This window comes from Gopherus flavomarginatus, chromosome 2 (genome assembly GCF_025201925.1).
Source record: "Gopherus flavomarginatus isolate rGopFla2 chromosome 2, rGopFla2.mat.asm, whole genome shotgun sequence".
Lineage (NCBI taxonomy): Eukaryota > Metazoa > Chordata > Testudines > Testudinidae > Gopherus > Gopherus flavomarginatus.
In genome coordinates, this window is record NC_066618.1 from 226,557,277 (window position 1) to 227,710,709 (window position 1,153,433).

The 1,153,433-nt window shown below is 41.0% G+C and overlaps 1 protein-coding gene, 1 long non-coding RNA gene and 1 pseudogene across 8 annotated transcripts; all 3 read left to right on the forward strand.

Moving 5' to 3' along the window:
* Positions 1–103,628: 103,628 nt before the first annotated feature.
* LOC127045690 (uncharacterized) lies at positions 103,629–104,313 on the forward strand. Of its 3 annotated transcripts, none has more exons than XR_007772794.1 (3): positions 103,629–103,701; positions 103,808–104,018; positions 104,071–104,313. It is a non-coding gene; the product is annotated as an uncharacterized LOC127045690 (long non-coding RNA). The 3 variants fall into 3 exon arrangements; XR_007772793.1 differs by having other exon boundaries at positions 104,124–104,313; XR_007772795.1 differs by having other exon boundaries at positions 103,808–103,965.
* A 144,656-nt stretch (positions 104,314–248,969) lies between these two features.
* On the forward strand, positions 248,970–792,821 carry SNTG1 (syntrophin gamma 1). Of its 5 annotated transcripts, none has more exons than XM_050942000.1 (18): positions 248,970–249,028; positions 523,697–523,751; positions 533,114–533,248; positions 552,200–552,256; positions 560,033–560,090; positions 563,970–564,013; positions 564,119–564,160; positions 601,260–601,362; positions 602,740–602,822; positions 615,637–615,767; positions 623,289–623,418; positions 662,192–662,230; positions 707,501–707,617; positions 712,977–713,048; positions 733,155–733,307; positions 740,348–740,440; positions 767,778–767,888; positions 786,253–792,821. In XM_050942000.1, exons 2-18 carry the CDS (start codon positions 523,725–523,727, stop codon positions 786,409–786,411), a joined length of 1,554 nt encoding a protein of 517 aa, XP_050797957.1. In that variant the 5' UTR covers positions 248,970–249,028; positions 523,697–523,724; the 3' UTR covers positions 786,412–792,821. The 5 variants fall into 5 exon arrangements, with proteins under 5 accessions (XP_050797957.1, XP_050797956.1, XP_050797959.1 ...); XM_050941999.1 differs by having other exon boundaries at positions 248,976–249,185; XM_050942002.1 differs by lacking the exon at positions 248,970–249,028 and adding an exon at positions 393,878–393,957.
* Positions 792,822–824,322: 31,501 nt separating this feature from the next.
* LOC127044714 (SCAN domain-containing protein 3-like) lies at positions 824,323–826,228 on the forward strand (annotated as a pseudogene).
* The last annotated feature ends 327,205 nt before the right edge of the window (positions 826,229–1,153,433 follow it).

Genomic DNA, 1,153,433 nt, shown 5'->3' on the forward strand with positions numbered 1-1,153,433 from the left:
CTTTTCTAAGATGCTGTTTTCAGTTGCTTTTAATATTGCTAACCTTAAAACTGCTCAGGCTGAAATTTCCCAGGCTAGGTCTCTGCTTCCAGTGGATTCTTCTTGGGAAGTCTCAGCAAAATGAATCCCAGATGTTTCTGAGAACTACATGGGGGGAGGCAGGGAAGAATGTTGTCTTGGCCAGCTATTTCACTGAGAAGCTGTACAGCTCCATTTTCTAGATCAGGGACTTGACATTTGGCAGCAGGGGTTGTCCTAATACCAGAAATGTGCCTTAGCTATTCTTGTGAAAGACTACACACTTGGCCAAATAGTAAGACCCTCTTATAATTTTTTTTTTTAAAGTGCACATGCTCAGAGTTGTTAGAGTTTGGTGACTAAAATCTTTCAAGATTCCCTCTGTACTGAGTGTGTTCCAATCCAGAGAAGCAGGGGTTGAGCGGGACTCTCTTGCAATTGCGGTGATGCTGGGCACAAGATCTGGGAACAAGGCCATTCTCTTATGGGCAATCAGTTCAGCTTTTGCTGGTTCCCAGGCAGATTGGAAGAGAAGGAATCAGCCTAACTACAATGTGGAGGCAGGGGAAAGAGTTGGATGTGGGATGATAAAGTGGGGGTGGGAGGAGAGAGAGTATAGTGTCTTGGTTAAGGCAGTTGGATACTGTTCTAGATAACTGGATGCATCCTTCCCTCTGCCACAAAAAACTTATGTGATGATGGGCTGGTTTCTTATACCAAAACTTTTCACAGGTGGCCACAAGTTGTGTGTTCCTCTCTTTCTGGATGCCTGGTTTTATATCCATCGGTCTGATTTTTTCAGAAGTGCTGAGCACTCATTACTGCAGCTGAAGTCAATAGAAACTGTGCTTTGAACATAGCAAGTGTTGTATAATGGTACATATTCTGAAGAATGGGTCATGAAAATTTCAAATTAGGCACCCAAAACTACTGAATGCTCTGACCTTACTCTTTGTTCCTTGTCTATAAAATGGGGATATCACTCCTTCATCTCACATGATGTCTGAAGCACTCAGATGCTATGCAGGGATCAGCAACCTTTGGCACACAGCCCACTAAGGTAAGCCTCCTGGCAGGCCGGGCTGGTTTGTTTACCTGCTGCATCCTCAGGTTCGGCCAATCACAGCTCCCACTGGCCGTGGTTTGCTGTTCCAGGCCAATGGGGGCTGCGGGATGTGGCGTGGGCCAAGGGATGTGCTGGCCACGGCTTCCTGCAGCCCCCATTGGCCTGGAGCAGTGAACTGTGGCCAGTGGGAGCCGCGATCAGCTAAACCTGAGGAAGCGGCAGGTAAACAGGCCTGGCCTAGCAGGGGGATTACCCTGGTGGGCTGTGCGCCAAAGGTTGTGGATCCCTTTACTATAGTGATAAGTGACATGGAAAAATCCATAAGGAAATCACTGATCTGCCTCCAGAGACGAGTTTGAATAGTGTGCAGTAAATAAGGCCTCTGACCACAAGTTGAATAATGGGGGGCAGGGGCTGACAGAACTGGAATAGCACTTTATTAACTGAGCACTGTGCTGTCCACCCAGTGCACTGAAAGAGGTAGGAAGCCTGTGGAAAAAATAGTGTGTGTGATCATGTAATTAAGTATCACCGTGTATACTTATAAGAGGGACAAATTGCACAAGCAACCTTAATTCTGGCATTTCTTAACTCTTGAGATCTCAGCCTTAATCATCTTTTAATATAGCATTTGTCTGTAATTGTAGAAATAACCTGAGATGAGCTGCAGCAAATCTGATTTAAATGTGTACTTGGATCAAGCTGCTCCCTCAATGTCATCTATAATTTGTTTCTTCCTCCTATCTAAACATGTGAGAAGAGAGAACATTGTCATCTACTGCAGGCAACCCTTCTATTGTAATTCTAGCTGTCCAGAGAACTGAGAACTTAAAATCCTATAAATCCTGGGATGCTTATGTGTGCTACAAGTAATCCCATACAAAAATGAACTACAACTTTCAATTCATTAATTAATGATTGTGCTGTATACTATTAATATGGAAAGCTACTCCTGGCTGATATAAATGAGCTCAGAATCTGGCCTACTGTTTTAGTCTACACAGTGTCATGAATGTAAATCATCCACAAAATTCTTGAAAACGATAAAAGTCAGTATTAGTGTAATGGTTACTTAAAGATGTAGCTTTTCAAACAAGGACACATTACTTGGTGATAACTCACCTACAGTTTGCATTTAGTGATTTGATTTGTAATTCCTTATTTAGTATCTTTGGAAAACACTGAATTTCTACATAATTTTAGCTTATCTCTCAGATTCTGTTGGAGGCAACTATACATCTGTACTGACCATGATTGAAGTATTGTATTTAATCTATCAAGATAATTGGATTGAAAGAATAACATCACTTTTGTTACAGAACAATCTTAAATAAGCATGGTGGTGGTTTCCTCAGTGAACCTCAGAGGCGGGTAAATATTCCCAAAGATCAGAGCCTAATGTAAGGTTCCTAAAGGCCACATTTTTGAAAGAGCTTTGTTCCTGTTTATTCATCTAAATGAAATGGCCTGATCACCAAGTGTGAGCACCCAGCAGTTTCCATTGAGCTTCCACCCTTTTCAGAATCAGGCCACTTATTTGGGTGTGTAAATATGGTTTGGGATCCAAGTTTTTGACACCTGCTTTTGAAAGTATGAGCTGAACTTTTCATAGGCTAGACATCCTGGATTGGGGGGGAGAGAGAGAGAATTAACTCTTTGTCTCCCTGCCCCCACCACTAAATCTAGTCATTATGCCAGCAGATAGATATCTAACCTAATGCATTTCTTGGGTTAGAAACAACTTAAATTCTTCTCTTGTTTGAGGTGAGAAGGGAATGCTGACTCATTACAATATACTACAGTTCCTAACTGAACTCTACTAGAATTTAAATGCCAGACATGGCAACTAATAAAAATATATAAATTGGTACTATCACCAACACACACAAACATGATCACATAACCTTAATTAAGAAAATCACATTGACTTGTGGTTCCTCAGACAGTCAGAGAAGCTTATCCTTGTGCCTCATTAGGTATTTCATTTTCCATTTATCTTCTCTGTCCTATAGAGAGCTCTCTTGTAGATCTTAAACTCAAAGATCAGCTTATCTTGCTCTTGTGAAGGAGACAACCTCTAATCTTAGTTTTCTGACTAGTAAACATGCTCACAAGAAGCATTTGGTGTAGCAAAAGCAACACACTCCTATATATTTTTGGTTCCTTTTTAGCTTTCAAGACTCAGAGTAGAATCTTGTAGAAGGGGGAGTAGCTTATTAAAGGCATTGCTGATTCACATATCATCACAAACAAATTTTAATTGGGTAATAAATGCAAGATTTTTATCTTCATGATATAATTAACATTGTAAAATTAAAATACTTCAAATAAAATTGATTCTGAAAGTGCAGGATGCATAAGTCCGTATCCACAAAGGGACAAAAAGAAATTGCGATACTGAGTGTCACAACATCCAACTTTTAGACACCTAAAACTTCCTGTAACACTAATCCACAAAACCTCAGTTGGAGAGGTAGGCATCTTGGAATAAAATTAACAAAAACCAGCATGCTAGGCAGGGATCTGTCAATGAACGAGCAGGGATTAGGATACAACACTCCAAGTCCAGGCTGCAGGGAGGCACATCTCTGCTAGTAATCCAAAATTGGAACCCCTCCCTGGAGTCAGGTGGCATTAGCATCTAACCTGTTTGTTGCAGAACAAACTAGGTGCCTTCCTTAAAGAGCAAAAGCAATTGGTGCTGGAAGCTGAATACTAACTTGGGCTGTGGGAGACACCAGTTCAATTCCCTACCTCTGCCTGAGTGTGACAGGATTTGAACAGGGGTCTCCCACAATGAGTGCCTTGACCGCTTAGCTATGGCATTCTGATACAGGGCTTCCTCATTTCCTCCTGTTAAACATTTTCCCCATTGTGCATAACTACTTAATCCTCAGAAGAGAGAGTGACTCTATAGCCTAGTGGTTAGGCTATAGAGTCACCCACCATACCTACTGTAATTACTCTAATATTACTCCCCATTGGAACAGCTTCAACATACTGAGGGAGACCCACATGAAAATATCCTGTAACTCAGTCGATAGAGCACATTCCTGAAACAATATGAACAAGAGTCTCCCCCCTCTGCCTGAAGAGAAGAAAGGTGTGGGACTTGAATGTGGGTCTCTCACAGTTGAGTACTTGCCTTATAGCTTGCAGCCCAGTATCTCTTCCCCTGGCAGTCAGATTCTGAATAGGATCTGATCTAGCAGGCAACCTCTGAGCATGCCTACCAGACTGGGGCCCCACAGATAATGCAAGTGCTCCTCTGCCTGTTGTCCACAGTTCATGGATTGCACTGGGGATTAGGCAGGAGGTGGGTACCTGGGTGCTTTGAGTGAGGCAGCAGTGCACATGCCAGGAGGCAAACAATTAGGGATCTTTAATAGCAGAAGCCTAAGCATGGGATGAATTTAGGTGCCTACAGTGAAAGGCCCAACTAAGTGGGGGATTGGGGGATTGCAATGGAGCCTAAAACTGGGACTTAGGTGCCTAATTACCACTATAGATCTGGGTCTAAATCATTCTATTAACATGGGGTTGCTTTGTGTCACTACAGGAGGAGGATGCCTGCTGCTATACTTCATGATGTGTAGCCCCCACCTCACAGGGCACCCAGCAAGTTTTGCTGCCTGGTGTATTGAAGGCTGCACCCTTCTGCCTGGTCCCTCAGAGTTGTAGAGAGAGCATAGCAGGGCTCGAATTTGCATTCTTCTGCTGTGCAGGCTTGTTATGTTCTCCCAGCTACTTGCGTATCTACAGAGCACCAGGATGCAAACTCTTCATAGGACTAGAAGACTGCCACCTGCTTGAGTGAGTTCTAACCTCATCCAGTGGGGAGCAGTGGTACAATTATAACACAAATTATTTAAACTATAACTGCCTAAGAACAGGAAGTTGTTTCTATTATTTCTTATGAATTATTAGTTGCCTCTGTTTTGAGAAGCGTCAGCTTGCTGCGAGAACCAAGAATCCTCCTTGGGTAGCTAAGTGCTGCCTTAGGTAGCGAAGTGCTGCCATGTTAAGAGGGAGCAGTAACGGTGAGGACACAAGGGGAAGGTAGCACAAGAAGTAGGGGAAGTCTCCCCGCATCTTGGCTCACTCTGCAAGAGCCATCCAGTGTGGTTTTCAACTCTTACAGCCTGTCCTCTGGAAGTAATCTTAGCAATACTGCTTTGTGCATTACATCCCACAATCAGCTGAACCAGCTGTAATTTTGTAATACTTCACAATAAGCAACTTTCTTCTATCCATTGATTCCCTTGGAAACTCTTATCTATTCATCTATTTTCCAATATCCAATTAAAATTATGGCTAATTGAAGACTTAATTCCTACTGTCTCTTTATTCAACAGCCTTGGACTTGCAACAAACAAGTAGCAGTGCTTGACTAATTCTTGTATCAACTCTTGACAGATAATCACAAAGGGACACTGAGTCAGTCTCACATCACTCCCATAAATCCCCCACTGCCTTACTGGACCCCCTCTCAAAATAAAATTTAGGGTTCATCAGGAATAGAGAGGTTATTTTATCTCTGTTCTAGGCACTGACGTAACTGCTGCTGGAATACTGTGTCCAGTTCTGGTGCCCACAATTCAAGAAGAATGTTGATAAATTGGAGAGGGTTCAGAGAAGATCAGTCAAGCAAAAGGCCCTGCAGCTGCACCTCCTCAGTCTGACAGCCTAATAAGTACAGCAGAGCTGAATCAACTAGACAGCCTGATGGAATGCTCTGCTCATCTGGCTAAAGAAGTGATCAGGCTTGATCTTATACACCACTGTGGCAGTTCACTGGCTGGTCAAAGTATTCACCTGTTGCTGTGATAGATCCTGAACCTGTCTTATTTCTGCCTTGTTCCAGTCCTTCTCTTGCTTCTAACCTGATCCAGCTCAGGCTTTTCTTGCCTCAGTTCAGGTAACCTGGTTCTGACTCTGGGCTTCAATTCATTGCTACTGAATCCTGGTCTAAGCGTTAGGCACTGCCACATCCCAGTCATCTGAGAAGAGTCATGAGAATGATTAAAGGGTAGGAAACATGCCTTATAATGATAGATTGAGCTTCTTGAGTCTATTTAGCTTAAAAAACCAAAAGTTTAGTCTAGAAGTACCTAACTGGGAATAATATTTAATAAGGGGCTCTTCAAACTAGCAGGGAAAGGTATAACAAAATCCAATGTCTGAAAGTTGAACCTAAACCCTTCAGACTAGAAATGAGGTGTACATTTTTAGCAGTCGGAGTAATTAACACTTGGAACAATTTATCAAGAGTCATGGTGGATTCTATATTAGTGGCAATCTTTAAATCAAGATTGTATTTTTTTTCTCTTGGAGTTATTACAGTGAAATTCTGTGTCATACAGAAGGACAGACTAGATGAGTGCAATGGTTCCTTCTGGCCTTGGAATCTGTGAAGTCTGGCTTCTTGATTTCCAGTAGTGTGTGGTTGGGTTATTTGTGTACCTCCTCCCCCTTACTCCCTATAGACTTCTTAACATTTGCTGTTGCAATGCACAGGATCATACCACCTAAGCCCTTTGTGAATATGGTTGGCAGGGCAGGGGAACAGATCCATATCATGTGAGGCCTGGGTTGAGCCTGTTCTAAATATTGGTGATACCAAGAACCTGAGAAAGAAAAGGGAGGAGGCTTAAGCCACCCTGTGGGGAAGGGGAAAAATACATTCCACATAAAAGCTTAATGTTAACTTCATTTAGGTCTCCATAGGAGATTCTATTGTCCAGCAGTGATCGCCATAACTCTTTCTGATCTGATAGATACATGAGAGCAAACATTTATACACAAACTCTAGCATTTCTTTATCAAAGAAGATCCTGGGTTTACATTATACTGTATGTTTATAAAAAAAATCATGTTTGCTTTTGGATGCAAATTTATTTTTAGAATCATCTGGTCTTCAATTTATTAAAGACATAACTCCATAAAATACATGTCTAAGTATCTTAACCCTAACCCCAATACCCTTTGTACATGGAAGAGAAGAGGTATATTTCTTCTAGCATTATGAGCTCCAGCTGATCAGTGTGTGTGTCAAGGGCTCTTTCTGACAGCAGCAGACCAAAATTCTATCTAATACAAAAATGGATACTTAAATTCTTGTGGCACTAAAAAAAAAAACCTGAATGGGACACTACTCTACAGATACTACTTAAGGTAAAATTAAAAAATGGGCATCTGAATAACAAACTAACTCCCTCTGGGAAATATAGCACCCTGGGCCTAACCTGAGTTAGGGAGGAGTCAGTTACTGTTCTTTACACTTACAGGAGCTGTGAGAAATAGCAGTGAAGCCTGCATCACTTCAGTTGTCTTCGATCTAGCTCACCCGCTCTCAAATTTTAATGCTGTAGAAATTTTCAATGAGAGATTTTTCAGTCTCTTAAATCTTTGTCAGCCCTGAAGAAGAACATCTGTGTTGTTGTAACTTATGTTGAATGCTGGTAGCTTTTTAATGAGACTGGCTTTCCAAGTGTGTTATGCAATCAATCAATCCATTGGTTAGCTGAAATCATAAATCCTGTTCAGGTGGTGATGCTCTCCATATGGGAGAAGCATGAGGAAAGTATGTGTTCTGGCTTCCCTTTCTGCAATGTATCTGAAGAATTAACACTCACTCTCTTATAATCAGGCTCATAATATCAATTATTGAGCTACTGTATATGAACCTGGTGCTGTAAAAACAGCACAACTCCTTTCCCCTTGCTAGTTAATATGTACCAAAAAGCTGCAGGAAAAATTAGCGCTGAGCACAAAATCTTCAAAGAGATGACTGTCAACTTTGCTACTCTGCCATATTTTAATTAATCAAATAATTAAATGGTAACTCAGAGTAGTCATTGCTTCTACATTTTAGTATTAAAAAGACATGGGCTGGGGGAGGGTACAAAACAACAGCATTAATTTTTTGCAACGGAGCCCAAAAGCCAGAAATATATCTTTTTTTCGGCTTCTCTGTAGGTTTGAATCTGATCTTGTTTCTCTAGAGAATCTAGATTAAAATGCCCCTGTTCTTGAGGAAGCAGAGCAGCCTTTTTAGCCAAATTGATTTAATTGTAAAATCATGTGATATGTGCAGCTTAATGGCTCAATGAAAATTTTCAAAAGATGAAATTCTAGAGAGAGACAGGTGAATTGAAACTGGAGAAAACTTCATGGAAAAAATGTGTTTAAATTGTAGACAGCTTTTATCAAATCCTTAAACAGTGTTGGCAGGGATCAACTTTGTTTTTTAATCGTGTGATGGTATACCTAGGATGGCCTACACTCAAAATGCCACACTTTAGGGTGACAGCAAGAATTAGGATAGACAATGCCCCCAAACTGGTGGTTTGCTCCTATAATTGGATTCACCAAGCCAGTAACATGTGCTTCTGCAGTAACCCACTGGTTATCCAGAAGTCAAACACAATCCCCTGTAGGTCATCCAGCCCTCTGTTCCCATCTAGACAAAGAGGTCTGTTATAGTGAGGGGGTGATTGAAAATTGAATTCACCATATGTGTGTTGTTTTTCTAATCCCAAAGGATCAGACACTTACTCCAGGTCAATATGCACTACCCAAATATCACACTGTCACCAACCCTTAGTAAACTAACTAAGGATTTATTAATAGATCACATACATACAAATAATCACAAAGTAGCAGCGATGGAATAAATCACTGGCTTGCAGAAGTCCTTCTGGTAACTTCCAAAAGATTGGAAGGTCCTCAGTCCATAATTCAAGAATCTCCTTTTAGTTGTAAATCCACAGTCCAGAGAATTAGAGCAGAAAAGAGGCAAAATGGAGTTTTCTCCTGTCTCTTTCATAGCCTTTTTCCATGTGCATGGAAACTTTCTGTCCCAAACACAGACCACAGCTCCTCTGTATGGAAAGTTACTGGCCCAAGAAGGAGTTCAGTGTCACCTGGATTCATCAAGGTCAAGTCATGCCTGACCAACCTGCTTGCCTTCTATAATGAGATAACTGGCTCTGTGGATATGGGGAAAGCGGTGGACATGATATTTCTTGACTTTAGCAAAGCTTTTAATACGGTCTCCCACAGTATTCTTGCCAGCAAGTTACAAAAGTATGGATTGGATGAATGGACTATAGCAGGGGTCGGCAACCTTTCAGAAGCAGTGTGCCAAGTCTTCATTTATTCACTCTAATTTAAGGTTTTGCGTGCCAGTAATACATTTTAATGTTTTTAGAAGATCTCTTTCTATAAGTCTATAATATATAACTAAACTATTGTTGCATGTAAAATAAATAAGGTTTTTAAAATGTTTAAGAAGCTTCATTTAAAATTAAATTAAAATGCAGAGCCCCTGGACTGGTGGCCAGAACCCAGGCAGTGTGAGTGCCACTGAAAATCAGCTTGTGTGCCACCTTTGGTACCCGTGTCATAGGTTGCCTGCCCCTGGACTATAGGGTGGATAAAAAGCTGGGTAGATTGTCGGGCTCAAAGGATCAATGACTTGATGTCTAGTTGGCAGCCAGTATCAAGTGGAGTGCCACAGGGGTCAGTCCTGGGGCCGACTTTGTTCAACATCTTCATTAATGATCTGGATGATGGGATGGACTGCACCCTCAGCAGTTTGCAGATGACACTAAGCTGGGGGAGAGGTAGGTAGGGTCCAGAGTGACCTAGACAAATTGGAGGATTGGGCCAAAATAATTCTGATGAGGTTCAGCAAGGACAATTACAGAGTACTGCACTTAAGATGGAAGAATCCTATGCATTGCTTCAGGCTGGGGACCGACTGGCTAAGTGGCAGTTCTGCAGAAAGGGACCTGGGAATTACAGTGGACGAGAAGCTGGATATGAGTCAGCAGTGTGCCCTCGTTGCCAAGAAGGCAAATGGCATATTGGGCTGCATTAGTAGGAAAATTGCCAGCAGATTGAGGGAAGTGATTATTCCCCTCTATTCGGCACTGATGAGGCTACGTTTGGAGTATTGCATCCAGTTTTGAGCCCCTCCACTACAGAAGACAAATTGGAGAGAGTCCAGTGGAGGGCAACGAAAATGATTAGGGGGCTGAGGGAGCTGGGCTTATTTAGTCTGCAGAAGAGAAGGGCGAGGGGGGATTTGATAACAGCCTTCAGCTACCTGAAGGGGGGTTCTAAGGAGGATGGAGCTAGGATGTTCTCAGTGGTGGCAGATGACAGACCAAGAAGCAGTATTGCAGTGAGAGAGGTCTAGGATGGATATTAGGAAACACTATTTCACTAGAAGGTGGTGAAGCATTGCAGAGGGTTACCTAGGGAGGTGGTGGAATCTCCATCTTTGGAGATTTTTAAGGCCTGGTTTGACAAAGCCGTGGCTGGGATAATTTAGTTGGGGTTGGTCATGCTTTGAGCAGGGAGTTGGACTAGATGACCTCCTGAAGTCTCTTCCAACCTTAATCTTCTATGCCTCTATGAGCATATCATATGTTTCTACATGTTTTGCTAAATCATAGGGGATCGCAACTGGCTCCTTGCTGTGTGAGGCATCCCAGGAAAGGCCTACTGGGTGGGATGAAATTCTTCAATTGCCCATTGTAGAGTGGAGTGTCCTTAATGAACCATAAGCACATAGCCGTCTAGTCCTGATGAAAATCTGGGGGATGTCACCCAGGAATACAATACATGTTTAAGATACAAGTAAATAGCCAATATTCATAATTTTATATGCATGTATCATCTTTGTATCTAAACAGGATAATCATACTTAAGAAGTCATTACTTTTGCACTGATACCTTACATGACATATTATGCACAAGATGTATGGAAATTGTATAACAGTGCTAACAGTGATATAAATGGTCACCTTTTGTATAGACAGCATCACAAATAGGAATAAAACTCTGACAAAGCAAGAGTATCCAGGTTGTACCAACTTTGTGTGCAATGAGTAGCATCTTACTTCACAAGTAGCCTTGAGCTAACCAGATCTGAATAATCTTTGTTCTTGCACAGTAAAGGGCACTAAACATGCCAGTCAACAAATGCATGAGCGATTCTGAACTCTCATGTTTTTGGTTATCGATTGCTCTGCACCTCATGCAGCCATGGACCTGGAAAAATAGGTGCAAAATAGCTTTTCAATTAATGTTGGCTTTTTGTGGTGAGAGAATGTTAAATGAGCAGATTGTAAACTCAAATAGCTAAAGGATAGGGCTGTCACGTAATTAAAAAAATCTTGATTAATTTTTTCCATCATGTGATTAATCATGCAATTAATCGTGCTGTTAAACAATAATAGACTACCATTTATTTAAATATTTGGGTTTTTTTCTCTGTTTTGAAATATATTGATTTCAATTACAACACAGAATATAAAGTGCACAGTGCTCACTTTGTATTTTATTACAAATATTCGCACTGTAAAAAAACAAAAGAAATAGTATTTTTCAATTCATCTCAAACAAGTACTGTAGTGCAATCTTTTTATCATGAAAGTTGAACTCACAGATGTAGAATTATGTACAAAAAAAACCTGCACTCCATAATAAAACAAATTTAAAACTTTACAGCCTACAAGTTCGCTCAGTCCTACTTCTTGTTCAGCCAATAATTCAAACAAACAAGTTTGCTTACATTTGCAGGAAATAATGATGCCCACTTCTGGTTTACAGTGTCACCTGAAAGTGATAACAGGTGTCTGCATGAAATTTTTGTAACTGGCACCAAGATATTTACATGCCAGATCTGCTAAAGATTGACATGTTCCTTGATGCTTCAACTACCATTCCAGAGGACGTGTCCATACTGATGATGGGTTCTGCTCAATAACTGTCCAAAGCAGTGTTGGCTGATGCATGTTCATTTTCATCATCTGAGTCAGATGCCACCAGCAGAAGGTTGATTTTCTTTTTTTGGTGGTTCGGGTTCTGTAGTTTCTGTATCAAAGCGTTGCTCTTTTAAGACTTCTGACAGCATGTTTCATTCCCCGTCCCTCTTAAATTTTGAAAGGCACTTTAGATGCTTAAAGCTTGGGTCGAGTATTTTAGCTATCTTTAGAAATCTCACATGGGTTCCTTCTTTGTGTTTTGTCAGATCTGTAGTGAAAGTGTTCTTAAACCAAACAACATGTCATCATCCGAACTGCTATAACACAAAATACATGGCAGAATGTGAGTAAAACCATGGAGCAGGAGATATAAAATTCTCCTCCAAGGAGTTCAGTCACAAATTTAATTAACACTTTTTTAAACAAGCATCATCAGCCTGGAAGCATGTCCTCTGGAATGCTGGTTGAAGAATGAAGGGTCATATGAATTTTTACCATATATCTGGCATGTAAATACCTTGCAATGCTGGCTACAAAAGTGCCATGCAAACACATGTTCTCACTTTCAGGTGACATTGTAAATAAGAAGCGAGTAGCATTATCTTGCACAAATGTAAACAAACTTGTTTGTCTTAGCAATTAGCTGAATAAGAAGTAGGTCTGAGTGGACTTGTAAGTTCTAAAGTTTTACGTTGTTTTGTTATGGCATGCAGTTATGTAACAAAAAAATTCTGCATTTGTAAGTTGCACTTTCATGATAAAGAGATTGCACTACAATACTTATATGAGGTGAACTGAAAAATGCTATTTGTCATTTTTCCAGTGCAAATATTTGTAATCAAAAGTAATATAAAGTGAGCACTGTACACTTTGTATTCTGTGTTGTAATCGAAATCAATATATTTGAAAATGTAGAAAAAATCCACAAATATTTAATTTCAATTGGTATTCTATTGTTTAACAGCACAATAAAAACTGTGATTAATTGTGGTGATTTTTTCATCACAATTAATTTTGAGTTAATTGCATGAGTTAACTGCGATTAACTAACAGCTCTACTAAAGGATACTGGATACATATGATATCTTTAAGGTAGAACTACTGGCTTAACTCTGCTTCGTTTGAAGTCAATGGGAAGCTAAGTGATTCTGAAAATCCTACACTCGTTAAACACAAGCAACACTTCTTATGTGGGTGTGGTATAAGTGAAGCCACCCTGCTGCCTCTTGACTCCAATTTCCTTTATATATGATATATAATACACACGCACACACACACAAAACGCTGCTGGCCAAAGGTTAATGCCACTGTGTTGGTATTCTCCTCCCCAAGGATTGTTTGACCGTAGTAGTTCCCATGATTTAATTAAGGGTCGTATCTGTTTTAATTACCTGCAAAATGAGGGCAGGAGCTCCATTTGTAACCTAATGATACTTCTTTCATAGCAGATGCCTCCCTACACTTGCAGCCAGAGCTCTAGCGTCCAATCCCATAGCAAGCTGCCAAGCGTGACCCAGTCAGAACTTACTCCTGTTACTCTCAGTACACAGAGTTACTGTAGAGTGGAAAAGGTAGTAACCACATGGTAATAACAAAGCATGGAGCCAAACATTTTTTGCCCTCTGTGAAACAGGGCATAAAATATAAGGTGTAAGTTAGAAGTTATACATTTTTCCTCTTAATCAAATAGATAACACTAAAGAGATGAAACAGATGAGCAAGCAAGAGGAAACACCAGACTTGACTTCAACTCAGCCGGTGAACCAGGGCTGTTCATAGGGGAATATTTTTCCTGTTCCAGAAGAAGAAAATACTCACTTGTGTGCTTTTCTTTATAATCCTGCCCCTCCCCCAACCCCCCCAAAATTATAAACTTATTTCTACACCTACAATCTCTCAAGGGTTACTGCAAAAAGTAAAACTCAAAATTGAATCTGAAATAGATATTGAAGGGGTGAGACTTTCTGTGTAGGGCTGCTTGAAAATGGTTTTGAACATTTTTTTCAATGGAAAATTAGGTTTGTTGACTAAATCTTACCTAGAAAGTGTCTGCTTTCAGTGGAGAACTTTAATTGTACCGAAAACCAAACCAAACCAGTCTTCAGCACAATTTTTTGCATAACAAGTAATGGAAAAATCTGACAATTTTTTTCCTTATTATTAAAATGAGGGGGACTTATCTTCTCTCCAGAGCTATTGGAAAGAAATAACTCAAATAAATGGTGTCCTTCCTGTTGTGCTGGTGCTGTAGAAAAATGTGATCCGTATCCCCCTGGGTCAAGCTGTGAGAATAAAGATTTTTCAGTTTGTTGGCAATTCCGGGGTGGGGGGGGGGAGGGGAGGCATAGGTGGGGAAAGACCCAGAACAAACCAGTTTGTTTTGATTTTGAGCATAATTTATTTATATATAAATAAAAATAAAGGAAATTTCAAAACAAGTATCTTGAATTGAAAAATCAAAATGGCAAACATAAAAAAAACCACCAACCCTCCCCCACCCCATCTTGACCTCTTTGTGATTTTTAGGATGTGTTTGGTTTTTGTTTTTGTTTTGTTTTAACCAAAACAAACCAGTGTTGGTTTCACTAAATTGCAAAATATTTGTGTTGCCACATCTGCATTTTTCTTCCTCTCTGAACATAATTTTGGTAGAAAAACTTCGCTCAGCTCTATTGATCTTACTATCGACTCTGAAACAACTCACTTACGTGAGTAATAGATAATGGAGAAGTAGTACAGAAAATGAGGATCACAAGATCAAGCTGCTACATAGGGTAGTTATTGTATAATAGCATCTAGACAAGGCTTAGTGGCTAAATGTTTTAATCTATCCTAAATAACTTAGGGTTACTTTTTAAAATATCAACAACAAAAAACGTACCTTACAGGACTAATAATGACTCAGTTGCTAGAACATACATAATGAAACATTGGACTAAGCAATCTATATCAGTGTCTGCATGGATTCAGGGTATGAATGTGGGTATGCCATTAAGACCATATCACCAGTTCAGATGTTATCCAAGGTCATTATAAAAGGTAAGACCCATATGATATTTAACTTGCAAATGTAGTGTTGAGAGAGCACTTTCTTGAAAACTTTTTTATTAAATTCAACTAATTGTAGATACGTTAAACTTATAAAAGTTTATTTTATTTCATAAGATATTTAAATATAACTTATTAAAATAATTACTACAAATTGATATCCCTTATAAATATGTATGCTGACTACATCCTTCTGCATGCAAAACTTAGAGCAGGGATCAGCAACCTTTCAGAAGTGTTGTGGCCGAGTCTTCATTTATTCACCTCTAATTTAAGGTTTCGAGTGCCAGTAATACATCTAAACATTTCTAGATGGTCTCTCTCTACAAGTCTATAATATATAACTAAACTATTGTTGTATGTAAAGTAAATAAGGTTTTTATAATGTTTAAGAAGCTTCATTTAAATTAAATTAAAATGCAGAGGACCCGGGCAGTGTGAGTGCCAGTGAAAATCAGCTCACGTGCCACCTTTGGCATGCATGCCATAGGTTGCCTACCCCTGTATTAGAGCCTCTCACAGACTTCTGTGGAAAAATTGTTTTTTGAGGGTGTGGGCAGAGGGTATTAATTTAAAAAAATTACAGTGCTCCATCCTCCCAAGGCTGGATCCTACACTTCTTGAAATCAGTGAGAGTCAAATCAGGCCCTGGTAGGGCAAATGAGCAGAATATTATAATTGGGGTGAGGGTTGGAGAAGGGTGCATCACATAATAGCTAAATCCCTAGCACTACTTTAAAATATAAAATTTAAGCATGTTCATAAGTGTCTGCAGATTTGGGGATTGTGACAATTCAACAAACAGCTCAATATCAGTCAGAACTTTTCAATTTCTTGGGCGGAATTCTGGTCCCTCTGAAGTCTGGATTTCACTCTTATCTCTTCTTGGTTGTCATCAAAAACATCCTGTTAACTGCACAAGATACAAAACTGATAGAAACCTATATTATACAATTGTATTCATTCTTAATTACTTTCAGGTTGACTTAATTATAATAGCACTGCTTTCTCTCATCTCAAACTCATGAATGTGAAAAGAACAGGAGTATTTGTGGCAATTTAGAGACTAACAAATTTGTCTGAGCATAAGCTTTCATGGGCTACAGCCCACTTCTTCGGATGCATAGATTGGAACATATATTGAGGATATATATATACACATACAGAGAGCATGAAAAGATGGGAGTTGTCTTACCAACTCTCAGAGGCCAATTAAGTAAGAAGAAAACTTTTGCAGTGATAATCAAGATAGCCCAGTACAGACAGTTTGATAAGAAGTGTGAGAACACTTACAAGGGGAGATAGAGTCAATGTTTGTAATGGCTCAGCCATTCCCAGTCCCTATTCAAATCTAAGTTGATTGTATCTAGTTTGCATATCAATTCCAGCTCAGCAATTTCTCGTTGGAGTCTGATTTTGAAGCTTTTCTGTTGCAAAATTGCCACCTGCAGGTCTGTCATTGAATGACCAGAAAGGTTAAAGTGTTCTCCTATTGGTTTTTGAGTGTTATGATTCCAGATGTCAGATTTATGTCCATTAATTCTTGTGCGTAGAGACTGTCTGGTTTGGCCAATGTACATGGCAGAGGGGCATTACTGGCACATGATGGCATTTATCACATTGGTAGATGTACAGGTGAATGAGCCCCTGATGGTATGGCTGATGTGATTAGGTCCTATGAGGATGTCACTTGAATAGATATGTGGACAGAGTTGGCATCGGGCTTTGTTGCAAGGATAGGTTCCTGGGTTAGTGTTTTTGTTCAGTGATTGTGTGGTTGCTGGTGAGTATTTGCTTCAGGTTGAGGGGGTTGTCTGTAAGCGAGGACAGGTCTGTCCCTCAACATCTGTGAGAGTGAGGGATCATCTTCCAGGATAGGTTGCAGATCTTTGATGATGCGCTGGAGAGGTTTTAGTTGGGGGCTGAAAGTGACAGTTAGTGGTGTTCTTTGTTGGGCCTGTCTTGTAGGAGGTGACTTCTGGGTACTCGTCTGGCTCTGGCAATCTGTTTTTTTTCACTTCAACAGGTGGGTATTGTAGTTTTAATAATGCTTGATAGAGATCTTGTAGGTGCTTGTCTCTTTCTGAGGGATTGGAGCAAATGCGGTTGTATCTTAGAGCTTGGCTGTAGACAGTGGATCGTGTGGTGTGTCCTGGATGGAAGCTGGAGGCATGTAGGTAAGTATAGCGGTCAATAGGTTTCTGGTATGGGGTGGTATTTATGTGACCATTGCTTATTAGCACAGTAATGTCCAGGAAATGGACCGCTTGTGTGGATTGATCTAGGCTGAGGTTGATGGTGGAATGGAAATTATTGAAATCATGGTGGAATTCCTCAAGGGCTTCTTTTCCATGGGTCCAGATGAAGAAGATATCATCAATATAGCTCAAGAAGAGTAGGGTCTTTAGAGGACTCATAGACTCTAGGACTGGAAAGGACCTCAAGAGGTCATCGAGTTCAGTCCCCTGCCCTCATGGCAGGACCAAATACTGTCTAGACCATCCCTAATAGACATTTATCTAACCTACTCTTAAATATCTCCAGAGGTGGAGATTCCACAACTTCCCTAGGCAATCTATTCCAGTGTTTAACTACCCTGACAGTTAGGAACTTTTTCCTAATGTCCAACCTAAATCTCCCTTGCTGCAGTTTAAGCCCATTGCGTCTTGTTCTATCATTGGAGGCTAAGGTGAACAAGTTTTCTCCCTCCTCCTGATGACACCCTTTTAGATACCTGAAAACTGCTATCATGTCCCCTCTCAGTCTTCTCTTTTCCAAACTAAACAAACCCAATTGTTTCAGCCTTCCTTCATAGGTCATGTTCTCTAGACCTTTAATCATTCTTGTTGCTCTTCTCTGGACCCTCTCCAATTTCTCCACATCTTTCTTGAAATGCGGTGCCCAGAACTGGACACAATACTCCAGTTGAGGCCTAACCAGTGCAGAGTAAAACGGAAGAATGACTTCTCATGTATTGTTTACAACACACCTGTTAATGCATCCCAGAATCACGTTTGCTTTTTTTGCAACAGTATCACACTGTTGACTCATATTAAGCTTGTGGTCCACTATGACCCCTAGATCTCTTTCTGCCATACTCCTTCCTAAACAGTCTCTTCCCATTCTGTATGTGTGAAACTGATTATTCCTTCCTAAGTGGAGCACTTTGCATTTATCTTTATTGAACTTCATCCTGTTTACCTCAGACCATTTCTCCAACTTGTCCAGATCCTTTTGAATTTTAACCCTGTCCTCCAAAGCAGTTGCAATCCCTCCCAGTTTGGTATTGTCTGCAAACTTAATAAGCGTACTTTCTATGCCAACTTCTAAATCGTTGATGAAGATATTGAACAGAGCCGGTCCCAAGACAGACCCCTGCGGAACCCCACTTGTTATACCTTTCCAGCAGGATTGGGAGCCATTAATAACTACTCTCTGAGTACGGTTATCCAGCCAGTTATGCACCCACCTTATAGTAGCCCCATCTAAATTGTACTTTCCTAGTTTATCTATAAGAATATCATGCGAGACCGTATCAAATGCCTTACTAAAGTCTAGCTATATCACATCCACCGCTTCTCCCTTATCCACAAGGCTCGTTATCCTATCAAAGAATGCTATCAGATTAGTTTGACACGATTTGTTCTTTACAAATCCATGCTGGCTATTCCCTATCACCTTACCACCTTCCAAGTGTTTGCAGATGAATTCTTTAACTACTTGCTCCATTATCTTCCCTGGCACAGAAGTTAAACTAACTGGTCTGTAGTTTCCTGGGTTGTTTTTATTTCCCTTTTTATAGATGGGCATTATATTTGCCCCCTTCCAGTCTTCTGGAATCTCCCCCGTCTCCCATGATTTCCCAAAGATAATAGCTAGAGGCTCAGATACCTCCTCTATTAACTCCTTGAGTATTCTAGGATGCATTTCATCAGGCCCTGGTGACTTGCAGGCATCTAACTTTTCTAAGTGATTTTTTACTTGCTCTTTTTTTATTTTATCTTCTAAACCTACCCTCTTCCCGTAAGCACTCACTATATTAGACATTCCTTCAGACTTCTCAGTGAAGACCGAAACAAAGAAGTCATTAAGCATCTCTGCCATTTCCAAGTCTCCCGTTACTGTTTCACCCTCCTCACTGAGCAGTGGGCCTACCCTGTCCTTGGTCTTCCTCTTGCTTCTAATGTATTGATAAAAAGTCTTCTTGTTTCCCTTTATTCCCATAGCTAGTTTGAGCTCATTTTGTGCCTTTGCCTTTCTAATCTTGCCTCTGCATTCCTGTGTTATTTGCCTATATTCGTCCTTTGTAATCTGACCTAGTTTCCATTTTTTATATGACGCCTTTTTATTTTGTAGGTCACGCAAGATCTCGTCGTTAAGCCAAGGTGGTCTTTTGCCACATTGTCTATCTTTCCTAACCATCGGAATAGCTTGCTTTTGGGCCCTTAATAGTGTCCCTTTGAAAAACTGCCAACTCTCCTCAGTTGTTTTTCCCCTCAGTCTTGATTCCCATGGGACCTTACCTATCAGCTCTCTGAGCTTACCAAAATCTGCCTTCCTGAAATCCATTGTCTGTGTTTTGCTGTACTCCCTTCTACCCTTCCTTAGAATTGCAAACTCTATGATTTCATGATCACTTTCACCCAAGCTTCCTTCTACTTTCAAATTCTCAATGAGTTCCTCCCTATTTGTTAAAATCAAGTCTAGAACAGCTTCCCCCCCGTAGTTTTTTCAACTTTTTGAAATAAAAAGTTGTCTGCAATGCAGTCCAGGAACTTATTGGATAGTCTGTGCCCCGCGGTGTTATTTTCCCAACATATATCTGGATAGTTGAAGTCCACCATCACCACCAAATCTTGGTCTTTGGATGATTTTGTTAGTTGTTTGAAAAAAGCCTCATCCACCTCTTCCACCTGATTAGGTGGCCTGTAGTAGACTCCCAGCACGACATCACCCGTGTTTTTTACCCCTTTTAGCCTAACCCAGAGACTCTCAACACTTCGATCTCCTATGTCCATCTCCACCTCAGTCCAAGTGTGTACATTTTTAATATATAAGGCAACACCTCCTCCCTTTTTCCCCTGTCTATGCTTCCTGAGCAAACTATACCCATCCATACCAACATTCCAGTCATGGGTATTATCCCACCAAGTTTCAGTAATGCCAACAATGTCATAGTTGTATTTATTTATTAGCACTTCCAGTTCTTCCTGCTTATTACTCATACTTCTTGCATTTGTATATAGGCATCTAAGATACTGGTTTGATCTTGCCTCCCACCTTTGCCCTGACCCTCCTTTCTCTCTGCCATTATAGCCCATGCTCCCTCCTGTTTACGACCCATCTCTCAGGTCTTGTTCCCCACTTACCTGTGGGGTTTGCTCACCTGTCCCTGTCGAACATAGTTTAAAGCCCTCCTTACTAGGTTAGCCAGTCTGTGCGCAAATAAGGCCTTTCCCCTCCTCGAAAGGTGAACGCCATCTCTGCCTAGCAGTCCTTCCTCGAATAGCATCCCCTCGTCGAGGAAGCCAAAGCCCTCCTGGCGACACCATCTTCGCAGCCAGGCATTCACCTCCATGATGCATCTGTCTCTGCCCGGGCCCCTACCTTCGACAGGAAAAATCGAAGAGAATACCACCTGCGCTCCAAACTCCTTAACCCGTACTCCCAGAGCCCTGTAGTCACTCTTGATCTGCTCAGTGTCACACCTCATAGTATCATTTGTGCCCACATGGATGAGTAGGTAGTAGTCAGAAGGCCGGATAATTCTCGACAATGCCTCTGTAACATCTCGGATATGGGCCCCTGGCAGGCAGCATACCTCCCGGGATGAACGGTCAGGGCAACAGATGGGTGTCTCCGTCGCCCTCAGCAGAGAGTCTCCAACCACCACTACCCTACGTTTCTTATTATCAGTGGTGGCTGCAGATCTCCCAGCCTTAGGGGTACGAGGCTTTCCCTCCTTAACTGTTGGGGGTGATTCCTTCTCTCCTGTATCAAGAAGAGCATAACGGTTATCTATTACCACAGCAAGAGGGTTCGCAGCAGGGGTGGAGTACTGCCTGCTGCCAGAAGTAACAAGCTGCCAGTGTCAATCCTGAGCCATCTCCTCCTCCACTGGTGTGTCAGTAGTCCTGTGAACTGTGACAGCTAAGTCAGCTGTCTCCACATGGATGCTGTCCAGGAATTGCTCATGGATATGGATGTTCCTCAGCCTAGCCACCTCCTCCTGTAGCTCTCCCACCTGCTGCCTGAGAGATTCCACCAGTAGGCACCTTTCACATTGGATGCCACCCCCAGCCTGGATATCAGTAAGTGAAAATTGCAAGTTACAGTCTTTGCAAACCCACACCAGAATCTGGGTAAAAGCATCCATGCTTTTGTGCTCTGTCTGGCTACAGGCGCAGGTGGAAGAGACAGAAGCAGTGCTGCCACAGGTGTTGCGGATCCTCCTAACCATCGTAAGCCTCCCTCTGTCAAACTCTCTCAAATTCCCGTCTGCAGCTCCCTGTCCACTCTGCTCTGCTTTAAACAGAAAGGTTTTGGATGTGGCTTGGTTTATAGGTTCAGGGGACCAATGGGTCACGGATGAGACTGACAAGGGACCCCCACTCCCTTCCTACTCCCCTTCCAAACTCCCTTGCTAAACTCCCTGTTAGCTCCTGTTTTCTAAGCTCCCTGGTCGCTTGTGCGCAGCTTTATAAAGCCCTGGCCTGAGTGAATGCCCCGCCCACTGCTTAAGGCTCAGCCAATTACCAGAGACTTCTAGCTTTCAAACCTTCCTTGGTAGCTCAGCCTCCAACTGCCAGCTACAGCACATGGTCCTTCAAACAAACAAACCACCACAACAACCAAACAGACTGACAAACACAAGCTCAGCACACAGCAAGTAACTCCCAAACACAAACACACACACTGCAGACAGTCACTTACCCCACAGATGTTGTATTTGCTCCTCCTTCACCTGGAGAACTCCCTTGCGAAACTCCCTGTTAGCAGCTCCTGTTCGCTCCTGGACGAGAGCTAAGGAAGTGTTGTTTTAAGTCAGACATAAAAATGTTGGCATACTGTGAGACCATGCAGGTACCCATAGCAGTGCCGCTGACTTGAAGGTATATATTGTTCCCAAATGTAAAATAGTTGTGGATGAGGACAAAGTCACAATGTTCAGCCACCAGGTTTTCCATGACATTATCAGGGATACTGTTCCTGATAGCTTGTAGTCCATCTTTGTGTGGAATATTGGTGTAGAGGGCTTCTACATCCATAGTGGCCAGGATGGTGTTTTCTGGAAGATCACCTATGGATTGTAGTTTCCTCAGGAAGTCAGTGGTGTCTCAAATGTGAGTTATAACCCTTTTTGGCCTCTGGTTATATTTAATCTATCTCTTCTCCTCTCAGTACTCCAGTATCTTTCCACTTGCCAAACCTGTTGAAGGACAGAGGACAAACTATGAAACTAGCAAAGTTTATCCTCTAGCTGGTTTTTTAAAGACTCTCTAATGAGAATGGGTAGACATAAGAGCTGGGAAATCTATTCTACCTTTGCATGCATGCATATAACTCCCATTAAAGTTAATGGGAGTTATGTGCATTTTGAGACAAGATTACGTCCCTTGGGTGCTATAGGTGAGAGTACTAGTTCAGTGGAGGGGGAAAGCTTCAATCTTTTTCACTTGAAGGCATTTGTCTGAATTGCTTGTAATAAAAACAAAGTCTGTCACTTCTTAAATCTTTCTGTGCATTGTTGCATTATTTAACAATTTTTTCCCTTCAGCAATAAATTCTTCATACCTCTTTCATTAAAGCTACAGATTGAAGACAGTAACTTCTGTCTGTTTTGACTTCACATCTAAATTCTAGTATCAAGCTGTGAGTTGTTCAGTGGTATTAATCTTATTCATATTATATATGAATGGGGCACTGAGGTACTTTTTTATTTTTTAAGAGGTCATTCCCCATAGTAGTAGTCGTAGCACCTGGTTTTCACTGGAAATTCAACATTTTAACCCCTAGTTTAATTTTCTAAAGTCAGGCCAATTTGATTTTGACTTTGTTTTTAGTGAGCTGTTTCACAATATGCCACAAATGAAGATTGCGTGTAGTTTGCAAGGAAGCCTGGGAAATAATATTTTATTGGCTCTCTGTGCTTGTCTGTGGAATCATATCACTGTTTGTTTTATTTTACCTTATGCTTCTTTGGGGTGGTGTTTTAACCCACTTACCAGATAGTGTTTATATATAGCAAGCATATGGGAAGCACTGCCTTGCAAGTAAACAAGTTTTATTTACCTAGTATACTAGATGGCTATTCACTCTCATAAATGTTAATCATGACATTTTAGTGTGTAACACTGCAGTTCACAAGCTGGCAATTCATGCTTCCCATGTTGTATTGGCTCACAAGGTCTTAAATGGTCACAGTGCCTCAGTCAGTGAAACTCCAAAATGGGAGAGAAATGCTGCACCACACAAATTCCACATCTAACTTGATCTTCCTGGGATAAGCAGGCTACTGAAAAGACAATAAAAAAGCTCTTTTCACTTAAGCATTTTAAGGGCAGTTTTTAACCTGTGGATTCTGGGAAACTTTCACAGGAGAGTGCATCAGCTACTTTGTTAGAAGCTCCTGAAATGTGTTGAATTTCAAATCAAAATCTTGGAGAGCTAAACTCCATCGAAGCAGTTTTTTGTTGATTCCCTTGGCAGTATGAAGCCACTTGAGCGCAGCATGGTCAGTTTGTAGCTGGAATCGCCATCCCCAAACGTATGGGCGTAGCTTTTCCAGGGCGTATGCAATGGCGTAGCATTCCTTGTCACTGACTGACCAGTGACTTTCCCTCTCAGACAGTTTTTTTTTGCTGAGAAACACGACAGGATGGAAGTTGTAATCCGGTCCTTCCTGCATGAGAACTGCTCCTATACCACGCTCAGATGCATCTGTGGTTACTAGGAATGGTTTGTCAAAGTCCGGGGCCCTTAGCACAGGGTCAGACATGAGCATCGCCTTAAGCTGGGTAAAGGCCTTCTAACACTCATCAGTCCACTTAACTGCATTCGGCTGGGTCTTTTTGGTCAGGTCGGTCAGTGGGGCAGCGATTTGGCTGTAGTGTGGTACAAATCGCCTGTAATACCCAGCCAAGCCTAAGAAGGATTGGACCTGTTTCTTTGACTTTGGGACAGGCCATTTTTGGATAGCATCCACCTTGGCCTGTATGAGGTTTATGGTTCCTCGACCCACCTGGTGTCCCAGGTAAGTCACTCTGTTTTGGCCTATTTGACGCTTTTGGCCTTAACTGTTAGTCCTGCCTGCCTGATGCACTCAAAGAATTTTTCCGGGTGTTCTAGGTGTTCAGGCCATGAATCTGAAAAAATGGCCACATCATCGAGGTAGGCAACTGCATATTCTCCCAATCTTGCTAGTAGACCATCTACCAGCCTCTGGAAGGTGGCGGGTGCGTTTTGCAGCCCGAAAGGAAGCATATTAAATTCATACACCCCCGCACTGGTGATGAATGCTGACCTTTCTTTAGCAGGTTCATCTAGCGGTACTTGCCAGTACCCCTTGGTTAAGTCTATTGTAGAGATGAACTGGGCACGTCCCAACTTTTCCAATACCTCATCGGTGCATGGTATTGGATAGTTGTCTGGATGAGTTACCACATTTAGCTTACGGTAGTCCACGCAAAAGCGTATTTCCCCATCGGGTTTGGGTACCAGAACTACTGGAGATGCCCATGCACTGGTAGATGAGCGTATTATACCCATCGTAGCATGTTCTGGATCTCCCGTTCTATAGCAGCTTGGGCATGAGGAGACACCTGGTAGGGTGAAGTTCTAATTGAGTGAGATTACTTGTGTCAATGGAGTGGTATGCCTGTTCAGTCCGTCCTGGGGTGGCTGAGAACAATGGGGCGAAGCTAGTGCACAGCTCCTTGATTTGTTGCCGCTGCAGACATTCCAGGGTTGTGGAGAGGTTCACCTCTTCCATGCCACCGTCTCTTTTTTCTTCGTAGTAGACACCTTCAGGCCACTCAGCATCATCTCCTCCCTGGACTGTAAACTGACAAACCTGTAAGTCTCTGGAATAAAAGGGCTTGAGAGAATTAATGTGGTACTCTCTGGGCTTTAGGGAGGAATTGGGAAATGCTATGAAGTAGTTAACAGCTCCCAGGCACTCTTGGACCGTGAATGGCCCTTTCCATGATGCTTCCATCTTATGGGCCTGTTGCACCTTCAGGACCATAACCTGGTCTCCTACCTTGAAGGAACGCTCTCTGGTATGTTTGTCATACTAGGCCTTTTGCTCTTTTTGAGCATCCTTTAGGTTTTCTTTAGCAAGGGCTAAAGAGTGTCGGAGGGTGCTTTGTAGGTTGCTTACAAAGTCCAGAATGTTAGTTCCTGGAGAAGGCGTAAACCCCTCCCATTGCTGCTTCACTAACTGTAATGGCCCCTCAACCTCGTGACCATACACAAGTTTAAACAGTGAAAACCCTAAACTGGGATGTGGTACAGCCCTGTAGGCAAAAAGCAACTGTTGTAACACTAGGTCCCAATCATTGGAGTGTTCATTGACGAATTTACGTATCATGGCCCCCAAAGTTCCATTAAACCTTTCCACCAGGCCATTGGTTTGATGGTGGTATGGGGTGGCAACCAAGTGGTTCACTCCACGAGTTTCCCACAGTTCTTTCATGGTCCCTGCCAGGAAATTTGTACCCAAATCTGTAAGGATGTCAGAGGGCCAACCTATCCTGGCAAAAATGTCTGTTAGGGTCTGACATGCAGCTTTAGCCCTGATGTTGCCTAGAGCTACTGCTTCTGGCCATCGGGTAGCAAAGTCCACGAAAGTCAGTACGTACTGCTTCCCTCTGGGGGTCTTTTTTGGGAAGGGACACAGAATATCCACAGCTACTTCCTGAAATGGGACCTCAATTATGGGGAGTGGCTGGAGAGGGGCCTTGACCTGGTCTTGGGGCTTTCCCACTGTTTGGCACACCTCACAAGACCGGACATACTTGGCAAAGTCCTTGCCCATCCCCTCCCAGTGGAAGGACTTCCCCAACCTGTCTTTGGTTCTGTTTACCCCAGCATGGCCACTGGGATGATCATGGGCTAAGCTTAAGAGCTTCCCCCGGTACTTAGTTGGAACCACCAACTGTTTTTTGCGGGTGCCAGTCTTCCTGGTGTCCATCAGAAAGAGTCTCCTTATATAAAAGTCCTTGTTCTATAACAAACTGGGATCAGTTAGAAGAGCTGAGAGGCGGTGTGGTGCTCCGTGCCACCGCCCAAGCTTTCTGAAGGCTGTCATCTGCTTCCTGCTCAGTCTGGAACTGTTTCCTTGAAGCTGGAGACACCAGTTCTTCCTTAGACTGTGGTCTTGGGCTTGGTCCCTCTGGAAGCGATGTAGGTGATGGGGTTGTCTCCGTTATTGGTGAACTGCTCTCCGCTGGTGCACCAGGTGGTATTTTAGGCTCTAGCTGAGCCCCTTGGGTGTGATTGTCTGTTCTTTCTGCCAGTTCAGGCTCGCTGGCGCCCTCTGGCTTTGGGGTTGAAGATTGGTTTGCAATTGCTGGCGCTGGTGCTGGTTGCTTTTCCAGTTCCGGGTTTGGGACTGGAGTCAATGTGGCTGTTTCAGTCGTTGGCAGGGGATCCGGGTCCACTACGTCTGTCTGGGTCTCTGGTAACACAGACGTGGTCCCTGTGGACGGCTCAGGAACAGGGATGGGTCTGGAAGCTTGCCTGGTTTGGCTGCATGTAATCATTCCCACTTTCTTGGCCCGCTTCACTTGGTTGGCCAAGTCTTCCCCCAGTAACATAGGGATGGAATAATTGTCATAGACTGCAAAAGTCCACATTCCTGACCAGCCTTTGTACTGGACAGGTAGTTTAGCTGTAGGCAAGTCTACGGCTTGTAACATGAAGAGGTAAATGGTCACTTGGGCCTTTGAGTTGATGAATTTGGGGTCAACGAAGGATTGGTGCATAGCTGACACTTGTGCTCCCGTGTCTCTCCACGCGGTAACCTTCTTTCCACCCACTCTCAAAATTTCCCTTCGCTCCAAAGGTATTTGAGAGGAATCTGGGCCTGGGGGTCTTTGGTGTGATGGTGGTGTAGTGACTTGCACTCGGTTTGGGTTCTTGGGGCAGTTGACCTTTATATGTCCCAGTTCATTACACTTAAAGTATCTTCCAGCTGACTTGTCACTGGGTCGAGGTGGGTTACTGGAGACTGGTGAGGTAGGATAATAGGTAGTCTGGGGTTTTCCTTGGGTTGTATGTGGGGTCTTGGGCTGCCCTTGGTTATAAGGTTTATTGTCGGTGTGCCCTCTGGGGTATTCGCTCCCCTTGACAGTAGCTTTTTTCTTTTCTGCACTTCCATCCATTTGGCTCCAATCTCCCCCGCCTCGGATGTACCTCTCTATTTTCTCAGGAAAACCATCTAAGAACTGCTCCATTTGTATCAGGAGGTGCAGCTCATTCATATTGATAACCTTTGTTCCTGATATCCAGGCTTCATAATTCTTTGCAATGTGGTAGGCGTGTCGGGGGAATGACACATCTGGTTTCCATTTTAGGGTTCTGAACCGCCGACGGACATGTTCAGGTGTTATTCCCATCCTGAATCTGGCCTTGGTTTGAAAGAGTTTATAATCCTTCATGTTCTCCTTAGGCATTTCAGCCGCCACCTCTGCTAAGGGTCCACTGAGCTGTGGCGTCAGTTCTATCATGTACTGGTCTTCAGGGATGCTGTACCCAAGGCAGGCCCTTTCAAAATTTTCTAAGAAGGCCTCAGTGTCATCACCTGCCTTGTAGGTGGGAAATTTCTTGGGATGTGGAACAATCATTGGCGAAGGGTTGTTAGGATTGGCTGGAGCATGCTGCCTGGCCTGCGCCAAGTCCATTTCATGCTTTCTCTCTTTTTCCCTCACTTCACTTTGTTTTTGTTGCTTTTCCATAGCTCGTTGGTGGGCCGCATCTTTTGCTTCTTGTTCTCTTTTGTGGGCTGCCAGTTTGATTTTTTTCTTCTTTTTTTCAGCTCCACCTCTTTCTTTTTTTTTCCAGTTGTCGCTTGTGGTCTGCATCTTTGATTTGTTCTTGTTTCAGTGGGTTCTTGGTAGTCATGGTTCCTGCTTTTTTGTGTTGGGGCGCCCTCTGCTGGTTTACTGCCTGAACTGCTGCTTCTTTGTTGCCTTCTTTGGGTTGCATAGTAACAGAGTCTTTTTTAACTCCTTCTACCTAATCTTTCACATTTAAGTTAAAACAAAAGAAAACCCTTTGATATGCAAATATGTTCTGCTGGTGTAGCTGACTCACAGCTGGAGTCCTATTGTTTAACAAAAGACCCTTGTTAAACCTTAATGTGTGTGCCCTCAGGCAGTCTCTCTGCACAACCAGAAAGGAGCAAGGAAAAAAAAATTATCTGGCTGTAGTTTTAAAACCTTCTCTTCTGCTTACAACCAGCTAGCAAAGAGAAAAGAAGAGAAAAAAAAATCCTATTGGCTTTTTGGGTCCTATACTTTATCCCACCTCTGCCTACCATGTCATGGTATCTTTCCCCAATCTGAACCTTAGAGTCCAAAAGTTGGGGTACCAGCATGAATTCCCCTAAGCTTAATTACCAGCTTAGATCTGATAGCTGCCACCAATCAGGACTTGGAGTGCCTGATACACTCTGGTCCCCCCAAAACCTTGCCCGGGGGAGCCCCCAACACTCAGACCCCCTGGATCTTAACACAAGGAAAGTAAACTCTTTCCCTCACCAGTGCCTCTCCTAGGCTTTCCCTCCTGGGGTTACCCTGGAAGATCACTGGGATTCAAACTCCTTGAATCACAACACAGACAAATCAGGTTTGTTCCCCCACCCTTCTCTTTCCCTCCAGGTGTTCCCTCCCTGGGCTCCTGGAGAGAGAGACAGATTCAAGCTCCGTGAATCTAAAACTCAGAGGAAATTCACCTTTCCTCCCCCACTCCTCCTCCTCCTTTCTCCCCACCAATTCCCTGGTGAGTACAGACTCAGTTCCTTTGAGCCTCAACAAGAGGAAAAAATCAGACCGGTCTTAAAAGCAAAACTTTTAATAAAAAGAAAGAAAAAAAGTAAAAGTTGTCTCTGTAATTTAGATGGTAAAAGTTACAGGATCTTTCAGCTTATAGACACTAGAAAGAAAAACCTCCTCCAGCAGAAATACAATTTAACATACTTCCAGCCAAATGCACATTAGAACTCTACCAGCCAGATACACATTTGCAAATAAAGAAAACCAACTGAAAAGACTAAACCGCCTTTCTACTTGCACTTACTACTTGAATAGAAAATTAGAGCCTGTAGTACTCTCACTCTCAGATCCCAGAGAGAACACACACACAAGCTTCCCTCCACCCAAAGTTGAAAGTATCTTGTCTCCTGATTGGTCCTCTGCTCAGGTGTTGTTTGTTAACCCTTTACAGGTGAAAGAGACATTAACCCTTAGCTATCTGTTTATGACAGCAGGCATATGCTATATAGCATGGAGTGTAACTCTATAGTCTTGAGGAGGGGGGCAGACTCTTTTGTTTCTGAATCAGGACTCTTAGTAACATGCTTTTACTATAGATTTGGATAGCTAATTGTGCATACACAGAGTTGTGGTGTCTTTTTCCTCTGGTAGATTGGATGGATACTGAGGATGGGCTGAGTGAGGAAACAGATCAGCTAATCTGTGAGTTTTAAAGATTCTAAATTGCTTATTATACCCCTGAACTCAGTCAAAATTATGTTCCCATGAAGTGCTTGAAAGGTAGGCTAATGCAGTTTCTCTCTTGTGTCTGTTGAATAAAGCATAGGGTTTTTTTTTTAAGTAGGTGTTGGCTGATCACTGAGAGAACTCTATATTGCAATTTATTATCTCAATTTTCTGTGCTCTATAAAATGTCCTATCATTAAGAGGATTTTCTCTTGTATTTTATAAAATGACTTTTCTTCCTAGTGGGATGTGTCAGTTGAACTTTAGGTAATTAACTTCCACACATCATCATCAGAGACCCAGGCAGGAACTCATGGCAAACAGCTGTAAGTCTCATATAATTCTAATTACAATTTATTGATGGACAAAATACTGTGACCTAAATATTAAGTGAAGAAAATATGCAGGAATAAAAGGTAGTCTGCCTCAGGAGAAACACTGATATAGGATCAGGCTTTCGAAGAAGGCTGTGCAAAGCTTTTAAAGTGCTCTGTTTCTTCAATTCCTCCACAAACTGCAGGGGGAAGCTCTATATGGGTATGTCTACACTACGGGATTATTCCAATTTTACATAAACCGGTTTTATAAAACAGATTGTATAAAGTTGAATGCACGCGGCCACACTAAGCACATTAATTCGGCGGTGTGCGTCCATGGTCCAAGGCTAGTGTCGATTTCCGGAGCATTGCACTGTGGGTAGCTATTCTGTAGCTATCCCATAGTTCCCTCAGTCTCCCTTGCCCCTTGGAATTCTGGGTTGAGATCCCAGTGCCTGATGGGGCAAAAATCATTGTCGCGGGTGGTTCTGGGTAAATGTCATCTCTCATTCCTTCCTCCGGGAAAACAACGGCAGACAATCATTTTGCGCCCTTTTTCCCTGGATTGCCCTGGCAGATGCCATAGCACGGCAACCATGGAGCCCTTTCAGCTTTTTTTTTTTACTGTCACCGTATGTGTACTGGATGCTGCTAACAGAGGCATTACTGTAGCGCTACACAGCAGCATTCGTTTGCTTTTGCATGATAGCAGAGACGGTTATCAGTCGGTCTGTACCATCTGCTGCCATTGTAAATTGGCAGTAAGATGACGGTTATCTGTCGTTCTGTACTGTCTGCTGCTATCATGGGTGCCCCTGGCTGAGGTCGGCCGGGGGCGCAAAGGCAAAACTGGGAATGACTTCCTGAGTCAATCTCTCCTTTATGGTTTCTAAAAATAGAGTCAGTCCTGCCTAGAATATGGGGCAAGTGAGCTAGAGAACCAGTGTATCAGAGAGCACAGCTGCTCCGTGTCAGATCCCGCAGAAATGATGAGCTACATGCCATTCACGGAGGGTGCCCCTGCAACAACCCCACCTGTTGCTTCCCTCCTCCCCCAACCTTCCTGGGCTACCATGGCAGTGTCCCCCACATTTGTGTCATGAAGTAATAAAGAATGCAGGAATAAGAAACAGTGACTTGTTAGTGAGATAAAATGAGGGGGAGGCAGCCTCCTGGTGCTATGACGGTCCAGGCAGGACATTAAGCGGTGTGGAGGAGAGGAGCCCAGCATCCCGCTGCTATGATAGTCCAGGCAGTACAGAATCTTTTCTTTACACAGGAAAGGGAGGGGGCTGATGGAGCTCAGCCCCCAGTTGCTATGATGAGGACGGTTACCAGTCGTTCTGTACCATCTACTGGGAATGACCAGGAATCATTCCTATTTTTACCCAGGCGCCCCCGGCTGACCTCACCTGAGGCAAGCCAGGAGCACTCACGGGCTGATGGTGACGACGGATATCAGTCATATTGTACTGTCTGCCACCAGGGAGGGGAGAGGAGCGGATACTGATCTTCACTGCTGCAGCATCGCGTCTACCACCAGCATTAAGTAGACATAGGGTGACATTGAAAAAAGTCAAGAAACGATTTCTTTCCCTTTTCTTTCATGTGGTGGGGGGAGGGAGTAAATTGACGAGCTATACCCTGAACCACGCTGGACAATGTGTTTGAACCTACAGGCACTGGGAACTCAGCCAAGAATGCAACTAGTTTTTGGAGACTGCTGTGGACTGTGGGATAGCTGGAGTCCTCAGTACCCCCTCCTTCCCTCCATGAGCATCCATTTGATTCTTTGGCTTTCTGTTACACTTGTCAAGCAGCACTGTATAACCTGGAGATTTTTTTCAAACGCTTTGGCATTTCGTCTTCTGTAACGGAGCTCTGATAGAACAGATTTGTCTCCCCATACAGCGATCAGATCCAGTATCTCCTGTACAGTCCATGCTGGAGCTCTTTTTGGATTTGGGACTGCATCGCCACCCATGCTGATCAGAGCTCCACGCTGGGCAAACAGGAAATGTAATTCAAAAGTTCGCGGGGCTTTTCCTGTTTACCTGGCCACTGCATCCGAGTTCAGATTGCTGTCCAGAGCGGTCACAGTGGTGCACTGTGGGATACGACCCGGAGGCCAATACCATCGATTTGCGGCCACACTAACCCTAATCCGATATGGTAATACTGATTTTAGCGCTACTCCTCTCGTCGGGGAGGAGTACAGAAACCGATTTAAAGAGCCCTTTATATCGATATAAAGGGCCTCGTAGTGTGGACGGGTGCACAGTTAAATCGGTTTAGAGCTGCTAAAATCGGTTTAAACGCGTAGTGTAGACCAGGCCTACATCATCCAGAAATACTGGATGAGAGCATCAGATGGGGTAAATCTGCTGCAATCTACACCAAACTAAACCATACAAGAATCTGGCTTATTATTTAAAAGTTGTGGTGCAGACTCTAGCCCTGTTACAACTCCACTCTACCACCTAGTTGGCATGAAGTAGTTGTGATCTAGTTACTAACTGCTAACAGAGAAGTGCCCTGGAACAGAGGGAACTCCCTGTTGATGCATCTAGGCTGCTGGTATGCACTAGCCTGCTGCTAAGTGCCCCTGCCCTTCCCTTTGTGATATAGGGGCTTGATGGCACTTTGTTTTGCCAATCCTCCACTGATGTAGAGGTAGTTATATTATGCTACTGGCATAGTATCCTCAGAGATGGTCAGTAGTAGTTCTATGTGGTGCTGAGGCCAGGCCTCAGAATCAGGGAGGCAGAACCAGCACAAGCTCTCTGACTTTTTCCCCGCTCAATCTCCTGGGCCAAGTACAGCTGGGCACAGGAAAGAATCTGCCCCTACATTATATTTTAACAACAAACTATGAACCCTTCTCTGTAACTTGCCCCTTTCATTTTTAAGTGGCCTCTCAGACCAGGAGTTTGAAGCAAGAAGTCCCAGAGGAGAAGCCCTGTGCCTGAGGGCCCAAAGACTAAACTGCCCTTGAATTGACAGACTGTTTCCCCCACACACACACTACCTGTGCACACAAATTTTCCAATTTAACAAGAAGTGTTTTTCCTGTTGGCAGTAGAAACTCCTACGTGAGGCACCAAAGCTATCTTGTATGTCTCCATCATCCTCCATCAGGAGACAGTATGCCAGAAGGACGAACTTGCATCTGATGCTTGGAAATAGCTTAACTGTCTTAAACTTTTGGGGCAGGGGCGGAGGGGGGAAATCTCTCTGACTGATTGTAAGCCTGCCAGATTTCCACAGAAAGGCAAAACTTGGAGAGAGGTTTATATAATGATCATTTTGATTTCTTAGGACTTGTCTATATCGCATGTTACTACATGGAAAACCAGGTTGTGAATGCACAGCACACCAGCTTGTGGCACAGTAACATCCTTGCTGCTACAGCGCAGTGAAAGTCTGCACCTCTTCTACCGAAATAAATCCCCCTCACACTCTAAAAAGCCAGTCTTGCCAATGCCTTTAGTGGAGCTAAGATTTCACCCAGGGAGGTCAATAAAAAAATACACTAAGGGGACAAAATGAACCACACAGATTACATGTGGTGGTAGGGTTGTGTGGAAGTTGCTGAAACTTGTAATACATGTTTTTATGAAATACTGACCATATCACCTGCCTTCTGCTCTCTTATGTGTGTCTGCCAGTGCTTGTTCTAAACTTCTAAATCGGCTGAAGTTTCAGTTTATTGCTGCTGTTGCTTTATTGTTTCTGACTCTTATGTCTACTTTACTTGTATTCACCACAAACAGTAGGGGAGGCATTGCCTTTAGAGCTTTCAGAAAGGCATTAGCAGAACTTTCAACAGTTTTTGCTAAGCTAACAGACAGAGTACAGGAAAGTCTAATGTTTAATATGTGTAACTTGCTAATCAGAAGCTAGCAATGGGAAAAACTTCCAGAGCTGGGCAGAGGAAGGTATTTCGTTTCACAGAGTTTCACTTTTTTGAATGTTTGGTTTCATTCCAATTCAGAAGGAAAACCAAAAACTTCAAAATGGTCCACAAAAAGGAGTGCAGCCTGGTGGGTTATCCTGGAGCTGCAAACCCAGGAAGCCTAGACTCCCCACAACCCACCAGGTAGCTTCTGGGGGAACTTCATCAAAATAGAACCATTTCTGTCAAATGCTTCATTGTTGCCCAACTGAAAACCCTGTAAACATGTTTGTTAGAATTTTTCCAGCCAGCTGTACTCATAGGCCATTCAGTCAATCCCTGGCACTGCTAGATTCCTTCCTGCTTTATTTTCTAGTTCCTAGTACAGTCTAGTTTGAAACATCCTCACTACTGTGACTTCTATTATGCTATACAGCCTTTGTTGGAAGCTATTCCGCAATCAAATGTCTTTTTCTGTCAGGGAGCTTTTCTTGACATTCAACATTCCTTCCTTTTTAGGTTTTTCCTAGTTATATTTGCATATCTTTAGTTCCATGGTGTTTTACACACTTCAAATATAAGGATGGCCATTAGGTCACAACTTGGTCAATTATGTATAGTGTTTCCTCTTAACCCAAGAAGTCAGCCAATATTTGGGGCCTCGTGGGCTCCTTCCATTAAGGGGAGAAATGGATGATGTAGGAGAAAGAGAGAGCCTGGAACACTGAGCCTGGTGCAAGATCTGAGGCCTGAACCAGAAGCTGTGACCCCATGTTAAGCCATGTATTAAAGCAGATGGTTTACAAGTTCACTATATGATCTTGGCAAAAGTATTGGTAGCGTGGCTAAAACACAGGAACCCCTAAGAAGCAATAGTAACTGGGTATGTGTGAGAAGAAACTCCGGAAGATTAGCCCAGGGACATCCTGGCCTAACACCAGATAAGAGGGTCTGCTAGAAGTAATGAATAAAGATTTGTACCCAAGACACCTGGAGCATGATACAAAGGGAAGTAACAAGCAGATGTCATGAAACATGTAAGATGGTATGAGAGTTGTTTCTCTCAGTCTATAAATATTGGGGTGCCTTGTCTTAGGCCTTTGTGTGGCCCTGGGGACAGCAGTAATTCCCTCTGCTAACTGAGCCATTCCTTGCCCCTGGACACTCATGTTAGTGTACCTGAAACCATGGAGCCAGGGTGCTAGTACCATGTCTTGAGGGCAATAAACCTGGCTGAGTGTCTTTGTCACTGAACCATGCCAGTGGTCCTTCTTTCTGAATAATAGTTGGTTCAGCAGACCTGAATAATATCTCTGCAGGGCTAGGACAGCATCTGGAGAGAGCATAGACACACTTAACTGATAACAGATGATAGTCCAGTATTTCTTTGCTGCAATCCTGTTTAATTAGAATGTTGGTGCACAAAGTCTAGTTTCCCTGAATACAGCAAGAAAGTTTCTCATTCACAAGTCCAAGCCTGCCTTTTCAGCCAATGAAAAATCTTCTAGCTTTCTCTTCAGCCTGTACTACCAGTCTTCCTTTTGCTGCCTCTATGGACACATACATTTCTACCAATCAGTACTCGGCCACTGCATTTGCCTTCAATCCCTCAGGAAAAAAACCACAGATATGGCTCACCTTCTAATCCGTCTTTGCTATGCAGGTTTGTGACTTGGGTCATGGCTTCTATAGGTTTCAGCTCTTGCTAAACAAAGCAGCATTTAACTGCTTCCTAACTTAATCTGAGTGAAAGGACTCTATCCTGACTGTTGGCTTCAACAGATCGGTCTCTGACGATGGATCAAAAGCGTAGCTGCTGGGAGCCACCTAACTTCCAGCATAGCATTATTTAGCTTATTTTTTCCTCACATAATTCTGTGTGGCCCCTTAATCCTTTTTAATGTTCCCAGTAATGAGAATAAAACTGTAGTGCTTCGGTACCTCCTAGTCAGTGCATAGTTTATTATGACAAAATACTGTCTAAATAGGCATGGATGCATCAGTGTGACAGATACAGGCGTGTTGACCATTTTAGGGCTTTAGCCAATGCTCATTTAAGTCAGTGGAAATACGTCAGATAGGGCCTGATCCAATGCTTTCTGTAGAACCCATTGTTTTAAGAACAGCTAGTAATGGCCAACACTTTTGGTTGGCTAACTCAGGCAATACAGATTAGACTGCTAGCAATAGCCAACCAATTTTGCCATCCTTTGGGGGGATGGGGGGATGGGGGCTCTTCTGGCAGGTAGCTAGTAGTTCCAGTAGCAGCTTTCTCTGAGCTCAGCTATGCAGGAGATGTGCTATGGTATGTTGTACCACATAAAAGACTGCCACTAGAACTCACTAAAATGGATCTCTTAACATGGAAAACTGTCTACTACAGTATTCTCTCTTGCTTGAAAAATCACATCATTCGGAGTCTTTCAGCATACGCAGACTCCAGGTTTCAATCTTAATGAGTGACTGTATTTTGGGAACAAGCAGTCACTTGAATTAAGATTCATATTCCAAATGAAAGCTGGAGACAGAGCTGTGAAACAAAGCTGAACAGTGCTGACATTTGTACTGTGAGCTAAATGTGTTTATAAGAAAAGCAGAGCTGCTAGCACTTTACTATGTGTTTAAATAATATTGTAAATCATTAACAGGGAGACATTTAATAGAAAATGATACTTTCATTAGGCTCTTTTAAAGTGTTCTGTAAAACTAAACAGAAAACATATGCCTGGGTAATACAGAAATCTGTAACTAGCTAAAAAAATCATAGAAAGTATTTTATTTTCTAATTATGATGGGACTTGTCTTCTGAAGTATTCCATGAAGAAATAAACAATTTTATACTTATATAGTGCTATGCAACTTCAAAATGCATACCAACATTGACGAATCATCAGCCAAAACAATGGGGTCCTAACTTTAATTGAAAGTCTTTGTGCTGTACTACAATCTACAGGGGTTTGGGGACTGGGAAGGGAAAGATATGCAGTCACCACTTAAAAAACTCTGGGGACCAGATTCCATCAGTGAAAACAATGAGGTTGCATTAGTGTACCTAAAGGAAGAATACGGGTCTGAAAATAGAGCTTGCTTAACTTGTATTACGATACCTCAGTTTGAAAAGTGGGGACTCCACTTAATTGGGGGCAGCAGAATACTGTCTATTGGTTGCTGAGTGAAAGGGACAAAACTGAAAAATAGCTCTAATTGTCAAGTAAAATGGCCAAGTCATGAAATATAGGCCTCCTTATGCACATGCATTATGATAGCCTTCATTGCATGAACACGTATTGTCCTTTTCTACCTGCTTTGTGCCGTCCACTGCCTCATTCAGTGCTCAGGCTAGCTGGTGCTCATGGAATAGAACATTGTTCAATATTTCTTCATCCTTCAGTGTGTGGTCCTGTTCATTATTTATCACACACCTTCAAACTTTGTATTGAACACAGAACTATTTATTTCCTCTTGGGATTTTTTATGGTGGACTCACCACAGGGTCTTTGTGATTTCATGATCACTCACTAATCTCTCTTCACGGCACCCCTTTAAGGTAAAATGTTATCTTCATTTCCCAGATGAGAAACTGAGGCATAGAGAATATGGCCAAAAATTGAGCACCCAGTGTTAATGGATACAACAATTAAAGATATTAAGACTTTTTAAGGGTGCTCAGCATTATGTAATAGTTCATATGTTCAGAGGTCAATGGGATCTGTGCACAGTAGCAGCTGGAAGTGCAAATCAGACTCCAGCTTCCTCAGACTGCGCACACAATTAGTAAGTGTGGCTCACTTGACTTGCCTAACATCATGCAGGGACTCTGTAGCAGAGGCAGGCATATAATCCAGTTCTTCAGAGAATCCTTTAGCTGCCTTAACCATGAAACTATCATCTCCCTAATTCATTGGCCACACGCCTTTCAACTTTGTCAACAAATGAGGCTGCGCTCCTCCAAGCAAGTCTACTTCACAGAACACAGTTTGTCCTGTGCACTGACTAAGCAGGGATCCTGTGGGGAAAAAATTGGATATGGTCATAAAATTAAAGATTATCATAAAGCATAAACTCAAGGAGGCTGAATTAAGGTTGCGCAGACAGGAAATGCCAGAACTAACTAACTTCTTGAGTGCTTGTCTCTGCAACCTGAACATTCCTTTAAAAGAGATGGCTTTGGCTTTTCTATGGCTGCTTTAAAAAAAAATAACTAGGAAAACAAATTCTCTTATGTGGAACCACAATAACCCTTGTCTTTGTCATCTCAAAGTCTGGGAGTTAGGTCCACAAAACAGCTCAAGAGCTGGAGGACTTAAGGAATAACAGGCAGCAGTAGAAGGCAGTTGAATTCTATTCACTAGAGAAGAAGATGCACACTATGCTAGGGGTTTTGCAGCTATTTGTTAGACAAGACTATGGAGGAATGTAAATACTCAGGAATCCTGCAGTAAATTCCAAGTTCCGAAAGGGAGCGTATCCAATTAGTTTGGTACCCTTAGGCAACCTTAATCATAAGCATCACAACCAGCTCTGTCTCCTCTGATTTTTCTGATAAATGTATGGATAGTATGGTCATAGCCTTCCAACTCATTTAGTTAAAATAAGGCCCCAGTAATTTAGAGTTTTGTGCTGGGGCCCAAGTCCCATTTAAAAAAAAAAGTTTGAGTCCTATTTCACTCAGGTACTCTTTAGATCATATTATGGATTTAGTTTACTCTCAGTGTAACTTGTTTTGGCACTAAATCCTCAGTTCTCCTAAAGAAAGGAAGATAGAAAATTATTTCTTTGCACTTCTCCACTAGTTCCCTTTCTCTATCACATCCAGTATAACTATTTGTCTTCACTTCCAAGGCCACTGAGGTCTTGTCCCCATCCTACCTATCATCTCATTCACTATCACGATGTTGACTCCAACCTCCCATGATTCCAGCTTCAATCACCCATTTGTTAAATTTTCAGTCAATCACCTTTATGCTTTCTCCTGTGCTGTCCCTTGAGTGCAAACCCCCCTGTCCCCACACACACAGACACCACCCCATGCAAAGCTTCATTTTCATAGATAGTGGGTGAAATTCCCCCTGGGGGGGAGGGGCTAGCTCCTTGCCACACCTTTTCTGCCCACATGCCTACCCACACTCCACCTCTCAGGCCCCGCCCCCTCTCCCATCTGCCATTGACTCGCTGCTCACCTCTTTACCCCCCTGCAAGTTCCCCCCTCTTCTCACCTCCACACCCCCCTCACCTGCCATGCTGCTGTCTCACCTCTCGCATCCTCAGCCTGCCGCTGCACCCTTCTCCTCAAGACCCTCCCACCCTTTTCACCTTAAAGCAGTAATAACATTCCCCTATGGGAACTGAACAGCTATATATATCAATTGCCAGATGGATTCTTCTCTGCACGGCATGGAATTTGGTGTTCACTGTACAGAGAGACATGTGGCTTTTCAGGCTACCTGTGCCAAACTGAAGCCTAATCTCTCCTTTTTCAAAAGTGTTTGTCATTGACACCCTGCATGAAGCAGTGGTTTAATAACCTTTCTTACACAAAATTCCCTTCCAGACTTGTTTACTTAAACTGGGGTTGAATAAAACCACTAGATCAAGAAATAAATTCACGGGCTATGTAAGCTCCTCTTTCAGTGAGGCTAGTCAAAAATACTTTTACTGGGTTCAGAGAATAACTCACATAGCATGGGAATTACTGATTGGTTGTTTGGAAATTGTTTATAACCCAAATACCACATATTCCTACCATATAAAAGCCAGCTCAATGTGGCCGAAGGGTTCTTATGCATTGGGAAATACCTGTTAAATGATTTCATTACCTCTTTAATAGCCCCTTTAACAGTTTCAGTGATCTGCTACTAGGGCTCTGAAAGGCTTTTTCACTTGTGTAAAGGTTCTCAGGGATCCCCTCTGCTCGCTTCTTCTCACACACATCCTGGCTCCATGGGAAGAGGGGGTGAGGAGGAGAGATGTGGCCAGCTGCAGGGACCTCTGAAGGGAGGGGGTAGAGTGGAGGAGAGGAGGAAGACTCACCAGGCAGCAGCAGATGGTGAGAGCCTCAGGGAGGGGAAGAGGCGGGTGTGGGGGCACCACAGCATAGGTGTCAGGCAGCAGGGGTGGCTGTGCTAGAGGAGGTACAGCCTAGGGTTGCCAACTTTGACTGAAACTATTCTGGGAGATTTTTTTCCCCAACATGACTTAATGTCACTTTCTTAAAATATCCTATTAAAATCTCCTAGATTGCTTTCAGTAGTCACCGGGAGATCAATGCCAGTTCTGGGAGACTCCAAGCCAATCCTGGAGGGTTGGTAACCCTAGCACAGCCTCCCCTTGCCTGTTATACCCACTGCCCATGATTTTCATGTTGGTTTCAGTTTTGCAGTCAAAACAGTCAGCTAGCTGCTGTGGAAATTTAAATAAGCTCCCTGTGTTTGTATCTCTTCCTCTGCTGTGTCCAGATATAACATTTAGCAACAAAAGATTTATGCTAGGGTTGCCAATTTTGGTTGGCCATATTTCTGGAGGTCTTTAATTTGAAGATTAATCTTTAATTCCTGGAGACTCCAGGACAATCTTGGAGGGTTCGCAACCCTAATTTACGCACATCCAGTGCGCTCATTGCCTGAACAACAAGAAGAAGAAAAATTAAGCAAAATACAATTTAAAAAAAAAAAGTCACGAGGTGACAGTCTGCTGCTGGGACTGCATGCACTACTTAGTTAGAGAGGGGAAATTGGTAATTAAAAACAGAATGAAGGAATAGGGTACTGCAAACAAAGCAGTGAGGGGAAAGCAAGCAGTCGTCTTGCTTGAACTTGTGCAAGTAGGCAAGCAAACCGCTTATCTTGCACCAAAGGCCTACAGCCAGCAGAGGGAGCCCAAGTACAGCCAAAGAAAGATGCAGTGTTGGTGCACAGCCAGAAGGGGCAGATGGAGTGCAGATGGTGCACAGTTTAAAAAAAAATCCCTGTGGCAGAAAATGGGTCCTGGAGGGCATGAAGTCCAACAGGAGAGCTGAGAAATGGCAACTTCTGTGGGGAATGTTGGTGAATTTGATGACAGCGTCAAGACATGGGGGGTGTACCTTAAATGTTTGAGCAACTTGTAACCTTCAATACCATTCCAGATGGACAATGAGTTTCAACCTTGCTGACAGTCACAGGTCTGAAGGTACACAGATTGTGTATAGCCTATTGTCTGCAGCTGTGCCCAGAACTGCCATGTATGCTGCTATTACTCAGCAATACAGGAACATTTTTCTCATATCCCATAGGCTCAATATCACTCTGTCATCTATCAGCAACATCAAGGAAGTGGAGTCAGTAACACAGTTCATCTGCTGCTCTAGGAAGCTGTCTGAGCATTGTCAATTTGGACGAACACAGAGTGATGCCCTGTGTGACCAATTTGTCTCTGGATAGAAAATGACCAGATCTGGAAGAAGTTACCTGATGGTATCAGTGCTTATAATAAAGAAGGTTGTGTGTTGAGGTAGCAGTTGCAATGGAGACCACAGAGGAGAAGTCTCTGGAATCTAGTGTAAATTGAGAAGTTCACCTCCTGTATCGGTGAGACAGAGGACCATGGGGCCGTAAGGAATCGCCATGTTGTTGTTGTTGTTTGTTGTGCACAAACTACACACTCTGAAAAGGATTGCTGGGCAAGCCAGGTTACTTTAAGAAAGTGCCAGAAGAAAGGACCTATCACTGTGACCTATTGCACAGTTCAATGACCAGTAACACAGAGAGGATGGAAGTTCAGAATTGAGAATGTGGCAAAAGACAAGTTCTAATTATACTGATTGACCTAGCAGTATACTTATTAGAAGCTGGAGTCAGAAAACCCATCGTGATTACACCCTTGATCAAAGGATTTCCTACAAGAATGGAGCTTGATACTAGAGTGGCTGTTTCATGGATTTTATTCATCTATCTATCACCAGACTCTGTCACACATTTCTCTGGAAGAAACCTCTATGGGTTTTGAAGACTTAGACTGGAGAAAAGTTAGTCCAAAAAGTGATACTCAATGTGAAAGTTCTACATGGAGAAACAGGGGTGGGTTGGTTGGTTGGTTGTTTAACCCTTTTATGTGATGTGAAGGAAAGTGTCCACCATTATCTGGCAGATCGTGACTTGAGAAAGCCAAGATACATTGGACTGAGATCAAGGCACTCACAAAACCACCTTGAAATATTCCAGAAATACTGAACAGACATTCCAAGGTTTTTGAAAAGAGAGTTTGAGAAGACGAGCAACATAACAGTGAAGCATACCGTTAAGTCTGACAGCTAGTCAAAATATTGCAAACTCAGAGTTGTGAATCATGCTGTAAAGCCTCTGGTAGATGCTATTTTGGACCATTTAGTGAACATTTGAGTCTTGACATTGGTTTCACATATTGGGTTATACCCATTGTACAAGTGATTTGAGAAGGATGGGTTCATCTGAGCTACTGGAGATTTCAAAGTGACATTGAATCCACTTTTTATGTGCAGACAAGTATCCATTACCTCATACTGAAGACTTGTTTGCTATTCTGAATGGGGGACGGTGTTTCAGCCAACTGGATTGTCTCAATGCATACCTACAAATGGTGATTGAGATTTGTGAGATGCCAGATCAATCAATATGTAAAAAGATTATTTTCGTTACAATAAGTTACCTTTTGGTATCTCATCACCACCTGCCATGTTCCAGAAAGCCATGGATGAGATCATGAAGGGACTGAACATTGAATAATGCATTTGGATGACATCTTTGTTAAAGGAAAGGATCAAGAAGATAATTTAATTTTGGATGCTGCCTGTCCATGGTCTTCCAAACATTGCAAATGTATGTCAAGACAAATGTGAGGGTTCTCAAATCTTGATATGAATACCTTGTACATGTAATTGATACCAGGAGCTTAAGGAAAACTCCAAAGAAAGAGAAGGTAGTTCTTCAAAGACCTCTCCCAGAGAATGTGTCACAATTATGTTCATTCCTAGGGCTGCTTAATTACTATGGTAAATTGCTGACAGATTAGGCAGAATTCTTGGCACCTTTATGTGAACTGTTATAAGCAATGAAAAAATGGAAATGGACGAAAGTGTATATGTGTGCGCACTTAAGGAAGCAAAGAAACTGTTGATATCAGTTGATGTTTTGATGCATTTTTATGCTTTCCTACCATTGCAGTTGGCTTGTGATGCTTCAGCATATAGAGTGGGTGTAGTTCTTTCCCATGTTTTTCACATGGAGAAAGTAATTGTCTTCATGAATGCTCACAAATCCTGAGAGGAACTATATGCAAATAGAGCAAGAAGTTCTCAGCATTATCTTTGGGAATCAGAAGTTTCATACCTATCTGTATAATAGACATTTTACCTTGCTCATGGATTGTCACCCATTACTTTCCATTTTTGAACCAAAACATGGAATTCTGTCATTTAGCTGCTGCTCCAGTGCAACAATGGACTATACTATTCAATTCTGTAAAAGGACTCAGCATGACAAGGCTGATGGTTTGTCATGCCTTCCATGCCCCAGCTCTCATCAACCCAAAGTAGCTTTTGGGTGAAGTGTTCTATCTCAATTTGATGGATAGGTTGTCCATAGCTAGCACAGACATCCACACAGAAACTGCTTTCTCTTGTGACGGGAATGGTGCTACAAAGTACAATGTTGGATCATGAGAATCCCCTGTTTACACAATTCTTGTCACATCAGGTGAATTAGCTGTGAATCAAGGTTGCATGTTATGGGAAATGTGAGTGATCATTCAAAAAATCACTTCAATCTCAGGTTTTGGCAGCTCTCCACTAAGGTCATTTTGGTATTGAATGGATGAAAGCTATAGTCCGAAGTCCAGTCAGGTGGTCAGGGATCAACAAAGATACTGAGAGAATGTGAGGTGCTGTTCTACTTGTCAGTCAATTCAGCATGATCCTAGTTCAGATCATCTACACGCTTGGTCATAACCTCAAGCACCATGAGCGTGTATTCATATGTTTTTGGTCAGTTAATAGCCACTCAAAATGGCCAGTGTTCAGAATGACTTCTACTACAGTGACGGAGACCATTGGATATTTTCATACCTGGTTTAGTCAATTTTGCTTTACTGTTACAGTTTGAGTGACAATGGACCTCAATTCTGTTTTAAAGAATTGTGGAGATTTCTAGTTTCAAGTGGAACTCAGCATATACCTTCTGTTCCATAGCATCCTGCTACAAACAGACAAGCTGAATGATTTGTACAGACACTGAGGCATGCCTTAAAAACTAACAAGTCTATTTTGAGCCATCTGCAGAAAGTGGACAACTTTTTGTTTGTCCATAGGCACGCACCATGCGTTACTACCCAGAAATCACTTGCAACTCTTTCCCTGAAGCAATCTTTACATACCTGTTGGGACTTGCTACATCCTGATATTGCCTCATGTGTAGCCAAATCCCAAGCTATACAAATGGATTATGAGACTTGTCATTGTTCTTTTCAAGTAGGAGACTTAGTGTACATTTCATTGTGGAATGAAATGCATACCCAGAGAACTTGTAAAATACCACAAACTAAACAGATCCTATGCAAAACTAGTCGATGGTATTATTGGCACAACATATGAACCGGCTGAAGCCTTGATAAGCGCCAGAGTTTCGGGATGTTACCATAGGACTTTGTTTCTCCTGTCGAACTCTGTTACAAATCATAACTTTGATGACTTGTTAGGAGTATCTTTTGATTCCTTACCACAGACTGTTCCTGTTGTTGAAGACACTCCAAAGCCACTATCACTACATTATCCCAGGAGACTGTGAAAACCAGTTGTGCAGCTGAACTTAGAAATTCATTTAGTGAGTTGCTATTTCAGATCAGAATAATCCATTGCAACTTGAATCTGCAGTAGTCCACCTGCAAGTTTTAGGAGTGTGTGTGTTAAGGTAGGTCCTGTTCCTTTTTTAATGTTTGAGGTTCTCCTACCCCCATTGCAAAGCCTCACTTTCATGTGGGTTTTTGTTGTTCAAATAGAACAATAAAAGCTTTACCAGCAGCTAGTTGTGCTTAAATGAGCTCCTCTGTGTCTGCATCTCTTTCTCTGCTGGGGCCAGATATAACACACAGGTTAGTGACTTGCCCAAGGTCACATAGGAAATGTATGGCAGAAACAAGATTTGAATCCATATCCCTTGAAGCCTAGGGCAGTGCTTTAACTACAAAACCATCCTTCTCCAATACACAAAAAGAGGCAATTACAAGTCCATGAAGCCTCCAATCTAAAAGTATTGTGCTAATTGAACTTTGCGCAGAGATTTGGTTCTAAATAATCCATTCACCAATGTATCTAGGTGCTATGCTAACCCCCCCTGAACTTCACTATATTAGGCATTCCTTCAGAATTCAGATGCCTCTTGAGCTGCACTCCCCTGTACATATAGTATTTCTCATTTTTATTTCCATTTCACTCATTTAACATGACACTGTATTATGTATTGTAAGAAATATGCATCTAATCCTACATTATTAACTTGAATGAGAGTTTTGCCACTGTCCTCAATGGGTGGAGGATCAGGCTTTAAATATGAGCAAAATCGATCTTTTTTTTTTTTCCCAAAATATTATTTTCACTTTGGCCATAGACATGTATTCACTTTGCCTGCCTTCTCTTATCTCTGCTCTTAGCCCTGGAACCCACTTCCATAGCTCCTGCAGCCAAGCCTTCCTCCCTGACAAACCAGCAGCAATCTCAAAAGGAAACAGTGTGGTGTATAACAGTCTTTCTCTAATCTTATTATTGGAGGGTAGAGACAGGGTGAGGCCTTCCAACCCTGGGGAAGAGCTAAAAAATAACAGCTTCATCCCCATGGAAGACAAGCCATTCTGCTGCTCTCACTCCTTCTTGGAAGAATTGCTTCTGACTCTAATGGTTCAGTCTGTTCCTCCCTCCTTAAAAGGGGTGTAGATGGTGAGCCAATCTTAATGCTATGTATAGTAGCATTAGCTTTGGGGTGGGTATCTACAGTCTCTTGAGAGAAGCATTGGGTGATAAAATGTTATGTGAAATCTTAGGGGTGGGAACAAACATCTTTTCAAGGAAGGATGTAGCTGTAATGTTGAAAACTAGCTATCATCAATCTTAACAATAAATAGGTTATCACTGCTCCATAAAGAATTCTTCTGTCAGAATAGCTGACACCAAAAATACCCGAGCTGGAGTTTATTGTTGGTATTAATAACATTCCAAGGGCTTTACATTAAAGTAATGACTTCATAAACCATTTATAACAATGAAACTGTTGTAGAACGGTCATTTACTGTCATTTTCATAGCTAGATTCACATCACTTAATTTGAGCCATAGACCATTTTAAGTCCATTAAATTTATTGTCTGTAATCTTATTTAATTTATAAATTAGAGTTGAGTTATAGGTTAACAGAGTATCTTGGTGTACTCATGCAATATATATATCTACAATATAAAACTACTATTTTTTTTTAAAAAAAAAGCTCCTAAAATCAGACTCTTAAGAGCCATACAGTTCCACCTTGGAACATAATCTTACCACATCTTACGAACTAAGCAGCATTAAACCTGAGCAGTGCTTAGATGGGAAACCTGCTAATAATACCAATCCTGATAGAGAATCAATATCCCAGCATAAAGGCAAGGGACATTGTTGCCAGGAATTCCTCTCTTCAGATGATATCCAGGTCATTACTGATATTCATGGTTATTTTTTCTCTTGTTTGTACCCCCTAGCCACTTGTGATCATTGAAGATAAATCCACACTTTGCAAGAGTTGGGTATGGAGGATGTTAATCCAACTGTTCTGACCAAGTTCAAATTTAGGAAGCTATAGAGAGCGTACCAAACACTCTCCTGCAGCCTCATTTGGAAGCAGTATTTGTCTTTACTTCCTTCCCTTACTAGGGTGTAGCGTGCTGTGTTCCATCCCAGATGTGGCTGAATGCCAATGGTAGGTGAAGTGATTTTTATTATAGATCTAATTAACTACTGACAATTGGTCATTTTATTCTGGTAACACTAAAGTCAATGGGCTCCCTCTGTGTCCACACTGGCACCAGTCTGCAGAACCTTGTAGAGGTGGAGTTCTCTGCCCGCTCGAACATCTTTGTAACCTTAGTCAATGGATTCCTGTCGTCTTTTGCAGCACCCTCTATATTTCCAGGGATGTACAAGCAGCAGCTGCAACTCTCATCCACAGATCAATAATAATTATAGATTTGGTTAAACAACATACTGCTTATCTAAGAGAAGAAAGAGAGACCAATAAAGAGAACCACTAACTTAATTTTGCAGATACACAACTATTCTGGTGGGGGGTTGGCAAACAAATTACAAAGTTTATGGGTGATAACATTGCCCTTTTGCCTGCTAAGCAGTCTGTTAGATGTTCAGAAATGTAATGCTATCCTGTAAGTGCTGTATCTATGGAGAACTATCTCAAATCATATACACCATTACATTCTGTCATGATGCTAAATCACCTTTTTAATCTGAGCAAACAACAGACCTGCAGCACATGGCTCAGGTCATGTGCCCATGTCATGGCACAGGTCTGCAGCACTTGACTCAGTGGGAGTCACATGGCCCAGCCAGACTCAGACACTATCATATGATCTGCCTAAGTAAGTTGCAGAACACCTCACTATTCTAGAAGTCTTATGTTCCCCCATCTCCAAAAAAAAATATGATCTATAAGTCCCTGTTCTGGGTAGGTGTGAAATCTTTGTGCTTTGGTCCCTCTTGGTGACTTAAGTCCCATCCAATCTGAAGAACACTTCCCAAAAGATGACAAACTGCCAGTCATGTCTTTCACTTCCTATGGCAGCTCTATGGAACTTCCAGGAGTAACTTTTATGAGTCTAATGTTCAGGAAAGAGAAGGTCAATATGAAAAGATGATTTACAAAAGTTTCCAGCTTAATCCTGAAGCATGATGCCTTCCAAATACAGAAAGCTGACTTCTTCTGGCACTACCATCATCTTCTCAAGCCTTCAGGATATTTTAGGTCAATACCCTGCTGCAGTATATGGCAGGAGAGAGAGAGAGTGCCCCTTACAGCTTTGTAACCAATGGTCAGGATTTATACCTGTCTAACATAGATTACGATGGCCTCTCCCAGTGTTTTTAAAATGAATTAACTTACATAATTTTTCTTACAACAGAACCTTCATCACCTGTGATTTTTGTCCAACAAAAATCACATTTGAGTTTTTCTGATTGCATTGTTCCACTCTTGTTTGTAATAAAGAATTTGTTATTATCAACACTGTCAGCTTATTATGTAGTATTGCTCTTCTGTCAATGTATAATAAGTTAAATAACCCTTGTCACTATTTAAAACTTCCAAATTTGTTCCAACAGCATTTCATTGAACAGGATGAAATGAAAGGATATCTTTATTTTTGATATCACAATAAACTCAGTACATGATGGGGTGGGAGGAGTACTAAGAAATCCAACTCGGAAATACATTTACAGTTTTGTTTTATTCTTAAATCTTAAACCACCCTTCAATTGAATTCAATCATATTCATACTTCCTAAGCATTTATCATGGCAATCATAATATTGCTATTTTCTGCACACAATTTTTTCTCATGAATGGGAAATGTCCATATCTACTTCCTGTACTGAATAAGACTGTCAGAACTGATTTAAAATTGTAATTGTAACTCTGGTTTTATACAGTACAAAACTGATTTGAAGAAATAGGAAACATTACTGAATTTCCCATGTCACATAGTTTATGGTGGTATTAATATTTTTAAATGTACACATTTCAAACCTTTGATTTTTCTTGAAAACTATAACTACACTTCCCAGCTTGAATACTTAATATTAAATACTTAATTCCATATTTAGATAGCCTTAAGTGATCTGATTTTTTTTGATCACCCTAAGTCCAATGGGCAGACTACAGTAGTGTACCCTAAGTGCAAATGACAGCTGTATTTTACTGTAAGGTACCATATAAACTGACATAGAAAAATGTTTTGGTTCAAAGTGAACTCTTTTATAAGTGATGAGTTGACTCTGATTTGACAGCTACAGCAAATGCTTGGAACTAGAAACCTTCTATGTTCAAATCCTACTCACCCCAACCTCTCCTAGAGAAGAGAGCTAACTCATCGAAGAAATAGGGAAGGAATCTAGCTTAAAGGGAGTTCTTATTTGAAAAGACAAGTCTAGCAAAATACAAAGTGAACATAGAACTTACAACAAGAGCAAGGCTCCTGACTACTTCTGTGTTCCTTCTAGCAGTGTCTCATCTTAACTAGATTGTCTCTTTGCAATCAAGACCCAAACCTTTTAAAATGGTGTAACCAATAATCCTTTGCCTAACCAAAAAAAAAAAAAAAAAGGGCAGAGGGGGACCAGACTTTCGGCGGTACCCAACTTGAAACACCTCAGAAAATTTAACACCTACTAAAAATTTGCTTTAAACTATCTAATAAGGCAGAGTTAACAAACAGTAATGCTGGCAGGCAAAGCATGTCTATTCACCTATCCTTGTCTCTGATGTAAATTAAGCATTGTAGGCCAAACCCAATGGGCGCTATATTTGCATTCCAAAGCAACATAGGGGCCATCACAACAGAGACCAAACAAGGGCAATTCAAAGGTTTACTGTACTGTAACTGCGGGACAAGTAAAATATTTTGTTATCCATTCGAAGAGGAAACCCCTTGAAGGCCAAAGTTTGGATCCTAGTTATGACTGAAAACCAGCAGCTCTGTCAAAGATTGAATCCTTGGGAGAAAATCTACTTCATTAAATAGGAAAGTTCACTATTAAGTGTAGATCTAGGAATACATTTTATGGTTTGTTTTATATGTGTAACCACCACCACCGCCCACTTACTTGCCTTACTTACTCTCTAAGTTTCTTATCAAAGGTTACATTTTATGATTTTCACCATTTATAAATTCCAGTGCTGTAATATTATGAAGGGCTTGGTCATGAGTTGTACCAATCAAGTATATGTTCACTGTTTCTTCAGAGAAAGTTACCTGGCAATTTCTGTGATTGTCCGATGGTGGGCTGGACTCTACACGGAGGAACTATAGCAGAACACGGGAATGGAGCACGCCAAGGGTTAACCATCCGGGGAAAGCTGAGAGCTGCTAAAGCCTTCAGGAGATTGTTTGGGTGGCTAGCAGAGTGGTGGTGTGAGAGAGCTGACACCCAGCCTAGCACCAACAAGTCTCTATATTGCTGAGGCAGGGGGATAACACAGTGACTCACGGTCCTGAGGAAGCGTCACAGGATCACTCTTGTCCTTTCTAAAAACAGTGGGAGATCCCTCTGAGTTACTGACATCAGAATGATAACAATCAAACATTACCATGTTCCTTCCTTGTAAAGCTGTCTGTGAGTAGCTACCAGTCCAAGTGCTGTATGCACCAGAGGCCATTTGCTTGGCTTAAAGTGAGATGAGAGAAAAGGAATTGTAGAAGTTGCTTCTTTTTTTCACCTCATATCTGTGGGTACTAGGGCAGTAGAGGTACTACTACCATTGCTGTGGCAATGGTGCTGATGAGAAACTAATCAAAACCTGACTAATTAGTTTTGGAATTAAACCTTAACTCACCATCTTTTATTTTTTAAGATACTCAGTGGATCAAGTCAGGTTATGTGGGTAGCAGTGGGTGTTTTGGTGGTGGCTGAGGGTATCAAGACAACTCAAATCTTTTTTTCCCCCTAGCATTTTCTCTTTATTATTTATTTGTAGTCCCATAGTGCATAGGAGCCCTAATCAAGGACCAGGACCTTATGGTACTAGGGATTGTACAAAAAGACTGTGTCTGCCCTAAGGAGCTTATAATTGAAGTATAAGACAAGAGCCAACAGACAGAGGCAGATAAACAGATGGAATATTGTTTTATTAGCTTCTGCAGAGAAGATGGAAGAGGTAGGAAACAGCAAATCAGCTGCCAGACTTTTAAGAAATAAAAATTCACAGATCTTCATTTGTATTCTTTTTCATCCAAAAGAGGTTTTTGGTTTGGTTTTGTTTTTAAGTTGAGAGAGCTAAAGGTATCTTATTAGTAACCACTGTATTGGAAACATTTTGCAATGCTGAAGTGTCACAGATTTCTAGTCCTGTGCTTTAATACAAAAGTTGACAAGTAGTAGTCCATTCAAGGCTTCTATGTAATGGCCTATACTGATAAACCACTTATATTATTACAAATACTTATTCTTAGTTTATAGTACAGATTAGCAAAAACATGTGCATCATCTCTAAAAATATATGCTGCCTAGAGGGAAGGGGCCTGGTGTTCTCTCTCAGCCTACCCTCATCCACAGCAGGGGCGGCTCTAGGCGTTTTGCCGCCCCAAGCACGGCAGGCAGGCTGCCTTCGGGGGCCTGCCTGCGGAGGGTCCGCTGGTCCCGCAGCTTCAGGAGGTCCTTCGAAGCCACAGGACCAGCGGACCCTCCACAGGCAAGCCACTGAAGGCAGCCTGCCTGCCGCCTCCACGGCGCTGGCAGAGTGCCCCCCGTGGCTTGCTGCCCCAAGCACGCGCTTGGCGTGCTGGGGCCTGGAGCTGCCCCGATCCACTGCTACTATCTACAAAACCTCATTTGCAAGGACACAATATAAATATCTCACACACACACACACAGTGCAGTATTGTGTAAATAGAATGTCCCCTAATACTTTAGGTGAGCATGTGCAATCCTCAAAAGTACTTGCAAGTCAGGGATTTGTCCCACTGTAGTGCAAGAATTTTACTATGTACGAAGTACCCCTGCTGACCTGCCCACTTTGCCTTTCCCTCACGGCCCTGAGTGAACAGGACTTATATCATACAGGGATGAATGAGCTCAGAGGTTCCTGGGTGTTTACCTCAATCTCTCCATGGGCAACTCTGGGAAGACATAAGGGTCCCCTATTCCAGGATATTCTTAACTTACTCGTTACCCTTTCAACCTGTAATCGCTCCAATTCACTTATATAATTTATTTACACCAAAATTGTTTTTGGATGGAATTAAGGAGCACTTTACAGAGTAAGCATTGTGAGGAAATGGCTTGGGTGAGGTTCAATGCACTAGACTCTAAAGTGCAATAAACTTTACAGTTAACACCACACTCATACATTGGTTGTGTCTTCCTGGACCTAGATGTGCTGCAGTGATACTGCTGCTGTGGCCCTACCCCAGGATGGGTTGGGACTTTATATAGTAGAAGCCATTCTCTACCTTTTGGTTCTGGCACTCTTGACTGTTGATGTTCCCCTCTGTGTCTGGCTCTTAATGCCCTCTGGAGCTGCTTTGGGAAAGGGATCCATCTCTCCATAGATTGGTGCACATGTCCCTGTGCAAGAGCAGGAGACTCACCCCACCACTATGACACCAGTGCTTCTCTGGCTCTGGCTTCTGCTTTGGTTGCTTGGCTGCTGCACTCTTTCTTGTTCTTCACATTGGCCATGGAGCCTCAGCTTACATGGAGCACAGGCTATGAGTTCTTGACTCCCTCATTGGCCTACCCACCCTGTCAATCTGGCTGATTTGAAGTGCTAGCATCTCCTTATTGGCCTTATGGTTAGAGCTCTTCTGATTGCTTAGGGACCTGTCAGTCCAGGATACCAACTTCTCTTTGGCTTTTCCCCTTGTCCTCTCTGGTATGGGGACAGGGCCAACCAAAAAAACCCCACCAAGTTTCATAAGGAGTCAACAGCTCCCTTACATTCTGTGACACAAAAATGGAGGAACAACATGGTTTAAACCCCATATTTGTTTTTAAAATAAAAGTCTGGGTTAAAGGGGGATGGTATGCCTTTCTCACTGGATGGGGGACTTTGGAGAAAACAATTGTCCAGTCTGTCTCCAGTTGATCTGCTTTTTTGTTTTTCAAAATTGTTTGGCACGTCATAAAGTAAATCCAGAGGAAAAGGCCTTTAAAGACTATAGTTTGGGGCATGATTTCCATTTCCAGGGTGGTAAAACTGCCTCCTGGCTTGCAGGACCAGTTGACTTAAACTCCATGTAAACAGCATTTTGGAGAAAGGAGGGGGTACAGAGTTTGAGGAGAGATTATATTCCTCTGTAGAATGATAACCCCAACTATAGTATTGCTGAGCTAGTATAGGAGACCTACAAAGTGAAAGTTATCATAAACAAATGTTAACCATAAATGAGTCTATTTATTAGCCAAACTGGTAGGCATGGCTTACAGAAAGTATACAATTTAGTCAAAGACTTATTATGGTAGAAATTAACTTTTTCAGTTTAAGTATGTTCAGATTTTAGTAACTTTTTTAATGTATTTTCTTGAAAAGGTCCTCTTGAAGGCATATTTGAACACATTTTATTACTATAATAAGATGTATAAAAGCAATATAATTTGACAGGAGAAGATAAACAAGATTTTTGCCAATTAGATGGGCATACAACAATAATTGTGATGTTTCAATCACTTTTCTAAATTTACCATGTGCAAATTGTTAACATCTCTGAAATAATCCATTAAATTTTTCTTTATAGAGCTATTTCTTGGCTACCAACATATAGTTGATGCATATGCTGTACACTGTCACTTGTTTCTAATGACTTTTTTCCCCTGCACTCTTTATTAGCCCAAACAGGAGTCTTTGTAGACTGCTCGCATTATACTTCAAATTCATAGCCTAGCTATTGTGACACCCAAATTGCAGCATGGTTGGGATGATCTAGCGTCTGTTCAAGAAGTTGAGTGCCTTCTAAGGAAAATCAAATGAAGAAGTAAAAGTGACTTACAATCTTTGAATTTATAACTCAGAAAAATTATACTCTGCCCTGAGATCTCATCTTTCATAAACTATCATCTGCCCTCAGAGCTGTCAGTGTTTTATAAGATGCATAAGTGTACCGTGAGAGCAAGTTTAAAGGCTGCCACAAAACTATATATATTTGTGTGTGTGCTATGTTTTTGCACTGCAGAGATTTAAAGCACATTATTACAGCTAAATAATAGCTGCTGAAAACAAAATCGGGGTGGGATGGGTAGAGATCGAGACTGTCTACCTGACAACTACCTAGTGCAATGCACACATATAGACTATCCTGGGTGCAATCCAGGTGTGAGGAAAGGTGATCCAATAATTAGGGCACTAGCATAGAAACTGGGATATGTGGGTTCAAGTTCCTGCTCTACCACAGACTTCTTGTGTGACTACGGGAAAATCTTTTAGATTTTCTGTGCCTCAGTTCCCCTTCTGTAAAATGGGGATATTTGCACTTTCCTACCTCACAGGGGAATTGTGAGAATAAATACAGTAAAGGGTGCGAGGCACTCAGATACTATGGAAATAGGGGTCCTATAAATACCATAGAAGGGTAACCTCACTTGAGAGCTGATCATCAATTTAATGGTCCACCTCTTACTTTAATTTATAATTATGAAGGCTGAGAGAAGAGGGCAATCTCATGTGTTGCCTCGGCTTTACAGAGTTTAGAAAGACACTCCTCTTTAAAATCTAAGTTTGGTCTGTCTTGCTGTACAGAACTCTGTAAACACACCAAATGAAAACTTTTAAACCATGTATGTTTTAGTCAGAGAACGTAAGACGTAGAATCATAGAAGATTAGAGTTGGAAGAGACCTCAGGAGGTCATCTAGTCCAACGCCCTGCTCAAAGCAGGACCAACCTCAACTAAATCATCCCAGCAAGGGCTTTGTCAAGCCAGGCCTTAAAAACCTCTAAGGATGGAGTATCCACCACCTCCCTAGATAACCCATAACAGTGCTTTACCACCCTCCTAGTGAAACAGTTTTTCCTAGCATCCAGCCTAGACCTCACCCACTGTAACTTGAGACCATTGCTTCTTGGTCTGTCATCTGCCACCACTGAGAACAACCTAGCTCCCTCCTCTTTGAAAACCCCCTTCAGGTAGTTGAAGGCTGCTATCAAATCCCCATCCCCTTATTCTTCTCTTCTGCAGACTAAATAAGCCCAGTTCCCTCAGCCTCTCCTCATTAGTCATGTGCCCCAACCCCCTTATCATTTTCGCTGCCCTCCCCTGCTCTCTCTCCAATTTGTCCACATCCTTTCTGTAGTGGGTGGGGGGTCCAAAACTGGATGCAGTACTCCAGATGTGGTCTCACCAGTGCCGAATAGAGGGGAATAATCACTTCCCTCGATCTGTTGGCAATGCTCCTACTAATGCAGCCCAATAGTTAGCCTTCTTGGCAACAAGGGTGCACTGTTGACTCATATCCAGCTTCTCATCCACTGTAATCCTCAGGTCCTTTTCTGCAGAACTGCTGTTTAGCCAGTCGGTCCCCAGCCTCTGGCAATGCATGGGATTCTTTTATCCTAAGTGCAGGACTCTGCATTTATCCTTGTTGAACTTCCATCAGATTTCTTTTGGCCCAATCCTCCGATTTGTCTAGGTCACTCTGGATCCTATCCGTCCCCTCCAGCTTATATACTTCGCCACCCATTTTAGTGTAATCCACAAACTTGCTGAGGGTACAATCCAACCCATCATCCAGATCATTAATGAAGATGTTGAACAAAACCAGTCCCAGGACCAACCCCTGTGGTACTCTGCTTGATACTGGCTGCCAACTAGACATCAAGCCGTTGTTCACTACCCATTGAGCTCGACGATCTAGCCAGCTTTCAATCCATTCATCTAATCCATACTTTTTTAACTTGCTGGCAAGTTAAAAAATCCATCTCTGAGGACAAGTGAGTGACACTCTTATAGACATCAATTTCAATGGAGCATTTTAAAACTCAAGATGCTTCTTACTATTTGTACAGATTCTCACTTGGAGTTAGAACTGCAGCAATGCTTGGTGTTTCAGTAAATTCTGGATCCACCATGTTCCTACAGTAGTTACAGACCCATTGTGGTGGGCGGGGGCAGGAATCTGCTGTGATTAAAATGTGCCAATGAGTTTTAGGAATACATGCATACAAAAGGAGCTAGCATAGCATACTAGTCAGTTTAGTACCTGATATACATCCCCGCTCTGGGTGCTACAACACGCCCTGAGGAAAGTGGGTGCAAACTTGGTGATCTACTATTGGTTCCACCTCTTATTTCTGTGAACCCTGTGGTAACGCATGAAAACCCCACTCTGCCCAGGAAAGGATTAATGATCTATTATGGGCTCAATCAGCCCAGCCCTGCTACACCAGCAGTGGGTGTCAAGCTTAGAGGGAAAGGTTAAAAGGGAGAGCACAGGTTAGTGAGGGAATGACTGGGAAGGGGAGCAGATCTTCAGTTCTTATCTGTGCAGGAGGCCCGGCTGTTTAAGAAATGGCTGCCTGTCAGAGCTTCCTGGAGGGAAGGTAGGCCTTATGAGAGATTATCATTCTTCTGATTTTCTACAAGTGATTTGCCTGCAATTACAGAGGCAGGTGACTGCAAGGGGTGCCCCATCTGAAGGTGGCAAGAGCCAAATAATATCCCTTTTGTTTCTTTACCCCACCCAAGGACTTGGGAGCTGTGTAGCCCAAGCTAAGGTCACAATTTGCCTTCAAATGCTAAACTTGGTTGGACAGTGCCCTGAACTCTTACCTTTTTAAGGGTTAGATTGCAAGAAGTATTCCCTTGTATTTGTAAATAACCAGAGAAATACACTGAGGTCTCAACAGATCCGTCAGTCACTGCTGGACACTGTACTGTCTCCAGATATTGGGTCCCAGAGTTTTCTCATCTGGGGACTGAAGTTTCATGTGGTTCCATGAGAGTGTCTCCTTCTCCCACTTATTCTTAGGTGGTGCTGATTGGAGAATTTTATGTCACTTCCTTCCCTTCCCCATTCTTTTCTTTGCCCCTTACCACCCTCTCCTCCCCCCCCACAAAAAAAAATAACCCTTCAAAATCTTCAAGGGAAAAATTCAGTTTTTAGCAGAAAAGCTCTAAATCTTTCCCTCATGGAAAATCAAGGTGAAATATCTCACTTTGGGTTAATTAGAAACAAAACACACTTTCAGGTCAGTTTGACATTATAGCTAAAGGCCTATGTGAGGGTGGATGTTATGTTTTATAGCATTGGTTATTTTGGAAAAAGTTTAAGGGTATGTGCACACTGCAGCTGGGAGAATGCTTCCCAGCTGCTGTGGTAACTCATGGGACTTGCACTTGAGGTGCTGCATGCCCACCCCCCTTTTCTTTCTTCTCAGGGTTACACTTCTGGGCTGTACCACGTAGATCTTCCATGATGCAGCACAGTTTCCTCTCTTGCTGAGCCACTGTGGTGCATTGTGTGAGATATAGGCCATCTTGGAGCCAAATTGCTATTGGAGGCAATTTAACCCAGTGGACCGGATTAAGGATTAGGGCTGAAATCCAGCCTGCACACAAGTGCAAGGCAAAACTTCAATTGAATTCAGTGGGTTTAGGATGTAGTTCTAGGATTCAGGAAATCTGTGCAACCTTGAATTAGATTTTCTGTCCTTCAGTTTCACCATTCTAAAATGTGAATAATAGCATTACTCCATCCCTGTGGGAAAGTGCTATGAGATTTATCAATGAAAAGCTCTGTCAGTATACTAAATTACAGCTGGAGTAAAGAATTGTTTGAAGTTTTGGCTGCTCTTAGGCTGTACATTTGGTCTCGCCCTCGATCATATAAGTCCAGAGTTAACATTCATGTTCTGTGCCTGTTTCTTAGCATAAACATATTCTATTGAAATTATGACAAGTTATAAACAAACTTGGGCATATATATTTAAGGAAAAATGTATTTTCAGTTCTGTATAAAGTATAATTTTTCACTAAACGTATTTACTTAGTTTTGGCAGCTGTAATTTAATAAGATTCATCTTTGGACAGAAATTAATTTAAAAAATGAGTCACTTTTTTGTTTAATGGTGAAGCGTTGACAATTTATTTTTATGTAACTTCACTGTATGAAATAAAGTTTGCTGGACATTATTAATGTACCAACTAAAAATAGACAGTCTGTCAACCTTTCATTTGATAGAGGAGTAAAGATCTAAGGTTCGTGTGTGTGTACACTGCATCTGGGAGTGTGCTTCCCAGCATCAGTAGAAAAACATGCTCCAGCTCTGTTTGAACTAGTGCACTAAAAACCGCAGGTAGCACAGGAAGCAACTCAGGCTAATCACTCGAGTACAAACACACCCAGAACCTGTGCTCTGGCAGCTAGCCTGGGCTGCCATGCTACCCCTAGCTACATGGCTGTTTTTGTGTGCTAACTCAGGAGAGCTAGCACCTATCTGTCTACTGGGGCTGGGAAGCTCCTTCCCAGCTGCAGCATGCATATACCCTTAAGCTTTTTCCAAAATAAGTGATTCTATACAATACAACAACCTTCCACGCCCCTCCCCACAGATCTTTCGCTACTTGCCTCCTCCCCGGACATACCCTCAATCTTTAAGAGCAGCCACTATCATTTTTATAATATGTTTTGTCAAGAAAGTAGAATGATTAAGGATTTTGTTACATATCTATTAAACTGACTTTGTTTGGTTAGCAACCTTCCCTAAATTTAGCCTCTCTGAAAACTTTGATTTGTTTTTCTAATATGTAACAAGGACTTAGCAAGAGTAGCTTGGTTTTCCATTATCCTTTGTATGCTATACTCTTGTGAAAATTTTAGACCAAATGTATTTGAAAAAGCAGGGTTGGGAGGTCATCTCCTCATGATGCCAGTCCTGTCTTTCAGTGTCTTGGCCTCAAGAGTTTCCAGTCCTCCCCTTTCACAAATGGGTTTTCAGGGCTGGGTCCTCAAATAGCCACAGTCTCTTTTAGCTGGCCTCTCACCCTAGGTTAAGGCTCTTGCGGTTGTATTATCCTCTCAAAGTGAGTGGGGAAGCCCAGGCTCACCCTCTCCACCAGGTTCCAGTCCATGGCCAATGCTGGGCAGCTACACCCAACACCTCAGGGTTCTAAGCTGCTGCCTCCCTTTTGACCACTTCCTAGCCCAGTTTTCTTCAATTTACCAGAGTTGATTACTCCAATCAAATCAGTCACTTGTTTCTCTTTTGTGGGTTTGCACAGGTTTGTGTGGTCAGGTCCCAGGCAACAAGCTCCTATACAGTACTTTTCCCTCAGAGTAGCCTTCCACTGCCTCACTATGAACAACTCTGCTCCTCTTTTTAAAACCCTGCCTCCAGTGTGCACAGGCTTTGCAGGTGTGTCTGCGTGTGAACGCTTGAGCCCAGAGCTGTTCTTTTATCATTTGCTCTCTGGTGTGGGACTTGTATACCCCATCACACCCATAAAGTCAATTAAGGTGTTAATGTGGCCCTGAGAGGCCAGTTAGGCTTCCTGGCCACACCCTGAGTGTGTGCCAGCCTAGATTAAAGATGAGAGAAGAGGTAGGTGGCTAGTTTAAAGGCAGGAAGGAACACCCGGAACAGGAAGGAGCTGAAGGGAAGACAGGAAGTTACTTTGTAGCAACTCTCTTAAAGTAGACCAGTTGTGAGGAGAAAGCTTACAGGGAGAATTGGTCCTGGGGTCCTTTCCTGAATAGGGGAATTTGGCAAGAGGTGAGGAGAGACTTGGAGAGGCAGCAGCAAGAAATCAACCTTGGCTGCTGGTTATATGGTCCCTGCGCTGGGATTTGGTTAGTGGAAGAGCCTGAGTTCCCCTAGCAGCCACTGAAGGTGGTTGAAGGCCAGAGGAGAGGATGACTGAGGGTAGGAAGGACCCCCTACTCTCCCCCCTCCACACACACACAGCCTCTGCTTAAACCAAAACTGATCAGAGGAAAGACTTACAGAAAGCAATGAAAAGGTGGTGGGAGATGCACCTAAACCCATCCTGACAAGGTTGATAGGATAGGGCAACTCCCCTAGCCTCATCTGCATCAAAGATGGGACAGGGAGGCATCTCTATTAGCATACAGAACGGAGAACAGAGATTCCAAGGCAAGAACCACACCAAACTCTGGGATCAGAAAAGCTGAGAAGCACTGCATCCTGGGGGATCTCTGCTCCAGATGTCAATGAACTTCCACCTGCACACACCCAGCTCAGCAGTTATCAGACCAATTCTAGTAATGAATCCTTGACTGATATCCAAAATACTGAAGCAGCCTAGTTGCATTGTAAGCTCCCTGGAAGAAAACACCACCCATAACCAAGAGTGATCAGCTCCTATTGTCTAGCCTAAAGAAAACCCTTGAGTCATCAGTTTACCCATGAACAAATCTAGTGTTCTCTCTTGAGCCCTTGTTATTTCCTTACAAAAAATCCTTACCCATGCTCAAGTAAGTGTTCTGATGCCTGATCCAAACTCTGCATCAGTTCCACTGGGACTTCATCTTCTCTGACTGATTGTGCTGGGGCCTCTGCCTGTCTCCAGCACTCAGGATCCTGAGCTACCACTATCACCTGGGAACCCCAACCAGTTTAAGCTTCATGGAGTGGTGAGACCCCAGCGCATGATCTCTCTTTCTTTTCTATCTCAGGTATAACTTTTTAACCCTGACTTGTTTGATCAGGTATCATTTTCTATATATGACTCTTCTAATCTTTTATAATATAACTGTTTTGCTTGTTTAGGCTCTTCTTGTGTGATTATCACTATTACTCAATAAATAACTTTTATGGTTAAGCTGGATGCTTCCTTTCCCCTTTCTCTGAATTTTACTTTTTTGTGTTTTGGCTTCCCCATTTACTCTGCAGCAACACTCTTCTTACCTAAGCTAAAGATCCCTGTAGCACCCCAAAATACTGTGGGGTTTGAGCCTCAAGTGGGTTACTACCAGAGTAATTGTAATGTGAAAGTGGGGATACATATGTGCTAAACTTGTGACATACGAGGGTGGCAGCTTGGAAGTGCTGCTTGGCCCAGCCTATTGAGCCCAGGGGCATAAAGAGGTGGCAGCTTGAAAGTGCTGATTGATCCGGTCCACCCAGACTTGCTCTGTTAATGTGTATGTGTGTGTTCATCTGGTTCTGGGACTGGAGGAGCCCAGCGCTGGGGAACTTCGGTCCTGCAGGAGAGCTCCATTGGGAGGGGACTTGCAAAAAAGAGAAGTAGAACTCCATATAAAAACACAAGTGATTCAAGCAGTACATTGGTAGAATTACAGACACCCCGCCTCCCCCCCCCCCCGAAGAGTAACCCTAATAAATGAGTGTACCACAAAGTATTGGGCAAATCTGGTAACAATGTCTACACTGCAGTTACACACCCACGACTGGCCGGTGCCAGCTGATTTGGGCTTCCAGGGCTCAGGCCAAGGGACTGTTATATTGAGGTGTAGACATTCAGGCTCTGGCTGGACCCCAGGCTGTAAGACTCTGAGTTGGGAGGGTCCCAGCTTTTGGGCTGAAGCCCAAGCCTGAATGCCTACATATCAGTTAAAGACCCTCCTGGACCAAGCCTGAGTCAGCTGGCAGTGGCCAGCCATGGGTGTCTAATTGTAGTGTAAACATACAGTGAGAGCCCTGAGAGAAGGATGTAAAGACTATGGGGCCCAGAGTTAGGCCTGAAGATATTTTTCTAAGGACATTGGAACTTTTATGTCCAGGACTCAGTCATGACCTGGCTGGAGGGCTGAGTTAGAGAAAGAGAGACCATCATAGGACCAGACCAGGGGTGCCAGGTGGGGAAGAGCCTGCTACATCACACACATCCATGAGGGTGTGTTCTGTAGTAGTGCATGACTTCTTCTATGCATACACACAAGCAAAGCAACCTTTCATAGTTGCACACTTTATAAAATTGACTCTCTCATAATTAAAAATGTACTGCATGTGAAGAAGATGCAATGATGAATGGGTCCTCTGCCAAGTGATGCTACTATTGACTGGAACACTGGCTGGCATATCTTCAAAGTGAAGACTATTTCCCTGCAAAAGCTAAACTTTCTGGGTTAGTCTCAGTTTGTCTAAAATGACATAAGGCTTCAATAGGATTATACCGATTGCCTCACTTATGATTCTGACCTTCTCTCCAGTCATTTTACTACTAGATTTTTGGGGAAACCTCACCCACAATATTTTTGTTATAAGGAGTGAATTCATATTTAATGTTTGAATTAAAGTGTATCTAGGTTTTCCTGTTAACATCACCCATAGCTCATGTGATAATGTATTTGGAAATTGAGTGCTTTTGTTCTCTAGCCAGCAAAGCATTTAATGATAGAATCTAACTTTAAGCATACCAAATATCTGTGCAGTCAAACACAATCTTAACGTTATCCATGCACTTATATGCTTTGTTGGAATAGGACTAGAGTGCTTGACACATGGAAGGGTTACACTGAGTGATCTATTGGTTTGAATGGTGGTTGATAATATAACTTGAGTCTGTTTAGAAACTTCTGTTTCTATTTGATATATCTCTGTTAACTTACAAATGGCTGTTTGAGTTTCATAATGGAAAATGAGAAGGGCTACAACAAAAGGAAAATAATGTATTTGATATGCTGGCATGGAAAGTCAGGTTAATTTAACACTTAAAATAACAATTCTTACTGTCTGTATTGTTAATCAGAACATGAAAAGGAGAAAATTCTTTCTTGGATCCATGCAGCACATATTGTACTAATTCAAAAGCATATTTTTAGCTGTAAGATGAAAGCGATTGGATGCACTATTGCTGTTTATAGTTGCTTCATGGCAAAAGAGCAGGCTGTTATGTATCAATTATAAAAGCATTGCCATATTAAACTAAACTAAACTTTAGAGCTAATAGTGAAGAGTTATAACAGAAATCAAGTAAACTGATATAAAATTCAATCGCTGCCAGGATTCTTATGCTCCCAGACATTAGTGCTCTGTTCATTTGTGCTCTATTGAAAGTGTATACATACATATGTGTACAGACCAGGGGTTGTGCACACGCATATTGTTGATTGAATGCGCACATCTGAAGATCTAGCTGTAAATTTTTTTTTAATGAGGCTGTCAGATATTCTACATGTCTGATATAGATTGGAGTGGCTTTCCAAATCAATATGTTAGATAAATATGGCCCCCCAATTTATAAAGAGTGAAGGTAGTTAGTTTTGTGCTCCAGTTCGGGGTTTGTGGATATGTAGAGTCCTTTATTCGCTAGGAGGAATATTAGAGTCAGAATGATATCTGTCCTCATTTTGACACCCCACTCCAGGCAAGGACACTTAATACCAGTTGCTGGACCACCTGGTTCCATCCCTCTCCTGTGAAAGGAGAAGGGGTGCTGCTGATGGTGGCTAACTTCGATCTCCTTCCATACACTTCTCCATGGTTCTTCTCAGTGGGTATTGACATCCACCCTCCTAAAATTTTTTATTTAAAAATTAAAATAAAAAACAAAACAAAAAACTCCCATAAAACTTAGACTTTGCATTGTCTTTCTTCCTGTTTCTGCTCCACTTCTTGTCAACTGTATTAAACCAGCAGATTGCAAATGTTACATTTTAAATATTTTAATCAACTTTTTTCTTTTTCTGGTTAATCTTTCAGACACACAATTATGGGTAAATCTAATGTAAGCAACATAGTCAGTTTCATCGAATCTGCACACCATTTCATATATGGACTTTCTGAAATAGAATTTGCAATAAGCTTTCTGCTAGACCCATGGGTGTTCTTCATGAGTGATAGATATTGAATGTCGATGCTATTGAAATGTTTATTCTACCCACGATTCAAACTCAGTGCTATTCATATCCATAAGAAATAACCTAAAGTTCATATCAGCCCTCTCTCTCTCGGAGCTCTATCCAATGAAGACTTTTGGGGAGGAGGGTGGTAGTGGGGAGCGGGGGAAATATCCTGAGGACTATTTTTTTGTTTGGTTACATAACTTCCAGTTTATAGTCTCCATGGCTTCTCTAATTTGAAAGACATTAAAAAAGAGCAGGAAGTAATCCTGGAAGTTTGTTTTAAAGGAAGAACAGGAGACAAAATGTTATTAAAAGCAGGTGAAAGAGAGAAGCAGAGAAACAGGGAGGGATGTTCTGAATATGGCTGGGGTGCAAATGTCAAATATTGTTAGCATGTGGAGTTCCCACAGTGCTGCAGTCAGCGTATACACACAACGGATCTGGTACAAACGTATCCTGGGGAGTTGCATTTATAGTTAGTTTAAACAACAGCAAAAGACAGACCTCTGCCTAAGCTTTCTCCTGTGCTTGGCTGGACATTTTTGTGCAGAACTGCTCTCTCTGCATCCCATTCTCTTATGTTCTGGGTTGAAGATAATAGGACCCACATGCCAGCATTAGTCAGCAGAAATACTTCCCCATTATGCATTATTCAATTTCCTCACATTGGGGCAACTCGCTTGTTCATTATCATCTGGAGAACGGAGTTAGTTCCATCCCACTGGCACTGTGAAAATATAAAGACAGCAAAAGAGATTGTAACTATCGTGGCGTTACTCTTCTATCCAGCCTGGGGACAATTTTGTTTCTGTCTAGTTGACTCATTCCCAGCCATTCCATGACAGAGCAAATCTTCATGGTGTGCCAGCTTATTGAGAAGGTACGTGAATTCAAGTGCCCCATTCAGATTGGATTTGTGGATATCAAGTCCACATTTGATACTGACAGGGAATCACTTTGGCTGATTTTGAAATTTGTGGGTCTACTTGACAAATTCTGTAGAATATTCTGTCTTCTATAGGATAACTTCTCAAGCTGTGTTCTTGTAAATGGGGAAAATGCCTTCTTCCAAATTAGGCAGGGCCTTCAACAAGGATGTGTTGCAACACGAGAACCCTTCAGTGCCTTCATATACTATATGCCTGACCTGGCACTGTGTAAATTTAGTTTGGCATAGGTCTTGCTGATAAAACCTCGCTGATGCCAGTTTTGCTGATGACATAGTGCTAGTTGTCGAATCAATGGGGGAGATAGTTGCAGTGCTTAAATCCCTGGAAATCTCAATGGCAAAAGTAATCCTGAAAATTAATTGGGGATAAACCAAAATACTTCCAGTTAGTGATTTGGAGCATACTGTGAGAGTTAGCATCTTAGTGGGTGACCACCCAGTCGAGATTGTTGGGTGACCACCCAATCAGCTCTGTCAATAACATGGATGGTATTGAGAGAACTTAAAGCCTGCATTGCAAAAGCGTCATCAGTAAATGGGGACCCTCATCAAGAACCTCTTTTATAATTAGCCTCTTAGAGTTGGTAACTCCTACCTTTTCATGTTCTCTGTGTGTATATCTATCTCCTTACTATATGCTCCATTCTATGCATCCAATGAAGTGAGCTGTAGCCCACGAAAGCTTATGCTCAGATAAATTTGTTAGTCTCTAAGGTGCCACAAGTACTCCTGTTCTTTTTGTAGATACAGACTGGCACGGCTGCTACTGTGAAACCTTTTAAAACCAAACATCCTGATGATAAAAGAGACGAAGCTGAGGATATATAATGCTTTGGTGGTCAGTACTCTGACCTATGGGACTGAAACAGGACCCTAACTGTCAAGATTGAAGAAAAGCTGGACACCATTCAGCAATTATACCAGGAGTCGGCAACCTTTCAGAAGTGGTGTGCCAAGTCTTCATTTATTCACTCTAATTTAAGGTTTTGTCTGCCGGTGATACATTTTAATGTTTTTAGAAGGTCTGTTTCTATAAGTCTATAATATATAACTAAAATATTGTTGTATGTAAAGTAAATAAGGTTTTTAAAATGTTTAAGAAGCTTCATTTAAAATTAAATTAAAATGCAAAGCTCCCCGGACCGGAGACCAGTACTCGGGCACTGTGAGTGCCGTTGAAAATCAGCTCGTGTGCCGCCTTTGGCACTCATGCCATAGGTTGCCTACCCCTGAATTATACAAATTCAAGATGAATGAAGGATACATTTTTCCCCTAAATGTGTCGTGCACTCTCAAACCATTGCTCAATGTTCATCTGCTCTGAATGCCTCCCATCTTGGCTGTGAGAATAATCTTCATCTCTGACTAAGGAAAGCAGGATGGAAAAGACACCCCCTCACCCCCACTCCCCCCAGAAGACCTAAAACACAATGGCTGGACAGCGTAAATGGACACCTGTCCATCATAGGCATTCTAGCCTGTAACGCATCAGATGTGGCTAAGGGCAGAACACCATGGAGATACATAATGTGTTCAGTGGTATCTTTGCTGGCCAACTGACAGCATGAAAGCTAACCTAGTCTAGATAAACATCAATAAATGTTAATGAGAATTCTGCATATTTTCTCAAATTACTTGCAGGTCATTTGCATTGGGTTCTTCACATCAGACTTGTGTCTAGAAAACAAAGCAGACCCACCAAAACCTAAGAACAACTTGATACTGTATGGTTTAAGGTACTAAACTGTATTGTCTTTATGCAAGACAAAATATTCCAGATTAGACTTTCTGGTAGTGGGGTTATTTTGTCATTCAGCTGTGTAGGGTTGCCACTGGTTGTGATGCTGCAGTCATCCCTTCTCCTACAGGATGATAGCTCATTTAAGAACATCACAGGCAACATCTACGGCATTACTGAAGAATGTACCAATATCCAAAACATGTAAGGCTGCTATATGGGCTTCAATACATATGTTTTTCAAACCATTACGCCCAGATCCAGGTTGTGCATCTCAGAGGGGTAGCGATGTTACTTTGTATCCACAAAAACAATGAGGAGTCCGGTGGCATCTTAAAGACTAACAGATTTATTTGGGCATAAGCTTTTGTGGATAAAAAACCCACTTCTTCAGAGGCATGGAGACTGAAGATGACTCCATGTATCTGAAGAAGTGGTTTTTTTACCCACAAAAGCTTATGCCCAAATAACTCTGTTAGTCTTTAAGCTGCTATCGGACTCCTTGTTGTTTTTGTTGTCACTGCAGAACCAAATGCTGATGTACTATCTTCGGTTCTGGAGTCTATTCTGAAGCTCCCTCCTGCATCTGGGGATACTGCTTGGAAGTCACCAGAGGTGGAGCACCCATCGGACACTACTTGAAGAAGGTTACTTACTTTGTGCTGTAACTGCATTTCTTTGAGATGTGTGTTCCTGTGGGTGCTCCACTATCCACCCTCCTTCTCCTCTACTTTGGATTGTTCCTTAGGGAACATTTGGGAGGAGAAGGAACTGAGGGCAGTTCACCCACATACCTTTATACAGCCTTGTTATCCAGCCTCAGTATATAATACTTTAAATGCTTTTTATTGATTACAAAAAAACCTTACTTACTCCTTATTCAGACCCCAAAAATACTATACCAGAGTCCAAAAAAAGTTTTTCTATACCTTTTTAATTACCATATTTTAAATTTTAAAAGTTGGTGGTGGGTTTTTTTATGTCAGGTTTTGTTTGGTCCTGTTTTTCCCATTTTGTCCCATGAATAGTTGAATGTATTTATTCCTTTTAATTCATACCTTTATTCTAGAGATGCTTTTTTATGTGTATTTATGTATCCCTAAAAATTTTGAAAATATTTAAAAAAAAATAAAAGCCAAAAACCATATTTTTACCCTTTTTGAATTATGAGGATTCTTAATATTGAAGCCATGGCCATTATTCCATAGGAATAATGTCCGATGCTTCTGGACATATTATTTTAAATACTTACACTATCCTCTTTTATCTTTGCTTGAGCGCCAGTATTATTTTTTTTAAATATAACACACAAAATGCCAAGCAAAGCAAAAGCAATAAACCAAGTACAAAAATTGTAGCACCCCATATCCACATTTCAAATCAAAAGTTCATATAGCATAACTTTCAGAGCAATTGGGCATTTCTTTTCCTCTGTAAGAAAAATTAGAAGAAAAACAAAGGAACATTATTTAATTTTTAGGTCATAACTTTAAGTGTGATGTGTGAACCTAACCCCCCCCTTTTTTTTCTTGTTAATTTGCACTACAGTAGGTGAAATTTTATGCATGATGGAAAATGGTCCAACCCATTTTGACTCCGGGACATGACTTTAAATACATTACTTTATCTTTGATTTCTTTTTTTATAATTTACTGTCCTGAGAGACATGAGACTTCAGTTTCTTGCTTTTTTAATGGCATCAGTTAGTTTAAATTTCATTTTTTTAAATTTGATTAGTAACTCCCTTTCCCATTGAGTAACTGATACCTCCTCTTCTTTTTCTTTTTCTTCTGGATACAATAAAGGGTTTCACAATCTTATAGGCCTTCCAAAGTGTCATAAACAGATAGTTAAGGGTTAATGTCTCTTTCACCTGTAAAGGGTTAACAAACAGTGACCTGCAACACCTGACCAGAGGACCAATCAGGAGACAAGATACTTTCAAATCTCGGTGGAGGGAAGCCTTTGTGTGTGATTTTGGGTTTGGCTTTGTTCTCTCTGGACTCTGAGAGTGACCACACATACCTACAGACTCTCTAATCTTCTATTCCCATTTTGTGAGTAAAAAGGTAGAAAGGCGGTATAGTCTTTTTGTTTCTTTTCCTTTATTTGCAGTTGTGTAGGTTGCTGGAAGTATTTTAAATTGTATTAGCTGGGGGGAGGCTTCTTTTTAGTTTCTATAAGCTGACAGACCCTGTAACTTTTTACCATCTAAATTGCAGAAATAGACCTTTTATTTTTTTCTTTCTTTTTATTAAAAGTTTTGCTTTTAAGACCTGTCTGATTTTTTCTCCTTGTTGAGCTCAAGAGAATTGAGTCTGTACTTAACAGGGAGGGAGGGGAGAAGGGGGAATCCCTTTGTTTTAGATTCAAGGAACTTGAATCTGGACTGCCTCTGGGGGAAGGTATCATTCCTCTCTGTGTGGTGATTCAAGGAGTTGAATCACGGTGATCTCCTAGTGTACCCAGGGCAGGAAAGAGCTGGGAGGAAGAAAGGAGGGGGAAGGGAAATGGTTTATTCCCGTTTGTTGTGAGACTCAAGGAATTTGGGTCTTGGGGTCCCCAGGGAAGGTTTTGGGGGAGACCAGATTCTATCAAGCGCTCTACTCTAAGTCCTGATTGGTGGCAGCACTACAGGATCTAAGCTGGTAATTAAGCTTAGGGAAATTCATGCTAGTACCCATATTTTGGACACTAAGGTTCAGATTTGGGAATTATACCATGACACAAAGAGAATTTGATAAGGCTGGTAGCCAGTATCCAATTGATTACTACTTCGGTTGGCCCCAACACCATTGGCAATTTATCAGTCCAATTTTTACCAGTTTTTTTGCACTACTTTGTGTAGATCTTGTTTAATAGTTGATTTACTTTATTTTACTGTTTCTGACGATTGAGGATGATAGGGGATATGTAGTTGTTGCTTTCTTTTTAAAGTTTTTAATGAACTTTTACTTACCTTTTTTTACAAAATGGTGCCCATTATCTGAATCAATTACTTTTGCAGTTTTATATTTACGAAACACTACTTTTTTACAACTTTTTGGCAGTGTTTTTTGTAGCATGATTTCTGGTGCCTTTACACCCATTCAGAAAAGGAATTTACTATTACTAATAATTACTGTTTTTCCCTTTGCGTCTTAGGCAATTTATTAATATAATTAACCAGTATTTTACTTCATGGTCCCACAATTTTTTGTGCAACAAAGGTCCTGAATTCGGTGGTCTATTTCTCTTTTTTTCTGTTTGAAGTTTTTCAGGTACCCATTTTACCTTTCCTGTTTTTTTTACTTACCACATAGCCACTTTGTATATTTTAGTTTCCCCATCTTTCCTTAGGTTTAACCTCTTGTTTTATGGTTTGAGCTTAGTAACTACCATAACTTCCAAAGGTTTATTTGCTGCTAATTTAGCTAAAGGATTTGCTTTATTATTTTAATTTTTTTTAATTTTCTTTTTACTTTTGATTACCTTTAATATGTCTCACTTTTAATTTTCCTGGGTGGTTTTTTTTAACCAGTTATAGATAGATTTTCAATTTGTCTTTTGGACCAAATTTTTCCCCTCAGCTGTTTCTCAGTGATTCTTTTTTTCAAATCCCAATTCAGTATAACAGTCCTTGTACACACAGTTTGAATTCATATAGACATAAAGACAGTCTGCAACATTATTTTTCTGTTTAAGCAGATGACTAAGAGCTCTGTGTGACAATGCAGCACACAAGGCTTTATGGAAATATGCTTATGAATGTGTGTGTGTATATATATATACATATATATATATATATATGACATAACTGGAATACATTTTATTCTACATATGCCATGTAACATATCTCTGTAAAGGTTATGATCTACTGAATCTATTCATTCTATTTGTATGCATGTGTCATTGTTGTATTCGAAGTTATGAATATTGGCTATGTACTTGCTTTATTTCTAAGTAGCCTTAGTAAAGCATTTGGTCAGCTCCTTGAGAAAGGAATGTGCAAATTAAGTGCCCAATCAAGAAACACTTAAAGGACAATGAATCTTGGAAGGCTACAATCCACATAAGAAGTCTACCTGAGGTCATTTAGGGTAGAATGTAAACAAGGGCTGCTGCCTGTAAAAACTGAGACATGCATGGACATGTGACTTGCCCATGTGACTCCAAAACTCCATCTTGGAGTTGGACTTTGCTTAGGATAGAGGAGGGGGTCTCCTCCCACAAGAGAGAGTCTATTTAAACCCTTGGGAGACCCCTCCATTTTGTCTTTAACTTGCTAAAGAGATAGCCTCTCTACTCCCAAAGATACCTGAAAAAAACTGGAACAAAGGACAGTAACTACAGGGGATGTGAGTGACTGCTGGACCCAGACTAGAAGGAGACTAGTCTGTAAAAGGAAGCTTACTGGAATTCATCTGAGGATGAGGTTTTAGCTGTATTCAGTTTTCTTACTGTATTAGGCACAGACTTGCGTGTTCTATTTTATTTTGCTTGATAATTCACTTTGTTCTGTCTGCTATTACTTGGAACCATTTAAATCCTACTTTCTGTATTTAATGAAATCACTTTTTACTTATTAATTAACTCAGAGTATGTATTAATACCTAGGGGCAAACAGCTGTGCATACCTCTCTATCAGTGTTATAGAGGGTGAACAATTTATGAGTTTATGCTGTATACATTTTATACAGGGTAAAACGGATTTATTTGGGGTTTGGACCCCATGGGGAGTTGGGCATCTGAGTGTTAAAGACAGGAAAACTTCTTAAGCTGCTTTTAGTTTAAGCCTACAGCTGTTAGGGGACATGGTTCAGACCTCGATCTTGGTTTGCAGCAGACTAGCGGGTCTGGCTCAAACCAGGCAGGGCACTGAAGTCCCAAGCTGGGAGGGCAGGGAAAGCAGGGGCAGTAGTAGTCTTGGCACATCAGTTGGCAGTTCCCAGTGGGTTTCTGTGATCCAACCCATCACACTCTGACCTCTGCTTCCTGAACTGAAGTTATACTTGTAGAACCAGAAATAGTTTCCCCGTTAATTCGTACAGCAGCATGTCCTGCATATTGCTTAGAGTTATCATGAAACTCTCAGTACCGTTTGTAAACCAAACCTCTTTTTTTTGAGGCTTAACATTTCATCTACCAGGGGTGTTTCTTCTACTAACTTTGGTTTGGTTTTTGGAAGTGGGCATTCATGCTTCTCTTCCATTAGGAAGGCATACAGGAACATTATTGCTTGTTTATTATTTTTATAAGTAACTTGTCTGCTAGTTAACATCAAGGTCCATTGGGCCATTCTGGTATTTGATACTCCTTTCCCCTGCAGTTTTTCTGATAAAATATACTTCCGGGGAGAGTGAGATGTTTGACTACTAGCACAGCCCCTATTATAATACAAAGCAAAAGCTTTAATGGCCCGCGCAGCAACTAAACATATTTATTTATTTATTTTAAAGATCTCAAACTACTACTCCGTATAGGTTAATCTTTTAGACTTGTATGCGACCGGTATTAACTTTCTGTCAATTTTCTGCATTAGTACTGCCGCTAAACTCTGTTGGGTTGCTGCCAACTTAATTACAAATGGCTTGTTCATCTCTGGAAATTTCAATGGTGAGCTAGCATTAAGGCTCGTTTTAAATTACGGAAAGCTTTTTCTTCTTTTGGCCCCCACTCTCATTCTACTTTTTTTCTTTTTAAATAAACGCCACAAGGGTCCTGTTATAATGGCAAAATTCCAGATGTATTTTCCCACTTTTGTTTGAAAACAAATTCTTACAACTTTTACAAATAAGGAGTCACCCTTATTAGTTTTAAATAAGAACTCCCCCAACCCTGTAAGACCCCATTTCGAAATCTAGCACTCCTTAATATCTCTCCCCCTCCGCATTCTCCACCACATGTTAGACCCATAATAGAGGTCTCCCTTACGGGATGGGGAGTAGGTAGATACCGGACACAGTGTTGATATATAATACTCTAAATGCCCTGTACTTGTAATCTTACTGATTGCAAAACAAACCTTACTCACTCCACATTCACATCCCAAACATATTATACCAGAGTCCAAAGGTCAGAATGGTCCCAATAGCCAGTCGAGATTCCGTCCGATCATAAGATGTGGGGAGCCAGCAAAAACTACATCTATATCCACAGAGGACTCTGGATCAATAAACAACTCTGATTTGCAGAAATCATAGGCAACCATTTATAGTCCATTCTGTTATGTCATCGGTTCTTTGCCTTTGTTTACTAGGCCTTCAACCCACACAATTCCAAAGAGACAATCCTGGGCGGACCGCCATGATCCAAGTCATGCCATTTCCTCCAATTCTTATGCAATTTTATATCAGTCCACCTGGTGGTGTTTCCTTTTCTGCTCATTTTCTGCATTTTTCTTGGAACATAGCAAGATTGGTTTTACACAAATAGTTCTAATAGTCCTTGAGCTTAATTTCTTGCTTTGGTTGCTAGATTGCAACACACGTATTCATGTCAAGCACACATCATTCATACCAGGCCTCAATGACCTATAACATGAATCACAATATATAATTGTGTGTGTGTGTGCATGTGTGTGTGTATACACACACCAACAGTGCTACTTGACTGGATAGGCATTCAGAACAAAGTCTTTTTATTTGGGCTTTGCTCCTGTGTTATGTAACTTGGCCCATAGTAGAAATTTCCTAATTTCATTCTGACCTACTTGTAATGAAGCCAACAGCTAGGTCTTTACATGGGCTTCTTTTATAAAAATCAAAGGATACCCTGCAGCCATTAAGATTTGAACTAACCCTTAAATCTGTTTTAATATCATTACTGGAATTGTGGCATATATGTAGCATTTCTGGAGTATTTTGTATAAGAACAAATTGTAACTGGTTGAAACAACCAATATGCATATCATAAATATTAATACAGGAGTAATTCTCCATGGAAGAATATTCACTGAGAACATCAATATAAAATACGTTATAATCTTTCTTTCAAATGCAAAGTTTTAAAATATGTTTTAATAACATGGATTATTTTATTTTTTTTCCTGGTAACCACGACTTTGAGAGTTTTTACAGCACTCTTCTCCTTTATTATCAGGCTGATTAGGTTTTTAATCTAATTTCAGTCTTGTATCTAAGGAAACATAATATGATAATTTGAATGTTGTATATTGTTTTGGGTTTTAGAAAAAATGTTATTTTTAGATGCTAATGACAGAAAAATGCAAAACTTTTTTTTTTTTTTGCCTTAGCCATATGGAATGCTTCTCTGCAGTGTATCCAAGTACATTTTCCACTGCCAGCCATTTTGTAAAGAAAGTTTGTTCACAAACCCCCCAGAAAGAATAAAGGGAAAAAAATTGCATTAGTTTGTAGTGTGATGTGAACATATTCTGCACAAATTGCTTTGGTGTCATGTGTGGCTTCTGCCTTTGATGTGTAGGGGGAGTTGCATGCAGACTGATGGCAGGATGTTTCCTGTAATCAGCAGTGTCCCATTACTTGCTCGGTTTTCATATAATGTGTCATTACAGCTGTTCATTCATATCCATCCTTCCCTCAAATAACAAATTTCCAAAGTTTCAGAATACTTCTCTTCATTAATAACAAGCACGAGAGAAATTTCATTGAAGTCTAGGAACAAAGAATGTAGGCCATACTTACAGGATCGGGACTCTATCCTGGGAAGCAATGCCTCTGAAAAGTATTAGAGGGTCATGGTGGATAATCAGTTGAACATGAGCTCCCAGAGTGAGTCTTTGGCCAAAAGGGCTAATGTGATCTTTGGATACGTAAACAGGGGAATTTGGAGTGGAAGTAGTGAGGTTATTTTACTTCTATATTTGACACTGGTGTGACTGCTACTGGAATACTGTGTCCAGTTCTGGTGCTCACAATTCAAGAAGGATGTTGATAAATGGGAGAGGATTTGGAAAAGGCCACGAGAATAATTGAAAGATAAGGAAACATGTCTTTTAGTGATAAATAGCTTGAGGTCCTTGAATTTAGCTTGATAAAAAGCAGGTGACTTGACCAGTTAAGTACCTGCATGGTGAACAAATATTTTAATGGGCTCTAAGGTATGACATGATCCAGTGGCTAGAAGAAGAAGCTTGATAAATTCAGACTAGAAATAAGGTGTAAACTTTTAATAGTGAGGGTAACTAACTATTGGAACATTTTGCCAAGGTTTGTGGTGGATTCTCCATCATAGGCAACTTTCAAATCAGTATTGGATTTTTTCTAAAAGATCTGCTTTAGGATATGTTTATTTTGGGGAAGCTTTATGGCCTGTGTTAGAAAGGAGGTCAGACTAGATGATCATAATGGTCCTTTCTGGCACTGAAATTTCTGAAGGTCAGAGGAGCGACCCAAGTTACACTGTCTGAGGATCTGAACCTTGGTAATGTGTTGATTTAGCAGCTTTGGTATGTGTAAGTGTGTGTATCCATGTCCATCTGTTGGCTCTCATTTTATACTTTTTGTTCTGTTTGTACAGCACCTATCATAATGGGACTTAGTCCACAACTAGGGTTTCTAAGTGCTATATTAGTAATAACTTTACTAAATAATATAGTGATTTGCTACTTATATAGCACCAAACTTATGGCTATTCCATGAATTTCAGTCAATCAGGAAGGTGCCCAATAGTTTTAAGGCAGGTATGGACCATATTAAAACAAAGTGTAATAATTAAGTCAGACACCACACACCTGGATTGAAAAAGAGAGGGATTTGGGGTTCCAAATGACCAAAGAGAACTGATGATGTATTTCTGATTCTGTGTTTAACATAATCATTGAGATATAGTACACCTCTACTGTGATATAACGCGACCTGATATAAGGCGGGTTTGCATACAAGGCGGTAAAACTCTGACATGCTGCTCTGAGCAGCGTGTTAAGGGTGCTGGGGCTAAGGGGTTCGATAAAGGGCAGAGGGTCTCGGGGGCCGTCAGGGTCTGGGGGGCAGGAGCTGTGGGAGGGCACTTTTGGGGGCCCTGCAGTTCCAGAGTGGCCTAGGGGATTAGCAGGGGACTGGAAGCTACCCACTCTGCTTCCTTCACCCGAGCCCCAGCCCCAGCCGTGTCACTCAGGGGAGAGGTCTTGAGGGAAGAGATCCCTCTTGCATTCACCGGCAGCCCAGCTCCTGCCTACTCCACTCTGCCAGCTCCCAGCAGTGAGTGCAGGAGGAGTGACACAGCTAGGGCCAGGGCAACGAAAACAGAGCGGGCTGGGGCTGGGGCTACTTCCCACCGCAGGTGTCATAGTATAATCCCCACTCTGAACTTTAGCATCCAAAAGATGAGGTACCAGCATGAATTCCTCTAAGCTCAATTACCAGCTTAGTACTTGTAGCACTGCCACCAACCAGGAATTCCAGTGCCTGGTACACTCTGGTCCCCCCAAAACCTTGCCCAGGGACCCCCAAGACCCAGACCCTCTGGATCTTAGCATAAGAAAAGTAAACCCTTTCCCTCACCGTTGCCTCTCCCAGGCTTCCCCTCCCTGGGTTACCCTGGAAGATCACTGTGATTCAAACTCCTTGAATCTTGAAACAGAGAAGAAAATTCACCTTCCCCCCTCCTTCTCTCTCCCCCTCCCAGACTCTCCCTGAGAGAGAAAGTAATCCTAACAGAGAGAGAAAATTAACCTTTCTCTCCCCCTTCCCTCCTTTCTCCCCACCAATTCCCTGGTGGATCCAGACCCAGTCCCCTGGGGTCTCACCAGAATAAAAAACAATCAGGTTCTTAAACAAGAAAAGCTGTTAATTAAAGAAAGAAAAAACAGTAAAAATTATCTTTGTAAATTTAAGATGGAATATGTTACAGGGTCTTTCAGCTACAGACACTGGGAATACCCTCCCAGCCTAAGTATACAAGTACAAATTAAAATCCTTTCAGCAAAATACAAATTTGAATTCCTTTCAGCCGCAGGGGAGTGCGGGAGAGGGGGGAAATCCTTTCCCCAACCTCCCTGCACTCACTGATGGTGAGAAGCAGAGCATTGCGGCTGGGAGCTGGTGGAGTGGAGCAGGCTGGGGCTGAGCTGCTCAGCTTCCCACCGCTGCCGGTGAGTGCCTGTCAGGGGGTCAGGGGGAAGAGGGTGCATAGGGATCAGAGCAGTCAGGGGACGGGGGGTTGGATAGGGGGTGGGTTCCTGGGGGTGATTAGGGATAGGGGTTTCTGGAGGAGGCAGTCAGGGAACAAGGAACAGGGGAGCCAAAGCAAGCTTTTGATATAACGCGGTCTCACCTATAATGCGGTGAGATTTTTTTGTCTCCCGAGGACCACATTATATTGGGGTAGAGGTGTATTAATCAAAAGGACATACAACACAGCATACACCTCCTCCCCCATCCTCGGAAATCTAAAATATTCTTTCCAGTAAACATTCCTGTGCTGGATATGAAAAACCAGATTCTGAATTCCAGTAAACTGGTGTAAATCCATAATTACTGAGATCTGTATCTGGCCTTGTATATAAACTCAAATTTTAACTCAGAATTTCTGGGAGTTTCCTTTCATAGAACAATTTTGGATAAAGATAAAATGATGGAAGATAGAGGTCACTAAATATTTTCTGCTAAGACCTTTTTTATTGGATGGTTGCTCAAGTGAAGAAAGTTCTCTTATAAGGCATTTAAAAAGAAATTAATTGACCTGTGGTATAGCTACAGCAAAGCTTTCATAAATGAGAAATTCATCATCTTCAAAGACCTCTGAACAGATTTAACCAAGTGACACTAAGCAGCATTGTACTGTAAAAATTGAGAGTTCCTTTTCATCAGAGAGATATGGAAAGAGCTACCATGTGAGATACGTAAAATGTGTAGCCAATTAGTTCATTTTGACGTTCATTTATTATTGTTATTGATTGGTTATGGTCAACACGTTATTTCATGTGTAATGTGTGAGAAATAGATTTAAGTTTTAGGTATCAATAGAAGTAAGCTAGGATTATAGAAGTATAAGATTGACAAGTGTTTAGGAGTGATGAATGCGTATTAAATATACAAATAAACAAGGTTATAATGCAAGGTCTATAGGCTGAGGCCTGTAAGATTTCAGCTTAGTCACGCTAGGCTTAAAGAAACTTGACATAAATGGATGACCTAAAACTAACCATATGCGAGTAGAATCACAAGATTACTGAAAAGAATGTGCCAATAGGTAATATTCCAGAAATATATTGTAATGTCCATGTCCAGACCACAAGACACCTGATTATAACATCATAGATAGTTCTGTTCTGACAACTGTGTACTGTGGAAACAGGTTGATGCAAATGTTAATAAGATGCCAATAAGAAAAAGGGGAACTGAGAGACCAACCTATGAAAAGATGGCACCTCATTTATGGGATGTGGAAGTACAGATAAGCAAAAGGAGGGTTAGAACCTTCATGCATATGCATAAGGCATATTAGGTGTGGTCAGATAAGAGGTCCTCTGATTGGGATAGAGTGGGAATACCTCATTGGGAACCACCCCTCTATTGACCACCTGTTGAGAGATCCACTCAAATCTATGAAATCTTTGGGTATGTGAGTATGGATATTGCATTGGCCAAAGCATGGACTCTCTCTCAGGTTTTGTATATGTGTAACACGATACAAACAATATTTTTTACTTCTAACTGTATTTGTGGTTACCTTCCTTATTCTTCATGTATTCCTAGAGCCTCCAAATCGAAGGGTGATTGCCACCCTATTTATCTGTGAACTGTAGCAGCAGGAGCCAGATTCCCCGTAACTTACCATAGAACTATTAATTCATTCAATTTAAGTATGTGGCTACAATGTTTTGTGTTTTAAACCTTAGGTAATTTCCATTGAACCATGAATATGTATCTCTGTCTCTTCTTGCTCTGTGTGTGTGTTATTACAACTGATTTGAGAATATGGGTCCTATCCATGAATCCAGCTAAGTACTGGACCCAAATGAGAAGGGCACAAGGATTACTTAGTCACCATTACAGGTTCCGGAGTAGCAGCCGTGTTAGTCTGTATCAGCAAAAAGAACAAGTACTCCTGTTCTTTTAGTCACCAATATGCTCTCCCCAGTTCAAAGGGAGCATGTAATTTGGTTCTTGGAGTAAATTAGAGCAGTTCAAGGGCTGTTCTAACATACATGGGCTGCAATGGGGCAGTAAGAGCTATTCTGCCAGTCCAAGTTGCTTCAGCCGTACCCCCTTTAGCCCTCAATATGCCTGCTACATTGTTGTGGAGGGCTGATGGGGTTGCTTAGAGACACATATATCTATGGCAGCCAAGGATTCCCATATATCAAGGGAATCCACAGATATCTTCTTAGGACAGCTGTCTACTGGGTGCAAAGGGGGCTGAGAGTCTGTCCTGTTTTGTATTAAAAGACTAGGGAAGCAATAAGCTATGTATTTGATGGTGATATTTTCAAAAACAATTAAAGGGGGTAATAAGAAACCATATTTGCATTATCATGGAAATAACTTAAAAAGAACTTTTAAATGTCAGCCTTTTTCTAACACATTTATCATCTTCTAAGCGTTTTGAAAATAATGGAATATCTCCCTATTTATTGCACCATCTGCTCATAAGAGGAAAGACAAAATTTGAGAAGGTTGAGCTTGTGTTTTAAATATCAACCTAATACTATCTTGGGGGAGAAGTAATTTGGGACTATCCTTGAAATAACCTTGATAGACTGGAATTGTAACAAGGAAAGGTTATATGAGATAGCTGACAGGCTGCTGACCTGCTTAGCTGAAGTAACAGTGATCAGAGAGACTATTTTCACGAGTTAAATTAAGCTTTCTGGCAAGGGAGAAGAACTATAGACTGTGAAAAATCAAAGGTCACATTTGGTAGAAGTTCTCTTGGTGCCGGCTGTGCACATAGATCCTCTAATAATTTTGGGATTTATTGCTGATCTGCTTGACACCTGTCATACACTGGGGAAGTAAATGGAATTACCCTCAAATCACCCTTGATTTGTATTGATGTGCAACTAGAATTGGGCCCTTTGTCTTAAATTTTTATCTTCAAAATGGTAAAATATCTGGACCTAAGGATGACTTCTTTTTATAGCCAGAAATGTGCCTGAGGTAGAAATTCTGTGTGATTTTTAAGAGACAGCTAAAATCCCACTAATGGTCAACCTGTATTTCTCTGGACAGATAGCTGATTTTTATAATGGTGATGATTTTGTCCTGAATTAATATTTTGGAAAGGAGCATGTCCATATGCATATTCTTAATGGTTAAATTGATTTGTTGGAAATACCCACTTGAGATTTCTTTATGGTTTAACAGGATTTTTGTAATGGAGTAAGAGGGAGCTTTTTCACTTTCAAAAATGGCCATGTAAAATTCTTCAGATTGTCAGTTCAAAGTAAGAAGAAATTACACTTTTTTTCAAATATATGCCCTATTAATTTTATACCCTTTAGCATAATATACTTGTAACCAACAGTAACAGAAAGCAGCAACTTGATTCAAGCCCCTGAGGCAATAGCATTCTGCCAGCAGTTATCTACATGTTTCCCCACCTTAAAGTTATAGAACCAAATTCATCCACTTAGTCCACTAAGTTGGTGAATATTTTTCAGAGAAATAATGTACTTTAAAATATAGGAAATACTTGGCTAAGTTCTGATGTTACACTGATGCAGTACCATTGAAGCCGGTGTGGTTGCACTAGTGTAAAAGAAAGAATTGGCCCAGTATTGATGAAGAAATTTCAAAATCCACTAATCTAAAAGCTTTATGAATGTCACTTATCCAACATTTTTCTTGCTTCCTTTTTTCATACATGCATTTCCCCCTATCTATCTGTTTCCTTTTGGTTTTGGTTTTCCCTTCCTTTGCATTTTTTTCACAGGCTAGGCCTTGATCCTTTATTGGGCAGCGCCCATGCAGAATACTGCTGCCTTTGTGCAGGATAAGAACCCTAATGTATGTTTATCTTACATGCTTTCTCTTGCTCCTACACTGCCTTACTCCCCTCTCAGCCCTACCTTTTACTGAGTCCCTACTAGCCCCTTTCTCCAGTGAGGTTGAGAGAGCTCTTCATCTACTGAGAACAAATGCTAAAAGACCTGTATGTTATACCAAGTCTATTCTCCACTTTTCTGCATATGTTGGCTGAATCATTTTTCAGACTCTCAAGAACTGAAGCTGGTTTGGACAACTTGTAAGACAACTTGCTTATTCCCATAGACATAATTGGAGTTATACCAAGGTGGAATTTAGAGCAGCATGTAGTTCTGAGTGTATGACTGAGATTTAGGAATTTGTGTCTGCTCCTCCCTAATATATTGTTTCTGAACAAAATCCTGAGTGGTTTTGTGCACCTGCACGAGGTCCAGATACCACAAAAATTAGACACTTAAGGCTAGTAGGAGAACCAGGCTGGGGAGAGCTTGTACTGGTTTCCACAATGACTCTCCTCACTACCACACAGAGAGGAGAGGGAGCATATGTAGGACATGGTTACCGGGTTCCTGGGCTGTATAAATCCACAAGAGACTATGTGGGGAGGATGGCCAGGCTGTACCACCTGTTACTTATCCCATCCTCCATGCCTGTTATGTCAATATGAATGCCCTGGAGTGCTTATTGGATTTTCTTCCTCAGCATCCAATAGGAAACATATTTCCCATGACTAGACAATGAGGAGGATGTCTAGATCTTAGACATCCTGCATGGTCCCTGGTGGTGGAGCTGGGGAAGAGCACCAGGAAAACCATGTTTCTCCTCTTCACTTGCCAAGGGACTCAGCAAAGAAGACTGAGGATCTGCTGTGCTCCTATTCGCTACCCAGCAAGCAGTCTCATCTCCTGCTGGAGAGGGAGGCAGTGAAAACAATAACAGGTGAAACAATGGAGTGGAGGGGCAGGAGCAGCATTGCCATGGTGGTAATGCACAATCCTAGAGTTTCAGAACGAACACTGTGCAGTGATTATGGATGCAGCTAGTTTACATGAGTGCTTTGTAAGTGGGTGCACAGAAGTCAATGAGCAACAGCACACATGCTTTTATGTCTAGACTTCAGTGTTCCTTTTCCAAAAATGTTACCCGCACTCCTCGTTAATGCATCCCAGCATCTTGACCTCATTTTGAGGAGTGGAAAGAGGGAGAGCATTTTGTTCATACGTGAATAAGACCTATTTTTTCAAGTCCAAGTTTATCAGTAGCATAATTAATTTTGGTTATTCTTGATAAATTTCCCCTATCTAATGCTGACTTAGTGTCTATCTGGGTAGATTTTTTTACATGACAGTTAAAGGGCTTTTAATAATACCACATTGACCCAAGTTCTTGTTCCTTGGCTATAAAGATGGACCAATTTCTATTCAGTTACATCAGGATAAATCTAGAATTAGAGCAGAGAGGAGAATCTGGTCTCACAATCTCTTTTTCTATGGAAACTTTAATTTCAGGAAAAAATATTGATAAAAATGCATTTTTGTTTCAAGTATCTATATTTTTCCTTTTTAAAATAAACTTTCAGTATATATTTTGTCATCTATTTATAAGGTACATATTTACCACAATTCTCAGCAGAAGTTCATGGTGAGGGGAAAAAATCTAAATGTTATAAGAGCTACAGGGTTTTAGTTCACAGAAAAGTTGAAATCCCTGTCTTGCCTTTGGGTTAAATTCTGGTTTAGATTATGTTTATATTCTTCTGTCTTCCATTGTTTTCCACTCTAGCCAATCTAAATTCTTAGCCTCATGTGAATCTTGATAAATCTCCCTTTTTGCTTCTTCCACTATAGGATCAGATCTAGAGCTGCTGAATCCTAGTCTTAAAACAATTATCTTTGTATTCAAGCATTTTGTACTCCAGGTTTTTTCCGTTAGGAAGAGAAATTGATGATAGGTATTTCTTTGATTTAATCCTGTTTATTTATAACACTTACAAAGTCCTATTTCCCTGAATGCAGGAGAAACAGAACAGAAGACCATTTTCTTATTCAGCTTGAAACCTCTCTGAGCCACACGTAACCGAAAAACTTTTTCTTCCCCCCTCAGGGTCACACTAGGGCTTCTCTGGCTGTCTGGACTTTTTTGTTCTTTTTCTCTGACCTTCTGTGCGCTTCTGCCACTTCTTTGTCTCACACATACACGGACTATTCGACTAATCAATACCTTAGCCCCTTCTGTCACTTTTCATCACCACAGAAAATCCTTGGGCCAGATGGTTCAGCTTCTACGCAAGCCTCGTCATTAACTTGTGTTTTGGGAGGTGGTTCTCTGATTCGACTATCTGGTTCCATAAAGGAGCTTGATTTGTTTCTTACATTTATTCCAAATGAAGGCCATGTCTACACAGAGAGTTAGTGCATAGGAAGCATTACAGCTCTCTAGCATGCCAGGCACTAACTGGCCCCGCACTGAAAATTTTGTAGTACATTTTGACTTACTGCTATTCTAAACAGTGACTAATTAAACATCAAGGGAATTAGTGCATCCATTCAGTGCGTTGGCTTCTACTCTTGAAATACAGTTCTGCTTGTATGAAAAAGACTGTTACTGTCTGAGATGGATGTGCCTTCGCTGAAATAATAATGATGTTGAGAAGACAAAAATAAATCTTTTTTTTTCTTCATTTCGGCAATAGTTCATTAAACAGACAACTTAAATGCTTGATTAAAGTACAATAGATTTAACATTAGATTTCAAGACACAGAAGGCTTATGGCTTTTTCACAGATATTTTATAGGTGCTATTTAATTGGAATGAGGAAGAATTGGCTGAATATGTATATAATGTATAGCAGACACTCAGTAACATTATTTAACAAATAACAATGCTAAATTACTGTATAAATAACACCATTAGGTTGGCCAGTGCATATTAGGTTCAAAATTAAAATGGATACTGCTACTCAGGCTAATACCGAGTCTTAGATATTATTGTCATTCTGATTATTAATGGTTCCTGGATTACTTACTATTTTGTCATGTTGCACAGAGGCTCTCCTTTAATATGTAGTGCCTATTAAGTCATAGATTAGGCAAATAGCTCAATTCTGCCAGTATTACTACATTGCAATATACTGTTAGATAAAAATTCTGTCATTCCCACAAGGTTCAGCTGAATTGATACATTACAAATTTCCTTTCAAACTGCTTTTCTTACTGCACCTGACATGTCTAGGCACATTAACTCTTTATTTTGTTCTTTTTTTTTTGGTATACACGTTATATTTTCTTGTAAAATAAAACAAAGTATAAAAACCAAGGTACTATTTATGGGAAATCAACATTTATTACAGTATGTGTAAGACAAGACATCATTCTCGTAAAACAAGTTTATTTTCCACACACATCTTTCTGTTTCAGTCATTTGTCATCTTATATGCATGTAACTGGGCGGACTCACCCCTGCGGCGCCTCCTGCTGGTTACTTCTGGGAATTAGCTCAGTTCCAGCCCCAGAGCACCCTCTGCAGGCTGGTGATCCACGTGTCCTCTGGCCCCATGTCCCTCACTGGACCCGGTGCCCTTTTATGTGGAGTGCTGCCCCCTGGCAGTGACCCCTTGTTCTTAGGGTCTCCCCTCCCTAGGGAACTTCCGCCCTCTATTCCCACCTTGCCTCAGTGTATGGCTACTGCCAGTCATTGTCTAGCCCCACACTCTAGGGCAGACTGCAGTATCAGCCAAGTCATCACTGACAAGGAGGGTTTGGACCTGCTGCCCTGGCCTACCCCTGCGTTGCCTCCTGCAACTCCCAGCACCTCTTGGCCTAAAGCTAAGTTGTAGCCTGGGCTCCAGGTAGGAGCTCCCCAGCTCCTCTGCCTTCCCCAGCCCTGCTCCACTTAGGCACCCAGTCTCTAGCTCCCCACAGCCAGGTCCATCTCCCTCTACAACTAGAGAGAGAGACTGATTGTGCTCCTGGATTCTCTGCCTTACATAAGGGCCTGTTGCTCAGTTTGGGACATGGCCCCAGCTGCTGCCACTTCCCCCAATCAGCCCAGCCTAAAAGGCTGCTTTCTCCAGCCCCAGCCCTTTTCCAGGGCTGTTTTAACCCTTTCAGGGCCGGAGCAGTGGTCCACCCTGCTACAATGCAATTCACATTTCGTGTGTGGAGAAACATACTGAGTGCTCTGTATACCTTATTTCTAAATTTATAAGGAGAAAGCGTAATCATATAAGTAGAAAACCCAAATAATTGCTGACAAAGTTTTAACAGTGAAGATCTGATCATTGCACTAACTTATTATAAAGTATTCCTGGCCTAAATGTAGATCTCTGATATTGTTGTGATGGAGAGTGGATAAAATGTTGAAACTTGTAGGTACGACAGCTGTCATTCAGTCAGGATAAATGTAAGAAGCAGTTAAGCTCTTTTAAAAAAACAATAGCTGAAATCATAGGAGCCATTGTTCAAATCACAGGTCACATACAAAGCCAATCATGAGCTAAGCTGTGGGTGAACGGTGAATGCAAATACAGAGTATTTGCTGGGTATTGTTTGGTGGAGCAGTGTCTGTGTGTGCAGCAGCACCCAGAAAAATAGAGAAGCAACAGGAAGCCAAGGACAAAGTGAGAGAAGCACTTGCAGAGTGACCCTGTGAGAAAGCCAAGAGAGACTGCTCTTCTGGCAGAGTGCTGGCTGGAAAGAGGCTTGGAACTGTGAGCAATAAAGCTACCTCCTGTTTAATTCCTACTGCATTCTGTTTCCAAGAAGTTTGGGTACATTCTTTGATACAGGTATTTCTGTTTATTTGCAAAGAAATAGCTGGTTCCATCACCAATTTCTCTTCCCAATTGCTTTAGGTCAAAGGAGGTGGCAGTATTTCACACTCTTTCCCTCTGCGTTCCTGAGCAATATTTAAGATAACCTACTTTGGAAAGCCAAAGAAATACAAATATACACTTCAAAAGTAATGTTAATGTGTGCCCATGTTGTGATTGTCTGCACCCAAGCATGCAGCTCCACCTCTATATGTGCTGAGGAGCATTGCAAAATGTCTTTCAGGGAACATATGGGGTAATTGCCAAGTCAAGCCACCTCTAAACAGCAGGCCATAAAGCACACTGATGTGGTTCCTGTAATGGAGGTTTGCTGGACAGCTTCTCTGTGAATTTTGAGATGACCTAGGAAAGCTCCTTGCTCAGTGAAGGTTTTCTGGTAGAAATGTATGTGCAGTACCAGTAATAACTAATTTGTAACTATTTTGACACTGAGGCATGAGGTTATGTTTAGTGGTGAATATTTTAGATGACTGCAGTGCATTTATGATTCCCAAGAATTAAGGACTGTAGTCTGTCCTCAGCTGGTAGAAAATGAATATGTATCAGAAGCCCAGGTGATATGATTTAAATTATATTTTAGAAGTGTGGCATTGCACAGCTAAGCCTGAGTCCAGTTAATGCTCCCTTTTGGCAGGAGGGCTCCAATGGCATGGTCCAGCACGTAGGATGTTATCCTGGACTCCGGAAGACCTGCATTCTGTTCCTCACTGTACCACAAGCTTCCTTTGGGGTTCAGAGCAAGTTACCTAGCCTCTCTGTGCTTCTGTAAAATGTGGGGTAATAGCACTTCACAACATCCTGTGAGGTAGCGAGGATAAATACATTGAAGATTGTAAGGGCCTCAGACACGTTAGAGATGGGAGCCAGAGATGTGGTTGAGACACTATGATAGGCCCCCTATCAGTAGTGGGACAGGAGCAGACATCAAGAAATGTTTATTCTTACCTAAAGATATAGTAACGTCAAGATGTTCCCTATCTAGCAAGGCTGTTACCCAGGCCTTACGCTAGACATTATTTTATACCACATAACTTGATCTACTGTGATTTCTCTGTTTCTAACTCAAACAACCCTATTTTTAACTTTAAGATAAAATTGGAATGATTGGACCAGAAGTTCAAATATGCCCAAGGAGGAGCGGGGGGCACAAAGGAGCCATTTACACACTTGATTCTAAGGCTGATCCTAACTTCATAGTTAGGCAAGTTTAGATCAGCCATTAGGGTGGCTGTAAACTATGCAGGTTTCTAATGGCCCTCTAGGACCTTTCTGGGAGCTCAGACTCATTGAGATGGCTGGGCTACACCATTGCCCTCCTGAGGGAGTCCTCCCGGCATTAGGGAGTGGAATAGCAGCTGCTAAGGTGGCCCTACACCATCTGGAGGTTCCCTTTAAACACCTGAACTCCCCATTGAAGTCTGACTTGTGATGGGACAACCAGCACAAAAAGGACTTCTTGGTCTCAGGCCAATTACCTAACCCCGTCACTCTTTTTTTATGTGTGTGTGTGGCTGCTGACTCTTGAATAAAAAGGCACCTGTTCCAGACAGGTGCTGTTGAAATTGCTGGCTATTATGAATTAAGAACAGAGAGCCAACATCAGAGCTTGATGAGCAACAGGACAGGGCCAACATCAGGCTAGATTTTTATTTTTCTTTTTAATTTCCTTAATTTATCCATCTTCAAAGTCAATGGGAAATTTGCCTGAGTAAAGAATATCAAATTACTGCTCTAATCTGAATTTATGGACAGTGGCCCAGACCTCAGCTGAAACAGTTTGACATTGACTTTTCTGGATCTATGCTGATTTATACCAGCTGAGGATTTGACCCAGTATTTTTTGTTCTTTTTTTTAGAAACACCTAAGACAGAGAAATAACTAGTTAGTTTTTAAAAGTTTAAACAAATGATTCTAATAATTATTTTTATTTTTGTCTCTACAGCTTTTCCCCCCCTCCCAAGGTTAAATCAAATAGATTAGTCCATTGCCTGGTTAAATCCTAAACTTGTAGCATGCACAGATGTGTCCTCAGATGCCTTTAAAAGCTTGTTCCATAATTCAGTTACTTTCTGTGTACAGAAATTCAGTCCCAGAATTTGCCTAATGACTAGATTCTCTCTCAGCTTTAATACATCTTTTGTTTCTTCTTCTCTTAGTGAATCTTTTATTATAATTCAAACTCCTGCTGTAATTTTGCTGTGCTGCTTCTCTGAGATGAAGGATGGTTTTGCAACTTCAGCAGCTAATGCGCACCCTGCTGTCTCGCTCTGATGCGGAGGCCTAGCAGGAAAATGTTTAAAGAATTCCATGTCAATATCTGGCTGAAGATTTCTGCAAGGGTTATGCATAGCCACCTTCAGGAATCCTCATCGTTTTAAGCTCCTTGGAAATTACTGTTTCCTCTACAGAACACTTAAATGATCTAAAGAGGTATCTGGGTTTTGCACAGCAAAGAATTCAATAAATGTATAAATCTAAACAGGGCCCAACTTTTCTTCTCGAGATCCACTCTTCTCCCCCTACAATAAATAGAAACACTTTAGTCATAAGTGACCAAAACAAGGATTTAATAAAAATCACATTGAATGTAATAAATAATTATGCCCCACGTATGAGATGCTTTTAAAATACTCTAGCAGAGAATTGAATTCTTTTCAGTAGAATCTACTGGATCTGAATAATTTCTATAAGAGGTAGTAAATTTTACAGGACTCATATTTCTTACAAAATCATAAGTTATTCCATATTTTTTTTTCTGATTTTTTTGTTAATTTTGTTATTTCAAAAAAAGAATATGCAGACTATAAAAAGCCCATCTCTGTAGGGCCACATTTTGAAGTTAGGTATGCAGCACATATGCAAAACCACAGAAACCAGGTATTACATACAACCACAGCCACTTTGTATCAGCTGTTGAATTGGTCTCAACAAACACCAGATTTGTGCACATAGGTGCATCAGATTTGTACATTTAAGTTAGCTGTGCAAAATGTATGGAGTGACTTCTACCTGCCTAACTTTGAACATCTGGACAGCATTGTTTTGTACTATTCTGTTGCACAAAAAAATTGAGGGGCTATAAATTAACAAATAAACCCTTGTCTCAGAACTGGGCAGAGATGCTAATACTGATACACACACATTACACTATGATGTTAGGGCCTGATCCTTTCAACTTCTACTGATGTAAGTAATCCTTTTTCTGAGTAGTCCCTTGATGGTGAACTGGACTACTCCTGTGAGTAAGAATTACGGCGTGACTAAGGGGTTGAAAGCTTAGACTCTTAATTTCTAACTCTAAAACACAGTCAAGAAATCATTTTTTGCCCACTTGGCAAAAAAGGAAATAATTTGCATCTAAAACGTAACTATTAAAGGACTTTCAGTTTTTTAAAGTTCCTCTAAATGAGGGAAATGTTTGGGAATCATGATTCTCAAAGCTTTATTAATAAAACAATTTACAGTAGTCTCTGGCAGTTAAGTGGGACCTATTCATTCTCTAGGGGTATAGATTATTTAGAATTAAAGGAATATTAGATTGTAGTAAATCAGACTGTGGACAGGGTTACCGTATGAATCTTACCTCCATGCACCTATCAAGATGTGAAAAGATCTGCCTAAGAAATCTAACCAAAGGTAATAGTTCTCTTGGAGGCTTGAGCCCAGATCACAATGCCAGTTACACTTGCTTAAATCTGGTGTAACTCTCCTGAAGTTAACTCCCAGCTGATTCCTGTCTCGTTCTGGGTCATGCTGTGTGTCCTTCACATGAGCATGCAGGGTGGGGAAGAGGTGGAGAGGGATAGTATGATGGGCCATCCCATTGCCTTGCAAAGCTTTAGAAGTGCCAAAAACATCAGCATTCTCTTCAAGGCCTGCTCCTTCCAAACTCCCCCCTGGGCACAAGGCCTCCCAAAGAGGACAATTACTGAAATATACAACTGCAGAATTGCGTTCCCTAGCTTAAAATAACCTCTGAATTTTCCCCATAGCATCAATTTCAAATAAGCAGTTGTGCTCAATAACTTTGCATCAGTCTGAAAAGATTTAGTGTTCAATAGCACATACTACCTTTTTGTTACTTATTACCTTTGGTCCTCTGATACTCAACAGGAGGGACATTTCAGACCCCTTAAAGAATACTTTGCAAGAGTGCGTTTTGATTTTGCTTTCATTCTCCACTTATCAGGATATATTTTTGGGTTTCTGCATTTTAAATGAGACAAAGTAAGTTTGAAGGATGCTAAATTATAGAATCCATGTCATGCTCAGGAGGAAAAAACAGTGTAAAATGTAAGAACAAAGATTCACTTTCCTCTATGCAAAAACTGAAAAGCGGGAAGATATAAAAGGTAGTTTGCAGGAAAGAGATGACTAGCTACAACATTTGGGTTTAGAGACAAAGTTCAGTTCCAGCCCAAAGTCTGACTGAAGGGGAATTTAGATCGACGGTTTTTGGCTTTGGCCCACCTCCTGAGTTAGGCCCTTTTAGAATGAGTAATTCTCATTTAATCTTTTTGCATCTGAGGTGTGTATATATTTTGTTCAGAGTGTGTAGAGTCAACTGTGCCTACAGTTTGCGTCAGGAACCCATTTACATGGCAGTTAATCTCAAATATTTCCATTGCCAGCTCTACCATTACATTTTTAGTGCAGAGTTGGAGCTCCTTTGAAGTACACTCATTAGTTTTCACATAGCAGCTCTTCCTTGGGAGAATGAAGCCATGCATGTTGAAAAGTATTAACTTTAGCAGGTACTAGAATTATTCCTCTCCTGCTCCATTATGCTATTTTTAAAAATGTGTTTATGATGCTTCTATTCTGATTAGACATACAGTGGCTCATTAGAGCTGAGAGGAATTGTTATCATAGGGTATTTCCAGTGTTCAGAACAGTGAAGCAATGCTTTTTCTCAGGACTTTTATGCTACTGCTGTTGGTGAAAAGAGACACTGCTCCCTTCCCACTAGGGAACTGGGAGGACGTGGAGAACAGCCCCTTAAGCCTGAGGAAAGTTTGAAAGGCCTATTCAAGCTTTGACGTTTCATTTCTGTCCTTGTTACTTCTAACAGAAGCAGCACGAGAGGAAAGATGCCATCATTTAGAACAACCTCCCTCCCACACACACAGGGCCTCCTTCTGTCCCTTCATTCTCCCCCAGAAACTCCCTCTGTGCCACCCTCCCATCCTCGTTTACTTCAGAGATGCCCCGAAACCTCCCTACTGCTTCCCTCATGCCAGGAGCTCTGCGAATCATTCCCCTTCCTCATGCCAGGGTCTCCCATTTTCTTCCTTCCCTTCCAGGGCTCACTTTGCTTGGCTAGTAACCTTCCTCCACTAGTGAGAAGTACCCAGCATAGGAACTCCACCCTCCCCCACTCTGAATAGGAGGCCTCTGTCAGGGACCAGGGCATTTGAACTTCTTGGATTTGGGGGCTTTGAAGCCCTGAATTTAAGAAGCAATGTTATGAGTGCCCTAGAAGAGAGAGATCTCTGAATATGTAATTAGTCATTTAACAGAGAATGTCATACAGAACCTGTGAATGATAAAAATTGTTGTGCATGTAATAGCTCCCATTGTGGAGCTCTTAACAAGCAGCACCTTATTTTCCCCTACTCTGGAAGAAATAAAAAAGGTACTCCTCCTCTCTGCTAATTACCAGCCACACATCAGAACATAGACTACAGGTCCCCTTCCCATGTCAGGACAGCCCATTGCCTTTAGCTTTAAAAAAATATTGTTTAAAAAAGTGCCTTAGGTCAGATCCTCAAACATATATAGGCAGGCAAGGAAGGATTAGACTTTTATCAGTAAATGTCCATAAACATCAATTTAACAGTACACAGGCACACAGATCCATGAAAAAGTATTTCAGTTGAGATGATTTAAATGTATAAATAGGCAAAATAAGAAAAATGCTGCTTGAGAACGTATTGGAGTTTGATTTAAGGATGTTTACGATTTTTACTTTCTTTATTTTGTTGCTGACAATGTATTTTTAATGGTTGTAAAGTTTTAACTTTTTGAATCTCAAAATCCACTGCAATTAATTATTGTCTGACCCACCTCACCTCCCACATAATTTCTTGCAGCTGTGAGAAATTTAAATAAATAAAAATAGAAAAAAATGCTGAAGAATCAATATATCAAAATTATTAAAAAACAGATGTTGCCAAGCCTCTAATTGCCATTGAAAGTCCAGGGGACTTAGGCCCATATCCTCAAAATGACTTAGATGCCTAACTCCTCTTGACTTTCAAGGAGTTCAGTGGGACTGGGGCACATTTGAAATTGTTACTCAGAATCTGTTGTTTGCAATCCCATTACAAACATTCACCGGCTTTGCTTCTTCTCCAGTCATATTCTTGCTTTTCACTTGTAAGAGTTTAGGAGCAGGGGGAAGAAAGTGGGTGAGAAGACAGCATGCATAAAGTTGTTTTTTCCTTTGGTCATAATGTGATTGTGTTTCCATTTAACATGCCATACAGGTGTAACCTCCATAGGTTTAGTACATTCGATCAAACAGCAGGTGCAGTTACAGCATGAGAAGCATGCTGCTGGAACTCTTATAAAACCTAGTATGGGAATGTTCTTATATGTGCATGCATTTTGATTAACTTTTCTATATTGGGGCTTGCTCCCCAAGGCTTATTATTCAAGCACCATCAAACATTCACCAGGCATTTGGCTCCAAATTAGAGAGACCTCGTGATAAACTCCTTTGGGTTGGATTTCTATATCAGTGTGTTCTACTCAAACTGAGGCAAATAATTCAGTTTTTTTAAAAAAAAGTGTTTATTTAAACATAGTACATTCTTAACCAGGTGTAAGTACAGGTGACCAGAGAAGAGTACCTGTTGTCTTTATTCCAAACAGGGGAGAGAGACAATGGTTTTGTCTAACTTCCAACCCAATATAGATTCTAAAGTTTAACTCCAATTGTATTGTTTGTTCACTCAGGGGAAATGTGAGGGGGAGGAGGGAAAGTTGCCTAGAGACTGCAAAGAGGAAAAATACCATAATCATCATAATAAAAAAAAATAATAAAAAGCTTAAAAGTGAAGCAGTCAAAGTGAAAGGCAACTACAGAGAGTATATGGAAAAAAGAAGTAGAGAGGAGGTAGATAAATTCCAATGGAAAGACTATTCTGTGTAGGGCTCCTGATCATGCAAGCCTGGTGTTTTGAAGGAGTTTTAGCAGCAGAGAAAAAGAATGATCCTGTGGTTAAGACACTTGATGGGAGTTCAGGAATTCTGAGTGAAATTCTTTGCTCTGTCACAGACTGTGCTTGACTTTAAGCAAGTCCCTTATGGGGCTTCACAATGGAACCTAAGCACTGTGATGCAAAGCATCAAAAACCCCACTTTTAGGTATCTAGAAAATTGCAAAACCCGAGCTACATGCCTAGGCTCCCTACAATGAATGGCGTGACAGAGGTGCCTTAGATTGCTGCTCACAAAACCCAGCAGGCTAGGTGGGGAGCCACCTAAGCTAGCCAATGGGAGATGCAGATGACAGGGGTGTGTGCTAAGTCCTCTCCTTCCCAAATAAGGTGCCATTCTCTGGTAGCAATTCCCAGCCCAGAATCCCTCTCCTGGGGTCAGGTGACTTAGGGCATGTCTACATGGTGAAGTAAAGCATGCTGTGGGGGTATAATATCTAAAGCACTACATTAAAGCACACTAGGCAATATTTATGCATGCCACCAAGGTCTACATGGGCCAGTTAAAGTGCAACACATTAGTGTGCTCTAGAAATTATACCCCCATAATGGGTTACCACTCTGTGCAGACAAGCTCTTAGGCCCCTAAGGGTATATCTACCTGGTGAAGGGGGGGAAGAAGCATGCAGCAGCAATCTCAGAGCCTGGGTTAACTGACTCTGGCTTGTGCAGCTTGCACTATGGGCTAAAACTAGCAGCGTAGATGTTTGGGCTGGAGCCCGGACTCCAAGACCGTCCTCCCTTGCCGATTTTCAGATCCTGGGCTTCCAACCCAAGCCGAAACATTTACACTGCTAATTTTAGCCCAATATCACAAGCATGAGTCAGTTGACCTGGGCTCTGAAACTCACTATGTGGGTCTTTTTTGGAGTGTAGAAGTAACCAAAGGTGTTTGTTGTAAGAATGAAAGCAGACAACTAACTCCATACAAATTGGGGTGGAAGGACTTAAACTGTAATTAGCTGAGAGAGGGAATATGATGCTGTAGTCTGGTGGTTAGGACACTCATTTGTGAGGTGAGAGATTAAAGGTCCAGTCCCCCTGCTTTTTATACACAGTGGAACAACTTTAACAGGAAGAGACTGTGAGAGACCCACATCAGACTACCCTATTACTCAGCATTCTCCTGAGGTGGAGGATACCTGTTCAAATCCCTTCTCCTTCTGCCTGAGGGGGGAACTGAACCTGGGTCTCCCACAGCCCAAGTGAGTGCCCTAACCGCTGGGCTAAAAATTATAGAAGGGGCACCACAGTCTCTTCTGGACAGAGTTTTGAATGAGACTGGATCCAGTAGGTGTGTTCAGAGGCCATTTACCCAACTGAGACCTGCATGCAAGGTAGGTAAATGAATTCCTATCTTTCCTGGCTCATGAATTTCTCTGGGGCTTGGCTTAGGAGACAGGCATGCACTCACTTAGAGTGAGGCAGCAGTACACATGCCCAGAGACAGAAATTCAGTGGCCAAGGGGACCTTATCCTGAAAAGTTAGGTGCCAAGTGAATTTAGGTGCCTACCGGGTTCATGGCAGGCCTGTGAGTTGCAGTGGAGCATAAAACTGGGACTTAGTCGCCTATGTATGTGGTGAATCTGGGCCTTAATTTTTCTGTCCCTCCATTCTGCATCAAACTGGCGATAAAACTTCTTTTCTCAGCCTTGTCCATTTAGATTGTCCCTGTCTTGAAGAGCTTAGTCTCTTACTATATTTATGTAGTGTAGAAATCCGCTGTTGGGAGAGGGAGTTCACCCCTCTCTGGGCGGCTAGGAGCCAGGCCACCTCACTACCTGGGGTGACAACAACAGTTCCAGGCCAAAACCCTCAGGCAGGGACTGAGCAAGCAGTTCAGTCTATAGAGCCCAGGCCCTGGATCAGGGCGGGGCAACAAACACTGGTGCAGGGCTCAGAGCCTCAGGCCGGGGCTGAGCAAGCAGTTCAGTTTATACAAGGTAAGAGGCCCAGGCTTCTGGGCCTGAGCGTTGGGTCAAGGGGGAGACTGCCACCCGTGAGTGCGGTGGCAGGGAGGATGCAGGCCCGCCCACTCCTCTGCGTCCCAGCCCGGGGCCCTAACAGCAGCAGGCAACCCGCGGCTGTGTCAGTGGGGATCCTGGCCGCAACTCACTGACATTGGCTCTGGTTCGGCTGCAGCCAGACTAGAGTCGGCTGCCCCCAGGCTATTTCCAGACTCCCCCTCGGGGCTTACCTGGATCCTGGGGTCGTCCTCCGCAGGGTCCAGGTGCATGGCTTCGTCCCAGCCAGGGCTGGAGGGTAGATCTGGCAGCTCCTCGGGGTAGCGAGCACGGGGTACCTCTGGCAGCTCCTCAGGGTAGCGAGCATGGGGGGAGGTTCCAGCAGCTCTTCTGGATAATGAGCATGGGGGGAGGGGGAGGTTCCGGCAGCTCCTCTGGATAACGAGCACAGAGGGGGGTGGTTCCGGCAGCTCCTCTGGATAACGAGCACGGGGGGGGGGGCGCCTCTGGCAGTTCCTCTGGATAATGAGCACGGGGAAGTTCAGGCCACTCTGGGCGGTTACCCTGGGTTGCAGGAGTCTCCCAGTCCCAAGCTCCTGGAGGGACATCCACTCACTCTGGCCACTAGTGCCTCACTGAGCTCAGAGGGCCCGCCTTTATACTTCTGGGTCAGCGCTTGACCCTTTGTGGGGCGGGCTCAGCTCTGTAGCTCCGCCCAGTCCGGCCTCCGTCTGGGCTCTCTGTCCTCCGGGGCGGCTGGGAGCCAGGCCGCCTCACTACAGTAGAGTATTTATCATAATGGGATCTTGATTGTGGTTGGGGCCTGTATGTACCACCATAGTATAAACATCACAGACGTCCATTCAGAGTATGCACTAAATGAGGGGTTGTTTGGTTAATACTAATTCTGTAGGGTGTGGGGGGAGTAGAGACCCAGTTTGCTTTAGAGCAGTGGTTCTCAAACTAGGGCTGCTGCTTGTTCAGGGAAAGCCCCTGGCAGGCCAGGCTGGTTTGTTTACTTGCCGTGTCCGCAGGTTCAGCCGATCGTGGCTCTCACTGGCAGCAGTTCGCCACTCCAGGCCAATGGGGGCTGGCGGAAGGGCAGCCAGCACGTCCCTCAGCCCGCACCGCTTCCTGTAGCCCCCATTTGCCTGGAGCAGCGAACTGCAGCCAATGAGAGCCGTGATCGCCCAGACCTGCAGATGCGGCAGGTAAACAAACTGGCCCTGCTCACTAGGGGTTTTCCCTGAACAAGCGGCGGCCTCAGTTTGAGAACCACTGCTCTAGGGGAAAAGACTCAGTTGTGCACTGGGCCCTCTAACCTTGTGGATGCAATAAACAAAAATAGGGGGACATAAACAAACAATCCATGAGTATTGTTTTTCCCAAGTCCCAGTTCCAACAGTGCTCTTAAAGATACGGTCCTGTTAAGTAAGGATCAGAAGTCCATTACATTTCAGCTATCTGCAGGTACATCAGTAACAGTATCAGTGGCCCAGCTACAACTGAATTATATTTCCAGTATTAAAAAGCATTTTCTGCAGGAAATAAGCTGGGTAAAGTAATGCTTGGTAAGAGGGCTGCCATGAACCTACTTCCCCACAAAAATGCTGTGTCTCTTTTCCTTTTTGCTCCCCACTTTAAATTCTATCTCTATTGGCTCCAGTCTTTGGCATTCCTGCTTTATGTTTTCCTGACTTTCTGATCCATTCAGTGTGTGAGAGAGATTACAAACAGTATGAAATTGACTACAGTCCTTATATTGCTAATTTCAATTTGTTGCTAGTCAACTCCAGACTGAACAGCAGGGGAACAGATGCAGGCAGGTGGAGGTTTGCCTGTTTCTGGAAATGTTGGGGCATATATGCCTTGTTCCAATTACATGGCAACTCTGTTGGGGTGTGTGTAAACCTAAACAAGGAGCAATATTCTGCTTTCACATATGCAAGTAAATAGCGAGAGCATCTCTCTTGCCTTCAGTGCACTTGTGTAATAGCAGAATCTGGTCCAAAGTACTGGTAGGCTCTGTAGTCATTGAAACATGTAAAATGGGAGTAAAGTGGGAGCATAACAGAGTTCATTTATTTATGGACTATTTGGCATACTACAAGAGAGTCTTATATCAACCAATCTACTCTGACTTGAGAATAAAGCAATGAATGTGTGTGAACTGTGAAAGAACAGCAAATCCAAGACATACTGTTCATTCTTCTACTCCCACATTTATAATAGAAGTGACAGTGCATCAGCCTAGTGTTTCTGGAAATGACTATTTAATAGGGGGGCCCAATTGTCCTCTGGGTTACACCAGTGTCAGACAGACACAATTCCATTAAAATGAGTGTTGTAAATCTGCGTTAACTTACAAGAGACTCGAGCCCAGGGAATGCAGCTTCACTAAAGCCTTAGCAACAAGATCTTTTCAACTCAGTAGTCTGTAAAGGCATTTGTATCTAAGAATCCTGATGACTGTCACTGTAGAGGGGAATTTCAGCAACCAGCCAGGTGTCTTAGACACTGCCAATTATTGGAATGGACTATCAATTGGCTGCTTGTTGCATTTATCTATGTAGTAGGCCTTTGTAGGAATTTAGCATAACTAAGGCAATCGGGGTGGGTGGGGGCAGCTATCACATGGAGTGGGCTTGACTCTATGCCCTCTCTGAATATGTTGGGGGAAGTGTCTGTGGGAAAAGTCTGGATATATTTTAGGGCTGTTGTCATGGGGAAATATGACTGCTTGGAAACTGCTCTCTTAACAATTTTTTTTTTAATGATATATTTTTGTAACACCCGCTTTTTGCCCGTTAACTGATTCTGTTTGATTAGCTATGTAAATTTTTCTTGATTGACATGTCTTTGAGGGAAACTGTGGGTTTGGATCAAGCACTTCGCTTCATGAACACATTAAGAAGATATCCAGCCACAGACAGTCACCAGAACTCTGCTGGTTGAGTCACCTAAATACCGCTCCAAACTCCAGAGGGGTAATCCTAAGGGGTAATTATCAAATTGGGGTGTTCTATAACCTATTGTGTGTGTGTGCGCGTACTAGAGACTATATAAAGCAGTGACTTCAAGTAAAGGTATTCCCATTGGAATACCAAAGATTGCTAAAGTACTGGCTTTAAGTAAAAGCATGTGGTTCTGATTTGTTTGTATTAGCCATTGTCATAAACAGAGAGTTAAGAGTTAATATTTCCTTTACCTGTAAGGGGTTAACAAACAGTGAAACCAGGAACACCTGACCAGAGGACCAATCAGGAGACAAGATACTTTCAAATCTCAGTGGAGGGAAGTCTTTGTTTGTGTATTCTTTTTCTTTGTCTGTTGTTCTCTCTGGGTTCTGAGAGTAACCACACGTACCTACAGGCTCTCTAATCTTCTGTTCAAATTTAGTAAGTACAAAGGTAGAAAGGTGGTTTAGTCTTTTTGATTGTTTTTCTTTATTTGCAAATGTGTATCTGGCTGGTAGAAATTTAATGTGTATTTGGCTGGAAGTATTTTTAAATTGTATTTCTGCTGGGGGAGGCTTTTCTCTAGAGTTTATAAGCTGAAAGACCCTGTAATAGTCCATCTTGAATTTACAGTGATTATCTTTACTCTTTCTTTCTTTTATTAAAAGTTTTCTGTTTTAAAGACCTGATTGATTTTTTTCCCCTTGTAAGGCTCAGAGGAACTGAGTCTGCACTCACCAGGGAATTGGTGGGGGAAAGAAGAACGAGGAAGGCAAAGGGGTAGGGGGGAAGGGACATTGCGGGAAGGAACCAGACACAGACAGCTTGTTTGCTCAGGAAGGCGCCCCATCGTCACGCGTGGCAGCCCTTTTATTAGCTTCAGTTACAGCATTAGCATGATCAACAACTCTGTTTATTATTTTCCTATTGGTGGCCTTGGGACTCTCCCCTTTGTTTCCCACACTCCGCGGCATGAGCATAGAACGTGCTGTACTGATCAGAGAAAGGGTTTGTGTAAGGAACAATCATCTGGTGGTTTGCCAGCCAGGACCGATCCCTACAGGACATTCCTATCCGTTTTAAGATTCAAGGGGTTTGAATCACAGTGATCTTCCAGGGTAACCCAGGGAGGGAAAGCCTAGGAGAGGCACTGGTGAGGGAAAGAGTTTACTTTCTTTGTGTTAAGATCCAGGGGGTCTGGGTCTTGGGGGTCCCCAGGGAAGGTTTTGGGGAGACCAGAGTGTATCAGGCACTCCAAGTCCTGATTGGTGGCAGCTATCAGATCTAAGCTGGTAATTAAGCTTAGGGGAATTCATGCTGGTACCCCATCTTTGGGACTCTAAGGTTCAGATTGGGGAATTATACCATGACAGCCATAAAGCAGACCGAAGTGCTGCGTCTCCCTTGGTTTTTCCTGATACCACCTCACATATCTTTGGTAAATGAAATAACCAAACAATCATTCATTTTCTGATATAGCTGTAAAACTCATCTGAAAAGTTTTTTCAAAATAAACCACTGTTTAAAAATGTATAGTGTGTAGCTTCTAAAAATGAAACTACATCTATCTCTGAGTTGTGAAGAATATGTATTAAGGTTATAACAACCAACAAGAATGCACTTTTATATAGAAAACCATGATTAAATCGAGTCTTCCTGACTAGTGATTTAAATTGTGATTTAAATCAAATCCATCCTGCCCACTGTGCTCTTGCCCCTGACCCCTTCATTCCTCGGGGGGGGGGGCCCACAAATACATTAGGCACCGGGCCCACAAAACGTTAATCTGGCTCTGTTAACCATCTGTTTATGACAGGGCATTAAGGGTTAATGCCTCTTTTACCTGTAAAGGGTTAAAAAGTTCACCTAGCCTAGCTAACACCTGACCAGAGGGATCAATGGGGGAACAAGATGCTTCAAAAGGAAGTAAGTTTTTCCTTTGTTTAGAGTTTCAGTTTCAACCGGAGTGAAAAAGATCAAGGTACCAGCCTCTTATCAGAGTAGTAAGTTTTAGAAAGGAATAAATAGGTTTATGTTTATTTCTTTGTAACCTGTCGTGCAATTAGAGGTAGAATCAAATTGGGTATTTGGGTATTTTTTTTGTGTAACTAAATTTGTGCCCAGGGGAACATCCTCTGTGTTTTGAATCTGTTGTCTGTGAGAGTAGCTGGTATGCTAATCTCTCCCAGAGAGTTTTCTTTTACCTTTCTTTTCTTTAATTAAAAACCTTTTTCTTAATACCTGATTGATTTTTCCTTGTTTTTAGATCCAAGGGGATTGGATCTGGACTCACCAGGGATTAGTGGGGGACAGGAGGGGGGATGGTTAATTTCTCCTTGTTTTAAGATCCAAGAGGTTTGGATCTGTGTTCACCAGGGAATTGGTGAAGTCCCTCAAAACTACCCAGGGAAAAAAGTAGTGCTTGGGGGATGGTGGCAGCGATACCAGATCTAAGCTGGTAATTAAGCTTAGAAGTGTCCATGCAGGTCCCAACATCCTGTACTCTAAAGGTCAGAGTGGGAAAGGAACCTTGACATGCACTTACCTAATTCTTTGTTGAACCCACTTATTCTTTTGGCCTTCACAGCATCCCTTGGTAATGAGTTCTATGGGTAGACCATGCATTGTAGGAAAAAATGCTTCCTTTCATTCGTTTTAAATGGGCTGCCTATTAATACCATTGGCTGACTCATGGTTCTTGTGTTATGTGGAGGGGTAAATAAAGCTTCCTAGTCACTTTCTCCACACCATTTTATATACCTGTCATATCAACCTTAGTCATCTATTTTCTAAACTGAACAGGCCCAATCTTTTTAATCTCCCTTCCTATAGAAGCTGGTCCATACCCCTAATCATTTTTGTTGCCCTTCTCTGTACTTTTTCCAACACTAATGTATCCTTTTTGAGATCAGGTGACCAGAATTGCAAGCAGTGTTCAAGGTGTGGTTCTACCATGGATTTATGGTATTATGATATTTTCTGTCTTTTATTACCTCTCTCTTTCCTAATAGTTCCAAACATTTTATTAGCTTTTTTGACTGCTGCTGCACATTGAGTAGATGGTCTCAGAGAAGTGTTTACAGTGACTCCAAGATCTTTCTAGAGTGGTAACAGCTAATTTAAGCTTCCCTCGCTCTGCGTTGCTTCCCGCAGCCCCCATTGCCTGGAATGGCGAACTGCGGCCAGTGGGAGCTGCGATTGGCCGAACCTGTGGATGCTGCAAGTAAACAAACTGTCCCAGCCCACCAGTGGATTTCCCTGGTGGGCTGCGTGCCAAAGGTTGCCAATCCCTGTATAATAGGAGCCTCAACTTTTCACATTTTCTGACTTCAAGAAGATTAAATGCAAAAGCTCCATAAAAGAAACCTTAAGATTGCAGAGCTTGTATTTTCTCAAGTTTGCTTTTTAAAGGAAAAGCAGAAAAAAGGGAAATAATGTGTGCTGGTAACTGTCATGATCTGAGGTACTTATCATGTAACCTTGAGTGCCTTAAAATGTTCTGCTGCTGTAGTTCCCTTGTCCATGGGCTCCCAGCCAGATATTGAGTATCTGCATGATAAGCCACCCTGGACCAGCAGCTCTGACTCCAGAAGTCTGCTTGTTATACCACAGCCATATTCTGGCCCTCACCAGCCTTGGTTATGCTTGAGAAGATGACCCCAACTCCCTCCAGTCCTAAGTTTTCCCAAAAGGTGCGCTCTGCAATGTCCAGTCCTTTCCTGGATTAGTCAGAGGAATTGTAAGATTTGCTCCTCGAACAGGAAAAACTGCAAAACTTGTCATTTTAACTGGCATTAGCTATCACTTTAAATCAAACACAGCACTTGGCTGGTTTTGTTTAAAAGTAAAACAAGTTTATTAACAAAAGAAGATAGAATTTAAAGTGAGTTCAAGTATAAAGATAAAGTTAGAAATGGTTAGTGGCAAAAAAAAGCTTTCTAGTGGCTAAGACTTAACAAGCTACAGCATTTGTTCAAGGTAGTTTCCTTACCAATCAAACTTCCATCAAGATGGTTGACCATCCCTTAGGATCTTTCATCAAGTCTAAGGTGCTCAGTTCCTTTGTCTTCTTAGGTGAAAGATAGTTTGGTGTTCTTTACCCCTCTTTTATAATCCAGTGAACCTTTGAAATAGATTTTTCTGAAGGTTACCACTCAAAGTAAAGTTTATTCAAGTGATGAGGAAGGAAACATGGATTTTACTATTGAAGGAATTTCTGTGCTTCTTCCCCTGCTGGTGTTTGCTAAAATGCAAATGCATGGCTAAGTGTTTGCTAATTGACTCTGGTGACACCTGGCTGGAGGCATCATCCTGTCCTTTGTGTGGAGAAACCTGTTTACCCACTTCCCAGACTTATCTGATAAACACATTTTGGTTCCACATTCCTTCATAGTTGTAAAGTCTCTGGGATATTTTACCATATGTATACCACACAAGAATATTAGTAATCAGTGTGTTCGCTTTCTATTGATATCTTACATGATATCTTTTAGACACAGGTTTCAACATTAGTCAATTGGGGTACACTGAATTGGTCAGACCAGCTGAAAATCACTACTGCATACCAGTGAATCCCTTGTCCTCTTGCACTAGGATGCTGTTAGGACCATAGTAACCTTGCCAGAACTTTCAATACTCCAAAAGTTTATGGCTCCAACTTTCAGAAATCACTAATGATTTTTGGTGCTCAGTTTGTGGCGTCTTTTAAGGATCCAGATTTTCAGAGGGTAGGTGCTCAACATTTTCTAAACGTTTTAAGGAGACTCAGACTGAGCACCCAAAATCATTTGTCACTCTTGACAACCTGGTCCTATTTACAGTACACTAAAAAAATGGTTTTTAATGATTTTATCTGAGCTCAAAGTTGACTTCTGTGATTCCTTACCTCCACTGCCTTGCTGGTGACAGGAGCAGGAGGAGCTGTCCTCATGTCATTTCTAATTGAACACAAGGGAAGTAGTAGATTTTAAGTTTAGGGACTTAGCCTGCATCCTTACAGCCTTCTCCAAAGTTGTATGGGTAATGAGGGATCCGCCTCCCCTGTATCTGACAGATGCAGAACTCAGAGGAGAAACTACAGCAATTTGGGAGAGAGAGCAAGAGAGAGCCTGTGAGATAGACTCAGTGAGGAGTGGGCCTAGTGGGTTGCTGCTATTAAAGGACTGTTCAGGCTGAAATGATAGTTCTTTCCCTTAAAGCTGTTTCTGGCCTTCTGCTCTCTTTGACTCAGCACTGGCACTGCTCAGAAAAATCCAGTTAAATGTCTTACTGTCATGCACACAAGAAGTAGAAAAATGGTTTCTCTGAGAAGAAATAACCACTGGTGGTTCTCACTAGTAACACCTGCTCATCATCTGCTCCTTCTATAGTGGCTACAGCTGCTTTGACTAACTGGCTTCCCTGGAGGAGAAGAGAATTCAACTTTTCCCAGCACTTCCTTACGAAGTTGTTACTAATATAGCTGTGAAGATAAAGAGGAAAGAAGAAGGAGAGATTTTATCTACCTCTGTGTGTATCTATCCCTTTGTTTTTATATAATATATAAAACAAGACAAAGAGGTGCACACATGAAAAAGAAGGTATCATTTGTCCTGCAGAATATTCATCACTACTGGAGGTGGAAAGAAGGTAAAACCAAGTTTAATTTTCAGATCCCAAGGTCAGTTTATAGGGGTGGGATATTAGGATAAATATATTTTAATTTCTAAAATGAGTATATTTGATCTGTAATCTACTGCAACACAATACATATGCAACCTCATGATGTCATTTTAACAGTCACTTTTCAGAGACAAAATGGACTTTGACATCTGCTATCCCAGGGGTGGGCAAACTATGGCCCAGGGGCTGCATCCGGCCCTCCAGACATTTTAATCCAGCCCTCGAGCTTCCTCCGGGGAGCAGGGTCCATGGCTTGCCTTGCTCTGTGCGGTTTCTGGAAGCAGCGGCATGTCCCTCCTCTGGCTCCTACACGTAGGGGCAGCCAAGAGGCTCCGCATGCTGCCCCCGCCCCAAGTGCCACCCCCCACAACTCCCATTGGCCGTGGTTCCCAGCTAATGGGAGATGCAGAGGTGGCACCTGCGGACGGGGCAGCACACAGAGCTGCCTGGCCAACGCCTCCACATAGGAGCTAGATGGGGGATATGCTGCGGCATCTGGGAGCTGCTTGAGGTAAGCAACATTCAGCGCCTGCACCCCGACCCCCTCTTGTTCCCCAACCCCCTGCCCCAGCCCTGATATCCCTCCTGTCCTCAAACCCCTCAATGCTAGCCCAGAGCACCCTTCTGCACCCCGAACACCTCATTTCCAGCCCCACTCCCAGAGCCCATACCCCCAGCTGGAGCCCTCACCCTCTCCAACACCCCAACCCCCAATTTTGTGAGCATTCATGGCCTGTCATACAATTTCCATACCCAGATGTGGCTCATGGTCCAAAAAGTTTGCCCACCCCTGTGCTATGTTACACCAACATAGCACATAAATATATTGTTAGACTATGTGAAGTCCAAAAATAGATGACAGAGGTATAAAGCTTCTCACCAGTCTTAATTCACCATCAGTCAATAATATTATATTATATTTCACATTGATATGGTGCCTTTCAGCCCCAAATAGTTTACAGATCATAGGCTGTACATACACTACCACTGAAATGCACTGCTGAAGCGAAGAGTTCTAGCCAGGGAGGCCATGCACTGCACAAAAACGAGGAAGAAGCACCCCGCAGGACACGGTTCCCGCTTGGAAGGGGGGGTGGGGGACGGACAGAGCACACCGCAGGGCAGGTTTCACGCTTGGAAGGGGGGGGTGGGGGACGGACAGAGCACACCGCAGGGCAGGTTTCACGCTTGGAAGGGGGGATCGGTGAGGAAGAAGCACCCCGCAGGGCAGGTTTCACGCTTGGAAGGGGGGGTGGGGGACAGACAGAGCACACCGCAGGGCAGGTTTCACGCTTGGAAGGGGGGATCGGTGAGGAAGAAGCACCCCGCAGGACACGGTTCCCGCTTGGAAGGGGGGGTGGGGGACGGACAGAGCACACCGCAGGGCAGGTTTCACGCTTGGAAGGGGGGGTGGGGGACGGACAGAGCACACCGCAGGGCAGGTTTCACGCTTGGAAGGGGGGATCGGTGAGGAAGAAGCACCCCGCAGGGCAGGTTTCACGCTTGGAAGGGGGGGTGGGGGACAGACAGAGCACACCGCAGGGCAGGTTTCACGCTTGGAAGGGGGGATCGGTGAGGAAGAAGCACCCCGCAGGACACGGTTCCCGCTTGGAAGGGGGGGTGGGGGACGGACAGAGCACACCGCAGGGCAGGTTTCACGCTTGGAAGGGGGGGTGGGGGACGGACAGAGCACACCGCAGGGCAGGTTTCACGCTTGGAAGGGGGGGTGGGGGACGGACAGAGCATTGCAATCTACTTACCACGAGCACGATCCTCAGCTTCCTCATCAACGTCCGCTTCCAGCTGCTGTGACTGGCTAGTCTCCTCAGGGCTGGAGAAGAGCTCCTGGCTGCCTGTGTCCTGAGACTCTGGGGTGTCCCCCTCAACGCCAGTAGCATCACTGTATTCATCCTCTACACCATCCCCCACTTCTCCCTGCTCTGAACTCTCCATCGTGCTCCTAGGATTCACGGTGGGGTCACACCCAAGTATGGCATCCAGCTCCTTGTAAAACCTGCAGGTTGTGGGGGCTGCTCCTGAGCGTCGGTTTCCCTCACGGGCTTTGCAGTATGCACTCCTCATCTCCTTAATTTTTACTCTGCATTGCAAGGCGTCCCGTTCGTGGCCCCTTCTCAGCATGGACTGCGATATCTGACCATAGGTATCGTAGTTTCTCCTTCTGTAGCGCAGCTGTGTTTGAACAGCCTCATCTCCCCACACACTAATTAGATCCTGCAGCTCTGCATTGGTCCATGCTGGGGCTCGTTTGTTGCGTGGAGGCATGGTCGCTGAATGATTGATTGATTAATTGCACTCCACGCCTGACTGAGCAAACAGGAAGGTGATTTTTTAAATTTCCCGGGGGATTTAAAGGAGGGGTCAGGTGAGCACAGGGCAGAGGAGTTTTCTTGATTACCAGAGAGGTATCCTCAGGTATGCTGGGATACCTGCTTATTCCACGGAGGTCAAGAAAAGCGCTGGTAAGTGTCTACATTGCATTACCAGCGCTGGATCACCAGCGCTGGATCCTCTACACCCGAGACAAAACGGGAGTACGGCCAGCGCTGCAAACAGGGAGTTGCAGCGCTGGTGATGCCCTGCAGATGTGTACACCTTCAAAGTTGCAGCGCTGTAACTCCCTCACCAGCGCTGCAACTTTCTGATGTAGACAAGCCCATAGATCTTAACTCTAGTTGTATGGAAACCAAGAGAGCAACAAGCAAAGACTGTGTGTATGTAGAGAGGGGAAAGGAGATAAAGAGCAAATGAAAAATGTTAAATGAAGGGAAAAAATCTATACAATACATGCTTAATATATATCAAGCATGTGTATCAAGAAGCCGAGACATCCTGGATGAGGGTATGATGCAAGGTAATATTCTGTTGGCAGTGTCAGGGACAGAAAAGCAACATTCATGAACAGTCAATGCCACATAGCAGTTGTCCACACAAGCAGGAGACATCAATATACAGTGACAGAACAGGTGGCATTCTATCAAAATCTGTTTCCCTGTGAGCCTACACAAGATGAAAGGGATTTTTTTGCGGCCTTTCTAAACCAAACAAATTAGGAATTCTTCTTCTGTTAATTTCTTAAAGTATAAACAACACAACTTTGTGAAAAGAATCACATTGTTCAACATCACTGTGATAGAAGTCACAGAGATGTAGGTAAGCAATGAACCATATCTTCAAATGGGCCACTCTTTGCTGAATCAATGGGATTACTTATCTAGCTACCTCAGATACTTATCTGGCTCCCATCACTATAGCGTGTGAGTATCTCACCATCTTTAATATATTTATCCACAACACCCCTATGTGGCAGGGAAGTGCTATTATCCCCATTTTGCACATGGGGGGAATTGCGGCAAAGAGAGACTAAGGGCCAGATATTTAGGCACCTAAAAATGCAAGCCTAATAAGCTTAGCAAAACCACCTCTCTGCATCTCTAGACACCTAAATACCTTTAAAAATTGGCCCTCAGTTATTTGTCCAGCGTCACACAAGGTATCTGTGGTGGAGTAGGGAAACAAACCTGGGTCTCCCAAGTCCTTGAAATTAAATATGTGCCTAAATACTTTACTGAATGAGAATACCCAGTTCACCTTTTTTCCCTGTCCTATAAATTTCTTGTTTACTGAGCATTCATAAGATTTGTTTAAAATGTCAAAAGCATTTAAAATGAAACACTCTGCTGAATTGGGGCTGCTGCTAGAATTTTATATAGAAGCATGATGTCCCTGCGGCCTCTTCCCTTAATTTTATATCAATCCCCTTCTTTCTCACTCCTGCTTGTTGAGGGTCCTTTTCCATTCATTTCCCCTTTTTATGTCCTCTATCTGTCTTTTCTTCCTCTTTGTATTTTTCTTCTCCCTTGGTGCTTTTTTTGCAATGCTCATCTCTAGGTTAGGCTTTGGCTGTCTGGCCAACTTTCCTCCTCCCCATCACACTGGTAAGTGGCGTGGCCCTACTCTGAACTAATTATCTGTTACACGGAGCCTTACAAGAGAAAGTTTGAGTCAGAAGCCAGGGGAAGAACAGTCCAGGTAAAAATAAACATTTAAATAGTCAACATAAATAGTTGTGATATATTATATGGCCCGGATACAAAACCCATTGAAATCAATGGGAGTCTCTCCACTGTCTTCATTGGGTTTTGGATTAGGCCCTTAAAGCTATGGTGGAGTACTTTATTATACAGTTCTTTCTCTTCCTCTAACACTCATATTTAATATAGCAAACTTATCTTACCCTCGACTTTAGATAACATTCTGCAAAATGCCAGCTTGCCTAACGAAATCAGTAAGGAGTGGACTGTACTTGAAATGCCCTCCCAGCCTATATGCAGAACTAGCTGCATGTGAGAAGGTTCCAGCACATTGTATGAGTGTGTTTCTCAGCCTTCTATTTCCATTGGCAACCTTAGTGGAGGCCATAATTTTGTATCACTCTTTAAACATATTTTAAAAATAAACACACAGATATGATAGGATGCTATCAGACCTACGTTTTCCAAGAGGACTAATAATTGCGACACACTTGCCTTTCAAGCTTACAGAAAGTTTCCTTTCATATCCACAAAGCAAATGTATAATCATTGAAATATTTTCCCTGTATGTTGATATTTTAAACTCTCTCTAATTAGGAGCACCAATACCAGAAAAATGACAGGTTTTTAGATATTCCATGCAGCACATAAGCAGAGATTATCAAAGGCACTAGGGTCAGTTGCATACTCAACTCCCTCTGAAAGCCAATGGGTGCCTATCTTGTCCTTTGTGTCTCTAAAAATCTCCCCTGTAACACTGTATTTCTGAACAGAAGAAAATCTCTGCCACATTTAATCTCTGCTAACATGTATGTAACGTGGGAGCCAAACTAAAATCAAAACACTCTCTGCAGTATCTTTCAGAGAGAATTAAGAGTCTCAGATCATGCTGTTAAAATGTCTTAGAATCCAGAACTCCCTGACCCCCAAAAACAGATAAAACTTGTTTTAAATGTTTTAAAACTAAATTTTATTTGATTTAGAATCCACATAGCAAGATTTTAATCTATATCAGCAACTGATTGTGAAACAATATAAGACTAAAGCAATTTAACACTTTGGGCTTGATCATCTTGTGAGCAACCTAGCCCACAGAGGAATCCCTCTCTCAGTCTCCCCACTGCTCTGGGTTCTATTCCTGTTACAGCACGAACACCCCAACGTACTAGCAGAACTATGCCACGCTGATGCACATTGGAAGGGTGGGGCAGAGTCAAGGCTCTGCCTCCTCCTGCACACATGCGTGAGAGAGGAAGCACAGTGGAGCAAGTGACTTAAGGGGTACCTTCTATCTCTTCTGCTCCTTTACATTAGACGTGGAGGATGGGACACAGTACAGCCCTTTGTTGGACAGTCACTGTAAAAGCTTTGTAAACTTCAATATTATTTGGAATACTAATGGTAAATTACAGAACTTTGTTTGATCCTCTAGGCCAGAGGTCCTCAAACTGGCATGGAATGTATTCAGGAGGAGGTCGTGAAATAATTTATAAAAAAAAAATCTTACTGCACACATTTTACCCACAGCACTGAATAGGGGTCTCCTTAAATCATAGAGAAATCACATTTTTTTGCTGGATGGTCAGAGCATACAGAGCAAATTTTGCAGATGTGTTCATCCAGTTGTATATTTCATGCCACCTTCTTCTGTGCAGCTGGTGGTGGTGACACTGCTTTCAGGAGCTGCCGCTCTCCCTCCACACAACTCTGAAGGCAGCACTGCCGCCAGCAGCAGCGCAGGAGGGAGGATGGATTGGAATGGTATTGCCTCCCTTACTTCTCTGCTGGTGCTGGTGGCACCACTGCCTTCAGAGCTGCACATCTGGCACCTAATTCCAGGCACCAGCAGCAGTGAATTAAGGATTACAATACCGTACCATGCCACTCTTACTTCTCTGCTGCTACTCGCAGCGACAGCGCTGCCTTCAGAGCTGGGCAGCCAGAGAGCATGAGAGATTTTTTTTTTAAATCAGTATATGTATGTGTGGCAGGAGGAGGGGCACACAAACTACTACAAACACAAAGAAGGGGTGTGTGTGATCAAATAAGTCTGAGAATTACTGCTTTAGGTACGTAGTATATCAAATACAAAACTAAAAATGTTTTCTTTTCCGAGATGCATACTTCCACCTTTTCATGTTCTCTGTATGTATAAATATCTCCTGTCTGTGTGTTCCATTCTGTGCATCCGAAGAAGTGAGCTGTAGCTCACGAAAGCTTATGCTGAAATAAATGTGTTTGTCTCTAAGATGCCACAAGTACTCCTGTTCTTTTTGCGGATACAGACTAACATGGCTGCTACTCTGAAACCTTCTTTTCCTATGTATTCCTTGGGAGAAGGTCTGCCTCTCAGTGGTTACAGACTCCAAGCATCACTACAGTGTACTGCACATCAGTACACTTCACTCCAGCATGAAGAATTCTGCAGCGGACTTTATGACCAGATCTGTATAAAAGTGCATGACTGCATTTTAGGCCCCCATTCAGCAATGTACTTAAGCTTATGCCTAACTTTAAGTATGTCTCAGTCTCATCAATTCCAGCAGGTCAATTCACATGCTAAAAAGGTCATCATGTATCTTGTTCAATCTAGGTCTTATTAAACAAGTGAACAAACAAAAAAAAAAAGAAGAATTTTGCAGACATAGTTTTGTGCAATTTTCACTAGACGTTATTTTAGGCCCAATCCTGCATTGTGTAGCACATGGGTAGACTGCTGAACCTGCTGAGCCCACTGAGTCACTAGAGAGCCCATATACTACACAGTGCGGGATTGACATTCAAGTTTCTTAAAGTCAACGCTTTCTAAAGAATAGTATCAATTCCCACTTACATGCCATGTCTCTTATACTTTTCCTTAGTTATTATCCCCACCCCTACCCTTTCTTTTACATACATAGGCCCACATTTTTGAGGGTGGCTTCAGATTTTGTCTGCCTCCATTTTTGGATGCGTAATTGACAATAGCTTTGTCCTGATTTTCCTAAGCACTGACCAGCTACAACTTCAGTTCAAGTTAGTCAGAGCTGTGGGTTCTCTGCACTTCTGAATGTTTGTTCTTACACCCTTCTTAAGTTAGGTATCCAAAAACTGAGGCAGCCAAAATCAGAGGCTAGATTGGACAATGTGGGCCTTAACCATGAAATGATTTCTATGAAATACATTTAAAAGTTGAGTCAAACTCCACAAAGTGCCTCAGCAACTCCCTTTACCCATCAATTATTGAAAGCTTCAGGTGAATCAGGGTAATTCATCCTTTCAATGAAGGCATAGGCAACTTTTCAAAGCGTACTTGACATATTTCAATTGTACTAACTGACTATGGTAACATCTAAGGCATCAATAAAAATTCAAGACTACAAGACATTGGTGACACTGCTGAATTCGCTGAATAACAGCTTGAAATGAGCAACACCAGTGAAATTTCAAAATGCAACAGACTTCCAACATTCTTGTGTGTCCATGTCAAAGAAAATTCTTTTTATGATTCAGTAGGTAAATGTATCTTACGTGTTTCCAGGTCTGAATCAAAGACAGGGTACCATCTTTCACCCTTGTGAAATATGCAAGAGAGAACTTGCATGTTCAAAATATCTAAAAGGAAACTATGTTATACTACATCTTCTAGACTACAATGGATACATTAGGTGTGTCCAGAAAGTTTCCTTATACCCAGAAGTCCCCTGCAGTCTTGCTGGGTAGATAGGACTGATTCTCTACTCCATTACAACAGTTTTACATCAGTGTAATTCCACTGAAATCAACTGTTGAAACTAATAATGAAATAGTAATTTATTTTAAACACATCAATTTCCTCTTTCACATGCAGGAAAAACGGGAGGCTACAGTCTTTCTGTTTACCCCTTTTTGGAGAAGCGGTATTCTAGAATTTATGGAAGTGATGGACAAATAACTGATTTTCAGTTTGCTGGCAATTCTGAAAATTTTTTAAAAAATTGTTTAGGGTCAAATCAAATCCAAATATTACAAAAACTTTCAGTAAATGGAAAATATCTGTTTGGGGTTGAATAAAACATGTTTCATTTCACCTGAGAGGGATTTTTTTCAGGCCAGATTCACAAAATGGTCAGAGGAAGGTGATAGCAACCTTCTCTTTCAGCCCAGTAGTGAGGGCACTCATCTAAGCTATAACATATGAAGTTATATCTATCTCATAGAACTGGAAGGGACCCTGAAAGGTCATTGAGTCTAGCCTCTGCTTTCACTAACAGGATGAAGTACAGATTTTGCCCCAGATCCCTAAATGGTCCCCTTAAGGATTGAATTCACAACCCAGGGTTTAGCAGGCCAATGCTCAAACCACTGAGCTATCCCTCCCACAATAGGCAACCCAGACTTCAATTCCACCCTTGCCTGATATGGAGAAGTGATCAAACTACCAGGCTGTAAAGTCATTCTTATGTCACTCTCTGGCCAAATGACTATTTGTTGTCATTCATAGTGGCAATTCATAACAACCATAGATTGGACCAGAGTGATTGGACCAGAGAAAAAAGTGAGAACGACTCTATAGCCCGGTAGTTAGGGCACTTACATAGGATATGGGAAACCCAAGGTCGAGTCCCTGCTTCACTGGCTATTTAATTACTTATAAAAAAAAGTGAAAGAACTCCAGCAGAAGAGACAGAGGCCAACACCACACTAGCCTAAAGCTTCGGGCACACTCCTGCAATGTGGCAGACTAAGTTCAAATCCCTTCTCCACATCAGGGAGAGGAAGAATTGAACTCGGGTCCGTCGCATCTCAGGTGAATGCACTAACCACAAAGTTAAAAGGAGGGCATCACTATCTCCTACCAAAGTCCCTCCTCCCACCCCCAAAACAACTGCTAAAACTATTGGTGAATTGGTGTCAAATTTGCATATAGTTTATGGTTGACCATAATTGCATTTTTCAGTGAATAAACCATTTTTTCTCCAAACTATTTCATCCAGCTTGACTCTGTGGCCAGTATTTTGAAACTGGATGTTGTGGAGATGGACATCTGGATCTCACACCAACATCACAAGAGCAAATAAGATAAAGAAGGAAGATGGGGCAAAATGGGTTTTGTGACTTGCAGCACAATACAAAGTAGGGGAAGGATGTTGTTCGTAGATAGTACACAGCAAGTTAGACTTCCAACAGCAGTGGTCTCTTGGCTATGGTGGGAAGTTGAGATGGTATAAGTCCCTTTTGTCTAATTAAATAATTGAAGGGACGCTTCTGGAAGTTAAGTAGTTATATAGTTGAGCTGGCTTGAAAAATGATGAAGTAGAGAAGAATCAAAATATTAGAGTTTTCTTAATGATCCTTTTATGGTGGTAATTACAGTGGTCCATTACTTCACAGCAAAGATTGCATTTGTATAAGAGAATTTTGTTTTCCATACAGTCTGTTTTTGTGCTGCTTTCAATTTGAGGACAAATGTGGGTGGATTTGGATTTAAAACAATAAATAAAGATCTCCACTAGCTACTCAGTCAGTGATGCTTGATGGAAAATTTTGACAAGCATATTCATCTACAACGTATTTTTTTAAGAGTTGTCCTCCTAGTTTTCAGCTACTACCAGATTTTCAGACGTGCAATTCTATTAAGATAAATGCATTTTTAAATGACTGAATGTTCTACACTGGCTAAATGTTCTACACTGACTTATGAATGATGACACATATTTACCAGAGGAATTTTCATATCTCTAAGACATCCTTGTCGTGTGTGTGTGCTATAATGCCCATTAAGCAGTCAGCCCTAAGATGCAAAGGCCACTGGAGTCATTGGCTGTCTTTTCATGTACTTGAATGGGCTTTGGATCAAACTCTCAGGAACTAATATAAAAGTTGTAGTTTATAACATAATTAAAATGATTTTTAATTCTGACTATAATAAAAGCATATATTTTTGCCCCACACCACCACGATTCAGGAAAACATCTCTATTCAGGACAACACTTAAATATTTAAGTCCCAGATATTTAAATACTGCCATGAATAGGGATGTTCTCCTGAACCAGGTCCCTCTAAAATCAGTGTACTGAGTCAAAAACACCTGGGCTAATCCTATGGTTGACTTAAAAATACAGTCATTCTTGTGGATACTGAAGCCTCTCAGTACAATAAGCCTCAACAGCAATTCCAGCACCAGCACAGACAATTCAGTCTACCCACTCAGGGAATGCAAGCTGTACTAGGGTATTCAATATACATTTTTTTAGTCATATCTTGAGATTCACACACAAGATGGACATACTGATACCAGTCAGCTCTGTGTTCCTAGGGAACCAGGGCACAGTATCCAGTCTGTCTGACTCATGAAGGACACCCCACCCCCAGCCTCTGCTTGAACCAAAACCAATATGAAAAAAGACTTGCAGAGAGCAGTGAAGGGTGGTGGGAGACACACCTAAACCCCTTCTGACAAGGGTGATAGGATTAAGGCAACTCCCCTAGCCTCATCTGCATCAAAGATGGGACAAGGAGGCATCTCTATTAGCATACAGAATGGAGAACAGAGATTCCAAGGCAAGAACCACACAGAACTCTGGGACCAGAAAAGCAGGGAAGCACTACATCCTGGGGGATCTCTGCTCCAGATCTTAATGAACCTCCGCCTGCACACACCCAGCTCAGCAGTTATCAGACCAATTCTAGTAATGAATCCTTGATTGATCGTCAAAATACTGAAGCAGCCTAATTGCATTGTGAGCTCCCTGGAAGGAACACCACCCATAGCTAGGAGTGATCACCTCCTATTGTCTATCCTAAAGAAAACCCTTGAGTCATCAGTTTATCCATAAACAAATCTAGTGTTCCCCATTGAACCATTGTTATTTCCCTACAAAAACCCCTACCCACACTCAAGTAAGTGTTCTGATGCATGGATCCAAACTCTGCATCAGTTCCATTGGGACTCCATCTTCTCCTACTGATCATTCTGAGGGCTCTGCCTGCCGCCAGCACTTAGGACCCTGAGCTACCACCATCAAAGGAGCTTGGCATTGATTTTGATCCTCCAGCCAAACAATTAACAGTTTCTCAACCTGAGTAACGAGCCCAACATGCTGCTTAGTTATCACAGTTGACTGCACACGAGCCAAGCCCTTGACATGTTCCTGAATGCTAACCTTGCCTTTTGGGGGATATCCAAAGCTCTGCTGATTTCAGTTGCTGTCTCCCCGTTTCTGGATCTCTTAATTACGTCCATTTTTGTTTCCATAGTAATTGTTCTGTGCTTCTAAGAAGAAACATCATCTGCACCAGATTTGCACTTTTCTGCCAAAAAAAAAAAAGTGGAACCACAAAGAACAGCAACTTAAGTCAGGCTGGGCAGAATGACAGTAAGGCAGGCGGCTGCTCAGAATGCCAAAATTGGGCTTACTTTTTACAGAGTTGCTTGTAAATAACTTTGTTGTCACATTATAATGAATGAAGCTAGAAGGGGGCCCCTTTCAGTCACTTGTCTGATTGGCTTCCACAGCCAGGGTAGCTTGTTGTTGGGTAGCCTTGCAGCTTTTTTTGATTGGCTCCCAGCCCCAGACTCAGCAAATCAGAAAGCTCGAACAGTGAAATCAATGATAGGCTGAGGCTCTGCACATGATGTGTGCTGTTCTCCCTGCCGGCTTTCATCATAAGGGCGAAACAAGCCTGGGAGGGACGAAATGAGCAATCAGTTGAAAAGTGTTGTAAGTGGCATTTGCCCTAAGTTGGGAATCATAAGTCCGAGGATTCCCTGTATAAAGAGCAGAGTTGTCCTGCATCTCCTTCAGATCATGCATGGAAAGCAGATGACAAACTTCAGTGCATCAGGGAAGGAGGGTGGATCATACAGTAGATATATGTAACCCATCTTGAAGAACATGTTAAAATTAGGTAACCATTTTTTTCTTCTTTGAGTGCTTGCACATGTCCACTATACTGTAAGTGACTCCCAGGCAGTGCAGCTCAGAATATTATCAGAAGAGAGACTGCAGAACTGTTTTTACTACAGTTGGATCATCACTTGATGCAGCAGACAGTACATAATGTCTGATGAATATAGAAACTGAAGACCATGTCTCTGTCCTGCGTAAATTCGCAATAGGAACATGTACCACCAATGCTGCTGAGGCTGACTCTGCTATAGCTAAGCATGCCGTCAGCTGGTCCAGAGGCATTACCCACTTGGCAGACTAGCACACAGAGCTGTAGGTGATCCATTTTGAGAGTATCTGGGTTGTAAATGGTTGTCCTCTCATATGTGCTGCATATGAAATTAATAGCTGGGAAGAAACACAAAAGGACTTTGTCCTGTGCAGGGAAAAAACTGAAGCATGATAACATTTAGGGCGTGAAGCCTTCACTCATCCTTATGGGCATGAGACTTTGGAAAGAAAACTCGTGCGTATTGTCACTTCTGTGATGCAATCCAGACCAATGAGGAGTTGTCACACAATTCTTTTTCCTATTGTAGCTCCCAATCTGGGCTACTCACAAACAGCCTACCAGCATACAGCTCAAACCCTGCATGTCTGTGTATAGCTGCACCCCTGGCTCAGTAGCTCTGATACCAGCAATCTGTCAGCAACACACTGATCACACTCTGGCTTTCACAAGCCTTGGTTACTATTTGCAGGGTGACCCCAATACACTCCCAATCCCGAATTTTCACCAAAACATATGTTCTTCACTCTCCAGCCCTCTTCTGAACAGTTCAGATATTAAGATCCATTACCCCCATAAAGGGTCAATATTGCTACTCTAACTCGAGTTACCAAACAGTTTAGTTTAAACACAACAATAGGTTGGTTTAGATTTAAAAAAAAAAAGTTTATTAACAAAAGAAGATCGGATTTTAAGTGAATTCATGTATAAGAATTAAAGTTAGAAATGGTTACCAGCAAATAAAAGTGAAAATGTACATCTAAACCTTAATCCAGCAAGTTTTAGTTTAAAGCTTTGTTCAAGATGATCTTTCTCACCTACAATCTTCCAGCAAGTACGACTAACCCTCTCCCTGGTCAGGGATCTCTCCCAGAGGCCCAAAGGTGCAGCTGCCTTTGCCTTCTTATGTGAAAGAGAAAACTTGGGGTTTTCTGCCCCTTTCTTTTATAGTCCAGTACACCTTGGAAGTGAATTCTTCTGAAGGTTAGCTCTCCAAGTAAAGTTTATTCAAGCAGTGAAGAAGGCCACAAGGAGTCTGGTGATGAAGGAAGCTCCACGCTCTTTCTCCCACTGCTTGTTTTTTGCTGAAATGCAGATTGTTCTGTTTCCTCCATTTCTTCCCCATGCTGCCTCAAGGATCTTGTTTATGTAAATTAAGTAAACACACATTCCTTTGTTTAGGATAGACCTCTTTAACAATTTTTCCCTGGACAAGGGTGTGTGGTTTTGAACTTGTGCTAACATCATCATACTGGGGGAATTCATAACTTTACATGCAATGTTGTCACATACGTTTCACCATGATATTATTGGCCAGCAATATTTCAATAGACAATTTCAATAGTGTGTATTCAATAGTGAATATAGGGTTCTTTCAGTCATAAGTATATAGACTGGTTCAAGAGAAAATCGGGCACCATTTCTGAAAGGAACTTAGGGTATAACCTGTTAGTAAATATTAACTTTTATAATTTTTGTATGTTAAATTCTTGTAACATACAACCAAAAGCCTTTCTATTGAACCTATATATTTATTTCCCTGCACATGTATTGAAACTAAAAAGTTCTTTGTCCTTCAGTTGAACCTAATTAGCTGAAGGGAAAATGAACTCAGTAATGGAATGTGTGTAATCTTTTACTCTGCTTTTTAGCTTGACTTTACTATTATAGTCCAGGTGTCCAGGGTAGACACCACTCAACTTAATAAAAAATGTCTAGTAGGTTACAAACATAACTGGGTGATTAATAAAGGGTACTTACTATTACATATGGGCTCTGTAATTGATGAAATAATGATTTATTGAAAGATGTTTTTGACACTATAAGAACTGTTGGTTGTCACAGCTGTTTATAATAATGAGTGGATTAAACATTCCTTTTTGCTCAATCAAGTAAACCAAGGACCATAAAAGAAATTGCATCAGTAATAAGGAAAACAGAACACACGGTGAAATTAATCATGGGAAAGTATTTTTCCCTCCAAAAAGACATTTGTTTGTTTCACACCCTATAAGAGGAAAGAGAGTCAGAAAGTTAGTTTGGGAATGAACACCATCAGCATTTCACCACGTACAGAGGAAGGGACCAAACTACTTTCTCTTCACTACCTATAAGGGTGGTAAAGTATGTCTTCCTTCTGTATACTGCTGTATTGACCTTTGATTAATAATTTTTGATTAAATAATTCTGTTTGACAAGCTGTGCGTGGGAAGGCTAGCCATGCGGCCCTGCCCCTTCCTTCTGAAGTCCCACCTCTACCGTCCCCCCATCCACTGGAGCCCAAGGGCCCCCCAGGCGGCTGGAGGAGCCCGGTCCGAACTGCCCTGGACTGCCAGCCAGCTCCAGCAGTGAGGTGCCAGGCCCCTCAATGGCTGGCCCCAGCACCAGCTTATCCACTGGCCCCAGTGCCAGCCCAGGGCACCGGGGCACCCACTGGCTTCTAGCCGGAGCTCAGCTCCCGCTGGCTTGGGGGAGACAGTGGAGCATGGGCGGAATCAGGGCCTGGGTTAGAAGAGGCTTAACCTCCCCTGGCCTGTTATACCCACCTCCCGTGCTGTTTGAGCCTGTTATTTGACATTCTCAAATTATTAAATTCAAACATGCAACTTTAAGCTGAATCTTGTCTTTGTAAAAAATCATATAAGACAGATCTGTGACCTGTGCATTCAGTTCTCCCATTCTCCAAGTGGAGGTGATAGCCACTAAGAAAGCCCCTTTCACCAAGTGATGTATAAACAAGCACTAAATTCAAATCCCAAGTTGGCACTGGATCCCTGATAGACAGAAACAATTTATCTAGGCCTTTCAGGAACCTGATTGTGATAGTGTGAGTGAAAACCATCTTTCCATCATTCTGAAGGTGACATGATGAGATGGTGGCCAGATACACTCTAATGGAGCTGAGGGCTAGACCTGACTCTTTAAGATACAAGAGGTAGTCAAGGGTTGAGTGACTCTTTGAGTAAGTAACACATTATGTGAGGCTGCCCAGATGGACGAACATTTTCACTTACCCAGATTAAGCAGCCTTTGGGAAGGTTTCTTAATTTAAAAGAGGGCATCCTGAACTGCCACTGAGCAGAGAGTCCCCTGTTCTTTAACAACTGACAAACCATGCCAGGAGCTGCAGCACCTGAGGATTTGGGTGTAGTACCTGGCCATGATGCTGTGTGATGAGATCTCTGGCTATCAGTAGAGGGCTGTTAAATTCTTTATAATTTATTTTTGAGAATTTTATATTATTTTGTTTTATCTATTTTATCCCATGGAGGGAGTGGGTTGGGACCTTTCCCCAAGGTGTGTTGGAGGCCTTGGGGTGGGGGGTGCAGAGTCAGCCAATCCTGAACTCACTTCACAGCAGTGACTCCCATCCAGTGGGGCTGGACCCAGCTCCCCAGTCTAGGTATTGTGACCTGGCACAAAGGGTCATAGTGCCACTCATGTTTGGACTGGCAGCCTGTGATGAGGTACACCTAGCCTTTGAGGTGTCAGACAGGAGGCTCCATGGTCCTACAACTCTTTGCTCTAGAAACCAACAACATGTCAGGAAAGCAGTGAAGGTGGATCCTCTAGGCCTGCCTAGAGAAGCCTCAAGGAAGCAGCCAATCACTGCCCAGCAGGCTCAGATAAAAGAAATTGAAGGGCCTTGTTCAAGTTCCAAAGGTCTAGAATGGGTCAGAGACCTCCTCTGACTTTGAATATCATGAAGAGTCGGTAATAAAATCCCCTGCCTTGATGAAGAGGAGGCACCTATTCTACAACTGTCAAAGAACATAGTCTGCACTTCTTGTTTTAGCACAGTCTTGTGAGGGTTTCCCTGAAGAGAGACTGGGCAGGATGATGGGAAGGGGATAGAAAGAAAATTCAGAGTATATCCCAATCTCACCGTGCTTAGCACCTACTTGTTTGAGGTGATGGACTGCTACTCTTGTAGGAAATAGGATAGCCTGTCCCAGAAATGTGTGAGGTGGACGAAGGCCAGTGAGATCCTGGTTGAATTATATGCTGCCCTTGACATAAAGGGACAAATAGATCACTTTGAGGCCTGGGGATGCCTACATAAACAGTCCAAGGAAACAGAAGGGAAAGGTGTCCTTTGCAATCTTTGCTTCCTCTTATACTGGTCAGTCTGATGGAGGGGGTGATGTGCTGCTTAGGCTGATATTGAGAACAATATTTTTGTCCTCTGTAGCCAGAATATAGAAACCAAAGGACTTTAGGACTGCTCTCAAGTCCTTTAGGGTGTGAAAAGCCTCATCAGTTTTAGAACACCATTTACATCTTTCTAAAGGGACAGCAACCAGGAGGAATGGTGCATAGTAACAGCCATCACCTTTGCCTGCCTGCAAAGTTTGCTGCATCCACAGATGCTTTCACAGCCACATGGGAGACCAGCAGACTCTCAGCAACAAGAGAACAACTTTACTCTAGAACCTCCTGGGAGCTGGTTTGTAAACTGAGAGATTGCCTCCCAGTTAAATAATTGTATTTTGGCAACAAAGCCTGGTGATTTACAGCTCCACACTACCACATGCTGTGGAATAAACCTGTCTACCAAAAAAGCCAAGCTTCTTGCCATCTTTTTCTCTATGGAAACTTTAGCCTTGTAATGACAAGCTCTTTCATTCACCATGGTCACTACTAATGAGCTCAGCAGAGAGAGAAATAAAACTGTTGAAATGAAACTTCGTTTATACATTCTGTTTGTTTGACCACAGGTGTGATGGAAAAGGGTGTTTTCCCACAGTGTTTTAGTGGGCTCCATAATGGAATTGGTTATAGGCAGAGCCAACTTTTCTGCTGGGGTAGAATGTAGAATGCCAATCATCTGACCTGCAATTTGATCAAAGTGAAATTCAGACATCAAGTTTATAATTGCTCTAAAAATATCTATATTGTTAGTCCATTTAAAAATTGTACATGCAGTCAAAATTTGACTTACATTGTCTATGGAGTACTCATCATTTGTATATGAAAGCTTATCAAGTGCTTTTAAAAATAGCATTCAGAATAAATCCTTGACAAATGTCTTTCTTTCTTGTTGTACACACCACTTAAACACCCATAATTTTCTTATATTATTACACATGCCATCTGTGATCTATTCTGCTTCTACATAATTAATGTGCTGTTCTCTAATGTAAGGGTTTGAGTAAGAAAAGAATACGAGAAGGGCAAATACGACAGGGACTAAAGCCCATGTTTTTTCTACAGATTTTCCCCATTCCCTGTTAAATATGGGGTGTCCTACCTTAAGAAAGGGGGAACATAACTTCTTTACAAAGAGGACAGGGAGACATATGCATGAGATATTCTGGTGACAAGAGAAAAGAGCTCAGGGCTGAGCTTGATACTAAAACCCATTGGAGTGAATTGAAAGACTCCCATTATCTTCAGTGTAATTGAGATCAACCTCATTGTGAGGCAGAAGCATGAGAGTTGATGGATTTCTCTCCTCCATAATGATCATCAAGGGGAGGCTAAGAAAAGCTTCAGATAAACAGTTAAAATTGTCTTCAGAAATCTACATTGGTGGTGATCTATTGATCTCCTTTCCTGGTGAAACAATGGACATTCAGAAAATGTATGTACAGTCAGAAAGAGGGCACCTACAGTATGCACAGAGTTGCCACGATTGGTAGAAGGTCTGGCTTGTGACTCAAGGTTGTACAAAATTTGACACTGCCTTTGATACTAGGTGAACCTAGACAGGAGTTTAAATAGAATGATCTTCCTCTGAAAATGGCTAGCATAAAGGCCAAAGAGTTAACATTGGCCAGCTGAATACAGTAAGTCAATTTTAGACCTGGTTTAAAAAAAAATTAAAAAGGAGGTGAGGGCATTATTCTACATTGACCAGCTCCAGCAATTTTACAAAATGCTAACTGCTCAAATGGGTCAGTACACAAATGAAGTCAAAGAGACCTAAGACCTAATCCAAAGCTCATGAAGTCAGTTGAAAGACTTCAATGGGCTTTGCACAAAGCCTTAATTGAGATTCTGTAGGACCCACACAGACCACCTTGCTATAGGTGACATTCTGCCAGCCTTCCTTAGGTTGAACGGTACTTTTACACTCCACTGAAGTTCACAGGACTACTCGTGAAAAAGCACTACTCTACTCAGTCTCAGGAAGGGTGGCAGAATCTGCACACGCCCCCCAACCTGCCTGGTAGGCAGGAACTGTGTGTTTGCTTCCTCCTGCATTCACCGACCCAAAGTCCTCCTGATATCCTTTGCAGGGTACAAAGAATGTTCTTACACCTTCTCATTCCCCTGAACAGGCTTGTAGTCCAGGTCCTTGAGGCGTTGTAGCCGTAGGCATGAGGTCTCAGATCAATACATTTCCCAGTACTCACTCTACTGTTGGCATCTGTCAAGCTCAGAAAATAGTTCTAATTAAAAAAGAAATAAAGGATAAGCAGAGAGAAGGTTTTAAGGAAAAGATAAGAACAATGATAACTAGAGCTGAAACGTGGGAAAAGGAAGAACTGCAATAGGGTGTGAGTAAAGGAGGAGACATCCCATGTTACTTCATGGACTTGTCTATACTTGCAGTGGCGTATAGGGTATGTATAGCTACATGGCACAGTGAAAGGCAGGCTGCATCCATGCTCACTGCAGCATGTAGCTACATGGTATAGTGGCAGACTGTGGCAGGGGGAGGCAGCAGGGCATAGCTCTAGCAATGGGGAGGGAGCAGAATCCTGCATTGGTAAATATAGCAGCGTAGATGTGAAAGTGATTGCTTTGGCATGTAGAGAGCCACGTAGGGGATATACCCTAGGTTCTGACATCTCTCTGTCCTACTCACCTGAGTAGTGTCTCGCTGTCTACACTGCTATTTGTATGCATGCTAGTTAGATGTGTAGTTGTAAGTGTAGACCTATCCCATATAAATTCAGTCACAGATATACCTAGTGGGCAAAAAATAAGATATATTCTCATTTTAAAAATTCAGCTTCAAAAATGTTCTTTTCATCTTCCGGACTCACCACTGTAATTAGCATATTTTATGTTGAAGCCTTGATTCTAAAACTTACAGCATGTATTTCACCAAAGAGGAACTCAAGTGCAGCAAAAAGAAATATATGATACTACATGTTACAAGAGGCTTTGAAAGTGTTAAAGCTTCATTTATCTAGCATAAATGAATTATAAGTGCCACTTCTGGAGCTTGTGATGTCAGGAACAGCACCTGAAGATTCATTCTGTATCTGTGAAAACAATCCAGTCAGGGCCTGATCCAATTCCTGTTGACATCAATGGACTTTCAATCAGGCCCTAAATAAATACCAAAACACATTAATAATGATTTGTCATTTATTATACCATTGCCAAGAATATAGTGTCTCTTATTGCATAATCATTAATTAAATCTGTTTTGATCTCACCTTAACATAAATGGATACCTTGGTATCTTTATGACTTTCTTAATTATCTTATTTTCAAGCAGGCGAAGGAATTTTTCCTATTGTTTTTTGAATTGGTAACATTTAGTCTGGCCTTCATCTGAAGAGGAAAGCTTTCTATCAATTTTTAACTACAAACTTCAAAACTAGAGTATCAATGGGAGATTATGGATTTTCAAGGGAATTTTAGAAGACCTATGTTATGTAACACTAAAATAAAGGAAATGTAAAGAAATAAAATAAGAAACAACTGAAAATTATGTGATGGTTTCTTGATGTCTTGTGAAGGAATCTAGGAATTGTCATTTACACATGCTATAAAACTGTCAGGGCTACTCTTGATGGGCCCTAAACCTGTCAAAAAATCAGGATGAATATTTTCTCTGCACTACCTCACCCCAGTGTAATTGTGGTGCAGAAGATGGATTCTGAGGGGAAGAAGATAAAAAGTTTAGCACTTTTTTTTTTTTTAGTGACATCTGTTTTGAAGCTGTTCATGATATTTGGAATATCCAAAATAGTCGTGGGAGGGATGGATTAATGAGCAGCTTGCAAGTGAGGCAATGTAAGGTGTGTGGTGAATGCAGAATAATCTCACTACATGTTGTCAGCACTCAAAATCTTCAGCAGAAAACGTGCAGACCCTTACTGCAGAAGCAAAATTAATAAATCCTTTTAGCTGGCAGCAGTAGTAGGCTTTAAGCCATATGTAGACTATTCACTAGAGGGGAATATGCACACTTAGGCAATCTGTTATAAATTTAATTTGTCATATGGCACTTTAATTTATCACATTAATATTAGTATCTCTCTCTCACACACACAAAGGTGGTGGTGTTGTGTGTATTTATTTTTTAAAAGAAACAAATAAAGGATTATTTGCAGCTGCTCCAAAGCTTGAAATGTCAGAAAGAGTCTTGGGGCAGAAGGAATAGGAAGTAGTTAAAAATTCAAATAAACACTAGAGAGGATACCCTGGCCCCCAGTGAAGTCAATGCCAAATTCTCAATGACTTCAGCAGGCTATGATTTCACCCAAATGTTTTGTGGTAAAAGTGGTAAATTATTTCTCAAAGTCCTATCTAAGCTAGGAAGATATCATCCATTACAATGTTTTTCAGTAACTACACCTCTACCCCGCTATAACGCGACCCAATATTACACGGGTTCGCGTATAGCGCGGTAGCAGTGGGGCTCCAGCGGCGCTTTAAAGAGTCTGGGGTCCGGCTGCTGCAGGGAGCCCCGGGCCCTTTAAATCACCGCTGGAGCCCTGCCACCATTCCCCCGGGACTGCAGCAGCGGGGCTCGCCGGCAATTTAAAGGGCCTGGGCTCCCCGCAGTGGCCGGAGCCCAGAGCTCTTTAAATCACCACCGGAGCCCTGCCGCCCCTACCCCAATAGAACGGGGTTTCAGCTATAACGTGGTAAGGATTTTTGGCTCCCCACGACTGCGTTATAGCGGGGTAGAGGTGTATCACAGAACCAGCAACTTAGCAAGTTGAGTCAATTAAAGACTTTATGAATGAAGATTTTATACCTAAATTCAAATGAACTTTCTATTACATTGCACCTCAGCCATAGACAAGATAGGTCAGTGGTCCCCAACATGGTGCCCGCGGGTGCCATGGCACCCGCTGGGGCCTTTATGTGTGCCCTCCTAGTGCCCAGCAGGGGGAAGAAGCTGGGGCCTCACGCCTGCCGAGGTCAGAGAATTCCGGGACTGCAGGCTGCGGGTGCTGGCGTTCCATTCCTGGCAGGCACGGGGCTGTGGCTTCTCTGTCTTCTCCGGGGCTGCAGGCTGCGGGCTTCGGTGTTCTCTGTCCCCAGCAGGCACGGGGCTGTGGCTTCTCTCTGGCTTCAAAGCTGGAGAGAAGCCACGGCCCTGCCCCTGCTGGGGACAGAGAACTCCAGGGCTGCAGGCTGCGGGTGCCAGTGTTCTCGGTCCCTGGCAGGCATGGGGCTGCAGCTTACGCCAGAGAGAAGCTGGGGTCCCGCACCTTCCGGGGACAAAGAACTCCGGGGCTGCAAGCTTCATTCTATGTTGAAGTAAGAATAACAAATATATTTGGACCAGCAGTTCAACGTTTTACTTTTTTAAAATAAATAAGATAAAAACTGTTTATGATATTTATTTTGTAAAAACTCCTTAATTTTTCTTACAGGTAGATAAAAAAGAGCAAATTCACATGGTAAGGTGAAAGAGTAATTGCCGAATAATTTAATTAACACCTCTTACATGTAAAATTACCCTTTTTATATTATGGATTCATATATTATGTAATATTAAATATGATATTTTTCATATTATTTAATGTACAAATACAAACTAAGACTTGAAAAATTGTTGGCACCTGCCACTCTTCTGAAAATGTGAATGTGCTACTGGCCACAAAAAGGTTGAGGACCACTGAGGTGAACCATCTGCCTAAATCCCAGATGTTTTCTGTTGCTTCAGCTCTACCACAGAAGTGTTGTCACTTTATGTCCAACCATACCTTCGTGGAAGTCCAACACCGAATTATGTTGGATGAACCTGTTGTGGATCCTCTGAAGTAGCACATTCGTGCCATTATCTCATCCCACAAAGCAAACATAGATGCATATAGGGTGACTAAATGAGAGGGAGAAAATATCGGTACACATGGGGGGAAGGAGGTCTGCTGGCAGAGCAAAAGAAAAAGCCGAGTGTTGCCGGCGGAATGAAATATCGGGACAAATTGCGTCCTGACCAAAGATCAGTCGGGATATGGGACAAACACCTAAATATCGGGACGGTCCTGATTTTATTGGGACGTCTGGTCACCCTAGATGCATATCAAGTTTTCTAGGGCTCTTCTATTTTTTGAGTCATTTAGAGACTTGCACATAAAACTAAGCAACTGGAAAAATTAAATGCTAAAAGAAAATGGAGTGGTCACAAGAGAGGGACTTGGCATTTGCACATTAATTTTACGCTGTTGTTGGCTTACTCTTGTTTCAAATCCCCTGTCATATTAAATACAGATGCAAGTGCTTACTGGGAGCACTTTTGTGTAAAGAATGAAACCTGGAAATGATGGTGGCATATTACAACTAAAATCTGAATTCTGCCAGGAGAAATTATTGCGCCTTTTTGGGTAATAATTGAAGCTATTGAACATTTTTTTACAATTATTTGCATGGAGATAATCATGCTCAGAATATATCATACATCCAAACAATGGCTCTTTAGATTAAAAAATGCCAATGTACAATAGTCCAAGTAGTTTAAAAAATGAAGTGAACAAGATTTAAAGATCATACACCACCTTGACAAAAGCAATGTTCATGCTTTGTCAGTTGTCCTTGTGGGGGAGGCATTGCAATAAGCAAACTAACAAAGAATTGATTGTGCAGAGGAAGGGTGTGTGTTAATGGAGCAATAGCTTCTATGCAGATGTCCTGTCACACCTCTCAACGTTCAGACTTGCTAATGAGAAATACAACAATCAAAACATGTTAGAAATGACCATAATGAGGAACACCACTGGTGTGTCACACAAGGACTGAGAGATAATTATTTTAATTATAAAACTTGTTTAAGGATATTTGATCACTGTGTGAATTAAATAAATAATTTTTAAATTAAAAAAACTGTAAGAAAGTTCTGTTGTGTTCCCTCCCCGTAGCTTGTCAACAAGTGTTTGAAACCTGGATCTTCTGTTCTCCAGCACAAAGCACTGCTTGACCTAAGGGAATAACTGTCATCATCTCCATGGTCTAGCCACACTTTGCCAGTGTTGCACAACTATTTGCTAGATAGAAATAAAATGCTGGAGATTAGGAATCCTGGAGTCTATTCTTGGCTTTGGGAAGGAAGGTGGCAGGTGAGCTGAAACAGAAATTCGTGGTCTCTTGGCTCCTAGCCTGGTGCCCCATTCTCTAGGTTAAAAGGCATTTTGTGGAGTCTCTCTCTCCCCACTGCCATCTGGAGCCTAATTCAGCTGAAATGGGTACATCATAATGTCTAATCCATCAAGGTTTCGTGAGCACGGTTTGCTTTCCCAAGGTTTGCAAAGGAAGGATGTGAATCCAATATTTTAAAATTCTAGTTAACTAGAGCAATTATAAGCAAAAGTATCCATGGATATTTATGAGAATGAAATATGTTGATTCACTTATTTAGCCAAGAGTTGAATCCCTTCGTACACACTTATTTGTGAACAATGAGGTGAGTATGGCTTTTCTCCTTCAATAACGTTATAAGAAACTTAAATTCCAATAAATACAAGCTGGTTTTACTTCTAAGAACATTCACACTTGACATGATCTCATGGCCATTTAATAGTTGCACATGTGATGCAGGCTGTTAGGAATGTAACAGAACTAACAGCAATGCAAACAATAATGCAAACAGAAAAGGAGATGCCTTCTGTTTATAATGCTTAGGTCACACAATGAGGAAATGGAGACATATTTCTGGAACAGAAGTAGTCAGAGTACATTTTATTGCTAACATTTGTTTGCAAAAACTACTGAATAAGTGCAACTAGCAAACAAACTTTACAGATAATTTAAAAACAGAAGAGAGGGCTAAATTTGTTGTAAAAATGATTCAGTGTCTTGTTTCTGAGATGTGCCAGGCATTCTTGTTTGTTCAAAAATGATAAATAATAAGTAATTGTAGCAAAAAGAACTGAAAGAGCCAAAGCATCTGAAGAAAAATAGGTTATCAGAGAAATAACGGGATATATTATGCCCTGGAAATAATGGGGAATATTTCAGATTTACATAATGAGTAGACCATTTTTCAACCTGAGCTGATGAAGACCAGCCTGATGCCAAAAAAAGGGTTGCTAAACAGTAATATCAAAAGCAAGGCAAAGCTAATCTTTCCACATCCTTTCTTTTCTGTGATTAAATGCTAATTAATTTTATGTGGCTATTAATCCACATAAAATTAGTGGAATAGTTTTTGTAGATTTATGAAGAAAAATCAACCACAACTAGGAGAACTTGAAACAAATAATCGTATGACCTGTTGATGCCAGCCCTGCTGGTGATACCAGAGAAAATCCCTGGACTCCCTCGGACTCCATTTTCTATCTCTGGCTTCCCTCTTGAATAAGCAGGAGTCACTTCACTAACTGAAAGCTGCAGGTCATTATTGTAGGTCACATGACCAGAGCTGAGTGATTCCTGGGCTGAGCATGCCCCCCACAAAAAGTGGGGTGAAAAATTCAATTAATTGGCAGAAAACCAAGAATTTCTAAGATGGCATCTTGGCAAAAAAGCAGAGTAGGGCAAGGTCATAACTCTGATGTAAACAATGGCAGTGAGCATGTGCAGAATGAAAAAAAAATTGCTCGACAAGGAACATCTGCTGTACAAAATTAGGTGAAAGGGTGCTGGCAGGAAGCCAAGGACATAACAGTGAAACAGTTCCAGTCTGGGCTAGTATGGGGCTGCCTTTTCTGGCAGCAACAAACATGCCCAGACAAAGACCTGACAGCTAGGACAGTATAAAAGGCAGACAATCAGCAGGCAGAGGTCAGTTAGGTGCTGTTGAGAAGAGCTGCTGGAAAGGTGTTAGAAGAGTGGCTGCTGGAGAAAAGAAAAGAACAGATGCAAAGCTGTAACAGTAGCAGAGCAAGAGAAGCTGCTGAGAGTGAGTGGACCAAGAGGCAACAATCGCTAAGTAGCTATATCAGTAGCAGCAATCAGCAGCTACAGTAAACAACACGGCAGAATGAACAGCGTAAGCTTGTTAGTTTTTTTTTTAAACTATAGCATATAGTATTAGGATGCGTATGCTTGAAATATGTGTGTGTCAATTTAAATGTACCTATGTAAAACGTATACTTTAGTTTAAGAATTGCTGTCAGTAATTCATTGCAGACTGGCCATCGGTAGAAAACTGCTTCCACTTGGAATCATTTCAATTGGATGCTATTGTAGTTCAGATGCTCTTTAACTTGCAAGGAGGAATTTGTGTCTAATTTCTATTGTTATCTTCCATTGTAGCAGGGATTATTAGAATACTGCCTGCGTCATTCAATTTATTGGAAGGTTATATCCGTGTCCTTGAAATGTTTCCTTGACTACTTCCTGAGGTGTGGGTCTCCAGGGAGCAGATTAAGAGGGCAATAGGCATGTTATTTTAGGGGTGCCCCAAAGCCTAAATTTCAGGGTAACACTGGGAATGTATAGGGTTTTACAGGGATCCCCAGCTATAGTCATGATTCACCGAAGGAGGGCATGTGAGATCTCTACCGAGAGCTAGTAGCCCACTAGTCATCATAATCATGGGGAAATCTATGTGCACATAATATTTAAGGAGTTATGTATCAGTATGGAAAATTATGTTCTTAACTTCTTAAAGTTAAGGGAAGGTCCCCAGGAGGTGATGTGTCTCAGATATGTTCCTTTTAGGCAAGAGTTAACAGATGTTTATCTTCTGTCTGGTCATGTATGTATTGTCAGTCTCATGGTGTAGGCCTACTTGCATAATGAGCCACAGACAAGAGAAAAGATTGTGAAATCTACAAGAAAGGAAGTTCACAGGCTAACACAAACAGCAGAGGGTGTCCTGTTTATGACTAAAGACAATGAATTGTTAGGGTATATCTGGGGAGTACAACGAAACACAGAATCCTTCACCAAGAAAGCAAGCTAACAGTGTTTGTCTTATAAAAGGAGGATCCCCGTCAGCCTGGCTGTAAAACATTGTAAGGATTTTGGAAGAATAATATTCTACAAGAGATGGGAGAGTCTTGTTAATTATGTCTAGTGTGACAGATTTAGGAAGGGGGTTTTGGGGGTATAACAGTAGGCTCTGGAATGCATCTTATTATTTTGTTTTATATGTAACCATTTGTATCCCATACTTATACTTGCTATTATTTGAATCTCTATGCTTTCTATAATAAATGTATACTTGTTTTCACTGTAAACATATCTAAGTGCTCTGTGTTAAGCGGAGTGGGGATCTGAGGTGGAACAGGTAAGCTGGGATGTACTGTTTCTTTAAAAGCAGCAAATCTGTGAATACTGCCAGTGTCCAGTGGACCAGTGGCTAGACACTCTCGGGAGATGCTCGGGGGGATCAAGAGTTGGAGTGTGCCTATTGCTAACCTAGAGAGAGACAGTGGGGCCTGTGAGGTCTAGAATGGTGTGCTTGTGTTGCCCATGGCCAGTGGACTTGGGGAGCTGACCCCCCAGCATGCACATACAAGCTCCCTCATGCCAAGGGCAGGTGGCTGCAGGTGCCTGACAAGCCTGAATGTCCCCGGAAGCATCCTAACAGGACATTAAGTTTCAACAATATTAATATGAGCTATCAACAAAAAGCTGAGCATTTTCCAGAAAATGACATAAAATAAAGTTTGAATAAAGTTTACAGATCTGATTATATTTTAAACTCTAGAATACTGAATAAAATCTTTTGTCCATATAAAAGAAAGTAATTCAGAAAAGGGAGCAATCTAGGCTTGGCACAGTAAGACTGGGAGTGCATTGCTTTTTACTGTAGCTTATTTCAAAATATGACCCCAGGTCTACAATGACCTGAGGAAATCATAGATTTTTATTAACTTTGGCAAAGAAATCATAAGATTCAAGGCAAGAAGTGCATTGTGCACTTACCAAGCAGCATTATGTTCTGTATTGCTTATTTTAATATATTGGAATCATGGGCCCAGATCCTGAGCTGTGTCTTAGCTACACAGACAATTCTATGCATCCCATCTCCTGCGCCCCCCCACCCCAATCCAGAAACTAGCCACCAGCTCAGTCATGGGGAAGGAGTAGAGAAACCTCAGGCCACCTTCCACAACCTTAAATGCCGTTCTGGAAGTTGTAGTTAGCTTAGCCATCCAGCCAAGACCCTGTTCTTCCAGACATGTCCCTTCAGCAGGGACCAGGAAAGGGGCAGCATATGAGCTACTATGGGGATTGTACAATACCTAAAGATTCCTGAATTTAGAGGGAATCCTAATGGAGCAGGTCTTCTGGCTTGCTGGCTGCTCTGTGCCACTCAAGGGGAGCAAAGTAGCCCACAGAAGAGGCCAGGATCTGGCTCATGGAATTTTTCTGGTTGGGGCTTGGGGTTCCTTTCTACTCCCCACTCTTGCTCTAAGAACAAGAAGCCAGTAGCTCAATCCCCCAGAACACTTGGATCCCCTGTGAACTACACAGAGCTTGGGAACCTGCCAGTCACTGGGTCCACCCAAGAAAATGACCTACCATGCCCTCTGTGGTATGGGATAGGATTGCATGGCAACAGATATCAGCTTTTCCCAATTAAGCCAGCTTGACTGCCACAGCAGAGCAGAGCAAAAGGACCATGCTGGAGGCCAGCATCTAGCCTCAAATGTGTAACAAAGTTTTTTTTTTAAAAAAAGTTTATTTCTGATTCAGTGACATTTCATACTATACCGCAAATTTCATGAGAAACCCCAGCTTAACAGTGTAAAAGATTCCTTTTATTTATTTATTTATTTATTTATTTATTTATTTATTTGTTGCTTGTAAAACAAGGGAATATTTCAAGCGTTAGCTTTCTGCAGAAAGTTAGATTCTGGCACAAGTGAACCATAAGCCTCCTCAGAAATCAGGTCTCATCCCTTTTTTCCACATACAGCAGAAACACATTATTTTGCTAGTCTCCTGTCATTGCACAAGTCTATGAAGCATGTAATAGATGAAAAGCCAGGAGAAGAATAGGACCTATTCAAACATGTCTAACTAGATGATGTTCATGTACATTTTCATAATTTTGACTGACTTGCAAAGTGGCTAAAAAGATTAGACTTTTTGAATGACATCCAACTTTCTCATGCATAAAAGTTGGGTGTTTCCAAAGCCTTCCAGAGATGAGCAAAGAGCCAGGATTTTATTGCAGATACATTTTGCATATCTTATATTATTAGATTTATGTTTGCATCATTGTTCTCTTAGATCACTTTGATCTCTTTGAACTTTAGATATATCCAAACTATAAGGTTTTGAAGGCCATTCTCATCAAGTTGTGAAGCCAGATAAGTGATTTGGTTTTTATGCAAGGATATCTATTAGAATATAAAATTGCCATATTTCATACAAAATATCTACTTCTCCCAGCTCCTCCCTCCTTCTTTGACTACAACAGTTCTCCTTGGACCCAGACTTGTCATTGCTGTCAGTTACCTCTCAAAGTACTACTTTTCCTACCCTTCTCATACCTGATCCAACCTTTGTTGCTTGCTCAGATCATTGGACCTTTAAAGTCAGGCCAAATCTGTACTGAGGTTTCAGCAGATTACTGGAGAGATAGGATCAGCATCATCTTAAGAAGAACATGTTTCTGGGATATATTGTTACACTAAGTGTCATGTAATAAGACCATAAAGAGAAATGTAAGAGGTTCAATACTGTGGGTTACAGAGTATTGAAACCAGCAGGAGTTGGGGGCTTAGCACTTCACATTGTTTTTCCATTAACTTCAGCCACAGCAGGCTTGGACCCTGAATTTTCAAGGGAAATATAAAGGATTCTAATCTGACACAGTATACTGCTACTACCCACCACTCCATATAGGCTTTGTCTACACTACGAGCCTGGGGTATGATTCCCAGCTCGCATTCACACATTCTCTCATTGTGTAGCCGTGGTAGCAGCAATGGCACAAGATTTGTACTCACCATGTCACCACTGCTCATGCTACCATGGCTACACTACTATTTATACTCCACTAGCTCAGTGTGAGCTTGTGCACGTATGTGTACACGAGTGGAGACTCACACCTAGCTTATAGTGTAGCCTTAACCATAGAAGTTTTGATCCTCAAAGTACTGTACAAACTTCTGCTCATTTTCTCAACCCCCAGGGGCCATCACAAAATAAGTATTAACCTCATTTTACAGATGGGGAATGAAAGAAGCAGATATTAAATGATTTATCAAAGATCACACCGCAGGGGTGAGTGGCAGAAAGAGGATTAGAATTTATGGAGTTTCTGATTTAGTTGTCCTGTGCTCATTCCCTTACACCATACTGCCTCATATAAATACTTTTTCTGAAAACAGTCATATATCAATACCCTCAAATCCAAACTTCAATCCTAAGAATGTCATAATTCACAAAGAATAGGACATTAATGCCTCAATGGCACAAGTATTTGCCTGCTTCCTTTAACTGATATTTTAAATTAACATACAAATTAATTTAGCTGTGGTTAAGTTACTAAAAATGTACATCTTGGCACTCATTCCTGAGAACACAACATTTTCTCTTAAACAGGAAGAGTTACTGTATGTTTTCTGGCAGTGATAAAATTTGGAACCCATAAAACTTCTGATTTTCACTTATGAATGTTATTAATGTGCAGCTGTTCATGGACTGAGCTGCCCATAATAACTTATACAGATTCTGAATTGGGGTATCATTTGGAGAATGCTAGTTAAAACTGTAGTCACTTTATACTTTCTCGTGTATGAACCACCTGAGAATCTTTATATATATAAATAAAAGAGAGTCTGTTGTCACACTTTCCTCACAAAAGAACATGCATTTAGGATTCACAGTGCCTGAGGCTTACAATGGATATCCAAAAAAAGGACAGCAGCTCAGCTCTGGACATGCACTCTGTGCTCTGACTACAAGTGGATGACTGAAATAAAAATACACTGTGGACTCCAAAGTTTCAGGAAAATTGTTGGCATCAAAAACATTAAAACCTCCTTGACTTTACAGGCCTTACTCAATGGTTTTAAAGCTTATGAATATCAGGGCATTTTATCCAAGAGCGCATGTGTTGGCTTAAAGGTATTTAGAAACAGAAATGCATCAGAGTATGGTAGCATGTAGACAGCTCTTGTCTGACAATTTACTTTGGTGCGTACTTAATCATGGACAATAATCTTCTTTTTGTCTATTCATGGTTAAAGGGATTAACATTGTGTGAACATGGTATAGTATGGGCAGCAAGTGAATTGAAACCTCCAGCATTGTTTAGGAAGCAAATGGTTAGTTTCATAGTACAGTAGATAACTAACTCAGCCTGTGCTAAATCACTGTTTTGTTACATACATAGAACTGGTTAAACTATTTGTGGCTATGATTCTTTAAAATTACTGTCACCTTTTTTCATTAGTAAACCGGTCCTGATTTTCTTTGAATATATACCTTATTTGTGCTTACTAAATACTTTGGGCAAAGCACCTATGGCTCGCAATTTGACTCACACAGAAAAAAAATGAATGGCAAAACCTAAGTCTTATTGCTATTAAGACCCTAAATACATGTTAGAAAGGGACATGATTAAGCCCGTCACATTTTATTTTCAGCTGCAGCTCACTCTTTAAATAGTTGTGTTTGAGAAAGAATGCTTAGCAGCCAACACTGTATTACCATTACCTCTTATGAGCCTGTCTCCAGGTTTCCTGGTGACTCACAACATAGCCAGGTGACAAAATAATGATGGCTTTCAGAAAAAAAACAACCCACATTTCCTGTTCTTTTTACTTTTAAGCCTGATTAAAAAAACTAACTGCAAGAATCTACATTTTTAGCACAGATACCAGGCCTCTTTAGTTTCAATTTTGAAATCTTCCTCTACATCAGTTTAAGGAAAAAATGGTCAGTTAGTATGTCTATTACTTCTTTCAAAGACTGTATCGTTCCTTCATGCATTCAAAGCTTGCTGCCCTATATGCCCCGTTAGTGCAAAGATGGCTTGGATCCACACAGACTTTAGGGCATGTCAGAGTCATCACTTGAAGGTCCTGTATCTCTGCAGTGCCTCCTGGCTTGCCCTGTTCCTGTGCTTTGAGGAACAACTATATCAGCGACTTCCCCGAGAACTCCCTTGCTGTCAGCGTGTTCATGGCTGAGAGAATAAAGGAGTCAGAAGTGGATTAGTAAGGAAATCCCCTCTTGGGCTGGTGGGAGGAGAATGCCACAAAGAGAACCTGTTACATTGCCATGTACCAGCTCCACCCATAAAGCCCACCCCTACAGAGGCATTCTGTGGAGTTGGAGGGCAATGACACAGAGGCAATTTTGCCCATTGTTTTTTGTATTTACATTCTTGATTGCTTTTAAAACAATACCTTCCTATTTAGTAGTGTTAGCATTTAAATAGACCTGATGTTCATGCCCTATAGATGTGAATGTGCCAGAAAAGGTGAGGGAGGCAGTGGGTAAGAGCTCATCCCTGCACTGCTCGTTTTGGTAGTCTACAACCCATTTTCTATAAACCTGGGTTTACAGAGAAGCAGCACATGAGTTTAAATTGGGATAGCTCTATATATGCAATGGACACCTATATTCGCTAGTTAATCCTAACACAGCTAGTCCTGGTTTCTCCTTTCTCTTGCATCAGTTTTATACCATTTTTATTCTACTGTGCTGGAATTATCCTCTTTACCCAGATATTGACTCCTTCCACCCCTTCCTACATTTGTCTTGCCTCAAATATTCAGCTTCTTTGCCCCCAGCTCCAGCTATCACTAGTCAGCATTTCTGGAAGTCTGGCACTGGATGAATCAAGCCATACATCCAAAAACTTACATTCTTTCCCTCCACCCCATGAGAAAACTCTTCTGAAAACTGTGGCCATCACCTCGTTTTAAATACTGCTAGTTTCCAGGTAATTTTCCATCCTTTGAAATTCATGAATTTCAAAATATATTTCTGGAAACAACTGATGCAAACTTTTGAGTTTCTCCACAGTCTGCATGGACTTAACAAGGCTATTTTTTTCCGCTACAAAATTGGGCACATAATTGTTGTTCATTACATGATAGGCAAACTGCTGATAATATGCCTGCATATGCTTAATATTTAATACTGATTTCTGAGGCAAGAAGCATCCCTTCCTGTGGAAAAACTATTGAAAAGTAGCCTTAGATGTACAGAGGCATGAGATGAGGGATTCAATGAGACCAATTCCTCATGAAATTTCTCTTCCAAACATTGTAAGTGGTAAGTAAGCCAGGGAGCTGCCCTGAGGAACTAGAAGATCCCCACCCAAGATCTGTGCCCTGGACCACGCTATGGGCTTTTGGTCCAATTGATACTCATGGCAATGGCTATTCCCTTATGTCTCCCTGAAAGAGTATGGGTTCGCCCAACATGGAGGAGATTCATAAAAAAGGAGATACTAAGAAAAGGGAATGCCATTCCAGAGAGGGTAAGTTATGTGGAGCTAGTGAGGGAGACAACACATCCTGCACTTGCTGCCAATCCCACAGACTGCCACCTACAAGGGATGGGAGTGGAGGGAGTGAAGAGTATCACTGTGAGAAGGTGTCTGATCCTCTTCAGAGCAGGGGAGATCATATGCAAGCATAATCTGGACACAGTTTTGTAGTTAGGAAGGAATTTTCCTGCAAGGCCTATGGCAGGAAACATGGGAAGTTGGCATCTACCTCTAGAGGATTTGGAAGAAGTGGGTACATCACATCAATTTCTATTTCTCTGATTGGAAAAAATGATATTTGTGATTCTGGTCTTTGTATTTGATGGTTTTATTGTGCACATCTGTGCATTAAAACAGAGGATTTCATGGAAGTTACTTTCCTTCCATATTCTCCTTTTGCATTCAGGATTTGATGACATTTGATGAGATATCAGCATTCTGAATTGCCAGTTTTCCAGCAATGAAGTGCCTCAATTTCTCTTAGCCAACTGCTGGTTCCATGTGGGATTAATATTACAAGCAGGAGAAGTGAGTTAAGACATTTATGTTGTGAATTGATATAGCATCCTGGATGTTCTTCATGCTCTTAAGTGTTCCTTCTGTTCTTACTGGGCATCTGTTATGCCATCCCATTTCAGTGTAAGCATGGGAAGAATGACCTGAGACTGTTCATACCTCTCTTTCTGTGAGAGAAGGAATAACCACTTCTGCTGATTTGGAGCATCACCCAGCACTACTCTTACAAAAATTGTATTACCATCATGATGTGATTCTTTGCGAATCTACCGACTCAAAGTAACAATGATTTACAACAAAGAGTCACAACTGTGGCTAATGCTGTATGACAACTGACTCATGAATTTAGAATAATTAAAAGTAAACCCTTCATTTGATATCTAAGGGTTAGGTTAGTATGCAAATTATTCTAGTAGGGGGAGAAAGCCCAATGAATTTGTACAATTGTCCAGTAGAGGGAGATATCTTAATGTGCAGGTCTGTAACTAACAATCAAAAGGAGAACATATTGGACCACTATGCCCTAATTCTTAGAAATGGTCTTTTTGGAGCTAGGTGGTCAGTACACTGTGTCTGAAACGTGGACCATGTCCACAAAATTTTGGGCAAATCTAAAGAGAGTTGGGGGTTGCTAAGGAAAAAGTATACAGGCCCATGATGTCAAGGTGTGAGGAAGGATATGCTGAATATTAGTGCTGTAAAGTAAGATCATCTGTTAATCAGGCAAATTATGTAACTATGTTAGAACAAATGTATATGGTAACTGCCAACTATATTAAAACCATCTGTTTCTCATGCAAATACTGTAGCTATGTTAGAGCATCTGTATATGGTAACCCTAAAACAAAGTTATATATTTCATGTTTGTGGGATAGAAATGATCTGCATTCATTGCTCTATCTGAAGAACCCTGTAGCAATAGTGCAGTTATTCTAATTCTAGTCCTATGATAGATTAACTGAAGCGTCAGATAATTGGAGAATTAATTGTAGCAAAATTATGTAAACAAAAGAGACAAAACACTTTCACAAATAATGTAATGCAATAATCATCCATCTCATTAGTTACAGGTGTTTGTAGTACAAATGACTCACCTTCCTGCAGATTCAGTTCATGCAAAAATATAAATTCTTCATGTTCATCTCAGCACAAGTTTGAAACAATTAGTGCGAACTGTTCAGAATGAATATTGTGCTCTGTGCTAGTGTTATTAATTAGACAGCTACCAAGAATGAAATGAAATCAGTCTGTCAGGAAAGAAGAAATGTTTTTTGTACTTTGAGTGATTGCATATATACATTCCACTCATGGTGTCTGTGTACTCAGTGCATGGCCATCGGAAACTTTTTCTGTCAGTGATACCCACTGGGCAGCTTAAGCTACCTGCTACCATGTGCCACTGCACGCAGGTGTAAAGGCAGAGCTGTCCCAGCCCCTCTCACTTCCTTCTGACCGCTTGTTGTTTTATAAAAGAGCAGTTCTTCTCTCAGCCTTTGTGTAATGTAGTGTATATACACACGAACATATATATAAATATACACATATACACACACACACACACACAGAGTCTAGTTCTTAGGATAGTTAATAAGTTTTTTTTTTTAAAAACAGAACTAAAAAAAAGGTTTTGGTCTTGTTTCTCCCTTTGGAGTTTTTCTACCAAGGTAAGCCCTGGTCACCACTGCCAGTGATTCAACCTCTGGTACCACACAATTACCCACTTGCCCTCCAAAGGCTTAAAGTATCTCTGTACTCATCCACCAGTGGGCTCATTACTTGTGACAGCAGCTAATGGGAGACAACATAGAATCATAGAACTGGAAGGGACCTCGAGAGGTCATCTAGTCCAGTCCCCTGCACTCGTGGCAGAACTTAGTATTATTTAGACCATTCCTGACAGGTGTTTGTCTAACCTGCTCTTAAAAATCTTCAATGATGAAGATTCCACAACCTCTCTAGGCAATTTATTCCAGTGCATAACCACCCTGACAGGAAGTTCCTATTGTCCTAAATGCAGCAATTTAAACCCATTGCTTCTTGTCCTAGCCTCAGAGGTTAAGGAGAACAATTTTTCTTCCTCCTCCTTGTAACAACCTTTCACATACTTGAAAACTGTTATGTCTCCTCTCAGTCTTCTCTTTTCCCAATTAAATAAACCCAATTTTTTCAATCTTCCCTCATAGGTCATGTTTACTAGACCTTTAATCACTTTTGTTGCTCTTCTCTGGACTCTCTCCAATTTGTCCACATCCTTCCTGAAATGTGGCACTCAGAACTGGACACAATACTCCAGTTGAGGCCTAAACAGCACAGAGTAGAGTGGAACAATTACTTCTAGTGTCTTACTTACAACACTCCTGCTCATACATCCCAGAAGAATGTTTGCTTTTTTGCAACAGTGTTACACTGTTGACTCATACTTAGCTTGTGGTCCACTATGACTCCCACATCCCTTTCCGCAGTATTCCTTCCTAGGCAGTCATTTTCCATTTTTTATGTGTGCAACTGATTGTTCCTTCCTAAATTGAGTACTTTGCATTTGTCCTTTTTGTATTTCGTCCTATTTACTTCAGACCATTCCTTCAGTTTGTCCAGATCATTTTGAATTTTAATCCTATCCTCCAAAGAACTTGCAACTCCTCCCAGTTTGGTATTGTCCACAAACATTATACGTTTACTCTCTATGCCATTATCTAAATCATTGATGAAGATACTGAACAGAACCAGACCCAGAACTGATCCCTGCAGGACCCCACTTATGCCCTTCCAGCATGACTGTGAGCCACTGATAAATAGTCTCTGGGAATGATTTTCCAACTAGTTTTGCACCCACCTTATTGTAGATCCATCCAGATTGCACTTCCCTAGTTTGTTTATGAGAAGGTCATGTTCACCAGGAAGCATCAATGGCATCAAACTGCCACTCCCAAATCAAAGGATGCTAAAAGTCTGGACTTAGTTGGCAGAAAGATTTATTTGACGGGGGATTTGAAGCTGCATATCACTATCCAACAAGGTCTGCTGGGGTGGTTGGATTTTAATTCATGGGGCTCCATGGAAAAGTTCAGAGAGCTGCTTCTGGAGAACACTAGACGGTCCTCTTTCCCCACCCTAGTCAATGGGGGACTAGTCACGAGAACATCACTGCAGGTGGGACTAGACACAGCAGACTCAGCAACTAGAACTAGTGGGAGTTTCCACAAGTAAATCTATTTGTCACAAAGTCCAGCAAAAAGTGTCAGCAGTTCTGCTCCTACAGGGCCACAGACTGAGTTCCATGACAGATGCCTTTTTACGGATGTGGTCCAGCATGCTTGTCAAGCTCTTATTCCCACTTTGAACTTTAGCGTCCAGAAAGTGGGGACCTGCATGTACCCCTCTAAACTTAATTCCTAGCTTAGATCTGATAACGCTGCCACCAATCAAAATATAGTGTTTGGTACATTTTCTGTCCCCCAAAAACCTTCCCTGGGGAACCCAAGACTCAAATCCCTTGGGTCTTAAAACAAAGAGGAATAAACCATTCCCTCTTCTTCCCCCTCCCAGATTTTCCCCTCCCTGGGTTACCCTGAGATATACACTGATCCAAACTCCTTGGATCCTAAAACAGAGAGGAATTAACCTTTCCCTCCCCTCCTTTCCCCCACCTATCCCTGGTGAGTTCAGACCCAATACCCTTGGGTCTTACACAAGGAAAAAAAATCAATCAGGTTCTTAAAAAGAAAAGCTTTTAATTAAAGAAAGAAAAAGTAAAAATTATCTCTGTAAAATCAAGATTGAAAATGTTTACAGGGTCTCAGCTTTACATAGACCAGAGGGACTCCCTCCCCCCCAGCCTAAGTATAAGTTACAGCAAACAGAGGTAAAATCCTTCCAGCAAAATACACATTTGCAAATAAAGAAAACAAACAAAAAGACTATTCCGCCTTCTAACTATTACTTACTATGTTGAACATGAGAGACTGTTTCAGAAAGATTGGAGAAAACTGGTTGCATGTCTGGCTCCTCTTAATCCCAAGAGAGAACAAACAACAACCCAAAAAGCGCAAACACAGACTTCCCTCCACCAAGATTTGAAAGTATCTTGTCTCCCGATTGGTCCTTTGGTCAGGTGTCAGCCAGGTTCACTGAGCTTGTTAACTCTTTACAGGTAAAAGAGACATTAATCCTTAACTATCTGTTTATGACAATGCTCCTCTACACTTTTCCAGGGTATTGCTAAAAATAAGTCAGGACCAGGCTGGAGTCATACTTATAGCCCCAGCAGGGGCCCACCAGCACTGGTTCTCCTCTCCCCTGGCGCTGTCAGTGAAACCTCCAATTTCCTTTGCACTGGATTCAGACCTCATCTCCCAGGGTCATGGTCACCTTTTCCAGATGACCCTATGATCCCTTCACTTAACTGCATGGAAGTGCCATAGCTGGACACCAGAGAGCAGATTAGCTCATTGGTATATCAGCTGATCCACAGATCCTGGATCAGCTGATATACCAACTTCTGGCCCTGAAGTGCCCTATACCACTCTGCTAGCAAAGCCATTGTAACCAAATATCTGGAGATTTTCCTTTGTATAAGGGGAATCTCTAGGTCACACAGAGCAAGGACAAAGCAAAGAGCTGTGAGATAGTGGGGATATGGTCAGGGAAGTAGAGGTGTGACAATAATGTTTTGGGTATCCCCATCTGCCACAATGGCCCTTAGGGCCACAAATAGCCAATGTAAGTTAGAGCAGCCTAATGCTTTTTTCAGTCTTAGTGTTTATAGCATTCTGATGTAGGCAGTTATGTCCCCATTAGCCATTGGTTCATCTGGTTATACATAGGCCTTATAATATTCTCCTACGTAATTTCCTCTAACCACTGATCATTTTTGTTCTGTGCTCAGCACTACCCAATTTGTCTATATCTTTTCAATACTGTTCAATCAGCTCAGGGATCTTCAGTATTCACTCATAAAAATGGAAGGTGTATATTAACAGTGGGGGTTAAAAATATATCATAAATCAGATGCTATGCAGAATAATGAGCTACAGAACATCATGACACATTGTGGCATGTTTCTAAAGATGCGTGGTTTTCTGATCACAGACCTGGTGTCAATGCTTAGCGATGACATCTACCTAATGCCAGATAAAGCTAACAAACCAGAAAGAGACGTTATAATGCCTATAGAATGTCTATAAGGTGCCTATAGAATCTCTGAGCAAACAAGTAGAGACCAGGATAGTTCACTGCCTACCTAAATTATATTTGGAGTATTTCTCACACATTCCTCGTGGTGCTCTGATATTTCTCACCATTGCAAAACCTGATACGGGAATGTTTCATATTACAGTCTGTTTCCCGTTAGACAGATAAGACCTCAACCAGCATAAATAATGCCCATGACTGCCCTGCAGTGACAGTTTATTTGATAGAATGGTGTGATTCACAGTATCAAAAGCCTTTTTAAAAAAATCTATAGCCATTGAGCTACATTTCTCACATTTATCAAATTCAACAAAAGTTTGGTTAGTCAAATTGATCTATGTTGTCTGGGGACTATGGTCTTGGCCTGAAACGAAACTGATTTGTAAGAAAACATCACTTGTAAAGATGTACTATTTGAACTGTATTTTCCTATGCTGTTCAAAATGAGATTGGTAGGACTGATACAGCTCTAGGAATTCTGGCCCAATATTCTGTCTAGAACACAGAACACCTATTTCTGTGTTACTTCTGTGCCAGTTTTTGGCATAAGACTAAAAGCATTTTTGAGTGAATCATAATTTAGGAAACTATTGGTATTTCTAGGCACTGGTAGTAATAATATGCAACTGTCTGCAGTTGCAAGCATGCAGGATTCAGTATTGGCTGCAAAATTCAAGAACCTCTCTTTTTGTGTCTGTCACATTGGGAAAACAAATAACTGGAAGTGGAATTTTGCACCTGCAATTTTATGGGTTCTGATAACATAATTGAGATATCTAAATTATTGCACCAACAAATTAGGTATACAGAAATGCAAATGAGTGACCTTACACCCCAAAATTGTTTGTATACACAATTAGAAGTTGCAAAAACTGAGGTGATGTTTGAAGATTTGACCCATTGTGTTTATTTTTTTTTAAAGAGCATACAAATCCCTTCTCTATCTCATCCAACATAAGCTACTTTTCTTTGGCCTTGTCTACACTTATAAATCAGTGGTGCTTGCACACTACCTTCACTGACAGGAGGGTTTCTCCCATCAGCGAAGGTATTCCATCTCTGCAAGAGACAGCAGCTAGACTGATGGAAAAAAAATCTTCCATCAGGGGTTAGGTTGGAATAGCTACATCTCTCAGGGGTATGAATTTTTCATGCCTGAGAAACATAAATATACCAGTATAAATTCCTACTATAGATGATGCTTCTGCTTTCAAGCCCTTTCACATCCTATCCCCACCCTATCTATCACCTCTCATTCACTATCAAGATGTCGACTACTGCCTTTGATCAGCCCATGATGCAGCCTTTGTTGCCCATGTTAAATTTTCAAACAAGCACCTTCATTCTTTCTCCCATGCTACCCCCTAACACTTGCGAGGAGCTCCCCATGAAAGTCCCCAAAACTACCTCATTATCCTTCAACATGCCCCTTAAAGATCTCTTCTCCCTGATTCCTACAAAAAATTAGACAATAGTTAGGCTGCTGGTGTGCTGAGGCTATGTTGATCAATATAATTTCATTTTTTCCTTGTACTCCTCCATCTATGTTTTATCATCTGTTGTCTCTTATCTTATATGTAGAGTGTAAGTTCTTTGGGACACAGACCATCTTTTTGTTCAGCAGCTGGTGTCCTGGCCTATGACCAGGGCCCCTAGGTACTACAGTGATACAAACAACAGTTCCATTGCATAATCAGGCTCCTTCCCCAAAAAACTCAACCATGTTCACTGCCCAGCTATGAACTAACTCCATCAAAAGAGAGAGAAGGTTGAATTCAAGGTTGTCAAGAAAGAAACTGTAACACATCATACTGTATTATCTGAGAAGTATGACACAATTGTGTAATTAAAGACTGTACAGCAATGCCGACGCATAACAGAATCAGTAAAGGTTGTATATGCACTCTTAAATGTGAATTTTCCTTCTTTTTGAGTATTTTTCCTTGCAACCTTTACCTTCTCTTAACATAAGATGGGAATTTTCTTTGTATTTTTTTTTCAATGGAAAGCAGGTGCAGGGGAGGGGAGAAGAGGATCATCACTTCCCGTGAATTTGAATCACTGCAGATTTGCAATGATTTGATATAATGTGTCAATTCCAAGACCTGGAACTATATGGCCGAATGTAATAAGGAGGTTTTGGAGCGGGGAGCCCAGACTTGGGATTCTTCCTACGAAGTGGGCTGCAGCTCCCACTAACACTTTTGCATCTTATGGAGTCATAGCCTCAGCTCCTGAACTCTCTGATTACATGCGTCAGTGCGTAGTTGGGTTTCCACACATACGGCCTTCCGTAGCTGCACATTTCATAAATGTAGCAGGAAGAAAACAACAATGAAATCCCCAATACTATTTAAAAAGAAAAAAAAAAAAAAAAGAACAATGCACCATGTCTGACACAGAGTACTATTTTCAAGCAGTTCTAACTTGGCCAAATCCAAACTAATGTTCACCTGAATACACAGAGGCATTTCTTCGAAAAGAGGGTCATTTTCATGCCAAAATTGAACTTTTTACCCAAAATTAACTTTTTTGTTGAGGAGCTGTTCAAAAAAGGTTGTAAGACTTACTTTATAGTAGGAAGAGTATATTATATTCACTGTCTTCATACTCAGAATTGCCAACCCATTTCTTTAAAAAAAAACAATCACCTTCTGGCAGATACCCAAAGTCTGACAAATGTCAGCCCCAATGGCAAACATTTCAGAAAGGTATGAGCAATTGAAACCAGAGTGCTAGATGGAAAGTGCTCATGAAATCTGAACTGCACTGGTTGTTGCTATTCCTTCTTAAATATAGCAAACGATTCTACTCCAGTTGTGAATAGCAGGAAAAGTCTCTCTTCACCTGAGCAAGAGGATCAGCTAGGGAGGGACAGGTGTGCTGATCATCTTGGACTTAACAGGGACAAAGGCCTGTCACAAAGGCCTTTTAAAGAACATCCATATTACCTCCCAAAAGAATATCTGGGAAGCTCTTAAAAATTGCTTAAAAAAGTTAAAATTGAAACATGATCTAAAAGATAGTCCCCTCCACCTCCATCGGTTTCAGTGATTTTTCTGCCATCCTGTTTATTTATTGAAATATGCTGTCAGAGGTTAATTGAATTAGAAAGAATGCAGCACCTGGCTATAAAATACTGCCATCTATCATTGTATTTGGAGCAGAAAGAGATTTTTTTGCCTCGTGTTTCTACCGGGAGGATTTTTCAGCAAGCAATTCCATGGCCCACTGCTATTTATTTCATTGTAGTGCCCAGGGAACTCAACCAGAATCAGGGTCTCACTGGGTAAGGATTGCAAGATCTGGGTAACATTTAGGCTTATTTGGAAAAAACAACCTATTTTAATATTGAAATATATGTTGTGTTTTGTGATTTTCACAAGCTCCTACAATCCAGTTTGAAACTTCTCAACTGATGCAAAAAAACAGTCACAAGTCACATTACAAATACAAAATAAAATTCATAAGAACAAGTACAACAAATATAAAAACTTAGAATCATAGATTATTGGGGTTGGAAGGGACCTCAGGAGATCATCCAGTCTAACCCCCTGCTCAAAGCAGGACCAATCCCCAAATGGCCCCCTCAAGGATTAAACTCATAACCCTGGGTTTAGCAGGCCAATGCTCAAACCACTGAGCTATCTGTCTCCCCACTGAGAACTTGACTGATTATTTATGTAACCCATCTGAGTTGGCAGCAACAAGGTCTGGGTTCAGTATCTAGGGGTTCCGTTTCAATAACACAACGCAAAACTGGCTCGAGCTCCCACCCAGTGACCTGGGACAATTACATACCACCCCCCAGGTGCCTCTTGGAGGCATTACTTCTCCTCTGGCAAGCACGGAGTCTGAGAGTAGCAAAATCCTTTTAATAAAGGAGGGAAACAATGTGGCATTATGTTGGGGAAACACCACAAATAGGATTCATAATGCAAACCATGAGTAAAAGACCCCCACCCCCAGTAAGTTTGGCAGTATCCATTTTCCCTCAGGGTCTTAAGTCCAGCAACCCAAAAAAATCACCCAAAGTCCCAAAAGTCCAACACCTCAAAAGTCTCTGTCCCTGGTCAGTGCAGCCCCAGATTTCAAAAGTTTATCTGTACAGTTTTACCTCCCAGCCTGGGGGGGGGGCATGCAGCAGTGTTAAGGGGCACCTTACGTGGTCTGAGGTCAACTGCCCCCCTTTCCATGGGGTTCTGCTGCAGCCTTCACCGCAAGCCACTCCACCAGCTGCTCCGCTCCACCAGCTGTCCTGTGAACCGCTCCGGCCATTCCACGAACTGCTCTGCTCCACCAGCTGCTCAGCCACATATCTTCAGCCCCACTCCACCACCCAGTGATTTCAGCTCTTAGTAATTTTAGCTCTTTAGTGATTTCAGCTTGTAGTAGGGGAGCCTCAGTGCTGGTGCACCATTAGCCCAAAACAGAATTCAGCTCAGCAGCCTGTAACTAGACTCCTAATAGAATTAAAATTAGCTCTGATATTCTACCATAGAGAGAGGAGGAGGAGGTGCAACTGGTATTTCAGGGCCTCAAAAGGGACCCATACCATCAGGTACAAATACCTGTCCACGGCCTCTCTCAATTCACTGGCTTTTGGAACCCATATTCCTTGTCTAGCGAGTGCTACTTAGTTGATGGTGAGTCCCTCTGTCATAAAACCTTTTCATTGTCTTTGATTCACATAATCAGGGTAACAACATTTTATTCTTCCTGCCCCAATAACAGAGAAACTTGAGATCCCACAGCAGCCAAAGTGACTATTTGGGCTCATGCTAAGCAGGGTGGGTGTGCCTATGCAAACAAGATCAGCCCCTGAAGTTCTTTTCCACAACTTACCACAATTCAACAACAGATGTCAGGGTAGAGCTCATCCCGACTCTGCTTACATTTATATCACAGGCATTACATGAATCCTAACAGGACAGCCCTTCCCACAAAGGCTTGTGGGAGCTCATCAAAAGGTGTTTAAAAAAATAGTATTTTGAACACTGAATAATCGACTACATAGCCAGGGAACTGAGAAACCATTGGTGACTTCATGGTGACTTCTGCCAACTACCATTCTACATTAGTGTCACAGACGTTTCTGAATCTGCAGCAGATTTCTCTTACCACAGAAATTGACACATTTCGGATTTCCTGAGGACCTGGTTAGGTTTAATACTCCTGATAACAAATTGATTCTATAATAAAATAGAAGGGTCAGCAAAAGTATAGCATTTTGAAAGAAGCAAAGGAAAGTGGAGAGCAAGCCTCTTCTGCTTTACCTCTGCATGACATTTTAAATAGGTTAAAAGAAATGCCTGAAAGGCCTGCATCACTATTTGGCCAAGAAAGGAAGCAAAGTTCAGTATGGCAAAGAGGTCAACCTGCAGAATGCAGTTTAATTTCACTGATAAGATTCTAGTGACAAACTGTATCCCCAAGGCTGTTTTTTTCCCCTTAGACTTTCATAACACATCACAATTCTTGATCCATTCCACTTCTGAAAAGGTTTGCAAGCTGGAGGGGATGTCAACAATTGAGCTTGGTTTACTACGTTTTTGAAGCATTATTAGCCTGGTACTATATCACTAGACATTTCATTTTATATTCCCATTTCTAGATTATATATAGAATGTTTCAGAAACAAACGCTATCATTGATGTCAGGGAGGCAAATTGATATAAAAAGGAAATCACATCGACCAACCAATTCGCAGAATGATTCAAATGGCAAGTGCTTTAACAGTTCCTCTGCTCCATGCTTTGATCTTCTTGGTTGCACATTAGATCCCACACTTTCAGATAACAGTCATCTAACCCAAATATAGTGTTTTCCTGTGAAGTACTGTGCTATTATGTTGCTTAATATGTACTGAATCAGTACCATGATAGGTTCTAATGCAATATCTAAAGAAAAAACACCTCCATTGCTGATGCAATGCCCACTAACCCCATATGGAAAATGGTTTAAGCGTGGGAGCCGTGTTAGTCTGCATCAGCAAAGGGATGCCCAAATAAATTTGTTAGTCTCTAGGATGCCACAAGTACTCCTCGTTCTTTTTGTATGGAACATGAATTTTATGGGATTAGAATATTGGAGTAGGTTTAATATGATTTGCCAGGAGATGCTGTTTGGAAGCCCATACCGTTTGTTGCAAGTAGAAAGGTGTAGAAAGAATATTAAATAGGGTAGGCGGCCAGCTTGGCTTAACAGGGGAATCCTTGCTGATCTTAAACACAAAAGAAGAAGCTTATGAGAAGTGGAAGATTGGACAAATGACCAGGGAGGAGTATAAACATATTGCTCAAGCATGCAGGAGTGAAATTGGAAGGCCAAATCACACTTGGAGTTGCAGCTAGCAAGGGATGTTAAGAGTAACAAGAAGGGTTTCTTCAGGTATGTTAGCAACAAGAAGGTGGTCAAGGAAAGTGTGGGCCCCTTACTGAATGAAGGAGGCAACCTAGTAACAGAGGATGTGGAAAAAGTTAATGTACTCAGTGCTTTTTTTTGCCTCTGTCTTCATGAACAAGATCAGCTCTCAGACTACTGCACTGGGCAGCACAGCATGGGGAGAGGTGACCAGCCCTCTGTGGAGAAAGAAGTGGTTCAGGACTATTTGAAAAAGCTGGACGAGCACAAGTCCATCAGGCCGGATGTGCTGCACCCGAGAGTGCTAAAAGAATTGGTGGATGTGATTGCAGAGCCATTCGCCATTATCTTTGAAAACTCATGGTGATCGGGGGAGGACCTGGATGACTGGAAAAAGGCTAATGTAGAGCCCATCTTTAAAAAAGGGAAGAAGGAGGATCCAGGGAACTACAAGCCAGTCAGCCTCACCTCAGTCCCTGGAAAAATCCTGGAGCAGGTCCTCAAGGAATCAATTCTGAAGCACTTAGAGGAGAGGAAAGTGATCAGGAACAGTCAGCATGGATTCACCAAGGGCAAGTCATGCCTGACTAACCTAACTGCCTTCTATGACAAGATAACTGGCTCTGTGGATGAGATGAAAGCAGTGGACTTGTTATTCCTTGACTTTAGCAAAGCTTTTGATACGGTCTCCCACAGTATTCTTGCCGACAAGTTAAAGAAGTATAGGCTGGATGAATGGACTATAAGGTGGATAGAAAGCTGGCTAGATCGTTGGGCTCAGCGGATAGTGACCAATGGCTCCATGTCTAGTTCGCAGCCGCTATCGAGGGGAGTGCCCCAAGGGTCAGTCCCAGGGCCAGTTTAGTTCAATATCTTCATAAATGATCTGGAGGATGGCGTGGACTGCAACTTCAGCAAGTTTGCAGATGACACTAAACTGGGAGGAGTGGTAGATATGCTTGAGGGTAGAGATAGGATACAGAGGGACCTAGACAAATTAGAGGATTGGGCCAAAAGAAATCTGATGAGGTTCAACAAGGACAAGTGCAGAGTCCTGCACTTAAGACGTAAGAATCCCATGCATAGCTACAGACTAGGGACTGAATGGCTAGGCAGCAGTTCTGCAGAATAGGACCTAAGGGTTACAGTGGATGAGAAGCTGGATATGAATCAACAGTGTGCCCTTGTTGCCAAGAAGGTTAACAGCATTTTGGGCTGTATAAGTAGAGGCACTGCCAGCAGATTGAGGGATGTGATTGTTCCACTCTATTCGACATTGGTGAGGCCTCATCTGGAGTACTGTGTCCAGTTTTGGGTCCCACACTATAAGAAGGATGTAGAAAAATTGGAAAGAGTCCAGTGAAGGGCAACAAAAATGATTAGGGGGTTGGAGCATGAGACTTATGAGGAGAGGCTGAGGGAACTGAGATTGTTTAGTCTGCAGAAGAGAAGAATGAGGGGGGATTTGATAGCTGCTTTCAACTACCTGAAAGGGGGTTCCAAAGAGGATGGATCTAGACCAGGGGTCGGCAAACTCTGGCACGTGGCTCACCAGGTAAGCACACTGGCAGGCCGGGCCAGTTTGTTTACCTGCTGTGTTGGCGGGTTTGACTGATCGCAGCTCCCACTGGCTGCAGCTCGCCTCTCTGGGCCAATAGGGGTGGCGGGAAGCCGTGGCCAGCACATCCCGCGGCCCCGTCCGCTTCTCACAGCTCCCATTGGCCTGGGACGATGAACCGCAGCCAGTGGGAGCCGCGATCAGCCAAACCCGTTAGCGCGACAGGTAATCAAACTGGCCCGGCCCACTAGGGTGCTAACCCTGGCAAGCCGCATGCCAGAGGTTGCCGACCCCTGATCTAGACGTTCTCAGTGGTAGCAGATGACAGAACAAGGAATAATGGTCTCAAGTTGCAGTGGGGGAGGTGTTAGGTTCGATATTAGGAAAAACTTTTTCACTAAGAGGGTAGTGAAGCACTGGAATGGGTTACCTAGGGAGGTTGTGGAATCTCCTTCCTTAGAGATTTTTAAGGTCAGGCTTGACAAAGCCCTGGCTGGGATGATTTAGTTGGGGATTGGTCCTGCTTTGAGCAGGGGGTTGGAGTAGATGAGCTCCTGAGGTCCCTTCCAAGCCTGATATCTATGATTCTATGATACAAATTGTACAGCTTACGTGTGCAACTAATTAAACAAACCAGAATTAATGTGAAGCAAGAGAATATTTCTTTAGAAATGTATATCTGTGCTCATCCCTGAAGCAGCACTTTAAGATTAATAGATTTTTTTAACTAAATGACAACTTTACTAAACCACTACTTGTTGCAGATCCAGATCTAACTATACATCTTCATTACAGAGTTAACTTGATCTCTTACCTAGGTTTTTCCCCTAATTGTTCTACAACACACACACACACACACCCGTACCTTTGACCTAGGTTTGGAGGTGCTTTAGGTTACAGCCTAAAGTTCTGCTTTAATTTGGGCTTTATCTCTGCCCATTTTGAAGTGAGGGCAGATGTTACTTAAGTGCAGCACCAATATCTTCCAATGCCTTCCCACAATTCCCCTGGCACCGTATTTCCCTGCCTTTTTACGTACTCCCTTCTTCTACACCAGATGAGAACAGTACAAACTATCACATTTCACAAAGCCTGGACCAAATAATTTCTCATGACAAATATTTAGAATTAAAAATACAGCCTATTTTTTATTAACTTGTAGACTACCTCAACTCCCCTTTTTATTATTGTTATCCACATATGCAAGACACATTCTGCTTTGGAAAATACACCAATATATTTGAAGACTTACAGTACAAGAAACTCATCACGGTCATAAGGAAGATGGCATAATTAAGGCAAGTCAACAAGGGTTTATGGAAAATAGATCTTGTCAAACTAACTTGATTTTTTTAATGAGATTACAGGTTTGGCTGATGAAGGTAATAGTGTTGATGTGATATATTTAGACTTCTGTAAGGCATTTCATTCAGTATCACACAACTTTTTAACTAGAAAACCTCAAATGATAATATGTGCAATGTTAATTTTATAAGTGAATTAAGAGCTGGCTAATAGCTCTCAAAATATTATTGTAAATGGCAAATCATTATTGAATAGGTTTGCATCTTGTCAGGTCCAACAAGGATCGGTTCTTGGGCATATGCTATTTAACATTATTATTAATGACCTGGCAGAAAACATAAATCATCACTGATAAGTTTTGCAGATGACTCAAAAATTGGGGGAAGTGGTAAATAAAGAAGAGGACAGGTTACTGAGGCAGAGCAATATAGATTGCTCGGTAAACTGGGCACAAACAATATATGTTTTAATATGGCTAAATGTAAATGTGTACCTTTAAGAACAAAGATTATAGGCCATACTTACAGGATGGGGGCCTCTATGCTGGAAGCTGTGACTTCTGAAAAAGATTTTGGGGTTGTGGTGCATAATCAACTGAACATGAGCTCCCAATGCTATGCTGTGGCCAGAAAGGCCAATGCCATCCTTGGATGCATTAACAGGGGAATCTCGAGCAGGAGTAGAAAGCTTATTTTACCTCTATACTTGGCACTAGTGTGACTGCTGCTCAAACACTGTGTCCATTTCTGGTGCCTGCAATTCAAGAAGGATGTTGATAAAACTGGAGAGGATTCAGACAAGAGCCACGAGAATGATTAAATTATTAGAAAACATGCTTTATATTGATACACTCAAAAGAGCTCAATCTATTTAGCAAAGAGAAGGTTAAGGGGTGACTTTATTACAGCCTGTAAATACCTACACGGACAACAAATCATAGAAATGTCGGGCTAGATGAGTCCTCAATAAGTCATCAAGTTCATCCCCACTGAGGCAGGACCAAGTAAAACTGGACAGGATTTGGACCAAACTGTTATAACAACTTCCTAAAATGAGGATTCCACAACCTCCCTTGGAAACCTGTCCCAGAGCTGAACTATCTTTATAGCTAGAAAGTTTTCTTAATATCAAACTTTAATCTCCCCTGCTGCAGATTAGCCCATTACCTCTCCTCTTACCATCAGTGGACATGGAGAATGTTTGATCACAGTACTCTTTATAACAGCAGATAACATATTTGAAGACTGTTGTTATCAGGTCCCCTTTCAGTCTTCTTTTCTCAAAACTAAAACACAGCCAGTTTTTTTTAACCTTTCCTCATAGGTCAGGTTTTCTAAACCTTTTATCATTTTTGTTGCTGTCCTCTGGATTCTCCAGTTTATCCACATCTTTCCTAAACCGTGCAACACCCAGAACTGGACACTGTACTCCAACTGAGAACTCCCTAGTGCAGAATAAAGCAGGACAATTAGCTCCTGAATCTTACATATGGGACTCCTGTTAATACACACCAGAATTATATTTGCCTTGTTTATAACTGCATCACAGTGTTGACTCATATTCAATTTGTGATCCACTATAATCCCTAGATCCATTACAGAACTACCACTTGGTTAGTTATTCCTCATTTTGTAGTTGTGCATTTGATTTTTCTTTCCTAAGTGAAGCATTTTGCACTTGTCTTTACTGAATTTCATCTTGTTGATTTTAGACCAAGTCTCCAAACTGTTCCCCATCCCTCAGAGTTTGTTGTCATCCACAAGTTTTATAAGCATGCTCTCCACAACTTTATCCAATTATTAATGGAAATATTGACTATTACTGGACCCAGGACTGAACCCTGTGGTGCCCTGCTAGATACGGACATTTCTTTTATGGTATCACTACCAATATTGGATCCTGACATAGCAATATTTAATATATTGGTTACTACTCATTCAGTAGGTTTTCTGGAAAATGGCATCTACAGGAAACAACTGGATCTACCACAACTATTGGTGTTCTACACCGCAACATAACCCTGGAGGGAATCTCACCAAGCTTTTTGTTCCATTAAGTGATATTGATGTGTGTGCTGATGAGATGTTTTTGACATTGCAACTCCAGTATGTGGTCACAGTGGTTTCAGGCCATTATAATGAGACAGAGAACCTAGCTATTCCTATCCCCGTTTCTGCTGAAGCTTACCAGATGGTAACAACCAGCAATAAGGGTAACGTATAACAGAAATGGACAGTACTGTGTAGTAACTAATTTCAAAAAATGTATATATGGAGGCCTCACTTGTAATTTCACTTCTCCAAATTTCTGTTTCACTTCTCAAGTATGTAGCACTGTGGGGCACACTATAATAATGCCTATCCCATTTTTTCAAAATGAATTTATCATTCAGAATGCGTCCCCAAACCAGGATGAAGTTGAAACGTATCTGTTAGTTTTTGTTGTGCATATTAATCACTTCCAATTTTAAAACATTACTAGACAATGATGACACACATTATTCAGATTAGCAATGACATGCACAAGATATAACAAGCCTCAAATGACTTTATCCATGATGAGAATCTTGAAATACTAATTTCTCATACTTGGATAAAAGTTTCATTTAGGGCTTTGCTTGTGTTACAAGGTGTATTAATTTTAGCTGTAATTAATTGTCTTGTGGCTTAAACAGTTTATTAAAACACTTTAATCACATATAAAGGCACTCACCACTCACTGATATGTTAATTTGTGAAAGGTGTTGTCTTGACTATCACAATCAGCAAGGCGACAAGCGGGACCTGATGACTAATACATGCTCGTTAGTGTCTAAACATATTGTATTAATAATATGTATTATCCACACTATTAGTATGCATAGGGCACCAATAATATTAAGCACAAATATTGTAACAGTAATATAACCTGAACTGACCTATACAATAATCCTGTTTCTTATGCTAAGGATTCCATAACACCTTGCATTTGCTGAAGCAGTATTTGGGACAAGATAGGAAACCTGTCAAAATCAAGAATACATTTGTTCTATGTCTTACTACAAGTTAGGGAAGTATCTTTATGGATCAATACCTGGAATGCCAGTATCCAATACAAAGATAAGGAAGAAACAGAATAGCAAATTAGGGAATTGGAACAAATTGATGGGTTGGATTTTAGTAATGTGTAAAGAAATGTGTAACTTATAAAGTCATATAAATAATACCAGCTAAAATGAGTAACTTGGAGAGCACACCTTCTGCATAAGGTGAATACAACATCACTGCATGGGACAGCTCCCTGGAGACTGGTATTGTATAGAACCTTTTTCGTGTTCCATATTAATAAACCTGACTGACACCGGCTATTTGGTCTAGAGTATATTTTATAATGAAATAATGAACCAAAGTGTGGTCAAGCAATTGACTATACAATTTATCAGCATAGTTTGACAGTGAACCATTGATAACTACTCTTTGAATACGCTCTTTCAACCAGTAGTGCACCCACCTTATAATAATTTAATCTAGTTCACATTTCTCCAGTTTGCTTATGAGAATGTCATGTGGACCTGTGTCCAAAGCCTTAATAAAAATCAAGGTATATCACATCTATTGCTTCCCGCCTATCCACTAGGCCTGTATCTCTGTCAAAGAGCCAATAGTGGGCTCTTCAATCTAGGGGAGCAAAGTATAACATGATCCAGTGGCTGGAAGTTGAAGCTAGACAAATTCAGACTGGAAATAATGTGTACATTTTTAATAGTGAAGGGAAGTAATCATTAGATCAATTTACCAAGAGTCATAGTGGATTCTCCATTGCTGGTAATTTTTAAATCAAGATTAGATGTTTTTCCAAAAGATATGCTCAAGGAATAATTTTGTGGAAATTCTATGGCCCATGTTATACTGGAGGTCAGACTAGATTGTCACAATGGTCTCTTCTGGTTTTGGAATCTATGAGTTATTTCTACAAAGTGCGTTAGCTCCAACAGGTGAGATTAAGAGAGACCCACCTCAGAATAGTGCATAGCCTGTGGTCAGTCTCTCTCTCACCAGCAATTCCACCCTGGACCTAAGAAGCCTTCCCAATAGAAGTTTTGTGAAAACAAACTCTTCTCCAAGAAAAGTTTCAGTTTTTATAAATATGCATTTTCTGATTTAAAAAAGTGTTTTGGCAAAAAATTCCTAAACTGCTATAATTCTGGTGCATGTACAGATTCAGATATGCAATTGCACATGCTTATGCACTTTGGGCTTGATATATCTATCTATCTATCTATCTATTTTGGCTCATTGTGTTTGTGACTATGATACGAGATCTCAATCCTCCAATTGATAGCGCACAGGAGGCTTGCTACACCTGCCTAGAGACCCATTGAAACCAGCTGGGCTTGGTAGCGGTGTTGTAGTCAGCCTACAAACTACCAATTGCAGGATCAGGACCCAGGTTATTTTACAAAACCATCTGTAAAGTAATAGAACTTTTTTTGTTTGCCTGTTGAAATAATATAAGAGTTCATTTTCCTAAGCTAATCATTATTTTGGGGCTCTGAAGCAAAGATTCTAACACTTCACTATGGCCCCCATAAATACTGATGGGACTATTTGCTTCATAGTACAGCAACAAAGTTTGAGTGTGCTATTGAACACAAGTATTACAAACAGTACAGATGAACAACTGCGTTTGCATCTTTGGCCTTTTTTTTTCAGCTTGGTTCAAAATGTGCAAGCAAGATTCTCGCATGCAATAGCATTGTCACCATTCAGGGTAACTGCACCTGCCTTTCTCCTCTATGGTCCAGAGGCTATAAACAGGGTAATTTCCCAAGGGTATAAGTTTTTAACACAACCTTTTCTAAGCATGAACATTTATTCCTAAGGTGAAAGCATTACAGAGAAAATATATTAAAGCAATAAAAGAACCTATCTGCACGCTAATAATCTTATCAGAGATCACCCAACTCCAACAATGTCTATGGCAGTTGATCAGTCCTTCAAACCCCACCAAGGGGTTTTTCTGTGTTTACAAACTCATAACAGCTGTTAGCTCAGAATAAGCACACTCCTGAATAAATCAAGTCCTTCCAACACTTCTTAGGAAGGACTGGGGCTCCCTTGGAGGGAAGTTACTATCTGTTTCCTGGATCAGTCAGTTTACATTCAGGCTATTTATCCAAAAGTTCTTTCTTTATCTATTTGTCCTCTAGAGAATTGTCTGAACAAGTTCAATGTCAGTGAATTTGCCTAAGACCGCCACATAGTTCTTAGTTTCTGGAGGGCTGTGGTCCCCCTCCCCCATGGAATTGCATACAATCTCTGGCCCACAATAAGGAACTAAGAACAGTGTGGTGATTTTAGGCAAATTCGTTCGTGTTGTAACAGTGCTCAAGAGGTTCCACCACCTGGAGAGGCTCCCGTGTACTGAATCAGACTGGATTCTCTAGAGGACCAACAGACAAAGAAAGGAATTTTGGATAAATATCCTGAGGAAATACCCACACCAGAATATCCTGTAAACAAGGGTTAGGGTCATCTCTTGTAAGATTATTAGCAGGCATGTAGCTTCTTTTATTGTTTTAAAGAATTTACTCTGTAATGCTTTCGCCTTATGAATAAATGCACCTAAGGAATACATGTAACCCAGTGTTAGGGCATTCTCCTGCTATAGAAGAGACCCAAGTTCAAATCCCTTCTCCATACCAGGCAGAGGGAAAATTAAACCAGCATCTCCTGCAACCCAGGATAGTACCTTAACCGCAGGACTAAAGATTATATAAACAGGTCCCCCTCACCCACCTGCCTTCCCGATGCTTTGTGGATCTAGTCCTTTGTTCTTCTAAAAGTGCCCAAACTGAGAACAAAAAACATATTGGGTCAGGTAGGGAAAGAAAAACAAAAACTAAACAAAGAAAAAAAAGCCTTAATGTTTTGGTAACGCCAAAACAAGAGTTTTTCAGTTCAGTCAAAACCATTCAGCAAACTCTACGGGAATAGTTTTGGGTCAACCAAAACTGCATTTTCAACACATAGTTTATTCACAGAACAAATCTCACCTAACTCTACTTTTAACAAAGGAAATGTAGGAATTGCCGTAGAGGGTCAAACTCAAGACCCATCTAAACCAGTTTCCTGTCTCTCTCAGTGGCCAGCACCAGATGCTTCAGAAGAAGGTTTAAGAACCCTGCATTAGGCAGGTGAGGGTTAATTTGCCCCCTGCTTGGGTCTCATCCTGATCTCTAATAGTTAGGCATTGGCTTAAACCCTGAAGCACAAGGTTGAATAGCCCTGACAACATTTTGGTTGTCATTAGCTATGTTAACTCTGGAGATCCATATAAATATCCAATTCCTGTTCAAAACTTGTTAAGTTGTTGGCCTCAACAACTTCCCATGGTAAGTTTAAATCTCATGTTGAGTGAAAAGGGGTATTTAAACAATAAAAAAAAATACCAAAAAGTAAAACTATATGAAATAAAAGAAAAACTGGAATACACTAGAATCATTTCCATATTGTGGTTAAGCTTGCCATAACATATCATTATTTATGGGGCTCTCTCGGTGTGTCTGTCTTGCTTTGTTTCCCTCCTATGTTTTTTCCTTTTAAGGTGCCTCAGTGATTTAGAGCAGCGAACTAAGAATACCCACCTGAAGCTCATAAATTTTTTTTTTTTTTTTTACTGTAGCTGAACTTGCCACAGTGATTTGCACAAGTCTTTCTTCCTCCTACATCCTACTGGGCTTTCTTGTTAACTCCAATACTATACATGTTGAAAGGCAAAATGTAGTCTGCCTTCCTAGATGCACACAAGCAGCCACTATTTTCTCAACTGGCTACAAAAAGCAAACAGACTGTGATGGAGTCTAAACATATGGTTGTCCCTTTGGTTTCCTTTCTGCTGCCTAAAAAGGTTTTTAAAATAAATAAATAAATAAATAAATTACTATTATATGTTTGATAGGAAAGCAGCAATGAAGAGAGGGTTCTTACATTTCCCCTTGATGCCTGCAAAGTTAGTGGTCATACGTGGTTTTTATGGAAAGTTGTTTTGCAATCACATATCAGTCACTGAAGAGATTCTGACTCTCATGCTTATTAGTCTAACTCTTGGCACAGAAAGATCCATTGTCCTTGAGGAGTGCAGTCAATGCAGAATGTCCTGGACTGAGAGGTGATCATCGGCATAGCCCAGGATAATCCACTCAGAATTTTGATAAACAGGACTAAGATCCATCTTTAAGCAATCCAGTATTCAGCTGGAAGCTAGTGTTCTGATCATAGCACAATACTAATATGCTTAGAAAGTCAGTGACAGCAGGTTACACCAGGTAGAACTTGTATAGCGTCCATGGTACAGTGCACTACAGTGATCAAAACTGGATGCTGTGGTCTCTCAGTGGCCTAATATAAGTTTGTTAGGATGATCTATAGTTTCCTGGCCAGCCATAGGTAGGAAAAGGTGCGTATTTGAAGCTGTTGCCATAAGTGTATAGAGGATAGAAGAGGCTGCATTCTCTTTTAAAAGGAGGAGTGAGAATGGAAATGGAAGCCTTTTACGGAGGGTGATAATATACTTTTGGCTACCTCTAAGTATTTTTCCTCTTCCTACCTGCATCACCCTGGTCTTCTCTGGGTGTTCCAGCCAAGCGGCACTTCACCCAGGTGCTAACGTCTTGCAAGGCATTGGGAGAGCTGGCAAATGGTACTATTTGTATCTGGCATTAAGCAGATATGTACGGCTAAGTGTGTGTGTGTGTGTGTGTGTGTGTGTGTGTGTGTGTGTGCGCGCGCGCATGTACAGCTGGCATTTAAGTCTAGGGTACCTTTCAATCTCCCCCAGTGGTTTGAGATAAAATTTTAACAGAGTGCGGTAAAAAGTGGGGGCTTATAGAACTACAGAAGAGAGCTCTGGAGAAAGAGAGGTGCCATTTCTTTTCACTACTATCTAGAAAATAATCTCTCTCTCAGATGCTGACACTTACCACTTCTTGGTTTCCAAGGGGAACCAGCAGCAGTTCATGACTGATGGCATCAAATGCTGTGAAAGGATCCAGTAATATAAAACGTCTGGCATGAGTTTTTCTGAGGTTTTGAAGGAACGCTCCCAAGACTGTGGCACCATCAAATACAGACCTGAAACCCAGCCTATGGACTACAGTCTGAAACCCAGACCCCTGCCTGATTCTTGTCTAAATCTGTATTGTGCAGGGAAGCTTAAATAGAAAGTGCCTGGCTCTAATCAATGCAAGCAATCTCATATTTACACCAGCACCAACATCACATAAAATGGTCCTTTAGGTGTTTCGCTGTTGACACCTTTTCTACAAGTAGGAGGCAGAACATGCAACCATCTACACAGAAACAACAGAGTATGCTGATTAGCACATTCTCAAGAAGTCTTCAACTGTGAAAAGTGGCAGTGCTCTCTTCTGGTAATTACAAAACAAATCTGCTTTTTGGAAGCAGTGTAATATTTCCCCAATAGATGCATACATTCCCTGGCTCCCATCATCAAATTACAGCATTTGCCTGAGATTAAAGGAGCTAAATATGCATTTTAGTTGCCAGTAAATTAAAAACATCACTGATTGGCCCTACAAGAAAAGGGCAATGCTCAGACATGGTTATTTTGAGCAAATCATCAAGTTTTCAGAACCGTACATTTAAAGATCCTCACCCAGTCTATCTTTGAGAAAAAGTGAGATGAGAACGTAAAAAAGCTCGTTCTCTCTGCCCAGCCACTGCTGGCTTCTTTATCTCCCCTTGTTCCTTCACCTCTTCTCTCACAATTTGATCCTTGTGCTAGTACTTCTGCATCAGCTATACATAACAGTCTCATTCCATCTTACTGGTTGCCCATCCCTATTTTAAAATACAGCTCAAAACCCACATCTTCATTGCTCTTGTGATCCAGGTAGAACAGCTGCCTACAGCTAGCAAGCTATTTACCAGTTCCCCTGAGTGCTTATGGGTAATTTACCAACTGTACCCAGGTCCCAGTTGCAGAGTCCTTCCCACAGAGAAGTCCCCTGTGAGTAAAATGCTAATAACTGGTTTTTGCACAAAAAGCTGTATTAATTTGTTCTGAGTCCTAAAACAAATCAATGTCTTTTTGCAGAGACCCTCAATTCATCCAGGCAGCGTATTCACCACACAACAAACAAAAGAGGGCATACATCACTTGGACTTATAAAGTTCACTCCATTGCCTCTGAAGCCCTCCGGAAATGAAGAACAGCACCTCCTTTAGGAGACTGTCTTTATAATTTCCCTTACTGGTAATCAGGTACAGCTGTCCTGTCTCCTCTCCACTGAGCAACTTAAGAAACACATGGATCCTAATATCTCACTTCACAAGCACATGTTGCTTCCTTTTAATTACGGAAATTGGGGTGTCATGACCACAGCTGAGCACTTTGTTGCCAGGAATCATATGCTCAGTAGGGCCTGCCAGCAGAGGAACTTCCTTCACCAGGGGTCATCTCCCTCTGGGTTAAGGAAAGACCAGAACATCTCCTCCTCCCCCCATCTGCCACTGGTTGATTTACAAGGGCTTTCTCTCTTCCAATTACTGCTCCTCCTGCCATAAGAGAGGGTTCTCTCCCTGGTCATACAAAAAGAAGAGAAGGGCAGCTATCTCTATGTCATTTCACTTTCTTCCCTTGGAACCTACAGAGGGCCCTCCCGGGGGCCTGACATCTACAAGTGGGGAGGATGTGACCATGGACACTCTCAAGTATTGCTAACTCCAACCATAATAAATAAATATAAATAAATAAATGAAAATCAGGAGATTGTCTTAAAATCACGAAATTTTAAAATGTTTTAACTTTAGCACTCTCGTGGCCAAGATGGAGTCTGCTCTGTAGGCAGCTCTGGCCAAGAAAAGGATTTTCATACAACTGAGTCTTCCCTAATGTTTCATATGTTTCAAACAAACATAGAAAGAGCTGTTAATGCAGCCTGAATATAAGCAGCATTCTAATTTCCATTATAAACACCCTTATTTCCTGCATCCACTCATGTTCTCACCCACCTGTTTTTTCTCCGGATCAGTTCATTGTTAATACACATTTTTCAAGTGACTTAATTTCAGTGGCATGAAACTCATTGAAACCATTTCTTAGTTATACTAATAAAAACAAGTTTAAAAAAAGCTTAAAATTAAGTTCACTTAAGGTAAAAGTGGTATAATAATGACTGAGCAATTTGTGACATCAAAAAGTGTGCATTTTATGAAATGGGAAAGTAGAACTGATTAATAGTGCCATTCACATCCATCTTATGCAGTCTTGCTTTGTGCTGTTAATATAAAATTAATTATGAGACGGATTCAGTCTTACGTAAATTGATCAGTACCCTACTCCATGAATAGTCCTATTGAACTCAGTGGGGAATACTCAGGAAGGTTCTACTTAACCTGCGTAGGAGTGGCAAAATCTGGCCCTCTGAAATGGAAGTGTTAATGATTCCCTCTTTTTCTAAGTATCTCAGATATTATAGAATTGTCCAGTTGTCTTGTACATGATGAAGAATAGTCAAGCATGATGTGATAAAACCTTCCCTTATCAAGTGCCATGTGGTATACCATGCACTTCATTTTGGAACTCAAAGAGAACCTGTAAGATGTGCAAATAGAAGCATATTCACTGTACTTCTCTTTTTAATTCAATTTTGTAGCCTTTATGGGCTCAGCATTTAGGGATGAACATAGATTACAATCTTCACTTTACAGGAAGAATTGGCTAAATTAATTTCCTTTCCCATTTCCATTAAAACTGTTGTCATGAGAACAAATTAATTCTGTGCCATTTTCAGTCTGCCTCATTTTCTCTCTCACAAAAAGGAACCTGAGAATTTTATTGCCCTGCAGAATCTCTAAAAGACAGCAGTTTGCTGGACAATCTTAACCTTTTAAATAGTCTATTTTTGTTTCCTGTCCACTCAAATCTGTGTCATACATTGTGGAAGCTGTGCAGATGACACTCAGCTCTACATCTCTGTTTCATTAGAACAGACAGAGTGGTATATCAGCTCACCCAATGCCTTGCTGAGACTGAGACTTGACTGAAAGCTAGTTGGCTGAGTTAAGATGGAGGCAAGGGTGCTGGAATGGGAAATAACATCAGAAGAAATTGGGAAGGCAATAATCAGCTCCTTTAATTGACAAGGTTTGGCTAAATTTTGTAGCTCAGGTTTGATTGTGGGAGGTCTTGTCAAATCTTGGGGTGGAATCCTGGCTCTATTGAAGCTAATTCCCAAACTCCCATTGGCATCTGGATGCAATTCAAGATGTTACTTTTAACCAATAGTTTTTAAACCCTTATTACCAGTGGACCAAATTTGATGATAAATCCTTGTCACATGCCACGTGAGACACATTGCGCATATGCTGAGAAGACGACTCAGACACTGCTTCTCCCCCCAGAGCAACAGTCTACAGCTGAGATAAAGATCGTTGGTTTAAACAGGAGACAACATCTTCCTCCTTCTCATGCCTTCCCCCAAATCCCAGGCTTAGATAGTAGTTGGTTAGTTGGAAGATGGCTGCCAGCTGGGCTCTCTCAATGAGAGGGGTAAAGGGAAGAAATTTAATTCTAGAGTGTGACTGCTAGAGTATAGATGCGCTGACCTTCGGAGGAAATTGTCTAGGCTTTTCCTTGGAGGCTGGGGAAAACGCAGAATGGCAGGAGTAGATGAGAAAATAAAATGTGATAGGCTGATTCTCCATTGCCACATCAGCCACTCTTTATGCCACCTTGGTTTCAAACGGGGTGGAAATCATACTATAGTGTATACAAATATATCATAACAAACTCAAACACTGTAACTCTAAATACATTCAATACAATTAAAACTGTACACTTCTTTTTTATTTGCATAATGATACTTACTCTGCAGGTTTGTAGATTTCTAAAGTCACGAGGGACCACTGTGATCTTCTAGTCTGACCTCCTGCATAATTCAGGTCATAGAAAACTATTTATCAGGGGCTAAATCCTGCTGTCCATACTTAGGGCCTAATTCTGCTCTCGTTTACTCCAGTTTAACTCATAAGTAATACCATTGAAGACAATGGAGCTACATTAGTGTAAAGTAAGAAGAAGAGATTCAGACCTTCAATCCTTACTCAGAAAAAAAAATCTCATTTATTTCAATGGTAATTTTGCCTGGATAAATGTTGATTAAAGTTTGTAGGATTTGGCCTCTAACTAGAGCGACCATATTTCCTTAAAGTGAAAATGGGATGCATGGGGCTGGCCTTAGCTGCCTGTTCTCACCACTGCTTCCCCACAAACGTTCCTCCGCTCCTCCAGGTGAGCCAACTAATAGACATGGGGGCAGAGAGGAAAGAAATGGTTATGGGTTGAGATCTGGGCAGAACAGCAAAGTGAGAGGGTGCGGGTACTTTTGGGCTCGGATGCAGACAGTGAAGATATTGAATTACGATACAGCTAGTGATACGATGCCCCTTTTCAGATAGCAGAGGGCCAGAAAGGAGGCTCCGTTTAGCGGGAGAGACCAAGGACTAGGGTTGCCAGGTGTCCAGTTTTCAACCGAACACCTGGTCGAAAAGGGACCCTCTCCCCAGTCTTCCCCAGGCTGGTGAAAATGAGCAAGCGAGGGTTGGGGAGAGCAAGCGAAGGAGAGAGAGGCGATGGAGTGAGTGGCGGCAGGGCCTCAGAGAAGGAGTGGGGCAAGGGTGTTCGGTCAGAAAGTTGGCAACCTTGGAGAGGTTGGTGGAGGACGGGTTGTGGCAGACGTGGGTGACTGAAAGTGGATGGAGAAGGGAAATAGACCAATTGGGGTGGAGGGGGGACTGGAGAAGGTTCCAGGGACCAGCCCCGAAAAACAGGGGTTGGGGTCTCTGGCAACTGGTCAGGGGCGGTGGGGCCATGCCATGCTTGGTGCCCTGGCACAAGCAGATGCTGAAAGTCCCAGTCAGGCACTTACAAGCCGGATTGCCTACAAGTCAGCCGGGCCAGGTAGCCATGACACCATCTCCACAGAAATGGAAGAGTTTGAATTAGAGGCCCAACAGTGCTGCCCTCTGATTGGGCTTCAGAGTGAACACATGACACTCCATTGCACCCTGATTGGAGGTGCAGGGCATAGCGAAGACACATTGTCCAGGCTTCTGCACAGTCTCCCTGTGGAGGGCGGGGCATAGGCCTTGGGCTGCCCATGGGGCGGTGTGTGTGTGTGGGGACATCCCCCCCAAAAATCACAGCTTGCCCACCTACAGTTCCTCTGTGCCCCCCTACACTTTTTTGGTTTTTGATTTGTTTTTTTGATGATCAGCTGGCAAGAACAAATAGGAAAAATGCTCAGTTTTGCCAAAGAAGTTGGTATGACCAAGATAGGGCTTAAAGGCACTGCCCTCGCCAAAACAGGACATATGGTCACACTTACACCAAATTTTCAGCATCGCTGTGACTTTAAACTAGGATCTTTTCCTTAAAAAACTGCTAGTTCAGAAACAACTTTTATATTCTCCCCTGAAGGGAAAATAATTCTTCCTTCAAAAAGCAAAAAACAAGGAGGCTTAGCCAAACATGAATTCTTCCTGCTTTTTGACTTAATGATGCAAGGATCCTTATATAAATCACATTTTTCTGACCTGATAAATTAGGCATCTTGATGGTGATGGCAGCTGAAATAATTTGACATTAAAGAAAAATCATGATATGAAATATCAGACAGGCTCGGTCACTCACCATTCTGAGTTTTGTGACAGAAATCAAATTCACTCGTGCTTATCTACGTTTTAGAAGCTTACATCTTAATTAGACATGCGTTAGCCTCAAATAAATTAATGTTAGTGTTAATTTTTATATATCCTTTTGCTATAGAAACCAAAATGTTCAATAACTGAACATGAACTTTAAGCGTATACATGTGTGTGCACACGCGCATGTAGAAGGACTTTATTTTTCATCTACATAGCCACTATCAAAGAGAGACTGGATTAGAGGCTTACTTATATTTGTGGTAACCATAGGCAAAAATTGATAAGGGAAGTGAAGGGACATAGGAAAACAATCTATTGCCAGCAGAGATAAGGACATGTTTTCTAGGCATGTTCTAAAGATAAGTTTTTTAAGTATGTTAGGAGCAAAAAAAATCCTAACGATAGTATTAGTCCATTACCAAATGGAAATGGTAGAATTATCAATAATAATGCAGAAAAGTCAATCAATATTTCTGTTCTGTATTTGGGAGGAAAAAAGATGTAGCCATTTCATATGATTCTACTCTTTTGATTGCAATAGTATCTGAGGAGCATGTTAATCAGCAGCTACTAAAGATAGACACTCTAAATTAGCAGGTCTGGAAATTTTGCATCCAAGAGTTTTAAAAGAGCTAGCTGAGGAGCTCTTTGATTTTCAATACATCTTGGAACACTGGGGAAGTTTCAAAAGACTAGAAGAAAGCTAATACGTCAATCTTTTAAAATGATTGATAGATGACCCAGGTAATTATAGGCCTGTCAGTCTGACATTGATCCTGGACAAAATAATAAAATGGGACTTAAAGAATTAAGGAGGGTAATATAATTAATGACAATCCATTATATCAGGATTTATAGAAAACAGAAGCTGTCAAACTATCTTTTTTTTTTAAATGAAATTACAAGTTTGGTTGATAAAGGTAACAGTGTTGATGTAATATACTGAGACATCTGTAAGGCATTTGATTTGGTACCCCTGACATTTTGATTAAAATCTAGGAAATTATAAAGTGAACAGAGACACAGTAAGTAGATTAAGAGCTAGGTCTCAAAATGTAATTGTAAATGGAGAATCATCATCAAGCAGTCGTGTTTCTAGTTGGGTCCCAGAGTGATTGATTCTTGGTCCTCTGCTAGCTAACATTTTTATCAATGACCTAGAAGAAAACCTAAGATTTGCAGATGATATAAAATTTGGGAGAGTGGTAAATAAGGAAGAAGACAGATCATTGATGCAAAGCAACCTGGATTGCTTGGTAAGCTGGACACAAGCAAACACTATGTGTTTTAATACAGCTAAATGTAAATATATACCCCTAGGAACAAAAACTGTAGGCCATATTTACAGGAAGGAGGACTCTGCCCTGGGAAGCAGTGACTCTGAAAAGGATTTTGGGGTTGTGGTGGATAATCAGCTGATGTGTTTTTCATGGCTGTGAATTTGGTAGGATCCTACTTATAGTGATGGACTGAAAGAACTCAATCTATTTAGTTTAGCAAAGAGAAGGTCAAGGGGTGATGATTACTGTCTATACGTACCTACATGGGAGACAGGTATTTGAAAACGATCTCTTCAATCTAGCAAAGAATAGTATAACACGTCCAATGTCTAGAAAGTCGCAGCTAGAAATTTTCAGACTGGAAATAAGGCCCATCTTTTTAGCATAGGAACAATTTACTAACGGTCATGGTGAATTCTCCATCACTGGCAATCCTTAAATCAAAGTTGGATGTTTTTCTGAAAGATCTGCTCTAGGAAATATTTTGGCGAAGTTCTACAGGAGGTCAGACTAAATGATCAAAATGGTGCTTTCTGGTCTTGGAATCTATGACTCTATGAACTTAAGTTACTTAATACTTAAGTATTATTCCTAAAGTGGTAAAAATATTTAACTAGAAACATAAAAGATTATAACCAATGCAGCTATATACTCAAATCTTAGGTTTTGTTACCAGAAAGGAATTCAAAGTTCTCACCTTGAAAGTAACAGAGAAGGACCACAAATTACTTTGGTCTCAATAGTTCCCTGTTTCTCAGAATGCTAAGACATTTGGAGCATAAAATTCTAATGTCAAAATCTGGGAACCTTGATTTAGATTTCTAAGTTGATGTACTTCCTTCCATCTATCTAAGATGTATTTAAATTGACACCCTAATACCTTAATTTAGCAATAAGGATTTATTTCCAAAATGAATTTAGGAGGCTCTAATATTTATGGCCTCATATTCCCAAGTAACTTCCCTTTTATGCCTATTCATAGCCAATAAGGACCTTGTTTAACACAAGACAAGGTACAGCCTTCTGTTGTGAATTTCAAAAGATGGATTAACATATGTGTCTTAATATTGAACATAATAACTGGAGACCTTTGTGGGGTTACATCTTATGTCTAATTAGGTTGCTATCTTAGCTCTGGTATCATAGCTTCAGAGTAAGAGTTTAAGCAAAGTGGCGGTGATGTAGTGGATTTACCTCAGACACTGAAATATGATGAGGTGTCAAAAGGATCTGCTCCCACACTATATTTCTTCTTTGAACATAACTGATCCAATTCCTGGTTATAAAGGTATCTTTAACTCAGGAAAGAGGAAAAAGACAATAGACAGTGTCTGTAATAGCCAAGGTTCATGGAAACGTGGTTTTATGCTTTAGGTTGGTTCAGGGCCAGTTTTCAAGCTAGGTATGCCTTTATACCATTACTTTATAAATTCTGAGCAAAAAAAATAACAACATTGCATATTTAGGATCCTTTAAGCCTCACAATAAGCACTAATAGTTGTATTAAAAGAATATCATTTTCCAAGCATGTGGAATTTCATATCAGACACCAGACAGATCAAAAGAAAAATATGACTCAAAGCATGTATAGTCAAGCCAGGCCTGCTCTAGCTACAGGCAAATTAGGGCCGCAACACTACTCACTGAAATTTGGCCAAGGTGCCCCTCTGCCGTGACAGAGGGGAGGCTGGGACAAACCTTTTCTGACTTCAACATTAAACAGCAGCTACTGATTTCTTTTCTGTGTACCTTACTGAATAGATAAGATTCATTCATCCACCCTCCCTCTTGATTTCCTGTTTTCTCATATTTCATCCCTTTCTGTTCAGTTTCTTTGTGAAGAGTTGACTTGTAGATTATGTTCTGAGACTACTTTTTCTCCTAGATTCATATACTTTTAAACTTCAGTCAGGTCACTAGCTGGGTTCTGTCGCTTCTTGTACTTTCAGAAAAAGCCCAGATTTCTCAGCTTTTCTTTGAATCTACTGTCAATCTATGTTCAGGATAGCTCTAGGAAATAGCTTGTATTTATTTCAAATGTCAAAAGTGTCTGGTGACAGGGAAAGTTTCGAAGGTTTATGGATATATGTGTCTCTGTACTCTGCACACTATTGTCTGAAACACTGTCACACTTGTGTCTGAACAAAATAAAACCAAATATCCTCTCGTAAAGGTGAGGTGGAGTATTCTGAGTGAAATAATCTCTCTGAAAACTATAGACAAGACTGTTGAAAGCAAATTAATTTGGGGCTTAAAAGTATGTTGTTTCTGCCATTGAGAAATTCAAGCACTTAGCACTTGTTTACTCTGAATCAGTGATCACTCAATACAATCCTCTGCTCGAGGCAAAACTTCAGTGTTTCGTTCCCCCCTTCTGCACCCTGGAATAGAGGCTCTCAACAAGGCTTGGGGTGTTGCAAGCCCCACATCTCCCATAACCACTAACCCATTACAAGTCAGAAAAGGACAATAAATTAGAATGAGCCTGATTCCCTAGCTGGTCACATCATTTTTACTTTGAGTTAGTTACTTAGGCATAGATTTTCAAAGGTATGTAGGTGTTGTGGCACCTACATCTCAGACAGTCAATGGGATATTGGCACCTAACTCCCTTTTCACCAGTTTTCCATGGCTGTTTGTAAAACCAGAATTTATCCCTGTATGCCACAGTGTTTACTTTGCATGATTTTTGTCCTGCTGAGTAATACAGATAGTTGGTATCTTAGATCTTTGTCGTGTAATTGGCTCAGTTTCCAAATACCAATCTTTTATCTTCCTTTTATTAATTTCAAAAGCCATTCTTGCCCAGAGCTTTTGTTCTGAAATCAAGTCTCTAATTTGGCCTTTCTTGTTGTGGCACAATGTACAGCTAATGACACTAATGTTTGCAAACCTTTCTATTATCAACCTTGTTTTTAGGTGGATATCAGTTAGCCATGGAATTCACTCTAGGATAAAACTTGCAGACAGGGCAATTTTAAATTTTATTTTAACAAAGGCTAAAACAAATTAATTTGTTCATTTGTAACCAGTTCAGTGGTATACCTTTAAAGCTGCATTCTGTAGGTGATGTGCTAAAATTATATATCTAGTACTTCAACAGGACTGGCAAGAAAGATCATTGGACTACAGGATCAGTGCTTTGAATGAGCCCAACACAGCATTGAGTCAGGGAGAAATCAAGGGTCATGTTCTTCCCAATGCAATTTCAGTTGATTTGAATGGAGATCCTAGGTGTAAATGAGGGCAGAATTCGGCATCAAAAGCCTGTGCGGGACAGGGAGGTGAAGATCACGGAATCCAATGGATGGGGAAAAGAACAGGAAGAATTTATCTAGAAGAAAGTTTGAGGTTTATGGGGGAGGTAAATCAAGGAGTCAGAGAGATGCTGCTATTTTTAGGGCATCTTGGAGTTTTAGTGATATCAGGCCAATCTACTCCTGTGTATTGACCAACATTCTGCTCCTCTCAGCATTCTTCTTTAGACTGTAAGCTCTATATAGAAGGAACTGTCTTACTGAGTGTGTACATTAGCTAGCACAACGAGACCCAGATCCTTCATTGTGGCCGTTAGGTACTACCGCAGTTTAAATAATAAAACAACCACCTACTTGGCTTATTAAATAGCAGCAAAGGGTTAGGCATCTGATTCCCGATAATCGTTAATACATGTGTCATGGTATAATTCCCCACTCAAAAGATGGGGTACCAGCATGAATTCCTCTAAGCTCAATTAACAGCTTAGTACTCGTAGCGCTGCCACCAACCAGGAATTCCAGTGCCTGGTACACTCTGGCCCCCCGAAAACCTTGCCCGGGGACCCCCAAGTCCCAGACCCTCTGGATCTTAACACAAGGAAAGTAAACCCTTTCCCTCACTGTTGCCTCTCCCAGGCTTCCCCTCCCTGGGTCACCCTGGAAGATCACTGTGATTCAAACTCCTTGAATTTAAAACAGAGATGAAAATTCACCTTTCCCCCTACTTCTCTCTCCCCCTCCCAGACTCTCCCTGAGAGAGAAAGTAATCCTAACACAGAGAGAAAATAACCTCTCTTCCCCACTTCCCTTCTTTCTCCCCCCCAATTCCCTGGTGGATCCAGACCCCGTCCCCTGGGGTCTCACACCAGAATAAAGAACAATCAGGATCTTAAACAAGAAAAGCTTTTAATTAAAGAAAGAAAAAACAGTAAAAATATCTTTGCAAATTTAAAAAATGGAATAGGTACAGGGTCTTTCAGCTATAGACACTGGAAATACCCTCCCAGCCTAAGTAAAAAAGTACAAATTAAAATCTTTTCAGCAAAATACCAACTTGAACTCCTTCCAGCCAAATACACATTTGAACTCCTTCCAACCAAATACACATTTGCAAATAAAGAAAACAACCATAAGCCTAACTCACTTTATCTACCTAGTACTTACTATTCTAAACTTATAAGAGCCTGTATCGGAGAGACTGGAGAGAAACCTGGTTGCACGTCTGATCCCTCTGAGCCCTCAGAGTGAACAACAACAACCAAAAACCTAACAGCACACACAAAACATCCCTCCCTCAAGATTTGAAAGTATCCTGTCCTCTGATTGGTCCTCTGGTCAGGTGACAGCCAGGCTCACTGTTCTTGTTAACCCTTTCCAGGCAAAAGAGATATGAAGCACTTTTGTTCTATTAACTCTTACTTATCTGTTTATGACAACATACATTTTGTAAGTGTTAATAAGATATGATGGGCTGTGAACTGATGGTAGCAGTGCACTTTTCAAGCATGTAATTGTTTCTCACCAGCTGTCTAAACATGGCTAAAATGTTCATAGGCTGATGCTCATCACCATAGATTCTGACTATCTCTTGAACATTAACAGATTTTCCCTCCTGAAACTCCAGAGGTAGCAAAAGAATTATTTCCCATCTTCAACATCAGTTATTGAGAGACAGAAATTAAAAAAGTCTTTTTGTTAAGTGGCCAATAATTTTGATTGCCACCATTTTTAGATGCCGAAATTGCTTTCCATCTAATAACTGAGGCACCCCAAACAGTGTTACTTTTGAAAATTGTGGCCTAAGCAGGGTCAGGAAGAGTCTCTAACTTTGCCATACAAATGGTCATACCAATGGTCCATCTAGCTCAGTATCCTGTTTCTCATAGTGACCAGTGGCAGATGCTTCAGAAGGATGAACAGAAAAGGGCAATTTCCAGTCACATTCCACTGCCTTAACCACAAAGACAACACAACAAGCAAATGAGATATCCTAAATTGTTGGCTCCGAATAGGTACAGAGATACAACAGCATCAAAGCACGCAGCTGGAAACTAGTCTGATTTTTGTTTTGGATATAGAGGGTCAGGAGAACCCCAGATCCTGAGTTTCCAAATGACTTCTGAGATATAATGAATTCTGTCAACCCTCACTGACTTCAAAGGCTGAAGGCAACCTAATTGCATTGGACGCTAGGCTTGGCCATTTATATTCTTTTAGCAATACATATTGGTTAACTGAGGTGCAAATTTTTTTGTTGAATTGCATCCAATTCAATTTCAGATGGGATGTGAGCCTGACACCTTCCATTCACTTCTAAATTCAGTTAAAAATTACTGGAAGAAGGTATTACTTTTAATTATTTAACCCAGCATGGCTTTCCCCATTAGGCTGTGCAAAGTACCTCCATCTGTCACTGTCATAAACGGATAGTTAAGAGTTAATGGAACAGAAGTACTTCATATTTCTTTTGCCTGTAAAGGGTTAACAAGATCAGTGAGCCATGCTGTCATCTGACCAGAGGACCAGTCAAGGGATAGGATACTTTCAAATCTTGAGGGAGGGAAGTTTGTGTGTATGCTGTTAGAATTTGGTGGTTGTTCTCTATGGGTTCTGAGAGTGACCAGACGTGCAACCACATTTCTCTCCAATCTCTCTGATACGGTCTCTTATATGTCCAGAATAGTAAGTACTAGGTAGATAAAGTGAGTTAGGCTTGTGTTTGTTTTCTTTATTTGCAAATGTGTATTTGGCTGGAAGGAGTTCAAATTTGTATTTTGCTGAAAGGATTTTAATTTGTACTTGTATATTTGGGCTGGGAGGGTATTCCCAGTGTCTATAGCTGAAAGACCCTGTAACATATTCCATCTTAAATTTACAAAGATAATTTGTACTGTTTTTTCTTTCTTTAATTAAAAGCTTTTCTTGTTTAAGAACCTGATTGTTTTTTTGTTCTGGTGAGACCCCAGGGGACTGGGTCTGGATTCACCGGGGAGTTGGTGGGGAGAAAGGAGGGAAGGGAGAGAGAAAGGTTAATTTTCTCTCTCTGTGTTAGGATTACTTTCTCTCTCAAGGAGAGTCTGGGAGGGGGAGAGAGAAGGAGGGGGAAAGGTGAATTTTCCTCTCTGTTTTTAGATTCAAGGAGTTTGAATCACAGTTATCTTCCAGGGTAACCCAGGGAGGGGAAGCCTGAGAGAGGCAATGGTGAGGGAAAGGGTTTACTTTCCTTGTGTTAAGATCTAGAGGGACTGGGTCTTGGGGGTCCCCAGGCAAGGTTTTGGGGGGACCAGCGTGTACCAGGCACTGGAATTCCTGGTTGGTGGCAGCGCTACGAGTACTAAGCTGGTAATTGAGCTTAGAGGAATTCATGCTGGTACCCCATCTTTTGGACGCTAAGGTTCAGAGTGGGGAATTATACCATGATAGTCACACTCACTACTCGATGCAAGTGCAGGTACATTCATACATAACAGAACTATTGCCAGCTACTTTGCCTAGCATTTTTCCTCTAAAAATGCTCATTCAGAGCATGTTAATTCTGTGGTGTAACATGCATAGATATTAATGCAAACAGCATCTATGAATCTGTATAACCTGTTCACACTGGTTGTTCTGTGTTCCCATGCATTTCTTAATTGCTAATAGACATCACCTTCTCAGTCTATTTTTAACTTCTACTTAGCATACTGAAATCAACGTAGCATGCAGGCAAATAAATTGTCACATTAAGAAAAAAACCCTATGTACTCCTAATGAATATTAGTCATGCTACCTCTTAAACATTGTTTTGTAAATAGATGTAATGTTTAGTGAAAAATTCAGAGATACCAATTTTATAGCTAATGAACCAAAAACTCATTCAGTTTTTAATACACTTCTATTTTTATATTCTTACCAATTATACTGTTATTGTTATGCTAAGGTAGTGACTTTTCTATATGAATGAGTCATTAAGAGACCATAAATATTCATCTGTAATTGTGGAAGTGCATCTGAACAGCCTGGCAATTAGAGTTGACACGACTTTCTGAAAACAGTGCGGAATGTCTGTTTTTCATCAAACGAGAGCAATAGCCACATTATACCAAAACCCAAACACTTTGTTGGCAGTTAATAACAGAGTTTTATAAATTGCATAGGGCTAGATTGTGACTTGGACTGCATGCGTATGTAGGAGTGTAAGAAGAATTTGGCTCACATTAACAGTCCTGTCAGCAGTTGTTTAACAAAACAATCATGAGCAACCTAGACAAAATGTAGAATATCTATAGGTACAGAAGGAGGTAATTGTGAAAATGGGACCTATACATTTGTCTTCTCCTGGGCATACACATTCTGCCAATCTTGTTCATCCCTCCCTTTAATTCTGCTCTTTGTCATTTCTTTCTCTTGGCTTTGGAAGCATTTTCTTCAACTGTGGGTGCCTCTTCTAAGGTTAGCAAAAATATGGGTAAGGGTTGCCTTTATTCTTCATGTAGGTGTTGCTAAACCCTGACATTATGTAAGTGGCAGATTTTCATTTACTAGAGAACGTGATAGCCACTAGTAGATTATGTACTCAAAAAGAGAGCCAATTGTAAGTTATCAAATACTGTCAGCTTATCTGATTGCATGTGTGTGACTGATTTTGATTCCTCACTTCTACAATCAGAAGGCCAAGTTCAGAAGTAATGTAAGATACTCTTACTGTAAGAGGGGCTAACATACACCATGTTGAAGCCCTTGAACCTATTTACATACATTCTATCTATGTGTAAGGAGTCCAAGTTGTTACTTAAGTACCAGAAATATGGTAGGAGTTATTTTAACTTACACTTTTTTCCGCCTCCTCTGCACTATAGTCTCATTAACTTCTATGAGATAGGAATATTTATATCCTTTTGACCAACGTTTATCTCCAATGGTGAATTTCAAAGTGGAAATCTAATAGTTACTTGGGGAGCAAGCTGTAAATAGTATTGCTCCTCGGGTCTTCCTTCAATTCCACTCCTGTTCTAGCACACCTCTTCCAAACTCATAGTAACGCAGCTAAATGCTCTCTTGTGGGGGAGTCATGTCAGAGAACCAGGACTTCTCACTTTTAATTACTTGTGCTGCTCTTTGGACCGAATTGCTACTTCAATTCCTCATGCAAAACAGAGGGGAGCAGGGGGTCTATTTTATTTTGTCAGTTTGATTTTTCTTTCTCCCCTACACTCCTTTTTGTCACGTACTGAGACTTTTACTGTTGGTTTGCATTTTCAAGGAAATTAATTCATCCTATTATTAATCTTTGATTTATGCGGTACATAAAAAATGCTAAGCACTTTACAGAATATGAAAGAGAGACAGACCATGACCCAAAGGATTTTCAATCTAAGGCCCCAGTCCTGCAATGAGCATGGCATGGATGGGCAACCATTCCTATATGGAACTATTTCCAGGATCAGAACTCAAGTTTACAGATAACATTTGCAGTGATAACACACAGGGTGAAGGGAAAACAAGGGCTACTATTAACAACATGTTGATCACTTCAGATCTACATCTGATGAAAGGGTGTAATGAATATGTTTTATTTTATCTGGTTGTGAATTTTGAATAATTTTATATACACACACACACACACACAAAGCAGCTCTCATGAGACAATATGGTAATTGTCATAAACAGATGGTTAAGGGTTAATGCCTCTTTTACCTGTAAAGGGTTAAAAAGTTCACCTAGTCTAGCTAACACCTAACCAGAGGGACCAATGGGGGAACAAGATGTTTCAAAAGGAAGGAGGGAAGTTTTTCCTTCGTTTAGAGTTTCAGTTTCAGCCGGAGTGAAAAAGATCAAGGAACCAGCCTCTTATCAGAGTAGTAAGTTTTAGAAAGGAATAAATAGGTTTATGTTTATTTTCTTTGTAACTTGTCTTGGTACCATTAGGGAATTATCAAAATTGGGTATTTGGGTATTTTTTTTGTGTAACTAAATTTGTGCCCAGGGGAACATCCTCTGTGTTTTAAATCTGTTGTCTGTCAGAGTAGCTGGTATGCTAATCTCTCCCAGAGGGTTTTCTTTTACCTTTCTTTTCTTTAATTAAAAGCCTTTTTCTTAATACCTGATTGATTTTTCCATGTTTTTAGATCCAAGAGGATTGGCTCTGGACTCACTAGAGACTGGTGGGAGAAAGGAGGGGGGATGGTTAATTTCTCCTTGTTTTAAGATCCAAGGGATTGGATCTTGACTCACCAGGGAATTAGTGAAGGAGTCTCTCAAGGCTACCCAGGGAGGGGAAGGTTTTGGGGGGACAGGGAGTGATCCAGACACTGAAATTCTGGATGGTGGCAGATTTAAGCTAGTAATTAAGCTAAGAAGTGTTCATGCAGGTCCCCACATCTGTACCCTAAAGTTCAGAGTGAGGAAGGAACCTTGACAGTAATGAAGCCCTTTTTTGCAGTTTGTCTATTTATGTTGTTACAAGAGGCCTGGACTTGACATGACTCATAGCCATCTTGTGTATGAACTTAGTGTAACCAGCAACCATCTTGTATGCTCACCCACCATAAGCTGGAAACAAAACTATAGAGTCAGGGGAATTCAGCCTTGGCATAGGCAGACAGATAGGAAAGTATCAGCTGCAGCATTACTAATAGGGATAGATATATATTCCCAAAGTCAAGAGAATGGGGAGAGAATGGACAAACTAACCTCGAGTTTCTGCAGCTTTTTCCTGATAATAAAAAAGTATGAGGTTTTGCTGTTGCAAGTGTATCCCACTAAGGAAGCACAAAGATAAGTGGACCTTGAGAAGTTTTTACTAACTTTGAAAAATATAAAAGCTAATGATTAGGTGGTTTTAGGCATGTGAACCCCTGTACATGGTTGGCTAGTGTTTTTTTTTAATTTTGTATAGGTGTTTTAAATAAAATAATTGGTTAAGGCATAGATAAGAGAAATCCTCATTTTAACTATATAACAAGGGTCAGAAAACAGGTTTGTTGGAACTTAACTCTGGAATATAGGTCAAGACCAAAGCTGCAAGGACTTTTTAACCTCTGCATGACCAGACTGTGCAGAAGCCAGAACCCAGATGACACGACTCTGACTGACCATCAGAAGACGTCCATTTGTTTTATTGGGAGTGGTGAGTATAAGATGCTTGGCATGTGTGTTTTGTTGATTTGTTGCTAACTGTTAATAAATACTTGTACATGTCTAAGGATATTCACTGTGTGAAGGCTCTTTCACTGGGAAAAGACCTCACAGACCTGTAGACCTCTGAAACCCCCGGGAATTTGTGTTAACCCTGAGCCCATGAGAAGTAGAGCCCTGAACCCACAGAAGGGTGTAGTTGCATCCATTATGCCCTGATTACCTATAAGGATGGGTAGGAGCGGGTGCCCTATATTACACCCTGAGTATCCACAAGAGAGGGCAGGGTCATAAATTGTGCAGGCAACAACATGTTTGTTATAATGACTTGTCATGGTAAATTATGTGGAAAACAAAACACAGGCTGGTCATGGAAAAGGCAGCTAACGTCATGCATTCACAATACAAAATATCAAATGCCAATGGCCACATTGCCAAGAAGTTCCTTCATCTACAACAAAAACAACATTTGATAATTTAAAGCCACTTTACAATCACTATCCTTGTGCCAACCATTTTAGCCCCACAGCAGCAGGAGTGCAGGAGAGTCATTGCTGTCTGTATATTCTTCAGAGCTGCTATCTTGCTTCAGCCACTCTCAGAGCAGCAGGAGCAACTGCACTTTGCAGACTCCTCACTGCGTGACAAACCACTAGCCCTAATTATGAGAATTCCTGCTTTCTTGGCTTCCCATGTGGTCCAGCTTTTATCTTGGCAGTTCTCAGTGCAATGCGGTCTCCCCAGCTTGCTATCAAATCCACCTACTCAGACACATATAAAATGTCAAACTTTACTGATACTTGTAAAAAAAAATGGCAAGCTCAGAATTTAAGGCTGCATTTTTATTACATCTGTCACTGGAGTCATAATTTTTGGCATAACACTTCTCCATGCACTCCCACAGGCAGCTCTGCATGTTAGGGGTTAAAGAATTGAGCTGTTAGGACTGGCCAGAAAATGATCATTTGAGATCATGAAAAATTGAGGTTTCAAAATTTGCTTAAATACTCACCAGAATGAAAACTAGATCTAAAAAAAAAAAAAAAGTTGTGAAAAACATACCTGCATGTGCATGCCACATAAATACACATTAGCCCAGTGGTCAGGACACATACGTGGGTTGTAGGAGACCCAGGTTTCAAGTCCCTGCTCTGAATCAGGTAGATAAAGGGCTTGAAGCTACTTCTCTCACATCCCAGGTGAGTGTGGCCTAATCAATGAGCTATTGGCTATTCTGTTCTGTCTTTCTCTCTCATTGGTTTTGACTAGAATTCCACCCTGGAGCTGTGAAATCTTCCCAATGAAAGTTTAATCAAAACAGATGTGTTTCCACAAGATGTTTTAGTACTGACACAGGGCTATTTTTGATGAAAAATGTTTTGTTGAAAATGACCAATGAGCTGTAATCTGTATGGATTGAGGAGGAAAGGAAACTAATGCTATATTTCTTGCCTTTTAACTCGCAGATCAGTAAGCTTTCCTTCGAGTGCTCTCACCTTGATCTCTTTAGCCGCACAAGTCTAGAGGGCCACTTGCAGTATGTGGAGAGTCAATATAATGAAGTTTTCTTTCATTCCCAAGTAAACCTTGCTGAGACTAGTTTTGAGTCATCCCTATAGGCCAGCATAGCCCACCTTCTGCTTCAATAAGAATCTTAATGCAGTAGATACATAACACATGTTTTCTTCGATTAGTCTGAGCAACTCTGTATGCCAGCACAGAGTAAGGTAAGCCTTTGTAGTGCTGAGGAAATGTATACAGGACAGAATCAGTGCCCAGCAGAGCAGTGTTGCCATCAACAATGATGAAATGTTCTCCAACTCCACAACTTTTTACTGTTCTGTTATTAGCCATTCAATATGACCAAAGAATACCCAGAAAACCAGCCTGGCCTGCCAGGGGCTTTCCCTGAACAAGCGGCAGACCGGCTTTGAGAACCACTGCTCTATACCATCCAAGACAGCTGGCTTTCCAGCCTCCTCTGAAAACCTCCATTGAAAGAGCTTCCACAACCTCCCTAGGCAGTCTGTTCCATTGTCCTACTGTTCTTACAGTAGGGAAGTTTTTCCTGAGATTTAATCTACATGACAATACAAAACTGCAGCCTTTTTTTGTAACTAGTGAAACCCCACTCCACTACCAGTTTTTACACAGGCATTTTTCAGTGTTACAAAGCACCTGAGTACACAACTATTTTCAATGTGACATATACACAGGCACAGTACTATTCTAAACTACTGCCCTTAAACTCAGATTGAGATTGTTGAAAATTATGCTTCAATTTGGCATAAAGTTATCATAAATTTTAAAAAAATTGAGGGAAATTTGAGTATTTAATGAGGGTAAAAGTTCCTTCATAAAATCAATTTCCATAATTCCAACAATTAATTTTTACAAAGAAAGAGAAAGGTTCATTCATATTTTGGGCAGTTTATAAAGTCATATAGAGCAGAAGAATGTCTTCAGTCTCAAAACATGGATCTTGTAAGAATAGCAAAGGTAATTGAATACTATTTGTTGCATATATTATTAGAAGAAAAATGTTAACTGTTTTTTATTGAATAATCTTTTGACATATACTTTTGGTACCATTTAACCATCTTAGTAGCTAGTTGAGTACTACACATCAAATACATTATTCAGGAAATAATGGTAAAAATTGTCATCTTCTTTTAAGTAAACACTGAACCAATTCAAAAAACTACCAACAAATTAATTTCGCAACAGCAGGCTTTTCCCAAATAAAATTTCATGCTTAACATAAATTTAATATTTCTGGCATGTCCTTTCCAGCAGTTTGGAAAACTCCACTGGTGAGCTAAGAGCATGGATCATCTGTCATAAACAGATAGCTAAGGGTTAATGTCTCTTTCACCTGAAGCACCTGACCAGAGGACCAATCAGAAAACCGGATTTTTTCAACTCTGGGTGGAGGGAAGTTTGTGTCTGAGTCTTTGTTTTCTGTCTGCCTGCTTTCTCTGAGCTTTGGAGAAGTAGTTTCTACTTTCTAGTCTTCTGTTTCTAAGTGTAAGGACAAAGAGATCAGATAGTAAGTTCTATGGTTTCTTTTCTTTGGTATTTGCATGAATATAAGTGCTGGAGTGCTTTGATTTGTATTCTTTTTGAATAAGGCTGTTTATTCAATATTCTTTTAAGCAATCGACCCTGTATTTTATCACCTTAATACAGAGAGACCATTGGTATGTATTTTTCCTTTCTTTTTTTATAAAGCTTTCTTTTAAGACCTTTTGGAGTTTTTCTTTACTTCAGGGAAATTGAGTCTGTACTCACCAGGGAATTGGTGGGAGGAAGAAATCAGGGGGGAGATCTGTGTGTGTTGGATTTGCTAGCCTGATTTTGCATTCCCTCTGGGTGAAGAGGAAAGTACTTTTTGTTTCCAGGACTGGGAACAGAGAGGGGGAGTCACTCTGTGTAGTTTCACAGAGCTTGTGTCTGTGTATCTCTCCAGGAGCACCTGGAGGGGGGAAGGGAAAAAGGATTATTTCCCTTTGTTGTGAGACTCAATGGATTTGGGTCTTGGGGTCCCCAGAGAAGGTTTTTCAGGGGGACCAGAGTGCCCCAAAACACTCTAATTTTTTGGGTGGTGGCAGCAAGTACCAGGTCCAAGCTGGTAGCTAAGCTTGGAGGTTTTCATGCTAACCCCCATATTTTGGACGCTAAGGTCCAAATCTGGGACTAAGGTTATGACATGGTGTAGCAGCGGTTGGGATATAGACAGAATCCAGAAGCCAGTAGGAATATTATATTTTTCTTTTCTCTGCTAAGGGCTTTTTAGCAGAGAGAAACAGTTTGGTCTTAAAAAGGGAACCAGAGAGAATTTTTTTTTCTGCTCTCTCTGGCAGTTTGTGGCTTGCATCTTAAGCAAGAAACCATTAAGGTGCTATTAAGAGTCTTTTGTCACACAATAGCACTCCCATTGAGAGTCATTACCAGCACTATATATATGCAAATAAAGTGGTTTTTCAGGTTTACTTAACATTGAAGATTAGCTAAAGGCACTGTTGCTAGACAGACTCCAGGAGGCAACAGAGCCTGCAGTTCAGAAGATAAACACCGGAGGGCACCCCAACACAAGAAAACAGGAATCATGACTTCTAAGGCAAAAATTGAGGCCGAAGAGCAATTCAAAGAAGCTGAACACAGGCGACAGATGGAGATGAAAGAAAAGGAAGAAAGCATCAAACTGGCAGCCTTCCAAAGAGAACAGGCAGCCAAAGAGGCAGCACACAAAAGAAAACTAGAAGAAGAAGAGGTGGCCTACCGAAGGAAACAAGCAGAAGAAGAGGCAGCCCACCGCCGAGACATGGAAAAACACCAAAAAGAAATGGAAAAACACCAAAAAGAGAATGAAGAGAAGGAAAAACAGAGAAAACATGAACTGGAGTTGGCAAAAGCTGGGCTGCATGTGCCAACCAACCCTAACAACCCGGCGCCAATTATTGCTCCACAGCACAGGAAATTTCCCACCTACAAGGCAGGTGATGACACCGAGGCCTTCTTGGAAAATTTTGAAAGAGCCTGTCTTGGGTACAGCATTCCCGAAGACCAGTACATGGTAGAATTAAGGTCACAGCTCAGTGGACCTTTAGCAGAGGTGGCAGCTGAAATGCCTAAGCAGCAAATGAATGACTATAAACTTTTTCAAACCAAACCAAGGCCAGATACAGAATGAGGATAACCCCAGATCATGCCCGTCGGTGCTTCAGAACCCAAAAGTGGAAACCAGAGGTGTCATTTCCCAAACACGCCTACTACATTGCAAAAAACTATGAGGCCTGGCTAACAGGAAACAACGTTCAAACCTTGGAAGAACTGCACCTCCTCATACAAATGGAGCAGTTCTTGGATGGTGTTCCTGAAGACATCACACGGTACATACAAGATGGAAAACCCAAAGATCTCGCTGAGGCGGGGGAGATTGGAGCCAAATGGATGGAACTGGCAGAAAGCAAGAAAGCTACTGTCAAGGGGAACGATTACCCCAGGGGGCACACGGACCATAAACCCTACAACCGAGGACAGGCAAAGACCCCACATACCACCCAAGTAAAGCCACAGACACCCTACCCTTCCACCTCACCAGTCTCCAGTAACTCACCTCGGCCCAGTGACCCATCAGATGGAAGATGCTTTAAGTGTAATGAACTGGGACATATCAAGGCCAACTGTCCCAAGAACACCATGCGAGTGCAATTCATTACACCACCATCACACCAAAGATCCCCAGGCCCGGATGCCTCTCAAATACCCTTGGAGTGAAGGGAAAATTTGAGAGTGGGCGGAAAGAAGGTTACTGCGTGGAGAGACAAGGGGGCACAAGTGTCAGCTATCCACCAATCCTTCGTTGACCCCAAATTCATCAACCCAAAGGCCAAAGTTACAATTTACCCCTTCATGACACAAGCTGTAGACTTGCCTACAGCTCAACTGCCTGTCCAGTAGAAAGGCTGGTCAGGAATGTGGACTTTTGCAGTCTATGACAATTATCCTATCCCCATGCTACTGGGGGAAGACATGGCCAACCAGGTGAAGCAGGCCAAGAGAGTGGGAATGGTTACACGTAGCCAAACCAGGCAAGCTTCCAGACCCATTCCTGTTCCTGAGCCGTCCACAGACGCCCCGTCTGTGTTACCAGAGACCCAGACAGAGGTAGTGGACCCGGATTCCATGCCTACCACTGAAACAGCCACAGCATCTCCAGTCCCAGGCCCGGAACTGGAACAGCAACCAGCACCAGCAAGTGCAACCACATCTTCAAACTCAACGCCAGAGGGTGCCAGCGAGCCAGAACTGGCAGAAGCAAAAGACAGCCATACCCAAAAGGCTCAGCCAGAGCCTGAAATACCCTCAGGTGCACCAGCGGAGAGCGGTTCACCAGCAACGGAAACAACCCCATCACCTACATCGCTTCCAGAGGGACCAAGCCCAAGTCCACAGTCTGAGGAAGAACTGGTGACCCCAGCCTCAAGGGAACAGTTCCAGACTGAGCAGGAAGCGGATGACAGCCTTCAGAAAGCTTGGGCGGTGGCACGGAGCACCCCACCGCCTCTCAGCTCTTCTAATCGATCCCGGTTTGTTATAGACCAAGGACTTTTATACAAGGAAATTCTTTCTGGTGGACACTGGGAAGAATGGCAGCCGCAAAAACAGTTGGTGGTTCCAACTAAGTACCGGGGGAAGCTCTTAAGCTTAGCCCATGATCATCCCAGTGGCCATGCTGGGGTGAACAGAACCAAGGACCGGTTGGGGAAGTCCTTCCACTGGGAGGGGATGGGCAAGGACGTTGCCAAGTATGTCCGGTCTTGTGAGGTATGCCAAAGAGTGGGAAAGCCTCAAGACCAGGTCAAGGCCCCTCTCCAGCCACTCCCCATAATTGAGGTCCCATTTCAGCGAGTAGCTGTGGATATTCTGGGCCCTTTCCCAAAAAAGACGCCCAGAGGAAAGCAGTACGTACTGACTTTAGTGGACTTTGCTACCCGATGGCCGGAAGCAGTAGCTCTAGGCAACACCAGGGCTAACACTGTGTGCCTGGCCCTAACAGACATCTTTGCCAGGGTACGTTGGCCCTCCGACATCCTTACAGATTCAGGGTCTAATTTCCTGGCAGGGACCATGGAAAAACTGTGGGAAACTCATGGGGTGAATCACTTGGTTGCCACCCCGTACCACCATCAAACCAATGGCCTGGTGGAAAGGTTCAATGGAACTTTGGGGGCCATGATACGAAAATTCATCAACGAATTCTCCAATAATTGGGACCTAGTGTTGCAGCAGTTGCTGTTTGCCTACAGGGCTGTACCACATCCCAGTTTAGGGTTTTCACCATTTGAACTTGTGTATGGTCACGAGGTTAAGGGGCCATTACAGTTGGTGAAGCAGCAATGGGAGGGGTTTACGCCTTCTCCAGGAACTAACATTCTGGACTTTGTAAGCAACCTACAAAGCACCCTCCGACACTCTTTAGCCCTTGCTAGAGAGAACCTAAAGGATGCTCAAGAAGAGCAAAAGGCCTGGTATGACAGACATGCCAGAGAACGTTCCTTCAAGGTAGGAGACCAGGTTATGGTCTTGAAGGCGCAACAGGCCCATAAGATGGAAGCATCATGGGAAGGGCCATTCACGGTCCAAGAGCGCCTGGGAGCTGTAAACTACCTCATAGCATTTCCCAATTCCTCACTAAAGCCTAAAGTGTACCATGTTAATTCTCTCAAGCCTTTCTATTCCAGAGATTTACAGGTTTGTCAGTTTACAGTCCAGGGAGATGATGCTGAGTGGCCTGACGGTGTCTACTACGACGGGAAAAAAGACGGTGGCGTGGAAGAGGTGAACCTCTCAACCACCCTGGAACGTCTGCAGCGGCGACAAATCAAGGAGCTGTGCACTAGCTTTGCCCCATTGTTCTCAGCCACCCCAGGACGGACTGAACGGGCATACCACTCCATTGATACAGGTAATGCTCACCCAATCAGAACCCCACCCTACCGGGTGTCTCCTCATGCCCAAGCTGCTATAGAACGGGAGATCCAGAACATGCTACAGATGGGTATAATCCGCTCATCTACCAGTGCATGGGCATCTCCAGTGGTTCTGGTACCCAAACCAGATGGGGAAATACGCTTTTGCGTGGACTACCGTAAGCTAAATGCTGTAACTCGTCCGGACAACTATCCAATGCCACGTACCGATGAGCTATTGGAGAAGTTGGGATGTGCCCAGTTCATCTCTACAATAGACTTAACCAAGGGGTACTGGCAAGTACCGCTAGATGAGCCTGCCAAGGAGAGGTCAGCATTCGTCACCCATGCGGGGGTGTATGAATTCAATGTCCTTCCTTTCGGCCTTCGAAATGCACCCGCCACCTTCCAGAGGCTGGTAGATGGTCTACTAGCTGGACTGGGAGAATTTGCAGTTGCCTACCTCGATGATGTGGCCATTTTTTCAGACTCCTGGCCCGAACACCTACTACACCTGGAAAAGGTCTTTGAGCGCATCAGGCAGGCAGGACTAACTGTTAAGGCCAAAAAGTGTCAAATAGGCCAAAACAGAGTGACTTACCTGGGGCACCAGGTGGGTCGAGGAACCATAAACCCCCTACAGGCCAAGGTGGATGCTATCCAAAAGTGGCCTGTCCCACGGTCCAAGAAGCAGGTCCAATCCTTCTTAGGCTTGGCCGGATACTACAGGCGATTTGTACCATACTACAGCCAAATCGCTGCCCCATTGACCGACCTGACCAAAAAGACCCAGCCAAATGCCGTTAAGTGGACTGATGAGTGTCAAAAGGCCTTTACCCAGCTTAAGGCGATGCTCATGTCTGACCCTGTGCTCAGGGCCCCGGACTTTGACAAGCCATTCCTAGTAACCACAGATGCATCTGAGCGTGGTATAGGAGCAGTGCTCATGCAGGAAGCAACAGATCACAACTTCCATCCTGTCGTGTTTCTCAGTAAGAAACTGTCTGAGAGGGAAAGTCACTGGTCAGTCAGTGAAAAGGAATGCTATGCCATTGTGTACGCCCTGGAAAAGCTACGCCCATATGTTTGGGGACGGCGGTTCCAACTACAAACTGACCATGCTGCACTAAAGTGGCTTCATACTGCCAAGGGGAACAACAAGAAACTTCTTCGTTGGAGTTTAGCTCTCCAAGATTTTGATTTTGAAATTCAACACATCACAGGGGCTTCTAATAAAGTTGCTGATGATAAGCAAAACACAGAATACCGTAGACCATACTTTCTAGGAGCTTTTGTTGACATGGATGAGTAAGAAAACTTTTTAAAGCTCCGGTATTGGCCAGATTTTGTTTGTTTACTTATTATGAGGTTATAGGCACAGACCATTGTTACTCAAATTTTATAATAAGATTTGAATCAGCACTTCAGTTTTATTGAAGAAAAAGGAACACCAACCAGCAGCATTCTATACAACTAATTTCAGAATACTAATTCCACTAAAATAATTAAGACCTAACATTATAGAAACTCTTGTGTTTTTTGTATCCAAACCATGATTCATTGTCTGCAATGTCTAGGAAGGAGATGGTTTTCTTGAGGTTGGCCTTCCTAGAGGTTATAGCTTGCAGCATATCCTGAGGCAAAAGCAACTAAAGATAGTATAGATACTCAAGTGGGAGAACTAATTTAGTTGCGTATTTCTGCTTCTAGATGTGGTGTTATAACTGCTATTATGAATAGTGCTGAAGCAGTTCCACCTCACACTCTTGCCTACAGGAAGATGTCATGTTGGCACTGAGACTGTGTGTGCGCTTGGCAAAAGGAGGGGAGAAATAAAGAGGGAAGGAGAAGGAAAGAAAAATATGTACAGTGAAAAATACAAACTTGGGCCCTGGTCCCGCAAAGACGTATGCACATATTTAATTTTGCATACTCTGGGTAGTCCTACTCAGTGTTACTGATTTGATTTTATGTGAAGGTGATGAGGGCTCCTGGAAGCAGAAGCAGTAAGGTTCTGCTGCAGAGTTTAGGAAGATTTGTAGCATAAGTGTGTGTACATGGGCCTATGCAGAATCGTGCCTAGATCTACGGGGGCTTCCTGCACAACTTGGGGGCAGATCAAGGGAAAGGACCACAGAATTTGCTGCTATATGGATCTTTCAATACTACCTGTCCTCAGAAAGCCCATCTCAGGGCCAAGTAGGTTATTCACACTAAGTCTTTCATGACTGCCTTTCTGATTCTGACATTGCTAGTCTTGTCCTAATGTCTCCTACCATCCTGGGCTGTCCATATTCTAAAGTTGAGGCACAGGCCAACTCTACCATGGAGTTCAGGAACATTGCTCAGATATGATGTGGGGACTCGCACAGAATTCACCAGTGCAGAAGTCCCTCTTCTCTCTCCCCTATTCCCAGTGGAATTGGCGTCAGAGACAAAACAATAGGACTCACTTCAACTCTGTTCAGGACCCTTCTGTATGTTTTATCTATGGTTGTTCTAGCAAAATATTTTATTGACAAGAACATTTTCTGAAAATACCAAATTTTAAGTGAAACAGAAAATATTCACCAAAAGTTACATTTTATATTTGGGTTCCTTGAGCATTCAGACCAGACACCTGAATCTAGCAGTTAGAGTCATCTAGCAAAGGACAGAGAGTCATACCATGGCACTTAAGCGACCAATCACAACTTGAATTTTGAACATCAAATACAACACATTGCTCATGAATGATCTGCAGAGGGAGTACAATTATCTTTTTTCCTCTCTTTGTTAATATAAGTTTGGACTTTTTAACTTAAGAATGAAGACAGATGAATTGTTCATATCAGCTGACCCTATTTGCTCAACATAGTGATACATCCCCTTCTTGATCACTGTGCTAATTGCTTCCCCTGGCTGCTGTCCAGATGCAGCTCCATTTCAATATATCTAGTTTGAAAAACATTTTGTGACCCTTGATAATGAAAAGAACTATATAAATGTATCAGAGGGGTAGCTGTGTTAGTCTGGATCTGTAAAAGCAGCAAAGAATCCTGTGGCACCTTATAGACTAACAGACGTTTTGGAGCATGAGCTTTCGTGGGTGAATACCCACTTCGTCAGATGCATGTAGTGGAAATTTCCAGGGGCAAATATATATATGCAGGCAAGCTAGAGATAATGAGGTAGTTCAATCAGGGAGAATGAGGCCCTGTTCTAGCAGTTGAGGTGTGAAAGCCAAGGGCGGAGAAACTGGTTTTGTAATTGGCAAGCCATTCACAGTCTTTGTTCAATCCTGAGCTGATGGTGTCAAATTTGCAGATGAACTGAAGCTCAGCAGTTTCTCTTTGAAGTCTGGTCCTGAAGTTTTTTTGCTGCAGGATGGCCACCTTAAGGTCTGCTATAGTGTGGCCAAGGAAGTTGAAGTGTTCTCCTACAGGTTTTTGTATATTGCCATTCCTAATATCTGATTTGTGTCCGTTTATCCTTTTCCGCAGCGACTGTCCACTTTGGCCGATGTATATAGCAGAGGGGCATTGCTGGCACATGATGGCGTATATTACATTGGTGGACGTGCAGGTGAATGAACCGGTGATGGTGTGGCTGATCTGGTTAGGTCCTGTGATGGTGTTGCTTGTGTAGATATGTGGGTGTGCTGTCAACACCAGACCCCTAAGAGTACATCTACATAGAAAAAATAGCCCACGGCAGTGAGTCTCAGAAGCCAGATCAACTATCTCAGGTTTGTGCTACCGGGCAAAAAATACAGTTGGATGGCTGCAAGAACATAACACTTTGCATCCAAAGCATATTACAACATTGATAAAGGCTCACAGAGGCTTCTGGTGACTTAATTAATAGTCACTGCCATTCTAGTCTGTGTTTCTATTAGTGACCATAGGTACAGTGCTCAGATACCAATGAGGTAAATTGCTAAACAGGGCTTGATCCTACAGATGCTCAGCATTCTTTCCTTGGCCCAACTAAGGATAAGTACACGCTTAACTTCAAGTACATGAGTAGGTCCATTTAAATCACAGGTCCATCCAGATCCTGAAAAGGTATATAGGCACCTAGTCGCCCTTCTGTCCAAACACAAATCAGTCTGACTTGGGTCAGCAAGCACACAGGACCTAGAGCCCTAACAGAGGATGAGTCAGAGCCCAAGTTCCTTGTTTGCACATTTTGCGCCGTGGATGCAAATCAAGCTGCAGACCTGAGTCAGAAGGTCTGTGTAATGCAGTATGGACGCTTTAGCATAGTTGTGAGACTCAAGTCCATGTTTACAATGCAGCGTGGACAAGCATGGGCTACCACAAGCCCAGGTCCAACTGTGGAGTGTACTATAGACTCATGCACAATTCACTAGTGCAGAAGTCCCTCTTCTCTGTTCCCTATTCCCAGTGGAGCTGGCATCACGGACAACAATAGATCTCACTTCAACTCTATTCAGGACCCTTCTGTGTGTGTTTTCTATGGATGTTCTAGCAAAACTCTTTATTGGCAAGAACATTTGCAGAAAATACCCAATTTTAAGTGAATCAGAAAACATGCACCAAAAGTTACATTTTATATTTGGGTTCCTTGACCTTTCAGATCAGACATCTGAATCTAGCAGTTAAAGTCATCTAGCCAAGGAACGGAGTCATACCATGGCACTTAAGTGACCAATCACAGCTTGAATTTTGAACATCAACTACAACACATTGCTCATGAATGATCTGCAAAGTACCCTAAGAGATAGAAAGACCTATAGGTGTACAACTTTATATCACATACAGATCTCACAAACGACGTGGTCTCTATAGCACAAGATTTGATAGAAACAAATCATAGGGCTCTGTATTGAGTAGACTTGGTGAAATTTTTTTGCTGGGTTCTTACACCTTCTTTTGAAGCATCTGGTTCTGACTGCTGTTGGAAACTAGATGGGCTGCTGCTTTAATACTCAGTGGCAGTTCCTATGTTGATATTTTCCTGCCAAAATTGGGTTTTATCAAAAATATTTTGAATTTATTTTATGTTATTCTAGGGGAAATTTTGAATTGAAATGAAATACGCATTCTATTTCAAGCTGATATTTTCATTTTTTTTTTGTTTTTTGGAAAGTGAATCATTTTCAAAATTCTGAATATTTGTTTTTCCCCTTTGCCCTATTCCCCACCCACGCACACACACCTTTGTCACTGAATGTAACAGAATTAATGTTGTCTAGAGGTTTTACCACTACTTTTTTCTTTTCTTCCTGTACTCTTTTTTTACCACTCTGTAAACTTTAAAAAGTTAGAGAAGTTCTGAAAATAGCAATGGGGGGGCAAGGAAAAGCAAAAGCCAAAAATAAAATGTTGGAAACGAATCTAGACATTACTCATTCTGTTATATTTACTGGCAAAAACTAAACAAAGCATGGCAAGAGGGAAAAATAAATGTTGAATACTTGAATTTTTTTCAGAAAATTATTTAACAAAACTATTTGGAAAAAAATGAAAAATTGTTCCATTTGATATTGTTTGAAATGGAGGTAACTTCCAAACTAGAACATGTTTAAAAATGGAAAAGCAATCTCTAGTAGCTGTGTGCTATGGTCTTCCTATACAGGGGCCTGATGGATATTGAAACTGAATCTGAGTAAATCAGAATATATCTGCTGATAGCTTCACTTTATAGCAGGGATCAGCAACCTTTGGCATGTGGCCCGCCAGGGTAAACCCCATGGCAGGCTGGGCCGGTTTGTTTACCTGCCGCGTCCGCAGGTTCAGCCGATTGCGGCTTCCACTGGCTGCGGTTCACCGCTCCAGGCCAATGGGGGTTGCAGGAAGTGCCATGGGCCGAGGGACGTGCTTGCCACTTTTCCTGCAGCCCTCATTGGCCTGGAGTGATGAACTGCAGCCAGTGGGAGCTGCGATCAGCCAAACTTGTGGACGTGGCAGGTAAACAAACTGGCCCAGCCAGCCAGGGGTTTTTCCTGAACAAGCAGTGGACTGGCTTTGAGAACCACTGCTTTAAGGCATTCACTGGAGATGTCGGAGACAGGTTTAAAACCCTTTTTTCTTTTATTTGGAGTAGGGATTTGAACCTGGGTGCCCTAGGTGAGTGCCCGAACCACCAGGCTACAGGTTGAGTCTGAATTTTTTACATTTTCATATGTTGTTGCAAAACATTTTTGTTTGGACCAAACAGCATTTTTCAAGGAAATACAGTCACTTTTTCCAACCTGCTCTAATTATATCATATATACACATGCATTGTAGTGTAGAATATTAAATATTTTTAATAGTAAAGTTTAAAGTGAGTCAAAATGATAGTCACAGGAAATATTTTGGCATTAGTGAAAAGAAACGAGAATGTCAATGATACATTTTTACGTTTTCCTGTTTAAAAAAAATTGATATTTCAAAATATTTCATTTTTGACAAAATTGTGTTTTCCAGCAGAAAACTCTTCCAAGTAAATATTTTTGACCCTCTCTAATTCTAGAAATTCAACTACTAATATAATTTTGCACAGTTACTAAAAATAGACCTTTCCTGGGGTCCTTAATCAGTTTTTAGTGTGGATAAAAGTATCTTGATTAGAGTTTTGCTTAAGGACTAGGTAAAATGAGAGGGGATTTCAGGATTTTACCTCTGATTTCAGACTAGCTTCACCAGAATATTTAAAAAATATCGAAACCATAATCATTTAGGACAGCAGCCCGATTATGTCTATTGTTCCAATAAGCTTTCAACCACATGAAATCTTAACTTCCAGGTATTATCTGTCATGTATGACTTACAAACAAAAGCAAAATGCAAAAGCTACTTTGGAGGTTTGGAAACCTGCCAACTTCAATTAATTTAATATATATTTTAAAATAACATGGTATGATTCCAACTGCTACATAACAGCCTAATCTGCTGCAATCAATAGTGCCAAATGCTGCATTCAAGAATAGATGCATAAGTGCTAACAAAATACAGAAGATGAATCATCAGTCATCCACAAAATACTGGTATAGTGTCGCCCTGTGATCAGAATTCTGGTTGAAATGTGACATTTTAAGCCACATTTTGCCTGAAAATACAACCATGAAACTCTAAATATTTGCTAAAAGCAACTTCTCGAACAGTTCTCTGATTAAACCCTATGGATCCGGGGAAGACTTGTCTTTTGAGAATCATTTTACTGTTAGGGTCTGATACCAAGACCATTGAAGTCAATGGAAGCCTTTCTAGTGACTTCAGTGAGCTTTGGATCAGTCCCTAAATGCCAATTTCCCTGTGCTGAAGAAACACAGAAAATGAATAGTGGAGGAGTAGTACCAACTTTCACCAGAAGAAATCAAAACCCTTTATAAATAAACTAATTAAGAAATGAGTGTGGGTTCCAGTCCCCAAGACACTGAAGCACCTCACATAAACAAATGAAAACAGAGTCAACAGAATACAACCGCCCCTATTAAAAACAAACAAACAAACAAAATTAAGATCCTGGCCAAGCAAATAAGTCTTATACTATTCAACGAATTTTCTCCAGTTCTGACTTTGCTTGACCAGAACAGCTTCTTACTTATCCAGCGTTACTGGTAGAGAACATACTACATAGGAATCATTTTATCTGTGCATCAGTGAAACGCAGCTATCTCTGGGGTAGAACACTAAGGAAAAGGATAAATAGGCTAACATACCTAAGCAATTGACGCATTAGCCTTAAATTATCTAGCATATAAACAACAGATTCAGCAATAATAAAATAATGTTGAATTAACTCATACTTTTTTATTAGTACCTTCTGAGTTGTCTGAGAGCAAGGTAACTTACATGGAAGAATTAAGTGATTTGCTCTAGAAAAGAGGATATATCACTGGCTCCATGATCCATCTTGTTGAATTACATACATTCCTTGTGCTAGACTGCATGTACCCCCTGCACAATCACACACCAACAGAGAAGTGAGAAAGAAGCTCCCCCACCTGTTGTGTGCTTGTACGTGGGCTGAACAGCAGTCCCTGAACTCTGGGCAGTGGATCGCTGTTAATTCCCCCTGTGGAATAGGGCTCCAAAATGAGAGGACTGGAGTAGATTTAACTTCTCCCAGGCACAAGTAGGAACATAGGGCCCTGAATCAGGAAAGCACTCAAGCACATGTTTAAGTCCATCTCTAATCAAGAAATCCCTTCAGCACATGCATAAGTCCCTTTAACTTCACTAGGACTTATGCATGTGCTGAGGTGTTTTCCTAGAAAGAGATTGTGACGGGTTCCCCATGATGCAACCTGGATACTTGGGTACCACTGAGCCCGCTGTCATACCAACCTTAGCTTCCTCTTACACTGTGATAAGCTGCAAACTTCTCCAGGTTCTACATGTACACAGCCATCCACAGGCAGGGACACATCCAGCTGAGTTACATGAATGGCTAGGAGAAGCATTCATGAACTAACACTAGAGTGGCTCCAGCCAATTCCCCCAGCTTCCCAGCCTCAGACCCTAGAGCTGCAGGGGTGGCTCCAGACCCCAGCAAGCCAAGTGCGTGCTTGGGACGGCAAACCGCGGGGGGTGCTCTGCCGGTCGCCAGGAGGGCGGCAGGCAGGGTGCCTTCAGCGGCATGCCTGCGGAGGGTCCGCTGGCTTTGGTGGACCTCCTGCAGGTCCATCAGAGCTGCGGGACCAGGGGACCCTCCGTAGGTACACCTGCGGGAGGTCCACCGGAGCCGCGGGACCGGCGACCGGCAGAGCGCCCCCCATGGCATGATGCCGTGCTTGGGGGAGCAAAATGTCTAGAGCCGCCCCTGTAGAGCTGTACCATCTTTCCCTGGGTTAGAAGTCTGACCAGTGTAAGTTTATTACCCAGTCCACCACTTCTACAAAGGAAAGTGGATGTGCACCAGCTTCTGTACACTGAGCAGATTCCCCAAGCACTTCAAGTAATACACTGTTTTAGATAAAATATAAAACAGATTTGTTAACTACAGAAAGACAGAATTTAAGTAATAAGCGTACAGATCAAAGCTGATTACCTAAGAAATAAAAGTAAAAGTGCAATCTGAGCTCTATAAACTAGACAGATTTGAATCAAGCAGTGTCTCACTCTGATAGTATTGTTCCTTAATGCACAGGCTGGGATTCTCCTTTCTAGCCTGGGACCACCTTTCCAGTTCAGTTCTTTTCCTCCAGATGGGTTACCAGGCAAAGGCACCAACTTACCCAATTCCTGGGGGGTGCTTGAACCCTGTTCCATCCCAGGTCTGCCCCCACCCCTTCCTGCCCCTGTTTATCCCCCTCCCCCCACAGCACCTTCTGCACATTGCTGAACAGCTGATTGCAGCAGGTGGGGGGCACTGATCCACAGGGCTGCTGGGGGGTGCTGAACACCCACTATTTTTTTCCCTGGGAGTGCTCCAGCCCTGGAGCACCCAGGGAGTCAGCACCTATGTTTCCAAATGTTGAGTTGTGGAGGGAATGAGGCCAAATGATGATGTCACTTCCTCTCTTTTATAGTTCCTTGCAGCTTGCTGGAAACATCTATGCTTGTGACCAGTCTCCATTGCCTACATGCTCCCTCTGAGAAGCCTTCACTGTATACAAATTCTGTGATAGTCCTTAGTAGTGTGGATTCCCCTTAATGAGCCATCAACACTGTCTGGCTTCTTCACATTGTACCTGAAAGGTTGGTTGTGGGTGTTTTCAACTTTAAAATATATTTCAGGAACACAAACGTAGCAAAACTTCGTAACTTCCCATACAATGATAGCATATACAATCCAACCGGATATTAATATTAAAGACATTTAAAATAATACTTTAGAAGGCATACTTTGTACAAAACACATCATAATTACATCACCATGATGAATATGGGGGTGCCAGGGTGTTGCTTTGGGGTACAGAGTATGATAGGAATGATTTCCTGAAAATTGACACCTGGGTGACAGACTGAACTTGCACTTTTTCAGCACAGGTCTGCATGACCCTCTGTGCAGAACTGCGTCTTAAATATCACAGTGTTGCAACTAATACCATTACTAGATGAATTTTCTTCAACAGTACGCTCCTGTTATGTTCCAGCTGGGTGAAACAGAAGAGTAGCAACCAGCTCTGAAAATATGCATAACCCTTTTATCCTAAGGCAATTAAAGCTAACTAGAGATCTTGGGCAGTCTATTAAAAACCATGTGATGTCTCCTTAATTGATAATATATCTTTTATTCAGAGCTTTTCTGCTTCAGTTATAATAATCAGCTATCATGGGACTTTCATGCTATGAGATGGTCTGAATATCAAGGAGACAAAAATGAGAGAGAGAGAGATCTAGTTAGAGGAGGACAGCCTAATTAAGTGAACTGGGGGAAGAGGAATTGAATTTTAGCTCAACACCTCATTTTTGAAAAGGCACCAAACACCAAATGTGCATTGTGGTTAACCAGAATAACAGAGTCCAAAATCTTATAATCAGCAGGAAACTAAAGGAAGGCAATGAAGAATGAGCTGTCAGAATTCAGATAATGGCAGACTAGAAAGGGTGCAATTTTTTAGAAGAAGGAGTAAGCAGAAATTAGCGAGACAGACCAAAGAAATCCACGGGCCTGTTTCATACTGTTTGTACATCAGCTTGGGTATCTAATTTTCTCCACTTCTTTGGGATTATGGGGATGAGCTGTATTGCAGTTAATGGGGATTACAATGGAACCTCAGAGGCTGGATTGTGTCACAAGCTGTCCCAACTCAACACATCTATTTGCTGAAAAATGCAGTTTGGTAGACCCAAAACTATTTGCAAGTTTGACATAGATTTGTCTGGTAGTTTGTGCCAAACCTTTATTTCTGGCTGGATTCACAGAAGGATGTAGGCACTATTCACAAAACAGCCGGATAAAGAAGTATCTCAGTTGTATATTTCATCCCAGTGGTTACAGCACTCACCTAGGATTGGGGGAGCATCAAATTCAAATCCCTCCTCTGCCTGATTCTTCCACAATGCAGTACAATGCCCTAACCACTGGGATACAGGGTGATAGATCTCTCTCAATCTCGCCTCTTGAAGCTGTTAAAACTATACATAAAGTAATTAAATAGTCATGAAGCAGGGACTTGGGTCTCCCAACTCCCAGAAAAGTCCCCCCATAGAGCTATTCTCACTTGCTTATTCTCTGGCCCAATTACTGTTCACATATTTTGTACAAAGTTGAATAGCTTCAGCAAGGGAGATTGAGACACATCCCAACCCAGACTACCTAATATAGCCTAGTGCAGTGGTTCCAAACCATTTTTTTTCTCGGACCACTTGAAAATTGCTGAGGATCTCGGCAGACCACTTAATGATCTTTCCAAATTTTGTTTGTACCATTAGCTAACTACTGTAAAGCACTTTGGATAAAAGCACTATATATATATAAAAAAACCCTTAATAATTAATGGGTTTTTGTTCTACAAATAAAAGCATACAACTCATATTTTCATATCAATAGTCTTACCTTTCCAATGCGATGGATGAGCCCTCTCTTCCCCGGCGCAGCAGCCCTTGAGCTGGGGCTGGAAAGTATTGGGGGGGGGGGTGTCTCTCCCCCTCCCCAGCAGCCACAGAGCTGAGGCTGGGAAGGAAAGCCATCTTTCCCGGGCAGCCACAGCCCTGGAGCTGGAGAAAGTTGCCTCTTTCTCTGGCTACTGCAGGCCTGCACATCCCAAATTCCCCCCACTCCCTTTTCTCATCCCACTGCCCACTCTCAGCTACCCCCTACTACCCCCAAGGGCATCACCTCACCTCACATGTGCATCTTCTCCAGGGTCCAGGCACCTAATTAGTGGAGTCACGCCTACAAGTCTCCACTAATTAGGTGTGTGGCCCTTCATTCTTTTGTGTGGCTGCCCAGGCATGCACCTTAGAGGGAACTATCTGCAGACCACCTGAATGGAGCTTGCAGACCACTGGTGGACCATGGACCACAGTTTGAGAACCTCTGGCCTAGTGGCTAGGGCACTCACCTGGGAGGCGGGAGATCCAAAGTCCTTATTCCACATCAAGTAGAGGAGGGAACGGAGACCATATCTCTCACATCACAGGAGGGTGCTCCAATCACTGGGATAAAGGATATGAGAGCAGTGGAAACACCACACATTTTGTGAATCTAGCCCTTTGTTTCTTTTGCTTTTTATTTAAGAAATGCCCAGAAACTAAATATTTTGTTCAACTTTTTCTAATTCACTGACATTTTTCAGAATTTTGGGTTTTGACAGGACCCCAAACTTCTCTTCAATTTTGTTATTTGTCCATCTGTAGTCTGGAGCTCCAAGCTCTGAAATTTTTTAAAAAAAACAGGGCTGGAAGATGAGCTCTTGGTAGAGGCTCCAGTGGCACCTTCACAGCAGCAGGGTCTGCAGTAAGATCAGTGTCTGTTCCATAACTGATTACACTGCTTTACAGCCAAAATGCTTCTGAAATAAATGTAGTCCAACTTTACTAATTCTGGGTCACTGAGAATGAAAATGATGCTTAAAATTGTTGATTGGCTCTAGTTTTCAAGATATACTATTGGGTCAATATATACGACCCCTGACTTGGGAATGGCGGAGGATAAGTGAGTTATAAAGGGAAGGGATCTCAATTTAAACCAGAAATGACTAAAATACATCTTTGACTGGATCTATGAATAAATCTATGACTGGGTTTGGACAGTACTTGCTTTTTAGGCAAAACAATGAATGATGCAATCTGAAGCTGGTATTGCATCATACATGATATGAATTGCATCATGTTATTCCTAGAAATCATGGATGATGCAATCATAACGAAGCTTACATCACTCTGCTGTACAAATTGCCCTATATCAGCTCTAGAAATAATACAGTGTGGTGCTCTCTTATTTGTCAGTGTTTGATTTTGCAAAGGGACACATTTCTGTTTAGCCAAAGTGAGCAGAGATGCCTCGTACTTGTGTGAACAGTGCAGATAACTTCTGCTATGTATGTGGTGAAGTGACTTTTGCATCACAAAAGCGCAGTATAACCACTATGGTTAAGAAAGTCTCTCACCTTTATTTTGGCTGCAAAATTGGAGATCAGGACAAGAGGTGGGCCCCACACATCTGCTGCAACACTTGTGCAACAAATCTTCATGAGTGATTGAACAGGAAAAGGAAATCTATGCCTTTTGCAGTGCCAATGATTTGGAGAGAGCCAAAAGATCATACCAGCAATTGTTACTTCTGCATGGTACCTCCAGTTGGGAAAGGTGTGTCAAAGAAGAAAAAGTGGACTGTGCATTATCCAAACATTCCATCAGCTATACGCCCAGTACCCCACGGAGAAGGACTGCCGGTTCCTGATGCACCAGAATCACTCTCACTTGAGTCAGTCGAGGAAGAGGAAGAGGATAAAACTTCTGGTCCTGAACCATCAATGTCACAGGTGTCATAACATTTTTCCCAGATTTGGACCTTAGCGTCCAAAATATGGGTGTTAGCATGAAAACCTCCAAGCTTAGTTACCAGCTTGGACCTGGTAAAGCTGCCACCACCCAAAAAATTAGAGTGTTTTGGGGCACTCTGGTCCCCCCAAAAACCTTCCCTGGGGACCCCAAGACCCAAATTCCTTGAGTCTCACAACAAAGGGGAATAAACCATCCCCCCCCCCCGCTTTTCCCTTCCAGGTATTCCCTCCCTGGGTTCCTGGAGAGATACACAGAAGCAAGCTCCGTGAATCTAAACAGAGGGACGCCACCCTCCCTGTTTCCAGTCCTGGAAACACAAGCACCGAGATAGCTAATTTCTCTTCCACACACCCCCCTTCACCCAGAGGGAATGCAGTCAGGCTCGTAAATCTAACACACAGAGATTTTTCCCCCTGACTTCTTCCTCCCACAAATTCCCTGGTGAGTTGCAGACTCAATTCCCTGGAGCCCTCACTAAAGAAAACTCCAACAGGTCTTAAAAAAAGAAAGCTTTATATAAAAAGAAAGAAAAAATACATAAAAATGGTCTCTCTGTATTAAGGTGACAAATACAGGGTCAATTGCTTAAAAGAAATATGAATAAACAGCCTTATTCAAAAAGAATACAATTTAAAGCACTCCAGCAACTACACACATGTAAATACAAAAGAAAAAAACAATAAACCCCTATTGTTTTATGATCTTTGTATTCACAACTTGGAAACAGAAGATTAGAAAGGCAGGAGACGGAAAGATCACTCTCAGAGCCGAGAGGGTCAGACACAAGAACTCACACCCAAAACTTCCCTCCACCCAGATTTGAAAAAGTCTTGTTTCCTGATTGGTCCTCTGGTCAGGTGTTTCAGGTTACTCCTTTCCAGGTGAAAGAGACATTAACCCTTAGCTATCTGTTTATGACAACCGGACCCACATTTTCTCCCATCCTCCTCCTCTGAACCACACCTCATAACACAAGGTGAACTGAATGACCTTGTCAGGGATTTGGAACTACCTAAGAGTAAGGCAGAGCTGTTGGGCTCCAGACTACAGCAGTGGAATCTCCTGGCAGACTATCAGGGCAAATGGAGCCCATCAATGCTTGCAGACTATTGCTGGACAGTGACAAGAGATGCTCCATTTAAGGAATACAAGAGACAAGCCAAGAAGCGCTGAGTAGACACTGAATAGGACTAAACTATGTACATAATAGTTTTTTGCCTTTTGTTTCATAATAAATTTTATTTATATAACCCTTTTGCTGATTTTCACAGTGTTACATAAACAGGACAGGTGAAATATTATCATGTAAAGCAACCGTAACACATGAAAAGACCTAGGTTTACAATTTATGATTAAATCTCTACTATCTACACAATATACATAGACATAAAATGTAAAAACTTAAATATCTTAGAAACAGTAGCCAATCAGTTGTTTTAATTGTCATATTTGAATTCAGCACATCAAAATACATAATAAATATCACATTTTATCTCTGAAGCAGATGACTTCTCAAAAATTGTAGACCAGTGTTATTGGACCGTCTGTCTTCTTGCACCGACACTGTAGGGACCCACTTAACACCAGCAGAACGGAGAAGCATCAATGCCTCCCAAGTCCTAGATGGGGCTGGGGCAGCGTGGAAAGAGTTAATGGAGAGAAAGGGGGCCCATTGAGTCTAAGGGAATGGTGGGCTAATTTATAGATTAAATAGGAACTAATAATAGGCAAAGGGGCAGTTTCAGACAACCTGTATAGAAGGGGAAAATACAAAACAAATGATCAAATATTAGGTATTTTTGGTCATTTTTCCTCAGAATTTAACAGAGTACTGGAAGTCCTGGGTAAGACAGAAATTCTTCAAGGAGAATATTTTTTAAAAAGTGAAGCAGGGATTTTGGAGCTTGTGACATTGACTTTCCCTGGGACTTGGGTTCCTAACTCCCTTAAGTAGACTTGAAAATCTCCCACTAAAATTATAATTTAAAAAAAATTAGAAAAATTAGAGCAGTCAGGTTGCATAGGGCTAGCCTATGTTACCAAGCCAGCTCTATAACTATGAATCACATTCTCTCTCCTACTGTTTGTCATGCTCTCTTGTTGAGTCTGCTCTTTACTTAGGTTGTAAGCAATTTGGGGTAAGCAGTGCATCTTCTAATGTAGTTGTATAGTGTGGCCCTGATCCTGATTGACAGGGCCGGCTCTAGCCATTTCGCCACCCCAAGCATGGTGGCACGCCGCAGTGGGCGCTCTGCCGCTCGCCGGTCCCACGGCTCTGGTGGACCTCCCACAGGCGTGCCTGCGGATGCTCCACCGGAATCGTGGGACCACTGGATCCTCCGCAGGGACGCCTGCGGGAGGTCCACCGGAGCTGCCTGCTGCCTTCCCGGCAACCGGCAGAGCGCCCCCCGCAGCATGCCGCCCCAAGCACGCACTTGGCGTGCTGGGGCCTGGAGCCGGCCCTGCTGACTGAGGTCTTATTATGACAGCACTCTACACACTGGACTTATCAAAGCAGCATAAAGAGAACTAGGTACCCAACTTTCAATGAATTTCAATTCCTTTTGGGATTTGCAGATCCCAGACACAAATAAAAATATAACATAAATACATCTTAATTTGCCACTGGTTATCCGTTATTCTTCTGTTTTAAAAGCTTCAATCATCCAGACAGGGTGTAAAAAAATACTCTGTGACCAATTATATGTCACAAACAACAATGTGAACAGTGAATCCTCCATGTAAAACACTTTGCAAACATCCCAGAGGCCGCAAGTTGTCTTTATAAACTACTCAGGGAATATTTATGAATATATTCACAGACATCGAGATCAGCTTACTAACAACCTGAAAACAGGAAAAAAAGGCTTCTTCATTCATCAGATCATTGATTTCCAGTGAATACTTTCACCAACTCTGATAAGACATAAAATATTGATGTACCATATCAAAATCTTGAAGACTGACAGGAAGAGAATATTACTAATCAACCAAAAAGATGTTATAAATACAAAATATTGCTCCTAATATCATCTGTCAATATGAACTCAAACCTGCAGCTTGCTCCTCAGGACAAAAGGAATTATAAGGGGTTAGATTCTTGGTTTGTGTAAACACTTGTAGTGCCACTGAACTCAATAGCATGATGACAATTTACTCTAGTTTAAGATCTGACCCTAGGTGTGCAGACCCTGAAAAAAACCATTTGTGGTGTTTGCATTGCACAGATTTCCATGAAACAGAATGCAAAGGCAGGCTGTTTATTTGTGATCCGTATTAAGTTATCAATCATGCAGTTACACTCTTTATAACATTCTTTGCTAGGCTGTCTAGTGAGAGCCTGAAGGCAGCAAGAAAATCAAAACCATCTAAGATAAGTGTAGGATTTAATGGAGGAGATTATAAAGAGCTGTGATGTCCATCAAAATAGATGAGTGAAGATAAGTATTCAAAGGAAGCATAGTCTGTACTGACAGCATTTGGTTCCAGAGGCAGATTATCAGGTAAATAACAGCACTGCAGACTGCATGCTTGAATAATCTAGACTTTATAAAAGAGAAAATCACAGATGCAAGTGAGTGTGTTGAAAAAACAGGATTTGGCTAAGCCCAAAGGCTCTAAATTTCCTATAAATAAAATAAAAAATAAAATTTTAAAAAGGAGGCTTTTTTCTCAAAAAGGGAAGGATGTAAATTAGATTATATCAAAGTAATGAAGGTATCCAGCACTTAAAAGTTAAAACTGTTTCTATTTATATAAACTCTAGAACATCTTTTGCATTTATTGGTTTCTTCAGCTCTCTAGCTTCATTATGATTTTTAATGTCACAGAAAAAAAAATGGGTCAGAGGGAAAAAAAGAGTTCCCTTAAGCCAACATTTTTGAAATGGTTATGATTTTTATTTTTGAGTGTGCCTTTATTAGAAGACAAAACAGCAAGGTAAAAATGTCAATTCAAAAGACGTTAAAATCAGAGGCCCTAATCCTAGATTGCATCTAGCCACTTTGCACCAACCTACTGGTGCAAAATAGCCATCAGTGAAACCAGCCCAGAGCAATCTCTCTTCCTGAGGGCCACCACAGCATGGTTCCAAAATCACCCTGACACCCAGGTTCCAACATAAAGGTGTATCTGGGATTTATCTGTGGTTGGCCATCCCCTGTTGTTGTAATGGCCATTTGAGGGGTTTATATGCAGTGTTGCTATAACCCTGTTGGTCCCAGGATATTAGAGACACAAGGTATTGGACCAGTTTCTGTTGGTGAAAGAGACAAGCTTACACAGAGCTCTTCAGCAAGTCAGGGAAACATACTCAGAGTGTCACAGCTAAGTACAAGAGGGAACAGTATAAATAGCTAAATATTTCAAGGGACCACTCAAGATGACATAGACCAGACAATCACTACATTCTGGAATGAACTAGCACAGGAAATGATAAAAGACAAAAACATTATGTCACCTGCAAAGCAATCGCTCTACATCTGACCTATCAGTCCTCAGCCTCAAAGGAAACCGGTACAACATTTTCAAAAGATAAGCCTGGGAACTTAAATTCATAATTGCTAGACACTAAAAATCATGAGCTGAATAGAGATACTGGATTTATGGCTTGTTACAACAATTTATAATCCACTAATAGACCCCCTCCTTTCTGCTTCCCCACTCTCCACCCCTGCCTTTCTTCCCCCCCATCCCCAATTACTAGAGGGGTGTTAACAGGACACTTCCCCTTGAAATGTGTTAACTACTTATGCTAAACAATCTGTTCCGCCTTGTACTTAGTTGTGAAGCTGGGAGTATCTTTCCCATACCTGAAGAGCTCTGTGTAGCTTGAAAGCTTCTCTCTCTCACCAACAGAAGTTGGTCCAATAAAATATATGACCTCAACCACCTTGTCTCTCTAATTCAAGGTTGTTGGCAGCTTTTAGCCCGCTAACTTATGCTTTGGGGACCACAGAGTTTGCTCAAGATAAAGGAAGCACAGGAAGGCTTACAGTTACAGCTGCGTCTCTTCATGCAAGTTGTGCTATGCCAGCGACTGGCAACCTTTGGCATGTGCTTACCCTGGTGGGCTGGGCTGGGTTGTTTACCTGTCGCATTCGTAGGTTCAGCCGATCACGGCTCCCACTGGCCACGGTTTTTCTGCTCCAGGCTAATGGGGGCGGCGGGAAGCTATGGCCAGAACATCCCTTGGCCTGCGCCACTTCCTGCAGCCCCCTTTGGCCTGGAGCAGTGAACCACGGCCAGTGGGAGCCACAATCGGCCCAACCTGTGGACACGGCAGATAAACAAACCAGCCCGGCCCACCAGGGTGCTTACCCTGTCCGGCTGCATGCCAAAGGTTGCTGATCCCTGCGCTTTGCAGTTCATGGAAACAGCCAAAGATTAGGACTATAACCTCTGTTTAGATTACAGTGTAAATGAAATTGGTGTGGTTGTTTTAGAATGAGGTCCACAAAGCTTTTAAACACAAATTGGCAGAATTGAAAGAGCAAGGGTGTTTCACTGCCTAACTCTAGCTGCCATTGCTGCTGTTCCATTACTCTCATGAACAGCCACCTGCAATGCTAAACTTGTAAATGCTTTCAAACAAATCAGTGGAGGTTTTATTTTCATGATGTTTGAATGAATTATGAAGAAAATGGTGCTGGTGGAGCCTAGGTGGAAAAATAGGAGCAAGCTGTGAAACAGTGAGAAAAGACTAACAGTGGAACAAAGTTGAGGTATCTCTGGCAAAGTCCATAGCAAGGCAGCCAGGCCCTAGCAGTGAATGATGGAGGCCAAATAACAGATTTGAATGCACGGAGAAACTGAAGAGTCTCTTAAGGCAAACAAACTTCCCTGATGAAAACAATCCATTTAAGGCTGAGATTTTCAAAAGAGCCTAAGAGAGTTTGGTGCCCATTCCCATTGAAATTCAGGCTCCATTGAAAACTGCAGCCTTAGTGGTTCCCAGGGGATAGACGGAAGTTAAGGTCTCACTCATGAACCTAAAGAGATAGGAAGGACAAGTATCTACAAAAAAATACTGAAGTAACTGTGAGATTAAGAGGAACCTGAAGCAGGGAAGGAAGAGAACTAATTGAGATAAGCAAAAAGGTAGCCTTGCCCTGAAAAATCCCCTAGTACCAAGTAAAGGTGCCCCAGTGTTCACTGTAACCAACATTTATCAGTGTCCTCAGCCTAATGTAAGGGATCTTCAAGAGACAGAGTTAAAGGAGTGCGTGTCAGTGCAGGTTATTTTTAAGAGGAGATTGAGAAAGGGGGGAATTCTATCCAGATGGAGAAAAGGCTCTTCATCATTATGCTCAAGCTATTACATAACCGGAGAAGACCCCAAGCTCATATTTGTGAGCTGGCAGGATTTTTTCTGAACAGACTGGTAAGGCTGAAACTTTTACTAGAGATGGAACAGAACAAGACTTTAAGCTTTTTGTTAGATCTTGAAATCTGAAAAAACAAAAAACAACAAAAAAAAAAAAAAACCCCAACTCCCCTTCTTCATTCAGCTTCTACTGTTAGGCTGAAGACATTATAAAGTACCTGAATGGTAAGACTGTAAAATTCACTAAAGTAATTGGGTTAGATTCATCCCTGGTGTAACTCGATTGCAGTGAACTGAACAGATTGTTATGAAATAGGGAAGTTGTATATGCAAAGAGATTGTAATAACCTCATTTACTAGAGGTCCTGGGCTAAATTCTAGGGGGAAGAGGGTTAATAACATTGCTATTCATTTCAACTGAGTGGCACAGGTTTACAGTTGGGCAGAATTTGAAACATACTTTCCCTTGGAATACAGCGAGAGAGAGAAAACTCATCTATTTTTGAGCTTTTTTAGATATTACAATCAAAACTTATGCTAGTAAGAAAGATCACCTTAACAATATAAACTTATTACATGCTGACTTTTCTGTAGTGCAATTATAAACACATGTAACTGCAATCTATGCTATCTCTCTCAGTTGAAATGTTTGGTCAAAGATACTAGTCATTCACAATAAAGTGCATCACAGTGAAACATTCAGAATTAATTTCAGAGCACAAGCCTTGAAAGCATATTATTCCATTACACCTATTAAACACATACATACAACATGAGAAGTCTGGCTGAGCCAGTTAGCCAGTCTCCTTAACAATAGGAGTAAATAAATGGTTTGCACAAAAATCTTACACGGGAGCATTATTAGCTCAGCTAACCATGAAAAAAATTGTCACCCGTGACTTCTGCAACAGGACGAAGAAAATAAGCAGCCTGGGTTAAGAAAGCTATTAAACACACCATCCAGCCTACAGATCACAATGCCATTCGTTTCCGTCCTCTTGAATCTTATTCATCTGGTCTACTAAAACAGGTGATTCATTCTGAAGTTCAGATTCATCCATATTGTCTGGCAGTGAAATAGTCTATTTGCCTTATGATATGGACTTAAAGATGTCCTTCCTTCCTGCAGAATCTCTGAGAAAGACCAGAAACAAACCGACTATCCACCCCTTTTCCTCCCAGCTTAACAAAGTATCTCCTTGGCACAGCTTCTGAAGAAGGTGCATGATAGTTTTCACTTCTTTGCCAAGCAAAAGACAGTCTAGCCCTACATATTCAAACAATTACCATCATAAACTAAGTCTAAAGTCCTAATTAGCTCTCTCAGGATATGAAGAAATCTGACCCTTTGAATATAGTAATGTATATAGACATACAAATGCATAAGTAAACTAACTGTCATATTAAATAATGCTATATTAAAGCAGGTCAGAGCTAAACCTTTCTTTTCAGTTCTCACTCTCACTTCTATTTTTATTCATCTTTTATCCCAATGCACTTCACAGATTTAAAATCGTATAGAAACTATATGCAGATATAATCCTTCCACCAGACTATCAGCAGCAACAACAGCCAGGTTCAAATCGCTACAGGTCCCTCTTAAACTAAAGAAGCAATAGTGGCTTGAGTCCCCACCCAGAATTTCGGGGATCACTAAATACCTTCCTAGACATTCTTAATAAGAAATGCTTTCACAGTTGCAAGCACAGAGTCTGTGTATGAAACAAGAAAGAGTATAGTAGGGAGAAAGGGAACACAGCAACAATCTATACTAATGACAAATAAAACACTCCCTCACAGTAACTTTGGTAGTAGTCTGTTAACCCTGCTACCCACCCACTGGCAAGTATTCTTCCCCACATCACTTCCCCTGTTCCCCAACTGCTAAACCCTATTCACACTTTGGTGTCTGTGGATATCACAGTCCAAGTCCTGAGGCACACTAGGGCAGTCCTGCTGTTCTCTGCAAATACATCAAAGAACTGTCTCTGCATCATCTCACTACAGAGTTCTCTCAAACTACAGAACCCTAAGTACAGGAGAACCCTACCATAAGACCCTTGTGCAGAGTTAGAGTTCTTACCACAAAACAGAAGCCCCTTTGCCCTCTTCTTTCCGTTCAATTCCACTACTCAACCAATTTTGAGTTTGTGCCCAGCTATGGTGACTCCTGGAATGTCAGTGGAGGAACTCTGGGTAGAAATCATAGGCAAATGATGCTCTCTAGCTGTGCTTCCTCCTGTTCATGTATAGATGAGGGCCAATTGCTCCTTCTCCTCTGGAGGGTCTGGCTAACTGGAGTTCTGAGTAAATAGCTTATGCGGATGAAGCAACTGTGAAGCCATTCTTCCCCTGTTCATCAACAGATGGGAGCAAAGAGCTCCCTACCCTCTCTTGTTTCAGAACACTAGAATGTAGATACCTCGTCAATGAACTATGGTAATTTTTGACAATGCACAGCAACACTACCCAAGTGGAAAGTAAGCACAAGTATTTTTTTAAAATAAAACAGCCAAAGACGTTTAGGGAGGCAGACTGTAGTTACCTATTAGAATATGGCCAAAATAGTAGAGCTAAAAATCTCTTTATTCTTACACAGAGTACCAAGCGATCCCGCCCTTAGTTTTAAGTCTCATTTATAAGAAATGGCACTGAGCTACAGAGGTGCCATCTAGTAGTACATTAGGGTCCTGGCATTGTTACCATGCTAAACTTGCTCCGAGGGAAGAGCGACACCTACTGAATCAACAACTTTTGTAAAGGGACTGCTCAGTACACAATAAACACATCGTCCTTACAGTACTGCAGGCTGGGAACATGCTGCTTCCTTCACCTACATAACAAAGAGTGTTGGTGGGGGTTGAACACTCTCTGATTGAACAGGAAATAAGGCAGAGCTAACTGATAATATTTTGAGTTACCCAGTTAACCCCTTGATGGCCACTTTATTACACCAAAACTATGTGCAGCAGCACCTAAGAACAACCCCTTGCAGGGTACTAAGTCACTCCCTGCAGTGAGAGCTGACTAGATCGCAGACTGAGGTACTATTATTATTCATCTTACCTTCCTAATTATTCTGTGTCTGTTATTCTTTCTGGATTTCCCGACTCCCCACAAGAGCTCCACCATCCCTCTAAATTTGTTTGATCATTTTTTTAGGCATATAAGGATTCTCAGAGAGGTCCATTTTTTTGACAAGTTCATCTACCTCCAAATAGCTTGAATAATGACACTGAAGAACTGCCAGGAGGAAAACTGTAATGATGTCATAGCAGCAGTTGACATTGATTGGGACAATTCAAAGTCCTGCCTGGAGATACTACTTGTCAAATGAGCAATTAAACAAAATGGCAGCTCTCTCAGTTTGAATACAACCATTAGCAAGTTAAATTTCTGAGGTGTATTCACAAGTATCCATCAGTCTTTAGCCTATTTTTTTTCTGAAAATGCCAAGACAGACATCGGAGAGAAACAGTAAAATAAGACTCTATGTTAAAGATGTTTGGTGACACTGGGAATTCACAGTCTGCTAAAAGACAAAGTGTGCCAATTCTGCAAGGCTTCTCCGGTGTAACAATCTTTGTCATGTGATAACTGACTTCAGGCATCAGCAGCTAGCATCTTGGTTATTACCAGCTTTGTGAGCCGCACTCATGATAACTTATAGCTTTGTTCTTCCTGAGACACAAGAATGCATGTGAATCCCAAGTATTTTGATTCAGTTCTTGCCACAGGCCTATTCTTTTTGGCTTTAACTCTAACCCTAAATCAATGAGAAACCATCATTATATTGATATGTCATCCATTTTTCAGATTTATGAGCTATTGTACAGTTACAGAAAAAAACTGCTTTGGGCTTTCTTCCACTAGAGAAAAATCTTCCAGAACAATACTATCACATTATCTCCTTTGACCTTGAAACTGAATTGTGTTAAATGCACAGATAACTGACACTTAATTTTGCACTAAGCCTACTTTAATCCTATGTAGACCATAGAAGATTAGAGTTGGAAGAGACCTCAGGAGGTCATCTAGTCCAACCCCCTGCTCAAAGCAGGACCAACTCCAACTAAATCATCCTAGCCAGAGCTTTGTCAAGTTGGGCCTTAGAAACCTCTAAGGATGGAGATTCTTAAGAATGGTAACCCATTCCACTTCTTCACCACGCTCCTAGTGAAATAGTTTTTCCGAATATCCAACCTAGATCTCCTCCACTGCAACTTGAGACCATTGCTCCTTGTTCTGTCATCTGCCACCACTGAGAACAGCCTAGATCCATCCTCTTTGGAACCTCCCTTCAGATAGTTGAAGGCTGCTATCAAATCCCCCTCACTCTTCTCTTTTGCAGACTAAATAAGCCTACTTCCCTCAGCCTCTCCTCATAATTCATGTGCCCCAGCCATCTGTAGCTGCCATTGACTTCTTATAACTAACCATGTAGCACAGTGGTATTGCGAGGGGACGACAAGTAGAGCTGCTATGAAAATTAGTAATGCTCCATCAATCACAACTGAAACTCAGACCTTGGAACTTTTAGTTTATAAAACAAATAGAAAATTGTTCCTCCCAAAACACTGACATTTTTACCATTTTTAATACCACATTATATATTTAATGCCTATTGCCTTGAATATGCCATCAGTCTTCATAGTTATCTATTGCCTGACTTCAGTGCATGCAAACATGAAGTCAATCACTTGGCCATCCCATATTATCAGTCACCCAATCAGTGACAATTAAAGCAGTGATGCACATATCCATACAAGTTCACTGTCTCTGCATGTGAAACAAGTGATCTAATAACTTTGCTGAATTTCTTACAATTAAAGCAAACTCAGCTTGCCTTGCTCTAACAAGTATCCTAGTGTAGAACACAGTCCTATCTGTAGGTTCAGGATTTCATTTTGGAGTAAGCTAGATATACCTTCTGTAAATTAAAACCAAAATATCCACGTGAGCAATGCTGCATATGAAGCTTAAATATACAAATTGGTAAATAACTGAAAATGAGAAATCAGTTACAGAATTCCGGATCAAAATACTCCTGATCCCTTTGAATTCACTTGCTTTTGCTCTCATACGGTATGCTCCACTGGTTGGCATGTACGTGGGGCTAGATCCTCAGCTGGTTTAAATTGGAGGACTTTAATTGAAATCAGTGGTGCTATATGGATTTATACCAGCTGAGGGTCTGTCCCCCCTTTCATAATCATCATCATTATTATTATTAGCACCAGAGAAATGGATCCACTCAATCCATTGAAGCTACATCAAAACGCAGCATTTCCCTGCTGTTCCAATTTCCAGCTTTCTCTGTGGCAATTATGGCTCTAACAGCATCACACTCTGTGTCTAGAAACGTCCTAATTGCAGAATCCTCCAATTCTCCCTCACTCCCAAAACACATGTTCTGTAAATCCTGCGCATGTAAATGAAGGAACATTTGTCTGTTATTTTCAACTAGCTGTTAAAGCCTGGGGAAATACATGAATCGGGTTTTCACAGTTTTTGGATTTGCAAAGCTTTGGAGAAATCAAAATAATTTTTAATATAATAAAGAAACAAAACAAACAAGGCTAAGAAGAAATAGTGTGAAATTTCAAGGAGCTACCACTGCCCTTGGAGACACAAAGTTTAGAGCAACGATAGCAGGGCTGAGAGCATAGAACTCCTGTCCCAAGTGCTGTTCCCTAGTCTTTCACTGACTAGCATTAATACTACCATGCTCACAGATCTCAAACCTGCAAGGTGCTGAGTGTCCAACTCTCTCACTGAGCTCAGTGGGAGTTGAGGTTGCTCAACACCTCACAGGATCAGGCACGTGCATATCACTTTGAAAATATTTAGTTAGGACTCACATCACCTATGTTCTTTTTTCATTTTTCTCCCAGGGGAGGGGGGGAAATCTGCTGAGATGCTCTCTGTGCATCTACTTCCAAGCTGTCACTTAACTGCCATTTGAAAAACTCCATCAGAGGACTTTGCAAGTCAAAACAACCATCAAACAGTTCCATGCTCTTTTGAGATTACCTTGAACACCAGCCTTTGCAATAAAGGGAAGTTAAAGAACTAGGAGTCCTTTTTTGTTAATATTGAGAAAGAACCCTCTGTGACATTAAATGTTTCAGACTAACAAAAATATATTCAAGTCATTGCAGCTGGGTAGTGATAATTCAAACTTCAGAAGATTCTGGATAATTACCAACCTTCAGAAATGAGTTACCTTATAAAGTTACCAGGTGTTGGTGTTGGCAACCAATTTTATCTCCTGTATGTGACTGTTACAAGGTCAGTCAAATATTGCAGTTAACATACAGACCTGGTTTAAAATGTACTAAAATATAAAACATTTTGATTCATCTGCTAAATGTCCACTTCGAATATACATATACACACAGACACACACACATGTGTGCGTATAAATATACACATGTGTGGGGGTGGGGGGCTGGTGGGATTAGTTAATGAGGTGAATGTCTAAAAATAAAACCATAGCAGATCTTCAGAGATGTGTGAGAGCATAGAGATTATATGATCTCAACACTTTCCCCTGTTTAAGCTCTCATGCATCTCTGAAGGTCTGCTAATGTTTTTAATTCTAGACATTTAAATCACTCACTAATCCTGCAGGCAACACAGATATGCATGCACTCACCTCCCTAACTGCATTAATTTGTTCAAATGTGCCATATAATCTCAATCAGTTTCCCTTGCGCTCTCTCATGGAATTAAAAACTACATCATACTAGTGTTTTTCTTAGAGGAGCAATCTGCATAGTTTATAAGATTAAAAAAAAGCCCACTATGGGACTGATTCTCCGTTCAGTTACCCTGGTCTGGTGTAAAGTGGTAATAACTCTTGAAGACAATGGAAATACACCAGTGTAGAACTGGTGTTAGTGACAGTAGAATGAAAATCCATTCAGTTTACTGTTTTAGATCAGGCACTAATAGGGGCATTCATCAAAGAAACTGTTAATAGTAGATCTATAAAGAAACCAACATGTTCATTCACTTACAGGGTGATCAGATGTCCCAATTTTATAGGGACAGTCCTGATTTTTGGGTCTTTTTCTTACATAGGCTCCTATTACCCCCCACCCCTGTCCCGATTTTTCACATTTGCTGTCTGGTTGCCCTATTCACTATATTCTTTCTCTCCTTCCTTCCTTCCAAAGCTCCCTATTTCCTTATCATGCATTTTATTTTGCTTCATATAACTTATTTTGCAAGGGAAATGGTTTAAAAAAGCAAAAATATTTAAATCAATCATGTGCTTTCCTCCAAACATTTCAGCTCCCAGTGTTTCCACTGTACATGACAGTCTTATTTTAAAGCAACTTTCAATAGCTCACTGGCAATACAAGGAATGTCCCAAAGACATTATGGTACTTTTTCCCCAACTGAACAGCAAAGTAAATATTTGCATAACAAAAGAACAGGATGTTGACATGAGTTATCTTCAGGATCAATCTTTTTAAATACTGTTTGTGTGCATGTAAGACTAGACCATTTCCCTCTGTTCTTATGCCTACAGGGATTGTATACCACATAACAAAAGTAGTTTTAAATACAATAATAGTAGTAACAATTGAACAATTCTAGCAATTCACTTGTCTAGAAAAAGCAAAAAGCCCATATAAGCATCTAAGCCACTCATCACTGTGGCAGTGAAGTGCCTACAGATACAGATATATAATATAGGAACATGCCATGATATATACAATGCTTTAAAAGTTTCTGGTACACTTCAAACTCTAGATCAGATTCCTCCTTGAGTTTCGCCATGCAGTCATATGGATTCCAAAAATTATGGGATTGTGTGTGTGAAACTGAGGGCATCAATATATCACTGTGATACATTTACTTTTACTATCATCATAGTGAACTGATATTAACAAAACATAGCTGGCTTTACATTTTTAAAAGATATTCCTCAGATGAAACCTCACAAAGTGCAGTTCTATTCTGAAAATTGACTGAAAATGGCACCTTCTTACTCAATAAAATTGCTCTTGGAGGGTACTGAGAGATGTATCTGCTTATTTCAGAGACTAAAAAAAGTTTTACTATCAGGCTGAAATGAGGGCAAGTATACGGTGCAAAGTTGAAGGATGGCTATAATACACACTTGATTCAAGACCTACTCAGTGCAGTCTCCAAACTATTATTATTGCAGTTTGAGGTTCTATAGGGCCAAAAATTTGTCAGGTACTTTACCAAAAACAAAAAAAAACAAATAAACAAAAACACATTTTATGTATAAAAATCAATTAAAAAATCCCCATGGAACTAACAAAATGAACACTTAACTTTCTTGGTCTCTTTCACTGCATTCCATTCTTCTTTACTTGCTTGCTGTTTAGACTTCAGTTCAGTGAAGCACTTAAGCACGTGCTTAAAGGTATGTCTTCCCAGCACAGGTAAAATGACTCACATAAGTTGCACATGAGTTGGTGTGTTAAAAATAGTAGTATGGCTGCTGCAGTATGGGCTAACTACCAGCGTCTCTTGGTACATATCTCAGGTTGCTAGCCTAAGTAACTGCTTGTGTTATGCAGCCAAGCTGTTACTTTCAGTGCCCTAGCTGGATAGCCCTAGCATGTCTGTCCACCCTCACTGGGAAGCAGGGCCAACAAGGGCGGGGGAAGCTGGTACAAATTACCGGGGCCCGGTGGTCTGGAAGGGGGCCCAGGGCCCGGCTTTATTGGCCCTGTTTTGCCGGTCCACCCTTGCTGGGGGGCCCGAAAAATTTTTTTCACCGGGGGCCTGAACCTGCTCTCGGCAGCCCTGCTGGGAAGTGTGTTTCCAGGTGCTGTAGGCATATCCTAAGTCCCACTGATTACACTTGCTTAAAGTTAAGCATGTGACTAAGTGCTTTGACAAATGGTGGACTTAGACCGTAGCAGGGACCTTGTTTTTTCTAGCTGTTTGGAAAAGAACCTGGCCAACCTTTAGCATTTGTCATCAAGAAATAATAATACATTTTTGGGAACCACAAAAATAGGACTTGAACTAAGAGAACTGTCCGCCGATCCCCCCTTCCAAGCGTGAAACCTGCCCTGCGGTGTGCTCTGTCCGTCCCCCACCCCCCCTTCCAAGCGGGAACCGTGTCCTGCGGGGTGCTTCTTCCTCACCGATCCCCCCTTCCAAGCGTGAAACCTGCCCTGCGGTGTGCTCTGTCCGTCCCCCACCCCCCCCTTCCAAGCGTGAAACCTGCCCTGCGGTGTGCTCTGTCCGTCCCCCACCCCCCCTTCCAAGCGGGAACCGTGTCCTGTGGGGTGCTTCTTCCTCACCGATCCCCCCTTCCAAGCGTGAAACCTGCCCTGCGGTGTGCTCTGTCCGTCCCCCACCCCCCCTTCCAAGCGGGAACCGTGTCCTGCGGGGTGCTTCTTCCTCACCGATCCCCCCTTCCAAGCAGGAACCAAGGCATCCCACTAACATGGGAGAATTTTAAGCAAAAGTACTCACCCCATTGCTAGACATGTCTTAGCTTTCTTGAACTCTACAGTGTTATGTGAGGTATGTGAGAGGGATGCTACCTACAGTTTCCAATGTCCTTCAAAAGTTGATAATAAACAATGATGCCCCTGTGTATTACATGTCTCTATCTCTATTTTTTCTAGACAACTCGAGTAATGCGGCTGTGTCACCGGCCTCACGTAGATTGCAGAATTTGAGGCGCAATCCTAGGAAATCAAAAGAGGAGCTGATCAAGACCGTTCTGAACCACTACAACAGGGAAAGTAGGAAGACTGAGGAGTGGAGAAAAAGTGTACAGGAATGGAGGCTGACTGAAAGCAGGAGACAGGAATTGTCTGCCAAAAGAATAGCCAGGCAGATGATGAGACTCCTGTCTCGCCAAACCAAGTCTTTTGAGTCTCTTGTAGCCATGCAGGCAAATATATACCGTGATAACCCACAGGCTTCCAAAAGCAATGTTCCTTGTCCCCCTGTGTATCCTCAAAATAGCTTTATGCAGCACCCAGTTCCTTATTATCATCAGCTGCCCCCAACACCTATAACATCACCTAGTAACCAAGATATGTTTAATTCTTACCCAGTGCACTCCACCCCCATCATTCTGCAGCAAAGTAATGGTGAGTTGCATCAGACGGTTACAATTGAGTAAAATAGGAAATAGTAAAACCTCTGAATGTACTGTGAACCACCCATACCCCCTTACCTGTTTTTTACTGTATGACAAATAAAAGGTTTTGGTTTGTATTTCTTTCCATATGTTTTATTGGTGATAGAAATGGCTAATTATACACAGCAAGGTAAAGCAAAGCACAACACATGCACCAAACATTACTGCTGGCTCTCAGCATCAAATTGCTCCCTTATAGCATCCCTAATCCTTGAAGCCCTTTCCTGTGCCTCCCTATTAGCCCTGCTGTCTGGCTGAGCAAACTCATTCTCCAAACGTATAACCTCGGAGGTCCATTCCTCACTGAACCTTTCACCCTTCCCTTCACAAATATTATGGAGGGTGCAGCACGCGGATATAACTGCGGTAATGCTGCTTTCCATCAAATCTAGCTTCCCGAACAGACTGCGCCAGCGAGCTTTCAAACGGCCAAAAGCACGCTCCACAGTCATTCTACAGCGGCTCAACCTGTAGTTGAAACGTTCCTTGCTCCTGTCAAGCTTCCCAGTATATGGTTTCATGATCCATGGCATTAATGGGTAAGCGGGGTCTCCCAGAATCACGATGGGCATTTCCACGTCCCCTACTGTTATATTGTGATCTGGGAAAAAGGTCCCGGCCCTAAGCCTCCTGAACAGGGCACTGTTCCTAAATATGCGTGCATCGTGCACCTTTCCAGGCCATCCAGAGTAAATGTCAGTGAAATGCCCACGGTGATCCACAAGCGCTTGCAGAACCACAGAGAAGTACCCCTTGCGATTAATATACTCCGATGCCAGGTGGGGTGGAGAGATAATAGGAATATGCGTCCCATCTACTGCCCCTCCACAGTTAGGGAAGCCCATTTCTGCAAAGCCATCTAAAATGTCCTGCACGTTACCAAGAGTCACGGTTCTTCTTGTCAGTGTTCGATTAATGGCCCTGCAAACTTGCATCAGCACCATTCCAACGGTGGACTTTCCCACTCCGAACTGGTTCGCCACAGATCGGAAACAGTCTGGAGTTGCCAGCTTCCAGATTGCAATAGCCACCCGCTTCTCCACAGAAAGGGCATCTCTAAATCTCGTGTTCATGTGCCGCAGGTTGGGGGCGAGATCATCACAAAGTCCCATGAAAGTGGCTTTCCTCATACGAAAGTTCTGCAGCCACTGCTCGTCATCCCATGATTGCAGGACGATGTGATCCCACCACTCAGTGCTGGTTTCCCGAGCCCAAACGCACCGGTCCACGGAGCAGAGCACGTCTGTTATTGCCACTAGCATTGTACTGTCTGCATATTGATGCGATTCAGTACCATCGTCCGACTCCTCAATGTCAGTCACACGCACATTTAGCAGCCTAAGGATTAGATCCACAGTAAGGCGAGATGTGCTGGCAATAGTCATTAGTAAGGTATTCAGTACCTGAGGATCCATTCTTGAAAGATAATGCAGAAAAACCGCTTTAGAGTCACAATGCTGCCACAGTGCTCCGCATGTGTACCAAAGCAACGCTGGCCGTTGGAACAGGAACAGGAAGCAGAAGGACAATCACACTTCCTTCCCCTTCCCACAAGCCCCAGCGCCGCTGTGGGACGAGGTGCCCTGTGGGATAGCCGCCCACAATGCATCACTCCCAACAGCGCTGCAGTGTGGCCACATCTAACAGCACTTACAGCGCTGCTAGCAGTAAGTGTGGACACTCTGCAGCGCTGGCCCTATACAGCTGTCCTAATACAGCTATAACAACCAGCGCTGCAAAGTTTTAGATGTAGACATGGCCTATGACTCAATCTCTTGCATATTTGCTTGCCTGCAGGATCCAACTTTTCTAATCAATCTGTCTGACTAGTTAAGACTATTTCCAGAAAATCTATTATCTTTGTATCTAAATGCTTTTATCTAAGCCCCTATACAGTGCAATAGATCAAATCCATACTTTTATCTGCCTGACTTTTGCCAACAGACATTCAAAATCCTGCTTTGACTCAAGCCAAATGGAGCTGTAGAGAGACAAGTGGAGCTGTGACAAGCATCCTAAATGGTTTTAGGAATAGCCCTGGATTTTCAAAATTTGCACTATTGTACAGCACTATTTATTTAATTGGTATTTTACTGGGAATGCTGGGGCAAGCCCAAGCTGTTTACATGGTTAGCATAAAGTGGCAAGGAATATGACACAGAATGGTCACAATGAAACCTAATTGCCAACATTTACCATATAACTACATCTAAGATTACCATAGAATTTCCTTACAGTTACAATAGGAGACTGTGTGTGGTAACAGCAGGCAAATGTGACATTTTAATGGCTTCTGTATAGTGATTGCCACTATAATGTCATCATTTATCAAGGGTTGTTGCACAGTGGTGGCTACATTACCACAGTTATTTCCTATTCTAGATAAAAGGAAAATCTATGGTATTTCATATGTCACTGCATCCTCACATCTAGAAAATACTGACTTTCTAATAGCATCCACTGTGTCTTGCATAAGGACCCATCTGGACAGGTTATATCTATTTGCAAAATTTCTGAATAATGGAGAGAATATACTGTAATCCAGGCCACATTTGGATACTGTTGTCTTTTGCAACCAATCATTTGTGAAACCCAACACCTGCTCAAGCCACTCATATTCAACAGGAATTTTAATGAATTTATACACTCATCAATACAGATGGCTTCATAAGCAAAAGTGAGATTAGAGCACCTGCTTCCTCTAATGTGGATTGCACAATAGCCATCCATTTCACACAATGTGTATTATCATCAGAGTATAAAGTTCAGACACGTATAGGGAGATACTCTATTATACTTTTTCTAGTCCTGACTGCTGGTTTCTGGGCATAACAGACAAGTTACTTAGAGTTAAACAAATATGTATGGAAGTTCCTTTAGAACTTCATGTGACAGATTGAGTAAAATTCTCTTTCATAGGCTATTGAATATGTCCACAGCTGTTGGTTGTAGTCTTTTCCTTTTTCCATAACAATCACAGTATGGAGTATTTTCATACACTTCACTTCAGTTAGTGACTTTATACTGGTATGTGACCATACACTCACTGACCCTCAGTTTCTGCTCGTGCAATTGGCGGATAATATTTACCCACTTCTGTGGAGTGCTTTGAGTCTATGGATTAAAAGCATAACAACATTGTTAAATCTTGTTTTTTATGCTGTTTATATGTTTTATGCCTTTAGGTAGAGCCCAGGGAAAAGGACAAGGGGACAGCTTCAGGGGTTAACTACCATGTTTGAAATACCTATTTTAGACTCTAGGGAAACACAGCTCCATAACTTGCAGGGAAAACAATGATCCACCCTGCAGAAAGTGATCGAGTTTCTACACTTAAAACATTGGTTGATGTAGCTGTGGTGCTCAGAAGTGTGAAAAATCTGCATCCCTCTGCACCATAGCTATCCTGTCCTTGCTCCCAGTGTAGACACAGCTCTGTTGATGAAAGGAATGCTTCCACTGATCTCTAGTTACTGTAACTAGGGAGGTGGAGTTCCTGCAGAAAAGGAAAAATCCCTTCCATCACCAGACTTTGTCCCCACTGTGGGGTTACAGCATCAAAGCTATGATGGCATAACTATGATGCTGTAGCACCCACAGTGTAGACATGGCCTCAGTCTGGTGCGATGCTGTTTGTTTTCAAAGCTAGGGTATGGCTAGCATGCTCACTGTTGAAAATAGTCAGCCATTATTGCCAAGTAATTCTTAATTACCCAGCCGCAGCACAGCTTTTGAGACACAATATTTCCTATGTTAGTATTGGATGCGTTTTGTCTGTGTGTCCTTTCTCTCCTCCAGCTTTCAAATTCACTTCTCATCTATCTTGATATCTAATTCTATTGTGATATGCTGGCTATGGATATGAGTGGAAATTTAAAAACGTATCCCCCAAGGTAGATTGGTAGAAGGAATTATTTTCCATGCCAGCGCCTGTTTTGTATTTAACATTTCGTTGTCAGTACTTCTTGTTTTATCACTTGTCAGAAATCCAAATGAACGATTCAGGGCCAGAGTCCCTAACTTCATCAATTATATTTCACTTTGACAGTGAGGAACCCCCATGGGGATTCAACCTACAGAAGATTAGCTGTTTTCGCTTTATGTTTCTGCTGGCGGAAGGAGGAAGCAATTTTAGCTGCAAATATGCATGTGTAATACCAACAGATCCCAGTCGTTGATGGGTGAGATTGAACCTGGGACCTCTGGAGCTAAATGCATGAGCCTCTACTGCAGGAGCTAAAAGTCATATGCCTATTAACCAAGGCTGTAGAGCAGACTCATTAATATCTCACTAGATGGGACAGAACACCACACCCAGGAGGTGTGTGGATTACACATGCACTTAGCTTTAAGTGTGTGAGCAGTCCAGTTGACTTCAGTGCAACCACTTAAAGTCAAGCTTGTGTAAATGTTTGCAGAATTATGGCCTTTTATTCTTGCTAGAGCTCCATAGGCATGAGACAATACAAGAAGGCACATACACGGCCGCTCTGACAACAGTTCTTTCCCAGTCAGTGCTGCCCACTTGTTGGACTGGATGGCATCCTGGGTCCCTCTCTCACCTTAGCTCAAGGAAACTTACGTCTGGTTTTGTCCTCTGCCATCTTCTCCCTATTGGGTGCTCACTGGAGGTACAGTCCCTATGGAAAATCTAGGCTCCTCATCTTAAGGTTACTTAGTTAAAAGGTGTCAGACTGGCTATAATGCATATTGATCCCTAGGTTATTATCAGCCACCAACATATTCTGTTTTTTGACATATTGTAACTATTGGCACCCTGTTACAAAAAACATATTGTTCATAGTGTTAATGCCACTGAACATCTTTTTCCTAGAGGCAATGGGCTCAAATCAACCCCCTGAAGCAGAATACTCGCAAACTGTGTGCATATGTGGGGGGGCTGGAATCTGGATCCAGAACTAAATCTGGTGGCTCAGCCCCATCTCTAATTTCTAGCACATCAGTTGTGATAACAAAATTTCCACAGCTGTACTGTATATTTGGAGATTAGATATTTTGTTTTTCATGGGTTACGCCACTAAAACATAAGTCTCTCTAAAAATTAGTAGTCCCCCATATGTAGGCACATACTATTGGTATATAATTTAGGCATGACGTCTATGATCATTGGCAGCTCTGTTGATAAGTACTCTGGGCCTACAGGCTGTTACAAAAGCCTTCCCTTATTAAAATAATACATATTTTGCACTCGTGCAGTCCTATGAGAAAACCAGTTTAAACTTTGGTCCACTAAGCTGAGTTGTCACTGGACAGTTTTTAATCTATTTACTTATATGTATTTGATTTTGAAGTGTTAAGAAACCAAATCTGAAACAGAAGGATCATTAGAAATAGTTTTTTGATCATTAAACATAATCCAGCACCATGTTGTGCTAATATACACTAATATATCTGTTATTCAGAATAAAATCTTCTCTGGGTTTATCAATTACTTTTCTTTCTTTTATTTATTGAACAAAGACAAAATAAAGAAACTTTGGTATAGCTTGAGGTAACTGTACTTACAATACAGCTAACAAATTACTAATACATAATAGAGTAAATATTGCAGTTGTTTGTAAACACTATGGCCCCAACTCTACCATTGACCCTCTGTTGCTGGATCCCTGCACTGTTCAGAAGCTCCATTCTAAATTTTCGGTACTTTTTCTGGCTAAAAAGTAATTACTTTCTTTTTCTCTTTTTTCTGTGGAAAGTCTGAAAAAAATCACTTAACTTGCAGAGCCCAATAACTCCTTATGAAGGTAAAATGCTTTTCTCAACTTTAATAGAAAAAAATGCCACACTCTTTTTGCACACAACTGAACTTTGAAATTTGATATGGTAACGATTCTCATACAAGAATACATCCATAGTCAAGTTTGAATAGATTTGGTTGTACAGTAATAGTCATAAATAACACAGCTTGTTGGAGTTTTCTGTTGGAAAAGTCTGATTCAATGGAATCAAAATGTTCCATGGGAGTACGCTAAGTCCATCAAAAATTTAAATGGAAACTGCCTGCCTGGTTTCCTGCCAGGCCAAGTTGCCTATCTCCCAGGTTGCCTGGAAGCCCACTAGCTGGGCTGCAGAGGACCATGGGACAATGAGTAGCTTAAACTGATTTTTTTAAATCCATTTTTATCCTTCCATAATAGATGTTTTTGACAATGTCCATCCTGTAGAAAATTTCACATTTTATTTTTGTTCTAGTGTGAAACAAAATGTTTAATGGAAATGCAAAATATTCCATGGGACGGAAATATCCATTCTTTCACAGCTCTAATAAAAAAAAGCCTTTAAAATGGCATCTATACCTGCAACAGAAAATGTTGTCTTAATGTTTGCACTTACATGGTGATGCTGTTCATGTGTATGTCTCCCAGAGTTGCCAGCTCTTGTGATTTCATCGCAAGACTTTCTTAAAGCTTCAGTTCCTGGAGTGAGTTTCTAGCCTCAGTGTTGAAGATAAAACTTGACACAAGAATACCCTAAATGTTCAAAAAACAGAAGGTAAACTAATAGAATCCAAAATGTATTATATATTTAAAATCTCAATCTCATTAATTTGGAAGGCCTGACTACTGTGCGTTGAATGCTTGTTGCTGGCAATGTTAATTTTTCATAGATGTACGCTTATCAAAGATCATTGTTACTGCTTTTCCTTCTACCACTTCAAGAACATATTAGAGTTGTTAAAGTGGGTTCTGAGTTTGATCCAGCAACCACTGACTTCAGTGCACTTCGGATCAAACCCTATATGCAGTTGCTACCTTAAATTCTTATAGCATCTTCGTGAAGACTTTCAGCCTTTTGCTTTCTTGAAAGAAAAAACAGGGAAATTTAAATACCAAAAAGTCTCTAATGCAACAGTCATGTCATGAAGTTACACTAAAAGCCAGGAAAAGCAAAAGTCATCAATGTGTTACTCCAGTTCTATTCTGTCACTCGATGTTGACTTAGCCACATTATGCATATAATCCAGTATGGAGTATTTTCTGTTCCTATGTATCTTACTACATTAATAGCATACATATTATATATGTACCAGGTTGCTGTAGGAACCATGATTTTGCAATTACTGACACTTTTTAATAGTGCTACCTTAACATGGCATATAGATGTTTACATTTAATATATATAAGAAACAAATCTTGTCCATATCTGAGGGTAGCAGCAGTGTAAACATTGTCTAAGAAGAAAAATAATTCCTGAGATAGTACATATTTCCTGAAAGCTGAGGGCGTATGCCTGATCAAAAGAATAACTTTCCCCTTGGCATTATATTTTTTTTACTACTATTATTTCTGGAAACAGTAAATTTGTCTCATTATCCTTTTGGATTTTTAATAAACAAAATCCTTATCTACAGAGACTCCATATTAAAATAGATAATTTCCCCATAGAAACATGTTGGAGGGCCAAACCAACATCTTGGCTACTTTTTTCTCTGGTTAGACATCATTAGTGACAGAGGTAGAATGATTTCCTTCTTGGAAGAACAATTGCAGAAATATTTAATTTTAGCAACAAGGTACATTTTAACCAAGCAGATTGAGGGAAGAAAAAAATTATCATCAAGATTCTACAATATATAAAATAATGTGTGTTTCACAGCACTCTGCATTTATAATACATTGTATCTGTATTTGAGGATCTGAAAGTACATTACAACATGGGGATTGTTGTAGTTTTACAGATGATGAAATTGAATCCCAAAGTTCATTTTCTTGTTTACCATTTTACTGTTGGTGACAAATTCAGAAACAGACCCGTTTCTTGCTTTAATCATTAGACCACATTCCCTCTCTGTATGTGGCTAGCTACATACAGCAGACAAATACACATTAGTCACCATGAAAATGTCAACATTTGCCATACTCCTATGTGAGCTATCAGTTACAGACATCCCATTTTAAATATAGGGAACTACTGCAATATCTCTGATAGCACCATGTGATTGAAGTTATTAAATTTCAACTTTGAGGTGTTGATCCCGTTGTGTATGTGTGTGTATATATACAGGAATAAAAATACATGTAAACTGCTTTTAAAATTCTTGAAAATGAAAGATGTTATAAAAATGTTAGATATTTTCAGTGTTTATTGGCATATGTAGCGAGGCGGTGGGATACCCCACAGCCGCGCTGAGGGACGAACCTCCCCTACCACCGCCATGGGCAGAGCCGCTGGGTCCTGCGCCCACCCTTCAGAGGTCACAGCCCAGACCCGGAAGTATAAAAGCTCGCCTCCAGAGCTCAGTGGACGCCCAGCCACCGCAGGGGCAGACGTCTGCGGCCGCTGCCAGGCGGAGCTCACACCCAGCCACCCGAGCCTGCCCCATGCCCGCTACCCCAAGGAGGACTGGCCGAGCCTGCCCCGCACCAGCTACCCCGAGGAGGACTGGCTGAGCCTGCCCCGCACCAGCTACCCCAAGGAGGACTGGCTGAGACTACCCTGCTCCAGCTACCCCGAGGAAGCGCCGAGCCTGCCTCCCACCAGCTACCCCGAGGAGCAGCTGAGCCTACCATTGGCTACCTACCCAGAGGAACTGATGGTGTTTGAGACTGCCGGTGACGCTCCGACGACTCAGGTAACCTACGAGGGGGAATGTGGAAGTAGGCCGGGGATAGCCAACCCCAGTCTGGCTGCAGCACTGCCAGAACCAATGTCAGTGTGTTGCGGCCAGGATCCCCACTGACAGCAGTGAGTCTCTGCCGCTGCTAGGGCCCTGGGCTGGGACGCAGTGGAGTGGGAGGGCCTGCGTGCCCCCTGCCACCTCTCCAGGGGTGGCAGACTCCCTCTTTCTCTGGCCTGAGGAGACTGAAACATACTGTTGCTGCTCAGCCCTGCCTGAGGGCCTGAGCACTCTGACTCAGCGTTTGTTGCCCCGCCCAGCCTTAAGGCCGGGCTTAAGACTACTATTGCTGCTCAGCCCTGCCTGAGGGCCCGAGCATTTTGACTCAGTGTTTGTTGCCCCGCCCTGACCTAGGGCCGGGCTTAAGACTACTGTTACCACTCAGCCCTGCCTGAGGGCCGGTAGCGAGGCGGTGGGATACCCCACAGCCCCGCTGAGGGATGAACTGCGGCCGAGCCGCACTACAGCATGGAAGTCAATGTTTTTGCCCAGTAAATTACACAAACCTTTAGAAGACTTTCATTTGGCAGGGGAATAAAGTCATAGAAATAGAACTACTGACAACTCTGTGGTATTCATATCTTTATAGTATTAATAACTGTACTGATTACTAACCTGACTGCAGCAGATCCAGTATGCTTCCACTATGAAGGAAAAGTAGTATTGCTTCTATTCACAAGGAATCCCCACTAATAGGAGAAAACCAACTGATTAGATTCTAGTTGGAATTTTTTTTATTATTTTAGCATATTTTTGACAAATCATAACAAAAAAATGTGGGAGTTGGAGCTCCTGACAGATCATTGCTTCCTTGAACCCACCTGTAAACAGAGCTTTCTGTGAAATATATTTATCATTTGTCACTTACTTTCCCTTTGCATTCTTTTTTCTAGGTGTTCACTGATAGAATATAGCAAGGCTTATTGGTAGAAAAATAATTTTAACAATAATACTTTTTCTGAATATACCACTATCAATTCAGCAGTCTGATTTATGTCACTGATTCTAAGGGCTGGTCTACACTATACAGTTAGGTCAACATAAGATAACTTACGTCGACCTAATTATGTCAGTGTCTACATTATAGCCTTCCTCCCAGCGATGTCAGGCTGTGTCTACACTACAAAGTTACGTCAATTTTATGTAAGTCAGCATCGAGCCTCTGATTTAAGAAGTGGATCTTGCATGTCTCCACTATGCTCATTATGTCAGTGAGGTGCATCCTCACTAGCAGGGCTTGCATCGATGCATGGAGCGCTGCACTGTGGATAGTTATCTCACAGTGCATATTGCTGAGTGGAATTTTGGTTTGGGCTTGCAATACCTTATGGGATCAAAACGTTTGCATGGGTGGTTATGGGAACATTGCATTAGCCTCCCGTGAAGCGCTTACCTCATTCTCTCCTTCCCTCCCTCCTTGAAATCAACGCAAACAAACCAAGCCTTTTTTGTGCCTTTTTTCATAAGCCTGGATTACCCGTGCAGATGCCATAGCATGATAAGCATGGACCCTGCTCAGCTGTACACTCTTGTTGTGAGCATTACAAACATCTCATGCCTTATCCTGCAGTATTTACACAGCCGAAACAGGAGCCACCTCGTAGAACAATGTGATGCCATGCAAGCAACCCTGCTGGAAGCCATGGAGCAGAGCAATTTGCTGTTGCTGGCGACAGTCACGCATCATCTTGACACCATTGAGCGCCGCTTCTGGGCCCGGGAAACAAGCACCTACTGGTGGGACCGCATTGTTATGCAGCTATAAGATGATGAGCAGTGGCTGTAGAACTTTCGAATGTGTAAGGCCACTTTCCAGGAACTGTGTGAAGCATTTTCCCCAGCCCTGAAGCACAACAATACTAAAATGAAAGCCGCTCTGACAGTGGAGAAGCGAGTGGCGATAGCTCTGTGGAAACTTGCAACACCAGACTGCTACAGGTCAGTAGGGAATCAATTTGGAGTGAGTAAATCTACCAGAGGATCTGTTGTGATCCAAGTTTGCAGGGAAATCAACAGACTTCTGCTAAGGGTAATAACTCTGGGCAACATGCAGGACATAATGGATGGTTTTGCTGCAATGGGGTTCCCTAACTGCAGTGGGGCTATAGATGGAATGCAAATCCTTATCTTGGCACCAGACCACCTTGCCAAAGAGTACATAAACTGAAAGAGGTAATTCTCATGGTGTTGCAAGCGCTGGTGGATCACAGAGGCCATTTCACTAACATCAACGTGGGATGGTCGGGAAAGGTGCTTGTCACATGTATCTTTAGGAATTCTGGTCTGGTCAGAAAGCTGCAAGCGGGGACTTTCTTTCCAGACTGCTGAATAACCATTGGTGATGTTGAAATGCCAATCATGATCCTGGGAGACCCAGCCTACCCCTTGCTCGCATGGCTTCTGGAGCCGTACACAGGCAGCCTGGACAGCAGTGAGGACTGGTTCAACCATAGGCTGAGTAAGTGCAGAATGGTGGCAGAATGTGCCTTTGGATATTTAAAAGGCTGCTGGCATTGTTTGCTTACTAGGTTAGATGTCAGTGAAATAAATATCCTCATTATTATTGCTGCCTGCTGCGTGCTCTATAATATCTGTGAAACAAAGGAAAAGTTTCTCGTGGGGTATGGGGGGGTTGAGGCAGATCACCTGGCAGCCAGTTTTGAGCAGCCAGACACTAGGGCAATGAGAAGAGCACATCGAGGGGCTCTGCGTCTCTGTGAGGCTTTGAAAACCAGTTTCAGCAATGAGCCAGAGTAATGTGACACTTATCTGTGTTGTTCCTTACCAAACTGTCCCCTCCAGTGCATTTTCTCCCCTGTAAACTACACCCCCACTAACCTCAGTGTGCTGAATTAATAAAGAGCCTTTTCTCTTAAATCTGTGAAGTTTCATTATGCACACAAACACACAGAGACAGCAAAGAAAAGTAAGATAACCTGGGGCACAAGGACTGATAAAACTAGGGCAGGGGGAACAAGGACAGCTTGCCTACAATTGAACTGCAATAACAATCAAAGGTGTGGAAATGGACACCTTCTGGTCCTTGTCCTCTGGTGCTGAGTGCAAGGGATCCCAAATTCTACCGTCTCCCGCCTCATCAGACATTTGGGGGAGGAGGATGTAGAACTTGGCGATGATGGCAGCAGGTTCACCATAGGCTGCAGAGGGACTCTAGTCCAGCTGCCTTTCTTGAACCTCAGCCAGACACCTCAACATTGCTCCTTCATATCTCTGAGCATCTTTTCCTGTGTGGCACGCTCTTGTTCTCTGCATGCTCTCCTGTTCTCCCTGTTCATGTCCAGGTTCTCGGACAGTGTAATCCTCCATGCGCTGAGCTGCATCTTGTCACTCTCGGAGGCGCGCATTAATTCACTGAGCATGTCCACCTGAGTCTTCTTTTTCTGACAATCTACAAGCCAGGTTCTGCCTAAGGCTGCTTCTCTTTGCTCAGCCAACATGGTGACCTGAGCAATGGAACTCATGAAGGTCTTCGCAAGGTGGGGAGCCCCAAGGAAATAATAACAGACATGATGATTACTTCATGATGAAGAATTTGTGTGAATATTGAAACTCTGAGAACAACTGCTTACCACCCCAAGTGGATGGGTTAGTCAAACAATACAATGGGACTGTGAAGGGGATGCTGAGGAAGTTTGTGTCTGAAGACCCTCACCACAGAAATTGCTTGTTAACACATTTCCTATTTGCAGTGCATGAGATTCCCCAGACCTCAAAGTGGTTTTCATCCTTTGATTTGTTTTATAGGAGACTATGCTGGGGAATCATAGATCTAGTTCAGGAAACCTGGGAGAAGCAAGAGCCTGGAGGTACTGGGGTAATAGAGTATGTTCTCCAGCTACAAAAGAAGCTGAAGACACTAAGGGATTTTGCAAAGGAAAATCTCTGAAAGGCCCCAGACTGTCAAGAACAAGCCTATAAGAGGGACACCAACCCATGTAAATTCCAACCTGGTGACAAGGTATTGCTGTTATTGCCAACTTAGAGTCAAAGTTAATGGCTAGTAGGCAAGGGCCTTTTGAGATAGTACACCAGGTAAGAGCAATAGATATGAGATATAGCAACTGGGAAAGAAGAAGAGATCCAGATTCACCACATAAACCTTCTGGTGGTCTGGTGAAACTGTAAGAACTTATTCATAACATCCTTCCCCCATCAATCCAGAGCTGGGCCCCCAGGCTCTGTTACCCAAGGACCCAGACACTATTTCCTTTGGAGAAAGGTTCCAGCCATCTCAATGGACTCAGATGTTGCATGTTGGACTCAGATATTACAGAAGGTCTTTCCCTTCCATGTTCTCATCACGGCCCAGACAAAGCAGGCTGATTTGTTACCATGTCATGATGGAGCCTGGATGGAAGGTCCAGAAGAGCCTACATCCCCTACTCAGAAAGATGTGGGACATTGTATAACAGGAGCTGCAGGTGATGTTGAACCTCAGTGAGGAGTTTCACAGCAGGTGGCAGAGCCCTATTGTCTTAGTGCCCATGGTGGATAGGATGTCTCAGTTTTGAATCGACTTTAGGAAAAATGAATGCAATATCTGTTTGATGTGTATCCTGTATCATGAGTGGATGAGTTGTTGGAGTAATTAGATGATGCAAAGTATATCTCAACCTTAGATCTGACTGAGGGTTACCAGCAGATCTCCTTAACAAAGGGATCTCAAGGAAAAAAGCAGCCTTTGCAACACCTTTCGACCGAAACCAGTTCAAGACCATGCCCTTCGGCCTTCATGGGGCTGCAGCTGCCTGCAATGGCTGATGAACATGGGCCTGCGACCACACAGCCAGTATATGACAGCCTATATGGTTGTTTACAGTTATAATTGGGAGAAACATTGCAAGCATGTCTTGGTGGTCCTATGGGCCCTTGAAGAAACCAACCACACGGTGAACCTGGCTAAGTGCTGGTTGGGTTTCATGAGGTAACATAACTTGGATATACCATCAGAAGAGACAAACTTAGGCCTCTAACAGGGAAGGTCCAGGCCTTGACTGATTTCCGTATATTGTCAACAAAGCAACAAGTTAGATGATGTTTGGGTCTGGCAGGTTACTATGACAATTCATACCCAGTTTTGCTATAACACCCCTCACAGAATTAGCCAGGTCTATACTACACACTTACTTCAGTATAACTATGTTGCTCATGGGTGTAAAAAATCCACACCCCAGATACCACTTTTACCATAGAGCTCTAAATACTGATTTTAATGACTTCTATTCCACATGTGTGTGCAACTCCCTGTGACCCAAACAGTCTGCCGTTTAAAAAAGGCGAATTTACTCATAGGTAGCAGGCAGAGCTCTCTAAGATATGGCTGTTATTTCCTTCTATTTACATTAGAAAATAACAATGGTAGTAAATGAGGATAAAAGACAATATTTTAAAAAAGTGGAAGGCTGGAGATGTGGAGAGTGGGAGCCGGATTAAATATGCTCCCACACAAGCAGCGGCAGCGCAGAAGAGGCAGCCACTGCAGAGGATCAAGATTTTGAACTGAGCTGCCTGCACCTCTGCCAAGCCATGGACAAAAGGGAATAGGTAGGATTCTTGCTCCTGCAGTACTTAGAGAGGAAACCAGGAGAATAAGAAGAGCATCCGAGCTGCCACTAACTGAGAACAGTGTGCAGGGAAGCCTATGGCCTGAGAGCAGCCCACACAGTCAGTCTGTCTGTCTGTCAGCTTTCACAGAGGAGTGAAAAGACTATTGGGGCCTGTTAAAACCCAGCTGCTAAGAGCTAGCTACGTTAAGGAGGCTTCATCCAGGTACTCAGTCAGGGCCCGCTCTGACTTTTTTGCCGCCCCAAGCAAAAAAACACCTGTGGGTCGGCTGGAGCAGCGAACAGGTGGGGGGAATGAACAAACAAACCTGCGGGCCAGCCAGAGCAGCAAAGTGTGTGGTGGGAGACAAACAAACCTGCGGGCCGGCCGGAGCAGCAAAGCGGCGGGGGGGACAAACCTGCAGGGTGGCTGGAGCAGTGAAGGGTGAGAGGGGGACAAACAAACCTGCGAGCGGCCGGAGCAGCGAAGTCGGGGAGGGGGACAAACAAACCTGCGAGCAGCTGGAGCAGCGAAGGCTGGGGGGACACAAACAAACCTGCAAGTGGCCGGAGCAGTGAAGCGGGGGGAACAAACAAACCTGCAGGCCGGCTGGAGCAGCGAAGGGGGAAACAAACCTGTGGGCCGGCTGGAGCAGCAAAGTAGGGGGGGCCAAACAAACCTGCAGGCTAGACGGAGCAGCGAAGGAGGGGGACAAACAAACCTGCACGCCAGACGGAGCAGCGAAGGGGGGAGGGGACAAACAAACCTGCAGGGTGGATGGAGCATGGGTGCAGGGGGACTCCCGGCCCTGCAGATGTGCCCCGGGCAGTGGGGAGGGGGGAGAGAGAGAAGTGGGGCAGCCAGGGCTTCCTTCAGCGGGGCGCTCGCCAGGCCGCCTGCCAGGAGGGCTCCGCACCACTCCGGTCGGTGGGCAGGGAAGGACGCGGGCTTCCCTGCCGCGCTTGCTACAGACCTGGCACCGCTCCCAGCAGGGCGCTCCTCTCCTCTGCACTGCTGACCCCTACAGGGTGGCCGGAGCAGCGAACCAAAAAGAAAAAAACCTCTGGGGGTGGCCAAAGCAGCCAATGCCGCCCTTTGGAGTCTGCCACCCCAAGCACGAGCTTGCTCGGCTGCTGCCTGGAGCCGGCCCTGTACTCAGTTTCCCCAGGTTCCAGGATTCTACCCAGAGCAGACTAAAACTATCTAGAGAGGTGGAGCCAAAGCTGAGTTTGGTGAGGGGTGGGGAGTCCAGAAGTGTTTCCCTACAGGCCAACTCCCTAAGAAACCCCACTGTACATCTAAAGTGTCTGAGAGTCAGGTGGGAACTCCATGTTTGTGGAGTAGTTTTCAGTGGACTCTGATGGAGTCTTTCCCAAGTGCCTGTCCCATGTGCTGCTGAAGGGTCTTTGGTGCTCTGAGGAAGACACAAGTGAAGGCTACTGAGACTGTTTAAGACTCTAAAATATTAGATATATAGAGGACAGATGGACATCTCTGTTCGAGGAGGAAGGAATGACAGATTATATGCTATAGTGGATGCTATTTGACTTTGAGATTTGTGGGTTTAATTTCTTTCCTGGGGCCAACCCATAACAGTTGTTTTATCAAATGAAGGTTTTCTACTAGAAGTATATTTCTGTTCCTGTAGTGGCTTCAGGAGACTGGCCTTTGTTCTCAGTAGGGGGAGGCTCAGGGTACTGATCCGGGCACTTCTGGAAAGTAGAAGTGCAGGTGCTGATGGAAAATGTCCTATACCTTCTTTGGTATAGGACACAGTTTGACAGAAAAGTGTAGCTCTTGATAGAGAAGGTTTCACGCATACCCATCCCCTTCAGTCTTGGTTGGGCTTAGCCATTCCCGCCCCGCCCACTATATCCATCTTGCGTACTCAGTGCATAAACTTTCAGCTCTAATTAGAGCTGGTAAGACATGTTTGGATGGAATATTTTTCCATCAGAAAATGCTGATTCATTGAAAACAAAACTTTTTAAAGAAGCATGTCATTTTTGACAAAAAATGTTTTGACATTTTTGGAACATACTTTGAAACAGAAAATCAAAAGTGACTTCATTTCAATTTTCAATTTAATTTTTTTATATACTATGATATCAGAATGACCTGAACAATGAATCTCATTGTTTCCTGGGACACATCAAAAATTTTTGTTTTGCATTTCCTGAAAAATTAAAAAACTGATTCCTACCCAGCTCTAGCGAGAGTGTGAATTAAAGCTGAATATCACCTTAAATCCCACTTTAAAAAAATTTACCTGTTATATAGATCTCTTAGGGTCCAGATATCTAACAAGTTTTATGTAGATGGACAAGGATGTTGTTAAGAGCCTGTCAAGGTTTTTTCCCCACTTTGAACTTTAGCGTCCAAAAAGTGGGGACCTGCATGATCACTTTTCAGCTTAATTACCAGCTTAAATTTGGTACACTGCCACCAGCCAAAAATATAGTGTTTGGCACACTTCCTGTTCCCCCAAAACCTTCCCTGGGGAACCCAAAACGCAAACCCCTTGGATCTGAACACAAGGAGAAATTAGCCTTCCCCCCTCTTTTTCCCTCCAGACTTTCCCCTCCCTGGGTTACTCTGAGAGGCTACACTGATCCAAACTCCATGGATCTTAAAACAAAGAGGAATTAACCTTCCCCCGCTCCACTTCCCCCCACCAATCCCTGGTGACTTCAGACCCAATCCCCTTGGGTCTTAAAACAAGGAAAAAAATCAATTAGGTTCTTAAAAAAGAAAGCTTTTAATTAAAGAAAGAAAAGGTAAAAATTATCTCTGTAAAATCAGTATGGAAAATGTTTTACACAGTATTCAGATTCATATAGCCTAGAGGGACCTCCCTCCTCTTAGTCTGAGATTCAAGGTTACAGCAAACAGAGGTAAAAATCCTTCCAGCAAAAGACACATTTACAAGTTAAGAAAACAAACATAAGACTAATCCGCCTTTCCTGGCTAGTACTTACTATTTTGAAACAAGAGAGACTGATTCAGAAAGATTGGAGAAAACCTGGGTGTATGTGTGGTCCCTCTTAGCCCTAAGAGCAAACAACGAACAAAAAAAACAGCACAAACAAAGACTTCCCTCCACCAAGATTTGAAAGTATCTTGTCCCCCCATTGGTCCTCTAGTCAGGTGTCAGCCAGGTTCACTGAGCTTCTTAACCCTTTACAGGTAAAAGAGACATTAACACTTAACCATCTGTTTATGACAGAGCCATTCATTAACAATGAAAAGTAGGCCTGCCCTGGAAAAAATTAAACCAGATTGAAAATTCAAAGTGTTCTTACTAAAATAATTATGAAGAGAAACCAATCAAAGCTGCACAGAAAATTGCGATGGGAGTGTACGACCTTTGAAAGGCTGGCCAGGAGTTGCAATCAGAATTACCTGCATATAAATAATGAGGTTCCCTGCTCCCCCTCCCACTCTCCCCTCTCTGAGGGCTGACCTGTTTAAAAGTGGAAGAGGAGGCAAGGGAAAGTGTAGTATGGAGACTAGAAGATGCATACTTGGTAAGGGATTGTGTTAGCTAGCCTAGCTCTTAGAGACTTTTTTTGAGTAGCCCAATCCTGGGCTCACAGGTAAGAGCCTTTAAACTGTTGTTCAGGTGCTCCTCTCAGAAGGCTTACTTAAAAGAAAATATGCTTATGTTAATTAGAATGTTTGTTTGGCTTCTCCTTGCCTCAGATGTTAAAATGAATCCATTGCTGCCCCACTGAAGGGGAAACTGAGGCAAGCCTCAGCAGATCCATGTTTTGCCAGACAGGGGTGCTACAGAGCAGGCATAAAAACAGGGGAAATTTCACAGCAATTGAACACTTACTTTTAAAGAGAGACAAGAATTCATGGTCTATTTTAATCCCATTTTATAATGCAACTCTAAATATGCAGTTGCTACAAACTGTGTCCATAATGTTATGATATTTGTTTAGACTCATTTGTACCTAGACTTCTCAAAATCACACTCACTGTGAAAGGACGGGGTGCGCCCACCCTGAGTCCAAAGCTAATTAACCTTAGAAAACAAAACATACATGAACTTTATATTGACACAGCTATTCAATCAATCAGGAGCAAATTCTCTGAAATGTCTGAGGAGCTGGTGTGTGTATGTTTTGTCTATTCTAAGCCACAACTACAAAGAAAAATATCAGGTTGGTAAATGAGATACATTACCAAAGGAAGAAGTAGGTTCAAAGTATGCCTAGGAGTCATTTATCATAATACAGAGCATAAATTAATAAATGTATGCTTCTAAAAAGCAATAAACCTTCTAATTCAGTTTTATTTAAATAGTTACATTGCTGCCCCAGTCAACCTCTCACTGTGATGTGCAATCTACTAAGATAAAAAGTCGACAGAAGAGGATAAGTTTCTTTTCACTAAATATGTATATGCTATTTGTATCAAGAAAAAAGCCTCTTTATTTGTTAATGCATAACCCTTAGTCACAGGTGCAAAGGTGCAAAGATTTACCATTCAAGTTCAACACAAAGTGGAATGTCTCAAGTCAGCTCACTAGCCAACTACAATACAGCATGGAACACATGTTATTTTTAGAGAAAATGGAATTTTAAGTGCATTATACAGTTGTGAGGATAGATTCAGTAAACCTTTCAGTGGGATTTTTTTCCCACAGAAATATCTACTGAGGCCTGTATGCCTTTCCAGATGTCTTGCATATTACTTGAAATGTCAAGACAATACCTCAAGAGAACACTCCAATTTGTTAAATTGATATTTTAAAAATGGTATCAATGCTTATTCTGTATAGTAAGTGCTGTTACATCATGTTACCTGAAATGCCCCTTTTAGTTGCTGTACTTCCAAAAAGAGAGAGGATAATGTAAGAAGGGGGATAGTATTGTTAAGGTTAAGATTTTTGTCATGAGTGTTTTCAGTAAAAGTCACGGAAAGGTTGCAGGGAATAAACAAAAATTCATGGAAGCCTGCAACTTTTACTAAAAATACCCTGGGGGGAGCTACCTGGAACCCTGGGGGGAGCTACCTGGAACCCTGCCAGCAGGTGACCACTGGCTCCTGCTTCAGCCCTGGGGGCACCTTCTTGGCCCAGGGGCCGACTCAGCCTGGCCATGGTGCCTGCTCCTGCTCTGGCCCTACGAGCTGCTGCTCCTGCATCAGGGTCTGAGTGCCAGCCCCTGCCCCAGGGGCTGCTCCTCCTGCTCCAACGGCCCTGGGGGCTGACTGCTGGCTGCTGCTCTGGCCCCGCCACCGCTCCTAGGTGTGGATTGACAGCTGCTCCAGCCCTGCCATTGCAGTGGGCTGAGTCAGCCGAAGAAGTCACAGAGGTCCGTTAAAGTTACAGACTCTGTGACAGAATTGTATCCTTAAATATTGTTAGTGGACTCGACTGGGACTCAAAGTTCAATTCTTGGTTCTGCTACAGACTTCCTGTGTCACCTTAAGCAAGTCATGTAGCTTCTCTGTGCCGCAGTTCTCCATCTGTGTAGTGGGGATAATACTTCCCTACCTCAAAGGCAATGGTGCTAGAACAGTTTTTGGAGTAGGGGTGCTGAGCTGCATCCCTCTTACCCCTGTCCGCGCCCCTCAACACCTCGTGGGGCTGGGAGCAGGGCCGTGACTCCAGAAGAAGGGGATGCGGACAGGAGTAAGGTGGCTGTGACCCTGCATGCGGTGCTGGCAGCTGAGCGGGACTCTAGGCTGGTGGCTGAGTGGGGCCCTGGGGCCAGCAGAGGAGCCCCCAAGGCCGGCAGCTGGGACGCTGGGCAGCAGGGGGCTGGTGGCTGGGATGCTGGGCAAAAAACCTGGGGGTGCTGCAGCACCCCCCACACCTGTACTTCCTATGCTAGTATTTCTAGCTGTATAGTTCCCTGCCTACACTGTGAATTCCACAGTAAATCAGACTGTCTACACAGGCCTTCTTTGCTTTCTCCTATGAGGCTGTGAACGCTGTCATTGTCTGTACCTATAAGCTACCAAACAGCCCTTCCTAAGTAAGCATGTTTATTCTTAGCATATTTTTAAATACAATAAAGGAACCTAAATACATGCTATTAAACTTACCAGAGATCACCTCCCGCTCCAACAACGATGATCAGTCCTTCAAAGTTCACCAAGAGGGTTTTCTGTGGTCATAAATTCATAACAGTTGTTAGCTCAGATCAAGCATTGCCTGGAATCGTTCATTCTTTCCTTTGTACGGTTTTGGCTTTTGATCTTGTCCTCATGTAACAGGTAATCAGCAGACTAAGGTCACCTCCTGCAGGTGAAGCTTCAAAAGGCTGAGTTCTTGCACAACCAGAGGAGCTACACTTGCATAGAACTCCCCATAGAGATATCATGGGAAATCTCCTTCTTTTGTTTGCCTTGAAAATTCATTCTTGTCTCACATTGTTTAATAACATTGGCCATGTCCTCCCCCCACAGAGAAGTTATTTACAATCCCACAATAATACATAAACTTTGCATTTATAATATAATGGACTTCATAGCTGTTTAAATTTAATTCAATAAGATTGCCCAAAGATATTACAGGAAACTACCATACATGTCACTATAAGTACCTAAAACAGACAGATCTCTTTGTAACTTTATAAAAGCCACTTAATTTCTCTGCTTGTTGTGTGAGTGCTTGAGAGGCACTCAGATTATTATTGTGATGAGGGTGTTATAAATAGATAGCATAATACAAACATCATTCTGAAATTGTGCCACAGACTACAACTCAAAAAAAACCAAACAAAAAAACCCCAACCTTCAAAAATACCACGCCGATGCATTTTCACTTCCACAAAATGAGCACATATTTATGTGAGTCTTGCTTTTACCACTAAATTATGAATTTCATGTTTTCTGAATAAATTGCTATGGGTGGTGGGGTTTTTTTTGTTTTGTTTTGTTTTTAATAACTTTAAGCAACCCAGACTGGAGTTGCACAAGGGCTTTGTTTGCCCTGGAGTCTGTAGCTCTTGGGAAATGTGGTATCAGAGCTAGAACTTCAGCTCAGATATTTCATGTTTTTGTAATGAGTGGTAATCTTCTGTTATATATACACACACAGCCCCCCTAAAAAACTTTCCAGCAGGAATATGTTACTATCTGAAGTAAGCCCTACTACTGAATCTAATAGCTCCTCTCTCCAATGATTCCAGTCAGTTAAACTGAAGTGGAGAATATTTCCATGTATACAGTCCTGGAAACTGCAACTCCAAGAGGATCCTATGCCAGCAGTCTCATGAGAAGGCTCTTGAGTCAGTTGGAACAGCTGTTGCCACATGGGGAAGAGCAGGCTCCAAGGGCTGTCTCTTTGAGGAAAAAGGTGAGGAAACACTACTATGGGGTGCTCAGATGCTGCAGTGACAGTGGCCATATAAGTAGCTAGATAACTATAGAGAAGTAGCAGCTTACTGGGATGGGGGCAGAAGACTAGGGGAAAAACTGTTACATCCCTGACTTCGTGGCCAGTTTATCGAAGGAGTTCTCTTGCTCACTGTTCACCTGCTATCCTTCCACCTCCTTTTTGGCCTCTGGCCATAGGAGCAACACCCATGGGAGGATATCTATACTTTCAGGAGGAGTAGCAGATAGTAGCTCTTTTATCAGCCATCAGTCTAAGTGATGAAAAAACAGGGTGGAAGGAGGGCAGTGTTGTAGAGAGAGGAAGAGTCACAGGGACTAGGTGGGAGATGAAACAAGGGGCAGAGCCCACCAGGTTTTGTGGGGTGAGAGTAAAAACACAGGGTGGCATGAGTTAATTAGGAGACCTTTCCAGTGGGTGAGAAAATGAATGGGGCATGAGCATGAGGCAACTCAGAGGTGTATAAGGGGGAGGGATATTTTGCATTTGTGCTGGGAGTCCATCTGAATATTATGCCACTAATTAAAGGGGGAAAAAAGATGATACTTTGGGCCAGATTCTTATCTGGTATAAATCTACATAGCTCAACTGACTTCAGTGCAGCTGCTCTGATTTATACTAGATGGGATCTGACTCAGATTTTATCTGGGTACTTTTCAACTGTAAAGTAAAATGTGAGCGTATACATTCACCTTCTCCAGTACTTCTGAGACACAGGGCACTTTCTTAAAAAAAATACATCAGTACAGTACCTTGGAGATAAATGACACACACATTTTATAAAAGTGAAAAATAAACTCTTTGCCACATTTTATAGCTGCTTTACCCAGCCTACTGGAGTTTTTAACCCTTTTTGGTCTAGACAGTGCTCCAACCTAAACTTTCCCCACTGCAACTTGAGACCATTACTCCTTGTTCTGTCATCTGGTACCACTGAGAAGAGTGTAGATCCATCCGCTTTGGAACCCTCTTTCAGGTAGTTGAAAGCAGCTATCAAATCCCCCCTCATTCTTCTCTCCTGCAGACTAAACAATGCCAGTTCCCTCAGCGTCTCCTCACAAATCATGTGCTCCAGCCCCCTAATCATTTTTGCTGCCCTCCACTGGACTCTTTCCAATTTTTCCACATCTTTCTTGAAGTGTGGGTCCCAAAACTGAACACAGTACTCCAGACAAGGCCTCACCAATGTCAAATAGAGGGGAATGATCATGTCCCTTGATCTGCTGGCAGTGCCCCTACTTATACAGCCCAAAATGCCATTAACCTTCTTGGCAGCAAGGGAACAATGTTGACTTGTATCTAGCTTCTTGTCCACTGTAACCTCTAGGTCCTTTTCTGCAGAACTGCTGCCTAGTCATTCAGTCCCTAGTCTATAGCAGTGCATGGGATTCTTCTGTCTTAAGTGCAGGACTCTGCACTTGTCCTTGTTGAACCTCTTTTCTATGGAAGACATTCTAGGTGGAACCTTGGAATAATGTCAATAGTTCCAAATTTGGGGATATTATCTGCCCTTCCTACATTCAAGATAAACAATACCTAGGACGTGAGACCCATTGACAAAATGGTAAACTGTTTGGTATATATATATATGCCCTATATCAATTGTTGTTTAGGGAGATACATTGGCATCCTGCTTACAGATGATGATACAGATGATGGGGGAAATAAATCAGTGCCATAGGTTTCATTTCACTTTGCATCTTGAATCTTTTGCTTATGGAGATCTTCTTGTCAATAGTGACCGCCCTCTCTCATTGATTACTTACTTGTATTTAACCAAGTAAGACAGACTGACATTTTCTAAGAATTTAAAAACATATGTATTCTAAGGTACAATTAAGATGTTTTATCGCTAAAGGAAAACAGTTATTTGTCAATGAACATCTCCCTTTTCTGACTTCAGCTATAGTCTGTCATGCTCAAAGCAAGCATTTATATTTTTTTTTCTCAGATTGGAGTACATATGATGCCACTGGCTGTTTTAAATTGATGACAAGGGCTTCAATCTGTGAAGTCTCTGTCAGAGAAAGAATAGGGGACACCCATCAAAAAAGACCCTGACACATGTGCTTCTTCTAAATGGGCCTGATCTGAGGCCCTTTGAAGTGAATGAAGAGACTCCCCCATTGTTTTCCATGGGCTTTGGGTCAGGCTATTGTTTTTACTTCCTACAGTGAAGTCATCTAGATACGCGGGAGGAGTGGTAGATACGCTGGAGAGTAGGGATAGGATACAGAGGGACCTAGACAAATTAAAGGATTGGGCCAAAAGAAACCTGATGAGGTTCAACAAAGACAAGTGCAGAGTCCTGCACTTAGGATGGAAAAATCCCATACACTGCTACAGACTAGGGACCGAATGGCTAGGAAGCAGTTCTGCAGAAAAGGACCTAGGGGTTACAGTGGATGAGAAGCTGGATATGAGTCAACAGTGTGCCCTTGTTGCCAAGAAGGCTAATGGCATTTTGGGCTGTATAAGTAGGGGCATTGCCAGCAGATCAAGGGATGTGATCATTCCCCTCTATTTGACATTGGTGAGGCCTCATCTGGAGTACTGTGTCCAGTTTTGGGCCCCACACTACAAGAAGGATGTCAAAAAATTGGAAAGAGTCCAGTGGAGGGCAACAAAAATGATTAGGGGGCTGGAGCAAATGACTTGTGAGGAGAGGGTGAGGGAACTGGCATTCTTTAGTCTGCAGAAGAGAAGAATGAGGAAGGATCTGATAGCTGCTTTCAACTACCTGAAAGAGGGTTCCAAAGCGGATGGATCTAGACTGTTCTCAGTGGTACCAGATGACAGAACAAGGAGTAATGGTCTCAAGTTGCAGTGGGGGAGGTTTAGGTTGGATGTTAGGAAGAACTTTTTCACTAGGAGAGTGGTGAAGCATTGGAATGAGTTACCTAGGGAGGTGGTGGAATCTGCTTCCTTAGAGGTTTTTAAGGTCAGGCTTGACAAAGCCCTGGCTGGTGTAAGCAGAGTCAGGATGAGCACTACCCTGACATCTGGTGGTGAATTTCAGGGAGTGTGGAAAGGAATTTCAAGTGTTTGCATTTGCACACGCCCTCCCCAGCACAGCCCACGGCAGCCTGGGATGGTTATTTTGAGAGCTCTGGGGTCCCCAATTTCTTTGTTATTGGGGCAGGAGGAATAAAGTGTTGTTACCCTGATTATGTGAATGAGGAACTATGAGACTGCTTTATGACTGAGGGTCTCACCATCAATTAAGTAGCACTTGCTAGACAAGGGACATGGGTGCCAAAACCCTGTGAATTGAGAGAGGTTGGGGATTAGTGTGTGTACCTGATGGCATGGGCCCCTTTTGAGGGCCTGGAACACCAATTGCACTGCTTCCTCTCTCCACTGTTGAAGAGCAGAGCTAATTTTGATTCCATTAGGAGTTATCTAGAGGCTGTTGAGCTGAATTAACTTTGGGCCAATGGTGCACCAGCAGTGGGGCTCCCCTACTACAAGCTGAAATCACTCGAAGAGCTAAACTTACTGAGCTGAGATCACTGAGTGCAGTGTTAACTAGTGGGGGAGCCTGAAGCTTTATCGCTAAGCAGCTGGCAGAGCGGAGCAGTTTGTGGGATGACTGGAGTGGCCCATGGAACAGCGAGTGGAGTGGAGAGGTTTGCGGGAAAGGCTGGAGCAGCTCATGGGTCGGCTGGAGGAGCGGCACAGCTGGTGGAGTGGAGCTGGTCATGATGAAGGCTGCAGCAGAACTCCACAGAGAGGTGGACCAGGCGGCTCCGGCCCCCGTAAGGTGCCCCCTTAACACCCAGTGTGCCCCCCCCCCATTTCCACCCAGGCTGGGGGGGGTAAAATTCTGCAGATAAACTTTTGAACTCTGGGGCAGCACTGATCAAGGACAGAGACTTTTGGGTTGTTGGATTTTGGGGTGATTGGACTTAAGACCCTAAGGGGAAAAGGACATTGCCAAAACTTACTTGGTGAGTCTCTTGCTCATGGTTTACGTTATGAATCCTGTTTGTGGTGTTTCCCCAATATGATGCCACATTGTTTCCCTCCTTTATTAAAAGGATTTTGCTACACTCAGACTCTGTGCTTGCGAGAAGGGAAGTATTGCCTCCTAGAGGCACCTGGGGGGGTGGTATGTAATTGTCCCAGGTCACTGGGTGGGGGCTCAAGCCAGTTTTGCATTGCATTATTGAAACTGAATCCAGCCCTTGTTGCTGCCAACTGAGAGGGGCAGAAGGGTTACACTGGGATGATTTAGTTGGGAATTGGTCCTGTTTTGAGCAGGGGGTTGGACTAGATGACCTCCTGAGGTCCCTTCCAACCCTGATATTCTATAAGTCTATGATTCCTGAATGGATTTTGTAATATCTTCCTAATTTGTCCATCTTGAATGTCCAACACTGCAGATAACTTTTTCTCATATGCATTATCTTTATTCCTCCCCCACTCCATACACACACACATACTTTCTGGTTAATAACCCTTACCCTGCAGAATATCCTGCTCAGTCTCACACTGGAATATTCAATAGATTTGTGCACAAATGCCGGACAGTAGGATGTCAAAATCACGTCCCACATTTGAGATGAACAGCTGTTTAGCTAGAATGCAGAATGTATCCTCTGGTAATGGGGTCAGAAAAAAATAGGAATACGTGACTATGGAAAGGCGGTCTATATAATATTATAAAGTGTATCTTAGCATTGATTCTTGAGGTGACATGAGTTCTCAGCAGAGACTGTGAGATAATGCTGAATTTTCTTCCTCTTTATTTTCCATTTCTTATATTTTTAATTCTCCTCCTCAGAGCTTCTGTTGCAGCTGTAGAAAGTGCATTACCAGCTAAACTAACAGTGATTTATCTTTTACATGGTGTCACTAGTTAATGGGAGTGATATGTTTTTACATAAAAAAGATTCTGGTTTATATAATCTGACTTTAAATAGTGGTATACATGCTTCACAACATTCTGATCTTACCTGTAATGTGATTTCATTCTGCTGCACTTACTATTGCTGAAAGCATAAAGAAAGAAAGAAAGAAAGTTAACTGTTAGCCTGGTCATCTTCACATGGAAGAAAACGTTAACCATTGCTATTGGAATCCTCATGAAAGATTTTTAGATCTTCTTGCAGCAGTTGGGAATAAACACATTGATTTGTTTATATCAAAGTTTGTAAAATGTACAGAGAGGTGGCTTCAAAAGGTCAAACAGAGGACAGTCCTTGCTGAATATCTCTCTACAAAGAATCCCTGTCCCTTTTTATTGGGACAGTCTATAACCAAACATTCCACGTTTCATAGATTCTGATTCACCCTCCAAGATAAATCTACTTAGTTTAGAAATTGTGCATTTAAAATTAAATTATGGGGTCGCATGCTTCATAGCTTGTATAGGCTGAGCTTATTGTGCATACCAGGGGCTTCTTGCCTCTCTCAATTCTCCCCCAAGATTCCTGCATGCCATCCTCCCATGCCCCTCTGTTTTAGGGACTCCCTGCAACAACCCCCAGTTTCCCCTGCCGGGGTTCTGTGTGTCCCCCATTACCCCTCCACCCATACTAAATTCCCCCATACCAGCAACTCTGTGTACACCCCCATTTCCCCTCTCATCATGGCAGAGGCTTTGCCTGCAAGTCCATTCCCCTTCTACCCTCAATAGTCGGATCTCCCAACATTTGCCGGTGGCTCTATATGCCCCATTCCCCTCTTTCCCCTCGTAGCAGCTCAGGATGCCCTATTCTCCACACACACACACACACACACACACACACACCCACACACACACACACACACACACCCATTTCCCTCTGGCCTAGTGTTTTCCACCACCATTATTCTTTCTGTCTAGGAGACAAGTCATTGTCAATGTGTTAAACTGTATTGGGAGGATAGGCAGAGATTAGATAGGAGTATTTTTATGCTGGAAGGCAATAATGGGTGTCCATGAACCAATTATTTGATGTGGGTAGACAACTGCAGGAATACTTGAACCTATAGCTGTGCTAAAGAACTGGCAGGAACTTTATGTGTCTCCCATTTTCCACATCTTGGTTTTCCATTTTTCTCACAAATGAATTTCTTTCTGGCCCTGAAAATGTGGAATTGATCAGATGTGGCACTGAAAAGTAATTGCATTAGACAGACAAACAAATACACTCAATTCAACAGCATTTCTGTAAGGGCTTCACACAATCAATCCTTACTGAAAATACTACGAAAATGATTTGAGGAAGGGCATTCATTTTCAAACTCATGGGTCTTTTTCCATATATTGGTTTAGCATATTTGAGTTATAGTTGTAGTGTTGCAATCTCAGGAGATCTATTTAACCTCAACTCAAAGATAAATATATTTAGACTTGGATAGTAGCAGATATAATTGATTATTTTTCCAGTACTTGTGTGGAGTTAAAAAAACCAAATCAACATGACCAGAACTGACCATTTAAATCATTCAAGATTTTTCAGTGGATGAACAGTGGGACAGATATCTATTTGGCTTGCAGATACAAATTGCTCAGTTAATATTTCATTATTAAAAAGGGACTTTGTATCTCCAGATCTGAAATACAAATGTGTTCAACTAGGCATAAAGCCTATCAAACTGCACGTTCTTATGCATTTATTAACTCACCACTTATTTACTCTTTCTAGAGTAACTATTAACTTTGCATTTAATCTGCATAAAGTTGTCTTCTTTAATGTTGCCTGATGGCTCACTACACATTATTGCAGTTAATATTTATAAAAGTAATAAATAATATGAAGAATAGAGCTTCTGTTTGCATCAGCTCCCAATTTACAGCTGAAGATCTTTCAACAATAAAAAGTAGAAATGAAATAATACTGTGTCAAGAATGGTCTAAGTAATAGTATGTAGGCAAAAGTTCAGTGAAACATCAACTAGCATTGGGGTTCTCCCAACATTTTTTGGTGGCCTCAGAGTGTGGCCACTAACTCTAGCTGGTGGCTGCTATGACAATTTTTCCTAAAATACTTAATTAACTTTAGGAAAAACAAATGTGCACATTATACACATCCCAAGCGTAGTAATTTATGTATGTAGGGGTTTTTCACAAACTGAATAATAAAAATAACATACAGTTGTCTCTATTTCTTTACTAGATCTAAACAGGAAAGAAACACAAATAAGAGGCTTTGTATGTTGTTGTATGTTTTTGTTGCTGTTTCTGTTGCCCTTTTTTTGGTAGACTTGCGAGCTAATAAGTCTACTTCCGTGGAAAGTGATATTTGTACATTTCTTAATATCAGTTTTCACAGTAGCAGCTGTGTTAATTAGCTGGGAGGCAGTGAAAAGTGATATTAACAAACATACAAATGTCATATTTCATTACAGACTTACTCAGGCCTGGCAAGCCAGGGACAACTTCAGCTTGGGATGGGGAAGTGGGTAGGGAGGCAGTGGAGCGTCAGGAGAGGCAGCTGGGGCCAGGGCAATGTGGGGGACGGAGCCTAGCTAAAGCCCAGAGCCTGAAGCCCCACAGTGGAAGCCTGCCAGGGCATAGCAAGAGCCTGCTTCCTGCCACCCCAGGGCTGAAGCTGGAAGCCTGAGCCCCACTGTCCTGGGGAAGATAGGAAACTCACACTGCCTGGCTCCAAGGGTGACAGGGCCCAACCCTTGCTGGTGGCCCTGGGGGAGGGGCTGCTGCTTTGCCTCACCCCCATTTCTGCCCAGGAGCCTGTGGCCCCAAGAAAAGCCAGGTGCCGCATTTGAGAAATGCTGAACTAGCAAATCATTTTTAATATGTTCCTAAATAGCCTCCACTTCCTCAACTGTGTGGATTTGCCTCTAAAAAATGGGGTGCACTTGAAGTGCCTGAACTTCTCAATAAAACCCTAACTCCAAAAACCCTTAAGACAGGCCTGCATAACATGCGGCCCGCAGAGGCTCACTATGCGGCTCGCGGCGGCATTCAAAAGGCTCTGAACTGCCCACAGTGGCAGGGAGCTCAGAGCTCTTTAAATCTCAGCTGCGGCGGGGATTCAAAAGGCTCTGAGCTGCACGCAGCAGCGGGGAGCCCAGAGCTCTTTAAATCCCAGCCATGGCCGGGATTCAAAAGGCTCTGAGCTGCACGCAGTGGTGGGGAGCTCAGAGCTCTTTAAATCTCAGCCGCGGCTGGGATTCAAAAGGCTCTGGGCTGCCCGCAGCGACGGGGAGTTCAGAGCTCTTTAAATCTCAGCCCCAGCCAGATTCAAAGGGCTCTGGGCTGCCCGCAGCTGCAGAGAGCCCAGAGCTCTTTAAATCTCAGCCGCAGCCGGGATTCAAAGGGCTCTGGGCTGCCCACAGCCACAGAGAGCCCAGAGCCCTTTAAATCTCAGCCGCCAGGGCCGGCTTTAGGCCAATTCATCCAATTCCCCTGAATCAGCCCGCCCCTAAGAGGGCCACATGCCCAAGCCCCAGTACGGTGTACCAGCAAAAGCCAGTGCGCTGTAGCGGGGTGGCCCAGCTTCCCCAGGGGGCAATTTAAAAGGCCTGTGGCTCCCAGGCCCTTTAAATTGCCACCAGAGCACCACTGCTGGAGCCTGGGGTAGGGCTGTGGGGCTCTGGGGGCTATTTAAAAAGTCTGGGGTTCCAGTCGCTTCTACCGCCCCTGCCCTTTAAATAGCCACCGGAGCCCCACCACTTCCCCAGGGTTCCCGTGGCTATTTAAAGGGCTGGGGCGGTAGAAGAAGGGGAGCCCTGGGCCCTTTAAATACCCCCAGAGCCCTGGGGTAGCGGGGGGCTCTGGGGGCTATTTAAAGGGCCAGGGCTCCAGCTGCCTCTGCCGCCCCAGTCCTTAAATAGCCGCTGAAGCCACACCACTTCCCCAGGGCTCCCTCGGCTATTTAAAGGGCTGGGGAGGTAGAAGCAGGGGAGCCGCGGGCTCTTTAAATAGTCCCCAGAGCCCTGGGGTAGCGGGGGGGAGGGTGTCTCCAGATGCCTTTGGTGCCCTGGTCCTTTAAATATACCCCGGAGCCCCACCACTTCCCCAGGGCTCCTGCAGCTATTTACAGGGCTGGGGCAGTGGAAGCAGGGGAGCCCCAGGCCCTTTAAATAGCTCCTGAGCCACGGGCTGCTACTGCTACCCTGGTGGGGGAGGCAGGAGGAGGGGGCACTCACCATACAGGATGGGCTGTACCCCCTGTACCTGCACCAGTTGCCTGCAGCCAACCCCTGCCGAACCTCCTGCCCTGCCTGCACCAGTTCCTGTCTGCAGCCAGCCCTGCACCTGCTGCCCACAGCCAGCCCATCTCCAGCCAGTCCCTCAGCCCCTGCCTTGCCTTCAGCCCTGCACCAACCCGTCTCCAGCCAGCCCTGCACCCCCTTCCCTGTCTCCAGCCAACCCTGCTGCACCAGCTGCCTGAAGCCAGCCAGTCCTGCACTCCGTTGTCTCCAGCCCTGCCAACCCATGCCGCACCCCCCCGTGGCCCTGCCTGAAGCCAGCCAACCCATCCCACATGCTGTCTCCAGCCTGCCCCACACCTCTTGCCCAGCCTGCAGCAAGGCCCTACCTCCAGCCACCTCCAGCCAGCCCCATGTACACTGGTGCCCTGTAGTTCCCAGGGAAGTAACCCTGCACACCTGCTTCAATGAGATGGGCAGGGAGCAGCTGGGACCCACATGTGCACCCTAGCACACCCTCAGGGAGTGGCGGAGCTCATTTCTAGTTCAGACACATCTTTTTAAAAAAGAACTTTAGGTAGGGTTAACATACATCTGTACTTTCCCAGACACGTCAGGCTTTTTGGAGCTTAAATCGCCATCCAGAAGGAAAATACAGACGTATGGTAACCCTACTGGTACAAAAAATACATACTGTGGCAGAACTTTTTATAGGGAACCGGTTGCTAAGAAATGAAAGGCTTTTTTTTAACATGTTTTTTTTTCAGTCATCCCTGCCGGGGCCCCGCCGAAAATGTTCGAATTGGGCCCCGCACTTCCTAAAGCCGGCCCTGCCAGCTGCGGCCGGGATTCAAAGGGCTCTGAGCTGCCCGCAGAGATTCTCGGCCGCGGCTGAGATTTAAAGGGCTCAAGGCTCCCCGCCGCCACGGCAGCCCAGAGCCCTTTGAATCCCGGCGGCAGCTCCAGCGGATGCGCTGGGGCTGGGATTTAAAGGGCTCAGGCTCCCCTCAGCAGCAGGAGCTCTGGGCCCTTTAAATCCCTGCCCCAGCCCCACAAAGCTCCAGGTTCCCGGAGCCCCGGGCCCTTTAATTTGACCCTGAGGGCTCCCAACTAGCTCTTCAAGTATCACCTCCCCACCCCCAACCTTCCTTTTTGGCTCACAGCTGTTTTGGTGGGGTGGCACTGGGAAAGGAGGGTTTGTTTCTGCAGGGCTGGGCGGTGCTGGGGCGGAGGGTTTCCGCTGGGGCGGGGGGGGGGTGTTTCTGCAGGGCCGGGGGTTTTGGCCCTCAGCTGTTTTCTTTGGAGTAATGTGGCCCTTGCCACTTTACGAGTTGTGCAGGCCTGCCTTAAGACTATCGCCCCAAACCCAGACCAAGAGGAGTGTCCATTAATTCTACACTCTTGCCGCTTTAAGGGGTGAAGTTTTCCTGTCTGTAGCGCCATATAGCGTCAGTGGGTTGAAATGAGTCATCTAAACATGGTCTGGTCCTCCAGCGAGTGGGTTCCACCTAGTGCACGGCTGCCCGTGGCTCTCTTATCTGCTATCCTAAAACCTACGGAGGGGAAAGCAAGGGATCACGGCCAGAGAGAACCAGAGCAGGATTAAGTACGTCTGCAATGCCCAGTATCTGTGTGTCTCTAAACAAGGTGCTTGATCTGTTTCCTCCTGCTTTAAATCTCTCTTCTCTACGCGGTGGAGGGTCTGGGGAATCACCCTGCAGCTGGAGTGCAGCACCGCTCCTGCAGCGCCCTAGCAGCAGGGAGCAAAGGGGCTGAGCAGGACAAACGTGCACTCCTGACACAGGCGGGGGCTCCGGGCCCGACGGCTGGGTAGGTGGCTTCTAACGAGACGGCTTTTCACTGAAGCCGAGAAAGGGAGAGCGGGGAGGATCCGCTTCCCCCTCCCTCTCATAGGCACCCAGCGGGGGCGAGCGGCAGCCTCTCACTGCTCGGGTTTCGCAGCCCCGCCCTGAGGCCGCTCCTGCCGCCGACGCGGGGCTGGGCCCGGGGGTACGAGTCCAATGTATTCCCTGGACCCGGGTACGCCGCCGGGGTGCCAGCCCGGGCGTGAGCGCCTGTTAGTACGGCTGCCTACTTCCCTGAGCAGCCCGGCCGAGCAGAATTAGCCCATCCCTGCTACAGCCGCGTCCCTCCGTGTGGGGTTTGCTCACCAGCACCCCTGGCGGTAGGATCGCTCGCTCTCTCTCAGGCCCTGCTGGGTGAGCCCGCGCCGGAGAGATTTCCTAGCTCGGGCAGGAGAAGCGAGCGATCGGCAATATACGGGGTCCCCAGAGCAGCGTCTTTAAAAGATGCAACATATTACACGCGTCTCAAGCCTTTCCCAGCACGGACCCGGCTTCAGTTATCACTAACCATTGCTTTGTCTATGAATGCGTGGGCGTCTGCTCCATCTCCCCCCCCCCCGGGTCTGTGCACCTCAATTTCCCTCGTCTTTCTGGAAATGCAGCCGCCTACATCCACAGACTAGGAGAGAAAAAGGCAGGTATCTTGGGAAGTGAACGGTGTGTGTCTGATTTAGTCTCACTTTTACTGAGCCGTTAAAGGGCCTCTCGGGAAAGGCAGGATTCTGCCAGATCCTAGCAATTTTGGCTCGTCCAGACCCTCATTTTCCTCTGCATAATTTCTCCTACTTCACACCCGCCTACGCACTCTGAGGCATCCCGTCACAACAGCCCTGCAAAATCCTGGTTCCACGGTCCACCACCTGGATCTTGTTAGATCCAGCAAATGTGCCCCCAGCACTTCTACCACGTAAATACAGAACAAGTGTAGGCACTCTGCCTGTACCAACAACAGTCTCGACAGGGCCGCATCCTGACGCAACAGAGCAGCAAAGACCCAGATGGGGCACTTGGGATCCCGCCACATCATGCCATGTTTTGGCCCTCCAACGTGTAAATTACACACAGGGAACACGTTTAGTTGTTCCTGTTGCACAGAAAGACCCGAGAAGCCAATGCACCACAATGCACCCCTACATTAAAAACCTGGATCTAGATCTTGCCAAATTTTGGCCACGAACCCTAAAATACAGAACAAGCTTGATTCTACTATTCTACGAAGTTCTGCCCCGCACTCCCTAAAACAAATGTCCCCTCCCTACTCCCAACAAATCCTGAGATAGAGCTGTACAAACTCTATTTGGCACCAGTTTACTTCTGGTTGCATCCCCTCTAGTTTTACTACCTAAATTTTAGCACATGTGCAGCTCCCGTAATCTACAGAATCCAGGTCCAAATGTATCATGATGCACCAACACTGCCCTCTATCCCCTCATCCATACCTCACAATTATATAGAAAACTGTAAATAAGTCTAATCAGTGAAATTGCAACGTTAGGAATATGTATTTTAAATGTTAATGATACAAGCTAGAGACAAACCTCAGATCTGCAATGTTCCATAAATGATCAGCCATGCAAATTATGAAATATGGATCTCTGTTTATCTATTTACTGTCAAGAGTCGTAATCAGGGCTTATTTCCTTAGCAGGTGGAACGACAACAAAATCAAAGTACAAGAGTCCAAATTAGAAAATAGTCAAGGGTTTCTAGATGATATGATATAATTGACAAGGAACTGGGTGAGGACTATAATGTTTCCCTTTAATATTAAAAAAGGTCTCTGTAGCTTTAAATGAATCTATTAAAAAAGCCGTACATAACTTTTGCTGAATATAGAACTTGATGTATTATACTTTCCATCTGCCAAGGAATAAATACATGACAAGCTATACAATGGGGAAATGTTGCATTTCATGACGTGTAGTAGGAGTGGGGACGGTAAAACGGCGTATGCAAGCCTAAATTAGCCATTTCTAGCAGGATACAGGTGCCAAAATTAAAATATTTGCCGTGAAAAGGTTTGCTAAGGTCCGGATTTTTGATGAAATAGTAGAAGCAACACCTTTTGCTCTGTTTTCAGGTTACAAGTTCTGAGTTTTTGGTGAAACTTTGGCAAGCTCCAGATGTGGGATCTAAATTTGTGTAGTAATTTTGGCTTTCGGGCACATCCTTGTGGATTTTTAAGGTACAACAGGAGACGCTAAATGAATTCTCTGTTTAGACAATAGAATGTGGAAGTTCCAGGGCAAAACCAGGATCTGTTCATATTCAGTTCCCAGGGTTTATGGTTGATGTGGGAAGCAGTGATGTCCCTGATATAGATGTAGGTAGGGTAGGTCAGGAGGGGGTAGTACATTAGAGAAGCCACATTTATTCCCTATTCCGATGGTAAAGTTTGTACTTCTTCTTTATTTATACAATAAGATTTTAGGACGATAGAACCCCCAGATTGCCTGGGTCTCTTAGCATCCAGTTGCAGGTTGCAAGTTCTTGTGGCGCTGTTGCCCTGGGATAGGTGGGGACCAGGGTTGTTTTGAAATAATAGGAATGGCTGGATTTGGACTCCGATTAGGCAGTGTAACGTGAGTTTCTGGGACCCCAAACTGACAGGGTTTTGCAGGATCCACTTTCTCCCTCTAGGGACCCAACTTTGCCTTTTTTCCCCTTTAAAGCGCTCTCCCCAGCAGCATCAACCTCTCCTAATCACGTGTGATTTCCTTTCGGGGGCTCTAAGGGAACTGAGAAGCCGCCTCTCCGAGCCGGGTCTGAACGTAGGACCGCGAGGCCTGTCCTCAAGCTGCACTCCACCACTGAGGGTGCTGCTCCCCTGTGATACCCCCACAGGTTCCGGACAGAGCCCTGCTTCCTCTCTCCCAAATCACACGCCGGACTTTGCAAAAGGCGCGGGGTAAGTTTCCTGCTACACGCATTGGGTCCGCCTAATCGCCCTCTCGCTCTCTCTGATAGGGGCTGATTAGCAAAGGAGGACTTGGCCGGGGACCTGAGCATGGCTGGATTTTCTCCCGAGCTGCACCAGCGGAGAATGCACTGCACCTAAAACCCAGCGAAACCCCGCGCGGCGAATCCTAGCGGGAGCCGACGGAAGGAGGAAGCGACCGAGGCTAGGCAAGCAGGAAGCAAGCTGGTGGGGTGGGCAGCTCTGGGGGCTGGCAGGGTCTCTGTGTCTCAGCTCAACACCAGCAGGGATGGACAGCGCCTCTGGACTCTGCCGGCGCTGGGACACAGCGCTGCTGCGGCTGCAGGTGCCGGTACACCGGCTGGGCTCTCTCTGCTGCTAAAAGGGCGGTGCTCCCTAATCTCTCGCTCCCCCTCCTCCCCTCTGATTTATTTATTTTATTGTTTTGGGTGAACGGAAAGTAACCCCCCCTCCATGCAACTGCAAACAGGGACGGTGGCGTCATTCCGCTCCGGAGTTTGAGATCTCACCAGCGACTTCAATACGATTTAATTTTTTTTTTTTTTTACACAAATAACAGTGTAACTTTCCGGAGGTTTTGATTTAAATCATGGGCACGGAGATCGCAGGCCAGGTGAGAGATTTTCTGTATTACGCCAAATAACCGCGGAGATGGTCCCGAGTGGGTTGGAAATATTTTGGACAGAGCTCTGAGAGGAGATCCGAAGTGTACAAGCTCTGCAACGTTTCTGCAACTGAGAGCAGATCGCCTAACGCTGGCATATTGGCAAGTAAGTCACTGGTTACAGTCCTGATTGCCGTTGTCACCTTTATCCCTTTGCAGCTGTTGGTTTGAAACTCCTTGGCTGGAGGGAGGACGGGCAGTGGAGTCCTCTGCAGTTTTAGATCTCGAGGTCTCTTTATTTGAGAGGCTTGTGATAGTGAGAAGGGCTTTATTGCAAGCCAGCGCTGGTCCAACTCTGTTGAAGTGCACTGTAAAATCCGTTTTACAGCACCTATATGCCTTAGCTTCGCAAGAACAATGGTAAAGAAAAAGCTTGGGGACCATTTGTGCAACTACAGCAAATGGAAATGACGCCTTGTATGTTATTAACATATTCATTTTTGTTCTCTGTGTTCATGTGTAACTAATATTGAGAGTCTCTTAACAGAGTGCATTTTAGCAGCAGCCCTTGTAGGACAGCCCTGCGTGTTTCTCAGGCATTTATGCAATGCAAGACAGTGATTGACTTTGATTTGCATACCTTTTAACTTTTACCCATGTCATTTGGTAATTTTGTTTTTCTCTGATGCTCCTCTGTGTGGGTTTTGTTTTCCTGGCTTTTTTTAATGTATGTATATTTATTGACCTTCTTCTGGTAACTGACATTTGTCACAAAACAAAAGTTGAGTCCGGCATGGATTTAGGGCATACAAAAAAGATGTAGTAGACAAGGTGGTCAGTCCTGCTCCCATGGAAGACCATGGCAAAATTCCACTTAGGAGGGTGCAGGCCCAGGAGGCTGTAATCTTTTCCTAAAAATTCAGTTGAAGATAGTTTGCTCAGAACTAATCGGCCACACTGCAAAATGCCAGATATCCTGTTCACCTTTCGGCATAGCTAGTGGATAAGCTAGCCAACCTGCCTCACCATATCTACCTCCCATCCATCTCGGAAATTCAGGAGCTAAAGATATGATTCCACATGGCAAACTTCAAAGTATGTTTAATTATGTTTGTTTATTGATTTTCTTAGCATCTTCTCTACCAGACTGAAAACCACAATCTTTTACAGTGACCTTGATGAGCATCCTGCTTTAACATGAAGGTTTTACAGAGAAAAAGCATTTACACAGATTTACAGCCAAGCACTGACATTTTGCTTCGAGCGTGATCAGTTCCAATGAGCATGTGAATTTTAGTAGTGGTAGTGGGGATTGGTAGGGGGGAGGAAGGGGTGGTGGTGGTGTATTTACTTAGAGGAATGAACTTTCTTCAGCATTATAACATAAATAATACAGATACAAGAAATCTCCAACCTTTCCAGGTTAATGCACTTTAATTTGTCAGCACTTGTCAACTCTGAGGGTTTAGAAAAGAGATCATTTTATCTGGAGCTACCTACATTTTTTTTATATGAGGAACATTAACATAGTAGGATAAAAAGGTGGTTATTCAGTGAACATGTGACTAAACCCACCAGTTTATAGCAAAAAGATGAAATAAGTCTTTCGCACGTTGGTGGATAATTTACGTGCAGCATGTCTGAGATAAATAATCTGAGATGAATGTCAGCTGTTTAAATGCACTTTCAGAAGAGCGCTAATATGGTTAAGATCTCTGACATGCCCAAGATACAGTGAAGTGTGCAATAAAACTACTAGAACTATTGTTAGCTACTGTAACTAGCTAGCCTTTCTTTCAATTGAAATAGCCAGATTCCACTCTCTGTGTGTGAATCCAATATATTTCTAGTGAAGTATACCTATGAGGTTACAGTGGTAATTCCTTCCTCTGTTGCAGCGTGGCAGGCTTTCACTAAGCGTGTGCCAGAGAAATTGTAAAACACTGAAGTGTGCATTGAGCTGGAATTCGTTTAGGGTATATTACTGTGGTCCTTTCCACAGTGAACATAAATGACGGCTAATGGCTGGTTATATAAATGAATGATTTTCCAGAAATCACGTCAGCTCTGCCACCTTAGATGCAAGCTACACAGTGCTTTGTTTCTCTTCCTTTAAGTCATGCAATTTAACTTAATGCCATAAAGTGAAGTCATTGACTTCACTTAATCTCTGTTTGCCTGGGGAAGAAGAAAAAAACATAATTTAATGATGGGTCATTTGGCTTTTGCAGTGTGTCGTATGATTGCTATGAGATAATCTAATGAGATGTCCTCTTCACTGAATTAAAGAAACTGTTACTGTTTATGCCTTCACTTTTTCAGCTATACTACTCAGAAGAATTATTCTACTGCATGGCTTAAAACAAATTTTCACTTAGTATGACAGAGAAAATTATTCAGATTTTATGTATTTTACAAAACTGAAAATGAAGGGAAAGGTTAATAATAAGAGTTGAACTATTCAAGCGTGTAACTAGAGTAGTAACCACATAAAAGAAATGTATTAAGGAATTGATCAAAAACCTCCTTTACCTTTGCTCCTTGACTAGCTTGATAGTCACTTGAACATCTTTCCATGTATATGTAATAAACATTTATAATGTTTAATTATGAAGGCTAAATGAAAGTCATACACTTTTCCACATGTTTTATTAGACTGGTACAGTAGCCTAGCTTACTTTATGTCTTTTAAATTACAAGTTTCCAAAATGTAATGCATATTATGCTCAGCTTTAAAGTTAACAGTTTTAATCTTAATACTTCTCGTATAATACAAGTCTCTTTAATGTAGAAGATGGTGATTTGATTCAAGAACCCTGAAGCACAAACAAACATTGCAAGTCCTTCCTAACTTTATTTTGCTTGTTCGACAATACTATTTGCTCATTAGACACTACTTATATGAATAGATATAACGTATAAGTGAAGTTGAACTTATTGCCAAGCAAGAAAGCTTCATATAGTTATCCAACTCATAAACTCTGTCACTCTTTTCTCCTCATGTTTTGACGAACAAAAGATTACATGTTTATGGATTTATTCTCAGTCTTCCTCAGTCATGCAGCACTCAGAATGTACAATTTCCAGAGGGTAATAACTTAGCACTACTCCTAATGTCTCAAGTCCTGGGAAAGCCATTCTTCTTTTAATGCCACTTCCTAGCAGTCATAGCTGGGTTTCCTGCTTGCATGCATTTTTAAGAGGAAGAAATGGTGACGTATATAGTAGAATTCTAAATGAGATAAAATTAGTAAATAGGGGTCTTCACTTCAGATTACAGGGTAGAGGAGTAGGAAGATTGAGTCCCAGTTTACATGCACCTCTTGCACCCATTTTCTAGTCACAGTTTAGTGATAGCATTCATTGGCAGCAAAAACTGGCATCCGAGCCAGCTATTTTTGCTACTCCCCTATCCCTGTTGGAAGAGGAAAGGGGAAAGCTATCATTATCTACAATATTTAAAAAAAATTAAACAAACATAAGTTGCAAGCATGTGAACTATCCAAAATATACAGGAAATACAGTGGAGACTTCTGGTGGTAACAGCCTATTAATATATTGCATGTGTTTGTATGTGAAATGCATATTATATATAATTACTAAAGGGGCAATAGTCCAGGGGCTTTAGTGCTAAATCAGGATTGGACAGCCTCCACACTATTCCTTGCTTTTCATCCTCAGTAACGGGGGTTAAAGGCCCAGCACCAACTCAGCCTACTTATGCATAAGCTGTGCTATAATGTCTGAACAGCTCTGCCTCCTTCTTGGTCTTTAGGAAGTCTGCATTTGAAAGGGTAGTTTGTGGCGAACGATACAGGTCCTTAATTGGTCACTTAGCTCTAGCAGGTGTGTCTCCTTCAACAGTCACCAAGAGAACTGAAAAACACAGTTGCATGTTGAGACTATAGAGACCCCAGGAGCAGGGGTTGTGGGCAGAGCTGGTTTTAAGGGCTTAGGTCCCACAATCTCATTGGTAAGACGGAGAGAAGGTAGGACATAGCCCAGAATCAAGATGATCAGCGTCAATTCCATTGTTGTTGTGTTCCACTGTAATTAGTCCTTAGTGTGTAGATGGTGTGGGGGCAAGAATCTAGTATTCACTGTATGCTGATTAATGCTTGTGTCATAAACAGATAGTTAAGGGTTAATGTCTCTTTTACCTGTAAAGGGTTAAGAAGCTCAGTAAACCTGTCTGACACCTGACCAGAGGACCAATTGGGGGACAAGATACTTGCAAATCTTGGTGGAGGGAAGTCTTTTGTTTGTGCTCTTTGTGTTGTTGTTGTTCGCTCTCGGGACTGCGAGGGACAGGACATCAATCCAGGCTCTCCAAAACTTTCTGAATCAGTCTCTCATGTTTCAAACTTGTAAGTAATTAGCCAGGCAAGGCGTGTTAGTCTTATATGTTTGTTTTCTCAACTTGTAAATGTTTCTTTTTGCTGGAAGGATTTTTACCTCTGTTTGCTATAACTTTGAACCTAAGGTTGCGCGGGGGGGGGGGGTCCCTCTAGTCTATAGGAATCTGATTAGCCTGTAAAGCATTTTCCATCCTGATTTTACAGAGATGATTTTTATCTTTCTTTCTTTAATTGAAATCTTTCTTTTTTTAAGAATCTGATTGATTTTCTCCTTGTTTTAAGATCCAAGGGGATTGGGTCTGGACTCACCAGGGATTGGTGGGGGGAAAGGAGGAGGTATGGTTAATTCCTCCTTGTTTTAAGATCCAAGGGGTTTGAATCTGTGTTCGCCCGGGAAGTGGTGAAGCCTCTCAAGGCAACCCAGAGAGGAGAAAGTTTTGGGGGGACAGAAAGTGCCCAAGACACTGAAATTCTGGGTGGTGGCAGTGTTACGGATCTAAGCTAGTAATTAAGCTTAGAAGGGTCCATGCAGGTCCCCCACATCTATACCCTAAAGTTCAGAGTGGGGAAAAAACCTTGACAGCTTGGATGGTAGTTAGTAATGCGTTCACTTTCCATGACTTGCTCAAAGATGAGAATAACCCAAACCTGGTTAAATGACACTGGTGGACTAGTTTTGTCAGTGCTGATTCCAAACAGGTATTCAGGACACCATGGACAGAAGGATAAACTGATGGGTTGTGTATGGCCGTACTGCTGCTTGCATCTAGCATGATATGCCGGAGCTCTTCCACCCCAAAAGTTAATCAAATACAATATGTCCATTTTATGAGAGTCTTGGTATGGAGCTAACATGTAACTGGTGTTTAGTATACCAATTGCCCCACTGCGTTGTAAAATCCCTACAAGACTGTTGACGTTCCTCGCTGGGATGGTACTATATGGGCAATGGGGCTGATAGTGCTTGATGATTTTTAACGTCTGTCTTGATAGCTCAGGATTTCCTGGTTGACCTAATGACCATGGATTGTTGGCTCAGTTTATACTGCTAGTAACCTTCTTGATTTAATGTTTGGGTCAGGATTAGAGGTGAGGAACTGAAAATTGTACCTGTGTGGTTTAAGTTGAGGTGCTTGTTTTGATGGTGCACTTTTAGAAGCTAATGGTCCCTGATCATTTTGGGAGTGCTCTGAGGAGCCCTGGGAGGAAGAATATTGGTCCTCGGACAGGCCTGTTGATTGATTTTTGTCAGTCACCATCAACATGTTTCGTTTCAAGTAATGGACAGTCTAGTTAATCCAGAATGTCTTCATTTTGTAGCTGACACAAATTCCTTCCATTTGTAAGGAAATTTCCTGTTACATTGTTGATAAAATTTAATTGACTTACATTGAGTTGTATGTAAAGACCACATCAGGGAAAAGTTACTGTTTTCGTAAAAAAATAGAGAGACTGTTCCCTTAATCATTTTTTCCTTCAGCTGTTAAATTTATTTAATAATGCATGGCTGTCTATAACCAGGAGCTACATGACTTTTTAATGTTTGCATCATTTTCCTTACCACAATCAAAGTGATTCTGTTCAGATGACAGAATCCAGGCAAGATAGTAGTAATCCCTTGACTTACATTTTTTCCCTTCTTTGTGGGGGGGTCTTGTCCTGTGTCTTTTGAAGTCAATTGCAGAAACCTGCAGTGATTTCAGTTAGAATAATATTGAGTCCTGTGGGTTTTAGTTTAAGGTTCATATATTTATTGTAAAATTGTTACAACTTTGTTTTTCAATAAAGCATTGCCATTGTGGCCTTCAACTTAAAATACATAATCCTGTTTTTGTTCATTTTCTTCTTTTATATTCTGAAGTAGTTAACACCAAAAAGTTGTGTGCAGCAGCATTACATACCTTAGCAAAAGTCATGCATGTCTCACGATATAGTGATGGACTTTTGTAGCAGCTGTTAATAATAAATCATATGGTTAAAAGCTTCAGCAGCACAAATGGGCATTGATTGTCTTTGGCTTCTTTTTGAACCTAAAGAAGTAACACAATTAGAATTATGCCCATAAGATAATTCACTCCCAAATCTTTGTATGGTTTTGTGTAGTAAAAGAAAGATAGCATTCTTCAGGATATAAGTTAATCAGATGTTCTTCAGGTGAAAGACGATGGGAAAATACCAATTCTCCAGTGCAGAGGGGCTGTAGACTCAGTTTTCATCACATACAGCTGTCTTCCTGTGCCCACTCCTAGTTTTATGTTAGAGCTGTATTTACATGAGTAGACTTCTGCAGAGCACTGCGGTAGCTGGCTATTGGATTTCAACATAAATCTTCACAGTGTTTGACTATAATGCAGATCAGTTGTTGTCCAGTATTAAAATTTACATCAAGCCATGCAGGGAAATCTCCATTGAAATCTAAAGGTATTTCTTCATAAAAATCAGTAGCAGGATGTGTCCCTGTAAAATCCTGTACATCTTAAATACATTTTGGAGTCTCTCTGTAGTCAAAAAACTATGGATTCTACATTTTATTGTTCTTGTATGGCATAACTTTGAAAACACTGGGGTCAGTGTGTGTGTGCGTGGGGGATGGGAAGAGGGTGCATGTATATGTATGCACACACATAGATTCTAAAGAGACATACTCTCTTTAAAGCTACCTTTAGACTTTGAATCATATGGCTCTTAGGAACCAAAGTGTTGATGTACTAAGAATGTGACATGTTCAGCTGCCATAGAGGAGACAATCCGTATCCATACTCCTGCTGGCAAACCAAGGAACAGTGTTGGTTGTTGCTGTGAAAATAAATATTCCCCAAGTTTTTCAGCAGAGGCAAGGTTTTATTAAATATTGTGACATTCACAAATGATCTCAGTGGGGAAAGCTTACTTAAACCCTGCTAGATATTTGTAGACAAGTTGTATGAAAGTCACAATCTTATGTAAATCATTATCACCTCGCATTGTCCATCAAATCACTAGGGTTAGAAAGGACCTAGAGTTCATCCCTCTCCATAAATAGAGGATTGCTTTCTACACCAATGTTTTTAATCTTTTAGCTAGTGTGTTCTTAAACATCTGTAGTGATGTGGCTTCAGCTGTTACCGCATTAGTGCAATTGTTAGTTTTTTTCTCCTAATGGTTAAATTAAATCTTCTCTTGTATTCATTTTGGGCCACTAATCCTTCTTGTGGAATAAATTTCCTCCTTTGCCTCTGTAGCGAGGTGTAAAGCTGGGCCCCTCTGGTTTGTGCCCCTGCTTCCCTCGCAAATCTGTCAGGGACGCCTCAGGTTGATGCTCTTTATTTATAGCTGTTTCCCACCACTGCCACCTTACTATCTGTGTACAGGTTTTTAGCAGCCAAACTTTGTCAGAAACAGACCTGGCCAGACTAGAGGGTTAGGGCAAGGCCTAGGCTTCTCTGTGTCTGGTCTTTCTCTTTCCCTCTCCTCCCCCTAGCTTCCTTCTTCCATACCTTTATAGCCCTTGGCTGATTAGGCTGGCAGCTGTTTCTCCTTGCCAGGCAGGCACAGGGCAGTTCAGCCAGCCCCAATCCATTCCCCTTGATTGGGCCTGGAGTGGCAGGGGGCTGATTAAGCCCTCCTTACTCAGCACCGTCACAGCCACATTAAATAATCCCTTCCCATCTAATGGTGCTTTTCATTTCCTCATAACCAATGATCATAGTCCCTATTTTGTTGTATTTTTTTCAAGCTCTAAATACTACATTTCTTTAGATTCTCGTAATCGCTCTCTAATCTTTCTAACATTTTTGGAGCCTAACTCATTTATTATTGTCTTATTTTTTTTGTTTTTGAACAGCATAAAGCTCAGCTCTTAGTACTATAAGTTTGGTATTCCCTTTTATCTCCCTGTTCCTAAACATCATGCTCTTTCACATACCTATAGCTGTTTAATTTTTTTCCAGTGACATTGTGTTGTGATCTTTATATCTAATTTGCTGCTCACTAACATCACCAAATTCTTCTCTGCATTAATCTTTTCCAAGATACAGTCTCCAGTTTTGTATTTCTGCTTAGTGTTGTATCTCCCTTCATTTGTTATCTGAATTTATATTAAAAAATCATCCCATTGATATCTTTCCCCTATCCGATTCTGTAATGTCTGCCATTGCTAATATGATTAATGTATAACGCTCTGCCTAGAGTGTGAGTATAGATATTAAATAATACTAAGTCCATTATTGATTTCCTTTGAAACTGCACTTAATATTTCTCCTCAGTCTGATTGACATTTGTAATTACTTTTTGTTTATGGTATGTCAATCACATTATGTAGCCATAGCAGTGGCAATTGATTTAGTAACATCTGTAGGCTCGTAGGAAGATGAAAGTCTATTGGAAAATAGGAAGGAATGAAATGAGAGTGAATGGTTTGGGGCAAGACTCCACTAGCATGTTTCAGTGCCCATGAAATGCACAGCAGTCTATCTTGGATGAACTATTAATGAAATGCATGCTGGTTTGTCTTTCTGTTGACTTCCATTGACTTCAGTGAATATTGGATCAGGCCCAAAGTGCCCATACTACTTTGATTTAAATGGAGTTTTGGCCACTTACACTAGCAGTCAATTTGTCCTTTATGTGGTAAAATCATAATTGTGGGAAAAAGCACCTTCCTTACCTATACATAAAAAACACAAACTACTTCTAGCTTTCAAGCATGTTGTGCAGCTTAATCTCAGCTTCAAAAAAAATTACAAATGTTTCAGTAGTTTGTAGTAGGTGGCGTACAGTTAAATGTACATGGCACATGGACAAGTACCATTAGTCACAAAGGCAAATATGGCAGCTGGCCCTAAATCCAGTGCCTATGAATCAGGCCTTCAGGTGGTCCTCCTTACTCATGGACCCAGCATTTTCATGATGAATACAACAAAATATTAATCTAAAGGAAAATCCCATTAAAATGAACTATAGGAAATTGGTGGCTGGTTGAGAATTGGATCAACACAGAGACCTTTTAGTGAAAGATCTGTCTTCACAAAGTGTTCTACATTGTCACATTATGCAGGTTTACTGTGTCGTGGCCTATAATATGTCATACTAGAGCTGGGCAATAAATTATTCAGTGATTTTAAAAATATTTTAAAATTATTGCATGGATACATGAACACAAATATATGTGTAGGACACGCCAAATGGCCCAGTTTTATGATTCAGTAGCTTAAAATGTTCTGCAGCAATACTTTACAATTCATATTACTTCCATTCAAATTTACTAGCTTTGATATTTCAGCCTAATGACTATAAAATTCAATTCTAAGAAACAAGGCAATTCACAAAAGCAGTTAAGCACATGCTTAAGTTCCATTGACATCAGTGAGACTTAAGCGCATGCTTAAGTGCTTTCCTAAATAGGGATGCTTTCCTGAATTGGGGGACAAGGGGTAAATCCTGCTTGCACTTACTACTGGAGGTAGTGCTTACTGCCTACTGCCATGCAATCTAATGAGTTTCCTTATGGTTGTAAGTGTTACACCTACTAATAAGTATTTCCAGGACTGAACCCTAAATTAGCTTTACATTTATGAAGTCCAAAAAACAATAATTTTGTTTAATTTATCTATCAGAAAAAGGAGTACAAGAGAAATTTTGGTAGGCTACAGAAATTAATAAAATGAATACCCAAACTGAACAGACCCTTCTGACGTTAATTTCACCAGTGATGCTATCTCTTTAACAAACTGCTCCTCTAAGGGCTGAATACACTAATCTAGATCCACACCAGAATGCCTTTTGATGGATGTAAGGTTTCTTTCAGGGGTGGTACATATCCTTTAGACGTTAAAGGCCAAATCCTGCCCCTTGGAGAAGATGTCATAGGAAGTCTCCCTTCGAGCAACAGCAGGAAAGGATTGTAACGCTGTACTGAATGCATGCTTGGCAAATGTTCCCAAACCTACTGATGGACTGTGATCCCAATGGGGGCAAGGCCTGATGGCTAGGAAACATGGCAAGGCCCTCACTTGGATAGTGCACATACTCCCATCAGCAGCTGTGCCAGTCGAGGAGTGCATGTTGGTGGCATTGTAGATTGGCAGTCATGTGAGTCCTGCAATGGGGTACAACTGCCCATGTTTTGCCCATAGAAATGCTCCTGTGACTAGCATGTACTTTGCACATCTCCACTCCCTTGCCACCGTAGCAATTGCAGAGTTCCACCTCAACCGTGCATCCTATAGATAATATATCGCATTATCAAAAGGAGAAAAATAATTATGAATCCCTACCATGACCCTCTAGGCTAAACTGATAACATTTTAAACAAAGAGCCCATTTCTAAAAGCTTTCTTTATATTTGGGACATGATTACTAGATGCAGCTACAGCCTTTAATGGCTGCTTATAAAGCATGCTATAAAATGCATTAGTAATGAACATTTAACAGATGACAAGCTGTTAGAAAGTGTTATAAAATATAGATTACTTTTGTTAAACCAACATATGTTTATGCTTAATGCCTGAATATCAGTTATCAAATAGAAAGTGTGTATAAGGTGTTTAAGGTGTTCTAATGAGACAAAGTGCTAAGGGATGAATGCTGCTGTGATATCTGTCTGTTCTTTCATTAACTCTGTCTACTATCAAATAACAGCTTCCCAGCTAACTAGGATTACCTGGAAACATGCAGCTAAACAATACATTCTTCATGGTTCGGTAACGATCACTGTACTCCAAGTCTGTAGCTGCCAACGGGGGTTGGGGTTGAACCGTTTAAGTGGTCTGTGTGGGAGGAGAGGGAGAGCAGAATGAGTTTGCTTTTGTGTTCTTTATGCTGTGATATAGGGAGAGTGTGTGAGTATGGTGGAAAGAATGAGTGAATTGTTGAATATCTGGGGGAGATGGATGGAGAACTATTTGAAGGGCAGGAGCATGCTGTTAAAGAACCATTAGGACTGTTTTTGGTGGGGAGTATGGAGTATATGTTGTTGTGAGGAGGGAGGATTTTAGGTTAATATTAATTCAGTTCCAGTAAACTTGTTAGAGGAAACTGTTTATCAAATGGAGATAAATTTTGGTTTTCAGTTTTCTGAAATATTGTAAACCATTCTCAAATAGTAACTGACTATAGCTCTCAGCATCTTTTTTAATGAATGCAGTGAGCTATAGTTCTAGGAGCTCATCCAAATGCAGCGTTACAGTACAGCATATTTGGTCAGATTGTACCTTCCTTATGAAATCTCTTCAGGTACCCAATGGGACTGAGAGAACTTGGCAGTGGTGTATATACTGAAACAGGTTTGCTACAGCATTTCTAACTGAGTTGTCTAAATGATATACCATAACTACAGAAATTGTGATTTCGGAAACAGTGAACTTCACAGCTGGCTCCCTATTAGCTTGCTTATTTATTTATTTATTTAAAGCCTCACAATTTGAGAGTTCTTGTTGGTCCCATATTCACTATTTACAGGTTTACATAGGAAAATAAATGGAACAGATAGCAACTTTCTTAGATTACTTTTCTTGGTTTTTTCCATTTGTTCATATACTAGTGGCACAGAGTTTGGTTGTCTTTTCATTTTCCCCCCTCTCGATTGTACCCAGGCATCTATTGGACATGAAAATAAGTGCCTTTTCAGTTTTCAATTGGATACAGTTCATCTTTGTACGGGGTCGCTTACGCTGACTCCACTGCTATAAAGATACCATAGGGCTGGTGGATCCAGACTCCAGGAGATTTTACTGACATACGGGACTTCAATGGTTGGCATATAGCTAAGAGCGTTCCAGCCGTGCCCCCAAATATCCCTGGTGTGGGGAATCCTGCAGTGATGCTGCTTCTTACTGATTGTGTAGGGAGCGTAGGCAGCTAGGTATGAGTTAGGGCAGCCAGGTTAGTAGAGATGCAAAGGTTGTATAAAACCACCATGCTCCACCTCTTCCCTCATACATCTACTTCTCTGTCTCTACCCCATGCCAAGCTTCAGCACAGGGATAAATGAGGCCTGATATGCACACCAGTCTTTATAGCATATTCCCTACATTGCTCAGAAAAGTGGATGGAGCTATGACTCCTGCTATGCAATTCTAATATTCCTAGAAAAATTATGGAGGTAGCGTCCTTTCCAGTTGAAAAGCTTGAATGAAAACAACTCCCTCTAAAAACAACTTTATAAAAATGCATAAATTATGATAGGGATGCCTCTAATTACCAATCTTCACTTCTCAGAGCATGGACTGGGAGGACTCTGCTTATGTGACTCAAATACTACAATCACCACAGTTCTAAAGTGATACACAGGAATAGAGTAAGAAATCTTGTTGCTCATTTACGGTAGCTTTTTTTTTTTTACAGTACTCAGGTAAATGTATGTTGGAAAAGCTATTCCAGATTTCTGTTTAGGAATTTGAAGTGTCAAAACAAAAAAAAAACAGTTTTATCTGTAATGGCAAAACTTCTATCATATGTAACCTTAAACATCAGTATGATCTAAAATAAAATAACACAGAGGTACCATTTTAGGAAGAATTAGTCCTTTATTTGTTTTCCTTTTAAAATATACATCTGAAATAGTAAGTCATGTATATATTAAACTATCGTTTTATACATTCAGAGACCTATAGATTTAACCAAAATATGGACCTGTTTCAATCTCCAATGTAACCAACTTCATTCATTAAAAATAAAAATTGTTATTTTAAAATGTCATGCTTTTATTATAGAATGTTTTCTAAAATCAGCCATACAAAGTGTACTGTCATATTTATGAACTGTATGAAGGCAGACAATTTGAAAACATGTTTTGTAAATTCTGCAAAGTAGTTACAGACATCTATATTATTGTGTTTGTACAAGTTGATTTGTTTTCACATTTTGGAGCTTATTCTGGATACAAATTCAGGACAATATTTGACCTTAGAGTTTGTGACTTTGCAAATGAATTTTAGCACAAATGAGCATATGCTGCAAGATGGCATAGCATTGAGTAATATTCTGTCCTAATGATTTTTATCTAAGCAGCATATGATTTATAGCAAAGGTCCCTATCCAGTCGATAAATTAGTCTTCTGAAGTGATGGATCATTTAAAGTTGGCAAAGCAAAGCAAAACACAAATAGTTTTCTGAAGTCATATATAGTGCCCATACAATTTCTGGTTGCATTGCAATGTAAATAATAGAGTCAAAGTCAGATGAACATAAGCCCTGCAACAGAGAGAGAGTCTTCTGGGTCTAGCATTCCGGTCTTATAATAATGGTACTATCTGATAGTCCCAGTATTTCCAAGCCCAAACACTCAAACATCATGAGTACCTTTTAAAATAATATTTTTTAAAAAGGGAAAGCTGAGAGTCTCATGGATGTGCAAGTGTCCTGGAGCTAAGGCTTTAAGAAAATTGCCAAATATCATGAAACTGTTAATGAAGTTATGAGTTGTGTGGCTTAAAGTTAGGCTTGGCAAAATTTTCAGTTTTTATCATTTCAACAGATATCAGTGTTTTAAAATCATTTAATTTTTTTTATCATTTTAAATTTTAGTTTTAAGCATTTTTGTTTTATCATTAAATAGTCACAGTTTTGGAAAATTATTGGAGGGTGGGGTCAGGCAATTAATTATTTCATGACAGTAAACATTGAGATTCAAAAAGTTAAAGCTTTCAAATGATTAAAACACAAATTGTCAACATTACATGTCAAAATATGCATTGTAGATATCCTTAAATCAAACTCTGATTTCTCAAGCAGCAGTTTCTTTCTTTGCCTATCTTATATTTCAGTTGTCATTGACAGAAATATTTTTGTCAATTTGTGTGTGTAATCTAATCCTTTCGAGCCTACTTATAGTAATGTGTTTGTTGGTGGAAGGAAGATTGGTTAAGGAATTGTGATTGGTGATAACAATACTTTCTTATTTCCTCAATCAAAACCCTGCATAAGCCTCCAGCACTTTTTCAGATCATAGCAGGCTTCACATATGACCTGTTTCACTCAGTCATGTATGCAACTTTCTGCCTTTCACCAAGACTAACAGACTCTTCTTCTGCAGTAAACCCAGTTTTCATTAGTCTGGAAAGTAATAGCCCGTTGACTTCTTCTAACTAGAGATCAAACAGATTTAAACAAGGGAATTGTTTCTTTTTCACACTTTCCTCAGAAACATATTATTTTATACTGTTGCACTTTTTGCCCTGAGCAGGTTGCCTGTATTCAGGGCCTTGCGGGATTGTTTCTGTTAGGAAGAGAAACTGATAGTCAGATATGTCTTTGGTGCAATCCTGTTTATTTACAAAGTAAGTACACAAAGTCCTGTTTCCCTGAATACAGTAAAAACAGTAGAAACAAACAACAACTGGCAGCTTCCTTGCTCAGAAGTACAAGTTTGCCTTTCCAGAGAGTACGGTATCTAAAAAGTTATTTTGGCTTCCTCTCAGGGCTACTTTCACCATTGCTTCTCTCCCTTTCTGCTGTTCAGTCTCACTCACTCAATCAGTCCGCTAGCTCCTGCATTTGCAATGAGTCCCTAGAAACCCTTTAGCCCACCTGGCTTAGCTTCTGATTGGTCATGCTGTTCAGTCCCTGGACTTGGGAGGTGGCTCTGACGAATCAGGAAAAAGATCTTCGAGTCATCGTGGATAGTTCTCTGAAGACATCCATGCAGTGTGCAGAGGTGGTCAAGAAAGCAAACAGGATGTTAGGAATCATTAAAAAGGGGATAGAGAATAAGACGGAGAATATATTATTGCCCTTATATAAATCGATGGTACACCCACATCTTGAATACTGCATACAGATGTGATCTCCTAATCTCAAAAAAGATATACTGGCACTAGAAAAGGTTCAGAGAAGGGCAGCTAAAATGATTAGGGATTTGGAACGGGTCCCATATGAGGAGAGATTAAAGAGGCTAGGACTCTTCAGTTTGGAAAAGAGGAGACTAAGGGGCGATATGATAGAGGTATATAAAGTCATGAGTGATGTGGAGAAAGTGGATAAGGAAAAGTTATTTACTTATTCTCATAATACAAGAACTAGAGGCCACTGAATGAAATTAATGGACAGCAGGTTTAAAACAAATAAAAGGAAGTTCTTCTTCACACAGCGCACAGTCAACTTGTGGAACTCCTTGCCTGAGAAGGTTGTGAAGGTTAGGTCTATAACAGCGTTTAAAGAGAACTGGATAAATTCATGGAGGTTAAGTCCATTAATGGCTATTAGCCAGGATGGGTAAGGAATGGTGTCCCTAGCACTGTTGTCAGAGTGTGGAGATGGATGGCAGGAGAGAGATCACTTGATCATTACCTGTCACCCCCTCTGGGGCACCTGGCATTGGCCACTGTCGGTAGACAGATACTGGGCTAGATGGACCTTTGGTCTGACCCAATATGGCTGTTCTTATGTTCCTATCATTTCCAGCTATCACTATATAAAGGGGCATTTAATTGCTCCTTCCACTTAGCCTGTAAGAAAGATGGTCAAAATTCCTATCAGCTGGAATGAGTCTGTAATTGTCTATAAATCAAAGACCAGCATGATGGCTGTCATTAACCTTTCTGCATAACAGCATTGTAACAGTGATAGTGCAATCCCATAGAATTCTGGAACCAGACAAAAGTTTATAAATTCTTTGGAGCGGGGACTGTCTTTTTTGGTATATGTGCATATAGTGCCAAGCACATTGGGTTCTTGATCCTAGATTGGGGTACTAAGTGCTACTACAATACAAATAATAATAATAATCCTGCAAATGTACAGAGAGGAACATCAACCCTTTAATAAAAAGTTGGGCTTGATATGACCTTTATTCTCTTCACTCGTTGCACCTACATTTTATATGGAGATTATGTTTCTCTTAAATCCCCATCATGTTGAACTCTTGCTTCAAGGAAAGACAGAACACATTTGTAACTCCAGACCTGTAGGTCCTTATGGGTTTTTAATGCATGGATTTAATTTTAGCATGAAATTTTTGATGCTCTCATTAAACTTTTGTCAGTGTTTCTATTGCAGCCTCCTGTTACCGGTTTATCACTTGGCCATAAAAATATACTCCCTGCAAAAACATGGTGTGTGGTTTTATATTCAAGTAATCCATTAGTCTTAATAATACATTGCTAGTAACTTAACAGTCTGTATTAGATATATAGTTAACATATGTGCTGAGCATCTTAAGTCAATTTCTTAGTTTAACCTAAGACCAACTGAGGTGATTTCTGTCATGTTCCTTTTTGAAATATTAATTAATGGTTTATGATCTGTTTCTGCCAGTACAGATCTATCATATATAAATGTGATTGATTTTTTTCTTTTTGGCATGGAAAAACCAATGCCAAAGCCTCTTTCTATTTGAACATGCTGACATTCCATTTTTAATGTAGCTCTAGATGCATAAGCAACTGTTTTCCCTAGATCATCATACTTTTGTGTAGAACTGCTCCTAGACCTTGTTTGGATTCATCTGAAAACAATTTTGTAAATCTTTTACTATCAAATAATTTTTAAATTGGAGCTGTTTTTATTAGTTGCTTAACCTGCTTGAATTATTGTTGATGTTGACAGTCCTATGTCCATTGATTGATTATTTTTACACTTAAATGTGTTGGGGGGGGGTTTCCTGCTAAGTTAACTATATATTTGCCTACAAAATTAACTATATCCAAAAATTTCTGTAATGACCCCTTATCTTTTGGGTAAGCAATATTATCAATAGCTTGTATTCATTGTGGATCTATTGGTAATCCCAGATGGGTCAGTTTTTCTCCTTGAAAGGTTAATTCTTACAATCTAATTTTATATTTTTGATTTAGTTTCAATCCTGGTGTTTTAGTTGCTCTTGTATCATTCTCTTTTGTAGTTATTTCCCATATTATTATATCATTTATGTATACTTATGTGCCATCTCTATTTTCAACTATCTTTTGTAATGCTCTATGAAATACCTCTGGAGCCAAACATAATCCAAAAGATAATTTTTTAAAACAGTAACATCCAAATCATGTGTTAAATGGGCATAACAACTGACATTTTTGCTCAAATGGTATTTGTCAAAATCCACTTGATGCAACTAAGGAAGAAAATTATTTTGCTCCTGACATTTATCAAAATATTTTTTCCCTGATAGGCATTTTAAAATGTTCCGTTTTAATATACTTATTTTAATCTTTTAGATCTAAATATAAATATAAGGATCCACCTTTCTTTTCTCCTGTTACTAACAAATTCATCCACTCAGTCGACTCTTCCACTCTTTTCATTGTATCTAAATTAATCAACCTTTCCAATTCCTTTTGTACCATACCTCTTAACACCAAGGGTATCTTTCTAGTTGCATGTATAACTGGTCTCTTGTTTCATTTAACTCTGTTGTGTACACTGTATCCTATTTACCAATGCCAGTGAATAACTCTCTATAACTTGATGTTCTGTTTCCAGCATTTCATAATCCTTAATAGTCTGCATTGCATCAATTAGATTTAGTGCTAAACATGTTTCTAAACCTAAAATAGAGATATGTTATCCCTTAACCACTACAAATCTTATGTTGTCTAAATTATCTTTAATTGTGACCTGTAATTCAAAAATGCCAGTAACAGGACATTTTTCACCACTATAAGATTAGAAATTGATATGCATTTGTTTTCTTACTACAGGTTTTACTTTTAGACATTTTTTTAATTTTAGAAGAAAGTCACTTGTGCACCTGTATCTATTACAAAATAAAATATTCCATTACTAGATAGTGTATGTAACTGTCCAATCCTCCTTGTAGTTCAGAGTGACTCTGTTTCAAAATAGTCAGAAACAAATTTTTGTCATCTGTAATGTCAGCTCTTTATTCAGTAACTTCTCTGAGACTTTTGAATTAAATGTATATTTCTAAGTTTTTGCAGACTTCTCTATTTATAAATTTTTGCAAATGGTTCGGTTTCATGAACATATGACAGGTTTGACCATATGCTGGACATTGTCTAGGCTGGTGCCTCCTTCACATCTAGAACATTCTTTCATATGCTCATATTTTTTAACTTTAATACTTTCACTGTTTCCTTTAATAGACTTGTTTTTTACCTTTTCGTATTAAGTCTCTATTCATGTCAGTTTGTTTTCTTTCTAAAATGTGCAGTTGTTGTTGATGAAGTTCAGCAATTTGGTAAATTCTCACTGCTTTTTCTGGATTTACATCTGGTGTTTCTAACGTTTGACTACACTTACCCATCACAATTTGATATTCTGTCATTGAATCAGATTCTGTAAATTACATGTCTAATTTCTTACCTTAGATCTGTTAAAACAGTCTCTTCCTCCATTTTATTTCTCGAGTGTAACTGAACTCTTTCAATTGTTTTATTTCTTTTTGGTAAACGGTATTCCTCAAAAGTTTTTTTAAGGCAGTCTCACAGATAGCTTATCTAACATTAAGTTCAAATGAACTATATCATGAAATTGCTCCAGTGTCTGCAATATTGAGGAAAAAAGGCAATCTTATGTTCATCTTCCTTATGAGTATATTCTGATGCTCTCAGAAATAAATCAGATTCTTATTTAAATGTTTTCCAATTTTCTGAAGAATTCCTTGAAATTTTTAGAAAAATGGGAACTCTTAATTGATCCAGCTTTTTTCATTCAAACTTATTTTTCACTGCTGAGCAACTTTTACCTCAGGTTGCGGGGTTTTTTTGTTTGTTTTTTAATTTCTTCCATATTTTTTCACCATTACCTTCGCTCCTGGTACCATGTGTTGATTTTCAAGTAATTCACTAGTCTTAATAATAATTCATTGCTAGTAACTTAATAAAAGTCTTTATTAAACACATAGCATACACAGAGTATCTTAACTTGGGTCAATCTATTAGTCTAACCTAAACCCAACTGCCTGATCTCACTGTCAGCTCCCGCATCCTAAAGATTCTACTGATTCTCTTAACACCACAGTAACACCACCCATGGCATGCAAAGTACTATCACTATCAAGTAGGATGTAAAGGACTTTGGAATTTTTTTTACCAAACCCTCTCTAACCTTGATACCAGCCATGTTATTCCCTGTCCCCTCAAGTCCATTCAAAACTCTAGTGATAGGATTGTCATTCTGAGCATATCATTCGCCGCTTTGCATCCCTCTGCTGGCTCCCGCTCCTTCATCTTCTGAAACCTCAACTTCTTGTCTGCATTTAGCTCCACCCTATTTATTTGACTTTCTTTTTATGTTACGTTATATCGGCTTATTGAGGCTTTGCCACGCTGCTCTATCAGTGATGACAGCTTTAATTGCTCAGATGTCTGCATCTCCCTCAAGCCATTACATGCTTTATATTTTGCTGCCTCATATGCAAGGGAAAGACTCCCTATTAAATATTGCAAAGCTGCCACGTTATCTTTTTTTAAATGCCTCCTGAAGCCTTCCTGGGCTATGATGCCTACCAATCACTACTGTCTGGCACTGATTAAGGAAGGGCGAAGCCTAGATTTCAAATTTTCTGCTAAAGTGTTCATTTTTTTTAATTTTTCCTCCAATGCCCCTCAGCCTGTCTGACAGTTTTGTCCACCTGTCTAATCCTGCCAGAGTCCTAGACTGTAGGCTGTCTGGTGCATGGCTTGTCTGCTTTGTTATTTGTCTATAGAGTAGCCCAATGGGACACTGATCCTTGATGATACTCCTTTGCACCAGAATAATATTAATAACAAATCAATTGAGTTATTTTTAATTAGTAATGTTAAAACTGGTATGCAGTTTTCTAATTAGAATACACAACTGACTTATGTACTTAAAAAAACCAAACTGGTTATATAAAATAAATACATATTTGGGCCACAGTCCTGCAACTGGATCTGTGCAGGTGGAGTCACAGCAAAGACTGAAATACAAGATTCTGCCCAGTCATGAAGGCAGATCCTGACAAAACAGTAAATCAGAGCACCTTTTGGTCTACTGTGTCCTACAGTTCCTCAGCACTTTAGGGAAATAATTAGTGGGATGCTTTGTTATTATACAATGTTTTGGAAAACTATGACTATGAATTTTAACCTTTGGTACTTTTGTACTGCTGGAAAACAAAGTACAGAAAAAGGTTCCTAACTGAAACCAAGTGCTAGAAATTTCAGGCAAAAGCAGATTTCCAGGAAAGATTGTGGATTAGTAACTTTGGATAACTTTTAACTTTCAGAAACTGAAATAAATCAAATTTAACTTTTGAGGTACACACTGTGCTATTGTTTTTCCTCCTAATTTTTAACCATCTTTCTATGTGTTTGTAATTGCTAAGAAATAATAGAAATACTTTTTGACCAAATTTATATAACTTAATTAGAGCTTTAGAGCCTGCTTACACCAGGTCTGATTTTGGCCCTTTGCCATTTTAGAACTGGAAATATTTCTCCCCTTTTTACACCAGAATAAAATCTACCTATTCTAAGATGTGGTGTATTAAAAATCCCGTCATGGAGCATGAAATTAAAATTTAATAAATTCAGTGCTATTTAATATATTTAATATTCACTTAATTCAGCAAAACCATTACTATCCTTTGTTTCCTGTCTTTTAACCAGCTACTGAGCCATGAGAGAACCTTCCCTCTGATCCCATTATTGCTTACTTTGCTTAACAGCCTTTGGTGTGGGAACTTGTCAAAGGCTTTCCGAAAGTCCAGCTATGCTATATCCACTAGATCACCCATGTGCATGTGCTTATTGATACCCTCAAATTATTGTAATAGATTGATGAGGCATGATTACCCTTTATAAAAGCCATGTTGAGTCTTCCCCAACATATCGGATTCATCTATGTATCTCATAATTCTGTTCTTTACTATAGTTTCAGCCAATTTGCTTTGTACTGAAGTTGGTCTTATTGTCCTGTAACTGCTAGGATCATCTCTGAAGCCTTCTTCTTAAAATAAATAAATAAATTTAAAAAATTGGTATCACATTAGCTATCCGCCAGTCATCTGGTACAGATGCTGGATTGAAGTGATAGGTTACATACCGATTAGTATTTATGCAATTTCATATTTGAGTTCCTTCAGACCTCTTGGGTGAATACTGTCTGGTTCTGGTGACTCATTACTGTGCAATTTATCAATTTGTTTCCAAACCTCTCCTATTGACACCTCAGATTTGTCACCTAAAAAATATATCTCAGGTATGGAACTCTCCTTCACATTCTCTTCAGTAAAGACCAATGCAAAGAATTGATTTAGCGTCTCTGTAATGGCTTTGTCTTCCTTGAGTGCTCCTTTAGCACTTTGATCATCCAGTGGCAACTTCCTGCTTCTGATGCAGTTAAAGAATTTTTTTTCTGTCTTAGTTTTTATCTCTTTTGCTAGTTGCTCTTTATATTTTTTTTCTGTGCCTAATTATACTTTTACACTTGACTTGCCAGAGTTCATGCTCCTTTCTATTTTCCTCAGTAGGATTTGACTTCCAATTTTTAAAGGAGGCCTTTTTTTCTCTATCTGCCTCTTTTACTCAGTTGGTTGGCCATGGTGGCATTTATGGTCATTTTACTTTTTCTTTCCTTTGAGCCTCTATTATGTTTTTTAAAATAATTTCCATGCAGCTTGCAGTCATTTCTCCCTTGTACCTGTTCCTTTTCATTTCCATATAACTAGCTTCCTCATTTTTGTGTAGTTCCTATTTTTGAAGTTAAACAGTGTGGTGGGTTCCTTTGGTATCTGTCCCCCATAAGGATGTTAAATTTAGTTACATTATGGTTGCTGTTATTGAGCGGTTCAACTATATTCTCCTCTTGGAACAGATCCTGTGCTGCACTTAGAACTAAATGAAGAATTGCCTCTTCCCTGGTGGGTTCTAGAACTAGCTTCTCCAAGAAGTAGAAATGTTATCTTTGGATCCCATAGTGAGGTGACGTATAACCAGTCAATATAGGGATAGAGAAATCCCCCATTATTATTGGTTTGTCTGTGTTAATAGCCTCTCTAATCTCCCTGAGCATTTCACAGTCACCATCACCATCCCTGTCAGGTGGTTAGTAGTATATTTCTACTGCTGTACTTTTATTATTCACACATGAAATCTCTATCCATAGAGATTCTATAGTACAGTTGATTAAGATTTTTACTAAGTTTGATTCTATGCTTTCTTTCACTTATATTCCCACTCCCCAACTAGCACAAACTACTCTGTCATTCTTATATGTTTTGTGCCTTTGTGATGCCTATTGTATCAATATGCTCATTTCATAACAGGCATTCAAGTTCACCCATCTTAATATTTAGATTTCTAGCATTTGTGTACACGCACTGATAAAATTTGTCAATATTTAATTGTCTGCCCTCATGTGAGATACTTGAATGAGACTATTATTTGACTGTTTCTTTTCAGTTCCTACCTTTACCAACTCCTTTGCTATCTTCTTTACTAGGATATAGAGTATCCCTTTAATAAATCATCCCCTAAGGGATGTGCCTGTCTGAATCATGTGCTCCTCTGTACCTGTCTTCTCCCCCCCCACCCACAATCTGGTTTCATTTTGGTTTAGGTGGAGGCCATCCGTCCTGTACAGGCTCCTCCTTTCCTATAGGGTTCCCCAGTTGCCAATAAACCTAAATCCCTCCTCCCTACAACCTCATCTCATCTATGCACTGAGACCCTGTAGTTCTGCCTTTCTAGCTGGTCCTGCTGTGGAACTGGGAGCTTTTCAGAGACTGCTTGCTACCATGGAGGCCCTCAACTTTAATCTCATACTTATGAGCCCAGCTCTTCATGTAAGTCCTCCTAGATGTCTCAAGAGATCAGCAAGCTTTGCACCTGGCAGGTAGTGCACCATGCAGTTCTCCCAGTTATCACAAACCCAATTATTTATATTTCTAATAATCAAATCCCCCATTACTATTACCTTTCTTTGCCTAATAACTGGTGTTCCCTCAGTGTGAGAAGATACCATGACATCATCTGGAAGGAGGGTCCCAAATATGGGATCATTTCCTTCTGCTCCAGCTTGATGTTCTGTTTCCCCGGGACTTTCATCCTCCTCAGCAGCACAGTGGATGTCAGACCGAGGGGTGGGACTGCTCTATTGTGTCCCTGAAAGTGTCAAGTAGTTACTCTTTTTCTTAGCTCCTCTAATTCAGCCACTCTGGTCTCAAGAGCCTGTACTTGGTCTCTGAAGGCCGTGAGTTGCTTGCACCAAATGCACACATCTGTACATGTGGCATTCAGTGCAGTACAATGGATAGCCCCAACTCTGCTGCTGGAAATCTGCATGAATCGTTTTTTTACCTTTGCAGGGTGTTAGTTAGTTAGTTAGTTTGTTCTTGGTGGGGGGGGTTGTGTATGGGGGGGTATGTTTGTTAGAGTTATCTGCCTCTCACATTCCCTCTCTAAACTCTATTGCAAACCTCTGCTGTTTGCTGATCCTGTTCACTATCTCCTCTTATCACTTAGGAGCTGGCTTTTTAAACCCCTGTGCTCCCAGTTAGTATTTGGATCTAGTTGTGATCAATGTGAAGTGTGTGGTACAACTGGGGAATATACTTCATGAGTACAGCAGGGCATAATGGATATACCGTGGTATTCCATCAATTTGGATGGATGTTCTTTAAAAACTGTCGATTGGGATTATTTCCACTATTCAATAAATGGGCTAAGAAAAGCTATAATCAATGACACCAGATGTTTTTCAAAAAAACCCCTCTGGTTGCATGAAAGGATGAAAAAGTTTTTGCCACAAAATTCTGGGCTTCTCAGTTTGTCCTTATCCCATCAAAGAGATTAAAATAATTTAGAGCTTAGAACATTTACACCAAAGCTGTCCAACACAATGTCCAGAGACACTAAGTCTTCAAACCTCATTCAAATGCGTAGCAATAATATTCCAGAACTCCTATATGTACCTAGACATTTAATATCATTTATACTTTTTGCTTCCCTGTAGTTGACATATGTCCCTTGTCCATGCCAGATTTTCAGTCTTTGTAAAGCTGTTAACAAATCTCATATTCATAAACAGTGGCCACACCATTTCATACTATTTAATTGTCACGTCAGTGATGTACAGGATTATATAGTGAAGATGTTTTGCCTTGCTTATTGGAAATATAAAATGTCCCCCTCTTAGCTTCACTGTTTTGTGGATACCCAACACACTAGAATTAGCTTTTACTACTCCTGCATTTTTGGAAAAAAGGAGTTCCTGGCATTGCTATATTGGTCTGGAGTCCTCAAATATTTATGTAGTGCTTTTGAAAGTTAAACATAGTATTAAAATGTTACTTGAATTTTTAAGCCGTGCAAACCTGGCATATTTTGTGGGTTGGCTTCACATGTTCTGCTGGTTCCTGTGCAAATGGAAGGCTGTATATTCTCTGCAGGTGAAAAATTTTCCTTTTGAATTGGAGAGTGTTTGCTAAGAATGGTCAAAATGGTAAAAATTAGAATTATGCTTCTGGCAACATGTTACTACTAGAGCTGGGCAAATAACTGATTGTTTTCAGTTTGCTGACAGTTCAAAAAAATTGGTTTGGGTGAAGCCCAAACTAATTTTTTTTCAGAATTTTCAGTGACTCAGAAGTCAGAAAAAAATTATTTTGCATAGAACTGAAGTTTCATTTTTGTTATTTTGAATATAAGCAAAGGAATTGAAGGGCTAAATTCACAACAGTGGAGGAGGAAATGGTGGTGCTTTCCTTCTGCCCAAGGTTGTGACCAGGGCACTCACCTGGGAGAATATGGGTTCAGGATCCTCTATTAGCTATTCTGGGGTTGATCTCTCTCTGTCTCTAATGTTGAGCCTCTTCTGCTTTGTCCCCCTGCTCTCAACCACTAAGCTATATAGTCATTTTCACCACTGTTTTTCTGTTGCCCAATGACTGTTCAATTATTTTATACAAAGTGGAGCAGCTTCAACAGGAGAGACTGAGACACCCTGCCCTGAATAACCTACAGCAGTGGTGGGCAACCTGCAGCTTGTGGGCCATACGTGGCCTTTCAGGATAATCCGCTGGCAGACTGCAAGACGGTGTTTGCATTGACCATCGAAGGCATGGCCTCCCACAGCTCCCAGTGGCCGTGGTTCACCGTTCCTGGCCACTGGGAGCTGTGGGAAGCGGCATGGGCCACAGGGACATGCTGGCTGCCACTTCCTGTGGCTTCCAGTGGCTGGGAACGGCAAACCGCGGACACTGGGAGCTGCGGGCAGTTAATGTAAAAAAACTGTTTCATGGCCTGCCAGCGGATTACCCTGACGGACCACATGTGGCCCGCGGGCTGCAAGTTGCCCACCACTGGCCTATAGCCTGCAGAGTAGAGCTATGCAGGGGAGACCTGGGTTCAAGCCATTGTTCAAGAGTGAGGATTTGAACCTGTCCTAACCACTGGGTTGTTGCGTTTAAGGGGGAGGAGGGTGCCTACAGTGGGTTTGTGAATGGTGCCTAAATCCCCTTGTGACTGTAGCCCAAGAAAACTACATTCATTTTGAGACAGTTGAAAAATGGTTAATTTTGACGTTTTTGAAAATATTTTGTGTTGTGACTGAAACAACTTGTAGAAATCAGCACACATTCACAAAATGATTCAATCAACCTGAATCTGCATTTTTCAGTGGAAAAAAAAAGTCTCTGAAAAAATTCACCCAGCTCTAGTTACTCCCATGTTATGGACTCATAAGGAAAAGGACATTTTACCCTGAATCAAAGTTGGGAATTATTAAAAACATTTGCACACACAAATGCTCATGAAAGAAAAAAAAAACTCTCAATCTCCGCTCCACAAACTTTTGCCACACACACAGTATTGCACAGCTCAACAATGGGAGCAAAATGGAATCTGGGAGAAACCGCATTGCAGAAATATAAAAGGTGGTGAAAAGATAGTTCTTGATAACTCAGATGTTATTTGTATTGGGGTTCCTCTGAAGTCTTTTCCACTCAGTTCCCCAAGAATTCAGTCCAACTCTAATCTTGTCACTGAGGTTCCTTTATCTTTATACAGCAAAGATACGCTGACTCAAGCATAGGGGATGGGTATAGGGCATACCACACATCCAAAGTTACACAGCAAACCTCTTTCTTTATAAACATTTATGCACTGCATTTACTGCACATTGTATCACACATTTTAGGTTTGACTTGGTCACTTTGTAGGAACCAATCCCTGTACAGCATTCATGACTTATTCTTTACTTTATTTTACCTTCCAGGCTTATCTTGTACATTGTTATCTTGTCCATTGAAAATGGTTCCCTTGGTGTTCTGCCTTGTCATGGGTCGTATATACCCCATGCTGGCCTCACAAAAAAGGTTAATGCGGGAACTGCAGGCCAATGCTGATCGGAGCCTCACAGTAGCTGAGAGAATAAAAGAGCTGATAAGCAGGGGGGCAGAGTAGCTGCCAGAGGAGCAAGCAGGCTGGAGAAGGAAACTCCTACCAGCAGGCTGCTGAGAAGCTGCCCAGAGACAACATCCAGAGATGAGGGACCAATCTACAGCTTGGAGATGCCTATAGAACCAAGGGAAGTAGAAAGGAACTCAGAGCACAGCAGGAGTGGCTACTGAGGCCTGATTCTGCCTTCCTGGTTAAAAAGTCCCTGATCTGGAACCCAGTAGAGTGGATGGGCCTGGGTACCCCTTCCAGTTCCTCTGAGACTTAAGAACTGAAGTGATTTCCAGACCACATGAGTACAAGAGCCAGCATGCACACCCCAGTGAGACTGAGCGTAATACACTTCATAGCCCATAATGGGGCTATCCTAGAGAGACAGGCTATAGGAGCAGACTGATGGCCTAACCAGACTGAGCAAATGTTGTACAACATTCCATCTGACCAAAGGAGGTGCCATTGCATCATCACACCAGCTCGTGCTCCTTATTTTAGCCAGTAGAGACACTGTTTCCAGCCTACAAATCCCAAGAAATGAGATCTTTACCCATATCCAGTTGCTCATGTCAAGCCAGGCCTACAATATGAAGAGAGACTACTAGCAGGAAATGGAGGGAGGGATAGCTCAGTGGTTTGAGCTTTGGCCTTCTAAACCTCAGGTTGTGAGGTCAATCCTTGAGGAGGCTACTTAGGGATTAGGGCAAAATCCATCTATGGTCCTCCCAGTGAAGGCAGGGGGCTAGATGCAATGACCTTTCAGGGTCCATTTGAGTTCTGTGAGATAGGTATATCTCCATATATTTTAAAAAAAGACTTGAAAGGATAAATATGAATAAAAAATTTGTCCTCATGCAATTACTTACACATTAAATGAATGCAGACTCCAAAATAAAAGGTTTAATGCTCTACAAATTAGAGGACTAGTCTTCAAGCCAATCTCATAAGCACATCAATCTAGATAAGAAATAGAAGCCTACTCTTTTCAGGAATGTGGTTATTGTATAAAAACACACAGTGTCCATCCATGTACAGTAAGTGTCACACTCCTGCAGTAAGGTCTTACATAAGGTGACCTAATATTTTCCTTTCTCATGTTTTCCATCCTCTCCCCCTTTGCTAGCCCCTCCCTATGCTTTACGTTCAGCTGGGGAAAATAGGCAGTTGTTTTTTTTCTGGAGACAATGTCAGCAACTTGTCAGGAGAAAATGAACAAATAGGCACTTTTATTTAGTGGCAAAGGATGTTATTTTGTTTATCAGAAGACTCAGCATGCCACCACTGCCTCCATCACCTGAAGCTTGGGAAACAAAGTCCAGCAGCTAAGTTTAAGTCACTCTACAAACAATAGTAGTGAATGGAATAGAGTGGAGTGGACTAAACCCTTAGTTTCTCAGCAAAATACATTGCTTAGAACCCATGAATGCCATTTAGGGAACCATATACTGGTCTATTACATCATTCCTAGCGCTAGTAATCTATTATGTTGTTATATGAACAAGTGGTTAGAACAAATTCATGTAACACCTATTGCTAGGAGCAAATATAATTATAATTGCATTAGCTGTATTTGAAGTTTTGCCCTGTTCTTTCCTCCGCTTCAGTTATAATGAAATGATTTCTTAAACAAACAACAAAAAATACTAAGTAAACATATTATTTACCTCAGAGGATAATGAATGTTTGGAATCTAGTGCTTGAGTGTAGATAATTATCTTTTTGGCAGAAATAGTTCAGTGATACCTGGCCTAGGGCCGAAAACCAGCGAAGGGCAAATTTCTAGTTAAGTAATAATGACATTGATCAATTTAAAAATCCACACCAAAAGAGACTGAAGTCCAAGGTTAAACAAAAGCTGTAATGCCGTTATCTCCTGCACATTTTTTTTTCTCTACTGAAGGAATTTATTCATCTTAAACTGAGATCTTGTCTTTTACAGTGTAGCTGTACATAGTAGTTACTGAACAATAATTGACTGCGAAATAGGGAGCTGACACTTCACAGGCAAGGAAGAATTTTGAGTCTGATTCTCTACTTCTTTGCTCTCTTGTGCAGCCACTCAGTCACTTAAGCAGTGAGCCTCCCGGCTGGGTAGATAGCAGTGTGGATGTTGCAGCACAGCAGAGGCTAAGGCTTGCTACTCAAGCTTGGAACCTGGGTCATGTGGGTGTGGAAGATTACTCAAGGAAAATGGTAGCATTTTATATCCAATTTGTACATTCTTTTGTATGGGTGTAAATAACTTCATAAGGAGAAAGGCAGTGGAGAATTAGGCCCTTTTCATTTTAGTACCCAGCAAAATGTGCTTCAGAACAATGTGAATGCACGCAAACCCCAAAAAGTCAAACCCCATTTTACTCGTGTTGATTTTTTTCTGGCAGATCAATGTAATCCTTATTGGCCCCATGGTTAACACATTGACTTTGATTGAACCTTTGCATCTCTTGGCTCCAGCAGGTAATAAGATCTAGCGGTACTTCTATAATTTAGCTTTTATTTGCATGAAATTTCCAGCACCAATACTGCTGACCCAGGAAGTCCAGAAAAGCTATGAGGCTAAACTGAATTTTTTGAGGCTCACCCATTGTTCTCTAGATTGGCAGTGGTAGACCTCAAACCGGTCTTCACTCATGATCTTTACTTCCTGAATTTGAACCCTGCCTGAGACCTCAATTAATTGTGATGAAAATTTTGAGGAACTGGAATATTTAGCAGTGTAGTAGACAAAATCTGCTAAAAACAATATAATGCTACTTTATTAATGCATAAAAATATTTGTATTAGTCTGTGTAGCAATTTTTTCTGATGGCGGTAACTTAACTTGCTAGATTTGTGTTTGTGTGTTCCCTTTATTATTTAACTCATCACTCCTTTTCTTGCATTCTTTCCTTATTCTGCTTTATCCTGATTTCTGTTTTTCATATTTTTTTTTAAAATGGTGAGCCCTCATTTTTTCCTCCCTCTATTTTTTTTATTTTTCTCCTTTCCCTTAATTGGTTTTCTCCTTTCCTTTCTTTCTCTATTTCTCTGCAACTCATCTTTTCACCTTCATCTAGTTACTTGTTTTGACAATTATTATAAAAGTATCATGGTTAAAAGAAGATCCTTCTGTGTTTTATAGAATGATAATATTTCAAAGTGTATTTTTACTGGTAAAACTGCATTAATGAGTGACAGTCCAAGAACATTAAACAGATGTCACTATTCATTTGACCTTGTGGTACCAGAGATGGAGAACAGAACCAGTCACCCAATACTAATTTAGCTTTAACAAGATGGATATTTAAAAGAACAAAACAAAAACAATTGGTGGTCAATAAGAACTGATGTTAAAATTGTAGATCAAATGTGCTGTTTCGCAACCTTGACAATGTCCCTTTATCTTAGTTCCTGTCTTTGCCGCTGTAATAAACAGATGGGTAAGGGTTAATGTCTCTTTTACCTGTAAAGGGTTAAGAAGCTCAGTAAACCTGGCTGACGCCTGACCAGAGGACCAATCGGGGGACAAGATACTTTCAAATCTTGGTGGAGGGAGGTCTTTGTGCTTTTTGTTTTGTTCATTGTTCTGCTCTTGGGACTAAGAGGGACCAGATGTATATCCAGGCTCTCCAAATCTTTCTAAATCAGTCTTTCATGTGTCAAAATTGTAAGTAATAGCCAGGAAAGGCGGATTAATCTTATTTTTGTTTTCTCAACTTGTAAATGTTTCTTTTGCTGGAAAGATTTTTACCTCTGTTTGCTGTAACTTTGAATCTAGGGGTGGGGGGGTCCTTCTGGTCTATATGAATCTGAGTACCCTGTAAGGCATTTTCCATCTTGATTTTACAGAGATAATTTTTACTTTTTTCTTTCTTTAATTAAAAGCTTTCTTTTTAAGAATCTGATTGATTTTCCTTGTTTTAAGATCCAAGGGGATTGGGTCTGAACTCACCAGGGATTGGCGGGAGGAAAGGAGAGGGGATGGTTAATTCCTCCTTGTTTTAAGACCCAAGGAGTTTAGACTGGTGTGAAGCCTTTCAAGGCAACCCAGAGAGGGGAAAGTCTGGGGGGAAAAGGAGGGGGATGGTTAATTTCTCCTTGTTTTAAGATCCAAGTATCATAAACAGATAGCTAAGGGTTAATGTTCTTTTACCTGTAAAGGGTTAACACAGGGAACCAAACACCTGACCAGAGGACCAATCAGGAAACAAGACTTTTTCAAATTTGGGTGTGAGTCCTTTGTTCTTGGTCTGTTCTTTTCTCGGCTCTGAGAGTGACCACAGGAATCTCCAGGCTTTCTAATCTTCTGTTTCCAAGTTGTAAGTACAAGGATAGTAAGACAATAGGTTTATATTGTTTTTTTGTATTTACATGTGTGTAGTTGCTGGAGTGTATTCTTTTTGGATAAGGCTGTTTATTCATTTTCTCTAAGCAATTGACCCTGTATATTGTCACCTTAATACAGAGACCTTTTATGTCCTTTTTTCATTCTTTTTATATAAAGCTTTCTTTTTAAGACCTGTTGGAGTTTTCTTTAGTGGGGACTCCAGGGAATTGAGTCTGCAGCTCACCAGGGAATTGGTGGGAGGAAGAAGTCGGGGGGAAAAATCTCTTTGTGTTGGATTTACTAAGCCTGACTTTGCATACCCTCTGGGTGAAGGAGAAGAGAGATTAGATCTCTCGGTACTTGTGTTTCCAGGACTGGAAGCAGGGAATCTCCTAGGATCGTCCAGGGAGGGGAGCCTGGGAGGAAGTAACAAGGGAACAAGGGGAAGGGGTTATTTCCCTTTGTTGTAAGACTTAAGGCATCTGAGTCTGGGGGTCCCCCAGGGAAGGTTTTGGGGAGACCACAGTGAGCTAGGCACTGTATAATTCCTAGCTGGTGGCAGCAATTACCAGGTCCAAGCTGGTAACTAAGCTTGGAGGTTTTCATGCTAACACCCATATTTTGGACGCTAAGGTCCAGATCTGGGAAGAAATGTTATGACACCAAGGGGTTTGGATCTGTGTTCCCCAGGGAAGGTTTTGGGGGAACAGAAAGTGTGCCAGACACTAAATTCTGGCTGGTGGCAGTGTACCAGATCTAAGCTAGTAATTAAGCTTAGAAGTGTTCATGCCGGTCCCCACTTTTTGTACCCTAAAGTTCAAAGTGGGGAAAAAACCTTGACAGCTGCTTACTTCTTATGAGCTTCCAATTATCTTTTGGACGTTAGCTAAGATTTCTTTTGGCTTGCTGAAAAATGTTGTCAGCCAGAAAATGCTTTTTTCTTTTTACAGCTTCGGTAAGCTCATCCACATGCTTGTCATTACAGAGATGGATTTCTTTTTATTTCATGATTGGTGAGTCTAGAAAGAACGTGCTTTGTTAATACTTCAGTTGGACCACATTGCTGAGGCAAGGTTACTTACCACTGTTAGGTCAAGGTGGTGTTCTCACAGACCTTATGTTCTCGTAGGTCTTTATGAATCATTTACTCCACAGGGTCCCTGTAAACCTCGACTACTGTTTTTTACTGTACTTTTTTATTCTATTCCTGTTTTTTATTGCAAGATCTCCTTGTATGAGATTTCAATTCCTCTTACTTGCTGTAATTGCACTTTTTCCAGTCTACATTTCCCCTCATGGCATACTTGGGTACAGATTTGCTAACTATACTTAAATATGGAGACAATACAATGACATCAGAGTAAATATTAATCATAGGAAAAGGCATGAGACTTGCAAACTGATATTGGAAAGACAATTTATGAATATTTGTTTTAGTACTTTTTTTCAATGAAACTTGGTTGCATTTCTGCCTCCAGAACCCTGGCTTCAAGGGCAGTAGTCGTGAGTGATAAGGGAGCTCTTGGGATTTGTCTGTTTTTCTATTGTTTGTGCCATATTCTACTTTATATGTGTTCTCTGTATGTATAGCATATATTACGCATGGTGTTAAAACCATATGATAAATTCTATTTATTATGCACCTTTACTAACTCTTTTGCATTTTTCTAAATAGTCCATCTCCTGCAGGATATATTCAATTATTCCAAAGTTCGCAGGAACTTCAGACAGCTGTCATTAAAAGGGTGAAAAAGACAAAATTATTATTAGTTGTTATTTCTATTATGAGAGCACCTAGAGTCCCCAGCTGACATTTGGGGAAGGGGCGTGGGGGGAGGGGTCAGCTGACATGTACAAACACAGTCCTTGCCCTGAAGAGCTTATAATCTAAAGACACGTGACAGATATAAAGGGTGGAATAGGAAAGTGAGGCACAGATAGATGAAGTGACTTAATTGATGTTACACTGAAGATCAGAGGCAGAGCCAAGAATTAACCCCTAGGTCTCAGAGTCCCAGCCTTTATCCATTAGACAACACTGTCTCTCCTCCTTGAAAAAGGAAAATGTTTCCTTTCTCTCAAATGTAGACTTTTTTTTTAACCTCCAAATCACACTAGTCTGATGTACAGTGTGGGCTATACCAAATATTTGTAATTATTGCCAGACAATTATTACTGGGCATATAAGTTTGAAAAGGGAAAACATTTCTGAAAATAACCTTGTTACAGCTAAAAGGCAGTGTCTGTTGAATAGATTCTTACAGATTACCCACTCAGCTGTATCTGGACCGATGGTAGTATGATTGTCTGGCTTTAAGGTAGAAGGAATGAAAACTGCTTCCAATAAATATTTTAACATACTCCACAGCATTTTAAAATATGTTTCTATATCAAACATGGGGTATATGCAAAATGCACGATGGTGTTGTATAAAGGCGTTATTGGTACATGTTTGGAATGACCTCTTATGGCTATCTGTGGTGGCTACCCTCTTGGCTGGCACACTGGCACACACACTGAAAGCACATCCTCCAGAACTAGAAGCATGAAGCAACTACCGAGCTCGGAACAGATTCACAGCCTCTGTGGGTCAGGCAGAGAACACTCACTGACCAGTAGATTGCATTTGTATAGCAGCAAGTGCATTTCAAAAACACAATGTGGGGAACCTTGTACAGCTTCCTGCCATATTTGCCCTCTAAAGTGAGAGGTGTTTTATGGGAGGTAGTGTGGGGAGGAGGCATGACCCTTCCAACTCACAGATGCATGGAGGCAGCCAAAGGAAGGGATGACTGCTGTGTATTGCTTCTTCAGTCAGTCCTTCTTCCTAGGAACATCGTGCTGCTAGGTATGATGACAGTGATTGAGATCCCTGCAGTTGTGCAGCAGCAGCTGTGTAAGGGATGGTGCAGGAGTCAATGCTGCTTAAGCTCTCCATATCCACTTCATCATATGCATGTAGTGGAAATTTCCAGAGGCAGGAATAAATATGCAGGCAAGAATCAGTCTAGAGATAACGAGGTTAGTTCAATCAGGGAGGATAAGGCCCTTCAATCAGCTGAGGTGTGAACACCAAGGGAGAAGAAACTGCTTTTGTGGTTGGCTAGCCATGGAACTTAAACCCCAGGAAGCTACTATGGATTGTGGACAGTTAGGGACACATTTCTATTCTTCCCTCCTCTCTAAACTGTCTAGCTTTCTTTCCTGTAAAGGAGGTGAAGGAGAAGATCTGGCCAAGTATAAGGGCTACATTCTCACGTATACCCTGTTCACTTTATTAACTTCAGTAAATTTGCACACGGGGTAAGTCAGAGAGTTTACCTTTGTCTCTTTCTATAGTAAGTTAATGCACTCTGTAACTAAGAATAAACACCTCACTTTCCCTTTTTTTGCTCCAATCTTATTCTCTCAGTTCTCTCAGAATTCCATAAGTGGTCATCTGAAAAGCTCTTGTCAGCGCTAGTAAAATATATATAGTATCTATATATATTACTAGTATCTTTCTGTGTACCGCTATGACATCCTTTTCACCCAAGTAATTTACCAAGCAGGGAAGATGCAATGAAAGTGTGATTCTGTTGTCCATTCATCTTGGAAATTTATGACATCTTACAAAATGTTTATTTTACTCCCCTAACATACTCAGGGCCAGAAACCAATCTCAGTCACAGCAGTGGAAATCTGGACTAACTCCATTTACTTCAGCAGAGTTACTCCAGATTTATACACGTGTAGGTGACAGCAGATTCTAATCCTAGTCAGATCATGTAAGACGAAATTTTAAAAGTCCTTACATTCTGAATATGTTACAAAACAGTTAAAACATATTCTATTCAGCGCAAAGTAAGCTGTTGCTAAACCTTGCTGGAAACGTATCTTGAAAAATGTTTTTCACAAAAACATTAAAGTCCCTGTTGTGACAGCAATTTTTCACTATTATTTTACCCTGTTGATCAGAAAGTTACAAAGTCCATTTTAAATGCTTCATCATTCTTTCAGTGGCAGTGGAAGTTTTGAGCTTGGTTCTGTTTTATCCTCAAGTAACATTGTTTGATAACATGGTTTTGAGAAAGAAATAGACGGTAATTAAGCTATGGATGTTTTAGTACTCAGTACTCAGTGTTTATAAACCCAAGAATTAATAAAAAGCGACAGAGAGTCCTGTGGCATCTTATAGACTAACAAACGTATTGTAACATGAGCTTTTGTGGATGAATACCCACTTCATCATATGCATGCAGTGGAAATTTCAAGAAGCAGGAATAAATATGCAGGCAAGAATCAGTCTAGAGATAATAAGGTTAGTTCAATCAGGAAGGATAAGGCCCTTCAATCAGTTCAGGTGTGAACACCAAGGGAGGAGAAACTGCTTTTGCAGTTGGCAAGCCATTCACAGTCTTTGTTTAATCCTGAGCTGAGGGTGTCAAATTTGCAAATTTGCTCAGCAGTTTCTATTTGAACTCTGGTCCTGAAGATTATTGCTGCAGGATGGCTACCTCTAAATCTGCTATTGTGTGTCCAGCGAGATTGAAGTGTTCTCCTACAGGTTTTTGTATATTGCCATTCCTAACATCTGACTTGTGTCCATTTATTCTTTTACATAGGGACTATGCAGTTTGGCCGATGTACATAACAGAGAGTATTGCTGGCACATGATGGCGTATATTACATTGGTGGACATGCAGGTGAATGAACTGGTGATGTTGTGGCTGATCTGGTTAGGTCCTTGATAGTGTCGCTGGTGTAGATATGTGGGCAGAGTTGGCATCGAGGTTTGTTGCATGGATTGGTTCCCGAGTTAGAGTTACTATGGTGTGCTGTGTGCTTGCTGGTGAGAATATGCTTAAGGTTGGTGGGTTGTCTGTGGGCTAGGACTGGCCTGCCTCCCAAGGCCTGTGAAAGCGAAGGATCATTGTCCAGGATGGGTTGTAGATTAGAATTAATGTTTCCTGTTTCTGTGCCAATATACATGTTTATGGAGCATACACCAAAACAGTTTTTTATATAAATAGTTACTCAGAAGTTCATTAGATGAGAGGTCCATGAAGCAAAGCTAGTGATTCTGGCACCCAAGTGTCTTGCAAGATGGCATTCCAATAATCATAAGAGACAGGTTCTCCAGGCACATTAATCATTTGTGTTGAGCAAGAAAATAGCTATTCATTTTCAGTTGGAAAAGAGATCTAAACAACAACATGGCGTACTTGTGGTTACTCTGGCATTTTTATACTCATTAAAGGCATCTGTACACTGACAATAAACACTGAAATAATTATATCTTCATTTCTGATGTTAATAAGATGTCTGTGTGGGATGTGATTTATTGTGCACACATTAGCTCCTTTCAATTCATTTCCTCAACTCTGCTCCTTGGGCACAAATGAATAACTTGGGCCTACACCAGACAGCAATCAAGAGGGAGAGAGAAAGAGAATATTCTTTTATTAAGTATCTTGCTGTCCTGGAACCCCTTTCAAAAGCAATTAGAGCAGTTGTTTTTAAAAGAACCCTGTTCACACTAGGCTCTCTAAAACCTATTTATAAATCAAATGGAAATACATTTTATATGCAAAATCTCAGGATGCCTCCCTAACAGCTGCTGAAATTTTCTTTAGAAGAGCCAGGTGTTGCATATTTTATACATAACCAAAAGTTACTTATAAAAAATGAGCAGCAAGTTGATTAAAAGAAATGAGGAATGACTAAGCTATAATTGTTTGTCCTCTAGGCTGGCCAAAGATTTTCTTTAATGGAACCCTCACAGCTACATTGTGGGTGGAATCCTGGTCCTACTGAAGTCAATGGGAGTTGTCACCCTGTCTTTTTCACTTTACATGTCATGACTGCATTGCTTTGACCAATGGAGGCATAATTAACAGCAGTTTAGTTACATGTGAGGTTGGAATAGGCCAACAATTTTTGTATAAAAAAAAAATTCTCCAAAAACCAGCTTCTACCAAAACAAATCTCCATTGGTGAGTGCCTCCCTATTTCCCCCTGCCTGCATCATGCAAAGAAGTCTAGAATGTTATGGTTGGCAATAAAGAGATGGATTTTTCCCCCTTGGTTTCCTTGTACTGTCATTTGGCTGGAATGAGAGCTGCATAGAATCTTCTTTTCTTTTTGTTTTCTTGATGCTTTACATAATGCCTGTGTTCACAAGACCCCTAAAAAAATAGCTGCGAGAGTGATGACATCTTTATCTCATTGTACCTGATGCTAATTATTTAAGAAAGGGTAAAAAAAGATGTTATTAGGTTGCAAAGTCAAGCACTCAAATATTAGAAAATACCCATGCAATCTTAATTTAGCCACCTTGTGGTATGCATTATGATACAATCTTATTACATGATTACATACTATTCTTTTCCAAAAGACCCCTGTCTTATTCAATGCACAGGATGGATGGTGATGAGTGAATAAATCAGTATTCTCCAATGAACAAGACTGTTGTGTTGCATCTAATTTTGCTGCTTTGTAATGGATGAGGCTGTGAACTACAGAAAGAGAATGGATGGTCTTGTGCTTGCTGCAGTTGAATATCATCCAGGAGAACTTGGCTTTGTCTGTGACTATGTTCCACTTTGTATGTGATGCTGATAAAGTCACTTAAACTAAAGTTTTAAGGAAGTGACCATTAACTCCAAGTTTTTCATTTTCCGAGTTTAGTCTGAGATACCTGGCATTCAGAAGGGCTGAGCTCACAAAACTGCAACAGAAGTCAGTAGATACTATGAATGCTTAGCAACTCGAAATAAATCAAGCCCTCTAAATTTTCTCAGTGAGTATCCTTATCACTGAGACCCCCAAAATTAGTAGATATGTTAGTGTTTGCAGTGTTGTTATTAGTCATGTTGGTCCCAGGATATTAGAGTGACAAGCTGAGTGAGGTAATATCTTTTATTGGGCCAACTTCTGTTGGTGAGACAGACAAGCTTTTGAGCAAGCACTCCAAACAGTTGATTAGGAGTGTCGGAGAAAGCAGAAAGCCTACAAGGAATGGAACAGGGTGTGGATCAGCAAAGAGAGTTACCTCTTGGAGGTCAGAAAGTGTACGGATAAAATGAGAACTGCCAAAAGCCAAGCAGAACTGGACCTTGCAAAGGGAAATAGAACCAGTAGTAAATATATATATAGCAGGGGTCCGCAACCTTTCAGAAGTGGTGTGCCGAGTCTTCATTTATTCACTCTGATTTAAGGTTCCGTGTGCCAGTAATATATTTTAACGTTTTTATAAGGTCTGTTTCTCTAAGTCTATAGTATATAACTAAACTATTGTTATATGTAAAGTAAATAAGGTTTTAAAAATGTTTAAGAAGCTTCATTTAAAATTTAAATTAAAATGCAGAGCCCCTCAAACCAGTGGCCAGAACCCAGGCATGGGAGTGCCACTGAAAATCAGCTCGCGTGCCGCCTTCGGCACCTGTGCCATAGGTTGCCTACCCCTGTTCTATAGCCATAACAATAAGAAACAAAGAAGTGGGACCAGTAAGCACTGAGGATGGGGTGGAGATTAAAGATAATCAAGGCATGGCCTAACACCTAAACAAATACTTTGCCTCAGTTTTTAATAAGACTAATGAAGAGCTTTGAGGTAGTGGCCGAGTGGCTAATGGGAATGAGGATATGGAGTTAGAAATTATCGCATCTAAAATGGAACTCAACTCAAACAGCTTAATGGGACTAAATCAAGAGTCCTGGATAATCTCCGTCCACGAATATTAAAGGAACTGGCACATGAAATTGAAAGCCCAATAGCAAGGATTTTTATTGAATCTGTAAACTCAGGTCATACCATATGACTTGATAATTGCTAATATAGTTCCTATTTTTAAGAAAGTGAAAAAAGCGATCTGTGAAATTACAGGCCTTTTAGTTTGACCTCAATTGTATGCAAGGTCTTGGAACAAGTTTTGAAACAGAAAGCAGTTAAGGATATAGAGGTGAACGATAATTGGGATAAAATACAGCATGGTTTTATAAAAGGTAGATCATGCCACACCAACCTAAGCTCCTTCTTTGAGAAGATAACTGATTTTTTAGACAAAGGAAATGCAGTAGATCTAATCTATTTGGATTTCAATAAGGCATTTGATACAGTTCCACATGGAAAATTATTAGTTAAATTGAAAAAGATGGGGATTAATATGAGAATTGAAAAGTGGATTAAAGGGGAAAGGTCAGTCAGGGATCAGTCTTGGGACCAATATTATTTAACATTTTTATTACTGACCATGGCCCAAACTGTAGGAGTGTGCTAATAAAATTTGCCTATGACATGAAGTTGGGAGGTATTGCCAATATGGAAGAGGACTGTAGTATCATACAAGATGATCTTGATGACCTTGTAAAATGGAGTAATAGAAATGGGATGAAATGTAATAGTGCAAAGTGCAAGGTCATGCATTTAGGGACTAACAAGAATTTTTGCTATGAGCTGGGGACTCATCAGAAGAAGTGACAGAGGAGGAGAAAGACCTGGGTGTATTGATTGATCACAGGCTGACTATGAGCAGCCAATGTGATGAGGCTGTGAAAAAGACTAATGAAAAAGACTAGGATGCATCAGGCTGAGGTATTTCCGGTAGAGACAGGTAGTGTTAGGACCATTATACAAGGCACTAGTGAGATCTCAGATGGAATACTGTATGTAGCGCTGGCTTCTCATGTTTAAGAAAGATGAATTCAAACTGGTCAAGGTACAGAGATGGGCATCTGGCATGATCCAAGGAATGGAATGAAATGGAATGGAAAACTGACTTTATGAAAGGAGACTCAAATTGCTTGGCTCGTTTAGCCTAACTAAAAGAAGGTTGAAAGGAGATAGGATTGCTCTCTGTAAATACATCAGAGGGATAAATATCAGGGAGGGAGAGGAGTTATTTAAGTTAAGCATCAATGTGGACAAAAGAACAAATGGATATAAACTGGCATCAACAAGTTTGTTTGAAATTAGACAAAGTTGTGTAATCATCAGAGAAGTGAATCTCTGGAACAGCCTTCAAAGGGGAGAAGTGAGGGCAAAAACCTAACTGGCTCCAAGACTGAGTTTGATAAATATATGAAGGGGATTGTATGATGAGACTGCCTACAATGAGATTTAGCTGATCTGCAACTGCTTGCAGCAAATATCTCCAATGGCTGATGATGGAACACTAGATGGGGAGGGTTCTGTGTTTACTACAGAGTATTCTTTTCCAAGTGTCTGGCTGGTGGGTCTTGCCCACGTGCTCATGGTCTAACTGATCATCATATTTGGGATCAGGAAGGAATTTTCTGCTGGGTCAGACTGGCAGAGACCATGGTTTTTTTTTTGTTTTTTTTTTGCCTTTCTCTAGAGTATGGGCATGGGTCACTTGCAGGTTTAAATGGTGGATTCTCTGTAACTTGAAGTCTTTAAATCATGATTTGAGGACTTCAGTAACTCAGCCAGAAGTTATGAGTCTATTTCAGGAGCGGGCAGGTGAGGTTCTGCAATGTAAAGGAGGTCAGACCAGATGATCACAATGGTCCCTTCTGACCTTAAAATCTATGAGTCTCTCTAGATATATTGACATATTTTGGCCTTCAAACTTTATGTGCCTGAGTTTCTTATATGTAAACTGGGGATAATAACACTTCCTTGTCTTACAGAGGAGTTGTGAACATGTACTAATCAATGTTTCTCAGCTACTTAGATACCGTACAGAATTCATGAGGAAATTAATAATTCTGAATTCAGTGTATGGTTTGGATGGTGTGCATTGAATAAGACATTGTGATCACACACTGAATTGGCTAGCGTAAAAAGAAGTATTGAACAGCTGTCTCATTCTCTGAGCAAAGTTCATCCTCTGCACAGAATGAGAGAACCTGTGGTGACAATTATCAGAGGGGTAGCCATGTTAGTCTTGATCTGTAAAAGCAGCAAAGAGTCCTGTGGCATCTTATAGACTAACAGACATATTGGAGCATGAGCTTTCGTGGGTGAATACCCACTTCATCGGACACATGAGAAAGCTCATGCTCCAATATGTCTGTTAGTCTATAAGGTGCCACAGGACTCTTTGCTGCTTTTGTGGTGACAATATTGTTTTAATTCTGGCATTTCCTAACTTTCAAGTGCTTAACTTTGCAGCCTCAGTGTTCTTTTAACCTAGTTGTTCTTATAATGTGACACACACAGATATAATTTTGTTTGGTTTGGTATAATGCAGAAAATATTGAACTTTCTCGCAATAGCTGGACTGGACTTGGCATTTGTCAACTCCTTGCGCATTATGTTTTGAGAAATTAGGCAATTTCAGATGTACACTTTCACTTTTAAAAAGAGAGTGAAACTGCCCAGATACATATTTTGATATCTTAATCTAAAAATACTGCTCATTATGTATTAACTTGACTAAAAGCAGTAGCATCCTGTTTTAATCCTTTTTTCAACAGTTGGACGATTTTACTAATCTGTCCTCATTTTGCTGGATCCTAGCCAATTCTTTAGGGTGAGAGGAAAGTGCTCTTTTATGCTCATCTTAAATATTTTTAGAAAGTATCTGAGAATTGCCTATAGTGGGAAATTGACTAGAAATGTAATTTAGGGCAAAAGAACCAAAAAATAAATGTGCTGAACATACACACAGTCTACCAAAATGTGAACTATGTGTTCTTGTTACCAAAGATTACTTATTAAATAGTAGAACACTTTTGTATACTAAGCCTTATAATTTGTGCAGATTCCTGAAGCAGATTTAATGTATATTAAATATAGTTTAAAGTGCACATAAATGAAATCAGTATGTTTAATATAGGGAAAAACAAACCGTTATCATAAACAGAAAGAAAGTTAGGAACTGGAGCAGAGTTTAATGTACTATGAAAACTCAAGTATAGCTTAGGATGCCAATGGGATCTGCTTCAATCTCAGCATGTAGAGAGAAGAATTTATATGAATATTTTACCAAAGCAGATGAGGGAGTAAAATGGAAACAAAATAACCCACTCAGAGGAATCTTTTATTACTGTGTAACATCAAATTAATTTTATATAAAGGAATTAGATTCAGAAGGACTTTGATGGAAGTAGGAAGTGCAGTATAACTGTTTACAACATCTGGACATCAGTTACTGCATTTATTATGCTACATTATTCAATGGGTGAAATTCACCGCTGTGCAGAAGATCAGCAGAGGGATTAAGTGGTGCATAAGCGTTGGCTTGGCCCTCTGCATGGGGATGAATTTTACCAAGAAAAAGAACTCCATAGCTGATAGCTAAGCCAACCCTAAAAACATTTTTGCCAAAGGTCAAATATCCCCGCTGTTTCAGATGTATTTTTAAATAAATAATTACAGGAGAGCTGGCAGTGACCCCTATATTTAGGTTGCCTAAGACTTTTCAATATAAAGGACTCTTGTGGTTTTTTTTTTTAAAAAGTATAATTAACACCTTTCATTCAGAGGTGCTTACTTCCCCAGTTCCCGGGAGGTTTTTGACCCTGCTCTGCCCCAGGTCCTGCCCCTACTCCACCCCTTCCCCCAAGACCCCACCGTGCCCAGCTTCTTCCCGCCCTTGCTCCACCCCACCCCCAAGTGCACCCTGTCCTTGCTCCACCCCCTTTGCTCCCTAGCACCTCCTCCTGCATGCTGCTGAAAAGCTGATCGTGGTGGGTGGGAGGCACTGGAAGGGATGTAGAGGAGCTGATCAATGAGGCCCGCTGGAGGGCGGGAGAAGGAGGAGCTGATCTGTGGGGCTGCCGGTGGGTGTTGAGCACCCACTATTTTTTCAGTGGGTGCTCCAGCCCTGGAGCACTCATGGAGTTGGCGCCTGTGCTCCCATTGTTTGCAGCAAGTCTTTGATATTCCCTGGGGAGAAAGCCTGGGGGCTAGATCAGTGGTCCCCAAACTGGGGGCGCAGCTCACTGGGGGGGGTAAACAACATTTGGGGGGGCACAATGGGACCCGGACCAGCTCACAAAGGGGACGGAGAGGAAGTGCCACCCAATCCCGCTCTGCTCCCAGCTTACTGCAGCCTCGGCTCCCGGCTGCAGCTCTGCTCCCAACATCAGCTCTGGCCCCGTCTCCGACCGTGGCCCTGCTCACGGCCCCAGCTCCCGACCACAGCTCCCGGGGGGTGGGGCATGGATGGAGTAAAGGGGGGGTGCAAAATAAAATATTTGGGGACCACTGGGCTGGATAAATGCCTTTTCTTTGTTCCATGAAATTCAGATTTAGTTGAGCTGCGAAGTGTTAAAAATCAGCATTTCCTTTCAAGAAAACTTTGGTATCCTGCCAAAATCAATGAACATTCTAAAAAAAACTGGCCAGTGCTGCTGCCACATACTGGGAATGCTTGGGAGATCGCGGAGCAGCTGTAGCAGGGATGGAGCCAGGTTGGGATTTGCATCTGAATCTATCCCCCTTGGTCCCAGCATGTGACCACATTGTTTTATTTCTTCTCCCCAGGGAATAGGTGGCACTACATGGATAAGTTCTTACAATTGCACCTAGGATGTTCTTTGATCAAACAAAACAAAACAAAAAACTAGACAATTACATATAAAAATATCTTATAAATAGTATTTAGGGTGCAGAGCCAAACAGAAGTTAGAAAATGCCAGCTTTATATTTGCCCATGCAATCTTAATTTGCCACCTGTCTGGATATGTATTGTGATCTTTAGTTACTTTTTCACCCTGTAGACTCAGTCAGTGCATGGGTTGAATTCACAAGAGAGGCTGAATTAAGGTTGCACAGGTAACTGCATATTTGGCATTTCCTAGCTTTAGGGTGACCAGATGTCCCAATTTTATAGGAACAGTCCCGATTTTGGGGTGTTTTTCTTATATAGGCACCTATTACCCACCACCCCCACCCCAATTTTTCACAATTGCTGTCTGGCCACCCTACCTAGCTTTCCAGTGTTTGACTTTGCAATCAAAATAACTATTTTAATTTAGTTATTTGTATGGAATAATAATAATAATTAATAAAAGTTGGAATAGTACTGGGAAGGACTTCAGTTAACTAAGAGGAAAGTCAACAACAAGAACCTCTTTTTACAGTACAGGTAGCATAAAAGCAATATAATATGTTATGAAGGAAAGGCAATATGCAAGTTTTAGAAGGGTCTCCAGTAAGCCAGACTGCCTAAACAGGCCAGGATGTGCACTTTACTTTCTCTCCAGAGGCTATGAATAGTGTAGTGGCCCTCAATTATAAATTACCATGCAGCACTTTCTAGGCAAGCACATGTAATCTTAAGGTAAAAGCTTTCTAGAAAAAAACATAATAAAAAGCAATGAAAGAACCTACATGAACGCTGGAAAGCTTACCAGAAGTCACCCCAACTCCAGATTTGAGCTGAGGTATGTGTCACTCCTTCATTACCCACATCTGGGTTTCCCCGTGCTTACAAGTTAATAACTGTCTTTGATTCAGAACCAGAACAGCCATTTTTACCACCTTTATATAGCTTGGGTCTTTGATCTTGGGCTCATGTAGCAAGTGATCTGCAGCGAATGGCCACTCCTCAGGGTGTAGCTTTAAAGGCTGGGGCTTTGCATAACTGGAGGTGGGGAATTTGCATTCACTTAACACTTGTGTTCCAAAAGTCCTTGTCAGGCCTATTATTCAATATAATCCTCTGAACCCCAGCTCTGATGTCTGTCACATGTCCCCCATCAAGAAATTGCATACAATTGAGGCCCACAATAATACAAAAGCCATTCATTTAGTACAATGGAACCCAAAGCTACTTAAACTTAATTCAGTAAAGTCGCCAATGGATATTGCAGGAAATTATCTTATCTGTCACTACCTTTATCAGCAAAAAAACACTGGTCTTAAAGAGTGAGAATCAGGCCTAGAGATATTTGAATTAATGGTTCCATGCTGCCTATGGATCTCATGTCATGTTCCCCTTCCATGTACACACATACACAATCTCATCCAGTTTATCCTGATTCTTCCCATTACCCATGCATTCCTGGTCAGAATGTTGGCATAGAACTCTGGTCCACAGGATGCAGGGGTGTAGGCTTCCCCGTGTGGGCTCTCAACTGTATGGCCCTTTGCATTGCATTTTGTCCTGTATATGGCTGTTAGGTTGAGGAACACAGAATTTACCCCAAATGCTTGTTTTCATGCTCATTTCTCTCATTTATTTCTGTTTGAATCTTTCTTGTATGTAGTTCCATGTCAAAGCACCACCTGTTAACTTATCCATGTCATGTGTTGCTTTAATGCCATATCACAAATACTTCTGATGTGCAACTGCAAAGGTTAAAGGGGTCAAAGGACATATATAGCAGTAGTTTGGCATTCATTTTTCATTGAAAATATTTAGTGTCCTTTCTACATCATTCATTTTGAACTACTGTAACAGAGATCCAAAAACTGTACATAACCCAACAGTAAAGTTAAGTTTGCTACAAAAGGTAAAATGGTTATAATGTATTGGCAATATCTATACAGTTGAAGGAATGGGATTGGAAGTGTTGTTTAGTAGCTACACTACAGGATGGGCAGCAAGGAATCCTGTATTTTATTCTTGACTCTGTCACTGATTTGCCATTTGGCTTAATATCTTTAGACTCTCTGCTTCAGTTCCCTCAACTGGGGGATAGTTACACTTCATTACTCCTAGTGAGACCTAATTAATGTCTGCAAAATATCTTGAGATCCTAATATGAACTGAGCAGTATAAGTGCAAGATATTACAGATTGGTATTACACAGGCAAGGTGGGTGAAGCAATATCTTTTATTGGACCAACATTTGTTGGTGAAAGAGACAGGCTTTTGAGCCATAAGTTCAAGCTTTTGCAATAAGCCATAAATCCAGTGTCTTTATCAAGACCATGATTCTTAGTGTTAGACCCCCAAGTTGGGCCCCAGGGCCAGACAGCAGGTGCTCCGGCCTCCACCCCCCAACGGAATTTTCCCCCAGCCCCCAGAACTGCCACTGATCACGTAGCTGCTCGGAAAGCAGAACTTGTAACAGGAAAAGCAGCCTTGTGGTCAGCCGGCCTGAAGGGACGAAGATCCCCTCACGACGGTTGCTTCCTGGGTAGGGATGTTGGGGCCCGACTGCCTCCCTTGTATGGGCATTAGCCACTCGCGACCCCGCAATTGGCTTATTACAAATTGTGACGAAAAATTCGCTATATATTGTTGGCCCCCTCCCGGGGACGGGGAGAGAGAACACGAATTCCCGTCGAACCGTATCCAGGCCTGATCAACCTGAAGCTCTCTCTGGCTCACGCGTTTTCCAGAGCCTGACTGCTTGCCGGCCGTAATGAAACTTTTGTGGTTTGTATGTGTAAGTAGAATTAGCTGTTAAGGATATCTGTATATCTGTGCTGTTAGATAAAAGGCAAAGACTGGTTCCAGCCGCCCCAAGGCTCCTGCTAGGGGAAACCCGTTGACCAGGAAACCTTGAACGCAAGGGGGACCAGTTGAGCCTCGCAATTTGTGTTTAGTAAGATTAGTTGCTGCATTTATGATTACTAATAGCACCAATATCACTTTTACTAACCCCTGGGACGACCTGCATAATTACTGGGACTTAGAAAAATATCAGGGCCAGCTTCTATTTGTAGTTGTAGTATTTGTGTTATTTGTCTTAGTATTATATTGCAAGCCCAAGCTGTAACTAATTGTGTTATCCCTTATCCTTATCTGTGACTCATTTAATAAACCCTCAATCTTTAACACTACGACTGATTGCTTGCGTTATCCCCGTCCCTACCTTTGGGCACTTGTCACCCCCCCCCCCCGAGGCATCCAGTGATCGAACCTCCACCCTACCCCAACGCTCATTACCCGGTAGATAACGGGCACCTGGTGGCCATATCGGTGGAGCAAGGGGCGAGAGCAATCTGTAATCAACACTTAGCATCTAGCAAAGTTATAAATTTAAGCTCCCAGGCTCATTGTTTGGAGGTGTTGTTCAGGTTTCCTTCGAGGACAAGGACTGAGAGGTCAGATCATTTTGTGAAAAGTGTTTGCCCCCAGGTGATGTGGTGTTTTTGTCTTTTATCATTTCGAGAGTTCATTCGAGAGTGCAGCGATTTTTGGGGCATTTAGTGCACTGGATGAGGTACCCCACATATTGTGATAGGCATGTGTAGCACACATGGATCCTTGGCGTGTTATTTATTGTCTTAATAAAGACACTGGATTTATGGCTTATTACAACAATCTGTAACCCACTAACTGACCCTTTTTTTGTCCTGTGACTGCAGAGGTGTTAACAGGCAACTTCACTTTGAATGGTCCTTTAGAACATGTGTTAACTACTTATGCTAAACAATCTGTTCCACCTTATATTTAGCTGTGACCTTCTGAGTACCTTTGCCAGATCTGAAGAAGAGCTCTGTTTAGCTCGAAAGCTTGTCTCTATCACCAACAGAAGCTGGTGCAATAAAAGATATTACTTTACCTATCTTGTCTCTCTAATATCCTGGAACTAACATGGCTACAAAAACACTGCAAACAAACATAGATTGATATTGTTAATTAAAATAAATGTATATCACCTATATTGTCTTTATGATTTTCCTAGTTTTGTTTAGTTCAAAATATTTTTATAGTTTTGTGTTTATAAATACATTTAAGAAACTGCTTTAAAAAAATGAACAAGAAGAAACTGAGCAACTGTCTGTAATACAATGTTTTCTCTATATGTTTCTAAAAGGGAAATATTTCATTAACTTAGGTTTAGTCCAGTATTATAGTTACTCAGAAAAAATATCAATGCTATATCCATTTGGAAACATTTTGATTTAGGGAGAATGACTGAAGCTGACACTTCAGTTCAATAATGGAAACCAGTACACTGGATCAAAGCTGAGTGGTGTACTGGATGGTAAAATTCAGTTCAAGAAATAGAAATTCAATCCATATACGAAGTGAAGAATACCGCCACAGTCATGAATTGATTTTAATGTCAGCTTCAATTCTTTGTCTGATAGTGAGTCATTTTCAGACAGACTTTGCCTTATTATCACTGATTTCAGTGATTTATTTTTCCTTCTGGTCTCTTCTTGGCTAACACGTCGTGTTCATCTGTTGCAGACATGTTTCCAGCTGTTTTAAAAGGTTTGTGCGTGGGAGGATTCTGGTTGGAAGCTGAAAGAGAACTTGCCAGAGCTCTGAAAGTACTGCTGTTTCTTTGTTGATTATACTGTTTAATTGTCTCGTTCAAAGCATCCATAAGAGCTGTGAGCATATTGTAAATGAAAAGGAAGACTGGGAGAGGTTCTCATTAGGATTGTGTTTGGTCATTTCACTCCCAACAAAGAATTAATACATTCCAGAAGTCCAGATACTTCTTGACTTCTCAGAAACCAAGACAAATACTTACATTTCTATTGCGCGTTGGGCAACTGGTAAAATTATTGTAATTGGCATTTTCTTAAACATATTTTAACCTTCCCAGATCATAGTTTAACGTATGGTCCTTGACCTTTGAACCTGAGAATTATGCCCCCTTCCCCCATCCTCCATAAAATGATCCTGGATATCCTCACTGTAGGAGTCATAGGCCACTGTGATCAGAACCATGCTAAACCAGCTTAATGTTTAGGAGCTGTATGTCCACTGAGCCACAGACCTGGAGCACTAACCATGGTTATCAAAAGCTCATTCTTCCTAGCCATCCTTAGTTTCCTCTCTTGTAGCTAGATTCCACAGAATAATGACTCACCAAGGACCTGATCCTGCTTCCAGAGGAGGCACCAGCAAAATTAACATCTGCTTCAGTGGCAACAGGAAAGAGCCCTCACCCACTTAAATGATGTTTTGCTTGGTCTATATTCAATTCATTTCATGCAGCTTCCTGCTCTCTTGCTGTTTCTTTAAAGCCACAAAAAGTTGGTTTTAGCATCATATAATTTTATAACCATTTTGGTGCTTCAGACTATGAGAACTTTTAAAACAATCTTAAGACATAAAAGTGAATATCTAAAAGCCCAGTAGAGAGCTCTTTCATAGCAGGGACTTTCTTCCTCTGTGTTGGGATGGGCTTTGAACACTTTTGCAATACAAATAATCATCATCAGCTTTACCAGTCAGGGTTCGATTTATGCACAGCTCCCTGCTGGAGGCAGAGGAAAGCTGTATCACCCCTGTGGGAACCCAGGAAGACTCCCTTCCTGGTACTCTGGGGAAGTGTGCTTGATGCTATACCCTATCATGGGATGCCACTTACTCCCCTTATGCACCAGACCGGCCTGGAAGGGGAAAGATGGAGCTATGTTCATACTTCCCCTTCCTCGTCACCACTTTGCAGAGCCCCTGGGGAAGTAAAAAGAAAACAGTTCCTGCACTCCTGCGTAGGGAGACTGCAGTTCTACCTAGTCCTTAAATGATCTGTGATAGTGAGGGGACCATACAAAATTTCTCCCCATGAATTCACATGAAGGCCAGAGACAATCTAGTCTTGAACTGGCATCTTTGTTTTTTCTGTGTGCCAGTGTACACTGTATTATTTCCATTTAAAAGACTCAGATCCTGTAGAGGTTTGATTCTAAAGTATTAACAAATATGCTGTTGAATAAGTAGGGACTGACTGCAGTATACATAACTCTCCCCCTCCCCCCACCCATTTTCCGCCTACAAATAGCAGGATTATTAAAAGATAAGATAGGCATTGCTTTGAAATCTTAGCTTTAGTGCGTTGGCATACAGCTGTGGTGGAGGTATTTTACACTTCAAAGAAACAAAATGCTATTTTAAATATGCATTGGAAAATAAAGACATGTAATAAAATTAATGTTTCCTCCCTATTTAAGGAGCTTTGGAATGCAATGCTTCGCTGCCAGCAAAACATTCAAAATCTGTTGTAAAGTAGGCAGCCTGAGAAGTCTTCAGGGAGATGTTTTGACTACAACAGAAGGCAAGTAGCATCCATCAGAGAACAAGATTACAGAGGGGCATTTACATTATTCAGCATGTAGCTGGAATACAACTACATTTAGATTCAATGATTATGGAATACTCATGAGGCTGTTGATGAGATTATGATATGAAGGAGATATTCTGTAACGCAATCAGTTTATAACCATGTTATCTCATGGGATCTGATGGCATGTGAATAGGACCCCTTGTAAGAAAGCTGTGTGAAGTTCTTATCTTTTCCAAAAGACAGAGATGATGATGATAAACCCATGTTGGTGCAGGCTAAAACTTGATCTTGTTTTCTTTATGCACAGTTCAATCAGAGAACAGCCAGATCAATATGATTTTAAAACTGATCTGTGTAAATGTCTTTTAATCTGGGGGGGTAGGTTAGGGGAAATTTGCTCCTTATTTCTGCATGGAATTCAGTGCTCTGCTAGGACAACATTTGTGATTACTGAGGGATGCTTAGATATGTACAAACACAGATGATGTGGTGTTGGGTGACTATCAGTTTTTACTTAACATAGTAAACATTCACAAATTTAGTCAAGGTCTAATATTCCCCAATTCTCCTGAATTGTTTTGTTTTTATTTTTATTGTTTGGGGGCAGGGGTAGGGGGGGTTGAAGTAGAGGAGAAGCAAAATTCCACTTTGAAACAAATCACAAATTTTCACTTGTCTACCACACATGAAAATGCCTTCTTGTCATTTTATCATTTTTGTAATAGTAGTATTTTTTTTTGGCCTGCAATACTTACTTCTGTTACTATGGAAGAGTGCAAATGTTTTGAGACAAAAATACTTTTTAATAGATGAAAAGAAGACTTAAAAAAATCCTGCTCATGGAGTGAATTATTTTTCTTCCAGCTTTTTCAGTGAGAATATACATTTGACTGACAATTCAACCTGTAGTTGGGGATCTATTGATGATTTCCTTTGCCATACCTTACTGATGTTCAGAATCAGAAAATTATTCACCACTTTCTGCAACTTAATCAGCAAAGTGTATAAATCTGTCTATTTAGTCAATAAAGAGAGAAATATCCATTGATCATATCTTCTTCAAAGTATAATCTCAACACCACTGATGTAAAGAAGATTTTGTCACTCAAGGAATTCCCACTCATGTTAGAGTTATGATACCTTCAATATTATATAGTAAAATTTTTGTATTAAAGGCTACTTAGGCTGAAGAACCCTTCTAGAAATGTGTTGCATGTTTAATCAGATAAAAAGGATCTCATTTAATAAAAATAGAACCTTCAAGACTGTCCAAAACTTTTATACTGTTAACAATATGGCCCATTTTTGAACATCGCTGTCTGAGTTGCTCCAGGAAAATAAATGAACTGGCCTTGTAATGTAGTGAGTAGTTTGAGTGTATCACTGCCTTCCAATGATGGAATGGTATTCTTCCACAGAGAGTGTCATAAGGCCTATGTAATAGACCCAAGCCAGTTGGGTACAGCAGAATGGCAGAAGGCAGATATTATACTGGCCACTGGATTAACAGTTTTCTGTTCCCTGACTGACCAGAGCAGGGGCTGCTCCAAACTAATGAGAACACATGACTTTAATTAACCTGCAAAGAGTCAGGTGAGGCCATTAAGCTAATGTGACCACCTGACTCTAATTAAGGCCCCACTGATATTATAAAAAGGGCTCACTCCAGTCAGGAAGAGGAGAGCCAGGGAGCCAGAGGAGAGGAAGTGCAGCTGAAGGGCTGGTTAATGAAGACACCCTCAAACCATCGGTGAGGGAGCCCTAAGGTAACGGTGAAGAAAGGAGAAGCAGGAGAGCTGTGGGGAAGTGGCTCAGGGAAATGTAGCAACTCTGGCAGTGAAAGGTTGGCTGCCAACAGCTGCTGCCATTAGGGTCCCTGGACCGGAACCTGGAGTAGAGGGCGGGCCCGGGTTCTCCCCAACCCACCACTACAGGAACATCTCCTGGGAGGGGAAATCAGGCCTCTGTCAGGACAGGAGGCTAAACTGTTCTGAAATAAGCCTCTAAGGACAACAGAGACTGTGGGAGTTCTCTCACCAACCTCCTTGCTGGCCTAAGATGAAAAGGGCTCAGTAGACTGTAACTGTGGCCCTAGAGCGAGAAGGGCTATGTGGAGGGTCACAATGAGCCACTGAGGATAGCATAAACCGCCTACGCAGGACCCACGGGAGCAAGGTCAGAGCTCTGCCACAGCCTAATACTGCTATAGATATCTTAATCTCTGGAAGAAGCCAGTGATTTTTGGGCAGAAGGACCCAAAATTCTATCATTGCTTATATCTGTGAAATCATAGGTTGGTATGGTGTAGTATCAGGAGAACTGGAATGTCGCTAGGTGGCCACACACCTGTTACAATAGGCAAATGGATAGTTACTTATTCAAAATAAATAAATGTGTTGGTCGCTAAGGAGTCACAAGGACTCCTCATTCTTTTTGCTGATACAGATTAACACGTCTACCACTCTGAAACATGCACAATTACTAATTTTGCACACACACCCTAATATCTTGCATGCATGCACAATTACTTGTTTGTGCCTGCACTTGTACAACTGGCATTCCAGCTTTGTCTCTGCTCACCAGAGACCACACTCTGCTCAGTACTCTCCACAGGACTCATATTCATCTAATGGGTTAATAATACCCTGCCAGTAAACATATTACAATAACCAGTGTAATAAGAGCAAGTTATACACGTATGTTGTGTATGCAACTTTAGTCCATTTTGAAAATGTGGGTCTACGAGCCATGTAAGTACCCTTCTATCTGCAGGTTGGGCTGTTATTTATACATTGCCTCTCACTGTTAGTGGTTTGTAAATTCTAAGGCCAGAAGCTCCTGGAATCATCTAGTATGATCTTCTGTAGAACACAGCCATAGAACTGTCCTTAAATAATTCCTGGTTGAACTGGAACATATCTTTTAGAGATAACATCCAAACTTGTTTTAAAAATTGGCAGGGAGGGAAAATCCACCATGACCCTTGCTAAGTTGTTTCAGTGGACGATTACCCTTACTCTTAGATAATTTGATTACTTCTCCTCCTCTGAGGAGGAGGTGGAGGAGTTGTAGTGAATATATATATTATGATAGTGGTCAGAAGAAGGTGTACAATTCTGCCAAAACCTAACCTGGAAGGGTAATCAGTCTAAAGTTCTCTCCACATCAGATAATTCACTCTGTGATTTTATACACTATAACTTCTTGGTATGTTTGGCAGTCATTTTACTTCTTCTCTAACTATTTGACAAACAGCATTATTTTTAGGATGCATTTTTGTGGAGTCAAGTGGAAACAAGCAAACAAATCTGGAAAAGCTCAAGACCTGATGTTCTGATAAAAAGAGCTTAAAGACTTTGCAGGTGTTACGTCTGTCTGTCTAATTGTGTGTGTCTAGTGAATCTCATGCAAAATGAAGAAGTGATAGTGACTCACAGGCAAAGTAGGAAAGGGCAAGTAAAGGTTTGTTCAATGAATATAATGGAAGGAAGCAGTAACAGACATTGGGTATCGGAAAGTACCACTGGTACATATGAGGAGACTACAAGGCCCTAAGAAGAAGAAATACTCATGCCAGGAAATGAGAAACTGCCACTCGTTGTCACTGTTTAAGAAATGATACACATTGGTTCTGTTGTCTTCACCCAGTTATGACAACCCTTAGGCACAGTGGAAAAGAAATCACAGTTTGACCACTTTTCTTTCAGTACACTGGTTATTGTAGTTATATGTTTATGTGCAATATTTACCCACTAGATGAATTTGTGAGCTGTATAGAGTACCAGGTGGGGCATGGTCTCAGGTAAACAACAGAGACAAAGATGGAGCGCAGTTCAGGTGGAAGCCTATTTGTTACCTTGTAGTTTGTAGTTGTGATTCTATAATAAATGCCTCCTGTTTAAGGAGTACTGTGATTCCATGTTCAAACATTTTGTGCTAGCCTGAAATAAGGGTAAATACTGTTGGTGAAATGACATTACAGGGGACAGATTAGCAACAATGACAAACAACTCAAAAAATAATAATGGGGGAACAAGACGACAAGGCTTACAGGGAAGGATGAAGAACTCATCTGTTTTTCCCCCCTCATTTATCTTCAACCTTTCCTCATGCTTATTAGCAATTCTAATATTATAAGGCAGTGTTTCCCAAACTTGGGACGCCACTTGTGTAGGGAAAGCCCCTGGCGGGCTGGGCCAGTTTGTTTACCTGCCGCGTCTGCAGGTCTGGCCGATCGTGGCTCCCACTGGCCGCGGTTCGCCGCTCCAGGCCAACGGGAGCTGCTGGAAGTGGTGCGGGCTGAGGGATATGTTGGCCGCCGCTTCCCACATCTCTCATTGAACAAACCTTTACTTGGGAAACATTGCTATAAGGCATTGTTTAATACACAGTGTCCACAATAGGTATTTTTTCTTTCTGTTTCCCTACCATCTGTACATTTCTTTCAGTGATAAAACTGGAGGAAGTACTACTGCCCATAAGGCCACCAGTGGTCAAACCACCATCCTTTGAGCAGGTTTAGATTATATGGTATAGATCAGCAGTGCTTAGCACAACCAGCAGCCTAGCAGCTCCACCTGGAAATGTGAGGCAGATTGAAAGGAAGTACAGAGATCTTGAGGAGAAGAGGACAAATGTATGTTAACGGGACAAGTGATCAAATACTGGACTAAATCATATCAGTCAAAATGCATAAGGCATTGTTCCAGTCTGTCAATTTCCAAATAGTATTTCAAAAGGAAACATGCAGAGCAATCAACATTTGGGTGAGTCACACCTGCATCAGCCTTCTGCAACAGCAACAACTATGATTTTTCTCAAGTTTGAATGATCAGCTCCTGCATTTGGTTAGGACAACAGTGTTAACATCATCAGTGCAGTAATACTTGGTAGGCTGGACGGTAGAACCACAGAGTTACGAACTGAGTAGTCAACCACCCACCTCATTTGGAACTGGAAGTATACAATCAGACAACAGCAGAGACAAAAAAGGAGATGCAAATACAGTACAGTACTATGTTAAATGTAAACTACTTAAAATAAAGGGAAAGCAGCATTTTTCTTCTACATAGTAAAGTTTCAAAGCTGTATTAAGTCCACATTCAGTTGTAAACTTTTGAAAGAACCATAACATTTTGTTCAGAGTTACGAACATTTCAGAGCTATGAACAACCTTCATTCCGGAGGTGTTTGTAACTCTGACGTTCTAATGTCCTTATTGCTTGAACTTTATTGTTCATAGCCTTAACTAGCAATGTGTTCAGGATGAACTGTGGACTATAGCTTTCCTGTAAATGCTACCCTATCTCCAAATCCCATTCTCCCCACCAATAATAGTAATAATTCTAACCTAATTACAGGAGGAAATTAAATTTTGGAAACAGTTTTAAAGACAGAAGGCCTGACTTTTTGGAACTGCATGTACTAGATGCATACATTTGGCCATATTTCTTGCACCCTAGCTCAAGGGCAGACTGAAATATTTTCATCTTATAGAGCTACAGCTTGCTGAAAGGATGTTCTCATAAATAAAGTGCTGAAGGACGTGCTATTTTCTTCATTTCCCTTTCATGTTCTGCCTCCAGACTAGATGACACAGTATCTTTAGAGACATCTGATAATACAAAATGAGGATGTTAAAAAAGTAACAGTACTAATAGCAGAAAGATTGTGTTGGCTCATACACTATTTCTGACTGCTTTGAACATATGAAGAGTTTGAGCAGATTGGATTTCCTAAACAAATCCAGTCTCAATCTCCCTCTGTTAATGAAAAGATGTTACTCTGGCAAAGTCCATGAGTGTCCAGTTCTTTTACATGTCTTCATTTGAGAACGAATCAAGAATCTGATATATAATGTATCCTTTAATACTGCCAACTCTCATTCAGTTTTGCATGCTAAAACACAGAGGTTCTAAAATGTTTCATATTGTTGACAACACTTTAATGCAGACTGTCCCCCCATTTGCAAATCTGTTCCTGTCGGAAATAGAGCAATTGATTGCATGGGAAAGTATTTAATGTGTTTTAATGTGGGTGGGTGGATGGATGACAGAGTGAAAATAATGCAATTTAGCTGCTGGACATAACGGGGAGGAGACAGCAGAGGGTGACATTACTGCCTCTCTGTGAACCTCAGTGGGTCCACAGATCACAGTTTGGGCACCTTTTATCCTCACACATGATGAAGGTTTGACCTAACCTCAGCATTGGGGTCTCCATCACTGACCATTTTTAATTCAAGATTGGATATTTTTCTAAAAAGATATGCTTTAGGAATTATTTTTAGGTAGTTTTATGATCCATGTCCAATGGGAGGCCAGACTACATGATCATAATGGTTCCTTCTGGGCCTTGGAACCTATGAATCATTGTCATTGCTTAGACCATTCTAAGCAGCAAGCACAAGGGAATGGAAGAAAAGCAGCAGAATATGGATTGGGAACCAGTGCTTTTCTTTCTGTGAGTAGTCCATCTTCTAATGAGTAAAATGATGGGCAGCTTCATGCAGTGTTAGATTAAAAGAATTTTCATAGGGTAATCAGTGAATTTAGTGCCCCTTTATCTGTCATTCAAAAAGATTACATTGAAAATCTTCAAGTTATGTATACCCCTCTTATACCTCAGAGGAGAAGCCTGAGCTGGGCATCTTCTATGCTACAAAGTTAGGCCGACCCATCTTCATCACTCAGGGGTGTGAAAAGTCCACACCTCTGAGCGGCATAGTTAAACTGGTCTAGACAGAAATGCTACAGCAGTGCATGTGCTGCTGTAGCTTTTCAAGTGTAGACAAGCCCTTAGTTAAGTCCTGATTGTTTGGTATTTAAGCATGTGCTTAGCTTTAAGCATGTGAATACTTCCACTGATTCAATTGCTACCTAGTAGAATCAGGGTATTTAGTAAAGATAATTTCTTTATATTGTTGGTTTCAGGGCTCAGCTTGAGTGAGTATAGTATACTGACACCTCTCTCATGCTGTCTTTTTGTTTTCCAGAATTTAAGCCTTCGTTTTTTTAAAAAAGACTGTTATGATTGCTGAGATATACTCAGTTCATGTTTTCAAATCTAACTGCAGTGACATCTGCCTGCATTTACAGAACCTAAAACAATAGCTGTGAAAGGTGTGACCTGCCACCTTCACCTCAGTGGATGCTAACATAAGTGTCACCCTCCCCCCCACAATAGATAATACTTTAAAGGTCAATATTCTTGACTTGATATTCAAAATTAATCAAAGTACATGTAAAAGGAGAGGAGTGTTATATTACAAAGATCTGCACAATCCATTGTGAGAGAGGGCTCATTTTGGCACCACAAGGGAGTGAGTTTAGGAGAGGCACTACCATATTTTCCCCTCAAGTCTAAAAGCCAAGGACAAGGAGCCTAGCAGAGTCCATCAAGTCATACAAGCTTCATCGTGGGAGATCCAAGCCTGTGGAGCCAAGCACAGTTCATTGGTATAATCTGATCCCACTGAGGGGAAGCAAGTCCGAGGAGCCCAGAGATGCCTGAACTTACTTAGTATTCATTATTCTTTTCATTTGCAAACTATACATTGTGATATTTGCATTTTAAAATATGTTCCCCAGATACACTCCCTATTTAGTTATAAGCAGTTCATTGCTTTTAATTATTATATTTAGCATTCTGTTTTCCTGGTGCTTCCTTCTTATGAGTCATCAAACATGCCAGTTTAAGTCCATTGAGCCTTGATCTTTAGAGAAGTGCACACAAGCACTATGAAACAATCTTCCTGTCAGTTTGACATGCTGAATCACACTCTGCTCTTAAATTCAGGTTACATCATTTTGGGCTTTTTCTACTTCTTTTAACAGTATAAAGTCCAAGGATATTGTTTTTTGGTTGGTTCATGAATGATGATAGTGCAAAGAGTATTGTATTGTATTCAGCAGAACAAGACTGCAGGTCCCTTTCCTGTCTCTGGCTTTTCCCTGAACCCCACAAAGTAATTTAGTCCTTCAGCCACTCCTTGAAGGTGAGGACTTCCTGACTCTGCAAGACTCTTGTTCTTGGGTCCACCACAGAGCACCTCCCAGCACTTTCTGCTCCCTGCAGGGGATTACCAGAATCCTGGCAAGCTTCCTGCCGGCCACCAAACTGACTTTACTGCAGAAGAGCCTTCCGACTCTTTCATTGGTCTCTTTCACTCTGTGAACGTGCATCCCACCTTATGGGAGGCATATTTCTGGATTGCTGTCTTATGCCCTAACAGTATCCCAGTACCAAGGGGCTCACTCATATCTGGTAGTGAGTTTCAGCTGGCCTCACCGCTTCATTGTATCCCAACTCACCAATGTCATAACATGTATCTAGAAGATGTCATGTAAGATATCAATAGAAAACCAATAATATCCTGATCATTAATATTATTGTGCGGTGTATGGATGAAGGACAAATTCAACATAACATAATTTCCAATATGTTTGTAATCAAGGTATGTCTGCCTGGCAGGTCTAAAGTTACCTCACCCCAGACAAAGAAATGTGGTTCTACCACCTTGAAAGTGTTTCCAAGGTACATTAAGAGACAATGAGAATGCAATTTACACAGAAGACAAACAGGACCATCATGCCAATAAGGGCAGGACATAACTACTCAGCATCACAGCAGGGTGAGGAGATTGCAGGAAACAGACCAATTTGCATTTTAGGGAACACCAGTGGGGGAAGAAACCAGCATGGAGCTTCCTTTGCCACCAGAACCCTTGTCATTTTCCTCACAGCTAGAGTGTTCTTTGCTTTGAGGGATAACCTTTAGAAGAATCCATTTCAAAGGTGCACAGGGCTATGAAAGAGAGGGGCAAAGAACTCCCATGTTATCTTTCACCTAACCACTTTGGACTTTGTGGGTGATGTAGAGGGGTTGGTCAGCCATTTTGCTGAAAGGTAATGTGGTAAGAAAACTATGTAGCACAAAGGCTGTAGCTTGTTTTGTCTTAGCCTCTAGAAAGCATTTTTCACTTTTATTTGCCTGTAACCATTTCCAACTGTATTCTTGATACCTGAACTCACTCAAAATCCTATCTCCTTTTCTTAACAGATTTATTTTACTTTTAATTTAAACCAAACCAGTGTTGTTTTGATTTAAAGTCAGTGTTAACACCGGTTCATGTGGCAAGCTGCTGGGTATTGTGTCTTTAAAGGAACAAGCAAACTTTAATATTTCTCTGAATGGTGCAGGTGGGGGCTGGACATTGCTTCCCAGAATGTGATACCCATGCACAGAGCAGAGGTTGGGACCTTATCCCCTTTCATACCCAGATCACCTTGTGACACCACCCTTCCTCTGCAGCTAAGTTGCATGAAACAGTTCTGCTGGTTGTAATGAGTCAGTGTCTTGTACACATGTCAAAAGTTTTCATTGGTTACTTAGCCCAACTGTCTGTCGCTGCTCTTTAAAGTTTCCATTGCTGCATGCTGGCTTGGGAATCAGTGCTTAAAAGCCTCCCCGCGGCATGGCTGCCTCTGCTCCATTGCATACTGAAGCAGCACTGCTAGGGAAACTGAGGGAGGGGGGGAAGAGTACAACAATCTGAAGGGCGACATATGAAAAATGTACCTTTGAAAACTCAGTTTAATTTAATCTGGGACCACAAATGCTAAAATTCCATAACTGTAATTATATTGATAGTTTGGTGACAGTACAGGACAGCATTAAATTGTTTGGGTGCCTTAATTGTTAATTTTCATTCCTTAACATGTTGGATTTCTTTAAAACATAACCTTTACTCTGAATTTCCTGGATTTGTACATGGCATTTGGATAACTAGAATATCTCTGTGTAATAGTTTTTACTCTTATGTTATATTGTTAGGTACTTAACTTCATCTTAACATAATGTTTTCTAGGAATCAAGAGGAAAAGTACTGAGCAATAACTGGTCCAACTTGCCACTAAACCTGCTGGTCACTGGTGCTCTAGAGAAATATTGTTTACTTTCCCAGCCATAAGGAAGGCACGCCTTACAAAAGACCATTTGGCATGCTCTGTTTTTATTTCAGCGCTTTCTTTGGTCTTTTATGTTTAATAAGCACTCAGGGGTCTGACTGTCCTGTCAGTTGCATAGTTGTATCTTTCAGTGAAATTCATCCATATTACATGCTTGCCTTTTCCCATTCTCTAACGTAGGAATAATAGTGCTTCCCTACCAAACAGAGGTGTGGTGAGGATAATTCAGTAATGTTTGTGAGGTATTCAGATATTAGACCATTGAAGGCCATATAAGAATGTATAGCGGTGTAATTAGTGGAATGATTGTATTACTGGAGTTAAATTTGTCAGTCTAAAATTAAGATTTTTTTATAACCTGGACAAACATTCAAATCACTCTGAATCTTCTCAGGCTTCAGGAAACATAGAGTTTTCACTAGGTATGGTTGGAGACTTTGCACAGACATTAATATATAGTCGCTCCCATACTAACATGAAGCAGATATTTGCATAATCACTCCCACATTAGGAACCTTTCCTTACAATCTCTCTGCTAGTCTGTCAGCACTATTCTAAAATGTTAAATGGATCTATTTTGAATTCTGTAAAACGGAAACAACTTTGCAGTTATTTTCCAGTTTTTAGACAGCTTTAGTCAATAACCTGTCTTTAACCTAGATTTTACCTTAGTTATGGGAGTGTGGGTGTGCAGGAATAGTTTAAAGTTGTTCCATGGTGATGAGTGGGTTTCATGAATAAATGAGTCACTTAATGGGTTGGAAAAGCATGATGATGTAAGAAGTCCTTTTAGCTATTAATCAGTATCCTCTTACCCAAATAATTCTAAAATATTCTACATTAAAGCAATTTTTAGTAGTGATAAGACAGTGTATTGGGTTATTACTGTAGTCATTTTGGCCTTGATTCAAATGAGTATTTAATATACTTAGCCTTAAACACACAATCTATGCCATCACTATTCAGCAAAGCACCTAAGCAGGTTCTTAGTTTCATACCTGCATTTAAATGTTACTGACTGTACTACCTTATTTTTGTTTCTATTGGCGTTTCAAATAGAATTTGTATTGATTATCCTACCACTGCAGCAACAAATTGCTTTCTCCTGCTGACAGAGATTAAGGACAAAGTTATACCCAAGGCCTGAGAAAATAAACTAAAATGGCTTCTGCTAACTCCTAACTATGCAGAGTAGCTTAGCCCATCAGTGGATCCAACCAATGTCATGTGATGTTTCTGTCCAGCAACAACTACCAAAACCAGCATAATGTAAAAATAAAACTGCAAAACTTTGCAATGCACTTTGTAAAATTATTCTAACAACTAAAATATGTATTAATAACAAAATGTTGGAAAATTTCTGAGTTTAGAAAAATGTATTCTATGTCTAGGACTCCATAAAAGGCAACTTTTGACCAGTGAAAATATACATTATCATTATTTCACCCAGGTGTAAATTTTATGTAAAATTAAGAATTATTTATGCATGCCGCACATTAGTACTTGATTTTAATAGATATATAAAAAGTGTGATGCATTTGAGATGTGAATATTGGGGTATAAATGGAGCAGTCAAATGGACATCATAGGTTGTGGGCCAGTTCCTTACCTGCTATGAATCAGTTCAGCTATATTGACTTCTGGCTGAGAATCTGGCCCCATAGCTCTAAAAGAGTATTATAGTGTACAAAATAGTCAGTGATAAAGAAAGGTTGTCTTTTGTTACAGAAAAAAATAAATTTATTCAAGATTGTTTGTTCTAAAACAAGATGAAGAAACATACTAATGCATACTTACCACAGAGCAGTAAGACTGGAAAACAAAGGTATGCACAGTTTGACAAATACAATAGCAACTATTAGAGGAGCATAACTAACAAAAAATGGATAGTGAAAGAATTACTGAAACAATTCCTAGTAAGTGATTACTTAGTGGATTACGGACAGCCCAGCAAGTGAAGAGCACTGGAGAAATGGTCTGACTCTGAGAATACGTCTAGACTACCCGCTGTACTGGCGGGTTAAAATCGATTGCTCGGGGATCGATATATCGCGTCTCATCTAGACGTGATATATCGATCCCTGAGCATGCTTATATCGATTCCGGAACTCCACCAACCCCAACGGAGTTGCGGAATTGACGGGGAGCCGCGGACATCGATCCCGCGCGGTGAGGACGGGTGAGTAATCCGATCTTAGATATTCGACTTCAGCTACGTTATTCACGTAGCTGAAGTTGCATATCTAAGATCAGGGCCGTAGCAACAAAGAACGTGGTCCCCTCCGAACATATGTCCGGGGCCCCTTACAATGCAGAAACTGGAATGCGGTATTTATTTTATACAATATACAGGGTTCATATTATGTATACATAGGCCTACAGTGTACATGTATTCCATATTTACACAAAGCGCTTCTTTCGAGCCTTGTTCTCCGCAAATTGGTTAATCAATGCATCATAGTCCAGAGATCTGGCAATCTTGTTTTCGATTGAGATAACTGCAAGCGCAGAAAGCCTGTCATCTGTCATGGTTGAGCGCAGGATATTCTTGATCAGTTTCATTCTGCTGAAGCTCCTTTCAGCACCAGCAACAGTAAGTGGTGTGGTCAGAAGAATTCTGATGCAAATGCAAAGATTCGGATATATCTCCTGAAGGCTGTTCTTGTATATGTACGTTAAAAAATTGTTTGCTGTGACAAGTCCTCTCTCTTTCTCGATGACATAAATAAAAACGATTCAATTCCATTATGAGTTCGTTGGCATCAATATCTCCCATTTTTCTTTCAAAATTTTTGCTGTGATTCTCCAGTTCATTTTCTCTGTGACACTGCTTCAGGCTATTAGCGTTGTACAGAAATCCAAACAACTTATACCACGAGTTGGTCAAATCGCGAAGAAACAGAAGATATGGCCTGATCAGTGAGAACAAGAAAGAACTGCGATTTGAATTTTTCTTCGGCAGAAAGACGACTCGAATCATCAGCACATTCATAATCAAACATTCACTTCTTATGTCGCACCCTGGTTTCTGGAAACACCTGCTCAATACCCATGTGCTCTGCTATTTCACGTGCATTTGTGACCACAGAGTTATATCCTGTATTTCGATAGTCTTCCAAAAACTTCATTGTAGCATCGACTTCTGCCTGCAGTATGTCAATTGACACATCTGGTGACTGAATTAATTTGCTAGTTTTATTGACGTGAAATAGTATATCGTACCACGTGTACACAGTCAGAACAAAAGGCCACGTAGTAACATGGTCTAAAAGCGCACCGGCTTCTGTTGCTGTATTGCCATCTTTCTTTTCGAGTGCATATTCTCGCAAAGATGACAAAGCATTGCACAATTCTTCAAGATGATAACGCAATGGCTTCACAGCATCAATTCTCGACTCCCAACAAGTGTCCGATAACCCTTTAACAGATATTGGCATATGTTCTTGAAGTATATCCCAACGTGAAGGTGAAGAAGAAAAGATAATGTATATTCTGTTAATCAGACCGAAAAAGTCAACAGCATATTTCGATGACTTTGCCGCGTCTGAGATCACAAGATTCCAAGTGTGAGCTCCACATGGTACATACAAGGCATGGTCATTTATTTCTAGCATGCTGGCTTGAACTCCTTTATTCTTTCCTCTCATATTTGCGCCGTTATCATAAGCTTGGCCTCTCATGTCAGCAATGTCTATTCCTAAGTTGTTTGCCTTTTCAAGAAACGCTTCCAATAAGCCCTCGCCAGTTGTATCATGAACATTAAGAAAACCAACAAATGCTTCACGAATATTGACACCATCTTCACCGTTGCATTCAACAAAGCGTAACACCACAGACATCTGTTCTTCATGTGACACGTTGGGAGTACAGTCCAAAATAACTGAATAATATTTTGCTTTTTTAAGCTGCGCTGTGTTGGCCTCTTGAATGTTACTGGCAACAAGTTGAATCAGCTCGTTTTGGATCTGTGGACTGAGGTACTAAACATGTGTCTCTGCCTTCTTAATCCTCTGTAAAAGTTCGCTGAGGACAGTATCATACTTTGCAAGCAATTCAAACAGTCCCAAAAAGTTGCCATTCGAAGGATCGCCGAGCTTTTCATTACTTCCTTGAAATGCCAAGTTTCTTTCGGACAAGAAAAGAATGACATCAACCATGCGTTTGACAACATTTCTCCAGAAATCTCTTTCTTTCAGAAAAGCCTGCAATGCAAGTTGGTCAATAGATGTACGGTTTACTATGCCTGACCGAAGGTCAAACCATTTCACCATACAGTCTTGATGACCTTTGCCTGTTTCATGCTGCTGAAGTCTTTTTGACAGTGCTTTCCAAGCAGATGTTCCACTATATAGCGGTATGACGCCAGTGCCAAATAATTTACAACAAAAACAAAAAATGGCATCTTTCTGAACTGAGTACATTAACCATGAATGTCTTATTTTCTCGCCATTTGCCATGGTTCGATAGAAATGAGTACTTATGAACCTCCATCTTTCCTCGTTAAATGGAAATTTGTAACTTTCATTCTGCTGCGGTGGGCCACGTACAACAATGTCACACACTTGCCTGTCCGATATTATAGACGGCCAATCTCCTGGATCATCAGTCAGTGGTTCAGATTCAGATACTTCTTTCCCGGCAGCAGCTGGAATTTCTGTCACAGTTTGTTTGGTAGAACAACTGGCTTCACCTTCGACCTCACTTGAAGCACTTCTGGATACTTCTGGATATGATTCGTTGCTGCTAGCGCTGTCCGTTTCATGTGCCTGTACCTGTACGTTGGATTGCAGCACAAAATACGTTGACAACTTTGGAATGTTCTCAAATTCCTTCTCGGCATCTTTTGCTGCCTTTCGTTTACTAGCTCCGCTCTTATACATTCTCTTAGACATCACAAAGCACACTTCTGCGTTGGAAACAATAAAAAACTAAACAACTAAATTAATAACATTTATCCGCCGACCGCCATTATGAACACAAATACACATTCTTTGAATGGGTCCAACTAAAATTTGAAACTGACCGACAGACAACTGATGTAGCCAATAGCATTATGATGTATCATAATGACTTCACGGTTTTGTCAGTAAAACCAACATGGATTGTGCAATAGCGTCAATAAATGTCACTTACCTAGTTATACCTTACATTTTTTTGCCACTTTTAGGGGCCCCCTTCCTTGCGGGGCCCCCTCCGGTCAGAGGGTACGGAGGGCGCTCGGTACACCTCTGTCTAAGATCGATTTCCCCCCGTAGTGTAGACCAGCCCTGACATAGGGATTTGGTAATTAGTAATAATGTATGTGTAGCAGTGAATGATAATTAGGAAGCCTGTTCAGGAAAAAGAAAACATGGAACATAGTCAAGCACCAGAGAATTCTGATTTTGAGCTATTGCTGAGGTTCTGTGGGCTAAATTTTGCCTCTGGCATAAGATCTTGTATTTTTATGATGGTTTCACTTTGCAGCAGTTCATACAAAACAGGAGCCATCACTGTGAGGTGAGCACAGGGTACATTTGCTGCCTTTGGGGAGAGAGACTCTGGGGGAAGTCTCCCCACTGTAGCCCTGGAGCACCCTCTTGCACTCTAAACCTCTCATCCCCAGCACCACCCCAAAGCCTGTGCCCCCAGCCAGAGCCCTCACCAAACCTCTTCCCCGGCCCTGAGCCTCTCATCCCCAGCCCCACTCCCGAGCCCTCACCCCCAGCCAGAGCCCTCACCCCTGCACCCAACCCTTTGCCCCAGCCCTGAGCCCCCTCCCACACTCCGAACCCATCAGCTCCACCCCCACCACATGGATTCTGTTATGTTTTATGTTATACATAACAAAATTCATTCTGGATGTGTGGAAAAAATTAGAGTGAACACTGCTTGCAGACCTTAAGGAGAGCTCCGTGTAAGCTCAAAAGCCTGTCTCTCTCACTAGGAGAAGCTGGTCCAATAAAAGATATTACCTCACCCACCTTAATTTTCCTATGGAATGCATTGAAATGAGATCCTCATGGCTTATCTACATAAAAGCAAAGCCATACCACTCTCCCAGGAAGGTTGGTGATCTTTCTGTAATTCTGTTTTTTCCTGCACCTCTGCCATGAAATTTCCTAAAAATTTCCATGACAAAGTCAGAGTCTTAGTCATAACTAAAACAGTCTAGCTAATTTTTATATTATAAACCTCTTAGGGAAGAGTCTGTGTCTTATATGATCTAATTCAGTTCTTGTCCAGTCATGGAGAGATTCAAAATAGACATTCATTAATACGCTGTGTTCACACTTTCATGCAAATATTTACCAGAAAATCCTAAGTGGGATATTAATATATGCATGAATTTCTTGCAGTTACATCTTCATTCAGTACTTAGGCCAACATTTTCAAACTTGGGTGTACAAATTTAGGGACTGAAATAAAAGTGACTTGATTTTCTGAAGATGTGAGAATTCAAAATTGTAACTGAAGTCACTGGAAGTAGCAGTTGCGCAACATCTCTGAAAATAAGACCACAATTTTATTTAGGTACCTAAATATGGATTTAGATGTTTGGGTTTAGGAACTCTTAGTTGTAAATGGTGAGCCTAGTCCATTTATTTTTACAGTACAAGTACATTAGTAATACTGTAATATGCAATTACACTGTAATTTTAACCCTTTGAAAAGTGCTAAGGCAAGATTATGGTTTTCCAGTCTGTCTTGTGTAGCTGCACTGCTTCATGAACTGTGCTGAAGCTTGCTCACAGAGTGTAGTATTTTGCTACGGGTCTATACCAGTAGCAGATTGGTGCACTCCTTCCATTGACTAATGAGTTATAGAGGTGGGACTAGGGTTTACACATTCCCCCTCTATCGGTTTAAACTAGGGAAGAATGAGCAGACAATACCCAACTTACCCCTATAACAAGGTCTGTAGAGGCTGCATCAGGGTATGTGGAAGATCTCATCCTCCCTTATGTTCTTGCAGAGTCGCACAGTCCAGACCAGAACCTAGCTCTATGTATTTTTATACAAAGAAGACATGAATAAGAGAGACCATGAATTAGATCCTCTGTATGTTATATTCTTTTCCACTTAACAGAGAGAAGAAATACCTGATGATAAATTGTTAAACTCTAGGTCTCCAAACCCATATTGCAATACCTATGTGGGTAGTTAGGAACTGAACCTTGGTAGACAAGTTTGAAAATATGGCTCCCATGTAACTACCTTAGTCTATAGCAGGGGTCGGCAACCTTTCAGAAGTGGTGTGCCAAGTCTTCATTTATTCACTCTAATTTAACATTGTGCATGCTAGGAATACATTTTAGTGTTTTTAGAAGGTCTCTTTCTATAAGTCTATAATATATAACTAAACTATTGTTGTATGTAAAGTAAATAAGGGTTTTAAAATGTTTAAAAAACTTCATTTAAAATTAAATTAAAATGCAGATCCCTCTGGACCGGTGTCCAGGACCCGCGCAGTGTGTGTGCCACTGAAAATCAGCTTGTGTGCCGCCTTTGGCACGTGTGCCATAGGTTGCTTACCCCTGGTCTATAGAATAAGTCTATGATTTTAAGTCCCATACCTCTCAGTGTAAGATTACATTAAAAAGAAACAAGTAAATAAAAGTATATATGCAAAGGGTACTTTCACTTTGTCAGTAACAGGACTATTTTACAGAGAAACAGAAAGATGCAGATGAAGTGTTTGATGTGGTTTTGCTAATGTTGCCTGTGAATGAGAGGCCACATTAAAATTCATTACGTGTCACAAAGAAGAAGGGACTATATGGTATATGTATTTGAAGAGTAGTTTCTTGCACTGTTCTACTATGTATGTAGATAAATATACAGGTCCATAAACACAAAATGCAAAAGTAGATACCAAATATGCACATACAATGTGAGGACATAACAGAGCTATGAATACCCACATAGACTGTACATGAAAATAATGCTGTATGTATCAAAGTTAAATGACCATCTGTTATAGTAGGAAAAAAACAGAAGAAATGCATTTAGTACAATACCCCGGTAGCTTTTAAGATGCATATTGTAATTATCAAGAGGTCCACATTGTTTGTATCCACATATAATTTGAACAGCTTGCCACATCTCTAAAGAATTTGTTTGCTACCATCATAACTTTCTAATGTCTATTAATGCATTTTTGGATAATGCTATTTAAATACGTAAATTACATTCATTTTGAGATAATACATTTTATATTAAATTCCATTTGATCTTTAAAATTACTTTTTATTTTCATATTCCTTTTTCCTTGTGATAATTAGTAACTAATTCTTTAGCTGCACTTGTAAATCTGTTTCCTCTGTGATTGGTTTTTAAAGAGGCCTGCATGATACCTTCTTCTGGTTTTGTTCCTGCCCTCCGCCCCGAGCTGCAGATGTTGATAACACACAAGAACATCTGGTTTCTTTTCATAGAGGTGTAATATATGTAGAGATAAGATTTGTTAAAGTATACTGAAATGTAGCGATATGGGCTGCAAATCCTATTCCTACGATTGTAAATGGAGTATTTCAAGCACCTGCAATTTAGATTTTTGATATATGCTTAGTGTCTGTATGTAAAAGGAAACTGAGTGTAAGACTTGCTTTTCACTTTGTGTAGCTATGGGCTATATAGGGTTCTTTGGAGCAAAGCAAAGAGATTTCTTTGTGCAAAAGAGAAAATATTATTCATAGCAAATAACATATTGGCTCAAACCATGGGCCAGTTTATCCCAATATGCTGTCTCCATAGAGAACATTTACCAGCTGAGGAAAGCCAGAATGACAGTCCTTATCCCTGCTGAAAGGCTGTCCCCCTAACCTCCCTTCCCCTCCCCACAGCCAGATTCCTAAAACACCCACTGCACAGGGGCCTGAAGGAGGACATAAGAGCCTGCTCCACTGCTGTGCACCCACTGGGACTTCCCCACTGAAGGAGTATCCCCAGCATCTCAAAGGAGATAGAATGGACATCTACTAAGGCTATTATATGGGACATAATGAGTGACATAGATGCAAAATGATGGGTGCCCAGAATTATTTAAAAAATGCTGTGGGATTCCATTAGCATAAACATTTTTTCTGTAACCCCAGTTTTAGGAATTTTTTAATTACTGATATAATTTTCAGTTATTCAAGTGAGACATCACCACACTTGTGTGGAACATTGGGAACTTTTGAACTCAAATGAGAGATGCTCAGGTACTTTCGAGAGCAAAATCTTTTTTCAAAGGAGGATCTAGGGAACCTATTTGCTAGAAAATACATTTTCCTTGGACTTTGTCACCAAGCTTAGTGTGCTTTCAAAGTCAACTAAATGCCAAACTTAAAATTTAAAAAACTTAGAGAAGCCAGAAATAAAAAAGAAACCCAAGTAACAGTAAGGAATATTAACTGTAATGACATGGCACTGAGGATATTGTGGGCCACCCACCTACCAGCTGCTTGACAATGCTGGCAGGCATGCTAAAAATATGGCATTTCCCTTCCAGCAACTGCTACATTTGATATCCCACTGAGGAAAGGTGAGAGAGAAATATTATTGCCTCTTCCAAAGTGCTTTTGTGTAGCAGTCCTGCTGAGCTTTCTTAGATGCCTGCCACAAATAAGTAACCCCCTGTCATACTTCCTGTTCGTATCAAGAAATACACTAAATAAATGCAGAATGACTGGCAGGTTTTTTTTAATTTAGCTTCTCTCTCTCTCTTCTGTATGTATCAGGGTCTCTTTATGTAAACTCCAGCTACTGGAATTCGTGGTATTCTACTACTTAGAGCAACCTATTGAGAGAAGTGCACAAAGTACTATGGGAATGTTTAATATTGGGAAAATGTTCACTGAAAGTTCTGTCCTAATATAGATATTTTATTTAAATTCTGGGATAAATTATTTAAAATATATAAAAAGTAAAGAATATATGTTCAGTATATTGCAATTTAGTCATTATTTGTATTACAATTGTGCTGATATCAGGGCTTCGTGCTAGACACTATACAAAAATGATGAGACATCTGAGGTAATTACCTCAGAGTCCGAAGGGTCCAGCCAATCCACAAGCAAGGATTTAACCAGGTTACCCTGAGGCAAGTTCCTAGTTTCCTTAATTCACAGTCTGCTCAACATCACTGCCTTGTCAGGGATACTGCTAGCTGCTTGGTGGCTCTGGTTCTGAGGTATGGTCCCTCACCCACAAAGTTTCTAGTCTAAACAGGGAAGAAGTTGGAGAACATAAGACAGTGAGACAGAAGTGCACAGACATCAAGAGCCAGATTTTCAAATTTTTAGCATTCAGCAGCTCCCACTGGAAACACTCTATCGTGGGCATTACAAAGAACTTAGCACGCAACATAAGCTCTTTTAAAAATGTGACTTATTTTAGTGCCAAAATGCAAGCTGAGTTTAAAAATCTAGCTTATAAGTGACTTACCTAGTGTCATACAGGAAATCTGTGGCAGAGCTACATATTGAACCCAGCACTCTTGTAGTCCAGGCTAGTGCCTTAAGCACATGGTCATCCCTCCCACAATGCTTTCAAAGGGGTGAAACAGAGCATCCCTAACTTTCTTTCCCCCAAATATTTAAAAAATACTTCACAATAGAAAATCCAGACATCACCTTATGTAGTGTTGGTTTTGTTGTTTTGGTGCAGAACATGTCTGGTGATAACACACGGAGAGGGGTTACTGAATTAAATCTTTTACCTTAAACATGGTCATACTTTAAGAAGAAAGTTCAATGAGTTAATTCTCTGTAGTGCTTTCTGAAGGAGCTATTGGTTTTGAAGGATAGAAAGGAAGGATGAGCCAATAGTCAAAGCACTAGTTTATGTGTTAGAGACCTGGGCTCAATTCCCTGCTCTGTCCCAGGATTACTAGATCGAGTTACTTAGCCTCTCTGTAGCTATGTCTACATTTACTCCAGCATGTAGAGTACATATATAGCTGTACATAGCAATGTAGACAGTGAGGTGCTGTTTAGGTGAGTAAAGACACACCAGAACCTTAAAGTATGTACCTTACCAGTCTCTCTACATGCCCAAGCAGCACCTCTCATGCCTACACTGCTATTTTTAGCAATATAGTATCTCATTGTGTTTCCGCTGGAAAGACTCCAGCAGTGGGGAAAGACTCTGCCAGATCCTTTTACTGCCAAGCGTGGCTACACACTGCAGTGTGGATGTAGCCTGCTTTTCACTGAGGTGTGTAGCTACACACCCCCTACACACTGCTGCCATTGTAGACAAGGCCTGAGGTTCAGCTTCCTTTCTGTACAGGTGAGGATAATAGTACTAGTCCCATCTCACAGGGGTGTTGTGAGGATATATACATTAAAGATTCTGAGGCTCTCAGATACTATGGTGATGAGGATCTTAAATAGAGAGTGGGATGTGCTATGGCGCTGAGAACCAGAAGAGTTTGCTGTCATGGGGGGGACTTAGGGACAGACATGACAAACCTGCAAAAAAAAAATGCAGAAATTGGGCTTGTTTTTGGCTTAATTGGTTTGTGGGTTGCTTGTTGGCTAGTTTTTGGCTTGTTGCTTGTTGCGTGTTTGGCTTGTTGCTTGTTGCTTCTTTATTTTTTATCAGCTCCTGGCACGGGCTGGGGGGAGGGGCAAGTGGGGGCAAGGGGCAAGCAGGGGCAATGTGGGGGAGAGAATCAGGGATGCACAGCGGGCCCACCACAGTCCCAGACTGAACGCTATGGGGATCTACTCACATAGACTGTTGGGGTTCTTAGGGATTGGCTAGTTTTGGCCTTGTTTTGAAGTGGGATTAGCTTGATTTTTGGCTTATTGTGAAAGTCGAGGTGCTTATTTACCACATGAAAGTTGGCAGTTGTGCTTAGGGACCCTTGTAAAATAAACATACTGTGTAAGTAAACACTCTTAACTGGAATTAAATTTGCAAAATAGACGCCATTAAATTAGGCTTGAATAAAGACTGGGAGTGGATGAGTTATTACACAAACTAAACTGTTTCCCCATGCTAATTTTCCCCTTACTGTTACTCACACCTTCTTGTCAACTGTTTGAAATGGGCCATCCTGATTATCACTACAAAAGTTTTTCTCTCCTGCTGATAAAAGCCCATCTTAATCGATTAGTCTCATTAGAGTTGGTATGGCAACACCCATTTTCTCATATTCTCTGTGTATATAATCTTCCTACTGTATTTTCCATTGCATGCATCTGATGAAGTGGGCTTCAAGGACTCCTCACTCTTAAATATAACATTCAATATCTCAGCTGTACAACAGACTGACCTATTAATTAGCACCTAGTAATAGTGTATGCCCCATTGTGTCTTGAACTTAGGCCTGCCAGGCAGCAGGTATCTCCATACTGCCACCCAGAAATGTTATATCCAGCTTGTGAATCACTATCCATGATTCATTGAGGGCACAGCTCACGTGAAGTCCCACCTCAAGGGGTTTGGCAGGCACCTCAAGGGTGTTCCAGGAACTATCCAGGCAACAGTGTGGCTCTCCTGTAGCTGCCATGACCATGCCTTCTCCTGGATCTTGAAATCTGACTGGAACTCTGACGCCATATTGACCCCAGTCTGGAACTTGACTATGAACTCCTCTGGTACTCTGACCCTCAGGTTTGACCCTGCTCTGACTCTTGGTCATGACTTTCCTAGTAAGGATTCTGACAAATGGCGAGTCATGAACAAGGAAAGTGTTTTCAGTGCAAACATTTTTTATAAGTAAAATAAACCATCTTTTTGAAATTATTGGTTGTGGTTTCTCCTGTTGCTCTTTGTATTGCTTTTTATTCCTTCCCACAAACATTTCATCCCTCCACTTCATTGACATCCCACTTCTACTCTCAGGTTAGCAATATCTCAGAATTACCTTACTCATGACCTGAATCTCATCGCTCGGTTTCTGACCTTTTCTGCCCAAATGTTTCTGTTTGTTCATACTGAGAACATGAAATGACTTGTCCTTTCTGCCGTGGAATTTTGCACATGATACTAAAGTCCTGATTTGCTATGTGATCTTTGGTTTTGTTCTGCCTTCACTTAAGGATTCAGGTTAGCAAGACTTTTTTTTTTTGTAATCTTTCCCAAAATCTATATTAGCAAACCCATTTTTAAATAGTAATCTGATGATGTCTTCTGTATGCAGCAGTCAGTCTGACAATGTGACAGTGGTACAATGAATTTACCATAAATTCAATAAAAATATTTAATAGAGATAAGCAGAGCAGCTGGTAATTTAACGTGTTAACCCCCCACCAGTATTATCCAGTCAAACATCACAGCTGCAGACACTGTAGTCTTTGCATTGCAGATTGTATTATATTGCAGATTGCAGTACCTTTGGCTGTCACTTCAGGATTCCAGCTGAACTGAGTTTTTCACCCTTAGAACATATAAGGCTATAGGCAGTTGCACTGCCTGTAACCGCCCCCTTGTCACTGGAGAATAAATAACTTCTGCCAGTTCCTATGTTGGCTTTGCCACATCTACAAGCATAGTGTAAGTCTTAGTTGTGTCTCAGCCATCTATCCTTCATCAAAACCCCAGTATCTTTTCTAGCTCTACCTTCAGTAGGAAAATTAGCAGCTGTCTTTGCTGCAAGGTGTAGCTCTGATAGTATTAAAAAAGTTTATCTGGTCTCATCCACCCTTCTGAAACTCTCTCTCTTTTCCCTCCTCACTCACGTTCCACCTGCATAATTCTCTCTTGGTATGCTCCTTATCTTCCCCGGCTTTTCCCAGCACCCCATAAGAGAGAATATTTCAGGAAAATAGTGTAATACTTTGGTTTCTAACCAAAAATGAAAAGTTTAGTCACTGAACAAAATTGGGTTAATGATAAACTGAATTTTATTAACTTTAGTGATGTTGGCTAGAGCAGGACTTTTAGAGAGATGAAACAAAAAGGATACTTCACAGTATTTCCTGAGCACCATTTACATCATTGGTTGCAGCTGCTGAATGTATTTTAACCTCCTCTGTTCTTGAATATAAATATTCTTTCATTCTTAGTATAAGTGTAAGAATTTCTGTTGTACATACCTTTTTTCATACCTTTGACATATGTGACAGCCATTACAAATACTAAGAGGATCAAAAAAATACCACTATACTAAAAAGAGTAAAAGAGGTGATTAGAGGCAAAAAGACATCTTTAAAAATCGGAAGTCAAATCCTAGAGAGAAAAATAGAAAGGAGCATAAATTCTGGCAAGTCAAGTGTAAAAGTATAATTAGGCAGGCCAAAAAAGAATTTGAAGGAAAATTAACCAAAGCCTGTGGAACTCATTGCCAAAGGATATAGTGAAGACCAAAAGTATACCTGGATTCAAAAAAAGAATTAGATAAATTCAGGGAGGATAGGTCCATCAATGGCTCTTAGCCAAGATGGTCAGGGATGCAATCCCATGCTCTGGGTGTTTCCAGATCGGTGGGTAGTGATTGATCTATCGGGGATCAATTTATTACATCTAGAGTAGACACGATAAAATCGATCCCTGATCGCTCTGCCCTCGACTCCGGAACTCCACTGTGGCAAGATGCAGAAGCGGAGTTGATGGAGGAGCGGCAGTGGTCTACTCACCGCTGTCCTCATGACCAGGTAAATCGACCTAAGATGCACCGACTTCAGCTATGCTATTCACGTAGCTGAAGTTGCATATCTTACATCGACCTCCACCCCGATGTAGACCTAGCCTAACACTCTGACAGCTAGAAGCTGGGACTTGATGACAGGGGATGGATCACTTGATAATTGCCCTGCTCTGCTAATTTCCTCTGAAGCATCTGGCAGTGGCCACTGTCAGAGACAGGATACTAGCTAAATGGACCATTGGTCTGACATAGTATGGCCATTCTTATTTTGTTAGTTATGGAGTGACCTATTTCTCAGTAGTTTGCAAAATATTTCTGGCCTTTAACTCACTTATTATTATTGCACTGGGCATATTGTACAATAGATGAGTGCTGTGTGCTGCTTTTAACCAAAAAAAAAAAAAAAAGTGCTCCTCAAAACAGTGTCTTCAGACTCAGTCCTACAGTCCAGTAGGCTGTCCCACACAGAGGAGTTATACTACTCATATGATCATACAGTCAGCTCGTGCCGGACCAACACTGAGCTCAGTGGGTTTTGGATCATGCTCTTTATTACTCATGTATAAGTGTTTGCAATTTCTGACTTAATAAAATAGATGTCATTGCATACTCATATATCAAAATGATGGACTGAATTCTCTGGCCAAAACGTTCAGACTTTTGTTGGGCACCTAATCCTTTCTTGGCACCTAAATAGAAGTGGCCAGATTTTCAGAGGTGGGGGGTATCTACAACTCCCAATGAACGTAATGGCAGTGGTGGGTGCTGAGCATCTGCAAATCCGGCTGTTTCTATTATAGAGGCTAACTTTATACACTCAGGGTTGGCACTTTCCACCAGTGTATTTTTCTAAAATCAGTCTTTTTTTAATGTGAGGTCCTAAAAAGATTGTAAGCTTGTTAGAGCAGGGACTGTCTCTTGCTGTTTGTTTGAATAGTGCCTGCCCAGGGGGCTTGATGCTGAGTAGAGCCTCTAGTAGCTGCCATAAATACAAATTCTAAATACAATGGTTTTAGTCCATTTTTTGTTTTTGTTTTTTTGCCTGGAGGGCTAAAAAATTATGCAACCAAAGTAGCAGTATTAACTTTACCTTAAACTCCTACAGTTACCAAGTGGGAGTTCTGTTTATGTAGTCATGCAAAAATCAATAAGATCAGGTTGGTTTCAATAAAACAAGTAGATGTGATTATCATGAAGCTTCCTCGTTTACACAGTGGGGGGTCAATTATTACATAACTCTCATTCATTTAAGTGATAGTAACTTCACTCCAGGTTGATTTTCCAATTTTGTTTGTGTGACACTTTGGTTGCACAGCCAGCATATTTATTTTATAGAGTTTGCTAAATTGCCTACAATGTTTTTACAATTGAACATTTTTGACAGTTATTTATTATATTGCAAATAGCAGGGTATGACTGCTGTCTACAGTGTGTAACAGGTTCTTGCTGGGTATAATGGACAACGGCCTCATTCATTTCACCTGAGGCTTATAAACATAGAAAAGGAATGAAGGAATGACTGAGATCAATTATAGAAAATAACCCAGATAGGCTTATAACAGTATGGAATTTTAATATGAGCCACAGGTGATATTTTGAACCAGAAATACATGGTTATTAAAATGCTCGCTTCCTCTGTTTTACAGAGTTTATGTGCACATGCATCCCCTTTTATCTGTATATCCAGCCGGTACATCCTTCCCAGAAATATTACCTCTAGCAAGAGTTACTTTTGGAAATAAAAGTAATAATTCATGCTTACACAAACTCCAGTACTACACCGTTAATCATTTTACACACATACACAGAATATGAAGGATGTTAAGTCATGGGCTCCATCTCGAAACCATGGGGGAAACAAGCAGAATTTTCCCACTAGCTTAGATTTTTAGACCTGCTTCCCAGTAGCTGTTCTCTCCATCGCAGCTCACCAGAAAGCCACAGTAAATATAAATATCATTAGTTACAATAGTGCAGGTTAAAGAATCAGGGCCAGATCCTCAGCCAGTCTAAATCAGTAGGGGCTCATTCAGTGTCAGGAACAGACTACTGGAATAAGAGGTTCACAGGGACAAGACTAGATGAATGGAGCTATGCCAGCTTGAATTATGCTTTTTTGAGCCAGCCAAGTATACATCCTTTATTGTTTCCAGCACTTCTGGGAATGAAGTCCCAGTGTGTCCATGTATAGAAGATGTTGCTCCCAAACATAGGTATTGGTCTGAATTGCAAAAAAAACCAAAAAACAAAAAAAAAAAACCCAAACACTTTATCATGTAACTTAATCAGTGGGCACTACCATAGTTAGAACCTCACAGAATTTTTGAAGGTATGCAGTACCTAGTACAGTTCGGCAGCCTGCTGAGCTGAACCTTATATAATTGATACAGCCTGCAGAAATGAAACAAAGAATGCAGTGAACTTACTCATGATGTCAAGGCATCATAAACCAAAGGTTGAAACTGCAGTTTAATAGATGGTAATAGGTCAAAGGGATAAACAAGTGAAGACTGTTATGGCTGTGTAAAGCCTGGGCCCGTGCATGCATTTCCTTGTGTATGATCAGATCCGTAGTGAAATGGTCACTGAATACACAGACCATTTTAGATGAAAGAACATAAATGTCACTGATCCATCTAGACCAATATCCCATTTCTGGCTGTCACAGATATTCAAGAGGAAAGTGCAAGAAACTCCAGGAGTGATGGAACCTGAGGTGGTGGTGGGGAGGCTAGTGGCTCCACATGGAAATATTGTGGAGGTTCTGCTCCTGTGTAAATTCAAGCTCATGAGGGGGTGTGGCGGGAGGGGTGTGGAAAGGAGGTGAGAGTAGAACCCAGAAGGGCTGGAGTATCTGACACAGTTCCCAGGATCAGGCTGGAGAGCAGAGAGTGGGAACTGCAGGGGCTGAAATGGGCCTGGGAGCAGGTGGGAACCCCTGGAATCCTGCTCCTCAGCCTTGAGCGAGCTGCTCTTTTCTCCTTGAGTAACAGTACCCCCCTTTGTTCTCCCTCCTATCCCTCTGCCAGCCATATGCAGGGAGGTCCCGTCCCTCCCCACGCTTCTTCCGAGAAACTCTGTAGTGGACAATTATGGTATAACCTGCCCATAAGTGGAATTGCTCTTGTCAGTTACAGGTTGGCTTATGCCCAGAAGCAACAGGGATTTAGGTCCCTGCACTATTATTTATTCATTCTATCTGATGTAACTATGACTCTTGGAAAACTGGGAGTCAACCCTTCGAGACCTTTAATTCCATTCTATTACTTTTCTCTAAATTCCTTCCAATATATCACCCTCTTGCTGGTGTTCTGCTGCCCATTATTGTGGTGATGTAATAGACTTTTATTATCCCTAGATATGTCATGTGATGACTGTGTAAACAGCCCCAATTGGTTCCAATGTTGCACTTTAAAAGCCTGTGTAATTTGGTAAACTATTTTCCCTCCCATTGAATGTGTTCTGCATGATCATTCTTTAGATGCATTAGCCTGTATTTTTCTAGGTTGAGGCTATTTTTTTCTTCTGTCTCGACATCTTGGCTTAGAATTTAACAAGGTTTAAGGTATTTAAAATCTCCCCATGCAGGGAGGCAAGCTGTAGAAGTGACAAAAAGCATTCAGTCTGAGTATAACCGGTAAAGAGGAAAGATGTGTTAGAACAGTACAATTTGAAGCAAGTCCATTCCCCACTCTGAGATGGAGTGGGACGAGATGACTAACGTACTTGTCCCTTCTGATCTTTTTATGATGACACTCTTCAGTGGAGAGTGGTGTGATAAAAATTATCTTCCTAAGCTAAATCAGTTAAAGAAACACATGGTGCCATGCAAACTCACCTATGGAGACCAAATAATTTTTTTAACAAGTAGCAGACATTTAGTGCTATCCTTTGTCCACTTCTAGTTACTGTAAGCATCTCTTCATATATTCTTGCTTAACTGGTTCCAAGGCTCATCATTTACCTGAGGTAATAAACCTTAGGGTCTGAGGGACAATAATAATATAAGACCTAACTTTTATATAGGGCTTTTCATCAGCAGATCTCAAAGTGCTTTTAAAAAGATCAGTATCATTGTCCCTAGTTTACAGATAGAGAAACTGAGGCATGATGTGATTTGCCCAGTCATGCAAAAAACCAGTGGTAGAACTGGGAATGGAACCCAGGACTTCTGAGTTCCAGTCCAGTGCTCTGCCCACTCGGTTACACTGCCCTGCTGAAGAAGTGTTTCATGTTATTGTACAACGGTTTTCAGTGACGTAGCCTTTTGCAGATCTTACCTTTCTACAAACCAAAAATAATTGTTTTGAAGGGATCTGCTGTTGGCCTCAGTTTTCTGGTGTTGAATCCAGGATGCACATTCAACCCCTGAGAAGTTGTCTGGCATGTTCAGCCACAAGATCACTGCGAGCCATTTTTTGGGGGGGAAATTATTGGTTTCTTATCCTGGCTTTTCTGTATTGGGAGTTCTCAGTGGCCAGGAGCTTTCCTTTATGTGCTGCTGTTAAAATGTTTCTTTGTGGTAATTTATTTCTATTCTAGTAAACTCTGTAGGGATCTCTGTGGTTTAGGGGCTCTCCAGGACTATGAACCATAGATGTGGGGAGACCCACAGGACCACACAACAGCTCAGGGTACCTCAAAGGCTAATTGAACATTGCTACTTGATTTAGTTAATAGATGGTTATACGTTTTTGAAATTGTGCATTATGTTAATGTTGATTGTTACTGTTACATTTGACTTGGAAAGGAAGATGCAGGGAATTGTACCTTTAAGAGACTCTGGCATGAGCCAGTTGGAACCAGTTCTTATGCTGAGTCACTTTTCTGAGGGTCATACCCCTCTGGAAGGAAAACTAATAGTCTAGCATAGATAAATAGGCATTACTATTTAAGTTTTGAAATGTACATTATGTATATATCAGCTGTACTTCTATTGCCCTTTATGATTAATTTAAATCATACAATCATAGAATATCAGGGCTGGAAGGGACCTCAGGAGGTCATCTAGTTCAGCCCCCTGCTCACAGTAGGACCAATCCCCAACTAAATCATCCTAGCCAGGGCTTTGTCAAGCCTGACCTTACAAACCTCTAAGGATGTAGATTCCACCACCTCCCTAGGTAACCCATTCCAGTGCTTCACCACCCTCCTGGTGAAAAAGATTTTCCTAATATCCAACCTAAACCTCCCCCACTATAACCTGAGACCATTACTCCTTGTTCTGTCATCTGGTACCACTGAGAACAGTCTAGATCCATCTTCTTTGGAACCCTCTTTCAGGTAGTTGAAAGCAGCTATCAAATCCCCACTCATTCTTCTCTTCTGCAGACTAAACAATCCCAGTTCCCTCAGCCTCGCCTCATAAGTCATATGCTCCAACCCTCTAATCATTTTTGTTGCCCTCTGTTGGACTCTTTTTTCAATTTTTCCACAATCCTCCTTCCTTCACGGTGCAAATAAGTGATGGTCATATTAACACCATCCTGTACCGAAAACCTACCGACTGCTATGCCTACCTTCATGCCTCCAGCTTCCATCCTGGGCACACCACACGATCCATTGTCTACAGCCAAGCACTGAGGTACAACCGCATCTGCTCCAACCCCTCAGACAGAGACCAACACCTACAAAATCTTCACCAAGCATTCTCAAAACTACAATACCCGCACGAGGAAATAAGGAAACAGGTCAACAGAGCCAGATGTGTACCCAGAAGCCTCTTACTGCAAGACAAACCCAAGAAAGAAACCAACAGGACTCCACTGGCCATCACATATAGTCCCCAGCTAAAACTCCTCCAGCGCATCATCAGGGATCTACAACCCATCCTGGACAATGATCCCTCACTTTCACAGGCCTTGGGTGGCAGGCCAGTCCTCGCCCACAGACAACCTGCCAACCTGAAACATATTCTCACCAGTAACTGCACACCGCACCATAGTAACTCTAACTCAGGAACCAATCCATGCAACAAACCTCGATGCCAACTCTGCCCACATATCTGCACTAGCGACACCATCACAGGACCTAACCAAATCAGACACACCGTCACCGGTTCATTCACCACGTCCACCAACGTTATATATGGCATCATATGCCAGCAATGCCCCTCTGCTATGTACATTGGCCAAACTGGACAGTCCCTACAGAAAAGGATAAATGGACACAAATCAGATATTAGGAATGGCAATATACAAAAACCTGTAGGAGAACACTTCAGTCTCCCTGGACACACAATAGCAGATATAAAGGTGGCCATCCTGCAGCAAAAAAATTTCAGGACCAGACTTCAAAGGGAAACTGCTGAGCTTCAGTTCATCTGCAAATTTGACACCATCAGCTCAGGATTAAACAAAGACTGTGAATGGCTCACCAACTACAAAAGCAGTTTCTCCTCCCTTGGTGTTCACACCTCAATTGCTAGAAGAGGGCTAGATCCTCCCTGATTGAACTAACCTTATTATCTCTAGCCTGCTGCTTGCTTGCATATATATACCTGCCCCTCGAAATTTCCACTACATGCATCTGATGAAGTGGGTATTCACCCACGAAAGCAAAAAAAAACAACCAAAAACTGTTAGTCTATAAGGTGCCACAGGACTCTTTGCTACTTTTACAGATCCAGACTAACACGGCTACCCCTCTGATACCTTCTTGTAGTGTGGGTCCCAAAACTGGACACAATACTCCAGATGAGGCCTCACCAATGTTGAATAGAGGGGAATGATCACATTGCTCGATCTGCTGGCAATGCTCCTACTTATGCAGCCCCAAATGCCGTTAGCCTTCCTGGCAACAAGGGCACACTGTTGACTTACATCCAGCTTCTTGTCCACTGTAACCCCTAGGTCTTTTTCTGCAGAACTGCTGCCTAGCCATTCAGTTCCTAGTCTGTAGCAGTGCATGGGATTCTTCCATCCTAAGTGCAGGATTCTGCACTTGTCCTTGTTGAACCTCATCAGATTTCTTTTGGCCCAATCCTCTAATTTGTCTAGGTCCCTCTGTATCCTGTCCCTACCCTCCAGCATATCTACCACTCCTCCCAGTTTAGTGTCATCTGCAAACTTGCTGAGGGTGCAATCCACACCATCCTCCAGATCACTAATGAACATATTGAACAAAACTGGCCCCAGGACCGACCCTTGGGCCACTCCGCTTGATACCAGCTGCCAACTAGACATGGAGCCATTGATCACTACCCATTTAGTCCGATGATCTAGCCAACTTTCTATCCAGTTGATAGTCCATTCATCCAGCCCATACTTCTTTAACTTGCCATCAATAATACTGTGGGAGACCACATCAAAAGCTTTGCTAAAGTCAAGGAATAACATGTCCACTGCTTTCCCCTCATCCACAGAGCCATTTATCTCATCATAGAAGGCAGTTAAGTTAGTTAGGCATGACTTTCCCTTGGTCAATCCATGCTGACTCTTCCTGATCATTTTCCTCTCCACTAAGTGCTTCAGAATTGATTCCTTGAGGACCTGCTCCATGATTTTTCCACGGACTGAGGTGAGGCTGATTGGTCTGTAGTTCCGTGGATCCTCCTTCTTCCCTTTTTTAAAGATGGGCACTGCATTAGCCTTTTTCCAGTCATCTGAGACCTCCCCTGATCGCCATGAGTTGGACTGGACTGAACTGAATTGGACTGTTTAAAAATAAATACAAAAACTTCTGGAAATCCCTCATAAGCATACATGTGTCTAGTGGAATATTGCAGAATTGTTTTATGAATCAGTCTTTTATTTTACAGCTGCTTACTATGACCTGGTTTAAGGCTATTATTTTTCTGTCTATCCCTGGCTACCTATGATGATATCTCAAAACTCTAAATCAGAGTTAGGAATGCAGCTTCCTGACAGCTGTAGGGTAAGCTAGTCCATGAAGCATATACAAGAAGCACAAAAACCTGAGACCATAGATTATAGGCTTGACAAGTCTTTCAAATCACATTTTGGCAGTGTATGACTCAGTTCTTGGGATCATAATTAAGGTCTTTAAATCTTCAAAAGTATTGTGTTCCTTTAGGGCGGAATGCTCCCTGTGTAGAGGGGCCACCTTCGGTTCTCTCTCTGTATAGGGATGAATTTCAGTGTTAGTGAATTGGGATTTTTGAAGATTTTAAATGTATTTCAGTTAATCATGTAACTACAGATACACCTTTTGGCTAAATGTTTCTGCCTATTCTATAGTGGATGAAATATACTTTGGGAAATGTCTGCTCTTTCTTTGTCCCCTTTTCTCACCTATATTAACAGTGTGAATGGTGTACACCTCACAGTCTTTCCTCAGTCTGAGCCCTTCTGGGTTTACAGAAATTTCAAAGAAAATCATCTTTATGCTCTGACTAGTCTCTGATTTCTATACCACTTTAACTGTAAAACAGTACAGTTAGTCTTTATGAAGATAAATATGCTTGCTTTGTATCTTTATTATCATACTTTCCTTGGTGTGAATCCACTGTTTTTACTGAGGTGGATGTTCCTCTACCCTGCACATACTCATTTTTTGAGGTTCGGGTAAGATCTGTTTAGCTCTCTCCACCACACTTACTAGGTATTCTATATTCCAGTATGGAGAAACATTAAATTATTATTACATCTTTTGTTGAGACAAACAGAGATTTGTCACAGGAGGTGCTTTCTGGAGTGGGGAGAGGAAGCATAATGGTCATGTCTTAATAAACAGAAGATCAACTAAATCCACTAAATAAAATAAAAAAACAAACAAACTCTATATTCATAGAAAACTTGTCAAGTGACTACTATTGAATCCAGTCACCTAGGAGAGAGACAGCATGAATTCTTCATGATTTTTACATTGTTCCACTCAAACAACTTTTAGAGTTCATAGAAATACTGCTTGCTCTAACATATGCAAGCAAAATTTTGGTTGCAATGGGCTCACTTTTGCTTCATTTTTCAGTAACACTTATAGACAATAAAACTCCTATCTTATTTTGTTGTTATTGTTTTGCTTTTTAGAACATACAATAACTCCAATTCTGCAATTTCAAATCTGCCCCAATTCATTTTCTCTGCTACATTTATCACATTATGCCAAAAGTAAATTTATTAACAAACTCTAAACAAACACTGAATAAAAACAGATGCTGCTGTAGCTATCATTCCGAGCAATGCAGTAAATCTGGTTTTATGGTAGTTAACTTTGTGACCAAAACCATCAGTTAGTATAAGAACTGTCAATTTAAAATGCTTTTTTCTCACTAGGGATATAATCCTACTGTTGACACCATCAGCTCAGGATTAAACAAAGACTATGAATGGCTTGCCAATTACAAAGCCAGTTTCTCCTCCCTTGGTTTTCACACCTCAACTGCTAGAACAGGGCCTCATCCTCCCTGATTAAACTACCTCATTATCTCTAGCTTGCCTGCATATATATACCTGACCCTGGAAATTTCCACCACTTGCATCTAACCAAGTGGGTATTCACCCACAAAAGTGCATGCTCCAAAACGTCTGTTAGTCTATAAGGTGCCACAGGATTCTTTGCTAATCCTACTTCTGGGATTCTGTCTGTGGCCCCGGATTTAAATAAAGGTGACAGAGAGCAAAAGACAGAATGATTAGAATTGAAATGCATGGCACCTTAGTATTTGTTCCTACCTCCAAAACCTTGGTATCCGTGAGGATGCAGGACCATCAAACCATACCACATCACTCCTGGAAGACTGACTTTGAAAGCTTTCAAAAATCATGTCAAAAGCCCTGTAGTTCCAGTTTCTTGAGGCTTTTCTTTACATCTGTACCATTTCCTGTCCTCTCTGTTGGGAATGTTAGAGCATTTGCATTGCCAATTCAGTAATTATTATTAAATAATGCAACTGACAAGGATATGTCAAAGTGGAATGTATCCCTTCATTTTTACTCTCCATATTTGCTCTGATGTAGTTCCAGTTTCACAAAAGGGAAAAACTGTTTGCTGAAAATGTCCTTTACATAATGACAAACAAATGTGATACTTAACTGCATCCGTGAAAAGTGATTTTTTTTGCCCTGTTCAAAATGGTCAGACTTTTTATTTCATTTTGTGTGCAGAATTTTTTTCTGTGCAGTCTATGTATGTTGCAGTGCCTCTTTTTCTTCTTCTATATTATAGGTAGATCACATTTCTCACAGTTACAAGGTTGGTTTATACTAACCAATCATACCATGCCCATATTTGGCCTCCAGCTGTGCGTGTGTGCTGACTCAATGGCCTCAGCTGAGAATATTAACCAGAGATGTACTGACCCAATATTATTCACACTGTCAGCGGTTCTTTCCTCATCACACCTTTGCTTCATGACTATTTGGAGACTGCTATAAAACTTCCTTGCCAACTGAAAATGTGTGTCTCAGAGAGCAGCTTCAGGGGTCTTGTCTTAATGCCATAATTCTCATTAACGTTTCTGGTAACTACTTTCATGCCATACTGAAAGACTGGGCTGGATTGACCCATCACTGGGCCATAGGCAAACATTCACTTGTCTCCCTGCCATGTTGCAGAAGGAAACATTTTCTTTATCTATAGCCTTCTTCTCTCCTGGGGAATTATGTGGAATTCTATAACATGATAGAGGGGTGGTTGGGCTAAATGTGAGTGGCATTGTGACCCTGTGCCACTCACTCAAGAGAGTGAAGTTCTTTCAGTTCATACACAAATCCGCATTGATTTAAAAAATTGCCTCTCCCCGAATTTATTCCCTAGGCACATGCCTAGTTTGCCTATGCGTTAATCTGGCCCTGCTGAGAGAAGGATACACCATTTAGTAAGATGGCAACCTTTCAGTATTTAGGCCTAAAGCCTCAGTTTCATTAGGACCACTTTGCACTTGTCTATTGGAGGAGCACCTCAGTGTAGAGAATCCTCCAGTACTCCACAGCCATTGTAATGGCTCTTTCACCACTTCACCTCCCTATGACAGTATAGAGCTGGAGGGAGTTGGGTGTGGCTGGGATTCCTCTGAACAAGACAGAGCAGTTTGGTGCACGGACAGTCCAGGATCAGAGGACTGGAAAGGTGGCTTAAAGCTACCTCTGCACCCGTCCCTTGACCGCCTCCTAGTATATATTGTGCTCTTCTTTGCTTCCACTAAGAACCATGGCCTTTGAGTCCATATCGGTACTGTGCACTAAGCTATGTAGCATAAAGAGAGAAAACAACCTTTTTCCCTACAGATGTGTTTATAGAAAGAATACATCTAAAAGTAGCTGTGGAAAATTTGTTCTGTATAGAGGGACAAATGCTGCTCAGCTTGTTTGCAAAACAGTCCCACTGTGCTACAGCGTTTTATAGGTCAAATCCTCCCCACCAAATATTTGCAAAGTACTTTAGGCATAGTTGCCAAGTGATGAAATCATTGTCAACACAGCTTATAAGATATAGTCCCAAAGATATAGAGAAAATATTTGTTTATCCCTTGGTGATAGGTAGCCTCTATCCCAGTGGTCCCCAATGCGGTGCCTACGGGTGCCATTGTGCCTGCCGGGGCATCTATGTGCGCCTGCGTACTGGCCAGCGGACAAGCAGCCGCCAAAATGCCACCAAAAAGTGGCATCATCAAGAGGCACTGCCACCGAAATGCTGCTGAAAAGCGGCATCACTAAGAGGCGTTGCCACCAAAATGTCGTTGATTTTCGGCGGCATTTTGGCGGCGATGCGTCTTGACATTGCCACTTCTTGGCAGCATTTTGGCGGATGCTTGTCCACCAGCCACAGTCCTCGGTGGCTTGTTGTCCGGCACCCGCCATCTGGAAAAGGTTGGGGACCACTGCTCTAGCCAATAGACAGACTACTTTAAGTATATTGCATCCATGTTGATGTAACTGATTACATGAATAAGTCATGCAAGATTTGCCCTATGAAATATTCTGTGGTGAAATACAACTTGTAAATGCACATGCAAAGCCTCTGTTGACTTCATTGGGAGCAGTATGCCTTCAATGGCCCAGTCTGCCACTGGGCAAATAATCTAAGTCAATGCAGTATTATTGTTTGGTTAGAGGCTACCCATAAATATAAAAGTAAGCAAATAGTTGTCTTACACTGCATATGTAACAGACAGAAGCCAATGTTTGGACCTGTAATTTCTTATGCGTGAGATTGCGAATGTTTTTAATCACTCTGCAACTACTCCCATCCCTAAAGTGCCTATTACACATTTGGCACTATGGTAACCAGTAAGTACATCTGTCTTTAATCCATTAATCATATTATTGATGCTATATATTGCCTTCAAAATGTTTTCCTAAATTATGTATTGTACACAACTGAAGATTCTACTCAGAGAAAATTTATATTTGGGCTATTTCCAAGAAGTAATTTATGTTTAATCTAGGGTGAGTAAAAAAGCTTGCAATGCCCTTTTACCAGGTACACGTGGCTCACAATTTGTTAAATCTTCTATTCACAAATACATAAGAATCAGCTTTGCCTCCAGACAGCAGCCGTTAAAATAACAACTCATCATATGGGCTTTATGTGATGTATTTACTTTATTGTGGAGGGGCAATTCACACTCTGAATATTCAGTACAAAATCACACACATTGTGCTAATGTAACCCAGTGTTCGGTGTAAGTTATACATCTTTTTCTAGTGGCTGAGCCACCGTGAATCTATAGAGAATGAGTATATTACATTTAGGTGCTAAAGTTACTACCTCTTTAGCTAACATGATAGAAGATCATGCTTTTAGCACTGTAGGTCTCAGGTTCTTTCTGTAGTGATGAGTAGAGCTGGCAGAAAAATGGAATTTCGATATTATGGGAAACACCAAGGTTTCAAATTTTAGTTTTGATATTTCAGAATTTTTCACAAAATGAAATATTCTGAAATATTTTGTTTGTCTTATTGAGATTTTTCATTTCATCTTTGTCATTTCAACTTTTATATTGTATCATAATTTATAACATAAATATGTAATAGTCAAAATGATTAAGTAAAAGTAAAACGTTTCAACCTAATCAAAACTGTTTTGCTAATTTCCCATTGCAAATTTTGACAAAATCAGTACATTCCCATCAACATTTTCATTTGGTTGAATCAGGATTTACAGACAGAAAACTGTTCCATTGAAAACATTTCTATCAGCTCTAGTGACAACCCATAATGTCAGCTATTACAAATAGTGGTTTACCTGGGATTTGAATGGCTGTGGACCTCAGACACTCAGGACAGCCTTACTCTCACCAGGGGAAGTATGTAATTTGCTGTTCAGTGTGTGCTATGAATACATCATAAGAATGATCATACTGGGTCGGACCATGGCTGGGCAATAGATAATGTGAGTCTTTTATGCTGGCAACTAATGGAGTGACTCCTTTAGTTCAGGTAGTAGTTGTTCATGTGTCTGGCACTGAAAGTCCCAGATTCAATCCCAGTGATACTTATACTAGTCCCTGAAGCACATTTTGCTCTGCAACTTCAGAGATAGAAAGTACCCTATTATGAAAGGTTGACTCACAACAATGTTATATGCTTTGGGTCCAGGTAAAAATATGTATTTTGTATTAAGTGGACTTACTTCGGGTTTCCTTTAGACCAATAAGCAGCACTTTCCGAGAATGTATATGTGGGGGGATATTATTTCATTTTAAAGAAATACTCCATCACTAGTTCCCTTGTGAGTATTCATCTAGAAAATCTATTGTACTTATTTATGAAAAATTGAACTATTTATATTTGACAGTTCCTTTTATCCTGTTACACTTTGTTGTAATTTCTAAGGCTGAGGAACTGTGCCAAAACATAAATAAATCAGAGACTGCTTTCGTATGCATTTAAGGCTGTCAAAGTGAACTTGAAACTTACCCTTCAACATATTAAGTTTTGAATGGATGCAGCATAATTTTCCACCAGATTCCTGGCCTTCACTGTAGTCTGTAGTGCAGGCCCTAATATAAATATGTGCTCCTCTTTCTCTGGGTTCTTCAGTGCTCTGTGTGAAGGCTAGCTACACAGGGAGTACTTGATTAGACCCCAGCTGTTGGACACAGATGGCTCTTGGTATGTCTTCAGTGGATACATTTGACACTATAAATTTGATCCTTGTCAGGATCATGCAGTCCAGAATCAATGACTGTGAGAGCTGATCTGGAGCAATGCAAAACTTTGGACTTTGAACCCATCCCTAATTTCTGTTAGACTAATAGCAACTAGTGGATAAAGTAGTCAGGTCTTGAAAGGAGCTGCAGATATGGGTTTTATGTAGGTCTTCCTAGTTCTAGGTCAGTACTTCCCCACTCAGAGAACACTAAAATTGGTATATATGTTACATTCTTTTTTAACTGCCCATGGAGTTCTACTTTGGGTTCTAAACCTTTCCCCACGCCCCAAACTCTTGGCTAAAAATAGTAAAAGGGTAAAACTTTAGTTACAAAACCAGGAATGTCCTATAGTTAGTTACAAAGTCAAACTCAGCAACGGTTTGCAAACACGCTACTATAATAAACTTGTATATGGTTCTAAGGCAAAGTCAGGAGAAATTCAACAATTTTGACTGAATTTTGCTTTGAGATTTGAATGCCAAAATACAGTTAAATTTAGCCTTTATGAGCCAAGATAAATTAAACCCAAAGAAACCACTGAGAATCATAATTGCTGAGCTTTGTACAGCGCTGCCAGTGGGAATCTCATGGGGTTAAATTTTGTTTTATAAAATAACTTCCCATTTCAGTAAATTTTGTATGAAGGACTGTACCAGCCTAAACTCCATCATGTCATACTGGCCATATATCAGTACAAGCCTGTTATAAAACTTTCTTTCCCTTTATGATTCAACGTAAAAATGACATCCTAACTACAGCATGAACTAAATAATTGGAAAGATTCCCTACTTTTTATATTATGCTACTGCTTGAGTTCTTTCCACATTAATAAGCTTTATTTACATAAAACACAATTTAAGAAAACACAGCATAATCTCATTATTTTAAATGTAATTATATTTCAGTATAATTGGTCCCAGATTCTGTTAGAACCTGACTAAATTGAATGGGCTTATTCACATTTGTAAAGTTATTCATAAGTTTATATGCTTATAGGTTTGCATCATAATTATTGGATACAGTAGTGCTAGTATGAAATTATTTGTTGATCTGAGACCAGATTTTCAGCTACATTCCCTTTGAGCAATCAAGTTGCAGTTACAAATAGAAGTAGTTACATATCTATCTGTCTACTGAAAACAAGTAGATGTCTAACTGCTACTATCTGTGCTTGCAATTCATTGTTGGAACAAAAATGTGGATGGAACTATTTCCAGCCTCAAGACAAGGTATCAAAAATTAGACCAGGGCCAGAAATCTGACCCATATAACATTATTCTACCCCACAGTTGATTCTGTTTAGCTTTAATGGGAGTTTCATTTATGGAAGAGCTTGTGGCTGTTAGTTATATTTTTCTGGGCCTGTTCTTCCCACTTCAGTTTTTCAGAGTATCTGGTTTTTTACATAGCTTAATTTAAACTATTTAGGTTTTATTTACAGAAATAAAGATACATATGTACTTAATTATTTATAGGAGGAGGCCCTAGATTTGTAAGCTACTAAGTAATATAAGAAATTTCCATTAAATGATCCTAGATTTTAAGGCCAGAAAGGACCAGGGTGATGATCTAACCTGACCTTCCGCATTACCCAAGCCAGAGAATTTCACTCACTTACTCCTGCATCAAGCCCAGAACTTCTGGTTGAACAAGAGCATGTTTTGTAGAAAGACACCCAGTCTTGACTGAAAGATGAAAAGTGATGGAGAATCCAACCAGAGTGGATTTTCCCTCCAGCCCTGGAAACCCTGGCTGATAAGGCCTCCTGGTGATTAAACAGCACACATACTCCACTGGGTACCTTCATCAAGTGCCTTTATTATTATTTCTTGCCTTATGCTCCAGAGACAATGCATTGCAAATAGAAGGAGCCTGATCTCTGGCTCAGCCTTTTATACTGCTTGCTTTCTTCTCTCAGCTATTCATCTGCTGAGTTAATTACCTCATTAGCTCATTATGCTCCCTAGAGGTGCAAGTGATCCCCTCTAAACTTACAAACTCAGGTTACCTAACTCCCTCCTACCCTAAGTACCCAGTTCCCTGCATGCTCTAAGGCAGAGGTTGGCAACCTCTGGCATGTGACTCCCCAGGGTGAGCACCCTGGCGGTCCAGGCCAGTTTGTTTACTTGCCGCGTTGGCAGGTTCGGTGGACCATGGCTCCCACTGGCGTGGCAGGAAGCAGTGCAGGCCGAGGGATGTGCTGGTCGCGGTTTCCCACCACCCCCATTGGCCTGGGATGGCGAACTGCGGCCAGTGGGGGCTGCGGTCCACCGAACCTGCCGAGGCGGCAGGTAAACAAACTGGCCCGCCTCACCAGGGTGCTTACCTAGGTGAGCCGCGTGCCAGATGTTGCCGACCCCTGTTCTAAGGATATGTCTACACTGCAATTAGACAGCCATGGCTGGCCCATGTCATTTGACTTGACTCATGGGGTTCAGACTAAGGGGCTGATTAATTGCAGTGTAGACTCCAGGCTTGGACTGGAGCCCAGCTTCTAGGACCCTGCAGGGATCCCAGAACTCAGGCTCTAGCCCAAACCCAAACATCAACACTACAATAAAACATCCACTTAGCCCAGGTCAGCTGGCATGGGCCAGCCACAGGTCTTTAATTGCAGTGTAGACATACACTAAGTAACCAGAGTGCTGCCTCCCCAAGGGGCTCTATTTATAGCTGCTAACAGCACCCTGTCACACCCTCATAGTTAAAATATGCAACCTTATTTTCAGTTTGAACTCATCTAGCTCCAGTTTCCAGCCATTGGATCTTGTTATACCTCTATGAGCTATCTGGTGTGATATTTTATATTTAAAATTCTCTTCTACATAAATTTAAATATAACTAATGCTGTCCCTGGATGGTTCAGCATTACTTTGTGAGCTAAAATTTAGTATCCATGAATGACAGTTCTGTAGGTTCTGTGCAGGTCTCAAAATGTACACATTGTGTGACATCTATCTGAGAACAGCTGTTTTTAAGCAATACAATTTCTACAAAGAGAAAAAAAGATTACAAAAACAGCTGGCTATCACATTATTAGGGATAATGTCTAAAAGATGCTGCAATTAAAATAATTATCTAATTGTTTGGTTTTCAGTGACATAAATGTTGCAAAGATTTTAAAGGTTAGTCTAGGCCAAAATCCCTAGAATCACTATTAACATAAAAAAAATAATAAAAAATATACAGTTTAGTTTTCTCATAAAAGAGCACTCATTTTAGCCATTATTGTAAAATCCAGCTTTGCTTCTCCTGAATTTCTGCTCCCACATCAGGTTAGAGCTCACTGATTCTGTGTACTCAGATTTCAGAGTAGCAGCCGTGTTAGTCTGTATCCACAAAAAGAACAGGAGTACTTGTGGCACCTTAGAGACTAACAAATTTATTTGAGCATAAGCTTTCATGGGCTACAGCCCACTTCATCGGATGCATAGAATGGAACATACAGTAAGGAAATATATACACATACAGAGAACATGAAAAGGTGGAAGTTGCCCTGCTAACTCTGAGGCTAATTAATTAAGAGAAAAAAAAAACTTTTGTAGTGATAATCAAGATGGCCCATTGCAGACAGTTTGACAAGAAGGTGTGAGGATACCTAGCATGGGGAAATAGATTCAATGTGTGTAATGGCTCAGTCATTCACAGTCTCTATTCAAGCCTAAATTGATGGTATCTAATTTGCATATTATTATGCTACCTTCTTGCCCCATTGTAGAAGACAATTAATTTATTATTTGCCATACACTGCTGAGAGTGGAGGGAGCCTGTTTTCTTTCCAATGCTATCGATTTTCAGTGTAGCTGAGAAGCAAGCCTCCTCTTAAAACTGATCTTTTACACTGGGAAAAATCCTGGCTGTCCTTGCCTGAGTGAGCTGAGGATGGAGACGGCGAAATGAAAGTGTTTCCTCTGTGGTTACAGATCATGCATAAATGAGACAGATTGTTCCCTTGAGTACTAGGCAGTGAGGCCAGCCAGGGGACCTTAAGCACTCCACAAACTATGGGAGTACAACCAACTGAGTTGGAGGCCAGCCCAAGCCCTGACCCATGTACATATGTTAGCATCTGGCAAGCAGGATTATGATTATTCAGCTCTATCCAGGGAAGGTTCGGGTATTCTCACCAGCTGTCACTGAAGCAATCTAGGGTTCCAGCGCTGCCCAGAGGATTCAGGGGGCCTGGGGCAAAGCAATTTTGGGGGCCCTTCCCATAAAAAAGGTTGCAATACTATAGAATACTTTATTCTCATGGGGGCCCCTGCAGGGCCCAGGGCCTGGGGCAAATTGCCCCACTTCCGCCACCCCCCCCCCACCCGGGTGGCCCTGTAGGGTTCTAACATATTATATATAAACTTCCTCTGATTGACCGAACCCTTGGGTCTTTTGGACTTTTTGTTTTATCATTTTATTCATCTAGCTGTGGGTATCTGTAAAGAGGAAACTGCTGTAACTGAACCTCAAGTCTCCACAGACAGATATTGCCTCTGAGCAGATGAGAAGCTCTATGTTAATTGAGCTGAGTAGGAATAAGAATACAGATCCCTCTGATAGGAACACAGGACACCACTTCAAACACAGCAATAGTGAAAAGTGCTAAAATCCATTTAAGGATTCTTCTTACCAGAATCATTGCTAGGCTGGAAAGGGAGAGAAAAAGGGACAAAAAACCCTTCCTGGGAAGCCTCCAGATGCTTTGCATGGTGGCACAATATGAGCCATAGAAAGTTCCAGTAAGGATTCAGCTTGATTAAATTCAGATCAGGGCTACTCACATGGACAGGATAAAATTACAGGTAAGGAAATTAATTGTATTGCATCAAACTACTTTTCCTCGAATTATAAAAAATCGGTCCTCTCCAAAGTCTTGCATTCTGAGGGGCGAGCACTAGGTGATCATACACTTCTTAGCTATCATTGGAGCCTCTTCGCTGCTGTTAAGTCAGTCAGTCAAAGCTGGAAATTAAGCTGTTGGTAGATGGCAGAGCAGCAAACAAGCAAAGAACAACTTCATTTGAAAACATCAGAAGTGCTGGCACTTGGGTTTTGCCGAAATGCTCAGGGTCCAACTCATTACCATATCTGGGGTCAGATTGACAAGGACCCTGTGTGGGGGTTGCTTTCTTCTGCAGCATGGGGTCTGGGTCACTTCCAGGTTTAAACTAATGTAAATAGTGGTTTCTCTGTAACTTGAAGACTTTATATCAGGATTTGAGGACTTCAGAAACTCAGCCAGATGTTATGGGTCTATTGCAGGAGTGGGTGGGTGAGGTTCTGTGGCCTGCAATGTGCAGGAGGTCAGACTAGATGATCATGAATGGTCCCTTCTGACCTTAAAATCTATGAGTGTAAGATGTACACTTCACCCAAAATAGAGTCTCCTAGACAGCAGTAGTGAACTGGAGGTGTACACCAACAAAAGACATGAGCAGCAGTCCAAAACAGTGTGTCATGTAAAGCTGCACATGGGCTCTATTGCCTACCACAAACATACTTTTCAAGACAGCAAGGGTGGAATAGGTGATAGAATTGAACAGCAGTGACAGCAAGCCAAATACTACTATGATATAACTTCCTGAATCCCAGATGGGACAGCCAGTAAGAGTACAACCAGCACCTAACTACAGAAACAAGGACAGGGTCATGTATACCAAGAGTAGCACCAAGATCATGCATGGTAGAGTTATAAGGACACCTCTTATGCTACATCCGGCATTTCCTAAGTACTAGCCAAGGAACAATTGTAAGACCCAAATGAATCACAAAGGTCTAGTTTCATTGTATTTGATTCTTAAATCTTAATACTGTATTGTGATGGATATGGAGATGCTTTGTAACAACTTAAGAATACTGATATATAGCCTAGTTACTGAGAGAGACTATAACTTATACGAGGGGTAGCGAAATATTTATTATATGTCTAGAATGCTTGAATTCATTGGGCATTATGCAGGAAGGCAACACAATGGCTCCTCCAGTAAGAACAACATGGCTCACATTTGAAGGATAATGGGAGGAAGCTATTGAGTTTGACACTCAGTCCAGTCTCCTGTGAAGATGCAGTCCTTCTGTTTGCCAGTCTGGGTGCTCAGAGAGTAAAAAATTCTGAACAGTTAAAAGTCCTCTGAGGTGAAGAGGAGGCTTTTCTATTATTGGGAGTGTCTAGGGAGTAATCACTGAGCTCTGAAATAGACAAGCTGACGCAGAGGCAGGCTCTTCAGAGGAGTCTATAGGAAGTTGGACTTATCAGGGTCTCTATGTGGAAGATGGTAAAACACCTGGTAAGCTAGACAAGTGTGCAGTCTGTTTATTGTTTTAAAATCTGTTTTCTCTTAAATGCATAAATCATCTAAGTAAATAATACTTTGTTTTAAGGAGGCTGTTTGATCACTGATTACCAGTGTCATTGTTTCCACCGGGAACATTCACTGTGGATGCATAAAAACAGAACAAAAAGAAACAAGAAACTGTTAGGGACACTGTCCTCAGCTGGTGTAAATTGTCAATTCCCAACATTTTGCAGTGGTATTTTGGAACTGCAGTGTGAGTCAGGCACAGGTAGAAGCAGTATGGCTCTGTGATGGAGGGCAGGCATGGCAGGTTATAATGAGTTTGAATGTTTAACTGAAGTTCATCTACCACTCAGCTGCAATTTTTTTTTTGCTCAATACAGTAGTATTGAAGGCTTTCCATTAGTAAGCTACAAAAAGCAACATTTTTGTTAGGATTTAAGCTCCTTTATATCCTTTTTATATTCCCACTAGCTCTGATTTCTAGTTCAGGATGAGCTACTGGTTTGCTTCACTCATTTATGCCTGTGATTGTCAGTTAGTTAATGATCCAGATACTCAGATGTGGTTGAGGAAAGCTTGGTACAGGTCCTGGGAGCACAGGCACAAGGCAGAGTAGCCTAACAGTCCAACTTGCACCTGTTTCCTGTGCATAAGGGGCTGTTAGAAGTTCTGTGACAAGTTTGCTGCTTAGTTTCATCATTGCTTTACTTCTCTTGCTGACCTGGGATTTTTATGTGATATACTAGGAATTTGGAATCTCTCTTTAATCCTAGTTAGTGCTATATTCCATGTTTTCCTCTTAGCTAACAGTTGCCTAAAAGTCTATAATCTCTGACACAAGGTTTGGGTAGCTGTTATTTACATACACTAACTGAAGGGATATAAACATTCTGGAAAAGGCGTGAGAAATTTCACTAAAGCTCAAGTCCCTTGAGAAAAGCCCGAGGTAGTAACCCAAACTGAATTTATTTTCCAGTTGTAATTAAAAAAAAAAATCTTATTTCTAAACAACATATTCTGAAACCTGAAGAGCAAGATATTGAGGAAGTCCTAATGGAAAAACTTTGTTTTTGTTGTTGTGGTTGAACTGCCACCAACTTTGTGGCACTTAATGAAATTAAAATGACTATCCACATTTACACTGGCCTGTTTTCTTATCTCTGTTACTTAGCTATTTCCATTGTTTTTATTAGTCATTATTTTTCCACTGTGTTTTGCCTCCTCTGCTTTCAAATCTGTCGGGGGGGGGGTGTTATACCCAATTTTAGTCAGGGTTGTATCATTCTCTTCTTAATCTTCTGTCTGTAAAAGGACTTGACACTGACACCCATCACCATTTAAATTGTATTTGGAAAACATGGTCCCTGGTAACTTCATGAAGTCTTCTACTCTGCTCTTCTCCCTTCCTTAGTTATGAGAGTGCTGCTTGGAGTAGATTTTTGGGTTGTTATTATTTTTTTTAACCTTCTGTAACAATGTTGCCTCTGGCGGGACACAACTGAGAATATCAATTCAGGACAAATTGCTTAAAAAAGGGCAGTTACAGCCCAAGGCTGGGGTCCTTTGCACACCAAACCAGCCAGAGAGACTGGCTAACCAGAAGTCATACAAGCAATTCCCTTAGATGCTCCCATTTCCCAGTATCACCACCGGCACCACACGTTATGGGGATGAATGGTTATGAAAACAATACCCCAGTAAGAGAAAAAAAGTTCTCCCGATCCCAAAGGACCAAGCCCCAGACCCGTGTCGATATACAAGTCAGATCTTACCCACAAATCATGGTGTTGCCAAAGATGAGAGCTAAAATTGGTTAAATGGAATCAATTACATACAGTAATGGCAAAATTCTTAGTTCAGGCTTGTAGCAGTGATGGAATAAACTGCAGGTTCAAATCAAGTCTCTGGAGTACATCCACAGCTGGGATGGGTCATTCAGTGCTTCTTTCAGAGATTCAGTTTGTAGCAAGGTTCCTCCAGAAATAAGAAGCAGGATTGAAGACAAGATGGAGGAGCTGCAGCAGCCTTTTATAGTCTCTTGCCATGTGGCCTCTCTTTCTTGGCTCCAAAGACAAGCTATCCAGCACGTGGCATGAAAAAACGTTAGAGTTCTGTCCATAGGCATGTTCTCGCATGCCTTGCTGAGTCACAAGGTGTATCTGCCTTCTCTCAATGAGTCAGTAGTATAGCTTTGTATAGCATGTTGTTTGTTTGCCCGTCTGCTCTCCTGAAGGTTATTCATCTTTGAGGCATTACCATGTTTGTCATGTTAATACAAGAAGCAGAATATCTAAGTTTGTTTTTCAAACATTTTATTGTATTGGTTCTGTGGATGGATATGCGTACTTTTATTTTGGCTGTCAGCTTTACAATTCTTCACTGAATTTAAATTAGCATTGGCCTTGAGGAATACAATAGCTGAATGAAGTGAATTGCATTATTATGAAATGTGTGAGATGTGTATTGTTAAAATTTAGCAAAACATAAGAAAAAACATTTGGCAAAACATAAGAAAAATCTGAAATTGTCTTGAGATGAATTACATCTATAATATTTCACCCCTGAGAATTCCTCCCCCCCCACCATTTTATCATTTAACAAAAATGGATGATTAATGGTCTCACAAATGAGGGACAGACAACACTAGGCATATCCCAATATAGCACTAGGAAGTGTTGTGTAAGCTTCCATACCTGGTTTGCCCAGGTACCTCAATTCTTGTCATTCCCAGGGGTAATTCATAGTCATTCATCATGACAATGAATAGTCATTTGGACAGGGAAAGAGAGACTAAGAGAATCTATTGCTTAGTAGTTAGGTTACTCACCTAGGGTGTGGGAAACCCATGTTTCCCACACCCTGCTTCAATGACTATTTAAGTATTTTTATACAGTGGAATAGCTTAAACAGAAAAGGTTGAGAGAAAATGTCAATAGAGTATCCTAGAGTGCAGTGGATAGGAAAATCTGCTGCAATGTGAAAGACTCATGCTCTAATCCAGTGGTGGGCATCTTGCGGCCTCCAGGCAAGACAGTGTTTACGTTGACCGTCCGCAGGCTGCCCACAGCTCCCAGTGGCGACAGTTTGCCATTCCCAGCCATTGGGAAGTTGTGAAAATTCATGGAGTGACAACTGAGAAAACTCAAAATTTTTAACAGTGAGGGTAATTAACCACTGAAAACATTTGCCAGAGGTTGTGGCAGCTTCTTTCACTGACAATTTTTTAAATCAAGATTGGATGTTTTTCTAAAAGATCTGCTCTAGGAACTATTCTGTGGAAGTTCTATTGCCTGTTATAAAGGAGATCAGACAAGATAATCACAATGGTTCCTTCTGGCCTTCCAATTGCCCCTCTGCTTTCTCCATAAAAAAGGTACTGCACTGGCAGCTAGCATTCAAATTACCTTCTAATGCATCTCAGCTCTAGCCTAAAAGGATACTCCTCGCCATGTGAGAAGAGAGTACAGCTGGTCAAAAATGTTCATGTGGAAAATTTCAGTTCTGACAAAAAAAAATGCCTTTGAAAACTTTTGAAATACGTTATTTTGGTTCAAATGTTATTTTGTTTCAGTTTTTGGAAACGAAAACATTTTGCTTCATTTCATAATTTCATGTGGAAAATGAAAAAAAAATTCATTGGGAATTTTTTCTATGAAATCTTTCTTGGGAAATACTTTGCTTTTCTGACCTGCTCTACTGGATAACCCAGCTCTCTTTCTCTGCCTGAACAATCATTGGCATTTTACAGAGCCTGCCAAGAACAGTGTTTATAGTGGTGGTTGTGGTGATTTTGAGGCGCATGCTTGTGCCCTAGACACTGGAGCATGATCACAGCTCATTTCTTGTAGCTCAACAAAGAACTAGCAGAGAATAATGTCTTTTTGTCTCTACTGACCCTGAGTGGGATTTTCATGAATATCCTAGTGATGAAAAGCTTCATATGCTGCTACCAATTCCCTGAGCCATTCTGTCCTGCAGACTCAATTGAAAATTCACTTCACTGGAAGCAAATTATGACTTTTTACCTTTACACAAAGTCAGAAGTTCTGATTTCGCTGCATGTCCTGGATCTTCAGATGTCGTTCAAACGGCAAGGTTCATCTTTATGTATAGTTGGTATCTAGTCTAGAGTTCTCTCTCCAGCCTCTTCTACTGCCATTAGTAGTGTCCCTTTATATTTTTATTTAAATAGGGCAGCAGAACCTTAATTTGGATTTGATTATGAAATTACAAGTAAATATTATCTTTTAAAATGACCCATTGATAAAGGCTTCCCAGATAAAATAAGAGGATGTCTTTTCTTCATAATTGTATACCGTACAATTGAAGTTCATATAATTATGTGCAACATAAATTAATGATCTCATTCAGTCCTGTGCATGTGATCATTACAAAATTGGAAAGAGTCCAGCAGAGGGCAACAAAAATGATTAGGGGGCTGGAGCACATGACTTATGAGGAGAGGCTGAGGGAACTGGGATTGTTTAGTCTGCAGAAGAGAAGAATGAGGGGGGATTTGATAGCTGCTTTCAGCTACCTGAAAGAGGATGGATCTAGACTGTTCTCAGTGGCACCTGATGACAGAACAGGGAGTAATGGTCTCAAGTTGCAGTGGGGGAGGTTTAGGTTGGATATTAGGAAAAACTTTTTCACTCAAGAGTGGTAAAGTACTGGAATGGGTTACCTAGGGAGGTGGTACAATCTTGTTCCTTAGAGGTTAAGGTCAGGCTTGACAAAGCCCTGGCTGGGATGATTTAGTTGGGAATTGGCCCTGCTTTGAGCAGGGGGTTGGAGTAGATGACCTCCTGAGGTCCCTTCCAGCCCTGATATTCTGTGATTCTATGTATTAAAGTTCTTACTATGCTGAAGGGCTCATGAGCATTATATTCGATGCTGAAGTCCTTTATAAGGTGCTAAGAATCCAGAGGTCTCTCTGGTGTGTTTTTTTTTTAATCAAGCATATGAAAAAGACAAATCTTGAAACATAAAGATTTCATTTCAAGCTAAATGAACAAGTAATATATCTATTACACATACAGAGAGCCTGCTTTTAATCTACATATTTTGAATTTCATTATCCAAGGATTCATTTTCTTAGTGGTGGCTTACACATGAAAATATATAACAAATATTGCATTTTTATAAGTCTTATCATCAAAGTACAAACTGTAGACTTATAGATTCATAGACTCTAGGACTGGAAGGGACCTCAAGACGTCATCGAGTCCAGTCCCCTGCCCTCATGGCAGGACCAAATACTGTCTTAAAGTGCAAGAGCCACATTTCATTTTTCATCTTGACAAACTTGTTATCAAACAGCTGCATGAGCTGTGAGAATATATACACTTTTTTGCTTCTCTTTAATAAAAAAGATAAAGAGGTTGCAAGCTTATGTCTTCTTAGACATGTACAAGAAAAGAAGTTTGCTTTTTTGATATTTTGTTTTGACAAATAACTAAATATTCTGTCTTGAAAAATCTACAGTATGAAGAACTAAGGGTGAGATTTTGCAGTTGGTTTTTTACAATGTGTTGCTCTTTTGAGACTGTAAAATGTTGCACTGATATCATGTGGACTTATTCTTCCAGTTATGACTTCTCTCAATTAGAACATAAAAGGTGCAAATTTTCAGGATTTATTACAGTACTTGGGATAAAGAAGAAAAACTAAGTTATTGAATTTTTTTCATGTTTGATTATCTATCTTAGATACTTACATGGGCCTCATCACTGTAATACCTGAGCACCTCACAATCAAAAAATTTACTTCCCCTCATGACACTCCAATGAGGAACTGATGTACTATTATCCCTATTTTACAGAGGCACAGAGAGGCTAAGGGACTTACTCAATGGCACGTGGGAAGTTGGCAGTAGAATAATTATTTTCATAATTATAAATGTCTTTATTGTAACAGAATCATAGTCCTTTGGGTTCACCCATGGCCCAGCATGCTTGTTGCAGAGACCTAGCCTGTTTAAGGCAAGACTTTTAGGTGTTCTGGTTGCCAGAATGAGCATAGTACTGAGGAGTCAGGTGACTGCCTGTGGGGACTGTATAAAAAGTAGTTGGAGCTCAATATGGGAAAGACCAGAGTTGGGGAAGGATTGTGACTGTAGCCCAATTCTTTAATGGTTGATAATTATTGATTTCTAACTAAACGAGATGGGAGTGGTAGGGTTTTAGTCCCAGAATCAGACACATCAAAAATATCAAGGTCAATATCTAATTGGGAACCCTGGTGTGCACAATGAAAACACTTACACTGGGGACAAAGCAAAGCTTTGCCACTTTTATTAGCACAATTAGTAGAGACAGAAAAGCTTCAAACTGCATAAATATATAACAGTAATAAAAAGTTAGTTATCTTTTGTACCATCCCTTGTGTTTACTAATATACTCCCATCCTTCCGTGATCTGGTAGTGAAATACAAAGAACTTGCTCTGTCCCTGGCATGCCAAACGAGTCAGATGGTCCAGACCAAAGTTGAGATCAACCAACCCTATTTACATGGTGGTCTGGCTTATTATAGGGCCTAAGGCCTGTCATGAATATTCATTCAAACTGATTAATAATTTTAGCTTATTATCATATACATCAAATTGTTGTCATGGCAAGTTCATGGTTAAGTATCAGCCAACAATTCTATCCTAAATTATCCATGCCTAATCTGAGTTCAGTGTTCCTGTGGTTATTTGGTTTAGTTATATACAGACTTCTCTCTTAAGCATGCTATTCCCAGTTCTTCAAAACTCAGGGTGATGGTTGGGCCATTTAGTTATGCCAGAGTTCAGAGGCCTCAAGCCTAATGCTAATTGTTTAAGCTGATGTCTTAAAGGATTCTGTAAGTTCCTTGCATTACTGCGAAGTAAAATAAAATGCTAAAGCTAGCTCTATGGGCTCCAGTGACTAAGGCTGTCCCTTAATCAAATTTGCTGCTTAGTTTCACCATTCCTTTACTTCCCTTGCTGACTTGAGATTTTTCTGTGGTACACTAGGAATTTGGAATCTCTTTTTAAACCTATTAAGTGGTATATGCCATGTTTGCCATTTAGCTACCAGTTACCTAGAAGTCTAATGTCTGACACAAGGTTTGGATAGCTGGGATTGACCTACTCTAACTGAACAGATATAAACACTGTTATCTGTCAAACCATTAGCTAGACCGAGGACTGAAATATTGAAATTGGTTAGCATCTTGAGTCTGCTTAATAGCTGCTCCATCTAGTTTATAACTTGTCTCTAGAGTTGGTTGAAACTTAAAATGTCCATTCTTCAGAAAATTCTGGTGTTTTTTTAAATAAATCCTGAATTTGAACAAAAAGTTGCAATTTTCAAATTTCCTCAGAAACAAAATTTCTAGGGGGAGAGGGAAATAGTTTTGTGTCAATCAAAATGTTTTGATTTGGATTTCATTTTTTATAATTATTTGTATGTTTTCATTCTGTGATATTTTTGTTGTATTTTATATTTTAATATGAGGGTTTATTTCATTGTAAAAAAATATACATTTTTATGATTCTTTGTTGTTGTTTATTATTATTGTTAATTATCGTTTGGTATACCTGTTTTGGGTTCATGTAAAAGAGGACTGCTGGTTCCTCAAATGTGACTTTCTCCTATACTATTAATGTCTCCATGGGTTATCTGAGAGAATAAATCCTTGTTCAAATCCCACACCAGTGTTCAAGATAGTAAGAGGGAAGGGTTGGTAACTGCAAACCTAATTAGCATCTTCGGTCATGTTTATACAACACTTATGTCGGCAAAACTTTGTCACTCAGGTGTGTGAAAAAAAACACCCCCCTGAGAAACATTACTGCAAAGTAAAATAAAATGCTAAAGCTAGCTCTGTGGACTACAGTGACTAAGGCTGTCCATGGAGGATAGGTAGGAGGCCTGGTGTACAAGAGTTCACCTCTCTGGGGTGGAAGGGAGCCACGCCAACTCACTGCACACCGAGGGGTCTGGGGAAATAGTCCGGCTGGAGTCTCCCTCGGTAGCCCTTGTGGTAGTCGGCTGCACTGTGGCCCTGCCGGAGCCGGGGCCAGGCGTAACAACAACCACTGGGTCAGGAGGCTCAGGCTCCCAGGCAGGGCTGAGCTGTAACAACAGTTATGAGCCCCGGCCCTAGGTCAGGGGCAGGGCAACACACACTGAGTCAGAATGCTCAGGCCCTCTGGCAGGGCTGAGCGGTAATAGTAGTTTTAAGCCCAGCCCTAAGTCAGGGTGGGGCAACAAACACTGAGTCAGGGGTGCTCAGGCCTTCAGGCAGGGCTGAGCAGTAATAATAGGCTTCGGCCTCCTCAGGCTAGGGAGAGGGGGAGTCTGCCACCCCGGAGTTGGGTGGCAGGGGGGATGCAGGCCCTCCCACTCCACTGCGTCCCAGCCCGGGGCCCTAGCAGCAGCTGAAGATCCGCTGCTCAGTCAGTGGGGATCCTGGCCGCAACACACTGACATAGGCTCCGGTAATGCAGCAGCCAGACTGGGGTCGGCTGCCCCTGGGCTACTTCCATACTTCCCCTCGGGCTCTACCTGGGTCCTGAGTCGGTCTCTGCAGGGTCCAGGAGCATGGGTTCATCGCGGCCGGGGCTGGTTGGCAGGTCTGGCCACTCCTCTGGGTAGCTGGCACAGGGTATCTCCGGCAGCTCCTCCGGGTAGCGGGCGTGGGGTAGCTATGGCAGCTCTTCCGGGCAGTGGGCGCGGGGTAGCTCCGGCAGCTACTCTGGGTAGCGGGCGCGGGGTAGCTCTGGCCAGTCTGGGCAGCTGTCTTGAGCCACAGGAACCTCCCAGTCTCGAGTTCCCCTAGGGACGTCTGCTCTCTCCAGCGGCTCGGGCCCTACTGAGCTCTGAGGGCCGGCCTTTATAGTTCTGGGTCACCGCTTCACCCTTTGAGGGGCGGGCTCAGAGCTCCCTGGCTCCGCCCACTCTGGCCTCCGGCTGGGCTCTTCCTCCTCCGAGGCGGAGGGGAGCCGCACCGCCTCACTACACCTGGGAGTATAGCATAAGAGGCCTTTAGTCTGAAAAGAGCCTTGAAGAACACAAAAGCTCCCAACCAGGGAGAGGCCTTATGAAAAGCCTAGAATGAAACATCATAAATGAAGCAGCCCAGGAGGAAAGTGACACAAGTGTGTCAAGTGGCGTGGACAGACTTTGCATATTTGTGGTCTGTAGGTTGGAACCTGAAGTAGAGAAATAGCCTGGGTTCCTCTACAGTGCTATCTTGAGGTGGTGAAAATAAATTGCTGCATTGAGGGGAAAGGACTGACTGAACCCTAAGAATGGGGACCAGAACATTTGGATTGTGATGGAAAAAGAATTGGCTAGAGTCTCTAGAGAGGGGCCTGAAAGGACCACTGAGTCCAGAGAATGGGCTGTGGCACAGCAAGAGGTAGACTTTTGTTAATCCCCAAGAGGATGGATTCTTATAGAAGTTTGGCCAGAGGACTAAATGTCAAGATACAACCCATGGGTTACTACACTCATAGATTCAGATTCATAGACGTTAAGGTCAGAAGGGACCATTATGATCATCTAGTCTGACCTCCTGCACAAAGCAGGCCACAGAATCTCACCCACCCACTCCTGTAACAAACCCCTAACCTATATCTGAGTTATTGAAGTCCTCCAATCGTGGTTTAAAGATCTCAAGGTGCAGAGAAGTGACCCATGCCCCACGCTGTAAAGGAAGACGAAAAACCTCCAGGACCTCTGCCAATCTGCCCTAGAGGAAAATTCCTTCCCGACCCCAAGTATGGAGATCAGTTAAACCCTGAGCATGTGGGCAAGACTCACCAGCCAGCACCCAGGAAAGAATTCTCTGTAGTAACTCAGATCCCACCCCATCTAACAACCCATCACAGACCACTGGGCATACTTACCTGCTAATAATCAAAGATGAATTCATTGCCAAAATTAGGCTATCCCATCATACCATCCCTTCCATAAACTTATCAAGCTTAGTCTTGAAGCCAGATATGTCTTTTGCCCCCACTACTCCCCTTGGAAGGCTGTTCCAGAATTTCACTCCTCTAATAGTTAGAAACCTTCGCCTGATTTCAAGTCTAAACTTCCTAGTGTCCAGTTTATATCCATTTGTTCTTGTGTCCACATTGGTACTAAGCTTAAATAATTCCTCTCCCTCCCTGATATTTATCCTTCTGATATATCATATCTGCCCTCAGCCTTCTTTTGGGTAGGCGAAACAAGCCAAACTCTTTGAGTCTCCTTTCATAAGGCAGATTTTCCATTCCTCAGTTCATCCTAGTAGCCCTTCTCTGTACCTATTCTAATTTGAATTCATCCTTCTTTAACATGGGAGACCAGAACAGCACACAGTATTCCAGCTGAGGTCTCACCAGTGCCTTGTAGAATGGTACTAACACCTTTACCTTTACTGAAAATACATCACCCAAGACCACGTTAGCTTTTTTAACAGCCATATCACATTGGCAACTCATAGTCACCCTGTGATCAACCAATACTCTGAGGTCCTTCTCCTTCTCTGTTACTTCCAACTGATGTGTCCCCAATTTATAACCAGAATTCTTGTTATTAATCCCTAAATGCATGACCTTGTACTTTTCAATATTAAATTTCATCCTATTATTATTATTACTCCAGTTTACAAGGTCATCCAGATCTTCCTGTATGATATCCCTGTCCTTCTCTGTGTACCTCCCAGCTTTGTGTCATCCACAAACTTTAGTAGCACATTCCCACTTTTTGTGCCAAGGCCAGTAATAAAAAGATTAAATAAGATTGATCCCAAAACCAATCTCTGAGGAACTCCACTTGTAACCTCCTTCCAGCCTGACAGTTCACCTTTCAGTATGACTCGTTGTAGTCTCCCCTTTAACCAGTTCCTTATCCACCTTTCAATTTTCATATTGATCCCCATCTTTTTGCAATTTAGCTAGTAATTCCCAATGTGGAACTGTATCAAATGCCTTACTGAAATTGAGGTAAATTAGATCCACTGCATTTCCTTTGTCTAAAAAATCTGTTATCTTCTCAAAGAAGGAGATCAGGTTGGTTTGGCATGATCTACCTTTTGTAAAACCATGTTGTATTTTGTCCCAATTACCAATGATCTCAATGTCCTTGACTACTTTCGCCTTCAAAAATTTTCCCAAGACCTTACATACTACAGATGTCAAACTAACAGGCCTATAGTTACTCGGATCATATTTTTTCCCTTTCTTAAAAATAGCAACTATGTTAACAATTCTCCAGTCGTACGGTACAACTCCTGAGTTTACCGATTCATTAAAAATTCTTGCTAATGGGCTTGCAATTTCATGTGCCAGTTCCTTTAATATTCTTGGATGAAGATTATGTGGGCCCTCCGATTTAGTCCCATTAAGCTGTTCGAGCTTGGCTTCTACTTCGCATGTGGTAATATCTACCTCCATATCCTAATTCCCATTTGTCATCCTACCATTATCCCTAACTTCCTCATTAGCCTCATTAAAGACTGAGGCAAAGTATTTGTTTAGATATTGGGCCATGCCTAGATTATCCTTAACCTCCACTCCAACCTCAGTGTTTAGCGGTCCCACTTCTTCTTTCTTTGTTTTCTTCTTGTTTATATGGCTATAGAACCTTTTACTATTGGTTTTAATTCCCTTTGCAAGGTCCAAGTCTACAGGGCTTTTGGCCTTTCTCACTTTATCCCTATATCTTCTGACCTCAATAAGGTAGCTTTCCTTGCTAATTCTTCCCATCTTCCACTCCTTGTAGGCTTTCTCCTTTTTCTTAATCACCTCTCTGAGATGCTTGCTCATCAGCTTGGTCTACAACTCCTGCCTATGAATTTCCCCTCCTTTCTTGAGATGCAGGCTTCTGATAGTTTCTGCAACTTTGACTTGAAGTAATTCCAGGCCTCCTCCACCTTTAGATCCACAAGTTCTTCAGTCCAATCCACTTCCCTAACTAATTTCCTTAATTCTTTCAAGTTAGCCCTTTTGAAATAAAAAGCCCTAGTCACAGATCTATTTATATATATCTTTCCATCTAGTTTGAACTGAATTAGCTCATGATCACTCGAACCAAGGTTGTCTCCTACAACCATTTCTTCTATGAGGTCCTTACTACTCACCAAAACCAAATCTAAAATGGCATCCCCCCTTGTTGGTTCTTCAACTACTTGGTGAAGGAATCCATCAGCTATTGCATCCAGGAAAATCTGAGCCCTATTATTATTACTAGCACTTGTCCTCCAGTCTATATCTGGGAAGTTAAAGTCTCCCATGATCGCACAATTCCCATTAGTGTTTACTTCATTAAAAACATTAAAGAGGTCTCTATCCATATGCAAATCGGGTCCTGGCAGTCTGTAGCACACCGCAAGCACTGTCTCAGGGGAGGCTCTAGTAGCTTTCTTTCCCAATATGATTTTTGCCCAGACAGACTCTGTCTTATCCATTCCATCAGTTCTTATTTCTTTACAGTCTACCTCATCATTGATATACAATGCTACTCCGTCACCTTTGCCTTTATTTTTGTCTTTCCTAAACAGCACATAGCCTTCAATACCTGTACTCCAGTCATGACTACTATTCCACCAGGTTTCTGTTATCCCTCTTAATATCTGGTTTCACTTCCTGCACCAGTATCTCTAGTTCCTCCATTTTGTTACCTAGGCTCCTCGCATTAGTGTACAAACATCTTAATTTTTGCCGTTTGGCTTCACTGACATTCTTTACCCAATTAGGCACAGACCTATTAGACTGGTATCTACAATACCCTTCCTCCTTATGTCTATTCTTATACCCAGGGCTGTATCCTTTCTTACTTTTTCTTCCCTCTCAATGTTAAATTCCAGCTTGGAGATTACCTGGACATCTCCTAACCATCTCCCCGAAATTTCTAGTTTAAAGCTCTCTTAATCAGTTGTGCTAGCCTCCATCCTAGAAGTCTATTTCCCTCCTTACTCAGGTGAAGTCCATTCCAAGAGAACAGTCCGCTGTCCATAAATGCTTCCCAGTGGCCATACATTCCAAAGCCCTCCTTATAGCACCACTGCCTGAGCCATCTGTTGATCACCATAATCTTGTCACACCTTTGTTACCTTTCTCTAGGAACAGGCAGAATCCCACTGAAGATCACCTGAGCCTCAATTTCCTTAAGTGTCTTCCCCAGCCTAGCATAGTCTCCCTTGATACATTTCAGCGAGTATCTAGCTGTATCATTTGTTCCCACATGAAGGACAAATCAGTGGATTCTTTCCCACTCCTGTTAGGATCCTTTTCAGCCTCAGGTCCACAGCCCGTATCTTAGCACCCGGCAGACAGCACACCCTTCTGTTCTCTGGATCAGCTCTAGTTACAGGCCTGCCTATTCTTCTCAGTAAGGAGTCCCCAGTCACGTAGACCTGCCTTTTCCTGGTGACAGTGTGATTCTCTGGTCTATCTCCTGTTCCCTCTGGCTGCAAGTCCTCTCGATTTCTATTGTCCCCTGCAATCCTCCGCAACCATTCCCATATCCTCCTGGGGCTCATATTTGGTGTTGTCTCCATTGACTCTTCCCCTCTTCCTATAGGACTAGTTGCTCTTCTCTTTTTCCTTGCCCTCTCTCCTTCAGCAACCACCTGCTGTGCCCCTTCTTCATTTTCTAACTCCGCAAACCTGCTCCTGAGCTCTATTTCTCCTTCACAAGCCTGTCTTTTCTTCTGCCTGGTTCTCTTAGTCCACTTTCCTCACCCAGCAGTCTCTCCTCAGAATTCTTTGGTCCTGCTTCCTTCTGCAAGTCTGAGCTTATCCCTTCAGCCTCCTCATGTCTTTGCTCCATCATCTGCTTGAACCCCCTTCTAAACTCAACCAGAGTTTCCACCTGCATCTCCAGTCCTCGGATCTTTTCTTCCATCAGCTCTATCAGGCGGCAGTTCATGCAGACAACTCTTATCAGGTACCCCCTCAGGATCATGTACATGCCGCAGCTTCCACATCCAGTCATCTTCGTTGTGTCTTCCCACTGCTGCTTCTGTATTGGTCATAGACTTCCCATCTAAAACCTGTTAGTTCAGGAAACACAAACCAAACCGCCACCACCCACAGCAAAACAATCCCCCAATGGGCACCAGAACACCAACAGAACACCACCCACTCCCTTCTCTAGCCTGTCTATTCCTCCACCTAGCTCTCTTAGTCTCCCTCTGTAAACTCCCCCTGCTTACAGCTCTGTTTGCTGGTTCCTGTGCTGCTGCTGACTGGTTGGCTACCTTTATAGGTCTCTTAAGTAGAGAAGCCCCACTCCCTAATCAGGGCTCAGCTTCTCTCCCAGCACACTGCCCCTAGCAGCTGCCACACGTGTAACTACAAAATACAATACACAAAATACAAAAACCTTCTCCTCCGACAGAACTCCCACTGAAACTCCAGTTTACAGCTCTGTTTGCTGGGTCCTGTCCCGCTGCAGCTGTCTATGCCACTGCCTGACTGTCAGGGGAAGACAACGGGTTAACTGGAGAACTAATTTATCAAGGGGAAACTGAGTCACTACATGCAGGAGAAAGGTAAAGCACTGCTACATTTATTTTTATATCACTTTTAAGTTCAGTCACCTGAATTGTCAGTGTAGGTCCATCTGAGAAAACAGTTGTTGCTACCTTCACTGGTAAGTTGACTACTGGAATCTAGGTGAACTGTAATATTTACAGCCTTTAGACTAATGCAGTCAAACTTTTTTATTAAGAGAGAAACATATTCATTTTATATCTACTAACTACAATAGAATATAGCCAGGTTAACATAACATAATATAAGTGTATGCATCAACTTGTTATCATGCTAGATCCTTTCAAGAGAAGGTAAATCCAGTATGCTCTTCTAAACACATGCTTTGGGTATATGTTGAGATATATATCTTTGCAGAAAGAAAAAGAAACAGGTACTTTTTGGTGATAGTGACTTTTAAAAAAAATCTATTGTGTATAAGCAAAATGTATAAACAAAAATAATTAGAGACTAACCATACTGATAATACACAATATTGTAATTCTGTAACACAACCCTCCTCCCCCAAAAACCTAAACAAAAAATAAACACCCTACTACTAAGGTTTAAATTTGGCTTGGCACCAGCATTCACACCCTTGTTAAAAGGCTGTGCAATGATTGAAAGTGATTAAAATCAGGCTTTTGTATCTCAGATTCTCTATAGATTGCACCTTGTGTAGTGAAAAACAATGCAAAGTGGATGTAAGATGCTGCTGTTTTGCTTTTGTAGCATTTCTTGCCTACTTTTCATGGATGTAAATAACTACATAAGGTGCAGGGCAATAGAGAATCAGGCCCTAGAAATAGAGGCTAACCTGTGAAATTTATATAGTTATACATATGAATGGCATAATATAATGTAACTACATTTGTCAGTGGTAATACTGACCACACACATTCTCTAATTTTGAAAGGAAATTTTTGTAACCACATAAAATATACAGACAGACATACTACCAAGAGTCACTGTTGATGTGTCAACACCTATAAGTATTATCAAAAATTTATGATGAAATGTCATTTAAGTAAATTAAGTGATGATTCAAAATATGTTGTTCTTCTCTTTCGGTCATTACTCTCTGAATTAGAATCATAGAAGATCAGGGTTGAAAGAGACCTCAGGAGGTCATCTAGTTCAACCCCCTGCTCAAAGCAGGTTCAACTCCAACTCAATCATGCTAGCCAGGGCTTTGTCAAGCCAGGCCTTGAAAACCTCTAAGGATGGAAATTCCACCACCTCTGTAGGTAACCCATTCCAGTGCTTCACCACACTCCTAATGAAATAGTTTTTCCTAATATCCAACCTAGACCTCCCCCACTGCAACTTGAGACCACTTGTGATAGGGCCCTCAGTGGCTAGGGAGAGCCTAGTGGCTATATTGTTGGTTAGGGGGCCTGTAGGGGGACTTGACCCATCCTTCTCCCTCCAATCCTGGCCCTGGGTCCTGTGTCACTCAACTCCTAAAGAGTGGAAATGGATATTTCTCCCAGCAGTGTAGGGATGGGTCAGGGCCTGTTTTCCTGGCCTGCTCCCTATGCAAGTCCTTTTAGTTTGGGGTGTGGCCCCGCTAGTCCAATTGCCCCACAGTTGAGGCTTATCTGTAGGTTCCACTTGGCAGGGGAAGGTTTACTTGCCTCAAGTGGCTGCATTGGCAGGCAGGTTGTTGGTCTATGCCTTCAAGCAGGCATCCAGAGAGCTCCTGCCTCTTCTCCAGTTGAGCCCGGCTCCCTTCTTTTCTCCCTCCTCCAGGCCTGGCACTGGCTGCAGGTATAGTGAGGCAGGGCTGGCTGAACCCTCATTTGTTCTTGAACCCTCAGGTGTTCTTTAACCCCCTGCTGTTCCCAGCTTCAGTCTCTCTCTGCTCCTTCACACCATTACTTCTTGTTCTGTCATCTGCCACCACTGAGAACAGCCTAGGTAGTTGAAAGCTGCTATCAAATCCCCTCTCACTTTTCTCTTCTGCAGACTAAATAAGCTCAGTTCCCACAGCCTCTCCTCATAAGTCACGTGCCTCAGCCCCCTAATAATTTTCGTTGCCCTCTGCTGGACTCTCTCCAATTTGTCCACATCCCTTCTGTAGTGGGTGGCCCAAAACTGGATGCAATATTCCAGATGTGGCCTCACCAGTGCTGAATAGAGGGGAATAATCATCTGGACCTCATCTGGAATACTGTGTGCAGGTCTGGTCTCCCATGTTTAAGAAGGATGAATTCAAACTGGAACAGGTAGAGAGAAGGCTACTAGGATGATCTGAGGAATGGAAAACCTATCTTATGAAAGGAGACTCAAAGAGCTCAGCTTGTCTAGCCTAACCAAAAGAAGGCTGGGGAGATATGATTGCTCTCTATAAATATATCAGAGGGATAAATACCAGGAAGGGAGAGGAATTATTTAAACTCAGTACCAATATGGACACAAGAACAAATGGATATAAACTGGCCATCGGGAAGTTTAGACTTGAAATTAGACGAAGGTGTCTAACCATCAGAGGAGTGATGTTCTGGAACAGGCTTCCAAGGGAGGCAGAGGAGGCAAGAGACATATCTGGCTTCAAGACTAAGCTTGATAATTTTATGGAAGGGATGGTATGATGGGATAGCCTAATTTTGGCAATTAATTGATCTTTGACTATTAATGGTAAATATTCCCAATGGTCTGTGATGGGATGTTAGGTGGTGTGAGATCTGAGTTATTACAGATAATTCTTTTGTGGGTGTCTGGCTAGTGAGTCTTGTCCACATTCTCAGGGTTTAGCTGATTGCCATATTTGGGGTCAGGAAGGAATTTTTCTCCAGGGCAGACTGGCAGAGGCCCTGGGGTTTTTTTCACCTTCCTCTGCAGCATGGGGCACAGGTCACTTGCTGGACAATTCTTTGCACCTTGAGATCTTTAAATCACGATTTGAGGACTTCAATAGCTCAGACATAGGTTAGGCTACACATTCTTCTTCATTTTCCTTGCAGATCCTCAGTTCCCCTCTGTCTATTTGCTGCCCGTTTGCTCCTGTTACCTGTCCCTCCCTCTCAATTTCACTTTCGAGATCATTTGTTCTTTGCTCATTCCACTTCAGTGTATCCATGGGCTGTTATCACTGAAAAATCAAAAGGAAAACTTCAGCTTTTGTGAAAATTCATGTGATGTAGGGTGCAGGTAGGAATTTCTGCTTTAAGAGAGGGGTTGGCCAGAAACCTGTCCCTCTACCCCACACATATGTGCCTCCCTAATTGGCCACCTAGTTTATCTATGGTAAATGTTGCCCTGGTTTTTATACAGAAATGAAATGAGAACAGTGTCAGGAAAAGAAGAAAATAAAAAAAAAAGAGGAAGGTTGGTCATTTGCACTACATTGATGTAAGTTACATAGCAAAGGTTTGTAGGCTGACCAATTTTTTTCATTAGAATTGTCTCAGACTAGAGCATAAACAGACCTTAAATAGGTCAATAGTTTTGCTGACGTCTGGAGAATTATTAATGGCTGAATTTTGAATAGTTTTATAAATTCCCATTATATGACTATATTATATATACTCATGTCTCTTTGGAATCATCACTGCTTTGTTACATGGAACCTCAAAATACCTTATAGTTGAACTTGAAACCATTGTTTTGAAGTGGTGGCATGCGGGGAACTGACTTTCTACCTTTTTATTTTTTAGGCTTAGCAATAATGTCACAGATCAGAAAGTGACATTAATTTGAAACTAATCCAGCTCCAAGAAGATTGACTTTGTTTGGAAACCCACCCTGTATAAAATGTAAAATGTTTAGCAACCTTTTCTGGCCTGGGATGTTTTCAGGATTGGAGTAGGGTATATTGCATGTCAAAACTGAGTTTCATTAGCAGTTCTACATAGGGAAGCTTACACTGTGGCTCCTCATACTGTAGCAAAAGTTTTCTCTGCCCAGTGGCATCCATTTTTTACTTCAGTGGTCAAGAAAATTCATGCCATTTGTATTTGCAAAATACCTCAAATATATTGAATATAGAAATGTGATCTTTAGAGTAAATTCAGGATTAGTTATTATATATTCACCTGTTTTTCTCTTCCATTAGAGACCAGTAGATTTTTTTGTGCATTTGGCCTTCAGCATTTTTTAACATAATTGTTTCATTTTTGTTTTTTCTTAAATTCCTTTTTCCTATTGTATAAATATGTATTGCAGTTTATAGACAAAACATTTTGACTTTCTGCTTATTGTTCCACGTTCTATTTCCAGACACGCAGAGCCATAAATAAATTATGTTTTGTTTTACTCTTCAAGAAAGGCAAATTGCATTTTAAGAATTTTATAATGTTGCTTGTATACATAATATGTGGCTGTCAACTTGTATAAAGTTATCATAACAAACTGATCACCAGACTAGAAAGACCCATAACATTTATGTTGTGCTACAAATAAATGGAGATAAATTGTATTGGATTATGTTGTACATTAGCATTTCTAATTAGGTCCAGTGTATTAGCTATGTGATGGAGGATTACCAATAATGGACACAGAAAAGGCTATTTTTTCATCATAATTCAATTTTATTTTTAAATGCTGAAACCTTGGGGCTACTTGGTAGATTTCACTAATGCCACACATAAATGGAGATAAATTGCACTGGATTATGTTGCACATTAGCATTTCTAATTAGGTCCAGTGTATTAGCTATGTGATGGAGGATTACCAATAATGGACACAGAAAAGGCTATTTTTTCATCATAATTCAATTTTATTTTTAAATGCTGAAACCTTGGGGCTACTTGGTAGGTTTCACTAATGCCACATCCAGGTTTAATTTCTAACCTTAATCTCCAATTCCCTTAAGTTTTCAGTGGTGTGGAAAAATGGTGGGTAGTATACATTCATAGACTGTAAGAATTAGAGGAATCCTTATGATCATATAGTTTGAACTCTGGCAGAACACAGGCAATAGAATTTCAAACAAGGATTCTTTCATCTAGTCCATTCCTTTTCTGAGTCATAAAAACAGTACTCTAGGGAGCCATCTAGTAATGGATGAGATTATTTCTACAACCAATCAATAATACTTTTTCATTGGGTAGAAGATTCACTATGGAACAGTGCACTGCATTGCACTGTCCAAGGATCAAGTCCAAAATTTTTAAACTTCGCTAATTAAAGTTAGGCACCTACATCTGTATTTAGACAATAAAATAAAAATAACTGTAATTTGAGAACCACACACTTCTTTGAGTACAGTGGGAGCTTCAGGTGATGGGAATTCCATCCATCCATTTCTTTATGGAGTTCTTATAAGAATCCTCAAAATGCCAGGGAAATAAAGAAGTGAAAAATGAAGGAGATCTTCAAGGACTCATTGGGATATAGAAATACCACTACTGAGTCGGGGGAACATCTAAAAGAACAACTTATTTCCAACAGTTCGTATTTTAAATGCTTTGGCCTTTGAAAGTCTATTAGGAGGCAATAAATATTTTCATGAATGCTTCTCCTGAGATTACAATATTTACAATGCTTGAGAAAGTCAGCTGGAAGACAGTATCCTGTTACTGTAGAGTTATTAAAAATTTTATAATGGCTTTGGAAGTGTAGGCCTGAGTTTTATGAAAATAATTTTTGCATTTTCAAGCTACAATATGTATATATTTTTTCATGCTTGTTGCTACTATTGAGTGTTGACATTGAAGTAACAACTTGTAATGCCAGCTGTGGATTGCAAAATATCTAATTTAACTATAAACCTCATTTACAGGTTATTACAATTAATCAGATAAAATTAGTGTAATAATGGCCAAGTAGCCCCTCTGTGAAGCTATAGCTCATTGTACTATAGACTTAAACCAGTGAGTGGATTATTAAAGTAGATGGATTTTTCTTCTTCTCTTTCTGTTCGTTGCCAAGGTAATGATTTTTTACTAAATGTAGCTGAGAGCTGGAGGCTTGTAATCATTGTTGCTAAAAAAAAAAAAAAATAGAACTGCTGAAGTCAACATTAACAAGGCATCAAAAATATTAACCCACTGCTTCACACTGCTACTCTTTTCCCAATTACTTAGCACCAGTGTTATTCAAAGAAAGAGTAAAGACCCTGATAATTAATACAATAGAAAGTTTAGCAAACAAAAGCTTATCCATAAACAGTGCACTATACCAACATTTGATATTAAAAAAAAAATCAAATCCTGACTTCGCCAAAAGGACAGACCAATTCATTAGGGAGTAACATGCTATTCTAATTAAGGGGCTCAAACATGCCTTACCCTTATGTTTTGGCAATGCAGACCTGTAACTCCATAAATAACAAGTCACTTCCAGTGAGGGATATTCGTGACTTGAAAGGATTTTGGCTGTATTTTGGGACTATTTAGCATTTAATGTTTTACTGTTCTTAACTAATCTGTTTCTCAGAAATCTGTAATCTCACATTCATATTTTTAGGAAATGTAAAATACTATCTGAAGAGTTGTAATTTTTCTAGCGATCATCCATATCTTGAAATCCTTCCAGTATAAATCCTTACCCAAATGGGAAAAAATCCAGGCTTGTTTCCTCCCTAGGTCTAGGTGGCCTGTGCAGAGAATAATGCAGCTCTTTAGCAAGCTGAGTGAATAACTGATTTTTCATTTGGTTGCCAAACAGAACATTAAAATTGCCACTCATGTTTGGTTTGAATGAAGGAGAGAGAGAAATATCAGCTCATTCAGAATTTTTTTTAAAGCAAAGTAATGTAAAGCTATATAGATGGGCCAAATGCTGAATTCCTTAATCAACTTTTACCTAATCCTTTTCCAGGCAAACTTCCTATTTAGTGTCATACTCTACCAAGTGGTAGATAATACATGCCAGTAAGACCGCTAACTCTAACCTGTGTGCAGGCATACTTCCCCTCGACTTCCTAATGATATATCAATGCTCTAAAGAACATAAGCAAGGACAGCAGTGAGGTTGGTGGAGAACCGTCTCTGCCACCATTGCACTCACACTTATAGTAGGAGAAAAAACATTTAGCTTTGGCTGACTGTAAGAGCACAATCCAAGGTTATTTATTTAGATTCTGATTATGGCCTCAAGTACATACACGGGGCTGTCACTGAATTATAAGTCACTATTTTTTGCCTCCGAAGTCACTACCTAGTGGTAGAAAATGGTAGTGTCTTTTGAAGGATGACCTTTCTTTGGAAGGCTGGTACTTCAGAGCAGAGATAACTGGAATAGGAGGATAGTGCTAGAGGTGCTTTTGATTTCCAACATACTGCTCCATTAAACTTTACCATAGCTTCTACTCACAGATTTAAAAAGAACATAACTATTGTCACTCTTAAAATTGTTTTTGTTGTTGTTTTGTTTTGATATTTGCTGAATAGTGAAACTGAATGCTAGGCTTGGGTTAGAGAGACATTTTGATGTGCTGTAAGAATAGCTCTCTTTTCTTGGCTACGCAGATGTTTTCACACCAACATATGTGAACAGGTAGACATAGAATATCAGTAATTTATCTTACCTATCCACTTCCCAAATTACCCCAAATTACGACTGATCTTAGAACTTCAGGCCTCAGACTCCAGCCTGCTTAAAAAAATCACATGAAATTAGTCTCAAGATACCAATTTAATGATGTCCTTTTAAAAAAATTAACAAGCCATTGGAAAAGACATGACATGACTCATTAGAGAGCACTACAGAATGGACTGTGGGTGATATCTTATTGTATTCTGAATACGGCCTTTTTAGTTTAAACAGAAAGAGGGCACATTCCTTCCTATTTCAGAGTGGAATTAGCCAAACCAGCTGTAGAATGATGCTAGTGCTTGAGGAAATAACTTAATTATTTTTTGATGCTTTTCATATCTAACTGAGACACTTTAGTGGATTAGAGTGCACCCAGATTAAATTAACTTGCTAAGGTTTAATATAGATGAAAGAAATATTTGTTTGTTTCTCTGTTTTTGGGAAGATTAATATGAATTTTTAATGATGTGAGAACCTCAAAAAGCTCAAAGATTTAGTCTGATTTTTAAATACTTTCAGCTACGTTTTGGGATCCCAGGTCAACTTGTTTGAATGTGTTTGGTCTATTTATATTTCATAGAATAAAAAGCACACATGAAAGTTGTTGGATTGACAGAAAGTGTGGAATGCATGAAGAAGGGGCAAAAATATGACTCAGATCAGAATTGTGTAGGAGAAGAGAAAGGGCACTGAGTGAATATATTCATCTTCATCTATAACTACAACCAATCTAAAGACACCAACAACAGAGGCAGTCACAATAGTCTGCTATACCTCATATTAAAAAGACAATGAATTGACTTGGTAAAGAAAATAAAATGGCAGGTGACAAGTCTGCTTGATGACCCAGAAAGGCATTGTATATAGGAAGAGAGAGGGAGGACTAACTTAAATAAAATTAATGGAGGTATAATCGCTCCTAGAACTGGAAGGGACCTTGAAAGGTCATTGAGTCCAGTCCCCTACCTTCGCTAGCAGGACTAAGTACTGATTTTGCTGCAGATCCCTAAGTAACTCCCTCAAGGATTGAGCTGACAGCCCTGGGTTTAGCAGGCCAATGCTCAAACCACTGAGCTATCCCTTCCCTGGTTTGATAGTTCTAGAGAGAGCTGTGTTACTTTCAGTACAAAATCTGGTTAGTTATAAAAAAAGAAGGTAACTGTGTCCTTGTGATGGGTGTGTACCTCACAGAGGTTAATGTGGGCCTGACAAGCCAGATATCACACCTGGCAGCAGTTGTGAGGGAAAGAAAGCCAGGCTTAATTGATGAAGTCCACCTGGGGAGGGGCTGGGTGGTGATTATAAAACCAGAAAGTTCGTAGCAGAAAGGAGGCTCTGAAAATACTGCCAACCCTTACAACAGTATATGGGGAAAAGATGCGCTACTAATGGAGTGAAAACATACAGTTTTAGTCCTAGTGTGGAAACCAGGTAAGCTGTGAAAAACACTTGATGCACACTGGACAATTGCCCTTACATCATGTGTGGGTACAGTCATAGTTAAACTTTCAGTCACCATTCTTTCTGTCTAGAGAAAAATGGACATAGGGACAATCTGCAAAGTGAGTTTAGGAGGAGGAGGAGGAATACAGTTGAGCATATAGTAGAGACAGAAACACACGTACAAAATGAGAAAAAGGATGTATAAGAGTAGATTTCCTTGATATTGAAAATGCATCTGACACATTATGGAAGGAGGGCTTGTTGAATCCATAGCATTCATGGGCATAAGATGAAGACTGTATAGGTCGATAAAAGATTTGTCATGTAAAAGAACTATGTAGGTCAGAATAGGGAGAGCTTACTGTAACATATACACAAATGGTACTCCACAGAGGAGTGTCATCTTCCCTACCTTATTCAATATAATGATAAATGATCTCCCAAAAAAGACAAGTGCAGGAATAGGCACTTATTTGTTTGCCAACGACTGTGCCATATGGGCTAAAAACAGGAACCAGAAAATAGCTGAGAAGTGAATTAACAAAGCAGTTAGGAAAAGAATGGAATGGGAAAACATAGGGCTTTAAACTTTCAATTCTCAAAACTAAAGGAATGATAGTCATTTAAAAGAAAATTTAAAAAGATTGTAAACTGTCTATGTGGACAGCAAATAGATGTAATTAAAAGCTACAAATTCCTGGGTGTGACATTTGATCGCCAGCTAACATGGAAGGATCACATAAAAAATATTGTAGATACATGTAAAGGTAAAATGTATCTACTTAGAAGTCTTTCTGGAACTACCTGGGACATGGATAAGAAAGCAGTGCTAATATTTTATAGAGCATTAATAAGATCAATCCATTGAGTACAGATGCCAAGCTTTTAGTTCAGCATCAAAAACAAACCTAAAGAAGTTAGACTCAATTCTAGCCCAGGCATTACACATTGCATGTGGTGCCTTCATCATGACTCCTTTGTGTGTAATGCAGATAGCTGCTAGTGAAAAGCCTGTAGCATTAAGAATTAAATTATTGGTTTTAACCATCTGGGCAAAAGTCATAGGAAACAGTGTTTCCATCTTCACTAACAAATATATAAAGAACACAGGGAATTTAGTGGACAGCATAAGCTGGGGAAACCAAAAATGCCTAATGTTACTAAGATTAAAATATAGACAAAGGAACAAAGAGAAAATAATTTAGCATATATAGCCACGGGAAAATGCATTATAGGTGGAAAATGCATATTGTCCATAAGTCCATTATATCAAGGTGGAATCATATAATGAGATGAAGAGGAAGGAGAGCTAAATACTGAAACATAGCAAGTTGCTATGTATATGGTAAATGGGGCAAGCATTGCCAAATATTTATGGATGGGTTGAATGATAAGAAAACTGGGAGAGCATTCTGCGTCCCAATGCCTGGACTAAAGAAATCAATTAGATGATCCAATTTTGTTGCTGTTATGACTGTATATCAGTGTTATATTGGATACTGAATATGAGACCTATTTCTGTTGTCATCTTGTCAGATTCACTATCAGGAATACACAGGAGTAAACATTGAAATAGCATGGATTCTAGTGCATGTTGGGATAGCAGGAAATGAGGTGACAGATAAAGTAACAAAAATGCTGTAACAACCAAAAAAAATGACACAGAGGTCCCTCTAAGTGAACAGATGTTTAAAAACCTAATTAAAAATGAACTAAGAGGAGTGGCAGGAACTATGGACAAAGGAAATAAGGCAGGAAAGTTTTCATGAAATATGCCCTAGAATCTAAAATGCTGACCTATTGCAAGAACCTGAGAGAGAGTGAGATAGCTCTACTACACATACTTACTGTTTAAGCCACGGTGTTTGGTAACTTCTCCTTAAATAATAAATGCAAAGCTGGGCTGTGTGAGATGTGCAAGGTCAAAGAAAGTTGATCACATCTTTTGAGAGTCTAAAGAGTGTAACACTGATAGGGAGATTTTGTATGACAAACTCAGGCACCTAAAATACGATGTTTACACTAAAGTACCTAGTAAGAGCATCAGGAAAATGGGGCAACACTAAAAGAAACATTACAATTAAAAAAAAAATTGCGAAAAGAAAGACTAACTATATTTCATGAAATCAAGCACCTGATGACTATGGCCTCAGAATGTGAGTCTGTCATTAAATACAAGAAGAAATAGAAAGGAGGCTGTAGGGAGAGAATCTGCAGCCATTCTCTGGAGGATAGAGGTAGGAGGTGTTCCTGGGGAATAGACCTTGACTGCCAGCTATGGTATCTCTGGTTGGAGCCTAGGAAAGGCTGGGGTTCTCCTACCACCCACTGGGGAAGGTAGGATGAAGCATCTGAGGTAAAGAGTGTAAGGACCACAGAGCCCAGGGACAGATGGAAGACCCACTGTAAGGTCACTGGACTATAGCATAGTTGGAGTCTGTTACCCCAGAAAAGGTGGACTAACCGTGGAAGGAGGGCCGAGTTGTGGGAAGGGAGACATCTGCGGTGATGGTGCAACCATTGACAGGGGACACCATATGAGGAGATAGCTACTATGCCAGGCCTGGCCAGAGGAGGTGCTCCTGCAGTGAATGAACCCTTTTAACAGTCCTTCAGGTATATTTTACTGTATCACAAAAATTTTGGTTAGATCCAGAACTCTGGGTCTAGTGTAATGCATTCAACTTTAAAGAGAAATATAAAATTAAATCACAATACCACATACAGTGTTAAGAGATTGATCCTGTGAAATTCCTGGGTGCATCTGTATGTTACCAGATCCTGCTCTATTATGAAGTTACTTGCTGAGAGGCTGCAAAATTGTCAGCTGAGTATTTTTTTTAACTCGTATCCCAGAGCTACCAGCATGACATTCATCACCCTTGATGAGAGACATACTCCAGAAGGTGAAATAACAGAACTAACCTTAAAACAAACAAACCCCACAGTTAAGTGACCCAAGAACAGAGATCTACTTGCACGCTGGGATTTTTACATGAGTCTAAACAAATTAGTCACCCAGCTACTACTGAATTTCAATGGGATCTGTGCACCCAATTAGATCTGGGTGAGAAATGGTTTTCTCATCCCATGAAAATTTCAGGAAAAAAAATCAAATTCTGCATTGGAATGAGACTGAGACCTTTCAAAATTCATGAAAAATCAAAGTGAGACCCACCTCAGAAGCCAATAGCCTAATGATTAGGGCACTCTCATGGGCTGTGTGAGATCCAGGTTCAAGTCCTTGCTCTACCTGACTCAGAGCAAGGGTGTGAACCTAGTTCATGTCCCAAGTGAGTGCCCTAAGCACCAGGCTGTTGGTTATTCTGGGTCAGTCTTTCTGTGGCTTTGACCAGAAGTTCTGTCTTAGACTTGAGAAGCATTCCCTATAAAAGGTTCACTGAAACTGACTTTTTCCCACATAATGTTTGGTTTCAGTGAATTGGCATTGTTCACTGAAAATCTGTTTAGTTGAAATATTTCCAACCAGCGCTACACCTGTTCCCTGTGGGCTACTCTAAAAATCCCAGCTGCAGTGTCATAATTTTTTGAAAAAATGTTGCTGACCCAAAAGGAAGGCTTCAGATCAGATATCTTTGTATCCTAATAGCTGCATTTCAGAGCAAGTTACACTCCATAAGAACTTTTGGTTTTTTATTTATGCAACGGCCAAAACTCCGCAAACAAATTTCAAATACCGCTTCCTTAGTGTCAGATGCTTGCAGCCAGGCTTTTTGAACCTTAAAAGCTGTGAAGAGGAAACTTCGTCATAGCTTCTTCATCAGGCTGTTGAAAGGCTTGCTGTAAATTATCCTTCACTAACTGGGTGCAGAGGCAATTTCAAATAATCCTAGTCTATTATTACTATTTTTGGTCATCCATCACTGTCAATGAAATTCTGAAAACTTTGATAAATAGATGTTTGTAAAGTGCTGCAAAACTGACACTCTCTTTGAAATGCTAAATAACTAATAGCTCAGGGTTTCTCAAACTGGGGAAAGCCCCTGGCAGGCTGGGCTTGTATTGGGAAAACCCCTGGCAGGCCGGGCCGGTGTGTTTACCTGCCCTGTCCACAGGTCCCTCCGATTGCGGCTCCCACTGGCAGCAGCTCCCGCTCCAAGCCAATGGGAGCTCCAGCAGCTCCCGCTCCGGGCCAATGGGAGCTCCAGCAGCTCCCATTGGCCAGGAGCAGTGATCCACGGCTAGTGGGAGCTGCAATCGGCCAGACCTGCAGATGGGGCAGGTAAACACACTGGCCCTGCCACCAGGGGCTTTCCCTACACAAGCGGCGACCCCTGTTTGAGAAACTCAGTAATAGTTGTACCCAGAGAATGACTGTCAAACTTGGGGTTCAACCCAGATCACTGAGAGGTTTTATCACCACTTGTCTTATAACCCTGAGTGCCTTATAATGCTCAGCTGGTGTAGCTCCCAGTCAGCAACTCTGACTCTAGCAGCCTGCTTGTTACACTAGAGCCACACACTGGTGGCAGCCAGCCTTGGTTACTATTAGCAAAGTGACCCCAGCACTCTCCCTCCCCGATTCCTGAATTTCTCCAAAATCATCTATCCTGAAAGGTCCAGCCCTTTCCTGGAATATTCAGAGGAGTAATAAGGTCTGTTGCTCCTTTTAAAAGACAAAAACACAGCAGCTTGTGCTGGTTCATGTTCCTCCTGCACTGATGGTTGCTAGTGTGCAGATTCTCTTCCTGCTGCAATGATCAATACAAATGAATAACCAATTGAATTTGGGCCATACCTGGTTTGAGGTATTGGCTTCTTTCCTGTGTCTGGAGAAAATCTGTTTATCAACCCCCCGACATGCCTGGTCTAAACACCTTTTTGTGACAAATTTTAAAGCATAATATTAGGGAGAATCCAAAATATCACATAGCATTTTTACATATATTTTACAATAATATTATTGATCAGTGTGGTGTTAGCTTTCAAATGATACCTCACATGGAATATTTTTTTACAAAGCCATTGCAGTATTGCATGGTGTGAATACAGGGGTGTCTAGGTTCATGGTGGCATGCTTTGCAAAATAAATACATGAACAGCCATAGTTTAGGGTGCTAGTATCCAATTCTGTTAACCCATAACTGCACGTGGTTGTAGCAGATCCATATGATGTCACTAGAATTTGTCAAAAAAAATCTGCTATCCAGCATTTGGGAGTGGGGGAGGGGGTTCACTCTTGGTAAATTATCCAGTTATAAGAATATTTTTGTTTTTATTTTCTTAAAATGTTTTCCCTTGTGTCTGACTGACTGCTTTGATGGTGCCGACGTCGTCGGTGTCGCGGCAAGTGTCGGTGCCGGGCGATCCGACTTAGACGAGCTCTCTGGCTGCGGTGCCGTTGGCACGGAAGCAGCAGGAGCAGTAGCTCAACCACGGCGCGTGCCGGGGAGCCGTCAGGCACCGGATTCTACGGTCCTTGTGGGACCGGGATCGACGGTGCCGACGTCGTCGGTGCCGCAGCAGGTGTTGGTGCCAGGCGATCCGACTTAGACGAGCTCTCTGGCTGCGGTGCCGTTGGCACGGAAGCAGGAGGAGCAGTAGCTCAACCACGGCGCGTGCCGGGGAGCCGTCAGGCACCGGATTCTACGGCCCTTGTGGGACTGGGATCGACGGTGCCGACGTCGTCGGTGCCGCAGCAGGTGTTGGTGCCAGGCGATCCGACTTAGACGAGCTCTCTGGCTGCGGTGCCGTTGGCACGGAAACAGCAGGAGCAGTAGCTCAACCACGGCGCGTGCCGGGGAGCCGTCAGGCACCGGATTCTACGGCCCTTGTGGGACCGGGATCGACGGTGCCGACGTCGTTGGTGCCTCAGCAGGTGTCGGTGCCGGGCGATCCGACTTAGACGAGCTCTCTGGCTGCGGTGCAGTTGGCACGGAAGCAGCAGGAGCAGTAAGCTCTACCACGGCGCGTGCCGGGGAGCTGTCAGGCACCAGATTCAATGGCCCTGGGGGACTGGAATCGACGGTGCCGATGTCATCGGTGCCTCTGCAGGTGTCGGTGCCAGGCCATCCGACTTAGGCGAGCTCTCTGGCTGCGATGCAGGTGGCACGGAAGCAGCAGGAGCAGGGGGCTCTACCACGGCGCGTGCCGGGGAGCCGTCAGGCACCAGCAGGAATTGTAGGCTCTCTCAACCTCGGAGGAAGGGAGCGGTGCCGAGTCGACTTCGGTGCCGGTGACGGCCGGTGCCGAAAGGCCTTGGCAGTACCGGCGGGGTCCGGTGCCGAGGAGGCGCTTCTGCCAGCCGCTTGATCATCGCTCGGCGCCCAAGGTGGAGGGGTAAGTGAAAACCCCGCTCCTTTTTGTTCTCGGTTTAAAAGCCTTGCAAATGGGGTACTTAGCTGTCAAGTGATTCCCTGAGGCACTTCAAACAGGAGTCGTGTGGATCTCCCTTCGGCATCGGCTTCTGGCAGGCCGAGCCCATTTTAAAACCCAGTGAGCCGTGCATGGGCTCCGGCACCGGGTTCATGGAAGGGGCTACTTCCTGAACCCCGCTAACAATTATCAAACTAATTATGTTAGCAGAGAAAAAACGTATAACTATACAAATATATATATAAAAGGATTATAACTGTATAACTATATACGAGAACTACGAGTAGCTAGGGAAGTGGAGGTCAGCTAAGCCGCGCTCCACTGTTCCAACGACCGACACGGGCGGTAAGAAGGAACTGAGGAGCGGGTGGGCCGGCAGGGATATATATCAAGCGCCATGATGGCGCCACTCTAGGGGGCGACCTGCCGGCCCACCGAGTTGCTAGGGTAAAAGTTTTCCGACGAATGTGCACGCGCGGCGCGCACACCTAACTGGAATGGATATGAGCAATCACTTGAAGGACAACAGTTACAAAGGTGAGTAACCGTCTTTTTGAATGTCCTACTTTCCACCAATACAAGCAATATACTGTTGAATGTTGGTCGTTAATTTAAGAACCATGGTACCTATCACTGATATTGGTGCATAGAGCTTTTTGTACAGAGCTGAACTAGGCCAGCGCATACTGGGCATTCCTCTATGCTGAAATGGCATACATTTGGCCATGTGTTAAAAAAAATTCCTTGATGCTTTTGTCTTAAATATTAATAGTAATAATTATTCACTTAGATGTGAGAAATATTTATGGACAGTATTTAGGATGAGAAGTATCAGAGGGGTAACCGTGTTAGTCTGGATCTGTAAAAGCAGCAAAGAATCCTGTGGCACCTTATAGACTAACAGGAGCATGAGCTTTCGTGGGTGAATACCCACTTCGTCAGATGCATGTAGTGGAAATTTCCAGGGGCAGGTATATATATATGCAGGCAAGCTAGAGATAATGAGGTAGTTCAATCAGGGAGGATGAGGCCCTGTTCTAGCAGTTGAGGTGTGAAAACCAAGGGCGGAGAAACTGGTTTTGTAATTGGCAAGCCATTCACAGTCTTTGTTTAATCCTGAGCTGATGGTGTCAAATTTGCAGATGAACTGAAGCTCAGCAGTTTCTTTTTGAAGTCTGGTCCTGAAGTTTTTTTGCTGCAGGATGGCCACCTTAAGGTCTGCTAGAATGATGCTAGGATGAGAAGAGTTGTTGCTAAACATTCAGTGCTCAAGTCTTAGGCTCAGACTGCAAGTGGCATCTCGTGAAGTCATTCAGAGATGAGGTAATTTTGTTTTCCTCTCCTTTGCTTAGTGTCTGATGTTTGACCTCACTGTGAGCCTTCTGTGAGATCTGCTGAGTGAATGTGTGTGTGTCTTCTCTACTGTAGCCTTTGAAGATTTGGCCTTAAGAAGTGGTTCTCTTTGAAGATGTTTTATTTACAATTTAACATATTTTAGTGGGTTGGTCATATAAAATCACTTACTGCCACATGCATTCAAAATTACACTTATCAAGACTGAGTCTTGCATAAATGCATAATTAGTGAATCTTATGAAGTTACTTTATATGTTCCGACTGATGTATTTTTTTTTTTTTTTTAAAAACCAAGCACCAAGCTCTTCTCCATCCAGTAAACACTTAGGGCCAGACTAGCTTTTAAATCAAAGACCCATAAGTAGTGTTATGGAGCTGTGAAGCCCTAGGAAGAGCATTGTGCCTCGGATTGGGTTCTTTTTCCACTCTAGAGAAAGCAGCTGAGATTCCAGCTTCTTCACTTCCCTTTCCTTTCTTTTAAAAGTGATATTTTGGACTCTCTGCTTCCTTGCTTTTTCGCAGACCTCCAGCAAAAGCAACACCTTTGATGCAAGGTTCCCTCACTCCCACTGCTAAGTTAATGGTATCTTAGCTGTATGCTCCATGCGGTTCTCATTCTTTGAAAGGTGGAGAGGAAGGGAACAACAGGTCAGATGCTTCTCATAGACTCATAGGTCAGAAGGGACCAATCTGATCATCTAGTCTGACCTCCTGCACAAGGCAGGCCACAGAACCCCACCCATCCAATTTTATAACAACCCCTATCCCAGGACCGAGTTATTGAAATCCTCAAAAATGGTTTGAAGACCTCAAGCTGCAGAGACACCACCAGCAAGCGACCCGTGCCCCACGCTGCAGGGGAAGGCGAAAAACCTCCAGGGCACCTGCCAATCCACCCTGGAGGAAAATTCCTTCCCGACCCCAAATATGGCGATCAGCTAAACCCTGAGCATGTGGGCAAGAGTCACCAGCTAGCACCCAAGAAGGAATTCTCCGCAGCAACTCAGTACCCATCGCATGCAACATCTCCCCGCAGACCATTGAGCAGACCTGTCTGGTGGTAATTCAAGATCAATTGCCCAAATTAACGATCCTATTATAACATCCCCTCCATATACTTATCAAGCTTTGTCTTAAAGCCAGGAAAGTCTTTTGCCCCTACTACTTCCCTCGGAAGGCTATTCCAGAACTTCACTCCCCTAATGGTCAGAAACCTTCGTCTAATTTCAAGTCTAAACTTCCTAATATCCAGTTTATACCCATTCGTCCTCGTGGCTACATTAGTACTAAACTTAAATAATTCCTCTCCCTCCCTAACGTTAACCCCCTTGATATATTTATATAGGGCGAGCATATCCCCCCTCAGCCTTCTTTTGGCCAGGCTAAACAAGCCAAGCTCTTTGAGTCTCCTTTCATAAGGCAGTTTTTCCATTCCTCGGATCATCCTCGTAGCCCGTCTCTGAACCTGTTCCAGTTTGAATTCATCCTTCTTGAACATGGGACACCAGAACTGCACACAGTATTCCAGATGGGGTCTCACCAACGCCGTATACAACGGTACTAACACATCCTTATCCTTGCAGGAAATACCCCGCCTGATGCATCCCAAAATCGCATTTGCTTTTTTAACAGCCGTATCACATTGGCGACTCATAGTCATCCTGCTATCAACCAGTACCCCAAGGTCCTTCTCTTCCTCCGTCACTTCCAACTGATGCGCCCCCAACGTATATCCAAAATTCTTATTATTAATTCCTAAATGCATGACCTTGCACTTTTCACTATTGTATTTCATCCTATTTCTATTACTCCAGTTTACAAGGTGGTTCAGATCTTCCTGAATAGTATCCCTGTCCTTCTCCGTGTTAGCAATACCCCCCAGCTTCGTGTCATCCGCAAACTTTATTAGCACATTCCCGCTCTTTGTGCCAAGGTCAGTAATAAAAAGGTTAAATAAGATCGGTCCCAAAACCGATCCTTGAGGGACTCCACTGGTGACCTCCTTCCAGTCTGACAGTTCACCTTTCAATACGACCCTCTGGAGTCTCCCCTTTAACCAGTTCCTTATCCACCTTACAACTTTCATATTCACTCCCAGCTTTTCCAATTTAACTAACAGCTCCGTGTGCGGAACCGTGTCGAACGCCTTACTGAAATCTAGGTAAATTATATCTACCGCATTTCCTTTATCTAAGTAATCCGTCACCTCAAAGAAGGAGATCAGATTGGTTTGGCACGATCTACCTTTAGTAAATCCGTGTTGCAATTCGTCACAATTCCCATTGACCTCTATGTCCTTAACTACTTTCTCCCTTAAAATTTTTTCCAAGACCTTACATACTACAGACGTCAAGCTAACAGGCCTATAATTACCCGGATCACTCTTATTCCCTTTCTTAAAAATAGGAACTACATTAGCAATCCTCCAGTCATACGGCACAACCCCCGAGTTTATCGATTGCTTAAAAATTCTCGCTAACGGGCTCACAATTTCACGCGCCAGTTCCTTTAATATCCTCGGGTGGAGATTGTCCGGGCCCTCCGACTTTGTCCCATCGAGCTGTTTCTCTACTCACCTCTCACCCTCCCTTCCAGGGAAGGAGACAATCCTGGTCCCAGTCTGCTATTTGCCTGGCTAAAATCTTTGTTTGTCCTGGTGAGTGGGTTTTTCAGGCATTATGGCTATAAATATCTGTGTGAAAACAAAACATTGCACTGAAAAGAGAGAATATATATATACATACACATGCACACTTAGGACTGATACTCTTTCCTGCAACTTTAAATTCTGCATTTGGCTTTCCCCCGTGGATTATATTCCACAAAGCTGGTGGTTACTGGTCCTACCATCCACCTTTAAGAAGATTTTTAGATATTTTGGAGTTGACTCATTGTGTGTGTCTCAAACCTTAAAAATCAAAGGAAACATTTCAGTTTAATTTTCAAAATTAGATTAAACAAAATGAACTAGATCTTTCCTGATGCTCTTGTATCTTTATGTATTCCATTGTGGAATGACTATCAAAAAAAACTCATAACACATGATAGTGTCCCAAAACTAACCCTGACAAGGAAATGTTTTGCACACTTCAGAGAACATCTAATTCTAAATTTTCAGCAGGGAATACCTATTTGAGAGAATTGCAATTTCCTGCTGTTGAGAAGCTTGGATGATAAACGTGATGGCAAGTCTCAACATACAAGTGTTTGTCACCTCAGCTGTTATCAGTCCGTTCAAAGTAATGGTTTTTTGTTAACCACCAGCAGAAGTAAATTGAGCTTTTGATTTCCCTCCCTCAAAGAGATTACATATATTTCTTAATTAAAATATAATAGAGCATTAAAAGCTAATTCTTTAAAGTTTGATGTTCTTGCTATTTCCTTCTAGTATACAGTACATCTGCCTTCATTAACACTTTTTTTTTAATTGGCCATGACTTGTGGCAGCAACTCTACAATAAGCCTGGTTTAGGGATTTCAGGGTACTGTATGGGAAGGATCAAAGCTTTGGCCTTTCTGTTCCTTAAAGCTTCTCAGTTCCTGAAGCCTTGTGCCATTTATTTTATTTGAGCAGATGACCTTTTCTCTTTATTTTACAGCCAGGCAAAGCAAAATAATATCTTGGATTTTCCACTACATGCATCCAATGGAGGGGGTGTAGCCCATGTTAGCTTATGCTCAAATAAATTTGTTAGTCTCTAAGGTGCCACAAGTACTCCTGTTCTTTTTGCAGATACAGACTAACACGTTTGCTACTCTGAATCTTGGATTATGTTAGTGAGAGAGCTACTTCTTATTGTGGAGATGTCAGTAGTAACTATGTAGTTTGAGGGTGAGTCCAGTCTAAATCTTGGTTTGGAATAAGCTTTGTTTGCATGTAAGCATGAGACGAAATCTTTCTGAAAATAGGGAAGGTGCCAGTGTGACTGCCTGCTTGGGGACGTCCAGAGCTGTGAGCCTCTGTGTTACCGCTCTTAGTCTAGGCAACTGAGAGTTCTGCTGTTGCTAAGCTATGTCAGCTGTGTGATACACTAGTTCATCTGCCTTGCCAGCAGACTCTTCAGGATTCTGCCAGCCCCAATCTTGTCTAATAGGTAACAACCAGTGAACCCCAATTCCTGAATTCACCAGAAGTGTCTTTCTGCAGTGTTCAGTCTCTCTCTCTGGACACTCACATAAGCTATTAAGCTTGCTGCCTCCAAAGAAAGAGAACACCCACCAGCCTGTTAGATGATCTGAAACTTGCACTTCACTGTAATACACAGCACTGAGAAGGTTTTGTAATAAAACAAGAATAGTTGACTAACAAGAAACAGAAATGTAATTGATAAATAAGAATAAAAGAAACAAGTTATGGTTACAAGTAAACAAAAAAAACCCCATGCTTTCTAGTGACTAAAACTTCCAGCAATTTGTGATCTTGGTCGAAGCAGGTTTCTCACCTATAATCAGTTTCCAGCTGCTCTTATCCAGGCTGAGAAGGCACTGAACTCTAAGTCTCTTAAGTGATGAATAACCAGATTGGCTCTTTGCCTGTCTTTATATTCCCCAAATAGCATTGTCTGTCTCAAGATTCAAGAAAGCTCCCTGGAATGCAAATTCCTCCCTCTTCATGATCATTAAATGGTCTTCTCCACTGCTTGTTACCTTGATGTTTTGTTTTCTTTATATGTAGGGGTCTACTTACAAATCCACAAAATTTGCTATTGATTCCGAGACCAACTCACAAAAAATGTGTGATTTCTGCACAGCATTTCTCAAAGTGAGGGTCCTGACACAAAAGGGAATCACAAGCCTATTGTAGAGGCAGGGCCGGCTCTAACTCTTTTGCCGCCCCAAGCAAAAAAGGCCCCCGAGTGCTGCGCCGCCGAAACAAAAAAACCCCCTCCAGCGCTGCACCGACGAACCAAAAAAACCCAAAACAAACAAAAACAGAGCGCCGCCCCACCCCAAGGTGCTGCCCCAAGCACATGCTTGGTCGGCTGGTGCCTGGAGCCGGCCCTGTGTAGAGGGTCACAGTATTGTCACCCTTACTACTTCGCTGAAGCTGGGCAGTGGGAGATGGGTGGCTACTACCAAGCACCCAGCTCTGAAAGTAGCATTGTTGCCAGCAGCAGCACAGGACTAAGGGTTGCAATAGTGCACCATGCCATCTGTACTACTTTGCTACTGCTGCCTTTAGAGCTTGGTGGCTGGAGACCAGATTTCAATGTCTGTGACGTGATTTTCAGGGCTGTGGATTTGGTAGACCCCCTACTTATATTTAAATGTACATGCATTGTCCTCTGCCTGTGGTCAGGCTGGTCAGGTAAGGAAATAGACATTTCTTTGTCTGCGGAGGCTGGTCTTCTTTGCCGCCTGCCAAACACATTTTAAGAATATATTTCCAGCACACATCAATAGATCTTTGTATATACCCTGTACATATATCACACAATGATTTTGGGGTGCAGTTCCTTAGCCATTCAGGAATAAGTCATTTTCCCATCATGGAGCATTTTTTCAGGGAAGAATTATTTAAGAATCTTAATTGTTATGAATAGAAGCAAAAAATCCCTGATTCTCATTTATACTAAGTTCCCTTTATACTATCAGTATGGTATTGAGGGCCTTAGTATACATCAGAAGCAGGCTCTCTGTCTTCAAAGTATATAGTTCATACAATGCTGTCCATGCTACAATGATGAAGCAACTTGATCAACAACTTTATTTTCTAAAAGAGCTGGAAATGACTTAATATTTTCAAATATTATTCATTTAAAGACAAACTTGATAGATTACCTTCTTCCCAGTGACTGACATCCATTCACTGTGAACATAGCAAATTATCTGCTCGGAATCATTAGTTTTCTGTTTCTAATTCTGTCTGTTAAGAGAAGACAGAGAGATTGTATGTGTGCCTACCAAAAAGCATTTTTCGGCCTCCTGATCGATGCAAAGTATCGGTGAGGACTTTGTGGTAATATTACACAAAAACTACCTCTTTTGCCATACATCATAGATGGAATCTGAAAACTAGTCCCAGATGTTTTTTATGCAGAAATGCAACCTTAACTTTCTGCTCACATTTCAAGATTTTTTCCTTCATTCTTCAGCTAGACTAATTGAATCTGTCACTTTGGTCAGAGCAAGTTATCGGCTGGACTAGAAACTTGAGAATTGGATACAAGAGGAAGCACTGACAGATGAGTCATTTATTGAACAATACCATAATATCATTCTAAACAGCACTTCAGCAAATATTTTTCGGTGTTCTGAATCTCTACTTTTTAGTACAAAAAAAAAATCTGTTTACAGAGTGAAGATGGTTTAGTTAGGCACAAATGGCCAGAACCTGGACTCACATTTATTCTAGACTGTTCCAGAGGTAGCAGAAAGTCCATTTAAGTGGCCAGCAGGAGATACCGTATGTATGCTGAATCCCCAGGTGACACAGAGCTAGCATATCTTAATCTGTGCTGTCCCACCCAGCACAGAAGATGTGTGTAGGGGGCATGGCTGGAGCCCTATGTTAATCTAACAAACCCTAGCTGGCAAACAGGCCAGTGGGGCCTAGTGCTGCTGGTTGCTCTAAATCATTCCTTAGAATTGATGCCTAACACCCAAAGATCAGAATGCTACAAAGATGGCTTCAACTCCCACTCTTGAGCTGTGGTGGCTCCAAAAGAGCTGGTCCCCAGGATCCAGGCCACACCATGTATTCTAAATCAAAGTTGTTTCAATTGTGATTCAGATTAAACCATGAGATGTAACTATAACATTTTTATAATGTTGCCTTGTGTTGTGGCATTGCCTACGTTTAATAAGGTCATCGCCCTTCTAATATCTGGGTTTATTTCTCACATATTGTGATGCAATTTATATTAGTCTCTTCCTCAGATGCACACATGCCTTGATTTTATGAGTCTACATTCTTCATTGTTACAATGAGAAACCTTCAAATAAGAAGATAAAGACTAACAGAAAGCTCTTTTGAGATTTCATGTGCAAAGCAAGACATTATTGCAGTTGTGAGAAATAATTCACCTCCTGATAGCAACAAATTGTATTTTCTATCTACATCTATATACTGCTTGATTCCTCTTGTGACTAGTCAGATGCAATTATTTGTTTCATGGCATATATATTAAATATTGGTGAAATTCTTGATAGTTTGTAAATTAAATCAGTTATTTTTGCTACAGTGGCTGCAGCCTTACATGTCTCAGAGATAAACTATGATGCCAATGGGAACTGCTGAGTACTCAGCATTTTTGAAAACACAATCACTTATTTCAATGTCTAACTATAGAGTTAGAAACCTACGTTTTGAACTGGAAAAATCTTAGCCTCACTATAACTGTCTGCTTTCCATATTCTGCCATGTCATTTGCAATCAATTGCTTTTAGAAAGTGTTATTAACTAGCCTATCTATTGGGGTTCTAGGAAGAAAGTAGTATTGTGAACTTTTTGGTTTGTATTTTGTAGGTATTGTATGCAAATGATGATCCTGGCTCTTTTATGATGATGGGGAGGGATAGCTCAGTGGTTTGAGCATTGGCCCACTAAACCCAGACTTATGAGTTCAATCCCTGAAGGGGCCATTTAGGCATCTGGGGCAAAAATCTGTCTGGGGATTGGTCCTGCTTTGAGCAGGGGGTTGGACTAGATGATCTCCTAAGGTCCCTTCCAACCCTGATATTCTATGATTCTGTAGACATAATGCTAACAATGTACTTTGATTGTGTTGCAAGAAACTTTCTTTTGTAAATCAACAACATATAATCCCACCCTCTCTTCTTTGAAACCACTGCATTTAGGGAAGTGGAGAAAATATGTTCTGTTAAATCACACAGGATGTTTGCATATGTTAGGATATTAATGAAGCTGAGCAAAGCATTTTGTTTATCATCATGTACTTGTTCTGTTTTGTATTCCAATATCTTTACTAGACATGGGACCCACACATAACCTTTGATCTAAACACTTTCTGGACAAGATACTTGGCTGGAGCTAGGTTGATTTACACTAGCCAAGAATCTACCTCACTCCAGCAGAATCCTTTTGGTCAGTAATGTTTTACCTAAGTCTGCCAGGACTCTAGTCCTGATCTACTATCTATTTTACTGTTGCATTATTGTTAATTGACTCTGTTACATATTGCCATTAAGAACCCATGATGAACATAAATACCGACTTTGGTCATTTAACATGTTTTTTAAAGGAACTATGACATCTCTGAAAGACCCATGTTCAAACAGTCTTTCCTGGTCATGTTTTCAAACCAGGGTGTAATGATGTGCTAATATTAACTTACATTTGTGCAAACTGCTAGGCATATATTCATGCAAATTAGCCAATTGTGGGCTTTTTATCAGATTTTTTTTTCAGTAGGTTTCTAGGTATACTGATTGTGCCCAGGCAGATGTCCAGTTCACATGTGTACATGCTTATCTAGCTAGCTCTTTAGCCATGTGTGACAGGTTCCCCTCGGAGTACCACCTGGAACTGGGGTACCATTGTGCCCTCTGACCCAGCAGTTTGGGATCCCTCTCAGACTGTGCTGCTGTGACATGTTGCAAAGCCCTCCCAGCTTGCACTTTCACCAGCATTCACACAGTTAGGGACACACCCAGGTGCAGTTACATGCAGGCTGCCTAACCACCAGTTTCCCAGCCTAGGACTCCAGAGCAGTACTGTCCTGTCCTAGGCAAATCTGTCCAGTATATGGGTTTAACAACCAGTCTGCATCTCCGTCAATGTAGAAAGGACCATGCACACTTGCAGTAACCAAGCTGAGATTTTCCCCAGACACCTTAGTCAAATGCACACTGGTTTGGATTAAAATATAAAATAAGTTTATTAACTACAAAATATTTTTAGTGAGTATAAGTGATAGCAAACGGATCAAAGCAGACGACCTAGTAAAGAAACAAAACTGCAAACTGAGTGTAACGTACTAGATAGGTAGGATATGAATTAGCACATTCTCACCCTGAGTGATACACAGGTTCTTGGCTTTGCAGCTTGGGTTTCCCAGATTTTCATACACAGGCCAGCTATCCTTTAGTCTGGGACTATCAATTCCCCCCTGTTCAGTCTTTATTCCTCCGGTGTTTCTAGGTGTATTATTGTAGGCAGAATGAGGTACCCACATTATATTATTTCCCCCCTTTTTATATTGTCTTCCCAGTTGCTGGAAAGCTCTTTGCTGTGAGCTGGGTCAAACAGTTCCCATTGTCTAGTGTGCTATCTCTGAGACGTTTCTACACATTTCCTGAGATAATCCATGTGCTTGTGTGCATTTCCTCAATGAGCCATTAACATTGGCCTTTTTACAGCCTGGATGGCTGCTTGTGGGTGTTTTCAACCGCACAACATGTTTCAGTAACACATACATAGCCTAACTTCACAAACAAAAATAGCACATACAATCCAACGAGATATTAATGTCTAGCAGATCAGGACTTTTAGAATGGTACTTCACAAGGCATACTTTGTATAAAGCATATCCTAATTGCATAATGGTGAATATTGGGATGCCATGGTGTCACACCATGGGTGAGCAAATCCAGCAGTAACAGTATAAATACAATCCAAAAATGTATAAATGAACAATCATAGTAGGATGAGTCTATATGTTATGTTTTCCCATACACACAAATCAACTAGTTACCATCAACAAAAATGACCACCTTTTCAGAACCAAAGCAAACCCCAACACATCGGAGAACAAAATAAAGAGCTGATAATCTGACAAAATTAAAGATTCTACACTGCCTATAATTTATATCTGTGCAAAGTAGGTATAAAGAACAACCACAGTACAGGGGTAGGGTATTTTGCTGCTATTCATTTGTTTTTTAAACCCTGAAGAAGACAATGGTAAATCAGATCCAAAGTGTGCTCTTCTTTGCTGGCAGCCTGCATTTAAGTGAATACAAAATGGCTCCTTGTTTCTATAGACAGCAGAGCCCTTCAAAATATAAAGTTGCAGTATATAGAAAGAAAGGAATTATAGTACCACATTGCACAACTTGAATGGCTCACAAAATGGTCATACCACACAACTGTCTTGCATTCCAAGTTATCCTCATTTTAAGCAAATAAAAACCAATTAAAAGAGTACTTATGCTTTCTAAACTGATCAGTTGTAGTTATAGAATCAGCTCTGACTTACAGGATTTCCCCTTTCCCTATTCAGTTTTCAGGCCAGTCACTTTTGTATGGTTACATAATTTGGTTTAGATCATAATTGTTCATTTGCACTGTAAGAATTTTTTGAAAGCATATGATCATGAATGGTCATGATAAAATGCAAGAGAGTGTGTGCATGTCTTGTTCATGGTGTTCTGAAACTCTAGAATCTGTCTGCATTAAAATTTCAAAATAGTTCAACACAATGACATTGTAATACGTACTTTTAAAATCTTCATGTAATAGTTTTGTAGTCATGTAACTGCTACCAAGTAAGACTTTTACCCGAAATTTTATTTAAGATCAAGTAAAAGCCAAAGGTAAAGTTAAGTCCAGGTTTCAAAGATGAAGGTGAGGTGGGAATGAAGTATCTCACAGAACATTTACATTGAATTATATTGGTGAGTTGGGAAAGGATTGTGTTAGCTACTTTAATTGCCACTTATTTCACCACCATAAGGGGCAAAATTTTGTTCAGATTTGTTAGCTATTGTGTGTTTACTTACATTTGGAATATTTGTGCCAGTTGGCTAAAATATCAAATCTAGATTAAAAATCTTAATTCTCTAAATGAGTGGTTGAAGGGAGAATGACCACTCTGCATCTTTAAGCAGGGAGTGTTTGGCTGGCTGGCCGAATAAGGGGAACAGGCCAGTGATGTTGCGGGGGAGGGGGAGATGAAAACTGCTGCAAAAGGGTCAGCGTGGTGACTGACTCATACCCTGGGAATGCAGGGTTTAAAAGGGGCAGCTTTCTGCCTGAAACTCCCCTTTTTGCTGTATTCAGGGTACAGTGGCAGGGCCATCCAGCCAATTGCCTGTGGACAACTTGTGGGTTTTTCCATAAGGCTCCAGGGAATTACATCATGGTTATGAAACAATCTGAGGTTGACAGTGGCATAGCAGGCACCTTATCTCATTTTCAGATCCACAGATTTCTGGAGTTGGCACCAGGAGCCAGCCATGAAGCCAGGTAGATGCCACTAATGCTCTGGAAGCTCGGCACAGAATGGTTGTCAGTGTGGTGCAGCCATCAATTGCTCCACGCACATGGCAGAGCTACGAGAGAAGTTCTAGTGATTTCATACAATTTCAGGGTCAGGAAGGCTGGTCAACAATATGGCCCATTACAGCGGACCATGCTGCGGTACATGCGGTCGTTGGCAACCTGTCAACTGGCATCTTCCACAATCTCGAATCCCCTTTCTGCCATAAGATTAGTCAGCAGGCTAAATGGTTATCCTGATTCTTGCAGTGGTTTCTCAGTTTAAAGGATTTTGGCTGGGTGATTGTGTACTGGTGGCTCCAGGGTGGATTCTCATCACGGTTCAGGTACTCAGGGATCTCAGGCATATCCTTGGTGCTATATGTCATAGTGGACAGGAGGTGGCCTTGTTCAGGGCAGCATTTTTGGCGGCATTTTTTTTGGTGCTTTCAGGATCAGTGAGCTAGTACCAGGGTCTGGTAGGGACTCTATGGGAAGGGTTTTGCAACTGCGTGATACACAATGGCATGAGCATTCAGTGATATTACACTTGTGAAGGTCAAAGATGGATCAAGTCAGCCAGGGTGAATCTATGATCCTCCGGCAGGATGGTGAGCCTGGGGTCTGCACAGTTCAGGCTTTGAAGGCCTACAAGGTGATATGGCCAAAGGGGAAAGGGCCCCTCACAGCATATCAATTTAAGGTTAATGTGTTAAGGTGCGGACTGATGAGATTGGGGCAGCCAGCCCATGAATTTCGTTCCCTCTCATTCAGAATCGGGGCAGCAACAGCAGCAGCACAGCTAGGTAAGGGAGCAGAGGCAATCCAGGCAATCGGGCATTGGCATTTGGATGCGTATTGAATGTGTGTAATACCTGAGGCAGTAAGTTAGCATTAATTTCTTGTACTCTCATTGATGTGGGACGACTGGCCATGCAGACGGTGGTATGGATCTGCGGGCACCATATTGTCTTTTGGGCGCATAGGCATGCATCCAGGTTGCCTGAGGGTTTGCAGCTGAGCTTCAGTGATGAGGCGATACTCAATTGGCATGCCAGGAGGGGCATGTTATGTGATCATTTAATACCCCTGCTGTATGCTGTGTGGGCTTGTCAGTGGCCTTTGGATATAACTGTGGTGCATCTTGGGGGAAAATGATTTGGGAATGCTTAAATGGGTGGAACTAATGCTCCAAGCAAAGAGGGGCTTAGGGCTTGTCCTTGATCTTTTTCCAGGAGTTAACATTGTTTGGTCAGACATGCTTCAGTGCAGGGTCTGGCAGGGAGCCATGAGGCCCCCCCAGGGTGGACAAGGCAAAGAACTGTGTAAACAGGGAAGTAGCTAAATTCCTTGGGACTATAGGAGGAGCAGTAATTTCACATCCTGGCATAATATATGGGGCAGTAGAGTTGTTTCAGGAAGATGGGGTTCTCCTGTCTGATTTAGGTGCTGTCATGGTTTTTAACTGATATAAAAGATTCACATTAGGAGATGTCTGGGAACTCAACTGGGTTTGAGGGGAAGCATCCAAGCTAATTGCTGGCACCTCCTTGTGGTGGAAGTCCAGTGCAGGTACTCCATAGGAAAGGTATACAGTGACTGGATAAATGGCTTGGAAATTGACTTAAAAAGGGACTTTCATTAAAAGAATGAATGGAGGTGGTTGGAAACTCCTATGATTGGTATGGCAGGGAGCCAACCCCATTCTTATAGCCCTCCTTAACCGTCCTACGAGGGGGGTGGATGAGAGAGTCCTGGCAATGGATTTGCTGGAGGGACCTGGATGGAATAAGAGGAGGAGCTGGTAAAAGCTCCCTTGGTAATTATGGAATAAACATGAGGTTACCTGCACTGTACACTTTTTTATCTGCCAGGTAGTCCCAAACATCTAATAGTAAAGTTGTGGCCTGATTATACCCATGTCAAATGTCTCCTGTCCTTTTGGTATAGCCAGACAATTGATGACTTCCAAGTTTCTTAGACAGGAATCACTATTTCAGATCTCAAATATATACATCAGTTTGTAATAGCTTATGTGCCAGGAGCCAGGATCAGTATGTCCTTTGTAATACAAGATTCAGACTTCAGATATAAGTTTGTGAAAGGAGGTTGAAATAAAACACACTGATTTTTGTGCATAGAAAACATTGCAGTTATTGGGCATAACAGAATGAAATTTGAAACTACAGCACAGGAATAGCTTTACAGAGAATATCTTTTCAGAAGATAAAACCAAGAAAAGAAGCAAATTAGCATCCTAGCTGTACCAATCTTTTGGATGTATAGGTATATCTAATGGAATATGATTTGCACCTTTGTTGGGCCAAATACTCTGCCTAGCATTATCTGTCTCAGCAAACACACAGCGTCCATCTCTATGCACATTTTAACTTCTGATGTTTCAAACTGCAGAAAAACATGTATATAAATGAAGAACAGCATGAGGAGGATTTTCAAGCATCCTGTTACTGACCCCATACACTTTTGTTAGAACACTTCCATTAAAGTGACTGGGAAGGAGGAAGAGAGACAAGGTGGGTGAGGTAAGTCCTCGCTTCTTTGCTCAGGGCTGTGAAAAATTCACACCTGAGATACAAGTATCAGAAGGGTAGCCGTGTTAGTCTGGATCTGTAAAAAGCAACAGAGTCCTGTGGCACCTTATAGACTAGCAGAAGTATTGGAGCATTAGCTTTCGTGGGTGAATACCCACTTCATCAGACGTCTGATGGAGTGGGTATTTACCCACAAAAGTTTATGCTCCAATACATCTGTGCCTCAGGACTCTTTGTCGCTTTTTGCATCTGAGAGATGCAGCTAAACAGACCTAAACCCCAATGTAGACATCACTAGGCCAATGGAAGAATTCTTCCATTTGCCTAGTCACTACCACTCAAGCAGGTAGATTTACTGCCTTGACAGAGAACCCCCTTCCTTCACTGCAGTATCTACTCTACAGTGCTAGAGAGGCACAGCTGCAGCTATGCCACTGCAGCACTTGTATTGAAAGCATACCCTTTGTTTGAGAAAGTTCTCAAACTATTTATAAACCACCTATCCCATTCAACAAGCACCTGTCTTGCCACTTGGTAAGCATTAACAGTTCCCGTTTGGTCTCTTAAGTATACTGTAGAATCTCAGCTGCTTCAATATTTACAAGTATATGGCAAGTGAACATATACAGGACTAATGAATAATGAAGAATAAACTTCATTGACTTACGTATTTGAAAAGAATTTTAAATTACTTAACTTCCTTCTACAGGCAACAAAACTGAGACACAGCAAGGCTAAATGATTTTACCCACTCTGGCATACAATACTGAAAAGTGACTGCAGTGTACTTCACTGTCAAACACAACAGGGCTGCTTTTGTCTTTGTTTGCTGCATGTTATGTTTAACACAGTGAGAGATGCTGGCTCCATTCAAGTTAATGGGAATTTTGCCATTGAGTGACTTTAGTAGAGCCAAAATTTCACCCAGCATGATGTGGCATATATAAAACAAAACTCTTAAACAAAATTATTGTTTTGAAACATTTTCTATTTACCGTATGTGGGGGAGATTATATAAAATTGTTATGAAACATTTTCCATTTAAAGTCTCCCACACACAATAAATTGAAGATGTTTGTTTCAAAACAATTTTATATAATGTATACATATGCTGTTAAAAAATGGGAAAACTTGTCAAGATTTTTTTTTGTTTTTTTTTTAAAACTGTCCATTTGTTGCAATGTGTTTGAAAATTTAACCAACTCTAATTGTTTTCACATGTACTATGCATCATTTCACCTTTGTCCATAAAAAGAGACATTTCAAAGTCTCATGCTTCGGCCCGCTTGTATTTTGCACGCATGAACACAAACTCTCTGCAGCTGTAACAAAAAGGAAATAGACTGGCTAACTAGGTAGTGATGCAGTGTGATTCTTTGAAAGGTACAGGATCTCTGCCTCCTCAACTACATTTCTGCCTCCCACTGTTAAGTCTCCTCTATCTACTTCTAGATCAGGTGTTGCCGAAAGCATTGGCTTAAGAATGTAGAAACAGCATTCTCTGTCAGGGATTTCCAGTGTCAGCTTGTAGCATGCTGTGAAATAGGCAGCAGGCAGAAATAGTAAAAATGTTCTATAATCCATGTCTTTAGCGTATTAGAGATGGTGTTTTATAAAATCAACCTGTAACTGAAAGGTTTCCAGTCACCTGCTCAAATGTTCATCTGCACTGTTATTTCAGTAGCCAAGCAGGGACCAACATAAGCAATATCTTCAGCTTCTGGTTATTTTCACCAGTAGAGCTCCTATTCAGAAATTATCAGTAGGATTTCCATCTCTCAGCTGTTTTTAAACTGGTGGGTGTGGTGTTGGCAGATCAGGTGCCAGCTCATGTCGAGGCCTCACTTAACACTTACAAATGCATAGCTGGTAACCAGTATTGTCTACCTGTGTGTTAGCACTATCAACGTAGATATTAGATGGTATGTTGAGAAGAATGTGTTTAGTGATTAGGCTTTTTGATTGCAGGATGCTGCATGTATTGATCTCACTTATCTCTATAGCCCATGGAATAAAGTTGACTATTTGCATTGTAAACCCCTGTAACTGTGTAACTCAACAAACAAGAAAAGAAGCATTTATTGAGGTAAAGTGCACACCGTGCATACAAGAATGGCCCATTGAAAGCAACTGATGTGTTATATAGCATCAAAGGACAGAGACTTTATTGACTGCATTCCTAACTCCCTCCGGGAACGAGAGACCCCAGGTTGCTGAACCTACAGATTCTGGGGGTGTGGCAACACCCCCTAGCTTGAAGTGCTTTCCATTATATATAAGTTTACCATTTTGTTCAGTGGCTCTCAGTGCTATGCTCCCACTACAAAAATTGTTCCAACGCCACTAGAGAGACCTACACATGAGTTTTGGATTCTGGAGAGGAGGGGATGATAAATCCCAGACAAGGAGAAACTGAATCTCTGTTATGCTCTCTGGACAAGGGGCAAGGATTCCTAAACATAAGCTTAGAGATTCCCATGTTGCTTGGCTCTGAAAAAAGGGTTAGCTATGAAAAGACATTTTAATTTGATCACTACAACTCTGTCACTCTTAGGATTTAGACGGAAACTCATTTGTGTTGTATGCTTGTTGCTTTAACCAGTAAATAACTCTTATTTCTTTTCTCTAGTTAATAAACTAAAAAAAGGTTTATTACAGAACTGACTATAGGCCTTGTCTTTGGCATGAACTAAGATACCAATTGATCTGGGGTAAGTGACTGGTCTCTTGGGCCTGGACGCAACCTGAATGTTTGTTTTGTTTGTAAGTAACCATTTTTCACTAAGTCTAACTTGCCTGAGTGGCCACATAAACTGGGGAGCCTAAAGGGACTGTCTGTGATTCTATGCTAAGACTGATACAGTGATCCATTTGTGTTCTGGTTTGGTGAATTCTAATTATAGAACATACCACCAGTTTGGTGTCTGCCCTGCTTTTGACACACTGCAGTGAGGGCAGCATGCATGGTCATGAGCCACTCCAGGCAGCAGAACAGTGTGCTCCATTAATTTCAGTGGATTAACTCAGGTACACGCAAAACCACAGTCTGTTTAATTATGCACACTGGGATATCATCAGATGCAGCATCTCATATTTGAGTCCTGGGTGACAAAAGAAAAGTATACAAATACTGCCTCCCTATATACATAAATATAATGGTAAGGTGTTTTAAACAGAGTTGGTATACAAAGTATTAGTCAGTCATTTAAAAGTAAGTAAATGCTTTTTGAAATGGCTCTACAGTTGAACCTTTATTTGCCGCACTGAAGCTACATCTACTTAGTTTTCACCTTATATTTTACAGCTTTATAAAACAAGGATATTTATGAGCCGTGTGACTCATTTGACAGGAATGATCTAGGTATGCATAATCCTGCTTCTGAGTGGGGTGGGGGTGGACTACGTGACCTCTTGAGGTCCCTTCCCATCCTGTGATTCCAAGTCTCATACTACAACCAGAGACTACTCACTTGACTGTATTTTAAAGGATGCTAGACTTGCATGTTTCTAACCCGAATATCTCTGCAAATGTTCTTATATTTACATGGTTCCTCTCTCCTCCTAGGGGCCACTTAATGGCCTTCCCATCTTCTTTATCCCTAACTCAGGGGGATTGAGACTAATAGATTAAGTGATTTGCCAAGGTCACACAGTAAATCTGTGCCAGAGCCACGATCTGACTCAATCTTCTGAATAGAGCTGCTCAGATGTTTTGTCTCCATAAAAAAACCTTGAAGAGGTGTAGTGTTGTTGTTTTTTTTTTTTACTTTAGTCTAAATTTTATTAAAGTTGGGTTTTTTAAACCTGAAAGTTGATGATTTTTTTTCTAGAACATGAAAAATGAACATTCTGCCCAAAGTGTTAATTTGGGATTTTGAGCTGAAAATTGTCAGTCATTGAAATCTCAACTTATCAGCTTTTTGGTAAAAGCCAAAAGAGTGGTAGAAAATGGCACATCTCATGGAAATTTCCATTTTGATGAAGCTGTTTTTCATTGACAATGTTTTGAATGAAAAACGTACATCCAGCTCTACTCCCAAGTTTGAGTCCTGTCCTTTTAATAACAAACCCCATCTCCCTTCTTCTGATGAAGCTCTTGGAAGAGCTGCTGAGACAACCTGTGCAGAAGCAACTACATGGGAAATGCCCAGCATACCTGTGAGTAAAAATTAATAAATAAATAGCACCATCTCTTTGCTTTCTGACTCCTGGTCCAAAATTAGCACCTAGATGAATAGCAGCTGGTTAAGCTGAGCCCATGCAAACTCAAACAGATAATGAACATTGGAACATCTTGTACAAATACTTTATATTCTAACATTTAACTAGGGAGGCTGTTGCATGTGAAATATATATTAGATTCTGCTATGGTTGAGGTTATAGGCAGCAAACAGCTGAGTTTTAAAATAAAAAAAGGAAAATATGTACTTAATTTTAGGGCCCATAGGAACTATTATGGAGTTACAGAAACTCCTGTAGCCTCTTCAGAACTTTATAGCTGCCTGTTAAACTGAAACCTTCCTGAGCTGGGACAAGCCTTTGTCCAGCTAAACAAGATATGTCAGAATCCGTGCAGCTCACTGCAAGGCCTCTAGGCTGCACTCAGGCGTCCAGAGCTCCCAGGAAAATTTGTTTCCTTAACTCCATCCACATTAAACCCAGTCAATGAGCAATCGCTCGCAGTGCCAGACCTCTCCTCCGTAACAGGATATTAAAATACTGCTGAAGATTTCTAAAGCTGCTGCATGTTTCATTCAGCAAATGAATGCAGTTTAGGTTGAACAAGTGGAACTTTATTAGACCCTGTGCACTGCTCTGTCCATGTGGCTGTGTTGCTTCCAGCCTAACTCCCTACACTTCCTGCACCACTGGTTTCCCATCTACAACAATCCATGCAGGCAACATTGGCCCTCTGACTCCAGTTCCACTGATCTTGATACATCTTCCCTATTTTACAAATATTAATACAAACATTAAAAACCAATGTCCAGGCCCCCATCCACCCTGCCCCTTTGGCCAGAGATTGCTAGCACATAGCTGAGTTGGAGTCTCATATTTACCACAGACACCACTGGTTACATAGTCTGGTCTTCTCCACAGGAAGCCATACTGAGTGTGATCTCTCTCTGTGTCTCCAAGTCTATAGCTCTGTGGAGTCTTCTCCCCTCCTTGTGGGGTGGGCCTCCAGATGGTTCTCTGTGTCTCTGTTCTGTGATTACCTTGGTAGACTATCTGGGGGTTGTGTCTGCTGGCTTATAAGTATCTCCTTGTCTTCCATGCATAGTCACCTTGTATGATCTGGGTGCCACTCCACCCTTCAGAACACCTTTCATCTGCTCCTTCTGGTGTCTTTCTAATGGCTGGATCCTCACAGGAGTGCCTACTTTCATGCCTGGTAGGTCCTTGGCTGAACTCTTGTGTCTGGTTTCTCTGTTGGCCATCCCCTTTCTCCAAAGTTGAGCCAAAGACAAGGAAAAAGGTGTGAATTAAAATCAGTTTAGTTATTTCATTTGTTACCAACCTTAGTTAAATTGACCTTAGCCACTTTTATTCCAAAAAGGTCTTCACATGTAGAATGTTACTGAACTACCATCCAAAAACTCCATCAGTTTTAGGAGACTGAGGTAGTTACGTGGTGCAAGTTTGTGTGTAGGCCAGTCCTCACAGGAGCCCATTTTTTACTTACTGAGACTTCACTATCTTACTAATCCTGTACACTTGACTACACAGAGACCAAGTCATCTCCCAGGAGCTGGGTAGTGTAGTTCAAATGAATGTGGAACACGATAGGGAGAAAGAGCAAAGCAGTAGAATTCTTGTGGGGCGGGGACTTTAAATGGAACAGGGTTGCCTGATGATACTGCTTTGCACTTTCATGGCCAGAAACCATTTAATCACTGTAAATGAATTGTTTTCATTCTTATTGGTTTTGAAAAGCTTCCTGTTTGAATAGGAGCTCTGCACAATAGATGTCAAGTAAATGGAAATCAAGTATCAGAGGGGTAGCCGTGTTAGTCTGGATCTGTAAAAGCAGCAAAGAATCCTGTGGCACCTTATAGACTAACAGACGTTTTGGAGCATGAGCTTTCGTGGGTGAATACCCACTTCTTCAGATGCATGTCAAGTAAATGGAAGTCTTCCTAACATCTTACTTAATTCAATGAAGTTGCCTCTGCTTGCACCAGTGTGTGTGTGTGTGTGTGTGTTTAAAGAAAAAAAATCTGTCTACACAAACATTAGTTCATAAAGCTCTTTGGTATGGTTGAAATACAAACTAGGGTAGAAAAAATACAGAAATAGTTTAGACATGTGCCTTAATCTTGGACTTACTGACCATGTCTCTAGGGTAGGTCAGTGATACAGGTTGATAATTTAAAATTCCCATTAAATCTGAAAAATACTGGTATTCAAGTAAGAAGTGGAACATCTTCATGGAAACAAACAATCTGTGAATAAGGATTAAGACCTTATTTTACTCATTTGTGCATGTGCCTATCCCCATGCCCTCTGGGAGATGAGATGACAAAAGCCCACCCAGTACAGCTCTCAGATCAGAAAAGACAGTTAGTAGAATGGAGCTAGGTTTTCACCCAGTGGCAAAACTATCTATTGACGTCAATGAGGCCAGGATTCCCTCTCCCCATGTGTCTGATCAACCCCAATAGCAAAGAATTGGCATGAAAGTTGAATCTTGCACTAAGATCTTGATCAGAACTACATCCCTTTTTGAGGTATTTATGTGGGTACTTTAAGCATGTAAAACATGTGTACATTTACGTTAAACATATACATATACTGAAGTTACTTTGATTAGGGATGGAGCTAGGAATGTGCTTAAATGCTATAGTGAACTGGTACCCACCCTCTGATAACTAATACTTAGCCACTGATGAGTTGACAGAGGTAGCAAGTTATGCAGGCAAGGACCCTCTGTAGTGATCAACTTTACTCTGGTCCCTTTGAGTGCACAACTAGAAGGTATCTACATATTCTTGCATAACAGTTAGTAGCAGAACAGTGTTAGGGACAAAAGGTTTGATAACTATCCAAGTTTTGGTATCCAGTTATGTTAATTTCTCTTGCACAGATGATCTTCTCTTAACTTTAGGAGTAACTTTCATAGTCTTGAGATTCAGAAGCAGTGAGAAGTGAAAGGCAAGGAACTCAAGTTAATAGAATAACACTTTGTAAATAAAGCTGCATAATATACATGCAGTTAACATCCCTTTAATGTGGTATTTATAAGGCATGGCTGTGTGAACATATTCTTTTCAGGATCCAAGAGAAAACTACTGGGCAGACTCAGGTGTGGTGCAAAAAGTCTGAAGTTTGAGGGAGTTTCCTTGTACCTTTCCTGGGTAGGGGTTCCCTGTAACAGTCTTAGTATGCCCCTCCAGCCTCTGCCACACAGCCGAGCCCAGAGCCAGTAGTCTTTTTATTATCAAGGACAGAAAAATAGTCCAAAAGAAACTCACTAGTCCTATATCAGGCCCAACTTCCTCCACCAGGGCTCTGGCAGTTCAGTCACTGCAGAAATCCTAGGCTGTCTCTTCCAGGAAATGAAGGAAGGAGTAAGGTGACTAGACAGCAAGTGTGAAAAACGGGGTGGGAGTGGGGAATAATAGGAGCCTATATAAGAAAAAGACCCAAAAATCAGGACTGTCCCTATAGAATCAGGACATCTAGTCACCCTGGGAAGGAGGGGGACAAAGGATTAAAGTTCTGTTCTCTTTCCTTGTCCATCAACAACTGAGCTGTTGTCTTTCGTTTTTAACTGCTCCTTAATTACCTGATGATGAGTGTGGGGGTAGCAGGACAGGCTACAAAAACAGCCCATGAACTCTGGCTCACTGTCGGGTTGCTATATCCTTTCCCAGGCTGATATAAATACAGGAAACTTGATTGTTTAAATTAAGCAAGTTGTATTATCTTCCAACAGACTAGCCATTTAAAAAAAAATCTTCAAAGTTGTGTTGCTCCCTGGGAACCACATTAGAGTGACAATCCCCTAGTCTGGTCTTCCTCTCCCCACAGAGCCCAAACAAACAAGTAGTATGTCAGGGAATGTGACAGACACTGTCATGGAGGTTTTTGTGCCTCCCACACCAGATCTGCTACTTCTGAGTCCTCTCCACTTATGTCCCACCTAAAGTGAAGGATCTCTTGGAATTTCCATTTAACACTTTTGCAGAATGAATAGGATCACATATACATAAGCAGCAGGCCATCCTGTGCCCCTAATGGCCAAATAAGCTCTTGCAAGAGTACACATGGTATGCAATAATTGTAGGTGCACAGTGGGTCCACATAATATTTAGAATAGGCTGATCAGACAGCAAGTGTGAAAAACCGGGATAGGGATGTAATAGGAGCCTATGTAAGTACAAGCCCCAAATATTGGGACTGTCCCTATAAAATCGGGACAGTTAGTCACCCTAATTTGGAAGGACATTAGCAAACCATTGTGAATGTAACTTAAAATATGTATTGCTAAGCTCATGAATTCCACAATGCTGACATAACTGTATTATTCATCAGTTCAACAGTAACATTTGAAAACACATATTGAGTTGTCTTGCACACTGTTGGGTGATTTAAAACCCATTAGCCCTTCCTGTTCACTACCATTATCATTTATTATCTACATCATTATATTTCTTTTCCATGTCTTAATGGATCAGATATGATGCTCAGTCATGACACCATGCTGCCTTTCACTCAGTAGTTGAGTATTGTCAGCACAGTAAGCTGGACACAACTGCAGCAGAGGAAACGATTTACAGAGAAAATACTTTTCTTTTAATCCCAAATGGTCCTTCAGAAAAGGAAAAAGCAGCTTTGATTCCCTCCCATTCCTCTTTATTTATCTAGGAGATGAAGCCTTAAAATACGCTTTTAAGAATTCAGTGTTTGAGAATCCAATTAGTTGTGTGCTTTTTTTTTTCAAGTGCTTCAATGCAAGGTTGCTCTTCTTATAGCTGCTCAGACTCAGTGGTTTGAAAGGGAAGCTTGCCAGTACTGGGGTGAGCAAACTGCCATTTTCCAGTTTCATGCATTGTGATGTGATTTAGCTACTTACAATTCTGTCAAGATATCTAGTGTGACTCATGACTGAGTGCCAACCATAGGGCAGACTGTTACAAACCAAGGCACAAACCCAGAAGTAATTGTGTGGTCTAAACTTGGATTTCACCAACCAAGTATCAGGTGTGAACTCCTCAAGCACTATAACAACCTTAACAAGGAGTCACAGACAGACTCGAGTGCCCAAGGGGACTATCTTGCCACCTAGGCAAGCTTGCCTTTGTGATGGATGGTCCCTTACACCAAAAATCACAATAATATTCTGGTCACTCCCAGTTCCAATTAACCAGTCACTTACCCCGGGGTCGGTAGTACCTCAGATCTGAAACTGAAGATAACACTTTTAGCCAATTCTATAATACTAACTAAAGATTTATTAACTAAGACAAAGCAGTTATTTACAAGGTAAAAGCAGGTAAACCTAGACCAACTCATTTGTGTGTTTGATGTTCCAAAAGGTAGTAGAAGCTGCTGTAATATGCAACCTTAGGAGTAACCTCCGCTAAGCAGCTTGGGGAATCTCTTGTTAAGCTTAAACAAGAGATTCCCCAAGCTGCTTAGCGGAGGTTACTCCTAAGGCTGCATATTACAGCAGCTTCTACTACCTTTTGGAACATCAAACACACAAATGAGTTGGTCTAGGTTTACCTGCTTTTACCTTGTAAATAACTGCTTTGTCTTAGTTAATAAATCTTTAGTTAACACTTTTTTAGCCAATTCTATAATACTATCTTCAGTTCCAGATCTGAGGTACTACCGACCCCAGGGTAAGTGACTGGTTAATTGGAACTGGGAATGACCAGAATATTGTGATTTTTGGTGTAAGGGACCATCCATCACAAAGGCAAGCTTGCCTAGGTGGCAAGATAGTCCCCTTGGGCACTCGAGTCTGTCTGTGACTCCTTTTGGGCAGGCATTTTTATTCCCTTCCCCCAGAGTTCAAACTGATGGAACAAGAATTCATGCCCGTCTCCTCTCCATGGAGGTGTGCATCTGGTGTGAGGACAGTCAGCACTGTCTTTATCCTTTGTTCAATGGCCTTCCTTGTGTGCAGGACTAGCACTTTGTATTAATGCTTCTTTCCTGTTTGAGTTAGTCATTTACAATGCAAACATGGAATATAACTTTATACCCTGGGCTACAGATGCTACAAGTGAGATCAATACATGCAACATCCTACAAGCATTTAATGAAGTCAAAACACATTCTTATCAACTTAATAATTTAATTATGCTAATATAATGCCAACACCCACCAGTGATCAGGGTCTGGGATTGAACCTGGGATCTCTGGCGCTTAGTGCATGAGCCTCTACAGTATGAGCTAAAAGCCAATTGGCCATCAGCTAAGGCTGTAAAGCAGACTCATTTTATCTCTCTCTAAGTCGTCTTGGTGTCACTAGATGGGCCAGAGCACCACACCCAGAAGGTATGTGCATTACACTAACATACAGCTGAACCAGACTGGGTTCCAGCTGTGTTTGCCAGTATTCAGTGATGACCTTATCATTAGCTGGTACCTGGTCTGCCAGAGTCACAATCTCCTCATGCTACCAAAATCCAGTCACAACTAACACCCTGTTCTCAGAAGGAGAATCTTTGCTGCTACTGTATGTATGAGATGAAAGATAGAGAAATTGCCCATCAGAAGCACCTATTCTCATGACAGTGATTAATTCTGATGTAATCAAAATTGATAGAATTTTGAATTTCAGGATGTGAACATTTTAGAGGAAAGTACTGGGTCCGACCAATGCTGTATCTAGCCCATTGCCAGATGCTTCACAGGGAATGAACAGAATAGAGCAATTTTGAGTGATCTCCTGTCATCCAGTCCCAGCTTTTAGCAGTCAGAGGTTTAAAGGCCCCCAGAGCACAGGGTTGCATCCCTGACCGTGTTGGCTAATAGCTATTGATCTATCTTACAGGACCTTATCTACTTTTTAAAACCCCATTATAGTTTTGGCCTTTACAACGTCTCCAGGCAACAGGTTGACTGTGCATTGTGTAAAATACTTCCATTTGTTTGTTTAAAACCTGCTGACTATTAATTTCATCAGGTGACTGGTTCTTGTGTTATGTGAAACGGTAAATAACACCTGCCTACTCACTTTCTCCACAGCATTAATGCTTTTATATATCTCTATCATATAGACCCCCTTAGTCCTCTTTCCCAAGCTGAATAGTCTGTCTTTTCACTCTCTCCTCCTGCATACCCCTAATAATTTTTGTTGCCATTTGCTGGATTTTTTTTCCAATTCTAATATCTTTTTGATGGGGAGACCAGAACTGCATGCAGTATTCACATGTACTACAGATGCATATAGTGGCATTATGATATTTTCTGTTTTACCTATCCATTTCCTAATGGTTCTTAACATGGTTTGCTTTTTTGACTGCTGCTGCAGACTGAGCAGATGTTTTCATAGAACTGTCCACAATGACTCCAAGATCTTTCCTGAGCAGTATCATCTAATTTAGATCCCATCATTTTGTATGAATAGCTGGGATTATTTTACCCCCATATTCATTAGTTAGCATTTACCAACATTGAATTTCATCTGCCATTCTGTACTCAATCACCTAGTTTAGTGAGATCCCTTTGTAACTCTTAGTTAAGTGCAAAATTGAGTGCAATCTTGAGTAATTTTGTATCTGCAAATTTTGCCATTTCACTGTTCCTTCCCTTTTACAGATCATTTATGAATAGGTTGAACAGAACAAGTCCTTGTACAGAACATTGGGGGACCCCCTATTTACTGCTCTCCATCGTGAAAATTGAGAATTTTATTCCTCCATTTTGTTTCCTGACTTTTTAATCAGTTATTGATCCATGAGAGGACCTTCTCTTTCCTCCTATAACTGCTGACTTTGCTTAAGAGCTTTTGGTGTGGGAACTTGTCAAAGGCTTTCTTAAAGACCAAGTACACTGTATGTACTGGATTTTGTTTGTTGACCACCTCTAAGAACTCTAGTAGATTGGTGATGCATCATTTCCTTTACAAAAGCTGTGTTGAGTCATGGTCATCTATATGTCTGATAATTCTGTTCTTTACTATAGTTTCAAATAATTTGCCTTGTACTGAAGTTAAGCTTCCTGGCCTGTAATTGCTAGGATTGCCTCTGGAACCTTTTTTTAAAAATTGGTTTACTTTAGCTGTTGTCCAGTCATCTGATACAGAGGCTGATTTAAGTTAGTAGCTCTGTAATTTCATATTTGAGTTCCTTCAAAACTCCGGTGAATACCATCTGGTTCTTATAACTTATTACTATTTATTTTATCAGTTTGTTCGAAAACCACCACTATCGTCACCTCACTCTGGGACAATTCCTCAGATTAGTCACAAAAAAGAACGTCTCAGGTGAGGGAATCCCCCTCATATTTTCTGCAGTGAAGACTGAAGCAAAGAATTCCTTTAGCTTCTCCACAACGGCCTTGTCTTCCTTGAGTGCTCCTTTAGTATCTTAATCATCCAATGACCCCATTGATTGTTTGGCAGGCTTTCTTCTAGTATTTAAAATATTTTTTTTTTGCTATTAGCTTTTGTGTCTTTTGCTAGCTGTTCTTCAATATCTTTTTTGGCCTGTCTAATTATACTCTCACACTTGACTTGCCAGAGTTTATGCTCATGGCTATTTTCCTCAGTAGGATTTGACTTCCAATTTTTAAAGGATGCCTTTTTGCCTCTGAATGTCTCTTTTACTCTGCTGTTTAGCCATGCTGTCATTTTTTTGGTCCCCTCATTATTTTTTTTTTTTGGAGGGGGGGATATACATTTACTTTCCATACCTTTTTCCACTTGTGACTGTTCCTCTTATTTTCCATTTAACTTGTTTCCTCATTTTTGTGTAGTTTCCCTTTTATGAAGTAAAAGCTACTCTGGGGGATTTCTTTGGTATCTTCCACCCACCCCACACACCAGGATGTTTAAATGTAATTACATTATGGTTGCTATTACTGAGTGGTTCAGCTATATTCACCTCTTGGACCAGATCCTGTGCTCCATTTAGGACTAACTCTAGAATTGCCTCTCGTTTTGTGGGTTCCAGAACTAGCTGCTCCAAGAAGCAGTCAGCGGTGTCTATCTCTGCATTCCTTCTTGAGGTGACACATACCCAGTCAATATGTGGATAGCTGAAATCCCCTATTACTGTTGGGTTTTCTGTTTTAGTAGCCTTTCAACCCCCCCCTGATCATTTCAGTCACCATCACTATCCTAGTCAGGTGGTCAGCAGTATATTCCTGCTATACTCTTATTATTCAGTCATGGAATTTTTATCCCTGGGGAGTCTATGGTACAGTTTTTTGAAGATTTTTACTATATTTGACTCTTTTCACATAATGCCACTCCTCTGACAATGTGACCTACTGTCATTCCTATACATTTTTTACCTTAGTGTTGCTGCGTCCCACTGATCATCATCAGTCCACCAAGTTTCTGTGATACCTGTTATATCAATAGCTTCTTTTAATGCCAGGCACTCAAGTTCACCCATTTTAGTATTTAGACTTGTAGCATTTTTATACAAGCACTTACAACATTTGTCAATATTTAGGTGTCTGCCTCCATGTGATGTAACTGAATGGGACTCTTTCATTAGACTATTTCTCTTCAGTTTGTATCTGTACTTTATCATCAACTTCTATCCTGTCCTTTTTACCAGAATATTGAGTATCCTCTTTTTAGTAAAATCTCCCCTAAGGGATGTCTGTCCAAACAGTGTACTTCTCTGCACCTATTGGCTCTCCCTTTATCTCCTCCTCCTTCCCCCCCACCACTGCTCTTAGAGTAAGAACTGCACTAACCTTTTCAAGGGCAGACGGCCACAAAATAGTTCCACTCTTCCAGAGCCCTTACCACAATATCACTAGATTCTTTGCATCACATACTCAGCACTAGATCATCTATTGGTACTTTGCTTCAGTGTTTTCAATCTCCATTCTTGTTTGAGAAGGAAAGAAGAGACTGAGGCCCAAATCCTGTAAATTTTTACATAATGTACTTAATTTATAGGCATGATTGTAATTCCATTGACCTGCATGGGACTATCCACATGCTAAAAACTAAGCATGCACATACGTAAGTGTTAGTAGTATGTGTCATAAACAGATAGCTAAGGGTTAATGTCCCTTTCACCTATAAAGGGTTAACAAACAGTGACCTGCAAACGGCTGATCAGAGGACCAATCAGGAGACAAGATGCTTTCAAATCTCTTGGAGGGAAGCCTTTGTTGGTGGGTTTGGGTTTGTTCTCTCTGGGTCCTGGACGGGACTAGCGGTGCAACCAGGTTTCTGCCAATCTGCCTGCTACAGTCTCTTATCTATTCAGAATTGTAAGTAAGAAAAGGCGGTCATAGTCTTTTAATTTGTTTTTTGTTTCATTTGCATATGTGTACTTGCTGGAAGTAGCTTAAATTGTTTCTGCTGGAGAAAGTTTTTCTATTGTTTACAAGTTGAAAGGCCCTGTAACTGTTTACCATCTAAAGTGCAGAGATAAACCTTTTACTTTTTTTCTTTCTTTTTTATTAAAAGTTTTGCTTTTAAGACCTGTGTGGTTTTTTTTCTCCTAGTTAAAGTTCAAGGGAATTGGTGGGGAGAAAGGAAGGATAAATTTTCTCTTTGTGTTAGATTCATGCAACTTGTATTGCCTCTGGGTGAGGGGGAAGGTAACACTCCTCTCGGTGTGGTGATTCAAAAAGTTGAATCAGGCGATCTCCTAGGGCGGGAAGGAGCTGGGAGGAAGAAGAGAGGGGGAAGGGAATGGTTTTCCCCTTTGTTGTGAGACTCAGGGAATCTGGGTCTTGGGGTCCCCAGGGAAGGTTTTGGGGGGACCAGAGGGTATCAGGCCCTGGAAAATTCCTGATTGGTGGCAGCATATCAGACCTAAGCTGGTAATTAAGCTTAGGGAAACTCATGCTCGTACTCATATTTTGGACGCTAAGGTCCAGAATTGGGAATTATACTACGACAGTATGAGATCCTTGGAAAAAGAAAATTGTGGCGAGGCAAAACAGAGGAGCAAAACCCAGGCATGATGCAATTCTTTTATTACTCAGGGCCAGAAAAATTTTGAGGGGTTAGTTCATGTGCTTCCTGAAGGTTCCTTGATAATATTAAATGGCATAAGGAAAAATTGGATACTATCAATCAGGAAGCAATAAACTACTTAGGCTGTTTGCCATTTATAAAATGTTGTTTTTTGCATTTTACTGTGAGAATCCTAGATTATGACTCAGGGCACAAGAGGAATTAATGGTATAAAAACGTCTACTTACTATGAAATCTTGATACAAATTCCGTGTGTCAGTTCTGCTTACTGCTGTGTGCTATATGCATTTTCTCAGCAGGTAGAAAGAATTTTGCCCTGCTCGTAACAGTGTTAATGAAAAGATGGAATTTTAGGTAAGTATGTAGGCAGGGAAGGCTTAGAAATTCAAGCAATCAGCTTTCTATCTGAAACTGTCATACTGAAAAGAAGATGGACTCTTGCAGGATGATTAAGTGTTTGAGGAGCTGCAATTTAAATATAATGTTCTTTCTCTTCACAAAGCTAGAAAATAAGCAGAAATATTTAAATGAGTTCAATGGAAGTGCTGAAGAAATACACAAGTGACTTTACGAACAACTCGAGATTTAAGAATTTTTTAAATGAATCCAGCAACACAGCATAACTCAAACATGATTCCATTCTGTTTTTATGAAATTGTTGCTATTGTGGTGTTTTTCCTCCCCCTTTCCTTATGTAACACTCAATTTCCACAGGCAAGCATTTAGGTCATAGTTGTTTTGCATCCTTTGCTTTAGTAAAGGCCTTGATAAAGAATGTAAGCTAACATCTGAGGTATATTTGTTCACCTCATATAAACAAAGTCTCTCTTGCTACAGTAACTCTTGTTGATCTGCCATAGGAGAAAAGAAGGGAAAAGGGATTATGTCCTCTCTTTATAATGTGTATAATTTGTGGGGGATAGGGAGGGCAGTTTGAGGCACCAGTTGGGCTATAGTTGGTTGTACTCCTTCCCAGCATGATCTTTACTGAAGAAGAGGGAAATGAGGGATGTGTGTAATGATACAGACCCAAACAAGGAATTACTGTGGGGGAAGACAAGAAAACTGAGTTGTGGAGGAAGAATGCTGATTTAACGTGTTTAATTTAAACAAAAAATAAAAAACCATCACTCTCTATTGGTAATAACCATTGTTAAAATGCTGTCATAAACCCTTTGTCCTCTTCTTTCATCTGTCTTTTTATAATGTAAGCTTTTTGAGTTAAGGACTACCTTCTCCTGGGTTTAGAAAGTGCCTAGTGCATGTTGGGTACTACAACACTCTGAATAGTTTGCTTATCAGACTGAATCTGCTGGATTAAACTAAGCTGATTGTATTCTTTTACATTGATGAAGTGAGTTAGAAACTCTGGAAAACCTTCATATAGATTATTTTCATCATCTTGAAATTGTGTGCTTGACAGATAAACCAAAGTCAAATAGCTGAATACTGTAAAATGTTATAAATGGTGTTAAGTATTATGTACATTAGTAAATGGTAGACAAATTTACCATCCACGATGAGTAAAAAGAAACCTTCATGTTTGAGATCCAAGGAATCTACATCCATATAGAACAAAATGTTACCCAGAATGTTTTTTCAGCATCTTTTATTGTTTAACACTTTTAATTTGATTGTGTCATTGCTTTAGCTGTATGCTATGATCATTTTGCCCTGATTTTTTTTCCTTCTTCATAGATGTAGAAATATATATATAATATATACTAGTGTGAACATTTGTCTTGAATTATTGATGAAGCATGAAATTGTGGTGGTCATTTCTTAAGAGCCAAGCATAGAAGGCTCTCACAGGCTCATATGTCTAACCAGATTGTAGTTCAGAGAAAATAGAAAATTAAACATCAACATCTATGCACAGGCTTATGCCTTTTTTTAGCTCTTGTTTGTATATAGTTTTAGTACAGATCCTACATCTTAGTGGTTCTTGTCCATGCCTCACTTTCCTCCTCAGTGCCATTAATATACATGGTGGTGTTGTCATGGTATAAGAGGATGCAACAATTGTCTGACATTTTGAATGCAGTTCAGCAGATCCAATACAAGGTGTAGCTTGCATTAGACACATCAAATACTAAGCATGTTGCCTCTGCAGGAGTCCTCAGGTCACTTGAAAATGACACAGCCAAACTTGACCAGCCAAAGTTTACCTTTTAAGCATAAGAAATGTCATGCCTTTACTGAACAAGAAATATCTGAGACAGAGTTTGAGGCACTTCCAGCACTTCACCTGTCATAACAGACAACACACATATGAAAGCACTATCTTATTAAATAGGGCTCTAGAGTACAAGAAATGATTGTTACCATTGTGCTATGCCATCATGTTTGGATGCTTAAGATTTTTTTAAAAAGCACATTGCACACACAAACATCAGACATTTTTCATTCCTGGAAATCATTTCTTGAGGCTGTATGGAGATCTTACAAATCAAACACAAGCATACGAGGCCATTGCTGTAGCAATTTAGTCAGACTTTCCTGTTCCTGTATGAGCCCACTACATTTGATGAATAAGTAACAGCAATTTATAGAAAAAAAAGTTAATCTCCTTGTGTTTCTAATACATGAAGGATCTTTCCATTGACTTCAGTGAGCTTTGGCTCATGTTATTACATGTGACAATTGACCTAGCATACAGGTGTTCCTTTACAAATTTTGAAGCTCAAGGTAAAGAGAATTTATTTTTACTATGAATTTTTTATTGGTCCATTTTTGTGTATTTCGGTAAAAAAAAAAATAATGGGTAGGCAGAAACATATTGCTTAATTTGCCCAAAGAGGGGCAGCGCATGTCCAGTTCGGTTTAATGGAAGAAGCTGCCCAGCTCACAGAAGTGATAGGTGACTACCTGAGAGAGGAAGCTATAGCATAGTGGTAGAAAAACTGAGGAGGCAGCCATGTGCGTGCATGTGTGTGTGATTGAAGGAAAATCTAGTCTAGAATGCAAGAAAAGGAATAAAAAGCTACAATTTGTAAATGATGATGCTGAACAATACTAGAACTGTACAGTCAGATGCTTATTTCAGTTACTAGGAATACTGTGCTATAAAAATACCTGTGAATATTTCTTGTATTCTTTATTTTCTGAAGTGTGATATGTCACAATACAAACTGTTTGATTTTACTGACATTTTTCCAGAGAGACTGAAAGTATCTTGCTATGCTTTGGGCTGGGGAAAAATTAACTTCTCCTTGCAAAGCTGAAAGATATCATTTTCTCCCTTAAAATTGTCACAAGACTTGGAGTCTTTCCTTCTCATTCAGCTAAGGGATAGATTGCTAGAGATTATTATTTAATGTAGTTTAAAATTTTAGATTATCTGTTTTTGGTTAAAGGCTTGCCACATGTTTGTTTTGCCATTCCAGGATAACAGAAGACATGGATAGTATAGAGAGAATAATTCACACACTACATATACACTTCAAAGTATTACAGCTAAACGATGAAAAGATTAGCATGAGAAAGAATTGCTTTAGTATTCCATAGGAGTCAATGTTATGAACTTGAATCAGCAGAGCATCTCTCTTAGCATTCTCTGACTACAATCATTTTAGCATTAAAATAAAATATTATTGAAAGATCTGTATTTACTCTTCAAATTTTTTGTTAATCTTCATTAAATCATCTAGAACACTCATGTCTTTGATATAGGATTATGATGAAAATCTACTCTCCTTGCTAGGAATCCAATAACAAAACCATTGTTGGATATAGTCTGTTTTGTAGTTAAGACTGTTGGCAGCTGTCCGTAGTGTATGTCTAACTACTCATCTATCCAAGCAATGAATAATATTGCTGTGATTTTTCAGCTGTTTTCTTTTTGATTCAGTTACATACAGTGTAATCTGACTCATTTGCATATTCACTGGATAATTCATGGCAAACATGTTTTTTCCTTTCTCTTTACCAGCCTATTTATCTATATTTTACAGATAGGTCAGCATACTTACCTTGAGTTTCTGTGACAGAGACATGTCGTTGCATGAGATTAAGGTAGTCATGACTGGGTGCTTACACAGTACAGGACATTGAATTTTATGACAGGTTTGCTGACCATGTGGCATTTAAAAAAATGCTAATGAACTGCTGTTATAAAATTGGATTTGGCTCTTTTCTAATTTTAATATTATTGGGGCTGAGGGGTTATGAATAATATGTGAAGAAATAAAATATAGTCCTATAGCTGCTTTTGACAGAAAGAAGAGCCATTTCAAACCTTCTTGGGCAAACCCTGCTACTGCCCTGAAATATACTCATTGTAGTGCAATTGATTTAGGAATTCTAAAGCAGAATGGACTAGGATAATAAAACACTCAGCATCTTCATTTGGAGCAGCAAGTGTTCCAGAGACCAAGTATGCCCATTGAGGCCTTCAGTGCCTAGAGTTCTATGCAGATATTCATGGTACCTTTAGAGTTTGCAATATAACGCAGGTCTAGTGGGCTTTCTCTGGGTCTTCTTTCAGAAGACCTATTTCATTCTAGCTATAGTTACTTGTATTCCACTAGCAGATGTATATGAAGAGTCTGGGTTCTTAGGTTAAGAGGGTAACAACAGTTACCTGTTTTACAGCAACTTAATAAGATTTAGCCAGTCACTTATTGACGGTATTGGACAATGCCTCCAGGTGTTATGAGGAGAGCTACACAATGGAGCGTCAGTCTACCTTCAGTATTAACTCTACTATGTATATTTTACACAGTACTCTGAAGAGTTAATTAAATAGTTAGGAAATGCTTCCACCAATAAAACTTTTTTTTTTTTAAATCCAGTTAAGGTAACTTAACTTGTTCGCTTCCTTGCTTTGAAAGGTCATATAAGAAACCTGCTTTAACATGCACATAGTGTGATACATCAGACCCTGCCTCTCCACAAGGAACTCTCATTCCCAACAGATAAAGAAGCTCACTAAATACACCATATTAGTTTCATTAGCGCTTTGAGGTGACCTCTAATTACAGCCTCACCATATTTACAGTAGTCTTATGTACACTAGTTAATTGCATAAGTTATTTTTTATTTGTGGGGTAAATCAGTTGCCTTAATTGCCAGAGTCCAAATGTGCAGGCTTTGGAATCTCAGAAAAAATAGTATTAAATAAGCCTCTAAAGGTAATCTCTTTTTTTTATATAAATTAAGATTCACACTTGGGATCTGATTTCTTATGGCTTATCAGAGCTACAAACAAATGATTTAAACTATATAGCTGCAAAGAAGGCATTCTCACCTTCTCACTGACATAAGGCAGACATTTCTAGTCTGGAGAGTTCACAAAAAGTTCTCCAGTTATGACACTTGCTTGGGGATAGGTCCATGACTGAAGTGTGTCTGTCTTGGGTGTTCGACAGGAGTAATGTTGAGGGGCAAACACAACATATGGGAAGACAGAAGAAAACATGTTTTGTGGGAGGTTCTTTTTATAAAACTGTTTTTGTGAAAGCTGCCCAGAAATTTAGAAAGTTGGAAGTCAGAAATAGATTAACAGACAGAATAAAAAAGAGATGATAAAGATGTATTATCATATGATTGGAACAATAAAGGAATATAGCACTGGATGTCATCTCCTGTAAATGGTATATATTTGTTGTTTGGAACATAACCTCAGGTACTACTACACACAGTTGAGGGAGTGCTATATAATTTTAACTGCCATACATTTGGGATGACTGCCTTGCTTACCAATGGGAAGGGAGTTTACTTTCCATGACTAGTCATTCCTTGCCTGTTCTGCTTAGAACTAAAACAATTGTGTCGGATGTCATGGTGATTTTTATTGTTTGTAGTACTGGAGTAACTAATTTGTTTCACACAGGACCCCAAATGTAACCATCTTTTTGTAACTGCTAGTTAGTTCTGATATAAATCAGATTTGAATTAGTAACTTAGAGATATCATTGTACTATCCAACCTTCCAAGATGTACAGGGTGAAATCCTGGCTGTAATTAAATCAGTTGTTAAGACTCCCTTTGATTTCTGTGGGTCCAAGATTTCAATGAAAGTGCTCAATATATTGCTGTATTCATGGACTTTCTTCAGTCAAACAGACCTCCATTTTTAAGTTTCGGAGGTAGCCGTGTTTTGTCTGTATCTTCAAAAACAACCAGGAGTCCAGTGGCACTTTAAAGACTAACAGATTTATTTGGTCATAAGGTTTTGTGGGTAAAAACCCCCACCTCTTCAGATGCATGAAGTGAAAGTGACAGATGCAGGCATTATATAATGACACATGAAGAGAAGGGAGTTACCTTACAAGTGGAGAACCAGTGTTGGCAGGTCCAATTCAATCAGGGTGGATGTAGTCCACTCCCAATGATTGAGGAGGAGGTGGTGTCAATTCCAGGAGAGGCAAAGTTTCTTCTGTAATGAGCCAGCCACTCCCAGGCCCTATTCAAACCCAGATTAATGGTGTTAAATTTGCAAATGAATTTTAATTCTGCAGTTTCTCTTTGAAGTCTGTTTCTGAAGTATTTTGTTCGAAGAATAGTGACTTTTAAATCTGTTATAAAATGACTAAGGAGATTGAAGTGTTCACCTACTGGCTTTTGTATGTTACCATTTCCAATGTCCGATTTGTGTCCATTTATTCTTTTACATAGATACTGGTCCGGTTTGGCCAATGAACATGGAAGAGGGGTATTGCTGGCACATGATGGCATATATCACATTAGCAGACGTGCAGGTGAATGAGCCCTTGCTGGTGTGGCTGATGTGTTTGGGTCCTCTGATGGTGTTGCCGGAGTAGATATGGGGACAAAGTATGCAACGAGGTTTGCTACAGGGATTGATTTTTGGGTTGGTGTTTCTGTAGTGTGGTGTGTAGTTGCTGGTGAGTATTTGCTTCAGGTTGGGGGTTGTCTGTAAGCAAGGACTGGCCTGCCTCCCATGGTCTGTGAGAGGGATTGTTTTCCAGGATAGGTTGTAGATAGCTGACAATGTGCTGGAGAGGTTTTAGCTGGGGGATGTACGTGATGGCCAGTAGTGTTCTGTTATTTTCTTTGAGCCTGTAGGTGATTTCTGGGTACCCATCTTGCTCTGTCAATCTGTTTCCTCGCTTCTCCAAGTGGGTATTGTAGTTTTAAGAATGCTTAATAAAGATCTTTTAGGTATTTGTCTCTGTCTGAGGGCTTGGAGCAAATTTGGATGAGCTCTGCAAAGAGAAAAATAAAGCAAGATTTTAACTATCAATTTTAATTTTTAGTGCATTAAACAGAACTGGAAAAGTGATGCAAGCATGATCACTTTTTAAAAAGCTTTTTATTTTGTGCAAGTAATTGTAAAAAGAACTAGAAACCTTTACAGTAATTTCTGGGGACTATATGGTTAGTCACTTAAGTTTGTTCAAATCAAGAGACTTACTTGCATGGTAATTACAGAATACTGAATAAATATGTATAGAGGAGTATCCCATGCTTTTAATAAGGACAAACAGGACTTGGATCAGCTCAGGCCAAGTGGGAAGTAGGCAGAGAATCTGAGAGAAGACAAAAAGTTATGGTTCCTCTAGACTTCATTAATACCTGATAAAAGTAGGAATGCGAAAGGACACATTATTTGTAGAAAGAAAAAACAGATCATATAAACCTTTTCATAAAAAAGAAGCCAAATATTTGTATGATTATAATAATGTTGGAATATGATTGAATGTATAGTAATTTGGGAACAGAGCAGCCCTATTAATTATTCATGCTACTGAAGTTATTTCAGAAGTTTATCATTCTGCTATACACATCCTTTCAGCTTTTAATTTAACAGAGTAGAGACCCAAGTACTTAGCCCAGGAAGAGCAGTATTTGAAGGTACCAAGTTTTGCATCCTATGGTATTTGCACACAAAAAGGTGTCATGAATCTGTGGGAATCTCACTTATTTTTGTAGCCCAAGTGAAGGGTTTGGTTCGGCTTTCAAAATGTGGTGACTATGAGCTAGTGGATAGCAGCCAGAGTGCATGCAAACATTTATTATCAGGAAAAAAACAAAGTTAACATGGACTATATATATCCCAGCTCCAGCCTTTTTTCTACCCCAAATGAAACTACAGGCTTCTGTGACAGAAGCCATTCAAGTAACAGATAGTACCCAGGCTGCCTCAGTTCATGCTAAAAGAATCTTACTCACCTGTGACTCATTAAATTAGCCATATCTAGGCTGGTCAGAACCCAATAACCACCATAACTATCAGGAAGTAGTTAATGGATTCAACGTCGTCCTTCCTCAAACTAACCCACCAACCCTACCTACAACCCTATCACTTGCCCTTCTTTGCAATAAGAATGTCTACCTCTTTGAGCCAGGGATAAAGGAAAAACTAAACGGAAACTCCCTCCCCCTGTAAGTAATATAGGATTCTTGTAGTGTTAGCTGAGCCACCCCCAGCATCCCTCAGAGAACATTTAGTTCTTTAAATAGGGAAAGGACAAATGTTTTCTTTCTGCTAAGAAGGAGGGTTAGAAAAGTTAGCCACCTGCTGCTCTTTACATAAAGAGAAAGAGATGGGGATAAATCTTTTCTGTATCCTTCTGCATTACCCTCACTTGCTGAAATTCCACAAGAGCAAGAACTTTCTATACAGAGAAGGAGCTACAAATTAAATGAAGAGCCATCCTCAAGCTAACATGGGAGATAGGGGGAAGAATAGAGCTGTCACCATATCAGGAGCTCTGGGCTTATTTAACCAAAATGAACTAACACAATTTCAAGAGCTCCTCTCCCCTAGAAATCTCTGTTCTAAATTCCAAATAAGTAAAAAGGAATGTTTTAAGTTGTTCTAAAGCAGAGCACTCGGTCATGTTCTTCCCGAGGGCAAAATTTTGCCTTTTCCATTTCTGTATGACCAGTTTCACAGCAAAATAGTAAAACTCTTCATTTGTCAGCTGCTTCCCAGTAAACAGCTTAAATGATATGCAAGCCTTGTCCTAAGTTCTAGGAAGTGAATAATAAATCCTGCATCCTTGGACCTTGCCTAGGGACCCAGATATTCCTTTGAAGCTGATGGGTTGTCTATGGTGGTTATGACAGCTTCTGGGAGGCCACTTAGGACCATGTCTAATGAAAAGTTAGTGTTAAAAATGTATGCATTGTTATTAATACTGAGTGTGTAGGTGGTTGAGAGGAAGAGGTAGGAAACAGTCAACAGACCTTTCTTAGTAGGTAGGAGGAGAATGAAGGCAGGACATTGATTGGTTTTGGACAATTATGGGAAGGGAAAAATAGATGGATCTGATGTTTCATCACCACCGACCATCTCCAGAAGAATATATGATCTCTAAATGAACAGAGAATATTCATGTGTAGTTTTAGCTCCAGGAATCAAGAAATGGCAAAGTTGAGATTGCTTAAAGAGCATTAACTCTGTCCTGTGTGCAGGTTTTGCAAAATTATTTCATTGTATGATCAGTTATTTTTTCTCCAGTTATCCAGCATACACTTGTGCATTTTTTCTTCCATGTTAGATACACATGTGTTTGTGGTATAATTTGTTGTTCTTTTATACTTTGCCAAGTGTGCATTTGAAGTTTTTCTCTGGGTGGAATGTTTTCCACTTACTATCAGAGAACTCTATAGGACGAGATGTGCATAGTCTGAGGATTGCAGCAGACAGCTTGGCTTGGAATGAACATACTGACAGATATGGCACAATTAATGAACATCCATAGGAAGCTTAATACCTTAAGATTGAAAGATAAACTTGTAAACTTGTTTGCAAAAAGAGAATCTCTGAAGATGGAGAAAATAATTATCTCTAGGTATTTCAGCTGCCTGGGTACTGAGAAGGAAAAAAACTGTGGAAACACCCTGGCAGTGGAAATTTTACTGAATTCAGTAATCTTAACTAAAAGCAAGTACAAAACTAAACTGTGGTATCTAGACAATATGGTGGTTTCCTTTCCTGACCATCCTAAACTGTTAAGTGCTGTTGTTTTCTATTAAATAGCTTCCTTCTACCCAAAAAGTGGGTTTATTTGGAGAAGCTATTCTGGTAACTAGGTAGGCCCAGATATCCCCTCTGAAGGAAAAACCCACAAGAAAGGATTTGGGGAGGAAATCTCCTCCTTAAGAACCCCAAACAGCATATTGTCAACACTGTTCGGACAGGGCCGTTGGTGTTTGCCCACAATGCTCCCCATGAAATATGCAGCAGGAACTACCTCCCTAACTTGGTAGAGTCCCAGGATCTACAAAAAAAGCAAGGTTATCCATATGTAGCTCTTGTGCCTCCACGCATGCTCTGGCCCCAGGTCTAATCATACTCTTTCTGGATGTAGTTGCCCCAGAAGACTTTTGGAGGTGTGACTTAGTGGAATAGGGACAATACATTGCCAGACTATCATCTTTCAGGCTTAAGCTTCATGGAGATGTAGCAGGAACAATAATTTTCTCTCCATCACCCACTCAGTCCCTGATTCCTTCAGCTCCACAGTATGCCCTGTGCAGGTTTAGAGCTCCATGAAGCTGTCTGACCTCCAAAGTATGCCTCCCACAGTAAATGGGAGCTCTGTGTGTGAAGTCCACACGTAGCTCTGGCAAAGGCAATGTGCTCTGGACCATCATTACTTCGGACAGCTGAAGATGAAATCAGCTATATAAATGTAAGATATTATCTCATTGTCAGATAAGTGAAACTCAGCTCTTGGAAGGAATTAATACTGTCCTGAAAATGTTGATTGGAAATGAAGATTTGTATGAAATAAAATCCCTTATGGAAGAGAAATGTAGATATTAGATAAAGGGAAAATATTATTAATCCACTAAAACCCAAGACCAAGAATAACAGCAGAAATAAAAGGAACAAAGAATACTAGGGAAAAAATCAAAGCATACAAATTGGGGCTGTTAAGCGATTAAAAAATTGTGATTAATCACGCGATTAAAATATTAATCACAATTAATTGCATTGTTAAACAATAGAATACCATTTATTTTAAATATTTTTGCATGTTTACTACATTTTCAAACATATTAATTTCAGTTACAACACAATACAAAGTGTACTCTGCTCACTTCATATTTATTTTTATTACAAATATTTGCACTGTAAACAAAATATTTTTAATTAACTCATGCAAGTACTGTAGTGCAATCTCTTTATCATGAAAGTTGAACTTACAAATGTAGAATTATGTTCAAAAATAACTTCATTTAAAAAAAAAAGTAAAACTTTACAACTTACAAGTCTACTCAGTCCTACTTCTTGCTCAGCCAGTCACTCAGACAAACAAGATTGGTTACAATTTTCAGGAGATAACGCTGAAGGCTTCTTGTTTACAATTTCACCTGAAAGTGAGAGAAGATGTTTGCCTGGCAGTGTTGTAGCTGGTGTTTTAAGATATTTATGTGCCAGATGCACTGAAAATTCATGTGGCACTTCATGTTTCAACCACCATTCCAGAGGACATGCTTCCATGCTGATGATGAGTTCTGCTTGATAACAATCCAAAGCAATGAGGACTGATGCATTTTCATCATCTGAGTCTGATGCCACCAGCAGAAGGTTGATTTTCGTTTTTGGTGGTTCGGGCTCTATAGTTTCCACATTGGAGTGTCAGTCTTTAAAATTTCTGAAAGCATGCGCCACACCTCGTCCCTCTCAGATTTCAGACAGCACGTCAGAGTCTTAAACCTTGGGTTGAGTGATGTAGCTATTTTTAGAAATCTAAATTGGTACCTTCTTTGCATTTTGTCAAATCTGCTGTGAAGGTGTTCTTAAAAAGAACATGTGTTGGGTCATCATCCGAGACTGCTATAACATGACATATATGCAGAATGCAGGTAAACAAGAGCAGGAGACATACAGTTCTTCCCCAAAGGAGTACAATCACAAATTTAGTTGATGCTTCCTTGCTGATGATGCTCGTTAAAAAAATAATGCATGTCCTTGGAATGGTGGCCAAAGCATGAAAGGGCATAGGAATGTTTAGCATATCTGGCATGTAAATACTTCCAATGCCAGCTACAAAAGTGCCATGATAGCTCCTGTTCTCGCTTTCAGGTGACGTAAATAAGAAGCAGGCTTCAATATCTCCCGTCAATGTAAACAAACTTGTTTGTCTTAGCGACTGGCAGAATAAGAAGTAGGACTGAGTGGCCTTGTAGGCTCTAAAGTTTTACACTGTTGTGTTTTTGAGTGCAGTTATGTAACCCCCCAAAGTCTCTCCATTTTAAATTACTTTCATGATAAAGAGATTGCTCTTCAGTACTTGTATGAGGTGAATTGAAAAATACCATTTCTGTATCATTTTTATAGTGCATATATTTGAAATAAAAAATAATATAAAGTAAGCACTGTGCACTTTGTATTCTGTCACTGAAAGCAATATTGAAAATGTAGAAAAACATCCAAAATACATAATAAATTTCAATTCGTATTCTATTGTTATAAGTTATTAATCAATTATTTTGAGTTAATTGCTTGAGTTAACCGAGATTGACAGCACTAATAAAAATACAACGAATATGGTAGCTGAGGAGATTGTTAGAATTATTAGAAGAGCTAAACGTATTCCAGAAATGTTCTGTAAATGGAGCAAAAGAGGAACAAGAAACATCAAATAGAACAGAATATCTTCTCTTACAGCTTTTCAAATTAAAGGAAAGGTAGCCCATTTAAGAATTACATGTGGCTTTAACCAAAGCTAAAGTATTAGCTACTGAATAAGGACAGTAGTAGGGAATACCTTTCAGCTCTTGTCCTGGAGCCCTAAAGAGACAGTGCTGTTAGGATGAAGAAGCAGAGAGTAAGAAAGCTATTGATTAATCCTGTGGTTTCACAGTTGCTGCAATATGGTGACCTGCCTGCTTTTTTGTGTATTTTAATAGCTTCGCTGTAGTGAGAGCAGTAAGTTATCATGAAACCTGGACCAACCCTGACATTTGCAGAAAGGTGATATATAAACTGCTTCCTAACTCCAGTATTTGGTGGCCTGGAGGCCACACCATCCTTCCTACCTTGTCAATCAAGAGAAAAAAAAAATCAGTGGAGCCAGCAGAGCAGTCTAGGAAATAGTAATCTAATTTCAAACACAGGGAAAGAGAAATCAAGAACGGGGTGAGGGGGATGAAAAAAGGGTGATTTCCCTACATTAAAACATTAACCTTTAAAAAGAAGAAAAAACAGGCTCAAAAGAATGGGTAGTTTCCAGAGAAGTTTTAATCCTTGACCCAGTCACATTCCTGATATCCAGGCAGAGCAGCATACTGGGAGGAGCATCTCTAAGATTTTTTTTTCCCTCCAGCTTGGGCAGTGCCTCTTGCTGAGCACTTCCTATTGAGATACTTGGGTTTAGTAATGACAAATGTAGAGGCATCCACATTTAAAAAATTACTTCTAAAACAAAGTATTTATTACATGAATTTAATAGACCTGAACTATATTCCTATATAATCCACAACCCATGTGGATCCCAGCCATCTGTAGGTAGCATCAAGTGCTATACACATCTTTGAGATCTCCCATTCAGTGCTGGTACAAAAGCTGTCTCTGCTGCCAATCGGCTGTCAACCATAGGCCTTTTCTTTGACCAGGTTTTACAGGTCAAACAGTATGTCATTGGTAACTCACTCATTGTTAAGTGAGGTTGTAATAGGCTACCTAACAAAACAACTTCATTTTGGAACATGTCATACAAAGCAGCAGCTTCTCTTTAACTAGGCTCCCTTCTCAACAGCCACACTCCTTTCTGTAGTCACCACAAAGTGTGTGGAATTACAGCATGGAGGTGATTCTGGATGGTAGACACTGGGATGAATGAGTACTGAGCTGGAACTCAAGAGACATGGCTTCTATTTCCAGCTCTGCCTGTTGGCTGGTCCTGAGCACCTCACTTTATCTCTCTCTGCCAGTTTCCCCTGGAGCCCCACTATTCCTGTAATATCTAGATAGTGATACTGACCTCCTTTGAGATTTACTGATGAAAAGTGCTGTATAAGAGCTGGGTATTGTGATTGCCCTCTGTGGTGTCTCTTGGCTTGGGCTGCATGCATTTAACCCCCATTTGCTCTCTCCTACTGGCCACGTAATAGAGGAGAGTATTGGGCTCCTTATACAGGCAATCTGAACAGTTGGCTGAGGTACGGACCTCTAAATGTAAACTGGCAGTTTTCTGAAACAAAACATAAACCAAATGACTTAAAGTTAGGTGAGATGATTCAAAATGCAGATAGAAGCTGGTTTGAGCTGTAGATATGAGTAGAAATGGCACTGAGGCAAAAAGCTAATATTTTGAAGAAGATATCCAGAAATTCTACTTGGTGTCTGACAGATATGAAATGTACAACAATGCTTTTCTCTGCTAGTGCCAGGTGAATCTGTAATTTGTATACAGACAGAAAATGTTCAGTTATCTCAAAGGTTCAGGGCAGGAAATTGGGCATTTATGATCAACAACATTGAATTGGAGATAAAGATTAATAGTGTAGGACACATGCTCTGGAGATGATTAACCAACAAGCTTAGCTAGACTGATGGAATTTTGGTTACTATTAAAAGGTAACCAAGGTAACAACTGACATAAAACTCAAATAATTTGTTCTCACACACACAGTATCAGTAAGGATTTAGCATCTTAGACTACTGAAGCTGGAAACTATAAAAATCTATTTTTTTCCCCGTTTGTTTTATAAGCCAGTTTGACTTTCCATTTCTCATGCTAAGATAGTGTGGTTGGCTTGAGCTCACAACATAGTAGAGTTATGTTTAACATTATAAAGGAGGGCTTTTTATTTTCACGCAAAAAAACCCAACAACCCTACTACACTTGTTAAATAAAACTTTTTTAAATTGGGGAAAATATGTGCAGGTCTAAAGGTAGACAGTGTCCCTTTTATATATTTTGATGAGTGCTTCAAAGGAATGCACAAACTGTATGCTGGGTGAAATACTGGCGGGAGAAAGTACGGATTTGTATGGTAGTAAAAGCGATAGCTGAGGAAGAACAAAAACAAGACATTACAGCCTATCTTTAGCAATAATTACAAAAAGGGAGTTCATCCCACAGAAGGAGGGAATGATACATCTAAAGAAAGGTTTAATGATTTATCCTATGTTTAGGTCTGTTGGTCTTAATCTAGCAAAAATTCTATTGGCTATTCATTGGAAGTTTTGACAGATTAAGCAGTTCAGGATTTTGCCATTAAATTCCAAAACAGAGAAGCATTAGGGGTGAATTAACTGATTCCCCTAAAATAATTGCTGATCTGAACCTTCCCCCCTACCCTCCTAAAAAAATATACAAAAAAAAATGAACTAAACATTTTTAAAGTTCAAAATAGTTCTGCCTTTTTAAAAGAATACATTCTACATTTTTAAAAAATTCTAAGTACATTGACTGAAACACTTTTAGTAAGCCTTTTGCCGGGATATTACTAGTCTGCTTTTTGCAGGCCTAACAAGTTCAAGGAGCATAAAACTGGTATAAATCAAACCAAACCTACCAAAAGTCATTAAACTGATCATGACAGTAATATATTGTAATGTTTCACTCAAACACAAATCAGTGATATGTTCATATGTGTAAAAGAAATGTTTGTCTGAAAATAAAATGAGTACTTCTGATTAAACAAAAGTACAAATAAATAAATTTACAAATAAATGCAGTTTCACAAATAGGATTCCATGTAGGTACAGGAGGGTCTTTCTACACAAAGCAGCTTGCAGGATTATGGCCAAAGCTTGGTAAGAGCAGTAACCCATCCAATAATTTTAACTTCAAGCCATTACAGAAACTAAATGAAAAAGGGATAGGAGGGAGAAGAGGTAGGTTGAAAGACAAAAACAAACAAAACTTCACAACACACAGATGGGTGAAGCTAACATTTCGGCAGAAGGGTGCCCTTTTCAGACTTATTCAGGAAAACAATTGCACTTTTGAATTTCTTGTACTCCTCCAGCATTCAACCCAGTAAACTAAAAGGATATCATGCTTCCCAGCAGACATCATGTGAATTAAGCAGGAAGGAAATGTAAAGATTACAAGATGCTAATGAAAATAAAACACACAAAGGTAACAAATGCAATTTATAACTAACTCAACATTTTACAATTTCTAATTAAAATAAAATATCATGCTATAATATGTACCTGCTTAAAAGATTTTACAGCACTTTAAGAACTCATATTAAGTGTCTCTCCAGTCTATATAGTTGCTTTGGATTTTTCTATTCTTCTGTCTTTAATGAAGCCCTCAGTTAAGTGACTGGGGATGATATCCTGCACCCACCTAAGTCCAGGGAAAACTTCCATTGACTTCAGTTGTAATAAGCACTGGATCACCTGGTAGGGGATTTTGATCAGGTGATGAGGATGATCAGGGAATCACCTGACAAAGGGATCTGGAGGTTATAAAAGAAAGGGTCTTACATTGGCAATTTTAGAGAGCCCATGATTTGTAGGAGAAGCTATATATATTGGAGAGTAGGGGCAGAGGAAGGATTCTAGATTCCTTGGAGGATTTTAACCTAAGCCCAAAGATCACTCAAGTGTGGTGAGGAAACTAAGGCAGAGCATTGCATATAGGTATGTGTATTATTTTGTATAGAGTGTTTTTTGGTTGGTTTGGTTTTTTTGAGGGAATCCTTAGAGTGTCTCTTTGCTTCATTGTTATGTGTCCTTGAAGACATAACTATAAACCTAGTGTTTCAGAGTGGTAGCTGTGTTAGTCTGTATCAGCAAAAACAATGAGGAGTCCTTGTGGCACCTTAGACTAACACATTTATTTGGGCATAACCTTTCATGGGCTAAAACCCACTTCATCAGATGCATGGAGTGAAAAATACAGTAAGCAGTGTGTGTGTGTGTGTGTGTGTGTGTATATATATAATATGTGTGTGTGTGTGTGTATATATATATATAATATATATGTGTGTGTGTGTGTATATATATATATAATATGTGTGTGTGTATATATATATATATATTACAGCACATGAAAAGATGGGAGTTGCCTTACCAAGTGGGGGGTCAATGCTAATGAGGCCAGTTCAGTGAAGGTGGAAGTGGTTATTCTCAACAGTGGACAAGAAGGGGTGAATATCAACAGAGGGGAAATTACTTTTTGTCATGATAACAAGGCCAATTCAATCAAGGTGGACTTCACCCATTCCCAACAGTTGACAAGAAGGTGTGAGTATCAATAGAGGGAAAATTACTTTTTGTAGGACCCAGCCACTCCCAGTCTTTATGCAGGCCCAATTTGATGTGTCCAGTTTCCAAATTAATTCCAGTTCTGCAGTTTCTCATTAAAGTCTGTTTTTGAAGTTTTTTGTTGAATTGCCAATTTTAAGTCTCTTTTGTTGAGTGTCCAGGGAGATTGAAGTGTCCTCCTACTGATTTTTGAATGTTGCAGTTCTTGGTGTCTGATTTGTGTCCATTTATTCTTTTGCATAGAGACTGCCTTATTTGGCCAATGTACATGGCAGAGGGGCACAAACCAGTGTGGCCACAAGGCTGGAGATCTGGGAAGGGCTGCGCTTAAGCTGCTGCGGAGTTGTGGCAGTCAGGATTGGTCCAGGAGGCCAACGGCAGCTGGACTGTGAGGGCTCCATTTCTGTAAAGGGATGATGGACAGTGTTAGTACCCAGGAAATGTGCTAAAGAAGAGATAGTATTACAGCCTACTACTAAGGTGGAGAGAAGTTTAAGAGCACATGGGTCTAGTGTATGAGGCCCAACTTCAGCAGGCTAATAGTGTCCAGCCAGGGGGAGTTCTACCAGGAGTGCCTGTGACAAGTACCATGCTAAAATCTTGAGGACAGGATAATAATGAGAGTCTGAAAATTCCTAATGATATCTGGAAGAGACAATATACAAAGATGAATATGTTATCTTGAGTTACCCAAGTTAATAAAAGCTGCTCATTTCTGGAGGAAGTACTAAAACTGTTTATAATACTAGATATGTTTTGGACCTAACAAGAAAATGAGGCTTTTAACACTAATAGTAAAAAGGAAGTGTAGCAAAAGAGATGAGGATAAAGAAACTGAGGAAAATCTAGTGATTGCAACATTTGACTTGAGATGGTCCCAAGGTAGAGAATATTTGAAACTATGCAAGAAGTCCTCACAATTTCAGTGCAATTTTTGGGCCAAATTCTGGCCACTGAAAACGGAAGTAAATCCTTTACACTGGCACATATTATAACGTATTTTTAATCATGTCTCTGTGCCCAAATACAAGCGGCAGAAGCCAGAATAGCTCCACCTTGCCGGATGCACATCCTGTACCATTTTTGATAAATACTTCTGTAAAACTGTAGTTTTGTGTGTATATTCAAGGTAGAGTGAATTTAGCCACCTGATTGGAAGTACAATGTAGAAAAGAACTCTGTGTACACACCTTTATATTTGGTCTTAGTTCTAACATCAGCATTGCCTAAAATAGCTATGAGATGGAAGTACATTTTACTATTGATATGCAAATAAGCTCACCAAACATCCAACTTGCTTCCACAATCTGTATGTCCTTTTCTGGCAGCACAAGTAGCTCTTTACACTGCAGCAGCAGTATTCACAGTGCATAATCTTCTTTGGAAAGACAGGTCTGCTCTCAATGTGCTAGTTTTCAACAGCACTCAGCTTCTTTAGATCTCTGAAATCCAGCCTCTTTACAATAATTAATAGATTATAAACTTCGTGAGATAAATCTCACATTGCCACAGTTTTAAATGGCCTCTACTCTGCTTAGCTGCTTGAATGCCAATAATTTATTCAGTAGGAGAATACAGCAAGCCATAGATAAATAATTAAAGCTGCAGAAGAGCTTGCAATGTGTCACTATCAAATTTTAATTTCAGTGTGTGATTATCTGTTACTTGTGTCTTCTAAATACATATTCTATTTAGAGTCTGCATCACTTAACTCTAGCATATATTATACTGCATTAGATTAAAGTTTAATTATTGTTCCCAAAATTTTGGTAGTGCTTTGGCTGCTGTGTTAAAATAAAATTCTAATATCTTATCACACATCTATACTAATTATCAAACTGTCTGGTGTGGCACATGACCATGAGTAGCAGCCTCAGGGCAGACATCCCAGACTTATGGTATGTTCTATGATTAGATTTCACCAACTCAGTAACAAATGTAAGCTCCTAAAGCCCTCCAAACCAGAGTGCAAACTGATGGGATGCGTTCATGCCTAGGGGTCTCCTTCCTGGAGGAAGTTAAGAATGCAGTCAACAGGACCTCTGTCCTTCGATAATACACAATGCCTCATTTGCCTTCAGGGGGCCATCTTGTATGCTGGATGAGCACTTTACATTATGATTAGATTCTTTTTCTGATTGAGTTACACAATTAAAGAGGTTTACAAATCAAACACTCACAATGGCCTATAGAGGTTGTAAGTGAGATCTGTACATGCAGCATCCTACAAACATTTATCAAGTCCAAATTCATTCTTATCAACTTAAGAGCTAATGTCTAGTTTGATAATACTAACACACAGGTCAGCAGGACAGGTTTCCAGTTATACCTTTTTAAATGTTCAGTGAGGCCTGAAGCCTTCCACCTGGTGTGCCAGCATCACACTAATAAATTAATGTTTGGCGCTGTTCAGTAGCATACATCTTTTCTGATGGTGGAGCTGGCTTCCACAATTGGCATTATTTTAAAGGTGGAGAGCTAAAGAGTGCAATTGTGGTTTCTTCAGGTGAACAACTCTATAATTTTGTTAGATTTGTATAAAATTAATGTCCAGAAAGAATTTTCCTCCTTGCTTTCTGCCACCTCTCTTTTGTCCTGTCAGCTCCCATTTTCCTTTCTCTTCCTTCACCTAATCTTTGGCTTTCAGATCTTGCTTTTTCCATAACCTCTCAACCAGACCCCTCACCCTGGTTCTTGTCTGCGTCCTTCTCTCTTATTCCCTCCCTCTCCTTTATTTTCAAGTTCACGCCTTTTGGCTCCTTTTCTTCTGCCAATGAGTATTCCCACCCCTCCTTATCAAAAGCCTTCCCTACACACCAGTTTGTCCTACTACTGTACTATTTACCTTTTCCCCTTTGTCTCTAAAATAATTCAATGATTAGACTGCATCACGAACTCTCTCCTTGATCTTCTCCAGTATGTCTTCTGCACACCTCCCTCCAATGAAAACCCCTTCCCTAGGGACATCACCCCCTCCTAGTTAGAAACGCTTTTGTATTTTCATCCCTTTTGATGACTCTGCTGCCTTTGACACAGCTCATTCCCTCTCCTCACCCACTTTTTCCTCGTTTCAGAGGTTACACAGCATGCCACTCTCCAGTTCTTCTCTTGCCTCACTGACCAGTCCTCCCGTGTCTCCTTGTTTCTCTTTCTGTTGGGGTCTCTCAATTCTGTCCTTGAATCCCCTCCTCTCCTTCCTGCCAGTTTTGCTTTTCAGAACCTCATTCATTCCCATGGCTTCCACTACTGTCTCTTTGTGAATTACTCCAAAATCTGCCTCTCAGTTCTGACCTTTTTCCCCAAGCACAAATGCTCCTCCAAAGCCATCTAGCTGTGGACATCCTGCCACCTTCTCAAACTTAGTTTTTTCAGAATCAAAGGGTTTTTTCTCTTTTCTTCTAATCCTTCTCCTCTACCTTTCATCCCTATCATGAATGAAAACTCCAGTATCTCTTTTCATCTTGCTGCCTTTCAATTCTTTCCACCCCAGTCCATCCCAAACACTGCTGCTAAATTCCACTTCTGGAAGTGCTCCAACCATGTCATTCCACCCACCAAATCCTTTAAACTGACTTCCTTTCCCTTACCTTCAGAGCCAAACTCCTCATCCTTCCCCTTCCAGATCCTATATAACCATGCCTCTCCCATCTAGCTTTGCTCTCATTGCCTCCCCCTCACTCCCTGCATTCCTCCTAATTCTCTTGTCTATCTTTTTAGCTCCCTTTGTCACCTCTTCCTAGTCTTGTAGCCCATTCGCACCGCTCCCCATGTTTACAATAGCTTCTCATTTCCTGTCTGCTATGTTACTACTTCTTTCTCCAAACCATCTTTAAAGCTACTTGGAAACCACTACTTCTAGGAATTCTTCCTAACTTGTTCCCCTGACAAATTCTATCTCTACATATATCTCATTGAACCCTTGTCCCAGGTCTTTTCTTGTCTGTCTCTAGTTCAGGAAGTTTTGAAGAGCTTGCAGGCAATGTTTGTAAAATGCCATATATGTTTACAGTGCTGTATTAATGATTAATATGATCACAAATTTATATTTCCCACAAATTTATGAATCCTTATAAAATACTTATGCTTTTTGTTTTCCATCTCATCATGTTGGCTCTCACCTTGTAATGTACTTTCCAGTTTGCTGAAAGCATGATAATGAGGCATGCATAATTTGAAATGAAAATCTCTTTAGAACCCCTTTGATTGACTATACTGTGAAGCATAATCAAGGACTTCTGAAATTACATGAAAGTACACATGATGATGCACAGCAAAAATCTGGGCTCTGCATGAGTTGCTTAGTGGTTGGTACACTTGTCCTTAAAATTGCTTTAATTATGAAAAAAATAGTAGGGATACACAGCTGGGCTCTGAAATCAGTAATCTTGCATATGCACCAGAAAGGAACTTTGTGAAGGAAATAAAATGAAAGTGCTAGAAGTTGGAAGCATTTTGTTCTGGAAATGGTCTCCAAACAAGCAGTTTAAAACCTGCAAGAACAAAGAAATCTTCACATCCTAGTTACATATACTGTAAACAGAAGCACTCTAAATGCAGCATCCCCATTGATATCAATATCTATGCACTTGTTTTACAGATGGAAGATATTCTGCCCTAACTTTGGAGAGAGTGATTTCTGGACATTGAGCAATTACTTTCTGACTACATGCATAATTCTATAAATATCTATGATGTCCTTTCCAAAGGCAAATTTTGTTTGTTAGAACACAGTTGAACATATACATATCCCTCAAAATTATGTAATCTTATAGATAGTATTACAGAGACATTTACTAAAAATGGACAATTAACACATTTCATCCCCAAAGCTGTGCTAAAAGAATGGGAAGATTGCCAAGTCAAGCTCTGAAGAATTAAGAAATGCCAGAATTTGGGTTGCCTGTACAACCTTAATTTGGCACTTTTGTGCACGTGCATTATGATAGTCTTTAATTACATGATCACATATGATTTGTTCCACAGGACCTCTGCCTCCAATGCAATAGGACAGTGTGCTCACGGAATGTGTTATTTAAATGCTGCTTTTTCTCCTCACCATTCACTGTGCTTCCCCTCCCCACCCCTATGCCTTGTTTACTGCACATCACTGAAACCTTGCACTGCATACAATATTAATTTCTTTATGGGCTTTTCTATGCTGTTGTCGTCATATCTGAGTGCTTCACAAGCGTTAATGGGTTTATCTTCACAACACACCTGTGAGGTGAGGGGTGTTATTTATTATCCTTATTTTACGCAGGCAGAACTGAGGCATAGAGATTAAGGCCAAAATTGTCACATGTCACCTAATTTCGGAGGTTCTGTTTGAGAAGGCTATGGCCTGACTTTCCCCAGAGTATCGTATAGCATTTCACATGTTCAGAGCAGAACTTCCATCGACTTCAGTTGCAATTGTATGTGCTCAGCACCTCTGCAAATCAGACCCCAGGTGTCTCAACTTGAGTAATCAGTATGGGGACCACATAGTAGCCACAGGTGAAAAGATGAGTGATTTGTCCAGCATCATATGGGAATTCTGTGACAGAGGCAGGGATGGAGTCCAGTACTCTGGCATAGTACTCAATTGCCTTTAGCGCAAGACCATCCCAACTGCTGTAATTGAGGAGAGGCCCTACAGACAACAGACTCATTCACTTCACAACTCTGGTTGATCCCCAGAGCACAGACTGTCTTGTGGACTGAATCAGGCAGAGGTCCTGTGGAAAAAGAATAGTGTGATCAGACTAGACTATCATAATGCCTACACACAAGGGAGATGAATTCAAGTTGCACAGGCACCCTTAATACTGACTTCTAAGTTGTGAATGATTTTTTTTTGCAACATTAGCATTCTTTTTTAAATGGTTTTATTCTGGGATGTAACTTCTGGGGGTTTTAAATGCAAACTGAAAAACCAGAAATCCATCACATGGAACCATATTACTCCCCACCTTGGGTCATCAGCAGAGTTGGGATGTCTAGATCCACAGTAGAGTCCTCTGTTGCTTGATCTAGCAGAGTTATTGGTAGCAATAGAAATTTATCTTGTGTACACCAGCTGAAAGAGGAGTAGAGATGCACTTTGCCTATTGGGTTTTACAGCTATTTGGTGGCCAGCATAGAAATACCAAGATCATGGAATCCTAGGTTCAGTTTCAGGTCTGTAGAGAAATGTTAGACTATTCTGCTCCCACCTCTACTTTCCCTGTCCTATTCTGTCTGTCATTCCTCTCTCCAACTCCTGTCCTTTTCCCCTCCTCTTCTTCTATCCTTCTACCCCTTCCTGTCTCTGCCCCCTGCCCATTTTCCTCAGGTCAGCACCTATCCTCTTCTCCCTCTCTGTAACGGCTCTCTTCCCCACTCCGTATGCTCCTTCTAACCTCTCTTCCCTAGACCCCTATCCTCTCCCCCTGTGCCAACCTCTTATATTCCATCTTACTCCATTTATTCTTTACCTGTCTGCATTCCAGTCAGGTTGCCTCCTCTTTCTCCTCTAAGCTACTTAGGCACCTGATTTGGGGGTGGAGGGGGAAAGAGGAAGAAGAGAGGAAAAAGAACTGAGTACAATAGAAATGGCACCAGAATAGCCCCCTGCAACAGAAAGGAGCAATTTCTGGAAAAGTCCTGCTCAACCCCAGCAGCATGTAGGGGCTGAGAGATGATAGAGCGTGCTGTGTGCAGATAGAACCTTCTGTGAATTTAGATGCCAAAGTCTAACAAGTCTCTACTAAATATGAGAGAACTGATATTTTTTCAGAGGCTCATAACTTGGTCAGCTTTTGTCAAATCTTCATGTGGATGGCAAAAGACTAATCTCTGACACAAAGGCACCTCCTTGCTTAATTTCAGGTCCCTGCTCTAAAGCTTTGAGCGACTAGAGCTTCTCAATTAAATTCTTTATTAAAAAAAATATTAACACAGACAAATATTAACACAGACAGTGAGATTATGCCGTACTCTATCAAAGAAACTGAGGAACCACCTGATCAGCATCCTATACAGCAAACAGGAAAACATCAAAAAAAGAGCTCTCCAACCTGGAGACTCTCATTAATAACCAAACTTCCATACAAACAGACTTCACTAAAATAAGACAGGAGATCTACATTTACTCACTTCACCTCTTTACAAAGGAAAAAGGACTGTAAGCTGTCTAAACTCCTACCTGCCACATGGGGCCACAACTGTGGTACCCCTGACCCACCCAGCAATATCGTCAATCTATCCAACCACACACTCAACCCAAAAGAAAAGTCTGTCCTATCTCGGGGACTCTTTCTGCCCTGGCACCCCCACCAACATGATACAGTTCTGCGGCGATCTGGAAGCCTACTTTTGCCATCTCCGACTCAAAGAATACTTTCAGGACAACACTGAACAGCGCACTGATACACAGGTACCTTCCCACCAACAGCACAAGAAGAATAACTCCACATGGACTCCTCCTGAGTGTCAAAATGACAGTCTGGACCTATACACTGAATTCTTCCGCCGACGTGCACAGGCAGAAATCGTGGAAAAACAATATCGCTTGCCTCATAACCTAAATCGTGCAGAACGCAATGCCATCCACAGCCTCAGAAACCACCCTGACATTATAATCAAAGAGGCTGATAAAGGAGGTGCTGTTGTCGTCATGAACAAGTCTGACTACCAAAAGGAGGCCGCCAAACAACTCTCCAATACCAAATTCTACAGGCCACTTCCCTCAGATCCCACTGAGGAATACACTAAGAAACTGCACCATCTACTCAGGACACTCCCTACACTAACACCGGAACAAATCAACATACCCTTAGAGCCCTGACCAGGGTTATTCTATCTACTACCCAAGATCCACAAACCCGGAAATCCTGGATGCCTCATCATCTCGGGCATTGGCACTCTCACTGAAGGACTGTCTGGATATGTGGACTCTCTACTCAGACCCTATGCCACCAGCACTCCCAGCTATCTCCGTGACACCACTGATTTCCTGAGGAAACTACAATGCATTGGTGACCTTCCAGAAAACACTATCCTAGCCACCATGGATGTAGAGGCTCTCTGCACAAACATCCCACATATAGATAGAATACAAGCTGTCAGGAACAGTATCCCTGATGATGCCACAGCACAACTGGTTGCTGAGCTCTGTGCCTTTATCCTCACACACAACTATTTCAAATTTGATGACTATATAACTCCAGATCAATGGCACCGCTATGGACACCCGCATGGCCCCACAATATGCCAACATTTTTATGGCCGACCTGGAACAACGCTTCCTCAGCTCTCGTCCGCTCACGCCCCTTCTCTACCTACACTACATTGATGACATCTTCATCATCTGGACACATGGGAAGGAGAGTCTGGAAAAATTCCACTGTGATTTCAACAGCTTCTACCCCACCATCAACTTCAGCCTGGACCAATCTGCACGGGAGGTCCACTTCCTAGACACCACGATGCAAATAAGTGATGGTCACATTAACACCACCGTATACTGAAAACCTACTGACCGCTATGTCTACCTTCATGCCTCCAGCTTCCATCCCGGGCACATCACACGATCCATTGTCTACAGCCAAGCACTGAGGTACAACCGCATGTGCTCCAACCCCTCAGACAGAGATCAACACCTACAAAATCTTCACCAAGCATTCTCAAAACTACAATACCCGCACGAGGAAATAAGGAAACAGGTCAACAGAGCCAGATGTGTACCCAGAAGCCTCCTACTGCAAGACAAACCCAAGAAAGAAACCAACAGGACTCCACTGGCCATCACATACAGTTCCCAGCTAAAACCCCTCCAACGCATCATCAGGGATCTACAACCCATCCTGGACAATGATCCCACACTTTCACAGGCCTTGGGTGGCAGGCCAGTCCTCGCCCACAGACAACCTGCCAACCTGAAGCATATTCTCACCAGTAACTGCACACCGCACCATAGTAACTCTAGCTCAGGAACCAATCCATGCAACAAACCTTGATGCCAAACTCTGCCCACATATCTACACCAGCGACACCATCACAGGACCTAATCAGATCAGCCACACCATCACCGGTTCATTCACCTGCATGTCCACCAATGTAATATACGCCATCACATGCCAGCAATGCCCCTCTGCTATGTACATCGGCCAAACTGGACAGTCTCTATGGAAAAGGATAAATGGACACAAATCAGATATTAGGAATGGCAATATACAAACACCTGTAGGAGAACACTTCAACCTCCCTGGCCACACATAGCAGATCTTAAGGTAGCCATCCTGCAGCAAAAAAACTTCAGGACCAGACTTCAAAGAGAAACTACTGAGCTTCAGTTCATCTGCAAATTTGACACCATCAGCTCAGGCTTAAACAAAGACTGTGAATGGCTTGCCAACTACAAAACCAGTTTCTCCTCGCTTGGTTTTCACACCTCAACTGCTAGAACAGGGCCTCATCCTCCCTGATTGAAGTAACCTCATTATCTCTAGCTTGCTTCTTGCTTGCATATATATATACCTGCCCCTGGAAATTTCCACTACATGCATTCGAAGTGGGTATTCACCCACGAAAGCTCATGCTCCAAAACGTCTGTTAGTCTATAAGATGCCACAGGATTCTTTGCTTCTTTTACAGATCCAGACTAACACGGCTACCCCTCTGATACTTAACAAAGACAAAGTAACATATTATTCTTTAACTTGTTCTCGGAAATGACTTAACCATTGTAGGTGCAACTTTAAAAAATAATCACCTGGAGGCAGACAACTGGCATGGCAAATTTCAGTCAGAACAGTTTACGCAATTGAAAACAGGGTCTCAATTGGAAAATGTTGAGCAACATTAAATATAGGTGTGGCTACCTGCTCCACTTAAACATTTTCTGCTCGCTCTGCACTGAGCAATAGAGTCCCTGAAGGTTTTCAGATATTACGTATTTCTGGGTTGAATTTTGTCCCCTGTGTGTGATTCTTGTGAGAGGGTGTGAGGCATGGTCTGTAACTAGTCTGAAGATGGCATACAGCTTTAACTTTAATTGAATATGTATTTTTCTGTTAGAGACAGTAGCTGAAAGCTTCAGATATGGACATCTTCAAAGCTTTACAGCAAGTTATAAATCTAGGTTCTAAACTTTGCATCTCAGTCCTACCTCTAACTCCTCTGGCTCCTCAGTGCCTCAAGGAGCTTTGGCCATGGCTAGGAACATATTGGATAAGAATTCATCCAGAGAAGACTGAAGAAATGCACTGGGGTATAAGATTCTCTGGAGGAATGAAGGGATATTGTGCCTGGCCCTTCAGTTCAGGGTGTTGTGCTGTCTTTTTCTGGCAAGGTTCAGAGTATCAGGGTCCTACTATTTCTGTACAGTTTTGTGATATGCAGTTAGCAGAGGTAGTCTCTAGTTTCTTTTTTTCCATTTCAGACTGGCCATAATGCAACAACCAGATGCATACACTGCATTGTGACCATGCTTTTGTCACCTCCATGTTAGTTTCTGGAGCTACTACAATAACCCATCTGGCACAGAATATAGTATCCCACTGACACACGGTACCTCATCTGACATTGTGTACCCCATGTTCACCATTTTCACATGGCTGATATAGTCTGTACAAATATCCCTCATAAGGTATCAAATTAAAACTCATAATCTGCTGAATATCATTGTCTTGTTAAAATGTGTGTAAAACTGAGATTTTACGATGTTTGTTACTTAAATATATTGTAATTCTGGGGAATGCCAACAGACTAGCTCCTCAGACACAACAAAGGACTAACTACAGATGTTAGAAAACTGTTAACTGCTGAAACAACTATTTGCCAGCAGGACAGACTGAGAAAAAATTACTTGTCATCCCTGGTCCCAGCCAGGATGCACCCACTCTGCTCAGAGCCTGCCTGCCCCAGATTCCCCACTCCCAGCACAGCTGCTGCCTAGAGGCTCCCGGTGCCCTGATGCCCCCTGGCTTCCCGGTACTTCTGGGAGGCTCTCTCCACGTCGGTACTGCCGGGAAGCTCTCAGCTTCAGTACTGCCCCCCTGACTGCCTGGCTTCCCGCTATGAGGAGCCTGGCTGCCCCACTCCATCTCTTGGCTGGCTTTCCACCACATCCAGGCTCCTGGTTGCAAGCTCCATGCCCAGAGTCTGGGTGGCTCCCAGGTTCCTGGCACCACTGACAATAGGAGGGTAGTGTGGACGTGAGCCACCATAGTAATTACTGCGATGGCTGTAAGTCGCCCCAACATAGGTCGACTTAAGATTCTAATGTAGACATGCGCTAAGAATGGAGAGTTCACAACACACAAATTAGCTCCCCTCAATCTCTGCTCACAGTAGCTACAATGCTTGAAAGAACAAAGGAAGCTTTTAAGAACCAGGGGTTCTACCTGGAAGCCTTTTCAGCTAGTACGTACTGCTGTAAGGTTTTGGATGAGGGAAAAAACCCTTTTGTTTTCAAGGTCACTTAACTTGGTAAAATTGAGGAGTTAGCTTGCATGTTTATTTTTTTATTTCTTTTGTAACCAATGTTGGCCTTTGTTCCTCACCACTTATAATCACTTAAAATCTATCTTTCTCTAGTTAAAAACTTCTTTGACTGTTTTATCTCAACCAGTGTGTTTTTGATTGAATTGTTTCGGAGATCTCTATTCAGGTCAACCAGGCTGGTGCATATTCATTACCAATTGTTCCAATGATGGATTATTTATGAGCTTGTGCCATCCAGTGGGCTGCTGAACAGTACAATTTGCACATTTCTGTGGGGCAAGGCTGGGACTGAGGGTGTCACCAAGTATTTGTTCATGAAAAGCTGGGTACAGCATTTATGTATTCAGCTGGGAGTGATTTTGCCTGCTGGTGGCTGTGAGTGAACAGAGCCTGGTCAGGTTTGCTGTTCACTAACAAGCAATGTAAAAGGTATCCCATGCTGGAGAGGTTAGGAGACACAGCTTTTCAAGTTGTACCCTGGAGAATGTCACACTCACCTCCTGAATGGGGTCTGCTAAAGTGAATACAAAATACACATGCCATGCTCGCAAGAGGTTGTGCAGTTCAATTTACAAATTGCTTGTGATCATTCAAAAAAAAATTCCACAAGGTCTGTGTAGCTCAGTTTTCTAAGAGATTACCTTTCTCCCTGGGCCCACTGTGGCAGTTGAGGTTCACCATGCTGTCTTGGATACCACAACCTGGGGAAGCAGAACATTATCAGTTCCATCCCCCTGCCTTTGAACTCCCTTCCCTTCACTCTTCATCAGAACAAAAGTTTGAATTACAAATCATGCTGCAAGGATTTCTCATTCAGTCAGGCTTTATAATGAATATTCCTCTGACTGCATGGCTTGAATTAGGCAATTTTATATAGAAGGATGTGACATTGTGAGTCATCTAATGCCATATTAAAGCACGTCATCTTTTGTATTAGGAACTAAATAAGATAATTGTTTCTTAATGGATACTAAGTCATAAACTGGATTCCAAAAGCATAATAGCCTTAAAAGCAAAATGTGTGGTGCCTTTGTGCCAAATCTGATGTCTTTTTCTAAAACATCTGATGGAAATGCTGCAGCATCGTGTATGTCCAAAGGCAAATGTGTACCACTTGATAATGGCTAGAAACTTCAGAGCAGTCAATGCATAAAGTATTTGATATTACAAATAAAAATGTGAAAGCATACTGTGCTACTTGTACAATGCTGGTAATGTTCACACAGCTTACTGACTAATCTCTACATTTGTTAATAATGCATAGCCCCTATGTAATTCAATTCTTGTAACTGCTGGTTATCGTGTCCAGATAAGTGACCTGGTTTTAGGACCTTTGCAGTCAGAATTTCTGCTTGCAAACTCTCCAGAATTTTGAAAGATGGAGCTCCTGATATTGATCTGTTGTGAGTGGATTACTTTCAAAGCTAAGTCCTCCAAGATGATGAGCAGATCCTGGAGTTCCTAATTGCCGTCAACTACTATTGAGTATTAAAACTGTTTTCTTAGGTCCAAGTTTGATTAACTTAATTATATTTAATTTAGGACTGTCGATTAATTGCAGTTAATGCACATGAGTAACTCAAAAAAATTGTGATAAATTGCAGCTTTAATTGTACTGCTAAACAATAGAATGCTAATTGACATTTATTAATATATTTGCATGTTTTTCTACATTTTCAAATATATTGACTTCAGTTACAACACAGAATACAAAGTGTACAGTGCTCACTTTATCTTTTGATTAGAAATGTTTGCACTGTAAAAATGATAAAAGAATTAGTATTTTTCAGTTCTCCTCATACAAGTACTGTAGTGCAGTTCCTTTATCATGAAAGTTGAGCTTACAAATGTAGAATTATATACAAAAAAACTGTATTGAAAAACAAAACCATGTAAAACTTTAGAGCTTACAAATTCACTCAGTCCTACATCTTGTTCAGCCAATCGCTAAAACAAAAAAGTTTGTTTACCGGAGATAATGCTGCCCACTTGTTATTTACTGTCTCACCTGAAAGTGAGAACAGGCATTCACATGGCACTTTTGTAGCCAGCCTTGCAAGGTATTTACATGCTAGAAATGCTAAACATTTGTATGTCCCTTCATGCTTCGGCCACCATTCCAGAGGACATGCTTCCATGATGATGATGCTTGTTAAAAAATGTGTTAATTGAATTTGTGACTGAACTCCTACTTGGGGGAGAAATGTATGTCTCCTGCTCTGTTTTACCCACATTCTGCCATATGTTTCATGTTATAGCAGTCTCGGATGATGATCCAGCACATGTTGTTCATTTTAAGAACACTTTTTCACTGTTGATTTGACAAAACACAAAGGTACCAATGAGAGAGTTCTAAAGATAGCTGCAGCACTTGACCCAGGGTTTAAGAATCACAAGTACCTTCCAAAATCTGAGGGGGATGAGGTTTGGAGCAGGCTTTCAGAAATCTTAAAAGACCAACACTCTGATGTGGAAACTACAGAAGCCGAACCACCAAAAAAAAAAAAATCAACTGTCTGCTGATGGCATCTGATTCAGATGAAAATGAACATGCATTGGTCCATACTGCTTTAGATCATTATCGAGCAGAAACTGTCATAAGTATGGATACCTTCTCTGGAATGGTGGTTGAAATATTAAGGGACATATGAATCTTTAGTGCATCTGGCACATAAATATCTTGCATTGCTCGCTACAACAGTGCCATGCGAATGTCCGTTCTCACTCTTAGGTGACATAAACAAGAAGTGGGCAGCATTATCTCCTGTAAATGTAAAAAAAACTTGTTTGAGCAATTGGCTGAACAAGAAGTAGAACTGAGTGGATTTGTAGGCTCTAACATTTTACATTGTTTTGTTTTTCAGTACAGTTATTTTTTGTACATAAGTCTACATTTGTAAGTTCAACTTTCATGATAAAGAGATTGCACTACAGTACTTGTATGAGGTGAATTGAAAAATACTATTGTTTTTTACAGTTTAAATATATGTAATAAAAGTGAGCACTGTACACTTTGTATTCTGGGTTGTAATTGAAATCAGTATATTTTAAAATGTAGAAAATATCCAAAATATGTAAATTGTGTTCTATTAACAGCGCAATTAATCGTGAATAATTTTTTTTAATCATGTGATTAATGGTGATGACATTTTTAATCATTTGACAGCCCTAATTTAATTATTTATTAGATGTGTATATATATATAGCACTTATCACAACGGTCAATAGCTACTTTGATCTACCATTTAAAAACAGTTCGCATAGGTGCTGAAGGTGCTCAGCACTTCGCGGTATCAAGATCTTATCTAGATTTGAGGCAGACTTTTTTTTTCTTAACTTCATATGTTTAAACTAAGGTACTGATCCTGCAAGCTGATGCACTCAAGCAGATAATTTCTCAAAGTTATGCATGTACTCAAGTACTGACTACCTTTGAGATTTCTTGATGAAAAGAGCTGGGTAGTATTATTGGCAAGATTGGGACCTAACATTTTAGACAAGATATGATAAATAGGCAGTGCAGAATAGATGAGGAAAGGAGAACAAGGGTAAAAAAATACTAGGCTGTCACTTTAGGCTGCTATGTGCACGTTAGCATTAAAACTATGTTGGTACAGGCATTTAATTTTACTTATTTCAATTATTTATTTGCTGTTGTATTAAATATTCAGAGACATAACTCCAGCGTGACAGAGGGAACTTTACAGATCTTAGAAATGCTGCTGGTTCTATGTACTGTAGGAATTGGTTTGCATTTTCTAGCCAAATCCTTGACTTGCCCAGTGTCAGTGTCAGATGCAACTTCCCTGTCTAACATAGTGTGCATATGTGATGGTTCCTTGACTCTAGGGAACTGCAAAGGCCTTCAGTGACTGACTGCCAGGGCCTTAAATTGGCCATATATGTCAATGAAATAATGGGAAATGTTGAAATAATAATGTTGCACCATTCTATAGGCCTACAGGAGGAAAGAGAAAGAAAGGGGGTATGCATCTGCTTGATGCCAAAGCCTAGCTATTGTCAGCTGTATTAAGGTAAGGAATAACTGAGGTCTTCTGAAAACAGGATGTTACTTTGGTTTGATAATTGATCACTCCCATGTGCTCTACGCAGGCAGTGCTAGACAATACAGCAAACTGCAGAATAAAGCACAGTGATACAAGTACACAAAGAGTATTTCTATAGTATCATTTCCATTAAATCAATAAAATCAGTAGAAAGTAATTTAAGGAATCATTCTCACAGCATGGTAGATGTTTCATTAAACAGTTTTTGTGCTATTTACTACTCATATCTCAATCCTAATTTCTTTCTACACTCCTCTAAGGTGGGGGTTCCATGCTTTGTGTTGTGCCTTATTTAATTAATGCTTCCTTCGCTTGATTTACCCCCCGCACCCCTCCCCCAATAATCAAATTCCTTTCAATCTGATCCTTAGGCCTGGAGCAGTCCCACTCCCTATATGCTAAGATTCTTCCTTCAGAACCTTCCTTTGAAACACACAACTTTGGGGTTTATAGTAGCACCTGAGCTGAGTGGAGTAGGCACAGCAAGTGCCTGAGCATTAGTAGGAAAATCCTTTGAGAATAAGGGCAACAAAACACCAAATGCATAAGAAATAACCAACCAAATGAAAGAATTAAACACAACTAACAATTCTCCTAAAAAGGTGGCAGCAGAGACACATTTAAATGATTGGGCAGGAGCCAGCAAAGCAATGGCAGTACAAACAGTTAGAAGAAAATGCCTCCAAGGGTAAGATTGTTGTAGAACTCACGCTTGCTCTATTTTTAAAAGCCCTTAAAGGAGGAAACCAAAGCCTGTCAACAATAAAACAGAACAATATTATGGAAGAAGTCTGTACAGGTGAGAGGAAAAATAATGACTCTGAAAATTGGAGTGGGGAAGTCTGAAGGACAGAATAACTTCTTGGAGGGACAAGGACCAGTCTGAAAATAGAAAACCAGGAAAAATCTGACCATTTGAAAAATCAGTCCAGATGCAGTAAAGTCTGGTTAACTTTCCACCTCGAGCACACTAATCTGCAAAATTTAGAGGTTTTGTGATTTTTTTTGTTTTTGTTTTAATCTACTAACAGCAAAAGGATAATGAGATACCTCCTGTTGTTTGAGTGTTCTAGCCAGGAATCCACTAATAACTTATTCCAGGCAGCTAGTGAAGGACTATAGGCATGGCAAGAAAGAGTCTTGGTAGACCAGCCAGGCAACTGGGCAAATATAATCTGATGAGAATTGTGGTGTTTCCAGATTTTTAGGATTTGCAATCCAAAATAAAAGGGGAAGTGAAATGAAACTAGGTGAACTAATAATCTATTCTGTGGTATATCCAGCTCTGAGTGTGGACTGGAAGAACAAAATGTAGGATTTTTGCAACACCACAAGATGCCCTCACTCTCAAATTTCTGAGCAGAAAACTAATCTGCCACAGCAAATTTTCAAAGTGAATAAAAGCAAAAATTTTATATTACTAAATAGGTATATTATGTTGGTGTGCTGAGGTTAACTTGAATACAATAATGAACAGAAGAGTGTAAAATGCGGGTCTGAGTGGAACCAATTGTACAGGACCAGAAAATTAAAATATCTTCTGCATTTTACAAAGCACATCAGCAAAAATTTTCAAGCTGGGCCAAAATTTCCACATTTATTTCTAAGGCTAGGCACCTAAAACCGTATTTATGCACCTAAATAAATGACCTGATTCAGAGCCCACTGTTACAATCTACAGAGTCATTTAGTAACACTAATTCTCTATCACAGTTGGTTTGGTCCTTGAGCCGGACCCCCAGCATTCTCTCTCTAAGAACAATCCTCATCTGCTAAAGCGACACACATTTATACCAGATGAGCATCTGGCCCTAAGTTTTCAGATTCCTTAATTGTCTTTACAACCATAGACCAGAGAGTTGAGGTTGAACTAGAGGTACAGATGGAATGATCATATTCAGCACTATCATATCACTTACTGCAAATTTCATTTTTATGGGCTTGTCTTTACTGAACAATTAATTCCAACTGTAACTCATTTGTTGCCCCAACTTGAGTCCTGAGAACACAAACACCCTTAACTCAAGCTGGCTGGCCCAAGAGGGTATATAAAACTTGAATGAGCACAAATCTCCAGCTGTTACTATGAATGTTCTGTAGTGTGGATACAGAGTAGTTCCACATCAGTGCCACTAGTCCTCCAATGCCTTCCTGTGATTCCCTTGCCCTCAGAGGACATATGAATTATCCCACAACTCACTGGGAAAGAACATATGGAGCAGCTAGGCTAGGGGAGGTCTTCCCAGAAGTCATATGGCCACCGACTAGTGAGTTTAGCACCAAAGTGGAAACAGCAGATCAAGAGTTTTTTTCAAATGTGGCCCCTCTCAATTGAGCTAGTCGACCTTGAAAGGAGTAACTGAAGTGCAGGTAACTTAGGTTAACTCTGCAGTGAAGACATATATCCTATTTGGTGTACTGCTAGAACTGAGTGAAGTATTGACAGCAAACTCTTCTTGACAAATTGACTGGAGCCCCTTTTTCTGTTAAACTATCTGAAAACCGGTTTTGATTTTCAACAATATAGGCATGGAAACTATTTGCATGATTTATGAGGAGCTATTTGTCCATGAATTGGGTGCAAGTAGTTAATCACAACTAATATACACTATTTGTATTTGACTACTAATGTGATACGGTGCTTTACCTAAGTCACACGTTCATGCTGCTTTTCCCTGATTGGATGAGATCCAAACTCAAAGAGCTTTCATGATGACTGTTCAAACTCTTCTGGGGAGATACTCATGCAAATATAAAATTGCATAGGTATTCACAACATTTTCTTGATGCACACCTTCTGCAAGCAAATGTACATTCATATTAATAGTTGAAATGAAGCTGTGTATGGAGTTGTGACTATAAAGCATATTCACATGAATGAATTGTTTATGAATTTTTTTTGTTTTGTTTGAAATTTTGCCTAGTTGGCGTATAAGTAGATTCCTTAATATAGAAAGAAACAGTGCTATGATCATATACCATAATTCTCATTAATAGTAATGGAAGTTCAATTAATTATGGTAAGAGTGAATCCTAAAAAAAAATTTCCTCAAATATTTTGTACACTATTAAAATACAGTATTCAAAATTGTTTATAGACGTTCCAATTTCATGCTGAAAAAGCAATAAGCTCATGGTTTGGCATTCAGCAATATTCTGTAATTTATTTCTAGTGTGCACCCATACAGAACTTTGTAATGCTTCACTGGAAGCTTTAATAGAAACTTAAGAAACCAGAAGGTCTCTGGATAGATAGATAGAGAAGAGATGACTCTGAGGGGGAACGGTAGAGGAGCGGCACAAGAGCTAGCAGCCTTCAACTCCATCAGCTCAGGATTAAACGAAGACTGAATGGCTAGCCAACTGCAAAAACAGTTTCTCCTCCCTTAGTGTTCACACCTGAACTGACAGAAGAGGACCTCATCCTTGCTGATTGAACTACAGTTGTTATCTCTAGATTGATTCTTGCCTTCATATTTATACTTTGCCTCTGGAAATTTCCACTACATGCATCTGATGAAGCGACTATTCACCCATGAAAGCTTATGCTCCATTATGTCTGTTAGCCTATAAGGTGCCACAGGACTCTTTGACACTTTTTACAGATCCAGACTAACACGGCTACCCCTCTGATACCTTCAGCTGTGAAGAATCACAGGGAAAAGGCAGAGGTAAGGACTGGAGAAGTGGAGTGAATAAGTGAGTCTTAAAGTTTTTAGATTGCTAGGACTACAACTTTTGAATTGGATTCTGGCATGGACAGGTGTTTTACCAATGTGATATACATACTGCTCAACAGCTATGACCAAAATATAGGACACAATCTGGAAACAAGACACACTATAAAACCAATACTTCAAGATCTGTAAAATGATTTGTGATGCGGTTCTGTTTTCATTTTTCATTTCTATAATAGGATACTTAAATCGTACTGTGCTATCTCAATTACATGTTTCAGCACATTTTATAGTACTCTGACATGTCTCAAACCTCTCAATGAAGAGTAGTTGAGAATATGGAACGGTTCAATTTTTTCTGTAATGATAGGGTAGCCTACTGTCCATGTTCTAGACCCCAAGATTAGGAAATCAGGATTCAGGACTCCCATAACAAAGTTAATGGCAGCAAAAAAAAAAAAGAAGAATGAATTTAAATCATGCCTTAGAATTCCAGCAGAGGTAAGATTAAAAATAAGAGCAAACTCTGACAGTGTTTAAGACTTGAACAGAAGCTATGCAAGAATGGAAAAGGACTGGTCTGAGTTAAAGAGAATGTTGGCAAATTCAGACACTTTTATTGAAAACACCTCATGACTCTTTCTGCTTGTTATGGTTTTCACCAAAAAAATTAATCCTGGTGCCTAAATTTAAGTAATTAATCAGAGGTTAATTATGTATAATCAGATTGTCTGTTAATATGTATAATTTCATTGTTCTGCATGAGTTCATTCCAAAGCTCTGGCAGTTAGCATATTTTTCCTATTTCATGTAATGACATAGCTGCAAAACTGGAGCTTATTTATAGAGTTGGTAATCCTCCACTCTTAGTGTGTTTGTTTTGCTTTTAAGAACTAGATTTATTAACTCTATTAAATGCACTTAAAAGTGAAAATCTGTGTGCATCCTGAAAAAGCAATAACAATATTTAGTTCTGTTAAAGAGAGAACCAATATTTAGTCATTTGTACGTACATTTATCTATTTTATACAATCTTATATTTGCTGAGTGTTTCATTATTATTTACCATCTGGTTTTGAGTCTTCACAGTTCACTTTAAGAACCTGTATATTTCATTAATAGGCCATGAGATGTTTTTATATGTACACTTGTGAATTAGTTTTGCCTCTTAAGGTTAGCTGACACTTCCCATTATAGACTCTGGGTTTGGTTGCATATATCTTTGCCAAACTTTAACTCTGTGTGTGCGTGTGTATGTGTGTGTGAGTGAACTTAGGGGAAAAAATTGTGCTAGTTTCTGTTTCCCCTCTGTTCTTTCATGGTAGGTTAAATGATACCATCCTTCATACTGTAATCATATAACATAAAAACTTCTCACCATTTAATTGATGAAACCCTATGTAAATACATTAGATGGGTATGAAAACAAAATGCAGGTTTTATTTATATTGCCAATGAATAGTGAGTTCCAGATGATGAAAACATCCGTATCCTCTACATGTTCATAGCAGTCTAGCAAGCATGCTACAGATTTTCTATCTCTGCATTGTTTTCCTGTGATGTTAAATGACATTTCAGTTTTTTCCAATAGACTTGTCAATATTTCTGCTTGAAACTAAAATACCAACATCAGGTACTGCCATTGAGTACCACTTAAAAGTGCATTATTGTATATATTAACATTTTGTCTTCATTTACGGTCTAAATCACATACTGTAAAATGTTTTGTATTCAGTTGCTTCATGTTTTAGCGTCTACTGTATCGTTTTTTTACCATCTCCATTTGATACATTGATCAGAGGTAATTACATTACCAATAGGCAGTTTCAACTCATTTGTAAGAAACAAGAAGAAAAAGTATTAAGCAGCAACAAGAGATCATGCTGAGAGATGGCCTTTAAGAAGGCTAATTTGCTATCTAAGGGCATGATACAAAGCCCTTAAAGTTACTGCCTATTTGTCACCTTGCAGTCTCATCTGAAAGGCACAGTAAAGCTAGAGTTGGTGGGGGGTCTTTCCATTGACTTCAGTAGGTTTTGGATGAGGCCCTAAATGTTTTTGCTTCAGAGTTTTGCATGACTGAAATAAGGCACACCAAATGCCTAAGTAATGCTGGTATTCAACAGCATAAGCACTAAAGTCAAATTCTTTGCTTAGTACTTTTAGCTATGATTGGTTGGAGATAGAACTGAACAGTATTGACCAACATTAGAGTTTTGGAAGGAATAGAAATACTAATGATTCAGGGTGAGAGGAAGGTCTAGTGCTTAGGGTGCTAACTTGGGACACCTAGGTTCAAATTTCCAGTGTGACTTGAGGTAAGTCGTTTAGTATCAGTGTGCCTCCCTTCTCAATCTGTAAAATGGGGATAATACTTGGTAGCATGAGAAGAAATACATTAAAGTATGAGTCTGAGGTACGGGACATATAAGTAGCATAGATAAGGGGGATTTCTTCTTAACCCCTACAGTTAAGGGATTTTTTTGTCTGCGGGAGGGGAAGTTGCATCTTCTTCTGAATCATCTTATATTAGTCACTATCAGGGACAGAATATTGGACAAGGTGGATCACTGGTCAGAAGCTGTATGGCAATTCCTATTTGAAGTGTCCAAGCTCCCTAGCCATAAGATTCCATGGAAAGGGTGATTAGTCATGGAAAACTTAGTGTTATTAGTTTATCTCCAGAGTTAGTTCATCAGGGTAGTCTGAACTCTTAACTGAGTGGGACCACACTTGAATGTGTCAAAGCCTTCTGTTGCAATAAATAAAAAGCTAAAATCCAAAACAAAATTCCTTCTGACAGAAGCTGCAGCCTGTGTCAGGAGTGAAAGTTAAATAAAAGATGGATGTCTGAAACCAAAATGGTGCTTTGGCCTCTGGGACACCAATGCCATTTTTGCTGTGTGGTCTGTAATTAAAAGCACAGACATCTTTGTCCCAGAGAAACGGTTTGTTCTTCAAGAACACAATTTTTTTTTTTAACTGTACAAAAGACATAGGTAGGGTCAGGAAAAAGCCACATTCACAAGACCTTATTGTGAAGCCCCTGATTGGGCATAATGTTTCATGTTTTGAATTCCCTCGATGACAGCATAGATTAATACAAAGAAAACATGCCAATGGGAAAAACAGATTACTATTATTGTAAGGAAATAAGATTATTAAAAGTAAACAAATAGCTTTGAAAGGCTATATTAGTTTGATATGAGCTACTGTTCTAGCACTGGATGGAACACCAAAGATAAAATAAGAACATACTTAACCTTTTGGCTAAAACTGAAAATTAATATTATTATTTGGGTTTCTTTGTTTTGGAGGACTGGGAAACAGGCAAGTTTTTCCTTATTTATATATTCCCTTCTTATTTTGAGGATTAGAAGAAGAAATGCCTAAATAAAATAAGATAGGCCTGTTCTCATATGTAATTCCATTTTACCTGGAAATACTAAATCTCACAGAAGAAACTATTCTTATGTCATTTCCAGTCCAATGATGCAGACTTAAGAACTCTGGATAGTGCAGAGAATTTCACCAGTTCTTCACACCTAAAGGTTTCCAATCAGTAATCCCGCACACACATCCACCAGTAAAAACACTATCACTGACCACTACACAAACCGCTATTATGTCTACACTTACGTATTCATCCCACAAGTCTGATTCATCAAATGCATAAAAATCTCTCGTACCCTGCTTTTGTTCATACGAATATTGTACAAATCTTGGATGTTAGTATAACAAACCATTGAAAAAGCAAAGCTACTGTAACATTTCCAGACTAAACATCATGCACATGCAGCAATCTTTTTTCCCCTGAGCAAAATAATTCCATGCAACCCTTCTAAGATAAATCTCATTAGACACAAAGCTCTGTTATGAAAAATCCTAAATCTTATGCAAGATAGTAACTGTCCCTTATGTGAGAACATCAATTGTTGTTGTAACAAACCATTACAGTTAGTAATACAGAGCAAATGTGTATATAAACCTACTTATACAAGCAATGCTCTGTGTAAACCATATTTTCAATTCTCCATATGTTATATAGAGTAGTAATCACTTCTCTAGATAGCACATAGAACAAGGCATGTATAACACTAACAGAGCTACAGCAATAGGTTTAAAATTAGTATGCTATTGGTCAGCAAGAAACTGTTTAATTGGTGGAGGGGAGCTGTGTGTGAGTGAAGAACTGAGTGTTAAGGTTATATATAACCTAGCTTTCCCTTTTTTCAGTTCCTACACTTAACATTAAACGAACATAGATTTTATTGAAGCGGGGGAGTGGAGATAGAGAAGAACGAATACCCTCCATTTTAATAGTGATCCAATGTTAGCCTTTTCAAACATCACTATGGTAGTTTGGATAAGGGCATATAGGGGAAAGTGCCAAGAGGAATCCGAGGGTGTGAGATTGTCATGGAGCCATGCTCTACAGTCTCAGTTTACATGTCTGATGAGATTTCCAAAATCTTTCAGCATTGGTCTAACTCTTTTCTCACTGAAGTCAATTGGTCAACCCTTTTGAAAACCCATGCATCTAGTTTTTGCATAACCATAGTGCTCTATGTTCTGACTTCTCTCATGCCATCCTAATGCCCCGCACCTTTCCTGTTTCTTTTCGTGTTTCCTAAGCCTCTTCTACACCCACTTTTGATCTGCTGTTCTTGCAGCACTGTTCTCCAGTCCAGGTTTATATGTAAATATTTTATGTACATAAAATATGCCACATAAACCTTGAAAACAGTGCTCTCTGGCCCCAATGCTTCCTAAACCCTTCACTGCCATTCCTCCATACTCCACCAACCTCCTTTCTTCCCCTTTCCAAGCATCTCTTTTTCTTGCCAATCCAGAATACCTCCATTATGAGTATGAGAATCTATCTTCCATACTGGACTCATGCCTGCACCCTCCCACATAGTCTCCTTTCTTCCCACAACCCATTCCAATGACTCAGTCCATCAGCTGCTGTGTCACAGTTTGGCACCAGGTCAGTTTATTGTATAAATGTATTTTTGTTTGCAGGCAAAAAACAGCTCTTCATAACTTTGTATTCCATACCTAATCTGTCACCTGATTTACGAGTAACATTTCTCCCTGTTATGGAAACAAAACTGTTCTGGAATTTTGAACATAAGGTGCTAAAGAAGCTAGAAAAAATCTTTAAAAGTGAAGGAAGGGGAAACTTTGAAAACACATTGGGCAAGTTCGTAGGCTAGTGTATTTTGTCGTAGTCCCATTGATGGAGCTATGCCTTGTTTGCATCAGCTGAGGAGCTAGTCCTCCATCTTAAAAACTCCTTGTGGGACACTTCTGTGACATTTTGAAGAAAAAATTCTAGCCTGGGATGCAAGATAAGAAATTCTCCTCAAAATTTCATGTTACACTTCTTTTTGGGAGGAGGAGGGGGGCAGTGGTAGATAGCATGGGGACTGTTGAAAATCCAACTATAATTGGACTATAATGTAATTATAGAGAGCCTGAGTCCCTTCTACAATGCTGTTGAGCTCACTAATTACACATAACGTGTTGAGCTGTTTTCTTAATCCTGCCACTATTTTTATTTTGCAAAGATGAACTATTCCTTTTTTTATTTAAACTGAATAATTTTCCCACTCTGGATGAATCATCGAAACACTTTGTACTACAGTTCTTCTCAAATGTGTGCAGTCGTCTTGTCACAGTAACTTGTGTTTTAATTTTATAAAATAACTATCTGCACACAAGTCCAAGAGTAGAACAGGTGGATTTAATTCTCAGATGTTCAAATATAGGGTTGCGCAGACCCTACAAGTTCAGTTTTGAGATTTTGACAATGGAGCAGTCACACCTGCTGAGCAAGAGGGTGGATTCAAACTGAATTGTTTGCCAAGATGTGCTTCAAACTGAATTCAAACAGAGTTCAAACCCAGGCTCATCAAAATTATTTTTCATTGCAAATGTTCATGCAGCCCTTGTCAGTAGTCTTCTGCAAGATGGAATAGATCAGGTCACATCCTCAGCTAGTATAAACTGACAACTCCATTGGCTTCACATCAGCAGAGGTTTGGTCCTGCATGTTATTAGTTCCAGTTGCTCTGTCACTGATACCAAAGAACTAGTGGTTAGGACATTAGTTTAGCACTTGGGAAGCCTCAGTTCAAGACTGTATATTGCAAATCACTTGATCTCTGTATCCTGTCCATAAAATAGGGGTAATAATACCTCTCAGGGTGCTGTAAGGGATAAATGCATAACATGCTTGTCAGGCACTTAGGGAAGGATGGGGGCAGAGGCAGCTCTAGTTTTTTTGCCACCCCAAGCATGGCAGGCAGGCTGCCTTCAGCGGCGTGCCTGCAGGAGGTCCCTGGTCCCACGGATTTGGCGGCATGCCTGCAGGAGGTATGCCGGTGGCTTTGGCGTACCCACCACTGAATTGCTGTGGCATCTGTGGGACCGGCAAACCTCCCACAGGCAAGCCACCAAAGGCAGCCTGACTGCCACCCTCACAGGGACCGGCAGACCTCCTTATATGCCCCCCCCCCATCCAGCGGCGGAGCACAGGTGCCTGGAGCCAAGTGCGTGCCTGGGGCGCCAAGCCACAGGGGGCGCCCTGCCCTCACAGGGACCGGCAGGGCGCCCCCTGTGGCTTGCCGCCCCAGGCATGCACTTGGCTCCAGGCACCTGTGCTCCGCCGCTGGATGGGGGGGGGCATATAAGTACCTAAAAAAGACCAATATAGCATCTCTCAACTTAAAGGATCCTACCAGTGGTCTGCAAACTTCAGTTCTGAATAAAAATCACTTCACCATTAAGCAGTACCTACTACTGAGGTGGAGGATGTTATATACAGCACTGCATAATATCAGGTAGTGGAGACTGGGGCTGTCAAGGTTCCTTCCCCACTCTGAACTTTAGGGTACAGATGTGGGGGACCTGCATGAGAAGCTCTAGGCTCAATTAACAGCTTAGATCTGGTCTGGCTGCCACCACCCCCAAGCACTACTTTCCTTCCCTGGGTAGCCTTGAGAGACTTCAGCAATTTCCTGGTGAACACAGATCCAAATCCCTTGGATCTTAAAACAAGGCGAAATTAGCCATCCCCCCTCTTTTCCCCCACCAACTCCTGGTGGATCCAGATCCAACCCCCTTGGATATAAAAACAAGGAAAAATCAATCAGGTATTAAAAAAAAGACTTTTAATTAAAGAAAAGAAAGTTAAAAGAAAACCCTCTGGGAGAGATTAGCATACCAACTACTCTCACAGACAACAGATTCAAAACACAGAGGATGTTCCCCTGAGCAAAAACTTAATTACACCAGTGAAAACACCCAAATACCCAATTTGATTCTTCCTCTAATTGCACAAGACAGGTTACAAAGAAATAAACATAAACCTATTTATTCCTTTCTAAAACTTACTATTCTGATAAGAGGCTGATTCCTTGATCTTTTTCACTCTGGCTGAAACTGAAAAACTGACTAAACAAAGGAAACTTCCCTCCTTGCTTTTGAAACATCTTGTTCCCCCATTGGTTCCTCTGGTCAGGTGTCAGGTAGGCTAGGTGAACTTCTTAACCCTTTACAGGTGAAAGAGGCATTAACCATTAACTATCTGTTTATGACAGGGGCTAATCACATCCTGGTTTTTTTTTTAAGTCATGGGATCTTTACTGCCTATTTGTCACCTTGCAGTCTCATATGAAAGGCACAGTAAAGCTAGAGTTGGTGGGGGGAAATGTTGACTGAATTTTTAAAATAATTCTAGAAACTTTTCATTAATGATAAACATTTGGACACTTACATTCAATTCAGACAGATGAACGGTGCCCCACTAGCAAGGGTGCTGGGGATGCAGTAGCACCCCTTGACTTAAAGTAAGAATACCAACCAAATGCCTCAAGGCTTTGTTCAGTGGCTTTCAGTGCCTCCACTATGGAATTTTTTCAGTACCCCTGCCTGGTGGGATTTAAAATGGTAGTTATTGGTGTTTAGATTGTTAGTGCCAAAAATGTGCTGAGCATGCTTCCGTATGTTCAAGAAAACACATTCCCAAAGAGTTTATAATCTACAATGATGGCATTTAATAATATTTCTCAAGTTTTATGACTGTTAAGTATGATGGTTCTGGGGACCTTAATGATATGCCTAAAATCGATTAAACTAGATACTCAGAAACAGACATTAATCTTCGGAGAAGTTAAATTTTGAAAGGTTTTTGTCAAAGCTCAGGATATATATATTATAAGCCAGTACTATCTTCAACATTTTATTAATGTTTGTATAAAGAAAAGAAAATCTACGGGTTGTGGCAAATAACCTTAACGTTGTGTTTTGCAGTCTTTTATTAACTTTACTTAATATTCACAGGTTATGACTTATGATAGCTAATGTTCTCATGGTATTTATTTGGATATATTAAGTCTGGATGATATATGATGCCCAGGCATTCATTGCTTTAATCTTTATTTATGTGTCCTGATTTTAGACATAATGAACATAAAAAAACTCAAGCTTTTTTGTACAGGAGGAGCGATTTGATAGAAAATATCATCAGCACTTTCCACAATTGTTTATTTCCTTCATAAAACAATGTTAGCAAGATTTAAGCTGTCCCTGAAAAGGAATAAGGATATGAGGTCTCTTCTTCAATCACCTATGTGTTCTACACGAGATGACAGATTTTCATGTAATCTAAAATATGCTTTGAAGTACAGTAGGACCTCAGAGTAACTCACACCAGGGTTACAAACTGACTGGTCTACCACACACCTCATTTGGAACTGGAAGTATGCAATCAGGAAGCTGGGGTAGGGGAGCAAATATACTACAGTTCTGTGTTAAATGTAAACTACTAAATAAAAGGGATTTTTTTTTAAAAAAATGACGAGTTAAGGAAATTGTTTCTGTGCTTGTTTTGTTTAAATTAAGATGGTTAAAAGCAGCATTTTTCTTGTACATAGTAAAGTTTCAGAGCTGTATCAAGTCAATGTTCAGTTGTAAACTTTTGAGAGAACCATAACATTTTGCTCAGTCATGAACAACCTCCATTCCCGAGGTGTTTGTAACTCTGAGGTTCTAAAAAGTGGGTTCAGTGTCTACCCTTACCCCTCAAAAGCTACCTGCCTGCTGAATGTTAACTACTTCAAGTTACCTTCTGGATTAATGATACCAAACCCTTGAGGTCATTTGTTCCAGACAACTTTTTGTTAAGCAAGAACAAATAAGCTCCTATTGAACTCATCAATGCTATTGGGTTTTTTATTTAATTAATACAGAAAAATCATTATCTAGGATCAAACTTTCTCTCCATGTCTATTGGACTACTCATGGACTAAAGTACTATTCGGTGCACACTGAAGTATCAAAATATGGTTTGCCAAAGTCTTAATGTGAATAAATAAGTATGCAAAACTGCATCTGTGTGGGTTCAAACAGATTTAGTGCATAAGCTTAAAACTACAACTCTTCCAGTTTATACCAGCACTTTTAAATGTATTGTGAGCAAACCAATTGTTTTGCCTTCATTACTAGTCAAGCCTTTGATTATTAAAACAATATTCTAAAGATCTGTAACCCTTCTGCCCCTCTGAGTTGGCAGCAACAACAGCCGGGTTCAGTATCCAGGGGCTCCTTTTCAATAACAATATAAAACCAGCTCGAGCCCCCACCCAGTGACCTGGGACAATTACATACCACCCCCTCCAGCTGCCTCTAGGAGGCAATACTTCCCCACTTGCAAGCACGGAGTCCGAGTGTAGCAAAATCATTTTAATAAAGGAGGGAAACACCACATTGTTAGGGAAACACCACAAACAGTTTTATAACACAAACCATGAGCAAAAGACCCACCTCCAAGTATGTTTGGCAATGTCCTTTTCCCCTCAGGGTCTTAAGTCCAAATCACCCCAAAGTCGAACAACCCAAAAGTCTCTGTCCCTGGTCAGTGCCACCCCAATGTTCAAAAGTTCATCTGCAGAGTTTCCCCCGCCCCCAGCCTGGATGGAATGGGGGGGCACACAGGGTGTTAAGGCTCACCTTACGTGAGCGAGGCCGACTGCCTCGCCTCTCCGTGGAGGTCTGCTGCAGCCTTCACCACGAATGGCTCTGCTCCACCAGCCGCTCCGCTTCTCCAGCCGTCCCTGCAAACCGCTCCGCTCCACTCTGCTCTGCTCCACTTACTATTCCGTGGGCTGCCCCAACTGTCCCACAAGCTGCTGCGCTCCACCAGCCATCCCATGAATCACTCCAGCTGTCCCTGCAAACTGCTCAGCTCCACTCCGCTGTACTGGCTCGCTGCTCCAACCATCCTGCACACTGCTCTGCCAGCTGCTTAGCAGTATATCTTCAGGCTGCCGCACTCGTTAACACAGCACTCAGTGATCTCAGCTCAGTAGTTTTAGCTCTTTTAGTGATTTCAGCTTGTAGTAGGGGAGCCACAGTGCCGGTGCACTATTGGCCCAAAGTGAATTCAGCTCAGCAGTCTCTAGTTAGACTCCTAATAGAATCAAAATTAGCTCTGTTATTTAAGAGTGGAGAGAGAAAAGGAGTTGCAATTGGTGTGCTAGGCCCTCCAGAGGGGCCCATACCATCAGGTACATATACCTATCCCCAACCTCTCTCAATTCACTGGGTTTTGGCACCCATGTCCCTTGTCTAGCAAGTGCTCTTCACTTGATGGTGAGATTAACTCTGTCATAAAGCAGTTTCATAGTTCCTCATACACATAATCAGGGTGATTTTGTGAATGATGAACTATGAACACTTTATTCCTCCTGCCCCAATAACAAAGAAATTGGGGATCCCACAGCTGTCAAAGTAACCATTTTAGGCTGCCGTGGGCTGCTAGGTGGGGTGGGCGTGCCTATGCAAACACTATCAGTCCCTGAAACTCTTTTCCACACTCACCATAATTCACCACCAGATGTCAGGGTAGAGCTCATCCTGACTCTGCTTACACATTCAATTTTCTTCTTGATGTTTTTGCTCTTCAGTTTTTTTGTACTCTAGAGAGGGAAAATCAGTGGAGTCAGTTTCCCAGTCAGGCTTATTTCTCCCCCCCGCCCCCCAAGGACCACAAGTTGGGCATCTAGCTTCTTTGTTCCTCAAAAATCTGTGTGACATTCAATACTGCATCTAAATGTTTGGGTTGCTACAGAATATTCATTTGTTTAGAATACTAATTTCCTTAGACTTTTTATTTTAATTCATGGAAACAATTTAATCACCTTTTAATTTAATCACCATTACTTCTTCAAAATGCAAGTTTTGTCAAGTTACATTCATCTTAGTCTTGTTTCGCTCCAAATTAACTACCTCTCATCCCAGTCTTTAAGTGGAAAGGATTCCTGTAGTTCAATTTATAACAAAATACCAAATGAATCACATTCTCCTCCTGATGCTTACTAGGAATTGGGTATAGTAATCAATCATTCTTTACAATCATTTTTCAGCATTGCATATCAATACCAGTTGAGAAAATGTTTAAACAGATGTATCTACACTAGTGGCAGGCAAACCTCAAATAGCTTGGAATTTCCATTCAGGTAAGTTCCAAGAGTCTGCATGTTTGTCTGAACTATTTGGACCTCTTTAATCTGTAAAGCTGAGTAAAGGAAAACTATGAGAAGGTTTCTTATGTTGTTTTGAAACTTAAAGCATCTAGCAAGAGCCAGAAAGTATGGAAGTGTTTGAGAAGGTAATTTTTTTTTAAAATTCCAAGTTTGGTTAAATTTTGGATCAGTCTAAGAATTATTTCACCCTTCCCTAGTCCTAGGTGTGTTACCCAGGGTTTTAGAACTCAGGACAGTGGTAATTTAACTTTTTTTAGGCGGTGTTAGGAATAAATTAATGGGGACACAGCTTTTATTATCTGATTAAAATTTTTTATATCAATCATTTACCTAAAACAACCTTTTTATTAGGTTTTAAGCACATACACATATATGCTATAAGATTAGAGCACTCTAAATATAGTCACCCAAAGTCAGAGATGGTTTTGAGTGATCACCAGCTGGGCTTCCGGGGCTCTTTTTCTGTTAGCTGATGAGGAGATAGCTTCTTGCCCGAAGAAAAACTTTTTTGGACTGCTTTGAGGTATATATTTTTATTTAATTTTTTTGGTAGTTTAGTTTTTTATAAAATATATATTTTATAGTATTTTTAGTGGTTTATTAATTTTTAGCTTCAATAAATTGCTTATTAGCAAAACATTTTTAATATTTTTAGTTATTACAACAATAAAATTTATTAGGAGTATTTAGAAATAAGTTTGCTATTTACTTTTTTTTTATTTTTATTTGCGAAGCTGTAACTTCAGCAGTTTTGCCTTGCGTATGAGAGCCCTGACAATTATTTCTCACTATGTTGTGTTTTGCTTTTAATTAATGATGGTTCTAAATACACCCCAAATGGCTGCGGATTAGTTAGGTCAAATTTTGGGGTTACACTCCCCTCCTTGTGAAAGTCATAATTTTTTTTTAACTATTAGAACCTTCATTCATACACAATGAGTTTAATTGGTTGCTAGCAAAAAGCCCTAGCATAGGCTCAAGGGTTTCAACCAAGACCAAGCAATAATTTTCTCACTGGCACTCTCTTTTTACCCTGGATTTTTCCAGTAGAGACCAGTCCTCATGGACTTGTTTTGGGGGAGTACTCAGGATCTGCAGAAACACTGGCTTTTCAACCAGTTGATCTTTCTCCTGATCCAGCATACCAGTGCTAGGAATAAAGCCACCAATGTCACATGAAACATCAGAATCACTAAAATTGGATGTAAGGCTAAATTAAAGGTTCCTGCTGCTGTGGCGGACTGTCCCAACAATGTCTCCCACCATTTGTGTTTTGAATTTCTGCTAACCCTTTTAATTACTTCTTTAAATTTATTGGTAGAGTAATGGACCACGACCATTATCCTGTATGCTTCCTGCATCTAAATAATTCCGTGACCAGGTGTGCTTAAATAATATTTTTACAACACTTAAATTTATTTTAATGGGTACAGGCATTTTATAAGAGTCTCTGAGGTGTATTTTATTGTTAATTTATTTGTATTATAATTTAGGTATTTACAATTTAAAATTACATTTAATAGCTACAATATGACAAACACTATTTTGGGGGGGATTATAGGTTATATTGGCACAAAATCATGAGCACTGGGTACCAACTTTTAAGACACACAGCTGTTATTCACAAACAACAGATTTATTTGCAAAAGGATTAAAGGCAATTTGTTTTGGTTACTTTAAAATATATATTTTTGTGACTCCAAACTATTTTTGATATATTTATATTTAATTTTTGAATTTTTTAAAGCAGGCTTTTATTTATTTATATATTTATTACCACTGAGCCTTTTTATGGTCCATACTTTCTGGTTTATGGGTTTATTACTGTTTGGTAAATATCAAAGCCTATAGTCACAGTGGGCAGAACCCATTTTATATTTGCCTGTGACATTAGCAAAACAAATGCAGTAATTTTTTTGTTAAATTTTTGATTATAGGTAAATTTTACCATTTTTTTTAAATCAAGATTGCAGATTTTTTTTTTAGCCTGGGTGGAATATTTTTAAATACTTTTAATTTTATGGGGGGTATTTTGCTAATTTTATTTTGAATTATATTTTTACTCTGTTAACTTGCATTTGTATGCATGCCAGAGCCAAGGAAACATTGTCCTAGAGTACGTCATCAGCCTGTAAAAGGTAAAAGTGAGCCTTTTCTTGGATTGCTTCCATTTTTTCAAGACTTGTGCCACTTTGTCTTTTATGGAGCTTAACTGATTTCAGGAGACCCCTTAAGGCAGTGGTGGGCAATGTGCAGCCTGCAGGTCGCATGTGGCCCATCAGGGTAATCTGTTAGCGGGCTGCAAGACATTTTGCTGATGTTGACCATCTGCAGGCACCATCCCCCGCAGCTTTCAGTGGCTGGGAACAGAAAACTGCAGTCACCAGGAGCTGTGGGGAGTGATGCCTGCATCAGCAAAATGTCTTGCAGCCCGCAATCTGCTTACCCTGGTGGGCCGCATGCAGCCTGCGAGCCCCAGATTGCCCACCACTGCCTTAAGGGGTATTGCCAGTTTCTTTTATGTGGTGCTCTACTGTATTTATTGTTTGCAATTATTTTTATTGATATAAGAGCTTTTATTTTTGTGCTAATTGCTACATATATATAATAAAGCAATTAGCACAGAAGTATAAGTTCTTTGTAATTATCTTTATTAATATTAATACAGTAAATTTGAATTTTGTGGGACTTGGGGATATTATGAAGATTTATTTAATTTTTGTTAGTTCTTATATAATTTTTGGACAAACTTTGTGCAGTGAGATTTTAGGACCAAAATGTTTGCTAAAGTGAGATTTATAATTACTTTTTTTTAGGGTATGGGATGGCTGAATTACCAATAGCTTTTATATAGTGGCTTGAACTACATATGCCCAGACTAAATTGGTTACAGGGAGCTTTAATGTTTATATTTTTATGCCTATTATGTTATAGATTTTTGAAGGAGCCACTTTGTTATATTGGACTACATATTAATTTTATTAAGGCATTAATTGTTTTATTTATCTATTTTATTTTTGTTGTACCTTTTTTTGAGGACCTAAGACATTTGAAGTGCAGGGCAAAATAACCTCCCATTTTCCTTCTGGTAGTGTTATTTGTAGCCTCTTCTCACCCTGACTTTATTGCCCAATGTTTTGGGATAAAAGGGATTGTTTCAGCCTAAAATGAATTGGCCTTTTTCCCTAGCGTTGTCCGCTTGGAGATGTCAGTCCATAAATTACGTTAGGCTTACTACAATTAAATAACAGCTTGTCAGTTTTTACTCAGAGACAATCATACCCACCTAGATACCATCCAGTTTGGCCCCATTTACAAATTTATGTCCCCCTCCCCACTAGCCCTTATGTATATGTAAGGATGGTGGTATTGCCACAAAAATGGTAGAGATTCTCTACTCGCCAGCGTAGACCATTTGCAACCCAAACCATACCACATTGCCAGTTTTTGCTCATTTCCATGCTAATATTTACATTGTCCAAATTGAAGCCTTTCAGTTTTACTGCAGTGGAATTATATTCATTCCAGGGGCCTAAACAAGCGATTTGTTTTCCTGGGATGTTGGGATCAGTGATGTTAGGGGTATTGTTTACTTACATTTTGCTGTTGTTTAAGGGAAGTTTCCCCATGCCTTGAACACAACAGGTTCCGGATTTACACCACTAAGCGAACAGGTCTGCAGTCCAAATGCCAGCAAAAGCACCACACAGGAGTGCACAGTTGCCAAGGTCTTTCAACATTCATACAGTTAACAATTTAAAACACAAATTGAAACAAACTTTTCCCTCTCCCTATATAGCAGGAGGTACTGCTAGACATTTAAGCTAAAATTACTAACTTTACTTACTAATTACTACCAAATGGGTCTGAAAAAAGAACAGGAGTACTTGTGGCACCTTAGAGACTAACAAATTTGAGCACAAGCTTTCGTGGGCTACAGCCCACTTCATTGGATGCTGTAGCCCACGAAAGCTTATGCTCAAATATATTTGTTAGTTTCTAAGGTGCCACAAGTACGCCTGTTCTTTTTGCAGATACAGACTAACACAGCTGCTACTCTGAAATGGGTCTGAGTAACTTCCCCCACCCCCTTTATTTTTTGGAGAGGTTTTTTTTTAAAATTTTAATTTTTAAGTGTGCTATGAGCACCCACATGGGACTCAGCAAATTCATCAGCCCTGATTTGCTTAGGGCTTGCTGGGGCTGGACACAACCATTGTTAATTTTGCCAGTGAGCACATATTTTACTGGAGAGTGGGCAGTTTTCAGTAACACGGTACAATTCCACCAGATATTTCCAATGGTAAGGGAATTCCCAGTGCTTTTGACAGGGACAGCCCCTTTTTTTAAGTCCTCTCCCGGCCATCCCTACTTCTTTGGCAAAAGTAGGAATTTTTCCTGTTTGCTCCCTTTTTTGCTAAAAATGCGGGTTACAGTGTAATATGGGAGGGGAAGGGGGCTTGGAGTGGCAATGCCAGCCCAGGGCAGGGGGCAGGCAGGGGTCAAGCAAGCAGTGATGCCAGCCCCAGCCTCATATGGGGAGGAAGAACAGGCTTGGGTGAGGAGCTTGGGCCAGCCCCATGTGGGGAGGAGGGGCTCCGACAAACAACTCAGGCCAGTCCAACAGGGAAAGAGGAGGCTTGAGCTAGCCTCGTGCATTGTCCTGTTTTCCCTTTGGGAAATATGGTCACCCTACCAAAGCTGCAAAGCCCAAACTAGTGCCAAAATCTCCTTTTAAAGGGGGTGAATCCCCTCTTTACCTCAGTGGAAGGTTAGTAGGCATACACCACAGGGCAGAGCCCTGTACCATGGTTTTGATGTAGTACAGCCTCCATCCCCCTCTTAGTAGTTGCCAGTTGCAGCACAAACAGCTGTCCCACCCAAGGATATGCTAGGGCTGGAGCTTGAGCTAAAGCTTGTTAACTGGACTGTGGCTTCCTGCTGTTGAGGCCCAGTCCCACTCTGCTCCCTCCTTTAACAATTTATGCAGTGGGGCTGCCTTTTCTGAAAAACCCTTAATAAAATTTTGGAAGAAATTAACCATTCTTAGAAAGTATTTAAGAGCTGATACATTTGTGGGTGTTGGGAGTTTAAGAATCAGCCCTATTCTCTGTTGGTCAGGGGAACGTCCCTCCTGTCCCAGAGTCACCCCAAGGTAGTTTACTCATTGGGAGCACAACTGGGCTTTTTTAGGGGCTTACCTTGAACCCTGTTTCCTGAAGTTTTTGAAATACTTTGTCTAATACTTCCAGATTTTGTCCCTGTCATTCATATATATATCTATATATATATAGATATAAAACACTGTCTCTTTCAGGCATCCCAGCCTACATCTTGAACACATGACAAATATGGTCATTCTTCCAGGCCATAGGCACCCTTGCAAAACACACTACTCTTTTTTCCCCTTTGGCCCTCACCTTCCTGTAGGGTACTTTTTGGGAAGGCTGTTGCTTTAAACAGGGTTGCTTCATGCAGAACCACATATCCCCTTATGGCAATGAAAATAAACAGCAATTTGAGCCCATTTTTTTGTATGCTTTAGGTTAAGAACATTCCAAACATAATTACCCAAAATCTGAGATGGTTTTGAGTGAACACCAGCTGGGTTTCCAGGATCCTTTCTTCCATCCAGCTGTTGGGGAGTTTAGGTGTCTTCTCCTTGCCTGAAGAAAAGCTCTCTGACTGCTTCAAGGCATATACTTTTACTTAATTGTTTATAACTAATTGTTTATAAAATAAATAATGTATAGTAATTTTACTGGGTTATTTTTAGCTTTACTAAATCATTAATTTTTATTAGCAAATCATTTTAGTAAATAAAATTTATACATTGGGGTAATTAGAACCAAGGTTACTATTCACTTTTATTTTTATGGTTTAATTTATTTTAATGTATTTGAATTAGCAAAGCTGCAACTGCAGCAATTTGGCCTTCCCTATAAGAGCCCTGACAATTATTTTTATTTATGTAGCCTTTTGCTTTTAATTAATGATGGCTAAATACACCCAAAACAGCTATAGTTTAGTTTGGTCAGACTTCAGGGTTACAGATGAACTGAGTCGCTACTGTAGCTGAACTTCAGCTTGTACATTAAAATTACATATTGGAGGGTGGCCAAAATTTTCCAACTTAACTCTCCTTACCTATGGACAGTATATGATGTTTTTGTCCAATGCCATAAATTGATAGAGGAGCCTGTTTATAATGTTAGACTTATCCTTATTTTCCTTTTTAGAAGCCCATTGTGTTTTCAAAAGGTTGCATTTTTTGATCATGATATGAACTGCATGCCACACACAGAGAAATGCATCTCCTCAGAATGTTATCTCGATAGGAAGTGTCATTGCCAGACATAATTACACACACAAAAACTGCATAATTTTATTCATATATTAATAGGCATCCCAAACTTTACCAGGTTTGTGCTCAGTAGCAACATGCAAGTTTGTGGGTATCATTTTAACCCACTATTTCAACTTTCCCTTCCCACCCGCGCACACACGCACACACACACGTTTGTATCTATGTGCCTGGGATCAAAGACATTTTTCTTAATTGAAACTTCTATCCTGATTATTGGGACAGTAATGGCCACCCAGCAATATCTAGTCTAGTTTAAAGAGACTTAGTCTTCATGATCAATCTCTCAGAAAAGTATACCTCTTCTTTCTTTGCAATCCCTTCTAATCCTCTCAAGAGGAGCAAATTATTGTAGGCAAATTCTGATCCTGCTGATTTCAATAGTGAAAAGTTCAATATTGACTTCACCAAGAGCAGGATTGGGCCAATCTGACATTTCTATAGCGTTGGTCAAAAATTTGATCTCAATACAGAAATAGTCACATTGAACTATCCCTGTATTCTCCTTCTTGTTTCTATTCTGTTTGGGTTCCTTTTCTAATTTCATCACAAAGGATATCTGAGCCCCTTCCAGAAGCCTATGAGTGGGTGAAACATCTGTGGCATATGGTCCATTTTTTTTAATTCTCTTCTGAAATGGAAAACTGTGTTTTTAATAAATCATATGTACTGTCTGCTAAAACGTTTATAGTAGCAAAGGCGAGGCCAACGAAATGTGCTTTTCATTTAAAATGAAAAGTGCTGAGGGGTGTGTGTGTGTGTGTATTTAATCCCATGTACTCCTTTCCCTCCAATTCACTATTGCATAACATCCCTGTGGCACCTACAACAGTTGTTTACATCGAAAAGCAATAGGAAAATACACTGTGTAATTTTGAGTGTACTTCATGTAAGAGAGTGGTTGAAAACAAGGAGAGCCAGCAATTTTGATTCTCCACACTGGTTGCAAAAATAAATGGTCTGACTGCAGGTGTAGTGAAGGGTGCCCTTTAATACATCCTTTTTATTCTCCTCTTCAGGAGGATAGTATTTCAAACCAGCAAAACCAGGATATTATGGCTGAGTATTTGGAAGGGGGTAAAGCAGGCTTGCAAGGACTCTCTTCTTGCGTCTACCCATTATTCCTCTCCCAAGCCTGGGACCCATTAAAATGGAAGGAAGGGTTAATGCTATTGATCTGTGTTCCCTTATTGTTCTCTCTCTCCAGTATACTTCTACCTGATCCCCCACCCCCCACCCACACCCACACATTACCATTATTTGACTCAGTTCTCCCTGAACTCAACCTGTCCCCTTCCTTATTCAGAACCTCTTCAAGCCCTCCTACCCCAGCTCCCGCCAAACTTCTCTTCCCAACATATTCCAGCCCCCTCAGGATGAGAACCACTTTACTTCTTACCTAACCCATCCACAGCTCAGAACCACTCCCTTCACCTGTAAAGCCTCTCCCACATGACACCCCCATAATCAGAATACCATCTCTCCAACACATACAACCCTCTAGACTCAGAAAACTCATCTCCAGGCTTAAAATCCTTCCTTATTCTTCTTGACAACAAGCATCCTCACCACCAGGCACAGATCACCCCCCCCACTCTCTTTTGTGCTCCTCTCTCCCTCAGTTATTTGCCACTGATCCTAAAGAAGGAGCAGAGGCAGCAGGGAACATAGACAGAGATTCCATATTGTGGATTAGCCCCACAGGCCTTTATTTGCTTCTGTTTCCTTCCTCTGCTGTTTTGCCCATGCTTCCTGCAGTCTGCAGCTCATGAAATTCTTATAGCACAGGGGCATCAAGCAGACATATATATGCTTTTCAGATCTCTGGTAGCTCCACAGAGACTATATTCTCAACTCCATTTCTCTTCCCAATGCTTGCTGTAGTCAATGGGCTCCATGTATAAAGGAGTCCTTCAGTGGCAGCCCGATGTAATGCATAATCTGCTCCAAGCCAACCGTGATTCTCCCAGTAGCAGCTGGCAGTACTGCATTAGCCGCCTTGCACATTGTATGGAGGTGACTGACAGCTGTGACCTCAATGGGAGTTAGCCACATTAATCCCTAATGACCACTCAAACACTCCTGTCTCCACAAGGAGTTCCAAAGACCATTTTCCAACCTCTGCTCCAAGCCTCCTATCCCTCTTCTAGATTTCCTTTTTAAAATTCCCATACACTTTACATCATTAGTCTGAGCATCACTGTTTCCTGTGCTTTTTTGCTTTAGCAATTCCATTCTGCTTTTCTTATCAGAAGCAGCTTATATAAGTAAGATAGATACTTCCTGCTAGGCTTTGTGTACTACCTTTTGAGTAAAACCAACTCCACGAGTAGACTCACTGAAATCGGTGGGACTTGTCAGAGAATAAGGTGCGCTGAAAATGAATAAGTAAAGCATGCATGCATATTGTTGTGCTGGATCTCTGAAAACTGAAATGAACTTTATTTGGAAATAGTCAGACATACTCAGTTCTTAACATAAGATTTATTTTTCATGATTGTTTTTAACCAAGTCTTCTAATGATCAGACAGTGTGGGAAGGATTTCTTTTGTTCCTCTTTGAACCTGCAGTGATGTAATGCTGCTGGATGAATTGTCCTTTGCTTGGTAATATATTATGATGAAATAAGTACCAAAGCATGATATCACTTCAAGTTGGAGAAATAGAAGCTTAACTGTATGGGGAAACCTTTTACTTATGTAATAGCCAAGAGAAATAGAAGTCAGTGTGCTGGCCAATTACTCTTAATTTTGACTGAGTATTCTTTTATTATTCCTCTGTGTGCTGCAGGCTGAAAGGTCACCTTTAGCCACTTTTGACATAATGTACGAGGTCTATGATATCCACCTCACTGCCAGTCCTGGATGATGTGCCTGCCTACAAATGATATTCCAGCTACGCTGTGCAGTGAACATTCACAGCATCATACCTTTCTAAAAAACTACCAGTAACTCTTAAATTTTGAGTATGAAATTGTACTCATTTCTGGATTTCAAACTATACCTGTCATACAGTGCATGTGTGTCTGACTCCCAGAGACTATAATTTGGACGTGGCAATTAGAATATTCCTATTTACAGAAATAAAAAAAAAATTACACTTCCATTTAAAAAAATTGTTCCATGAATTTATGAATGAAATTGGTACTTTCCAAAGGTTCAATTTAATACTAATGCATTTTCTAGACTCTATCCAACTATATACCACTGATTGTAGTGACAGGATTCAATCCAAAACATGCTTCTACTTTCCTAATATCCTAGTTTTCTTCTATTTCAGCAATGTGACTTTTTTATATTGGTCTCTGACAACCTCTAACAAAAAGAATCATGATTTAGTACAAAAGTAATAAGTCATGTGGTAGCAAATAATGTTCTGCCATAGGATTAGAGAATGGTAGTGGTTTTATACATAGATTCTGTAGCACAAAGGGGAATTTTATTGAACACAGTGATATGGTCCAGAGAGATAAGAGCTTCACTATTGAACTAGTGCTGAAAATACAGTGGCAGTACATAATTAAATAGATTTCATTTAGATTTATATAAAAGCCTAGGCACCTTAAAAATTCACAGTGCATGTATCCAGTCATTGATTTTTTTTCCAGACTTTCTGAATCTTTTAAATTAATAATCAGTCTACCATGAGTTTCTTCATTGGTCTGAAAAATAACTTGGCACTGCTTTACTTTGAAATGTTGGCCAAAAATAATTGGCTTCCCGTGTTGTTTTGTATCTTCATTATGTACTATAGCTTGCATTTGCATTATCCTTTGGGAAAGACTTCCATTGCCCTCAGGTCAGGCCATAAAATCTTTATGGATATTGTATTCATATGGCTAAAAGTGTTTGAAAGAGGCTTGTTCAGAAACCAATGGTCTCAGTGGGTCTTGACCCTTTAGTACAGCCAAATGTGGTGAACATGCAAGTGGCACCTCTGCCTCCTGCCCCTGTAGGCAGTGTTGGAGAATTACTCCTCCCTGGAAATGTTTTCATTTTGGGATGGGAAAATGGTTGCATGGTTTATATTTATTTATTCTGACCATTTTATTTAATCATTATAAATTATAGCAGATCTTGTCTAAAGCGTAAAACAAGGTAAATGTGCTCTCCCTCCATCTCCAAAGGAAGTTTGAGCTATATACTGGGCTGGGTGAAGGGCTTCTGGATGCCATCTCCCAGTTATTCTAGTGGACGTGTAGCAGGGCACTCTAAACCTGAAACCCTTGTCTTGGATGGTTAGCAATCTTAACATGGTGCTCACAGAAGATATAAATGCTATGGATTTGCCATGTTTATTTCTTTAGCCCATAACTTTCCCTGTTTCCCTGGTCAAAGAAGCACCATCAATATGAGGCCAGATGTTACCATATAGCCTACCTCTGGGATTAGCGTGTAAAGATTCTGCCATCTGCCCCCTGCTCCCTCCCCACACCATCTACATGGTGGTGTAGATTATAACATTGCATGTCTTCTGCAGTTGTGGATGAAATTGAATGCCGGAGGAGAAATGCTGAAGAAATTGTCCCTTGCTCCCTAAGGAGGGGACCTGGTTTAGATGAAGTTGCTATGAGTAGGAAGCTGTACCCTTCAAAATCAGTGGACTTGAGGTGGCAGCCTCACCTTCCATCTTTAGGATTCACATTTCCCCAAATCATCTCCTCACTACCTAGTAGTGCGTGCAAGAATCATCCATGGCTATTGCTTAAAGGAAGGGGACTTTTTTAAAAAGTATAAGCTTAGGTAATGTAAAGTTTGCAACCATTATAGGGCTTCACACTTGACTTGGGAGACCTCATAACGTTTAACCTTCAGAATGTAAGAAAATATTAATAAAACTCATCCTATTGATGAGTTCCTAGAGACTAGCGAGGCAGGCATATTTTTAACACTTACAGAGAATACTGTTTTTGTTATGAATGGACAAAAAGTAATGAGAAAAATGCACACAAGTGGAAAAAACAACTATTTTCCCAAAAATTATATTGTATAATTCAAGGAGCAGCATATTATTTCAGTTCTAATTTTCCTCTGTGTTGGATATATTGTGCTTAATATCTAGGTACCAAGTGAAGGAGGTTGATAGAAATGTATGAGTGAGAAATTTCAGGATAAAAGGAATCATAGATTATTAGGGTTGGAAGGGACCTCAGGAGATCATCTAGTCCAAGCCCCTGCTCAAAGCAGGACCAATCCCCAAATGGCCCCCTCAAGGATTGAACTCACAACCGTGGGTTTACTAGGCCAATGCTCAAACCACTGTGCTATCCCTCCCTACTTTGGTTTTAATACTGTAAAGTTAGAAGAGGTAAAGATGGGATTTTAACAGAATCTTACTTAAAGCCAATTCTCATTTACACTAATTCTACTTCATACCCCTCAGGGGTGAAAGTGGGAATCAGGTCTGTACGATCACTACCACAATCTGGTTTTGTCTACTTGATTCTAAGAAAGAGACTCTACTGTGCCCTTAAACAACTTTTTATTCATGAAAATGTCCAGAATAAGGACTGTACTTCTGTGTATACCTGCCTGGTATTGTGTGTGGGGAGTGTGTGTCATTTGAATCTGAATACATGGACCATATTTTTAGCTATTGTCACAATATTTCCAAGACCAGGGTTGTATGTCCTCTTCTCTCTCTTGTTTGGCTTGCATTAGCCTTTGTTTCTAGATATATTGCAACATGCTATTTATTGCCTGCCTGTGGCCTTCTCCTCTTCTAGCAATTTCACAAAGACTTTCTTAACATTTAAAAAATGCCAGTATTTTAAAAAGGAAAAGTGTTCCAGGCTGTTTTTTTTCCATACTCTTAACTCATAGAGCATATTTGGCCATTTGTTTTACTTTTCAGATCAAGAAGGTGTAACATAGCAGAAGTAGTGTTGTATTCTGTGACTTATGAAGTGCTGGGTATATTTACTGTACTGCATAAATCCTTGGTGATAAAAAGATAATGAATCTCAGAGAGGACGTAGTGTCCCACTGTGCTGATTAGCGCTATAGATTTAGAATGGGGAAGCAAAGAAGCAACAAACTAAGATCATAGTTTGGAAACACTTAAACATGTACTTCATTTTTAAATGTGAGTGATTCCATTAAAGTCAATGGGAGTATTTGTATTCTTAATGTGAAGTACTTGCCTAAATTGGCAGGATCAGTGCATACATCTGAGGAAGAGTCTCAGTTTCTTGAGTCAGTGTGGATATATGGCCTCTGCTTGCTGCAGGGTCCTTCCCTTATAAATTACATTTAGGTTTCTTTCTGCTAACTTTGAAACAAAAGCAATGCCTTTTCATACATAAAAGGCAGATGATGGGGTGGGAGGGATGGCTTAAATAACCTCCAGGACTAGAAATCTTCTATAGCAGATTTGTCATCTCTCGCAAGCTAATATTCTGAAGCGATCTGTGAAACATTTTGAAAAGCTACTCCAAAGGAATCTGGGCTATTTGTGAGTTTATCCAATCTTAAATCTCCTGTGAAATAGGAGTCACATACTAGGTGGTGGTATGAGTCTGAACAGACATGCCTGTCTTTTTCTTAAAAGATAGTTTATAAATAAAATGGCATCTTGGACCAAATGCATCCATAGTGTAACACAATCTTCAGTGAAGTAATAGAAGGTTTCCACCTGGTCAAGTATCAGAGGGATAGCCATGTTAGTCTGGATCTGTAAAAGCAGCAAAGAGTCATGTGGCACCTTATAGACTAACAGACGTATTGGAGCATGAGCTTTTGTGGGTGAAGTGGGACAAAGTGGGTATTCACCCATGAAAGCTCATGCTCCAATACGTCTGTTAGTCTATAATGTGCCACAGGACTCTTTGCTGCTTTTACCTGGTCAAACACATTTAGTGTCTTTTTAAAATCTATTTGTGTATTGTCTTTCAAAATGTTGACATTACTTTGCTGCCATCTTTGCTTAGAGGCTCAGACAGAGAAACTATTAAATTCCAATTGAACTAAAGCCAAGGTATTTCCCTTCTTGATAACAGTTGACTAAGTGCCAGAGGCAACTATATAACATAGTAAATAATATACTTTAAGCCCCATGCCCGCAAATCTGAGGCACAACACACAGACATATGGCTTGGATCATAGAGCTTCAATCAGCATCACTAGGTGAGGGTGTGAAGTGAGTGGGATGAGAGTAAGACATATGTTTGTACAGAACAAAATTTTAAAGGTCAACTGTACAATTTATAGCTAAGAGAATCAATATTTATGCAGGCATGACTGCCAAATAAAATTATAAGTGGAACCTTTTGCCACTAGCCTGGGATATAGTCTATAATTTCAATTATACCTATATGGAAACAAAACATTTATATTTAACTTGGATGTGGAAGAGGTCTCAAATTCCTTTACTATTATTTTTCCCTTACCTTTTTTATATTCAATGCCCATGTTTTTTTCCTAAATGATCTTGACTGTGGATTCTGATTTTTTTTTTTCCTTTGTAATTCATCCAGTGTAGTCAAGGGTCATTTAACTTTGCCTACACTGGCTAACTGGATACTTTCATAAACATCTATCAACAGAAAAAGGCCACTAACACTGCAGGAAAGCTGATACTTTTCTTCTCATTGGCTGTGTGTACATATTAACCTTCTAGATATGCATATTTGTTACGCAGGCGAAAAGTATAGAGTTGAACATCTGTTGATAGCTTTTGCATATCTAGGTCACTGACAGTGGAGCTCCTTGTGGATATTAATAAACAAGTTTGGTGAGTTGCTTTCCAAATAACTTTCTCTTTTGCATAGTGTGCAGTACTTTTTTGTATCATTATTTCAGGTTAAAAGGACCTCTTCCAACACTTTTCTTTCAGATGAGTATACAGAATACTGATAGAAAAGTGTATCAGCTCTATTTTGTATTTTTAAAATGATACCTACATTATATTAATGTTACCTACATTTCATTAATTTATTGCCTGCATTGCAGAATGGCTGCACTACAGAGATTTATCAGCCCGTTTTCAAGTGTGGACCTGAATTACTTTTTATTTTGGCTTTCACTAAATTCCCATCCAGTTAGGTAACAAAGCTGGTTGAAATGTTTTCATTTAAACTTAAAAAAAACCCCTTGATTACTGCACAAATGGGTCAAAAAACAGCAAAGAATTAGAAAGTGTTGTCAAAAAAGTGCCAAAATCTTAAGCATACAATTGTCAATCCGCTAGATTACATTAATCAAGGTGGGTGTTGGAGCAATCAGGCAAGCTAGTTCAGCTTCCTCCTGGCTGCAGGTTGTGGGCTTCACATAGAGCAGGCAGAGGTGAAGGAAGTGAAGGGGAAGGTGGAGCCAGAGAGATGTGGCCCTATTCTGTCCCTTCATTGAGCCAACTGGCTTGTTTGTGGGGTGCACTTCAGTCATTTCCACATGATTCAGCCCACAGCTAGCTAACCCCACAAGAGCTGTAGAAAATCACATGTGCATATGATGTGTAAATACAAGGAGAAATGGGAAGTAGATTTCTTTTCGCCGACCTGGCCTTTTGATGCTGCTGCTACTGATGTTGAAGGTCTTCTGATCCTTCTGAGAAGTCTTCTTCCGTATCCACTGCCATAGGCACATTTGCTAACTATAGACCAAATCCTACATGCTGTGTGCAGGTGGACAGCTGTGCCTACCTGGAGCCCCCTAGGCTTCATGGGAGTCACCCCCAGAGAGCAGCTTTTTAGGTTTGGGGCCAATTTTTGTAGATTGATGATTAACTTGGAATCTCATCCTTTTTAGGAGCAAACTTTATTAATGTATGTGAAAAGTTATTTAAAATTTGTTGGCTGCTTCAACATCATTTGGTAAAAACTTTTAATTTTCCCTGTCCCCATCATTTTATTTGCACTATCTATGCATTTTTTTCACTTGGTCTGACTATCTCCTTTCTTTGGAGTTGTACAGTATTGAAAGCATATGATTTTCTTGTGCTTGTAAGTTTCCATCATTAATCAACTTGAACTTTGTAATTTGTTTAGTTTTACGGTAATCTTTCCTAGGATTGTTACTATAGAACGGACGGGGAAACCAGTACGGCTGATGAATTGAAAATAACGTAGACCTTAGTGCACGCTTAATGCTTAGCTCCCCTTTATGTAGGGCCGGCACTTCCATTAGGTGCCAGGATTTGGGGGGCGGCATTTTGTGCGCTCCTCATAGGGCGCACAGGAGCTTCCGGTTCCGCTCCCATCGTGCTGCCGAAGAGGGACCTTCTGCTGATGTGCCGCGGAAAACAGCGGCAAGCAATTGAGCAGCTCAATGACTGCCACTGTCGCCTGCGGCATTTTGGCGGAGGGTCCTTCTTCCGCGGTGCGATGAGAGCGGAACGGAATCTCCCGTGTGCCCCGTTATGCTCGCACAAAATGCCGCCCCCCGAATTCTGCCTAGGGCACCAGAAATCCTGATGCTGCTCCTGCCTTTATGGGAGGCCTAGGGAGACTTGGAATCCCTCCTCCCTTTCTCTACCCAGAAGAAAAGGGTAGCCGAGACCCAGCTCAGAAGTTTCTGCATCCCACCTCCCATTTGTTGTTGCTTTCTCTAGAGAAAGGAAGAAGGCCTTCCCCTCCAAACCCTGCCACCTGGAATATGGAAATGGGTGGTCCACCTAGGATTTACTTAAAGAGGAAAGGAATGGGCTGACTGTCTGACTCCCACAGATCAACTTTCACCAGCACCCTTTTGCATCAAATATGTGGTTTGATAGGAGTAGACTATTGAAGGAGAGGATTACTTAAATGGTGTAGATAACAATCTGAATTATCAGAGACTAACATTAGTTCTTTAAATTTACCCAGCACTATTTATCATTTCCATTCACTTCACACAGTCTGATGGAATCCTTCCTATGCTTCTTTAGTATTTGCCCTTTCTTAATCCAAAGTCCTGACTCTCTGTTCTTGTATTTATCACAACTCACACAGTGTTGTAGCAATCTTCTCTTCATTATGTTCATGTGGGTAAGTTCTCTTCTTCCTGTAGAGAACAGACTGAATTTTTCTCTTAACTATTTTCAGCAAGTCTGTTGTTCTAGCTGTCTCCTGTACACACTACAATTCTATAATATCTTTAAAAAAATGCTTTTTCAGATGTGACCTCACTAGTCCCTGTTAAAGTGTTAAAATATTTTTCCTTGACTTGAAGTACATTCAGTACTTCTATTGCTACAGCATAGAATTATTTTACTTATGTTCCACCTACTGCCAATATTTTCATTCACAACCATGTCCAGATCCTTCTCCAGCTCAATAGTTCTATAGTACATGGCTGCTGAGTATTTATTCTATTTTTAAGAATGGTATCCATGTTAGAATAATATATTATACATAAAAAGAACAAGAGTACTTGTGGCACCTTAGAGACTAACAAATTTATTTCAGCATGAGCTTTCGTGAGCTACAGCTCACTTCTTCAGATATTATACGTTTCGCTATCTTACATTGTAGGAAGCAACTTATCTGCCTCTGGAATGGTTTTTTATTTTATTTTGCTTCCTACTCATTTTGCCTTGTCTGTCATCAAATAATTTTGTCATTCCCTTCATGCTGCTGCTGCTAAGATATTTATACATAAAAAGCCCAGTGCTTGTTCCATTAAACTGTCATTGACTTAAATTGGAGTAGAATAGGGATCAAAAGAAGGAAAATAATTCACTGACAAGTTGCCCGGCGTAGCTTGTTGATTGACATCATAGGCCCAGTGTTCGATCATTCTGGCCCCCTAGCCTGTTTGGTTCCCCATAGACATAGCCCCTGACTACTGCAAACATACTAGTACCAAAGCAAGAATGTTGCCATAAATCATGATACTGTACTACAAATCCTTATGTGCACAAATGGAACACTGGAATTATTCGTGTGAGCAAGGATTACTCATGTAACAGAGGATTCATTGTAACAGGCTTACATTCTATAACTTTTCTCCCCAATGCAGCTTTACATATCTGTATTCTTCACACACTTTTTTCTAGATCCGTAACCAACTAAATTACATTGATTTATTTAGCTGATGTGTCCCCTTTGTTAATAAATACTTGTGTTCTGTTATAGCTCTCTTCAATATCCTCTTGCTTTGTGTTTAGAAGATACACTTCTGATGTTTGTATTACTCATGTTATCTCTTGGACAGTCTTCATTTTTCATCTTTACTTAATGCTTTTTAAGACTTAGTTTGATTTTCTGATATCTCCTGTGCCCCCTTTACACCTAATGTTATTGTAAGGCTGCTACATACTTTTAATTAGTACTGGTGTTTCTTTGGCAAAACATATATATAAAAAGCATTAAGTAAAGATGAAAAATGAAGACTCATTATACTAAGAGTTGGTTGCTAGTTTATCTGTGTAAACCTCAGGAATAAATTAATTTATTTTTAAACTTCCCCAAGATCTCCTTGGTGTCCCGTTCCTCTCTTGTTTATTTCCATGTGATGGATCCTTTATGCATCTTTCCAGAATTTATTAGGATGTAGTTTAACATCTTTTGTTAAACCTCCATTTACTTCTGTTTTCAAATGTAATTAGTTTATGGTAATTGATTTTGTAAATCTCTTTCTCTGCCCCAAATTGTTTTAATTAAAAAATAATTACATGAGAACATATTAAATGGTCCTACTGGGTCAGACAAAAAGTCCGTCTAGCCCAGTATCCTGTCTTCCGATAGTGGTCGGTGCCAGGTGCCCCAGAGGGGATGAACAGAACAGGTAATCATCAAGTGATCCATCCCGTTACTCATGCTCAGCTTCTGGCAAACAGAGGCTAGGGACACTATTCCTGCCTAGTTCAAGATTTTCCCTTTCTATTCTTTATTACATTATTTAAGGAGGCTTCTACCATCTTTTTTCTTACAATCTTGACTTTACATTCTATCTGGTTTAGATCCAAATAGATTTGAATTATTCTTTTTATCACAGATTTTATTTTGGTTATACACCCATTATTTCAGTCCTTCAGAACATTCTATAATAAATTTCTAATATCAAATTATTTGATTTACTTTCAAGCCGAAATGATTCTACATCAATGAATATCTTCCAGGTTCAACCACCTCAACTGTTTTCAGTCTGGTTTTCCAGTATATAAAAAAGATATATATTCTTCTCCTATCTTGTTCTTTCTGATTCTTCTAAATGGTCTATATCCTTCAGTATTGAAACCCCATATTAACATTTCCCACTTGTTTCCATCAAGCCCTCAGAGTGCTGTATTTCCATCTTAGTTCATCTCATACTTTTTATCTTACTTTATTCTTAAATTTGACTACAGAACTATATATTCTCCCTGTCCACAAGTTTATTTTAGCCAATTTCCCCTTCCTTTTTGCTAAAACCTATATATTCTCCTCATATCATTATTCTTCTCCACAACAATTTTGAATTCTTCTAACAGTATTCCGCAGGACAGAGCAAATTGGAGCTCTTGTAGTTTAGCTGTGGTCACTCTATCCATTATAATAATTAATTCCCAATAAACTAAGTATAAATGTTCCATACTTTACCAAAAATCTTTTAAAATTGGAATTTGTATGAAAATTAACCACTGTGTTTGATGTAGCAATGGCTTTATTCCCATTTAAAAAAAAGGGCAGCTTTCAACATCCTAATATTTACTTTGTTTCCCAGCTGGGGAAAACTGCATGGAGGACTCTCTCACAAGGACCTGATCTTCCAAAGTGTGGAGCACCATCTTCAACACTGCACCTTGCAAGATTGGACCCAAATCTGTTAATTCCATTACTTTATATGTCTCGGGTTGCTGCTGTTGACTGATATGAGAAATTTTTTCCTCTCCCGCACTAGTGTTACTCCAGTTTTATACCAGCATAACTGAGAAGGTAATTCAGTATTCACATTTTATTAATGAAGCACAGCTGAAGCTGGGAGTCATTCAGGGGTAAAAGTAATTTAGGCCACTTACCAGTACAGACCGGGGGGGGGGGGGGTCAGCATCCCCCAAACAGCCCTTTCAGGCCACCCAGCCTGTGCCGCCTGGAGCTCCCATGTTGATTTAAAGGGCCTGGGGCTCCGGATGCTGCTGCTGCACTCTCCAGCCCTTTTAAATCGCTGGCCCCAGGGCAACTGCTCCCTTTCGCCACCCCACCCACCCGTCGGAGGCTGCGGGGGATGGGAGACAATGGGGCAGGGACATTAAAGTGCTGCAGGGCCCTTTGCCGCGGCAGCGCTTTAACGTTGCTGCACCCCCTGCTGACCAGGGGGTGCAGCGACGTTAAAGCGCTGCAGCGGCAAAGGACCATCCTTAAAGCACTGCCACGGCAGTGCTTTAATATCCCTGCCCCTTTTGCCTCCGCTGTCAGTGGCCCTGCCGGTATGGACCCTACCAGCAGGGCCACCGACTGGGGGAAGGAGCAGCGACATTAAAGCGCTGCCACAGCGCTCCCCCCTCTCTCCTCCCCATCGGCGGCCCTGCCAGTATGGACCCTACCGGCGGGGCTGTCGACAGGGAGGCAAAAGGGGCAGGGACATTTAAAGCATTGACACAGCAGCACTTAATGTGGGCTGGGTATGGGCTGGGTCGGGGCCGGCAAGTGGGGCAATTTGCCCCAGGCCCCCTGAATCCTCTGGATGGCCCTGCTTTCCTATTCAGTCTCACTGTGCGAGAGAGGCCCAGTGACAGCAAGGAGAGCAGTGGGAAGGGAAGAGGAATTGTCTACCTGCTGAGCAGCCCAAACAGCCCCTTAAGTTCCTATTCACAAGGAGGAACTTTAGAAGAAACTTTTCTCACTCCCTGCAGCCCTGCTTATGAGTGATAGAGCAATAGCAGAGGCAGATGTGTGGCTGTCACTCCAGATGAGATACTTGACAGTCTTGACATTGCTCTGTCTCATACTCCTGAGATGCTACTTAAATCAAAGTAGTGAGACTCATCATTAGGGATAGACAAACTGTAACTTCGTGCTTCACTGATCATGTCTGCATTGTAAAAGTATTCGGCCAGGCCAGATTGGCAGTGGGCTCATGGTAAACATCAGATGAGTTATCTTGCTCCTTCAAAGTTCTAATAAAGGAATTTGGGGAGGTAACAAAGCTCCCTCTGTCTGTAAGCATCGGCAGTGAAACTGAATAAGAATAACTTGAAAAAAAAAAAAGACGACTTGTAAAGCTTTGCTTTCAGAGAAGTTTCCGTTCATCTCTTCTGTTCCGTATGAATTCAAGCAGTGTGTGTTAGGGACTCCCTTGCAAACTTCTATCTACATTCTCATTGTCTATTGAAGTTTGTCATCATGTAGTAAACTGTCTACTTCTGCAATGCCTCTGCTTCAACAAACATGCCAGCACCTTTAATCTCTTTCCTAACCATTTCTTGGTCTACAACATTTTTTCTCCACACCAGCATGTCCACACTTGCTAGGTGAGGCCATATTTTCCTGGCTCTACTCAGTAAGATGAGAAATAACCGCAAGAGAAATAACCAGGATTTCTATTTTTTTCATGAAGGAGAGGGAAAGGGACTTTATGCTTTAATAGTTGCTTAAACATATTTCTTGAATATGTTCTGTAAGGATGTTATGATGCGCTTATTAGTGAATATGACTTGAAGTGGTGTTGGACCCCAATACCGATGATTCCAATTATTAAAAATTTAAATACTGAAATCTTGAAGCCTGTCATTTTGTTTCTAATGTTGCATGACAAACATTTGATGTTGTGGAAATCTGGCTAGAATACTGAAATTAATCCAGTTTCTTCCTTAGCTTGTAGACCCTGCATCTGTGACCATGACAAGCTTAACACGCAGAGAGCTCATTATTTTTTACTGTACACAAATAGTTTTTACCCTGCTTAGTCACAGATCTGTTACTGCTTTCATAGAATTTGAATGCTCGGGAAAGACTTGAGTATTCTTTTTATTGCTACTCCTGTTATGATGTGACAGCCAGGACTGCTCCATCGGAGCAGTCAGAAGAGAACATAAAGTTAGAAATATGTTACTTTCACTCGTGGCAATTCTAGGCAGCAGTTAGTTTCTACTGAATGAGAAAGTAAGAAAACACAACACGCACTTATTCTAACAGTAAAATAACTGGTTGGCTCACCTGGAAAGCTCATCCTAAAGGAATTGGGATTAATTAAGAAGAAATGGGCTTTGGATTCAGAGCTGAGCTTTTTATTAGGAAATGGAGTCTCATTTTCAAGTCACAATTCTATCAGTTTCTTTTGTTAGCTATCCAAAAGTCCTACCACCTGATGGCCTTTCTGTGGCATATGCATAATAAAAAGGTGGACTCACTCCAGTTCCTACTGGACTGGTGTCCACACCACTATACAGTATGCATAAATTGGCATTCTTTGTGGCACTCTCTCAGCAAAGAAGGCAAAAATTCAAAGAGCATGAAGAGTGAACCAACTTCTCACCACCAGCGAGTGATCCATTCAGCTTGTAAGTCAGGTATGTTGGTGGTAGAGTGTAAGGAAGCTTACGCTACCTGTGCTCAGATTGTACCTTTCCTGTAGTTCATTTCAGGTAGACAACCCAATGCTTTGTACATATACTCCATCAATTAAAACTCAAGTTTCCATCTCATTGTCAGTCTGTTAAGTTACCTAGCTATCCTCTCCACGGTTTCTGTCTCCCTCAGGAGGCCACAGATCTGTTTGTAAGCAATAGTTTTAATCTTGCAAGCTGTTGCCTCATATGAAATCAATGGGCTACTGATAACGGCTTTCTTAGTCCTTGTTTGGAAGAAAAGTTGTCATACCAGATCACTGTCACAAGCACTGATAACAGTAAGTGGACACTTATGTTATAAACCCTGGCTTTTATGGTGGTCAAATTTCAGTGGCAAAAGTATCATATTAATGGGAAGCTTGAGGATCACATTCTGCTCTGAGTTCCACCCAGAGCTGGCGGTAGGCATAAGCAGACTAAGCAATTGCTTAGGGCCCCAAGCAGTTCAAGGGAGGCCCCCTATATGCTTTTTATTATGTTTTGGAGGGGGAATATATTCCTAATTAGGACCCCCAGTGGGTTAGCACTGGCTTACACCCACCTTCTCTCTCCCTTTTCAGAATTGTGGATTGCATGGGCATCTGTTTCTTATCCAAGCCTGGAGGCTGCTTTGTGCAAGGATCAACACTTCAAATGGCTATAGCCTTGATATACTCCAGGTTTGCTAGGCCAAAGAAATGTGGTGATGCTTGGCATTTGAGTTTTGAAAAATGGGTGGATCAGTTACTGCTTAGAATAGCTGTTGTCTTCCTCTGCTCCCCCACCCCCCAAAAAAGAAAAAAAAAAATACAACCAAAAGCAACAGCAAACTTTTCCCAGCTAAAATGAAAGTGTGTCTTCAGGAGATATTAAACCTTTTAAAATCAAGCTATAACCATTTGGCTGAAAGTTTATAATTCTTGTCTCCCTCCTCATTTTCCCTCTGCCATTCACAAAAAACTTAATGTTTAAATGGAGCAAGTGTGTAATTTGTCCTGACCTTTATTCATGTCTGGTGCAATTTTAGAAGATAGAATAGCTGTAAATAATCTGGGATGCCAGCTTTAAAGGTTAAACAGCTTTGCAAAATGATCAGAATTAGGGATTCCCAGATTTTAGGTTGTTTGGGGTGGGGAGGTGGCTGCTGTTTCTACTTGACTTCTTAAAACTTTAGGACATCCTAGAGCAATCGGGTGTTGAACTGAATTGAGATTTGTATAAAGTAACCAAAAATCTGCTGCTTCATCACTAGCAATGACACAAAAACAAAGACTCAAACTAAAAAACAAAACTCATTAAGCATTGCTCTCTTAATTTCTCACCCAATGTATATTTGTTTCCCCTCAGTAACTTCCTTGCTGAGCAGTGATTGGTTGCCAGCCTACAAACACATCAGTGGCTTCAATAATGGAATTTACTGAGTCACATTAGGAATTGCCTCAGGTGATATCACCTGTCTTGTGCAGACAGCCGGGATCATATCTCTGCCCCACTGCCCCTAGTTCACTGGTAGGCAACCTATGGCGCGGGTGACGAGGGCGGCACGCGAGGTGATTTTCAGTGGCATTCACGTTGCCTGGGTCCTGGCCATCAGTCCGGGGCGGCACTGCATTTTAATTTAATTTTAAATGAAGCTTCTTAAACAATTTTAAATCTTTATTTACTTTACATACAACAATAGTTTAGTTATATATTATAGACTTATAGAAAGAGACCTTCTAAAAACATTAAAATGTATTACTGGCATGTGAAACCTTAAATTAGAGTGAATAAATGAAGACTCGGCACAATACTTCTGAAAGGCTGCCGACCCCTTCCCTACTTCAAAGGAATTTTACCCTTAATTAGCACATATGTCATGCAAACAGCAGAGTTTCCTGCACTTTAATTTCCTTGTATATTTATTTGAATAATGCCACTGAACATGTCATGGAAAAACATGATTTTGGAATTACCAGCTGCTAAATGTACATTTTGTAATGCCATTGAACAAAACACATGGATCTTGCATTTTAAAGTCTGGCATAACTTGGTTTATGTCTTTGCAAAGTTTTTCTATTGAAGTGATTGAGTTATTACTAACACAAATGGCATTTTTTGCAGCTCTTTTGGTAGGTATCCCACTTTGTTTACAAGTGGAGCAATAGAACCTTAATTACATGCTTCAACTTCCAAATCAGCCATTATTGTTTATTTCATACTGATTTTTTCCTAGTTTTTTTTTTAAACAAGAGAGAACTTTAAATGAAGCTGGCACAGCTGGTTCATGCATTTCTGGTGTTTTGTCAGTAGTTTAAAATGAATAGTCTTTTACTTGTTCCTTAAGAGACACTGCCAACTTGAAATCATAGAGCAGATCATATGAAAAGGAATTAAATGAAGTTTGGATCTCTTCCATTTAAAGCTGTCCACTGCTGTCGTCTTAGCTGCACAGAACAGGGGGGATAGTAATAAGTAGCTTAGGAAACATTCTGCAAGTGCTCAACCCCCTTCTCCCCTCCCACCCAACAAACAAACAAATAAAAAAACACACCTCTGAATAGCCATGCTGGGCCATGTATCTTTGCAGTGCAGTTTACAGTACCCCTTATGAACAGGATGTGCAATGTTTTTCCAAGATCCTTTTTCCAAAAACCATGTCACTTCCTAGGTTTTTTTTTTTTTTTGTTTAACCCCTTCTGTTTTGTTTTAAAAGCAATGCTTGGAAAAGTTACAATTAGTTGTTTCCTTTGTTTTTGGTTTAATTTAAAACTGGAATCCATAACCAAAAATATGGTTTCTTTATATGGAGTATATCTATATCAAATAATTAACCAGTTATAAATAACCTAGCACTGCATGTAGTGACCAGATGTTGTGAATATGGTAAAAGATGCACTACTTGCTACTACAAATAATAAAGGTGTGAATTAGAATCATATGTAGTAAAGCCCCAAAAGAACTTGTGAGCAATCCAATCTGATTTTCCCACTGCCTGTTACCCTGGCATGTTGCAGAATGATTCATTGCATCTTTACTATCAATGCCTTTTATCTAATTTTATTCTAGAATATCTGTAGTGTTGGTATCTTGAACTCCTCCCTTAGCAGTATGTTTCACTTTTGTCCTACTCTTGCACTAGTAACTTAATATGTAGTCTACATTTGTTCTTTTAGCTATTGCTCCATGTCCTGCAATCTCCTGAGAACATGAATACATATTTTTCTTCTGTTATGTTGTTACCTCAATGATATAAATAAACTCTTCCAAGTTATCTTTTGTAAACTGTAAACATTTTGCTTTATTTTCTCCTGGTTTCTTGGACTCCAGGCTAGAGCTGGAAACTACACCTTTTTTTTCTATTTTGTCAAAATTTTCCTTCAACAAAAATCTTCCAGTTAACTTCCCTCCAAAAATATACATTTGTGCTGCTTTTCTTTTGCATGGTTTTGCAGTTTTGCTACAGTATATTTTTCATAAGCTGGACTGCACTCAGTATTTTAAACGTGGTTGCCCAAGGGATTTGTAAAGTAGTGCTCCCTATTTTATATGCAATCACCTATATCTGTGTCCAAGAACAGAACTGGGTTTCATTACATTTTATTTAATTTGCTTTGCTTCAGTTTTACAACTGTGGCACAATACACGATCTTGCTCTTTATCAGTCCTCTTTCTTTTTTGGGCTTGCTGGTTTCCCCTTAATTTTTATTGATGCTATTTGTTTCTTTTCAATCACATCTCATTGTATGCAACCCACGCTTCACTTATTCACTGGCATTAGCCAGTGTTGGAAGACAGGCTGCTGGGCTAGATGGACCTTTGGTCTGCTCCAGTATGGCCATTCTTATGTTCTTATTCACAGTAAGTAGTACATTAAAAGTTAATATAGGGCCAGATTTACTCACATAATCCAGCTCCTATGATGCAAATCGTTTATCTTTTTTACTAGCTAATTAAATTGGGGTTATAGCTGCTTTATGCAGCTGGAATGGTAAATATAAGCCAGTGTGTATCAAGTCTTCTCATTTCTGTTAGTGTTAGGTTTCACTGCTACATCTCAGATTATGTCCTGTGTAATGTAGTGAAACATAACTTATAGACTCTAGGACTGGAAGGGACCTCGAGAGGTCATCGAGTCCAGTCCCCTGCCCTCATGGCAGGACCAAATACTGTCTAGACCATCCCTGATAGACATTTATCTAACCTACTCTTAAATATCTCCAGAGATGGAGATTCCACAACTTCCCTAGGCAATCTATTCCAGTGTTTAACTACCCTGACAGTTAGGAACTTTTTCCTAATGTCCAACCTAAATCTCCCTTGCTGCAGTTTAAGCCCATTGCTTCTTGTTCTATCATTGGAGGCTAAGGCGAACAAGTTTTCTCCCTCCTCCTGATGACACCCTTTTAGATACCTGAAAACTGCTCTCATGTCCCCTCTCAGTCTTCTCTTTTCCAAACTAAACAAACCCAATTCCTTCAGCCTTCCTTCATAGGTCATGTTCTCAAGACCTTTAATCATTCTTGTTGCTCTTCTCTGGACCCTCTCCAATTTCTCCACATCTTTCTTGAAATGCGGTGCCCAGAACTGGACACAATACTCCAGTTGAGGCCTAACCAGTGCAGAGTAAAGCGGAAGAATGACTTCTCGTGTCTTGTTTACAACACACCTGTTAATGCATCCCAGAATGCATTCATGTAGTGTAACCTGGCATGGCATGAGACAGTGAAAAAAGATAGCAAAACATTTTTATCTAGCAATAATCTACTTCTATAGATGTATCCAACTCAAAAGTAATGAGTATGATATCTTACTAAGAAGTGCACATGACAAAGCCTAGAATATGGTTGTGACTCAAACTGTGCCATCTCTGTGCACTTTATAATGGTTATCCATATTCCATCAAGTATACTTTCTCCACATAAATAATGAAATTGCCAAAATTATGTTTTAAACCAAAGACAAAAAGTACAAGTTCTGTGTGTGAAGTTCTTTCTTGCTCTGTTTCCTTGCTGTGAAACTCTAAATGATCAAGGCTGACATGAAGGAACAATCAGCAGATTTAAAAATGTATCTGGTTCATAAAATGTGTAATGTTGAGGCAGTATAAATTTCCTGATGCTATGACAGGTTTATGTTAATCTCTGTTAAATGGGCATGAAATTTTAAGCATGTTTGTTTTTCTTATGTCTGTTGCTCCAGTACTACTTTCCGACCTCTCTGCTTTTCTCTCTAAAAATTTGTTATTTTGGAGCTGCTGTTTCTTTAACCTTTTTAAAGATTTTACAGTAACTCCTCACTTAACATCTTATGGGAAAATTGGATTAGTTTAACATTGTTTCACTTAACAGGAACATAACTACAATGTTAAGTGGGGAGTTACTGTACTTGTAAGATATGCAGATAACATTTGCCCTACATTCAAGTACCACACACACTACAGAATTCTTCAAGCGTACGTTCATAATACAATATCAAGCCACCACTATGGGATTGGTGTTTAGGGAGAATCTTGAAATTATCAGGCACCTTTGCTGTTTTCTGCTAGTGTTAGACCAGCTTCACTCATTTCTGTTTGGGCCTGTTTTCTGAAATATCCAGTCTATTCAAAGATATCTTTCTGAAATCTCAATTTACTTAATCTTCTCCTACTTAGATAGGTTTGTTATTTGACGACTCTACTGTGTTTATGTACCACTGACCTCTTCTGGATGCAAAGTTAGCTGGTTTAAAGAGGATATAGTAAGACTGCTACATCAAACAGTGTTGTTTAGCTCAACTGGTACAATGTTTGCTCTTTGGAGCTGAAACTTCTAAGTCTATCTCTGCAAGATTTTTAGCTGGTGTCTAGCATGTATGCAGCCAATGGATTTGTCATGTCTCCAAACCTGTATGGTTCATTCCTTACCCCATTTTGCAATAATGCAAACTTACCAGCTTGTAGCTCTATATAATACCTGATTTTTAAGCTCTGTATTAAGTATTGATAGGGAATATAACCCCCCACTGGCCATTAGATAGCTTTGCCGTTGTTTTTATAGTTAGATAAGCTTTGCAATTGTTTTTATAGGCCCCTATATGCAGGCCTCAGGCTTTAACTAAACCAATGCTAAATAAAAACAATTTGTTTATCAGCATATTAAGCACTGGGGCATGAAGAAACTAGGTATGAAGAAACGGGGGCATGAAACACTGACAAAAGAGGAACTGGGAGGAGGACAAGGGGTCCCTTGGATGCCAGCTCAGCTTTAGGCAAGTATAGTGTGGCAAATATTGCTTACTTAAGGTAACCGCAAGGAGGGGTTACAGAATGACCAGCGCAATCACTGCCAAAACACATGAAACGTTGAAATAGCTTGCTGATTTGCAATATTTTATGCCAGATACGGTAAAATATTAATCTTAATTTGCAGTGTTAGCAATATAACTCAAATATGGGTATGTTTATGTGTGACGTTTTGCGGTTTTAACATTTATAAGCATGGTAAAATTTGTAAAAAGCAGAGCAGCCTGCCTCTTGCATGGGGTCTATGCTGTCTCTCCCTGCATATATGCTTGTATGAAATAAAGGTGCCTCAGAGTGTCTGATCTAAAATCAACCGTGTGGCCAATTTTCCACAACAGTATGTTTTTACTTTAACATTGAACTTATACTTGAGGTCTTGTGACTCACAACATAAAGTTGGATATTACATGAAAGTTTCAAGCTATCTACCATTAAGAATTTATGTTTGAGTCCTCTTGACTGGCCCATTAATGCAGGGTATCTTAATGAGGGGTTGCTGCTTGTGTAGGGAAAGGCCCTGGCGGGCTGGGCTGGTGTGTTTACCTGCCCTGTCTGCAGGTCTGGCTGATTGTGGATCCCACTGGCTGCAGGTTGCTGCTCCGGGCCAATGGGGGCTGCTGGAAGTAGTGCGAGCCAAGAGACTTACTGGTCGCCACTTCCAGCAGCTTCCACTGGCTTGGAGCAGTGATCCGCGGCCAGTGGGAGCCGCAATCGGCCAGACCTGCGGACAGGGCAGGTAAACACACTGGCCTGGCCCGCCAGCAGCTTTCCCTCACAAGTGACAAGCCCTGTTTTGAGAGACCCTGCACTAAGGCAACCTTCTGTTTCTGAATTTAAAACTCTACTAGCAATTCATATTGAGGCTCATTACAATAGATTGTACAATAGAGCCTCAGAGTTATGAACTCACTAGTCAACCACACACCCCATTTGGAAATGGAAGTACACAATCAGGCAGCAGCAGAGAACCCCTCCCCCCCAAAAGCAAATACAGTACAGTACTGAGTTAAATGTAAACTACTAAAAAAAAGGGAAAGCAACATTTTTCTTCTGCATAGTCAAGTTTCAAAGGTGTATTAAGTCAATGCTCAGTTGTAAACTTTTGAAAACCATAATGTTTTGTTCAGAAATATGAATATTTCAGAGTTACGAACAACCTCCATTCCCGAGGTGTTCATAACTCTGAGGTTCTACTGTATTCCTATCTCTCGAAAAAAGAACTATGAAGTAGCTATCATTAATGTCAGAGATATTTGAGACTTACAGTCTACTAAATGATTAGAATGTCAAAGAAAAAATGCCAGCAGTACAGTACTGTGCAGATGGAACAGCTGTCTTCCTGTGAAGTATGGTTACTTTGTCCTCACTTAGTGTATAGTTCCTTTTTGAACCTAGTTAGTCTTGGTCGTCACAACGTCTTCTGGGAAACAGTTCCACAGGTTGACTGTGCATTATGTGAAGAAATACTTCTTTTTGTTTGCTTTAAACCTGCTGCCTATTAATGTCATTTGGTGACCCCTTGTGTTATGCGAAGTAGTAAATAACACTTCCTTATTTACTTTTTCCACATGAGCCATGATTTTATAGACCTCTATCATATTCCTCCTTAGTCATCTATTTCCCAAGCTGAAAAGCCCCAGTCTTATTAATCTTTCCATATATGGAAGCTGTTCCACAGCCCTAATCTTTTTTGTTGCCCTTTTCTGTGCCTTTTCCAATTTATTCCAGTATGTATATTTTTGAGATAGGGTGACCAGGTCTGCACCCCGTACTAAACATGGGTTTATATAGAGGCAATATATTTTCTGACTTATTATCTATCCCTTTCCTAATGATTCCCAGCATTGTTCACTTTTTTGACTGTTGCTGCACATTGAGTGGATGTTTTTAGAGAGCTTTATACAGGGTAAAACGGATTTATTTGAGTTTAGTCCCCATTGGGAGTTGCACATCTGAGTGTTAAAGGCAGGAAAACTTCTGTTAGCTGCTTTCAGGTAAACCTGCAGCTTTGGGGTAAGTAATTCAGACCCTGGGTCTTTACTGGAGCAGATAGCTCAGCAAGACAGAGTACTGGAGTCCTGAGCTGGCAGGGAAACCAGGGGTAGAAGTAATCTTCGCACATCAGGTAGCAGCTCCCAAGAGGAATTCTATGATCCAATCCATCCTAGGCTTGTTCCTCCCAGGTGCTAAACCCTCTGATATGTTCTACATGCTCTTAACTACCATTAGTTCCAACTAACTAAAGGGCATTTGAGTCCTTTGTTACTATGATGTTTCTGTGCCCATATGGAGCCCCTTTGACTTCAACAGGACCCCATGCCGTCACAACATTCCACCAACATATCACAGATGGTATGATCAATACCTTAGGTTCCAAACTCTTCAAGGCAGGAACAATCTTATGTCTTTTTGCATTTCTGTTGTTGTCTCTCTGATGTCTAGAGAGCCGGTAACATCATCCTTTGCACAGTAATGATATTGCCACCATGCAGCATACCCAATGATAAAATGACCTTGTATAAAAACTGAAATATACTGGCACACAAAAAGGAAGAATTCCTTTGATTTTTAGTTCAAAGCTTTTAGAATGACAATACAGACTGCTGCATAGCTGACTTGGAGAGTGAATATGCTGAAGTTGTCACCCAGTCCTTCAGTTGCTTTCATCTGATGTTTGCAGCATTTTAAAATAAAGACAGGAAATTAAATTCCAAGCTATATTCCAATCAATAACACTGAGACTACTATACTAGCTTCTTTATTAATGGAAAACCTGAGTGACTTCTGCTGATATTAATAACATTTGTATGAAGTAAAAGATCCAGGCTGTTTTACTGCATGACTTATTTCTGACCTTGCTGTTTTATACAGATTAAAATATAATTATAAAATTTGCACTATTTTCCAGAGGTTTGAACCTTAAAGAAGAGAGAGCACTAAGGGTGTGTCCATTAGAAACTGTTTATGGATTCTCAGAGCAAACATGAGCAGGACACATTTTATAACTGCATGGCCAATTCTGAAAAAAGTCCAGCCTGGTGTGGATGATCAGCCACCAAATCTTGTCTTAGGTTCCCTGCTCACTGCCACATTGTGAAGGGGTGTACAGACTCCACACTGGACAGGAGCAGAGAAGGGCTAATATTCTGCCCTGCAGATCAGGTCTGAAGTTGGTGCTGCCTCTATTAACATGTGCCAGAAATGCCAAACTGAAAGGAGGACCCTTCTAATCTGGAGGTAAGCAGAAAATAAAAGGAAGAGTGCTCCTCTGAGGGAGGGAGGGAGGACCTCTCTTGTAAGCCTAGAAAAAATGGCATTCCAGAGCACTGAGACTACAACCTGGTTTTTTCCTGAAGGGCAGGGCACAGGTTGCCGACCATTTAACCAATTCAATAGGTAGAAAGACTTGATAAAGAAGAATCTACAGACTAGTTGTATGAGATCTTTTCCTCTTCTTAACTGTGTTCAAACTGTTTGAAAATTTGGTGAATATGTGAGACCCTTCAGGAAAGAGACAGCCTAGAAATTGGCTAGATTGAAGGAAAAGGTTGTTCAAAAGCTGACTCCAGTCCATTGCTGTCTTGGGATGACAAGTTTGTGCTTCTTGGGTTTACTATTTGAGGAAAGATTACTTTTTTTCCTACCTGCAACTAGAAGCACATGTTCTTTAAACTTTCTACTTCAGCCTAGTGGATCTCTGCTAATGGAGCAAGCTCACATTCAGTGTCTCCACTCTGTTGTTATTTAAGTGGATTCTCTTTAATGCCCAACCCATGATTATCACTGAAAGGGAAAGATTCTATTCCTAGTAAAAGATGGGAAAATCTCAAATATTTGGTTCAAAAAAGCACCCAAATGCTTATCAGAATCTTATTCAAACTATTCTAACTGGTTGGATCAGCTAAACTGAGTTGGAGAAACATCTAGGAGGAGTTTTTGTTCTTGTGGTCAAGATAGACTTATTACAAGGAGTGCATGTTTGTGTCTGTGAGAGAGAGAACACTTTATATATCTTCTTCTGGTCTCAGTAAGAACCATGCAGTACAAATGCTTGGAAAAACAAATGATAAAGACTATCCAAACTGTTTCAAATCTCAATTTCACTTTTGATTTGGTCTGAGACTAGTAAAAAATAATGTCTTTCCTTGTTTATCAAATTGGTTTTTCCATGGCTAGTCCTCATGGGATTAGTGAAAATGAAGCTTTCTCCTGAAAAGGTCTTGGGAGTTCTAGGGGTGGAGTTTTCCACTTGATTATAGAATGCCTGTTCGAAAACCTTCTACAAATAGTACTTAAGCCCTTTTAAAGTACTTTAGCAGCAACTAAAGTGAATTGCTTAAGGTTGCTGAACAAGTTAGTGACAGAGATGGAATGAGAGTTCAGATGTCAGCCCTCTCCCTCTTAGTTTTAATCTCTGGGACACATTGGTTCAATTCTGATTCAGTTTCACCGGAGTAAATCAGGCGGAAATCCATTGAAATAAATGGATTAAACCATCATAAGTAAGATTGAATTCAGCTCCATGCCTCTCAAAACTAAACATGAAACTACTTTCCAAAAAAGAAGCAAATGCCAGAATTTGCAGTGTTGTAAACACACAAACTATAACCTTTTCATTAAGCTTAGTATTAATCATTAATTGCAATAAGGGGACTTTTACAACCAGTATTAAATGTTACATGCTCCTTAGAGTAGGATGATGTCTTAGACATTCAATCAACAATTCTTCATTTATAGTCATTCATTACAGTAGCATTTAATCTAACAAAAAGTGACATAAAATTATTCAGTTTTAACAAGTTTAAACTTGCTTATTTGAGTGAAGTTTCAATTTGAAAATAAGCGCTAATAGAGCTAATCTCGCACAAACATATAGGTGTTAACTACATTCTTTATAAAATGTCTCCAAATCAAACTTTTAAAATAACTGTCCAGGCAAATAAAGTTTTCATAATCATTGCCAATGATATAAGCCAAAACATTAAACAAAACCTTCATTATTATTTATTTATTTATTTATTTATTATTACCGTATATACACAGTCATAAGCTGACTCCCCCACCCCCAGATGGATAAGTAAAAATGGAAAAAAATTATAACCCATTCATAAACGGACCCTGTAATTCAGGGGTCAGCAATCTTTGGCTCCCAGGCCATCAAGATAAGCTGCTAGTGGGCCGAGATGGTTTGTTTACCTCGAGCATCGGCAGGCAGGGAAGTAAACGTAAGTAAACAAAGTGTCCTGGCATGCTAGCTGCTTGCCCTGACGGGCCAGGACAGCAACTGGTGGGGAATTTTGTTTTTTTTTTTTTTGGAGGAGAAGCTGGGAGTCAGGGGAGTAGCCCCTGTGACCACCCCCCACATGACCCCACCCCGGCCCGGGATCCTCACACTCACACTCTCCTCATCCCATCCCTTCCCACCTTATCTGGGGAGGATGCCTCTGTCGGCTTATGAATGAGTATATAGGGTATACTGTGTTGAAAGGCAAATCATATTGCCCAATAAACTTTCAAATTCTCACTACAGGGCAAATTCAGGTAGCTTTGCATATCACAATAGTCTCAGTGATGTCCTCAGTTGATTTGAGTAAGATTATACGGATTTGGCCCGAAGATCATACCATCATTTTACATGTCAATGACAGGACAGGACAGAAGATTCTAGGTTAGTTCCTCAGTTAGTGTAAACTTTCTTAGCTCCATTGTCAGCTCTGTGGAAGTCAATGGTGCTAAGAAAGTTTACACTAACTGAGGAACTAACCTAGAATCTTCTGTCCTGTCACTGACATGTAGAAACTAACCTAGCAAATTTCCATTGACATCAGTGGAGCCAAGTTTTCATCCATAAAAATCTAACCATCTGCACTAAAAATGTTTTGATTTCTCCCCCAAAATTTGGTGAATTCGTAACACCTGAGCCAAGTGTAAATCTGGGGGTAACTATAGACAAATGGCATTGGGGGGGGATAACTCAATGGTTTGAGCATTGGCCTGCTAAATTTAGCGTTGTGACTTCAGTCCTTGAGGGAGACACTTAAGAATCTGGGGCAAAAATCAGTAGTTGGTCCTGTTAGTGACAGCATGGGGCTGGACTCAATGACCTTTTGGAGTCCCTTCCAGCTCTATGAGATAGACAAAATCAGATATATGGAGATATACCTATTTTTATCTTCAGATTTTTCTTTAAGTTCTTTCATAAAACAGATACAATAGTCTGAAATTGTAAACTGCTCTTATTCATATTGTACTAAAATATTAATACAGCAATATAAAATATCCTTCATTCATTTGTGTTCAAAGTAAAATTTGCTAATTAAGAGTGACAAGATAAATGTTTAAATATTTAAAATTAAGCAGTACTCTGAAAGCACATATAATATAGTACTATTCATTGTGTGTAATACTTAAGCTATATCTATGCTACAAGCCAGAGGTCTAATTTCCCCTGTTCATGTACACATACTAAACTGGTGGATATTGTGCCTCTATTGCCACTATCCATGTGCCTGTGTCCACACTGATATTCATACTTGACCTGTTTCAATGATAGCTAGCAGGATTATGTGTACACAATCAGAGGAATCACATCTCAGTTCATAGTGAAGACGTAGCCTTAGAGGACAGGTTCTCCTCTGTTACTAGATGTAAATCCAGAGTAATGCTGTCCATGTGGCTGAAAGATTTTTCCTATGTTTTAAATTACAGTACCGAAGTATTCTAGATTTGTTTGAATTGGAAGTGAAATAGTTTAATACTAGAATTAAGGCTTGTTTTTATGGATTTTATTATAAGCCTAACTTGTCCAGACAATAAATATAATTTTGTAAATCATAGACATTTCTTTGATTAAATTTTTTATCTATTGAAGCATGGACCAAAAAAAATCTGTTTCTATTATAGATGTTGCTAAACATACTTACATGTATTTATTTCATGTGTTAAAAGCCTCCTTATCAAATAACTTTTATCCAATCACTTCCTATCCTAAACTGTTGCGTAGCATTGTGATCCAATGGAAGTTGTTTCTCACCTCAGATGTGAATGTATTCCAATGGAATTTGAAGTACTTGGGAGGGAAAAGACTGTGCAGTTGTAAATTTTTGTGGTTGTACTTTTATTTAAAAATATGTATTTAACAGTTATATTATGAGGCTCCATTGGTTTTGGGCACTGGACAAACATACAGTACAAGGGTTCTCAAACTGGGGGTTGGGACCCCTCAGGGGGTCATGAGATTAATACATGGGGTAGTCGCGAGCTGTCAGCCCCCATCCCAGGCCCTGCTTTGCATCCAGCATTTATAATGGTGTTAAATATATTAAAAAGTGTTTTTAATTTATAATGGGTGGTCGCACTCAGAGGCTTGCTATGTAAAAGGGGTCACCAGTACAAAAGTTTGAGAAACACTGATATAGTACGAGACAGTCCCTGCTCCAAAAAGTTTATAGGATCAAACTAATATTAATTTATAATATGATAGCTTTATTGAATCTTTCCAATGGATTCTTTTTCACAATGGAAAGAGATCAGAGCATTGTGAAAGAGAGAATAATTCTATTAGTTGTTGCGTTTAGATTTGTGACTTCAGTCAGGTCTGCCCACAAGCAGCCAGCTGCACAATTTGGACCACTGAGTAGTCCCTTACTCTTCAAGTAGCCCAATGATGGGACTACTCAAGAAGTAAATAACTACTCAGTGAGTAAGTTTGCCTGGCTCTGGACCTCAGAATTGTGCTGCCATTGTAAGGACAGTTAATCCTTACAATGCCTTTTAGCATTCAGTTGTCACAACATTGCCCAGTCCCATCTCTCTGGTTAGACAACCTGTCTGAGAAGTGGAGCTAACTTCTGGGTCTGGGTAGACCCACAACACAGTTTGTAGCTCTGGGTCTGTAAAGAACACTCCCAGGGACAGACTCTTTGTCTGCCACTCTCTCTTAGGATGCTGAGCACATCAACCCAGCCGCCTTGGACCCTAAAACCATTACTCAGCCCTGCCAAGACCCTAGTTGGTCATACACGTTCTCTTAGAATGCCATCTCCCTGTGGATGCTCAGAGCTTCTCAATTAACCCCTTCAGGGACAATGCGGCAGGCAAGCAAAGGAATTTCTTATCCAAAGTCACTTGTACTCCTAAGAAAGCACTATTATAGAGTTGCAAATCTTTTCAAAATAATAGTACTGTGTTCACTTACTACTCCTCCCCCTTCTCCTTAGTCCAATGTCATCGCTTCTATGAGTCTGTCTGGTTAGCATTTTAACCTCAGGCAGAGTCTGTTCAGTCTCTCTAGCCTGGTCTTTTGGCATGTTGATGGCCCCCTTGGTCACAGAAGATCTCCTTAAATATGATCTGTCCTTTTTTATTCCATGTGCTACAGCTATGAAATTCTAGCCCTCCCCCTTCTCTCTGGTCAATCTTCTGTGCAGGTTCCATTTTCCCATGATGATGATCTGGTACTTGAGACACAAAGTAATTAATTGCTCTCAAATTATGATGCTTTCAGTCATAGTCATTCAACCAGATGCACAATGCCTTTTAGAAAATGGATATTCTAATCCAAAATAGAGATCACACTATGCAATGAAGATCGCTGCAACTCAAGATGGAGGTTACAATGCAAAATGGAAATGACAATTTGATAGACATCCCACTTTGTTACATCAATGACTACTAAAACTGTTTAAACTCTAGCTACACTTTATATACTCACTTGGCCAATTTCTGCTTTCAGCTATGCTACTGTAAATCTGGGGTAACACTATTTTGTCCAATGGAGTTGGCCTTGACATTGCCTTGAACGAGACGAAAATTCATCCCAGAAGTTTATAAAGTATTTGGTTCGTGTGTAAGAGTGAAATCCACTGAATGGTTTGACATTCCCTGAGTATGTTTTGCCATACTTAATTTTCAGTCAAAATCCCATATGAACACTCTCATTGTAACGCTTGAAAAGGAAATATTCTGTTAGGGTGACCAGATGTCCCAATTTTATAGGGACAGTCCTGATTTTGTGTTTTTTTTCTTATATAGGCTCCTGTTACCCCTCAACCCTGTCCCAATTTTTCACATTTGCTGTGTGGTCACCCTATTATCTTTACTGGAAAGGCCATTTTAGAGACTTAATCCATTCTTTTCCTATCTAGAGTCTGTATTGGAGATTTCCTAAATGAACTTAAACTATGCTACAATTTCCATGTAAGAATGTGACAGTTTAATTTTGTTGTTCCTGCTGAACTTCAGCTAGAATCACAATCTCCTGATTATTGTAGCAAACATGTTCATAGCAAATGATATAAATTAATTATGCAGAACAGTTCCCCTTTTAACCTTACTTTCATATACTTGTAACTTCAAAACATTCACCCCCTGGGTTATTCATGAAGATTAAATTAGTTGGCAAGTTTGAGCAAAATCCTATGATTGATTTTTAATTTATGGATGAGTAAGGGGGAAATTACACTTTCCCATTTAAAAACAAAACAAAAAACACATTCTTTTGAATTGTCTTGCATCAAAACAGCCCTTCTGAAATCTCAGTGATGAAACTTGGCACATCATAGTAGTCATTGAAGATTAGTGTCTGGTTTGAAAAAAAAAAGTTGTTTTTAATGTACCAAAGATAGGAGCAATCAAAAATTTCATACTGACAACATGAAGAAGAATTCGAGGGGTGGGGGTGGGGGACTTGGCAGATGCATGCAGCTATTGAAGTGTGATGTCTGTCTTCTCCTATCTCTTGTCCTGAACTCCAGGACCTTTTGAAACTTCCCCCCTATGAATTGTATGGGAAGAGGGAGGGAAAAATGTTCAATGATCCTTGCAATTTTAAACCAGTCTCCAGCCTTAAACCAAAATGTCAGTATAACTTGCCTGAGTTGTATAAGGGCTAAGAATCTTCTAAGTTGTGAAAAACATTCCCCCAAATCTCATATTCATTGTTTTATGTTTTTTTTTCTTTGAAATGCATGGTTTACAAATGCTCATGTTTGCCATTTATAATTAGAGCTACATTCTATCCTCAGTTGCTTTTTACAACCCAGTTGAATTTGTGAGCATTACGGAAGTGCAAGAGAGCTGAATGTGGCTTTGGGTCTGTAGTGCTTACTTTTGATGACCTCTTGTTAACTGGGGCCTGCTGCTTCTTCAGGTTCATAGCTTATGATCAACCTTTAATGGCAGTTGGCCACTTGTGCCTATTAGGGCCCCACCAAATTCACAGTGTGACGGGATCCCTGGGGTACAACCTGGAACTGGGGTACCGCTGTGCCATCTTAACTCTCCAGCCTGGGCTGTCTCTTGCAATGCTTCGCTAGTGGCAAGCAGCAACCCCCTTCCAGGCGCAATCCCTCAGTACAACAGCATGTGGTGTCCCATACCCATCTAGATTGCACGAATGCTCCAGAGCCACTCACCAATCACATGGAGAAAAGCACCAGCAAATCTCCCAAGTCCCCAGCCTGGCACCCAGAACTGTACCATCTTGCCCTAGTCAGAAACTTGACTAGTGAAAGTTCATTACCCTGTTCACCCCTCCCTTGATGTAGAGAGGACACACACTAGCCTTTGTAAACTGAGCCGAGATTTCCCTCAAACTTCAGTAAAAACACATTGTTTTAGGTGATATATAATATTTATTAACTATAGAAAGAGAGATTGCAAGTGATTATAAGTGGTAGGCAGAAAAAGTCAGAGATAATTATCAAAGAAAATAAAAGGCAGGCATGCAGAAGTGAGGGTGGCAATACCATTCCACACCACCCTTTCTTCTGCGCTTCTGCCTTCAGAGCTGGACGGCTGGAGAGTGGCAGCTGCTGGCCGAGAGCCCAACTCTGAAGGCAGCGTTGCTACCAGCAGCAGTGCAGAAGTAAGGGTGGCAATAGCACGACTCCTCTTACATTACTCTTGAGAGTCCCCCCGCAACCTCCTTTAGGGTCAGACCCCTACTGTGAAATTTCAGATTTAAATATCTGAAACTATGCAATTTAGAATTTTTTTTTAATCCTTTGACTGTGAAATTGACCAAAATGGACCACAAATTTGGTAGGGCTCTGCCTATTAGTTATATAATTTGTCTTTTCACTTTGTGTTGTATTTAAATATGCAAATGTCACACGGTCACCAAAGGGTTACAAGTTCCTCTCTGTGCTGATCCGTTCAGGATATGAGTTGGTACAGCTCTTTATGGATCTCCAGCTGAAGCTGTGGCAGCTTATCGTTTAACTGTGGAGGTCCCTGGTATGGCAGCCATCAAACATACACTGAAGTTCCAAAACCAGCATTAACTTAGTCCCATGGTATATGTGTAGTTGTTTAAATATCTGCTTTAAGTATTAGAACACTACATTGTGCAGTATATATAATATGACAAAGTAACACTGAGTTAGCCTTTGCAGCTCTTTCTTGACTCTTTGTTTGAATTTGTTAGCCTATTCTTGCATTAATGTAGGATTTCACATTTTATTGATTTGAGTGGTTTTAGGAGGAAAAATATGTGATGAGAGAAAGGAATGCAATTTTCTATAGCAACTTGTCTGTGGTTAGAAATTCTCAGTCATTGAACCCATGCAGAAACTGTATTAATTAACAAAACAGTACATCAGTTTGTGAGCCAACATACATAAATTACCTCTTTCCCTATATAACAGTCCCACTAACTGGCATTACTACCAAGAGAGTTCTTATAAATTCTCTGCAGTGTATGTCTAGGCAAGAGGTCTATGCTTTTCATTAATTAGAACTGACTGTACTTAGTTGAATACATATGCCAGCCATACTGTTGACAGAATATGCCAGCTTCTGTCCCTGGGCTTGAAGCATTTAATTTCAACCTGGGTCGCTATGGTAAAAGCACAGTGAGTACACTCCAACCATATGCTATTGACATCTATTGTCCTTTGTGCGTGAGGATCAGGGAAAACCATTTTGGTCCCTACACTATTTCCAATCTTAGTACAGCGTAGCGGAATCTAGCAATCTAATATGTTTAATATTTTTGTGATTAGGCTCTTCTCAATAGAATGCAAAACTTGCTTCAAGTGAATGGATTTGACGTAGTTCTGAAATTTAATGGTCTCCATAGCTTTAATCTGAAAGTAGAATGCGTGTTTTAAGATGCTTTGTTTCATATTTAGTACCTATGAAGGCTCCTACCATGGGATTACTGTGCTTAGTAGTGTGTGGGTGTCATAACCTATTCCCAGATTTGGACCTTAGCGTCCAAAATATGGGGGTTAGCATGAAAACCTCCAAGCTTAGTTACCAGGTTGGACCTTGTAAAGCTGCCACCACCCAAAAAATTAGAGTGTTTTGGGGCACTCTGGTCCCCCCAAAAACCTTCCCTGGGGACCCCAAGACCCAAATTCCTTGAGTCTCACAACAAAGGGGAATAAACCATTTCCCTTCCCCCCTCCAGGTGTTCCCTCCCTGGGTTCCTGGAGAGATACACAGAAGCAAGCTCCGTGAATCTAAACAGAGGGACGCCACCCTCCAAGTTTCCAGCCCTGGAAACACAAGTACTTCCCTCTTCACCCAGGGGGAATACAAAGTCAGGCTAGTAAATCTAACACACACAGATTTCCCCCTGACTTCTTCCTCCCACCAATTCCCTGGTGAGCACAGACTCAATTCCCTGGAGTTCCCCACTAAAGAAAAACTCCAACAGGTCTTAAAAGAAAGCTTTATGTAAAAAGAAAGAAAAATACATAAAAATGGTCTCTCTTTATTAAGGTGACAAATACAGGGTCAATTGCTTAAAAGAAATATGAATAAACAGCCTTATTCAAAAAGAATACAATTCAAAACACTCCAGCAACTACACACATGTAAATAAAAAAAAACCATATAAATCACTATCTGATCTTTTGTACTTACAACTGGGAAACAGAAGATTAGAAAGGCAGGAAACAGAAATCCTCTCATAGCCGAGAGAGAGATAGGCACAAGACCAACGACAAAGAACTCAGACACAAACTTCCCTCCACCCAGATTTGAAAAAGTCTTGTTTCCTGATTGGTCCTCTGGTCAGGTGTTCCAAGTTACTCCTTTCCAGGTAAAAGAACATTAACCCTTAGCTATCTGTTTATGACAGTGGGGGAGGGAGGGGGAGTGCGGGAGCTTCTGCTTATTTCTGAAATAACAAAAATCATAAGAGCAACATCACACATGCAGCACTGTTTAAAACACAATAATCTCTGCCTGATGGGATCAGAATATAAATATCCTCCCTCCACCACATGCTGATGGACTACTGGCCCACTTGAGATACTTCTGGTCCATCCCTGGTTCATGTGCCCCACATCCCCTTAACCCAAATGAGCGGGGACCCTTACAAGAGGCATTACCTCCTTTTTTTCCTCCTAGTCAGACAAAGCCCACATGAAACCCTCCCCCCTACATACTCATTCAAAATTGTGGGGAGCACATTGTCAGTGAATGAGAATTTGCAGCTGTGTAACCAAGTTAATTATGTAGCCTTTTTAAATAAAGGCTCCTGTGGAGTAGAAAGTGAAGAATTTGGCCCAGAGCCTAAATTCAGACTGCACTTTTGTTTAATTTATGATGTCACAGTTAAATTAAAATTTAAGTTAAGGTTTATGTGCAGTAGGTACCCTCCTGAACACAGCCCATCCATCAGATACTTTTATATTAGGGAAACTGGTCCTTTTAATGACTTGAAACAGTGCTATGAATCACACCAAGCATTATCTTATTTTGTTTTTCCCTATTCAGGAGCAAGGACATTGTGACTTTGGGTTAGGTGTTTTCCAAATTTCTGCCTGCTGATGTCTGGTCAAATCAAGATTAAATTGCTCTAAGGATATCAATGAAATTGACCAAAAAAAAAAAATCCGGACCTTAAAGAAGCATCCTCAACCTGTACATACCACTATAGTTAAACTTTGCTTTCCAAAATAAGGCATAATAGACAAAATAAGGCATAATTAGAACATAATAGATTAAAAGACATGATCTGCAATCTTCCTATAGTTGGGGAATGTGATGTACTCCCTCATCTTCTGAATTCAGAAATTAATTATCTATCACTAAAAGAGGAAAACTGCAGTTCTTGGTACTGATCTTGGAGGATAATCATTCAGTTCCAGCTATGGGGGTTTTATTGATGACCAAAGACTGTGTGGTCCTGGTATGATCTAGGACAGGATGTTTAAAACCTAGTTTGGCAGCACCACTGAACTTTTTTGAGATAAAGTAGAGTGAGGCCACAGGAATCTGGAGCCTATGAAAACTTCAGCTGAGACTGATCTGAACAGAGGGAGAACTACTATAGAAAAGTAACAAAGGGGCAAAACAGATTTAGGAGAAATGACAGAGGGATGAATACAAGAGAAATTGATCATGGAGGAGATAAAGACAAAAGTGTAGAAGGTTGAAAGATAGCAAGAGAAGGTGTTTTGTTTTTTATTTATTTATTGTTATTTATTGATATTAGTTGCTGACAGGTTCAGACAGTGCTGGCAACCTGAAGAAAAGGGATGGTTATTGCCCCAAGGATTTTCCAGTCTACATTTAACATAGGAAATATTTCAGATACATGCCATATAGAGTTTGAGGTTTAACGTCACTATGGTCCAAGTATTATTAATGACTATAATTGAACGGATTTATGTAAGATTTTTGTTGAGAAAAGAAGTCCATGTGGGGAGGAGAAGATGTTCATGAGGTGCATTCCCCATGAATAACTTCCACACATACCCAAAGGAATTTATATATGTGCTGTACATCCAGCATTGCCAGCTACCACAAGGTGATTGGCCTCAATAAAATGGAGCCACCCTGCCTGTGCCATAATTAGTTGCCTCCCAGTCGGAGTGGGTGGGACTACTGTGGTTAGGCGATAGCTTGATGAACATAAAAATTGTTGCAAGAAATCGGAGTGGAACTATAGGAAGGAGGTTAGGTTCTTGTAGAAGGCAGGAAACTCCGCTGAGTGGCAGACTGAGAGGGACTCAGGGAAAGCATCCTGGTAGTCACCGCTCTTTAACAGATCAGACAAGGGAAAGAATTGAAGGTAGCCCAAAAGATGGGCTGAAGAAGGTAGGAGAATCTTTTGGTTGCATGTCTGGACTTCTGTTACCCTGTAAGAGGTTAAATTGTAGTGACTTGATGTATACATTTACATTTAGCCATATTAAAACACACACTTTTTTTATTATGAGACTTGAAATACTGATGCATTCTTTAATAGCCCCAGCTTCTGGAGTGATGTGAATATAAGAATCTGTTTGTTTGTTTTTACAGAAAGTTTCTAGCCCAAATGCAACCTAAAAGCTCAAAACTCAGAAGGTAAACGAGAACACAATGTGTTTATTTTTTATTTTATTTTAAACCAGTCTCAAGATTTGGGGATTTGACTCATAATTTAATACACTTGGGGTTGGCAATGTTGCAAATTGAGGCTATGCTCCCTTATTTGGGGATTGGGATCTAAACCCCTGATCTAATTTGTATCCTGAAAAATTGAGATTGTTTTATCGATATTACTGGTTAAAAATTAGCCAGTTATTTCTGTCCTGTCTGCTAGTAACCAAGAGTTGGTTGACAGGAAGTAACATGGCTTTCTTGAGAGCCTTCTGAAATAATGTAACACAAAATGCTTATTTCCCTATTATTTTCTGATCTGAAGACAGTGCACAAGTGGGGGCTCTTATTAAAGCAAATTTCAGGTGAAGTGTCTCCCTGTTCTTGCTTTGAATAAACACCTGCAAACCACTAAAAACAGATGCATTGCAAGAGCAATTTTAAGCACTTAGTATATTCTTTACACTGAAAATATGTTAATAGTGTTACAGCTGTGACAGATCATTCCATATTATCTTGTGCACTACCAATTGAGCTATGTTCACCAATTTACTAATAACTTTATGATGAAAGTATTGATGATCATCTCCTTTGTCTCTAAGAAATATTGACAGATTACATAAAGATTTGACTGAGCAGGTGACAGATTTTAATAAAGAATGTTTAATTTGAAGTACTTTTACCAAAAAATAACTTTCAAAAGAAAGCAAGTTCTTCCTTTTTCATCAGTGTGGGAGAAAAGTCAGGAAAAAACAATCAGTTCTTGCCTGTCCACTAACCTCAAAAAGATAATCAGGTGTAATGTTATAACCCATGGCTAGTTTAAACACTTGTCATATCACTTCTTAATCATCTCTCAGAATTGACCAATCCCAGTCTAATACTGATATCTCCTTATACTACCATTCCATCATTTTACTTACCATTTTTAATTTTATGCTATGCTACATCTAATTAAATGCTGACTTTTTTCAATATGGTGACCCGAAGTACATAAGAATATAAGAATGTCCATAATAGGTCAGACTAACGATCCATCTAGCCCAGTATCCTGTCTCTGACGGTGGCTTTGCCAGTCACAGTAGAGGGAATGAACAGATTAGGGCAATTTCAAGTGATCATACCCTGTTGTCCAGTCTCGACTTCTGGAAGTCAGAGGTTTAGGAGTATGTGGTTTCATCCCTGACCATCTTGGCTAATTGATGGACCTGTCCTCCATGAACTTACCTAATTCTTTTTTTTAAATCAAGTTAACATTTTGGCCTTTACAATATCACCTGGCAACAAATTTCACAGGCTGTGCTTCCTTCTGTTTGTTTTAAACCTGCTGTACTGCCTGTTAGTTTCATAGAGTGATCCCTAGCTCTTGTGTTCTATAAAGGGGATAAATAACATTTCCTTATTCACTTTCTCCTCACCATTCATGATTTTATGGACTTCTATCATATTACCTCTTATTCATCTCTTTTCCGAGCTGAATAGTCCGTCTTTTTATGCTCTCCTCATATAGAAACTGTGCCATATCTCTAATTATCTTTGTTGCCCTTCTCTGCCCCTTTTCCAATTCTAATGGTTTGTTTTTTTTTTTTTTTTTACACGATAGGGCAACTAGAACTGCACGCAGCATTCAACGTGTGGGCATACCATGGGCTTATATAGTGGCTTTATGATATTTTCTCTCTTATTGTCTCAGGAGTCGGCAACCTTTCACAAGTTTTGTGCTGAGTCTTCATTTATTCACTCTAATTTAAGGTTTCGCGTGCTGATAATACATTTTAACATTTTTTAGAAGATCTCTCTCTATAAGTCTATATATTATATAACTAAATTAGTGTTATATTGTAAAATAAACAAGGTTTTCAAAGTGTTTAAGAAGCTTCATTTAAATTAAATTAAAATGTGGATCTTACGCTGCAGGCCCACTCAGCCCACTGCTGGTCTGGAGTTCTGTTCACCTAGGCCAGCAGCGGGCTGAACAGGGCCTGCGGCCAGGACCCCGGCTGGCAAGGGTCCGGCAGCCAGAACCCCAGACCAGCAGCGGGCTATGCGGGGCTGGCTGCTGGGATCCCAGACTGGTAGTGGGCTGAACGGCTCAGCCCACTGCCTCTCAGGGGTTCTGTCCACCAGCTCCTGCCAGCTGGGATCCTGATTGCCAGATCCACTCAGCTTGCTGCCAGTCTGGGGGTCCCAGCCCTGTCCACATACAGTGGGTACCTACTTTCTCCCTGGTTCTGGCCCATTCTTTTCCTCTCTCTGCACTGAGCTGAGGGTGGGAGTGCACTGAGCACAGGGCTGGGGGTGAAGGGTCTGACCAGGAGCTAGAATGAAAGAGGAGGCTCAGAGTTGAGGCAGGAGGTTTGGGTGTGGGGCACTTACCTGGGCAGCTCCCATATGATGCGAGGGGTGCAGGTGGGAATGTGGGGGGAGTGCAGGAGTTCCTGTTTGGTGCTCAGGGTGAGAGTGGTGATGTGCGGGGATGCATGGGGTGTGAGGGGGCTGGGGATGTGTGGGGGTGCAAGAATCAGGGATGGGGTCGTGGGGGGAGTGAAGAAGTCAAGCAGAGGTCTTGGTGTGTATGAGGGAGGTACAGGGCCCAGGGCAGGGGCCTGGGGAGTGGGGGGGGGGTGCAGGGCTCAGGGCAGAGGTCTGTGTGGCGGGGGATTCAGGGCTGAGGGCAGAGGGCTCAGTGACTGTCCCCCTCAGAATCCCCTCGCTCCTTGTCCCTGACTATTCCTTCATGGGACCCCTGCCCCTAACTGCCCCCCAGGACCCTATCCTCTATCTAAGTCTCCCTGCTCATTGTCCCCTGACTGCCCCCTAGGACTCTACCCCCTACCTGTCCCCTGACTGCCCCAACTCTTATCCACACCCCCACCCCCAGACAGACTCCCGGGACTCCCAGGCCCCATCGAACCGGTCCTTGCCCCCTGACAGGACCTCCAGAACTCCCGACCCATACAACTCTCCCCCTGCTTCCTGCCTGCTACAACCCCTCTCCATGCCCCTGCCTCTTGACAGCCCCCTCCACCCGAACTTCCGACTCATCCAACTCCCCCAGGTCCTTGCCCCCTGACCACCCCCTCCAGAGACCCCTCACCCTAACTGCCCCCCCGGACCTTCCTTGCTCCCTGTCCTCTGACTGCCCTGTCCCCTAACAGACCCCAGAACTCCCATGCCTCATCCACCTCCCCGCTCCCTGACTTCCCCCCTTCAGAAACCCCCCACCCCTAGCCACCGCCTATCCAACCCACCCTGCTCCCTGTCCCCTGACTGCCCCCACCCCTTATCCACCCCCTCCCCAGCCCCGGATCCCTTACCTTGAGGCTCCAAGCAGAGCCAGATACACTACCCCGCACAGCCCCACCCCCAGAATGCTGCGCACGTGGCGGCAGGGCTCCAGGTGAGCAGGGAGTCTCTTTTCCTCCCCGCAGAGCCAAACGCTGCCCCACGGGAGTGCGCAGCCCTGGCCCCCAGAGCTCTGCGCGCATGGCGGCAGGGCTCCAGAGGAGGGGAGAAGGCGGGGAAGGGGCCAGTGGCTTGGTGGACTCGGCCCGTTGCTTCAGTCCAGGACCACGGACCCCGTGGCTTGCCATGCCAGGCAGGATTTTTAATGACGCACACAGTTCCAGCAGGAGCCGCGTGCCATTTAAAAATTGGCTTGAGTGCCATCTTTGGCATGTGTGCCATAGGTTGTCGACCCCTGGTCTATCCCTTTCCTAACAGCTCCTAACATTCTGTTAGTTTTTTTGAGCGCTGCTGCACATTGAATGGATGTCTTCAGAGAACTATTCACAATGACTCCAAGTTGTCTTTCCTGAGTAGTAATAGCAGCTTAGATTTCATCACTTTGTATATGTAGGTGGGGTTATGTTTTCCAATGTGCATTACTTTGCATTTATCAATGTTGAATTTCATCTGCCATTTTGTTACTTATCACCCAATTTGGTGAAATCCTTTTGTAACTCTTTGCAGTCAGCTTTGGACTTAACTATCTCAAGTAATTTTTGTATTGTCTGCAAACTTTGCCACCTCACTGTTTACCCCTTTTTCCAGATCACGTAGGGAATATGTTGACCATCACTGGTGTCAGTACAGATCCTTGGGGGATCCCTCTATGTGTCTCTACTGGGAAAACTGACCATTTATTTCTATCCCTTGTTTCTCATCTTTTAACTAGCAACAGATCCATGAGGACTTTCCCTCTTATCCTATGACTGCTTACTCTGCTTAAGAGCCTTTGGTGTGGGACCTTGTCAAAGGCTTTTTGAAAGTCTAAGTACACTATATCCACTGGATCACCCTTATCCACGTGTTTGACCCTCCGCCTCAAAGTATTCTAATAGATTGGTGAGGCATGATTTCACTTTACAAAAGCCATGTTGCCTCTTCCACAATGTATCATGTTCATCTATGTGTTTGAAAATTCTGTTCTTTACTGCAGCTTTCAGCCAATTTGCCTAGTATTGAAATTAAGTTTACCAGCCTATAATTGCCTCTTTTAAAAATTGGTGTCACGTTAGGTACTTTCCAGTCATCTGGTACAGAGGCTGATTTAAGTGATAGGTTACATGTCACAATCACAGTTAATAGATCCGCAATTTCATATTTCACTTATTTCAGAACTCTTGAGTGAATACCACATTGTCTTAGTGACTTATTACTGTTTAATTTATCAATTTATTCCAAAACCTTAATTTGCGACAGTTTTCAGATTTTTCACCTAAAAAGAATGGCCCAATAGGGGTGTCTCCTGCACATCTTCTCTAGTGAAGACCTATGCAAAAATTCATTTCGCTTCTCTGCAATGGTCTTATATTCCTTGAATGCTCCTTTAGCACCTCGATCATCCAGAGGCCCTATGGGTTGTTTGACAGGCTTCCTGCTTCTGATGTACTTCAAAAAAACCTGCTGTTAGTTCTCGTGTCTTTTTAGCGAGTTGCTTTCCAAGTACTTTCCTAGCCTACCTTATTATACTTTTACACTTGACTTGCCAGAATTTATGCTTTCTATTTTCCTCACTAGAATTTGACTTCCAACTTTTAAAGATTGTCCTTTTTTCCTCTGCTGTTTAGCCAGGGTGGCATTTTTTGATCTTCTTATAGTCTTTCCTGTGTTTATTTACTTACTGTGTGTTTTATTGGGGGTATACATTTAGTTTGAGCCTATATTATGGTATTTTTAAATAATCTCCATGCAGTTTGCAGGCAATTCATTCTTGTGACTGCTCCTTTTAATTTCCATCTAACTAGCTTTATCATTTTTTGTGTAGTTACCCATTTTGAAATTAAATGCATCTGTGCTGGGTTTCTTTGGCATTTCCCCCCTATATCAGGATGTTAAATTTTAATTACATTATGTTTGTTATTAATGAGCAGTTCAGCTATGTTTACCTCTTGAACCAGATCCTGTGCTCAGTTCAAGAGTATATCAACACTTGCTTCTCTCTTGTGGGTTCCAGGAAAAGCTTCCAAGAAGCAGTCATTGGTGGTATATATCTCGGTATCCTTTTCTTAGGTGACACATACCCAGGCAACATGGAGACAGCTGAAATCCCCCATTGTTTCATTTTTTGTCTTTGTAGCCTCTCTAATTTCCTTGAGCATTTCACAGACACTGTTAACATCCCGGTTAGGTGCTTGGTAGTATATTCTACTGGTCTACTCTTATTGTTCCATCATGGGATTTCTATCCATAGGGCTTCTCTGGTGCAATTTGAATTTATTTAAGATTTTTATTATGTTTGACTGGTTTTTTTTTCACATATAGTGCCTCTCTCTCACCAGCATGACCTACTGTCATTCCTATATATTTGGAACCCTGGTATTAGTCTTCCATCGATTATCCCTAAAGCTGTGAGTCTGTTGCAGAAGTCAGATTCTGTGACTTTCTGGACCTCCATGACTTGGTGTGGCTGAGCCCAGGGCCACCCAAGCAGCATGCCTTGGGGCAGTTGGCTGCCTGAGGGCTGCCCCGAGGCCATCACAGAAGTGGTCCCCAGGAGCAGCAGGTGGTGGGAGGCAGTCAGCCCCTGCCACCAGAGCAGGAGCCAGCTGTCTGCCCACAGGGCCCCCCAGAGCAATGGTGCCCCAGGGTCCCAGGAGTTGCTAAGTTTTAGTCAGAGGTAGTTAATGCAAAAGTCATGGACTGGTCCATGACTTTTACTAAAAATACCCATGACTAAATCTTAGCCTTCAGTTTCTGTTGTTGCTTATTCTTTAGCATCCTTACTGAAAGGAGAGGGAGGGAAGTCATAAACATTAAATACAAAAAGAATGAGAGAAAAAACATCAGTGTAGAGTAACTAGATATGCTACCTTTTTTTATTAACAGTCTTAAAAATGTCACATTGTGGACTAGAGTTCCTTTTGAGTCTCTATCAAACATAGACCAATTGACCCACAGGTAAAGCAATTATGGTGTTATTTATGAATGTTTGTCAGATATTTTTTTTTTTACTCAAAAGGCATGCTGTAGAACACAGCTCTGGAAATGTAAATGTTTCCTCCCTGAGAATCTCTAGAGTAATCATGATAAACAGTGTGTGTTTGGGATTTTACATGATTTATTTATCTGTGTTACTCCCAAGTACACAAGTTTAAAGAATTCAGATGTTGGCATTCTTCAAAGATGAAATTTTGATGGTTTTGACCCTAACAACACTAGAAAAAATCTGTAATTCAAATATGACCAGACCAGTAAGTCTTAGGTTATGGTAGCATGTAGAGTACATATACTGCATGCCCCTTTAGCATGAGTATACATAGCAGTGTACAGGGTGAGGCACTGCTTAGGTGAGCAAAGAAGAGATATGCTAGAACCTTAGGGTGTATACCCTACATGACTCCCAAGCAGTGACTCCCCATCTACATAGCTATTTATAGCAGTGTCCCACTCCCTTCTGCCAGATCCTTTCCCCAGTATAGGGAAAGATTCTGGCAGTGGGAAAAGGCAGCTCCCTCCCTCACATTTCTCCTCTCCTTGGAGGGAGACTTAGGAGTAACTCCATTGTAACCAGTGCAAAATGTGATGGCGTTGTTAGTAAATATAAACATTTTAGTCCTCTTTTTCCTGTATATTAAATCCATTTGCATATTAGTTATTCTCCCAGAATCGTTTACAATATTAGCAAAGAGTGTCTGTCTCCTCGTCCTGGTCTGAGCAACACGGTAGTCATAGCTACCTGGAGCTTCCACTGCAGTGCCTCCCTGACAGGCTTCTCTGCCCCTCATCAGGCATGGCAGAACAGCCACACAAGCACTGGGTAAAACCAAAAAGGTGGCCTGTATGAGAGACAGCTTTCTTACACTTGGCAGAGGCTCCCAGGCAACCGATCCTAATTCCCACAGCTACATGCCCTACCATGCTCCTCTTTCATCTAGTCCACTATCTCCACTGATCCCCCTGAGAGCAAACTGATCCAGAATGAAGGACCCATAGAACTTCTTTCAAAGAAAAGTTCTCAGGGTTGTAGTCATCTTCTTCATGATTTGGAAGTGCATGGGGATCCTAAAAGGCTCAACAAGTGAATGAAAAAAAACAAAATTCTGGATGGAGGCCCTACTTTCTAGTGCCATGTGTCAAGGGGGTCTGACAATCTCAGTGGAATGGGCAGACTCGTATCTCCACGTATCCATCTGCCCGTTCCGTTCTTCTGACCTGAGGAAGAGCTCTGTGTAAAACTCGAAAGCTTGTCTCTGACCAACAGAAGTTGGGACAATAAAAGATATTACCTCAGCCACTTTGTCTCTCTAATATATCCTGGGACCAATATAACTAGCCCAACACTGCACAGGGAAATTATTCAAGATCTGGAGAGAGCCACATAATGGGTGTAGTGCTTGCCAAATTTTTCTTACTCAAGATATTTGGAAGACTTCTAAAACAAAGACGTGTAAGCAGAAAGTTTAATTCGCATAAATAGATCTTGCATTTGAGTTCTTACTTGGTCGTAACAGAACACTTGTATTTATTTATAAACTAGGAATTTCTGAGAGGCCTGTTATGATATCATGCAGTCAAGTTTATTTACTGGGAAGTAGCTTTTGTGGTGGCATGCTGTCAAAATGCCTAGAGAATATGCAGATCACACAGGGAAAATGTAGAGCTTAAAATAATATACATATTAAATAAAAGGAAGGGGGGAAAACCAGCAAGAAACATAAAATAATCAAATGATCTATTCTCTGAGGAATAAAACTTCCTGCAGCAAAACCTCTCCTCGTCTTATTTCTTTTATTGCCTCAATAGAGTCTTGTTATCCAGTATTGTTTTGACATACTCTTGTGTTTTTGATCTAATTTAGACTGCAAGTGGGAACTTGCCTGTGTCTGTTTGTAGACTTCTGTGCTCATCTATGATGCTATGTAAATGTTATAGGCAGGCCTGGTAGGTATTAAGGTTGCTCATCACTTCCCACCATAAGACTGTATACTTAGCTGCTTAAACTGTTGCCAAACTTTAACCATTTGGGATGATTTTATTTATTTATTATTTATTATTATAGTGTTTTGCCCATTTAAAAAATTTTGTCTGACTTTCTTTTGAAAAGCTCTAGCATCCCCATGCTTTGGAGCAGGGACTTAAAAATTGACAGAGATTGATCTCTATAGGTATGTCTATACTGCAAGTGTATATCTGCAACTGGCCTATGCCTGCTGACTCTGGCTTGCAGGGCTCAGGCTAAGGGGCTAATTGTGGTGTAGACAGTCAGTCTTGGGCTGGAGCCGGGGCTCTAGGAACCTCTCACATCATAGGGTCCTGGAGCCCAGGCTCCAGTCCGAGCCCAATGTCTACATTACAATTAAACAGCCCCTTAGCCTGAGCCAGCTGGTCCAGGCCAGCTGTGGGTTTCTAACTGCAGTGTGGACATACCTTGTGTACCTTTTACTCTTCCTGCGAAAATCATCCCAAAGTGGGCCTTGTTATAAGCCTTGGAAAAATCACATTTCGCACATGCTCCATCGAAACTTGGTAGAGCTTAACTACCAAAATTTCCAAAGATTCCATCCTCCATGAGCCTCTCTCAGCTCCTAGTGTTGACCAGATTGTGCACATGCCATCCAACAAAGAAAATGAGCGTCCTTCATTCTCTCACAGCTCCTGTGTGTAACACATGTAATTAGGGTGACCAGACAGCAAATGTGAAAAATCAGGACAGGGGGTGGGGGGTAATAGGATCCTATATAAGAAAAAGACCCCAAAATTGGGACTGTCCCTATAAAATTAGGACATCTGGTCACCCTACATATAATGTATGTAGAGAAGGCAATATGCTATATAGTATTTCTTTCCTCTGCCTGTAATTCAGCTAGAGTTCCGTCTTTTCAGGCTTTTAATAGATATCTGTTTACCTATTATAGAGTTAAATCTTTGGTAGAAAGAGTGACAAAAATCTCTAAAGGAAAATGTTTACTAATTTATTATACATGCTACTTAAGAAGAAGGACAATTTAGAATCTCCTGCTGTCCTCCACATGTCTGCAGGGGGCAGGAATGAGGTATAAATTCCACTCATATGCCGTGTACTTTCCCCAAGCCTTTGAAATGGGAAGGAAGTTCCTCTGGGACTGATACTAAAGTCTGTTGTTAGTAAGTCTGAAACGACACTACATCATCATTCACAGCAGTGTAGGTGTGTCACCTCAACTGCGCTGCTGTAGCATTTCTGGTGAAGACACTCATTAAGCCAACAGAAGAGAGTTTTCCTGTTGGCTTAATAACTCCTGCCTCCACGAGAGGTGGTAGCTATTTCGGTACGAGAAGCTCTCCCGTCAACATGGTGTTGTCTACATCGGTGCTTAGGTTGATATACCTTATGTCACTTGGGGTGTGGATTATTCACACCCCTGATTAACACAGGTTATACTGAAGTGGAGATCGAGGCTAACAGAAGTGTTTGAATAACTGAGTCTAAAGAGAAACTATGCTGTGTTGTAGCCCTGTTAGTCCAAGGAAATTAGAGAGACAAGGTGAGTGAGGTGACACATCTGATTGGACCAACTTCTGTTCGTGAGAGAGACAAGCTTTTGAGCTAAGCAGAGCTGCTCTTCAGATCTGGGAAAGCTACTGAGAGCGTCACAGCTAAATACAAGATTGAACTGATAGATTGTCATAAGTAACTAGCACGTATTCTAGGGGACCATTCAAGGTGAAGTGGCTCTGTAGTCATAGGACCAAAAAAAGGTTGGGGGGTTAGTGGGTTAGATAGTTGTAATTATTCATAAGTCTAGTGTCTTTTAAGGCCATATTTTTTAGTGTCAATTTAAATTCATAACTTTGGTAATCAGGCTTTTCTTTTGAAGGTGTTGGACAAGGGGAAAGTGCGGGAGATATTGAGCATAAGGAACAAGAAAGAGAAAGTGAACTAATGTGTAGGAAGGAGGAAGAGAACAAAACAAAAATAGAGAAATAAGAAGGCAGAGGAGGAAAAAGTAGGTCAAATTCTAATAAGGGGAAACATACTGTAAAAGAGGCACCACAGAAAGAAATGAAAACAAACACACAAAAAAGAGTGAAGGAACAGAACAGGAGATAATAGGCAAGGGAGACAGAGAGAGACTTTTAAAATGTGTTTAATATCAAGGTGTTACAATAAATAAGAAGATACAGACGTGATAAGTATGTAATTGTGTTGCTTATAAAATTTCCACAAACTTCGCTCTCATTTTATCAGGCTCTTTATCTATAATATGCATCTGTATATTAAGTCAGAAAACTGATTTCTTTTTTCCTGTGGGGGGAGGGGAAGCCTGCTTGAAATTTTTGTCTAAATAGTTGGTTTCCTGTGGGAAAATTCAAAATTTAATTGAAATGAAAACTGGAAACAAGTTGAAAATAGTAAGTGCGAGAAAGTGAGGAAAAACAAATTGGAAAAAATAAGGTTCTCTTCCCCACACACACATGCACACACTTTCTGACCTTTCCTTTCCTTTCCTGTTTGAGCTAATAGAGTAACTGATAGCAGGAATAGGTTGATATCCCCTATGTGGATCAACAGCACTAGAGGCAAATTAGAGAGATACGCTGCCTGTGGATTTCACTGATTTTCCCAGTGGGGAGGGAAGGAGGAGGGGGAGTAAAATGGAAAATAAACAAGAAGAAAAAAAATTAATTGAACGTAAAATGTAAAGCCAAAATATTTATTTAAAAAGAAAACAAAACATTTTGAATTTTTGCCTATTGGAAACCACCATTTCTGCTGGGATTTTTTGAAAATATGCATATGCATGGCTTTAGTGAATGGAGGGGAAATTATTTTGAGCAACACTAAAGATACTAGCTGGATCACTTCTGCACACCCCTCTGGCCTAGATAGGAGAGAAACTGTAGAACAATGGATTGAGGTGTGGGAAAGGGAGTGCAACATAAGGTGTAGGCACAGCAAGAAAGTCTTGGGGTGGGATGGTAGCATGGAGTGGAGGCACTGGCAGAGAGTAAATGACAATATCATTTGTCAAAGATCATCAGGGCATTTTCTACCTGGCAGCTTGGCATGTGCATATTATGATGTACTGAAAAGCCTTAACTTTCATGTAATGCATTTTTGTTGCATACCGTTAAAATGCAGTTTGCAAGAACACTGTAGGAAAGCTACTGTTTCTCCCAAGGGCTTCTAATTCTTTCCTTTAGCTGAATTTACTTAATCAGCCATGAGACTGTGATGATGCCACATTTTCAATGGGAGTTCTTGTCACAAGATTACTTGAACTATCAAAATTCATTGCTTCTGCTATGACTGATGTAAACAAACAGGTCACTGAAGTGAAGTTTTTGGATACTATGGGAATTTCTGTTGCTTGAAAGAAGTAGTTGTCACATCTTTAGAATACTATGGTGAAAAACACTATTGATGGCTGCGCTAGCTAGTGCCCAGATACGCCCAAGTCGAAGGGCTAATTCGACCATTTTGGAAACTGAGATTGTACCTTAGGGTAGGTGCGTCTTCAGACCCTTTGAACTCCTGGCTTGATATCGAGTTAAAGTCTCCACAGTGGCTATGCAGACCGACAGCCCTGTGACTACTGATGGGGAGGCACACCGCACTCTAGAGTCCTCCCAGACCATGACTACCGCACGTGAGGTGTATCCCATCTCGAGACCCTCACAGACAACCACCACCGCTGGTGCTATCAGTTGCAACATTGTAGCACAGACTGAAGCCGAGGAGATCCTCCCGGTTCTACCTATGGAGATCCTCAACTCGGCGTTCGGAGAGACTGTGAGGTCCAACACATCTCCCGAACCTTGCGTCCCAACAGCTCCTGCCAGTGAGCTAATGACATTGGCTACTGACATCAAGAGTGAATGCCAAAAACTGTGTTTGGCTGCAAGTGGGATCCAAGATACTATGCCTGCAATAACAGACTTTGTGATCATCGATCACAAACTGCTACATCGCGTTTTGGAATTATTAAACGAATGGGAGAAGCCGGCTCCCAAGGCAGTATACCCTATCGCTGGGGTACTTAGTGATAGAGCTCTTCTATAGTCCACAGACATAATTAACACCTTTGCCAGCATAGGGAAGTGTTTCTCCAACCCTGCTGAGGTGAAGGCCGTAGGGACCTCAAGGCGACAGATGGGAATCTTAGAATAATTAAAATTAACCATAATTCATGACCACATTCACTGGACAGGAGAACCAGGGTTGGACGAGCCACTCGGGGCTCGGTACACCCCAAATAAGTCGAAACAGAAACCCACGTGGGTTTGTTAAATAGATATCTCTGTAAGGAAAGCACACTTTCTACAGAAAGCCGGTGACATTGAATTAGAACAAGTAAAGTGAATGTCCCTCAAATGATAACAGTATATACTGAGGCAGGAAACATGAAATATTCAGTTAACTGGCACAGAGTCCCTTCTTCCCCCAATTAAACTCAAATTCCAAATGTTGAAACAAACCTCAGATAAAGGGGCATAATGTGTGTTATTGTGGATGTATATGGGGCACATTTATGAGAAGTATTAATGACTTGGATTTGGCAAACCTGTCACAAAAGGAATGATTATGGCAGTAAGCTCAGCTTCAGAAAGGTCATGCAGCAGAACAAAGGACGAGGCTATTTTTGGAACTATTGATGTCTGTGTAGCCCAGGCAAAGGGCTGGCTGCATGCCTTCAGTGTAAGTGACAGCAATGGCATCGGGGAGGGCTGGAAGGACATGTTGGAAGTAATGTCAGGGATGTTAAATTCAAGTCTGAAACAGGAACACAATGTGACATGGTGACCTAGTAGGTGTTCTATAAACTGAATGTCAAGGATGCAATTTCTCAAAAATCTCAAAACATAGGCTATTGCCTTGCACAGGTCAACAGACTGTTGTCTGTGTTGTAGGCAAGTCAGTTGTGCAAAGCCCTCATCTCAAACAATAATATGAACTTAAACCAACATTGAAAGTATGCCAAAAGTGTTAGGTTGTAACAAACCTTTGAAAGTAAATCAGTCAATATTTTCTTATCCAGTGCATTCCACGCATTTTCCAAACTTTTAGTAGCTGAAAAATGAAATCAATGATAATGGCAGTCACTCAGAGTAGATTGTGCAAATCTTCATAAGATACTTCTCCTTTCTTACATTCTTTGAGGAGTACAGTAGTTTACAAACCTCTGCAGGCTCTCTGCAACTTCAGGCAGACATAATAGCTTTGGAGTTTGAAAGTTTTTTTTTCTACAAGCAGAAGTTGCTACAGTGAAAGATATTACCTCACCCACCTTGTATCTCATGACTGGGAACCAACACTGCTTCAACAACAATTACTGCATCGGTTACATCCGGGTCCCATTTTCAAGGTGTTCTTTGCAACTGTAATATCAAGAAATTTCCTTTTTTTGGGGGAAAAAAAAGGCCTCTCACTTCTACTCTAGAGTCCTTATCTCTGTGACCACAGATAATCTTACAAGTCCCTCAGATAGATGTTGGGAAACCCTTCTTTTCTTGAGTAGTTAGAACTGTTTTGCAAGCTTCTGATATATGATATACTAGAAGCATTAACTATCTACAGATGCTGGTGTTTGTTCAAAGTTTTGTGTTTGTGGGGTTTCTACAAAAAAAGGGGGGGGGGTTGAACAAGGAAGCTAAGATGTAACAAATCTAAAGCTGGATTTCCTTTCATCTACAGGTTTTGGATTCCTGTACAACTATTCATTCTTCAGCCATCAGTTATCAAAATCTTAAATGGATAACAAAAGTCAGCCTACAAGCTTGTAATGGGGTAGGACTACCCAGGGGTGCTGTGTAGTAATTAGGTCACTGGTTCCGAGCTCTCTCCCTTGCCAGCAATCACTCTGTCACTATAATGGTCCTCCATCTAGTACATAGCAACTTGATCCTCCAGCCAGGTCACCAGTTGAGTTCACCCACTGAACTCAACAGAGTCTAACAAAATATATATGTATTCTAATATCCCCAGAAAAAAGGATCTTCCGCTCACCTCTTGGCCCTTGTGGGTGGCACACCCTTGACTCAGGTATTACGTCTATGTTCCCCCCTCTTTTTCTTGAAGGTGGGGGGAAGGAGTTTGTTCCCCCTTCAAGAAAGTGTGGTTGGTAGGGGTCTCCCTCTCCACCAGGCTACAACCCTGGGCCCTAAAAGAGGCAGCAGTAGCAAACACCTTGGATGGCTTTGGGGATGCTTCCCTGGGCCATTTCCTACCACTTCTTTTCCCAATCCAAGGTGTGGTCAGAAACCTCACAAAAGATCTACCAGAATTTAGAGTGAAAGGCCTGGGGTAGCTGCCATTTGTGGACCTTTCCCTGCAGCAGGACTCCTTCTGTATCCTCCCTTACTCAGGAGCTCCCAAGACAGGTCTTCTCCTTCTCCTCAGCTGGAGGCCAGACAGAGGGGGTGTCTAGCTCTCATTTAAGCTCTTTCTCCAGCTGAAGTGTGCTTTGCTGGCGCTGCAGGAGAGGATCATCTGGGCCTAGACCTGCTCCTTAACCTCTTGTGTCCCAGTGTGGTGTTTATACACTCCATCACAAAGCTATTCTGAAGAGTTAGAAGTACTGTCATGACAATCGGTAAGCTACTGCTTGAATGTGAAGGAGACTTGGTAAAGATGAAGTGAGATGGGAACTGGTTCTGTGGAATATATGGGGGGGGAACTCCCTGCATAAACTTTGGTTCCTTTTGAGATGACAAGTTAAAATTTCAGAAATTTATAAAAGCCTTAGTGTAGCTACCCAACAGTTTCTTCCATAGTCTGCTACATGCTTCCAAATGAGATGTATTTAGAAATCTATTGACAAGAAATCAAATACTGCAACCAAATGATAGTAATAGTTGAAAAAACAATGCATATCTCAAGAGCCTTTGCCTCACTGAATTTTATTCACAAATGCAGTGATCTTTTGGTCAGGCTAACATTTTCTGAACTGAGTCATATTATGATTTATTGAATACATTTAGTAGTGATCTATGTTTATAAAACTTGTGAACATTTTCATTCCTCGTGTATGGGAATGAGGAGTGTTGAAGCAAAACAAAACACCCAAACTGCCCCTCCCCGCAATGGACTAAAGAAATAGGATGAGACCTAAACAAACACCACTGTTTGCTTCCACTCAGGCAGATCTGTCAGCAAGCAGGAGAAGGGGCATAGTTCAAAGCTGCAGCACAGCTCATGCTGGCTATCTCCAGAAGTTGCAAATAGGAGAGCAGACCATGTGCAGCACTGGGAAATATTAGGTTGCGGAAACATCTTTTATTTATATATATTATAATACACATTCCAGTGGAAGTGGGGGTAAATCAAGATACACCAAGGACCTGTTAGTGCCTGTCAGCAGGGACCCACAGACACCTAGTGTGTGGCAGGTTAGGGTCAGGCAAGTTTACACCCCAGCTTGCCCTGAGCTAAGTGTTCATGTAAACAGGTCCTAACTTACATCAACTGAGAATCTGGTTCAGTCTCTATTTAAAGACATGCATAATGGTGTGGTATAGTATAAACATTTTATCAGTATGAGTTGGTGATAATGCAGGATTGAACCCTAAAGTCACCATTGAAATGAATGAGATTTTTGTGGTTGAATTGTATGAGAGCATGATCAGACCCTTAGTGAGTTAGAGGTTAGCCCAAACAGTTCCAGTAAAGGTATTAACCACCCCCCCATCAGTGTTCTGCATATGTTAGCTTATTCTGTGAAATATATATCTTAGAAATATTTTAGTGTATATTTAATTTTTTTATTGGTACTACTTTTCCCATCCATCCAACTGGAAGTCAGTCTGTCTTACTTTCCATCAGTCTTGGCCACGAAAGGATAGAAAATGTTTAGAAAACCTCCAAGATTTCCTAAAACAGCTTTTCCATCCATCCTCCTGAAATTCAAAAGTGTAGTACCTAGTTTAAATACATGTGCTATGTGTTTCATTAGAAAGCTGGATTCTGCTCTTTCTAGCTCCTGTTTCTCATCAGGTTGAACCAGACATAGACAGTAAATCTGCCAACAAACCATATAATTTCCTCTTTTGGACCTTAGTCCAGTGTGGTTCTAAAGAGAAAGAACTGCACTGGGGAAAGAAATAGGAGCAAAGGCTACTGTATTTGTAAGATCCACTTAAGCAACTTCCAAGAGCCTTACATATGAAAAACTAAAATGCTTTACAAATACTATTTTATTCTCCTAAATCCCTTGTGAGATATTTAGAGAAACCAAAACACTCTAGGGTAAGATTTTTACCCTCACCCCACCCTCTTATACCAGATATAAGGGACAGAGTGCTATGATGGGAGTCTAACAGCTTGGATCCATCTATGTGTATGTTTTGTGGGCAGGGGTGAAGAGGAGGATTCTCCTGGCACAGAAACTGAGGAAGACGGTCACAAGCTGTTTTCCAAGGACTCCCTCGTATGCCCAGGAGATCTGAGTGAAGGACAGAGGAGGGGCAGATGTAATAGGAAGTCAGATCACCAAATGCCAGTGGGGCCCCAGCTAATGTAAATAGGGTTGGGGGGGTCACACTCAAAGAGCACTATAACCCTTTCATTAAATCAAGGCCTAGCTGAACAAGTTTTCAATTGTTTTGAGTGGGGCCTCTCCTCCTTTCCACCTTGCTGGCCTATTCGGTTATTTTATTGGCCAGCCCCACACTCTCTGCCCTCCCACTTCTCAGACAGCATTCTGCCCCCACCTCACGCTCCCCAATCTGCTTCCACTCCTCTGCTTTTGGTTTCCAGATACAAGTTACTTCCATTTCCCACATTCCAGGGCAGCCTCCTCAAGCAACATGCCATATATGCCCTACCATTGTCCACCCTCTCAAGTCACTCTAATTTTTAAACTGCCTGTGAGAAAGAGTTTGGAATATATGAGTGATAGTGTCTTCCGGGGGGAAGGATTATCTTAATTTGACAGAGATAATTTAATTGTATAATAAAAATTTGCATCAAGTGAATTGTCCAAGGTCAGAGAAGAGTTAGAACAGAGTTCTATGCCCCAGAAATCTCCCGACCGGGCTTGCCCCCACCCTGTGCCATGATCATAAAACAAACTTGCCTCTATAAAGTTCTCTCCTCATGGCTTATAGATTCATTACTAGTGAACTTTGCTGTTCCAGATTGTTCTCAAATCCAGATTTTTTTAATCTCTGAAAAGGGTTATAATTATTATACTTATTGATTTGATTTTACCCAAGTTTGACAAGCCAAAGAAAGTCTGAACTCCAGAATGAATCAACTTGTGAATGCTGAATAACCAGTCCTAACCAGAAGCCCAGCATAATAGCTACTGCAACATATATACAGTCTTTTAATATGGCCTTGTACTTCCTTGATTCTTACTTGACAAACTTAACGTTTGTACAGTGAATTCTTAATTGGGCCTGCTGATTAAGAACACTTGCAATTAAAATAATAAATTATGACAAGTAAATGTTCTTCTTGTTTTAGCCAATTTAAAATGAATTAAACACTTGAAAAGCTTGTTAGCAACTAATTGCCAACGTTGGTTCTTTTGAAGCATGAGCTTCTCTAAGAGCTGGACATTTCATCAAAAAGCTTTATCGGATGATTATAGTACTTTCTTCATCACTAGAAGAAGAGCTCACAGCATTGGTGAGTTTGCACACTTCATCTGAATTCCAGCGCTATAACCAGAGACCTTAAAGTACATAAAGCTTGATAGCCTCAGACTTTGAGGGCTTGTCTCTATGGCTATTTAATGCATGACAAGCTTGGGTATAAACCTACAGCGGCTTAGCCTGATGTGGATCCAGCTGCCATGCATTAACAGTTCTGTGGCACACCAGTATGTCCAAGTGCATCATGGAACTTCTAGTGCATGGTAGCAGGATCCACGTGGTCAGTTCGTGCGTGGCTGGCAAGCGTGCTGCAGGTTTACATCCTGGCTTGCAGCACACTAAATCGCCATTGTCATAACCTATTCCCAGATTTGGACCTTAGCGTCCAAAATATGGGGGTTAGCATGAAAACCTCCAAGCTTAGTTACCAGCTTGGACCTGGTAAAGCTGCCACCACCCAAAAAATTAGAGTGTTTTGGGGCACTCTGGTCCCCCCAAAAACCTTCCCTGGGGACCCCAAGACCCAAATTCCTTGAGTCTCACAACAAAGGGGAATAAACCATTTTCCTTCCCTTCTCCCTTCCAGGTGTTCCCTCCCTGGGTTCCTGGAGAGATACACAGAAGCAAGCTCCGTGAATCTAAACAGAGGGATTCCACCCTCTCTATTTCCAGTCCTGGAAAACACAAGCACAGAGAGAGAGCCAAGCTCCTCCCCTCCCGCCTCCTTCACCCAGAGGGAATGCAAAATCAGGCTAGTAAATCTAACACACACAGATTTCCCCCTGACTTCTTCCTCCCACCAATTCCCTGGTGAGCTACAGACTCAATTCCCTGGAGTTCCCCACCAAAGAAAAACTCCAACAGGTCTTAAAAAGAAAGAAAAAATACATAAAAATGGTCTCTCTGTATTAAGGTGACAAATACAGGGTCAATTGCTTAAAAGAAATATGAATAAACAGCCTTATTCAAAAAGAATACAATTCAAAACACTCCAGCAACTGCACACATGTAAATACAAAAAAAAACATATAAACCACTGTCCTTTCTGGACTTACAACTAGGAAACAGAAGATTAGAAAACAGGAGACAGAAATCCTCTCATAGCCGAGAGAGAGTACAGGCAGAAGACCAAGAACAAAGAACTCAGACACAAACTTCCCTCCACCCAGATTTGAAAAAGTCTTGTTTCCTGATTGGTCCTCTGGTCAGGTGTTTCAGGTTACTCCTTTCCAGGTGTAAAAGACATTAACCCTTAGCTATCTGTTTATGACACGCCCCCCAAATTGCAGACAGTGGGGAAGCTCACTGGCAGTGATTTTCTCCTAGAACTTTAAAATAAACAGATTAATACAACACATACACCTGTACATATACCACTAAGTATATAACTAACAGACTTCTACATTGTAAGAACACTTTTTAACTACTGGATTCTGGGAAACTCTCACGGGAGAGTGCATCAGCTACTTTGTTAGAAGCTCCTGAAATGTGCTGAATTTCAAAATTAAAAATATTGGAGAGCTAAACTCCAACGAAGAAGTTTCTTGTTGTTCCCCTTGGCAGTATGAAGCCACTTTAGTGCAGCATGGTCAGTTTGTAGCTGGAACCGCCGTCCCCAAACATATGGGCGTAGCATTCCTATTCACTGACTGACCAGTGACTTTCCCTCTCAGACAGTTTCTTGCTGAGAAACATGACAGGATGGAAGTTGTGATCCGTTGCTTCCTGCATGAGAACTGCTCCTATACCACGCTCAGATGCATCCGTGGTTACTAGGAATGGCTTGTCAAAGTCCGGGACCCTGAGCACAGGGTCCGACATGAGCGTTGCCTTAAGTTGGGTAAAGGCCTTTTGACACTCATCAGTCCACTTAACTGCATTCGGCTGGGTCTTTTTGGTCAGGTCGGTCAGTGGGGCAGCGATTTGGCTGTAGTGTGGTACAAATCTCCTGTAGTACCCGGCCAAGTCTAAGAAGGATTGGACCTGTTTCTTTGACTTTGGGACAGGCCACTTTTGGATAGCATCCACCTTGGCCTGTAGGGGGTTTATGGTTCCTCGACCCACCTGGTGCCCCAGGTACATCACTCTGTTTTGGCCTATTTGACACTTTTTGGCCTTAACAGTTAGTCCGGCCTGTTTGAAAAAGTTTATAGTCGTTCATTTGCTCCTTAGGCATTTCAGCCGCCACCTCTGCTAAAGATCCACTGAGCTGTGGTCTCAATTCTACCATGTACTCGTCTTCAGAGATGCTGTACCCAAGACAGGCTCTTTCAAAATTTTCCAAGAAGGCCTCAGTGTCATCACCTGCCTTGTTGGTGGGAAATTTCCTGTGCTGTGGAACAATCATTGGCGCCGGGTTGTTAGGATTGGCTGTGTTTTGCTTAGCCTTTTCTAATTCCATGGCCTGTCTGGAGTTCCAGCTGTTTTTGGTGGTCTGCATCTTTGGCTGCTTGCTCTCTTTTGTAGGCTGCCTCTCTTTCTCTTTCTCTCAGCTCCATCTCTTTTTGTTTTATTTCTAGTTCCTGTATTTTTTTTCCATATCTCGCCTGTGGTCGGCGTCTTTGATTTGTCCTTCGGCCTCCATTTTTGTCTTGTTAGGCATGGTTCCTGTTTTCTTGTGTTAGGGGTGTCCTCCGGTGTTGATCGTCTGAACTGCAGGTTCTCTGTTGCCTCCTGGGGTCTGCCTAGCAACAATGCCTTTTTCCCTTTCTTCCTCTAGCTAATCTTTTAAATGTAAAGTAAACCAGAAAAACCACTTTATTTGCATGTGTATTGCTGGATACTTGTCTCACAATGGGAGTGCTATTGTGTGACAAAGGACCCGTAATAGTTCCTTAATGGTTCCTTGCTTAATATGCAAGCCAAAAACTTCTAGAGAAAGCAGAGAAAAAAATTCTCTCTGGTTCCTTTTAAAACCAAACCGTTCCTCTCTGCTTAAAAGCCCCTAGCAGAGAAAACAAAAATATAATATTCTTACTGGCTTCTGGATTCTATCTTTCCCACAAATGCTTCCACCATGTCATAACCTATTCCCAGATTTGGACCTTAGCGTCCAAAATATGGGGGTTAGCATGAAAACGTCCAAGCTTAGTTACCAGCTTGGACCTGGTAAAGCTGCCACCACCCAAAAAATTAGAGTGTTTTGGGGCACTCTGGTCCCCCCAAAAACCTTCCCTGGGGACCCCAAGACCCAAATTCCTTGAGTCTCACAACAAAGGGGAATAAACCATTTTCCTTCCCTTTTCCCCTCCAGGTGTTCCCTCCCTGGGTTCCTGGAGAGATACACAGAAGCAAGCTCTGTGAATCTAAACAGAGGGGTTCCACCCTCTCTATTTCCAGTCCTGGAAAACACAAGCACCGAGAGAGAGCCAAGCTCCTCCCCTCCCCCCTCCTTCACCCAGAGGGAATGCAAAGTCAGGCTAGTAAGTCTAACGCACACAGATTTCCCCCTGACTTCTTCCTCCCACCAATTCCCTGGTAAGCTACAGACTCAATTCCCTGGAGTTCCCCACCAAAGAAAAACTCCAACAGGTCTTAAAAAGAAAGAAAAATACATAAAAATGGTCTCTCTGTATTAAGGTGACAAATACAGGGTCAATTGCTTAAAAGAAATATGAATAAACAGCCTTATTCAAAAAGAATACAATTCAAAACACTCCAGCAACTACACACATGTAAATACAAAAAAAAAACATATAAACCACTGTCCTTTCTGTACTTACAGCTGGGAAACAGAAGATTAGAAAGCAGGAGACAGAAATCCTCTCATAGCCGAGAGAGAGTACAGGCAGAAGACAAAAACAAAGAACTCAGACACAAACTTCCCTCCACCCAGATTTGAAAAAGTCTTGTTTCCTGATTGGTCCTCTGGTCAGGTGTTTCAGGTTACTCCTTTCCAGGTGTAAGAGACATTAACCCTTAGCTATCTGTTTATGACAGCCATGGAAACAAGCCTCAGGCATTTCGGGCTGTGTGGGGGTGCAGTGATCTGTGTATGCGACTCTTTGTGGGACTGGTCTTAATCTTGAAGTAAATCAGAGCAATAGATTGTGTTTACAATTATCTTAATGATAGTAAATGACTTTGATAATTAATCTTAAAGGTTACATATTTAAAAAAATGCAAAAGGTATGGTTCCTGTAATAACAAGAGCTTGTTGAAAAATAATGTTTAGATATGTAAATATAGATTTGGCACTTTCAACTTAGGCTTCCAGTTTTGAAAACAACGTCCTTAACCTGGTTCTTTCAGAGGACTGTGGTGCATGCATGCTCCTGCAAATGTATTCTAGCACCAATCACTTGGGCTGTTAGGGCAAATTGGACATTGTGGAGAGAACTTCATTACAATATCAGTTAGAAATGCTTAGAAACTCCCCCTAGTCTCCCCCAGTATCTTATAACTTAGATTCTTTTTCCTGCCAAAACCTAAAAGAGGGTTTATTCTTCAAGAAGTACCAATTATACGTAATGTTTGAAAGGTATTTTTTCCTCCTTGGAGTAGTTTTTGAATTACTGTTGAGAAAGAAAGTTTGCAGAGCTCAAAAAAGGTGTTTTTGTTTTGTTTTCACTCCCCAACAATTAAAAATTGGATGAAGGGATTTCCTCAAACGCTCCCCCCCCCCTCACAAAATATGTCAAAGATTCCAAGGCCAGGAGGTACTACTGTGATCCTCTAATCCAGGGGTAGGCAATTTATGGCATGTGTGCCAAGGGTGGCACAAAAGCTGATTTTCAGTGGCACTCACACTGCTCAAGGCCTGGCTGCCGGTCCCGGGGGCTCTGCATTTTAATTTAATTTTAAACAAAGCTTCTTAAACATTTTAAAAACCTTATTTACTTTACATACAACAGTAGTTTAGTTATATATTATAGACTTATAGAAAGAGACCTTCTAAAAATGGTAAAAATTATTACTGGCACACAAAACCTTAAATTAGAGTGAATAAATGAAGACTCGGCACACCGCTTCTGAAAGGCTGCCGACCCCTGTCTGATTTCCTGTATAACACTGGATGTAGAATTTCCCCAAAGTAATTCATAGAACATAGCTTTTAGAAGAACCCCCACTCTTGAGTTAAGACCAAGGGGGATGATGATAAAGGCATAAATGACAGAGTCAAATCTTTGAAAATCTCATCAAGACCCCTATTTTGAAATGAGCTCTATCTGAGACGAGCCCTAGTGACTTAAAGGGGGCAGGGGGAGGCATGGAGGTCTGTGTTTGCCTGTGAAGAAGTCATTGCTTGATCGGAGCCCAAATGTGGAACATTTCATTTCCACAGGAGACTTTTGCACTAGTTTGTGGTTCTGGGCATGTGAAGGCTGTGGGAGTTAGATGGAAAATTCAAACATAACCTGAAAGAGAGCTTTCACAGTGACAATAAGCATGACTGACTAAGTGCCAGGTAAATTCTACTAGCTGAGTCAAAGCAGTTGTTCGCCCATTCAGGTGAATAATGCGGGAGAAAATGTAATGATATTTTACTCATCCCACCCCCAAAAACGAATTACTATTCCCAGGCAAGTGTATTGTTCCCAGACTAATGTAAGCTGTAGTTATCAGCTAAACTTCATTCATTAATATATCACTTCTACGTACACATACCTGTGCAAGTAAAATTGTATTCTGATTGTGTGATTGTAACCAAGAGAAAGAAATGTTTGCATTGCAAGTAGTTGTTCTACTTGGCTAATGGCATGTTCAAAATTATACATGTTTATTACTGCTACTGAAAATGCATGACATAATCTTTTGTCACCTATCAGTTTACTAAATTGTATGAAAGTACCCTATCAGGAAACTATGTTGTGAAATTATATCTTCTGCAACACTGAAATACGACCTGATTTATTAAAGGAAGATCAGAATAGCTCAGTTACTCAGTGCATTATCCTAAATGAACCAGAATTGCTGTCTACAAGGGCTGCCGTAGTCTTCAACTATACTATTATGTTTTTAGTCATTATTTCCCTTTAGAACAAGGATGCTTAAATAAGGTAGTTCAGTAAATGTTTTTTGCAGTATTTAATACATGCTTGTTCTGCCAAAGGGTGCAGGGGCTTTTACAAAAATTTAACTTTTACCCTTTTAGAGGGACATGTTCTGTGCCCCCCCCCGCCCACCCCAGCAGGAGCTTGCGCTTCCCTCTTCTCCCTCCCCACCATTGCCCTAGTGCTGGGAGGAGCTCTTCTGGTCCCCCGCCCCCCACTGCTACTGCACCCCTGTGGCCAGAGGAGTTCTGTGCCCTGATGATTATTGGGGGGCCCCATTCCCCTGGTTTTCCTCCCCTTGTGCATGCCCCTGAGGGAGCACCAAATTCAGTCCCAGTATCTGTCATGTGTTATATTGTTTTCATATATCAGCAGAGATGACCTCAACAAGTCTGGTAACTCAGAAGTACAGGAGAGAGAAAAATTTACTAACTTTTCAAAGTCTCTGTTTGTTTATATATCTCCTCTACAGTTCCCTGTTGTTACTTTTTTTGTTTGTACATTTGGAAGCTCAGATGTTCCCTTAAGCCACTATTTAAAAAATAAATATTCGAAAATAAGTACATAGCAAATGTGCTAGTTCATCATGAAGTGCATGTATTTAGTACAGACAACTTATTCCCCAGTAAATGTTTACCTTTTCTGATGTCAAGAGCTCTTTAGCAAATTTATGTGACTTGTTAAGAGAGATTCCTAGTCTCAAACTAAGATGTATAATGTTGTCTATAGCTCCTATTCAGGAAAGCACTTGAGCATGTGTTCAAGGCAGCACTTAAGCACATTCTTAATGGTTAGTGCTGTCCTTAATAGGGAAGCTTTCTAGAATTTGACATCATTTTTGTGTTGTTGTGACTTGTGTGTTCTATGGTGAAGACAGCTAGCTTTATTCATAATGACTGCTCTGTTTCTTGAATACATGTTAGTTATGGGGCTCAAAATCAATAACAAGGAGTTATATCCCATGTATTGGTATGAAGAAAATGTCCAAATCTTCCCTATGGACCAAATCTTGACCCTTTCACCCTTCACCTTTGAGATGGGCACAAGTATCTCTACATACTTCCATAGCTTATGCACTGACAATCATAGGACCTGAGTATGAAAAGCATTGTAAAGGGACACAAGCCTATAGGTCCTGGAGCATAAGCCTCAACAAGCAAGATTAGGTTTCAAAACACTTTTCTAAGGTGAGGTGGGTTACTAAAAGTCAGCGTGTGTAAACACTGTTGTTCGGTACTCCGTCGGCATTTTGCCAACAAAATATTTCCAGCTTCGTGACCGGCATTAACTTTGTTGGCAGGAGAGCACTCCTGCTGACAAAGCCGTGGTCACACTGCCACTGGCGTCAGCAGAACTTTTGTCTTTCACGGGGGGGCTTTTTTAAGTACTCATGAAAGACAAAAGTTTTGTCAACAACATCACAGTGTAGACATACCCTAATATTTGGAAAAGAGTACTGTAAATGAGTCAAGAGAACCTGTTTCATTGTACATGTATAACCCTTCAGTGAAGAAAGTCTTTAGGATTATAATAACAATGGTGCTTTTACTGAACACTGTGAGAACAAAACTATAAATGTAGATGCCTATTAGCTCTTGGTGAGCTTATAAAAAAGATGAGGAGGGAGTAATGATGTGTCTCTTTCAGTCCACTGCATCCTAACCTGAAAAGCTTAATAATGCTGGAAATTAATTTAGAGCACAAGCTGTGAGATCACACAACAATCTGAGCACCATAAATAGAGAACATTAGCCCTATACTTGCCGGTATCTACTTCCAACAGACATCACATCTTCTACTCTTTACTTAGGGGAGCAGAAACTTGTACATATTAACAGCTGGAGAGAATGCAGGATTCCATGTGGGGATTTGACTGGGCTGTCTACTAGAAGCAGCATGATAATATCCCAATAGTGTTCCCTGAATGGTGAATAAATAGATCTTACCATTTTGCCTTTTGACTTTTTTCACTTTTTTTTAGATTAGTTTTACTTTCCCTGAGAAGCAACACAACTGAACACCTGGTCAATTATAATTGGGTATTATATTATATATAAGCAAAATCCTTTTTGGCTAACTTCCCATAGTTCAAATTTGTGGTTGTTAGCATGTTTAAAAGTAATGCATTTGCCAGTGTCTGAACATCCACTAGTCCTGGAATTGCTACGTTTAGCCATACCCACTTGCAAATCGAAGGCAGCCTTTATGCTAACATTTGATTCCTGGATACTAGCCTTAAAAGAGGCTCCCTGCAGCCATAATATGTTTTGTCCAAAGCAGGATCTGCCTGGCTACAGCATCTAGCTTCCTGAGACACTCTAGAACAGTGTGTGCAGACCTAGCAGCTCCCGTTATTCCTGTGTTCTCCCATTGTTTCAAGTAGACAGGACTTCAGTGCTCCCCACACTTCAGAAGTACTCCCTTTAGTGTGGTCTTTACTAGCCGTGGGTACTAAATGTTAGAGATTTGCCAGCCCCCTGGACTCTAGGGCTTCTCATGATCCACATAAACATCCTAAATGTAGCCTGGCTTTTCTGCCTTTGACTGGCTATCTGGAATGACCACTCCCTTGCTGAAGTAAAGTAGGACCTGCCCCAAAAGCCTTCTTTTCTGTCTCCCCACTTACTAAAGAACAAAGCCCTTCCTCCTTTGGGTTATAGCTACAGTGCCAGATGCAGTATTGGAGGTTGTTTGAAGTGCTTTGTTTTCCCCGTTTGTGTCTGAGTGAAGTTCTGCCTTCCATACTTTGGCCTTTCCCTGGTCACAGGTCTTTCCACTTTCAGTCCCTATGACTCACTTCCCCTTTCATAGCTTACCATGTCTTATGGATCTTCCTTGCAATTTCCTTCTCTAGTATCAACTGATTTCCCTTCCTATCTCACAAGAGGGAAGCTGAGCAGAAGCACATTTAAAAATCTGAAGCATGAAGCAGTCCCTCCCAACATGTGGCTAAAGCCTCCTTCCTAAGGTTTGCTACTTAGAGTGGCTGCCCTTTTCACAGGAGTTGGGTCTTGGGTCCCTTTTGTGTGTGTGTGTGTGTGTGTGTGTGTGTGTGTGTGTGTGTGTGTGTGTGTGTGTGAGACACTTGGTGCCTCCAGCAAAGGTGACTTCTCAATGAGCCTGGGACACAAGCAGTGCTGTCCCTTGCAAAAACAAATAATGCTACTAACAGGCAAAAGTATAAAACCCCGGGACACAAGAAACATCAACACAAACCCCAGCAAAAAGAATGACGTACCCAGAAATAAGAGTATAATAAAGGGGACACTTTACTGGGAGCAGGAAAATGGGATCTAAGGAACGAAAAGGTTAGGGTTAACTAAAAAATATTCAACATTAACAAATGGACAAATTTTCCAGCTTCCAACACCTCACGACTCTTCCCAACTCCCTCACTGGCACCTTCCCAGGCAACTATAAGCTGAGGAGAGTGTGGAGTAAGGTTACCAACTTTCTAATCACATAAAACCAAACATGCTAGCCCTGCCCCTTCCCAGAGGACCCTGCTCACTACATTGCCCCTCTCTTGGTGGTTCGTTCTCCCCCATCTCACTCACATTCACTGGGTTGGAGTGCAGGAGGGGGGGAGAGCTCTGGATGGGGTGCAGGATCTGGGGTGGGGCTGAGGGGTTTGGGATGCAGGACAGGGTTCCAGGCTCAGGGGTGGGGCCGAGGGAATGTTTTGCATCAATATTTATATTGCAGCAGGACTCTATTATCCTATAATGACAACTTATTCTAATACTAATACTTGGAGATATACCAGTCTCCTAGAACTGGAAGGGACCTTGAAAGGTCATCGAGTCCAGCCCCCTGCCTTCACTAGCAGAACCAATTTTTGCCCTAGATTCCTAAGTGGCCCCCTCAAGGATTGAACTCACAACCTTGGGTTTAGCAGCAAGCAGGCCAATGCTCAAACCACTGAGCTAATGTTCCATAAACATTAGCTCATAAATAAAGTAAAAATAGCTAAATGCATGCCAGGTGTGTATTGGGATGAATGTATTGTGGATGCAGTCCCAATAATTTGAGTATGTGGTGTGCTGAGACATTTTATATATTCCTGATTTCTGTACCATTCGGTCCCTCAGTACTTAAATGTTTCACTAAATTTACTGCTCTGATAATTGAAGTTAGCTTTCTTGCAGAGATAATGTTTGGGAATACAATTTTGTGAGTCCAATGGAGAAAAAAAAGTATTCATGCATAAAGCTTTTTAATTAGTAGGAAAAATCATCTTTTTACAAAAGGGAATGTTATGAAAAGCAAAACTTAATTATTTCTGAAAGATTTCTTTTCAAGTATTCTTACTTTCAAAAATAAGTGGCAATGGGGACAACATATCAAGCAAAAGGTCAGTAATACAGAACAGCACATTTGGATAGCTAGTGCAATGGAGAGACTGATAGGAACATCAGCTCTCCCTTAATTACACTTAATAAAATCAGTTGGTGGACTTCATAAAAGCCGAGGACAATTTTTACCAGCATTGTATTCATCCTTACCCTCCTGCTGACTTAATCATTCCTGCTCTTAAGCAATGACTATAAACAAAGCTCACACAGAGGAATGCAGTGTCTTCCCGCTTAATTTAGATAACTACCTTTTATGTTTTGCAATCTGTTTGTTCTAGTTTGTAGTACTGAGTTCTAATGAAATCTTTCTGTCTATTTTAGACAAATATCACTTGCTGTGCCATAGCACATGGATTTCAGGACCTCCTGTGAAGAGGTAGGATCAGAATGTTTTATTTTCAAAGAAGTGATATGAACATTAATATACTTTTTGGTCTTCTGTTCTCAATCTTTTATGTCTGAAGTGCAAGGAAATTGGAACATCAGATGTAATTGAATCCGTAAACATGAGTGGATAATCCCTATATGCTGGCAGCATGCTTTTCTAGTGGATTATGTGCCTGTTTACTTATCAGTGTTCTAATGAGGTAATTATGAGTGTTGAGAAAATAAGACTGAGCTGGAACCTGATAATAGCCTTCAAATGTGTTAAGTGCTATTATAAAGAGAATGGCATGATCAACTGTTCTCCATGTCTACTGAAGGTAGACCAAGAAGTAAGCAGTCTGCCGTACATGTTAATTATACTATACTATATTACGCTATTCCAACTATAAGGATAATTAAGCACTGGAATAGGCTTCCAAGGCAGGTTGTGGAGTCCCTGTACTGGAGGTGTTAAGACCAGGTTAGATAATATCTGTCAGGGAAGGTCTAGTTTTACATGGTCCTGTCTTGACATGGGGGGACCTGTCGAGGTCCCTTCCAGCCAGTGGTGGATTAATGATTTTGCTGCTCCTAGGCCCTGAAATAATTGCCGCCCGCAGCCCCATATGAACGTATTAAACATCAATATTTTCAATATCAACACCAATATTTTCACTTTTTACTTCACTACTACTTTCAGCTATTTTTTCTGTCTCACTGTCGGCACTAACTGATGTGCAGAATAGATTCCTTTGTTGTATGCTTGCTATCATTTCATTTTCCCTCTATTTCTTTTGTATAGCATATTTTTTTAAACTGAGAACCACTTAATTTCTTCCTTCCGGTCATATTATTAACGTTTAGGATTCTCGCGAGTTTGTTTACTAAATGGCATTATTCCAGCATTGGTGGTTTCAGTCAGGGCCGGATTTAGGAAGCGCTTTGCCCAATTCAAACAGTTTTGACAGGGCCTCGGCAGGGATGACTTAAAAAAAAATGGGGCTTGTACTCACAGAGCAGTGCTCCAAGTCTTTGGCGGTGGGTCCTTCACTCACTCCAGGTCTTTGGCGGCACTGAAGGACCCGCCACTGAAGTGCCGCTGAAGACCCGGAGCGAGCAAAGTACCCACCATTGAAGTGCTGCCGAAGACCCAGAGCACCACCGGGTGAGTAAAAATTAAAAAGACGCCTCTAGCCAGGGAAGGGATTCTCACTGAGCATGGGGCCCTCTTAGGTGCGGGGCCTGATTCGGGGAAATTGGTGGAATAGGCCTAAAGCCGGCCCTGGTTTCAGTACACGCTATGATTGGTAGAATTGCGGTGTCACTGATCCCACGATTACAAAAATGCTGCTGTTATACATTTGCCACCTCAGGCCTATGCCTGGTCGGCCTAGGCGATAATATGTTGCTGCTTCCAGCTCTACGTTTCTATGATTCTGTAATTAAAGCCCCTGATCCAGCAGTGAGTTTTGTGTGAAAACACTCCTGTAGATCTCATTTGGGTTCCACACATATGCAGGGTCTGCCTGCATTGACCTTGTGGCAGGATCAGGTCCTAGATGAGTGTTTTATTGCTTGAAGCCTGTGAGGATTGGTATAACTGGAGAAAAAGGAATATGCTGGCAACATAACATGCTATCAAAATCAGAGGAGAATCAATGGGGAGTTGGGAGTGTTTTGGTCAACTAAAAAAAAATTGAAAACTTTTTTTCATTTCTTAATTCTCCCCTCCCCACATAATAAAAGGCATTTTGTTCCAAAATGAAATGGTGGTTTTGATACAAAATACACGCATTTTCAAAAATTCAGTGCAAGCCAAAATAATTTCAACCATCCAAAATTTACAATTTTCCAGGGACAAAAATGTGTTACTTTCAATACTTGCCACCATTTTTTTTCTTGCAAAATGGCAGAAGTTCTTCCAGAAATAAATTTGCAAATGTTTGTGCAGATATCCAGTTTTTCCTTTGAATATACATGACGTAAAAAAAAAGTACATTCTCACAACTTTAGTGATTCATGAGCCTCTGTGTTTCATTATTAGGAGTGAGGCCAGTTACATCTACCTGGATAGCCTCATAAATACATTATTATAGTAAAAATCACTGAAGGAGAAACTGCAGTCTATAGACTGAAAAGAACAAACAATAGGAGGTGATAACTGGGAACACTGGTTATGATCACAATGCATCATAATGTTGAAAACTCCTGGACTGTACATCTGAAAATATGAGTCTCTGATTAGTTGGTGTTTTCAATATGTATTAAACAAGAGATACACATTTAGGCTCTGTTCATGAGATACATACTTTGTGATTAAAATTATAGGACAGGAGATGTTTCATATGAATTCACTTCATTTCAGTCATGCTTGACAGCAAGTAAAGAGATTCTCATTTGGGAATTAGCCTCTATTGTTAGCAAAAATAAAATGGATAAAATGATTAATCTAAAATATTGTCAACCAGTGAATCCAAACTAAAATTATCGGCAGCTTTAAATGTTCATAATTTTTCTCCTTCTCACACACATGACAGCTAGGAAGGACCAGTAATCTCTGAGCCATACTTGAACTTTTTGTTCCTCTTCCACTAACTGTAGCTAAAGAGACACCATATCAACCCTTGGTGAACACTTTTCAGAAAACGATCACTTCATATGAGACCTCTCAGTCCTTGTCCTCAAAGGAAACTTGCACAACACCTTCAAAAGATAAACCTCGGAGCTTAAATTCATAACTTTTTTAGACACTAAAGACACTGGATTTATGACTTATTACAACAATCTATAACCCACAAACCCTCCTTTGTCCTACAATTGCAGATATGTTAACTCTCCGCTTCACCTTAAATGATCTGTTACAACATGTTAACTCCTTAAGCTAAAGAGCCTGTTTCACGTGGTGTTCAGCTGTGACATTCTGGCAATCTTTCTCAGACCTGAAGCAGAGCTCTGTGTAAGCTCAAAAGCTTGGCTCTCTCACCAACAGAAATAAATCGGTTCAATAAAAGATATTACCTCACTCACCTTGTCTCTCCAACACGGCTACAGCAACACTGCAAACAGTTTTGTATCTAGTTATGGATATGTTTATTTTATCTCAGAGGTCAACACAAGGACTTCTGAGATAATTTCACTGTCATAAGGTAGAGGGAAGAGTCAACTGATGATAACATTTCCCTCTTGTGGCTGTACTCACTGGGGCTCTTCAGTTTAGATTCTTCCATGGCACTTAAGACTCAAGTGTCAGAGGGGTAGCAGCGTTAGTCTGGATCTGTAAAAGCAGCAAAGAGTCCTATGGCACCTTATAGACTGTTGGAGCATGTGTGATCAATCTTTCAAAGGACCAAAATGTTTTGCTATTCTCACAATGTGCTTCCTTGTTCTGACCGAATAAACTCTGCCCACATGCATCTAGCTACTGACTTTTAATTTTATTGCAATACCTAATTACGTCTGCTATGGTTATGTGCCACTTAATTCATGCAAAGAAGCCCCTCTGTTTTGTGCATAAATTTTCTCTGGAGATTTTTATAAGGTAATTGACCGAGTCAGAAATCTGCAGTCGAGTAAAGTACAACTTCTAAAAACAATGTATTAGAGGTTGAATTTACCCCATTGCCAATCATACATCTCCTACAGGCTGTGGGTGCTTGTCCACAGCTCGCGCTGATGAGTGCAGGTAATTTAGGGGCTGCAGGTACTTACGACCGGCCTTCCTTGGCCAACAGTAGATATTCCTAACCTTCTGTGTTGAGCATTCAGTGCCACTTCCTGCTGCTATGAGAGATCCCCTGACAGGAAGCAACAAAGAGATCTGCCTGTGACAAACACATCAGGAAGAATTTTTTTCCAACGAGGAAGTAAGTGGTAGGGAGAATAATTGAAGAGATTCAATTATCTCTTCAGTGTAGACACTATCATATTCTGCAGGGAAGAGTTTCTTAGTGGAAGTTGGGAGCACCTAACTACTTATTGTCTTTGAAAAACCTCCCCCTATATATGTATTAAGCCACATTTAGCCATTCCTTTTAATCCATTCTGTCTCCTCATTTTTAAAAAAGAGAAGTAAATGTTAGCACAACCACATAGTGAATCAGCTCTCTGAAGGGCTCTCGAGGTGAAGCTCTTATTAAGTTCACTAGGAGTTCTTGATGTTGAGCACTTACAAAATGGTGATCTTTAATATTTCTTCTTGGCACTTTACTCCTGGGGGAATTCTGCGCTACTGTGCGTGCGCAGAATTCTTGGCCCCCGCAGATTTCTTTGCTTCCCTGCAGAAAAATGACGTTCTAACAGAGAAGCAAAGGGAAGCAGCAAGAGCAGTTATGCACCACTCTCTCGCAGCGCAGGTACATCATTTCAGGCACCCAGATCAGCTGGCAGAGAGGTGAATCACTGCGGGGTTGGGGACACACCAGCCAGTGGCTCCTACCCAAGCCAGGATCAGCTGCTAGTCCCGGCTGGGCTGGAGGCAGGAGAGGATGGGACATCCTCTGCTCCTGCAAGGAGTGGCTGAGACTATGTCAGATCCACCCCCAGAAACCTCCCCCAGCTGCAGGAAGCTCAGCATCCTCCCCTGCTTCCTCCTGCCATTGCTCCTCAGCTGTGGGGGGAGGAGTCACTGTATGGGGAGCTGCTCCCCCATTCACTCAATCCCCCTGCATCTGGACCACCCACACCCTGACACTCCTGACAAGCCTCATCCAGTACATCCAGAACCCCCCTAGCCCTCCATAACCAAACCCCACCCCACTGAACCTCAAACCCTGCATCTGGAGCCCCCCTGCACCTAGCCCCCCTGCCTCTGCATCCAGACCACCTCCAACTGATCTCAAATCCCTACTCTGATGTCCCACCTCCTGCACCACCGTGAGCCCCCCCGTCCAACCCCCCATGCCATTGACCCCCAACTAGCTGAACTCAGACCCCCACCCCACCAAGCTCCACTCTACCAGCACGCAAACCCCTCTGATGAGCCCCAACCACCTTCACCTGGAAGTCCCTGCAATGTCCCATTGTCCCTGCACCTAGAACCCCGCAACGAGCCTCTGTGCATTCAGATCCCCCAACACCTAGACCCCCTACTGAGGTGCCTGCACCCAGATTGTCCCACACAGAATCCTCTCACCCCACACCTGGATCACTCCACACTGAGCCCCTCCACAGGCCCTTGGATCCTGCCTGGTTGAGCCTGTCTGCCCCACACCTGGTGCACTTGGTGCAGAGAGGCAGGGCCCCACGGTGTTTCTGGGGCAGGCCCAGGCCTTGTGCTGTTTCAAGGTTGGGTGCAGCCTCACTGCTGGGGCCACGTCCCAGGATTGGGTGGGGGCTGCAGGGTGATCTCCCACCTCCATGGAGCCAGTGGCCTGTGCTCCCCACTGCCACGCTGGAGCCTCTGCATTTATTTATTGACAAATAAAATGTGCAGAATTTTAAAATATTGTGAGCAGAATTTTTAATTTTTTGATGCAGCATGCCCTCAGAAGTATCACTTGTACAAAACAAATGATGTTACAAGCTCAACTAATAATACTGTAGATTTGGTGGGGGTTAGAGGTCATTTTAACTTACTTGGTGGCCAGATTTGAGTACAGCTGATCAAGGTTTTTAAACTGACTTTTTTCCTAAAATGCAATTTTTTAATGAAATGTTGACATTACAGGTGTTTTTATATCTTTTCAAAAATTGTCATTTTTAATGCATAGTTTTATTTAATAAGATATTGAAAAGATTATTACTTTTTTCCAAAAAAGTACTTTTACTATTACTATTACTTTTAACAAAACAGCTTTCAGTAAACCAAAAATGTCTGTAGCCTATTCAATAACACTATAGAAAAAATCATGAAAGCCTTTGAAATAACATACAGGTGGCCATTTGGAATGATTCAAAAAATGAAAACAATTTATCACCCCCTTCCCAACAAAAAATAGAAAGCGAAAGAAGAAAATGAAAAGATTTGTCCTTTATCCCCATCGTTCAAACATTCAATTACTTCCTAGCTGCCATTCTCCAAATGACAGCAGTCATCTGTTCCTGGAGTCCTTGTCCTCTTGATAAGAGAAGGTGAAGTCAAGCACCAGCATCTCTGTATGTTTGATAATAGGAACTTGGTGTGAACGTATGTATTTTGGTCTTCCTCAATATTCTGGAGGAGTTGTGACAAAATCAGATCTAACATGGTCAATTATAGGTGTGCTGCTGCTGTTCTGCCTCACCCATCAGTACTTGACATGATGCACTGCACAGTAGATAGGGGCTCCCTTCTGCCTGAGCCAGGCTGCTGCTTAGCCTGTTTTTGTCTGATTATTTGCCTTGTTATGATTGTGCTTGGTGTGGCTCACTGTGGATGTGATACCCCACATGGGGGTAGGTTTGCCAATTTTGGTTGGACATACTGTATTCCTGGAAGTTTATCACATGACATCATTTTGAATTTTAATTCCTGGAGACACCAATCCTGGAGGGTTGGCAACTCTGTGTGGGGGTTGAGGCCATATTTAACTGTCCCCCAGTGTAAGAGGGCACGTTGGACAGGTTTGATTGCTAGTGTCCACAGGAAATCCATGATTGTGCCCTTTATGCTGCAACAGTAACAGAACAGAGTACATGTCAGTGTGGAGTAGTATAAAGACCACTCTGCATCTCCAGAATCCCTTTTGAGCCTCGCAGTGTGTAGAGCAACAAAATTCATCTCTCTTCTCGCTGTCCTCTCCACTCAACTCCATATACACATGTACTTTCTATACATTCTTGAAGTAAGGTTTCATCAACTTATTATTGGGAATTCCTCCTTAAAACCCATTAGTACTTCTTGTCTGTGGAGGAGAAGCTACAGTTCCCCTCAGCAGATTCAACCAGCATCTCAGTTTAGCCATCTCCTTGGCAGAGCGTCTCACAGCGAGCCCTAACATTTCACTGACTTTCGCCCCTCCCCAGACTGAGGAAAAGAAGACTTTATTATACCCAGGAGGTAGAATCCTGCACCTTTTGAAATCAGTGGGCATTTTACCATTAATGTTAATGGGGCTAGGATTTCACCTGGCATGTTTTTTTAGCAGTGTACAATTCTCATGGTTTCTGGACTAGAAATCCCAGAATTCTTCTGATTTTGGGAGAGAACTTGTTCCAGAAGTGAGCTGAATTCTGAATCTTCATGAAGACCCAAGCTCACCATTTGATGCTATCCTAGGTCATTATAGAGGGAGGGCTCTGGTAACGAGTGAAGAGTTGCTTAGTTACGCCCTAGAATAAGGACAATTTCATTCTGTAACATTTTCTCCCTCATACACCCATGCCCCAACCCTGATTGATTTTAAGCAGGAACTGACACCTCAGGATGTGGTTATCTGGCTCTTGCTAGTTGCTGGGGTTGTGCAAACATATTTGCTAGATGAAAAAAAATGAGAAAAGTATAGAAAAAAATATTTTTCTGTCTCCCAGAGGATTTTTATAGAGTTTTTTTTGTTTTACTTTTAACTTTGTAAAATAATCTTGATAGCATACAATTAATATCAGCTAATGAACAATTTCTTCACACCAAAAAACCCTACGCACACAAAACCCTAGGTCATTCTGTCTGTGGGCATTGCATGAAGTCTTCTACAGAGATGATTTTGCTGTGTATTTTCAACACAGACTCTGACATAAAGAGTAATAAGTACTGTATGCACACACTCCGTCAGCCACTTGTTTCCTAGACCTTCCGTGTATAGTCTGTAGGTAAAAATGGTATAAGAGACAAGTCCACAATGCCACTGTGCATTAGCTTAAAAGCATGTTGATGGAAGTTCAACAGCCCTACAGATTTTCTCTTTTGTAACAGTGTTTTTTAAACGTAAAAAGTAAAAGCCGTAGCATGAAGCAGAATACCAGACGCAGCTAGGTTCTATGATCAGTTTTTCCCTGTCTATTTAACTGCAGTCTACCTTGTTTGAAAAGTATGACAAAAGCACAGGGTGGATTGGTTTAAATCATTGATTTTAATCATGATTTAAATCAGGAATCAGGAATCTTTTGATTTAAATCTTTGATTTTAATTTTGTTTTGCGTTTGTATTTGTTAGTTATTTTGCAAAAGTAAGATTGATTCTTCTAATTGGTTGGTAACCACTGAGATGTTGATTTGCCATTTACAATAGCCTTTACACTAAAGTTGATACTTCTTTTTGATAATCCATTATTTCTATACACATTGATTTAAGCAATTATTTAGCTTAATGTACATTATTCAGCAGCATATTTTTTTTGTTTGAAAATGGTGAATAATGCATTTACTCACATTATGATGATGATTTTTTTTACTTCTGTTTTCTGTCAAGATGCATTTGGATAGAAATTGGAATTCAATTAACAATGCACAAAACAGTATTTTAAAATTGTATACATTATATAAAACTACTTTAAACATAAGGATACACAAGGAAAAAAAGGAAGTTTGTCAAAACGTTTTGCATTTCAAGCAAATTGATTTATTAAACAAAGGAAGCATTATCTGTAGCTGGAGCTGAGCTGATTGTTTCTACTCACCATGTCCATCAAGATTTTAGAACTAGTAGGACTCATCGTCTCACATTTCATTTGTATTCCTAAATTGGAAAAGGAAAATACACTTTCCTGCTTTTTCAATTCCCAATCAATTTCTCGACTTTGAATGATCTAATCATTGAATTGAACTGGCTGAATAAATTGAAATGAACAGAAGAAGATACAACAATATCAAAAACTGGTCTAGCACTTCAAACTCTGGATCCAGGCACTTAGCCAGTCATTTTCACCACTTCAGTTGGGTTTTGATTTTCTTTCAAACTTCATCAGCAAACATGTAGTGTTAAAATATTATTTTTGTTCATGTAAATGAATTTTATGCACTTTGCAAAGGCATGAGTGATGTACCCTTTGTACAAATTAGGTATTGTACATGGCAGTAAAATATTGGCTTTTGTGAACTATTCTTTTTAATTATGTATGATTATTTTGGAGATGTTAAACTCAGTTTCCTTCCTTTGGTGGAAGCCTAGTGGATGGCTATTCTTATCTCATGAGCAGATGGATTAGGTATCCAGCAGTTAATTATCTGATACCAAAGTATATGCTCTCATTGAAGCTAATGATAAAAGTTTTCTTAACTCATGAGCAAGGTCAAGCTCACAGCATTTAAAAAAGCCAAGATTTGCCAACTGTTACAAGTAATTGCGATAATCACATATATTCTTTGTGTTAACTGTTGGAAATATTGAGTTAAGTTATAGTGACTTCATTACTAATAATACATACAAAAATATCATTTAATCTGCTTTATAATATGGGCATTGCTGATAACGCAATTTGGAAACTAAGCAAATTTTTCTCTCTGTTCCTTCCTTTGAAGACAAAGACAGGGATTTGTTTGCTGCAGGATGGTAATCAGGAGCCTTTCAAAGTGCGACTGCACTTAGCCAAAGATATTTTGATGATCCAGGAGCAGGATGTGATCTGTGTGTCTGGTGAGCCTTTCTATTCTGGTGTAAGTAGTCTTTTATTCCTTTCATTAAGGATTCTTTTATAAATGAAATAACAGTGTATATATTTTATAATTCACCCAACTTGGTCTTCTCTTTGATGGAGCTATGTCTAAGAGTATGCAAATGTGGTACCTTGAGTTAATACCTACCAGTACTGGTCTAGGAAGAAGCTGCCATAGGTAGCTGTAAGGTGTGCCCCTCACTACTCAGTATGGGGTATTGTTTGAATGCTGAGACTGTCATATTTTGGGACCACTGGATAACATATAAATGATATGGCTAATGTTTTTCCTTGTGGTGCTACATGATCCAGATCCTTGAGAGCAATTACATATGTGAGTAGCTGCTTTAAAGTCAATGGACTAATCACATTCTAAAAATTATGCATGTTGCTAGGTGCTTTGATGGATCAGGATCCATGAATGATGCCCTCTGCTGCTATTGGTTGCATAATATATTACCATGACTCTGGACTTTATTTAGGTTCAGTGTCCATGCAGTGGCTATCACTTTGAGTTCAACTAGAGCAATGTATTATTTTAGAAGTCATTAACTCCTGTTCAATATTGTAATCGTTGAGTCATCCATGCATGTTGTGTTACCATAGTTTTAGTTTCAGTTTCCTCAGTTTGTTATTGGGGGATAGAAATGCCAGAATTAGTCTCATTTAAAAGTACAGAATTACTCTCATTCAAATGACAATTTGAGTTTAATAGGCATGAACCAATGTGGTTCTATAGTTTAATGATATGCTATAGAAATTACTTTAGAGACCTATAGAATTTGTTAGTTCAAAAACCTAAAGTAAGGATATTATTCTCTGACAGACTTCTATACCTGGGATATATATTTTAATTACATTTTAGAAGATGGATCCAGAACTCATGAAACCCAGTTACTATTCATTTCTGTTGACTTTTCCATACAGACTATAATTATATATTAAGAGGGGTTTTTTTAGGTTTACTCTCAACAATTATAAATGCTTTCTTCTCCCATTCCACTAAGTGAAGCTATCACAAGATTTCATGTAACAACTTGTGAGAGAGAACTACACATTGTCTGTATCTGTCAATTTTCTAAGACTGCTGTATGTATTAATTAATAAAGGATCATTGCTGTTGTGCCCCTATATTTTATAGTATCGCTAACTAAAATTGTAATAACTGTCACATTCTGGGGTGCAATCCAGACCAGCAAGAGGTTGTGTCACCACCTGCCCCGTAACCTTGTGTGCATTACAGTGCTTTGCTGTTGTGGCTCCCAACCTGGGCTGCTCCCAGTAGACCTACCAGCATGCAGGTCACTCCCAGCATGTCTGTGTGCTAGGTAGCACTGGATTAGCAGTTCTGACTCTAGCAGCCTGTCTACAATCCACCACTTCACTCTAGTTTCCACCAGCCTGGGTGACTTCTTGCAGGGTGACCTCAACACACTCCCAACCCCCAGTTTTCGCAAAAATCTGTGTTCTGCAATAAGTAGCCCTCTCCTGGACAGTTCAGACATTAGGCTCATTGCCACTTTAAGGAGTAAATATTCATCAGTTTATTACATAAACTGGATTTACCAAACAGTTCAGTTTAAACACAGCACTAGATTGATTTAGATTAAAAATAAAACAAGCTTATTACCAAAAGAAGATAGGATTTTACATGAATTAAACTATAATAGAGAAGGTTAGAAATGGTAGCAACAAATAAAATGAAAACATTCATCTATCAGTCTAGAACTTAATCTAGCAAGTATTGGTTTAAGGCTTTGTTCAAGATGGCCTTTCTCTCCACAGCCTTCCAGCAAGATGGTGACTAACCCTCTCTTTGGTCATGATCTCTCCGAAAGGTGCAGCTGTCTTTTCCAGTCTTATTAATCTCTCCTCATACGGAATCTTTCCATACCTCTAATCTTTTTGTTGCCCTTTCCTGTACCTTTTCCAATTCCAATATATATTTTTTGAGATGTAGCAACCAGATCTGCATACAGTATTCAAGACATGGGTGTGCCATTGATTGATATAGAGGCAATACGATATTTTCTGTCTTGTGTAGGGTGCTTTCAGTCACACCTCCTCCATTACAAAGCTGCAGGAAGGTTAGCCAGACAGGGAAATTGCTAACATATTTTGTTTTCCCTTTTACATGTATAATTTCCATATCATATTCTTAGAGTATGGTGCTCCACCATAGTAGCTTAGAATTGGAGCCTTTAGTTTTGTGTAGCCTGACTACTGAGGAATGGTCAGTTAGTACCCTGAGTTTTCTGCTAAAAAGATAGGGTTGTAACTGCTTGACTGCCCACACAATGACATAACATTCTTTCACTTTGAAACAATAATTCAGCTCAGTGGGTATCAGTTTCTTCCTTCAGGAAACAATGGGGCATTTCTTCTTGTTCTCCCCTGAGTGCATTAGTACTGCCCTTAAACCAGTGTCTGATGCATCTTTACACAGCACATACATTTTGTCAAAGTTAGAAAAGGATTTTCAGACAAGAAGACATTCAAGGTTTGACCTGCATGCTGATAGGCTGGTTGTAAGTGGCCCATATTTGGAGCTACAATAGCCAAACATTGTGAGGCACCTGCGGTTACAGTGCAGGCAGTGACACAATCCCTAACTGGTCTGGATTGGAGCCCCACCTTCCTGAACCATGACACCCTGTGACAATAACAATATACTAAAAATCAGCCAACAAAATGTCATCAGTACTAAAATAATTCTCCTGGATCTCTCCCCAAAGTAAATTACTCTCCTCTCTCTACCCACCCTCGGAGACAAAAAAGTCTGTGGTTGAACTATTGAGAGACATATGGTGAACAGATTAATGGGAAGAGGAGTGGCTTAATCACCTTCACTTCTTTAAAGATCTCAATAGGAGTAAATAAATAGGCTTTCCTATATGCACTGAAAGGATATGGACACACTCTCTATAAATGCCTTGGTTATTTGCAATGCAGAGTGTGATTTCAGCGTTTGGCTGTTCAGTCCTGTATGAATGAATTGTGTACATCACTGTTCGCTGATGTTAGTTTGTGTACTATATGGGGAGTGTGGCTGTCACTTTCATCAACCATGGAGTGCAGTATACAATCTGTGGCTGACCTTCCATTTCATAGACTACCCTCAGCAGCACATTGAGTCTTCGTGAACCCAGGCAGAAGGGAGCATAAGTTCAAACTCAGGCCTTGGTTGTTCCCTTAATAGCACCACATTGCAGCACTGCCACTTCACCAGGACAGTTCTGGATGTATTTATTAAAAGATTTTATCACTTCCAAAATGACTTTCATTAATATACTGTGACATCTATTACGTATGCTAAACTTGGCATTTTAAATAACTTCGTGGCATGCATATTTAATATTTTTCATTAAACATGAAGGCTTTCCCTTTTACAGTTGTTGTCTTCTGTCTTTTCAGAAGATTATTGTAAAAGTTAGCAAATGATTTGCTTAATTTATTATCCTGCCCCAGATTAATTGCATAGTTTACATCAATATGCATGTGCTATATATCAATATGATGAGGAGGATTTTCTATTCTCTTGGCAGTGCCACTGTGGGGCTAGACATTTTTGAGCCCTTTACCCTGATTTTGTCTGGGATTAAGACAAGGTACTAAATCAATAGGTTCATTCTAACTAAGGATGATAGACATTTCACAGACTGTTAACTATCCTTTTGTCATAGGCCATTTCAATCATCTTGAATCATGTGCTCTAGTTGTCTAAGCTGATTAAACTGGTCCCTTGCGGTCCTCTTCTTTTACTTGTCAGATTTTTTAGTTTTATTTAGTTCTTGATGAGTGTTAGGATGTTCTTTGCATGTCATTGTAGTTAATATGAATGATCTAAGCCTTTTTAAAAAAACATAGGTACTATAAATGGGTGTGTTCTGGTCTGTTTCCAATACTAAATCATTTATAAAATGTCCTATAAAGGAAAAAATATTTATTGTAAGTGAAGAACAATAATACAATTAAACTTTACAAACCAGTCGACATAGTAGCAATCATTTTTATCCTTTTAAAGTACATATTTAAAATTAATTTTAAAATGCATGTTAGGATCAGATGATGGTACCCTTACAAATGGAATAATACCTTCCTTTGGTCCCATCTCAACAACTTTCTTATTTAGGCATACTCTTAACTTTAAATTGAAGAATATGTTTACATGCCTTCCTGAATAGAGACAAACTTCAGCAGGTGTTTAAGTGATTTCCTGAACTCGGTTCTCCAGGAATAGTGCCATAGAAATCAATGGGACTAGCTTGAGGTACTACTTCATATGAGTGAGTGGCTATTAGAATGAAGGCCTTAATTAAGTCCACTTAATCTTTTTTGCAGAAGAGGTTTAAATTTCTAAGTGCTAGGGAGATATGAAGGACCTTTTTCCTTTGTTGTATAATGTTTTAAATACATGGCTAAAACATAAAAAGAATTTTTAAAAGTCAACTGAATAGGAATAAAGTAACGCTAATCTTTCAAGAAGAGTTTCCCCTTTCTGTAGCACCTTGTACTAAATCTATTACTGTTGGGTAAGAAAGTTTTGTGAAACTCAAAGGGCAGAGAGAGGTAGCTCCACTAACTCAACTCTTCTAGCCAATACTTTTTGCTAGTGGTACTCATGGTTTTTTATGGTGAGAAAAATATAAAATTAAGATTGATGAGTATTAGGTAAGAAACATCAAAAAAAAAATGCTTTTCACAGTACTGGACTATCACAGAATGTCAATTTATGAGGTGGAATAGTATTGCAATCTTAAAAATAAAGAGAAGTACTTGCAGCTGGTAGAAACTTCCATGACTGCTGAAGACAGTGGCTGAGTAAGAATCGGGATAGTTACTCCTTTTTATTAAAAAAACAACCAAATCAAAACTAAACAATATAAAACAAACAAACTCTCAGTTGTGTCAGATACAGAAATAGAGGAATCTTTTTTTTCCCCCTAAAAATTCTTTGTTGGCAGATTGCTAGAATGACAATGAACTTAAACTTGCAAGAGACTGTCTACTTGCTGTTCAAAAAAAAAAGTGGAGGAGGGGCAAAATATTGCACAGGTGGTAAAAGACCCAGGTCTCTTAAGATCAGCCCTTAAGTCCAATCTATTCAGGTAGGCAGGTGGATAATCTGCTCTAAGATACATTGTGATAAATTGTTCTCCTTAACCGCTGAGTATAGAACAAGAATTAATGGGCTTAAACTGCAGCAAAGGAGATTTAGGTTGGACATTAGAAATAACTTCCTGACTATAATGGTAATTAAGCACTGAAAGAAATTACTCAGGGAAGTTGTGCCATCTCCAACATTGGAAGTTTTCAAGAACAGGTTAGACAAACACCTCTCAGGGATGGTCTAGATAATAGTTCTAATCTCCCTCATTGCGGGGAACTGGACTAGATAACTGTAGTGAGACAGAGTGGTCTCTCTTTGGACTTTGAGACTGAGGGACTACTGCTCCCCTCCGGTGCATGGAGCCAAACTCTCTGCGCCTCACCCCCTTCCCAGAAGTACTGAATTATACAGGGAGGCCCTGCAGCTCAGTTGAGGTTGCACCAGGGGAAGAGGCAGATGTCTCTTGTAGGGAGCGGAGCCTTCTGTGGGAGTCTGGACCAGCAGCTGAGCAGACTAGTGCCCTACTGAATGAAGAGACAAAGAACCCCCAGAAGTGGCTGCCGACCAGCTGCAACATGGTGAGACAAAGCCCCAGCTTCACAGAGCAACTCCAACTAAGTGAGGTAGGAAGAAACCCAAGGGAAGCAGACTTGTGCTGCTGGGAAGTGAGGCAGCAGATTTTGGTTTCCCTACCGACTCAGTGGGGACCCCCCAGCCGCTAACAAAATCCTAGGCTGGGACCCAGTGGAGTAGGGTGGGCCCAAATTCCCCCATCCCTTTTTCCACTTCCCCACCTCTGGAGATTGGCAACACACTCACTCTAGGCCTAAAGGTCTGTGCCTTGATTGTTGTTTTCCACACCCAAGAGGCTGTTGAATTTAGACTGTTGATTGCTGTCTGCCTTAGCCAACAGGCTCCAGGCTAAATATGGCTTATTGCTCTGCCCTGCCTGGATGCCAGAACTCCAGACTGTTAAATGTTGTTTGCCCCAGCCAGGAGGCTGCAGGCTGTAGACTGCTTGTTGCTTGGCCCCAGCCAGAGGGCCCAAGCCCAGTTACTGTTGCCTGATGCAATGAAGCGAAGTGGCTTTCCTCCCAACTTGAGAGTGAGGAACCTCTATAATAACCTATCAAGATCCCTTCCAGTTCTACATTTCTATGATTCTGTAAGATGCCTGTAGTGAAAGTGGATAAATTGAGGGTCAAGGGAGAAAATAAAAAATGTAAAACCCCTTGAAACTGTTGGTATTTGTTATAAATCATGGCTGTGCATTAGGCTTATCCATAGAAGTAGGATTTAGAGCTTTTAGAATTCCAAGACCAAAATGGTTAAGTTAAGCAGCTGAAAATTCATAACATCCCAGCACTTCAGTAGCACATCTGAAATTCAAATTAAAGAACTATAAAACACAGTTGTAACAGGGGTGGTCTGTTCTCATTAAGGTTGGTAGAGCCAACCCTTATTTCATGACTTGGTCCTTTAAAGTTTGGGGAGTTCTGATGTATGTAAAGGCCTAGGAAATGACAGAGGCACATACTGGTAAAGAGGAAGTAGTCCTGGAAAATTATTTAGTGTTTAAGGGAGAAACCCTGTTACTGTCTCTTTAGGGTCCAGGATTAACATAGGGTTGGGCAAGGCTCCATTCTCTCCCAGTCAACTGTGACAAGTCCTGAGAAGGAGGGCAAAATATATGTGGGAAACTGAGCCAGGATGGGGAGAAGGTAGCTGAGGTCTGTGTCTGGCCTGAAGTATAACCCAGCTCCTGGGGAAGGGCTGGGGACTCCTGAAAGTCAGGGTGGAACCCTACCTGAACCCTTATACAGAGCCCATAAAGGCTTTGACTTCAGGGGCTAAAGAGAGGCTACATTTTGTACTCTAAAAGAGTTAACAAATCATATGTCCCACAAAAGGGGTATCTGTTTGAAGTGTTCAGGTCTGAATAAATGATTGAGAGAACCAAGAGGGGGTAGAGGACAACATGTTTCCTGGGCCATAAGAAGGTGTGTTTGATGGTGGCATCCTACAACAACAGTACTTTATGAAAAACACTAATTCACCAAGATGAGGAGCCGCGAAGTTCTGTAGCATCATTCTTGTTGCTTCTGTAATAAATGTTGTAGAGTTATTAATTCTTACCCTGAAAGAGTTTTTTTTTCTGAAATGGATCCCCATGCCAGTCCAGAAAATCAGCAATATGAAAACCAAGTACTCTAAAACCATGGATGTTTCAAAGTATTTATTCTTTTTCTGTAAGACTGCTATGAAAATAGTGTGTTCAGGCTGACAAAGTATTGCTATAATTCCTCAACACAAGACATTGATTACTGGTATTCTGTAGTGCTTTTCTGAAGTTCAGGGATGCACTGAAAAGTCCTAGGGTAATCTGAAATTGTACTTCTTGGACTTATTCTAATTGTTAAATTATCACAGCAAGTATAACTGATGGCTGTTGGTGATTTTCTTAGATTTAGTGGCAGACTTATTGCTTTAAAATCCAAAGGGCATCTGTTCAAATTCTTTTCACAATGATGAGGCACAGGTGACTGATTCAGTATGACTGATCTAATTCTGTGTTGTTGCATAGCAAGCTATAATTTAATACCTGTAGGTAGATTTTCGCAGCATTCTGTGATTAAGAATCTTTTGGCTAGATTCATAGGGACAATGTGTAGTTAGTTAATATGTTGAATGTTAATGACTAATTCTGGTATTAAGACACACTTTTGGAAATGCACAGAACAACAATACCTTGGAGTATTATAGCACTGCCCATCCATCATTTAGGTTTAAGCTTTACAAAGAGATTTAAAAGGAGTATTTACTCCATTTAATAGATGAAAAATTTGAGGTACCAAAGAGTAGCTTTTTACAATGTTGTCAGAAAAGGAAGGCTGTTGCAATTACTATTAACCAAATCTCCGGATTCCCAGTCATAAGCATCAGTCATGACTTTTTCTCGTCAGAATAAGCAAATACCATCACAAATCTATATTTATTTTTTCTTATTTTCACTTTGCCACTTGTGAAAACAAGCAGATTGATAGCTTCATAGACACAGGTGTATGATTTTTTAGAATAGAGATGAACAAATTACAGATAATTTACTTGAATAATTTTAATTCTTTTTGTTTGTAGTCTCCACAAACATCACTCTTTCTTGAAGATATTTGTTTAAAAATAATTTATACTATTTGTTACTTTAAATTGAAAATTCAGAATGTTGCTTAGTTTTGACTAGTCAGATAAATCGTATGGTACTTTTCCCCCTTCCTCAAGTATACATTTTAGTTTTGGACACTTGCTAAAAGTGAATTTTAATTTGTTTTCCATGAGTATTTGAGTGTGGAAGCTTAAAAATTAACTTTCCATATGTATGGAGCCCAGTGGGCTAATTTGTCTTTGCATTATATTCTGCTTTGCATTATATTCAGCAGTAATGCAAGAATTCTGTAAGACATTAGCTTCAGCAAGTTAGTCTATGAACTTTGAACAGATAAACTTTGCACAGATAAATGACCCAATGGAAAACCCCAAGTATTTGGGGAGCTGAAAATAATGTTTAAAGTGAAGTTCTGACCACAGCTACATGAGTCCTGGCAACAAATTGATGTACATAACAGGTACATGAGATACATCTATGGCTAGCCGGCTTGCCTGCCTATATATCTTTTCTTATGGGTTTGATTATTTGTTTTATTATAATAGGTTTATATTAGAATATATTTTGGCTGTAACACAAGGGACCTGCTGGCTACATCCTGTATGTTGAAGTAAGGCAAAGTTAGCATACATTTGTTTGGGACCTTTCACCTGGATAGATGGTGATGAGCTAAAGCAAAAGGTCTCTATATGGCTGCAACCTTTAACATAGAAGAAGGATTAAAGCAGGTTGTCACTGGGCCTTTCCTAAGTTCATACCCTTTTAAACTTAACAGATACACCACAGCTTGGAACTTGGAAAAAAGTGAAATAAGCAGTTAGTACAGAAATAACAAATGTGATACCTAACCACAAAAGAGCCATGGTAATGAATGGACGTATATGATAATAAGCTGAGATCACTGATATACTAACCTATAGGAAAAAGACACTCCAACATTAGTAAGGTGAGGAAATACAGATAAGGTAAAAGGGGGGAAATCCCCTCTTGAATATGCATCGAACATAGCAGCATCAGCGTAATGTATTATAAATGTGGCATCTCAGCCTGGGGGTGGTAGGAGAGAAAGATGTAGTCCTTGGGAGGTGCCAGAATGATGATCACTGGTGATGAAGGGAAAGGTGATGGTGATGAGGAAGATAATGACTTCAGGTTGTTCTACAGGAGATAGTGTGATTATATAGATGTGCAGATGGACATTCTGTAGTATCTCTATTTACCTTACTGAACTGGGGTGTTTGTGACTGTGCTAAATGTATTAATAAACTATATTTGTAAATATAAAATAGTTCCTATAGTGTAAATGTTGCAACTGTGCACATCGGGGGTTCCCAACTATATAATAATTTGAATAATACTGGACCTGATTGTGGGGCAAGAACATGTCAACTCTCAAAGTAATAACTGAGGATTCTTAAATAATCACTATAATTATTACATAATCTAAAGATCAGGCAACAGATATTCAAATTCAAGTCAAATTCAATTATAAGAACGGCAAAAAGTAAACATTATGGAAGGGTAAACACAAGTGAAGCAAATTTATTCAATTTTTGAACATATTTTTTTTCTTACAATTACCTTAGTTTTGAAGAATAATACAGCTTGGACACTGCCAGTGAAAGCTTCCTTAACCCTGAACGAAAAGATAGTTCATCTTGGTTTTTCTACTGAAACTGGCAACAAAGATGCCAATTGTGTGGGTGATTTTTGTAATGTGGGTATTAGTCATCTAGGAAGAGGACTGAGACTACTAACTCTTTTCATAAAAGCCACCAAAAAGCCATCGAATTGTGGTGACTTTGGTTTACTTACAGCTTGAACAGCTTTTAATGAATGACACAGAACTGAATGATCTAAACAACTATTATCTAGGTACAATCCAATCCCCTCTATTTCTCTGCATCTGTTGAAAAATGTAACTCATTATAACAATGTATTGGAACTGCCAAATTTGAAAGATCAAAATAGCCTGCCGCTTCTCATAGAAATCGGGTCTTTTCTTTTATCAGAAAGTCTAATGACAAAAAGGAACACAAAACTCCTCAAAAGCCAAAGCATCATTAATTAGTATAGTGCATGAAGAGCTTTCTCAGTGAGCATCAGGTATTCAGGGGCAGAGTGGTTTTGTGTTTGTTTTGTTTTTGAAATACTAAACACGTGTACTGTTTGTGAAGAAACTGGATTGACAACACTGGAGTGATGTGTGCCTTTTTAATGGAACTCTGAGAAACTGAAATGAGCAATTCTATTTAAGGGCCTATGCTGTAGTAATGGAAATTATTTTTTGATGTGAGAACAAGCGAGGGTTGAAGGATGAGGTCCTCTCTGGCCAATTTGCACTAGTTATACAGCACATAGTAGTCTAGGCCAATCATTCTTCTTACTCAATGTAAGTGTGGAGGAGCTGGGAGCTCCACTATGCCCAAGTCTCCACTGGCATAATGGGGGCCATCTGTCTCCCATAGTCCACTCTCATACCCTTGCCACTTAGCCTGCCTTCATGGTGTGCGAGGTGAGCAGAAATTGATGAGGCAAACTGGCAGCATCACAAAATGGAAGTAGTTGGCAGATCTGAGCACTGCTCTTGGCCGTGGTCATAATTCAATGTATAATTATGTATTTAATTTTAAAATGTCACAAGTGGCTTGTGCCTAAGATGTTCTGTCAGAGTAATTGCGAAGTTTAGAGTTTATGGATACAGTGGTTCTTCATGTCGAGGAATCCAAATACATGCAAGCAAAAACAGGACAAAAATTCAAAATAAGAACATTTTTAAAATGTTCCTTTTGAAGCATCTAGTAAATATTTCACTAAACAAACAACATGAACATTCAGTTCTTGTGTAAAATTGTAGTGCTATAATGATAGGCAATAAATCCACTGAAGTATGAACATAGAGGATTTTAACTTCAAATGTCAATACATCTTTGTCTCTGCCATTGTTGCCAACAGGTCCATTATATTTGTATTTTGTATTCTTACAGTATGTATGGTATATTTTTCTTCTTTTTAGTTATCTTTTTCTGTATCGTTTCCGTGAACTCAATTTTTTCTTCTTCTAATCCATTATCCTTTTCTCACATACTTGTTTTTTCCTTCTCTTCCATGCACTCTTGTTCACCACCCTTCCACATCTATACCCATTCACTATGAAGCTACCCCTCATGTTCGTAGTGAACATAATGGAAATAACACTTAAAGGTGTCTATTGAACAAAGCCTCAATCATGTAGGGAGAACAGCATTTCCACCATAATCACCAGAGTCCCAATTTGAAAGCATCACTTTTTCTGTCTTAACATGAAAGATGTAGCAGGGAGAATTGGAGCATCAGTTATATAAAGAGCTCTGGAATTTGTGGTTCTTGTCCAAGTGAAATTCAAACAGTACCTTATAGGAAAATTAACAGAACACACTAGATTTACTGGCTCACCCTTTCAGGAGTTTAATACCCAGAAAATGTTACTAATTAATACTGTAATTACTATTGAGAACCAGCTAATTGCTGTCTTAATTCTTCTCCCAGAGTTTGTTCCCCACATCAGTTACAGAGGCATGTATATTCTCTTATATCAAAGTACATACATAATTATTAACATTAGAGAACAAGAGAAGCTTTAATAATCTATTTTATTAACTAATGGTAAAAGTGATCATTATGTATATGTATATGTGTGTATGTATGTGTATATATATTTCATTTCAGTGTTTCAATATTCCACACTTCAGTTACCCAATATTCCATTTTTTTTTAACGTCTGTAAGTGGCCAACTGAGACTCTCTGCCATGCAAAATATAATCTTTTTATATTTACCTTGTGTGCTCATTTCACTTCCCACTCTGGCTTGTCTGTTTTATTCATGTGTTGCATCTTTTCATAAACCTAGGCTATAGGCATTCTTGTTTGTACAATACCTTGCATTCTGGGTCCCTGGTCCTAATTAGAGCCCTTAAATACTACTCTCATAAAATAATAATTCAGTTTCAATAAGCTGTGTGGACAGTATTTTCAAAAGTGACTGGTAATTTGGTGCTACTGTCTCAATTTTTGGGTCCCCGTCATGAGACACCTTAAAGAGAACTAAGTTTTTAGAGGGTTGGTGGTCAGTACTTTCTAAACATCAGGCTGCATTAAAGTGTCTCAGTCTGGGTACCCAAAACCACTAATCACTTTTGAAAATCTTAGCTTGCTAGGAAATTGCTTCACAGGTGGACATTTAAACAACATGTAAATCTCTTATGCTTGTTGTGACGGAGTCTCCTTTTCATGGGTAAACTCAGTTCTACAAGAATATTGTTCAAATATCTGACTTAGCTCTCATAGGTTTTCCTAGACCTGTGAAACTTCCTTGACACATTAATCTGAGTAAACTAAAAATTATAATGTTTCTTGCTTCAACATTATATGTTTTCCGTCTCTGACTTATGGATAAACATGAGCTCCTTTCTCATGTTTTCTGAAATCTTTATCTTGCTCACAAATTCCTCTTGTTGCCTTGGATACTGCATTCTGGCTGTTCTTCACTAAATGATAGCTATCTGAGAGAGGCAGGCAGTGGGTATAATATAGAACACCCTCCAATGTAGAACCAGCCTGAGAATAGGGTAGCCACAAGCCACTCCTTTGCAGCCTTCCTACTCTGTTGTGCCCAGCAATTACTGTATGTAGCACACAGTGTAGGCCATTATATGCATTCACTCTAAATTTCTTGTAAACAGCATTCATTTAATTGGGGGGGGGGGTGAATTTCTACTACAGTTTCCTCTTTCTCGTTCTGCACTTACTTGCATTTTACTGTGGGCCTACATACTCCTTTGATACTTTTGCTTTCTCCCGTAGGACTAGAATCACTTCTATGAAGCTACTCCTGTTTATGCTACTGGAGGATCTGGTCCTTAATCATTGTCTTGTCAGCCTTAATGTCAGCCCTGAGAGACATGCACAAAATAAGTCTATACTCTTACATTCATATGTAATGTAAGGCTTTAGTAGCTCAATAACCACACATTATGATAACCTTCTATTTTGGAAACCTTAGTGTGCAGGACAAATTGCAAGTTAGAACCAGAAAGAAAACTAAACAGCATTACACAAAACAAAGAGATCAAAACAAACGCAAAAAACCAGCCTCTTTTGGGTTACTCTGGGTTTTATACTACTCAGTCCATGAAAAACTACTAGCTGTGGACATCAGTACTTCCAAAATTTTCCAATAATTCTCCTGATTTAAATAATTTTCATTTTTCAAACAAGTAAACCTTAATTGCACTCAAAACATATCTGCCATAACAGTCCAAGTTTCTGAAGTGTCATGTAGCTGCGTTAGTCCCAGGATATTAGAGAGAAGGTGGGTGAGGTAATATCTTTTATTGGTCCAATATTTTATTATTTATTGGACCAATAAAGATATTATCTCACCCATCTTGTCTCTCAGAGCAGTCCAAGTCTAATTCCTGAAACAAAAGTTCATTCAAGAATCCGGCATGAATTGGGTTCTTAACAATTTAAATGAATTTAGTCCTTTTCCCAAAGTTTAGCGTTCTAGTCCATTGGTCCTAAATCTGTAACAGTCAATTTCAGAGATAGGCCAAGTCACTTGTTCTGATTGGTATAACAGAGCCTTTAGTCCTAGACAATTCTGGAAAAAACACAAAACATTGGGAATATAGTTTAACTAGGCTGTAACTTTATTAAGTAGCTTATCTCGGAACTATCCATCAATTACTCATCCAGTAGAGGTCATCCTTCCTTTGTAATCCATACTACCTGGTGGGGCGTGCCATCAGCCCCCTGATCCTCACGCTTCACCTGGCCCCTGCACTATTTCAGTGCAGAATAGTGCACTTGGGCAAGGGGAAAGGCATATTAGCCTCCTTTGGGTGCAGTGGATCCAATAAGCTTATGCTGCACTTTCTCTCCAACCCATCAGCCACAGAGCCCATTTCCTCAAGACACAAGGAGGGGTGGGGATTTACAATCCTTAAAGGGGACAGAATTTTTCTTTCCCCTGCTGGTCTACACACACCTCTAAAGCACTGGAGGGTTGTGGGAAGCATTTGCAAAAGATACCTATCCCAGTTTTGCAGGCTGAAGACGTTTGGATAGGTTTCTGATTAAAAAAAAATTCAAATATTCAGATTCCTGGTCAAACCAAATCTCATCATGAAATCTTTTGCCTGCCCATAATCTTAAATTTGTTTTTTATATAAATTTTGCTTTCCCTTCCATTTATTTATTTTTACAGAATTTTGTCTGTCTGTGTTGGAAAAAAGGTGTTCTTCTCCTGTTAAACATTAAGGACTGGCTTCAGTAGAAAATATGTCCAGTTTCCTATCAGATGTCTGTGTGAGGTCAAACAAGTCCCCAAATACTGTTTTGTGTTTCCTGGTTTGGTTTTGGTTGGGTTTCTTTGTGGCTTTAATAACCTTGCCCAAGCTTACATAATGAGGAAGCCAGAAAGAGCGTTTATTAATTTTAAAGCTAGGAAGATGGACAAAATGAGTCAAAATTATTTTGGAGAATAGTTTTTCTATTAGGCTTCTTAAAGGTGCAGTAGAGTCCATTTAAAATAATACAAAATACTGCCTCTTAAGAAATTATTCTGAATAGAGCCACCATTTACCTTAGACCACTAGTTTACTAAGAACAAGCTTCCTACAATGGAAAAGATTTCTGATGGGTCAATTTTATAAATTAGCAGTTTTCTGAGATAGATTTCTTGATTTCCTTAGTTATATGTACTCCATCCTCCATTTATTACACTGCTCTACAGTCAAAATGCTTCTGAAATAAATGTAGTCCAACTTTACTAATTCTGGGTCACTGAGAACAAAAATGATGCTTAAAATTGTTGATTGGCTCTAGTTTTCAAGATATGCTATTGGGTCAGTATATACAACCCTTGTCTTGGGAATGGCGGAGGATAAGTGAGTTATAAAGGGAAGGGATCTCAATTTAAACTAGAAATGACTAAAATACATCTTTGACTGGATCTATGAATAAATCTGTGACTGGGTTTGGACAGTACTTGCTGTTTAGGCAAAACAATGAATGACGCAATCTGAAGCTGGTATTGCATCATACATGATATGAATTGCATCATGTTATTCCTAGAAGTCATGGATGATGCAATCATAATGAAGCTTACATCACTCTGCTGAACAAATTGCCCTATATCAGCTCTAGAAATCATACAGTGTCGTGCTCTCTTATTTGTCAGTGTTTGATTTTGCAAAGGGACACATTTCTGTTTAGCCAAAGTGAGCAGAGATGCCTCGTACTTGTGTGAAGAGTGCAGATAACTTCTGCTATGTTTGTGGTGAAGTGACTTCTGCATCACAAAAGTGCAGTATAACCACTATGGTTAAGAAAACCTATCATCTTGATTTTGGCTGCAAAATTGGAGATCAGGACAAGAGGTGGGCCCCACACATATGCTGCAACACTTGTGCAACAAATCTTGGCCAGTGGTTGAACGGGAAAAGGAAATCTATGCCTTTTGCAGTGCCAATGATTTGGAGAGAGCCAACAGATCATACCAGCAATTGTTACTTCTGCATGGTGCCTCCAGTTGGGAAAGGTGTGTCAAAGAAGAAAAAGTGGACTGTGCATTATCCAAACATTCCATCAACTATACGCCCAGTACCCCACGGAGCAGGACTGCCGGTTCCTGATGCACCAGAATCATTCTCACTTGAGTCAGACGAGGAAGAGGATGAAACTTCTGGTCCTGAACCATCAATGTCACAGGACCCACATTTTCTCCCATCCTCCTCCTCTGAACCACACGTCATAACACAAGGTGAACTGAATGACCTTGTCAGGGATTTGGAACTACCCAAGAGTAAGGCAGAGCTGTTGGGCTCCAGACTACAGCAGTGGAACCTCCTGGCAGGCTATCAGGGCAAATGGAGCCCATCAATGCTTGCAGACTGTTGCTGGACAGTGATAAGAGATGCTCCATTTAATGAATACAAGAGACAAGCCAAGAAGCGCTGAGTAGACACTGAATAGGACTAAACTATGTACATAATAGTTTTTGCCTTTTGTTTCATAATAAATTTTATTTATATAACCCTTTTGCTGATTTTTAAAGTGTTACATAAACAGGACAGGTGAAATATTATCATGTAAAGCAACCATAAACACATGAAAAGACCTAGTTTTACAATTGATGATTAAAACTCTATCTACACAATATACATAGACATAAAATGTAGAAACGTAAAATATCTTAGAAACAGTAGCCAATCAGTTGTTTTAATTGTCATACTTGAATTCAGCACATCAAAATACATAATAAATATCACATTTTATCTCTGAAGCAGATGACTTCTCTAAAATTGTAGACCAGTGTTATAAGCAAATGATCTCTTACTCTCCATTTCCATTTATGAATGGCAGTTTTATGGGCTAGAGTTTTTATTTTAACATTGAGGAGCAGAACCAAGTGGTGTGAATTTATTTTAATATATATATATATATATATTTTGTAGCATAATTTATTAAATAATGTTTATTTTAGGCTTTGTACACTTTTATATAAAAACATTTAGAAGAAATTTTCAATTATGCCTCTGTGTATGTGATAACTGCGTCATTAAAAACACAAGAAACAGACTGTGTTCTTCAACATCTGATGACTCTTTGGTGACAGATAGGACAGGAAAGAGATGCCACAGTTGATACAGCCTGACATACATGTGGGTAATCTCACTGGATGAGCAGTAACGCCCAACAGATCACACAAAGGGAAATGTTAAAGATGAGGAGTTCTAGCCCAGATTAGTTTTTATTTCTATGTTTTCCTTATTAGCGATCACTATAATATCTTGGTGTCCAAAGGCTTTTTATGAGAGCAGTTTGCTGGCCTAAATAAAGTAAGTTTATGGTCTCAGCCCAGTTCCTAGTGTGCGTGTATTGGCACCATAAAAATTACATCCTATTGAGAATTAATTTACAATCAAGAAGGCAAACTTGGTTGAGAGGCCAAAGAATTAATGGCTTTGGATAGTGAATTATTCCTTCATCCCTAGATGTCCTACTTAACTAGGAGAAAGTCTCACTGACAGGGCAGGGTATGGAAGTGTGTTTATGTTGTACCTCTTTGTGACTAAATACAGGGTTAGTCTTCAGGCTTGCAATCTAGCATATATCACCAGGACATAAAAAAGTGTAAACAAAATGAAAAAGCCTTTACCCAGATCTGACGAAGACCCAGCTAGGATGATTTAGTTGGGGTTGGTCCTGCTTTGAGCAGGGGATTGGACTAGATGACCTCCTGAGGTCTCTTTCAACCCTAATCTTCTATGATTCTATGATTTTATGATTAACCGATGTTAACAAGTTGGAAATGAGAACTTGCTGTGTCAAGTATTAGAAAGACAAGGTGGGTGAGGTAATATCTTTAAGTTGGACCAACTTCTGTTGGTGAGAGGGACAAGTTTTGAGTTTACACACAGCTGTTCGTAGAGTATTACGTAGAGTATTAAAATGCAAGATTCAGTCCATCCCTTCTATCTCCTCATCCACTACAATGAATTAGCCAATGAGTGTTCTTTCTGTACATACATCATTCACTTTGATCACAAATAGAGAATGTACAAGGCATATGTATTTCGCCTCTCCTCTGAATTCAGTAAGTTCAAATTCTCAATAGTTTCTGTATGTTGACCTTACCTCACACATCATTCCCTGTCCTCATCTGTCCACCTGTGGGGAAGGAGGAAAAGCAGTGGTTCTGTAGATCCTGCTTCCCCTCTCACATCATGAAGGGTTGCCTTATGTCTCTTTACACCCTTGCATGGACACAGATGCCAGCCCTTAGTTTGGCCCTTCGTTTAGGCTATTGCCAGATTTTTCGTTCTACAGATTAGGCAGAAAGCAGTGATACTGACAGACCTATTCAGTTTGCAGTGTACGTATCCTAATTTTATACTATATTTATATCAAATAGATACACACACACACAAATATAATATAATTATAACTACACTATAATTATATTGTGTGTGTGTGTGTGTGTGTGTGTGTGTGTGTGTATGTATCCATATATGTATTTATAATTAGATGTGGCTTTTCAGCTGTGAATTTTATACACCCATAGATGTAAAGGCATCAAAATTTGTGTGTACATATATATTTATGCATCTCTATGAATGGTATATGTGTACAAGTGAAATATAATTGTCAATATTATGTAAAGTAGCTAATATTAAATGTTATCCCAGAATGAAAATGGGCAGAAGAGCCTACAAAATATTTCATACTTGTCTTTTTGTAAATATACATAAGCAAGACTGATGTATAAGTCTGCAGTATATCAGCTCTCTACCTTGAGTTTAAGAAAGCATAATTCAGGAAAATGTTGATGTTATCTTATAAATATTGATTCACCTGTTACTCAGGCAAGATTAATTCAGTCATTGCTGTTCATTCAACAGTATCATAAAAAATGAACAAATGAGTTTTAGACTGGGACAAGAACTCTACTTTTTCTCCAGATCTTCTTGTTTCACCTGCAGCCTGAGTTTCTTGGGATTTTTCTCACTCTGGAATTGACAGGTGTATTATGACAAGACAAGATGATGTGGGAGATGTAAACTGTTCATTAAAGAGTTAATGTCGATATTGTGGCAGGAAATATTAAAACTAACTGAACTTGATTTAATTTTTTCAGGAAAGAACGGTAACAATTAGAAGACAAACTGTAGGAGGATTTGGATTAAGTATAAAGGTAGTATGCATTTGGTTTTTTGTTTATTTTTCCACAGGTTACACAAAACATGTTTGTGTCTTCTAGTTAATTTATTTTAATGAAGGCAAATTGTATTTCAGAGTATATGAAACAATAGCACAAACGAATTCTAAAAGGGTTAGTTAAAATATGTATTTAGTGTCACAATAGGCAATCAGCAGAAACATTGCCTGGTGGAATGGAATGGCTGGAGGGCACATCCTCTTAAGATTCAGGATGGGGGTGGAGGGTCTCTAATAAGATTTTACATGAAAATGAAAAAGGGTATCCAACTGCACCGGACTGTTCTTTTGTTCAAAAATACTCTTAATTCAAGTGCTTGTTAATGAATGCTAAATTACAGTGGCAGGCACAGGTAACGGCTAATGAGCTCATCATCAATTCTGTTTCAAATAATACCACATTAATTCACTTTTCGTCATTAATAAGACTGGAAGTGTTATTGTTTCTTCATATTGGCTATTTTGCTGTAGATGAGGCAACAGCAGCAAGTTACTGAGCAACTTTATTTTCTCCATTCCTTAGGAAGATTTAAGGGACATTAAAGGCCTATGTGGGCTCTTTCTTAAAAGAGAGGGAAAGAGTTAAGCATTTTGAATACCTTATTTCAACCTTGAATCACATTGTAGGTAACATGGCATTAATTTTATCTTTCTTCTAAACACAGCACTCTTCAACTTTAAGTTAGCAGTGGAGAAAATCAAATATACTATATATGAATGCAAAAGAGCCTTAACTTATGCATATGAAATTAAGAGTATAGACTTATTTTGTGCATGTCTCTTAGGGCTGACATGCTGTCCCAGAGAAAGAGATGAATGTGCACTTCCCTTGTATTGTCATTGATAAGAGAATTGCTGAATAGAAATATTTTTTCTTAAACCATGTCTTGATGCTCCACTTTTATCTTATTGACCCCGAAGGACCACCCTTCATGGAAAACTAATTGCTATTTTGGGCTCAAAACTGCTTATAAACTAAGTCAATGGCAAGCAAGTTGTTCTCCTGAAATGTTGTTATGGGTTGTTGTTTACTCAATAGTCATAAAGTACTACATGTCATTGTCAGGTTAGGGATGAGTGAAATTGTGTAGCTAGTATAGGAAAAAAACAACACATGGGTCTAGAAGTCAGGATTTTTGAGATTTGGAAGGTGAACTTTTCATGAAAACTCACAAAAACAGGGATTTTTTTTAAAGTATACAGTACTATGAAGTCACTTGTAGGAATATAAAATTTGAGAGTGGATCTTATTCTTTAAGTAACAGGCAGATATTAACACATCAAATAACATTGCTAAACATAAGTGAAAGAATCCTTGGGAAGTACGTTATCTCCACCAGGGCCAGCTCCACGCACCAGCTTATAAAGCAGGTGCTTGGGGTGGCAACTCAGGAGAGGGGCGGCACTTTCACGTATTCGGCGTCAATTCGACGGAGGGTCCCTCACTCCTGCTCGGAGCGAAGAACCTTCCGCTGAATTGTCGCAGATCACGATTGCGTCTTTTTTTTTCTTTCCTCCCTGCTTGGGGCAGCAAAACCCCTGGAACCCACCCTGATCTCCACTGAAATATGTGCATTGCTCTCAAAGAGTTTTCCTGGAGAGTACATAGCCATTATATACTTCTAAATAAAAAAGTTCTACTTTAGAAAATCTGGAAAGTTTGAATCACTAAGCTTGTAAGCTCTTTTGGGAAGGGACCATATTTTTGTTGTATTTGTAAAGTGCCTAGTCCCAGTGTGTCCTAACCCTTGATTAAGGCCTAAAGTGTTAGTGAATACAAACAATAAATAACAATCATATGCTAAGGGAGTTGGAACAATTTCTAGTGAAGTTGCTGAATCATGCAGTTAAAATAAAATATTTTTTTCAGATTAGATAATTTATTATGTTTTATTTGTATCACACAGAGAATGTCAATCAGAATTGACTCTAACAGCTGCAAGCTGAAGATCCATAATTTCAGACTAGAAATAGGACCCATATTTTTAAGATAGGGTAATTAACCACTGGAACAATTTACAAAGGAATACAGTGGATTCTTCTTCACTTGAAGTCTTTAGATAAATATTGCATGGCTTTGTGTTTAAAAAAGCTTTAGGTCAACCACAAGAGATGGTCTTGATGCAAGAACTCCAAGGTTGAAATCTGTGGTCTGTATTATGCAGGATATCAGACTAAGTGACCATAATGGTCCCTTCTGACTTTAAAATCTGTGAACTGGGGCCCTATTATATAATGTAGTTTACAAACTATGACAGAACATCATAAGAGTCTTAGTCTGAGAAGACAAGGAATGTAGAGAGGGTTGGGATAGGGATGCAGTCAAATATTATATGCACACATACCGACATAATATATATTTTATCTCTGTTTGATAATGAATAAAATACCTCCAAAACTATACCAAAATGTTTCTCAACTTGATCTGGAGTATTGGTATTCCATACAGAGGTTGCTACCTATCTAGTTATTCTCCTTCCTGTTGGTGGACAATAGTGTTTTTCCATGACTCCCACACTTTTATTAGACAACAGATGAGAGTAGGTGGGCTTCTTAACTCTTTTTTTTTTAAATGCATGCTTTAGTACTTCCTGAAATACAAATAGAAATATTGACAACATATCCAAAATCTTCTATTCAGACCCAACTAAAAGGAAGAAATTTTGTAAATCTTATGAGATCATGTTCTATCATGTGATTTCCAGACCTATCCTTGAGCATTGGAGTGCTACTGACCATTCCTGTTTCCCTTCATCTGTGGTACAACACAAAGATCCTTCTAACCCCATTGATTCATAGATTTGAATATTTTAAGGCCAATATGGACAAGTATGATTATCTCATTTATGAGAATAACATACCCCATAGAATATCAGTTAGTAATTTCTGCATCAAGCCCATAACTTCTGTTTGAAGTACAGTACATCTTTTAGAATGATGGCAAGTCTTAAATTTAAGACTTCTAATGATGGAGAATCTACCACATCCCTAAGTAAGTTGTTTCAAGGTTAATGTCCTTAATGGTTAAGAATTTACACTTTATTTCTAATCTGAAATTGTCTAGCTTCAATTCCCAACTACTGGATTTCATTATACCTTTTGCTGCCAAATTAAACAGTTATATACGGGGCCATCTCTAGCCATTTTGGTGCCCCATGCAGCCCCCCAAGTCTCTGCCGGGGGGGGGGGGGTGGCTGGCTGGCCCCAGGCCTCCGTAAGTGGGAGGCTGGAGGGCAGAGGGGCAATCACTCCTCTGACCCCAGCCCGCTGTGCTTTGCTCCCCTGGCTGGGGCGGGAAAGAGGCAGGGTGGGGGCGGAGGCTTTGGGGGAGGGGTGGAGCAGGGGTAGGGGCCATGGGGAAGAGGCGGAGCTGCTGCTGGAGCAGCATGCAGCTGCGCAGGGCACCAGGAAATATGGTGCCCAGATTTCCTGGTGCCCTACACAGCTGCATACTATAAGTATGGCTAGGGACGGCCCTGGCTATATACTGTGAAAAATCTTTTCTCCACATCAGTAATGGTAGAGCATGACCAAGTCATCTTTGAAGCTTCTCTTGGGTAAACTAAATGGAGCTTCTTAAAGTCTCTCACTATATGGCATATTTTCCTGGCCTCCAGATGGACCTTTTTCTTATGAGCAAAAGGAGGCTAGGTTATAATCCCCTTGGAATACAGCACATCTTGCTTAGCTGTTGATTAGTAGTCTTTGGGGGAAAACTCCTCCATTGCATTACCACTGGTGTGGCTCCATCAACAATTGCAATAGAGAGAGAATTAGTTTAGCTCAGTGGGGGACTGCTGCAATGACTAAGTACTTCTCAGTGTAAGAGCATAAGAATGAAGATATTTTTTCACATTTATATTGTCTACTTCTGTAGTTTCGACAGCACTTTGAGATCAATTGTTTTACATGCGATTAAAGGAAAGCTGATGTGTTTCCTTGCAGGAATGCAGACCCAATTTCTCCTTAGGCCTTGGACCTGATCATGGTGTCAGTGAAGTTAATAGCAAAACTTGAATTGACTTCACTTGGAATAGAATTGGGCTCCTTATGTAGTCTGAGGTCAATTATGTGCAACAAACTTCAGTCAGTAGTTCAGATAGATTTATTTTCTCAAACTTCTAAATCTCCTTCTGAACACCCATTAATAAATCATTGTGATAAAGGATAAGTCCGGAGTGAGATTTTGAGATTGATAAATGAACTGTAGTACTTCAGTCATGTTTTCATATCTTACTGACAAGATTAAACACAGATTCAGAGAGATATGTTTCTAGGTGTATGACTTTTGAAAGAACATTGTGTTTCTCAATAATCTGACAGAGTGTAGCATTGTCACTGAAGGAGGCAATAAAATTAATCATTCATTAAGAACATTCAGCTTTACAGTTATATTACTACTCCTGGCTTTCAGAGACCTGTCAGTATTCTTTCCTCCCTTGTTTTGATTATTCTTTTTTACCAAATATTGTGCTTAAGAAGCCAGCTGGGTATGAATCTGTTAATTTAGGGAGGTGTTTGGGGAAGAAAATGCATATCACAACAGACTAGAGACCAGTTATTAGAATGCTTTTGTGAGTCCAATTGTGCCTGGCTCCAGGCCAGTGGCATTCGATTCCACAAAGCTAGCAGAGCTTTGTTCCAGTCAGAGGATCCAGCCTCATGTTCCAAAGAGCAGGGAGAGAAGTGTGTGCTGAACCTAGTCAAAGAACATATTAATAGCCATGCACCCCACTGCTCTGAGGCATTATGCCCCAGGCTTTGAGGCATTATGCCCCAGATAGCTTCCACTGATTGTTACTTAAAAGTAGAATTTAAACCTAGATGTGTTTGTTGATCCACTAAGGGAGTTTTGGGGAGAATCAGGGTCGGTATTGCAGCAGTATCTAGCAAGATGCCACATAGAACGTGCAGATTTTCAAAATCATTTACTGTGTAATCTGATGCATAATATATCTGAGAGGCTGGCCATTTCCCCTGTCTCCCTTGAGATTCTTGTCTCTCATACTATGGGGCTGTAGCTCCTTTGGCTAACATTTAGGCTGGTGTCCTTCAGTGCCTGTGGCATGACTAGGACACAGAGAGGGTGTTAATTGTTAAAGGCTGGGATAAAATTTGTTGAAGCAAGTGAGTGTAACTGCTGCCTTCATTTACAATCATAGAAACAGGTTTATGAATGATAGCAGTCTGGATGTATTTGAATAGGTGTATATGTGGTGAGATAGAAGAGAAGCAGTAACAGAGAAGGAATCTGCAGACACAATGTAGACAAACATTGTGTGTGGCTCTGGGAGAAGCCGAGAGAGGGTTTGGATCAGGTACAGGCTGAAAGAGGCTTGTAAGAATGAGCAAGTAAACCGTCTCCTGTTGTTTGATTTCTCCTGTGTTCAGGGAAAAAAGCACTTCGTACATTCTTTGTAAATAAATAAATCAGAATTGCATCAAAGAAATACTCAACTCTATCACCAATTTCTCCTTCCAGTTGGAACAACTTACAAGGCCTAACATGTTTGGCTTGGTGCTCAGGCCAAAAGGAGTAATATTATTTTACCTGTGCAGCATTGCTTTATGCTCATTTAAGCACCTATTTATATAGTGTTAAACAAACAAGCTATAGGCTACTGCAAGCCCAGGGCTGGCTGGCCTCCCTCCTCCTCGTGGACCAGTGCTTGAGGCAGTCAGGCAGGTCAGGCTTCTGTGAAGGGGGAACTGATGAAATGTCTATGATGAAGGAAGACCAAAGTCCTAAGCGCTGTGCCTGAGCCCTAAGATGCACTAGACGGAAGGGCAGGACGGATTTTCTGTGTAAAGGAGGAATAATGAGGTGGGGGGGTTGCAAAGGCATTGGTAGTGAGTGATTTTTGTTTAGAGGTTGTAGAGAGAATTATGTGTGCCTGTAAGTGGCGGTATTTGAATGGAAGGTGAGACTTGTAAAGTTAGCTGACTTGAGCTGGGTTTTCTTAGCCAAAGAAAGCTCTATTAATTTTGATGATGAAAATGGATGAAAAAACCTCATAAGGATATTTAATACATAAAGGTGTACATTTATTTAGCAGTTTTGACCAGTTCAATTGAATCCCTGAACATATGTGAAATCAAGGGGGGGGTTAGGTTCTATACCTACTTACTGAACATCCAGCTCACATCCATGGCAGTTGGTGCATACCTGTAGGAGCTTCCCCCATTCACTGGCAGTAGAAAATATGGGGCTTCTCTCCTTACATCCAGTTGCTAGGGGATGTCTATGAGTTCCATAGCTTACAGTCAAAGCCTGAAGAAATATTTGTGTTCTCAACCACTGCCAGAAGCCTTAAGTCTCTCCTACTGCTCCAAGAGAATTTCAGGCCACTTCCATCATTGTCACAAGGACACATTTACATTTTTGAGAATGGAGATGATAGCGTCTCTTACCTGGCAGCTCCTATTCTTGTCTCCACCTCCAAGGAAGCTACAGATATGAAGAGAGACCATCTGGCTATTCTGGGAGATGGAAGTTAGCAAGACCCATGAAGGTTCTGAATAGGAGAGGGACACAGTAAAAATTGTTCAAGGGATATTGCCCCAAATAAGTTGGGTAACCATGAGGAAGGGCCAGTGGACTTAATATGCAACATCTGGTTCTCATTTCCATGCTTAGGCCACTAGCCCATGTTATTCACATAGACCACTCATCTACAGGCATTTGCCTATTGCCTGGAAGGGATACGTAGAATCCCTAGGCCGTCAAGAGTCGCCCGGATGGCAATGCTCTGTCCTATAGCTCTAAATTAGTCTGGGGTGATCCTCAAACTTGAGGGACCCAATTCAGTGGTCTTCATGGATGCCAAAGTTAAGCCTTGGTGTTGTCGGGAGCAATGTGATGACAAAGTCTTTAGGTAAAAATGACAGTGACAAGCTGTTTTAGTGATTTGAGTTGCTATCGGTATTAATCAGATTTACATTTTTAGGGTGACTCCACAAAGAAAAGAGCAAGAAAGTTAGGATTAGCCTTGACTTTTGTAGAAAACTTCCAAAATTGGCCAGAGTAGGGCCTGCAGTTTTGGGGTTGGAAGCCCCCAAATTTAATCTCTGCCTACTCTTCGTTCCTTTGCTCTCTCTTTTTTATTTTACCTTTACTTTTATTGTCAGTCATAGCGCCATACAGGTCTGCAAACCCAACAGGGAACCCTGAGCAAAACAGTAAGGCTAAATGCTCCTTAATGCTAGGGGGTCCAGTTTGTTTTCTTTAGTGAATAGCTGCTGTTCCATTACATAGTACCCCTTTTTTGTTCCTTGTACTTATTCTACTGCTGGCTTACTTTTTGTATGCAGTGACAGACACAAAAAAACAAAAGCTGGTGTCCAAACCTCTTGCTTTTTTGCCTTTTGTTTGTTTCTTTCTTGCCAGCACAAAAATAAAAATGATCACAGCATGGTTGCCATTACAGCATTAAACCTTTGTATAACATGGATTTGATATACTAATTTGTAGAAAATGTGGAGAAACCTGCAGTGATTTTTATTTTACCTTTATAGACTATGGTCTATCATTCAGTTAACAACCTGCTCAACTGATTTTCTGTAAGGCAATAAGTAATTGATAGCCATCCTATGAGAAAAACAGAAAGAAAGCTATTACACAGAGGCAGTGCATTTTATTTATGTCTGAAAATAAAAGTTAATCTCTGGAAAATACACAAGATGCATTTAGGGTTGTAAACATATTTATGAATGAAAATAATTTCAGTGAGATATGATTGTTTTCTAATTCTAGGGTGGAGCAGAGCATAATATCCCAGTGGTCATTTCCAAAATTTCCAAGGAACAAAGAGGTAGGTGCCTAATAACGGGTGCAGTTTTATGGACTTCAACCCATTACTTAAAGCAGTGGAGTTTTAATTCTTTGGGATTTGTTGGCTGTTTTGAGATATGATACTGCAAATTGTTCATAACTCTGCTTTGATGTGCCAATTGTGTATGTGTGACATAATGAACTTTTGCTAAATTAAAGTTTCCCAGTAAAGTGCAGAATGGGGGCCAATTTTTTTATGTGTGAAGATAGCTTTTCACAATGAAAACATGCAAAAAATGCATACTTCTGCCATTTCTCCTAGTATGAAAATGGTCTTTTTTTAAATTTTGCTAAAAGATAATGACCCAGATTGTGGTTCTTTATGCATCCCTTATTCCTCTGAAACAGATACCCACCTTGTGGTCACTGGCATGGGGTTGGCGAAACAGCCTACACAGAGCTGTTGTTTGTCTCCCTGTGCTGGTTGGCTTGGGAGTGGGCAGGCAGGGATGGAAAAGGGCAGAACCTTAATTCTGTACCCCCCCAAAAAACCTAAAACCATAGTTGCCACCATGTGAGGCTGACACAGATTATGCATAGGGAAGCTGTCACTGGTTCAGGACTTGACGTTGGCCACCCTAGATCTTGGAGAGGTGTAATTTTTAGAGGGAAAAAGAGACAATGTTCTCTGCCACACTGTTTTTTTTTTCTCATTAAGTGGCAGTGGTGCAAAGCTGTTGGAATGGTGGAGTGAGTCCCATGGAGACAGATTAGTTGGTGGAGGGCAGATGATGTGGTCAAAATATATGATGAAGTCATTGATCATATATCTTTGTGTGTGTCTATGTTGTTTGTTTGTATCTTATATACATTTCTGTGGGAGGAGGGAGGGATGTATAAATAATAATATGGTGTTAGGTTACCTACACCTGTATGTTAAAATGTCATCAACCACAACAGGGAAAATACAATACTCTGGATTTAAGTTTAACCAAGTATGTTAAAGAGGAAAAAATTTCCTGTTCTTTTTCAACTACTATTTCTTGAACTGCATATGCAATATAAGCCTAAACATATACAATATTAATGGTATGGCAACTTGAATATCTTTTAAGCCTTAGGATACTAGCTAATCTCCAGGGCATCTTCCCTAGGGAATATCTGTTCTCAGCAATGTGTCCACTTGAGGGTGCCCTGCCCTGAATGAGTGACGTGGGGCTGAGTTGGGGCACTAGGGTGGAGGAAAACCTATTTCATCCATCTGAAACCCATGTCTCTTATGCTTTGCAAACCTTATCCATCCCTACAGTTCCTTTCCAATCCCTCTCTGAGGCCAGTGCAAAGGAAGATAATGGTGGGGCTCATCGAGTGCTGCTGAGGCCAGAGAAGATCCAAACTGGCATTGAGAGAAGAACTCCAGGGTGGGGGGTGCGGGAGGGAGGGAAACAGGTTTAGCACATGAGGCCACTAGCCCATGAGTTTTCAGGAAGGAAAGACTCTCATTTTCTTTGAAGAAAAGGTGGTTCTATTTGGTAGAATTAAACTTCTGAGATACTGAAAATTAGGGTCAGGGCTATTGTTTAAAGCTTTTCAGTTGAGCTTTAAGCCCAGTGGCCTGGATCCATAAAAGGGAGAATTGCAAGGCCTATCTATTAGGCACCTAGAAGAACCACAGCAATAGAACTGTGATCTACAGAGCCTGAATTAGAAGCCTAAGCTCTCTGTACAATGAATGGGGCAGGTGCCTAAGAATGTGATCCACAAAAGCCAGCAGGGAACTATCTAAGCTAGCTAATGTGAGATGCTAAGAAATGAGTGTGTCCTAAGCCCTGCCCCTCTCATGGAGATAGGCATCTAAGTTCAGGTTGCAGAGGGGTGCCTATCTTTGTATGTGATTCCCCTACGAACCTTTCTGCTGAAGTAATTTCTGCTAAAGTCCTAAGTCATTTCTTGTGAGAACGAATTAGACACCTGTCTCACTACACACCAAATGACCAGGAGAGGACATACCACCCACCTTCTAACTTTTAGCCCAGTGGTTGGAGCACTTGCCTGAAATATGGGAGTCTCAGGTTCAATTCTCCCTTCTGCTGGGGGAAGGAGGGGAGAGAAAGGGGTTGAATAGGGGCAAGCCTGGCTTATAGCACTCTAGTCAGTCAGGTAAAAACTACAGTAACTTTATTGATTCTGCCCTTCCCCATTTTGAAAGGAAAAGGACAGAACAATAAATAACCAAGAGACATCCCAGAGATTGTCAGCATTCATAATATCACTCTCAAATCCTAGACAGTAACTGGCTTGTGCTATGCCCTACCTCCTTACTGGCTTTGTTCTTTCCTTTATCCCCTTTATAATTCTATCCTGTTGCCTTAATGGGCTAACCTGCTAGCTGCTGCAGTCATTAGTGGTCCTTGATAACACAAACTAGTTCCCAGGTGTGTGTACTTGGGTTACAATCACTCAGATCTATAAACTAAACCCAGAGCCAGAAAAGAGAACAAAACCCAGGAAGCTTCTTAATGTATGTAATTACTTTCACACAGGTGTCCAATTTGAGATCATAAAAGGGTCCTGACTCTTCAGGAATGCTGAACATCCACCCTTTGAGTTCAATTCACATATGTGACGTTCATGTATGAGAAACAGTAGGCTCAGACCCTGAAGCAGAAAAACTGAGGGGAAACTCCCTGTTCCATTGAAATCAATGAGAGTTGAGCTGTTATCTTCAGTGAAGCCAGGATCTTGCTCTTGGCAACTTGTTTTAAGCTTTCTATGCTGTGTCCAACCTGGTGATCAATTCTGCAAACATGCAGTGGAATATCATTATTTAAATGAATAATGTTGACAGCACTATTTAGAATAATAGAATATCAGGGCTGGAAGGGACCTCAGGAGGTCATCTAGTCCAACCAGCTCCTCAAAGCAGGACCAATCCCCAGGCAGACTTTTGCCCCAGATCCCTCAATGGTCCCCTCAAGGATTGACCTCACAATGCTGGGTTTAGCAAGCCAATGTGCAAACTGCTGAGCTATCTCTCCCCCCACTGAGCTAGCCCAGTCCAACTCTGTTTTGGGATTTAAAAAAAAAAATCCTGTGCATTCTAATACATACTTAGTTCATACTCTGTGGCATTAAAATTAAGAATAGACATATTTGGTGATTTTGTTCTCTCTCCTTGTGTGGGTTTGTTTATTTAGGAGCTAAGGTTTAAAAAACAGTAATAATTATGAAAGGAATGAAGCAGTCTCTGAGCCCTGTGTACAAACTACTAAAAAGCGTTAAGTGGTTTGGGTCCACCTTACCTGAAGGCCCTCCTCTCCCAATATACAGATGCAGCTGAGATAAGCAGAAACGTAAGACCTGGAGTATGCTCGATTATATGCAAAGGGAAAGTAAAGTGTTTGAAAGTGATTCCTATAAGTGCTTCTTGATTCAGGATTGGTCTTTCCCTTCCTGATTCCTCGGAGCTTGGATATGTTAATCTTCTGCATTGCAAAGTCCATCTTTTCCAGTCATTGAGGGACCAATGCAACTGTTTATCCAGATTCAGCAAAACACTTAAGCATCTGCTGAACTCAGGCTCTAAGGGAGGTTGGAGACCAAGAGATGGTCTGCTGGGAATCTCCTAATAAGATTGTGTAGACGATCTTCTCTCCCCCTCTCCACTTTTTGGTAAAATCAATACATTGGTATTTATAGTTAGAAATATTGGTGCAGTAAGAAATCTGAATCCAAACCATGTATGGGTATATTTTAAGGTTGTTTTTTTTAGTTTTCATTATTCGTTTTACATTTTCAGAGCTGACCCAAGATGGGCATATACACTAGATAAATTGATAAAGTGCGTGTGTGTGTCTATTCAATACGCTGTATTGGACAAAGTATCTAAGTGACAAAATTTGCTCTCTGTTGTTTACAGCTGAACTCTCAGGTTTGCTCTTTATAGGAGACGCAATTCTACAGGTATGTAAAACTGTTAATGTTTATTTAGATTTTTTTTCCAGAAAAATAAACTACAATCTCTATTTGATATACAGAGTCAATCTGATCTTTCTTTCCCCTTAACAGATTAATGGGATTAATGTAAGAAAATGCAGGCATGAAGAAGTGGTGAGCTTGTATTCATGTTCTTAATCTTTGGGGGTTTTATGTACACTGACATTTGGTGCACCATCATTGCGTTGTTCATCATTACTCTTTCTATACAGATATGACTATGCCTCCTAGGTTGCCAAATAGCCCTGCCTTTAATATAATTCCTTCTCCATAGATTTTCTTTACTGCCCTCAAATCAGTCCTCCTAGAGTTGGGCTCTTTATTGGAAGTTCGCATGAACTTATTCCAAGCTTGCTCTCTCTCGCCATCTCTATTAATCTTCAGCAGTACTGTTGGTTTTTAGCTTTTCGTTTTAGTTTGAAAAGCTTTGTCCATCACTCCAGATTGGTGGGAAATATTGCAAGGAAGATCATTCTTCTGTCTTTCCTCCTATGGATGTCAACTTTCAAAGAAGCTGTCCTTCTATTAAACCAATAGCTTTGGGGAAAAGCAAGACATTAAGGAGAAAAAGCAGTCATAGTGTGTATTTGAGAGATCTACAATGTCCTCTCTCATAGCAAGACTGCCTTATAAAATCTCCTATATTCTGGCTCCTAAGCTATTTGCCAGTCCCCTTTGACCTCATGTATAATGTAAGGAGTTTGGCTCCTCTAAGTCCTTTTATGTATATGTCTTGCAAAGGGGAGATAAATAACCAGGAATGAGAAGAGATTATAAAAGAGTATCCCTAAATCAAATTTAGATGCAGGGAATTTATAGACAAAGTTTTTTTCAATTTTGTTCTCATAAGGATATGTACAGAAGTTTAGTCTCTATCACAAATACAAAGAAGCATAAGTGCTGGAACTAGGAGTGTTGGGGATGCTCCCGCACCCTCAGGCTTGAAGTCATTTCCATAATATACAGAGTTTACAGTTTGGTTCAATGGCTTTCAGCACCCCCACTGTACAAATTGTTCCAGCACCTCTGCAAAGAAGATCTGTACTCACTTACCAGCCTGTTATGTTTGAAAACTATTGCATTGTGTTGTATGGTAGGCTGTTGAAGATTTGCCATTGAAACACAGACAGCATGGTAACAGACAAATTGAGATGAAGTTCTAATGAAACAGATTAGTGCAGTGTGAAAGATTAAACCATTCTACTAATGGCACTTGTCAGAGTGCCTGTTCACCATTTGTGCTTGGATTTGGGATGGAAATGATTCAGTATCCTTCAGTATGCAGCTTCCTTTAAGAAAGGCTTAGTCCTAAGAGCTTTTGTGTACATAGGCCCTTATTTACGATATTTTCAATCTTTGGCCTTCCAATAGTGATCAGATTTTCATCTTTTCATACGCTTTTCTGTAATCCTCATTTAAATGAATGTGGTAAATCCCTCAATGGGATTTAAAAGACTTATTGGAATTTCAGGAATGGAAAACAGGGGAATAGTAAAGGTGAGAACACGCACACATCCAAACACAAAGAAACATTCAAAACTGTGGTGGTGTGCTGCCAGTCATTTCTGTTCTGAGACTGTGATCCTGGTAGAGCTGCAGTTTAAAAAAATAGCTGATGGTATGTAGGTAGGATATAAAATGAAAGTTAAGCTGTGTTGGCTCCTGTTAACCTAACTATACTATCCCAGATGGATCTTTATCTTTATTTTTATTTTTTTTTAATAAACCTATATGTTTGGCCTTCACAGTATTTCTTTCCTGGAAAGTGTGTAAATATAGCTTGTAAACAAATAACTGACATCTGAGCATTTCCAGTGGTGTTCAGAGATTGTTTTGTATGTCTGTTTTCAAACTTTTTACTACTTTGATAGCATACACAAATGAAAGAACCATAAAAGAGTCTTCCATGCAAATAATCATATCCATAGCAATAGACTGTAAATAAATCTAGATTGAGAACCGTAAGATAATGTTTAAACAAAAGAAAGAAGATCCCCAGACTCTGTGCCCATTGACAGCCTAGACTATGCAGGAGCAGTGTGATAGATATTAATGTGGGAGGAGAACCTGAGTTCATAGCTTCAAATGAATCTAATATGGTGGTCTCTGGGGCTTTAGTGTTCTGAAATAGTATTATGTTAGAAACAAAATGTAACCAATAGCTGGTAGTCAGCTGTGGAGACCTTCAGTGTTCCAAATCTGTTTTTATTATTACTGTTCTGGCATGTGTTGCATTCTACATGGTGCATTTAGGGATAGCCCTGAGCAGCAGACAGTACATAAGCTGCACTTGCAAAGGAGGCATTTTGTCTTAGACGCAGCTTGGAGGCAAAATTGCTCCCACATTCCTCTTTCGCAATGGGGAAGGAGGTACTACAGCTCTTTGCAGGGTGCACAATGTTCCCCACTTCGATCCCACCAGCTCTGCTGGCTGGGGAATAGAGGGAGTGGAGCCGTTGCTCTACCCACTCCCTACCCACTTGCTCCTTAGGAAAAGTAGTAATGGAACCTGTTGTGCCCCCTTGAGCCCAGTCACAGCAATAGAGGTGATGTGAGTATGCCTACACTATAAAAGTTTGATGGAACTGAGGACTTGCTGCTCTCTAACTTCCTGTGCAGCAGTGTAAGACCCAGCCACAAGCTAACTGTGTGACAATATGGCAGTCTTGATTTCTGTGTCTTAGTATCCTGTAGAATACTTTTTTTTAAAACTAAACCAATATGATGATTATTCTGTGATGTTTCCAAGTGAAGCCAAACTTAAAGATTCAAATATGTGTAAATGACAGCAAAGAGCATTCTACATGTTTTCCTTGATGTCATTTCTCCTTCCCTCTTTTTATTCATGAAATGTTTCAGGCCTAACAAATCTTTTTGCAGGATGCTGATATGTTTTAAACAAGGGTCTCAGCTACATATTTCAGCAGTGAATAAGCCTGTGACATAATTAGTGCATCACAAGGCAACAGAAGATGATTCACATGATGATTATCTGCTCTGTTCATTCCCTCTGAAGCACTTGGCATTGGCCACTTTCAGAAGACAAGGTACTGGGCTAGATGGACCTGTGGTCTGACCCAGCATGGCCGTCCTTATGTTATGTTCTTTTATTGTGTTACATCAATGATAAATTGTCACTGTACTTTACTGACAACTGTACTGGGCAAATGAAAAAATGATTTTACGTGAACATTCTTATTAAACAGTTTAACCAAGTAAGTGCTGCCTTATATAGTAGATACACATCTTTCAGACTTTCTTAATAAATTTATTTGATCTCAGAGCCTCACAGACGCAGGTCTTCTGTTGAGCAACAGAACTGGTACAGCATGAAGTGGTGCAAAGTTCGTGCTGGCCCACCAATATGCCATAGCCCAAGCCTGGAGGGATCAACAGTAGAGGAGAGAGGTAGGACTGTCCAGTAGTTAGACTACAAGCCTATGACATGGTAGACCTGGGTTCAATTCCCTGTTTTGCCACACACTTCCTGTGGGATCTTGAGCAAGTCACTTAGGTCTAGATTTTGGAAGGAGTTTCGATGTTATAGAACTTGGCCTTGCAATACCTAACTGACTAAATCTATGTTAAAAATGAGATTTGGGCTCCTAAAATAGTTAGGCATTGTAAGTGTAAACACTTTAAAAAAATCTGGGCCTAAGTTTCTGTGTGCCATCAGCTTCCCATCTGTTAAATGAAGATAATATCACTTTCTTACCTCCTGGGGGTGCTATGAGGGGTTCAGGTGGGGCGTCGATGAATATTGATGCCTAAGATATGTGTGAGAGGATGGTTCAGTCATAATGATCTTTGAGGGTAAAATATATCCCGTTGTGGAGGTTAAGTATGTATGACTTTAGCCAAAGTCCTTTTGGTTTAAGTGGTGCCTGGAATCTTTGGCATGTCCTCTGCACTGTGATGAATATACCCTTAGGAGTCTGCTCCTCCTAGCATTGGTCCATGTCAGCATGGGAGGAGACCTATGGGAAGGAAATGTGTATGCAGAATCCCTCACAGAGATTCAGTACATCATCTCTTCAGTTTGCCTCTATACCTGCAGAAGCACCTGGTGCATTGTAATAGGTTTCTAAGATCATGGTGATCTTTCTACCCTTGACCTCCTGACTACTCCTTTTCTCATCCACTCCTCTATCAATTTGCTAAGTCTGGACCCTTTCAGGGCTGAAATTAGGGGTCATCAACATTGGCAACCATCTAGGGTGCTGTGACACTCTCTCAGGGTGCCAAGAACCAGCAGCCACTGTGTAACCCCTATGCCTTAGCAAGAGAAAGCTTTGCTAGAGCTTAAACTGTGTGTCAGCTCCTTCTCATGCCAGTATGTCCAGCTCACCTGCAAACTCCTCAACACTCTACCAGTGAGTGTTCAGTGAACCCCGTTTCCATAGTTCCCTGTAATGGTCCAGTCCCTGTCACTGGACCCTCACAGAAATTAAGTCCACTATTTCCAAAGAGACAGTACACATGCACTAGCCTGTTACCCCAGCTGAGGATACATTATTTACCTTGATACAGAGCACTGAGACAGTTTACAGTAAAACTAAGCATGACTTTTTTAATAAAGAACAGAGATTTAAGTGATACTGAGCAGAGATAAGAGAAACAGAAATGGCGATGAATAAAAACTAAATAAAAACTGCTTTCTAGTGTCTAAAATTTAACAGATTACAATCCTTATATTGGGTAATTTCTCATCTACGGTCAGTTCTCCACATCCTCAACCCACATAGTTGAGGGATCCACCTGTTCATAGATTCCAAGACTGCGGGTCACATTTGTGTCTTACATGATGGATAACTCAGGGGTTCTCTTCCCTCCTTATTATAGTCCAGTAAATCTTTGAAATGTATATGTTTGAAGTGTAACCTCAGATAATATTTTTCTTCTCCCCTGGTGCTTATGCTCCAGGAAGTAGATGCCATCCTGTCTTCCTAACTCTCCTCTCAGTTAGCATTTCCTGTTGGCTGAGAGCTTGTCTACACTTATAACATTATAGACAGGTCTGCTGCAGCTGTGCCATTGTGGCGCTTCAGTGTAGCCACCACCTACACTGACAGGAGGGATTCACCCATTTGTGTAATTAATCCACCTCCCTGAGATGTGGTAACTAGGCTGACAGAAGAATTCTTCTATCAACCTAGCACTGTTTACATGGGGACTTAGGTTAGCTTAACTATACTGCTCAGGAGTGCGGATTTTTCCGCACCCCAACCAACATAGTTAAACTGTCCTAATTCTCTAGTGTAGACCAGACCTCAGATGCAAATGAACTTTGTCTCTGGAATCACATTACTCAATTTACAATGGAGACACAGGCAAGCAGGCAGAACAAATTTTCTTTGTCTATGACAACCTTGTTCATCAGATGTCTCCACCATGATTTTAAGAACATATTATCAGCACTCATACATAACTCTTCATACACATCACACAATGATATTGAAGATGAATAGATCACCAGTTTTTATGCAATATCTTATAAGACACTGGCTAAATATTCTGACAATACTGTCTTGGGTGTGCCCTATGCCAGCTTGCATAAAGGGGCTGTTAGGGTCACAGGTGCCTAACTTTTAGGGGTAGCTACTGGCTGGATGTCTCTTTCCTCCAACACACTACCAGCTGGAACACTGGTGGTGCATGTGCTTGTCCTTTTAAGTGCTCCATACCGCACCACTACAGCAGCAGCAGGCACGGTTGGGAGCCATGAATGGAGTTCTGGATCCTCCATTCAAGATAGCTGCAGACAGTTTTCCTTTGAGAGTACTGCAAATGTAGCACTGGCATCCAGCACTGTAAACAGCCATCCTAGCATGACTCTTGCCTGGCCTACTCACTCAATCCCCACTAGTCAAGACAGATTTGGGAAGAGGGGTTTCCATCCTGCACTTCTCCCCAGAACCATCAGATAGCAGTGACATACGGTCCTGAAGTGGTTAGTGCCAGCTACACCACGTACATTGCAGAGAGTCCTCTGCTGGATCTGTTTTGCAGGAGGTAGGTTGGGATTGCAGTGGCATGGGACTAACTGAGCCCATTTCATGTGGAAGGAGGAATCTAGATGGGACAATATGGATCACTAAAGTCCACAGCAAGACTCCTCTTGATTTCGGCAATAACAAGATTGGACCCTTAATCCTTGTCCTCTGTGTTGACACTATAAATAAAGGATGTTAATTAGTGCCAACAGCAGTGGTGGTTTCTGTGATGTGGCTATGCAGGAAATGGATTAAGACAATCCATTTGTTTCCATAAACAGCTATTGTTCTGCTTTCTAACAAACCCGTTTCTTTCCTTTGATACTTTTGACATGCTTTTTATATTTGTATTAGCATAGTGCCAATGAGCCCCAGTCGCGGATCAGGACCCCATTGTGCTAGGTGCTGTTCAAACCTAGAACAAAAAGATGGTTCCTTCCCCAATGAGCTTACTTTATATTAGATTGTGTGTGCTTTGCTTTGACTTTATAAGAGTCAAATCCTGTTTGATGCTGAGCGTCTAACAATTCTCATAGAAGTTAATGGGAGTTTCCAGGTGTTTATCTTCTCTAAGGATTTGGTCATAATTTAGGAGGGTTTTTTCCCCTAGGAGAGACAAATGGCTTATTGTTCCTCCTCACATACTTTCTTCACTATTGGAAATTACAGCTGGAACTGGCTTTCATTGAAATACAACAAACATCCTTCAAAGTCTCATTTTGAGGTAAGCAAGTGAGTAGAATTTTGTTTAGATTCAGTTTTTCATTTCCCCTCTTATCCAGAATCCAAAGTGGAATTTGGACATGCCAGAATCTAAACTATATCGGAACTGTAAGTTATTAGTATATTCTAGGGGGTTGTCTACACTGCGAGCTAGTGCACAGCAAGCCAGGGTGTGAATCTACAGCACACCAATTTGCCGTGCACAAACTCACCATGTGGACATTGCCACAACACAATGAAAGTCCTGAGCTGCTTGTAACAGTGATCATATAGGACATTAGTGCACAGCATGCTGTGCACAGTAGATTCCCAACTTGGTTTGCCACACACTAACTCCCCGTATCGACAAGCCCTAAAATAAGTTACACAACTGTCTACATGATTTTTTTTTTATTTGCAGATATCCATCTGAATCCCCAAAATGACCTAATTATATCATAATTTCAATTTTCTATCTGTTGTTTTCGGTCAGCTCTAGTCTCATTTGTACAGTACCATAATATTGGCATTTATGCGGAAGTTTGGGAGTGGGGAATTGCTTCATACCCTTAGTTGACTCCAGACAGACTTTTTACGTGAACATTAAAATGATCATCATTCATGCCAGATTTGATCAGAACAGTATACATAAAAGAGAATGTGCAAATGCTGAATGCACAGATGTGCTTAAGGATAAGTGACAGCTTCATAAAACTATTTTGTTTAGGATGTTGCTTTTTGTATTTTCTGAAGCTTTTTATTGTGAGATGAAATCTCTGCTTAATATGCCAAAAAAGCAGAAAAATAATAATAAAATATACCATATAAGAGAGAAGTTCCTCTTTTTTTTAAATATTAATGTTATGTGTTGGGAAGGAAAACTTCAGTTCCTGCCCAGAATAAAGAGGGTTCTGTGTAACTACTAGGGGGGATGGCAATGATATGCTGCAATTAGTACTACAGTTGGATGTGCTATTTTAGTGCCTAGGCACCACAGGAATGATTGCTGGAGAGATTTCAGTGATACATGGATAATTAAAAAATCTGACCATGCACGTAAAAAGAGATGGTCAACATCCACTTGTCAAAAAACAACCAAACAAACAAAAAACGCCACATGAATGCAAATCTGTACACATGGATATGTTGCATGCACAATAATACATTTGCACACTAATCTGCAATCATGTGAATAAGGTGTGTATGTGCATTTATTTTTACACTTGGCCCTCATCCTCTTTTTTTATCTTTGTTAAAAATTCAGTTAGCAAATCCTTCTAAACCAATTTGACCAGTATGCAGAAACAAATCTTCTTAGACATTGGCCCCTTTCCCCCCTCTCACCACTGCCAGTCCTATAGCGTGTGTGATAATGTTTGCTATTATCTTTTCTCTGTTGTTCAGGGCTGGAGTGCAGTCAGTGCCATTACACCACTAGCACAAATGGCACATATGGGATCCATGACACGCATCTTGAACCTGGTTTGTAATGTATGTGAAGATTAAAACATTGCTATGTCAGTTGTTTAAAATTGTCACTCTATATACGTCACTGCTCCTCAAGACATCTAGATGTCTTGAATCAAAGGAGACCATAATGTAGGCAGTTGGGGCAAGGACCTAGGATTAAAGCCTCTAGAGTCCTAATACTGACTGCCACTTGACCCTCTCACTTTGGACTAGTCATTCAACCCCTCTTTGTTCTCCACATGAAAAAGGGAGCCATATTTCCTTACTTCATGGAGATGTTATGATCCATAATTAAAGTCTGTAAAGATCTGAGACTGGATAAAAGTGCAAACTATTATTATTCAAGGGAGAGATTTGGAAGATGGTAGGAAAATTCAATGTGCTTGTACATCTAATGCAAATCTAGACAAGACCATGTTCAGACACACAAGCTTCTGCTGCCATTGTGCCAAGTACTGTATCAATTAAAAAGAATCCCACATGTCAGTGTAGGTGTTTTGACTTCATAGCCTGTTGTGGTTCCAAGACTGCAAGGCAATTGTTGTCTGTTGTTAGAATATTCTTATTTTGTGTGGTGTTGGTTACAAAGTAGCAAATACAGGTTTTGAAGCTAAGCCCATAGTTTGAAAGTTCTTATCAATTTTTGATTTTTGTTTCTTAAAAAAGTGAGTTAGTGTTTGCTGTTTAAATAAACAAATGTAATTCTTCTCTTTCTTGATAACCGCTTTCCACAACTATTATTTGGAGAACAGTTGTCATGTAGTGGTTAAGGCACAGAACTGGGAGTTCAGAGATCTGGATTCCATTCCCAGCTTTGACTTGTTGAGTGTTTGGCCTTAGCCATATCCTATTTCCTTTCTGTTTTCGTTTTATTGTCTGCAAAGTGGAGATAATACTGTTGTGAGGCTTCATTCAGTATTGTTTGTAAAGTATTTTGAGAGCATTGTGACAAAGTTCCTCCTCTACCTTGGTGGGTCCTGCGCTTATTGGCAGATTGGCTTACCTCAGTGATCTTCCCCACAGTCTGGATCAACTCCTCCTGAGTCTGATCAGAAGTTGGGAGGTTTGGGGGGAACCCAGGCCCGCCCTCTACCCCAGGTTCCAGCCCAGGGCCCTGTGGATTGCAGCTGTCTATAGTGCCTCTAGTAACAGCTGCATGACAGCTACAACTCCTTGGGCTACTTCCCCATGGCCTCCTCCAAACACCTTCTTTATCCTCACCACAGGACCTTCCTCCTGATATCTGATAATGCTTGTACTCCTTAGTCTTCCAGCAGCACACCCTCTCACTCTCAGGTCCTTGTGCCTCTTGCTCCCAGCTCCTCACACGCACTTCCTCTCCTCTGGCTCCTCCCTGCCTGACTGGAGTGAGCTCCTTTTTAAACCCAGGTGCCCTGATTAGCCTGCCTTGATTGATCTAATCAGCCTGTCTGCCTTAATTGGTTCTCGCAGGTTCCTGATTACTCTAGTGCAGCCCCTGCTCTGGTCACTCAGGGAACAGAAAACTACTCATCCAGTGCCCAGTGTATTTGCCCTCTACCAGACTCCTGTACCCCACTGGTCTGGGTCTGTCACTTGTGGCAAAGTGAGGGATAAATCGTCGGTAATACCCCACTACACCTAGGGATGCCCGGACTTGTTTCTTGCGACGTGGTCGGGGCCAATTTTGGATGGCCTCCATCTTGTTCACTTGGGGTTTTACCAGACCTTTTCCCACAATGTGCCCAAGATATTTGGCCTCTGTAAACCCTACAGCGCACTTGGCAGGGTTTGCTGTAAGGCCAGTTCGCCTGAAGGTATCAAGGACTGCCTCCACCTTCTCTAGATAGGTTTCCCAGTCTGGGGTATGAATAACCATATCGTCCAAGTAGGCAGCAGCATAACTGTTATGCGGGCGTAATAGCTTATCCACGAGGCGCTGGAAAGTAGCTGGGGCCCCATGTAGTCCAAAAGGGAGGACAGTATATTGAAAAAGACCCTCTGGTGTAGAGAACGCAATCTTTTCCTTTGCGTCTTCCGCAAGGGGAATCTGCCAGTACCCCTTTGTCAAGTCTAGAGTAGTCAAATACCGTGCATTCCCCAGACGGTCCACTAGCTCATCTATGCGAGGTATGGGGTATGCATCAAACTGGGATACTTCGTTTAGTCACCGGAAGTCGTTGCAAAACCCTGTGGTGCCATCAGTCTCTGTTGCCTCTACTGGTTCAGAAGCGTTAGGGTGGGGGTCAGACTCAGGTGCTTCTCCCTCCTGGGTGGCCTCCTTTTCAGCTGCTCGGGTCTGCCTACCTACGAGAGGGACCCTCTGGCTTTGAGTCAGTATTCGGGTTCCCAAGGCCTTAGCTGCCCTCCTTTCCCTTTTTGACTTTCTACCCTTTCTGGGAATGGAAATAAATCTGGGGATATTTCTGAGAAGACGGGGTTGACAGTCTACTGTGGATGCCTCACTAACTTCAGGATTCCCCTTTTCCTCCAATCCTCCTACTGAGAGTAAGTTTCCAAACCCTGGGAAGTTCCTCCCTATGAGCACCGGGTATGGGAGTTTAGGGACTACACCTGCTGCTACCTCAGTAGTGTTCCCCTGAATCTTGAGTTTTACTGGGATGGTGGGGTAATAACCAACTGTCCCATGGACGCATGTTATCCCTGTACACTCAGCCCGCAGCAGCTGACTACACTTGACGAGCTTCCCTGAGACAAGCGTGATAGCACTCCCCAAATCAACCAGTGCTGTGGTCTCTACCCCATTTAGTTTCACTGGTCTGGTGTACATATGTGGGGCTAGTGAGACCCCCACAAGGTGGATTAGGGAGCATGGGTCTGCCCAGTTCCCCAGGTTACACTGCATCAGCTCCTCAGCATTGAGACACTGTGCAGCTGTATGTCCCCACTCCCCACAGGCATAACGTCTGTATGGGGCCTTAGGCATTCCCCGGTCTCTTGGTTAGGGCAATCTACCATCATGATCCTCTTCTCCATCCATGCTCTGACTCTTTGTGGCCTCTGGTGGGCCTTCAACCTCTCTCTTTTTCCACCTGAGCCCTCCTGGTGGCCCAGTCACCCGAGCTCTAGGGCTTGGTGCTGCTAGTTTAACCTGGGGTGGCTCTTCCTTAACTGGTCGGGTCAGTTCCCTCGCCATCCTTCGCCTCTCTACCAGTGCAACAACCTCGTCATAGGTGGAGGGTTCGTTCTGGCTTACCCAGGCACGAAGGTCTGGTGGTAGTCCCCTCATGTATCGGTCGATGACCAGATCTTCTAGTATCTCTTCCAGACTCCAGGACTCCGTTCGCCACCACTTTCGTGCGAGATGGATGAGGTCATTCAATTGGGACCACAGGGTTTTGTTTTCCTGGTACCTTCACTCGTGATACTGTTGGGCCTACACTGCAGTTGTTACCCCAGATCTGGCCAGGATCTCTGCTTTCAGCTGGGGGTAGTCTGCTGCAGCCTCTTCAGGCAGATCATAGTAAGCCTTCTGGGCCTCCCCACACAGGAATGGGGTAAGGATGCCAGACCACTGATCTCGAGGCCAGGCCTCCCGTGGGGCTGTCCTCTGAAAGGCCAGAAGGTATGCCTCTATATCATCCTCCCACGTCATTTTCTGCAGCCAATGCCTGGCCCGTATGATCTGCGTCCCATCGTGGCCGCAGTTCAGCTCTGTAAAGGTCTTCACCTGGTTTACCAGTTCCCGCAACATAGTCCAGTCTTGAGAAGCCTGGTCCATCAGCAGGCAATTAGTCTCTTGCTGCAGCCGCACTGCCTCCTGTTGGGCAGCTGCCTGGACACAGGTAGCCTCCTACTGAGTCGCCGTAGCTTGTATCAATGCCCGTACCATTGTGGTGAAGAAAAATAAACCCTCTACATTTTTTTTTTTTTAATATCACGCTCCTCCTTCTGCAGCGCTGTTCACACCAAATCCCACCTCTGACATCAGTTGTGACAAAGTTCCTCCTCTACCTTGGTGGGTCCTGAACTTATTGGCAGATTTGCTCACCTCAGTGATCTTCCCCACAGTCTGGATCAACTCCTTCTGTGTCTGATCAGGAGTTGGGAGGTTTGGGGGGAACCCGGGCCCGCCCTCTACTCCGGGTTCCAGCCCAGGACCCTATGGATTGCAGCTGTCTATAGTGCCTCTTGTAACAGCTGCATGACAGCTACAACTCCTTGGGCTACTTCCCCATGGCCTCCTCCAAACACCTTCTTTATCCTCATCACAGGACCTTCCTCCTGGTGTCTGATAATGCTTGTACTCCTTAGTCCTCCAGCTGCACACCCTCTCACTCTTGCTCCCAGCTCCTCACAGGCACTTCCTCTCCTCTGGCTCCTGCCCACCTGACTGGAGTGAGCTCTTTTTTAAACCCAGGTGCCCTGATTAGCCTGGCTTGATTGGCTGCAGGTGATCTAATCAGCCTGTCTGCCTTAATTGGTTCTCGCAGGTTCCTGATTACTCTAGTGCAGCCCCTGCTCTGGTCACTCAGGGAACAGAAAACTTCTCATCCAGTGCCCAGTGTATTTGCCCTCTACCAGACTCCTCTACCCCACTGGTCTGGGTCTGTCACAGCATCTAATGGGAAAGGTCTCTGAAAGTCACCTATTATTATTTGTGTATTATATGACCATAGTGATGGCAACACTTTTCAAGTGCAGAGTAACAGTCTTTCATTATTACGGTGTTGATCTCTATGCTATATTGAATAGTTTAAATCATGTAATGATATATTATCCTTTTCCCTGATTTGATAAAATTAGACATGAATTCTAAGACCTCTTGTATAGTGGTATTCTGTAATCAAAACATTAATAATCCACAAATTTATAATTGGAAATTAAATTTCAAAGTTATACTCCAAAAGATATGTATTCATAAGTAGCCACATAACTGCTTTCCGTCCCCAGGTCCTCTTTTCTGCACTGCAACCACCTCAACTTATTGGCATGACCAATATATTTACAATGTATTTAATGCATGGTATTTGAAATTAATGATAATCTGTTAAACGTTTCAGTAATTTTCAGAAATGAATGTACATAGACTGGCAAGGATACAAACAAACAGTTGTAAATAATTTGCCATGTTATCCTATGTTGTATAACTCATTTTTAGACAATCATTCATACTGGGATCATTCATTCTGAAGCTGTAATCTTGTGTGCGTGTCTTTGAATCTTTTTTTAAAATCCAAATCGACCTGTGGTTTGTGAATTGTAGTTTTAACTCAACTTGTGCCAACCTCAGGTAAAGTCTGATATTCATTCATTGCTCTCATTGATTCTGTAGAGTTAAAATACATTAATCAGCATTACATGTTTTCATAATTTATATTTTTATTCTCCCCTCAAAATATTTGTAGTTACACAAGAGTTGTGTTACTGAGAATCCATCTATTTCACTACTTGGCAGTCCAGTTAACAATCTTTACTATAAGAAATTTCTTCATCATGAATTGGATTGAGTGAAACAGGAGCAATGACACATACATTTCTAATAAAATTTGTTTCTTCATTGATTAGCTTGGAAACTATCTTCAAGGATTAAAATGATTGTTTGCATTTAATGCTCATGAAAGTGAGGATCAGAGAGCAGGAGCTAGAGTGGAGCCTGATGTGAGCAGGTAGCATACTGTACTATTCAGTAAGTTTTGTCATTGCCCTCCTGCCCCATTTTGACGTACAACTTCATTACTTTATTACTGTTCCCCTTTATTTCTGAGCTTCTCTTGAGCAGACTGATCACTGATTGGTTGGTTGTTTTTGTAGTATAGCCTACTTTATCTACACTACAAATATAGACCACTTTTCTTGTTGACTTGGTGTACATTGACGTACTATTTTACTGAACAGTTTCCTTTTGTTCCCCTAAGAAATCAACATGAGTAGTTTTTCCAAAACATTTTTGCAAGATATCACTTTGTAAATACAGAGTGTATTTGATTTGACTTTGGGCTAGAGACTCCATTTTATTTGCTTTGTAAAGTGCTGTGCATAACTATAGTGCCATACAAGTAAAAATAAGAATATGCATAAAGAGCACCAAACCTCAGTTACCCTAAAAGTGCAAATGTGTGGCTTATATTTCAAAATACACAGCCACCTCCATCTTGTTAACTTTAAATAAACCCACCATAATAACCCATTGGAACTGGACACACGCACACAAACAAGCATTATCACCATTTGGCACCACCTCCAGTGAACAGAAAGAAGAACAAATCAAAGTATTAAAGCATTTTGCCGATTGAAATCAAAACAAGTATGGGAAGGGGAAAAATCTTTTAATGATTCCTTGGAAACCATGTCTACGTGAAGCAATTTACATGTACACTGGTCACCAGCAAAAAGTCAACATTTACAAATATTCACCACACAGCAGTATCTGAGATACGACTGTTGTTCCTCTAATCAAGAAAAGGGGAAATGGTGTGGCATATTATACTTCTGCATGGTGATTGTTAGTAAATAGGCCACAATTAATTCAGAAGGGCACAGGGAGGGAGTGTTTAGTGCTTGTCTTACACCTGAAAGTTCTTTAGGTCTTTTTTTTTTCTCTACAATGGGTCTTTGTCTTTTGACAGTTTGTTCGGTGGAGGAGGAAGAGGAAAGGAGAATGGACCCTATGTATTTTTCAATAGTATCCAGTGTTGGACTGTTCCAGACAGATACATGGAGGTTTCCAGAACGCCCACCCCATACTTCTCAACCACTAGTATGGTATAGTATGGTACAGGTGTATTGAAATCAGTATGTCAACACTGGTCTCTTAGTACCTATTTTCAAAGTGTGTACCCTTCTTCCAGTCTAACCCTGGTAGCACTGGTGTTTCTTATAAAAGTTTAAAAGGTAGCACTTTCTGTTCTCCATGAGGTGTTCGTTTTGCAAGGAAGGGCGCAATGGAACTGGACACAGTAGTAAAAGATTCATGGATAGTAGATGAAATGGTAGTAGAAACAGGATGCGCCTCTCATTTAATATTTACTACTAATGCAGATTTTGTAAAACTTCTGGTACGGAGTCCTGCAGCAGTTACTCTGACCATTGCCTTTTCGTATTGTAACTATTTTTCTCTGATAAATATTTGAGACTAATACCCTATGGAAATAGGCTAGATAGAGAAGATTTCAATGAAAAAACACTGCCCCCAAGACAATGAAAAATGTCATCTAGTAAACTACTGTCCTATATTACTTTATATGCCCCGACTGAGTCAACAAAGACATTGATACAGAAGACAACAACAGTCCTCATCATGTAGACACCAGAAAGCAAATACCTAAATGACAATTTCCATAAATAACAGCATGTTGGTGTGTGTTGGAAAACACTATGCACGCTTTTGGAATCATTGCAATATGTTGTTCTGAATTTAACCCCCTTTTCCATAATTACTCTCAATATAGTGCATTAGTGTACTGCAAGCTTCTACAGACACGTTGAGTAAAAATTACCATTACCATATCTCTCTTACCTACTCAAGTTTTTGTACAAATATTTACATAAATAAAAATCTAATATAAAATGTTCTTTGTCCAAATCACTGAAAGTATTACATGTCCTATTATATTACTTCTGCATTATCACTATCTGAGAGAGAGAGAGAGAGAGAGAGAGAGAGAGCGTTGTTATAGAATAAAACATGTGCACAGCACCTTTCTTCCTCAAGAATCCAAAAATTTTATAAAATACATGCAGACATTACTCCATCCGTCATTGAATGTAGGCATCTCTGAGGTAAAATGGATCAGTGATTTAACACTCCACAGAAACATCATAAAAGATTTAGGACAGGGAGATCATACCTTTCCCAAATGAAATGGGGGAGGAGGGCATGAGGAGGGACTTTATAATTTTCCCAGGATGTGGTAAAATCCTACTTTTGAAAATACTAAGAACATTAATGACACAGGCATCAAGTCTTGAGTTTGCATCTCATCCAAAATGTGTCACCTTCAATAATATAGTTCATCTTGCAGCCATGAAATAGTTCAATAGTGACTCAGAAAGAAAAGTCTGTTTCTTGAATTGCCACCAGCAATTGCCTAATAGCTAGGTGTTCCTTAGAGCTCTCATGTCAAGTTGTATTTGAGCCTGACCATGCTTAGTTTGTCAGATCTCACAAGGTGTATCAATACAAGGTGATCTGGGATCCCAGAATTACTTGGGTTTAAAAAGTATGGCTTTTGTAAAGGTCAGATTTCTAATTTGAGGATTCATTTGTTGAAAATTTCAACACACCCTCCCAGCATCCATACAGCAGCACTTTAAATATTATTTTAGGTTTTACATTTGTTGTTAGTGTTAGAGGTTTTTTCTTAAAATGGAAAAAATACCTCTAAAATATTGCTGTCTATAAATTATGGCTTGTAATAAATTATAACCCCAAATGGTAATTAACTGTTGGCAAGAGTGGATTTCCTTGGGGTTATTGCCTAATTAGGAAAATGAAAATGAAATGAAATAAGAGCTGCAAAGGGATAAAGTTAAATATGAATTATAGCAAACACAATTTTAGATCAGCTTTATGCTAAACTATGAAAATCCTGAAGACCATGTACTACAGAAAGATTAAATCTAAAATTCATATTTTCATAGGCTGAACTACAAACCTAACATTTGCATTTTTATGGAGTTGTTTATTAATCCTCAAAGGTAAAATCTCTGCCATTTCCAGAAGTGCCTATGATTCTTTACAAGTGTTGAATATCTGAGTCCACTCAACTCCACTATGCATATAAGACCTAAAGTATGGATGCTAATGAAAACGATCCAAAACTTGTTAACCCATATAGGTTGTTAATACTATTTTCACATTATAGGATGCTAACTTTAATAGGGCTTGATTCAGCAAAGCAGTTGAGTATGTGCTTAAAGTTATGCATGTGAAGTACTTTGCTGAATTGGAGCCTTTTAGTGCTTTGAACATTTTGTTCTTTTTACATATTTGCAATCTGCTTCAAATAGATGCAATACAATTATTCGTCTATGCCTGAAAGGCTGTCATCATACAGAGTAGCAGTAAAGAGTTTTTACATGGCTTTCAGGTGACAATATAATTCTTTTGTCTTTTGACCGCATCTACTGCAAAACTAAAATACCTTTCTCAACAGAGATTAGAGCTTGGACAGCCTAAATAAGTGGAGATAACTCCAAGTATTGATGTTAAAGTATTATTTCAAATACAAGATTGTCAAAAGATTGTGCTTTATGTAAAGTGAAGTTCTAATAACATTTAGAGCTGAGCAATAGTAAAATATTTGTCTGTACATTTTGATTCAAATTTGAAAATGGATTTCAATTTCAACCTCTTTAATGATATTATATTCACTTTCCATGAGCATGTATGTGCTCATACTTAATTAGTGCAAACTCTCATGAAAAGTGAATGTTGAGCTCGTATTTCCCAAAAGCAATTTTCACATTGGATAGCATCAGGGACTTGGCTTAGTTCCACAAATCATTGAGACCAAATTTCAGAAAAGCCCTCAGGCATGTTCTGAAGTCCCTTCCTATTCAAACCGCACTTAGGAGCATGTTAGTTTCCTAATTCAGAGCTTCAGTTAGGAACAGAAATAATGCCATGTGGTTCATGTAACAAACCAATACATGCACATTTTGAATATTCCTTATGACCTCTTCAGAAACCATGTGCAGAACAAAAATTATTCACTTAATAGATTTGTTGAATAATTTCAAATAGAACTTCCGTCCAAAAAATGCTGAGCACTAGCCCTGATCCAGCAAAGCACATAATTGTGCACATAATCTGAAGCATGTGAGTAGTCCTGTTGATTTTATGGGACTACTAAGTTTTAAATTAAATGGGTGCTTCAGTACTTTGCTGAGTCAGGGTTAGAGAGCTCAGACCTGGCAGGATCAAGCCCATAATGAATAAACTAGAATTTAGTCATCTCTAATTTAGTTATTATTTATTATTGCAAATTTTTAATCAAATGCAATGTTTAATTGAATTATTTCCTCATTATTCCCTCGTTCCCCATGTTCCCCATGTTATCTGGAACACTTGTCCTTTTAGAAATTTTAGTTCTAGTTCAATGACTGCTGGTTATCCTTAGTCACTATTAGAAAACGCTTTATTTTTCCCCATGGACAATTTCGACTTTTTGTTGAAAACTTAAAAACTTTTAGCAAAAAACCGAAAAATGGTTGGTATTCATTATAAAATTATATTTTTTTCAGTTTGTCATTTAATTGAAAACACACATTTCTGTGTGAAAAGGGTTCTGATGGTAAAATTTTCGATCAGCTCTAGTCACTACCCATTTCTAGCATGACATTGGTTCTACACAAATCCTACAGCCATATATAGTACTACTGCTATGGAGATTCTGGGAGAGGTAGCTGGAATATATACATGAGGAGCAGCAGTACCACAACTTTCTTAACTAGCCTTACTTATGGGTTTAGTCTTTTCTTTCTTTTGAGTCTTGTATGATACCCTTTCTCTGGCTTAACCACTTATGTCTCTATGATCAACTCCCCATATTTCCTGACTGAGAGTTGAAAAAACAAAAGTTAAGAGCTACTATGGCTTTTGAAGAGGCATGCCATCACATTTTCCCCAGTCCAAGTGCTTTTCAGACTCTGCTCCTCATAAAAGTTTCCAACAATGTAATTAGTGTGGTCTCTTTTAATTTTCTCAGTCACTGCCAACTTTTCATCACTTGGTCATGACCAAGTGAGTTCAGGGTATGGTCAAGGCCTAACTCATTATTTAGCATTCACTCATTTTCTTCATGTAATGCTTCAATAGCTGCTGAGTGAGATAACTGACCTTAATGATACTTCCAATATTGACTATTTTAGTGGCAGCTAGAGGGTTTTGCTTTTGGTGACAAATTTGTAATCAATAACATATTTAATCATGCCATAGGAAAGTTTCTTTGGGTATGTATGTACCTTTTGCTGGATTCAGGAAAGTGTCTCAAGTTTTCTGTAAGTGGCCTAAATGAGTGCAAGTCTTGCTCACCTTCCCAGCAGGGTTGTCACCTGCATTCACTGTCAAGAAAATGTGTACGATTGAACTAAGATAGGTTCTCAAACTGTGCTCTGTGGACCACTGGCAATCTGCTGAGCAGTTGCCAGTGGTCTACAAAGAGCTGGCAAGTCATGTGGTGCTAGCTTCTTCTAATTATTTCCAGGGGCTAAACTGCATTAAACGATAGCTAAAATACATGAATATATTTTCTAATGTTACTATTCTACATAAGCAGTTGTAGTTGCCATATGGATGTTATGCAGTTGCGTATGTGAGGGTAGGTGTCACAGGCAATCTGTGTATGAAAATATGGTCTATGTATGAAAAAGTAGAGAACTCCTGAATTAAAATAGTAGATTAAGTGGTGGATGTTTTGAGGTGAGAATCCTTAAGTGTGTTTTGTTATTTAGCTATCATTGTCTGCTGAGAAGACATGTTTAAGGCCCAGGAAAGTGATCCAAACTTTTTCCAGATATTGCTGAGAACGTTCAAGAAACTGAAATGTCTGTCTGAGAAAAATGTACAACTTTCAGCACTTCCTCGTTATCAGTGTATGCTGCTGCCGATGCCTCAGATATGTGGACAGAGTCATAGAATTGCTTATGAATGGTCCCAGAAATTGTGCCTAATATAAGAAATCTCTCTTTATGGGCTAGTGGAGGATAGACAGTTGTGTACCTACATTATCATAATGCTGGTAAAATTCATGAATTTTCACTTTATTTATAGCCGAGCTTTCCTGACTTTGGAATACAGCTCTCTATATAAGCTTCTGTTTTAGTTTAGTTCAGTTTAAAGGCTTTAGTATCTACCACCATAATATCTGGTGAGATACATTAGGAAACATTTAGCTGCCTTTTCTAGATCTGTGTAAACTAAATTATATTCACCTATTCCATCTTGTTAAGCACTTTTCTGGTGTGCAAAATGTTCATGGTATTGGAGATTGTGCAAAACTTGTAAGAAGACCAGTGGAACTCAAAGCAGAATTTCTCCTCTAGTTTCTTCAATTTGAGTAAATGTTTTTGTCTGCTGCTGTTCAGTGGTAAGTATAGCACACATTTTCCAAAGAAGCAGCAAAGAGTCCTGTGGCACCTTATAGACTAATGGACGTATTGGAGCATGAGCTTTCGTGGGTGAATACCCACTTCGTTGGATGACATGCATGCTCCAATACATCTGTTAGTCTATAAGGTGCCACAGGACTCTTTGCTGCTTTTACAGATCCAGACTAACACGGCTACCCCTCTGATACTATTTTCCAAAGAAGCTTTGAACATAAGAATGGCCATAGTGGGTCAGACCAATGGTCCATCTAACCCAGTATCCTGTCTTCTGACCATGGCCAATACCAGATGCTTCAAAGATAATGAACTGAAAAGAGCAATTATCAAGTGATCCATTCCCTGTTTTCCAGTCCCAGCATCTGTCAGTCAGACTTAGAGACACCCAAATCAACGGGTTTCATCCCTGACCATCTTGGCTAATAGTGTGTAATGGTCCTATCCTCCATGAACTTATCTAATTCTTTTTGAATCCAGTCATAGTTTTGGCCCTTAACAGCATCTCCTGGAAATGAGTTCCACAGGTTGACTTTTCATTGTGTGAAGAAGTCCTTTCTTTGTTTATTTTAAACCTGTTGCCTATTAATTTCATTGAGTGACCCCTGATTCATGTGTTATGTGAAGGGATAAATAACAGTTCTCTATTCACTTTCTGCACACCATTCATGATTTTTCAGACTTCTATGATATCTCCCCATCCCCCCTTAGTTGCCTCTTTTCCAAACTTAGTAGTCCCCATATGGAAGCTGTTCCATACCACTCATATTTTTTTGTTGGAAAATGTACAGAGAAGTGCATTACTAATATATCTGTTTGAGATGGGAGGACTAGAACTGCATGCAGTATTCAAGGCCTGGAAGTACCATGGATTTATATAGAGGCAATATGCTATTTTCTGTTTATTATCTATCTTTTTTCCTAATGGTTCCAACTTTCTATTAGCTTTGTCGACTGCTGCTGCACATTCATCAGATGTGTTCAGAGAACTAACTATTCATGTTGACTCCAAGATCTCTTTCTTGGATGGTAACAGCTAATTTATATCCCATCATTTTGTATGTATAGTTTAGATTATATTTTCTAATGTGCATTACTTTGCATTTATCAACATTGCATTTCCTCTGCCATTTTGTAGCCCAGTAATCCGGTTTGGTGAGATCACTCTGTAACCCTCTGTAGTCTGTTTTGGACTTAACTATCTTGAGATTGGTAGATTGGTGAGGCATGATTTCCCTTTATGTAAACTACATTGACTCTTCCCCAACAAATCGTGTTCACCTATGTATCTGATAAATCTGTTGTTCACTATAATTTCAACCAATTTGCCTGGTACTGAAGTTAGGCTTACCAGCCTATAGCTGCAAGGATCCACTCTGGAGCCTTTTTAAAAAAAAAAATTGTCTGACATTTAGCTATCCTCTTGTCATCTGGTATAGAAGTTGATTTAAGTTATATACCACAGTTTGTAATTCTGCAATTTCATATTTGAGTTCATTTAGAATACTTGGGTGAATATCACCTGGTCCTGGTAACTAAAACCTCCTCTAGTGATACCTCAACCAGGGACAGTTCCTCAGATTTGTCACCTGATCAATATTTGAATTGGAAGTGACGTGGTCTCACCATAGTTCTTAGTCCTAAATGGAAGAAAACTTCACATTTCTATAGAATTTTGATATCTGGATTTGGATGTCCAGAAACCGTGATATTATACATTTTATCTTGGCCTCACATAAGGCCTATTGAACCCCATGTCATTTGCAGAACGTTGGTATTATCACCACATACTTTTCACCTCTCCTGGGACAGTACTTTTATGATGTTTAAGTATAGACTATTGGTAGAAAGTGTATCTATTATAGCTACTAATTTAAGTAAGGCTAGAACTTATATTGTTTGATTTAAACAATGTTGATAGCTGTTGAGACTGACTAGTTGACTTTTTAAGATGATGGTGATAGTTCTTTTAACAGTCTCTGACACCTGTAATCTGGTTTTGGAAAGAGAAATTAAAACATTGTGAACCAGTGGATTTCAGAAATTTATATTTTATGCTAATTTGGGAAAAATTATGATGAGAAAAATAATTTACAACTGAGTTTCAACCACAACAAGGACCTTATTATCTGATTTTTTTAAACATTCTCAATACTTTTTTGAGTCACCTACTGGATTCTTCTTAATATCAATTTTAGAACTGAATGACTAGCAAGTTACCAGTTATGAGTGTTGTTTGTGTATGTCTCTTGAAAGGAAGTTCAGTCTAATTGTTAATGTGGAGAATCAGGCTTGGAAGGCAGAGGATCTGAGTGGCATTCTTTGTTCTATCAGTCTTGCTGTGTGACATGTGGCAATCAGTTAACTTCTCTGTATGTGTTTCCTGTTTGTACAATGATGTATAAAGATCTACTAGCATTATTATTTCTAACTACAAGAGCCTGTGGATATATACTTAGCTACAGCATCTCACAGGGGTACTGTGAGGCTTAATGGGTTAAGCTCACCTATGCAGAGGGCCAGAGCGAGGGTTATGTCATCGCTCAAATGAGGGCTACAGGAGGACTTCAGAAGCTCAAAGTCCTTGTGCAGGATTTCTACACAAGTCTGAGTTTCAACCTAATGTTTAGTATTTTACAATCCTTTGAAAAGAGTCTATATGGAAGATCCAAGTGTTTATTTCTTCCGTGATTTCCTTAGTTAAACAGCAAAATAATTAGGACACATTCAATGTTCTTAGGGTTCTACTGTGCACCATCACGCATTCACTAAGCAGTGTAGGAGGTAATACTGGAAGCAGATATGGAGCAGGAGAGGGTAAAATAAATTAGATGCTATCCTAAAATTGTGTTTCATATCTGGCATAGATACAGTAACTGGGTACATTCTTCATTTCTTAATTTCTCATTAAAATTTCAGGCACTGGAAATTTTCATAATCAAATTCTTATGAAATTCCATGAAAATGGGCAAAGAATTATTTGTGTTTTTCTACTGGTGACACCTATATTTGTGATAGGAGTGATCTAATAGAATTCCCTTTTATGAATGTGTGCACATCTCTTTTAAATAGAGGAATGTGTAGTCTTTACGTGTCTAGTAAGTATTTAATTCTTCTGACAGTTAGCCTTTCACCAGAATGTATAAAATAAGATTATTAGTTGATTAGTCTCAGCACTGTATATTATCCTTTTCCTACACAGCACACCATACAGAATCATACATTAGATTTGATTACATGTTGATAACTAGCTGGCTATCAAGCTCGATGCTCACGTACGTGTGTGTGTGTGTATTCATGATTTTTTAAATAAATTTAATTCAGCGGGAACAGTCACCAAAACTGTAAATATTAAATATTGCAGAAATTCACAGTAAATTAATTTTCAATTCATAATTTCAAGTATTCACACAAGAAATCTGATTGGAAGAGCTTTGCCTATCCAGTCATGGAACAGATTTGAGTGTCGAATCAAAATGGTACACATTTTTAATCGTGAATATGAAATACCCATTGCCATACATGAAGCGAAAAGCCGGTGAGCATTCCAGAGGCTGAAATATATGCACATAAAACCTTTGATTAATTTTGAACAGAAAATACATTTCTAAATTGTGTTCTGTTGAGGGACAAAGAATGAACAGACATAGACAAGCTAAATTCAGTGAATAATTTCTTTGTTGTGAATAGTGAACCAAACACTACTGGTTTTGTTTTTGTTTTGTTTTTAACCCAAGGCTAAAATTCTGCCCTTGGAACTGTGATGTATGCATGTACCAAGAGAAGAAAAGTCCACATCTGGCCAGAAAATATTTGGTAAATTTAGCAGATAGTTTAGCACATTCATGAAAAATTGAACAGCTACTCTAGCCCAATGTTTGGGAGAGATTGGAACATGAACTAGAATTAGCAGGCTGAAATTCCAGTCCAGATAGTTGTTGGAAGCAACTAAAAGTATGGTAAGGCTGATGCTCCCCTGCCCCTTTTGCTCAGAGTGTTTTCCTACCCTTTGTTACTCCTGTGCAGAATCTGGACACTATGTTGAATACTCATTTATTATAAGATCATAATTTTGCATCAACAGCCAAGCGCATTTTTCTATCTGCAGCTGTCCAGGCAATTACATCCATTTCTTTCAGATGAGGACCTTGTTACTACAGTTCATTCCTTAGTCACTTCAAGTCTGGATTACTGCAGTACGGCCTATGTGTGGCTTCACTTTAAATCAATCTGGAAACAAACTGTTGCAGTATGTAGTAGCAGGTTTACTAAACAGGATCTCGCAGTGCCAGGATCTTGCATCACCAGGGCTCTGTGATCATAGAATATCACAGTTGGAATGGACCTCAGGAGGTCATCTAGTCCAACCCTTGCTCAAAGCAGGACCAATTCCCACCTAAAGCATCCCAGCCAGGGCTTTGTCAAGCCTGACCTTAAAAACCTCTAAGGAAGGAGATCCCACCACCTCCCTAGGTAACCTGTTCCAGTACTTCACAACCCTCCTAGTGAAAGTTTTTCCTAATATCCAACCTAAACCTCCCCCACTGCAACTTGAGACCATTACTCCTTGTTCTGACATCAGTTACCACTGAGAACAGTTTAGATCCATCCTCTTTGGAACCTCCTTTCAGGTAGTTGAAAGCAGTTATCAAATTCCCCTCATTTTTCTCTTCTGCAGACTAAACAATCCCAGTTCCCTCAGCCTCTCCTCATAAGTCATGTGCTCCAGCCCCCTAATCGTTTTTGTTGCCCTCTGCTGAACTCTTTCCAATTTTTCCACATCCTTCTTGTAGTGTAGGGCCCAAAACTGGACACAGTACTCCAGATGAGGCCTCACCATTGTTGAATAGAGGGGAATGATCCCGTCCCTCAATCTGCTGGCAATACGCCTACTTATACAGCCCAAAATGCATTAGCCTTCTTGGCAACAAGTGCACACTGTTGACTCATATCCAGCTTCTCGTCCACGGTAACCCCTAGGTCCTTTTCTGCAGAGCTGCTGCCTAGCCATTCGGTCCCTAGTCTGTAACAGTGAATGAGATTCTTCCATTCTAAGTGCAGGACTCTGCATTTGTCCTTGTTGAACCTCATCAGGTTTCTTTTGGCCCAATCCTCTAATATGTCTAGGTCCCTCTGTATCCTATCCCTGCACTGGCTGCCTGACTGTTTCTGGGTGGACTATAAGGTGTTGGTTATCACCTATAAAACTTTAAATGTCTCAGGTCCTGCCTCTTTCCCCATGTCAAACTGCTTGCCACAGCAGAAGCTCATTTGAACCTCATTCCCCTCATTATAAAAGAAAGGGTCTGCTGACAAACTATTCTCTGTAAGGACCTCTTTCCTTTGAAATGGTTTCCACCTCCCCTCTGGCCCCTGTCAAGGTCATCCAAAATCATCTGAAGTTTTTGACCTTCTTGGCAAGGTGCAAAACATGTCTGTATGACTGGGCATTGGTGAATCATAGACTATCAGGGTTGGAAGGGACCTCAGGAGGTCATGTAGTCCAACCCCCTGCGTAAAGTGGGACCAATCCCCAGATAGATTTTTGCCCCAAATGGCCTCCTCAAGGATTGCACTCACAACCCTGGGTTTAGCAGGCCAATGCTCAAACCACTGAGCTATCCCTCCCCGCCAGCAGAGTTAAGGCCATTGAGAGTGGTATTTATGTCTGCTGGGAAAGTGTGGTGAGGGGTTTAAAGAGTTACTCTTAACTCAATTATTAAATGATGTGTGCTGGGGAAGGCTGCTGTTTTGGGTGACTTTTGTTTTGTAACTCCCAGGTTCTTATTGCATTTAAATATATGGTTCAAATTTATGCCAAGGGTGCTTTGGATAGGTGCCCTTTGGTATGGAGTTTCTTGCAGACCAGAATTTAAATACATAACTTTTAAACTCCTTGATTTTCATAATCTCCATATGGAGCTGATGGCCTGAATATGGTTTGAAATACTTGGGAGACCAGGGAATACAGTATTTAGCATCTCAGAGCTAGGAGCTAGAGTGCATGATCTGGGAACACATTGTCTGATTACAGCAATGTTCTTTGGGATGACATTTATTAATGGTGTCAAGCATTAGTAAGAGATGAGAATGAAAATGCTGTCACAACATTTTTTCATGCTTCTGTTTTACAAAACTTTTATTCTCATTTGTGTGCAATGTTCTTTTTTGCTGACACATCTCTAAATTAATGTTGAGAGCATAAGCATGCAACTAATCAGTAATCATAGGTCTATTGCTATCATGATTTGAAATATTACTGCACTTTGTAATGCTGATTGAAGTGTATAATATTACTTAATTGAAAGGGTTGAGCTGTCTGAAAGATTTATCTCAATCAGTACTTCACTAAGTTTTGCAGGCTGTTCATTGATGAGTTTAGAAATAGTTGCTCCTTTAGAAAAAATTGACATATATAATATATACCCAACTTCATTTGCTGGACTTTTTAATTATCTGTTGGAATGGATGTACCTAAAAAGTGGTTGCATATGTCTTTGTGGACTTCCGTTGTGAATTATATTTGCATTCAATCATTGTTAAATATTAATAAACTGTCCTCCTTTCACTGCATGAACTCATTCATTCATCTCTGGCCAACATGTCATTACTGTGATGATACCTTATAAGCAAACTTGCCGTCATTTATTATCCACTAACTAATGCACATTACCTGATTTGCACAGAGGTTGATGTTTAAATGTGACCTTAATAGAAGCTGCTTCGATTTGCAAGTACAAACTGGTTAATTAAGTAGACTTAACTGGCTGCCCATTCACTATCTGATTGCTTGTCACACCAGAAACAAAACTTTTATTCGTGAATGTCTCCCCCCAAATAGTGACTGCCACTAATATTGGGAAAACTAATTCAAGAACATAATGTCCTTCATAATGACCTGAACCACCCCATTCTCTGACCTTATTGAAATAGTAATGGTCCTCAAAACCCAGCAAGTTAAAGTCTCTAGAGTGCACAGGAAGTAACCTGAGCGCAGACTTGATCTTACATTTTGTTAAAAGCACCAGGACCCCACACTCTAACCATGCCTATGATGGCATCAAACAAGGAATATCAGACTGAACTTAACTGCAGATTGATAATTATTTACAGAGCAGCCCTAGCTTAAGATAAGTGACAGATAATCCTGTGTTCTCTCTTGACCTCTTCTGGTATCTCATTTAAAGGAAAAATAGAAATGTCTGGCATTTTGGAAGGCTTGAGAATGGTCCCACTACTCTCTTCACTGCAGCCTCTGCTCAAATATTGTCCTGCACTACAGGCTCAAATCCTTTTACAGATCTGAAATCGTCAGCCCAAATGTGACACCTTGCTCCTTCCTATGGAATTTGGAAATCAGCTGAAAATCCATTTAACAAATAAGCCATGTCCATCCTTTTAGAATAGTCTACAATGCTTGTGATTTAACTGGAGAAAGGAGGCCTTTTCCCATAAGTGCTGCATCCCCCCCACTGGCTCTGCTGAAGTATTGGACCCTTCTTGATTTCCTTTCTTACCACCTTATGGGGCCTTTCCATTGCCTCTATAGCAAAGGAGGGCACCATGCTGACCTCACACTTCCTGCAGTGGTGTTGAACAAAAACACATCCAACCATTAAATGCAAAACAAACTATCTTAGTGCCTGTAGTATGGGCACTGACAACCTGCTGTCTGCAGAAGCCAGCTGGACACAATGATAAGGAGCAATATACTCTAGCCAGAGGTCCTGGCCTTTTAATTCCATGGCAATTCTGGCTCCTCTTCCACCTTCTGTCTAAATTCTTTATCATATCTTAACCAGGTTACACCGCTATATGAAGCATGAGCCTTTGCTATTAAGTCCTCATGCTTGAACAAGCTAACACTTCTCTCAGGGTTTCTCCCACAAATTATGCTTGCATATATGCAAAATGTCACAGCCCAGTTACCAAGGATCAGAGCTACCTTAGGTCTGCAGGGTTAGTCATCATCTTTCTTTTCCCTTTAAAGTGTCCTCTGCCTGAACCTCACAAAAAAGTAGGGTGAATAAATCCATAAACTCCCCATTCCATATTTTTTATTTTCTATCTCTTTTGCTAAATGCATCCCAAGAGGTCGATCAGTCTTCACAAAAGATCTCAGAGCATTGGCTCCCATGTCTCATGCTTGTATGTCATCGGAGACAAGTACAATATATGTGGCCCCTGGGTGTGTTGGTAACTGGAGATGAGTGTATCTCCTGCCCTGATTGCTCCATGGCCTGCTGAGACACGGGCTCCACCCCAAGCCTGTGATAGTGTTGTCTATCTAACTGGGGATGGGAGGAAACTTTTTCTGGAAGGCTGCCTAGTCTTTATGAAACCAGGGCCAATGGTTTAGCCAATTCACTCCACATCCCTAGTTGGGCAGGGGATGTTAGTCATCACAGCCAAGGGTGAAAGGACCTGAGTAGCTACATAATGGAACAAGACATTTTTCATATCCCTTCCCCTCCTGTTGGTCATGGGTGAACCCCATCTTTGGGACCATGGGGCCCACACTGGACTAGTAGCAGGCTAAGGGGTAGGGGCCCAGGGACACTCTCTCAATCCTCCAATTCAACCTTAATTAGGCTGTAGTTTTACTGTCCCCAGACTCAAATTCTGAGTCTTACTCATGTGCGTCTTGTATAAGGGAGAAGGGGATGTGCCCATCTGACTCACCAGCAGCTACAAAGTGAATGGTCCCAGCTGGAATCTGGGTTCCCATCCACTGAGATCTCCCCATCCTACTCTGCTCTTCCATCTGGGATTAAGGATATGTCCTCCTGCTACACTCCTCCTGCAACTCTTCATCCACAGTGGAGCATTGCCTGTGGGCCTCATCTGCTTCAAATCATGGAAGCTGAGACTCTCACACCCCTGGAGCAGTGATCGAAGGCCCATGTTCTCCGGCAAAACTGCACAAAGGAATGCTCACACACCTCAGAGGCAACGACTCTTAATGCATCCAGAAGGGTCAGACTGAGCCATTCCAGAGTATGAGAGGGAACCCTGGAACTCAGCAAAAAGAGGCTCCAAGTGGCCCAGGTTAAGGTTTACATTAATAAAAAGTGAGGAAGAGGGTTGAATTATCTCCGTTCCTCTCCAAGCTTGCGAGTGACTGGCTAGAGATGCTGAAGGGGTGGGACACCCCTGCATTCCCTCAGTGTGTACTTCTCTACTGTTTAACTAGGACTGTGCCAGTTGTTGTTGGCTCCAATAAGTTTCCCTCTGAAGTAGTGGAAGACAATCTCTAGGAACTTGGAATACCCCTCTAACATTATCCCAACAGATCCTCCACAGTTCCAGGGAAGTTATTTACATTACACCATTTGAGGGGTTTTGAGTTTGTGTATCTACTACATTTTTATTCTGTTCTGGTGGGTTTATTGAGGTGGGTCTGTTCATTATACAGGCTGTTGTGTAAGCTGCTTGAGGCATTGTGACATACTGGGGCAAAATTCAGACCAATGGGGGGATTGTCACCCTTGCTCTTCAACCTTGGATGCCATACTATGCTTTGCTGAAGTAGTTCCCATGTGAGGTGATCACAACCAACCTTCCAGCATGCAAGCCACACCCTGAGTGTCTGTGTGTAACTGCAGCCCAACCTGGGTTACGTCTGCTATCACCAGCCTTGGTTATACTACAGGTTGATGCCAACACACATCCTGTTCCCAGATTTCCCCCAGAAATGTATGTTCTGTCCTGCCCAGCCCTCTCCTGTACAGGACAAATATATTAAGTCTGTTATTCCTCTAAGGGGATAATAGGCCAGTTTATTACCTTAAATGGAGTTACCCAGACACTTAACTTAAACGCGCTGGATTAGAGGAAACATTGAAACAAGTTTATTAACTACAAAGAAATATATTTAAGTGATGAGGCATAAAAGTCAGAAATGGTTATGAGAAAAATTTATATAAAATGCTTATATTGTCTAATTTAACAAATTATATTAAAGTCAAGCAAAATTTCTCAGTACATACTTCTAGAAAGGTCACTATCCAAACTCTTCAGGTCAGGACCTCCCACCGAAGAGTCCAATGGCTGTTTTCCTTTGTTGTCTTAGGTGCGATGCCAGACACAGATGGGGGGAGAGAGAGAGAGAAATGTGTGTCCTGGAGTGTTTGCCCTTATTTTTATAGTCTCAGTGCCCCTCTTGAAAAACATTTCCAGCTGGGAGTTAGGAGGCAAAGAGTCTGTGAGGAAGGATGTTCCCTGCTGTTTACTTTTTTTACCTGTTTCAGCCTCCTTTGTTTTCCCTTCCTGCTTGATTTTGTTTACTGCTTAAATGCAAATTAAGGCAAACATATACTCTTTCATTCACGACAAACTTGTCTTCTGCCTGGACATAGTAGTGGGGTATGGAACATGTGTTAATAACATCATATGGGGTAATCTTATAACAGCACATTTTGCACTGTTGCCACACCTTTTATCAAGACAATACTGACCAACAAATTGAGTGTTTTTTTTTTTCAAATCATACCTTGCAAGGCATTCCTTGCATAAAGATTAGTATAGTAGTGTGTAGGGTGTGACTACATGGGTGTATTCCATCATAGACATACCTTCAATATCCTGCTCTGTGTTCTCATATTGTATTGGGGTACTCAGTTTGATGATTGCACCCCTTGGGTGATCTCAGTGACTTAGTGGACCTGCTTCTGCTCCCAGTGAATTTGTCAGAGGAAGAGAAATGAATCTGAGGACACTTTTGCAGTTGCCTGAGGATAAAAGGAAATGGGAATAATGCCAGAACAGGGGATTAATAAAAGAAAATCCAAACAGATAAACTCCACAAGCAGTCAATATCTATCCTAGAGCTCTGAAAAAAGACTGCAAAAGAAATGCAGACAGGGCTAGAAATCACTAAGTTGTCATCACTTTTCAGATTAGAGTTGCTTGTTTGTGTAACATTATAGTGTGCTTAAGGTTCTGAACACAGCTGCAATGTTAGTCTGCTACTTTCAATTATTATATTGGCCTTGTCTTAAGCTTTATTTCAAATCATATTAATTCTAATAAAACTGTATTACAAATTGTCACGTTTATGTTAGCCAAAGGACAGACATTTGAACTGGTTCTTATAAGAACCTTTTTGTCTCGCCATAGAATATGCTAAAGATGGATGATCCACCAAGGGTTCAGGTTAATTTCTGGTAAATGCCCAATACTTTAGATACTTAGCTATATGATCCAAATGTTTTGAGGAGAGACCCAATTTATCTACATCTGCTGTTTCTTTTTCTGGAAACAGGTTGCTATCCACTTTAGTATCAGGTCTTTTGTAGAAAAATTGTGGAAAGAATAATGCATACTATTTGTCATATTTTAACTCAATTGATGTTAAAAGGAGGAGGAGCTTAAATTCATTACTTTGCTAGCCACAGAATCATGGTCTGAATAGAATTGACTGGAGCACCAATGATTTCTGAGCTGGCAGATGGTTGCTTGGGCACAACTGAGTCTAGGTTAGAACAGCCATGACTGGAGATGCATGAGACAGAGAATTGAGGAGCTGTAACCAGCTACTTTACAGTGCAGCTCTCCTATTCCTGCATCAACCATAGGTTGGTGCATCAGTTTGGCCTGCTGTCTGTTGCAAACTGACAGCTTCTTTTACTTCAGTTAAGGATGCATAACAACACTGTGCACTGATAAAAATACAGAATCCTAAACTGGGTTAACTACATTTTCTAGGTGACACTGTTGAAAGAAATAATTTATTTTTCTTGAACAAGTTTTGTGTGGCTTTAAAAATAAACAAAAAACCAAACCTTGCTGCCTTAGTCTTATGTTATAGAGAATGGGCCAAATTCAGGCCATACTCAGTGCTTTGGTAGATGAACTGTGACTAACACTAACAAAAATAGTGCATTTCTTGTGGGATCTGTACTTTACCCTGGTTAAACCCCCATGCAGAGCTCACTATGCTATACAAGTTACTCTAAGTAATCTAAATTGGTGTTAGCATGACCAAATCAAAGAGTGTATTTACTACAGTGGCCTGATCATATGCAGGACAATAGGCTTTGCCCTAGAACCACATTTCTAGTTACTGCACAGGTGGAATGAGAAATGATGTGGTAGGACACAAATGCACCCCACTTGGAAACCTCTTTTCCAGTTGACACGTGCAAATTAAGATTATCTGAATTTGGCGCAAGGGATTATGTTAAATATTTATATATATAAACTTGGCTTCTTTGGTAGTTCAGCTGTATGGTTATTACAAGAGTGGTGTTTCTTAAAATAACCACTTTCTGTTTTAAACGAAGGTAATTCATTATGGACTAGATAGCCCTTCATCAATTAAACTGCTGGTTGTTCTTGAACAAGACACACAAAATGAGCGTTCTGTCAACAGCTGGAGTAGTTTTACTAAGGAAGATCAGTGGACCGTTGGTATAAAGGAGCGGAGGAGGAGAAGTATAGAATTTAGCAAGCTACTGGAAAATTTAACCATGTACCTCTACTCACCCTTTTAAGTGTTTTAAACTTCCATTTAGAATTATGGTTTAGTCCTACATTTTAAAAGACCTATAGAGAGAGATGCAGTGTTATTGTAGCCATGTTGGTCCCAGGATATTGGAGATAAGGGGGGTGAGGTAATATCTTGTATTGGACCAAGTTCTGTTGGTGACAGAGACCAGCCTTCGAGCTATCACAGAGGTGAAGGGGAAGGTGACCTGAAGAGCTCTATGTTAGCTTGAAAGCTCATCTCTCTCACCAACAGAAGTTGGACCAATACAAGATACTACTTCACCCACCTTGTCTCTCTCTTATAAAATGAGAGAATATTATTAAGCAGTAGATCTCTCAGAGCTAAAGTAGGTAGTAATATACACATTTTACTGGTGACCAGACAGGTTAAGTGACTTTCCCAGTGTCACATAACAAACCAATTGTATGGCCTAGAACAAAGCCCTGGATATGCCATATCCCACGGACGATGAGGTCCACCAGTTGTTTTTAAGCAATAGCAAAATGAAGTCAGCTGCACTGTAAGCTATTTTCTTCCGCACAATCATAGGTTTAAAAACTAGTTTTGTTTTCCTTTTATGATTTTATTTTGAAAAGTAAAGCATTTACCATTGGAAGAGAAAGAAACTAATGTCCAGCAGGTAATAGTCTAGTAAATATTTACTAAAAAAATTTGAAGACCAGGAAATACAATTTATAGTATGTAAAAATCTTTTACAAATTCATTCATCTCCCTTTTCCCACTTTTTTCTTCCTATATGAAGCAAAATGTTCATAACCATTTCAATGCGATTTTTATTCCAGTGTTAACTGAATATTGCCATGTTCAGCCTTTCATTTTCCAGGCTTTTAGGCAATCACAACTCTATATTTATTTGAAATGCATTCCATACTGAAACAATATTTTATAGCACTTAATTTAAATTATTTTCACATGTATTGCATGTTTCACCCAAGGATTTCAAATAACTTTTCAAATATTAATCAACACTTTACAATACTCTTCTGAGGTAGGTCATTATCATCCCCATTTTACATGCGTGGAAACCCAGGCACAAAGAGGTTAAAGTATTTGTTCCAAGTTGTAGCTATTGCAAAACCAATAAGAAACCCCTGAACTCCCAGTGCCAGTGCTGAGGGCCAAACTCACACCTTGCAAGTGACTGCAGCTTCCCAGCTGAGCTGTACCTTATTTCACAAAGCAGCATACAACCCCTAGTACTGTGCTCAGTACTCATTACCACGCTACAATTAATGCACTGTAGCTATTGGCAATGGTTCAGAAGAGTTCGTTACTGTGATAATGCCAGAGTGTTCTAAGATGGCCTGAGAAATCAATCAATATACTAGTACCGTGCAAAAGATATCCTCTTATCTTACATTTCAAAGGAAACTTGAAACACTTCCGAACTTATCACTTAAATAGATAAAACTGACAAATCCATGGAAAGTAACTCAAAAAGTGTCGTAAGTCCCCATTTTCTTCACTATGATGGTTGGATGGGAGAGTAGATAAAATGCTTATCAGTGACTTCATCACTGACAGCTGGATTCTCCTTCACTGTGTTCATATCATGAGAAGTGATGAAAACCCTAGTGGAAAGAAATTTACCACATGCAACCACTTCTCTGAGAAGGTTGAATAAAAAATATCTGCGCCTAATCCAGTAACTTATTTTTTTCATCTGTACAAACACTCCTTTTTCCAAATACATACTTACATAAATATAACTTTTAAATGTTGAAGCTCATCATAAGAAGAAAGGAGTGATGTTTGAACTGGGTTCTTATAAGAACCTTTTTGTCTCTCCATAGAATATACTAAAGATGGATGGCCTACCAAGGGTTCAGGTTAATTTCTGCTAAATGCCCAATACTTTAGATACTTAGCTACATGATCCAAATGTTTTGAGGAGAGACCCAATTTATCCAAATCTGCTGTTTCATTTTCTGGAAACAGGTTGCTACCCACTTTAGTATCGGGTCTTTTGTAAAAATTTTGTGGAAATAATAAAGCATACTTTTTGCCATATTTTACTCATTTGATGTTAAAAGGAGGGGGAGAAGGAGCTTAAATTCATTACTTTGCTAGCCACAGAATCATGGTCTGAATAGAATTGACTGGAGCACCAATGAGTTCTGAGCTGGCAGATGGTTGCTTGGACACAACTGAACCTAGATTAGAACAGCCATGACTGGAGATGCCTGAAACAGAGAATTGGGGAGCTGTAACCAGGTCCTTTACAGTGCAGCTCTCCCATTCCTGGATCAGACCAATGGTCCATCCAGCGCAGTTTCCTGTCCTCCATCTGTGGCCAATGACAGGTGCTTCAGAGGGAATAAACAGAATAGGTAATCATCAAGTGATCCATCCCCTGTCACACGTTCCCAGCTTCTGGCAAACAGACACCACTCTGCCCATCCTGACTAATAACCATTGATGAACCTATTCTCCATGAATTTATCTAGCTCTTTTTTGAACCTTGTTATAGTCATCCCTTCCTTCTCCGATGAGATGGCCCAGCATACACAATAGTATGACATCGTACTTAACCCAGAACTTCATGGCACTAGGGATAGCCATTTAGGGAATTGAAAGAGGAAAAAATAGTATGCATTTTCCCCTTAGATAATATGCTCTTGTCCCTCATAAACTAGCTGTTGTGGGAATTCAGCTACTATTGGTAAATGCCTGGGCATTTGTGCAGTGCTTTAATACTCAGACCTAAACTACCTTTTAGTTCTAAACTACTCAATTCAGTAGAACCTCAGAGTTACGAACTGACCAGTCAACCACACACCTCATTTGGAACCCGAAGTATGCAATTAGGCAGCAGCAGAGACCAAAAAATAAAGCAAGTACATGAAGTACAGTACTGTCTTAAATGTAAACTACTAAAAATAAAGGGAAAGTTTAAAAACAAGTTTTGACAAGGTAAGGAAACTTTCTGTGCTTTTAAAACTTAAATTAAGATGGTTGAAAGCAGCATTTTTCTTTTGCATACTTAAGTTTCAAAGCTACGTTTAGTCAATGTTCAGCTGTAAACTTTTGAAAGAACAACCATAACGTTCTGTTCAAAGCTACAAACATTTCAGAGTTTTGAACAACCTCAATTCCCAAGGTGTTCATAACTCTGAGGTTCTGCTGTACTATTCTGTCTAACGATAACCCCTTAATCTTTATGTTCAAGTATGCTAGAAAGGGTGACCAGATTTTGAGGATATTTTTATACTGGATGGAAGTTAAAAACCAGACAAATTTAAATTAGAAATGAGGCATAACAGTGAGAATGATTAACCACTGGAACAAACTACCAAAGGAAGGGATGGATTCTCTATTTCTTCTTGTCTTCCATTCAAATGGGGTTGATATGCTTTAGTCACTCATAAGTTGTTGAGCTCAATGTATGTGTAACTGAGTGAAATTCTTTGGTTAGTGTTATACTGGAAGTAAGATGTGATGATCCAATGGTCCCTTCTGTCCTTAAAATCTATAATCTGTATTGACCCTACAGACAATTCATGTTACACTAGAAATGTAGCTTTTTACCTCTTAAATGAGCATTTTAAGGTGAGTTTCAGGAGGAGTTCACTCCTCCCATGCTTCTTCTCCTCTTCTTCTACGCTGGTATGCAGCCCCTTCTCTCCTCACACTGCACACCAGCTGAATGATGGAATAAGGCCCACTCTTTCAGATGGCAGTAACCCTTATCATGCATTGGCCACCTCTTCAGCAGGAAGCAAATTCTGAAGTCAATGCCTGGAAGTTTACACTTCTGATTGTGACTGCTCTGAGTTGCCCACTACTACAGACGGAAGGAGAATAAGTCTTCTGTTCAGAGAGGGGAGGAGGAGGATTTCCACAGAGGGAGACCCAGGGGATGTCCACAACTTGATCTGCCTGAAAGTCTTGACCCAAGGGCTCTCTCCAATGGTTACAGGCTGTCACATCCATCCCATTAGTGAGGAAATTGGCTAGCTAGTCCCAAGATGGGAAACATGTCAGAACTCAGAAATATTCTGTTGGTTAATGCATAGTTCATGAATTGACAGTGTAATGGGATGACAAACTCGTTCTCATGTGTGTTTGTATAATCTTTTTTGCATTTACAGAATGTCTACAGTGACAGCAGAACACGGTCACAAAGTCAGTTTTAGATACTGCATCTAATATGTTGTGATCCTACCATCATTGCTTCTGTATACCCAGTGCTACAGGATGGGATTTACACACAATCCTGTAGATTTATGAGGAGCTCATGGAAGCTAGACAAATAAAATCTCTGTGCATTGATGGGAAAGATTTACAAAGTAGCACTTGATAAAAACAATTTTGTTTAAGGACACTGGAGAATAGACTGTGGTAGGCTTCATGGTTTTGGTTCTTTTTTTATATGTCATGTAGTAAGTCAGAGAACAAATATGAGCTGTGAGCGATAACTTGGGTTTTGTTTACAACTGTTACTGTCTTTTTTTTAAATGTATTTATGCCTTCTATATTGAATCTTCAGGTTCAAGTTCTTCGGAATGCAGGAGAAGAAGTGACCCTAACAGTGTCCTTTCTGAAAAGAGCACCTGCTTTTCTCAAATTGCCTCTGAATGAAGATTGTGTGTGTAAGCATTTGTGATTAGCTAAAAGAAAAATCAATTCGTTGTTCACGTGAAATTTCCTGTGCACTGTCAGTGAGTGGCAGGAGCTGTTTCAGTCAGTTTTGTGGCGTGAATATGAACTTTTAATATCAACAGGTGGTGTGTTGACTTTGTTGCAAGCTAATGCTATCTTTGCTTCAGGTCATACTCCCAACTGGTGTGAATCAGCATAGCATTACTGAAATCAGTAGGGCTACACCAGTTTACACGAGCTAAGGTTTGGGCCCAGAGTATTTAAAGATCCTTTTTTCAAACATACAGTGTCATTGAAATTGGAACGGTTTATATATTCTAAATGTGGAACTGAGATTCCACATTTACATTTTAAGGTCTTATCTTCTCAATTTAAATTTCATTCAGGGGCTTTAGTGGAGATATTCCTTTAACTGGAGATTAATACACTCTGAACTGAATAGTATTTTGTTTAGTGCAACAGAATTTTAGTTGACTAGCCCCAATGGGAATTTGAAAGAGATGTATAGAAGCAGCTGCCTGCTTCTAACTATAGTAAATTATAATTGTTGGTACACCACTGTATATAGCTACAGTGTATATGTGCCTGTGTATATGCGTGACTATGTCTTTATCCACCTCTGCTTTCTTTCAACTTCTTTTTTTTTTCTGAATGTGGGAAGATAACGTTTAGTTTTTAATTATGAGAACAAAAATATTTTTAGGTCTGAAACCTATTTTGTGTGTGTGTGTGTGTGTGTTTTGGTGTATGAAATCTCTTCTAAAATATTTCAGTTTATTTGCATGAATTCATTGACCAATTCCTTATTTCTTACAAACTTTGTACAGGCAATGTTTTTGTTCACAAGTAGAACTGATCAAAATATTTCTGAAACTTTTTTCCTATTGGAAAAAATTATCTTGTCAAAACAAAAATGTTCTGTGATACATTTCTGTTTCAGTGACTGTTTTGCAGGAAGGTTTCTCAGTCCAGGAAGAACTCTCTTGCCTGCTTATTATAGGGCACTGGCTGGAATTTACAGTGAAACAGAGTGGGGACTTGAACCCTCATATCTTAATCCACTTCCTTACTACTGGGCTAATCAGAGTGTGAATTATAAATAACTAATGCTCACAGTAATACTTCGTGAAAAATCCTAAATTGACTGTTGTTCATGTCAGTTATTCATTGGCTAATTTTGAATAACAAACACATAGCAATTAATCCGTGGATATTTCATGAATAAAAAGAGAAACAAACAAACTGTTGTCTGTAAAGAGCTTAGTTGTACCCATGACAGTGCTTGGGACAAAAATGTAGCTGTTTGAATATGATATCTAACATCATGTAATATGGGACAATGTTATATGCATGACTATTTTTATTAGGTGTCCCTAGTGACCAAAGCAGTGGCACATCATCTCCCCTCTGTGACAGTGGTTTGCATCTCAACTATCATCCCAACAATACGGTAAGAGATTATTTTACCTTCCAGTGCTAACTCATTAATGAGGTGATGGATAATATCCCAGGAGAGGCATAGAAAAATATCTACAAAGATGGGGGTCACCTAAGTAACACTGGATTTAGTAGATGAATAAGAGTTTCCCTTTAGTCTTGAATATACCTGTAACATTTTTGACCCCTCCTATTCTGAGGCATCCTCTACTGATTTTCAATTAAACGTGTCTGAATGTATTAACCGGTGAGCTAGGAACCATTTTTCATTTTTTCTGCCTCTTTTTGAAGAGTAACTGCCAAAGAAACAACATACAGCCTGGTATGATTAACATGAGACACATACAGAATATAATTGAATGTCAGAGTTGTATATTTAGTGAAGGGGATCTGGCAGCTGTTCCACTCCTGCCTTAATCAGCTACTAGTGAGAAAACAGATATTTTTAAGTTAGAGAGCATTCTGACGGCATATTTGTATAATCAATTCATTTGTGCCCCTTGCATTTCATATGCTTCATAAAAAGTAAGGATAAGAAAACTTTCAAAGTCACTTTGGATGCTGCTGAACTATTAAATAATTACAGCTGGTTGGGAATTTGTCAATTATATGGTTTTCACCAGAAAATGCTGATTTGTCACTATTGAAACTTTTCGAAGGAAAAGGTTCATTGTGACAATTTTCCTGGTTTTGAAAAAAAAATGAAAAAAGTTTGAAACTGTCAAAACATCCCATTTTGACATTATTGAAACATAAACATTCCGATTGGGGGTCAAAATGATTTTTCGTTTCAAAATGTATAGGAAAAAATGACAATTGAAATTAAACTTTTTGAAATTCATTGACACAATCCATTTTTTCCCCCAGATTCCCCTCCCCACAATCATTTTTGAAAATTCCCATGGAGTTGGCAAACAGTTTCCAAGGTCTAAGAATAATCCCTTAAAACATACACAGCATATATAAAAGAGAACATTTTTGGTATTTACTTTGTATTTATATTTTAACACATCAAAATAGAGCCTATCCCTTGAAAATAATTAAAAATACTACTGAATTCTGCACCCGTCCCCAAGAAAGCAAACCAACCATCTTATTCCACATAAAAGAAATGTCACCCAAAACAACATTTCCCCATCTCATCTCTCTTGCTAAGCCTGAAACATAGATATCTGTCTCTAGGCCCCCTACACTGAGCTAAGTGGGGTGTGGAAGAGAGCTGCTGAGCCCAGGAAAAACCACTGGTTACAGAAAGCAGTTAAGTAAAATCTTCTCCCTTCTACAGAAACCTCTTTGTGACTCACCAGTGCTGAAAATGGGACACAGATGGGAATGGTGGAGATAATAAGGCAAATTCTCAATTTGAGGTCAATAAAGCTATGACAGTTTATACCAGCTGAGTGTCTGGTCCCTGTGTATGTACTTAATAATTCTGTGACAAGATTGAATGCTCAGCAAGCCAAGGTGTGAATGTACAGCACTCTAGCCTGCCGCACATGCTGTGTGGACCCTGCTACTGCACAGTAAAAGTTCTATAGTGCAGTCTGACATACTGCTATTTAAAACTGAAGTACATCAAGGCATGCTAGAGAATGATTGGCGTACAATATCAGGGTCCACATAGCCTGTCAGTGAGCAACAAGCTACAACAATGTACATTCATGCCCTGGCTTGCTGTGCACTGGCTCTGTAGCCAAGTCAACTGAGCTTACATTTGGTGACTTTAGTAATTAGAGCTAGGTAAATGTATTCAAATACAATAAGAACTCCTCTAGACCTTCTCCCAAACCTTCAGTTCAACTCAAACCATGCTTTAGTTGTCACTTCTAAAAACTCATTTTCTGGTACAATCAAATGAAGATTTCCTTTCATAAAGTGGAGTATTTAAGTGTACCATTTTTCCTGTTTCGTAAAAGGGGTGTATTTTAAATTTCATTAATTAGCATCACAAATTCTAATCAAAAGTGATATTATAATGGCAAACTGTCATTTTAAGATGAACATCTACAGATAGATATTCAAATTTATATTCAGAAATACCTTTGGAGAGTATGATACACTTTCTTCACAATGTCGGAAAAGACTTTAACACATGAATATAAGATGCTTTTTTTAAATGCAGGAAAAAACAAAGTGATGGTCACTTTATACAGTCTTGGAAGGTGGTATTTGACTTGTAATACTCTTTTTGATGTGTATCAAACAACTCGTAGGTGGGCTTCTTATGATAAGCAAGAACTTTCACCTAGAATTATCCATTATAACTTATACAGGATATTGCCAGTAATGATATAAACCACTACATATGCAATAAAATATCAGAGTTTGAACTGGAAAGATAAGTGCTTATGAGTACTCCATCCTAGAGCCACAATCAGCTGGACTCTGACTTCACTGGGTTTCTGCACTGACAAAAAAGGCTGCCTCCATGAATCAGACTTCAGGATCAGGTCTTAGTGCTGGTCAAAGAATATTAAAAAATACATTCATAAGTAAATGTTGGTAACTTTGCTCCACTGCTGTTTGAGTGGATTGCATTATGTGATTTGCAAGTTTTTTGATAACTTCCATTTCATAAAAAATGTTTAATAATTTGTGAAAATACTTGTGAAATTTTTGAGATTTATATTAATTCAGAAATGTATACTAGGAGGTATTTACTATTCACCATTCATTATCTGTTATTCTCCCATGTAAAATCTTACAGCTGTGTAATCAGGGAGCAGAAAAAATTCCTTGTTACAGACCACAAATCAGCTGAATCATTACTGTACAACATAAAGGTGAACATTTTTGCCCAGTTTTGTCCATTTTTAAATTTGATAAATTTTAAATTTGATAAATATTTATGAATGGGGGAAGGGTTACATTTTCAGCAAACATTATTAACAATAAAAAATTAAACCTAGTCATGTCTAGGATGAAACTTTTGTTGTATGGGTACCAAAATAACTGCAGTCTAATTTCAACCAGAGGTTTTCATAGAATATTTGTTCTGCATCCAACTGTGAAATTATTTTGGAGAATAAAATAATAAAAACTTTATATAATATGTTTGTTTTTAAAATATGGTTTAAACGAGCTTTCTTCACATGTGTTGAATGGAATGCCATTTGATGGTACATCACAACTAATGAAGGATGAATGTCAAAAACCCAATGGTTCATAGAACCACCTCAGCTATTACATCTTCGTCCCACTCGCTTCCACCTGTGAAACTGGGAAAGAGATTTTCTTTTTTTGTGTTTAATTTTTTTATTGATGTTTTTAAATTTATAAAAATGACAAATACAAAAAGATACATAACTTATACATGCTAGCACCCTTTTTCTCCCTGGGGTGGAAATTGAATGTGCATTAGTACATATGATTTCCCCTGCGTGTCTTCTTGGATCCTTTTCTTGTGCAATGGAGAAAAATAAGGTACCTATAGCGTCGGTTGTATGAAGGGTCTGGGCTAGCCTAGCTAAGAAGTGCCATTTTCATCCTCACCATCATACAAAAGTATCTCTATAGAGTAGGGCTCTGAAGTGATTAACAAAAATTAATTGCAATTAATCATGCAATTAAAAAATTGTGATTAAATGTGCTGTTAAACAATAACAGAATACAATTTATTTAAACATTTTTGGATGTTTTCTACATTTTCAAATAAGTTGATTTCAATTACAACACAAAATTCAAAGTGTATAGTGCTCACCTTATATTTAAATTTTTTTACAAATATTTGCACCACAAAAATGATAAACAAAAGAAACAGTATTTCAAGTCTTTCATAAATAACTTCAAAATAACGGAACTCCTAGTTCTTGTGTCATGAGAAGGAGTAAATAACACTTCTTTATTTGCTTTCTCCACACCAGTCATGATTTTATAGACCTCAAGCATAAACCCCCTTAGTTGTCTCTTTTCCAAGGTGAAAAGTCCCAGTCTTATTTATCTCTTCTCATACGGAAGTATGCATAGATGTATAGCTACTATATAAGGTAGCACTCACCTGTTTAAACTGTTTAATATGAACGTTGATGTAAAATCATTTTTATTTGCCTAGTACAGTTGTCAGTAAAGCACAGCGATATTCCAGGGACTATTTATCATGACATAAGAAAGGCCATACTGGGTCAGATCACTGGTCCATCTAGCCCAGTATCCTGTCTTCCACAAGTGACCAATGCCAGATGCTTCAGAGGGAGTGAACAGAGCAGATAATCATCAAGTGATCCATCCCGTTACCCTTTGCTGCACTAATTATGTCATAGGCTTATTCATTTCTGAGATATGTAGATGAGATCTCTGTTTAAAATGTATCTACATCCTGCAAAAAGATTTGGTAGGCCTGAAACTTTCCATGAATAAAAAAAGGGAAGGAGAAATGACATCAAGGAAAACATGTAGAGTGTTGTTTGTTATCATTTACACATACTTAAATCTTTCAAGCTTGGCGTCACTTGCAAGCATCACAGAATAATCATCATATTGGTTTATTTTTTTAAAAAGTATTTTACAGGATACTAAAACATGCAAATCAAGACTAGCATATTATCATACAGTTAGCTTGTGGGCAGGTCTTAATCTTTCCTCATACAAAAGCCGTTCCATACCCCTAATAATTTTTGTTGCCCTTTTCTGTATCTTTTCCAATTCCAATATATCTTTTTTGAGATGGGGTAACCACATCTGCACGCAATATTCAAGATGTGGGCGTGACATAGATTTATATAGAGGCAATGTGATATTTTCTGTCTTATTATCTATCCCTTTCTTAATGATTCCCAACATTCGGTTAGCTTTTTTGACTGCCACTGCAAATTGAGTGAATGTTTTCAGACCCCAGAATTGTATATGTATAGGTGGGATTATGTTTTCCAATGTGCTTTACTTTGCATTTATCAGCATTGAATTTCATCTGCCATTTTGTTGCCCAGTCACCCAGTTTTGTGAGATCCCTTTGTAGCTCTTCGTAGTCTGCTTTGGACTTAACTATCTTGAGTTTACCCCTTTTTCCAGATCATTTATGAATATGTTGAATAAGACTTGTCCCAGTACAGACCTCTGGGGGACACCACTGTTTACCTCTTTTCATTCTGAAAACTGACCGTTTATTCTTACCCTTTGTTTCCTATCTTTTAATCAGTTAACAATCCATGAGAGCCCTTCCCTCTTATCCCATGACAGCATACTTTGCTTAAGAGCCTTTGGCGAGGGAACTTCTCAAACACTTTCTGAAAACCTAAGTATACTATATCCACTGGATTCCCCTTGTCCACATGCCTGTTGACCCCCTCAAAGCATTCCAGTAGATTGGTGAGGCAGGATTTCCCTTTCCAAAAACCATGCTGACTCTTCCCCAACAAATTATGTTCATCTATGTGTCTGACAATTCTGTTTACTATCGTTTCAACCAGTTTGCCTGGTACTTAAGTTAGGCTTACTGGCCTGTAATTGCCAGGATCACCTCTGGAGCCATTTTTAAAAATTAGCATCACATTAGCTATCCTCCAGTCATTTGGTATAGAAGCTGATTTAAATGATGGGTTGTAAACCATAGTTTGTATTAAACTAATAGCAAAAGGAGAGTGGAAAAACAAGGAAGATATGAGCACTCAGCAAAAAATGACACGCTGAGAACAAGAGAGACAAAGTGGGTGGCTTTTATTGGACCAATTTATGTTGGGGAGAAAGACAAGCTTTTGCGCTTATACAGAGCTCATCTTCAGTTCTAGGAAACATGTTCAGAGTGTCACAGCTAAATACAAGGTGGAACATTTTATTTAGCATAAGTAGTTAACACATGTTTCAAGGGACCATTCAAGGTGAAGTGGCCCATTATCACCCTTCCAGTCGTAAGAGGAGAACAAAGGGCGGAGGTTGTTAGTGGATTAGAGATTGCTGTAATAAGCCATAAATCCAATGTCTCTATTCAGTCCATAATTTTTAGTGTTTAGCAAACATGAATTTCAGCTCTCAGGTTCATCTTTTGAAAGTGTTGTGCGGGTTTCCTTTGAGGATGAGGAATGATAGGTCAGATATAGAGTGATCGCTTTGGAAAAAGTGTTCACCCACAGGCGATACGGCATTTTTGTCTTTTATCATTATCTTCTATGAGTTCATTCAGAAGTGTAGTGATTGGCTGGTTTCACCCCAGGGTTATTGGGGCATTGAGTACACTGAATGAGGTATATCACATATTGTAATAGGCATGCATAGGACCCATGGATCTTGAAAAGTGTATTGTGTGGGTATTGATCATTGTAGCAGTGAAAATATGTATGCAGATTTTTCATCTGTTTTTTTGGCAGGGTCTGATGCTGCTTTGAGTTGGTGTGTCCTGGTCTGTGAGGAGCTTGCTTTTGATGATGAGGTTGGAGAGGTTGCGGGGGTAGTTTGAAGGCCAGAAGAGAGGGTTCAAGAAAGATTTCTTTCAGGATGGGGTCCCCATTGAGTATGGGTTATCGTTGTTTAATGATACCCTGTATAGATTCCAGTTTGGTGTGATAGTGACTACTAGGGATGTGTGGTCAGAGGTTTTTATTTCCGTATTAAAGCAGGTTCTCTCAGAGTATTTGGGTGGCCTGTTCAAGGATGTGATCTACTTTTTTGGTGGAGTGCCCTTGTTTGGCGATTTTGAGTGTGTTAAGGTGCATATCCTGGACTTTCTCCTCAGAGCCTATTCTGTGATATCTGAGTGTTTGGCTCTAGATAACACATTTCTTGGTGTAACTGGAGTGGTTGCTGGATCTCTGAAAGAAGGTGTGGTGATCCGTGGGTTCTTGTATATAGTTGTCTCTAGGGTTCCATGATTGAAGCTGATAGTGGTGTCCAAGAAGTTGATGCTAGTATGGGAGTGATTTTAATGAACAGGTGATGGTTCTTGAAGTCATGGTGGAAATCTATATTGAGAACAAAATTAATTACAGAACTAAAGAATCTGAAGAGAAGAAATTATTTAATTGGCTGCACATCAATGCTAAGATCCTGGGTAACAAACGAGGAATTAGAATTTCTGACCATTAATTCTGTCTAGTTAGTATTACAGAACCATGGTGGGATGATTCATACTATTGGAATATTAAAATTAATGCTGCAACCTATTTAGGAAGGATCAAATGGGCAAAAGGGGATGGGGAATGTCACTCTATGTAAAAATTCATAATTCAGAAGAAGCTATTTTATTTTATTTATTTATTATATTTATTTCTTTATTTATTTTAATGCTTCTGGATCACTATTCTAATAGGTAAGCACATGAGGAGGGTATACGCTTTTTTTCTGCTACAAACTACCAAACTGCACAGGGGATCAGGATGACCACTTCTTATACATCTATCTGTAATTTGTAGAGAAAAATAAAGCTTCATGATCATGAGGGACTTCAGTCTGAGTGACGTATATAGGAGATTTCATGTGACCGGTACTAAAAGATCCTTGTAATTTATAACCATTATAGATGACAATTTCCAAACTCAAAAAGTGTTACAGCCAACATAGAGGAATTCTTTATTAGTCTGTGTCTCAACAGATAAAGAGAAACTGATCACAGAACTAAAAGATTAATGGTTGCTTAGGTTCATGTGATCATGACTGGAATACATTTATAGTGTGCAAGCAATATATATAATATACTTTGTGCTTTAATAGGGCCAATTTCACAAAACTGAAAACAATTATGAGCCAAGTAATCTGAGAGGAAGAATATAATCACAAAAATTTGTATGATAATTGGGAATCATTTAAGAACACCTGAGGAGATGCCTATAAAGCCACAACCCCAAAGTCGAGGAAGAAGGCTATACTGGTTAGAGGGCAGCGCATATATAAATAAAACAGATGGAAAAATGGGGAAGTTGATAGTAATGAATATTAAGCAGAAGTTAGGAATTGTAGAAAATTGATAAGGGAAGCAAATGGACACAAGGAAAAATCTATGACCATCAGAGTTAAGGACAATAAGAAGGAGTTTTTTAAAAAATATATTAAGAACAAAAAGAATCCTGACATTGGTGTTGGTCCATTCTTAGATGGAAATGGTAGACATCAATAATAATATAGAAAAGGCAAAAATGTTCAATTAATATTTATGTTCTATATTTGGGAAAAAATAGATAATATAGTCTCATTACCACTCTTGCCATTCCACTTGTATCTCTGGAAAGTCATAAACTGCTGCTACTAAAGTTAGAAATTTTTAAATTAGCTGGTCCAGATAACTTGCAGCCAAGAGTTTTAAGAGAGATGGCCAAGAAGCTAAGTTAATGGTGATTTTCAATAAGTCTTAGAGCACTGAGGGAATTCCCAATGATTGGAAGAAAGCTAATGTGCCAGTTTTTTAAAAGGGATGACCTGGATAATTGTAGGCCTGTCAGCCTGACACCGATCCCTGGTAGATAATAGAGCAGTTGATACAGGACTTGATTAATGAAGAATAAAGAAGTTTAATGTAATCAATGCAAATCAACATGGGTTTATAGAAAATAGATTCTGTCAAACTGACTTACTAATAGGTCTTAAAATGTAGTTGTAAATGGGGAATAGTCAGTGAGCAGGTGTGTTTCCAGTGGGGTTCCACATGGATTGTTTCTTTCCCTATGTTATTTAACATTGTTGTCAATGACCTGTAAGAAAACATAAAATCATCATGATAAAGTTTGCAGATGACACAGAAATTGGGAAGTGGTAAATAATGGAGAGAATAGGTCATTGATTCAGAGCTATCTGGATCACTTTTTTAAGTGGGTGCAAGCAAACAATATGTGTTTTAATACAGCTACGCGTAGGAACAAAGAATGTAGGCCTTACTTACAAGATGGGGAACTCTATCCTGGGAAGCCTGACTCTAAAAAAAAAATTGGAGGTCATGGTGAACAGTCGTTTGGACATGAGCTCCCAGTGTGACACTGTGGCTAAAATAGTGAATGTATTTCTGGGATTCATAAAGGAGGGAATCTTGAGTAGCAGTGGAGAAATTATTTTACCTCTATATGTCACAATCGTATGGCTGCCCTCAACCTTGAGATTCAGGTTATCTAGACCTTTCATAAATCTCTATAGAGTGGATGCACCTTTTAATTTTCCAGAGTGTGATTTCTGTGTGAGAGCTGCAGAGTGCCGAAGCTTTGAAAAGTTACCAGACTAGCTTCATTTTTATAAAAACCTTTTGATACAAAGAAATAATAATAGGTGTATACAACAATTTTGGCTGATAAGTATGAGTTTATATATATATAAAACAAAAAATCTCCACTAGACCCAATCCAAATAATAGTCTCGTTACCACTTTGGTAATGGATATGAAACAAAGTCAACATCTGAGGGATCAAACCCAGGCCCACTGGACTTACAATCAATGATTGAATTTTTAATGGAGTGTCCTCTGTGCTTTTGATATGCATTTATCAAGAGTCACTTTTCAAAAAATAATTGGTGTGCAAAAGTAGGATTGTATTTAATGTTATAATCCCAGATCCTCGCTGCACTAGTGCTCTATTTGGCATTAGCCAATCTTTGTGCTCCTTTAATCCCATGGCTGGCTCCTAGATAAATTAACGACAGCCTTAGGGTTGCTCTACATTTCTCTGACTTGTAGCTGCTGCTTAAAGACAGATTATGAAGGCTGCATATTGCAGGAATATAGTGCTATTTAAGATATTTACCTGTCCCTATGCAGAGGACTGTGAGGGAATGATGGAACTGACTTGAATATCACCTGGGATTCAGACTCACTGGGAGTGCAAAAATTATCATCTGGACGCTTAAAACAGTTTTCTGGTGCATTTTCCTGGTGCCAGAATAGGAGCCAGGAGATGGTTTTCATGCAAACATTTAATTCAATTCAAGGATCATATGAGCTGTAGATTCAGAAGATATAAATGTATTGTCTCAATTGAAAGACAAATATATGATGTTTCTGTGGAAAATAAACCATTTAATTATGAGTATTGCTGGGTGAGATTAATTTTCATCCCAAACTTCACTGTAACCTCTCCCAGTCAGTATACACTTATTTCAAAGATACAAAGTTAAGATTACTGCCTTGTGCATATGCATTACAATATATGATCACACATAATTTCCCTAATATAATATATATTTTAAATTTCTACAACTTTAGACACAAGATACATTTCCAAATGTTTGAATGCCTTGTGGAAAGTGTCATGGAAGTCAATTATATGCAAAATATTCAGTGAATGAATGAATGACTCCTGAGTTCTGCATCATTTACTGTAGGTCTTAATAGGTTCACCTTTCAGGGTAAAAATACTGCATACTACATTTCATTATCTGAGTTTGTAATTACATAATATACTGTATAATATATAGGCCAAAGGAGCAGAGTCAAGGTTACTCATGCAATCTAAATATACATTTCCTCTCTTTTGAAGATTGGACCTCTGTATCTCTCATGATGGAATTTCACAGGCTTTTCCTTCTAAAGATGAAAGTTTGTCATTTGAAACTATTTGTGCAGACACCTTTGAAAAACCTTAATTTATGAAAGGAACTCAATGATTCACTTCTGTTAGTCAGTGGTCACCTTAGGAAATGGGTTGCAGTTCAAAACACACTTTATGAATGAGTCACCAGTAAAAAATCTTACCTATCGAATACCCAATCCAAATAATTTAGTTTCTGGATATGAAACAAAGTCAGCAGCCAATGACCTAAATCTTAATGGAATGTTCTCTGAGCTTTTAGCAGGCATTGATTAGGAACCCACTTTTCAAGTATAATTGCCCCATGAAAAATATCATTTCTGTCATGGGTCTGCTGTGGTTTGATGAAAATATTTTTAATTTGGTTAAGTTTTTAAAACACAAGTTTCTGCCAGCATGGAATATGTTCAATGATAGGGGTTCTTTCAGTAATGAACTCCCTCCTTTCTATTGGCACAATACATGTGTGCACAACACATATCTCTATTTTTCAATGTGAGTTACACACGCAGAATGGGGCATTGTTGCACCACGTATTACATTCCGTGGCCCTATGCCTTGGTATGAGTTATATCTCGTTCATAATTACCAGAGTGTAACTCACTAGACTAAATACAATGAAAATATTATACTTAATAAGAGGGTATTGAAAACAATATTAAGCAGAAGTAGATTCATTACACATTATGCAATTAGTAATTAAAAGGCTGTATTCACTGCGTAAATTACTATACATAGGTATAACTTAAAGCATATTGGGTTCTTGGAAGATAGAATGGACAGTGAGTACTGATTCCATCAGTGATATGTAGTGAGTGATGTAGTGGTAACAAGCTCCCCCGCCCCCTGCCGCCTCATTCAGGCACAGGTTAAACATAGTATGTGATTATGTAATGCAGTATGGCTAAGGACTGGTGATCGCTGTAGTTAATGTTGTCTGTGTATTTCCATTATAATCCCTTTTTCATTCATAACTTTCTGAAACTTTCACCAGGTCTGGGGTGAAATCCTGGTCCCTCTGAACTAAATAAGAATTTTGCCATTGACTTCATTGGGGTCTGAATTTCACCCCTCTCAGCTTTAAGGGTCTGGTGGTTTTTGTTTTGTTTGTTTGTTTTCTGTAAGTAGTTCTGCCTTTTTTGTCTAAGGAGGGAGTCGGAAGTAATATATGTCTCCCATTTATAATAATATAATGAAGTTATTATTATTAATCTATTATTATTATTATTAGTGGTAGTAATAATATCACGGTAGCACCTAAAAATCTGGGTTTATGTCCCATCATGCTAGGCGCAGCACAAACACTAATTAAAAAGACAATGCATGCCCCAAAAATATTCTTCAGCATTTTGGAAACAACTGAAGGATAGAGAGTAGAAACCTGAAATTTGACAGTAAAATTACTGTTGTAGAAAATTGCCTTGGAGTGTCCTAATAAAATGTGTTGTATTGTGTAGGTCAAGGGAGTATATACAAAACACATGTTCACATGTGCGCACATGCACACACAGACATTGCTAACTGTGAAGATATACTGTTTGCTTTATTTTAATGTTATTTTAATTATGTTCATAGGATCCTTGAAACATAGGACTGGAAGGGATCTTGAGAAGTAAACAAGTCCAGCCCCCTGCACTGAGGCACCACCGAGTATACTTAGACCGTGCCTGACATGCATTTGTCCAACCTCTTCTTTAAATCCTCCAATAATGGGGATACTGTGCATTCCTTTGGAAGCCTATTACAGAACTTAACTGCCCTTATAATTAGAATGTTTTTTCTCTAATATCTAATGTAAATGTTCTTTGCTGCATATTAATATAACAGGTGATACATGTGAGGCATATGGTGACCCCTTGAAGTAGAAGACATTTTATAATTTGGTACTAAAGCAATTGCAGGTTGCCAAGCATGGCAATTTCAAAATATTTATGAAATACTGTATGATAAGCCTCGACTGTGGCATTTTGAATAGCTACTTCTATATTCAACCCTTCAAAATATTGTCCTCTACCTTTGAATTTTGAACACCTTCCTTGGCTATTCATTGCAATAACATGATTCAGTAACATTTGATTCTGTTTGTTTTCCCCAGTCTTGTAATACTTGTAATATTCATTTCCATAGTTTACAATATAGAGTGTTGGTTGAGGAGATGGCAGTTGTTGCAGTTCCTCCAACCATACTTGTTTCATGGGTTTTTTTTTTCAATCAAAAGTGAAAAAAAACATGGAATTTCTTCACAGTGTATAAAACTTGATCAAATAGAATTTTCAGGAAAGATTTTATCACATAAAACAAGGCACCAAATACTTGAAGGAAAAATGTGTCTCTCTGTATGGCAGATTATTATGATAAAGGCCAAAAATCAGAAGTGTTTAAAATTTCTTCCAGGATACACTATCATGTTCCTCATGGCCAACATCACCAGGGCTTAGGTGGGAGAAGAGATGGTGTGATCTCCGATTAATCCCGCTCCTTCATTCCCGTTTTTCCCAGTACCTCCCAGGATCAGATTTGTGCAGGTAAATAAGTATATATGCTTGAAATTTGTCTTGCCTGTGGATAGATATAATCTTAATGGTAACTTAGTAAATCAGTACTTCAGTTGAAAGGATAAATATATATTTCCCTGTACTCATGGGCCATAGAGCTACTTGATTGTTCAGTCCTCTGACTACTTGTCACAGTTTAGTTTAATAATGATTCCATTGTTGATCATGGCTCTCAAGCCAATTTTAATAGAAATTAGCAAGGAAGTTGAAAACTAATAATCATACTTGAAAATCTTTCCAAATATTTTGCATTTTAGTTGATTTTTGTTCCTGAATATTATAAAGCAAGCTTAATAAGCACATCAACATTTTAATGGTCTGAACACCTAGATATCATTGCTTTCTATTCTGCCAGCAACATACAGCAATAGATATTTTATGAAATTGGAGTGGTGGCCAGGTGCAGGCCAATGGAGTATCAAGCCCTAATCCTTGATGAGAAGACCTTGTTGACTGCAGCGGTTTTTTTCTGCTCTGCCATTCCCAGTTTATACAATATATCCCCTCAACTCCTGTATTATTCAGCTTTGTCAGAGACATTTTTCCAACTTTTAAAAACTATAGTCTTTCTTATATGCTATCTCTGGTAAACGTATCTTTGAATTTAAAGGGCTGTAGTATAACTGGATGCCATGCTCACCTATTTGTGTTTTAGATATATAGTAATCTGTCTTTACCATGCATGGGCCACAAGCACCAAAATCTCTCCTTTTTCCACTTGTACAAATGATGTGGTAAAGATAGACTGGGCAGTCTAGGGAAGTGGAAGATTTTCTTCCACTTTGTCAGGCCAAATGGATACAGGAGAGTGTTCCTATTGGAAACCAGGAAGTGGGTGTGCAGAGCCTGCCCACTGCTAAAGTATTCCTGACCAGAAGTGAGCAAAAAATTATTTTTTTGGTTCATTGGCTAAACCAAAAATCTGGGGGAAAAAAGTTGTTTTGGGTCAAACAAAATATTTTCCTTTGTTTTGAGGTGGTTTGTTTTATTTATTTATTTATTTTAAATGAAAAATCATTTCAAAATGAAAAATTGAAATGTGTTGTTTTAAAATGTCAAAATGTTTTGACTTAGAATTTTTTCCCCATTTTTTTTTGGCTGAAATAATTTGCCAAATTTGAAGTGAATTCGCCAACAGTTTCAGTTGACCCAACTCTTTGATTTCACCTCCTCTATTCCAGACATCAGCTTCATTTACTGTTCTTTTACTTGGTGTGGATGACTACATCATACCCTGATTACTCATTACTAAGTAATGATGGATGTTGAGAGAGAGAGGATTTTAAAAATGGGAATAAAATGGGGACAGGAGCTTCTCTGGGGAAATGGAAGGCATGTCATTACTTTTGTCAAATTTGAACACTATTTTGCTGTAAACTCAACTAAGCAATTGACTTCAGTGAGGACTACACACATAGTTAAAGTTAAGCATGCATGTAACTAGTTGTTGGCCTTAAAGTTTAATTTTGAACACTGACAAAATACAATTATATTATATTCTTTTGGTTCTAATTTCAAATGCTTAGCATGCATAGACTTACAGAGTTCATACTTAGGTACTCCAGTTTCTTTTAAGAAAGTAACTGTACATCAGAGATTTAAATCCAGTCCATGATTTCTAGAAAATAACTTTGAGTATGTTTAGGTCAAGCTAAAAGGATATTTTGTGTTTTCATCCTAGAATAATTGCACAGTCTCCTTGTACCCTCCTATATCAACTATGTAACATGAACAATTAACCAATACAACTTACATGGAAGAAAGCTGAGTTGGCAATGAGAAAAAATTATGTTTTGGTGGACAGGTTTAAAAAAAACTTTTAGTTGTGTTGGGTAAGGCAGTTTCTTGCCCTTCTGATTAGTGAAAATTAGTCTGGAATACAGCAGTGTCTCAAAAGATCTTGTTATCAGAGGAGTGCAGATTCCTAATGATGACTGAAAACACTGAAGCTATTGAAAGCAATATTAATGAGAGGATACTGAAAACAGTATTAAATAAAAATAGATTCATTACACATTATGTAATTAGTAATTAAAAGCCTGTTTTCACTAAACAAATTGTGCTGCATGATGCCTTTTTATGTCTCAATTAGTTTATTGTTTGTGTTTTGAAAACAAACAATGATACATAAGTATTAACTAATTATCATTATTGTATACATTACCATAATCCTCATTACTTATCTACTTCTAATTTACCACTTTATGCACAGTATTAGAGAGGAACCTTCTGTGTAATTTGAAGGTTAATTCAGGATAGTGTTCAAAAAGACTTTGACATGCTTTCAATTGTTTTTTTATACCACCTTAAAATATGTTACTGTACAGAAATATTCACTTTCATACACATGCTCACATTTATGATTACCCAAATTATTGCACACATCCTTGATAACATGGATTAAAGTATAAGCTAATAAAACAGCAATATTTGCAACATACTAACACTTTAACCTGAAAATAAAGCTGCATGCTGCCAGAGTTTCGCCTTTTGGCTTATTAATTTAAAACCTTCCATGAATTTCATGCTGCAGAAGCCCAGGAACCTGAATTCTACTCAGGCAACTAATTCAGCAAGAAATCAACTGGCAGACAGAACCAGTGTTCTTAAATATAATAGAATAGAAAAATGTGGTGCAAACCAAAGAGTATTTCAAATCTGATTTTTTCTTCTATATATCACAAACCATGAGTTTGATTTATTTGTGTTTATGTGGTCATGTATATGAACATCAAAGGGGTTCAAACTTTTCACTGGGGTTAAAGAAGAGATTCTGTATCATCTCAAAATGCCCAGGCCTGGAGGAGAGTCCTTTATCTCATAGACTCATAGACTCTAGGACTGGAAGGGACCTCGAGAGGTCATTGAGTCCAGTCCCCTGCCCTCATGGCAGGACCAAATACTGTCTAGACCATCCCTGATAGACATTTATCTAACCTACTCTTAAATATCTCCAGAGATGGAGCTTCCACAACTTCCCTAGGCAATCTATTCCAGTGTTTAACTACCCTGACAGTTAGGAACTTTTTCCTAATGTCCAACCTAAATCTCCCTTGCTGCAGTTTAAGCCCATTGCTTCTTGTTCTATCATTGGAGGCTAAGGTGAACAAGTTTTCTCCCTCCTCCTGATGACACCCTTTTAGATACCTGAAAACTGCTATCATGTCCCCTCTCAGTCTTCTCTTTTCCAAACTAAACAAACCCAATTCCTTCAGCCTTCCTTCATAGGTCTGTTCTCAAGACCTTTAATCATTCTTGTTGCTCTTCTCTGGACCCTCTCCAATTTCTCCACATCTTTCTTGAAATGCGGTGCCCAGAACTGGACACAATACTCCAGTTGAGGCCTAACCAGCGCAGAGTAAAGCGGAAGAATGACTTCTTGTGTCTTGTTTACAACACACCTGTTAATGCATCCCAGAATCACTTTTGCTTTTTTTGCAACAGTATCACACTGTTGACTCATATTAAGCTTGTGGTCCACTATGACCCCTAGATCTCTTTCTGCCATACTCCTTCCTAGACAGTCTCTTCCCATTCTGTATGTGTGAAACTGATTGTTCCTTCCTAAGTGGAGCACTTTGCATTTATCTTTATTGAACTTCATCCTGTTTATCTCAGACCATTTCTCCAACTTGTCCAGATCATTTTGAATTTTGACCCTGTCCTCCAAAGCAGTTGCAATCCCTCCCAGTTTGGTATCGTCCGCAAACTTAATAAGCGTACTTTCTATGCCAACATCTAAATCGTTGATGAAGATATTGAACAGAACCGGTCCCAAAACAGAACCCTGCGGAACCCCACTTGTTATACCTTTCCAGCAGGATTGGGAGCCATTAACAACTACTCTCTGAGTACGGTTATCCAGCCAGTTATGCACCCACCTTATAGTAGCCCCATCTAAATTGTACTTTCCTAGCTTATCTATAAGAATATCATGCGAGACTGTATCAAATGCCTTACTAAAGTCTAGGTATATCACATCCACCGCTTCTCCCTTATCCACAAGGCTCGTTATCCTATCAAAGAACGCTATCAGATTAGTTTGACACGATTTGTTCTTTACAAATGCATGCTGGCTATTCCCTATCACCTTACCACCTTCCAAGTGTTTGCAGATGATTTCTTTGATTACCTGCTCCATTATCTTCCCTGGCACAGAAGTTAAACTAACTGGTCTGTAGTTTCCTGGGTTGTTTTTATTTCCCTTTTTATAGATGGGCACTATATTTGCCCCCTTCCAGTCTTCTGGAATCTCCCTCGTCTCCCATGATTTCCCAAAGATAATAGCTAGAGGCTCAGATACCTCTTCCATTAACTCCTTGAGTATTCTAGGATGCATTTCATCAGGCCCTGGTGACTTGCAGGCATCTAACTTTTTCTAAGTGATTTTTTACTTGCTCTTTCCTTATTTTCTCTTCTAAACCTACCCTCTTCCCGTAGGTATTCACTATACTAGACATTCCTTCAAACTTCTCAGTGAAGACCGAAACAAAGAAGTCATTAAGCATCTCTGCCATTTCCAAGTCTCCCGTTACTGTTTCCCCCTCCTCATTGAGCAGTGGGCCTACCCTGTCCTTAGTCTTCCTCTTGCTTCTAATGTATTGATAAAAAGTCTTCTTGTTTCCCTTTATTCCCATAGCTAGTTTGAGTTCATTTTGTGCCTTTGCTTTTCTAATCTTGCCTCTGCATTCCTGTGTTATTTGCCTATATTCATCCTTCGTGATCTGACCTAGTTTCCATTTTTTATATGACGCCTTTTTATTTTGTAGGTCACGCAAGATCTCAAGGGTAAGCCAAGGTGGTCTTTTGCCACATTTTCTATCTTTCCTAACCATTGGAATAACTTGCTTTTGGGCCCTTAATAGCGTCCCTTTGAAAAACTGCCAACTTTCCTCAGTTGTTTTTCCTCTCAGTCTTAATTCCCATGGGACCTTGCCTATCAGCTCTCTGAGCTTACCAAAATCCGCCTTCCTGAAATCCATTGTCTCTATTCTGCTGTACTCCCTTCTACCCTTCCTTAGAATTGCAAATTCTATGATTTCATGATCACTTCCACCCCAGCTTCCTTCTACTTTCAAATTCTCAACAAGTTCCTCCCTATTTGTTAAAATCAAGTCTAGAACAGCTTCCCCCCTAGTAGCCTTTTCAACTTTCTGCAATAAAAAGTTGTCTGCAATGCAGTCCAGGAACTTATTGGATCGTCCGTGCCCCGCGGTGTTATTTTCCCAACATATATCTGGCTCATTAAGCTTCAGCCAGTAGAAGGGCTTGGGTTGTTTGTTTGTTTGTTTGTTTGTTTTTGCTTAGGAAAAGCTGCATTTACTTCCTGATGATAAGAAAGGGGTCAGAACTGGCTTCCCTGAAACCAAGTGACCAACCATTTTGTGCGTGTATATGCATGTGGTGTGTGTGTGTGTGTGTGTGTGTGTGTGTGTCCCAATAGCCTGTTGAAAAGGGACTTTTTTTCCTTGTCAAGAAGGAATTTCTGATTATTTTTTCCATGCCTAAAAGAGAACCAGAACTTCTCTTTGACTCTTCCAGATGAAAAATCCTTGCTAAAAAGGGACTCAACTATCTGCTTGCCAGGAGTCCTGAAAAAAACGTTCTTTGCCCAAAACAGAGAATCAGTCTATTTTCCTGAACGTGGTCTCTGTTGAGTTTGTGTGAAGTAAGGACCCGACTTTCAGTCAGAAGGGGTATTTAAAGGGAAAACAGATGTGTCTTTGACCAGAACAGTCCAACCATGGGAAGGGGGCTCAGGCTGGAGAAAAGGTCTCACATACACTCCCATGGATGCACAGGGGCTAGTAGTTTACCTGAGCCCCACCAGCTAGTCCACCAGTTCAGGTGATGCCTAATCCCCACCTCCCAGCCACCCACCTTTTCCAACCTAAATGGAGGAGGAGAGAACCTTCAAGGAACTGCTATCCATTTTTCCCCCCCTGGATGGTTCAGAAAGACTCCATGCCTTTGAGGTTATGATGGGGGCATTTAAAGGGAAAACAGGCATGTCTTTGACTGACGCTGCTCTTAAATGTAGATGAAGGCAACAGTCACCCCAAATATGGTGGTTACTAACCCACTAAAACAGAGAGCCCCAGTGTGGTGGTTATACAGAAGCTGCACATTCCACAGTTTTAAGAAATAGAATGAATCTTCAGAAAATCTTTTGTGATGTCAGCAACTGATTTCATTAAGTGAGACCCAATCCTCCTCTTAAAGATGACTGATTGTGGATGAACTATTCTCACAGTACCTGAATGACACATGCCTAATTTTGAACTGTGAATTTAGTGCTGAAGGATGGAGTTGTCACAGAATGCTAAGTGTGGAATGCCATATTCTTGTTCTGGGAGGTGGAATCAGGCTCAGCTTTGGTGGCTCTTAAGCCAGAGACCCACGAGCCTCCTATAGGCTCTTTACTGAAGAAATTAAGTCCCTTAGTACTTAGTATACAAAATTTTTCTCTTGCTTTGCAATTGCCTGGCATTCAACTGCAGTAAATCAGTCTGTAATGCATGACAACTCATTATATAACTGCTTAGATTGGGCTACTTGGATGGCTTCCACTTATGTCAATGGGTAAATCATAAACTTCCGTTTATTCTCAAATATTGCAGAAAGGTAATATGAAAAAAATCATTGTGGATCAATTTTGAATTCTCCAATCCTTTCATAAGTAGTTTAGAAAAGGATCATTTTTAAAAATAAACTCTATCACCTATAGGAACCAGCATAGAACAATTAGACACTAAGCTAACTTCATTTAAAGAATGATTTTAAAATCAAAGCTTTTAGGTATTAAATGTTTATTATATGACATTTCATGAAACCTTGTTTTTAGTGTTTGATAATTAATTTCTTGCATTTGTACTTTTTTGCTTCATATACTAGTTTTTAAACTTCCAAATAATCCAGATAAAAGTTGTATAGATATTGAATTGCTTTTAAAATGCACCAAATATTCTTATTTATTTACCTTCTGAAGCCATTCGGGTAGGTGTTTGGAGGAGACTCTATAAACTGGAATTCTGAGAGAAAAACGTTGTTCTATAACTGATGTTATAGAGGCGTCATAAATTTCCCAGAACTGAGTAATCATTCAGTCTAAGGGCCAACACTTTCAAACCTGAGTGTCTAAAGTTAGGCTCCTAAATCCATATTAAGAATTTAAATCAACTGCCTAAATACAGATTTAGGCACTTAACTTTAAATAGTCAGGTTTGAAAATGTTTTCAAAGATTTTCATGCAACCATTCTTATCTTTGTAGCTTTGCCATCTATAGAACTTAAATATCATCTCAATTGACCTGTTGTTACATTCATTTTAATTAAAGTCAGATATATACAAATTGAGATAACAAATAAGATAAGAGTTCAGTAGTTGACTATTGTGGTTGAAAGAAAAGCTTTTCTACATGTGGTGTTAAGATGATTTGTTAGAACAGATTACTTTTTCTTCTGATCTGATCTGTTTTGACATGTCTATAGGCAAAATGCATTCCAAGTAATTGCTGTGGATGGAGTTTGCAGTGGAATAATTCAGTCTGTCTCTGCTGAAGACTGTATGGACTGGCTACAAGCAATAGCAACTAACATTTCCAACCTCACAAAGCACAATGTAAGTATAGATCAAAGTGGTTCAGTGGATTTCCAAGTCATATTTGATCATAGCTATTGTAAAATGTCTTATAGGTTTAAGCATAGAATTTTCTGTTTGTAAACAATGCTTGAGATTTCCTCAGGGAAGTCAACTCAGTCTATCATAAAATCAGACTTTTTGAAAACTCTTTGAAAGGGAAATCATTTTCTCCCCAGCTATACAGTCCACTTCATCACTATCAGGATTATTTGCTTCTTAGTAGTACTTACCAGATTAAGAGAAACAGAGCTTGAAATTTAGGAAGGTCAGATGAGTTCTTTATGCATGTCTGAAAGTAAAAAGTAAATGTTATTTTTATATATTTTAAAAAACGGAAATATGTTTTTCCTTGTAAGTCCATTAGAGCAGGGATCATGTCTACCTGTGTGTTTGCACATCATCCTAACACACAGGCATCCTGATCCGGGCCTCTAGATGCTTCCATCGTATCAACATGTAAAATTAATAATGCATTTGTGCTTCATGCTCTTTACTTTATGCATGGTTTAATCTTATGTGAGAGATGTTTCATATTCTAGTGAGGATACATGTAATGCAAAAGCTTTTTCAAACTACTTTACTGATAAAATGGCAGGGTATTTGGTAGATTAGATACCATTTGTGTGTCAACTTCTGCACAGTATGTTTTTCTTTACTAAAGGGAGGAAAATATGCATGGGGATAAACTTATCTGTGGTATAAGCCATTTAACTCACACCGATGAACAATTCAGCCCATTAGGTTTTAATTTAGGTCCCATAAGATTTCCTTCAATCTGAATTACCTTCCCCTACCTGCTTCAAAATTTGTTTTTAATTCAAATGCTGGGAACATATTGAAGGTGATTTATATTCTAGTTTCAAAACTATGTTCCATCTGGCAGCAATATGTAAAAGTCAGTGCATTGGAAAAAACATGATAGACGTGAATTCATCCACCATCTGTAAGCTTCCATGCGATACAAGCCAAATTTCCTGGCTATTTATTCATCCCTATAATGTTGTTGCTGCATAGAACTGCCAGTCTCACCAGGATCCTGACAAATGAGGATGCTCTTTCTTTCAATTACCAACTTTAGATCATACTATAAACTATTTTTGCTATTTAAAATAGAGAATTTCTTTTCTCATAATAATGCATTGTTGCACAGAACCATCTGGCATAGCTTTAAGTGGCTCCGATTATGCTGTAATCACAGCTGCCTAGAGTAACTTCATTTTGCTAAAACATTGTAGTTACATGGCAAGTCTTATTTCAATATTTTAAAATGAACACAGTATATAATTCCCCAGTAGATTCCATAAAACACGAGGAACAAATGTATGCGACACTATACAGTAAGAGGCAAATGGATAATTATTCCTTTATTGTGCAAATCTTAGGTTGTTTTATCACCAGGGCTCACAATGGAATGGCTTTGATTGAGGGTCTGCCATGGTTTATAATCCCTCTGCATAATAATTGTCCATATGGATGTCTTGAAGTCCAGTCTGCCCATGGCCATGCTGAACTCATGGGAAGTGTTAAGGACCCTGTTATTTATAATGTAGTCATACTGTTCTTTAAAAATATCAATTGCCAGTAAGAATTACAGTTGACAGCATATAATGATGAATGAACATAAGACCATTTGGAGACACAGATATGAGGAAAATAACTGCATTGCTCTGCACAATGATCAGATGAGATTAGAGGTGCTTCTGATTCATGTCCGTACAGAATGTTTATTGTCATTCACATACTGTTGCTGTTAAAAATGTTGTTGCCTGAAAAAGATAAGACATTTAGTCGAAGTCACAACTGATTCTACTTTAACTTGACATGCTGGGCCACAGATGACAAAAAGGTTACAGGCCTTCCTATAAACAAGAAGACAAACAAACACATATCTACTCTGCTGATCTTTTGGTTTGAATTACATCCGTACTTACTCCTAGTGGTAATGTCAATGTATTTACTCTGAAATTGTTCAGAAAATGCAGGGTTGTATGCACCCCTTTACTTTCAGGCACAGTAGTGAGCAAATTTAAGTAATTAGGGTCAGAAAAGCCTCAATAACTCCTGACAACCTCTTCCATAGTCACTGTGCATGGCTGAAGCTCTGTTGGTTAGTGTTTGGGTACAGGTAAGAAACAGTGGGTTGGTGTAGCATGCTGCAGAATAATGGTCTGGCAGAAGTTTTCTCAGCCAGTAGCACTCAGCTGGAGAACTTTTAATTTATGACCCACAAAATGGCAGATAAAACATTTGCCAAGTCAAATCCCATAAACCTTTGCACGGGGGAGGGGAGGGCTTTCCCCTCTCCTCCCTGCTTGCACAATGCTTAGTGTGGAGATGTCAGAAGTAGTGATCTATGGGGCTCCAAAACCTCCGAAAGCAGCCCTTATGGTCTCTTCTAACTGAGGCCTGTGTGGGTCGGGAGGAGGGTGGGAAGCTGACAGAGCTGCTGCCAGTTTCGATGCTGGGCAGGAGGGTGAATATGAAGGGGGAAGTAGTAGGAAATTAAGGAACAAGCAAGCTGATCCTTCCTTCTTTTACCCAGGTTCCCAGTGGGACTTTCCGACAAGGAGATTTTTCTGTTCTCAGCCAGTGGGGTGTGAGCCACAGGCCTCCTCAGGACTAGAGCTGAGCAAGCAATTGATATTTTCATTTAGCAGAAGAACCAAAAAAATCCCCCCAAAAACAGTTGTTGAACAAAAGCTGAATTTTTTTTCCTTTCAGAAAAAAATCATTGGGGATTGAATGACATGTTTTGAATGTCATTTTGATTGCTTTTAAAAATTGAAACTGTTTCTGTATTTTTGAAATTGTTTTCCTAATTTTTTTTTATTCAGCTGAAACTATCTGCCTAATTTGACTCAAATTTGTGAATAGCTTTAGTTGCCCTGGAACTGGATTTTTTGTCAAATTTCCCATTTGGCTGAAAAATTTCACCCAACTATACTCCTGAGCTGGTTCTTGGTTGCCCTGCGCTGTTTGAGTAGTTCTCCTCAACGAAATGTTAACTTCTGCTCATTTACTTCTGCTGAATATCTACTCCTGTGGAGGGGAAGCTGTGTAGTTGTATGAAGGTGGCAGCAAGTAGCACCATGGCTTTCAAGGGAACTGTGCTGCAAGGAGCCTAGGGAGTGACTTAGGGGTCATGTTCTTTATTAGGACCTTTTGTGTCCACCACTTGCCAGGGCCTCAATCATCAATATAGTATATTCTTGAGGAATTCAATCATTTCAAAATTTTGAATGACTTCAGTGGAGACAGAATTTCAACAGAGATCGTTATCAAGCTCATCTCAGTTCAAAATAATTCTGTGGCACAATGAACTTTGAGTGCTGCAAACATGAAAAAAGGACAGAAGTGTTAAATCTTTGTTATAGGTAAATACAGCACATCAGGTATCTGTCTAGAATAGGGCTGAATAGTATGTTGGAGGTGGAGTGGGGGTTATCCTCTGTGTCCATTTGTCACTCTTGTCCATTGCTCTTTCTGTGGAATATTTCTACATAGTGTGATAGTATCTCTGCCATGTCTTGCCTTTCCCCTTTCATCATTTCCTTGAAACTCTTCAACAATGTAATAGTTTTGCTTATGAGTGTTACCTTGGAGCTAGTACTTTACGATTAAATATTTTGTCAAACATTAACTCCAGAAAGACAGCTAAACCTGGTTACTGTCACCCAGGAGGTGAAGTGGTGACAAAAAGTAATTGTAAATGTAGCACAGAAATGCGTATCAGATCTTGTGAAATTTACTACAGTATCTCAGTTTATTCAATGTGTGGAAACAGTGATATTACACACTTTCCAGGTCAATCTTACAAGATGTCACATACCTGTGAAATTACTTCCTTCCTGCAGAGAAAGAATGGCCTTGTGGTTAAGGCACTGGACTAGGATTCAGAAGATCCTGAGTGAACTTTTCCAAGTTGTTTGCCTGTGTTTAAAATTCTATTGAAGTCAATGGGACTTAAGCATATTCTTAAAGTTAAACACAAGTTTAAGTACTTTCCTGACTCAGCGACCTTATCTCTTTGCCTCCATTCTTCCTTTGTAAATTGGATATAGTTAGGGTAGCCAACCCTCCAGGATTGTCTTGGAGTCTCCAGGAAATAAAGAGTACTCTTTAATTAAAGATTGTTATGGGATGAAACCTGCTGGACAATGTTCAACCACACTTGGCAACCCTAGGTATAATAATACTTTCCTGCCTACCAGATGTATCTGACTCAGGCAGAGCAGGGACTTGAACTTGGCTCTCCCACAGCCTAGCTGAACATCCTAACCAATAGGTTATTGGCTATTCTGTGGGTCTTTCTCCTACCTCTGGCCTCTTCTGCTTCCCCTCTTTCCCCCCGTGAAATCCATCTTGGACCTGGGAAACTCCTGAGAAAAATTTTGTCAGTAAACAGATATATTTCCACAAAACATTTTGGTTTCAATGGAAAACATGCTTTCTATAAAAGTTTTCAACCAGTTCTAGTTGACAGCCAGTTAGCTAAAGCTAAAGATGAGTGTGGCCAGTCCGGAAATGGGGGAAATGTTATGTACTGAATGGTCATGAACTTGTTATCTGGCGTTTTCTACCAAGGCAAAAAGTCTGCTCACTTGCTGTAAAGCAGGCTCTATTTAGTTTAAAGTGTGTCCAGTTGCCCCTCAAACAACATACATACTTGTGACTATAAAGACCTTGTGACCTCTTTCCCATCACCCTGTCTGTAATGGGAAGAAGATCGTGAAGGCCCTCTCTCCCATACCGTTTACCCATTCCTGTTATGATCCTTCTGGAAACATTTACCTCATCTGAGAACTCAAAACTGAACACACTTACAGTACAAAGATTGGATATACATTTTTGTTTTCATAGTTTTCTTGAAACACATTGACCTGACTGAAAATTTTCATGCATGCAAAACACTCAATTATTTTAGTCAGCTCCTCCTCCTGTTCTTCCACTCCTTGTAAACGCTAGGTTATGACCAATCTACCATTTGAAGACTTGTGTTTCTGTGTCATTGATGTGTTCCTATGGTTTGCTTTCACTTTATGTATTCACTTGCATTTTCAGTAATTTGCTTTACTTCTTACTTCACTAACTTGCTGGTTGCACCTTACTGACTATGGTGTAATTTACACCATTTTGGATGTAGTTCTGACTGGGTTGATCCATATTTACATTATGTGCAGCCTCAGAGCAAAGGCATGAAGTTCAAAGATTTCTTGATAATGCTATAGTATGTTTCACCAGCTTACCCAGAAGCCCTTTAATTTGGGCAAATATTACTACCCTGTGGGAAGTGTGTGCTCTCTCAGAATGATGGCTTGTAGGCGGGAGGGGAGATAGCTTCAGAAAATGAAATGTAAGTGGCTATGCTTTTGCATCCATAACACTGTAAACTAGCTTTAACATTGTCTAGAATTAATGCAAATCTGCAGTACGTTATCTGCTTTCGTGAGCACTGCAGTTGTTACGATGTGTTTTAATCATAGGGACAGTGCAAGATGAGAGGTCTTGGATTTGGAATGGAAGCTTTGATTTAGTCACCCTAGGCATTCAGGTAGCTCACGAAGCCCCATTTTACCTGAGTTGTTAGATAACATGCTTTTCATTTGCCCCTAAATGTTCAAATAATTTTTTTCAGAATGTCCATTTTTATTATGAACTAAAAGGAAAGAAACACTCTACAATAATGTTACTTATTAGCACTATAATAGCTGGGAGACTATCAGTGTCACTTGATGTAAAATATTGTCATTTATGCTACCATAAATAAGTACAACCCCAAACCACAAGCAGTATGAGAGCAAAACACATCCTTAGAGAGGATAAACTGTGAAAAGGCTTGAATTTTATTAAATACTTCTTCAAACAGAAGAGTCATAATTTACCTCTAGAATGTTGTAAGCTTTTAAAAAAAATGCATTCCATTGCCAAACCAGCTGCATTACGCAGATGCAGAGGGAATACCTTTTTGTTTGTTTGTTTTGTGAGTGTTATTTCAATGATACTGGCTCAGAGGCAGGAATAGCTACTCCTTTGCTAGGGTGCAGTCAAAGTATAAATGGTAGTATTATGTGTACATTTTGCTGAAAAGAAAAATGCCAGAATAGTTTTCCTTTGGCCCCTATGTGGGATTTAAAGTATAGCTTTAAGGCCATTTTCCCTCGATTGTCTAAGTTGAATTAAAGTTTGTCTGCAGTTACTGATAGTCCAAATGCATATTCTGATTGGTTGCTAAAGCCTTTTCCATAATGCTCTTCCCACACAGCAACCTCCAGGGGAGTAGAGCTGGGGCCTTATCTCTGAAAAACAAAACCGTAATCTCTAAACTCATTATATGAAATACTAAAGGGAGATTTAGCGGGGAGAGGGACAAAAATATTAGTACCAGCCTGGGAGGGAATGAGGAAAGGCAGATGAGATTTTACAGAGAGGGAGTGAATAGACGGGAAAAGTGATAATTTTAAATTGCTCTTTCCTGCCAAATTGTCAAATTTACCTTTTAACAGCAGAGTGAAGACTTCTAGGCACTCACCCCAGTTTCAGTTGTAACTGTTTGATACTCCAAATTGAGTTTCTTGTAATAGAAAGTGTTGAAAGTGACTGAATCAGTAACTGCTGTTGATATAGCATCCAGGCTTCTAGGACCAGATGAGGAGAGAATAACAAAAATGCTTAATTGTTATGTAGCACTCTTCATCTGTAGGTCTGAAGTCAAATCAAATTATAGCTATTTTTTTCAGGTATGGAAACTGAGTACACAGAAGTTAAATGACTTTTAGTTCCTCTTTTCTCTTATTCTTCTAGGGAATATATTTCCTAGTGATAGATACATTGGAAGTCTCATCCTCCTCTGCACTAACAATTTTAGGGAAAAAAAGATTTTTTTAAAGGATAAATTAATGATACATGTAGCAAGAAGCCACATCAGGGTATGAATCATTAGTAGGCTATCATTACACTTCTTGGGGTTGAAAGTACTCTTTGTTTGGTCATCTACTACACAAGGGCTAAGATACCCACCATCAGTCTAGAAATCCAGGGGCTGTGGTGGCTTATTATTATTGTCAGATGGGCACAATGGGCAGATTCTCGTCTGGTGCATATCAACATAATTCTGCTTCACAAGAGTTAGACCAATTTACAACAGCTGGATATTTGCCCAGTCACTAAAACTAATTATACACAATACAGAGCTGGAAGTGATAAATAGCATTTTATCTATAAAGGGTCCAATCTATACAGAGCGATTGAATAATTGTTCATGTCAGCATGTCCTACTAATATTTTCAGTTTTACCAAAGTATCCTACAATGAGACGGATAAGCCCCACACTGGCAATGAGAAGGTTAAGAAGAGCCTGTGGAGCCAGTTGGCTCTGTCCCACAACACCTGCAGCAAATGTCAGGCCTGGAGAGGAGGTTAAAAGGAGTGGACTACCCCAGTTCAGGGCTCACCAGGAAGGAGAGCAGAGCTCTGCTTCTCTTGATGGGAGAGAAGCCTGGTTGTAGGTTAAATGCTGAGCCAGCTTGCTAGCCAGAGGAGCCACTGCTAGAAAGGAGAGCCAGAACCGGAGGGATCAACAGGAGCATGGACTGTTTGGAGACAAGCCCTGAAGAGACCAAGGCACATTTCAGTCCTACCTCTTCTGGGGTGTTAAGGTCCAGAAAAAATCAGGAACAAAAAACCACCACAACACAAAAAGGGGTCAGCCAATAAACCTTGGGACGAATCCTGATGAGCCATAAAGGGATGCCATAGAGGCAACCTCATCACATTTCCTTCGTAATCACTGTCATGCCAACACAAACTCAATGGGACTACTCACCATGTGTGTTTGTGAGGTTGGGTTTTAGAATTTTGCAATTTATTATGACTATGCTTAGCTATGTGAGAACTGTTATACCCAACTAACTCTGTTATTATAGCTAGGATAAATATAATCTGAGACATTATGGGCCATTCTTCAGCTGGCTGCATAGCTCCATTGGCTTCAGTAGGGTTACACTGACTTACTCCAGATGAGGGCTTGGTCCTGTGTAACAAATACAGGTGTGCACAGTGATGAATTTGTATCTAAACCTAAAATACGGTGTGTATATATAGCATTTCTGAGATTGTGCAGACAATTTTAGCACACTCCCACACTCAGGAGACCTGCAATTGTAAGCCATTAAGACTAACAAATCTAACTGTCAAACAATGGAACAATTACAGGGGCATTTTCCTAGATGGCCTGACTAGGAGAAAGCAACAAAAGGCAAATGGAAGACTTCATGCCTAGGCCCTGTAACAAACACCACTGAGCGATATGGCAGTTGGGCTCAAGAAAGGATGGTAGGGCTTCGAGAAAAGAGATTTTTTCCCTGGGGTTGGATAGGCTGGAGGTGAGGAGAGAGAATATGTGGAAGGAAAGCTGACACCAGGCTGGGTCTCAAGAGTTCCTAGGCTTCCTAAAAGAAACCAAGCTGTGTCTCTTCCTTTCCTGTAACTTGAGAGGTTTAGACTAAACTAAATATAGATATAGGTTGTTATGCAGTCATTCTATGTAATGCTTTGTTCCATTTGCTGTTAAACATACATTACTTTAAGAAGGCTGCTAATATCTAGATGATCACAAAGTTCTGAAGGGAAGAAACAGATGTTCAGTCAGACCTACTCAGTAATAAGCAATTGGCATAGATGTGGTTTTATACCCATTGTGTAATAGAATAGAACTGCAAAATTCCATCCCAAAACAGGCAAGAACATAAGAAAAGGAGAATGGCCATACTGGGTACAACCAGTGGTTCATTTAGCCCAGTATCCTGTCTTCTGACAATGGCTAGTGACAGATGCTTCAAAGAGGATGAACAGGTCAGGGCAATTTATTGAGTGATCCTTCCCCTGTCACCTAGTCCCAGTTTCTGGCAATCAGAGGTTTAGGAACGCCCAGAGCATGGGGTTGTGTCTCTGACCATCGTGGTTAATAGCTACTGATTGACCTATCCTCCCTGAATTTATCTAATTCTTTTTTAACTCAGTTATACTTTTGACCTTCACAATATGCCCTGGCAATGGGTTCCATAGGTTGACTGTGTGTTGTGTGAAGAAATGCTTCCATTTGTTTCTTTTAAAATCTGTGGACTATTAACTTAATTGGGTGACCCCTTGTTCTTGTATTATGTGAAGGGGTAAATAATAGTTTCCTTTCACTTTCTCTACATCATTCATGATTTTATAGACCTCTGTCATACCCCCTGTCCTTCTTAGTCATCTCTTTTCTAAGCTGAACAGTCCCAGTCTTTTTAATCTCGCCTCATAGAAGCTGTTTATAGAATCATACAAAATTAGGACTGGAAGGGACCTCAGAAGGTTATCTAGTCCAATCCCCTGCTCTAAGCAGGACCAACACCAACTAAATCATCCCAGCCAGGGCTTTGTCAAGTCAGGCCTTAAAAACCTCTAAGGATGGAGAGTCCATCACCTCCCTAGGTAACCCATTCCACTGCTTCACCACCCTCCTAGTGAAATAGCTTTTCCTAATATACAGCCTAAACCGCTTACTTTGCTTAGGCATCTTTGCTTAGGGACCTTGTCAAAGGCCTTCTGAAAGTTCAAGTGCACCATAGCCAGTGGATCACCCTTGTCCACATGCTTGTACACAGTCTTAAAGAATTATAATAGACTAGTGAGGCATGATCTCCCTTTACAAAAGCCATGTTGACTCTTCCACAACATATCATGTCTATCTATGTGTCTGATAATTCTATTCTTTACTATAGTTTGAACCATTTTGGCTGGTACTGAAGTTAGGTTTACTGGTCTGCAGTTGCCATGGTCATCTCTGGAGCATTTTTTAAAAATCTGTTACATTAGCTATCCTCCAGTTATCTGGTACAGAGGCTGATTTAAACAATAAGTTACATACCAAAGTTAGTAGTTCTGCAGTTTAAGATTTGAGTACTATCAGAACTCCTGGGAGAATACTATCTGCTCTTGGTGACATATTACTGTTTAATTTATCAATTTATTCTGAAACCTTCTCTATTGGCACCTCAGTCTGGCACAGTCTTCAGATTTGTCACCTAAAATGAATTGCTCAGGTATGAGAATCTCCCTCACATCCTCTTCAGTAAAAACCAATGCAAAGAATCGATTTAGCTTCTCTGCAAGAGTCTTGTCTGTCTTGAGTGCTTTTTTAGTACCTTGATCATCCAGTGGCCCCACTGATTGGTTGACAGGCTCCCTGTTTCTGATATCCTAAAAAAAGCCTTGCTGTTAATTTTTGTGTCTTTTGCTAGTTGCTCTTCACATTATTTTTTTGCCTTTTTATACTCCCCCACCAGCATGACCTACTCCAGGGTCGACAGCCTTTCAGAAGTGGTGTGCCAAGTCTTCATTTATTCACTCTAATTTAAGGTTTCGTGTGCCAGTAATACATTTTAACATTTTTAGAAGGTCTCTTTCTATAAATCTACACTATATAACTAAACTATTGTTGTATGTAAAGTAAAGGTTTTTTAAAATGTTTAAGAAGCTTCATTTAAAATTAAATTAAAATGCAGAGCCCCCTGGATCTCTGGCCAGGACCCGGGCAGCGTTAGTGCCACTGAAAATCAGCTCGCGGGCCACCTTTGGCACATGTGCCATAGGTTGCCTCCCCAAGCTACTCTGTCATTTCTATATATTTTGTACTCTGGTATTACCATGTTCCATAGATTATGTGTCCTAATGTCTGAGGGGGTTGCACTCAGAGAGACAAGAAAGGAGACAGAGGTGCTACTAGCCTTGTAACCATGACACCCTGTGTACTTAGTGGAATCTTCACTCTGTGGCTACTTCTACCCTGGAAGCTAGGGGTGTGGTTCCCAGCTTGTGTAGACATACTCATAATACGTTTCATCAAGCTGGCATGTAAGTAGCCATGGTAACATTGGCTGCAAAGAGTGGCAGCATGGTTTATCTGCCCTGTGTACAAACTTGCCTGGACCCTGTGCATACATACTCAGGGTGACTAGGCCTGGTTTGCGGCATTCAGAAGGCTGGGGAGGAAGGGGGGAGGCTCTGTGCCATGCCTTGCTCCTCCCCCCAGCCTCCTGAATGCTGCAAGACAGCTGATTGGCACGGGCAGGAGGCGGGGGGATCAGGAGGAAGGCACTGATCTGTGGGGTCTGCTGGCGGGGGGGAGACTCTGGGGGGAGGGGTGTAGGGGAGTTCATAGGGGGGCTGCCAGCTGTGGACAAAGCAGGCCAAACGACATTATAGTGAAGCATTGCACAACTTTAAACGGAGCATGTTCTGTAATGGAGCAGGGACATAACATCGAAACAATGTTAAGCGAGAGGACATTAAGTGGGGAGTTACTGTATTCATAACTCTTCAGATTTTAGATACAGACATCCAGCAATGATTATGGTGACTAAGGTGACGCAGCCTTTCATTATAGCCCTTGCATGGTATTCTTTTGGGGAACCCAGGGCATCTATGTACTCTTGTGCCCTCAGCCATTTAACATCCAGAGATCCTTGGGTCACAGGAAAGAACTCCAATTAGCAATTAACTCATTGCCAGATGAGGTGGAGCTAGGCCTTATAAGTAAACTGAGGGAGCTCAGTTGGGGAAAGTTTGCAGAAGAGACAGAAACAACAAGGAGTCTGGTGGCACCTTAAAGACTAACAGATTTATTTGGGCATAAGCTATTGTGGGTAAAAAAGCACTTCTTCAGGTGCCACCAGACTCCTTGTTGTTTTTGTGGATAAAGACTAACATGGCTACCCCCTCATACAGAAGAGACAGGTCTCTCTGGCAGAGAAAAGCACTGTGACAGGGCTTAACGGGTAGGATACAACAGAGGAAGAAACAACCAGAGCAGGTTAGGCACCTGGAAGGGAAGCCCTGGGGTAGGGCAAACGAGGGAACTACAGTGAACCTGAGAGGGGCAGAAGGTCTGTTAGTTTGAAGATCTGTTTGTACTTTCATTTGGGCTTGCCTGTGCTACCCTGGAAAGGAATTAGACTTTTATGTGACTTCGCTGGAGGGCCATGCCACAGAGCAACCAGAGGGGACTCTGAGGAAGACAGGCTGATAAAGGCTGTTGCAGGTCCAGGAGAGAGCCTAGTAGGGGCACCAGAGACAAGGACCCCATGTCACATGATGACCAGAGACAAAGGGGTGCCCATGAGGTGAGGATGCTCAACTACAACTTTCCAAGGATAGTTTTCAAAAATGTTTTGGGGGGGTCATACGTTAAGTAATCTCAGGCTTATAGGTGTTATGGTAATACAAATAATAACAATGCAGAGAAGTTGTGCATGCTGAGTTTTTGGCATAGTTAATAAAACATGGAATATATATGTGTACATAGAGAGAGAAGCAGGGCTGGTAGCAGTACCATCTAATATCACTTGGGCTGAAATTTTTCATGCCATCTGTCTGTCTCAGGCTTTTTATTTACATTTCAACCAAAACAATTCAGCCATTTCTGAGAACAAGGCTAGAGAAAAAAATGCTGGTAACCTCTTACTTGAGAACCCCATGCTTTGTAGCAAGGACTCAAATTCAGGCACTCAGAAGTTTCATAGATTCATAGACTTTAAGGTCAGAAGGGATCATTATGATCATCTAGTCTGACCTCCTGCACAACACAGGCCACAGAATCTCACCCACTCACTCCTGTAACAAACCCGTAACCTATGTCTGAGCTACTGAAGTCCTCAAATTGTGGTTTAAGGACTTCAAGGGTGCAGAGAATCCTCCAGCAAGTGACCCGGGCCCCACGCTGCAGAGGAAGGTGAAAAACCCCCAGGGCCTCTGTCAATCTGCCCTGGAGGAAAACTTCTTCCCGACCCCAAATATGGCAATTAGCTAAACCCTGAGCATGTGGACAAGATTCACCAGCCAGACACCCAGGAAATAATTCTCTTTAGTAACTCAGATCCCACCCCATCTAACATCCCATCACAGGCCATTGGGCATATTTACTGCTAATAGTCAATCAATTAATTGCCAAAATTAGGCTATCCCATCATACCATCCCTTCCATAAATGTATCAAGCTTAGTCTTGAAGCCAGATATGTCTTTTGCCTCCACGTTAATTTGTGCAACTTTAATTTGCGCCCTTGCACTTATGAATTGTGATACAGTCATTAATTACATGATAATGTGCTACTTTTTCCACCAGACCCCTACCTCATTTAGTGCACAGAATGGACCTGAGGTGGAAATGAGTCAGAGTTGCATAATGAAGGAGACAGTTGGAGTAGACTAGATCCTACACACATTTGTTGCAGAAGTTAGAAGGTGTGTAGTGAGTGAGTCAGACGGTGGCACGAAGGGAAAGGATGGTCTCTTGGTTAAGGCAGTTGAATGCTGCCCTCAAAAACTAGATTCTATCTTTGCCTTTGCTCCAGATCATCCTGTGTGATGCTAAGCAAATCACTCAAACCAGTCATTACATAGGTGGTCAGTAACTGTGTTTCATTTTTGGTTGCCTGAGTTTAGACCCTGGGAGTCTGATTTGCAGAAGCACTCAACACTCAGAGCTCACTGCTTTGAACATATGAGTGCTTTGAACATATAAGGTGCTATATAATACTGTTTACTGCTAAAAGTCTTAACTGTCTCAAATTAAGCACAAAAATTAATGGAGACTTTTGTCCTTAATCTTTGTGCCTCTGTAAAATTGGGATAATAACCAGACCCTACTTTCACAGACATCTTCTGAAAATGTATAGATTTTTTTAAAGCACTTGGATACTATATTGATGAACATCCAAGAAAAGTCCATGAGGAAGTTAATAATTCTGTCTTCAGAGCAGGATTTGAATAGTATGCAGTAAATAAGGCCTGGGGCCACACACTGCACCATGAGGAGAAAACAAAATATTGAGTAGCTGCTCATACAGTGAGCACTGTCCATCTCGTACACTGAATGAGGCAAGAGTCCTGTGGAAAAAATAGTGTCATGATGATGTAATAAAAGACTGTTTTAAAATGCATACACACAAGGTAGCTGAACTGAAGTTGCACAGGCATCTTTAATTCTGGCATTTCCTAACTTTTGAGTCCTTGACTTTACAACCTTAATAATGTTCTTTTAATATAGGGGTTTTATGTATGTAGTAAATATAAAATGTGTTATATGTAAACTTGCTCGCTTTTATTCTCTTTATGAATTCAAACTGTGCGTCACTTTGCTATGATGAATAAATACTTCAGGGTTTAATCCAGAAATCATATTAATCTGATATATTTGGGTAATATCAAAGTCATTGTTAATTTTTATTTGGCTCAGATAATGGACCATTTTAGGATCCATCATAAATAAATAAATTTGGCAAATTTTAAAGTAAAACTATAGTTGAGAATAGATGTTGATCAAGGCTGACCTTTCAAAGTCATCAAATGTATGAATTTAATCAATAACCAAGTTTAAAAATAGAGAGAGAGAACAATAAAGAGAACATGAATATGTTATAATGACCTAGAAATAAGCTTTTATTTTTTTTACTTAGCTAGAACAATGCAATAAGCTAACCAGCATATTACAGCATACAGAAACAAAGCGAAAATAGTAAGAGAGTATTTTAATTACACTATGTAGTCTGGTTTGCTCCGTTGAAAAGGAACAACAAACACTATATGTCCCCCTTAAGAGTGCATTAGGTTTACTATCTTTGCTTGTGGGATTTTCAAGTCAGAAATATTTCTTTTTCTGCCAAACTGCGACTTGAAATGTGTTCTTTATAAACTAAACCCCATGGGATGTTTTACTGAATAAAGGTTTCATACACAACTACTCATTTTTTGTTTCTTTCTGCTTGGAACTTCCATGACCTCCTAACTTTGCAACATAATTAATTCATTGCTTTCCAACTCTCTCTATATAGACTTTCTTGTTTTGAATACAAACTGGCGTGTCCAGATTGGATATTAAAAAGCATAACTGTGAGTGAAGAAAACAGTAATTAAAAAAAAACAGTCCACAAAGCCCATGTAGGTACCACAGTATCTGTTTGTGTGGAATATGCTTGAATGAGCAAAGAATCAGTTAAAATGTTACAAGGGCTAAGTATGTTAAAATAGTTGGTTAAATTATCACAAAATGAGAGACAAATCAGATGTATTTAAATGGCTGAATTTGGCAATCAGTAGCAAATAGGTATTGCAAAAGGGTGACCACTGGTCTGTGGTTGATAGCAGAGAGGATAGAGGAACCTGTTCTAAATGGAAATCCCAGAGTTTGGTTTTCAGAAGGTCTGTTAACAGGGTAACCAAAATTTGCATTTTATGAGTAATAGAGGCTGATAAAATGAATTCATGGTCTGTGTATGGAAGGGACTTTGTGCATGTCTCCCCCACATGGCCTCTTCCACAGCAGCATCACTATAGTCTGTATATTAGACTCCCCAGGGATTCTTGAGTTGGCAGGGGAAGGTCGTGGGGAGCATGTATCCTCTTCTACCAGCTCCATAGAGCTCAGGAAGCAAATATGATATGGCTAGTGGTTGTATTCTGTTTCTCTTAGTGCTCCTTCACCTTTAAGCAGCAGTGGGAGGGTTCTCAAGGAGTGCCACTGGCTTCATTAGTCCTGTCAGCATGGTTCTCTGTTAAAGTCACGCAGTCCCAGGTCTGTGTCGGGAGCATCGGAGAGCCAGGATCAGAACAAAGTCACAAAGTTTAGTGGAGTGTGTTGGTAGGTTCTGTGGCTTACATTAGATCTGAATTTGTCCCACAGTTCTTAATTAATACTTCTGTGAGGTAACTTCTACTAGCAGAAGTTAGAAGGGGAGCAGACCATTCTAGGCTGGAGATTAATGTTATAGGGTTGAAATAAAAAAATAATAATAATGTGGCTCTTATTTACCTAAGGCTGAAAAACAGCCATTATTTTTAATGTCTATCTATTGCAATTTTTATATCTAACTAGTGCAATGTTGTGAATTTACATTAATTCAATATATTTAATACTTTATAGCAACTATACCCAAAAATAAGTAGAACATAAATATCATAATAACTAGAGCCACAACTAGTATTGCCAAAATAGTAACATCAGTTCTTCATTTTTCCCAATATGCTACTTTCTTTACAATATCATTGTCTCTGGAGACCTCTGCTTGAGGGAAAGGTATTTGAAATACTTTGAAGAAAAAGGCTGCATTTCCAAGTATTATACAGTAATAATTCACTATTATTGGAAATATTTAAATAGATTAGTTTTTGAGGGTGTTCATATACTTTTTTTTTAATTTTTATCTTTACATCTTTAAAACTTAATTTTGTAAAAGATGTGACTAAAATGGCAAAAAACAAACCACAGGCTATAGGCTTTGAGTACTACAGTACTGAAGTTTTTCGTGGTGGTTTGATGAAAAATAAATTGATACAAAAAGAAGAATTAAAATATTATCCCCTTTGGTAATTGATTATTCACTGGACTGCTTTTCTTTCTAACCCTTGTGTAAGAAATCTACCACTCTCTGGGACTCAGCCTTTTTCCACATTGTTACTCCTCATGTGCAAATTCCTAGAATATTGGTTATGCATGGGCAGTGTTTGTCTACAGAGCATTTCATAACTTTTTGTCCATAACAGAAAATGTGTGCCAAACTGAACTCAAAGGATTTTAATTTGATGACAGAACTGCTGTGCTGTGAATACTGTCACTCACATCTGGAGCAGAGAGACTAAGAGATTCAGCAAATATCCTACTAGCCTAGGGGAAAGTTGCCTGAGCTGGGAAAGAGGCAACTGACAGGTCAGATCTCATCTCTTCTAACTTTTGTTTGAATTCCCATGCAACTCACTAAGTTTATAAGCCCCAGCAGTAGGGTGACAGGATGTCCTGATATTTAACCGTTTGTCCCGCATCTTGATCAATATATGATCAGGACACCATTTGTCCCGATATTCAGGTAAGGAGGTGAGCGGGAGGGAGGCGCTGACCCCGTGGGTGCTCCAGGGCCACAGCACCCATGGGGAAAAAATTGCAGCCAAGCTCCCCCCTCCTTGCCTCCTTCTCTGCTTTCCCCCAGCACGCTGCATCCCTGCTGTTTGGCAGCGCTTAGCGCTTTCCAGGAGGAGGGAGGAGTGGGGACGTGGTGTGCTCAGGGGAGGAGGTGGAGAAGAGGCAGGGCAGGGGTGGGGATTTGGGGGAAGGGGGTGGAATGGGGGTGAGGCGAGGCCGGTGCAGGGGCAGGAAGAGGCGGGGGGCTGGGCAAGCACCCAGCCGGCAGAGGAGAAGTCGGTGCCATAGGGGGTGAGTGGCGGGCGGGGGGGTGAAGAGGCGGGCGGGAGGGGAGACGAGCGGTGGATAGGGGACTAAGGAGGGATGCAGCAACCCAGTGGCAGCTAGGGGATGAGGAAGGGCAGCATGGGGGGGGTGAGCGGGGAGGGGGCAGGACCTAGGAAAGAGTGGGGCAGAGGCTGGGAGGAGTGGGGGCGGACTGTGGGTTGGGACTGATGGCACGCCAATATTTTAGTGTGGTGATCTGGTCACCCTACCCAACAGAGAAGGCAGTTTGGAACAGCTGATGAAACCTGTTCCCTTCTCCCTGCTTCTGTTTTTAATTCATTATCAGAGAGCTGATAGGTGAAGGCGCAGAACACAGTCTCTCATATGACACGCCCCAATCTTATCCACTGCACTGCCTTTCTGAGTGACTAAACCAGTTTGGGTTATGCTATCTCTAGCCACTACTATAAGCCATACGCCTCTGCTGAATAGTAACTAGTTGTGTAACACCCTGGGAAAGTGTGTGCCAAGCCCTACTCCCATGGCTGCTATTCAAAGTGGCTAGTGCTTAAATCTAACATAGGGATCTGAAAGTCAAGGAGGGCAAACACTGCTGCTGATCGAGAGGGACAGGGGTTGGTGCATGTGATGTACTCTGTGTACTCTCGACTACACATTTTGTACGTAAAAGCTGTGATAAACTACAAACTACAGTGTGAAAAAGCAGAACACACAAGATTCATGTTTCAGTCATTTGTCACACATTTAGTTGTGTAACCTACAGTTCAGTGTGCTATGTGCTCCACTCCCCCAGTACCCATGTTCATGTCCTCCAGTATCCAGTCCACAAAGGATGGGAGTCCCACAGCTTTCAGTCTGAGACTTTGGCTTTTTAGGGTAACCTACAAAGACTTATGCTTGTAACTTTGGAGGTCATCTATTCAATCCCCAATATTGGCCAGTGATAGCTCTCATATTTGGAAGTGTCTCACGCTGGCATTTTTGAACGTTGGGAAAGATTTTTCATACTGTCAGGATACAGACCCAGAGGAAAGGGATCGCAGTGGGCACTGCATGCCTTCTTGTACAGTGCAGGCACATACCCTGCTTCTGCGGCTGTATCTAGTTTCCAAAAAATTATGAGAGGCTACAGAGCGTCTAGAGAAGTGAGTGATGAAACAGTCTCCTTCACGGAGGTTCCCTCCAGCTTGGAGGTTACATCATCACTGTTGAACATGTAGGGTTGCTCTTGTAATTATGCATCAGCATAAAATGTTTATTGAGGCAACTGTTTTATCTCCCACACTTCAGAAAGGTCAACATCATCAGGAGCAGCTTCAGCAGTGCAGTGTTTCTCTCTGATTACCAGGCAGGTGCAGCTCTTCTTCTCCCTAACCCTGGGAAGCTATGGACTGAGGTATACCAAAGCTGCATAAAAACACCCCCAGGAAACTAGCTAATGAAAACTGTTTTGTGGCTGTTGAGGTTGTGGTAGGACATGCTCCACTCATCCAAAACCTTAAAATAATGGAAATAAGACCTGAATTTGTGCATTCCTTTTCATCTTTGTATAGCCTACAAAGCCACTGATAGCACATTCCAGTGTTCCAAAAGGCTATCACTCCATCTTCAGTAGATATGAAAAGGAAATGTGTACCCCACCTTCACTGAACTTGCACTCAAACACAAAAGTTTAACAGCAGTGCTAAGGCAGAATAACTTCCCAAATGCTTGGAATAGATGGCAGTCAGTGTGTTGATCTGTTGACATAATAGATATAAAAGCATAGGTTATTGTGAAGGATTTTTTTAGTGTCCAGTTTTGATGAAGTTGGGGTACATTGTTTTTGGTATCAGTTGTAGATGGATGCAGAAAGCTCATGGAGTTGCATTATCAATAATATTGTAGGCAGTATGAAGGTGGAAAGGAATGCACAAGTCTTTCTCCTTATCTTCTTATTTGCATTCTTTAAAGGTTTTTGGTGGATGGAGTGTGTCCTACCACAACTGCAGCTACTACTAAATATGGTTTATGTGTGTATGTGTAATATTTCTGTGTGTTAGTATATGGCCAAATTCTTGCCAATGCCACCAAAGCAGGACCCATAAATCTGTTCTCAACTGAGCAGCTGAGGATTCCCAAAGGGCAGAGAACTTCATGGCTGGTACCATCAGTTACGACTGCTCTACACCACCTGCAGCTATTCTCTTGCAATCCATAGATGGCTAAATGGTCCCTTGAGACTGCTCTAACTTTTACACCAGAGACTGAACTGGAGCCCAACAGCCTCATGGGGTTATGGGAATACAAAGGAAATGTACAGCCACCAAGTATAGCTTGGCCAGACCTGAGTATTGAAGCCACTGAGTTTGTGGCCCACTGAGTTTGTGAATTAAGTATCTTATAGTTCATATAGTGTTCTTAGTTTCTTTTCATTCTGTGTTTACTGTGGCAAATCCTCAGGGTAGGCAAAGCCAATCCAGTATTTTCCATTTGTTTGAAAGCAGTGGCGTCAGCCACATAATGAAATAGAGAGACAAAAACGAAAGCAGTTGTTGTTTTCTTTTTCCTGTTTCTCCATTCATTTTAAGTGTTGCTTTTCTCACCTTGTGAGTGTCTCCACAAGTGAGCAGATGCTTTGCAAATTGAGATGTCCCGACAGAAATGTTTGAAGCATACGCTAGCTTTGTCTTCCACAACAGTGCTGACCTCCAGTTGCTCAGGGAAGAACTCTTCATATCTCTCTCTCTGCTGTTCAGTTGATTAGAGAAGGGGGAAGATAACAAGGTGAGACAGTGAGTGAGAGGATGGTACTACAGAGAGAGGAATAGACGCACCCTTGGTTGAACATTGGAAGAAGTATCACAGGCATGACTGGCACCTGGACGTGGCACATGATTAGTACCTGATCACAGAGCTTAATGATTCTTACTTCTGTGTCATTCTGTGTTCCCAGTTTTCTAGAAAGGATCCTTGAGCCCCTAAGTTTAAAGAATGTGGAACACAGTTAGAACTGATCAGAAAATTGGTGTTTTTCCTGTGAAAATTTTGACCAAAAAGTGGGGGAAATTGTCAAAATTTTCCACTGAAAAGTTCAATTTTTCAGTGTAAAATCAAAACCAAAATATTTCAGCTGAAAAACCAAAATGTCTCACTTCTGAAAGGCTGTCATTCTGCCTGATGAGAGTTGTAGGGTGGTTGCTTCATGCTTCCATTCTCTTCTACAGGCTGGGCTCCCTGGTTGGACTACATCTTCCATGATGCACCAGTTCTCTCTTCCCATGATGAGGGAAGGCAGTCAAATCATGGAAGATGTAGTCTGGCTGGGGAGCCTAGCCTATAGAGGAAAAACATACAACTCCTAGAAGTAAACATGGCAGTATATTCAAATCAAAATAGTTCAGTTTATGGGCATTGGCTTTTTTGATGCAAAAATCAGAATTTTCCATGGAAATAAAACAATTCATTCTCTCGTTCTCACACACTCACACACTCACATTCTAACACTCATTCACACTCACACACGCCAAAGCCCATTTTCCATCAAGAGCTTCTCCTGTTGACATAGCTACTGCCTCGCAGGTAGATGGATTAGTTACGCTGACAGGAAAAGCTTTCCTGTTAGCATAGTAGTATCTTCATTGTAGCATTATATTTGTAGATGAGTACTAGAGATGGGGATAAAATTGATACAAAGAGATAATCAAGGAGGTAAAATTCTTTACTATTAGAACAGCAGTATGGGTTTCAGCAACCCTGTTGCTAATGATACTGCCATTTCACAAATGTGGGTGTCTGTACCCCCAGCCCCAAAACAGAGTAGGGCTTTATTTCTGACTCTACTAGTAGCTTGATGGGTGGTCTTAGAAAATCATTTAAAGCTGGATTCTGATACCTTTACTCTCTCCGAATAATGCTGTTTCATGCAGTAATTTACCTGCCTCAGTTCTCCTATTTTTAAAATGAGGATAAAGTTTCTTAACCACTTTTGTAAAGTACTTTGAGATACATAGATGAAAGGTGTTATATGAGTGCATGATATTATTTTTTGATAACTATCCTCATGAATTTTGCAGTGTTTTCACCAATAAATAATGCGAACACTTACAGTTGGTCAAGGAAACAGTTTTCCCATCCCATGAACATTTTAGAGACTTTGGAAGATTTTTCCATTCTAAATCAGGAGGAGAAAAGTGAAATTTCAATCATTTTTTTGGTCAAAAAAATTATCAGCATCAACTCTTTCCCATGAAAAGTTTGAGTTTTGATTAATCTGCATTTTTGATAATAAAATCTTGAGTCAAGAAATTCCTGATTAGTTCTACTAGTATAGTTTCTACAGTCTGATGCAGGATACCCTTCTTAGAGAGAGTGAGCAATATGTATGCAGCATTCTTTATTTTTCAGCGTAATAAATCTGCATGTATAAGACATGAATATGCCTGTGTACAGTGGAATCCAATGCTCAATCAGTCTCATAACAAATAATCTTCCACTGGTCAGTTAATTCTTTCATGTTGAATACACAGGTTACTCATTAAACCAGATGGTTTTGCTTATTTTTACAGAATTTGCATTCTATTAAAATATTTGTGTCTCTTTTTCTTACAGTAACAGTACTTTTCTAACGGTATGTTTTCTTGACATCATAACCAATGGATTTCAAACAGTAGCACAGAAATGTCCTTAGGCTAACATAACCCCCCACTGTATTGTGGAACTAAATGTTTTGTTCATATTTTCTTTAAATAATTGATAAACTATAGTCTGTAGTGTTTCTCTTTGATATTAGAAGTCTCTCCCTGTACAGCAGCTGAACATAAGTGGCTCTCGGGGTTGTATTCTAAATGTAATCTAGGTGTATTCAAGCAAAATTACCACCATAAAATTATAAAAGTTACTTTTCTTTGACAGACAAGATCTAAAACTCTACAGGGCACATACTATAGGGGATTATCTGTACTCCCTACAGCCATCTGAAAATTGCAAGGAATGTTTCATTAAGTTTCAATATAGAGAGTAAGGAAATAAATCTAAATAATTGTCACCTGCAACTTTCCATGTTTCCATGAGGCCAGAAAAGTATGGGTATGTTTTAAGTCTAAGTGAAATAGCTCAAATATTTTTGAGTTATATATATATATTAATGGCAGCTGAAGAATATTGGTGAAAATATGATGCTGAAATTAATCACCAGCATTAAGAATTAGGAGATGAAATATTATAGAATTCAAAATTGGCATTAATGTGGGTATTAGAATGGTCCAAAGAGGAATTGTTGATGGTGTTAAACGACTGGAAATGGAGCAGCTTGGGGATCAAGGAGTGAATGATATGTGGAGATGGAGGCAGATGCTCAGTAGTAGACAAATATAAAGCGAGGGATGGGGGAGGGTGGCTTGCCCTGGTGGAAAGAAGAATGGTAGTGGATGAGCTGGGGAGTTATTCTGAACTGAACTATTGTCTGTCACCACTAATGTAGAATTATTTACTTGGTGAAAGTAAAGACAAACATTTTCTGTGGAAATTTATTTAATCTTTAAGCCTTTTCTTTGTGGTTTTAAACACAGAAGTTTTACTTCTATTTCAAGGGAATAAAAATGTCTTTTATGACAGTGAAATGACACTGAATCATAGAAAGGTAGGGCTGGAAGGGACTCGAGGTCATATAGTCCATCCATCCACACTCAGGCAAGAATAAGTATACTTAGACCATGCCTCACAGCTGTTCTCTTGCTTAACTATCCCTATATTTAGAATTTTCCCTAATCTCTAACTGAACTCTCCCTTGTTGCACACTAAACTAAATGCTTCCTGCGCTATCATATAAATGCAACGTACTTTGGCATTCCAGTGGGTAAATTATTCAGTTACTGGAACACTTTCAATCCATTAATAAAGTGCAGTGAACCTAATTTTGCTACTTTCATCCCCAACCCTTGCACAGCTTCATGTACTCGCCTCCCGTCACACCTTTCATCTCCTCTTTCTTCCCCACAGATTTCCAAAATACCAAGTATATCCTTCTGCTAGGTCCTATTACATCATCTGCTTTCTTCACTAGCTTCTCCTTTGTATCCCAGACAATACCCAATACCTCTAGGTGAGACCTAGATGGGTAAGAATTGTATTTTTGGAAAACTATTGACCAGAATAATCTTGAATACATTTGCCATTACATTTTCAAAGTTAGTAAATATTCCTCAGAAATTGATCAGTTAACTAAGTATCATTGTCAGCTTGAATTATAATGGGCCAAAAAATTTATTCAGATTTCAGCTGGTTTTACATGAAATGCAAAATGCAGTTAAAGTCAGCAAAAGAGAATGGACCTCCTGGTTGGATGGAGTGCCTGTAGGAACTGTCAGGGGAGCATTAAAGGTTTGGAGCAGGTCCTGCCAGTAAAATAGGATCCATTTTTAGAAACTGGACATCTTGTAGGCCAAAACCTAGCCCCAAAGGAGACATAAGCCTTTGTCTTCTTCCTTGCTTTTATAAATGAGTTTCACTTCCAGTTGCATTAATAACTGCAGAGGTGGAATCCATCTCTAGAACAACATTTCCAACACTGTTGGTTTAACACCATTGAGTCTCTGTATTGTAGTGACTTGGAAGTTGCTTTGCAGTTTTATCTAGTCCTCAGGGAAGTGCTATGGAAAAAATTTCCCTTGCATCATGTTGATGATCCATAAACAATCCTTGAATTTAGTCCTTTTATCTGATCAGCAACTTTACAGTCTAAGAAGTCTGCCTTTACTGAGATTTGAACAGAAGAGAGAACCCTTTGATCCTAAAGTATTTCATCCCTCTCACTTCAGCTAAAAGTCTTTAGTATCTGAACATCACCAGGCCTAACCTCTAGGCACCTAGAAAATCACCGAGATTCACAAAGCCTGAGTTCAGCATCTAGGCTGAAAGATATAAGGGAGGTTCTCCTTTGCTCTGCTCCCTCCTAACCACTCTCATTTTATGTAATCTCGTCTATAGGGACCCAGACCGTCAGGTGAGCTCTGAAGGTATTTACTGGAGTGAGCCCCACAGGAGAATTATGACTGCATTTAATTACTTGTTCATGCAGTTATTAACAGCTCAAATGGAAAATCCTTTACTAATTGCATCATGCAATACCTAATTGCTGCTAGATAAGTCATTACTCAGACTAGGAGAATAAAAGTGCTGGCACCGTGTCGTCCTCCTCTGCCTTTACACACAAACTTCTGGTCCTCATTGAACTCTAAGTATTTTCTTTCCCACCCCTGAATAGACACGGGGCTCTCTTCTTCCCATCAGCTCCCACATATGGCCGCAATTCAGTAAAGCACCTGAGCACATGTTTTACTGGATAGGGATGGGATTATTCAGGTGTTCAATTGGTTTGCTCAAGAGGGGCCTGTATTCTGGAAATAGAACACAAATCTATTTACAAAGAAAAAAAAACACCTTTTTAAAACTATTAAGGCTGCATAAGTAAAAACTCAAAATATTCTGTCACACAAGATCAGAATTTGCACTATGATATAATTTACCTATATGCCATTTCTCAAAGAACATATAATTTTTCTTCCTGCAATGTTAGACACACATGGTATTTTATAATTCTTGTATTCTTACACTGCTTTCATTGTTGTGGTTCAGTATATCTTTACTGACACTTCATTATATAATGTCTCTCAGAGGTATTGTATTGTAGTAATTTCCTCAGCATGCATCTACCATATGCTTTCTTTTTCAGTATAAGGTAGTATTCTGTTCTTAACAACTGAAATGTCATTAGCACAATGAGAAAGAAAGCATTATGTAAAATATTGCTCTGGAGCACTGGATTCATTGTACATTCATTCCTTCAAAATATATAGTTGTCTAAGTAATTATATAAGTAAATAAGTAATATATAGTCAGATTCTGCTACCCTTTCTTCCATTGAGTAATACTTTAAAGAACAATAGCTGCCATTTAAGGGACCAATACAGTAAAGATAGTATAGGTAAAAGGAACATGATTTCAGTAGGACTGCTCACAGAACAATGTGTGTAAGAGTGGCAGAATCTGGCCCTCTATTAATTGGCATATTTCATTACAATTTGTGGAAACAATTGGCAGTGGTAGGCGAAGTGTACTGCAGCACAATAAAGGACAAATATTTCTTCTAGCTATATTCAAATTTCTCATAGGAGATACTGTAAACCAAGGGTAGGCAACCTAGGCACGCGTGTCGAAGGCGGCATGCATGCTGATTTTCAGTGGCACTCACACTGCCTGGGTCCTGGCCACTGGTCTGGGGGGCTCTGCATTTTAATATAATTTTAAAGGAAGCTTCTTAAACATTTTAAAAACCTTATTACTTTACATTCAACTATAACTTAGTTATATATTATAGACTTATAAAAAGAGACCTTCTAAAAACATTAATGTATTACTGGCACACGAAACCTTAAATTAGAGTGAATAAATGAAGACTCGGCACACTACTTCTGAAAAGTTGATGATCCCTGCTGTAAACAGACAATTTCTATATTGAGCAGTATTATTTACTTCACCATGTGGAAGTTGCGTATATCACTTAAAATGTACATGGAATACAATAAAATTATTTGAAAGAAAAAAAATTAAATATGCCAGTAGAGACAATGAGTAAAAGCATATAAAAATAGTTCAATAAAAATAAAACATACACTACTAACCAATAATTACCTCCTTATCATTTTTTCCTAGCCATTAATGAGGGCCAGAGGAGTTGACCTGGTCATTAGTTATAAGAGCATGTTTGATATGGAAGTCATTGTTATAACATTTGTAAATATAAAAATTATCTATTGCTGAGCTAAAAAGTTCAGCTCCAAATTGTGATAGGAAAATAAGGAGACAAAGCAGTCTAGTGGTAAGTGCAGGAGACTTGGAGCTGAGATGTTGTTTTCATCCTTTGTTCTACCACTGACAATCTGTATGACCTGGCACAAGTCACATAACCCTTGTTGCTTTAGTTTCCATCATGGGTATAATACTGTTTACCACTAGATCTGTGCACAGAAAGGTAATCCATTTCATGGAGAATTTCAATATTATGAAATTTGGTTTAATTCTGATTCAGAATGAAAACCAAATTCCAAAATACAAAAAGATATGGAGCCCTTTCTTTGGGGCAGTCCACCTGGCAGGTCGTCATGGAGCCAGGTGCCTTGCACCTTTGAAACCCTAGGAATCCAGGTTGCAATGGAACTATGAGATTGGCGGGGTAGACTCCCAAGGCTTCTGGGCTCTCTGTTCCATATCAGCCTGGACTGTCAAGGAGCTGGGAGGGCAGGTAGACACACTGGATTAGACAAACTTTCATCAGAACTTTAAAATCTACCCATCTCTGAAACATTTCAATTACAATGAATTGGCAAATTTCAACAACAAGTTTCATTAGATTTCTCCGGATTAGCATTTCCACATTTGCAAAGAACTTTGTTACTCTTAGAAGTAAAATATATTATACAGTGCAACAAAATACTTAATCAGATGCTTAACTTTAACTCTTGACTTATGTCTATTACTATCTGGCAAAGTACTTAAGGGCATGGATAAGTCTCTTGAAGTCAGTGGGAATTTTTAATATTAAGCACCTGTTTAAATGCTTTGCAGAATGAAGGGCTCAGAGAATAGAGTTGCAGAGACCACTATAGGTAAGGCTGCATAAGCACATTCATTCTAATGCCCTGTTTTAAATCACTTCTAACTTTCCAACATTTGTCTAGTGAGCTGAAAAAATTCATTCTTTCTCTATGCCTGAAGGTGAACTCTGAGAAATTTGAGCCAAACAATTTTGCCATATTTGAATAAAAAGGAGAATGGAAAGATATTTTCCTTTTTTTTTTTTTTTTAAAGTTTGCAACTTTTTGAAAACCCTATAGGCAATCATCTTGTACAGCATCTGACTCTGGACTCCTTTTCTGAAATACCTTCTCTTTATCCATCCTAAATTGGAAGCTTATCATGGGGTGTGCATGCCCCTTCTGTCATTGTCACTGGGATGCTAGCCAGTAAGCTAGCTAGATGAGAGGAGAGGTGCAGCTGCCGAAAAGGACACCTAACCTTTAAGGAGGGAACTAGATTCAAGGCATCTGAAGCTAAGAGCCTAGTAACTTTTTTTTATTTAGAAAACAAGCCAACTAAGGGGAATCACAGTCTCTTCTCATTAAGGTAGTGCAAAGATTTCCTTGTTAGGAAGAATTCTCCTCTGAAATGACACTCTCATGGCTGGATAGAGAGGCGAAAGTGGCTGTGATTCACTCAAATGCCAAATGCAGCAAGCCCAGATGAGATTTCTTATGTTATCACTCATGTCTACAGAAAAATTCTTTAACCTTGTTGCCTCAGGTACAGACATTTGCCAAATGTATTGGAGTTTAGCAGCAGAATCTCTTTTAGACACAGGCACCAGTGCATAAATGTTACATATATTTTTAAAATCAACACCCGAATTCCTACAGAGCATCAAGTTCAGTCAGGAAGTGATGTTTCATTGGCCTATATTTTATATTATTGAGTAAAATACCTCTCTTTTTTATTGTATTTCCTTCTACTACTCTTCCGTCTTAGAAAACATTGATGCCAAACTGCCAAATTTCATTGATTTACCAAACTCCTGAACTTGCAAACCTGAACACACTGAATACAAAGCTGGTCAATGTCCTAGTCCATACCTGTATGCTTAAATGTCTGCTACTGCATTTTAAAAAGAATTTGAAGTAAGGTCATTTTACTCAGTCTACTAAAGACATTTGGCCAAAGCGTGTACTCAGTTTACCATGAAATTTATAATAGCAGGCAAGCGCCTGAAAGCAAATAAAGTGGGTATAAGCAAGAGAATGTGAACCAGCTGTTAGTTTTTTATTTAATTCTATGCAGTTATGAAAGCATCAATTATTCTAAACAGAATGCAGGAGGGATACCCATAAGATTCTAATCCCTGATGTTTTAAATTGCCACCTTCTCTCCCCAAAACCCTGCATCAGACCAACCCTATATGTGGGGGGCATACAAATATAGAAGTGACTTTTGCAGCATGACCCCCCACCCATCTTAATTTGAAGCTACAAACTCATGAGGAAACTGTATAATGTAGAAAATAATTTTCAAGACACACTCCTCCAGCTCTCATATGTGTCTATGTAAATATCTCTGTTGCTACAGTATAAGCCAGTTTATATTAAAAGCAAAAGTACGATAACAGATTAAATAGTAATCTGTAGCACAAAGTAATTGTAAAAATGTGGCATATATATTTACATTTTGAAAAAATATTGGCCCCAGATCCAAAGACTACTTAAACAAATTTGATCAGTGACATTTCTTAATCCTAACATAATCATTAAATGAGAAGAAGAATATTTGGCATTTTCATAGCACTTTTCATCCTTGGAAGCTTTCAGAGCCATTACAAAGGTGGATAAGTTATCATCATCATTTTACAAATGAGGGAAATGAGACGGAGTGATTAAATGACTTGATTAAGGTTACACAGTAAATCAGCAGTAGACTGAGGAACAGACTTACAGACTCCCAGTGCCAAATCTTTTGCTCTAACCTCTAGACAAGCTGCATCTTGTTCTTACTATGAGAGTTTAGAACTGTTGTTTTAAACCGAATGTGGGTCCTGGACTTCCATTCCATTAATAGAAGAGTATAACAACCAACTAGGTAAAATATCATGCCATTGAAAAATAAGACCAAATTTTGATGGGAATTTTTCCTTAAATTTTTAGAAACTATATTGAGCTTTTGGAATTCAAATAAAAAATAACAAAATATATATAAGAGACTTCTTACTGCCTCCCGAAGCTAGTTTCTCTAGAGAATGGTGCTGCAGCTGCTGTGTAGGTTCCTGAAAGTATCCATGGATGAGGACAGTCTAGTGTACATAATTTTAACATATGTAAAGCAGAATCCTATTTCAAATAAGAGGCCCTCACACATGAAGTGAAGCTGGTTGGGTTGGAAGTTACTGTATGTACAGCATCTTGACTCAAGGGTCTATATAATTTTCTTCATCAAAAGCTAAAAGGAATGTTGCTCATCTGCAAATCATGTACACAGATTTGCATTGTATGCTGTTTTTCTTAGGCATGTAGTAAAACCACTTTAAATTACAAGTTTGGATACTCGAGGAATATATTATACACACATGTGAGGTGATGTTTTGCTGTGTTGCCTTTGACTGCTTCTTTCCAGTCAAAATGACTGAGACCTTTACTAACTATGCACCATAAGCTACCAGAAATATGATATAAACTACAATTATTCCATTTAATCTGTCCAAGATAGTCTTGACACCAACTGTGCTTCTTTCCAAGGTTAGTCTAGTTGGTTTTTTTTCCCATTTGTTTGTAAGTCCTTTTGGTATATCTTCAGCAGTAAATCAAACATAATGTGTTTGTCACTTCCAGAAACAGTCATGGTAGCTTTCTGATATTGTACTTCCTTTGTACGTTCAATAATATGGATTCTGTCAGTTGTAACTGCTGGTACTTCCATGTATGTCAAGTATAGAAACTCAGGCATCCCAACATGAAGTGGTGCTTATAATACAAACACATTTATTATGATTAAGGCTATGACTATGTCACAGAGGTCACAGAAGTCACAGAATCCATGACTTCCATGACCTCCATGACATTTTCTGCCCCGGGGCTGGAACTCCCAGTCTTCCGTAAGCTATGAGGGACAAGGGGACCCCGCAGAAGCCCAGCCCCCATGGGTGGCAGGGGACCCCAGAGCTCCCTGCTTCCATGGGCAGTGGAGCCCCACCCCATAGCTGCTCAACTGCTGCATGGTGGGGACACCAGAGCTTGCACTCACAGCCCCAACAACAGTGGATGCTGAACCACCTTCCCGCTTGGTCAGGGATATTTTTAATGAAAATCAGGGACAGGTCACAGGCTTCCATGAATTTTTGTTTATTGCCCATGACCTGTTCATGACTTTTACTAAAAATATCTGTGACAAAATCTTAGCCTTAATTATGATGGACCAGTAGTGATGCTACAGTTAAACTTGTGCCAAGAGTTTTCATTTAAGCAAAGGTGTTCACATGTCAAGATACAGGGCCTTTAACATATGGCCATTCAGCCATATAGTCCAATAAATACATTTGAATTGAATTTCAAATGTGGTCTTGTCATTGGAACATCACTGATGTTCTGGTTTAGGATCCTCCTCCTACCATTTGGCTACATGGATCCCACTGTAGGTGTGGGAAAATGCTCTGGCTGCTCTTTGCGCTTTTTGTCACTGCTTCCCCCTGCTAGAACTTTCCTCCACTGCCTCCCCTCTGCCAGAAACTTACCCCACTGCTGGAACTTTTCATTGTGGTGTGGAAGGACACTGGCATCAGGGATGCAGCAGGACACCACACTGCTGAAAACAGCAGTGTAGATGTGGGAGGCACTGGTTGGGCAGGTAGGAGCCATGTAGGGTATATGCCTTATGGGTTCAGGTGTGTAGGGCACTGTCAGTAACCTAGTCCCAGATTTGGACCTTAGCGTCCAAAATATGGGGGTTAGCATGAAAACCTCCAAGCTTAGTTACCAGCTTGGACCTGGTACTGCTGCCACCACCCAAAAATTTAGTGTTTTGGGGCACTCTGGTCCCCCCAAAAACCTTCCCTGGGGACCCCAAGACCCAAATCCCTTGAGTCTCACAACAAAGGGAAATAAACCTTTTCCCTTCCCCCCGCTCCAGGTGTTCCTGGAGAGATACACAGAAGCAACCTCCGTGAATCTAAACAGAGGGATTCCACCCTCCCCGTTCCCAGCCTGGAGAACAGAATTACCGAGAGTCAATCTCTCTTCCCCCCTCACCCAGAGTGAATGCAAAATCAGGCTAGTACATCTAACACACACAGGTTTTCCCCAACTTCTTCCTCCCACCAATTCCCTGGTGAGCTGCAGACCCAATTCCCTGGAGTTCCTCACTAAAGAAAAACTCCAACAGGTCTTAAAAGAAAGCTTTATATAAAAAAGAAAGAAAAATACATACAAATGGTCTCTCTGTATTAAGGTGACAAATACAGGGTCAATTGCTTAAAAGAAATATGAATAAACAGCCTTATTCGAAAGAATACAATTTAAAGCACTCCAGCAACTATAGACATGTAAATACAAAACAAAAAATCAACCTTGTACTCACAACTTGGAAACAGAATATTAGAAAGCAGGAAATAGAAAAATCCTTCTCTAGCTGAGAGAGATTCAGGCAGAAGATAAAGAACTCCGACACAAACTTCCCTCCACGCAGAGTTGAAAAAAATCCTGTTTCCTGATTGGTCCTCTGATCAGGTGCTTCAGGTTACTTTTTTTTTCAGGTGAAAGAGACATTAACCCTTAGCTATCTGTTTATGACACGCCCCCCAAATTGCAGACAGTGGGGAAGCTCACTGGCGGCGATTTCCTTCTAGAACTTTAAAATAAACAGATTACTACAACACATGCACCTTTACATATACCACTAAGTATATAACTAACAGACTTCTACATTTTAAGAACAGTTTTTAACTACTAGATTCTGGGAAACTCTCACGGGAGAGTGCATCAGCTACTTTCTTAGAAGCTCCTGAGATGTGCTGAATTTCAAAATCAAAATCTTGGAGAGCTAAACTCCAACGAAGAAGTTTCTTGTTGTTCCCCTTGGCAGTATGAAGCCACTTTAGTGCAGCATGGTCAGTTTGTAGCTGGAACCGCCGTCCCCAAACATATGGGCGTAGCTTTTCCAGGGCGTACACAATGGCGTAGCATTCCTTTTCACTGACTGACCAGTGAGTTTCGCTCTCAGACAGTTTCTTGCTGAGAAACACGACAGGATGGAAGTTGTGATCTGTTGCTTCCTGCATGAGCACTGCTCCTATACCATGCTCAGATGCATCCGTTGTTACTAGGAATGGCTTGTCAAAGTCCGGGGCCCTGAGCACAGGGTCAGACATGAGCGTTGCCTTAAGTTGGGTAAAGGCCTTTTGACACTCATCAGTCCACTTAACTGCATTTGGCTGGGTCTTTTTGGTCAGGTCGGTCAGTGGGGCAGCGATTTGGCTGTAGTGTGGTACAAATCGCCTGTAGTACCCGGCCAAGCCTAAGAAGGATTGGACCTGTTTCTTTGACCTTGGGACAGGCCACTTTTGGATAGCATCCACCTTGGCCTGTAGGGGGTTTATGGTTCCTCGACCCACCTGGTGCCCCAGGTAAGTCACTCTGTTTTGGCGTATTTGACACTTTTTGGCCTTAACAGTTAGTCCGGCCTGCCTGATGCGCTCAAAGACCTTTTTCAAGTGTAGTAGGTGTTCGGGCCAGGAGTCTGAAAAAATGGCCACATCATCGAGGTAGGCAACTGCAAATTCTCCCAGTCCTGCTAGTAGACCATCTACCAGCCTCTGGAAGGTGGCAAGTGCATTTCAAAGGCCGAAAGGAAGGACATTAAATTCATACACCCCCGCATGGGTGACGAATGCTGACCTCTCCTTGGCAGGTTCATCTAGCGGTACTTGCCAGTACCCCTTGGTTAAGTCTATTGTAGAGATGAACTGGGCACGTCCCAACTTCTCCAATAGCTCATCGGTGCGTGGCATTGGATAGTTGTCTGGACGAGTTACCGCATTTAGCTTACGGTAGTCCACGCAAAAGCGTATTTCCCCATCTGGTTTGGGTACCAGAACCACTGGAGATGCCCATGCACTGGTAGATGAGCGGATTATTCCCATCTGTAGCATGTTCTGGCTCTCCCGTTCTATAGCAGCTTGGGCATGAGGAGACACCCGGTAGGGTGGGGTTCTAATGGGGTGAGCATTACCTGTGTCAATGGAGTGGTATGCCCGTTCAGTCCGTCCTGGGGTGGCTGAGAACAATGAGGCGAAGCTAGTGCACAGCTCCTTGATTTGTCGCCGCTGCAGATGTTCCAGGGTGGTTGAGAGGTTCACCTCTTCCACGCCACCGTCTTTTTTCCCGTCGTAGTAGACACCTTCAGGCCACTCAGCATCATCTCCCTGGACTGTAAACTGACAAACCTGTAAGTCTCTGGAATAGAAAGGCTTGAGAGAATTAACATGGTAAACTCTAGGTTTTAGTGAGGAATTGGGAAATGCTATGAGGTAGTTCACAGTTCCCAGGCGCTCTTGGACCGTGAATGGCTCTTCCCATGATGCTTCCATCTTATGGGCCTGTTGCACCTTCAAGACCATAACCTGGTCTCCTACCTTGAAGGAACGTTCTCTGGCATGTCTGTCATACCAGGCCTTTTGCTCTTCCTGAGCATCCTTTAGGTTCTCTTTAGCAAGGGCTAAGGAGTGTCGGAGGGTGCTTTGTAGGTTGCTTACAAAGTCCAGAATGTTAATTCCTGGAGAAGGCGTAAACCCCTCCCATTGCTGCTTTACCAACTGTAATGGCCCCTTAACCTCGTGACCATACACAAGTTCAAATGGTGAAAACCCTAAACTGGGATGTGGTACAGCCCTGTAGGCAAACAGCAACTGCTGCAACACTAGGTCCCAATTATTGGAGTATTCGTTGACGAATTTACGTATCATGGCCCCCAAAGTTCCATTAAACCTTTCCACCAGGCCATTGGTTTGATGGTGGTACGGGGTGGCAACCAAGTGGTTCACCCCATGAGTTTCCCACAGTCTTTGCATGGTCCCTGCCAGGAAATTAGATCCTGATTCTGTAAGGATGTCGGAGGGCCAACCTACCCTGGCAAAAATGTCTGTTAGGGCCAGGCACACAGTGTTAGCCCTGGTGTTGCCTAGAGCTACTGCTTCCGGCCATCGGGTAGCAAAGTCCACTAAAGTCAGTACGTACTGCTTTCCTCTGGGTGTCTTTTTTGGAAAAGGACCCAGAATATCCACAGCTACTCGCTGAAATGGGACCTCAATTATGGGGAGTGGCTGGAGAGGGGCCTTGACCTGGTCTTGGGGTTTTCCCACTCTTTGGCATACCTCACAAGACCGGACATACTTGGCAATGTCCTTGCCCATCCCCTCCCAGTGGAAGGACTTCCCCAACCGGTCCTTGGTTCTGTTCACCCCAGCATGGCCACTGGGATGATCATGGGCTAAGCTTAAGAGCTTCCCCCGGTACTTAGTTGGAACCACAAACTGTTTTTGCGGCTGCCATTCTTCCCGGTGTTCACCAGAAAGAATCTCCTTGTATAAAAGTCCTTGGTCTATAACAAACCGGGATCGATTAGAAGAGCTGAGAGGCGATGGGGTGCTCCGTGCCGCCGCCCAAGCTTTCTGAAGGCTGTCATCTGCTTCCTGCTCAGTCTGGAACTGTTCCCTTGAGGCTGGGGTTACCAGTTCTTCCTCAGACTGTGGACTTGGGCTTGGTCCCTCTGGAAGCGATGTAGGTGATGGGGTTGTTTCCGTTGCCGGTGAACCGCTCTCCGCTGGTGCACCTGAGGGTATTTCAGGCTCTGGCTGAGCCTTTTGGGTATGGCTGTCTGTTGCTTCTGCCAGTTCTGGCTCGCTGGTGCCCTCTGGCGTTGAGTTTGAAGATGTGGTTGCACTTGCTGGTGCTGGTTGCTGTTCCAGTTCCGGGCCTGGGACTGGAGGTGCTGTGGCTGTTTCAGTGGTTGGCATGGAATCCGGGTCCACTACCTCTGTCTGGGTCTCTGGTAACACAGACGAGGCGTCTGTGGACGGCTCAGGAACAGGAATGGGTCTGGAAGCTTGCGTGGTTTGGCAACGTGTAACCATTCCCACCCGCTTGGCCCGCTTCACCTGGTTGGCCAAGTCTTCCCCCAGTAGCATGGGGATAGGATAATTGTCATAGACTGCAAAAGTCCACATTCCTGACCAGCCTTTGTACTGGACAGGCCTTTCAGCTGTAGGTAAGTCTACCGCTTGTGACATGAAGGGGTAAATTGTAACTTTGGCCTTTGGGTTGATGAATTTGGGGGCTACGAAGGATTGGTGGATAGCTGACACTTGTGCCCCCGTGTCTCTCCACGCAGTAACCTTCTTTCCGCCCACTCTCAAATTTTCCCTTCGCTCCAAGGGTATTTGAGAGGCATCCGGGCCTGGGGATCTTTTGTGTGATGGTGGTGTAATGAATTGCATTCGGATGGCGTTCTTTGGACAGTTGGCCTTGATATGTCCCAGTTCATTATACTTAAAGCATCTTCCATCTGATGGGTCACTGGGCCGAGGTGAGTTACTGGAGACTGGTGAGGTGGAAGAATACTGTGTCTGTGGCTTTACTTGGGTTGTAGGTGGGGTTTTTGGCTGCCCTCGGTTGTAGGGTTTATGGTCGGTGTGCCCCCTGGGGTATTCGTTCCCCTTGACAGTAGCTTTCTTGCTTTCTGCCACTTCCATCCATCTGGCTCCAATCTCCCCCGCCTCAGCGAGATTTTTGGGTTTTCCATCTTGTATGTACCGTGTTATGTCCTCAGGAACACCATCCAAGAACTGCTCCATTTGTATGAGGAGGTGCAGTTCTTCCAAGGTTTTAACATTGTGTCCTGATATCCAGGCCTCATAATTTTTCCCAACGTAGTAGGCATGTTTGGGAAATGACACATCTGGTTTCCACTTTTGGGTTCTGAAGCGCCGACGGGCATGATCCGGGGTGATCCCCATTCTGTATCTGGCCTTGGTTTGAAAAAGTTTATAGTCGTTCATGTTCTCCTTAGGCATTTCAGCTGCCACCTCTGCTAAGGGTCCACTGAGCTGTGGCCTCAATTCTACCATGTACTGGTCTTCAGGGATGTGGTACCCAAGACAGGCTCTTTCAAAATTTTCCAAGAAGGCCTCGGTGTCATCACCTGCCTTGTAGGTGGGAAATTTCCTGTGCTGTGGAACAATCATTGGCGCAGAGTTGTTAGGGTTGACTGTGTTTTGCTTAGCCTTTTCTAATTCCATGGCCTGTTGGTGGGTCTCCCTCTGTTTTTCCAACTCTCGTTGGTGGGCTGCATTGTTGGCTTCTTCTTGTTTTTGTAGCCTTTCCATCTCTTGTTTATGAGTTGCCTCATCTCTGGCCATCTGTGTTCTGAGCACTGGTTGGGCAGGTAGGAGCCATGTAGGGTATATGCCTTATGGGTTCAGGTGTGTAGGGCACTGTCAGTAACCTAGTCCCAGATTTGGACCTTAGCGTCCAAAATATGGGGGTTAGCATGAAAACCTCCAAGCTTAGTTACCAGCTTGGACCTGGTACTGCTGCCACCACCCAAAAATTTAGAGTGTTTTGGGGCACTCTGGTCCCCCCAAAAACCTTCCCTGGGGACCCCAAGACCCAAATCCCTTGAGTCTCACAACAAAGGGATATAAACCTTTTCCCTTCCCCCCGCTCCAGGTGTTCCTGGAGAGATACACAGAAGCAACCTCCGTGAATCTAAACAGAGGGATTCCACCCTCCCCGTTCCCAGCCTGGAGAACAGAATTACCGAGAGTCAATCTCTCTTCCCCCTCACCCAGAGTGAATGCAAAGTCAGGCTAGTACATCTAACACACACAGGTTTTCCCCGACTTCTTCCTCTCACCAATTCCCTGGTGAGCTGCAGACCCAATTCCCTGGAGTTCCTCACTAAAGAAAAACTCCAACAGGTCTTAAAAGAAAGTTTTATATAAAAAAGAAAGAAAAATACATACAAATGGTCTCTCTGTATTAAGGTGACAAATACAGGGTCAATTGCTTAAAAGAAATATGAATAAACAGCCTTATTCGAAAGAATACAATTTAAAGCACTCCAGCAACTATAGACATGTAAATACAAAACAAAAAACCAACTTTGTACTCACAACTTGGAAACAGAATATTAGAAATCAGGAAATAGAAAAATCCTTCTCTAGCTGAGAGAGATTCAGGCAGAAGACAAAGAACTCAGACACAAACTTCCCTCCACCCAGAGTTGAAAAAAATCCTGTTTCCTGATTGGTCCTCTGGTCAGGTGCTTCAGGTTACTTTTTTTTTCAGGTGAAAGAGACATTAACCCTTAGCTATCTGTTTATGACAGGCACTCTCTTCTACTCATCTAAGGAACGTCTCACCATGTACGCTCCTGTTTATATCCATGCTATCTGAGCATCTAGTGTCTGCACTCTACTCCTTGCAGGAAGTGTAGATGTAGCCTATATTTAATATACCTGCTCTTGAGAAAAGTGCCTTAGGATAGTTAGTGTCAAATAATTGTACTGAGTATCTTGGAACAGCTGGAATATTCCTCTTCCAACTCTCTTTCCCTGGACATGAATGAACCCAGAAGACAAAGGATACTAAGACTTTTGTGGGGAGGCTTTGCTTTGAAACTCGTGACATTTTGGGGTCAGGGTGAACCCAAAACCCAAAATAAATTCAGCAGCTGCTGGCAAATTTTTGACAGTGTTAAATATGCTTTGATAACAAAGCTGTGGGAACTGGTTGTTCAAGACTTGCAAAGTGTTTAATATCTGCTTGATGACCCGGTGAGGGGGTTGATACTTTGGAAAAGTACATTTTTTTGTTTTTTAAGTTTACCCATTGAAGTGCTTCTTTCTACTTTATGTGTGGATGTTTATTTAGATGAGATTATAAACTTTGGAGGAAACACATTCTCTAGTGATTCATCTTATCTTCCCATAAAATGTCACACATTACATTGGAGTAGTGTAAATGTTATGTTCTGGTTTGGGGACCTGGCTGGCTTTACCATTGATGCCTAGTTGACAATACGGTTGATCCTCTAATGTTTGAATAGTGTTTTTCTCATTTCCCCCGAGACTCAGAAACTATTGGCAGTAAGATAGTTTAGGAGAGAAAAAAATAAACCCTAGCGATCAAATCTAAGGTCTCATCTAGGAATGCAGATGGTAGAGTTACAAGATTTGCTCCCTTTAAGCTTGTTCTGAAAGTGTGTGCGTGCACACGCACGCACACACACACACACACACGTACGTGAATTTACTCTTCTTAGCAGGGACAGCTAAGTCTGTTGCATATTCAGATTCTCTCATAATTGGAAGTGTTGTGCTTTGGGCTTTTGGTGCTACCCAAATAGAGGTAGCAACTAGCCATGACATCTGAACTTCCCATGATTCCATGGGCTTAGTGTGGGCTCATCTCTACTTTTTAATTTGTGTTTTTAGGAAGGGTAGGTATTTGCTATTTATTAGACCAATGTACCTTGAATGATTTCAAGGACTGAGAGCTGTTCTATTGATGTTAGCTATTTTGATGCTTCAGAAATATTACCTGAAAGTTACACTTAAAATTAAGGTTTGCGAAGTTCTAAAAATAGAGATTAATAGCAGTATTTTCCATTGATTCTGTAATGTTCAGAAATAAAGTTGCATGTACTGTAATTTCTATAAGCTTGGACAATTGTTTCACTCAGTCCAATATACTGGGTTAAGGAATTCTCCTTTCATTAACAACAGTTAGATGCTGGTATCAGTCCATTAACTTCAGTGGAGTTACTCTTGATATACACCAGTGTAATTTGGAGGACAACATCTCACAAGTGTTTCACATGTCATCCACAATGCCTTTCATTGTTGCATTTATTTAGTATATTTATTAATCAATTTTTATTAATTTTTATAGATAAAAAAAATCAACAGGAATTTTCCCATAAACCAGCAGGTAAGAAAAAGAAATATTTGGAAATTTTATAATTCTCATAGCACCTGTGTTGGAATTGTTTTGTTGCTCTGTTTTTGTTTTTTTCCAGAGAAGAAAGGGATGCTAGATCTTAATTAGCTTCCTTTACACTAGATCAGGGGTAGGCAACCTATGGCACACGTGCCGAAGGCGGCACGCGAGCTGATTTTCAGCGGCACTCACAATGCCGGGGTCCTGGACACCTGTCCAGGGGACTCTGCATTTTAATTTAATTTTAAATGAAGCTTCTTTAACATTTTAAAAAGCTTATTTACTTTACATACAACAGTTTAGTTATGTATTCTAGATTTCTAGAAAGAGACCTTCTAATAACGTTAAAATGTATTACTGGCATGCGAAACCTTGAATTAGAGTGAATAAGTGAAGACTCGGCACACCACTTCTGAAAGGTTGCCGATCCCTGCACTAGATAATTGAAATGAAAGGGTGTTGTGGTATTCAAGAAAAGTAGGATTTTGCCCATTGTTTCCTAAATGCATCTCTGTTTTTTTCTACTTTTATAATGAAAAGAGGGGTAGGATTATTGTGTCTTGAGAATGAAGATATTCTGAGGAATTCTCCTCTTTGGTGACACTTTCATTATTAAAGCTGGCTTGGATTTTAAAGGAATTTTTCCTTCCTCTCACTCTTACTAAAAGATTATTAGTCATCCACAGAAGTAGAGAATGCAGTTGCGCCACAAGTATCTATAAGACTTCTGTTTTCACTGAAGATGTCAATTCACCTCGAACTTATTCAAGAACAGTTACTGTAAAATCACTTAGTATTCTGTAGCATAAAGATTGCTGCTGACTCATCTGAAAATAAGGAAAGAAAATTGCTTAGTAAACAAAAGATAACTAGCAAGTTAAGGTTTAAATGATCGGGATTTTTTTTTTATGAATTCATTGCTCAACATTAATTACCAATCAACAAAAAATAATACAAATACAAATAATAGATATAATGGCTCAGCAGGCTAGTGCATAACTGTGCAATGCTTTCTGCTATTCTGGACCTCCAGGTACCAGTGTTTAGAATGGCATTTGGTTCCTCTTCATTAGAGTTTCATAGGCTTAAAAAGCAAAAATAACTTTCTTGAGTTGAGTAGCTTGTTGGACATGCTATTTGTAAACGAGTCTGCAATTAATTCATTTTTCCCTCAGGACTTACCATAGAAAATTTCAGGCAAACAGCCAAAATATCAAGGAGGTATGAAAGGAGGTAGACAAATTAGAGAATTTCATATATAAAAAGGAAATAATTTACCGAACTGTGAGGATGCAGGAATTTGAGAGATCAGTGATTTCAAAATCAGATGTCCTTCCTGGCTTGATTTGAACAAAAGTGTTTGTTTGTTTGTTTGTTACTGAAGATAAGTATTGTGTGGTCTTAACGGAATACTGTCTATCTGTTTGAGGAAAAGATTCCAGTCACACACAAATTTAGGGGTAATTTCTGTCTTCTAATATATAGCTAGCATCAACATGAACTTCAGAGAAGGATCAAGCCATTTTGTTGTTCCATTAACAGTGCATTATTTATCTGCTTATTAAAATATGGTCTTGTGTGTCATTTTCATTTCCACATTTATTTTAGTAAAATGAGTTATTGTCTATCTGAAGTTGAATAACTCTGGGGATTCAGGAACTAACTGCTTTGCTTTATGAAAGTACATTATTAATGTGCCCATGTAATAAGAAACCTTGAACTCTGAAATTGATCTGACTGGGAAATTAGTTTGGGGGATTTTCTTAACAATATTATATTTTAGCTATAGTGATTAGCTCAAACTTTGTATATTTTTATTTGTTTAGTGTGCAAACCATTTCAGGGAAATAGCTTCCTTATTTTATATGTCGAATTAAAAACCCATGAACATGTAAGGTGCTATATACTAAAGAACAAGAGAAACTAGGATAGGGCTTAAACCTGCTTACTCTAATACATGTGAAAAGCTTTACATGCGTGAAGTCCCTATGAAGCAAATAAGTCTACTCAGGTGAGTAAAATTACGTCTATGCTTGTCTATAGCTCTGAGCCCATATTGACCAGCTCTTCTAATTTAAACATCTTCATCTAACTTTTATTACAAATAAATCTGCTGATAAACAAGTTATGGAGAATATTATATTTTACCATTACAAATAAGGAATGGCTTGTGTGAGTATTTGGCTATCAAGATGAGTTGTAAAATTCAAAATATTTTGCTGACTATGTAAAGATTGTTTGAGCGAGAATAAAAAAGATACTGCTGTTTTTGCATATGTAGGAATTTGCTTTCTAATAAATATTCTCCTTTGCTAAAATTTCAGCTACTGAAATATCTGACTTTATTAATTTTAGACATTATTAATGCTTCAGGTGCACATAAATTAGTTGACTTTTTCATCTATGTTTATCTGGGTCTATAGAAGCTTTATACAGAATTTTCCATTGGCAGTGAAATTTACAAATATATTAGGTGTTTGTTTTTTCATGGTGCAAAAATATGGACAGAAATGTGAACTTTGTTTAAAGAATTTCATTTAAAGAGACTGAGTTGGTACCACAACTTTACTTTGTAAAAACTAGCGGGTGGAAGAGGGAGAGAATAGTTCATTGTCATTGAAAGTGATTAAATATATGTATACTGAAGTATCATTTTATAAAAGCACTAGCTAAAATAGCATTAGCCCTTTTTGAGCTGAACAGCTAGCCGAAAATGTGGGGTCTCTTAGGTTGTTCCAGTTAGGCAGAAAAATTGATGCAATTCTTTGATGCAGTTCTGTTTATTTACAAAGAATGTGTAAAGTCCACAGAAGGACTCAAATAGCAGAAAACTTTATTTTATCGCAGCACCAGGAACACTCTTTTCAGCTTGCACCTCTGACCCCAAAACCTCAGCTTCTAAGGTCAGACATTATGTTCTCAGCAGGTCCTTCAGCCTGTCTGTGTCTCTCTTTTTCATTCTCTGTGTTCTGCTCAGGTTAAAAAACTTACTAACTGTCAGGGTAATTAAGCACTGGAACAAAATGGTGACGGACATTGTGAAATCTCCATCACTGAAGGTTTTGAACAACAGGTTAGACAAACCCCTCTCAGGAATGGTTTAATTATTATTTATTCCTGTCTACTGAAGTCCTACTGAGGTTCCTTTCAGTCCTACACTTCTATGATTCTATGATGGAAAAGAGTCAAAGGAATAGGATGTGTCCTTAAGGGACTGGGTGTCAGGAAGGTTCTAGGAAATGGGGAGAATAAAGTCAGGGGAGGCTGAGGAAGGAGAATATAACAGTAGTGAAGTGATGACTGTAAAGAAAATACCACTGTAAAATAAGCAAAATCTTAAAACTGAATGATATTTTTATTTTCTCTGAACCCTATCCGTTCTCCATATCTAATACTATCTAATAAAATAAATACAAGTAATTGAAGAAAAACCTGGATTTATATTACAGTTTCATACATATTGAGCAGAAATCCCATGACTTTAGTGGAAAGAGGATCAGGCCCATTATCAGATAGGCAGTAAGGTTAGAATATCTCAAGGTGATAGCCAAGGGCTTCTATATTTGATCTGCCAAAGTGGAACAGGAAGCACAGATGTCACCTTTTCTTGGAGCTCATCGCTGTTTTGCAGCTCTTGTATGAAGCACTGAAAATGTCAGCTCCTGAGAGACAGATCATTAGGCTAGAGGGAGTTCAAAAAAGTAACACTGGCTTCTTTGTTGACCCTTGCAACACTGCAGACTAATGTACATTTTTTCCTCAGTAAAAGGGCATGTAGTGTATATCCATTTGCAGGTCCTGATCTCATACACTACCCCTTCATGAGTACCCCAACCCTCCTCTGTGCTGTTCATCCTAATCAATCCATAACTGCTTGCCAATGGACAGATCTCAATCTGAAATCTACCTCACAGCTTGCCAGAGAACTCCTGAACCAGGCCTTTCTACCAACTTTTGCAACCCTTCCTGGCAAGGGGAGCCAAATTCAGCTGCCTCTGAGCTGCTGTAGACCTTACTGCTAATCCCTCACCAGCTATTGGGACTCTCAGTTTTTATTTGTGATCCACATGGAATGTGCATCACGATTGTAGGGTTAACATGGTGTTGAGATATTGTTCAACTGAGAATTAGTTTTATAATGGAGTTAGGGTTTAGATTTAAGGCTGAATCATAGCTAGAGGCTGAATTTGGATTCAATGGTAACATATTCAGTGCTGCCAAGTGAAATTTTTGACCCAAATTTCAGAGGCCTGGCACCCTCTTAAAGACTGAAACTTTCAAAATCCTCTGTTCTCATGAAATTTCAGTGGCATCCAAATTTTTCTAGTTTTTGATCCATCCTAGATCCATTCTAATACCAGTGAGAAAGGGCTTGCATTCACAGTTCTGAATATAATCATCCTTGAAAATTATAAAGGGTTGGATTCAAAGTTAGTTTGGGCCCATATTGGATTAAAATCAAGCAGTTTCTTCTCCCAATTTTATATGTATACTACATTTTTTATATCTTATGTGTTAAAATGTCTCTGGATTATTTACATGATGCTAAAACACAGGCAGTACCAAGTTCATCATGAAACAGGTGTCTCTTCTTTAGCCCATTTGTAAATACTCTCAAATTGGTAATTCAAGGATTCATCACACTTTTTGAAGATAGTAACCTCATCAGTATTCCCTTCTTTTTTTGAGGATCATATTTTTGGAAGAGCTAAGGGAACATTCCAGTAGCTTTCTGAGCACAGTTATTACATTATTGCAAAGTACTTTGGAGAATCACTTTGAGTGTGAAAGGCGCTACATATGTAAAATCCAGTCTTAATCTATTTTATGTCTACCTACTAGACAATTTGCAAATAAATACCTAAACTAATCTGCATTGCTTTAATTTTTTTATGATCTCAGTTTTTAATCTTATTTTCTCTTAATGACAAAAAAAATCTATGACTCCTCAAGGATCAAGAAACTCAAGCACAGATAAGAAGAAAATGCTTGCATCTTTAAAGGACAGCCCAGTGCTGTGGATGGTAGAGAACTGTGCAGCTCCAAGGGAAGACTGGGGAGAAATTTTGTCTCAGGTGCAGAATTTCCCATTTGCTTATAGCAGGAAAGGATCCCTCCTTGTGCTCTGTGGAGCACATGGGATTGCACAGGATGTACCATACTAAAATGGGGCACATTTCCTCACCCCAGTATGTCCAACTTCGTTGGTAGTGCAGTGCAACTCTTGAGGTGTGCAAAGGGAGCAGCCTCTGCAGTCTGTGCTCAGGAGAGTGCAGTCAGAAGCTGTGCTGTGCAAGATGGTGACTCCTTGGGTTTCCCACATTGAGAAGTAGTTATAATATTTGGTTAGGTTTGTACAATATTTGGTTATACTTAGCTGTGGAATTCCTTTACACACCCTGAGACTTGTGTGTCTCTTCCTCCCCCCACCCAGACACACTTTACTAAATCTGGCAGTAACCTTGGGGGTAAATTCAATATCAGGGAGTATGTTGTAATCAGCTGAGTAATTTTCTATGTTATTGATTTACTTCTACGTTAAATTGCACTTTCACCAGTACATTATGATCATCACCCTTCTGTGCTATAGAGGCAAAGCACAAATTGCAATTATATGGTATTAGCGATGAGCTGACTCACTTAAAAAGGAAATGATCTGTACATGAGAAGCTGCTATTGAGTGATATAATTGATACTCTGTTTAGAGGAAATAGCCAAGATTAACCTTTATAAGTAAATCAGATAACTGCTCTTTAAGTAATTATTCTATGTGTTAGAGTTTTTTATATTGATGAAAATAGCACTGGAATATACTGTCCAATATTTGCACATTGTGCTTACACAATACATGAATGTTTCTTTCTGTTTTAAGAGGCAAATTTCTGTAGCTGGCGAAAATTCAGCCCACCATCCAAAAACTGCTGGAGCCTTACCATTCTTTCTGCTATATTGCCATTCCATTAGCCATTTCATTAGCCACCAAAAATGCCAGCTTCAGGCAAAAATAAAGGCACCTTTACTCCAGTCATAAAGGTGACTGTCATTATGTGAGAGGTTGATAGGTTAACATCTGTTTGAGTGACAGACATCTCTGCTGAAACATACAAATGTTTCAATTGTGGGATTATAATCTCCAAAAAGATATCACTTTTATAATACTTTAAAAAGTGAAATGATGGAACAGGATGTTCTGCTAAAAAGTGAGATGTTACTCAAATAAAATACCCTCAATATGATTCTAGCAGTACATGGGAAACAGTGTTTATGTTCTGCCTCATTTGGGATTTTTGACTTTGCAGGTCTATTGAGCTAAATATTTTTCAATACACCATAACTGTGGCTCCTCAGAATTGCCACTTTGCATCTCATGACAGTTAATGAACCTTCAGGTCCGACAGTACATCTGCACTATCAACATCTGCTGTCACAGTGAAGTTTTTGATCGGGTTTATTCTGGAGGGGGAAGACTCTGGAATGAAGCTCCTATTGTCAAGTGCTTATTAAAACTCTGAGGGGAAGCTGAATTTGTGCTGTTAGATTAAGCAGAAATACACAATAAGGTGTAAATTCTGTGGTGATCATTGCCTTGTATTGCATTATACAGCCATACATGCAACTAGGCATTGATTACTCCTTAATTTAAGGCCTAGAAAGTCTTATATTGATTAAGTATTTATATTTCACTTAAACAAAAAAGGAAATATACATATATTTCAAACTTACACCCTTCTTTCTCTTCAGGGAGATGTGATGGAAAGTAGAAGAAAAGATGTCCACTGAATGAAGTACAATTTATAGTATAATGTAAGAGGCTTCTGAGACTCTTACCACTTTAAGGGGGAGGGATAGCTCAGTGGTTTCAGCACTGACCTGCTAAACTCAGGGTTGTGAGTTCAGTCTTTGAGGGGGCCACTTAGGGATCTAGGGCAAAATCAGTACTTGGTCCTGCTAGTGAAGGCAGGAGGCTGGACTCCATGACCTTTCAGGGTCCCTTTCAGTTCTATGAGATAGATATATCTCCATATATTATAAGACAGTGATTCCCTAAACCAATAGAAGTATGGCTCATTTGTCTTCCCCATCCTGTGTTTCAGTATAAATCAGAGCAGGTGTCTCTTCTTTGTACCTCAGTAGAGAACCAAACCTTTTAAAAGGCACTGTCAACGTTAGCCCTCAGAATACTACATAGTTTACAAGTGGATTAAGCCTGCCCACTGGGAGAAGCTAATATCTGAGAAGGCCATTGGACTCCTTGTCAAAGGGTGTAGAATATGTGAAGCTGGAAGGCAGTTGTATTGAGTCACTTGGTCAGAGTGTTGGAGAAGCAGTTAGTGAGATCTGGGATATTCCACAGCAGTTTACTATACAATTGGCAAAGGGATTGAGGTAACTAGGAGAACAGATGGAGCATTACATAGCAGGAAAGAGAGGTCAGATCACATCCTTTCAATCTCTGCACTTCTAATGTGGCCTTCTCCATAGTGTCAACAGTACATGCCACAAACAGATACTACCATCTGAAATCATATTCATTCCTTATTGGAGTTGGTTTGTAAACACCAACAAATGTTGTTTGGTATAGACTCATAGACTCCAGGACTGGAAGGGACCTCGAGAGGTCATCGAGTCCAGTCCCCTGCCTTCATGGCAGGACCAAATATTGTCTAGACCATCCCTAATAGACATTTATCTAACCTACTCTTAAATATCTCCAGAGATGGAGATTCCACAACTTCCCTAGGCAATCTATTCCAGTGTTTAACTACCCTGACAGTTAGGAACTTTTTCCTAATGTCCAACCTAAATCTCCCTTGCTGCAGTTTAAGACCATTGCTTCTTATTCTATCATTGGAGACTAAGGTGAACAAGTTTTCTCCCTCCTCCTGATGACACCCTTTTAGATACCTGAAAACTGCTCTCATGTCCCCTCTCAGTCTTCTCTTTTCCAAACTAAACAAACCCAGTTGTTTCAGCCTTCCTTCATAGGTCATGTTCTCAAGACCTTTAATCATTCTTGTTGCTCTTCTCTGGACCCTCTCCAATTTCTCCACGTCTTTCTTGAAATGCGGTGCCCAGAACTGGACACAATACTCCAGCTGAGGCCTAACCAGCGCAGAGTAAAGCGGAAGAATGACTTCTCGTGTCTTGTTTACAACACACCTGTTAACGCATCCCAGAATCACGTTTGCTTTTTTTGCAACAGTATCACACTGTTGACTCATATTAAGCTTGTGATCTACTATGACCCCTAGATCTCTTTCTGCCATACTCCTTCCTAGACAGTCTCTTCCCATTCTGTATGTGTGAAACTGATTGTTCCTTCCTAAGTGGAGCACTTTGCATTTATCTTTATTGAACTTCATCCTGTTTACCTCAGACCATTTCTCCAAATTGTCCAGATCATTTTGAATTTTGACCCTGTCCTCCAAAGCAGTTGCAATCCCTCCCAGTTTGGTATCGTCCGCAAACTTAATAAGTGTACTTTCTACGCCAACATCTAAATCGTTGATGAAGATATTGAACAGAACAGGTCCCAAAACAGACCCCTGCGGAACCCCACTTGTTATACCTTTCCAGCAGGATTGGGAGCCATTAATCCCATTGTTGATGCGTCTTTTAAAGAAAAAAGTCTTAGATGTTGTTGTATATTGGTGTTAAGTCTTCAAAGAACTTGGATGCTTTCATTGGAAGTATAGATAGTACAATGACAGGCCCATTACAAATGACTAAGACAAATAAAGGATTTCTATTTTTTCTAAAAAGTGATATGTGGAAGATGTTTGGGCTGACAGTTCATAGTGTGAGCAGCATTTGTTAAATCAACAATGTTCATTTATGATTTTAATAGTTTTACATTTACATTCTGGTCACTTACATTTTATTGTTGGATTTCGTTTTTTTAAGTGCCATCAAAACAGGCGCTGAAGCAGGCCTGTTTTACAAAGAAACAATGTTATGCAAGCAGAGCATTTGTCTACAAACACATGTCCCAAATGATGGCCATGTGCTGGACCTCTCTGGCCTCACACAAGGTGCCAAAAAGAGGTGACTGACCCAAAAAATGAACTTGTCACAATAACACTTCAACGTAAAAGGCAGGTTTCTCCCTTATGTCTAGGGATATTTAGAAAAGAAAAATATGGGGAGAACCCCCAACTCTTTGTAAAGCTCAACTTAATAACTTCAGCCTAGTGCGTACTTATCAAACATGGATTTGTTCTTTTTGATCATTTTTTAATTTTCACCTGAAGCTGAAGTTAGAACCAAAGCCACTGTAACCACTGATTGTGACGGCTCCTTTACTGCATGGAGCGAGAGTCTAAAAGTTCCCAAGGATAATATTAGTTTTATTAGACAAGAATGAAAATCTTCAATAAGTCTACACAAATGTTATTTCTTGGGGAATTGTGTCAATTAAATAAACTAATTGGAACCAATGAAGCAGATAGTTTAACTAGTGGTATCTGCTCTTGAAGGAACACATGGGACTCCAAGAACCTTTTGAAATAATTTTTAATTACAATGTACAGGGGGAAAAAAATGAGTGCAATGGCATCTTATTTTTTCATTCCCTGTCTTATATGTGCTCAAATAGTCTGATTGCACCTCCAATAATATTATGGTGTCTATGAAAACCTGATCTGTCCCTCTCCTTCCTAATTCTTAAGAATATAGCACCGCACAGCTTTACCTATCACAATCAACTATTGATATTCCCCTTTTCTTCACCAAGTGGGACAAGAAATACAATTGTGAGAGATTTGTATGATGAGAGGCAGTGCACCTCATTGGACAGGGCGCTGGCTTGTGACTCAGATGACCGGGGCTCTACTCCCAGCTCTGCCATTGGACTGCTTGGTGAATGAGGGCAAGTGATTTCACCTATTTTTGCCTTGATTTCCACACTTTTAAAATGAAAATAATGCTACCTACCACCTTTGGTAAAGTACAAGGAGATCCACAGATTAAGTGCTATCAAAAGTTAATATTATTCTTATCATTATCTTAATACCAGGAGGAGAAACTCAGTAGACACTAGACATTTCATTAGTGTATCCTTTTCACACTGTGGCATATTTAAACTTCATCATCTAATTGAGATAAAGTATTAATTTCATTTTTCATTTTCTTAATATCTTTTATAAAATATTTGGCATCATTTTATTTTATCATATTAAAATATTGATCATCTGAATTAAATCTTTTCAGTCTGGGACCTAGAATGTACAAATATACAGCCGGCCACAAATAATAGTGTTGTTTTTCATGGGAGGCCAGGGAAGAAAATCTATTAAGGCCCTATATCAATGCACTCTTAAAGTCCTAGTTATTGATCTCTTAATGAAATACTGCATGTACAATCCTAACTATAGCTTTATCTAGCTAAACAATGTCTTTGTCTGCCTGTGTATGTATGTTTTATAGCACAGAAATTAGAACCGCATACAGTTTGTGTACTCTGTATATGTGTATAAAAACAACACTGACACATTGTTAAGCTTACACAGTTAGGCAGGCCAAAGGCAGGAAAAATAAATGTTCAGGCAGTCTTTACCCTGCATGAGTGTAGGGTTTTTTGGGTGGGAGACATTGCCTCCACAAACAGGGGGCAAACCTTATGGGGATGATATGGTTGGGGGGATGCCATGATCAGGGGAGGCTTGGTGCTGCAGCAGCCCTCCCCCTCCCCCAACTTTTTCCTCCTCCCTGTCCAGTAGTCTGTGGTGCTGGCTGGATTGGTGGTCCCAGTGGAGCCTGTGCTGCCATGCGTGTCTGTGTGCTGCAGGGAAGCAGGAGCCTGGCATGCAGCATCCTCTTGGCAGCAGCAATAGTCCAAGCAGGAAGGCAGCAGCACCAAGAAATACCTGAAAAGTGACACCATAAAGTCCAGCTGCAGCAGCTGTGGCAGCCTGTGCCAGAGTGGCACAGCTCCTGGGCTTATGTCTCTGCAGCAGCAGCAGTTGCAGCTCCCCCACTAAGCTGGCCTGTCTCACCCGCCCCCTCCGCCAGCACCATCCCCCCCTCCAAATATAGCAGTCAAGCTATGCCTATGTGTATATGATTCCTAAAGTAGGATGGTAGGCAGTAGAAATATTTATTGTATTGTTGGTTTGTAGAGTAACTTCAGAAGAAAACGCTGAGAAGCAATATATCGTAAAGATATCCCAAGTGGAACTGATATTAAAAATAATAGCCTAGCTAAACAAATACAATGTAAAACATATTTTTTTAAAGTCACTCAGAATTCATAATGTGTTACATTAAACTTTTTGTTCTTTCAAGCAGTTATTCCTAGTAATAGAGATTGTGACAGGTATGTCATTTACCGAGCCATAAGTAACATGTTGTATATGTTTAGCACACAGGAGAACATTTGGTTTATATATTCTTGGGCACAGATTTATAAAGCCCATGCTATTTTACAACACATAGAATACCAAATTTTCAAACCCCCAGTCCTCAAGAGATTGAGGCATTTATTTTTAAATCCTATTGCCAGACTGTCTCCTATTGACATGTGTTTAGAACTGAGAGTTTATCCTTACTTAATAAAAATCAGGCTAGGAAATCCAGATTGTGGTTATAATGATGAAACACTGTATATTTTTCAAAAAAATCTGATTAGATATGATTGCAATGGACTCTGATGCTGTTAAGGATAATTTTTGTCTCATGCTCAAGGCAAAGCTGAGTTTTTTAATGAAAATAAATATAACAAATTCAAAGTAGGACTTCAAAGGCAGTGGAGAACAGTCAGAGAGATTTGAAGGAGTTCAGTGCAAAGATGCCTTCAGCATTTTCTCCATTCATGATGGAGAAGCTATAGTGGGATCAGTCCTTCCAGTGCTTGCATATGTGAAGGCACTGACTCATATCCCTGAAATACTTTAGCTGGAAGTGGTACATAGTGTGACAGGGTCAGGCCAGATGTCTACAGGAGAGTATTAGAAGGCAGATATATTAGTCCTAGATTAAGTAGGTCTCTTTTCCCTGGGTAAAGTAACAGGGGCAGTTCAAAAACAAGCAGGAACTTGCTGGAACCAATTAAGGCAGGGAGGCTAATTAGGACACCTGGAGCCAATTGAGAAGAAACTGCTAGAATCAATTAGGGCAGTCTGGCTAAGCAGGGCCCCTGAGTTTAAAAAGGGCCTCACTTCAGTTTATAGTATGCATGTGAGGAGCTGGGAGCAAGAGGCACGAGGAGCTGAGAGTAGGAAGGTGCATTGCTGGAGGATTGAAGAGTACAAGCATTATCAGACACCAGGAGAAAGGTCCTGTGGTGAGGATAAAGAAGTGCTGGGAGGAAGCCATGTGGAAGTAGCCCAGGGAGTTGTAGCTGTCGTGCAACTGTTCCAGGAGACACTCTAGACACCTGCAGTCCACAGGGCCCTGGGCAGGAACCCAGAGTAGAGGATGGGTCTGGGTTTCCCCCAAACCTCCCAACTCCTGATCAGACATAGGAGGAATTGACCTGGATTGTGGCTTCTACCAGAGGGGAAGGTCTCTGGGCTGCTCCCTGACCCACATGGTGAATCTCTGAAGTGAACAAACCCGCCAATAAGTGCAGGACCCACCAAGATAGAGGAGGAACTTTGTCACAATAGGAAGAGCTCTATCACAGAGTATCTTCCACAATGGAAGTATGAAACAGAAGAGTTGACATACTGCACAATTTAAAATAAATTGGTTGTGATTCTTAAATTATCTAGATTATTTTAAGAAATCTGACTTTCTGGGTTTGGTGATAAGTGTCTTAAAGAATAGATTTATAATATAATAATCAACAGTACCATATTTAGTTAATAACCTATAATAAGTTAAAGATAGATGACCGTCAGACTTTGCAGTGTTTTTAACCACCAAAGAAATATTTTAAGTACATTGTTTCATGATTTCTTTGCTACAACTCTGTCATAAACAGATAGCTAAGGGTTAATGTCTCTTTCACCTGAAGCACCTGACCAGAGGACCAATCAGGAAACCGGATTTTTTCAACTTTGGGTGGAGGGAAGTTTGTGTCTGAGTCTTTTGTCTGCCTGCCTGCTTTCTCTGAGCTTTGGAGAAGTAGTTCTACTTTCTAATTTTCTGTTTCTAAGTGTAAGGACAAAGAGATCAGATAGTAAGTTCTATGGTTTCTTTTCTTTGGTATTTGCATGAATATAAGTGCTGGAGTGCTTTGATTTGTATTCTTTTTGAATAAGGCTGTTTATTCAATATTCTTTTAAGCAATTGACCCTGTATTGTATCATCTTAATACAGAGAGACCTGGTATGTATTTTTCTTTCTTTTTTTATATAAAGCTTTCTTTTAAGACCTGTTGAAGTTTTTCTTTACTTCAGGGAAATTAAGTCTGTACTCACCAGGGAATTGGTGGGAGGAAGAAATCGGGGAGATCTGTGTGTTGGATTGCTAGCCTGATTTTGCATTCCCTCTGGGGGAATAGGAAAGTACTTTTTGTTTCCAGGACTGGAAACAGAGAGGAGGAGTCCCTCTGTGTAGTTTCACAGAGCTTGTGTCTGTGTATCTCTTCAGGAGCACCTGGAGGGGGGAAGGGAAAAAGGATTATTTCCCTTTGTTGTGAGACTCAAGGGATTTGGGTCTTGGGGTCCCCAGGGAAGGTTTTTCAGGGGGACCAGAGTGCCCCAAAACACTCTAATTTTTTGGGTGGTGGCAGCAGGTACCAGGTCCAAGCTGGTAACTAAGCTTGGAGGTTTTCATGCTAACCCCCATATTTTGGACGCTAAGGTCCAAATGTGGGACTAAGGTTATGATATGGTGTAGCAGCGGGTGGGATATAGACAGAATCCAGAAGCCAGTAGGAATATTATATTTTTCTTTTCTCTGCTAAGGGCTTTTTAGCAGAGAGAAACAGTTGGTTTTAAAAGGGAACCAGAGAGAATTTTTTTTTTCTGCTCTCTCTGGCAATTTGTCGCTTGCATGTTAAGCAAGAAGCCATTACCAGACTGTTAAGGGTCTTTTGTCACACAATAGCACTCCCATTGAGAGTCATTACCAGCACTATATATATATGCAAATAAAGTGGTTTTTCTAGTTTACGCTAGAGAGAGAAAAGGAAAAAAGCACTGTTGCTAGGCAGACTCCAGGAGGCAACAGAACCTGCAGTTCAGAAGATAAACACCGGAGGGCACCCCAACACAAGAAAACAGGAATCATGACTTCTAAGGCAAAAATTGAGGCCGAAGAGCAACTCAAAGAAGCTGAACACAGGCGACAACTGGAGCTGAAAGAAAAGGAAGAAAGCATCAAACTGGCAGCCTACCAAAGAGAACAGGCAGCCAAAGAGGCAGCACACAAAAGAAAACTAGAAGAAGAAGAGGTGGCCTACCGAAGGAAACAAGCAGAAGAAGAGTTGGCCCACAGGAGGAAGCAAGAAGAAGAAGAGTTGGCCCACCGCCGAGAAATGGAAAAACAACAAAAAGAGAATGAAGAGAAGGAAAAACAGAGAAAACATGAACTGGAGTTGGCAAAAGCTGGGCTGCCTGTGCCAGCCAACCCTAACAGCCCGGCGCCCATTATTGCTCCACAGCACAGGAAATTTCCCACCTACAAGGCAGGTGATGACACCGAGGCCTTCTTGGAAAATTTTGAAAGAGCCTGTCTTGGGTACAGCATTCCCGAAGACCAGTACATGGTAGAATTGAGGTCACAGCTCAGTGGACCTTTAGCAGAGGTGGCAGCTGAAATGCCTAAGCAGCAAATGAATGACTATAAACTTTTTCAAACCAAGGCCAGATACAGAATGGGGATAACCCCAGATCATGCCCGTCGGCGCTTCAGAACCCAAAAGTGGAAACCAGAGGTGTCATTTCCCAAACACGCCTACTACATTGCAAAAAACTATGAGGCCTGGATAACAGGAAACAACATTCAAACCTTGGAAGAACTGCACCTCCTCATACAAATGGAGCAGTTCTTGGATGGTGTTCCTGAAGACATCACACGGTACATACAAGATGGAAATCCCAAAGATATCGCTGAGGCGGGGGAAATTGGAGCCAAATGGATGGAACTGGCAGAAAGCAAGAAAGCTACTGTCAAGGGGAACGATTACCCCAGGGGGCACACAGACCATAAACCCTACAACCGAGGACAGCCAAAGACCCCACATACCACCCACGTAAAGCCACAGATACCCTACCCTTCAACCTCACCAGTCTCCAGTAACTCACCTCGTCCCAGTGACCCATCAGATGGAAGATGCTTTAAGTGTAATGAACTGGGACATATCAAGGCCAAGTGTCCCAAGAACACCATGCGAGTGCAATTTATTACACCACCATCACCCCAAAGATCCCCAGGCCCGGATGCCTCTCAAATACCCTTGGAGCGAAGGGAAAATTTGAGAGTGGGCGGAAAGAAGGTTACTGCGTGGAGAGACACGGGGGCACAAGTGTCAGCTATCCACCAATCCTTCGTTGACCCCAAATTCATCAACCCAAAGGCCAAAGTGACAATTTACCCCTTCATGTCACAAGCTGTAGACTTGCCTACAGCTCAACTGCCTGTCCAGTACAAAGGCTGGTCAGGAATGTGGACTTTTGCAGTCTATGACAATTATCCTATCCCCATGCTACTGGGGGAAGACTTGGCCAACCAGGTGAGGCGGGCCAAGAGAGTGGGAATGGTTACACGTAGCCAAACCAGGCAAGCTTCCAGACCCATTCCTGTTCCTGAGCCGTCCACAGAGGCCCCGTCTGTGTTACCAGAGACCCCGACAGAGGTAGTGGACCCGGATTCCATGCCTACCACTGAAACAGCCACAGCATCTCCAGTCCCAGGCCCGGAACTGGAACAGCAACCAGCACCAGCAAGTGCAACCACATCTTCAAACTCAACGCCAGAGGGCGCCAGTGAGCCAGAACTGGCAGAAGCAAAAGACAACCATACCCAAAAGGCTCAGCCAGAGCCTGAAATACCCTCAGGTGCACCAGCGGAGAGCGGTTCACCAGCAACGGAAACAACCCCATCACCTACATCGCTTCCAGAGGAACCAAGCCCAAGTCCACAGTCTGAGGAAGAACTGGTGACCCCAGCCTCAAGGGAACAGTTCCAGACTGAGCAGGAAGCGGATGACAGCCTTCAGAAAGCTTGGGCGGCGGCACGGAGCACCGCACCGCCTCTCAGCTCTTCTAATCGATCCCGGTTTGTTATAAACCAAGGACTTTTATACAAGGAAATTCTTTCTGGTGGACACCGGGAAGAATGGCAGCCGCAAAAACAGTTGGTGGTTCCAACTAAGTACCGGGGGAAGCTCTTAAGCTTAGCCCATGATCATCCCAGTGGCCATGCTGGGGTGAACAGAACCAAAGACCGGTTGGGGAAGTCCTTCCACTGGGAGGGGATGGGCAAGGACGTTGCCAAGTATGTCCGGTCTTGTGAGGTATGCCAAAGAGTGGGAAAGCCTCAAGACCAGGTCAAGGCCCCTCTCCAGCCACTCCCCATAATTGAGGTTCCATTTCAGCGAGTAGCTGTGGATATTCTGGGCCCTTTCCCAAAAAAGATGCCCAGAGGAAAGCAGTACGTACTGACTTTAGTGGACTTTGCTACCCGATGGCCGGAAGCAGTAGCTCTAGGCAACACCCGCGCTAACACTGTGTGCCTGGCCTTAACAGACATCTTTGCCAGGGTAGGTTGGCCCTCCGACATCCTTACAGATTCAGGGTCTAATTTCCTGGCAGGGACCATGGAAAAACTGTGGGAAACTCATGGGGTGAATCACTTGGTTGCCACCCCATACCACCATCAAACCAATGGCCTGGTGGAAAGGTTCAATGGAACTTTGGGGGCCATGATACGAAAATTCATCAACGAATTCTCCAATAATTGGGACCTAGTGTTGCAGCAGTTGCTGTTTGCCTACAGGGCTGTACCACATCCCAGTTTAGGGTTTTCACCATTTGAACTTGTGTATGGTCACGAGGTTAAGGGGCCATTACAGTTGGTGAAGCAGCAATGGGAGGGGTTTACGCCTTCTCCAGGAACTAACATTCTGGACTTTGTAAGCAACCTACAAAGCACCCTCCGACACTCTTTAGCCCTTGCTAAAGAGAACCTAAAGGATGCTCAAGAAGAGTAAAAGGCCTGGTATGACAGACATGCCAGAGAACGTTCCTTCAAGGTAGGAGACCAGGTTATGGTCTTGAAGGCGCAACAGGCCCATAAGATGGAAGCATCATGGGAAGGACCATTCACGGTCCAAGAGCGCCTGGGAGCTGTAAACTACCTCATAGCATTTCCCAATTCCTCACTAAAGCCTAAAGTGTACCATGTTAATTCTCTCAAGCCTTTCTATTCCAGAGACTTACAGGTTTGTCAGTTTACAGTCCAGGGAGATGATGCTGAGTGGCCTGACGGTGTCTACTACGACGGGAAAAAAGACGGTGGCGTGGAAGAGGTGAACCTCTCAACCACCCTGGAACGTCTGCAGCGGCAACAAATCAAGGAGCTGTGCACTAGCTTCGCCCCATTGTTCTCAGCCACCCCAGGACGGACTGAACGGGCATACCACTCCATTGATACAGGTAATGCTCACCAAATCAGAACCCCACCCTACCGGGTGTCTCTTCATGCCCAAGCTGCTATAGAACGGGAGAGCCAGAACATGCTACAGATGGGTATAATCCGCTCATCTACTAGTGCATGGGCATCTCCAGTGGTTCTGGTACCCAAACCAGATGGGGAAATACGCTTTTGCGTGGACTACCGTAAGCTAAATGCGGTAACTCGTCCAGACAACTATCCAATGCCACGCACCGATGAGCTATTGGAGAAGTTGGGACGTGCCCAGTTCATCTCTACAATAGACTTAACCAAGGGGTACTGGCAAGTACCGCTAGATGAACCTGCCAAGGAGAGGTCAGCATTCGTCACCCATGCGGGGGTGTATGAATTCAATGTCCTTCCTTTCGGCCTTCGAAATGCACCCGCCACCTTCCAGAGGCTGGTAGATGGTCTACTAGCTGGACTGGGAGAATTTGCAGTTGCCTACCTCGATGATGTGGCCATTTTTTCAGACTCCTGGCCCGAACACCTACTACACCTGGAAAAGGTCTTTAAGCGCATCAGGCAGGCAGGACTAACTGTTAAGGCCAAAAAGTGTCAAATACGCCAAAACAGAGTGACTTACCTGGGGCACCAGGTGGGTCGAGGAACCATAAACCCCCTACAGGCCAAGGTGGATGCTATCCAAAAGTGGCCTGTCCCACGGTCCAAGAAGCAGGTCCAATCCTTCTTAGGCTTGGCCGGATACTACAGGCGATTTGTACCACACTACAGCCAAATCGCTGCCCCACTGACCGACCTGACCAAAAAGACCCAGCCAAATGCAGTTAAGTGGACTGATGAGTGTCAAAAGGCCTTTACCCAACTTAAGGCAACGCTCATGTCTGACCCTGTGCTCAGGGCCCCGGACTTTGACAAACCATTCCTAGTAACCACAGATGCATCTGAGCGTGGTATAGGAGCAGTGCTCATGCAGGAAGCAACAGATCACAACTTCCATCCTGTCGTGTTTCTCAGCAAGAAACTGTCTGAGAGGGAAAGTCACTGGTCAGTCAGTGAAAAGGAATGCTATGCCATTGTGTACGCCCTGGAAAAGCTACGCCCATATGTTTGGGGACGGCGGTTCCAACTACAAACTGACCATGCTGCACTAAAGTGGCTTCATACTGCCAAGGGGAACAACAAGAAACTTCTTCGTTGGAGTTTAGCTCTCCAAGATTTTGATTTTGAAATTCAACACATCACAGGAGCTTCTAACAAAGTTGCTGATGCTCTCTCCCGTGAGAGTTTCCCAGAATTCAGTAGTTAAAAAGTGTTCTTAAAATGTAGAAGTCTGTTAGTTATATACTTAGTGGTATATGTAAAGGTGCATGTGTTGTATTAATCTGTTTATTTTCAAGTTCTAGAAGGAAATCGCCGCCAGTGAGCTTCCCCACTGTCTGCAATTTGGGGGGCGTGTCATAAACAGATAGCTAAGGGTTAATGTCTCTTTCACCTGAAGCACCTGACCAGAGGACCAATCAGGAAACCGGATTTTTTCAACCTTGGGTGGAGGGAAGTTTGTGTCTGAGTCTTTTGTCTGCCTGCTTGCTTTCTCTGAGCTTTGGAGAAGTAGTTCTACTTTCTAATTTTCTGTTTCTAAGTGTAAGGACAAAGAGATCAGATAGTAAGTTCTATGGTTTCTTTTCTTTGGTATTTGCATGAATATAAGTGCTGGAGTGCTTTGATTTGTATTCTTTTTGAATAAGGCTGTTTATTCAATATTCTTTTAAGCAATTGACCCTGTATTGTATCATCTTAATACAGAGAGACCTGGTATGTATTTTTCTTTCTTTTTTTATATAAAGCTTTCTTTTAAGACCTGTTGAAGTTTTTCTTTACTTCAGGGAAATTAAGTCTGTACTCACCAGGGAATTGGTGGGAGGAAGAAATCGGGGAGATCTGTGTGTTGGATTGCTAGCCTGATTTTGCATTCCCTCTGGGGGAATAGGAAAGTACTTTTTGTTTCCAGGACTGGAAACAGAGAGGAAGAGTCCCTCTGTGTAGTTTCACAGAGCTTGTGTCTGTGTATCTCTTCAGGAGCACCTGGAGGGGGGAAGGGAAAAAGGATTATTTCCCTTTGTTGTGAGACTCAAGGGATTTGGGTCTTGGGGTCCCCAGGGAAGGTTTTTCAGGGGGACCAGAGTGCCCCAAAACACTCTAATTTTTTGGGTGGTGGCAGCAGGTACCAGGTCCAAGCTGGTAACTAAGCTTGGAGGTTTTCATGCTAACCCCCATATTTTGGACGCTAAGGTCCAAATGTGGGACTAAGGTTATGATAAACTCAGTAAGGCAAACATTACTGAATAACTTTCTTTCCGTACTGTTAGTGAGATGCATTTTTAGTTTCATTTTCTGAAAGTACAGTCTGCAAATACGTTTAATTTATTTTTATAGAACTGGATTCATTGTATTTCACCAAGCTATATCATATAATGAAAATGCTGAGCTCAGAGTCCTAACAAGAATGGCTAATAATACTTTCTCTATTTAATTGCAATGGGAACTGAATATTCTACGGGGAAACATTGTTAATATGCCCTAATAGTTTTTCTCTCTTCACCCTGACTAATTCTCTAAAAGAAGGTCTTCACAGCCTGTGATAGTAAACCCCTGTGGCTAATGAAATACTTCAATAGGGTGAGAAACTATCTGTGGGGCGGGTTAAGGAGTATGAAAGAAATATAAATATAGCCAGTATGATTCATTGAAACATATTGATTATTTCATAAGCTTGAATAGCAGTGTTTTCTTTTAATGTTATCTGTTTTGGGATATCCAGTAGTATGTGGCAGTCCACCTCCAGGCACTCCTGCACCAGGAACTAGAAACACTCAGTGTGTTGCTATCGTTTGCAAACTTTATTGTAAGCTGCTTGAGTGCAAACTCAGGACAATGCCACCCACCTGTGGGGGAACTTGATGGGATCAGCGGTGAAAAGGCGATAGTCCCAGTGGCAAGGGAGGGAGACACTCACCCAGGGACAGTAAATAGCTTCCCCCACCCCAGGAATCTCTGGCACCTACTGGCCACATGGGGGAGAAGGGTGTTGTCTGGCCAGCATTCCTCAGCTCCTAGGATTTAGCCCAGCACAGGGGCCATGTCAAGCCTTTTTTGGCTCTGTTTCATCAGGCCATACTACTCATCCAAACTAAGAATGGGAACCTGGCCTAACAGATGCTGTAGGTGTAGCTGAGCACTCAGTTCTTAATTTGTACTAGGGCTTGCCAGGGCTGAGCTCTGGCACCTCTAGGCTTGGCAGTTCATATCCCCAGCACCTCTGGGATCACCATATCATTATGAATGTAAAAAAAAAAAAAAAGGTTGCTTGAGCCTCAGCACCTCTTTCATTAGGATTAGGCACCTGTTTTGTGGGTCAAGAAGGATTTTTTTTCCTCCCATGGGCCAATTAGCAGAGGACCAGGGCATTTTTTGCCTTCTTGGCAGCACCTTCAAGACAAAGTGGGTTGTGTAGAAACGTGTTTAGTGCCTAACTGAGGTACTTGAGTGATAGTGTTTGTTGGTTGCAAAGTCTGGTTGGTTCCATCACAGTTAAAAGAATAAAATGAACCAGAGGTAAAAGTCTGGGGATTTTGCTGTTGGGCCTTGGGCTCGTGTGATGGGTTGAGATCTGACGGAGCTTGAGGTTCCCACCCTCCTGCATCCTGTGTCCCCCCTTATGGTGGGGAAGATGCTAGGACTCAGAGAAAGCTGAGTCTTGGGGGTAGGCGGAGGTGAGCCTACCCCACATTATGAGTTATATGGAAAGGAGCCCTGTAACCTCCACACTGGAACCAATTAAATGCCTGGTATAGGAAAGTAGGGTGATGGGCAGATAGCTCCCCTCCTTCTGTGTTAAAGTTGCGGCCTGCCACTTAATTCCATGCATGTGTCTGTCTTCATTTTGCTTCTGTGTCCTTATCAATAGATTTCATATACAGTATCTGCATTTTGAGGATTCAGTACCTTTACCTGCAGTTTTTATGAATTGCTCCATATTAAATGGATTAAAAGTGGCTAACCAATAGATCTTAATGAAACTGTAAGTGGGGAATTATGACCGATGCTGTGTGGGTTTCCAGTGGGGTCTGCAGGGTTTGGTTCTTGCCTCTATGCTGTTTAACGTTTTTATCAATCACTGATAAAACAAAATCATCACTGGTCAAGTTTGTAGATGACACAAAAATTGGGGGAATGGTAAATATTTAAGAGGACAGGTCACTGATTCAGAGCAATCTGAATTGCTTGGTAAATTGGGTGCAAGCAAGCAATATGTGTTTTTAATATGGCTAAATGTATACATCTAGGAACAAAGAAAGTACTTACAGGAGGACTCTATCCTGGGAAGCAGTGACTCTGAAAAAGATGTGCAGGGGTTATGGTGGACAGCTGAACATGAGTGTCCAATATGATGATGTGACCAAAAGAGCTAATACAATTCTGGGATGCATAAACGGGGGAATCTCAAGTAGGATTAGAGAACACTCTACCTTTGTATTTGGCATTGGTGCGACCACTATTAGAATACTTTGTCCAGTTCTGGTGTCCACAATTCAGGAGGATAGTGATAAATTGAAGAGGGTTCAGAGAAGAATCACAAGAAAGATTAAAGGATTAGTAAACATGCCATATAGAGATAAATTCAAAGATCTCAGTCTAGTTAGCTTAACAAAAAGAAGGTTAAAGGTGTGATTTGATCAGCCTATCAGTATCTACATCAGAATACATATTTAATAGGCTCTTCAATCTAGAAGAGAAAGTTATAACATGATCCAATGGCTGAAAGTTGAAGCTAGACAAGTCCAGAGGGGAAAGAAAGGATACATTTTAATAGTGAGAGTAACCGACCATTGGAACTATTTACCAAGCACTGACCATTTTTAAATCAAGATTGGATGTTTTTCTAAAAAATATTCTCTAGATTTTTTATTTTGGGGACGTTCTATGGCCAGTGTTATAGAAGAGATTGGACTAGATGATTAATCTGCCTTGGAATCTCTGAATCTTCTAGTACACTGAGAGCTCTCTCATTTAAATAGTAATAGTAGAGGGTCCTGAAATTGTATCTTTGATAATATTCTACTGTAATCAGAGATTGTATGTGTGAGACCAAGAATGAAGTGTGCTATTATAATAGTGCATATTTTCATTAGTTATGAGATTTTTTTTGTCTGTTAAATTCAGTGTCTGTTACAAGCATGGGGTAAGAACATTATATAATTTTACAGGCCTATTAGGTTTTTATATTTGTCTCTCTAATATCTTTCCCTCCAGATGTTTGGATGAGGTTATAATATTGCCTTTTTTGACTGCTTTCTTCCAACATAGTTCACTTTCACAGAAGGTGAAAAATTAAAAACTGTAACCTCTATTTCAGCTTGTATATGAGATACATTATACAGTGGATATCAATAATAGTAATCATTAGGAATGCCAAACCGTGGCATTTAGTCACTGCTTTGTGATTTTTTTGTTTTGTTTAATACTGTACACTTTTCTCTCATTTCATCAAATTCACTTACCATTATCAAATGCACTTGCCTACTGTTGTGTATTTGGTTATGTGGTAATAGAATCTTGTTGCTATGGCAACTGAGTTAGATTTTTAGGGGATAGCCCAGCCAGTTTTGGCTGGTTTTTGATTAGTACAGTGTGTGGCAATAAATGGCTACTTTTAAGGTTTACAGCTCTCTTTGTCTCCAGTGATTTCTTCCTAAAATTGCTGCCCCAAGGATATAACAACAAGGATGGGATGTCTGTGCTGCCCCAGCAACAGAAGGAAGTAGAAGTTAAGGTACAAAAAAAAACCAAACAAACCCTTTTTGCTGCTGGAAGGGGAAGAGAACTGGCTTGTTTGCACTGACTGTGCAAACTGAAACTAAAACCATGACTACACTTAATGGGGCCACTGGAACTTTTTCAGGAGACTATAGTGCAATGGCATGTATAAACTGAGCGTTTTGAGCTTTTTGTTATTGCAAATGACATTACAGAAGAGAAGAAGGTGCCAATATTCTTAAGTGTTGTAAGGGCTAAGACCTACTCCCTCCTGCGCAGCTTACTACACCCTGCTAAGCCAGACAGCAAATCTTACAGTGACATTGTGGAAATCCTGGGGTCCCATGTTTCTCCAAAACCACTGGTAATTGCTGAAAGATATAGGTTCCACAAAAGAGACCAGAAAGAAGACGAAACACTTATACAATTTGTAGCAACTTTGAGAGCTTGCAGAACGCTGTGAATTTAAAGAGAGACTAAATGATGCCCTGCATGACAGCTATATGGAAGTGCATATTGACAGAGGCTCAGCTTACCTTACAGAAGGCTGTTGACATTGCGGCCTCTTTGAAACTGGTAACAAAGGAGGTGCAATCCATCGGTGCATCCCCTAGGGTGCATAAGATGTCATGAGAACCTACCTACAGAAGTGTGGGAAGTCAGGAATGTTACTGCTGTGGTACGCCAGGTCACCATGCATCAGAATGCTGGTGTAAGGACCTGGTGTGTCGACACTCTAGCACAGAGGGACACATTGAGTGTGCCTGTAAACAAAAGAAAAAGAGCCCTGTGGTCTGGCCAACCAAAAAGGGAAATCTGCATACCCTAGAGCAGACCCAAGATGACCAACGAGACACCTCATCACAAGAAGAGCCGCTCCACATTTTGTCTTTGGCAGTGGGCTCACATGAATACTGGATAATGCCGTTGCTGGACGACAAACTTATACGCATGGAACTGGACACCAGTGCAGCTGTCTCGCTGGTCTCTAAGACTATGTGTAAAGAAAAGCTACAGCATCATCCACTTAAAGCAACAAAAACAATTCTGAAGACACATACAGGAGAAGCTGTGCCCATGTTGGGCACTATTGATGTTAAGGTGGAGCTCAATGGACAGGCTGCTAAATTGCCACTGTTTGTGCTGAGAGGTAATTACCCAGTCTTAATGGGTAGGTCTTGGCTTAGGAAGATCCAGTTGAACTGAGCAGAAGTTCACCGAATGACTAAAGAAGAATCCAGTCTTCCCACTATACTAAGGAAACATGCTGCTGTTTTGGAGAGGATCTGGGAAGTATGAACGGAATCACTGTGACATTGAACATTAAACCTGATAGTCAACCAAAATACCTGAAAGCCAGGACTGTGCCATATGCCATCAGGCCAATGGTTGAAGCAGACCTGAAGCGCCTGGTCACAAATGGAGACTTAATACCAGTTACCCATATCTCATGGGCAACTCCTATTGTTCCAATAGTGAAGAAAGATGGCTCCCTCTGGATTTGTGGTGATTTTAAAGTCTCTGTCAATCCTGTGTTGTGTGCAGAGCAATACCTGCTTCCCCACATTGATGGCCTTCGAAGAGGTCTGGCTGGGGGACAAAAGTTCAGTAAGATTGATCTGAGTCAATCGTATTTACAGATGCACGTTGATGAAAAGTCCCAAGAGCTGTTGACTACTGTGACATATAAGGGGCTCTGTCGATACTGTCGCCTACCCTTCGGAATAACGTCTGCTCCCACCCTGTGGCTATGGGCTATGGACCAGATCTTGTGTGTCTTGCCAGCAGTCCAGTGCTATCTGGATGACATCCTGGTCACTGGAAGGAATGAGGAGGATCATCTAAAGAATTTAGAGGCTACCCTGCAAAGACTGGAAGCGTATGGCCTAAGAGTTCAGACAAGTGTGAATTCTTCCAGCCCTCTGTTGAATGTTTGGGACACATCATTGATGCTACAGATCTTCGTAACACCCCTGCAAAAGTTAAGGCTATTGTGGAGGCACGCCCTCCTGGTCACTGTGGAACAGCGTGCATGAAGGAAATTGCACAAAGCTATTTTTGGTGGCCTGGATTGGACAGTGCTATTGATAAGAATGCAAGAGCTTGTATGTCATGTCAAGATGTGAGGAATGCACCTCAGTGGGCACCCCTACACCCATGGGACTGGCCTGAAAACCTGCGGCAACATGTTCACGTTGACTTCACTGGCCCCATGGAAGGAAGAATGTTCTTGATGGTGATAGTTGCCCATTCTAAATGGCCAGAAGTCTCTGTAATGCAGTCCACTACTGCAGAGAACTCAAAAAGCTACGAGAACTCGTTAGTCATTTCAATCTGCCAGAACAACTTGTGAGCGACAATGGACCACAGTTCATCTCTCAGGAATTTTGAAATTTTATGAAGGCAAATGGGATACACCATATCACTTCAGCACCATACCATCCATCCACCAATGGATTAGCTGAAAGATTGTGCAGGCAATGAAACAAGCTTTGAAATCAGCAAGGGGACAACTATCTATTCAAAAGTATCTGGACACCTTCTTTCTATCCTATAGAAACACACCCCATGCTACGACCAAGGAATCCCCAGCCTTTTTAATGATGGGACAAGAGCTGTGCACTTTCTTTGATCTGCTGGAACCTTCTGAACCCCAACAAATTGTGCAATGTCAGCAGCAAGATCAAGTCATCAGGCTTGCATCCAGAGCAGACCACCGAATCTTTAGCCTGGGACAGCCGGTTCTGGCTCGGAATTATACTTCTGGAGCTAAATGGGTCCCTACCACTGTCATCGCTCAAACAGAGCCTGTTTCCTACATAGTCCAGGCTGCAGAGGATCTCACCTGGCAGCAACATGTAGATCAGCTGCTGCCAGGTTAGACCAGTCCTCAGGACACATCTTCAGCTGAGTTGCCTGACTTCACCACTTCCAGCGAGACACCAAATCAAGAGTCACCTGTTTCTGACTTTTCCCCTCCATTACTGCCGGCAGCAGAGATACCCCTCTGCCTGGAACGAGCTGATACCACATCTTCATTCATTCTCCCTACAAACCCTGAGCTCATTGTCAGGCCCACACCCAAGACGCTTTTGGGTGCAACACCACCAGAAGTCCGCTGTAATCCACCTGGAGATGGAAAGCCTCCTCGTCGGCTGGATCTGTAGGTAGGGCTGGTAACTAAGCTTGGAGGTTTTCATGCTAACACCCATATTTTGGACGCTAAGGTCCAGATCTGGGAAGAAATGTTATGACAAGGGCAAACCCACGGTTATGGGGCAAAATAATCCCCAGGGTTTAGCCGGGAAAGGGGCAGTCTACCCTCCTTCTCTAGTTTAGTGTTTTATTTAGGGGATGTTTTTATTAAGGGGGAGAGCCATACATTGTGTATTTGGTTGTCGTGGTAATAGAATCTTGTTGTTATGGCAACTGAGTTATTAGGGGATAGCCCTGGTTTTTGGTTAGTACAGTGTGTGGCAATAAATGGCTACTTTTAAAGTTTACAGCTTTCTGTGTCTCCAGTGATTTCTTCCTAAAGCTGTTGTCCCCAAGGATATAACACTTTTTAAAATTTTGTCAAAAGCTGCAACTTCTTCATTTATATCGAAATTGTGCATTGGAATAAGACGGCTCTACTAACGTGTTTGAGGTTAGTGAGATCTCACTATGAATTTCTGCCACCACATCCTGCTTCCCAGTGCCGTAATGTCTTCTATTCCTCATGTTTATGAGAATTCATTCCCACCAGTCTTTGAAATGTACTTTGACTCAAAAGAATATTGGCTAAGTGTTTGGAGTGCTGCAGTGTTGATGATGAAGATGTGACAGATCAGCAATTCCTGGATATAGAAGTACTAGATTTGGTTGTAATTAGTGTATAATGTTAAGTGAAATTCACTAAGAATTTTTAAGAACCTATCTGGAAGACGATTACCTGCACTTGGCGGAAGGCATTGATGCCTGTAAAATTTAACTTCAGTGAGATAATTCTGAAGAGATTTCCATTATACTTTGTATACCAAAGAACTGCTGACTTTATTAAATCAGTTACACCCAGATGTAGTCCAGTGTCGTCGTCATAGCCCAGATTTTAAAAGATAATTAGGCATTAATCCACTCAGTCTTGCAATGCCTAACTGACTTAGGAGTCTAAATCCCATTTTCAAAAGTGATTTGGGCCCTTAGGACCCAGATCCTCAACGGTATGTACTGATTTCTACAGGAATTTTTTAAAATGAGACTTAGGCTCCTAAGTCAGTTAGGCCTTGCAAAGATGAGCAGAGCACCAAAATTCCTTTAAACATCTGGCTCTATGTTCCTGATGCTAGAAGTGGTTTGTATTATAGTGATATGTGGTTTGTTTTAACAGACCAATTATATGTAAATTGTCTCTGGAAGCCATTCAACCTTCTGGGTAGCTATAAGAAATAGATTCATTCAAACTGTATTTGATTCATTATACACATTTTTGAGAGTGAATATCTTCAAAGGGTCTTTTTATCTGATTTAATAAGATATAATATTTCCTTCCTTAGATGTTTGTGTGGTTTAAAAAAATATTTGTTTTAAGAAACTAATTCCTGTCCAGTAGGCCTGTATCATACTCATTTTATAGCTTTCTTTCCTCTAACCACTGAATCGGCCCTCCCAAGTACTGCTTTTTGGAACCTTTTCGTGTTTTCTGTGCGAAGAAGTATGTAGGAAACTGATTCCACACCTACTGAAGAGTCTATAGAACTCTTCCCATTGACTTCAGTGAGCAATGAATCAAGCCCACAATGACTACACCCCAGTTATATATCATTTGCCTTTCAGAAAAGGCTCCTCAACCTTAGCCAAGAACTTTTAGGTACCGAAAGTTGCTCAGTGTAAAAAAAAAAACAAAAACAAAAACATTTTGACCTTTAGCCTTCCAAATAATTTCTGAGTCAAAAAAACAGTACCAGTAATACAGGTTGTATTTAAAGTGACATTGCCAAGTACATGTTTTTATATTTTTAATTTTTTTCTTTTATTATTCATGGTTTGTACTTCACTCTGATAGGCTTGAAAGTAAAAATTCATTCCTTGATTACTTTGTCCTCTTTCATTTACAACCATTGATTTCTCTTTCAAAAGATGAATCAGCCTCTGCACTGCAATGTAATTCTATGGGTAATTTTGTTTTATATTTATATATTCCAAATCTCAAAAAAAATGACTTTGGGCTCTTATAGTCTTAAAAAAATTCAAAATCATTGAGCTTACAGAGTCGTATGTGTCTATGTGCAGGCTGCTAGGCTGGATGTCCAAACTATGACAATATGCTACAACAGTGTGTTTATTAATGGGTCATTTCCCTTATTTCTAAACATCATAAAAATGGCAACCTCTTTAACAGCTTTGCAGCTATAATGCCTGAGGTTTACAAGTCAAAATTTGATCTTCACTCAGGAGCAGTTTATGGTATTATTTCAGAGAAATTTGATTTTGGTTTCACTGGAGGATGAACATTTGAATATTGGGTTCTGAAAATGAACAGTTATATACACTCGGGCATTGCTGATCGCGTCAGTGCCCTGATCCTGCAAACATTTAAGCACATGTATAATTTTACTTGTGTGAAGTCACTGAACTCTAGGGAATTGCTCATGAGTAGAGTTATCCAAGTGCTTTCACGTGTCCAGGGTCAGTGCCTAAATTGGGACCCAAGGAAAGGATGTGCAGCTTGTGCATGCTCAGTTTGGTTAGCTTTGAAGTGACAAGGCGCCCACTTATAGACACACTGTTGTGGTTTGTTGTTATGGTTATTTTTATTTTTTTTAATACAGCAAGTAAATCATGATACAATAACCATTTTGACGGCGACATAGTCATGGATAAATGTGGCAAACTTTTCACTAAATATATAAGTAAGAATCTTACAGTGTGTACATGTAGGAGGAAAGACTTGTTAATGCTTTGAGGTTGGGTAATACTAAACATTATCAAAACCATTTCTGAAGTTAAGGGAGAGTACCTTTAGACCACTCAGATACAGATTTTTCTGTCTATTACAGGGGTCGGCAACCTTTCAGAAGTAGTGTGCCGAGTCTTCATTTATTCACTCTGATTTAAGGTTTCACGTGCCAGTAATACATGTTAACAGTTTTAGAAGGTCTCTTTCTATAAGTCTATAGTATATAACTAAACTATTGTTGTATGTAAAGTAAATAAGGTTTTTAAAATGTTTAAGAAGCTTCATTTAAAATTAAATTAAAATGCAGAGCCCCCCTGGACTGGTGGCCAGGACCCGGGCAGTGTGAGTGTCACTGAAAATCAGCTCGCGTGCCGCCTTCGGCACCTGTGCCATAGGTTGTCTACCCCTGGTCTATTATATCTTTTTGAGGCCTTGTCATAGGGCATCCTCTTGTGCATGGAGTACCTTCCTGCATCAGGCCACAGCACAATTGGCACACCTGTCTTAGTTTCTCTCCTTCTGAATCCCCAGTAACTCTATCTTAGGCTTTTTTGCCACAATATTACCCTACCTGAGCGGCAATGTTACAAAAACACTACAAATGTATCACCGACAGACCACGGTTGTCAACAGGCGAGATTGAACCTGGGACCCTTGGAACAAAATGCATGAGCTAAAAGCCATATGCCTGTTAGCTAAGGATATAGAGAAGAGTCATCTCTCTCTCTCGTCTCAGTGCCACTAGAAGGGACAGAGCACCACACCTAGGAGGTATGTGGGTTACACAAATATAAAATATAAGTCCCGACAAATAGACTATTTGTCATCCCCTGTGTGTGTAGTTCCTAAAATCCCAAGACTTGTAGTCCTTTGACGGTCCACATACTACATACCATACTTGGCTTTTTGTCAGGCCTTTCCTCTGTGTGTGCCAGGACAGCCACCCCAGCCCTTCCCAACAGGAACCCCCACAGCCATGCTGCAGGGAGACCATCCTCACCCAAACAGCATTCATAACTCTCCCTGGACCATGAGCCCACTCCACTCCTCTGATTCCAGTTGTCAAATGTGGAGACATCAGCGAGTATCCTCTCTTCACCGGTCCCCTGTGTTCAGCCCTCTCTGGTCCTCTGCTTCACTTCTCCAACTTAAAGACATCAACAGGCAATTCCCTCTGCTGCTCTCTGGCCTGTCTCTGGCCCCTCTTACTGCTTTCCTACTTTCAGCTTTTCCCAGGAACCTCTTCCAGGCTCTTAATCTCTGGCAGCTCTCACTTATCCTTTTCCTGACTGACTCCTCTGAGTCACCAGGTCTCCCCATTTCTGATTCTCCCTGTCCCATGGGGGCACCTGTTCTGGCTCAGTGGGACTAGACCTGGTTCATTTACAGTGGCCAGCCACCCTATGACAGGCCACAAGAAAATCACAAAGCTTGTCCTTCATTAAATATCAAGAACCCTGTCACCTTCTCACAACCATACTTAACTCCATTAATAAGTTCAGTAGATGAGAAATGGGCATGTAGTCAGTTCAAAATCTGTCCTTATTTTACAGAGAATTTTTTTCAGTAGAAATTACTTTACCATGGCAACAGTTGTGCAGCAGCAATGAGAGAGGATGATGACAGTATGATATACAGTAAGTTTGTGGCCAGAATTTATGGGGATCCTCTCATTATCAAAATGTTGGTTGGCAACTGCTCTGAGAACGACAAAGAATGTCTTGGAGTCCTGAAGTTGGCTGTAAAATTCTTTTGAGGGCAGAAAGATGGGATCCCTTCAATGATAAAACTAGCAGCCTAATTAACCTGATCAGGGTGTGCTAAACTGCTATGAAGATGATGTATGTGACAAGTAAACAAGAAAAATCTCCATAAGAAGAAAGGAAGTTTATGGAAGTGAAGAAGCCAGATTACTCTAGATAAAACAAAAAGTATATTAACTTCACCAATTGGCGCTTTAATTATTAACCAGGCAAGAGTTATATTCTAATTCCATTTTGACCAAAGAGAGAGAATTTTAAGTGACTCTTGCTGTGTTAAGACACATTCAGCACATTTGTATATAAGATAACTGCCCACTCTAGTTGGTATATTTAAAAATGATTCAGCCAATAATCCTTACGGCATAAGTAGAGCAAACTCTTTTTTTACTGCCATCTCCTATTACTTTTACAAAAAGTGGCAATATAAATCAGCGTCCAAGCCTGTTGCTTGCATCAAAATTTGGCTCTGCAAAGAAAGCTCCATTAGCATTTTCTGATGTGTAAGTACTTTTTTTTTTTTCCCCCTTCCTTTGGAAGAATCCTTACCATTGAGAGCCATGCTTCCTCAGTGCTAATCTGTCCATTTACTAACAACAACACATTCATACTGTAATGAATTTTAACTACTGAAATTGTTCATTGACCTGAACAATCCTCAGCAGGGAAAAAAAACTTGTTTTAATTCTGTCATTTTGACAAATGCATGCGATTATCCAATTAGTCTTCAGATTGGCTTTGCAATAAGTGAATATTTCTGTTGCAATAAGTGAGCATTTTGAAAACTTAAATGAGGGGGAAAAAGACTCTCTTGAAAATAACTTCTACCTACTAATCTGCAACCAGAGTGAGGGATCAAGGTATCTTCATCTCCTTGATTAATAGAGATGGAGAGTGAGAGGACTATGGGCCGGCTAGGCAGGCAAATTCTGCCTGCTTGCTGCTCCAGGAGACTCTTTAAGCACCCAGGTTATAGATGACACTACTCCAACTACTTGATGGATGTGAAAGGAGTGGCTAACCATACTTGATATAAAAAGTAGGAAGGTGCAAAGAGGGCCACCCAGAATTTTAGTGGGGGAAGTACAAGTCATTGGTACTTGTTAGGGGATGGCAGAAGGCCGAGTGATATGGAGAACAACCTGAGTTTATGCTTGCGAACCTTTCACAAATGTGGCTTTCGATTAGCAAACAAAATGAGCTTTGAACTAAGGTTACAACTGAAGTTGCTAGAAATGCACTTCAGAAGTGTCACAGAGCTCAGCTGTGAAACATAATACAGTAATAAACTGCAAATATCATTCTGGTTGGTTACTCTGTGTAGTACTACCTGTAGTTATCAGTGTAGCAATTCTTGCCTGCTTAAACTGTTTGCTCCTTCTGTGATTATATTTTTCTATGTTCAAGTCAGTAAATATTATGATTCAATTTTTCTGTATTATAAGTCTATTTTTCAGTTACATGGAGAAGAATGGGAAGACCCTCATAATTTAATGTGCAAATAGCTGAAATATTTTCCAGTTTTAGTTTAAATCCCCATCATATTTTCTCAAAAGTTTACTTAATGGTTTTAAAAAAACACCCTATCTTCAAGCTACCTATGATAATAGGTTGAAGAGGAAATTAAATTCTTACCAGGAAGAAATTCAAGGATATTAAATACACTAATATATTTAATCCTCTGATCCCCTTGAAATGGGAAGAATGATTAAATAACCTAGCAGTAAGCAGCTCATGGATGAGGGGGCTTCTCTTTCATGGAGGGTTCCAAAACAGAAGGAGTTGAAATGGGGTTAGACTAGGAGAAAACAGCAGGGAGGGGAGAAGAATAACCCCTCATAATGTCAGTAATATTTTTATTGCTAGTGTCTTAGTTGTTCATATTTCTTTTTCTTTATTGTATTACAGGGTTTCATAACATTTTTTGAATCCTGCCTGGTGTTAGCCTTGGGTTGTTTTTTTTTTCTCAGACCTCACCCCACCTTACAATAGCAAGGATACTGTCACCTAGTGTTGCTAATGCATTTGATCAGGAGATATCAGGCAAATTGCTTAAATCAAAATGCAAGTTGAGTGGTACTATAACAGTACTTCTTACCTTTACACTTGAGCAGGGCCGAGACCTCGGATGCCAGGTCATAGTGCTGCTTACTCAGATTTGGTTTGGTCCATGCTCTGTCTTGCCAACAGGGAAGGAGCTCTGCCCTTATGCCATTCAGCTCCTCAAAGGACAAGGCGGGAGGACCTATCTCCTCCTCATTGTTCCCCTGTCAAATTCAAGTTCTCAATAGTGTGTGGGAAGGCATAATTCCCCTTTAAAAAGGAAGAGGGGTATAGTCCTTTACCTTCCCCCACAGCTCTGGTATCCGTAGCCATGCCTCCCTAGGAAGTTTGACGCACTCCCCTCATTTGAGAACCTACGTTCTATCCCATTGACAACACACATAAATATCTGTTATACCTCAATGCAGTGCAAAGGAGTGAGAGACTCTAAAGTGCACTAAGTCTGTGCTACCATACAAAGTGGTTACTACATCAAGTCAGATTTTTAATGTCAGTAAAGCAGGCTGTAATACTTCCCATTAAGTTTTAAATGGCAGTATGCAAGATTAAAGATACAGCTCAATTTGTTCACTTTGTTTACATTTTTCCAGGTTGTTTTAAGAGTCATATAGTGAGAGTACTGTAGAAGCAGGGGCAGCTCTAGGTATTTTGCCACCCCAAGCACGGCAGGCAGGGTGCCTTCGGCGGCTTGCCTGCGGGAGGTCCCCGGTCCTGCGGATTCAGCGGCACACCTGCGGGAGGTCCGCCGAAGCCGCAGGACCAGTGGATCCACTGAAGGCAACTTCTCTGCCACCCTCACAGCGACTGGCAGAGCGTCCCCCGTGGCTTGCCGCCCCAGGCACGCACTTGGCATGCTGGTGCCTGGAGCCGCCCCTGTGTAGATGTCTAAATGTTTATATGATTTGAGTATTTGTCTGCAGAGCTTAATAAGCCAAATCATTGTTAGGTCAAGGACTGGGGGAAAGATTCTCCTTTGCTTTGGCAGGAAAACACAACAATCTCAATCTTAATAAATTACTGAACTAGTATATTGTTTAGGACTGAAGACAAAATTGTCCAGTAAACAATTGCTTTTGATAAAATGTATGGGGGGAGGGATTAAACAAAGATAAAAATATTCCATAGGACTATGAGGACCATCACAAAAGGCATATTAAAAAACCTTGCATGATGAAGGTTTATGGAACCTGATGCATTCTTTATGCTGGTTTACTAGATAAAGGAATACACCTGTGTTGAGCAGTGAAGGATGAAAATTGCCAGCTCTGTCTGAAGCATCATCTTAAAAACAAACACACACACACACCACATGCAAAAAATCCTTGTGTATTGTGGTATGCCTCTGTCTTCTATGAAACATTCTAAATAAATGGTGAAAGAAAAAAAGCTTATTTAAACAAGGGATTTACACCAATCAATATACATTTTCAAAGCAATGAGCTCTGGAGGCTTAGCTGCCCAATTCCCAATGTATTTATTTGGAATTGTGAGGTTAATGCTATGAAAATATAGATGTATGAGTCTCTATTATGTGAAGGATTCTTATCACAGCTACTGTAAGAATCAGTCCTATTATATAAGAATGAGGCCTAAAATTCTCTGGGGTGAGGGGAAATGAGAGACTAATTCTCTAAAATGAAATAACACAACCATCTTGTGAAAGTAATTCCCCTCCACACACATGAACAAAATGGCAATTCTTTTTTATTAAAATAAGTATTTTACCCCTCTGCGAGCTTTGTCGTATCCATGTTGAAATTCAATCAGCTGTGTTATATGCACCATGTAATGCAGAATTTTAGCACTGAGATGGAATAACAATGATCATATAGGACAGTAAGGTAGATGTGAGTATCTGCAGATTGAGGATACGTCAAGGCATGCTGCCTTATCCATTCTCCTAGTGATTTAACATACACATTGCTGTTGTTGTTCAACATAACCCTTGAAGGACTCTATATGAGAGGGCATTTGAATTTGATGATTAGTTATTTAACAACAAAGATGGGAATCTGCCTCAAAGAAATTAACAGAATCCCTATAAAGCGATTGTATTCACTTCACTTAGTCTCATAGGGTACGTCTATGCTACGGGATTATTCCGATTTTACATCAACAGGTTTTGTAAAACGGATTGTATAAAGTCGAGTGCACGCGACTAAGCACATTAATTCGGCGGTATGCGTCCATGGTCCAAGGCTAGCGTCGATTTCTGGAGCGTTGCACTGTGGGTAGCTATTCTGTAGCTATCCCATAGTTCCCGCAGTCTCCCCCGCCCCGTGCAATTCTGAGTTGAGATCCCAGTGCCTGATGGTGCAAAAATCATTGTCGCGGTTGGTTCTGGGAAAATGTCGTCACTCATTCCTTCCTCCGGGAAAGCCACGGCAGACAATCATGTCGAGCCCTTTTTCCCTGGATTGCCCTGGCAGACGCCATAGCATGGCAACCATGGAGCCTGTTTTACCTTTTGTCACTGTCACCATATGTGTACTGGATGCCGCTGACAGAGGCGATACTGCAGCGCTACACAGCAGCATTCATTTGCCTTTGCATGGTAGCAGAGACGGTTATCAGTCGTTCTGTACCATCTGCTGTGCCATTGTAAATTGGCAATGAGATGACAGTTATCTGTTGTTCTGTACCGTCTGCTGCTCTCATGGATGTCCCTGGCTGAGGTCAGCCGGGGGCGCAAAGACAAAAATGAGAATGACTCCCCGAGTCAATCTCTCCTTTATGGTATCTAAAAATAGAGTCAGTCCTGCCTAGAATATGGGGCAAGTGTACTAGAGAACCAGTGTACCAGAGAGCACAGCCTCTCCGTGTCAGATCCTACAGAAATGATGAGCTGCATGCCATTCTAGGGAGGTGCCTGTCAAACCTTAGTCCCAGATTTGGACCTTAGCGTCCAAAATATGGGGGTTAGCATGAAAACCTCCAAGCTTAGTTACCAGCTTGGACCTGGTACTTGCTGCCACCACCCAAAAAATTAGAATGTTTTGGGGCACTCTGGTCCCCCTGAAAAACCTTCCCTGGGGACCCCAAGACCCAAATCCCTTGAGTCTCACAACAAAGGGAAATAATCCTTTTTCCCTTACCCCCTCCAGGTGCTCCTGGAGAAATACACAGACACAAGCTCTGTGAATCCAAACAGAGTGACTCCCCCTCTCCGTTCCCAGTCCTGGAAACAAAAGCACTTTCCTCTTCACCCAGAGGGAATGCAAAATCAGACTAGTAAATCTAACACACACAGATCTCCCTCTGACTTCTTCCTCCCACCAATTCCCTGGTGAGTACAGACTCAATTTCCCTGAAGTTTCCCAGAAAAGAAAACTCCAACAGGTCTCAAAAAGAAAGCTTTATATAAAAAAGAAAGAAAATACATAAAAATGGTCTCTCTGTATTAAGGTAACAAATACAGGGTCAATTGCTTAAAAGAATATTGAATAAACAGCCTTATTCAAAAAGAATACAAATCAAAGCACTCCAGCAACTATAGACATGTAAATACATGATCTCTGTACTTACAACTTGGAAACAGAAGATTAGAGAGCAGGAAATAGAAATCCCCTCATAGCTGAGAGAGCATCAGGCAGAAGAAAAAGAACTCAGACACAAAACTCCCTCCACCCAGAGTTGAAAAAATCCTGTTTTCTGATTGGTCCTCTGGTCAGGTGTTCAGATTACTTCTTTCCAGGTGAAAGAGATGTTAACCCTTAGCTATCTGTTTATGACAGTGCCCCTGCAACAACCCCACCCATTGCTTCCCTCCTCCCCCAACCTTCCTGGGCTACCATGGCAGTGTCCCCCCCCATTTGTGTGATGAAGTAATAAAGAATGCGGGAATAAGAAACACTGACTTGTTAGTGAGATAAAATGATGGGGAGGCAACCTCCCCGTGCTATAATAGTCCAGGCAGGACATTAAGCGGTGTGGGGGAGAGGAGCCCAGCATCCCGCTGCTATGATAGTCCAGGCAGTACAGAATCTTTTCTTTACATATGAAAGGAGGGGGCTGATGGAGCTCAGCCCCCAGTTGCTATGATGAGGACGGTTACCAGCCGTTCTGTACCATCTACTGGGAATAACTGGGAATCATTCCTATTTTTACTCAGGCACCCCAGCCGGCCTCACCTGAGGCCAGCCAGGAGCACTCATGGGCTCATGACGAGGACGGCTATCAGTCTTACTGCACTGTACTGTCTGCCACCAGGGAGGGGAGGAGAGAGGATGCTACTGTTTACTGCTGCAGCACCGTGTCTACCAGCAGCATGCAGCATACATAGGGTGACATATAAAAAAGTCAAGCAACGATTTTTTTCCCCTTTTCTATCACGGAGGGGGAGGGGGAGTAAATTGACAAGATAGACCCTGAACCACCCCGGACAGTGTGTTTGACCTTCAGGCATTGGGAGCTCAGCCAAGAATGCAAATGATTTTGGACACTGCGGGGACTGTGGGATAGCTGGAGTCCTCAGTACCCCCTCCCTCCCTCCATGAGCATCCATTTGATTCTTTGGCTTTCCGTTACGCATGTCACGCAGCACTGTGCTGTGGACTCTGTATCATAGCCTGGAGATTTTTTTCAAATGCTTTGGCATTTTGTCTTCTGTAACGGAGCTCTGATAGAACAGATTTGTCTCCCCATACAGCGGTCAGATCCAGTATCTTCCATACAGTCCATGCTGGAGCTGTTTTTGGATTTGGGACTGCATCGCCACCCTTGCTGATCAGAGCTCCACGCTGGACAAACAGGAAATGAAATTCAAAAGTTTACGGGGCTTTTCCTGTCTACCTGGCCACTGCATCCGAGTTCAGATTGCTGTCCAGAGCGGTCACAATGGTGCACTATGGGATACCGCCCGGAGGCCAATACTGTCGATTTGCAGCCACACTAACCCTAATCCAATATGGTAATACCGATTTTAGCGCTACTTCTCTCGTCAGAGTGGAGTACAGAAACCGATTTAAAGAGCCCTTTATATCGATATAAAGGGCCTCGTTGTGTGGACGGGTACAGCGTTAAATGGGTTTAACGCTGCTAAAATCGGTTTAAATGCATAGTGTAGATCAGGCCATAGATAGAGTGGGCCTTGCCTTGTAACTGATTCAGCAACGCACTTACCTGTTTTGCTGGAAAAATTCCTGACTAGCTCTAATTACTAGTCATTACAAAAATTAATGATGCAATTGGGGCCGTAAACCCTCTTAAACCAGTATGTAAAACATTTAAAAATCTCATCCTTTCCTGGTTTTCTCCAATGTGGTGCTCAATCAGCACCCACAAAAAGGCAGGCCTCCGGTGTATTACAAGCAAACAGATCTTTAATATCAAGTAGTTTGGGCAGTAATTAAATCTCTGTATAGTTTAGCTTGATTGGCACCCCACATTCCATAGTAGAAAAAATAAGAATAGAATGCATAAGAATTGCTGGGAAAGCATCATGGAAATGGATGTGTGTATGTGTGGTCTTTTTCTTTTATATATCAGTAAACCTGGCCCTGTGTTCCTGGTGCAGAGAACCTGTCTTTTATGCATCCTGCTTGCTTAGTGAAGAAGACAGAAAACCACTTACAGAGCTAAAATGACAAGACTGCTTCAAGGAACAGATTTTCTGAATGAGCTAGACTTCAAAACCCTGGCCACCTCTGCTAGGCATTTGTTTTTCCATGTCTACATGAGAGCAAAATATTTTTATTCATATTTATTATTGCTCTTTCGTTCACTCATATCCGGACACGATGGAATCTTCTGATATCTTTAAAAACAGTTGTTCCCTTGTAGGGAACCCTATTGAAGTCAATGAGGCTTTTGCCACTAACTGCAGCTGAACCAGGCTCAAATCTTCTTCCCAGCTTTTTTGTTTGGGTGAATTTTCTGTTTAACCATAAACCATGATAAAGTCTGGGAGTACTAAGCTGGGACAAGAATGTCAGTAGTAGTGGGGTGACAATTATCAAAACTCTTCACCAAGCCATCAGGATCTTCCTGCCTGCTGTATAACATGTTCATTTGTCCTCTGGCTCTATCTTTGTCCTGTTGCCCTGCTCCGCTGCTGCACATAATATTAGTCTGAGAACTCCCAGGGAAAGTGGCAGTAGTTCTGTCCTTATCTTTTAATTGCTTTATTTTCATCAATCACAGAATATCAGGGTTGGAAGGGACCTCAGGAGGTCATGTAGTCCAATCCTCAACTAAATCATCCCAGCCAGGGCTTTGTCAAGCCTGACCTTAAAAACCTCTAAGGAAGGAAATTCCACCACCTCCCTAGATAACCCATTCCAGTGCTTCACCACCCTCCTAGTGAAAAAGTTCCCTTTTATTTAGCATTATTTTGTGGTAATTTTCTTGAGTTAATATCTTTTCATTCTTTACAAAGTAAAATTAAACATTCACATTAAAACTCTGTGAAAAATGACACATCAGACAGAAAGACTCTTATAGGCTACATAAGTAAATAATTTTAACAACATATTGGGAAGATAAGAAATGTGGATTTAATAAATACATGTCAAGTTATGAATTATTGTCCTGCTCAGCTACAGTGTCTGCATCCTGTAAATACATATTGAATTGGATGTATATGGATTTTTTGACTGAAAGAAGGGTTCTGGTTAATTTATCATGTAAATATAGTGTTCAAGTGTTCATGGTTCACCTGAGATGACACAATAATATGAATCAACTTGCACTTAATTAATACATTTTGCATCACTTATTGCCTTTGGAAATTACAACAGCTGCAAAAATTGCTTTACGGCTGGAAGTTTATCGGAAATAAGACTTTGTTCTCTTTTTTTCCATGTGACAGGATTGAGAAGCTTGGCAGTCCTCAAACAAAGCTGCTGCTTCTTGAAGATGGAAATGCTATTGAAATATCTAAATGTCCATAGCATTTGGTCATGCCTTATTCCTTTAGGACCTCCACTCCTTTTCTGTGTGTGTGCAGTATCCATACAACTTCTGAGACATGAAGTTGTCTGATGCGCTGCTCAGTTCCCTTTCCTGGCTAAAATAGTAGCGATACTCCTTCAGCTGAGTGGATAGATATTTAAATTCTATTCTACATATATATGATTGGTATATGTGATGAGTTCTTTGTTTGTATGTATGCAGCCAAGGATCTTTAGGTCCTAGTTCTGGAAAGGGACTCAGAATCACTGTTTTTCCTTTCCATGTGAAATCCAATTAAATTGAATACGATTTTGTGACGGAGTCTATGCCTGCAGATCCTTGTGCAGGATCAGAAGGGAACCTGCCATGGTACATAATTCCTTGGGTCATCTTTTGTGTGTTAAAAGTTTTTCTTTCTTATTTATATTTATCACACTCCATAAATGAGCCATTGATCTCCAGAATTAAAAACTGTCCATTTTAAATTAATGAGCTTCCCATTGTTCTAGATTTTGTCTTTGAATCAAAGTTAGCATGTTTATCAAAATCTAAAATATCACAAGGCTATGGATTTGATTTTATCTCCTGAAAGACAGGATATTCTTTATCCATTTCCAATCAGCTTAATGCGTGTAGCACCTATGCTTTCTCCAGTTTCACATGTCCTAATTTATTTATAAGGACTTGAGGTCACTGTAGTAGAAAATAATTTTTAAAAATAAAACACTAATTTGTGGGCCAACCTTTCTATTCTTTAGAATCTGTATGGCTGTTTTATTCATTTAAATTACAGAAAAGGGATTTTATAAATATACTTACTGACAATCCGATAGTGTTTTGTTTAACAGTTCCTCTTTAGGTTTGATGGCAGTATTTTAGCTTGAAAGAGAAAAGCCCTTTATTGTTAATAAATCCTCAATAAAGGATATTGTCTGCAAAATCAGTTTAACTTCTTCCCATGATGTAGAGTCAAGGGGAAAAAATCTCAAATATCTCATGGCTGCTTTAGTAGTGAAGTAATCAAATTTAAAATATCAATACATCCACATAGTATGAGTGACTTTATCCTGTTAGGCTGATGAATAGTAGAAGTACAAACTTTATAAAATGTAGTCAGAGCTGTGGGAAAGAGAAACTACCAGCGGAACATAAAACTTACCATACTACAAAAATATTAAATATCTTCAGGCCAGGTGGTTGTCACATTCTGGGGTGCAATCCATACCAATCAGTGGTTGTGTCACCACTTGTCCTGTAAACTTGGATGCCTCACAGTGCATTGCTGATGTAGCTCTCAACCTGGGCAGCTCACAAACAGCCTGACAGCATGCATATCACAACCTGAGTGTGTGTCTGTGCTAAACAGCCCTGATTTAGCAGCTCTGACCTGAGTAGCTGGTCTACAACACTACCCTGGCTCCCAGCAGCCTTGGTTACTACTCACAGGGTAACCTCAACACACTCCCAGTCCCATATTTTCCCAGAAAAATGTGTTCTGCCACATCCAGCCCTCTCCTGGACAGTTGAGAGAAATATTAAGGTTTGTTGCCCCTTTAAGGAGTCAATATTCAACATTTTTTTTACTTTAACTGAAGTACCAACCAGTTCAGTTTAAACACAACAGTGGATTAGTTTTGATTAAAAATAAAACAAGTTAGGATTTTAAGTGAATTCAAGCATGAGAGAAAATGTTAGAAATGGTTACCAGCAAATAAAAATGAAAGTACGCATCTAACAGTCTAAAACTTAATCTAGCAAATTTTGGTTCATGGTTTTATTCAAGATGGCCTTTCTCCCCACAGCCTCCCAGCAAGATGGTGACTGACCCTCTCCTTGGTCAGGATCTCTACCAAAGGCACAGCTGTATTTGTCTTCTTGGGTGAAAGAGAGAACTTGGGGGTTTCCGCCCCTTTGTTTTCTTCTGAAGGTTATCCCTCCAAGTAATGTTTATTCATGGAGTCTGGTGATGAAGGAAGCTCCACGCTCTTTCTTCCCCTCCTTACGTTTGCTGAATGAAAAATGTTCTGTTTACTCCATTTCATCTCCCTGCTGTCTTAAGGACTCTGTTTACTACTTATATGTAAATTCAGTGAAATACACATTCCTTGTTTCGGATAGATTTGCTTAACAGGTCTTTTGCCTGTCTAGTGGTATCTTACTATGTGTCCAATTAAACAAATCAAACCTAGAACCTACTAAATTTAGTTTAATTCCTTTCACCATGCAACTGTATCAGTCTCCAGAAATCAGCAATCATTTGCCATTTACCTGACATCATCAAAAATATTTTGCTAATTCTTGTCCCAACCTTACAAAGTCTTATATGTGTGAATAATTTTACTCACTTGAATAGCAGCATTTAGGTCAATTACCTCCTCAGACTCCTAAGAAATCTCAGGCGCACACTTCTGATTTTTCTGGCACTGTGAATGACTTCCCAAGTACCATTAATAAAGGGAAATAAATTAGGATTTTCAGTGGAATATTTCTTTAAACCTTGCCTCATTGTACTTATGATCGTCTCTCTCATTCTGAGTATATATGTGCAATATAACTTTCCCCTTGGGATCTTACAAAAGAGGTTTAGGCTTTATGCTTAATTTTGCTCATTGGAGTGGACCCATTGAGTAAATGGATTTTCAGGCCAGAAGGGACCATAATGATAATTTAGAGTTACGTCTGGCATAACACTGGCAACAATAAAATGCAGCAGAAACATATTTAAACCCTACAGGGTATGTCTACACTGTCCATGTCATCTGACCCAGGATTGTGGGATTTGGGCTAAGGGGAAATTGCTGTTTAGACATTCAGGCTTGGGCTGGAGTACAGGCTCTGGGACCTCGATGATGTGGGAGGGTCGAAGACCTTGGGCTTCAGCCTGAGCTTGAATGTCTACTACAATTAAACAGCCCCTTAGCCTGAGCCACATGAGCCCAAGTCAGCTGACAAAGGCCAGCTGTGGGTGTTTAACTGCAGAGTAGACATACCCCCTAGAGCTGTTATTAATATATAGAGCCATTAATTTTGGAGCAATAAACTTGTGTATGTTGTTTCTGCTCTTAAAAACTGATGGAACATTCTCCATCCAGGGTCCTAAAATATCATAGGTTGAGTCATGCCTAAATCATGCAAACAGGAAGGTGAATCATTTTACTCACATTAGTAATTTTGCTTTAAGTAGGTAGTCCTATTGGCTACTAATGTGTATAAAATTACTCATATATAAGCTTTGGCCAGACTGAGCCCTTTGTATCTCAGTACTCAATCTGCAATACATCGGAACCCTGAACAGAGAAAAGCCCATGCTTATTAGGGTAGAAACAAATTTCACAATCTTATTGCTCTAAAATTAACAGGTCTATTCCATTAACAGTTCTATATGAAATAGATATTGGTTTGTCTATTTTCTGTGATATTTTACTTTCTACTCTGGAAGTCAGTTTATTATCAGCAAAAGAAATGTATGTTTATCAGGTGTTTATGGATGTGTTTAGTCCCTGTGTATGGTTTCTCCACAGCTATGGATACCAGTACTCTGGAAATACTCTGGTTCTTCTGCTTTTGGTCTTGACTCACTCACATATCATAGCTTGGTGCATAGTTACATTCTAATTTAAGTAATCAGTTTCCAAAGAGGAGATGGTGATTTTTAAGGAATCCCCAGCTCTGTGAATACAGTGTAGATATAGGCCAAGATTTTCAATAAGTGCCTCAAGGTAGGCTCCTAAATCCTAAATCAGGAACCTAAATAAGGGGTTTGAGTTTCAAAAGGGTTGATCCACTCAGTAACTCCCATTGAATAAGTACAGTAACCAAAGGTTGTCATTAGACAACCACAAAATTGTATTTGGTGAGTACTGCTATAGTTATACCATGATATAACAGTTTTGCTCCAGTGTTTCTTCTTTTTCCTTGCTCTGCATTTGTAGTGGGGATGGTGAAAGGGGAGTTAGCCTATTTTTTTGTTTGGCAGAGCAGCCATTGGGTACATCTCTGTTTTTTATAGTTGTTACAAGTATCAGAGGGGTAGCCCTGTTAGTCTGGATCTGTAAAAGCAGCAAAGAGTCCTATGGCACCTTATAGACTAACGGACGTTTTGGAGGATGAGCTTTCGTGGATGAATACCCACTTCGTTGGATGCATGGATGTATTCATCCATGAAAGCTCATGCTCCAAAACATCTGTTAGTCTATAAGGTGCCACAGGACTCTTTGCTGCTTTTATAGTTGTTACAGTTCTTAGAAAATGTTCAAATATATTATGCAGGATGAAATAATGAATATTATATAAGCAAAAACTAACAACCAAAAAGGAACTCTACACAATTTATACTTTGTTTCAGGGTTTTTCTTTCTTAACCCAATTATTTATAATTATACTTTACAAGTTTCTGATGGGAATATTGCTTCTAACTTAAGACTTTTCAACTGGAGTACATAGTTAAATTAGATAGAATAATAATAACATGAATAATTCTATGCTGCATTCAGTTGATGAGGTGTATACAATATTTCAGTTTTTAATATGTCTAAGTTATATTTGTGTGTTTTAGCTTATATTTTTTCATACATGTTATAGTGGAAATCTTTTTTATAGCGATAAGTCCAGTATACTGCTACTATGTTTTAATTCACAACTCTGTCAGTTACAGGCTGTGTGGTCTAGGGTAAATCATTGAAGCTTGCTGACCCTTAGTTTAGCTGTATATCAGATTGGTAAAATAATATCAACTAAATACCATGATATTTGAGTAATGTCTGAAAATTATGTTAAGGTCCTTGAATGAAGCTATAAAATTGAAATACAAATAGCATGCCTTCTCTCTCGTACTGAATCCTTTCTTTCCACAGAAGGCAACAGACCACCAACCAGGATTACACAAATAAAAATTTTCAACCACTACTTGAAATTTACTCTAGCTTTATGGTTACTTGGTTTCTTACACTTCAGTTTCATTAAGGTCCTTTAATTTGAATTTTCAGCATATTTAGAATGACTCCAGCCAGTTTTTTTATGGAATGATAAACTTCTGATATCTGCTGAATATATATTTGCCTTTTACTTTTGTTGGTAGAATGAAGGTTTGTTCTGATAGATTCCCATGAATAGGATTTCTTTACATGATTATAGGTGAATTAAAAATGTCATTTTGAATCACCAGTTCAGGATTTTTAGTTAAATAGGATTTGAAGGGCATCAGCATAATTTGTATGATGAACATGTAATGTACGTGGAATTCATCAACACTATTGATTTTTCCATCAGATAGTCTATATGGGCTGGACAGAAGAACGGGAACAAGACTCCCTTCAGGACCGAATGTACACACCAAAGTTTCTAGCTCTGAGGGGTTCCTCTCTTTACAAATTTATAGCACCTCCAGTAAGTATATTTCTCATATTTAGCAGGGAAAAGTGTATTTAAAATAATTTTATCCCATACAATGCATACAAGCATTTTACATAGTGATAGGTGGATCTTTCCACTGTCTACCAGGATATATTATATAATAGTGAAAAATTATGGGGAATAAAATTAAAGTTCTGTAAAATAATTGTCAAAGAGATGAAGTGCAACTAGTAACACCTTTCTGCCTACTTACCAGGAGCACTTGGCAAAGTTGGAAGGGAAACACGTTTGCTGCTAGGTATGGAAGGGTCAACCAGCTTGAAGCAAACTGGTTAGATTGTGCTGAATGATAGCCAGACTTCCAGATTTAGGCAACTGAAGGCATGGGGACTATCAGAGCCTTTTGCATGCTATGGAAATGAATTTTCAGAACATCTATGTCTCCAGATTTCATCTTGAATGGGGCTTTTTATACTTTGTATGAGCAGCAGAGGTGGGGGACATAGGGGAAGGGGAAAGTGGGCTGAGTAATATCGTTGGTTTAATTTGAATTTAGCCAGCAAAAATTTTAGGGCCAGTTTTTACTACTCTTACTCACGTTAAGTAGTGCCTCACTTGAACCCTAACTCAACAAAGCATTTAAGCAGTCGTGAGGTCCCATTACAGTAAAACACACATTTAAGTGCTTTATTGGGTGGGAATAGATTTAAGCGTGTGCTTTAAGATAAGCACATCAATTGTCAAATACATTGGTAGTGGCAAGGGGAGTTAAAAATTCAAAAGACAGACCGAAAGCACAAGAGTGTTTCGTGATTTTTGAACTTTTGGAATTAGCTGTACTGCCTATGCTTAGGTGCTTTGATGAATCAGGGCCTGAGCAAGAAGTCTCAATAATTTCATTGGGGCTGCTCACAGGCCTTTGGTTCTGAGAGGAGGCAGAGAGAAATTGAAGCTTCGAACTGGAGGAAAAAAGTCTTTTCTCTATGAGCTGGGAGGGAAACAGAAGTAAATTTCTATGTCCTGTAGAGCAGATTGAAAGTTACCACTCACTGTGAATAAGGGTGGATGAATCTGACCCCGAGACAGCACAATTATTGTTAGTTTTGGAGAAAACTTTTTCAAGGAGATCTGATTTTTTTTTAAAAATATTCATTCAGGGCCAGATTCTAATGTTCTTACTGGTGCTGAGTAACACCTTATTCCAGAAGTAGTCCTACTGAGTTCAATGGAACTACTTATCAAGTATTTTTTAAAATAAAAATATAATACTTTTCTCCAGGAGGGGAGGCAGTGGGGAAGATAGGCAATCAGAGGGGGTTCACCCCCAGGAAAAGCTGACATTTGCAAGAGGGCTGGAGAGTCTCGCATCCCTGACTGCCTCCAGTCCTGGGTCAAACTCGCACAGAAATCATGAGAATTGACAATGCTGGTTGCTACTCATTGAATGAGTTTCATTGTCAATCTGGCCCTTTCACACTGGGTAAAGGGCTCAAAAAGCATTAAGTAGCTCTAAAACCTCTGGATCTGGCCATGGAAGGATTCTCTTGGCACAGACACTTGTAGAAGATGGCTGTAACATCCTCTTTTCCCCCCTACCCCCATCCCCAAACACACACACACACACATAGTGGGTGTGCTAGAGGCAGGAGAGACCGCAGCACCCAGTATTGCAGAGATTCCAGGCAGTCGTGCTGCACTTAGGGCAGCCCCAGAAGGCTGCTGTAACTTGGACAGTTTCCAGGGATTAAAGGCACTTTACACATCCTTTCTTCTGGGCTGCAAGTTCCATGCAGCAAAATATCCCACCCAGTATGAGTAAGAGTATCAGACTCTGGTCCTTGGTTCTAAGACAGTCAAAGAGAAATTAGAGCTTAGAATCAGTGGGAAAAAGTCTTTTCTCCATGAGCTGGGAAGGAAACCGAAGTAAAATTGTACATCCTATAGTGCATGTTGAAAGAGAGCGACACTAAGAGTGCCTTAACATAAAATAAAAAAGCCTTTGGAGAGTAATTTTCACCAGACAGTAAGTGCAATGCATGCACGTTTTGGGGTATTGGACAAAATTGCTTTATTTTAAAAGATTGCAATAGTTATAAAAAGGATTTTGAACATCATGTTTTATAACTATACACTTTTGTGCACACTTATGTCTGCAATCATATAGCAATATGTGTTATTTTTTTCTTGTAATTTTCAAAGATTAGTATCAAACTGTTTCAATATCACAATTTTTCAGCTTCTAATTATGGGTTACTTAAATGGGAGTCATAAAAGGACTATACTTTTTTGCAGCATAAGCTCCCTGAATCAAGTTGCTTTCTAAACAGGGATATGATGCCAATATTTTTACAAAGAGCTTTTACAGAATTTTTCTTCTTCTTCTTTTTTTATTTTTTGGGACTTCCTGAGGTCTCTTCCAACCTTAATCTTCTATGATCTGCTCTTTTTTTCCCCTTCCCATTTGAAAAATAACACTTTTCTCCTAACTATACTAAAAAAAGCAGACATGACACTTGTTTGTCTTTGATTATTTATTTTTTAAAGTTCTAAAAGGTAGCAAGTGCAGAAAGGCATTGTCTCAGGTACCCTCTGAGTCACAGCTCCTCCTCTGCTCCTGAGAAAGTATACTTGCATCTAGGCAACTGTGCTGGGCACTGTTTGGGAGGAGATAGAGCCAGGGCTCCACCTCTTGCCCTTCCTCTTGCTCAGAGGGTAGAGTATCATGCATGCCATCCCCATGCTTAGAGCTGGGATCTGAGTAGATTCTGTATGGGCAGTGTGTTCTTCACCTGTCCTTATTCCTCTGTATAGCCAAGTAGAATTCAATCATAAAGTGATTATATATTTTCACATAATTCCCTATTTCTCAGTAGTAGCACAAATATGGTTTGTCAACTATGGTTTGTCCTCATGTACGTGTACATATGCTGGCATGTATTTATAACATATTTGTAGTACGTTTTACCAGACATAAAACATGTGGACATGCCACTGAGAATTTTTATTCATATGAGTAGTCCCATTTACTTTATTGTGATTACTCATGTGAGGTATGGGACTATTTATATGAATAAAGGTTTGCAGGATGGTAACTCATACTAGGAAAATCTTCCTTTGTTTTTGTTCCTGTATGGGCTTCTCTGATTGCCACCCATAAACCAAGACTTTAATAGGCTACAGCCCAGATAAGAAGTTAATTATACTCTATGCAGTGCTAACACTCTTGTTCCTTACTAAATGTAATTAAGGATATAAAAGAGGTTTAGAAAAAACAAATAAGGGCCAAATCCTGCATTGTTTACACAAGCAAAAGTCCATTCCACAGAAAGGGGGTTTTTGTTAGAGTAAAGACTTCAGGATTTGGATGTATATGATTGAATCTGAAGATCCTTGTTATTGTTTGTAATAGAAAGGATGGGGGGAGGGGTGAACCATGTAACATAGATGACTGCAGACAATTAGAACTCTATTAAAAGAGCAAATATAACACTTAATCTTTTTGATCTTTTCATTACTGAATTTTATTTTAGTAAGATAAAGTGATTGAGCTTATGCTTCTCTTGTCTGAGTTTCAGTTATTTTAATCTATATGCTCAACAAGATTTAGTACGATTACACATTTGTTATGCAACTCCATAATCAAATTAACCATAAAGACACAGTGTCATCCTTTAGTAAGTCTCATGTAGAAAACAGATGAAAAATGGAAATTTATATCAGCAAACATCTTGGTGTGTTAATAGTTATTTTGAAGTAATCAATATAAAACCGTTAAACAAATCTGTGCATGATACAACATAAAAAATGGGCAAACACTTTATAAAGTCCTAGATTGCTATATTACCCCAATCCTTCCCACAATAGCTCCTCAACAATCTAACATACCTCTCTCATGCATGTCCGTGGTTTCACTTAGGAAAAGGGATAAGTTCTCTCATATATTTTAAAAGATATTTTTATTCTCAAGTCTTGGAGACCAAATATATTTGCTCTTTCATTTGTCCTGTTCTTGAATATCAATAGCAATGATGTCTCAACCGCTTTCATAGGATTCTGTTCTACTGTCCAATTTCTTTTACTGTTAAGAACTTTTTTTTCCAATATATAACCTCAACTTTTCAGACCACTGTTCCTTGTCCCTCTGTCTTCTGAAACTATGAATAGTTCCTTTCTTTCCTTTCTCTCAGTTTCCTTGAAGGTACTTATAGAGTGTGATCATATATATCTTGATTCTTCTCCAGACTGTATAAATTTTGCTGCCTGTTTCTGTCTTTTCTAAATCCTATTAATTAACCCTTATATCATTTTATTATAATCTGTAATGTTTCCATGTAATACAATTGTTTTAAAATTAATACTTGTAAAAATCAATGTTATGTCCTGGGATAAACTTTTAGGTGGACCAGAAGTATTTTTCAGAGCTTAACATTTGAAGAGTGCAAGAGTAGACACTTGCTAACACGAATATGATTCTTAGGCCTGATCTATACTTGGCAGGGGGCAGGGAATTGATGTAAGTTACACAACTTCAGCTACGTCAATCTACTTACCACGGTGTCTTCACCATGGTGAGTCGACTGCTGCCACTCCCCCGTTGACTCTGTCTGCATCTCTCGCCAAGCCAGAGTACAGGAGTCGACGAGAGAGTGCTCAAGGATCGATTTATCGCATTTCGCTGCCGGTTGATCTGGCCAGTAGTAAAGACATACCTGGTAGCTGTTGTCTCCTTTCCTGTGTTTGGATTGTAAACTCTTTGGGGACTGTCTTTTGTTAGATGTTTCTGCACCGCTTAGTGCAGTAGTGTCCTTGTGTATATTTGGGAGCCTTACCACAATATAAATAATAAAAATAACACTACATGGGGCAGTGTGCAACAGGCCTTTATGTGTCTGCTCAGTGAGGGGAAGCACAAAAAGAATGCCTTTTTTACAAGTCCTGTGCAAAGGTCTGTCAGGATTGCTCAGGGACTGCTCCCTCAGTGCATCTGCAGTGGCCAACAGCACTCCAAAGGCAGCAGGGAGAAGACAGAGGCTTGGCCCAACCCCATTCTTGATCCTACAGGAAAGCTAGTTGCACCACCCTAAAGGATGATATTGCCTGAATACAGCCCCACTGTACCCCAGGACACTCAGGGAGGTAAAGTGCTTCCCTGAGGTACAATGTCTCTTTGGGCTCCCTGTGGAGTAGTGTGCCTCCTCAGCACTGCCTACCTGAGGGCTAAATGTGTCAATATGACCCATGGTAACCGTTCTGTAAGTCTTTTCTGTGCATATGCAGTGTATCAATGAAAGAAAATCCTTGGGACAGGACAAAATGGTCTATAAACTGTATCATTAAAACAAAGAAAAATTACATTATTTACTGTATTTTTGTTTATTGTTTTTTTTCCAAGGTCACCACGTGGGATTGGACACGAGCTGAAAAAACATTTTCAGTTTATGAGATCATGTGCAAAATTCTCAAGGTATGAGGAGCAAATGTAAAAAGTTATGGAGGTGGCAGCTGAAAGGCAAGGGGGGAAAACATCATAGCTAGATAAATTGCACAGCGTGCTGTCAGGAAGAGCTTGAACCTTTTCCTTTTGGAGTCAATGGCAAAACTCCTAGTGACATGAGTGGGTACATGATGAGCAAAGTTTTTCCAAAGCCCTGCAGGATTGGATGTAAACTGAGTTTAACTGGGTTACCGTCCACATAGGAAAGTGTTTTTTTTTCACCATGATCCAGTATGTGTTTTACATTGGCAAACATTTTATAGCTTCTCAACCAATATAACATTTGTAATATAAATAATTTTAACTGAACAACTACAAAAATAGGGATTGATTCTGCCATCAGATACATGAATGCAACTCTCATTGATTGCCACAGAAGCTTGCACCCATGTACCTGTGCACTGGATAGCGCTCTGAAAATATATACATTGGTGTTCTCAAGAACTTGTCATTTACCACTTTTAACCATAATTTACTCCATTCGTTGTATTCTCAATACATAGAACGAGCAACTAAATAATATTTAAACAGTTATCTTTGCAAATGGCAAGGTTTTAAGGGGATCATATTTCATGTAACAGTATTGCATGTTATATATTTAATGTCATTTCGTGCTTACTATATTGACATTCTTTGTTTTAAACATCATGGAAATTGAACATTCATGTAATAATTTTCATGTATATTAAATACAATGTAAAAATTGGAGAAAATAAAACAGAGTAGGAAAATCTTTCTCTTTCCATACATTTGAAATGATACTTTCCTTATTTTATTTTCTCCCTGATACATGTGTAAGGGAATTTGATGATTTGTCAACTTTTTAATGTGGCCTTTATTAGAAGTAATTTATGATTTGACAGCAGTGTGATAGGACAATAACAGTGATATTTCCATGGTGTGGCAACTTATCTGAAATCTTGGCTTTTTAATAGTAACCTTTGTAAATACCGTGTTAGAAAAAGTTCCCAGTTACACTCTTAAAATGTTATAGTTTGGTGAAAGTATCAAGAATTCTGTCAAATGCAGATATTTAGAGTAATGTTAAGGTGTCTGAGCAGTGTTGTGCATAGTCAGTGTTAATTATGAGTGCCTGATGGTGCAGCAAACACTGGGCAGTGGGTACATGAGTCATTTTTCTCATATAAATAGTGCTCCTGAAGTCAGTACCAAGACAATGTCCCATCCAAATATTTAATTATACAAGTTTAATTAAAAATAACAAATACTAATATTACATAGATCCTTTATCATTTTTTAAAATGTATTCCTCCATTCCCTTCCTTGCTACCTTATTCCCTCCCTCACATGTTTACTCTTTTCATTCTTTTCCCCATTAACCATCTCTCCTTTCCCCCTATCTTCCTCTATTTCCTACGAGGTCACCCTTGAACATCTTTCCAAATGCTGCAGATTTCTTTTCCCCTTTTCTCCCCTGGATGGCAGAAGCTAGGCTTCCGGGAAGAGAAAATTCAGTGCTGTTAAGTCATCTTTCCTCTTGCCTGGCTCTGGAGGCCAGCTGGGGTTTAAAACGGCTCTCTGCCCATGTTAGAATAGTTCCTCATCCTCTCTAATGTATGCCAACTGGAACAGTCCCTTAGGAATCATTTGGCTGGCTAATCACTGCAGGCTGATCTGGCCATACCTCTCTCACTTCCTGGACGGCCTCACAACACCATCTATTTGCAGGGGATAGGAGTAGGTGGTATAGTATGTGCCATGCTGGCTGTGTATCACCAGAGGATTCCCCTAAGAGCGGGGGTTTCTCTAAGGACAACTTTTAACTTTTCTTTATGCCACTAAAACAATGCTAAGGGAACTTAATTTGGGTCAATGGCCTTGTCCAGTTATTGCCTAAGATTTTTTCAACTACTGCATAATAATACAATTGGAGCTAAAATTAAACTGATGGGTGAGTGGTGGAGAAGAAAAGAGGGAGAGAAAAATCTTCATTATATATTTACTACTTCATTAATATTTAATTATTTCTGTGTTATCTGAAAGCCTGGGCTAGCTATTGAAGTCTGAAACTGAGTTAGAGTAGATTCTTTAGGTGAAATATTTGTGAAAAAACAGTGAAATCACCTTACTCTTCCATTAATCCCCACTTTTTCCCAGTCCTGCACAGTGTGTACCATGGATTTTGCCTTGTTATGTCTAAATATAAAAACATTAAAAATTATGCAGTTTCAACTTCACATTACCAATGGCACAGACAGGGGCTCTGTAGATCTTGGAAGTTATTCAGGATTTCTGTCAGCATCATAAATCTTGCTTGTTTTTAGCAGTGCATCCTTCTAGACACACTCCATGGATGTAACTGAAATAGATGCAGCTAAGAAAAATGACTTAGTTGCATTGTCTATTCTCATGTCCAAACCCCGTCCCTTCTATAGTACATTGTGTACTTCTTTTGTCATGAATTTGTTTTCCTTAAGGAATGAGTTTGGGTGAGGGGGAAGGAATGTCAGTCGTGAATGCAGTGCTCATGCTGGAATTTTTTAAAGGCTTTAGCCTAAGTTGTCTTGCTTAGCTTTCAACATAGAGAAAATCTCGTCCCTTCTGTGACAGAAGAGGGACTCAGCCACCCTCTCAGCACCCTCTCCATAAACTGCAAAGGAGAGAAATGGATAGCCTCGGAGGGGGAAAAAACCCTCCAACTGCACAGTCTGTTACCTGTACTACATACCACTCCCCCACACTACACCTTTTTGTGGTTACAGAAGCAGCTAAATCCAGGGGGTTCTAACACAACTATTCTTCTCAGGAGCCAAGGAAAGTTACCCTGGTTTTCCATAGATACCTGGGGATCTGTCAAGTTTATGAGCAAATTGTGTGGCCCTTTCCATAGGGAAGCAAGCCTTTTGCATACTATTTGATGGGATGATATGCAGGAATTTCCACAAACAGAGAGTATCAGAGGGGTAGCCGTGTTAGTCTGGATCTGTAAAAGCAGCAAAGAGTCCTGTGGCACCTTATAGACTAACAGACGTTTTGGAGCATGAGCTTTCGTGGGTGAATACCCACTTCGTCAGATGCATGTAGTGGAAATTTCCAGGGGCAGGTATATATATGCAGGCAAGCTAGAGATAATGAGGTAGTTCAATCAGGGAGGATGAGGCCCTGTTCTAACAAACAGAGATTTATTTTCCCTTGGATGGAAAACAAAAATTTTACCTACTCCGTAATTTACACATAGAAATGGGGGGATAGGCCTCGTCTTTCATTTAATATATGGGAGGTGAGTCCCTTCATCTTGACATCCGTAAAGAACTGCAAAATGGAAGGTTAATTAGATACATATTGGAATGATCATGAAAGTTAATCAGCGCAAACAATGTAAAGGGAAAACCTAAAGGAATTCTAAGATTCGAATGAGAGGCAAGATGAGAGAATAAGGAAGTCTCCATAGACCAGTGCTCTATTAAAGAGGGAAAAGAGAGTAGATTACTTGTCATCATCAAATATAATAACCAGTGTCATTATCTTTCTATACACCTATGCCCTTATATTGGTATAGGGAATCATAAAAATGTAGGGTTGGCAGGGACCTCAAGAGGTCATCTAATCCATCCCTTCTGTGTTGAGGGGGTGCCCCTAGTATACCTAGACTATCCCTAAAAGCAGCAAAGAGTCCTGTGGCACCTTATAGACTAACAGACATATTGAAGCATGAGCTTTCGTGGGTGAATACCCACTTCGTCGGATGCATCCCACAAAAGCTCATGCTCCAATACTTCTGTTAGTCTATAAGGTGCCACAGGACTCTTTGCTGCTTTTACAGATCCAGACTAACACGGCTACCCCTCTGATATTAGACTGTCCCTGGCAGGTGTTTGTCTAACCTATTCTTAAAAACCTCCAATGACAGGGATTCCACAACCTCCCTTGGTAACATATTCCAGTGTTTAACTATCCTTATAGTTTGAAAGTTTTTCTTAATATCTAAACTAAATCTCCCTTGCTGTGGATTAAGCCAATTACTACTTGTCCTACCTGCAGTAAACATGGAGAACAATTGACCACCATCCTCTTTAAACAGCCCTTAGCATATTTGAAGAGTTATCAAGTCCCTCCTCATTCTTCTTTTCTCAAGACTAAATGTGCCCAGTTTTTTAACCTTTCCTCATAGGTCATGTTATCTAAACTTATCATTTTTATTGCTCTCCTCTGGACTTTCTCCAATTTGTACACATCTTTCCTAAAATGTGGCACCCAGATGGAGCTACTATAAGGTGGGTGTATAACTGGTTGGAAAACCATTCCCAGAGAGTAATTATCAGTGGTTCATAGTCAAGCTGGAAGGACATATTGAATTGGGTTCCGGAGGGATCAGTTCTCGGTCCAGATCTGTTCAATATCTTTATCAGTAATTGAGATAATGGCTTAGAGAGTACACTTACAAATTTGCATATGATACCAAGATAATAGATTGGAGAAAGTCCGGGGAAGAGCAACAAAAATGATTAAAGGTCTAGAAAACATGACCTGTGAGGGAAGATTGAAAAAAATTGGGTTTGTTTAGTCTGGAGAAGAGAAGACCGAGAGGGGATATAACAGTTTTCAAGTACATAAAAGATTGTTACAAGGAGGAGGGAAAAATTGTTCTCAATCTCTGAGGATAGGACAAGAAGCAATGGGCGTAAATTGCAGCAAGGGCAGTTTAGGTTGGACTTTAGGACAAACTTCCTAACTGTTAGGGTGGTTAAACAAACACCTTGCAGGGATGGTCTAGATAATACTTAGTCCTTCAATGAGTGCAGTGGAGTAGACTAGATGACCTGTCAAGGTCCCTTCTGCTTCTACAATTCTATGATTCTGTGATTCTATGTCTGCTACTTCCTCCTATCCACTGGGCTGGTAACCCTATAAAAGAAGGACATTGGATTGGATGATAGGACTTAACCCATTCTCAATGAGTTCTTTAAAATAATTGCTAATGCTTCTGAGATTGTTTCAGCTAGTTCCTTAAGTACCGTAGGGCAAATTTCATTAGACCCTGCTGACTTTAATACATCTAATTTATCTAAATGTTCTTTAACCTTGTCTTTGCCTAATCTGTCTTGTGTTCCTTCCCTGTTGTTGTTATGTTTATAGCCACTCATAAACTCATTTCAACCAACCATATTTTTTCTAAATATATTCTATGGATTTGGTGTCATGACAATTTTTAGGAAAAAGTTCCTTAACTGTCACCGACTTATCTTATTATTTTCTCCAGGCCATTTAACATCTTTGACCTTCAGATTTTTCATAGGTAGCACTATGCCTATTTTAACCAATCTTACGACAATGTTGAGAGATCTAATCAAATAATGTTTATAAAGCACATCACAAAGGGAACTACTGCAGAACTGTAAATACCACTGATTTACACAAATATGTAAACCTTATTTTTTTCATGAACTGTGTCCCACTCTGGAGTTGTCATAGGAGAACAAATCATTTATCAAATAGGTTGAATCTGAACTAGGTTATTTTATGCTTCAGAGGAGGCACAACAAAAATCTTTTACACCATGATTCATTAAAAGCACTTGATCATGCTTAACTTTAAGCACAAGCTTATGTTCATTCCTGTTAAGAACATGCTTAGTGCTTTGCTCAATAGAGATGGAGGATTAAGTACTCTTTCAACAGGAGTCTTGATGCATCTAGCAAATTGTACATGGATCAGGGATTTGTCTTGTAGGTTTTCTGAGAGAAAATCATGGAAAATATATGCTAAAATGTCTCGTATTTTGGCAAATCAGTTGCCAAATTGTCTTTTATTCACACTGGCTTTCCAAATTACAGAAATTTTCAGTTTATCTCAGGGATGGGACAACTCTTATGCTTTGGGAATTAGAGCTGCGAGAGCCCAGTGCTTTGATCCCTTGTGTCTCTACCAGTTGTTTCTGAACTCATGTTTTCTATTACCCATGGAGCTCAGGATGCAGCTTTGCAGCTCCTAAGGAATTTTGTTTTGCTGTAAGTAAAATCAATCCTCGCACCCACTTGCACACAAGTCCCAAAATGTCAAAAGCAATGAATAACTTTTGAAAATCCACGAATGTCTTGTCTTTCATGACAGTTGTGACAAAGATCCAGCATTATTCATTTCACCTAAGCATAGATAGTAATTTGACAGTGTTTCCTCTCCAGTGTCTGAGGATTTATTTGCTTGCCAGTATTAGCAAAATCATGTATTTGAAAATGCACATTTAAAGCCTCCCACTTTAACTTATTTGACTGATATTTTTATAGCAGGCAATTCTGCATCTCGGTGATCATATCAGACTTACCTAGCTACATCTCTCTCAGAATGAGTTGTCCCTTAAAAATGTTTTCAGTGTGTTAGGCTAAAAAACTTCAATCACTGGCATATACATTGTTTTTTAGCTTCGAATGCTATATTAGCATTTTTCTCCTGATATATGCTGGCAACTTTCTCCACTAAATATCCCTTCTATAATTCCAAGCCACACCAATTATTACCTCTGTTCCCCTAAAAACCAACCCAGGGTCACACTTGTATTAGTTTTATTACAATGCTGCTGTTAGGTCAGATAAAAAAGAGATGGAGCTTATTTATACACGCACACATTCACTGCATTCATACCCTCATGCACCCACACACTTACACAGGCGGAGAGTTACCGGAGACAGCCTGGAGGCTGAGAAGCTGAAGCGTGGTAGATCTGGTGTGTCTGCCTGCGGTCACGAATCCAGGCTGCTGAGTAGATCAAGAAGCAGCTCCTGTCACGTGCACTGAGTTTCCTTTCTGAGTCCGTCACCGAGAAGCATTCCCAGACCAGTTTCTTTCATGCATACCAGGTTCTTCTTTTCTTTACAGCACTTCATGACTGCCTTGTCAGGGCAGATTATATCAGACACACCTGGTTCCTGGCTCTGGGCTCCACTCTCCTTGCAGTTCCTCTCTGCCCAGTCCCACATACACTCCCTTGTTCACACTCCCTCATTCACACACTCTCTGAGGGATGGGATATTACAAAGCTTGGAAGTTCATACAAGTAACTTGAAAAGGTTACAGAGCTTGCAAAGGTTACAAAACTTTAAAGGCTATGCTAACAATCACTGAATTTACAAAGTCTGCAAAAAGGTTGCAGAACTTGATACAAGTTACAGATCTTACAAGCACTTTTGAGCAGAGGCTTTACATAACACCAATGATACAATGGGAGAACCTATTCTAAGCTTGTCCCAGGTTGTCTTTAGTTCTCCCCTTATTTTTCCCAACTCCAACTACAGCTCTAATGAGCCATCAAACTGGTTGTGATTAGAGACATTTGCCACCATAAATTTCTCTTTTAGACCAGGACATTGATTTTCTTCATGTGGGGAAGTTTAGTTTCTTCCTTATCACATATAAACATATAGAGTGGTACAAGTACCTGATCCTACAAAATATTACAATACTCAATATTAGAGGACAATGTTGAATAATATATTCAAAGTACTATATAAACTTCAACTAACTAATCCTTATAATACCAAGAGGTATGTAGTTATTATAATCCCCTTTTTTCTCTGTCGAAAATATACCTAATTAAGTTAGGCGACTATCAAATGCAGCTTCCATTGACTTCAATTAAAATATGTGGCCTATTAATTCTAATTTCAAGTTTTTAGAATAAAATAATTATTTCAAAAGCTGATGTGAATATTTCATCAAGGCAATAGTATTCATCAAAATAAATATGAACTCTGTGCTAAATCTTCTAAGTACACTGAAAAATCTGCATTACTTTATAAAGACTATTCATACTAAAGAATTTCAATTTGACATATTAGATTTTAACATGGAATACAGATATCATCCAGTAGGTCCAAACTGCATCATATATCAAACAAATTCCAGTTAAATTAGAATGAGTTGTTCATTATGACAATGAAGGTGGGAGGGATAGCTCAGTGGTTTGAGCATTGGTTCAATCCTTGAGGGGCCACTTAGGGATCTGGGGCAAAATCAGTACTTGGTCCTGCTAGTGAAGGCAGGGGGCTGGACTCAATGACCTTTCAGGGTCCCTTCCAGTTCTATGAGATAGGTATATCTCAGTGAAATACCTAGAAGAGTAATATTGAACCCCATTAAAAGGATATTAAGTCAATATAAATATGGCTTTTTTTTTTCTTCCAGCCCTTGAATAATTTTTGGAGCTGCATATAGAGCAGGGCCGTCCTGAGGCATAGGCAACATAGGCAGCTGCGTAGGACACCTGAAAATTTGGGGCACCACTGATCTTAGCATCCACCCCTTTGTTTTCCTATCCATGTTCTGACCCTTCCTGCAGGCTCCCACAGATGGCTGCTGCAACCTGGTATGTCTTCCTTGGGAGGGAATCTAGCAGTTAAAAGTGAAAAAGCCTCCAGTCTGCCAGACCTATTAGCACAACATTGAAACTGTTAAAGAGCCATTCAAGGGGTAATGAAACCATTTAACAGGCATTTGCCAAACCCCAGGTATATACTGGTTTCAGAGTAGCAGCCATGTTAGTCTGTATTCGCAAAAAGAACAGGAGTACTTGTGGCACCTTAGAGACTAACAAATTTATTTGAGCATAAGCTTTCATGGGCTACAGCTCACTTCTTCGGATGCCCATGAAAGCTTATGCCCAAATAAATTTTTATACTGTCAGTTTCTGACTTTACTGACAAAAACAGTTTGCATGACTGTAATATTTACACAGAACACGTCAGTCTACAGGACCTTAGTTTAAAATTTGCTTTAAAAATATTTCATTAGTGGGCTGGTGAAGATTATAAAATCACATCTCTAAAAAATGCTTGCATAGACTTTTAGATGCACAATCATCTTTAGCCTTAAATGTTTGGATCTTCACACATACAGTTTTTTAAATAAATCCTTCAAAAGACTTCCCTTATCTAAAATACACATTTTAATATCTATTGTTTAAAAAAATATGTGCTTCCAAGTCTTCCTGTCCTTTCTGTCCATCCTTTCACCGCCGCTCTCCCCACTCCCCACTGAAGAGAGCCCTTAAAGGGACAATAGTCCTCCCCTTCCAGATAGCTGGACAAAGAGTTTCCCTTTCTTTAATTCTGACTATCTGATGAACTAGTTTTAAGAGAACCCTCCAGCAAAATCAGTACCTTAGTAAAACATAAAATCCTTGTTATACCTAAAATCTGTGGAAACATATTATTTAAAGTTGGTGAAATTTCGTAAACATGTCTATTGTTATGAAGATCACAAAAAGTAAATTAGTGTTCCCTTTTTCTAAAAGCAATGAACATTGTTATGAACACACTAAACCTCTGTGATTAATTTAAAGTAATGTCTTTGTTTCAGTGAGTTAAATATGTAGTAATCTGGAATGCTGGCTTAAGGCTTAAGAGTACATTTAAAATATAAATTCATCTTAGAAATACTGATTAAGAAAATATAAAACAGAGAAGAGCTGCATCATGTATTCCATTATATGTAATGTTGTATTCAGCAGGACAGCTGACTCACCCTTACTATGAAGTTTTTGCAAATAAATCTCTGACAAACTTCAGGGCATATCAAAAAACCTGTGACTGAAATTTTTTATTCCCAAATTTTAGTGCTTTTATTTAGGTACCTTCTTCATGTCCATTCTGCATGAGGGAGAGGGTATGAGGGGTCTCTGTGGGGAACTGTGGCTCTTCGCCACCATAAGGCAGGCCGGGCATCTCATTATCCTTTGCTGTCTTGTCCCTCCTCCCCCTCCCCCACTGGGCTGTGAGCTTGGGCTGCCATCGGGCATAGGGGCACTAGTTTAATAATACTGCGTAGAGCCCCATAAATCCTAAGGATGGCCCTGATATAGAGTGAAAGACGTAAGAATTCAATCTGCTTAGTTTATCAAAAAGAAGATCAAGAAGTGTCTTGATTATGATATATAAGTACATTATGAAGAAAATATCAGGTGGCAAAGGGCTACCTGATATTTTCTTCATAATGTACTTATATATCATAATCAAGTGAGAAGCGTAATGGGAAACAATGCCTGGAAGTAAAAGCTAGACTGATTCCAATTAGAAATAAGACACATATTTAAAAGTGAGAGGATTAACTGGATTCTCCAGCTCTTGAAGTCTTCAGATTAAGACCAGATGCCTTTCTGGAAAATACGGTTTACTCAAACACAAGTTATTGGACTCAATATAGGAGTGACTGGAATAATATAGAACTGATGGTTTTGTCCAAGATAAAGATGCAGCATTTAGAGTGTCTCAAAATCTTAGAAAGACAAAGAATGGAAGACGGTAGGATGGGATGTTTTCAGTGATGGAAGAAAAGCAAGAAGAAACTTGTTTTAACAGACTATGTCTTTTGTGTGTGGTGCTCTGCCAACTACCAGCCAATTCTGGCTTCCTTTAAACACAGCAGGATTAACCAAGAGAAACCCTTAGACACAGACAGGAGTTGCCACAGCACCACTGCAGAGGTAGGCCCATTTTCTGAGCCCAGACCTAAAATGTGTATCCAGCTAAAATGGTGGGTGCTTTTAGGGTATGTGTTTGTAAATATTAGCCTGTGTAAATATAATATGCTTTGAGGTTCTGAGATAAAAGGCACTACATAATTAGACATTTTGTTATTTAGACCATTTTTTTCTTTTTATTCTAGTATGGTATGATCTTTTAGGCAGGTTAATCAAATTAGATTAAAATGTTATATCCAGGATAGTCATAATTGCCTTTATTTCCTAAAGTTAATTTTTACCATCATGGAAGACTCCACTTTCAATCATGAGTAAATCCCTTCTGTAGTCTGATCACCTCCTCTCTATTTCCTGGGTGTCAAATCACAGATGTTTTGAGACCTACAGTAAAAATGCTATTTTATTTGACATGAAGCAGTAATTGTAGTCTGATGGCAAATTAGCTCTGAAATGAAATAGGGAACGATTATGTCCATATAGGCAAGGTGTCAGGATGGTGAACAGCTGGAGTTTATGCAAGGTATTATTCATATCAGTACAGTTAGTTCCTTACTATTTTCCTAATCGGTTCCAACTTGAAGGCACAGAAGGCTCAAGTCATATTTCAAACTCTCACTTCCCAACTATCCCTGTGTGCATGACTCACTAAATGCAATTCTTTTCATTTTTATCTTGGGTGCTCTAATGATGCATTCTTTACTCAAATTAAACCTCTAGCTAGAACAGCCGCCTCTGACCTTAACTTTGTCAGCACAGAATAATTACTCTTGGTGGTAAAAATAACTCATTTTACAGTATGTTTTTGTTATATAAATAGTTATGATGAGAAAAAGGGAGAAATACAGGAAACAATTGTGCATTCAGATAACGTGACAGACCAGTGCGAACAAAAATACACTACAGATAGTATATGAAGAATCCAGTCTTCTGATTATATCTATTTGACAATCAGCATAGTTGCTGTGGACCAATATGGTCTCAAGAAATAACTTTAAACAGCCTCAAGGTTACTTAAAATACTACTAGCTGTGAATACTGCCAAAGGAATATTCAGGCAGGGAGGAATCACTGGCCACAGCTCTTGTGCCGAGGGATGAAAAAGCAAGGATGAAGAGCTGGCTATACAAGTTATGTACATTTGAAAGAGTCCCCAGTGCAAAGAAAATTCTCAGCTAGCCACTTCAGCTGCCTTTAGTCTGTTTTTAAGCTGCCAGAGCAATCTAGTCAAGCCAGGGATCCAACCCTGGGAGGCTGTATTAATTGATAGGTCGAGTAACAGAGACAAAAGTCTTGTTTACTTTAGTAAATTTTCATGTTCTGTAGGGCAATGTGCTCTAGTAATCAGTCATTTCTGTTCCTGCATGCCTCAGCCTCTCCTCTCCCCACCTCCTCAACTCCTGCTCTTGTCCTTTCTCCTGCTGCTATCCCCATGGATTCTTGTGTCACTTCTCTGGGCTCCCGCTCCTTAATCTGCCATGTTTTCCTTTCTCCATGGTTCCTGGCTTAACCCCAGTTTGCTCCTATCCTCCCCTTTCCCTCTACTCCTTCCTATACTCCCCCCCAACAAACCCACAGTCATATGTCCCCTTGTCTTCCTGCCCCTTCTTACTCCTGATAACTCCGTTGTACCCTGAACTCTTGTTCCTATGCCCCAACGTACACCCTGTATCTCTCTCACCCCATTCCTCAGCACTCTGCATTCAAGACAGACTGCCTCATCCTTCTTTCCATATTATCTGGGCATCATCAGATAACACTGAGATAACAGGAGAAACCATTCTCCTTATTCTCAGTACCTGCAGCCCCCTGCAGGAGGAGTAATGGCAGGGAAAGTTCTGCTTGACAACTGCAACCCTGAGATGGAGCAAACTCACTTGCCCTGTGGAGATGGAGCATGCTCAGTGTGCACTCTTCAGGGAATTTAGCTGTCAAGTCTCTACTGAGTGCATGTGAACTACCATTTTGAAAAAGCAATTAACTTGGCCAAATTATGACAGATTTTTATGGGTATGGCAAAAGGCACATCCTTGACATCAATCCCACCATCACCACCCAATTTGAAGTCTGTGCTGCAAAGCATGGAAACACCAGAGCTTGTCAACAACACTGTTGTATGAAGTTCTTTAATATGGGCAAAACAATGTAGTTTTTTGTAACCTTGTTCTCAGAATTGAATAAACTCTTTTAGCTGATACTTAATAAGAACATTCAGCCTGAAGCAGACACCTTTCATGGAAAATATCAGCTCAAACAGTTAAAGTTTGGCAAAGTTATAAGCAAATCTAAACAGGGTCTTATATCAGGCAACCTTAACTTTGGACCTCACTATTTTTTCCACCTATACTAATATGTAATATTCAAGGACATGACCCTGCAGCATGCTGACCTTCATTGGCAGCTCAGCATCTCCAAGGTAATGTTAAGCATATTGCATCTCACTGCACCACTCATCTGTACTAAGGCTTTTCTCAGATATCCATTTGGTGAAAACTGCCATTAGTGCTTCTTTGCAATGTTAGAAAAGGTATGTAATCTCAGCATACACACACACACACACACACCTCTCAGCATGTCTCTCAGCAAATAAATACCAGGGGCTATTTTCACCAAACAGAAATCTGGGAAAAATAACAGTACAGGAAGCAGATACTGGGTGCATATGTGTGTGTGTGTGTACATGTTCATTATGTTATGCCTTCTCTTCCCTATTATTTATTAATAAGAATGTTTTATGAAACAATATCTTTGTTACTCTGAAGTGAAATTGCTCTTGCTGTTTGTAAGTGCTATCAAAATCATCTCCATAGTAACTAATTGTGATGCCATGGAAGAGTGTTCTTAAAAAGAGGAATACAAAAGGGAGCATGTGAACCTCTTAGAAAGTGGAGTTATCTATTTATGCAGAAATACCCAGCAGCTAAATGTGAGGGAAGAGTAATATCTAAAATAATAATAAACTTGGGCACAGAGTGTAAAGAACTAATTAATATTCAGTTACTAAATAAATGATGACTGGAGGTGCAAAATGCCTGCTAAATTGTTTTTTTAACTTCTCTTTACACCTAATGTGTTCTAGAATTAATGCTTACATATGTATAATGCTTTTTATTTTTAAAGGACCTAGTCAAGTATTGGGCCCAATTACTGTGGCTGGTAAGCCCCCTTTGCATTTCTGCTGCAAAGAGGTCATTGAGCTGGCTTCACCAGTGAGCAGAGGATCTTATCAACTTTTTCCCATCCACATAATATAAAATGTTGCTATGATAAAATCATTTCCATTAATGTGAAAGTGGTAGCTGAACTGAATATCTATTTAAAGAATGAAATTAAAGTCACCTGATACCAGAGAGTCTATTTTGCCCAATAACTCTCCTCAGGACAGATTGTGAATGCCTTACTCATGCTGATGAGTGTTGCCGCCAATGGGACTGCAAAAATGGTTCACCAGCATGAGGAAGGGATTTAGTCTAGCCCAAAATGATCCATGTGAGTTAGATACACTTTGGTCACCCAGTCTTGGAAGCTGTTGCTGAGTAGGTACGGTTAGGTTCTGAGCACTTTCAACTTCCATTGACTGCCGTGGAAGCTCAGTCCATTCCCATATTGGATGATTACTTACTAGTGTTTACCAGCTATATTTTAAGTAAAATAAAAGGTAGTGAGCACTTCAAAAAAGGAGCAGTGTTTATCTGGAGAGCATGGAGTTTTTAGAGAAAAAAGACTTTCTGGAGAGATCTGAAGATAATGCCACTGTCTGATGATTGTGAAGTATTCCACTTTAACTTGATCTTTTCAAGTTAATGAACCATGCTAGTTTCCCTTGGAGAAATTTATTGCTCTTACTTAATAGGTACATCATTATTAACTTGGCAAACAGGAGTCACCCCTCCTGACAGCAGGGATGCTGGATTACACAGCATGTGGACATGAGCCAAAGACCTTCCTGACAGTTAGTTTTGCTGCAAAGCTGTTTCTTTGGACTTTTTGTGGTTATAAATAAATAAATGGATAGATAAAATGACCTTTTTTGAGTGGAGAGTCAGGAAACTGGTACAACTTTCCCTTCTTGTGACAATTCTTTCCCAGAGAATTTGTTTTTAATTGTGGTCCCAGGCAAATACTACCATTAAATCATTATTAGTCTCATACAGCACATATGAAGTCATCACAAAGTTCAGTAAAGGCCACCGCAGACTAATAAGTGATAATAAAAGAACAAGATTATGATAATCACTAAGCGAGTGTCTGAGTGCATTATAGTTATATTGAAGTGAAACATCTTATCAACAAAACAACTTCCATGAGATGAAAAGTTAGTTAATAAGGATGGCATCTTAGTCCAGCTCAGCATACAAGACTCCAGACTTTTTTATCTCATATTTGCAGCATCCTTTAGAGGTTTTCTAAATGCTTTTCATGCCTTCGGGGGGAGGGCATACTACCCTGAACGAATAACTTTTTGGTACGGGCGCATAGTATTTTTGTTAAAAAAATTGACACGCACCTTGGTCTGTCCATTGACCTGCTTATTCGTTAGTAAACAGAAAGTACAATTAGATACATAGGGACAGGTTTGGAGTGTTGCACACCTATGCACAGGTGAAAAAGTAATGAAAAGTGCAGGGACTACAAGGGAACTTAATCCTGCATTGAGGAGTGCTGCTCAGCTGCTAGATAACTTTTGCCTAGCAGAAGGAAAATGGCCTGAGGAATAAATATAGCTCAGAGTCCTGTTAGCATGAAGAGGCTCACTCTTTGCAAAACTCTGCACATTTACATGTTCATTTTATCAGGCCCCTTGCTAAATAGATTCATTTACTTATATGAGTGTGGCCATGAAATCCTGATGTGTTAAATCCAACCTTGTAAAGATAGGCACTATTCTCCTGTCCCTGTGTATGCTATTCAGTGGTTAATTTGTGTGTGTGGAGGCCTGCCTGGGCTCAGTCCCAGCACTACTAGGCTTGGTAGTTCATAGCCCTAGCACACCTGTGCTTGTTATGTTAGTTATGAAAGTTTAAAAAAATACCTATTTTTTGCTCTGAAATGTGTTTTTTCTTGAAGTTCTCAACACAGTTGTAGCCATCAGGGTCATAACCAGGGTGGGGTGAGCGGGGCAGCCGCCAAAAGTGCAAAGCTGGGGGAGTAGGGGTGGAAAAATGGGATGGGCGAATAACATGGTAGAGGATACAGCTCTGCAGCAGGACTGGGACCCCATGGGTCCCATTACCAAACCATGCCATTCTTGTGCACTGCTGTTGGCGGCAGCGCTGCCTTCAGAGCTAGATACCTGGCCAGAAGCCACCACTCTCCAGCCACCCAGCTCCAAAGGCAGCACTGCCATGAGAAGCAGCATAGAAGTAAGGGTGGCATGGTATTGCCACCACCCGCAGAGGCACAAAAGTAAGGGTGACAGGTATGGTAATGGGACCCGTGGATCCCGGTCCCACTGCAGGGCTCTGCCTCCTACCTTTTCTTTTTTCATCCGTCCCATTTTTCTGCCTCCCTCCCCTGGCTTTGTGCCCTGGGTGGCTGCCCCATTCACCCTGCCATGGGTGGTTACTGCTCTGGTACAATATGTGGTGTAAACATCTAACACTAGTACGCTTTCAAACAAACTTGTTATGACTGAACGTGCAGCAATATTACTGTCATTGGACAAGAGTTACAGGAGTGTTTTCAGTAGGTAATATGTTATTATTTATTAGTAAGGCTAGTCATGGCGGTTATGACAGTCATGGATTCTGTGACTTTACCAGACCTTTGTGACTTCTTCAGCTGCCCACAGTTGAAGCCAGGGCTGGAGCTGTGGCTATGCTCCCCACATAGCCCCACAATGGGGATCACAGCCGGGGCAAGAGCCCACGGCCCTGGCTGCGGCCCCTGTCACAAACTGCGGGGCAGGAGCACACAGCCCCGGCTGTGATCCCCATTGTGGGGCTATGTGGGGAGCATAGCCACAGCTCCAGCCCTGGCTTATTTATCAGTGTTTAAATATGATGGCGATAGATTCAATTCCATGTACCGTCTAAGTTGTTAGTAGTGTGTGCATATTTTGAGATCATGTTTATTTTTAATTCTTTGCTACCATCCAAGTATAAAAGTGTCATGATTTGTCCCTCTAACCCAGGGGTGTCCAATCTGGAGACTAGGGGACACTTATGGCCCTTGGGCTCTAACTTCTGGCCTTTGAGATGGCTGTTAAGAAAATTAGTATTTGATTATTATTGAAAAATGAGATTGCTAAGTGGTGCTCTACAAGTTGATAAATTGGAATATTTTCACTATGGAGAGAAGCATAGGGGTTGTCACCTCGCCAGTAGTCTCCCACTACATGTACATAGCAGAGGGGCATTGCTGGCATATGATGGCATATATTACATTGGTGGACGTGCAGGTGAATGAACCGGTGATGGTATGGCTGATCTGGTTAGGTCCTGTGATGGTGTCACTAGTGTAGATATGTGGGCAGAGTTGGCATCGAGGTTTGTTGCATGGATTGGTTCCTGAGCTAAAGTTACTATGGTGCGGTGTGCAGTTACTAGTGAGAATATGTTTCAGGTTGGCAGGTTGCCTGTGGGCGAGGACTGGCCTGCCACCCAAGGCCTGTGAAAGTGTGGGATCGTTGTCCAGGATGGGTTATAGATCCCTGATGATGCATTGGAAGGGTTTTAGCTGGGGACTGTATGTGATGACCAGTGGAGTCCTGTTGGTTTCTTTCTTGGGTTTGTCTTGCAGTAGGAGGCTTCTGGGTACACGTCTGGCTCTGTTGATCTGTTTCCTTATTTCCTCATGCGGGTATTGTAGTTTTGAGAATGCTTGGTGGAGATTTTGTAGGTGTTGGTCTCTGGCCATACTATAGCAGACCTTAAGGTGGTCATCCTGCAGCAAAAAAACTTCAGGACCAGACTTCAAAGAGAAACTGTTGAGCTTCAGTTCATCTGCAAATTTGACACCATCAGCTCAGGATTAAACAAAGACTGTGAATGGCTTGCCAACTACAAAACCGGTTTCTCCTCCCTTGGTTTTCACACCTCAACTGGTAGAACAGGGCCTCATCCTCCCTGATTGAACTAACCTTATTATCTCTAGCTTGCCTGCATATATATACCTGCCCCTGGAAATTTCCACTACATGCATCTGACGAAGTGGGTATTCACCCACGAAAGCTCATGCTCCAAAACGTCTGTTAGTCTATAAGGTGCCACAGGATTCTTTGCTGCTACTCATCAGTGAGAGCCCAGAGAGAGCAGGATAGTTCAACTGACTCTGTGTGAACCTGGCTAAGGAAGACATCCCTCCCTCCCTCAGTCATCTAGAGCAACACAATACAGGAGAAAAAGAGAAACTGAGGACCAACAAACGGATTCTTTCCCTCAGCCGCAGTGCAGGCTAGAACACTATAGGGTGCTCCTCTAACTTGTCTCTGTTGGCTGTGGTCCCTGAAGGATCAGAGTGCAGTTGAGGATAGCCAGAGTGCAGAGCATTCCAGCCAATCCCCTTCCCTCGCCCCCTGTACCAGAGGCTAGAGGAAGTCAGCTATATCAGCTCTACACACCCTTGGGAGACCCTCCATGCCAGGGAACATCCCACAAGGGGACTGACTGGTGGACTTCTCACTTTTTACACTGCCTGAATGGTGCAAAAGCAAAGGAACGGGAAAGTGATTCTGTCCCAAAGTAATAATTGATCTTTTTTTCACATATTGTGTTCACTTCTCAGCATATATGACCATGATAGTTTGGGTAGATAATCATTCTTACAAGGAATCCTACATAAATACATCAATTCAGGCGAATGTTATTCCATAAGGAGTTTGAAACATCATAAATAGTCTAGTTTGTGGAAGATCTATGTATAGTTTGTAAATGTGCATGAACGAATATTGTATTTTGTACATTGTATTTTCACACTGTGCTCTCTTACATGCAGAGAACCAGATCCTATGCTGATGTAAGTCATCATGACTCCATTGTCTTTTAAAGATCTATGCTGATTTACACTAGTTGAGGATCTGAGCCTCCGAGAATGTATACAGTTCACAACTGCCATCACATTTCCATGGTATCTGAGTACCTACCCCCTGTGTGGTTGTGGTTCAAATGTCTGTGTTTATGGGCCTGATCCATTGCTATCTGATGTAAATAGAAAGACTCCTTATGACTTCAGTAGGTTTTGAATCACACACTAAGTCACTTTCTAATATCTGATGTACAGTGGATACAGACACTAATGAGCTGTAGCTAACTGAGACTTCCTTTTAATTCAGCTGGTAGAGGTCTAAGCTCAAAAGCTTGTCTCTCCCACCAACAGAAGTTGGTCCAATATAAGCCCTCGTCCAGACTAACCCGCGGCATCGGCGGGTTAAAATCGATTGCTCGGGGATCGATATATCGCGTCTAGTCTGGACGCGGTGTATCGATCCCCGAGCGCGCTTACATCGATTCCGGAACTCCATCAATCCGAACGGAGTTCCGGAATCGACACGGAGAGCCGCGGACATCGATGCAGCGCCGTCCAGACTGGTGAGTACCTCTATTTTAGAAATTCGACTTCAGCTACGTTATTCACGTAGTGAAGTTGCGTATCTAAAATCGATTTTAATTTCTAGTCTGGACGTGGCCTAAGATATGACCTCACCTGCCTTGAAAGCCAAAAGCATTTATTTTTATCGCTGATGCCATATGTGCTGAGTTTAGGTGGTGACCTTGTTGCCTGTCATTTTTGACAATGAATTTGTTGCACTGTGATCCTTCTGGGTGCTGCTTTTCTTGTTTTCACAAGTGTGTTTGCGTGAACTGTGTGCCAGAATTTTAACTCACAATGTTCCTGTTTTTCAAAGTGCTGTTTAAAAAATTCATTGATAAATTTTTGTTAATGGTGGATTTCATTGCGAATATCTCAATTTTAAATCCTGTCAACTATTTAATGCTATATTTTTATACAGTCTGATATCAAATGTCTGTCTTGGTAGTCTATGTAATCTCTTCTCCCTGGATCTTAAATTATGGGCAAACAATCGTAAAGAGAGCAACTCTACTATTGGGATGAACAGAAATCTCTTCTGGCTGGCTATAACAGTGTATATCTTTTAATACTGGCTTTAGTAAACTAGCAGAAATATGGACTCTTTCCTGGAGGTCTCAGTAGAGAGGCCACGGACAGAATTACTATTTACACTGAAGTTTTCTGTCGCTCCATTGGTGGGGTACAGTGGGGTATGTTGGTGAGTTTGGCAGAGTAGTTTAAAAAGTCATATCTTATTTTGTGCTTGATCTCTTTTATGGATAAATAGAAGACATATTTTATAGATGCTTCATTACTTTAAAAAAAAAAAGCTATTGTACCCTTTTTGAGAAATGGCTTGTTAAGATGTTGAAAGTTATTCGTGTGGTTTTCTGTAAATCCTAGTACAGTATGTTGATAAAATGCACAGCTCTCAACATAATGTCGTGTTTCAAATTCCTTCAGATGCCAGCATTTAGGCCCAAGCTTTCCTTTGCAATTCCTGAACTTTCACCTGTTAATGCAGTATGTATAAAGTTAGCAATGCCTAACTATAATGTTAAGTTTGAGGCATAGATCTTTACAGTAAGAAATATTAATTATGTATGCCAGATTATATAACTTCAGGTTTTCATCAGGACAGTGATCTGTTGGATCGTCGGAAACACTGCTTCGGTGTCCAGTCTGAATCTGGAGAGGACCTCTACTTTTCTGTGGAGTTAGAGTGTGACCTAACCCTGTGGGAAAAAGCCTTCCAAACAGCAACTTTTTTAGAAGTTGAACGAATTCAGGTGAGACAGCTGCCATAATGTGTTTTGGAACATTAATAAGTGATTGTCAGGGATGGAAACTAATAAGAAAAATGAGATGGAAACATCTAACCTTCTAATGGATTATGCACGTTATTATTATTGTAACTATACGGTGTCCTAGCTGTTCCTGGTGTTTTGATTATATGTCTTTCTACTATTTTGCTATATTACTCAAATCTAAGTACAAGAAGACACTGTCACCTTTCCTATGGAGTTTATAATCAAAGGCTCATAGGACATTCTTACCCACCTCAAATTAATTCCTTTAATTACCATGGATAGGTAACTCAATAAATGATGACAAAAGGCAAAGGACAAAGTAGGGACAGAAGGAAAACAGGAGAGAGAGTCTTTAACCAATGGGGAGGTAACATAGCTATTTGGACAGCATTGTTGTACAATCAAGTGATATAAAGAACCCAATTCTGACCTCACTTACAAGGATTAAACTCTCATTGTAGTTAATAGGTGTTCCACCAATGTGAGAGCAAAACTGAGCCTAATACTTTTCTTTTGTTTTCTTCATACATTTCTTGTTTTTTGCAATTTCTTTTTAATTAGCAGATGCCAGAGTGGGGAGTATGTGATACCGGAGCAGAGATTAGTAGTGAACTCTTCTATAGTTATAATTCTAGATCAGGCTGGGTAATATTTGATGCCGAATCAGCATTTTACTTTGAAACTAAGATGACCAATAGTGCATTATAGTTTGTGTTAAAATATAAAGAAAAAAGTTCCAAGTCCTTTCTGATTCACCCATTCCTAGCTGTAATGTTGATATCACAATCAGAAAAACATCTTTCTGAACACATCTGCAAAGATGTTGCCATGATTACTTTTCCAGCTGCACCTATAAAAAATCATATTGCATATCAGTAGAATATTTGGGCATGTAAGTGTTAGCTGCTGCCCCTATTTGATATATACACATGCTGATTTGTGCTCAAAGACAAGTTTCTATGTATACATCATTTGTGCCCTCATTTGAATATCTGACACTTATTGTTTAAACAAAATGTTAAATGTTTATATATGGCAACACCCTCCTGGTCTCAAAACCATCAGAGCTGAGATGAAATAAGGTTAGTTTATAAAACTGGTAGAAGTTCTGTCACTTTTCATGCATATAGCTATTTCCGTTAATCTCAGAAATGCTAATTTTTAACTTTAAAATGTTACTTTCTGTTACACTTTAGAGGAATAGTTTGAACTTTTATTACTGTGCTGGAAAATGTAGATACAGTTTCACTCTTTTAAAAAAACAAAACAAAAACAAATAATCTCCTAACTCAGAAATACTCATGGATACCTCTTACTTCTCATATCATTACCGGAGGCACTGTTTGTAACTGCAGTACCGGGCATTCTGCAAAAGAAAATATAACAAAACATCTATAATAACCATCAGCACTCAAGTTACTTCAATTTTGTCTCTTCTTATATGGGTACCTGCTGTGCTGCTTCTGATTTTTGGCTCTACTTCTTAGATTTTATACTTCAAATGTATTCAATATGCTCCAGTGTCCTCAGTAATACCTCTTCTAACAGTCTTATTCCCACATCTCCCCACTGTGATCAGCACATCTCATATTTTTTGAGCTGAAAATATTTTTTATGTGCCAAGGCTGCATTGTGGCTATAGCAAATGTGAGAAACTGAACTATCAACAGTAAAATATTTTATCATTTGTGAAATTGACTGAAAGCCAAAGTTTACAGAATCAGTTTCATCTTTTGTATGTACACTTTTAGTGTTGTTATATGTGAACTTTTTCCTACATCCCAATAAGGAGGGGAAAGAGGGTAGATAAGATGCCAATTCCATTTCCCGAATTACTTTTAGTTTGCTCTAATTTTCTTTCAGTAGTTTGTGACTTAATCCTTCCTCCCACAATTTTGTTGCACATTTATTATCAAACACATAATAGATTGTTGGTGCTAGTTAAGAAGTGGCATGATTGGCCTCTACAAAGTGCCAATGAGTCTCATCATTCTGTGACAAGGAAAGAGCTAGGTTCAAATCAAAATGGGGTCTCATTGGTGAGTGATCAGAAAATTATAAATGGGCACTCTCAAATAATAATTATATTGATATTTAAAGTCAAGTCTCTATGCAGTCACATGCACAAGCAAAGGGGTAACTGCATTCAGTGCCTTATTTGCATATACAATTCACTTTGAATGCCAACGCAGGTATATGCAGATATTTCTGCACATGAGCCATCCATATTTTTTACATTTTAATTAAATTTAGGATTTTGTTAATTTTTCATTTTAAAAATATCATCCAAATGTAGGCTGGATTCCACTATAGTCGCACATATATTAGCACCATTTCTCTATTGATATAAATTAACATAGCTCCATAGAAGTAAATGGAGCTTTGCCAATTTACAACAGCAAAGAATAGAGTCCATAGAGTTATTTTAAAAATATACCTGATTAAGACCACAATTCTGTAAGATACCTAAGCACTTGCCACACTTCTAGCATGTGAGAAATACCAATAAAGTAAATGGGACTACTCGTGAGCCCCAGATAGGCACTTTGCTGAACTGTGACCTAAGTTCATAGCTTCTGCAACTTCTAACACACAAGTGAAGAACAAACTTCCTTTAGGAAAAATTAAGATTTCAGGAAGACAAATAAATAATAAAGCTGATACCAGTTTGCTATTGACATGTCATGCAATTTATAATACAGGTAGAGGTGCCTTTGTAGAGCATGTTATAGTTAATTAGTTTTCTATAGAGCAATAAGGAACATCCATGCGTATAATTAGATATTTAAAGAAAAAACAGAAATCACATAGATAGTGTGTGTGGGGGGGGTCATTTTCCCTGTTGTCTTATAGCATTTTTTTGAAATGTGAGAAGAGCCCAAGACATCTGCAGCATTTATAGTAGTGTTCAAATTAACTGAAGTCAACTGAATGCAGCTGACAGTCTCTCTTGAAGTCTCTACTATTTTATGTTGAATGTTTCATTCCTTGCTTTATGGGCTTCCTTTATGTGCTTTCTTACTATCATTCTTGCTTTTATGATAGCTGTTCACTCCAGAAGATGGGTATTGTGTAGTCTGCCTTGTGATTACATTTTAAAGTTTGCCCCCATTGAAGTTTTGTGCTTAAAAAGTTGAGTTTTAAAGTCTGAATTGATTCTTGAACCTATAACCCAAGTGTTTTCAGGTTCTCCAAGCTTCAGAAATAGCTTACAATAAGTTCACAGCACATCACGCCTTTCATAATTTAAACACCTCCTTGGAACTGTAGAGTGAACTGAGCGCGTAGGGTCTGAGGAACATAATGCTTTGCGCTGTCATCTTCTGGAGCGGAGCTCCTGAATATTCATGGACTCAGCTTAAGTTTCCATACTTTGGGAGTGCAGTGGGACTGACAGAGGAAATATTTTGTGGCTGTTTATTTGGGATACATTTTTTAAAAGGTTTCATATTTTTGTGTAGGAAACCAATAATCAATGTGAAATCATTTGTCATAGATTTTAGTACATCTTTAAGGTTTGTCTTAAAGCCGTAATAACTTCGTCATTCTCCATGTTCGTGGGTAGTATTCTTCATTTTATTCTCTCCAAGTTCATGAAGGAGGAGCTGAATTAAAGACAGCAGAGAAATTCAATATGAGAAGACATCCAGAATAAATAGAGTTAACTAGTTTACCTTTATCCTATAGTGCATATTCCAGACTCGCTGCAACAATTCAATAATAATGAATTACTTAGGTTTATTATTTGTATTACTACGGTGCCTGTGAGCCCTTGTTATCCTGGATCAGGACCACATTGTGTTCACTGTTGTACAAACACAGAACAAAAGAGAATCCCGTCCCAAAGGCCTTAAAATCTCATTTGGTCAAAGGCCATTATAGTTTTTACTCTTTTTATGTTGTTGTTGTTGTTGTTTTTTTTTTTTACTCTGCTAATTGTGTTTTAGATCCCTCTGCAAGATTTCGAGGAGTAAAAAAGATGAGCGGATACCTTAGTCTGAAGTGATAGATTGAGTCTGATCTTCCATGTGGGTGGAGTTGCTGATTATGCTGTTGGAATAGGAGGTCAGCTCAGTTGGAGCAGGCTGTTATTCCCAATCTGAGAAAAAGACAAATTTTAATCCTCAGTGTAGTTTTCATGTTTACTTAAGGTAGCTGGAACCATGTATATAAAGCAGTTATTGTTTTATACATGTTCTAGTGAGTTGATAATAGAACTCTGCACCTACCAATTTTTGCTTTGCATGCAAAACCTGAGGGATTTTCAATATTTGGGAATTCATAAATCTGATCTAGTGTGAAATGTGTTACTTTACAAACGTGAACCCATTTTTTCTCTCAATGGGATGAAACATTGCCAAAGCTAAAATCATCTTTTTCCCCCCCTTTATTTGACCCAGGGGGAAAAATTTTAATATTTATAATATAACAACAATTTTACAATACATTTGCAGTGAAAACTGCCTCTCACTTCTGCAAACACGACAAATAAAATACGAAGGTAAACCTACAAAATGAAACCCTGATTTTTGAATAAAAGTGGGAGTTTTCTTAACAGAGCATTAGTTAACCTTTTTAATGAATTGGCTCACATCAAAATAAATTGCAGTTCACATTTTGCATCACTGAATGGTTGAAGTGTGTGTGTACAACTTCTCCCTACTGGAAGGAACTAGAACTGCTCTATCATTTCTCTCACTCTATCTAGAGGCTGGCATAAAAATTTCATATCTGCCCTAATGACAACAAATGGAGATGTTACTTTAGTTTAGGTGCTAGAGGTCTGCATATTTGAAGCTGAAAGACTTGAATTATGTGATATGCTTGTACAATTTATCTATCAACTATGGTATGTGCCTTGATACAGCTGTCACCATATTCCATCCTGGAGAGAAAAGTAGTGGACCTATATATCAGCCAGCATATTAACTAAACAAGATGTCATTATTTCAGTTCCACAAAATATACATATCTTAAAGTTTTCAAAAAGTCAGTGTTCAAATCCTAGAATAGTATATCAAGTAATAAATGTTTCCTGCAATTTAAGAAGCAGGTGTTCACAGTTCATCCTTTTAGAGGAGAAGAACCTTTCCACAAAGAAGATGTAGTTTGTGGTCCTTGTATTCAGGGGGCTTCCCATTTAAGCGTGTTTCAAAAAGTAAAGTCATCCCATTTGTAGCTGTAAATAAATGTGTGTGTGTGTTTATTTTTTTAGGGTGCCCCTTATGTGGTGCAATGTTAATGTCAAAATAACATTTCGTTCATGTGACTCAATGGCATTTACAGTAACAAAAATGTCAAAAAGATGTGATATGAATATCTACAATGCATATTTTCCACAACCATCAAATACCCTATCTCTTGACTTTTATTGTGTTTGTCATTGTCAGGTTTCCTGCTATATAACATATTTCAGTGCAAATTGTTTAAAGATGCAGTAATACACCAGGACACATATAACTACTAAAATATGAAAGGTAAGATTTTCAAAAACTCTCAGCGTCAGCCTAACTCTGCTCCTACTGAAGTAAGTGATAAAACGCCCATTGTCGTCAGAGTTAGGCCAACACTGATCACTTTTGAAAATTCTATCCTAAATTTCTGTATTTAAGGAGACAGTAACATCAACATTTCCAAACCAGGGTTTCTCAAAGTAAACCTCTAAATCCATATTCAGGCACCAACTAAACATGGCCTTGTTTTTGGAAGCTCTGGACACCCACAACTCCCATGCTTTTACATTTGGGGGCAAAGGTCTTAGACTTGTTAAAAAACTCATGACACAATAATAAAGATGTTCCAATTAACTTCAGTGGGGCCAGGAATTTACCTATGGTGTCCACACCTGGGGTAGCTCTGAAGCCAGCACCATGAGAAAAATAAGATAGTGTTTTTGGTGGGGTGTTTCTTGGTAAAGAGAAATTTTAATAAATACTATTTATGTATTATTCATGGATAGTCACAGTTCCATAGAAATAAGTATCTTCATAAAGGCAATACAACAATAACCAGCATATGTAAATATTAATAATTAATATTCAGCCTGGTGACACAGTATGCACATTGTATTAACATCCATGAACTGGATGAAAATGAAAAATCCTGTAATCTGTGCTCTTGCTTAGGGTCTTCAGCTCAAGGATTTGGGGAGATTTAATTGTCTCTGACTTTAATCTGAAAAGTAAAATTCCCCTAAACATTTCCCTTGTGATACAGCTGTATGAAACATGGTCTTTAAAGCACTTTGGTGCATCAGATTTTGACATAATTAAATATTTTTGACAAGGGAAACCAGAATTTATGTTGAACAATGCAATCTTGCCATTACAAACCTGAAGCATGCTTTGAAGTAGAGAGCTCAGTTTAATCAAGAAAATGTCACTAATTGATTTCTTATGTCGTATATCAAAATGTCATGTTCTTAAAAAAAGAAACCAAAGAATGAATGCCATTTAAAACGTCAAGGTTTTCCCATAGAAGCTTATGGTTAGAGCTACATATTGTCTGTTAGTCGACACTGAAAGTTCTCTTTTGATTGCATAAATTATTTTTCACCATATTGTACTACTGAGGTTGAGCAGATAACAAAAAAACAAATAGTATCTCAAACAGATTTTTTTTGCAAACACAGTTATTTATTCTAACTCTGGATATAAGAAGGTTTAGTGATGGTACTCTGTTTTATCTTCTAAAATCATTGAAAATTTAGCTATAAAATGAGACTTTCTTTTTATCAGTTGCTACAGTAATCCACTACAATTAGTGTTGAATTACCTTTTTTTGTTTTTCAAAATGAAATGAAAGGCTCTTTCTATTGTATTGGCACAATTTCCTCTCTGGTGTAAATCCACTAATTTTAACTACATCAGGGATGAAATTGACCTAATACATATGTGCAATCCTTTCTCTGACAATAATTCTGAGATGTGTGCATTGGAGCAAACAAAGAGAACCTACTGGAGCTAACAGACAAGTGTAGTGCTACTTAGTATAGTAACTGTGTTTTCTGATTTTTGCAGTGCAAGACATATGCTTGTGTTTTGGAGAGTCATCTTATGGGGCTTACCATTGACTTTGGCATGGGCTTTGTCTGTTTTGATGCTGCCACAAAGGTAAAGGTCTGAGACCTGCATCCAGTATGGTACTAATATTCTTCTTCCAAATATTATGTTTTGAGACGGAGAGTTAAGCCATCCTTGAAATGTGTTCTTTCAATATTTTGGTAGGCCATGATGTGTCAAATCCCTTGTACTTTATTGTAATCCTGGGGAGTTGTTTCTGAATGATATAAGATGTTGCAATCTGTAATGCAGTTGTTACAGAGAAGCCAGTGGTAACCCTGATCAAGTGTCAAATCCTGATACTATAGTTTAACAGGAGAGCCCAAATGGATTCAGGTTGATGTCATTCTCCTGGTGTTGTCTGGTTTCCATCAAATTTTAAAGAGAAATCATCCTGTAGGAATCCATAATGGCACAGGAATTCCTCAAAGAGAATCCAGCATTCTTCATCTCCCATTGCACTAGTAGAAAGTATGATTATTATTGCAATTTCAAATATGTATTATTTCATATTTACATGTGTAATGTTTGTAATTTTATAATGCAAAAAGTCATCACACAAATATCTTAATCAAAGTGTACCTCTTCTGGCTTTCCCATCAGGATAACACAGGTACATCAGCCACCTAGAAAGGAGCAAACAGCAGCCATTGGATTCAGCCACTGGCTGTATGCCTTGTAATATTCCCACTCAGCCTTAAAAAAAAATCTACTCACTCAGTCACCTGAGGCGAGTAATTTGTTTTGACAGACAAGTTGCTACATTATCATCAGTTTTCACATTATGATTATTATTGGCCTGATCCAAAGCCCATTGAAGTCAGTCGGAGTCTTTCGACTGATTTCACTGCACCTTGGATCAAGTTCTCATAGAGCTGCACAAAATACTACAGGTATCTTTCCTTGACTATTTGCTTGAATTAGAGAATGAATGTACTTTTGTGTTCACTTTCCATTCACATTAAATCAGTTGAGTTTTGCTCACATGAATCCTCACAAAACATTTTAAGACTCGGAAATAATGAGTTTTTAACGTGCTTTGTATGAGCGTTTGTACATTTTGTTTATAATTACTTTGACGGTTTGGAAGTGTGAGGGGAGGAGGTAGGAGAGAGGAAGTAAGGGGAGTAGAGAGAAAATCAGAGGGGGATAATGAGCTCCAAAACAATCACTCTAGCAGCAGCAAGGAAAGGCTGGATGAGGCAAAGAGTGGTCCTGCAACAGTAGCCACAGCAATCTGCTGTCTTTATCGTTTTCTCCTTGACCAGTGTTTTGACAGGAATGTGGGGATATAGTTTAGATGGGAATTTTAAAGCCAAGCACCTGTCCATATCCAAGTGTGGCACTGTAAATTATATGTGAACCGGTGTCCCTCCCAACCCTACCCCCGCCAACGAGCCTGTCAAGGTTCCTAAAAAATCCCTCACCGCTGCCACCAGGTCAAGGTTCCTTCCCCACTCTGAACTTTAGGGTACAAATGTGGGGACCTGCATGGACACTTCTAAGCTTAATTACTAGCTTAGATCTGGTACACTGCCACCATTCAGAATTTCAGTGTCTGGAACACTTCCTGTCCCCCCCCAAAACCTTCCCCTCCCTTGGCAGCCTTGAGAGGCTTTTTCACCAAGTTCCTGGTGAACACCGATCCAACCCCTTGGATCTTAACACAAGGACAATTTAACCATCTCCCCCTCCTTTCCTCCACCAATTCCTGGTGAGTCCAGATCCAATCTCCTTGGATCTTAAAGCAAGGAAAAATCAATCAAGTTCGTAAAAAGAAAGCTTTTAATTAAAGAAAGAAAGGTAAAAATCATCTCTGTAAAATCAGGATGGAAAATACAGGGTAATCAGATTCATATAGCCCAGAGGAACCCCCTCTAGCCTTAGGCTCAAAGTTACAGCAAACAAAGGTAAAATCCTCTCAGTAAAAAAGGAACATTTACAAGTTGAGAAAACAAAAATAAGACTAACACGCCTTACCTGGCTATTACTTACAAGTTTGAAACATGAGAGACCGATTCAGAAAGATTTGGAGAGCCTGGATTGAGTCTGGTCCCTCTTAGTCCCAAGAGCAAACAATCTCCAAAACAAAGAGCACAAACAAAAGACTTCCCCCCACCAAGGTTTGAAAGTATCTTGTCCCCTTATTGGTCCTCTGGTCAGGTGTCAGCCAGGTTTACAGAACTTCTTAACCCTTTACAGGTAAAAAAGGCATTAACCCTTAACTATCTGTTTATGACAGGGCCACATGCAAAGGAAGAAAGGAGAGAACATACTAGGAAGTAAGAGTCACTAGGCAAAGGGGTAACTCCTCACATAGTGTCTGGGAATGCAGGCAGAAGTAGCAAAGGAAGAGTGAGGGTCCAAAGCATGAAGGTGATGGATAGGCTCTTCCTGCTCTCTGTAAGTTTGGCCAAGGTGAACTGATTTGCTTATCTCTGAGTGACAGATGTCAGAGCGCCTGAGCCAGATAGTGAAAAGAATAGGCCCAGAAAAAAGGCCAGCAGACCTGGACAAATATTGGCAGGTGGAACTGCCACACAACCTGCTTGATTTTTCTAACCTTGACTGAAGCTGGGATGTATATGGCTGCAGGTTCACTTGCTAGTCCTGCTATTCCTCAGAGTTCTTCAGCTTATGCAATCCCAAAGCTGCAGTGCTAGGGCACAAGCCTGTATCTGGACCATAAAGCATATAATATTGCTGGATGCAACCAAAAGAGAGGGTGCCACTACCTTTGCTGCTACAACTATGAACAGACACACACACATTTTGTAACAACTGGAGGAGAATGACAGAAAATTGCCAACTAGTAAATGTAGTGCTCTTGGTGTATTGGGTCTGGATGAAACACTGCTTAACACCAGAAGGAGACCAGTATCCTAAGAAATTTTCCATGCCCTGGCATGTGACCTAGGCAGTTAAATGAGTTAGACAATAATCTGACAGTACCCTTCACAACTAGAACTGTACATACACAGAAAATGTCTTTACTTGAATGTAGTGAGAAAATATTGGCTGTAACCTCTGCACCCAGCAAATTTTACAGGAGCCAAATTATTCTAGGTAGAATCCCTTGAGAAAGGCCTGAGTGGATGAGAGAGTGAGATTTCTGAAATTCCATAATTCTGTGTATCTGCGCCTTCTCCCTAAATTATTGAGAGATTTAGAACTCCAAAACTTCCACCTGATAAGAGAGATGTTCATCCAATCAGAAAGTGCAAAGAATATCATGTAGCTTGTGTGACTCATCTCCAGCTAGTTGATACAAGCTCAGATACACCAAGTAAACTGTTCACAATATATCCATAGGATTAAAGATGGTGTTGGAGCTCATTAAAATGCATCAAGTGAATTTGAATAATGAATAAACTTAAGGAAATCACAATCTATCCACAGACATTTCCCAGGCTGAAAAGAGGCAAAATTTCATGAGCTGAGTGCTTGCTCAGCTTTTGATTATTATGGTGAGAGCAGGTGACTGAGTTTTGAGCCAGTGTTTATCATTTTTCAGGATAATTTTGCAAAGATGATTTAAGTTAAACTATTATATCTCTGCCTAATAATCAAATTCATTTTGCTGGAGGGTTCGTAAATGAGCTTTGGCTAGGCAGGAAGGATGCAGATGGAAACAATGCAAAGCAGAGATTAGTATTCAGGGCAGCAATGTGAATGAAACTAAACTAAAAAACCCTGTCCTATAAAAATATAAATTGTAATTTTTTAAAATTAGGTTTTTTATAAAATTCTTTGTACCTCTTCAACTGCCACTAGACATGTTCATTAATGAACACTTCAGTGAGGTAAAATACTTTTTCCAATATATTTTTATTTTATTTTGGCACAAGGATATTAATAATTTAAAGAATACTTGACTTTTGTTCATTTTTAATTAAAAGATTATTTCAAAAAGAAATTAAATTCAACTTCAGACAAGAGTTATTAGAACCTTTCACAAGAGAACCTGTCACAGACACTTGAGTTCATTTGTGAGTTTCACTACCAGACAAAAATGCAGATATGAACCTATATACGTGTCCCTGTTGGCATATGCTTGGCCCAGTTTTGCTTCCACCAAGACATACAAGTCATTTGATTCCATTTTCACCAAGCAGCCCCAGGCTCACATCCCTTTGTCATTTTCATTTTCAATCCCCCTCTCCCTCCCAGAGTATTTCATTTTCTTGTATGTGGATTGGCATGCAAACCCCTTTCATACGTTCATAGACTTTAGGGCCAGAAGGGACCATTAAAACATCTAGTTTGACCTGTACATCATAGGCCATTACAATTCATGACTTTAGCACTGTACTGAGCCCACTTCTTCTGTCTTTATGGGCAGCTGCCAATCCTTCCCCTTTCAGAGTATTCCAAGGGTGGGTACCTGGATAGCCCACTCTTCTACCTGCCACATCTTCAGAAGAGATGACTGCCTCCATCCCTCCCTCGTTTGCAGCATCAGAACCCAGAAGGGCTCGAAGGGGCAGCTTGCTTCAGCTCCCCTAGTTAAAATTCCAGCACTTGCCACTAGAATATTTCATCTGATCTTCTTTGGTTTCTACTAATCCCTTGTGGTTTCCACTGCAGAATCAATAGGACTATTGTTGTGTTCTGAAACATAATTCTTGGAACAATAAAAAGCAGTTGGAAATTTGAGCTGAGTGTCCCAAAATGAAATACAGCTCCCTAAATCTGAAACACATCACACTCCAATTAACTGAAACTCCAAAGAAAATCTTTCCCAAACTTCTGTGGTTTGCTACCACTGAGAATTTCTCAGTTCTACTACTGGCTTTTTTCTGATAGGGCCTTATTAAGCTGTTGCAGCTCCAGGATTCTATAGGACATTTTCATGCTAGGAAGGGCATTGATACTATTATCAAATGCATTTTCTTCAGTGTCTATGCTGAGCATATTTTAGTATCAATTTCATGTTTGTTTATCAAGGCAGGTCTTCATTAAACTGAGATCCCTTTTGCCTATATCCGATAATTCTCCAGCTACAAAGTTAAAGGTGCTATGATGTTTTCTCCAAAAGATTAATAACAGGAAACAAATTCGGAGTTCCTTCTTCCATTTTTACTCAGACCCTAGTCAGACAAACATCCATTTAAGTCAGTAGCAGTTTGCCTGAGTGGGAAATGAGTTTAAAAAAAAGCAAGACTTAAACTTGGATATTAGAACAAGAACCTCAGAAGTTGGCCTGGCTCTTAAATGCATAATGACAGTTATGTGTGCCTGAACAGGACATCTGTCTTGTCTAACAGTCTGTTTGAGATGACTGATTTTCTTCTTGCATCAAGATTTGTACTATACAGATATATATACACCGCTACCCCGATATTGTTGGGAATTGGTCCTGCTTTGAGCAGGGGGTTGGACTAGATGACCTCCTGAGGTCCCTTCCAACCCTGATATTCTATGATTCTACTATATAATGCACCCCGATATAACATTAATTTGGTAATGCGGTAAAGCAGCGCTCCGGTGGGGCAGGGCTGTGCACTCTGGTGGATCAAACAAATTCGATATAACACGGTTTCACCTATAATACGGTAAGATTTTCTGACTCCTGAGGACAGCGTTATATCAAGGTAGAGGTGTGTATATATATAAAAACTCGTGAATTTCAATGCACATCTTTGCTTATGAATTTCCTATCTATTTGCAACTTTGCCAATGCTAAGATTTAATAACTAATCCCACACTGTTGGTGCTACATATATAAATAATATGTCATAAAAACTGATGAGAAACCAGCCAACAGGAAGAAAAAAAACACAGTGTATATATTTATTAGCAAGCTCAGAAAACAAAATCACTGATGGCTGATGACACTGTGTACAGATTAGGAAATTAGTGTGGGATCTACATAGAAAACGTAATAATGTTTGTCCAGCAAGGATCAGGAATTATGTGAAATCAAACATTAGCTGCAGAAAAAAATGCCAAATTCTGCCCTATCTTTCATATAGTATGACAACCCCATCATATAACTGGAGTTGTACAAGGTGTAAATAGGTCTCCCCAAAAAGTCATTGTGCAAAGCAAAAAATTATGCGTTACTTGTGTAGATAAAACAACCAAATCTCTAGGTATAATTGTTGCTGGATTTTAACATTCCTAGGAGTTTGCTCTGAGTTTAAGGTTGTTGTTCTTTTTTTTACCAGAACTTCAGCTTCACCTTACTAGCTCACTGTACTGCTCTTATTATCCTTTTATGCATCATACTTTCAAGGTACATATGAAAGCTCAAGGTGAATATGTGATTGGGCTCTTAATGAATATCCCCAGTAATCTTTCTTGAAGTAAACTGGCTCTATAAGAGTCTGATCAGGAATCTCTAAACAAGTTTGTAGACTCTAAAAGATTTCATCTTTAATGATCTATTGGTACAAATACACAGTAGTTCTCATGGCAAGTTTGGCTTTTAATTTGTAGCACATTAATGTATCTTAGAGCACATATCCTTTTCCCTTCATTCTACTCAGGTATCTTCTTTTCAGCACACTTGAGATGCACTCTTCTATATTCTGGTGCCTATATTCATAGGGACACTGTAACTCCTCATTTGTGCTCTACTAATCTGCCTCTTTAAATGTGAAAACTACTTTAGAGCCCACAGTCACCATGAAGATGTGAAATCCTTCCATTATATCCAACAGGGGATAGAGGGAGGGAGAGAGAGCTCAGTGGTTTGAGCATTGGCCTGATGAACCCAGAGTTGTAAATTCAATCCTTGAGGGGGCCATTTAGGGATCTGGGGCAAAAATCTGTCTAGGGATTGGCTCTGCTTTGAGCAGGGAGTTGGACTAGATGACCTTCTGAGTTCCCTTCCAATCCTGATATTCTATGAACAGGCCAGATTATTCACCGTGTACTCACAATGGTGAGTAGTCACTCAAGCAAATAGTCCCATTGAAATCAATGGGACTACTCATGGAATAACTGTAAGTGAGTGAGAGTCTGGACCAATATGATAAATAGTTCTCCAGTTCATTAATGGACACTTATCCAGTTGTGTTGACAGTTAAGTTATTTAAACAAGATAGCAGCATTTTAATTGTTTTATTTCCTTACAACCTGAATCCCAAGTTATCACACTTCCCTTTGTTTAATTACTTGATTTTTTTTGTAGATTAATAAAATTTTATTTAATATCATGGCTAAATAATGGACTTAATTTCACAAATGTGACAAAGAAGAAAGTCACTAGCAATACTTATATGTGTGTTTACATGTAAGCAAATCTCTGTGTAAATTTACACTTCCACGCCAATAAACCATAAAAAATCTCTGCGGATTGCTACATTGTCTAGTATCATTTAATGAGCAGTAATGTTTCATTTGTAGCCCTAACTCAGTGATATAGACTTTCATCTATATAGTCCCTGTTTAAACTTAATCACGTCATATTTCAATAAAAATATCTAGAAAACATTTTTATGAATCTGTGCAAAAACTTACATAAATATGAAACCTATTTAAACTGTGTTATTTAAAATAAATCCATAGTGTGAAGTGATTAAAACTGTTGATGTAAATCATATTTCTCTCTCTTAAATCTCTCCTGCTCTCTCTCATTCATTCTCTAGCTGACAGCTGAGAAACAGAGCCAACAGCAGTTTGTCTTTTTGACAGTTTTTGTTGCTCTACAAACAAGCTATTTTGATTTGAATGAACAGCCATTAAGACTTGCTAGTTAAATCAAATTCTTCCAACCTTACAGGAAAATATCAATTACCCACCCAACCAGTTTTGTAAACCATCAAGTAGCATTTTGATGGCCCTAAAAGATAAATAAGGAAGGATATAATTATCTTGCCCCTTTGATATAGGAAAGTTATAACTCAAAAGAAGTATTTGTTCTTCCAAAGCAGTCTCTAGCTCTAAAGTTCAAGAGCAAGAGATGTTTTTTTATCATTCAAGATTTACAGTGTAATGGAGCCCTGCAATATATAGCTTCTTAATGATTTTAGCAAGTGTTTAATTAAGATTAAATTCTACCACATGCTCACTGTAGTGAAAAGGCCACCTGCTTAGTGGTTTATGTGGACAAATTCACAAGAAGTGCCAACTGAAATTGTCAGTATGCATATTGTGTAAAAACGTGTATGGAGCCACTGGCATATATGTGAAGCTAATTCAGATGGTTCTTAACTGTACTCACAGCATATCTGCCATTTGCATCTTCCTTGAGGAAAGTTTAAAAGCTTATTTAAGCTACTTGATTAACATTATTTAAGATGTATGATATCACACAGAATGCTGTTACTGAACTTTTCTTTCTTTCTTTCTTTCTTTTTTTCTTTCTTTCTTTCTTCTATTAAAATGACGTTAAACAGAACTCAAAAGACCAGTGCAGAACTCCTTCCTCTTGGCTGTCCAGGCGTCTGTCAGGCTACCAGCCAGTTAACATCTTCACTTTTGCTACAGGCCTTCTTAATCTCAGGCATCTAATTTAGATGGACCACTGAAGTCCCAGAGGCTCCTTTTCCTTTCTGTAGGCTTTTAGGATATGTCTACTGTACAATTAAAAACCTGTACCTGGCCTGTGCCAGCTGACTTGGGCTCGTGGGGCGTGGACTAGAGCTGTTTAATTGTCATTTAGACGTTCAGCCTTGGGCTGGGTCCTGCGAGGTGGGAGGGTCCCAGAGCTCAAGCTGCAGCCCAAGCCCAAATGTCTAATTGCCATGTGGATAGACATACATCAAAGTTCAAGAGTGTAAGGCAAGCATTTTATTTTCAGTTTCCCAGCTGCTGCTGTCAGAGTGTGTGTTTGTGGAAGATGTTTCCCTTGGTTCTGCAAAATTGCAAAAGGTTACATCAAGTTCTACATCTCTTTAATGTAAGCAATGTCAACTAGTTATTGTCGTTAATTGCTAATTCAGTTGCATCTAGAGGGCCTAGTTGAGATCAGGGCTCCATTGTGGTGGGCACTGTACAACCATGTGCCAAGAGTTTATAGTTTAAATTTGCTTTTGTTTTCCGTTCAGTGAATGTAATCCCAACTGAACATGTTGCTCATCACATCTTGGGTTCCTGATGTACAGTAAATGATCTGGATACACTTCTGCCTCCTTTCAGTGTAGCTCATTTTGGCACCGTGGATCTTTCTGAATTGGGTTGCCAACTCTCTAATCACATGAAACTGAACATCTTTGCCCCAGCCCTTTCCCAGGGCCCTGCCTCACTCCATCCCCCTCCTCCTGTTGCTCACTCTCCCCTACCCTCATTCATTTTCACCAGGCGAGCGCATGGGGTTAAGGTGTGGGAGGGGGTGAGGGCTCTCGCTGGGGGTGTGGATTCTGGGGTGGAGCTGAGGCTGAGGGCTTTGGGGTGCAGGCAGGGGCTCCTGGCTGGGGTCAAGGGGTTCAGAGTGTGGGAGGGGGCTCAGGGCTGGAGCTGGGGGTTGGGATGAGGGCTCTGGGCGGGAGTTAGGGTACGGGAGCGGGTGCCGACCTGGGCCAGGGGGTTTAGGGTGAGACTCTGGCCAAGCAGCGCTTACCTCAGGCGGCTCCCAGAAGCGGACAGCATGTCCAGCTCCTAGGTGGAGGGGACAGGGGCTCTGCATACTGTGTACAGATGTCACCGCAGCAGCTCCCACTAACCATGGTTCCCAGCCAATGAGAGCTGTGATGTCGGCACTGGTGCTCGGGGCAGGAGCAGCGCACAGAGCCTCCTGGCAACCCTGGCTAAGAGACAGACATGCCGACTGCTTCTGGAGCCACACAGAGCCAGTGTAGGCATGGAGCCTGCCTTAGCCCTGCTGTGCTACAACCAGATTTTAGCAGCCTGGTCAGCAATGCTGACCAGAGCCGCCAGGGTCCCTTTTCAACCAGGCGTTCCAGTCAAAAACCAGATGCTTGGCAGTCCTATTTATAAATGATTAACTTCAAAATTTCTTAAATATTCAGATGAGTTTCAGTTATAATTTATATTTAACTTTTTTCAGATTTATTTTCCTAATGACAAGCGTGGCCCATCAGAGATGAATGGATTCAGAGTTCAGCTCATCCCCCTCTCAGTTTCATGCCCATGTTACAAAAGGGAACAAAATAGATTTTTTCCTTTCTTAAGTGATTAATGCACCAACCATATTCTCTATGAATTACACAGTGCATGGTCCCCTGACATGTTTCCCATAATCTCCAAAACAACATCTCCAAGACAGAGCAGAAGACCTTTTCAACAATGCAATATTACTGACGTATAATTTTACAGTACATCACCTTCCATTATGTTTAAAGTAATGTAAAGTGACTTTGCCTTTTCCTAAGTTGAAATATTATAAAGGTGAGCAGTATATCCTTAAGACTAAAGCTTCATTCTTAGACTCCTTGGACTATATCCTGAGCTGTGGTCGAATTACGTTCAGCGTAGTTTGGGGGTGGGTATGCAAAGGTAATTGTAAAGCACCTTTTATGCTCATACTCTTTGGCTATCTGGGAGTCAGTGCATGCCTTGATTTAAGTTACAGCAGAGTCATCGCTGCTCTGTCTTACACCCAACTTTTAACATCCCCAAGGACTGGCACAAGAGCACAGGAATGCTCTGGTCATACCTCCTGTACTGGAGCTCAAGAAGTGGGGTGTGATAGGCCCCATACCAGTGGCTATTCACCCCTAAGGATTCTCAGTTCTGAAGTTGGTTAGTGCTGACTTACAAGTAGCTTGGCAACATGGGCAAAGCAGACAGAGTACAGTAGAGGAACTGACCCCCATGTTCTCATTAGTAAATTTGTTAGGTACTCAGATACTAAAGTAATGGGCACAAAAACTAATATTGTATGTGTGTTTACACTGTCACCTTGGTATGTAACCATATCACTGCTGCACAATATACATTGCATTGTGTGTCTGTGTGTATACATACGTACGTGCGTACACATATACGCACACATGTATATCATATTCCCCTTATCCCATCATCTGGGATTGGGTCATCATGCAAGTATCTGCCATCCTCATCTGTCCGAAGCAGCCCTAAGGTCCATTTCCTTGCCATCTTCTTTGATGCAATCCATCCAACTCTTCCACAGCTTTGGCTGGGTATCTGTTTCCTACCATTCTCTCCTGCAATGCTGTCTTAACCAGGTCCTCTTCATTTATCCTCTGTATGTGGCTGAACCAGCAAAGTGATTCGTCTTGGATTTTGTCAGCCACATCACATACTTTGACTTCCACTTTGACTTCATTCAGTTAAAAATCAGTCTCTTCATGTAACTCTTTTAATAGAGCAAAGACATGTTATCTCAAACACCTGTAGGCGTTGAACCTGTCTCTTTAGGACCTATGCTTCTGCACCGTTCAGCATTGCAGGGTGCCTTCTTGTTCTGTACATCTGGCCTTTCAGTCTTAATGGCATACACAACACTTGAAATGTTACTCCACACACTTCCAGCTCTCCCCTGGACTAGACTGGACTGGACTGTGTCTCACATTCAAGCTTGCTGTCTTCCATTACCCCAGCTGCCAAGGTACTTGACAGGCCAGTCTGGTCTAGTCTCACTCCATAATCTCTGTCCAGTTTCCCCATGGCACTGCTGCTGACCCACATGACCACAGGCTTACGCATGTTCATTTTCATCCCATGCCAGTTTAGTTGGTTATACCACCAGTTTACTGTTTCCCATATGCTACTTTTGAGGATACTTTTATTGCTATATGATCATAGTTTCTCATTTTTTCCATTGCGATCTTCCTGCTGATGTGGTCCATCAACATAAAAAACAGTGGCAGCCCAAGGGCTGAATTTCACTGCAAAAGGGCATGTCATTCCAAAACATGTTCAAATCACTGTTTTACGTGATCTATCTAGTGTATTCACCATAGTTATTAAATCCTCACATATATTTCCTCAGCACTGGTGTGAGCATCCTTTTCTCCTCTGTACTGTATGCCTTTTCTAGGTCTATCAAAGCTCAGAAGCTAGCCTGTTGATACTCAAGCCACTTCTTTATCACTTACTGAATTACAAACATAGCATCTGCAGTTCCTCATCATTTCCTGAAGCTGAACTCCTCTTTCTATTCCAGTCTCCTATTCCTCATATCCTAGATGTGCTCCAGTATCTTCATCCCATGCAACAGTAAATTTATCCCTCAATGGATACTTCCTTTCTTATGTGTTGGGTGTAAGATCGGCTTGCACTAATCTTGTAGAATTCTCTTGTCTCAACATACAGCTTTAACTATTCTGCTCATCAGTTTTATGCTTCTCTTGCCCAAGAATTTCACCAAGTCTGCTGTCACTTCTTCAGGTCCTACTTCCCTACTGTTCTTCATTACCTGGACTGCATTTCTCATCTGCTCCTCTGGTATATCAGACTCAGACACAACTTTAGGATCATATGTCAGCAACTCCACCCAAAAGGGAGTTGCATCATTCAAGTGACTCTCAGAGTATTTTTTCCTCCTCTCCTTCACATGTTTGGGTGTTACTACAAGTTTCCTCTGGTCATCATTTACAAATGGTATTGCAGTACCATCCTTCTCTGTGTAGCTTTTTATTCTATTTAATGTTAATTATACTGCACTGGATTCGGTTCTGGCAGCTATAGTCTAAAGTTCAACAGTTTGTTCTGGATCTGAAGTCCATAGGAAGACGTGAAACCATAGGCATCTATCTTTTAGCAGTTTTATTAAAGTTACCAACAAAGTTATAAATGTCATAGTATATACAATTCCTAAAGATAAGTACCATGTACCAGTCATACCTACAGACATACTCACATGTTCCTAGATGATATTAGAATCTGTTGGCTGTCTCATGGAATGATCATCAATATGGGAGTGGTTCCTGCTGGAGTTTCCCATAGGAAGCTCAATTTTCCTACTCTGGGCAGCCTTTTTATATTGTGATTCTGTCTATACCTACATTCTCTGCTTGTACATGAAAGTTTCAACCCTCTGTTTCTTGTTGGTCTGTGTCCCCTACAAACACAGGGGACACCAAATTCTATAGGCTGTGTAGATTCTCATTAACATTGACATACCACTTTTATCTTGAGGTTAAGGCATATGTTGGAGACAATATTTACTGTTGCAGCATTTTATAATTTAAATTGAATCTTCCCAGCTATACTTTCACAATATTACCAGTTGGTACCTCTTTTCTCATAATGTTTGGAGCTATTTCTCAGTCATTGATTTATGCCATCATTTCTTGTCTCCAAAGCCAAAAAAGCTAAGCTAAAGGCTTGCAGCCTCAGCCTACAGGTTCTTGTGTTTCAGCTTGTCTTACTCATGTCTAATGTTTTATTCCTCTAAATACCGATCAATCTTATACCTTTATAATCCTACAAATTAACTCTAATTAACATACAGTGTATATATGTAATATAACATTGATTGATCATAACATCACACAATAAATGGATACTAAACTAAAATCATTGACTACATTTCCTTTGTGTCTACTTTTTGCAATGCTATAGATCTTTTTGTCAGCCAGCTGTGGGTAGGTTACAAGCACAGCTCTCTTTGGTCTTCTTTACTGTCCACTTGATGCTTTGATTTTTTTGTATTTGCTTTCATTTGCACTCAGTGGGTTTATTTCTTTATTTTTACATGCTATTTTACTGTTTTGGATTCCTACCTGCACTTCACAGGTCTACTAACATTCCTTTCTCTCTCTCTGGGTTTTCCCCATCTGCGTTGTCCACAAACCTCTTCTGATGCCACAATCCATGTTCTTTTGGGGTAGTTCCCTCCTTTTCAGCTGATGCTACTAGGGCTACTAAGATGATCTCAGGTTTGGAAAACCTACCTTATGAGAGCAGACTCAAAGTGTCACCATGACTCAGTGGGTCACAACTGAGAATACCAAATTCAGGACAAGCTGCTGAGAAATAGCGCATCCACACCCCAAAACTGGTGGTTATTTTTCCATAAGATAACCAAACCAGCAACAAAAGTAAACTTCTGTCTCATCACACTGGCTAACAAAAAGTCAGAACTGCAGCATCCTTGGGTATTCCAGTCCTGGATTCAACACCCAGACCCTGGACTTAATGATGAGAGGATATTTAAAACCAATTTAATCAAACAAAGCGTTCTTCTGTTCCCAAAGGACCAGCCACATACCCATGTCAATATATAACTTACATCTTACCCAATAATTGCCAGTCCTTTAGCATGCTGGGAGCTGTGGGTGGCCATGCAAATACAAACAAACTGGTGACCCACCAGCGGAATACCCTGACGGGCTGCATGCGGCCTGCGAGCTCCAGATTACCCACCACGAGTTAGAGCGTCCACAGGAAGGTCCATCGGGTAGGGATAAGCTTCTTCTATGGTCCATTGTGAATCAAGTGCTCCTTGATGGGCAACTCAACTTGAATAGTCCCTTCACAGTGTGCTGGCCTGTTACCGAGGTACTTTGTGGGTGTTAGCACAGGAGCAAACACATTTGAAATACAGGTACATAGTCAATATTCATATACATATATAACTTCAGATACAAAAATGATGCATGCATATTAATAGGATAATCGTATTAAGCAAATCATAACGTTTCCATAGACACCTTATATGACCTACTTTGTACAAGATTTGTTGCAATTATATAACAGTGTTAGCAACAATGATCGACATGGTTATATTTTAATCATACAACATCACACAAAGAGCTCAAAGAGGGCTGAGGGGAGATATGATTGCTCTCTATAGATACACCAGAGGGATAGATACCAGGGAGTGAGAGGAGTTATTTAAATTAAGCACCAATATGGACCCAAGAACAAGTTTAGGCTGGAAATTAGGTGAAGGTTTCTAACCATCAGAAGAGTGAAGGTCTGGAACAGCCTTCCAAAGAGAGCAATGGGGGCAAAAAACCTAAGTGACTTTAAGACTGTGCTTGAAAAGTTTATGGAGGGAATAGCATAATGAGACTGCCTAAAATGGCATGTAGCCAATCGGTGACTGCTAGCAGCAAATACCTACAACGGCTAGCGATGAGACACAAAATGGGGAGGGCTCTGAGTTACTACAGAGATTTCTCTCCCAGGTATCTGGCTGATGGATCTTGCCCACATGCTCAGTGTCTAACTGATCACCATATTTTGGGTCAGGAAGGAATTTTTTCTCCAGGTCAGATTGGCAGAGATCCTGGAGGGTTTTCACCTTCCTCTGCAGCAGGGAGTATGGGTCACTTGCAGATTTAAACTAGGGTAAATGGCAGAGTCTATGTAACTTGAAGTCTTTAAATCATGATTTGAGGACTTCAGTAATTCAGCTAGAGGTTAGAGATCTATTACAGGAATGGGTGGATGAGGTTCTGTGGCCTGCAACGTGCAGGAGGTCAGACTAGATGATCATGATAGTCCCTTCTGACCTCAAAGTCTATGAGTCTATGTCATGTCTGTTTCCTGGTACTTATCCTGTACTGCTTCCGCAAACTTCTCTGCTGCATTTCCCCTTAACTTCCCATACTTTAATCTTGTGTCTTTCCCTCCTTGTCTGAGGCTTTATTTGTAATCTTTATTGAGAAAAGTTTGTGCTATCATCTCACTGGGTATCACCTTGCAGTCCATAACTTGACATCACTGAAATTTCCTCAGCAATAACATCAATCTAGCTTCGGTGTGCACCAATGATGACCAAATGATTCTTTCTTTTGGAACCATGTATTAGCTATCATCCATTCATTGGTAATACACATGTCTAGAGAGTCCAGAGAAGAGTGACAAAAATGATTAAAGGTCTAGAAAACATGACCTATGTTTGATTGAAAAAAATGTGTTTGTTTAATCTGGAAAAGAGAAGACTGAGAGGGGAGACGATAATAGTTTTCAAGTACACCTCTACCCCGATATAATGTTACCTGATATAACATGAATTCAGATATAACACAGTAAAGCAGTGCTCTAGCGTGGCGAGGTTGCGCACTCTGGCGTATCAAAGCAAGTTCGATATAACGTGGTTTCACCTATAACACAGTAAGATTTTTTAGCTCCCAAGGACAGCATTATATTAGGGTAGAGGTGTACGTAAAAGGTTGTCACAAGAAGGAGGAAGAAGAATTGTTTTTCTTAGTCTCTGAGGATAGGACAAGAAGCAATGGGCTTAAATTGCAGCAAGGGAGGTGTAGGTTGGACATTAAGAAAAAATTCCTAACTTTCAGGGTAATTAAGCACTGGAATAAATTGCCTAGGGAGATCTCCATCATTGAAGATTTTTAAGAGTAGATTGGACAAACACCTGTCAGGGATGGTCTAGATAATACTTAGACCTGCCTTGAGTGCAGGGGACTGGACTAGATGACACCTTGAGGTCCCTTCCTGTCCAATGATTCTATGATTCTGTGTCTAGTAACTCTTTACCTTTTAATTCATGGTGCCTAGACTAATATTTCCTAAACACATTTCACACTCCCTTTGGTTTTTGCCTCTCTGTGCATTCATATCTCCACATACCAATATCAGCACTTCTGGTGTTGCTGTGTCTGCTCACGCCTGTTAGCCTTGGTAGAAACGCTCTCTTCTTCATTACCTCCTTGCTGAGGTACATACGCTGATATAAAAAACAGAACACATTTTTTAACTTGGACTCATTCAGCTGTCAGCCTGTCATTTACTCTAAAAATTTCAATCACCATCTTCCTCATCTGCTCCTCTTACTACCACCTGGACTGCATTAGACCCATTTTTCACCTGTGTAGAACAGTTCACAAGCTAAGCTCAAATCCTTCACTGTGTTCTCCATCCATCACGTTTTCTGTAGGCACAGAACATCAATACCTCTCTTTACATTGTATCAACTACTTCTACTCCTTGACTAGCCAAATGGGATATATTTAGTGTTGGTCCTTTTATAATATAGGGTTTATATGGCTGTGCAGGTCACTGATTTTCAACTGATTTTTCATCTGACCACCCTGGACTTTAGAGGACAGCTTTGATGCTGGCTACCAGGTATCCTGTTGGTCTGGGGCTGCTAGACAGGCAAACTTCTGGCATAGGGCTGAGATATCCTCCCACCAGCCCCTGGCGGAGAAACATATAGGCCAGTCTCACCCCTCTTTATATCTACCACTGCCCTTTGATAACATGCCAAAAATACAAAACTGCACCAACATAGTGACTTGTGCAAAAAAAACAACCCATATTGTATTGGCTGGCATCCTTGATATACATGATAGCGAAAGGGCGTTTCCCCAGTTCCCCTAAGTTCTAGCCACTCTCTTCCCATGTTGTTGCTGCAGACCTGGTAGGCTGCTAACAGGTGGAAACCGGGTGTGTGGGTGTGTATACAGAGCGTTATATATCTAATTGTATCTCTCTTCATTTGTGTGTGTTTATATGCATACACAAGGGAATGTTATACACATACGCACGTGTGCATATACACATTTACAATTACTCATGTACATGTGTGTGTTTGTACTTTGTGTATATAATGCAATATATCTTCCTGTGCAAAAGTACTGTGTTTGCACTCCAGAGCATTTACTGCTCTTTACAATAGCAGTAGAAAATATACATTTGTCAGAAGAACAATTCATTCCTGTAGAAAATGATAATTAATTGTGAATGCTGCTAATTATACAATGCTGCTGGAACAAAGTAAGAAAAGGATCCATACTGGCCCATTAGATGCATATCAACAAAACCCATTGTGACAATCATGTTATTTTACAAACACATTACTTCATCAAAAGAGGAGAATACATTATGAGTAATAAGTAGCATAGCAAATACTTTTATGTTTTTTGTGCCAAATGGATACTTGGCCACATAGTACAAGACTTCATTGTTCCTGAAATAATGAACTCTGTCTATGTTAAAGTTAACTTATGATGACACATACAAAAGAAGCCTATCAATTCTTTCATTTGTACTGACTTAATGTGCACTCTGGATGTCCAAATGAATTGATCCAATATGTATTAAAGTTCTTCTCATCACCAATGCCACAGTTGTTATTAACAGCACAGATACCAAACAGGAACTTCACTGGTTTCAGGGATGGGGAATGTAAGATATCAATTCTGTGTAACAGTGATAATTTATTAGCTGGCTGGAGCATTGAAGTTGAATAGTGGTGACTACAACTCTGATTCAAAGAACCGGGTACTGTTGGTGTAGCCATGTAGTCCAGCAGATAAACAAAACGCAAGATCTTGTAATTCATCACTCAACACTAAGAAAATAGACTGTACTCTGTTAACAGTGCATAGGATATTAGAGTTTGCCAAGATTGGTTATTTTATTAGTAGTGATTTTTCTCTCTCTGTTCCATTGTCCCCCTTTGTTCTTCAGTCTCCATTGTACTTATAAAGCCCTACCAGTTGACAAAGGAAATTGACTCAGATCATAATTCTTTACAGCAAAGCACTCCTGTGAGATTGATAGCAGTGTGAAATTGAGTAGGAACCAGATTTTGATCCTAGTCAGTTCCAGACTACTGCTAGCAATAGGGACAGAGTGTCACTTCACAGAAATGCAATCTCTCTCAATTTCATATGAGAAGAAGCAGTGTGTTGTCAAATTAATGCACATCCCAGGTGCCCAAGCTACCAATTACTTTTATCCTTGACAGGAAGGACCCATAGGATAGATGTATCTAACACTGATTAGGTTTAAGTTGGTAGCAGTACCACTTATGGTACTGAGCAGACAAATAATATTAGCTTAAAAGGATTCTTAACTGCAACTGAGAATAATTCTATATTTTATTTTGTCTTCAAAAGCTGTACAGAAGCATGCTTTAATAATTCAAAGTATTGAATAAGACTAAATGTGATGAAAAAGTACAGCTGAGTCTTTTGAAGGTATATTGTATAAAACAAAATATAGAACTGATTTATAGAGACTAATATTTAAAAATATAGCGTCCAATTTTGCATCCTTAAATAATAAGCCTCTTCTATAGCATTTGTAGGCACAGTCTGGAAATTAGTTGTCTAATGATTGTAAAATCCTGACATATAACTTTGATTGTTTCCATGTACAAAATTGGAGGTCAGATGAGACCCATTGTCATTATGTGTTGCATTAATGAAAAGGAGTGTTGAAATTGCTGTTGTGGGTGTATTTTAGTTTATATACCTACAGTAGAACACTTCATAATATAGGGTCAAAATCTGAAGTGTGTACCCCTATGATTCATTTCCAAAAAAATTATTTACCCTGGAAACTGGTATTTGCATTCTTAGATTAGGTAGTTACTTACTTAATTACCCATTTACACATTCAATTGCTGTACTTGATTTACATGTGCAAATACTACTTTACAGGCTCAGTTAGTGCACATTTGTTTTCAGATACAATGCAGGATTCTTGTAAGGTCTAATGTGATAGAGAAGAGGGAGGACTGCTGTAATGAATATAAAGTTAGTCCTTTCTGGAAATTACTAGACAATTTAGAATTTTCTCTTACTTTCTAGCTCCCAGCCAGACTAAGCATAGCTTTTGCTTCCTTGCATCATTAGAGAGGACTTCTGTGAGACCTGGCCTGGATCAAACAGTCATGAAAGGAGCTATTGATTAGTTTACACACTCATGTTGTATAATCTAGCTAGGAGTATGTTAAGTAAATGAAACACAAATAGACCTGATTATTCTGAGTTTTTTGGGGAATTCATATTTCTCTGGATTTTTTTAAAAAAAAGCCTTAATAGTCATGAAACCATGATGGATTACTTATTATTTTTTGATATTGCAGGGAGAACAAACTAGTTTTAACTGTACCATTGGAACAATGCAATACCTCCTCAGGAACTCACGTTTTGTAGTACAAGAATGTGAAATGACTGCAATAAGTAAAAAACAGACCTTTTTCTAAGCATTGTTGAAGAATGTGTCTTCTAGAATTAGAGTGAGATAAGGAATGTAGCTTTCCTCAATTTGTGTGATTGTGAGGAATTGGCCGAAATACCACAGAATCTGGGAGCACTAGCTTTCCTTGGTGTTTTGATAGTGTACTTATTAAACAGATATACAACCAGTGAAAAGTGGTGGGTGAAATTATAACAATGTTACACTGGCAGGACATGATAAGCAACACTGTTATGAAGAATATAAGGACACGCCACCAGAAAAGTAGATTGCTTCATGAATAAGACCACTCAAATATGCCAGGGGAACCTGCTTCAATATAAGGAAAAAATATTGCACATTCCTAGCGGTCACTTACCACCTCAGACTAGAACTTATATGAGTTATCAAACAATTGCAACCCATACTTATAAGGACCACATCCTGAAAGAAATGTTTCCTGAACCCTCTCTTCTGAACTTCCAGGGGAGGCTCTAGACATTTCGTCACCCCAAGCACGGCGTCATGCCGCGGGGGGCGCTCTACTGGTCACTGGTTCTGCGGCTCCAGTGGACTTCCCACAGGCGTGCCTGCAGAGGGTCCGCTGGTCCCACGGCTTCGGAGGAGCCGCGGGACCAGCAGACCCTCCACAGTCCTCCGAAGCGGCAGGACCAGCAGACTCTCCGCAGGCACACCTGCGGGAGATCCACCGAAGCCGCAGGACCAGTGGACCCTTTGCAGGCAAGCCGCCAAAGGCGGCCTGCCTGCCGCCCTCCCAGCAACCACCAGAGTGCCCCCTGCGGCATGCCACCCCAAGCATGCACTTAGCGTGCTGGGGCCTGGAGCCGCCCCTGTGAACTTCACACCATCCCCTAGCCTTGCCAAACTCATCGTCAAAAGCCCGTTCCCCACAGACCAGGACATACCAACTCATGGTGGCACCAGACCCTGCCAAAACAACAGATGCAAAACCTGCACACATATCACTACTGCTGTGATGATCAATATCCCTTGCAACACACCTTTCAAGAATCATGGGCCCTACGCGTGCCTATCACAACATGTGGTGTACCTTATCCAGTGCATCAAATTTGCCAGCAACAACTATATGGATGAAACCAGACAATCACTACGCTTTCAAATAAACTAACTGAAAAATGATAAAAGACAAAAATACCTTATAACTCATGGAGAAACTCTTCACAAAACAATTACCAACTGTCCACAAAGGAAACCAGCACAGCACTTTCAAAAGACAAAACTAAGCACTTAAATTCATAACTCTGCTGGACACTAAAAACCATGGACTTAATGGAGACATTGGTTTCATTGCCCATTACAACAACTTGCAACAGCCTGCTGCCTACTCCATTGTCCTATGACTGCAGAAGTGTTTGTTAAGTTTTCCTAGAGTGGCTCAAGAGCGTGAGTACCAGCCTCAGAGGAGACTGTTAAGAAGGGCAGAAACCCCAAATTGGTTGTGAGTTTCAGACTTAGATTTCACCAACAAGTATCAAGTGTAAATTCCTCAAGCACTATAACAGCCTTAACATGGAGTCACGGACAGTCCCCTAGGGTACTCTGAGCTATCTTGTCTCCCAGGGAAACTTGCTTTTGTGATAGACGGTCCCTTATGCCAAGAATCACAATATTCAAGTTACTCACAGTCCCGATGGACCAGTCATTTACCCTAGGTCAATTGCACCTTAGATCTCACACCAAAGACAATGCTTGCGTAATAAACTATGTAAAGGTTTATTAACTAGAAATACAAAATACAAGTTATTGACAAGGTTAAAGCATGTAAACACATGCACACACTAATAAGTTCCAATCTTAAGTTTCAAAAAGTAATAGACGCTTTTATGATAAATAAGCTTTATATGTCCTTTACAGCTACCCCAGGCCAAGCACCACAAGGGTGGGAGAGGGAAAGGGGGTTTACTTATGCTTAGTAACCCTGGCCCCTCAGACTGAAGAAGCATAAAAGATTCAGTTTATCCTTGTTATGGCTTTTTATTCCTTTCCCTCTTTGACTTAACTTGCAAATTCAGCTTTTGGGAGGAATTCGCTTGCAGGGCTCCTTTTTGTGGATAAGGGAGCAAACAATAGTCTCTTGTCCTCTGATGTTCCACAATAGCATAGCGGGTATTGATGGGCCTTCTTTTGGAAACTAGTATTTCACACTCGTTAATGCTTCTCTCTTGTCTTACAGTTTACAGGGCAAACACTTATATATTACCTTATAACACAGGATACAGATACTGTAAGTGAGATTAATGCATGCAACAACTTACAAGCATTTCATAAAGTCTAAACACAGTCTTATAATTCTAATACCTATTTTAACAATACCAACACACACATGAGCCAGACTATATATTTGTCAGCATTCAGTTGAGACCTAGGGACCTTGGCATGAGCTGGCACCCGGTCTGCCAGTGTCACAGTGTTAATTACCCACTTTATTGTGAGTCATCTCCTACAATGTGTGTGACCCCTTTTATGCTTAACAATCTGTCCCACTTTGTATTTAGCTTGAACACTCTGGTTTCATTCTCCAGACCTGAAGCAGAGTTCTGTGAAGCTCAAAATCTTGTCCCTTCCACCAACAGAATATAAGACACACAAATGCTAAATGGTAAATTATAATAAATTATTTCTTAATTAAAGTATTGGGGTGAAATCCTGTTCCAATTGAAATCAATGGCAAAATTCCTATCCACTTAATTGACTAGAGGATTTCACTTTTTGGCATTTCCAAACTACCACAATGTATCACCATTTCAGAATATGTCTTCTGTCTAGTTTGCCAGGTGCCTCTTTTGTTTAGTTGCTTGGATTATGTTCCAGTATTTATTGAGGCTAAAGTTCTGAAATGATGCTATACCATTAGTGGTAAAGCTCTAGAGATATTTGAATAATACATGGAAAAGGAGTTGCAGCATTTGTTTAATATGTTAAATCTAATATCAGATTTATTTGTTCAGTGGAATTGTCTGTCATAATATATATTTCTTTAAGAACTGTTTAACTTTGTCAGGTTTTCTGAACATCCAGAGTTTTGTGAATGTGGCCAGAACATTCATCTCAGAGTGGGAAGACATTTTATGATTGGGTTGTTGATTTGAAAAAGTATTTTAAATACTTTTCTGTCATCACGTCTATTAGAGTGAAACATGCTGTAGTATTCCTAAAACGTGTACTTACTTTCACTTATGCACAGTTTGTGTAAATTCATACAAAGGCATAGCCTTTTTTAATGTCTTGTTAAATAAAGGACCCTCCACCCACACACATACCAGAACTGACCATAGACTACCTAGTAAAATAACACCCCAACTTGCTTAAGGTTTGTAGTCACTACTGTTGTACTTATAAGTAATAACAATAGAATTGGGAATAATTTATACATCAGATTTAGACCCTCTTTCTATTTGTGAACAGACTTCAATTTTTTACAGATGTATTTATTATTCAGAATTTGACTAATGGCTTATGCAGACATATTTCAGCCTATGTTTCACTCATGAACAATTGTTTGAGTAATCTGTATACTTGATTTCCTATTTGATATGTGTGATTTATCGCCTAAGTCATATAGTATTGTTTGTTTCCTTACCAAATGACTTCTAAATCCAAAAACGCTATCAAAATGATCATGAGGTGCACTTTTGATGTGAAGCCTCATTAGAATTTGTACAAGTATTTATGTACCAATATATAGCCATGTGAATGTTCACATTTTCACGAACATTTTTGCAAACAAAACTTGCTTCATGTGAATGTCTGTGAAAAATGAATAAAATGTGGGAAAAGCCATCAAAAGCAAATTGATTGCTTTTGTCTTCATGAATCCTTTTTTGCAATACTTGTGAAGATTCTATCCCTTACTACATAGGATGAGTAAGATATGATTGCCTTTATTCAATGTTTTGTTTTGTTTTGTTTTGTTTTTTTAACTTTCAATTCTAGGATTTATATTCAAAATCCTGATAGAAGAACAAATGAAATCTCATTGTGACCACATTGTCCGGCTATGCTGGAAGACAAACAGGAGGCACTGGATGTGGTTTTAAATGGGCTGAAACTTTATTCTTAAATATGTGGAAGTACACTGCAGATAAAACTATGCGGTGCAGGTGGTTCCATATACCTTTCCATATTCCTGGGGAGTGGCTGTCAGCCTTTCCCCTTTCCAATCCTGGTCCCATACCTCCTGCTGCTGAGACCCCACCATTTCTCCTTGTATAAGGATTAAGAGGAGCTAGAAAAAATGGGGTTGACTTCCTCCCATACCAAGTGTAGGAGCCCTGAACCATCTTTCTCCTCCCCTTTAAAGGATGCCTCATTTAAATTCTTTGCCAATTAATTGTATCTGATCACCATATCCATTCCATACTGTCATAGATTTAACTCCCAGTCTGAACTTTAGGGTTCAGATGTGGGACCTGCATGGACACCTCTAAGCTTAACTACCAGCTTAGATCTGGTCTCGTTGCCACCATCCAGATGTCTGAGTCATCTGGAAAACACTGTCTTCCCCCAAAAAACCTTCCCCTCCCTGGGTAGCCCTGAGAGACTCCTCCACCAATTCCCTGGTGAGTCCAGATCCAATTCTTTTGGATCTAAAAAACAAGGAATAATTACTCCTTCCTCCTCCCTTCCCCCCGCCCACCAACCCCTGGTGAGTCCAGATCCAATCCCCTTGGATTTAAAAATACAGGGAAAAAATCAGTCAGGTTCTTAAAAAGAAGGCTTTTAATTAAAGAAAAGAAAGGTAAAAAAAAATAAAAAAACCTCAGAGAGACAGCATACAAGCTGATCTCACAGACAACAGATTTAAAACACAGGATGTTCCCCTGGGCAAAAACCTTAGTACTCATTTGAATACCCACATTTGATTATTCCCCTAATTGCACAAAGACAAGTTACAAAAGAAAATAAACATAAACCTATTTATTCTTTTCTAAAACTTACTACTCTGATAAGAGGCTGATTTCTTGATCTTTTTTACTCCGGCTGAAACAGAAACTGACTCTAAACAAAGGAAACTTCCCTCCTTCCTTTTGAAACATCTTGTTCCCCCATTGGTTCCTCTGGTCAGGTGTCAGCTAGGCTAGGTGAACTTTTTAACCCTTTACAGGTAAAAGGGGCATTAACACTTAACTATCTATTTAAGACACATGCAGAGAACCTGCACTAGACATCTGCCACAAACTTATATAATGAGTTGCAGCATTATAGCCGAACTCCCTTCTGCCATCCATATCTCACCAGGTCCGTAACTCACTCTAGGGAAGGCAAAAAGCCAACCTCATCTCAACCAGTGTAGCAGTGAGCGATAATTCCTTCCCAAAGCCCCAAGAAAAGGGGCAACTAGTATCATGCCTGTGGCGTATAATGACAAAAGCTGGGAATTTAACTATGCCAATGAGTGGGAGGATGGGTGCAGCTAGTCTGGTCTGGGTTAAATAGGACTTTACTGGAACTGTCCTGGGTATAATACTGCCCTGTGTCTGGTCAGCTGGGGAGGAAAGGGACAGCTCCCCCTTTCCCCCAACCTATTCTAGCTGTACATCTTTCTGTCTTTTTACCTGGAATCCAGGAATTCTTTCTGGGTGGGCAGAGGCCTTAAATGGGGGCAATGACTCCCTTGCTAGCAGCCTGCTGGACAAGCCCCATCCCTGCAGTTAAATGGGACAACTCACTTTCTCTATCCAGCTAGACCAAGGGTCCCATGGCTTAATGTGCTGTGAGAACAGTCTGGCCACTAGAAGTCTTTTGTCCCTTCATTGCTATGGCCCCTAGTACAGAAAAGTACTTAAGCAGATGCCTGATTTGAAGTATGACTATCCATGTGCTTAAATCAAGTGTGTGTTTAAGTACTTTTCTGAATCAGGGTATGATTTGGTATGACCAGCATTCTCTGTTCAGATAAGTGCAAGAACTACACTAGTAGGAGTGATGCAGGCAGAGAATGAGGCAAATTGACAGAGCTGTATTGGGAAGTTTCTGAGTACCACAATGCTGTTGATCCTTCGCTTTCATTAACACCAATTTCACCCAATTTTTAAAGTTAAAAAGGTCATTTTTAACAGTCGCAAGGTAAAACTTGCTTAGCATTGTAAAGTCCATTTGAAATTAAACCACTTACCTATTTATCCCGAAGTCTGTGCTTCATGCTGGCTGTTGCTCATTAGATATGTATACTATCGTTAGGAGAAGTAAGGCCCCCCCAAAAAGGGAAAAAAAGTTTACAAAATTCTGAGCTATCAAAAGGTTAACATTTATTTTCTGTAGCAATTGGCAGCAAACAATAAGGATCTAAATGAAAACTGAGATAAAATTTTCAGCACTTTTCTGTATTTTCCCTTACAGCGTAGAGGCATTGATTTAAGAAACTTATTCAGTTTGAGATTTGGATGGAAACAGTGCAGTGTTAATGAAGGCAAGAGAAGAGGAAGAAGCAGAAGATGAATCTAATGCAGACAGCACTGTGAATGTAAACAAATTTGGTAGATATGGAGATTTTTTAGTGCAGGAACTAGAAAGAATTCAGCTGATAGCAGCCAGTAGCGGTGTGAAGTCATACATACAAGATCATCCCTAATGTTCCATAATAGTTTTGCTCATCATTTACATTTCACCAAGACACATTTCTTGTCCATCTTACTTAAACATAAAATGTGATATTGACTGTAGGCTGTATATTGATTCCAGGCTGATGGGTTTGATGCTCTGTAACATTACAACAGACTCTAGATACAATATTCCTATATATTCTTCAGAAGATACATTTCTATTCATTTGTAACAGTGACTATTTACAGCTTTTCTATTTAGTTGATAAACTTATTACAAAATTCATAGTGGAGTGGGAAACGTTGTCATATATTGTCGTCTTTTAATATTTGGAGCTGCTAACACATTAACGGCTCAATCCTGGAAGGGGCGGAGCATTCTGATCCCAGTTCAGCAAGGCATTTCAACACGTGGTTAATGTTCAGCAAGTAGTTAAACCCATTGACTCTTAACTACTTAAACTGAAGCATGTGCATTAAGTGCTCAGTTGGACCAAAGACAATCACTTTCCATGAGTAAATGCTAACTGTACGGTGTCATTTTTATCTGTATTGTTTTATTTTTACTTTTAAAAATACACTATTTTTTAGTTCATATAAATACAGACTCACACATGACTGGATACCTTCTTCTATGGAAATAAATAAGTAAATAAACTAATTAATTAAAATAAAATAAAATAAAGAAATTCCATGAGACATTAGCACTTAAGAGATGGAGTCTGACTTATCGTCAAGGGGAAAGGCTTTTATTTTTTGACATTACAGTGAATTAAGTTACCCTTTCTTTGTTAACTAGGGTTGAATAAAGCTAAAGAAGTTTCAAAGAATGTTTCACAAATGCAGTCTGACTGATCTAAATCAGACACTGCCAATTTATAATACATCCATATAATCAAAGGGACTTCAGGCTAGATGACACTACCTTGGTTTAATTATGTACCATAGGCAGGTTAAAAAACTACCTAGGAAGATGATCCTCTGTTTCTAATACACTTCTCTATATTAACTATGTTGACCTTTCTGTGTATGTTTTGTTTCCTTTAGGCTGTGCTTTGGAGGTACAAGTTTTCCCAGCTTAAAGGATCTTCAGATGATGGCAAGAGCAAAATCAAATTTTTGTTCCAAAATCCAGATACTAAGCAGATTGAAGCAAAGGTAATAATAATAATAATAATTAATAATTAATAAAAAAATTATTGTATTATAAAGCAAGAAGTACATTCAAACTGGTTGACAATAAAACAACCAGGGAATGAGAGAATTAAGGTCAGTCTAATTTACTGATGCTGAGAGGGTGTTCAGATTAATGTGATGTGTGAAATTAGGTAAATAAGTGAATACACAGTAGATACTAAGCAGAGGTATGTGAATAGGGTGCACAGTGCAATTGATTAGTTAGGAATTTTAGTATGTTAAAAGAGGGAGTTTAATCTTTTATTTAAATTAAATAAATATGTAAGTTTTATGCATGATAGTCAGCTTACTTTTTTTATCACAGAAAGAGAGAAAGCCAAGAGGCATGTCTCATCATCTTGAACTGGTGTGTTCCCCATTTTATTGTACCTTCATGCTAGTCTCCAAGAGCAGCAGCAATAATGTGCATTATGTTCCAAAGTACATGTGGACCAAAGGTAGTGATGGGCTAAAAACCCTTTGAACTCTCTAGGGGTGAAAGATATAGAGTGGCTTCTAATCGCCATATAAAAGCTTGTCATTACAGTTCTGGATCCATGTCAGATTCAAAATTCAGAGGGGTCTGCTTTCCAGTTCTGGTGTTGATTCAAAGAAAGTGCATGGAAATAGTAATACCTGTGAGACTTCTGCATAGGTTGGTAGATGCCTTGCAAGAATAAATGATATCACAAGATTTGTACCATCCCAAATAGTCTAACCATTGTAGGATGAACTGATCTCACAAGAATTCTATTAGTTAGAATTGCCTTTGAATCTGAAACCAAACTGTGATTTGAACGGGAATCTCCAAACCTAATGTATATCTAAATTGTATCCAAACAGCACTTAATTGAATGTCTCTATGCAGACACCATGCTGTGGTGCAGCACCACTAAAGCCAATGGAGTTTCATCCTGCTATGCTATAGGTAAATTTGCAAAATGAGTTTAAATAAAAATAGGGCTTGGAATAATAATAGAGATCTGAAAGGAAACATAAAAATGTTCAATTACTGTATCAAGGAATTATGCATCTACCTACATACCTACATGACATGATAAATTATGTTAGGAAAAATACACTGTTTGGGACAGTTGTGAAATTCAAGAAAAAAATGTTGAGGTACAGTCTCGCTGTGAAAATCTAATCTTTTTCCCTACACTTTTCTTTCTGTTAGTAATGTGTATATTACATGATTATTGATACTATGAGTTACCAATATCAAATCTTGTTCTCAGTTGGTGCGTGAAATCTCCTAGTGAAGTCATCAACAGTGAAGGGTGTCAGAATTCATCCCTAAACACATTAGGTTTTTAATGTATTTTAAAGGGAGACATTTTCCTAATTATTATTTCCTTCAAATAATGTAGTAATAGGTAGAATTTGTTCTCTTAGCTAATAGGAAAGCACAGCCCACCAACCCAATGCTATATGGTATTTTTCCTTTCAGCAAATAATTAGGAACTTTTATCATACTCCTAAGTAGCTACAGTGCAAGATTAACCACTCACTTTTTTATTATCTGTCTCTTACTGCTGTTCTGGTACCACAGGGTCTTCCTTTGGAACTACTTAAACTAATGATGCAATATTTCTTCAGGCATTTCTAGGAATGCAAAGATGGTTCTTGCTTTTAGATAAACTAAAAATAACCATGTTATGGATAAAATGAAACAAAATAGTTATTACAAAAAGTGCATTTTGAAGGAATACCACAGTTTCTGTATGCCTACATTAAGATCATAGGGCCAGATTTTTAAAGGCAACTAAATCCCACTGAAATCAGTGGTACCTAAATACCTTTAAAAACTGGCCCATAATGCTTACCTACCTTTGTGACGTCCTCACAAAAATGCTATATGAGTGCTAAGTACTGCCAAAAGCTAGATTCTGCCATCCTTACACATATTGATATAACTTCTCCTCCAAGCTGTGGCTCAAACATTCTCCCTGCTGCTTGCTACTTGGAGTGCTTTCTTCCTTCTCCTCAAGTGAGTCCTGGATTTTTTTGGCTCATCGTGCACAGGACACATATAGTCCTCTCCTGTCTCCCTGGTCTGGTGTCTGTGAAGTTCTCAGCTGGGTCTTGGTAGCCAATGGTGGGTTGGATCTCTGCCACACTGGATGCTGGTCTCTAAAGGGCTAGAACTGCCTGACTCATGCTCAGCAGTTCAAAGACTCCCTTTGTAGGGAAAGGCAGTTAATCAGAGACTTCCTGGGCTGTTCTGCCTCACTCAGCTCCCAAACACAAAGCTGAAGCAAAACACTAGTCAGGCTGTCCCCTCCCACTGAGGTTCTGAGCCACTCTGGCTCATCATTGGCCCAGCAAATTGCTTATCCATATTGTGCAATGCAGAACATAAGAACATAAGAACGGCAGTACCGGGTCAGACCAAAGGTCCATCTAGCTCAGGATCTGTCTACTGACAGTGGCCAATGCCAGGTGCCTTAGAGGGAGTGAAGCTAACAGGCAATGATCAAGTGATCTCTCTCCTGTCATCTATCTCCATCCTCTGACAAACAGAGGCTAGGGACACCATTCTTTACCCTTCCTGGCTAATAGCCATTTATGGACTTAGCCACCATGAATTTATCCAGTTCCCTTTTAAACATTGTTATAGTCCTAGCCTTCACAACCTCCTCAGGTAAGGAGTTCCACAAGTTGACTGTGTGCTGTGTGAAGAAGAACTTCCTTTTATTTGTTTTAAACCTGCTACCTATTAATTTCATTTGGTGACCGCTAGTTCTTGTATTATGGGAATAAGTAAATAACTTTTCCTTATCCATTTTTTCTACATCACTCACGATTTTATATACCTCTATCATATCCCCCCTTAGTCTCCTCTTTTCCAAGCTGAAGAGGCCTAGCCTCTTTAATCTTTCCTTGTATGGGACCCTCTCCAAACCCTTAATCATTTTAGTTGCCCTTTTCTGAACCTTTTCTAGTGCTAGAATATCTTTTTTGAGATGAGGAGACCACATCTGTACACAGTATTTGAGATGTGGGTGTACCATGGATTTACATAAGGGCAGTAAGATATTCTCTGTCTTATTCTCTATCCTCTTTTTAATGATTCCTAACATCCTGTTCGCTTTTTTGACTGCCTCTGCGCACTGCGTGGACATCTTCAGAGAACTATCCACAATGACGCCAAGATCTTTTTCCTGACTCATTGTAGCTAAATTAGCCCCCATCATATTGTATGTATAGTTGGGGTTATTTTTTCCAATGTGCATTACTTTACATTTATCCACATTAAATTTCATTTGCCATTTTGTTGCCCAATCACTTAGTTTTGTGAGATCTTTTTGAAGTTCTTCACAATCTGCTTTGGTCTTAACTATCTTGAGTAGTTTAGAATCATCTGCAAACTTTGCCACCTCACTGTTTACCCCTTTCTTCAGATCATTTATGAATAAATTGAATAGTCTCGCTACTGGCTTCAGCAGGAGTCCATTCTATCCTCACCCCTGACTTTAAGCATACTGGGATATTAGAGAGCTCTGGTAGCCATTATTGTGTTGTTCATAGAGTAGGAAACCTAGAGGTTCAATCCAGAGTTCCAGGAACTGGGAAACTCCAAGTGGAGTTTACACTGAATAGTGCCTTTCTCTGCAATAAGTTCCACTGAAATCAGTGGGACTTCACAGCATAAGATGTTACTCATTTAGATGAGGGTGACAGAATCCAGCCCTAATTTATTATCATCATTATTATATGTTATTAAATTTCCTTGTTGCTTCATAATGTTTTCACTTTATCATGTCTGCACATTCTCAATACAGTAAAATGGAAGAAAATGTCTGCTAGTTTTATTGTATTTATTTGCTCCTAATGATCGAAGCATAACACAGATCATAGCATGAAGTTTATATTAAAGAATCCCATAGTATTTCAACACTGGCAGGCACTAAGGCATTTGTATGGGATAGAGTGAACAATTTTGGCTTGTTCATGTTTGAACTGTGGCACTTACTTGAAGAAATGTAGATCGTCTGACAGAGCTAGTCTCCAGCACAATTCAGAGTGTTTGTCAAATGATGACTGTAAACCAAACTTACAGTTTAATAATTTTGAGCCAGATTCTTCCTCCCTTTACTCATGTTAAAATATAACTTAGTCTGGCAATAGGCCCATCAAAGTCAGCATGAACAAAGGTGGCACAATCTGGGCCTCATTATTTTGTTGCTTACCTGGCTACAGAGCGTGGTGTTTGACTAGTTTAAGACTCGGGAATTGTTGATTAAATTTTCAGAAATGTTTATAAGCCTGTATTTCATGTCCTGTGTGGCAGACTTCATTAGAGTCAGAGCATGGGAATTCTCCGCAGCATGTGTTAACGATTATGTTGAATATTCCTGGCCATCCTCACTTACTAAGGGCTAAACAGCCTGTTAGGCACAGCCCTACATTGTGGAAGGTTCAGATCCACACCACTCCAGGAGAAGCATAGGGAAGCATTATGCCTCAGACAGACCCAATTCCTTCTGGAGCTCCCTGGCTGCACAGTAGAGGGAGTAATTTGCCCTTTAAAGGGCACAGTTTACTTCCTCCTGTGTGGCAGGGTAGCCATCCAGGTGTACTGACCAGGTGGCCTGAGGGCAAACCCACAACTTTGGAGTCCTTACCCACAATATTTGTTTTTCCTCACTCTAGCCTTCCCCAGCAGTAGTGAGGTAGCAAGGACAAGGTATAGGTCTTCCCCCACATCTTTGTACAATCAGTGGAGCTGAGACAATCCTCTTCCCACTCACTCCATGAAAGCAGATGAAGAGTGAGGCAGCCTGCTAAAGCATACTTATACATAGATCTGAGCCTCATTTGTTTCCCTCTCTCATGCAGGATCCATTTCTGAGTCTCGGCTAATGTTCCAAACAGGATGTGGCCATTCTTTTCCCCTTCGCCCTAATTCCTTTTCACCTCCATAGCCGGGGACCTATGTGAGAGTGCTTGATATGAATCTCAGTGGGCAAGCCCTCACTAAACCAAGACTGAGATTCACCTCACCCAAATGTGTCCTCAAACTTGCTTCACTCCATTGTAGGCATTGTTCCATGGGCCGTGAATCATGACCTCACAGCTCTGTGAGCTGTGGCATATAGTACATGCGTGATATCATCCTCTAGACCAGAAGCCAGAAGCCCCTAGACCAGGAGCCTTTGTTGAGTCTAGAGAGAGGAGAATTTCAGAGTGATTAGCTCATGGATATTAACCCAATGCATGAATGAATTTGTTAATATTTTATACATATTCCCAGAGCTGTGGGTGAGCACATTTTGAAGAAATCTAAATAACTATTCACTTTTCATTTTTGCACTATAACCTGCTGTGTTGTCCAGCAGTTCTCTTATATTTTGGTGGAATATGTAGCACTATCACTGTTAATGTTAGAAAAAGCTATGAAAACAACTTGCTGCCAGAAGATGTAGAACAGCACCCATTCATCAAAGTCAACCTTTTTTAAAAAACTGAATCATCACCAGAGTTTATATTCCTGTGTGACAATGGAAAGTCCTTCAGTGATACTGATACCTAATATTTTTATAGTGCTACTGGATGTGTTTTTATAGTGTATTTCATGCCTGACTTAACACAATGCAAAATAGCATGCTTTGAGGTGCACATCACCATGTGCTATAGATTTAGTTACAGCTTTAGAAGGTATACTTCTTTTCACCTGGAAAAATCATTTAACATACATTTTAACATTTACATTACTCTGCACAAATATCATGCAAATATGGCTTACTTTTATTTAGTGCCTCTGTACTGTAGCTTTTTCTTGGTCAGTTTGTTAGTTGTTTCTTGATAGTTTGTTTCTTGATAGTCCTTAGCAATTTTACTGTGAATAATCAATCCATTAATAGGTCAAATACTGGAGTGTTGATGGAGCCTTGTCTAGAAGAAGCCACCTGCCCTTGAGGGGTGGCAAGGCAAAGCCTAAGTGTCTCCTGATGAGAAACCCACTGAAGGGCAACATTAATCACAGATACCCTCCAGGGGCTACGATTCCTACTGGCTATTTCCCAGCTGTCACTCAGCTGGAGAAGACTGCACAGATCCAAGCAGCTAAATAGGATTTTCCTGAACAAGAGCTACAAAATAGAGCTGTCAGCTTGGGAAATTATGAAGCACAGGATTCTCTTTACTTTCTCCAATCCCTGAAAATCAGGAGATGAAACAAGGAAGAGGAACAAGGGTGGAGCCTACTCCTCCCTCTAAGTTATAAATTTGTGGGTGTGCATGCATAGGGGCTCCTTATTATCCCTGTTGTCCATTGCGAGAGCTTCCTGGGTGTCAATGCAATCACTGGGCAGCTGTAACCTCAAAAGGCATTGCATTTCTCCTTTGAATTCAGTTCTGTAAAGAAATGATGAACTAATACAAAGGAGAAAATTCTGATATTGTTTTCTGAGGTTTACTTTTAACATATACTAAGTAAATAATATGTATCTTACATTTCTGCACTGTAAAGTAAAAGCACAAATGTATAATGTTAGTACAGAACTTCACATCACTCAACATTCAGATGGGGAATATACCCATTGAAGTGCTTGTCATACTGGTGGGGATAAAAATAAGCTGTATACTATAAACCATCGGTTCCCAGACTGGGGGGAGAGGGCATGAAGAAATTCCAAGGGGGGCACTAGGCTGTGAAAGTTTCATAACAAATTTTTTTTTATCAGGATAAAAAAAATATTTATTTATTTATTTATTTATTTAATAGACCAACAGACAATATATTATACATATTCTGTGTACATCATAATTATTGATAACATTGTCCAGTTACAGGCCTATATTATTTAACTATAATAAAGTATTAAGAATCTTTTTGTTTTTGATTATGAATATAAGTAGACAAGAGTAAAGGGATAACATAAAGTACAATAATAAAAATACAACTATAAATAAAAGTATATAACTGCAGTGTTTTCAAATTTCATATCAGGAAATGCGAATATTTTTTACTTTTTTGCCTTTCGATGTGTAGGAGTGCTGTTTCAGTGGGTAGGGAGGCCGAAGAATGATGTAGAAAGCGATGGAACTTTTAAAAATGCTCTAGCTCGCTCATGAGAGTGTTCGAGACTGTTTTATCATGGGAGTGGTTACCTCCACCACTCACAGTGCAAGAACGGCTACTTGCCAGACTGATGGTGGGTATATATAGGGCAGCACGCATCTGTACATAATAGTAGTAGTAAATAAACATTCGCAATAACTCAAATTAACTTGCATCCATTATTATTCATGAATCAGGAAAATTATTTTTATAGATTGTTTTTATTAATATATTATGGCTGTGATTAAGAAAAGGAAGTACGATGAAGACTATATTGAGTATGGTTTCACCGTTGTGGAAAAAAATTGAATCAATCATTCTCAATGCATAGTATGCCACACAGTTCTCAGCAATGATGCCTTGAGACCTAGTCGTCTTGAATGACACTTGACAAAGAACCACAGCGCTTTGAAAGGCAAACCAAAAGAGTTTTTTGCTGCTAAACTTCAAAATTTAAAACGCATTAAGCTGGACACTACTGGAGCTTTTCAGTAAGCGTCGTCTAAAGTTGGTAGAAGCATCTTATGAACTGTCATCGCTAAAGCCAAGAAAGTGCACATAATAGGTGAAACTCTTGTAAAGCCTTGCTTGTTGGAAGCAGCTGATACTGTGTTTGGTGCCGAAACCAAGAAAAAAATATCGGAAATTTTGCTTTCCGATAATTCCGTGAAACTTCGCATCAATGACATGGCAAAAGATCTAAAACTTCAAGTTGTGGAGGCAGTGAAAGCTTCTTCTTTTTTCGCAATTCAATGTGATGATACCGCTGATGTAGCACAATGCTGTCAGTTGCTTATCTATATTCGATTCATTAATGATGGAACTGTGAAAGAACTGCTTTTTTCGAAGAAATTGTTTACCACATCAAAGGCTTCTGATGTTATGAAAACAGTTTCTGACTTTTTTGAAGAAAATGGACTTTCATGGGAAAAACTGGTTGGTATATGCACAGGCGGTGCTCCAGCGATGCTTGGCTCTCACTCTGGATTTGTGACATTGGTGAAAGAAAAAAATCCAGCTGTAACCATGTCACTGCATCAAACACAGACCAACATTGGTTGCTAAAACCCTTCCAGATGACCAATGTGACTCATTGAATTTGGCCATCAAAGTTGTCAATTTTATGAAGAACAGCACTTTAAATATGAGACTTTTTGCAGCTCTTTGCATGGATTTGGTAGCGGATCATAAAATTCTTTTGTTTCACACGGAGGTATGATGGCTTTCCAAAGGGAACATGCTTTCAAGATTATTTGAACTGAAAGATGACATATATCGTGCATTTATGGACCAAACATTTAAACTTTCACTGGCATACCTCGTGGACATTTTTTAATCTTCGAACAGTCTCAGTTTGAAGCTGCAAGGGAACAATGCTGCAAACATGGTAGCGCACCATGATGCCATCAAAACATTTACAGAAAAAAATCAAGCTTTGGAAATGTCAAATGTAAGCTCAGACGCCTAACTTTTCATCTTTTCCAATATTTTAATCACTTGCTGAAAATGGAAGTTTCCAAGAACTTTGTAAAGAGGATGCAAAGAACAAAATTGTGTTTCATCTGGACTGTCTTACTTATGAATTCATCCGCTATTTTCCAGACAACTTTTCTGGCAACCTCCATTCATAAATTAGCATGTAATCCATTCAACATTGATGTCGATTCATTGCCAGAAATATTGCAAAAACAAGCACTCAAAATGAAATACAATTCAAGTGTGAAAGATATTTTTGAAAACCTAAGCCTGGAGGAATTTTGGATAAAATATTTCCCAATTTACCCAAAAGTTGGAGAAGGAGCTCTGCGTATTATTCTTCCTTTTTCATTTACGTACCTCTGTGAAAAAAAAGCTTTTCAAGGTCAGTCATAATAAAAATGAAAAGAAGGAATCGACTGGATGTCGAAAACTATTTGCTTTGCGCACTTTCATCTTTCAAACCTAGGATTTCCCAACTCGTGAAGAAAATGCAGCATCATCCTTCACATGAAATTTTTTTATGTTATTTCTTATTTTAAATTAATTTTTTATTATTTTTTTGTGCCAAGAAAAAACTATTTGTGCTTATTTTTAATTTTAAATACAAAAATTTATACCAAGTTTTTTGTGTTCTTAATTTTAAATCACAAATTGAATTTGTTAAAAGAGGAGTCGGATGATGGTAAAGGAGAGGTGGGGGGTGTGAGGGTTTCTCAAATTTTAGAAAGGGGGCATGATTCCGAAAAGTTTAGGAATCAATGCTATAGACTATCTTGGTTCTTTTGTGTGTATTCTGTCATTTGCCTTTGTTGCCACTATTATCCAAGCCTAGATTTTTACAATTATATTATACTTGTGAGTATAGTTAGCAGAGGAGGTGATCTACAATTAATACTACTTCTTCTGCATAGCACGTAAAACAGAAACTGAGTAATATAACTAGTAGGAAATTTTAGCTTACCTTTGTTTTGTTTTGTTTTAACACCAATATTGTATATGTGCAAGTAAGACCACTTCAATGGCCCAAATTACTAATGGTGTATATGGTAAAAAGAGTTGCATCCAAACTTGCCAGTGATGAGTTGGGCCCCCTTTTTCAACATCTCTGTTATAAAACTCTGAGACAGGAAAAAGGCCACTACCTAGGCCTGACCCTAACAGTTTAATGCCACAGCCAATTACTTCTGACCTGTTAGCGGGAGCAGTGGAAACATAAAGGACTGCCTGAGAGGTAGCAAGGAGGGGCTCAGCTGGAGCTATGCCCACAGGTCTGCATGATGAGACTCTTAGTTGTAGTGCTGCCTTTGTTTTGCTACTGTTATTTTTGTTTGAACTCCTTATAAGTCCTCATAAAGTTGGCCCTAGAAAGAAGGGACCATGATAATCAGGGTCCAGATAGCTTGGGGGAGAATAGGGGGCCTGAACACCAAAGAATAAGTAACAGGTTGTATACAATATTACTGTGTTATAAAAGTGTATCAAATAAGGTATTTTATGAAAGCTGGTGACTCACTGGTGATTAATATCATTGTGAAAGGTTATGTATTATCACTATATGAGGAATTGTGGATAGTCGTTGATATTATGTGACCAAACAAAGAGACAAACAGGTTTTCTCCCAGACAGGAGTGAAGGTAGCCATCTACCTGTCTCCAATGTAAATTTAGCATTATGGAAGCAAAACAACAGTAGGACCATTTACAGAGAAATCTACAGGGGGATGGGAAGTCAATAGGAAGGGACGAACAGCTGGAGGTCATCTTGACTCTTGGGACAAAACAATAAGTATGGAATGGGGAACACAGCTGCTCAGATGGTAGGGGCAAGGGAAACCTACCCTGGTAATACTGAGAGCATAATGTAGTAAAATTTAATTCTATGAGCAAGTTAGAGATAGAAAGAAAAGAGAGGTGCCATTTGATTTGTAAGAATCTACAAATCATAATTCCAGTGTTGTTACCCTCTGCGGCATGGCAGGGGGGACTCAACTTTTTTAAAATTATACTTTGCCAAAGGGATGCATAGCCTACATAAAAAAAGACATTGATCTTTGGTAGTCCTAAGGAAGTTAGCCTGGACACATAGGACTGAAAACCTGGAAAAGAGGAGACTAAGGGGGGATATGATAGAGATATATAAAATCATGAGTGATGTGGAGAAAGTGGATAAGGAAAAGTTATTTACTTATTCCCATAATACAAGAACTAGGGGTCACCAAATGAATTTAATGGGCAGCAAGTTTAAAACAAATAAAAGGAAGTTCTTCTTCACTCAGCGCACAGTCAACTTGTGGAACTCCTTACCTGAGTTAAAATTGCCCCTCACTGGCATTTAATAGCACCTAATGAATCTAGGTGGTGCCTTGTTACTTCTGGGGACGTCATCTCACCCAAGCTTAATGTTTCATTCAAAATTCAATGTAGTTCTGGGGTTGTCAGTAAAAACTGGGAGAGGGGATTTGGATATTGGGTTGTGCCAACCAAAACCCCAGCAATTTTCATTTATCTGAATGAAGTAACCAAGTACACAGAATGGAACTGGTAACCTTTTAACAACTCAACATCCTTTCTGAAATTCCTCCACTATTTCCTTTCTACAGAATTTTCTACACCTCTTATGCCAGTGAAGTACCAGGCAATCATTTCAGAATATCTGGTTACATCTCAAGCACAAAAGTATTTCTTAAAACCTTCCAGTTCTGTGAGGTTCAAATCCCAGTTAACAGTCCCAACAGATCTCCTGAAATGGTGGGTTATGCTGTGTCCTGGGTGCCTACATCATTTTCGGATATGTCTTTCCTCTCTTCAGCTGAAACTGTGCTCAATGCCTTTTTTGTGACTGGTGCATATCACACTTTTGCACAATAACCAGCTTAGGTCAAGGTTAGTGAATGTAGAAAGATCTACTATAGTCTATTTGACTGCTGCTTCATTGAAAACTGGATTTCTTGGCTTCAGAATTTTTAGACCTTGGTGGGAAAGTAAGTGAGTCAGGAAGCTTCTTCAAGGAATGGTTCTTTGCTGGTCCAGACAGCACTTGAGGTTCGGATGGTCCCCCTTTGTATGCTCCTGATAGCTGACCATAAGAGTAGCATGAAGGGTACCTTTGCCATTTGCTGTATCTTCTAAGATATCTAAGTTATCAGCAGCACAAAATATAAACCTACCCTTGACAAGGTCTGGGGGAATGTACAACCTTTCATGCAGTGCCACGTAGTGAAGAACCTTTTTTTGTAATTTCAGTCTCCAGGCAAAGTATTTTGTCATCATAGTCAATGGAGAAGCCAATGCTGTGCATCAGCTGCATGAGGAATTTGCTTTGGGTTTTGGAATGAATTGTTAAACTAATAGCCACTCAGGAAGATGACACGTACAGTGCACCTTTGTTGTGTATGTGTTGGAAACCTGCCTTTCACTCAAGCACTCATACATGAGGCTTCATGACAAAGTGGCATCCTTGTGCTCCCCTTCCTTTCTGTCGTACTTGCCAGTGCTGAGGTCACTGCAGTCACCAATACACCACTTAGCGAAGAAGTGCAGGTCCTTTTCAGGTTTGGCATCAGCTGTGGAGCCCTGAAACTCCCACATACTGCAGGACAAAATGCTTTTTCATAAAAATGTAACAGCTGCAAACAGAGTGTTCATATTACTGTTGACATTGGCGCGTTCTTCTGCTTTTGATGGTGACACATCTTTTTCAGCTTTTAAGAATGTGCTATGATTGATTTCTGCAAATAGGATTGCTAAAAAGTATGTCTCTGTCCCACAGTTCATCTTCAATAAGTGCTTTAAGAGCCTTTCTGCAGGGACTGGGTTTGGTCAGTCATGCCTAATAGTTCAAGTCAGGTGCCTGGAACGAGAGTCAGGGCCAGGGCTGGGGTCAGAGTCAGGTGCCAAGCTGAAGGTCAAAGATAGAGTCTGGTGCCAAGTCAGGAGTCAAAGCCAGAGTCAGGGGTACAGCATAGGAGCAGGGGCTTGAAGTGAGGCAGGAAAGCAGAAGCCAGGAACAGATTGGGGTCTGGAATAAGGAGGACAGGAACCAGGAACAGGCATGGCTCAGGAGTCGGGCAGGTAGGCAGGGTTTGTAGTAACAGCCAGTCAAGGATTCACCTAGTTGCTTCGGCAACTTCCTGTGCCTCTTTCTGGTTTAAGAAGAGCATCCCAGCAAATTGGTGGAGCTGGACTTTCCTCCAAGTCAGGAGCTTTGTGGCCAGGTGGCCTTTGCAAGTTAGAGCTTCATTGGCCTCCTACTGCACTAGTTCAGGTGAACTGCTGGGAGGCAGCTGTGGTCTGAGCCTGGCCTGGGTTTGAGGACCATGATCCCTCACATTTTGTTCCTCTTCAATTCCATTCAAAGAAGCTATTTCTCTGTACTTAGCCTCTACACCAGCCAGTGCCACCGCTTTCCCATCCATTAGAGCCTTGACTCCAGCTGAGTCACACAGTTTGCGGCAGTAAAATCAGTATTTGTTTCTGTTCCTTTTACCTTTTCATGCAATACATTACGCACAGTCTTGGTATAGCATTTGATGTGATATGCAGGGTCATATGTGTGGGCATCTTTTGAGTCAATGCACCCACTTAACTTTACTTTTCATGCGACATTCTCATTAAGAGTGACTGCTTCCTACAGTTTCTCTCCTGTCTTGAAACTGTGCTTAATTGATGCCTTTAGGCTTCTGGCAGAAGAAGCAGGTGTTCTTCTTGAAACGTGCCATGGGACCTAGTATAAGATGAATCTCACCCATAGCTGGCACTCATCCCGGAATCTTCATCTCTTTCCAGGTGCTTGACACAATTCCTCTCCAACCTTGCCAGATGAGTTTATGGATGCACTTCTTATAGCATGTAAGGTGCCATTGAACATAGTATTTAACGTGGTCCTCCACAGTGGTATTCTCCAAAAAATTGGCTACTAGTCAGTGTTGTTGTCTTCTCCACTGATGCCTAAAAATAATCAAATTCACAGTAAAACAATTTTGTAAGTCATTCTCTTTATACAATGCCAGTTTTTTAGAGAGAGAGACTGAAATCAGATTTTAGAAAACAAATCAACCTACACAAGACTTCTTTCTATGTGTTTGAAAGAAGAGAAGATGTTTATTGACCATGTCATTAATATTCATAAAATAACAGATGCTTCAGTCCATAAATATACATTTACACACTTGAGACAAGTGTTATCTTCTCTTTTACTTGGCCCTGTCAGTTTATATTCCGACGAAGTGGGTATTCACCCACAAAAGCTCATGCTCCAATACGTCTGTTAGTCTATCAGGTGCCACAGGACTCTTTGCTGCTTTTACAGATCCAGACTAACACGGCTACCCCTCTGATATATTTACTCTGAGAGTTATCCCAATTACTTTGTTTGTTGTGCAAGTTCTGTGTAATTTCTGTTCTGCTTTCACTCTTTTGCACGCACCTTGTTACCAAATTAGATTTTCCCCTTCCATAGAAGTGATGGATGTTTGGTGTAGTAGTTGGTTGTATTGGGAAAAGGTCATTTAGTAGAGGGATAAATGGAAGGCTGGCATCTGTAGGAGGGTAAAGTTAAGGTTGAGGTGCTCAGTCTGTGTCGAGCAGTAGTTATGGTAACAGTAAGGTGTGTAATTGTGGATGGACAAGTACTGTTAGGTGACTTTCATCTGGCAGCAGCTGCATATCAACTCTTCTCTCTTAGGAAGGGATCAGTCAGCAAAATATAGCTCCCGATAGAGAAGTTTTTATGTGTTCCTGTTTCCATCAGTGAGGCTTGCATGAATCTGTGCCTCTCACCAGTCACGTTTGTGTGCCTTCAGCACTGATCAATCAGGTTTGTGTGCACAGTGCATACATCTTTAATTACAATGTGAACAATAGATAAAGATCACCCTAATCTTTAAACAAACAAAAACTGCCCATTGTACTACATCTATTAAGAATACACATCTTTACCAAGTTTTGTGTAGATAGACAAACTTTTAAAGAGCTTTTAGTCACCAATGAAAAGAATTGTCAAGCAAAAAATTCATCCAGAGTCAAAATTCAAAGACTTCTTATTAATACATTATTAATAAACACACACTACATAGGACATAAAAACTAATCCTGTATGACATTTCACACTAATCGGCGACCTCCTTTTAAAAAATCACAAACATTTTATCCCATTTTAAGCACATTTTAAAATTCAACCCTAACTAGGAAATCACTGCCAGGTAGCTGCATGTTGATATGTCCCTCATGTACGTTTTTCTTTTTTCCTTCAGGGGTTTAAATGTGGAGTTTTCAATGGCCCTTATTTGACTTATGGGCACAAATCCCATAGAAACTCAATGGGAGTTGTGCACCTAAGTCACTTGGGTTGTTTTGAAAATCCCATAGGTCTTCATCTATTAATTTTCTCTTTGTATCTCTATAAGAAGATACTTTTTTCGCCTTTTTTACATGCATTGTTGAGCAGTGAAACAGTTAACAATGTTTACCTTTTGAACTATTGTTCTTTATATCTGAGTTAGTACCCATTGATAAGAACGGTGCAGTTCATACCTCAAAGCTATATATAGGGGACTTGCTTCTGAAAGCATAAAATGGTACATTATTAAAGATACTTAGATCTTTTAAAAAATTAGCGCTCATATGCTTTTGGTGACTGAATTGTATATCCTTCATTCACAAAACATTTCTAGTGTTGTGTTTTCTAGCATATAGAAATGTTTTAATAGATTACTATCAACTTTGTAGAACCACATATCTTTTGAGCGCATTATGCAGGATTCTGTATCGTAACTTGTTCTGAGGTGTAGTCTAAAATCACAGCAGTGCCTTACATGAAAGAAGTATAAAAAACAAGAAAAATCCATCTGGTCCCCACTATAATTGAACATTTTTCATTGCTTTCAACATCACCTACCAGTTCTTTGCTATACTTCCCAATTCTTTCTTTCCCCAGAAACCAGAGTACCAGTATGTGTCTCTTGAACTCTGCTTTAGTGGCCTTCCCTGCAGATTTTTTCACATTATTCTTTTTAAACAGTTCAGCCCAGGTTCTGCAGTTTTCTCATTTTAGTTCACATTGACTATTGGGTGAACACTTCCCCATTGGGAAAATATTATCTGTCAATTTTACCAATCCCTTTTGTAATCTAAAAAATGGTTTCCCTGGATTATCACAAAATATTTTTTTAAGTAAGAAAAAGCCTCAAGTCCTAGCCTTTCCACCTATTTAATATTTTTGAAAACAAGTGTTAGTGTTTTATTGTATTCTGCCCAGTAATTCTGCCCGTCTCTCCACAGTAAGCCAGGTAACTGCTATTAGCTTTCATATGTTGCTATCTGTGAATTATTAGCAGATTAAAATTAGTCAATACAGTAACTCAGATCTAGTTACATTTTATTTAAAGGGATAGTAATTATTATATCCTACTGGGCATTCTTAGAGCAATACTCATCAGGGTTAGTCTATGTGATCAGTGTAAGTACCTAGTGCTCGTTCACGTAAAGTTGCAAATGCACTTACCTGGCAATTAGTCACTGATTCTTTAGGTATGTCTACACTTGCAGAGTTTTGTGCTGTAAGTTTCACCAGTGATAGGGAACCAGTAAAAGTAAAGCACTAGTTTATGTACTCAATTTCTTAGGCATCAGAGAGTGTTTATATTAGCAGCAGTTTCACTAAGGATGAGAGGAACACTCCAGGGCAGCTATTCAGGAGCAGCTCCAGGCCCCAGCATGCCAAGCACGTGCTTGGGGCGGCAAGCCGTGGGGGGCACTCTGCTGGTTGCCGCGAGGGTGGCAGGCAGGCTGCCTTCAGCAGCCTGCCTGCTGAGGGTCCACTGGTACCGCGGCTTTGGACCCTCTGCAGGCAAGCTGCCAAAGGCAGCCTGCCTGCCGTGCTTGGGGCGGCAAAATCCCTAGAGCCGTCCCTGCAGCTATCCCACAGTGCAGGTCTCTCCAGTTTGATGATGGGTCTTATGGGAAGGGGGGGGAAGTGGTGGCGGGGCAACCTGGTCCCTGCACAGCCTCCTCTCCCCAAACACGGACATGCTCCCATAGCTCAGCATTGCTCTAAGCAGGGGATCGTTTGCTCCATGGAGCAGGCATAGTCACCTCGCCAGATAAGTGAGCACTTGCCAAGAAAATAGGAAGGAGAGTTTCAAAGTTCCTGGGGCTTTACAGGGAGAGGGGTAGATGTCTGTTTACCTGGCAACAGAGCAGCAGAGCTGCTGGCTAGAGGGGTCACCTAGCACTGTGGGGTATCCTCAGGAGGCTAAAAGCTATGTAAACAGAAAGAATGTGTCTTCACTTGCACATCGCCACAAAAGTATCACCAGTAAGAGCTGTATGCCTCTCATGGAGGTGGCTTTCTTTTTGTGGTGAAACTTCTGAGTTATTTACAAGTTCGCAATGAACCTCACAGGTTTGAGGTCCATGAATGATGAATCTTTCCAGTGTGTTGCAATTACCGAAACACCTGTGCTAACTGATATTTACGCTAATGCACTGAAAATTTAACGTCCAGTAATGATAATTATGAAGTGTATAGGAACATTCAGCTAGTAAGATTACTGAATTGCTTTGAAAAATCCTCAGACTATAATATTAGATTTAATATCTAATTACATATTAAATTAAATTAAATCTTAGTCTGTTGAGAAAAACAAGGGGAAACTATTTGCTTTGTACTCATAATACCTGGTATCAATATAGGTTCCAGTGCAGTATTGGTTTCTGTGCTTAAGTTTTAGGTATAATTTAATTGTACTTGCAGAAGGAGAGGTAGAAAAAGAAATGGAACGCTACTTTATTATAGTGAGTGTTGGTTCCTGTTGCAAAGCAGCTTCAATGACAATGCCCTGTTTTCTCATGCTCAGAGCTTTCTGAATTTCCATCCTTGGGTTCCGTCTGAAAATAATTTTTTGTTGGAAAATGAGAGTAAAGTCTCTGACACAGTGGTGAAAATTCACCTCTTCCAATGTTTAAAAACAAAAAACGTTCTGAACAGATTTTTTTTTAAATAAAGCACAGATGGCAGATGTGTGAAACTTGGCATGAACTTAGTCATTGCAATTGAGAATTAGTGGTTTGGGGAGTTGAGAAAGAACCCTGGAGCAATTAAATATTCACTTCTGAGCATGGCCAGAAGATACTTGCTCAGATTTTTACAGAGATTAACGAAGACCCACCCATTTATTACATCACTGCACAATCTCCCAGCTGGGGTTTCTACTTTCAGGCTGTTCCCTAACATTTTGCACAAGGTTGTAAATATTTCACTGAATTACTCAAGGCAAAAAAAATCTATATAAAAACCTCAATGTCAAGGACAGAAGAAAATTACAGTCTTAAAAATACGACAAGCGGTCACTTTGGGGGATCTGGCAATTTTTGTTGACTCTACGATATTCTCAGCATTCTTAAAAAAAATCTATTCTAGCACCCTAGAAATACCATCTAGAGTGACAGAATAAATGGTCTGTAAATGGACCCTATATATTGCTTGGCAACATGGAAAAAAGAAGAAGCCATCAAAGTGTTCTCTTTTTCATCTTTTGTTTACATTGAAATAGATGGACCTTTACATTTCAGTGGGAATTTTGAATGTATTCAACTCAGAAATTCAACCATATTTGCCACAATGCACAATTCTTTTGTGCATGGAGCACGTTCAGTGTTCAACTTCCCACCATGAGAAAGAAAGCCAGCCATGTTAGTAACCTTCTGTCATACAATTAAGACCACTTATGTAAGATCAGTAATAGGGATGACTATGATATATTGTTTTGTCTCTTATGTTTAATCTCTTTGCTTTCACTTTCAGGAGTTGGAATTTTCCAATCTGTTTGCAGTCCTTCACTGCATCCACTCATTCTTCGCTGCCAAAGTGGCTTGTTTGGACCCATTGTATGTAGGCAGTCAAGCCACCACATCTGCTGTTGCCACAACTTCTGGTACTGGCAAATCAAAGTATACTACTTGACATCTTGCATTTCAGCACTGCCACTTACCAAAAGTACATAACAATGTATAAATATTCATCAAATTTAGACCTTTGGGGACTGCGAACATGGAAACCAATCCAAGAGGCAAGCCATGCTGCAGTTTCAGCAGAAAAATGGTCACATGGGATCATACATTCATCTCTGTTCTGCAACTCCAGTAAATAATCCTAGCTGAAACCCTGGATTAGGATGGATGTGCTTTTAGTATGATCTATTTGTACTTACATAGTGCTTTAAGCAACACTGGAGGCAAAAGGAAAACAAATAACACAGTGAAGCACTTAAGTATTTAATAAAATTTTCAGCTGTCTGTAATAATACACAATTAGAATTGTCATTTACTTGTTTTCAGATGTTTTTATATGACAACATACAAAGCTCTGAGTATAAACATAGGGCAATAGCATAATAGTATAAATGACACAACAGCAAGCAAGAGGCATATTGTTTGTGACAACAAGGAGATAAGCATAAAAGGGCATTTGTGTAAGTATCTCCTCAAAGAAGAAAGCACTTTACACACTCTTGTAATTTCATACTGTTTTCCTATATGGAAACATGCTATTGTTGTTTATTTTGTTGTCATTCTGTTCTAATTGTAATGATAAAGTTATAGCCATATTGGTCTAGCACATAAAGACAAATATAGTGGAGAAACTTTTACAGACACAGGACCCTCTTCAAGTCAAAATAGGTGGGATATGAATTTGATTTCAATTATAAATTAAGTACAAGTGAGTGACGGATCTGGTACAATGGTTGCTTTGTTCATTCTCCTGTTTTAAAGGTAAGGAGGTCTTGTAATCTAAGGGTATTTGTATACAAAACCTTAGTATTGAATTTTGTTTCAGACATTGTACATCTAACACATTGTTTCAGTATGTAATGTTGATTTCATATCACAAGCAAGGAGGCAAGAACTCTGTTCCACTCAGGCTCTTAATAAAACAGGCACTAGCAGTAACACTAGAAAAATGATTCCACACCTTGAATTCTTACCAATTAAATGACATTATTCCTTTTTATTTATGTATTTATTTAGTTTAAGATGGGAACAAATTAAATAAACTGCAAAGCTAGAATAATTGACATAATACACAATAGCTTTCTGTAGTTAAAATATGACATAATCCAGGACTACATATTGTACATATTATTCTAAGAGCCTCATTTCATGATGAATGTAAAGCTCAAGGAGTAAATTTGGAACTCTCCATGCATCCAAAGATACATTACTTGAATATCATTTTTGCAACTGACTTTAATTTTGAACTAGCAGATGTATGAACATGGTCAAATGTTGGGAATATTATTGTGATGTAGCTGAAACCTAGTAAATTGAGGGTTTTTTTTAAAACATGACCACATAACTCAAAAGAATCAAATATTTATACACCTACAGTAACACACATGAATTTTATTGCAAAAAGAAAAATAGCCTGCTGCAGCTGTAGCGTGTGTATAATGTTTTAAATACTAATCATTATTCTGTTGTTTCTTGTTATTTCTGGAATATGTTTGGGTGGCAATTGGGGGAGGAAAAGGAAGAGTTCCCAAGTTTGTAAAAGGATTCAGCCAGTTAAAAATAAAAAAACTTAAATATTTTAGTATGACTATAAAGTAACAATTCTACATTTGGGTCCCAGTCCTTCAATTTAAAATGTATGGGCAGACCCTTGCAGATATGCTGGGATCCATCCATGTGTCAGAAATTGCAGGATCAGGGTCTGAATCCTCCATGCGTTCTATCAGCTACCAACGTACATATCGCGTGAGGGTTATGGACACATTTTTTATAGCTCTGCCTTATGTGCCAGACAGGTTAAATTTATCAGTGTTCCAGGTAATGTATAATTATTTTATATTCAAATATAAATTTAGAGGAACTTTTTTTTTTCAGAAAGGGCACAATTCAAAATGAATGTTTGGAACATATCTGACTGCTTGCTTCTCTCTCTCTGCATGATTTTTATCACCAGCACTTGGCTTTACCCACATAAGAGGAAACCCACCTTTTTGAAAGTCTGCACATGAGACTCACAGTAGCTGCCTGACTCCCAGGAACATTAAGTATAGTTACAGGGATTGCCCCATTCAAAAAATTGCCAGCACATTTTACATAGTTAGCATGGTTATTTCTCATACTAACTACCCTACTGTCGTATCTCAGCAACTTGTGCAGTAACTGTTGGCAAACAACGATTTTTTAATAACAACTGTTGTGTTGAAGGACAAACTCTGTCCTCATTGAAACCTATGAACAATTCTCATGGATTTCAGTGGGACCCAGGATTTGGCCCTTAGATAATATGAACTGCAGATGTTTTGAATCTGAAACTGTAAACATATCAGGGGTTAAGCATAATAATTGGGCCTCTTTTCCTGTCAAGAAAGCATCAAGCAGAAAAATTATAATGCAAAAATGATGATTTTAAAAACAGGAGGCCAGTTTTATTTTAAGAATAGTTTTACTGCCTCTCTGTTCCCAAATCTGCCCCCCTTTTTAAAAATCATTATTATGGCTCTCAGATATTGCAGTCATGGTGTAAATAAATACCTAGATAAATAGATTGTTGGTGGTACCAGAACTAAAAACCAATCAACACATATTGTGCTAAAATCTGTCCTCAGTTTACACCAGTACACATTATACACAGGACTCCGCTACTGGAACTGAGAGCACAATTTACGAGGTTTTCTTTAAATTCATATAAAACTCTGAATATAGCACCATATATGAAGCATAACTGATAGCTTTCCATGTGAAAGCACTAAGATTTGAAGAGTTTCATGTGGCAGAATGTGATTTGAAATCAAATAATTCTACATAGTGCTGAAAAGGATCAGTGAAATATTTAAGGCAAAATCCCCCCTTCCAATCTACACTGGAGATTTGTTACATAATCTGTATATAGAACTGCCATTATCACCAGTGGGAATTTTGCACATGTAACAAGCATAGAATATTTAACAGATGCTGCAGTGAAAATTGGAAATCAGGATTTTTCCTTGTTTTGGAAGATCTAAACTGATTTATGGGATTCATCAGCATTTTGTATTTCAAAAAGCTGAAACAATGTCATAAAATTAGCACTGGCTGCATTTCTGTCTTGCTATACAAATACAGGAATGACTTGCATACTAATGACATAAGGTGAGTGGGATAATATTCTTTATTGGGAGAAGTTGGTCTAATGAAAGAGAGATTACATCACCCACCTTGTCTCTCTAGTGTCTTGGGATTGACATGGCTACCCCACCATTGCATACTAGTGTCACGGAAATAAATCTTTTCCCAATTTATTCAGCAATAGATATGCCTGTCAGGTTGTTCATCCTAGAGAGGGGTAACTGGTAATTGGAAAGTCAACACTGGGACCAAGGGAGGCAAATTTTAATATGTTACAGAGCCTATAAAAGTAATGAGAAATGTGAAATATATTATAAAAGTGTTTAAGGGCCATCTACTTGGATACATTTATGAGTCTCCCATTTTAATCACTAATCACTTCATGCACACATGTCCAACAGCAAAATGTATGTATAGTAGTATTAGTACAGGAAATATTACACTCAAACCATTGGATGTATTAAATTGTTTATAATTCTGTGCATCCAAGCAACTATAAAAACTATATACAACTAATGAAACTATCATTTTCTGGGAAAAGGCTGTGTTACAATTAAATACCAACCCTTCTGTTACCAAAACAAACAAAAAACCAAACTCTTGGAATAATATGTGAGTTGTACTATCTATGGCATTGACCCTTGGAATTAGTTTGATCAAAATATTTCTTTACACAATATGTACCTTGTCTACTGTTATCTTATAAGATATACAACTGTTAATTGTAGGTTAAAATACTTGATTTGAGTCATGATGGAAAATTTTAGATTGACCTGAACAGAGTTAACCATAGCCGGGTATGTTTCAGGGGTATAGCATAGATGTAATTCTGCTATAAAAGTGTTGTAGATTCTGATGATACAATGTTCTGGAATTCACGAGTGAAGAAATTATATGTTTCACTTCCCTAAATTTATTTACAAATGTAGGACCAGATTTTTGAAAGAATTTAGCACTCAGCTGAGATCTTTTGCAAATAGGGCCCCAACTATGAGTGCTCAGCGCTTTGAAAACCCAGCCTCTAGCTTCCAATTTGGACTAATGAAACCAGAATTCTTAGGAATATGATAAGCCTCATTCTGTAAAATAATAATATACTATATCTATATCATTTAGAGTTAGATGCCAAAAAACTGACTTACACATGCTTAACTTGACATCAGTAGGACTTCTCACAGTGCATAAAGTTAAATATGTGAGTAAGACTTTGCAGGACTGGGGCCTTAATGCCCTATTCTGCTCCCAATGAAGTAAATGTCAAAATCCCTTTGGCTTCACTGTGATCAGAACAAAAGTGTCAGCTCCCTTAACTAAGGGTATGTCTGCCTTGCAATCAGATGGTATAATGGTGGCATGAGTAGACATGCCCGAGCTGGCTTTGATCTAGCTAGAACAAAGCTAGTTTGAATAACAATAGCAGTGAAGCCAAAACACATGGGAGGCTGCATGGCCTACCCCCACCCACCCAGAACCCTGGGAATGTACTCAAGCAGCTACCACCATGCTGCCTTGTCTTCACTTCTATGGTTACTCATGCTGCTACCTCTGTAGCTAGAGCAAAGCTGGCTCAGGTATGTCTATGTGCTGCCTTCACACCACCTGATTGCACTGTCGACATACCCTGGCTGTCTACAGCGTATAGTTTTAAACAAATTATGTTAATTCCTCCAATGCCTTAAGATGTATCTTGTGTCCAACAAAATGACAAACAGGCATAAGATCATGTGACTGTACAGTGGATGCCTTTATAAAGGCAGCATCCATCACTTACCATACAATGGTATCTATGATACCATAACTTTTCCTTTGCTTAAAATATGAAATAATTCGGGCAACTGTGTGCTGACTCCATGCAACCATTTGGCAAATGCTGATGTATTAATAGTGGTCACTGTACATTATATTGTACAGTTCACTGGCTTAGAGTTGCAGAGTGGTGGTGGAATCCCAATACAGCCAATGCTTGAGCCTAATATGGGCCTCTTTCCCTTTACACAAGGTGAAAAATCTGAGGAGCAATAAGTAATACTGCTCCACCCAGCCATTGCCCTGCTACAAACGTACCCCACCCAGAACCACTGCAGCATGCAGAGCCCCTGTGCGGCCTTCTAAGCTCCTATCCCTGTCATGCGGAAGAGCTATACTGAACTCGCTGTACCTGTGGAGGAGGGGACAGTATTTGTCCTTAATAAGGAGTATGGTCCTGATTCAGAAAAGCGTCTCTGTTCTGGGAGGGTGCTTAAGCATGTGATTAACTTTAAGATTAAAGCGACTAAAGCCAAGTATGTGCATAAGAGCTTCCCTGAGTCGGAGTGGTCTTAAGCATGCTGGTAAGTGCATTCCTGAATCAAGGCCTATAGTGTCAACTAAATTCTGTGTACAAGTTTCCATTAAAAAGTCACCATTTTCTAGCAGTGGTACCTGAGATGTGGCAGTTGTCTTCTATTGAAAGCACTGGAAAATCCTGTGCTATCTGCATTATAGTGCTATAATTGGTGGCAAACGCTAGCAACCATTCAACTCATGTTAGCTATCACCTTTTGCTCAAGGGAATAAAAATATTTTCTATTTGGATTCTGTATATTATTACAGAACTTCACTGAACCATAATCTAGATAAAAATAGACTGAGTCAATGTATAATCTAACCATTCTCCTTCAGATAATATAATCAGTTGGCACTTCTGAGAAATATGTACGACTTCCAGCTTCAACACCTTCCAAATAAAAATCCCAGCCAGATATTCTAGAAAAACTTGCTTTATGTAATATATATTAAGAAAAAATATCTATTGGGCACAAAGCAAGCATAAAGGCATAAAATATTATCTTTTAAACACTTCACATGCTAAGAATATAAATTTAAAGTAAAATATGTATATTCGTTGAAGAAATGACTATTGCAAAAGTTGCACAGTCTGGATATACAATCAGTAAATTGATTATCATTAGCGGTCTCACTTTCCCACACCTCCAAAAATGCTATTTTTGAAATATTATTATCCCTTAGCGCATTTGCAGTATATCTCGTAAGTTTTAATTTCTTATGGAAAGAAATGACTGAACAAATGTAACAGAAATTGCTATATATTTTCTAAATATTAAAGATTTTAAAATGAAGATGAAACCATTCAAATTATTTATTTAATTTTAATTATGTTTTTGTGGCTGTTTGTGATTATGTATGTGTGACAAACATAAGTCACATAGTTGTTTAAGATCATAAATGTACCTCTAATAAAATTTTATCTCTGTTTTGTTTGGGGTTTTTTGGTTTTCTTTTTGTAATGGATCATACCAGAAAAAATAGAAAATAAATACTTTTTAAATTATTTTTTTGTATTCAGTTGTTCAGTGTGTGTTGTATTGTTATAAACAAGTCTGAGGAGACCAGCAAAATATCTAACTATGCTGGGGTAATAAACTACTCCTGAAAGCCTAATACTGGAAGAGTTAACTTGATGGTTCATCCAATACAGATTACCATACCCGATTTCCTACATGATCATATATTATTTCAAAACTGTTGATGACTAATCGCCATGGTGTTGTGGTTTTGAATTACTTTATTAAGTACATGCATATATTTTTGGCCCAGTTTTGCAGTTGTTTTTTGTCATAAGAGAAATTCCTATAGACTTTCATAAGAGTTAAAGACATGCAAAGACTGAAGGAGGGTGGTGCTTAACTGTGGCTTTGTGCATGCATGCACACTCTGCCAGATGTGGTACAGGGATTCTCTGCATATTTAATAGCTATTAACTATATCACTGGATCACCAAGTGAACTAGTAATTCAATTCATAGAATTTTGCACCATTTAAATCAAGGAGACATATAACACTGACTTCAATGAGAGCAGGATTAGACCCGTAGAAGTGAAAGATGGATAAGATTTACTATAGTCAGCAAGGTATTTAAGCAAATACCCTAACTTTGAACATTTGAGTTAAGGTGCTCTTGTATCTCAATGAATTGGCGCCCTAGAGCAGGTCTACACTACTTCTTATGTTGATATAACTTATATCCAGGGCTGGCTCCAGGCACCAGCTTAGCAAGCAGGTGCTTGGGGTGGTCACTCTGGAGGTATTCGGCGGCAATTCAGCGGAGGGTCCCTTGCTCCCGCTTGGAGCGAAGGACCTCTTGCTGAATTGTCGCAGATTGGGATCGTGGCTTTTTTTTGTATGTGACTGCTTGGGGCGGCAAAACCCCTGGAGCCGGCCCTGCTTACATCACTCATTGGCGCAGCTGCGCCGATCTAGTGCTTCTAGTGTAGCTTAGCCCTTAGAGTCTGGTTGTGGACCTTGACTGTCCAAAGTAACACTGATTTGCCAGGTGAGGCTTTTTGATTGTGTCATGCTAATCCAAATGGTGCATGGGTGCAACCTCAGCACACAAATACATGGACAAAAACCCTGGTGGTCCATAATGTTAAGGGGGGAATGGGTAGGAACAACAATAATCATGCATTCTATGGGAATGGTGAGAAAGAAGTGGGGTTGTTTCAGAGGAATGATGGTAGAGGGATAGGAGGAGATAAAATGTGTTTAAAATCACACGCACCCACACACACCCTTCCTTCCTTCCAACAGCAGTGTTTGGCCATTTCAGCAATTTGGGATGAGATTCTGTGCTGCAGCTTTAAGAGGTGCCACATTTGTGCCTAGAACATCCTGGGCTGTTTCAGGGGCTGAGACAACAAGAGGCACCCACCCCCATGCAGTACTGCTTTTTTGGGGGGAGGGGGGTGGAGGTTCCTTGGACGACAGCTTGTGGCTGTCTTTCTCAGTTCCTTCACTGATAGAATTTTCCCATCCCTGGATCTGGGGCTTTTAGAAGCTTCTTGTACTGCTCCAGCCCTCTTATCTGGTATAAACAGGTTGGAACATGGATAAGGATCATACTCTTGGAGTAATAAATGTGACATGACTACAAATGCTGGCCAGAGACTGTTTTTTTTCCTTCCAGGTCCCATTCACCTGACGTGGCTTACAAAAGGTCAATACACCTGTAACAGAACAGCAGTCAGTGTCCTATTACACCAGTTGCTACAGTGACACCCGCTTAAGGGGCAGAAATAAATAGCCTTGCAAGCCTTAAAAAAACACCACCAAAGAAAAGGTTATTAAAAATCAACACGCAAATATATTCCAAAGAGTAGAGAAAAATGTATTTAACACCATTTGTCAAATATTGCTTCTTTCATTACATCAACTTTTCATAGTGAACGTAGACATGGCGTGAACTCTCCCAAAGCTGAGTTTTATTCTTTAAGAGCCGTTTACTTAATACTTAAAAGCATTTTGGGATAGGATGCTGTGCGAAGCTATAAACTGAGCCCATTGAAAGCCAGCACCATGCTCATTTAGAGCACTCAGGGCACCTGATAGTTAGAGTAGTGGGGAGTTTGGGTTTGGAAGGGCAAAAGGGATCACTTGTATCTGTAGGGAGCCTGATGAGCTTACCAGGTGGATAGTGCTGAGATGAAAGCCAGCATTATAAAAGGCTGAGCCAGGACATAGAAAAGTCTGCTTTATGTAACTGCTGTGCCATTGTGATGTACCCACAGCATAAGCCAGCCTGCACAACTCGTAAAGCAGCGAGGGTCATATTACTCCAAAGAAAACAGCTGAGGGCTGAAACATCCCCGCCCTGCCGAACCCTCCCCCAGTGCTGCTGAAACACCCGCCCCAGTGCCGCCCAGCCCCCCCAAACCACAACCCCCCCGTCACAGCTAACCTTGGCTCCGTCTCATCGGGCCTGAGCGCGAAGCCGCTGCTTGTTTCTCAGCCCTCCCAGGCTTCTCAGGCGAACCGCTGATTCGCAGGAAGCAGGGGGGAGGGGAAAAGTGAGGCAGAGGTGGAGCAGCGGTGGGCTGGGGCCAGACGCCAGCTCACCTGCCTCCCCGCCACTGTCTGCCCTCTTGCCTCCTCAGTCCCCCTCCCTCACCCGCCACTTGCCTACTCACCCCCCCCCACCCTTGGGCCGCATGTTGTGCAGGCCTGCCATAAGCAGTAAGCTGCATGGGGGAGGTACCCTGCTGGGCTTTGTGTGCTGCTTAATTCACAAACGGGCAAGGGTGAAAGTAACATTTAACACTTACTGGAATGGGGGCCATCTCCAGGCTCCTGGAAGGGTGGGGCCTTGAGCCGAAAGGGCAAGGCTGGAGAGGTCAGAAACCCCCAGCCAGCCCATGCCGCTGCCAGGGGCTCCAGGAGCGATTTAAAGGGCCCGGGGCTTAGGCCACTCCCGCAGTAGCAGCAGCAGCAGCAGCCAGAACCCTGGGCTCTTTTAAATCACTGGCCCTGGGGCAGCTGCTCCTTTTGCCCCACCCTGTTGGCGGCTGGGGGGGTGGGGGAATGAGCAATGACATAAAAGCGCTTTATGTTCCTATGTCCTTAAAGTGCTGCTGTGGCAACGCTTTAACATCAGCTGTGTATGGGCCGGTACTGGCAGCTATTTTTTTACCAGTACACTGTACCAGCCTGTACTAGCTTACTTTCACCCCTGCAAACAGGGCTTGCTGGCTAGGATTTCCAGGAGCTGAAGTTTTAATAAAATCATCTTTGATATTTCCCCACAGAGTTTGTCCTCCGATGAGAACACTTGCAAGCTAAAGCAGTTTCAATGTTATGCTATACACAGCACATGGGATCTTTTTGAAGGGGAGAAGGCAACACACTACATTTATTGAGAATACAGCAGTTAGCATATGCTTTTCAGTCACACACACACCATGCACACAATCCCACCAGCTGATGTTTATAGTTACCAGCCCAGAATCTAGATCAATCTAGTGGCCAGCCAGATTGGTCACAGAGGGGACCCGGGCTCTGTCAGTTGCGATCCGATGCTCCTGGAGTGTGGCAAGACAAACCCAAGTCCCATGGCCAGCCGCCCTGTTCTTACAGTCTTTTTTCTCTGTAGAAGTCTATGGATTTTGCTGTGTCAGTCTCTGGCCATGGCTACACTGGAGAGTTGCAGCGCTGGTGATGGGGTTACAGCACTGCAACTCACTCTGTGTCCACACTTGCAAAGCACGGCCAGCGCTGCAACTCCCTGGTTGCAGATCTGGCTGTACACCTGGTCTGCCTGGGGTGTAGCGATTCCAGTGCTGGTGATGCAGCGCTGGTCATCAAGTGTGGACACCAAAAGCTCTTTTATTGGCCTCCAGGGTGTTAGGAGGTATCCCAGCATACCTTTTCAGCCACTCTGCTCATCGTTTCACACTCCACTGCCCTGGGCTCAGGTGACTCGCCCTTTAAATGCCCCGGGAATTTTAAAAATCCCCTTCCTGTTTGCTCCGCCAGGGGTGGAGTGCAATCAATCAATTAATCAATCAGTGACCATGCCTCCATGCCCCAAACGAGCCCCAGCATGGAACACTTCCGAGCTGCAGGACCTCATCAGTGTTTGGGGTGAGGGAGCTGTGCAATCACAGCTGTGCTCCAGCCATAGAAATTATGATACCGATGGGCAGATATCAAAGTCCATGCTGCAAAGGGGCCATGAACGGGACCTGTTGCAGTGCAGGGTAAAAGTAAAGGAGCTGCGGAGTGCCTATTGCAAAGCCCGTGAGGGAAACCGCCGCTCAGGAGCTGCCCCCACGACCCGCCGTTTTTACAAGGAGCTGGATGCCATATTTGGGTGTAACCCCACTGCCAATCCGAGGAGCACGATAGAGAGTTCAGAGCAGGGAGAAGTGGGGGAGGGTGTAGAGGAAGCCAAGAGTGAGGCTACTGGGGTGGAGGGAGACACCCCGGAGTCCCAGGAGGCATGCAGCCAGGAGCTCTTCTCAAGCCAAGAGGAGACTAGCCATTCTCAGCAGCTGGAACTTGTTGGTGAAGAGGAAGCAGAGGAGCGTGTTCCTGGTAAGCAGATTTTATTTTTAGGATGGAAATGTTTTGTGAGAGGAGGGTTGGGGTTATGGCTGCCTGCATGCATGCCTAAATGTGGAATAGCCCATTGATTTGGTCTATCACGTCTCTGTTATCGGCCTCGGTAATCTCTTCAAAAGTTGCAGCCAGAGCATGGGCAATGTGCTTGCGCAAGTTTATAAGGAGAGCCACCATGGTCCTTGTCCCGGTCAGGCTAACTTGTCCGCGCCGCTGTGCCGCAAGGGGTGGGGGGGACCATTGCTGCACACAGGCAAGCTGCATAGAGGCCAGGGTGGAATCCACATTCATAGACTCTAGGACTGGAAGGGACCTCAAGAGGTCATCGAGTCCAGTCCCCTGCCTTCATGGCAGGACCAAATACGGTCTAGACCATCCCTAATAGACATTTATCTAACCTACTCTTAAATATCTCCAGAGATGGAGATTCCACAACTTCCCTAGGCAATCTATTCCAGTGTTTAACTACCCTGACAGTTAGGAACTTTTTCCTAATGTCCAACCTAAATCTCTCTTGCTGCAGTTTAAGACCATTGCTTCTTGTTCTATCATTGGAGGCTAAGGTGAACAAGTTTTCTCCCTCCTCCTGATGACACCCTTTTAGATACCTGAAAACTGCTCTCATGTCCCCTCTCAGTCTTCTCTTTTCCAAACTAAACAAACCCAGTTGTTTCAGCCTTCCTTCATAGGTCATGTTCTCAAGACCTTTAATCATTCTTGTTGCTCTTCTCTGGACCCTCTCCAATTTCTCCACATCTTTCTTGAAATGCGGTGCCCAGAACTGGACACATTACTCCAGTTGAGGCCTAACCAGCGCAGAGTAAAGCGGAAGAATGACTTCTCGTGCCTTGTTTACAACACACCTGTTAATGCATCCCAGAATCACTTTTGCTTTTTTTGCAACAGTATCACACTGTTGACTCATATTAAGCTTGTGGTCCACTATGACCCCTAGATCTCTTTCTGCCATACCCCTTCCTAGACAGTCTATTCCCATTCTGTATGTGTGAAACTGATTGTTCCTTCCCAAGTGGAGCACTTTGCATTTATCTTTATTGAACTTCATCCTGTTTACCTCAGACCATTTCTCCAAATTTTCCAGATCATTTTGAATTTTGACCCTGTCCTCCAAAGCAGTTGCAATCCCTCCCAGTTTGGTATCGTCTGCAAACTTAATAAGCGTACTTTCTATGCCAACATCTAAATCGTTGATGAAGATAGTGAACAGAGCCGGTCCCAAAACAGACCCTTGCGGAACCCCACTTGTTATACCTTTCCAGCAGGATTGGGAGCCATTAATAACTACTCTCTGAGTACGGTTATCCAGCCAGTTATGCACCCACCTTATAGTAGCCCCATCTAAATTGTACTTTCCTAGTTTATCTAGAAGATGCTTAAATTGCACAACTTTTGTTTTCTCATGAGCACAAAACATACTACTGGGTATCCATGTATTTTAACAGCTATTTTAGCTTAATTGAGACTTTTTAAAAAAGAATTTATAAACAACCATAGGGCTCAAGGATATCCACAGCTGGGAGACTGAGAAATCTGCCTGAGGCTATTAATATAGCAAGTGTGCAGAAATAAAGTTTATTTGAAACATCAGTTTTAAATTAATCACACAAATAGATACAGACTAGTGTCTACATCCAAGGCAGCTTTAGTGTCATGGTGTGTTCCTATGCAAGGAAATAACTTCTTTATCATCCTGAGTCATAATACATTGGGATGTCTCATAGCAAAGGCACAAACGGTAAGAAGTAAGAGGCCAATGATATTCCTTGTTTCTTGGATTCCTTTACAGCCAAAGGCAAAAGCAAGATAGAAAAAAAAAACCAAACCTGTTGCCTCTATTAAACTAGCAAAATTATATCCCCTCTTTTAGTATATTAAATATATTCAGTGGCCATCAGCATTAATAACTTACCTTTTGCCAACGGTTACCACAGCCTTTCCGCTTATACAGAATAAGAACTAAATATCGTAACCACAACCGAACTGGGTGTTAGCTGTTAGCAAACGTTGACTCTAATGTGGCCCACTGTTTATTTTTTTAATAAATGTTTTAAATGAATTATAACATTTAATTTCAACTGTGATTATTTTTAAATCTCAGTTTCGTTTTCTATTTCAGTCCTATTAATTTAAAATGTAGTATGTACATATGAAGTCCTTCGTGACCTAATGTCCTTGTGTGCTTTAATCTGTGCATTTCGCACCCCTTTGTACTCAGATTGTGTCAGAGAACAATTCATAAACAACACATTTTTAAAACAGGCTGTGAAATAGTTGTAATCTGGTCCAAGTCATAGAACAACACAGAAAACACTGGGCCAAATGCTCCCCTCAGTTACACCAGTGTGCATCTGGCATGACTACCTTGACAGAGTTGAGAGGATAAAAACTGCCAGTGAGTGATCTTGAGTAGCTAAAGAAGAGATAGTAGGAATTGTTCTGTCCTGGGACATATCTGCAAAAAGTTCCTCCTCTCATCTTCCAGCAAACAGGGAAAATACTTGAGCAGCCTATTCAAGAAATTTCTGAAAATTACACATCCCTGTAGATAGATGGCACATCTGGAAGACGCCCACTAGAAGTAAGTTAATAATAATAATTACCCAAACACATTTAGTATATATACTATATTGAGCCGTCAAGGCATGCACATATTGAAATAGAAGGACCTTCTGAGTTTATTGCTTTAAATCTATCCTTTTTCATCTCATATCTTCCCTTTCATTTGGTAGCTTCACTCTTCATGTTATATATAACATTAGGCCCTGGTCCTGCAATGATATTTGCACAGCTGGACAATTATGCCCAGTGTAAGATCCCCTTGAATGCATTGAGTACACAAGGGTCTCATTGCAGAATTGGGGCTTTAGATTGTAACCTCCTCAGCACAGGGTTTCTATACTGCTGTTGCCTTCCTCAGTGAAGGCTAATAATTTGTAACTATTTTCACTTTTGCTCCCCATTGCATAAATTAATGTCACCCCTTTCTGTATTAAATTGCATTATGGTTTGTAAAATGGTGAAGCACTTCTGCTCTGGCCATTTTAGGGCCCAGAAACTTCTTGTGGAGACCTGAACTTTGCCATTGTCTTTTCCTTTTATTTGGTTCAAAATATTTACTTCTGACCCCCTTTCATGAGACAATGGAAAAGAATCAGACAAAGAGTTGCTTTCCCCTAATAGCAAATCAAGAGTGTAGTAAGAATCAGGAAAATAGACTTATCCTAAAGCTGCATAAAGTCTGGTATTTTTAAGATGGCGGTGGTGAATTAGGATGATTGAGATGAATTGCTTCTCCAAAAACTCTTACAAGAAATGGTAAATTTACATAGTTAAGTAAGTGTTTTGCTGGTTTAGTTTCTCATAGGATCCAGACAAAGCAAAGCCAGTATAAGTGCTTGAGACTGCTTTTTCTTGTTTTTCCTCTCAGATATTTAAATTGGTCCTCGTACCATCTCAGCAATTCATTATTGATTGTGAACAATTTTTTGATGATTACTCTTTGCTTTGCAGTTTTGTGTCATGCTTTTGTCCCAGCTGGATAGGATGGCTCTGTCTCTATAGCTAATGTTGGATCCTCTTCTGCATACCTGGTATGTGTTTAATATTAGTTAAACACTGCCTCCTCCTCCTCCTCCTCAGTTTCAGAGGATCACTTCCTGCCAAACTAGTCTGGTTCTGTTGGGGAATAATGGTTATTAAGGTCCTAAAATAAAAAGCACCCCTCAAAATACAATGAGCAAGATTACTAACAAGTTTTTTTAAAAAATATATAGTTTACATACATAATGCTGGACTTTGAATGGAAAAGTTCCTAAAAACCCATGTTTAAAAAAGACAAAGAAATATTGAAGAGAGATGTCAAGGCACTTTCTAATACTCCCTAATAAAGATCATGATAATATGCTTCTGTATATATATACTGTGTGTAAATACACCAATTTACAATATGAAAAGTTAGAAATGAAAATTACTGATTGATAAGATTAAAAGGTTTGTTAGTTATACTTTGCTAATTTATAATTATGGATAATACATGAAATAATACATGGGCCAAGGTCTCAGGCTAACTTTGCCTGGCCTGAATGTCATTTTTCCAGTTCTTTTCCTCTTACATAGATGTGCTGATTTGCTTAAATAATGTCACTGCAGACAGAAAAAAGTGATATGTTGTGTTGGAAAATTTTAGGTGAAAGGAAAAGTTAATTAGTAAAACAAATATGCAACCTTTAATGCTCAAAGTCCCTTTACTGGGAAAACAAGACCAAGGTAACTTGTAAAAGAGAAGACCACCAAGGTGACACGGGACCATCATGACATGAAAATTGTCTGAACAGCAGACGTTGTGTAAAATAAGACAAATGCTTAATGCTGATTGGAGAAAAATTGATGAATATATAATGTGGACATGCATAAGAATTCATGTGAAGGAGGGGCCCAAATTCGAGACATACTGGACCAGAAACTGAAGGAATAAGACGAAAGGATCAGACCAGGAATCATAGGTGGTAATGATCATCATGAAGTACAGAATAGTTTCTTGGTACCCTGGAACTGGGAAATTTGGGCCTCTACCTGTTCCTTCTTATCTGTGTATCATCTGACATAAATATGTGTTCAGACACTATAAGTGACAATAATTCTGTCTGAAAATCTATAAATAAAGGTTAAATGAAACCTAAATTGGGTGGATTTGTGCTCAGTTTCCCACATGAAGGGAGATGTTTAGGGGTCTATGAACTGCCCAGAGCTACATAACAGATTCCTATAACCTGGCAAGGAGGCATAAGCAAGGGCAGACCCTTGTGAGAGGGACAGGACTAGAAGAGCTGTCTCTATGCAGATCCTTCTGTGTTCTGTCCCACAGGAAGGCTGCACAAGTGGCTGATGTGAATAGGTTGTAACCATTGGGCTGACAGAACCTCTTCAAAGTGGCTCTGTGGTCACAGAGGGGGAAGTTCTTCTCCATTTCCCTGTGCCTCTGCTTAGCACCTTTCCTACCTGTTTGACTTCCACTGTGAATGTGCATGTGTTTCAAGGTAGGTTTGTCTGGTATCACATTATACTAGGATGTTTTGGATCCAGCCAGAGCAGTACTGGCGTAGAATAAAAGGCACATTAAAAAAATGTAACTTCAGATATGCAAGTTACTGTATTAACTTTGACCATGGAACAGAGTTTTTCCTAATATAAAGAGAAGTTTCATATATATGTATGTGTATTACTTACCAGAATTTCAACTCACATTTAATTTAAAGGGAGAAAAGTATTCAGTGTACCAAAAATGAATTGTGCAGGTACCACACCTTAGGTCAGAAATATCCAGGAAAAAAAGGAGAAAATATTTCTTTTCTTATTTTCCCTTGGCTTGTTTGAATTCTTCCCTAGGAAAGAGGAAAGTTTCCCCAGGGAGATCAGGCTTCCAGTTTGATTTAAATCTAACCCAGCATTTCTCACTTTAAGGCAGAATGGTAGATCAGAAGACATTCCCTGCAAGACTGTAAGAACCTCTCTCTGGTCAACAATGTATGATAAATTACTTCAACTTATCAGTAGGATCTCACTGCACTTCTACATTTCTCCCAACAGCAAATTTCACTTGTCTTTGGATTCCACTGTTGCTAATCAAATCACATGTAAAAATTAAGCTTAAAATGAATAAGAGCAGTATGCTTTGATTGTATTTGACTTCCTCAAAAACAACACATAGTCCAGTGGACAGGGCAACGGACTAAGACTTGGATAATTGAGGTTTTAGTGCTAAGTATTTCATTGTCTTGCTGTGTGATGATTTTGGGCAAATCAGTTCTCCTCTCTCTGTTCCTCCAGCTGCAAAATAATAATCATACCTTCTTTGTAAAGTGTTTTGAGATGTGTGGATGAAGTGTTATATAAATGCCCTAAACATTTGTATTTTACATTGAAATGTCTTTGGATCTGCTTTTCTACCACTTACACTAGTGTGAAAATCAAGAGTAACTTCATTAAGGTCAACAGAATTAAACTGGTTACATGAGAGGAGAATCGGCCAAGTGTATTTTTGTTTTCTCTTTCATTTAAAAATTTGAAAATATAAGTCACAGACAAAGGAGAAAAAGGATGTTAGAAGGAAAATTTAAAACACTGGCATTTGACATTTGTATTAAAAACATAGTTTCTCTCATTTTTTAAGTTTTTGACTACTGTGATTTGGATAGAGGACTGTGTGGGATCGCATTGCAAAATATGTATTGTAAATACAGTTCTACCTGTATGTGAAATGTTTTGCTAATTGAAGATGCTCATCAGCTCATAGGCATGGGTCTTTCAAGTTCTTCAGTCAGAAAGGGACAGTTTCCCATGCTATTTCTCACATTTTATAAGCAAGAGAAAAAAAAAAGATATTGATCTATCATTTTTGGTCCTCCAAAAATCTGTTTGTGACAGTGTTGGTATTAAAAATTAAAAATTTGAAATATTCTACTGAAGAATATCAGCATGAAAATGAGCAGCGCTTCTAACATAATTTAATCAATGAATTGATGTAAAAAGGTTTTGTTGGAATGCCATTATAAATTACATTGAGACCGTTTATATGAAAACAATTACAGTCTATTGTATTTTTAACTTGTTCTGGGCCAAATTCTGCTCTCAGTTACAACATTTCTAAATCTGGTGTAACTCCAAAGAAGGTCAAATATTAATAACCATAAAGTGAAACCTACATAGTCACAACATAATTAGGACAAGAATGTGCAACATTGCCTGCGGCAGCTGTCAAATGAAAAAATAAAAATACAATGAAAATCAATGAACCTTAAAAGGAGTTAAAATTCTTTCACAACATGTTTTACAATTCAGCACTGACAAGTGTTTTCAGAAGATCATCACATTTCCCAGCTAATGTAACAGTTTCTGGCTCATTTTTGGCATACAACATAGGATGTGTGTGCATACAGTCAAAGCTGTCAGCTAACCTAAATTCATAGTTAGGATAATAAAATAGAAATAAATAATATTCAGGAAGATTGATAAAATAACTTGGTTTAAAGCTGAGCTCTGAAGGAGTTTCTAAAGCCATGTAATTAAATTCCATGTGGAACTTTGAGGATGAAGTGAAGCAACAGAGAAGACCTGAATAAAATCAGTTCCTCAGCTATTTCCTGAGCAAAAGCAGCTCTCAAGCTGTTTCAGATCTATAGTTTCCTTCCCCCTACCACCCAAAACTTTGCAAGCTGTTTGAGCCTGAGTGCCTGTGTCCTATGACCTTGATGCCATGTGAAAGATTCTGTCACAAACCACTGCCACTTTACTGGCAAGGACTAATACTCCTCCCAATTATTACATGTGTGGATCAAAAGTGATAAACAGGTTTGTCAGAGTTTTAATTAAACCCACATGCAAAACCAGTACTGTGGTGCCAGCGCTCAAAATTTTATTACAAATATTGGGATACTTGGGGGTCTGGGCCAAACTGAAGACATTAAGGGTCTTAGGAACATCATGACATAGTGATCCCACATGGCTCGGCCCTTGTGGCTTTGTACTGTGTCCCTCCACCTCTTAGAGTACCAGGGTTTTATTCTCTCCAGGAGAAGGAGAAAGGGTAAAGGGAGTGATGTGAGGTCAAATAAATGGAGAGGATAGGTGTAGGACAGGCAACTGTGAGGGAGCATTCAGGCAGAATGAGAGCATGATGACTGGCCATCCTGTCCAGCTAGGGAGAGGGGAAGCAAGAGATAAAATGGCAGCTCCCTACACCCATTGAGATAGAAGGGTATGTTGAATTCCCTGCATTTTTGTGTGTAATAAAGGTTGAATTTTGACCCAGAGATGACCACACACAAATTGAAAAAAAATCCAAAAGGAAAATGAAAAACAATGTTATTTTCTTTTCTATTAATGTCATGAGATTTTTTTTGTGGGAGAGGGGTTGATTCATGATTTTTGAACATTGCAAGTTGACAATACAGCGAATGCATATTAGAATATCAACTATCAAATATAAAGCATGAGCCTACAGGCTTTGCAGGTTTCAATGTTAGTTATGGGTGTGTAAGACTACAGGATCAGGGCTATAAATGTCAAATCTATGACAAATATAGGCCTGATCTTGCAGATGACATGAAGGAGGGAGCCCACTTACAGCATGTTTGTCCTGGTTTTGGTTTCCCTGAGTATACTCAGCTCACATCTTTGGCCTCTTTCTCATGATAAAATCATGGAGTCTTCTGTATATCTCAATTACTTAATCGCCTTTCAGGTCCAGTTGGGTTTCAAGCACAGATGTTTTCTTGTGGCAGGAAGTTGTGACCAGGTATATTGACTAACAGCTTTCTTAAAACCAAGGGGTGCACCTCACAGGGCCCCAGCGAGACTAACAGTGGCCCTGCTTGGTGGACCCCCTGAAACCTACTTGCAGCCCCTCCTGGTTGAGAATTTCTGCTTTAGACAAATCATTACGAAAAGAAAAAAAAAAGACTGTAAAACAAAAGAATGGTCTACACAGGTATTCTTACCTAAAGTCCTAGCAGGCCATACTGGTGACCTAGGAAGGCTTAGTTTCTCTAGACAACCTCATGGGTTCCTGTGGCTGAATTTCTTTTTTCAATATATTTTCCTGCTTGTATCCCCAAGACTGTTCTTTTGAATTCTGGAAGGGTTATTTGTTTCTCAGAGGTGGCAGGCTTTAACCCTCATCTGGTCAAACCATTTCCATAGACTGAGAAGAGACTAAGCCAGACTCCAGAGTTAATAATCTGGTATTGTCCCTTGAGGACTTTTAAGTGGACACTGATGGTGACCATCTTGAGACATCCCCACTTCCTTGCCTAACCCATCTCAGACAGACCTCTAGCAAGAGTCACTTAAATGAAAATAATTGAACAAAAAGCAGTAGACCAGAATCAGGCCAACATACAGTATTAACAGATTATTACAAAACAGCTCCATAGGCATCACAGTAAGACTGCTATATCTGTGAGGAGGCCCACTGCTGTTCATGGGACTCCATGTGAACATAATGGTGTGTCCAAATGGTATCAGTTGCAGGTCCAGGGCCATTTTTAGGATATTAGTGTAATTATATTTCAATAATGAATCCTCACTCGGTATTAAGTTTTGTTTTTGGAAAGTCATGTCTTGTACAAAAACCCATTCCTGCAGTCCATACCTCTGCATAGGTCAGTGGGAATGGGAGTGGAACATGGTTCAGGACTGCAGGAGTAAACCCTATGGCCTTGTCATAAACAGATAGTTAAGGGTTAATAAAACAGGAGTACTCCATGTCTCTTTTGACTGTAAAGGGTTAACAAGTTCAGTGAGTCTGGATGTCACCTGACCAGAGGACCAATCAGGGGACAGGATACTTTCAAATCTTGAGGGAGGGAAGTTTTTGTGTGTGCTGTCAGTGTTTGGTTGTTGTTCTCTCTGAGTTCTGAGAGTGACCAGATGTGCAACCAGGTTTCTCTCCAATCTCTCTAATACAGTCTCTTATATGTCCAGAATAGTGATTACTAGGTAGATACAGCGAGTTAGGCTTATGTTTGTTTTCTTTATTTGCAAATGTGTATTTGGCTGGAAGGAGTTCAAATTTCTATTTTGCTGAAAGGATTTTGATTTGTACTTGAATACTTAGGCTGGGAGGGTATTCCCAGTGTCTATAGCTGAAAGACCCTGTACATATTCTATCTTAAATTTACAAAGATAATTTTTACTGTTTTTCTTTCTTTAATTAAAAGCTTTTCTTGTTTAAGAGCCTGATGGTTTTTTTATTCTGGTGAGACCACAGGGGACTGGGTCTGGATCCACCAGGGAATTGGTAGGGAGAAAGGAGGGAAGGGGGAGAGAAAGGTTGTTTTCTCTCTGTGTTAGGTTTACTTTCTCCCTCAGGGAGAGTCTGGGAAGGGGAGAGAGAAGGAGGGGGGAAGGTGAATTTTCCTCTCTGTTTTAAGATTCAAGGAATTTGAATCACAGTGATCTTCCAGGGTAACCCAGGGAGGGGAAGCCTGGGAGAGGCAACGGTGAGGGAAAGGGTTTACTTTTCTTGTGCTAAGATCCAGAGGGTCTGGGTCTTGGAGGTCCCTGGGGAAGGTTTTGGGGGGACCAGAGTGTACCAGGCACTGGAATTCCTGGTTGGTGGCAATGCTACAAGTACTAAGCTGGTAGTTGAGCTTAGAGGCATTTATGCTGGTACCCCATCTTTTGGACCCTAAGGTTCAGAGTGGGGAATTATACCATGACAGGCCTGGTCTACACTGGGTGGGAGGGAGGGAGTCGAATGAAGTTACGCAACTTCAGCTACATGAATAATGTAGCTGAAGTCGACATACTTAGATCTACCATGGTGTCTTCACTGCGGTAGGTCAACTGCTGATGCTCCCCTGTCGACTCCACCTACGCTTCTTGCTCCAGTGGAGTACCGGAGTCGACAGGAGAGCACTCAGAGGTTGATTTATCACGTCTTCGCTATACACAATAAATTGAACCCTGCTGGCTCGATCGCTCTGGAGGTAAGTATAGACATGACCTATGTGTTTTTTCAGGATCAAATCCTGCTTCTACTTTCATAGCCATGGAGTGTTCCCTTGCAAAGGAAGTGGGGCTAGGTGGCTCCTATTTAACTTTTAGAAGGCGCCAAAGAAAGGGGTGAGTGAAAGCTACTGAAACTACAGTAACAGCTGTAGAACTGGTCCAAAGTCACTTCTCTGCCAAGGGGGAAGACACCTTTCTCTTAAGTGTGATGGAGTAGACAGTAGTGTAATGTGCAGCACTCAGACTTTAAACTTAAATTAATTATCTCAACTACTTTGAGCTCAGTCTTCCACACTCTAATGTTCCTTAGCATTAAGCTGGTTTGCTTGACAAGAACCTTTTTGTGCCTGACCCCAAGCTCCATGTGACTAACGAAAGAGCTCATTGTGTTTCATGTTGATTTTGGAATGGTTGAGTTGCATTTCATAGATTCATAGACTCTAGGACTGGAAGGGACCTCGAGAGGTCATTGAGTCCAGTCCCCTGCCCTCATGTCAGGACCAAATACTGTCTAGACCATCCCTGAAAGGCATTTATGTAACCTACTATTAAATATCTCCAGAGATGGAGATTCCACAACCTTCCTAGGCAATTTATTCCAGTGTTTAACCACCCTGACAGTTAGGAACTTTTTCCTAATGTCCAACCTAAACCTCCCTTGCTGCAGTTTAAGCCCATTGCTTCTTGTTCTATCCTTAGAGGCTAAGATGAACAAGTTTTCTCCCTCCTCCTTATGACACCCTGAAAACTACTATCGTGTCTCCTCTCAGTCTTCTCTTTTCCAAACTAAACAAATTCAATTCTTTCAGCCCTCCTTCATAGGTCATGTTCTCTAGACTTTTAATCATTCTTGTTGCTCTTCTCTGAACCCTCTCCAATTTCTCCACATCTTTCTTGAAATGCAGTGCCCAGAACTGGACACAATACTCCAGTTGAGGCTAACCAGTGCAGAATAGAGCTGTCATAAACAGATGGTTAAGGGTTAATGCCTCTTTTACCTGTAAAGGGTTAAAAAGTTCACCTAGCCTAGCTAACATCTGACCAGAGGAACCAATGGGGGAAACAAGATGTTTCAAAAGAAAGGAGGGAAGTTTTTTCCTTTGTTTGAGAGTTTTCAGTTTCAGCTGGAGTGAAAAAGATCAAGGAACCAGCCTCTGATCAGAATAGTAAGTTTTAGAAAGGAATAAATAGGTTTATGTTTATTTCTTTGTAGCCTGTCTTATGCAAATTGAGGTAGAATCAAATTGGGTATATGAGTATTTTTTTTTTGTGTGTGTAACTAAATTTGTGCCCAGGGGAACATCCTCTGTGTTTTGAATCTGTTGTCTGTGAGAGTAGCTGGTATGCTAATCTCTCCCAGAGGGTTTTCTTTTACCTTTCTTTTCTTTAATTAAAAGCCTTTTTTCTTAATACTTGATTGATTTTCCCTTGATTTTTAGATCCAAAGGGATTGGATCTGGACTCACCAGGGATTGGTGGGGGGAAAAGAGGGGAGATGGTTAATTTCTCCTTGTTTTAAGATCCAAGGGGTTTGGATCTGTGTTCACCAGGGAATTGGTGAAGTCCCTCAAGACTACCCAGGGAAAAAGGGGGTCCTTGGGGGTGGTGCCAGCGATACCAGATCTAAGCTAGTAATTAAGCTTAGAAGTGTCCATGCATGTTCCCACATCTGTACCCTAAAGTTCAGAGTGGGGAAGGAACCTTGACAAGAGCGGAAGAATGACTTCTCATGTCTTGCTCACAACACACCTGTTAATGCATTCCAGAATCATGTTTGCTTTTTTTTGCGACAGCATCACACTGTTGTCTCATATTTAGCTTGTGGTCCACTATAACCTCTAGATCCCTTTCTTCTGTATTCCTTCCTAGACAGTCTCTTCCCATTCTGTATGTGTGAAACTGATTGTTCCTTCCTAAGCCATGGATGCATTGCATAGATGCATTACATAGATTGCATAGATGCCTTTCCATAGATACATTACATAATAGAACAATGAAGCACGCTTAAATCATGTAATTCAGCAAGAGTGGTCACCATTAAAAAGTATTCATCAAGTTTATATGTTCTAGCATCTGAGATTATCACAGGTTTCTATTTATTTATACTAGGACATCTCTGTAGTAACAGTGTGGGAATGATTGGTCAATGCTGAATTTTAATAAGGGCATCTACTGTATATGCCACATAAATGAAATAAGCAGCAAAATGTCTTCAGAGTAAGATCCTGTAGCTTTTATTCAGAAATACTTTGAAGCTACAGGATAAGACCCCAAGAGTAAAAAGTGATGGAGCCATTATGATAGTTTCACTTCTTTAACTTATTTTTAAAGTTACTTTTGTTTGTTTTTAAACTGAATATCAGCAGATAATAAGTAACAAAAGTTTGTGGCCAAGTCTGGCAAAATCATTCATGTTTTATCTAAACTTTTGCAAGAAAACCAATAGATTGATGTGAATCTGTACGATGTCACATCAATATTACAAAGGCACCAAACACTATCAGTCATCCAAGCTAGCTCATATCTCTAAGAAACAGTATATAATCAAAACCAAATCACAGAATTGAATCTTCGTGCTTTATTACATCTGAAGCAAGCAGGAAATTTTGAAGGCTTCAAGTTAATAGAAATGTCCAGGACTTCTGTACTTCTGCTCTTTTGCCTCCATCCTGAAGTGATGTTGAAAATACACATCCAGTACAGAAGTCAATGTAACCTACCAATTATATTTTTGTTGGAAAAACTACATAGCTGGATTTTGCAGAATTCACCAATCTCCCACACTGATACGGTTAACTTTCAATAAGAAAGGAGTTGCTTCTCTTAAATCCAGATAAACATTGAATTTTGTTTTAAGGCTTCTGTTAATAAGTTTGCAATGACTCTCAGGGACTACAGATCCCCATAACAGGCTTAATCCAAGGCCCAATAAAATCAAAGGGAAACTTTTGTTTGTAGTCAGTCGGCATGGATCATGGGCAATAAGTTTATTTTTATGTATTATGTTTATTTTGGCATAATTATTTCTATCAGATATTCAAGTCACTTAGAGTGCTTGTCCTGTGCATTAACACAAAATCACATTCAGAAATCTAAGTCCTAGTTAGAACTGAGACATTTGTATAATATAGATGTTACAAAAGAAGTTTCAATGTGTTTGTGTTGTAAGCTTATAGACATACATATTTGAAAGCTCATTGTTTTTTACATAAAATAGTGACTGTTACCATGATAATCATTATTGGCTCCAGGGTCCCTCACTTCTATGCATCTATTTTGGAGGGATTGTGACAGGTCTTTGCATGGAGAAGGGAAGCATACAAAGAACCTCCCTTGGAGGTTCTGTTGCTGTTGCAGTTCAGAGGAACACGGGGATTGCTCCTTCGGTGCACCTCACAGGGACACTATCTCAAAGAGGACAGGAAGGAGGCAAGGCCATGGCTTTCTTGTTACTGGACTACAGACTGGGTCAGCTGCAACAGAGGGAGAAGGCTGCTACATGCTAAAAGAGGGGCAGCCTGCATAGTCTGCTTTGCATTGGGCTGCTGAGGCAGGCATTGTGTTTCAATTCCTCAGCTCTCCAGCTGGCAGTACAACTCTGCAACACCCTGTATGGTACCAGAAGCTAAATGACACTTGGGCTTGAAGATTTAACTCTCCGTATTGGGTGAGAAAGCCACAAGAATATGATATACAGCAGTAATGCAGTTACTATTGAATGTTGGATGCCAAGTTGGACTCCCTTCGTATTTTTCCTAAGCATGTACTGTAATTACTTGGCCAAAGATATAAGAATATATACCAGAACTGTTAAACAAAACTCAGGCTTAGATTTTTGAATATAAAATGACCTCACATCATTTGCAGTAGAATTAAAACCATTATCATGAACTGTACTGTAACCTTCCATTAGTTAAGAAAGGTAAATGAATGGAGCAATGTAACAGCTCTCCTTGAGACACCTAATGAGGACAATTGAAGCTGCAGAAGGGAATGGTGGTCTAATGCTGCAGTGAGATTCAAGCAAGAAAACTATCTCCACCTAATAAGGTTATTAACTTTTTCAGTGAAGTAGTCACAGTAACAGTGTTGTGATCCGTATCCTTGCTCAAACATTTTAAATGCATCATTCTGAGACAAAAACTGAGACTATTACAGACAGAAACACACCAACTCTGGTCACGATCAAAACATATTTTAGGGAATTGTGATTATCAGCTTTATTTCCTATACATTTTGCATGTGAACTAACTTTTAGTTTTCTAAAGTAATAATCAGAGTGTTTTTCAGGTCCATTGCTGCTTATGCCTAGGTTTTCTACAGCAATTTAGAAACATGAATGCATTTACATTCATAGCATCTTTGTGTTTGCACTGATGGTATATTGCAGCAGATGGGAAGCCTGAAACAGGATTAGAACCAAGGTCTCCTGAGTTATGGTCCTGAGCTTTGCCACAAGCCATTTTAAATTGGTTTAGCCATATGAAAAAAAACAATCCCTCTTCAATTGCATCACATAAAGTACTGGGTTAAGTTAATGTATAAACCCTTCTCGAAATCTTAAAGGCAAGCCATAAACGGCCAAGCTGCAGCTCTGTCCTTAACCCCAGCACGGCTGCTTGCCTCTCTGCAATGCATAGGAATGGAGCAGCAAGTCAAATGAATGCAGTGCCAGGTTGCACAATTAAAAAAATTAGATAATGATACTGCTGAAAACTAAAACAACAGTGTGCATTTATGAAAGGAAAGCATATTAGGCATTCAACTTTCACTCTCAATTTCTTGTCTTTTGTACTTTTCAGTTACTTTAAAGTGGCCTTTTGTGGTTTAGCTTTTGGGGGAAAGGTATACGGTAGCTTGGAGAACCCCATAAACATGACAAATAAAAATAAAACCAATGGGCTAGGGAAATTAGGTTTTTATGGATGGATAGCTTTTAAATGTGTATAATTTTCATAATAATTTCCAATACTTTCCAAGTCATCAAGAGCAGTCCTTGGTGGCAGCAACAGCAGAAGCTGTAGAAATTTAAATGGCTGCTGGTAGTGGCAGTACTCTGAAAAACTCCTTCTCCACAAAGTGGAGCACAGTGGTGAGGTTAGCTGGCAGGCAGATTGAGCGAGACAAAGTTTGAAATACTACAGTGCTTCATTAGCATGGTGCACAAGCTCATTCATCTTGACGGATGATATCCCAATTCTTTATAAGGTAAGTTATCTTCAGCTTTTTCACAACATAGATGGGGAGCTATGAATCTCCCTTTATAGACGTTTCTCCACCAGTACCTATCTTTTCTCCTTGTCCCATTCCTTTCTCAGCCCCTAGCTGTGGAACTTTACCACACTCTCAGGTGTCATAGCATAGGAACTTGGGGCAGGTGGGGAATCAGCTACACTGAATCTTGATGGGGCCTTGCAGATTAGAGTGAGAGCCTCAGGCAAAGCGGAATGCTTGAATCTAAACTGTCTGCAGTATACCCTCAGAAATGACCCATCTTTAGCTGGTGTCAGCCATAAACTCACCTTTAAGCATATAATAATATGCTTCATTTATCTATGTCTCTCCTGAGTAGCCATAGTGTATACACTGTGTCTTTGAAAGGTACTTTGGCAGTTCCATTAGGTATGTTTTTAAGCTGATAATTCCAATGTGTTTAATGGTATTCATGGTTGTACTATTAATGGAAAACTTTTGAACTCCGCCATAGATTAAAAGATGTGCAGGATGACTCTGATAAGATTTTGGCTTCTTTAATATAGCTGCTTTATGCGCTGTGCAATAACTTGATGTTATTAGTGTCGCCACATATGCTCAGTTAAATAGCACCTGCTTTCCTATATTGACATGCGCTGCTCAGACAACAACAAACTGAATGGTGCTGAATCTTTATAAACCTGAGAAATGTCAGTATAATTGCACATGACTAGAGCCTACTGATACATAGGTCTAAGCGCCAAAGTGAGGATCTCAATGCAAACTTTCCCATTATTGAAGGATGGGATGATCCAATTATTTGGCTGGCTTAATAGAGAAATAGAGACCAGCTGCTGCAAAGTTCAGCTCCAGACTGAAACTGTTCAGTATAGAGAGACTAAGAAGGGTTTAAAAAGTCCCCCTTGAGGTGATTTTTTCCCCACTGGCTTGGCTCCTTTTTCTTTGTACTCCTTTTGCAAGAAATTGAAACCCTCTGGGACCTGTCACTTAGCCACATTGTGGCTCCTCATGTGCTACATATTTAAATGTCAGTTCTACAGTATCAGGGGGTAGCTGTATTAGCCTGCAGCCACAAAAACAGCAAGGAGTCCGGTGGCACCTTGAAGACTAACAGTTTTATTTTGGCATAAGCTGTCGTGAGTAAAAACCGCACTTCTTCAGATGCACACTTCTTCAGTTCTATGGTGTTTGTCTACAGAGCATTTTACAATTTTGAGCCACAACTGCTAGTTTGTGTGGCAAGATGAGCCGCGGAAGTAGATGACAATTCTGTTCTAACGTGTATGCTGCCACGCATTTCTATGGGCAATAAAAAAGGAAAACAAGAGAAGGAGCAAGAATTTTCTTATCAAGTTCTCGTGAAACCTAGGAAGAAGCTTCCTCAGAAGGGAAAAAGAAGCCAGAAGTTCAATTACAAAGAACCTAAACCATTTGGATTACCCTATCTCTAACCATTACAGAATTCTACTCCCAGAGCCAGGGTTCTCATCCAAGTTTCCTGATAACTAATATTCTGCTGCTGACTAGTATCCTTGGTAGTTCATCGAATCCGATGATGACAAAGCTGTGCAGATCATCTATTGTTGGTCTCATGGTGTGCCCTCTGATGACTGTACAAGCCAATTCTAGAGGTGCACATTTTACTGCAGATGGTCCATGGGAAGTTTGTGGTCAGTGGATTGTGCGCTGCTGATGCTCTGTGACGTCATTCACGTGCCTCTTGTAGATGCCGGCAGTGGTCTTCCTCAAAGGCGATGCAGGTATTTCTGACCATTGCACACCACTGTGTTCTGTCACTGGTGGCGTCCTCAAGGTCCCTAGATTTGATACTGCTGTACTGCAGATTGGTTTTGATGGTGTCCTTATAATGTTTCTGTGGATGACCTATATGCTGGATGCCCTGGGAGAGCTCACCATACCGAAGCTGGCAGGGGATTCTGTTGATATCCATGCGGCTGACATGACCGGTCCAACGTAACTGTGACTTCATGATCATCATTTTGATGCTTGTCATCTGGGCTCTCTCGAGGGCCTCAAGATTGGGCACTTTGTCTTGCCAGTGGATCTTCATGATGTTGCGGAGGCAGCGCATGTGGAATGCTTCAAGCTGCTTGATGTGACGCCTATATAGTGTCCATGTTTCTCATTCATACAAAAGAGATGAAAGAACAGCTCTGTACACAAGCAGTTTTGTTGACATCTGGATGTTGTGGTGCTTTAAAACTTTTACACGCAGACAGCCAAGTGTCTGACTTGCCTTGAATATTTGTGCGTTGATCTCATTATCCAGTGATCCATCACTGGCTATGACACTACCCAGGTATTTAACGTTCTCCACTACTTTCAGCTGAGTGCTGTCAATGGAGATACCCAGGACAGAAGCATTTGATCCAGGTGCAGGTTGATGGAGAACTTCTGTCTTTCTGAGGCTGATAGTTAGTCCAAAAAGTGTAGTACCTCTGATAGGGGGGACTTGTCATACCCCTTCAGGGATAGTCCATCCACTTTGGTCCCCACCTGTCACTCAGCTCGCACCTGTGGCTCCAAGTAGCTGCAGCATGCGCAGCAGCCACACTCCGGGTAACGGCTTCGACAGGCTGGCCAAACCAGGTGAGTGTAACTGATGGGACTCAAACTCTCAGTGAATTAGAGATATGCCTACCCTGCATGTGACGTCAGCTCCGGTGGTCTGAACGAAAGAGATCACTAAGATCCAACGGCCAAGAAGGTGGTTCTGCAATGCTTTGTGGAAAGTGAAGGCCTTGACGAGGCATGAAAGATGTCAAGGCCCTCCACTGCAACCAAAGAAGTTACCAGTCATGGCTGACTAATAAATAGTTGTGTAATTCACTGGGAAAGTCCTGTTCCAGTGAGTGATCTGTAAAGGGGTTGATAATTATTCCTGTAGCTCAAACAGTAAGGATCAAAACTAAGATCTTGGGAGTGCATAAGCTACTGTTGATCTATATGAATGGGATACATATGACTCGCACAACAAAAATACCTCTTTCGAGACAGATTTCGTACTTAAAAATGGTAATAGCCCATACATTATGGTGCGAATCACCAAAATATAGATTTATCATTTCAGTAATTTATCAGACTTTGACCCACTCAGTTCACAGAGGATGTGAGTCAGTAACAGCTGTCAGGTTAAGGGCTGGGTTCTTAGCACACACTGTGAAAATGTGTGCTTAGCATTGGAGATCACTGGTTCAATTCCTTGGCATGGGCCAAGCTGGTATCTGCCTCACTTGTTGGTGTCCTATAGGGGCACAGGTGAAGGGTATGTTTCATACTGGAAAGGCTGGGGAAACTAGAGAAAGAATGCAATAGCCAGACCTGCTGGCACATGCATGCTGCAGCTTCTCCTGGATATATTCAGTCTCCAGAAGTTCATTAGGGGCAGTGGAATGTCTTGGGAAATGAATGATGACACAGGGTCTTCCACAGAGGTTCCCTCCAGCTGATAGGTTATGCCATATATAGAGGGTTGCCTTTGGTGTGTTTATTTCCGGTAACTTTAAATGGACATAAAGTATTTTAGACAAAGGGCCAGATTCGCAAAAGGCGTTAGGCCACTAAATGCCACATTAGGCACCTATCTAACACTTAGACATCACTGGTATTCACAAAATCCCTGTTCTGCTGCCATCTAACCCTGGTGGCACCTACAGTCCTGTAAGAGCCAGAGGTGCCTTAATTTCAGCAGCTACGCATACAGCCTGATGCTGCCAGCAACTTGGTGCCTAAACCCCAGCAGGAGTCACCAACTAGGTGTTACCCAATCTCTCTTGCTTTCAGGGTCCCAATCCAGTGGACATTCCAGAAAGGGCTAGCAATAGTGCGAGAATGACAATAGTTCAGTGTTAAGATACTCATCTGGGAGGAGGGAAACAGTGTCTACATATTTAATGTTATATATAAGAGATTGAGACATAGCTGCTCTAGAATATCACATAACCCACAAAGTAGGGCACTCTCCTGAGAGGTAGAGACCCAAGGTCAAATACTAAGTGCCCCCAACAAGTAGATAGGGGAATTGAATCTAGATTTCTAACATCCTGACTAAGTGCTACAATCAGTTGACTAAAGGTTATAAGGGAGGCTTTATCAATCTTAACTTAGTTGCTGCTTTAGGAGAGGATTAATGGCGGTGAATCTCAAGTGGATATAGCCAGCACAATCTGCTAGGACTTACTTTACAGCCCTTGAGTAGCTGACATGTTTACTCAGGGGCACCTGAATAGCCACAAAACCATTCCCTGAGCTTTATAGAACTGAATTATGATGGGATTGGAGACAAGATAATTGAAGGAAAGTTGGTATCTCCCTCTCTCTCATTTAGGGGAAAACCTTGAGAACCACTGCTTTGATTAACCCCGGGACAGTCTGGTGTCTAGGACTAAGCTGAGTGCCAGCTGAAGTCTGAGCTGTGCTCCCATTTTATTCTCTAACCTTTCAGGATGTCTTGACCAAATACACTCCGCCTGAGTCAAACCCACCGCTAAAATCCCTCTGCACTCACCTCCTGGCCTTTTCTTTCACGAGGGAATGCCGTTCAGCCCTTGTGGGGCCCTTGCTGATTCTTCCTCTTTTCTGACTATGGGTGAGAGATGGGACATGCCAGAGGGTTTCTGGGTCAAGATGCCTCCTTGGACTTAGTTAGGGGATGGAATGGGAAGAAAGTTCAGCCTTTAAATGTAGCTCACCTTCAGTAGCATCTTTCAGTTTCATTAAATGTTCCATTGTGTTTACGTTATGAGGAATCACTGAAGAGCACAGATACAATGGTGAGGAACAAGGTGCGGATGTATGTAAAGCTCAAGTGCATACAATGGCATGTAAATGGACTTGTACTCCAATGATTTTTCATAGTAAATGAACTATTTTAAATAGAGTAAAAATACATCCTGTCAAGGGGCTGCTGGCTAAGTGTCAGGGGACTCTGCAATCCAGTCCCCTCAAGATACATGTGAGCAGGGGGAAGGAAGAAGACGCCATTTTCAGTGCAAAGGGGAAACTATGCCTCTCTGGTGGAGGGGCAGGAAGGCTTTTCTGTGACGCTTCTCTGAGGGTGTGGTTCTGTGATGACCTGCATCTCTTTCTGACTCCTTAAAAACTACCTTTGTTTCACCAGTGAACAGAAAAGACAGCAGAAACACCAGATTGGATGGATGGATACAAGGATATCTATGGTAGGTGATAAATAGAAGAGTATGACATCAGGCACACTATCAGAGGCTCACTCACTTGCACATCTACTAATATGATATATGCCATCATGTGCCAGCAATGGCCCACTGCCATGTACATTGGCCAAACCAGACAGTCTACGCAAAAGAATAAATGGACACAAATCAGACGTCAAGAATTATAACATTCAAAAACCAGTTGGAAGACACTTCAGCCTTCCTTGTTACTCAATTACAGATCTCAAAGTCACAATACTCCAACAGAAAAACAGACTCCAATGAGAAACTGCAGCATTGGAATTAATTTGCAAACTGGACACCATTAAATTTGGCTTGAATAAAGACTGGGAGTGGATGGATCATTACACAAAGTAAACACTATTTCTCAAGGCTAATTGTTCCCCTACTGTTACTCACACCTTCTTGTCAACTGTTGGAAATGGGCCATCCTGATTATCGCTACAAAAGTTTTTTTTCTCCTGATGATAATAGCCCACCTTAACTGATTGATTACTTTCATTATAGTCGGTATGGCAACACCCATTTTTGAATGTTCTCTGTATACATATATATATATATCTTCCTACTGTATTTTCCACTGCATGCGTCTGATGAAGTGGGTTTTAGCCCACGAAAGCTTATGTTCAAATAAATTTGTTAGTCTCTAAGGTGCCACAAGTACTCCTTCTTCTTGTAACTAAACTATTTTTCACGCAGGATGAAGTCGCACACCTTACAGAACTGTTAATGAAGTGGGCTGGGGAGCTGCAGTCTGCCATCTGCAAGTACCTTGGAGATTGGGCAGTGAGGAGGGGTAGATATACAGTGCAGAGGTTGGAGGTGGGGGTAGGAAAGCCAGACCAGCAATGACAAACCCCGTTTATTCCAGGGCCTGTTTGAGGGCTGGTTCTGTGGTGATTCTAGTCTCTTGAACTTATCTTTGTTTTTATAGAGTTCAAGAAGGAGAGAAAAAAATAAACAGGTGACTATTTATAGGCTCTGAGCAAATATATACAGAAAAGAGGGGTGTCTGTGCTGACTGACAGATGTTTAATCATCAAAGTAACACTTTTAATATAAACTATTTGAACTCAGGGCCTAGTTGAGCCCTTCAAGAGGTAGTTTTCCAAGTATGAGGAGGACTCACAAGCTGTCCTCTCCAGGTGTGTTGAGGGAGGAGATGGTGCAGGTGGGGGTGAAAGGAGGTCCACAAACATTGTTATGCATTCTAGAGTTCCCAGTACTCAGTGGGGTAAGGGAAGGCCTGTGATGACCCTGATTTGTTTCTAAGCCCTGGCAAAACAGTCTTCCACAAAGCCCAGGAGAGATAGAAGAATCATCTGTTGAGTGACAACATGCTCCAAGCATTGAGGGAGGGAAATCAGGACTGTGTAGGCAGATGGGGAGATGTGGACTGGTAGTTGCATGAGGCATGCATTGGTCTGAGAGACAGGAGCACTGCCTGGGAGGGAGCAAGAGGAGGCCACCACCATCCCAAGGCTCGTCTTTTCAGCTGCATGGGAACTGAACTCTGCTCCAGAGGGTGTGAGAGCTCTATCTGAATGGGGACTGCGCCAGTTCCACTGTTCTTAGGACATACAAAATTGAGTGTGAGATGTCAGCTGCCTCCCTGTTCCTCCTCCCTGTTCAGCCTTTCTACAAATGCCTTTTCCCACCCACTGTCCCAGTTCAGGGGCTGGGCAGCTTATTTATTGACACTGCTGCACTATGCCACAGACAGCACAGCTCTGTCATGTGCATCAGCTCCTTACTGCAAGAGCCAGGTCTCATGGTACAAGAGACACTGACTTTAGTGCTTGGGCACAGGAAAAAAAAATAGGTCTGGCTCAAGGAACATTTAGTTTGCAGCAAACAGAGGAGTGAATCTAGCCTGAACTAACCTCCAACAGTCTAACTGTTTATGTGCATCTCACTGATGTACATTAATAGTCTGCAAATGTGCTTTGATCTAGTCCTGTTTCAAAGAGGAGTAGATAAAAGAGTTCTAATGAACTGTTACTGGGTGTCAGCAAGGTGAGCACAAATACTTAGACTATGGCATACTAGGTGATGCCACTGTCCAATTGTTTGTGTACACTAAGTGCAAAAAAACAGGCTTCAGTGCAAAAGGGGCAACTGCTGTGCCCAGTTTTTCTCTCTGTTGACCATTTATTTCATCCCACATCCAGGACTAATGTCATTAGGAATTACTCTAGTCTCACAGCCTGCAGCTCCTCCTAGTCCCGTCTTTCTAGGGCCCTTTGGAGCCCTATTCTATCCTCTGTGCATGTTTGCTGCCCTCTCTGGTTTTTGGGTCACCACAGATTTGCTCATGATGACTTCACACCAAAGAAACACATGGTAAGGACACACAGCTGCTGTGGTTTGAGGATTTTTTAGTTCAGCTGGTAAGCCTAAGGAGCACTTGATCCTGGCTGCAATCAATCAAAGTATGTGGCTGTCTTTGTGATAGAGGCTTCACCTTTAAGTCAGAAGCATGTGTCCAGAACTCAGGGTATGTCTCTAATATAAAACTGGTAAATTTTATAGACGTTGAGTTTTGGAAATTGATTTTATACAATTGATTGTATACGTCCCCACTAAAAGCATTAAGTTGGTGGCATGCATCCTCAATACCATGGCTAGCATTGACTCACGGAGTGATGCACCGTGGGTAGCTATTCCCACAGTTCCCAGAGTTTCCGCTGCCCATTGGAATTCTAGGTAAAGCTCCCAATGCCTGATGGGGCAAAAAACATTGTCATGGGTAGTTTTTGGGTACATGTCGTCAGTCTCCTGTCCCTCCCTCTGTGAAAGCAAAGGCAGACAATCATTTCACGCCTTTTTTCCTGGATTACCCCTGCAGATGCCATAGCACGGCAAGCATGGAGCCCATTCAGCTCCCCGCTGCTATTGTGGGTATTGCAGACATCTTGCGCATTATCCTGCAGTATGTGCAGAACCTGTCTAAAAGACACCAGTACGAGGATGATTGTGAGGAGGACATGGACACAGACATTCCTGAAAGCATGGACTGTGGTATTGGGATATCATGGCAGCAGTGGGGCTGGTTGATACAGTGGAATGCTGATTCTGGGCCTGGCAAACAAGCACAGACTGGTGGGACCGCATAGTGTTGCAGGTATGGGATGATTCACAGTGGCTGCAAAACTTTTGCAGGTGTAAGGCCACTTTCCTTGAACTTTGTGAGTTGCTTTCCCCTGCCCTGAAGTGCAGGAATACCAAGATGAGAGCTGCCCTGACAGTTGAGAAGCGAGTGGCGATAGCCCTGTGGAAGCTTGCAATGCATGCCTGCTACAGGTCAGTTGGGAATTTGGAGTGGGCAAATGTACTGTGGGGACTGCTGTGATCCAAGTAGCCAATGCAATCACTGACATTCTGTTATCAAGGGTAGTGACTCTGGGAAATGTGCAGGTCAGACTAGATGGCTTTGCTGCAGTGGGGTTCCCTAACTGTGGTGGGGTAATAAATGGAACACATATCCCTATCTTGGCACCGGACCACCTTGCCAACCAGTACATAAACCACAGAGGTACTTCTCAATGGTGCTGCAAGCACTGGTGGATCACAAAGGACCTTTCACCGACATCAATGTGGGATGGCTGGGAAAGGTGCATGGTGCTCGCCTCTTTAGGAACTCTGAGTTGTTCAAGCAGCTGCAAGAAGGGACTTACTTCCCAGACCAGAAAATTACCATTGGGGATGTTGAAATGCCAATAGTTATCCTTGGGGACCAGGGCCGGCTCTAGCAATTTCGGCACCCCAAGCACAGTGGCACGCCGCAGGGGGCGCTTTGCCGCTTGCCGGTCCTGCGGCTCTGGTGGACCTCCTGCAGGCCTTTCTGCGGAAGGTCCGATGGTCCCGCGCTTTGGTGGAGCTGCCGCAGGTATCTCTGTGGGAGGTCCACCGGAGCCGCAGGACCAGTGGACCGTCCGCAGAAATGCCTGTGGCAGGTCTACCGAAGCTGCGGGACCAGCAGACCCTCCGCAGAAATGCCTGTGGGAGGTCCACCGGAGCCGCCTGCCGCCCTCCCGGCAACTGGCAGAGCACCCCCCGTGGTGTGCCGCCCCAAGCACGCGCTTGGCGCGCTGTGGCCTGGAGCCGGCCCTGTTGGGGACCCAGCCTACTCCTTGCTCTCATGGCTCATGAAGCTGTACACAGGCAGCCAGGACAGTAGTAAGGAGCAGTTCAACTATATGCTGAGCAAGTGCAGAACAGTGGAAGAATGTGCCTTTGGATGTTTAAATGCTCGCTGGCGCTGTTTGCTGACTAGGTTAGACCTCAGCGTAACCAACATTCCCATTGTTATTGCTGCTTGCTGTGTGCTCCATAATAGCTGGGAGAGTAAGGGGGAGATGTTTATGGCAGGGTGGGAGGTTGAGGCAAATCACCTGGCAGCCAATTTTTAGCAGCCAGACACCAGGGCAATTAGAAGAGCACAGCTAGGCGCACTGTGCAGCAGAGACATTTTGAAAACCAGTTTCATGACTGCCCAGGCTATGGTGTGACAGTTGTATATGTTTCTCCTTGATGCAAACCCGCCTCCTTTGTTGATTTTAATTTCCTGTAAGCCAACCACCCTCCCTCCTTCAATCGTAGCTGGAAATAAAGTAACTATTGTTTTGAAACCATGTGTTCTTTCTTTATTAATTAAAAAAAAAGTGAGATAACTGACAAGATAGCCCGAGTGGGATGGGGTAGGATGGGGGAGGAGGGAAGGACAAAGCCACATTGCTTATTGTAGCCACACTACAAATGAAATCTGTTTGAATGACAGCCTTCTGTTGCTTGGGCTGCCCTTGAGCCTCCTTCCCCTGCATTCTTGGGCATCTGGGTGAGGAGGATATTGGACTTGGGGAAGAGGGCAGGCAGTTATACAGTGGGTGCGGGGGTATGTGTATCTGTGCCCTTGTTGGCTTTCCTGCAGCTCCACCAGATGCCTCATGATGTCTGTTTGCTCCCCCATTAGCCTCAGCATCACCTCCTGCCTCTTCTGATCGCGCTTACTTAATGCTTTGCTGACCTCCGCCACTGAATGCTTCCATTCATTCAGCTGTGCCCTATCAGTGCGGGAGGACTGCATGAGCTCGGAAAACATGTCATTGCGAGTGCATTCTTTTCACCTTCTAATCCACAATAACCTCAGGAACAGAGATGATGGGGGAGTATAGAAACATTTGCACCTGTGGGGGAATAAAAAGAGAGAGTAAAAGTTAAGATGATATACTTCTGAGAACAAAAGGGAGACTCTTTCACAGTGAACTATAAAGCTGGGGTGTTTTGCCGTGGAATTCTGGGATTCAGTCCTGCAAAGCCTTGGTGCATCAGATTGCGACCGACAAGAGCCCAGCCCCTCACTCTAACTGGCCATTAGATTGACTCGAGCTACAACAGACTGGTAACTATAAACATCAACTGACAGGACTCTGTGTGTGTGTGTGAGACTGTTCCCCTGAAAAGATCCCATGTGCTTTGTATGAGCATAACATCCTCGCTTCGTCCATATCCATATATCATTTCATACATGCTCTCTTTGTTCTTATTTATAGCCTTCCCCTCTTCTAGAATCAAACCTACGTGTTTCTGCCAGGAAGGTCTCGAAATTTCTCTCTTTCTCATTCCATATCTTTCAGACAGAAAAATATTATTTTTGATGTTCATTATTCATTCTTTCCATATGTTCAGACCATCTTAACTTTCCAATTATTATCCTGTTTGCAATTTAATTTTAAAATTTATATTATCTTCTTATCCTAACATTACTTACCCTGTTGATCAATGTTATCTCGCACATATTTCTCAATAAAAGCATTCCCACTGCATTTATTTGGCTTTCATCCTAATCTCATAAATTAAGAATATACCAGGGTAATGGAATTTATATTATTTTTATGCCTAATTTACAGATGGTGAAGCGAGGCCCAATCGACATATTTATCAAGCAGAGACATTCGGTTGCTGAACACACAAGTAATTCTGAATCAGATGACGGCAATGTAAATGAAACCGAAGTATTGTCAACAAAAAGAATTTGTACTAGCTTTACTCGGAAATACGACTCCTCATACATTCAGTTCGGTTTTGTAGCCACGAGTGATGGTGGAGTGCCAAAACCGCAGTGCGTTATTTGTGGCGATATGTTGGCTAATGATGTAATGAAGCCGTCAAAGCTCAAGAGGCATTTAAATACAAAACATAATGAAATTAGTTCAAAGCAGAAAGAGTTCTTTGAAAGAAAGCTTGTTGATTTAAAAGGCCATCAGAAACAGATGTTTGAAGTGTCACACAAATACTTGTGCTTTGTGAGCTTCTTATAAAGTAGCGCTTTGCGTTGCTAAGGCTAAAAAGCCATATACAATTGGTGAGACACTAGTGATAGGCTGTATTAAAGATGTCTGCATGGAAATGCTGGGCCAGCAGGTGGCAAAGGAAGTGGCTCAGGTGCCACTTTCAAATGACACTATAGCTCAATGAATTCACGATCTGGCTCACGATATGGAAGATCAGCTCATAGGACAGATTAAATTAGCAAAATACTTTTCTTTGCAGCTTGGTGAATGTACAGACATTGCTAATAGGCAATACTGATGGTGTATGTGCGCTTTGAACATGAGGGTGATTTGAAATAAGAGTTTTTGTTTTCTGCTTCACTACCAACAAAAGCAACCAATTCTGAAGTGTTCAAGACTGTAAGCGACTACATCGTTAACAAATGTGGATTGGATTTCAAGTTTTGTGTAGGTGTATGTTCTGATGGCGCTGCTGCAATGAAAGGACGGCACACTGGAGTGGTTTCCCAGATTAAGGCGCTTGCACCTGAATACAAGTTGACGCACTGCTTCCTTCACTGAGAAAGTTTTGCAACAAAAAAAATGTCAACAGAACTAAACAGTGTGCTCGGCAAAGTCAGAAAAATTGTGAACCATGTAAAGGCGAATGCTTTAAATTCTAGACTATTTGTTGCATGTGATGATATGGGAGCTGATCATAAACAGCTCCTATTGCATGCCGATGTACATTGGTTATCGAGGGGAAAAGTCCTGTCAAGAGTATTTGAGCTCCGAAATGAGCTTGCCAAGTTTCTTCAGGACAAAAAAACAAATTGGTCACAATTGTTCCAAGATGTGGATTGGATAGCCAAGCTGGCTTATTTGGCTGATATCTTTGCAGGACTTTAATGATCTCAACACCTCCATGCAGGGAAGGATGACTTCATGTCTTACAATGGCAGACAAGATCGATGGACAGAAATGAAAGCTAAAAACATGGAAGAGTTGAGTGTCAAGAGATTGTTATGACATGTTTCACAACTTAGCGACAATCATTGCCGATGCAGGCGAAGGCCTTGATGTTACATCTCTATGAAATGTCATCAGTGAACACTTGGCAAAATTGGCAGAAGGGTTTGAGTTTTACTTTCTAGGAGAAGATCATCCATGGTAAGGGACTGGATGGATCCAAAATCTATTTATTCTATTGAAAGATGACTTAATTCTCACTATGGAGGATAAATTATTGGAGCTGGCTTCTGATGGAAGATTGAAGATGAGTTTCGAAACTACAACATTGCTTGCCTCCTTTTGGCTAAAAGTGAAAGCAGAATATCCTGAGCTTATTGAAATTGCTCTGAAAACTCTTCTCCCATTTTCTTCAACATACCTCTGCGAGACTGGCTTCTCAACCATGAGTGTCATTAAGACAAAGTACAGAAACAATAAGGATAGTCATTCTCCATTGTGTGTGGCACTTTCCTCAATTGAACCACGACTGGATAAGCTGACAAAGAAAAAGCAGGCTCACCTTTCACATTAGTAAAAGTTAAGGTTTTAACATGCCTAATGTTAATAATTTTTTTTATAATATCTTTGTTAGAAGACTTTTCTGGTTTGATTTTTTAATTTTTTATTTGTTCTGTAATATTGTATTTGTTTACAAAATAAACAGAAAATTAAAAAATGTCTGCCAACTTTTATTTTATTCATTATTTTCTTTCTGATATAAATTAATATTACTATGAATGTTCAAATAATATTTTCTTGGATGGTAAATGAATAATTTTATACTATCCGCACAGATGCACTGCCTTTCAGTTAGTCTTCAATGTATTTAAATGGGAACATCTCCGCATGTACACCACACTCCCATTCCAATGAATGCAGTGAAGAATGTTAGTTTTTCTGTTCTGATGTGCTACGTGCCTATGAAAAACGATAATAATATGGCACAAATATGGTACCAGTCCCTAGCACACTGGGGGAAAAAATTGCTGGTCTGCCACATCAGATAGTTTGAGAAGCACTGATCTAGTGGACAGTGGACTGGAGTGGGACACAGGACATATATGTTCCATTCCTGGATCTGCTATTACCAGCTGTGTGACTTTAGGTAAATTACTTCCCCTTTCTGTGCCTGTGTTTCCCCTCCCACCCTTTATCTGGCTCTTTGGGATAGGGACTGTCTCTCACTCTATAGTTGTGAAATGCCTAAACACAATGGGGCACCAATCTATGCTGGGAATGCTAGATGCTACTGTAATGCAAATAAGTACTAATCTCTCTCCAGCCAGATCAGTGTATTGAGAGAGGCATGGTGCCAGCACAGGACTGGGAACCAGGAATACGTGAATGTTAATCCTACCTCTGATATTCTGTTTTTGGGCAAATCACTTAAACACTCTTCTCCGTTTCTTGTAAAATATGATGAATAATAATTAATTATTTAACAGTACTTAATAGTGGGTGGAGAGGTGTGAGGATTACTTAGTTAATGCTTGTACAGTGCTTTTACATGGAACTTAATTTTCAGCCCAGCTTTAAGGGCTCAGTCCTTGAAATACTTATGCACGTGGAGTAGAACCACGGAGGAGAGTGGGACTACTCATACTAATGAAGTTACTTACACATGTAAATGTTTCCCAGATCTTAGCCTGGATGTATTAAATACTATGTATTAATTTACACTGATTTTTCCCCTTTAATCATCCATAATATTTTGCATATATTTAAGGCCATAATTTTGGAGTTGCATGTTATCCATCTGAGGGTCTTTATAATTTAACAGGTGATGTTCAATACTCCTGTTTTCTTCTTATTTCATATGTTACAGCTATTTATTTTGCCTGCATTATAAGCAAGTACTGACATCCTTATATTATAGAGGGGGGAACAGTGACATAGTAAAAATAACAGAGAGAGTCACTGTCAGAGCTGTGATTAGAACTCATCTGTCCCTTGTATCTAGTCCTGTCATCACACCTTTAGTCAAACCCATAAAACCATTTTTGTCTTTAGGCTCCTGATCTCTGGAGTCCATTTACACTAGCTTTATAATTCCAAGGAGGAAAATTGCTCATTTAAAAAAATATTACATGCATTGAGCTATTCAAAGTGTCTTTCACACCTTTGCGCCATAAATTGAACATTTAAACAACGATGGTTTTTTTTAAATATATGCAGAACATTGTGATTGATATAGGATAGAAGGTCTATTGGAGTGGGAAAGTGTGGGGAGTATTAAAACAGTTGGCTCCCATTTATCTGAACAGCCTGGGGGACATCTGAAACTTTTGGATAAAGGGGCACTCGTATAAATGGAATTGCTATTTTAAATTGCAGATTCACTGGTATAGAAATAGAGGGAAATAAGGGAATAATACTGATGTTTGCTTACTAGTTTGTACTTTAAAAAAGGGTAAAAAAATGAGTTTATTAAATCATCAAAATTGTATGGACATAAACTGCTGTTGCCATTGAAATGGAATTATGGTTGAGTACTTGGTCAGAACCACTATGGAAATAAAAGGTTGTTGATTAGTCCTAGCAGGCACTATGAGGCTAATTGGGAAGTTACTAGTGAGTAATTAAGTAACATAAGGCTATGGTGGAATCACACAGCTAGGATTTTCAGATAAAGGGAATTCAGAAAACTGGAATTATACTTCATGTCTGTGTTATTAAAAAGTGATCAATCATGGACAGCTCATTGCTCTGTGTTTACTCTGTAGATATCTTTTGTAGCCAGTCTCATAAATGTACCCTTCTTGATCAGCATTTGCAAAAATCTTAGTAGCACTTATTGACTGACAGTGGTTAGTGTAATTACATTAATGTAGCCTATCTAATGTCATCAAATGTGATGTATGTGGCTACTTTGCAGTGAGTCTAGTGGTCAGATTGCATATTAGTTTCAGTGCCACATAGTTTGGGATCACTTTCTTTCCTACCAGACAACTATTTTTATCTCTCTGGTGTATTGAAAACTGTGTTAAAATTGTAAGCTGTCTCTTTAAATTTCAGAGGGGTTTCCTGGTCCTTCTTGCAGACTAGAGGTCTCTGTAGAAAAGCATGCAATGCTGGGCTAGAAATAGTCAGCACACAGATTAGATTAAGATGAGGTGATTTGTGCCTCTGCTTTAGGGAACTGCCTGTTTTGTCTCCCTCTCTTTTGGGGTAGTTGTGTGTTATCATTCTGCATTCTAAGCCTCAAAGTAGTGTTACATTGCAACCTTCCAGAAAGAGTATTCATATTTTAATCCAACTTCTCTGTGTATATATTGTGAACATAGCAATCTCAGCAATGTTACTGTCATAGTATATGCAGACTTTTTTGAAGCCAAGTTGAAGGTTGTCCATGGATTCCACTTTCAAATGCCCAGGGCACTTTTTGTTGTTAAAAAGAGATTTAAAAAAAGGATTATATGCAAAAGCTATGCAGATAAGTATTGCGCATAAGAGGGCTTTTTTTAGGAGGTAAACATTTATATTTAACTACAGATTCTTAAAAAGACTGTTTTCTTCTTTTAAGGCAACTCTGTGAAAGTTCAGTTGACTGTATTATGTGTAGAATTTTTTTCTTCCCTTTTAAATTAAATGCAGAGCTCAGTTAAGAGCTATCCATAATCTTTTTTCTCTCTCTCATTTCCAGATTTTTGACCTGCAGCTTCTAGTAACTTGTAAAAATATTAAGAAGACATTGGTAGTGACTCCAGAATTAAGCTTGCTTTGGGATTTGAACTCCATATTTCTGATTTACACTTAATCACTGGATTAAGTCTTCAAATCTGGCACAAGAACTCATCATAGTACAAGTGAATTTTCAATCTAATTTTAAATTCAATATTTTTCATCTCTTCCAAGATAAAATATTTTAAAATGTTTCCTTTGTGAAATGTTCCCTGTTTTCCTCGGATTTCTAGCTAAAGAACCAAAGTCATAAATGTCTTCAAAAACTCCAAAATTCTCTCTCTCTCTCTTTCTCTCACACACACACCCACACACAACCTTCTAACATACTGGCCGATTTTTGCCCTGTAGAATTAAGTGCATCTTGCATCCCTTGCTTCAGGATGACCTAATTGAATGATGCCAAGATTAGCCACTGAAATAGTCAAGCACTGTCAGCTGCTTCATTTTCTGATGTTGCCAGCCTACCTTTCTGGTCCACCAGCTCTACTCAGTATAGACCCTGGGCAGACAGGGAGGTGTCATGGACAGCATAGGTATGGGGAGTCATCTAGAAAGCATGGAGGGAAGGGGATCAAGGTGATGATGCTCTTGTGAGGATATAAGGAGCACAGGGCTCAGCTGGGTAACAGAGACTGATGGGACTGTGAGCAGTCAGTGAAAGAAGGTGAACACTACATGCAGGGGCTGATGTTGGCTGCTGCCATACAGGCAGACTTGAGTCTCTATGGTACAGCAGAAAGCGTTACCTGGTGTTTCTGCAGAGATAAGTCAGTGGTACTTGTTCATCAGAGCATCCAGGATTCCCCATTGTACAGCCGAGACCTGGAAGTGCTAATTCTTTAATACTGCTACATCAACTCCCGAATGCACAAGTTGGCAGCACTGGGACCAAGTAACGTGGGTGGGAGGGGGGGAGTCATAGGACAAAGCTAGGAATGTAATTGTGAGGCAGGGGGAGAAACCCAGTAATCTTGGGGATGTAGGTGAGGCCAACATGCCCTGCATCTTTCCCCCAGTTTTACCCTTCTTAAGATAAAGAGAGACAGATTTTGAAAATAGATCAGGAGAAGATAAATATTTTGCAATAGAAGTGGATGGGGTGGGGTGAGGGGAAGGTGGGGGATCATGACCATGGAGAAGACAGAGAAATTTACAGATGGAGGGAGATAGCAGGGAGAGTTGTGGATTTCGTTTCCATAATAACGCTCCTTTCCTCTCTATGCCTCCGTTTACATACCTGCATTCATACTTCCCCTTTGGTGTTCCCATAAGGTTTCTAGGAAGTCTTTGCTCTTCACCCTTCCAAGCTGTAGTCCCAAAGTGGTGGATCTCCACAAGCCTGTCAGATCTTGTCTCCCCTCTAGTAAATAGGAAGATCACAAGAGGCAGAAGCTGCCTCATGAGTAGAGTTTATAGCTGCACTCTGGAGGCAGCTTCGGCAGCAAATCTCCAACACCCATCATAAAAAGAGGCATGGGGTTGGGAGGGAGGGAAATACATGCCACTGAAATAGTCTCAGGATAGAAACTATGCGTTTCACTCAGAAGGCAACTGTAGCTGGGTGGTTACCTGCTCCTGTCCTTCAGAGTGGAAAACAGCCCAGGAAAGTGCTGTGGTTGGGGCAAGAAGCCTGGGCTGATTAGGGAAGGTAGGCTCAGCTGTGACCAGGGGTGGCTCCAGACCCCAGCACACCAAGCGCGTGCTTGGGGCGGCATGCTGCGGGTGGGCGCTCTGCTGGTCGCTGGGAGGGCGGCAAGCGGGCTGCCTTCAGCGGCCTGCCTGCGGAGGGTCCACTGGTCCCACCTGCGGGAGGTCCACCGGAGCCGCGGGACTGGCGACTGGCAGAGCGTGCTTGGGGCGGCGAAATGTCTAGAGGTGCCCCTGGCTGTGACCAAGCCCCAGTCAAGCCCACCTGGCCCCTATAAAAGGCAGTGAGCCAGAGGCCCAGGGAATTTCTCTCTGGCTGTACAGAGAGAAGGGCCTGGCTGCAGGAAGCTAGAGAAGGGTACCTGAGTGGAGCAGGGCTGGGGAAAGGCAGAGGAGCTGGGGAGCTCCAGCCTGGAAAGCCCCAAGCTATGGCCTCGCACAAGGCCAACAGGTACTGGGGGTTGCAGAGGGCAGTCCAGGGGTAGGCAAAGGCAGCAGGTCCAAACCCAACCTTGCCAGTGATGAGTAGGCTGATACTGCAATCTGCCCCTGGGTGTGGGGGCTAGATGATGACTGGCAGTAGCCTGATACTGAGGTGAGGTGGGGATAGTGGGTGGGGTTTCCTGAGGAGAGGAGACCCTGAGAGAAATGGGTTACTGCTATGAGGCAGCACCCCAGATAACAGGGCACCAGAGTCCAGAGAGGGACACGGGGGCCAAGTGGACAGGCAGATCATGGGGCTGCAGAGGGCACTCTGGAGCTGGAATGAGCTAATTCCTGGAAGTCACCAGCAGGAGGAGCTGCAGGGGTGAGCCTGCTCCTCTACAGCAACTTTTTTCTATGATGAACCTCCTGTAATTTGCCACAGGGAAGACCTGATCTAACAGACCTGAGACAGCCGAACACTGTGGGACTACAACGAGAGAAGATGAAGACCTCTCGCAATCCCTGTAGATGAGGGGACATCTATCATTCCTGTTCCCAGCACAGCTAGTTCCCCCACATGGATGCTTACCCCCTCATACTACTCTATGGTTCTGTTAACCTCTCCCAAGCCTCCCCAACAGGGCTATGTACCCTCAGGAGCAGGAGGGTGAGGGAGGGAATCAGGGATGTCTGTGTTAATATCCTGGCACTTGAAGTACTCCCCTTGCATAGCGTTATCAGCTCCATGTCATGTCAAATTTCCTAACCTCTATGGCTTCCTATCACTGAAAAGTATGGGAATGACTGGCAGCCAGAGCACTGAATGGGAGAAACAAGGCTCTGTGGACAATCTGGCACGAGGAGGAACTGCATGTTTCTGTGCCGTGAAAGGCACTTGATTTGTTAATGCCAGAGCACTGCTGCCTTGGCGCACTGGGAAGCCAGAGCAGTAGTGCTGCAAAAAATCTCCATGTAGAAGTAAGTGGTTGCATTTTGTTTGTTCAACAGCTTTGTGACTGGAGTTTAAGGTACTCTCGTATCTTTCATGCAGGTGGAGGGAGAAGGAATGTGTGTTATGGGAAGGAAAAAGTGGTGAAGGTTAAATCTTAGTTCAAGAAGTTAAGTTAGGACTTAACCAGTGATTTCAAGACATTATTTTTGGTCCAATATGCACTTGAAAAACCTTAACTTTTTTGAATTGTTTTGATTACAGCAATATATATTAAGTACAGATGACCAAACATGATATTCACCTTGGTTTTATACCTTAGCTATGGTTCTCTTTTGTCATTACAAGAAATCATATGCAGCCAAGTGCCATAATGATATTTCACTGTCCCCATTTTTTTAGGACTGCAAAATAACTGTGTTGAAGGGAAGCAAGAAAAAACAGAAACATAGAAAAGATAGTATTTAAATGGAGGCATGCTATTATTATCAATTCTGTTACTTGACTATAAAGATGGAGAATATATTCTCTTATGCAGATTTAACTCTCCTCCCACCTAATTTCAGGAACACTTTCTCTATGAGAATTCCCTTCTCAGTATGCATAATCATATCATAGATTCACATATCTAATTCGCCCTAACTCCCCTGTGAATTACAAAAGTAATGTATGTACAGACTAGCCAAAATAAAGACTTCCCCAGAGAGACATACAGAGAATTTCTTGAGGCTTTGTCTTAAGGAAATGTCTCTTTAAGTCCAGACATTTAAACTACGAATTGTCATGGGACAATAAATATTCTAGAAAATGTTTTTATATCACCAGTCACCACCTCTGTCAGATCTATCCTACCTAATCTAGAAGTATTTCCATTTCCATTTTTTTTCTCAGTCCATCCTTGCCGCACATTCTCTGACAAGGATGAACTGAAAAAAAATTAAACTCAGTAGGCCAAATGTGGTTCTCATATAAGTGGATGTAACTCTGCTGAAGACAATGAAGTCACACCTGCTCATACCAGCGATGGATTTTGGCCCATATGTTCTTATGCGATTAACGTCTGTGGCTAATATTTTCAAAAACACTTAAGTGCCGTAACAGAAGAATAGAGCAAAATTATTTCCAGTGAAAAAATGTAGATTTGGCACCACAGGAATATTTTATATTTTCTAAATTGACATTGGTTTCACTGTTTTTTTTTTGTTTTTTTTGTTTGTTTGTTTGTTTGTTTGTTTTTGTTTTTGTTTTTTTTTTTTTTGTAAATTAAAACCTAAAAAATCTGGAAAAAAATGGAAACATTTTGTTCCAACATTTTCAAAAAGAAGTTTCATTTTTAGGCTTAAACAAACATTTCTTTAAAAGACTCCTCTAATTTTATTTTATAAAATTAATCAAAAATATTTAAAAATGTTTGAAATCAAAACAAAACATTTACATTTGCAAAAAAATTGAATTTTTTTCAATTTTTCAGAATTGCCAATGAACTGAAAAATCCCTTATTTGCACAGTTTCACACAAGAATTTGTCTCATTTTCAAAAGTGACTTAGGCACTTGATGGTCTAAGTCTCACTAAAAGTCAATGGGACATCAGGATTTTAAATGCTTAAATCATTTCTGAAAATTTAATCTTATGTCTGAGATAGTACCAAAATCTGTGTGTAGACTTTGGAGTTTGTGGGCACTATGGTTGTTTACTCAAACAACTATGAAAATGAAAATTTCAGGTGAAATCTTCAAAAAAAAAGAATAATTTAAACCATTTTCTTTTGAAAAATATTAGTAAATATTACAGCCCCCTCCTCCTCCCTGGAATGTTTGAGTCCTCTGTGAAATATGGAGGTTTTAATCCTGCTTTAACAACAAATCAACACAATCTTAACTATGAAGTCTCTAATAATGCCTGCATAATAACAGTATGCACAATTGTTTTTCATGAATTCTATTTTTATTTCTTCCTCCCACCCCTAGTTTTATAAATGAACTCTTTCCATTTGAGGCACTTTCCTTTAAAAATGTCATTGATGTCATAAAAATATGCTTCATTGGAATGAATAATGATACACCTAAAACATCACAAGCCAAAACCACAGTGTCAAAAACTGTATGGCTGTCATTGAATAACTGTAAAAATGAGAGAGGGAAAAAAATGTATATTTTTATCACACTTACATTTTGTTTTGTTACATACTACAGCTACTGAATGCTAACACCACACACAATTCATCAACTGTTATTTAAGAGCAAATATTTACTGAAAATACCACCTCTGGCAAGTATGCATATGGTTTCAGATAGCTTAATATTGATATTCAATTGTGTCTAATAACATTCTCATCAACTCAGTCACTCTGGAAGAGATTGAGAAACAAATGATAACACGCTATATTTAATGTCTTGTTTTGATAGACTTTCTATGCAAAGAGATGAGAATTTTAGAAAGAAATAAAGTAATTTAAAAGTATACTATAAAGTCTGAATCATCTTTGGTTTATAAGTTTTATAGATGTCCATCTGTTTCCATGAACAATATCTAGGCACAATTTATTTCTATATAACCTCCAGATAGTTATTTGGATTCATGGATTATGTGGACAGTTTGAAGAGAAAGCGTCCCCACTAAGGATATTTTAGACTTGCAGCCTGGCTAGCTAGCCTGACCAAGCACTGGCTTCTGGCACTGACCAAGCTTTTTATGTTGCAAAAAGATCTAGCACCATGGAGAGTGCTCACCATGAGTAAACTGTTTGTACTAGATTTTCAAGGCACCGGTGCGTCTGACTGGCAATTGCTTCCCTAATTACACAAACCATTGCAATTGTATGCACGTCGGGCCTGAGCCAAAGGCTACGGAAATGTACTGACGTAAGGACTTCAGATGTAAGGACTTCAGATCAAGCCCATAAACATTTCAGCAAGCAGTGCTTTAGACTCTAAAACCGTCCATTTAAGCAAGAACAAATGGGCAGTTCTGTGATTATGGCCATCAGTTAAATGGTCAAGAGTGCACAGATTAGGTACCTAGTGTGCAGCTGAACTTTGGTGACATATTATCAGAAAAGTTGCAAAATTCAACAGACAAAGAAATCACTGTGCATTACAGATTTCACTCTACTAGGTTATAACATGTAAAGTCTACAGAATTATTGGGGGGGGTTTGCCATAAATTGAACCTAATTCAGACAGCTTTTTAATTTTCTATTCTGACCTTATTAAATGTAGAGAACTTTCAGCTTTTCTCTCTCAAGTGGTGATACGCTGTCTGTATCTTACATAAGGTATTTGGTGCCAGTCCCATTGCATCTAGATGCCCATTAACCTTCCTCAAATAAAGTCAACAGCAAAGGGGAGCACAGTATCAGTGGTCATTCAATATAAGCTAAATTATAAGTACAATAATTTATTCCATAGAAAAAAACTACATTAAAAGAACATTATTGAGGTTGCAAAGCCACACACTCAAAAGTGAGGGAATGCCAACCTTAATTCACCCCATTTGTGCATACTCATTATGATAACTGTGTTATATACTACTTTTTTCTACAGGGCCCTTACCTCTTTCAGGGCACAGAATGGTATTTACTCTGTGAGCAGCTAGGCAATATTTCTAATCATTGTTCAATCGTTGGCCCCATGACTGACTTACTGCACGCTTTTGAAAATCTACTCTGAAGACATAATTACTAATTTCCTCTTGGACTTCTTTATGGTGCTCATCACTAGAGTATTTGCCAAGTATCAGAGGGGTAGCCCTGTTAGTCTGGATCTGTAAAAGCAGCAAAGACATGCATCTAATGAAGTGGGTATTCATCCACAAAAGCTCATGCTCCAATACGTCTGTTAGTTTATAAGGTGCCACAGGACTCTTTGCTGCTTTTAGAGTATTTGTGTGCTTCACAAACATTAGTGAATTAATTTTCACAACGCTGTGAGGTACGTGGGTGGTATTATGCCCATTTTACAGATTTGGAATGGAGGCACAGAGTGATTCAAATAAAAAATATCTGCTAATTTTGGGTGCCCACAAGGCTGGCTCTACTGTTTTTGCAGCCCCAAGCAGAGCACCGAATTGCCTCCGCGGACAGCGGGAGCAATCCGTGTGCCATTAGAGTGGCATGCGCGCTACTCTACTTTCCCCTCGGCCTCGAACTGCTCCTGCCTCTGCTCCCAGGCTGGCTGGGGCACTTAGCGGGGTGAAGTGTGGATCCCAGCGCACGCCACTGAACTGCTAGGACCAAGCTGGAGCTCCCCGCGACAAACTCTTGGAACCACCCCCACCCGACCCGCTCTGTGCCATTGCAATTTGTCCGACCAGCACACCCAGCCATGGGAGGATCGTTCCAGCTTCAGGAAGGGCCGGTCTGGAACGGGGCAGGGAGTGGTACACTGCCCCCAGGGGGAGCTACGCAGGGGTAACACATGTCCCCCGTCCCTCCCCCATCAGGCCCAGACCACCCAAGGGGACGCCTCTCCCTCAGCTGTGCCCAGGCCGGGCTGACTCATTACTCTGCAAGGCTGCTGTGGGTTGGCCCCAGCCGGCTGCCCACAAGCGCTGCCCAAGTTACACAGGACCCCGGCACTCTGCCGACTGAGCTGCAGCCCAGCGCTGGTGCATGTGGAGTGTCCGCGCTCCTATCTCCACAGGCCCTGCTCAGCCCGCTGGGGATGGCTTGGGAGGCGCCGGCTCTGAACCTGGCCCCAGACACCACTGGGCTGGACACTTGCAACTGGCTATGGCAGGGGTATTGTGCTAGGTGTGGGCAGTCCATGTGCCTTTAGAACAGCACGTGTGTTTCTGTCGTGGTGGCAATTCGATGGCAGCTTTTGTCTTCAGCTAGAAGACAGAAGCTGCGCCGCTGTGGACAGCTGAACTTAGAAGCTGCCGCTGAATTGCTGCTGCCACAGAAACGCGTGTGCCACCCTAAGGGCACACAGACTGCCCCTGCTGTCCATGGTGGCAATTCGGTGTGCTGCTTGGGGGCAAAAACACAGGGACTGCTGCCCCTTGTAGACTGCTACCCCAAGCACCTGCTTGGGATGCTGGTGCTGGAGTGCCCAAGTGGAGATACCTGTGACCCAATTTTCTGAGTATTTAGTATTATATTGCACTGTGTTTATTCAAAGCACAGCTTTGAGAGAGGCACTGGGTGTTTGAGGTGGCTGCACCTTCTCCTCTCCAGTTAAGCTGTCCCCCACAGCACCAGCAGCCCAGGTACCCCTCTAGACAAGGAGAGAAAGCCAATGAGTCAGGGGAACTGGCTTCAGCACACACACATTGCTCCTCCCCCAAATATAGCACTCAAACTATGCTTATGGAGGGGATGCAACTGCCCCTGGAGCTCCACCTCAGCCCTCACTGTCCTTTAGGCAGTGTTTAAATCCTCAGCTCATCCATGCCCCATCACAGCAGAGTGTGATGCCCCCAGTGCCCAGGCCACCTGACAGATTGCTCTGCAGTGCCACTGGAGGGGGCTGTTCCCAGGTATCTGCTCCGGGCAGCACTTGGGCTGCAGCTTCTCAGTCTTTCCTACCTGCGGCAGCTGGGACGGGATTTTGCAACTTTTGTTCACAGATGGTGGCAGATGTGGTGCTGAAGTGTAGCAAGATTTAGCAGCCTCTCTCTCACCTCTCCCTCTGACTGCCCTGCACAGTGCACCATGCCACAGAATCCAGTATCCCCAGGGGGTACACCCTCTACCTTCTCTACAGCCTGGGATCACCCACCCCAGAGGATACATCCTCTACAGACAGGGATCTCCTGGACACATCCAGTTCCCAATCTGCCATCTCTTGAAGACACGACTAGAGTCCCCCATGCTCTTGGGCCTTTTCCCTTCCAAGGACATTTCCCTGTTCTAGTTTAAACTGCATGGAAGAAGCAAAGCATGGCTGCACCCCTCGCCATGTACATCCTCTCTCTGGAGCCCAGGGCATGACAACCTTCTCCCTCCACTCTCTAGTGAAACAGACACCTTCCCTCAAGACCATGGCAGTGAGCAGCCCCCTTGGCTGGGGCATGTGTGCAACTCTCACATTGCCAGGAAGTTGACTCCTGAGTCTTACCCATGCTGCACAAACCAGTACGCTGAGTAACAGAGGGAGGAAACTCTGTCTTAGGCTGTGAAATAATCTCACAAGGGAAAGGCTGGAAACCCCAAGGCTTGGGACTTTTGAAAGGAGACTGGACAAAACCTATTGTAAGACATAGCCCTGCACCGGCAGGGAGATAGCCAAGATGGGATGATTACAGAGGGCTTTCTCTCATCTAATTCCAGCCCACTATCCTGGGAGTACAAATCCTTGTACTAAAGACCTGGTGCCTAGATCCCATTGCTCTTGGATTGTGAATTAGAGCCCTGTCATGCAATTCTTACCGGGTCAGTAGTATAGAACAGGTGTTCTCGAACTTCATTACACCGCAACCCCCTTCTGATAACAAAAATTACTACGCTACCTCAGGAGGAGGGACTAAAATCTGAGCCCACGTGAGCCCCACTGCCCCAGGCAAGGCAGCCAAGGCCAAAGCCCAGGGGCTTCTGTCCCAGATTGGAGGGGTGCGGGGCTGTAACCTGAGCCCCACTGTCCAGGGCTGAAGCCCTTGGACTTTGGCTTCAGCCCCGGGCAGTTGGGCTCAGGCTTCGGCTTCAGCCCTGGGCCCCATTAAAGCAGGGGAGTGACCCACTTTGGGGTCCCAACCCCCAGTTTCAGACCCCCCAGTGTAGATCCTGCTGTTAACACAGCTGTTAGCCGGTGCTCTTGTGTTTATCTGACTGAGTGCATCCCCACAATATTGTGAGCAAGTATTCTGACACTGCTAGCTTGCTGTGTGGAGCCTAGTGTGTTCGTACTGTAAATTTTTAGCACTCACACCCTATTATATGTATCTTATTGTGCTGGTAGTGCTAGCGCCCTGGTCTATTGACATTATGCTAGAAATATGAAGACTGAATATAGTGCCCTGGTGTGATGGCCACTCTGGGCTGTTGATGTGAACCGTCGATTGTTGTGTGCAGTCTGGTCAGCAGAAAGAAACTTGAGCATGCTGCATGAGGACAGACTCTTCTGAGATTTTAGCTGTTAAGATCTAAGAAGTTTCTACTGTTAATGTGTGAACTATGATTTTTCAAAGGCTTATAACATGGCTAAATTTAGGTGGATTCACAGGGATGGCAAAAGGGCTCATCTCTAACACAAAGGTCACCCCCGCCCCCTTTATTAAGTTTCAAGTCCCTGCTCCAAAGTCTGGGGCACTAGAGCATTCCAAAGTAGAGGTCATCAGATTATTTTTTTTAATACTGAATTTTTCTCTTGGCTCATTCTCATCTAGTTTAAGATCAGAAGAACATCTAGTCTGACCTCCTGTATATCGCAGGCCACCAATACCAGCAAGCACCAGCACACTCACTCCAACAACTGCAAATTCCAAAAAAAAAAAAAAATCCATCATGGAACAGATTCCTGGAATGGAAAATTTCAGCCCAACCAGTTAAAGTTTGGCAAAAATATAAGCATGTTTTATAATTGTACATGTTGGGCATCCTTAATAATAGGCAGTACTACCTGTCCCATCAATAATATTGGCAAAGTAACCATTAAACTGATCTCTATTAGACTTTGATGATTAGATTAACTTGTATACTTGGGTCTCTTTCTTCTAAATTGTATAGCTGTGATTGTGTTTCTGTAGTTTTGTTTCCCCCATTTCCTTGTTTAATAGAACGTTACCCACATGTCATCTTCCTATGCTTTATTGTCTTGCTTGATACTGCATCTAATCATGTTGGTTCATAAACTTAACATCTCTTTAAATAGCACAGCACGTATCAGAGGACTAATTAGTTAACTGCTTCCTTGTGAGCATTTATTAGACATTCCCAAAACTCCTGTTGCATTGCTGGCATACTCAACTAATCTCAGTTCATTTCACTGAGAAAAATGGAGGTTCAATACACGGGAAGTGGCTGTGCTCAGTGGATAGGTGTTTCCCTCAGGGTATGTCCATACTGCAATGTAAAAAAAAACCCTGTGTCATCGAGTCTCGAGCCCAGGTAAGCTGACTGGGGCTGGCAGGGATCAGGCTGCAGAACTAAAAACTGTAGCTGACCAGGCTCAGTCTGGAACCCGGGCTCTGAGACACAAACCATTATGGGATTTCAGGGTCCAGGTTCCAACCTGAGCCTACATGGCTACATGGCTGTTTTTAGCTTCACAAACACAAGTTAGCTGATCCAGGACAGCTGTGGTCTTTTAGCCCAGGGTCTTTTATTGCAGTGTAGATGTATCATGAGTGTCTCCATAATGGCTGCTGCTATGTTTTTCCTTCCTGGGGAGCAAAATAGTTATGGTCTAAATTACTTTTCTTTGAGATTAATTGAGACAACAGAAAGTGGTCCAGTAAAAGATATTACTTCATTGACCTTGTCTCTCTAAAGAAGAAGGAACAAAGTTGCAAAGCTGTGTACTCTCACTGGGGTTTGGTGTGTCAGTATCAACCCTTGCTATAGGCTGTGTCTAAAGGCTATACACACAGCTTAAAGTAACTTGATAGAAACTTTAAATTGCAAACATTTAAAAAAGAGCGAGTTTAATATTTATTCCAAATTCAACACACAACACTAACTTATTTTGGAGAGGGGAGGGGAATGGGAGATATATCAAGGGTTCTTGAGAATCACATTTTGCTTTTTAGGAAGTAGGCCTACCCCAGTTTGTAGGAGAGGGTCTACATATTCAGACTATTAGAGGCTGAGATTTAAGAAGTGGTTTATCTAAAAGGAAACCCCAATCTTAAGCCAAACCCTTACAAGTAAAAAATTGAAACCAAAAGTTATGTTTTCCCAGAGTATTCCACCTGGAAAATATATAGATATAGAAGGTTTTTTTCCTTTCTTTGCTCTCATTCGTCAAATGACTGGGTAAACGATCAATTCAATGAAATAAGCTCTGATGCTTTGTTACCTCTTTGGTTAATCATATTCATTGCACAGTGCTGCACTGAAAGTGGCCCATGGGGCTGCATTGAAAAGGCTGTTCTAATCATCTAAAGAGACAGGGGAATGGGCTTTTCTCCAGAAGAAATAAACAAAGGAGAAAAATATATCTTCCAGCAACAAGCAATATCCACTCTCACTCATACGTGCTTTTAAGCTGAGGTAGGTAATTTTGTTCATAAGGTTTGAACTGGTGTGTTTATTTAAAACAACACAATAATCCACCACTACAAAAAATAAAAATTGTTTTCCATTCATTGTTAAAGCTTATCCAGTGAACATCAAGCAGATTTTTAGAATAGGCAATTCCTGGGTCAACAAGCACATGTTGTTTCTCAACATGGTACTCATTGGCATACACCTACCCACAGCTGGCTAAAGGCACTGGTCATGGCGAGACACAAAGCAAAATACATTTAAACACGGCTTAATGCAGTGCATGAAATACTTAGGTTTTCTGAGTCTGCTGCTGGCTTTCTATTCGGGTAACAAAATAAGTGCAGCTATAGAAAGGAATTTGAACATTGCTAAGTAAGTTTGAAATCTACCATTACCAGAATTAATGTATTAATGGGGACTCAATGCCTCAGGGGGTGGATACTGAGGAAATGAATTGGGATAGTCTAGTCTCATTGTCCAAAAAGCGCAAAACATAAGCAGTGCAACAGTGAAAAGTTGTATGAATTTTAAAATTACTGTGGCATTAACAATTTAAGGGGGCCTTAGTATACATTTATTTCTTAAGGTAAGAGTTCTAAACTGATAGTGCCCCTTTAAATTAAAGGAGTTAAAATAAAAAAAGTTAACAGGACAACCACAAGCTGCGCAGTTATAAAAAAAGTTTTGGGATCTACTGTCCCCTTGATTTGTTGGTGTAGGGGAGGAAACTGATGTTACTCTAAAGTAATGCACAGGTGTCAAGTATCATTAATAATAACTGATCTAGTCATAATTTAATTAATCATTCATATTATTATAATCAGTTAACAATTAGTCATTTTAATAGCTCCATAAATGTGCATGGTACTTTACAGACATACAGGAAAACATATTACCCATCCTGAAAAACAGACAGACAAGAAAAACAAAGTCACAGAACAATATAAGTGAGGGAAGATATGAAAACATTTTACTTATTTTTCAGCTCTAAATAATAATGAATACACACACAAACCCTAGGCACCATTTAACGATGCCCATACCAGCATTAGTGGAGAAGAGAACAAGGTCATTGTAACCTATCCATTATTTCAACATATATGTTATAGTCATATAAGGGATGAGTTACCAATGCCCAATAACCAATAATTGAAAGCTGCAGAATAGATTTCATTGTTATACAACACAGATGTGATGTTACATGCAACTGATTTGTTGTTAAACACCCTTGCCCAACAGTTAGCTATTAATATTGTCCTCCTCCATATGACAGAAGGCTTTGTTGCTTGGTGGTTTTCTTATTGCTTCATTAGCAATGCTTTTAATTAAACAATACTGAGGGAGATACAAAGGCAGATGCATTTCCTAGGGACTAATAATTGGCTGGAAGGAATTTATAACCAAAAGGCTCCACCAAGGACCGTTAACCCCAGCTAATCATTAATTCTTAGGGAGTGCTTTGCAGTTGGTTTGTTACTTTTGTTACGAAATTAACATTGACCACACGGGGTTTTGTAGCTGGTGATGCAGTTTCATCTAGCACGTATAAGGTGCTTTAATACAATTAATGCCCTGTACAGTAGCCAGATTTCTTGAAACATCTTTCATTCTGTTCGTCCTTATAAAGGGGATAGACATTCATATACTTTTAATGTTCTTTTCCTTTTGTGGTTTGACTAAAATTTTAAAGTGTTTGAGCAGTTTTTATTCACACAAAGCTCCCTCTGAAATCAATGGGAGTGTTGCCATGAGAAAAGCCATAGTAAAAACTAGAGCAGTGGTTCTCAAAGCCAGTCTGCCGCTTGCTCAGGGAAAGCCCCTGGCAGGCTGGGCTGGTTTGTTTACCTGCCATGTCCGCAGGTTTCGCTGATCACGGCTCCCACTGGCCACGGTTCGCCGCTCCAGGCCAATGGGGGTGGCAGGAAGTGGCAGCCAGCACATCCTTCAGCCCGTGCCACTTCCCGCAGCCCCCATTGGCCTGGAGTGGCAAACTGTGGACAGTGGGAGCTGCGACAGGCTGAACCTGCAGACAAGGCACATAAACAAACTGGCCCAGCCTGCCAGGGACTTTCCCTGAACAAGCGGCGGACCAGCTTTGAGAACCATGGCACTAGAGTGTGTTGAAAAAGAAGAGAAAACTTCATGAAAAGTTTTGAAATTTCCAACCTGTTTATAATTTGCCAGGTTCAAAAAACAGACCCATGATATCTTTATTTAAAATTTTGTGTGAAAAAATTAACAGTAAAAGTAAGGATCAAAAACTTTACATAAATTATTATCAGAATTGTTAGTCAATATGTCCTTTATTGAAAACCATGTTACTGGCAAATGATTTACCAAACCCTTTCTCCCATAAATGAAGAATGTTGATACATTTGTAATAAATATAGCTATAGAAGTTCATGAAAAAAACTATTTCAAAGAAGGAAGCAGGTGTTCTTTTTCAAAACACTGAAAAAAGGCTTTTTAGAAAAACATTTCTTATTTGAAAATAAAACTCCCTCAGTAAAAACTGAGTTAACAATGTCCACTTTAACCCTTTATATATGAGAAGCTAAAGGTGTGGCCAGTCCCAATGCTTCAAAGGACTGCCACAGAATACAGCTGGCCCATGGCGCATGGGCAAAAAACAAAATCCTTCCAGAACTTTGCAGGTGACCATGTGACCCCCTGAAGCATGAGATTTGATTATAGTCATTGTCTTGCAGACAATGTCATTGTAGAGCTGTAAGTGTTATTATGAACATGCTGAGGGCAATGCTGAGCTTCCTGTTGTCTCTCCATGGCCCATGAAGGGAGGGAATAAGCAAGGGGAACAGGCAAGGGAAACTTCCAGATTCCAAGCCAGAAGGGATCCTCTCCCCACAACCATACAGCCCTCTCCTGCCACAGGCTATGGAGTTTCTCCCAGAACTTGATTAAAGCATATATTTTAGTAAAATGTGTAATCATCATTTGCTAGTGCATAAACAAACCTTTGATCTTTGATGAAGTCCATTAAGGCAATGTTATTCATTTTTCCCTTTTCTAATTTTCCTCTTCTGTGCAGGTCATCTGTGTTTTAAAAATAACAAGGTTGCAACCATTTGTTAATGGCAGCTGCCTGTGGCTCTGGATAAAAAATGTTCAGTCTGTAAGGAAACTAATGAAAAAATAAATGGATGTGTATTTGCAAACAGATGTTATTAGACCCTGGTACTGCTGTTTGTTTATGCCCTGGTGTATACTTATTGCAGACTGCACTACAACTAATCCAGACATTAGTCTCAATGTAGAGTCCATTCATCTGGTGCTTGTCTTGGAGCCGATTTAATCATCTGCCCTTCAAAGATATATAGAATTTGACCCTGTGAGATGCTGAGCACCGTTTATACTGATTCAAGTCACTGGGAAATGAGAGCATGCAGGATTGAGCTCATCAAACTTTTTATGTCATTGACTTAATCTTACACTGAATTATGACAATTTCACCACTAGCAAATTAACTGGTTATTCTCAAAGCATTGTGAAATCAAGTTGGCTTGGTTGAACTTTATGACGATAATGGAATTGGCATCACAAGGACCCTAATTGTTTGGGAGCTGTGGTAACTGTACAGTATTCTGAAATACTGCGACTAGTGAAACATTTCCAACTCTTTTTCTGTAGGCTTGCAAGGGTTCATTCTTCAACATTTCCTTTAGTCTTTCTTATACAATACATTACTTCCATCCTCTTGTGTTACTGTGGTTGCACTGTATCCAATGCGTTTCTCCTTCTCTTCATTTGTAAAAGTGGCCTTGTAAATAGCAGATTAGAGCTGCTCTTCTAATATTCTTTATTTCCCCTCAACAACTGACACTTTGTGTTGCTTGGTTTCATATTTTCCTTTATATATAGCACAAGATGATCCAAACCATCTGTTTTAGGTTTCTTCGTTTTCAATCTATGCTGTGCCTAATAAGCTGAATATATTAAATTCAGATATTAGGAAAACATTTTAGCTGAATTGCCAGTTCAAGTGCTACATCATAACATAATGTGATCTAAAATGATTCAGTTACAAAGGGCCCTAACCAGCAGAGAGTGAAGTCCTGGCCCTATTGACTTCACTAGGGCCAAGATTTTCATCCCGAGGTTTAACTGATTTTGTCTGCACAGCTTGTAACATCCAAAAGTGATTTTTTGAAAGGACCTATGCATCCACCCCCTGAAAATCAGGCTGCAAATGAGGCACCTGCAACTTATTAGTCACTTTTGAAAATGTAGGGCAAAGCTTACAACAGAAGGTGCTATTGACCCATATATATGGCAACTCAATATAATGAGGTCTATAAGGGACACAGTGCATAGACAAGGACCCAAAATTATAGGTACATGAAAATGAATAAAGTGAAAACATTATGGCATTATGGCATTGATAACGTTTGAGTTAATACACAATGTACTGAACCTCAGATTTTATAATTCATTTTTTTCTGATGTCATTAACTTTGCTATCAAAAACGGATTCCATAAAGATAGATCTAACACTAAGTGGGATAGCAATCTCATTGTTACCCGGGGTTCTTTCAACCCAAAGCTCTTGGTAACTTTACTCTGTGCGAGGAGGTGTCAGGAAATAAATCAGGGGAGACACGGCCATCCGACCGATAGATGGCCGGAACAAACAGGACAACACAAGAGTGCTTTCAGTTAAAGCTAAACTTTACTAGTCTCAAGCACTTACACGCGTCCACAATAAGTTAGTAAAACACCCCCAATCCTTGATAATTACCAAAGCTGAGTGCAGCTCTTGAGTGACACAGCGGCAGGCTTCCGGTGGCCAAATCTTCCGTCTGCCAGTGGGGACTGCAAGATGTATCCAGAGGGAGAGTCCAAAAGAGTCCCCAAATGAGTCCAATTATCTCAAGCTTTTTCCCCTTATTTATACATTAGTAACAGAATGACATGTCCGTTAAGGTAACCTTGTTAAGTAAGCAGTTTCAAGCAAGAGATTCCTTCTGACTATTGATTAACCAGGTGTGGGTTTTCCAGAGTCTGCAGCTCTGAGACTCCAATAGACTATGGGGTCTCAATAGACTATTTAAAAATGCATGTATCAGCAACTTCAACACAATTCTTATCAGGAAGGACGATGTGTCAAGCTGCCCTTTCCATGGCACACAAACCCCCGCCCCTCCTGTCTTAGCCCTCGTCCAGACTAACCCGCGGCATCGGCGGGTTAAAATCGATTGCTCGGGGATCGATATATCGCGTCTAGTCTGGACGCGGTGTATCGATCCCCGAGCGCGCTTACATCGATTCCGGAACTCCATCAACCCGAACGGAGTTCCGGAATCGACGCGGAGAGCCGCGGACATCGATGCCGCCCCGTCCAGACTGGTGAGTACCTCGATTTTAGAAATTCGACTTCAGCTACGTTATTCTCGTAGCTGAAGTTGCGTATCTAAAATCGATTTTAATTCCTAGTCTGGACGTGGCCTTAGTCAAGCCTAGATTGCTGAATGATCAATTTACAGTATGCTGACTAGGTTGCTTTTTAACAATAAGCCATAGAAGTTTTAGGCACTTTACTGGTTTGCCACAGTCTCCCCGCATAACATGAGGTGATGGGTGAAACGTAACACAGCTCATTCACTTGGATTGCAAAAAATCTTTTTTTGTTAAAGAGAAGTCTTTATTTCTGACTTTCAGAGATTTCAGTCACTAACTGATTCAGCATGACAACTATAAGATACACCTTGCTATCTGACTATACCGAAAGATGGACAGGAGACGATTGATATGGTTTTAACCAGGCCAAATCTTTATTATTAGGTGTCTGGAACTACCTGGCAGATAAAAATGTACAGTGCAAGTAACCCCATGTTTATTCTATAATTACTTGGGGGACTTCCGCCAGCTCTCCGACTTTTTCTATCTGGGTCCCTCAAGCCAACTCACTGCTGGGACTTTACCATCCACCCCACCCCTGTATTAGGAAGGTTAAGGTGAGCTACAAGAAAAGGGGGGTTGGCTCCCTCCCATACCATTCATAGGGGCTCAAAATTGCCCCCCATTGCATTCCTTTAACCAATACCTCATTGTAAAGTCCTTTACCAAGCCATTTATCTGATCAATGTGTACCTTTCCCTATCAAGTATCTGCACCTGCCTCCCTGCCAAACCCAGTTGGGTTCCGAGACGTCTCCCAATGCCATCTTTTATATCAGTCAAAAATGTGTTGGAACCCAAATCTGACAGGTGAACTCCCATCTCCCACTGCCCCCTTTTATATTGGCCAACAAAGTTTCTTCGCCCCAAGTCTGACAGGTGAACCCCAGCCACCAAAATAACTCCATTGCCCCATATGCCATGTGAAAATCATTGAGGATGCCAGTTGCTGGGTTGTCAATGACACCGGGTACTGCAGCACACACTCCTCTGTAATGGACCATATCGGTGTTCCAGATCCTGAAATTACAAGAACTCATTGCACCACCGACAACATCATATACCACGGCTCCATAATGCCAGCAGCATCCACTTCCGTTCCTTGCTGGCTTCTGGTGCAAGATCCTGCAATCTGTCAAACTGAAAATGAGACAAGGTATCTGCTATGCCATTATCAAACTCTGTGCACATGCTTGGAAGAAAAACAGATGTTAAGGCTTGAACATTGTAGCACAAATGTCCTCACTAACCTCATAATCCTGTGTGATCTGGAAGTTTGGTGATTGATAACATGTGCCACTGCCATGTTGTCACATCATAAGCACAGGCTTTTATTAGCCAGCTCTGGTCCCCAAATAACCACTGCAACCAATAGGGGGGAAAATTCCAGGAAAGTCATGTCAGGAACTCTCTCATTTTGTATCAGAGGGTGGGTCATTTCTGGGCACACCACCTGCCCCAGTAAAACGTCCCAAAGCCCATAACCTCTGAACCATCTGAATGGATCTTCAAACCAGCCTCTAATAACTATTCCTCTCTCCATAAAGATATCTCATTAAATTGGCTCAAAAACTGTTCCCACGCCTTCAAGTCTTCCTTCATTGCTCTAGTAACTCATATGAAATGGTGCAGCCTTGCTACGCATGATGTGGCCAATGCCTGCCAGGCACAGAATGCCTGTCCTGGGGCAACAACCCTGCAGGCAGGGTCGGGGCCAGGGTTTTTGCTGCTCCAAGCAGAAAAAAAAAAAAGAAAAAAAAAAGCCGTGATCAGGAGCTGCGGCACTACCACCGCCGCTTCATTCTTCAGCGGCAATTCAGCGGCTGGTCCTTCACTCTGAGAGGGAGTGAGGGACCCGCCGCCGAAGAGCTGGATGTGCTGCCCCTCTCCGTTGACCACCCCAAGCACCTGCTTGCTGGGCTGGTGCCTGAAGCTGGCCCTGCCTGCAGGCAAAGTTACGGTGCCCCATAATAGATTGCAGCTCTCAGATTGTGAGTTTTTTGGCTCCTATAGCTCTCTGAAACAAACCCAATAGCTCCTGAAGCTTATCCTGAAGGCACTGCGATATGCCCGCCACTGTGTCTAGCTCAATCTCCAGGTAAGTCAATGTAGTGGAAGGGAAGGGCCCTCTGTTTTTTCCTCTGCTAGGGGTACCCCCATCTGTTTAGCCAGGGCCTGAAATGTGTCCAACAGGTGAACAATCTCATCCAACTCTGCCGGGCATAAAAACAAAAAATCGTCTAAATAGTTCACTATTTGGCATAGACCAGCTGCTTGCATCACTGCCCAGTGAAACATTGTACTATTTTTTTCAAATGCTGAACACGGTACCGCACAGCCCATGGGTATAGCCTTGTCAGAATAAAATTGTCCCTCAGAAGAACAACCCAAAAGGTTGAAGTCCAATGGATGCACTGCCAGCAGTCAAAAAGCAGGCTTGAACTCACACTTAGCTATGAGCACTTCCAGGCCACACAACCTAACTATGCACACAACTTCCTCAATAAGGAATAGCAAATGAAACACAGAACCGGGTCTATTCCATTGTTAATGGAGCTACCTCATGGGTATGAAAGGTGATTAATTAATTGATAATTCTCCTGGAGCCTTCTTTAGGACCAAGTCCAGGTGAGAAACCTGCAAGTTCTCTATACGTAATTGCTTGAATGGCCCTGCTATCTTACCCTCATTTAACTCCTGTGTAATCTTTTTCTGCACAGTATGGCCCATCTCCACCATTTTCAATTGTTCTGACATCACATGCATCCTAGTTCCTGTAAAGGGAATCTGAAATCTCACAGTAAACCCCTCTCACAAATATGCCCCATCTGCTTTGTTGGGGTAATCCCACAGGAGAAACCTTCACACCTCTGGCTTAATTGGTGATAATACGCTTGCCCATTTCATTGCTTTCAGCCCACCCTTTTCCTCTGCTTGTGTTCTGTCCCCCATCTCACTCCAATTAATACTTGACACATATCCAATCCTGTTCTCCTCCTGTGACCTTTCCCTACCTCTGGCAAGAATGGGCCCCAGAACATATTTTGTAAGCATGACTGAATTTACAGATGCTGTGAAAACCGTTGCTGTCATTAAATGCCCAATAAATACTGTGATGCAACTCAGGGCCCTGCCAGTCTTGCTGTGGAATGGACAGGCCACTCTCCTGGTCTCTGCGGAGTCATCCACTCCAACCACAGCATATGGGGTGGTATGTCCCACTGGATCCCAGTTTGTTTTGCCACCCTCAATCTAAACTGCTCGTTCTAATTAAACCAAGACAAGACAAGACTGGAGATCTTCAATGATCAGAAACTCAAAAAAGAGTCCTATAAAAAAGTGAAAACTAGGACAAGTTACAAAGGATAAGTACAAAAAATAACACAAGTATGTAGGGACAAAATTAGAAAGGCCACGGAACAAAATGAGATTAAACTTGCTAGAGACATAAAAGGTAACAAGAAAACATTATACAAATACATTAGAAGCAGGAGGAAGACCAAGTACAGGGTAGGCCTATTGTTCAATAAGGGGGCTGGGGTGGGGGGACACAACAGAAAATGCGGAAATGGCAGAAGTGCTAACATCACATTTTTCTTTCAGTTTTCACTAACAGGTTTAGTAACAATTGACCATCTAGTAGAGTTAATGCCAATGAAAATGAGGTAGGAGCAAAGGCTAAAATAGGAACATAAGTTAAAATTACTTAGATAAATTAAATGTCTTCAAGTCACCAAGGCTTGATGACCTATTTATTGGTAGGTTCCAGCTACACTGTAAATCCTACTGCGCTAGGGGAACCCAGTTACAACATGGTATTATGTGTTTGTGGTTCATTGCTGCTATTTAAATGGGTCTGACCAGTGTGTTGATGGAGACAGTATCTTGCTATGTAGTAAACTGCTGCCTGTCAAAATGGACAACAGTAAGAAATGGACAAAAGGGATAATATATCAAAGAGCATGTAAAACCTTATTTTGGACAAATTCTACCTGCTCCTTACTGAAGTGTTTAGAGCTTGGCATGCCAACAAAGTGTCTTGAATGAAATAGTGCTTACAAATTATGCTTCAGCCTTAGGCCTTAAGCAGGGCTGATGGAAGTTTCAGGACCAGTCATAACATGGGTTAATTCTGTTTATGTTGAGATGATGTTGGAGACTATCACTCACTGTTAATAATAATATATGGAGATATACCTATCTCATAGAACAGGAAGGGGCCCTGAAAGGTCATTGAGTCCAGCCCCCTGCCTTTGCTAGCAGGACCAAGTACTGATTTTGCCCCAGATCCCTAAGTAGCCCCCTCAAGGACTGAGCTCACAAGCCTAGGTTTAGCAGGCCAATGTTCAAACCACTGAGCTATCCCTCCCCCCTGTTGCCATATTCCCCAGCATGGTAGAAGTTGTAGTGTAGCTAGATGGAACCTTAGAACTGCAAACGAGATTTTGAACCAAAATAAGGTCTGCTACTGGGGCCAATGATGATTATCCACCCTACGGTGATTTGCAAATCAATATATTGAAGCAGCAAACCATAAATGGCTGAACTCTGACTTTTAAGCCACTGCCCTAGGCGGCTTCACTGCAATTTCGATTCAAAAATATGACCCCCAACCAATATCTCCCTACAACTGAGGGGAGAAGATAATTCTAGTGAACTACAGGTTTCTACTTATAATTATTCAGACAATAACCTAATATATTCAAAGTTACAAATACTAGCAAATGATGTTTATTTGTAGAAATGTCCTGCTCTAGAAAATTCAGTTCCAGAGCCACATTTTGAATAGCAGACACACATATCCATCCCAAACTTATGGGTGTTCAAAGTTTATGCTCTCAGTACAGCCTCCTGTAAAAACAGGAGCCAATTACAAATTTCAAAGCTAGATGTAAATTCAGATAAATATGCTGGTGTTTGGGATTTGGAGTTTTCATTTGACCCTGCTCTAACTGTGGCAATTTATAACAATATATTTTAAAATTAAACAAGACACTTACAGCTTTACAAGTAATATATTTTGGACTCCTCTGTGTTGGCATAATAAAGAAAAACAGATTTCAGCTCATCCTTTAACTTGTATATTGAGCTAGCATATAAAGCTAGCTAGAAGAGTCTGAGTGCTAATCCCTGAAATTATATAAGTAGACAAGGTGAAGAAAGACAATTATAACTGTTTTAAGCACTGAGAAAACCACAAGACTAGAGGTGATCAGAGGGCTGATGATCTTCCATGGACATTTTATAATTCTTTTGTAGTTTCAAGCCTTTTTCAGATGTGGACAGCTAAACTGGAGTTCAGTGTGATCTGGTAAAAAAGTGCTTCTCTATTGATAAAATATACCACACCTACACCCACTAAAACTAGATTCTCTGTGGTTTATACTCCCAGAAGATGAAAGTCTATGGGGAAGAGATATGAATACTAAGGTGAGAGAGATAATTAGTTTTAATTAATGTATTGTAACAAAAGTAAAACTCGGCATCAGATATTAGGAAAGCAGTATGGTCCCTATGTATCTGAGAGGAAGAAAGAAATATTATAAAGTAATCACTGGAAATTAATGCTTTTGAAGGGAACAATAGATCAGTGTTCTTGTCACACCCTCAGTGAGTATCTGGGTCATACTAGGGAAACTGATGATCCAACCAGCAGACTGATTCAAAGTCCTTTCTAAGGTCAAGCTTGGTCACTTGCCAGCCGACATTCCTGTTGCAATTCCACCCCCCAACATTCGAGCCATTAGGCTAGCCAGAGAATATTGTAGCTTAATTTTGGCATCTTTCAAACAAAAGGCAAGATAGTTATTAATTCTATCAACTGTAGGCAACAGTAGTGTTATGAAGCAGCAATTCTAGTCAAGATACAGACAAGTCACATGATTTAGTAATTAATAACGTGGAAGAATAACATCACCAGTTACTCACCTAGTTTTGCCCCAAATCCATCCACATTACAGTCATGATGTATTGTCAGTAATACTTGCCATGTGGTGGCTCCCATGTAATACAGGATTGTATGCACACACATCACATGAAGAGTTTGGTTTTAGTTTACAGTAAATTTTTTCTTTGGGGCATGTTTGCAAACTGATTCAAGCAGTGAGTCTATTAGCTAATAGATGTGAAGGTGGTTTTGCAAGTACTAGTTGACTGATTATTTGACAGTTCATTTGAGCTTTTAAATATGGAATATGTAGTATAATTTATAAATGTCAATTTAGAGGTGAAGGGTGAAGATAGACATGATGATGTGAATGTTTTAATAATTTATTGAAATGATTTGGTTTGCTAATGTCAGCCACAACTGAGGTGTTTTGTTCCAGTTTTAAATATTTGTTACTCAGGCAACATGCCCATGAAGTTGCTCAGCAAAGAAATGCGTAGAAGCTTGCCTCAGGTGGTGGCCCTATACAAGTTTGAAATATTCAGCACTTTATTTGCAACTGAAGAAAAAAAATCAATGGAGTTTAGACTGTATGGGCCTGATTCCCATGTACATGAAGGCCCCTTTACATTTCTCTGGTAGGTATTTATGTAATGCAGGGATTAGTTTAAGACTGAGTCTAAATTACATATACAGCAATTTTAAGGACCTTTTATACTACCAGCATTCTGTAAAGGGGCCTTAGTGTAAATAATAACCAGGCACTATACACTGAATAGACAAAGGCTCTGAAAAGAATATTGATATGAAAAGTTCAGAGGGGAGGATGTGTTAACATCTTATTTAGTTAGAAACATCTTTTATTTTTGTGCATACCAAGTAGTTATTTGTATACAGAGGATAAATTCTGCCTTCAGTTAAACTCATGCAACACCATTGATTTTAGTAGGAAATAAATGAGTAAAACTGAAAGTGAATTTTGATTTTTCCCTTTACTGGAAGTTCTAGTTCTTAGTACAGGAAACTACTTCTTGCTCTGTACTGCCCAGAGTCCTTGACCAGAAGTTTGTTGTATCTGTTTTTGGAGCATGAGAATACAGCAAGGTAGATCCACTTCACAAGCTCTGTCTCCCCTAATAAAACAAAATGCAAATGCCCATTTGTCCCAGCCCATCAGAATCTTTCAGTGTGGCTATGTCATTTTTTAAACATTTTATTGAGATCGTCCTTTTGAGAATGCTGAGAAAAGAGTAAGGTGGCACATTCCCCTTTTGAAAAGCTAGAGGACAAAACAACACTAAGGCTACTTATAGGTCTTCAGAAATGGTACTCTGTATTTGATGAACCAGGTTGGCTTATCTTTTTTATTAAAAGAAATATTACACAAATATTCTTCTCATGCTGCTATAGGCAACAATGTGTGCCTTCCTATCGCATTCACTGGGTAATCAAAGTGGAAAATGGTGGCTGCCTGAGGTTCAGAAAAAAATAATTTATGTGGGTTTCACGCTCCCACTGTGCTTGTTAAATATTAAGCACATTCATTATAATATATGAAACTAAAACTCCATTTACTGCACCAAGTACGTGGTACTATTTGAATAATGGATTATTGTTAAAGCCAACATTGTCTGCCTTTCTAATATACTCCACATTGACACCGGATGTCAGTCTCTGCATAAATAGCAGGTGCAAATATACTGTTTTCAGTTGCTTGGTTGCAAGGTGATTATCAATAGAGTACTGAATATATTAGCTGTAACACAAATAGTGCAACTCCAGCAGCTCATAAAGCAATATGCTATTAACTTTTTGTGCTCAAAATCTCTCAAATATATGAACATGTAAAAAGTTAGCTGCAATAAGTCAGAGAACCAGCTCTTTTCTAATTTAAAAAAAAATTGGTATGCAGATGGGAAACATTTCCACTTGTTGTTATAATAAAGGGGTAGCTAGAATAAACATAGAAAAGTGCCCATATTGTGATCAGTTGCTTTAAATGGGATGTTGAAGTGAGTTTACCATACCCATGATGTAAACAGTATCAACCACATTCATCCCTTGGGGTAATTCCATTGATTTCAAGGGAATTACACCAGATTTCAATTTGGCATTTTCTGTCTTATGAAACTGTAGTATAAATGAACACAATGTTTACATTGCTATAACATATGTTTAAGATGGTCTGTATATAAGGTTTGTCCAGGGTCCCTCCTTGATTTCTCAGTATCCTCTGCCTTCTCTTCTTTCCCTAGGTCCCCTCTCAGACCCTGCCAAATTCAGCAAAACAATTTAAAATGTCTAGGGATGGAAGGGTTAGAAAGAGCCATTGAGAGGACGGGCACTCCTATCAGCTAGAGTTATAAACCATGTCCAGAAGTTCAGATATGAAACATCACCATCTGCAGGATGTTAAAGATTAGTTCTGTGGACCACCAGGAAAAAAATAAAGTTTGAGAATCAATGCACCAAGCATTGGCCAGATCATTGTTCATGACACTACTAGGAGCAAGTGAGTTTCCATGTTATGGTTCAGTGATGACAATGTTTTAGTTTGTTTCTCTCAACTGTATTGGTGGCTCAGGATTTTTCACACTAAGCATAGACAGGTTGTATTAATGCCAGTTGCTCCGACTCCAACTCTTAGTTGGGAATGGGTCTAGCTGTAGTGGCTACTACTCAATACAGTCAATTAGACAAAGTGCAGATTGTCAGAATCTTAGGGATGCTTACCTGTCCATCCCTGTGTCTGTCCCCATGTCCCCACACAGCAGCCAGAAGGCAAAAATTATTTAAGAGTTTCTTGTTTGGATCCAGTTTTTGCCTGGTAAAACAGCACCAGCAGTTGCTTTTCTACATGAAACCATTGCTTCTTGAAATGCTGATGTAGCATGGCAGGGAGGAGCATACTAGAAACACCGCAAAACTATGTTATGGTTCATGGTGGTGAGATAGACAAATACTTCTGCCCAAATTATAGTTCAAATAAAAACAGGGACAAGGCCTGGCAAGGGGACCGTTTACCATGTAAGTGACAGTTGACTGCCTCTAGTATTCTGTCATCTGTTCTTCCTGGGTACTGGCCCCACAGCTCTTCAGCATCTTTAATGGCAGTTGAATTGTGAGCATGGCTATATGAGTGTTAAGTGATAGCAATGAACTTTGAAAGTGACTATTCAATACTGTAGAAGCATTCTGGGATGTATGCAGAGTACACTAGAATAGTGAAACTGATAGACAAGGAAGAAATTATGTTATTACTTTCATCTGAGTTTACTGCATATCTTTCAGTTAAGTACAGATACATTATAGTCACCTTCACATGAAGATATACAAACAATATGATAAGCTGAGGTATCAATAAGTGACATGGATGCCTCCATTTTGGGATGCTCCATTGGAAATTATTTTAAAGAGGGCCAATGTGCAAGAACTGCTGATCACCACTGAAAATCAGGCCCCTTACAAATGGCTTCTCAATTTAGGCATAACAAAAGACAAAAAAAATCACTAAAATAATGAGTCTGTGCCCTCATTAAGGAAAAGCTATTAAATGGTATCTCTGTTAGCAGGGACTTTTAAACACAGTTGAGATCCTGATAAGTTAGAATCAAAGTCCATTTTTAAAGTGTATTTTGACTGGAAGAAAGCAATCAACTACATTCTAAATTCCTTCAGACTTCCTGCAGTTGAACTCAAGTCATGGAACCAATTCTTCTGAAAGCTCAGAGCTCCATTAATACACCTGTAAACTGAGGATGAGACTTTTATATCAATAACTTGGAATAAGTCTCCAAATGAAAGTCCATTAGCCTTCGAGTCCCTTCTATTTCATGTATTTTTATAAAAGGCATCAAGTGTGCCAGGTATTTCAGACACATTAAAGACTGAGGATGTTCTATAACCTAATAAATCTTTGAGTAAAGAAATATTTATCCTAAATCTTTTTCTTTCCTGGCCTTCATAGGAGTGGTTTAATTGTGATGAAGGAGTTGGGAACTGGTCTGGATTGACGTGTGGAATGGACATTAGTCTGCTGGACATATATAACTGAGTCTCATTATCATAATAATTTTGTTAACTCAATTAAGTCTCGATCAGTTGCAGTCACTAAGCACTGCAGTACAACTAACTCTGCTGCTGTTAATTTAGACTAGTGCTGGCAGCTCTACAATTAATGACTGTGATAAGCTGGTAGTTTCTGAATGACCTTGCTCTCACCATGTTTCTGATCATGCCTCCAGAGGATGTTCTTATCCCATAGTTGATATTGCTGTTCCTCAACTATAGGTAAAATTAAGATGGGCAGCAGCTACCTAACTCCTACAGCAAACTTAAGACAATTTATATTTATGTTTACTTAAAAAGCCAGCAAACAAAAACACACAAAAATTGATCACAAACATACATGATGTTTGAAGTCCCACAAGTTCTTCAGGTGTTTGTTTTGGAGAGGCCTACTAAAATGCCTTTGTCTACATTCTCCTTGCTATGAGTCTACATGCATCTGATCAGAAGTATTTATCATTTGATCTTTCCCTTTTTCTCCATGCTGTGATGCAAGTGTATCATTCTTACAAAGCAAAAACTGTTTGGATGGCAAAAAACAAACCCAAAAAAACAACAAAAAAATCCCTGTATTTCTTTTTGGGGTGGAATGTGAAATTGTTATACACAAAGTGTCATTTTTAACTTTCATATCAAATCTGTTTCTTTCCCACCTTCCTTTTTATATGGGATTGCTTCACTCACACAAAATCATAGCATAATAGACAGGACATCTGTGTGAAGGGTCTCTGTTAGATCTGGATGAAAATATCATTTTTTTCTCCTCAATAGTCACATCTGAATAGTCAAATCTGAAATATCTATAAATATTTTAAATTTTGGATGAGGCAAAGGGATATTAAGAAAATTCATGGTAATTTTCAGGAAATTCTCATAAATTTAAGAAAAAATTAAAACAGGCTATTTTCCTGCTTTCAGCAGTGTCAATTTCACTGGAGGAAATTTTCTCCCTCTTAGTGCCAGTGAATGCAATCTGGAAATGACCAAAAGGACAAACAGACATATTTTCTTTACAATAAGTATTTATCATTTTAATGGAAAAATGAAATAAGGTTTTGCACAATTCTAATCTCTTTATGCTTCCACAATCAAAGACTTCCTGTTAAAACCTGTATCTTTATACATAGCAGTGGTCACATATATCAGCATGAAAATTGTGTCAGAACCGATAAGTTCCTTTGCAAAGTTTCAGTTTCGAGACATCACCGTTCCCCAACAAAAAAAATCATTGTCACAAAATTCCCAGCCAGCTCTACCTGTGAACTTTTGGAGCATCTGGATCTGACCTTCACAGTCTTTCAGCCACTGTTTGAAGTTAATCCATAAGAGGTTGCTCACTAATAATAAAACCATCCTTTGTTCTCTTAGCTTTCTTAAGAGATACAATGTGTCATGTAAAATGGGAAAATGTCTTTGATCTTTGGTATACTTATCTCAAGTTTCACTTTGTTTAAAATATCTGGTGCTAGCTGTGCTGAAAATGAAGTTGGTTTGAAAGCAAGATGTTTTGAAGTATGAAAAATGCATTGCCTGATTGAAAAAGCTCAGAAGAACGCCTTCTCTTCAATTGTACACTCTATATGTGAGACTGCAAATATCCTTTCTGCAAACTCTGGCTCAACAACAGTGAACTGAAGCCGTTCATCATCCTTTCCAAAGCAGGGCAGCTAATCATTCTGTCACCTGCAGCTTGGGACTTATTTCCATAAAGTTTACTTTCACTAAGCACTATTGTAATCTTTGATTTATTTTTTAACTAGCACACATATTCAACTAAGGGGTAGCAATTAAGACTTTTTGATTTAAATAGATTCATAGACTTTAAGGTCAGAAGGGACCATTATGATCATCTAGTCCGACCTCCTGCACAATGCAGGCCACAGAACCTCACCCACCCACTCCTGTAACAAACCCCTAACCTATGTCTGAGTTACTGAAGTCTTCAAATCATAGTTTAAACACCTCAAGGTGCAGAGAATCCTCCAGCAAGTGACCTGTGCTCCATGCTTCAGAGGAAGGTGAAAAATCTCCAGGGCCTCTGCCAATCTGCCCTGGAGGAAAATTCCTTCTAAACCCCAAATATGGTGATCAGCTAAACCCTTAGCATGTGGGCAAGACTCACCAGCTAGCACCCAGGAAAGAATTCTCTTTAGTAACTCAGATCCCACCCTATCTAACATCGCATCACAGACCACTGGTCATATTTACCTGCTAATAATCAAAGATCAATTGCCAAATTGCCAAAATTAGGCTATCCCATCATACCATCCCCTCCATAAACTTATCAAGCTTAGTCTTGAGGCCAGATATGTCTTTTACCCCCACTACTCCCCTTGGAAGGCTGTTCCAGAACTTCACTCCTCTAATGGTTAGAAACTTTCATCTAATTTCAAGTCTAAACTTCCTAGTGTCCAGTTTATGTCCATTTGTTCTTGTGTCCACATTGTACTAAGCTTAAATAATTCCTCTCCCTCCCTTATATTTATCCCTCTGATATATTTATAGAGAACAATCATATCCCCCCTCAGCCTTCTTTTGGTTAGGCTAGACAAGCCAAGCTCTTTGAATCTCCTTTCATAAGATAGGTTTTCCATTCTTCAGATCATCCTAGTAGCCCTTCTCTGTACCTGTTCTAGTTTGAATTCATCCTTCTTAAACATGGGAGACCAGAACTTCGCACAATATTCCAGATGAGGTCTCACCAGTGCCTTGTATAATGGTACTAACACCTCCTTATCTTTGCTGGAAATACCTTGCCTGATGCATCCTAAAACCGCATTAGCTTTTTTAACGGCCATATCACATTGGCGGCTCATAGTCATCCTGTGATCAACCAATACTCCAAGGTCCTTCTCCTCCTCTGTTACTTCCAATTGATGTGTCCCCAATTCATAACCAAAATTCTTGTTATTAATCCCTAAATGCATGACCTTGTGCTTTTCACTATTAAATTTCATCCTATTACTATTACTCCAGTTTACAAGGTCATCCAGATCTTCCTATATGATATCCCGGTCCTTCTCTGTGTTAGCAATACCTCCCAGCTTTGTGTCATCCGCAAACTTTATTAGCACATTCCCACTTTTTGTGCCAAGGTCAGTAATAAAAAGATTAAACAAGATTGGTCTCAAAACCGATCCCTGAGAAACTCCACTAGTAACCTCCTTCCAGCCTGACAGTTCACCTTTCAGTACGACCCGTTGTAGACTCCCCTTTAACCAGTTCCTTATCCATCTTTCAATTTTCATATTGATCCCCATCTTTTCCAATTTAACTAACAATTCCGCATGTGGAACCATGTCAAATGCCTTACTGAAATCGAGGTAAATTAGATCCACTGCATTTCCTTTGTCTAAAAAATCTGTTACCTTCTCAAAGAAGGAGATCAGGTTGGTTTGGCATGATCTACCTTTTGTAAAACTATGTTGTATTTTGTCCCAATTACCATTGACCTCAATATCCTCAACTACTTTCTCCTTCAAATTTTTTTCTAAGACCTTGCATACTATAGATTTCAGACTAACAGGCCTATAGTTACTCGGATCACATTTTTTACCCTTTCTTAAAAATAGGAACTACGTTAGCAATTCTCCAGTCGTACGGTACAACCCCTGAGTTTACTGATTCATTAAAAATTCTTGCTAATGGGCTTGCAATTTCATGTGCCAGTTCCTTTAATATTCTTGGATGAAGATTATCTGGGCCCTCCGATTTTGTCCCATTAAGCTGTTTGAGTTTGGCTTCTACCTCGGATATGGTAATATCTACCTCCATATCCTCATTCCCATTTGTCATCCTTCCATTATCCCTCAGCTCCTCATTAGCCTCATTAAAGACTGAGGCAAAATACGTGTTTAGCTATTGGGCCATGCCTAGATTATCCTTAACCTCCACTCTATCCTCAGTGTTTAGCGGTCCCACTTCTTCTTTCTTTGTTTTCTTCTTATTTATATGGCTATAGAACCTTTTACTATTGGCTTTAATTCCCTTTGCAAAGGCCAACTCTACATGGCTTTTGGCCTTTCTCACTTTATCCCTACATGCTCTGACCTCAATAAGGTAGCTTTCCTTGCTGATCACTCCCATCTTCCACTCCTTGTAGGCTCTCTTTTTTTTTCTTAATCACCTCTCTGAGATGCTTGCTCATCCAGCTTGGTCTACAACTCCTGCCTATGATTTTTTCCCCTTTCTTGAGATGCAGGCTTCTGATAGTTTCTGCAACTTTGACCTGAAGTAATTCTAGGCCTCCTCCACCTTTAGATCCACAATGTAGTAGACAAGACAAGAGAACCTGGCACGGCCCAGTGGAAAACACAGACTGGATTGCTAATCTTTGATATTTTGTATTATATGTGAAAGAAAAACTATTACAGTTCTATCCCCATTTTGATCTTGTTTTGGGCAGGCACACACACTACCCAAACTGATAGCACCATCATTTGTTTTCCACCATTTTCAAAACAAACATGACACATGAACCACTGTGCCTGGTACCTCAGTGGGCATTCTTTTGGTCACAGAATCACATGGTGATAAATGTCTCTATTCACAAAGAAGAAACCTTTTACAAGGCTATAGTGTTAGGACAGACTAACCCAGAATGCTTGGCTGTACCTCTGTTGCTACCGTCATTCTGCGGTGGATAGAATAAGGCTAAGATGACAACAACTATATGTGCTCGTGAGTGGTAACAAAGAATTAAAAGCTACAGAGTCTTGATCAGAGGATAAAGCCACTGAAGATGTGCATTTAAATGGTGTTCTTTAGACAGCAGAGGAACATAAAGATATTGGGTATTATTGATGTAAGAGCAGTGCAAATGCTATGAGCCACTCTGTAACCTCTCTGCCTTAGCAAGAGTAAGCTTTGCTGGAGATTGGACTGTGTGTCAGCTCCCTGTCACAAGTCCATCTTCCTCACCAGCAAACCCCTCAAGGCTTTCCCAGCCCAAACCTTGCCTAGCAGGTAACAATCAGTCAGTGAACTCCATCCTCCGAGCTCCTCAGAGCTCCCCACATACACAGCCCCTGCCACCGTGCATTCACAGAAGATGGTAAGTTTGTTGCTTTTCTTCTAGAGCCAGTACATAACAGCTTATCAGCTTAACTGGGGTAAACATACCCTGCCCTTCAAACACAGTGTTGAGTTGGTTTATAGAACAAATAAAAAGTTTATTTACAAAAGGACATAGCTTAAGTGATACCAAGGAGAAGGAATAAAGATGGAAATGGTTACAAAAAAGAAAAATACGCTTTCCAAAAGATCTAACTTAACCAGTTACAGTTTTTGTTCAAGGTACTTTCTGTACCAAGCCTCCTTTCCCAGAAATAGCTGGCTAACTCTTACTCAGGCTTGCCACAGTGTCCAAGGCACTGGTTTTCCTTGTGTCCTCAGGTAATCCAAACTCTGTGTGTCCTTTATATCTCAAAATCTGCCTTTGTTTCAAGGGTTAATTTGATCCCCTAGGGTTCAGTCTCCTGTCTCCTCTGGCGGGGGGCAACTCCATCTTGATTAAAGTGTTACCTGGTGTTTTCCCTTGTGATGTTGCCTGTTGCAATTTTACAACATAAATGTTATCTTCCTACAACTCCTGATACAAATGAATAGCCCCTGAATTTGGCCACACCTGGTTTGAGGTGTTGGCCTCTTCCTGAAAAAATCTGTTTATGACCGCCCATCCCCACAACATGCCTGGTTTACACAACTTTTAGTCACAGACTTCAAAACATAGTATCAGTGAGTATCAATAATTCCACATACAGCATTGCCACAGTGATATTATTAATTTGTGTGGTACTTGTTTTCAAATGATGCCTTACAAGAAATAGTTTGTACAAATAACATTGCAGTAGTGTGTAGAGTGTGGACACAGGGATGCCTCGGGCCATAGTGGTGTTCACTGGACACCAGAGAAACATAAAGAGAAAGCAAGCATGTTGGGTATTGTTGATGAAATAACAGGGAAAATGATGAGTAATAAAAGCAGGGTAAACTTTATTTATATGTGTTGCAATCATAGAGGGTAACTGTAGAATCCATTGCTACTTGTGTAAAAATTTTTCTTAAAGAATACATTATAACTAAAACCCTTTACTATGCTTTTCTTTGATATTATCTCCGCGACTAAACATGGAGCACAAAATGATAAATCTATGAATTTTCCTTAAAATAAAAAAATGTGTGTCTTACTCTCTCCCACATATACACTTGTCCTCCCCTACCTCAATCTCATACACACTCTAGATACCTGGGCCTTTAATGTGAACATCCAAAGATTTGGATCCGGTTTTGTTGTTTTGGTTAACAATGAACAGTCTCTCTGCTGGCTGATTTATACCTAAAGAAACTGGAAGTTGCAGCTAATGTCTTTACAGAAATAAAGCTCAAAGGTAAAGTTGAGCCTGCTGTGACATTAGAAGGATAAAGAGACAGGAGGGAGGGAAGAAAGGTTAATTTGGCCCTAAATTTATACACATATATATATATACACACACACACACACACGAGCAGAGTCAGCACATACACACACATTTAAGCACAATTTGAACTCTTTTGGATCCAATTCTCTATTTCCTTACACCTGGCATAGCTCTTTACCCCTATGCAAATTGAATGCAAAGGGATTTTATGTTCTACCATTCAGACTTCATAAAGTTTTACATTCTCTTTAGACTCATCATTTGCTCCTATATACATGAACACACGAGGAGCAAAACAGTGGGGAGTCAGCCCTTTGTTGTTAGATTTGGTTAATGAAGGGTCATGGGATGAGAAACCAATTGAAAGCTCATACAAAAATGAAAAAAAAAATGTAATAAGAAGCTCAGCAGAAAATAGTAAAGACAGGAGGCCAGCCAGAATACATACACAGACTTGTAGCAGCAGCAGCCTGCCTGAAAGGAGAAAGATCAGTTCATGGAATTCTCAAGTTCCCAGTCAGAAGCGGCGTGAAAAGATGACCTTTTTCACTGGCATGGGATACTTTTTTTCCACATCAAATGACAAGCTGTCAATAAGGTATTGTGCACCCAAAACACTCAGACGGGAATCTTTTCAAAGATGAAAATATGACTGATGTACTACATTATTCAATGTTTGCAACAGGATGAAAGAAGACTCCTGAACAAGTATTGCACAGGTTCTGATGCATATAGTTGGTAAGCTCAGTAGATCTGGATCTAAAACCACCAGCTTCTACAGTAAAATATCTCTGGAATTGTCCTACCTTGTGCACCATAAATAATTAAGATGAATAAGTAATATTGAATATATTATATTCAGCTGCCAAACAAAGCAGAAACAAGCATTTTTTTTCCATTTCATGCTGTTCAATGATACAAAGGGAGAGGAAAATATGTATGAATATAATGGTTTGGTTAGCTATGTTCTGAGATGCAAAATATATAATTGCTACTCATTTAGCCCCCTTAAGTGGAGAAGGAATTTTTTTTTTCATGCTTGGTGGGAACGTGCACTGATTCCTGAAAAACAGACCAACCTGATCAGTTGATTATATCTGAACTATTAGTGAAAAAATTTCTGCAGCATGATGCCATCTCCACCAGTGGTCTCACTAATACCTCTGACTACTGTCTTTATTTCATTAACTTGTTCTCAGTCAAATACTGTAATACAGGCTTCTGGGTGATATCATTTCAGAGAGAGTTAAATTCAGTTTAAAATTAGGGTTTTCTGAAATTATTCTCTCAATTTTCAAACATGATGCTTAAAAAGCTTGAAATTAGATTTTGTGTGCATGCGTATAAAACTAGATAAATGTAAGCTAACATTTGAGATCATTTAAAAATAATGACACAGAATTAGGTGCTATCCTGCAACTGGATCTGTGCATGATTCTCCATTGATTTTAATCAGGATTTGTGTAAGTGCATAGGTCCATCCAGATCGAAGTGTCCGCTATTCCCTCACCTCAGTAAGTACTATTTGAGGTTTGCTGGCCAAGCACCAGGGCTGCCATGGAAAGAATCAATATTAGTCAAGCATTACCCAAGAGGTCTCTAAAATACAAGAGCCCTCTCTAACTTTGAGTCATTCCAGTTGCCTAATGTTATACGCTCCTGTGCAACAAATATCTTATTTTATGAAATGGTGAAAAAAGTGAACAGTGTATTCAAGAAGATTTTTAATCACTGTTTCTTGCATAAATTCATCTACTTGTACTATCTCCACTTCTGGTATAGCCTAGTGTATTTTTAGGCCACAAGCAATAGTTTTGGACAATATAAAAAAAATAAAAATTCTGCAGCAGCTTCTCGGTAGCAATGAAATAGCAAAACACTCTATTTACTAATGAAAAGGGTTCCTTATTAAATCACTTGCACGGCTGTTTCATTTCACGGGTACTCACTAGCCTCAATCTCATTGGAGGTAATCCTGCATTCTTTGTCTACCCAAAGCTCCTGCAGAAGTCAATGGTAGCTGTGGATACTTAAAGAATGAAAAATTGGGCCAGTATTTATGTTTGTGTGCCTTAAACCAAAATTTCCACTCAGTGACTTAAAGATCCATTTTGCTTTAAGTCTTGTTTCATTATTCCAGATTTGCATGTACTGATTTTACGTTGATCGTTTGTCTTAGCTACTCTTCCCTTCTACAAATTATGTACATATGGCATTTTGGGGAAAAAATAAAACATTAATTGTTGGTCCATGTGCTGCAAACAGAAAAGAAGCATTCTTAAAAACAGTGACAATAGAGAATGAAGTTAGCAGTTATATTTGTTCAGAAATGACCAAAGAACGGAAAATGTCTTCCTGTGTGCTATGCATATAGCATAGTCTATGTTCTATATTGCATTGTAGTTACCATGGATTGGTGTCCTATCAGTACCTAACATAGTCAGTCAATCTATAATAAACAGCTTGTTCTCCTCTAAAATCAATGTTTTACAATGCTGATTTTAGGCTTGGGTCATCAATAAAATTCTCAAATTCATTGATCTTCCTGGGAACATCAAGCTGTCTCTTTAGATCTGATGTTCACTCTCTTAGCACCATAACTTACAATGCTCATAAAAAACCAACCAACCAAACAAACAAAAAAACCCCTGTGCTTTCACCTCCTCAAATTTTAGATCTCTATATTACATTGCAATATTTGTATAATCCATACATTATTTTGAGAAGTAGAAAGGCTGTGATTATGGTCTGCCTTACTTAATATTTTTGATTAAGGTTTCTATTATTTTTACTTCTAAATTTAAACATCTCAATACAAAAAATAAAAATTATAAAACTGAAAATGTGTTATATACAGCACAGTATTAACATATATGTGCAAAAACCATTTTAACCACCTTAGTATTAAGTGAGAAAATCAAATCAATACTTTATGAGGTGGGGTGGGGTAAGGCCGGACAACACAGTAAGGGAGGGGAAGTGTGAAAGTAGGGGAGGCAGGAAGGAGTCAGGAGTTGGAGAAAAGGGAGGGAAGTCAGAACTGGCACCTGAAAATTTGGTATTCCTTAGTCAAATTTTATTTTAAATGGAGCCTGGATTTCTTCAAACTCATGTTGTTGATCCCTGTGGCTGCTAGGTCAGATGAATCAGAATACCCTTGATTCATTTTTCTACCTCTATAAAACCACTCACTTCATGATCATCTCAGAAACTAAGAATGTTGACTGATGAGAGGCCCAAATAAATGGTTACATGTAGTTATCAATGGAGGTTTGATTGCTAAAGCCTCAAATAATTTCAATTCTAGTGTCAACTTCTTTCCACAGACGTTTAACTGGAAGTCATCCCCACAGTGTGTGCAAAAAGTACACCCTTAACTTTATCACAGGGGCAGCATTCATCCAAAGGAAGAACTGTCATCTTATGTAGTCTTGTGGTGTCCAATATATTCTAAATAATTTGTTTTTACTTTGTTTATTGAAAACAAACTGTATCTAAACAAAACCTATCTTTGGTGGGAGACAATGCATACTTTTCTCAGCCCTTTTTCTTTCTCCTAAATAATCTGTTTGACCATAGCTAAGGCATTGCTTTCTTCTTTGTTTTCCAATAAATGCTTTTGAGTAGCTGAATAACGCATTGTGAACTTGCATCTGTATTATTCTGGAGTAGTATATGCCTAGCAAGCTATCGTAGGATGTCACTGAGAGCCATAACTGGATTGGTGTAAAGTCAAGCAGGAACCAACAGAGATCAGGCAGTCGCCTCCCTTGCTCCCGACATCCCACAGAGGGTCTTTCATGGAAAAAGGGGTAACAATGCAGCTCCCTCCAATCCTGTAGTGCTGGGGCAAGGAGGATTCCCTTGATGGGGAAGCCAGCACCAGAGCAGCAGACTAGTTTTTAGATAGCTTAGTATAAGAGGATTCCTAGAGTTTACAAAAAAAGAAGTCTAGTAAAAAGCTTTATTTTAGAAACAAAGCCTGTTTTAGTTTTCCACACAGACACTGTGAGATAAAATGCTACATTTGTTACAGGACATTAAAGGAGTTATTGGGCCATATCCTTGACCTCTCTTAAATTCCCTTTGCACCTCTTTAATAGCAGAAAGGAATTTAAAGCAGCCTTAAGGTAACTGCTGAAGATTTATCTGGTAGAGAGCTGGCATAGCTGAGCTGATACTCCACTGTGTACCTAATTTAATTTATATATTATATTTATATATAAATTCTTTACTGAAAGGATTAAAGTATGTGTGTGTGTGTGTGTATATAATCCTTTGAGTAAAGAATTTAAATATATGAATGTGGATGTTGGGGAATTGGCAAATTCAGCCCTCCTTTTCTCTATCCATTGGTGATTTAATATTCAGTCTCTCTCTCTCTCATTTCATATTTATGGGTAAGAGATGGGGGGGGAGAAACTTAATGCAAAGTTGACATTCCCTGTTCTTAAAAAAAGAGATACTGCTTAATGATAAATAAGGGAAAGTTCTAACATAATGCTCTAAATGGATCAGAAACAAAGTTCACAGGTTCTATAGATGAGGGCACACCCTAGAGCAATGCATTTTAATAAACCAAGTACTAAAGTCATGCAATTAAATATTTCAGAATAAACACACGAAATCTATAGCAGTAGTATTGCAAAATTCTCCTGAAAGGCATTAAAGGGAAAGAAAAGACTGGATTTTACTACCTATGACAGAGTGCAAAAATATAATTTTAGAACTATAATAATGAAGATTATGGAATTTATAATGACTGAGGCAAAAACTGGGAGAGGTTATGGGATGGCCTCTTTTGAAACAGTAAATTTGTTAAAAGTATGAGAAATTTGCCTGATCCAGGTTATTCTGATTTATGCAAGGCTGAATATTTGGTAATATTGCCACTCATCACATCCTGATCATATTGCCTGCTTTATTAATTATTAAATATTAAATGAGAGGGACACATTGATCTTTAGAAAAGATATTGGAGATTTAACAATTTTAAGCATATTTCTAGTTTCCATTCACTTCATATTTAGACTCAGGGACCAGTCCTCAGCTGGTGTGATCAGCTTAACTCCACTGGAATAATCAGTGGAGTTATGTTGATTTTCACCTGTTAAGAATATTGTTGAAAAGCAATGCTGTAAATAGTTACATTGCTACCTCCATCTATTTAAGAGGTTACACATAGATGTACATGGTATAGTTTATCTTTTAAGAGTACGACAACATTCAGAGTACAAAAGATACAACATGACTATGAAACAGGCAGTGAAAATACTATTGTGCTCTGTGGAGTTCAAAAGCCTTGATACTTCAAGATACTTCACAGCTTTGAGACGCTTCATTAATAGAGTAGTGAATGAAGGCAATGCATTAAAATAGGACCAAAGGAAACGTATCTTAATGACAGATGAACAAATCAAAATGGAGTATTTTAAAAAGCAGCTAAGAAATTAAAGTATAGAAAGGCAAAACCATCAAACAAAATTCAGGTAAAAGCAGCAGTGTGGTGAAATAAATTAGGCTGACAAGGGAAAGAAAAGAAAGAACAAGTAGAAGAATGAAAAAAGACCAAAACAGATTAAGTTACAAAATGAGCAATGCCAACAAAAGAAAGTGAATGGTATACTGAGGGACCAGTAAAGGAGAATATGTTAAAGAAAGAGATAAACACTTTTTTTAAAGTGCTGTTTACAAAGCTTGTTATCAGATTTGCCCATTACTTTGGGGTATGCTCATTTATTAGGGTTACTCTTCTGGGAGGAGGGTCTGTAATTCTATCAATGTATTGCTTGTGTCACTTGTGTTTTCATTGGAGCTCTACTTCTCCCTTCTGCAAGTTCCCTCCCAATGGAGCTATTCTGCAGGACCTAGGTTCCCCAAGGCTGAGTTCAGCCCCAGAATCAGATGAACACACACACACACACACACACACAGACACAGACACAGACACACACACACGTTAACAGAGCTCATCTGAGCTGACCGGGTCAATCAGCACTCCCAAGCTGTCACCCTTATATGCTCTCAGACTCAGCGGGCTGGTTCGAACAGCACTTCCAGAGGCACAGGCACCACACTGGAATAGAGTATGCCGGAGCAGGCTGGGTCGAGCAGCACTTCCAAGCTGCCACCCTCCTGTGCCACAGGTTCCACACATCCCTATCCCCACTTTCATGTTACGATTGTTCTGGTAGTAACCCACTTGATGAACAAACCCCACAGGATTTTTGGGCACTGCAGGGATCTTTAGCTTAGGTGAGAGAAGTGTTGCTGCAGAGCAAATGTGGAAGCCAAAAACATGAGAGAGAGGGAGGGAAGCAACCAGCTTAACCATAAAAGTTACTTATTGCCAGATAATAACCATACAAGTGGAGCCAAACAAACAAAACAGTTACAATATTGAATCTAGCTTAAATTTGATTACAAAAGTCAAGTTTAGAAAACTATACCTGATCACACAAGTCAGGGTTAGAAAGCTATACCTAGAGTAAAACAAAAAACAAACAAAAAACAAACCAGGGAGAGTTGGGTTCTCACCACTATGTGACTCTTGAACCGGTTGGGGTTACCAGGTGGTGGTGGTAGCTGATAGTCCAGAGTGCTGGAGACAGGCAGAGCTCCCAGCACCATCAGTCAGGAGAAGATGAAGTCCCAGTGGAACTGATGCAGATTTTGGATCTAGGCATCAGAGCACTTACTTGAGCATGGGTAGGGTTTTTTGGTAGGAAAAGAACAAGTGTTCAAGAGAGAACACTAGATTTGTTTATGGGTAAACTGATGGCTCAAGGAGTATACCAAAGTTGTTTTATCCAGGCTAGACAATAGGAACTGTTTATTCCTAGCTATGGGTGGTGTTCCTTCCAGGGAGCTCACAAAGCAATTAGGCAGCTTCAATATTTTGGATACCAATAGAGGATTTATTACTAAAATCGGTCTGATAACTTCTGAGCTGGGTGTGTGCAGGTATAGGTTCATTAACATCTAGAGCAGAGATCTCCCATCAGGCAGTGCTTCCCTGCTTTTCTGGTCCCAGAGTTCAGTGCGGTTCTTGCCTTGGAATCTCTTTTCTCTATTCTGTATGCTAATGGAGATGCCTTTCTGTCTTATCTTCAATGCAAATGAAGCTAGGGGAGTTACCTTCATCCTGTCACCCTTGTCCGGAGAGGTTTAGGTGTGTCTCCCACTGCCTTTTCATTCTTCTTTGTAAGTCTTTCTTCTGATCAGTTTTGATTCAAGCAGAGGCTGGGGACAGACAGGGCCGGTGCAACCATTTAGGTGACCTAGGTGGTCGCCTAGGGTGCTAGGATTTGGGGGGCGGCATTTTCTTCGGCAGCAACCACGGCGGATGGATCTTCAGCTGTCCCGGTCGCCGCCGGCATTTAGGTGGAGAGAGCTGGGGCAGAGGAGTGCGAGGAGGGCTGCCTACAGCAAGTAAGGGGGAGGGGCGGCACGCAGGGGGGTGCCTCAGGGTGGAGGGTGAGGGGTGGGGAGCTGCCGTGGGAGGCCTCAGGACAGAGGGCAAGTCCAGGCGGGGGCTCACGGATGGGAGAGGGCGCAAGGTGGAAGTTTTGCCTAGGGCATGAAACATCTTACACCAGCCCTGGGGACAGGGGGTCCTTTGTGAGTCAAACAGCCTGGATAATGCACCCCGGTTATCCAAGAACACAGAGTTGACAGGTAGCAGTATGTATCAAGGAGTTACTACATGATAAAGAATTAAGTTATAGCAGGAAGTTTACAAGTAGCACATATCTTTCAGGACATCAGAAAATGCTCTACTTCTTAAATCTGACAGACTAACAAAAAGAGATGTAACCCCCCTGCCAAGTGAAGTCAGCAGCAACAATGGCCACATTCAATAACTAGGGGTTCCTCTTAACAATAAAAAACAGAACCAGCTCAAGTTCCTACTCATTAATTTGGGAAAACATAATGCCACCCCTGGGCACCTCTCAGAGGCAATACTGCCCTCTCACAGCCACTGAGTCTGTGTATAACAAAAGAACACTTTTAATAAAAGGAGAAAAGGAGTCCAGCACTAATTTGGGAAAACACCACAACACCTTTCAAAAGCATGTAATCATAAGCAAACACCCACCCCACAGTACATTGGGCAGTGTATTTTACCTCAGTTTCCCATCTTATGGTGTGAAAGTCCAACGAATGAATGTTCCTTTAAGATGCCACTCCTGTCTCCCTCCACTGCATTCCACTCCACTCACAGTTGACTGTGTGTGGTTAGCAAAGACCCAGATTCCAGAGATGCATTCACATACCCTCTCCTAACAGCCTGGGGTGGGGGAAAGGTGTAAGACTTAGCCCCTAGCCTAGACCTTCTCACCAGTGATGTCAGCTCTAGTAATCACTGAACAAACAGAAGAATTCTCACTTGAGTCTAATCAGCTCTGCCTTTAAACACTGGAAAGAGGAGGGTCAAAAGTGGTCTAGGACTCTTTGGGGAGAGTCCCCACCACCAGATGGAAACACCTGTCCGCACCCCGTCCTATTTTCACTGGGATTTGGCATTGCTACCCCCTGCTTAGCAAGTCTACTTCAGTTTAGGATGCCCTTCCCTGCCCTCCCATAACCAGGGCATGCTAAGTAGAGTTCTGCTGTTCTTTACTCATACAAAACGGATAACATTTCATTACCCCTGCATTCAATATGTAAAACTGTTATTAAAGCTTATATTAAAATTATCTAAAACAGGGTTAATGAAAAAGTTTCTATTCATCCCGATATAATGCTAATATGTTATCATAAAGTAGAAAATTTGATTTAAAAAGTCATAAAATGTATTAAGTACATATTTGCAATATCGCAAATTAGGGTTAATACATTTGACAGTACAATTTAAATATCCAGTATCCAGATCAGTCATGAGACGTTATACTAGGGGCAGCTTGCAGAAAATAAATGCAGTAATGAATGTACATTGTCCCTCAGTAATTGAGAATTTAAGATAGGTTGTCTCTGTATAAATATGGTGATTTGTAACTCAAAACCAGCCAAAAATTGATCACTTTGCCAAAGCAGCTCCATCTGCTGAGCACCTAGGTAGAGCAGGTGTAGTCTATGCAAATACCATATGCTCCCACAGTCTTTTCTCCAGCTCACCACTAGATGTCAGGAGAGAGAGCTCCTTCAGACCCTTCTTACAGAGAAATAAATTGCAGTAACTGGGACAGCGAATACCACCAGGCTAGATTATAATCACATCCTTTGGGTGTTAAAAAATGTCTTACAGATTAAATAACTCATATCTAGTATAACTGCCTCAGTCAATTTGAAATACTCTCAGTGATATTTTGATCACAAAAAATAGACAACGAAAAGGGAACTGTGTAATGTAGCGACCTGCATGGAACTTGGAGAGAGGACCAAAAGTAGCAGGAGGGATGAGTTTAAAGGCGGTACCAGGAATTTAGTCTGTGTGTACATGGGTAGAATGCTATTTGCAACTGTACTTAATTCTAGACAACATTTCTCTGTTTGTAGAGGGCATTCCAGAAGTCATATTCAGATAGGGATGATAGCATCCAGATAAAATAAAAAGTATTTATTATTTTTATCAAGTAAGGTTTATATTTTAACTATAAAGTAGAGTATGTGGAACTGGTTCTGATCTCTAATTCTGGTGTAAATCCAAAGTTAATAAGCCTCATTGTAACTGAGGGGAAGAATATATCCTTTTTGCTGAGGTTGTCAAATGACAGCATCAGATATTTGTTCATAAGATTTTAAATTAAATGTTACTTAACTCTACATTGTTGTAGTATGGGATATAATGAGAATCTTAGCTTGATTTCAAAATCATAAATGTTTCCCTATATGTGCTCTACTGAAGGCCATCGCACTAAAGGATATGGTATATCATTGTTCATACAGCAAATGTTATTGATGAGTTAGCCTGCTTGTAAATTCAAGGACTGTGAAGGCCAGTGTCATAACAATTTCCTTTTTAGGCTTGAGTCCAGAGCTTTTATTAGATTGCTATTTTTATTTAATAATATGTATAGTTCAAATTTCATACCAGTATCCAATTTGTACTCTAGAATATAGCTCTGGTGAGGTAAATGCCCTTATGACAAGGAATTATGAGAAAGTGGCAAGAACACTACATTACATAGCCTATCTGAACACTATAACATAGTGTCCAGAGGGGGTTTTAACATTTTTTGCAGTAGAAAGAGTTAGTCTGAGATGAGGCTAAAGCATATTGGCTAACTTGTCACTGAATGCCCAGGCATTAGCAGACATTCCAATTTAATACTAGTATGAGTTGATCATCTACTTCCCCATCTGGTACCTTAAACATTTTCCCTTAGTATATTTAATACCAGCTAAAATGCATTGGTGAGATCTGTCATTGGGTAGAAAGGCCATAGACATGTTATTCTTGCTTGGAAGACAATATAGGTGGCAATCACCAACACTTGGCACTGACAATCTGACTCTTGTCCTCCATTAGTGTCTAAGCCAGGAGTCGGCAACCTTTCAGATGTGGTGTGCCGAATCTTCATTTATTCACTCTAATTTAAGGTTTCGTGTGCCAGTAATACATTTTAACGTTTTTAGAAGGTCTCTTTCTATAAGTCTATAATATATAACTAAACTCTTGTTGTATGTAAAGTAAATAAGGTTTTTAAAATGTTTAAGAAGCTTCATTTAAAATTAAATTAAAATGCAGAGGCCCCCAGACTGGTGACCAGGTCCTGGGCAGTGTGAGAGCCACTGAAAATCAGCTCACATGCTGAAGGCGGCATCGGTGCCATAGGTTGCCTACCCCTGGTCTAAACCAATAGCACATATTTTTTATAAGAGTCTGTTTGCAAAAGTTTGTGGGAAGATAGCTTTTCATGTACCAATGTGCCTCAGATCCCCTTGATCCTCAATAGTTTGGATACAATTCCACAAATTTCATTGCAAAATTTTCTACAAAAAAATTATAAACCCCCATAATTTTAAACAAAATTTGTCCAAATGTTTTCAATCATTGGGTAATGCTTTCCCCATCCCAACCACTGTATGTAATAAAATAGTGCAGGTCAAATTATGCCTTTAATTACAACCGAGAAACCCTTTTGCCATATTGTGCCCTCAATTACACAAGTGCAATGCCATTAACTTTCACTGCTAATGAGTAACCCTTGATGCAGAAATTATTGGATGAGCTTCTATGGACTGTAGACTGCAGGAGGTCAGACTAGATGATCATAAGGACTGTTCAGGCCTTAAAAATGTATGAATCTATTAGTCTAGGAGTAATGCAGCCATGTTAAACTCATGCTAACAAAATCTTTAGACCACACACCATGCTACATAATGAACATTATATAAATAAAAACAAGATCTGGGGGGAAAAAAACAAACAAAAAAAGCTAATGCCATCACGATATACACCATGCAAGCAAAATGAAGAGATAGCATGCTATAGCATAAGTCCTCCAGGAAATTCAGAGATGTCAAACTTCCTGTACACTATAGATTCAGTCTTTGGTTTCCTGACATACACTTCCTGCTGAGGGAGAAACAAAAGAAAAACATATCTCAGGACATAGCAGTCACAGGCTGAGCAAGTTTTGTTACATAATTTCAGTTCATAACAAATGGTTTATTTTGACACTGGCTTGCTCATCAGTAAGATACTAAATGTTAGCACAGAGCCTGTGCAACTGCAAGTAACTTCCCCACCAGCCCTGAGAATCAGAGGAAATGCTCAATAAGCCTTAAGAAGGTTCAAACAGAAATTTGAGCTGTATAGGATGAACCCAGGGGCAAGTCATCATTTCTCTGCTATTAACAGTGACAAGCAAAAAACTATGGTGTACTCCATACTGATAGTGGTGGGGAGAAACAGAAAAGTTTTGCAGAAGAAGTGAAAACGTTTGATGATCATTGTGGCCCTAGGAAAAAAAAGTGTTTCATATGAGAGATACGTGTTCTGTGAGAGCACAGAAAGAAGGGGGAAAACTAGAGCAGTCTGTCACAGACTTAAAACTGCAAATATTCCTATGAGTATGGAATCTTAAAAGACTTTCGCATTGAAGAGCAGATTGCCCTGGGTTGTAACAATGAAAAAAAGTCTTAACAGTTACTCATGGAGATGGATCTGACAGTAGAAAGGGAAAAATGTACATGCTCAGCGACAGAACAAACACACAAATAAAAAGCCCAGCAGAGGGCACAGAGCACATGATTGTTTACTATAGCTAACTCAACAAGGGAAAAGTTCACAGAAATTAAATCTGCCATGGAACAAAACGTGGAAAGCAAGAAACAGTGCCAACAATGTCGTAGTCAGCAGGCATACAGGAAATGCCCAGCATTCAGGCAAATATGTAGCAACTGTAACAAACTCAACCATTATGGTAAAACTTGAAGAAAAGGAAGCAACGTAAGGCAGAAAGGGATTCCTCAAGTAAAGGGGAAGAGCTGTTCTTAAGCACAATAATGAAGACTGAAAACTCAAAAGACTGGCTAATTAAAATCTACACAAATGGCAGCAATTATGTGACATACAAGATAGACTCTGGGGCAGAAGTAAAGGTAATAACTGAAACTAGGAGATGTAAGGAGTACAAAAAAGTGGAAGGGCCAAACACATCTGTGAAAGGCTATAATGGAGGAACTTCAGTGTTGGAAGAGCACACATTGATATTTAAATACAAAGAGAAAACAACAGAATAAGAGTTTGTGGTGGTACACAGAAACAAATAACCCCTCTGGGGCCTACTCATGTCTGAGGTGCTTAGTCTCACTAAGAAGATGTAAGCCATATAGAAAGAGAAGGACAACACACAACCAGCTGTGAAAGAATTAACAACATCATAGAATTATAAAAATGTAGGTTTGGAATGGACCTTGAGATGTCATCTACTCCAGCCTCCTGCACAGAGGCAAGACCAAGTAAACATAGACTATCCCTGAGAGGTGTTTGTCTAACCTGGTCTTAAAACCTTCAATGATGGGGGTTCCACAACTTCCATTGGAAGCCTGTTCCAGTACTTAGGTATCATTATAGTTAGAAGGTTTTTACTAATATCTAACCTAGATCTCCTTTGCTGCAGATTAAGCTGGTTGCTTCTTGTCCTACCTTCAATGGACATGGAGAACAATTGGTAAGAACCCTAATGGAATCAAATATACAAAAAGAAAGAACAACATATTAATATATTCTTTAGAATCTTTATCTTCAACAAAGAGTATGTGTGAATTCTAAGGCCCAGAAAACTGATCCTTGACTGAAAAGTAACCCTATTCAGGCATTTGATCTATTTTGCTATATTTTAACAATCTTAGGTGCCTTCATATCTATACAACTCCAGATATTCTTGTAAATCATGTCCTTAACATATCTATATATAATGCTTACATAAGCATATATAGACTTGAGAAACTAATAAGGGAGGAATGTTATAGCAGATGTTTCCTGTTGGGGAAATCAACAGGAAATAATGATGGTGGGGTAAGAAGAGATATTATCTTGAAGAATTATTAGTCTAACCAGTTGTAAATATGGGAGAAAATTCTTGGCAATGCAGCTTCCTTTGTCTGAAACACTATATAATGATACTGAAGTGGAAACGTAGTTGGCGGAATAAAGACAGTGTGTCCCTTCCAGATGCAGATATCCAGCTCTTAGTCTGACAACAAAAGGTGGTAATGTATCTATCTGTTTCTCTATTCTATATAATGTTATACGAATCTTCTTGATAATCTTAGATTAAATAATTCCAATTGAGCCTTTATTTCGACAATCTTGGGTCATTAGCTCAGACATGCAACAAACAACAATTGGTATCTTTTGGAGAACAGAAGAACCAGATTTGGTTCAATCTTTAGTAATTGTGAAGAAAAAAGGAGGTACACTTTGGCTGTGTGTGGATCCTAGAGAGCTGAACAAGAACATAAACAGAGAACATTTCCACTTGCCCACAAGAAAAAAAAACACTATTGTTAGTGATGCCAGTAGCCAAATTCTTCGACCAATTAGATGTGAAGGAAGGATTCTGGCAGATCCCCTTGGACACCGATACCTCCAAGATATGCATTTTATCACATCATTAGGCTGATACTGTTTCCTAAAACTGTCAGAATATGTGCATCTCCAGAAGTATTTCACCATGAGCCAGATGCTAGAGGGTGTGGAAATGTACAGCGCTGACATAATTTGGGGCACCACTACCACTGTATGTAAGGAATGACTGAAGAGAGTACTGGAAATTGCAAGAGCTAATAACCTTAAACTGGATACAGCCAAATATAATTTTAGACAAGGAACCAACGTACTGGGGAAAAAGACTGACCTCAAAGGGGATCTTGCCCATTGAAACAAAGACTCAGGCAATACTGAACATGCTGTTCAGTAGCTTAAAAAGGAAATTTAAAGGCTGCTAGTTATGTTGAATTATATCAGCTAATTCATACCCACCTATATGACGACAACAATGACTCCAATATACAGCTCTTACAACTCACTTAAGACTACGTCTACACTGAGTGCTAGGGATGTGATTCCCCTGCTCATGTACATATACTTGCACTAGTTTTCAATCTACACTAGCCAGCAAAGCTATGGTAGAACAGGTAGTAGCAGGGAAGGCTCAGCTGACTCATACTGGGCAGAAACCCACTTGAAACTGGTTGGTAAGTTCTCAGTAAGGCTCAGCCATGCCTCTGTCTCTGTTGCTGCTACCATGGCTACACTGCTATTTATACTTGTGCTAGCTCAATAAGGCCTAGTGTATGTACACGCAAACAGGGGATTCACACTCCTAGCTTGCAGTGTTGATACAGTCAGCTCTGTGTTCTTGAGGAACCAGGGTGCAGTATCTAGCCTGTCTGACTCATGAAAGACACCCCCCCACCCCCCCAGCCTCTGCTTGAACCAAAACTGATGAGAGAAAAGGCTTGCAGAGAGCAGTGAGGGATGTTGGGAAACACACCTAGACCCCTCCTGACAAGGGTGCCAAGATTAAGATATCTCTATTTGCATACAGAATGGAGAGCAGAGACAACTCCCATAGCCTCATCTGCGTGAAAGATGGGTCAGGGATTAGCATACAGAATGAAGAACAGAGAACTGCACTGAACTCTGGGACCAGAAAAAGAAGGGAAACACTGCATCATGGGAATCTCTGCTCCAGATGTTAATGAACCTCTGCCTGCACACACCCAACTCAGCAGTTATCAGACCAATTCTAGTAATGAATCCTTGATTGATATCCAAAATACTGAAGCAGCCTAGTTGCATTGTAAGCTCCCTGGAAGAAAACACCACTCATAACCAAGAGTGATCAGCTCCTATTGTCTAGCCTAAAGAAAACCCTTGAGTCATCAGTTTACCCATAAACAAATCTAGTGTTCTCCCTTGAACCATTGTGGTTTCTCTAAAAAACCCCTACTTATGTTCCAGTAAGTGTTCTGATGCTTAGATCCAAACTATGCATCAGTTCCACTGGGATGCCATCTTCTCTTGACTGATTGTGCTGGGGACTCTGTCTGTCTCCAGCACTCAGGACCCTGAGCTACCACCATCACTGGGAACCCTGACCAGTTCAAGCCTCACGGAGTGGGTGAGATCTGCTTTTTTCTCTCTCTAGGTTTTCCTTTCTACCATAGGTATTAACCTTTAATAATGTATGTTATGTTGGTTTAAGCTCTCCTTGTGTTGTTATCACTATTATTCAATAAATAATTTTTATGGTTAAGCTGGTTGCGTTTCTCTCTCTCTTGCTGAGCTTTACTCTTTTGTGTTTTTAGCTTCCCCTATTTACTCTACAGCAACGCTTCTTTTACCTAAGCTAAAGATCCCTGCGGTGCCCAAAATGCTGTGGAGTTTGCTCATTGAGTAGGTTACTACCAGTACAATTGTAATGTGGGAGCGGGGATAGGGACATGCTGAATCTGGGACACATAAGGGTGGCAGCTTGAAAGTGCTGCTTGATTCAGTCCATTGAGCCCAAGGGCACATAAGGGGAGAGGCAGGTTGAAAGTGCTGCTTCATCCAGCCCATTGAGTTCAGAGACATATAAAGGGTCAGCTTGAAAGTGCTGATTGACCCCATCCACTCAGACTTGCTCTGTTAATGTATGTTTGTGTGTATATGTGTGCATGCGTGTGTGTGTGTTCATCCGAGGCTGGAGGAACCCAGCCCTAGGGAACCTAGATCCTGCAGGAGAGCTCCATTGGGAGGGGACTTGCAGAAGGGAGAAGTAGAACTCCATATGAAAACACAAGTGACACAAGCAGTACATTGATAGAATTATAGAAAACCTCTCCTGCCGCCCAGAAGAGTAACCCAAATAAATGAGCATACCCCAAAGTAATGGGCAGATCTGGTAACAGTGTAGACATAGAATATGAAAGAGTTCAATGATTTAAAGCACATTATGGCATTAGAGTCAGTGTTGCAGTTTTTTGATCCATTGTAAGACATTAAATTCTCCATAAATGCCTCAAAAGGAGAGCAGAGAGCATTATTATTACAGTATGATGGAACTGATTTGTTGGTAGTCTCTCATGCATATAGGGCTATGACCAGCTTCAGAGACAATGTACTCATATATTGAAAAAGAGACACTAGGTATGGCATATGGATATACAAGATTTCATTAGTTTCTCAATCAGACCTTCAACCCAGAAACCACTGATTGCAGTACACAAAAAGGGACCAGGAGAATTACTTTCAAGGATACTTTTGACAATACAGAAGTATGGTATGACCCTGAAATTACAACCTGGGTGCCACTTAGTAATGGCAGACACTATCAAGTGCATATGCTCCATCTGACAATACACAGTCTGATGATCTGGAACAAGCAGTAAACATGATAAAGATGACACCGTATCTCCAGGCATATGGGATGAACTACAGACAGGAACAGTGAAAGATGATATGCTGCAAGTAGTGATACAAGTAATTGTGTGTGTGTGTGCAGGGGGATCAATACTTTACCTGCTTCTTCCTACTTTAAAAATGAGGTTTCATTTATTTCAGGAGTGCTCTTGAAGGGGACATAGACTGTGATGAGAAGGAAAAAAAATGGGAATGAATTCAAAAATGGCACCTAGAATTCCCAGTTCCAAAAGGAGAGCTGGAGTTGTATTCTTGCCACAGATAAATAGTGACATCAAAGAAATGGTGAGGAGGTATGGAAGTTGTACTGAGATTCCAGGATAAAAAGCCAATGATTCTGCATGAACAACTTTAAATTCCATTGGACAAGTTGGAATTGACATGTTCAACTTGGGAAGACATGAACACTTGTTGGTAAAGTAGTCCATTATAAATTTCTCAGACGTAGTCACTCTTGAACATAGTAGAGGTAATCAGTTGTCAACACATTAAATATGTATTTGCATGTCGTGGAATTCCAAGAACAGTAGAAAACTAACAATGAACCATAGTTCAAGACTAGGGAATTCCTGGACTGTGCTAAAATGTACCACTTTCATCATGAGACCAATGGATCAACTCAGTGTGGAACACTTATAGTGAAGAAGTTGCTCAAAAAAAGCAATGGATGCAAGAGAAGATCCATATTTGGCATTACTCAACTGTAGAGCTACACCACTATGTTGACAATCACAAAGTCATGCATCCGACAAAGTGGGTATTCTCCCATGAAAGCTTATGCTCTAATATGTTTGTTAGTCTATAAGGTGCCACAGGACTCTTTGCTGCTTTTACAGATCCAGACTAATACGGCTACCCCTCTGATACTGAACTGCTCTACAACAGATATGTAAATACCTGATTACCAGTTATGAGACTAAAACGAAGGATGCCTAAGGAGTCTGATAATGAGGAAAAGACTAGGAAAGTACAATCAGCCAAAAGACTGTTCAATCTCAGTGCAAATTTATTTGTCACCAGTTTGCTACCAATTTCTGAAGGCATTTTGTTCCCCAGAATATCTGAGAAAAATGTATGAATTATGAATGTGTTTAATGATAAAAAACACACCAACAATCAGAATCTCTTTACCACTGACAAGAATTCCAGCCTCATTAAGTTGTCTCTGAAGCTAATATATAAATTTCTCTGACACAGGGCACAAATGTCATTATGTAAACCTGAACTCTTACAGGATTATTACACTCACTATTTAAATATTCTTACTATGCTGTTTGATAGAATTTGACATGAACTGTATATACAAATTTTATGCAGTATCTTTGCTGTCCCTTTCTCCAAATACGAACCTTCTCATCTATGTGCTTTTTAGACAGCATATGTAGAAAACAAAGATTACAAACTTATTGTATGGGATTCAGGCTTGGAACCCAGACCCATGCATGCCCAAGTAGTAATCAGACCCTGGCCATAACTCAGCAGCTACCCTAAACCGCCAGAGAAGGGAGCAGTGAAACTGTAGCTTGCAAAGGGCCCCACTCACACAGCCCCTGACTAGGGGAGATGTCCAGCCTACTGATTGGCTGGGATGTTCTACTTAAACCAGAAAGAGGAACAGAAAGTTATTTGAGCAACTACGTGAATTCCTGACTGGCTACCACTATGGAACCTCCCTACTTGATACTAAACTGGGAGGGATTGCAACTGCTTTCAGGATAGGGTCATAATTCAAAATGAACTGGACAAATTGGAGAAATGGTCTGAGGTAAACAGGATGAAGTTTAATAAAGACAAATGCAAAGTGCTCCACTTAGGAAGGAACAATGAGTTTCACACATACAGAATGGGAAGAGACTGTCTAGGAAGGAGTATGGCAGAAAAAGGATCTAGGGGTTATAGTGGACCACAAGCTAAATATGAGTCAAGAGTGTGATGCTGTTGCAAAAAAAAGCAAACATGATTCTGGGATGCATTAACAGGTGTGTTGTGAGCAAGACACGAGAAGTCATTCTTCTTCTCTACTCTGCGCTGGTTAGCTTCAAATGGAGTATTGTGTCCAGTTCTGGGCATTGCATTTCAAGAAAGATGTGGAGAAATTGGAGAGGGTCCAGAGAAGAGCAGCAAGAATGATTAAAGGTCTATAGAACATGACCTATGAAGGAAGACTGAAAGAACTGAGTTTGTTTAGTTTGGAAAAAAGAAAACTGAGAGAAGACATGATAGCAATTTTCAGGTATCTAAAAGGATGTCATAAGGAGGAGGGAGAAAACTTGTTCATCTTAGCCTCTAAGGATAGAACAAGAAGCAATGGGCTTAAACTGCAGCAAGGGAGGTTTAGGTTGGATATTAGGAAAAAGTTCCGAACTGTCAGGGTGGTTAAACACTGGAATAAACTGCCTAGGAAGTTGTGGAATCTCCATCTCTGGAGATATTTAAGAGTAGGTTAGATAAATGTTTATCAGGGATAGTCTAGACAGTATTTGGTCCTGCCATGACCTCTTGAGGTCCCTTCCAGCCCTACAATCTATGAATCTACTTGCTTGACTCCTGAGCCTTTCCTTACTGCTGGTCTTTTCATTACCCCAGAAACCCATCTGTTCCTGGTTCTGACCTTTGGATTGATTCCTGAATGTCTCCAGCTCTGGCACCAGACTCTGGCTCAGGTTCCAGGTGCCTAACTCTAACCATTAGGCATGACTGTCCACACCTTGGTCCTTGTACTTATTGTGCCTCCAGAATACACAAATATTTAAAAAAGTGTTTCTTTCCATGGATCATATCATCATAACTCATTTTAGCTGGTATTTTCCTATAAGAATATACTGAATGCACACAGAAGTAGATGATCAATGTCAGATTACAAGTAGACCGTCACTTTACAGCAACCTGTAGTAAAGTAGCCTATTTTTTCACCTCGGTGCACCTCAGTGCACACAATAGTTGCAATTCTCCCCTCGCTATCAGTAGTACAAATGAAGAGTAATTTTACCAATCAGGCCTTCAAAGTGCACTTCCAGTTCAACATGTATATAATTTCTCCTCACTTAAAAAGGAAAGCTCTCCAAGAAAATTTACATTTATAAGTTCTTCAACCTTGATTTAATAAGACATAAGGGGTCAGATTAGTTTCAGTCATGCTATGGACTGGTACAAAGTGGCTTATTTAGCCAGTTGACGTTTCTTCCTGCATTGGAGAATTTACGGGTAACTAGTACACCACATCTCCTTATGTTAATAGTAAAGAAAGCATAGGGATTACTTCTTTTTCCAACATGACATTTCTGAGCTACTGCGATGTGACCAAGTATTTTAAAGTGATGCACTTCAGCCAATTCTAGAACTGAACTCCCACTATGTTGAGTATTTTGCAATATACTGGACTCTCAGCAACAAGCACTTAAAGCCTCAAGCCCTAAGAATTGCAGCTCTGTTGTAATTTTTTTTATAGTATAGCAGTTGTTCCTCAAGCTTTATTTGCAATATAACCCACTACCACCAAAATTAAGACCCCCCCCAACATGCTGATGACTCCCCCCACCCCCTGCCGCCAAGTGTCTAATAATTTAAATTGGTATTTTCTAGCCCTCATCCTGGTATCATAATTATGGAATCAGACTTCAGAGTGAAAACAATTGTTACCTAATATAATCCTTTACCAGTGCAAGACTATTCCACTCAGTATGATTTCTAGCCTATTGCCCATATTTAAGTGTCCAAATATGGAAACTTTAATTGCTTCCCCTTGCAACTAATGGATTTTTTCCAGTCTAACAGAATATATTGCTAGAAAAAAATCTTCCAACTACATTTAACCTATACCCACTCTGTTTCATACTCAGTTTAATGATCTTGTAGCACCCAAAACAGTTCTTCCTCTTTGATTTTACAGTAGAGTTGTGATGAATTGCAGTGATTCAGTTTCAATTTTAAGTGATTTTCTGACAATTTGAAATTAGACTAATTTTGATGGTCACTTGATTGTCTACTGTTTCCCATTATAGCCTGGCAGCCCAGTGGTCTGTCAAGCATATGTTGAAAATCAACCAATATGGACTCATTTACTGTGGATAGATGAGTGGGAAAAGGAAGAACATGATCACTTGGGAGATATTCCTCAGTTATTCAGAGTAACCCTAAGTGTAAAGTTTGTTAAGTGTTCCTTGAGGGAATGTTGTATGGTTAATCCTAATCAACTATGAGAAAGTGTGTTTATCAAAGTATCCATAAGCACATTGAGAGGGTTAACAGAGCACCATACATAGCTTTTTAGCCATGTCACAACTACCACAAACGGTACTCAGAAACATGGCGGATACTCAACGTGCATCCTCTGAAGCAACTAATAGATACACAGGCTAGATCCTCCGGTTCTCAGCACAGGGGCAATCAAAAGGTGTCTTTACAATGGGGAACTTGTTGAAAACATCTCAAAACATTGTTAAACCTTCATGTCATAAGAAGGTTTCACTCTTACCTTGGTTCTTATGAGTACTTGGTTGAAGCTTCCATCTTTATCATCCTATTTGCTACAGTCCGATCCCCTGAGGAGAGACTAAGGATAACGGTGATGTTAGCCCTGTAGAGTCTTTCTACTTTCTGAACATGAACATTCTTATTTTTCTAAGGAGCTAGCTCTTTTTACTCTTTCCCTCACCTGAAGACCCATGCAGGGCTGGGGAAAATGCCACACTAAATATTCTAAAACGCGGAAGTAATAAGTAGCAGTGACTCAAACTAATGTTGTGTGGTTCTTCACTGAACAGATTGTTTTTTCAATGAAGGGTATAGCTGTTTATATCATTGTGCTGCTGTCATTGCCGGAGATATCTTTTGCATTTGGGGGTAGGCCATGAATCAGTGTTTCATTCCTGTTCACCGAAAAGCACATCACTATGATCATAATTTGTATGTGATATTGGACATTTCCAGGGGAGGGCAACTGTGTAATGTAATCAGTATCTGTCAGGTCTACAAAAGAGACATCCTGTTAAATACTTGTTGATTTGAATATTGTGCAAAATTAAAACTGGGAAGGGGGAGGGGAAGAGGAAGAAAAGTATTTTTACAGCAGTGACACCTGCATCTCCATATTGGAAATTTGTTACAAACACTGTTCATATTAAAATATATTTTAATATTTAAAGAAAATGAGCCTCTTCCTAGACTTCTGGAACTTCAGATTTTCATTTTATAACATCTTTCTGTTGTGCAGAGAATCTCTCATAGAAACAGCATATAAGCTATCCATATACAAAAATAATCTATTTTAGAGATACAGCTAGGTACCCAGCTGTATTTCCCTATCTTATAATATACCCAAAATCAACTGATTCTTTGATCTTTTTCCAGTTGGTCTCTTTTACAGTACCTGAAATACTGCTACCGTCTGACAGCCATAAGTAAAAACTTACACAACATGCTGTCATACTATACATAGAGGAGCTGTTAATTATCATTAATGAAATTCTGCCTGCCACTTCTGTTCTTCAGCCTCCCTTAATGCTACCCTTCAGGACTCTTTATGCACAATTCTAAGGAGGCACCCATTTTCTTGGCACTTAAAAACTCTTTAGCAATGACAATTAAGACTGTAATGAAGATTCTTGGCCTAACAGCTCACACTGAAAACCGATTCCTTTTTAAACTGAGTAGAATTAAGCAATAAGATATGGGAGGCCATGCTGTAGTGAAGATGAATGCATACCTCAGAAATACAGTGAGGCATACAGTGCAGAAGTCTATTTTCCACATAATCAGCGCCCTGTCTTCTACATAATCCCATAGCAACAGAATTTCTCACAGAATCCATCCCCTGCTGCACAATGTGCACCAGAAACTCTGATTCATTTCATTTTAAAAAAAATTCTCGGCCATTATAAAACCATTTGGTCATAAACTGATGCCGCATTCTTCTTCTGATGCCGCTTCTACACTTAAACAACTACAGCAGCAGAGTTGCAACACTGCAGCTGCATGTTTGTAGCGCTTCAGTGTAGATACACTCTACCAAGATGGGAGAGGTTCTGCCATCACTGTAGCTAATCTAGCTCCCCGAGAGGCAGTAACTAAATTGACAGAAGAATTCTTTAGTGACATAGCTGAGTCGACCTAAGTTTTTCATGTAGTCCTCACCTGAGTCTGTAAACTGATAGCTTGGAAACAATGACGCCAAGAGGCATAAACTCATTTATCTCCATAGCATGTTAACTATGAATCTCAATGTGAAAGGCTTAAGTATAGACATTGTTAAATGCTGATCCTTTTAGGAGAACCAGCTATTGTGCTTAGCCATCATTGTTGGATGCTGTCTGATAGCTGGTTCCTATGAAGGGTTTCTCCCTAGTTCCCAATTCCTATCTTTCGTCTGCTCCCCCAAAACAACATGGAACTACTATATGATCATAGAATTATAGAAACGTAGGGCTGGAAGGGAACTCAAGATATCATCAAGTTCAGTCCTCTGCACTGAGGCAGGACTATGTAAATCCATACCATTCCTGCAGGTATTTGATCTTCTCTATCTATGGAGTCAACAAATTCTGAGTAGCTCCCGACTGTTTAAAAATAAAAACAGTAGGTTTTGGGGGGAAGGTAGTGTCAGACCAAGAACCCACACTTATTTTCTATTGTGATAGTACCCAATGGCCCAGTCAGGATGGTGTATTGCTAGACAGCTTGCAAATACATTTTCCTTATCATGAAAGATTTAAGCCAGCCACAGCCTCATTCACCTATTCATTTTGCCATAATCTCACAAGGGACTGAGTGTAGCTGTACCTTCTAAGAAGAGTATGATGTGCTTGAAGTTGCTTGGGGTATGGGTACCTCTAAATAATGCACAAAGATGGCAAGCAACACTAAATGGATCTTCACTGCCTGAGCTATAAAGAGGTTGGCTGCAAACACTGAGCACCCAGTGCTATGCTCTGGCTGAGGGTACATCCCCATAGCTTACAGCAGTGAGTCTCAGAGCCTGGGTCTACAGACTCAGACACATTTTATGGCACTAAAAATAGCTAACAAGAGCCCAACCTCATCCATAGGCTTCAGAGTCCCAGCCCAACCCTGGACATTTGCACAAATATTTATAGTGCCCTAGCACAATTCTATAGACCCAGGTTCAGACTCACTCCCGCAGGCTGCCACTTGCTGCACAGATATGTTCCCTAAGAGGGATGATACAGTTCTTAGATGCAGAAACTTGCGAATACTGAGTAGCAGTAGGGATGCGATATTGCCTCTGTATATAGCACTGGTGAGACTATTATTGGGATACTGTGCTCAGTTCTAGTGACCACACTTCAAAGAAGTATGTTGAAAAAGGTTTAGAAAAAGAGCTACAAGAATGAAACGAGGTCTGGAAAAATCTGCCTTACTGTGAGAGACTGAAAAAAAGCTCAATCTATATAGTTTATCAAAGAGAAGGTTGAGAGATGACTAAATCTCAGTTTATAAGTACCCACATAGGGAGATGCTTTCTGATAGTAAAGGGTTCTTTACACTAGTAAGCAAAGGCACAACAAGATCCCATGGTTGGAATCTAAAGACAGATAAATTTAGGCTAGAGTTAAATTGAAAATTTTTAACAGTGAGAGAGTTAACCAATGGAGTTTAACAGTGAGGGAGTAAATACAATTTGCCAAGGAATATGGTGGAATCTCCATCACTTGACATCTTTAAATCAAGACTGGATGTCTTTCTAGGAAATGCTGCAGCTCAGCTGCAAGATATGAACTGGATAAAGGAATGACTGGACAAAGTTCTTTGCCTTGTATTAAACAGAAGGTCAGATTAGATCTTAATAGTCCCTTCTGGTCTTAAAAATCAATGAGGTATTCCTGAAGACCTATTGCCAGCCTTAAAAAAACACAGCAAGCAAATAAACAAACAAACAAACAAAAACCCAAAACAATATCTGTACTATTGTCAGGGAGCATGTATGAACATGTGGATCACTCAACTTGATGTTTAGACCCCTGGCCCCCCACCCCCCCTTTTCTGCTCCTCTCATGGAAGGCCTGTGGAAAAGTGAATCCATGTATTTGGGCAGAAGGTGGCTGATTTCTTATTCATGCTTGTGCTGCTGGAGTTTTGTGATAGGAACCTACCAGTGCTTGCCAGAATTTGGCCCCCAAATATTCAATTTGTATTTAGATTTCCCCCAAGTATCAACATATTATCTCTGTTCCGTTTAATTTTTATGCTCTCTGCTGGTCTTAACAAGCCAAACTCATTACAGAGGATGACTAGGTAGCATCATAAGAGGATTTTGTGATTCATCCATTGTAGTGTGAGCAGTGGCAACTGCCAGAATTCTAAATTGCTCCTCCATAATTAAAATTCTTGCCAGTGGTTTGACAGATCATCCTGAATCTAACGGAACCACAATTTTTTAAAAAGAGGATAAATCTCTGAAACCTAGAAAGTCTTTTGACTTGGTGGAATTTGTGCATGCTCATATTTAATTTTTTAGTTTATAAAATCTGCTTATCAAGGTGTTTTTGTGTGCAGAGTATTTTTTAAAATTTAAGAACATATATATATTCCTTAACTAAACTAATGTCAAATCAGTATTCAGGAAGCCACTTCTCCCTCTATAAACAACAAAAAAAAAATCTCATTCCTCCTTCTTAAGAGAAGCTTGAGAAAAATATATAGGTCTTGCACACATTCCCTGAAGACCTATAAACCACACTATGACAGATCAAGTGGGATAGGTAACAGAGTTTTTCCCCTCCACTCTTGGTCCCCAGAGATATAAATCTAAGAATTTCCATTTTAATAGGTTTAGGTGATCTAAAATTAGCAGAAAACAAAGAAGCTGTCACTAAGGCAGCCAAAATCTAAGTAAAAAAGTACTTCCTAGGCCAAGCAACTTTATTTACCCTCAGAGAGGGTATGGGAAGTCAGAATAATCTATGGCATAGAAGTGTGATCTTCCATGTATGTGAACTACCTTTAGTTGAACTACCTTTAGATGAGGCTTCCTGCTTACATCAGCTAATGTTTGAGTGGGTTTCAAGAGTAGTTCCAGGTAGAATGCATTGGAAATAACCCAACTGGTCCATATCTGAGAGGAAGGATCACAATCTCCCTGCTAAGAAAAGATGGTGGGGGAGAGGGTAGGGAGGAAGAAGAGAAAAATCACTTTAGACACAGTTGCTATCTGGACATCCAGAAACAGCTCAAACTCTAACAGGGCTACCAGTCAACTAGCATCATCTCTCTCAAATTGAGGTTGACTTTTGCTCAAGCAGTTCATCCCAGGCTCAGATTTGGCTGGAATGTGGTAAATCCAAACCATTTCACCATCTGAGCCTGGGAGAAATAAAATGTAGAGCTTACTGTCATCAGCATATTGGTGGCAACATGATCCAAACATTGCAGAAAAATGAAGCTGCCCAATACACATCAAGCATAAAGGCTAACAGAAAAGACCCCTGTGTCACATATGAGAGCCCTTCAGACTGCTCTTTTGGTCCTCTCTCCAAAAAATAACTGAGCCTCTCATGCATCTTTCCCTGCCAGGATTGTAGATGGATCAACATCACCATGTTGATCAATTTCATGAAGGACAGATGTTTGACAGACAGTGGCTAGGCAATAGGTCTTTACAAAAAGACAGCATGGATACTTAACATGTGTCAGTGCCAGAAAGTGTCCATACTATACCCAGAACAAAACTAAAATGGATTGAAAGGAGTCAAGGGTCTCTCTGGTCCACAGATACTGCAGAGCTGCACCTCCGCAATCTGGTAAATAATCTTCCCCTCATTCCCATAAAGAAAGATTAGCAATGGGGTGTTAAATGGCAAGAATATCAACACCATGGATTGCCTCTTGGATTACAGGCTGAACAATTGCTCGCTTTGAGAAATGCAGTTATGATTAATTGACTCCATATTTTCTCTGGTAGATTTTGTCAGCCAAGAGAAGCATGGTTCCAAGTCACCCCTAGCCTTTCTAGAGGCTCTCAGTGAGACTGGTTAGAATCCAAGCAGAGAAATTTTGACATTGTCAACAACTTAAATGGATCTGCTATCACAAAAGTGACTGAGTCGGTTTGAGCATGATCAGAATTATCACTAGGCAGATACAAAGCTCTTCATAGTGAAAAATCTTTGACTCTCTGAAGAGAAACTACCTATATAGGCCACGCTGCCCACTGCTCAGAATGGTTTTACTGGGAACTGATCCAATGCCTATTGGAGTCAATGGCAGGGGTTTCCCACCATTTATTTCAACAGGATTTACATCAAGCCCTAAGTCAAGATTTTATGAAAACCACAGAGGGGGGGAAATACCCTAGTCACTAGTGATTCTCAAGCTCGCTCTCTCTCTCTCACTCAATGAATCTATAAGTCTACATAATAAGCTCTCTGTGTACCACTCAGAAGTTAGACTGTTGGTTGAGTCAATGTGAAGCAATGGAAATAGCTATAAGCATGGCTGAGTGCTCTTTTTGTTCTGAATATCACCAGGTTCAATAATTACTGGGTTTCATCTGAAAAATTTTGCTCAGCTCTGATACACATACAAACATGGGGATAATAGATTAATATACAAGGATAAACTAAATTCAACTATAGATTGGGACTTGCTCTTGTTCATTCTAAAAGCTTTTTTGTGAAACCTCTCTCCACCTTGTACAACCTCTATCCACCTGACACTCTGCTAATACATATTAGTTCTCACAGACACCTCCTAGAGAATGCTGGAAAGCAATCTTATTTAGAAACTGCTCTCATAAGTGTTTGCATTGGCTCGTTTGTTATTCCCAAAAAGACATTTTATGAATGGTGTGATGGGTTGAATCACAGAAGCCCTCTGGGGGTTGCCACCTGATGTGCCAAGACTACTTCTGCCCCTGCTTTCCTGCCCCGTCAGCTTAGGACTTCAGTGCCCTGCCTGGTTTGAGCCAGACTCACTAGCCTGCTGCAAACCCAGGCCCAGATCTGAACCATGTCCCCTAACAGCTGCAGGCTTAACTGAAAGCAGCTTACAGAAGTGTTCTCACTTTTAACACTTAGATGACCAACTTTCAATGGGTCTAAACCCAAATAAATCCGTTTTACCCTGTATAAAGCTTATACAGGGTAAACTCATAAATTACTCACTCTCTATAACACTGAAAGAGATATGCACAGCTGTTTGCCTCCCACCCCGTATTAATACATACTCTGAGTTAATTAGGTAAAAAATGTTTTTATTAAATACAGAAAGTAGGATTTAAGTGGTTCCAAGTAGTAACAGATAGAACAAAGTGAATTACCAAGCAAAATAAAATAAAACATGCAAGTCTATATCTAAGAAAACTGAATACAGATAAGATTTCACCATTTCCAGTAAACTTCCTTTTACAGACTAGTCTCCTGCTAGTCTGGGTCCAGCAATTACTCCTCTCCCACCCCCGGTGACTGTTCTTTGTTTCAGTTTCTTTCAGATATCCTTGGAGTGGAGAGGCTCTCTCTTTAACCAGCTGAAGACAAAATGGAGGGACCTCCCACAGGTTTAACTAGACTCTCTCTTGTGGGTGGACCCTCTCCTCTCTCCTATGCAAAGTTCAGCTCCAAGATGGAGTTTTGGAGTCACGTGGGCAAGCCACATGTCCATGCATGACCAAGACCTCTACGTAACAGCCATTGTTCAAATGCTACCTTGAACATCCTCAAGTAGACTTCTTATGTGGATTGGAGCATTCCAAGATCCATTGTTCCTTAAGTGCTTCTTTATTGGGTACTTAAATTCCTTTCTAAAGAAGCTGACCAAATGCCTTACAAGCCTTACTTAGAAATCAAGCAAGTATACAGCCAATGTTCATAACTTCAAGTACAAAAATGATATATGTGTACAAATAGGATGAATAGATTCAGTAGACTATAACCTTTACAGAAATATGTTACATGGTACATGTAGCATAAAACATCTTCCATTTATGTCATATTTCCATAAAACATTATGGGATACATCATCACAAATGGGATCTGTGTAGCTTAGCATTTCATCTTCTTTTTTCTCACCTGAAGTAATAATTCCATAACATGACAATTAGTTGATGTGGAAAAGATAACACAAACAAAGAATTATGACTCAAATAAGGAAAGCAGCAGGAGCAAAAAAAGCCCTTATCAAATAATAATCCTATTATTGTGCAAATGCCCTTGAATGCAGTCCTGAAATTCTTACTCAGATTAATCATGCCATGGAATTCATTAGTTTTTTGTTGTTGTTTTTTTTAAACCTGATCAAGAGCTTCAATCATGTCAGCAGAGTTTCATGCACTATAACTAAAATGTTTAAAGATTTCCATAGGGCATCAGGCAGATTTAAACACATAGCAAGGATTCAAGAAATACTATAGTATCTTTTCTCTCCCGCTATGAAAAGCTTAATGAATTCATTGTTCTTTATGAAGAATACCACCCATGCCCACCTCCTCAGTGAAAAAACAAGACAAGTCGATGATAACCAAATACATTATTCTTCTTGGTATCTTAATAGTACAGACCTATATGAGGGTGCCATGCAAGAAAGATATTGCTATGGCAATTACTCTATCTATTAACAGCAGTTACTGTGACAATACCATCCCAGGCACATTGTTAGCAGTCGGGTTGGAAATAGCTGTGGGCATTTATCTGTGAATAGTCTGCATAGTTGTCTGGCTTAATAAACTAAATATGTCACAACACTACACCAAGAACACCTCCTTTTTATATTATGAGGCTCTGCCTCAGTGGAAGGCTACTCCCTTCCTTGCAGCGCACCACAGCATTTGTGTATGGAGAGAAGAATCTAAAGACTAACAGCACACTGTACATCTGGGACTTGTAAATTACTAGTTTTGTAAACTATCATAAACAAGAGATAGAACCCTGAACAACTGTTACACAAATCAATCTCTGTCTGTTTAATTGTCATCTCTACTGCCATATTCCTCCATAACCTGCAAACATAACATTCAATTAGGGAAGGCATAATGGGAGTTCTGAAGCTTAATTCTTCGGAATGAGAGTTTTACCTGCAGACTAAAAATTCTTCTGATTCTTAAAAGCTGATTCTCTTTTTATCCCCCACCATCCTAATTAGAGATCTTGATGTGACTTTTATTTTTGTGTTTGATTTTCCATCCAAAAGGAGTTGATATTCATTGAAGTAAGGGACAAATGCCATGGGCTAGAGCCAATACTCATCAGAATTGAGTAATCCTGGCAGGGGTTACTCACTTCTGACATGATAAATTTCTGTCTGTTTTGCCTCTCTGCATTCCCTGAGCAAAGATTTCCTGATTGTGTGTGGTGGTCGTTGTGGGGGAACAACATTAATTGAATGTAATGAATGAGAGATTGATAGCACTGTTTATCCACAAAGTGCAGCATGAATAGTGGCACATTGCCGCATTGCCCCATCAATGGATCTCTACTTTAGTAATGAAAGTAGGTCATTTTTCTTGCCGTGCAGTCATGGCCCTTTGGAGCAGATTAAGTAAAATCCCTTATTCTACACAAAGATGAAGCCAGCACATGCTTATTTCAGCAAGCTTGCTTGATTTAGTTAGTCATGGCCAAAATAGGAGACCCAAAGTTAGGGTTCTCCCATGCTTGGATCACATCATATAAGGATCATGTTTTATATCCACAGTGACCTGAGGCAAGGAAAAGAGTTTATTGCATACATGCTTTCATCTTGGATACATCGTAGCTGGAGTGGAAAGATTGCTAAAGAGGAAGAAGAAACCTGGGTGACGAAATTAGAGCCTTTTATTTATTAGAAGTTTCTGTTGGTGTCCATCACCTGCATACTTTACATGTATAAAGCTGCCAAACAATTTTATAACAGACTTTTATTTTAAGGAACCCCCCTATCCCTGCTCCGTAATTAACATCACATTGTTCTAACTATGAATACAGGATCTGACAGAGACCTGGCCAAGCAGACTGTACAATGACTTCAACAGAGGCAGAAATAGATTAACACCAATGCTTTTGAAACCCAAACCTGAAGTTCGTTAAGCTCAAGCTCTGACAAACCACTTGACAGGAAGTGAGTTGTGGAAAAGTCTGTGGCCAGTACACAGAGAAAACCCTGAAATGATAAGTCCCAGCTCAGATATCCTCTAGGAGTGGGCCCTGTGGATCATAATGCAAAAGATGGATCATAGAGAGAAGTGATTTCCCAGATCAGTGGATCCCAGAGATTTAAGGCTGCCTAAATAATCACCAACTCCTTGAGCTGTACTCAGAAGTGAAATGGTAGCCAACACAGAATGTGTTTATGATCATAAGAGACAAGTCTTGCAAAATGATGAGCAGCTTTGAATCAACACCCTGCAAAACGCAGTCCATAGTGATGTCTCTGTAGGAAAGTTGCTGCAGTCTGGTCTATTTTAAAGTTTCAGGTACTTTTCAAGTGTGTCCCCAAGTGGTGTTCATTGTAATAATACAACCTGGAGGAAAAAATGGCACTGACGCAAGAGGCTTGCTTGGCATGTCAAAGGAGTCCAATGTCCAAATTTTCAGAGATGTTGAGCACCCACATTGCAATCAATCGCATGTACAACTCTGAGAATCAGGCATCTGGTCATTACCTTAATAAATGAAAATTATAATGCCATGCAACAAGATTTGAGAAAGAGGTAATCCCAAAAAGGGAACTTCCCCATTTCTACTTGCAACTAATCATAGTTCTGATCTGAAAAGTACGGCACTCAGAGAAAGATTGATGTTTTTAGGAAAGCACAAGAAAGTTCTTTGAATTCACTCTTTTCTCCTGCCACAAAGATATGCAGATAATAAAATTAGTTTTAGATCAAGGATTCATTAGATAATGCATTTTCCACTTAATAGTGCAATGAGATTCTGATCACAGAAATTGAATGAGATTGGGAATGCTTAAAAGAAAAAGAAAGAAAAATGTTTTCTATTCTGACTGCTTGACTTTTTAAACTCCAATATTTCAGCCTAAAGTGTTTGGAGACATTCAGGGAAGACATAAAACATGACTTTTTTCACCTAGCTAGCTTGAAACTTAAGCTTCAGATGTGGCTGAACACTATCAAATACTTGGAGAAAAACATTTTTGAACATTTGAGGACTACTACATTTTGAGAGGCTAGAAAGGATTTATAATGGTCTATGAGATGTATTGACGAAAAGTGCAGTATAAGAGCTAAGAATTATTGATCATTAATTAGTGGACAGGGCACTGGACTAGGATTGAGAACCTCATTTGATTCCTAGCTTAGCCACGGAGCTCCTCTATGACTTTGGACACATAGCTTAAGCTAACCTGTGCCTCAGTTTCCCAAAAATGGGGACAGGATTCTCTTTACCTCAAAGGGCACCTGCAGTGATAGAAATCCATTTATGAATGTGAGGTTTTCAAGTACTACAGCAATGAGGGTCGTATGTGTAGCTGGACAGATATCTCTCTTTCTACAGGCCTTACCATCTTGATGAGGTGCATATGGCTAAATTCAGAGATAAGGCTGAGAAAGTCTAGAGTAAGTTTAAGTGGATGTAACATGCCTTCTTTTGATGCTGTGAATGTGTTCATTGCACCAACTTTAACTTCACTCTAAACTCCATTAGGAATAATCAAAATAAAACTCCCTCAGACTCATTTACCACATGTTGAGATTTTCCGCATACTCGTTTTCTTGAACTACTTCTAATGCCTGCAAGTTAAGCACTTTCCTTCCAAGTGGGAATGAGAAGAAACTGATGTCATTTAGAAATGGAATTTCAATGGGATTTTTTCCAGAGCTGAATAGTGATGCAACCCCTAAAGCAAGGAACCAAGCCTCACCCCACAGAATAGGAGTCATTGCTGTGTGGTGAGTGCGAAGCAGGCTTGCTCTCCAACTCTCCCCTCCACATCGGGCCAGGATTAGGGTTGCAGTGTCAGGGCAGAAGGTGCTGCTGAGAGGCCAGTGCCCTCTCAGCAGGGTGAGGAGGAAGTAGCAGATGAGGAGAAGGGCACTGACCTATGATTTTGTATTTCCCTCATGAATTTGGACCCTGGTTGGATAGCAAAAAACATAAAATAAAAATACAGTTGGTGGGTCACCTTAGTAAAAGGTTTGGGAATCACTGTTGTAGATGGTCTCTAGTTATAGCCTCCAAAAGTATATTCCATACAATGTTAGATTAACAGGACCCAACAAACTGGAATGCGTACAGGAAGTTTCTACATTAAAAAGCTAATTTTAGGTGGCATGGATATCAGAACTGTGAGAGTGAAGAATCCCTTCTCCCCCATGTCACAACCTGACCATCTGACTGACTTGTGAGCCTCTCTCACTGACAAACTGCCTGTAGCTGTCATGCTATTTCCATTACTGTCTCTCAAGGCCTCTTATGAGCTCACCTTGTGAACCACTTCAAGTGGCTACTAACCTTCTCCTTTAAAAACAAACAATAGACCAAATCCTTCTGTCATCTCCCACTGATTTCAGTTCTTCCTGAATAATGACTGCAGTTTTGGTGCATTATCTTTCTGAGGAAACTCATCAGAAGGCTCTAAATTAGAAGGAATGTTATGCTTCTATGAAAAACACACAGTATTCAAATATGTGTTAAAGCAAATTAAGTGACCTTTAATTATTTTTGAATATGCTGAAGATTTTGAGCCAAGTGCAGTTATAAAAATCAACAGAAAAGATCCAGTAGTAACATTATGGGGGTACATTTGGCAAATAAATACCCCAGGAAAGCATTAACAGTTAAAATTATGCATATTTCAGTTAACCACAGGCTAAATTGTTAATTTTCATTCTGATTGCATTACTGATACTATTCATAATGAAGCTGGACAAACGCCTTGTCTTTCGATGTTATTTAATTGCGGACAAATATTAAGTGGATATCTCCTAATTCAATACACTTGTCAGTAAAGATATCCATCTATGACATTTTATTTAATTGGGCTGTCAGCAACAATATGTCAAATTGGTACTGCAAGCAAGACGTCTCCATATTTAGGTGGTTTTTTTTCTGATTTGTATTAACACAATAGGTTGGACCATACACAAAACAACACCATCGTATTAGATGAGTGTGTATAGATAAGGGGGGTATTTATCATTACTGTGCAGAAATCAGAGCAAAAACAGAAATGAGTAAAAATAGAAAAAAGTCCTTCATTTTTAAAATGGTCCATTTGGGGCCTCATTTGGTACAGGAACTTATTTTGGCATCTCTCATTGAGAATGAGTAAGAAAAGGGAATGTGTACAAGAGATTCCCATCAAGTCCTAAAGTTGACTATGTTCTGTCAATCAAAATCTCTAGAGGCATTGCCATGGCTGACTATTCAACAATTAAAATGAGGAGCACACTGAAGTCAAATTTCCGCATTAGAACAGCACTATGGAAATAGCTGAAAAGGGCATTGTACCCTAAGGGAAATGACGCTGATTAATAACCAGCCAGTTTCTTTTGTTGAGGCTTTGGATGTCTGAGGCTAGGAGTACAATTCCCAGATTGCACAGACACCCTCACGCTAGCTTACTAAAAATAGTTTAGCCACGGTACAGGCCATGGGCAGAGGCATGGACTAGCAGCCCCAAATACAAACCCTCCTGGACCCCCTTCACATCTATTTGGGGCAGCAAGCCTGTGCTGTTACTCACTGCTGCCCTTGCTACTGTAGCTACATTATTTTTAGCATGCGAGCTCAGATGAGAGCCCCTAGCTCCAAGGGTAGATGTAGCCGGAGGCATTTAAAAGTGCCTGAGTAGAGGGGTTCTAATGCAGATGGTCAGGGTCCTTTTCCATAATTAGTTTTCACGTACCACTATTACTGATCTACTATTGAAATCTTCTTATTGCAGTAGTGCCTAGAGACTAACCAGTTTAGGGTTGCGTTGAACAGGACACCATACAGATTTAAAATAAATACATTTAAAAAAATAGCTTCAAAGAGCTTACCAAAACAGACAAGACATAACAGTCGGATGAGAAACAAGCAGGTCAGGGTTGAGGTAAGCATGTTCGCATGCAGGTGCTAATGGACCATACGATCAAACTAGTTTGCCTAAAGTATCTAAATGCTTGTTGAGATTCCTGAATTCCTATTTAGGAGGCTAATTTTGCCTTTGGAACCCTAATACAGGTATTTTGTTGCCTACGTACAGCCTTAGGTATCTAACTAGGCACTTAGATTTGAGTATTGACTCACTAGAAACTACATTAAGAGGTTAGTTATTCCTGCTGAAACAACATTGACCGTCATGACTCATTCAAAAAAGCACAAATACTTTTGATCACTAAGTACCAGAATGAAACTGCACAGCTTCCTCGGAATTCTAATATTCCTGATAAGTAGGTCAATAGAGTACTTGAGAGAAACCTAACATTCCATTTACAGCAGTCCATTAGGATAATAGCATGTTTTGTTTTTTAAAAGAAGACTGACTATCCATAAGGCATAGTATAGTTCCTTATTATTGGAGCCAGTAAAATTAGGTTGCTTTTCTGATGTTTCACTTTTCATACAGAAAGATCATATAGCTGGCCCTTAAAAGAATCCATCAAGATAATACATATGTATTTCGGTGACATTTAGGGCAGTGCTGAATGAATATTTCCAGAAAGTTTATTAAAGCGCCTGTGTATGCTCTATTTCAGGCTTGGGAAACAAACCACTAGAGAACAGCAAAGAGTCCTGTGACACCTTATGGACTGACAGACGTATTAGAGCATGAACTTTCGTGGGTGAATACCCACTTCGTCGGATGCAGGACGATGAAGTGGGAATTCACCCACGAAAGCTCATGCTCCAATATGTCTGTTAGTCTATAAGGTGCCACAGGACTCTTTGCTGCTTTTATAGATCCAGACTAACACGGCTACCCCTCTGATACTGGACACTAGAGAACAGTATGATGTGTCTATGTAAAAAACTATTCACAAAGGTTTAATATCAATCAGTGTGATCAATATCCCAGGCTAAAATCTTTTCTTTTTTTAAACTTCTATGTCTATTTGTGTCTTTGAAAAGAAAACGTTACAGTTTTGGGCAGTCTTGGAGCACGGCTCCTCATCTTCCCATTGATAATGTGAAAAGGAACCCCCTTAAACTGAAGAGTCCAAAGTTAGCAGCTTTAACTTGGATCAGTGTCTCAGTGTCAGTGCAGAGGTAACGCATAAGTTAGTTTCTGTATACAGAGTTCACTTACATCAATATACAACAATTTGCCAAAGTGCAAAGGGTAAAGAAGTCCACATTGGTTTGACTGGCAAATCAAGGAGAGAGGAGGAGAGCTTGAACTACTTTAACATACACCTTTTTACATCTGCCTGTCAGGGACATAGGAAGAAAAGCTACTTTCTTCTTGCCTCAGAAACGATAGATCTGAAGATAAGATTTCATTTAAAAACAAAATCTTTTACTTGCAGAAACAACATCAAAGTCCATTCTGATTGATAGTGAGGTTTATCACTGGAAAAAGTTATCCACCTTAATTGCACAAGCCGTTGGAAAATTAAAAGTCATATTCAAAGGGTAGAATTCATGATTAGAAATTTGTTCTACTTAAAAAAAAAACAAACAAACAGAGCTTACCTTGTAGGATGGACAGTGGGAGAAAATTAAAAATAAGTTTCCATTTAGATAAGGTGAGGGAGGAAGAGGCTCTTCCTGGTCCCTATCCATCCCATTCCTTGTGAGTCCCAGTACTTCTTTCTTACAGATTTAAAGGTACTAGCTTGGGAGGTGATTTTAAAATGTCTTGCTGGGGAAAAATTAAAAACCTAGGCCCTGAACTGAATAAAGTATCCCAAAATGCAACAGACAAAAATTACTGGTAAGGGTTTTTTTAGTGATTTACAAGTGTGATGCTAAAAATCCCTTGAAAACCCATGTTTGGAAATAAGACTATGCTGACATTAGGGTCAGGTAGTCCCCCCTCATTTTTATAGGCATAGAAAAGTTGAGGTTATGTTAACGAGTAATTTAGGATAATCCATGTATACTGAACTATAATATTAAAATATGAAGAAAATTGCTGAATGTTAGAAAATAAGGGTTATATTTTGTTAGTTATTGTTGATATAATGTTAATGATTTGTAACACAGGAAAATGAAATTACAAATTACAAATTACGAACATTTGGATAAAATGTATAACTGTGTGTGTGTAGTGTTCGATTACATATTCATTAGCTTTCCTCCAATCAATGTTATTTGGAAAGATATAAAAAAATGAGTAAAAAAGGCCCCAAATTGGAGAATACCGGATGAGGGACAGGTGACCACAAGACAGTGGAGAAGAGCTTCCCAGTACCCAGTAACTTGGGCCCCTATCTGTTCTGGCTTATCTGTTAAGCATGTCTGAAAAGACACTATACGGAACAATGATTTTGTGTGAAAATTTCTAAATAAAAGGTAAAAATTGATTAAGCCTAAATTGGGTGGACTTGTGCCTCGGTTTCCAACCTTACAATCTGTAGAAGGCGCATCTGTGTGTGCATGTGTTTATATAGAATGGGTAGAGTTGGGCTGAGAAAAGCATGGATTTTGCAGGGCATTGGAGAGCAAAGATAGGAAGATTTCAGTAGAGGGGAAAATAGAAGGGGAGCTCTTGCAGCCCTTAATCAGTTCATCAGGGCACTCAAACCACCACCACTTTACCCGTGTCCCAGTAGAGTTGCAACAACATCACATTCCAAAGGTTGATTTAGAGCTAGACTGTGAAACTCTTGTTTATATTATGAGTGAGTGAGAAAATTACTCCCATATTGAAGTCAATGGGACTATTCAACTTGAGTAACAGTATCTAGCTTTTAGGAAGCTAGGTATAATATTTCCACAGTTTAGATTAAGGGCGTCTGTTCAATTGGATGTCTAAGCTAGGCAAGTCAGAGAAATTGGGGCCAGAGTCTTAGGGTATGTCTACATCTACAATTTTGCAGCGCTGGTTGTTACAGCTGTATTAGTACAGCTGTATAGGGCCAGCGCTGCAGAGTGGCCACACTTACAGCAACCAGCGCTGCAAGTGGTGTTAGATGTGGCCACACTGCAGCGCTGTTGGGCGGCTTCAAGGGGGGTTCGGGGAACGCGAGAGCAAACCGGGGAAGGAGACCAGCTTCCCCGCGGTTTGCTCTCGCGTTCCCCGAACCCCCCTGCAAACCGCAGGGAAGGAGACCTGCTTGCTCGGGGGTTCGGGGAACGCGAGAGCAAACCGCAGGGAAGGAGATCTGCTTGCTCGGGGGTTCGGGGAACGCGAGAGCAAACCGCAGGGAAGGAGACCTGCTTGCACGGGGGTTCGGGGAACGCTAGAGCAAACCGCAGGGAAGGAGACCAGCTTCCCCGCGGTTTGCTCTCGCGTTCCCCGAACCCCCCTGCAAACCACAGGGAAAGAGACCTACTTGAAGGAGAGGCTTCCTCAGGTATGCTGGGATACCTGCTTATTCCACGGAGGTCAAGAAAAGCGCTGGTAAGTGTCTACACTTGATTACCAGCGCTGGATCCCAGCGCTGGATCCTCTACACCCGAGACAAAACGGGAGTACGGCCAGCGCTGCAAACAGGGAGTTGCAGCGCTGGTGATGCCCTGCAGATGTGTACACCTCCTAAGTTGCAGCGCTGTAACCCCCTCACCAGCGCTGCAACTTTGTGATGTAGACAAGCCCTTAGCTAGGGTAAAGCAGCATAGCTCCACTCACTATGCCAATTTACACCAGCTTGTTGACTTGATTAATTGACCAACTGTCTAATTCTGATTCATGAGTGCCTAGCCTGGAAGGTTGTTTGATGCTCTTGTTGGCAAATACAAGTGTAAATTCACAGCCTACAATTTTGGGCATCTGTAACTTAACAGATGAGAAATCCTTTGTATGAAGGATTGTGTTTATAGTTTTAAATAAGATCTTTTAGGAAAATAAGTTAATTAAAAAGATACAGCACTTCTGCATTTGAACTGCTGACTCTTGACAGAGTAGCAGAGCACTTGTCTCTTTTGAAGCTGAAAGAGGTTTCCTATATGTACACAGCAGTAGAATGGAGAAGTCTATTGTTCTCTGTGTGTGCATGAAAAGTCAGTTTTCCATTATGTGCATTCTGAAGTGCAGCATTAGAAACAACTTATTTGTACCAAGACAATTCACAGTAATGGAATCTTGGCTGGTTCCCCCCCATTTGAAAGTATGCGTTGTATCTTAATGCTCTCTCCTGAGCCAGAGTATTTTGGGAGAAATTCTGTGGAAGTGTAATCTTACTTCAGAATTTCCTGACTTTCAAACATTTGATTTTATTGCAATTGCTGATCTCTGCTTGCAAACTGAACAAAATTTCATTTTTGGCTAAGAATAGACTAGACAACTAAGTCATCCTTTCCATGCATAATTTTTGTAAAGACCGTGGTCATTGTGGCTGCAGTCCACATTCCTGAGTGCTAGTAGTTACACGATAGTTTAAATGCATTGCAGTTATTTTAACTTCCTCTAATTATTGCTCATTTGTAAGCATGTCTAGTGAACTCCACTAAAGACTAACGAAAGCCTGAAAATAAGGAGAGGGCTAGTTTTACACAATAGCTTGTTTCAAAAGTACTGTGACATTTTTGTTAGACAGTCATAGTTATATTATTGCTTTGTGTATATCCCTTGGGATTTTCTCACTCTTTTTGGAAAATGCTATTGTTGTAAAGGTAAAATATAAACCTTGAATTTAGCTTCTTCCCCGAGCTTAGCTGTCCCTACAATTTCCCTTGAGGGCCTCATTCTGTCCCTGGCTCCCTCTCTAGAGAGCTACTCCTAGTGTTTAAAGTGTGCATGCAGGGCGGGGAGGGAGAGGGGATCACAGACCCTGCAAAAACATTTTTTTAGTCAAGTGGGGTCCCAGACAGACAAAGCCCTGACTTTTCAGTCCACTTTAAGCACTGGCTACTCCCACTTACTTATAAACTAGGAAACTTTAAACAAACCAAAGCTGGCTAGAGTAGCAGCAGAAATTCAGCAGCTTTAGGTAGGATTCAAATACCTGCTTAGAGATGGTAAACAGAAGGTTCCTGACACCCAGTTACATCTTTCCCTATAGAACAAGATTCAGGGCATGGCTAATTAGGAAATTTACAGTGGCACAGCAGGAGAAAGTCCACCTGTTGGCTTAACTACTCCAGAGCCCCCAGTAGCAACAGAGAGGTCAGAAAAGAGCCACAACAATGATTTGAGGATTAGAAAACATGATTTATGGTTAAAAACTGAAGGAGCACCATTTTTTTAAGGAGCAGGGTAAATGGTGACTTGGTCAGTGTAAGTACTTACACAAGGAACAAAAAATGATAATAAGCTTTTAAATTTAGCAGACAAAGATATAAGACCCAACAGCTAGAGGCTGAAGCCAGACAAAAATCAGACTGGAAATAAAGTGCAACTGTGATGATAATTAACCAGTGGAACATCTTACCAAGGGTTGTGGTTGATTTTCTGGCATTCTAAATCAAGATTAGATGTGTTTCTATGAGACGTACTCTTGTCCAAACAGGGATTAATTCAGGGAAGTCTTATGGTCTGTGGTATGCAGGAGGCTATACTGGATGATCACTATGGTCCCTCTGGCCTTCTAATCTATGAATCTTTGCTGAACCATAGAGGTTACATTTCTTTGTGTGCCTCAAATATCTCACTAGATAAATACAGAATAGTAAGAGCTTGTAGCTCCTCCACTACACAGGAGATTGTTATTTGAGGGGAGGGAGGGCTCCCTGCTGGAGCCATAGAGTCTATTTTTTCTTCCCATAATGTATCTTCTGCTTGTCATAGACCACAGCTACCATCGTCTTGTATCTCTCTGCCTCCATCTGCTATACAGCTTCCGTGTATGGCTGATGCCAGTATACCCACATTTCCATCACCCTAGGCAAACTTTCTATAGTATATACTTTTCCAGTATTAAAGTCCATTAGTTTCCACTATCGTTTGATTCTATGGTTCAGTACTGAGACACAAGACAGCATCAGTAGGTACTTTTTTTTTTTAATAAAGAAAAAAAATGGCAGTGTAGGGAATCCATATGTCTGGATATAGACACAGTCTCAGAAAAATCACTTTTGAGTAGTTAAAGAACTATTTTGTAATGAAGGAACTTTTCTTGTTCTATATGCATATGAGACAGCTAGGATATAATATCGCATTGGGAAAACTTTTGGTTTTCTGCATGTTTATTTCTTGGGATCATGTAGCTGCCTTTATGACACTTGATAATTAAAGTTTAATATTTAGAATGGGGGTTATATTAAAGATGATTATAAAGTAGACATCAAAATAAGCACACAAATCCTGACAGCTAGAAAAAAAATCCTGTTTAAGACAATATTCAGGATTATTTAAGATAGATTTAGCAAATATAGTGATAAGTGCTAATAGGGGAGTAATTAAAAAGACGGATTTGACTTGTAACAAAAGATAACACAAAAGCACACAGCATGAAGATATGTAATAAGCATAGGAAGAACAATGTTCCATTGCCCATTGATAGTATTAATTTAACATTAGAATCAGTTCTCAGTGGATACTTCTGTGAAAGTGTGTGAACTAAGTTTCTCAGTATATACTTGCCACTAAAGTATTTATGCCACTGGAATGCATATTGACCACTTGTCCTTCTCTACATCAAATGGACACAAAATAACATTCTCTATCCTGACTAGAAATGCTGCTAGCCTTGCTGTACAACAGGAGAATCTTCAAAGCACTGTCTATTGCCAATATTTATTGACTACTACTTTGATAGAAAATGAATCTCAGCACCCATTATTATCTAATAGATAATGAAATGTTGGCCTATTGGTGTCTTTATCCTGGGATGGAGATATTAAAACTCAGCAGGTGAATTTGTGTCTCAAGTCTTTCCAAGGAAGGATTTAATACTTCAGGCTTGTGAAAGAAAATATGGATTTTGGTTTTGCTCTGTCAAAATGCTAAGAAGTGATGTTACTTCTCGTCATTTTTATATGTAATATTTCAGTAAATGAATATGACCTGTGAAAAAAGAATGTGATGCAGTAGAGTATAAATAACAAGTTCCATTCACACCTCTGCTACCGGCATGATGGGTAATTAGCAAGTCACATAGGCCTGAATTTTCAAGAGTAGCCTCTAATTCTCTGTGTACCTATTTTTGGGTAACCAACTTGAAATACATGCTAGGGCCTCATTTTAAGAAGTGCTAAGCAATCACAATACCAGCTGGAGTCCATGGTAGCTGTTGACAATATCAGCACTGAAAGCAAGACCCATAGTGCCTTTCACTAGCTCAATTTCCTGGTCTAGGGACCACTACTTGTTTTGATTCCAGTCAGTCTCTTGGAAATACGGGGGTACCATTTCCTGTCCCTTACCTCAGTAGGGTTGAAGTACTAATCTTTTACCAGCACCCTACATAACAGTTTAAGTTCCTTTAACAGGAACCAAAAAGCTGCCTGGAAGAGAATCCCAGTGTCAGATGCAGGAGCTGAATTGACTTCAATAGAACTTTTATTGACCTACACCAGCAGCGCAGGGCCCTGTAACACCATGCTGAAGTACTGGCTCATTACTCAAAGAAAAAGCAAATCACAAAGTTTAACCAGAAATGAACCATTCATTTAAAAAAAAAAGTGTACAAGATCTGAAGTCATTCTATCTGAGTCTGCTGCAAAGATTTCATGAATCTTGTTTCTTTCCAAGTTGGTAATCCATATATCAGATGATGATGACGACATTAAAGACGCAAACCATTTCCATTAGACTCAGACATAAAAGAGTGAAGTTCCAGTGAGATTTAGGAAAGTCACATCTCAGCACACACAAAGAACAAAGCAAAGGATTGCATGCTTCATCTTAAAATGAAGCAAACAATATTCTTCAGATACCATTCTCTATCCCCTCAATCTCAGTTTTCCCTAGGTCAAAAAAATTACTGATTATTTTCCCCTTTGTATAGCAAAAGATCTTTACTGGCTTGAACAGCTGCAGTTTTCCCCCAAACTGCCCCAAGGGTGAATGGTAGAGTTGGCCAGGTTGAGCAAATGTTGAGAGGTTGTGAAATATAGATTAGCTGGTGCCAAGCTTTTTGCAAAGCTGGAATTTTTCCTGCCCTCTGACTCTCTCATGTATTTTTGTTCACAAACTTGATAAAATTAAACTGGAGGAAGAGGGGAGGGATTTTCAAAGAGACAGTGGGAAATTGGGCCTCTAACTCCCCTTTGCATCTCTGAACATCTTCTCCAGAATACTTAATTCCATAACCCCACATTTGCTGGGATGAGATTTGCTTCAACCAGCGTTAAGCATTAGAACAAAAGTGTGGCACAAATCACTAAGATTTGTACATTTGAAATAGATACACTTAAAATAATGGCAAAAATTTTCCAAACATGCAAGCAAAGACTGAGATGGAGAAAGACAATACTTGCCATATGCATTTCATTTTCATTTTAATCAACCTATAAAACTCAAGAGAAGATGGATTGATTCATTTTTTTCTATTTTAGTAAAGATGTATCTAAGGATGGGACACCATAGCTCACTTATTGGTTTGACAGTCAACGTTTACCTTGCATACCTTGCTAGCCACCCCACATTCCATCTGAAGCATAGATGATGGAACTAGGGGTGTGGGGAGTGCTGCAGAACCCCCTGGCTTGAAGTGTTTTTCATTATATACAGGTTTTACAGTTTGGTTCAATGGCTCTCAGCAGCCCCACTATACAAATTGTACCGGTTCCCCTGATTCAAAATATTCAAGAAAAGAATCATGAGACAGGTCCCCCAAAAGTCAATCATTAAACTGCTTTCAAAATCATGGGAGTTTGAAAACACATTTGAAGTTTTTAATTGTTTGCCTTCTGGTACTGAGTGTTTAAATTTCATGTTTTCCAGGAAAAAAAGGGCTAGCACGGTCATTTAAAAAAAAAAAAAAGCTCAAATTCTCTGGTAATAACCCAATTCCAGTTGCTGCAGGGGTTCAAAAACCTGACAAACTGAAAGACTCACTAAAATTATGAGCATTGGAAACACTGATCTAGGTAGGTAGCTAAAGATGGGGTTCGCTATTGGAGGGGGGCGGGGGAAAGGACTTTCTGAACTTATTTTTGTGCTTAAAGCTACTCAGCTTGGTTTCACTTTACAACTCCTAAGAATGTTGAAGCACTAGGTATCTGAAGAAATTAAGAAATCCAACAGTCCTTAGAGTACTCACGCAGAACCACCTGTTGCCCCTAGAATGGTGACAGGCAGTTCCACTCCTAAGAGAACACTCCTTCGACCTCTCTCCATCCACACCCACTCGCAACACAGCTTGTGGGAGAGAGGCAAATTACTACATCACCATCAAAATAATGGAAAAAAAAGTGTGTCTGTTGGGGGAAGAACTGACAACTTAATCCACACTATTTTCATAACAGCTGTGTCAAACTAAATTAAGATTGTGCCATTTTATTCTTACTGGATTTACAAATAATGGGCTCAAAGGTACATGACCCTGCACATGCCAGTGAGCTGCTGCACACCCTGAATTCCAAAGGGGATAATAAGTATACTCATTATCCATAAGAACAAGGCTCATTATAAATTAGCAGCCTTAGATCAACTGCGAAGAAAGTTATATCTATAGACTCTGCCCCCAAACCTGCAGTGAGCTCTGCAAAGGTGTACCCCTGTGCCTTGTGGACCTCACTGAAGAACTGAAGTGTCTATACGTTTATTAATATCTTTATAAATCATACAAGAGATTAATGGGGTGACCCATTTGAGGAAATAGGATCAACAATATCAGCCTTGAATGCCTAAAGTTCAGCTCCTAAATAAATGTTCTAATGTTCAGAGGTGCTGAGCAGCCACAGCTACACTTGACTTTGCCCATACCTCTCACGGAAGTCAAGGGTGGCTGCTCCCTACCTCTGAAAATTAGGACATTTATCTAAGAGCCTAACTAAATATCAAACTTGTCAACACTGACCTGTGCGCTATTTTCATTTAGCTAATCCCTCCACACACACACAACCCAGAGTCTCTTCCCACTTCTCAAAGATTTCACAGAGTACTGAAGAGATACCTGATGAGTAAAACTCATTCCATTTACAAGTTAACATTTCTACAGAGGTTATCACCATGATACTGCAGCAAATATAAAGTGTTTAATGAAAGATTAAAACTACTCTGGTCAAGCGAACAAAGCACTTTTTCTAATACATTATCCTTTTCATTGTTTATTCAAACTGTAGTTAGGGCAAATAATTGAGGATTATAAAAATGGCTGAATTATTCAGATAGTGGTGTCATTTTGCAGATCAGATCTGAGATCGTTTTGTAAATTTAGAGAAATGTAATTTTTAAAGGACATACAGCAGTGCAGAATTGTCAACTTTCACTAGTGCAGTAGGAGATGTCTCTGATTACAATTACAAAGTCGGTTATACTGTAAGGCCAAAACTTAAAGGATCCAATTCCAATCTAATACATGTGTAACTCCACAGATGTTATGGCATTAGCAGTGTTAAACCTGCTAAAGCAAGATCAGAAATATTCAGTGTGGAAGAGTCAACATGTTTTCAACCAGAGTGCAAAAGCTCTTGCAGCCTCTCTAGCAAAGCCTCTAGACTCCTCCTTGCTAATTTATTTGTACTTTCTCCTTGGCAAGATCTTGAAATGAGCACAATTCACATCTTCAATCCAGCCCTGAAAATAGCTTAGCCTATAATCTGAGCCCCTGCAGCAGCACCAGCAAGTGTGAAGGGGCAAAACTAAAAAGGTAGAAAAATTGGTCCAGGGTAAAGACTGCTGAAAATTCAAATTATTTTTCACAAACTAAATTCTAGTTTCCTTTGTTGTTTGGTTTAAGCCAAGGCGTTCTGCAGAAATTTTGTTGCATTAACAGTTTAAAATTGTTTTGGGTTTTTGACAGTCCCCCCAGTAGCAATTATTCTTCCCTTTCTCTCGTTTTAACTCCCCACCACCGACAAAAAGCTTGGCAATTTTTCCTTCCACCCAATTGTAGTGAGAACACCTACATTCAAGAAGTCAGAGAAAACTGCCATAGAACGGGTCCCTTCGAATCAGAGTGGAGACATTACTGGGCCCTGTTGGGAAACCTATGCTACAAACTCTGTTCCGTGGATATAAGCACTGGATGTCAGCCTTCACAGCTGTCAGGAGAGTATCAGACCTACATGACCTTACATATAAAGAAAATACTTATATTTAAAACACAGCATATCTGCCAAACAGGACTAGGACTTTCTATGCCTTTCTTTTGAATGTTGCTAGTTTTTAAATGAGTAGTCTTGGTCAGCTTATCTAAAACACATATCAAGTTGTCAAGGCTTAACAACCCATTCTTTTTGTACAAAATTTTCAACATAGCACATCTGTTCAGTCTGGAAGGCAGTAGGCAAAAAGCATCTCAGTAAAACAGGACAAATCTTTTCTCAAATTTTATTTTCTATTTAAAATCATTCATATTTTACCAGGTTTTATAATTGGGATAAAAACAACTAAAGTTTCCAAATCATGTAGCAACGGACACTTATATTAACTTTGATTTAGTCACCCTGCAAACCCTGTAAGAGAGAAGAGAAAACTGTACATTTGCCCTTCCATAGTTAGAAATTAGTAAAAAATCTCATTGGACGAGTGGTAAAGTTTAGGGTGTGTTTTATTGTAGCTAGTGAATATTTTTCTTAGATACAAAAGATTTGCTAGGTGCTTTACAGAGCAAATAAAAAATGAAAAACATGGTAAACTCTTCAGGACACGAGCAATCTAAATTTGTATGGTGGTGGCAGTAAGGACACTCAGCAATTGACATAGTACAAACGCATGGTTACTCAGATCCATACATCTTTATGATTCCATTATATTTTAGAACTGTACAACATACTACTTGATGGAATTAAGAGACGCTGGTGGCTAGGTGAATAGAAATCAATGACCCACTCAAGGGCTGAATGCAAAGGTCTGTGTGTCTGGTTGGATTCTGCTTTGTGCAGGACCAGAAGAGTTTCATGCTATTTCTAAGCTTCACTCCATCATATATCCATCTGTACCGTGGCCCCAAGGGGACACTGTAACTACCAGAAATCCCTGGAATTTCTATAGTGCTCAGGCCAACTCTTCTTTTCCAGGGATATACTCACAACTCATCACATCCATGGGAGAACTGTGGAGAGTGCTGAAGAAGAGCTGGTCAAAGTGTGATTTTTTACAGTTCAATTGAAATTTCATCTTTACAAAATTTGGATTTGTTCTGAATCAGAAGCTATCTGGCCTAGGAATCTGGAAGCTTGGTCTCTCTGCTGTCCAGCCCTGTCAGGATAGTCCTCATGGGAGAGCTGGAGACCCTGGGAGCCTCTCAGGACTTTCAGGGTCCCAGCTCCACAGCAGTGAACCTGGAAGCCAGAGCCCACAGGGTTTCCAGACTCCCTGTTGTGGAGCCACAAACCAAGACCCTATTACAGTCATGACTCCTAGAGCTTCCAGGCTCTTGGTTCCATGAGAGTGAGCCTGCAAACACTAGCATGATGGAGCTGCCCAGAGCCTGGGGTCCCCGGGTTCTGTGGCAGACCACATGGCAGAGCTGCCCTGGAGTCCATCAGAACCCTGCCAGAGATTTGATGAAGTTTGTGGAACACAACTTGCTTTTGCAAGAAAAATTCAGGTATGACAAATTGGCATTTTGCAATAAAAAAAAATATCTAGCTGGAAAATGCCCTCCCTCACCTGCCTTCCCTCCAAACTCAAAATATGCCTCCATTTCCTGCCTTTTCCACCCATGCCCTAGCAATTTGGTCCCTGCTACATCCCATTCCTCCTATGTTGGTTCCCAACCTGAGGGAAGGGTCAGGAACCAGGAGCAGGAATAAAAGGTCATTCTAAAATCAAACACTAGGGAGTGTAGGGGAGAAAAGGGGTTTTGATGAAGAGAAGCAGAATTCACTTCAGACAAGGGTCTTAAACACTGTAGTCAGGCACCCTCTGTTAGCCCAGTGCAATTTCAGTCAAAAAAAATCCTTAGAATTAATCTGTTGCCAGTTGTTTAAAAGCTGGTGTCATAACCTTAGTCCCAGATTTGGACCTTAGCGTCCAAAATATGGGGGTTAGCATGAAAACCTCCAAGCTTAGTTACCAGCTTGGACCTGGTACTTGCTGCCACCACCCAAAAAATTAGAGTGTTTTGGGGCACTCTGGTCCCTCTGAAAAACCTTCCCTGGGGACCCCAAGACCCAAATCCCTTGAGTCTCACAACAAAGGGAAATAATCCTTTTTCCCTTCCCCCCTCCAGGTGCTCCTGGAGAGATACACAGACACAAGCTCTGTGAAACTACACAGAGTGACTCCCCCTCTCCGTTCCCAATCCTGGAACAAAAAGAACTTTCCTATTCCCCCAGAGGGAATGCAAAATCAGGCTAACAAATTCAACACACAGATCTCCCCTGATTTCTTCCTCCCACCAATTCCCTGGTGAGTACAGACTCAATTTCCCTGAAGTAAAGAAAAACTCCAACAGGTCTTAAAAGAAAGCTTTATATAAAAAGAAAGAAAAATACATACAAATGATCTCTCTGTATTAAGATGATACAATACAGGGTCAATTGCTTAAAAGAATATTGAATAAACAGCCTTATTCAAAAAGAATACAAATCAAAGCACTCCAGCACTTATATTCATGCAAATACCAAAGAAAAGAAACCATAGAACTTACTATCTGATCTCTTTGTCCTTACACTTAGAAACAGAAGACTAGAAAGTAGAAACTACTTCTCCAAAGCTCAGAGAAAGCAGGCAGACAGACAAAAGACTCAGACACTCAATTCCCTCCACCCAAAGTTGAAAAAATCCGGTTTCCTGATTGGTCCTCTGGTCAGGTGCTTCAGGTGAAAGAGACATTAACCCTTAGCTATCTGTTTATGACAGCTGGTATGTAAATAGAGTTTTCATACATCATTTTTACAATGCTGCCTTTGTTGTCTCCCTGATTCCCAATCCATGTTCTCTTTTTAATGTTAACAGCTGTGAATACAAGTTAACATTTCTTCCCTCTATATTATTAGCAGAATTATCAATATCCTTTCAGGAATGAATAGTCACATTATTCCAATGCTGGAAAAATACCCTGTTTAATGCATATTAGATTTTGAAGTCTCATGCAGATAATTCTTCCCAGACCTTAGGCAATTTAGCTTCTCCAGATCTTTGATCTTATGTGCTTATCAATACTTCACTTTGTCACATACAATGTTCTGAGTAATGAGAGAAAAAGCTAAAATGTTTTTCATCTCAGTTATGTATAGAAGTTCAGTTGGAGGCAATGAAGCTGTTCCATACTGAGTAACTAAACAATAAATCCAGAATCAAAGAATTTGAGCTCTTTTCATTTGTAGTTGATTGCATGCATTCCTTCCAAACCCAGTTAAAGCTTCTTAAATTTTCCCCAAAGTGACTGCAAAAAGATACTCAGAAACTTAAATATTTAATAGCACACTTCTATAATAAAGTATGAAGTCACAAGTTTTTAAATGTGAACTGCTGTGAAATGGACTGGTAAGGTTTTCTTGTAGCTGAACAACAATAGTAAATTAGCAATATAATAAGAACGGCCATACAGGATCGGACCATCTAGCCCCATATCCTGTCTTTCGACAGTGGCCAATGCCAAGTGCTTCAGAGGAAGTGAACAGAACAGGTAATCAACAAGTGATCCATCCCTTGTTGTCCATTCCCAGCTTCCGGCAAACAGAGGCTAGGGACACCATCTCTGCCCATCCTGGCTAATGGCCACTGATGGACTTATCCTCCATTAACTTATCTAGTTCTTTATAGTTTTGGCCTTCACAACATCCTTTAGTAAAGATTTTCACAGGTTGACTGTGCATTGTATGAAAAAAAAATACTTGCTTGTTTGTTTTAAACCTGCTGCCAATTAATTTCATTTGGTGACTTAGTTCTTGTGTTATGAACATGACTAAATAACGCTTATTTACTTTCTCCACACCAGTCATGATTTTATAGACCTCTATCATATCCCACCTTAGTTGTCTCTTTTCCAAGCTGAAAATTCCCAGTCTTATCACTCTTTCCTCATATGAAAGCTGTTTCATACCCTTAATCATGTTTGTTGCCCTTTTCTGAACCTTTTCCAATATATCTTTTTTTTTTTTGAGATGGGGTGACCACATCTGCACTCAAGTATTCAAGATAAGGGTGTACCTTGGATTTATATAGACAATGATATTTTTGTCTTATTACTATCCCTTTCTTAATGATTCCCAGTAGGTTGATATGAAAGTCATTTTCCTAAAGTATTTCATGGCTTGTGGAATTCTATTTTCTCCCATACACAGTATTTATTTTTAACCATATTGCCAAGGAATAGGCACAACGATAGTCTCAGAAAGAGCACTCACAGGATCAATTGTACCACCACCAGTAGTTGGACTAGGAACATTTATAAAGACAACTCATGCAAGCTGTCCACTTGCAAATGACAATATGGTCCAACCCTGTTTGAAAACATTGACTCTAATGTGTATCAAAGCATTTTTTGATGCAAGTTTGCTTGTTGACCAAAATTCATTTTCAGTGAAAATTTTTATTTTGGTCAAAGATTTGGATTTTTATGAAGATTTTATTGAAAATGTTTCAATTTTGAGTTAAAAAAACCCACCATGAAATGCAGCAAAGAATCCTGTAGCACCTTATAGGCTAACAGACGTTTTGGAGCATGAGCTTTCCTGGGTGAAACTGACGAAGTGGGTCTTCACCCACGAAAGCTCATGCTCCAAAACGTCTGTTAGTCTATAAGGTGCCACAGGATTCTTTGCTGCTTTTACAGATCCAGACTAACATGGCTACCCCTCTGATACTTGCCACCATGAAACGTTTCAAAGACAATTTTGAAGTTTCCTGGACAAAAGACATTTTTCTAACTAGCTCTGATACATATGATTTAATCCCTTATGACATACCTCGAATACTGTCAGACATTAATTTTTAGTTTGAATTGTAAAGATAGTAATATGCTGTAGAGAACAATCCTGCAGTACCAAGAGCTGTACTAGAAGACTTACAAATATTTAAGTATGTTTGTTTAGTCTATTTTAAATTTACCACAGTGATTGATTTGCCCTATTATTGTATGCTTCACAACTTGCATATGATTGGGGAATATGGAATTTGTTCAAGAGCAATATTTTCACCTCAGTTATGATGCTGCTTATGTTAGCACCGATAAATCTTGAAGTGGTTTGGCTATTGTGGTTGAAATATTGTTTTACAAAGTGATTAAATCACTCCCTCACAATCAGTGGGCTACCCTGCTTTCAGCGATGTTGTAATACACTGAAGTGACTCCACCGAAGTAAAACAGTACCCCAGATTTTCAGCAGCATAACAGCGAAATAGGCAAGTGCATAAAAGTGACAATTTTTAAAGTATAATATGTTTGTATGAAATATATTAATATACGTTACACCCAAATTACTGAAGCTATTTATATTTGGAATGATTTTTTGGGGAAATCCAGTTATCCCTATAGCTTCAGATTGCTGGTGCAAGTAATGAAAGCATAAGCTCTTTGGGGCAGGGAACATTTGTTACACCTTTGTACAATGTGCAGGTCCATGACTGGGGCTCCTCAGTACGAATGCAAGATAAATACTAAAATAATTCCGCAGGTAGTTTCCAGCTGGGGGCTGCAGGAGCTAGTCCTTCCAATTCCTTTGGGAAAGTGGTCATAGTTGCACCAGTATAACATTGGCATGAGAGAACAACAGGTTTTAATACTGGAAAGAGACCTTCTAAAAACATTAAAATGTATTACTGGCACGTGAAACCTTAAATTAGAGTGAATAATTGAAGACTCTGCCACACCATTTCTGAAAGGTTGCCGACCCCTGCTCTAGTACCTGAGGCTCTTGTAAACTGGCAATTTAAAATTAATCTTTAGAACACTAGGAGCCAAAGAACATAATTGCGAATTGCATTTTAAGAGTTTACCATTGAGCATGTTTGTACCTATGAAACACTATAAACAAGGTCATGTTTGAGGAAATAGTAAAAAGAAACAGATGTGACCTTAATGAAGGTTCTTAGTAAAAAAGCAAGTCGTGCTGAGTTCACAGAGGCAAACTAGCAGAATCCAAACCCAGGTTTAATCAAAATAGCGCTATATAGTAATAGTTCTTACAGTTAATTAACTGTTGTCATCATGTCTTAAGCTCTAGACAACAATATAATTATTTGAAAGGACAAAAATAGGTATTAAGAACTGCAGTAAGTTGTCCAACTGGCTGTTTTAAATAATTATCTGCTAGTACAGAAGAATACTGGCACTAAAATTAAAAGTTTAATTCATTATGAAGCACAACAACAAACATCATGTTTTTATAGCTGTGTGACAGCTCATGATTGTTTGCTCCAGCACAATGAATTCCTTTTACCATATTTGAAATGGATTTGAGTTTGTTTGTGTACATGCAGGACCACATATGGCTTAGACACTTACATTAGATTTAATAGAGTTTTCAAGCAAGTTTCACTGGCACCTGAGGTCCATAGTGTATTATCCCACATTATCAATTTAAGAAATACTTCCTTCATAAATTGATTAAGTACTAAAATAATTTCATTTAAATAAGCAAAAAAGGCTTTCTAATGTTTGCTTTTCTTGAGAAGATGAGTTATCCTAAGAAATGAGGCCAAGCAAGACCATTCCAATGAAACTAAAGAGGTAACTATAGCAGAACCGCTTGGAAATAGTGACCATAATACAGTAGCATTCAACATCCCTGTGGGGGGAAGAACACCTCAACAGCCCAACACTGTGGCATTTAATTTCAAAAGAGGGAACTATATAAAAATGAGGGGGTTAGTTAAACAAAAGTTAAAAGGTACAGTGACTAAAGTGAAATCCCTGCAAGTTGCATGGGCCCTTTTTAAAGACACCATAATAGAGGCCCAACTTCAATGTATACCCCAAATTAAGAAACAGAGTAAAAGGACTAAAAAAGAGCCATTGTGGCTTAACAACCATGGAAAAGAAGCAGTGAGAGATAAAAAGACTTCCTTTAAAAAGTCTAGTGAGGCAAATAGAAAGGAGAACAAACACTGCCAACTTAAGTGCAAGAGTGTAATAAGAAAAGCCAAAGAGGAGTTTGAAGAACGGCTAGCCAAAAACTCCAAAGGTAATAACAAAATGTTTTTTAAGTACATCAGAAGCAGGAAGCCTGCTAAACAACCAGTGGGGCCCCTTGATGATCAAAATACAAAAGGAGCGCTTAAAGATGATAAAGTCATTGCGGAGAAACTAAATGGATTCTTTGCTTCAGTCTTCATGGCTGAGGATGTTAGGGAGATTCGCAAACCTGAGCCGGCTTTTGTAGGTGACAAATCTGAGAAACTGTCACAGATTGAAGTGTCACTAGAGGAGGTTTTGGAATTAATTGATAAACTCAACATTAACAAGTCACCGGGACCAGATGGCATTCACCCAAGAGTTCTGAAAGAACTCAAATGTGAAGTTGCGGAACTATTAACTAAGGTTTGTAACCTGTCCTTTAAATCGGCTTCTGTACCCAATGACTGGAAGTTAGCTAATGTAACGCCAATATTTAAAAAGGGCTCTAGAGGTGATCCCGGCAATTACAGACCAGTAAGTCTCACATCGGTACTGAGCAAATTAGTTGAAACAATAGTAAAGAATAAAATTGTCAGAGACATAGAAAAACATAAACTGTTGAGCAATAGTCAACATGGTTTCTGTAAAGGGAAATCATGTTTTACTAATCTATTAGAGTTCTTTGAAGGGGTCAACAAACATGTGGACAAGGGGGATCCAGTGGACACAGTGTACTTAGATTTCCAGAAAGTCTTTGACAAGGTCCCTCACCAAAGGCTCTTATGTAAATTAAGTTGTCATGGGATAAAAGGGAACGTCCTTTCATGGATTGAGAACTGGTTAAAAGACAGGGAACAAAGGGTAGAAATTAATGGTAAATTCTCAGAATGGAGAGGGGTAACTAGTGGTGTTCCCCAAGGGTCAGTCCTAGGACCAATCCTATTCAATTTATTCATAAATGATCTGGAGAAAGGGGTAAATAGTGAAGTGGCAAAGTTTGCAGATGATACTAAACTACTCAAGATAGTTAAGACCAAAGCAGATTATGAAGAACTTCAAAAAGATCTCACAAAACTAAGTGATTGGGCAACAAAATGGCAAATGAAATGTAATGTGGATAAATGTAAAGTAATGCACATTGGAAAAAATAACCCCAACTACACATACAATATGATGGGGGCTAATTTAGCTACAACGAGTCAGGAAAAAGATCTTGGCATCATCGTGGATAGTTCTCTGAAGATGTCCACGCAGTGCGCAGAGGCAGTCAAAAAAGCGAACAAGATGTTAGGAATCATTAAAAAGGAGACAGAGAATATCTTACTGCCCTTATATAAATTCATGGTACGCCCACATCTCGAATACTGTGTACAGATGTGGTCTCCTCACCTCAAAAAAGATATTCTAGCACTAGAAAAGGTTCAGAAAAAGGCAACTAAAATGATTAGGGGTTTGGAGAGGTCCCATACGAGGAAAGATTAAAGAAGCTAGGCCTCTTCAGCTTGGAAAAGAGGAGATTAAGGGGGGATATGATAGAGGTATATAAAATCATGAGTGATGTAGAGAAAGTGGATAAGGAAAAGTTATTTACTTATTCCCATAATACAAGAACCAGGGGACACCAAATGAAATTAATAGGTAGCAGGTTTGAAACAAATAAAAGGAAGTTCTTCTTCACACAGCGCACAGTCAACTTGTGGAACTCCTTACCTGAGGAGGTTGTGAAGGCTGGGACTATAACAATGTGCAAAAGGGAACTGGATAAATTCATGGTGGCTAAGTCCATAAATGGCTATTAGCCAGGAAGGGTAAGGAATGGTGTCCCTAGCCTTTGTTCATCAGAGGATGGAGATGGATGGCAGGAGAGAGATCACTTGATCATTGCCTGTTAGCTTCACTTCCTCTGGGGCACCTGGCATTGGCCACTGTCAGTAGACAGATACTGGGCTAGATGGACCTTTGGTCTGACCCGGTATGGCCGTTCTTATGTTCTTATGTTATGTTCTTAAAGATTTTTCAAATCCTTAGAATTGCCTACAACAAGGTAAACGACAACAACAATGTAAACTTTGTAGATTATATCCTTTGGCATGAGAGGAAGGTATGGACTTTAATGTTCTAATGGATAAAGTCGTAAGCTAAAGTACAATCATTAACAAGGAGAACACACTAATTGATTCTTTCGGTTTCAACCCGGGTTAATTAAACATAACAACCAAACAATAAGAAGATTGTTTCCTCCCTGTTGAACAGAAAGTATTCTTATTATTATGGAAGGAGTCACCAGGTGCTGCTGATATATGTGGTCTGCCAAGAACTTTTTCTTAGAGTACCAAAAAAAAAAAAAGTGTTGAGTCTTAGGAAGACTGTAAGCACATAGGACTCACCCCTGCGGTGCCTCCTGCTGGTCATCTCTGGGAATTAGCTCACCCCAGCTCTGGCGCGCCCTCTGATGGCTGATGTCTCACCTGCCTCAGGCCCCGTGTCCCTCCTGGACCCCAGTGCCCCTTTACCTCCGTGTTCTTCCCCACTCTCTGGGTCCCCCCTCCCAGGGGAACCCCCAACCCTCTTTCCCACCTGCCTCAGTGGCTACTGCCAGTCATCATCTAGCCCCTATTCAACGGGGCAGACTGCAGTGTAATGGCCACTTATCATTGGCAAGGGGGGGTTGGACCAGCTGCCCCTGCCTAACCCCAGGCTGCACCTCTACAACCCCAGTACCTGCTTGGGCTTTTAGCAAGGCCTGCAGCCTGGGGATTTGCCAGGCTGGAGCTCCTCTTGCCTTTCCCTAGCACTGCTCAACTCCCAGTACCCTGAGCTCCCAGGCAGCCAGGTCCTTCTCTCTCCATGGCTGGAGAGAGACTCTCTACTTTCTGGCCTTGCCGGCCTTTTATAGGGCCCAGCCTCACCCTGATTGGCTGCCTCTCAGCCTTTTTTGATTCGCACTCAGCCCCAGCCCTCTCTAAGAGCTGGCTTTTAACCCTTGCTGAACTGGAGAGAGGTGACTGCCCCACTACATTTCAGTATGCTTGATGTAGATTTTCAGAGCTGTACTGATATCTAAAGATGTGCCATTTCTTTTCCATCAGAAGTTGTGGATAATTAATGGAACATGTTAAGACCAGGGTACCAAATGTATAGGAATGACAGAGTAGGTCGTGCTGGTGAGGGAGTAACAGTATATATGAAAGAAAGCACAGAGTCAAAAAAAACCCTCTTAAATGAATCAAACTGTGCCATGGAATATCTATGGATAGAAATTCCATGCTTGAACAGCACAGTATAGCAGGAGAAATATGTTATCCACTGCCTGACCAGGATGGTGACTGTGGTTATGAAATGCTCAGGGAGATTAGCGAGGCTGCAAATGCAAAAAACCATAATAGTAATTGGGGATTTCTACCCTCATAGTGACTGAGTACATGTCACCTCGAGATACGATGCAGAGATTAAGTTACTATAAATTACTCCTTCTTGGAATCTCTCCACATGGGGAGAGGCAATTCATGATTTAGCCCTAAGTGGAACACTGGATCTGGTCCAAGAGAATACAGCTGAACCACTTCGTAATAGAATCCATCATGTAATTAAATTTAGTATCCTTGGAGGAGGGGAAACACCAAAACAACCCACCACAGTTGCATTTAACTTCAAAAAGAGCAACTACACAAAAATGAGGAACCTAGTTAAAACAGAAATAAACAGTAACAGTCACAAGGGTACAATGCCTGCAAATCTGCATGTAGACTATTTAAAAACACCAAAATAGAGGCTCAAACTATATGTATACCCCAATTAAAAAAAATCAATAAAAAACACACCACAACTAAGCAGCAGAATAGACGTTGTTATAGACGAAGGCATCCTTTAAAAACTGTAAGTCAAATCCTACTGAGGAAAATAGAAAGGAGCCAAGTGTAAAAAGTGTAAGAAGACAGGCCATGAAAGTATTTGAAGAACAACCAGCTAAGAACAAAAACCAAGATCAAAAAAAAAGAAAAAAAAAGCAAGAAACCTGCCAGTCACTGGGGCCACTGGACTAACAAGGTGCTAAAAAAGCGTTCAAGGAAGACAAGGCCTTTGTGGAGAAACTAAATGAATTTCACATCAGTCTTCACTGCAGAGATTATTGGAGAGATCTCTACACCTTAGCCATTCTTTTTAGGTGACAAACCTGAGGAACTGTTCCAGAGTGAGAACAAATTGATAAACTAGACAGTAATAAGTCACTCGGGCCAGATGTTATTCACGTAAGAGTTCTGAAGGACCTCAGATATGAAACTGTAGAACTGCTAACTGTGATACATAACTTATCACTTAAAATGAGCCTCTGTATCAGATGTCTGGAAAATAGCTAATGTAACTCCAATTTTTAAGGCTCCCAAGGCAATCCTGGCAATTACAGACTGGTAAACCTAACTTCAGTACCAGGCAAATTGGTTTGAAACTATAATAAAGAATAGAATTAGACATAGATGAACATAGTATGTTGGTGAAGAGTCAACATGGCTTTTGCTAATATATTAGAATTCTTTGAAGGAGTCAACTAGCACGTGGACCAGGGGATCCAGTCAATATAGTGTATTTGGACTTCCAGTAAGCTTTTGACAAAGTCTCTCACTCAAGGGTCTTAGAGAAAGTAAGCAATCTTGGAATAAGGGGGAAGGTCCTCTCATGGATCAGTAACTGGTTAAAAGATAGGAAACAATGGGTAGAAATAAATGATCAGTTTCTAGAATAGAGAGAGGTAAATAGTGGAGTTCTCCAAGGATCTATACTGGGACCTGTTCTGTTCAACATATTCATAAGTGATCTGGAAAAGAGGATAAACAAGTGAGGTGACAAAATGTATAGAAAATACAAAATTAGCTAGGATAGCTAAAGTCCAAAGCTGACTACAAAGAGTTACAAAGCAATCTTACTAAACTGGGTGACTAGGGAATAAAATGGCAGATTAAATTCAATTTTGATAAGTTCAGGACAATGCACACTATAAAAATAATTCCAACATATAAAATGAGGGGTTCTAAATTAGCTGTTACCTGCAAAGAAAGATCTTGGAGTCATTGTGGATAGTTCTCTGTAAGCATCCACCTAACGTGCAAAAGCAGCAAAGAGTCCTTTGGCACCTTATAGACTAACAGACGTATTGGAGCATGAGCTTTCGTGGGTGAATACCCACTTTATCGGATGCATGTAGTGGAAATGTAGTACAGCATATATATACCTGTCCCCGGAAATTTCCACTACATGCATCTGACGAAGTGGGTATTCACCCATGAAAGCTCATGCTCCAATACGTCTGTTAACCTATCAGGTGCCACAGGACTCTTTGCTGCTTTTACAGATCCAGACTAACACGGCTACCCCTCTGATACTTAATGTGCAGTGGTAGGAACAATTAGGAAAATGATAGATAAACAGAAAATATCATAATGCTGCTATAGAAATCCATGGTGTACCTGGACCTTGAATATTGTGTGCAGTTCTGACCATCTCATCTCAAAAAAGAAAAGATGCAGAAGGCGGCAATTAAAATGTTTAGGGAGATTTAATCTCTCCACACAATGAGATCTAAAGGACTGTGATTGATTCATTTAGAAATGAGATGACTGGGTGTGGAGATAGTGAATAAGGAATACTTAGTTATTTACACTTCCACATAACAATGAATGGAAATGAATTGATCCTAAGAGGATAATAAACCATTTGTTGATACACTGTACAAAAAAAAAATAAAATAAAAGAGAGTTGATTTTAATACTTTTTTTTTATTACTTCTCTTAGGTAGAGTTTAGACCACCTCAGGATTTTACCATAAAATTCAAGCTCACTAATACAGCTGGTCAGAAATTTTTTATTTGGAAGATCCTGTTTCAACCAAATTTTTTCCACCAAAAAAATTGTTTAAATCAAATATTTGGTTTAAAAAATTGGAAAAAACATTTTCAAAATATCCTGGTTTGATATTTTTGGATCAGAAAGTTTTGACTTTACATTTAAAAATTTAATATATAAAGTTCAAAATTGAAATAAAATGTTTTCAGATCCAGTTTGGGATTTTTTTTTAAAATGTCAAAATTTTTAATGGGATGGAAAAATCAATTTTCTAATCAGTTCTACTTACTGCAGCTCTTTAAAATTTATCCATTTAGTTTAATGGAATTTAGATTCTCCTTCCTTTTAATGTGGTAAATACCTTGAAGATTTAATGTCAAAGTATTTAAAGATGAAGAGCGCATCCTGAAATAACTATTTGCATAAAGATCCTTCTCTTCTTTACCTCCCAGGAAGAATAATGGAAGCTGTCATCTCACTCAACTAAAAGATAATCAGGAAGATGGAATTTTAAAATTTAGACAATAATTAGCTTTGTCTAAATCTAATAACTCATGGAATATGTAACAAGGATGATTAAATGTGGAAAATGACCGCTCAACTAACAGAATGAGAAAAATTTAAGCCATTATAAAGAATTAACATTATTGTGAGTCAAGAGATATACAAAACACTGCTGATGCTGGGTGTTCTTGGAATAAGTATTTTATACTTGGAAATAAATATTTTCCATATGGATAAATTGAAACTTTTTGAGACAGAGCTTCAACTGATGCAAATTAGCATAGCTCCAAAGAAATTATGCTGATTTACACCAGTGTAGGATATGGCCCTTTGATAACAATAAATCAAGTGCTACTCTATGCTAGTAATCAAGAAGCTATCTGGCTGGCATAAAACATTCTTATTATCAGCTGGCTTCTAACTGGGTCACTGATTTTTAAATGTATATTATAGTCTAATATATATTTAAAGCTTTTGGGGTTCATGACCAACAGAGTATAAAAAAAAAAAAAGGGAAAAATCTTATCTGCAGTTAATTGGTGTTACTGCATGCTTCCAAGTATCCTTGTGTTCAAATGTTTTCAGTTAACGGAAGATGGGAACTGTAGACAGGCGTATGGAATAATTGTGTACACTGGTGGGGAGACATAGGCCCTAACACTTGCCATCCCAGTCAATGTCAATATTTCCATTGATTTTGAGTGCAGCAGAATTTGGAGTGAAGCTAGTGAAAATGGGATGTATTTGGCATTTTGTTCATTACCTGTTTGAAAGCACAAGTAAGCCAGGTCCACTGCAGACATTAAAACCTGATCAAGCACAGTTTTGCTCATACTCCTACATCCTCTCTTCTGATGTGCAACTGACAGGGAGCAAATGGTCAACATGAGTTGAAATTTTTTAAAAATATATATTGTTCAATACTGGTCCACTCTCACCCTACTCCTTAGCCACAGAAAGGGTATGAACAGAGGCTCTCCACATGGCTGCTTCACTAACATCTCCCCTGCTCAACCCTGTCATGGGGCTTAAGTGGGTGAGAGTACCCAAGATTGGTTCTCTGCATAAAGGTGACTATCATCATGGAATGAACCTGCATTACACCTTCAAGTAAAGTACAAACACAGTCCTAGCCCACAGTTTGTAGCATACACGGTATAACTGGTCCTGGCAATTCAGTTGGTATCTAGGGTCATTTGACAATCCAGAGCTAACCTCTGTGTGACTCATAGACTTTAGTGTCAGAAGGGACCGATATGATCATCTAGTCTGACCTCCTGCACAAAGCAGGCCACAGAATCCTAACCATCGACTTCTATAGCAAACCCCTAACCTATGTCTGAGTTATTGAAGTCTTCAAATTGTGGTTTGAAAACCTCAAGCTGCAGAGAATCCACCAGCAAGTGACCCATGCCCCAAGCTGCAGAGGAAGGCGAAAAACCTCCAGGGCCTCTGCCAATCTGCCCCAGAGGAAAATTCCTTCCTGACCCCAAATATGGCAATCAGCTAAACCCTGAGCATGTGGGCAAGACTCACCAGCCAGCACTCAGGAAAGAAATCTCTGCAGTAACTCAGATCCCATCCCATCTAACATCCCATCACAGACCACTGGGCATACTTACCTGCTGATAATCAAAGATCAATTGCCAAAATTAAGCTATCCCATCATACCATCCCTTCCATAAACTTATCAAGCTTAGTCTTAAAGCCAGATATGTCTTTTGCCCCCACTACTCCCCTTGGAAGGCTGTTCCAGAACTTCACTCCTCTAATGGTCAGAAACCTTCGTCTAATTTCAAGTCTAAACTTCCTAGTGTCCAGTTTATACCCATTTGTTCTTGTGTCTACATTGGTACTAAGCTTAAATAATTCCTCTCCCTCCCTATTAATTCCTCTGATATATTTATAAAGAGCAAGCATATCCCCCATATATTTCTGGCACAATTATATAGCTGAGACAAGAGATCGCTAACAGGAAAATCGATAATGAAAATATTTTTTTTAAATGAGATAAAAAATGCAGGAGGGAGACTAGACTTCTGGGTCTTACTCAAAATAATCCTGGTGTGATTGCAATCTTGACAAGGTCGGTCATTTTTAGCATAGTGACTACAGTGTTTCATATGCAAAGAACCACCTGAGATGAAAGACAATGAAAAATTTCCCAAGGCAATTGAATGATATTGTAATTCCAGTGTTGTTGTAGCCATGTTGGGCCCAGGATATTAGAGAGATGGGGGGTTAAGGTAATATTTTTATTGGGCCAGCTTCTGTTGGTGAAAGATGAGCTCTGTGTAAGCTCAACGTTGGTTCAGTAAAAGGTATTACCTCACATCCCCCTTGTCTCTCCACTGAAATTCCAAAGAGGAATAACTTTAGCATTATGAAATGGTATCATACACATCCGTCTTATAAAAGGTTAGTGCAGGTCCAAATAATGCACATAATTGTCTCATACATCTGTTTTTACTTGTTCTCCATTGTGAATTGCTTTTAAAAATCCACTTTGGAACTGCCCCATTCCCTGTTTTGCAAGCCATGGAACCATTAGTAAAAGTAAGGTAGATCAGGGTAATTATTGCACTCTAGGCTCTAAATCAGGGATGAAGGGATGCAGATTGTGAATCAGACACCTTCCTTCCTACATGGGGCAGGAAGAAAGAACTATTGTAAGCCTTCCATCCATGTCCTTTAATATAAAAAATATGAAGGAAGATACTTAGAGACAAATTCTTCCCTGGTATTTTCACCATAGGAGATATAGTAGGAAATAACCACAAGTTAGTTAACTAAGCTTTTACAGAGCTTATAAAAGGTATGAGTTTTATTCAGTTTTTCAGTAATTGTTTATCTGAAGTCTATTGTCCATTGATGTGAATTCTTTAGTCAGAGTGCAGTGCTTTGGCATTAGCTGGTTCTCTTGACTGGGTTCCTATAATGAGCCAATACTTATTTAAACTCCTATTGGACTTCTCTCTATTTTACTGCACAATTGTCCTTCCTGCTCTGAACCCCACTTCCAAACCCTGTGGAGCCTCATCTGTGTGATTCCGCAGTGAATGGGAATCTCTAGGGATCAAGGGATAAAGTTTGCACTGGAAGGATGATATCCACATGCAAATTCCAGGGGAAGGATTTGGCTTTAAGAAACCATTTAGAACAATTGTCTTCCATTACATGGGATTCTTACTATTTCAATCCAAATTTACAGATGCAAACTTGAGTATTTTCCCCTTCTGTAAACCTGTTTAAATGAGGCTAAGTTTTATGTCTGTCATGAACATCTGACAGATTAACACTAAACTTGTTTGGAAGATGAGCAGAGAGACCTTTCCAAGTCCTTATTTTAGAGTGCAAATGATATTAAGCCTGATCCTGCTTCCACTGAAGAATGTGAGACTTCTGCTATAGAGAGACTTCAATAGGAGTAGGGTTATCAATGCCACAGATCATGCTCAAGTTTTGTCTTCTCTGCTTTAGAGTCTATATTTAAGATATCCACTTTGGTTTTAAGCATCACAGTCCTAGGAGAGTATGAGTCATTTTTCACCTCCAGTGTCTTTACAGCCCTAGAAAATTATTTCTAACGTAGCAGTTTTTGGTTTTAAGAGAATTAAGATGATCCCTCTCCTTTTAAGCTGAGAATGTGAGAGCTTGTCACCATACTTCACCTACTCATTTGATAGCATCTTACTTGCAGAGAGCTATCATGGATACCCTCATCTATGTGATCCCTCTGCAAAGTAGCAAAAATTGCTCCTGCATATTTGAAAGTCTCATGCTTTTTGTGACAAAATATAAATAGGAAATTTAGAGTGCTTTTTAAATGATCACTGCTTGGTAATATAGCCTTTAAGCAATACCAACACATGCCAATATTATCAGCATCTATAACCTACTCTATCTGTATAAATTAGCTTTAAAGAAAGAATTACTTTCAACAGCCTCTGCAATAATTTAATTAGCAAAAATAAAGCTTTCCTTAATTAAGCTGAAAAACATACAAGCAACCAATGTTTGTCTCAGAGCTTATAGTGCAAGATCCAAGAGATGGAGCAATAAAAGACTATTAAAATAACACATTTAAGATTCAAGCTGTTACTAAATACATCACAACTTCTACCAACATCAAGTAACATAAAATTAAAGGAGTTCTAGGCCGAGAAGTACAAAACAAATATAAAAAGAAACCTAATAGAGAAATGAGATGGACAATATCAGTTAGATTGTCCTTGTGATTATTTTTCCACCATGGTACATTTTCTGGTGCATTATCCAAGTAAGACTCCTAAGTGGTAACTTCCCTTGGGAGACTATTCCACCAGAAGTTTTTCAACATGCCCCACTCAGAAACATTCTTATGTAATGGAATAGTAATGGGGCCAGTGAGCAGAAGAAAACATGAGAAAAAAAAAACGTAGCCAGGGAAGCAGGTTCTTACATGCTCAGGGGTAAAGCTGTTCAGTATTTGAAGAACAAGCTAAAACAGCTTTGGGGGCCAATTCAAAATCAGTGGGAAGTCCTTATTTTAAAAGAGAGTTTATCTGTGCTTTGGTTTCTGTGTAACTCATTTTAAAGTCAAATATTTGACCTCTGAAGTATCAATAGCCTAAAGTGAAAAATTTTACTAGTATGTGTTGCTGACATTTAAAGAGGCTTTACATACTCAGACTCTACAGCACATTTTTAATCAGGGCTGGCAAGAAAAAAGTTCTGTTTGACAAAAAAAATGAAGTTTTGGGAATTGTTTTTGCTCCAGATTGGGATGAAACCAAGTCTTTTCAGAAAAAAAAAGAATTGTGGAGAAAAGAAGAGTCCCATCCCAAAGTAGCCAACAGTTCAGGCATGTATCCGTAATGTGGAAGATCCTCATTCAAGTCTCAGCTCTGAATCAGGCAGATCAGGGAGTTGTATCTGGGTCTCCCGCATCCCAGGTGAATGCCCTCATCACTGGGTATTGGCTATTCTGGGGCTCTTACCCCCCTTGACACCTTGTAACAATGCAGTTCTGGCAGGACCCAACTGAGGGTGCCAGTTCAGGACAAATTGCTTAAACAGGGCAGTTACAGCCCTAGGCTGGGGTTTTTCAATCTCTAAGGCAAACCAAACCAGCCAGACAAAGAGGACTTTGGTCTCACCCCACTGGCTAATGACAAGTCACACAAGCAATTTCCTTAGACACTCCAGTATCACAACCAGTGCCACTCGTCCTGGGGATGAATGGTTATGAAAACCAACACCCTAATAAAAGAAAAAGGTTCTCTGGATCCCAAAAAGTCAAGCTGCAGACCCAAGTCAATATACAAATCAGATCTTACCCACAAATCACGCTGTTGCCAATCCTTTAGAATTTAAAATCTAAAGGTTTATTCAAAAAAGGAATAAGATATAGATGAGAGCTAGAATCGGTTAAATGGATTCAATTACATACAGTAATGGCAAAGTTCTTAGTTCAGGCTTGTAGCAATGATGGAGTAAACTGCAGGTTCAAATCAAGTCTCTGGAGTACATCCCCCACTGGGATGGGTCATTCAGTCCTTTGTTCAGAGCTTCAGCTTGTAGCAAAGTCCCTTCAGAGGTAACAAGCAGGATTGAAGACAAGATGGAGATGAGGCATCAGCCTTTTATAGTCTTTTCCAGCTGTAAGATCTTCTTTGTCCTTACTGTGGAAAATTACAGCAAAATAGAGTCTGGAGTCACATGAGCAAGTTCCTGCACACTTTGCTGAGTTACAAGGTCTATCTGCCTTTTCTCAGTGGGTCAACTGTATAGCTGATGGTCCTTAATGGGCCATCGAGCAGGCTAGGCAGAGCTAACACCAACTTGTCTGGGATGTCACCCAGAAGCACAGCATAAGTTTGAAGTACAGAGCCAATATTCATAACTTCAACTACAAAAATGATACATGCATACGGACAGCATAATCATAACCAGAAACCCATAACCTGATCTTAGACACTTCATCTGACCGCCCTTTATACAAGATTTGGTGCCACTACAGGACTTCGGTTGCAACCACGTTCTATATGGTCCCGATTATATCAATAACGTCACACACCTCCTACCTAAATATGATGACTCCTTCGTAGAAATTGACTCTTTTCTATGAAAATTTCAGTTTCAATGTTTTCACATTTAAAAAAAGGTTTCGTTGGAAAATTCCCAAATAACTTTACTTTTAATGTAATGTACAGAGATCAGTACATTAGTGCAATATTAAAAGCTTGGATATTTAATTAAGGAATTTATTATTGCAGCTAAAGTGCTTGTTTCCTATCACCATGGTTTATTGCTTAATACTCTTCCTTCCAGCCCTACGAAAGGTTAGTTAATAGAGTTAATCATTGGTTCCAGCTCATATGGTTTAATTTGACTTAAATTAAAATATTATCTTCCCTACTATTTTATGGCTATATTTGCTGTAAAAAACATGAAAAATGAGGATGAGAATCAAAAAGTGGTTACCTTGTTCTGCCTAATTTTATTTATACTAGGCAGAGTAGTTACTACTTTAAAGCATGGGTCTTCAAACAGGCGGAATGTGCCCCCTAATAGGGGGGCATGAGAAGGGCCAGGCAGATCACGGCTGCCCTCTTTCCTGATAGAGACAAATGAGGGGTTCCTTCCCCTCACCCTCATTTGAAATATGGTGTCACAGCAAGAAAGAGGTTGAGAACCACTGTTTTAAAGCCCAAGTTCTGGAAACACTTTGGTTCATACTACTGTGACCGAATGTACCCCTGTTTTCACACCCTACACACTATTGTAATATTCTTGAATGTGATAACTACTAACCCAGTAATGGCACTGCGATTTCCATTTCACCCCTTCCCCCACAATATTGATATAAGAAAAGTGGCATAGTCATGGAATCTTGTGTATTTCACTGATTCTTCACGTGCCTCTCTCTAATCAGTAGACCTAATTATTATTCCAAGGTATGTGAGTTATAAGGATTCTCTTTCTAGAAGGAATGTCATTTAATGGCACACCACTCTCTTAATGGTGATAAATATGCATGATCTCAAACGCTTTGCATTTAATCTTTATACACAACATTTGTTTCCCTAGGCCACGTCCAGACTACCCACCGTATCGGCGGGTTAAAATCGATTGCTCGGGAATCGATATATCGCGTCTAATCTAGACAAATTAGACGCGATATATCTATCCCCGAGCGCGCTTATATCGATTCCGGAACTCCATCAACCCCAACGGAGTTCCAGAATCGACAGGGAGAGCCGCGAACATCGATCCTGCGCAGTGTGGATGGGTGAGTAATCCGATCTTAGATATTCGACTTCAGCTACGTTATTCACGTAGCTGAAGTTGCATATCTAAGATCGATTTCCCCCTCGTAGTGTGGACGTGGCCCTAGGCTGTTCTCATTGTCAATCCTTTGCAGGATTGCAATTGTATAGACAATACTGAAGTACCAGACCTTATATTATACTTTTTATTTTCTCATTCTCCACCTATCCCACTGGTTAATTGTCTTGGGGACAAAATCTTAAGAGTTAATTTAGCTTTTACTGAATTTTTCAGACAGATCTCCACTGAAGTCAATATAAATCTGCCTAACTAAGACAAGAATTTATAGGATTTATCCTCACGATCTAGCCTTTTGTCTCAACCATAGGATTTATTATAATTCTTGTCGCCACAATTTCTAAGTACTATTTGTTCATAGCACTCAACTAGGGCAAATATTGCATCTCTTGCGCAAATTATTTTTTTAACTACTAGTTTTAAACTAGAATGTTATTATCTGTCCTGAGTAAGAGACAGCATGCTGGTACACTTCCCCAGAACAGACCCAGGAATGAGTTATGGCACCTCCCCTTAGTCCAAGACAAGATATGTAATCTGCTACTGGTATATGATAGTATACAGATCAATGACTCTCTGAAATGGCTCTGCTCTGCTAACTGGCTAAAGGGCCCTAGGAGTGGAGTTAAGGCTCTGTTTATTTCCAACATGTTCCAAACACTTTCACAGAAAGATCAGTTTCAGTCCCATGGTGTCTGATGTCTCCCCTGCACTGTGACCTTCAATGTAGATATGCCACCTCTCTTCCCTGTGCAGGTTAATGCACCGCTTATGCCCCTTTACTTCCCTGAAACCCTTGGTGTTAGCCTTTCAGTTACAAGTTGCCAGTATTTGCCCCTAAAGAACCAGAAGACAGAAAAGTAAAGTACTAGGGGATTAGAAACTCCCTCCTCATCTGAATTCATACATTTGAGGCCAAATCCTTATCTTATTTATATAAGCACTCCATTGTGCCAAATCCTGAGGTACCTGGTTTTCCTGAGAAGGACTGAGTAAGGAATTTAGGATTTGGTCCCCGGACTTCAATGCTGTCCGTCCCTAATGCAAGTTTGGTGAATTTTTAATCAAGAAAGGAAAATTAACACCAGACAAATGTAAATTTCAAAACACCACGTGGCTGTTTATTAACAGAGAGAAAATCACAACTTGGGCTGGGGAGGAGCACTTTTACCAACTAACAGTACTATTGGAACAAGAAACCTTTACACAACCTGAAGCAATCTATTTACATTTATTAACAAGGAACCAAATAATTCAAAATTAACTGCTCTTTAGGAAAAGGTAAACGAATACACCAAATAAAAAAACTGTGTGCACACTAACCAAGTACTACTATCAAATACACCAATTAACTTCAATAGTAGTTATTACAACAACTCAGTTCTTATATACCATATATACACAACTTTACATCAGATAACAATATATGCAGTTCTGTACCAAATAAGAGAGGGGAAAAGAGAAAAGATTAAGCAAGGCACAGAAAGAAAGATTAGAAAGCAAGTACCGTATTCCAGGTGCAGTTGACCAGCAGAACAGACACCAGAAGCATACCGAATCCGTAGAAGATAACGTTGAAAAAGCAATAAAACGACACATCCCAGCTATATCCGGAGGAGACCCCTGGCAGAAGGGTTGATCAGGTCCTTCAGTCAGTATGTGGATACTCCTGCAGATCCTAGCACGAGGCATGGTTTTATTCAAAGGCCCTTTTTACACTTGTCAGGATCTGATTGGTCCCTAGCTCCTACGCCCTCCAGGTTCCGAGCTGTTGCCCCCTACATAGATAGAATTTGCACATGGCACACTAGAAGCTGCTAGAAGCTGCACCCAGCACACTAGCATGGTTTTGCACACAACCCTAATCTGACCGTTTGAACTGAACTACGATTGGTCAGATTGGGTCCCTTTGCCCAAGGCACGCTGGTGTTATGCACACAGCACTAACCTGACCCCTGGGTTACCAGGCAGAGGAGCAGGAGACTGCACACGACACTAGCCTGACCCCTAGGTGACCAGAAAAAAGAGCAGGAAAAATGCACATGGCACTCTAATGTTGCACTCCGCATCACGGTGTTGCACATAGTACCAGTGTGACCTCTAGATGACCCAGCAATTGGCCATACAGACACCATGTTGGAATAAAGACCTTAGGGCTGCGACAAATGCAACCACTCATGTGCAGAAGAAAAGTAGGATTTGGTCCCTCAAGTAAGTGTTCCAACAACACTCTGACTCAAACAAAAACTCTTAAAAGGAAAACTATGTTTCCTTCCCCCTCCCTTCTCACGTACCCTCCATAGGAAACTAGTCAACAACAGCAAACCAGTAATATTAAAGTATTTGTACTCCGAAGGGAAATCAACGTTTAATTTATGGTCATTTAGGAATGATTGTTATTACATGACACCTCAAAATGGCATGGATCAGGAACTTAGTAACAAACAATATCTCTGTTACACAGAATTTTACAACCAGGACTCATTCATGAGAAATATGGGATGGGACACAGTTTGATATATTTCACAATTGTAAAATCTTATTAGCATATATTCAAAAGCTCTATTTTTTTTAAACAAAACAATATTTAAGGATACATTTCAAATGATAGATTAGAGCATATCCTCACAAGTACTGCCACACTCACTGCATCTTGTCTAACCCCCTCCATCAGCACTTGCCCCCGCCCAGTTCCCAGATTGATTAGTTGCACGTGCAAGATTACTTGTGATACCTCTGCAAATCAGAAAACAGCATATAAGCAGATGACATGAGACTTACCATTATGTTGGGTTTCCCTGGGCCTGTAGTATCAAGCTCTGAAATAAACACAATATCCAAACATTGTAGCCCTATTCCTTTCTTTAAAGCAGATGCCTGTTTCTCAAGGAGAAGGTTGACGTTTAGCTGTGATCTGGGACATAGAATCATCGAACTGGAAGGGACCTTGAGAGGTCATCTAGTCCAGTCCCCTGCACTCATGGCAGGACTAAGTATTATCTAGATCATTCCTGACAGGTGTATGTCTAATCTGCTCTTAAAGACCTACAATGACAGAGATTTCACAACCTCTCAGGGCAATTTATTCCAGTGCTTAACCGCCCTGACAGTTAGGAATTTTTTCCTAATGTCCAGCCTCAACCACTCTTGCTGCAATTTAAGCCCATTGCTTCAAGTTCTATTCTCAGAAGTTAAGGAAAAAATGTATCCCTCCTTGTAACCACCTTTTATGTACTTGAAAACTGTTATCATGTCCCCTCTTAGTCTTCTCTCCTCCAGACTAAACTAACTCAATTTTTTCTAGTCTTCTCTCAGAGGTCACATTTTCTAGACCTTTAATCATTTTTGTTGCTCTTCTCTGGACTCTCTCCAACTTGTCCACATCTTTCTTGAAACATGGCTCCCAGAACTGGACACAATACTCCAGCTGAGGCCTCTTCACTGTGTAGCAGAGCAGAAGAATTACTTTTCATGTCTTGCTTATAACATTCCTGTGAATATTTGCTTTTTTTGCAAGAGTTTTACACTGTTGATTCATATTCAGCTTGTGAATCATGACCCCCAGATCCCTTTCCAAATTATTGCTTTCTTGGCAGCTCTTTCCCATTTTGTATGTGTGCAATTGATTGTTCCTTCCTAAGTGAAGTGCTTTGCATTTGTCCTTATTGAATTTCATGCTATTTATTTCAGACCATACCAGCAATCCTCTTCCCACACCTCTGGCAGACTCAGACTTTAAAACAAAAGAAGGAATTAAGTGGACTTATCTGCAAACTTCTACAGGAAGAGTACACAAGAAGTAATTCGTTTCCTCAGGTTTCTCCTTCCTGTGATGGACTCCATTCCACAACAAATTTTGAAGGAAAGCAGACATTGTCCATGTTTTTTTCTGCTTTTTAAAAATCCCTAGTTTTTGTTCCAAAAAAAGTTCTGATGGAAAATATTTGTCTAGCCCTTTTAATGAGCTTTAGTGCCTTTTAGCATTAGCTGATGCTGAGAACCAGTGATAACTTGTAAAGGTGACTTGAAAAGACATTTTCTCAAAAAACTGGGTTTTTGCCAAGATGTGGAAAGTTTTTAAATATTTATTTTTCCCAGGGCTGCTCGTGGGCGGGGGTGGAGGGGAGGAAGTGGGGCAATTTGCCCTGGGCCCTGCAGGGGCCCCCGTGATAATATAGCATTCTATAGTATTGCAAACTTTTTTATGGAAAGGGGCCCTGAAATTGCTTTGCCCCAGGCCCCCTGAATCCTCTGGGCAGCCCTGCGGGGTTTAGTGGATTACAAATCAATATGAGTTACTATGATGCAGCTGCAAAAAAGGCTACTATCATTCTGGGACGTATTAACAAGAGAGTGGTATGTAAGATACAGGAGGTAGTTGCCTCACTGTATTTGGCACTGGCGAGCCCCCAGCTGGAATATTGTGTTCCATTCTGGGCATCAGTCTCAAGGAAAGTGTATAACTAGGAGAGAGCCCTGGAGAGCCACAAAAGTGATAAGAGGTTTAGGAAACCTGACCCATGAGGAAAAGCTAAAAAGCTGGTCATGTTTATTCTTCAGAAGAGAAGACTGAGATGGGGAGATGGTAAGTCTTCAAATATGTTAAGGGCTGTTATGAAGAGGACAGTGATCAATTGTTCTCGGTGTCCACTGAAGGTAGGACAAGAAATAATGAGTTTAATTTGCAGCAAGGGAGATTTAGGTTAGATATTAGGAAAAACTTTTGAACTGTAAGGGTAGTTAAGCTCTGGAACAGGCTTCCCAGAGAGGTTGCGGAATCCCCACCATTGGAGGTTATTAAAAACATTGGACCAACAGCTGTCAGGTATAGTCTAGGTTTATTTGGTCCTGCTACAGCATACAGAGCCGGACTTGACTTTGCAATGTCCCTCCAAACCTTACATTTCTTTAATTCCATGATTCATGCCCCAATACCCTTACTCTGCTCTATATACTTAAGAAAATGAAGTAGAGAAAAGTCTTTTCTGCTTCCTTATTTGTTTAAATAAGTGCCTCCATGAACCCAGGTGAAAGGTTTCTTACTCTAATTGACAGGTATGGCAAATTTTGCGAGGCAAGGAAGGTACCCTGCTAGGAATTAACCCCTTGCTCCAGCATGGGGTATGCACACTCCATCAAAAGCACTAAATGAGTGCTAAGTCACTGTAAATAAGAGAAAAAGAACTAGGTACCTCCAATTTAAAAAGGTTCACTCTTGACGCATAACTAGTGATGTGCAAGTTTGTGATTCTTGGGGTAAATGATTTTGCAGTTTCTTTGCTGGAAATTTCACATCCACTAAATTTGACTGTTAGTATAAATTCACGTTTTACATTTTCTGCTCAAAAAATCAAATGATTTTCAAGTGAATGAAATATATGGGAATATCAATAAATAAATGGATTAAATAAGAAATAAATGAAAACATAGGTTTCCCCTCAAATTGCAACAAAATTAGAAATTCAATTTGTATTGTGAATATTTGGCACTACATTCTAGCTTGAGGGTTTTTTGAGAGAGAAATATTGCAAAGAGTATAGATATGAATTCTGCATGCACCCTCACCCTGAAGAGGTCTTTGGTGTTAAGTTTCTAGCATGATGGAATACCATTCATTCCCCTTTACAATACAAAGGGTGAGTTCTACACACCACTCTGGTCCACTTATACCAGGTAAAAAGGGTGACAGAATAAAGAGGCCCAGGTCTATGCAGGATAGGAATCCCTCTGGGTAGGGACTAAGGAGAACAGCCATAGGTCTGCCTTCTAAGAAATGCTTCACAAACCCTGACATAGGAATGTGCCAGGAGCAGCGTGCATGCACTCAATGCTGCTGCCCATGTGGCAAGATAAGAACAGGCAGCTGTAACTTACACAGGCCCCCAGGGCTATTTAAGTGATGCTGAGGACCACTCCAATCTAGGGTTGCCAACCCTCCAGAATTGTCCTGGAGTCTCCAGGAATTTAAGATTAATCTTTAATTAAAGATTATGTCATATGATGAAGCCTCCAGGAACACATCCAAACAAAACTGGCAACCCTACTCCAGCCCCTGGACCAGTCCAAGATTGGGAGTGTGCAAAGGTGCTTAAACCCACCTTAGTAACCCTCCCTCCCACTTACCCCAGCAGTGGGTTCTGTGCTGCACCTCTCAGATGCAGTACACAGATTCACCTGTACTTTTTAATGTAATGGCAGTCTGGATGAAACTGTTAGGTTCTTTTAGTTCAGCTGTGGAATTAGAAAAGTGCCAAGAAATGTAATTGACATGTTCTATTAACACATATTCATAAAAAGTAAAATAACTTATAAATTACTGGAAAGAATATTTTAAATTCATAACCCCCTCCCCAAATCCTTCCTTTTTAAAAACATTAAACACTCCTGTATCATTGAAGTCAGAGTTTTGTAATTTATTTTAATGGCCACAGAAATGACGCCTAAGTGTACTTCAGTGTGAGGTGGTTTTCTCTGAAATGTTCTAAAAAAACAAACAAACAAACAAAAAAACCACAAAACACTCCTGGAAAAACAGATACCTAGAACGAGGTCAGATTTTCTGTCTATAGTATATAAAAGGGGTCAGTTAAAAAAAAATCCACAGTAGTAGAGTTATTGCAAGGAAAAAAGTTAACCACCCAGGCTGCTGACAGATTCCAGTCATGCTAAATGCAGCACTCAGTGTTTGCCATTTAATCAATTCAACATCACCTCATTAATCCTCTTATATTAGATCCCAAATATTCATTAAGAAATGCAATTAAGACATTTAAAAAAAAGCTATATGGGCCAACAATACTTCTCGTTGCTTTCAGCTGCCTTGTTCATTTCCGTTATTTGACAGAAAACCTTGGTGCTTAAAACTCATGGATCTACTCACAGTGTAGCCTCTGCAAACTATGAAAATCCTTGATTTATGTGGAATCTTAAAATGCATCTCCCCGTGAAGGAAAGAGTAATGCCCTGTAAAGCATGCATGGTAGTATATATCTTAAATATGTATATGTGTAGAGAGAGACCAGAATACCTCACAAGCAAACTTTAGGGTTTTTGTTCTGATGTTTTAAGGATCCTGGGTGCAAAAAAGTGCATCTAGAAAATCATAATATCCATTCATTGCAAAATGGTAAATATGCCCAATGGCCTGTGATGGGACACTAGATAGGGCGGGATCTGAATTACTACAGAGAATTCTTTCCTGGGTGTCTGGCTGGTGAGTCTTGCCCACATGCTCAGGATTTAGCTGATTGCCATATTTGGGTTGGGAAGGAATTTTCCTCCAGGGCAGATTGGCAGAGGCCCTATGGGTTTTTCACCTTCCTGTGCGGCGTGGGGCATGGGTCACTTGCTGGAGGATTCTCTGCACCTTGATGTCTTTAAACCACAAGTTGAGGACTTCAATAGCTCAGACATAGGTCAGGGGTTTGTTACAAGAGTGGGTGGGTGAGATTCTGTGGCCTGCATTGTGCAAGAGGTTAGACTAGAAGATCATTATGGTCCCTTCTGACCTTAAAGTCTATGAGTCTAAACCATTTTCTGCTTAGGGAGAATTAAACAGATATGTCACAACAGAGGGTGAAGCTAGTTTAAAAAAACAACTACTTGATACACACTTTGATGGATTGATTAATTTGAATACAAGATCCAAGGTCTGCTTTCAGGTACAAGAGTGTAAAAACAGTAATTCCAGACTTCAGTACAATTACTCCAGATCAGTCAGTCAGTCTTGATTCTGCAAACTGCTCTGCTCAGATGACTCTCTGCGTAAGTCTACACTACGAAATTAGGTCAAATTTATAGAAGTCATTTTTTTAAAATTGTTTTTATACAGTCAATTGTGCATGTCCCCACACAAAATCTCTAAGTGCATTAGGTCAGTGGACTACGTCCACAGTACCAAGGCTAACGTTGACTTCCAGAGCCTTGAACTGTGGGTAGCTATCCCACAGTTCCTGCAATCTCTGCTGCCCATTGGAATTCTGGGTTGAGATCCCAGTGCCTGATGGGGCAAAAACAGTGTCGTGGGTGGTTCTGGGTACATGACATCAGGCACCTCCTCTCCCTCCCTCCCTCCATGAAAGCAATTACAGACAATGGTTTAGTGCCTTTTTTCCTGGGTTACCTGAGCAGACGCCATATCACAGCAAGCATAGAGCCCGCTCAGCTCACTGTCACTGTACATCTCCTGGGTGCTGGCAGACATGGGACTGCATTGCTACACAGTAGCAGCTCATTGTCTTTTGGCAGCAGACAGTGCATTACAATTGGTAGCCATCGTCGTCGTACTCCTGGGTGCTCTTTTAGCCAGCCTCAGTGAGGTCGGTCAGGGGCATCTGGGCAGACATAGGAGTGACTCAGCCATGTCATTCTCATCTTCTGCCGAGCACCCAGGAGATGATGATGGCTAGCAGTTGTACTGCACTGTCTTCTGGTGAGCAGCCAGGAGATGATGATGGCTAGCAATCGTAATGCAGCATCTTCTGTCGAGCACCCAGGAGATGACGATGGCTAGCAGTCGTACTGCACTGTCTTCTGCCAGCCTAAGATGTAAAAGATAGATGGAGTGGATCAAAACAAGAAATTGACCTGATTTGTTTTGTGAAATCAATGGCCTGCTAAACCCAGGGTTTTGAGTTCAATCCTTGAGGGGGCCATTCTGTGTGACAGTTGTTTGTGTTTCTCCTTGATGCAAAGCCACCCCTTTTCTTGATTTTAATTCCCTATAAGCCATGTCGTCAGTCACCCATCCCTCCATCAGGGCAACGGCAAGCAACTCTTTTGCACCTTTTTTCAGCTCAGAACCAGAAGCTGCAAAAGCAAAACCAGGTGAGGAGGCAATGGCAGCGCAGTGATGAGAGTGATGAGGACATAGACATGGACATAGACTTCTCACAAAGTATGGGCCAGGCAATGTGCCCCAGCAATGTGCACATCATGCTAACGAGCTCTGCATGAGCTCTGCATTGTCACCTGTGCTGATCAGCTCATCACGCTGGCCAAACAAGAACTGAAGTTCAAAAGTTCGCAGGCCTTTTTCTGTCTACCTGGCCAGTGCAACTGAGTTGAGAGCGCTGTCCAGAGTGATCACAATGGAGCACTCTGGGTTAGCTCCTGTAGGCTAATACCATTGAAATGCGTCCACACTACACCAAATTTGACCTGGCAAGTCTGATTTCAGTGCTAATCCCCTCGTCGGACGTGGAGTAAAGAAATCAACTTAAAGAGCCCTTTAAGTTGAAAAAAAAGGGCTTCGCCATGTGGACGGGTCCAGGCTTAAATCGAGGTAACGCTGCTAAATTCGACTTAAAATTGTAGTGTAGACCAGGCCTCTGTGCCAGTGTGGAGTCCTATTATCATTACAGGAGCTCCACACAGGTGGGGGGTATCATGTTCCAAGAACATAGGAACATAACAGGAAGAAAATTTGGTGAGGGGAAGGAGACTGGAAGCTGATGTTGAGAAGGGGGTTGTGTCTGAATATAGGGTACCTTGGTAGGAGTGGCAATGGACATTGAACACAATCTTCTTGGAAAAAAGGTAACATTTTTGTAAACCCTCACAGTTCAGATGAGATTTGCTTAAGAACCTAAACTTCTAGAGTTTATTGGAATACCACGTTGTTACAGCTGTCATACCAATACTGTCAGGGAGGAGCACAGCTGCTCCAGCCTCACTTAAACACATCTAACTAGAATCTTTTATGCTACCTGTTGGACTTTAAAATATCTGACCAGTCCAGCTCTATTTGATCAAGATGTACAGATATTTCTACTAAAATCAGACTGGAGGCACTAATTCACACAGCATACTGTCGAGACTTCTACTTAAAAGGGGCTGAGCACAGAGATTAGATCAGTGTTTCTGGCCATTGTGGTATTATATTTAATAGCTCTCCTTGGAGCACAATCATCTTATCAATTGCACATGTACAGCTCTTGTTAAAGTCAATAGGATTTGCACACAGCAAACAAGATGAATGGGTCCCTAGACTTTCCTTTAAGTGACAGAGAGTTTTAAGTTCCTATTAAAATTCTTGAAAAAGGGGATTTGGATCACCTTAACTCTAAGAGCGGAACAGTAAGAAATCATTTTAGTGATGATTAAGAAAAGCATGGATTAGTGTCAGCTAATCTAATCTGGCATTTCTATGTATGTGTCCCTGAGGTGTGACTGAAAAAAATGGCATCATCATCCAGGGAACAAGTTCTGCAATAATAATAGTTTAAACCTGAAAATTCTGTATGTTAGGCTCTCAGTTGTTTTATAAAATAACTCTGCCTTTGGGAAATACTACAATCAGGGCTGTATTCATTTTTGTATTTATTGGGATTCATTGGGATTCCCTGCCTCACCCTCAATTTGGTCTGTTTTGTCTCTATAAACAACCGCTTTAAAAACAAAACAAAAAAAGACCCAAAATAAAATAAACCTGAAAAGAATTCAGTTAAATTAATCCAGGGGATTAAGGCTCTAACAATTATTAGTTTAAATACTCTAGCTCATTAGTAACTGAACAATAACCCACTCTTCGCACTAAAATGATGAAATACCATTTGAATTTATCAAATAATGAACATTCACATAATTTCAACCTCAGGCACCAGGAAGACTAAGATTTAAAAAGCTGTACAAAATGGTTCTTTAGAAAGAGTGCGTTATCTGTCGTTGGCAGGCAGCCAACATCTCCCTGCACTTTTTGTATTTTCGCTCCCCATAAAGATAGATTTTACCCATTTTCTTTTGGAAGAGGAAAATTTTATTTAAGATACCGCATCCTATTTTTTCCCCAGGATTACAATTGTCCAACTTTTGTTTAAAGAGAAAGGCAAATGAAGGAGGTGTTGAATTTTCAAGTACAACTGCTGAGAGAAATAGAAAAAGTACTAGTCCAGCAGCTATATAGCTAGGTCAAGGTATAATTAGTAACAAGTTTCATTTCTTTGTGCTGTGGATAAAGAGATAAATAGGAGATCTAACTCCTTTCACATTATTTCTCCAACATTTTCCACATTATTTATGTAAGCAGCTAAAAGCCTCTTGGACCCTAAGCTAATTTGTATTAAAAAAACCACAACAACCTCCCTGCGTGAACAATGAAGATAGTAACAATTTTTTTTCCACAGGTGTATGGGTGTGAGTGAGAGCACACACTGCAACATACAGCGTTAAGGCAGTATTTACTCTATCGGCTTTTGAATTGTGCAACATCTCTAAAAATAAGAGAAGTAGCAGCAGTTTTAGGGAAGGATCCCAATGGCTAGCTTGTTCTAATTCAAGATGCTGCATGAGATATGGGTATCAGGGATAAAGGAGTAGGGAAACATGTTGTCTGAATTATCTGGTAATTACTTTTAAAGTAATCTTGCAAATTTTCAAGGTAACATTATTAAGTCTGCATGAAACCTGCAAGTTTCAAAACAAATAAGGCTTGGTGAACCCTTTTTATTGTTTACTTCAGTAAGTATAATTTGGCAATACCTGAGGTTTGCTTTGCATTACGGGTTTGAACGAATCAAAGTCAAAACTGAAATTTATTCAAAACATCAGAGATTTTCTGGTTTTGGATCAAAACCCCTGAATGTTTTGTGGTTTTTGTTTGAAATCAATCAATCCTTCACCGACACTTACAGGGAGACTAGGACTTTTTTAGAAATTCAGACCTGATTTATAAACTCGATGTGCCACATTTAGGGTCCTTAATAAAGCCACAGACCATCAATGTTTTCTAGTTTTAGTTAGTTCTGAAGTTTTGCATAATTCTAAATGATATGTAAATGACATGGGATAGAAATTGTACATTAAAATATGGCAGTGGAAACTAGAGATGAGCTGCAGAGGATTTCCATTCCTGAAGTGTTGGAGCTTCATACAATTTAAGGTCAGATTTAGTTGCTGCCCAGGAGTGGAACATGATGAGACCCCCCAATAATCCATCTGATGAACTGAAGCTCTCAAGTACTGTATCTGCCTAGACCAACATGAAGTACAGTTCCTGTCTGGCAGTACAAATCAACACCAACCTTACTACAGAGATGTACCCTAAATGGCACAGTTTAAACCAAATACAAGAGATGGACACAGATAAGAACCACAGTTGCCAACTTTCATGTGATAAATAAGCACCCCGACTTTCACAATAAGCCAAAAATCAAGCTAACCCAATTCAAAACAGGGCCAAAACAAGCCAATCCCTAAGAACTCCAATACTCTATATGACTAGATCCCGCTCGCATGCAGTCTGGGACTGTAGTGGGCCCACTGTGCACCCTTGACTCTCTCCCGCCTTACCCCTGCTTGCCAGGAGCCAATCAAAAAAAAAAGAAGCAACAAGCTACAAGCCAAAAACTAGCCAACAAACAACTCACAAGTCAATTAAGCCAAAAACACACCCATTTTTTTTCTTTTTTGGTGAGTTTGGCATGTCTGATAAGAACAATGAATCCAAATAACTTTGGGGGAATTCAGAATTCAATACAAATCTAAATCATATGACAGAGTTCCGATCCCTAAACTAAAAGACTAGTACAAATACTTGAATCAGTAGAGCCACATTCCAAATCTCCTACAAGGCAAGATTCCCATTAAAGTCAGTGGGAGCTTGTCTCCTGAAGGACTCCAGGATTTGGTCTCTAGGGAATAAAGTTGATGTGATTTAGAATTACTGACCATTTTCAGCAAATCTTTTTGCCCTATCATTTTGTTAACCCATAGTAGTAACTCTAAATGTTTGTGTGTGTAAAAAATATGGCATACAATGGGACACTCCTCCACTATGCCGTTAGGCATGAATGCAGACTAACTAAAGAGCAGCCATCACAGCAGAGAGGTCAGAAATCAGCACTCTTTACTTGATCCTGGTATATGATAAAAAAAAATGTTTAAAGTGTTATGTGACCATCCCTTGCAAGACCTAAACATACCTATTTCTATAATAGCTGTAACTTACCATTCTCTGAGCTATATTAGGACTTGGGCCTAGAGGGACTCTAAATTCACACATTCATCCAGATCATCCCTACTCAAAGCCTGTTACACCTGCTTAGACATTCCTTTTGATTTACTATCATTAGCCTACTCTACTGCAGAAAGACTTCTTTGGGACTTGTCTACATGGTGCAGCCATGCACACTGGAGGCTGTAAATTATAGAGCACTCTAAAGTGTTCTTTAAGTACCTTATGTAGGTCCCACTGATTAGCTCTAAAAGATACCTAGAATATGTTAAACTAGTCCTGTTTGAAATAGTACTAGATCAGCACTAGGTACCTTTCAGGGCAGCGGTGGGTAACCTGCGGCCTATGGGCCACATGCAGCCCATCAGGATAGTCAGCTGGTGAGCCTCCAGACCGTTTGTTTACATTTGCATGGCTGCCACCGGCTCCTAGTGGCGGCGGTTCACCGTCCCCAGCCAATGGGAATTGTGGAAAGTGGCAGCCAGGCCACAGGTTGCCCACCACTGTTTTAATACCTTTAAATGCCTCTCACATTAAGTGGCCATGTACAAATGTGACAATCATTATCTTGGCTGACATGGAACTACCAAAAGCAGGGACCTCCACAGCTAAAACCATGACTCCTTTCAATTTGAGCTAAAGAGCCAGACTGTAGCTGGAGGCTATACAAGACTAGTTTCTTATGTAGACTGGGCACTGAGGGACATGTTGATCTACAGATTGCACAAATACTTGTTTTAGATACATAAATCAGGCAAGTTGCAAATGCACACATATTATTGCTTATGCTTCGGCGTGAAGCCTATTTTAATGTTGCTTTAAGGTGAAAAAATCACGTTTAAAACTGTGAAACTACATTTTAGAACATTTTCCCTCTTAAATGGATATTCTTTAAGGGAAAATATATTGAATTTTTAAAACAACCTCAAGAATTCCATAGCTAGGACCTCTGTTAAATTAAATGTAATAGGACATTTTACATTATAGAGAGTATCTTATTATCTATTCTATTCAATTTCAGGGTGATTTCTATAGATACCTATTAAATACTAAGAAAACCCTAAATGATTTTTACCCCTATTAAATTCTATATGATTTTTTTTTTTTTTGGTAACTGAAATGGTGGCTTCTTTCCCCAACTCCTTTCTTCATACGAAGATTGCTATAAAGAAAAAATGTCACCCATTCATTTCTGCCACTAACTTTTACATGTTATTGTACATTGTAAATAGGGGTCAGACACAATGATAACATCTAATCATCAAAAATTTATTGACTTCTGGTGCATAGCACCATCTCAAGTTTTGTCCAGGACTTCTACAGAAGATACTATTTTTAATAGAAAACAAGACTAATTTATGAGCCTACTAAGTGTTTTGGGGTGCGCCACTCACAGCTGGACTGGCACCTCCTCCTGGTCACTCCAGAGATTGGTTCAAGGCTGACATCTTTGTCCATGGTTTGCACACCATCACTCTTGATGACCTACATTAGACCCAGAACCACAGCATCCAATTCGTGACTCAACAACCCTCCATCATCTGTGTTTTCCCCCTTCTAGGGAGTAAGTATACCACAGTCCATTCGTCAAACCACTTCTCCAGTCGCAAGTGGGGGAACGCAGGCTCACCCACCACTCTGGGTCCTGACCCATGGACGCTGTAATGTGCTACATTCCCTCCAACTGCTCAGTACATTTCCTGGGCTACTTCCCCACAGCCCCAGCATCTTTTTTTACCCTTTGTCTCAGCGTATCAGTCCCAGCAGCCACCCAGGAGCTCCCTCCTACTCCCTGCTAGCAACTATTCTGTCCCTGGTGCTGGCATCCATCCACCTACTAGGAGCCCAGTCCTCCCTCTCTAAGCTCTAGGCAATGACTAACTAACTCTGGCCCAGCAGCTTATTTTGTTTGAGCCTGCTGGGCCCTGATTGATTGCTCCATGCAGCCCTTTCCTGATTGACAGCATCCAATGCAGCTTCTCTTGGCTGCTTGGAGGACTCACCTCCACTGCTCATTCCTGGGATTAACCCCCTCTACACCAGTTTGGGGTAGACACCCCATCACACTGAGTAACATTTAAATGTGGCAACTACTAATATCTATGTGCTTCATATTTTTAATGACAGTAAGTAGACTGTGCAGGATAAGCCAATACTAAATATTTTTTGCATTTCAAATGAGCAGTGTTTTATTACCTGTGTGATGGAGAGAGACCAAATATTAAAAGAAACTGATCTGGTTCCTACTTATTTTTCTGTGCTCTTATACTGGACTGGCAAACTCAACAGGTTTTCTTTGTTTCTCTGTGTATAAGTGTGTTTATTTCTCAATCAGTTCTAAGTGAAATCTAAGTGTTTGAACTGCTTTTGTCTCCTTCATGGCTGTAATTGTCTATGATTGCATCTGATTTTCTGTGATTGTTTATTTTCCTTCCCCAACTGTTGCAAGGGAAGTGACAGCTGGAATCACTTGGACAAAAAAAACAGAGAATAACTAAGAGGGACTATTGAAATGAAAACAGACCCACAAAAACACTTCGGTGCATAGGTGTTGGTTTTACTCACAACTGCAATTCACAAAATTCCCACTCAGCTGCCACCTATCCCTGTAGGTGCTTAAACCTTTTTTTGCAGAAAAATTTCTGGCAGTTTCGTTTAGAGTCAGGCAGCCTCTGAGCACGCCTATTAGATTTAGGCAGAGGAGAGTTTATCTTTCACCTATTTGTGAATCATTAGCAGAGATTGGTGCATCCCTGCAGCCTGGACTTAGATGCTTGTTTCTGAGGAGGAGGAACGCAGGAATGTACCTATCTCATCAGCATCTCCTGTCAGCTAGCTTGAGTCTCCTCCATCTAACATTCTGGCTTTATACATCACACCCTTTGGCACCTGTCTCTCCGCATGCATTGTACAGGGTGTAAAGGCACCTAATTCAGGCTTTGTGAATCACAGTGTTGTTCCTGTGATTTTCTAGAAACCTAAAAGTGAGATGCTGCAACACTCAGCTTCACAACTAAATCCCTTTGGGTGACCAGGCCTATGCTGTGCTCTTTTTACGCTTTTGTATTTGCTTATTTATCTTTTTAGTGTCCTCTGTTCATTTAAACCATAAGTCTAGAGCAGGGGCAGGCAACCTACGGCACGTGTGCCGAAGGCAGCACATGAGCTGATTTTCAGTGGCAGTCACGCTGCCTGGGTCCTGGCCACCGGTCCACGGGGCTCTGCATTTTAATTTAATTTTAAGTGAAGCTTCTTAAACATTTTAAAAATCTTATTTACTTTATATATAACAATAGTTTAGTTATATATTATAGACTTTTGAAAGAGACCTTCTAAAAACGTTAAAATGTATTACTGGCATGCAAAAACTTAAATGAGAGTGAATAAATGAAGACTCAGCACACCACTTCTGAAAGGTTGCCGACCCCTGGTCTAGAGGCACATGTGCAAACGTAACATATTTTGGAACTCAAGCATGACACGAGAAGACAGAAGGAAGGTATAAAGTTTTAGAGTATGGCCAGATGAGACTATGAACCATTGTGCAGGACATCATGGACACACTGTAAGTGAGTAGCTGTCCAGATGGCAGAAAATTGAAGACATGGTATGTGTGAGCAACTGGTTCTGTGGTGGGGAAAGCAGAAGAGGGCTAAAAATACTGAAAATAGCAGATTTGACTGCTCAGGCTGATTGGATGAGAAAAGGACCAAATGGGAATAATAGTCTTTACGGAAAGCTGAGACAGAGGCAGTCCCTATATGCTGCTCAGACTTAGTGGGCTTAGAAGCACATAATATCCAGTACAGTATTTGGATAAAAAAAATTGCAGCCTAATGAGTGTCCAACAAGGGGAGCTCGACTGGTTCTGTGATACATTGTAGCCAATTTATTTCTACATACTCAGGCCCTAGGTCTGGGTAGTTTGGCTAGGGGCATAAAGGAGAGATGGAGGTGGGGGAAGGATATTTCAAACTCATCCTTATGCCTGTGTGGATGCACAGTTCAAATTAAACTCTAACTTAAAATATATACCCTTCTGTCTTTTCATGATAACTATGAATGAAAAGCCCTTGGCTAAGACACAAAGTCTAAGTCAATTAAGCTACAACATGAAAAGTGTGCACCTGATACCACCATGATCCTGCCTCCTGACATCACTCTGTCATTTAGAGGAACATCTGATCATGGGTAAAATCTAGCATAGGCTCCATGGTTTTAAAGGAGCCAGGATTTCAACCCTGATTGTTAGGTTAAGAGGAGAAACGTGTGGACTTAGCTCTTTCTCTCTCACACACACGCGCACAACCAGCCCTAGTGTTTTTAGTGCCCTAGGCACACAGCCTTTTCACGGCCCCGTGCGCTGGTCCCGTGGCTTCGGTGGACCTGCCGGAGCTGCGGGACCAGGAGACCCTCCGTAGGCACGACTGTGGCAGGTCCACCGGAGCCGCCTGCCGCTCCCCCCCCCGGCAAAATGCCACCCCCCAATAATCCTGGTGCCCTAGGCGATTGCCTAGGCCGCCTAAATGGAAGCGCCAGCCCTGCAAACACCTCAGAGAGGAAGAGAATGGTTTGTACAGAACAGAATGTGACATGCACCATCTTGACTGTGGAGTTTCTACAGCTTTCATTGGTATTGTACTTCATCAAGGACAGGGATGTGTAGACAGGTATCATCCCAAAGCACACCTTGCCTCAGTTTCTCTCTGAGGTTCCACCCAGAGTCTTTAAAATAACTATAAAGTGCCACAGGACTCTGATGCTTTTAAAATAACACTCTCCCTCTGCTGGGGGTTCTCCATAAGCCGCTCCTATAGCACGTTCCCCTCCAGTAGCTTTCCCCTAACTGGGCTTCTTTTGAGTCATCCAGCCAGTCCCCTGAACACCCCTCTAATCATTTTGAGATTGAGCTAATAACCCCAAACACCTGACTGTGGTGGCTTGGAGAGAAGGAAGCCTTATCCTGTCCACTCAACAAGGCTCCTGTCCTCATACCCTTAATGAAACAGTCTGGGTTGGCCCTATACTTCCCCACTCCCAGACACTAACTGCTGCCTAGGACTCTCTCCCATTGACTGCTCCAATTATTCTGGACACCTGGAATGGAGTACTTGGCCTCTCACGCTATCTTAAAGGGCCAGTGTCACATTACAGGATGTGCTGAAAGCAGAAACCAACAGAATTATGTGAGCATGTTTATAATGAACAGTAAAATGCAACAGAGGATGTGCAGATTCTTGGAATTAAAGCAGTAAAGTCACAGAGGTATAGGCCAAAATTTGCAAATGGATTTTGAAGTTAAGTACCTAAATGTATATTATATTATACTCATCTATGCAAGTGGCCTGAATTTCAGAAGTGCCGAGCCAACACATCTCTCATTTAAGTCAATGGGAGGTGTGGGGTGTGCTTGGCACTTTTGAAAACCATGCTGCTTATATATTCTACTAAATATGGCACTAAGCACCTAACCTTAGGAACCCAAGTTTGAAAATATTTGCCTTAATGATTAACGTATAATCATACAGGTATCAGGAATCTGTGTTTTATAGCAAACAGGTAAATTGCTCTTCCAACTACTATCCAAATTTCCATTGTTTCTCTACCCAGCCATGATCTTTATCTACCTCATCTTTCTGTCTTGGAATATCCAGACATAGGTAGACATCACATAACATCCCTAATTCTTTTCATTTCATTTTGATCTTTTCCTTACATAGTAAAGATTAATGTGGGGTTCTGCATATTTATCATGAATTCAAAGTCCATGCTATTGGGGAAGTTTTGTTTGTTTTTATCAGAACTTCAAGTTTTTGAAAACTTGAACAAACTAGAATGTCTCAGGCTTTTCTTCACTTTCTTAATGCCCATTTTCCTCTCATTAAATGTTGCTGAAAACCCTCAGTAAGAAATCTCTTTCTCCAAATTTCTATGCTAGATCCATCTCTTTACTCTTCTTGTCAAGTCTAAAAATGTATCTAGTATTCATGTGGGATTTTTCCTTGTAGCATCTGTGGGCTTTTAAACAATGTTACATGGACAAGAAAATCATACACCCAGTTTACACCAGCTGAGTATTTGGGCTGATGAGATGCTGAAGGCAGTTGTGCAATATTCAGTCTCTACAGCTTGCTTTCCCGGGGCCAGTACTAAGGTCTAGAGCCATGTTATCCAATCCAACTGCACACATACATGAGTGCTGTTCACTGAAAAGTATTGTTTGACAGTATCACAGAGCTGCTTGAAATGTTTTGGATGAAGTGTTTCACAGTGAGACTCTCTACAGCTTTCTGGTTAGGCCACTGGTCTGGGGTAGGGGACAGGTTCAAATCCCTGTTCTGCCTGATTCAGAGTAGAATTTTTCATCCCAGATCATTCAATCAGACAAAGCAAGAACTTGAACCTCTGTCTCCCACATTCCAGGGCGCACACACAGAGATACCCCCATCCTGAATTGAAAAACTAAGATACTGATCGGAAAAAAAAAAAGGGACATTTCAATGAAATTAAATTTTCATGAAAATGTTTAAATGTTTGGTTTCATGCCAACAAAAATTTGAAACCACAGAGTTTACATAAAACTGTCCACTTTCAGTCACCCTGTGCTATAGCACAGAGCTAATAACTTGAGCTAACCTTGCTTTCTGGCAATGATGCTGTCCAATTTGGTTGTGTCCACTACCTGCAGGCATGAATGGACTACACAGATGTTCCTTTCAGGACATTGTTATGAAGCTTTGCTTCCTGCTCTTTCCATAATGGTTGGCTTTTAGTGAGCCCTCTAGATGATACCCTACACAATCAAAGAAGCATCAGTTACAACTGTCTTAGTTGGGAGAGATTGAGAGAATGGCACACTTGCACATACATTGTTCTAGTCCATCCACCACTCTATAGAATGCATGAGGGGTTGACAATAGCCCAAAAAGAGAAGTCCTGTTTGCTGACAATGTTGGCCCACTACCATAAATCTAAGAAACTTCCTATGACTTGGGAGCACTGCCACATGGAAGTATGCATCCTAGGAGACTGAGGGCAACAAACCAGTTATGATCTGGAGAGGGAAGGATTGGTACTAGGGAAATCATATGAAATCTCACATTTAATGAATTTGTTTAGACTCCAAAGGTCCAATATGCATCTTAGACTGCCCTTGGACTGTGGGATTAGAAAATACCTTGAGTAAATACTCCTCCTTGAGACAGCAGGGGCGCTTCTTTTTGGCCCCTAAGGAAACCAGAGTCTGAACCTCTTGAACAAGCAGCCACTCATGATGTGGGTCCCTGAAAAGGGATAGGATGGGAAGGTGAGAATGGAAAGGAATTGGATTGAGTATTGCAGTCTCACTGTCCTGAGGACCCACTTGTCCATAGTTTTGGCCTTCCAAGAACCCAAAAAGTAGGATAGTCTGTTCTCAGATTGGGGGAGGGGGAAAGTAGCAGGTGGATTGTAGATAACTGAATTGCTGTCCTCACAGGAACAATCAAAAGGTAGGTTTTCCTGGATGTCTGGGGATGAGCCTACTCATTGGAACTCAGAGCTAGAGGATATTCTTCTTTGGAGGTCTACACTTCCTTTTCTAGAAGTTGTATTGCCTTAGTGGATAGAAAGTTTGCCTGTAGGGTGGCTGGGAATATTGTATATTTGGAGGTTTACATTGTTTTCTCTTGGAGGCAGAGGTATAGATCTCCAAAAAGTGGAGAATAGTTTGGGAGTCTTTGAATGAATGTAGTTCTTTGTTGGTTTTGACCAAAAACAAAAAAATGACCATCAAAAGGAAGGTCCCTCTATAGCAGTGGTAGGCAAGCTGCGGCCCACAGGCTGCACTCGGCCACCCGGAGCTCCCATTGGCTGGTAATGGCAAACCGCAGCCACTGGGATCTGTGGGTGGCCATGCCTGTGGACAGTCAATGTAAACACTGTCTCACAACCCACCAGCAGATTACCCTGATGGGCCGTGTGTGACCCACGGGCAGCAGTTGCCCACCACCGCTCTATAGTTTGTTTTATGTCTGTGTTATACTGAATTATGTAGCCAGGAGACTCTTCTCATTATTATTGCAGAAGCCATAATCCTAGAAGAACCATCCAATACATAGATGACCTTTTGCCATAAAAGCCTTGTACTCTTCTCTGTAGTATTCAGGCAGTTTATCCTTGAATTTGGACAAAGTCTTCCAATTAAGAAAGTCATACTTACTTAACAGCACTTGCTAGTTAGCCTTACACATCTGGAGAGATAAGGCAGAAGAAAATCTTTCCATCCAATGCATCCAGTCTTTTGGGTTCTCTTTTTTTGGGAGCTTCTTTGAACTTCCCTTGCTTCAATCTTTTATTGGTGGCCATAACCACTAGGGAATTTGGGACCAGAAGCGAATAAAAGACATTCAAACCCATGTGTGGGAGCACAGTAGTCCATGCATTTAACTGTGGGATAAAATGAAGCTGGTGTATTCCATGGGGCCTTTTCTTGCTTCAAAAAAGCTTCATTATTTGGGAGAGCTAGTCTTCTTATCCCCCTTGAAGAACACTGAACAGCTTGCAAATATTTTCTTACAGCAGCTCAGCTTGCATACTGAGAGCAGAGCTTATCCTCCTAAGTAGATCTTGGTAGGATTTAAAATTCTTTGGAACTGGTGCAGAGGAGTTTGGGATTATTGAGTCATTATGGGGAGGGACAAAGATAAGAAGAAGTAAAAAGTAGGTTCTAGAGACAAGATTCATTCTTCCAATAGGGTCATCTTGTGGGAGCTACTGGTCAGGAGAGATAACATCTGCTTGCACCTCCAATATATGGAGGTTCTAGACACTGGGTCATGGCAGGGTCCAGTGACCTTCTCCTTGAGTGAGGAGAAAATGTGGCTGGAGGATCTAGGCTTCCCCCAAGGATTCCACAGAGTCCAATGAAGGAGAATATAGGGCATAGGTGACCAGTAAGCATCAGGCCATGCTGATCTGTCTCTACTGGAAGATTGATATTGAAGGTCTTCCTCCAAAGACGGTTGGAACACTTTCCTGGACCTAGTGCACCTAGGAGGTGGGAACGTAAGGAAGTGGAAGATTCCGATCCAGGCCTGGAAGGGTCTCAAAATAGACAGTAGGCACAAGAGGCGGCCAGTCTGGTAGGGCTACTGGATTCTCTAATTTATCCAAAGCACCATGAGATGAATACAGTGCTGGTGCTGATGACAGTACAATGCATGGTACCATAAATGCTTCTCAGGATGCAGAAGGTCTCACATCTAGGTCCAATGCCAAAAAAAAAAAAAAAAGACTTCACAGCTGGTTTCGAAGAACAAACTGAAATCAGCCCCCAGTCTAAAAATGGTCCCAGTAATGGAGCCAAAGGCACCAAAACTGAGGGCACCTCCAGTGCTTGAGTTAAAGGACATCTTGGTAGTGATGTAGAGTTCAACTGTATAGTAGACAGTGTTAGTGCAGAGTTGGCGGTTTGTCTCTGCTCTGGTGCTGAAGTGGAGGGCCTGTGAGCAGCAGATGTTACCAGCAGTCCAGTGGACTCCTGCACTAATGGCCAATCAGAGACAGATAAACAAAACAAGTCTTTCACGGCCTCATATGCCTTCAGGATGGTAGGCATATGAGACCACAAGTACTAAGAAGGAACAGAGATTGGTTGGGATAGCACTACCCTCAGGTGGCTTCAAGAAGGGCCATGTGGAGGAGCAGCACATGTGCTGCCCCAGTGAGCAGTGCTGTGGAAAACTTTCTGGTTTCAGCACGCTGGGCATGCATACACCTGAGTGGAATACATGTCTGCAACCACTCGAACAATAAACCTGTTCCTGTTTGCTATTCTAAAGCATTTCAGTGGTACTTCATTTTATATCACAAACATCCATACATGAATATTTCAAAGCAGATGTACATCTTAACCATATTTCCCTTGCAAAACAAACATGTAATTATTTATTTCACAATAATGTCTTTTCATGAAGAATTCTTACCTTTTAGCCTGGTGAAGCACTTATCCTCCATTTTTATACTAGCAAATGGCCAGACTCACATGAAAAGAAGATGATGCAATTAAGGCTACATTTCTTCACTACAGTATGTGGTTTTGACCACAGATGACTTATACATTTTATGTCATTAAAGATTAAATATTATAGTCTCTCAAATGACATTTGTAGCTGAGCACATTAATATTAATAGTCAATGTCCCTTTAAGTGTATCAATAAGAAATTTCATTCTGCAATACATTATTACAATGATTTTTTTTAAACACACCTAGTTTCTTAGGGCCAGATTATGCAGTGCTTGTCTGCTGCTGCACAATTGAGGAGGCAGTGAAAGGCATACAGATTATTTCCCGTAGCATGAATGCAGCCCCAGTATTATGGGAAGTGCCTGAAATCTTCCCTCTCTATCTTCCTTGGGTATCTGGCAGATCTGAAAGGATGGGGAGGATGAAGGAAATTAGCTCTGCCCGTGATGTTATGGACTATCCCTCTAACTCTAACATTTTTCATAGGAGCAATGGAGAAAAGTTTTCCCAGGAGAAATGGACACCATTCCATCAGATGATTGGACTGTGAAGCTGAATTCAAATGGGACATTTATTCATTTTAAGTTGGACACTGGTGCACAAACCAATGTGTTGCCAGAAACTGTTATTAGCCCTAAAAGAAAAAGCCATAAGAGATACTCATGGTTTACATTAGTGAGTTTATCTCTACTAAAGGCCCACATGACCCAAGTGTATAGGTAAATAACAAATCAGAAAAGAAAACATGTAACAGTTCTAGGGAAAAAAGAGTCTCGGTACTGTGTTAAAAAGCCTTTGGTGTCCTCAAGAGGGCTATACTCTTGGAGGGATAGGAGATCAAAAACATCTGAGGATAAGTTTAAGGACATCTTCCAGGGGATAAGGAAGCTCTCAAGAGACTACAGAATAGAGCTAAAAGAGCACAACCACACCAGAACTCACGCCTGTAGCAAAAGTTCCCTTCACCCCAAGGCAGAGGCTAAAAGAGGAGCTGGATAGACTCATGCTGCAAATGAGAGAGCAAGTAGTAGAACAACAAAATGAGTACACATTGGTCTTTGTACAAAAACAATAACAAACTTTGATCATGTGTAGACCCAGAAGAATTAAACATGGTATAAAGGGAACATTTCACACTATATAGTAGGGGAGAAGTTTTTGAAGAGATGCCCAAATATTCTTCTATGCTGGATGCATCAGAAGGGTTCTGGCTGGTGCTCTTAAAAAAACAGAGCATGGTTGCGCACATTTAACACCCTCTTTCGGAGACAGATTGCCACTTGGGTTGTGTTCGGCACCCAAGATGTTTCAATAGGAAAATACAAAAAAAAATTAGATAGTATTTAGAGAGCATTAGGGTTTACCAAGATTATGTTTTGATCTGGAAAAAAAAATAGTGGAAGAGCATGACCAGAGGCTTTGAGCAGCTCTGGAAATAGCAAAAGCTACTGTGTAAAAGCTAAACAAAAAGATTCAAGTTCCGTGTAATAGAAATAACGTAGAGTGGGAGAGAAGTTACACAGCAGCAGGGGCGGCTCCAGGCCCCAGCACGCCAAGCGTGTGCTTTGGGCGGCAAGCTGCGGAGGGGCTTGCCTGTGGAGGGTCCGCTGGTCCTGCGGTTTTGGAGAACCTCCAGCAGGCACGCTTTCAGGCGGTCCACTGAAGCCTTGGGACCAGTGAACCGTCCACAGGCAAGCCGCTGAAGGTAGCCTGCCTGCCCTTGTTGGGGCGGCAAAATTCCTAGAGCCGCCCCTGCACAGTGGGGTGTACATGTAGCTCACAGTAACGATGATGCCATGACCCTCATGCCTGTCCCAGCAAACAAGGAAGTGGCATAAAGATTCCTTGGGATGGTGACCTATGTAGGGAGAAGTTGTGCCTAATCTAGCTGTCTCTACCCAGCAACCTGAGGATATTATTGTGCAAAGATGTCCAGGGGACAGGGGATGAAACTCTTAATAAAAAGTTTGATAAATTGAAGAGGTTAATTAAAGAGCCCCCATTACTGAGACATTATGACAGTATGCACAAAACTAAGTCGTCTACACATGCTTCCAAGCATGGTATTTGGCACAGTCCTCTTACACCTGAACAGTTAAAACTGGAAACTAGTGGCTTAAGCATCACTGGTGCTAACAAAAACTGGGTATCAATACACTCAAGTAGAGATGGAGGCTTTGGCCTTAATCCATGGGTGTAAAAATTTTCATGTCTTTAGTTATGAGAGGCTAGTGTTAATCAGTTATTGGCCAGTTTCATCTATTGCCAAAAGAGGCCTAGAAGTCCTCTCAACAATGCACAAATTACTTTTTTAAGCTACAAGTGTATGACTTGCAAATTGAATACAAACTTGGGAATGATTTGGTGGTTGCAGAGACTCTTCAGAGAACATTTGACAGAAGTGCAGTGGAGCAAAGTCCAGAGCTAGATTTGTACATGTCAATCTGATTAAGGAATACCTGTCTGGTCTCAGACAAAATGTGACTGTGATAGCCCGAGATACAGCTCAGGAAGAGACCCTGCAGAAAGGGATGAAGGCTTCTAGTGCAGGGTGGCAAGGACATCATGTTCCCACACCTTATTGCAACTCGAGTTGGAGCCCTCAGTACTAGATGGCATTCTGTTTGCAGGCTCCAGGAGGATTGTCTCTAAGGCAGAAAACTATATTAAAAGAATACATGCAGGCAGTTTAGGAATTGAGAAAACGTAACAAAAGGACAGACATTTCTATTGGCTTCCAATAAACAGCAATATTGAGAAAGCGGTTATAGGACATTTCATATATGGCAAAAATACAGGCTAAGTCAAGCAAAAGAGTCCATGTTGGTGGCACAGGAAAAATGACCGCAAGGAGCAATGTAGGGATAGATTTTACATTGACTGGAAAAAACTAAGCACTTGTCCTAGACTATTATCCTCACTTCCCTGAGATAGCCTTACTAGAAATATTAGAAAATACTACTGCTAAATAGATGATTGTGCATGTCAGTTCTATTTTTGCTAGACATGGTATAAGTGATATAGTAATGTCTGACAACTAACTGCAGTCTAGTGGGCATGAGTTTAAATAGTATGTATTGGAATTTGGGTTTAGACATGTAACTTCTAGCCCCCATTATCCCCAATCCATAAGGTTGGTGGAAAACTGTCAAAATAATTAGGTTCCTACTGAAAAAGATTGCAGAGAGTCAAACCTAATTTGTATTTAGCAAAGGCAAATTACAGAACAGCATCTGGAAAGCACGGGTCATCACCTGCTGGCATTTTGTTCAACAAAAAACAGAAAACAAGAATGCCTGAACTTCTAATAATTGATTGCCAGAGTTACTGGGGATTTGCAGATGTATGGAGAGACTGATTGGGCATAAAAAAACAAAAACAAAACACATGTATATTAACAGAGGACAACTTCTGACCAAAGCTATATAAGTACATATTTTACCATGAAATGAGCACTGAGATGGCCTTGCAAGTGTCAGCTGAGTACAACAACATTTTTAATTGAGGGGCATCTGAAAGCATCATAAGAATCTTCACATTACTCTATTGTTTGGGATAGTCGTACTTCTGCAGCAAGTGTGTGGTGGATAAAGTTCAAGCCAAGCTTTTTTTTTTTTTTTTTTTTTTGGCGGCAAGCACACTGATTCTCCACTTAGAAAATATTAGAAAACAGTTGAGCCTTCACAGCATAAGCCAAGGTTTTAGCTAGACAAGCAAAAGGAAAATGATCTGTGAGAGAGAGATTTCCCCTGAGACAAGACAGACATCAAGACAATTATGAACTATCTTGTATCATTAAACCAGCACTTACTCTGCAATGTGTGACAGATCTAACTGCCACTGCTGGTAATTCCTGCTTTGAGTATCTTGGCTGGTTTTAAAAAACGCAACATAAGATAAAGAATGGCAAATGAAAAAGGAATCTAGTACTAGGCAAGCATATTGTGACAAATATCACACTAGTGTCTGGAACCAGGGAAGAGAGGACGACCATGGAATTAGGAGGGGATGGTGAGAGGGGGGACAGGTCAGTGAGGAGTGCGCTGCTTGGTGTGTATATATTGAGCACTGGCCATTTGTTTTGCAAAAGTTCAATTTATGATTCCAATAATAGAATTACTTCCTGTGCTTGGAGTGGGACAGCCTCCATTCCCCTGTTTGCCAGGCATACTCTCTCTTCCCTAAGTCAAATTCATTTCCTTGGGCTGTTTTCCTGTTACCAACCTCCACTCTGTGGCAATTCACTTTTCTCGCCAAGGATCACATTTTAAAAGTATTAAAAAAAGAGTTAAGTAGAAATATCAATGTACATAACAAAAACTTAGTTACATCTCCCCCCTACCACACACTTATTTGTTGCTGCTGCCGTTCTACCTATCTTTGTCCCTGCTCAATTTTATATGGTTTCATCTGTCAGATTTTGAGGGGAGGGATTAGGATTCTGTCTTCTTATTTGCCTATAAAGTGCAGCATAGAAGCAGGATCTGTATTAACAGTTTATCAAAGTGAAGGGTTTTTTTTTTCCATAGCAAGCAGGGCCGGCTCCAGGGCCAGCTCCAGGCCTCAGCACACCAAGTGCGTGCTTGGGGCGGCATGCCCCAGGTGGCACTCTGCCAGTTGCCGGGAGGGTGGCAGGTGGCTCTAGTGGACCTCCCGCAAACACGCCTGTGGAGGCTCCACCGGTCCTGCAGCTCCGGTGGAGCATCCACAGGCACGCCTGTGGGAGGTCCACCAGAGCCCCGGGACCGGCGAGCGGCAGAGTGCCCCTCGCGGTGTGCCGCCGTGCTTGGGGCGGTGAAATGGCTAGAGCCAGCTCTGATAGCAAAGCTTCACTAAGAGCATAATTCTACTCTTCTGACTCGGGAAACACAGCCACTGAAGTTAATCCAAGTTTACGCTGATTAAGACTGCAGGATTTGACCTCTATAATTTCATTATGAGCATGGATGTGGTTTTCAAAACATGCACAGTTTTATCCATAAGATAAATCCAGACAACAGCATTAAGAATTGCTCTCACAAGGCATTTCCATTTGTCATGTGACTCATTCCGGGCATTTTTCTGATGAAGACCTGGCAAATGATGTATGTGACTGTCTGAAGCATAAAATCAAACTGTCACTTTTTTCCCTTAAGTTAATGCATCATCTTATGTTGCCCAAATAAGAATGTGCATTAAGTGATGGGGACATCAAATCCAGACTCCCTTTCTCAACATTCCCCTCTCTCATCAGTTTGACTGTACAACCAACATCCGCATCCATAAGATTTCCTATGCTCTCAGCCTCCTTGACAGTATTCACGTACCTGTTTAATTCTATTTGAGAGAGAAACTTCCAGTGGTTGCACTTTCTCAGTACTTCTATAAATGATGGGGGAGGTTCCTCCATCAATAAATCTATTTTTATAGTAACTGTAATAATAATAGGCTAAATCAACTGAACCAAAACCCCAACAACCTCTTGATAATGTCAAGCAAAGTGATCTACTGTCAGCTAATTACCACTGAGGAGTAAGCCAACATCAACCTTCCTCAAGTCTGTGCTTACTGGGGTTAAATTCACCCACATAACCTTTTCACGATTCATTGATCCTGTATAAATGACTAGTGCTTGGTGGCAGGCAAAATTAGCATGACATCACAAAGACTAATTTGTGCATGAGTGGCATAATTATACAGAACCATTAATATTCATCTATGGATTATGTAGCATTTATTGTTCACTTTTATTAAATTTCTTAAAATCTGCTGTGTCATGCTTGCATTGATCTTGGCCCTCTATTCCACAGGCAGCCAAACTTAGGCTTGATCCTACAAAGATTGTGGTTTTTGGTTGTACGTCCCTGAATTAAGGCTGCTGGGGTCTGGGTTGGCCACTGACACAAGCTGAGGGCAGCTCTGAAGGCTGCCTTTAGTTGCGTCCAAACTGCCATGGTCTCTGTCAAAGTTCCTTCCCCAATCTGAACTTTAGGGTACAGATGTGGGGAACTTGCATGAGAAGCTCTAAGCTCAATTACCAGCTTAGATCTGGTCTGGCTGCCACCGTTTACAAGCACTCCCTTCCTTGGGTAGCCTTGAGAAATTTCACCAATTTCCTGGTGAACACAGATCCAAACCCCTTGGATCTTAAAACAAGGAGAAATTAACCATCCCCGCTCCTTTCTCCCACCAACTCCTGGTGGATCCAGATCCAATCCACTTGGATCTAAAAATAAGGAAAAAATCAATCAGGTATTAAGAAAAAGGTTTTTAATTAAAGAAAAGAAAGGTAAAATAAAACCCTCTGGGAGAGATTAGCATACCAGCTACTCTCACAGACAACAGATTTGAAACACAGAGGATGTTCCTCTGAGCAAAAACTTCATACACCAATGAAATACCTAAATATCCAATTTGATTCTACCTCTAATTGCACAAGTCAGGTCACAAAGAAATAAACGTAAACCTATTTATTCCTTTCTAAAACTTAACTACTCTCATAAGAGGCTGGTTCCTTGATCTTTTTCACTCCGGCTGAAACTGAAAACAAAGGAAAAAACCCTCCTTCCTTTTGAAACATCTTGTTCCCCCATTGGTTCCTCTGGTCAGGTGTCAGCTAGGCTAGGTGAACTTCCTAACCCTTTACAGGTAAAAGAGGCATTAACCATTAACTATCTGTTTATGACAGTCTCTATGGGCCATACACAGTTAGGGAGTAGATAGCATGAGTGTCCCAGTCTCACTGCCAGCCCCCAAACAGCCCTGTCCTGGGGTGCACATCTCTGTGCCTGGTGCCTACATGAGTAATATTCATTAACGTGCTTTACACTTTGGAAAAAAAACAAAACAGTTGCTTAGAGCCCGCAAATTCAATGTAAATGGGCCACAGGAACAATGAATCAGGCCCCATTTGAGTGTTTAGGAATTATGTTCTTCTGCCTTGCCATCCTAAGAGCCATCCATCAGAGAGCTTAAAAGAACTCTTGCCTTCTGCTCAATTTTCTCCTTTACCAAGGGGAACAGGGCTAATAATTATGCTTCTCTTACCAACAGCAGAGATAAACCAGAAAAGCAATGCCTTGTTGCTACATATTTTTCCTTCCCATATTCCTTTTCTTTCTGCACTGCTTCCTTCCCACCTACCCTAGTCTAGTTACATTTTCTTTTTGTTTGTAAGTAAAGTTGAAAGAATGCACACACCAATCCCTAATTTGGCAGTGGTGTCTATTCAGTTCTTAGATAAGCAGAAAAATCTTCCTATTTCTTTGATCTTTTGAGCAAGAGATAAAGATTTTCTTTATATCTTTGCTTTATGAGTCATTTTCAGCCATTTTGGTGGGAAAGAAGTTCTTATTTCTCTTTTTTTGGAAGGAATGTGTTTTCCCAGTATTTGTAAAGGCTTAAATTGATTAATAAATTAATAGGTGCCGATTAGCATTTCAGTGCCTTTCCCTTGGAATTGGCAGTGATTGCACACAGAAACAGTAGACCAGGAAGTGTTAGGTTACTTGATTAAGCCTCATCAGCTCCCACAAATTCCTTATGTCCGGAGTTATGTTGGAGTATAAAAGGAGAACAACTGCCCAGGAATCTCATTCAAGAACCTGTACACTTTTACTTTATAATAGGTGGAGTACAAATGCAATGGTAGACCAATTGCCTTTATGCAGTATTTTTAACCCCCCTGGACTGCAAAGCACTCTACAGTGCATGGATCTGATCCTGAGATGTGCTGAGGGAAGGCAAATTTGTAACATTGGGGCATTGCTTTTCAGCTACCTGTGCTATGGACAAGGGAATCACAGTAATTAGGAAAGTTCAACAATTTAGCAAAATGCCAACCAGTGAGATCTTTTGAGCCTTCTAATTTGTAACTTTATAGAAAGACAGGACAGCGTTGATCCTAAATGCTCACTGAGAGTTGTATTTGCTTGGCCCCTCCTAGAGTCTCCTACTAGAATCACTGCATCCACTGCCAAAATTCAGCCACCTATAAGAAGGAAGGCAGAGGAGAGGCTGGTGGTAGCAATGGGAAAAGAGACATATTGATTAAGGACAATGGTTAGAATCCCAGGGAATCTTTGATATTGGGGGAGGGGATCTTCAATGCCCATTGTGACAAAGTTCTTCCTCCACTTTGGTGGCTCCTGCGCTTATTGGCAGATTTGCTCACCTCAGTGATCTTCCCCTCTAGTGGAACCCACAGTGTGGGTCAACTCCTCCTGTGTCTGATCAGGAGTTGCAAGGTTTGGGGGGAACCCAGGCCCACCCTCTAGTCTGGGTTCCAGCCCAGGGCCCTGTGGGTTGCAGCTGTCTATAGTGCCTCCTGTAACAGCTGCATGACGGCTACAAATCCCTGGGCTACTTCCCCATGGCCTCCTCCAAACACCTTCTTTATCCTCACCACAGGACCTTCCTCCTAGTGTCTGATAATGCTTTTACTCCTTAGTCCTCCAGCAGCAGAGCCTCTCACTCTCAGCTTCTTACGCCTTTTGCTCCTAGCTCCTCACACGCACACCACAAGCTGAAGTGAGCTCCTTTTTAAACCCAGGTGCCCTGATTAGCCTGCCCTGATTGGCTGCAGGTGTTCTAATTAGCCTGTCTGCCTTTATTGGTTCTAGCAGGTTCCTGATTACTCTAGTGCAGCCCCTGGCTCTGGTGACTCAGGGAACAGAAAACTACTCATCCAGTGACTGGTATATTTGCCCTCTACCAGACTCCTGTACCCCCCTGGTCTGGGTCTGTCACACCACGTAGCAGGACCTTAGCTTTTCAGGTCTCACTCAGAAAACACACATATACACACACACACGCTCCAACCCCAAAGTAAAATGATTGAAATTTAATGTACATAGCTTAAAAGGAAGTAGTGAAGAGTGATCCCAGCAAAGACTTCAAAGCTGTGGTTCTAAGGAATATAGGTATTTCAGTCCTGATGCTTAGACCAGTAAGCCATGCTTCTGGCACTAAGAATTTAATCCATTTACAGAATTTGTTTCTGAATCCAAATTTATCTAGGGCATTAAAAAAGATAATCCTACCTTATGCTGTCAAAGTCCTTTCTGGCATTAAATGGAATAGCAACTGTTTGGTAGTTGTCTGCAGGTTGATATTCATGAAGATCAGAGAGAATCTCATGATTTTATTTAAGTATCTTCTTGCAATAAATTCCACGTTGTTTGGATGTACTGAACCGGGAAGAATATTTTCTTCAATCTCATAGCTAGTGTTTTTGTGAATAATTTAAAGTCTATACTGTTTTTATCTTATTTTCTTCATTACTTTCATCATGTATTACTTAAGACAGTGGCTCTCAACTAGGGCTGCACATACCGCTGGGGTAAGCAGAGTCTTCCAGGGGTACATCAACTCATCTAGGTATTTGCCTAGTTTTACAACAGGCTGCATAAAAAGAACTAGCAAAGTCAGTGAAGACTAAAATTTCATACTGACAATGACTTGATTATACTGCTCTATATACAATACATTTCAGTGTAAGTACAATATTTATATTCCAAATGATTAGTTTTATAATTATCTGGTAAAATGAGAAAGTAAGTAATTTTTCAGTAGTAGTGTGCTGTGACACTTCTGTATTTTTATGTCTGATTTTGTAAGCAAGTAGTTTTTAAGAGAGGTGTAACTTGGGGATAGCCAAGACAAATCAGACTCCTGAAAGGGATATAGTAGTCTGGAAAGGCTGAGAGCCACTGACTTAAGACAACTTAAAAGGAACAAGTATGTATTACGTAGCACATAGCATGTGAAGAGCACTACAAAGTGCAATAATTTGTCTGCTATAGAGAGAGTTCTTGGGGGATATTTTTTTTAGATGTTTGTTTTGGCAGGGTAGTTGAATTTTTAGAGAACCTACTGATTTTTTTGTTATATATTTCATTTATAGGGTACAGAATGGAACATAGCTGTGCGAAGAAAGTGTCTACATCCAGGATTATACATATAACACTGCTCTACAGCCAAAATGCTTCTAAATAAATGTAGTCCAACTTTACCAATTCTGGGTCACTGAGAACGAAAATGATATTTAAAATTGTTGATTGGCTCTAGTTTTCAAGATATGCTATTGGATCAGTATATACAACCCTTGACTTGGGAATGGCAGAGGATAAGTGAGTTATAAAGGGAAGAGATCTCAATTTAAACCAGAAATGACTAAAATACATCTTTGACTGGCTCTATGAATAAATCTATGACTGGGTTTGGACAGTACTTGCTGTTTAGGCAAAACAATGAATGATGCAATCTGAAGCTGGTATTGCGTCATACATGATATGAATTGCATCATGTTATTCCTAGAAGTCATGGATGATGCAATCCTAACGAAGCTTACATCACTCTGCTGAACAAATTGCCCTATATCAGCTCTAGAAATCATACAGTGTTGTGCTCTCTTCTTTGAGAGTGTTTGATTTTGCAAAGGGACACAATTCTGTTTAGCCAAAGTGAGCAGAGATGCCTCGTACTTGTGTGAGGAGTGCAGATAACTTCTACTATGTTTGTGGTGAAGTGACTTTTGCATCACAAAAGTGCAGTATAACCACTACGGTTAAGAAAGCCTATCACCTTTATTTTGGCTGCAAAATTGGAGATCAGGGCAAGAGGTGGGCCCCACACATATGCTGCAACACTTGTGCAACAAATCTTGGCCAGTGGTTGAACAGGAAAAGGAAATCTATGCCTTTTGCAGTATCAATGATTTGGAGAGAGCCAACAGATCATAATAAGCAATTGTTACTTCTGCATGGTGCCTCCAGTTGGGAAAAGTGTGTCAAAGAAGAAAAAGTGGACTGTGTATTATCCAAACATTCCATCAGCTATACGCCCAGTACCCCACGGAGAAGGACTGCAGGTTCCTGATGCACCATAATCACTCTCACTTGAGTCAGACGAGGAAGAGGAAGAAGATGAAACTTCTGGTTCTGAACCATCAATGTCACAGGACCCACATTCTCTCCCATCCTCCTCCTCTGAACCACACCTCATAACACAAGGTGAACTGAATGACCTTGTCAGGGATTTGGAACTACCCAGGAGTAAGGCAGAGCTGTTGGGCTCCAGACTACAGCAGTGGACTTTCCTGGCAGGCTATCAGGGCAAATGGAGCCCATCAATGCTTGCAGACTATTGCTGGACAGTGACAAGAGATGCTCCATTTAATGAATACAAGAGACAAGCCAAGAAGCGCCGAGTACACACTGAATAGGACTAAACTATGTACATAATAGCTTTTTGCCTTTTGTTTCATAATAATTTATAACCCTTTTGCTGATTTTCAAAGTGTTACATAAACAGGACAGGTGAAATTTTATCATGTAAAGCAACCATAAACACATGAAGAGACCTAGGTTTACAATTTATGATTAAAACTCTACTATTAACACAATATACATAGACATAAAATGTAAAAACTTAAATCTCTTAGAAACAGTAGCCAGTTGTCTTAATTGTCATATTTGAATTCAGCACATCCAAATACATAATAAATAGCACATTTTATCTCTGAAGCAGACGACTTCTCAAAAATTGTAGACCAGTGTAATTATTGTAACTGACAGGAAGGAAAAGGAAATGCAGAGGAAGACACTGTATATTACAGAGAGAAAATAATTGCAAATGGAATATCAATGTCAATTGGTCACAGTCAAGAATTTCTTTCATCTTTTAGAAAGGATAGATGATATATACATAAGAAAATAAAAACAGATTAACTTTGATTATAAGATCAGGTGATTCTATTTATTTGAGTGGAAAGGGCATTGTTCTCATATCTGTACGCTGGTGCTCTCAACAAAATCCCTCTGCTGCTCCATTTGTGTTTGATCCTAGTCATTTAAAAGGAAGGAGACAGTCTCAGGTAGATTTGTTTTGGTGACCAAGGTCACTTCCTTCCTGGCACCAATGACTCTGGGGATGCTTGGAAAGCCAAGATGAGAACAAACACATTTACAAAGAAATGATGAGGGTAGCCACAGATTGGCAGACGGATCCTTTTAGACCACTAGCATGCCGGTAAGACAAAATTGTCCTGCTCTCAAAATTAGAATCCCTCCAGAAATCAATGAATCTACCACTGAGACATAAAAAGCTGTAGAATAAAAGGGAAGGTGCATGTTGTGAGTTCAATCCTTGAGGGGGCCACTTAGGGATCTGTGGCAAAAAGACAGTACTTGGTCCTGTAGTGAAGGCAGGGGGCTGGACTCAATGATCTTTCAGGGTCCCTTCCAGTTCTGTGAGGTAGGTATATCTCCATATATAAATATGTCCCTATTAAACATAAAATAAGGGAATTAAGGCTGAACCATAAGAAACAGGAACAGTAGCTTTTGGACTGTATCCAGGAGACCTTTTGTCTTGTCTGTTTGGGATGGGTTGGTGGAACAATGTGATAGAATGCATTCTGATCACCAGAATAAATGTGTACACAATCCATTGGTTGGTGGTCATACTGGTGTAGGCTTCAAATACAAAAAAATGCAGAATCCCCTTGATCAAACTGTGATCTGAGATTCACCTGAGGCTTTTGGTAATAGGAAGGGTGGAGCTGTGGTATCCCTTCACAAAAGGGTCCGAAGGGAAAACAATAGCCTCAGAGCCCTACCTGGGAAGACCTGCACTTAGCTGTGAACTTCTTCTCTTTCCTCTAGTGAAGCAACTGGAGTTTGCTCAGTTTTGTGGAGTTTGATGCTGTCAAATGGGACTTGGATGAGATGTGATCTGGAGTTGGAATCTGTATTTCATCATTGGAGCCCAATGTTACCTTGTCACCAAGCACAGAACAGAACATAAGGACAAGCAAGTTATATCGCATGATTCATCAAGCATCCAAGAAGTAGGGGAAGGACAGCAAATCTTCATGAAGGGTACTGAAGAACTTACTGTTCAGTTCTTGCTGTTGCCAATGCTGAAGCCTGATGCATCCACAATAAAGAGTTTGAGCCATGTTCTGGGATTTGTCTCACATGCCATCCAGATTGGGAGCTGTGGATAAAATAGATCTTTCTGTGTTAAAAGAAAACTCTGAAGCTTTAATGGGTGCACTGGGAATTAAATTTCCCACCTCCAAAAGTTTTTTGATAGCTGTAATCAAGATGTTGTCTAAATAAAATGATCTTTTTTTCCACTTGTAGAGACCTTAGGAAATGAATGACTGCTCTCATTACCATTGTAAAAACCCTTGAGGCAAAGTAAAGATCAAACAGCATTACCTTCCATTAATGCAGCATTTCTTTCCAGGAGATGCTTTGTTATGTTTTTAGATAAAGTATTTTGGAATACTAATAAACGCTTTGTTTATGAGATAGTAGTTCAAAACTCCCCACCATGCTATTCTTTAGCAGTTATTTTTGCCTGGCCAGTACATCAGGTTGGGGAAATCCTGGGGTTTAGGCAGAGCTTTATCCAACTTGACAAGCAACTGTTAACACCCAGCACCAGTGATATGCACTTGGGTCTGCTCTGCCATTAGGGTTGACAGAAAAATGTGTTAAGTGACAGGACTCTACTTCTGAAATGGGCTTCAGAGAATCCCATTCAACAGATTTCAAAACAGTCTAACATCCTTAAAGGGAGCCACTGTATCAGCAACTTTCTACTGCTTTTCTTAGCACACAGTCTTCTTCTCAAAGCTTTGAATCTTTCTGCTTTGTATTGGGGATCGTTTCCTTGTTCATAAGAAACTGAATGCCTGCTATATTCTTTGTGTAGTAAGGCAATGACAGAGCCCTCCTCATCTACAATCTATTTATAATTGTGTCAGAAGATGGTAGATGGGCACCATCAGCCCATCAGAGAAAGTTCCAAAGATAAAATGGAAGCTAAAATATCAAACAGAAAAAAGGTTATGATTGCCACAGATTGGCAGATGTACTCTCTGAGCAGTTCAATAGGCAATTGAGAAAAAAATTGTCCTGTTCTCAAATGATGTAGTTTGTTCCTACCCCTGTGTAACAGTGTTGGGACTCACCACTTGGCACCTCCTGCTGGTGACTCTGGGAATTAGCTCTGTCCAGTGGAGCGCCCCTCCTGGTAATGTCCTGACCATCGTTTCGCCCCCAGTTGGCATCTCTGGATCTGCGTTGCTCCCTGCTTGGCGGTGTGCTCTTCGAGGCCAATGTCCTCCGACAGTGCCCCTTAGTCGATCCACACTCCCTTCCGGGGGCAGGGGTGATCAGCAGTCCTACAACCCAGCCACCATGTCCAACCACACCCTCTGTGTCTAATCCCTCATCAGGGATCTGGTGTAGTCTATAGTGGCTGCTCCCTACAGCCAATGGCTGGGTGTACTGCAAGGAGGGAAAGGGGGACCCAGGCCCGCCCTCTACTCTGGGTCCCAGCCCAGGGACCCTCTGGTGGCAGCCTTGCTGTCCTCCTTCTCTCCCCTCCTCTGTCTGCTTCCCTGGGCTGCTTCCCCTACCACCCCTTGCACCCACTAGGCCCTTCCCTTCAGGGCCTGCAGCCTATGGGCTAGAGCTTCCTAGCCTCCTTGAGCCTGACCAGCATTGTGCTGACTGCAATGCTAGTCTCTCACCTTTGGAGACTGACCTTCCCCTCTCGAAGGCCTGGGACAGACTGCCTGCTCCCTTCCTGGGCAGCCTTTTTATAGGGCTGAGCCTGGCCCTGATTGGCTCACAATAAGCCCTTCTTTAATTGGCTCCCTGTCTGCCCAGGCGCCCTGATCTGCCGCAGTCCACATTCTCAGAGAGTGGGACAGTCACCCCACTATACCCCGTATAATATGTGGGAATCCATTTCTTGCACTGGAGTGGATCATTCTAGAAGAGTCACAAATAGAGTTATATGGAGCATGGAAATTCTGTTTCATGAAATATTTTGAGATTTTGAAATTTGTTCTCATACCAATTCAGAATTAAACCTGAACATTTCAAAATTCTCCATGAAAGAAATTTTTTACAAAAATGTTTGGGATTGATTGCAACATTTCATTTCCAAAAATCTGTATATTTTTATATTGTTCATTTAAACAAAAAAATTGAAACAAAATCACTTCAAAATGAAAAAAAGTCTTAATGTTTCATTCCAAAATGTCAAAATGCAACGTTTTAAAATTGTCAGAACTTTTTTTCCTGGCTGTTCTCCAAAATGAAACTATTTTTATTTTGTAAAGCCTTTCTTCAACAGAACTGCACTTTCTGATTGAACTTGGGTTTTGTTGCAGTTTTTCCAACAAGCTTTAATCACAAGCTTCCTAGCACATGGATCTCTGAGAACCCTTCCTGATCATTTAGAAAGCTTGATGATATGCTAGGGGAGAAAAATATGCCTTCTTCACAAATGATAACATAATATAAATGTTAATAAATACAAAAAGGTCAATATTTTCAAGAGTAATTGGTATTTAAAATCACTAATCTTGAGACAGGGTTCTGATTTCAGAGAGTGCTAAGCACCCACCCTCTGAAAAGACATGAGCCCCCTTTAAAGATGGAAGCATCTCAAGTCATTAGTCATTTTTGCAAATGTTGGCCCAGGTGATTATGTACAGGTATTTCACGAACAGCCCCCTTTATTGTTTATTATTGCTGGTGAGTTAGTAGTATCAAGAATGGAAAAAAAAGATGAAATAAGGAAAAAGCATGTGGAAAAAAGATGCAATTGCATCAGGATTATATTAGGATAGCATGAGACTAGGATGCAAATAGCCAGTTTCCATGTCTGCGTTCAATAAAACTTTTGTCCATATGATGAATTTCTCTGATTTTTTTGCATTAGATAAGTGTCTTTCTTCCCAGACAAATGGATTTAGCTCACAGGGAGTTGAATGTGTCATTTTAAAACATGAGAGCTAAGTGTTTGGAAAAAAGAGTGTTTGGAAAAAAGTTACTTAGCTTTAAATTTATTATTATAAGCAAACAGTTTTTAGAAAATGTGACTACTTATCTTCAGGCACAGAGGAAAATACAGTGAGTGGGGGTTTCAGATCAGATATTGTCCATCAACATGATACCTAGAAAATTTGCTGGGAGAACTTACAGTATATGATTTATCTTAATGAAAGTCAGAATTAGTAACTAGATAAAAAGTATTTTCCACAAATATTATAAAAACAAACAAAGTCAATCAACTTATAACCTTTCACATTTTTAGGCCTCGTTCAACCCTAAACGTGAAGGCTTCTCTATGAGACATGCTTGGATTTAAAGATCATCCTGTGTAAATCAATTCATTACATTTTCATGCACAGAATTTGCTTTGAGAAAAATGCTTAATTTGGAAATCAAATTAAACCCTCCTCCCTGGAGCAGCTGGCCCTTCAAGCCAATCTGGAGACCATCAGTAAAATGGGTCTGGAACATTGTACAACATTGTCTTGCTGCACTGAGGTGCTATGTCTGGTCTGAGAAGAGACAGAAATTTTGCTATTCATACTTTATTCTGACAAGTAGGAAAATGTCATGGAATGCTCCACAGTCCTGAATGTGTAACACACCAATATAATTCAAGAATGCAATACATCTGTTGAGGGTTTCAAGATAAATATACACACACACAAGACAACATTTACTAACTTTTAACTTTGGTACGGAGCCAGCATTTTTTTATTTGGGGTATGGAATCTGAAATCTTGAGGTGCCTGCAACCCACCTACAAATGGCTAAATCTCCCGAATCACAAATCTTATATCTGGTATGGCAATATAAGGCATTGGGAATGTCAGAGGGAAAGCTCATATCATTACACATATGGGAACCATTGTACTCTTTCCCTACTCCCACTCCCAAACTGTGGTTCTGATTTTCCTGCAGCATGAATAACTTACACTGATGGTCCATGGGGGATGCTCATAGTGCCAAAGGGAGATTTGAGGCACTGGAGTATTAAGTGCTGTACAAAGACTTGGGAAGAAACAGCCCTTCCCACTGAAAGTTTACAAATTAAACTGAAAGAAGATGCAAGGAGTGAGTGTAATGCGCAACAGGAGTGAAGCAGGAGGGAGGAAGAGAAAGACAGGAAGTGAGACCCAATATACACAACAAAATCCACCCATGGGAAGGGAATATGCATACTCTGACTCAGAAGCTAGTCATGAAGGGCCAGATTGTGGCATTTAAATTACTAGCTGCACTGGGTAAGGTGGTACTGACGGCAGCAGGTGCCTCCAAGGAATTCTTGCTGACTCAGTCAGAATTCCTCCTAGGGCTTCATTTGAAGGGTACGCACTGGGCCAGCTCTGTCCTCACCTCTATGCTATATTTCACAACACAAAAACTAAGTAGTAAGATAAAAACATAAAACTCTTGCTGAAACATAACACTGTTTTATTGCTCAGTACACAGAACGATAACACAAGAATCCAAAAACAGAGAGAGCAAAGCAGGCTGCTCCCTAATGCAAAAAAGGCATAGTAGAAGATTCCATATGATACCTAACAAGAAAATTGACTATATAAAATATGTTTTGAAAACAAATCACTACTTTCTGAATTGCAGTTGGGTTCTCTCTTTTATTGAATATTTTATTGAAGCTGTTAGGGGGACTGTTTGCAAAGTTTGAGATAAATTAAAATGTGTTAGACTGTGCTGCTTAAATAAAGAGCCAGCAGTGCTTTGTAGGGAAGTGGTTCCTTGCCGTCAACTTTTTTCAGTGGGACATGCAGTAAGAATGCCATAGCCGATTACTGAATCTCAATGATTTATGGCTTTTATGGCAATATGGAAGAGGAGTGGTGCACTTCACATTGTGAAGTTGTAATAAACTTTAAATGAACAGGCAATACTTACTTTTGCTTGAGTATCCCACTGGTCATTTATAAAAACTTTCAATTCTGCTTTATCATTGTCCAGAGGCCAAGCATGTGAAACTTGAAAAATATAAAGCATTGATTAAAGTATTTAATTCCCTTAAATTAGGTACAAAAACCTGGATTAATTTAATATCACAGGTATTCTTAACAGTTTTTGATCCCATTTATGCAATGCTACTTTGTCTGGGCAAATTACATATATACACAAGCAGTATTTAAGTCTAAATTAAAAGGAAGCTATCAATGGTTTTAGGTCAGCCTGATCCAGGATGAAATATTTCCCTTCCAAATACTAGCCATGAGGATGAAATTGAGAAGAGCCAAGAAGTAAGAGCTAAGTAGATAAGGCAGGAAAAGTGTTGGAGGCAAAGGGAATTAGAAAGACAGAAGCAAGAGGGAAGGAGATTGAAAGAAAAGGCAGTCGAGGAGGCAGCAGGTAAGGATCAACACGAGAGGAAGATGGAGAAGCTAAAGGAAAGTAAAGCAGAGGAAGAGCAACAAAAGCAAATCTATTTTTTAAAATAACTAGTGATATTGGGGGGCCCCCAATTTGAAACACATGAAAAGGGCCTGATTTTCAAAGGGCAAGTGCTCAGCACCTCATAAAATCATGTCCCTTTAAGGTGTGTCAAGTTGGGTACCAAAAAATGGAGGCATCCAATATCATTAGTCCCTTTTGAAAACCTGACCCTTATTCTTACCCAGTTGTTCCTCCCTCAGGCTCTTGGGGAGCCCAGAAGAGTCCACATCAGCCAACAAAGATTAAAGATCGGCAAATCAAACCTTAACTTCTGTGACCACAAACCTTGATGATGCTTTTGGGTTTATATTTTAGGATTGAGGACGCTAGCATTAGATTGATTTAAACCTTTCATAGACTATATGAGTAAGTTACAATGCACAACTGAGAGTTTTAGCTTTGAAGTCTGACATGGTCTTCTAGTGCAGAAGCAGAATTATGCTAGGTGCTCAGTAATGCTTAGAGCAACACATAGATTCAGTGTAGGGACTCGGGGAAGGTGCCGGATCATTTTTTTCAAGGACAAACTCATCTGTCTCAGCTTCTCTTAACTTTAAAGTCTAAAACCAGTGTTAAGACAACTAAAGAGTTAAGCTACACATTATAGCATTAGTCTTTTCCTGGTATCATGCCCTTCAGTTGTATTAGATTCATTTCTTTTTGTCAAAAAATGTCAGCAACTAATCTGTACCGATGAGCACAACAATAGATTGTCACTTTAGAGATAAAACCAAGCAACCTGTACCACTATCAAGAGGAAATATCTTACTCTATACTTAACATAAGGCTCCACACCTCCAGTTTCCCTTATCAAATGAAATTTATGTGACTGCAGCACAGGCTGATACTTGCCGATAAATAGTCCACAGCATCTGACAAAATCCTCTGCTTATCCTGGAGATTACGCTGGAAAATTAACAAATAGTTTCAGCTTGTTTTGGAGATAATACTTCTAAAAATAAACAGCAAAGAACCTAAGCATGAGAATTCTCCCACTGATTTCAACATCACGAGTTAAAAACTTATGTACGTATTTCTATGGGCTCAGCAGTTTGCTGTATCGAGGACTAAATCTATGCAAGTGGCAGCCATAGTGAGTCATTTGTTGACAGATCTTCTTATGGCCATTGCAGTCACCTTCTATTACTGGTTGTATGTTTGCTTTAATGTTGATTTAGCTGTTTTGCATTTTATTTGAAAATTATGAAATAACTTATAGATCTGAATGTACTTAAATTATTGTTTTTGCATTGCTTTTTTTAAAAAACCCACAATACTAGTTAGTGTTTTAATGATTTCCCTATTATAGGCATCCTTCCTCATACCTGTCAGCAGCTACCTGCAGTTGCAGGACATATTCCAACATTCTTGCTCATTATTCTTATTAAAGAATGTGTTTCTGTTCTCAGGGTATATATTGACCTGGTTTGTTGGTTTTCTTGTCTGTTTTGGGTTGGGTTTTTTCTCAGCCATCATATAGTAAGAATAGAAAAAAAGTTAAACACATATCCATCTTGAGAGAAGTGCATAATATTACTGCTGTGCTGGCAAAGGGCCTGGAAAAAGAAAGCAGGAATATGCCCACTTGATCCAATTGCAAGCTGAGTTTAACCATGATGATGATTAGGAAATCTTAGCTCAGGTGTCTTCACTCTGATGAAAATCAGGATTTTAAAAGGTTCAAAGTACTTCATTAAAATACCTTGCCTGAGACCATAGCATGAGGCAACTCCCTCATTATACAAGTATTTTCCACACAATGAATGACAAGATGCCTTCTCTGGTAGTGCCTTTGCCACTGCTGAGAGATAGGAAAATGAAAATGCAAAGGGGAAGAACATGGCTTTTTTGAATCCTCAGCCTTTTCAGGGAGAGAAATGAAAAAGAAGGATCTCCCTCCAAACCCAGGGCAGGAACTCCACTTTCAAGGTCCTTCAAAAAAAACGGCAAGTGGATTGTGAGACAGATATGTCAATTTCCTGCAATATGCTGAACATACTCTATTGAAGTAAATTAAAGCTTATTGAATGAATTTTAAGTATCTTAGAAGTTCATTATATTAGAACTGCAAAATTGAGGGGCTTATTATGGGATTGTGCATAACGTCACTAGAGGGGAGACATGACTAATGCAAACTTTGGGAAAGGTTATTAGTTTCAAAGGTCTATTTAAAATAATAGGTAGGCAAAAACAAACTTAAGTTAGTGGATTTCCAGGGAATATCTGGGGGATGGTTATGCAAATGTACACACTCCACTCTACTTGGTCCTGCTAGTGAAGGCAGGAGGCTGGACTTGATGACCTTTCAAGGTCTCTTCCAGTTCTAGGAGATTGATATCTCTCCACTTTTACATTACATTAGTTACACAAGAACTCTGCCTTTTGAAGCTTTGCCCTGAGGATAGGTCCTTTGTCTGCTGATCACCTATTACATCAGGAGAAGGTCAGAGGTCCAAATTGCACAAAGGTGTGACTGATTCATGAGTGTATTTTGGAATAAATATTAGATACATTAGAATTGGAAAAAGAACAGAGAAGGATTTAAAAAAAATACAGGTATGTAACAACTTCCATATGAGGAGCAATTAAAAGACTGGAACTATTAAGCTTAGAATAGAGACAAATAAGGGGATATATAATAGAGGTCTATAAAATTGTAAATAGTGTGGAGAAAATGAATAAGGAAGTGTTATTTACCCCTTCACATAATACACAAACTAGGGCTCACCCAGTGAAATGAGTAAGCAGAAGGTTTAAAACAAACCAAAGGAAATACTACTTCACACAATACACAGTTAACCTGTGGAACTCATTGCCAGGGTATGTTGTGAAGGCCAAAAGTATAACTGGGTTCAAAAAAAAGAAATAGATAACTTCATGGAGGGTAAGTCCATGAATGGTTATTAGCCAAAATGGTCAGGAACACAATACAATGGTCTGAGTGTTCCTAAACCTCTGACTGAGACTGAACTCAATACATTTTCTTGTTCTGGTCACTCCCTCTGAAGCATCTGGCATCGGCCACCAATAAAAGACAGGATACTAGGCAAGAAGGCCTATTGGTCTGACCCAGGATGGCCATTCTTATGTGCATATGGTATGCTTGTTCTGAGGCAAGTAAGATATAAACTTGTAACTGCAGAGAAACCCTTGGTGAAGTTTGAAGGACTGACTCATACCTAAGCCCTTGTTGGAGATGGGGTGATCTCTGGTAAGTGTATTAGCATGCATGTAGGTTCTTTAAATGTTTTAATATGTTTTCTCTCTTAATAAATGTTCTTGTTTAGAAAGAATTGAATGGTAATTCATAGCTGTGAGCAGTCACCCTGTTTACAGACTCTGAGAAGAAAAGCAAAGCAGGCCTGCTGAGGTACTCTGACTTGCTGGGGAATTTACAGTGTAGGCAGCGAACTGTTCAGCCTGAAAATATTCCAGTCAGGAGTGAGTGAAATGTAGATTTCTGCCCAAAGGAGCTGATGGCCAGGGAGCCAGAAGCCTAACAATGAGTACGCTTGGTGGATCACAGTGGGTGTATATAGGTGTGGTTGCCCTGAACTGTGACAGACTGCACATAGGGAGTTTCTCTGTTTAGTGGGGAGTGCTAAAGGGAACATATTTGGTCAGTGCTATTTTGATTCTGATGCAATTCAAGTTGTTGTCATTGCTCTTCAAAGTACTGTATGATCTGGACCCCACCTGTCTGAGAGACTGTCTCATCCCATGTTTTACTATGGAGACTGGCATGGACACCAAATGCACATGTCTGCAGAGGTGGCAACTGGCCATCTTTAATGGAGAGCCCTCAGTTCTGGGATTCACTGATGGTGGTATGGTCCTAGATTCTTCGTCTGCACTTCAGAGCCCCATTCTCATCTACATGGGAATAACACACATAGCAGGGGTGAAACTCATGAATCCTCCTACTCATTCTTCCCTGGGGGGGAAGGAAGCAGTTTGCCATCACCCCAGCTCTGAAGAAACTGTGGGATACTCCTCACTTTGGAAGAAGCAGAGGGTTTCTTCTGATTAAACCAGCAGGCCCCCCCAAGATCCATCAGGGTCTCTGGGAATCTGCCAAAGGCAAGGGGCACTTTCACTCATGCCTTTTACTTCTGCACTGCTGCCTGGCCATTCTGGCTTCTGCTTAATCCTACACAATGAGGACCCTGCAAGAGCTATGGGTGCAGAAGAACCATCTACTGGGCTGTGTCTTTGGGATCCACACTTGGAGGGTTCACAATATGGCTGTACTTAGGCTTACGTTGTACTAACTTCAGCTGCTTTCCCCCATAGGTTTGAGCAGAAAAATTCTGGAGCGTCTCAATTCACTGCCCTGGAGCCTCTTCCCCTAGCTAATCCAAAACTATTGTTCTGAATCCCTATGGCAAAGGGGCTCTGCCAGTCCTAGAGAAGGAAAGGTGGTAACCATGGTCCTCTCCCCTACGAGCACAGGTTTCCCCTCTCTGTACAGACCTAGCAGAAAGGAGCAGAGAATACTTAATGAGAACTCTTGTGCTCAGCCCCTCTCCTGTGACATTGCTCCCTTGTCATTCACTTGTGAAAACCACAACGCAGCTTGATGGGTTTTAATCTTGGTCTTGAGAGACTGCTACATATTGGCATGCAAGTCAAACTCCACTGCATGTTACAACGTGCACAGCTGAATGGCAAACTGCAGGTATTAGGCTGTACAGCCAAAGTCAGGTTGGTAAACAAGGTCAGTTGCCCAGAACCACTGGGAATCCTATTCAAATCATCTCATAGTCAAACAACTATAGGATAAAAGCAAGTACAGCCATTATTTGGGTAGAATAGAACTGAGATAAAAGAGGTTTAGAATTATAACTTAGAGGTTAAAGAGAATTGTGAGGCCTTTAAATGCCAAAGAATAGATGAATGTTTCATAAACATGCATTTGTACTACAGTAGCTCATGCTGCCTAAATCAACAAAGATCTCAGGGTCACTCTGCCAACTCTTCTATTATTCACTTGTATGCATTTCATGCCATTCCATAAATCATATTACTCTCCAATGCTATTGTCTTTCCTGTGATCACTGTTTTCTCCAGTTTAAATTATTCCTATAAATCAGCACACTAAAGTACCTAATTCACTGCTGTCATCAAACTTGTCATACAACTGCCTCAGCCTGTGCAGACTTGCAATACATTCTCTGATGCATATCAGTGAGTAATTCCCAAAAAATGTTTACATTCATCTAAAGAAAATGACTTACTTCGGAATGTACATTTGAATTGCTAAATTTTAAATAACAGGAACAGAAATGGAAGGGAAAATTATGAAAAAAAGATTGAAATAAAGAACAAAGAGAAATAGTCAAAATATTAAATTAACTATTAATAGCAAAATAATTAGCAAATATTATAAAGATTGCCTTGATGTTGTATAGGAAGGGGAAATCAGTGAGGCAAGGAATAAGTGGGACTATTTTACAACAAAGTGGAAATTATAGTAATGGATGGTGTAGATATCCCAGAATGAGTTAGGCTGAAATCCTGGTTCCACTGAAGCCATAGACTTTAGCCAGAAATTCATCCCTAGAGTTCAGAAGAAACTAAAGTTATGTTTCAGAGCAGAGGAACATAGTTTCTCTGGAAGAAGACATTAATTAACACTCTTTAATTGTTTTAAGAAATTGATACAATCAGAAGAAGTGATGCCCAGAAGTTTTGACTTTAGAATTCAGCTATGAGTAGCAAAGACACTAGAGGACGGTTCTTTAGACAGCAGCTTACTGAAGATTACCACCTCTGTTCTCTGGCAATGAGTGATTAATGCAGTTCCCATTTTGAAGAAATAACCCAGTGCCAGGGAACAGGAAACTACTGATGTGGGAGCTGAATTTCAGTTGCAGGGGAGGTATTGACAGAATTACATAGCATATAGACATGTATAATTTGGCAGTGTTTAGTGTGATTGGACTCACAGAAAGAAGATTGTGACTGAAAAATGAGTTTGAAATCCATGGCTATAAAACTGAATAAGTAGACTAGCATACAGCAAAATGTTTGAGTGTAATCCCTGAATTGGATATATTTCAGGGAGTCTGTTAGACACTCCATAGGCAGGGCTGGCGCTACCATTTAGGCAGCCTACGCAATCGCCTAGGGTGCCAGAATAATTGGTGGGCGCCGTTTTGCCAGAAGGGGCGGCAGGCGGCTCCAGTGGAGCTGCCGCAGTGGTGCCTGCGGAGGGTCCGGTGCTCCGCGGCTCCGGTGGAGCTGCTGCAGTGGTGCCTGCGGACAGTCGGCTGCTCGCGCAGCTCCGGTGGAGCTGCCGCAGGGGCACCACTGTGGCAGCTGCCACGGAGCACAGGACCCTCCACAGGCACCACAGCGGAGCCTCGGGACCAGCGCGCGGGGCGGCGAAATTGCCGTCCACCTAGGGCGCTCAAACCCCTAGTGCCGGTCCTGTCCATAGGAATGCACGACTCCCGTTAGACACTCCAGTGCAGTGGGCCAAATACTGCAGGTTTGCCAGAGGGATGAGAAAGTGCAAGGTCCCCTTTGTCCCCACAGCACATCGAGGGAGGAGGAACCAGTATGTCTGGCTGCAAGAGTGGGGATGCTAACAGTACCAAGAGGGGAGTGTCTGCCCAATGCAAGAGCAGGCCAAGTCCCTGGCAAGCACTAGCTGTACTTGTTGCTCGGGATTATCAAACTCTCCTGTCTAGCAAGTGGTCCACGTGCCTCTGAAGCCATGAAAGTATATAACAAATGACTGTGTATTACAATTCTTGCACATTGCTGCTCCCTTCACTTCTCAGCATAGCTGTATGGTGGAATAACTGATCCCTCTATTTACAAAGTGTTTGCAAGCCTTTGCTCAGAAATATCTTAATCCTCTGCAAAGGCACTGTCTGTTCTTACAAAAATTCCACAAAAGTTCATTTTAATTTCTCAGAAAAGCAAAAGATTCACAAAGGGTAACCAGCGCCCTGTAAAGACTTTTCAAATACAACCCAGTTATTTTTGTGAAGTCCCAGGCAAACACCTTCATTACATTGGAGTTAAGGTGGTAAAGACAAATATTTGTGCATGAGAACAGAAATATAAATATCCACATCTACCCTCCCCAATAATTAAAGGCCTGATCATACTTTCTTCCATTAGGTATGATGATTACTAGTCCCTTTCTGGCCTCCAAGCACCACGGATCTGTTGGGTACACAGTCCCTGGCACTGCCTTCTTCCTTCTGGGCATCACAGCTTCATTTGAGCCACAGTAACAGGTCTGGTTCAGGTGGCAGCTGCCACTAAGATCCTACCCTCTGGCACAGGCCTGTCTGCCCATAGGCGCCATTTCCGTGGGTGCTCCAGGGATGGAGCACCAAGGGGCAAAAATGGTGCGTTCTGAGCACTCACCAGCAGCTCCCCCATCAGCTTCCCCCCATGCCCCAGTGCATCCTGCCTGCCAGCAGTCCCCCTGGATCAGCACACACACATCCCACCCACCACAAACAGCTGTTTTGCGGCATTTGGAGGCTTGAGAGAAAGGGAAGAAGCAAGGACACAGCGTGCTCGAGGTAGGGGGTGGAACTGGGCAGGAAGACAAGGAGTAGGGGGGAAAGAAAAGTAGGGGTGGGGTGGGACCTTGTGGGAAGGGGTACAGTGGGAATGGGGGCAGGGCCTGGGTCAGATCCAGGGGTCAAGCACTCTCCCCCACAGCACTTTGGAAAGTCGGCGCCTGTGTGCCTACCTACTTCCCTCCTGGGGGCTGATGTTGTAGGAAGAGAATAGAGGGAACACCATGACAGAGGAAACTGCCCTCCGTTTTCCACATAAGGTGAGGGGATCTACATGAATGTCACAAGGCTGTGACTTGGCCATCAATTCTAGAGATACACAAATTAAGATAAAAATACTAACATTTTGAAATCTGGAAAATTCCCACACATTAAAAACTTGGTTAAACAATAGTTATATTTGAAAGGCTTTTACCACGTGTGCAGTTAACGTTGCTAATATGCTTAACCTCCTTTAACATAGTGTATTAAAAAAAATCCCTAAATATTAGAAAGTCTGGAAAGACACAGAAAAAAAAAACATACATACACTCATACTGCATTTCCCGAGCATTTTCACTTGCTAGTTCACCATGAGAACTCTGGATAACCTTAAAAAAATCTTGAAATATTAAATTCAAATTTCAGTCTGATTTCTACTCATTATGGCTAGTAAATGTCATCTAATATATTTCCCCAGTTCTTTTGATAATTCCTTTGTAGTTAATAGGATCTCAAGATGAAATAAACTCACTTTCATTTGTTGTTGCGCCTCTCAAAAGAAACAGAAAAAAACCAGCAGAAAGACTGCAAAATAAAAAAATAAGTAGACTGAGCTACAACAAGAACAGATTTCTACTGCAGGCTTTCTTCTCAGTTTTAGCATTTGGAGCCAATTTAGGATTTCCCCTTGACCTCTCAATTAATGTTTGATGACAATAATTGAATATGACACCCGTGAGCTTAGTTGAACTCCCTTGGGATAAGTTTAAATCAGAAATTGCTGCATAATGCCATGGTTTAAAGTTTGCAGAAAGTGGTTCTGACTGTATTTTGTTGTCAGGCATATGCGCTGCAAGACAGTCTATTTAGAAACGAGTCGCGTTCCTGCTGATTGAACTATTTCAACCTAGTTTATAAAAAAATCTGTACATTACTTTCAAGTATACAAGCTGTTTGATCACATCAAATAGCAGCAGGTGAAAAACCAGAAAACCAGATAGGTATAATTTGATATCACAAATGCAACACTTCTTTAATGAAAAAGATTTAGAAAATATGCAGGATCAGAATACTTAACAGGTTCTGGTACATACTGGAAGGGGAGAAGAACTCTGAAAAATATGTGCTTTGTTAAAAAGCATAAGACTCCAGAGCACTCACTCACAAGGCAATTATATTTTAGAGACCTGTTAGCTGATTGCAGCTTCAAAGCAAGCAGCAGCATCTTCAGATGAAACTTCAATCAGTAGAAGCCATGGCTAGAACTCAAGCTACAATTTCAACACATTAGTGATGTTAAAAAACTGAATGTTTATTCTTTCATGTTATGTTGATTAAAATATATGTGTACTGTGACAAAGTTCCTCCTCTACCTTGGTGGGTCCTGTGCTTATTGGCAGATTTGACCACCTCAGTGATCTTCCCCAGAGTCTGGATCAACTCCTGCTGTGTGGGATCAGGAGTTGGGAGGAACCCGGGCTCGCCCTCTACTCCAGGTTCCAGCCCAGGGCCCTGTGGATTGCAGCTGTCTATAGTGCCTCCTGTAACAGCTGCATGACAGCTACATCTCCCTGGGCTACTTCCCTATGGCCTCCTCCAAACACCTTCTTTATCCTCATCACAGGACCTTCCTCCTGGTGTCTGATAACACTTGTACTCCTTAGTCCTCCACCCTCTCACTCCCAGCTCCTCTCACACACACACTTCCTCTCCTCTGGCTCCTCCTCACCTGACTAGCGTGAGCTCCTTTTTAAACCCAGATGCCCTGATTAGCCTGCCTTGATTGGCTGCAGGTGATCTAATCAGCCTGTCTGCCTGAATTGGTTCTAGCAGGTTCCTGATTACTCTAGTGCAGCCCCTGCTCTGGTCACTCAGGGAGCAGAAGTTTGCTTCTCCTGGGGCCAGTAACAGCTCTTCCCTCTACCGCTCTGCTGTAGAGGAAGGAGGGAGAGGGCTCCTGCTGCTGCTGTTCCTGCTGGGCACTGGGCCCTCACTGCTGCTGCTGTTTCTGCTGCTCCCCTGGCTGGGCTAGACACCACCAGCCCCTCTCTCTGCTGTCTGTTTGCTGGCAGGCTAGTGGTTCCCCCCCACCTCAGTTACTGCTGTTACTCCACCTACAGCCCCTTGCGGGGGGGGGCTGCTGCCCTGCTTCCCAGAGAGGAGGAGAGTGAGGGACCCCAGCTCTTGTTGCTGAGATCAACACCATCTGAGCGGGGTCCCTCCTGCCTGGACGCCAGACCACCACCACCTGGAGCTGCTAGGGCTGCTGTGGCTGTTGCTGGGGAGCTGTTGGTGCCTGGAGGAGGAGGAGGAGGAGTAGAAGAGAACCACCTGCTGCTGGAGACTGTGTGAAGACCACTGTGGAGGGGGCTTTTCTGGACTGAGTCTTTTTCGAACTGTGCTCTTGTGGTGGGGGTTTGGACTGTGTCTGCTGGGGCACCGGGGGTGTGGCATGGAGCCTGCCCCCAGTCCGTCCGTGTCCCCCTTCGGCCCCACCACCATCGTTGCCCCCTCCACCACCCCCGCTGGCTGTTTTCCTTCTGCTTTGGACTCCTGCCTCTGGGTCTGAGCTGTTCGCCTGGCTCACCACGCCCACTTCCACCATTTGGGCCTGCAGCAGCAGCAGCCAACCATTGACTTTTTGGCACAAGTGCCTGTGGGTGCACCACCTCCCCCCTCCTCCTGGACTGATCCCCTGCCCTTTGCCACATTTGTCCACCCCACCTATTTCCCTCTGCTGCCTGATAGTTCTACCCCGGCCCTGTAGCTGTCCCCGTGGTCCCTCTACCCCAATCTCAGCTCGCCCTTTCCCCCCACCCTGTGCTCCCCCAGCCCTGATCGGTCCCCCCCATGCGCCCACGCTCCCTCTCAGGTGCTTGTGCCCTTCCCCATTTGGTTTCCCCTTGTTCACTGCACTCCCCCCTCTGCCGTTGCTCCCTCGCTCCGCTAGTGCAACTGGAGGAGCCGGAACCCCCCTCTGCGTTGGTGCCCTGAAACAATCCCACCCTTAGTCCTTGGTTGCTCCCTACGCCCCTTTAGCCTTCCCCTTCTGGCGCCCTCCTCCCCTGCCTGCAGCCTAGCGGGGAACGGTGGCCGCCTCCTCTCCTTCCCCTCCCCTCGCTGTTTGTCCCCCTCCCCGCTCTCGTTATGGCGGGGGACGCGGCGGGGAAGACCCCTCGCGATGCTTCCACCGCCCCTTCTCCACCTGCCCCCGTGTCCACTGCCCAAGCCTCTACCTCGACCACCGCTGCCGATCCACCTACCACCGCCCCTGCTGGGGCACCGGCGGCGGTGAGTACTGGGGAGATCTCCGTTGCTGCCACGTCTCTCGCCCCTTCTGATTCGGGGGGAGCCCCCCCAGCCGGTGGGAAGGGTCGGGGTGGGAAGAAGGGTAAGGGCCCAGCTAGAAAGGCCAGGCCCTCCATGGCGGAGACTGCCCCCGCTGCCGCAGCCCCGCTACCGGCTGCGGCGTCCCTCCCCGCTGTTCCCTCCACCAGCTCTGCAGGTGTCCCTCCCCTGGCCCCCAGGGCGTACACCCAGGTGGCGGCGGCCCCCCCGCCTGCCGCTGCTCCTCCGACTGCCGCTTCCGCCAACATCTACAGCGGCCGGGGCCCCTTTCCCACTTTGACCAGGAAGCATGGCGTCTGTTGCCTCCTGGTGCCCACCTCGCCCCACATGGAGACCTACGTGCGGGCGTTGGCCAGGGTAGTGGGGCCCACGGCCATCGTGGCGGCCTCCAAAATGTACGGGAAGGTGGTTTTCTTCCTGGCATCGGAGGCTGCCGCCCAGGAGGCGGTAGAGACAGGCCTGGCGGTGGGGGGCGTGTTCGTCCCCCTGGAGCCGTTGGAAGACCTGGGGGTCCGCTTGATCTTGACCTCCGTCCCTCCCTTCCTGCCCAATGCCGCCCTGCTGCCCGCCCTTTCTGCCCTGGGACGCCCCATCTCTGTCATCAGCCCTCTCCCCTTGGGCTGCAAGGACCCCGCCCTCCATCATGTTCTCTCGTTCCGCCGGCAAGTGCAGCTTCAACTGCCGCCGGCGGCACGTGGCGGAGAGGCGCTCGAGGGGTCCTTTCTGGTCCCTTACCAGGGAGCCCACTACCGGGTGCATTACTCAACGGTGGAGGCCTGGTGCTACCTCTGCCGGGCGATGGGGCACGTCCGGAGGGACTGTCCCTTGGCCCAGCACGGAGCAGCGTCCGGGACCCCCGAGCCCCGGCAAGGCGCCGGCCCTGTCATCACCGGTCCCCCTAGCTGCCGGCACCCGAAGCTGCCCCTCCTCCTCCTTCTCGGTCCACCTCTGTGGAGGAGGGTGTGGCGGGGCTACCGCCGGACGTGGGAGAGGGCTCGTCCCAGGGGGAATCCTCCCCGGTTTCTGCTGTCCCACCACTGCCTCCCCGAGTCCCTGAGCCATTGCCCTTGCCCCCCGAGCCGACCCCTGTTAGCCAGCCCCCGGATGATGCCATGGAGGGCTGGTCCTTAGTGCAGGGGAAGCGGGGCAAGCGGAAGGCTCGAGTTTCTTTACATCCTTCGGATTCGGAGGCCCCCCGGAAGAGCAGGAAGGGGGGCGCCGATGTCGAGTCTTCCGCCTTGTCCCCTGATGACTCCCAGTTTGTGGTGCCGGCTGGGGATGCCGTGGCAGCACCGGAAGGTGACACCGCCCCTCCTCCGGGGTCCCTTCCCGTGGATGCCCCCGAGGGAGCCTCTCTCGCCCCCTTCCCACTTGGCGCCTCTGAGAGCGCCGCGGTGGGTATCGCCTTGGGTGCTGGCGGGGAGGGCCCTGGGGTGGTGGACTGTGATCTCCCTCCCATCTACACAGAAATCGAGGCCCTGGGTTTGACCCCGGTCACGCAGGGGGAGGACGACCCTCTGCCGGCGGGCCTCGATCTGGGCGACCTCACTACATCCCCCCTGTCCCCAGGTTCCTTTCCCCTACCCGCTGTTTCTGCTCCCACCTCTGAGGGTCCCCTGGAATCTTCCCTCGACTCGGCTGCGGGTGGCACTCTGTTGGCGGCTGCCGAGCCCCTTAGGGCGACGGCCAGTGCCCCACTGCCGAGACCCGCTTCCCAGGGGATGTCCCTCTTGGGTGTGGAGGACCCGCCCTCCTTCCTCAGCGGGACCCCATTGACCACCATCTCTCTCTGGATGCCGAGGCTGCCGCACGTGCCACAGTGGCTGAGCCCGGCATTGTTAGGGGTCCTCTGCCCACTTCCCAGATCCTTGAGCCTGGCCAGGAGGAGCCACCTTCTGGCGTCTCACCTATGGAGGCTCCGGATCCTGCCTCTACCTCCTTCCCGGATTCTCTCCCTGATCCCCTCCCTACTCCTGTTGGCTCTGTCCTTGTCCCCCCCACTTCCTGTGATGCCAGTGCCACCCCTGGGAATACCTCCCAGGGAGCGGGTTCACTAGTTCTTTCCTGTCCCGACCCCCCAGGGGCTGCTGTTCTCCTTCCACCGCCCCTTCTTGAATCTGGGAGCGGGGCGGGTCGTGTGGCGTCGGTCCATCTGCTGCCACGTTGGGGATCTGTCCCCTGCCTACCCGCCTTGGTGGGCCACGGGGCTGTGACGGGGGCCCCACTGGGGGCCAGTCATCGATCAGTGACCCCACCCCCCCATGCGCTGAGGGAGGAGCTACGGGAGTTCCTCGAGGACGTCCGTGGCTCCCGGAACAAAGTCCATCTTGCGCTCCAGCGGTGGGGGGATTTCCATCAGGTCCTCCGGGCCGCGAGGGCCCTCATGGGGGAGGGTAAGAGGACTGGGAAGCAGGCCGCCACGGCCTACCGGCGGGTCCGTGTCTTCCGTGACTCCTTACTCACCTTCGGGGTTGGTCACGGATTGCTGCGCGGCCTGCCGGAGGCCGTGGGCGTGTCTGCCAGCGAGGATCGCCCCCAGCCCTCCTCATGGCGCCGATCATCCTTGCCACCTTAAACACCCGAGGCTGTAGGTTGGGTCTCCGCAGGAGCCAGGTGCTCTCCTTCCTTCGGGAGGGGGGGTACTCTGTGGTTTTCCTGCAGGAGACCCATACGGATCCGGCCACTGAAGCTAGCTGGCGGCTGGAGTGGGGGGACGGGGCCTACTTTAGCCACTTCTCTGTCTGCGCAGCTGGAGTGGCGACCCTGTTCTCCCCCGACCTACGGCCCGAGGTGCTAGGGGTCACCGAGGCTGTGCCGGGTCGCCTGCTGCACCTCCGGGTCCGCATGGAGGGGCTTGTGGTTAATCTCGTCAACGTTTACGCCCCGACATCGGCCCCGGAGAGGCTATGTTTTTATCAGCAGGCATCCGCCTTCCTCGGCTCCCTGGATCCTCGTGAGTGCCTGGTCCTGGGAGGGGATTTTAACACCACCCTCGAGGAACGGGACCGCTCGGGGACCGAGCAGTGCCTGGCAGCTGCGGACGTCCTCCGGGAGATTGTTGACCGCCACTCCCTGGTGGACGTCTGGCACGACCACCACCCAGACGACGTCTCGACGTTCACCTTCGTCTGGGTGGAGGCCCATCGGTCGTGCCACTCCCGGCTGGACCGTATTTACCTGTCATGTTTCCACCTTTCACGGGCCCACTCCTCCAGCGTTCGGCCGGCCCCCTTTTCGGATCACCACCTTGCCACCGTGACGGCCTCTCTCTGCGCGGAGAGGCCGGGGCCGGCCTATTGGCACTTTAATAATAGTTTGCTGGAGGATGCGGGCTTCGTGGCGTCCTTCCGGGAGTTCTGGCTGGCCTGGCGAGGGCAGAGGCGCGCCTTTTCCTCGGCGCGGCGGTGGTGGGATCTGGGGAAGGTGCGCGCCCGGCTCTTCTGCCGTGACTACACTCGGGGTGCTGGCCGACGGAGGGATGCGGTGATAGGGCAGTTGGAGCGGGAGGTCTTGGAGCTGGAGAGGCGTCTGGCCGTCAACCCCGAGGATCCATCCCTCTGCGGAGCGTGCCGGGAGAAGCGGGAGGAGCTCCGGGCCCTCGAAGACCATCGGGCCCGGGGTGCTTTTGTTCGATCCCGCATCCACCTCCTTCGGGAGATGGATCACGGCTCCCGCTTCTTCTACGCCCTGGAGAAAAGGAGGGGGGCCAAGAAGCACGTCACCTGCCTCCTGGCGGAGGATGGCACCCCCCTCACGGATCCGGCGGAGATGTGCCAGAGGGCCAGGGCCTTCTACACCACTCTTTTCTCCCCGGATCCGACCGATCCTAACGCTTGCAGAGTGCTCTGGGACGGGCTCCCGACGGTCAGCACGGGCGACCGGGACCGGCTAGAGCTGCCTCTCACTCTGGCCGAGTTCTCGGAGGCCCTCCGTCACATGCCCACCAATAAATCTCCGGGCTTGGACGGGCTGACCGTGGAGTTCTACCGCGTGTTCTGGGACGTCCTTGGCCCAGACCTAGTCACCATCTGGGCCGAGGCTTTGCAGAGCGGGGTCCTCCCTCTCTCATGCAGGCGAGCCGTGCTGGCCTTATTGCCGAAGAGGGGGGACCTCCGCGACTTACGGAATTGGCGTCCCGTCTCGCTCCTCAGCACGGACTACAAAATTGTTGTGAAGGCCATCTCGATGCGGCTAGGGTCCGTGCTGGCGGACGTGGTCCATCCAGACCAGACCTACACCGTCCCGGGCCGCACCATCTTTGATAACTTGTATCTGGTCCGGGACCTTCTGGAATTGGGGTGTAGGGATGGTCTGTCGTTCGCCCTCTTGTCCCTGGATCAGGAGAAGGCGTTCGACCGGATGGATCACGGGTATCTCCTGGGCACTCTGCGAGCGTTCGGCTTCGGACCCCTGTTTGTGGGTTTTCTCCAGGTGCTGTACGCTTCTGCGGAGTGTCTGGTCAGGCTCAACTGGACCCTAACCGAGCCGGTCAGCTTCGGGCGGGGAGTGCGGCAGGGGTGTCCCCTCTCGGGCCAGCTGTACGCTCTGGCGATCGAGCCCTTCCTCTGTCTCCTCCGCAAGAGGTTGACGGGGTTGGTGCTTCAGGAGCTGGGGCTGCGGCTGGTCCTGTCGGCATACGCTGACGATGTGCTCCTCGTGGTCCAGGACCCGGGCAACTTGGCGCGGGTGGAGGCTTGCTAGGCTGTGTACTCGGCGGTCTCCTCCGCCCGGGTCAACTGGGTCAAGAGCTCTGGCCTGGTGGTCGGGGACGGGTGGCAGGCAGGCTCCCTCCCACCCGCGCTTCAGGCCATCCGGTGGAGCGCGGGTCCGCTGCTCTATCTCGGCGTTTACCTTTCTGCCACACATCCGTCTCCGCCGGAGAACTGGCAGGATTTGCAGGGCAGGGTGACGGAGCGGCTCCGGAAATGGACAGGACTACTCCGGTGCCTCTCCCTTCGGGGGAGGGCACTGGTGCTTAATCAACTGGTCCTGTCCATGCTCTGGTACCGACTCAACACCCTGGTCCTGGCCACGGGTTTCCTGGCCAACCTCCGGACGGTGATTCTGGAGTTCTTTTGGCCAGGCACGCACTGGGTCTCTGCAGGGGTCCTCCACCTGCCCCTGGAGGAGGGGGGGCAGGGCCTGAACTGCTTACGCGCTCAGGTCCATGTCTTCCGCCTCCAGGCCCTGCAGAGGCTCCTGTTTGGTGCGCGTAGTCCAGCGTGGAGCGTATTGGCGCACGCCTTCCTCCGCCACTTCCGAGGGCTCCGATACGACCGGCAGCTCTTTTACCTCCATCCGAGAGGTCTTCCGCGAGACGTCTCCGGGCTGCCGGTCTTCTACCAAGACCTCCTCTGGACCTGGAAGCTCTTTTCAATGACCAGGTCCGTGGCGGCCACCGTGGGGGTTGACCTCCTCGCGGAGCCCCTGCTACACAATCCCCAGCTTCGTGTGCAGGTGGCGGAGTCCCCCACGGTGTGCCAGAGGTTGGTCTCGGCGGGAGTCACCAGGGTCGGAGACCTCCTGGACTACGACCGGGGAGACTGGCTGGATCCCCTGACGCTCGCTCAGCGCATGGGGCTCTCCAGACCTCGTACTCCCCAGCGCGTACTTCAGGAGGTGAAGGCCGCTTTACTGCCCGCTGCTCGGGCTTACCTCGACCGGGTCCTGCGAGAGGGCATGCCCCGCCCACCCTCCACCCCAGGCCCCGTGGACATTTTTATCAGGCCCCTGCCCCGTGGACCCAATCGGCTCCCTCACCCTTTCACTGCCAGCCGGCTGCATGATCTGCAGCCGGTTTTGTTCCAGACCGCGCCACGGAAACATCTGTACTCGCTCGTGCTCCATACCCTTCACTACCTCACCCTCACGTCCTGCCCCGATACCAAATGGCAGGACCTCCTGCCGCCTCTCGAGGGTGAGGAGCCCCGGTGGGCCAGCTTGTACTCTGCCCTGGTCCCGAGGCCCGCCAGGGATATCAGTTGGTGGCTCCTTCACGGAGCCATGAGCACGGGCGTGTACTTGGCGCGGTTCACATCTGTCCCTAGCACCTGCCCTTTCTGTTGGATTAATAAACCAGAACCACCTGCTGGACCATTGGCTATGAAAGGAGATGTGAGTTATGCTTTACCCCAAACTCCTCCTCAACATACATCCTCACCCCAGGAGCACAGGAATAGTCATTCTACATCATACTACACACAGGCTTGACAAAGCCCTGGCTGCGATGATTTAGTTGAGAATTGGTCCTGCTTTGAGCAGGGGGTTGGACTAGATGACCTCCTGAGGTCCCTTCCAACCCTGATATTCTATGATTCTATGATCAAACCAGTGGTCCATCTAGTCCAATATATCATATCTCTGCAGGTGTCCAGTAGCAATAAAAGTAGCCCATACCTTCATAGAAAGATTCAAGAAACCTTGTAATGGATAAGTATGGAAAAGCTTGCCCAACAAACCCAGTGTAGGCCTAGGACCTGCAGGTAACTTCCTCAATTACAGCTCCCAGATCACTGTGCATGATCAGTAACTACTCCATATAGAATTCCTGCCCTTCTCTAACCCATGGCAGCAGGCCCAGCTTGCAAGCATAGAATTTTTAGCACCTCTACTACAGCTGCATGTAGTTCTTCCAAAGTGTTAATGCTGTGATAGGATAATCAGGACTCCAATCCTTGTATCTTCATATCAGGAGGGTCATGCCACATGCTTCAACATACTCTCTCCTAAACAACAGAACCACAACCTCACAGGCATTTCTGTGGACTGTGGAGAGACAGGAATAAATTAGAGAGGCTACTCCCCTCTTTTTGTACTCTCTCTGAACCGTTTGTGCCAGCTTTTGTTACCCTCATGCAGGAAACATTTCACCTTGTGTGACATGCAATGTTTATATCTTGTACCCATTTGGAACAATTTGCTCTTGTTTGTTACCATAGAAATCCATAAAGATGAAAAAGCCTGAAGAAGAGCTCTGTCAGTGAAAGAGACAAGCTTTACACCTAACAGAAGTTGGTCCAATAAAAGATATTACCTCACACACTTTGTCTCTAGAATATTGGTGGCATGTTGTTTTTCTAACATGAAGGTAAATGGCAAGCAGTACTGTAAGAATTGCCACACAGTGCATTTAATCCTACAATTCTCTTTTTTACTCCTCTTCCCACCTTCATTTTAGGTTTATTAGAGAAAAAAACAACACTGTCTTGTTCACAGTGTTGGTACATTATTTTTTAGCTGAGCATTCAATAATTCGTGAATGTTCAGACACTTTCAGAAAATGTCATGAACATTTATCAGGTTGCTATAATCATGCATTTGTTCTTGACAGTTCATGAATTAAAAGTTCCTGAAAATTCATAAAGGTTTTATTAAAGGGTTCATGACCATCCACATACTTGAAATGTCTCATTTTATTTTCATAGTCTGACATGAAATATTTATGAACATTTCTCCTGGGGATAGAGTTCTAATTTAGCAGACAATAACTGACAGATTATTGACGACTCCGGTCACACGGTTAACTTGTAAGTATGCAGTTAATATAATTGTTCTCTCCTTTAAGATAAAATTGATGCACTTTTTCTACTGGGTCTGACACTCACCATATGCTAGTATCATTCCTTAAGAAGCTCAGAGTGGACCTTTACCTCATTTTGATCATACTTTTATCTTGTAACCAATTAGGAAGACTGAACATAACATTTATTGCATCTAATCATCTCCCATAGTGTTGGGGTTTGGGTTTTTTTTGGTTCCGTACACCATTTTAACACAGCTGCCCACACAAAGACAAAAGAGTACTTAAATGCTTTGAACAGAATTAATTTCCTCCTGCTGCCTTGTGATTAAATTTTAAATAAAGTTGTGCTGTTCTTTGGTCAGATGATTTAATAAAGACTTTTTAACCAGCAGTTCTGTATTGTTTTCCTGAGCAGCATCTGAATGTCAAGCTATACCGGTTGGACAGTCTGGCAAGGGGCTGAGCCACAGCCAATAATCATAGGAGAGAGCAATAAAAGAGAACTCTGGTTACCTAGGGAAGCCCCAGTTCCGGAAAACACTTAAGCAGGTGCTTAAATACCACTCACATCAAGTATTTAACCATACCACTGGTTAAATACTTTGCTTGTTCAGGACCAGAGTGAGGAATCCAATGGAATATTACACACATATGAAAAAGGGTCATGTAAAGGGGACACTCACCATCTGGTGTGCCCCCTGATGACTGAGTGTGGCTTAGCACCCTCTCTGGGCCCTTGCATCCCCTGTCAATGGTCACTCTAAGCCTGGGGTGGCTTGCCCCTTTTCATTCAGCCCTCCAGACAGATCAATAATAGTCCCACCCTTTCCTGGGTGATAAGGAGTACAATAAAGCCAGGGCCTGCTCCAGGCACCAGCATTCCAAGCTGGTGCTTGGGGCGGCAATCTGCAAGGGGTGGCAGTCCCTGTTGTTTTTCCCCCTAGCAGCAGCCAAATTGCCGCCGCGGACAGCGAGGGCAGTCTGTGTGCCCTTAGGGTGGCAGGTGCATTTCTGCGTTGGCGGTAACTTGGCAGCAGCTTCTACGTTTAGCTGTCCGCAGTGGCTTCAGCTAAACATAGAAGCTGCCACCAAATTGCCGCCACCGCTGAAACACGCCTGTCACCCTAAGGGGCACACGGACTGCCCTCACCCCTGCGGTGGCAATTTGGTACTCTGCTTGGGGCGGTGAAAACTGTAGAGCGGGCCCTGAATAAAGCAGAAAACTAATGACCCTATCCCAGGCCTTTGGCCCCACCCTGTGCTTGATGGTTCTTAGTCCCCCCTTTGTGTCAGGGATTTTTTTACCTGCCCTTCCTAGAGGGTTGCCAGCCCTCATCTCTGGGTTCTGTCCCAGGGGCTCTGTATTAAGCAGCTAATATTTGCTTTTGCAGATTTACTGCTGTTTTCCTGGACCCCTTCTTATCTTAAAGCTGATGCACAGCCCTTTGGGGCTCCCTGACACCAGACAGCCCCTCAGCGGCTGGGCCTCCTACAGCTATCTGTAAGGTTTTTCCTTAAGTTTGTTTTCTTGAGATTTCCTGCTTTCTTCAGTTTCCTGGGAGCTGAGCTCAGCTCACCTCAACTCCTTTCTTCTCCTCTGCAGTCTCCTTTCTCTAGGAGGCTTCTCTTTCTAGAAGCAGACTTTTATCTCAGTTGTTGCTCATCAGCCACTTAATCACACCTGGGGAATTAACTATTCTGCCCCTTAACCCCTTGGTGATTGCTACAGTTTGGGATTTACACCCCCTCCATTATGGGTCATTAAAGTTCAAAGGATTTTAACTAAAAAAACCCTGGAAGTATAATATGATATGATTAGTATAGTATAGTATAGTATTCAGCAACAGTTGGAAGGCTCTCCGAACATTCAGAACACCTTCCAGGAATTGTAAGGGTAAATTAAGAGTTCATATTTAAAGGGATACTTTATGCAACTCTTTCATGTGTCTCCAAATGTTTATTAAGTATCAGAGGGGTAGCCGCATTAGTCTGGATCCAGGGCCGGTGCAACCATAGGCAACCTTGGCGGTCGCCTAGGGCACTGGGATTTGGGGGGGCGTCATTTTCTTCAGCAGCCCCAGTCGCCGCCGGAATATAGGCAGAAGCAGCTGGGGCAGGGAAGCGCAGGCAGGGCCACATGCAGCAAGTTACGAAGGGCCGCAAGCAGGGGAACTCCCCGCCCCAGCTCACCGCTGCTCCGCCTCCTCCCTGAGCACACCGGGGGCAGGGGTGAGCTGCTTCACTTCTCCTGCCTCCCAGACTTGTGGCGTCAATCAGCTTAGGTGCTGCAAGCCTGGGAGGCGGGAGAAGTGAAGCAGCAATGGTGTGCTCAGGGGTGCTCGTGCGCGGAGCAGGGGTGAGCTGGGGCAGGGGGGGCACCTCAGGGCAGAGCAGGGGAGCTGCCGAGGGGGGAGGCGCCTGAGGGAGGGGGTGCGGGGATGGCGCAAGGTGGAAGTTTCGCCTAGGGCGCGAAACATCCTTGCACCGGCCCTGTCTGGATCTGTAAAAGCAGCAAAGAGTCCTGTGGCACCTTATAGACTAACAGATGTATTGGAGCATGAGCTTTTGTGGGTGAATACCCACTTCATCAGATGCATGTCGGATGCAAATGTTTATTGTATTTTTTCCAACTATACCTACCGCCTAATATTAATTTCTCCATTAGCAAAGTGTTAGATAATTTAGTCAGCCCCCTATTTAAGTTGGCGAGAGCACTGACTTCCATTTTATAAGAATGATTCTTTTTGCCATTTATAAGTACTATTTTGTATTATTTATTAGTACTTTCAGTTCAGCCAATAATCTTAACCATTTTTTTAGGGCTCCTTTCTGTTAGCCTATATGTTGCTATTGTGGTATTCTTTGGGTTTTAACACACTGACACTCCAAAATGGATGTCCCTTGTTACACAAAACAGAATGAGACATGCCTTTGTCACACAGGCCAGGTATATAAGTCCTTAGGAAATAGTCATGTTTCTTAATTTCCTGGGAAAGCTGGCCAATTTTGGTGTGGCCACTAGGGGTACCAGTGATGTTAGAAAGTCTTGACCACTACGTGGAGGGGTTGGGTTTGAATTTCTGCCATAGGGAGTTCCACCCACAGTTAGATTTCACTTCCTTTGAGATATTTAGAGTGCTGAGGGGAGTACCTCTACTTTGCTGCTGGGACCCATCTTTTCTCCTAACCCAGAAAGCAGCAATAGAAGCTGGGCCAGAGTGGTTTCAACATAGCTAGGAGATGAATACTAGGGGGCAAGAACAGTGGGACTCTGCAGCGCCTCAAAAGGTGGCTTCCTCAAACAGCTAGTATGGAAGCTAAGAAAGGGACAGAGTGATAAGGGTGTCCAGGTGTCTGGTTTTGATGTAAGGGGCAGCCAAGGGGCCCTGCGCACTGCCCCCATGTAGAAGCCAGAGGGGAGACATGCCGCTGCTTCCGGGAGCCGCTTGAGGTAAGTGTTGCCTGGAGCCTCCAGCCCTGACCCCCTCCTGGGCCCCAACCCCCTGCACCAGCCCTGATCCCCCCAATCCCAGCCCAGAGCACACTTCTGCACCCCAAACCCCTCATCTCCAGTCTCACCCAGAGCCTACACCCCCATCCGGAGCCCTCACTCCCCCCTGTACCCCAACCCCTTTCCCCAGCCTAGATCCCCATTCCACATTCTGAAGCCCTCAGCCCCAGCCCAGAACCCTTCTAAACCCCAAATCCCTCCTCCCTGGCCCCACCTCAGAGCCCATACCCCCAACTGGAGCCCTCATCCCCTCCCACACGCTAGCCCCCTGTGCAAGCCTGGTGAAAATGAGTGAGTGAGTGAGGGTGAGGAGAACAAGCGAGAGAAAGAGGAAGGGGGATGGAGTAAGCATGGGAGGGGCCTCAGAGGAGGGGCAGGGTAGAGTAGAAAGTCAGCAACCCTAAGAGTAATAGAGACAGGTAGGCTCATTTTTAATGGAAGGATCTCTTCTCAAATGACACGGTCTAAATGGAGGCCAGCAGGTGCCTCAGCGCCTCAGGTTCCTTTAATAGTACTTGCCTCCAGTACCTCAGTAAAATTTACTGAGGATGGGTTGTCCTTTAGCCTTAAGGGTTAGGCAGCCCCTCTGTGGCTAAGAGGAAATTTGTTTAAGTTCTAAAACCAAACTAGAGAGGATAACCACCCTGAGGACAGAGCAGCAGACTGGTGCTCTGGAGACCTGTGTTCTAATCCCAGTTCTGTTTTTTGGCAAGTCCTACAAATGCTTGGCCTCAGTTCATTCATCTGTAAAATGAAGAGAACACTCCTCTATCTCACTAGGAATACAGAGGCCAAATTATACACCTAAGATTAACCAGTGGTTTTACCCCTCTGAAACTTCATTGGCTTCAATGGAGTTACTCTAATTTACACCAGCATAAATCAGAACACAATAAGATCCTTTATCCTTGTTGAAGCCATGAACCTTGCCATTCTGTCATCGCAGATGGAAATCAAAGGCTTTCATTGAGTATCTGAAAATTAAAATTTAAAAAATAAGTGAGCAAAACTAGCCAAATTACAACAAATTTCATGTGAATGATTGGACATGGCCAACAGCCCATTTCTGCAAAATTCCTCTGTTCCCACAGGAAAAGATATGCTTATTTCATCAAGATTTCCTCAAGCAATCCAAAAAACACCTCTACTAATTATTCTGTTTTCTCTATTTCATTTCCTGTGTATATATTTGGAAAATTCCTTTACTTTGTTTACTCGTTATATTGATAAACACAGCTAGATTTGCCTTATCTTTCCAGAGCAGTGGGTCTTCATGCACACATTTTCACAATTAGTATTTCAGGGCAGATATCTGCTTTCAGAACTGCTCAGTTAATCTTACATACCGTATTAACTTGCTACATGCTACACATATTTTTACATTAAAACAGTAATATCACTGCAATGGGTTTCCAATAGCAGACTGGAGTTGCTTAGTCTAGCTTTAAATTCTACACTTGAATTGCGAACCGACAATGCAATTTAAATATTAAATATTCTGCTGTGAACTGACTAGTAGGGTCGCCAGCAGGTGTCTGGTTTTCAACCAGTACACCTGGTTGAAAAGGGATTCTGGTGGCTCGAGTCGGCAGCGCAGCAGAGGACCGGGACTAAGGCAGGCTCCCTAACTGTCCTAGCTCCATGTGGCTCTCAGAAGCAGCCACAAGCCCCTAGGGACTGGGAGGCTCTGCATGCTTCTCCAGCCCCAGTGCCGGTTCCACAGCTTCCATTGGCCAGGAACTGCGACCAATGGGAGCTCTGAAGAGCGGTACCTGCCAGCACAAAGGCAGCACACGGAAACTCCCTGGCTGCCCATGGCCTAGAGGCCACAGGGACCTGGTGGACACTTCCTTGGAGCTGTGGTAAGTGTCACTAGGACCCCACACCCTCTCCCGCACCCCAACCCCCTGCCCCAGCTCGTAGTTCCCTCCAGTGCCCCAAACCCCTCATCCCTAGCCCCACCCCCAGACCGAGCCCTCACCCCCCTGCAGCACCTGCTATACCCCAAATCCCTGATTCCCAGCCCCACTCTAGAGTGTGCACCCCCAGCCCAGAGCCCATATCCCCTTCCACAGCCCAACTTCCTGCTCCAGCCCTGTGAAAGTAAGTGAGGGTAGGGAAGAGCTAGCAATGGAGGGAGGGGGATGGAGGGAGGGGGCGGGGCCTTGGAGAAGGGGCGGTGCAGCGCTGTTCAGTTTTGTGTGATTAGAAATTTAGCAACTCTACAGACTAGTAGTAAAATATGTGACCAATCCTGAAGCCCATATCTGACAACTAAGGGAGTTTGGCTGAGTAAGAACAGGGTAAAGAATTCAGTAATAGTACTGTGTACTTTTTGTTGTCGAAAGAGAATACATATTTTGATGATAGTCTCTTAATTATTGATTATGGTTATTTGTGAAATGCCAACAGTATATCTAGCCCTGTACAAGATACAGAAAGAGACATGGTCCGGGCCACAAAGAACTTACTGCTTAACATCAGGTTTAGCTGAAAAGATTTAGAAGTGCAGTTCAAGTAAACATCCAAGTGTCCAGAGGTTTGATTCTGGTTTCATTGCACTAAGTTTACACTGGTGCAACCATATTGGTTTTAGTGGAATTACTACTGAACTACTCCTCAGCAGAAGCAAGCTCCTGATGTTTATCCAAAAAGTATCTGAACCTCCTGACTCTACTTCAGTGGCCTGGAAATATCATGAGCTTTCCAGTATGTCCTGCTTCTGGAGGGGACAGAAGGGTCACAAGAAAAGTTGGCAGTATTTCAACACTTTTGCTCCTCTTTATTCTTGCTGAAACCCAGAAACAAAAGTGGAAGTTAATCAAATTAGAGCTGGATGAACAGGGGAGAAAAGTTATTCATGGACACTTTGGCAAGTTAGAGACTGAATTTTCATTTGCCACTTTCACACTCGATTTCATGAACATTTGTGGGAATGAAATTTTGTTTATACAAATGTTTGCAGAATATGAATTTTAAACCCATTGCCATTGGCTATTTGGCTGCAGGTAACAAATTCATTCTGGGCAGCAATAGTATTATTACTGTTCCCCCCCCCCAGTTCATTTGTCAAAATTAACTGCTGGCTGTTTGCTCCTGATGGTTTATTATTATTTGTATTATCATAGCACACAGCAGCCACAGCCATTGAACAGAACCCCACTGTACTAGACGCTGTACAAGCACAGAAGAAGATAGTCCTGTGATGGGATGGATCACAGAATCCCCCTTGGGAACTGCCAACTGATGTGCCAAGACTACTTCTGCCCCTGCTTTCCCTGCCAGCTCAGGACTCCAGCACCCTGTCTTGTTGAGCCAGACACACCTGTCTGCTCCAGCACAGACCTAGAGTCTGAACCACATGCCCCAAAGCTGCACACTTAACTGAAAGCAGCTTACAGAAGTGTTCCTCTCTTTAACACTTAGATGCCCAACTTCCAATGGGGTCCAAACCCCAAATAAATCTATTTTACCCTGTCTAAAGCTTATACAGGGTAAACTCATAAATTGTTTGCTCTCTATAGCACTGTTTCCCCCCTCCCCAGTATTAATACGTACTCTGGGTTAATTAATAAGTAAAAAGTGATTTTTATTAAGTACAGAAAGTAAGATTAAATGGTTCCAAGTAGTAGCAGACAGAACAAAGTGAATTACCAAGTGAAATAAAATAAAACATGCAAATCTAAGCCTAATATAGTAATACAACTGAGTACAGTGTGATGGGGCAAGGTCAGATGGCTACAGTAAAGTACTGAGGAACAGATATGTTAGCACCAGGCTAAACAAATCTCCAGTACTATGGTAACCAAATGACAGTTGCTCCAGGTTAATCAAGGCACCTGGGGCCAATTAAGATCTTTCTAGAAGGCAGTGGAGATAGCTACATTGATTGGCTGCAGGTGTTCTAATCAAGGCAGGCTAATCAGGGCACCTGGTTTAAAAAGGAGCTCACTCCAGTCAGGTGGGGAGGAGCCAGAGGAGAGGAAGTGTATGTGAAGAGCTGGGAGCAAGAGGTGCAAGGAGCTGAGACTGAGAGAGTGTGCTACTGGAGGATTGAGGAATTATCAGACAATCAAGCATTATCAGACACCAGGAGGAAGGTCCTGTGGTGAGGCTAAAGAAGGTGTTTGGAGGAGGCCATGAGGAAGTAGCCCAGGGAGTTGTAGCTGTCATGCAGCTGTTACAGGAGGTACTATAGACAGCTGCAATCCACAGGGCCCTGGGTTGGAACCCAGAGTAGAGGGTGGGCCTGGGTTCCCTCCAAACTTCACAACTCCTGATCAGACACAGGAGGCATTGACCCAGACTGTGGGTTCCACCAGAGGGGAAGATCACTGAGGTGCGCAAATCCACCAATAAGCACAGGACCCACCAAGGTAAAGGAGGAACTTTGTCACAACAGAAAATCTCACCCTGAGAGATGTTTCAATAGGTTTCTTTCACAGGCTGAGTACAGTAATTTCCCCTGGTACAGCTCTTGTTCCAGCTCAGGTGGTAGCTAGGGGATTCCTCATGATGGATCCTCTTCCTCCTTTGTTCTCTTCCACTCCTTTATATATTTTTGCATAAAATATATAAAGGGAATCCTTTGTCCCTCTCTGGGTTCCCAGCCCCTTCTTCTCAATGGAAAAGCACCAGGTTAAAGATGGATTCCAGTTCAGGTGACATGATCACATGTCACTGTAAGACTTCATTACCCACTTGCCAGCACACATGCATACAGAGAGACTTACAAGTAAAACACAGCCATCTGCAGTCAATTGTCCTGATTAATGGGAGTCATCAAGATTCCGAACCACCATTAATGGCCCGCACTTTGCATAATTACAATAGGTCCTCAGTTATATTTCATATTTCTAGTTTCAAATACAAGAGTGGTACGTTCATACAAATAAGATGACCGCACTCAGATTATAAGCTTTGTAATGATACCTTACAAGAGATCTTTTGCATGAAGCATATTCCAGTTACATTATATTTAAACTCATTTGCATAAAATCATAGAGTGCAATGTCACAGGTCCCTCCCATAAAGGTAGGGCCCAGGGTAGGATTTTCCCTTGGTATCTTCCTAAGGCTAAAAGTGTCATTTGTACTTTAACTGACACTTCTCTCTATTGCTATCCTGTGTGCTGATGATCAGATAAGGACAAATACAAACAGAATAACACTTAGGGTGGAATTTTCAAAAGCACCTGAGTTCCTCAGGAGCACAACTCTCCTGGGACTTTTGCTCCTAAGTGGTTTAGATGCTTTAGAAAATCTCACCATTATTTAATGTATGGCAGGGACACACTTCATCTCAGTTTGTCCTATCAGATCAGATGATTTGCCCATCTTATTTGATGTACCTCCAGCTGTGGTTTGTAGCCAATACTGCTGAGGAAGGTCAACTACCCATCCTCATATATTGCATCTAATATTTTCTATTTTTAAAAAACTGCAAATTCAAACATTTTTAATTTTAAGATTTGTCAAAATGTGTATCTTTTTCATGCTTAAGGAAACACTCTGAATTTGAAACAGACTGTTTGGTTTGAGCTGAATTTTTTAACAGTTGACTTTTCCTTTTACAAACCCTTATGCTGCATGCTTTCCTTTACAAACACCTGACAGTCTTTGCCTGTGATGAACTGCAATTGAGCTCTTCTCTTGTTTAGGCTTTACTTCAGTGTCACTCTAGCAAATTCTATTCACAGAAACAACTACATTTCAAGTGGACAAAAGACCCTCTTGACTTCCTGTCCTCCCTTGAGCTTTCATGATACTGTCTGCTCCTGGTTCTTCTTTCACTTCTGATTCTTCTTCAGTCTCTGTTTTGGAGGATCTTCATTCAACCCATTGTACAATTATTATCAAGACATGGCCACTCATCACCTTGACCACTGGACCCATTTCTCCTACCCTTTACTTACCTGTCTGTTTTGTCTTTTAGATGGTAAGTTCTCAGGGCAGAAACCAAGCCTTGCTATATGTTTTTACATTCCAAGCATGTTGTGGACACTACTGGAAAGAGAGAGTATTTAAGGAAAGTGAATTCTGATCTATTCAACCCAAAAACCTAATTTTAAGCATTATATTTATCCAGTCCCCTGTGGTGTTGTAATAGGAATAAATATTTCCATATTTCTATTATCCTTCCCCTTCCATCTTCCTTTAGAAGACATAATTAATGAAGAAAAAGTGGAATAAAAAGGGCTTTTTACAGCCAAACAATTAAACTTATGACTCTACCTAATATAGTAGGGCTTAGGGGGGAAAGGAAGAAACACAATTAACTTGGAGATTAATACTTTCCTCCAGGAAAAGTGCTAGAGCTTCTCTCAGATATCAGAAGAGAGAAATATTTTTAAAATCAAATAATGTGAGCAGAAATGTACTAAAGTAATTAGCAGGATGGACTCACCTCTTCTCTCTCTCAGAAGTGGCAGTGAGAAGTGAAAGACAGGGCTTCTAACTACAGCTGGTGGCAAATGAACAGCTTTAGTGAACTTTTTTTTTAAAAAAATTGCACTGTTTTCATTCTTAAGGTTTTGAAACAATGAGTATTTTTATGATTTTGAATTTCACATTATCAATTTTTCCCCATTTTTCAAAATAAATCATAATTGTTAACAAAACCTTTCATTTACTAAAAACCCAGCTTTGATTTTAAACATTTGATAAACACTGAGAACATTTTCAATAATATGTTTGATGACAATTTTGTAAAAAAAAAGTGATAATTTTTCATGAAAAATCATTGTTGGAAAAGCAATTAAAAAAAATCCCTCTTTGTTTGAAAAATATTGACCTGCTGTAGTTACAACCCACGCACGCTGACATCGCCTCCAGTGGTCCCAAGTATGGGGTGATGCACTTCTTCTCTAAGCATCAGGTGCAGCAGTTAGATATACTTGTGTGGCAAGGGGCTTATAATGCCTCACCTCATATCTATACCTCAGAGCGTCGGAAGTAGAGTTCAAAACAAAAACCTGCCTCCAACTTCCCTCTGATGCAGCCTTGTAGGTGACATTTATATAAAATCACAGTACAGATTTAGGATACTACTCTGATATCTGTACACACTTTGAGGACTGGACCATGTTGCCTCTGCAAGTAGTCCGATTGATTTCAATGGAATTACTCACAGAACAGTAGTATTAAGCATGAGTATAGAGAGAAGAATTGCACACTTGGCATCAATGTACTCATTTTTAGAATCTTCAGACACAAATACATTTCTGGAAGTGTTCTTAAGAAAGCTACAAAATTATGGGATGATGTTGCTGGATTTTTAGTTCTCTTTTGGTTTTTATTCAAGCTGCTCTGAGCAATGTTTTTCTCCACAGTGAAGAAATAATAACACTATACGAAGTTGATTGATGTGGCAGAGTACAAATTTAATGGGGATAAAGCATGGCACAAAGGAGAAAGTTATTAATCCTCAATGACATTGGAATTCACCTTTGCTAAATTTCTTGTTCGGGATATAAAATATTTCTTTGTAGAGAGTGAACAAGGCTAATGTTTTGAAACTCAAAAATGAATTTATTTATAGAAGACTATTTATACAGTACTAATCCTTTAAAAATTCAACAGTAGATTCTTATGGTGGAAAGGCCTTGGTAAACATTTGAAAAAAAAAAAGTAATGTCCAACCTATGCACAATTATGCAGTCTATTATTCAACATAAACTACATAAGAAACATACAGCACGCAGTTTAAATGTAATGACATATGAGTGTCCATATAATTAGAATTTAATAGGCAGCACGAATAGGAAAGTAAGAGGAAAAACTAAACAAAGAACAACAGGAACCAAGAGCTTTTAAAGGTATTAAAGTTTGCTGTTCATTGATTTGTTTTAGCTTTCAATTATGTGCAGTGAGTTGAGAACCAGGAAAATGACTTACCATTCTGTATCTGCTTCTGAAAGGTGCTGGCCCCTCACATAAGGTGCCGAGTACCCTCAAACACCATTGGGCCAGATTGCAATACCTTTCTCACCTAAAGCTTTGTACCACCAAATAGTCCCATAAAAATCAGTGATTTTTTGGGACTATTTGTGGAACAAGTTACTATTTAATATGAACAAAGGTATCCCTATTTGGCCCACTGACACAGTCTCATATGTGAACTGGAGTAACGAGACATCCTTTGATACTATTACCATCTTATGTTCAGAATTATGGATCTCTTTGGCCTGGTCTGCACTGGGGGGTGTCAACGTAAGATATACAACGTCAGCTAAGGGAATAAAGTAGCTGAAGTTGACGTATCTTATTCAGACTTACCTCCCATCCTCATGGTGCGGGATCGATGGCCGTGGCTCCCCCCTCGACTCCGCTACCACCGCTCGAGTCCGCTATATTGTGTCTAGATGAGACACGATATTGATCCCCAATAAATCGATCGCTACCCGCTGATATGGCGGGTAGTCTGGATGTACCCTTTGTTTTTGCCTTCCAAATCCTCAAACAAAGACTCAATGGGAGTGCAAAACAAAATACTGAACAAACTTGAATCTTTTCTGTTATTATGACAGATATTAAAGGAAAAATTAAAAAATGGAATATGGCCATGACCTATAACACTGTACCATAGTGAACAGACTACAACTTTTATTAAACACAAGGGAGGGGCACTACCCACCCGTCACCCATACTCTCATGATTGATGCCAAACTTAAAAAAAAAAAATAAAGAAAAGCTAACACCACCACCACCACCATTTCATTAAAACCAATGTGAAAAGAAATTTCTCAAGGTTTTCGTTTTGATGCTATGCTTTTATTTAAAAAAATTACTCTTCCAAGTTTCCTAAAAGACTGATCTATCACCTCAAGACAGAAAATCAGCAGCAGCAGCTTCTACCAAATGTGGTCATTTATGGCTATATGCTATGGCCTATACCAAGGATTTATGCACCATTGATGTGGACATAGCGGCAAAATGAGGGTAGACACATGCATGGAATTAAGTGGCAGCCTGTAACTTTTATTAAACCTTAACACAAGGGAGGATGCTAACTACCCATCACCTATACTCCACTATATCAGGCATTTAACTGGTTCCAGTGCAGGAGATACAGGGCTCCTTACCATATAACCCGTAACACAGGGTGGCTCTCCTCAGCAAAACCCACATGAGAGAAAAAAATATCCTTCCTGACTCTGAAACAGGTGATTGGCTAGATCTGCAGAATCTGTCAGGTAGAGTTCCCATCCTAGTTTGGGTGGGTAGGGGTGGCTGCTAGAACAGAGATGAAAGAGGCTCCACATGGCACCTGCACTGGGATAAATCTTGGAAGCTGGGAATGCTGGCCAGTCAGCACCCTTCTCCCCCAGCTGGCCATTGGATGCCAGAGACTCCTTGGGGAATGTAACAGCTTGGTCTGTAGGACTGCTGTGTTCCCTTTAACTCTTCGGATCAGGGTATTCTCTCATACTGCTCTGCTAGTGACTAGGCAGCCCCTTCAGTTTTCACTCTCACACAAGCAGTAGCATGTCAAGGAACACCCAAAGTGCATGCAGGTTCTCATGGCCACTCATGAACTATACACAGGGAGACATCAGCAAATACCCCCCAGCCCCAGGCTTGCACTCCAGAAATGTGCAATCTTACACTGCTCAAGACCTTCCTGATCAGTATAAACTCATTAATTAGTTTTCCACTCCTTCAAAGGGTCGTTGGCATGCCCCAGCTTCTGTATTCTGAGCAGATTCCCCAAGCACTTTAGAAAAAATGGCTGGTAAAGATAAAACATTAAAATAAATGTATTAACTACAAAACAATAGATTCTAAGTAATTATAAGTGTTAGGCATAGAAGTCAGAATTGGTTACATAAGAAATAAAAGGTAAAATTGCAGTCAAATCTTAAACTTTATCAGACTAAGCAATATTTGAATCAAGCAGTTTTTTTCCTCACTCTTCTAGGCATTGTAAGCAATTCACAGTTCTTAATACACAGGCTGAATTCCCTGCTCAGCCTGGGACCAATCTTCCCAGTTCAAAGTTTTTATTTCCAAATATTCTTGTTGCCTTCTGGATAGGTGGGGGAGGAGATAAGTGGACTCATGATGTCACTGTCCCTTATTTTATGTTCTCAGTCCATGTGCCTGGAAAAATACCTGCTCAAACTTGGAGTCAAGCAGAACATGTCCTGATACCTGGATGAGTCTCAGAGTTAAGCAATCCCCATTATGTAGAGCCTGAGCAACTGTCTCTTACTGAATTGTAAATCTCTTATTTACAATTCTCCCACTGGTCAATAGCTTATTTACAATTCTCCCACTGGTCACTTAACACCTGTCTAGGTATGGGTCACCCCCTTTGTTGCCACGGGAGATCTAGCTGTGAGTGTCTCCCAGACTCACAACATATTTCAATAATGACCATATTTAAAAAAAAATCTCATATTTTAGCATAACAATGAGTTTCAGCAAATCATGACTTTTCATTCAATACCTTACAAGGCATTCTTTGATAACCATATACAAATGGTGAATGTGGGGATTACAGGATGCTATTTTGAGGTACAATATGTCACGGGGAGAAGCTACCTATTGTTCCTCAGAAAGTGTCTCCCTCCCTTACTATTGGGACTGTCCCCCCTTCACTGCCAGCCCCCATCAATTTTCCCCACCTGTTGTTGCAGGTGGGGAAAGTTCGATGTTAAAAACCTGAGGCCCAAAGTTTTTAAAGATTTTTAGGCAATGCTCTAAGCTAAGCATTGCAAAGCCTTAGGCAGCTATGTCTCATTTTCAAAAGTGAACAGGGTCTATCTACACAGACAAATCTGTGCATTACTAGCCTATACGAGCTAGCTTGAATCCCGCTAGTAATGAAACTAGCCCAGAGCGGGTTTAAGAGCTGGTAGCGAATCAAGCACTTACCCAGAGTCTTGCCAGGTTTGTACTACCTGTGCCAAAGCCTAAGCTGTCTTCACCACTATTGTTACTCGTGCTAGTTGGATTCAACCTAACTACAGCTTTTGCTGTGTAGACATTCCCTTAGGCACCCAAGTCTCAATGAAAATCAATGAGAATTGGGTGACTAAGTCACTTTTGAAAATGGGAATGAGCTGTCTAAATCACTTAGGCATCACAAAACTGAGCGGAGCAATGTCTATACACCTTTAATAATCTGGGCCTGAGGGCAAGGTGCTGTGACGAGGAGAGCTGAGTGGGCTCAACACATTATAGGAACAGGCTATACACAAGGCTTAAGTGGTACATTGGACAACATGTGAACCCTGTGCAGTGGGGATGATTCCCCTATAGGAATGCAGACTATTTTAAGTTTTCAGAATTTACTGAATTTTGTTTAGGTTGCTAGTTGAACATTTTAAAAACAAATCACATGTACTGTGTAAATACCTTCCATGCAAATCCAATGATCAGTCTTTTACTGATGGGAAGCACAGGCGCACTCAGCACCTTGCATAACTGGGCCCTCCATGAACAACTCATGTGCTTTCCTGACATGCAGAATGATATATTATATTCTGAATCTCCTCTTCAGTCTCAGCCACATTGTAACAGCTGGACAACCAGTTCTGAGCTGCAATGACAACATACACGTTGGTGCTACTGCCATCGTATGTTCAGAAGTCTTGCTGTCTTTGCTTATTTTTTTAATCTCACAGGGATGATTTTCCCTCATCATGATACAAACACACACATGTATATTGCTGATCATATTAAAAGGAATCATCCTTTTAGTATTGTCCTTGGCTTTTCCCTCCTTTAATCATTATTAGATACTTTTAAATTCCTATATAAACCATACACATGCAATCCAAAATTACAACTATTGGCGTTTTGAATATAGAATGTAGCACCACTATGGGCCACATTAAATAAAAACTCCTTCCAGTTTCTGCATCACAGGAAAAGATACAAAAGGGCCCTTCACTAAGCCCCATTTTTTGGGAGGGTGGGGGGGGAGGTTTCTCTGAGGCATAAACTGGATTTAGTTTTTATTGAATCTGGTCCTAATATCTGCAAATCTGTTGCAGTTTTTCAATGTGCACTTGGACTTAGTTAAAATTAGAAATGTTATAATGTTTCAGCAACATTTTATCAATTATTTTTGGACTATCATGTAATGATGCCAAAGATTTCAAACTCTTGTAATTAGTCAGTTACACCTACGCTATCTAGTAGTTAAATTAAAAGAAAAATCTTTAACAGATTTGAATGTCTATTGTCACACAAGCACAATGTTAATGACATAAATAAAACAAAAATGAGGAAACAGTGAAAGTAACATTTCATAATGAAAAGCAGTAATTTGTATTTTAATACTGATGACAACAGATGGTTGCATTGGTTCTACAATCAACTAACATATTACAATGAAATGAAATGATCTTCATTTTCCCCATCTGTTCAAAATACTATCATAAAGACACTGATCAAATATCAGCAGTATTCCCTAGGATGTGAAAAAATTAAATAGTATACCACTAGTTATTCACTTAAACAATGGTTCCATTTTAAAACATGGCTACTTTATTAAATTTAAACAATATGAACTTATTGAGATGAGAACACTGTATGATGAATAAGTGATGATATTAAGGATACCTTAGAGTCAATAACTTCATGTAAAATTACTGTACAAATAGAGAGTACAGATCTTGACTCCAGCAGTTTCTAAAATCCATTTCATATCTGCTGCCAGTTGTCAAATGTGAGCAACATTTTTGGAGGTGGGGCCCTGTCTTTGCCCAAGCTTCCACAGAGCCACTTCCACAATGCGAGTTATCAAATATAGTAGAATGCTTGCAAAAAAACCCATCCCAGCTGGTCAGAATTGGGCTGTCCTGCTCCACAAGGTGTGAAGCACTGTTCAATGGTTCCCCTGTAAGTGGGCTCACCACCAGTACCATCTTTGTCTGGTTCACAGGGTATGTGCAAGGACAGAGTAAGAAAAGCAAACAGGACTGCTTAAAAAAATCCCTTAACTTCCTATGGCTGCCATCGAAGTGCTCCAGCAAGGGGAATGCAGGACCCTGCTAATATGAGGGAGTTCCTCTCTGAGCCTGGCTGCACTACTACACATTTTAAAATTCCATGCACAAAAAAAAATCCTACATGATAAAACTCTTTGATTTAGGCCCAAGTCATCTCATAATGAGGTGTTGGAAACTCCGCCATCCTGGACAAGTGAAGTTTTTGCCTGTTCATTTTCTGAGGAACAGGAGGAAGTCTGGCCATTAAGACTACCAATTCCCTTCAGATTTGCATGAAAGCCAAGGCCTTCCTGGCAGAAGCCTGTATCACTGTACTGCTTCCTAGTCTCCAAATGAGTGTGGCTCATACAGGAACTGTGCTAGTATTGGGTCCTTGCACCTAGTCCCCAGTTGTGGAGGAGAGTTCAGAAAACAGCATCAGTCAATTCTGAGTCACCATTAAGTAATGCACATGGACCCCCTCAGGGTTGTATAGGAGGAAATGATCCCCCAGACCTTATCCCCTATATAGTTGCATGGCCATGAACTCACCAGTGAAAAGGCTTCTCTGGGTTTTGGGGAGAAGACTGTAGAGAAAGTTTCCTTTTCATAGATCTCCCCACCAGCCTCCATCTCTTGTATTTTACTCCCCTGTGCTTATAGAGGGGGAGGGCAGCATTTTGTCCTTTACAGTTTAGCAGAGCTACCAGCTTGGCTTTATATAGAAGTTAAATCAGACAAATCATTCTGGCACAGAGTCAAGCCTGCAGGTGTGCACCCTGTTGCAGACATCTTGGGAGCCAACACTGCATGCACAGCAACACACAATTCGTAAGAAAGGTTTAAAAGTAATTATAAGGAGACTTTCTCTGCTGTAAAGGAATAAACAACTGCCTGCTGCAGAAAGAAATGTCCACTCTGAATCTAACACTGTCTAATTAAGAGATGGCTTAAGTAATTTTGGGATTTCACATAAAATCTGAAATGCTTTTATAATAATGAATTTTTGCTGAATTTTAAAGGACAGAGGGCAGTAAAACAAGCATCCCAAGGCAAGGTATGGCCTGAAGCCACTACCAACCATTGGGGCTGGGAAACACGATAAAAAACCATGCATTCTGGTAGAAGCTCCCACAGACATTTAGCTTGAAGCTGCTAAAATGCTTATAGGTGTACAGGTGGAGCTCCATGTTACTCTTGTACTAGGTTAAAATTGTCCAACATCCCTGGAAGAGGGTGGGGCACTTAATCACTTCTACTCGTCAGTTTAAGGTGTTCATATCACTGCAGGGGTCTCCTTCAGCATGAGCCAGGTCAGGACGACTGGGATTTTGGCTGGTTCTTGTACAAGAACAGCACTTTGATGTATCCTGTCACTCACTTGAAGTACAAGAGCATGGAAGGAATAAAAAGCTCTGCCCAGAGCTGGTCAGGAGCTGCCAAGTGTGTGATGGGGCTATGCCATCTGGATGCAAAGAAGGGGCTCTGGGTCAATGACCTATCACCATTTATTGAAAGGACAGGGAGTGGAAAGGATGTGAAACTTATGTCTGTTTTGGATTCTGTTGAGGAATTTCACACCTACACAAGAGCTAGACACAATCCAGCTCCTAAAATATATATACACATATATATACACATGCGAATGAAACACCATTTGCTTTTGTTTTCAAGATCACGCACACAGGGCATTCACATGAACAGGAGGGAAATGGCATTATCGCTTGCCAGCAGTGACATCTGACATGAACATCTGCAAGTTGTAGCTGCCAGCACAACTCTAGAACTGCCAGTCCCAGCACACTGACATCATCAGCTGGACATCTTGTCTGCTAGGCCCACAGAAATAGTTCCTTTTCTCTGGACCTTGTGCCACAAAACAGCAGAAAACTAGTATCAGCTAGAGACCCACTGGTTCTAAGCTTAATATGAGTCAATATGATTTGTTAATATGAGCTGGCCAAGCTTAATATGAGTCAACAGTGTGATACTGTTGCAAAAAAAGCAAACATGATTCTGGGATGCATTAACAGGTGTGTTGTAAACAAGACACGAGAAGTCATTCTTCCGCTTTACTCTGCACTGGTTAGGCCTCAACTGGAGTATTGTGTCCAGTTCTGGGCACCGCATTTCAAGAAAGATGTGGAGAAATTGGAGAGGGTCCAGAGAAGAGCAACAAGAATGATTAAAGGTCTAGAGAACATGACCTATGAAGGAAGGCTGAAGGAATTGGGTTTGTTTAGTTTGGAAAAGAGAAGATTGAGAGGGGACATGATAGCAGTTTTCAGGTATCTAAAAGGGTGTCATCAGGAGGAGGGAGAAAACTTGTTCACCTTAGCCTCCAATGGTAGAACAAGAAGCAATGGGCTTAAACTGCAGCAAGGGAGATTTAGGTTGGACATTAGGAAAAAGTTCCTAACTGTCAGGGTAGTTAAACACTGGAAAAGATTGCCTAGGGAAGTTGTGGAATCTCCATCTCTGGAGATATTTAAGAGTAGGTTAGATAAATGTCTATTAGGGATGGTCTAGACAGTATTTGGTCCTGCCATGAGGGCACGGGACTGGACTCTATGACCTCTCGAGGTCCCTTCCAGTCCTAGAGTCTATGAGTCTAGCGAAGAATCCCCACGTCCTAAAGCCCCACTACCTTAGTGAATAAAGTGCAAAGCACTCTGTCTCCTCTCAGTACATCTGGGTAGTGGGCCAGACCTGCCATTTCCCTGTTATCTTACTGATGGCTGTCCTGAAACCTCTAATCACTCCAACAGTGTTCTTCAGATAGAGAAAGAGAGGTATAGTCTGTATCCAATGACTGTAACCACAAGGCGTAATAGAACTGTGGTATCTGTGATATTTGTGGTCAGACGTTCGGCTGCATGTGTGCATTCTCTCTGCACGTGTGCGCTCCCTCTGCTTGTTGCACTGGGCTCTGGCCAGATCACCTGTACAGCAGGCTCCAATTGAGCTGCCCAATAGCCACAGACCTGTTAAGTAGCAAAGGCACTCAGTCAGGTTTATTGCCGACGAAGCACGGTGCTAATGCCCCGGCTCAATGGTTACAGTTACACTAACACGGGTATGCCTGTGACAATGGACCAGCTCAGTCAGTGGCAGGACTTTCCACCAGCTCCTAGGCCAGACGAAGGGTTAAAGCAATGTATTCCAACATTTATAGACTGAGACAAACAATTTGGTATAAACTTACACATCATCCTATGAGTTACATGACATGTTCGTTACCTCGCCTTGTACTTTCCTCCTGTTGTTTCAGACAAAACATTACTATTCACCACCTGTCTTTGCACTTTTACTCCTGATGTGTCAGACAAAATATCACTATTCATCACTTTTGTCAAACCATTTTATTGCATGCTAGGTTAGGGTGTTCTTGTGCTGGCCTGCTGGAATGTGTGTACATATTCAGTGTGTGTTAGCAATCCTAGCAATACCGGTGCCGAGTTTATGTACTGGTCACTGACTTGTCGGCAAGTATCTGTTTTTGAGAGAGCCTGACTGTGGCTCATAGCATAACTTTTACTGACTTTGGTTCAGGCTGCAGGCCTTACACCAGGCCCATGCTTCAGGCTGTCTCTACTACAGTATTCAGACCCAAGGTGCTTGAAAGAGATCCCCTTTATTCGGCAGCTCAAGTTTCCACTGCCTTTGTATAACATAATATGGGTTTCTGAAGAGCCCCTCCCCAGACTTCTTGGGGAAGTTCCAGAAAACTGGAAGAGAGCTAGTGTTGTGCTAATATTTAAAAAGGGTAAATGGGATGACCCAGGTAATTGTAGGTCTCTTGGTTGGATATCAATCCCACATAGGATAATGGAGCAGCTGATACAAGACTCAATTAATAAAGAATTAAAGGAAGGTACTATAATTAATGCCAAACAACATGAGTTTATGGAAAATAAATCTTATCAAGTTAGACATCTTATTTTGATGAGATTACAAATTTGGATAACAGAGGTAATGGATGTAATGGACTTCTGTAAGGCTTTTAAATTAGTACCATATGCCATTTTGATTTTAAAACTACAGCAATATAAAATTAACATGGCACACATTAAATGGATCAAAATCTGGCTAACAGTCTTCAACACGGAATTGTAAATGGAGAATCATCAAAGAACAGATGTGTTTCTAGTGGGTTTTCACAGGAATTGGTTCTTCTTGGCCTTATACCATTTAACATATTTATCAAGGACCTGGAAGAAAAAAAATAATCAGTTTGCAGATGACACAAAAACTAGAGAGCAGTAAACAATGAAGAGGAAAGGTCACTGATACAGAGCACTCTGGATTGCTTGCTAAAATGGACACAAACAAACATACATTTTGATATGGATAAATGTAAATATATATACACGTTTAGGAACAAAGAATGTATGCCATACTTACAAGAGGGGGACTTTATTATGAGAAGCAGTGACTCTGAAAAAGGATTTGGGAGTAGGAGTAGATAACCACTTGAATAAGAGCTCTGAGTGTGACGCTGTGGCTGTAGGATTAATGAGATCCTGGAATGCATAAACAGGGGACTCTCAAGTACAAGCAGAGAGGTTATTTTACTTCTATATTTGGCACTGGCGTGACCGTTGCTGGAATACTGTGTCCAGTTCTGGTGCCCACAATTCAAGAATGATGTTGATAAATTGGAGAGAGTTCAGAGAAGAGCCATAAGAATGACTGAAGGATTAGAAAACATGATTTGTATAGTTATAGGCTCAAGGTTCTCAATCTATTTAGCTTAACAAAGAGAAGGCTAAGGAGTGACTGCATGGGGAACAAGTATTTAATAATGGACTTCAGCATAGCAGACAAAAGTTATAATATAATCCGATGGCAAGAAGTTACAGTTGACAAATTGAGACTGGAAAATAAGGAGTAAATTTTTACAGTGAGGATAATTAACTGTTAGAACAATTTACCCAGGGTTGTGGTTTGATTCTCCATCACTGGCAATTTTAAAATCAAGATTGGATGTTTTGCTAAAAGATATGCTCTAGGAATTATTTCAGAGACGTTCTCTGGCCTGTGTTATACAGAAGGTCAGACTAGATGATCACAATGGTCCATTTTGACCTTGGAATCTATGAACATGGGCTCTTCTGCTTGACTTGACCTGCAGATTTTGGGTATGATACAAACTTTGACAGCTTCCTCAATGTCATTGTTCATTTATGCAGTCACAGAGTTCCCAGCTGCCTCTGCATACATAGCAGAGCATAGGCTTCTGCAATGCCCCCTCCAAGACTTCCTATCTAGGAAGCTAAATTATTTATTTAAAGGTACAGTTCTCAATACCACCCTCACACCAAAAATGCTCCTTTCAGCTATCAACCCCCTCAGCAAAAATGTTCCTTTTAGGGGAAAAGAAGAACTCAAAACACTTCATCAGTTGACCTGGAGGGAGGTGTGTCTCCATGGTACTAGGACAAGAATACTCAGAGGCTCCCGAGCCACAAATGGCTCTTTAATATGTCTCCTGCAGCTCTTTGCAGCACATGGTGTGATTTAATTATTAACCAATCAGGATGCTCTCACTAGGTTAAGCACCATTTGCAGTTGATAAAATAATAATGCTTAGTCAGATTGCTGAGAGAATTATACATAATAAAATAATATATATAAAAAATCTGAGTGTCACTTGTTAGGATAATAAAACTAACAGTGATTGTACCTGGGAGCAATAGATACATATTCACTGGGAACTTCTCTCAGCCTTTGCTTATAGTAAAGATACCAATATCTCAAGAAATACTTTATCCACTTGGGAAATATTTTACTGCTGTTGTTGCTAGACATATTGCTTACAACACACAAACACATTTACAGGAGGTATAGTGCATTACAGGTATTTAAAGAGGAAAAACTTAAAGATAATAATAACGTGAAACAGAAATCAGACTATAAAGCACACACATACCATTAGTCATTCAGCATATATAAGCCCTTAAGAAATATAGCCAGGCACATACAAAACTCAGATAAAAAACATACCACAGAGACAAGCATAGGTCAGGCAGTATTAAAAAGAAGGCCCAGCATAGCAGGTATGCTCTTGTATTATACACTCAAAACTGTGAATGCCAGAGGAGAATAGAATGATGATTTATCTTAAAATAAAAAGCTTGGTAGCACATTTAACCCATGATTTATTGAGTCAAACAGTGTGATTATGCACAAGAAGTATGTTACGCAGAATCAGAGAAATTGCAGGTATGGTTTTTGGGGGCTGAGCTAACCAATGCATAAAAAATAACTACCTGGATCCATGAATGACCTTATTCAAATTGTTCCTTAAGTTTCATTTTCTCCCTATAAGTAGTAACTCAACAATAATATCTGTATGACAGACATACAGAATTTTTAAAAACAGCAGAAAACAAAACCATAAAACCACCTCAAAATGAGTAAGTGTGTCACCTTTCTGCTGTAACTCATGCTCTGCCTCGTCATCTCTCTTCCCAAATTGTTTGTTCCCCTTTCATGTCTAAAGTTAAAATATTAGCTCTTCACAGCAGAGGCCACCTTTTTCTATCTATAAAGAACCCAGTGAACAATCAAGTGCTGTGAAAATAATAAGAACCATCTTTGCTATACACCTCTTCCCTCCCCTAACCAATATTCTGGTTCTGATTAGTTCAGGAAAGGAACCCTGTTCTTTTCACCTCTTTTTCTTGAGAGAAATTTCCAGCCCATCAGGTCTTCTTCCTTCCCCCAGGCCTGCCAACATGTTTTGCATCTTTTTAACATTAATAAAAGTATTGAACGTGCTGCAAAGGTGTTGTGTGCATATGGAGGGGCTGAGCAGTAAATGGAGATCACCGGGGAGGAGAAGAGAAGGTTCTACTAGCTCTGAACAGAGTTCTTCTAGGTTATCTAGGAAATGACTGAAGTGAATCTGATTTTTTTTCTCTCTTTCTCTCTCACACATACACACTCTCTATCTAAATGCTTGGCACATGGCTTGCTTTTATTTGTACTATGAAAGAAGACTGGACTACCTGTGGTGGTATACTTTGCAAAGTTTCATTAGGAAGTGAATTATGGATTATTAGGGTAACTTTGCTAAAGTGGGAAAAGTCACTCCAGTTGATGCAAAGACAGATTTGCTAAGTGGCTCAGATAGAAGTTTGCACAGTGGTGAATATCACAGCACAAGAATATGACACTCAGTGGATAAAACTTCTGCCACATATCAAAGCAACAAAGTTTGTGTGTATTAAACTTGGGAAGAAAATAACAAACCTCTTTTTAATGTTGCTACCATCTACTTCTATACAACATAACAGTAACTGATATACATGTGCTCTGGTTACATACGTACAGTATCCAATTTCCATACAGAGCATTCGCTCTCTCTTAGGTGCTTGACTGGCTAGTCCTTGCTCACATGCTCTGGACCTAACCAATTGCTATATGTGAAGTCGGGAAGGAATTTCCCCCCAGGTCAGATTGGCGGCATCTTTAGGGTTTTTTAACTTTTTTCGGTGTGTGGGTGCAGGTCACTTGTCAGGATTATCTGGGTCTCTCTCTATAGTGCACCTCTGCCCTTCCTATTCTTGGCCTGGTTCACATAATAGCCTGGTCTCCTGTGGGCTGTAATATTTTGTTCTAATTTCATTTGCTGGATTTAGTGTGCAGGTGCTGGATGTTGTTAGTGGCTGTGATATACAGGTCAGACTAGATGGTCTCTTCTGGTGGTCTCTTGACTTTCAACCCTATATCAATGTGTACATCATATTCTGTCTATAAATTCAGATATGTATAATAGTCCAGATGGTGTGGCTTTTGACAATTGATAGGGTTTTTGCTCCCTCTTGTTCTTTACAGCTGATAGTATATTAAAGGTGGAAGATTTCACTGATACTAGTACTGTTACAGAGCCACCATTGCCCCCATGAGAATCTTAGAGGGATTTGCCTTTGTGATTATTTATATCACAATGCAGCCATAGGAATGGTAGAGGTCAAGGATAATTAAAATCAATCCAACCTGGAGATAGGTGACAGACTGACTCACTAGAGTCTCCTTTTGTAGAAAAGGAATTCTAGGACTCTTATGTAGCACCTGTCTGTCATTACATTGCTGGGCTGAGATTGAAGCAAAATGGCTACTGGTATGTGTATTTTACTGTGTGAAAAGCTTCATAAATTCACACTATTTTCTTGTGTGATCAGGTGCTATATCCTTTTAATGCATGATGAATCAGTAAATTCCAGTGAAAACGGGAAGCTAAACAAGCAAGCTGACAGCATGACACTGTTTTGCATTGTAAATCAGCTCAGTGGAAATAGAAGTGGAAAGATTGCTAGACTGGAACCAGTGAGTGACAGTTAAGAGCTTAGTTCAGTGCCTGAATCAGTCACTCGCAACCCCTGCTGGCCCTAAGTGGCAAGCGCCTGGAGTTAGCCCAGAGCCCTGTTTTCCCCATACACAGCAGAGCACTAATTACACTGCTCTACAACCAAAATGCTTCTGAAATAAATGTAGTCCAACTTTACTAATTCTGGGTCACTGAGAATGATAATGATGCTTAAAATTGTTGATTGGCTCTAGTTTTCAAGATATGCTATTGGGTCAGTATATACGACCCTTGACTTGGGAATGGCGGAGGATAAGTGAGTTATAAAGGGAAGAGATCTCTATTTAAACCAGAAATGACTAAAATACATCTTTGACTGGCTCTATGAATAAATCTATGACTGGGTTTGGACAGTACTTGCTGTTTAGGCAAAATAATGAATGATGCAATCTGAAGCTGGTATTGCGTCATACATGATATGAATTGCATCATGTTATTCCTAGAAGTCATGGATGATACAATCATAACGAAGCTTACATCACTCTGCTGAACAAATTGCCCTATATCAGCTCTAGAAATCATACAGTGTTGTGCTCTCTTCTTTGTCAGTGTTTGATTTTGCAAAGGGACACATTTCTGTTTAGCCAAAGTGAGCAGAGATGCCTCGTACTTGTGAAGAGTGCAGATAACTTCTACTATGTTTGTGGTGAAGTGACTTTTGCATCACAAAAGCGCAGTATAACCACTATGGTTAAGAAAGCCTATCATCTTGATTTTGGCTGCAAAATTGGAGATCAGGGCAAGAGGTGGGCCCCACACATATGCTGCAACACTTGTGCAACAAATCTTGGCCAGTGGTTGAACAGGAAAAGGAAATCTATGCCTTTTGCAGTGCCAGTGATTTGGAGAGAGCCAACAGATCATAATAAGCAATTGTTACTTCTGCATGGTGCCTCCAGTTGGGAAAAGTGTGTCAAAGAAGAAAAAGTGGACTGTGTATTATCCAAACATTCCATCAGCTATACGCCCAGTACCCCACGGAGAAGGACTGCCGGTTCCTGATGCACCATAATCATTCTCACTTGAGTCAGACGAGGAAGAGGATGAAACTTCTTGTCCTGAACCATCAATGTCACAGGACTCACATTTTCTCCCATCCTCCTCCTCTGAACCACACCTCATAACACAAGGTGAACTGAATGACCTTCTCAGGGATTTGGAACTACCCAAGAGTAAGGCAGAGCTGTTAGGCTCCAGACTACAGCAGTGGAATCTCCTGGCAGGCTATCAGGGCAAATGGAGTACATCAATGTTTGCAGACTATTGCTGGACAGTGACAAGAGATGCTCCATTTAATGAATACAAGAGACAAGCCAAGAAGTGCCGAGTAGACACTGAATAGGACTAAACTATGTACATAATAGTTTTTTGCCTTTTGTTTCATAATAAATTTTATTTATATAACCCTTTTGCTGATTTTTAAAGTGTTATGTAAACAGGACAGGTGAAATATTATCATGTAAAGCAACTATAAACACATGAAAAGACCTAGGTTTACAATTTATGATTAAAACTCTACTATCTACACAATATACATAGACATAAAATGTAAAAACTTAAATATCTTAGAAACAGTAGCCAATCAGTTGTTTTAATTGTCATATTTGTATTCAGCACATCAAAATATATAATATCACATTTTATCTCTGAAGCAGATGACTTCTCAAAAATTGTAGACCAGTGTTACTGAACTATTAAGCTAGTTCTGTGCCATGTTGTTGCTTCATTTTCTTGGATTGTATTCTGCTTCCCTTAGCTATGCAAATCCCGCACTAAAATGAGTAGGGAGTTCAGGATACATGGCAGCACTGAGAGCCAGATGATTTGAAAAATAGCTGGGAGACAGAGCTTTTTTTATTTTAAAAAGGACAAGGAAATAACGAAAAACTAAACCAGAAAGCAAGCACGAGTTAATGGATATAAACATAAATAAAAATAGTTTTGGAGTCTGGATGGAGAGTCACAAAAGGATGGTAGCAAAGAGCTGCGTGCTCCCCTTTCAGTTTGAAGGGCTTTGTGCAAGTCTCTTAAGTTTCGGTTGATTTGAAATTAGACTCCTGACTTGCTCCTTGAAATGTCAGATTTAGTTGACCCTAAAAACCTCATTAATTTTTTTTTAAAACCATGTCCTATAGATTTGCCAGGTTTGGAGTGAACTAGCCCAAAAAAGCATTAAGTTTCTTCCAGTTTTCTCCCACATAAATCAGCCCTTATACATCAGACACTCAGCTAAGGTTCAAGAAAAGTTTTCCAAACTTTGCACAGGTGTAGGTGACTACACAAGGTGCATTATAGTTGTGAATCAGACCCAGCTGGCCCAGTAGAGGGAATGTTAGCAAAACAGGATAGGAAACTTACACCATCACTGTGCTGTATTTTATCTAGAGAGAAACTGATAATATCATCAAGTTAGCACTTTCTATATCTGCATTCACTTTTTAAATGTCTTCAATAAAGTCTTTGATCCAATATTACCTTCTTTAGTCCATCCTTATTTCTTTCCCCCTTTGCTGTTTAGGAAAATAACTGAATAATCTGAATATACTTCTCAACTGATAACAAGAAAGAAACAGATTCCAGTGTTAAAATACTCAGTACTGTCAGAACAACCAAAGTTTTCATCTTGAAGCTTTGGGCTCCACAGATCTTGTGCCTTCTAGTATACATTGACTCATTCCTCTAAAAGAAATTAACTAAAAAGTAGATTCTCAGCTGTTAAATGAGCCAGAGGGGAAGCTAATAAGATCTCATGAAAGAAACAGAAAGTGTATTCAAGATAGAAAATTTTGAACATATTGGGACAACATAATTACATGGATGCCTATAGCAACTCTTGTTAAATTGGAGGTAAATTATATGGATTGTCTATTGTTCTCCCCTTCACCTGAGATTGCGAGCATCTCAGAGCACAAACTGTGCTTTTAAGTATTTGCAAAGCACCTACCAGAGAGTGGGGCACTACTGCAAATAAAATAATAGTCAGTGAAGCTCCACCACTTTATATTGGCTGAGGAGCTGACCTTTTATGTGAAGTGAGTTGGAAGGAACTGTATTCTACATTGGGTATTCAATCAGCCTCTAAGAAAAAACCCCATTAACAGACTTATCTTATCCTCCTAAAGGCACACTGCTTCCATGAACTTCACAACAGTAACCCTTCTTGGGATTGTGAAATCACTCTTGTAGGTCAAAACCTTAGGATCGTCCAGTGCATCTTGGCTTATTTATGTCTGCCCTGTCCTTGGGTTAGGAACTGTTTGTCTGTGTCTTATATAGCACTAAACGTGTTGCCAGCACTTTAATACTGATGATACTGTTTTGTTTCACAGTGAGAAGCCGTCAAGGAAGACTAATGAATGTCCCCTTGTTTTGGCTGATATAGTAATATAACTACAGTGGCAGATGAGGACTGGAACTATGGTTTTACCTCTGTAGACAGAAAGAAAAAGGTCAGATTTTGGAAGTGTTATGGAGAAGTAGCAACAGGATCAGGACGGCTGAAAGACAAGAAAAAGAGCAGAATCTATGGGCTTGAGCAACAGGGAGGATGGAGCTATTGTGAACAGTGAAGGAGAAAGAGGGGGAATAAGGAATTCAGCTTCAAAAATGGTGGTAAAATGGACTTCACACTAATGCATCCATTCTTTATTAGTAGGTTTGAGGAAAAATTCTCTTCCTCTGCACTGCATCTTGCTCATCCCCTCCCCTACACTCTCCGGTATCATTTTATTTGTGTTATACTCTCCATCAATAATGTTCTCCTCTTGTCCTTCAAGATACTACATCAAATTCAGACTTAGTGTAAACAACTGCATCTCCCCTGGACTCATTTGCTTTCCTCTTCTCCCATGCTTCTGATTCATTCTTTTACTAAAACGTGTCTGATGTGGTTTATGAAATATGCTACTGAAAAGTTAATTGTATTATTACTAGTTGTAATCTTATTATAGTAGTGCCTAAGGGCCCCATTGTGCTAGACACTGTACAAACACAGAACAGCAGACTGTCCCTCCCCTGAGGCATTCACAATCTACACAGACAAGACAAGGGTGAGGGGTGGGTAGAACATAGCAGCATAGTCAACAATGGAATTGCAGTAAACATCATGTTAGTGCTATGATTTTTCTGGAGTGGTTTTACTTCGGAGGGGATCAGCTATCTGGAAAGAAAAATGAAGGAAAGAGGCAGAGAGAGACAGGACAGGGGAGCAGATTAAAGCTGAAAAGAGATAGTAGGGTGGCAGGGAGGGTAGGAGCAAGCCCTACCCCCCGCCCACTCACTATATTCCCCCTCCCCTGGTGGTTCACTGTCCCCCACTCACTTTCACTGGGCTGAGGAAGGAGATTGGGGTGCAGGCTCCAGGGTGGGTGCAGGAGGGGGCTCCAGGCTGGGGCAGAGGGATTCAGAATGTGGGAGGGGGCTGCAGGTTGAAGTGCAGGAGGGCATGAGGGCTCTGGTTGGGGGTACCAGCTCTGGCATGGGGCCAGGGATGAGGGGTTTGGGGTCCGGAGAGGGCTCCAGGCTGGGGCTGAAGGACTTGGAGTGCGGGATGGGAGTGTGGGTTGAGGCAGGGGGTTGGGGTGCAGGAGGGGGTATGGGCTCTGGGATGAGGATGTGGGCTCTTGGTGGTCCCGGGGATGAGGAGTTCAGGGTGTGGGAGGAGGCTCTGGAGCAGAGGATTGGTGTAGGAGGGGCAAGGCCTCCAGCTGGGGGTGCAGGTTTTGGTGTGTTGGGGGGGCTCAGGGCTGGGGTTGGGACACAGGCTTACCTTTGGCAGCTCCCAGTCAGCAGCACAGCAGGGTGAAGGCAGGCTCCCTGCCTGTCCTGATTCTGCACTGCATCCCGTAAATGGCCAGCAGGTATGTCTCCTAGGTGGCAGGGGCAGGTGGCTCTTGCTGGCAGGCATTGCCCCCTTCCCCCAGCTCCCATTGGCTGTGGTTCCCAGCCAATGGAAGTATGAAGCCGGTGCTCAGGGCAGAAGCAGCATGTAGAGCCCCATGCCCCTGCCCCCCACCCCGCACCTAGGAGCTGGACCTGCTGGTTGCTTCTGGGGTGCAGCACAGTGCCAGGACAGGTAAGGACTAGCCTGCCTTAAACCTGCAGCACTGCCAACTGGACTTTTAATGGCCCAGTTGGTGGTGCGGACTGGAGCCACCAGGGTCCCTTTTCAACTAGGTTTTCTGTTCCAACACCAGACACCTGGCAACCCTACATGGCAAAAAGAGGGGCAGCACTCCCTGGGTCCTAGTATCCCCATAGAGTGTGTGTGTGTGGAGGGTCTTCCTGCACAGTTTTGAGTTCAGGGAGACTGGGGGAAGGAAGTCAATGGCTGGGCCCCATTTCCCAACCTCCCTCAGTACAACAATCCCTGCTTTGACTGCTTCTGCTCCTACTGGCTTGAGTCTCTGTCTGTCACCTCTCTGCATGCTGACTGAAAGAAAACTGCATGCAGTTTCCAGACAGGATATTTATTTTTGTATGATTTTATATTTATTCAGCTCATTTGTTGTATTCTGTCTGAATACCACAAGATAAATAATAATTGAATAAGTCAGACTAATATCACTTCATGGTATATGCTTCAGGTTCATATTGGGAAACTGGTTGTGACACTATATTGTTACTAGTGTAGCAAAGACTGGGAGGACTGCTGTCCTCAAATTCAATTCTTGCATCTCAACCATGCAGAAGATTTCCCTTGAGCTCACTTCAACAGCTGCCCAGTAGCCAACTGGGACACTTGCTAGTGTGATAGCCTTGCTGCTTGAAAGAAAAGGGCGGTATTTAAGCTGAAATTCCTAGACAATGATGCCTTCCTAAGTGACAGGAGTATTTGAACTGAAACCTTCCTCAAATCCTCTGGGAGGTTAGTCATTCCAGTAGCCTAAGAAGTAAGCTAGGTGAGTTTCTCGTTTCTTAGTTCACTCTTAACTTCTAAGTTGCTCCTTCAGACACTCCCAAATTATAGTCACAGCACTTTGTATTCTGTGACTCATAAGGCTTGAATTTTGCCAGACTCCACCCTTGCCACATCATGGAGCTCCAGAATCTACATTGCCATAAAAAAATGGTTTTAGCCTTGTTTAGATGAAGGAGACAGTTCACACTTACCAGAGCTATTCTCTCAGGCTGTCAGCAGACTCAGGAAGAGAACACAAAATTGTTAATGTTTCCAAGGTTTTCTTTGTAACCATAGAGCTAAAGCTATTTGCCCCTGGCAACTTATGCAATTGATTAAGATTTGTCAGTACAAAATTCTTGAATGTACTGAAATCATGAGAGAGAGTAAAAAACTGAATTTCATATAAAAATGAACAGAACATGGTCAAATTTAGGATTGCCCATGCAGCCTTAATTCAGACTCAATTGTGTCCATCTGTGCACTAAAGGAGACTGGAGTCTTTGCGGAAATAGTATGTGGTCATGTAATTAAAGACAGTATCATCATAATGCGTACATGCCAGGGGTTGAACTAATGCTGCACCTGCAAATATAAAATTGGCATTTTCTAACTGTTGCGTGCTTGGGTTGGCAACCTACATTAGGTTCTTTAAATAATTTTTGCATGGTGTCAAGTATCAGAGGGTAGCCGTGTTAGTCTGGATCTGTAAAAGCAGCAAAGAGTCCTGTGGCACCTTATAGACTAACAGACGTTTTGGAGCATGAGCTTTCGTGGGTGAATACCCACTTCCTCAGATGCATGTAATGGAAATATTACATATTTTACAAATATTTATAATATTACAAATATCACTGCCCCTGGATATTTCCATTACATGCATCTGAGGAAGTGGGTATTCACCCACGAAAGCTCATGCTCCAAAACGTCTGTTAGTCTATAAGGTGCCACAGGACTCTTTGCTGCTAAATAATTTTTGTAGGTTGGTTCCTAGGTTTTATTTTTTAAAGGAAAAATGTAAAGACAAAATTATGTGCAGCTGTAATAAGCCCCAGCATGCATCATCAACAGGATTTGAACCTGGAGCACCGCTGTAAAGACTGCTGCAATCTGAACTACAATATATTATCTGAGAGAAGGCTGTTATCCCAGACAGGGATGGACAGCTGGGACCAGGTGCTGGAACTGTGGAGGTTGGCAGTGGGTGATCCAGCCCCTCACACACACTCTCTCCCTTTCTTCACCTTGCCACACTTGAAGGAGTTCTGCCCCACGTAATCTCCCAGAGGTGGCGATGGGGTCCTAAGACCACCTGCTGAGTCCAGGGATAGTTGAGAGTGACCCTGGTGCAGACCTCTCTCTCCCCTGCTAACCCCAAGAGGTGAGGCATTCCTGGTCCATTTAGTGCTCCCAGAGGAGAGCATGGGCTACTGGAGGCAAGTGCCAGGTCTGGGGAGAGCCTATCCTGTCTCTATTACCACCCCTACTCCTGGTGCTACAACAGCTCTGGCACCTCCCAGGTGCCCCCAGTGAAGCATGTGCTGCTGCTGTGGTGGTGGCATGAATCTCACCTTAAAATATGCACACTCAGTTATTCTAAGAAACAGTCAACATTTTCCTGAGGACCATAAGCTGGAAAAAAGAAATGTCAAATTTGACAGTCTTATGTCTTGTCAAATTTGGTTAGAACCTCAAAGGACTTCTAACCAGAGTGCCTTCCTCTGCCAAATATCAAAAGCCTGCTGCAAAAAATGGGGTTCAGAGGTCTTCTGAAAAGGTAGCAAGATTTTTTATAATGGAAAGTGTTAGGCAACAGAATTAGAAGGTGTTGCCACCAGTCCCCCCCCCTGCCCCCGTAATATATAGGTCCCCATTCAAGAAAGCACACCTGTTCAGGAAGCACTTAAGCATGTGTTTAACTTCAAGTATATGCTTAAAATGCCTTCCTGCTTTGGGGGCATAGAGAGTGATCTAGAGGGTAGGAGTCTTAGTACAGTGCATGACCAAAAACCTCAAGATTTATTTTAGGCACTTTAAACCTATGGTACATAGAAAAAAATTCATTACTGGAGCTAGAAGTATATCTGTAGCACACTAGCTGGCCAAAACATATCAGCTACATCAAGAGTCAATAACAGATAAATTGCATTAGAGTCAGCCTAAAGCTTGTGGTTTAGGACAGTTAGTCAATGCACTCCTGAACAGATGGTAACTAATCTATACACCATGTGAAGTTTACAGAATTTTAGGTAACCTGTTTATAAAAGTATGTTCCTACCGTGTAAGCCTTTGGAATGTTTGTTAAACAGAAGTAAAATGAAAAAATGTATACTGCCAACAACTGGCAGCAATGAAAAACAAACAATGCCCAAATAATGTGAGGCTTCCTTAATGCCATAGGGATCTTCAACTAACTACCCAAATTAATCCATTTGGTCAGAGTAACTCTCCTTCACACTTGCACTAATTTAGGAAAATGCTCAAGTCAACAAGTGGTCCTGAAAGCTAACAGTGACCAGACAAGGAAAAGGTGTTCCAGAGCCATGACCTAGCTATTTATGATTATTATGATAGAGACCCTATCTACAGTCTTCCTAACATCCAAAATAGTAACTATTAACACAAGAGTTTTAAAGATTAATACCTTGATACTCACTCAGAAGCAAACTGGAATCCAGTGTTACAAACAGAACACAGGTATAACATGCTCAACATGGCTCATTTCATATTCTGCACTAGCTGAAGCTTCCAGGTGACCTACAAGGGTAGCCTCAAGTAGAGCACATTTAGTATAACCTAGATGTGACAAAGTCATGGACAAGTGTGGGGAGGGTTATGTTTGAAAGAAAGGCACACATTCTAGGTGATGTGAATGATGGACTCACCACTAGAGTATCTCCCCATCTGGCACCCCCCTACTTATTGCTGTTCTGATCCTGTGGTAGTTCGCCTCTTCCCATGACTAAGTCCCCCCCTTTCTGGGGTAACAAACGGTCAAATAAATTTCCAGATGTCCTCAAAAAAGGCTTCAAACCCAACTCTGGGTCCTATGGGCCTCATACCCTTTTATCAGGGTCTTTTCCACTGACCTTTTCCCTTTATATCAGGAAGACTGTGTGTCACATTCCTTGGCAGCTAGTAGGAAAACCCAGGCCCCATCACTCCTCTGGGCTTCAGCCCAGGGCCCCTGTGCTGTTTCAGGGTATTGGGATAGAGGGAGTGAGGCCCACCCAAAGCTAAAGGCCGGCCTCCTCAACTGAGCCCCTCCAAGCAAAAACCAGGGAAAATACATGAAGACAGGGATGGGAGTGAAGGCTAAAGTTTAAAACTCAGGGATCCTGAGAGGACCACTGAGCAGAGACTCCTCAACAGCACCCACACTGCTCCTCAAACATCTCTAAAGTGTCAGTGAGCATTGCCCAGAGGAACTCTGCCTGGAAGAGTCATCAGATGAGGGACCAGAAATAGGACTCACAGTCACAGAGCACCTCCCTTCTGGCTTCTTCCTCGTGGTTTGATAGATGACCATCTTGTCGAGTTCCAGGAGAAGGCTAACAAGGAGATGTGAGACCATGGATGGGGTGTGAATGACTTAGGAGGTGTGGGTAAAAGTGCATCCAGAAGCTCTTGCTGAGGTTCAGGAGGACCCAGAAGAAGAGCTTCAACCTGACACACTCTACCCAGGGACCCTGCAGTGAGCAGGTATGGTCTGTCTATATTCATACCCACCCCCTGGTACCTACCTGGGCTTCTTCCTTTCTGAGACTGTCAGCAGGCCTCTCCAAGCTCACTCTTCTTGCAGAACTAAGGGTCACAGAGATCTCTCCTGATATCTCCCCCCCCCCCCCCCGCAAAATCCCAAACTAAGAATATCATCTTAACCCAACTTCTGACCTCCTCAGGCTTGACCTTTCATTCCTTTCTGCTGCTCTGTTACTTAACTGAACACCTCCCAGGATTCTTTTCCTTGAGATCGACATCCTGCCCCTTTTTCTGGGCTAACCACAGGAGCCTGTTCCACTCCCAGCAGCTGCTTTGACTCTATTGGCCTCCTGCAAGACTACCCTACTCCAGAGAAGATCTCAGGTACAACTCTCCCTCTGGTGTCTCCACTCTCTCATCCCAGAGAGTGACTGCAGAGTTTCTCCCTGCAGCCCTTTCCTGCTCCAGACTTCCTGCCTTTAAACTGACCACCCAGCTCCTTTCCCAGCTGGGCTTCATTCTCAGTTAAGGCTGCCTCTTTCTCCAGGTGCAGCCCGACACGCTAACTAGCCTCTCAGGACCACATTAACCTTTTCAGAGCCTATGTGCGCTACATACCCCTTCACAACTGTAAAAAAGCAATCTTGGCCATGCTGCCACTTGTGGCTCCAAAACAACCCATAGATTATAAAACTTTGAGGAAAAAAGATTGCTTCATAGACATTCCCATCCCCACCCTCATCATCTCTGCTTTGTCGAGACTGGTCTTCAGCCACCTTTCCCTCATCTGATCCCCAATTTCATGTGAGAAGTGTGAAAGAGCAATTGTACCACCTGGATCTGATGACATACACAGAGTTAAGTTTCAGAGAGGTAGCCATGTTAGTCTGTATCAGCAAAAATAATGAGGAGTCCTTGTGGCACCTTAGATACTAACAAAATTTATTTTGGCATAAGCTGTCATGGGATATAACACACTTGTTTTTACAGAGAGCTAAGTTGCCAGCCTACTGATGGCACTGCAGCCCAAAATGTCTCAAGTCTCCACCAGAGAATTTACAAACAGGATTGGTGACAAAATAGAACCCTGCTGATCCTACATGAGAGATCCCTCAGAGAGAATGAGCAATTTCTCCATGCCCAATATCTGGGACCTCTTCGAGGGAAAGGAATGGAGCCAAACAGCCTTCCTCAATCTTGCCAGTGTCAGTCATGTCATGCCATGCATCCGACAAAGTGGGTATTCACCCACGAAAGCTCATGCTCCAAAACGTCTGTTAGTCTATAACAGAGGTCAGCAACCTTCCAGAAGTGGTGTGCCGAGTCTTCATTTATTCACTCTGACTAAAGGTTTTGCGTGCCAGTGATACATTTTAAGGTTTTTAGTTCTATATTATAGAAAGAGACCTTCTAAACTATTGTTGTATGTAAAGTAAAGATTTTTAAAATGTTCAAGAAGCTTCATTTAAAATTAAATTAAAATGCAGAGCTCCGCAGACCGGTGGCCAGGACCCGAGCAGTGTGAGTGCCACTGAAAACCAGCTCGCGTGCTGCCTTTGACACTCGTGCCATAGGTTGCCTACCCCTGGTCTATAAGGCGCCATAGGACTCTTTGCTGCTTTCACAGTCATGTCAATAACACCCTATGATTAATAGTGTCAGACCATGCTGGTAGATCTAACAAAATCAGAATGGACAGATGACTTTCATGTATTATTAAGAAGAAATAATCAAGAACAGTATGGTTGGGGGCTAGGAAACTCAAACTTACCTACAGTGCCAGAACTCACCACAGTCTTCCCAAATACCTTACCCATACAAGAGAAGATTTGAAGTCTGTAGGATTATCATGTAAAGTGATGATTTCTCAGTTAGCATTGTGGGGGTTTTGGTGTTGTCATTATTTCCTCACAGCTGATGCTCCCTCCATCACAGTTCTCATGGAGAGGTCTAATGTGTAAATTACATTAACCCAATGGGAACCTGAAGCATAGGGAGGATAACAATCCATGTACACATGCACTAGTGTAACTTGGCAGAGTAACACCACTGAAATCCTTATGTCTAATATCAGCCGTCTTCACCTTGAGGAGCACATTATGAGACACACTAGGTTACATATGAAATAGATATGCTGAAGGGAATCACTGTGCATGAGAGTAAAAAGACAAGTTTACGTGCCTCTGAAATTCTCTGATTAACCTCATTATTAATATCAGCAACCCTTGAATAAAACCCATGGCTTTGATTCGGTGATGTGCAATTAATTACTCCACTGGCAAAATTTTCTAATGGAATAAAGAAATGTTGATCTGACTGAAGTCATAAAAGATGAAGAAACATCTTCTGAACAGCCATAAGCCACCATGAATGTTTAAGCAGCATTAGCAGCTAACTGATGGATAATAATCCAATCAAATCTCAAACACTGAACTCTAGTGACTGGCTTTTTATGATTTCTAATCTTCCTCTGGCACACACCTTAATACATTTTACATATAAAAAGGAAACAAATGCATTGAAAAAAGTCTGCACAGAAAATTAAGAAATGAGTTTGTACTGATGGAATGATTTCAGCTTGAAGAGATAGTCAATTTATCTAAAGTTCTTGAATTGCGGCTACTACTTCCAACTTGAATGGAATAATTACAATAGGAGGACTGCACTAAATAAATAAACAATGTGTAATTATCCTATGGTAAATTTACCATCAAACTGTGATAAATTCTTGCTAAACTGAGACTTAATAATGAGGTTTGTAGCTAATAACTTTCACCTGTACTGAATATATCTGCATAGTATAGATATTTTACTTAGCATTAAATGCCCCAAACTCTCTCAGCACAGAGAGGGCTCAGTGCAAAACCTAAGATGGATTCTTTGGACTTCTGAGCTGAAGAAGTGTTCCGTGAAGCACGAAAGCTTGCCTCTTTCACCAATGGAACTTGGTCCAATACAAGATATTGCCTCATCCACCTTCTCTCTGAAGATTGGAATTGCTAAAGAAATGACTAACCCCTGGTCAGGATTAGAAATGGTTCTTCCCATGATATTACACAGAACACAGGAAGGAGAGGATATTGGATAGCTTAGTGAGATCAAGGAAAGCACATAAAGATGAAAAAGCACAGGAACTTGTGTTCAAGAAAATTCCAGCCAAAGTTCCTAAATATACCATCACTCAACATTGACACTCCCTTCTACCAAAAAACCCCAACTAACTACCCTCCTAAAATGGAAATAAATCAAATTAAAAAATATGTAAAAACTGACCTCAGAGTTTTTACCCTGAAAACGGAGAAGTGCCAGAGATTCATAAAGTCTGCTAGGCACTTCACTGTTGCTATTAATTGTGCGTGGAAGGCACTCAGCTAATATGGTGACGGGAGACAATATAAAACCCTAAGCCAGATATATAATATCAACCATAGATAGGACTTGTTCCATTATACTTTGTATTGTCAAAAGATGCTTTTAGTCTTACAGTTATAAGTTGTGCTCAAGCAGCCATATGGCCAAACGTAACCCTGGCATCACTATGCTTTTGTGGATGTTTCCATCATGCTAGATTATAAACACGCACAGTAGAAGTACAGAAGAAATATGCACCTGAGTAAAATATTGATGAGGGACCAAAATGTGTAAAACTCTGTTTAGTGGTTGTCATTTTCTTCTCTTCAGATATTATACTAGATTCCCCTTTAAAACATTTCACAACTGTACTTTGCTTTTACCCAAATAATGATTTGGGGAAGCAAGGACATTTTATTTTAACTGCATCCCAAATGGGAACCCTTAGCCACTGAACGGCGACTAACAGTGGGTTCAATACTTGTGAACATAATTATTATTAGTCATGTGAATGAGCAGAAGTTATTTTCCTTCCTTTCAGTGGGTAGCAAATTACTCTGGTAATGGAGGTTCAAGAAAAATGCATAACAGATGCTCAAGGTAAAATATGTTATAAGTCTCAGAAGGCTTGTCTTGTGTGATCCGGAGCCTGTGGAGATAAGGTACTTGGCCACCTGTGTTAATAACAAATGAAATGTGGAAGCAAAGGCTGTGCTTTAAATAGTACAATAGAAAGTGCAACCCCCGCTTGTCCCTTAAAAAGTGGCTGTAATATAAGGTGAATGCCAAGCTAATCTCCTAGTGCCTTGCAATAGAAAATAAGAAAGCGAGAGATTGATGACAACTCACTCTGTGTACCGCAGTCTCCAATTACTGTTAACACAGAGAAAATGTGAGATTTCACATACTCATTTTAAGTAATGCAGTACTTAGAGTGCTGTGTGCATATTGCTGGGCTCTATTCAAATTCATTTCCTAGTTGTCAGCTTTAGATTCATTTACTTCAAATTTATTTACTTCCACCTTGTGGGGTTCATACACCACTCATATTCAGAATAATGTGTCCATATCAGGTGCCCCGTGAACCCTTAAGAATACACGAAATATATATTTTCAGTGGTGTTTTTGGATTAAATTATATTTTCAATGCAACATGTGTCCCTAGACAAGGGGAAACGACCACACAATCGTTATTTTACAACAGCAGCCTTAAAGTCTATCCTGTAAAAACCTGGACATAGTTTACATTTCAAATGCTAAAAGTTAAATGAAATACAAGCCGAGCCAAATCCCCTTTACAGCATTTGGGAAGAGGGGAGAGGGATGTGTCATGCTGGCTGGAGTGGTTCATGACTGAGTGCCAAACTCAGGGCAGACTGTCAAAAAGCAGGCAAGACACCCCAAACTGGTAGTATGTTCTATAATTAGACTTCACCAGCCCAGTAACATATGTGAACTCCTGCAGCACTATAGCAGTCTTAGCTTGGAGTCACAGAAAGTCTCCTTGGACATTCCAGTCTAGTCTATCTTGCCACGCAGGTAAGCTGGACTTAGTGATAAATGGTCATTTACACCAAAGATCACAAAATATTCAGGTTGATCCCAGTCCCAAGAGACCAATCACTTATTCCAGGTTAAACATATCTTTGATCTTGCACTAAAGACAACCCTATAGTAAACTCACTAAGGATTTATTGATTAGGAAAAAGAAGAGACTTAGTTACAGGTTAAAGTAGGCAAGATATATACACAAATAAGTTACAGTCTATGGTTCCAAAAGGTGACAGATGTAGTAAACTGTCAGCACTCAGTGTCTTTTAGTGCTAATCCAGGTTGACCCTGGCTATCTCTGCTTTTGTTTCCTAGCTACAGTCCAGCGAGTCCAAACAGCAAAGAGATGGAAATAATGATAACTGACAAGAACATTATTCTTCCAGCATTCAAGCTCATGGGATGAGCTTTTTCACGTGTAGCACCTTTATGAGTACAAGATGACCATCAATCCAGTCTTTGTATTGTGATGTTTCACAATGGGCCACTTATTTTTTATAGTCGTTCTTGATGAGTGGGGGAACCATTCCTCCTGTCTGGGTTCACAGGTTCAGATCAGGGATTTTTACAGTTATAAAGCAAAAAACTTAATACTACCTTATAGCATCGGATACAGACTTTACAAGTAAGATTAATGTACACAGCAACTTACAAGTATTTTATACAGTCTAAACACTAAATGCACCCTTACAAGTCTAACACCTATCTTGAATAATACTAACATACAGGTTAGTTGGTCAGGTTTCCAGCTATGAATTTTTCAGTACTCAGCTTTACAGCCTTGGTAAGACTTGGCACTTGGTCTACCAGCATCACAGGTTTACTTGATTACATGGTGATTTAGAGATTGCAAAACATTCTCTATATAAAGAAGAGAAGAATTTCCCCCATTGCCAGTGGTCCATCTAGTGCAGTATCCCATCTCCAACAGTTGCCTGTACCAGTTGCTTCTGAGGTATAAGTTAAGTTATAATGTGGATGGGTAGCTTATGTCCAAACCAACCCCAACACTTCCAGAGGTCAAATTCAACTGAGATTTAAGCAGGTACAAATTCCAATTATCTTTAACAGCCTGAATAGATCTATACATTCTCAGTGCCAGGTTTACAATGGCTCCATGGAGCTGGGCCCATGCCCAGAAGAGGCCGTGGCCTGCTCTGCTTGCACTGTGCCCCAAAACTCCTCTGACTCCCCCAACGCACAACTTGCTCATCTCGGCCTTCCTGCCAGCTAGCCGAGGGCTTCTCTCTGCCCCCTGGTCCCACCCCCTGCTCCTCTCAGACCCCTGCTCCTCTCAGTGCACTTCTGGCTCTGGACAATCTCTGCTTCCCACCACCTATGGATCCTCACCTGTCTCCCCGGTGCTGAGCTGCCTGGGTCTGGTGCAAAAGCCTGGCCAGTCTCAGCCAGGTGTGTGTGAGGGGAACAGTATGGAGGGCTTGGTTGGGCCCCTCCAGGCAAGTGTGTCTTGAGGGGTGGTGTTGTGCAGGGCACTGTGCATTTGTGGGTGAGTCTGGGGGGGTGCTGGCCATAGGGAGTTGTGGTGTAGGCATTAAAGAAGGTTTATATTAGAAATGAAAGTGATTCCCCGTCATTGCTCCCCCATAATTTAAATCTCATAGCATTACCAAGTAAAAGATCTGTTGGATTTATTGTTAATTTACAAGCTACCCTCTGTGTAAAGCTTGTGAGCCATTGATTGCATCTGTTCTCAGAAAGATACTTGATTGATATGTAAAACTTGCAGTCAGTTGACTCTGTTCTCTGAGCATACTTTGTAATTGATACTGTGTGAACAGATGCGGTAAGCCATTAATTAACTCTCCACTCAAAATGATACATTGTAATGGCAACTGCTCTTAGAGAGCACAGAAAAAAAACCTCTCCCTCTGTAATGAAAGGATAGGTAGTCTCAAATAAATTAGTAAAACCCCAAAAGTGATGGAGACAGTAAAATACATGTGACTAAAAGAAGGAATGTATGTGAATGAATGCTTTGTTTACATCAGTGATCAGGGAGGTGCCAGCCTAGGAATGCAGTATCTGTCGGCCGAAGAAAGCATCAAGTGGGAACAACCAGATGACCACCGGAGGGCAAACTGGAATCCACCCCACCATCTCAAAGGATGAGAAAAAACCAACATCTGACATCAACATGAAGCCATCAGGAATGTGCCACTTGCTGATTGATTCAGTAACAGCAGGATGAAGCAATTCCCATAGACTGACATAGGAATAAATTCCTATAAAAATGGACTCTAAAGACTAAGAACTTTGAGTCTCTGGTTCCGCTACCACCCTCCAGGAGCATGAGGTGTGCATCTGACAAGGACTCAGCTCCACTCTTGTGGACAGGATACCTGGCCAGTATTCTGTCACGAGCAACTTCCAGGCTGGTAACTATAACTGATTAATGCAGAACCTGTGTAAGTGTTTGTGTGAATGAATAATGTAACAACTGTCTGTTGTATTTGCAGTAAATGTGGCATTTTGCCTTATTCCTCTTATAAGATCCTATTGGTATTATTTTATTAGTATAATAGTGAGGGATTGGGGGTTGTGTGGTGTGGCATAGACCCACTCCTGAGGGGAAGGAGTATGCTGGTAGCACAGGGCCAGGCAGGCCACTGTGTGTCTGGCAACTGCCAATTTGTAAATAGTGCCTTTGCGTTGGGCGGAGCAGGGTCACCCCTGCCATGCCATGCCTCATTGCCTCTGGCTGGCCCCTCACTCCAGGAACTGACCTTCCCATGCCATGTTCTATTGCCTCCATGGGGGCCCACAAATATGTTTGGCGCTGGGCCCACAAAAGGTTAATCGAGCCCTGTTATAACATTCTGCTAAATGAATGTACTGTAGCAGATAATCATACTTGAAAAAATATCCACCACTATAATTGACCTGGTTATCTATGTTTTAAATACATGAACATATATTTCCACTCAAGAAAACACTCCTGTGTAGCCTACAGGTACAGATATTTGCTAACTAAGGCAAAGGTATAAGATAAGACTAATGTAAGGAACCCACCTGGCCTGTACGACAAGAGCTTAGCTAAACAAGGCATAAGGCCCAGAAGCTTTAGGGCTTGTCTACACATAAGATGCTGGAGTGGTACAGCCGCATCAATGCTGCTGCGCCACTTTAGTGCTTCAGTGAAGATCCTACCTGCACCAATGGGAGGGCTTCTCCCATCAACACAGGTACTCCACCTCCCTGAGAGGTGGTAGCTATATTGACAGGAGAAGCCCTCCCAATCAATCTAGTTAGGTCACTATAACTGCATAGCCAACCCTATAGTAAACTCACTAAGGATTCGTTGACTAGGAAAAAGATAGACTTATTTACAGGTTGAAGCAGGCAAGATATAAACACAAATGAGTTACAGTCTATGGTTCCAGAAGATGACAGATATAGTAATCTGTCAGCACTGAATGTCTTTTAGGGCTAACCCAGGTTGACCCTGAGCAATGTAGTTATACTGACATAAGTTGCTAATGTAGACCGAGCCTTAGCATAAGCAATCAAATATCACAGGATAGAATGCTGTAATGACTAAACTGCTGACAGGTAACTACAAGGGGTTAGTTTATACCAGCTTAGGATATTTTAAGCTAGGAACATCAGCAGATATTTGACCAAAAGAGTGCCATGGAAACGAATTGACATATATGCCAATAAGCTTGAGGTAAACGAACTAGTTAACTATGGAAGAAGTGTACAACATTAGTAGGGTGAAGAAATACAAAGGAAAAAGGGAACAAACCCCTACTAAATATGCATTAGGCACAGTGGTGTCAGTGTAACACATTATAAAAGTTTTATCCCAGCCTGTGTGCCATGGGAGATGTAACCCTTGGTAGGTGCCAGGATGATGACCCTTGAGTGTTAATTGGGAATGTGTATGTGATCGATGTATTGTCTGATCTATTGATTGTGTATTAAATATATGCCTAAATGGAGAGTGGGATAAATGTTTTTAGGAAATTAATGGCATAACAGAATGACGCATCAGCCTTACTATGAAAGAGTAGTTTTTAACATTTGTTGTTAATATTCTGAAAACAGATCAAAATCACTTCATTCTTGCAAAGCTGTTACCCCAAAAATTCTGCCAATTTCTAAAGTGTTGATTACTTCTTCAAACAAACATTTTTCTCAGTAGAGCTAACAAGACAAGACTCATTAAACATGTCTTTTGACATAAGTGGGGATTCAACCAATAAATTATGGCTTCAATACTGCAAAGATTTATGCACTTGCTTATGTTCATACTTGGTAAGTAGTCCCAGTTTCTTCAGAGGAACTGCTCACAGTAAGCAAAGTTAAGCATGTGAATATTTTTTTGCAGGACAAAGGCATACAGGGTTAAAACTAGGATAAATGGGTAAACCTGGAACTCTGGGCAATGGAAAGAGAAGGACTAAAGCAAAGCTCAGTTTGAGAAAAGTTTGAGTGTCCCACCTTTGGCCAATAGGAGGTTTTAAACAGAGAACTTCAAAAAGGTAAATGTATAAGCCCAAATCACTTGAACAAAAGGACTTGGCACCCTAGCTAACAGTTGTAGCTGACTCATGAAATACCTCTGTGGTCCAATCACTAGACGGAAAAGATCCACATTTAGCATGTGCTATATAAGCAACATTTCTGGAAAGGCATCATCATTGAAGGAAAGGCATCATCTTGTCGTTGAATGCTAATGAACTGAAGTTAGCAGTATGTTTCTCCACAGTGAAGGAACTATCATGTTCTATGCTCCTGGGAACAATCTTCTACCCAGCACTGCATTTGTTAGATCACTTAAATTGACAAAGACACAAAACATTCTCCCACAGGATGCTGTATTCATGGGATTTGGCATAAACAGTTCGTGTATAATCTGTTTGATGACAAGGAAGAGCAAAGATTTTGTACTTTGAAATATACTCAGAGGGTTTTGAAAATTTAGTGTCCCTTGAATTATTCAGTCAAAAATGCTTCATTTGCTTGTCAGACCTTCCTTGAAAATGCCATATGTTTTGCTAATCATATCTGTAGATTCTGCTGGTTCACGATGACTTTGGAATTTTAAGTTCTGTCAGCAGAACCTCATCTGTTTCTTCTATTTTCTTAAGATTTTGGTTCTCAATTCTGCAGACAACTTCAGTTTTAGCAAAGTCTGAAACGGTTTTCACATTAATAAAATCAAGCTCACTTTATCAGACTTGATAGAGACAATTCCCTACTTTGATAATTCTGGTGACTTGTTGAACTTGTGTTTGTAAGCAGAGAGAAGTAGCACATTCTTATAACGGAGTGAAAAAATGTCATCCCCAAAGCAGCAGTGATCTCTGTGGCTGTTTGTGAGATCTCTGCAACAGGAGTATATTGTAATTTAGATTGGAGGACTGTAACATTGAGAGTACACTTGGCACCACTCATTACCCACCGTGTTATGATGCATGAGAACAAAAGTAAAAACTGCACAGTGATGAGGCTATGATATTAGCTTGACTACACTGAAGAGCATAAACATTAGATATTTTAGCTAAGGGTGAAATAATTTCATTATAATTATCCACTTTTAGGAGCTTCAGCATGTCAACTGCATCTGGTGTCCCTCCTCAGTAATTTCAGAGTAGCAGACTTCCCATAAAAAAATCATCCTTCAGTAAAATTTGAAGAATTCACAGTACTTCGCAGATTCTATGGTGCAAGAACGTTCAGATAAAGCACCACCATCATATTCCTGAAAGCTCCATATGATATTCCTGCAAATTTGTTACACACCAGAAGTGCAAGATTCATGCAAAGCAGGGCTTGGCAAAGAGGCTACTATCGGTATTCAGGTTTAGCAACAATCTGTTCTAGGACAATATGAATTAATCATAATATCAGATTCAAAAGGTAAAACCCTTGGAGTGCTGAGGGAAACTCCAGAGTAGATAGAGGGGAAAAAATGAATCAAAAGCAGTTATTGTTTCCATAGCCACATCAATGCAACAGATAAACAGATTACTGGCATCAGGAAGAAATACCAGGGTAAAAGCTGCAACTACTGTACCCTCTCATCTCAGCACTGGAGGTTATGGATGGCAGGGTATAATGAGAAAATATAGCAATCAAAAGAGTAAATTTTTCTCAAGACCAGTGTAAAAGGTACAGCTGTACTGTTTTAATAGCTTTAACTGATTTAGTTATATCAATGCAACCCTCAAGTTGGATACTTATTATGGTTCAGCTTAAACCTGTTCCTTGTCGATTTAAAAAAGCCACTCAAATTGACATAAGGCTATGTCTATACTAGTGCTAGGGATGCGAGTCTCCTGCTCATATACACATACTCTTGCTAACTTTTGTTAAGCTAGCACTAATATAAATAGCAATGTAGCCATAGTAGCATAGATAGCAGCAACATGGCTGAGCTATGCCAAGTACATGCCCGCCAGTTTCTGGGAGGAATTTGCACTGAACGCCAAAATAAATTTAAATTTACACTTTTTGTTAAGCTGGTGATACTCTCACAAGTGATATTCCCTTAGTGATATGGGAAACTTTGGTGGTATTGCTTACATCTATTCTAGAGAACAAGAACTTCCATTACATCCTTCCACCAGGGCACTAGCAGAGCACACAATGCCCAAGAATAGGGATAAGGGGCAGCGCCCTGACCCACCACACCAAGGAAAAGTGTGGGACCCACCACAATAGCATTGGTCATCTGCCACATCTGCTTTGCATTATATTCTGCAGCAATGCAAGAAACCTACAGGCCTGAATACTGTAAGATATTAGCTTCAGCCAGTTAGCATAAGGCTTGAGGCGTATGAACTTTGAACAGACACACTTTGCACAGATAAACAGCCCAACAGAAAACTCCATGTATTTGAGGAGCTGAAAATAGAGTTTAAGGGAAGTTCTAACCACAGGTAGATGACTGAGCCACAGGAGTGTTCTGGCAACAAACTGACATACATAACAGATACATGAGATACATCTAAGGCTAGCCTGCTTGCTTGCCTATATATCTTTTCATATAACTTTCTTATTTTCTTATGAGTTTGATTATTTGTGTTATTATATTAGGTTTATATGAGAATATATTTTGGCTGTAACACAAGGGACCTGCCAGCCACATCCTGTGTGTTGAGCTAAGGCAAAGGTAGCATGCATATGTTTGGGACCTTTCAACTAGATAGATGGTGATGAGCTAAAGCATAAGGTCCATATATGGCTCTCACCTTTAACATGGAGGATGCATTAAAGCAGGTTGGCATACAGGCTTTCCTAAGTTCATACCCCTTTAAACTTAAGAGGTACACCACAACTTGGAAAGAACTGAAATAACCAGTTAGGACAAAAATAACAAATGTGATACCTAATCACAAAAGAACTGTGGTAACGAACTAACATATATGATAATCAATTGAGATCACTGACATACTAACCTATAGGACAAAGACACTCCAACATTAGTAAGGTGAGGAAATACAAATAAGGAAAAGGGGTGGGGGGTCAGGGGAAATCCCCTAATGAATATGAATCAAACATAACGGTGTCAGCATAACATTCTAAAAAGTAGCATCCAGCCCAGCGGTAGGAGGAGGCGATGTAGTCCTTGGGAGATGCCAGTATAATGGCTATGGGTCATGATGAGGAAGGTAATGAGGAAGATGATGCCAACACTTCAGGTTGTTCTACAAGGGATGTAAGTAATGGATGAGCAAATATACATTCTGTAGTATCTCTACCTACCTTACTGAGTTGGGGTGTTTGTGACTGTGCTAAATGTATTAATAAACTATATAAATATAAAATAGTTCTTAGTGTGAGTGTTGCAACTGTGCATATCGAGGTTCCTAACAACATAATGATTTAAATAATACTGGACCTGATCTTGGGACAAGAACCTGTCCACCTTCAAAGTGATAACTGGGAATTCTTAAGTAATCAATATTACTACACAATCTAAAGACTGGGCAACAGGATAAGTTCTGTTTATGTTGTACACGGTCTTCCTTCATGGGAGATACAAAGATAAATACTGAAACTTCTCCTCTGAACATCTGCTACCATATGAGCTATGTAAATAAACTTGGGTACATATGCTTCAGACAAACAGATTGTAACAGAGAGACAAAATATACTTTTCAGTCTGTCCTCATGTTGACACACTGCAAGTTGTACTTGTCTAAATGCCATTAATTCTAGTGGGAGTTGTGAAAAGTACATCTTCACATTGGGAAATGAACGTTCATTTCATTCTTTTAGCACAATTGCTAAAATAATCCTGCTTCAGGTTTACTCCTGGCTAAATGCTGTAAAATCTTCCACAATTTATCACAGATTCAGATTCAGAGAAAGTCTGGCTAGGTGAAATTTAAAACAGACTTTTATCAATGAAATAGTTTGCACAATTCAATGAGACAAATAACTGGAGTTTGATCAAAAAATTTCCACTGAAACTGTTTTATGGGGAAAATCAGGTTGTTGATTAAGCTATTTTTTATGACAAGTGTCTGCTGTGCACAGAAAACTGAATTTGTCCAAAAATGACTATTCATATACTAAATTTTGATTCCGCTGAATTTGAATTCCTGCTAAAAATTCAAAATTTTCTGTGAGGGAAAAATACCTTTATAAATTATGTAACCTTTCCTTCTCTTTCCTTTCCATGAAAATTTTTAGCATGTTACTTAATTCATTCACACCGTGAATATAAATTACTGACCTCTAATTAATTAGAAGATCTTAAATGTGAGGCTAAAATTAACCATTAAAAGTCTGATAATGTGGTGAACTCCCTCCTCATCTGCTAGTTGAATTATTGGGAGTTGTGATATGTCACACCTTAATCATAAGGGAGACTGATTTTTATTTCATATCTCTAAACACATTATATGTATTCAGATTACAAAAAGTTATACTCATGTCATTTGGAAGGGATTAGTATTTACTGACCCCAGGAATTCACAGGAGCCACTTAGCACTTCGTAGAGTCTACCCCTTACACCATATTTAATGTGTGGGCCTTGTCAGATATTAGCAGAGGTCTTTCTTGATAGACATTGTATATCATCACACTGTAGTGAGGCGACTGCCCCACTCACTGAGAATGTAGGATGCAGCAGGCCAGTGCTTCCAGCCATTGGCTGTGAGGAGTGGCCATCATAGACTACACCAGATCCCTGACAAGAGGGATTAGACTTTAGGGGTGTGGTTGCACATGGTGGCTGGGGCATAGGAAGACTGCTGATCATGCCCCCCAGAAGAGGGTGTGGATGGACTGAGGGGCACTGCTAGAGAGCAGTGGTCCTGAAGAGGACGCCACAAGCTGGAGAGCGACATGGGTTCAGACGCCAACCAAGGGCAAGACAACGGGCTGGACACCACCAGGAGAGGGCGCTCCACTGGACTGAGCTAGTTCCCGGAGACAACCAGTAGGAAGTGCTGCAGTGGTGAGTCCCAACCAGGTCATGTACACTCAGGCTATTTATTTGCTAGAGCTCTTTTAAGACACAGATTTGTGGGGGGGAATATAAAGGTTCTCCAACTCAGCATCCTCTCTTTCTTCAAACACGAGCTTTGCTGTTGTCTTTCAAACAGTAGTATCTGATATGAACAGTGTCAGGAACAGGAATCAGCCATTTCCTGGCCCAAGAGAATACTTTAGCTTCACCTTAAGCAAACCTTGTTCTTCTCACAGCAACAGCCTGAATATCATCACAGTAGTTATGCTCTGCTCTTAGATAACCATGGCACAAAAGACAACTCCTAATAAAACCAGGGATTTTAGAAACCCTTAACAAATCTCAGCTGTGTTTTAAAATGGGCAGGATGAATTAAATAAATTAACAGCAAAATTAGGTCAAAGCTTGGAAGTGTTTGTTTTTCTTGAAGAGCTAAAATATTAATCAAGGTTTCTTTAGAATGCACATATTGTGCGTGATGGACTATCAAAGTTAATATTTTAATAAATCACAAGTATAAAACACAGACAGAAGATTTGAAAAGTTTAGATAGACCAACAGAACTGCTTTTGTGTTCAAATAGTTCACCCCTGCACTTACTCTGCCACTCAGGAAATAAGGAAATCAAAGGAAAACTAAGAATGATGAAAGCATCACAAGGTCCACTGGAAAAAAAAAAAACAAATTAAAAAAACCTCCCCTAAACTCAAAATGTCAACTCAACATTAGAGTAGAAAAAAAGAGTTACTTCTGTGATGTTGTGAACAAATCCATATGTAACCCACCATTGCATGTCCTCCTGCTGCCACTCTTGTCTAAGATTTTCATTAGCAAAGTGATTTGTTACACATATAGCCTTTAAACACTTAACATTATGGGTTGCGATGAAGTTCCCATATGAGCAAGAAAATTAAAAAGGTAAGGAAAATGCAGTCTGAGGCTGAGATTCCTGCCCCAGAAACCAGCACTGTTATTCCAGTTTGGCAGTTGGCAGACAATATGCCCCATAAAGGAAAGCTGAAATATTTCATATAAAATTAACATTTAAATATTATCTTACATATTAATATGACTTTAATTATTATTATACACATTTCTAAATGCCCCAAACAAGATTGTGGTCTCACTGTGTTAGGTATTATACAAATGTGTACAGTCTCTGCCCTGATGAGCTGATAGTCTAAATAAACAAGAGAGAGAACCTGTGGGAGAAAGGATTATCCACATTTAAAGATGGCAAACTGAATTAGAGAAAGATTAAGTTACTTACCAGCCTGGAGCTCCCCTGGCTCTCTCCAGCCCTGCTTCACTGCCAGCATCCTTTTTGCAGGCAGCCAGTCTCTGCTCTCTCTCCCAGCCTAGAGAGAGACTCCTCTTGGGCCTCTGGCTCACAGCCTTTTTATACAGGTCAGCTGTGGCCTGATTGGGGCGTGGCCCAGCTGCGGCTGCTCTGCCAATCAGCCCAGTTTTCCCCTGCCCCAACCCTTTGCCAGGGCTGTTTTAAGCCCTTCCAGGCCGGAGCGGGTGACCACCCTGATACAACATATTTTAGCAATTTTAGCGTTCTTAGCAGGAAGGATACAGGGTCAAGCTGCCCTGTCTGTGGCACCCAAAATCCCCTCTCCTCCTGCTTTGGTTATGCTAAGGCTGTTGCATGACCAATTTATGGCCTGCTGACCTGACTATTTTTAGCAATAAGCAGTAGTGGTTTAGTAGGGCCTGCTGACTTGGCTACTGTTAGCAGTAGGCAATAGTGATTCAGGCACTTTGGGGAGATTTTGGCAAACCAGTAAACACTTCTGGCCTCCGAGTCTTCTCTTATCAAGAGTCCCCAGTATCAAGGACAGGCTTTCTGCCTTCTGCATCCCTTTGCAGTTGGTAGGGGACCCTGGGACCACCCATTACACCAGGTTCTATGCCAGGGCCCAATAACAGGCAGATAAATTCTGCTATACTGCTGCTTGTGTGAAACACATACTACCAGTCCCTCCTTTCCCAATGGATAAACTCACTAAACAACTGAAACCAAAGGTAAAGACTCAGACCTTCCGAGTGTCATGAATCCCTTCTCTGTGAGTTCGGCAAAGTCACCATAGCCAGAGGTCTCAAGCAGCTGGAGCTCCTGCAGTGCTCCTTCCCAAGAGCTGGACGGGTAGGTTAGTTCACTTCCACTGCCTGCCCTCCTACTCAGTTGCTCTGTTCTCATTTTGTGCTCCTCCTGCAAGCCATGCATGCTTTACAGGTTAGCAAGGTGGACCACCCACGTGGGCCAAGAGAAGCTCTCAACTGATTCCTTTCCAGTGCGTGGTTTATATACCCCATCACATTTCCCAAATTTGGAAGAAGATAACACTTACTCAAGGGATAAGGTTCTGTGCTGCTCCATTTTCCTTGATACTTAAAAATAGCATTCAATCATGTAATTATCTTGTGTTATACTTATGTTGCAAGCTCTTTGGGGCAGGGACTTTGTTTTTGTGCTGCATTTGTACAGCACCTAGCAAAATAATATATAGGTCTATGACTAGAGCTTGTAAGCCCTATGGTAATACAAGTAAATAAATACATAAATGTCATGTAATACATATCAACCAAGGGGCAGAGTTCAGAGTGTTTGATAAAGTTGTGGTTTCTGAATTTTCTGTATAGATAGGGATTTACACACTTCATTTAATTTTGACATTTACTGACATTCAGGTGCGTAACTGTGTAACATTAAGCTGCATAAACTTTGGGGGAGGGCTAGGTGGGAGGCCAATTCATACACCATACCACTCCTACTGCATTATTTCTTTCTGCTGTTATTTCGCCTTAGTCTGAAGTTTTCAGTGGAGGTGGTAACATTTGAAAGTAGGCAGGCAAAGCTAACACCTAAAGGTGTACTAGAAACCAATTTACAACAAGTAGTGAAGATCACATTCTCTCCTTTCATGGGTAGTTTCTAAGTTGTGGTAAAATAAGCTGGTCTTTTAACTTCTCTCACTTATTTACAGTTAGAGAACAGTTACTTGAGGAGGAAATGAATCTAGTGCAAGCACTTCTTTCAAATGAAAAAAGGTGACATTGCTGGCACCATAAATCAATTCAACTCTATCCTCTGGAAGTAGCCACCACATCCTTTGCTACATTTTTTCTTTTGGGACCAGAGGAGTCAGAAATAAATGTTTCAAACTAAATAATGACCGGAAGTAGAGGTTACACTTATTTTTCATTTTTCCCTTCATGTATAAGTCAAATTCTACAATTTCTGGGGGAAAAAAATCTTTTTAAATTAATTTCCATTCCTCATTACCATCCACTGCAGTATGAAACAGAAAGCATGCATAAAAAATCTTTGATTAAGTGTCCATTATGTAATGGTGATGCAATGATCATCCAATTAGATGGTTTCAGTGTATAATATTCACGATCTCCAATAAAAATATGATTGGAGAGGTACATATGTTGCAAATAAGTTGACACAGTAGTTTACAAGGGGCCTTTTGGAACCATTATGACCTATCATATTGAAATCTAGAGACTTTCTAGTCTGTGGGCTAAAAACACATCAGTGTCCTTTTATATGTGGTTCAATGGCCTAACAGACTATAACTGCTCCTCTACTCAGTGGAAATTAAGTGCATGCATAATAAGCCATGTGAAAAATCCAGTTTTTTAAAAAAAAACAATCAAATGAAAAAATCCAGACATTTGACAATGGCTAGGCACCAGGGTGTGCTGTGATCACTGCTTATTAAATGAAATAATACTATTTCACTAGCACCTTTTGTTCTCCCTGTATTCATTGCCTCATCTTATAGATGGTAGGCTTTTTTGGAATCAGGACCATCTTTTTCTAGCAGAATGGGGGCCTGATTCTTGATGGGGGCATCTAGTGTTACAAGAGAAATTGACAGCCATTTTGTGCACTCAGCTACCATTAACTGGAAGTGATAACACCAAATAGTTAGAAATAACTTGAGCTTTTGTATAAGCATACAAAATACCTGCAGCTGCAGTTTTGCTGATAAGGATGGAAAGTAAAATTGGAAGAATCATGAAAATGGGCAGAATTGTGAAAGGTTGAGCTTGGATGTTATGACAAGGGGTTGCTAGCTGATGTTAGAATTTTTTTTATTTTTCAAGGGGTTACTATGAGCTATTAGCTTTGTTTTGAGCAACCTATAAAAAGGATCTGTCAGAGTGTGTAATTTGGAACAGTTTGGAGAGGTTTTCTATGAGTAAGGAGGCTGACATCCAAATCCCCAGTGGTTAGGAGGAAGGCTGGCCACCAGAAACCTGTTGCTGACCACTCACAACCATCTCAAACTTTGGGTAACTATATCTGGGTTGCTCTAGAGATAGACTATTGCTATTTTAGATATGTGCTTTAGACTCAATAAAAAAGATTTTAGGTGAAAGCACTCTCATTTTTACCAATCATTTGTCAGATGAAGGAACTGTGTCCACTTCGATTTATTTCCTGAAACCGCCTGGAGATAAGAAAATATAAGTTACAATAGTTTCGGATTGAGAACACCCAGGGTAACACTAGGCACAACCACGATAAAAATAAATACAGCTAATTAAATTAATATACAGACAAAAAAGCCCCTACTGCACCAACTTCACCACATGTTTGTTTAATGATTTGGAGGCTTAATTGTGTCTTGATTTGTCTTTTTAAGCTGCTAACTTCCTAGGCGAGATACTGTAGGTCAGTGGTTCCCAAACTTATTCCACCGCTTGTGCAGGGAAAGCCCCTGGTGGTCCGGGCCGGCTTGTGTACCTGCTACATCCACACGTTCAGCCAATCATGGCTACCACTGGCCATGGTTCACTGCTCCAGGCCAATGGGAGCTGCTGGAAACAGCGGCCAGTACGTCCCTTGGCCAGCACCGCTTCTAGTAGCTCCCACTGGCCTGGAGCAGCCAACCGCGGCCACTGGGACACACGATCGGCTGAACCTGCGGATGTGGCAGGTACACAAATTGGCCCGGCCCGCCAGGGGCTTTCCCTGCACAAGCAGTGGAACAAGTTTGGGAACCACTGCTGCAGGTGAAATCCTGACTCTGCTAAAATCAATGGTAAATCTCCCATGGACTTCAATGAGGTTGGGATTTCACCCTGTATCTTGTTCTATGTATTGTACAGTTCAGAGCACACAATTTGTGCTCAGTATATAATAATATATGATTATAATGCTATATCAGAAATGCAGTCATAAGTAACCTTAATAAAATCTATAAAATTAAGCCTGTATATGCACAGGTATCAGTCTGCAATGTGAAATATCTACTATAAGTACTCATGGGATGCCAGTCACTACAGTACCAAATAAACATAATTTCATTCCCTTTTTACGTAGCAAAAAAAGCACTAGTCTGCATTACTCCCCTTTCACATTATGGAGCTTCTGAAGGGACTGTCTGTCCTTGGATGACAAGCCTTCCATGACCTCCCCAACAAGGGGATCCAGCAGTATATCAGGTCACAAGCAGGTTTAGGGCAAAAGGCCACAATCTAGACCATTGAAATGAACTGGGAGGAGGGAGGATGGGGGGATTTCAATAGGAGCAAGCTGAAGCCTTTATCACTTTTTAAGCTTACAAATGGTCAACATAATTTCCTGGAAAACAGAAATAAAAACTTCCCCCTTACCTGTGACTTTTGGCCTTTTCTGAATTTTTATGGCTAAGTTTTAAACCTGCGGAAAATTGAGTTTATAATGAAAAGTGTGATGGACACTTAGCTTCAGTTTTAATGAAAGGTGCAGCTGTGATAGTGCACTCTGGTAATGGAAAAATACCCTGCCGAAAGCTGGGTCTTCAGACTTAACTTATTGCCCAAAGCTACCATAAATCTGATAGTGTTGAAATCATCTTTAAACCAGTTTTCATTATCAGTCTGAAATTCCCTCCACACATACACCCAAAGTGATTTTCAGTGCCTAATGTGTCCATGAAATTTTCAACTTCTGAGCAACTTTGCATGTTATGGGTAGAATGAGAGAGGACAGTTGCTCCTTTCACACACAGAAAATCAATCTTCAGATAGATTGTTACCTATTTATACAACCATTTCAGAACACTGCTGTTTTAGTGGTGAGACAGCTGTTCACATATGATAACTTCAGTATACTCTGAGATATTACCTTTGAAATAGCAGCATCATCTTATGACTGATATAAGTAAGCAAGAAAAGTTGGTGAGAACAGAACTTCACTTTTGTCTCATTTGTATCAGAACAAAACTCAAAGTACTGTCCTTGAGCTACAAACCCCTTAATGATATTGATTTAGCTACTCACAGACAACTGATACTCTATCACTATCCCAAAAGACAACAATGATCCAAAGGAATGATAAAGCTGGAGAGTCTCGTATTTAGATTATTGGGTATTAGGGGCAGAATATAGTCATCGGTGGCAGCCAGGCTATGGAATTCTTTGGTTACATTCATGCCAAGTTTGATGTTCTATGACTGAACAGGCAGGGGTATTCCCTCAATTTGCTGTTCTCTGGCTGATTTTTTGTTTGTTGGTTGGTTTCATTTTTGCCCCTTCATGAAAATTTTTGTTGAAAAACTTAATTTTTATTTGGGGAGAGGGAACTGGGAGGAGCGGGGTTGAAAAAACCCTACAATATTTGGATTTGGGATTTCATCAGTGATGAAAGCAATAAAAATATATTTTTCATAAAAATGCATTTTCTATTAAATGTTTTGAGAAAAATTTTGATCGGTTCAAATTACTTTAAGTTTTGTTTACTAACTAACAGTGAAACTGGATACTAAAATATTGTAGTTTGCTCTTTCAAAGATTCTTTTTTTCAGTAAAACCATAATGCTTCTTTACAAAAATGACTGTGCATGAATTGTTGTAGTCATTCAGAATATATTGGTGTTCTTTTAATTTAATTTTAAAAGCTCTTTTTAAATAGAGCTGGCTGGGAATTTTCCATCAGAATTAATTTCCTACAGAAAATGCTCTCCCTGCAAAAATAAATCAAAATTTCTTATGATAACATTTTGATTTTGTAATATTATATTAGATATAGATATAGAGAGAGATCATCCATCAGGAATAACTAAATGAAATATTTCATTTTGGGTCAGTTCAACCTGAATTGGAATATTTCATTTTTAAAGTGACCCAAAGCATTTACTTTCAAATTTGTTAAAAAACCATTAAACTGCATTTAACTATTGCCTTATGGGAGTCGTAGTTTGGCCCCCATTCTCTCCTCTTGGTCATACTTCCTAGCAATACATCTCCTAAAAAGCATTTTCCCTGTGTGGTGCATCATGGGAGTCATATGACTCTTGGTACATTATGGAAGATGTAGTCCAGCCCTGCAACTTGACCAATATGGTAGAAAAGGGGCCAGAACTACAATTACCATAAAGCAACAGGGAAATGCAATTTAATGTTGAAAAATGTGACTGGACAAACTGAAGCAACTCTGTTACAGGAATTATAGAATCATAGAAATGTAGGCTTGGGAGGGACTTTGATATGTTAATTAGTCCAGTACCTTGCACTGAAGAAGAACTAAGTATTATTTAAACATCCCTGACAGGTGTTTGTCTAACCTGTTATCATCCTCCTCCAATGATGGATTTTCCACAGTCTCCTAGGTAAATTGTTTTAATGCTTAACTACCCTTACAATTATGTAGTTTTTCCAAATATTATGCATTTCTGAATCTAAATTTTTGGAAGATCCACTTCCTGGAAAATATCAGCATTTCAAGTTTTTGTCTCCAAATAGGATGCAAACAAATTTTGCTTAGCTCTACTTTGAAAGCTTGCAATATACAATCAAAACAAAGCAGCAAGAGTTCCACTGTTCTCCTCAGTTCAAACCAAGTCTTATTGACTGTAAACATTAAATAAGCAGAAAAAGCAAGTAGAGCCAGACTCATTGTACATTAAAAGGCAAATGCATTGTCAGCGTGCACACAGACTGTCCTACCACAACAATTTTATCTGAGTCTCTAATTATTTGTTTAAAGATAATGGGTTGGAAGCATAAAATGGTGTGACTCATTATTTGATTAAATGTTTCCCTCTGTGATTTATGGATCACTGTGAAAATGACAAAAGTAGTAGTAATAAGACAATGTAAGAGCTATAAAAGGAGGGTTATTACCATGCCAGCCTGCAATATTTTCCCAGCAGACAAAACCTCCGAATAGCATTGGCAGCATCTTGCCTCGTTGCTACAAGAAGGATCAGCATTTAGTCATAGTTACTAAAATCAATACAAACCCAGACATTTCTAGGGCCAGTTCTTACCCCAGCACATGAGGTTAATGCAGACAGCAACAGAGATTCTGGGGACACTCCTCAATCCTCACAGTGACAGGTGACAAAGCAGCCAAATAGGAAATACGATGGATGATGTCAGCTCTCAGTGTGGCAAAAATGGGAGGAATGGGAAGCTCAGCTTTTAAGGCTAGGAATAATGGTTGCCAATAGTCCTGGGATGTTGGCAGTTAACCAGGGAGCTTTCCAAAACCCTAGCATTTTCCCAGCCAAGCCAGGACTGTCATCAGCTACTAGAGTTAAGGCTTTATCAAGCTTTGAGCAGGAGGCAATGATGCAGACTTGCATCGCAAAGCCAAAGTGGCAATACATCAATGACCACATACCATTTATGCACTGCAGTCCTTTGATGCAGGAGGCATTGGAACTACAGGCCTCCTATTAAGGGACATCTCTGTATGCTTGTGCCATGAAGCAAAGCAATGGTTGGGTTACACACTCATTTTAGGGAGTTGAGGCAGAATGGCAGCTATCAGTGCTGCTGGGGGGGAAGAGGGTGTTGTTGGAGCAAAGCCAAGTTATCTATCTATCTCTATATATACACCTTGTCCATTATTGTAGTGCCTAAGTGCTAAGGAACTGCAGGTTCCAACTCAAGCAATCAGTGTAGTATTACCTCATAGGATCTACCAAGAGGTAAGGTGCAAGGTGAATGGGATAAGCAAAGGACCACACCATGGAACCAAAGTATTGATGTGCTGTATATCAGGAAGCTGCCTTGAATGCAGGGTAACTTTGCAGTTTAGATCTGCGTCTGTGGCATTGCACTCTAGATTCTGCACTGAGAAGTCAGCTCAGGATTGCCTCAATTCATGAGTATACAAAGCTTTTGACTAAGGTAATATTGGCACAGAGCCAGGACACAAGATTTTATTTGAAAGGAACAGGCTTTTTCTTAGCTGATCCACTTAACAGAATCATCTACATTCAATGCCTCCAGACAAAGAGTATTGCTTTTCACAGAAATCAACAAAGAACAATTCTTAACTACAGCATCTCAAGTTGAAGGCCGTAATGCAAAACCACTTTACAGTTGTGGGCTGTGTTTTTGCTAATGGTCCAGTGCATACCCACTGACCCTTTCCAGCCTTATGTCAAGAAACTTTGGAACACAAATGCCACACAAGTATCTATAATGACTCCTGGGCTTTATTGTCATGTAGAGAACTCCTGGAGACATGCCCACAGATGCCCTGAAAGCTTCAAGCCAGATAACTTGCTCCACAAAGCTTCAAGACTGAAGCAGATTACCATTGCTTAAGGGCTTTCGTTGAGGTCATTCTTTGAAGGATAAGTCTAGACATTTGAGAATCCTCTTTCCCACATGAAATTCAATCATACAGAAGGAGGAAATCTATTGAGCTCTTTAAATAATTACTCTGTTATAGACAACTCTCCCCCAACATGATGTTCTTTTATGAGCCAATTTTACTTTGTCTGATGTAATTTATGAACACAGAATGTTTTTAGAAAACTTTCTTAGCCAAAATCTTACAAAGATGCAAATCTGTGTCTTGTGCTAAAATCATCTGAATCACCTGAATTTGTTAATTATAATACTAGGATCTCACTGAAAAAAAAATGTTTTTCCCTGTTGGTGATTGACACATTAAAATTACAATGCCATCTTTGACACTTCATTTTGTTGCAAATTTTTATCGACTGTAATGTCAGAAGCAATTGAACATGAAAACCTCCAATTGTAAATGTGTGCAATGGAACTGAAGAACGTGTTCAATTTATTTTTATGTTTGTTTGCAAATCTGAAAGACAACACGTATCACATCCAGATTTTTTTCTTGAACCTTGGATTACCAGACAAATCTTGGGTAAACTGGTAAACTGTAGACTTGCTGAACAAATGTTATTTTCCTTTCTAGCGTGCACTTAGCTGATTATAAAAATCACTGCAGCACTTTTGAAGCTTCAAAGGCTGTTTCACAGATTCATAGATTTCAAGACTAGAAGGGACCATTATGATCATCTAGTCCAGGGATTGGCAATCTTTGGCACGTGGCCCATCAGGGAAATATGCTGGCGGGCCAGGCCGGTTTGTTTACCTGCAGCATCTGCAGTTCGCCTGATCGCAGCTCCCACTGGCCACAGTTCACCGCTCCAGGCCAATGGGGGCTGCGGGAAGTGGCACGGGCTGAAGGATGTGCTGGCTACCGCTTCCCGCATCCCCCATTGGCCTGGAACGGTGAACTGTGGCCAGTGGAAGCTGCGATCAGCCAAACCTGCAGACGCTGCAGATGAACAAACCATCCTGTCCCTCCAGTGGATTTCCCTGATGGGCAGCATGCCAAAGGTTGCCGATTCCTGATCTAGTCTGACCTCCTTTATTTCACAAGCCATAGATCTTTCCCAGAACGATAGATAGATTTTTTTAAAAAGAAATCCAACCTTGATTTTAAAATTGCCAGTGATGGAGAATCCACCATAATTCTTCAACTTTTTGGTTTTGATGTTTAATTACTTTCACAGTTAAAAATTAACACCTTATTTGTAGTCTCAGTTTGTCTAGTTTCACCTTCCAGCCATTGGATCATGTTACACCTTTGTCTGGTAGATTGAAGAGCCTATTATCAAATACTTGTTCCCCATGTGGACTATAATCAAGTCACCCTGAACCTTCTCTTTGCTAAATTAAATAGACTCTTAGAGCTCAATCTATCACTCTAAGGCATGTTTTCTAACATTTTAATCAGTCTTATCGTCTTCTCTGAACTGTCTCCAATTTATCACCATTCTTCTTGAATTGTGGACACCAGAACAGTATGCAGTATTCACACCAGTGAAAAATACAGAGGTAAAATTATCTCTCTACTCCTCCTCAAGATTCCCCTGTTCATGCATCCAAGGATTGCCTTAGCTCTTTTGGCTACAGTGTCATATTAGGAGCTCATGTTCAACTGATTATCCACCCCAACCTTCAAATCTTTTTCAGAGTCATTGCTTCCCAGGATTGAATCCCCCATCCTGTAAGTGTGGCCTACATTCTTTGTTCCTAGATGTATACCTTTACATTTAGCAGTATTATTTCTTGCACCCAGTTTACCACGTGATCCAGATTGCTCTGTATCAGTCTGATGAACTATTGTGGTCTGCTTTTCTCCTGAAGTGCAATTTATGCAAACAAGTGTGATCTTTTACACTTCCACTATTCTAGCGAGGGAATATATTTAATAGATTAGCTAGATTAGACAGATAATATGGATGAATAGAGAGAAAAATATGGACTCTCTGGCCCAAGACAGATATTTGAGAACTGGAGCTAGTCCAAATAGGAGTTGTATTTTCTCTTGCCATTTTCCTATTTAAAATCTCTGCCTTATTTACAAGTGTATCAAGTGATAATATGTCTGCTAGAGTAATTGCAGCTTTTTCTCGTTTTGTGTAAATTGTCTGTTCTACAGAGAATTGGATGGAATGTCAGGATTATATTTTCCAGTTCCCCGTGGTTTAAGGAATTGCTCAAAGATCAAAAGGACGGAGTTCTGATAAGTAGGGTGTTACTGGAGAAGTGCTCCAGACAAAACTCTTAAAATTTTATCAAAATGTTCCACTTTGAAACAGCACTCTGGTCAAGCATTTCTTCAGAAGCCATTACTATTTTCATAACAGCCCTGATCTGACAACTTAATAAGACAGTCTGTTCCAAGTCCTCTCTAATACTCTAGTCCTGGAACCCTTACTCATGTGAGTGGTGCCAGTGAATAAGAATATAAGACTGGCCGTACTAGGTCAGACCAAAGGCCCATCTAGCCCAGTATCCTGTCTACCTACAGTGGCCAATGCCTGGTGCCCCAGAGGCAGTGAACCTAACAGGTAATGATCAAGTGATTTCTCTCCTACCATCCATCCCCACCCTCTGACAAACAGAGGCTAGGGACACCGTTCCTTACCCATTCTGGCTAATAGCCATTAATGGACTTAACCTCCATGAATTTATCCAGTTTTCTTTTAAATGCTGTTATAGTCCTACCCTTCACAACCTCCTCAGGCAAGGAGTTCCACAAGTTGGCTGTGTGTTGTGTGAAGAACTTCCTTTTATTTGTTTTAAACCTGCTGCCCATGAATTTCATTTGGTGGCCCCTAGTTCTTGTATTATGGGAACAAGTAAATAACTTTTCCTTATTCACTTTCGCCACATCACTCGTGATTTTATATACCTCTATCATATCCCCCCTTAGTCTCCTCTTTTCCAGGCTGAAAAGTCCTAGCCTCTTTAATCTCTCCTCATATGGGACCCATTTCAAACCCCTGATCATTTTAGTTGCCCTTCTCTGAACCTTTTCTAATGCCAGTATATCTTCTTTGAGATGAGACCACATCTGTATGCAGTATCCAAGATGTGGGCGTACCATGGACTTATATAAGGGCAATAAGATACTCTCCATCTTATTCTCTACCCCTTTTTAATGATTCCTAACATCCTGTTTGCTTTTTTGACCACCACTGCACACTACGTAGACGTCTTCAGAGAACTATCCACAATCACTCCAAGATCTTTTTCCTGATTCGTTGTAGCTAAATTAACCCCCATCATATTGTATGTATAGTTGGGGTTATTTTTTCCAATGTGCATTACTTTACATTTATCAACATTAAATTTCATTTGCCATTTTGTTGCCCAATCACTTAGTTTTGTGAGATCTTTTTGAAGTTCTTCACAATCTGCTTTGTGAAGTCTAGTATCATCTGCAAACTTTGCCACCTCACTTTTTACCTCTTTCTCCAGATCATTTATGAATAAGTTGAATAGGATTGGTCTGAGGACTGACCCTTGGGGAACACCACTAGTTACCCCTCTCCATTCTGAGAATTTACCATTTATTCCCACCCTTTGTCCCCTGACTTTTAACCAGTTCTCAGTCCTTGAAAGGATCTTCCCTTTTATCCCATGTATCATGGTATAATCCCCCACTCTGAACCTTAGCGTCCAAAAGATGGGGTACCAGCATGAATTCCTCTAAGCTCAATTACCAGCTTAGTACTTTTAGCACTGCCACCAACCAGGAATTCCAGTGCCTGGTACACTCTGGTCCCCGCCAAAACCTTGCCCGGGGACCCCCAAGACCCAGTCCCTCTGGATCTTAACACAAGGAAAGTAAATTCTTTCCCTCACCGTAACCTCTCTCAGGCTTCCCCTCCCTGGGTTACCCTGGAAGATTACTGTGATTCAAACTCCTTGAATCTTAAAACAGAGAGGAAAATTCACCATCCCCCCTCCTTCTCTCTCCCCCTCCCAGACTCTCCCTGAGAGAGAAAGTAATCCTAACAGAGAGAAAATTAACCTCTCTCTCCCTCTTCCCTCCTTTCTCCCCACCAAGTCCCTGTGGTCTCACCAGAATAAAAAAAACAATCCGGTTCTTAAACAAGAAAAGCTTTTAATTAAAGAAAGAAAAAACAGTAAAAATTATCTTTGTAAATTTAAGATGGAATATGTTACAGGGTCTTTCAGCTATAGACACTGGGAATACCCTCCCAGCCTAAGTATACAAGTACAAATTAAAATCCTTTCAGCAAAATTCAAATTTGAACTACTTCCAGCCAAATACACATTTGCAAATAAAGAAAACTAACATAAGCCTAACTCGCCTTATCTACCTAGTACTTACTATTCTGGACATATAAGAGACTGTATTAGAGAGATTGGAGAGAAACCTGGTTGCACATCTGGTCACTCTCAGAACCCAGAGAGAACGACCACCAAAATCTAACAGCACACACAAAAACTTCCTTCCCTCAAGATTTGAAAGTATCCTGTCCCCTGATTGGTCCTCTGGTCAGGTGACAGCCAGGCTCACTGATCTTGTTAACCCTTTACAGGCAAAAGAGATATGAAGTACTTCTGTTCTATTAACTCTTACTTATCTGTTTATGACACCATGACAACTTAATTTATGTAAAAGCCTTTGATGAGGGTCCTTGTCAAAGGCTTTCTGGAAATCTAAATACACTATGTCCACTGGATCCCCCTTGTCTACATGTTTGTTTGACCCCTTCAAAGAACTCTAGTAAGACATGAATTCCCTTTACAGAAACCATGTTGACTTTTGCCCAACAATTTATGTTCTTCTATGTGTCTGACAATTTTATTCTTTACCATTGTTTCAACTAATTTGCTCGGTACTGACATTAGACTTACTGGTCTGTAATTGCCAGGATCACCTCTAGAGCCCTTTTTAAATATTGGTGTTACATTAGCTATCTTCCAGACATTGGGTACAGAAGCCGATTTAAAGGACAGGTTACAAACCATAGTTAATAGTTCTGCAACTTCATATTTGAGTTCTTTCAGAACTTTTGGGTGAATGCCATCTGGTCCCAGTGACTACAAGTTTTTCAATTAATTCCAAAACCTTCTCTAGTGACACTTCAATCTGTGACAATTCCTCATTTTGTCACCTACAAAAGCCGGCTCAGGATTGGGAATCTCCCTAACATCCTCAGCCGTGAAGACTGAAGCAAAGAATCCATTTAGTTTCTCCGCAATTATTTTATCTTCTTTAAGTGCTCCTTTGTATCTCGATCGTCCAGGGGCCCCACTGGTTGTTTAGCAGGCTTTCTGCTTCTGATGTACTTAAACATTTTATTACTTTTTGAGTTTTTGGTTAACCCTTCTTCAAAATCCTCTTTGACTTTTTCTTATTACGTTTTTACACTTAATTGGGCAGTGTTTATGTTCCTTTCTATTTACCTCACTAGGATTTGACTATCACTTTTTAAAAGATGCCTTTTTATCACTCACTGCTTCTTTTACATGCTTGTTAAGCCACAGTGGCATTTTTAGCTTTTTTACTGTGTTTCTGAATTTGGAGTATACATTTAAGTTGGGCCTCTATTATGATATGTTTGAAAAGCATCCATGCAGCTTGCAGGGATTTAATTGACTACTTGAGAGAGTAAGAGTTGCAGGATCAGACCCTAAATTTGGGGTTTTAATGGTAAGTGATTTGGCATTTACTTTCCCTGCAACAGAAACTGGGGGGGAAATCTGTGAGACTCTCTTGGCCCTACCCCACCTAACGTGAGGGAGTCCAAGACAAACTGATTAAGAAAATTACCCTATTTTTTTGAGAGTGCTTGTCACTGTGTGATGCCAATTAACTTATTTTTGCCCACATATCCCACAGAGGTGTGTCTGCATATGAATCAGCTACTCCATGGTAACAGCCGTGAAAATTCACATTGTATTTTCTCACTCGTTACAGCACTAATGACTCTTCAGTGTTTGGCCTACAGATGTATAATTTAAATCAGTATAACAGCTGCTAGTCTCTTTGGCTGTGTTTGCTGAAGTCAGGACATGATAACATTCCTTCCTGATGATCATCCAACAACCAACCATTTGCAAGGAAACAGAACAAGAAGATGGGGAGAGTAGGGGACTTTTGTGGAAGTTGTTTCCTTTTGTTCTTATCCGTCTATGACCTTCTCTGGACTAGTTCACTAAACAGACTTCATTTGGCCCTGATGGGCTATTATAGTATGACTTTCAAAAGCAATTTAGCCCCGGTGTTTAAAGACAAAATGTGAAGGATTTACACAAAATGTGAAGGATTTACACACATGGGCCAACCTATTTTCCTAATGTAGACCAGACCTTTGAAGTAAAGAAAGCCAAGAATGTTCTAAGTGGCCTGAAAACCGGAAGATATTTTAAGTGGTCTCGAACACATGAGTCAAACAACAGTGAAGATAATCCCTCAAGCTTCCCCTGGATTCAGTCTTGCATGTCTCAGCACAAGAGTATATTAGCACTGGAGCTTTGTCCACCTCTCACCTCTTTGGAAAAAAATTAGTTAGGATTTTCAGCCAGGGAGTGGATGAGTGGGATTTTCCTTTGGTTGCAGTGGTAAAAAGCTCATGGTATGCCATAAGATTGAAAAAAAAATGTCCATCTTATTTCATGGAGAAGGGAAAAGTACGCAGCGCAAACAGCTTATCTGTAAACAGTCTGTGCACCTAACAATAGAAGTCTTAGATCCCAAAACAGCTGCCAGGGAGGCCTGAATATATTAGGCTTTCTTAGCATAACTTTGGTTAAAAAACAAGGAATTACCATAAAGATGGATTCCATAGTGTGGTTTCCACTATCACAAGAGTAGGGAGACAATATTAACATCTCATGAAACTAGAGGAGGAACTTACTAGAGGAGCAAGAAGCAACCTTCAAATACAGATAACCCATTTTTTTTTATTCAATATGATTGTATGGGCTGTTAGAGATGAATGAATCAAATTAGAATTTTGCCTAATAGGCTAAATTCCTATACACCAAGCAGTGTTCAAAAGAAAAAAGTAACTGTCTTTCTAGTTTAAAATAACCATGTGCTCTTTTTTTCTTGGTCACATTACTAGACACAGCTAAACGTTTTCTATCCCTGAAGGATTTTACTCATTTTAATTCCAGAAGATGAAATGCAAATAGTTTCGGATGGTTTTGTGTTAACATTTATAGTTATGAATTATGTCTGACTGTGTGATGTCAGTTTCTTCATTATTTTGTCATGAGTACTGTATAATACATTCCATGTATATTATGTCTCCCATATTCAATTGTTTTAAGCACCTCAATTGCCAGAGAATCATATAAATGTTATGTTCCCTTTGAAGAAAATCTGTCTTTGATTTAATAATAGTAGACCTTAAAGCAGATGTTCTTGATCCACTCCTGCACATTTATGACAGTTTTATCCATGTATTAGGAATACCAACCACAGAAATTACTTTCAAGCTGGAACACATCATATCATATTTTCGTATTAAAGGAACAGGTTCAGTACTACAGTAAAGGGTTACTAAAGGCTGGAATAATAATGGAGCTAATGCCATCATGCTATAACATACATTTAAGAATTCTGAGCAGGATCTTCAGCTGTGGTAAATTCCTGTAGCTTCATTTTTTTTTATGATGGAACATTGGAAAATGTAATATGTTTCCACTCAAACAGCTGATCAGGCAAATCACTGCATTATGCTGGCATGTTCTTTAGTATCTCAAGTCTGGAGAGGTCTACATTGCAGTCATGCCACTTCAGACTATGATTTTGTCACATCTCAAGCTCTGAGGTATTGGGCCTAGTCAGTATTTGGATAACAAACCCAAGACAATAATAAATCAATGATGTTTGGGCACCCTGATTTCTTGGTGTTTGCTATTTTTTAGATGAGATAGAGATCTGTGGTCAGTGTTAAGGATCCCACAACACTTTGTGAAAGTATTGGTTGGTTAAACCTTGTTTCCTGGATAAATTCCAACACAGGTAGTTATTAGCTTTCTATCGAACCACGCATCTTCATTTATGAAATTGAAGTTAATCTCACCTTCTTTCTTATAAAAAAGAATGATGCAGCATTGCTGGTGCACAAAGGACACCATTCTGGATGAAAGGGTCTTAAGTACAGAATATTACTATGCCCATAATATTAATGCTGACTACTGACCATTAGCCCTTAAACAATGCAAGCATACAACATTGACTTTGAATTAACAACTACTTTACCCAAATATAACAGTAATATTCTGAAACACTGCCATCTTTTGGCATTTTTAAGACAGGGAAGAATCTACTTGATTTACTTCCCTAGGTGAAGGTTAAGCAAAACAAATTATGTGAAATCTTAAAGCAAATGAATGCTGTCACTTTCACTTATCAAGAAAAGTGATACGTGCACTTTCCAGCTATGAATTTTATCATTAACATCTCGTGCAGAGAGGAGAGAACAAAAAGAAATTAGTTGCGTGAAATGCTGCCATTCTTCACTCACTGAAGAATGCTGCAATAAAAACAGCTTTGATAACATAATTAAGCACAGATTGTAATTACTTAGAAATCAGATTCTCATTTTTAACACCTTATTAATTAAGTGAGGTTCATATTAAGTGAACACTAATGGGTTCAGTAAAAATTGGTGGCATACTAGACATAGCCAATAACTAAAAGATGGCCAAAATTATACTGGGAAGTGCGAAGTAATTGCTTTCACATAGGCTTGCTTAGGTAAAGTTCTCATTTGTGCAGATTTCCAATGTATCCTCACATGGGAAGATAAGAATATTCATTTTGGATTGACCTGTGGTCCATTTAGACCAACACCCTGTCTCTGGCAGAAGCCAATACCTAGTTTCAGAGGAAGGTGCAAGAAGCCCACAGTTGGTAACTGTGGGATAATGTGTCACATAAAGGTCTTGTCCTGATCCCTAAATAGTTAGAGATTTACTTAAATCCTAAAACATGAGATTTTTATCCCTTTCAGCACTTTGTTTTCATTAATAGCTTTAGTCTGGATATTCTTGCTATTCATATAAACATCCAATCCCTCTTTGACTATGAGTAATTTCTTGACTGTGGTTCTCCAAACATGTATATTGTCAGCCCCTTTGTTACTTTTTTAAGTGGTTTACACTTCCCATCCTTTTATTTTCCTTCAAGCTAGGCATAGACACAGCCACTTTTGTAATCTACAGTACTGGAATACATTTTAAAAGACATGCAAATGGTTCCGTTAAATCATTCAGACATGATAGGGATTGCAAATCAAACACAGACAGGGACAATGGACTGAATCCAAATGACCAAAACCTTTGCTGTAGCACCACTACTGATCCATATTATCATTAATTGTTTCTATGACAGCAGCACCCAGAAACCCCTGTCACAGAACAAGTCCCCATTGTCTAGACAATCAACAAACAAATCCACTATCAATCAGCTTCTATCTATTACATTTGGACATAGTTGGAAGAAGTACTCTAATGTTACTCATTACCTGTGCTTACAATACTAGAAACCATTCATCAATGGAAACCATTCACCACTGGAAGAACCAGGAAGACGGATGTCACCACATAACTAAAGAGCATACAGTCTCCAATAGTGTCACCAATTCTAGTTCCAATGCTCTACATCAGACGTTTTTACATTTCTTTTGTCAACAACAAAATATGTGTCAGACCCAGATTTCCTCTGACATTTCCCAGTCCTAGGAATTTTAGTGCTTTGCCAATCAATTGAAAAGTGGAAAATCAACTTCCATCATCAGTATCTCACTGCATGGCTGAAATCAGCAAGTGAATGCTGTGTCAGGATACCTCAACAGCTACAGTTGCCAAACATCATCTTTGATCTATGACTGGCAAGAAAGCTGTGACTCCCATTGTCAAATGAGGACCTGGTCATAGTGATCTACACCTTTGTGTCTGTGCGGGTATACTTGGTAAGGAGCATACAGTCCTGTAAAAACTCCAGATGGTCCAAAATACAGCAAACATCTACTGACCAACACCAATTACTAACAGGCCACCACTCTGGCACTCTGCCAATTGCATGGTCTCCCATAGCACACTAGGTTAATTTCAAGGTAGAAGGGCTCATCTTGAAGGGCCATCACAGTTATGCCTCTTGATATGGGAACAGGTCCTCCCAGCACAGTTTTGCTCCAGAGGAATGGTGACATGGTTAACCTCAGTGGTCAAGCTTGTGAGAGAGAAGGACAGTGTATTTTTGCCAACTATCCTAAAAATGTGAAACTCCTGTTCAGGTGATAGAAGAACAATAGATGTTGCCACCTGCAGAGCACAATGCAGGGATTTTCTTGCTATTACCTTGTTTCCATTGATGTCCTGATTTTGTTTCAAAGGAGTTAGTCATATGGTAAATGCATTCAAATATATTACATCCGCTCTCACATACAGATCTCAGAAGTATGATATGCTTTCTTTATATACACAACTCACATATGTGATCAGGTGCCTACCACTATAGTAACTCTGTGAGAGAGGCTCCAGCTACTGGATTATATTTCTTCCTTCTCCCTAGTATATTGCTAGAATGATTTCTTCCTTCAGCTCTGTGTATATATATGCACGTCTGCGGTTCTCCTCTTTCCCCTTCCATTGTTTTCTTAGTTTATATGAAGAGGAGACTAAGAAAGTGAGCCTTAATCGTCCATTATATTGTGCAAATATATTAAGGAATTATCTGTTTATCTAGTTTATTCTTACAAATCCCACATCACACAAACACTGATAAGCGAAACCCTGAGCAAGAAGAGACAAACACCAGATATTCTGAAACCTGCTTACACAATGAGCTCTCCCTTTCACAGAAGATGATTTACAAATCAATATATTGAACCGAGTTCAACTGGAAAAACAGCTATTGTGTTCTGCATTGGTCCTCCAGCTGTCACAAATGCTTGGAAATTTCATTTTTAACATTCTTTAGGCTGCTGCATTAGTTTTAAAAGGGCAACAATTCAAGCACTGGTTTCACAGTCATTTTGAAATGCCCTTTCTAATAGCACTTTGCCACTGCATAAGTAAATTATATTATTTTGAAACAAAACTCTTTCCAGAAAAATGAATGAATGTAGGGGAGGGGAGGGGGAGAGAGAGAGAGGTTCTGCTGCACTGGTGCCAACATAGACAAGGGAAAGGTTACACAGGGATGGAGGTGGAAATAGTTCTGCATAAGAGAGTTGTTGGCCTACTCAGGGAATGGGGAACTCATGTAAATTGACTTCTGCACTCCCCTGTCCTGGCTTCAGTTCTTTCTGCTATAGTGGAGCTTCTGAAGGCACAGAAGTTTGTCCAGTCCTGCTTCACTACACGAAGAGGAAAACAGATGCCTCCTAATCCTGGTCCTCTTTATCTAGACTTTTACAACTCCACCCGTACCTTCAGTTACTGTGGGCTCTCTATCCATATTTATGGAGGGACAGCTGGGATTTCCCAGACTTAAACAGGAGCTCCCTTTTCCTCCCTCCACTATCTGCTTTTGGGAAAGAGGAATCTTTGGCCAGGTAGGCCTCCACCTGTCTTCCTCAATTTCAGAGTCTTCATTTAAGGGGGAAGAAGTTCGGCAGCACAAATCCCAATGGGTTACATATTAGTAAGCTAGGGAAGGACAGCTTTCTGATTCTAGATCTTGCTAACCGGAAATAGGCTAGAAAGAGAGATGTAGGCAGACAGAGTTTAGGGATACTTTGACTAAGATACTGAATCCATTTCTATCCAGCATTGTTATTAGGGTTGCCAGGTTTTCAACCAGAAAGTCCAGTCAAAAGGGGACCTGGGCAGTGTCCGGTCAGTGCTGTTGACTGGACACCAAAAGTCTGGTTACCGCTGTAAGTGCCATCAGCCTCTATCACCCGGAAGATGGTAAGAGCAACTGCTGCTGAAGAAGTAGGGATCCTGATGGTGCATGGTGCTTGAGGAGCATAGTCGGCAGCTGGGCTTGCTGCCTGTGATGGCCCATCCCACTTTCTCGGCCTCCCGGGATCCCAGCTCTCTCCAGCTCCTTTCTCCAGCAACAGAGACTCTGCCCACCACGCTGAACCCTGATTGGGCATGCAGGCTCCGCGTCAACTCCTCTCATCCTGGTTTTACAGACGGCAGGTGAGCTCCAGAGCAGGGGGAGTAAGCGACAGGGAATCCTGCAGCGTTCGGTTTTGAAAAAATGGAAAGTTGGCCACCCTAATTGTTATGCAGTTAATAAATGCAAGCATTTTATTGAAGCCTGAACCTCTCTGCTTCCTCAAAAAACCACTAGGTTGATAGCAGATGAAAGTCAAAGTATGTGGATATGTGACAATATAAAAATGAATGTTTTAGAATAAAGGCAAGCAAAATCCATGGAGTACTTTTCAGCTAAAATTAATGTAATGAAAAATAACAGTGAAATATAGTATGAAATATGATCAAGTGAAATTATTGGAAATTAAGAAATTATTCCCACATTACAGGAAGTGAAAATAACAAAAAACACTGGTATAAATCATGACCCCCTTCAAGGTCTTGGGCAAGATGAATATTAAGATCTTTTTGATTTACAGCAATTGTGTCTGTTGAACAAATCTCTTAGGTGACTTGATGGGTACAATACATGTGGGCATGGTATTCTAGCCTTTAGATGTCAATAATGCATAATATAATATAATTCCATCTCTGGCTTTTATGGCATGTATTATATTGTCAAGTGTTTGAACTGAAGGAGAGAGAAGTGGTATACAGAAAAATTCAAAACAAAAAAATAAAATACCTTTGTGCGTACTTATTCTAAGGTCTCTCTCTCTCCTCTCCCTTTAAAAATATATGCATCATTGAGAAGTGGGGTTATGCCAAATACATCTATAACCCTTGCAATGAAAGAGCTGAGATGACCACATGAATAAATATTGAAAAGAAAATACATTTTCACTTCCCATTAGACACAAGTCCCTGGTACAGAATTTGAATATGTATCTGAAGTAACCTAAAGAAGGAGGTTTTCAGAACTTACATTGTAGTTGCAGCCCATCTCTATTTCTTTTGTATCTTTTCTTTCTGGTAAATTGCTGAGAATAGGGTATGGACTTTGTTTGGCAAAAGACAACATATAAGCACCAAAAAGGGACACAATCAGGAAGTGCTAATCCTATTTTGACAATAGAGAGAAAAAGATATAGGCCATGGAAATGAACTAAGACTGAGTCTATAGTGATACTATGGACATCCTGCAGGTTGCTGTGTGCTGAGCATCTTTGGCTCCCACAGAAGTCAATGGGAGTCTAAAGCACTTAGTGACTTTCAGGACCCAGATGATTGGGGCCTGATTATACTAGTCACTGAGTTTCTTAACATCCAGCAGGTATCAGTAGGGGGTTGCTCAAGCACCTCGTAAGATCAGGTCTTTTGAGCCTGATTTTTCAGAAGCAATGACCACACACTAGTCTATTTGCAATCACGGGTAGCTTCAAATGCTCCATACATATGAAAATAATGCTCTTAATGTGCACCAACAGTTTGCAGAATCTCCTCAGTACCTGCCCCCAGCTGTCTTCCATAAGCACCCTTTCACCAGCACATCAGATTAAGTGCATGTCAGTGCTAGAATGCTAATTTTTTACTCTTCTGGATATACTGTAGGTAAATAGTCAAGTTCTTTCACACAAAATCATTTTCATCCTGATTTCTCTTCTAGCAAAAGAAGCGAAGCCACTTGTCATATATTATGAAATACTTTCTCTTCTACATTTTGAATTCAAAATATCTGTATTAATTTTATAGTAAAAGAAAAGTACAAGTTACATTTTTTATATGGAATGTTAACACATTCCAGGCAAATTAAAAAATAAGGATAATTAAATATTCTATTAATAATGAGAGAATGCATTCAGATGTGAATGGCTGTAGATAATTTTTATTATCTCATTATTAGTAGTAATCATTTGTTTAATTACTTTTCTAACTAAGTAACTAAGGTGTGTGTGTATGTCTTTGTTTCCCCTTTAGTTTCAATAGACAAGTGTTTCTTAATACTTGGTTGCCATACTCAAGGAGGTGATGAAACACAATCAGTGCAGCCATGAGGCACTGAAAATATTATTACAAATACAAAATATCCCCTCCCATTCCCCACATGCTCTTACCCTTCAAGGTCAAGTATTCTCTGTCAACCTCTCAAAATACACACACATAAATTATATGGTTTTATTGATGTTATCATTGATACATGTTTTCCTCTTTCTTTTATAGTAGATGTAAGAGGATCACAAAATAATTGACTTCAAATAAGGGTCTCCAACCTAACTATGTTGCAATAGATAATAACTTTCAAACTTTTTTGTTACGCTTAAGTAAATTCTTGAAAAAATAATTTCTGGAAGAACAAATGTTGATCATTGCATGAAGGTGAAGTACAGTGCTATGATACTTAATATACTAAGTAACATATTAGGAGGAAGAGAAGCTGATCCTTTTGAAATGTTGTTGTCTTCTGAAAAGTGACAGTGTAAAAATGGCACCTTCTTACCACATAGATCAGCTCCTTGTGCAAAATTCAGTCACATCTGTTTACTTTTAGTGATAAACATACATATTTATCCCTTTTCCTCTAGTAAGTGATACAGATTCAACGTAGTTCTGGGAGAGTGAGACGAGTTCTATTCTCGCTCACGTATCAGCACAATTGTTGACTAAATTTGAAATGCAGACCCAAAATTCTGCCTCAAGTCCCACTTCTGTTGTTTCATTTGAATCTTATAACAATGGTTTGGCATAAATGTGACCAGGGGCAGAAAATGTCTTGCCAAATTTTTATCAGTGGTGATACATGTATACACACACAATATGTGTGTGTGCGTATGCATACATGTCATTTTAATTGTAAACTCACTCTGCTCTTCCACCAACTCTGTCCAAACACATAGTCCATCCCATAGATCCCTGCCTATTCCTCATCCCCATCGTCTGTTTCTTCTATCCCTGCTCCTGTGATACTGAATGCCTTTGGAGAAAGTCTCATAACTACATGGACTTCCTCCACTACAAATTCATCTTCTCCTCCACTTCTATCCTCTACATTGTCAAATAGAACTTGTTGAACCCTTTTCAATTTTTTGATGTGTTGATTGTTCCCTCCCCATCCAAACAATTTCAAGTGTTTTGCAAAAGTTCTGCATTTTTTTGACCATGTCTACTTGCCCAACTGCACTGTTTTCTGACTTTTATTGATTCTCACATCCACTTCTCTCCATTGCATTTTTGCATTCACCCAAACCTCCAGTGGCATCTTCCCATCCAAATGTAAGGTCCTTTATTCTATCCTCATCCACGTCTCTGCTGCTTTTGACATTGTTGATTAAAACGTTCTTCTAAATAGCTGTCCCATCCAAGACTTTCATTATAATTTCTTCAGTTTCTCTGTCAGTGGATCCTCTTCCCCTCTACCAGTCCATGAAGAGATGAAACACATCTCCACCATGGTCCTCTTCTCTCTCAACACTTTTTTCCCCTGAAGTGATCTCATTTGCTCACGGAGCTTCAGCAACCACATTTATTCTAATAACTCATGAATCTACTTCTCCAGTCCTCAGCTTTTCACTTGATCCAAATGGCCATCTCAGCCTGTGTAAGACATCCACCAAGAAACACCTGGCCATCAATTTTAATTCTGTGCAGCCAAAACTTAGCTTGTGATCATTCTGCTCAGACCCTCCCTCCCTCATCTCCCCCATTGACAATATAGCACATCTTTCCTGTCATGCTGGCCCATAATCTGAGAGCCACATTTGAGTCTTCCATCTCTTTTAACTTGCACATTGAGGAGGGTCTACAATCTGAACTTTTTTTCAGTCCAAACAGCTAAATCTCTTGCCCACATTAATGATCTCCCTAATATTTTCTGCTCATAACAAAAAAATCAGTTGTAAAGTTCACCTTTCTTGTCTGTAATTCTGAACATTTTATCTCCCTCTGTGAATCATTCCATTAGTTCCTCTTGTTCCACTGCTTTAAAGTTCAAGTGTCTTGTCCCTATCTTCAGGGAACAGTTTATTTAACAGCACTGACTTATTTTAATTCATTAAATTTCTGTTCACCTCTGCAACTTTTGTTGCTGCTCCACCTCCTTTATTTGGCCAATGAAGTTTTCTTTGACTGTGCAGTTGCACATTTCTGCTGCAAGAATCTTTCCATCCCTTCCCCTACCTAAAATAATCTATAAAGCCTTCTCCTTCTTCAAATCCTTACTCAATATCCATCTCTTCCATGACACCTACAAGAAACTAGCCTACTAATAATGGACATGTGGAGGGACAGCTGAGCCATAGCTCATAGCCCATAGCTCATAGCTGATGTGTACTATTTATTGTATGTGTGAGTGAATACCCATACCCACATCCACCAAATGTGTGTAACAAAGCTGGTCAGAAAACTAAAATTTCCATCCTACAGGAAATTCCAACTTTCAAATGTGTTCTTGTCCTGAATCAGGATGAAAACTTGAACTGCTGACATTCTGAGTGGACCAAAAATTCCAAAAAGTATTTAGGCATTGCTGTGGTCAGTGTTGCGGCAATGCCTAACTGATTTAGGAGCCTAAGTCTCATTTTAAAAAGTGATGTAGGCATCTAGAGACTAAATTCTAGTGGGATTTTGGCTTCTTAGTGCCTATATACCTTTTGAAAATGAGACTATGGCTCCCAAATCAGTGAGGCATTGCAATGTTGAATGCAGCAATGTCTAAATACCTTTAAAAAAACAGGTCCTTTTCAAGTGTTTCTATATCACATAGCACAATGAGTCCCCAGTGGCTGAAGCCTTTGGACACTTCCAAAATATTAATAAGTAATTCACAACAACAGTAATAAAATTGATTTGGAAGCCATTGAGTCAAGAAATGTGGAACTCTACAAATACAACTTTCGGATGTCTTAAGAGGAGAATCAGACTTCAAGCAGACACAGCTGGGTCCATATGTGGTAAAATGTTTTCCTCAAAGTTAAAAACTCTCTTTTGACTAGGTGCAAGCCTTTGCCTGTATTATCCATGCATTTTTTAAAAGTCCCTAATTACTGATTTGTTGAAAACACTCCACAATGGGGTATCTGTGGAACATCAGGCAGATGCCTAATTATGAAGTTGTTTAAAATGCATAATATTAAGAGGATTGAGTAAGTACATAACTGAGGAGCTATCATTCCCAAAACAGTAGGCTAAATAAATGACTCTGAATTCCATTAAGTAATCAAGGATTGATTAAATATGTCATTTATAGTACTTGATCTATGAAGAGAATTTGCAGCACTTTATGAATCATTGGCAATATCTTGACCATAATGGCTGCTTTGGTGCCATTAAGGCCTATCAGATCAGACACAAGTACAGTGCACAAAAATGCTGAAACATGTATATTGTGGCAAATTGCCGGTACTGTTATGCTGGGTCTCACGCTTTCTCTTCTTTGGGGAAGGTTCAGGGTGCCATTGCTTGCCTCTGAATCAGTATTTTAATTACCCCACTATTGTCCTTGAGGAGGGGAGTGGAGAGAGAGGGACCTGGGCCCACCCTCTTCTCCAGGTCCCAACCCAGGGGCCCTGAGGTTTGTGGTGAACCACTTGAACTAGCAGTTCCTTCCCCTGGGCTACTTCCCTCTCCTGCCCTTCAGCTTGTGAAGGGGCTTCCTGCCCTCCTTCTAGATAAGCCATGTGCCCCTTACCAAGGGTTTTGTTGGATTTCTCAGCCCACCGCAGCACTCCTCCAAACTTTCCTTTTGGTCTCTCTTCAAAACTGCTCTCTGCTCCAATTGTACAGTTGATGTCAACAGTTTCTTTGCTTCCCTGCTAACACTCTCCTGCTGCCCTCTGGCCATGCTGTATCACAACACACACACACACACACACACACACACACACACACACACACACTTTAAAATTGTACAGTTGATGTCAACAGTTTCTTTGCTTCCCTGCTAACACTCTCCTGCTGCCCTCTGGCCATGCTGTATCACAACACACACACACACACACACACACTTTAAAATTGTACAGTTGATGTCAACAGTTTCTTTGCTTCCTTAAATCCTTTTTTTTTTTTTTTTTGGCCTGTCACAGTTCATGTAAAGGTACCAGTTCTGTCGCCAGGTCAGGCAAAAATTTATCATAGTAGTTAAGCAGTACTAAGAATGAACATAACTGTGGCACATTCTCTGAGGATGGTATTTGAAGAATTGCCTTGTCTTTCTCTGGCAATGTCCTTAAGCCTGTGGCATCAATTACATATTCAATGTATTCAGCTGAAAGTTTGAAAAACTCACATTTGTCTCAATGTACTCTCAGTCCATGGTCTTCCAAATGTAGCAAGACAGCCTCCAAATTTTGAAGATGATGCTCTGGATCCTTTCCTGTAATGAGAATGTTGTCCAAATAGCACTGAACTCCATTCAGTCCCTTTCTGGAACAGAGCAAGTGCCAGTGTAATATTGAAAGACAATCTGTAAGAAAATAAAATTTTCTGTATGCATAGGTGCTGACTCTGTGGGTGCTCCAGGGCTGGAGCACTCAGGGGGAAAAATTAGTGGGTGCTCTGCACCCACTGGCAGCCAAGCTCCCCTCACCCCCCACCCCACCTCCTCCTCCTCGTGAGTGCATCATATCCCTGCTCCTCCACCTACCTTCCAGCGCTTCCCACCCGGCTGCCGCCAAACAGCTGTTTGGCAATGTTCGCACGCTCTGGGAGGGAGGGGAAGGAGTGGGAACATAGCGCACTCAGGGGAGGAGGCGGGTAAGAGGCAGGGCTGGGGCGGGGATTTGGGGAAGGAGTTGGAATAGGGGCGGGGGGGGCAAAGTTGGGGCAGGGACTTTGGGAAAGGGGTGGGAAGAGGCAAGGCAGGGGTGGGGCCAGGGGCAGAGTCGGGGTCGAGCACTCACTGGAAAGAGGGGAAGTCAGTGCCTATGTCTGCATGTTGATTGTAAGGCATTTGTAAGATGCTGGTTCATTCTTCATTTGTAGATACACACTGTCATAAACAGATAAGAAAAGTTAATAGCACAGAAGTACTTTATATCTCTTTGACTGTAAAGGGTTAACAAGTTCAGTAAGCCTGGCTGTCACCTGACCAGAGGACCAATCAGAGGACAGGATACTTTCAAATCTTGAGGGAGGGAAGTTTTTGTGCTGTGCTGTTAGTTTTGGTTGTTGTTCACTCTGGGGGCTCAGAGGGATCAGACGTGCAACCAGGTTTCTCTCCAATCTCTCCAATACAGGCTCTTATAAGTTCAGACTAGTGAGTACTAGGTAGCTCAAGCGAGTTAGGCTTATGGTTGTTTTCTTTATTTGCAAATGGGTATTTGGTTGGAAGAAGTTCAAATGTGTATTTGGCTGAAAGGAGTTCAAATTGGTATTTTGCTGAAAAGATTTTAATTTGTACTTGTGTACTTAGGCTGGGAGGGTGTTCCCAGTGCCTATAGCTAAAAAACCCTGTACCTATTCCATCTTAAATTTACAAAGATAATTTTTTACTGTTTTTTCTTTCTTTAATTAAAAGCTTTTCTTGTTTAAGAACCTAATTGTTTTTTTATTCTGGTGAGACGCCAGGGGACTGGGTCTGGATTCACCAGGGAATTGGTGGGGAGAAAGGAGGGAAGAGGGACAGAGAGGCTGATTTCTCTCTGTGCCAGGATTACTTTCTCTCTCAGGAAGAGTCTGGGAGGGGGAAAGAGAAGGAGGGAGGAAGGTGAATTGTGCTCTCTGTTTTGTGATTCAAGGAGTTTGAATCACAGTGATCTTCCAGGGTAACCCAGGGAGGGGAAGTCTGGGAGAGGTAACGGTGGGGGAAAGGGTTTGCTTTCCTTGTGTTAAGATCCAGAGGGTCTGGGTCTTGCGGGGTCCCCGGGCAAGGCCTTGGGGGGACCAGAGTGTACCAGGCACTGGAATTCCTGGTTGGTGGCAGCGCTGCAGGTTCTAAGCTGGTAATTAAGCTTAGAGGAATTCATGCTGGTACCCCATCTTTTGGACGCTAAGGTTCAGAGTGGGGAATTGTACCATGACACACACTAAGCAAATCCAATTTACTGAAATATTATTCTCCACTAAAAGTAGCAAACAAATCTTCAATACAAGGTAGCACATACTGGTTTGCACATAAAACTCAGTTCAGCATTACTGAAATTTCCAGAAATTGGGACTGAGCCATCCGTCTTGATCACTGGTATGATGGATGTAGCCCACTCACTGTGTGAAACTGGTGGCAAGACTCCAACCTTCACTCAAAAGTCTAAATCAGCCTCCCCCAGAGGCTTCAAAGCACAGGGAACAACTCTGGACTTGCAATATTTCGGCTGGCTCTCAGATTTAACAGTGAGCTTCAGTGACACATTCTTCATCTGTCCAGGTTCTTTTTCAAAAACTTTGCAGGATCCGTCCAGTATTTCTTGAAGGTTTCGAGGTACTTTCATGAACGCCTTGATCTCAGTCCAATTCCCCTTGAGTTTCTTTAGCCAAGAATTGCCAGATAACGGAGATCCTTTCCTTCAGTCACATACAACAGTAAAATGACGGATTGTCCACATAGCTGAACTTTCACCTGAAGTATCCCTTATGGGACTAACTTTTCTCTGCTATAAGTCTTCAAAACGGTGGAGGAACTTGTGATAACATCTGGTGATAAGTAGAAGCAGAAATCAATGAAAAAGCAGCTCCAGTATCAAACTCCATTCTCATAGGAATTCTCTTGATCAAGGGTGTGACCCAGATGCCATCTCCAACCTCAGCTTCTGATAATGAAGGCAGTGGTAGGTCTTCGTTAGTGTCACAAGAACTCTTTTTTTCCCCTTTATATTTTGAATTCCTAAACTTCCATTCTTTCTTAGGTTCAGTCTTCAGAGGTGTCTTCTTAGATGTACGGTTACTCTGTGTTAATGGTCATTGAGCTGCGCAACAGGTCACAACAATGTGTCCTTTCTTCTGGTACTTCTTCAGATGACCTGGCATGCCCTGCAATCCTTCTCGGTGTGCACAGTTTATGCACAAGGACCACACAGAAATTCCTTGTGTTCCTGTGGAGCACTGTCTCGCTGATTCAGGAGATGTACTTCTCCTAAATTCCAGAGAATCTTTCTCTGTGGTTTCCATGGAAATAGCTACCTCAAAAGCCTTCTTGAATGTAAGTACTGATGCAGTCAGTAACTTCTTCCAGATCTGGACATTGCAGAATCAATCCCAAAATAAATTGGTCACACAGGGTTTTTAATATTTGTCCAAACTGCCAAATTTCTTAAAGCAGCACCAGACTGTGCAACTGACTCTCTATTTCCCTGATATTGCCAATGGAACTGATATTGTTCTGCTATCAGCGATGGGGTAGGAGAGAAATATTCCCACATTGCTGCAGTGATTGCAGCATACATGGCAATTCTGGGCATGCAGCACTCTGTGTTTTCTGACCCATCACTATCAACAAGGTTGAAACTCGTCCATCTGGAATAGAACTGCAGCTTAGAAATTACTCAAAACACTTGAGGTACAACATCCAAGACTTGTGTTTTTTGTTGAATTCACCAGCATTGCCCACAAATATTGTGACTTCACAGCTCTCTTGTTAAACTTTGCACACTACTGGATGCTCTCTCTTCCACAGGAAAACATTTTTCGCTCTTTTCTCTACCATCTTGCATCTTTTCTCTGCAGGTTGCATTTTTTTTTAAACTGCACTTTCTATACTTGATCTCTCTCTGCTAGTTGTGTGCTTATTCTGCAGAAGCCCTCCTTTGGCTATTCTTGGGTTCTCACTGCTAGACTGAAGACTCTGAGCACAGGCTACAGGCAGTACTCCTTTGCCTAGCTTGCGCAAGATGGCTGCTACCCCTCTGTCTTTGGCAGCTCAGCAGCCACCACCTCCTTTGATTTATTTTTATTTGCCTACTCCCCCTCTCTTGCTGACTGGCTCATGCAAAAATTAGCAGTCTACCGCTTGGCACCACTAGCTGAACTCTCTATTTTATTAATTATTATTTATTTGTATTATTATTATCATCTTACTGTTTCTTCCTGTTGATAAGGCAGTAAGAGCATGAAACACGCCTGGGATAGAGGCTGCTTGTAGCCAATGTTACATTTGTGTGTCTATCAGCTTCCTCTGTATCTATCTGCTGGGTGACCTTATTGTTCTGACCACAAAACAAACTAAATGAAATTGAGTGCCCAAACATTTAAAGGGACAGGACATCACAGGAAGGCTCAGTGCTCTTGGAAGTACAGGAGAAGCAGACTGCCATGGCACCTTTCGAAAGGCTGCAGCATGAACTATCACACCCCTTTCCTCACATAGGGCCATTTCTGCTGGCCGATGCAGCAAAGGGTGGGGCCTTAGCACTCCCTCCTTACACTCTTTGAGAGTCTAGCACTACCAACAGTGGTAGACTTATGTAGTCCTTATAGTCCCTGATTGTGATGACCTGTGTTGAACATGATTACTTCCTCAAGGTGGGAAAAGTTTTTTGCAGTTCTCTGTTCCATCTTATAAATGCACAGACATAGGAATGGGCACAAACTGGTCCTTAAGCCACAGTTTCTTTGGATGTTATTCATTCAGCCTGCTATTCCTACTGCTACTTACCATTTTTCTGTTTTACAAATGATTTTTAAAATAAATATATATGGTGATATACCTACTCATAGAACCAGAAGGGACCCTAAACGGTCATTGAGTCTAGCTCCCTGCCTTCACTAGCAGAACCAAGTACTGATTTTGCACAGATCCCTAAGTGGTCTCCTGGAGGATTAAACTCACAACTCTGGCTTTAACAGGCCAATGCTCAAACCACTGCGTTATCCCTCCTCATGTCTTACTCACACAAGTTTCTCATTGACTTCAATGGGAGATTTGGCTACAAAGGGGTGTGCTAGTGGAGCAGATCACAGGATGTATAGTGGTCATTTCAAAAATATAGATTTACTGCCTTTGCTTGTGCAAAGTGTTTCACTGCACTGAACCTAGTTTATCAACCTTTCTGCATCAAGATTGCTGCACATACTGGGAAATTCTTTCTGTGTGAAAACATGTAGTTTGGCTGCAACTTTTTCCCAGAGAAAAATACTGTTATTTTCAAAGATGAGTCAATTTCTTTACTTCCACCACTAAAAAGGCAGTTGCACTGCTGAGACTAGCTGCAGGTCCCCAAAACACTTCTGTTCTTAACTTTGCAAACAAATGTGCAGGAAAATAATTAATGTTTGTCTTTTTAGGTAGGTAATTTAAAGGAAAAATTGAAAATCCAATAGAATATTTAATTTTGGATCAACTTATCTGAAAAATGCAACAATTCCAAGATAACCTAATTTCCTTTCAGGGAGAACAGTAAAGCTAGAGTAGATGCTTTTAATTTGTACTTAAAAGACTAAGACAGTAGAGAATTGTTTTATTACCAGAAGCATGGGGGGAGTTTTAATAGCATGTGAATGACCCTAGGGAATTTTTTACTACAGTACAAGCCATATTCTTTGTACACCAGGGGCTAAGTTTTCCTAGCATAGCAATTTTGAGTGTCATTTGAGAAAGGTAAGTTTTATTTTGAAAAAGTTAGTGACATTTTGCAACTCTGAAACATTTTGAATGTGGTCTCAACTCAAAGCAAAGGATTTGCAGCCTGCATCTACATTTCTATTATCCAAGGCAACTTACTCAAATTCACTTAGTAGCTATGATCTTCAGTTGTAGGGTTACATATAAAAACTACTTTGGGGACTGTTTTCCGCAAGTTTTGCTGATATTGTACATTTTCTGTTATTGAAAAAGGAGGAAAACAAGGTGCTTGTTTTGCCAGACACGTTCATGTACTTATCCGTGAGTGTTTCTAGGAAAAAAGGCCAGTATGTTCTATAAAAGTTCAAGTATTCTTGTTACTATCAGGAGGCTCTAGTCTCCTTTTCTTCAGTTAATGTACACATTGTTTCTTTTCTATGTAAATACATACCTATGCATTTCTAATGCATTTATCACAATGATGTAAAATACAAAATTAAAATCCAGACCGATATTTTTCTGCAAAGAATTCTCCATTGTGCATCCATTCAGTCACCCTGTAATGGTGTGTCTACATCTTGGGTAGCAACCTTTGTGTCAGAATGAAATGCTGTAAAGTGTCCTCATCTGCCTCTCACCAAGTATTCTATGGCTCTGCAAGTTCAGTCCCCTTCTGGGGTAATAAGAAGGTCCAACTGAAAGTTTACAAAACATCCCAACAGAAGAGAGCCTTTGCTACCTCCCTCTTATGCTATTCCTTGACCAGGTTCTTTGGGGTCCATCCTCAGCCACTCGCCAGGTTCAATATTCCTTCAATATTGGGCTTGCATACCCCTTCCTCAGGAGTTGGCAGGGAAATCCAGACCCATCCTCTACTCTGGGTTCCAACTCAGGGAATCTACATTAAGCAGCTAGATCTGCTTCTTTGGATAGGCTGCTGTTTCCCTAGGTCACTTCCTACCATTAAGCCCCTTTGTGCTGCTTCCCCACAGCCTGTGCTTCACATGGCCTCCTTTTAGTTCTCAGATCCCTGGCTTCTCCCTAGTTTCTCCGACCTTCTCTTTTCTCTGGGGAACTAATCTCTCCATTTAAGTACTTTTACTGTCTCTACCTCAAGGCCTTCCCCATAGGAGCCTAACCTAGTTCTTGTGTCAGGTTTCAGAGTAGCAGCCATGTTAGTCTGTATCTGCAAAAAGAACAGGAGTACTTGTGGCACCTAAGAGATTAACAAATGTATTTGAGCATAAGCTTTCGTGGGCTACAGCCACTATACTATATGTTCCTTTCTATGCATCCAATGAAGTGGGCTGTAGTCCACGAAAGCTTATGCTCAAATAAATGTGTTAATCTCTAAGGTGCCACAAGAAATCCTGTCCTTTTTGCTAGTTCCTGTGGATCCTCCAAACTGGCTCCTTGCCTCTTTCAGGCCTATTTCAGGCTCCCCTTTCCCTAGCCCCTGACTTGTTCTCTGTGGATAGGGTGACTAGACAGCAAATGTGAAAAATCAGGATGGGGTGGGGGGTAATAGGAGTCTATATAAGAAAAAGACCCCAAAATTGGGACTGTCCCTATAAAATCGGGATATCTGGTCACCCTATCTGTGGATTTCTCTCCATGGGAGAGTCAGACCACCTCTGTAGTCTCACCCCACTGAGTTCTCCATACTATTTGTATAATCTTTCCCTAATGCTTTCACAGCTGGAGTCATTAATTATCATTAAACTGCCATACCACCATTAGCTAGGGGTTAGCTGCTAAATCACAGGCAAGGCTGAACCTGGCTAGCTTTAAATGGCCAGCAAGCCTGTGAAATACCGCTTCAGTTTTTATGTTGTCCACAGCTTTAATCATGGGTGAACTAACTCAAAGAAAAAACAGACCTAAACCAGATGTGAGCAGAGAGATGCTTGACTATTTTAGGGGATTTGTTTGTTTTTAGTGTGGGGAGGACATTTGTTTTTAGCTTACCTGACTAAAAAACCTTGTAGAAGTCACATAAGTTGACACAATTAGAAAAAAGCAGCAAAGAGTCCTGTGGCACCTTATAGACTAACAGAACAAAGCCTCATTGCTCGAAAACTGAACAATGCTTTGCCCTTAGAGAAACACTTGTCAGGTATGGTCTAGATAATACATAGTCCTGTAGGTCTGGGCTAGACGTAGTCCCAGGGTCTGGGCTAGATGACCTATTGAGGTCCCTTCCAGTCCTTTTTTCTATGATTTTATTGGTTTTATTTCTATGATTCTATGATAAAACCAAAAGCAGTTCTAGGTACCACACAGAAATAACCCATGGATGACAATGTAAGAACACCTGCATAAGGATGTAAGGCCGCCTACCACTAAAGTTGCTTAAAAGAGTTGCAGTGCTGCGGCCATGTGGGCCGGGAGATTGAAGTCTCATTAGACCAATCTATCATAGTGATCAAGGGCACGTTGGTAGTAACTCTTCTTCAATAAACTTGTGAAATGAGTTGATAGTCCCCAACTGGTTTCCAGTGGACACATATACCATGTGTATACCACTAAATGGCTATCATAGTAGAAATCCATATAATGAATAGGCAGGAAACACCAACTGTCCCTGGCGTCCTAAAAGTGGGGACTCCAGAATAGGGTTGTGGGACAGTGAGCAAAGCTGCTACTACATCTGCCTGCATTTTACTTGTTCTGTGGCTCCAGGAAAGAAGAGTTTCCCCACCTCTGCCAATAAGAAGATTTTGCAAGTAGTGTGAAGAACTATAACTTTCCTCAGTACTTTTCAAAGTTAAATGCAGTAGGACTGTGTGCAGTAAATTAGATGCTCTAATACTGAAAACAATAATGATCTTATCACTAATCTGATATTTCTTCTATTAAGATATGTTTGCATCCAGACTCAGAATTTTGAGGATCAGCCCTATGTCTATTAATTAATAATTAAAGAAAAGGAACGAACAATCTCAGTGACTGCCATTTCATGAATGAGCATGTGTACAGTCCCTTTGGAATTCGGGGAACCACCTCATCTGAGCCAAAAGCACTAAGTGGTCCTGGAAATAAAACAAATTATCTTTGTGACTGTTGCAGGAATATGTCCAGAATCAGCAACATTTAATAAGATGAAAAGGCAGATAATTAGAGATATACCAATCTCCTAGAACTGGAAGATCTGACAGTTTTGCAATTAAATAGCACTACAATAAATAAATGTTAGTAATAGTACTGGGGTATAACTCACTCTCACTCCCACTGTCTATTAGGCCAAGAAAAAAATTGCACAGTTCTCTCGCTGAACAGTGGGATGTAATACACTACCATTATCAGCAATGCATTATCAGCAGATTCTCTTAGCAGATCCACACAGTGGAACTTTGGGGGCAGATTCTAGATTCATCCTCCACACACAGGAACTCTGTTTGGCTGCATAGAAAGTCAGATATGGCTATAGAGATCCATAGATGTGAACAGAATTTCCCCCTAATTTTCTTATTTGGACCGCACAACTTTAGCTGAATATGAAAAGAACAACAGTGTTCTTGGTAGGCAGCATCATATACAAACGTGAACATGGTACTAGATTCTAACATCAGTTGTGCCACTGATTTGCTGTGGAACCTTGAAGAAATCAACAACTCTGTCTCAATGTGAAAAAGGGGACAGGACTTACCTACCATATAGGAGTACCATGAAGATTGAATAGTTGATGTTTATAAAAGTAAATACCACTAGGTATTATTGTTGCATTGAGTCTGATTGTGACTGAGCCCATTTGACTAAGGGCTTGGCTACACTTGCAAGTTACAGCACAATAAATGAGCCCTGGGCGCACTAGCTCATTCCCCATCCACACTGGCAAGGCACGTAGAGCACTCTGACTCTGCGGCTACAGTGCTGCTGGTACTCAAACTTTGCGAGTGGAATAATATTTGCTATGCCCCGCTGGAGCACCATAGCACCAATGTGAACAAGGTGTTGCGTTACTGCACTGTGATCAGCCTCCAGAAACATCCCATAATCCCCTTAAGTCAAGTGGCCACTCTTGTCAATGTTTTGAAATCAGCTGCAGGAGTGCAGAAATGCCCTTTCAAAGCTCCCTTTCGGAGAAGCCAGCTGCTTATCAGCTCTGAGAAAAAGCAAACATTTACTGTTTGCTTTGAGTGAGAGAGAGGCAGGAGGCAGGGGTCTGAACTTACAAGACACCATGCTGACACACCCTCAGCACCCCAAAAACCCACTCTCTCTCTCTCCACACATACACACAATACACTCCGTCACACTCCACCCCACTCCCCCATTTGAAAAACACGTTGCAGTCACTTGCATGCTGGGATAGCTGCCCATAATGCACGGCTCCCAATGCCACTGCAAGTGCCACAAATGTGGCCACGCCAGTGCGCTTGAAGCTGTCAGTATGGACAGACTGCAGCGCTTTCCCTACTGCGCTCTAGGAAGGCGTGTTTAACTCACAGCGCTCTACATCTGCAAGTGTAGCCATGCCCTTAGTTTGTAAGCTCTTCAGGGCAGGAACTTTCTACTACTCTGTGTTTGTACAGTGCCTAGCACACTGAGGATCCACTCTTGGGTGGCCCATAGGCTCCACCATAAGGAATTTCTTAAATTCTAAAATAGCAAGTACTATTACTGTCATTCCGGCAAAGGAACACAAAACCTCTGTCCCACGCAGTAGATATCTTTCAATTAGTTTTCAGCATTTTGAATTTATTATTATGGCCTTTGTATGATTTTTTAGTTCTTCTATTCTTTGAATAGATTGCACTCTTTTCTTGAACTTCAGAGACTGGACATTGACTTTGTGCCATGTACAAATGATTGCACTCAATGTTCAGCAGCGGCCATCCACCAACGGTTTTATGAAATGATGCTTTTAGAATTATTTAAAGTGAACCATTACAAAACAAAAAAAGATGGCAAATTCACTGCAATCAGCCAGCTCCTCACTTTATTAGCCACGGAGATGGTCTCAATTATTGATATTTTTTAGAACGTTAACATCAGCATATGCGGTATCTGGCCACAATAAAAAGGCATTATTTATTTTACTTTGTCATCAGAAGAGAATCTTCATGTCTGGTTTGTTTATTCCCTGACAGCAGATATAAAACCCTGAGAATGTGACATCTTAATATAATTTAAAAGGAACTGTAATTCAATAAAACAAGAAGTCCTCATGATCTGGGACATTATCAAAACACAGAGGGGACGCAGTCTTTCAAATGTCCTACTCATTCAAAAAGATCTCTAAACATTGTTCCCTCCCTGGTTTCTATAACAACCCAAAGTGCAAATTCTCCCTACCCTTTATCTGGAATCCAGTCTGGTGAGGACTTCACAGTGGGATTCTAGGTTGTTCAACACTTTGCTGGGGAGTGACAGCTTCTCCTTAATTATATTAAGATGCCAAACTGCAATACCCACATGAGGAAATAAGGAAACAGATCAACAGAGCCAAACGTGTACCCAGAAACCTTCTACTGCAAGACAAACCCAAGAAAGAAACCAACAGGACTCCACTGGCCATCACATATAGTCCCCAGCTAAAACCCCTCCAATGCATCTTCAGGGATCTACAACCCATCCTGGACAATGATCCCAGACTTTCACAGGCCTTGGGTGGCAGGTCAGTCCTCGCCCATAGATAACTTGCCAACCTGAAACATATTCTCACCAGTAACTGCACACTGCACCATAGTAACTCTAGCTCAGGAACCAATCCATGCAACAAACCTTGATGCCAACTCTGCCCACATATCTACACCAGCGACACCATCACAGGACCTAAGCAGATCAGCCACACCATCACCGGTTCATTCACCTGCACATCCACCAATGTAATATACGCCATCATATGCCAGCAATGCCCCTCTGCTATGTACATCGGCCAAACTGGACAGTCCCTATGGAAAAGGATAAATGGACACAAATCAGATATTAGGAATGGCAATATACAAAAACCTGTAGGAGAACACTTCAACCTCCCTGGCCACACTATAGCAGATCTTAAGGTGGCCATCCTGCAGCAAAAAAACTTCAGAACCAGACTTCAAAGAGAAACTGCTGAGCTTCAGTTCATCTGCAAATTTGATCCCATCAGCTCAGGATTAAACAAAGACTGTGAATAGCTTGCCAACTACAAAACCAGTTTCTCCTCCCTTGGCTTTCACACCTCAACTGCTAGAAGAGGGCCTCATCCTTCCTGACTGAACTAACCTCGTTATCTCTAGCTTGCTTGCATATATATACCTACCCCTGGAAATTTCCACTACATGCATCCGACGAAGTGGGTATTCACCCATGAAAGCTCATGCTCCAAATCGTCCGTTAGTCTATAAGGTGCCACAGGATTCTTTGCTGCTTTTACAGATCCAGACTAACACGGCTACCCCTCTGATACTTGACAGATTTACAAATGGGTCCTGAAATGACTGGAGTGTTATCCTGGAAACACAGATCTGTCCGCAGTAGGTACAGACATTTTCTAGGGGGTCAGCTATCAGCTGGGAGAAAGTTCTTTCTTTTTCCTTCTTTCCTTCTCTCTCTTTTTTCAGCTTCAAGGGCAAGACACTTCTCCTTGAAGCAGGCCACTGCCTGATGGAGGATATGGTGCCATTGAGGTCAGTTGGTGGCTTGCTCCTCCTAGCTTGTGATGTCCACATCAGTTTTCTTTGAAATACACTTTCAGTGTCTTTGTAGCATTTCTTCTGACCACCACGGGATCTGTGACCATGGGTAAGCTGAGAGGACTTGTTTTGGGAGGTGAAAATCTGCATCCACACACAATGTCCAGCCCACTTGCACTTGCACACTGGATCCTGTGCTGGATCTCACTGCTGATTTTTGTGTTTTGAGGAAGTTGGCTACCAAGATAGCAGACAGGCTCGACTATCTCCAAAGTCTGTCCCTAGATGGTGATTTGTGATGAATCATGTGCAAGGCCTGAGGCAGGCTAATGGAACACTGAAGTAGCCCACTATAACTGATTCCAAAAAGTATTATTTTAAGAAAGAGCAGATCGTTTATATTCAGTAGAAAAATCAAACACCAAACACTGTAAAATATGATATTTTAGTCCAAGTATTGAATAATGAGGTTCTACAGTTTTTGACTCCAATTAATTTTTATTTGCTTGCACACATCACTCTATTAAAACAGCAAAATTACAAGTAAGTAACACTGTAGAAAAATGTTAATATGCCTCTCCTGCTGTGGTCAAACAGTTTTTGTGGCCAGAGGGGATATACCCTGCAGAGAGCATAGGTTAAGTTCCAAAAGAGCATTTAGTTCCAGTCATAATCTACACTGCCAGCTCTCAGCAGGTGAGAATGATTCATTCTGTAACTTCAGTGTCTGTGAAACTGATGATTTTCAAGACTTCCAGAGTTTGGCAGACCACATTTAAAGATCTGGATTTATAACTTAGTTAGATCTATGAGCAAGTGTCTAATAGAACCTCCAGGTATTGTAAGCAATAGCTTCAATTACTATTTAATTTTATATTTCAATTTATAATCTAAGTCTATAACTGCTAGATAGTTCAGTATGAGTCCAGACTCTTAAATTTTGGTCATAATTTTCAGTTAAGGGATAATGCCAATGAAAAAGAACATTGTTACCTCACAAGGATCTCCTCCTGAAATATAAATCTGATCCAGAAGTTACATTCAAATCTTAACTGAAGCTCCATTAAGTTTCTGCCTTAGAACATCTTCATAAGGCTGAATTGTTCTGGATTTTGGTGTTTTCACACCTGTGAAATATGTTCAAAATTTCATTGAAAGCACACACAAAAAATTGATGCTGACTTTTAAACTTTTGAAGGAGGTTTTAATGCTATGTCATGTATACAGCCAGTGGAATATAACTAAGTACACATACTTGTACAAATCATCTTCAGTTATGTTACTTCATGGTTGGAGAAACTATGTATATAGTCCCTTTGAACTGACTTTTTACACTTAAATACAAGACTAATATCTCTGATTCTGGGACAACATTTTATTCTCTACTATTTTGACAAAAACCTGTTCAATTTACCTTAATAGTCCCCATTGATTGCAATCTGAGAGAGACAACCAGATCTACCACATTGGCTGGGATGAGTGCTAGGATGCATTGTATCCTACCTGCCTTTCAGGTGCCATCTCTTGTGTAGAGTGTAGGGCTGTCAAATAATCACAATTAAGTCAGATGATTAATTAACAAAAATTAATCAGGATAAAAAAAATTAATCATGATTAATAATAGTTTTAATCACACAGTTAAACAATAGAATACCAATTTAAATTTATTAAATATTTTGGATGTTTTTCTACATTTCTAGATATATTTATTTCTGTTACAACACAGAATATAAAGTGTACACTGCTCACTTTATATTTTTATTACAAATATTTGCACTGTAAAAATGATAAAGAAAAGAAACAATATTTTTTCAATTCACTTCATACAAGTTCCATAATGCAATCTCTTTATCATGAAATTGAAACTTACAAATGTAAATTTTTTTTGTTATGTAACTACACTCAAAAACAAAACAATGCAAAACTTGAGCCTACAAGTCCACTCAGTCCTACTTCTTGTTTAGCCAATCGCTAAGAGAAACAAGTGTGTTTACATTTACGGAAGATAATGCTGCCTGCTTCTTAATTACAATGTCACCTGAAGTGAAAACAGACATTTGCATAGAACTTTTGTAGCTGGCATGCCAGATCTACTAAATATTTGTATGCCTCTTTATGCTTTGGCCACCATTCAAGACGACATGATTCCATGCTGATGACACTTGTTAAAAAAATAAGGCATTAACTAAATTTGTGACTGAACTCCTTTGGAGAAAATTGTCTGTCTCCTTCTCTGTGTTTTACTCACACTGTGCCATATATTTCATGTTATAGCAGTATCGGATGATGACCCAGAATGTTCATTTTAAGAACACTTTCACTGCAGATTTCACAAAATGCAGAGAAGGTACCGATTTGAGATTTCTAAAGATAGCTACAGCGCTCGACCCAAGATTTAAGAATTTGAATTGCCTTCCAAAATCTGAGAGGGATGATGTGTGGAGCATGCTTTCAGAAGTCTTAAAAGCGCAGCACTCCAATGTGGAAACTATAGAACTTGAATCACCAACAAAAATAAATAAATAAATAAATAAATAAAAATTCATGAAGCAGATCCTCAAGGAATCAATTTTGAAGCACTTAAAGGAGAGGAAAGTGATCAGGAACAGTCAGCATGGATTCACCAAGGGCAAGTCATACCTGACTAACCTAACTGCCTTCTATGATGAGATAACTGGCTCTGTGGATGAAGTGAAAGCAGTGGACGTGTTATTCCTTGACTTTAGCAAAGCTTTTGATGTGGTCTCCCACAGTATTCTTGCCAGCAAGTTAAAGTAGTATGGATTGGATGAATGGATTATAAGGTGGATAGAAAGCTGGCTAGATCGTCAGGCTCAATGGGCGGTAATCAATGGCTCCATGTCTAGTTGGCAGCCGGATCAAGCGGAGTGCCCCAAAGATCAGTCTTGGGGCCAGTTTTGTTCAATATCTTCATTAACGATCTGGAGGATGGTGTGGACTGCATCCTCAGTATGTTCACAGATGACATTAAACTGGGAGGAGTGGTAGATATGCTGGAGCTTAGGGATAGGATACAGAGGGAAACAGACAAATTAGAGGATTGGGCCAAAAGAAATCTGATGAAGTTCAACAAGGACAAGTGCAGAGTCCTTCACTTAGGAGAGAAGAATTCCATGCACTGCTACAGATTAGGGACCAAGTGGCTAGGCAGCAGTTCTGCAGAAAAGAACCTAGGGGTTACAGTGGATGAGAAACTGGATATGAGTCAACAGTGTGCCCTTGTTGCTAAGAAGGCTAACGGCATTTTGGGCTGCATAAGTAGGAGCACTGCCGGCAGATAGAGGGATGTGATCATTCCCCTCTATTTGGCATTGGTGAGGCCTCATCTGGAGTACTGTGTCCAATTTTGGGCCCCACAGTACAAGAAGGATGTGGAAAAATTGGAAAGAGTCCAGCGGAGGGCAACAAAAATGTTTAGGGAGTTGGAGCACATGACTCATGAGGAGAGACTGAGGGAACTGGGATTGTTTAGTCTGCAGAAGAGAAGAATGAGGGGGGATTTGATAGCTGCTGTCAACTACCTGAAAGGGGGTTCCAAAGAGGATGGATCTAGACTCTTCTCACTGGTACCAGATGACAGAACAAGGAGTAATGGTCTCATGTTGCAGCGGGGGAGGTTTAGTTTGGATATTAGGAAAAAAAAATTCACTAGTTGGGTGGTGAAGCTCTGGAATGGGTTACCTACAGAGGTGGTGGAATCTCCTTCCTTAGAGGTTTTAAGGTCAGGCTTGACAAAGCCCTGGCTGGGATGATTTAGTTGGGGATTGGTCCTGCTTTGAGCAGGGGGTTGGACTAGATGACCTCCTGAGGTCCCTTCCAACCCCGATATTCTATGATTCTATGAGAAAGAAAATCAACCTTCTGCTGGTGGCATCTGATTCAGATGACAAAAATGCACTGCTTTGGATTGTTATCGAGCAGAACCCATCATCAGCATGGACGCATGTCCTCTGGAATGTTGGTTGAAGCATTAAGGGACATATGAGTTTTCAGTGCATCTGACACGTAAATATCTTGCAACGCTGACTACAACAGCGCCATGCAAATACATGTTCTCAATTTCAGGTGACATTGTAAACAAGAAGTTGGCAGTATTATCTCCTGCACATGTAATCAAACTTGTTTGGCTGAGCAATTGGCTGACTGAGTGAACATGTAGGCTCTAAAGTTTTAAATTATTTTTGAATGCAGGTTTTTTTGTACATAATTCTACATTTGTAAGTTCAACTTTCATGATAAAGAGATTGCACTACAGTACTTGTATTAGGTGAATTGAAAAATACTATTTCTTTTGTTTTTTACAGCACAAATATTTGTAATTAAAAATCAGTATAAAGAGAGCACTGTACACTTTGTATTTTGTGTTGTAATTGAAATCAATATATTTGAAAATGTAGAAGACATCCAAAACTGTTTAAATAAATGGTATTCTATTATGGTTTAACAGTGTGATTAATTGTGGTCTCCCCACTCATGCAGGAGGAACACAAACATGGTATTTCTAAATCTGAGATCCATGGACATAGTAATGGTATAATACTTCTGTTTGCATATGTTGAGGATAGACGCCTCCTGAATACCCCTTGGTGTCCTCAGGGTGGTCCTGCTAATGGCTGCATGACTTGATTTCCTTTTTCCAGGCATTTGGAGTTCCCTTCTTTCCAGAAGCTGATTGTCCACCTCCATTCTACACCTATGGTGACAAGGCTGCCCTGCCTGGAGCTCCCTACTGGAACAGGCCACAGCCTGGCCAGTATGCCTGCCTCCATTTCCCCTTTTGTTCTGGAGTGCCAATAATTCCGCACAAACTTTCCACAAAGAAGTAGCCCTTTGTGTGGTTAATTTATTACAGAAGTCCCACAATCATTAACCCAGCACAGTCCAAGCAGTACATTTGCTCTTTCAAGTCCCAATGGTCCACCAACAGACAAAGTACAGCATTGGTCTTTCTCACCATGCTCTAGCTCTCCAATACATCTCCAGCATCTCTCACCACACTCTGGCTCTCAGGTATGGTTTTGGCATCCCTCACCAGGCCCCACCCCAGCCCTGGGATCTGCCTCCGCCCTGTTTCCTCTTCAGATATGTTTCTAGCCCTTACCCAGAGACATCAGGGGGCTCACCCCTCCAGCTTTGCCCAAACTTCAGCTCTCTCTGGTCCTCTGGCTTCAGCTCTCCACTTCAGAGAGTCAGCAGGCATCTCCCTCTGCAGCTCTCAGACTTCAGGCCTCTCTGTCCGTGGCTCTCTGGCCTGGGGAAGTTTGTAGGTAACCCTTCCTCTCTACCCCACCTCCCATTGCCTTCTGCTTTCACCAGCCTGATCTGACTCCACTGCTCACTAGGGAACTCTCACATTACCTCCATTAGAAGTATCCCCTCCCAGCTCTGCTCTTCTTCTGACCTCACTCTCTATGGACACTGCATTCCTAATGCACTGTTGCCTTTGGGCTGTATCCAATGTCTAACAGCCAGGGACAGCCCCATCCTCCTCATTACACCAAACCAGAAAGCAGCTGGATTGTAACAATACAGCTAGGCCCAATTTAATTTAAGAGGCCAGCTCCCTGTTACACTGCAGCCAGGGCACCTAGAATTTTTGTGTCATATCGCTTATCCATGGAGCTCCATATCCCTTATGCCAGGTTGCTTAAGCTTCTAAGATCATCTTCTTTGCTAGCCATTCTGATTATCTTGTCTTTATCTGGAAATCCATCTAAAGGCTTGCTGTTTTCCCCACACAAGTTCAAGTTTCTTGTCCTCACCCTCAAGATGTTTCACATCTCTTCCTCTTCCTTCCTTTCCTTCTTCATCTTTTACCACTTTTCCTCCAGCTCCTCTAACTAATGATGCAGCCCTTGGAGCCAATGTATCCACTTTGCATGCAACTATGTTTGCATTTTCTATTGCAGTGCAACTTAAGCACTGAACTGATGCCTTCAACGACTCCTACCCACTCCTCGTTCAAATCACTCTAAGGCCCATTTCTTCTGACACTCCAATTGGTCTGCTTATAATGCTTAGTTGAGGGACTGTTGTGTATATTTGATGTGGATTTTAAGTATAAGTGGTGTGTAAAATGTGTACATGAATACATTTAGCAATTGTACTATTTAGATTGTTCATTTCTCCTACACTTCAGAATGTTTTTTTGCCTTAAGGACAAAAAGAAAATAGCAATTGGTAACACCTCCACATGTGCATATGGATGATCCTCTATTCTTCCCTTCCCTTCCCGCATTCCTTGCCGTTTCAGTTCTAAGTGTCTCAGGGCAGAGGTCATGCCTGGCTTTGTGCATGAACGACACCTAGCGCCATGGGGCTGTATTCCGGATTGGATTTCACCATGTGACAGGGCATATCTACCCCAAACCAGTCCTGAGAGGGTTAACTCTGCTTTGCAGGGTAAGAAAGCCCCACCCCTCTGACCTGCTGGGCATGCTCAGCCTGAAGGCAGCATAGAAAAGGTAGCAACCCAGCTCAGTCTGGGCAGGCTCCGGAGGGGAAGACGCAGGCTGCAAGCTCTCTCCAAGGAGTTGCTACAGGCCCCGACTGCGGGACCACAGCTCACAGAGTTCCAGACAGACTCCAGGCTGCCCGATGAGCCCTGAAAAGGGACCCACTACCCCTGGGAGCACGGTTATTTGAGGACCACAGAGGAACCGGGGAGCTTCAGTGAGGGGGGAAAGGGTAAGAAGCAGCTCAGGGGACCTAAACTTTTCACCAGTGAGTGAACCAGGGAACCAATCAGCTTGTTTCAGGAGGATCCCTACTGACTCATGGTGAGCACCCCCACCACTGCCAGGGCCCTGGGCTGGGACTCAGAGGAGTAGGGAAGGCCTGAGTCCCCTTACCCAAGGCACTGCACCACCCTGAGTGGTGCCCCACTCTCCCGACAGGCCATGCAATCCCACAGAGGTGGGCTACTTTACTGACTTTGGCCATTGGGCCATGCTGCCCTGAGCGGTAAGGCCACTTTATTGCCTTTGGCCATTAGGCCACACTGCCTTGACTGGAAGGACAACTTTATGATAAACATGGTAGTATGGCCTAGTGGCTGGCATCAATAAAGGTCATCAGCATAAGAATCAACTGTCTGCGGTACAACCTTTTCCCTTCTTTTGGGCCGCATGTGACCTGATACCCCTTGATGGGGTGTACCTACCCTGCGACATACCACAATATACACAATAGCACCAATGACAATGGCAACAGTGAATAAATCCACTCCAAGGTTTCAGATGTCAAACAAAATACTAAATGCAACTCACAGAGAAAAAGAGTTCTGACAGAAGTGACTTGAAAGAGAAACACCCTGTCTTTGGCCCACTGAGAAGCTGATTACAATATGATTTCAATTAAGGGATCTCTGGGAAAATGTGCTACTGTGCCATCAGCAGAAACATGACCTTAGAATCAAGCTCTATTTTTGCTCTAACAAATATGACACAAGTGCAACTGTACAGGAAACTATTCTTTGGAGGAGGATCTGTTGCATCCTGTATGCAGCATGGGATGATTTAATGACAAACACACACATACACCACTGCTTAGTATAGTTTTGAATTGTCTTGACATCATTGTCTGTGCTATTAGACACAAGACACAGACCTGACAACTTTTTCCAAAAGATGACTAAAAACTTACTATCAAAGCGTCTCCTACTCTACAGGTGTCTTGGAAATGAGTTTCGCCCAAAGGCTTCTCAACATATGAACAGGAGAGAAACCATTCGTACACAAAAGTCAATCATGCAAAAATGCTGCCTGGACACCGAAGTGAGCACATCAGCTGCCTGACCCTCAGTTATCCTTATGTGCAAATCCACCATGAGAGAATATCCAACAATTAAGCGAGCCAAGATGCTCGCCAGGAAAACAGCTAATATGATTAAGCGCCAGATGGTTATACAAGAAAAAATACATACCAGTTATTAGCATCTGGGTCATACAGCTGCCAAGCAATTCCATGGGCATCAGGTCCCATGTTGGAGTAAATAGAAAAGGAGGGTAAAGGTAGCATACCAAGTCCAAACCATATGATTGCTTTTAACCATGTAGTTATTTTGAAAATATACAATTACTGTCTGAAAGATCTCTCTGCATATGTAGTACATGAGTACTTTTCAGCTGTCAAAGGACAACAGTTTTAAAATTTGTGAATCATGTGTGCCAACGTAGACACTTAAATCAAAGCACTGAATATTCACAAACATAACTAGACTCTTTATTAGACCTTAGGCACATCCCTCAAGGATAAGGGCTAACATCCATGCCAGTGGAGCAAACCTTTGCAAAGACATTTGTAAAAGCAATGTTAATATATCTTCACAGTTCAGGGTCCAAGCTGAGAGGCAGATATATGTATATAAATCATCTGAAATTTGCCATCAAGTTGAACTATAATTTGGTAATAGATAAGTCTCCAGGGCACTTGCTGATAAATTCAGTCAAGATCTCTGATTAAACCCTTCTGAAAGTATACTTACAGTGGTCACCATTAAGAAGTCAGGGTTTGCCAGTAGCCTCACTGTCGCCTTCCTCTATACCCTCCCCCACTTCTCCCTGCTGTGAACTCTCCATCGTGGTCCTCGGATTGGCAGTGGAGTCACACCCAAGTATGGCATCCAGCTCCTGGTAAAAACGGCAGGTCGTGGGGGCAGCTCCTGAGCGGCGATTTCCCTCATGAGCTTTGCAGTAAGCACTCCTCAGCTCTTTTATTTTGACCCTGCACTGCAACGCGTCCCATTCATGGCCCCTTCTCATCAAGGACTGCGATATCTGCCCATAGGACTGTGATATCTGCCCATCTGGAGCGCAGCTGTGCTTGCACAGCCTCCTCTCCCCAAACACTTATGAGGTCCTGCAGCTCTGCATTGCTCCATGCTGGGGCTCGTTTGGTGCGTCGCGGACTGATTGATTGATTGATTGCATGCCACACCTGGCTGAGCAAACAGGAAGGGGATTTTTAAAATTCCCGGGGCATTTAAAGGAGGGGTCAGGTGAGCCCAGGGCAGTGGAGTTTGCATGATTACCAGAGAGGCTTCTAAGGTATGCTGGGATACCTACTTATGCCACAGAGGTCAATAAAAACGCTGGTGGGTGTCCACACTTGCTGACCAGCGCTGGATGACCAGTGCTGGATCCCCTACACCCGAGGCTCGACCGGGTGTACAGCCAGCGCTGCAACCAGGGAGTTGCAGCGCTGGCCGTGCTGTGCAAGTGTGGCCACATCCTAAGTTGCAGCGCTGTAACCCCCTCACCAGCGCTGCAACTCTGTAGTGTAGCCAAGGCCTGAGATTCCAAACAGGATAGTTAGGGCTCCCTGAAACAACCAGTTTCCTATGCCAGAGAAATTGAACAGGTTACTTAGCCACTTCCATAAAGAACTCAGCTCTTCATGAGGAAGATATGCGATTTGTTCTAAGTGGCTAGCGTGATCTATTACCTCATTGGTATTGTCAGGCATAAACACACAACATTCTTTTCCAATGAGAGCACAGGTCCCTCCTTTGGCCGCCAGCAATGCTTGACGGTTTTGGAGGGCAACCTGTCTGATCACCCCTGTTTCTTTGGCCAGGGTTTTTAAACTTTCTCCGGTTTCATTTGCCATTATTTCAACTACTGCTTGTAACCTTAGGAGTCTTTTTGCGTGGTGTATTACTCCCCCAAGTGGGATAAAGGAACTGCCAATAGCCTCTTCCCAGGTGTCATTACTGTTCCATATTGTGTTAAATGGACAAGGTCCTCCAGTGAGGTCTGGGGAATTGAGTGGGATAGCCAGGACAGGAACCAGTTTGAGAGTGGGCTGGGATGTGGCTGCAGACCCAGCATTTAGAAATAATAAGGGTCTGAGCTATCCACACTTGCTGCTGGATAAAAGAATCGTCATTGTGGACTCCCCAGACCTTAAGACACCAGCAGCCGAAGAACAGGCACCACCAGAGGCGCATGTTGGAGGCAGGGCCCTTCTGGTTCTGACAACCTCAGCTGAGGGAACTGCAGTTACAGTTTTATGTCCACCAGGCAGCAGGCGCTAGGCTCACTACTGCTTCTTCTTGGGCCTTGCTTTATGTAGTCATCTGCTTCTGGCAACCCTTACGAGAGCGTAGAATGTAAGGTATTGCAGGCTGTTCCTCTACGTTTTCTTCTGGAGTCAAAAAATTGACTCTGCGTGGTCCTGAGGTGGTGGTTGGTTCACTGGGGGTGGTGCATTCTTACACTGCGAAGCATGTATCCACTCTGAGATGCCAGACAGTTTAACAGCTGTCCCTTGACTCTGGCTATAACAATGGCCTTCACACCTTATCTTTTCCTGATGCATACATTCCTCATTCACACAAATAGATTGAGAATACAAACAGTAGTATTTTATATCGAACAAAAAAGCATTGCAAATTAAACCTTGCTAAGTTTTACAATTGATAACTAAGACAATGTACATTGAGACCCAGGCCTTCAATGTTTCTCTAATTTACTTAACATAGACACAATAGAGAATCCTGTCTCTTACTATCTAAATTTTAAAACAAAGAGTTAGAGGGGGCCCAATTTGTAATGCATATGGGAAAACAGAATCTTATAGTCCCAGGAGGTCATTTATTTCTGCTATTTAAAAAAGTGGCTAGCAGGATGAAATCAAATTATACTTTAATTCTTATGGGACATTATAAAATCCTGCTCCTACATATCCCCCTTTTGACACTAAGATTATTAATTGCCAGTGTCACTTCTTATTTAGTCCATGTAATAGAAAATACTGGGAGATGATTTGGGCCTGTGGCTTTAGCTTTGCACACATTTGTTTTATCCACCAGCACATTGTAAACATTTCAATTACACACATACAATTTAAAACCAAAAACACAATTAGGGGTAGTAACATTAGTATGCCAGTAGTTGTGGGAAACCATCCAGAAAATATGTTATACCAATGGTAAGCTATGATGTTTTTCTGTAGTGGCAATTCTTAACATGTCCCCATTTGTGTGTATAATATGAATGGTCCAGTAGGTTGCTAACACTTTTTAAACACTTTTCCCCAAGAATTAACACATACACATAGGCCATTATACAGTACTTTGGATTATCTGAAAGACAAAAATAACATTTTTCTATCCCTTTTGGGGTGGCATTGATTATTACTTAAAAGATTCCTTTCTTTTACAAATACCCTTGCTGACTGCAGGCAAAACAGAGGAATTACCCTATATTTTCCTGTGGTTTTTGTTTTTGTTCTATAGGCAGGCCAGGTTTTAATGGCTTTTACTTTTTAAGGGTTATGCGGAAATTATTCCACTGTTTAGTTATTAAATTCATGAGGTGGTGTACCTCAAGTTTTTCCTCTTATATAGCAGACCAGGTTTGTAATGTTTTTCCTGCTGTGTTAAACTTTAAGTTTATTCACAGATAATAGCTGAGAAGCATCATTACCGTATTACTTTAAAGGATTTTTCCAAAAATCATACACTCTAACTTGTTACAGGGGTACTTACTAACATTAAATTTATTTCAATGTTTAATATTAACAATAACATTAGCATCAAATCTATTAAAGGTATCTTGTTATACCATGCCTTTTATGTAGGCAATTTGTTTGCTGACCAGGTATGTTATTTATTTGCAGCTTCTTTTGTGCTGGCAGTTCTCACCTTTCTTTATCAGTTAGGTAATTTGCATCAACACAGGCTTGACTTTTGGATTCAAAGCCATCAGCAGAGCTCAGAGACTCTGTCGTAACACACAGGGATCTGAAAAAGAAAAAAAAAAAGCCTATTGCGGCTCTTTTTGGAGCCCTAATAGGATTTTAATTCAGCAGCATGTTTTATTTGCATTTCTTTTACCCCTTTTTACAATATACACTGCACATGTCCGAGGGAAAATGCACATTCCTTCTATACTATAACTTTTTAAAAACATTAGCCATATCAATTTTTACATAAGGTGTAACTGTTTCTTTTGTTCTTACAGAGTTTTCATGTATCCTTATCAAAGTGACAGTCTGATTCCACAGAGCCATTTTAAGGCTCAGTGTTTTTAACATTGCTTCTTTTTGTTTTGTGCACCTCACCTCTGCTGTTGCTTCAGAGGGTCACTGTTAATTTCTTATTCTTTCACTACAGCTCTTATCTGCTATTGTTACAAAAAAAACAAACCAAACAAACAAACGGACTCCAGAATCTTTACCTATTCTCCTGATTTTGACTGCTCTATTGCAGCCATGACTTGGTCTTTATTTAAAAACATTTTAATTTTTGTAAAGAATGAAGTTACCCCTTAAGGGTTAAATGCTAAATCCCAAAGCCAAACACTAATTGCCTGTGTCTTGCAAAAAGGTCTGTCAGTTTTGCAACTTTGAATTAGAGTCAAATGAATTTTTAGTGGCATTAAAAACAAAAACAAAATCAATTTATCTTACACCTACAAACAGGAGTTTTTACAAACCAGATGTGCTGGTTTAGATTCTTAGAACTTTACATATTTTCACAGACAAATAGATACATACACTTTTTTTTTCCTTAAACATTTCTTTACACTACTTTGTTTTTACATAGCTGTATATATATTTGGATGATTTACAGGCATTCTTCTGGAAAAGGGCCCATTTTCCCTTCAGAATGGCTGCAAAGAAACCAAGAATTCTCTCTTTAACATGGTCCTTTTTAACATTTTCCACAAAGTTTAACTGCTTAATTCTCTCCAGCCTCTGTAGAGTTAACTTTTCACTCTCTTCCCTTAAATCACTTGTTTATGTCCCAAAATGACACCTCTATCACCTCAGATTTCACCATTTTAAGTATTGTTCCAGGGATTCATGCCTGCACTTACTGCTTTTCTTACTCCTGACACTATGCCCTTAGGGCTTCCAACATGTTTTTCAGTTTCTTTATCTGTTGCTTGCCTGCTTTTCTGGGCCCAATCCTGCTTTTTTTTTTTTTTTTTCCAATGAACCGTTTGTGAGTGCTATTGTGGTCACTTCACAATTTTGAAAGAAGTGTTCAAGGAAAGGGACCAGGAAGGGTGGGGGCTAGTTGAGGAGTCCCCTCTCTTGCTGAATTGGTAGTGGAACACTAACGAATCAGTTTCTGAGGCAGACAAAGGGGAGCAGAACAAGGAGATTTTTGTTCTTTTTACAATGAGATGGGAGTATGAAGGGGGTTGGATCGATCCAGGGTTTGGAGAAGGGGGTAAAGGGGAGCGCTCGGTCTGGTGGTGGGAGAGGAGGCTTTTAATAAAGCTTTTAACTTATTATTTGAATAATTGAGAGGCGAGTTTTGATTTTGTCCACCTATGATTTGCCTCTTCCCACCACTGCATGAAACAATTAACTTCTCCTTTAGCCAATTTAGTTTTAGGTTGGCTGAGTTTGTCCTTTAAGACGTCCACTCAGTCTTTGTTCCAAGATTTTAACAGTGGCCACTGAGTTTTGGGATCCCCCTGAGTTAGCCTAGACCATTTTCCCAGAAATTTACAGGAGTCTGGACCCTTTTTACAGGAGTCCGGACCCATCCTAAATACATAAAATGAGCCGGCGTTCATTTAGGGAACTGTCCCGACTTAGACGTCTGGTTACCCATACAGGAGGACTTCACACACCAATCACACAAGAAGGAAATTCGAGTTCGTCAGAGCGATGCCCAGTGCAACACACAAAAGGAGCCCACAGACTACTGCCTCAATCGCCCTTGCTTTCACACCAGGGGTTTTACCCAAAGTGCGGTGCGACTGCGATTGTGCAGATTCCACTCACTCAGACCGCGGGGACAGGAACCCCTTGGTCAGCCGATCCCCAGACAGAGACGGCACCCAGACTCAAACACTCCACAAGAGGACAGATAGACACAGAGACAGGACAGTCCTCAGTCTGGACAAAACACAGAGATAATTACCTGACCAGATTCCTGATGTCAGATCCCGGGATCCCTACCAGAACAGAGTGGGAACCAACAGGTTCGATGGTGTAGACCTCACTGTGGCTGTGCGCCTTTCCGCTCTAGTGGGGGACCGCTTGGGCCAAATGCCCAGGTGCCGGCTGCCACGGTCATCCTACAAAAACAGTCAGGAATCACACAGCCCCAGTGAAGACGGTTGCCATCTCGGTGGAACCTCCAAATTGTCAAAGTTAGAATCAGGACTCACAATTTGTCAGACCACTCTGTTTATTAGCGCAGCGCTCCGCCAATAACATTCAGAATATGTGAGTGGCCATGCAAGGCCCAAACAGTCTTATTTATACAGATAAAAGAGCGGGAATTTAGACAAAAGGACAAAGAAATCAAAACAGTAAAATTCACCTGGGGCACAGCATGCATATCCTATTTCCTTACTAACTGTTATCGATCTAAGGCTAATGCTTCATCAATTGCCCTTAAACGGTGCAATTGTTCTATGTTAATGTCTGTATTCCTGACACCTGGTTGCAACATTCCAACAACTTTGCTTAAAGGTACATACAACATTTCTTTAATCCTTTCTATTCTTACTATATAATTCATTCTACTTTCACAAAGTGAAGCATAAGTACTTCAAAATAATGTTTTCAAACATATATTGTCACTTCTGGAATGAAATTCATATAGTAGGAGTCCTCTTATTGTACATTTGATTGCTGCCCAAAGCAGAGAAATGTTCATTGCCCTACATATTTTGAGCAGAAACCAAAAATTTTGGCAATAAAAAGTTTTTAAATTAACCAAAAATCAACATTTGAGTTTGATCTTAAACTACCATCATGTCCCCCCTCTGCAAAAAAACCACTTGCATTTATAGTTTATTCTTCCTTTATTGTTTGGCTTGTGAACACCATAATTTTCTTTAATGTTACTGTGAGTTATGCATGGATATTGAGAGGAAAAGAGAAAGCTTAGTTTGGTTACCTTTAAACTTCAAATATAAAATGACAATTGTATAGCCTTTTGGGTGCACACACCATTATACCTCATAATAAAAAGTAAAATTAACAAATGCCTCCTCACTGCTCTTGATCTTTTACCTTTGATCTTTATTTCATCCAACATATTACAAGAATAAGTGGTATCAGAATCACATCAGGTCTTGTTTTATTGGTAAGAAGAATGTTCATGTAATGTCTCCTAATTAAATAATCTAAATTACTAGACACTGTAATTACCTATAACAGAAATACACCAGTGATCTGATTCGAAGACATGAAATTTACCTATTTATAATGAACAGCAAGTGACATAGCATCTTGTAACGCAATGAGCACACTTAACATCATTTCCTTATTTGAAATGTATAGGCTGTACATCATTAGCAATATAATGAAAGAGGAAATGTTTTGCCAGCTGCCCAATTTCCAACTGATATAAAATCTAAATATTGTATAGCTAGTGAAGGGGAAAACACAATTTTTCAAGACTACTAGATGTGTGCATGTTCCAGCATCAAGGAAAGACAACATTTTGAACCTTATTACAAAGAAATAGAACAGGTGTTTAGCAAGCTTTGAACCAGCTTGACATTTCATTGGACTAATGAATATCAATATGCCCTCTCTGTACACCAGATTTTCTCTATTACTTTGGCTTCTATAGATTTTTCTATAGCAATATCTGTATATTAAAAAAGCCCAGTGCAGTACAATATAATTATTCCATGTACAGTGTCTAATGTTACTTACACTAGTATATATGATAGAGGTGTCATAAACAGATAGCTAAGGGTTAATGTCTCTTTCACCTATAAAAGGGTTAATAAACAGTGACCTGAAACACCTGACCAGAGGACCAATCAGGAGACAAAATACTTTCAAAACTGGGTGGAGGGAAGTTTGGGTGTGAGTTCTTTGTTCTTTGTCTTGGTTCGGTGACCCTCTCGGCTCTGAGAGTGATCTTTCTATCTCCAGGCTTTCTAATCTTCTGTTTCCAAGTTGTAAGTACAAGGATAGTAAGACAGTAAGATAGTAAGGTTTATATTGTTTTTCTGTATTTGCAAATGTGTAGTCTGCTGGAAATAGTTTAAATTGTATTTTTTCTGGATAAGGCTGTTTATCCATTTTCTATAAGCTAAAAGACCCTGTATTGTTGACCATCTAAACTGCAGAGATAAACCTTTTACTTTTTCTGTCCTTTTTATTAAAAGTTTTGCTTTTGAAGACCTGTTTGTTTGCTTTTTCCCCTTGTTGAGGCTCGAGGGAATTGAGTCTGTACTTAACAGGAATAGAGAAGGGGGGGAAGGGTGGAATCCCTTTGTTTAGATTCACGGAGCTTGAATCTGTATATCTCTCCAGGAGCCCAGGGAGGGAACATCTGGAGGGGAGGAGGGGGAAGGGAAATGGTTTATTCCCCTTTGTTGTGAGACTCAAGGAATCTGGGTCTTGCGGTCTCCTGGGAAGGTTTGGGGGGACCAGAGGGTATCAGGCCCTAAAAATTCCTGATTGGTGGCAGCGCTATCAGATCTAAGCTGGTAATTAAGCTTAGGGGAATTCATGCTAGTACCCATATTTTGGACGCTAAGGTCCAGATTTGGGAATTATACTTGACATGGTGTGCAGCGTATGGGAAAGATAAGAATCCAAAAGCCAGTAAGATTATAATTTTTTTTTCTCTGCTAGCTGCTTGTAAGCAGAGAGAGAAAGGGTTTTGTTTTAAACCTACAGCCAGAGAATTTTTTTTTCTTTGCTCCGTCTAGCTGTGCATAGGGAGGGCTATTAGGTTTAACGACGGTCGTTTGTTAAACAAAGCAGCCTTAAGTGGTCAGCAACAGCACTCCAGCCAGAACTCATTTGTAAATGAAAGACAGTTTCTTTTGCTTTTTACCTCTTTCCGGAGAGGCTAGGAAGTTAAAAGGACTCTGTTGCTAAGCAACCCCAGGAAGCCAACAGAGAACCTGGATTTCAGGCAGTAAACACCAGAGGGCACCTCAGCACAAGAAAGCAGGAGCCATGAGTTCCAAGGAAAGCCTGAGACAGGAGCAAGCGGCAACAAGCCATGGACAAAGAAAATGAACATAGGAGATGGATGGAACTAATTAATGCAGAACTAGCCAAGGAAGAGGTAGCCCACAAAAGAAAACAACAAGAAGAAGAGCTGGCCCACAGAAGGAAACAAGAAGAAGAAGAGGCAGTCTATAGAAGACAGATAGAACTCCAGAGGGAGACCCACCGACGGGCCATGGATTTAGAACAGGCTAGGCAACAGAACACAGCCAATCCTAACAACCCTTCGCCAATAATGGTTCCACAGCACAAGAAATTTCCTACCTACAAGGCAGGTGATGACACTGAGGCCTTCTTAGAAAATTTTGAAAGAGCCTGCCTTGGGTACAGCATCTCTGAAGACCAGTACATGGTAGAATTGAGGCCACTGCTCAGTGGACCCTTAGCAGAGGTGGCGGCTGAAATGCCTAAGGAGAAAATGAACGATTATAAACTTTTTCAAACCAAGGCCAGATAAAGAACGGGGATAACCCCTGAAACATGCCCGTCGGCGGTTCAGAAACCAAAAATGGAAACCAGATGTGTCCTTCCCCCGACACGCCTACCACATTGCAAAGAATTATGAAGCCTGGATATCAGGAACAAAGGTTAACAATCTGGACGAGCTGCACCTCCTGATTCAAATGGAGCAGTTCTTAGATGGTATTCCTGAGGAAATAGAGAGGTAAATCCTAGATGGGAAACCCAAAACGGTAATAGAGGCGGGGGAGATTGGAGCCAAATGGATGGAAGTGGCGGAAAAGAAAAAAACCTACTGTCAAGGGGAGCGAATACCCCAGGGGATACACTGACAATAAACCCTACAACCGAGGGCAGCCAAAGACCCCACCTACAACCCAAGGAAAGCCACAGACGCCCTATTCTTCCACCTCACTAGTCTCCAGTAACCCACCTCGATTCAGTGACCAGTCAGCTGGAAGATGCTTCAAGTGTAATGAACTGGGACATATAAAGGCCAACTGCCCAAAGAACCCCAACCGAGTGCAGTTCATTACACCACCCTCACACCAAAGATCCCCAGGCCCAGATGCCTCTCAAATACCCTTGGAGCGAAGGGAAATTTTGAGAGTGGGCGGAAAGAAGGTTAATGCGTGGAGAGACATGGGGGCACAAGTGTCAGCTATCCACCAATCCTTCGTCGACCCCAAATTCATCAACCCAGAGGCCCAAGTGACAATTTACCCCTTCATGTCACAAGTTGTAGACTTGCCTACAGCTGAACTGCCTGTCCAGTACAAAGGCTGGTCAGGAATGTGGACTTTTGCAGTCTATGACAATTATTCCATCCCCATGCTACTGGGGGAAGATTTGGCCAACCAGGTGAAGCAGGCCAAAAGAGTGGGAATGGTTACACGTAGCCAAACCAGGCAAGCTTCCAGACCCATTCCTGTTCCTGAGCCATCCACAGAGGCCCCGTCTGTGTTACAAGAGACCCAGACAGAGGTAGTGGACCCGGATCCCATGCCAACAACGGAAACAGCCACAGTTCTTCCAGTCCCAGACCAGGAACTGGAAAAGCAGCCAGCACCAGAACCGGTGCCAGCACTGACGACCGTGCTTGCAAATCCATCTTCAACCCCAAGGCCAGAGGGTGCCAGTGAGCCTGAACTGGCAGAAGCAGCAGACAACCACACCCAAGAGGCTCAGCCAGAGCCTGAAATACCCCCTGGTGCACCAGCGGAGAGCAGTTGGCCAGCATCGGAAACAACCCCATCACTTACATCGCTTCCAGAGGGACCAAGCCCAAGTCCACAGTCTGAGGAAGAACTGGTGTCCCCAGCCTCAAGGGAACAGTTCCAGACTGAGCAGGAAGCAGATGACAGCCTTCAAAAAGCTTGGGCGGCGGCACGGAGCACCCCACCGCCTCTCAGCTCTTCTAATTGATCCCGGTTTGTTGTAGAACAAGGACTTTTATACAAAGAGACTCTTTCTGGTGGACACCAGGAAGATTGGCATCCACAAAAACAGTTGGTGGTTCCAACTAAGTATGGGAAAAAGCTCTTAAGCTTGGCCCATGATCATCCCAGTGGCCATGCTGGGGTGAACAGAACCAAGGACCGGTTGGGGAAGTCCTTCCACTGGAAGGCGATGGGCAAGGATGTTGCCAAGTATGTCCGGTCTTGTGAGGTATGCCAAAGAGTGGGAAAACCCCAAGACCAGGTCAAGGCCCCTCTCCAGCCACTCCCCATAATTGAGGTCCCATTTCAGCGAGTAGCTGTGGATATTCTGGGTCCTTTCCCAAAAAAGACACCCAGAGGAAAGCAGTACATACTGACTTTCGTGGACTTTGCTACCCGATGGCTGGAAGCAGTAGCTCTAGGCAACACCAGGGCTAAAGCTGTGTGCCAGGCCCTAACTGACATTTTTGCCAGGGTAGGTTGGCCCTCCGACATCCTTACAGATTCAGGATCTAATTTCCTGGCAGGGACCATGAAGGAACTGTGGGAAACTCATGGGGTGAACCACTTAGTTGCCACCCCGTACCACCATCAAACCAATGGCCTGGTGGAAAGGTTTAAAAGGAACTTTGGGGGCCATGATACGTAAATTCGTCAACGAACACTCCAATAATTGGGACCTAGTGTTGCAGCAGTTGCTTTTTGCCTACAGGGCTGTACCACATCCCAGTTTAGGGTTTTCACCATTTGAACTTGTGTATAGCCATGAGGTTAAGGGGCCATTACAGTTGGTGAAGCAGCAATGGGAGGGGTTTACTCCTTCTCCAGGAACTAACATTCTGGACTTTGTAAGCAACCTACGAAGCACCCTCTGACACTCTTTAGCGCTTGCTAAAGAAAACCTAAAAAATGCTCAGGAAGAGCAAAAGGCCTGGTATGACAAACATACCAGAGAACGTTCCTTCAAGGTAGGAGACCAGGTTATGGACTTGAAGGCGCAACAGGCCCATAAGATGGAAGCATCATGGGAAGGGCCATTCATGGTCCAAGAGCGCCTGGGAGCAGTTAACTACCTCATAGCATTTCCCAATTCCTCTCTAAAACCCAGAGTTTACCATGTTAATTCTCTCAAGCCTTTTTATTCCAGAGACTTACAGGTTTGTCAGTTTACAGCCCAGGGAGGAGATGATGCTGAGTGGCCTGATGGTGTCTACTACGAAGGGAAAAAAGACAGTGGCGTGGAAGAGATGAACCTCTCCACAACCCTGGAACGTCTGCAGCGGCAACAAATCAAGGAGCTGTGCACTAGCTTCGCCCCATTGTTCTCAGCCACCCCAGGACGGACTGAACGGGCATACCACTCCATTGACACAGGTAATGCTCACCCAATTAGAACCCCACCCTACCCGGTGTCTCCTCATGCCCAAGCTGCTATAGAATGGGAGATCCAAAACATGCTACAGATGGGTATAATCCGCTCATCTACCAGTGCATGGGCATCTTCAGTGGTTCTGGTACCCAAACCAGATGGGGAAATACGCTTTTGTGTGGACTACCGTAAGCTAAATGCGGTAACTCGTCCAGCAACTATCCAATGCCACGCACCGATGAGCTATTGGAGAAGTTGGGACGTGCCCAGTTCATCTCTACAATAGACTTAACCAAGGGGTACTGGCAAGTACCGCTAGATGAACCTGCCAAAGAGAGGTCAGCATTCATCACCCATGCAGGGGTGTATGAATTTAATGTCCTTTCTTTTGGGCTGCTAAATGCACCCGCCACCTTCCAGAGGCTGGTAGATGGTCTACTAGCAGGACTGGGCGAATATGCAGTTGCCTACCTCGATGATGTGGCCATTTTTTCTGACTCCTGGCCCGAACACCTAGAACACCTGGAAAAGATCTTTGAGCGCATCAGACAGGCAGGACTAATGGTTAAGGCCAAAAAGTGTCAAATAGGCCAAAACAGAGTGACTTACCTGGGACACCAGGTGGGTCGAGGAACCATAAACCCCCTACAGGCCAAGGTGGATGCTATCCAAAAGTGGCCTGTCCCAAAGTCAAAGAAACAGGTTCAATCCTTCTTAGGCTTGGCCGGGTACTACAGGTGATTTGTGCCACACTACAGCCAAATCGCTGCCCCACTGACCGACCTGACCAAAAAGACCCAGCCAAATACAGTTAAGTGGACTGATGAGTGTCAAAAGGCCTTTACCCAACTTAAGGCGATGCTCATGTCTGACCCTGTGCTCAGGGCCCCGGACTTTGACAAACCATTCCTAGTAACCACGGATGCATCTGAGCGTGGTATAGAAGCAGTTCTCATGCAGGAAGGACCGGGTCACAACTTCCATCCTGTCGTGTGTCTCAGCAAGAAACTGTCTGAGAGAGAAAGCCACTGGTCAGTCAGTGAAAAGGAATGCTACGCCATTGTGTACGCCCTGGAAAAGCTACGCCCATATGTTTGGGGACGGCGGTTCCAGCTACAAACTGACCATGCTGCACTAAAGTGGCTTCATACTGCCAAGGGGAACAACAAGAAACTTCTTCGTTGGAGTTTAGCTGTCCAAGATTTTGATTTTGAAATTCAGCACATTTCAGGAGCTTCTAACAAAGTAGATGATGCACTCTCTCATGAAAGTTTCCCAGAATCCAGTAGTTAAAAAGTGTTATTAAAATGTAAAAGTCTGTTAGTAATATACTTAGTGGTATATGTAAAGGTGCATGTGTTGTATTAATCTGTTTATTTTAAAGTTCTAGGAGGAAATCGCCGCCAATGAGGTTCCCCACTGTCTGCAATTTGGGGGGCGTGTCATAAACAGATAGCTAAGGGTTAATGTCTCTTTCACCTATAAAAGGGTTAACAAACAGTGACCTGAAACACCTGACCAGAGGACCAATCAGGAGACAAAATACTTTCAAAACTGGGTGGAGGGAAGTTTGGGTGTGAGTTCTTTGTTCTTTGTCTTGGTTCGGTGACCCTCTCGGCTCTGAGAGTGATCTTTCTATCTCCAGGCTTTCTAATCTTCTGTTTCCAAGTTGTAGGTACAAGGATAGTAAGACAATAGGTTTATATTGTTTTTCTGTATTTGCAAATGTGTAGTCTGCTGGAAATAGTTTAAATTGTATTTTTTCTGGATAAGGCTGTTTATCCATTTTCTATAAGCTAAAAGACCCTGTATTGTTGACCATCTAAACTGCAGAGATAAACCTTTTACTTTTTCTGTCCTTTTTATTAGAAGTTTTGCTTTTGAAGACCTGTTTGTTTTTTTTCCCCCTTGTTGAGGCTCGAGGGAATTGAGTCTGTACTTAACAGGAATAGAGAAGGGGGGGAAAGGGTGGAATCCCTTTTGTTTAGATTCACGGAGCTTGATTCTGTATATCTCTCCAGGAGCCCAGGGAGGGAACGCCTGGAGAGGAGGAGGTTGAAGGGAAATGGTTTATTCCCCTTTGTTGTGAGGCTCAAGGAATCTGGGTCTTGTGGTCCCCTGGGAAGGTTTGGGGGGACCAGAGGGTATCAGGCCCTAAAAATTCCTGATTGGTGGCAGTGCTATCAGATCTAAGCTGGTAATTAAGCTTAGGGGAATTCATGCTAGTACCCATATTTTGGATGCTAAGGTCCAGATTTGGGAATTATACTTGACAAGAGGATACACTGTAAAGAAAAGCTTTAAAATGTTAGCACCAAAAATGGGTGCTATCAAGTATCTCGCAAGTAAAAATCAATCTACAAAATACTACAAAATAATTAGTTAATAATTAACAAAATAATGTTAATTTTAGCCTCAGAAAAATCTATGTCAGAATCAACAGGAATGCAGGCAGACTAAATACAACTCGGAAACTATATTCTGAAGGGAAATAACATTTTGCATTTATATAGTATCTTTCATCCTGAAGGATTCCAAAAGTGCTTCACAAAGTACAGAAAGAGTCATTATATGTTCAATATTTATGAGAAGTTACCTCACCAGAGCGTATCAGATACTAGTTATTTCCCATTCTAATATAGGGAAATAATGTGGTATTTCAGACACTGTTGGTTGTTAAATATTGGTAAATGTTTACATTTTAATGGCAACCACTCGATAGAGACACAGCATCACTGGAATGCACCCACGCATAGGGTGGAGGGCAGTTCTAGTGCATCACATGCACAACAGCAGATGAAGGGAAACACTGGAATAGGATAGATGACACAAAACTGTACACTTATGGAAAAGTGCTGTGTGCTCTTTAGTTGCCGTGCAGAACAGACAAAATCTTGGATTTTAAGGTGTTATCTGAAAAGAAAGAAAAAAATATATAAACAACGGCATACCAGACAGAACTGCCTGTGAACAAGCCTGTCACAGAATTTAGATTCAGGCAACAGATGACCTACCGGAAAACCTCTCCTGTAAGGAGTAGGACTAAGTTTGTTTTATACGCACTGTATGTTATCAATATCCACCAAAATTCTATTAATTTCAGCTAGGAAATGTTAGGCAAATAGTGAAAACCCTCAGTCCCTTTCCCAGCAAGGCAGTTTGTGAAGTAGTGTCTCTATTACTTGTTTCTGAACACTCTCGGAGGGTTCACACTCTTGGCAGGTCCCAATCAGAATTTTCCCCTTGTTCACTATCCAAGACTGAAGAGTTTTCATAGAATGGTAAACTCCATGTAGAACTTCAGGCATAATGTTGTCTATAAAACATACACAGTATTGTAACTTCTCTCTTCTGACACTATTGTCTTCTCTTTAGCAGTATCTCATGGTCACCTATCTTAGCCCAAAGCAGATGTCTGGAAGTCCCATTTTGCCACCATGGTTCAGTGGGAGGGTGAAGTACCACAAGCTTCATAAACAACTTTTTCAACTTAAGTTGAACTAAATAAGGCTCATCTATCAGGCCCGATCTTATGTACAATTGGGGGTCTGCTGCTTTCTCCAGAATTTCAAACCAATGAACGCATTTTCATATAAGTGATTACTCAGACACAGGTGTCTTACTGAAATCCACTTGCAATTTTCTGCCACTACAGGGAACATTTGGTTTGAGATATTTCTTGTTAAAAATACACACACACACCCTTCACCACGCTGTAGACCAAAGGGATAATTAGAAGGGAAGGACAGTATCTAAAAATATATGTAAGTACTGCCAGACAAATGTTTGCAGTGTTCTTTATCAGTTTCCATATTATGCTCTGCATTAATACTCACCTTTTGCAGGGACTGTGTTAGCAGCTGTCTTTTGATTATAAACACTGTTCAATAATAACTGGGCTTTGTGCATGTTGCCTTGCAGACATTCTTTTGGAGATTTTTCCTGAATCTAGTAGGGAAATGGAGAAATCCCACCAGCAGAGATATTTTAGCTGTCTACATTATTGTCATACATGTTGAATGGGGGCTGGGAAGTTACAGAGAGAATCCACAGTACTAATAGCCAGCAGAAATCCCTCTTGATATGATAATTAGGGGAAAGAAGATGGCATAGTGTTTCTTTTATTCTATAGCAGGAAGCCTAGTAGGAAAGGTTGGGGATGGTTATAAGAAGATTTGCAATGAATCAGGGAGAGAGACCAAGACTTTCACAAGTGACTAGTGAGCTTGAGTGTCCAACCTGAAACTCCTTAAAGGGGCTTCATGTTCAGAAAGTCCACTGTTGAGCATCATCCCTCTGAAAAGTCCCTTGAAGATGTGTCAGGTTGAACAATCAAAACCTGAAGCAACCAAAATCGCTAGTTACTTTTGAAAATATTGACCAGTAGCTTTAGGAATAATATTGTTTTCCTTATTCTAACTTAGTTCCTCATTCAGTATTAGAAGAAAAAATGAGTGTGATTCTTTACCACAAGTCATGAAATCTCTCCCCAGCTTCTGCAAGGAAATAAAAAGTATTTATGCTAGCATAATGAAACTCACTTCCCCATCTAAGACATTTCAGAAAACAATATCTGTACTTAAATTTTCAGCTGAAAATCCAACAATAAATCATAGCTGGAGGATGAACATTGAGTGAAATCAAGGATTATGGTCTTGTCTCACTTATATATTTTGTACAATATTGCATGAACTCCCCACCTCCAAATTCTCTTGGTATATTTCTATGACTTATTGTTTCTTTAAGGAAGAGTGGAAAAATACCAGTAGAAGCTATTCAGCAAGGTTATCAGTTCATTGGCAATGAAGGCAGCAACAATACAAAAGTAATGACAAAGGCTGGGGTAGAGCCAAAATTGCTATGGTCCTACAGGAGAAAAGCAGAATAAAAACCCAACAGACCTCAAAGTCAATAGCAAAGTATAGAATGCCTTTGAAAAGGTAAACAATGCAAAAGGGAAAAAAGGAAAATTAGATAAAGGAAACTGAAAAATGTGATGAAAAGTTCAGCAAAAATAGGAACACAGCAAAAAAGAAACCAAGATGTTGGCTGAAAAAAGAAACCCATTGTTATTAAAGAAAAAGCTTGTATTTTGTTACCTGTTGAATTTGGTTAGACAAGAAAATACTCTTTATTTTAGTAAGGATTCTGAATAACATATCCGTCATAAGTATAAACTACTTTAATGATAAGTAGAGCAAAAAGGTTCAAAAAGAAGAGTTAAGTGCCTCTCCTTTCTAAGGGCTCTCATCTTAACTGAGCCAACAAAAAAAATGTTAGACTGAGGTGGCCTCTCTAGTTTTGAGGATGCAGACTCAGAACTGAATGAAGTAACCATACCACATTTCTTGTCATAAATTGTCCCAGTAGCAGATGCTCTGAAAGAACTTAGTGATGTCTGTTTCACTAAAGGAGAGATGGATCCTAGTCCCTTGTAAGTTTATGAACACTTCAGATTACTGCTAAGCAAAACCAATGCTTTCCTTGGAAAAATCAGGGTAGCAGCAAACTTGAACTATGATGCAGCCCAGATGTTTATTCAAGCTACCATTGGATGCCTATTATCTCACTAACTAGTTCCACTCTGCTTCCAATCTTCCATTTGGGATAAAATTATAGAAAAGTGTGTGACAGACCAACTCCAGCAGTAGCTAATATCTGCCATGTATTAGACTCCTTGCAGTCAGGCTTCAAACCTTGAGACAACAGAGATGGTACCATGAGTAATCAACTGAAACAAAGGACCTTCTGAGGTTCAATCAAACAAGCACAGGGCTGGGATGGGATATGAGTTCTATCCCTCACTCTGCCAGAGATTTCCTTGGCTGCTCCAAAAACACTCTCTCTCTCTCTGTGCCCCCGTTTCCTCATCTGTAAAACAGCAATAATAAAATCTGCTCTGGGGAGAACAGAGTGGCCTAATACAGCACCTCCAAAGCCATCTGGCAACCTGGGGTAACCAAAATAATGAGAAAGTATCCAGAGTTGGGCAGCAAAAACTCACCATGTGGATAGAGATGACGAGAAAGCTGTTAAGTCAAGTGGTCCGTTGGGCTCCCTTCCACTTCCCCTGCGTATCCTGCCATTGCTTGCCTGGCTTATACCTTCCTATAAACCTTTTGCACTGCCACTGAGATGGAAACCTACCTCTCTCTTCCCATCCTCTCCTCCTCCCCCGACTTCTGTTTTTTCTCACTTCAGTAGAGAGAAGTCAAGCAAATCTCTACTCTAAAAGGAGGTTGGGAGAAGAGTGACAGTAAGAACATAAGAATGGCCATACCGGGTCAGACCAATGGTCCATCTAGCCTAGTATCTGATAGTGGCTGGTGCCAGATGCTTCAGAGGGAATGAACAGAACAGGGCAATCAGCAGGTGATCCATTCACTATCATCCAGTCCCAGCTTCTGGCAGTTGGAGGTTTAGGGACACCCAGACAATTGTCAATTCTACTGTCTTTTTTGAGATTGGGCAACCAGAACTATGTGTAGTATTCAAGGTATGGGCATATCATGGATTTACACAGTGGCATTATGATATTTTAGGTCTTATTATCTATCCCTTTCCTAATAGTTCCTAACACACTCACCGGATGTTTTCAGAGAACTATCCACAATCTCTTTCTTGAGTGGTAACAGCTAATTTAGACCTCCATCATTTTGTATGTATAGCTGGGATCTTTTTTTCCAATGTGCATTACTCTGCACATTGAATTTCATTTGTCATTTTGTTGTCCAGTCACTCAGTTTTGTGACAGCCCTTTGTAACTCTCCTCAGTCTGCTTTGGACTTAACTATCCTGAGTAATTTTGTAACATCTGCAAACTTTGCCATCTCACTGTTGACCCCTTTTGCCCGATCATTTATAAATATGTTGCACATTACAAGTCCTAGTACAGATCCTTGGGGGACCCCATATTTAGATCTCTCCATTGATAAAACTGACCATTTATTCTTACCCTTTGTTTCCTATCTTTTTACCAGTTACAGATCCTTAAGAGGACCTTCACTCTTATCCCATGACTTCCTACTTTGCTTAAGAACCTTTGGTGTAGGATCATGTCAAATGCTTTCTGAAAGGCCAAGAGTACTATACCCACTGGATCACCCTTTTCCTGTTGACCCCCCTCAAAGAATTCAAATAGATTGATGAGGCATGATGTTCCTTTACAAAAGCCATGTTTACTCCCCCCACCAACAGACTGTGTTCTTCTATGTGTCTGATAATTCTGTTCTTTACTATAGTTTCAACCAGTTTGCATGGTACTGAAGTTACGCTTACCGCCCTGTGATTGCCAGGATGGCCTCTGGAACCATTTTTTTTTTAAAAAATCTGCATCATATTAGCTATCAGACAGTCATCTGGTACAGAGGCTGAATTAAGTAGAAGCAGATCAGAGGATTCCTGGGAGGGGATTAGTAGTGATCTGGGCCAACCCAGTGATACCACTTTTTCTGCAGAACATGTAATGAGCTCAGGGAGCAGAGTGTTTTCATTGCAGCTTTCTGAGCTGTTCCTTTGGTTCCCTATTCCTCTGATTTTTCCTTCAACATCAAGCTAGTGGTACCAGATTCATGGAACAGGCTTAAGAGAGGTTGGAGGGGAGACAAATGATACTCTCTCCCCTCCATCATTCTATCTTGTCTAAGTCACTGCTTCTGCTCATTGATGTTGTAGCATCGCTGTCTTCATCCAATCCGTGTTGGTACTGATCATGTCCCTGCCTCCCACTGAAGGTGTAAAAAGCTACTTGAGCAAGGGGCAGGCATTAAGTCTGCTATCAGGAAACAAAGCAATTATGCAAAAAAAAATTAGTAACACGTATGGGGGCAGCTGATTCATGGCAAAAGATACAAAAGAACTAAAGGGCAATGTTGCTAGGACAAAGCAGTTAAAATAGTGAAGGTGTATATTCTATAAATTATAGCTAGATTAAAGGTAAATTAAAGTAGAAGAATGCTATTGTTGTTATTTACTTGTACCAGGCTCAAAGATTTGCTGTCTCCCTATCTTAGGAGCATATATGGCACCAGTTACTTTACCGTCTGAGCACCACCAAATTTTTAATTTGTCTGAAGCACAAAGAAATAAGGTGACTTCCCCACAATCACACAGGGCTGTGGGGGAGCAGGGAATTGCACCCAAGTCTCCCAAGCAGGTACTGTAGGGACTAGGTACATAGTTTAAAAAAATGAAAGAAAGAACAGAGGACTAGAGAAAGGGGCTAGACAAGGCTGCCTAAATTCATGCAGATTCTCAGTATGTGTAAACCTTCTTAGGTTCTAATCCTGCTTGTGCAGTCACTGATTCAACTGCAGAACCAAACAGCATCCACGCATAACACAATGTTAACCCAACCTGACAATGTGCTCAGCTTTACCTGGACAGAAATCCTACTCATTACTGTTGTATGTATTTGACTGCTCAGTTGGCATTTACCAAACAATGGAAGAGCATACCTATAACATCTGAACAGATGAAGCCCCGGCATTTTCATATGAGGTATGTGAAATATCAGCATTAGACAGATGATAGATTGCTTTCCCCCTCTGGAACCTACTCGCTTTCTCACCCGTTTTTATAAATCATCTACAGCACTTGTATAATCTATGTAATTCAGAAAAATCCTTAAGAATCTTCAGAGCTGTCACTGGATGGCACATGGAATTCTTGACTTGTTAAACTCTGGCTTTTTTTGTGATTTGTGGCTTTCTGCCTTATTCTATGCTCTCTCATATTCCTTTGATTCAAGCTGGTATTAGCTGCAAATGTGACTGTACATGTGATTGAGGTAGAGTTATGTGACTGTAAATCATAGTCACAGAATATTTACTCAATAGTCCATTCTCTACTGTCTCAGGCTTTTATTTTGTGGCTCTGATGACAGCAAGGGTCTGTTGGACTATTTCGTGTCTTATTTATCCTTCCCACAATCTTCCACAGATGGAGGTCTCTTTTCAAAGACAGCCACTTGTCTTTTTCTTTCTGCTCATAGAAAATTCCATGTCTTAGGTCTACAGAGGTATCTGCACCCTAGGGCATTTGAATTTAACAATGGCATAATTTATCTTAGTATTATTGCCTGACGTCTCTTCCTGTTATCTGTTCACATTATTTTTTTACATTACATTTCTCAATAATTCCATCTGCTGCTGTATTCACTATGTAAAACATGAAGTAGCTGAAATGGTCGAAAGCCTAGCATTAAAAAGGACACCTTATATTTTACCAAGAGGTTGCCATTTTTAGACGCTCCTTGCCCTTGCTGTTGGGAAGCAGGGATAGGCATTTTGTTTTGTACTTTGCCTGTGTAATGGCCACCGTATTAGCTAACACCAGGGATTGTAATAGGGACCTCCAGCTGAAAAGCAAAAGTCACTATAGCTTGAGCTAAAGAGGCACCCTCTAGTGGGTAGGGACTGTAAGATTCAAAACCTCTCTGGATAGTGCACAAAGCGGGACACAACATACACGCTCTGAAACTAACCAGCGGGTTATACATGCACACTTCTCTAAAGGACCACACATGTTCAGCACTTTTTGCAGGAATTAGTTTGAGAAACCAGCTGCTAAAGAAATTGATTAACATCTGAGCTACACCTAAGACCTGTGTGACATTCTCCGTGGTTTCATTTTGCTCTTACAAATATTTTCTTCAGTTTTAATGTGCATGTGTTCATACTGGAAGTCTGTGAATCATTTACTATTGCATTTGAAAGGCCTGAAATTCAAGCATAGCTACCTTCTGGTCCCATTTCTGCAATATTTTAGAGCTGTAGATTCATTTTCTAGTGATTCTACCCCACTTCTAGTTGTGAAAACACAAAATGTAGGGGATGTAACAAGCAGCAAAAAAAAATTGTGGAAAATTCCACAAAACACTGTTTACAGTCCTGGGCCTGTATCTTGTAATGAGATCTGCATGGCAGGACCTCCGTGCAAAACTCCACTGAAGTCAATGGGGACTCCCGTCACCCCCGCCCCCCAGGTCCACTCATAAGTCTCACATGGGGGTACACACAGGGTTTTAGCTTGCCACACCCCATCAGCCAAAAGTTCAGCTACACTTTCAGATTTAAATAAAACTCCAAACAAAAGTCATGCAAAACCGTAAATTGCTTGTCATTTATTGAAGAGCACTAGTGAATCTTTTGATAAATGTCATAAATGTGTCAAGTCCATGATGTAGCTACCAGGAAAGTTTTATATAGCTGGGGTTTATTGCAGACATTCTAAACTGCGATGCTATGAAATATTCTTGCTTTTTTAACCCATTAGACATCGACAACATTCAAACTGTAAAACATCCATCCTCTATATGGTTTGCGTTATACATAAAAACTTGTCAATTTTTCAACAGTGCTTAAACTGGTTTTTTGAAAGTAAAATGACTATTTTCATGCTAAGAACATGCCAGCCAAATAGTTTGGGAGGCGCTAGACAAGCTATAATGATTCATATTTAAAATTAAAATGACAACAAAATTTTAATTTCAGTTGGGTAAATGGTGATGCTTTAATATACACTGTGAAAGGCAGATTTCTAATTAGTAACAGTATGAATTGAGGCCCTGATCCTGCACCATTAAAGTCAATTGCCATTGACTCAATGGGTAGGAGATCAAGCCATCAGTGCTCAGATAAAATGCCAGTTTGCCAACATGGGAGCAGAACTACAAGTTTCCAAACCACACCCATCATAGAATCATAGAAGATTAGGGTTGGAAGAGACCTCAGGAGATCATCTAGTCCAACCCCCTGCTCAAAACAAGACCAACTCAATGTAGCAATATTCCTCATTCCTACACTAGTGGGATAGTCTTAGAGTTGTCAAGCTTCCAGGATTGTCCTGGAATCTCCAGAAATTAAAGATTAATCTTTAATTAAAAATTATGCCCTATGATGAAACCTCCAGGAATATGTCCAGCCAAAATTGGCAACTCTAGATAGTCTGTATTGTCAAGAAGACAATTTAAGACTTGCATCCCCATTCAGTCTATGGCTGCAACTGGCATCCAGGTGCTCTAGCTCAGCAGTTCTAAAACTTTAGCAACCTGAGGACCGCCATTTTGATTTTAAAAATTTTGTAGCCTCCCAAGGTCCCCTGCTGAGCCCCTGGCCCTGCCGCCTCTCCACTCCTTCCTCCAAGGCCCAAGCCCCCTGTTCACTCCATTCTCCCATCACTCACTCTCTCCCAGCCTCACTCACTTTCACTAGGCTATGGCATAAGGTTGGGGTGCTGGAGGGAGTGCAGGGCCTTGGAGGGAGTTTGGGTGCAGGGTTTGGGCTCTGAGCTGGGGAAGGGGGTTGGGATGCAGGAGGGGGCGAGGGTGTAGGCTCTGGCCAAGTGGCACTTACCTTAGGCGGCTCCCGGAAGCAACTGGCACATCCCTCTGGTGATGGCTTCTAGGCAGACAGACGGGGGTCTCTGCATGCTGCCCTTGCCCACATGCACCACCCCCACAGCTCTTGTTTGTTTGTTTATAGTGATGTGGACCCTAATCCATTAGCAACAGAACAGAGAGAAAGAGAGACCCCAACTCACTTCACATAAGCCACAAAACAGCAATCAGAACTGCCTATGGTTACTATCATCTTGGGATGGATTTGAGCCAGTATTTTCAATATGAAATTTGAAAGGCAGCCCTGACATTAGCAGGGATGGACTTAGAAGGGCCAGAAAGGTTGGTCGCTCTGGATGCCAACTTCTGGGGGTGACAAATCAACATCAGGAAGGTGCTAAATAGGGTTTGTTTTGGTTCTTTGGCTCAGCTGGTTTCACCCTACTACATCCCCTCAGTTGCTCAGGGGGTAGAGGGTGCTGAAAATGTTTTCTAACTTGGATGGCAAAACATCTAGGGCCAGCCCTGGACACCAATGAAGGCTGAGACTGTTAATACTTGTCCTTTAATAATTTTGTATAAATAGTATATGATATAGAAATAAACTGTCAAAAGCCACACTGTATTTAATATTCCATGTTAAAATATATTTTACCAGTTGCTATAAACTATTCTTAGTACTAATGATTACAGTGTCCTCTGGGTTAAGCTATTTCTTGTCATCTGTAATAGTCCAATTTATTTCGGATTCTTGGAAGATTTTCTTTTTGATTATGCAGCAAAAGCAACAATGCATGTCAGAGTGCGAGAAGCATTACTAGTGTGATTGGAGACATAAGAGCTGACTGTATTTGCCTGAAGCACAGATATGGAACCCATATTTGCCAGTGCAAATAGAGCAGCACACAGTTCAAGTTTTGTGGCCCCCATATAATGTGGAGAACAGAACTAGCCTGAAGTCTCATTCAACCTGTGAACATTGAAACTGGGATCATTATATTTCCTTTAAGTCCTGTTTCCATTGAGGAGCCTTTGAGAACTGAGGCTTTTCAGAACCTGCCTATGGCTGGCCCTGACACAGACCCACGGTTTGAGGTTCTCTCTCTGCTAGCACCGGGCACCCCCCTCCAAAGTAAAGTCAGAGACAAGACTTAAGTGTGCAGGGAACTGTCTGTTATCTTCCCATAAGTTCCTGAAGTCATGAAATTTGAATTAATCCACTGGAAATTCTGAACTTATATCCTTCTGTTTAAGTAGGAAGAGGCAAATTGGCTAAGAAAAAAACAGTAACTTTTCAAACTTTTTTGAAATTTCAACTTAAATATTTGAGGATAGAAAAATATGCAGTTAATTCCATTTTCCATGACATATGTACTTCCAGATTCTGCCAAAAGGCAGATGTGTCAAATTACCAGGAAAAAAAATTGGTATTAAAATATCACCAACCTGATATGAGGTATGAAATACCATTTTTTCTTGAGAGATGTCCAGCCCAGTGTTGTGAACTCATGAAGTTCAAGCTGCTTTGAGGGGGCTCTGGTCTTTGTGATGAGTTTTCAAAAACACAACTTTTGAAATTCACCCAGGGCCGCCCAGAGGATTCAGGGGGCCTTGGGTCTTCGGCAGCGGGGGGCCTCTGCTTTGGTGGTAATTCGGCGGAGGGGATCCTTCCACTCTGGGACCCACTGCCAAAGTGCCCCAAAGACCCGCGGCAGGGGCCCCCTGCTGCCAAATTACTGCCGAAGCAGGACCCGCCACCGAAGTGCCGGGTCTTCGGCAGTAATTCGGTGACGGAAGGACCCCCCGCCACTGAACACCCGGAGCGGAAGAAGCTTAGGGGGCCCGAGCCCCCTGAGAGTTTTTCGGGGCCCCTGGAGCGAGTGAAGGACCCCACTCCAGGGGCCCCGAAAAACTCTCATAGGGGCCCGGGGCAAATTGTACCACTTCCCCACCCCTCTAGGCGGCCCTGAATTCACCCCCCTCTAGATCTACCCATTTTTTTCTTGCACTTTGAAAACAGCCAGTATTCAAAAGGTTAAAAACTTGCTGCTGAATTTTAGTGCATTTACAAATTTAATAGAGAATAATACCTTTTTATACAGTTTTGAACCATTGTAAAGAATCATATAGCAGGGGTAAAATTCTCTATTACCTTTCTAGGGTAATTTTTAAAAAATGTATAGTAAGGAGATAATTTTCTATTTAATTCTACTGGATTTTTCCATAAACTTTACCTAGATAGGTCTGGTTTTACTTTCTTTAAGTAGGGTCAGGGTTACCTTATAGTCCACCAAAAAGAAAGAAATTCAAATTGAAGGGTGAAACTCCATATACGACACACACGTAAAAAATTTAAAGGTTTTGAGGAGAATGAGAGAGTTGTGTGTAGTTTTTGATAAATTATTATATGCCCCTCAGTTTATCTGTTTGACATTAACCTGTTAGACAGACAGGAAACTGTTAAGGGAGAAACCAACAAATGAAAGAAAAGAAATGAAACAATGGCTAAGATATAGCATCTAGAGTGAGCAGCTTCCAAGGAATTAAGACAGCAACAGCTGGGGCATTGACTGGGCAGTAGTTACCTATCTGGCCCCATCCAGGCTAGCATGGCTTACTCGTCATAAGTTTGACAGCCCAGGATCAAAGGGGATCTTCAACCTTTAAAATGATAGTTTTGGGAAGGAGGAAGGGTGAGTAGGTTGTCAGACAGACACAGAGACTGCATAAGCAGGCTGGGTCTCCCAACCCAGAGATGGGAATTGATGCACCTACCAGAGTTATGGATAGAGACATTGCTCTAAGGTAAGAAAATATACATATAGATCTCTTTGTTGTGTTAATCCATTTTCCTAAATGCTGTATTCTCTTTGGCAATTACAAGCTACTTTATTCTGAAGATGCTCTTTCTGAGTAAATTTAATCAGCTGCAAGTCCCCACAGAACAAGCATTTATAAGTGCCAAAATTAGTTGGGTCTGTCAAATTAACAGTTGGCAAACAGAAGGCTGCGACACAGAGATCCAGTCTAAGAATGGTAGGATCGACCGTTTGCACCCAGACTGAGGTATCAGGAACCAGGCCTATCACCTAAAATTGTATTCAAGAAGGACTGAAAGAGGTCTAAGGCACAGCTTGCCTAGTAACTGTGACATATGTATTATTGGAAAGACCAGTCATATGAATTCTTATTTAGGAGGCACTTAACAGGGTAAAAGAAAATACCATGTACTGCAGAATGATTATTTGAACTACTTTGAAATTATTATAAGTTAGAAGGAAATGACCTTCAGAATTCTGAATCACTCAAGTAAAAGGAAGCCAAATCTGAAGCCATCTGTGAGCTATGAGATGCAAAAAGCTTTTAATCTTTGATGGTGAACTGTATGCTTATATACTGGATATTTTTGTTTATAGAAAGGAATTTTAACTGATAGTGTGCCAAACTATATGGATGCTTGGTGCAGGAGAATACACTGTGATAATGGGACAGAAGGACATTTCAAGGCTTTAAGAGTCTTGGTCTATTTCTTGAAACAGTTGACAATTAGTGTTGCAAATCCATTCCCTGGTACTGATTTTAATGGTCTTTGAAGTGAAATGGCAAGTGTTGTTTCTCTGTGTCAGAGCTGGAAATCATACCTTGGCCTAAGCAAACTGCCAAATAAATCTCAAAAAAGGTGGACATCAATTCACGTTAACTGATGACTGTTAATATTAAACTCAGATGCAGCCAGTAAAGCCTACCAGTCTCTGGTTATGTCTTCACTACCTGTCGTATCGGCAGGTAGCAATCGATTTCACAGGGATTGATATATTGCGTCTCATCTAGGCGCAATATATCGATCCCCGAACGCTCTCCTGTCGACTCCGGAACTCCACCAACGCGAATGGCAGTAGTGGAGTCGACAGGGGGAGCTGTGGACGTCGATCCCGCTCCATGAGGACCGTAGGTAACTCGATCTAAGACACTTCGACTTCAGCTACGCTATTCACGTAGCCGAAGTTGCGTATCTTAGATCGATCCCCTCCCCTAGTGTAGACCACCCCTCAGAGTTTGCTATATTTTCCTTACTACTCGTATGCTGAAAGAGCAGGAAGCATTTCATTCTTATGGCCTTTCCAAACATGAGAAACTTTGACAGCCTTCTTCCCTTCTTGTTTCTTCAAGCCATGGCCTGAGGCCCCTCAAGTCACTAGGAATTGGTAATTGCTGGTCTTTTCATTAGCTCAGTCCACCTTTATCTTGCCGCTCCCCCTGCCCCATCTCTTGGATATTTCTTTCCACAGCTGCTAAGGTAAGAGAGGAAGATTTTCAAAATTGCCTTTACATACAAATAAAACCTGAGAGACATTGTGCAAATATCATTTATGAATAATAAATTAGTTACTGGAAATAAAATATTCTCTGTCACTCTGTTCCATTATTTACTTCTATTTACTGTAAGTACAAATACTATATGCTGCACTTAGTGGTAATTATGATAGTTTGCTGTACAGTAATTACACTTGTCTAATAAAGATATGACAATAAGGGTGGTGTGACTAGAGACTGTACCTCAAGAATTAAGCCATTTCACAGTGTTAATTAGATGGGGGAAAGCACTTACAGGTAAATGGCATTTCTGTTCCAAGACAACTGCTGCATGTAAAATCCTTTGCTGGCAGCTCCTATAGATGACATAAAGAATTCATTATTGTAAATCTTTTAACTTCTGCCCTCAAACATATTGCACTAAATCCAATGGATCAAATGAGACAATGTTGCAATAAATTACACCTTGTCCTAACAGTGTAATCAGAATGTTCTTCTGTTGAAGTGACATTCATTGTATTTTTTCCAGAGTGTAGCCACAGAGGTGATAAAACTTTTTTTTCCAATGATTTCTGCTTAGATGCTTTCTCTCCTTGGTTTTGAGGAAAGGACCTGCAAGGAAAAATCCCCCACCCCAAATCCTCTAAGATTAAGGGCCAAGATTATTGTTCCCTGCATCTACCTGACCTTGTGGCCAAGTGCAGTTGCCAAGAAACAATGCAATTCCTTCAGCTTCCTTGCAGGCTAGCAGCCACAAAGCTTGGAAGTCTCCAGAGGTTTGAGACAAGTAAATCCATGCCCCCTTCTCTATACCGGCCAGCAAAATTTGATGGGCACATGGGGACACTGCACGCACACTGAGAAGTCTCCCTGTCTGCAGAATTATCACCTTCAGAGTTGCCATCACTTTGTTCCAGTTCAGAGTTGTCCTTTCAAGACACAGTCAATCATGCAAGGTAATGAGCATTCATAACTCTTCAAGCAGAAGAGCAGCTTCAACAGCAGCGAGTGGACACTTTCCTCCACTGAATTTGGAGGCCATTTAGAGTTAAGGGCACTCCGTGCTAGAGTTGTACAAATAACTGATTTTTCAGTTTGCTGGCTGAACAGTAAAATTGAAAGAAAAATCATCTGAGTCAATCCAAAGAAATGGCAAACCATAAAAGCAAAAAAAGAAAAATTTCATTTTGTGTCAAATAAAATAATTTGTTTGACTCAAAACACTTAGTTCCATGAGAGTTTAAAACTTTTTCAAATAAAACTGAAGCAACATTTGAGACAAAAAGTCTTTTCAAATAAAAAAGGAAATGTTCCATTTTGTTAATGCCAAAATTAAACATTTTGATTTTTTCTGATTTTTTTTCCACTGAAACAATTTGGTAAATTCAGAATAAATTTGTGAAAAGTGTCAGTTAATCAAATCTGCATTTTTCTTCAAAAAAAGGTTCCAGTCAAAAAATTTGGCCCAGCTCTACTTAGCACCTTGGAGGATCAAGCCCACAATAAAATGGTAGCTAATTGTTTTTGTAATTACACAGATTTGTCTGCTTCTTTTACAGATTTATTCCTTCCCTGGAAAGTTTCTCTAATGTATCAGCTGAAATAACAGAGTTTTGACATGTGAAGTTTCATGTGCATTAGCCCCCGTTTTCCCTTTCCTCTTCCTCCGAGTGCCTGGGGAAGGTGCTGTGTTTTTTCAATGCAAAACTGTCAAATGCCTGGGGCACAAAACTTAGGTTTTATAAAAAAGGTTGAACATGAGCTAATATTAACAGCTATTTTTCTGAATTTAGGGCTAGGTTCAACATATCTAGGGTCTTTCTTGCCAAATAGCTAAACCAGCTGCTAGAGCTTTCCAGAAACCTGAGAAAACTCAATGTAACCTCCCGAGGTGCCCTTCACAGGCAGCACTTCCCCACTTTCCAGCACTATAAGACTGTGTAAAAACAAAGAAATCTTTATTAGGAAAAAGGAAACACAGTCACAGACTAGGGAAAACAGAGCATAGAACTTTTAAAACCAGAATAATATACAAATAAAGAGAAAAATACCCTCTCTCCCTTCAGTTACTTTGGCAGCTGGTGAGAATTTTCCACAGGTAACAGGTGGCAGCATCACCTCAGCAATCCACCAAACCCACTCACGGTTTAGACCAGCAAGTAGATGTAGTCCAAGTGACTTTTTGCAGGTCTGTCTCCAGCCCCAAAGGATCTGTCTGCCTGGAAGTGAGGCCATGTTAATGAGTCTCCTTTATTAAGATGCTGGGCAGGTGGGACCTCATCGGAGTCTACTTAGCTCTGCTGCTGTCCTCTGTGTCATTGCTCACTGCAAAGTTCTCACAGGAGAGGAGCTATATGCACTTAGGACCTCTGAGCAGAGTCCCGATTGCTTGGAAATGAGATTTTTGCCACACAGTAAGAGCTGTTTCCTCACTTGGACCTTCTCCGGGAGCCCACTACTCATTAAAATCCAATTTCATGTATAGTCACGACCTCACAAGTGTCACTAGAGGCATTGTGGATAAATAGTCTATGCAAATGAAGCTCTCTATGGGAGAACTTTCATCTTTATACCAAGAAAGGGATCAGAGAGCTCCTTCTCCTCTGATCTTCTGGTCATATGGCTTATATAAATATCAGAGGCCAGATCCTCAATACCTCCTAAATCCTGTTTGCATAGAAACAGCACCATTGTGAAGGTGGCTTAAAGCTGCCTTAAGGTAGCAGCTGAGGATTCTTCTGTTGCACTACAGTGACTTTCAAGGCATTATCCCCCACTACTGGCCCAAGGATCATTCTGGGATGGGGAGGAATTGGAGCTGGAGTTCAATGTTCTCTAGCAATCCTGGCCATTGAAGTGGTTCCTTAAGGGCTGTTATATACCAAGCCAAGCTAGTGCAGTCCTAAAGTTCCAGTGCAGTATAGTTTTCTAGGTGCCTAGCATTTTTGAGATTCTAATGCCTCAGTCCAGGGCCATCCCTAGGGGGGTGCAGGACTAGGGACATAGCTGGTGAGTTTCTATCTGCCAGGGGGTGCTCCCCCCCCAGCTCTTCCCAGGCCCCATCTCCACTTCACCCCTTCCTCCAAGGCCCCACCCCAACCTTGCTTCTACCCAGCTCCTGCTTTGCCCCTGCCCCACCTCTTCCCATCCTGCCCACCTCTTCCCCCCCCAATTCCCTCCCCCCTTGCTCCTCTCCTCTCAGTGCCTCCAGATGCCACAAAACATCTGATTGGCAGTAGGCATTGGGAGAGAGCTGGGGGGAGGACGCACCGGTGGGCAGGAGGCACTGGGGGGAGTGGAATTTTGGTAGGGGGGCTCCTCATCATCCCCCCTGCCTACCCCCTCTTGAATTGTGGGGGGCCATAAAGCATGGGGCCTGGGGCAGTTGCCCCAATTTACTGTACCATAGGGACAGCTCTGCCCAAATCCCTGGGTGGATCCAGGCCCATGTAACTTGAGCTAGAGATTTTTGTGTTTGGATGGGAGTCAGGTTGGGGCAACAGTTGAGGTATAGCTCAAGCTAACCATGCAGTGAAGACAAGTCTGAAATGTATTGTATTTTTCTTTAGATGTAATAGCAGACAATATCTGAATTTTATTCAGCCTTTGGAATTTCATTTCAGTCCCAGGAATAATACATTTTACCATATCAGTTTGGCTCAACTCTAAAATGAGAACATTTTTACAAAGGGTAAAGAATAAGACAACAGTGCAGAATGTAAACAATAACTATTTACAACATTAGAAAACTTGAGTTTAAAAATTACATTTATAGCTGCTCTTCCAAGAAAAGTTCTACAATATTTTTAAAATAACCTCCCTAAGGAATGAAATATTAATATTTTGAATGCAGTATTTGAGGGTGATTACTGTGGTACTTTACAAAAAAAGCTATGTTTCTCCCTCTTATAAAATATACATTTAAATTGTCCAAATGTTCATGGAGCACTTTAGCATCCAATGTTTATAACAGTATCTCCAGCTGAATGACTGGCGGAACAGATGTATCACATATTGCAGCAGACGTCCTGGAAAGAATATGTGGAATAATGAGTGAAATAAGTGATTGAGGAAATCAGAAAGCCATCTACAATGGTACTAATGCTAAGCTTGGTGCTTTTGAATAATTAACTTTATTAGCTCCATACACATGAGAACATTACATGCAGAGCTGACTGCATTTACCATATGCTGGACAGCCATCTAATGTGAAGATCCTTTACTGCAATAGAATGCTAAAAAGCATACTGCAGGGAAACACAGTTTTACTGAATAGCATCAAAGTATTGAGCATGTGATTGAGCCATTGAGAATGTTGTGATACGGCAATACTTCAACGCATGTACTGTGAAAATGTGGGCATCGTACAGACTGCCGCTGGATTAGGAATAGAACTGGTGATGCCATAGAGAAAGGACTTTCAATAATCATTGTATGAGCAAATGAAACCAAAGAGAATTTCAGCAAAGCTGAAATGTAAGGCAGGAGACACAGTTTTAGTGACTCATTAAAAAGTTTGGGTTTAAAAGTCAACCAGCATACATAAGGTACTTTTACTCCGCGCAGTTGCTTATGGTGGCATGTAGAGTACATATTGCATGCTTCCTAAGCACCTGCTTAGGTGAGTAGAGTAAAGACATGCCTGAACCCTTAGGATTCAGGGAAGACTCCAGCAGCTGGGAGGCTATGGGAAAAGGCTTTGGCAGCTCTCCAGTACTGGAGCCTCTCACTGCAGCCGGAAAAGGTTCTGACAGCTTCCTCAGATGTAGAAAGACTCCGGTAGCAGGGAAGTGCCAGAGACTTTCTCCACGGCCTTCCTCCTGTGACAGCCTCTGATTGTCACTTGTAGCTACACAACACAGTGTGGATACAGTCTGCTTCTCACAGCCGCCTGTAGCTACATGTTCCCTACATGCCCCCATGTAGCGTAGACTACCTAAACAGGGGTGTGTATATTTTATTCTATAAACACCCATCCTATTTTTTTATTATTATGTAAATGGGGGAGTGGCAGTAACTCTTATATTAAGATTGCCTTACCATTCCAGTTACTAAAAACATCCAACCCAGTTTGTAGCAGAGACTTTAAATTTGGCAGAGGATAGTCATGGGGCCAGAAAGGCTGCACAACCAACCTTAGGTCTGGTATCTATTTAGCAGTTAAGTTCTCATCTGTGGAATATTAATGACACTCTTAACATGAGTTGTTTATTAGATATACATATATAGCATGACTGAAGTGTTGTCAGAGTAGTCAGGTAAGGAATAATGCTTTTGCAGATGAATATAAGGCAAAAATGTCACATCATGCTCTGCTGACGCTGAACTTTCTTCTGTTCCTTTTCCCCAAGCTCTAGTACCAGACTCCCCATTTTCCTCATGCTGTTCATCTCATACTATCTCTGAGTGCCACCCAGTCCTATTCTCCTAGTCCCGCATGACCTCACTCGCTCCCACTGCAGCAAACAACACCAGCAAAGCCTAAGAACCAGCAACCTTAGGGGCCCCAGGCCCAGCTCCTTCCCTCTAGAGCCAGAAAAGCAGGCAAGGAGGACGCTCTCGATGTCCCTTTGCCTTTGCTTGAGAGACAAAATATTCATATGCTTATAGCTGATATGAGAGAAAGTCTCTTTGTGTAGTGACTGTGTAGGAAGAATGCACCCATGACTTCATATTGCTAAGGAACAGGGGCGGCTCTAGGCATTTTGCCGCCCCAAGCATGGCAGGCAGGCTGCCTTCAGCGGCTTGCTTGTGGATTCTCAGCAGGCACGCCTGCGGGAGGTCCGCCGAAGCCACAGGATCAGCGGACCCTCCACAGGCAAGCTGCTGAAGGCAGCCTGCCTGCTGCCCTCGCAGCGACCGGCAGAGCGCCTCCAGTGGCTTGCTGCCCCAAGCATGCGCTTGGTGTGCTGGAGCCTGGAGCCGCCCCTGCTAAAGAGTCTTCTATTGTTATGGAACTATTTTGCAACTTCTCCAAATGGTGAGAGGGTGCAGGAAATTGTGAGTGTGCATGGGATGATAGGGACACACCCAGAGAGAGAGAACATAGGTAGGTGCATGTGTGATGCTAGAGCTTTGGTGCCGGATAGACTGAGTTGTGGGTGCACAGTACTTCTGGAATAATGACTGAAAGAGAACAAAAGTTCCTCATTCAATTTATAGCACATATACATCCAAGGAGCCCCACCTGTTGGCTAGGATGCACTACATAAGCCAGAAAGAGGCATAGGAAGTTGTTTGGCTAATCCGGTGAATCCCTGGCTATGATACACTGGGCCCCGCCTACTTGTCTGACTCCTGATTCACTGTTCTCAGCCTGTTCCTGTCTCCCTCGTACCAGACCCCCATCTGTTCCCAGTTCCAGCTTTCCTGCTTCACTCCAGGTCCCTGCTCCTATACCTACCCCTAACTCTGACTCTTGGCTTGGCACCTTGGCTTACGTAGTGCATCCCAGCCAACAGGTGGGGCTCCTTGGATGTATATGTGCTTGGCACCTGACTCTCATCCCAGCTTCAGCTCCAGGCACCTGACATTAACCATTAGGCATGACTGCCCATGTCTCAGCCTCTACACTTAGGGCCAGATTCTACCTAGATCAAGAGTGGCAGGGAGCCTTCCATGCCCATTGTGCAGAAGGTCCAGGCAGAGATGTAGTCCCTACACTCTGTGGTAGAACCTGGGTGCCCATGAGGAATCAGAATGTCTCCTCTTATTGCAGCCTTTGTTGATGCATATCACAGCTTTTCCCTATCAGTTTTTTAAGAAGATAACCGAATTCCTTACTATTCTAATTCCTTCCACACACCCACATTGATTTGGAACGCATTCCTCTTTCCCGCCCTCATCCCATGTGAGTAACTGCTCTGTTCCCATCTAGCTGATATGGCATAGGTTTGGAGCAAGTTGGGGAGAAGAGTGCATAATGACTCTTGACCATTGTAGCTGGAGGGCTGGTAGGTAATTGCTTTTGCAGAGGACCCGAGATTTGCTTGAACTGGCCCTAATGGTTTATATGGACTTTAATGACAAAATAAAAATATATTTTAAGAAGTGTGCCATCAGAAATGTTCTACACACCACAAAAAATGGCTTCTGATGCATTTAGTTTCACTCCTGATGAAAATATCTAAAAATAGACATTTGCATATTTCTGCCCTAATCGTGCACACACACACTAGTGGATGCAGCACTAAATACTATGAGTATTCTAACTTATGTTAATGAGAATACCCCTTCCAGGTAGTATTTACAGAATCATTGCTGGCATATGAATGGCATATATGCCATCATATGCCAGCAATGCCCCTCTGCCATGTACATCGGCCAGACTGGACAGTCCCTACGGAAAAAAATAAATGGACACAAATCAGATATTAGGAATGGCAATATACAAAAACCTGTAGGAGAACACTTCAATCTTGCTGGACACACAATGGCAGATTTAAAGGTAGCCATCCTGCAGCAAAAAAAACTTCAGGACCAGACTTCAAAGAGAAACTGCTGAGCTTCAGTTCATCTGCAAATTTGACCCTATCAGCTCAGGATTAAACAAAGACTGTGAATGGCTTGCCAACTACAAAACCAGTTTCTCCTGCCTTGGTTTTCACACCTCAACTGCTAGAAGAGGGCCTCATCCTCCCTGATTGTACTAACCTTGTTATCTCTAGCCTACTTCTTGCTTGCATATATATACCTGCCCCCGGAAATTTCCACTACATACATCCGACGAAGTGGGTATTCACCCACGAAAGCTCATGCTGCAATACGTCTGTTAGTCTATAAGGTGCCACAGGACTCTTTGCCACTTTTACAGATTCAGACTAACATGGCTACCCCTCTGATACTAAATACAGTAGTGTGGCAGCAGTAGCCTGGCAGCAGCTTGGGTATCTGCCCAAATATGTTCCCACAACTTTGTACACAAGGGGCTAGCCCTTCCTGTCACCCATACTACCACAGCTATGCAACTATTTTTAGCACACTAACTCGATGAAAGCTACTATGAGTATGTCTCCCTGAGCTGGGAATCACAACCCAGGCTCCAGATGTAGACACACTCTTAGTTTACTGTTCCTAGAGGCAATTTGAAGAGAAGTATAATGTAACTATCAGAACAGTTAACTAATTCACCAGCTTTGTGCATGCTTGAACAGCATTGTTCTTACCTATTTTATGAAACAGATAACCATCTCTGACCTTTACTATCATTTGCACAATCAGCACTATTTAATGTGCTGTTACATTTCTTAATGATCCATGTTTTAAGCTATCATTACAGGTGCCTGAAACTTCCTAACTGATGAGTATGCAATTAAAGATTAATATAATGAGCAAAATAATTAAGAACCAGACTTACATCTGCCTTATTTGAGTTATAATGATACCTCCACTGTTTGCCATGACTTTAAGAGACAGTCTGACTATAATCAAGTTTCTCATCATAATCCTTTGAGGATTTCTCAAGATGAGTTGAATTAATATCAGGAAGATATTACACATTTGTTCTTGGAGACATGTATCATGTAGTTGATTAAAGAAATCAGTGTTCAAGAGGGAGAAATGTCATTCTTAAAACATTTGCATAAGAATTTATACGAATAAAGGCAAGAGTCTGAAGATCACAAAGAAAGTGGAGCCCTTGTGCTCTGAATGAAAGTTAATATAGAAGTGAAAAATTGACACAAACAATAAAAATAGTATATGTGCTCATCATCATATAATGAACAAAATGAATATAATCTAATGCCTTTATCCTGCAACTTCTTAATTTTACTCACATGAATACTTCCATTAAAGACAATAAGAATTCATGAAGACAATGGATGTACTCACGCATGTAAAGTTAAGCATATGCACAAGTGTTTGCAGGATTGAGGCTTAAAAGAAAGGCAGAGAGAAGACAAGATATACCAGGATACTCAGAAAAAAGGACAAAATGGAGATTTCTGTTTTAACAACAGATTCACTTCTTCCGGGCCACAAAGAAAATGCGAGTTGTCTGCAAGGATTTGATCATGGAGAGGGTGTTGTCTTCTCATATTGAGATAAGGATAGCATGCACACATAGCATACTGTGTAGTAAAAGACTCAACACTTTAAAACTATTTAAATTCTGAAAGGCACATTTACATTTTCCAACTTATGTGCTTTTCCAATGTACTGAACAAAAGAAAAATGTAAACAATTTTATAACCTTATTACAGAATTCCCTGTTTATTTTACATATATCATTCTTACAGCTGAATAAAACAAGGATATTTCTGTAGTATATTTCTGCCATTCAAACTTTCCTCTCATTTTGTTATGATGTCATCCAAGTGTGCAGTTGCCCTTATTAAATCACACCACAGTATTGAATACTACCCTTCTGTAAACTGCACCCCACAACACCTGACTTTAGACCCCTTTCCCCTGCTTGACAAACCCTCCTATATCACTCCTAAAACGAGCCTCAACCTGATTTGCTCACCTTGTCTTCCGCCTCCAGAACCCTTCTGTATCACCTTCTAGAAAGTGCCCCTCCCACATCTAAATTCTCTAGATAAATGTCTTGGACACTTTCCCCTCCTGCAATTCCTCTGACAAGCACCAAGAGCCAATCCTTCTCTTATGCACCTCATTCCTCACACAGCTGCTAAACCTTCTCCCTCTTCAGCAAGTGTCCTGACCCTATTCTCTTCTCCTGCCTGGCTATTAAACTCTCCGTTTCCAGGCCTCATTGACCTGAGACTTCAGCAGCTCTATAAGAGTTAAAACTTGTTCAGCGAATCTTGAACAGTTCATTTCTCCCAGTAGAAAATAAAATTCTGTTTTCAACAAAAACTTTCAGTCATTACTGGTATTCTGACCATTGTACTAATTAAAGCCTTATAAACAAGCAATAAAAATGAACACTCTATAAAAAGTACCGGTTGATTCCTGCCTTGCTTTCATTGGTGCCTCTACGAGATTCACTTAATGAGAAAATAAAGTAAAATCAGGTTGTGCTATTCTGCAGATTTAATTTCTTATTAAAAAAAACACTTAAAAAAATTCTCACAGCTCAGTGCACCAGTTTGGTTTTTAGAAGTTCTCATGTTTTTACAGTTTACTTTGATAGTAACAGAGTTGAGACATAAGTTGTGTCCGAAGACTTAGAATAGATGTTATCAATTATCAAAATTATCATAGGCACAAACATAGTTTCAGGGGGTCAAAGTCAATATGGGTTTATAAAGGGCCTACACATTCCGGCTAACAGCAGATTAGATTGGCACACCATTCCCTTGGTGAGGAAGGAGAGTCGAATATTGCCTCAGGAAAAGGTGGGCTGAGATTTTCGATGGGACCATTCAAAACCTGAAGGATTAATTCTGTCATACCGAATTACTCCTGTTACGAGAGAGAGATTTTGAGGTGGAGAAGGAGTTCAAATCCAGCTTGAATTAATAATAGCCAGAAGTCATTAACATGTGCTAGTTGTTTCATGAGATATCCTTGAAGCCCCAAATCATTACTACAAACAGCACCCTTATTTACAGGCTCAACGGGTGCTATTTGTAGTAATGATTTGGGGTTTCAGGGAAAGGATGATGGATTGTACTGACACAGCAACTGAATTACTCTCCAAGCCCAAAAGACAGCCCATTTCGTTTCAGGTTGGTGCACACTGATTAGCCAGACAATGGCACTGTCATGTTGTACTTACTATGTGAATAAACAGAGGACCACAGTCTTCATGACTGTCATTCAAGCACTATTCAGAAGCCTTATTTTCCCTGGAAATATTTATAAAAGATTAGCCCACAAATCAGTCTTGCATCTGGCCAATACATTGATGGTCCTATCACACAGACATAATCTAAACGTAAGAGGCCTCTTATATAGACAGAGTAGCAACAGCACAGCAGGAAACAGGTGTTGAGGATAGCTCAGTGGTTTGAGCATTAGCCTGCTAAACCCAGGGTCATGAGTTCAATCCTTGAGGGGACCACTTAGGGATCTGGGGCAAAAATCACTACTTGGTTTTGCTAGGGAAGGCAGGAGGCTTGTGATGGAGTAGGGACTGTCTATGTGGGGGATGGGAGAGCCGGGGACTACTTTAGGTGAGGGACAAGTGCTCAGCCTGTAACCTGAACCAGGGAGAAGGGTCAACAAGGAAGTCTTAACGGACCAGGGGTCCAACTTCATGTCGGCCCTGCTCCAGTCCTTATGGCAGAAATGTGGGGTCCGGCACAACTGGGCCTCAGCGTACCACCCCCAGTCCAATGGGCTGGTGGAAAGGTTCAATGGGACACTAAAAATGATGCTAAAAACATTTATGAACCAGCACCTGCAGGACTAGGACAAGTACTTACCTCACTTGCTGTTCGCGTACAGGGAGGTACCCCAACAATCTACTGGGTTTTTGCCTTTCGAATTGTTATATGGAAGGTGGGTAAGGGACCCCTAGACCTGCTGAGAGACGAATGGGAGGGGAAGGCCACTCCAGATGGAGAGTCGGTGGTTGAGTATGTCCTGACCTTCCGGGAAAGACTGGCTGAGCTCATGGGCCTGGCCAGGGAGAATCTGGCCCGAGCCCAGAGGAAGCAGGAGGTCTGGTACGACCACATGGCGTGGGCTTGTGCCTTCGCCACTGGGGATCAGGTGATGGTTCTCATCCCCATGAGGAAAAACAAACTCCAGGCTGCCTGGGAAGGGCCCTTCAAGGTTGTCAAGCAACTAAATGAGGTAAACTATGTGGTGGAGCTGTCGAACCGGGAGCATCACCGCTGGGTGTACCATGTGAATATGATGAAGCCATACTATGACAGGGGGAATGTGGTGTTGGCCGTGTATGGACACTGGGAGGAGCAGGGAGATGACCCTTTAGTGTATCTATTCCCTGAGACAAAAGCTGGTTCCCCCCTGGAGGCAATTCCCCTCTCTGATCAGCTGACCCTGGCCCAGCATGCTGAGATCAGAGGGGTGCTGCATCTGTACCTACAGCTGTTTTCCAACCAGCCTGGATGCACTAATTTGACTGTCCACCGGGTGGAGACCGGGTCATATCCCCCTATAAGATGCTCCCCGTTTCGGGTCACCGGGAAAACTGCCCAGGACCTAGAAAGAGAGGTCGGGGACATGCTGGCTTTGGGGGTGATCCAGCAGTCTTCCAGCCCTTGGGCCTCACCAGTGGTACTGGTCCCCAAGAAGGACAGGTCGATCCGGTTCAATGTGGACTATTGAAAGCTCAATACCATCACCATATCTGATGCCTACCCCATGCCCAGGCCTGACGAGCTCCTAGACAAGCTGGGAGGCGCTCAGTACCTCACCACCATGGATCTTACAAAGGGCCACTGGCAAGTGCTGCTGGACGCAGACGCCAGGCTGAAATCGGCCTTTATCACTCCTTTGGGGCTCTACAAGTTTCTGACCCTGCCCTTTGGCCTCAAGGGAGCGCCGGCCACCTTCCAGCGCCTGGTGGATCAGCTACTGAGGGGAATGGAGAGTTTTGCCATGGCGTATATTGATGACATCTGTGTCTTTAGCCAGTACCTGGGAGGACCACATGTCCCAGGTTAAACAAGTGCTGGACCGACTCAGAGAGGCTGGGTTAACCGTAAAGGCTGAGAAGTGCAAGGTGGGGATGGCTGAAGTATCTTACCTGGGCCATCGGGTGGGGAGCGGCCGACTAAAGCCAGAACCAGCCAATGTGGAGGTGATCAGAGACTGGCCCGCTCCCCAAACCAAAAAGCAGGTCCAGGCCTTTATTGGGATGGCAGGGTACTATCGAAGTTTCGTGCCCCACTTTAGCACCATAGCCACCCCCATCACTGAGCTGTGCAAGAAGGGGAAGCCAGACAAGGTGGTCTGGACTGAGCAGTGCCAGCAGGCTCTCCGGGCGCTGAAGGAGGCTCTGGTTAGTGGCCCAGTTCTGGCAAACCCAGACTTTGACAAGCCCTTTATGGTGTTCACCGACGCCTCAGACACAGGACTGGGGGCGGTGTTAATGCAGGAGGATGAAAAGGGGGAGAGACACCCCATCGTGTACCTGAGCAAGAAGTTGCTACCCCGGGAACAGAACTATGCGGCCATCGAGAAGGAATGCCTGGCCATGGTGTGAACCCTTAAGAAACTAGAGCCATATCTGTTTGGGCGACACTTCACCGTGTACACCGATCACTCTCCCCTGACCTGGCTGCACCAGATGAAAGGAGCCAAAGCCAAGCTCCTGAGGTGGAGCCTGCTCCTGCAGGACTATTACATGGATGCGGTCCATGTGAAGGGAAGTGCCATCCTGATAGCATACACGTTGTCCTGGAGGGGGGGCCCTGAACTTCCCCAGGTCACTGGGCAGAGTGACCCTGCTCAGTTCAGTCTCGAAGGGGGGAGAGATGTGATGGAGTAGGGGCTGTCTGTGTGGGGGATGGGAGAGCCGGGGATTACTTTAGGTGAGGGAAAAGTGCTCAGCCTATAACCTGAGCCAGGGAGCAGGGAGGAGGGTCAGCACCTTTGCCCGGGAAGGTGGACAAAGGAAGGTGCCGGCTGTAGGGGAGTTAAGTCAGTTTCGGTTTTGGGCTGGGGGAATTCAGAGTATCCTAAGCTGGGATCGAAGCACCCTGAAACTCCAGAAGGACTCGATTGAGGGGTCCTGACTGTTCTACAAGCTCTGCTGTAACCTGCATTCCTGTTGTCCAATAAACCTTCTATTTTACTGGCTGGCTGAGAGTCACTGAGAGTCCCAGGAAGAGGAGTGCAGGACCGGACTCCCCCACACTCCGTGACAGGGCTGGACTCATTAAAAAAAAAGGACAGACACTTTCTTTTTAAATAACACTTTCTTCTTACCCATGGGCGGCTCCAGGCACCAGCACGCCAAGCGCATGCTTGGGGCGGCATGCCACGGGGGGCTCTCTGCCAGTCGCCGTGAGGCAGCAGGCAGGTTGCCTTCGGCGGCATGCCTGCAGAGGGTCCGCTGGTCCCGCGGCTTGGATGGACCTCTCGCAGGCATGCCACCGAATCCGCGGAACTGGGGACCTCCCACAGGGAAGCTGCCGAAGGCAGCCTGCCTGCAGTGCTTGGGGCTGCAAAATACCTAGAGCTGCCCCTGTTCTTATCTGACCATAGTCTAGGTACACTAGCTCAGAGGCATTTATTATGGCTAATCAGGAAAGTATTCAATTGTGTGGAAAAGGAGGCAGCCATCCTCTGTTAAACTTTGAGTTTGCTATGCTCTGAAAGAATATCTGTTTTGGAAGAAGGAGGTCACTACACAATGTCTGAATAAAACTGACATGACAGTAGCTCACTAGGAGTTAGGAAAAGACCCTGAACTTTATGACTCAAACTTTATTCAGAACTCATTTGCATTTGTATTTGATGTATGAACTATGTGGCCTTTCAGACACCCTGTGCTGATGCAATTGCATCTGTGCTGTGGATTTTATTTCTAAAGTTCACAACCTATATTAAAGTTGATTCTATAACTCTATTTAAGGCCATGAGTACAGCATGAAATAAAATTTGGTAAGCCAATTTGCAAATGAAAATTAATACTATAGTAGGGAGATTCTAGTTATTAATATGACTATTGAAGTCAACACCAGAAATGATCATGGTATTTCATTACCAGCTCTAGAAGTGTGTTTGGGCTATTCTCTGCAAAGAAAATGAATATGAATGTGTTAATTAAATCTCAACAATTAGATTACAAACCCAGAACTCCAGTTCTGTCACCATTATTCATGTTATATACACAACATACTCCACAACTGATCTCACGGAAATCAATGACACAGTTAGCATAGAAATATATTACTCTACAGGAGTAGGGGTGATTTAATTGAGCCCATAAATATTTGAATGCTTGATAACTTAATTTATGTAGTAAATGTTTTTGACATGTATCTTTACCATCCTTTACTATTAAGATTTAATTATATTACCATAGTTAAAGCTAATGTGACCACCACATCAACGCATATGCCATATTTTTATAGTATGAATCAAAATTACTTTAATTCAAATCTACATGATAAATATGTCAGATGAATTGAGAAGTGGCTGAAGGTCCCTAGATAAAAGGTAATGATAAATAGCAATGTACTGAGTTGTGGGCAGGAGTAATGGGTTACCCTCTGGTATTCACGTTAAATTTGATTTGGGTTGACATCCCTATTAATACTCTGCAAGTGAGAATAAAAGGAACATTAAGGAAACCGAGAACTAAATTGGAACTTAACACTGGCCAAAAATAAAATGAGACTAAATCTGAAAACATGTAAACAAATACATTTAGAGATTAATAATCCTACCCTCCTAAAAAAATATTCATTGCAATTGACAAAATTGGAAAGTGTTGATGCCAAGAGAGATTTAGGTGGGTTTAGTGGAGGGCAAATTAGATATAAGTTTGAAGTGTGATAGAGTAGAAAAGCTGACAGCTTTTTGTTGCATATGCAGAGGCAGTTGTCTAGCCTGGATTTTATAAAGCATTCATCACCATGGTCTGGGAAATTTACAAAGGCATCCTGGAGCAGAGAAACCATACCGTGCTTTATTGCAGAGTGTAATCATACCTTAAACACAACGCAGTTAGTTCTCAGTTTCTCATGACCAGAAACTTATACAGACATGTCCCACAGAGGCAACAGAAATACCTAGGAGGTTGGTGGGATTGATTTACTAGGAAAAGTTTTAAAATAAAATAAAACAAAATAAAATAAATGTGTAAAGTTAATCAATTAATGAAGGAGGTCATGAGACAAGTCTTTAGCTCTCTGGTAGGGAAACACCAAGAGAGACAGGAATAATTTTGAGTTCTATAAAGAGACATTACTGGGAGTAATTGGATACAATTAAGAAAATGAAAATGTAGGATCAATGTTAGAACTTCCTGACAGTGAGCTCTATTATGTAACTATGGAATGTTCTCCACAAGGAAAGCTAAGGTCACTCGGGACATTTAAAATTAGACTAGTCAGTCTAATTTTACAATAAGGAATACTTGCATTTGGCAGTGAGGTGGGCTAGAATATGACCTAATGGGTCTTTTCTGTGTCTAACATTTATGAGGCAAAGGAAATCAACTAAAAACTGACATGGGATTGGGAAACTTCATAACCTGAATGGTTACAGCCGAAGGCACTTTCCAAATAATTTTTTCTACCTTTTTTTCCCCCCTTACTGTGATTATGGATGACAATTTGCAGACCATTCACATTCAGCTATAGGAAAAGTCTAATTCTGCAAGCTTTTTAAGCAATACTTTATTCTTTTCTTTACACTTAGAAAGAATAATCATACATTTTAAAAGAGAGTATGAAAAATTATATGGGGAGCTGCACTGACAAAAAAAATCACATTGAGTGTGGAATATTAAAGTTCTTTCCATTCGGGAAAACAACCTGTTTCCCTTTAAGAAAGTCAATTATAGATGGTAAAAATACACCCTTGATATATAGCCTAAACCAGGGCTAATGCAAATTTGAGTGAACATAAAGACAGCAAAACATTTTGTACATTATTAGGAAAGAGAAGAAAAAAGGACAAAATTCAGTCCATTGAAGCAGCCACAAATTTAACTCTATTAAGGGCTAGAATCTATTCAAAAATTACATTTTAAATTATTTTATTTTTTTCTTTGAAAAAATACTAGACAGTTTCAGTCTTATTCTTCTGAGTTGATTTTCACACCATGACAATAATAGGTTTCCACATCCATGTCCTTATGTCTCCCACTTCCTCACACACATGCTTTGCTGACCAATAAGTTACATTCTTATCAATGGTGGGTGAATTCCATATGTAATGTAATGTTCAGGTGAGTTTGGCATGGCACAATAACTTATGTGTGAATCTATATTAAAAAAAGTCTTGCAATTGTGTGTGCTGCTGAAGGCTGCTCCTGTATGCTGAAGGATCTGCTGGCAAGTCAAATTAGAACATCTCTTGGACCTGCAGACTTTCCATCTAGGTGTTTCTGTGAACATCTCACAAACATTCATGAATTTATCATCACTGTATCCCCATGAAGTAAAATCTAGGCCTTTCACATCCTGAGAATAGGTGGTTACATGCTCTATGTGGGGTATGTTGTAGTGGCCATCTAGAAACTCCAAGTAGTGCAGAATGGCTTCCATTTTGGTAGTGGTGCGTCTCACAGAGAACACATTAGCCCAGTGCTCAGCAAACTGCAGCAATTGCCAGTGGTCTTGCTGGTTGGGTTTAAATGCTTCCTTTTATCTTTGAGGTTGTCTTCATGGGGAGATTTACCAGTATAATTATAGTATTGTAGTTATTTTGGTGCAACTCCCCATGTGGACACACCTATTCCAGAATAAGTATCCAAACGGGGAGTTATATCAAAGTAACTATAGTTCTATAATTATACTGGTCAATTTTCCCACATAGACAAGCCCTTAGGACGCTTTAAGTAGCTTGGGACATGGGTACCTCAAAGCCCACCTCTCCACAGTTGCAATCAGTGAAAGTACTTGAACTAGGACCCACTCATTATAACAGAGAGGGGGTTACTGACAGGACATTCTCCATAATGAGCCTTAAGCTTTGGATTCACTCTCCTACCATCATCCTTGATCAGCCAGAACAAGGATTTGTCAGCCTGCTGGACATTCTGCAAAGTCAATCTATTCTCTTGGGCATTTGAGGAGGAGGAAGGCTAGCGATGTTGGATAATTGCATTGTTCAGTAACATATGCAAAATATTCACCAATCAGGAAAGTGATCAGTACAGCTCCCAGGATAAGATTTAACAGTAGACATCTGTTCATTTTGAATACATCTTTTTAAGCCCTTCAGTATCTTTGCCAGGTCTTCAATCTGTATTTCCACAGAGAATGAAGCAATATTGGCTCAGAGTTTCTGGCATCAGTTTCTCTGCCCTTATAATCTAGAGTTTGATAAATTGCCTCCTGCAAGGTGTCAGCTAGGTCAGGCTGCAGCAGGGAAATAAAACAGTATGGAGGAAAAGAAATGGTTAATTTTTTTAAAAGGCTTAGAGACACTCTCGCAAACACCATTTCAGTTAAGAAATACTTGAAACATAATGCTGGGACCACAGAAGACTTTCCCTTATGTAGTGCTTTGATTTTATTTCAAGACTGCCTCAGTCCTAGGTTTATTAACATCTTAAATATCTTTTCCTTATAAAAACAATAAAAAAGAAACTTGTTAAGTAGCTGGAATCTAGCACAACCTCTCTCTGGCTATTCACAAATCCTATAAATCTGCTTGCTATTTATCCTATCTCAAGCATGAGTCAGGATGCACAGAGATAACAAGGAGAAGGAAATGGCCTCTAGAAAGACATTTTCATCTCCAGAGGGTATGTTATGTTTATTCATAAAGATAATAATATAAGCCATACTCGAAAAGGAAGGCAGACAGATTACTTTTGGTAGACACATAATGCACAATCCTCCCTGCCCTTCAGTTGTTGCATGTGTCCTCTCAGGGGAAATAACAACACACGTTTAGAGAAGAGCAGATGCTTGATCAAAATTCAAGTCAGATTGGAACATCTGAATCCAAAAAGACTGTCAAAACTGGACTTGGTTACATTTAGTCAAGAACTCTGGGACAGACACTGATCTCAGTGGATAATTGAAGTCAGTGCTGTTAATCTGGATTTACAATGGTGTCACAACATCAATCACCTAATTGCAGTTCATGCAGAGTTAATCTTGGACCGTCAAAGACATAATACAGCTTACTGTAACACTACAACATGCTAAATAATAAAAAAATAAAATCACCTATGTGGAATTCAAACCTATATCTTCACCAGTTAAAAAAAGAGACTATTATCTACAAATATTCCAATAATTACATACTTTGAAGTACACAGAGTGAATATTAGCAGTTTAAAAATCTATTAAATCAAACCTTTGCTATTCCAGAATACACTGAAAGTGACAGTGCTCCCTTTTACTGTGACCTTAGGAATGTACTCTGCAACAGGAAGTGTTAGGAAGTAAGGATTTTAAACTTGATTGAAATTAAGACCCTGGTAAGAATTTACATAGCAATCTTCCTATGTGTTCAGTATTGATTCCCTTTGTACATATTATTATGCTTAGACTTATTTTGGGAAGTACCTCAAGGAGCTTGTAAGCTTATGATGAAAAAGAATCCAAAAGTTCTGTTACTTATTCAGCCTCTAAGGTCTAGAAGACTAGGCTCTCTCTTGAATTTTTTAATCTGTTCTTGTTCCAATGGCGTCACAAATTTAATGAGAATCTTCTCTCATTTAGAATGTCTATGCTTCCATTGCTGACCATGGCCAAAGTCAGAAATTGCAGAGCACGTGAGAATGGAAACACAAAAATTAACTGAACTTATTCCAAACTCTGTAAAGGCCTACTTGGAGTACGAAGAAAAAGTTTGACTCATTACTAACTTTACCCAAACCATAGCTGCCACAGTTTACACCAATAACATTTTCTAATTGGCTATTGAGTTCTGATTCTGGGGTTACACCTCATCTCCAAAATTGTTATTTGAGACTTTCAAATCAGTCCAGGGCATTCAGAGGCACATCTTCCAAAAATTTTAATAGAAGACACGTGGCTTAATATCCTTCAATGTTTAACATAACAATTGTAAGAAAAGATGGCTTCCCAGTCTAAGTTAATGTTACTTTATAGCAGCTAGGACCTTCACAACAGAACAACCAAACAACTGATTGTTAATGAGGACCACCGATGAAGGGAAGTTGCATGCCTTCACTGTAGACTTCTCTCCTGGAAGATACAATGCTGTTGCTAACATTCTAAGGTTACATATATAAAGCACGATATCGCAATAATATTTTTGCAGCTCTGTTTCTCATATGGATGGGTTTACCATTTGACCACTTTTGACATCTTTGTCCAGGCTTAGATCTGTATAGAACTGCATTTTCTTGGAGTCACGTAAGCTTTCAACAATTCCTGTTTAAATCCATTTTAGAAGGAGCAGTTATTATGCTTTTACTAGTGCATACACTGTTGTGCTAAGAGCCAGCCTGACATTGCTTCATCTGGCTAAACCTCTACTTGCTATCAAGCATTCATTAAACTTTGCTTTTACAGTTTCATAGTTTATTTTTCCAGCAGCCCTAAGTGACAAACCTCATCTGCCTCATCACTCAGACAATAAATAAGGATGTTTATTTGTTCTTCATCAGAGAACTCTTTCGATTACTTTCCTGATGAAAATGTTTGATCCCTGTAGTGACTTAGTGAAGTCATAAGCTCAGATTGCACAATATTTAATATTATATTTTTGTTGTTCAAATCCCTTCTATGTTGTCACTGTAAAAATACACAAAGCTACTCAGATTACTTAAGGAATTAGGTAAATTCACCTTTGAAAGCATAAAGTGATATTTCTTTCAGAGAGCTAGACAACAGATCACCCTCTCTCGTAAAAATGGACATTTATTGCAAGCATAACAATACAAGCCACAGTCACCAGCCTGGCTGCCTTTTACTCCCTGAAAACTTATGGTTATCCTGAGGCTTGATGGGAAACTTAATACCAAGTTTTACTATGGATGGCTTTTTCAGCCATCAAGCTATTTGCAGGGATATTGCACTGTGTGACTTCAGAGTGATACAGTTCAGGAGAATGCAGTAATCACTGTGATAAAAACAGATCAGAATGTGAATACTCAGCTGATATGCAAATATCTAAGAAGTTAAATAAAAAAGACTTTGGATTGTCTAGTCAGTACCCGAACTAACCATTCCCCCCTCTCCAAACAACCTGAGGCTGCACCAAATATCTGCTGTTAGTATCACTGCTGAAATAGAAAACACTCCCCAGAAATGTGATAAATGGGATATGATGAAAGAGTACTAAGGAAAAATATTATTCTGTTGCAGAAAACCAACCCATTCAAAAATAGACAAATCCACAGGATTATCTTTATACTTTTCCCTGACTTTCTCTAGGTCATTACTAGAGTCACTATTTCCCTTTTCAGATAGGTAAAAGTAGTTCATATTCTTAAACTAAATTTGTTGGGCAGTTATTGTGACACTCCCTGGCATTTATCAGCTTTATAATGACTTACATAATATTACCATGCTCCTAGATATAAACACTGTGATCATCTGACGATCACTCAGAAACAAAATTAACAAAAATGTTAATTTATCAGAGCAGCTGAAAGGGTAAGGAACGCGGGACTACAACTTAGAGAGATCTTCCATATTATTTAGCTCATAACTGATATAATTCAAAGTAAAATTTCACAGCATGGTCTGTTCTAAGACTAAAAATGCAGGAGGGGCATCAGAAAAAGGAACAGTGACCTGTTTCTGCCCAGTTTCAAACCGGAGACGTTTCCCAGGTTAGGTGAACGTGATCCCCACTACACTATGGGGCTTCTCCTTTTTTGCCACAGACTTTGCCAAATGCACAGGAAGGTTTTCTCTATCTACAGAAGCTACCTAATGCAATGTCTATATCTATGGCCTTCCGGCTCACAAAGCGGTCATGCCCCCGTCCAAGGCTGACACAGCGCGGAGTGCATGTGACATACTGACCTGGCTCGGGCAGGATCGCTAGCGAGGTATGACACTTTCGCCATTAAGCAAACAGCAATTTTTTCCTGGCCTCTCCCACTGAATACCTCCATGCATTAGGCTGTGCCCTATCAGCACGGGAGGAATGCATGAGCTTGGAAAACATGTCATCACATGTGTGGTTTTTTCACCTTCTAATCTGTGATAACCTCAGGGACGGAGATGATAGGGGGAGTGTAGAAACATTCTGGGGGGGCTGCATGGTCACCTGTGCTGCTGAGTTCACCACGATGGCAAAACAGGAAATGAAATTCAAAAATTCCCAGGGATTTTCCTGTGTACCTGGCTAGTGCATCTGAGTTCAAAGTGCTGTCCACAGCAGTCACAATGGAGCACTCTGGGATAGCTCTTGGAGGCCAATATCGTCAAATTGCTTCCACACTACCCCAAAATTCAACCCGGCGATGTCAATTTCAGCATTAATCTTCTGATTGGGAAGGAGTACAGAAATCAGTTTTAAATAGCCCTTTAAGTCAACAAAAATGGCTTTGTTGTGTGGAAGGGTTCAGGGTTAAATCAATGGCACTTATCTTTCCCTCTAGTAATCTGCCTCACTGACACAGCTATATGCCATACAGTGGCCAGGAATTATTTATTTCAGGGAAACAGGATAGTAAAAAGAGAGGAGTGTTGCTTAGGTAGATGGTGTGACGCTGGCAGACAGGCCATGTCAGAATGTATTCAGGACAATTAACTTGTGTATTAGAGCAAAGCAATTCTTCAATGTATAAGTGTTTTGGGTGTTTAAAAACAGTGCATGTAACATCCCATTCATTTTATTAAAGTTTACTTATATGTGTCCTGTCATAATGTATTAGCAAACATTTACGGTGTAAAGACCCCTGCAACTAAACTCAAAGAATACTTGTGGAATATTAGTGAAGGACTGTATCTGATTAGCCATTGTGTGTGATAACTGGAGGTCAGAGACTAAAAGTGCATTCTTCAGTTGTCATTAAAGGTAAAGCTCAGAGGTAGAGAGACTGTTGGCTTATCTTCTGTCTGACAATATAAGAAAGGATTCAAAGAAAGATCCTTCATTGCTGAACTTTTGGGACTCTTACAAGGAAGTGTATCAAGTGCAAAGCGCAGATCCCCAGAGACAATCTGGGTGCACTGAAAGACTTTTGGGAGACTGGCAGTTTATTACATCACTGCCATCATTTGGAATTACAAACTATGATTCACCTGTATGTACATTTTACCTGTTTTAATCTCAATAACCTCATTCTTTTTCTTAGCTAATAAACCTTTAGTTAATTACAGAATTGTCTGCCAACATTGTCTTTGGTGTGAGATCCAGAGTACCAATTGATCTGGGCTATGTGACTGGTCTTTTGGGATTGGGAGAAACCTGATGTGGTGTGATTTTGGATTTAAGTGACCTCTTATCACAAAGGCCAGTTTGTCTGGGTGGCAAGATAGACTGGAAAGCCTAAGGGTACTCTCTGACTCCCTGGTAAAACTGGTATAGTGATCCAGGAGTTCACATTTGTTACTGGTTTGGTGAAATCTATTTACAGATCACACCACCAGCTTTAGATATCTGCACTGTTTCTGACAGAAGACCGTGAGGAAGACACTCACAGTTGTGAGCCACTCCACACAGTGTGACAGATAGGTTCATCAGTGTTGTGCATGTTATTCTTGCTATGATGATAAAGTTTTACCAAAGCAGTAGGTTTCATATCCCATCTCATTTTAAGCTTCCTTCTTTAATATGGCTCAAATACTATTATGGTCGAGGTCATGCTAGTACCTAGATAGATAGATAGCTTGTATTCCTCATTTTGGATCTTTTCCGCACTATTTCTGGCCTCAGCAGATGCCCTAGATAGCATTTAAAAATCAAATAACCAAGTAAACAGATTGTATAATAAGGAAACTCATTTACCTAAGGAAAAGAGCTGAGCCGCTATTCTCAAATTTATCATTTCTAAATAGTGGTCTGAATTGCCAGAAACTCTGCCAGTGGTTTAAGAAGTGAACATGACTTTGAAATACCTACAATGTTGTTTTGTTAATGTAAACCCCTCTGGAATTGGTTGTTCCTAATACATTACATTAACTCTCTAAGTGACTTACTCCTGGACTACTGCAGCTCAGGACTCCATTTCTCAGATTGGCTATAGTCCAGGGCAGAGACAGAGCAAGCTGGAAGCTACTACCATAACTAATCATACGCCAGAACTCAGCAACAAAGAGTTTGGTTTACTTTCACATTTGGCTGTTGTTCGAGTGGGGCAGAGAAAAAAGCATCATGGCCTGGGAGTTCCCTATTAAATTTCACATTCTTACCCAAAGGGCAACTTTGAACTCTGTTGGTGGTAACTGGGTAGTTGAAAAGTGACGGTCCAATAGGGATCAGCAACTCAGGAGGCTGGGGAGCGATTCCAGGTCAAGCTACCAAGAGTCAGCCTAACTTTCCATTGGATTCCACACCACGGAGCCTCAGGCCAATACTATCTTTTTACGGGATGAAGACCTTGCAAAAAATCCCATGTCTATTTATTTTGATTATGAAAGGTTTAAGCTAGCCAACAATTACAGCACCCATCAAAGGACTGTCTCTCAACTTGCAGTCTGCCTAGGCAGGTAGCGGTAGGGAGCCAGGACATTGAGCCTGTTGTAAATGGTAGTAGGTTGGGGGTTTAAGGTATTGTTAATGTTTTATTATTCTACTTACTATTTTTTTCTTATCCCTCATTCTTTGTTCCCTGTACCTAATAAAGTTTTCCCTGTTGTGATATTGTTATTTTAATGATTGTGATAAGAATTTTATTCCTTGTATACTGGACTACAGTTATAACATATTACTGGTAAACATTTTCCCAGGGCACAGTGACCCTTGTGATCCAGGCACTAGGAAGGTTTCCGCTTTGGATGGAGGCACCAGGTGCTAAGGTAAAGAACCCAGGACCCATGCCCCTGAGGGGAGAAGCTGCTCCAAGCAGCAGGCAAGTTATTCGAATCTGTGATAGTTTTATCAAGTATTTCTAACAGCATCCTATACTTATACTTGCCTACTACATAAGTACTTCAGTCATTCAAAAACCTTTCAATGGGATTTAGGTCCTATATCATTTAGAATTGCCTGTTATAAATACATCAGTAAAAAAGTCACCCCAGCCCCCCACAACTAACCAACCAAGTTATACCAGTACAAAAACTGTGTATAGATCAGGCCGTAGGGATTTTGAATATTTTACCCTATGTAAATATAATCCCATTTGTTCATTAAAACAACAAGGAGTCCGGTGGCACCTTAAAGACTAACAGATTTATTTGGGCATAAGCTTTCATGGGTATTGTTATGCCACATTGCCAACACAGTTGCAGTTGTGTTGTAAATTATGTGTTTCTGCATTCAATAGTTATCTTCAGTAGTTTGCACCCAGCCATTTTTTCATGATCAGGGATCATAAATATCTTCTGCAGATGAATAATATGTCAAATGAAGCAGCACTTGATAGCATTAATCCACTTTTATAGAAAAAAATCAATAGGTCTTGGCATACGATCTAATCTTATTGCTCATTGACGATGATTCTTGCTCATTAGACATTTCTGAAAAAAGTCATCTAATGTTTTATCAGGCTAAATCACATTTTGGAGCCATAAGGTTCAAAAAAATACATATCCAGCTATTAAGGGCTTCCTAACATGGACAGATACATTTGATGCTAGAAACATTTTACACATAGATGTATATAACTGTGAAATTAATCAGCAACTGATACATTTCAAACACTGGCCAGAATCTAATGCCGATTTTTAAAATGATCTCTTACTATGCCTACTGTGAACTCTCCACCATATCTGTGTAGCTGCAGTGAACTTACAGAATTGCTGGAGAGAATCTAGGCTCAGAAGCAACAGCCTTACCTGAAGCTTTTTATTACAATAATGTTTCATGGTAGGGCAGCCAGTATGGTCTAATGGATAGGACATTGGAAAGGAGGTCAAGAGACCAGGGATCCATTCACAGATGTGCCAATGATTTACTATGTTACTTTGGACAAATCACTTCACTTCAGTTTCCCTTCCCAGCCTTTGTCTATTTAGATCGCAAACTCCTTGGGGCAGAAGCTGTCTCTTAGGCCTGGTCTACACTACGCGTTTAAATCGAATTTAGCAGAGTTAAACGGATTTAACCCTGCACCCATCCACACAACGAGGCCCTTTATATCGATATAAAGGGCTCTTTAAACCGGTTTCTGTACTCCTTCCCGACGAGAAGACTAGCGCTGAAATCGGTATTACCATATCGGATTAGGGTTAGTGTGGTCGCAAATTGATGGTATTGGCCTCCAGGCGGTATCCCACAGTGCACCATTGTGACCGCTGTGGAAAGCAATCTGAACCCAGATGCACTGGCCAGGTAGAAAGGAAAAGCCCTGCGAACTTTTGAATTTCATTTCCTGTTTGCCCAGCGTGGAGCTCTGATCAACACAGGTGATGATGCAGTCCCAAATCCAAGAAGAGCTCCAGGATGGACCGTACGGGAGATACTGGATCTGATCACTGTATGGGGAGACAAATCTGTTCTATCACAGCTCTGTTACGAAGACGAAATGACAAAGCATTTGAAAAAATCTCCAGGCTATGATAGACAGAGGCCACAGCACAGTGCTTTGTGACAAGCGTAATGGAAAGTCAAAGAATCAAATGGATGCTCATGGAGGGAGGGAGGGGGTACTGAGGACTCCAGCTATTCCACAGTCCCTGCAGTCTCCGAAAAGCATTTGCATTCTTGGCTGAGCTCCCAATGCCTATAGGGTCAAACACATTGTCTGGGGTGGTTCAGTGTATATCTCGTCAATTTACCCCCCTCCCTCCCCATGAAAGAAAAGGGAAAAAAATCGTTTATTGACTTTTTTCAATGTCACCGTATGTCTACTGCATGCTACTGGTAGACGCGGTGCTGCGGCACTGAACAGTAGCATCCTCTCCCCTCCCCTTCCCTCCCCTCCCCGGTGGCAGACGGTACAGTACAAAATGACTGATAGCCATCCTCATCATCCTGTGAGTGCTCCTGGCTGGCCTTAGTGAGGTTGGCCGGGGGCGCCTGGGTAAAAATAGGAATGACTCTCGGTCATTCCCGGCAGATGGTACAGAACGGCTGGTAACTGTCTTCATCATAGCAACTGGGGGCTGAGCTCCATCAGCATCCCCCCCTTCATGTCTAAAGAAAAGATTCTGTACTGCCTGGACTATCATAGTAGCTGGAGGCTGCTTCCTATTCATTTTATCTCACTACAAAGTCAGTGTTTCTTATTCCTGCATTCTTTATTACTTCATCACACAAATCGGGGGACACTGCAACGGTAGCCCAGGAGGGTTGGGGGAGGAGGGAAGCAACGGGTCGGATTGTTGCAGGGGCACTGCCTAGAATGGCATGCAGCTCATCATTTCTGCGGGATCTGACACAGAGTGGCTGTGCTCTCTGGTTCTCTGGTACACTGGTTCTCTAGTACACTTGCCCCATATTCTAGGCAGGACTGACTCTATTTTTAGATAAAACGTAAAGGAGGGAATGACCCGGCGGTCATTCCCATTTTTGTCTTTGTGCCCCCAGCCGACCTCAGCGAAGGCCAGCCAGAAGCACCCATGACAGCAGCAGACGGTACAGAACGACTGATAACCATCATCTCATCTCCACTTTACAATGGCATGGCAGACGGTACAATAGGAATGGTAACCGTCTCTGCTACTTTGCAAAGGCAAATGAATGCTGCTGTGTAGCACTGCAGAACCGCCTCTGTCAGCAGCATCCAGTACACATACGGTGACAGTGACAAAAGGCAAAATGGGCTCCATGGTTGCCATGCTATGGTGTCTGCCAGTGCAATCCAGGGAAAAAGGGCGCAAAATGATTGTCCGCTGTTGCTTTCACGGAGGAAGGAATGAGTGATGACATTTACCCAGAATCACCCACGACACTGTTTTTGCCCCATCATGCATTGGGATCTCAACCCAGAATTCCAATGGGTGAGGGAGACTGCAGGAACTATGGGATAGCTACGGGATAGCTACCCACAGTGCAACACTCCAGAAATCGACGCTAGCCTTGGTACATGGACGCACACCGCCGAATTAATGTGCTTTGTGTGGCTGCATGCACTCGACTTTATACAATCTGTTTCCAAATACCTGTTTATGTAAAATAGGAATAATCCCATAGTGTAGACGTACCCTTACTTTGTGTATATGCATTGTCTTTCACAGTGGGATACAGATCTAAGTTGGTGCCTCTTGGCACTACCATTATACAAATATAATAATGCTGTTCATTATGAACCTTAGATTAGATTATTTAAAAGTAGAGAATTCATCAGATCTTTCTTCCTTTCCTCTTTCTAACCCTCTAGCACATATAAATGTACTGCAAAGTCGTTATTCTCCTACCACCTATATTACAGAAATAAAAAACTGAACACTTACCTTAGGGAGCTACTGTGCTGAACTTCTGCTGTATCCCAGGAGAAACTACCACCACTTGCTTACTGCTGGAATACACCACCTTGGAATCATGTTATTGCACATACCCAGGGCTGCTAATTTATATTTTCACACAGCTCCACATAGTGGCAGAAATGGATGTATAGTTGCTTCATATTGAGTTGCAGTGAAGAAGTTGCAAAATATTGGTTTGGGTTGTTTGTTTTCCTGTCTTTTGTTTTGTCCTATGAGTGGATGGTGTTGGAGTTCTCTTGTTCCTGCTGGCCACCCAAGGATGAAGGGGCTGGGGTTATTCATTTAATGATTTAAACACATTCTGTGGAGAAACATTGAAAAGGCAAAGTACGTTGATAAGCTCCCTAAAGAAAGCCATCATACATTATGGCAATAGAAGATATCCCTCCACTAAATGTTCTACAAATGTTTGTCCATAAAATTCTTGCATGAAAAATCTTCCTCCTTACACATCACCTTCCATATCTGAGGTAGGGTTGCCTCTGAAAAACTGGTCAGTGCCTACCCCACCACCCCAAAAACAAATAGTCCCTGCCCTCCCCCCAACAACAAAAAGGGTCCTAGTACCAACTAAAGCTAATTATAAAACATTTTAGTAAGAGAAGCATTTTCCACACCACCTCCCCCGCAAAACAAACAAAAATACAACATATGTATTTTATGTTATTTTATCATTTTTCTTATCTTATGCTATCATGGCACTGCAGTTCAGACAATGGGGTGAGAACTATAGAATGATCTAGCATGTTCCAAATGAAGAAAAAACCCGAAACAAAATGGCACATCAAATCTTTTAACCAGCAAGGCAGTACAGAAATTGGCCAGGCTGGTTAAAAGCCAGCCAGGTGGCAACCCTGCAGTAAGGAGGGGAAGCATAGTATAGCAGAATAGGAGTGATGTGTTCAATATTCACTTACAAAATCTATTAGTAGTAACAAGTTTTAGCCAAACTAGTTTAATAAGATGAAAGCCTTTAAAACCTGTTGTTTGGCAAGAAGAGGTGGGTGGGTTTGGGAAGAGAGGAGTTGATAAACAGGTCTAGTTCTGGGACAGTTTCTTTATTACTGACTTGAATGTGCACAGTGCTGTTGGAATCAAGAATTGTTTTAGGAAATTGCATCAGGAAGCTGTGGTTCTGGTGAGTCATGCGTTTGACCATGAGGCTTTAAGACCCTGATTCAGCAAGGTACTTAAGCATGTGTCTGATGTTAAGCACAGTCAGGGGCGGCTCCAGGCCCCAGCACGCCAAGTGCGCGCTTGGGGCGGCATGCCGCGGGGGGCGCTCTGCCGCTTGCCGGGAGGGCAGCAGGCGGCTCCGGTGGACCTCCCGCAGGCATGCCTGCGGAGGGTCCGCTGGTCCCGTGGCTCTGGTGGAGCAGCCACAGGCACGCCTGCGGGAGGTCTACTGGAGCCGCGGGACCAGCGGACCTTCCGCAGCCCACGTCTGTGGGAGATCCACCGGAGCCACAGGACCAGCGAGCGGCAGAGCACCCCCCACAGCGTGCCACCATGCTTAGGGTGGCGAAATGGCTAGAGCCGGCCCTGAGCACAGTACTAGTGCTATTAAAGTCAATAGGACTGCTCAGATGGGTAAAATCAAGCATTGTGCTGAAATGGGGCCTAAGGCTGTTGAAGAGGCACTAAATAGTCACTTGTATTTTCCTGTCTGCAGTATCTTTGGGAATAGTTTCCCTTCGCTGGGGTTTATCCTTATTAAAATTGCCACAGTGACTTTAAAAAAAAAACATGCATTTTTTTATGCTGATTTTTTTTTCAGTTTTGTAGCTCTTCCTTTCCTCCCTCCAACCACTTTGCCACTAAAAAAGGGAGAAAGAGGGAAATGAAAGGGGACAGGGTATTGGGGTGGGTTGTCAAAAAGGAAATTTTGAAAAAGGTTTGGGGTTTTTTTTAGCTAAAATTTCTTTTTTTGAAAAATAGGTGACTTTTTCACAAAAATATTGACCAGCTTTACTATAACCACTTTGAAGAAAGAAAGAAGAGGGAATGTGGAATTTCACTTTAGTTTTGCTTGGAAGATTTAATGTTGGCCTTAACATGTTCATCCTCTTCCCTGGCTGGGTCTCTAGAATAGCTACCATTTTCCTCTTCAGAGTTTCAAACAATTCTGGTAGAAAAAATTCCTTCTACTTCTATGATTTGAACTCAAGTGTTCTCCTTTTTAGGGGAGGAGCTAAAGTCTGTGGAAGGACATCTGGATCTGAATTGCTTTTTGGCTTTTCTTCTCTGTTTTGGGGCTTGTTTTATTTGCTTCAGCTTTACTGAGAAAGGGTGGTGCTCTCCCTTGGGAGACTGGTCTGTTTTCTGGTCTGGTGTTTGCTCATGGATCATCTTTCTCTAGAGCACCTTATCACTGCACATATAATTGGAGAAGAAAAGGAGGGGAATATCTCAGAGAGCCCAGATCTTCCTCTTGAGAAGGAGTGTCAGATGAGATGCCAGATTCCTTGACATGTGACTCAATTTAAATTCTGGGAGAGGACTCCAGAACTTTTACCATTGGAGATGGATTGGAACAGAGTGGTTGGGGAGATTTTGGTATTTAACATCTGATGAGTCCTTGTTGAGGAGCTTGGTTTGTTGAGTCACAGGAGCTGAGGAAGATTAACCTAGCTTTTTAATGAAGGCTTCTTGGCTAGTGCTGGGAGAGAGTCTCTAGTTGCTGTCCGGACTCTGAGCCATTTCCTCAACAGAGTGAGGAGTTGGGAGCAATTGTGGGCAGAGTTCACCTGTTAGGATGCACTCCTCACAGATGCAGCACCTGGGGACAAAATGAAGAGTAGCTCAGTGGGCGATCCAACCTGGGGATAAGAACCCCAGAAATTCTGATACTGTAAGAGATGGGGAGAAAGTGGAGACCACTGCTGCTCCAAAATAAGCTGTTAACAGCCAGGACTGAATAATATAGAAGGGTTTAACTGCCATCCTGTTTGCACTGCAGGAGAGAGGGAATCTGTTATGAGAGTGGAAGGGGCATGATCAAACTCCCTAGTTAACTTAGAACTGCCTGCAGTATTTGCAGGACGAGACATGCAGCCCAAACGTCTCACATTGGATGGAAAAGTGAGGTCTGGAAAGCCCTTTTAGGTTCTGCCTGAACCTGAGACTTTTTGTAATATTTTTATTTGCCTGAGCACATTCCTGTGTGTTGATGAGTCAGTTGAATAAATTTCCATTTTCTCCACCACAAGGAGCTAAGTTTATTTTATTTACTTTAAATGCTTCTACTGCATGACTGTTTTGCGGAAAGTATATGGTTTCTCATAAAACTCTGCAAATATTTCCTGTGTTTTTTTCCTGAAGAGATGAGTAACAATCTGTGTTAACTCTGTAATTATGACTAAATTCTATTTTTATTGACTAAGACAATCTGTGTTATTTCCTCCAGGATTGTCAATGAGAGTGTATATTTATATGCAAGTACATTTTTCAGGGTTTATGCTTTTTCTATTAACTCTGTTACCAATCTTTCAGAGGAAGAAAATATACATAAAATATCTACCTGTGCAAATGAAAGTTATATTTTATGCACACAACTAAAATAAAAAAAGAAAAGAAAATATAATCTTGTATTTTGTCTAGTATAAATACTCCATATACAAATATTACTGCTACCCACTGAGCAGGAGCAATGTGTCCATGACACAAATAATACTTTAGGAAGAAATATGTACCACCACCTGAACTATGAAGAATATTTGCATCATTGCAGCTACATAATCAATATACTGACCTACAAACTGTGGAGTAATATCTTTATCCTTTTTTCCCCTCATGATAAATAAGGTAATATCTTGCTAGATAATGAAACTAGGACTTCCTTCTATAGAGTGGGAAAATGCATGGGAGGAAAAAACTAAACAGAAAAGTGCCCCATCAGGACTTAGATAAGGAAATGTATTACTTGTGAGAGATGCCAAACTGTCCTGGGAATTGAAGTCTTATCTGTATCCACAGAACACAAACACAGTACCATGTGCTCATTTCAGAACAAGCTAGCCCAGACTGCCTAGTCAATGTGCCTGTCATTCTGTTCTGGAAGGATCATTTTCTAGGAAACAAGAGAGTAGTTTAGCCTTCAGACCCATTACATGTTTGACTCTGCAGAGACTGCCAGGAAGGATGCCAATTAATGTCAACTAAGGTGATGGGTTTTGTATTATTCAACATTTGCCCACTGGGATCTCGAGTGAGACCAAAACTTATTTCACAGACCTTTGAAGAGTCATGTGACAGTAATTACTTTAGTTCAGTATCAACTGGGTCTGAATGGAATAGGTTGCAAAGAAATGGAAGTCCTATGATGGCTCTAAGTCATCTAGTCTCTAAAAGTTTTAGAAGCTTTTTCATTGCCACCAGGAGTCCACCCCGTGGCATATCATCTCTCATGAACTTTCAGATGTTGCTCTGAGTGTGTGGTTTGTGGGTTTGATCCTGCTTCTATTGAAGTCAATTGCTGCTTTTTTATTGTCGGGAGCAGGCTCAGATGCTATAGCAGAAATATACATCCAGGATTATTCTGTTCTTCTGCATGTACTGTGTTCATAATCTTGGAGTGCATTGTCAGTAGTTTCCATGTACTTTTTGAAAATATGTTTGCAAAGAAAGATATTGCTCCATCTTACGTGAGTAGCCCTTTTAGTCCAGATTCATTTCTGGGATAGGCCCCAGTTCAGGACAGAATCTCTATTCAGCAAATTACATTCTATTCTATTTAAACACATACTTAAAGTTGAGCACTTACTTTTGTAAACAGTTCAAAGCCCACATTGGTCAACAACAAATGCTGGATGTGCATATGCTTCATTTAATTAAAATTTTCACCCAAACACAGAGATTTTTTTCAGGGTTTTGTTGCAAACTGTAACCAAAACAAACAAGAAAGCCACCCACCTCCAAACATCTTACATCAATTGTGTAGACACATTGTTGTGACTGTTAAGTTATGAAAAGTTACAAATTCAATACTCTGAAATAAAGTGAAAGAATAAATCAACAAAAAAGTGTTTTCTTACCACCTAGAAAAGAGCAACATTATAAAGTGTATAATTGAATAATACTTTGCTTCCTCTTTCTCAGATTTAATTATACTATAGCATTTTATACACTGTACCATAAGAGTTTGAAAGTACTTTTTATTGCATTGGAGAACATTTACAATAAGTATTTTTAACTGACCTCAGTATAAAGGGGAAATTTATTTATAATAAAATAGCACCTTATTTCAGGCCAGCACTTGCTATAAGACACACTTCTGTGATCCAAGTCCTTTTTTTTTACCTCCTGTTTTTGCTGTGGTTTTCATACCTGTTGTGAAATCGGTAATCTCAAAAAACAATCTCTAGAATCTCAAACACAAATGTTACTCATTCACAGGCAACATTTTCTCAGTTCAGCATCTCAATAGAGAGATGAGTGAATAGACCTGAATACAATAACTCCAGCTCTCTGCATTTGTGAGATCAAGAACCAAACTAATTTTGAGGTTCTGATATGATTGGGTCTCTCTACCCTGCCATTGATTTCTGCTATCAGTGCCCTACAGTGGAAAAACCACAGTAAGGCTTTTCTTTTCGCAGATTCACTATTGCCATGATCCAATTCTTTTGAAATCAGCGTCTGCAGTTTCTTCTCATTTACACCAGTGTAACTCCATTGGCTTCAGTGGAGCTGATTTGTCCCTGTGGAAGTGACAGCTGAATCAGGTTCCTATTGCTGTCATAGAGGTCTGGATCAGGTCTTAGATTACAATAGTTCAGAGAAGAACCCAGACAGTGGGACCCATATCTGAACCTGGAAGAAACACAAAACGTGAATTCATTTCAATCTCAATAACAAGTTTTTATTGCAGTCATGACATAATGTATATATGTAAGTTTAACATACTTCTAAATCCAGCCTGAATGTTTAAAACACAAGCAAACAGATTATTTTGGAAAATATTCACAATGAAATCATATTTCAGGCACAGCACTTAGCACCATATGTATTAAAAAACATCCCTGGTTTTGTATATTCATGAGGTACAAGTATGTCATACATAAATTTTACTATAAACTTTGCTTACAGAGCTTGTATTTAAACATTAAGTTTGTCCTAAAATTTCAGCAGTGATATAGACTTGTATATGGCTTTTAATAATGAAAATTAATTACAAACTTCAAGCTAAAATTCTGAGCGCAAGCTACACAAAAAATATGTTTTACCTTATTAGCATGGTGGGAGCAATTTATAGGACAAAATACATTTTACTGAGACTGAAATTTTACTATTGCTTTTTTCAGGGACTTACAAAATACATAGTTTATGAGTCTTCTGAATATTATTTTAAGACTACACACCATTCATAGTTATATCTGAATATATAATGTTGAAATCTAATGCACAAGTGCTCTTGTACATGTTAATGTATCAACTTCAATATCAAATTACAAATTGCATTACATTAATGTTAGTAACTAGTGCTTGTAATCTAAAGAATTATGTTGCACAGTAATTTAAAACATTTTTAATGCAGCTTTCAATTTGTTCCCTGGTGCTTCCTCTACGATGCACAGGCTGACTATTTGCGTGTGATTAAATTTTCGTGTTAGTCTGGATATGCAATATTTGGTTGATCAACCAAATTGTCAGACAGTAATTCTTGTACAGGCTCCTAATTGGATATCAACAAAGGTACGTAGAAGATATTGATTAAGAAAGGTCCTTACATATAACTAAGTATTTGCTCATGTGTAAGCCCCATTTCTATTAATTGTATATGCAAGACCAACTACTGAAAATTCCCCATCATTAGTTCCTCTGGACTTCAATGGCATAATATGGAGAACTGATACATTTTGACGAAAACTACCTCCTACATAGGAGGGTTTGGGTTTTTTTAAGTGAAATTCGTCTCTGTGCAGATAGCTAGCAGAAGGCATATGTACCACATATTCCACTCAAGCTCAGGCTTAAGTAGTGCACAGGAGTAAATTTCGCTCTCTATCAGGTAAGGATTCTTATGACTACAGAAAGTATCTTTCATAAATGAAGCTGATCTTCAGTTGATTTTCAGTTCAATTAAAATGTTAACTTACAAAATCATCCATATTAATAAACACACTTTTCATAAGTCACTGACTGAAATATACTGCACTCTCCTTATAGAACCACTTTATAGTAGTTGAGAGTTAAGATTTCTGAAGGTTATGGTGAAACAGTTTTTAAAATATCGTTATTATGGAGGGCTTTACTTAGCTATGAACTTTGATGCAGTAGCCCTATAACAACGTTGTAACAGAATTAAGAGAGTGGAGTGCATTAGGGAATATTCGTCAAATACTCTGTATCCCAGTAGAATACAAAATTAACATATATGTGGCTTTACAAGTGGTGTCTAGAGTAAGGATATAAATTGTCAATGTTTAATCCAGATTTTAAGGTCCATGTGATCTTATAAAATCTACAGCATTTACTGATTTTACAAAATATTTACACAATGACATACTTATCTGTGCTTCCGAGGTCAAATGTAACCCAAAACAAGAATGACAGAGCTCTGTGCTACTCAGTTTTTATACAGATTTTCACATTGTTTTCAACAGAAAGTTCTGAGCTTGGTTTGTCAGAAAGATAATTTCCTTCACTGGAGAGATATTTTTCTTTCCATTCCAGTTTCAGTATCTTCTTTGCAACGGCCTTGTTTCTAGACTTTTGTTGGCCCTATAAAATCAGATGTCCCTTAGAACTAATCATCTATAAATATAGTTTGTTAAACTATCCTAATGATCCAGCATTTGAGCACATAACTGACATAATGATAATTGAAACTATGTGAGAAACTCTGTGCATGACATTATGAAATGGCCTATTGTCAGTAAACAGACAATGACAAACAACGTAACCCTGGAATGAAATAAGAGGGAAGCACAGATCCTTATGAATTTAAAGGGTAAGTGCAACACAGTGATCTCCCTATTAAAATTTTTAACTGTTCAGGACAAAGTTCCAAAGCAGAATCAGGTTCTAAATAGAGCTATCAATTAATCACAGTAAACTCATGTGATTAACGCAAAAACATTATTCGCAGTTTTAATTGCACTGTTAAACAATAGAATACCAATTGACATTTAATTAAATACTTCTGGATATTTTTCTCCATTTTGAAATATATTGATTTCAGTTACAACATAGAATACAAAGTGTACCGTGATCACTTTATATTATTTTTATTACAAATATTAGCACTGTAAACATGATAAAAGAAATAGTATTTTTCAATTCACCTCACACAATACTGTAGTGCAGTCTCTTTATCGTGAAAGTGCAGCTTACAAATGTAGATTTTTTTTGTTATGTAACTGCACTCAGAAACAAAACAATATAAAACTTCAGAGCCTACTTTAGAGCTTACAAGTCCACTCAGTCCTACTTCTTGTTCAGCCAATTGCTAAGATAAACAAGTTTGTTTACATTTATGGGAGATAATGCTGTCTGCTGCTTATTTACAATATCACCTGGAAGTGAAAACAGGCATTCACATGGCACTTTTGTAGCCAGCACTGCAAGGTATTTATGTGTCAGATATGCTAGACATTCATATGCCCCTTCATGCTTTGTCCACCATTCCAGAGGATATGCTTCCATGCTGATGATGCTCGTTTAAAAAAATGTGTTAATTAAATTTGTGACTGAACTCCCTAGGGGAGAATAGTATGTCTCCTGCTCTGTTTTACCTGCATTCTGCCATATGTTTCATGTTATAGCAGTCTTGGATGATGACCCAGCACATATTGTTTATTTTAAGACCACTTTCACTGCAAATTTGACAAAATGCAAAGAAGATACCAATGTGAGTTTTCTAAAGCTAGCTACAGCACTCAACCTAAGGTTTAAGAATCTGAAGTGCCTTCCAAAATCTGAGAGGGATACGGTGCGAAGCATGCTTTTAGAAATCTTAAAAGAGCAACACTCTGATGTGGAAACTACAGAACCTAAACCACCAAAAGAGAAAGCCAACCTTCTGCTGTTGGCGTCCAACTCAGATGATGAAAGTGAACATGTTTCGGTCTGCACTGCTTTGTATCGTTATCGAGCAGAACCTGTCATCAACATGGACACACGTCCTCTGGAATGGTGATTGAAGCATGAAGAGACATATGAATCTTTAACACATCTGGCACATAAAGATCTTGCGATGCCAGCTACAACAGTGCTCTCACTTTCAGGTGACATTGTGAACAAGAAACGGCCAGCATTATCTCCTGCAAATGTAAACAAACTAGTTTGTCTGAGTGACTGACTGAACAAGGAGGAGGACTGAGCGGACTTGTAAGCTCTAAAGTTGTATACTGTTTTATTTTTGAATTTCATTTTTTGTACATAATTCTACATTTGTAAGTTCAACTTTCGTGATAAAGTACTTGTATGAGGTGAGCTGAAAAATACTATTTCTTTTGTTTTTTATAGCACAAATATTTGTAATAAAAATAAATTGTGACAAAGTTCCTCCTCTACCTTGGTGGGTCCTGCGCTTATTGGCAGTGATTCCCCACAGTTTGAATCAACTCCTCCTGTGTCTGATCAGGAGTTGGGAGGTTTCGGGGGAACCTGGGCCCGCCCTCTACTCTGGGTTCCAGCTCAGAGCCCTGTGGATTGCAGCTGTCTATAGTGACTCTTGTAACAGCTGCATGACAGCTATAACTCCCTGGGCTACTTCCCCATGGCCTAGGTCTGTTAGGGGGCTCGCCCTTGTGGCAAAGAGGGGGATAAAGCATCCATAATACCCCACTACACCTAGGAATGCCCGGACTTGTTTCTTGCGAAGTGGCCGAGGCCAATTTTGGATAGCTTCCAATTTGTTCACTTGAGGTTTTACCAGACCTTTTCCCAGTGTAGCCAAGATATTTGGCCTCCGTAAACCCCACAGTGCACTTGGCAGGGTTTGCTGTAAGGCCAGCTCGCCTAAAAGTATCAAGGACTCTCTCCACCTTCTCTAGGTGGGTTTCCCAGTCTGGGGTATGAATGACCACATCGTCCAAGTAGGCAGCAGCATAACTGTTATGCGGGCGTAATAGCTTGTCCATGAGGTGTTGGAAAGTAGCTGGGGCCCCATGTAGTCCAAAAGGGAGGACAGTATATTGGAAAAGACCCTCTGGTGTAAAGAATGCAGTCTTTTCCTTTGCGTCTTCTGCAAGGGGAATCTGCCAGGACCCCTTTGTCAAGTCTAGGGTAGTCAAGTACTGTGCATTCCCCAGACGGTCCACTAGCTCATCTATGCGAGGTATGGGGTATGCGTCGAACTGAGATACTTCGTTTAGTCACCGAAAGTCGTTGCAAAACCTTGTGGTGCCATCAGGTTTTGGCACTAGCACAATTGGGCTGGACCACTGACTGTGGAATTCTTCGATGATCCGCAACTTCAGCATTTTTTTTACTTCTGCTTTTATTTCCTCCCTTTTGGCCGCTGGCACCCGATAGGGCCTCATTGTTATTCTGGCCCCAGGATTCGTGACAATGTGGTGATATGCCTCAGTTGTTCAACCCGGTTTTGTCAAGAACACATCTTCATTCCGGAAGATCATCTCAGACACCTCATTCTTCTGGTCTGGTGTTAAATCAGGAGACACACTCACCTGTTTGGAAGGCTTGTTTTCCTGGGTTAGATCTTTTCGGATAGTTATGCATGCCTCTTGTGCATGCCAGGGTTTCAGAACGTTGATGTGATAAATCTGTTCTTGTTTTCGGTGTCCTGGCTGCCGCACCTTATAGGTTACTTCCCCCATGGGTTCAACCACCTCATAGGGCCCCTGCATTTGGGCCAGAAACTTGCTTTCTGTGGTGGGTACCAACACCATCACCCGATCCCCTGGTTGGAACTGTCAGACTTTTGCCTGGCGATTGTAATAGGTTCTCTGGGCCTCCTGGGCCTTTTCCAAACGTTCCCGTACAATAGGGGTGACACAGGCTATCCGGTCTCGCATCTGTATTATATGTTCTGTTATATTTCTCCCCTCCTTGAGTTCCTCTTCCCAGATCTCTTTGGCGATATCTAGTATGCCATGGGGGTGGTGTCTGTATAATAACTCAAATGGGGAAAATCCAGTTGAGGCCTGACGTACCTCCCAGATAGCTAACATAAGGTAGGGCAGTAGGGTGTCCCAATCCTTCCCGTCCCGACTTACCACCT

Bases quoted from the DNA above. Each gene is read 5' to 3' on its own strand.
- SNTG1 (XM_050942000.1), top strand. From the start codon at position 523,725: ATGGATTTCAGGACCTCCTGTGAAGAG. The intron at 602,823-615,636 runs GTAAGAGATTAT...AATTTCTTCCAG, and splicing joins ACTATCATCCCAACAATACG to GATACACTATCATGTTCCTC. The intron at 615,768-623,288 runs GTAAATAAGTAT...ACATGTCTATAG, and splicing joins CCAGGATCAGATTTGTGCAG to GCAAAATGCATTCCAAGTAA.